The 1115271-nt window shown below is 44.9% G+C and overlaps 21 protein-coding genes, 3 long non-coding RNA genes and 4 pseudogenes across 74 annotated transcripts; 15 read left to right on the top strand and 13 right to left on the bottom strand.

Moving 5' to 3' along the window:
- The first annotated feature begins 464 nt into the window (after nucleotides 1–464).
- Nucleotides 465–2844, top strand: ARL6IP4 (ADP ribosylation factor like GTPase 6 interacting protein 4). Of its 2 annotated transcripts, XM_037816984.1 has the most exons (6): nucleotides 465–564; nucleotides 920–1090; nucleotides 1518–1826; nucleotides 1911–2028; nucleotides 2460–2529; nucleotides 2612–2844. In XM_037816984.1, the coding sequence occupies exons 2-6, from the start codon at nucleotides 931–933 to the stop codon at nucleotides 2666–2668; spliced, it is 714 nt and encodes a 237-aa protein (XP_037672912.1). In that variant the 5' UTR covers nucleotides 465–564; nucleotides 920–930; the 3' UTR covers nucleotides 2669–2844. The 2 variants fall into 2 exon arrangements, with proteins under 2 accessions (XP_037672912.1, XP_037672913.1); XM_037816985.1 differs by having other exon boundaries at nucleotides 491–1090; nucleotides 1542–1826.
- Nucleotides 2845–3354: 510 nt separating this feature from the next.
- Nucleotides 3355–138858, bottom strand: PITPNM2 (phosphatidylinositol transfer protein membrane associated 2). Its single transcript, XM_037816803.1, is given in 29 exon segments — nucleotides 3355–6037; nucleotides 6039–6078; nucleotides 6080–6312; nucleotides 6401–6529; nucleotides 7153–7336; nucleotides 7759–7908; nucleotides 8002–8150; nucleotides 8231–8347; nucleotides 8617–8733; nucleotides 8888–9036; nucleotides 9770–9931; nucleotides 10553–10717; nucleotides 11813–11962; nucleotides 12605–12775; nucleotides 14814–14992; nucleotides 15451–15692; nucleotides 16624–16743; nucleotides 16837–17026; nucleotides 17474–17721; nucleotides 20428–20498; nucleotides 20586–20690; nucleotides 21766–21861; nucleotides 22879–23184; nucleotides 26534–26761; nucleotides 29427–29548; nucleotides 30304–30518; nucleotides 46063–46235; nucleotides 109961–110048; nucleotides 138599–138858. Coding segments are annotated over 27 exon segments (4167 nt in total). The 5' UTR covers nucleotides 46141–46235; nucleotides 109961–110048; nucleotides 138599–138858; the 3' UTR covers nucleotides 3355–5986.
- Nucleotides 124608–146629, top strand: LOC119519271 (annotated as a pseudogene).
- Nucleotides 142954–203801, bottom strand: MPHOSPH9 (M-phase phosphoprotein 9). Of its 9 annotated transcripts, XM_037816830.1 has the most exons (24): nucleotides 203705–203795; nucleotides 201202–201465; nucleotides 199093–199246; nucleotides 194322–194411; nucleotides 193549–194072; nucleotides 189847–189970; nucleotides 186497–186587; nucleotides 184681–184787; nucleotides 181511–181636; nucleotides 180893–181347; nucleotides 180383–180538; nucleotides 177866–177953; nucleotides 176206–176421; nucleotides 165124–165171; nucleotides 164145–164209; nucleotides 162648–162749; nucleotides 157021–157155; nucleotides 156390–156568; nucleotides 154768–154914; nucleotides 153827–153947; nucleotides 152874–152977; nucleotides 151925–152163; nucleotides 151528–151596; nucleotides 142954–149128 (listed from the first exon to the last, which is right to left on the bottom strand). In XM_037816830.1, exons 2-24 carry the CDS (start codon nucleotides 201306–201308, stop codon nucleotides 149027–149029), a joined length of 3549 nt encoding a protein of 1182 aa, XP_037672758.1. In that variant the 5' UTR covers nucleotides 201309–201465; nucleotides 203705–203795; the 3' UTR covers nucleotides 142954–149026. The 9 variants fall into 9 exon arrangements, with proteins under 9 accessions (XP_037672758.1, XP_037672760.1, XP_037672759.1 ...); XM_037816832.1 differs by lacking the exon at nucleotides 201202–201465 and having other exon boundaries at nucleotides 203705–203801; XM_037816831.1 differs by lacking the exon at nucleotides 181511–181636 and having other exon boundaries at nucleotides 203705–203794.
- An 88-nt stretch (nucleotides 203802–203889) lies between these two features.
- Nucleotides 203890–214503, top strand: C23H12orf65 (chromosome 23 C12orf65 homolog). Its single transcript, XM_037816839.1, has 3 exons — nucleotides 203890–204160; nucleotides 212345–212653; nucleotides 214078–214503. The coding sequence occupies exons 2-3, from the start codon at nucleotides 212360–212362 to the stop codon at nucleotides 214294–214296; spliced, it is 513 nt and encodes a 170-aa protein (XP_037672767.1). The 5' UTR covers nucleotides 203890–204160; nucleotides 212345–212359; the 3' UTR covers nucleotides 214297–214503.
- A 1659-nt stretch (nucleotides 214504–216162) lies between these two features.
- CDK2AP1 (cyclin dependent kinase 2 associated protein 1) lies at nucleotides 216163–226621 on the bottom strand. Of its 3 annotated transcripts, none has more exons than XM_037817337.1 (4): nucleotides 226317–226621; nucleotides 221243–221340; nucleotides 219376–219502; nucleotides 216163–216974 (listed from the first exon to the last, which is right to left on the bottom strand). In XM_037817337.1, the coding sequence occupies exons 2-4, from the start codon at nucleotides 221309–221311 to the stop codon at nucleotides 216907–216909; spliced, it is 264 nt and encodes an 87-aa protein (XP_037673265.1). In that variant the 5' UTR covers nucleotides 221312–221340; nucleotides 226317–226621; the 3' UTR covers nucleotides 216163–216906. The 3 variants fall into 3 exon arrangements, with proteins under 3 accessions (XP_037673265.1, XP_037673264.1, XP_037673266.1); XM_037817336.1 differs by lacking the exon at nucleotides 226317–226621 and adding an exon at nucleotides 225677–226017; XM_037817338.1 differs by lacking the exon at nucleotides 226317–226621 and adding an exon at nucleotides 225109–225159.
- Nucleotides 226622–230808: 4187 nt separating this feature from the next.
- On the bottom strand, nucleotides 230809–232277 carry LOC119519390 (annotated as a pseudogene).
- Nucleotides 232278–239246: 6969 nt separating this feature from the next.
- Nucleotides 239247–292039, bottom strand: SBNO1 (strawberry notch homolog 1). 4 transcript variants are annotated; one of them, XM_037816759.1, is made up of 32 exons: nucleotides 291801–292039; nucleotides 286021–286152; nucleotides 285366–285470; nucleotides 283759–284071; nucleotides 279141–279241; nucleotides 275896–275992; nucleotides 274309–274469; nucleotides 273364–273497; nucleotides 273077–273167; nucleotides 270259–270420; nucleotides 269276–269411; nucleotides 269090–269195; nucleotides 268800–268953; nucleotides 268141–268323; nucleotides 267464–267561; nucleotides 265330–265481; nucleotides 263796–263993; nucleotides 263246–263413; nucleotides 262971–263146; nucleotides 262419–262550; nucleotides 260680–260815; nucleotides 259812–259924; nucleotides 259636–259707; nucleotides 259029–259128; nucleotides 254637–254711; nucleotides 253827–253973; nucleotides 253563–253657; nucleotides 253383–253475; nucleotides 249434–249571; nucleotides 248679–248755; nucleotides 247097–247290; nucleotides 239247–245881 (listed from the first exon to the last, which is right to left on the bottom strand). In XM_037816759.1, the coding sequence occupies exons 2-32, from the start codon at nucleotides 286150–286152 to the stop codon at nucleotides 245739–245741; spliced, it is 4182 nt and encodes a 1393-aa protein (XP_037672687.1). In that variant the 5' UTR covers nucleotides 291801–292039; the 3' UTR covers nucleotides 239247–245738. The 4 variants fall into 4 exon arrangements, with proteins under 4 accessions (XP_037672687.1, XP_037672690.1, XP_037672691.1 ...); XM_037816762.1 differs by having other exon boundaries at nucleotides 283759–284068; XM_037816763.1 differs by having other exon boundaries at nucleotides 275896–275989; nucleotides 291801–292038.
- An 11146-nt stretch (nucleotides 292040–303185) lies between these two features.
- On the top strand, nucleotides 303186–321304 carry KMT5A (lysine methyltransferase 5A). 4 transcript variants are annotated; one of them, XM_037817139.1, is made up of 8 exons: nucleotides 303232–303259; nucleotides 308196–308313; nucleotides 309466–309622; nucleotides 312290–312509; nucleotides 312907–312994; nucleotides 317406–317465; nucleotides 318695–318885; nucleotides 319537–321304. In XM_037817139.1, exons 2-8 carry the CDS (start codon nucleotides 308200–308202, stop codon nucleotides 319745–319747), a joined length of 1041 nt encoding a protein of 346 aa, XP_037673067.1. In that variant the 5' UTR covers nucleotides 303232–303259; nucleotides 308196–308199; the 3' UTR covers nucleotides 319748–321304. The 4 variants fall into 4 exon arrangements, with proteins under 4 accessions (XP_037673068.1, XP_037673067.1, XP_037673066.1 ...); XM_037817138.1 differs by having other exon boundaries at nucleotides 303235–303259; nucleotides 308192–308313; XM_037817137.1 differs by lacking the exon at nucleotides 303232–303259 and adding an exon at nucleotides 307875–307914 and having other exon boundaries at nucleotides 308192–308313.
- A 2779-nt stretch (nucleotides 321305–324083) lies between these two features.
- On the bottom strand, nucleotides 324084–339461 carry RILPL2 (Rab interacting lysosomal protein like 2). Its single transcript, XM_037817179.1, has 4 exons — nucleotides 338997–339461; nucleotides 334392–334543; nucleotides 328641–328754; nucleotides 324084–324601 (listed from the first exon to the last, which is right to left on the bottom strand). The coding sequence occupies exons 1-4, from the start codon at nucleotides 339321–339323 to the stop codon at nucleotides 324571–324573; spliced, it is 624 nt and encodes a 207-aa protein (XP_037673107.1). The 5' UTR covers nucleotides 339324–339461; the 3' UTR covers nucleotides 324084–324570.
- A 10541-nt stretch (nucleotides 339462–350002) lies between these two features.
- SNRNP35 (small nuclear ribonucleoprotein U11/U12 subunit 35) lies at nucleotides 350003–360060 on the top strand. Of its 3 annotated transcripts, none has more exons than XM_037816780.1 (3): nucleotides 350003–350021; nucleotides 350400–350486; nucleotides 353888–360060. In XM_037816780.1, the coding sequence occupies exon 3, from the start codon at nucleotides 353891–353893 to the stop codon at nucleotides 354629–354631; it is 741 nt and encodes a 246-aa protein (XP_037672708.1). In that variant the 5' UTR covers nucleotides 350003–350021; nucleotides 350400–350486; nucleotides 353888–353890; the 3' UTR covers nucleotides 354632–360060. The 3 variants fall into 3 exon arrangements, with proteins under 3 accessions (XP_037672708.1, XP_037672707.1, XP_037672709.1); XM_037816781.1 differs by lacking the exon at nucleotides 350003–350021 and adding an exon at nucleotides 351458–351584 and having other exon boundaries at nucleotides 350417–350486; XM_037816779.1 differs by lacking the exon at nucleotides 350003–350021 and having other exon boundaries at nucleotides 350381–350486.
- LOC119519216 lies at nucleotides 351226–358667 on the bottom strand (annotated as a pseudogene).
- Nucleotides 358790–403695, bottom strand: RILPL1 (Rab interacting lysosomal protein like 1). Of its 5 annotated transcripts, XM_037816775.1 has the most exons (8): nucleotides 402787–403692; nucleotides 397046–397196; nucleotides 383090–383208; nucleotides 382400–382621; nucleotides 369220–369392; nucleotides 367119–367211; nucleotides 361396–361419; nucleotides 358790–359660 (listed from the first exon to the last, which is right to left on the bottom strand). In XM_037816775.1, exons 1-8 carry the CDS (start codon nucleotides 403093–403095, stop codon nucleotides 359516–359518), a joined length of 1236 nt encoding a protein of 411 aa, XP_037672703.1. In that variant the 5' UTR covers nucleotides 403096–403692; the 3' UTR covers nucleotides 358790–359515. The 5 variants fall into 5 exon arrangements, with proteins under 5 accessions (XP_037672703.1, XP_037672704.1, XP_037672702.1 ...); XM_037816776.1 differs by lacking the exon at nucleotides 361396–361419 and having other exon boundaries at nucleotides 402787–403689; XM_037816774.1 differs by lacking the exons at nucleotides 358790–359660; nucleotides 361396–361419 and adding an exon at nucleotides 361429–361781 and having other exon boundaries at nucleotides 402787–403695.
- LOC119519219 lies at nucleotides 403176–416269 on the top strand. Its single transcript, XR_005213981.1, has 3 exons — nucleotides 403176–403371; nucleotides 414664–414950; nucleotides 415960–416269. It is a non-coding gene; the product is annotated as an uncharacterized LOC119519219 (long non-coding RNA).
- Nucleotides 412737–421885, bottom strand: LOC119519218. 2 transcript variants are annotated; one of them, XR_005213979.1, is made up of 3 exons: nucleotides 421827–421885; nucleotides 418220–418564; nucleotides 412737–413430 (listed from the first exon to the last, which is right to left on the bottom strand). It is a non-coding gene; the product is annotated as an uncharacterized LOC119519218 (long non-coding RNA). The 2 variants fall into 2 exon arrangements; XR_005213980.1 differs by lacking the exon at nucleotides 421827–421885 and adding an exon at nucleotides 421706–421798.
- A 123-nt stretch (nucleotides 421886–422008) lies between these two features.
- TMED2 (transmembrane p24 trafficking protein 2) lies at nucleotides 422009–432249 on the top strand. Its single transcript, XM_037817315.1, has 4 exons — nucleotides 422009–422287; nucleotides 423727–423919; nucleotides 426953–427060; nucleotides 430726–432249. The coding sequence occupies exons 1-4, from the start codon at nucleotides 422108–422110 to the stop codon at nucleotides 430848–430850; spliced, it is 606 nt and encodes a 201-aa protein (XP_037673243.1). The 5' UTR covers nucleotides 422009–422107; the 3' UTR covers nucleotides 430851–432249.
- Nucleotides 432250–433698: 1449 nt separating this feature from the next.
- Nucleotides 433699–457204, top strand: DDX55 (DEAD-box helicase 55). 2 transcript variants are annotated; one of them, XM_037817097.1, is made up of 14 exons: nucleotides 433732–434030; nucleotides 436531–436581; nucleotides 436676–436762; nucleotides 437012–437103; nucleotides 437188–437250; nucleotides 442299–442448; nucleotides 446942–447131; nucleotides 448325–448407; nucleotides 449522–449653; nucleotides 454222–454314; nucleotides 455007–455121; nucleotides 455623–455791; nucleotides 456158–456450; nucleotides 456691–457204. In XM_037817097.1, exons 1-14 carry the CDS (start codon nucleotides 433923–433925, stop codon nucleotides 456862–456864), a joined length of 1800 nt encoding a protein of 599 aa, XP_037673025.1. In that variant the 5' UTR covers nucleotides 433732–433922; the 3' UTR covers nucleotides 456865–457204. The 2 variants fall into 2 exon arrangements, with proteins under 2 accessions (XP_037673026.1, XP_037673025.1); XM_037817098.1 differs by lacking the exon at nucleotides 456691–457204 and having other exon boundaries at nucleotides 433699–434030; nucleotides 456174–456371.
- Nucleotides 457205–457487: 283 nt separating this feature from the next.
- EIF2B1 (eukaryotic translation initiation factor 2B subunit alpha) lies at nucleotides 457488–465878 on the bottom strand. Of its 2 annotated transcripts, XM_037817099.1 has the most exons (10): nucleotides 465772–465878; nucleotides 464795–464896; nucleotides 463585–463721; nucleotides 463357–463473; nucleotides 462346–462399; nucleotides 461466–461578; nucleotides 460821–460889; nucleotides 459797–459872; nucleotides 459182–459307; nucleotides 457488–458433 (listed from the first exon to the last, which is right to left on the bottom strand). In XM_037817099.1, the coding sequence occupies exons 1-10, from the start codon at nucleotides 465782–465784 to the stop codon at nucleotides 458269–458271; spliced, it is 972 nt and encodes a 323-aa protein (XP_037673027.1). In that variant the 5' UTR covers nucleotides 465785–465878; the 3' UTR covers nucleotides 457488–458268. The 2 variants fall into 2 exon arrangements, with proteins under 2 accessions (XP_037673027.1, XP_037673029.1); XM_037817101.1 differs by lacking the exon at nucleotides 462346–462399.
- A 60-nt stretch (nucleotides 465879–465938) lies between these two features.
- Nucleotides 465939–490377, top strand: GTF2H3 (general transcription factor IIH subunit 3). Of its 2 annotated transcripts, none has more exons than XM_037817283.1 (13): nucleotides 465939–466034; nucleotides 470613–470692; nucleotides 476979–477085; nucleotides 478295–478461; nucleotides 480671–480733; nucleotides 481578–481607; nucleotides 481893–481921; nucleotides 483686–483760; nucleotides 484752–484805; nucleotides 488538–488606; nucleotides 488994–489129; nucleotides 489244–489280; nucleotides 489364–490377. In XM_037817283.1, exons 1-13 carry the CDS (start codon nucleotides 466022–466024, stop codon nucleotides 489431–489433), a joined length of 930 nt encoding a protein of 309 aa, XP_037673211.1. In that variant the 5' UTR covers nucleotides 465939–466021; the 3' UTR covers nucleotides 489434–490377. The 2 variants fall into 2 exon arrangements, with proteins under 2 accessions (XP_037673211.1, XP_037673212.1); XM_037817284.1 differs by lacking the exon at nucleotides 465939–466034 and adding an exon at nucleotides 466144–466290.
- Nucleotides 490378–494446: 4069 nt separating this feature from the next.
- TCTN2 (tectonic family member 2) lies at nucleotides 494447–516434 on the top strand. Of its 2 annotated transcripts, XM_037817289.1 has the most exons (19): nucleotides 494447–494634; nucleotides 494777–494884; nucleotides 495293–495369; nucleotides 496555–496750; nucleotides 498405–498473; nucleotides 501531–501631; nucleotides 502800–502996; nucleotides 503383–503509; nucleotides 504322–504463; nucleotides 504878–504943; nucleotides 505877–506011; nucleotides 506262–506339; nucleotides 508912–508992; nucleotides 509601–509712; nucleotides 510772–510878; nucleotides 514132–514288; nucleotides 515622–515747; nucleotides 515896–515984; nucleotides 516243–516434. In XM_037817289.1, exons 1-19 carry the CDS (start codon nucleotides 494553–494555, stop codon nucleotides 516362–516364), a joined length of 2172 nt encoding a protein of 723 aa, XP_037673217.1. In that variant the 5' UTR covers nucleotides 494447–494552; the 3' UTR covers nucleotides 516365–516434. The 2 variants fall into 2 exon arrangements, with proteins under 2 accessions (XP_037673217.1, XP_037673219.1); XM_037817291.1 differs by lacking the exon at nucleotides 498405–498473.
- A 3691-nt stretch (nucleotides 516435–520125) lies between these two features.
- ATP6V0A2 (ATPase H+ transporting V0 subunit a2) lies at nucleotides 520126–556271 on the top strand. Its single transcript, XM_037816533.1, has 20 exons — nucleotides 520126–520418; nucleotides 524865–524943; nucleotides 526795–526892; nucleotides 528319–528456; nucleotides 529157–529245; nucleotides 530438–530564; nucleotides 536934–537016; nucleotides 539057–539150; nucleotides 539988–540200; nucleotides 542714–542864; nucleotides 543130–543266; nucleotides 543561–543748; nucleotides 543830–543920; nucleotides 545064–545182; nucleotides 545820–546030; nucleotides 548424–548543; nucleotides 549143–549262; nucleotides 550665–550782; nucleotides 552379–552550; nucleotides 553126–556271. Exons 1-20 carry the CDS (start codon nucleotides 520302–520304, stop codon nucleotides 553226–553228), a joined length of 2568 nt encoding a protein of 855 aa, XP_037672461.1. The 5' UTR covers nucleotides 520126–520301; the 3' UTR covers nucleotides 553229–556271.
- Nucleotides 556272–556356: 85 nt separating this feature from the next.
- DNAH10 (dynein axonemal heavy chain 10) lies at nucleotides 556357–740216 on the top strand. 8 transcript variants are annotated; one of them, XM_037816527.1, is made up of 79 exons: nucleotides 556366–557150; nucleotides 560149–560235; nucleotides 562477–562577; nucleotides 563594–563702; nucleotides 564289–564404; nucleotides 577172–577391; nucleotides 582179–582336; nucleotides 582997–583227; nucleotides 586865–587055; nucleotides 587945–588143; nucleotides 591102–591296; nucleotides 598655–598825; nucleotides 600154–600330; nucleotides 601166–601291; nucleotides 602948–603120; nucleotides 603545–603696; nucleotides 609886–610050; nucleotides 610688–610895; nucleotides 615350–615506; nucleotides 631354–631719; nucleotides 631827–631985; nucleotides 635569–635685; nucleotides 635766–635868; nucleotides 638228–638406; nucleotides 640230–640441; nucleotides 642857–643010; nucleotides 647544–647777; nucleotides 649646–649768; nucleotides 651437–651670; nucleotides 653606–653829; nucleotides 659570–659839; nucleotides 659992–660175; nucleotides 661229–661363; nucleotides 661926–662078; nucleotides 663028–663216; nucleotides 664987–665133; nucleotides 665649–665840; nucleotides 666949–667067; nucleotides 669045–669203; nucleotides 671911–672046; nucleotides 673242–673364; nucleotides 674549–674683; nucleotides 674984–675200; nucleotides 678942–679061; nucleotides 680350–680495; nucleotides 683016–683168; nucleotides 684216–684476; nucleotides 688347–688519; nucleotides 689515–689608; nucleotides 690140–690307; nucleotides 690835–691023; nucleotides 694481–694652; nucleotides 700442–700642; nucleotides 701296–701376; nucleotides 704859–705056; nucleotides 705574–705735; nucleotides 709338–709512; nucleotides 713559–713740; nucleotides 714828–714964; nucleotides 715871–716088; nucleotides 717086–717307; nucleotides 717615–717762; nucleotides 719342–719621; nucleotides 720323–720552; nucleotides 723342–723615; nucleotides 728601–728705; nucleotides 729124–729278; nucleotides 729805–729959; nucleotides 731007–731190; nucleotides 732265–732465; nucleotides 733583–733792; nucleotides 733974–734069; nucleotides 734805–734976; nucleotides 735403–735534; nucleotides 735718–735929; nucleotides 736024–736191; nucleotides 737797–737977; nucleotides 739091–739236; nucleotides 739801–739947. In XM_037816527.1, exons 1-79 carry the CDS (start codon nucleotides 556943–556945, stop codon nucleotides 739945–739947), a joined length of 13656 nt encoding a protein of 4551 aa, XP_037672455.1. In that variant the 5' UTR covers nucleotides 556366–556942. The 8 variants fall into 8 exon arrangements, 7 of the variants coding, with proteins under 7 accessions (XP_037672459.1, XP_037672458.1, XP_037672455.1 ...); XM_037816526.1 differs by having other exon boundaries at nucleotides 556943–557150; nucleotides 631243–631719; nucleotides 739801–740216; XM_037816528.1 differs by lacking the exon at nucleotides 649646–649768 and having other exon boundaries at nucleotides 631243–631719; nucleotides 739801–740216.
- LOC119519098 lies at nucleotides 716878–727560 on the bottom strand. Its single transcript, XR_005213946.1, has 3 exons — nucleotides 727535–727560; nucleotides 721274–721372; nucleotides 716878–717725 (listed from the first exon to the last, which is right to left on the bottom strand). It is a non-coding gene; the product is annotated as an uncharacterized LOC119519098 (long non-coding RNA).
- Nucleotides 740217–741001: 785 nt separating the features above from the next.
- Nucleotides 741002–780589, bottom strand: CCDC92 (coiled-coil domain containing 92). 3 transcript variants are annotated; one of them, XM_037816586.1, is made up of 4 exons: nucleotides 780129–780589; nucleotides 747898–748044; nucleotides 747157–747198; nucleotides 741002–742354 (listed from the first exon to the last, which is right to left on the bottom strand). In XM_037816586.1, the coding sequence occupies exons 2-4, from the start codon at nucleotides 748025–748027 to the stop codon at nucleotides 741579–741581; spliced, it is 948 nt and encodes a 315-aa protein (XP_037672514.1). In that variant the 5' UTR covers nucleotides 748028–748044; nucleotides 780129–780589; the 3' UTR covers nucleotides 741002–741578. The 3 variants fall into 3 exon arrangements, with proteins under 3 accessions (XP_037672514.1, XP_037672516.1, XP_037672515.1); XM_037816588.1 differs by having other exon boundaries at nucleotides 780457–780561; XM_037816587.1 differs by lacking the exon at nucleotides 780129–780589 and adding an exon at nucleotides 779523–779602.
- Nucleotides 748080–750013, top strand: LOC119519270 (annotated as a pseudogene).
- On the top strand, nucleotides 780394–1031565 carry ZNF664 (zinc finger protein 664). Of its 13 annotated transcripts, none has more exons than XM_037816591.1 (5): nucleotides 780394–780551; nucleotides 781534–781668; nucleotides 795064–795157; nucleotides 838519–838582; nucleotides 838681–841355. In XM_037816591.1, exon 5 carries the CDS (start codon nucleotides 839271–839273, stop codon nucleotides 840054–840056), a length of 786 nt encoding a protein of 261 aa, XP_037672519.1. In that variant the 5' UTR covers nucleotides 780394–780551; nucleotides 781534–781668; nucleotides 795064–795157; nucleotides 838519–838582; nucleotides 838681–839270; the 3' UTR covers nucleotides 840057–841355. The 13 variants fall into 13 exon arrangements, with proteins under 13 accessions (XP_037672519.1, XP_037672524.1, XP_037672522.1 ...); XM_037816596.1 differs by lacking the exon at nucleotides 780394–780551 and adding an exon at nucleotides 780559–780577; XM_037816594.1 differs by lacking the exon at nucleotides 780394–780551 and adding an exon at nucleotides 780760–780874.
- On the bottom strand, nucleotides 861741–862654 carry LOC119519139 (6-pyruvoyl tetrahydrobiopterin synthase). The gene is made up of 2 exons (XM_037816605.1): nucleotides 862292–862654; nucleotides 861741–862098 (listed from the first exon to the last, which is right to left on the bottom strand). The coding sequence occupies exons 1-2, from the start codon at nucleotides 862603–862605 to the stop codon at nucleotides 861975–861977; spliced, it is 438 nt and encodes a 145-aa protein (XP_037672533.1). The 5' UTR covers nucleotides 862606–862654; the 3' UTR covers nucleotides 861741–861974.
- Nucleotides 1031566–1052904: 21339 nt separating the features above from the next.
- Nucleotides 1052905–1114923, top strand: RFLNA (refilin A). 2 transcript variants are annotated; one of them, XM_037816604.1, is made up of 3 exons: nucleotides 1052905–1053055; nucleotides 1100183–1100289; nucleotides 1113296–1114918. In XM_037816604.1, exons 1-3 carry the CDS (start codon nucleotides 1053029–1053031, stop codon nucleotides 1113627–1113629), a joined length of 468 nt encoding a protein of 155 aa, XP_037672532.1. In that variant the 5' UTR covers nucleotides 1052905–1053028; the 3' UTR covers nucleotides 1113630–1114918. The 2 variants fall into 2 exon arrangements, with proteins under 2 accessions (XP_037672532.1, XP_037672531.1); XM_037816603.1 differs by lacking the exon at nucleotides 1052905–1053055 and adding an exon at nucleotides 1087310–1087600 and having other exon boundaries at nucleotides 1113296–1114923.
- The last annotated feature ends 348 nt before the right edge of the window (nucleotides 1114924–1115271 follow it).

Raw genomic sequence — 1115271 nt, 5'->3', positions numbered from 1 at the left:
CATGCTCGCTCTGGCCCTTTGTGGGCATCTTACTTTGTGACACTCCCTCCACCCCCCACCCCGTGTTACTGGTGGACTGGGGAGAGCATCCCATCAGCACTGGAGCGCACAGCGTGACGGGGCGGCCAGGTCTGCAGACAACCCAGGGAGAAAGCAGGGCGCCAGGGCCATCGGCAGGGCTGGCAGTGCTGGCAGTGCTGGGAGAGGGCAGCCTGGGAGGAGAGCACAGTCGGGGGAAGACAACCTGACCTGCGCTAAAGGCCTGAGAGCTCCGGGACCCCGCCAGGCTGGAGAGCGCGGCCTTCTCTTCGCGGGGAGCTGCGCGAGCGGGCGCGGGAGCCTGGGTCCCCAGCGACCGATCCTACGCGGGAGGTGGGCGGCCGGACTCCGTTTCTTGGGCTGCCCGAGAGGCGGAACGGGGGGCCTCAGAACCAAAGGCGACGGCGCCTCGCTTCCCAGCCGGACAGCCTGCCGGCGCACCGCCCGGGCCGGAAGCCGCCCCGCCGCCGTTCCTCACGCTGAGGCGAGCCGTGGGCTGGCGGTCCGGCCCGCTGGGCGGTTGAGGTGGGAGTGAAGCAGTCCCGGGCACCCTCCTCCACGCCGCGAGGCCGCCTAAGGCGCGGGGTGGAGGGCAGGAGGGCGCGGGACTGGACTCACATCGCCCTTCGCGGGTGAAGGTCGCCGTCGGTTCCCGAGCGCCGGGCGGCTGCGCAGGCGTGGAGCGTCCGGGCGGGGGGCGGGCTCTTAAAGGGGCCGCAGCGGCGGGTCGCGGCGTCGAGCGGAGAACCGGGGAGAGGGAGAGGATCGCGCGCTTTCCGGGCGCCCCGACAACCAGGCCCCGAGGACAGCCGCCCGTGGAGCCCGCTCTGCAGGCAGGTCTTGTGGGCCTCCGATTTAGCGCGTTTCTCCTTATTTCCAGCCCCGGGCGCTATGGCGCACGTCGGGTCTCGGAAGCGCTCGAGGAGTCGCAGCCGGTCCCGGGGGCGAGAGTCGGAAAAGAAAAGGAAGAAAATCAGTAAAGACGCCCCGACAAGCTGCTCGGCTTCTAGATCCCAAGGCCGGAAGGCCAGCACCACCTCCGCGAAGGAGGGTGAGGAGCAAAGGGGCTGGAAGGGGGGTGCGGTAACTTCATGGAGGAAGCTGCAGGCGGCGGGGCCACCTCCTGAGACTGGCCCTGGGAAAGTGGGACTCAGCAGTGGGCAGGAGGGCGGAGAATGCAGAATTTGCATTGGAAGGTCCTCAGAATGGAGGGGCTGGGCCGGGACCCTTGAGTGTGGGTTGGAGACAGCCCTTAACCAGGCCTTTTGAGCAGCTGGGCCAGAGTGTGGGTGCTGCCTGCCTTGCTCCTGGGCAGACCGTGATCACGAGAGCCCAGAAGGTGTCTCTCCAGAGAGAGTGCCGATCCCTGCTCTGGCAAGCCCTGCGGGGAGGGTCTCACGCCCCTGTGGTCTGCCCCAGCCTGCCCTGGCCAGAGCCAGGGGGCCAGAGGTTTACTTCTTCCCTTCCTGGCCTTCCAGCCTCACCTTCTCCCTGCATCCCAGAGAGAAGCAAGCACAAGGCTCAGAGGAGACCACGATCCAGCTCCTCCTCCTCTTCTTCCAGTTCTTCTAGCTCTTCTTCCTCGTCCTCCTCATCCTCCAGCGATGGCCGGAAGAAGCATGGGAAGCACAAGGACAAGAAGAGGAAGAAGAAGAAGAAGAAAAGGAAGAAGAAGAAGCTGAAGAAGAAAGGCAAGGAGAAGGCGCCAATGCGGCAGGCTGAGGCTCTGCCTGGACCCTCACTGGACCAGTGGCACAGGGCAGCCGAGGTGGAAGAGGATGGCCCAGGTACCCAGCTGCCCTGGTATGCTGGACGGGGTGGGGGGGCCTGCCCACTCCCTGACGGCGGCCTCCCTGCCCTCTGCCCTGCAGTCCTGACGGATGAGCAGAAGTCCCGCATCCGGGCCATGAAGCCTATGACCAAGGAGGAGTGGGACGCGCGGCAGAGTGTCATCCGCAAGGTGGTGGACCCCGAGACGGGTCGCACCAGGTGGGCAGCGCTCGGCCTTGGCTGGCCCCGCACCGCTGCATTGGGAACACTGGTCCAAGAAGTGCACTTGTAGCACTGGGGGCCATGGCTGCTGCTGCTCGGAAAAGCCAAGGACGGAGAAAAGACGGTCATTTGTTATGTGACACCTTGGGCTGCTCTCCTCCTCCCCCCATGGTCCAGAATAAGTAGTTGCAGGGGTGGAAGGGCCTTGGGGCTCTTAAAAGAGCCACTGTTGGCCAGACCGATGGCAGAGGCTGGCAAGACAGAACTGCTCCCAACTGCCTTTATCCCTGTCCCCAGGGTGGGAAGCAGAGGCAGCTGCCCAGGCTTCGCAGGCTCCAGGCAGCCAGAGCCCTGCCCCGGTGCCCTCGGGGTGGTCCTGCTCCAGGCTCGGCCTCTTCCTTGCTGAGTGACCCTCTCACTCTGCCCAGGCTCATTAAGGGCGATGGTGAGGTCTTAGAGGAAATCGTGACCAAAGAACGGCACCGAGAGATCAACAAGGTGTGTATCACCCCTTTGCCCGGGGCTCCCCCCAGCTGTGTTTCTGACATCTCCCCTCCTGTCTGTGCGCTTTCTTCCCCAGCAAGCCACCCGAGGGGACAGCCTGGGCTTCCAGATGCGAGTTGGGCTGCTGCCCTGAGGGCCCGACCACGTGGGAAGACATGGCCTGGAAGCAGGCCTCGGGGTGGGTAGCAGGGAACCCAAGGGGCGCCATCTGCCTTTCCGCTGTGGGGTGCCGCTGGTCTCATCCTTCCCCCGTCCCCCGCCACAGAGCATTATTTCCAGGATATTAAACTTGCCCTGATGGTAGACCTATTCTGTGGTGTTGCTTTTTGGGCTGGAGGGGAGAGGAGGGGTTCCCAGAGCTTTTGTGGACAGCTGGAGTGCCCCCAGGTGGTGTGAGCACCGGCCCCAGATGCCACCTTTGTCCTGCTCATCCTTACTGCCTGCCAGGACCAGGTCTAGAGCCCCAACTAAATCCCAAACCTAGGGGCTTGGCTCTTAGATTCAGTTCGCTTGGGCTTGGATGGGAATCATGGCTCCACACTTAGTAGCTGCGTCCTCTGCAGTACGGAGAGGGTACTGGGCTGCTGTGAGGAGGAACTGAGTCAATGCAGGGAAAGGGGTCAGAACAGGGCCTGGCCCAAAGGAAGCCCCCCTGGGAGGGGACTGGATTTACTGTGAGTAGGACTGTCATCCGCCTGGGAGGGTCAGCCTCTCCCCACCGCAGCTTTAGCTCCGGGACAGAACACGCCCCCATCCCGTGCTCCCACCCTCCCGCCCTCCATGCTTGGTGGTTGCTGATTGAGTAAAGAGACTCAGAAGGAAGCCTTCCTGCTTCTTTAATTGGTGTAACAGACAATGACACTGTATACAGAGCACACTCAGGCCCGATGGTACGAGGACAGCAAGGGTGGGTGGGTGAGTTAGGACACTGCGCACACACTGGCCCAGAGACAGACGGCACAGGGACAGACAGGAGGGGGCCGAGACATAAAGACTGCGACGTGGCGGCGGGCGGGCAGACTGAGCCGGGGGGGTGAGGGGTGTCTCCGCTAAATTCCTCTTTAGGCATCAGAGAAGGTGGTGGGATTCAGGGGCAGCGGGCTGGGGCTCAGTCCTGGGGGGTGGGGGGCATAAGGCTTCTACTCTAACAGGCCTGGGGGGGGCTGGCAGTCAGCAGAGGCCTGCCTCACCCTTTGGTTACGATGGGTCAGGCTTGAGCTCTGCAGCTCAGCACCCGACGCTGTAAACATTTTTGGTATTTTTAAAGGACTTTGCCCTCCCTCTCTTAGTTTCTGAAAAACTGGTGCTTCCTCAAAAAAGAGAATGTGCCAAAAGGAATTTTAAGGGAGCAGAAACAGACCTAGATACAGAAAAGAAACAGGAGGGGGCTGCCCGTCTCGCCGTCTATGGCTAAGGGCCGGTGGGAGAGGCCCGGGCACTATTGCTGTTGTCCTTGGCATGGCTGGCAGACGGGCAAGGGGCGTGGAGCCGTGGGGAGGCAGCACCCACTGGAGGGGCTGAGCAGTTGCCCACACGGGCTCCGGGCAGGAGGCCTCTGGCCATTATTTGCAGGCGGGCCCAAGACTCTTCTGAGTGCTTCTGCAGATGGCTGGCCACTGAAGCGGGAGGCAAGACAGGGTGAGAGGGGACCCCGGAGGGGAGGAGGCACTGGCAACAGGGGCCCCTGGTCGGGGCTGTGATTGTCAGCCGAGCTGTTTCCCATTGGGGAGCAGAGGGGAGTCAGATATTGCACTTTTGCTGCAACAGCTATGTTAAAACTTGGTCCATAAAATAATTGTGGCTTTATACATGACACCGGAAACAACAAAAAGCTACATCTTAAATATGAATAAACCCTGAAGGTTCCATCTCTCCACACATTTTTCTCTGCACAAAATAAATAGCTTTTACCTTGTATAGAACCACTTTGCAGAGCATTTACATGACCCTTTGGCTGTACATATCTACACACAGGAAAATGTTAACATCGATCTGTGCACCTCCCTGTCCCAGCCCACGTGGCCCTGAGGCCATATCCCGATGGGCGGCAGCTGCCCAGGGATGGGGCTTGGTCGCTGGGCCCCTAGCTTAGGCCTGCCAGGCTCCCCCAGCCCACAGAAGGTGGAGGCCACGCCGAACTCCTGAGCTGGGCTGTCAGTTCTGGGGATGGTGTGAGTGGGGTGATGCTGTCCCGGCGTGCAGGACAGCGAGGTTCTTTCCAGGTGGGAATGCAGTCTTGGCTGCCCGCCCTTAAGCTAATGAAGCAAGTTGTGGCTTCTTAGATTCGGCATTAAAACGGAATTGGCGTTTAAAAAACTTAAGTGTGTGCCCCACCCACCCCAGAGTAGAAATTCAGAGGGATTAATGAGGGGTAAGTTGAGGCAGGGAGCCCGTGTCCCCCTGCACATGCAGGGGCAGGGCCCTCTGGGCTAGGGATCCAGAGCCAGGCTGGACTCCGTCACAGTGCTGGGTGTTTTCGATGTGGAGGGGCTGCGCTTCGTACTGAAAGAGTTAAGAAAAGGAAGCAGCCAAGGTTTGCTTGTTTAAAAAAACCTCATAGAAATCAGATCTGAGAAGTAGAAAGGCGTAGAAACGCAGGGGATGGCCGCAGATGGGGCCGACTGGAGGCAGGCAAGGAGCCGAAGAGAAGGCCCAAGGCTGTCCGGGCTCCGCAGCCCACATGGGGCTGCTCGGGACAGGCTCTGGGCTCCACCGGCCTTGCCCAGGGCAGGAGATGAGGGCCTTGCCCGGGGGGTGGGTGGGCAGAGGGCCGGGGCTGCTGAGGCGCTGCTGGCCAGGCCGGGCTGCAGAAATTAAGATACGGCTTTTCTCTTCTGCTTGCACAAGCATCTGCTGCCCTGGAGCCTTCTGCATGGTAACCGAGCCTGGATCAGCAGTGAATTTTCATGCACACTGAGTCTGTAGCCACAGGAGATGGAAAATGGTCTCCGCTCTCCACATCAGTGCAAAACCAGTGAGGTTGAACAGTTGAGGAACTCGAGAGTTAGCAAGAAGCAGGCTGGACCCCCAGTGGAGCTGCTACCCAAAGGGAGAGGACCTGGGCTGAGGACAAGCCAGGTGGACAGGGAGGTGGCCAGCTGGGCCTGGCCCTGCCTGGTGTCCAGATGCTGGGAGATAAATGCAGGGCAAGACATCCAGGAGTGCCTTCTGGACCAACAGGGTGGGGGAAATCCTGGTCCCTTCATCTGCCCCAGCCGGTGGTGCTTCCAGCTTCCCAGACCCAGTGGAACCGTTCCCAGCCTCTGACAAGAAGCAGGGTGGGGAGGTCTGGGTGGGCACGACCCTGGGACGAGTTCCGGGCTGCCATCCTCAGGCCCGAGTCTGTGCTTGTCCCCAGCCAAAGGCCGCGTGCCGGGCCAGGCCTCCCGCGGGGCTGGCCGCCCGGCCCTAGCAACCATGGAGACCCCGCGGCGCCTCGCGGCCGCTGGCCCTACTTGGGGCCCGCGGCGGCCCCCGGCTCCAGCCGGCCGGCCATGGCGCGGGCCCCAGCAGCCGGCGGCCACGCTCATGCTGCGCTGCCCAGCGCTCGCCCTCCGCCTGGCTCTGCGTCCGCTCGTGCCGGTGGCCGAGCCCGACCGGCTGGGCCGAGATGGTGCGCAGCAGGTGGTTCCTGGAGCGCAGGAAGTCGCCCTGGCCCGGCAGGCCGAAGCTGCCCTTGCGCAGCCGCCAGTGCGGGTGGCGGCGTTGCGGGCCGGCCGCGGCCCGGTGGTTGTACTTGAGCTGGGCCAGGTGAGCCGCGTAGCCGTCGGTGATGAACTGGGGGGGGCGACAAGGACAGGCAGTCACGGGCCCGGGCCCGCAGCAGCCGGCTCCCCCCGCCGCTCCCGCCCGCCCGCTCGCTCACCTGGCACTGGTGCTGCAGCTTCTTGGTGGGGCGCCCCACGATGTAGATCTGCATGGGGGACAGGCTGAGGGAGCTGTAGACCGCCACGTCTTTGCTGGAGCCGTAGGCCGCGTGCACGCGCAGGTGCAGCTGCGGGAGGCCAGGCGCGGGCGCGTGGGTCTCCCCGCCCCGCCCCTACCTGCCCCCGCGGCGCCCCGCCCTCGCGGATCCTCTCGCCCCGCCCTCCCCCGCCCCGCCCTCGCAACTCCTCTCGCCCCGCCCTCGCAACTCCTCTCGCCCCGCCCTCCCCCCGCCCCGCCCTCGCGGATCCCCTCGCCCCGCCCCGCGACTCCTCTCGCTCCGCCCTCCCCTCGCCCCGCCCCGCGGATCCTCGCTCCCCGCCCCTCCCCCACCCCGCCCCGCGGCTCCTCTCGCCCCGCCCTCCCCTCGCCCTGCCCCGCCCTCCCCTCGCCCCGCCCCGCGGCTCCTCTCCTCCGCCCTCCCCTCGCCCCTCCCCGCGGCTCCTCGCTCCCCGCCCCTCCCCCACCCCGCCCCGCGGCTCCTCTCGCCCCGCCCTCCCCTCGCCCCGCCCCGCGGCTCCTCTCGCCCCGCCCTCCCCTCGCCTGCCCCGCGGCTCCTCTCGCCCCGCCCCGCGGCTCCTCTCGCTCCGCCCTCCCCTCGCCCCGCCCCGCGGCTCCTCTCGCCCCGCCCTCCCCTCGCCCCGCCCCGCGGCTCCTCTCGCCCCGCCCCGCCCCCACCCCGCGCGCGCCCACCTCCGAGACGAGCAGCTTGAGGAAGTTGGCCTTGTGCCGCAGCGGGTCGTGCACCAGCCCGTCGCAGAAGGACACCACGCCGTGGGGGAAGTTGTGCTGGGCCAGCCAGGCCACCACCCGCTGCTTCTGCATGTCGGGCCGGCCCGTCACATAGATGATGAGGTAGCCCAGGTCCTGCCAGTGCCTGTGGGCAAGGAGAGCCCTGGTGTCCCCCCAACGTCACCAGCCCTCCCCACCCCCTCGCACACCCAGTCCCCACTAGGGCCAGGGAAAGGGCCTCTCGACGAGGCTCAAACAACAGGGACAATGCAGACCACGACGATGGCCCCTGCTTTCTGCTTGCACCAGACAGGCAGTGTTCTAGAAGCTCTGGACATCTTGAGCCCCCTGCGAGGTGGGTGGGCCTGGCCCCCTCAGCCCTGCTTTACAGAGGAGGGAGTCGGAGCTCCCAGCCCAAGGCCACACAGCTAGCAAGTGACGTGGGTCCTCCAGCCCGGGGCTGCATGCTAGACGTCCCTCTGCAGCTTCTCGGGATGGCCCCAAAGACTCAGCGGGACCCCCAGGGTCCTCCCAGCGGCTTCAGGAGCTGCCCGCCTGGCCACTCACCGCACCACGTCCACGGCCCCGGCCCGCACCTTGGGGTCGCTGCCCATGATGGACACGCTGGCGGCAAAGGAGCCGTCGATGCTGAAGACCACAAACTCTGTGCCCTTGGGCAGCACGGTGATGTAGCTGTCGGCAAACGTGTGGTCGCCCCTGCGGGGATCGGAGCCGTCAGAACCAACCGGAGCCCTGCCTCCTGCCCGCAGCAGGTCGGGGTCCCCAGGCAGCCACCCACCCCCCACGCACCTGACCACCATCTTGATGGGGTAGACGCCCACCCCCAGGCGCTGCGACTCGGGGATGGTATAGGAGACGCGCCCGCTGCCGTTGGTCACCAGCGTATCCAGGTACAGCCACTCGCCCGAGGGCGGCTGCGTCATGATGTGCACGTCCACCTGGAGGCCGGCAGGTGGTCAGGAGCCCGCTGCACCCCAGCCGAGAGGCAGGGGCTCCCCATGTCTCCCAGCAGCCTCACCTTCTCCCCAGTTAGGGTGACCATGTCCAGGGGCCCATACATGAACCGGCCGGTCAGCACCTGGGGGCCGTCCTCATTGGCCAGTGCGTCACTGATCCGGTGATTGGCTGCCACGTTCTGGGGGTGGGGGGGGTATGGGGGGTTGAGGCGGGCCCAGCTGAGCCACAGACGGGGTTGGGGTTGGTGCCCCCTTCTGCCCCTGGAGCTGCCCAGCTGTGAAATGGGGCCTCAGCTCCCACTGTGAGGATTAAATAAGACAGCATGCTTCCCCGAGACTCAGTTTCCTCATCTGTAAAACGGGGGTGCTAACAGTGGGGCTTTCACAGCCTCTTGGGACAGTTAAATAAGACAGCAGCCAAGGGGCCTGGCGCCCGGGGGACCCTCACCCGCAGCTTCACGTGGGTCCTCTTGCGCTGCCATTTCTCCCGGGGCTTTGACGGCGTGAACACTGACACTTCCTTGCCATCCAGCTCCAAGATACTGGAATTGTCGTGCCTCATGACCTGGGTGGGGACGGGCGGGCAGAGACCCGCCACGGGCAGATGACCTGGGGCCTCCTGCTTGGGAGGGGTCCCGTGGCCCTGGGAGCCAGCGGTCAGAGGGAGGGGCCGCCACGGCCACCCATCCAAGACTCCATCAGCGGGGCCCCAGGGGTACCTGTCTCAGCAGGAAGGAGACCGCGTCGGTGGATTCCCAGTAGCTGGCGTGGAAGAGGTGGGGCAGGGCCACGGTGGGGAAGGCCGTCAGGGCGTCCGGGCAGTACAGGGCGCAGTCGATCCGCTTCTGACCCCACCACTTTGCAGCAACTGCCGGGAGGAGGGGCCGCGATGGTCACCTGGCCCCTCAGGCCACGGATCCGCCCCTCCCTCCAGCCAGGGGACCAGGGCTGCAGCCAAAGCATGTGCTCCCCTCCCAGGCTGGCGACAGGAGGAGGCAGGGGAGACGAGGGACACCAGAACAGCCCCCAAGCAGCCCAAGGGCCTAGAGGGCAGGTCCCGGAGGTGGGCTTGGAAACTGGGGACAGTCTGGGTCTGGAAGCAGGAGGACTGGCCGTCCCTGGGCCTGTCATGCTGATGACCCCCCGGCCTGGGCCCCGTCACTACTGTTTTGGACCCCTCTTCCCCACCCATCAGACACGGGCGCCCCGTCCTCCCCAGCCTTGGGGCTTTCCTAAGGACACAGCAGGTTAAGCCTGTGGGTGGCTCTGGGTCTGCCCAACCACGAGGCCGGTGCTTGGGGTGAGACAAGGCTTGTCAGGTGCCTCCCAAAGTGGCCGGCGCCCGGGATCTGTTCTCCTGAACTCTTCCTGTCCCGAGTGATGGCAGGAGCCCACTGGAACTTTCCCTGGGCCTGGCCTGGCCTGGTTCCAGCTCCACAGGGATCCCCGTGCCCCCGGCCCACTCCGACGGCCTCCTGACCCGCCCTGGGTGAGAGTGCCCGGGCCCAGCTTCCAGTGCGTGGCAGTGAGACGTGCTTGGAGACGGTGAGTGGCCTGAGTGAGAGCACAGTGTGAGTGGGTGAGGCAGGTGTCACTGGTACCTTCTCCGATGTCCAGGCCGGGGAGGCAGGGGGCCCTCTCCAGGCTGGGGCTGGGCTGCCCAGCCTGCAAGTGGGGGCCCGGGGTGGTGTGGGGCGGGGGGGGCAGGGCGAGCTGGGACAGGCGCCTGACGCTGGGGGTGTGGCTGAGCAGCACTGGGGCCTCTGAGAAGCAAAACAGCAGGGTCAGCTCAGCCACAACGTGGCTACCACAGGGCCACGTCCACCATGGGCTGGGAAGGGCAGGCTCGCTCGCCCTCCTCTCAGGACATGCTGTCAGAGGCACCTGAGCCAGGGCTTGGCCTGAGAACCCTGACCCCAGGGGAGTGGCGGCCAGACGCATCTCAGGTGACCCCGGGCTCTGTGTCCGAGCAGTGGGGGAGGCCAGTGGGGTCTGCCCGCGGTGAGGAGACCCTCGCTGCCCTGGCTTCCCTCAGGCATGTCCTCCAGTCCTTTCGACCTTGGAGAGGGGCCTGGGCTCTGAGCTCAGCCTCCTTGTCCAGGAACAGCCTTCCAGCACCTCATGTCCAAGGCTTCTGGGGTCCCGGCCCCCTCCTCACCAGCCCACGGCTTCTCAGCAGTCTGGGATGGGGCTGCCCTTTAAAGGTCCTTCACCCCAGTGTCCTCACAATAAGGCCTCACTGACAGTTTGGACCAGAGAACTCTGTTGGGGGGGCTGTGCCATGCATGGCATTCTGGTCTCCAGCCTCTCAATGACAGCATCTCCTCCCCTGCCCCAGGAGCGGGGACGGAGCAGGAGGGCAGCCCTGGGCCTGCCACACTCACTCTGGGCAGTGCTGGACACCGTGTAGCTCTCGGCCAGGCCCGACACCTGGCTGGCGATGCTGATCTCACTGGCTCGGCGGAAGCCGCGGCCGCTGGGGGCTGTGCCAGGCGATGAGGGGGTGGCGTTCTCCTGGAAGACCGTGCCATGGGACTGGAGCACGTCGGCTGCAGGTGGGCAGGAGCAGAGACCCCTGGTCAGTGAGCCCCTGCCTGGCCTGGCCATCCCCCGGCCCCCAGAGCAGTGGGGGGTGGGTGGGGGTGGCGCGTGCCCTGCTGGTGTGGCCGAGGCCTCCTCCAGCCGCAGATGAGCGCTTGGAGGCATCAGGGCACAGCAGACCGTGAGGCTGGAGCCCAAGCGTGTCGGGCGGCCTGCTCAGGGCTGGCAGAGGGCAGAGTGCAGAGCTGAAGTGATGGAGAAGGAAGGGTGGGTGGGGGGTGGGCAGGATAGAACAGATGGACCGACAGACACAGCGGGCAGGGAGGCAAGGCAGCTGGGCCCGCACCCACCCTGGCCACACTTCTTACCCCAGACACAGCTCTTGATCTAGTCTTGGTAGGCCCAGAGGCTGCAGTGACCCTGGTCAGCCTGGGTCTGGCCCCGCCCCTGGGACACGAACCACAGGGCTGTGCGTCTTTGTGGGGATCCCTACCCTAAGGACGAGAGGCCCCCTCATTGGCGGGCCCTATGGAGCCATCCCCACTTGGTGACTGGGGACTAGGCAGGTGTGCGGGTGCCACCCAGTGCACCTGGGCTGGGGACTGAGCTCGGGGAGAATGGGCTGGGCTGGAGGACCCCCGTCTGGGCGGGGTGCAGGAGGTACATGGAGAGGGAAGGAGTGGGGCCCAGAAACTCCAATCCAATCACTGGGACCGAAGGCTTCTCCTGGGTAATGGGGTGACAGCTAGTTGGCTCAAGACCTTCCCGACTCTTATGTCTGCCCCTGCCGACCTCATGAGGACGGACAGAGCCCTCGGACTGTCACTGACCTGCCTCCTGGCCCTGGGACAGTCTCTTCCCCTCTCTGGGCCCCTGGCTCCCCTTTGGCCTTTGGGTCCCTCCCAGCTCTGATCCAAAAGTGCAGAGGGAGGAGGCCGCCAAGGCTACCCTCCCAGGACCTGTCCTCTGGGGCCCGCAGTCCTCGCCACCCCAAGGTCCCAGGAGCCCAGGTGGCCAGGGAGGGCGTGCAGGGGTGGGGGGTGTTTCCTGAGGACCAGCGTCAGCCAGCGAAGCGGACACCACAGCGAGCAGGGGTTACACACACTCAGCACAGCCCGGGCTCTGGCGGGGCCCGTCCTGCCCGCTGGGCGTGGGCACAGGGATGCTGGTTTCCAGGAAGCCGTCCCCGTGTGGGAGGGGGGCCAGGGGCCCGCCCTCCAGGAGCAGCTCGGGGTTTCTCTGCACGGTCTCGACTGGAAGCAGACGGGGAGAGAACAGAGAGGACAACAACAGGCACTTGTGTGGGCACCATCCCACATGCCCCGACAGGACACACGTGACTTCTGACGACCAGGACACGGCAGGAGGCCTGGACACACGCCGGAACCGGGGTGGGAGTGGTGGGCTGACGGGGTGCTCACACACTCAGGCCCCCCACCCGGATGTCTCCCTCCACCCGCCTGCACCCACCACTCCCCACTGCTCACACTGGCTTCCCGGAGGGAGGCTTGGGGTGGCTGCCTTCCTCAAGCAGCCCAGTTCAGGGTGAAACCTGCTCGCCTGCCCCTCCTGGGCCCTTAGCTCCGCTTACCCAGCGTGGGAGGCTCGGGGGGCAAGGAGGGACGATCCTGGCCCCATTCTGGCCACTGGCATTTGTGCAACCCCAAGCAAGCCTGGTGACTCACATCCTCCTCCGAAAGGCAGGACCAGTATCCTACCTTGCCGGGCCCCGCAAGGACTAAATGCATCGGGCACCTCTGCAGGGTGTCCAGCTTCTCAGGGGCAGCAGTACATGGCTGTTTCCTGCCCCCGTTGCAGTGAACGGCGGGGAGCACCCTGGCCTGCAGAGCTGAGGAGCAGTGCCAGCTCCCCCCGTCCCTGTGCAGGCCCCTTACCCAGCAGCGTGGAGCAGCCGTCCCCCAGCGGGTAGCGCTGGTAGCGAGGGATGCTGAAGGGCGGCAGGGCACGGAAGCGCCGCTCCAGCAGAGGCTCCAGGCGTGAGGCGGAGGGGTCCGCGGGGTGGAACAGGTTGTAAACTTGCTGGCAGGCGGGCCGCAGCTGGAAGACTGAGAGCAGAGTCAGAGGAGTAAGTCCAGAGGCTGGAGCTGAAGCCACCCTAAGGAGGCACAACTAGCAGGTAGGGGTGGGGCTCCAGGGACTGGGTCCAAGTCATCTTGGACACAAAATGTGGAGAAAACTGAAACTGTTTTAATCAACTTCGGATTGATTTGGTTGATTGTTCTTCTATTAACCAAATATTTCATTAATTGAAAAAGCTGTATGCTTCAAAGAAGATATACAAATTGCCAATAAGCACTTGGGAAGATGCTCAACATCATTAGCCATTAGGGAAATGCTAATCAAAACTGCAACGTGATACCACTTCATACCCACTAGGATGGCTATTAAAAATTCGGATAATTTATTGGCCTTTTGTCTAAGACCAAGTGTAAACAAAGAAAGTGTTGGAGAAGATGCGGAGATACAGGAGTCCTCACACATTCTTGGTGGGAATGTAAAATGGTGCAGCCAGTGGGGAAACAGTTTGGTGGTTCCTCCAAAAGTTAAACAGAATTATCATATGACCCAGCAATTTTGCTTCTAGGCATTTGCCCCAAAAAACTGATGGCAGGGACCTGGATATTTTTCATGCAGCAATATTCACAACTGCCAAAAGGAGGAAGCAGCCCAAGTGGACATCAGTGGGTCAAAGGGCCAACAAAATGTGGGGTATCCACAAAACAGAATATTACTCAGTCGTAAAAAAAGAATGAAGCTCTGATATATGCTACTACATGGATGACCCCTGAAGACATCTTGTTGAGTGAAATAAGCCAGATACAAAAGGACAAATTCTGTATGATTTCACTAACATGAAATAATAAGAATACGCAAATTCATAGTGTTAAAAAGTAAGATACAGGTTACCAGGGGCTGGGTGAGGGTAGGGGATGGGGAGTTAATGCTTAACTGGTACAGAGTTTCCAGTGTGGGTTCGGAGTTTGGGGTGATGGAAAGGTTTGGAAATGGATGCTGGTGATGGGAGCGTGACACTATGAATATAATCAACGCCACTGAATTGTAGCCTTGGAATGGTTAAAACAGGAAATACTATGTTGTACATGTTACCACAACTAAATATTTAAGAAAAATCCATAGAACTGCACAAACCAAAGAGTGACCCCTAATGTAAACTACTGACTTTAGTTAATAATACACTATAATAATATTGGTTCATCAATTGCAACATATGTATGTAACACAAATGCAAAGTGTTAATAACAGGGAAACCTGTGTTTTTGTGTGTGGAAGGGTATACGGGAACACTGTACTTTCTCCATGATATTTCTGTAAACCTCTGACTGCTCTAAAAAGTAAAACACACACACAAATAGGAATATACGCCCTACTTTCTGTACTTTGCCTTTTCCCCATATAACACAAAAAATGTTGGGAGTTTTCAGCGTCAGCACATGCAGCCCTGCCTCCCTCTCATTAGCTGTGGCAGGACGCCCCCCACCGTGTGCCTGGGCCGTAATCGACTCAACCAGCCCCTCTGCCCACGCCCAGGGCGGGAGGCTCTCGCCGTTACAGACGCCGTTGCCCCAGTATCAGAGCCCTAAGCCTCTGTGTGCACACGCGAGCGTCTCTAGGATAAATTCCCGCAGCGGCTGCGCAGGTCAGGCTGGCACAGCCACGTGTGAGCTTGGGACCCGCCGGGCGCCCACGGCTCTCAGACAGGCATTTGGACCTCTCGGACCCTCGGTCTCCTCCTCTGTAATAGGGGGTGTATGTCCCGCGGGCCCTGCCCGGCTCCTGGGGGGGTCACGGGAGCTCCCTGGCGCCGACGGGGTGGCCCTGAAGGGGCAGGGAGGGGCAGTGCTCGCAGGGGGCGCCCCCGGCGTGCGCGGCTGTGAGAAGACTCCCGCATTGCTCCCTGAAGGAACGTGGCTGGGGCAGGAGGGTCTCCCCGCCAGGAGACCCCTGGGCCCCATCTGAGCCTGGGGGTGGGGGGTGGTGCCTCCCTCCCTGGACCTGAGCCCCCCCATCTGTGAGTGCAGTGGCCTCTGCTCCTCCGGGCGCCCTGCCCCGCGGAGCCCTCACCGTCCAGCGTGGGGATGACGGTCTTCCTCAGGGCCAGGACCAGCCCCAGCGGGCAGCCGAAGAGGAAGAGGTCGGCAATCTCGAAGTCCAGCCTGCCCAGGGCGCCGGCGCTGTCCAGCGCGGTGGGGCTGCTTGAGCGGCGGGAGCCGGGCTCGGCCCGCAGCACGCTGGCGTGGAGGCTGGGGGGACGCGGCCGGGTCACCCTGCGCCCTTCCCGGGGCGGAATTCCCCGCACCGGGTCCCCGCCAAGGAGCGGCGGGGGTTCTCCCGGCCCTGACCTGCGGGGACGGCTGCCTGGGGCCTGCTGGGACACCCGGTGACAGAGGCCCCGTCCCCTCAGTGACCGTCCTGGGGCTGCCTCGGGTCACTTCTGCAGTTCTGACTCTGCCGTCCCCACCCCCACCCTACCCCTGGCTCCAAAGGGCCCTCGGCATATAAAAATAGCAACTGCCTCCTCCCAGCCTCCTCCCCTGGAAAGCCCTGGACCATTCTGGACTCCCAGGACGGCTCAGAGAGCACCTCAGGACCCCCAGCGCCATCGGCACATGGGGCAGCACACAGGGCCTGCCGGGGGAAGCTGGGCCAGTGCCCGCCCTGGACTCAGGGCTGTTCCTCCCTCCCGGAGCCCCCTCCTCACCTGGACAGGAAGGCCTGGTGCTGCTGGATGGTGTCCAGCTCGTAGGTGGATGAGTCGCTCCTCTTGCGGGGCAGCTGCCTCTTGGGGTCATCGGTGCCGTTGCTGCGCGGGATGTCCACGTTGCTGCGGCTCAGGTGCCGGCTGCCCTCCAGGCCGGAGCCGCTCGCCCCGCTGCCCCCACCGCCGCTGCCGGGGCCATGCGCCGAGTCCACCAGGATGTCCGGGGACAGCAGGTCAGTGTCCTGGAACAGTCCCCCCCAGGCTCACTGCAGGTGGGCACTGGCCGGGCCCTTCCTCCGGGTCTGGGGGCCGGCCAGCCTCTGCGCCCAGGCCCAGAGGGGACAGCACCTCCCCCACGCCCCCACTCCCCCCACTCCCAAGTCCTGACACCTTCCTCTGGCCGCCTCGCCACCTGCACCAGCGAGTGCTCTCTCGGAGCTGCCTGTCACATCCACTGTGTGCCGGGCCACTGCCACCCCGCAGCAGGGTGACCTCGGCCGTCTCTCCCCAAGCCAGAGACTCTGCCTGTCACACCTCCCAAGACAGAGCCACACCCACATGCACTTACACACATATGCACGTTCACATGCACACACCCACCTATCCCAATCATACACACACACACACACACACACACACACACGGTCCAGGTCCTCCTCTGTCTCCGGGTGAAGCCGCTTGTGCTCCCAGGCTCCCACCTGCCCCCTCTACCTGTTTCTGCCACCTCTGGACACCTGTGCTCAGCCCCTCTGCCCTTTTTGTTCAGAGGGGGAAGGAGGGAGACGAGCCTCCAGCTTCATCCCGTGCGTGTGCCTGACACTTTCCTGCCCCTCACATGGAGCAAGCATGCATGCCCCTCAGCCATGGGCAGCGGCACCTCCTGTAGCCTCGGCACCTCTTGGGACGGGCTCTATCCTTTTCTCCTCCCCTGGGCAGCAGGAGCTGGGCCTCGGCTGTGGCTAGTGCAGGACAGGTGCCCAGTGTTTGTCCAGTGAACAAATGGAGCTCAGCAACTGCAGGTACTTCCTGCAGCAGGGAATGGAGCGGGGCTGGGGCGGGCTTGGGAACTGCTCTCTGAGATTCTCGGCTGCTCTGAGCTAAAGGGAGATGCACCGCATCCTGGGGGGACGCAGAGGCAGGGGCAGGCGGGGGCGAGGCTGCGGGGACGGCTACCTGCACGCTGACCACGCTGCCCCGGCGGCTGCTGCTCTGGCTTTCGGACACCGTCTGGCCGCTGTAGCATAAGGCATCGAATGCCAGGATTCCCCCGACGCAGTCCCCGATCAGGCAGACCTGGGGGCAGGGGGGCCAGAGACTGAGTGCCTGCCCCGCCTCAGGCCAGCCACCCCGCCAGGCCACCCCAACCCCTCACCCCCCAGGACCCACCTGCCCGTTGAAGGTCACACCCTCCTGGGACTTGATGAAGTCCCCGTAGGCGAGGTTGGCCCGCTGAATCACCGTGGCAACCGCCTCCTGGTACTGGGGCGAGGAGGTGGCCAGCAGGGGCAGGGCGGCCAGGGGGATGTGGTCCTGACTGCTGGACAGACAGCCCTCATCGTGGCTGTAGGGGCTGAGGCTGGGGGAGGGAGGGCCGGTCAGGGCGAGCAGGCGGCCTCGGCTCAGCCAACCCTGGTCCCCTGGGCCAAGCAGCAGGGCAGACGGAGGCCGCCTGCCACCCACCCTCTCCTCCCCCGCACCCCCTGGGCATCTCAGCCACTGATGCAGCTCATGGGGACACTTCTGGACCAGAGTCTGGGCAGGCACGGGGCCACAGGGCGGGCGAGCAGGTGCCTGCCCTTGGGGATCACCCTCTTGCTACCAGGACCCTGCGGCTCACAGAGCACTTCACGTTTTCCATGTTTTATCTTGGAAGTGAGCCTTGACTGGGTCATCACCCCACATTGCAGATGGGGAAGTGGAGGCCGAGCATTCCCGTGAGCCTCTCCTGACTCAGCTCAGCCCCCTGCACCTGGCTGTCCTTGCTGCTTCAGGGCAGAGGGGGCTGGACAGGGGTGGCACTCACTCGGAGACAAGGGCAAAGGCGTCGGAACAGATGGGCGGGCAGGGCACCAGGCGGATGGCGAGGCGGCCCAGGGCGCTGGGGTAGTGCACGCGCATGACGGTGTCGAACACGCTGGCGATGGTGTTGGCGTCGCCCTGCTTGGCGCTGGGCTCCCCGGCGCCCGTGTCCAGGATGGTGCCCCCGTGCAGCACCAGCAGCAGCACGTGTGTCTTGGAGGGCGGCACCGCCAGCGGCTGGCTGGCCTCGTCCTGCACGGGAGGGAGGGCGGGCGTGCGTGAACTCGCTGTGGGGATCCTGTGTCCCCCCACGGAGAGGCCCCGAGGGGGAAGGGGCTTGCCTGGGCCATGCGGCTGGGCAGCAGCAAGTCTTAACTGCCCCTCGAGGACCCTGATTTCTGCTACGTGGAAACGGGGCCTGCTGTCCAGCTGCCTCCAGCCCATCTCTGTAGAATCGTGAGGCTGGGACTGTCCCTTGCCTCCTCGCCGCAGCCCTACTTCCGCCTGTCGGCCGCGCTGGGGGCACAGAGAGGAAGTCCATTCCTCCAAGCTCACAAGCCCCACTTCCCATCGGGGAACATGGGCAGCGGCTTCCTGTGCCCACCCTCTGCTTTCCTGTGTGGTTTGCCTTGCTGTAGGCAGACGGGGCCACTGCTGGCTCAGAGGTCACTTGGATCACAGGAAGGATGGGGGGGGGTGGCCCTGGCTTCTCTGCAGGTCCCAGCTCTTTCTCCTCTATGTACACACAGGGCACCTCCCCCAGCCCCCAGATCACAGGGCCCCACATTCCTGGACTCTAAGGCCAATGTCCCAGGAGCAGTGGTGTCTGGTGGAGTGGGGAGGGCAGACAGGCCCGTCGTCTGAACTGCCTTTTATAAGAGGCAGCAGCACTGGGGGAGGGGAGGGCCTGGCCAGGCCTGTTGGTGAGATCAGAGTGAGACCCTACACATGGACGTATCTGCATGGAGCAGGGAACCATTCCTTTAAAGGGAAGGAGGTGGTGGCCCAGAGAGGCCAAGGACCTGGCTAATGTCAATGTCACACAGCGCGCAGTGACGAGACAGATGGGAACCCAGAGCTCCTGCCACCGCTCTGGGCTTTTCCTGCCACACCAGGCTGAGGCCCATCCCCAGGGCCTTCCCACTGAGCTTCCCCAGGGGCCTCCAATGAGTACTTGCTGTGTGCCCGTACTATGTCAGGGGGCATGGGGTAGGCAGGGAGGTTAAAGTGGGGGTCCTGCCCCCAGGAACTGGGGAGACAGACTGGGGGTTAAGTGAAACGGAGGGCACGTGGGGGTGGATGGTAGGCAGCCCTGAACTGGACACCAGTGGGTGGAGGCTGGGAGAGCAGTGGGCAGTGAGGGTGCAGGATCCAGGAGACTGGCCGGGCAGCCAGGGGAAGGTGGGGGACAGGCTGGGATCAGGGGCCACAGAACAGCAGAGGGGCCGAGGGAAGGCAGGGCTGTGGGTGGGAGAGGTGGGGGAAGGCTGGTGGGCCATGTTCGGGCCTGGGGGGAACGTGTGCCCAGTACAACTTGGGATGGACATCTGCCCCTATGAGGTCTGCTGCACCCCTGGGCAGCCTGGGCAGGAGAACTCAGAGCCCAGAGCCCCAGGCCTGGCCGGGACTGCCAAGGCCTGCATGGCTGGTAGACAAGGCAGGGTGGAAGGGCTTGAGAACAAAACATCCCTGGTCAGGGGAGTCAGAGTCCCCCTTCTCCACCCCTGGGGCCTGCCTGGGGCACGCCTTCCCCACACTCAGCCTGCTTCCACAGCGACACAGCCTGGCTCAGCTTGAGACGCCAATTTCCCCAGCCCCTGTGGGAGCAGGGCCTGGGGAGCAGGGGTTAGGGGTGAGGCGGCAGCCAGCTGGAACCCATGGGTGCCGGCTCTGGAGAGCTCGGGCTTCCTGGGGCCCCGGTCAGTGTCTCTATCAAGCCGCCCCTGCCCACAAGGCTGGAGACAGGCTGTGTCTCGGGACGCCAGCCCATCGTGGGGGTTCTTGAGAGCAAAGGAATCTGGCTTTGGGTGGCGCCCCAGCATCAGGCTGGGCCTAAATCCAGAGGCAGATCTCGAGCCTGTGCCCCTGTGCCCCCCGGGGGGCCGTCAGAGCTGTGTGCACTCTGGGGGCATGGGGAGCTCCGTGCCTTTCCTTGGCCATTAAGCAGCAATTAGATTCAGACTCCCCTCACCCCACTTACCCCCTCTAGAAAAGCCCACTTCGTCCTCAGCACAGAAGGCCCAGGGGGTGGGAGGGTGCTGCAGGTGCTTCTCCCCCCACCGAGGCCCAGCCCCTGGAGGTCCCGAGCCCCCAGGGCATGCCGTCTCCACCAGCGTGGTCTGTGGGAGTGGGTGGGCGACAGTGGGCCCACCCGGCACCTGCCCAGTGCAAACAGCTCTGACCGCCTGGTGGGGTGGGGGAGGCAGACGCTGCCTGCAAAGAGTCCCTGAGACGGACACACGGCAAATCGTCCAGCAAGCTTTATTGGACACACTGAGCGAGGCGGGGTCTCGCTGGCCGGCCCACTCTGCCACCTGCTGTCACTTCTGGCTAGGTGGCTCGCGTTGCCTCCCCTTCCATCTTTTTCTCCTCAGGCACAGCAAGCAGTGTGGGCAGAGGATGGAGAGCTTATTTTTGATCTGGAATTTACAAGTTTCTCCTTTTACTTTCCCTTGGGTGGGGCCTGTCTGGGGCCTTCCAGTGAGGATGGCCTCAGTCCCTGGCTCTTGGGGAATATCAGGGGGGCCTACGGGGTCAGCGAGCCTCCTAGCAAGGTGGCGAGAAGGGCCCACCGAGGCCAGGCCAAAGAAAGCATCCGCCATTGGGAGCATGTGCAGTGCCAGGTTCTGCCTCGGTGGGCCCCTTGGTGGGCACCTCTGCAGCCTTCCCCTCCCTGGCAGCCCTGGGAGCTGCGGGCAGCACAGCCTGAGGCTCCCGCCCCCCATGCCAGGTACCCACCTCGATGATGTTCAGCTGCTCCACACTGGAGGCCACACTGAACTTGGGGGCATTCTGCCTGTACAGACCATCTGCAACCAGAGTTGGGGCTGTGAGGCTGCCATGGGCCTCCCCCCTCCCTGGTGCCCCCCAGGCCCCCAAACCCCAGGCCTGGTTACCCTGAGTGTCCTCCAGCTCGGGGCTCTCAATCTTGTCCATGAGGTCATTGGAGTTCCACTTGGTGATGTCCTTGGGGAACATTTCCTCCGTGTCAGACAAGTCCTCTGGAGAAGAAGGGTGGGGGGTGGGTTTCAGCAGCCTCCTCGAGGGGAGCCGGCAGTCCAGGCGGCCGGAGACCAGGAGGGGCCTGGGGTGGCCAGAGCACCCATGCTGACTCTCATTTCTCCTTTGGCTGGAGTTCGGAGACCCCTGGTCCTGAGTGCTGGCCGGGGGGCGGCCGTCTGAGCTCAGGCCATGCGTGGCTCCCTCCGCCTCCAGCCGTGGGGTGGGCAGCATGCCCAGGCCCCAGACCCTGTGGCTTTGCTGCTGTGGCCTGGCCAGGAGGGGCAGGTGCCACAGAAGCCCTTTCTGGCGTTTGGGGAAGGGCCCAGGTGCAGGGCTGGTCCAGGTCCCCTGGACCCAGGACAGAATCAGGCGCATCGTCTGGCCCGGACACGCATGCCTCAAGTTGTCTCCCCTTGGGGCCAGCTGGCCAGGTAGCTATGATGTCGTAATCCTGCAGCCCCTCTGTCCATGCAGGGCCACCATGATGGGCCCTGTCCCTTCTGAGCCTGTTTCCTATCATGTTAACCGAGGGCTGCTTGGGTACCAGCCCTGCTGGGGACCCCGTTGCCCCCAAATCTACTGGCCCCTCTTACTTCCTCGGGTGGGACGGCCAAGGGACAGCGCCAAGGAGTTTGTATTTGAATCTTTCTGGTGTAGGCGACCCGACGTGATAGACGTTCACTCTGCTTATTTTGGCAAAGTGGGAAGGGGGGCTTTCCTACTTCTTTGGGTTTTATTAAGTTTCTACATTAGACATGTATTAATTTAATAAATACAAAATAAGGCAAAGATGAAAAGTTATAAAGTTATAACAAGTTGTGCTTTTATAACGCAGTTTCTGGAAGAAAGTTCACCTGTGGGCAAAGGCCCTGGTCTAATCATGGTTTGGAGGGAGCTGGCCCCCTGCCAGCCCCACTGCACGTCCTGATGTCCCTCAGGGGGAGCCTGAGAACCCAGACTCAAGGAGCGGGCCTCCTGTGGCTTCAGCTCATCTTCTCTGCCCCCACACCCGTGCCAGGGTGCCCACCCAGGACCTCTCCCAGGAAGGCCCCGGGACCGCAGGGAGCCGCCTACCGTGGGCGTCGAAGAACTCGTCATCGGAGCTCTCATCCGAGTCCCTGGCGATGCTCTGCATCCGCCACTCCGAGATGCTGTGGCGGGAAGGACTGGCTGGAAAGCAAAACCCCGGATGGGCCCTCAGCCGGGAGCTGGCCGAGGGGGCAGCTGTGGCCCCCCAAGGGGAAGGAGGGAGAAGAGGCTCTGCAGTGGGCAGCACGTGGGGAGGTGTGGGGGACCGTGCAGGCCGCAGCGGGGGCCTCCTGCAAGGACCAGGGGGGAATGAGGGCAGGGCGGCCGTGGCTCACCCCGGCGGGAGCAGCTGGACCCGCCAGCCCGCCCGCTGCAGCTGCCCATACCCCCGGGGGGACACGCGGGCAGGAGCTGCGGGGTGGGAGCAGCCCCTTAGGCCCTCCCAGGAGAGCCTAGTGCGCAGAGGAGTGGGGGGTGCCGGCGAGGGGAGAGGAACAGACACCTGCACCTTTGAGGGTATCTTCTCACAGTCTCAGAAAGCAAAGCAGCCAGCTCCCGAGTGCAGCCGGACACGGGAGGGCTGGACTTAGAGACCCAGCAGCCCCCCTCCACAGCACTTTCTCAGAAACGCCTGAGAAAGGCCTTTCTTGGGGTGGGGGGAGCCCGGCAGGCCTGTTTGGACTGGGTCCCTTGGGAGCAGAGGCCCCTCTGCAGCAGGGGTGGGGAGCCCACCCAGAGCCCCTCACTTCACCCACCGCCTACCCCCGGCTCCTGAGCGGCGGCTGCCTGGGCCCTGGGAGGGCCTGGGCACGGGGGTCCAGCCTGGGCTGTGCCGCTGAGTCCAGGGAGCCTGCTCTGGGCGGCTCCTGCGCTTTACTCCACCCGTGGAGGGTGGGCCCCGCACCAAATGAGAAAGAGGACAGGAGTCTGACCCCCTGCCGCTTAGCCACAGGCTTAGCCCCACATGTCCTCAAGCAAGAGTACGTTTGCCGTGCTGGAATCCTCTAGTCCGGTGTGGGTAGCCTTGGACAGGGGAAGGCCCTGTCTGTGTCCGAGCTGTACCAGTAGAGGGCAGGGATGGCAGCCCAGGGAGAGGTGGGCTGGGTACCCCACAGGGCCCCCGCAAACCCCGACCTCCACCCCATGGTGCAAACTCACCTCCTCGCCTGGATGACCGCGAGGACTTGGAGGACGTGGACCACTGCTTCCTCAGGCCCCGCCCCACCAGGGGCTCCCCGTTGCTGCTGCTGGGCTCCGGGGGCTCCCTGGAGGCCTGGTCCTGGGCAGCGTCCTCCGGGGTGCACTCCACGGCCTCGCCGTCCTCAGTGAACTGGGCCATCTTGCGGGAGAGCATGAGCTGCGCCTCCTTCTCCAGCTCCCGGATGTTCTCCATGCTCAGGCCGTACCACTCGTCCTGCCAGCACCAGGCCTGCCGGTGGGCCCGCACCATCACCCTCCGCAGGCCTGTGGGCCCGCCGGGCACAGGGCAGGAGAGACAGCGTGGGAGTCAGGGCCGGGGACATCACTGTCCACCCGTGCCTCAGCTTCCCCACCTGCAAGAGGAGGGGATTGGGGCCGATGGTCCCTAAGGGTCTCCGGCTGGACTGAAGGGGTCCCCCAGGTCACATGTCTGATCAGAGGAGGCCGCTGGGAGATGGGGGCTGAGACTGGGGCACCCCAGAAGCCCCAGAGGCTAGGAGAGGCCTCAGAGGAAGCAGCCCGGGGGTCACCTTCACTTTGGACTCGTGGCTCCAGAACCGTGAGAGAATAGAGTCCTGTTGTGTAAGCCACCCGTTCGGGGTGCTTTACGATGGCGGCTGTGGGAAAGCAGGACAGTTTTTAAGCCACACTTAATTTGGGGGGGGATTCCTGCCTTGGGGCAGCTGGAATATGGTTTCCCAAGGGTCTCCTGTCCTGTCTCTGCATCCGGGACACTTTTCCTGGCTACTTTCCCATGGAAAATCAAGTCCCGACCAGGTTAGTGGTTCTTCTTTTCTTTACTACTTTCAATAGAATACATTATTCCTACAAAACAAGCCACTTAAGAGACACAGAATTATAGAACTGGAGGGAGAGAAAGCCAGGCAGGGGACGCCCAGGGCTGGGGACGCCCAGGGCTGGGGGTGGGAGGGGACTGGGGGAACTTTCTGGGGTGGTGAAAGCTGGCTGTGATGGCCGCATAGCGCTGTGAATGCACCAAAATCCATGCAACTGTTCTACAGTGGCGAATTGACTGGCATGTTACATTATGCCCCAGTAGAGCTGTTTAAAATTTTTTTTTTTAATTAAAAGCGTCCACATACACACTGCCCAGCTAAGGCAGACAACACCACTGGTCACCGGGAGCCCTCTGTACAGTCCCTGATCCCACTTTCCTCCCACCCCAGGAAGCGGGTCCACTCTGAATCTGTGTGTGTCGCTTGCTTTTCTTTATGATTTTATCACACACACACTATTTTCTCAACAGCGTCTTGGGTTGCTCTGTACCCTGCTGACATGCTGTGTGTATTTTTCTGCCACGTGCTTTTGGAGTGAGCTTCACCCACGTCCACGTGTGTGGGTCCAAGCCTGTCAGGCTCACCGCGGGATGGTGTCTACTTGTTTGAAATGCCACGTCTTATTTATTGCTTCTCCTGCTGATGAGCTTTTGACTCTGTTTGTTTGTTCATTTTGCTGTCACCAACCTGCAGCTCTGAGGGTTCTGGAAGGCGTGAGCTCCCCTGGGACAGCCCCGCTGGGCCTCAGGGCTGGCCCCTTCGCTTCCCTGGGCAGTGCCAGATGACCTTCTAGGCTGGTCTCTAGTGACCCCTGCCCCCGTGCCCCTCCTTACTTCCAACTCGAGGTTTGCTCAGGCCACTCTACAGTGCAATGCCCTCCTTGCTCCGTCCCGCTCATTCCCGAAGGCCCACTATGGATGCCTTCCTCCCAGCCCTGCCGCTGGGACGGAGCCCTCCTAGGGCTGGGACCATGTGCGTCCCCCACCCAAGCCCAGGGGAGTGGCCTCAGGCAAACCACAGGCCCTCGCACAGCCTCAACGTCCCCTGAGGGCTTGACCCCATGACCTCACGGCTCCCCCACCATAACCCCACTCGGGGACAGGGCCTCCTCAGCTCTACATCCAGGGCTGGGCTGTGGGGGGACAACTGACGCGTGAGCCAACCTCCGGGTGTGAGCCTCCGAGGCCACCTGGGAAAGGCAGGCCCGGCCCAGCTCACCTGGGCTCACTGCCCATCCCTGTGCAAATATCGAAAGTCTCAGCCGTCGTCCCGCATCGGCAAGGTGCCCTGTGCCATCCTTGCTCTGTGCCCACAACCATGTGCTGAATGGGTGTTGCTGCACCCACTGTACAGATGAGGAAAGTGAGGCCCGGAGGGTAAGGTTTGCCCAAGACCATAGAGTTAGAGTTGGACTTCAAAGCTGTGTCTCTCCGCAAGCCCTAGGCATCTTTCTGGGGGGAAAACTGATTTTTGCAGGGGTGGCGTGTGCAGCCAGGGTCTCTGTTGCTGTGTGGGGCCTGGGGGTGGGGTAGGGTGGGGCTGGCGAGAGAAGGCGGGAGAGCCCCAGCCTCAGGGCGTCTGCTGGGGGCTCCGGGCTGGGACAGGTCACGACCACCGACATGCTCAGCTTCTTGGGGACAGAGAAGGGCAGTGGGGCAGGCCGGGGCCCGGGTCTGGGGAGCCCTCACCCCTACTCCCGCCCACTCTGCTCATCCAAGCCCCCCAGTCACCCCAGAGGTTGGTGTTTTAGACATGGGGGATCCGGCGACTGCAGGGCAAATCCCTTCCCTGAACCCACAACCAGGAGGGGCCCCCCGGGCTGTCTCCAGGACATGGCGCCCCTCCGCCTGCGGCCTCAGGGCTGGGGTGAGGGCGATGCACGCGGCCGGACCGAGCATGCCAGGCCATGTGGGGGCTGGGGCGGGTACCCCCCCCACGGCACAGGACCTTCCTTGCCCACCCCACCATCTCCTGCGCCTGCTGGCTGATGCCACGGGGCCCTGGAGAGTCCCACCCTCAGCACAGAGCTGATGATGCCACCATGTGCTCCCCACATGCTGCCCCGTCCAACCCCAGGTCCCCACCCCTCGATGTGGAAGCCAGGCCTTTCCCAGCCCCCCGAGCCCCACTGTCCACATCGACCCTCCGGGGCCAGCCGTCGCAGACCCCGAACTCAGCTGCTGAGTGACACACCAGGGGCGCCCCCCACCCCCGCCCACTGAGGCCTACATCCTCCGCCTGGACGCGGCGGCAGGAGAGCTGGGTGCAGGCCCAGCCGTGCTGACCTGTGGCCTCTGTGAACAGGGGTGACGGTGCCCGCCCTCGTGGGTCACCATGAGCTGAGGTGAAAGCGTGAAGGCCACCACGAGTGGAGTGATTCTGTATGTGTCTAAATTAAGCGGCCCTTGCTCTTGGAGTCTAAAAGGGTCTGCCTGGGTCAAGAGCCTCAGGGCTGGGGACAGGTCCCCTGGCACTAATGTCACCCCAGTGCCCCGGGGATGGGGTAAGGAGGGGAGGACTCTTGGTGAGGGGAGGGACCAGGTCAGCCCGCACTGGGCCAGAACCCTGCAGGCACCCATCCTGGGTCAGATGCAGTGATGTCTGAGCCTGGGCAGGGGTCTGGGCCCCCCTGCGGCAGAGGGAACAAAGCCCCAGAGCCGGGAAGGCTGGCCTGGGCTCCCGCCCTGGGCCGCAATGGGGCTTGGTAAATGCTCCTGGGCGACCAGGACAGACTGCGGGGGGCAGCCGGGCACGCACGCTGGGTGCTCCCAGGAGTCAAATGGAAACAGCCCTGCAGCCGCCGGCCGCCCGCTCACCAGTATCATGGATGAACCTCTCGATCTTGGACTGCATGCCCCAGTAGCGGAACTCCACCTTGCACAGCTTGTAGGCGCACATGACAGGGAAGACGTCCTTCTTGTACTCCTCGATCCAGTTGTCAGACAGGGGTCCCCGCTTGGTCTTGGTTGAATGGAACAGCCTGGGGTCCTCTTCTGTCTTGTACTCGTTGGGGGGGACGGAGTCCTTGACGATGTCGATGAAGTCTGTGGGAGAGGCTGCGAGTGGCCACTTCCGCCCAGACCTCACCCCAGCCCCCCGTCCAGGCTGCCCCCTCCCCTCCAGCCCCGGCCAGGCTCCGGGCCTCGATGTGCCACGGGATAGAGGAGGGGGTGCTCTGGGCAACTCTGACCTCGAGCCCCCGATGGTGGGGCCTGGTCTCATCCTGGCCTTTTCAAATCCTTTGCCCACAACCCATGTTTAACGTGCATTCTAGCACTTGCCAAAGCAGACGAATACAGCGACAAGCTAAGGAAACTGGATTTCCATGGAGGATATGGGATGGGGGAATGGAAGAGAGGGCTGGAAAAGCTTCTAGGAAAAAGGGCCGTTTCAGCTAGAGGAGCAGGACCTAGCCTAGCAGGGGCAGCCGCACTGCGGGCAGCACTGGGCCTTGATGGAGGGCTGGGGGAGTCGGGGAACCACCGAATGTGCGTTGGGGGAGGCGGTGGGGCTGTGGGTGCACAGGCTGGCTGCATCACGCTGGCTAAGTGCCGGAATGACACCCCAAGGGAGAAGGGGGACCAGATCAGGCCCGGGTCCAAGCAGGAGGGACGCAGGCAGCCTGGCCCGTGAGGAGAGCCCCTCTTAGGTCAGAAGGGAGTGGGCAGGGGGTGGCGTCTGAAGGGGCTGGGAGGCAGGCCCGGGGAGGGAACTGGGGTGCAGCGCGCAGGCCTGGGGGCTGGTGGGACCTGCAGGGGGGTGACTCTGGGCAAGGCGAGGACCAGGGCACCTTTTGTCACATGCCTCCTCCACAGGGGTATCTTAGGGGCCGCTTGTCACCTCCCCCAAAGGCAAAACCACGGCATTTGCTTCCCAGACCAGGTCTAGGGCACGGACTCGGTGAGAAAGGATCCAGGGAAGGGCTTTTGGCTGACGCCCATCCTGCTGAGCAAGTGGGGAGATGGGCCTGGGGTGGCCCTGCTGGCTGGCACCCTGTGGCTGGGGCTGCAGATTTCAGACGCCCACAGCTCCACTGGGAGGGGCAGGAAGCGAAGGATCCCTCCGCCCGGCCCACTCATCCTCTGGAATGTGTCACCCAGGGCAGGGCTGGGTGGGGACTCGGGGAGCAGCGCCCTGGCCTCCGGGCTGAGGGGACCAGGCTGCATCTCAGGCACGACGGGTCCTGGTCATGCCGGGTCCCCCCCACAACCCCCACCACCAAGCCCACCCAGGCGGCCTCCCATTAGCTGCGGGGCTGGGATCCGCCCCTCGGTGCCACCTGGGCCCTGCCCGCTGTGCTCCAGGATCACTTCCTTCCTGTGACCTTCAACCTGAGGTTGCAAACTGGTGGCTGCTGCACTGGATTTGGCCCAAGGTGTGTCTTGTTTGAGTAGCGTGTGTTTATCTACAAACGTCTTTAAGTAGTTGCCAACAGATTTCACTTGAAAGCCCGTATTTCTGGTTTCTTTTGAAAATGAAGATTTAACAAATGGGGCCTGTATTCCTGCGTGGCATAAATCAGCTGCAGGGGAGTAGGGGTAGGGGCAGCCTCCCTGCAAGGGGCCCAGGCCCTATCATGTTCTGCAAGCCCCATGGGTGCCCTCATTGATGGCTGTCAGCCTGAGAGGGGCCCCTGGGCCTCATATCCTTGAGCACCCACTCTTTGAGTACCTACCCCTGAGCACCCAGCCCCCTGAGCACCCAGCACCCCAAGGACCCAACCACCTGAGCACCCATCCCCCTGAGCACCCAGCACCCCAAGGACCCAACCACCTGAGCACCCATACCCCTGAGCACCCAACCCCAAGCACCCATCCCCCTGAGCACCCAGCCCCCCGAGCACGCAGCACCCTGAGCACCCAACCCCCTGAGCACCCACCCCAAGCACCCAGCACCCTGAACACCCAGCACCCCAAGCACCCAGCCCCCTGAGCACCCACCCCCGAGCACCCATCCCCCAAGCACCCATCCCCCCAAGCACCCATCCCTGAGCACCCAACCCCAAGCACCCAGCACCCCAAGCACCCATCCTCCTGAGCACCCATACCCGAGCACCCAACCCCAAGCACCCACCCCCCCTGAGCATCCAGCACCCTGAGCATCCAGCCCCCCGAGCACCCAGCCCCCCAAGCACCCAGCCCCCTGAGCACCCAGCACCCCAAGCACCCAATCCCTTGAGCACCCACCCCCGAGCACCCAGCACCCTGAACACCCAGCACCCCGAGCACCCACCCCCGAGCACCCATCTCCCCGAGAACCCATCCCTGAGCAACCATCCCCCTGAGCACCAGCCCCTGAGCACCTATCCCCCGAGCACCCAACCCCCTGAGCACCAGCCCCCGAGCACCTATCCCCCGAGCACCCAACCCCCTGAGCACCCAGCACCCTGAGCACCCAACCCTGAGAGCTCACCCCTGTGGAGGGTGGGGACACCCTGTAAGCCATAAGGAGACCCCCACACGGAAGGGGTGGAGGGAAGGGCCTCGGCAGGCACTCAGCCCCGGGTCGACATCAGGAAGACGCAGAGGCTGCCGCCTGTCCTGCCTCCCCCCGAGGCGGCACCTGCTCGGACGAGTCCCCCACCCCCTCCCCGGGACAGGGCCCCGTGTGGAGCTGCCCGGCCGGCACTGGGGCAGAACTGAGAGGAGCCTGAGGTGGGGAGCCCGGGTCACGGTCCTACGGGGTGGGGGACATCGGGACGGGCGGTACCTATTGTCAGCTGGTTCTTTTCCACGGGGGTCAGGCTGAACACGTCGGGGTCTTCACCAGCATCCGTTTTATAGAAGGTTTCAATGTCGATGGAGAATTTCTCCACGAAAGGGCAAGTGAACCTGTAAGGAAAGGAAGGCACCTCAAGGACCCTCTGGGTGCTGTGCTTGAGGAGGGGAAGCTGCCTGGACCTGCTGGGGGTGGAGACAGGCCCACATTTGGGGGCTCTGATCCAGAACCTCAGGGGACAGCCAGGCCAGGTCAGGGAGGGGAGGGTTTGCTGCAGGCAGCGCCCAGTCCCTTGGCGTCTTCCGGAAGCCGGGCGTCCACACCCCATGCGTAAGCACTGGGGCCGGTGTGGGCAGGCGTGGACTCGGGCTGACCGGGCTAGATCTGAACCCGGCACTGGAAGTGAGGTCCAGGGACAGGGGTGTCACCCCCCTCTCTTGAAGGGGGGTGGGCTCAGAGGGGGACAGTGTCGCTGGAAGAGGATTAACCCCCCCTGGACCCTCCAGCCTGCTCTGGGCCTCTCTAGACCAGGGGAACGGCCACCCCCCAGGGACTTGCTCCCCACCCTGCACCTGCTCAGCACCTGGGCCAGGTGGAGCCCACCTGTGCCAGCCCCTGGGCATTTGGTGATGCCCTGAGGATGGGGGTGGGGTGCAGAATGGGCTGTCACAAAACCTTTCAGAGGCGGGAGGTCCGAGTTGGAGGGGCCTCTGGCTGTGCGGAGCCCCCATGGGCCCTCAGTTCCCGTTTCTCCCCAGTAGGCCGCTGGGCCGAGCTCTCCATGAACATGAAATGACCCTGCACCCCGGAGCCCTCCCCGGTGGCTGAGCCCTGGCCTCCCGCCCTCCCTGGGGTGCAGGACACCCACCTGGTGCGGGTGTAGGGGTAGGCGTTCCAGGACTCCTCCACCACGCGCAGCGCCGCTTTGGGCAGGATGGAGCGGAACCAGCCCGGGATGTGCATGCCCACATGGTACACCTTGTGCGTGTACTGCCCGGAGCCGCCCGGGCCGTCCGTGTAGGGCCGGTTCTCCAGGATCTCCACACCACTGCCCTCGCCGTGCGTCTCGTTGCGGCTCTTCTTCTGCGGGGATAAAGTGTGCGGCTGTGGGGGGAGCAGCACCCTCGGCAGAGGAGTGGGCTCCACAGGGGCTCTGGCTGGCGTGCCTGGTGTCCCCTGTCTCCCTCTCGGGACCCCCCCCCCCATGTCCCGGACCCAGGCCCAGAAGCTCCGGGCCTCACGCGGGGAGCTGAAGGGGCCGCAGGCCCAGCACAGCATCGCCAACTCCTGTGCTCCAATCCCTTCTGTCCCAGGGCACAGGAGGAGGGTCGACCATCGTTTAACCATCACTTTCCCCCTGGCACCAAGGACTCAGGTCCCGGTTCTGCTGTGCAAACCTGCGGTGGGACCCTGGAGAAGCCACTCGCGTCTCTGGGCCTCAGTGGGAGGGAGTGGGTCGAGATGGTTTCTGAGTTCCTGCTAATTCTGCTCTCCACTAGAGAGCACCCCCACTGCCCTCAGAGCTGGGCCGGGAGGGCTCAGGCGAGGGCTTTGAGAGGTTGGCAGGGGTAGTAGGAAGGCAGCAAAAGGAAGGAGCAGCGAAACGGCCACAGGGTCCCCCAGGAGGGCACAGAGGCCCTGAAGGAAGGAGAAAGGGGTGGCAGGGGAGGACTCACAGACGACGGCAGGAGACGGGCCGCCCCGTCCCAGGCAGAAAGCCCCGCAGGAGGCAGGCCCTGGGGAGGCCTGGGCTCCTGCTCCTCAACACGCTTAGACGTCCAAGAGCCCCGACTGGACCCCCAGATTCAACAACCAAAACCCCAGCTGGCTTTTTTTTTTTTTTTTTTTGCAGAAATTAACACGCTGATCCTAAAATCCATATGGAAGTGTCAGGTACCCCAAATAACCAAAACAATCTTGAAAAAGAACAAAGTTGGAGGACTCATATTTCCCAATTTCAGAATTTACTACGAAGCTTCAGTAATCAAGATAGCCTGGTTCAGGCATAACGACAGACATAAACACCAATGGAATAGAATTGAGAGTCCAGAAATAAACCCACATATCCATGGCAAAGTGATTTTCTACAAGGGTGCCAAGCACATTCAGTGGGGGAAAGGATGAGCTCTTCAACAAACGGTGCTGGACAGCCATATGCAAAGAAAAAAAAAAAAAAAGATGGATTCTCACACCGTAGACAAAAATCATCTCAAAATGGGCCAACAACCTAAATATGAGTTAAAACCACTGAACTCATAGAAGAAAGCAAAGGGAAAAATCTTTATGACCTTGGATTTGGCAGTGGATTCTTAGATATGACACCAAAAGCACGAGCAACAAAATAAAAAATAAATTTGACTTCATCAAAATAAAAACTTTTGGGCAGCAAAGGACATTATACAGAAAGGGAAAAAAACTACAGAATGGGAGAAAATATTTGAAATCCATGTATCTGATAAGGATTTAATATCCAGAATATGTAAAAAATTCTTAAAACAAAAAGACAAAAGACCCAATTAAAAAAAAAGGGCAAGGAATGTGCACAGACATTTCTCCAAAGAAGATATGATCAGTCAATAAGCACATGAAAAGATGCTCAACATGATTAGCCATTAGGGAAAGACAAATCAAAACCACAATGAGACACCACTTCACACCCAGTTGGATGGCATTTAAAAAATGGAAAATAACAAGTGCTGGTGGGGATGTGGAGAAATAGGAACCTTAATGCACTGTTGGGAATGTAAAATGGTGCAGCTGATGTGGAAACAGTGTGCAATTCCTCAAGAAGTTTAACACAGAACTACCATAACCCGGCAATCCCACTTCCAGGTTTATACCCCAAATCAGGCATCTGTACACCAATGTTCATTGCAGTATTATTCACAATAGACAAAAGGTAGAAGCAAACAAAAATGTCTATCAGGAGATGAACGGGTAAATAAAAGGTGATACAGCCATACAAGGGAATATTAGCCATAAAAAGGAAGTTCTGATACATGATACTACACGGATGAACCTTGAAAACATCATATTGAGTGAAAGAAGCCAGACACAAAGGGACAGATATTGTATGATTCCAGTTATATGAAACAACTAGAATATACAAATGTATAGAGACAGAATGTGGGATACAGATTGCAAGGGGCAGAGGGGGGTGGGTGAGGAATGGGGAGTGTGATGTTAGCCTCATGTGTCAACTTGGCCAGGTGGTGGTGCCCAGGTGTCTGGTTAAGCAAGCACTGGCCTAACCGTTACTGCAAGGACATTTGTGGCTGCTTAATAAACCAGGAGGCTGGGTTATTAAATCATCAGTCAATCGACGGCAGCCGTGATTGATTACATCAATAAAGGGCATGTCTTCCACAATGAGAGAATCCAGTCTGCTGGATATAATCCAATCAGTTGAAGATTTTCAAGGGAGAAAGAGTGAGAAACTTCTTTGGCTGGCCAGCGTCTCCCGAGGAGTTCACCAAACACCTTCATTGGAGTTGCCAGTTTGCTGTGGGCCCTACGGAATTTGAACTCATGCATCCCCACAGTTGTGAGAGACACTTTTATAAAATCTTATATTTACAGGTATCTCTTTTCTGGTTCTGTTTCCCTAGAGACCCCTAAGTAATACAGGGAGTTAATGCATAATGGGTGTAGGGTTTCTTTTTGGGGTGATGGGAACATTCTGGCAGTGGGTGATGGGTGAGGGTGGCCCGACACTGTGACTGTGATTAATGCTACTGGATTGTATGCTTGGGAATAGTTGAGATAGTAAAGGTTAGTTGTATATACGTTTCCACAATTTCAAAGAAATAAAAGAGTGACTAAAATAAGTGACGATGACAAGTGAATGCAATACATGATCTGGAACTGGATCTAATAATGGAAGAGAAAAGGCCCAAAAGGAAATTATTTCATATAAGAAAATATTGGAATACAGACTAGAGGCTTTGTATCAACATTAAATTTCTTGAACTGGATAACTGTACTTAATGTGGGTAATAAGTAAATATCCTGGTTCTTAGGAAATGTACATGGAAGTATTAAGTGTTCAAGGAATATGATGTTTACAAACTACTTTCAAATGTTTAGAAATAGATAACTGACAGATCGATGGATAGATGGATAAATAGATGGATGGATAGACTGATAACAGCAAATGTGGCAAAGTGTTAAAAGCTGGTGGATCTGGGTATCTTGGTGGTGGTGAGTTATGCTGGCATTCCTGTAATGGTTTTTGCAAATCTGAAATTATTTCAAAATAAAAAGTTTTCAAAAAATTCCAGATGCAAAAGGACAAATACTGTATGATTCTACTTATATGAAATATCTAGAATAAGCAAATTCATACAGATAGTAAGTAGATTAGAGGTTACTAGCAGCCATGGGAATGGGGAAGGGGAGTCACTGCACAGTGGGCTCAGGTTTTTGTTTGGGGTGATGAAAAAGTTTTGGTAATGGGTGGTGGTGACAGCAGTACAATATTGTAAATGTACTTAATGACACTGAACTGTAGGCTTAAAAATGGGATACTTTGTGTTATATATAGATTACCGCAATAAATAAATGAGAGAGAGAGAGAGAGAGAGGAATGACAACTCAATAGGATGGAAGAAAATATTTGCAAATCTGACAAAGGTCTCATATCCAGAATATATAAAGAACTCATAGAATTCAATAATAAAAAGACAACTCAATTTTTAAAAAAAGGCAAAAGACTCAAATAGACATTTCCCCAAAGAAGATATACAAGTGGCTGATAAGCACATGAAGAGATGCTCAGCATCATTAGCTCTTAGGGAAATGCAGTGACATGCCACCTCGCACACCCTCGGAGGGCGATAATCAAGAAATTAGATGATGACAAGTGCTGGCGAGGACGTGGAGAAACCGGAACGCTCAGACACTGCCAGGAGGAGTGTAAAATGGTGCAGCAGCTGTGGAAAACAGTTTGGTAGTTCCTCAAAGGCTTAAAAAATGGAATTGCCACATAACCCAGGAATTCCAGTCCCAGGTTAATACCCCAAAGCCTTGAAAACACACATCTATAGAAAAACGCATACAAAGCTGCTCATAGCAGCATTATTCATAATGGCCCCAAAGTGAAACGACCCAAATGCCATTAACTGATGGATGGACAAATAACATATGGCCTATCCACACACTGGAGTATTGTTCAGTAATAAAAAGGAAGGAGGCGCTGAAACATGTTACCAACATGGACGAAACCTGAAAATATGACACTACGTGAAAGGAGCCAGACTCAAAGGCCTCATAGTACATGATTCCACTGATGTGAGTTATCCAGAAGAGGCCAATCTAGAAATAGATAGTAGAAGAGTAGCTGTCAGGGGTGGGGGGTGAGGGACTGAGGGTGATGGCCAAAGGGCATGGGGTTCATTGGGAGGTGATGAAAATGTTCCAAAATTGATTGTGGCGATGGTTGCACAACTACGTGAATACACTGAAAACCACTGAATTGTTCACTTTAAATGGGTGAACTGTGTGGTATGTGGATTATATCTCAATAAAGTTGTTAAAACACAAGTCCACAGTGTGACTGTGAAAGCCTTGTGGATCACACTCCCTTTATCTAGTATATGATGGATGAGTAGAAAAATGGGGACAAAAACTAAATGAAAAATAGGGTGAGATGGGGGGTTGATTTGGGTGTTCTTTTTTACTTTTATTTTTTATTCTTATTTTCATTATTTCTGCTACAAGGAAAATGTTTAAAAAATAGATTGGGGTGATGAATGCACAACTATATGATGGTGTTGTGAACAACTGTACACTTTGGATAACTGTATGGTATGTGACTATATCTCAATAAAATCAAATTAAAAAAAAACAAAAACAAGTCCACAGGTCAAGGTAGCCCAAGGGGAGTTTTTGGGGGTGCTGAGAATATTACCTGTTGATCTGGTGCTAGCTACCCAGGTATGTTCCCTTTATGCAAGTACATCCAGCAGGAACTTACGAATCGTATACTTTTCTGTATATATACCAAACTTGAATAAAAAGTAAAAAAAATCAGGAATGAAGCTGGGGGGAAATGTCAGTGGCTGCTGCTCTGAGCACCCGCTGATGAGGCCGCTGCCCAGCGCCGTATTTGAAACAAGTCCCAGCCTGCCTCGGTGAGGCGATTCTCGCCAGCTGGCCCGGCCTCCAGGAGTGAGTGGTGGCCCCCTGGGCCTCCAAGAGAGCAAGTCCCGGCAGGCAGAAGAGCTGAAGTTGGAGCAGCTCCAGAGAGATGGCTTCCCGCAGATTTCCCCACCCGGTGGCTGCACTGTGCAGGCCTGGCCCAGGGGGTCCGAGGGAGCAGCTGGCCGGGCCAGAAGGGGGGTCCGCTGTCCACAGAACCGCTCCTCAGGTCTACCCTGGGGGCAGTGGACACACTCCCCAGAGACCATCACACACCAGGGTGCGACTGGGGTGTCTGGGAAGGTGCCCTCCAGGGGAGCTACCTGAGGAGGAGGAGAAGGAGGAGGAGGAGGAGGAGGAGAGGTCCCCAGGCCGAGCAGGCAGGGGTTGGCGAGATGCTCGGGGGGTGTCGGGAGCGTGGCGGGGCGTGACAAGCCATGTGGAGTTGCTGGGTGAGGAGTGTGAGGTGGGGTGCAGAAAGCGGCCTGAGGTCCCCTCTGGGTTCCAGGAAGGCATCTGGAAGTGGTGAGGTGCACAGGTGCCCGTTGGTGGCAGGAGACTGCGGGGGCCTCCTCAGGAGGGTGGGCGCCGAGGGGCAGCCTCGGGCCAGGAGGCCAGCCCGACCACGGGGGCTCAGGGGAGTGTCCGGCCGTCCACAGCCCACACCCTGCTGCGTGAGGCCAGGTGTGTCCCTCTGCCGTGGGCCTCAGTTTCCCTTTATGTGAAATAAAAGGCTCAAATGAAATCAGTGGTGTCCAAACTGGTTCTGTGAGGAACCCCAGGGTTTTGCAGAAATCTCTCAGGGTTGGGTGCCTTGGCCCTGGGCTCTCAAGTCTCACTGCAGCTGGAGGTTTTACTTTTGGTGATTTCATCTGAAAAAGGGGTTCTGCTGTTTACATTAAAAAAAAAGAAAAAGACTTTTTTAGAAGTTTGACAACTGTGTCCTCTAGGGTTTGCTTTCACTTGGTTGCCTGTGATGGTGTGAGGTGCAGGTCAGTGAAATGGGGTTAAGGGCTGCTGAGTGATCAGAGATGCCCCCGGGAGGCCCCCCAGGAGGAAGTGACTCGGTGGTGGAGGGCTAAGGAACCCAGCCCCCCCAGGCTGCCATCCCTAAAGGACCTGCACTGCACAAGACACGGCGCTCGGCCCATCGACAGATGAGGACACAGAGGGTCAGAGAAGCCAGTGACGGCCAAGTCTCCAAGGGCAGAGCTGGTGAGCCTCCGGGCCTCCAGACCCCTCATCCGGTACCTTGAGTTGTTGTTTGGTTTGGTTTTGTTTAAAGCTTTTTCACTGAGGAGTTATATCCGAAGTTGGCACAAGCCAACTTATTCAGCTCGAAGAATTACCCACATATATTCACTCCTCTCCAAATCAAGACAGAAAATTCCCTGCACCCGAAGTCTCTCACGGGCTCCAGCCAGCACCCCACAAGAGACAACCCCCGTTCCAACTGCCAGCTCCGTGGGCTGACTTTGGCTGTTTCTGAGCTTCACGCGAATGGCGTCGTAGGGAACGTATTCCTCGTATCGGTTTGTTTTGCCCGTGTAGGTCACCTTGTTGGGGTGGTGGCACCAGCAGCTTGTTTTTCGTCACCGAATGCTGTCCCGCTGGCGGCCCCTTGCCACCTGGGTCTGCCGGCAGCTGGTGCCCAGAGCACGGTTCTCAGGAAGAGCTGCCGGTTGCTCCTGTCTGTGCCCCCTTCTGCGGGGTGTATTCGAGAAAGGCCTCCACCTGGGCTAGTGGATGTTGGTTCCTTTGGTTCTGGGGCTCCCTGGCCTTCTGTGGTGGGTGCTCGCCCACAGGAGTGGGGTTTCTCAGGCTGAGGCAGGAGGAGGCCCCAGCACTGGGAGCAGCAGTGCACACCTCCTGGGGGAAGCAGGCAGGAGAGGGACACAGGGGCTGCCACTGGGGGCAGCTGGAGGGAGCTGGTGGGGCCCAGGGATGGCAGCCAGCACTGTCCTTCCCTCCATGTCCCTGGGCAGCTGGGCACCTGGGCACCCCTCCCATGGGCTGGGACATGGCTAGGGCAGGGCTGGGGGACAGCAGGGGCGGCCTGCCCTCCCTGGGCCCAGACGTGCTCTGTGCTGATTGAACCGTGTAGACGCCCAAGGGTCCAAGCCAGAGGGATCCGAGTCTTGGCCAGGTGCGTCTGGGCAGCGAGCAGGCTGCCATCTGCCTCCTGGACCCCGAACACCTGGAGCAGGGCCTCCCTGAGGTGGGGGGGGGCATGGACTTTCCCTTCAGCTCTTGGGCTCCTGGGGAGATCGCAGAACACTGGCTCAGGGCACAGGCTCTGGAGCCCAAACAGCTGGCCTTAAAGCCCACTGTGGCCTCGTTCTCACCGTGTTTGCTTGGATACGTTACTCAACCCCTCTATCCCGTTTCCCCTCTGTGATCCCAGCATCAGCGTGAGCCAGGCAGTGTACGGGTGTGCGTGGCCGCAGGCCTTCCCTGGAGACTGGGGTGAGGACCGAGGCCTGGCAGCTCCTGGCCCCTGATGATCAGAGACCCGGGCATTGGGGCGGACGGGACACGGAGGCAGAGGGGGCCGGGCGGCACATTTCCCTGCCTGTCTTGTTTTCTAGTCCTGGATCAGTCACTGATGCTGGGGGTGGGAGGTCACTTCCACTCCCATCTCCGTGTCTCCAGCAGCCCCTAAGGTGAGGCCCCAAGTTCCCAGGGCAGAGGGGAGCCGCTTCACCTGGAGAGGAAAGTACCTCTCACTTCTACAAGGCCTGGCACCCTCAGAGACCCCAGGGCCTAAAACCCTGGCATGCAGAGCACTGGTGGGGCTGAGACTCAGAGAAGCCATGACAAGTCAAGCCACCATTACTGGATGTGGGTGCAGTCAGGAAGGAAGGCTTCCTGGAAGAGGAGGCCCCCAGCATGAGCAGGAGGCCCAGGGCAGGAGTGTACTGGCCCTGCTTCAGTCACAACATGCTCTTACACCTGCCTGTTCTCCCCTGCACCTCATGACAGTCCTGTGACTAGGCAGGAGTATGCTCCCATGTCACAGGTGGGGAAACTGAGGAAACTTGCTCACGGTGAAACCCCAGTCTCCCAGGCCAGAATGGATGTGGTACTGCTAAGAGGCAGACAGGAGCCGGCACTCTGCCCTGACTCACCCTAGAAACCTGTGCATGTCTCACACCTGCCTGCCCTACAGACAGGGAGCCAGGAGGGCAGGGCTCTGCAAGGAGTGATACCGAGGTGGCTCATCCAGCAGGAGTGAGGGGGTGGCTGTGCAGAAGGAAGGGGCGCTGGCCTGGGTTCTGCACCCAGACCCAGGGATGGGATGCATCCTGCCACCCAAGGCCAGACACACCCAGGCCTCTCCACCCAGGGCCCAGCCTGAACCAAGCCAGTCTCGCTCTGGTCTGCTCGCCTGGCTCCCCTGGCAGGGGAATGACTCAGCCTCCTGGCAGAACTAGCAGTTTCTCCATGACTGAGAGCCCCGATATCTCATTAAATCCTTAGCTAAGGTGGGCAGCCGAGGGAAGGGGAAACTCGGAGCAGCCCATCCTGCCACAGGTCCTGACCCCAGGATGGGAAACATGGAGAACATGGGTCTCGGGTCCTGGGCTTGATGTTGCACTCATGAGGCTGAGGGCTATGTCCCCATGCTGGTGCCAGGGGTATGTACACATTTTTGCAAATGAGTGTGCATGAATGTACATGTGTGCATGTGCATGCCAGAGTGTGAAGGTGCATGAAAGTGCACACATGTGAATTGCATGTGCATACATGTGCAATAGTGTATCCGTGTGTACATGCATGTGCGGGAGTCAAGGGTCTGCTGATCTAGGGCTCTTCTGGGTGCAGGAGGAGAGAGCAAGTGCAGAGCTGTTTCCAGAGAGAGTGTCTCCAGAAGAAAGAAACTTAGAACTGAAAATACCCTGACAAATACACCCTCGGGACACCTATTCATGGTTGGATGGGGAAACCAAGTCAGGAACGGGCAGCGACGTGTGCGAGGCCACACCACTGGGCAGAGGCAGCTGGGGAAGCAGTGGGGTTTTGGGCAGGACCCAAAGGCCACATGGTACACAAGCCCCTAGATGACACGGCTTTCTCACTGCTGGGTAAAAACAAGGCCTTCTAAATGTCACAGCTAAAACCGTAAGACTCTTAGAAGAAACTAAGTTGTAAATTTCTGTGGCTCAGGATTAGATAATGGTTTTTTGTATATGACACGAAGCACAAGCAACCACAACAAAAATAGATAACTTGCACTTCATCAAAATTAAAAATCTTTGTCCATCAAAGTACTCCATTAAGAATGGGAAAAGACAATCCACAGAATGGGAGAAAGTTCTTCTGGAAATCATATGTCTGATAAGGGACGTGTACCTAGAATATACAAAGAATAAAGAACGTGGCCCAACATTAAAAGGCAATTTAAAAATGGGTAAAGGATCTGAATAGATATTTCTCCAAAGATATACAAATGGCCAATAAGCACATGAAAAAATGCTCTACATCATTAGTCACTAGAAAAAGCAAATTTATCCACAATTAGATACCACTTCATACCAACTAGGATAGCCACTGTTTTAAAAATATGGAAAATAACAAGCACTGGCAAGGATGTGGAGAAAAAGGAACCCTCATACAGCTTGCTGAGAATGTAAAAAAAAACTTTTAACATATTCAAAGGGTTTTAGTTAAAGCAGTAGAAAGCAGTAGAAAGTGGACTTTGGAACACCAGTTTGGCGGTTTCTCAAAAGGTTAAACATAGAGTTGCCCTGTGGCCCAGCAATTCTACCCCCAGGCACGTGCCTGAGAACTGAAAATGTGTCCAGGAAAATGTGGTCAGGAATGTTTATGGAGCCATTCCCAACAGCCAACGAGAGGAGACGACCCCGACGGCCATCGGAGGGTGAATGGATAAACAGTGCAGCGCAACCACACAGCGGAATACCATTTGTCAGTAAAAAGAATGAAGTTTTGATACCTGCTCCAGTCTGGAAGACTCTCAAAATCTTGATGCTTCGTGAAAACAGCCAGACATAAAATGTCACATGATCCCATTTTTATGAAATGTCCTAAATAGGTGAGTCTATAGCGTCAGAAGGTGCATTCATGGCAGCCAGGGTCTGGGGTGTGCGTGTGTGTGAGACGGGCGGGACTGACAACTGAGGGGTGTAGGGCTTCTTTTGCAGATGCTGAAAATGTTCTAAAATTGACCTGTGGTGATAGTTGTACAACTCTGTATAAATAGACTGAAAACCACTGAACTGTACAATTTAAGGGTGAGTGGTACGGTATGTAACTTGCATCTCGAGAAAGCTGTTAGAAAACGAAATGAACCCCTCGTGTTCAATCAGAGGATGGAGAGGTCAAGCGTGGGACGTGGGCAGGGCCGGGTCCTCTTTGAGCCTCTCGCTGCCGTCACCGCCCTTCCTAGTCTCCCAAAGCTCAGGTTTCTGCCTCTGCACAAAACCTTATCTTCGAGGCTGGTGCTGGGACCTGAAGCTCAGTATCTGTTTCCATGGTGACGTGACGGCACCACCAAGGCCAGCTCGGTCAGCTCCCCGAGCAGCAGGTGCACGCACACACACACTGCCCCTACTTGCACACTCACCGGCACACAGACGCGCACGCAGGCAGAGCTGCTCTCAGTGCACAATCCCGCTGCCAACCCCTGCCTCACCACCAGGCACTGCCCTCCTGGGTACAAAGATGTGCTGTGCTTCCAAGGCCTGGAGCTGCTGTGCCCCCTTCAGAGAAAAGAAAGAGACCCTGGTTGAGGCTGCAAGTGGGGTCTGAGCAGGGAAGCACCATCCCTCTTGAAAAGGGCTGCAGAGAGCCTGGAATGCAGTCCGGACTCCAGGTGAAGGAGCTACCGTGGTAGCTCTCCTCAGGGCCCCTGTGAGCAACCTCTCCTCAAGCCACCGCGGCCTTCTGTGCCCACAGATACAGGATGCTGCCTCATGTGCCCGCGTCAGTGCTATGGGGCTCGCACGGGGGCAGCTGTCGGGGCAGGGCAGCCTCCCGGGGGCACACACACCCAGGGCGAGGCGCGGCCCGGGGCCCTGCCCACTTGCGAACCCCATCCCTGGGGCCTGGGGGCTGCATGGGAAGGGCAGAGCAAGCACAGAGCTACGGGGACGGGACCCTCTGAAAACAGGGGGCTCAGGGCGGGTGGGTGGAGCAGCAGTTCTGCGCCCCACTACAGCTGACCAAGAGGGGGCCACGCCACAGGAGGCCCGCGGGAGCCAGGATCAGTGTGGTCAGGGTCCTGGCCCAGCCGCCTCCCAACCGTGCACTCAGGGGACATCTGCTGAGCACGGCCAAGAGTGGGTGGCTCCCTTCAGCCACCACCACCTTCTTGCTTCGTGAGCTCCTTCCATCTTCCCAACAGCCTGGTGGAGTTGGGGCTATTGCAGGGGCCACTTCGGAAAGGACGGGGGCCGGCTCCTGGCTGTGCGGTCCAGCGGTGAAGCACGAGGAGTGGGAAATGGACCAAGCTCTCCTTAGTATTCTTCCCACAGAACCGCAGCTGCCTTCCTGGGAGGCCCGTCCACCCTGTAAGGCCCACTCGGAGTGCCTGTGCTCCCGGAGCACCTGCCCGCAGCCCGCAGCCGCGTGAGGTCACCTCGGCCGCCTCCCAGGCCCCCGTGCTCCCGCCTGCATCAGCTCCATTAGCATTGGCTGTAGATGCATTTATCTCCCCGCAGGAGCTCCCAGAGGGCAGGAAGTGTTTTTTCCTCCTGTCATTTCCCAGCCCTTAGGACAAGGGAGGGCAGAAACATTTGGTGAATTTAGCTTTTTTTTTTTTTTAAAGCAGCTTTATTGGGGTATGATCAACATAGAGTAAACTGCACATATGTAAAATGTATGATCTGATGAGTTTTGACATATATGTACAGCCACGATCGGGATAACGCTCATACCCCTGCCCCCGTGGCGAGTGGAGCCCCCGGGACACCCCTAGTCTGGAGGGAGCAGAGGAAGCGGGGCCTGGTGGGGGGGTGGGGCACAAAGAAAGCATGGACAGGTGAGGTGGGGGGGGGGGCAAAGGCAGGGGCGTTTGCACTGGGTCCCAAGGGTGGGTAGGAGTTCTGCAAATGGCAGGCAGGCTGAGGGGGGGTATCTCGGGGACAGACAAGCACCTGGGGGTCCAGCCCCCAAATCCTGTGGCCTGGGCCTCGCTGCTCCCTGCCCGTCTCCCTGCGGCTCTGCCTTGGTCCTGGGGAGCCCCCTTCTCAAGGACTTCCCTCCGGAGGAGCGAGGCCTCTGGGAGAGGCTCAGGGCTCGGGGTGGGGGGTTCCCTGTGCCTCTGGCCACCATGGAGGGGGCTGGCTCCTGGAGACACGACCTTCCTCCCCAGTCTGGCCTCCCCTCCTCCGGGCTCCCAGACAGGGGTGCTGTCCCTCCCTCCAGTCCTCACCTCCACTTACCTGCCGTGACCCTGCTCACCCCGCAAGGAGCCCCAGCTCTCCACGGCCAGAGGCTGCGCGGGAGCTGGGAGGTGCCCGGGCTGGGAGCCGGGGGATCCTGGTTCAAACCCTGGCTCCGTGGGCCTCCACTTCCCAGGTGTGAAAGCCTTTCTGGGCCGAAGCACCAAGAAATGCTGGTTTACGTTACAGATGAAGAAACTGAGGCTCAGAGAGGCTCAGTCATTTTTTTACCATCTCTCAGCTCTCAAGAGGCAGAGCTAGAACCAAACCAGGGTCAGGCTGACCCCAGAGGCCACTCCCTCTGCCACCTGCGGTCACGAGGAACAGAGCAGCCTTCGACCCCGGGCAGGGCCCCCACATGCATGACTCATGGAGGGGGCTCTGGGCTCAGACCCCGTCCCACCCCCCAACCAGGCTGCAGATGCTTCACCCCTCAGAGCCTCTGCTCCCCTTCCTGCCTTCCCACAGTGGGAAGGGGCACGGGGCTCTGGGGAAGGCAGGCTGGAGGCAGAGCCTGGGGTTCCCCGAGGGGCTGACCCCAGAGGGAGTGTCCCCTGATAGCCAAAGCAGCGAAAGGCATAAACTGAAGGCCACTGAGTTGTTCATTTTTAAATGGTTAATTGTATGCTATGTGAACTTCACCTCAATTGCAAAAAGAAATTTTTTTTAAGGTAAAGGGAGAGGCACTGCATGCCCCCTGGGGCTCAGGGCTGTGGGGCTCAGGGCTCAGTAACTGGAGTGTGGGGGTGTGAGCTGGAGCTGCCAGGTGGGGTGGGGAGGAGGGGCGGTCCCCACCCCTGCCAGGGAAGCCAGGCAGACCAGGGGCTGGGAGCACACAAACAGGGGTGTCTGTGCCCCAGGAGCTCGCTGTCTGGCAGGAAGAGAGACTGGCAGACACCAGGAGGAGGTGGAAAGTGCGAGAAGCCCAGGCGTGGGGCAGACAAGGTTCAGAAGGAGCATAACTTTGCGCTGTAGGTGGGGGAGGGAGGTTAGAAAAGCTAGAGGAGAAAGGAGCTTTTGCAAAAGGTCTGTGGATGCAAAGAAGGAGCCTCCGTGATTCACCGGATTTTCTTCTATTTCATCAAACGATCTGACACCCAATCAAAGGAGCCCAAAGCCCCCCATCCAACAGAGCCTCCTCCCAGTTGGGTGGGGGGCCAACAGCCCGAGCCCACCCGTGTCCAGACGCTGGGTGAGCCCAGCCTTGGCCCTCGGTGCGGATGTGGCCAACGGAGCAGCAAAGTGTCTGGCTCGTTCTGTGGGAGCTGGGATGGGTACTGTGGCCAGCAAGAACCCAGCCATTCACCCCCCAGGTTGGTAGGGATCCTGAGGACACAGAGAAACTCCCCAGCAGGAAGCTACCTGCTCCCTGGGAAGGGGCTGTGGCCATGACCCCGAGGGCGGCGGCAATCGAGTCCTCAGACCAGACATAGCACATGCCACGGGCACATGGGCAGGTGTGACGAGGCTGGGGCTCCTGTCCCAGGGACAAGGAGCAGCCCTCCCTGCCATGGGACTGAGCCACCCATCTCTGGGTGCAGACAGAGCTGCTGCCAGGCCAGCGGGCTGCCCCTGAGAGCTGCCTCCTCTAGGGTGTCTAGGGACACCGCACTCCAGCCCCTACCTGAGCAGCAGCTGCCAACAACCCCACTCCCAATGAGGCTAGTAGCCGAAATCCCTTTACTGGCTCCCTGTGGCTATTTCCCTTTGTTATCTGGGAAGGAGCCCAGGAGCTTCGTGGCAGCAGAAATGCTTGCACCAGCTCCGAGAGGCCGGAGCCTACTTCCGCCTCGCCGGGGCCTGGCTACCAGCTCCGCAAGAGTCCGGAGACCCTGCATGTCCCCGCATGACCGGCAGGGGCCCTGGGGCTGCCCGGCAGTGGAGGGAGATCTGGGATTGCACAGTAGACTGTGCCATGCTTAAAAATGACGTTCATTTAACAGATGGATTTTTTTTTAATCCCCCAAAAAGTGGTAAAAACGGCGGGTGGTTCTGAGGAACTCAGAATCAGAGGTGATGAAATGTTCCAGAAAAGCTTTGAGATGTCGCTGAAAGCTAGTCCTGGGGGAGCCCGAAAGCCCTCACCCCAGGATGCCGTGTGGAGCTGAGGGGCTGCCCTGTCATGGTTGGGACCCCCGCCCCTGCCCCGGCAGAACAGCCTGGCCTGGAACTGGCCGTGCCGCGGCCCGGGTGCTCAGGGCTGTGGACTGATGGCGTCTCTTCCTCTCTCCCTGCTCTCTAGGGATAATTAAGGGCTAAGTGACTCAAGAGGGAATTGAGTGGTCTTCCGGAGCAGCTTGGAGAGAACAGCCCCCAGAGAGGGCTCCCCTTCAAGCCTTCCATTCTGGGGCCCAACCCTGATAGCTTCTTCTAGCTCCTCCTTGGATGGGGCTGGGGCACCAGGGACCCCCAAGCCAGGCTCAGGGGTGGGAGCCCACCAGGCAAACCTGGGGGTGGGGTGGGGTGTGCCACCCTGAGGTTTCCCTGCTGCTCTGATGGCTTGAGAAGGAACAGGGTGTAGAGGCAGCCACATGCCCCAGGTGAGCACTCCGGAGAGACGAGGGTCCCTGAGCCCCTCAACCCCTGGGCAGAGGGCTGGGGATCTAGGCAGAGCGGGAGGCTGGTGTGGGAGCTGGGTGGGGCCTCCAGGGAGCAAGGACCCAGGCAAAGCCCGGCAAGTGGGAGCTGTGGTCACATGCGGGCCATGGGCAACCAGACCCCGGGGCCCTCGATCCGGATGCTAGGCTAGTCAGGCACCCGAGTCTGCGGGGAGCTCGTCACAGCCACCGTCATCTGCATGCCCCCTCGTGACTCTAAGCCAGCCACGCTGCTGGTACTGCTGTTTGCTAGCAGTGGGGCCTGGGAGCCGGGAGCCAGCCGTGTCCTCTTCTTCACCAGCAAACGGGGACCACGTCTGGGTCAGTGAGTCGATGCGTGCTAAACCTAAGGGGGTGCTGGCACACTCAGTGCTGAGAGCGGGCACGGTGCTCGGAAGCCGGGTGCTGTGAGGGCTGTCCCAGCCTGGTCCACGTGCCGTCCTGAGGGACACCGGCACGCCCGGCCCGGCCCTCCCCGTGACCCACCTGGATCATGTAGAGCTGGGCGATGCGGTACTCCTCCACGGTCATTGGCAGGGGGATCCGGTATTCCTTTATGATCATCTTGGAGTCCAGGCCTTCCCGTTGATGGGAACTGCAAGCTGGCGACTTCTAGGCAAGGTTCCTTAAATGACCATGACAGAATTCACCGAGGACCCCTGGGAGAGAGGACAAGACGGTCACTTTCTGACAAGGCTGGCGGACGTGGCTGCAAAGGCCATGGTCCAGCCCCGAGGCCGGATTCTGCTCTCGGCTCCACCCTGAGCAGCGGCGAGACCTGGAGCAGGTGCCTCTCCCTCCCTGGCCTCTTTCTCCTGGTTTGCCGTATAATCATGGAACCCTGCCGGAAGGGTCGGGTGAGATGCTGTGTGCAGAGCGTCGGATCAACAGCCACGGAAGGACTGTGTACTTGGCAGAGGAGCGGGAGGGTGGTGCATCTCCCAAGGCTGAAAAGTGCCCTGCTCCAGCTTTACTCCCAATCCTAACGAGCGGCAGCTTTGGCTTTCCCAGCCCCCAGCACGCTCGACAAGAGTGGCTGCGAGGAGGTGCCCCACGGCAGCGAGTGATGAGGCTGGCTGCTCATGGGAAAGAACACGGGACAAATAAAACGATGAGAAATAGACCAAGAAGTTTAAAAATCAGCAGCCTGGGGCCCTGCACATGTCACCAGGCACTGACAGCATCACTGCTTGATGGCAGAAACTCCGAATTATCCCAAAGAGGCGACCTTGAGTTTGACCTCAGTCCAGCAGGAAATATTTATTGACATCTACTCTTTTGCTGACATTGGGTTAGGTCTTGGGAAGAGAAGAGATTAATGAGATGAACAAACAATGCACTCACAGCATCTTCTATTGAAGATGACAAGGAAATACAGAAAACTTTTGAGGAAGATTTGCATGGAAAGCAATCAAATTTAAACACACACACACACACACACACACACACACACACAACTTGAAGCTCAACTGGGTGCTCAGCTATCTGGAAGATGAAAGTAATTTGTGCCCTGGATAGCTGAGGCTTTGCTGTCAATGTCATCTAGTTACCTGCAGAGGGATTACGTGCTATTAACTGGAAGTTGAGTGAAGCTTTCCAAAACAGATAGTGGCAGAATTAGGAGAGTATTTTAGGATGATCACTCTGAGGGCTGCAGGAGGAGTTGGCGAGGAGGTGGGGGTGAGGAGGAGGGGCCCCAGCTGCACCAGGCCGGCAGCTTCCCGCTGCCACCGATCTATCGGGCATTTAAGCATCGCCCATGCAGCAAACATTACCGGACATCTAACAAGATTGAGGAAATCGTGTTTACCAGAACTCTCAGGAAGATCGGGGTTTATGGATGGAGGAAATTCTTTAATAAACCACTTAGAGAGGGAGGGAGAGGCAGAGGGGAGGGAGGGAGGGGGGTTGATCTTGCCGAGAGACATACACCGGTGAAAATCCATCACCGCCTGCCGTCCTCCCAAGGTCGCGCCCAGTTAGTGGCAGGGTTCCCGGGTGCTGGGAGCCTGCAAGCTCGGGGCCAGGGCTGAGGTTGTCCAGGAGGGCAGGAAAGCTGGGACCCGGAGCTGCCTGAGTGCTCCTTCTCCAGTCTCCTTCTACGCAGCTCCAGAACCTGCCTGGGGGGAACCACACGTCTCTGCTCAGGTCTGGGTGGAAGCTGTGGCCACAGGACAGAGTGATGATGGCTCTTCCGCCCCCGAGCTCCGCCTCACTGCAAGGAAAGGTCTGCAGTGCAAGGCGGGGCCGTTCCAGAGCACAGAGCGTCTCAGCTCCACACCTGGACGGACTTCCAGCCGGCTAAGTGACAGCACAGACAGGCGATTTGGGAAGCCACCCCTTCCCAAGTGAACAGAGAGAACCGCAGGCTTGGGAGAAGTGGGATGAAGTTGCAATTGGAGACGGGGAAGGAAAAGCAACATGCAATGAGGGCGGTGTTTCCGATTCTTTCCCCCGAGGGCTTCTCACTTAAACCTCGGGCTCCCCCAGCCCCGCCCCGAAGGCACAGTGGGCACGTTTTCCAGAAGAGGAAGCCAGGACTCGGGCGCAGCTGCGTGCCCGTGCCCAGGTGACGTGCGGCACTCACACCTGCCTCAGGTGCGCGCCCCTACTACACGGGGTCAGTGCGATGAACCGAGTGGCCCTGGCAAGCCCCGCCTCCTCCTCTAACAGAGGTCAGACACACTCTAAACACTCTTTCGAAACTCCAGGTGTCAAGGTCACCTGCCCTCTGGGTGCCTTCACTGCTCCATCGTCAATGACCTGCTGGAGCTCACCACACTCAAGCCACACTCAAACCGCTGACCAATTCTCCCTTCACCTGGTTCCCGCAGCTCCCCAGGGGCTGCTTCCAGGCACAGAATTGGGGCCAGGCCAGGACCCACAGGCTCAAAAGCCTCTATCTCCCCAAGTGACAACCTCCAGTTTTCTCTGTTTTTAGCCAGGGATGAAACCTCAGAGCCTGAGCCAGCACCCCGATATCTGGATGGGTTCTCAGATTTCCAAGGCCCCGTGAGCACGTGTCTGCACAAGGAAGTGATGGCGTCTGCCTTCCTGGGTCTCAGCTACCTTCTCCCCGAGACAAGCTGCCAGGTGAGAGTCATCACACAGGCTGTACCCACCGGCCTGTGCAGGCAGAGGGCACAGACGCAGACCCCGAGGGCCAACGCCCCGCGGCGCCCCAACACCACCACCCGGGGGGCTGGCTGGGCTGGCAGCAAAGCCGAGGCCGGCCAGGGGTGACAGCCACACCGACCGCTCTGGGGACCGCCAGACAAGGCCTATGATTGTAGACAACATCATGGTAAAAGGCGACGGCACTTCTGCCCACGGAAACCAAAGATCTACAGGGATAGGTAGGTAGGGAGGTAGGGAAATAGAAGGAAAGAACCAAATGAACAATTCTGCAGAGTTCTAGTGAAGTGCACGAGTGGCTGCCCCAGACGAGAGGAGCCGGAACTCTAAGAGAGACCGCCATCCGGGGCGACGTGGGGAAGGCTCCGTGGAGCTTCGAAGCAGGTGAGCTGGGCTCCCAGGGATGAGTGGGGTTTTGATGGGCAGAATTGAGGGGGCAGGAACATGAGCGCCCCAGGGGGGCCATGCTCCGGGGAGATGGGGCCACAGGGCAGCCACCCACCATGGGAGGGTGCGCTCCGCCGAGACGAGGCCACTCCTGCAACCCGGTGGCACTGCCTGTCCACGAGCCCATGACGCTTAGGCCAGGGGCTGGGCGCGGGTGGACAGGAGGCTGCCCCGTTTCCGGCATGCTCTCTCTCGGCGGGAAGGAAAGCCACTCCAGGTAGGCCTCGGGCACGCTTGTCTCAGGGGGGGGCCTCGAGCTCTGCACCCTCTGAGGACCGTCCCCTCGGGAGACAGACCCGAGGGATTCTGCAGCACTGCAGCTGAGGGGGTCCTCTTTCAAGGTTCGAGGAGATGACTCTGGTCTGGTGAAGAACTAACATTTTGTTTAGCTTAGAAACCAAGTCGGGCCTGTTTCTTTCTCACGGCACCTACACTAGTTGGTTAAGAAACCTGCCTTGACTTCCTGTGAAGGACGGCAGAGTAGGAACATTCTTGTTCCACTGTCTTCTCTCAAAAACAGTGAAAAGCTCCCGAATACAGAGAAAAGTCAGTCGCTGAGGACACGGGCACTCACTACACCCTACACCCGGACAAGCAGGCACGTCGGCTGAACGCCACAAAGCCGTGAGAGGAAGGAAACCCCTGAGCACAGCCTGAACCAACCACCCTGGACCCCCAAATATACCGCATCAGCGTCACCCAGAAGCCCCCCTTGTGGACCCTCCTGGGAACATCCCTCCAACCACGGACAGCTGCTACCCCGACTTCGGCCTGTTTTTGAGCTTTATTTTAGCTTGGACCCAATATCTCATGGTCTACCTACAGAAATAGCGATTTCAACTGGAATCCCACTGCATGTTCTCTGGTGAACGGCTTTTTTGGCTCAAAGCTACATTCACAGGATTCATTTGAGTTGCTGCAAGAGGCTACAGATCATTCATTGTCATTGTGGCGCGGTATTCCATGGGGTGAATATACCGTAATTTACTTGGCCTTTCTAAAGTCTGCAGGCATTTGGGTAATTTCTAGTTTGGGGCTGGTACGGATAGCAGAGCTGTGAACAAATTGGTACATGAGGAGACCTGGTTGGACATTTCCAAATGGTGAGGAGCAGAAGTGGACAGAGTAATCATGCAACAAGCCACGTCCATGCCAGAACCCAGTTTTCCAGCGAGGGGACAACACCAGGAGTGAAGTGGGGCTGGGAGAGAGAAGCGGTGGTGAGGGGCAGGCCATAACGGGGGGAGTCAACATCCTAAAGAGCTTTGCTGTGAGCTACACTGACCTCAGGGACACTGAAACCCGAGAGAGCTGGAATCCCGGGCAAAGGTTATGTAACAGCTCTAGGAAGGGAGTCTCCTGGATAATAAGCCCAAGATGCAGTGCAGGTGGCCCCAGACCAGGCCCCGTGTTCCCCAAATACTGCTGGAGAAGAGAGCTGGGAAGCAATAATCAGAAAGGACCAACACGGTTTCTAAGCCCTACAGGGGCAGAGCAGACAAGGAACATACTTCACAAGAGGGATACCCAGAGAAACCCAGAAAGACTTTAGACAAACAGTTCTCCATAGACTCCAAGAAATGACAGATACCATCTTCTGAAAACTGGCGAGGGCAGGGGGTGAAAGAGGAGACATAGAAAGTTTAGAAAGAAATCATTTGACAATAGAAGTAGATGAAACATGAAAAGTGAGTTAGCAGGGCTTGGGGAAAATGGGAAAGAAAAATAAAAACATTCCAGATATTTTTCAAAAGCCATCCTATATAAGCAATAAATGAAAAGACAAAGCATAGCACAAACAATTAGAGATGTGGTGGACAGACTTCAGGAAATCCCAACCAAATTAAATAGAGAATAATAATAAGACAAAATGATAAGACATGGGAGGCAAAAGGAGATCCAACATATCCTTCTGGGAGAAAACAGAACAAATGGATCAGGAAAAAAATTATCCAAATATATCATGGAAAACTTCCCTGAAATAGATATGATTTTACAGATTGGACCAGCATACTTTGTCCTAGGAAAAATTCACAGAGTAATTTACATGAAGACACATTCTGAAAAAGTTACTGACTCTTAAGAACAAAGGAAAAAAACAACAACACATAACTAGAAGGCACAGAGAGATGGGTTGAGGGAGAATTAGATTTCTTCACAGTAACACAATTCTAGAAAACAGTAAAGTACAACTACAAAGTTTTGAGATAAAGTAATTATGACCTGAAAATATCATACCCGGCTAAACTGTCCTTTAAGTGTACTACTTACATGTACACATTCTCGAACATAAACTTAGGGGCTTCAATATCCATAAAGTCATCTTAAAAAAATTATCTGATGTTGAAATCCAATGAACCAAAACATAAATCAAAATAAGTTCAACAATGGAGAAATCCTGAATTAATACTTCTGAATTGTGGCAATTATAGTTACTGAACAGATTATAATAACTTTTGTAATGTAAAAACAATAATATAACTAAGAAACCCTGGGAGAGGACGAAGCGGGATGGAAAATATGAAACTTTTCCTGAACTCCAATAGCAAAGAAGTTGGTTCATTAGTTAGGTAAATATTATTAATGACTTCAAACTTTTAAATGTTTTTCTTCAACATTTTAGGAACTAGTATCATTTCTGTTGAAGAAAGGTTTTCCTGAACTTTGGCAATTCCCTTCTGTTTCATTTTAGATACCTGCAAATAGGTGTTCTGCCTTTAGTTAAATTCCAGTAAAATTGACTTTGATTTCATTTAAAAAATGCTTGTAGCATGTGATCTGTTTCCTTATAACGTTCTACTCCACTGTCTGTACGTATGTGGAGTCCGGAATGATGTTCACCGAATGCTGGTGCTGGTTCTCTCTGACTGATGAAACGCGGGGCAGAGTTGGTTTTCACTTTTCTGTGTTCTACATTTCTGTGGGCAGCAGCAGCAGAAGTGTCCGAGCAGCATGTGTGCAAACGGCTGAAGAAAGACAGCACACTGCTTAATCTCTGTGATCTTTAATTTTCTCTTCTGTAAAAGGTGATCGTGATCACCCCTATCCTGCTGGGTTGGCTTGTGGATTAAGCCAGACGAGGCATGTGGAGTGCTCGGCCCAGCTCCAACGAGCACTTGGCCAGCGGGGGTTGCAAGGCAGTTCCTGGGGGGTGGCACTGCACCTATGGACGCCAGGGAAGGGCAGCCCTGCCCCTCGGGTGCAGAGGTTGGAGGTCGGAGGTCAGACCGGCCTGCGGTGGACTCTGCTGGCTTTGCAGCCAGAATGTGGCCTGTTGGGGCAGGACGGGGTCACTCTTGCTTTCTTCCTGGTTGAGCCTGAAGCCAGTGAGCCGGGCAGACCCCCCGCCCCACTCCGCCGCACCTCCCCCCCCATTAGAGAAGGCAGTGATTGGTGTGTCTGTCTGCCTCCCGGGCCCCTCTTGCCCAGCAGCTGAACCCTCAGACAGTCTCATTACACCCCCTCTCCTGCTTGGTCATGCGACAGACACACATTTCATCTCCGTCGCTGCTGGAGTCGTGACAGGTTAGACAGAATTATATTTTACTGCTTTCCACAGGGCAGTTTTCAGCGCCTGGCACAGTGAGGGGGAAGAAAGAAAAATACAGCTCTCCAGCAGCCTTCCTGTGAGGGAAGCCAGACGAGGGTCTGGGTAGCCTCACAGCACCCCCACCCCAACAAACAGCCCCTCCCAGGGGTCAATGTCAGACCCTCTAAGGGCCTCCAATAGGGCACGAGGCTTTGGAAAAGCTGTGGGGTCCCAGCACCCCTGTATCTACCACCCCATATTCATCTGTGTCTCAGGGGAACCACAGGCTGGACCCTGGCTGAGGGCAGCCTGCCTCAGGGGGCAGCCCGGGAGGCTGCGGGGGGCAAGGTCAGCAGAGCCTGGGACGAGGCGCGAGTCCAGGCTGCTGTGAGGGCCGGGGTGGGAGGAGGCCCGGGGGGGGGGGTGTGTGTGTGTCAGGGCATCAGTCCAAGACTTCGCCCCCACCCCTCTCAATACCTTCCACCTGTCCAGCCAGACCCCAGGTGGGGAAGATGGAGAAAAGGGCTCTGCAGCACAGGGAGAGCCCCGGGCATGGCCTCCCACGCCTGGGGCCCCCAGACCTTCGTGACCCCTTGGGGAATGAAACTCCAACAGCCTCGAGGTCAAACTGGGGTGGGGGTTGCGGTGGGGTGAGCGTGTGGCTTAAGTGGGACCATCTCTCGCCGGGGTGGACAGGTAGGTGGGGCAGCTGCTCGGAGGGAGCTGGAGTGAGACAGCCAGGCTGGGAGGGAGAGCCAGAGAATTGAGTTTACAGAACTTAATCTGTTTTTCCATGATTCGATGGGGCTTGACGTCACAGATGGAATTTAGGAGTGAAGCTGTGCAGACACAACTGAGGATGGAATCCATCCAAGTTGCAGTTCGGCTATGTCCTGGCCATGAAGTCTGGGAGCCGCTCTGATCTGTCCACAGCCAGCTCCCGCAACTGGGGGGCTGGAGGACACGCCTGGGGCTGGAGCACCCTCCCAGCCCCTGGTCTCTCCTCCTCCTGCCCTAGGAAAGTGCTCCCACCCCCCACTTCCCAAACCCATTGCTTCCCAATCCGGGACTGAAGTGGGCAATGTTAGAAAACTTTATCCCCAGATGCTGCTCCCGCCACCCTCCCCGAGCACCCACATCTGAGGACAGGAGGCTGCATGTGGATGGGGGGTGCAGAAGAGCTCCATGAGTGGGGCTGTGGGGTGTGGAGGGGAGCGGGGCAGTGCCTCGAGCCCCTGGAACCAGCCGCGAGGCCTGGGCAGGGCGTGCAGGTGGCAGTGGGTAAGGGAGGCCCAGGTTTCGCAGCTGCCCCTCTGTCGGTTGGGAGAGACCCCCTGCCCTGGGCGGTCCGAGCAGGAAGGAGCTCAGTGCTGGGTCAGGAGGGGGTGTCCAATCCCCACCTCCACGCAGCTTCAGCTTTGTCCCCTGGACACTGGGCTTCCACTGGAGACTTCTTGAAGAAAGGGTTTGTGGGTTGAAAGGCAGGGCGAGGACCCTGCTCCAGTGTGACCCTAGTTTTATAGACAAGGGGACCGAGGCCTGGGGAGGAGGGGGCTTTCTCCCCTGGGATACAGCCCCCGGTGCCCTCTGCTCTGCCCTGGCACCGCTGCTGTCACCCCAAAGTCCACGGGAACCCACAGACCTCATCCTGCATGCCAGGGGTGCCAGGCTGGGGCGACTGCCAGGGCACCAGAGAGTCGGTCATCGGGCCCACGGGAAGCATGGGAGGAGGTGATCCTGGGGTGCAGAAGGCACCTGCCGGCCCCAGAACGTCGGGAGGCAGGGCGAGGGGATTATAACACTCTGTTTTAATGACTCGTATTCCCTCGCAGTGGCTGCCCACTCTGGGACCTCACGGCTCTGGGAAAGGGGTGAGGCGATAGGCGTGGAAGGAAATTCCAACCAAACCCCAGACCCTCCAGGAGGAGGAGAACTCACTGGAACTTACCAGCCCCACTGGGGCCAGTCACTGCCGCCAGCACCCAATGGTGCAGCTGAATCAAAGTGGGGCCATGCCACAAAATGCCACTGAAGGTGACAGCAGGAAAACACGCCCCAAAGGCACTGCACCCCCAGCCTCCTTCCAGGAGTGAGAGCCTCCTCCAGGCAGACCGCCTCTCTTTCATCTCTGCTGCTGACCCCGGGCTCAGGAGCTCACCCCAGCCACACTCACCTCAGCCCCTTCAACCCTCCCCTTCCTAGCGGGAAAAATCAAGTGGCAGGAAGCGGCTTAAGACACAGGACTAAGTAGGAGACCAGCTCTGCAACTGGTGATAACCCCTTGTTATAATGATGATGATGCAATAACGACGAATAACAACATCCCCAGGAGCAGCAGTGCTGAGTGCTCTGACTGCTTCCGTCTCTGGGCAGGGGCTGCTGCAGGAGTGACCATAAACCTGGGGTACACCCCCCCCCGCCCCCAATCAGTCCTACCCCTTCATCTGGTCCCTGCTCTTCGCACTCGTTCCTTCAACCTGGTCTTCGATCTTTCCTATTTGCTCAAACTCCCACTGTCAAATCTCCCAGCCACCTGCACTGTCCTCTCCTCTTACTGCTCTTGTGTTCTGGACCCCATCCCCTTGTCCGTCAAGAGCCTTCTCCCATGTTTCTCTCCTCTCTGGCAAGTCAGTTCTTGTCTCTCTACTGGAGCCTCCCCACCAGCAGGCAAGCATGCAAATAACAGCTCCCAGGTTTACAAAAACAAACGGAAATCCAGGGCCCTCCTGTAACCCCGAGTCCTTCTCCTGGGGCCGTCCCCCTTCATAGCAAAAACCATCACGGGAATTAGTGACGCTTGCCGTCCCACTGCCGCAGCCTTCCATTGCCTCTCCCCCTATTTCATCCCTTCACTCCACTGAACTTGCAATGATCACGGTCACTGAAGACCCCCTGACAAAGCAGCGGCCGGTTCTCAGTCGTCACCACCCTCAGCCTTTCATGTCTGTGCGTTTAACGAACATGTACGGGGTGTCTACTGCGGCTGCCTTCTGTGGCTTGCAGGTGGGGACGCCGCCGGGAGGTACGGCCCCTGAGGAGGATGGGTTCTACCTGGACAGGTGTCCTCCCTCCTCGGCTTACACCCCCCCCCACACACACACCTGCACCCACAGCCGACTGGGGGGCTCAGAGCCAGTGTACTTGGAGACCTGTCAGCCGCAAATTATGACTTTTTTTTGGTTCCTAAAAACACTAGCTGCTATTGTCCAGACTGCGAGTGGCCCTGTGGTGCTGACTTCAAGTCCAGAGGGATACACATCCCGTGTCGGATTTCTAGGAGCCTGGTTCCAACTCTGTGACGTTTGGAAATGGTAAAACCAGAGTAACAGGAAAACAATCAGTGGTTGCCAGTGTTCAGCGGGAGGGAGGGAGGGTTGAAAAAGTGAAGCGCAGGGGATTTTTAGGGCAGTGAAACTATGACACTGAGATGGTGGATACGTGATATTACATGCTTGTCAAAACCCACAGAGCTGTAAACACAAAGAGGGAACTGTGATGTAAACTAGGGACTTGAGCTACTAATAACGCATCAATACTGGTTCATCAGTTGTAACAAATGCACCCCACTCATGTTACTAATAGGGGAAATGAGGTGTGTGGGTGGCGGGGGAGGTTGGGGATGGGGTGGGTGTATACGCTGCACTAACTGCTAGATTATTTTGTAAATCCAAAAATAAAGTCTACTAGTTATTAAAAAGATGCAAAACCCAGCTGGCTCTTGTGCAGCCTGTAAGCAGCCCTGCCAGACTTACTTACAGCCCATGCTGGAGGTTTAGGAGCCAGTGTCCCCAGCCCTGCGCCCTGAAGCCCACCTGCTCATTGCAGCAGGAAGACGCACCGGCCCCATTGCTCAGAGCCGGAAGGCCGAATGGAGTGCAGGCACAGCTGCTTCCAGGGGCGGCCGTGGAGCATCCAGCCCTCAGGCTCTGAGAAACTCCCCGCAGCTCCCCATAATGCCTGAAAGTGCTCCCCAAACTCGCCAGATCATAATAATCGACTGGAGCACTCCTGAAAGATACAGAAGCATCAGGCATGCAGGACACCCCCAGCCCCAGTTCTTCATGGATGCCACGAGGAAAGAGAGGACGGACGGTCAGAGCCAAGATAGACATTCTGCAGGAAGAAGGTGTGGCCTCTGCATCAAGCCGCTCCCTGAGCTGACACTCACCGGAACGAGGCCTTCCCACTTCCACCCATGGTTAATGATTTCCTCTATCACTTCACACACTCCGGCCATATAAAGAAACCCTGCGTTACTTAATCCTCTCAAGTACCTTATAGATTAGATATATTACCCATTTATTTATTTACTTATGTACTATTGAGATACAATTCATACACCACACAATTCACCCTTTCAAAGTATACAATTCCATGTGTATATTCACAGAATTGTGCAACTGTCACCACTAATTCTACAGCGTTTTCATCACTCCAGGAAGAAACCTCTTACCCATTAGCGGTCACTCTCGTCCCTTTAGAAACCTCTTACCCATTAGCGGTCACTCTTGTCCCTTTTCCCAAGTCCCTGGCAACCACTAGTATACTGTCTGTCTTTAAGGATTTACGATTTCTGGACATTTCATATAAATGGAATTGTATGATGTGCGTCCTTCTGTGTCTGGCTTTTCACTTAGCATCATGCTTCCGAGGCTCACCCATGGTGTAACACGGACCAAAAAGTCATTCCTATTTATGGCCGTATAATATTCCACTGTCTGGATATCACCCCATTGTTACAGGCATTGTCATGCTGCTAACTCTCCCCGGGCCGCAGTGGTGGAATCCGGGTTCTCTTATTGCAGAGCCAAGATAGAAATAGCTTCAAAGCTGAACAATCGCCTTCTAACTTAATACCCACATACAGCTCTAGCCTCGATAATAGCACTTTATGACTTACAAATGCTCTCAGCTTCCAGACTTTTTCAGAACCATCCAGAAAGGTGGAAAAGGCCTGTAAGCTCCCATTTAAGGGAAGGAATTCAGGCTCCTAATTTTAAGTGGGGATTTCAAGGCTAGAGATGCTCATGGATGGACCGAGTCTCCTACGTTCAAATACAGAACCCAATGTGAGCAAACAGAGTGGCTTTCTTTTTTACAAAGATGCATGATTTGGAGAAATAATTTTTGTTTTTTTCTCTCAGATTATTCTGTAGCAAGTGTAAACCTTAGGGTTGAGGGACTCACTCACTAAAAGCACATCAAAGAGTGATTACTTGGTTTTATTTAATGTTCCAGCTGATCTTAGAAATATATGTTGATATTTCTTTGAAAATATGGATTCCTAGGTTTCAGCCCAGCCAAGGGAAGGGCCTAGACATATGTATTTTTAACACGTTCCCTAGGTGGCTTTTATGAATGGGAACATCTCCTAGAGGCTAAAGCCTAAACTCCATAACCCGGCAAATAAGTTGTCTCAACTTGGCCTTCCAAAACTCCTCCTATCAAGAAATACTGAACTCAGACCCCTCCGAACATTCAATAAATGTTTACTAAGCGTCTCCTGAGTTCCCAGTTCTGGGCTAAGTGCTGGGGGCACAGGAGAACAGGACAGAGCCTGGGGGAAAGAGAGACACACATGAGAACAAACAGCTGTCAGGGATCTAGCATATAAGCCAGGTGCTTCCAGAAGGTTCCATACCAGAGGGACCCAACAGTTGGCTCCCAACAAGCTAGGACTGCCCCTCCGTCAGCCCTGCCTTCCCCCCATCCTCCAGCCTCCGTGGGCACCCCCTTCCCCAGGCTGCTCCCTCAGTTACTGTCGGTTCCCATGGCGCTTTGAACACCCCTCATCCCTGTGCACCACGGACCTACGTGTCCAGCCTCCCCCACACCCTCTGCCACGGCCTGGAAGGTGCCTGACCTGGGCCCTGCCCACTTCGCCCCTCTTGGTTCCTTGCTCACTGCACTCTGGCCGCCGGGGCCTCCTTGTCTTTGGAAATGCCACCAGGCTGGTTGCCTGTTTCCGGGCCTCTGCCCTTCCAGTCAGCTGCCCGTCCTCCAGGCCCTGGCGGAACTGGCTCCTTGGCATCATTCAGGTCTCAGTTCAAATATCACATCCTCATTCAGCTGCAAGAAGGCCTGAGATGCAGACACCTGCCAAAAGGGGGACGAGCCTCGAGAATGTGACACTGAGCAAAGGAAGCCACACGCAAAGAGGCAAATACTGCATGATTCCACTTGCATGAAATGTCCAGAAAATGCAGATCCACAGAGACACAGATAGACTACAGGCTCCCAGGGGCTGGGGGCACCCGGAGGGGGGTGACAAGCTAAAGGGTGCAGAGCTTCTGTCTCGGGTAACGGGTCGGTGGTGATGGCAGCGCAATGTTGGGAATGCAATCAATGCCACTGAATTGTACATGGTTAAAATGGAAAATCTTACGTATTTTGTATCTAAACTACAATAAAGTTAGGGAAAAAAAAGAAGAAACAGAGGAGATGAAAACAACGCCATGTCCTCCCGGCCCCTCCCGTTCCATCCCATCACCCGGGTTCTTTCCTCCTGGGCACTCACCAGCTCTGAAACAGCTTATTTCCTTGCAGGCAGCCTCCCTGCACCCAGCGTAAGCCACCCGACGGCAGGGAGCGGGTCTGACTTGCTCCCAGCTCCAATCCCAGTGGGTCTGACTTGCTCCCAGCTCCAATCCCAGCAGCTAGAAGGGTGCTTGGCTGCGTGAGAACGACGGCGGGTTAGACTGCCCGCAGCAGGCGCTGGGCGGCACGCACCTGGCACTTAGTAGGTCCCCGAGGAGGTCTGCTTGGCCCTTGTTCACAAAATCCCCCCGCAGGCAGCCCGTGCTGCCAAGCAGCCAAAGAGCCCACTGCAAACTGCTCCGTTCGCTGTTCCTCGGCAACTACAGGCTTCTCCGAGAATAGCGCAGCTCCCCGCCATGCCCCTGGAATAACAAACCGGGTCTCTTGACGGTGTCGTGACTCACTTTGCACGGAGCCAGACTCTCCTTCCCCGAGCGTGTGTGCTGGGTGGCACCCAGGGCGCGGGGCTCGGGGGGCCACCTGGGGCCGTCCCAGGCCCCTTCCTATGGGGTGCATTCGGGGGAGGCGAGCTTGGCCCTGGGTGGGATACGGCAATGCCAGGCAGCCCAGAGGCTCTCAGAATAAACTGCCACCCCCTCTGAGACGTGTGCAGCGCATTACAGTTTACAAAACACTCCGCCGCTACAGTCTCATTTGAAACTGGATGCTCGGAGGCTGCCGGAGCCAGATGAGGGGAGGGAGGACCAGAGGGGCTGAGTCACCGCACAAGGCCACCCAGTGCCGAGGGCAGGACGGAACCAGAGTCTATGTTTTCTGGATGGCCCCGCCGGGTTAGCAAGGCTCTGGGGGATTTCAGGACACCCACACTCATGCCCCAATACTCAACTTGGGGGGGAGAGCAGCCAGGCAGACCCCTGTCCCAGAGGACACAGCGAGGGCCCCAGCCAGCGTCTCCAGGGGGAGGTGGGCACAGATGAGGGTTGTGCACATGTGAACATGCAAGTTCTCGCACCTGTGCAATTGTGGCCCAGGCCTTCCTCCGTCCCACTGCGTGAAGCGAGTGGCAGAGCCTTTAGGGCAGGCCTCCCGGGGCTGCTGGAGAAAACACAATGTGCCTGGAAATGTTGCCCAGGTAACTGGTCCTCTTCTTTATAGAGTTATTAGCTTTCTTTCATAGCCCCATAAAATCCTCCTAGTTGGTGACAGATGCCGTTCCTCTCCAGGGAGGGACGGAGAAGGGAGGTTACACAAAGGAAAAAGCTATCAGTCAACCTTTGAAAGCCCCAATGGATGTACAACTTGGGGAAGGAGAAGGCATCAGGAGGTAGCGTTCTTTGCTGGCTGCCCAGTTCAGCTGCCCAGGCTGTACACTGCCCAACTCCAAGGGATGCCATTCTCGTGGTCTACAATATTAATTTCACAGCATGCCCTTGAGTTGGGCAGTATGGGGAAAGAATGCTGCCTGATTGAGGGTCGTGCCCTCTGTATTCTCAAGGACCACCCCCACCCCACCCCCGACACCTTGTCCCAGCTTGGGGACCTTTGGTAACTCTTGGACAGGAAGAACTGATCAAAGCTGGGACAGGTTGGTGAAAGACATCGATATCCTGAGTCACCCTGGGGACTGGTCTAGAGTCTCACTCTAAGCCCAGGAGCCAAGGGAAGCATTAGTGTCTTTTAGAAGATGAATCCCACTTCTGTCTCCAACATTCTTTCCAGACTACTCTCCCGTTCTGCCCCTGTCTTTCATCAGTTCTGAGAAATTCTCAGCGATGATCTCCTCAAATGCGGCCTCTGGCTCATTTCGCTCTTGTCTTTCTGGAACTCTAATTAGATGAATGCTAGACTTTCACCTGCCCTGTGTCTCGCATCCTCTCGACAGCTTCCCTTTCTTTCCAGTGCTGTATTCTGGAATTCTTCACGACTACTTTACAGTTACTAATTCTTTCTTCAGATATGTGTACCTCTCCTATCAAAGTTCTGCTTGGTTCTCTTTCAAATCGGCCTGGGTCTTTCTTTTCAACTTTTTATTCCCTGACCATACTTTTCAGCTTTCCCTTTTTTTCATTTAATAAATGCTTCAAGCATAGTTATTTTATTGTCTAACTATTGCAGTATCTGAAGTCCTTGAGGGATCTGCTTCTGCTGCTATGCTGATTACGGCTCGTGCAACCTTAGCTCCTTTTGCGCTCGGTTTTGACTGTGAACTGCTCATTTTCTGTGGAACTTTGCAGAAATCCTTTGAGACTCGCAACAAAGAGTTAGTTTACATTTGCTTCGCCAAATGCCTGGGTTACTCCCCATCTGACATCACTCTAAATCCTCAGCTCCAGATTGTTTTGAGCCACCCAGGGAGGATCAACTCGCCCTCTGGCTCTACCTCCTTCTTCCTCTGAGATGATGGGGTGCACTCTCTCAGCCACAGTGCACCCCCTCTGAGCCTCAGGGTCTCCATCTGAGCAGTTTGGCCCTTACGGTCTCAAGGTTTCCTCTCAGCCTGGCCCAACTCTGAAATTTGTGCTCTATCCACTACACCACACTGCCTTCTTTCAATCACCCCAATCATAGTGAACTGTCAGTGAGGGGACCTGCCCGCTGCAGCCTCACCTGAGAAATATACTCAGGGGCGTGCAGGAAAGGAATTGTGACAGAGTTCTCCAGAGCCCCATCAGCAGCCAGATGTCACCTTTGCTATTCTAGGGCAAGAGCAATCTTGATTTTGAACAGCCTAACTACTGAACTAAAAAAAAAAAAAAGCCAATATACTAAATTACATTAATAGTTTTTCTATTCCTTCCATTCTTGGGATAAATTCTAAGATTTGGTAATGCCGTATTATTCTTTCAATATTGAGCTGAATTTAATTTGCTGATATTTTATTTGGGATTTTTGCATCTTCGAACGTGAGCCCTGATCTAATGTTTTGTTAACCCTTTCTTCTCTGATGCTGGGACCAGGGCTCTGTTAGCCCTGTGAGATGAGCCGTTAACATGTTTTTGTATGCTTTGAAATAGTTCATGCCAACATGAGAATTATCTAATCCTTAAAGGTTTGGGGGCACTTACCCTTCTGTTAGGGGCAGATATTTCTTCTTCCTGATGAGCCAATATTGGTTGTTTTTATTTACTTAGACAAATCATACATTTCACCTGAGTTTCCTAATTTGTTGGCAAAAAGCTGCATATAATATCTTCTTTTTCTATCATTTTAAATATCTGCCTTTTAAAAAAAAATAAGACTTGCCAACATTTTATGTCTTTTACTGTTCTTTTCAAAGAACAAGTTTTTGGAATTACTGATGAATTCTGTTTGCTGACTTAATTTTTAATTATTTTTACTTCTTTGAATTTGTTTAGTTATTTTTCTAGCTTTTTGAATTGAAAGCTAAGTTCACTGATGTTTTGTTTTGTTTCTTAACAAGTGAATTTAGGGCTACGTTCATTATTAATAAATGAACTCTGTCTTCCCTTCCCCAACAACACAGAACCTTGGCTGGCTTAGGTTCCATTCCAGTCCACTTCTTCCCCTCAATGGGGCGGGCACCCAGAACCCCTTCCTGCCTCGCGGCCCTCATGCCTGGGCTGGGGACATGCCTAGGGCCCTCCCCACCTCCAGGCTACAGTTTGGGCTCGTTTCCTTTCTCAGTCCCATCCCCTTTCACTCCGTCCTTCAGTAATTCCCAGGGTCTCTGGCCCACAGGAGTGTCACTACTCAGTTCTGTTAGTTTTGGGGAGTTGGAGCAGGAAGATAGGACCAGAGGCCGCCTCCTTCTGCAGCCTGGATCTGATCCTCGCGTGAACGTCCCCAGGGTTTTGTATTTTGTTTGTTGCAGCTGGGGCCGGCTGCACCCCTGCCCTTCCACCTCTGGTGACAGGTCCCCTTCACCTGAGCTAGCACAAATCAGATTTCTGTTCCTGACAACCAGAAGAGCACTGACTAATAGTAGGATGACACATCTTCGTTTGACTTTCTGCCTGTTATTTACTTGCTGAACAAAACCCTTTCTCACAAAAGACACAGAGATAAATTTCACTATACCCCAAGGTCAAAAAATGCTTAAAAATTCCAAATCAGGTAAGGTGTTTTTTTTTTCTTTTATCATCTTTCCGACCTTCCTCAGTGTTATCCTCTGACTCCACGTAAGGCAAAGGGGAGCTAGAGCCTGCTGGCCGGACTGTGTGAGGGTGACGGGGCGTCCAGGGCCCTGGGCTCCCGCCCCCACTGCACACTGTCATCAGCCCAGCATCTTTCTGCAAAACAATTGCACCCTGTGGGTACTTTCAGCGAATCTGCAGAGTTGCTCTGGGCTGTTAGTAAATTGGGGTGCGCCTGCTTTGGGGCTGAAACGACATGGGAGGCTCCTCCTCCAGGAGGCGGTGAGCAGCACCCAGCTCCGCCCCGCGTGCACTACACAGGGCACCTGCTGAGCACCCAGCGGCTCGGGCTGCACAGATACAGCGCCTGGGCTGAAACAAAACCCAGCTCAGCAGCATCTTGACACAGCTTTGCAAGAACAGCAGGCTCCTGTGTACACACCATCCTGCTCTGCACGCCTGTTTGTAAATTAATCACACATCAGTAGACTTTGCTCAGATTCACAAGCCTCTGGAGCACTTGGAAGGTGGCGGGTCACAGACCAGACCCGTGTTTTCCACGGATCCCGGCGGCTCTCCCGCTGGGCTGGGCCACTCGCCTGCTGGCCAACTCTGTTAAGAGGCCCTCATCTTGCTCCCTCCCCAGGAGAAGCAGACAGGGCAGGGGGAATGGGTGCTGTTGTCTACAAGTGTCACCAATACAACAATGTGATGGTTTTAGGACACACACACACAAACACACATGCATTTTTAAGAAGTCAAAGGAAGCTGTGTGAAAGCAAGATGAGAGGAAGTGGAGAGGAGGTAGAGTGGCACCTTTTCATTCGGCGATTACGCCCCCCAGCCATCGCTGCAGGATCCTGCCTGCAGCTCCACCAGGGCTCCACCTGTGATGCTGACCCACCACACCTGTCCACAGAACACCTGGCTCCTGGCTGGAGCCCTGGGCAGTCCCGAGCTCAGCCAGGCTTCCCTGAGTCCCCTGCAGACTGAATCCCAGACCCTGGCCCCGAGGTCAGGGGAGATGGTGGGGGGCAGGGTCCATGGGTCAGTGGACAGAGCACCAACCCAAGCTTGGCAACTGAAATGCATCCTGTGACGCTGGCCTCAGTTTGCCTGTCTGTGAAAGAGCCAGCACCTGAACTCAGCCAGAGCTCTCAGGCAGAGCTGTGTACACAAGTGTAGGCTGATACTGCACGTCCATGTTGCCTGGGAGACAGACTCCTTTTCTATTTGGAGGTGCCCCAAAGTGTCATGTGCTGGCATCTCCCTGCAAAGGCTTTACCTGAGCAAACAGGCATGGGGTTGGGGCCACCAAGGCAGCTTGCCCTGGAGGATGCCTTCTTTCTGTCACCAGCTCCTGCCAATGCCAGGGTGCCAGGGACCAGTGGCTGCCTCCTTGCACCAGACCTGAGGCTTGAAAGAACTGCAATGCCCTGCCCTCCTCTCCCAGCAAGTCCTTCTGGGTTTCCACCCTCTCCCAGCCCTGGCGCTGGACATTGTCCCTGACCTGTCCTAGGTTCACAGGCAAATGCTACTATGCACTAGGCCTTGGGAGCACTGGGGAACCCCCACAAGTGGGGGGTCACATGCACTTGGCTGCTTTATTAAGAATGATGCCAACGATCACCGAGAACAGAAGAGACTTTGATGCAACTTCCCTTTAAGACTTTGTAAAGCCAGTGGCTCACGGCTCACTGAGCGCCAGCCCCTGGCCCTGAAAGGAGAATGGGCAGGCAAGGACTGGGAGTCAGACCCCCGCTGACCTGCCGCTCCACCCTGGGTGCTTGGAAGCCTCAGAGCCTGGCTTGTAAGGCATGTGTGAGTGTGTGTCCCTTCCTAACAGTAGTGCTGGAAAGAGCAAAGGAAGGAATGGCCTCAGAGTACAAACGGTGACATCTGCAGCTTCATCCTATAAGTATTTATGAACCTGAAAACCAGGCTGGGTGGAGGGCAGCCCAGGGGCTTCTAGAGGCTCTCCCAGCTTCCACAGGCACGGGGCCTGCAGACCCTTGGTGTAAGGTCAGCTCCAAAGCCAGACCGTGGGAGGTCAGGCCGCTGGGAGCCGGGGCCCATCAGGGCTGCGGGCGCCGTGGTGAGCAGCTGGCTAGAAGTGCCCGGGCCTCCCACCCCCACCCCAGCTGAGGAGCAACCCCCAAGGCTGTGGATGAGCGGGAGGGAGAGAAACCAAAGCCATCTGGCTTGTCCTGAATTATTAACCGTGGAGGAGGAGCAGGCAAGGCTGGGAGCCGGCGTGGGGAGAGGGAAATGGGACCCTTTGGCTGCAGAGACCCAGGGAAAGGATCCAGGGCATAGATGGGACCCCCCAGAAGGGCCAGGGACCCCAGGCTCCCCTCACTTCTCACGGGGTTGGCAATACAAAACCAACCACGCTGTCACTCACGAGCTTTTACTCTCCAAAGTACTTATGAACCAGCTGCCCACCGTCTCCACCCTCATCCTGCCTGCCTTATCCCCCTCTGGTCGTATCACGTCTCCTGAGTCCTCTTAGGAGCGGTCAGGGCACAGGGCGCCTTCCCAGAGCAGATGAATGTCTTGGAAGGTTCCCTTCAGTTCCCACGGCCTCCCCGGCCCTCCCTCGCGCCACCCCGACTCTCCTTTCCCAGCCATTCGCGTGGCCCCCTGAACCCACGCTGAGGGGGATCACTCCCGTCTGGTGCCCCAGGCCCCGGCATCTGGTGCGCCCCGGGAGCTCCGTAACTGTCGCTGCAGCGTTTGCAAAATTCACACTTGCTGTTCCTTCTGTGGAAAAAGCTCTTCCCCACCTGCTCTACCTGGCAAACTCCCAAATTGCCTTTAAGATTCTGCTCACACAGCCCGGGACTCAGAGCCCTCCAAGAGCACCCCAGGCAGCCTGGAGACTGGGAAAACCTCCCCTCAATTCTCCATCCCCAGAGACGCCCAGGGCCAGGGCCTGTGTGATGCCAGGAAAACACCCACAAACAGGGCCGGGGTCAGCAGTTCCGGGCAACGGGAGAACTCAGGAGGGAGAAGAACAACCGAGAGACGTCGCAGGGCAGAAAGCACCAGCTGTTTCACACGGGGGAGAGAAAGGGCACTGGCTTTGGGTCATTTCTGGGCTATTCCAGGGGCAGCAGGAACCTGCCTGCGGGCGCAGACTCGACGTGGCGCTGTGTTTGCTGGAGCTGGTGTCCGGCCTCCACCATGGGGTCCTTCAGCACCCGGCTTCCCTGCACTGGAACGTCCCTCTTGGACCAGTGGGAGGCTGGGAACTAGAACCAGGCTGGACGAAGGACTGGCCCGAGGGCTACAGAGCTGGAAGTTCAGGGCCATCTTCGGGCACAGCTGGGGCCAGTGGAAACAAGTTGGGCAGAACTCTAGGTATCCAAAAAATTCTGCCAGCCGTTCCTTTTTAAGGGGCTACCATCCCTGTTCGTTGTATCAATCCTAGGCCCCAAGAACTTAGAGCACAAATTTCAGGTGCATTTTCTACATCAACTTTTGTTTTTCCACTGAAGATTTTCCCAGCCTTCTGTAGGAAAGGGGAATGGACTGGGTCACCCTCCACATAAGCACCTTCAAGAATTCACCATTAGTCACCAAAGAACACCTCAACTCCTACCCCGGCATTCAAGGCCTTGCACACCTTGCTGACTTGATGACCACAAGCTTGGTGTCTCCAGCCGATCTGGAGGCCTGCACTCGTGCCATCACCTTGCCCCCCCCCCCCCCCCCGCAGGAAGCTCAAGGCCCTCAGCCTCTCAGCCACGTGCCACCTCCCTGGGCCGATATTCTCAGCAGCACTGAGTCTGTGCACCACTAATGGGTGATGCACCTATGCCGTGTCTACGTCTCGTGTTCCCCACAAAATTGTGAGTTCTCTGAGGACACGGGTCACGCCTCAGTCCCCCACATGTCCTCCCAGGGCCCGAGGATGTCCCGGGGTTGTGTAACTCCAGGTGGCACCATTCCCTTCTAGATGACACTATCCACGGGGTGGTTCATCCTGAATGAACGGCGGAGTTGGCTGGAAAGAAGTGAGCACACATAAGAACACACAACACCCACCATCACGAATAAACACAAAACACAAGGTTCTGTCCCAAAAAAATCAGGCAGAAAATCCAACTGAGTCTTCAATTAGAAGAGGATGAGCAAATACAGAGTCCAGACACTACAAAGCCAAAGGGTAAAAACTGGGGCCATCCACCCAGCCACCCAATCATCTGTCTATCCATCTAACCAACCATCCAATTGTCTATTTATCCATCTAACCATTCATCCATCCAAACATCCATCCCGTCATCTATCTATCCATCTAACCATCCATCATCCATCCACCTATCATCCATCCATCCATCCACCCATCATCCATCATCCATCCATCCATCCAACTATTTAACCCCTCCCTCCTAGTAGGCCACCATTGCCCTCTTTAACCCCAGGCAGCTCTGAGAAACTCTCTGACCCCATAAGGATAGGTGAGAATGACAGTCCCTGCTGACAGACTGGGAACAGGGAAGCAGGGCCCATTACGGGGCCTGCACTATGCCCAGCACCTGTCCTAAGGCTGGCAGTCACCACCAGCTCTGTGAGGAGCTAACCCTGGGCCCACTTTGCAGATGAAGGAACTGAAGCTCCAGAGAGATCTGCTGACTTGTTCACGATCACAGGCCAAGAGCAGCCAGAGTTCAAACCCACTTGCTGGATTGCCAAGAACCTGCTCTTTCAGTGCCTGACAGCACCAAAGGTCGGGATGATCCGGGGGGCGGGCAGGAGGCTGAGTCAGGCTCTGAGGCAGGACCAAGCATGGCAGGGGTGGGGAGGGGTCCAGGGGTCCAAGGGGTTGTCATGGGATGATGGGGGTTTGTGGGCAGGAGTTTGTACACGGAGGAATACGGAGGCTAAGTGCACGGATCCTGACAGAGGACGCTTCAGAGCCAGCAAAGCTCCTGGATCCGGGGGGCCCCGAGGGTCCAGCAGGGTCCCCAAGAATAGATGCCAGATGGGGTCTGGACAGTTACGTCCTCTCCCCATGTGCCTGTGGCTTCGAAGAGCACTGGAGGGAAGGCCCAGGGGCAGGTGCAGCTCCGAGAGCCCTGGGCCGCCAGCTGCTGGGGAGCACACGGGGGTGGGTGGGTGCTGGAAGGGATGGCCCAGGGGATCTCACTGTAGGGACCATCTGAGAAGCAAGGGCCCGGGAGGTGGCTCCCAGGGGAGGACCTGCAGCAGCAGAGGGGCCCCGTTTCTCCCCGCTCCTCCTGGGGGACCCAGGGCAGGCAGCCTGGCTGACATCTGCCTGCTCCCCACCTGCGGCTGGGCCCCCCCACCTGCTTCTCGCTCTCATTTCAGCTGTGGCTGCAGAGCCAGGGAGACAAGTGGCAGCGGGAAAGTTCCAGCCCCAGCACTTGCGCTTCTCACCTTCCGTCCTCAGACATGATGCTGACTGGAGCCTCAGTTTACTGTCTGTGAAGGGGGTGGTAACACATCCAGGGAGGGGTCTGGCGGAAGTGTGGCCAGCACCCCACAGTGTGCCTGAAATAAAAATGTGTTCCACCCCGAGTAACAGTGAAGACATCTGCCCTCTGGATGCTGAGCAGCCACGGTGGACGCGGGCTGGAGGGCTGGCTGGGGTCCTGGGCCTTTTGAGCTCTGGGAATCCCTCCGCACAGGGGGTCCTGGGGGCAGAGGCTAGTTACAACTTGCACAAAAGTACAGAGCTGCTAGTGCCTCTTAGCACAACTCCTGGGGCCTGATGCGTTTACGGATTCAGGGAGGAAATTCACTTTAGAGAGGAAATATGGCATTTTTCAGTAGCAACTCATAATCAAGTACGTAGAAATCTCTGCAGTGAAATATGTGAATATACAAAACATAAAGGCTATAAATAGCCTCACCTGGACTATAAATAGCATCACCTCAGTTCAGGCAGGGTTTTGCTGCCAAATGAGTTATGAGAAAAAAAAGCTGGGTTTTTAGGGCGTGTTGGATTTGGGAATTGAGGGGAGGAGTTAGGGGTCTGTGTACCTGTTTTAACCACAGAGTGTGAGCCCAGTGCCTATTGCCCCTGGCCCCGTCCCCAAACCAACAGGGCTCACTGGGGGTGCCTGAGGCCCAGCCCCTAAAACACACCAGATCCTTTGGGTCCAAGGAGATTAGTCACAAAGCAAAACACACACACACCCCAACAGCTCCATGCACAGAGGCAAATGCCGGCCCGGGGCCAGCTCTCGGAAGGGGGTGGGCGACCCTCCGGGATGGGGTGCGTCCCTGTGCACCTCAGGTGTCTCCGAGCCTGTGCGGATGAGGGGAGAGAGGGGCTGGGGGAGGGGGGAGGGCCGGGCCGGGCAGGGTCTCTGCCTGCGGAGGAGCCGAGCGGGCTGCAGGGGGGCAGGCAGTGGCCTGGGTTCTATCCTGGCACTGCCACTTAGGAGCCGGCGGCCTTGGGTGGGACACGACCCGGCCACCTCCCTGAGCTGTGTTTCTTCATCTGCAAAGTGTGAACGACTCGGGCCCCCGGCAGGTGCTTGGGAAGCGTTTACAGATCGCTCTAAGAAGGTGCATAAACGGACGTGTGCACAGGGGGGTGAGGGGGTGGGCCCTTTGGTCCCAGCAACCCCAGGGCTCTGCTTTGAGGAAGGGCCTTTTGGGGGGTCTCTGTCCTAAACCAGGGTCCCCCGTCTGAAAGGAGATGGAACCTTCCTGCTGCCCCGGCTGCTGAGGGCAGGCTCACCCCGGAGGAGCGGGTCGGACTGGCTCCCTAAGTTCACGTCCACGCAGAACCTGGGAATGTGACCCCATCTGAGCCGAGGGTCTTTGCAGAGGTGCTGGAGTAGGGTGGGTCCTGCAGTCGAGGGCGGGCGTCCCTATCAGGAGAGACACACAGTGGGGAGGAAGAGGCGGGGTCTGCAGTGGTGCTGCCACCGGCAAGGGGCGCCAGGGGACCCCGGGGCTGGGAGAGGCCAGGAAGGAGCCGTGGCTGTGTCCCTGTGGGGAGCGTGGCCTGATGACCCCTTGATTTCAAGCTTCTGGCCAGCTTCTAGGACGTGTGAGAATGAATTCCTGTTGCGCTAAGCTGCTGGAGTGTGGTCCTTCATTCTGGTGGCCCTGGGAAGCTGAGACACTGGGCTTTGGAGTCAGAACAGGGGTTCCGAGCCAGTTCCGGCGCCTACCTGGTCTTGAGTGAGACGCTTACACTCTGCACCTCGGTTCTTAACGTTTATAAAACTACACCCAAGGACCTGCGACCCTCATGGGGAGGGCAGGAGGACAGATTAGGGACAATGCATGTAAAGCAACAAAACCCAAGGAATGGCGGCTGCTGCCCCCGCGGCAGGAGGTGGGCTCTGCTGGGGGCGGCCCCACCGCGGGAGGCCCCTCACTCCCAGCAGGCAGGACCCTCGTTGTTTTGTGGTTCTGCAACATCACACACCTTCCCAACACCACAGACCACCGCTGGGGACTGCTGCCCCCCTAGCAGCTCCGAGGCGGGTAGACAGGCGCGCGCTCCCCGTTTCGACCGGAAAACTGAAGCCGAGCGAGAGGAAACGGGACCTGACCAAGGTCACTGGGCGACTGAGTCCACGGCCACCCCAAACCCATCCCTGCCGGCATCCTGAAGCCAGCCAACCCAGCAGCCTCTCGGCCACTTCTCGGGGCGCAGGAAGTGGAGAAGCGTCCAGTGGCCTGGACTGGGGGTGGCAGGGGTGCAGTTGCCAGGGAAGCCAGGGAGGGGGCTGTGGGGGGCGAGGGGGCTGAGTCATCTCCTGCAGCCCCCCAGTGTGAGCAGTCTGGCCCCTCGCCTTGGTGGGGAGCCTGGCACTATTTTGGGAAGCTCTGCATACAGCCTGCCACTTCCCTGCCAGGCTGACTCGGTCAGAAACAAAACCAGCCCAGCAACAGCCCAGTGTCGGCAGGGTGGGGGAGAGGGGGTGCTGACGCCCTGGAACTGAACAGAACAGCAGGACTGGGGGAGTCAGGCAGGAGGAATCACCCCCACCCTGCAAAAAAAAAAAAAAAAAAAAAAAAGGCATTTGGAAACAAACAAACAAAACTAGTTGGAGGCGGCGTCAAGAAACACTGGGAAAAACTAGCTCTGGAATCAGACAGACCTAGGTTCACATCCCAGTTTTGCCACTTACTGTGCCTTCACGCAAGTCATTTAACCTTTCTGGACTTCAGTTTAACCATCTGTGTGGCAGGGTTGGGTGGGACTCAATGAGGTAAAAGAGAGACGCACACAGCACATAGACACATCTAGTCTGCCCGCCCTCCTGGAGCAGACTTCCTAACCTGGTTGTCCTTCAGGGCCCAGCTCAAAAGCCACCTCTGCCAGGCAGCCCTCCCACAGCACTCGTCCCTCCAGGCGCTGACCAACCCTGGCAGCTGGAAATCCCTGGAAGGCAGAACGAGGCACTGCATGCTGATACTCTGCCCAGAGCAGCTGCCCAATGCATCTGCTAAATAAAGCCCAAGAGGCCACCCAGGAAGCTGTGTGGGGAGTAGCCAAGAAGCCAGAGGAGGAGAAGGAGGGAGAAGACGCACCCAGGGCTCCCCACAGCCATCCGGTGTTGTCCCTGGGAAAGCAGAACTCTGTTTGTCTCTAGCTGCTGGTCTTTCAGGGATAGGGAGAGAACCATCCGGGTCGCAGGGACTGCTCACGGTGCCGGCCCAGAACAGGAGCTCAGGCTGTTGACTGAAAAAATGAGGTAAAGGGGCTGGAGGTGGGAGAGATCCCAGGGCAGGGGTAGCTGTATACTGGATGTTTCCCATGAGCCAGGCACCACATGAGCAGCTTCACATATCTCACATACATAGCGCCAGATTAGAATCTTTTTGACACGGGAGGAAAGGGCTTGGAGAAGGGAAGCGACACATCCAAGATCACTCTGTGAGTTGGTGTCAGGCCTAGCTGGGGGCCACAGGGCTCCCAAGGGGCTGAAGTTCTCAGCACGCTGGGTCCTGGGCTTCCTGGATGAGAAAACGCAGGCCCAGTGGGCAGCATGGCTTGGAAAGGAAGGTGAGGCGGGACAGGGCACTCCTGGGAACTGTCCTCTTTGCCCTGGGGCCTGGCGCTAGTTCCAGGTGAAGGGGGCTCAGAGCTTGTACTGGGGAAGCTGACAGGGCCAGGAGCTTGGTCCGACCCCTCGCCTGGGACGTTTCTCAGCAGGCTCTCGAAGAGCCGGGGGAGTGAGGCAGGCAGCTTGGGCGGAACTGGGGAGCCAGGCGGGACTTCATCCCTGAGCTGGGGGGAGGCTATTAGGCCTCTCGGGTCAGGACTCTGGGTGACAGTGTGGGGAGCTGTGGGGATGGATGGGCCGGGGTGCTGTCAGGTGTCAACCAGGCACTGGGGATGGGGGGAGCTCTGGACTCAGGCACTTTCTGTGCTCAGGGTGACCCCTCTGTCACTCCTAGATATGACACAGGATCTATGTTTTCATTCTATGGGGACACAGGAGCAGGGACAGAGGAACTGGGCTGCGTTCCCTTGGAACATCTGGCTGGGTGTATACCCAGTAATTAGGTGCACAGCAGTCGGGGTTTATCAAACGACAGGCCTGGACACACAGAGACGGCATGCATGCAGCGCAGCCTCAGGACAAAATTCTACAAGGCATCGGGCCATGTGTCCCAAGAGGAGCACTGGCCTGAGGGCCAGGAGCTCAGAGAGGCAGAGCTCAGCACAGGCTGCAAGGCTCGGCCAGCTTCCTGGAAGAGGTGGCTCCCAAGCAAGGTCACGAAGGATGCAGAGGTTGAAGACAGACAGGAGGGGTGGGCAGCCCAGGGCAGAGCATACCCAGGTGCTGAAGCAGAAGGTGCCAGAAGAAGGCAGAAGGGAAGCGGTGAGACCTTGCAGGGCAGCTGATGGCCCAGCAACTGCCGACTGATTAGAAATTGGGCACTACAGGCACTTTCCCAGCCCTGCAAACCCACGAGCCAGCTGGGGTGAGCGTGCTGGCTGGGCTGGCAGGAGGTGCCTGGGGAGAGAGGCTGACTCATGTCAACTTCTGTTGGGCCTCGGGGAAGGCTCTGACTTTGTCTCCCCAGGGCTGTCAAATGGGGGCCTCTCTCCTAGAGACAAGCACAGGCTCAGGGACAGAGGCTCCTTGGGGATGGGGATCCTCCCTGCAACACCCACTCTGCAACAGAGTAGATTACCTCCTGGGATGGGAGGCTCACCACCTGTGAGGTACTCCATTCCACTGCTAGAAAGTTCTTGCACTGAGCAGAACTTGCCTCCCAGGGTCTCAACCTGGGGTCTTGGCCGGCTCTTTGGAGCCATGCTCAGCTTTTCTTGCTCCTGCTGAAGCCTCAGGGCTCTTGGGTGACGTGGCCGCAAGGCCTCCTGCCGTCCTGGCCCATTGCCTTTGAAATGGGTGCCTAGAACGGCATTCCCTCCCTGGGGTGGCTGCCTGGGCCACCCCCGCCCTGGGCTGGTCTTTCTGGGTCTGCTAATGGAGGCTGCTCAAAGCCCCAGGTGTGTTCCCGGGGTCAGCTGCCAGGCCACACAGCCACGGCTGACAGCAGACCTGGCATTTGTCTGGCAGCACCCTGCCTTGCCTGGTGGAGTGAACTGAATAGTGCCCCCCAAATTATGTCCACCCAGAACCTCAGGATGTGACCTCATGTAGAAGAAGGGTCTTTGCAGATGGAATTAGTTAAGGATCTTGCGATGGGATCAGAGTGGGTTAAGGTGGGCACTAAATCCCATGTCTAGTGTCCTGATCAGAAGAGGACGCAGAGACACACAGAGGCAGACGGCCACGGGCAGCTGGAGGCAGTCCGCAGGGAGCAGCCAGAGGCCAAGGGACGCCCGGGGCCACCGGGGGCTGCAAGAGGCCAGGAGGACCCTCCCCTGGACCTTCAGAGGGCACGTGGCCTCCCACCCCTTGATTTAGGACGTCTGGGCTCCGGAACTGTGAGCAAATACGTGTCTGTACTTTAAGCCCCCCGGTTTGTGGTCCTCTGTCACGGCAGCCCTGGGACGGTCCCTGCTACCTGGCAATTAGCTCCGGGTGCCCGAGGTGGCCGGGAGAAGGCCTCCCGCTCTCCCACTTCCTCATTCCAGCCTCTCCGAGGCCCCCACGCCCTGCCCAGCCCCTGGGCGCCCGCCCTGAAGGTGTCTCTAGTGAGAGTCGCTGACGTGCCGCCCCACCCTCCGGCTCGGCACCCGGCCTGTGTCCGGTGTTTGCTCACAGAAAGCAGCTTCCCGTAGGGGTGGGGGTTGGGCGAGGTGTTGGGAAGCTTCAGCATGGAGGCCGAGGGGTCCCCGGTTCCTGCAGGGTGTGGGATCCCAGAGAGCCTCAGTGTCCGGCTCTGCAATAGGCCCCACTCTGGGGGCTTGGCCCCAGGACCAGCCAAGGACGGCGGCAGGATCGACAGTCGGAGCTGAAAGGGCTCACGCTGGAGGGTCCAGCATCTCTCAAACCGAACGCAGGCATGAGCTGCCCTGGAAACGCTGGGAAGCTGCTCAAAACACAGGTTCCCGCCCCTCCCCAGACCTCCTGGGTCAAGACCTCTGCTTGGGGCCCGGGAACCTGTTCTGAACACGTTCCCCAAGGTGACTGGGCAGCCCACTGGAGTGTGAGACAAACTGGCCTGGTTCCAACTCCCCTTGCACAGATGGAGAGACCGAGGCCCAGAGATGGGCTGGGTCTGTTGAAGGTCACACAGCAGAGCAGACTAGAACCCAGTCTCTCAGGGCCTGGGTGGGGTGGGGAGCAGAGGAGGGGAGAGGGTTTGGCTGTGCCCTGGTGTCCTCTGGCCCAGGAATCAGAAGACGGATATCCTGCACTCAAAGAGGCCGCCCCCCGCTGAGTCCCCCAGCCCCTCGGCCGGCCAGCAGCCCCAGCACCCTGCGCTGACTCTTCTTTCGGCATTTGTCAGATTACACCCTAACTGCATGTTTGCCTTTGAGTTCAGGACCTGTTCCTTGTTCAAAGCCATTTCCCCAGGGCAGAGCCAGTACAGTTGCTCAGAAAAGGTAGGTGCAGGGCAAATATTTGTCAGGTAAATGATTTTAATCTCAAACGCTGCCTCAAAGTAGTTGCCTGATCTTGGGCAGGTCACTCGGCTTCCCTGCCCCGCCCTAGAGAAAGGACTGGTCATCTGCGCTGACCATTTCCTAAGGCCACCATGAGGTCCGCCTGAGAAGGCCGATGCAATGTTCTTTGGAAGCCGAGGGGCGGCCGGTGGCAGGGGGTGCACTGAGCCTGTGCCCCAGGAGGCGAGTCCTGCCAGGAGGCTGCTGTGCCTGGGGCAGCAGGGGGTCTCCGCGGGTGGGCGAGGCCCCGTTGGGAGCAGGCTGGTGCCTCCAGAGGCTGCGCTCCCCTCGCCCCAGCACGCACGCACCTGGTAAGGCTGGGTTACGTCTCCTGGCACTGGCCTGGCACGTGGGGCTCTGCTCTCAGGCGTGGGAACCCCACCCTGGTCCTGCACCTGCGGCTGGGAGCTGGGCCCAGGCCCTGAAAGCCACGAGGCTGCGGGAGTGGTCACCAGGCCCCCGGAAGCCGGAGAGGGTCCTTGGAAGTCCTCTGTGGGCCTGTTTCCCAGCCACAGCTGAGGGCTTGAGCAGGACCGTTTCCGGGGACTGGGGCTGTGTGGGGGTGGCAGGTGCCCTCAGGCCCCGGCCAGCACTAGCCCAGTGTGGGCAGGAAGGGAGGTCCAGGCCCTTCCAGGCTGGGAGGCCCAGGGGAAAGCACCTGAGGTCACGGCAGAAGCCACTCCCTGGGGAGCAGACGGTGTCCCTACTGCTGCCACTACTGGCCAACCTGCAAGAGTCATTACCACAAACGGCAGGGGGCAGTTTCCAGCAGGTGTGGGAGAGGCACGGAGCAGCCCTGTGACAGATGCCCTTCTGCTGGTGGTGCCGGGAGAGCATGCCCCTGCCTCGGGCTGGGCAGACACCCCTCACACACAGGCAGGCCCTCTGCAAGGAGCTTGAGGGGCTTAGGCCTGCACCCTAAATTACCCCCATGGGGACCACCAGCCTCCTTGGGGGGGGGGTCCCTAAGGGACAAGCATCAGCCCCACCCCATCAACTAGGGCAAAGGCAAGCCAGGCCCGAGGAAGCTGTGACTCACCCCCAAGCTACACGGGACACGAGCACGGGGACAGGGAGGTGGCGGACACCAGTGGCGAGAGGAGGGTGGGCTTCATCCTGCCCCCAGAGACCCCTGACTGGCCCAGCTCAGCTTGCTTCTGGGCAGATTCACAGGTGCCTCTGGGCCTCCCTGTTCCACCTGACCTGGAATCCCAGGGCTGTCAACAGCTGCCCAGCAGGGAGCGGCAGATTTGAGCAAGTCGGACCCTTCCCACAGGGACAGCAGCTGCCCACAGGGGAAGGGCAAAAGGCTATGGGGCTGCAGAGAGGGGACGTTTGTTCTGGCTCCTCTCCTGCAAGCTGAAACTGCTGGGCAGTGTGGATCCCAGCACAAAACTATCCCAAGAGGCCCCTGCCTGCCCTCTAGGTCCAGGGGCGACCCAACCCAGGGCTGCAGCCACCCCAGACCCAGCTCTGCCAGCAGGGCAGGGAAGGTGCTTTCCTTCCATGTGCCTGGGTTTCCCCATCAGGAAAGGAATGCTCTGACCCAGTGCCCTGGGCCGGAGCGGGGTCAGCCAGAGGAGAGCAGCTCTGGAGAACAGGGGGGCAGTCCAGGGCAGCGGCTCTTGACAGGGAGGCTGGCAGACCACAAGCCTTCACTTCTGGACCCCAGCAGCTTGGTGGCCAGCACCCCCTGCCCCCCAACACAAGAGAGTCCTGCTGGCTGAGACGCGCACCATCTCTCCCAACATTTGGGAGCATGAAAAGCAGCAGCTGGGCTGGCCCGGAACCAGCATGACCTGTGCTACAAAGTAACCATGTGAAAACGATACTTTTATTTTTTTAATCCTACATTGCAGGAGGACCCTATAAAAACCATCACCCCATTGACTCTGTGCCAGGCAAGAAGGGTCTCTCATCCTCATACAAGAGCCTGCAAGGTGGGTCGTGACACCCTTTTTTGCACAGTAGGAAACTGAGTCTCAGTGGGATGAAGGGGCCTCTAGAGGCAGGTCTCCCAGCCAGGAGTCGAACCCAGGTCTGCACAGCCACCGAGTCACACTCTTCCTGCCACCCAAGTGAGGCCCCAGAGCACCTCACTCCCAGCCCTCTATACCTCAGGAACCCAAAGCCATGCAATCAGCCAGGGCCCAGGAGACAAATGAAAACAGGTGGCAAGAAGCATTTGTAAGTGACCCATTCTTCTGTTCCCTGTCTGCACAGCCTGCAGCAGCCTCAGGCCATGATCATGGTGTGCCTGTGCCTGGAGGCTGTGGCGTGCTCTGCCAGGGCACGGGGCACCGGGCACAGCGAGGGGGCCAGCCTGGAACCACGCTTGGCATCCACAGTCTCTCTGTCCTTCCCTGTCCACCATCAACTCTGTGTACAAACAAGGAAACTGAGGCTCGGGGATGTCTCCAAGTCTCACACCCAGCCTGATGGTGGAGCAGGGGCTAGAACAGGGCCTCCGACTTGCTCCCCCCCCCCCAGACCCCCACCCCAGTGACGGGTACTAAGGAGCGGGAAACGGGCCACAGATGCTCAGGTGCTGCAGACTCTCCCCCTGCGGCACACCCTCTGCCCTCCCCCCACCCTCCGTGCGTGGCCCTGCTCTGGGAGAGGTGATGGGGCCCCTTAAGGGAAGTTCCTCTCGCCATGGCAGCAAGGCAGGGAAACTGCCTCTGCTGAAGGTCAGACAATGAGGCAAGGCTGGCGCTCCCCCAAGACACAACTGCCCTTTGCAGGGTCCCGGAGCACACTCAGTGCCCGGGTCCATTTGTATCTGCCAAGCTTCGCTCTGTGGGGAGCGGATGGAGGCCCGGGAAGGCAGTGTGGATCAGAGCTGCTGCACAGACCTCAGGTTCTCGGACTCCAAATCCGGGGCTCCTGCTTAACAAACGCTCAAGGTTTGAGGTTGTAAACTTCAGAGGGTCTCCCAAGAACCAGGGCGGTGGCAGAGGGCCCAGGGGCTCACCTGAGGGGTCAGCATGCCACTGTGTGTTGGGCCAGGTAAAGATGCTGCTGGAAGATGCAAGCAGCTTCCCCCAGGCCCAGAGCAGGTGTGGACTCTGTGCTCCTGGGGAAGAGAACGGGGCCAACCATCAGGACCCTGGGGAAGGCGTCCAGGCCTGAGCCTGCGCCCAGGGGGGGACTAGAAGGAGTGAGGCCTCGAGGCCTGTGCATTTGGGGAGAGCCCTGCTCAGGGGGCTCAGGCAGGGGTGGGGGTGGGGTTCCAGCAATGACCCACAAGATCCCACTCCCTCAGCTCCCCCCGCTCCGGCCCCACGGCTTCCGCTCCCGCTCTGCAAAGCATCCTCTCTGCAAGGACATGGTTTTGGTGTTGATTCATCTGGCTTCTGAAGGGTCCTTAAGGGAGAGCCCCTCTGTTACATCAGCATTCTGGCTGCCTTTGGGGAAAAGCCCTTACGTGCACGAGTCGTCATCTTTTTTCTTTACGTTTCGTTTTCACATAATCGCAAACTTACAGAAAAGTGGAAAAATAACATAAGAACTCCCATATGTGCTCTACCCAACAACTGACTGTTTACAGTTTGCCCCATTTGGTTCACAATTTGCTTGCTTCCTCTATAAACATATATACATGCATATAATTTTTTTTGAACCATTAAAGAGTAAGTTACCGAAATGTCTAAGACTGATAACAACCGCCCCCCACCTCCGCTGCTGTCAGTGTACCCGCCTCATGTCTGAGCACTTCCACGGCTTCAGACACTGCCTGGACTCTGGTGAGGGGAGAGGGCAGGAGCAAGGGCTGGGGTGGCAGGGCAGGGAGGCACCATTGGTGACTCACAGGGGTGAAGGGACGGGGAGAACAAGAGGACCGGACCCGGGGCGCAGGTGGGCTCCCCACCTCCCTGCCGCTCTTCTGGCCTCAGCCCCGAGGCTCCCGCCCTGAAGGGCAAGGAAGGATTGCAGGGCCACACGGGAGCCAGCAGCAAGGGCTGCAGATGGCGAGAGAATGCAGGAGGCAGAGGCCGAGGAAGACCTGCCTGCCGATGCAGGCCTGCCCCCCCCACCCCCACAGGGCTCGGTTGGTCAAATGTAAAATGGGGACAAGACCGGGCACGTGGAGGGCTGCTGCAGATGCCGAACGGATAACGTTTGTGACGGTCTCTGTGAAGTGAGCATTTAAGTCCCAGTTTTTCATTCTGCTGAGCAAAAGAAGCCATGCAAGAGGAAAATACCTTCTGACTCCACTTAAGGGAATATCTAAAAAAAGCAAGTTTATAGAGACAGAAGTCGAGTCGAGTTTCCCAGGGACTGGAGGAAGGGGGAATGGGGAGTTAGTGCTTAAAAGGGACAGTTTCCATTCAGGGTGATGAAAGTTTTTGGTAATAGATGGTGGCGACAATTGGACTATTGCCAGTATAATTAACATCTCTAAACTGTACAATTAAAAATGGTTAAAATGGCAAACTTTATGTTTTATATATATATATATATATATATATATATATATATATAAAACCATAATTAAAAAAAAAAATTCAAGTTTTTCAGATGGGGGATAAAGAGTTTGCTGAGCCCTGCTCTGGGAACCGACAAGAAAACAGGGAGAAACACCTAAACACTGAACTTAAGATCCTGAACATGAACCAGTATGGAGACAGTACATGTACACACCTGCACACATGCACACACGCACGTGCACACACATGGCCTTGCAGCCCGGCACAGCTTATGCTCAGCAGTCTCTCTCCCACAGCTCCTTTCTCTCAGCCTGAGAACCTCAGAAGGCCAGGACAGACAGCCGGTGTCTGCCTCCACGCAGACCCAGTCGTGCAGATCTATACAATACACACGACAGCGTAGCACTGCAGGGGGGCAGGAGAAAAGCTTCCTCCCAGAGGTGGACAGGAGTGTTGTGTCTGGCTCGGCTGTGACAGCAGGCGGGAAAGCAAGGCATAAAGAGGACAGCCACACGACTGTAGCGATACACGAGAACACGTTATCACAAGTGGAATGCCAGCTGGCACACGCACCCCGATGGTGGCAGGAAAAACAGCATCTGCACGTGCTGTGCGTGAGTATGCACGTGCGTGCACGACTGTGTACATGCATTTGCATGTGCGTGTGTGCACGTGTGTGTGTGTGCAGGGAAATCACAAGGGAGACCGGGGAGACGCTATCGCTCACAGGCTTCTTTCGGCTGCCCCGTTTCTTAAGCCCTTAACGTAGTGCCAGGATCGGCCGCCACCCGCGGCTCGCCTTCCCACGCAGATGTGGGCTGAGTCACGGGCTCCCTGACCCCGCAGGCCGGGCCAGGGGAGAATAAATCAGCCTTCGCCTTCAGAGCCTCCCCCAGGAGGCCCGTCCCAGCCACCACGCTCCCCACCACGTCCTTGCCTGGCTGTCAGCGCAACTGTCAAATTAAAGCAGAAAGAACCACTCACCGCCTGAAGACCAGCCACTGTGACGATTACCCAACTTTTCCTGGAATGAGCCTTCCACACGTTCGCCGGCTGGAGTGCGGAAGGGGGCTCCCACCTCTCTAACCTGCTCTCACACCCCCTGAGGCGCCCTAAGACGCTTTCAAGTAAGTCGCAGCTCCGTGAAATTACACTTCGGGGCATCTGCTAGAGAAGCGGCTGGCTCCACGGGGGCCTGAGGACCTGGGGGGCAGTGGGGGAGGCTGGGACAAAGCACCCAAGGTTCACTTGGAAGAACAGGTTTGGAGCTGGAGGGGCCCCCTCCCTCCTCCTCCTCCACTGCCAGCTCTTTGCCGGCTGTGCTTTCCACCGCAGGCTTTCGGGCTGGCGGGCTGAACACGTGCCTGTACGGCCACAGCCGTCCCCAGCCTGGGTGGACACGAAAGCCCACGGGGCACAAGAGCCCCAGCTTCAACGGTGGGTACAGGGGCAAGGAGAAGGGCGCAGGGCCGCCACGCTTCGGCCTGACCTTTCACAGGGCACATCAGATTGTCCGTCTGCCAGCAAAACAAAACCAGAACGCGGCCCCACTGCCCATCGCACCACTCAGAACCCCGTCAGAATGTACAGCAAACCAACCAGAAGCCAGACGTGTTTAATGTCATTAAGAAGCCTGCACATCCCCCAGATGCCAGGAGCTTTGGGTGACAGTCTCCAGCCTCCAAGCAGAGGAAAAACAACTCACAGCCCAGAGATATGCAGATGTGAAAGAATTCTCATCCTGACCAGCAGGCACCGACCCGACTGCTCGATGAGAAGCACCGAGAAGGCCTGGTCTCGGGGGGCTCACGGGTGGCTCTGGGGGTGAGGAACAAATCTAGCTCGGGGAGGCCTGAACTCAGAACGGGCTGGGGCATCGGTTAGAACCCTAAGATGGAATGCTGGACTCCGATGCTGAATCCGAAAGTCTGGTCCAGCCAGACACCCCGAGCTGACTTTCTCTGCCCCAGCTCTATGGGCTCAGCGTGACTGAGAGCCAGTTCTCTCTCCCCCTTCCCCATAACTCCACCCCATCTGCCCGCAGCAAGCCCCTGCAGCGGGTTCCACCTTCAAAGTCAAGTATCGTTTCCCTGACACCTGCACCGAAGTTGGAAGACGCCCCCACCCACCCCCACCCCTGTGAGTCCAACGGGTCTCCTTGGTTTCTGCCCCCCATTTCAAGGCCTGAGGATCAGACACCATTCCAGCCCATAGCTTTAAGAACTGGCCGCTCGATCTGTTCTCTTCCGGCCTCATTCCCCACCAGCCTGGGAGATGCTGTAGCTGACAACGAGCCGTTCTTTTTTTCCCACTGCCTGCTGCAGAAGCAGTAAGACGGAGGGCCCCCAGGCCCATGCACAGCCAGGGACAGCTCCCTCCGGGGAGGAAAGCCTCCGGGCAGCCATTCCCAAGGCGCTGTGGGGGGTGGGGGGCGCGGGAGAAGCGTGTGCAGTGCTGCTCCCTGGGTGGGGGTATGGAAGCCCCAAACAGATGGAGCCGGGCGCAGTGGGGGGCCGGCAGGACCCCTCCTCTCTCAACCAACCAGCGGGCGATTCTCAATGTGAAATTCTCTGACATTCTTGGACACGGAACAACAACAACAAAATTCCCCACTGAACGCCACTTCCAGGAAAGAAAGGGTTAATGAGAGGCGAGCCAAACCAGAGTGCACAGGGTTGTCTCCACATCCCCGGCCCCTCCTCGGGACAACTGCCGGCCGGGAAAGCAGGGCCCCGGGGAGCTCCGCGGCGAGGACCCCGGCACCCGGGGACCAGAGCTGGGCCCACAGGAGAAACCCACCCCGCCAAAGCCCCACGGCGCCACCCGGGCTCGGGAGGGCCTCCTCCATTCCCGCTGCCCCGGGAGCAGAGGGCGCCACGTGAGCCGGCCGAGGAGCCCTGCTCGCCGTGCCCCCTGCAGAAGCAGCAGAGAATTACCTTTCGGGAAGAAAGCGGGAGGGCCGGGGAGAGGGGCCCGAGCAGGGCCGTGCGCCGCGGGCGCCGGTCCGGGCTCAGCCGGCGGGGCCCCCCATGCCGCCAGCTCCGGGGCCGCCCCCGGCCCGCGCCCCTCCCGGGGATCCGAGGCCGGGGCCGCCGCCGCCGAGCGCGAGGTCCGGGCGGAAGGGCCGGGAGCCCGGCGGGGACGGAGGCGGGAGGCCGGGAGGAGGGGCGGGAGGGAGGGAGGGCGGCGGATTGATTCTCTCCTCCGCCGGGACCACTGCGCTAAGTTGCCATGGAGAGAGGGGAGCGCTCGCGGCGCCCGAGGAGGAGCCATATGCCGGAGGGAAAGATTAGTGAGAGCCAATCCCCACTCCCCCCAGGCGCAGCCTCCCCCAAACCAGGCCTCCTGGGCCCGGGCGGCAAGGCTGGGGGGCGCTGGCAGAGGGGAGAGGGGCCGGGGGCTCAGCCTGTTCCCTGCCCGCTTCCTGAGGCCCAGCATCCCTCTGCGTGGCCTGGGTCACTGCCGGGCCAGATCCTCCAGTGGGAAGTGGCAGGTCACAAAGAGCCTCAAAGCCCCTCTCCATCGGCCTCAAGCTTCTAAGAAAGGGAGCCCCCAAATCCAGAGGCACAGGTCCCCAGGAGCTGCTGCCACACTTCCCACCTGCAGGATCGAGGGGAGCCCACCCAGGAACGGAGACCTCACTCCCCGACCCCCAGCTGGCCCTCGTGCCCGGCGATCCCCCTGCCACTGGGCTGGATCCCCCTCCCTGCCTGTGCCAGCCTTGCTCTTCCGTCTGCCCACGGCCCCAGCCTCGGACTGGCCGTGTTGTGCCCAGGCTCTGAGCAGCAGGGGTGGGGGAGAAGCAGGGTGCCGGTCAGAAGCTGCTTTTCTCTCTGCAGCTCACAAGGCTGGGGGCAAGTCCCCTTCGCTTCCTTGGGTCTCCACCTCCTGATCACAAACAGGGATAGTGCTGCCCGTTCTGCCAACCTGCACCCCAGGCCACGGTCATGGGTTGGACTGTGTCCCCCCTCCAAGAAGACGCGTCCAAGTGCTAACCCCCAGGACCTGTGAATGGGACCTGATTTGGAAATAGGGTTTCTGGAGATGTGATTAGTCAAGAGGAAGCCAGACTGGACTAGCGTGGGGGCTCGTGCAACCTGACTGCTGTCCTTTTTCAGACAGGCCGTGTGACAACAGGGGCTGGAGGGAGACTGCCACAAGCCAAGGAGCACCAGGGATGGCTGGCAGCCCCCGAAGCCAGAGGGACCCTCCCCTGCAGGTTCTGGTAGGACTGTGGTCTGTGGACCCCTGGATCTCGGACGTCCGGCCTCTAGAAACAAGGGAATACATCCTGCTGTTTTAAACCACCCTGTGTGCGGTGCGTCGTTTCGACAGCCCTGGAAAACTGAGCCGGGCGCCTGCTTGGAGCACAGGCTGGCTGCACCACCCGACACCCCACTGTCCTTGCTCGGACTGATGAGGACAAAAACTTGAGAGTTCCTGGAAGTCCAATGCTGATGCCCGTGTGGCTGAAAGGCCTTTGCTGCTTCGACAGAAAACTCTAGGGGTGGGCCCTGCTGGAATCCTATCTCCAAAGGTCACGGCCTGGGAAACACATTCTCCCCACAGTCCCCTTCCCACTACCCATCCCCACCCATGCTAGTATGTAAAACGTTCAAACATACGGTGAGGCTGAACAAATGTTATTACGGACACCCATGGGTCCACCACCCAGAGGCTACCATTTCCTGTCCCTTTTAAAACCTGTTTTTTAAAGCCAGGTGAAGCTTCCCAAAGGGCTTGGCCCAGAGGCCCCCTGCCTGACTCTGGAGCCCTCCGCTGCCTTTTCGTGGCGAGCCGTGCTGGCCCTGGGCACTGAGCAGAGGAGGCCCCTCCAGCCCGGGGCCTTGGCGGAGATTGCAGAAGTGAGCGTGAGGGAGACCAGAGTGTCCGGCTCCGAGCTGTACCCCCCAGGCCACCGGCCATGGACCCGGCCACACACCCGAGCCTAGAGAGCAAACAAACCCAGGCTCAAGGCACCTGACCCTCCCCTGGCAGCACCAAGGGCCGGCCACTCCCCCGCCGAGCATTACTGTCTTCATCTGTAAAGGGGACCACACTCTTGCCCTCAGGGGCTTGCTTGAGAGACAACACCAGGCTGCCCAGCAGAACTTTCTGCGAGGATGGACATGCTCTATATCTGCCTCCCGGTGTGGGCACCGACAGCCCCCGTGGCTACTGAGCACTTGAAATGTAACTCATGGGACCGGGAATCTGAATTCTAAATTTTATTTAACTTGAACTGATTTAAAATTAAATCTAAGCAGTTGCATGTATCTAGTGGTGACGGTCCTGACAGTGCAGCTCTAAGGCTTACAGGGGGTGGCGGATGTGGAAGGAAGAGCCCAGGCCCCAGCACCCGGCTCCCCAGTCGTGTCCTTCCTTTACTCGTTCCTCTCCCGACTTACCCTGCACTGTCTGGGTGGTGGAGCGGGCCTCTGCCCACAGCCTGGCCCCGGAGACCCTCCTCTAAAAGGACCGAGGGCAGGTGGTCGGGCTCTTGGGGAACGAAACGGGCGCCATCTGGGGAGTGGGCTCGGCAGGCTCCATTCTGACTTGGGTCCCCGATCTGCTGAGCCTCTCCTTCCACCCTTGTTGCCCCAGCCCTCTGTTCTAGAACCCCGTCCCCAGCAACTCCTGAGATCATCCCCGGAATGTCTGGCCAGGAGCTCCTAGGATTGGAACAGGATGACCCCTGCCCCCCGCCGCTTCCAGCGTGGCAGCAGAGACCCCTGTGGAGCTGTGCTGAGGGTCCCTGGCTCCAGGCTGGGCAGGGGGAGCTTCCTGACCACGGGGCTGCCCCGACAGGCCGGCTCCTCCGATGGACCCAGCCCCTGGCCCAGAGCCTGGACTGGGATCCAGACTCCATTCGAGTCTGTCCTTCTCACTTCGCTGACATGTGATCTAAGACCACACAGCAAGGCATAACAGGTCGGGTGTGGGGCCCAGACAGGAGGGAGGGCTAGAGCACCAACGTGCCCCTCCTGGGGCCCCCAGCCCCCGACCCCCAGCCCCTGACCCCAGGCCAGGGCAGGTGAGGGCCCAGGAGGCTGCTGTGTGCTTCTCGGGAGCTCAGCAGCTTCCAGGCCCAGACAGCAGGAACTGAGAATTGACCAGACTGAGCCCTCCTACTCCTGTCCCCATCCACCCAAACCCACCTGAGGGGGTGGTGGTGATATTGGTGGTGGTGGTGGGGGGGTTGTGGGAAAGTCCAGGAGAACAGGAAACAGATTGCAAACAACCACACAGTAAAGAACCCAAACTCCCACTGGGCTCTGCACCCACGTCTGGGCATGGGGCACCCTGGCTGGGACCTGATGCAGAGGACAGCCTGCCCCCAAAGCCTTCCCACAGTCCTCTTGGCTCCCTGCCTCCCTCCCGTCTCTCTCAACCCAGCAGCAGGCAGGAGCCTCTTGAAACTCAAGGGTGTGACCTGCCTCAACACAGAGCCCTGAGCTGACCAGGGGCCTGAAGGATATGCCACTGCGTCGGCTCTGCCCAGCTCCACTGCCGCCCCAGACCCCGTGCACGGACCCTCCCCTCCTGAGGCCTCTGCTCCCAGGCCATCGTCTCCCGGGACCCTCCTCGACCACCCTATTTAAAACTGAACAGCTCCTGGTCCCAGCCCTGGCACCCCTGACCCTTTCTAGTTTTCTTCGCAGCATATTAAGATTGTTACCTAATACACTGTAAGCCCTTTTTCCTTCCTCTTCTTTTTAACTGTCTCTTCCACAGGAATGGAGGCTCCAGGAAGGCAGGGTTTGGGGTTGGTTTTGTTCACGGCTACACTCCAGGGCCCTGAATACAGCGCCCAGCTTACAGCAGCCAGAGGGAGGGACAGAAGGAGGAGACCCTCAGTACTCAGGGCTCCAGGCCCCCCACCTGTGGACTAGCTCCCCTGGCCTGTGGCCACCTTGGGCCTGGCGTGTGCAGCCCCCAGCCTCTGAGTGTGACCTCACTGGCTCTGCAGGGCCACGCTGGGCTGGGCGGTGGACATCGGGGCTGCTGTGGGGCTTTCCCACAGACAAGGCAGGTCCATGGGAACCACGGCTCCCAACCACAGATGGGACCAGGAGCCACGGGGCCTCAGAGGCAGCGAAGAGAGGAGGGGAGAGGGGGGTCTGAAACCCAGCTCCTGCCACCAGAGCCCGGAGGACGGCATCAGGAAGGGAAGCAGCTGTGGGCAGGGAGCCAGGAGAACGGGTCCTGGACCAGTCGCAGCTGCTGCTCAGAGACAGGGCTGACCCGTGGTGGCCACAAGCCTTTCCCCCTTCCCCACATTCTGCTGCCCACTTACAGCTGCCCCCTTTGGACAACTCATTTCCCTGTTTTTCTGAGCTTCGTAAAATGAAGCAACACAGACCGGAGCACAGTCCAAAGGGGCAAGAGAACTGCAGGGATGGCCAGACTCGGGGTGTCTCAGGGAAGGAGGTGGCTGCAGGGAGGGCAGCAGCCCAGAACCCGGGATGATGCCTCGGTCCCCACCAGACCCCACCCAGGGCTGGTGCTGGAAGACGATGACCCCAGAGGAGCCTGGGTCACCCGGAGCCCCTCCCTGGTCCAGGAAAAACAAACAGGCCGGGACAGTGGAAAAACAGCTGTACCTTTAAATTATTTGGCCCATGGATATGAAAAAAACATTTGTGTGTTGAAGCTGTTTGCATGTTTGGTTATTTTTAGGGTGAACCCAGTTGCCTCTCCTTGGAACAAGATGAAGCCCCAGCGGCACGTAGCCCTTTTTCCCAGATGGGGGTCCTGGTTCCATTTCTCTGGGAATAGGACAGAAGCAGCACGGGATCCCAGGGACACGGGGCAGTGGGGGGACACGCCACGGCCCCCACCCCTCGCCCCAGCGTGGCATCGGGGAACCAACGTGGGTTCCCCTTTATTTTCCAGATCCGCTCTGCGGACACCACTGCCACCCACCTGGGTCCACCGAGAGCCCCTCCGAGCCCGGCTGGAAGGAGGAAACCCTGAGCGCAAGCTGCCTCTGTCCACGCCAAGCCCTGCCGACGGGAGGATTTTGCTGACATCTTTCTAGAATCAGCAGCAATTAGGGACAGATTTTCTCTTCCATTCCCCCTTCCCGAAACAGGAATAAATCAGTGCTACCAATTTCCCAGCTAATGATTTCCTCCATTAAATTAAAAAGAATAAGAAGAAAATGTTTTTTTAAATGGATTACCAGCCTTGTGCTTTCAGAGGCCACATGACCTGCCAACTCCTCTTAAGTCCTGATACATCAAACTCTCTTAATTAATTTTTAATAGATGAAAAACCATAGTCTAAGGCGCTCCTTCATCCTCCCTCCCACAATCAAGCTTTGGGGAGCTTAATCAGGCTGAAGACCATTCTCCACAGAGCATAAGCTCCACTTTGCCGATGAGAAGAGCGAGGTTTGGCGATGGGAAGGGCCCAGCAGGTGCGTATGGGAGGGGCGCCGAGGTCTCGCCTGCCTGGGGAAGCACTGACCGGCGAGGCTGGGAGGGCCCCAGCTGAGGGACCACAAGCGGCTCTGTCTCCCTGGCACCGGCGGGAGCTGCTCCTCTGTCCCCTTGCAGCACCTGGTACCAACAGCCCCGCAGTGCCTCCGGCAGGGCCCCTGTGTTCTGCCCTGGGCTGGACCCCGATTCCGCAGGTAGAGCTCAGGGGCTCACAGGTCCTCCTGACACTCGGAAAGGCTCCCCGGCTTAGCCGGTGTCACCGGGGTCAGGAAGAGGCCAAGAGGGTGCACAGGACACCCTCTCCAGAGGGGAACGACGCAGGGCAGGTGGCTGAGGCCAGGCAGGGTGGTCGCTGCAAGGAGAGGACGGCAGCATCCACAGGCCCACAGGAGACTGCGCCTTCGGACCGTCCGGCTGCGGAGAAGCAGCCCTGGGGAAGCCGGTCAGAGCCGGCTCTGTCCCTCCCCAGCCAGAGGACTATGGCAAGGTTCTTAATTACTCTAAGCCTCAGTTTCCCCTTCTACAAAGTGCAAAACAGTCCTTGTCTCCCAGGCTTTTTTGAGAATGAAGTGAGGGGAAGTCTGCAAAGAGCTTCCCTGTGGCCAGAGCACAGCTGGAGGTCGGTGAACGGTAACTATCATGATTATAGTCTCCCCAAACCCCAGGCAGGTGCCTTTGAAGGGGGCCCAGCAGTTGCTCTCAAGGCTTGCCACAGGAGTGGGCTCAGTGACCCTGAACACAGGACAAAGGCCACAACTGGTGCCACTACTGACCGGCTGCCCAAGGGCTGGGCACAAGTGAACATCTTATCCCCTTTGCCCCCATTTCACAGATGAAGAAATGGAAGCACAGGGAGGTTAGGGACTTGCCCCAGGTCACACAGCCGGAGGAGACCGAGCTGGGATTCAACCGGGTCATCTGCTCCAGGGCCAGAGCTGGGAACCACTGTTCCGAGGGGTGAGTTGAGATTCGGAAGAAAGGTGGAGGAAGGAGGGCGGCTCGGCCAGGAGCAGCTAGTGAGCAGAGATGACGTATCTGCTCAGGAAGTGCGGGCATCAGGACTCTGTGAGCCTCTGGGAGGAGGGAAGGTCCGAGAGCAGGTCCCTCAGGGAAGTTTGCAGAATGGCCGCACGGTCCCGGTTCTTCCTAAGGGTTTCCTGGGTCGGGCCCAAGGTCTCTGTTCTAGTTTGCTAATGCTGCTGGAATGCAAAATACCAGATATGGATGGGCTTTTATAAAAGGGGGGTTATTTGGTTACACAGTTACAATCTTAAGGTCATAAAGTGTCCAAGGTAATGCATCAGCAATCGGGTACCTTCACTGGAGGGTGGCCAATGGAGTCCAGAAAACCTCTGTTAGCTGGGAAGGCACGTGGCTGGCATCTGCTCCGGAGTCCTGGTTTCAAAATGGCTTTCTCCCAGGACGTTCCTCTCTAGGCTTCAGCTTCTCTCCAAAATGTCACTCTCATTTGCTCTTGGGGCGTTTGTCCTCTCTTAGCTTCTCCAGAGAAAAACTCTTCTTTCAAAGGCTGTCTCCAAAATGTCTCTGTAAACTGCAGTTCCTCTCTCTTCAAAGTGCATTTTTCAAAGTGTCCCTCTTGGCTGTAGCAAGCTCGCTCCTTCTGTCTGAGCTTATATAGTGCTCTAGTAAACCAACCAAGGTCCATGCTGAATGGGCGGGGCCACATCTCCATGGAAACCATCCAGAGTTATCACCCACAGTTGGGTGCGGGGCATTTCCATAGAAACAACCTAATCCAAACGTTCCAACTTAATCCCCACTAATATGTCTGCCCCCATAAGGTTGCATCAAAGAATATGGCTTTTTCTGGGGGACATAATATATATAAACCGGTCCAGTCTCCATCCTCAGTTCCACTCAACCAGCTGCGTGGTCAGCACCCAAGGGTGCAACTAACTCCCGCAGAGCCAGGACTGGGGCGCCAGAAGGAAGAAACAACTCTGCATCCAGGCTCAGCCTTACAAGGCCTTCCCTCCCAGGGGCTGCCTGGAGGGGGACGGTGCTCTGCTGGGGTTTCTGTGTGCACTGCCGCAGGGTAAGCTGCTTCCGGCTCCTTCTCAACGGTGATTCACTTCCCTCTCTGCAACTTTCAGGCAAACATCTATAAACCTCTTAATGACTCTCTCTCAGGCTACTACAATACAGAATTTCTAACTGGCCTCCCTCCTTCCACTCCAGCCTCCACACACTGACCAAGGTACGCTTTTAAAATGTGAATGCAAATGAGATGATGTCTCTCCTAGACCTCAAATCCCTCCAAGGACAAGAATCAAGTCCAAAGTCTTTACCATGACCTACAAATCTCTGTCATTTTCTACCATCTTTGGTCTCCCACTCTGTGCCAGCCGCAGTGGCCTCCCTGTTCTTCCTAAAGCTTGCCAAGCAAACTTCCAGCTCAGGGCCTTTGCATGTGCTTTCCCTCTGCCGAAATGCATTTCCTAGATAGTACATGGTTCGCTTCCTAAGTTTACGTAAGTCTCTACAGTGAGGTCTCCTGTGTCCATCCTACTAAAATCTCCCACTCCCCTACTCTCTCCTCCCTTCCCTTACTTATTTTCCTCCCTGGCATTTAGCAAACCAAACAGTATGTTTTTGGACGGATTTTGCTTGGTTCAGTGTTTACGAGAAAGCTGGGCAAACAAGGGTGCTCAAGAGCTCTTTATTGAATGAATGAATGGCCAGACATTGAAAGAGGCACAACAAAGCTTTTTAAAGTCTGTACAAATTTGCCAAGGCCCTCTACAATTGAGCAGATCAAACTACGATGAGTACGGTGCTTTCTCTCCACACACCACACACGACCCGTTTGTTGTCTTGCTTTGCATCAAGGAAGGGGACGGTGAGGAGCATGGCTCTTTGGGACGTGGTGGTCACGAGGACTTCCGTGAGGCTTCTTACTGGAGAACATGTAGGGTCTCTTTGTAAACTGGAAGAAGGAACTTCAGGCAATAAAATGTTCCCCCGGTGGGCCTCGGAGATGCAGCTGTTGGTGTAAAATGCACTTTCTTGATCCTGGTCAGCAAGGCTGGGCGCCGCTGCCAGGGCTGCCCACGCGCACGGCCACTGGGCAGGACACGCTACAGCCCTTGGGCAGGCCAGTGTGGCTCCTGCAAAGGAGGCTTGCTGCACCCTGGCCTGGCGGCCGGGCCTGCACCTTTCCTCCCTCCTTCCACCACCTGCCCCCACCATTCACCAGCTCGCCTCCATCCAAAGGTCCCGCTCCCCTGAAGAGCTGCTGGCCGGCCCAGGTACTCTCAGGAGTCACAGACATGCTCTCTGCACTGACCCAGGAAGCAGGGTTGGTCTCATGCTCTCCTTGTGGCGAACAGCCTGAGGCCGGAGTAAGCCTGAATTCATGAACGCCAAGGGTCCTCAACGGGGAAGGGGTGCCTGTGGTGCCCTCGTTCCCGGGGAGTTCCACTTACTCGCAGAGGGAAAGCTCAGCACCCCGTTAAAGAATGAGGAGCTAAAGAACAAACAGAGAAAGAAGAGGGCAGGAAAATGAAAGGTGAGGACAGAACTCAATGAAAAAGACACCAAAAGAACAGAAAGTGAAAAAATCAAAACAGCCAGTTCATTGACAAGAATAATAAGCCAGATCACTGGGAAGATGGACTGAGGCAAAAAAATCAAAAAAAAAAACAACAACAATGTAAATAGGAAAGACAAACACAGGGGCAGACATAAAAATCACAAAAAGACTATTTCAAACAACCGTAAGCTTATAAATGAGCAAACCTAGATGGAATGGCTACAGGCTTAGAAAAACAAAAAGTGCCAAAATTGGCAAAAGAAGAAATAGCTTGAATAGATAAATAAGCATTAAATAAGTTAAAATCGTAATCAAAGCTTTCCCTTGCCAAACAAACAAAAACCAACAAACGAGACACAGGCCCTGATCGGTTTACAGGTGATTCTAGCAAATCTCAAGGAGTTCAGGGGGAAAGGTCACTTTTGGTTGGAAGGGTAGGGAGAGAAAACCGAGGCACGTCTCCAGGAGCAAAGTGCCACTTGCGTGGGGAAGGTCTGTAAACACAGTCTGCGGAAGCAGGAGCTTGAGATCCCTGGGGGCACATCACGCTGAGCCTCCTTGTGCCAGCGCCACCTCCTCCGGAAATGGCCTCTGTGGTGTGGCCCCCTGCCCTGCGGCCCCCTCCAACGCCCAGGCCATCGCTGCTCACACACAGAGCCTCGAGATCGCGAGCTGCCATCGAACTTGGTTCCGTGTTTAATCAGCGCCCCAGGGTAGGAACTTGCTCTAATTCATCCTTGTTTCCTCAGTGCTTAGAACCATAGCAGGGATCCAAAAAACAATGACTGAGGAAAAGAAGGCACGAAATGCCCGGCGATAATGACACATTTACTTAAAAGCAGTTTTCAGGAGCAGCTTTTCTGGCCACGGCAGCCACGCTGCCCAGGCTGCTCAGTCCAGAGCCCGTTCCCAAATGCGCGTTCCCCGTGAGATCAGGCTTCGAGGGGCCAGGCTTGTTTTAGGAAGCTAAAGGGTGAAGTTCCCGTGGGGCCCACCCTAACCTGGGCCCCACATTCCAGCGTCCTGGGGGCACAGAACAAACAGGCGGAGCTGGGGGTGGGTGGACAGCTCTGGGTGAGGCCATGGCTGCTGGGGTTGGCCAGTTGCAGCCTCCACTTGCCCCAGGGGCCGGCCAGGCTGGGATCGGGCTGCAGAGTGTGCACGAGCCACGCCCGGCCTCTGACACGGGCAGGCCACCAGCTCAGGTGACCCTGCAGAAGCAGCAAGGTGCCCAGGTGCATCTCCTCTCCTGGTTTCCGCCCGTTTCTGCTCATACGAGGTGCCCGACTTTGCAGCAGGTTCCCCGCCTGCGCCAGTCCACGGAGACACAGACTGTTAAGAGGCACCCAAGAGATTTGCACTGCGGAGCTGCCCTGGGGGACCCAAAATTTACAACCGTTCTGAGGTGGGATATGATGGGCAGGGGGGCAGGTGGAAATGCAGCGGCCGCACCAGCTGGGATGGCCTTCTTCTACTTTGCAATAATACACGGCTGATGCTTATCAGTTTTCCCCACTCTCTCGCCAGCATTAACAGGGAAAGGTTATTAAGTCCATGAATCTAAGTGCCCCATCTCGGGCTGGCTGGCTCTGAACAGGCACGGGCTGGGGTGGGGTCAGGGATGGAAAGGGAAGTCTCTGTCACCGTCTGGACCAAGTCTGTCTACCCAAGGCTTGCATGGAAGAGACGTGCCTGTGCTAGGCAAGCACCCGGGTCAGGCTTTGCTCTTTGAAAAGCTGGGGACACTGGAATCCTCAAGTGGGCTGGGTTGGTTCACATGGAGAAGACACCTCCGCCTCCCCCTGCCATCGCCCAGAGACCCTCAGATCTGCACAAAGAAGATAAGCCTTTCTCTCCAGGATGCCCCATGGTGTGGAGAAGGCCAGGGGCTTTGGACACTTACGTGAGGGCAACCCACTTACTCGCCAGGAAGCCTCTCTGCACCCCCGTTTCCCCATCTATCGCCCCTGCCTTGCAGGGCTGATGCAAGGATGACAATTAGTAATGTGCATGAAGCCTCTGGCACCATCTGCCACAAGGGAGCTACCGCTAAGATGACTCTCCATGCTTCCCTGGCCCCTGTCTTCGTTTTGGGACCTGTGGAATCTCCCAGTAAAGTGGGCAGCAATGGCCCAGCAGAAAAACCCCCAAACAGTAATCTGCACTTAGGCTTTGGGGTGGGTGATGCCGACACCCGCCTGGACATTGCAAAACCCTTCCTGCAGCTCCTGGAGCTGACGGGCTGTCCCTGCACAGTGGCGTCTTCAGAGAGGGGCAGCTCTTTTGAATCAAGGGCTCTGTTCCCCAGAAAGCATCACCAGCCCAGAACCTGAAACAGGATTATAGTCAGTCTTATAATCAGTCGCTCTGTTTGAAAAGACGAGACAATTAGGGGAAGATTAAACAAATACTCAGCTCCCTTCCCCCAATCCTGCCACTGTTATCAGTGAGGGTTTGATCTAATCTTGGGTCTGTTTCCGTTTCCGGGTCTGCCCCAAAGGCTCCTTTGTGGCTTTGGCCCTTGGCCCCGGGACATGCACAGCACGTGTTTCCCCAGCCGGACCTCCATCCTGCCGGGCCCCGTATCTCCTTGTCCACCTGCTTCGCATCCACTGGTCTTCACGACAGAGGCAAGAGAAGCTGCTGGGGAGCCTGAGAGCGGCCGTCTCCTTTGTGGTTGCCCCAACTCCTTTTTTCTCCCTCTCAGGTGGCTGCTGAAAGGAAGGGCCTTGCTTCTCCCTCAACTTCTCAACCTCTCGCTCCGGCCCCCGGGAGCCCTCTGGAAACTGCTTCTGGAAACAGCTTCCACAGTCCGCTGACCTGTCCCCGAATCCCCTCACCCACACTTAGCCGTGCTGGAGACACAGTCACTCTTTAAACACACGTCTGTGGTCAACCAGGGGGCTCCCAAGGAGGCCGTGAACTGGCGTCACCCGCTGCACCCGGCTGCCCTCCCCACGGGCCCCCTCCCCGCCCTCCGTCAGGCTCACGCTCTCATCCGCTCGGACCCAGTGGAACCAGAGAGCCCAGGAGGCAGGCTCCGACCCAGGCCACATACTCAAACCCTCCTGACCCTGGAGAGCCGGCACCAAAACGCCAAGAGCAAGGCCATTGGGTTTGCAAATGAATAGGGCTCAAAATGCAGAAGATGGCGGCCTACCTGATTTCTGCTAAAACAATCACCACAACAAAACTTGGGCAGAGTCAAGCCAAAAGCATTTATGCATTATCAGACAAGCCCACCTTGCTCCCCACGCGGCGTCTCATGAGAAGTCTCATGAATTGGGATCGCGGTTGTCAGACAGGGCTGAGCTGGGCAGGGAGGAGTCTGGGGTTTGCGGGATGACGGAGCTCTGAGGCTGGCCCAGCCGGACAGCCACCCAGATCACCCAGGCAGAGTGCGGTTGGGGCAGGCCCCTCACCTCAGGAACGAGGCCCAGGATTGAGCAGAGACCCCCATGGGCTGGACTCTGAGGCCATGGCTGGCCCAGGGGACAGCAAACCATCGCAGACGCCAGATTTCATGGCTGCTGGACAGCTGCTTCTGTCCACATGGTGGGAACACAAGCTTTCCACGCAGGAGAGTGACTTATCTCAGAAGTGCTTGGCTGGTTTGGGCCTCCCTGACACGGTGCTGACAGTGACCCTTAAGGGGAACCACGGATTTAAAGGGGGCAGACTTGGCTCAGGGGACGGGTCAGCTCAGCCAGGGGGATGGAGCCAACCAGGCCCAGGGCAAAGAGAAGCCAGCCTGGCCGCCCAGGGTGCTCGAGCAGGCGTCCCTGGGTAGGAGGCGCTGACTGTCGGCAAAAAGGCCCCCGTCCCTTAGCTGCCCGGCCGAGGCGCCTGGAGCCCATCTGCCCCCACCCAGCGTGTCCCCGGGGCTCTCTGCTCACAGATGGGGCACTGAAGTCTCCATCATCTGCTGGGTCCCCGGAAAACAGATCTCTGGGGACAGTTTCCTAACAGCTGCCTCCAACTCCAGCCATAAAGCAAGGAATTTAGGAAGCTGGAGATTGAAGGAACTCTCCTTCCTCCCTGCAGGGCCATAAATCCCCCCACCCCAGACACATCAAAGACCCAGACTGCCCCCACCCCCAGCTCAGCTTCCGCCTTCCCAGGGAGGGGCAGGGCAGTGTGACAGGAGGGAGGCCAGAGCGGGGAGGTGACTGCACGGTCACCCACACCCTCACTGAGCACCCCGAGGCCCAGGCTTCTCCTCCCTAGATCCCAAAGAGGGGGAAGGGACCTTTCCTAAAGCCTTGGGGGGGGGGGGTCTTTAGACCAAAGGAAAGAAGTGAGGAAGAAAGGGAGGGTTCCTAAAGGACCCCCAGAACTTCCAGGGCCAGGGCAACCCCAGACGTGAGGTCCAGCAAACACCTTCTGGCTGGAGACTTCTGTGAAGCCGGGGTCTGTGAACACCCACCCTTAGGGCACCCAGGGTCACCCAGCTGGAACCTGACCTCCGGCCAGAGGGCCTTCTCCGTGGCCCCTGAGTGCCCCCCAACGCTCACCAGGAAAGGGAGGCTGGGGCCGCTGCTCCCAGGGAAAAAACAGGCCCAGGCAGGAGCCACCTCTGGGACCTTCCCAAGTCACAGCCTTCCTGAGCCTCGCTTTCCCCATCTGTGCAGAGGGGTCACCACCATCCACTGGCTCCGTCTCGTTTTATTTCGTCCTCACAACCACCCCGAGAGGCCACTGTTTCACGAGTCCCACTCTGCAGAGTTGATGGAGGCTCGTCACAGGCCTCAGAGCCAGGAACCAGCGGGAGGAACCCAAGCCTGTCTGCGGCCAACATGCAGGATCCGCCGTGGCACCGACCTGCTTGGCCATCGCCATCCTGCCCGGTCACGAGGTCCGCGAGGAGGTGGCGGGATGAGGAACCGAGGCTGGGAGGGGGCGGGTTGCCCAGAGAGGCCGGGCAGGGTCTGTGTGTTTCCTCAACTGGGAGGGGCAGGGCAGGTGGCAGGGGTATAGGGGAGCCTCCGGGGCTCCCGGGGCCACCCCGGCACCCTCAGCTGTCCGTCCACCTTGGTGGGCACCCCCGAGCCTCAGAGGCCGTGGAGGAACCCTGGCTTCCCACCAGCCCTGCCCCCGAGTCCCTCATGTGACTCTGGACATGCTCCCCTCCCCCACCCCATCCACCTTGGGGATCAGTTTCCCCATCTGAGAAGTGAAGAACAGGACTGTGTGCCCTTTAGCAGCCTCCTGGCTCTGACCTTAGCAGCCCAGGAAGGCACTGGCGTGGAAGGCATTTGTCATGGTTCCCCCAAGGCAAGACAGCCACACAATCGCCTCTTTCTTCTCTCTATTTATCGACATACACCCGCAGAGCCATAAATACACGACCATGTTTACATTCTGTGGTTCGCTTAAATAAAATGTTTATCTTTCCCTCAAACAACACTTCTTCTTAAGTGGCTTCTTTTCTCGGGGCACTGGAGCTCCGGCACAGCCAAGCATCAGCACCCACAGGCACCCTGACCGAGGACAGAGAGCAGGCGACGGAGCCCCAGGTCGCGGCTCAGCCCCTTGGGGGTCAGTTTTCTTTGCTCGGGACCAGGCTGCGGACAGAGGCCAGGCAGGTCGGACACAGCCGTCCCTGTGGGGACAGGGCAGGGCTGTGCACGTCGGTGCTGACGGCTCCATGACCGGCCAGGCCCCTGCGGCGGCAGCTCAGCGCGGCCACTTTAGAGATCAAAGAGACACCCATTTGTGGGGCATGCACCCACACGCGAGCCTCCCGATTCCACAGCTCGTTAAAAAAAACTTCCAGGTGTTCAACGAAGCAAGACATAAATCGTGATGCTGCCCCCAGCTTGCCCTCCTCCCCCTGCCTCCGACCCACCACATGCACCAAGCCAGAGAAGTTCTTTCTTCTGCAGCATCAGAGCATGTCGAGCTCTGGAGAAGGCCCCTCCACGGCCCCCCTTGGCCCGCACCGGCTCCTTCCTCCTCGCAGCCTCTGCCCGACCCCAGAACCATGGTGCTTCCTCCCGCTACTGTCCCCCTAGCCGGAAGGGCTCCCCTCCCACCCCCACCTCTCCTGTCCAGTGGGCTCGACTCGCACTCCATGAAGGGGCGGCCCCCTCTGCTCCCACGGGGCCCGACACAGATCACCCCTGCCTGGTGACGCCCCGTCCCCTCCGGTGGCCTGGGGGCTCCTTGAGCGGGGCCCTACCCGACTGGGTGGGTGGAACTACGTCCCCAACACACGTCCAAGTCTTCACCTCCAGAACCTAATTTGGAAATAGGGTCCTTGAGGATGTCATCCAGTTGAGACGAGCTCACGCTGGAGCAGGGTAGGTCCTGATCCAATGACGGTGCCCTCTAAGGAGAGGAGACACAGACCCCCCTGGGGGAAAGGAGGCAGAGACAGAGGGAGGTGGCTACAAGCCAGGGACGCCAGGGATGGCCGGCACCTCCAGGAGCTGGCAGGGGCCAGGGAGGGGCTGCCCCGGGGCCTTCAGAGGGAGCACAGCCCAGCAGACACCTTGATCTTGGACGCTGACCTGTCAGAGTACATGTTCCCATTGTCTTTCAGCCCCAAGGAAACAGACCCTGACTCGTCTCTGCGCCCCTTGTGCTCAGGGCCTGGTACCTGGGGCTGAGTGAGGGAACCTGTGCATGGGCAGCCGGCGCCTGAAATCAAGCCGCCCACAGCTCCCCAGGACCCCGCAGCCTACAGCGCCGGAGAAGCCGGGGCTGGGGGGTGACAGAGGGTTTGCTCTCAGAATGTCCTCCGCAGCCTGCAGGGCCCCCACCCCAGCCCGCTCCTCCCCACCCGCACACAGCAGGCACACCCAGACAGCATTTATTTACAAAATATTAATACATGTCATCTCTCCCTGCACGGGGCCCTGCCCACACGCTCCAGCTCGAAGCCTTTGTTCCGTGAGGCCACAGGAGGGGATGGGCGCACGGGAAGCCACTTCCCCTGATTGGTGACGGCACAGCAACGATATTTTATTCATGGTGTGTTCACAGGCTTCCTGCCAGCTTACCGACTTCTATCCTTTCCCACTCCAAGTGTCTCTCAGGAACACGTCTGCTCCTCGCTCAACACCAGCCCCAGTTACCTGCCTTAAACTAGGAGGTGGCAGCTGGGGCGACGGGGAGGGGGTGAGGAAGGCAGAGAGGAAGATGAGGAAGGTGTGAGGAAGGGGCAGAGGTGGGGAAGAGCCAGCCCGCCCCAGGACAGTCTGCAGCCGGTCCCCCAGCTACCCTGGCCTCAGCAGGTGCCCCTGGGTGAGGGGGAGCATGGAGGGGCCAGGAGATAAACAGAGCTGTGGGGAGCTCGGCCTGAGGCTGGTGGAGGCCCCGGGAGCCAGTGCCCAGCCCAGCCTTGTCTGCTTGGAGGCCCAAGCGTGCTAGATCGGACAGACGAGGACAGGACGGGCGGACGCTGGCCTTTCCCTCCACTTGGCTGCCCGGGGACTCCTGCGGGGACCACCCTGCCACTCCCCTCTCATAAGCTGCCCTGCTGTTCAGGGTCTGCAATGGCCCAGCACATCTGCCCCCTGCCTCCCTCCCTGTCTCTCGCAGGACCCCAGGGCACAGTGTGGCTCTGGAAGGGAGTCAGTGAGGAAATCTGTCCTTCTGCACGCCACTCAGCAGCGGCGGCTCGGCTGGGAGGTGTTCTGGCAGGCTTATTTATAGCCAAGCACCCCGGCCGCACGCACCCCTGCCTGCCTGCTGCCTGCCCGCCACTGGGGCTTTTCAGTCATTTCTATATTTATCCCCCCCAAGCCGCTGGGATAAAGGCAAGGCCAGAAATAGTCTTGAAGACGTTCACAGGAAGATGACGGGCAGGTCCCCAGCCCTCAGGCAGTGGGTAACGGGCAGCGCAGGGCCTCTTCCCCACTGGCCTGGGCCCTCTTTAGTGATGTAAGGGGACAAGTCAAAAACCACAGGGTGCAGCTGCCAGGCCATGGGGGTGACACGATTCCTGACGTCAGTGTGCCAAGGGGAGCAGACCGGCCAGCCCGGGGAGACAGGAAGCAAGGCAGGCCTGGAGCTCTACCCGCTCCTCCGGCACACGCTCACAAAAAGCAGGTCGCCTGGCGGCACCAAGGGTGGAGGAAGACGCCGCCGCCTCGCAGCCTCGGCCCTGGACTGGCAGTGGAGGAGTAGGGCACGGCTTCCTGTTTACCCAGCAACTTCCTACCTCCTGCCAGCCAGGAAGAAGCCCGGTCGCGGAAGCAAAGGGAGGCAGACGGGAGTCAGAGGCCCTGCTCCTGCCAGGGCTGGCCAGGGCCGCCCCTTGTCCTCCCCTTCAGCAATCACCTGCAAACGCTGAGCCAGCTCATACGCCGACGGCCTCCCAGAAGGAAATGAAGTGGCTGCAAAAACCCTGCCTTCCGAGTTGACACAGGACTTGTTTCCGATCCACCGTCTCCCATTGAACTGGTGGTGGGATCTTGAGCAACGGGCTTGACTTTCCAGAGGCTTATGTCTTCACCTGCCAGCTGGAGCTGGGAAAAATGGGATTCTGGGCACAGAGCCCGAGGGGCCTGTCTGGATCTGCTGCACCCACAGATGGGGGTCCCGTGGGCTCCAAGAAGCTCTTTGAGAAAGGGGCCTGGGTCCTGGGAAGGTCCAAAATGGGCTGGGGCTCATAGGAAGGAGGAAATGAGGACGGGGCGGGGGGGGGGCCTGAGCCCAGAGAGGGCAGAGGGTGTCAGGGACCAGCCCAGAGGCCCCCTACAGGGAGCAGTAACAGGTCCAAGATCACCCAGGGATGCCACAGCCAGAGACCCAAGGATAGGGAGTGAGTCTCTCCGCTTCTCAGGCGTGGAGCCAAGTTCTGTGACAAGGGTCAGCTCCCTTTCCAGCCCAGTCTCCATCTCACCTTCCTTTGCCTCTGCACTTCAGCAGCCCAGGGCCCCTTGCCATCTCCCAGACATACCATGTACTTGAAGTACTAAAGGCTCATGCTGCTCCCTCCGCCCTCCCCCCTTCTCCTGGTAAACTCCTCTGCATCCTTCAAAGCCCCACTGCAATGCCCCTCTTCTGTGAAATCTTCTCCATCAGGCAGTCAGCTGCCACCTTCCCTCTGCTCCCACTGCACCCACACCCCCTCTGTTAGAGCACCGTGGGCTCTAAGGTGTGTCAGTCCTTCCATCCCAGAGGGCAAGGGGCTTCTCCTTACTACATCCCACTCTCTGGCATAGTAAACATTTGCCAGATGAAAGAATGAACTGATTGCCTCCTTCATGCTCGTCCAGAGCTGTTATTTCAGAAAAAGAGTTGTTGTTTTTTTTTTTAAGAATGGAACCCCACATCATGACTCCCTCGAGGTGCTTAGGACAAATGACAAATCTGGGTGCTGTCTGCACTGGTCTCCCTGTTTGGGGAAATCTGTGGGCTATCACACTTTCCTTGCTTGTCAAAGAACGTCCTTCACCACCAGGCTGCTGCTGTGCCGGGGCTCTGGGCGGGAAGGCTCACCACTGCACGGGGGACCGGCAGGTGTCCACGGGCCCCTCTCAGCCCATGGGCTGACCGGCTGCAGAGCTCCTGATGGGGATGCCGGCCCCTTCCAAGGCGCTGACCACAGAGGGGAAGCCAGAGGGCAGATGAGCGCAGTGGACACACATTTGGGTGGCTGAGTTTTGCCCCCTGCCCCCAAGACCCCTGCTCTTTAATTACCTAAGCCACTCAGGATTCACAGCTGGCTGGCTAGAGGGCTCCTGTGCCCCCAGTTGTGCACATCTCCCTGAGCCGGAGCTGTTCCCAGGCTACCCCTCGCCTCTCAGGAACCCACAGCTGCGCGGCCCTCAGGCAGAGCTTCCAGGTGAGGCAAGAAAATTACAGTGTGAAAGACACCGACTGCCAGGAGACTTTTTCCCAGAGGGCATCAGAAGAACTGAATGCACTGAAACAGGGAAATCAGGCAGTTATCTGCCCCCAAAGCAAATCTGCATCCCTTTAAAACATCACTGACAGCACCGAAGGGGAGCTGGGGAGCCTCTCCTGCCTGCTCCTGGGAGGGAGGCCGAGTGTGCATGGTTACTGCACTGGGTGCTTGTGTGCTCTGCTCTGAGTTGGTCTCGTCCTTGCCTCTGTGGCACACACAGGACACCTGGGGCCAGGACAGACCACCTGGGACAGGTACACCCTCAAGCATCCTTCTTTGTGCTGTGCTTCCAGAGCTGCACAGCCTCTGGTTCCAGAAGTCTCTCCTGACTTCAAAGACAGGAGGCACTCACTGCCGGGTGCCCTAGACCCCACCTTGACATCCATCTGAGAGCTCTGCCGGCAGGTGCACAGCTGCCTTCCCAGCAGGGCCCGAGAGCCTCGCCGACTGTCTGCTTCTTTTAGGAAACGGAGAGACGGGACATGCATTACCGAGTACCTACTACGTGCCAGGCGCAGTGCCAGGGGCTCTAATTGGCTGCTCACTGGCTCACTTTCCTTCCATCACAGTCTTTTCAAATCTAGGCCATCTTTGGCAGATGCTTGAATAGCTCAAGAAAACACGACTGTGACCTCAGACTTTGCCCTGCGGTGGAGTGAAGAGCACACTGCAGGGAACACACGCTGCAGGGAACACACACCACACACTGCAGGGAACACACACCACAGGGAACACACACTGCAGGGAGTGCACACCTCAAGGAGTGCAAACTGCAGGGAATGCACACCACAGGGAATGCACGCCGCAGGGAATGCACACCACATGGAACGCACACCGCAGGGAACACACGCCGCAGGGAGTGCACGCCGCAGGGAATGCACGCTGCACGGAATGCACACCGCAGGGAACGCACGCTGCAGGGAATGCATGCTGCAGGGAATGCACACCGCATGGAACGCACACCGCAGGGAACACACGCCGCAGGGAGTGCACACTGCACGGAATGCACACTGCAGGGAATGCATGCTGCAGGGAACGCACACCGCAGGGAATGCACACCTCAGGGAATGCATGCCGCAGGGAATGCACACTGCATGGAATGCACACCGCAGGGAACACACGCTGCAGGGAGTGCACACCACACAGAATGCACACCGTAGGGAATGCACACTGCAGGGAATGCACACTGCAGGGAATGCACACCGCAGGGAGTGCACACTGCACAGAATGCACACCGCAGGGAACGCACACTGCACGGAATGCACACTGCAGGGAATGCACACCGCACGGAATGCACACTGCAGGGAAGGGGCCAGCTGGAGACCAAGGCCAGGGGCAGGGCAAGGTCTCCCCTGGAGGTGCCACCTCCCCACCCCCAGCTCATCTCCACCTCACGGGTCCTCCTGCTTCTTGTACCATTTTGTCTTCGTAGTAAAGAACCAGGGAGTGAATGTGACATATGTCCAAGAGTCTTTACAATTTGGATGAAAACTAGAGAGAGGGTGATGCTTGACTCAAGGGAGCAAGTGACCGAGGTGACGTTTCAGGCCCCAGTGGGGAAGACTGCTCTCTAGGGAGAACAGGGCAATGGTTTTCCTTCCCAAGCTCCCAAAGCACAACTCCTACGTTCACCTCCAGCATGGAGGATAGCTTGGGCACACAGAAGGTGCTTAATACATGCTAGTTGAGTGAGTCACTCCTCCCTTCTGGGAACCTGCCCCCTGGCCAAGCCCCACCAGAGCGTGCTCCAGTGAGGGTGGGGACAAGCCAACAAACTCCTTTTAACCAGAGAAACCATGAAGCCAAGAGGGGAGAGATGAATCCTGCCACACACCACCCATCTGCGGGGCCCCCGGGCATGGCGCCCAGCCCCGGTTGTCCTGGAGAATGGGTGAAAGCCTGAGAGTGCCGCAGGGATGCCAAGAAGTCCCTGGCTCTGGGCACAGCCGCAGCCCCTCCAGCCCCAAGGACCACGGGCTCACTGACCCCCAAGGCTGGCCACCTCCTCCCTCCCTTCCTCGGCCCAGCCCTGACCTCTCCCCCTTGGAGCACCACATTCCCAGTGTCCCGGACGCATCTCCAGTGTCATCTCTGGCGACAACCGGGGCAGAGGGCATCGGGATGCTGTCTGGAGAGGGCCATGAATCAGCCATCGGGAGTCATTTCCAAGCTATCATTCCCCAATTGCTCACTTACTGTGATGGGAAAGACCAAGTGAAAAGGCTGAAAGAAAAATCAAACTGGATTTTTTTTTTTGTTTTGGCCTATGGAATTAACTGCTCTGAAGAGAGCAAAAGTAAAATCTTTTTTTACCTCTTCCAGGTAACTCTCACCATGAGGAGTCTAAAGACGGACACGAGTTCTTTCCACAATGCACTGGGGACGTCCCAGCTCTCACTCTGTATTCCATTGGCCATGAGTGACCTTAAAGCAGCCTTATAAGCTAAGAACAAAGTACCAGCCCACATCTTCCCACATAGGGAGTCACAGCCATGAAATGAAAGGATGCCCCTGGCAGGCGCCAACTATCATCAAGCCAAACCCAGTTAAGTTCAGATCCTCAGTTTAACTGAAACCCGTTCTCGGTGATACAACTGTAGAGCACCAAGGGCCCTATCCCCCACCAGAATTCATTGCCCCTCGGTTGCACGAGACTAAATCATGGATTTAAAAGGACCCCGTTGATATCCACAAGGTCTCTTGCTTGTGTCCGTTGGGGCATCCGGTGGCTGCAGAAGCTGCTGTGAGCAGCCCTGGTGCCGGCCCCTTAGAGCAACGATCTCTTGAACTCGGCCGTTCCTTGTGTGTGCCCCAAACGTGGGCCTTGTTACTCACTGTCAAGGACCTCGTTATCCCTGGCTTCCTTGCCTGACTTCCCTGAACTGTTAGGTCATCAAGCGCAAGATACCTTATTTATCTCTGGCCTGGCACTTAGCAGAAGCTGAATAAAAGTTGGTTAAATAATGTATGGCGGGGCATCAACTTTGATCTTCCAAAGACCTCAGATGAGGCCGTCACGGGTCCAAGCCAGCTGAGGTCAAAGCACCAGCCCAGAGGGAGCAGCTAGAGGCCCAGAGCACAGAAGTCCTCAGCTTACCAAGCCCCTGGTTCCCACCGTCAGAGAAGGCCTCGGCCAGGACCCCCTGTTCACCCGCAGGAGCCTATGGCCAGCCCTTCTTCCCTTGGGCCCCCAAAGCCTCTGCAGGTCTCCTCCCTGGAACCCCATTGGCTCAGCTGCAAAAACACTGGGCTTGAGTCCAAAAGCACAAATCTTGGCTCTGCCTCTAATCACCTCACTGGTGACTTACACAAGTAACTTCCTTTCCGCTTTCCCGTAGGTTAAATGAAGAGGTTGGATGAGACGATTTCTTGCATTCCCCCAAGCCCATTGGTGCCTTCCTTTAAAGTCCACACAGCAGGGACCACCCAATCCCTCTGCGATTCCTACAGGCCTGTGCTGGTTTGGATGTATTATGTTCCCCACAACACCATTATCTTTGATGCAGTCTTGTGTGGGCAGGAAATGTATTGGTGTTGATTGGGTTGGAGACTTTTGACTGGATGTTTCCTCCATGGAGGCGTGGACCCGCCCATTCAGCATGGGCCTTGATTAGTTCACTGGAGCCCTATATAAGCTCAGACAGAAGGAGTGAGCTTGCTACAGCCAAGAGGGACACTTCAAAGAATGCACAGGAGCTGAGAGAGGAGCTTCAGCTTACAGAGACATTTTGGAGACGGCCTTTGAAAGCAGACTTTTGCTCCAGAGAAACTAAGAGAGGACAAATGCCCCAAGAGCAACTAAGAGTGACATTTTTGAGGAGCTGAAGCCTAGGGAGGAACGTCCTGGGAGAAAGCCATTTTGAAACCAGAACTCTGGAGCAGACGCCAGCCACGTGCCTTCCCAGCTAACAGGGGTTTTCCAGACGCCACTGGCCATCCTCCAGTGAAGGTATCCGATTGTTGATGCATTACTCTGGATACTTTATGGGCCTTAAGACTATAACTGTGTAACCAAATAAACCCCCTTTATAAAAGCCAGTCCATTTCTGGTGTTTTGCATTCAGCAGCATTAGCAAACTAGAACAAAGCTCTACCCTTAAGGCACGTCTTGAGCCCAGCACCCAGCACCTCCCTTTCCACCACCCTGACCCAAGCACCCTGCGCCTCTCGCCTCTGTGACTGTGTCCCCTGCTCTCCCTGCTTCCTCCCCGGACCCCTGTGGTCTGTGCCCAACACCCAGCTGGAAACCATCCTTTAGAGACCTAAGTTGATCCCGACTCTTCTCCGCTCAAAACACTCCAGCGACTTCACGTCCCACTCAGAGTCAAGGTCTTCGTCCGACACGACTCGGCCCAGACCCTCGTCATTTCTCTGACCTCGTCCCTCCCTCATGCCAGGTTCTGAACACCACACAGGCCCCTGCCCCTGCCCCTGCACAGGCTGCTCTCTCTGCCTGCAATGCTCGTGGCCTGCCCTACTGCCTCCTCAGGTCTTTGCTCAAGTGTCCCCTTCCTGGGGAGGCCTCCCCTCCCCTGCTTTACTTGCCTGACACGCTTACACTTGCTTGCCTGCTTATTGTGTACCGACCCCCACCAGAATGTAAGGCCCAAGAGGGTCTGAATTTTTTAATATTTTACCACTCCTTTATACCCAGCTCCTAAAATAGTTAGTATTCAATAAGTATTTGCTCAGTGAATACCTTTTGCTCCTCCGTGGGGCAGACCGTGCTGCTAAAATGAACAGCCTCAAGCTGCACAGCCCCCAGCTTGAATGGAGTTATATCGGGAACACCTCTGAGAATTCAAGCCCTGGACGCTGTCCCCAGGAATAAGAGTGACTGTCATAGGCAGGTTCGCTTCTCCAGAAGCGTGTGAAGGAACAAAGCAAGGGAATGACACAGAGGATGTGGACTCCGAGAACTGCGGACTGCGCCTGGGGACAGGGCAGCCGGAGGGTCAGCTCCTGAGCAGATGGGACAGGTGCCTCCTCGCCAGGCACGGGGAGGCCCACGCTGCAGGCCCCTCCAGGTGCCGGGAGCTGCGCCCTGGGAAAGCACAGCAAATAAACAGGGGCAGGAACTCCTGGTTAGAACCAAGGAGGGCTTGGATGGGAGGAAGCAGAAGCAGGAGGCAGTGAGAAGGGGGCTGCCGGTGGGAACCAGCAGGCAAGGCCCCGGCGGAGCCCCAGCCCTGGAACCTGGCATGGCCTCGGGGAGGTCAGGGCTTGTACCCCCTGGCCCTGCCAATGCTGCAGGGAGCACCCGCCTTTGCTAAAAGCCAGGCCCTGCCCATGTGAACCTCCACAGTGGCCCAGGGCGGTGACAGGCTCACAACCAGAGAGGCCTGACTCCTCCAACTCCTCCCAGCCCCCACTTCTCAGGAAGACAGGCTCCAGCTAAGCAAGCAGGGAAGCAGGGGCAGTGGAGAACAGGGAGACGGGGGCTGCAAGGGGCATTTGCACAGGGGAGAGGGGCACCCGGGAGTGTGTAAAGAAGGGAGAGGCCTTTCCACCTTCCACCCCGAGTCCTGCGGAGCAGTGGTGTGAGCATCCATGTGCGTGTGTGTGTGTCAAAGTGTCACCTAAAGAACACAATGGAGATGGGAGAAGTTGGAGGGGGCAAGGACAGATGTCAGCTGGGCCAGAGCTGGCGGTCGGGGGCCTAATGCTGGAGGCAGACCCTGCACAACGGGGAGAGGAGCCCTTGGGGGCCCACGGACGACGGAGGTGGCTGGAAAGTGTCCTCTGCGGCCTGCCCTGCCAGCAGCTGTCTTCCTTCCTTCCTCCTCATCCTCCTTGGGAGGCAGCGGCCTGACGCCATCACGGGACAATGGCAGGAAGCTACCCTCCCCGGTGCAGCTGCAGCCCCAGGAAGGAAGCGACCGCGCCCCCCACCAAGGACCCCAGGTTGACAGGAACACTGAATATAAACCTGCTCACACTGCAGGCAGCCGGGGGCACACGCTCTCCCCTCCTGGCTGCAGCCTTCTTGGAGACAGACAGGCTCCGTGTGCCCCTTGCTTCCGGGGCAAGTAGACGCAGAAACCAGCCGGGGAGCGGAGCAGAGGGGCCCCTGCCTCCGCCCAGCCCACCCCCGCCTTCTGGAAGGAGCTTCTCTAAAAATAACCCTCGCCCCCAGGCCCTTTCTTGCTGCCCTTGGGAAGGGCTGGCCCCTCTTCCCTCCCCAGGGCTCGGTGGTCCCCATCCCAGCCGGAAACTCCAGCAGGAGCTCAGAGGCTTGTCGGGGGCAGCCCGTCGGGGCCTCCCTGTTGCAGGTCCCGTGGAAACCTCCGGCAGGTGATGCCATCTCTCTATTCCTGGGTGTGAGGAAAAAGGCGGAACAAAGACAAATCTCTCCCGTCAACGGGTTCAGGCTGATGGTGGACAGCGACACACAGACATTCCAGGGCAGATCCTGTCAGAGGTGCAACAGCGTGCTGAGGCCGCACGAAGGAAGGAGAGGAAATGTTGGTGGGGGCTATGAGGACAAAAGGAAAAGGAAAACAGGAAAAAGGAGACTTTGAGGGGGAAACAGGAGTCTGACAGTGGAGGGGAGCAGGGGGATGCAGGGCGCTGGAACCAGATAAGCCAAGCACAAGGGACCGGCGGGGCTATGGGGGAACATGAACCCCGCAGGCAGCGCTTCTGGCTGCACAGCGCCTGGTCCGCACGGAGCACTCAGCACAAGCTGGCTGAGTACACGCATGAAACGCAGGAGTCCCTGAGAGCACGCTGGGTCCAAGCAAGGAGCTTCAGGTAAGGTGGGCTCCTGAAAACCACTGAGATCTGGAATGCAGGGGTTCAGCAGGAAAAGAACTCCCTTCCTGTAAGAGCCAAGTGTCTCCGAGGACAGAGTCCTTGGAGCAGAGACGACCTCAGAGCTGGGCCCAGTCTCCCGACTAGGGTTTGCTCCCTGTCTCCTCCCCATCCCGATTCCGATCCCGGAGATCCTGGGGATCGGCTGGAGGCGCTGAGAGTCAGGGCTGCGTGTCCTAGGCCGACCCCCTCACCCATGCAGCCGAGACACCTTGGAAAGCGAGCTTAAAAAAAAAAACGGAAACACAAAGCAAACAACATAGCACTCTAGCTTCTTAGCACACAGAGGCCTTTTCACTGCGAAGGGAAAGAACGCGCAATAGGGAAGACGACCCACAGCAGGGGCTGTTCATGGCTGAGCTGGGGACAACCCCACAGGCCTTGCTGCCCCAGTGCCGGTTTGCCCAGGAGCACAGGGGCCTCGAGAAGGGCGCGGCCCCTGGGGAGCCAGGCAGTGAGTGAGTGTTGAGCCTGGAGTAGAATCAGATATCCACCTCGGGAGGGAGTCGGGGCCATGGGGCTGGAGTTAGAGAAGCAGCCACAGGCTCCTCAGCCCCAGTTCCCCACTGCGGAGCTGTGTGGCCTTGGGCAAGCGGTTTGCCGTCTCTGAGCCTCGGCTGCGTCCCTCACGTAAAACAGGAATCACAGTACCTACCACGCAGGGTCATCGCGTTACCCCGATGCAGGGGAGGCCAGGAGGGTCGCGCCCCCTTCCTCTCCCACCCCAAACCCCCCACCCCCTCCACTCCTGGGCCTGCCAGCCCCTCCAAATGGAGTAGCCATCCTCCTTCCCCGCCCAAGCTTCCAGGAGCAGATTAGCATGTAGGGAGAGGGGCTCCTGGAGTTTAGGTAAGGAAAAGAAAAAAGCATTTCACCTCCTACTTTCCCTGCCAAAGGCCTCAGATGAACGGGAGGATGAGGGTAAGGGGGGGAAGATGCCTGGTGGCCACAGCCTCTGCCGAGACTGTCGTTGAAGGAGAGGAAAGAGCTAAGTTCCTGGACCTGATGCCAGCCTCAGTTTCTCCTCTCCGGAAGGGTACTCGGGTCACCAAAAAGTGATAGGGAGCCGGTGCCCACAAAAGCCCACGTGTGGCGGTTTTGTGCCCCTAACCTCGCCTGTGGGCAGCTGCCGGGGACAGGGTGGAGGGGCCTAGCTCCCCAGGGGTCATGGACAGAGTTGCCATCTTCACATTCAAAACTCCTGCCCTGTCTGCTTTGCTGGGGTGGGGAGGGCTAGGCTGAGCCACAGAAGAGAACCCCCCCCCCCCCAGGGCGCCCTACAAATAGGAGAGGGACAGCCTCAGGGCCTCGGGGAATTTGGAGGAATTCGTGTCTGTTTATCGCCTCTGGCTTCGGAAGCTGCCAGGGCCAGAACATCAGTCCGTCCTATTTAGTGAAGAGGAGGCAGTATTTGCAACATTTCCAAGAGTCATAATCAATAAATACGACCTCTACCGTATTAATCACATAAATCAGATTTTTAAGGCAAGAAGGAAATGGCAGCAAAGCCCCTGCACCCCCTAAAGTCCAAAGGCCAGGGGTGGCCTCGATCCTTACCTTGAGGGAGTGTCTGAGCAGGCTCAGTGGCAGCCCCTGGCGGGAGGAGGCCCCAGGAGGTGTCGGGAGGGCTGCACGAGCTCGCATCCTGCAGGGAGAAGCAGCGGGAGCAGGGTTAGGAGGAGGGCTCTGATGGGGAACTGGACAGGGCCCAGCCCTAAGCAGCACCAGAGACCAAAAACCCAGAGGCACCGAAACGATTGGACCTGGGTGGGGGGGCAGCGCCTGAACAAAGGGGTCTCCAGTTTACAAGGGGACCCATCTCAGGGTGCGTTTATGCAGCAAACTTCCTGACTCAGAAACGGTGATTTAGGAAAAATGCTCAGGAAACCAGGACCCCCCCCTCCCCACTCCAACCCCCCTAATATGTATGCAAACTGGCTTGGAGTGCTCTGCCCCAAACCTGAGGCTCTGTACCCACAAACCCCTCTGGTGATGAGTGGACTTCAGACACTAGAGAAAGCAGAAAGAAAAGCGGGGAGAAGCAGCCCCAGAGGCCAGTCAAAGCCAAGAGGCTCCCAGTGCCCCTGGGCGGGGTCACGGCCAAGGGCGTGGGGAGTTGAAGGTGACTGCAGCCCATCCATAAGGAAACTCACAGGCACCCCTAAAGCCACCAGCTGGCCCAGGGCTCCCAGGGGACAGGAGATATCCCCTCGGGCTGCAGCTGCTGGGTCACCCTTCCTGTTTGCTGACACATTCACAAGCGACCTGAACCTGGGCCCAGAGGCAGGCAGCGGGTCAGAGGGCGGCTCCCCTGCAGGCTGGGCACCCTGTGATTGTGCCGGGAACTGACACCCTGTGACGGAGCAGCCACACCCCACGGGCTCCTCAGACCCCAGCCCAGGCCAGTGGGGGGCGAGCAGCCTTGACAGACCCACAGGTAAAGCAAGAGGAGATTTGAATGGCGGCTCAGGGCGACAGCCAAGACCCGCCAGCAGGCAGAGCGGGCTAAAATGCCAAGTGAGCTGCACACCCGGCAGCTCCCAGAGTCCTGAGACGGAGTGAGCCCAACTGGGCAGGTGAAGAGAAGCTGTGGCCGTGGGAGCGACAGCTGCAAGCAACAGAACTGGCTTTTCCCACCCCCGTGCCCCGCTGCCAACCTTCCACACCGGGCCCCGGGTCCCCCAGCATGGTCAGGCCTGCCCTTCCAGCAGGGTGGGCCAGCTCCCCTCCCCCGTGCTCCCCAACCCCACTGCGCCCACACCTCGCGCTCAGCCTTGGTGCCTGGCACAGCCCTCAAGGGCTTTCACCGCATCTTCCCAGCAACCCTAGGAGGTCAGCACTGCTCCCTAGTTTGGAGACAAGGAAACCCGTTTGGAGGGTGAAGATCTGTCGAGGTCACCTGCAGGCAAGCCTGACCCCACTCCACCATGGTGCCTCTCCGTGGGTGACGGCATCAGCTGTGACTCATGCCTGGCAGAATTAGATCAATAATCAATAGCACCTATGGGGGAAAACATGCTCTCACGGCTAAAAGAGATGCACGGCACAGGAATTATGTTTCTGACAAAAAAGCACTTGAAGTCCAAGAAAGTGACTGCAGGCCCAGGCGTATGAGCATTATACAGTGCTTTATGCAGTGGAACACGATTCGGCAGTGGAAGGCACGGACAATGAACGGATGCAGGTGGCGTGTGGGGGAATCTCGACCCCGCTGTGCTGGGGGGGGACCTGGACTCGCACACAGCGAATGAGTTCTTGAGTGTGGCCCCAAACGGCGGGTCTGTGGGGACCAGCACTGCTCGGCCGGGCAGGAGTGGGGGCGGCTGGGGCACCGTGGAGATCCTGGGGCGGCGGAACTGGACTGCGGTGATGGCTGCACAGCTCTATAAACTTACCAAAAGTCAATTTCATGGTATGCAAAGTTATACCTCAAATACGGATGGTAAAAATAAAAACAAGTGGAGGTTTAAAAAAAAGGGGGGACTGCAGGGGCAGTTTAGGGTGCGGTCGCAGTTGATTCGTCTGGGGGAGGGTGGCGGCCGGTTGCTAAATCCTAGGCTCCCAGGATTGCTCCGAGGGTACCGGCGGCGGGGGCTCTTTCCCGGAGGCGAGGGTGAGGCGGGGGACTTGGCCAGGTCCCCGGCGGGAGGCGTGCAAAGTATGGAGGGCGGCGAGAAAGGAACAGGCGGGACACGGTTCTTTTAGGGTGAAGAAGCCAAGAGAGAGAGAGTTTATTAGGGGAGAGTACAAGCTTATATTGGGCGTTTAGAGGGCGGGGTAGCTGTAGGGGTTAAAGGCTTGGATTGGTTCTGAGAGGGCGCGGAGGTTGATTGAAAAGGGGCGAGAGTTGCTCCCGTAACGGTGTCTGGCAACAATGTATGCGCACTGGTGGTGATGGGAGTTGCACTGGCAACGGGGAGTGTCCGGGCAAGATAAGGGGGTGGGGAAAAGGCGGTTCCCTCCGGCAAGCCTCCCCTAACAGTGGTGTATTTTGGGTGAGGAAATGGGGCCTGCCTCCGGCCTCACTTTCCCAGGCCCGGGGGGCTGTAGAGGGCGCTGTCGCCCGTGCCCACTACCCTCCCCAGGGGTGGATCCGGTCCCCCAGCCCAGGCCCGCCAAGTTGAAGCACGTAATCAGTGTCCCGCATTAGGGCACAGGCCTGACAGGCATCTGCTTGGGGAACAGATCTTTAGGATGGAGCATCGCTGGGATGAAACAGAAATATTCAGCATATTAGGATATTTGGTATATTCACAAAGCTGTGCAGCCACCACCTTTACCTAATGCCAGTTAACTCAGGAATCCTCCCATAACTTCACCCTTACAGAAATGGTAAAATGTAAAGCAGCCCGCTCCCTCCAACACAGACAGTGTGCCGAGGAGAAATTACAAGTCAAAGCAAAACATAACTCCTCGCTGGGATTTGTTTCCTATTTTTCTCAATGCATGCTGTAGTCATGGTTTCAGGGATTCTGAAACCCAGTGATACTTTGTTATTTATCAGGAAGAAAGAGGAAATATTGTATCCCTCAATGTGGAATCTAAGTCGTAATATACTTCTTGAGTGATGTGGAAAATTGCAAGGAAAAAAAAAAATAAGAAAACAAAACAAAATGGAAACAAAAACTTGGGAGACCTGAACAACAGACAGGTCAGAACTGCTTTCCTGGACATTTTTTAGACTCCCTGACTCTGTTTCAGTCACTGGAAGTGAATTACTGAGTGAATCTGTTTCCCTATATGATTTCTATTAATAGAGTATCTGTCTCTCCTCCTCCCCACTAAATAAATGTCAAACAAACACTTAAAGAATACCAGTTTGATGGAGTGCCAAATTACTGGCTGGCCCAGACATCCACAGTCTCAAGCTGGCCCTGATTGAAAGTCTCAGCTCCAAATGAGTGGGTCGTGCTACTGAAGTTGCAGCTCTGCTGTCTCCAGCCCCCGCTGACAGGGAGACCAAGAGGCAGGTGGCCTGGGGGTTCGGGGGCGGCGAGAGGGGCTGGGAGGGGCAAACGGGGGGTAGCCCCGAAGCCCAGGTCCTCAACAACAGGCACGAGCAGCAGAGCCTTGATTCTATCTGAAGGTTTGGTTTCTAATTTTTTTAGGTTGAGATATAGTTCATATACCATAAAATCTGCTGTATTAAAGTGTACAAGTCAGTGGTTTTTAGTATATTCACAAAGTTGTACAGCCATCACCTCTCTCTTATTCCAGAACACTTTCATCACCCCACAGTGAAACCCCATCCCCATCCACAGTCCCCCTAAATTCCCAGTCCATGCCCTGCACCCACTAGTCTACTTTCTGTCTCTATGGGTTTGCCTATTCTGGATATTTCATATAAATGGAATCATACAGTATTTGTCCTTTTGTTTCTGGCTCATTTCACTTAACATGTTTTCAAGGTTTATCCACATTGTAGCATGCATCGGAATTTCATTCCTTTTTATGGCCAAATAATATTCCATTGAATGGACAGACCACATTTTGTTTACCCATTCATCTGCTGACGGACACTTGGGTAGTTTCCACTTTTTGGCAATGGTGAATAATGTTGCTATGACTATTTATATAAAGGTTTCGATTCTCTTGGGTCCATACCTAGTAATCGCTAACATTAACGATAATTTTACTTTAAGTTAGAACAGATAATACGTATACATTCTTCAAAACACTCAAAGATCAAAAGATAAAAATGGTGCAGAGTGATGGTCAGTTCGTCATCCCTGGTCCCCAGCATGCCTTTCTCTCCCCAGAGGCAGCACCAGATTCTGGTGAGTCCCTCCAGGGCTGCCCGGTGCCTGTACATCCAGCTTTCCTTTACAGACCCGCTTGCATGGAAGGAAATTTGGCAGCCAAATCAGGCCAGAACCGGACCAGCAGTGAGTGGGGACGGCCTGGGTGCTGGGGCTGGGCCTTGAAGCAGGCAGGCATGCCAGTGCCCTCTCTGAGACTCGGTCTCCTCATCTGTCAGAGACAGATGAGCCCAGGACCTACTGCAGAGAATCGCCGTGAAGACTCGACGAGCTAATGAAGTCAAGTGCTTGGCAGCGTGCTTGGCATACAGTAAGTGCTCAATGTTTGCTGCTGCTGTAAGTTCTACTGCAACTTCACCCGATCCTCAGTTTCCACGTCTGTAAAATGGAAGTGGGCACCTCCACCACATTGTCACGAGCACGTGGGACCCCCTGAGCAGGAAGTCAGATGTGGAACTCCATCCTCACCTGCCTTGGGCAGCTCCAGGCCCTTCTGAGAAGAGCCCGACTCACCTTCCAACTGCCCTGGGCCCTGCCCTCTGACAGGCAGAGGGAAAGCCTGCACCTTGGCTGCACCAGGAGGGTCGGCTGGATTTCTTCTTTTTTGAACCTTCTCCCTCTCCCTTTCCCATGTCTCTGCTTCTCTCAACTCTGAGGCTAAGCGTCTCCTCCAGGAGCCCAGCATGGGGTGCAGCAGGGAAACCCTCAGAGCCCTTGGAAGTGGAGACCTCGGTGAGGAAGAAAGCATTAGCAGGGCCATTAGAGAGCTGTTAGCAGCTATTTTTCTCCCAGCTGGTAAATGGCAAAAGCAAAGTCAGAAGGATTGTGTGTGTACCGACATGCAGGGACAAAACCCCAGACCTGGGATCGCAAAGAGCGGAGGAGAAACCCAGCATTGCTTCCTGGAGCGTGCAAAAGTTCATGAGGGAGAAAAAGCCACATGCATGCACGCACACACACACACACACACACACACACACACGCATAACAAAAAGGAGAAATTCTTAGCCTGCAGCAGTTGGTAGCATTATATAAAATCCCAGGCCCACAAAAATATCATTTGGATGGTAAGAAGTTAAATTTAGCTCAGTACAGAGTGACTAATACTAGGGGGAGAGGCAGCACCCCCAGTTGCCTGGAGCGGATACAGCTGGCTTTCAGAAACTTTTGACAAGTAACCAGGGCCTGGTGCAGCACAGAATAACAAATTATGTAATAAGAGGCACCGCCATTAGCTGTACAAAACCACGGAGTGAGGGCTGCCTCCTCCGAGGTGGGGGGAGCAGCCGGGGCCCGGCCTGAGCTCCCCCAACCCCCGCAGGATCTTGCCCCAGGAAGCAGGGCACTCGCGGAAACGCCGGCATGCCAAGAGGGCCCAGGTCGGAGCTGCGTTCCCAGGTCCACTGGCCTCTCCTGCAAGGATCTTTCCCCAGAGTGGTTGTGCTGGACTCGGGTGGCCCCCAGGAGCCAAGCCCCCCAGCAGTCACACCCTGGTGTGGTCCCCTCCTTTGGAATGCAGCCAGGCCCTGGGACCTGTTTTCACCAATAAAGCGAGAAGGCGGTCACAACGTGCTGGGTCCACACATAAGGCCCGGCTGCTGCAGCCACCAGGTAAGAAGTCCAGCTACCCGGAGACCACCACTCTGTGAGAAGCCCAAGCTGGCTGTCGGTAGAGGTCACGTGGAGGTGATCCAATGGCCCCGCCAAAGCCCCAGCCCGTATGGCTAAGAGCCAGTGCCAACCTGCCGGCCATGGGGCCATCTTGGAAACAGATCCTTCACCAATAGCTGTCCCAGCTGACATGGTGGAGCGGAGATGAGCTGTCTCCTCCAAGCCCTGCCCAAACCACCACACTGGCAGCCAGTAAATAACATGGTGGTAGCTTTCAGCCTCTAGTTTGGAGGTACCTTGTAGGAAGCAAGGGGTAACTAAACAATGATCCAGGTCGTTTAACAGGTATGGAGAAATGTCTACTTCTAATGTGAGTCTCATGAAGACATTTCATAGTCTTAAGTACAAATTACTAGGAGAAGTTAGTGCTTAAACTAGTTTTAGGAAGAGACTGATTTTCCACTCCCAATATCCATGGAATAAATGCTGAAATCGAGCAAGTCCTCACGTCCTGTGCTGGCTGAAGGTTCTGGAGTAACCAGGTCTCGGCAGACGATGGACTCTCAGTCGCCCTGTCCACAGCAGCGGTTTGCACCTGGTGGATGGAGGTGTCGACAGAATTCACTGTGTGCGATGAAATGGTCACTGCTGGGGGGCTGAGACGGGGTCCTAGCTGCCGTCTCTGCCTAAGTCAGCTCCCCTCTCTGGGCCTCTTATTTCCCCATCTTCCCAGAGAGAAGGCTGGACTAGATGATCTCTAAAAGACCTCTATTTTCACCTTCAGCATTCTGCCTTCCTATCGCTTAGACGGAAGGGAACTGTGAAATATAACCCAAAACACTGATCGAAGTTCAAGTGGCTTGCGTCTAGGTATACAAGGCAAACACAGACATTGAGTCCCCTTGGAACCCTGCTCTTGTCTCTGTGCCCTTCATTAACTTATTGATTCATTCCACAAAATTTCACTGTGGCAAAACCTGGCTTGGTCCAATTTCCTCTTCCTAAATTATATTTTTAGCCCCCTTGACTTTGGGTGGGGCTATGTGGCTAGTTCTGTGAGTAGAAGGATATACCTTACTTCCAGGCTTGGCCGCTAAAGCGCCCCATGGACTCCTGTATGCCCTCCTCTCTCTTTGCTCATCAGCCAGTCAAACACACAGATCCAGGGGAGGATTCCAAGGGATCCTTGGGGGATGGCAGAGCCCCAAAATGAAAGACTCCTGAAACCCTAGGAGAAACAAACCTTCATGGTAAGCTGCTGAGATTAAGTGGTTGTGTGTTGTAGCAGCTGACATTACTTATCCTAACTAATACATTCACCAAAGTGTTACTATGTGTCAGATATGTAAGGGATACATGGATGAATTACATTTAGGCCTAATCTTGGCTCTCTTGGAGTGATCAGTCTAGTTGATGATTCAGGAGGGAATACAGACCAGTTCTGCACCCTGGGATCATATACTAAACACATGAAAGAAAGCTTCTTCATGCTTGTCAAGCTCTACCCACACTACCTACTTGCAAAAATCTTACAACATGGGTTCACTACGCACCCCACCCCCGCAAAAAAAAACAAAAACAAACAAACAAACAAACCTAGATGGGTAAAGAAAGTAACTAACTAAAAAGGAAGGAGAAAACTTACACAAGGTTCCTAATTGAGGACAACCTAAAAGCTAATGAGTAAAAATCTTAGCTGTGTGCTTCCTGGTAGGCAAAGCAAAGAGGGAAATATGCTGAGTCACAGAGCTCTCACCAATGGGGGAAAGCATATTGGTTCATGATAAGAAACAAACTTTTTCCTGGCTGAGAACTCTTAGGGGGATTCTCCATGAGGTCTTTTTGTGAGGGAAGCAACCTCTGGACAAAGAGACCAAGCCAGCGTGGAGAACTGTCTGCCAGCTTTGTATCCCTGCGTGCAGCCCGAATGGCTCTTGAAGGAGATCCTCAGAGTAATTCTTCGTCCTCATTAATGTCAACATGGCAGTACCATGATAATAATGGAAAATATTTACACGCCGTACCACTGATGGGTTGTTTGGACCATCTGGCTACTGGGTGTGGTAAGTACTGTGAAACACGTGTCCTTTCCACAGATGTGGAGACTTAGCACTGGTGGAGTCCGTGGAACAGGGACTTTTGAAAGCATCGCGCGGCCCCATCCCCATCACGCTCTCCACCATGCCAATCTGGAACCAGAGAAGCCACCTCCTGACCCGGCTTCTGCCCGTCTGTGCCTACCGACCTACCTCGGCTGTCTGCAGGTGGGAAGCACAGACCACAACTCCCCCCGCCCTGATCTCTCTGGGCCCAGAATCAATAATAATGGATAACTTCCCTTTGCCAAGGACCTCTTCAGAAGTCAAGTGTTCCCAACAAGACTTAACTCGGCAAGAGAGCTCTGATTTTGCAGCCACCCAGGGGATTTCTCCAATGATCTCATAGGTCTGCTGGGGATTCTCAGAGGCAGTTCTGCACAGTTAGTTTTCATTTGAAACAGCTTCTCCACGAGCTCTGCCACACTTGGGAGGTATCACAACTCCAGAAAGGAGTTTCTTTATCATTCTGTCCACGTGACTCCACCAAGTCCTAATACCAGGCTGTTTTTTTCTGGGTCAATGTTATAGGTCTTTTTCTCTTTTCTTTTAGTTTGGGTCGTTGGGTGGGTTGTTTTATTATTTTCTTAATTTTAGCAAAACAAAAAAAAAGTTCCATTCAGAGTCTGTTCAAAAGTACCAATTTTCTTAATGGGAAACATACGTTGCCACCCACGTGAGGAGGCTGTGTCGGCTCAGCAATCTCATCGCCCGCTGATACGGTAAGTCGTGTCATCTTTTTGACAACCGGTGAGTCAAATGGAAACTCATTGTAGGCCCAGCGCAGCCCACTGGGGTTTGTGTCATGACTCTGGTGCAGGGCTCTCCGAGGGCACACCTTGAGGAAAGGCCTGTGCCTGGCTTCATCACATTTTAACCCATAGCCTTCAGGTCTTTTCAGAAAAATTACCTTCCAAGATTGAAAATGCTCCAACTAGTGTGGAGGGTGGCAAGCAGACTGGGTTCAAGCCCCGGCTCTGAACCCGCCTGGCTGAGTGATCTTGGGCGGGTCACCTCTCCTCTCAGAATCTGGAGTGTTTTTTCTTTTTACTGTGAAATGAGGGGTCAGACTACGTGGCTCAGTGCCACTTCCTGCTCTCACGGTCCTGAGCTCTTTCTCTGGTCACAGGGTGGCCTGGGCAGAGGCTCTCTCTATGGTCATGGAACCAACTGAAGGTCACTGGCCTCCCCAGGACCAGCACTTCCCTCTCTGCAAGGAAGACAAGGACCACGGATCTTACAAATGGAGAGAGAAGGGTGGGAAAAAGTCAGAGCCTGTGGAGGTTAACTCTATGTGTCAATTCAGCCAGGCTATGTTGCCCAGTGTTGGGTCAAACACTACCTGGGTGTGGCTGTGCAGGTTGCTCTAAGTAAAGGAGATCACCTTCAATAAGGGGTGGGCCTCATCCTATCCGATGAAGGATTTAGCAAAAATCAGAGGTGTCCCAGAGAAGAAAGAACATCTATGACTATGCGAGTTTCCAGCTGGCTGGCCAGTCCCCACTTGCCAACTCCTTAAAATAAATCTGTAATACATATATATATACACATAGAAATTTTGTTCATTCTGTTTCTCCTGAAAACCCTGATGGAGACCCAGCCCTTGGGCAGACCCTGGCATGGGCATCCTTCACTGCCAGAGGCACACCCACACCCTCTAACAGAACTGAGACTCAGCGAGATGTGTTTCCTGAGAACTGCACTTGAGGATGACGATTTTCACTGGTGACACACCCAGCGCCTCAGTGAGGCAGGATGGCGTGCAGAGGCCCAGGAAGAGTCTCTGCCAAGCTCCTGCTTGTTGGGCAGCTCCCAGGGCTGCGGTGGGGAGAGAGGTCTGCTCCCAGTGGCTGCGGAGCTGCCAAGGGGCTTCAGCGCACAGCTGCTCTGCTCACCTGCTTCTAGATCGGGCTGGTCGAATGCTCTTTTTATAAAAGTTATCTGAGCCCCTGGGAACAGGAAAATCGTAACTCAGATCATACCCGGGTTTCCGAGTGCTTCCCTTGTACCAGGTTCTAAACCCCAGCGGCAGCCTCTGCAGTGATAGGGGAATGAATGGCCGAGAGCTGACACAGAGCCCCGGGACGGGCAGTGGAGGCCAAGCTCGGGCCTCCTGGGTGTCAGGATGGGCTCGTTCCCTTGGGCACGACCGTGGAGCCGTGGCAGGCCCAGCGCCAGCTCCGAGTGCGGGAAGCCCCCGCTGCACCCTCAACTGCCCACCACCCCGGCTCCCACTCTGCAGTGAGCTGGCCGGCGCCAGCTGTGGCAAAGCCCTCACCAGGTCAAGGTGAAATGAGGAAAACAGAGTTAATGGGAAAAGTGGATCAAGGAGTTCAGTTATTCTCTTTTTGTTCTTGGGTTGAATCTTCTCTAATTCTTGGTGCCCTTTCTTTCATGAGATGATGGTTATAGTTAATGGTAACTGCTAAAAAAAAAACAAAAGTCCTAAGGTGGAATATCCCAAATGTCCATTGACAGAGGGACGGGAAAACAAAACGTGGTCTATCCCTACCATGGACGGATACTCGGCCGTAAAGAGGAATAAGTGCTGATAGGTGTGACGCTGTGGATGAACCTTGAAAACAAGATGCTATTGAAACGGCCCGACACATACACATTGTGTGATCCCATTTGTATGAAATATCTAGAACAGGCAAATCCATGGAGACGTGAAGCAGATTAGCAGTTACCAGAGGCCAGGGGGAGTTGGTGGGGTGACGGAACATTGGGGGCCTGGATAGTGGTGATTTTTGTACAACCCTGTGAATGTAAATAATGCCACTGAACTGTACATAAAAAGATGGTTAAAATGGCCAATTTCATGTTACGTGTATATTACCACAATTTTTTTTAAAAAAAAAAGACTAGAAAAGAATGTCCTTACTGGGCAAAATAATTTTTAAAATTTTACACGTCCGTGAAACCCGAGTCACAGGCCTATTGAGGTTTCCCCTGGGACATCAGCTCCCCAGAAGCAAGACCACTGCCCCTGCCAGGGTCCAGGAAGCACCTGGAGCATCTGAAGTACTTGGAGACAGAGCGGACAGGGGAGGGGAAGGTGGCCCCCTGCCCACGGGACTCTGCCAGCCGAGGGCCCTCCTCCACCAGGCTGAGTAGGAACCCACCTTCCCCGCTGCCCGCGGCAGGGGCTCTGCTTCAGCTTGCCCTCTGCAGTGGAAAAGACTCACACACAAGGAGTATCCTCCAGGTTTTCACTTCACTAACTAGCTCTTCCTTGCCCAGGGTTTTGAGGTTAAAAACTGCTGCTTCACACTCATACGTTATAAGTGCAAGTGTAAGTCGTACAAGCCTTATGGAGAGCAATTTAGCAATATTTACTGGAAAGAAAAGAAAAACACCCTTTGACCCAGCAATTGTACTTCTGGAAATTTACTCCACAGATACGAGAGTGCATGGGAATGAAAACCCATGCGCCGGGATCTCGCCGCAGCACTGTTTGCCTCCAATCTTCTGCTATTATAATCTAAACCACCATTGACAGGGAACCATTTAAACAAATGATGGTTCATTCATGCAGCAGAACACCAAGTCTACATTAAAAGAACAACAGCTCCAAATGGACCGACAGAGAACCATCTTCAGGATTCATGTAATGTCAATTTCACAAGGCAGGTGCAGAACAGCATGCAGCCATTTGTGGTGGTTCTTAAAAATGTGCGTGTGTGTGTGTATCATACATATGTAGCGATCCTCCCTGAAAAGTGTGCACAAAAAATCTAGCAACAGTGATTGTCTTTGAGGAGGAAAACTAGGAAACTGAAGACAAGGATGTAAGTCTCACTTTTGCCTATATCCCCTTTTGAATTTAATACCAAGTCTAATGCATTACTTATCCAAAGCATTTAAAAATACATTTTTTTTCAACACCACACTACCGTCTACCTTTTAATTCCGTGAACCTTTTATTCCTAAAGAATCAGAAAGCAGACCTAAAACAATCAGAATCTCCAGGCATCTATTAGAAATGCTCAGGTCTCTCCAGGGCCTTGGCACATGCCCGGCTTGGGAACTCGGGCGTGTGGACTCGTTACCCTGCCTCCCAGGCCGACAACAATGCCGACCATCCCTGGGAGGGCACAGGTTTCATGGGAAAAGCCATCACAAAACCCAAGGCCCTCGCATACAAGAAAGGTAGAAAACTGAAAGCAGCAAATCCACACAGGATAGAAAAGAAAAGAACATAGGGAGGTAATGGCATTCCTTAAAAAGGAAGTAGGGAGACTGTGAGCTCAGTCAGATGAAAGTCCCCCCTGCCATGCCCCAGCACACCCACACAGGGCCATGGCACACCCAGACCACGCCCCCCACACCCAGGCCACGCCCCCACACCCAGGCCACACCCCACCACACCCAGGCCATGCCCCCTGCCACGCCTACCACACCCAGGCCACACCCCCACCATGCCTCCAAACAAGCCCAGCTCATGACCTGCAACCTCAGGGCCCATTGTCTTCATCTTGGAAGCCCCAGTCTGCTGGATGACTCCCCAACCCCTCAGCTAGCATTCTCTGTGCATAGACAGAGAAGCAAGACATGCCTTTCAGGAAGAGAAGGATAACGATTGGGAAAACGTGAAGGGAGCCTCACTCCTCCGACAAAGCTGGAGAAGTGAGGACAAGGATGTGGAGGTGTCTAGCGGTGGCTGAAGATTTACTTCCATCAACCAGCCCCTTTTCCCCCAGGTTGCATGGAAACATTGCCCTCATTCCCAGTCCACAGGGCAGCCAGGGCAGGGACCATGACTCAAGAGAAATTCTGAGAATCCCGCTGGGAGAAGGCGCTAAGGCCGATCTTTCCTAAAGTTGTCTTCTCCCGAGGAGACTATCCCTGTTTGGTGCTGAGCTTAAAACAGTGGACGTCCAGCCCTCGAAACAACAGCTGACGGTGTGCAGACAGTGGTCAAGCCATCATCAGACTAACCCGGATATCCCCTCCCGCAGATGAGAGAATTCTGGTTTGGGGAGCTTAAGGAACTTATCCCGAAGCCCACAGCCAGTAAGCAGTACAAGCAGACTCGGGACCCAAGTCTCCTGCCTCCAAATCACACTTGTGTGGGAGGCTCGGCCCAGGGGCTGGCTCCTCCCTGGGTCTGGGAGAGACGGGGTGCTTGCTGTTTCCGGCCCCATCCTGCGTTTCCATGAACTCTGGGTGCAGACATGAGGGGGCTCTGGTGGCTGCCCGAGAGCTGCTGGGTGCCACCCTAATTTCTAACCAGAAAAGAAGGCCTCTGGTTCTCTGAGAGCTAAGCAAACAGGTGCCCTCCCCTCACTCCACTTCCTCCCGTGTTAACTAACTGCTTGCTTCTGCATATTTATTTTGCAACTGGATGCTACACTCTTATGACTTCTAATTATTTTTCAGTTTTTCTACTTTGAAAATCTAAGAGATCATTATACCCATTGAAAAACACTAACTTTACAACCTCCTTTCCTTCTTATAAGTTGAGTCCCAGGTCTCCTGACGATGGTGCTGGCTGGAGTTCCAGAATGAGGAACGGAGACAGAGCTTCTCGCCGGGCAGCAGACTCCAACAGAAACGCCTCTGGGAGCAGGGCTATTGACCCCCAAATTCTTCTTCAACACAACACCTGTTCTGTTATGCGCTGACCTGGGTCCCCCAGAAAGATGTGCTAAGTCCTAACCCTTGGATCTCATGAACAGAACCTTATTTGGATGTTGGGCCTTTGCAGATAAAATAAGGTGCAGTCACGCTGGAGTACAGCGGCCCTTACGCCCATACAACTTCTTATAAGAAGGGGAGAATCAGACACAGACAGACAGCGGAGAAGGCCATGCGGCGGCGAGCCGAGGCGGCCGAGGAGGTTTCAGAGGGTTCGCGACCTGCGGACACCCTGATCTCAGACTTCTGGCCTCCGAAATGTGGAAGAATGAATTTCCGTTGCTTTAAGCCACTGTGATTGTGGTTCTTTGCTACGGCAGCCCCAGGAAACTAGAGCAATACTAATAGCATCCATATTCCTCAAAACATACGTTGGGAAATGCTGCCAGGGTGTTTACTACTAAGAATGAAGTTGCTACGGACAAGACATTCTTTATGCTGCTGAAATCTGCACTGTCCTTCAAAGAGGAACAGAGGTTAAATGTCAAATGCTTCTCAAGCATCTATAGAAAGCATCTATGTGGCTTTTTTTTTTCTTTCCACTTTTTCTCTTTTAATAGATCTCCTAGGATGCAATCATCTGCCTTCGTTTTTGAGACTGACCTACAACCAGTGTGCTAGGCTCCCTGCTATGTGCCTGCTACGTGCCCATACAGGGGCACAGAGAGGCACCAGAAGAGGGTTCCTTCTCCCAGGAGCAGGCCCTGCACACTGCCACGGGGCAGTCTGCACACCGCCACGGAGCAGGCCCTGCACACCGCCACGGAGCAGTCTGCACACCGCCACGGAGCAGTCTGCACACCGCCACGGGGCAGTCCCTGCACACCGCCACGGGGCAGTCCCTGCACGCCGCCAAGGGGCAGTCTGCACACCGCCATGGAGCAGTCCCTGCACACAGCCATAGAACAGTCTGCACACCGCCACGGGGCAGTCCCTGCACGCCGCCATGGGGCAGTCTGCATGCCGCCACGGGGCAGTCCCTGCACGCTGCCATGGGGCAGTCTGCACACTGCCACACAGTAGCGCAGACTATGAATCGATGTGCCACATATGGGACACACTGGGGACCCACAGAACCAAACATGAATTGGGCCCATCATGGAGGGCTTCCTGCAGGGACGTAGGTGGGTGCCCCAGGCCTGCAAAGTCTCTGTGTGGCCATCGTTAGATGGAGAACTGCTGGCTCAGAGGACTTAGGAGCAGGCTGGCAATAAGTCCCTGTCCCTTGTGTGGGGCCCAAGGACATGCTTTCCTAGCCCCCAGGATTCTCAGCTGTAAAACAGTGGGAATAATCACAGGCTCACAGGGAGCTTGGAGGCCCCCAGTTCAGCCTGGTTGCCCCAGAGAGGCAGGGTTCAAAGAGGGGAGCTGATCTGGCCCCGGTCACACAGACTGAGAGTTGAGGTCCTGGGCAGGAAGGAAAAAGAGAACGGCAGTGGGCCCTGCCTCTCCGGGTGCCGCATGCTATCGTGTCTGCCCTGAAATCGGGCTGGTCAGGAGGCGGTATGAGCTCTCCTTGCAGGCAGGGAGGGGAGAGGCAGGACCCAGCTGGCCGGTAAAGGGGGGTGAGGCTGGAGCGCCCCGCAGCACCCCCAGCACCAGAGCTGTCCCTGACTTCCATGTCAACACCCCGGAGCAGATACAGACGTGCTCGCTCGCTCAGCCATTCAACAAGGAGAGCACTGGAGAGTGAGCCCCAACATGCAGCCTGTAGGGCAGATGGCACCAGGAGGCCGTGGGAGCATCTAGTGTGGTCTGAAGCCCCTCAGCCCATCATCCACTGTGGCCTGCTGACAGCCCCCAGCCCCTGCCCTTCCAGGGCTTCCTAAGCCTGAGGCCCTGAAGGAAGCAGCCCCAGGGGACTGTGACAGTGGCCTCTCGCCCAGGAGCCCGGCACAAGGATGCATCCCGGCATTTACAAGCTCTGAGTACCGGGCAACGTGCAAGGCACTTGCACATCCATTCTCCTGTAAGCCTCATGGCCGGCCAGAGGCAGGTGAGGAAACAGAAGTTTCAAGTGAGGACGCGACCTGTGCGAGGTGCCTCATAGTGGGCGGTGGAGCCGTGCTCCACATCCAGGCGGCCTGCACGCTGCCGCCCCCACCCCTGCCCGCTGCCCTCCGGGGCAGGAGCACCTGCCCCTCCACAGCCGCCGCCACAGGCTTTTCAGCTGTGCACGCGAGGAACACAGGCAGTTGGCGTCTGCTCTTTGAAAAGGTATTTATCTTTCCACTCGCTGACAGCAAGCAAGAGCCATGAAAGGACAGCCCAACGTCAGGTGCAGGAGCGCTCCAGACAGACAGATGTCATGCACACACACCCCGGGCACAGCCGTCAACTGCCAGAACACCCTCCCCAAGGAAGACGAGTGGGCCAGAGCGCACGGTCCACGGCGGGGCGGGGGCCTTGGCCCGGCCTCAGGTGCACGGGCCGCCTCGCCAACACCTGGGAAAGGCTGGGTGCTGCAAAAAGGCAAAACCAAGGTGTGATCCGGCCCCAAGACCACTTGAAGGTCTGAGGCATAGCCTAAAGTTTTAAGGGGAGGGGAGAGGCAAGTTCAGGAGTCCGGGAGAGCGTTCCAGGGCAAGTCCATGCCCTTCTGCACAGGGCAGCGGGAGGAACACGGGTGTAGAGCCAAGAGAACTGGATTCTAGCTCCAGCTCTGGTGCCTCCTGGCTGTGTGATTCTGGACAAACACTCTAACCCCTCTGAGCCTCAGTTTGTCCTCTTTATGAATGGAGTTAGCACCCCAAGTTTCATTTCCCACTGGGGGCTGGTCTGGGCATCTAGGACACGAACGGGAAGAGAGTATTTTCATAAACTGTATGGGGAAACATACAGGTAGTGGGGAGTGTTTCAACCTTCCTTACTATGTCTTTGATTACAATTCATAGAAAGGACTAGAATACTTCATGCTTCAACTTCCTCTTTCCTCTGCCTTTGAATGGAGAAGACAACATACAGGTGAAAGTTGAGAGACAAAGGAATGGAAAAAAAAGTCTACATAATCTACTGAGTGGAACCTAGTGTCAGAATAATTATATAACTTATATACACAGATATGCATGTACATACAGTGCTTGTCCCTCGCTGTATACTTTCAGTGTTTGTCCAAGGCTGCTATTAAAGTCACCAGACCCAGAGAAGCAGGTAGGGCAGGAATTAACACCCCAGCCCAGCAGGTGAGGAGGTGAAGGCCCAGGGGGGTGAAGAAACCCACCTGAGGTCACACAGCAAGGCTGGACGTGGCCTCCAGGTGCCCGGTCCCCTCAGGGAGGGCTGAGTCCCACACAGGATGGCGGCCGTGGGCCTGGGTCTCCATCAGCGCCACGTCCCAGGCATGGCTCGCTATCATCAGTGGCAGCGTCTTTCTCTCTCGGTCTCTCTCGCACACACACACCCACGTATGCCCACCCATGGGGACTAAGGGCTTGCAGAGAAGCCCAGGAGGCCTGGAGAGCCTCGTTCCAGGAGGACTCGGGACCCTCTTCTTCTCGCTGGCAGGAAACACATGAAGCCTCTTGGGCCACCAGCCCAGTATCTCCATAGTGACAGAATCAGAGGAGCTGTGGGGCTAAAAATAAAATTCTACCTCCTGGAAACCCTGCTCCTCTGCAGGGCTGACGGGTGGGATCGTCTCTTCGGCTCCAGCTGCGTGGGGGCCGGCGAAGTGCCGTGGCCAACACCAAAAATCAAAGGAGGGAACGTTTGAGAACCACACCCCGAGCTGACCTGAAGAGTCTGTGGGTGCTGTCACCTGCAGGGTCCTGGACAAATGAAAGGGCACTCTGACACCCCCTGGGCACAAACGTTCCTGTAGACACCAACGCCCACGGCAGGCCTCAGGGAGGCACCGCCAAGCCTTGAACGTAAGCAGTGGTCCCTTCTCCATGTGTACCGTGGGACAGGTTTCCTCACTTAAAAAGTTTTACGTGATGCTTAGATGCCAAGGTGGGCTCTCAAAAGCCTATTAAACTCCAAAGTGGGTCCAGTGTACTATAAACCACCTGAAGTAGCAACTTAGAGTTGAGATTCGGAGTCAGACTGCCTGGATGTGAATCTATTGGCCAAGGAACCTTGAGGAAGTTTACCTCTCTGGGCCCTGGTTTTCTCATCTGTACAATGGGGTTAACGTCAGGGGGCTGCTCTGGGATGGAATGAGGACCTGGCTTAGGGTGAGCTCCCAAAAAGCATGAGCTGCTTTGACTGGTGGTGACGGTACAGCGACTGAGTAATTCAGCTGCGTGGTGGGTCGTGCGTGGGTTCGTGGGCTAGCCTCGGAACCGAACTGTGAGAACGAACTTTTGAAAACAGTCTTTGGCAACGCCAGCTATGTGTAAGCTGGGAACTCCCCACACCAGCCAGCACTTTACGCACAGTTGCATTAAACTTGACTGTGGCCAAGTAGGAGAGCCCGGGGGCAGAAGTCAGGAGGAAATATTCGAGATGAACAGAGGCGGGAACAAACCCACACACCTATCAGTTCAAGTTCATTAAAAAACAAAGGGAGGGGAATAAAAAGCAGTGTCTACAAATGGGGAAAACCGTATTTTCCACATTACATACTTCAACACTGTCTGATTTTTAAGTTTACTGTGAACATAACATTACTGTAAAATTTTAAAAACTCATTTAGACATGGGATATGACTCCCAGGGATGAACCCGGACCCAGCATCATGGGATTGAGAACATCTTCTTGACCAAAAGGGTGATGCAAAATGAAAAGAAATAAAGCTTCAGTGGCTGAGAGATTCCAAATGGAGTCGAGAGGTCACTCTGGTGGACATTCTTATGCACTATATAGATAACACCTCTTAGGTTTTAATGTATTGGGATAGCTAGAAGTAAATACCTGAAACTACCGAACTCCAACCCAGTAGCCTGGACTCTTGAAGACGATTGTATAATAATGTAGCTTACAAGGGGTGACACCTTGTGGATCGCACTCCCTTTATCCAGTGTATGGATGGATGAATAGAAAAATGGGGACAAAAACTAAATTAAAAATAGGGTGGGAGGGGGGTGTGCCTGTTTGAATGTATTATGTCCCCCAAAACGCCATTATCTTTGATGTAATCGTTTGTGGGTAATCAGGGTGGGTCTAAATTAAATCACTGGAGCCATATAAATGAGCTGACAAACAGAATGAACTCAGTGCAGCTGAGAGTGACATTTTGAAGACGAGCTACAGCCAAGAGGGACACTCTGAAGAATGCCCAGAAGCTGAGAGAGGAGCTGCAGATGAGAGCAGTTTGAAGACGGCCGTTGAAAGCAGACTTTTGCTCTGGAGAAACTAAGAGTGGAAAAATGCCCCAAGAACAACTAAGAGTGACATTTTTGAGGAACTGCAGCCTAGAGAGGAATGTCCTGGGAGAAAGCCATTTTGAAACCAGAACTCTGGAGCAGATGCCAGCCACATGCCTTCCCAGCTAACAGAGGTTTTCTGGACACCACTGGCCATCCTCCAGTGAAGGTACCCGATTATTGATGCGTTACCTTGGACACTTTATGGCCTTAAGACTATAACTTTGTAACCAAATAAACCCCCTTTATAAAAGCCAGTCCATTTCTGGTGTTTTGCATTCCAGCAGCATTAGCAAACTGGAATAGGGGGTGTTTTGGGTGTTCTTTTTTACTTTTATTTTTTATTCTTATTTTCACTTTTTCTGGTACAAGGAAAATGTTCAAAAAACAGACTGGGGTGATAAATGCACAACTATATGATGGTACTGTGAACAGCTAATTGTAAACTTTGGATGATTGTATGAAATGTGAATGTATCTCAATAAAATTGAATTAAAAAAACTCATTTAGAAAAACAGGAATAAACAAAATAGAAATGTAACTTAGTGCTAAAGAAAGAGGGTCCCTGCTCAACCCCCCTGACTCCTCCCTCAATCTCAAATTCTGGGACTTGGGACAGGGCAACCCTTCAGCCTCGGCTCATCTCCACTTGGCCTGTAACATGGAGCACAGCTTCAGACTCCGAGTGCCATCACCAGCTGTGTTAAGGCTAATTTATAAACGGCATCAAAATTCTCAAAGCAGGATGACTGCAACGCCTCATTAGTCACCCAGCCCTCAATGAATGATTAAACACCCGTAAGTGGTGAACATCCAAGTGCCCGGCCCAGCCAGGCATTTCCTAGCTCCACTGCACCCGAATCTGGCCACGGCTGGTAATGGATTTACTAAGTCAGCTCAGGGAGTAATTCACGTCGAGAGTTAATCAGTCTAACGAAGGCCAGTGCGACTTGGTGAACCGCAGACTGACTTTCCACTCCGACTCGGCCACCCCAGGGGACACCAGTGTCATCCTCCTGGCTTCGATTTCCTGGAGTGCCAAGAGGGGGGCCCCAGGGGACAAAGCTTGGGGAGACAGTGTCTCTGGGCCATCTCTGGGGCTCTCTGCCTGGAGCCAGTGAGTGCTCCCGGGGCTAGCACAGGAACCTCTGCAAGGGAAGTGGCAGGTGAGTCCCTGGGATGCCAGACACCACCAACCTGCAAACCCATGAGATAAATACCTCATCCACACCTGCCCAGGAAACAACAGCTCAGGTGTGCAGGGTGGTTCACAGCTCACAAAACCACACACCTGTGCGTCCTCTCCTTGGGCCACAGTGCATCCCTGGGGGGCAGGATGGCCCCCGCATTGGGTGGACACGGAAACCCAGGCACAGAAAGGAGCAGTGAATCGTCACAGGCTGCTCACTGGGAGATGGGACAATGCACCCCTCCTGACTCCTGAGCCCACTTAGTCTAAGCCTCCGTCATTGCTCCTGACCCAGAGGCAGGCCGAGTCGAGAGCCACCCCTCTCCTCGGTGCTGTTTTGGCCCCTGGGCTTTGACGGGCCTCCCTGCTCCTCCCACCTTCCCGAGTTCCACGTGCCTGGGAAGAGAAAGAGGCAGCCCGCCTGCCGAGCCTGCCCCCAGCGTGTCCTCTGCTTCCACGGCCTGAACGTGCCCGGAGGCCTGGGGTTACTTCAGGGTTATTCCAAGCACCAGTTAAGATTCTGGAGAAAAGAGGGGAAGGAACTGGTGAGCAGCACCTGGGAGGGCAGGTACACCGTGTCTCGAGGTCCCACTGCTCGTTTTGGGGGACCCTGGGCTCTGCCATCCTAGGGGCCATGTCGGCCTCTGCTTCTAGGGGCATGGAATATTAACCCCCACTTCCCCAAAGACCTCCTCCTCCAAGTTTTCTTTCAATCAGAGACTTAATTAAAGGCTGCTTCCAGGATCCGAACCAGCTAGGCGTTCTGAGGAAGCCAAAGAAGGGCAATTCAGCCCCTGTCCTCGCTGGCCCCACTGTCTGGCCAGGTTATCCAAGCCCCGCGAACCCCAATAAAGAGTCTGACTTCAGAGAGTCTGAGAAACTCCCATCCAGCTGCTCTGCACACACCCCCGGAGGCCTCCTGGGAAAGCAGAGCTACAGCTCCAGCCGGAGGGACCCTGGCCTGAGTGAGAGGCCCAGCCACGTCACCAGGCACTGCAGCCCCTCAGCTCAGGAAAGGCCACAGACCAACAGAGGCAGGCGCTGCGGGGAGGAGACAGGCCCCGACGAAGAAGGGACAAGAGCGAGTCAGCGGGCCAGGCCTCTGCGTGCGGCCGCCTCCCCCACCCCAGCCGGCTTCCTGCCCGGCTCTCTGCGGGTGCAGCTCTGTGCTCCCCCTGCTCCTCCTCCAACGAGCCCCAGAGCAAGGAAAAGGCCAAGAGAGAGGCCGGGGCAGGACAGATGGAGCCTGAGCTGACCTGGTGCCGAGTGGGGAGCCCTCCCCAGACAGGCCGCGGCCTGCTCCAAACACCACCCCCCACCCCCACAGGAAGGAGGCCGCTACCCAGGGTCCCCTCGCCCGGCGGCAACACGGCAGCCTGGAAGGTTTCCTCGCCTCTGGGGAGAGAGCACCGGCTCCCCAGCAGCTCACCTCCTGAGACCTCAAGGGCACATCCTGCGGCCAAGGCTGGCGACTGGAGGACCAGGCCACAGGTCAGAATTTGGCTTCAAGATCATGCAAATAAAAGTGTGCTAAGTCCTTGGAGCCCTTTAGTCTCTCTGAAAAGCAAAGGCTACAGGACAAGCAGAAGAGACATCCCCCCCCCCCACCTGGAAAAAGAAAAAAGGAAAAAAGATCTGCACACACAAACCCAAACTGGAAAATACTTTGTACCGTGTTCAGAATGAACTGGATCAGGAAATACTAATGGGATTTAAAAACAAAATAGGGCCGCTGTGGAGAACAGCTTGGTGGTTCCTCAGTTAAAAGAACGACCATGTGGCCCTGTAATTCCACTCCTGGGTACCGACCCAGAAGAACCGAAAACAGGGAGTCGGACTGACCCTGTACGCCAGTGTCCGGAAAGACATTACTCACAGCAGCCAAAAGTGGAAGCAGCGCAAGTGTCCATCGACAGGTGAGGGGACAAACGGCGGTCTGTACATACGATGGAATATTAGGCAGCCTTTAAAAAGGGGTGACGCTCTGACCCAAGCCACCACATGGACAAGCCCCGAGAGCATGGTGCTAAGGGAAATAAGCCAGACAAAAAAGAGCAAACACTGCATGATCCCACTTACATAAAATACCTGGAAATAGCGAATTAAGAGACAGAGAGCAGATTAGAAGTTCCCAGAGCTGGGGAGCGGGGGGAATGGAGAGTGACTGCTTAACGGGGACAGAGTTTCTGTTTGGGGTAATGGAAAAGTCTTGGTGATGGATGGTGGTGACAGCAGCACAACACTGGGAATGTAATTAATACCCCTGGATTGCATATTTGAAAGTGGTTGGAGTGACAAATTTTAGGTGCATAAATGATACCACAATAACAATTAAAAGACAAAAAAAAATTAGTATGACCACCCGGTATGGACCGTGTGATGGAACGTGAGTGAACGAGGAGGGAGGGGAGCCAGTGAACATGAGTCCTGGCCAGTGTGAACTTCCCGTGTGGTTGGGTCCAAACCCTGACCTCTCTGAGCCTGTGAAGCACGACAGAGGAAAGCACTGGGGGCCAAAATGTGACCTCACCAAGCCACAGCTTCCTCATCTGTAAAGTGGGGCAATGGCGTTTGTGTGAGCCAAATGAGCACAGCGGGCGTTCGGGGCCCTTTGGCAGTTACTCCAAAGCAGGGCAGAGAAAGGCCTCGTTGGCTCCAGACCTCTGTCCACTGCAACAGCCACCTGCTGGGCACTGGGGGCCCAAAGACAAACAAGCCAAGGTCCCCCAGAGCTCGGCGGGGAGCCCAGGGATCGGGAGGCTTCCGAGAGAAGATGGAGCAGTTTTCTCCTGGCAGGAAACTCGGCGGCAGGTAAAGTCCACGATACAGGGCCAGCCTGGGTGGGTGCCTTTCACCTGTCCCCAGACACACCCGCCTTGCAGCCACGAGGCCAACAAGGCAGGATGGGTGACCAGTGCGCCCCAGAATTTGAGACTGCCCCAGCGCTCAAGTCTCGCTCTGCACCAGGTAAATTAGCAACTTCAAAACTTTGCTCCACTATATTGGAAAATGTCACACACAGGGAAAAAGGAAGTCTTGGGTTATGCACATCCAACTGACAGCTAAGCAAGTGAAAGTGCTTTCGGAACTCTTGAGGCTTTTGTTATTAATGGTGCTTTTGTGTTGGGTTCTCAACACATCAAACAAATTTCCTTTAAATTGGTGGCTCCTGACTGAGCTGGGGAAGGCTGCAGGCCTCCCACCCACCAGCTGGTCCAACCACAATAAACGTTTGGCCTGTGAGATGCACAACACTGATGAGCTAATTGAAATATGCTGGAACCAGCAAACCCAAAATAAATGTGGGATAACTGTTTCCTGACATGGTAACCCACTGAATCGCCTCATGTCTGGCCATCCCGGCTATGATTTAATGGTCCCCACTCAGCAAGCCTCACTTACATGTGGTTTTTCAAGTGACTTAAAATGTTTTTTTTTCCAATGCGATTACCCAAGAGGGGAAAATTCTAATTGCAAAAAATGTTTGGATTTTCTCAAAAGTCAGCTCTTGCAAAGTGCCAAGGAAAGCAATTAACAGGCCCTCATGCAGGAGAGGGGAGGAGAATGGAAACATTCTCCAGAGAACACCATTAAGCCAGCATTAGCCGCGTTTCCAAACCTGCAGGAAGCCGGGCCTCTTGGCCAACCTCAGGCCGATGGAAGCTGTTCCTGCTGAAACATGGGAAGGGCCACAGACTTCCTCTCCGACACACCCCCACGCCTATCCCTGACCTCCAGAAAAAACTGCTTTTCAACAGGCTGTAAGGAGAGAGGGCAGAAAGGCCACTCCGCAGGGCTGGCAGGCTCCTGGGTGGCCAAATTCCTGCCTGGGCCGGGCCGGGTGAGGCCAGGAGGCTGCAGGGCCGATTTGGGTTCCAGGAGGGTGGCCCAGGTGGAGAGCACACACCTTGTTCCGGCTAGAGCTACAAGTCAGCCCGACTCCAGGGAGACATGGGGGGAAAACCCGCAGCCGCAGAAAGAAGAGAAAGTTCAGCCTTTGGGGCTCCCCTCTGCAGACCACAGACCTGTCCTTGGAGATTTCACCCTCTGCGGGCATCTAAGACGGAACCTCGATGTGTGGCCCCAGCCTTCATCAATATACCAACTGAGTGTGGGGGGACACGGTGACAGAGAGAGCAGACAAGCGCCCTGTACTGGGGGGCTCTAAGGAAGCCTCTCGCGGTGAGCATGGAGTGGGGAGGGCTATGCCTGGGTCAGCCGGGGCTGGATGCTGGCCTGGGCGCTGTCTAAAGTCGCCTTACCTCTGAGTCTGTCTCCTCGTCTGCAAAATGCTGGTGACAGGCCATCCCCCACTCTCAGGAAGGCTGTGGAGCTCCAGTGAAGCTCAGGAGTGCAAAAAGTACTGTGTGTGTGTGTGTGTGTGTGTGTGTTATCACATCCAGAGGTGTCCCCACACTGGCTGCCAGGCTGAGCCCGTCAGCATCTGCTCGGAGACTGGGCTCAGGTCTCCCAGGTCCTGCTGCAGCTCCAGGTAACTCTCTGCCTCTGCCCTGGACCCCTGACTGTGACTGATGTCCCTGAGCTTGACCTCTGACCTCCCTGCACAGTGTCTGCATCAGACCCCTTTCTACAAAAGAAAGAGGGAAAAGGGACTGCAGCAACAAGAGCACTCGAGGAAAATCTTTGCAAAGGAAGTGAGACCTGAGCAATGTTTTCTTGATGCTCTTTCCCCAGTTCCGTTGCTTGGTTTTTTGATTCTTCTGTAAATTGACCTTCCCTGTGGATTAATTTTCTTTTAGCCCTCTGGCAAGGGCAGCTGTTACTATGGGTAATGCAAGTGAAAGCCAGCCCCACCCCCTGACAGTGCCCCTTCTGTCTGTGCCCATAAAGGTGCAGCTCAGGCTGGTCATGGTGTTTGCCAGGCTGGGTGTGAGGAAGTCAGTACCCCCTCCCTCACTTTACAGAAGCAAGGACCAATGTACAGGACTGCCAACAGTCTCCCCAGGGATAAAGAGCACGGAAGTGGTAATTAGAGGACTCGCCGAGAGGTCTTGGGCAAGTCATTCTTATCTTCAGCCATCCCCACCTCTCATCCTTAGCAGGGAAGGGGCTCTCCCAGCTCTAATTTCTTAGACATTCCAGAAAGGCTATTGAGGATGTGAAAAGGCATTGCCAGGCTCCCCACTTTTTCTCCTTCCACACCAGAAGACTTGTTCTGATGCGGCCTCTGTTATCGCTACAGTCTTTAGATTATAAATCCTACACATCTTGATCCAAATTCTATGCATTCTTCAAGGCTTCGTTCAAATGTCACCTCTTCCAGGGAGTGAACCCTGACTGCCTTACCCAGAAAGGGTGTCTCCCCCTCTGAACGCCTACTGCCATTTGAGCAGGACTTAACACACACACCTGTGTTACCTGCGGGCTGAATCTCCCTAATCACCCTGGAAGCTCTTGGTGAGGAGGTGCAAGGTCACTTAAATCGCATTCAATTCTGTTACCTGTCCACTATTTTACAGAAACCTTTTGTGATGACTTGTAAAGAATATAGATTTCCTCTGAAACACACACACACACACACACACACACACACACACATAAACAGAGAATAAAGGGAAGCAGAAATTAAAATGCTGACAGTGAAAGTAAGTGGATACAGTTGCTAGATGGAATATCACATTTTGCTCTGAGCATCCTGGACACTGGGGAGAAGAGGGAATCATAATCACCTGGAAAGCCAGTTTAGTATAGGAGGAATCAGGCAGAACTGGGCACAAATCCAGAGAGACTTTGGGCAAATCACAGACCTTGCCTGTGTCTCAACTTCTTTCTCTGGAAAAATTGGGGAAGATACCACCTAACCTGCAGGGTTGCATGGGAAAGCCTCATGCATGCTGTGTGGTACATACAAGCAAACAGTACATGTTGTTCTTCTTTGCTGTTCTTTTTGCTATCAGAGGAGAGAACAACCTGGTTTCTCAGAGAGGCAAAGCTGCCTTGCCTCTAAATTCTAAAAGAGAAATTTTCATATGAGATGCTATAAGAGGCCTGAAGCAGAAGGGCAAGCCCAAACTCCAGATTATGGTTTCAGAGCAAGCTAGATGAGGATTTGCCCTGGCTCTATTTTATAACATCCAGGGGTAGGTACCCAGTCCAAGCTTAATAAACATCGACCAAATGTCCTATGGAGAAGAGGAGCTATGCAAAGAGCCCTTCCGTGCATCCTTGTTTGGTGGCACGAGTCCTGTGAGCAGGCTCCACAACGGCTGGCTGCAAAGGGACTGACTGAATCCAAGCAGGGCTGAGAAGCGGCGAGCAAGCACCTGATGGCTCACTTTTGGTTGACCGCCCTGTAACCAACAGCAGCCTCTTCACCCTGTGGCCACAGACGAATGGGTAATACCACTGTCCTGCCATTCAAGATCACACGGCCCCTGACGTCTTTTCCAAAAATAGCAAGGCGGTGATCTCGGAACGCCAGAAGTTTCCTGTGCTAATCTCTACAAACAATTGCACATCCTCCATGACTGGCTCTTCTTGGAATACCAAGCTGGAAAGACTTCACCGGATGGGATGGTTGGAGAACATCTGCCTGGTTTTAAAATAGCCTCTGGACAGGGAGGGAGGGAAAACCGGGTCCCCCTGAGAAAGTGTATATACAAACAGCCGACCTTGAAACGGAAGGGTTCCTAGCAGTCACCTAGCCTGACTTGGGGTGGGGGTGGGGGTGGCAGGCAACCCTAGCACTGTGCCCCTGAACAACTCTAAGCAGCTTGGGATGGCTGGAGTTTAGAGTGTGTGAGAAATGAAATGGAGGGAGAAGAGGCAGGGCTCAGAAGAGTTTTCTCTCAGATTCCACGAGGAGCAAACAAGGCCAAGAGAAACCAAGTGACTGACTTAAGCTTGCACAGCAAGTGATGGGGAAAGCCAGCCTTGGAACCCAGGCCTCTGGACACCCAGCATCCAAACCTCCATCCTCCTGCCTCCTAAGCCGGAAGAGAACAGCTCATTCAACACTCACTGCCCAGAGAACCTGGTTTCTGTGCCCAGCCACCCTCAGCAGAGCCTGTACTGTCCTGTTCATCTGGCAAGTCACTCCCCAGTCAAAAAATAATAATAATTAATAAATAAAATAAATCAGCCCCTCCTAATTCCTCATGTTTCTCTCTGTGATGGAGAGGGCTGGGAGTCTCTTCCAATCACAGAATACAGTCCTTTCATGGAAAAAAAACAGTCCTGGAGCCGGATAAGCTAGGGTCCTGTCTGGGAGGGGCTTCTGCTCCATCCCGGGCTGACCGTGCACAGGGTGCTGACTCAGGGCCTGGACCAGAAATGAATCAGACTGCAGCCCTGTCCTCCAGGAGCTCACTACCCAGCAGGAGAGATAAGCCAGACACAACACTAACCATAAATTAAGGCAGACGTGATAAGAGCCTCAGACACAGATAAGAGGCAGTGGGAGTTCAGAGCAGAGAAATGACTTGGGAGCAAGAGGGGAGATGCAAATGCAGGGGAGCATTTGCTGCCTTCTGCTCAGAAAGGGGCGGCTATTCTGTCAGCTGGTGATTCCCAGATGGGGGTTGGGGAAAGAGCTGATAGTGGCAAAGAAAGATGTCCAAACAAGGTCTCCAAAGAATCCAGATCCCAGAGGGGAGAAGGCAGGTAGGCCCAGGCTTTGGAATCTGCCCCAGCCCATCTTCCAGAGGGAGGGAGAGGCGCAGAAGATGAGGGCACTAGAAGTTCTACGTAGGGGCAGCAAGCCGGGGGAAAGGGGACACAGAGATTTGCCTTGAAGTGACATTTGCAGGGGCAGCACCCTGTTTATTTAGAATGTCCATTTGGGATTTCTTGGGGGAGAATCAACACACATGGGGGGGTGGACAGGACTGAAGTTTCCCTCTCCCCAAGCCACCCATCAGCCCTGCCTCTGATGGGAGAGGATGAGGGCTGGGTGGAAGGGGAGGCTGCCTGGCTCTAAAGCAGAGCGGGTACCTCCACTTAACAGGAGGTGAAGATGGGCAAGATTGTGCAGCCTCACGCCAAAGGGGGGCTCCCGCAGACCTTTTCCTAAGTTCTCGCCTCCCTCGCGGGGCCACACCCCGTGCTCAGGCCCCGGACACCCACGGGGCCACCGCCAGGGCTGAAGGATGTCCAGCTGGAGGCTGAGAGGAGAGGCTGGAACAGCGGCTGCGCCCACCGCCTCTTCCCGGCCCTTTCCTTGCCCTTTCACGGCGAGGGCGTCGGACCTGGGCAGGCCCAGCCTTGCAGGCACAATGCCCCCTGGCCGCGGTGACACTAGGCACTCCTGGAGGGGAGCCCCACCTCCCACCCCGGGCCGCGAACGACAGCAATTCGGAAATTAGCATTTTGGGCACGAGTCCGCAGGGCCAGTGACTCACGCAGGGCCGGCTCCGGGTGATTTCCTGAGCCTGGGGTCACCGCGCGCCCAGCTGGGGGGTCCCCGGGCACGCCACACCCTCTCCCCGCCCCGGGACGGCCGGGCCCGGGGTCTCCCACTTTTCCCTCCAACGGAGCCGGCGCGCTGCGGCCGGGGCAGGCGGGCCGGGGGCTGGGCGCGGGCCTGGGGGGGGAGCCGGCCCGCCTTCCGGGCCCCGGGCCGCCGAGACACTCACCCCGCTCGGCGCGGCCGCGGGCTCCGTCCTCCGCCGCGCTGGGCCGCCGCCGCGAGCTGGCCTCGGACGAGCCGCCGGGCGCCCCCGGGCATGCTCCGCGGCCGTCGGCGGGGCTCGGGCCGGCGCACGTGCTGGCGCGCGCGGGGCTGCTGGCGGCCGCTGGGGCGAGGGGAAGCGCGGCCGGGGCCGGGCTGACAGCTCTACGCCGCCGCGCCGCCGCGCCCGGCTCGCATTCCCCCAGTCGGCGGCGGGCGGGCTGCGCCTCCGTCAGGCCACGCGAGAGGGCGGCGGCGCGGCGGCGAGTCCCCGGCCCCAGCCCGGCCCCGGCCCCGCCGCCCCCGCCCGCCCGCCCGCAGCGCCGGCCTCGGCCGGAAGAAACCTTTCCAACTTCGGGCTACCCGCTCGGGCAGCCGGACTGGCTCCTCGCCCGGAGACCCTGGCTTTGCGGCGCGGTCTGCTCGGGCTGTTCGCCACCCACCCCAAGCCTGAGTGCAAGGCCGCCTTCAGGAGCCCTGCGCCCGCTCCCACACCCGCAGCTTGGTCTGCCGCCAGACGGGCTACCCGCGCGGGAGGGGCTGGGCGCGCCCGGGGAGGGAGCGCGGAGACGCCAGTAACTGAGACTCTAAAACTGCTTTTTTTAAAAAAAAATTAAAATGAAGTTCACTAGCACTAAAATGACAAATCAAGGGGAACCGACTGCAAGACTTCACAAGGTATTTGGTACTGTGGGCAAGCCAAAGGTGACTGAGGCCCGAACCTAGGTGCTTCTAATCAGAGACTTAAAAACAGGCATCGAGTTCTTGCCTCAAAACCCCAACCAAATTATGCTATGGACAAAAAATACAATAAAATAATATAAAATACTTGTTGGTCATCAGAAGTACTAGAAGCAATAATACCAAGAGGATATGCATGAAGCTCCAGACTCAGACCTGGGTGGGGTGGGGTGAGGGGTCTGGAAGAGGTCAGCAATAGCTTCCCTCATCTTCACTTCCCATCATAACTCTTGGTGGAATTCAAAATCATGAACCACTGAACACGGATGGACTTACTTGCCAAAACCTGAAGTAACAGAGCAAAACAGGGCACACCTAAAACCTAGTGATAGTTTACCTGTCACTAAGTATAATCTTATATGGCTGACAGAAGACATGGAGTGCTTTACCCCGGAAAAGCAAGTGTAAGTTAAAAGCAAAGCAGTCCAAGACAAGTTCAGGTAAAGTTACAGATGGCAAAACTACAAAAAGATTGTTCATCTCCTTGAGTTACTGTCAGAACTGCAGAAAATGGGCCGGGAAAGCCAGCATTATGAGATTCGTCTCAAAAATACCTGTCACCTATGTATGTAAGTTATACTTTAAGATTTACTTAAAACACACACACACACACACACACAAACACAAAGTGTGATGATCACACTGATCATTAAATGAAGGTGTACCATCAACTATGAAACCCTCAACTTCTTCCCTACACCAAAAGGTGCCCTAAGACCCACTAATAAAGGTTTCTGGAGAATACACAGTTCACCTGAAGGAGGGTCTTTGCCAGTGGGAACCTAGCACCTGGGGGCACCAGTGCAACCCTGAACTCAGAACTCAAACAGTGAGCCATGATGAATACACTAATATCACAGACAGGTCATGTCCACAGATATTTATTGATTGCCCATGTGCAAGAAGAAAAAAGACATGGTCCCTGCTCTCACAGAGCTTACAACTTCATTATGCCAGTATTTGACTAGATTAAAAAACAACTGCAACAAGCACTTGTCTCTGTCTAACCATCAACAGCACTATAGGAAGCAAATTTTTCACATTATTGGTACTGTTACAGTGAAATTGTTAAATGTGAACAAAACATAATTATCTTCAAAGATCTGTAGTAATAGTGATGACACAGTATATAATGTCCAGCAAATGCAAATTTATGGCTTGGATCCTCCTATTTGAGAGGCGTCTATTGAAACAGAACACACCCTGGAAGGAAAAAGCTTAGTAATACAAGTCCTAAGAATACTGCTGTACTTGGCTATATTATCAAACTGCCACAGAACTCTCAGCTGGGCAGGGGACTGTTTCCAGCAAAATTTGTCCAATATAATCAGTTTAATCAGACTTGCAAATCTCCTAATCATACACAATCACTCATGACTTAGATAAATATGAGTTAACCTCTATGATTACTAAAGGGCACCAGGTATGTATTTTTTAAAGCTTCTTAAAAATTTGCAACATAAGCGGCACATTAAAATTTATTGAAAACTGCTTTTCAGGCATCTAAAAATTAAAATTACAAAAATGTCAAACTTACTACATACAAAGGTGCAGGGTTCAGAATTTAAATAGCATTCAGCAAAGCACTTGGCTTTCTTAACCTAAAAAGGGGAACAGTTTCGGCTGGTTATCAGACTCTAAAAACAAAAAAACCCATTAGTCTATTTGTCTAACTTCTAATGCCCAGCAGCAGGCACTGCCTTCCTGTGGGCCATCACCTTTAGATGTCTAATTGTGGAACATTTGATGAGCAATTATTTTTACTACTTTGACAATAATCTTTAGAAATAGCCTATATTTACACCAAATAATTCCAAACTCACCAATTTTATTTAAGATCACAGTGTTTTCTGATCGTACACTAACAAGTTATCCAACTTTTTAGTCACCAAAACAAACAAACAAAACAAACTCACACTAGGATGAAGCTCATTTAAACTCCCAGAAAGCTTGTGTTTTTTGCAGACAGGTGGATCAATTAAGTGAGAACATCAACCCATATTAGATTTTAAGTCAATTGCTTGGGACACAAATCTAGTTTTCTTTTTAAAAAAAGGAGTAATTGTTACCTCAAAAACCTATCGAACTGTGGGATCAGACACCCAGGGGAGTGAATCTCCCTGGCAACGTGGAATATGACTCCCGGGGAGGAATGTAGACCCGGCATCGTGGGACGGAGAACATCTTCCTGACCAAAAGGGGGATGTGAAAGGAAATGAAATAAGCTTCAGTGGCAGAGAGAATCCAAAAGGAGCCGAGAGGTCACTCTGGTGGGCACTCTTACGCACACTTTAGACAACCCTTTTTAGGTTGTAAAGAATTGGGGTAGCTGGTGGTGGATACCTGAAACTATCAAACTACAACCCAGAACCCATGAATCTCGAAGACAGTTGTATAAAAATGTAGCTTATGAGGGGTGACAAGGGGATTGGGAAAGCCATAAGGACCACACTCCACTTTGTCTAGTTTATGGATGGATGAGTAGAAAAATAGGGGAAGGAAACAAACAGACAAAGGTACCCAGTGTTCTTTTTTACTTCAATTGCTCTTTTTCACTCTAATTATTATTCTTGTTATTCTTGTGTGTGTGCTAATGAAGGTGTCAGGGATTGATTTGGGTGATGAATGTACAACTATGTAATGGTACTGTGAACAATCGAAAGTACGATTTGTTTTGTATGACTGCGTGGTATACGAATATATCTCAATAAAATGAAGATTAAAAAAAAAAAAAAAAAGACATAATGCTGAGCAAAATAAGCCAGGCACAAAAAGAGAGATATTGTATGTTACCACTAATGTGAATTCTGTGAAAAATGTACAATGTTTTATACTGTAGAATGTAGGGGACCTAGAGATACCAATTAGTGGAGGGGGAATGATAATCTAATAAGAACAGATAAACTATGGAGGATAATCTCAATGTTATGGGAATGCTCAGGAATGATTATGGTTTGTAAACTTTCTTGGATATAGTAAGATCAAGTTGGAAGCAATAGAGTTATTTTAGGTTTTTTTTTTCTCTTATTCCTTTGTTTTCTTAGGGGTTGTTAATTTTCTTGGGGTATGGAAGGAACATGTTGGAAGCAATGTAGTTATTTTAGATTATTTGTTTTTCTTACTCCTCTGTTTGGACATGGTTTATTAATTTTCTTGGGGTATGGTAGGAACATATTGGAAGCAAAGTAGTTATTTTAGGTTATTTGTTTTCCTTAATCCATTGCTTTGTTTGAAATATTGTGGGGTTTTTTTGGTTGTTGTTTGCCTGTTTGTTTTTAATTTTTTGATAAACAAAGTTAAAAAATTGAAAAAAAATCAGTAGAAAAATGGGAGTAAAAACTAAATGACAAATAGGGTGGGATGGGGGGATGGTTTGGGTATTCTGTTTTCACTTTTATTTTTTATTCTTATTCTGATTCTTTCTGATGTAAGGAAAATGTTCAGAAATAGATTGTGGTGATGAACGCATAACTATATGATCATACTGTGAACAGTTGATTGTATACCATGGATGACTGTATGGTTTGTGAATATATTTCAATAAAACTGAATTAAAAAAAAAAAAAAAAAAAACACCTATCGAACTCAGAAAGAATCTGAGAAGTCCCCTTTATTGAACATTGCACTTCAACGTAATCTCCCTTAATGTTGAGCTCATAAGGCTCCCCACTCAGCTGGTCTCCACCTGAGCCGGGGAGTGACCCACTCTGCCAGGCCCCGAGTGTCTGCTCTTGCCACTGTGGGCTGTGCCCAGCTGCTGCCCATTCCTGGTGGTGCCACTCTAGCAACATCTACTCCGGCTTCAATTGGAAAATTTCCTGCATATTCTAATTTGGGACTCCTGAAGTTCCCACAGAGGGTTTGAGGGAAAGAAAGGAGATCCAGGGAAACTCAGAGTCTGCGGGAGCTGGAGAAGGGAGAGGACATTATCCCGTGATGCAGAAGCTAAGCCACCCAGGGAGAAAGTCAGCCTTCCAGCCCTGAAACCCAGTCCTGCCTTGCATATGAAGGAAGTCAAGAAAAATGAAAATGAAAAATGGACCTCAAAGGAACTGGTGATTACACCAAGGTTTGAGAAGACAGATTCACTGACTGGCATTCTACTGCAAGTGAATAATGACAGCAGTTTAAGTGAAATAGATCAGGAGGAAGAAAGGACTGCAAAGAAAACATCTGATGAAAAGAACAAGGTCAAAAAGCAAATTAATTCTGTGGATGATCTTGATGACTTAACTCAGTCATCTGAAACAGCTTCTGAGGATTGTGAATTGCCTAGCCCTAATTATAAGAATTCTATGTTGCTAATTGAACAACTTGGAATGGTTTGTAAAGATTCTGTTAGCCTACTGAAAATCCAGGATGCAATTCTTTCATATGAAAGATTAACAGAACTTAAAAAAATCACTGTGAACTACTTACAGGAAAAAATTAAAAAAACAGAAAACAAAGTTAGTGGACTACAAAAGGAGCTATCAGAAACCGAAGAAATGAAATCACAGTTAGAACATCAAAAAGTGGAATGGGAACTAGAACTTTGCAGTTTGAGATTTACCTTAAAACAAGAACAAGAGAAAAGAAGAAATGCTGATATGTTGTATGACAAAATTAGAGAACAATTAAGAAGAAAAGAAGAGCAGTATAATAAAGAAGTTGAAATGAAAGAACAACTTGAACTCACTCTTCAAACACTAGATATAGAATTGAGGACTGTAAGAAATAATCTGAATCAGGTTGTAGAAGAGCAAGATGACACCCAGAGGCAACTTTCGCTAGAACAGAATGCCAGACTATTACAAGATGGAATTTTGACCAGTTACCTATGTAAACAAAAGGACATAGAAACGGCTCAAAAGAAAGATGAAATTGCCATGCTACGATTGGAAATACACACAATGAAAATTCATAACCAGGAAAAAGAAAAGAAATATTCTAAGGACATGGAAATTGTAAAAGAAAAAATGGATGACCTTCAAAAGACATTAAAACTGAATGAGGAAACATTAACAAAAACAATATTTCAGTATAATGGACAGATTAATGTTCTGACATCAGAAAATGCAATGCTGAACTCTAAATTAGAGAGTGAAAAACAAAGCAAGGAAAGACTGGAAACAGAAGTTGAATCATACCATTCTAGACTGGCTGCTGCAATAAACAACCAGGATCAAAGTCATATATCAAAAAGAGACCTGCAACTCACTTTCCAGAGAGCAAAAGATGAGTGGTTTCGTTTACAAGACAAAACGAATTTTTATGTGTCTAACCTAAAAGACAACAATGAGATTCTTTCTCAACAACTTTCTAAAGCTGAAAGTAAATTCAGTAGCTTAGAAATTGAGTTCCATCACACAAGAGATGCTTTGAGAGAAAAGATTTTGATTTTAGAACATGTACAAAGAGACCTAAGCCAAACGCAGTGCCAGATGAAGGAAGATGAACATGGGTATCAAAGTGAACAAGGTAAAGTGAGTAAATACATTGGAAAACAGGAATCCTTAGAGGAAAGGTTATCCCAACTGCAAAGTGAAAATATGTTACTTCAACAACAACTGGATGATGCTCACAACAAAGCTGACATTAAAGAAAAGACAGTAATTAAAATCCAAGACCAATTTCAGGATATTATGAAAAAACTTAAAGCTGAAAGTGAAAAACAAAGCCTTCTAGAAGAGAGAAATAAGGAATTAATCAGTGAATGCAATCATTTAAAAGAACGAATATATCAGTATGAAAATGAGAAAGTAGAAAGAGAAGTAGTTGTGAGACAACTTCAACAAGAACTGGCTGATACCCTAAAAAAACAATCTATGTCAGAAGCTTCACTGGAGGTTACATCACGTTATCACATTAATTTAGAAGATGAGACACAGGATTTAAAGAAGAAATTAAGTCAAATCAGATGTCAGTTGCAAGAAGCACGGGCTCAACATACAGAGGCAGTACAATGTGCTGAGAGGACACAAGATCTCATGCAAAAGCTTGAAATTGAAAACACCAAGTTAAAAGTTACAATCAAAAAGCAAACAGGCAAAATTGAACAGCTTCAGAAAAACCTGTTCGGTACAAATTCGTCTGACGAAGAAAAGGAACAATTAAAGAAACTTACTGAGTTTAAACAATCTCTGGAATATCGTTTGGATCAACAAATGAAGAAAAATGGTGAATTAGAAAAAGAGATTATTGGATTTAAGAAACTCTTACAGATGACAAGAAAGGAGTTAAATGAATATGCAAATGGAGAACTTAGTTTCCGTGGAGATTTAAAACCCAAGCAAATTGAAATGGATAGTCAGATTATTATGCTAAAACATCAGACTGATGATCTTACAGCAAAACTTGAAACTTCATCTTCAAAATGCCTACATCTGGATGCAAAAAATCAAGATCTTCAACAGGAGTTATTGTCTATGAGAGCAATACAAAAGAAATGTAAAGAACTGGAGAAGAATAAAAAGAAGTTGGAACAAGTAGTAGTAAACCTCAAAAGTCATGTAGAAATGAATATGCTAGAACATGGTTGAGTAGAACAATATAAACGGGAGATTGAAGAAAGAGCCAGACGGGAAATGGTAGAAAAATTAAAAGAAGTCAATCTATTTTCAGAGATACAAGCAGCATCTCAAGAAAACTTAGAGCAGTTAAGAGAGAATAATAACACTTCAGTAAGACAGCAGATGGAACTCAGAATAAAAGATTTAGAATCCGAACTTTCCAAAATGAAAATTTCCCAAGAAGATTCTAATAAATCAGAGCTGGAAAGATACAAGCACCTGTATCTAGAAGACCTAAAAGTTACAACATTATTGTCAAAGGAACTAAACAAGACTAAGGAGCAGCTAGCAGAGAACAACACCAAATTACTCATGGAGAAATCACAGGACAGATACTTAGCCCTCTTATTGTGACGCCGGTCCTGGAGCCATCATGTGCTGGAAATCTTAATAATCATTCAGTGCTCAATAGAAATCTTATTCCAAGAGAAAGCGTAGTAATTCCTTCCTCAATCCCACGGCCTTCCAGTAACAGCATGGAGACCTTCTTCACCAAGATGCAGCAGGAGTTGGAAAGAAATATAACTAGAGAAATACAGGAAGCTGCTGCTGAATTTGAATCTGGATCCTATAGTGTTTCTCTAGGATCTACTGATGAGTCAAATCGAAATCAAGATCTAGTTTTAAAAACAACACAAGAATATGAAGAGATTTTAAAGAAAAAGTATATGATCTGAAAGATACATAATAAGAATTTATTTACTAGGCTGTTTACATAATATTCTAATGGTTTCCTGTTGTACTATATGTGAAAATATTAAAGGAAAATATTTTAAGAAAAATTAAAAAAAAAAAAGAAAGGAGCTCCAAGTGTAAGGAGAGAGCTCACTTTCTGTTTGCATTTTAAAAGGCACTACCCAGAGGCGGAAGAGTCACTAGGTTTTTCACTAACTGCAGTAACAAAAACAGTTTACCTCCCTGGGGTAGCAGAGGCTATTTAAGGTAGAAAGCTCTCCTACTTTTAAGTTGAGTGTTCACAGGTTAAGTATTACCAAAGAAAAAGACACCTGAAACAATTTTCCTTGGTTTACCTCTTCACAGCTATGAAGGAAAAATAAAATCTTTTTTTGGTAAGTGACTGATGATACTTCCAATCTACTACATGCTTCAAATATCAAAGCATATGCTTTCCAAGTGAGAGGCACAGAGGATATTTTGATGGGCTTAATACTTTTCTTGGAGTAAGCCAATATAAGGTATTAAAAAGATATACTAGACAAGATAAAACTATAATCTCTTCTGAAATGGCAATTTCCTTATTCTTAAAAATGCAGATTTTATAATAAAAGCAGGGAACAATGAAATATCCTAAGAATTTTCAAGACCATTTTTAATGCCATACATAGGAACACATTAAAGGAGGGAATATATCATCAGTGAAGTCTTCACTATCGCTGACACAAGCCGTACTGGAACTTGATTAAAACAGACATTTTCTTTTCTCCAACAGATTTTTTTTTTTAAAGTTAGGAAAAAATATCAAGAATAAAGGCACTTGATTCTGTTGATGAGTAATTACTTTTGACCAGCCCAAAGTCTTTAACTGGTTGAAGGGGTTAGGAGAAAGGTTCAATTCACAGATATGAGCCCGAGGCAGGGGTCAGATGGGGCCCCTTTCTTGCTGAGACTCCCCAGGAGCTGAGAGAAGGGAACATGGCTACAGGCACCTGGCCTGACGTCAGCCAGGTGAAGCTTTGGCGAAGGGCACTGGAGCAACGTGAGATCTCTGCTCACAGGCATTCATATGCCCTAATGGAATAACTGGATTTGGCTTGGTTAGTCGTAACTACACGTTATTGAGAGCCACATAAAGACAAAAGCTAAAAGCAAACTAAATTTAAAACCTGAGCATTTTCAGTGGGAATCAATTTTTAAAGTTTGGAATGAGTCTGTTACCAAAATGTGCGGAGCTCAAATACCTGGGCATTGGGTTCTGACTGGTTACTGGGAAGTGGGCTGTCAGGCAGCCTGAACTTGACCAGCAGTCAGCTCGCACCTGCCAGTGTTCCCCAGAACAGCCTCCTCACCACGAGCCACTTCCAAGAGCCAGCGGGAGCTGCCAGAGCAGTGGGTGTGAGCCCTCCAGCAAGGCCAAGAGAAAGGCACCAAGCGCTGATCCAAAAGTATTCTTACAGCATCTGCTATAAGTGGTTTTTATTTCGTTTTTTTCCATTTTGGCAGGGGTGGAGCCCTGGAGGATTGAGGGTAGAGAGAGGTTAAAAATGTCTGGATGATGACTTGGACTGACAATTGAAGGTGCATTTAGGAAACCAGGGCTACTCCTAAAAACCTCTCTGGGCAGGAGGCCTGTATTTCACAAAGCTTTATGTCCCAACTTATTGTCAAGAGTGGGACAGCATTTACATTCAGAATGATGGGCAGAGGGCTATAGCTCTCCCATTGTTTCACTTTTCTTAAAAGTTCTACATATATGACAAAATTAAAGAATTACATACTTCTCATTTTTCTTTCCTTACAAATAATAAAAGTTTAGGGAAACCAAATGAGTTATCTTCATGTAGTTAGTTTGCAAAGCTTTCCAATATTCCATTATTAGTATTCAAATATTGACTCTAAGACGTAAGTTTCAAACAAGATTTGAATCATCTTTTAAAAAACCTCAACACAACTGAAATCCATTATATACTATAATTGTTTTTGTATTTAGCATGTATTAGTTTATTATGGAAGCTCGTTGTTAAGCACATATTTAAAAAAAAAAACACCTGAATCATATTTACAATGTAGAATAAGTTGATAAAATTAGTGTACAAAGTTAATTGTAAAAGGATAACACTATTTGTTTAGAAATAAGCCGCCTTCCTGTTTCCATTTCTATATTCTTGATATAAATTGGAGATGTACTATTTAAAAATAACACTTTTTAAATAGTAAAATATACAAGAGATTCCTGAGCATAACAAAAATACCTTGAAAATATGTGGCCATTTGAAGTATAAAATAGCAAGTGTAAAGAATAGCATGATTGTAAAACTATTTGAAGGCTTATAAACAGTACAAAATAGTTTGCCTTTTCTGAGTGCATAATTATACATTAGTGCAAACCAAAAAAAAGTCTCAAAATTTAATGGCTACAAATCTCAAAGATTTGCAGAGGTGCGCAAAACATGGAACTTCTTTAGTGTCATGCGAACTGAACCCAGTTCTCGGTTAATCCTTTCCAAACGATCTTCCAAGGCTTCCTAGGTGAAAATAGTGGGAAAAAGTTGAATTAGAATTCTATATCAAGTTCACTGGTTTTACAATTAACATCAAACTGACTTCTTTTTCAGCAAAAGAACAATTATAAACATTAAAATTACAGACAGTTGTTTTCTACACTTCTCATCTTTATCATTTATATTATTCCTTTTAATCTGAACAATGTGAATCAATGTTTCAACCGTTCAAAATAAGTGCTGCACTTTAAACTATTCTCAATAAATCTGGCACATTAAGTATATGGAAATTGTTAATAGTGACACAACCAACTGGAAAGAGATAATTCTCTGAATTCACTGAACTGAGCACAGTACAAGAACTTAATAGGTGCTCTGTGCATCCCTCAGAAGAGATGGACATATCGGATCAGTGCTATATTCCACTTACACATATCCTGAAAACCAAATAACTTTCTTCTGACAAAATTTGCCAAATTAAAAAGGAGGAAAACCAGTGGAGGAGACTTCCCCAAAGATTAATAGATTTCACAATGATTCCACGATACAACTTCTATTTTTCAAAATAGTATGCGTAATATTATTTTTATTGTTTTATTGACTATTAACTCCAATATTGTCCTGAAATAAAACTTCAAAACTGTATCTTCAACAACTTTAATTGTAAAAGCAGTACACATTCATTAAAGAAAAGTTAGAAGACAAACAAAAGTAAAAGTAAAAAACATAATCGCACCATGAAGAAATAACCACTCTTTTCTATTTTCTGCATTTATACACATTAAAAAAAGAAAACTAAAAACTAAAACCAGAATCAAATTCTCTATTTCAAAATGTTCAACTGAACTTTGAACTTTCATGTTACGAAGAATCCTTACACAACCATCATTTTAAATTAATGTGCAATATTCCATTGGATGTATCATATTTAACCAAGAATCTTTTCATAGAAATTTGGGTTGCCTCTAATTCTGAGTATCATAAATAATCTTGCAATTAATATTCTTAAACACATCTCTTTGCTCATATCTACAGGTATTGCCTTAGGAATCATTCCCAGAAGTAAAACTGCTAGGTCCAAAGAAATGCAAAATGCAAAATGCAAAATGCAAAATGCAAAATGCAAAAGCTTTGGATATACGTAAAGCGGCACTGCAGAAAGTTCGATACAATTTCTATGCCTACCTGTGTAGAATAATTTTTTCCCCATCTTGGTATTGTTTTTTAAAAATACTTGTTAATGTGATCATTTTCAAAAGAGGTTAATATCTTTGTTTAAATGTGTATTTTAAAATTCATTATGAGGCTGAAATTTTTTTTCTTTTTTCTTTTTTGTCCAGTTCCTGTTTTTTATATATATCGTATGTGAGCATCCTCAGCCCCTTTTTGCTGCCATTTGTCTTCTTAATGGATTGAAACAACTTGGACTTATATGAACAGAAGCAAGGGCCCTGTAAGTCTTATTTTAAGAGACTGAAAGAACTTATAATATTCATATATAAAAATATACTAGACTAAATGTTTCAGATAGATTTAGAAGAGTATCAGCAAATTTCCCTTCTACCTTCTCACTAAACCACTTTAAGAGTTTCAAGTTTTAATTGAATTTTAAAAATTACTGAGTATAAAATTCCAGAACAAAAAGAATAAAAAGACTTCAAGTCAGAGAAAAAGAGAAGTCCAGGATACAGGCCCTAGCAAAAGAACTCTGCTATTTTCTTTTGTCTCTTCCTTTCCTTCTGGTATCACAGATCAATCTGAAAATGAGCTTTTCCTGAAATCAAGACACTGTAAAGCCAAAACATGCAATTATATAAGAGACACTGTCTTGATGTTATGTTTAAAATATTACAAAAAGAACGCATTTAAAATGTCCCATGATTTCATACATTTTCATTCCTTTGAAAAGCAAATAAAAGAAATGTTCATGGATCACATCACCTGCACCACCGCCTGCTCAACAATGGAATCACATCTTTTATTTTTTACCTCTACAGCGATTCCAATTACAAAGTTCAACAATTTTACATGTTTACTAAATGGAAAGGAGTTCAGAAATAAATAACAGATTTGGGGCAGGAAAAAACAAAAACAAAAAAAGATGATTTAATATGAGAGCATTAACTTAATGTAAAACCCATGAAGAGGCATATCTTCATTTGCTCCCAAGTTAATGTCTTGAAACATACTAGCCTGATGACACTCTTCTTGAATCATAAATGTAAAATCAGTTTTTATTCCTGAAAGCTTACAAGCAATTATAAAATATGCTATAATCATCACATACTGTCTGTAAAGGCTAAAAGTTTTGACCAATTGCTTCAATATGCCTAAAAACTATGATTTTGAAAAATCATCTTGGATAAATGGAGACAAAGACTAGAACCAAGCTTCTAAAGCAGATGCAAGCTAAGGCATTTTACCTGATTTAATCTTGTCTGCAAAGTCATTCGTCCTCCAGTAGAAGGCATTCGACTAAGTGCTGCCTCAATCTGTTAACAAAAAAAAAAGTCTAAATAAAAATGGAAGAATTTCTCATTACTGGCAGAGAGGTTTATAAAATAGAATGGAAAGAAAAGAGTTCAGCCTAGTATTTCCTTGTCCATTCTGTCTTAACATAAGTCCCTCTGTCATCAATTAACAACGACAGCAAGCTCAAATATATTTTCTAGCCAAACTACAGGTGCACTTTTGCTGTAGTACTCCACAGTAAGTTCCTGAGATAGATGTGACTCAACAATTCCCTTCTGATTACTCCTTAGACATAAGCATAAAGTTTAGAAAAAGATTTTTTAATATTCTGTTGTGCTTTTTTTTTACCTGGTCTTTTTCTTTGGTAAGTTCATCAAAAAATCGTTCCGTTTCAGCTAGGGTCCGAATTTTTGCTGTATATTCAAAATCGTCACCATGTGGTTTTACTGAAATAGGCTTACACTGCTCATAGCTAACCGATTTATTCCTTTCCCAGGCAGATTTTATAGATACATTCTTCACTCCATTTGGCAATGGTTCAAGGCAAGAGCTATTATTTTCAGTATTTTTTTCTGAATATTTGCGTTCTGTTAGAGAGGAAAGAAATTTCTGTTCTTATCAATTTTTCCAATAGATCACACACATATGAAATATATTACCCAATTTCACTTTCTGGAAATGGCTGCTATATAACCAAAAACAACAACAATTACAACAAAAAAAGTCATGAAAAGAAAGACAATATAATCATTTTTACTCAGTGCTTTTTCTCTAAAGAATTCTAAAAGCTTTGCCTTGAAGTTTGACAGTCTTCACAATGTCCCTAAATGATAGGTAAACTTTAAGCAAAACACAGTTTAAAAATGAAAACAGCACATTTAGTGGACATGAACCAACACTAAAGAGTTAACATTTTGAGGGCCTCCCAAAGTGACTTCACATGCATAATCTTACAACCTTTATTCCAAACTTAAAATATAAAAAAGAAAAAAAAATATCCAAAGCCTAAGTTGCATACACATTATAGAGCATAAAAGTAAATAAGAGAATAACCAAACAGTATGGCCCTGGTAATTTAACATTTAACATTCCCGTACCTCAGTTTCCCAACTTTTCAATGAGGATAACAACAGTGGCACAATAATACGAAGCATCCTGAATGCTTATTGTTAGAGGCCCTTGGATAGAAAAATATTTAAGTGCAGGATATTATAAGATAATATTTAGAACCTTGAAAACATACCAGAATCTCACAAAATGACTAAAACCATACTAATAACTTTTGAGGAAAAGATACCTTCCGAGTCATCTAGAGGAAGAAACTGGAGTTGTTTTCTTGGATTGGTACGTTGTAACGTAGACACAGGAACAGTATCTAAATCATCCAAAAGTATATCAAATCTATTGAATGAAGCAAGTTACTTGTGAGAAAAATATGTTAATTGACTTTTCCTATCTCCACTAAAAAGATGAGCCGGTATCCAGTTAACTCACATATTTACTTACTCTCTTAAAAGAAAGCTGGTCATGTATTTTTCTAAAAACTGAAATATAATTTATATTTATAATATATGTTTATATTTATATAATTTATTTAATTATATAAAATAATTTATATTTTAAATTATATTTATATAATTTATGATACTTTATAGACATTTAAAGCATATACCCATACATTATCTCATGTGATCTTTATAACAGCCTTATAAAATAAGCACGGCAGGTATTATTATCCCCGTTTTATAGAAGAGGAAACTGAGGTTCAGTGTGTTTAAGTAATCTCTCCAACATACTAATGGTCTTATGTCTTACGTGTCCCTGTTCTTTTAACAACAGCATTCACTGGTGACCACACTCGAGAGAAAGCACACCTTTCTCAGGAGCACAGATTAACTCAAGGTTGGTGCCATGACCATACCAGTACAGCCCACTTTCTCGACAAACCCCTCAGAAGTTTCCTTTACCATAGACCTTTTCAGGGAAACAAAGAACTAGCATTCTACATCCAAAGTCTGGAAGGGGTTCTGAGGTGGCATTTAAAATTCAGTAGCAGCAAGTTTACATAAACTATTTTCAGGTATTGTAATGCTTTTTATTTTGGTATGATACTCATTTAATACACTCTAAATCCATAGGGTTCCATTGATAATTCAAAAACTGGTGATAGCTAAAAGTATGAATTGACATCTAAAAAAAAAAAAAAATCAATAGAATATATATTTTATTCTACAATTTTAGAGAACTTACCGAAATGGACTGCTTTCATTTTTGCTAAGTAGATGACTAAATCCTGGGGACAAATTTTCTTTAGGGGATCGCTTTGGACTATAAGCCACAGTCACTGGCGTTAACATAATCTCTCTTTTTGCTAAAGAAGAAGACAAAGGAAATACTCTTTTCCTTCTGTATAATATATATATTATACTAGCAGAACATAGTTTCTTTTTCCATAGAATATTTTTTCTAATTTTAAAAGGAACATAAAATTTCATTTTACAACTTTTTGAAAAATAAATAAGAGTATAAACAATAAAATTAAAAGAATTCATAATCCTAACATCTAGAAGTAACCACCGTTAACACTTTAGTATATAAGACTGTAGTTTCAGCATTCTGACTCAAAACTGGTTTTTCAGGATTTTAGAAGTCGACTGGAAATAAGATGAAAACACCAGTACAAATGTGAACATTCCTATAATGCAGTAAAATAAGACTCTCCTCAGCTGCAATGAAAAACGGAAATTGAGGATAAATAAATTCAATGCTTAAACTTTAAAACCCTACCTGTAACTGGCCAAAGAAAAAAAGTAACTAATACTGGGTGATGTCAAATATATGAAAAGAAGCTTTTTCTCTTTTTGGATTAGCTTAAATTAATTTGTTTGAATGAACGTTTAATTAGATAGCTGTCTACTGTTTCAAAAATTCTGAAGCGTATCAAGTTGCAAAAAAAAATTTACAGAACACAAAAAATTGCACTTCAATAAACTGAGAATTTCTTCAGTTGTACTCATTGTATCTGTGCAATCAATTTTATTTTTGAACAAGCTCATATTTCAGGATCCTGTGCTCAGAGCACCCTACTGGGTGCTAAGAGGAGAACCAGAGAAGCAGAAAACAGTCATTCAGCGTGTGCGGGTCAGATGTCACTCCTGTGAGCCCCAGAGACGTGTACATTTAACTCTTACTTGGAGTATTTGATTTACGATTTGAAGGTGGTAAAGATGATGATCTCTGTGAGGCAGAATTAAATCTCTTTTGCCTCTGTTGGGCACATTTCTCCGGGGACCGACCTGCATTGACTGAAGTTTCAGTTTGCCGGGGAGTCACTGTTTCTAAAACAGACAAATTAAAAAAATAAAAAAATAAAAAAAAAACAAAAGCAAACCTAGTTTTAGTCATCTGCCTTTATTAACAGATGGTTATACCAAGCAAGGTCTTTCACTGAGCTTATAATCTACTCAAAGCACTTCTTGCTATCCAGGTTATAACAATTATTTGCAAATGCACCACATTATAATGATAAAAAATGTTTGATGACTCTGGTGATGAATACACAATTACGGGAGCCACTGATTGTATACTTCGGATGGACTGTATGGTGTATGAATTTATCTCAACAAAACTGCATTAACAAAAATGCCTGATGGAGAAAAGTGTGGGAGTTTATTCCAAATGTATTCTGGTCCTCTGTTTACAACTGGCATTCAAGGTGATTTTTCAAGAGAGCTTCTTTTAAGAAAGCAGGTTACTAAATTTATTCACTAGGAGATACTGATTTGAAGAGGAAACACCAAAGATGCTAGTGACAGGATGAGCAGGCTCAAGTGCAGGCAAGCACAGAAGGAAAGGAAAAGGGATAGAAGCACTGCTGCCCTGGACCCATGAGAAACATTGGATCAAAGAGACTTTTGATACCATCTAAACATGGCCCAAAAGCCAAGAAAGGGAAGAAAGAGCAGGAAATGTTAAATCTCACTTTATGAATATCAAATGTCTTTTATAAATTTAAGATTTTTTATAATTGAGATAAAATATAAAACACAAAATTTCACATTTTTATCATTTTAAGGGTACAGTTCAATGGCACTAATTACATTCACAATGTTATGCCGCTATCCCCATTATCTATTTCCAAAATTTTTCATCATTTTACTAACTTTATGATGTATGCAAATAAGACAAGCTGATGTAGAAAAATTTCAAATATCCCTAAGAATACAATACGTCTTTTTAATAATCAGAAGGTAATCTGTAATTTGTTTTTGTATAAAAAGTACATGTTATGCCATGACTGGGATAGATTATTATATACATGTATATATTTTATAAACGTTTTATTTTAAAACACAAACTTAAAGGACAGTTGCATAAACAATACAAAACCCATATACAGAACTTCAACAGATCCCACATCCAGATCCCCCAACAGATCCACCCACTTTTACATTTTGCCACATAACTCTCTCTATGTACCCATCCGTCCATCCATCCATCCATCCATCCATCCACCCATTTTCTAAACAATTGAGAACAGGTTGAATACAACATGCTCCTGGAACACTTAATACTTCCATATAAATTTCCCAAGAACAAGGATGTTCATTTATGTAACCACCTTAAGTACAGTTATGGGATAGTTTATTAACTAGAGGATTCAACTATTCATGAAATGGGGTTGAAGCAGCAGCATAATAAATAACAACTTTTTATTTCATCGCCTGAGGAATTTAATTTTAAAGACGTTAGTATGATGGGGGAAGGAGATCATATCCCTATCTATCTATCTATCAAGGAATAAAATACTTACTACTAGTTGAGGAGTCTACTTTTTCTGTCTGGGTGCCCCAACTTTTAAATACTTTTTCTTCATCAAGTTCTTTTAAAGCTTCCATGATTGGTGTGCCTGAAGTCTCTCTTTGTTTTTTTATCAGTAAACTTGTTGGCAAATCTCCAGGTGAAGAATCCTTTTCCGGAGGAGAATGGTACCTTAAATAATAATTGTAATTTAACTTTACTGGGATTGATATAGAAATAACATGAAAGAAATCGGACAACTTTCCTCCACCATGAATACATGTGCTCTGCAATGCAAACAAACTTCAGCTGAGCTGGGATACACTAGACCAGTGCTTCCCAATCCTTTTCATACCCTAACACATACGGGAATATTACATGTGCATGGCACCCCAGAGTAAATGGATGAGGCCACTCAAGGTGGCACACGCTCACCTGAGGTTTAGGGGCTCAATCTATTCCCCACCGTGCTACAAACATGGGGAGGGAAGCTCTGAGTAGCCTATGAAAGTAAACTACCCAAAATTAAGACTAAAGAAACAAAAAGACGGCTTTTCATACCTTCCTATACATGTAAAGACAACTGAAATTTCTAAGAAAAACACAGCAGTTCGTAAATATGATCTTTGATGAGGTTCTCTTACCTAGGAACACAGGTTTCTTCCAGATGGTTGTTCACTTCACTACCCTGGACATCCAAAGGCTGGCCAGTGAAGATAGAATACTCTGCTCCTGGGATCAACCACTTTCGCCTGCTGACATCTGAGGTTGCTAGTGTGCTAACAGAGTGAGAAATGTTTTGAGGTATTATAAGGTTTTGGCTTCATTTTAAACTGAACACATATAAAAAACAATATGCTTTAAAGTATTATTTATACATTTATGCAGTAACTTAAATTAAACCACACTGGACGATCTATATTTTAGATATATGAATTCTACCTATGGTTTTAAGATTCGACTGAACTGTTATTTTAGGTTTCTGTTACTTCTGAATACTTCCTACTCAGTCCAGATTAAAGTACTCTTTCACACAGCTCTGAACATCCCCCCAGTGGCTTAATATCACATTTCATATCCTTTATACCCGTGTTGGAGCTCAGGCTAAGGAGGGGAACAAAGCAAGGTACTCTTCTTGTTCCTGTCCAACAGATCTTTCCAGCGCTGTCCAACAGAATTTTCTGCAAATCAGGAATGTCCTATATCTGCACTGTCCGTTACAGTAGCCATTAGTCATGTATTGCCACTGAGCATTTAAAATGTGGCTATTAAGACTGAAGAGCCCGTTTTTAAATTTTATTGGCTCTACTGTATTGAATAATGCAGTTCTAGACCATCACTTCCCCATGGATTCTTATTAAAACCCTGCTTGTCTGAAGTTCAAACAATCATCTGTTAACCTCCTGGTCACACATGTTAATTTGCTAGACATCAGAACATGTCTCATTTGCTCCACACCTACTCCTGCCGTCATTCTAAGCAACTTACTCGCTATCCACACGTATGAGTCACCCTTGACCTCTTCTTGCTTCTCCTCAGCTGTCCACCTCAGGGATGTTCACTGGACTCGCTCATCACCAGAGAATATGCCCCTTCAGAAACCAACACTCGAAAGACTCTTTCCCTATTCTTCAGGCTCCCGTGCTCAAACATCACCCCAGCAAGTTGAACACAAACCTAGGATCCTTGGTGTCCTAGTTTGCTAATGCTGCAGAATGCAAAACACCACAGAGACGGATAGGCTTTTATAAAACGGGGGTTTATTTCACTACACAATTACAGTCTTAAGGCCACAAAGCATCCAAGGTAACACATCAGCAATCGGGTACCGTCACCGGAGGATGGCCAATGGCCTCCGAAAAACCTCTGTTAGCTAGGAAAGCAGCTGGCATCTGCTCTAAAGCTCCGGCCTCAAAATGGCTTTCTCCCAGGACGTTCCTCTCTAGCAAGCTTGCTCCTCTTCAAAACATCACTCCCAGCTGCACTCTCTTTTTCTCTCTTTGAGTCAGCTCATTTATATCGCTCCACCGATCAGGGCCCACCCTGAATGGGCAGGGCCACACCTCCATGGGAACATCTCATCAGAATCATCTCCCACAGCTGGATGGGGCACATTCCAAGCAAATCCAACCAGCACCAAAAACGTTTGCCCCACACAAGACCACAAAGATAATGGCATTTGGGGGACACAATACACTCAAACCTAGGATCCTTGGCCACACCATTCTCTATTACCATCCCCTCCTAGCTTTACTTCCCTCCTGATTTACTCTGGAGTCATGAGAATAATTATCCATTTGCAAATAGTTTTGACTCTCATTCCCTCTCACCTTCCATCACTCCTGAGAGCAGCAAAAGCCCAGGCCTGAATACAATGATCTTCCCTCTTAAAAACTATACCCCACAGCTGAGCTTTGCTGGGAAAAGTCACCCAACGTCCAGAATCATCATCACCATCTTGAGTAGACACCCATTGCTGGCTGGCAACATTCCCTTTTTCAAGTCAACTAGCTCCCATTTTCCAAAACCTCTTACACCAGGCTCTAATCTCTTCAAACCTCTCACCCTCTTTCTGCACTGTCAGGTGAGAAGCATCCTTCCCACTTCAAAGAGAAATCAGAAACCCTGAGAGGAGAACCCTATTTCTCTACTCCCTTTTACCACCAAACTTCTTATGAGTTATCTCTTGTCTATTTTCACTTCAATTCCCAGTCACTCTTTCCTATTTCAAACATTCTTAGAAGATTACAAAGAATATACAAGCATCCACTTACCTATACTCAGTTTTAACAAAAGCTAACATTTTGCTATATTCATTTTAAATTCTAAGATAGAAAATTATATACAGCGCTGCTTGTATTTTTAAAATAACATAAAGGGCAATGTGTACAAATCCTTTCAATGTTGCTTTTCCTACTCATCTCATGCCTGGGATTTATGCATGCTGACACACAGAGTTCTGTCATTCTATTCATTCATCTGGAGTACGAATGTGTCACAAGTCATCTTTTCTCCTGTAGGTGGATATTTAGTTCCTTATATATCACCTTTAAGCAATGCCACAAGGAATGTGTAGAAGAATTCTTGAAGGTAAAAATCTAAAAATAAAACTGAGGAACTGACTGAGTGTGCATATGTTCAACCTCACTAGATATTGCCGAATCACTCTCCCAACTAGCTATACCAATTTTAAGCCCAACTAATAGTTCCGAGAGTTCCTATTTCTTCATACCTTTGCCAAACTTTAGAATTAGCAGACTAAGTTTGGCCTGTCTGATTGGAGTCACTAGTAACTCACTATCATTTTCATTTTCTGATTACAAGTGACAATGAGTATCTTTGCATTTTTATCAGCCATGTGGGTTTCTTTTACTGTGAACTGCTTGTTCACATTCTTTTACCACTATTCTATTGAGGAGGTTGTTGTCTTTTTCCTCATTGAATGGTAGCAGTTCTTTTACATTCTGGATACTAAACCTTTATTAGTTGTGTTCTAATTTTTTTTATGGACACCGAAATTTAAATTTCATATGATTTTTCATGTGTTATGAAATACTCTTCTTTTGATTTTGTTTCAAACATTTGAAATTGTAGAAACCATTCTTAGCTCACAGACCCTACAAATGCAGATGCTAAGCTGGATTTGGCCTGTGGGGCAGTAGTGTACCAACCCCTATCTAGTTGATGCACTGTCACACTGTATGGTATTGTGTATAAATACATTACAGTATATGACTTTCCTTGCTGGAAAACATTTAGGTTGTTTTCATTTACTCTTCAATATACTCCATACTGGAATCCATTTCGATCATTCTATCCAAACTGTTCTCAAAGTCATCAATAACCTCCACCTTGCAATTTTAATATACTCTTTTCAGCTTTCATCTTACTTGATTTCTCATCAGCATTCAACACTGGTAATCGCTTCAATTTTCCTCTTAGTTTTCTAACGGCTCTCTCTCAGGTTCTTTTGTCAACTCCTCTATCCAACATCAAAATGTTGGGGTTCCTACATAGCTTTGTCCTGGGCCCACTTCTCAGTAAACATACTCTATTTCCATCCTATAGCTTTAAATACTATCTAGAAATAAATGACTCCAAAACTTATTATGTTCATTAACTCCAGCCTGGGATCCTATCTCTGAGCTCCAAACTCAAATCACATGCTACTTGGAATCCACATGAATCTCAAACTAAAATGATCAAAATGGAATTTCTGATCTTTATTCCATGGTCTCTTCTTCCTATTTCTTCCCTAGTTCAATATATGACATCTCTAGTTGTTCCAACCCCAGAATCTAAGGAGTTATTCAGGACACCTCCTTTCTTAGCTTGCCATCCAATTCATAACCACATTCCACCAGGTTCTACCTACACAATCTCTTGTAAATTCTCTTTTGTGCATCCCCATGGCCACCAACAAGTGACCACATTTCTCTCCAACCACTGCAGTAGCCTAACTGGTATCTCCCCATTTCTACTCTTTTTCCTCTCCAATCTTCTCCTTGTTGGCAGGACCAAAAAAAAAAAAAAAAAAAAAAAAAAAAAAAAAAAAAAAAAATCAGATCACATCATTTCACTATTTAAAACTCTTCAAAGACTTCCCAATGGACTAAGAATAAAATCCAAACTCATGACCATGCCTTGTAAGGTTATTCGTGATCTGTCCACCTCTGATTTTATCTTGGGCTACTTTACCCCTTCCTAGAAATATCCAGGCCACACTAACCTCCTTTAGGCTCTTAAAACTTGCTAAATTCTTTCCTGTCTCAGGCTTTAGCAATGTTAATCTCTCTGTCTGGAACTTCCCTGACCCTCCACATCTCCCCTCTCCACTACATGCTGATATCTGTGCCTACCTGTCAGCACCAAAAAAGGCCTTCCCCATCCCCCAAACTCAGGATCCCCTTTTGTTCCCTTATCTCAAATGCATTAATTTCAATTCAGTTATTTATATATTTTTTCTTTAAATAAACGAAGTCACTGCATTCCACTAAAACCTAAGATTAATTAACAAAGATCTAGAAAAAGTCATTTAACAATGACAACTGAGAAATGTTAAAAATTACAATTTAACATAATCTCTTTCAGATAAACATCAGTGTTAAGTTATGATCTACTCATTGATACTCTTTTTTTTCAGGTCAAAACTATAATGAAACCAGTTTAATATGAAAAAACTATTATTCTGTAAATATATTATCAAGATGTTGCTCTCAGATTATAGCAAAGTTAATTTTGAAAAAACTAAAGGAAAAACCACAGAACCTACTGAATATCCAACATCATAAATCTTTACATTCATGTAGGGATACAATTTCCAGAATTTTAGGGCTAAAAGGCCTTTGGAGATGTTCTACTCCAATGTCCTTGTTTTTACAGTGACTTTAACTGGCAGCTGCTGTCGTCATCAATTACCCCCATTTCCCTGTACAAGATTTTAATTGTAAATGTAATTTTAGTTTACTTCCACCCCTTACTTGTTATCTTATGTTTTACAATAGCCTATAACAGGTAACAATCTATTTGTTCCAACCAGTTTTTTTCTGTTTGTTTATTTAGCTTAGTTATCTTATGCTAATTAAATTATGTACAATACTTCTGTAAACTGTAATCTATTGCAAAGAACTTCTTAGACTTATGTTAATTCTGCAAACTGTTAACAAAGGCTTACCCAGACTTTTCAAAGAACCTCCTAGACTTATGTTAATTCTGTAAATGGCAACCTAATGCTTACCCCAGCTCTTGCAGTCTTCAGGACTCTTACACACTTTCAATTAACCATAACCAATCAATCATTAACTTTCAATATCACTATCCCCACCTCCCTTTGTCTAATCCCATAAAAATCCCAAACCTGTGACTCAAGGAGACAGAGAGAGGTCTTTTTGCCTCCTGTTTTCCTACACTGTGGCATACTCTGTAATAAAACTTTTTTTCTCTCTGAAACCCCGGTGTCATCGTTTGACTTACATGAGCATCGGGCAGAGAATCTGGTTTGCCAAAAATAAGAAAACTGAGTTCCAAACTGGGCAGAGTAAAAAACAAAATATAATCCAAGTCTCCTCACTCCTAACCTGGTTCTACTAATTCCTCAAGTTGCAAATGTCTTTGTATAAGACCTTTCCAATTTTCAATAATTATTTTACATATCTAAGTTCTGTAGTGACATTTAGCCCTCACTTTCTTACAGTTTAGACAGATGAGCTTCTCAGTTCAATGAAAAGTTGCACCAATTTTTAGCTTAAAGACATTACATGAAATAACTTACTTGGCATGTGAGGGTCTCATGGGAGTTTTAGAATTATGACGAAGACTTAACATATTTTCATGCTCTACTTGCTTGATCTGAGCTTCAAGTTTTGAAATCGTTCTATTTCAAAAGCAACAAGATAAATTAAATATATTTCAACAAGTTTAAAACAGAGCTCAATTACAAATTATTTAACAGACCCTCCTAGAAAATGGGTAACAAAAGGTCCATAAACCTTTTTCACAGTAAACAGCAACAGTAAACTTTTAAAATCTGAACAAAATCGGGGAAAATAAGTAGAAGAGGAGTAATAGTCATTAAACTCTATGAAGAGCATTTCATATACTACAAAGGAAAAGTGAATAACAAATAGACAATGGAGCAAATAAAAAATATATAAATTTGATTATTGATCAAAATATATATAGGGTAAAAATTAAATAAAAATAAAATAGTCAAATATATTGCGATTCTAACATGTTTAATTCTAACATGTTTTCATACATATCAAGTATATGGGCAACACTTGCACAAAAGAAAAGAGGAAGCAGGCTTAATTTCTAAAACAGAGCTATTAGAAAGAAATTCCTTAATTTTAAAAGATGCAAACAACTCTCAATTGATAGGCTACTCATCTAATTCATGGTATATTCAGGAAAAAAGCCTATTTTCAAATTTACCAACAGAAATAATACTCTGGACAATTAATTGTTTTGAGGATGCACTGGCATTCTTTCTGTTGTTTTAAATTTTGCACATTTCCTCTTCCTATCTTTTATGCTCAAATTCTTCCTGCCCTGCAAGGAAGATTTGAGAAAGAAAACTCTACAAGGCTGATGTTTTATATCAGTCTGATAAGAGAGCTACTATCACTACAATTAAATATATCCCGAAACAGCGCTCAGCAGATGGGAAAGCTGGATGACTCTCCTGTACTCCCCTGTGGGAAGTCCTTTGGAGTACAGTGAGCTCCCTAAGTTCGGGACTTGACTAATATCCACATCCAAAAATATGCTTTAAAGCCAATTAGAAATAGCTAATCATGTGTTACAGGAACTATTTATGAATCTGTTCCTATTTAATAAAGCAAATCAAATCATTAATATTGTCTCCAAATCAGGTCTTTAAAAAGCGAACAACCACAAAGATGGTCTGAATGATGTTTTCTTTTTGAAGCACAAAAATAACTCAGTGAACCAGACTGCTACTTAAAGGTTCTTTCTAAACCAATGGTTTAGTGTCATTTAGATTCTACCCATGCTAGAAAAACACATAATATTTGAGGAAATGCACACCTCTGAGGCACAACCACCAAAACATTTTAATAATTTATAAGATGTCTTTATTCTAAATCCAAATGTATTTCCATGTCCTGGGGAGACTAGGATAAAAGTTCTCAAATTGCTTAAAAATCCTAAAGAAAAACTTCCTTTTCATCATTTACAATATAGACACATATTGAAGTGCTTTAAGGACAGAGAGGTATTTGCTTATGAGTAAAACAATACACTTTACCTTTTCAAATCGGAAATCTGAGTTTGTGCATCAAGCAATTTGTTCTCAGTTGTATTTAATGTTTCCTAGACGAAAATAAAGGAAAAATTTAGGTAATTGATGATAAATATTCAGATGTATTCCTTTTGTTTTAAAATGCATAATACAAAACTAAGCTAAGGCCACTTGAGATGGCTACAAAGAAAATTATGCAGATGACCAGTAACTATGGCTTCAAACACAGAGCCAATGCAAGGCAAACACGGAGGCGGCAAAACCCTGGCCTACACAAACAGCTGTATGGAAGTTCCCTGCCGAGCAGCTATACCCCATTATACATTGCTTGACTAGGAAAATCCAGTGACAAGATGGACATATTTTAACCCCAAACTTGACTAAAACCTCAGAACAGTAAAACAAATACCTGTGATAATGAGATTTCAGATGTAATACTATTGGCTCCTGGATCCCCAGAACTCTTGGCTGACTAGCTATGTAGGTCTTTTCACTAACTTTGAATAATACAACCCTGCATTTTATGCAATAGAATTATCTGGCCCCACTTAGAGCATTACAATAGGTTTTCACTGAATTCAAATACGTGGTTTCCAAACAGAACTTTAGTTAAGAATTCAAACATTCAGAAAACTCAAACAACCCCACAAAAAGGTAATGCTCTGAAACTCAAAACTTTGTATTTAAATAGTATTGAATAATTATTTTCATCTATAAGATACCTATACTCTTCTAGAAATTTTCATCTCAATTAACTCATCTTAAATGCAGCAGCCATTCAATATATGTTGTTAAATAAAATAACAAATCCAACAAACTTGCAAAGTAGGACAGATCTTTTGAAATAAAGACAGATGTTCACAGAGAGGTAAAGAGAATGGTCTAGTTCAGCTAGATGGGGCTGAAGGAAGGGGAGTAGAGGAACAGAAACGGTCAGATTTCTTCATTTCCAATTTAATTCAGAACATGAACAAGCTACCATTACCTTTACTCTTTCGTGTTCTTTTCCAAGGGACTCATACTCTCCTAAAAGCTACAAGGAAAAAACAAAGAATTGTACCACAAAATTAAACATAATCTTAATTGACAGATATTCTACAAAATAACTGCCCATACTCTTCAAAAAATGCCAATGTCACAAAAGACAAAGAAAGGCTAACAAACTGTTCCAGACTACAGGTGACTAAGAAGCACAACCACTGAATGTAAGGCATGATCCCCGGATGGACCCTGGACTGGAAAAAAAGGACCATAAAGGATATCATTGAAACACTCAGAATCATTTGAATATGGAATGTTACTAGATAACGGTATTATGTCACTGCCCAATTTATTTTGATAAGTGTACTGTGGTTAAGTAAGAGAAGGCCTGTGTTCTTAGGAAATACACACTGAAAGTTTTGGTATAAGGGAGTATGATGTCTACAACTTACTCTCAAATGGTTCAAGAAAAAAATGTGTATGTGTATATACCTATGTGTGTATTATATAAATATGCAATAAACAAAATGTTTATATAAAGAGAGACAATATACATAGAAAGATAGTGCTAAAGCAAAATAAAGGAAAACATCAATTGATGAGTCTGAGTAATGGGAATGTGAGAGCTCCTTATACTATTCTTGTAAATGTTGTGTAAGTTTGCATTTATTCAAACTAAAAAGCAAAAAAAAAAACCAATCATCTTGATATAAGAGGTATTTTAAGAAATTAAAATTTATTCATTGTTCTTATTTTAAAAATTTTAAACTTTACTTACCAAAAAAAAAAAAAAAAAAAATTCAAACAAAACAAAACAAAGGAATAAGAAAAACAAATATCTCTAAAATAACTACATGGCTTCTCATATGCTTGTTGCTCTCTGTTTAAATTGTTGCATACTCCTTTTTGTTTGTTTTAAAATCACCTTTATTGAGATATAATTTACATAGCATACAATTCACACATTTAAAGCATATTACTTTTTGCAAAATTAATTATTCAGCGTAAAGGTACAATGCCAAAGGTGTCATATAATTACACAATTTATTTAAAAACACTTAAGAGAGGCTTCTCGTTAAAGACGGATTCATCATAGATTTTCTCTTCTTCCTGAGATCCCATTAAATTAACAGTGAAGGAACTAGAGAACAAAAGATGTAACAGCAGCAGGTGGGAGATTTCGATCAAGTTTTATAAGACAGAAAACAGACAAGCGGTAGCGTGACGGGGTGGAGGAGGCTACAAGCTCAGATGCCTGCATGAGGAATACGGGGAGGAGGCTGGCACTGTCACAGGACCCTGAGAGACTCAGGACTTGCGGAAAGCCAGGTGCAGAGGCGGACAGGCCTGGCGCACAGGGCAGACCAGAGGGAAGGGGCTGAAATTCCTCAGTGGGAGAGCCCAGGGCCCTTCCCTAATCCCATCCAGCAGTGGGCTGTCCCAGCCAGGCAGAGCAGAGAAGGTGAATGGGAGGAAAATGGAGCTTGGGAAACCTAAGCATAACGGGGGAGGTGGAGGCAAAAAGAACAAAGGAAGAATGGTTAAGTAAGTCTGCAAAACCACTGCTCGACTCCCCGTTCCCTCACAACCCCAGAGCTGGCCGATACGTTCCAGGCAAGAGATTGAAAGACTCTTCCTTGGGAACACTGAATAACCCCAGAAAAAAACATTTATACGTTATTCACATCTGGGGGCCCCTAGGAAAATGTCTAGTGCATCACTCTACAATCACCCTCAGGTGAAAGCTACCGGAAAAGAGACTGCTTCCATGCACATCATCTTCAAATAGCCTTTCACTGCCTCACTCTTAAATGTATAAAGTATCCATAATTGGTGACTTTAGGTCAAGAATATACTGGGGTGTTAACTGTATCATTCTCTCAACTTTTCTGTAGGTTTGAAGCTTTTAAAATTAAAAAAAAGATGATGAAAAAGGGGAAGAAACAAAAGTCATGAGACTGAGAGGGGGAAAGGTTTGAGAATCAATCATCAGTTATTTCATAGGCAACATAAAATAATGGGAGAAAGTCTTTAATAGTCTGATGGAAAAAAATGTGCACTCAGAGTCCTATACATAGTTAAATGACATGTGAAGGACCTAAATCCTCATCTACTACAAACATAATATAAAGTATTTTTGAAACAACAATAGAAGCACATTATGTAGAAATATGTTGGCAAATACTAGAATATAGTACCCAAGAAAAAAAATTCTAACAAAAGATGCAAAAGGCCTTAATGAAAAAAAAGTCTAACACTTTTTGAAAAACTTTTCTAAAAAAGATTTAAATAAGTGGAGATATAAAGCATGTTCATGTTCATGAATGAGACGAGGTAATACTGCAAGCCTCAGTTGTCTCCAAATTCATCTACAAATCCAGTGAAATCCCAATCAAAACAGAGGTTTCTCATTAAATCTGACAAGCTGAGAAATAGGGGCCAAAAATAGGGAAGACGATTTTTGAAAAAACAAGAACAAAGTAAGGTAAAACTAAACCAAAAATCAAAGCTCATTCTAAAATGCCAGTTAATTAATATGGGGTGGTTTTGATTCAAGGATGATAAAGACACCAATGTCATTAGAGAGCCCCAAAACAGACACACACAGGAAGGAAACATAACATACAATAGAGATAACATTAAAAGTCAGTAGATATAATGGATGGTGGTGACGGCAGCACAACATTGTGAATGTAAGTAACATCACTGAATTGTATGCCTGGAAATGGTTAGCACTGGAGATAGTCTAGAAAAATAAGAATTCTCATACAGTACTGGCGGGAAAATAAACTGGTACAACCATTTCAGAGAGCAATTTAGCAATAACTAATAGAGATGACAGTGCTTATCTTCTATGTCCTAGCCTTTCAACTCCTGAGTATATTCTTACGAGAGACTGTGTTTCCCAAAAATGGCCACAGTAGTATTTCCGGTCCCACATGCTCTGCCAGAACCTTGCCACTCCACATCAAGAGGTGGAGACTATTTGGGACAGCCTTGAAAAATAGGATGTGGCAGAGGTGACACCATATGACTTCCAAGGCTAGGTCATAAAAGGCAAGGTGGCTGTCAGGATGTTCTTTTGGGACACTGGTCCTTGACACCCAACCATCATGATGTAAAGGAAGAAGGACCCCCAGTCAATAGCCACCATCAACTGTCAGTCAAGCTTGAACATGCCTTCTGAAGACTCTAGCCCCCAGCCTTTGAGTTTCCAGCTGAGGTCCCAGATATTGTGGAACAGAGACAAAGCTATCCCCGCTGGACCCAGTCCAAGCTCCTGGTCCACAGGATCCATGATCAGAACATGTCAAATTGTGGCGTGATTTGTTCTGCAGCTGTGGCCACTGGAACAATATCCTAGAGCACTTGTACACATCTGCAGAAGGAGCCCTGTGTAGGAACGTACATGGTAGCACTGCTCATAACAGCAGTAACAAAAACTGGCAACAAGAAATGGATTAATAAATTATGGCAGTGTCATACAATGGAATATTACAGAGGAATGAAAACAAATGAACTAGTGCTACACGTATACATCCACTTGGATAAACCTTACAAATGAAAAATGTTGCAGAATAGTAAATACAGCATTAAGCCATTTATTTAAAAAGGTTTAAAAGAAACGAAACAAATAACAATGATTAAGGATACATATACATGTGATGATATAAAGAAATATATGGAAACAAAATCACAAAATTCAGATGAGTTACTTGTGGGAAGGAGAGAGGCAAACATGATCAGAAAAGGGTGCAGAGGGGACTTCAACTGTATCTGTAGTATTTTGTTTCTTAAGATGGGTGGTAGGATAGAACATGTTTGTTAATAGTATTCTTTATACCTTTTTTTCTATCTGAAACATTTCAAGACATAAACTTTTAAATAAAAATGAATAAATATGGAAAACAGTTTGGTAACTCCTCAAAAAGTTAAACATAGAATCATATGACCCAGGAATTCCTTTCCTAGGTATATATCCAAAAGAACTGAAAGATACTTGAAAAAGAATGTTCCCAAAAGCATTATTCACAATAGCCAAAAGATGGAAAGAACCCAAATCTCCATCAACAGATGAAAGGAGAAACAAAATGGGTTGTATATTCAGCTGTAAGAAGGAATGGCATTCTGATACATGCTACAATGTGGATGAATCCTGAAATCATTCCGTTGAATCAAATAAGCCAGACATAAAAGGACAAATATTGTATGATTCAACATATATAAAATATCTAGAATAAACAAATTTATAAGGACCGAAAGCAGAATAGCAGATACCATGGGTTGGGGAGGGCAAGTGGGGATTATTGCTTAATAGGTCAGAGTCTCTGTTTGGGTGGTGAAAAAGTTCTGATAATGGATAACTGATAACGGTAGCACAACACTGTGAATGTAATTAATACCACTGAATTGTATGCTCAAAAATGGTTAAAATGAGAAATTTTATTATGGTAAATCTCATGATAATGTTGAGAGAAAAAACATGTAGGAATATATAGGCAGTGCAACATTATTTGTACATAGTTTAAGAACACACATAACATTACCATATATTGTGTCATATGACACATACATATGAAATAAAACCTTAAAATGCAAAAACGCATGGGGTTAAGAAAGAGCACATTTAGCATAGCGGTTACCTCCTAAGGTGGGAGAGAAAGGAACAGAAGAGAATGTTTCAACTGTATCTGGCTTTTCGTTATATTATTCTCTATACTTTTCTGTATGTTTGAAATTGTTATATTGCAAAGTCAGTGTTATCACTGGTTACGTTAATATAATCAGCTAAAAAGAAACAAACAACATTCTAGCAATCCTCTGCTGCCTCACTGCTACTCAATCATAATTTTGGTAATTTTTTAAATAATTAGAAACAGCGACATCCTAGTAGCAATAAATACATTTGGTGCCAAATCTTAGTTTCTAAATACCGTTTTCCATTAAAAGAAACCAGGGTTCCTTGGAAAAATGACTGATTCCAAGGTTGGGGATGGAAAATACAAGATGAGTCTGGAGCACCTTGCTGTATCAGAAAGTATGGACATCTTCAAAGAATGATAGAAACAGGTCAAAAAGATACAGGGTCCAGACTGAAATGTTTGCAATGCGAGCATCAAAGGAAGAATTATAGCCAAAAAATTATAACCCATTGAATAAAATAAGAATCCATGAATCCAAACTGATAAAAAGCAGAAAGGAAATCTTCTTTCATTAAAATACTAATAAATGTAGGAGGAATAGTGGAATTAGAAAAATCACCACCTGGCAACCACCATTTCAGGTTAAGACTTCTCAAGGGATGCTTACACCAGCAAGAAAAAAGTTGATTTAAAAAAAAAAAAAAAGGATATTTACATAGTCTTAAATTATCTCCTCATAAGATACTTATTAATTTCAAAAGGAAAAATACAATTTCATAGTTGAGAAACCTGGCAGCCACATTAACCAAGTGACTGCAGTTAATACCACCAAGTTAACAAGTGCCTCCTAACATGATGCACTAAGAAGGGCCCAGCTTCACTTCTGGGAGAGTGCTATGGGTTTTGGCAGCCTGAATCTAATTGTGAAGAAACAGACTAACCCCAACTGAGGAACATTCTACAACAGTGAGTGCTGTCTAGCAGAACTTTCTGCCATGATGGAAATGTTCTATATCAACACTGATTAGAATGGTAGCATCCAGCCACAGGCTGCTACTGAGCACCTGAAATGTGCCTAGTGAAACAGAGGAACTGAATTTAAAACTTTATTTAACTTAATCGGTTTAAATTTAAATAGCCACATGAAGCTAATGGCTATCATACCGGAAAGCATAGTTCTATAAAATAATTAGCCTATGATCCACAAAAATGTCAAGGTTATAAAAGACAAAAGAAAACAAAGAGGAGGAACTGTTTCAGATTAAAGGAGATCAAAGAGAAGTGATGACCCAATGTAACATGTAATCCTGGACTGAATCCTGGACAAAGGAAAAAAAAAAGGTTTTCTTTTGCTATAAAGAAATAGTAGGATAACTGGCAAATTTCAATAAAGTTAATAGATTATATCAGACTATACTATTAATGTTAATTTCCTAACTTTACTGTGGCTATGTAAGTTTTTAGGAAACACACTCTGAAGTACTTAGTGATATAGGGACATTATATTTGCAACTTATTTTCAAATAGCTCAGAAAAAAACCTTAAACTAAATGAAGAGAAAATCATAAAGCAAGCTCGGTAAAATGCTACATTTGGGGACTATAAGTGAAGGGTAAGTGGGAGTTCTTTATACAATTTTTGCAACTTCCCATAAGTCTGAAATTTCGCCAAAATAAAAAGTACAAAACATTTTAAAAGCCAAAATATTTTAAAAACATTTAAAAGCAGCTCATGAACTCATATAAACTAAAACTATACTATTATAAGAAGAATAATCAAAGCCACATTAAGTTCTAATCAAATACAGCACACTGAATAGAATGTATCCATTCCCTCCTGAAGCTTTTCTAGACAGTAAAGAAAGAAAAAACATATAAGGTTCCTTAATATAACATGAGAAGAGCATTATCACCTCTGTGATCTTCCTCCTCCAAACCCATAACCTCAGTCTAACCATGAGGAAAATATCAGCAAATCCCAACTGAGGGACTTTCCACAAAATACATGACCAGTCGTCCTCAAAAGTGTCAAGGTCATCGAAAACAAGGAAAGTCTGAGAAACAGTCAAAGCCACGAGCCTAAGGAAACATGATGATTAAACGGGATGCTGGAACAGAAAAAGAACACTGGGCAAAAACTAAGGAAATCTGAATAAACTATGGATTTTAGTTAATGACAATGTGTTAACATTGGTTCATTAATTGCAACAAACATACCACACCAGTGTAAGATGTTCATAATGAGGGAAACTGAGTGTGTGGTATATGGGCATTTCTGTACCATCTCAATTTTTCTGGAAATAAAACTGTCCTAAAAAATAAAGTATATTAAAAAAAAAGCATAGGGCCAGAAGGACACAGAGAATGGAAAGGAAAATAAGAGATGTTAAATTTGGGGGGAAAAGGAGCAGGGAAAGTGTCTGGAAATGAGGATGCTAAAAAGAAGCAAATCAATTCAGGCCAAAGAACTCTGGAAAGCCTCAGGGTTCATCCCAAAGCATTCTGGGATGCTGAGTGAGGGAGTCTGGGGGACTGGCTGCACATCTGTACAGAGGGCACAGTGGATTCCGGATCCTTCCATATTCTGTGCAGCCAGGTAAGTAATCCTCTCCTATCCCAACACAGCTCCAGAGTTAGGGACACCACTCCAGCAAGGAGCAGGGATAAGGTACACCAGGCAGAAAACAGAGGGCTTATGTTAAAATTCCTGTCCTGAATGCTGAAAGCCTGCCTAGCCTCCCACATGGTTCCTGGACACTGGTGGCCAGCTTTAGATGCTCCCAGGCAGATGACTGCAGATAATTCTATAAACAGACTGACTTGCCCAAGGGAACAGATCAACGAGAACCTAGAAACATTCTCCAGCCCTCTTCCCCCACAACAAAACGTCTGCTTCCCTGCTCCATCACCCTAGAATGACACTCAACAGCCCTACATAGAAATACAAAGCTTCCTTCTAATAGCGTTCTGTGCCTCAATCTTAACAGCTAATGGTCACTGGCAAATTTTTAAAGTTCCAACATTTTAAAAAATTAAAAAAGAAAAAAGGAAGCAGAAGGAAACAAGACAGTGAAAGAAACAGAAGTAATCTTAAAAAAAACAAAAAACAAAAAACTATGATATCCTTGGTGGGATAAAAGATGGTGCATCCTTGAAGCAATAACAGTACACTATTTTTAAAGAAAAAGAAAACAAATAAGAAATTACAGCAAAAATAAAAATTTAAACAGAAGGGCTAGAAGATAAAGTTGAAGAAGGTTCTTTAAAAAGTAGAACAGGGTAGGGGGGTTGGGGTATGCTGGAGTTCTATGTATGGGGTTTGTACTGTTTTTGCAACTGTTCCTGTAAGTTTGAATTTATTTCAAAATAAAATTTCTTAAAAAAAAAAAAAGCACACAAGGGGAAAGTGAAATCATCATCCATTACTGCTCTTTTTTGAAAAAGTAATGTCTTCACTTGTTAAAAATTTGCCTAATTTGTTTGCAAATGTTTTAAAATATTATGATGCTAATATTTTCTTAAGTATGTTCTTGTTCTTTTTATTTTTGTCAATTTTCACCATCGTCTCTATACCAGAATATTTTTTTCTCCTTATTAAAACTATAAAGTTTTTTAAAGAGGGGGAGGGGAATTGTATAAATTAAGAGATGCTTGACTGGCACATCAACCAAATGCAACGTGGGGGCTTGGCTTCAATTCTCCTGTCAGGGTTTCCTGTCCCAGGCACCCGACTTTTGGGGCCAGGTGAGTCGCTGAGGTGGGGGCACCCAGTGCACGTAGGAAGTTTAGCAGCATCCTCACTGTCCACCCACCAGAGGCCAGCAGCACACCCCAAGCTGTGGCCATAAAAATGTCTCAGACTTTGCCAAATGTTTCATGGGGGTCAAAATCACCCCAGCTGCTCTCTCTCTAGCTAAGCCCACTCAGCAAGGGAACTCACTGCCCTCCCCGCTACATGGGACCGGACTCCCAGGGGTGTAAATCTCCCTGGCAACACAGGATATGACTCTTGGGGATGAATCTGGACCTAGCATCGTGGGATGGAGAATATCTTCTTGACCAAAAGGGGGATGCAAAATGAAAAGAAATAAAGTTTCAGTGGCTGAGAGATTCCAAATGGAGCCGAGAGGTCACTCTGATGGACATTCTTACGCACAATATAGATAACCCTTTTTAGGTTTTAATGAATTGGAATAGCTAGAAGTAAATACCTGAAACTATCAAACTACAACCCAGAACTCTTGAATCTTAAAAGACGATTGTATAAATATGTAGCTTATGAGGAGCGACAATGTGATTGGGAAAGTCCAGTGTATGGATGGATGAGTAGAAAAACGGGGTGGAGGGGAGAACTAAAGGAAGAATGGCGGGGGGACAACTTGTGTGTTCTGTTTTTACGCTTGTTTTTTTTATCCTTGCTTTCACTTTTTCTGGTACAAGGAAAATGTTATAAAAAACAGATTGGGGTGATGAATGAATAACTATATGATGGTAATGTGATCAATGGATTATATACTTTGGATGATTGTATTGTATGTGAATAAATCTTAATAAAAAAAAAAAGTAGAACAAAAAGCAAAGAGGTGTAAATAAAAGGAAAAAGATTTTTAAAATTTTAGAATCACTCTAAGAGCCCCAACACCTATCTGACAGGAGTTCCAAAAAGAGAGAATAGAAGGTGAAAAAAAAAAAAGAAAAGAAAACAAGAAAATTTGTCTGTCCTGAAGAACATGAATATGTAGAAGGAAGGGTGCCCGGCAAAATAAAGAAATAAACACCAAGGCACATCAGTTGGAATTTCATAACACAGAGATAGAAAGGCAAAGTCCTAACAGTTTCCAGAGGAAGGGGAAAAAACAGGTCACAGGGAACTGGTAATCACAAAGGTGCCATCCGTCCTTCACAGCAACACTGGAAGTTGGAAAACATAAGGCGATGCTTGAAACTGATTATAGCACCAAATTAAAATGAAGCTGGACTTAGAACTTCCTACTTAGCTAAATTATCATTCAAATTTGAGTGCAAACTATAAACGTTTTCAGATATGGAAGGCCTCAAAATTTGTGTCCCATGCATCATTTTTTCAGAGGATGTACTCTTACAAAACAAAGAGGTAGACCTAGGATCCACAAAACAAGAGATCCGAACACAAGAGAGAAGCAAGGTAATTTAATTCCCAGGATGATGGGAATATCTGTGTATCAGACCTAGAGAACACCTAAATCAGACTGAAGCAAGGCTAAGGACTTGCTTTCACCATCATCCTGAAGTTGGGAGAGTAAGTGGTAGGCACACAGAAACCTAAGCAGATTAAAAACAAGGAAATTATCAATTCTAAGAAAAAGTTGTACAAAAAAATGAAATGTAATTACTGTACATAGCAGCTTACCTTTGAGCAAAACGTAGTCATAATAAATACCAAATACTGAATTAACTGTAAATGGTGGTGTACTGTATTTCAAATCTCAGAAATCACTGACTATAAATCTACCATTATTTTATGTACTACTAAAAGAGAAAAAAAGTGTTGCCCATTAAACTATGATACAATGATGTTAAGATGCATCCCAATCTCAGAGATGGCAGAAAATATGATAATGTGCATCTTAGAATCGATTTAATATAATAACTACATTGGAAGGAGAAGGAGGAGAGAGTGTATTAGGTCCAAATGGAGTAAGAAAACAAAACTGTGACCTTGCACAGAAGGAAGTCAATATATAATGTCTAATACTGAAAACGAAGAGTGAGCAAGCAATCAATAGGACTATGTTATTTAGAAACATGGAGAAAAATGCTGGAAGAAATAGATAAAAGAACTGAAAGTGATGACCTCTAGGAAAGGGGAAATCAAGGTAGGAATACATGGTAAAGGAGACTGCTCTTCATCTGAGATCTGAGTATTTAAACCAGCTACATGCATTACGTTCATGGAAATAATTTTTAGAGAAAACAACAAAAAAAGAATCAAATCTATTAGAAGAAAATTTCAACAGCCTAAATACTTTTTCAGATTATGTACCATGACAAAGGATATTAAGATAAACTAAGAAAAAAATAAACAATTTGAAACCTAATTCAGTTTCAATGTCATACAAATCCAAATTTTAAGGAAAACTAAATTAAAGTGAAAAAGCTCCATGAAACCTGCTCTAAATCTGGTTCATAGCATTTTACCCTACCAGACACACAGACGGTAACTTAAGACAGCTCAAAAGTTGACCTACTAGAGAGAAAGGTACGTGTGAGTAACACCACAGCCCTGACTTCCTATTTCAAGATCAGACCCAACTGACTCCTAGATCAAGAGTGTACCTATTTGCAGCTATAGCAAAGTCACGTAAAACTGAAGGTTTAAAAAAAGCCATAATTGCTTTTAAGAGTGCAATGAACAAATCACTTTTAGGGAACCATGTCATTATGGTACCATTATTTGTCACTTACATCTTGAAACATTCTGTTTTCTTGTTTTAGTCTAGCTTCTTTATCATCTGAGAGTGTGTAAGCATTCTCAAATGCTTCTTCTAAATCCTGCAGTCTAGATTTTAGTCGAATGATGGTATTGTCTTTTTCTTTATTATTTGTTCTCATTTCCTCAATTCGTTCCTGCAGAATTTTGGAGGCACTGCTGGCTGCACTAAAGCGTTCTTTCAAATCATTCTACAAAATAAAAACAAGAATAAATTATTTTTAATGAAAAAAATAGATGCCTCAATAATAGCTAATAAATTGTGGGCATTAAAATATTAAAGAAAATTAATAAAGGGAAATAAACAAATGGAAATCAACAAATTTAATATTTTATTATATCCTGAGATAAAGAATCTAGAAAGGATTTTTCTGCAAGAATAATAGCTCCTTGAAACTATCATAAGTACAGACAGAAAACTAATGCCTGAGGTGCTATGATTCTAGGAATCACATATGACAATAGCTCCTGTGGATGACTTTAATGAAGAAAAAATAACCATGGCTTTCAGGAAAATGATTTTGAAAATACAGCTAGACTTCGTTGCTTAACATTAATATTTAGTGGGAAAAAAATTTCTTATTCTATTCTTTCACTTACTATGAAACTAAAAGAGAAACTCAAAATGCATCTGAAATGTTGGTATTCACTCAACAGTTATTTCTTGAATACCTTCCAGGTGCCAGGCATTGGGGTGCCAGAATTATAAGATTAACAAGAAAGACAAAAGCCTCTGACCTCACAAGTTAGGAGAGGGCAAGGATAACTTAAAAAGCAGCAAAGACAGGGAAACAATGTATAGAAAGAAAGGCATTTTACTCCAAACCTAGTTTATAAGGTTTGGGTAGAAGAATAAAACTTGGTAATGCCTGAAAGAAAGTTAGTTTATTTAAAAGTTTATCTACTTCTAGGTATATATACCCAAGAACAATGAAAACGTATGTCCACACAAAATCTTGTACACAAATGTTTATGGCAGCATTATTCATAATAGCCAAAAAGGTTGAAACAACCCAAATGTCCATCAGCTGATGAATAGATAAACAAACTTAAGTATATCCACACAATGGAATATTTGGCCATAAAAAGGAACAAAGTACTGATAATGCCACAAGGCAGAACCTTGAAAACAAAATGCTGAGTGAAAGAAGCCAGACACAAAAGCCACATATCATATGATCCCATTTATATGAAAAGTCCAGAATAGGGAAATCCATAAAGAAGTAGATTAGTGGTTGCCAGGGGTGGGGAGAGGGGGGTAATGAGAAATGGCCGCTCAGTAAGGGGTTTCATTTTGGGGTGATAAAAATGTTCAGGAATTAGGTTGTGGTGATGGTTGCACAACTGTTAATATACTAAAAACCACTAAAATTGTACACTTTAAAATGGTGAATTTTATGATATTCAAATAGTATCTCAATAAAAAAATAATTTTTTTTAAAAGAGCAAAAGTTTAGACTATCCCAGAAAGCCAACAGTACTCAAAATATAAACGTACTAAGCAACAAGAAAACCTGGAGAAGATGAAAAACACATAGCCAATGTTATCACAGAACTATTCATTTGTCTCTGGCATTGTTAATAAAAAGGGTTTTTAACATGAAGCCACTAGAACAACAAAAAAAGAGTACTTACCACTTCAATTTCCAGTAAGTTATTCTTATTTTCAAGTGTTCTCAAGCAACTGTTAGCTTCATTTAGAGCACCATCTAATTGGCCACATCTAAAAACCATAAATCAAAACTAAACAATTAGAAGGTAAAATCCTTTCCCTTAAAAGATTGCATAAACCTAACAGATTCTCCAATATATAGCATAAAACTCCAATGTTAGCTAAGACCCAGGATGCCATTTAGTAAAATATATCCCAATGACTCTAATGACAATATAGTATCTAGAGAAAATAACAGACTTTACAATAATCAAGATATGCAAAGATCCCCAAGACATATTAAGTGAAAAAAGCAAAATATAGAAGACTATACATAAAATAGCTTGATCATTATAAAAAAAACTCTATATATGCTTATATATATATGTACAACAATTTCTGCAAAGAAGCAAAAAATTAACTCTGTGACATGAGACTGGAGGTTGGGGTAGGGAGACTTCCTTTTCATACCATATCCTCCTATACTATTTTTAGCTTACAATGAAATATTATAATGAAATACTTTATAAAGTTAATTACCATAGAACCTCAAACCAACAAAATACATAGGAGAACTGACTCAACGTGTAATGATGTATTCTGAATAATAAAAGCCAGACTCTATGTTAAGCCCTTCACATCGATCCTCACAGTCCTCTGAGTGAGGACTGTGGCTATTCCCATTTCACAGAAGACAAACCAGAGACAGAGCAGTTTAAGTTACTGGCTGCAGGTCACAGATTGCAAGCAGTCACACTGGGATTCTGAACCAGGCCATCCGGAGCCAGAGTTCATGCTCCTAAGCACTATGCACTAAAGCCTCTCAGAGATTAAATACTGATAAAAAAATGTTCTCCAAAGAAAGATCACTTGAATAGTCAAGTGTGTGTTAACTGTGTTTTGCTGTTTTGGGGACCATGCTGATTCTGATACGCCAGAGACCAGGTCCCCGGAGTGGCAACTGTGTGACACACCAATCTGATATCACAGCATAAGCATTAATGGCCCCACTGTGGTACTGGTCCGATCCCCAATTTGCAATTTTAAGTTTGCAAAAAAAAAGCTGGTGTGTATGCTCATAGCATAAGATCGGTTTTTGTCTTAGGTCAATCACATCTCCAGTTCTAAATACTGCAATTTTCTGTTCTGTTTCTACTTTCATCTACAACGCATAATTTTATACTGTAAGCCAGATCAAATCCTTTTTTGGGAAACAGGAGAAAACAAATAATGGAATGCTAGTGTTACATTTACTCTAGTACCCTATGTTGCCACTGTTATTAACTGTGACAACACAGCCACTTTTAAAATCCTGACTTCCAATTTGCACCCCCTACATTTGGTCATGGCTCTATCTGCTCTAGAGACTTTTAGATATAAAAATGTTTTAATTAGCTATCATTTACTGGTTGCCTTCTTTGGGCCAGTCCTTCAATACATACTGTACACATCCTGTCTTTAACTTGACAACAGCAAACCTGCTGGTGGGCTTCTCTCATACTTCTGGTTTTCCAACAGGAAGTACTTCTGGTCATTTTTGCTTTCTTAAACTAAGAACGGACTTCCTCTAGCCTAGCTACCTATTTCTTTTTTGTCCTTAAAAACAAAACAAAACAAAACCTAAACTAAACCTGGGGTTTCTTCCTGGCTCTTTGCAAATTACTTCTTCCTATCATCACACCACCAAAAGCAAAATGAAATGTTAGAAACACTCTAGTAATAAGGCAGGCCTGTTAACTACCTCAGCAACCAATATCTTTTTAGCATAAAACTAGTGTTTCCATAAACCTGAAAATTAAATTGTTAATTAGACCAAATTTCTGTTCCTTCCTAACTTCTTTTAAAGGGGCTTGTATTTTTTTGCTTAGAGAAGAAATGTTCGCTATCATTTGGACATGCAGCAGTTTCAGTCAGGTAAATCCCACTTAACTGCAAAGCATGATGTAGGTATTTTGTTATTAACACTAGGTAAGGCATCAAATTTCATAAACAATTCTCTCTTGTTAAAATAGGTTTAAAGCTATCTCACAGCCCCAGTGTTTCCATGGGGTGTTGCATGGGCTCACTGACTCCACAGGTTCATGAGGCCTGGCTCAAGAGAACATGCAGCTTTTTGTTGTTGTTTTTTAAGTTATTTATGTCTGGGTATAACAAAAAGGTTGAAAATTGCTGCAGGACATTAGTCATGAAATTTGTTATGGGATCCCCAGGACTAATCCTCACATAAGTGACATTACCCTACTTATACAAAATCTGCTCCACTGTTTCAGTACTTTTCCCATAAGAAATAAACGGCCACAAGTCAGTTGTTAAAATATTATAAGGGTTGGTTCAAGTCTCTAAAAATAATTCCTTAGGAAAATATGTGTCTGGGTTAAAATTTTCAAATCCAAAGTACATGTCTTTCAAGTGTTCTATCATCACAATATTTTGCTCTTCTGGGAAAACAATATGTTCAAGTTGGAGAACCGCTACCTTTACAGTGAAATTGTAAGTTATACCTGTCTACAAGAATTTGATTGGTTCTTTTCCAATCTTCCACAGCAGAAATTTCTTTTGCTTCCAGCTTCTGTTTCAAGCTGTTTATTTCTGATTCATAATAAGCTCGAAGATCTGCTACATGTCGAGCATGCTTTTCCTTCAGGTTCTGCCTAATCCTGTTGGTGAGAGGAATAAAAACTTTGAGGTGGGGAGGATACTGAAGAAAGCATGCCCTACCCTCTCGATTCCAAAGAAAAACCAAGAACACTTCTCAAAAAGCAAAAATACAGCCATTTTTCCTTTGCATATCCATAGAGAACATAATAGATCAATATGCAGAAAGTTAACTGATCAAAATTTTTTAAAACCAGATAATTATTTATCTTTTAGATTTCTACCTTAAAAACGCTTTTTGTCTTTTAACTTAAGATTTTATAAATTACTAAAGTTCAGTAAAAATCATTTTGATAATTCAAGCAGATATAATAGAAAATCTATTAACATTACAAGCTATCCAGTAAAATACATACTTAGACAATATCACAGGATCTTCCAAGGAAGTCAATGAAATGCATTCTGGGACACTGTTGGCTGTACCTGGAAGCTGAGATTGACTGACTGAGGCTGGAGTTACCATGACAGTGTTTTCTTCATCTATAGAGTTGACTGAGATATCATTACTAGTAATAGTATATACTGAAGGGAATGTAGAACTGGTCCTACTTTCACTTTGGAATCCATGATTTTTCCAAGAGTCCACTGCTTTTGGGTTTGAAGGATATTTGGGGAATCCAGATAACTGAGAAGTGATATTGCTTGCTTGTGAAAATGAGTCTATGTCAGAGTGACTAGACACACTAGGTTCTACAACAGAGTCTGCTGAAAAGGAAATTCTGTCATCAAGCGTATTCAAAATGCCATGTGGTTGAATCCCTGAAATCTGCTGATTTGGCTTCAAATGTAATGTTGGATCTAGAGTCAGTACCTAGAAATAAGACATACAACAGTAAGGTTTCACTCTTAGTACTCAGTTTTTGTTTTATTTGTTTTTTCAGTAGACTTTAGATCTCCTAGGGAAAATAAAGATCAAGGTAAAAGAAACATGAAGCAGCTTTCATTATCACTCAGCAGAATGTTGACAACTTTACCTCTGGTGGATGATTTGGGTTGGAAGCATAAATGAGATTCCTCTCAGGTAACTGCTTGTTTTCCCTTTGTTTTTTATGATAAATATCCTTCAGTGACGGTAGCTTCATTTGATTACTAGTATTAGACTTAAAGATATGAAACAAAATTATTATTTAAATGGCATTATCCACTATGAAAAAAAATACTTTACTGATACCAAGATCAGCATCATCAAAAGATTTTGAAAGATTTTAAATAAATTTTGGAATCTAGACTGACAGATCATAACACAAGTCTGGAAGTCATAATAAGTTTACATCAGAATGAAGAAATTTTCATATCCCCTTAATCATGACTATTTAGGGGATAATCTGAACCTAAATTACTTAGCAGTCTATGAGTACTTCCAAAGAATAAAATCCTGAGTAGTCCCCCACTCAAAACAAGGACCAAATTTTGAGGGAAGACAAGATTTCACAATGAATGATTGAAGCAAGATGAAGAAAACTTCTGGCCCAATTAATTTCACGTAACTTCAAAGGTATAAGTACCAAGAAGTGGACTTCCGGATCTATGCAGTTACAATCATGATTTTTTTAAGAGTTAGCAGACCAAAAAAAACGTGTTAAGAAGTTATCAATGAAAATAAGTCCCTTTAATTATTAATAAAATGAGAAGATATGACCCTACCTAATTTCCAAAGCTTGAAATCAGAGCTTTCCTACACTAGAAAAAGAGTAAAGAGATATTAAATACGAATGTCTAAACTCCAAACATTAATAGCTCAGGCTTAAATTACTTTAAGGTGGGATCTATTATAGTGGAGAGCAGGAGGTACCATTTAACCTCAGGTCTCAAATTTAAACAACGGACATTCTCTTAATGAGATTATACATTCAACAAGAGATACACTTAAGGCACTGAAAGAAGACATTCATCATACAGCTTTAAATTTGTGTTCCATTTTTAGACCTTAGACAGGCTGCAGAGCAACATGAATTAATATTTTTAAACAAACCATATAATTGTGATTTTATGGACAGGGCAACTATATTTTTGTAATTATGTATTAAAAGCATTAATTTGTTAAATGTAAACTCTTAAAATTTACCACAATTTCCATAATCCTGTTTTGGAATTTTACTTTTTACGCATCAAGAATCTGAAGACCGTTTGTACACCTTTAAGGGCAGGACAGGCAGCAGCCTTCTGGCCATGGCCTACCTGCAGCCTGGGGAACGCGTGCACACTGGCCTTAGTGAACCGTCAAAGTCACTCTCGTCAGAGCTCATGGCAATACGAGGTGCTGTTTTCCACCAACTTTATGCTGTGCTTTTCTTTCCATATTCCAACATCTCTAAAGTGAAGATGCATTTTGTAATCAAAAGCATCTTACAACTGCTTTGCCCAAGTAGTGGCTGGGACATAAATGCCCTTGTCTGCTCATAAACAAATATCAAAGCCATCAAAATTGGCCAAATGGTTGTCTGTAGCTTAGAAGAAAATCCTACAGACTACAGTGGAAACCCTGAGAACCACATATTTAGCGGAAGGGTGAAGCAATATTCCCCCACCTAGGACTCAAAAGTAGGCTAATTACAAAGCCAGTCAAAAGTTTAGCACTAAGGCCTTTCGTTCTTTTCCAGATTTTTCACAGAAATGCAAATCTAGGTGGCACGGGGGAAGATAATAGGTAGAACAACATGGAAACCAACACTGAGTTGAAAAAGAGATCAAAAGTGAAAGTCTCTGTATATATGTTATATTTCACAACTTAAAAAAAAAGTGACAAACCAGAACCCATGAATCTTGAAGACGACTGTATAAAAACGTAGCTTTTGAGGGGTGACAATGTGATTGGGAAAGCCATATGGACCACACTCCCCTTTCCCCAGGGTATGGATGAATAAGTAGAAAAATGGGGGCAAAAAAAAGAAAAAGGCACCCCATGTTCTTTTGTACTTTAATTGTTCTTTTTCACTTTAATTTTTATTCTTATTATTTTTTTGTGTGTGGTAATGAAAATGTTCAAAAATTAATTTTGGTGATGAATGCACAACTATATAAAGGTACTGTGAACAACTGAATGTACGCTTTGTACGACTGCATGGTATGTGAATATATCTCAATAAAAATGAATTAAAAAACTGAAAGTCTCTGTATCTACTTAATTTGTTTTCCTTTTGAAATATATATAAAAGTAATATGATAAAAATCTTTATTTGCATCTAAAAGCGCTTTCCATAAAAATAAAATAAAAATTCTAATGATAAAGCACAGAGTCAATCTAACAGACAAGATTTTTCTTTCTTGGTAGAATATGAAAAGGGAAATCTTAAAATTGGTGACATCTTTAGATTCAACAAAATATAGTATTAACTTCCTGATGCTGAAAACTAAGGAAGAAATACAGTGAGCCCTATAACTGCAAAGCCTACTAAACCTTTTCTTCCCCTACCTGATAATCTCCCTTCCCCCATATTTCATTTCTCTTTGCCTATATTTATCTCTTTTTTATCTTTCCTGAATGTTGATTTCAGTCACTCTCTAGGACTCTGATATTTACAGGTACATTGGTCGCTACATTGCCCAATCTGTCTATTCAGGTCTTTTTACATCTCTCATGATTATTTTAATTGTATCTTTCCTTCTCCCCAATCTTCTGCGCTCTCATTATCTGATCATAATACAGAAGTAAAATATATTTATACCAAGGTACACATATTGGTTTTATTTCTTTACTCTAAAATAAACAAAATATTTTACATTTCTTGCTTAAAAAAAAAAAAATTAACACAGTAAATTAAATTGCCCATAGTTATGCTACAAATGCACCAGAGGGAGATGTAATGGAAAATCAACTCCAGGTCTGGAAACAGGAAAAGAAGTCAATAGCTGAGGACCTACTATATATAAAATAAAAGGTTAAAAAACAAACAAACAAACTCATTTAATCTCACAAAACACTCAACGGGCATTTTTTATTGCCTTTTTAAGTAACTTTCTTAAGATCACACAGCTAACAAATGAAAGCTAACATTTTGACAGGTGAATATGATTCTAAAGTCCCTGCTTTTTCCAGCACATCAGAAGCTGACAAACACAAAATTTATAATGAAAAGGATTATCAATTAACTACAACTGCAAAATGCAAATACACACTTGCACAGATCATGTATTTTTAAATTACCTGGCTCGGTGACACAGTCACAGAGGAGGATGGTACAATTGTCTTCTCTAAAGTCTCAGGCAAAGAGTGATACATGTCCTTCTCCTCTAGCTTCCAGTAAGTCAGTCCTAAGGTACACAAATACATAGAGTACAAAAGAGTGAGCAAAGAGGAAAGAGAACACATATTTTCTAGATTAAGTTATTTTTACCTAAGGAAAATTAGGGTATGGGAAATGAATACTTTTTGGCTATCTAGTTACAGCAAGTTAAATTTTGATGGGAAGATTCACATAAATGCCTTACCATTTTAAGAGCTCTGACTTAATGACCCAAATATTTAAAATTGAAATATTATTGAAAGTCAAGATAAATTAGTACAATTTCAAATACATTTTAAAATGGATGACAACTTCTTTATGAACAGGACAGACTTATACAGAATCAACTTACGGAATTCAATACCTCAAATATTTACTGAGCATCTACTGTGCCAGGATTAAGGGAGGGGAGGTTATAAACAATAAATCATGCAGTATATAGGCATACCTCGTTTAATTGCTCTTTGCACATATTGCCTTTTTTTTTTTTTTTTAAAACAAATTGAAGGTTTTGGCAGCCCGGAGTCAAGCAAGTTTATTAGTGCCAATTTTCCAACAGCATGTGCTCACTTCATGTCTCTGTGTCAGATTTTATCTAAGGTATGTACATTTTTTTAAACCTAATGCTACTGCACACTTAACAGACTACAGTAGTATAAACGTAACTTTTATATGCACTGGGAAGGCAAAAAATTTGTGGACTTGACAGCAACATTCACTTTATTGTGGTGGTCTGCAACTGAACCTGCAATATCTGAGGTACGCATGTCTACAGTAATACTTGTTAGAATGCTGTAGGCATTCTGACAGTAAAAGAAAAAAAATAGGGAATAGAGGATCTACAGTGGGGGGGGGCACTATTTTTGAAAAGGATGATCAGGGTTGGCTCACTGACAGGGTAGCAAATTAAGAGGCAGTTCCCCACAAAGGGAGGAGGGCACATTTCAGGCACAGGGAACAGCCAATGTGAAAGCCCTAATGTGAGAACATATCTGGCATATTTGCTGAAAGCACAGTGGGAGAGAGAGGTAAACAGTAAAGTCCAAGAGGCAGTAGAGCTTGATCCTGCTGGGCCTATGGGACTCTGTTAGGGCTCTGGCTATTACTCTGAGGGAATCAGGGACCCCAACCCCATCCCCTGGCCATGGTTTTGAGGAGAGGAATTATGTAATCTGACTTAAGGACCACTTTGGCTACTGTGGTGAGAACAGACTGGAAGGTCCACGGTGGGAGCAGGGAGGCCAGTTAGGAAGCTGCAGGCACCCAGGTGAGAGATGGTGAGCTCTATTTAGGGTGGCAGCAGGGGAAGTGGTGAGATGTGATTGGATTCTGGAAATAGGCAGAAGGCAAAGCCAATTCATCCTGGTGAACTGGATGCAGGGTGTGGAAGAAAAGGGAAAAGTCAGGAAATAAGCCATGAAGACTAAGATGCAGTCACCAAAGGAGTGCCGACAGAGTAGCCTCACAGGGGTCTGGCTTTATTCATTCCTTTTGGAGCACCTAAAAAGCATCAGCATGATTTGAGCAGCTGTTTGAAATAATTTCAAAAGCACTTCTTCCTTCCATCTTAATAGTACTTGTAACACAAATTAAAGCAAGTAAGGAAACTAACTCCACCAAAAGAACAGTACACGATGCATTTAGACACTGCTTATAATACTGTGTGATTATCATCCTATAATGAGAAATGCAGACAAGTTGTTAAAATAAAAACAAACTTTTAAAAAATATAAGTACCTGTTGCTGAATCAGATATCCAAGAATTTGGACTTTCATTTGGTTTACTGAGGTAAAAAGCAGGAGGATGAGTAGCTGCAGTGAAATCAGACTGCAATTCAAGAAAGAAAAAATCAGTTAACAGCTAAAAATCATTAGGTACAAATTGCTGATCCAAAGAATGAAAGCCAGGTGCCAAATCAGACTTGGGGAAACCTTCAGAGGGTTCAAGAAGATTGCCTGGCTTTCCCCATGGTTACAAGAATGCAAAATGATAGGCATTAAGAGTGAAGGATTTGTTTTTCTTGTGTAATTTACAAAAGTTTACTTTGGTTGCCCGTAGAGCTGGAAGAAGAAAACTGGGGGCAGTATTTTTTAATGAGTTCAAAAATAAAGTATATTTATAATTTATCATGTATTTCTAAAAGATATTTGAGATGCCTAGAAACTAAGTATTTTAGGAAAAAAGTAAAAACCATCACAATTCATTTTTATCATTAATATCTAACTATAACAAATCAAACTAACTCTGAAAACCATGTATCAATAATTACCATGAAGTTTCAGTACTACTCCTTATATACAAATAATTAATTATTAGTCCCAGAAGAGGTTCAAAATGCTAACATGAGCAATTCTAATAAAATTCTGGAATCTCTCCTCACAATATCTCTGGCATCTCCACAAGAGATCTTTGTCTCCAAAAGTGGATATTTGAAAAGACTATTGCTATTGGAAATTTTCTCATCCGTTCCATCACACTTTCCCTTCCTGTTAAAAGTATTTTGGTTGTATTTATTCAAAACCATCCATGAACCAATTGCAAAAGTAAAAGTACACTGAAATAATGAAGAAGGGAGATTATTACTACCTCAGCCTTATAAGGCACCACTTAGCCTCTTTTTCATCACGTAAGAAATTCCTAAGTCATTTTTTTGTCTCTTCTAAAACTGCTCAAATTTCTGTCAAGTCTCAGTACTTAAAAGACCAGGAAAAGGTGACTGGACAAGAATCAATCAAATAATCCCCAAAAAATATCTTGTCCTTGTCCCAGTTATGAGGTAAAAAATGCAAAGCACTTGCCTGACACACACAGCAGTGAACTAGGAGGGGGCTTACCTTACACAGCTGCCTGCTGCACTCTTCTGAGCAAACAAGGCATCCACTGAAGAAACAGGCCCAGCTTTTCATGAAAAATAAAAGTTGGGTGCAATGAAAAGCCCTTCTGAAACGTAAACCCTCTTACTTAGCTCTAGAAGCTGGCCTCAGCCTGGCACAAGGAACTTAATTAGTTTCAGTAACAGTCTATTAGCCTATCTGAAAAACGACCACCAGGTCATTCAGCTTGTGAAGTGGTAAATTCAAGTCTGTCCAACACAAAGGATCAAGAAAACAAAGAAAGACTTGAACTTTGGGAAATCCTTATGCTAATAGTATACAATTTCAAGATGTACTTCAAATAGCTATTACCTAAAATAAACTCAACTGTACAAAAAGAATATTGGATCAGAAGAGAATTCTGATAACAAGTATTGTCCGATTTAGATTGAAACTGAAAACAACGGGAGAAGAGAAAAGATTAAACAAAGAGGTGAGTTCCACCTTTTATGAATCCACAGGATTTGATTCAGATTTATGCAGGTGAGAAATGCATTTTCTGTGCAGTATCTTTGATTCACCAGCCATCATTACTTAAAAAACATTTAAAGCTAAGAAATGTCAAAGAAACTTGATTTGTCCAAATGATTTAACACCAAATAAATCATTCACCTTAAAAAACAGAAGAAATAAAAGGAAAAATAAATTCCATCCAGGAGGTGGTCAAAGAAAAGGATCAACTGCAAGGGAACCACTCCTTAGCAGGGCTTCCGAGCTCAGCGAACCGATACCACCAGAGGCGACGGACTCCTCCAGGCAGACCCACTCGCGAGGGCACTGCTCAGGGGATGCACCACATCTTGCTGCAGCTGGGCCCCTTCTCCACTGAAATAAGGAGCACAATTAGGCTATCCCAGAGGTTCCCAAACTCTGCTGCACATTATGATCACCTGAAGCACTTTCAAAACTTCTGATACACAGGTCACACCCCCTACCTAGTAAGTCAGAACATATGGGACTGGCAGCCAGGCATCAGTAGTTTTGTAAAAGACCCTCAGGTAATTATAATGTGCATTGAAGTTTGGGAACCACTGGGCTGTATCAAACGTATGTTGAGCTACATTCACAAAAGGCAACAAGAAACCAGTACACCCACTGAGTTACACAGTCACAAACCCAAAGTTTATTAGATGTGGAAAAATCTCCACAAGACTGAGTTTCTAATTACAGTAAAAATAGAAGAAAAGCAACTGCTATATATGAAAGCATTCTCGCTTTGTGACAATCTACTCCAATGAAAAAAGCAAACTTGACTCCAAATACCTTTAAACTATCAAACCAATGACAGACCTATCCTTGATGGCAGATAGGTTCAAAAGAATAAAACTACCAGTGTAGCACTAAATGGCTTTTTAGGCTCCAGATGCTTTGTGGTTCATGGAGCTTCCCTATTCCTTAATACAAAGACTTTTGGAAAAGTTCAAAGAAAGGTAATATGAGGAAGCTTAAACATCCACAGGTTGAAGAAAGAAAAATTACTGGAAGAAAAGAGAAATAAATAGTGCCTTATAAAAGCTGAGTGACTATCATCCTATGAGCTCTATTCTTTAACAGACCTTTCTCATAGGATGATGAAAGACTATGTTTAAGATGATCAAGACATAGCCAATTTCTATAGGTATCAAGTTTGTAGAGACCCGATTATGCAATTTCAATGTATTACGACAATTTATGCCAACAAGGGCTTTAAGATGTAATAAATTTATTCATTTATCTATATGACCCTTTAATGAGAGCAGTCGCTAAGTTAGCAACAGGGCCACATAGAATTTAACCATTTAATCTCTTACATTTTAGATTATAAATAATGAATTGTCCAAATTTCACCACATTTTATAAAGACATCTTCAAGTATTCAACCTATATAGTATTACTTCTTACAACTTAATAGTAATAGAAATCATTAGAAGTTTCTTAAATTTATTTTTGAAACAATTAAATGGATTACTCTCTGGCTAAATGCAGGCATTTGCAGTATAAAAAGAAACAAAACCTTTACAAAATAGTTCATTTTTTATGGTGTTTTTATCCCTTGATAGTTTTGATTGCCAACCAATACTTAAGAGCAAATTGTTATCTACAATCCTTTCAGAAGCCCAAAGATTTAACAATACCAAAAAAAGGGGCAAAACCGTTTACGTTGATGAGCATGTTGTAAACTCAACATGTCCATCAGGAGCATGCAAGCCAGGATGAAGTGATTGTTCACCCACTTTCTCAGTCGGTGATTTCTTCGGTTGTTCCCTTCCTTGCAGAGATTGTGAACGTCCCTCTTCAACGTGTGCTCTCTTTGGCTGGTTCTGTTTCAGCTTTTGTGCCCATGATGTTATAGATTTACTATGAAAAGAGGAAAACAAAATTACTTTCTTAGATGCTGTCCTTCACACATAAAGCTAAACATCAGTGGAAAAAATTTTTAGATGTTTTTCTAATAGTGGAGAAATGATGGATTTTTATGGATTCATCTAATTTCTTTTTTCAACTTATTACCAAGGGCAAAGTAAACAAAAAAGACTAAAGGTGACTAGCAATATATATACTCTGTTGCCAGGCCAATAACCGCCTCCTGTATTGGCCCTTTCGAAGACTAAACAGATCTCTACAGCAAAAACCTATTGATTGGCATGTACTAATAATTATTCTTGTGGGAAGACAATGTGTTTGTTGCTATAGAGAAATACCTTACTTTAGATGGCACATTTCAGAGATGTAAAACTGAAAAATTGGGGTAAACTACATAACGTTAAAAGATAATTTGATTTATAAACATTCAGCCACGATTTCCTTTATTAAAAAGTACCCTGGGCAAAGGGTAATGGATGATTCTGACTGGGTTTTAAAGCTACAACTTATGTGTGAGACCAAGGGAGGAGATGTTTTTCTGGTGCAGGAACTGTATTTTCTGTAGCACACCAGATAATTTAATTTGTACAATCAGTTTGTTTGAACACTGTAGGTGCAGGGAGCGGTGAATGGAAAGTGGGATTTGGTGAGTTTGTACACACTGGGGTGAAATCCCGATACATCCCAGAGTGATATGGGCAGACAGTTTATTTGCAGGGCCCCCAGAGGAGCTGGGGAGAAATGCAGAAGTGCTGGACTTCCCCATCTGGGCTACTGCCGATTTTCCCACAAACATTGAGGACTGCCAATTTCGTGGGCCAAGCCCTCAATCTGGGGGCTTTCCCCTGTGAGGCTTGTTACTGTAAGGGAGAGGCCAAGCCCACTTATAATTGAGCCTAGGAGTCCCTCCCAGAGAGCCTCTTTGTTGCTCAGATGTGGCCCCCTCTCTAAGCCCACTCGGCAGGTAAACTCACTACCCTTCCCCCTACGTGGGGCATGACTCCCAGGGGTGTAACTTCCCCTGGCAATGCAGGAAGTCACTCCTGGGTATGAGCCTGGACCGAGCACTGTGGGACTGAGAGGATCATCTTGACCAAAAGGGGGAAGAGAGATGAAGCAAAGTAGGGTTCCAGTAGCTGAGAGATTTCAAACGGAGTGGAGAGGTCACTCTGGAGGGTATTCCTGTGTGCTATACAGGTATCACTTTTTAGTTTTTAGTGTGTTGGAATGGCTAGAGGGAAATACCTGGGGCTGTCAAACTGCAACCCAGTATCCTTGATTCTTGAAGATGATCATATAACATATAGCTTATATAGGGTAACCATGTGATTGGGAAAACCCTGTGGCTCACACTCCCTTTATCCAGTGTATGGATAGATGAGTGGAAAAATGGGGACAAAAATTAGATGAAGAATAGGGTGGGATGGAGGGGATTGTGCCGGTTTGAATGTATTGTGTCCCCCAAATGCCATTATCTTTGTAGTTTTGTGGGGCAGAAGTTTTGTGCTGGTTGGATTTGCTTGGAATGTGCCCCACCCAGCCGTGGGTGATAATTCTGATGAGATGTTCCCATGGAGGCGTGGCCCCGCCCATTCAGGGTGGGCCTGGATCAGTGGGGCTATATAAATGAGCTGACTCAAAGAGAGGGAACTGCGTGCAGCTGTAAGTGATGTTTTGAAGAGCGGCAAGCTTGCTGGAAAGGAACGTCCTGGGAGAAAGCCGTTTTGAGGCCAGAGCTTTGGAGCGGACGCCGGCTGCCTTCCTAGCTAGCAGTGGTTTCGGCTGCCTTCCTAGCTAGCAGAGGTTTTCCAGAGGCCATTGGCCATCCTCCAGTGAAGGTACCCGATTGCTGGTGTGTTACCTTGGACGTTTTGTGGCCTTAAGACTGTAACTGTGTAGCGAAATAAACCGCCGTTTTATAAAAGCCTATCCATCTCTGGTGTTTTGCATTCTGCAGCATTAGCAAACTAGAACAGGGATGGAAAGTTTTTTGTTCTTTTTTGCTTTTATTTTTAATTTGGGGTAAGGAAAAGGTTCAAAAATTGATTCTGGTGATGAATGCACAACTGTATAATGGTGCTGTGAATAACTGTACACTGTGGATGACTGTAGGGTGTGTGAATATATCTCAATAAAACTGTATTTAAAAAAGTAAATGAACAATGGGGGAAGAAGGGGAATGGGATGTTTTGGATGTTCTTTTCTACTTTAATTTTCATTTTATTTTTTTGGAGTAATGAAAATGTTCAAAGTTTGATTGAGGTGATGAAAGCACAACTATATGATGATACTGTGAACAACTGTCCACTTTGAAGACTGTATGTTATGTGATTATATTTCAATAAAATTGCATTAAAAAAAGTATCCTGGGCCAATCAAAATGTCATTAAACTTACAAAAACTCCCCTTATAGCAATACTTTCATATGAAAAACATAAAATTAAGTATGTTGTATATAATTTTTGGTTTCAAATTATATGAACATGTGTGACAACATTCCACTATGAATGCAGCCCTCAAATCTAATTTTTGGCAAGTTTATAGTGACTAGAAAATATAAAAGGTTTTTACTGGCAAGGTCTCCTACCTTAAGAGTTTAGTCATCTTACAGTAACATTACAAAAAGGAAGGAAGTAGCAAGACATATGCCGTTAGTATATAGTGTGCTTTGTATGTTTCAATTTTCCTCAGGCAGTAAATAAATAAAAGGCTTCAATTTTAATGGTAAAACCGATACAGAGAGAACCTCTTTGTTGCTCAGATGTGGCCTGTCTCACTCTAACTAAGCCACCTTGGCAGGTGATCTCACTGCCCTCCCCCCTACATGGGACCTGACTCCCAGGGGTGTAAATCTCCCTGGCAATGCAGGATATGACTCCCAGGGATGAGCCTGGACCCACCAAAGTGGGATTGAGAAAATCTTCTTGACCGAAAAGGGGAAGAGAAATGGAACAAAATAAAGTTTCAGTGGCTGAGAATTTTCAAATGCAGTCAAGAGGTCACTCTGGAGGGCATTCTTATGCACCATATAGATATCCCTTTTTAGGTTTTAGTGTATTGGAATAGCTAGAAGGGAATACCTGAAACTATCAAACTGCAACTCTGTAGCCTTGATCCTTGAAGATGACTGCATAACTATGTAGTTTACACGGTGTGACTGCGTGACTGTGAAAACCTTGTGGCTCACACTCCCTTTATCCAGTGTATGGATGGATGAGCAGAAAAATGGGGACAAAAATCAAATGAAAACAGGGTAGGATGGGGGGAATGGAATGCTTTGGGTATTCTTTTTTTACTTTTATTTTTATTCTTTATTTTTTTGGAATAAGGAAAAGGTTCAAAAATCGATTGTGGTGATGAGTGCACAACTATATGATGGACCTATGAACAACTGATTGTACACTGTGGATGACTGTATGGTATGTGAATATATCTCAAGAAAACTGAATTACGATATAGGTTCAAATACCTCTCATTCTATTATGGTCCAATTAAAAGGCAGTCTATTTATTAGATTCTAAATGTAACAAATAAGTAAAACCCCCTTCAAATGATGGAGAAATTTCACTTACCTATTTGTTTTTCCACTGTATACTTCAGAAATCTTATTTTCACCAAGAAAATGATGTTCAGATTCACCAGGAAAAACAGAAATATCTTCTTTTAAAGATGCATTAAAATCTTCAGTAGTCTTTATATAAAAGCTCTTATTTTTTACACCGTCTATAAGTGAATCCATCTGCACCATAGGGACTACGTACTGTTCTTTAGAAACCTCTTTATGCTCCATGAACTCTTTAGAGTCTTTAGGTTTGTAGGTATTTAATTCTGAGATGCAAAGGGTACCATACCCACTGCTCACTGAACTACTATCCATGTTGCAGTCTGCTTGTGATGGTGATGTGTCTTGCTGCATTTCAGGTTCTTTAGACTTAAGATAATTGACAACAGATTCATTTCTGTCACTGTTTTCAGAAAAAAAACCCATTTGACATTCTGAAAATATTTGTTGGCTTGAAGAGCTTCTATCATAGGGAGCCCAAGAAGCAGTATTGGTTTGTAACTTTACTAAATTTTTTATCTCCTCCTGTATACGCTGAAAATAAGAAGTTGTAGATTTAGGTAAGAAAGCATATTAAAACATCATATTTTTATAAATGTTATGAAAATACTATGTTTAAAAATATGCTCACCTGTTACTCTAAAGATAATATACATGGCTTTTATCCTCAGTTTATAAACAAAATTCATTTAAAGTGTTAATTGCTTTTTCCGCAAAGCTTACAAATACAAAATAATAATAGGAAATAAAGCTTAATGAAAATCAATATAAGTAACAACTTACTTGAATTTGGTTGTGGAACTGTTCCTGCTGGGCAGCTATTTGTTCTTGGCATTGTTTTTCCACCAAATTGAATAGTTGTAACCACCTGGTCTAGTAAATCATAAAATATTTTAATTAAAAATTAATTTTTAAGATAACATTACCTAGAAAAATTCCTTCAATGGAAAAAGGCCTTTTTTTAAAAAATTTTAAATGCAAAGCTGAATTAAACAGTTAAAAAAGATTTCAATGCAGAAATACTAGAACATAGACTTAGACTCCTCTTTCTTATGTTCCCTATGACCCTGAAGGTCTTGGGTAAATCTTATTTTTTAATGGCATCTTAATTTGATGTCATCTGCTAGCATTTCTGATTAATCAAGAACTGATAGTTGTTTTTAATATTTGTCTTAAGTTCCTCTTCCTTTCCTCATAAAAGCTAATGATTTCTTGAATATTGGCATGTATCCAGAAAAGAACCCCACATCCTAAAAAAGAAATAGTTTCATACCATGAGAATTAACTCCTGATTGATTTGTACTATAAGTAAAAGACTTCTTTTAAAAGACATCAAACAGTTAAATGTTAAACCAGTTTTAACGGTATAACATTAAACAGATAAAACGCTGTAGAGCTGAAAAAGGAACAAAACAATGCCTATGAAAACATGTGGAACTGGCCTAGAAGTTGTGTCACGTGCTCCATCCTGACTCCCAAGAGCAGTCAGCACCCCGGGGGGCTCTCAGCCACACCAAAACATGGCAGAGGAGGGGACACGGAGTTCTCCAGATGGCTAAATGCAATCTCAAGGCTGGGATACTTTCAGCAACAGACGAGAACATACAAGATAGTATGCTGGTATCATGAAAACTAGCTTCCCAGTTTAAAACCTTTCGCTGTCTTTCACTTGTAAGCATTACTTACAGGCCCTGCCTGACCTCATATACTCCTTCCAACCCCATCTCCTCCCACTGGCCCCTTTCTGGTCCTTGAATATGCCCAAACTACCTTCCACCTATAAAACTTTGTATGTGTTGTACCCTCTACCTAGAAAACTCCCTTCCCAGCGCTGAACATGGCTGGCTTTTTCCCATCCTGCAATATCAGCTTAATTATCTCCTCTAAGAGGACTTCCAAAACCATCCTGTCAGTTATTCATTCTCATCATCCTTTTTATTTCCTTCATAGCACTTGCCACAATCAGAAACTAGCTCGTCTGTTCACTTTTTTAACTTGTCTGTCTCCCAGCCCTGCCCCTACATTACCTCCAGCACGCAGCACACCACCAAGGGAAGAGGCACTCAAGCAGTCTAAAGGAGTGCATAAAAATGTGTTATTTCTAGCCATACTTTTCTCGGTGTTATAGACCACAACAAACCGCACTCCCTCCAGTTAAGGCTGAAAGCCAGTTACCAGTTTTTAATCTGTAAATCTGAACTCTGGTAGAACTAAGTTGAAACCTGTACAGTAGAATTAAGGAGAAGGCAGGGGAGGAGGGATGCTCGGGATTAGAAAAAGCCTTCCAAGTGAAATACAACACTGCTGACAGAAGTGGTTGAAATCAACTACCTTCGGGCCAAGCAGGCTACATCAAATTAAGTTCCTTGTCTTCTCAACCTACCTATGGATATACACTGTCTGATATCAATCAATACAAAAAAGAAATGATCAGGCAATACAGTTTGATTAAGCCCAACTTTCCTTATTAAGTAAACTACGAAAGTTTACTTTTTACCTGATGAAGTCACTATTCACATAAAACCAAAATATAATAAAGACGGAATAGCAAATTACATAAGAAAAACCAGTTTTTTGTTAATGTGAAACATTTGATAACAGTCACATCTTTACTATCATTTTCTTCTTTAGGATACAAATTAATAGAACATACTTAGGATATAAATTAGTGGAGAAGATTTTTTTCTTCCTAGTCAGACTTTATAGTTAACATTTCAATTTTAAATAAACTTATTTAAGAATATCATAATGTAGTGAAGAGCACTATTCACTTAATTATTAAGAAGGGCTATTATTTATTTCACACTGAAGTGATTTATACTAGTCACATATTACATATGGCTAGACGATACGGGCATCTAACTAAAAGTTTTTCCTTCCACAGTGTTTTGGTATTAGCCTGAATGGGACTTTTCATCTGGCCTGGTAAAAATCCCACGGACTTGACTGTAAGCTCTCTGGCAGTTCACTGGCTTGGACTCCCAGGTCTCCACTAACAGCCAGTGTGGTCCTGGACAAGTACATTTAATTTCTTTGTGCCTCAGTTTCCTAACTTACAAAATGCGCTAACACCTCATAGTTGGCTGGGAGGATTAAATTTTAAATTTAACTATGATACACAGGGATGGAGATGGAAGTGCACGTGGAAATCCGTCAGGTCGTGGATGTCACAGAGACAGGGGACCCCATTGGCATTTAGTGGGTAGGGTCCAGGGATGCTAATCACAGGACAGCCCCCCACAACGAAGAAGTGTTGTGTGTCCGTTTTACATTATAAAAACAATACATATTTTCCACAGCTTTCATATTATCAAACTGTCCAGAAATGCAAGTAACATCTTAGTTTGTTTCAGACCTTTATCAAAAATGCAGAAAATCCTGTCACGGACGACAGTGCTGCTCACAGAACCTGGACACAACACACTGGTGACACTGTGTGTGTAGTGGCCACATTCACAGTGAGTGCACAGACAGGTAAACCCCAGACTACCTCACCATGTAGCTGTGCCTCAGCTTTACACAGTGAAATACACATGGTTTTGTTATAAACTCTGTTCCTCCTTTATATCACACTCAGGGCATTACGCTTATTTTTTTAAGTGGGTACAGATAGGTTATATCATCTCAGTCTTCTGTTTCAGGGTAACAAAGGGTGGTGTTATAGTTAAAATTGTTACTTAAAAAGGGGGTCTGGGACTGCTAAGGTTGCGTGCCACCTGACAGACCTGTCTAAAATCCTACCCAGCAAGTAGATACTAACAGTAGAGAGTATAATTACCATTATTATCATGTAACCATTACTTTTAACCACTGCTAAATAGTTCAATTAATGATGCACTTTAAAAATTTCTTATAATCACAGAAATATGAGCAATAGTAAGTATTTAAGTATGGATTAAAGTATTTCTATGTTAAAGTGTTAAAAGGCAGATTCTCACCCAATTGAATCAAAATACATAACCTTCCCAAATTTTAAGCAATGACAATCTTAAGAATTCCAAGGGAAAGGTCTTATAAAGGAAACCCAAAGAAATCAGATCATCTCCAGAACTCTAGCTGCTCAAATTATGGAAGGTTTTGTGTTTGGTTTTAATAACGTAAACTCATCTTTTGCAGGTGGCAGAAACCAGAAGGAATGTTACTGTTCCAAAAGGGAAGTGAAAACATGAAATTCAAGGGGAAAACTCAGGGACAAGATTTGCCTGATTCTTACTCCTCCTATTCTTTTCCACACTAAAATTCAAGAAGTTTTAGTGAAATGGCCAGAAGTACATTTCTTATTCTGCCAAAGAAAGAAGTATCTTAAGCAACTCTTCACTGAATAATCAACTACGTGTCTACATTAACAAAAATTAAGTAGTCAGTTATTAGCAAACATAATAAAAATAATGATCTGATATAGGTAAAGAAGGGCAGGAAAAAAAACAGGTTCAAATATTAAAAGGTGTAAGAAGCTGGATAGAATTTTGGCTTATAAAAATCTGTATCTTAAATTCACAAATACATTCTGATTCTGATTTTAAATGTTGCCTTCAAAGTACTCATAGTAACAATTGCAGTTAAACATGAATTTGTCAGAAACTAAACTACATTGTGGCAATGCCTCATTTTGTTAAAGCATGTTAATTCATGTATCATATAAATATACTGTGGGAAATTTAATAAAATATTCCATTTTTAACTGCATCATTTCAAAGCAGCATTTTATATGTCTTTCACATTAGCACATACTGATTGTTATGTGGAAAAAACATAAAAAGTATAAAAATTCAAAACTAACTTTAAGTTTGCAATGACATACAATAATTTCTGTAACTTCAATAATTATAGATAATAAGTGTAAATGATTACACTTAGGGGTAGCTGCTACTAAATTCTTAAAGCAGGTGATCTTTCATTCCATTTATTCTAAATTCTGAACAATAGCAAATATTATGGTTTTAAAAATATGATTAACATTTAAAATAAAATCTGCTCTCTAAATAAAGAGTTTAATAATAATAATGTTTCTGCACTTCTATAGAGCATTACCAAATCTAGCCTTGGGAAGGTCTACCCTGGGCATTCTTCTATGAAATAAATTTATATACAAAAATTCTCTTTTAATTGTTAAATTTTCATATCACAATTCAACCTACGTATGAAGAAAGAATTATTGACATGAAAAATCAAGAAAACGCAATGTATCAGAGCTAAATGTGATAAAGTACTAAAAAGAAGCCTTAATTTATAGAGTATGCAAAATATTTCAAAGTTGATTTAAGTTTTTCAAAATGATGACAATTTCACGAGTTACTTAAAACATAAGGATTAGTAACAATTTTTAATAATTGAGGATTCTCTGAACAAAGTCAACATCTCATTTCACATTTAATATACAAATAAGTATGGCTAATCACTAATATTATTAAAACATATTTTTGATCATCTTTTTACATTTAGTATAGTTCCCCAATGAATATATTTGACCACTTTAGCAGTAAAGTAATTTAGATTTTAGTAGAGGCACTTTTAAATACAATTTTAAAACTCCAAAGAAAACAAAACTAGATACCTCACAGTTTTTCCAACGTTCCGAATCACTCTTTCCACTGTTTTGTAGATCTTGCATTAAAGAGGTTAGAACTTCAACTGTACCTTGAATTACAGATGATCTGGTCTTCCCTGAGAAAGAGGATACCCCATTTGTACTAAGGTGATGACTACTTCTGTTGAAACATAAATAATTCAAATGGTTTTCTTCATTCTACCAAAGTGTTGAATAATTCAACAGTTCAAGATTTAGCACAGCAGTACAAAACCACTGATATTTAATCCTACTTAATGGCACCTCATTTGTTGAAAATCTGATCACAAGTTTGTCCACAAAAGGAAAATAGCAGTAAAAAGACAGACAGCACTTAATTATTTTTTAAAGAACACAACAGAAAGAACTTCTCCAGAAGTAAGAGAACATGCCAAAGTACCAACAGAAAATGAGAAGTTTTTGCTAAACAACCTGAGAAAAATTTCCATCTTCTGGGACCTAAATTATTCCAGAGGAGTCTTTCACCTCCACTTTAAGAACAGCCCTTTATTATGCTAGGGATTCTTTCTCCACTGCCCATAATTACAGAAAAGCTTGTTAACTGGATCCCCCTAATTTGATGTGATAAGTTAATGCTTATCTCCGCACTATCTTTGCATAAAAATCACTCCAAGCAAATTAGCAGCAAATACTCAGGACTTGTGTAGTCTATTCAGTGTGTAAATTAGCACTGACTCCTTCCACAAGGATGGCTTTTCCAAACTTGATTTCCTTTCAGATCATTTTATAAAAACACAAACCATAATTAAGGGCTTTAAGATTTGTTTAAATCCCAACCATTGAAGGGTTTTTTTCATTTACTGAATGATTGATACCTGGCTTTGTTTCACAAAAATAAAAACTTGTTAAAAAGAGAAGACTAACAACAATAATAAAATAATAAAATAATAAAGAGTAAGGACCAAAGACCAGATTAATAAAACTTCAAGGGAAAGAAGAACCCGATATGTAGACTATAAGGTTTACATAGTAGCAATAATTGAGTTTAAATTTGGTCCGTTTAACTGCAAATCACAATGAAAAGGGAGATATAAATTCAATCTCATAATTTTCATTAGAAAGGTTAGACATTTAGGTTCCTGTAGACAAATCAAATGCTATGTTTTAGAAGGGATTTCTTTTAGAAATGGGCTTCCAAGGGGCCACAGAGTGACACAGGAGACAAAATGAGCACGGCCAACTTTCAGACATAGTTTTTACATCATTTCCCACACTTTTTTTCCTCCCACCCTACTTTAATCTAGGCTTTCTCGTTTATCTTATATATTCTTGTAAGATGCCTTAAATTCCTCCTGAGGAAGGCAGAGAATGAACAAGTTTTTGAAGTAATTTACTTATTTATTTATAATACACAATTTCTTCAAGGTCCCTTGCAAGCTATTTGCCTTTTACCAGTAGGCCCCAAATTGCGGAGTTTTTGCTTTCTTGAGCTCTTCTTTTGTTTTTTATAGTTAAGTTCTTTTCTAATAGTCCCTTCCTCTTTGCCGTTTCTAAGCTACTATAAATTTAGAAACTAAATAATCAACCTTGTCAGACTATGTATAAAATGAGAATAAACAGGCTCTGATTAAAAACAAACCAACTATCGGGTAGCTTAAAAATAAAATGCTTTGTTTGATAACATCTATTTTGTCAACTAAGATTTGTTTTTTGCTTATTTCCTAGTATTCAACTTTAATTGCTACTTTCCAGATTAGTGAGGTATTTCTGCAATATAAAACATTATTTGAATTGTTAATTTAAAAATGTGGAAATAACATTTAGACAAATAAATGTTAAAGATATAGTTGTAATTTTGCCCCAAAGAAGGATCTATGAAGAAAACTACAACTAGCAATAGTTATTTTTCACAATGTTCCCTGTGTACATATCTGGGAGAAATGAAAAACTTGGAACGACTAAAACTATTAAATTAAATCACTGTCCCTGAACAGTTCCTGGTTATAGTTTTTTTAAAAAGTGCAAATCAGTAATGATGACACTATTTGGATGACTTGGCAAATATGTAAAAATAAAGTTATTTTGATTTGTTGTTATATTAAAAAAAATGTATAAAAAAATCCATCCCATTCTTACCTATTAGTACTTAAGTTCAGTTCAAGAGAATGGGGGAAATTTTTGACATCAGATTCTATAGAAGATGAAGTTTTCTGTAAGGTTTTCACCAAGTCAAAATCTTCCATAGTGTACAGAAATTCTTAAGACTGTCTTATTTGAAAATACAGGTTCTTTCACTGTTTGATGAAATTGAATCTGAGTCATCTTCAGATGCTTCATCGTCTACAGGCATTTTCAGTTGCTAACATTCAGAACTGTAAAATATCCTAGGCTTCCAAGACTCTGAAAAATGAATGGGGAAATAAAGACTATAAAAAGCCACTAAATCTAGCTACTGTATTTTCATGACTTTGGACATCTTGACTACTTTCATACAAATCTACATTTAGGATAGTAACATTACACATAACAGCCAAAATGTAGAAACAACTGAAATGTCCATCAGCTAATGAATGGATGAATGTGGTAGTCATTCAATGGAATATTATTCAGCCATACAAAGGAATGAGGGTGCTAATACACGCCTTAAAACACTGATGAACCTGGAAAACATTATGCTAAGTCAAAGTCAGTCACAAAGGAGCATATATTATGTGGTTTCATTTATATGAAATATGTAAAATAGGCCAATCTACAAAGACAAAGGTGTTGGTTGTGCAATCTAGTGAATATACTAAAAACCAATGAAATATATACTTTAAAAGGGTGAATGTTATAGTAAGTGAATTATATGTCAATTTTTTTAAGAATTTAAGGGTGGTTGGCAGAAGTTAGCCCTCATCCTATTCAGATACTTCAGAATTTTAAGTGTTTATTAATCAAGGTTCTAGACATAATTCTACATGCTTTGTCCATTCGTTTAATAAATTCTACCAAGTATACATGCTTGTTTGATTTAGAAAATGAATAGATTAACTGGAACTAGCTGGTATTTAATTTGCTATTAAAAACAGCCAATTTAGGGTGGGATTTTCCCCCTTTTTTTATGTGGGAGAGTAATTATCTGTGACCTAAGAATAATTTTAGAATAATTTCTATTAACATCAACTCTGAAGCTAATCGTACTGAAGTTGTGTTTGTTCATAAAAGTGAAGCACATCTGGGGGAAAAAAAAACAAAAAACCTAGCCAATTTAACTTTAACAATGTCTGGTTCCCAGTTGGCTGGAAGGCAAGAATAGAAGAAACAAATTTTGCACCATACAATCTTTGGTACTTTATGAAAGTATTATTTCTTAAAAATAAACTATTTGCCAGGAAAACTAAAAATTTTATTGAAGCTGGGTAGACAGAGGCAAACTGGTTGTATTAATTCAAACAATCGGCCTTCTTAGGGATGTCATGTATCCAAAAAAGAGCATGGCAGCAAGAGAAAAAGAAAAGAAAACCTTGCAAAATGAAAGCGTTAGCGAGTGTAGCAGAGGAAACTTATCTAGTATTCTGGATCCTCTAGGTTTCCCCTTGCTAGGGCCTAGTTTCATGAAATACTAAGCGTCAGGTCAGAAAGGAGCCGTCGCCTTCAGGGGCAGGTGTGAAGGTGAAGGGTAGGTAACCAGACCGAACTAAACGGATTTCTCCCCAATGGCTCAGCCCATCACCAGCCTCGAATCGGGTATCGAAAAAGTCAGGGGCTGCGCCTTCCCAGCGCCTTTTGTTCGGCAACAAAAATATCAGGATTCAAATCACGGTGCTCTTACACCAGGTAAACGCAAGCTCCCCGGGGAGGTGCACCTGCAACCCCGACTATTCTCTCCCTGCTGAGGTAATCCGGATGCAGTGGATCCAGATAGAAAGCTACCTGAAATTCAGTGATGCTTCTCCAGCCGGCGGGGGGAAAATCCTATCGTGCAATGCAACGACAACCCCCCCCCCCAAAAAAAAACACCCGAGGGAAAATGCATACAAGAACAGAGATATTTTTGTACTTCCCAGCAACTAAGTATGAAAGGGAGTTATGAAAAAGGAACGAACAATCGGGTCTGCCAATATAAATGTTCACCAGGGGCTGTGCTTCGCTGGGAGCGTCAGGGGAGAAAGAAAGGGACGATTTTCAGAGCTTCTGAGGGCAGAGAGTGGGATTCCGGCGCTCACAGCCAGACCTGTTGCTGGAGGCTGTCGGGTCAAAGCGGGAACCCGCACAGTCATCCAAGCTAAAGACAACGGGGGGGGTGGCGGAAAAACTACCTTTCCAACAACTTAAGATCGCCAGTCCAAAAGTAAGCCAAGGCACCCCATCCAAAAAACAAAAAAAAAATCCCACAAGCCCCCCGCCCCGCGGGAAGAGGCGCTCTGCAACTGGACGGCGCGGGTGTCACTCAAGGGCACCGGGTCTAGAAAAGGCGCGCCACAGCCCGGCACAGCCTCCACACGCCGCAGGGCTTCGGTGGGGTTGGTGTTTGACGCCGCGGTCTTCCCCCGCTCTATGCCGTCAGCACACTCACGGGTCCAACAAGACAGTGTCTTCTAAGTTCGTCCCCTTTCCCTTGTAACCGGCAGTTCCCAGTAGACCGTCCACCGCTTACCTGGCAGCCGCTCCCGCTGCGGATGTCAGGCTCGGGCGAGCGGCTTCTCGCGACCGTTAAACTCCAGGGAACGTGCGCGCGCCCGGCGTCTTGCTTGTGATTGGCTGCCGGAAAGGGGCGGTGACGGCCGAACCGCGAAGCGCGCTCCGACCTACCCTTTCCCTTCCAGCATCTAGAGCGAAAGAGGGCCGTGCGACGCCTGGGAATGAGAAGGGGAGGGGCTTTTGTCAATTCCTTTCCTCTGATTGGCTCTCTGGGAACCTTCTGGAGTAAAGCGGAAAAAGAGGCCTCAGCTTCTCGCATGCGCAGTTAGAAAGAATGAGTCTGCCGGGAGAGGGAAGCCGCATCAGGAGCACGGCGCGTGCGCAGAGCAGGGGCTGGCGATTGCGATGCTGCTTCTGCAGTGATTCCGGTTCCCCTAGGACACTGGGGTTAGGATCCCGGTCCTGAAACCAGGTAAGCATCAGCGGAGAAGCCCAGGGAGCCATACGGTTGCCCACCACTGTAAAAGCTATGGAGAGAGCACGGGAGGGCCGGGACGCCTGAGTTTCCGGGATTGCGACCCAGAATCGCGCAACCAGTTTACCTGAGGCCGGGCTGGCGGTGAAGGGAAGCGGCCTGAACACCTGAGCTCTGTTATATCTGGACCTGGTTCACCTAGGCTGCTGGGGGTCGGCCCTGGCCTTAAAGGACTGGGAGCCTTCCCCGCCGCCCTGGGGTGACCAGGTGAGGCCTGAGTTGACTGGAACAAGCCTTGTTTACTTATTCTGCAGAGTTTTCCCGCGCTCAGGTCAGCCCTTTTGAAAGGCCATAGTGAACTTGCTTTCCTCCTCCCTGTGGGCCCGCAGCCCCCATCTCATATGCCTTGGGGATCGCACATTCTTAAGACTCATTAACCTTTGAGGTGCTTCCAGGTCTTAGATTTCCCTCCACCTGCGCTTGTCACTTCCCGAGCCCACGGGACAGGGTCTTCGCAGGCACCGTCTCCTGGGGTGTGCCTGGGGCGTGCCTGGGGCAGGCGCACTGAACAGCCAGGACAAGATGTATCTGCCCTTCGAATGACACATCAGCTGGGAGACATCCCATCCCCTCTTGAGCCTCCGAAGTATGCCTAACAATTATTTTTCAACAGTAAAAATTCTGTCTTTACCCAAAACCCCGTCAGTGGGTGTCAGATCTCCAAGCTTAAATAGACTCTTTCCCCCCAAAATGTGTTGATCCGCCAGTCAGTATTACGCTCATGTAGTACCTAACCAAAATCAGATTTTTAAGCAGCCTTTTATTTTTTTAAGCAACCATGTTTCGAGGCACCAAAAAAAAACAAACAAAAAAAAAAAACAAAAGGCAGTTTTATCATTATTTTCAGTTGATCACAATATATATTATTTGAGACACTGTAGAATCTTGTATTCATAGAAGAATTGAGAAGTCTGAACTGGGATGGTTCTAAACAAAGAGAGGGACTATTTCTCCAATTATGTGTGGCCTTACAAGAAAAATTATTAACCCCAGAAGTGTGTAGCTTTGACCAGTTATTAACCATACAACAGGATTGTTTTTAGCTACAAAATTAGATGGGCTTTGTTCAGTTTGGGCATGTATTTCTGTTTTTGGCAGTGTGGTTTTAGGTAATTTTTTAATGCATTAACATCTTAATAAACCAACATGTTTTGGGACTCATATTCTGATTAACTGTTATCTTGTTAACCCACTAATGCAATGAAAGACTTTGGTCAGATTGCTTGTACCATATTTCTTATCTTTGGATAAGCTCTTTGATCCAGCCTAATTTTAAAGATTCAAAGTGGATGTTGCCTTTGACTAACTGTTCTAAACAGAAGAAATGTCTTTTTCAAAGCTTTGTAAGCAACTAAAAAGGTAGTTTTTTTAAAGTCTATAGAAAATTATTTCTGTATATAAAAAACAAGAGGGCTTCTGAAATTCAAAAATGTATTAATGTACTCACTTCTTAATCAAATCTACATACACATACACACCATACTGGGGATTTTGCACTACTTCTAAGCAAATTTACATTACTGTTTTACGGTCTTTATGATAGTAATGAACATAGTAGCATGGAATTTCATTTTCCATCACAGGCTTCAAATTGACAACTTTCCAGTGAAGATCTTTCCCATCAGCTGGGATCAAGATGATCAGCCTATTTAGTAATAGTGGCCATGAATGCTTGAGGCATTCACTATCTGCTAACCAGGGTGTTACTTTGTATCATTGATTTTTATATCCAAACAGTATGTCATCTGGGGGAGCAGTTTCCCACAACAAAAAAAGGAGGAACTCTTAAGACTTTAGATCTATAGTTTAATCATTAAACATGAAAAGAAGTGATCAAGTTTTCATTTAAATTTGAATTGAATTTTTTTCATCTTTCCTCTTTTTCATGATTTTTCTTACTATCTTATATAATTCCTAAAGATATTTGTGTTTAAACCAGGACGTGCTTCAATGAAGGTGGTTTTATCTTTCAATTTGTGCCTGCTGAGAAGTCATGCTGTATCTGTAGCATCATAATTACCTCCTTGGCACCTGACTTCATAGACCAGAATTATGACCTCACCAAACAGTGTGTCTTTGGTAATTTCATGGTTTCCAAGTACCTTTTCAAATCCAGCCGTACCATGTAAAATAACTTACAGGTCACTGTTCTAGATGCCTTTTCACACTGGCTCTAACACAAAAACCTGTGAAATAACTCGTTCACCGATTGGATTTATGCCATAAAAACCACAGTTTCCATGATGTGTTAGTCAGAGGTCTTCAACTGTGGTTTAGGGATCAGAAATGTTACCACTTAATGAACTACGAGGTGCTTTACATTTGTGGCAACATGTATGATTTCAGTCTCACGCCAGGTGATATCTCCATTCTACAGATGAGAATACATGACCAAAGCTTGCACAATAAGTAAATTGTGGAGCTAGGAGATTGAATCCTACTTGTCTTTACTACAAAAACTCCACACTCCTCTGCAGTATTGCCTTGCAGGGACAAAAAATGACAGAAGAATCAAGAGACAGTTGAGGAAAACGAGTTAATAATTTTTAAGGAAATGGGGAAAGAACCAATCTGGAAATATTTTGAAAGGTAAAGAAATGAGCTGTAGGAAGGATAAATTTAGTTTCAAAAATTGAATACCTAATTGTCTTCCAAGATAAGCCTTCCCTTGATTATCCACATAGTATGCAACCCTTATTTTCTTTAATTGCATCAAATATCATAATATATTTGAAAGCGCTTTGAAAACTTTTAAGTTCTAAACCAGTAAAGCATCAAGAATGAAATATAGGCTTAGAGAGTTTTAGAAGAAAATGTAGTGTTATTACTGCTTCTTTTTTATGTGTTTGTTTTAATAGTGCAGTTGATAAATTATGAAGTTCCTGTTAGATGCCATAAATAGAAGAACATCACAATGATGCACACAAATAGGACAGGCGTTATTCTCTGTGGATTCAGAATTTTCTGTATTAAAAAAAAAAAAAGAACAGGATGTGGGAATCATATCTTGAATTCTGCAGTAGTAAGCCTATAAAATTTAGATCAGACCAAAGAGTGGTCTTTTCCTCATGTCCCCCAAATCAAAGATAACAGCTTTACATTTGCTGTTCAATCCATTAAGCTTTTCTTGTTTGAAAAATAGTCTCTGTAAATGCTTACCACGAGTGAAGGGTGCTTTATCTTCAGTGTACAAGCCCAAGCCTAGGAAATGACATGGTATGTTTCAAGCCTGAACTCCAGCACCCAGTGGTTGCATTTTGGGAGGCATCTGGGACAGGAGGATGAGCTGGATGTGAAAGAGAAAGCCTCTTTATTTATTTTATCTCCCATTTTGAAAGAAGCACCAAAACAGACTTTGAAAATATGAATAATTATTAAGCATTTCTCAGAAAACCATTGTCTCAGCCTCTGGTGCATTAGCTGGCCATTTTGTCTTTTTAAATCTGCAGCATGACATATTAGTCTGTTTAAGCTCACTGTGTTTGGATCTTAACCATTTTGTAGGCCATTGCTGTTAGACCTATAATTTCATCTCCTTATTGAGGAGAGGGAAAAAAGACTGAACACAGGCAGGTAATCAGTACTCCTGGATTCTGGTCTCAACTTCTTCAATATTATTAACATAAGAAATAACAGCTTTTGAAAGTGTCTGTCTTAGCAGCCAGGAGAACTTGCCAATTCCTGAGTCACTAGTACAACGCCTCGCAGGCTTCCGTGTGCCTGTAAATCACCTGAGGATGTTGCTAAAATCTTCCGATTCGGTAGGTCTGGCCTGGGACTGGGACCTGAGAGTCTTGGTTCCTCACAGACTCTCAGGTGATGCCATTGCCGCGGATCTGTGGACACACTTTGACCAGCATGATCACAGAGCTGCACTGCCAGCACAGCAGCCACCAACCAGCACGTGTGCTACTGAGCACTCAAATTACTGTATGTACGAATTCAGACCAGCTTTTTTAACACTTCATATACAAAAAGAATAAAATACCTCAATTTTTATATTGATTATATATCGAAATGATAATATTTTGGATATATTGGTTAAATAAAATATATTACAATTCATTTCATCAGCTTCTTTTTTAATGTGACTACTAGAAAATCTAGAATTTCACTAGAAAATCTAGAATTTCACATGTGGCTTGTATACTTTCTCTGTTGGACAACACTGTTTTAGAATATTCACACAACCGAAGCCACATTCTCGGTGTTTTTTTTTTTTTTTTAAGATGACCCAGTTTCTGAATCCCTTTGTCATCATTTACCTTCTCTTTTGGCTCAAATCAATATTCACTTAATTTTTTTTCTCTAGATGATTTCCTCTCCCTCCCATTTCACTCCTTTAAACCTTTGCCATCTCCTGGCATTCCCATCATGATCTCCTAGGGCTCTCGTGAAGAAAACACCTTGACTCAAAGCTCTTAGCCTGTCACTCAGTGTGGGCCATGAGCCAGCAGCCGCAGCCTCGCCTGGGAGCTGGTTAGAAATGCAGAATCTCAGGCGCCACCCCAGACCTGCTGAGTCAGAGTATAGTTGGACAAAATCCCCCAGGTGGTGTGTAGGCATGTTGAAGTTTGAGTGGTGAGACCAGCTAGCGAGGCTTAGCAGTCATCTTTCCTGAAGCACCCCATTTCAGTTAGTCTTCACACTTGTTCCTCCATTTAGTATTGATGAAGTTCTGCAACATAGATACCCCTTTAAGGTTGTGCATCAGGGAGACTACTACTTCACCTTTCTAAAGAAGCAATACTCAGTGAATTTTAGCCAGATGGCATCTAGAAGGTAGATCCAAAGACTGAAATCTTACCTGAAGATAGATTCAGGTATCCTTTATCCCTTTCAGAGACGCCAAAGAAAAGGCATTAATATCTTCTTCAGCACTCTCCAGAGTGTTAGTGCTGTTGGTAAAACAGGCCTCACCACATCTGGTTTAAATCTGTGATTCAGTTTGTCCCTGACAGGACCATGATCCTGAGTTGAACACACCATCCCTGCACCTGGATGTCCTTGTTTCTGGTTGTGGAGCTAGAGAAGGGACTGTGCTGGCTGGATCCAGGTGATAGAGAGGGACACTTAATAGAATGCACATTCCAAGTCCTGAAAATAGTACTCCAGGTGATTTGGGGGCACAGGAAAGCTGGAGAACATTGCTGTCTAGCTTGTTATCCATTCCAGGCTTCTAGCACGTATCATGTTGATTTATGCTCATCTTTATTTCTTCTTGCATGCTGTAGGCTCTTTGGGCTCCTTGAGACACATAGTAGATGTTTAAAGTATCTGTTGAACAAGTTAACATTCCCTTTTGCCAAAGTCTCAGACCTATTATCTCTAACCCGACCAACTTAGAAGGGACTCAGTAAGGAGGGGCTTTAACCTAAGCCGCAATCAGCAATTTAATGTAGAAGCCATCATCAAAGGACAAGCAGAGTTAGGGGAAATCAGGGTAGAGAGCTTGCCCTAAATTAAAGCTTATACTCACAGAAAGGAATTAAGGCAAAGCTGCTGTGACTGCTGGTTCCCCCATACCAGCACCACTTCTTAGTAGTTTTCTCTTTTTTTAATGTCATGATGAGCTATAATTTGAGCTGCTTTTATTGTTCTCCAAAGACTGGGCTGCTCTATGGGTATCACAAAAACTGAAATCCAATCGGTATTCTTCTTTGGGCTTTGAGGAAGTGGACCCATGGGTGTGTTTGTCATTTTTAGCAGTCATTGGAACAAAGCCAAAGCTCCAGGAGATAGTCAAAGTGTCTAGAATGGTCGGATTGGCTGTTGGAATTAGCTGTGAGACAAAGCAGCCAGTAACCAAACCCTGGGAACTTCTCGAACTCCTATTAGGTGGGAGATCTTCCAGTGTGTCTGTTGGCTCTGAATTAGGACAGAAAGGTAGAGATTTGAAACACAATGGGCTGAGGAGAAAGCAGCTGATAAAAGCACTCTCCTCGTCCTTTGTCTGGAAGTTTCGCCTCATCCCAGACTTGTTGCCTTTCTCTGTCACTATATACCAAGGCTGTCCTGCCTGCTCAGATTGACTGGCCAGCGGAAGAGAAACCCCAAGAGAGGCACTGGGCTTGTGTTCCGTAATGAATCTAACCCAGGGACTAGAAGCCATCTGACACACAAAGGAATTTTGTTCTGTGGGTTGAAACCAGAAATAGAAATGAGGAAATGGAAATTTTGGACATTGACTTAGTCTCATTCACTTAATCATCTATAGGGAAGTGGATTGTTGTAGAGATTTCAGAGAAAGTGCCTGGGTTTATCCTTCCTTGAGGACACATCTAAAATTTTTCACACAGGTGAAACAAAACCAATTTTTAAAGCATCAGACATTTTCGCTGGCACACTGTTTCAAAATACATCCCTTCACAGTCCTGGGGCTCGCACCACCACCTTGACTGTCACCTGCTGGGACTGAAAGAACATACTGAATTCTGTACTTTTCAAAATGAAGATGGGGTTTAGACCATAAAGTCGGTCATGGATTTGAAAACTAGCACTAACATGAGGCATGAAAAGTGTTATATTTCATTATGTTTATTTCCCATAGAAGTAGTTGAGGTGGAAATCAAAAATACTGTATTGTCATACTAAAGATGACACTTCTGATTACTAAGATAGAAGCTTACATTTAAAATAACAGAAAATCCACATTTTGGTGTGAAAGCAATGCCTAAGGTCGTGTGTCTTCCTGAAGCTTCCTGCCCAATGCTCACCTAGAGATCAGTATGGTGAGGTCAAAATTGATAGAAGAAAGGTAAAGGAGCTGAGGGCAAACCTGATGAAGTACTTAATGGATTTCTTCTTAGAAGTTGGTTCAGGTGTGACAAAGACCAATTGCTATGAGCTAGAATTTACAAGGTTGCAAATGGTCAAAGAAGGCATTTGGAGCCTCATAGGAAGCAGTTGTTTAAAAAAAGAAAGAAAGGGCAGTGCATCTATTGTCAGTGCCTCAGGGTCCTCGAGGAACGTGAGGCAGGTAACATCACATAACATAGGCCACCTGGCTAACAGGGATTTTGCTAAAACTTTCTCATGCCCTGAAAGGTATCAAAGCCCTTTCCTGAAATTTTTTTTTCCCTATCTTTACAGTAGGCCAATGTGAGATTGGTGGAAAAAGGCTTATTCACCCATTTTACAGATGAGAGAACACCCAGTTGTGATTGGCCCCTGGTCACGTGGGGAGGAAGTAGATCTTTTAAACGAATGAACTCCTTCAGATCCTGTCTGCTCCCCCATAAAAAGCAAAAGCCAGTGGAGTTTGCCATATTCTTACAGCTGTGCTCTGTACAGTTTTTGTCAACTAAGACATTCCAGCCTTAAAATGTTTGTTTCAAGGAGTTACTTACATCTTTTATTATTAAATAGCAATGCTTTCTCTTTGTATATTCTCTCTCCACTTCAACCAGAAGCTCCATGAAGACACAGTCTAGCTCTTTTTCATCTCATATCCCTCACTGTACCTTGCATGGTATTTTGAACCTAATAGCTATGTAATAAAAATCATTGATTTGATTTCTAAGAGATGGTTCTTAGGAGGAGGATCCAATAAGTAGGTCAAAGGGAACAGATGTTCCTATTCAAATCCATGCAACTGGAAACATTAAAAAACAACAACAAAGATTTGTTGATAGTAATACTTACTCTAACAAATTTTCTAAGCTCAGCTATAAAACATACTCTCATAGTGTTGTCTTTACATTTCAATTTCAAAGATTCTCAAACACTGAAATTGTCACTTGACTCAGATCCTAATTCTTTAATGTAGTGTTTAATATTTCTTTATCAAATTACAGCTCTGTTCATTTGAATTTCACACTCAAAATTCTCTGCTTCCTGAGAAAACAGCCCTTCTGAGTACTTTGAAGATAATTTTGGTCTTTTAGAAGAAAATATTTACTAGCTGACAGGGTATGCTCTGCCAAGAACACAATAGCAAGGCTGGAGAGAGCATGTCTTGCTGAAAACTCCGTCTTCACTAATTTTCTAAATCCTCTAGATTCCACATGGGTCATCATTTGAATTGTTTTACAAAAGGCTGTTTCAGAGCCTGAAGTATTTATTATCTTGCAAGCAAAGGCATCTTACTAAAATACTGTCTGTTTCATTTATCTCATTAAGGTCCTGAACAAGCAGATGCATTTCTTTATGAGCACCTGGGGTTTACTTCGTTTTCCTACATCCCTGACCAGAATATACACAGTGCCATGGGGACGCCAGCCGTGGGGGAAGCTGATGTGGTCATCCCGAGGAATAGCTGTCACTGCAGTCCAGGCGGCAGGCAGGAGGGACTGTCCTACTCTGCTTTCCCTGGACGAGAGTGAACTTGAAGAGCAGTTTGTAAAGGGACACGGTCCAGGGGGCCAAGCAACCAACAAAACGAGCAACTGCGTGGTGCTCAAGCACATCCCCTCGGGCATCATTGTAAAGGTAGGGGAAGAAAATGGCTGCGGGCAGTGCCCTGCTCCAGGTAGCTCCCCGGCTGGTGTTCACTGTGTATTCCTGTCTGGCTGGGCCCCCTCCGCCAGGCTGGCATGGACAGTGGAGGGCACTGCAGAGCCTCGCGGCATGCCCTCAGCCAGAGGCAGAACCTCCCGACACAGCCAGGATCCTTTGGAGCCATGGTGTTGCTGCAGACAGCTCAGTGTGTGGCTGCGGCCCGGGAAGCTAAGCAGTGGGGGATGAAGGCAGGCCCCAGGCAGCACCGTCCTTACGGTCGCAGCCCTGCTGTGGGCCCACTTGCCCGCTGGCAGCCTCAGCCTTAGCCAGCCCAGCTGCTCACCAAAGGAGGCTCACATCCTTCTCATCCCTCGTGCTTTCTCTGAGGACTGACTGAGATAATGGAGGCAAACTGTTTTTGGCCTTCAGAAGAAAAAAGCTCTATCTTCCTTCTTTATATTAAAAACAAATCTCTGATATAGTATCACGAGCTTTCAACCCATTCTAAACTTCTAGGAAAAGGCGAGGTGCTTTCTGCCTATTTCCTGGTTTTGGCAGGAGTCACTCCACTACCTCTGAGAGAAAAGCCCAGTCGGTGGAACTGCCAATCCATTCTGTTACGCATGCATGCTGGAGAGCCTTAAAAATCTGGGCCTCAGAAGGAGGGACGGTAAGGAAGAGAGAGCAAAGGCAGGTTTTATACGAAGGATACTAATTGCAAATACTTGTACATCATGTGACGATGATGGGTAGCATCCTGTGACTCTCAGCCCTCAGCCCTCACTGCACCTGTAGTGCAGGTGAGGAACATAAGGCACAGAAAGGTTAAGAAAAATTGCATTCGTGGGCAAGAAAATAAAGTGTAAATTGCGATGTAGTTGTTTAACCCACTCATTTTATGTAACTTACTCCAGATTTGCTTTTACTACTATTCTTTCACCCTTATTTCACAGAATTTCCCTTTTATCAAACAGCGTTGGAAGGCACTCACCTATAATAATGAAGGTATTTTGTAATGAATGTTATGTTGAGTCATAATAAAGATGCTATTTTCCTGTTTCAGACAGAAGTTTATGTTTTTGAATGGTGCACACAAAGTGGTTAGTTCCCTGCCCACAAACCAGATAAATCAATTGATACTTTCAAAATTATCTGGGAATTTTATTTAAATTATTTGAAGGCTGTTGCTTCTAAACAGAAATAACCTAATGTAATCATTAAACAGTCACAGTGAAAGCCACACAATCAAGGCAAAGGCAGTGGGGCGGAGGCAGGAAAAGGGCCCATCTGGATTCTGTCCCTGCTTCTGCCTGCCAGGCCTCCAGCCCCCGCGCCACGCATTCAGTGCTAAGGTAGGGCCTTCCTGTCTCATCACATCTTGCGATTCTCACCTCCTGAAACGTCATCTCTTACAGTGTCATCAGACAAGATCAGTTGACCAAAACAGAAAGCTAGCTCGGAAAATCCTACAAGAAAAAGTGGATGTTTTCTACAACGGTGAAAACAGTCCTGTTTACAAAGAAAAACGAGAGGCAGAGAAGAAAAAGCAAGCAAGGAAAAAAAGAGCAAAGGAAACCTTAGAGAAAAAGAAACTGCTGAAAGAACTGTGGGAATCAAGCAAAAGCATCCACTGAGAAAGAACTGCAGGCTCAGATGCAAAGACTCTGCCTGGAGGCCTCCAGGGAGTCTGGGGCGGGGGGTCCCCTCACCAGCACTGTAGAGCTTTTAAAGAGATGTTCTGACATTTACAAAACATAGTCCAACATAAAAATGGTGGACCAGACTAAACTATAGTGAATGAGGATGGTACGCTTCAGGAATAAACCTGTGAGAAAACACAAGTGATGGCTCTAAAGGATCGTGGCTACTTTGGGGGGAGAGGGAGGGCAGAGTGTTCGTTGGGACATGGCACATAGAACGGCTTCTTGGAGGGCTGGCAAAGTTGTGTCTCCACTTGAGTGGTTATAACATTTCTTTAAACTACACATTTATTTGTGTGATTGTATCTTTTTTGTTATAAAAGGTTATAATTAAAAAAACCTGATTTAACAGGTGCATTTTTGGGGAGAACTGTAACATTGAATCAAGCATTAATAACATTTGGGGGTACCCTGTCATCTGCTGGGAGGCCAGTGCTCAGTGATCCTCAGATGTCAATTATCTTAATGTCAAGTTAAGAGAACAAAAGAGAAGAGATGGTAAAAGATTTAAAAGTTAGTAAGTTCCTTGCTTATTGGCTTCATTAGCTAATATACTGTAACCTCTCCAATTTAGAAATACATAGCATTTCCTGCATGTTGGTTTGCAAGGAGATTTATAAGAGATGAGGTTCCAGAAATCTGATTTGTGTGTGAATTTGCTTCATAGCATCACTCAAGCTGGATTTGGCCAATCCATAACAGTAAAAATACCTTTACAACTGTTTTTTTCCCAGGCATAGTTAATGGTTTGGCTTGTTAGACCACATCTGCAGTTCATGTGTAAAACAACTAAGGAACAATTCCATGAGGCGAGGAGGCCACTGTCAGGCCGCCAGAGGCATGGGCCGGCCCCATTTCCCTTGGCAGGCCTGGTGGGGCCCCAGGCATTCAGCCAGGTACATTCATCACGGCAGCTCTTCTCACCTTGGAGGGGCCCGGTTTAGCAGCCTATACTTCCCATACAGGGTCCCCTATTCCTCCTGTCAGTATTCAAGACCCTTCCCACTCCAGTTTCCATTTAGAAGGAAGCTAAGAAAAGTATCTCCGGACTGGTACACAAGAAACTGGTAGTAGTGGGAAGGGAAATTTGGGGGTTATAGACAGGAGGGACAGTGGCTTCTATTTCACTCTCCTCTCTTGCACCTTTTGAGTTTTATGCCATTTGCATGAAGAGGTAGGGAAGCCCAATTCCTCCCCAGAACCTATTCCAACAGCCTCTAAATTTGCATGGCCGGGACCTTATTTCATGCTGCAGAACAAGGACTACCTCTCCCCAGTGCAAATCCTCATTACGGCAGGGTTAGAGCCTAAGGTATACAGCAAAAATTACCTCCAAATCCCTTTACCACGTGGATTCTCAACACATCTAACACAGCCCATTGTTTCCCCAGCATTAGAGCAAATTCTTCATCTGCGCACCAGATGAAGTAGCTACAGATTCCTGTAGCACCCAGGAAATCTCAAGGATAAGATGCACCTAAGATGGAGAATGGCCTCATTGTGTGGTGCAATGAGCAGAGTCAATAATGCTGTTTCTATTATTTCTCTTACTGCCTTTCCTAGCACACACCTAAGTTTGCTGAAGTCAGAATTAACACCCATAATGCAACATCACCTGATCCCTACCTTAGGACTTGGACAAACACATCCTTTCCCTAAGCCAGTTGTGCTGACCACATCATCACACCAGACACCTCTCGGCCGGGTGGCAAAACACCCTGTGATACACATCTCCCACGCTTGATGGAGGAATGATTTAAAAATAGCTCTTAAGAATTTAAGGAATCCACATATTACAAATTGTTAATGAAAATAAGCTTTATTACATCAAGTAATAAATACATACAAAGATGCAAACAGTTTTAGTCATTTTTTTCCCAGACATTTTGATCAACTTACAGTAAACACAGAACTGAAATCTACATACAGTCTCAGTATGAAAATTTTCGGGGGTCCTTGTTAAGCATGATAGGTTGCTCTTTCTTCTGTATTTATAACTTGTGCACTTTTCAATTGACTTCGAAACACTAATTAGTCATGCAGATGCTTAAGCAACAAGGGAATTATATTAAGCAGAATCTACACTGTATTGCCAAACTGGGACCGGCTACTAAGTAAAGCGTGCTGTCAGTATTTACTAAAAACAGAATCCTTAGAGTTTATTAGCTTATGAAAAGGAACAAAGAACAACTTAGGTAACAATTGTGTTCAAAAGAGAAGATGAAAGTGAAATACTGGTATCTTAGAGTCACACTACAGATTGATGACAAGTAACTTTTCCATGTATTTTTTTTAAATCAATGCTTAAGGGAAAAAAACCCAGGTACTTCCTAACTATTTAAAACACAAATCCTAATCAACTGCAAAATCTCTTCTCAGGCTTAAAGTCTAGGTTCAGAGCCTAGTGAACCATAGGAGGGAAACGGGGAGAAATAAAAACAAACTGTTAACATTTTGAAAACAAGAGTTCATCTGAACAGGGGAGATGAACTATAGCTTCTCATCTTATAAAAAGATGGAAAGCCTTCCAAGCGAATGAGGCAGCTAGGATCTGGCATTCCGTTCTGTTTCAGCCAAGCACTCCCGAACCAGTCCTCTAGCATGAATGATGCCTGAAAGAGAAGCAGAGGCTGGAATCACCTGCAGAACACAGTGGCAGGACCCAGGCAAGATCAGGAAGAGGCTCCTTTCACAACCCAGCCAGAAAAGTGTCGGGCTGGAGGGGAACTCAGGGTCCCCACATCCAAAAGATCCAAATGTGCAAGCAAGTTTAAAGGGCTCTAACAAGCCCCATTCCCACCTTTCAAAGCCCTCCCCTCCAAGCCAAATATCATGTCTCCCTAAAAATTCCCTCCTGCACTCAAAGTAACAGCCAGCAAGCTGTCCTTTCATGACATTTGTTGGGTGATGGGAATAAACATGTGTCCAACCAAGTTCTCTAAAAGTTTGACCCACTTTGGAGATTCCATTCCTTCAAATCATTGTTACTTTTCTCTGGCTTCTAGAAAGGCCTTGGTCAATGTCTAGTATGGCAAGAGAACACTTTTCACTTCCACGTGATAGGGTGCCAGCCCAGGACTGCTGCTGCTGCTGCTGCTGCTTTAACTTCTGTTTTCCTATTCGTGTCGCCAGTAGCAAGCCTTTATTTTAAAAGCATAATCACAATACCATCGTCATAACTAACACAATTAACAATAATCCAGGACTGCTGCTTTATGTTCAGTTTGTTGCCCACCACAACGTCCTCCCCCAGAATCCCACAGCCATCTTCTGCCCCATCAATCTCCCAACCCTTTAGCTCTATGGTTAGGTAGCTACCTTTCTTTCCCCCTTGTTTCCTTCTTTTTTTTCATTTCTACTGAACTTCATGAAATACTGACCTCATTTTAATAGACACCAAGAATTGTATTATGACTCCCCAGAAGACATCATCAATGACATCCCCAAGTCACTGACAGCTAAGATTTAGGACCCACAGCTCACAAATCTTATCCGTCTCAGGGGTTGGCAGATCTTCTGCTATAAAGGGCCTGGCAGCAAATATCTTAGGCTTTGTGAGCCCAGGAGTCTCTCACTACTCTACCCTGCCCTTGTGCTGCAAAAGCAACCACAGACAACATGCAAACCGTGGGCGTGGCCCTGTTCCAGAAATCTCTATTCCAAGTTTGAATTTCACATAATTTTCACATCACAAAATATTATTCTCATTTTGATTTTCTTTATCCCATAAACACTGTAAAACCCATCCTTGGCTCCTGACACCCCACTCTCTCCCCGCTTTTCACTGCCCCGGGACATGAAGTCTTAGTCTGGGCTCCACTATGGTACCAGGTCTCGCTCATCACTGTGGGACCGGCAGCTGGCCCAGGCCCAGGACTCATCCACGAGTGGTCACTAAGTATGGCCATGTACTGACAAACCACTGGCTTTGCGGGGGGACTACAGATTGCCTGTGAGATTTGGGGGTCTAGCATCTTCCCAGGAATTTCCATGCAGGTAGCCAGGGGGATTACCTCAGATCTTTTCCCCAAGTCCTCTTCAGTTACAGCCTGATGCAGCCACTTTCCTCTTTACCCCAAGCCTCTCCCTATTCTTACCCTTACTAGCACTGCAATCAGCTCATCTCATCACAAAAACTTCAAACCACCAGCAAGTATGCTCTGGGTGGGAGCCTGTCCTCAGGAGACCATGCCCATGGGGCAGGGGTTGTGAGCTCAACTGCAGCCCCACCTTTTTGCCATAAATTTATAGCCAAAGAATGTTCTCCTATTTTTCTCCCAAGTTGCTTCTTGAACCTTTTTAAGAAACCCCCAAATCCCTCCCAAAATTAAATTAGCTCATAGGCTACTTCCCAACTGCCACCTTCCAAAACAGAAACCCTTTCCTCTCCACTCCCCTTGACTTTAATGAGGTAGCAACCTACTTAACTTCCTTCTGAAATCAGCGGGCCAGCCACATCTTCACCGGAGTCACTCTTTGCTTTGATCTCATCCTCCCTCCCTCCCTCATTGTGAAAGATCCTAGGACAGACACACACAGCTTCTGGGGCGCCACACCAAGGAGCTGACAGCAGAGGGGAATTTCAGGAACCGAGCAGCCCCAGGACCCTGCACTTTCTGTGGCCCCCCGGCCTTGTCCAGAGGAGGGAGTCCCTAGGAGCGATGCCTGCCAATGGGAGCGGACGGGACGCACCAAGACAAAGCTGCAAAGGAGGCTGGTCCTCCCTGTGGCATCAGAAACGCCCCTGGCCTCCAAGGCACAGAGTCCTTCTCCTACAGACCCCAAGAAGCAACCCACACCCCAACGCCCCTCGCCCCTGCCTGATGCCTCCACTCAGGCAATAACTCTGTATGAAACAGGGATAGCAATGGATGAGGAGATTCTCCCTACCTCCCCCCCTGCCCCGCAATGTTTCCTTCAGAAAAGCTTTCAAAGTAGTGAATGGGCCACTGCTTTGGGGTCACCCTAAATAGCAAGGCTGCACCCCTCAGGGGAGCCAGGCCCAAGGCGCACCTCGTTTTAGTCTCTCCATGGCACTCTTGCTTCCCGCGTAGGTGGGCCTGATCTCTTTTCCCAACTCTTCGATGATGGCCAGCAGCTCAGCATATTTGCTTTGGGGTACCTGGCTGTTCCCAGTTCCCTAGAAACAGAAATAAATGGTTTCAGATGGATGTGAACTCTAAGCTGACCCCAAGGCCATGGTCAGGACCCCAACTTCACACAGGCAGCGGCAGGGACAGAGCAGACGGGAAGGGCCTGGGAGGGAGGTCGGGGGAGGGAAAGCTGCCCGACCTGGGAGGCTGGGGCGGCTGCACCTGATGAGTAAGCTCCTCTGTCTCCCCCAGGGCTTCCCCCTCCTGCCCCACCCACAAGTCAGAGGTGGGTCCTCCCACTACCCTCCTCCTGCACCCAGGAAATCACCCAGCAGTCTCCAGAAGGCCCTTTTGTCAGCTCAAACGACAAAAAGAGGAGGTCTGGCTTGTCTCGACAAAAAAAAAAAGGGCAAAGAGATTCCAGGGACCGTGGGTTGGGACCGTATGTCCCAGGAGCTGAATATCCACAGCAAGTATGGTCAGCGGGGCTAAAAAAATCACTGGAGACCACCATGGCAGACCCAGAACATGCTAAAAGTCACCCCATCCTCCCCCGCTGGCAGAGCCCACCCCATAAAACTTTCTCTCCAGACCACACCAAGGGCCCCTAGGGAAGCACCCAGGTTGGCATGGTGGGGCTCGCCATGGGCCTGGGGGCTGGGGCCTCGCACTTGGACCGCTCCTCCTCGTCCTCCTCCTCCTCCTCCTCCTCGTCCTTCTCCTCCCACAGCTGCATCAGGGCCTCCACTTCCTGCTGCAAAGGCCTGGCCTGCTCCTCCCTCTTTTCCTGCTGCCTCTTCTTGGCCTTGTGCTCCTTCTCCTGCTCCTCCGTGCTCTCCCGGAGCCGTCTCCTGGCCTCTCGCTCCTTCCTCCTCTCCTTCTGCTCCTGCCCGTCCTCCCACCACCACTGCATGGCCGGAGCCCTGTGCTGCCCCTCCAGGCTGCACTCCAGGCCGTCCTCCCACCGCTTCTTCAGCCCCGACCACCTCGCTCCAAGAAACCATCTCCTTGGCAGCCTCGGAACACTCAGGTCTGGCCGAGGGGGAGAACATTCTGACTGGTGCCACAGGCACAGAGGCCCGGGCCTCCCCCAGGGCCACGTTTCCACTGGAGATTCAGAACCTAATGCTTGCACTCACCCCTGATGTCCGTACCAGTAACCCCCACCTGACCGATGAGGAAACCGAGTTGCAGAGCGGTCACTAAAGCGGTTAGTCACCCAGTCTGGAAAGAGCCGGAGCCAGCGTTGGAGGCCAAGCAACTTCACTCAGGGTTAAGGTCGTAACCCGCCAACCCTCGATGAAATGCATCTCAATCCCAGTAAGTGTGGGAAACGGAGATTTGGGGCCTGTCCTCTTAACTGGAGAGAAAGAATGGGCTCCCCCTTCTCTGTCCAAGCTCAGGCATTCAGACTCAAGGTCTCAACGGCCCTTACTTCTCTGGGAAACAGGAACGAGGACCCCACTAGGGGAACACACAGCATGGGGCCCTCACGGGAATCGAGGTCCTCAGGACTTCCGGCCTCTTGCGCTCCCCTTCCCCTCCCACCACTGTGTGTCCCCAGTACACAGTCTCTGTCGCCCCTCCATGCTTCTTGACCAAGAACCAAGTCAGGGACTTGGGTTGAGGAAGCTCCATTCCATCATTTCTAGTCCTTTCTCCCCTGCACCAACTTCGCTCCCCGAGAGTAGGGAACATATCTCCAAGCTTTCGTATACCCCCTCTTAGTGCCCAGGACCACCCCCGCCCCCATGGCCCTCCCACTGTGCCATCGCCCCAATGCATACCTGGGTGTAGCCAAGGGATGGGGGTCCATAGTCACTCAGCAGCTGGCGGTACTGTGAGGATGCTGCCATGCTCGTAGAAGGAGAGTGGACGCTTCCAGCTACGGGGGAGGACAAAGAAAGCGTCAGGAATCTCGGAGCCTTGGCTAGAGGAGGAGTCTGTCCTGCAACAGGCCCCTGCCCAGAACCCACTCCACCAGCAGTGCTCCTTTGTCTTTGCAGTATAAAGACCTCCACCCTTAGCTTCTAGAGTTTGGGCACAGCCCTAACACTCGGCCTCATGACTGATGGTAAACATGTAGCCAAAAGGCCACGACTCTCCAGTCCCACCAGCACAGAAGACATTGCTAATAAATGGCAGAACGCCTCCTTCCTGTCCATGCAGCCTCTTCCAACTGCTTGAGTACCAAGGAGGAAAGTGACAGCTAGTCGAGGCCTAATTCTTGCCAGTCCCCTTTCCCTGGGTCCTGGTCCCACTTAGAGCTACATCACTGCCACAGGGGACTACCTGCTATGGGGACAGGTCCACACCCAGGCTAGGATTCCTAACACACATTGAGTCTTTTCCCTCTTGTGTGCTCAGTTCTTTGCTGGATTATATGGTGGGGAAGATGGGAGGCAGTCTTGGCAAATTTGAGACCCAACCCAGGCTGGAAACTCTGGGAGTACTGGACCCAAATCAAGAATATGGAGTATGCCATGGACTCACTGTGTGAGCTCAGACAAGCCCCTCAACCTCTCTGAGCCTCTGACCCTCCACTTCCCCAAAGATGGGACAGGACTCCTGATGGTCTGATTCTATGCCCCTGGTGGCTGCACTTTTAGAACGTGACATTCTGGGTCACCATCCCGGGCCAGCAGTCTGGGTCCAAGGAGGGCCCTGGGCCCTGCTGAGAAGGCACCCCTGGACAAGGGAGGGGGAAGTCCCCAGCCGGGGCATCTTCCGGCTCCGACTCTGTGCCTGGAAGCACTCAAACCCATAATGGCGTCCGACTGGCCATTAGTGGGTAAAAGATGTCCTGCAGAATTACAAACAGCGGTAACCATGGAGAATTTACCTAGTCCTCCTCAGCAGCTCCCCCCTGCCTGCCGCCCCCAGAGCCAAACGGTCGCACAGGCACACAGCACACTCTGCAGACTTGGCCCCGGGATGGACAGCTGGTGCCAAGGCGACCAGCTGCTCGTCTGGTGTGGGCACGGGGAGGGGCGGGGAGGAAGGAAGTTCAGGAGCTCAGGCTGAGGGAGCTGGAAGGGGCCCTGAGAACCCAGAATCCAAACCCCTCGCTGCAGAGAGAGGTACCGCCCCAGTGTGGTGGCATCACCCCAGGCCACACAGTACAGAGGAAGCTGACACAGAAGCTTGCCCCACAAGCTCCCGGCTCTGGAGCAGCTCTGTCCCCAAGATGCCTTCCCAGTCTCAGGCCTGTCCTGGATTTCCATGCTGGGCCCAGATTTATGCTCAAGCTTGGGATGCCAGGTCAGGAAACAGGGATTTGAATCCCAGCTCTGCCATCTCTAAGCTGGTGACTGGCCAGTTTCCTTGTCTGTGAAGTGGGGAGGATGCCCCAGCTGAACTACAGTAACATGCTGATCAGGAGGACAGTTACAGCCACGACCTTCGTCCAAGGCAACCGCAGACATGCAGCAACCGGAGCACAGCACCCCTACCCCCAGGTCCCCCGATAACATCAGTCAAATAAATACCCATTTCCCAAACCTGATGTGGGCAGTGAGCCTGGCTGGGTAGCACCGACCTCGCAGTCCCAGCCCTGGGTTTCATCCTGACCTACCCAAGTCTCTGGGCTGGGGAAAGATGGGGTGCTAAATGCACGAGAGGGTGGGGCTCACCCCGCACACCACCGTGGGGCCTTGGAAGGGTTCTAACTCCCGGGCAGGTGAGCTGGGAACTCTCCCTGCACCCTCCTACCACCTCCTCCCCCTTCTCCTCCTGTTGCCCAGTGTTTCTTCCCTTCCCCTTTCCCGTCCTCTCCCCTATTGGCAAGGCCCTGGACTAGGAGCTGGTCCGAGCCGTGCCACTCCTGGCCGTGTGACCTCAGCCAAGGCCATGCCCTCTCTGGGCCTCGGTTGCCCCATCTGTTTGGGGCAATGGTTCCCAACGGCATCTCTGCGGGCTCTAGATTCTACTCTTTGACGATGCAGGGGTTAGGTCTTTGGGGCTAACGGAGAGGGAGGAGGGAGAAATCACCCCAGTTTGGTTGTGGGGGGAGTCGGGCAACAGCTCAGGGCTTGGCTTTCCCCTTACCCCATGAGTGTGGCAGAGAACCCCAATCGTATGCCAGCGCCAGCTCCTTAAGAGGTGCTGGGGGTTATCTCGAGCCCTAGAGAGAGGTGGCAGAAGGCTCTGCGTTCCACCCATGGCCACCCCTTCCTGCAGACACAGGGACAGCCAGCGGGTCAGCGAGGCAGGCCACGGGGAGAGCCAGACTCCACGTCAGCACCGGCGTCTCGGGAGCATCTCAGACAATGGGCGCAGTGTGCGGGGAGCAGGGAGGGCCGGGCCGGGTGGGGTTGGCAGAGGCCAGGAAGCTCCGGGGGGCCGGCGCCCGGCTCCCCGCCCCCACCGCCCAGACAAAGAGCCGGCCGGGCCCGGGGAGCTGGCGGCCTTCCCGCCACTCTCCGCTGGGGAGGCGGGGGCTTTGTCTGACTCCGCCACCGCCCCCGCAGGCCAGGCCGCGGCTTGGCAACCCACGAGCAGGGGGCAGGGCCGGAGGGCGTGAGGGATGATGACAGGGAAGCCGGGAGGGGCGGCGGAGAGTCCATCTTGGATGCAAATGGCTAGGGGAGATCAGGGCTCTGGGCGAAGGGGTCCACGGGCGAGGCCCCCCCACCACACCTGGGGACCTCAGCGTTCCTCCTGGAATTCACCACGGGAGAAAGAAGAAAACCTGCACCTCAGTGCCAGCAAGTCCAAACCAGGGCTGCGGGGGTGCTGAGTGGGAACCAGTCACACTCTATGACCCCAACCCCCCAAGGCCCCTCCTCAGCTACTCCTGGGCCTGAGACTATGACCCCCCTTGCCCCCCACCCTCCCCAACCCAGAGAAGACGAAGGAGCAGCGAGAAACAAAGCTGTCTCTGGAAGGCTTCAGACGCCAGGGGAGGAGAAAATAGTGCCCAGAGCCCACCTCTGAGCAATTCAACTAGGCCCCCCATCCACACCCTTAATCTTAACCTGTTCTAGAGTCCAAATCTCGATGTCCAAAAAGATATAAAACAAAACATGAAAATATTCTTTTTCTGGGTCCCTCTTAGGATTTTCACAGTTATGGGGTCAGCCTTTGGAAGCAAGACCCAAAACTTGAAGCCAACTGCCAGCGTGGCCTTTTGGGGGAGCAGAGCCAACACCCCCTCCACCCAGGGCGACGCATTTGCTCTCCCTGCCCCGAAACCGACTCTTCCCGACTAAGCGCCCATAGGAGAGGGTGGCTGGTGAGCAAAGCCGGTCACCTCTGAACCCCAATAATTTCTTCCGATGGCGCCCACAGGCCGGGGTAAGCCCCTGGGTACAGCCTGAAGCTGCCTAACAACTTCGAGAGGAGTTTCCAGGAGCGCCCAGCTCCAGCCCGGAGAAGGGAGATGAATCTCCAACCCCCGACTTCTGCAGGAGCGCCTTCCATGCCCAGACTCAGGGGCTCCGAGATCCGGAACCCCGAGCTGAGATGCTGCCCCCACCCACGGCCCGCAGGCACCCAGCAGCCAGGGTCTTCAACTTCCTTCACTGGGCGCACGCCCGAGGGGATCTCCCGCGTGCCCCGTTTTGGGCAGCCCCAGCTCTCTCCCGCGCGCCAACCCGAGGCCCCCCTCTCCCGTCGAGTCCCCTGCCCGGCCCGCGCCCCCACCCCAACCCACCTGCCCCGCGCCCCTAAAGGCGGACGCAGCCCAGCACGCTCGTCGCTCCCCCTCCCTGTCCGCTTTTGGGGGCGCGGGGTACACGTGCACCCCCTGCAGCCTGGCGCTCCCACGACGGGCCTGCTCCCCCTCTGCCCGGGCCCCGCGGCCCCGCGCCCGGTGCGGCCCGGGCAGCTCCCGACTCCGGCCGGCAGGGGCCCTCGCCGAGCCGCCCAAAAGCCGGAGGAAAAAGGAGCCGAGAAGAGCCCTCCCCCTCCCTCGCTCGCTCCGCTCCCCGGGATCCCCCGGCTGGCGGCGTGGGGGTCGCCCCGCGGGGCCCGCGCCCCGGCCGCAGCCTCCGACCCGGGCTGCCCGCACCCCAGCGAGGCGCGGGGCGCACCGGCGAAGTTTGGTGGCCGGAATCATGGCGGCGGCGGCCGCGCTGCCCCGGGCCGGGACCGGTGCCCGCCGCCCCCCGGCCGCCGCGGGGCCCCCGAGGCCCCCAGGGCCGAGGCCGGGCGCGCGGGGCCCCCAACTTGGCGGCACTTGGGGCGCGGCGCGCCGGGGCCCGCGGGGCGCACTCACTCACCCGCGTTGAGGGAGGCGGCGGGCACGTGCGCGTTCAAGTTCGGTTTGTAAGACATCCCCGCGGGCGGCGGGGCGCGGGGGCGCGGGGGCGCGGGGCCGGGCCGGCGGGGCGCGCGGCGGCGGCGAGGCGGCGAGGAGGCGCGGCGCCCGCGTCCCTGCGCCCGTCCGTGCGCCCGCCGGGCTCCCGCGCACTTTTTGTTGCTGACGGCTCGGGCCGCACCGGCAAATATGGCCGTCCCTCACCCCGCCGCCCGCCGCAGTACATCACCCATGCATCGGGCGCGCGGGCGCAGGGGCGGCCGCAAACTTTGTGCGGAGCCAGCGGGGCCGGCCGGGCCGGGAGGGGGCGGCCCCGGCGCGCCCGCGCCCCCCGCGTCAGCCTCGGCCCCGCCCGCCGGCCGCGCCCCGCGCCTCCCCGCGGCGCCGCAACTTGGCAAAGTTTTGGGGGGCGGGGGTCCGGGGGGCCCGGGCGCGGGGGGCCAGCCCCGCCGGGGCCCCTCGCTGCTCCCGGGGCTCCGAGCGGCTGCCGGGTTTTCCTTGGACCGCTTCATTTTTTTTGTAAGAGCGAGGTCGAATTTAGGAATTACTTTATTTGGGGGGGTGGGGGGGCGGGCACTGTGGGGACAGGGATGGAAAATTACCTGGAGAAAATGGTGGCGAGTGGCGCTCTTAAGCACGCGGATCATTCCAGATGCCCAGGACTGGCTCTTCCCCATCATTAGCAGAAGCCGTCCTTGACATGATTTTAAATGGATTTCATGTCTGTCTGTATTCGGTGTTTTTAGCCTTTTCTTTTTTTTTTCTTTTTTTTTTTTTTTGAGCCTAAGGCTCCTTTGAGACTCTGACGAAAGCGAGAGAGGCCTTGTCCCCGGGCAAATTCACGCTGGCATCCACCTAATTTTGCAAATTAACTCGCCCGAATATTTAAGGGGCTCCAAATGTGTGCCAGGCTCTGTGCTAGGCGCCGGACTCAAGGAGGAACTGGGCCAAGTTTCTCCTGGCCTCGGGTTTCCATTTTCGGTTTGTGACCCTCTTCCGACCCCACCCCCAGCCCACCCTCGGATCTGACTGAAACGTCATCAAATGTATTTCGGGTTAGATGAATACCATTTTGGAGGAGCTATTTCCGGGAGCTCTACCTAAATAGTAATAGAGCTATTCAAAATATGCAGGATGCGCACCCTTTTTTGGTCGTTTTTAATCGCCATGGCTTGCTGAGTTCTTTAATCAGTCACAGACATTCAGACATCACCTCCCAATCTTAGTGACAAAGGCGCCAACCTCCCCCGGCACCCCCCAGGAAGACCCTACCTACCCTCCTTCCCCAGCAGCCCTCGTGATCAGTTTTAGGCTAGCCCCAGCAAAAGGAGCTCAGTGAGATTTTGTTTCATGAATTAATTAATGTCACCCCCTTCTGCACTATCCCCAGGAGCTCAGTACTGTAGAGTAGCATTGTCCAATAGAAATCTAATGCAAGCCTCAGATGTAATTTTAAGTTTTTTAGTAGATACATTTTAGAAAGTAAAAAGAAACAGTGAAATTTTCAGTGTTGTATTTAACCCAATATATTCTAAGTAGTGTGATTCCAATATGTAATCAATAAAAGGAAATTCTTAATATTACTGTACTAAGTCTTCAAAACCCAGTGTGGATTTTACACATAAGGTACATTTTAATGCCTCCATTATCACAGCATTATTTAATACCTCCTGGTTATCACTGAACAAATATTTTGTTTCCTTTTTTAATTCAGATATAATTCACCTACCATAAAAGTTACCATTTTAAAGTGTTCAATCTGGTGGGTTTTAGAATACTTAGAGTTGGGCAACCCTCATCAACTAATTCCAGAACATTTTCATCATCCACAAGAGAAATCTGTAATCAGCAGTCAATCCCCATTTCCCCCTTCTCCCAGCCCCTTCCAACCACCAACCTACCTTCTGCCTCTATGGATTTGCCAGTTCTGGACATCTCATATAAATGGAGTCCTACAATACGTGGCCATTTTGTCGGGCTTTTTTTCACCCAGCATCATGTTTTCAAGGCTTTATCCATGTTGTAGAAAGCACCACTAGTTTATTCTCTTTTATAGCTGAATAATCTTCCATTGTATGGATATACATTTTTTTTTTTAATCCACTCAACAGTTGATGAACAAGTGGGCTGCTTCCACTTTTGGGCTATGAATAGTGCTGCTATGTACAAGTTTTTGTGTAAACAGGTTTTCAACTCTTTTGGGTATATACCTAGGAATGGAATGCTGAGCCATATGATAACTATGTTTAACTTTTTTTGAGGAACTCCAAGCTGTTTTCCACAGCGGCTGAACCATATTACCTTCCCACCTTCAATATATGAGGGTTCCAATTTCTCCTTATACTCACCAACACTAGTTTTTTTTGTTTTTTTGTTTTTTTTTTTAATTATAGCCATCTTGGTGGGTGTGAAATGGAATCTCATTGTGGTTTTGACTTGTGTTTCCCTAATGACTAATGATATTGAGCATCTTTTGTTTTGTTTTTAAAAATGTGTATCTTCTTTAGAGAAATGTCTATTCAAATTCTTTGCCCATTTTTTAATGGGGTTATTTGCCTTTTTATTGTGTTCTAAGAGTTCTTTATACATTCTGGATACTAGATCCTTATAAGACATATGATTTGCAAATATCTTCTCCCATTCTGTGAATTTTCTTTTCATTTTCTTTATAGTGTCCTTTGATGCACAAAAGATTGTAACATTGATGAAGCCCAGTTTATCAATTTATTTCCTTTGGTTGCTTGTGCTTTTGGTGTCATATCCAGTCCAAGATTCTGAAGATTTTCCTCTATGTTTTTTCCTAATAGCTTTATAGTTTTAGTTCTTACATGTAGTTCTTTGATTCATTCTGGGTTAATTTTTCTGTATGATGTAAGGCAAAGGTCTAATTTCATGCTTTTGCATGTGGATATCCAGTTTTCCCAGCACCATTTGGTCTTAGCACTTTTGTGAAGAATCAGTTGGCTTCTATTTAGGTTTATTGTAAAGGTTTGGAAATAGATGGTGATGGTAACAATTGTGAGTGTAATCAACAGCACTGAATTATATCAGTGAATGTGGTTAAAAGGGGAAACTTTAGATCGCTTATGTTACTAGGGTAAAGATTAAAAGATAAAACATAGCACTGTATAACACAATGAACTCTATTGTAGATGATGGACTATAGTTAATAGTACAAGAATGTTCTGTCATGAATTATAACAAATGTATAACACTAATACAAGGTGTAAACAATAGGGTGTAATACAGGGAAAAATACACCTGTTATAAATTATGGATAGTTACTAGTACTATTTTAATAATCTTTCATCAATTATAACAAAGGTAACTACCATTAAAAAAAGAATTATGAAAAAGTGCTATTATCAATTGTAATAAATGTTCCACATCAATGCACAGTGTTGGTGTATGGGAATCCTGTAATTTATGCATGATTGTTATGTAAACCCACAACTTCTTGAATAAAAAATTTTTTTTAAAAAAATCAACTAGCTGTAATGTGAGGGTTTATTTCTGGACTCTCAATTCAATTTCATAGATCTTTATATTTATATTTATCCTTATGTCAGTACCACACTATTTTTTTTCAATTTTTATACATTTTTATTGTGAAATTTAACATATATACATAACAGTGATAACTTTCACAATTTATACACTATTTTGATTACTGTAGCTTTGTAGTATGTTTTGAAATTGGGAAATGTGAGCCCTCCAATCTTGTTCTTTTTCAAGATTGTTTTGGCTAGTCTGGATCCCTTGCTTTTCTGTGTGTATTTTAGGATCAGCTTCTCTGGGGTATCAAAACATAAAAGGCAACTGGAGTTTTTTTGTTTTGTTTTTTGTTTTGTTTTTAAAAATGAGACATATACAGCTTTATTTAATTATTTGTAAAAAGTCATACTCTGGCAGAGTGACATACGCCTACCTCAGCAGAAAGCAGACCATCGGAAAAGCCCCTTTCCCAAATTCAGAACTGTGAGACCTGAGCTGGGCCCTTGCAGGGTGTCAGCTGGTCTTCACGGCTCCTTCACCCTCCTCCCACTGATAACCTCTGGCTGGCTGTGACCCCCTCACACAATCCAGAGGAAGCTGAAAACAGTTTTATATGGATAGGGCTGCCCTTTCAGAGTGGTTCCTTCCCTCTCACAAAAAGGAGGTCACAAGATTAAGAATTTTTCTGAAATGGGTTCAATATCAACTTAATTTAGCTTCCATTGAGTCTGCTGAAATCAAGGCTACATTTATTAAATACGATATACGTTAATGCTTGTTCTCTTCTTCCACCCATTTTCTCACCAACTATGTACTTGTTAGGTCATTACCTCTCTCCTTTTTTGGGACTGAGGAATGGAATAGCTCTCCATCAAGACCTGGAGGCATTTCTTACAGATGTTTGTTTGTTAAGTGGCACCAGACATTGCAGTGACAGCAATTTTACCCCTGCAAAGCAGAGGCCTGGCATTTTGTTTTCTACCTTTCTGTTTTAAGAGTCTAGCAATTAGGCCACACACACTCTCTGGGGAAAATTCCATATTGCATTAGAGCCTCATTATTCATGAGCCTCTAGCAGAATGTATCTATCCTTCCTTTTTATTTACAGAATAGTATATAAGTTTATTAAGGAGGAGGTGCTTGCCACCCTGCTTGCCTTTCTATGTAACAGGCACCCTTCTATTTGTCACAATCAACCAGAGGTCCAAACAGCAATTATGACTTTCCACATTCTCCAGTGTTGCTCTCTCCTGAAGTCACTTGCAAATCTTGTTGACCAATTTGGAAACAAAAGAGAAGGCAGAGCCTACCCAACCTAGAAATCGGTTCTGTACATTTCCCCTGAAAACACTATTGAAAATGCAAAAAAAAAAAAAAAAGTCCCCCACCCCTTTTTTTGCAGAAGCTCAACAAGAAAGCATGTCTAAAATCACAGAACAATGCACACACAAAATGGACACGCATGCTTGCACACACGGAGTTGGGAATCAAAGATCTCATCAGATACACAGCGGGGAAAGCACAGGAAAAAGTTGACAGAAGATATGGAGATTTGATCAGCTAAATGTTAGAATGTTATAGTAATAGCAAGGAGGTGGTTCTTGGTACATACAAAAAAGTGGGCAGGTGCCAGAGAGAGATTCAGTGGCCACGCACGAGTTAAAGATAGTAGATGCCAGTTTGCTGGATGAAATGTTGTATTACGTAGTGGTGGGTTCAAGAAGGTTGGACCTGCATGATCCAGGGGAGGGACATCTGCTTAGCAGGACACTTCCATGGTCTGGGGTCTGTCCATGGCATCAGGGGTCTCAGGGGCTTCTTGAGTTCCATCTGACTGACTGCTGGTGACAGACCGACTGAAGGGACTTTCTGCAGAGCTCATGCTACCTGAGGTTGAGTGGGTTTGTGATGGATGAGCCGGGTCATGCTGGCAGCTGGTATGTAGCCCATTCCCTGCAAAAAGTACTTGAAGGCCTCGGTGAGCTTCCCAGGCTGCACCACTTGGGGCAGTCCCCCACAGTCTGCCATCTTTAGCAAAGTTGTGTTTACAGGGTCCAGGCGAGAGTTGCATTCAACCATAGCCTCAACTGCAGGTGAACTGCCCAGCTACCAATAACGTGGTACATTTTAAAGTTTTCCCTCTGTTATTATTTTGGCTCAGCATGCGTCTTTCAAGCTCCAGTTCTCTCCATCCATTATAAGAATTCAAGAAGAGTTGTAGGTTTTCTTGATTGGTATCTTGGGCAATATGCAGTCTGTAGGTTTGTATCAGGTCCAGGTTGGCTTGCGATTCTTCCTGCCCAAAATGATGAGCCAAAATAATGTCCAGGACATTGGTTGTCAGGCCCGAGAGTTTGTAAGCTGCCCAGTCAATCCACCCCTTGGTACAAGGGTCAATGTTAATGAGCACAAGGCCTTCCACAAACTCTGGACGATTGAGGGCAAATCTGGTGAGGACATAAGCCCCAGCTCCAACTCCAATCCCAATGACGCCTTTCACATTTAAGTGGGTAAGAACAGCAGGCAGCATTTCGGACAGCTCATCCATTGTGGGGTACTGGTACTCTGTCGGGAAAGGGGTGCACCTTCCTGCTGGCCAGGGGCATCTACATGACAGACAGGAAAGTGCTGGGTGATCTCTTGCATATCCTCAAAGTTAAAGAATGCATTGAAACAGGATTTATGGTTGAGGCCAATGTCGTGATATGTCAGAATAACGGGTCTATTTCCTTTCAGTATGCTTCTTATAGTAACACGGACCATAACATGAGTTGTTTCTATGTCATGTTCCTGACAGTCAAAGTCCTGGAAGTTTCGTGTACCATTCTTATCATTTAGAAGTGGTTTGATCTCTGTGAGTTGAACATCATGAAGTTCATCCATGAGGACAGATGAGAGTAGGGGAATCTCAAAAATGAATTGATGCCACTGAGGCGCGGATACTGGAGTTTTGATAGGGAGTTCATTAAATCTATTTAACAGAGTATTGCCATCTTAGCAACATTACATCTTCCAATCCATGAACACAGGATGTTTTTCCATTTATTTCGATCTTTTTTACTTTCAAAAATGTTTGCATTTTTCAGTGTTAAGGTTTCCACTCCTTCAGTTAAGTTTATTCCTAAGTATTTTATTCTTTATTCTTTTGTAAATGGAATTGTTTTTTTAATTTCATTTTCATTGCTAGTGCATAGAAAACAAATGATTTTTGTATATTGACCTTGCATCCTGCAACTTTGCTGAACTCATTTACTGGCTCTGTTTCTTGGGTGTGTGGATTCTTTAAGCCACTCTCTATATAAGACCATGTCATCTGCAAAATAGAGATAATTTTACTTCTTCCTTTCCAATCTGGATGACTTTTATTTCCTTTTCTTGCCCAATTTCTCTAGCTAGCACCTTCAGTACAACGTTGAATAGCAATGGTGAAAGTCGGCATCCTTGTCCTGTTTCTGATTGTGGGGAAAAGTTTTTACTCTTTCACCACTGAGTATGATGTTAGCTGTGGGTTTTTCACAGATGCCTTTTATCGAGTTGAGGAAGTTTCCCTCTATTCCTAGTTTGTTGAGTGTTTTTATCATGAAAAGTTTATGGATTTTGACAAAAGCTTTTTCTGATCTATTGAGATGATTGTGTGTGTGGCTTTTTCTCCCTTATTCAGCAAATATTTATTGAGCATCTGCTAAGTGTCAGGCCCTTTGTAGGGACAGTAAGGGAATACAATCCCCTGCTGTCCTGATGCTTACAGTCTAGTCATGGCAGCCACATTTAGCTATCCTTTCTTATCCCACCAAACTTGAACCATTGCCTTTTCCTCCATCTCCTACAATTTATTATTCTCCAGGCCAGACTTTAGTGTATGGCCCTTGTTCCAGTTTGCTAGAGCTGCCATTATGCAAAATAGCAGAAATGGACTGGATTTTATAAAGGGGATTTTTTAGGTTACAAATTTACAGTCCCAAGGCCATAAAAGCGTTCAAACTAAGGCATAATAAGAGGATACCTTCAATGAAGAAAGGCTGATGGCATCCGAGACACCTCTGTTAGCTGGGAAGGCACATGGCTAGCATCTGCAGGTCCTTTGCTCCTGGGTTCTGGTTTCAAAATGGCTTTCTCCAAAATGTCTCTGGACTTCTGTCTCACCAAGCTTCTCTCTCTCAGCTCCTGTGCATCCTTGCTTGGGCTTCTGTCTCTCTTGCTTCTCCCTCTCAACTCCTGTGCATCTTTGCTTGTTCTCCCAGGGCGTTTCTCTCTAAACATCTGGGCATCCTCTCTTAGCTTCTCTGGGGCAGGGGCAAACTCTGGGCTTCACCTCTTAGCTTCTCTCTAAATGTCCTTCTGTCTGCATCTTCCAGCATCTCCAAACATCTGGGTCTGTGTCAGCTCTTAGCCTCTCTCCAAAATGTCTCTCTCAATTTCTTTAAGCTCCTCTCCATGAGCTCTCTTAAAGGACTCCAGTAATCTAATTAGGACCCACCTTGAATGAGCAGGGTCACATCTCCACAGAAATATTCAATCAGAAATTCCCACCCCACAAGATTGGATTAAAAGATCATGGCTCCTCTGGGGCCCATAACAGCTTCAAACTGGCACAGTCCTGGTACTTCTTTTATTCCCAGATCTGACTCTCCATCACACCAATTTCCTCCTTGTGTTCCACTTGGCAAACTCCTGGTCATCCATCAAAGCCCAGCTCAAATATCCCCACCTCTGAATAGGCTTCCCTAGCAGGCTGACCATAACTAAAGCCTACTATTGCACTTAATTGAGCCTGTTTCTTCCGTAAGCCTGAGCTCCTTGAAGGAAAGAACTCCATCCTTGAATGCTCTTCATCAGGCACACAAAGCTTCCCATAAACGGCCACAATCCATCCCTAAAACTGAGGCAGAGTGAGATCAGTTCTCTTCCACAGGAAGGACTCACTCTCACCCTTCTTCCTGGTCACAGCTCAGGTTCCATAACAGGCTTCAGAAAGGATCTGGATTTTTTTTTTCCCTTCCTCTTCCATCTGTGTCTGAAAGTTAACCACCCCCTCCTACCAAAATGGGAAGAAACATTTCCATTGGTTCCAGCTAGAGGCTTTTGCATAACATTTGCTCAAACAGGCTCCTACAACTTTTAATGCATGCTTTTAGAATGATCTAGAATGGTTTCCTGTTAGTTTAATGGGCATTTCACAGAGTGGCCTACCAGGGAGAGAGCAGTGGATGAAGGAGAGAGGAGGAGGAGCCCGGTGAAAGAGCGTGGCCATGAGGACCATCAGGAGATGTGAGTTCTCCCTCAGAATCCACCATAACCTCTTTAAGCTTCAAAAAACTCGGTTAGCCTCTCCAAGTGTTTAGTAAGTATATGCCTGTAAAGTAGTTGGCAAATGGTGAATATTCAATAAGTGCTCATTGTTTCATTATTGTTATTTCTCTTCTTTTTCATATTGTGTAGTCATTGTTACCCCATTTCCCTAGATGATGGAATCTAAACTGAATAATAATAAATAATTAATGAGGGGGGTAGGCTCAGAATTGAACCCAAATCATCAGCATACCACGGCGAGTGCCTTGCAGAGAGGAAACCCTTGGTTAACCTCTCCAGGCCTTAGTTTTATCTGCAAGATCCTGAAGGATTCTCTCAACTCTAACATCCTAAGAAGGCAAACAGACAACACATACTATTTTTCCTAATGAAAAATTTCAACCTAGAAAGGCTTTTAAATTCTTTTGGGAATGTTTCCATTGCTGGACAACATTCTGGGACAATGGGCTCCAAAGTGGGGTGCACCTACCCGAGGTGGTAAGAAAGATAACTCATAGCAGAGAGGGAAGAAAATATTAGAACTTCTATTTATGTGGGATCTACAGTGTACATACACCTATATGTACACTATGTATACATATAAACATGTATACATATACTGTACATATATGGCTATATGTACACTACATATACATATACTATAGCACACATAATCTAAGGATAAATTGATAAACATATAGTGGAGGTATGCTTAAAAAGGTTTTTTACTGACTGCAGTGTATGATTTTAAAAATTCGGGGACCACTAATCTAAGAAACTACTGAAGTAGTTGAGCATAACTATCAATTTGACAGCCAGAGAAGGGGTGCATGAAGTGGCATGATTGGCCTTGTCACAGTGACTCCTCAGGACAGTGCAACCATACCTCCCATCCAGTTGGACTTTGATCAGGAGCCTACTCCCAAATGTATTACTTTTCGGTTATGTTTCTGCCATTACTCATTTTTAGAACAGGACAGAGACCAGCAAACTTTTTCTGTAAAAGGTCAGATAGTAAATATTTCAGACTTTACATGTGTGATGGATAATTTTTGTGTGTCTGCCTGGCATCCAGTTGTTGTCAAACACTGACCTGGTTGTCCTGTGGAGGTATTTTGTAGATGAGATGAGCATCTACAATTGGTTGACTTTATATAAAAACCACCACCTTCCATTGGGTGAGCCTCATCCAATGAGTTGAAAACCTTAAGCAGCAAAGAACTGAAAGTACAAAGAAGAAATGCCGCAAATCTATACCCTCTACTTCTGTTTCCAACCTGCTGGCCTCCCCTGTGGATTTTGGACTCAAGACTTGAACTCTTACAGAAATTTCCAGCCTGTCGGCTTCCCCTAAGAAATTTAGACTCCAGACTTGCACCATCACTCTTGCTGTAATTTCTTTGCCCTGTGAAATTCAGCCTGCCCTACAGAATTTGGACTTGTCAGCCCCCATAAGAGTGTGAGCCAATTCCTTAAATAAATCTCTTAATATAAATCTTACATATGGTTCTTTTTCTCTAGAGTACCCTAACTAATACAGCTAGGCCATATTCTCTGTCTTAACTAATTAGTCCTGTCACTGTGGCATGAAAGCAGCCACAGACAATATGGGCATGGCAGTGTATCAATGAAAATTTATTACTGAAATTTGGACTTCATATAATTGTTCCATTCACAAAATAGCCGTCTTCTTTTGATACCCCACCCCCCCAACTATCTGAAAATGTAAAAACCACTCTCGGCTTGCAGGGTATTTAAAAAACAGGTGGCAAGCCAGGTAAGTCTGTTTTAGATCAGGCAGGCAAGTGTTTCTTAACCCGAGTTCCTACGGGCAGACACCAAGAATGGGCCATGCAGACACTTATTTTCCTATCAGTATTTCCAAACAAGACATGTACACACCAATACTTAAATGGTGGGAACCGAAAGCTAAACAGAAATCCAGTATCAGCACGGGAATTGAAAGATTTTATAATTTGCCTTAATAGATGATGGAGATGAAAGGGGAGATTTTAGGGGCCTCTAGTTGCTCTAAACAGTGGGAATCTTTACAAAACACTGAAGTTTTATTGAAGGTTGACGTTGTTCAATTTTCTAAAATTCATAAATTATTCGAGTTTGCATTTCTCCAAAAATTAAGATCTCACACATCAATCTGTGTGAAAACTAATCTTGCCTGGAACCAAAGGTAAACCACAGAGGTTGGAACATCTTGTGTGACAACTTAGACTTACTCTCTAAAGCTCCCCAAAAAGGACACCATGGGAAAGGGAACCAAGAGCTCGGAGGCGGCAGGGGGCGGGGGAGTGACTTTGTCTATTCTCAACTGCCTGTTGATTTCTGCATTGCCCAAGAATTACTTACCCAAGCAATCAAAAGTAAAATTAAAGCATTCCAGACCAAGTTAGCATTCAAGTAGTCATTCTTAATAATGACCTTGAACTGACAGAGTGGCACATACCTCCCGTAACCCACAAATACATCGACACACAAAGTGGACAGCATTCAGGGGATGGAGCCAACTTGCTGTGAATTGGAGTCTAAAAATAAGCTTTTGCACATTTCTTTTAGCCTCCTCTTTCTCTCCATAAAGGCCTCCACAGATGGCTTCTTTACATCATGCACTCAAATGACTAGCTGATAAATATTCATACTTATGGAAATTGTACATACTTCAATCCCCAGCCAGCTAACAGGTGTATTTTCTGTATTTCAGGGCAGGTGTCCTCTTGGTCATGGGACTTGTCCTCTGTAAAACACACACATACACACATACCACAGACAACAGCAGCCTTTGCTCTTTAGGACTGATTGGTCCAGGGTAGTAGTTCCCCACCAGGGGAGAGTCTCCCTCACACACACCCAGGGGGACATCTGGCAATATGTGGAGGTATTTTGGGCTGTTACAACTGGGGTGGTGGGGAAAGATGTGCTATTGGCATCTTGTGGGTAAAAGGCAGGGATGTTGCTAAACATCCTATGGTGCACAGGGCAACCCCCCACAAAGAATGATCCAGCCCGAAATAGAGAGCTGAAACCAGACTTAGGCACACATAAAACACCAACTGGGAACAAGGTCAAAGTAAACCTGAACTGTAGTAGAAAAATGGAATGGGGACGTGGAGGCTGTATTTGAAGCCTGGTCTACTCAATTTATTAAAGTATACATTTAAAAACCTGGTTTCTTTTCAGTCTTCAGGCTCAACTTACCAATCATATTTTAGTAAAACTTTCCTTAAAACACTCCCTTTCACTTGTTCTTCAAGTAATGCTCAATTATCTCACATATTTGACAGATTAAATTCCCTTAAGCATTTCAAGCCACAAATTGATTCTCTCAAGCATTTCAAGCACGTCATAGAGAAGACGCAAAAACAACGTTCCAAACATTTCTAGAAATCCAGCCACAGTTTTCAATCCTGCCTTCCTCCCACTGGTTTTCCACAGAGGCCTGGTGGGCAGCAGCCCTGCCTACCTGTGTGGGAGCCCGGACTCCACCACTTGTGAGCTCCCTGGCCTGCCCCCATGTCGTCTGCAAAAGGTGACAGTACTTAAACCTCAGAAGGACGTTATGAGGAATTAAGTGAGTAACGTAAAGGACCCGCCTTCACCCGTCTTCACAGCAAAGTGAAGTGTTTGCTGTTTGGTGTAAGAAATCCTTCTCATTCCCTGGGGTTTTCTCTCACCTTCTTTCCCAATTCCAGTGGCAGGAGCAGAGTGGACTTCTCGCCAGTCACTGCTTCTCTCGACGTGCGCCAGAGCACACGGAATCCTGGCGGTGGGCAGGGAGCCACACTCCCAGGGCGCAGCCCCTGGCCCAGGTGGGCACACCTTCTCCAGATCTCCCGAGGCTCCAGGCCTTCTGGTTTCCGTGCACTGTCAGTCACCTCCCTAAAGGGCCTGGCCCACCCCCAGGCCTTCATGAATTCCTGATGCTTTCTCCCTCTCAAGACCACTAGAAATCTCCCTTGTTCACTGTCCCCCACCACTGGAATAGTCACACCTAGGAGTAATCACAACGCGTGGCCCACCGCCAGGCACCCAGCAGCAGCTTATTAAACAATTAATTAATAGATGAATAATAAATCAGGACACCAAATCTACAAAAATTAGAAAATAAAAGGTCCATTCATGGTTTATGAGCGAAGTAACTTGTCCCTCTGCAAAGGAGGGGGAAGGATTGAGGACTAAGTAAATGAATTCAGCAGCGACTCAACAGCAACTGGCATATAGTAAGTCCTCAGTATTAACTACGGCAACTGTTTACTTTTGTTTCTTTGTTTGCGCTCTTCAATTGTGGAGCTCAAATCCTCAAGTAGCCAACTGGATGGTTACTATGAGAGAGGCACGGCACCAGGAATGAATTTTAAATAGGGGGAGCCCTGGACTCCCTAGTCCTCTGACATTGGTGGATAAGGAGGCCACAGACTACCTGTTCCCTGAGGCCCCATAGCTGCTCCATGGCGTCTTTCAGGAAAGAAACTCATGGCCCAAGCCTCAAGGACCAGCGCAAAGTTCCAGGAGCAAAGTCTTGGGCTCCCAGCAGCAAGGGTTCTTGCAGTGCTGAGCACAGCCAGTGCAGGCTCTCAGGAGGGCTGGGTTCCCTTTATCCACATGGTGGGAGGTATTCTAGGATGTCTTCTAAATACAATCCAAGGGAGAGGAGACCTACAGGGGAGGGTGGTGGTACCAACGCAGCTCAAACAGGAGCTCTGAACCCAGACAAAGGAAACACAGGAAGATAAGCATATTAGCCAGTTTAATTTATTTAAGAATCTTACAAAAAAGAAAAACAAAACACAATTAACAAACAAAAACAAAAACAAAACAAAAACAAAAAACAAAAAACCAACTAAATACAGAATTTGTTACGCTTTATGGGTGATCATTTTTCCTTGCCGGGATAAACCTTGCTAAATGCAGCCAATACATTTTTATTGCATGAAACCCAATTTTCTAAGTTACATATCAAAATGGCTGGAACACTCATTTCTGGACACCTGGTACTGAGTTACCATGAAAGGCTGGAGGAAGCAATGCAGTATCACTAGAACAGTACGTACCTTTCATACACAAACAGAGACACCAAAACAGAGCAGCAATATAAAAAGGGAGATTTAAAAAAAGAGAAGGAAATAAAAACAAACCAAGAGTTTACATCTACCTTTGTTTCAAATTGTCTTTGGATTCCATCATATGTGTTATTGTCTCAAGATGCACCATGTCAGATTAGTAAAGGAGGAAGATCTAAGCCTACGTATAAAAGTATCCTTTGCTCAGTAGAGGTAGAACCTGGCAAAAGTTTTATTGCAGAGATACAGTGTACCTCTTCCCACCTCTCTTGGTTGATGGTAGATACAAGTGGTTATTGAAAAATAATATCAGTAGTTTGCAAATTCAGTATAAACCATGAACAGGATGATGATGATTTTTTTCTGATAGTGGTGAGACTGCAATGTGCTACGTAGAAAAAAAGCTCTCTCTGCCCCGTAAAATGGAAAACAGAAAGAAGGCTCAAGCTTCTTTATCCTCTTCAGTGCCACAAATACTGTCATAGCATGTAAGCCCCAAGGGATATCTTGGCCACAAATGTTTGCTCAAGGCATGACAGGCCTCAGTGCCAACAAGGGAAGTCAGGCAAGTTCTCATCGGGGTGCCTCTGCCTCAGAGGCCTGCATTCACGGCTGACCCTCTGCTCACCCCTGCACTAAAGGGGTGGGCTCAGCCAGCCGCGACTTGCACCTGCTGCAGCCCATGCGCCGTTGCTGCGAACCACATGGCTCTACGACTCCACGGATGTCAAAGGAAGAGAGACATGTTCAGACAGGGTTTCATACTGGAGGCAATCTGTGACAGGCCCTAATTCAGGACAAATTAAGTTCCCAAGACCTAATGAACACAGATAACTTAAATTTTCAACCAACACATCTACCAAGTTGAATAGTAATGAATGAAACTTGTACATGAACGAAAGACCCAAAAAACGCTCACAGCAATCTTTCCTGACAGTTACGGAGGTTTGATTTCTTAAAGATGCAAGATCTATTAAAAAAATAAATTAACTGAAGTTTGCCACCCGGTGATTATTCCCACCATTTTCATGTGCCACACCCCTGGGTTTTCCCACTGCCAAGGCTAATCGTTAAAAATGAAAGAGGCCAGGGAAAGAGAGGCAGAATGCCTTAATCCAGCTCAGCTCTGCTGCTGTTCAGCCAGTCGGCCAAGATCAAGTCACCAGTACAGCAGGAGAGAGAACCAGCTGAGGGGGTCCTCCTGGCCAGTCGTTAGGCAGGTAACGGCCCATTCTACCTTCCAGCAAGAATCAACCTGTGAGCGGAAGGCCTGTGGAAGCCTCCTCAGGAGCTGGCCTGTTCCCTTTTGGAGGATGAGAGTTCCTTACCGTGCATCCTCTAACGTCAGCTGCCAATATGGACACTGGCAGGTACTCTGGGGCCTGTCTTCCTGCCCTGCTATAACTATCTATTGAACAGGTTAAAGGAAAAGCAGATTACCTGTGCTTACTGCAAAGTAAATTTCTGATTATTATTTGTAGGTTAAAAGTATAGGGCCAACTTCTTAAAGAAACACAGGAAATTTGAGGCAGAGGAAATGCCACAAATCACTGTTTCAAATCCCCAAGATTTTCCTATTAGGTGGAGAGCCACACAGATGAAGGATTTGATTCCAGCCTTAAATATTGCAAGGGTGGGAGCAAAATAGGTTTATTGAGGGGCTAAAGTTTGATCCCAAATGCACTGAAGAAGTTAGAGGAGCTTAAAGGAAGTCTTGGGAAGAATTTGTTTTTTGTCTTTTTTTTTTTTTTAAATGTGAAAACATCAGGCTCACTATAGCTTCCAAAAAACAAAATAAATGAGCATAACTAGTCATACAATGACAGTATCAGAATTGCACTCAAGTACATTTCCCCCAATACAATGCATTGCACACAGTAAAAATTTGTAATAAAAATGCAAAACAATCAGGCATGTTGAAACATATTAACACAAAACAGACACAGAAATTCTAGAGCAAAGATGCAAAACCAAACTCTAAAATATAGGAACAAATTCAACTGAGAATTTCTCATACTTTTTCTACATTAAAAAAAGAAAAATAGAAAGAAAAAGAAAAAAGATGCCCCACATGGGAAGTCAAGAAAAGAATAAATAGGATTGAGGGGAGAAGGGAAAAGGGGAAAACAAGCAGGTGGAGTCTCAATTTACAAGAAATATTTACATTGAGAATTCAAAAGAACTCAACATTTCTATATATACACATCTATGTACATATATATAAGTACAGCATGAAATTGGAGGATGCGTTTTGGATTTCACCTCAAGTACTCAGAAAAAACTACTTAGCTAGCTTGAGTTGCAGGTATTTAGATGTGTTTCCTTAACTTATAGCCCGTAAAAGATACTACATTTGTATTAGACAACTGGCATCAATGAGGAAGTTTTTCTAACATGGGTTTGGCTCTCGGCTGTAGCCACAATATGGAATGCTTGCTACATTCAGCAGCCAAGTGTGCAGTAGCACATGCACAAGTATGGTGTCAGCTGGGGAGACCACGGACAAAAGGAAGTACCAGTAGCCAAATAAAGACCATCATCATCATCACAGTGGTTGCTTATGCCACTGGAGATGCCTGAACTAACTAAATATCCATTAAGTGGATCCCAGCTTAAAAGCAACACTGATGTAGCACCATTCTTAGGAACTACCAAATATCACTCCAGTAAATTTTTAAAATGAGAGGACTTGGATAAGAGCATTCTCCTCATCTCCCATCAAGAATAGGACCCAAGGGGAAAAAACTTTTCCTCTGCCCCTACCTTCATAAATTGAGATGCATCAATCAGTTCTACTCTATTGCTTTTTCCCTAGTGTTAAACTGCAGAGTGGCAGGTGGGGGTGTGGGGAGGCTGAAGGAAGTGCCTTTCTACTACGCAACTGTTAATGCTGCCCCGCACCCTTTCTGCTCTTGCCTGGCGGTAGAAGTTGTCCCAACAGCATTCACATACAGGGACTGGGAAATGAACACCCTAGGGAAAAGTTAGCTATGGCTGGAAAACTGTGCCTCTAAAACATTATATACCTCTGGTGCTAGGTAACCTAAACTTTTACCTCCACAGATAAAGCAAACTAAAACTAAAAGGTTTATTATTGCAACTCAAAGAGGTTTCTGAAGTGCTAATTAAATTGGGTTGGAATAAATATATATATATATATATACATACACTACCTCACTGCTTTGGATGCAGGTCTTGCTAATTTATATACACATGTAAAGAAAGATACTGAAGAACATATCTGCAGTTCAGCAGCAAAAAGGGAAAACTGTTGAGTTTACATACCTACTTTTCTGACCAGGTTTATGTTTAAAGAATTTCTCTGTTAATACTTTTATGAATATGCATCACTGATAGTGTATCTGGATAACTCTACTAAACTGCAGATACAAAGACCTTGTGTTATGAAGGTTGCTAAATTAGGGGAAAACTAACTCCCCAAGAGATAACATCTGAGCAGCTCTGGACTCTGGAAGTGGTTTTCAGTACAATCAACACTGTAAACTCTGAAAACATTAGCATGATTTATAATCGAATCTTTGTGCTCAGAGCCATATTGCTAAAAAAGGAAACAAGGCATTACCAAGGCCAAGTGGACACCCATCAGGTTAAACAAGGCCTCTAGGTTCAGATGAGGCATTTAGATCCTGAAATAACTGGACCCATTTCACACAAGTTAGCTGTTGTTAAGACTTGACTATTTGACAAAGGAGGATCTTAAATGCTGGGGTTTTCTCCCATGTTGGCTGACCTGAACTTGCTGACTTTTACAAAGGGCACAGTGTAAAGGTCATGTGCTCACCTCCAGAAAGGAGGATGGCACTAGAATCCGGGTGCTCACACGCAGACCACCCCCTGATGGGCGTGGACATGCAGCCCCTCAGTGACCCATCATTTACACCGACTGCCTTTTTGAGGTCTACTTTGAGGGAGTTTTCACGGGCCATTCTGGACCTTATTAACAAAAGAAAAAGAAAGAAGACCATTCTAGAAAGAACAGAACACACATATGCCTCTTTGAATCAGACAGCTATTCCAAGAGCAAACTTTAAATCATCAACTGTGGGGATCAATTAATTGCATGCTAAAGAACCCTCATACTGATGCCACTTTGAAAGAAACAAACAAAAAAACCCCATAAGCTACTGAAAAGATACAAACACACACACACCCCTCTCCGTCTCATCCCCCAGGAGGGAGCAGGTTTGCTTCCCTTTGCAGTTCCATTTCACTTCATATGCCGATGGAAAATAATTGGGGTATTGGTTTAAACATAGAAGCCCTGGGAAGTTTTGCTGAATTAAAGGGAAGATTCTGCTCTTGGCTGCTGTCTGGGTCTAGTGGCCTATAAGGGACACTGATATTCAAATGGATCACTGCCTGAGATACATGGACTGGACTGAGGAATAAAAGTTGCATCCACTGGGCAAAATGTGCCAAAGAACAGAAGTTATGCTCGATTTGCTCTTTTAGACACCAAGAATAAATAAATACAAACAGAAATTTATGGGAAACTTGACTAGCCAAATACATGGTTAAGAAGAACAAAAGCTCTAGCTTTCCATCCCTTAACATACATCTCTGATTTGATTTTGTGAGAATTTAGAAATGAGAACAATGCAACTTGAAAAACATTAAAAAATACTATCATTTTACCCCTTCCTCAACACCATCTCAATTTTTAGGGGTAGGTTTTTAGCCAAAATATAAGGCTACCTGGAATGCTGAGGCAACACACGAGTTCTGCAGAATGCCCATCACAGACTACTCTGAGGTGGTGAGGACCTAAACAAGAGTCCACTTCTTGTTAGTATAACAACTTTTTATTTGACATCTACAAGATTTTGGTATCTTGCAGCTTTTGATCAGGTTTATACAATCTCAATTTTTCAATAGTGCAACCTGTGCAAGCAAAAAAAAAGGGGGAGTGGGGGCGAGTAAACAAAAAGACCAATTGTCCCCTCACTTGTTTATAAACATCTATTATAGGTGAAACAAAACTTACCCATATTATAGATAAGTGTCTATTCACATTTGTACATTACCATTTTTAACAGCTTGAGATAAACTCTACAATGTCTTACAACACATGAAACAATATTCAAGTTACTGGGTAACAAAATAACAATAACAAAAAAACATACAGCAGAAGCCTCAAGTGTCTCCTCATTGTCTAGTTTATAACTCAAGTAAGGTTTCCTTTTCATGAGTGACAAAGCAAATCAGGACAATGAAGTAAAAAAAGGACTGCAAGATGGAAGTCAATTTGCACTTTTTAGAACTATCTTTAAGTTAAAGAAAACGTAATTTAAGAAAAACAGGCTTGTAGCCATTTTTGCAGCACATGTGAGGAATACTATCAGTACATTAAAAGTAACTTTTAAAGAGTTTTATCACCAAAAAATGTATGTACTCATTACTCTGACAAGAAAACTAGGGCAGGAAGGAGAAGGGGGGAGGGACTCACAGGGTCAGAAGCAATACCCGGGTATAAACACCATAAAAATGCAATAACCAAGGCTGTACATCTACAAATGTGTTTCTCTCTGTCACTTGACTTCTGTGTTAATCTTGTTTACACATGCTTTCAAAGACATGCACTGTCAGAAAAAAAATTAGAAAAGAACCTGAATGCATGATATGCAACCTTTCATCTCATGCTTTAATAAACCTAGTGTTTAGTAAGTTGGAAAAAGAAACCAATGTATATTTTCTATATTTATAGACTCAAAATACATGCATCTGGGGATAACTCCCCCAGCAACGTCATGGATGGACTGCGTTAACCCTGAGCACTGTATAACAGAAAAGTAAAGCCAGTGTGGGAAGTTCCAAGCCTTTCAAACCAACTGTGGTTTGCAGCCTTTAAGAAACTCACCAACAAACAGACTAACATACACACACGCACACACACCCCTCTGCTCACCCAAAGTAAAAACAAATGGGAAGTACCGTGGGAAAAGCAAAAGGAAAGACCGATGTACCACCATCGGCGCTGCTGATTTTCAGACTTGCTATCGATTCCAGGTCTGTCTTTATTCCCCAAAATATTAACTAGAGAGAGCACAACTGAGAAAAACTTACAATTCTTTGGAAACTGTCCCTGATATTTATGCAAATGATATGCCTCAACAGCATTTCAGATACATCCATGTTGAAACCTGTTCTTTATGCATTGCTCGAGTTGGTGATGCTTTGCGGGTGGTGCTGCTGCCAAAGCTGTTTCTGCTGGACCGCAAGCTGTTGAGACTGGTCTGAAGTTGACAGGAGATTTACAAGAGGAGACACACAATTTGCTGGAATGATCAGACCTGTAATTAGCAAGAAGAATTCATCAAGTTGCATCCAGAGAGACCACACTATATTTTACAACTTCATAGCAAATTTCAAATGAGGCAAAATACTAAGCACAATGAACAAGAATGCCACAAAGAATTAAATGAATACCTAATACCTAAATTAAATAAACATCTAATCTAAGATGCCCATTCAGAAGTAATCTGATTCTTTAGCAGTCTACCCCCAAACAACCAAGCAAACATACGGATGAATCTAGTACAACACTGTCTTTATACTGGAAGATCAAACAGATGACAGAGAGTACTGTTCTATCTACCTACTTTCTATCTTTTGCAGCTCCACAAACATGTGCAACCCACCACCTTCTTCTCGTTGTCCTCCAAAAAGATACAGAGACAGCAATTCAAATGTTTACTGGGGCAGACAATTTCTAAGTGGGCACAGGGAAAATATATCTGCAAACAGGTGAGAATATGGCCTAGGTAAGGGAACTAACACCTGCCACAAGAGACTATGGATAGGCCCAATGTTTCAGTTAAGCGGGTTTTTTAAAAAGAAGTTGGAAATCAATTTCATGTGAAATGTCTTGATTTTTAAACTTTGACCATTAATTCAAATGAAGACCTGCAACAACCAAAAATGCTTGCGGATCAAACAAAATGTCCATGGACTGACTTTGTCCCTCAGGTTGCCAATCTGCTACAGAGGAAGGTTGCCATAAATGAAACAAAGACAAATAAGCAAAGCACAGCCATCGCACTGGTTCCTGTGAAACCTATAGTTGAGCAAATGGTGGGAACAGCTATCCTGGTTTGCCTTTGCTCCCTGCATAACTCCAATCATCCTCTGTGCACAGTGGTTTCGAGTTCCCCAGTCTTAATCTGGCTCAATGAATGTAAACTGGTAGACTTTGGAGAATCCTGGGCAAGAGGCTGAGCTCAGTCTTCGCACCAGGGCCCCTGCACAGGCAGCAACAGTGAGGAAGGAGAACAGGAAGAGCTGAGAGCAGCATAAAATACATCACCCCATGATAACCTGACCCAGAATCAATGAAGTCCATTCAAAAGCTTAACCTCTGCTCAACTTTTTAAGAACATACAAATCAAGCTCAACACCCACTACTGGACTTGATGCTAAGGTTCTAAGATGTTAGAAGCAATATGAGTAAAAAAGCAGGATCTGATTTTTTTCCCCACAACTCAAACCAAAATAAAAATTACACTCACCTACAATCCGCTGTCCATCCTCTGTTCTCAACCGAACTATCTGCATTTTCACATTTGTGCCACTGACAGATGCTAGAACACCCTCAACTTTTGTCCAGACGCTCAGCACTGAACCACATAATACATAATATGTGCGGCAACGAAGGCCTATTTCACAAACTAGTCCCAAGCTTGCTTTTTTGCAATTGCCACGCCTAGGATGAACATGGAGAAAAAGAATATATACACACAAACTCATAAAAGGCTCATAAGGCCATCCAAATTTCAAATGGAAAATGTTCTAGCATCATTTGCCTTTACTAAGTGAATGATTCTTAGATTACAAAACTTTTGGCATGTTGCAGGATCCTTTCCAATTTAAGGTTTGGCTACTGATTTTTTAAAAAGACAGCTATTTCTGGGGCCCAACTCCCTGTGAAATGGCTGATTCACTGGTTTTGGTAGTCATTTAAGCATTTTAGCCATTTTAATATCCATTATCTTAATATAATAATGGTAATTGAAAAAATAATCCTACCAATTATTTCTGTATTATTAAACTAGCAATATGTTGTTCTAAATCAATTAGTGGGAAAGTCTCCAAGCAAACAAAACATTATATCATACATAAATTTTTTTAAACAGAAAAAAGCAACATATCAATATTTTATAGTTAAAATTATTTTTACAATTCATGGATAAAAACAGCTATCCAGTATTAATTCAAGATGAATTTAACACATACAGTGTTACATTTACATGTATAAGACCTTTTTCTTGCTAAAATTCAAAGCAAATATTTCTATAGAGGACTTCTGTAGGTTCATTTTAAAAATATTTAACCTTAAAGGCTTTTCCTAAGTTAATTTTCAACAGAACCAATTAGTTCTCAAAATGAAAACAAACAAAATACAATGCTTAGATCAAAGCAAACTTATCTACCTGCAAGAGTCTTAAAAAAAATCTGACTAAAATTCATTTATATATCCCCTTTTACAAAGTGGACCCAATACTCTAAGACCATTAACTATTTAATGGATGAGAAAACAGTCAAGGAAGAATTAAGACCTGCAGACCATTAAAGTACTCTCCACAAGCTCCTGAAGGTGAATACTACAGTGTATAATGACTTGAAAGAACAGTCTCTGGTACCGTAGCAGCAGTACACAGCTCCAGGACATAACAACATTGTCTTCTGGTGCTGCATAGCTACTTAAGGCATCTCCTTGATTTCTTAGAAGATCTTTAGCCTTAAAAATAAAAGCTGATCTGATAAGAGCACTTTAAAAAAAAAAAAAAAAAAAAAAGGAAGGAAGAAAGGGAAGGAGACAGGGAGGGGAGGAAGAAAAGAAAGTTCTAACACTACAGATGACAGTTAAGTCTCCACTGCCAGTTAACAGCTGACCACAAATAACAAAAGATCAATGAAGAGCAGAAGGGAAACTGAGACAGTGCCTGGTCCTTAGGTGTGTAATAAATATTTCTGATTGAATGAACCATGCCTAACAATAGTTAAACCTGTTCATTTACTTGTAAGAACATATTTGTATGTTTAAATCTTGATGAAACCTGAGAATATGATGAGAAATATGAAAATACTAACCAGTAAGCATGAGTACAAGTATCTGCAGATGAATTATACTGATCTAACCAATGGATCACAGCATCATCAGAAACTACCTGTAAAAAAAGAAGACAAAAATGCCACTGAAACAGTAATGCTTTAAATAAATGGGGTGCCTAATCTGGTCTCTAAAACTTTCCCACAGACAACCAACTTAAAATCATCTCTGTACAGAAAAATTGGCTCACACTACTGGTTCAATTTGAGTACCATTTGTAAAGTCTGCCTTAGCCAAATACTTAAAAATAAAAATCACCATGACGGTTCTTCTTATGCAATAATTTTTTCAAATAGTTAGCGTCACTGTAATTATTTTCAAATGAGAATGGTTAGGAGTCATAGATAACATAACACTACCAAAATAGTAACTAATAGTAATGCTAGGAAAAGCACAGTCATGTGCCATTTTCTAGAAAACATAGCAAAATATAAAATAGCAGCATGTTCACAATAAAACAAAGAGCCATGGGAAGGAATTTCAGTTTGCAACATCTTCTTCCCTTTATTAAAATTCTAAATTTTGTAGTTAACAGTGGAAGTTTCCTTTCTGACAACATAAGCTGTTCCAATCATCTTACAACTTTCCTTAAGGATTAATAACACTAAGACTGGGGCATTAGTATAAGAAAACCTGATGAAGTTTTTTCTGAAAACAATTTTTCCTAAACACAGTTTTGACATTTTATTACAAAATAAGTATTCATAGACAGCATAATGTACAGATAAGAAAATACCTTCTTATATTTCTTTTTCAGATCTGCATAAATTTCTAATTTGAGCTGTTTCCCAGTATTTGGTCTATAAACCAAGAAAAGCTTCTTTTTAGGGTTCACTTCTTTAACTAAGATGGCAGTTTTCTTATTGTTCCTTATCTATTAAAAAAGGTGGAAAAATACAAAGATTAAATGTACACTTTAAGATATGTTCATTTTTGTCTCATCACATCATTTGCATATATAATCACTTGAAGAACTGTAATATCTAATAAATACATGAATAGTAACCATGACAAAAGGATGACAACCAGCTGTGTAACAGACTTGAACAATCTGACCATAATTCTGAGGTAGGTGAAAGACATACAAAGTTGAGGGTGAGAATATTCTTTAGAAAACTGTTTTGAATAAGCTCAACGGCACAAATGGCCAGCATAGGCAATTCTGCCCGGGCTGTTCCTGGAATCACAACCCAAGCAGTCACATGGCTCACAATAAAGTGAGTATAATAAAATATTAATGGTAGACTCTAAGTAGTGGGTGCAATAGCATTCACAGTAAAATCCTTTCACCCTGCTATATATTTTAAAAATTTTATAATCAAATGTTGGGGAAAAATGATGCTGTCCTTCAAGTTGCAATGCCATTCACCTTCCTCCAAGATAAAGACTTGGGTGACACGGTCCTCTGAATGCCCCTAACCCAGCAGTGCTACCTTCCTTACTTCCCGGGACTGTGGTTAAGGGGGAGGCAAGAGAACAACAGACATGGGGCTTGGTAAACAGTGAGTCTATGACAGTAGAAAGCCAAAGTGTTGAACAAATAATAAGTATGTACGTAGAAATGGAAGAAAAGGATGCATGAGAGAAACAACGGAAGTTAGCTATATAATTTTAATTATTTTAAGTTGGACCTATAAGAGAATTCTTAAGGAGTTAAAAAAGCCCTATTTAACACAAGGAAAAACAAGGTTAGAAAATTGGTTTCTTCTTTAAGGATGATGAACCCCTTCTAAGCAATAATCTGTGGAGCTAAATTGAAGGAAAGAGAAAAGTTTAAAGCAAAGCTATTTTCCCAGCTCCTCCACATAATAAGCCACTGTTCACCAAGTTGCTAATTTTTTGTATTAATTTTACAATGATAAAAGAGAATGACTTAATTTTTACTTTTCTCTTCATGGAAATTAAAGATCCTTTGTCTTTTACTTGTTAAAATGATGTGAAACATTGTTTATACAATTACTACAAAAGTCATAAAACAATGGTTAAGGTAAAAATTACATTTTAAATTTTCTGTCAACTGATGTGATACATATTTTAAGGTGCACAATTTTTAAAGCATTTAGCAATATGACATGTCTTAAGAGTATCATGTTAATTGTAACTATACAATCACACTACTGTGAAAATAAAATAATTCTAACATGGATTTCCGAATGTTAACACAGGTTCATGAGTTGCAAAAGCCACGTGTGCTTCAACCACGGCTGCCCGAAGGCTTGCCGTAAGGGACGATGACTCTTCGGAGAGGCCGCTGCTCACTTCCAGCAGACTGCAGCCACCAGTGCGCCCTCGGGCAGCACATGCACGACAAGTGCTTCCACCAAGGAACAAAGGACCAGTGTTACCACATCCTTTCACTCAAGGGAAGCTGGGATTCAGGACTCTCCTCAAAATTTAATAGGGTTTAAATACTGGCAATAATTTCAACTTAAAAACAATAACCAAAACTCTCTGTGAAGCAAATGAAATCTCATCTGGGGGAAATCTGAGTAAGATCCATGACTTAGATCAATGTCAATAGCCTGGTTATGACATTATATTTCAGTTTTGCAAAATGCTTCCTCCAGGGAAACTGGGCAAAGTGAACAAGGAATATCTCAGTATTATTTCTTTAACTGCATGTGAATCTATAATTACCTCAAATTAAAAAGCTTCATTAAAAAAAAGCTCATTATCCAAAATGGGATGTTAATAGATAATATCTAAGAGTGGAAAAATATCTAGAAATAGTAGGATATAGCATATGTTACTCGACAAACAGCAGTAAACAAGAAAAAGCTGCAATAATTGAGACTGGGGATTGGGATGTGGTATGGGAAGGCGTGAGGCAGGGGCTGATTTATTCATTGTAGCTCTTACATTAATTATTTTTGATTGTATGCATACATATTAGCTTGATTTTTAAAAATAAAGACAACAAACAAAAAAAAACAGAGTAGTATATTAGGACAACTATGTAAAAACTACATATGTATGTAGACAGGGACTGGAAAGAAAGTGACATCATTTGACCTTGGAGTATGGGTGACATTTCTCTCTTTAAAAAACTGTCCATTATTGTTATTAAAAACACACACTGGTTCTGCAAATGTCTGAAACCTATAAAAAGGGGGGGGGGGGGGGAACAACCAGAGTTAAATATTTCAAAATGGGAAAGAATGTTTAAAAGCACCAATATTCTAAAAATAGCAGAAAACAATAACTCTTAGGATACTGGCAATGTTGACCCGATTCCTCCTGATTTAATCAAAAAACCATGCAATTTTTACCACTGCAGACTAACAGTCCTCTTTACAGGTGTATTTCCTGGCAGTGAAATAAAAGCATAATGAATCTGACAAAGAATACCATTTTCCACATTATTTATTTACAAGACAAAACAACAAGTTCTTGGTGGGGAGGGTGGTGATGCTCCCCATAACACTTTTACTTCCATTTGCCTTTGGGATCCAACAAATAATGAATTCTTAGTATGAACACATGAGGAACCAGGGAGTCAGCTATTTCCAAAGCCAGAGAGAACAAGTTTTACCCCAAACACATCCATGACTTAATCGGTCCAAGGCCTTTGCAAAAGTTACTTAACTTCTCTAAGCTCATTTCCCCATCTGCAAATTGAAATAATAATGGAGGTCAATCTTGACCTTATAGGACAGCCAAACAGAGAACCTAATATTCAGGAGGATACAAACAATGTTAACAGGAGGAGGAGGAGAAGCGCCGAAAACTAACAAAAATTACATCTTACTCTTCTCCAAGCACTGTTGTAAGCATAGTGGGAGGCAGTAGACGCTGTAACTATTCCCACCTTAAAGATTAGGAAAGAGACTTAAGGAGGTTAAATAATTTTTTCAAAGTTAAACTGCTAGTAAGGAACAAGACTTTGAACTGGAATTTAACCAAGTCAAATTTCAGGAAGTAAGCAGCCAATTTTTAAGCACTACACAAAAATAAATAAAAAGCAAACTCTGTAAAGTTAGAAAAACTACGAACTATGCATTCTCCTGGAAGTTCATGAGATTGAGGCCAAATCTGATATAATGTTATAATTAGGGAAAAAAAGAATAAGCAGAGAAACAGCCCTTTAGATAAAAACAAACCCACATTAGAGTGATAGTATGGATGGCATTTTATGATTCTGTGTGTCCTTGAGAACAAAGATTTTTGGTATGGACGAATGTAAATACAGATAACACATAGAAGAAATTAAATAAAAACTCTAAATAGTCTTGAATTTGAATAGCACAAATCAATACAAACTCAAGATATTGTGCCATACAGCATGTATGTACATGTGTGTATATGCACACACGCACGCGCGCGCACACACACACACACACACACCCACCCCGTTAGCTCTGTCCACAGGAAAATACTCACCAAAAGGATGTAACACTAAGCAACTGACAAATGAAGTCTTCAAGAAATAAAGGATTTTTAGGACTAAGGAAGGTCAATATTGTAGAGGGAAAAAGGTTCAATTACCTAAGAATATATAAATTCTAAAATTGCATGCATCTCATTACATCCCTCAAAATATAGTAAGTAAAAATGTATGTAAACAGACAAACCCACAATTACAGATTACCAAAGAAAAATAAACATGTCAACAAATAATTATAATGTGAGTAATGAAAAAGCATCATATATCTGAATCGTTAACATTTAAAATAAACACATCATACTTGCAATGACAAGTAAAAGCCATCATCTGGTCCTGTTAGCTCAGCCCAAATCCTGGTAGCTTCCTCCCAGGACATTCCCCTTTCTACACTAATCTGCAAAAGAAATAATAAAATTTAAATTAAGAGAGTGCCTATCACAGATGGACATTATACTTGAGCTTGAACACTTTTCAAACTTACTGTGTACAATTCTACATGGCCAGAAGTTGAATATCCTGGAGTCAAAAACTTCTTAACATCACTTTTCCTCACCTTTTCATCTCCAGAACCAAGATCTTGAACAAGGAAAGTAACATGTACAAGTAAGAGAGGATAGTTTTTTAGGAACTCACACAACATTTAAAAAATTGGCCCACTGCAGTTGATTTTGTACCATGGATGATTGTGTGGTATGTGAATATATCTCAATAAAACTGAGTTAAAAAAAAAAATTGACCCACTTACCTAAGATGCCCATATCATATCTTCCATTCTTTTTAGCATTCTGAACAACTGCAGTAAGTGTGTCGGCAAAATACTGAAACAATGCATTCTGCTGATGCACCTCCATGCCCAAAATTCTATTTAAGAATTTTCCTATGTTGTTATAATCTACAATGACAAGATTACATGAAAGATTTAACACATCCAATGGTAACTAAAACCTTTTGTTCATCTAGGCCCGATTTCTCCTCTAAAATCTTCCCTGACAGCTTTAGCATCGCCCCAGAGCAGAGCAGTAATGTGCCCATTTCTACCTCTAGCAATTAGCATGGCTGTACTACAAGCTCAACAGATGCTTGCTGAATTGAATGTCTGCATATCCAACTTCACTTACTTGAAGTATAAACAGAATTAGGCACATGAGAATATTTGTTCTCCAATATTAATCCTCGACTCATAAAAAAAGTTTTAAGTTAGGGAATCTCAAACTTGGGTGCATAATTAGAATCACCTTGGAGCTTGTGAAAACTACCAATCTGTAAGCTCCACACCTGGTTTCAGTATTTTTTAAAAGCTTGACTGCTGATCACATATGCAGCCACGGTTGAGAACCACTGCTATAGACAGAAGAGGGGTTTTATCTCTTTTGAATATCCACAGTAGTATAAATTTCCCAGAGTACTCTGTAGGCATTCAGTAAGTAGGGATCAAAAAGTAGACTTAATTGAAGCTTCCCCTTCAGGTTGCCACAAGGAGAAAAAATAAAGCAGGCTTCAATAATACAGTAAGTTACAGTTACATGTATATGCAAAAATTAGTATTATTTATTACCTTTATCAAGAGTAAGAATTCCTGAGCGATCTTCTACATTTATCAGGCCAACTCCTATCAGTCCTTGTCGAACATCTAGAAGAACATAAACTCATAAATCACCTTATAACTCAAATAACTCAATGAACTTTACCTGACTAATCAAATTAGACCATGTTCTAGTACAGGACACAGCCTATGTATCTTCCACAGTTGCTTTAAGTGAATTAAATGGAACCCACAGTCCCCAAAGATCTTTAGACACTCCAAATTCTACAGTACTAAAAACTCACACTACACACTATTATTTCATTAAAAATACCTTATCAACAACAATCCTTAGCAGAGGAAATCTTTGGCTAATCATCTGTCACTCAGACTCTTAAAACAATTCTGAGCACAGAACAGGATAGTAGTTGATTAAATAATTGCATTAATAAGAATATAATCATGCTTCCTGGCTAAATGTTACCTATTATTATTGGCAAAGTGGTCGGAATGATAAGCAATAAGTACGATAGTCAACATGTTCTGAATTATGTTACTAAGAGGGGAGCTTAGAGATCTTCAAAAAATTGTTGGTGTCCAGGCTCCAACTAAGACTTATAGAATACGTGTATAAGAGAATAGAGCCAAGGTTTGGTTTTTGTTTGTTTTCTTTTTTTTTTTTTTTTTAAATGCTAACAGTGATCCTGAACACCGGTAATGATATGTATAGATAAACTGTTACCAACACCAAACCCTGCTTCAGGTGGAAAGGAATCTCTGGTGAAAAATGGTAACTCCACAATGAAAATGTTTCTCTTACTTATTTCACAAAATATTTTCATAGTTTCCTCAACTACTAAAATCATCTACGATTCCTTACACATATGGGGTACAATCTACTTTACAGAACTGCAATATGGATTTAAGAATTTCTGTAGTGCTACCCAGGAATTTTTTTTTTTTTAATTATGGAAACTTTCAAACATAAAGGTAAAGAAAATATTCTAATGAGCTACAAGTACCCATCACCCACTTTTTTTTTAAACTGGGATAACATATACAGGCATACCTCATTTTATTACTACACAGATATTGTGTAAGTTATAAATCAAAGGAGGGCAGAAACCTGTGTTGAGCAAGTTTATCAATGCCAGTTTTCCAACAGCATGTGTTTACTTTATGTCTCTGTATCACGTTTTGGTAATTCTTGTATATTTCAAACTTTTTCATTATTTTATCTGTTACGGTGATCTGTGATCAGTGATCCTTGATGTTATTATTGTAATTATTTTGGGGCACCACAAACTATGCCCATAAATAGATGAACTTGATAAATGTTGTGTGTGGTCTAACTGCTCCACCAATTGGCTGCTCCCCATCTCTCTCCCTCTCCTTGGGGTTCCCTATTCTATGAGACACAGCAATATTGAAATTAGGCCTATTAATAATGCTATAAAAGCCTCTAAATGCTCAAGTGAAAGAAGAGTTTCATGTCTCTCACTTTAAAAAGCTAGAAATGATTAAACTTTGTAAGCAAGGCATGTCAAAAGCTGAGGAAGGCCAAAAGCTAAGCCTCTTGGGCCACTTATCCAAGTTGTGAAAGGAAAAGGAAAGTTCTTGAAGGAAAACTACTCTGGTGAACACATGAATGATAAGAAAGCACAACAGTCCTTATTGCTGATATGGAGAAAAAGTTTTAGTGATGGAGATAGCAGATCAACCCAACTACAACATTCCCTTAAGCCAAAACCTAATCCAAAGCAAGTCCCAACCCTCTTCGATTCTACGAAGGTTGAGAGGTGAGGAAGCTGCAGAAGAAAAGTCTGAGGCTAGCAAAGGTTAGTTCATGAGGTTTAAGGATAGAAGTCACCCATAATATAAGAAGCCATCCATAATACAGAAATGCAACGTGAAGCAACCAAGTGCCAATGTAGAAGCAGCAGTAAGTTATACTGAAGATCGAGTTAAGATCATTGATGAAGGTGGCTACACTAAACAATAGATTTTCAATGTAAACGAAACAGACTTCTATTGGAAGAGGACGCCATCTAGGACTTTCATAGCTAGAGAGACGTCAATGCCTAGCTTCAAAGCCTCAAAAGACAACCAGACTCTCTTGTTAGGTGCCAATACAGCTGATGACTTGAAGTTGAAGCTAATGCTCACTTACCATTCTGAAAATCCTATGACCCTTAAGAATTATGCGAAATCTACTCTGCCTGTGCTCTATAAATGGAACAACAAAGGCTGGATGACAGCACATCTCTTTACAACATGGATAAGTGAATATTTTAAGCCCACCGTTGAGACCTACTGCTCAAAAAAAGACAATTCCTTTCCAAGTATTACTGCTCACTGACAATGCATCTCGTCACCCAAGAGCTCTGGAGATGTACAAGGAGATGAATGTTGTTTTCATGCCTGCTAACACAATATCCATTCTGCAGCCCATGGATCAAGGAGTATTTCAACTTTCAAGTCTTAAATAAAGAAATACATTTTGTCAGGCTATAGTTGCCAAATTGATTCCTCTGATGAATCTGGGCAAAGTAAATTCAAAACCTTCTGGAAAAGATTCACCATTCTAGATATCATTAAGAGCATCTGTGATTCTTGGGAGGAGGTCAAAATATCAACATTCACAGGAGTTTAAAAAATTTGATTCCAATGCTCATGGATAACTTTGAGGGGTTCAAGACTTCAGTGAAGGATGTAACTGCAGATGTGGTAGAAAAAGCAAGAGAATCAGAATCAGAGGTGGAGGATGAAGACGATTGAATCGCTGCAATCTCATGATAAAACTTTAATGGATGAAGAGTTGCTTCTTATGGGTGAGCAAAGAAAGTGGTAATTTGAGAGGGAATTTACTCCTGGTGAAGATGCTGTGAACACTGTTGACATGAAAACAAAGGATATAAAATATTATACAAATTTAGTTGATAAAGCAGCAGCAGGGTATGAGAGGACTGACTCCAAGTTTGAAAGAAGTTCTACTGTGGGTAACAGGATATCAAACAGTATCACATGCTACAGAGAAACCATTTGTGAAAGGAAGAGACAATTGATGCGGCAAACTTCACCATTGTCTTATTTTAGGAAATTGCCACAGCCACACCCTCTGCAACCACCACGCTGTTCAGTCAGCAACCATCAACACTGAGGCAAGACTCTCACAGCAAAAAGGTTATGGCTCACTGTAGGCTCAGAGGATGGTTGGCATTTTTTAGCAATAAAGTGATTTTAAATTAAGGCATGCACATTGTTTTTACAGGGCATAATACTATTGCACACTTATTAGACTAGAATACAGTATGTAAAAATAGCTTTTATATACACTGGGAAACCAAAAAATTCACGTGACTTGCTTTATTGTGATATTCATTTTATTGCAGCAGCCTGGAATTGAACCCCCAGTATCTCTGAGATATGCTTATATATAACACAATTTCCCATTTTAACCATTTTGAAATGTAAAATTCAGTGGTATTAATTACATTCACAATGTTGTGCTACCATCATCACCATCCATTACCAAAACATTTTCATCACTCTAAACAGAAACTCTGTATCCATTATGCAATAACTTCCCATTCCCCCACTCCCCCAGGCCCCTGGTAACTCTAATCTACTTACTGTCTGGATGAATTTGCTTATTCTAGATATTTCATTTAAGCAGAGTCATACAATATTTGTCCTTCTGTGTCTGGCTTACTTCACTCAACATAATGTTCTCAAAGTTTATCCATGTCATAACATGTCTCACAATTTCATTCCTTTTCATAACTGAATAACATTCCATTATGTGGATATACCACATTTTGTTTTCCCATCCACTGTTGGTGGACACTTAGGTTGATTCCATCTTTTAGCTATTGTGAATAATGCTGCTGTGAACACAGGTGTACAAGTATCTGTGTGAGTCCCTGTTTTCAATTCTTTGGGGTATATACCCAGATGCAGAATTGCCAGCTCATGTAGTAATTCCATGTTTAACTTCTGAGAAAACATCACCCAATTTTAACACCTGTTCAGACATGGCCAATCCTGTTTCATCTCCACCCCCTACAAACCTTCACAGATTATTTACCTAGGTACTTTCAAACTTTAGAATTAATTTTTAAAAACTATCTGGCAAAGTGATTCTAATTAATGTAACAAAAGACACTTTCCTCTATTAAGTCTAGTATTAGATAACATATTATAAACTATATCAAGAGTAGAAGCACAACACTTGAAAGAAATCTGTTTTAATGTCTACTGCTTCATATAAGAAGTAAACAAGTGTTCCAGCAACCTTTAATTTTTAAATTTTACACAACTTATGTCCAAAGAAAAATAAAAACTAAAAGCAACAGCACATTAGAACAGGTTGTAATGCATACTTGTCAGTAACCATTTTCCTTTATGACTATTTGTAAAAGTCACCTTTAAAGAATTCACCAGGATAGTCTGGAGGTGGTGATACCATAGGGGAATCCAGGTTTACAATGGACTTCATGACAATCTCTAAAGCATTTCTTCCATACTGCAATAAAAATGAAAAGTTTTTAACCACTCTCAGCATTTGGAAGCTCTTCAATCACATGACCAAACTCTTATAAAAACTATTACCACACAGAAGACTCAAAAACAGCAGGTCTCAATTATCTTTACGTAGATTTTAAACTGTCTAAACTCAAGTCCTTGCATTCAATAAAGAAATGACTTCTTTTGCTTCTGAGAACACACAGTTGACTCATTCTTAAGTATTTATTATATTCCTACTTTCCAACAGGAATAAAGAGCTGACTACCTTGTAGAGCCAACTTACCCAAGGCTTCATATGTGAAATTCCACCTCATATGGGAAGCCTAAGATTTTAAAGCAAAACTATAAGGGGAGGGGCAGTGTTAAGTTTTCAAGTCAGTTAACTGCTTTACCTTTTTGTCCTTTATATTAAGATCAAAGCATTACCCCAAATTAAACATCTATCACACTACAAATACCATACACTACTACAAGTTTTCAGAGGTAATAAAGCCAATATGTGTACCTTATTGTCAAAGTTGAACCTGCTCAAATCTCTAGATTCTGTTGCTCTTCTGTCACCATGCGTAAGTGCTCCCTATCAAAACATAAAATTTCCCATCAAGGCAGTTAGTTGACCCCTTTAACAGAAGACAGGTTAAAACAGATCATCTTTTAACTTTCACACCCCCCAAAACTTACCAAACTCTCAAGTCTTTTAGCAACAATAGAGGCAAATCTTTGTTCTCCCGCCAATTCAGAAATCAGAAAGACATATTCAGGAGCAGTAACTTGGTTTGATCTATGAGTTCTTCCTGTAACAACATATTTCTAAAAATCACTGACTGTGTTCAATAGATAAAGACAGGGTATTTTCTGCATTTAGCACTAAGGTGGCATTTAGAAAACCTTAAACAAAAGGAAAAACTCAGGAATATAACATTTACTCCAACCCCCAAAAACTACGCGGTCAAAAAAAACTAATTACAACACCCATATTCAGAACAATACTCCCCCTACCCATAAACCAAGAGGGAACAGAACCTGCCATAAAACTGTTAACAATCAAAGTATTGTTATGCCACCCCACTTTTGGTTAAACAATGTTCCTGATGCACAGCTGCCCTGTATTTTCCCAAAATTATTGTTGTTTTTTTATATTCACTTTGGGTCACAGGGACATGAAGATGGAAGGGAAGAGAGAGGTGCTCTCAGTGAAGCCACTGAGGGGAGAAATGGACATGGAAATGGCAGCTGCTCTGATGTGGACTCCATACATCCTAAACGTCTACAATAAAGACCCTCCCAAGGAGCCCTGTTCTTGGATATAATGTCTGGAACCCCATGCAACTCCATAGCAGATCTCTTACATCTTTTAAGATAGGGAAGAAATGAATTTGTGACACATCATACATTATAAGGTATACATAATATACCTTAAGAATTTCCAAAAGCTATAAATTATGTCAAGTTATAAGACACCTTACATTAAATCCTGGTTTTGACATGCACAAATTTGCCCAGTGATTCCCAGCTATGCATTTAAGTGACATCCAGTGCAGGAACTTACCAAATTGCTGAATTGCTCTATCAGCACTCCAAGGTAATTCCAAAGTCATGTGAACTCTTCGCCTTTGATTTTTAGCTCTCCGATCCGCTTGTAAGGAAATACCCGAGCTGGCAGCTTCTGAGATGATAGCAATATTCTATAGCAAATAGAAGAAGAAGAAAAAATCACCTCTGCACAAGGACAAGCAAGACAGTGCCTTAGGTAAAGCATTTCAGTAGGCTGCTGGTGGTCCACTGTTAAGTGCTATCCCTTCCTCCCAAACAAAACAACCCCTAATTTTAGCTGTATATGGCTAGTACACGGCTGTGCAGAATCGAGGTTGTATATCTCAGGCTCTCCTTGCAGCTAAGTGATGATATGTGCAATGTCCAGGAAATGTCCTTAAGGGCAGGGAACATGCCTTCTCTTCCCCTTTTCTCCTACTTGCTGGATGAAATGTAGAGGTAATCACTGGATCTGGAAGAGCTATCTTGGAACCTGGAGGCCAACATATTACAGGAATAAGACTGAAGATGAGACCTGGGTGTCCAAGGAGCCATACCAGCCTTGGACTACCTAACCAAATGTACACATGAAAGAAAGAAACCTTGACCTTATTTAATGTAATTTTAGATTTTCTATCACTTGGTCAAAATGAATTCTAATACAATTCATATTGCATACAGACCTAGATTCATTAAATAAATGCATAAAGTAGCTGATTATATCCTCTACCTATAATCTTTAAAATATGCAACATTTTTAAAGATAGATAGACGGAGAAACAGAATGATATAGTACATACGACAAAAAGTTAAAATTGGCAGTTCTAGGTATTTAGAGGAGGTAGGGATATTTAGAGGTAGGGATATTTAGAGGAGGAAGTTCTCTATATGGGTTTTGCATCGTTACTGTAACTGTCCTATAAGTTTGAATGTATTTTAAAATGAAAAGCTAAAAGAAGTAAGTTAATACTATCTTTTTAATACATTTTTAAAAGACAACTTTGATATTGCTAACTATCATCTAATTCTCCAATTTCAGCAGCAGAAAAATTTCTGAACTTTATATAAACCAAAACGTGGGTAGAGAAGTAAGATTTCATCCTTCCTCTTTTAGATTAAGGAAGGAGGCTGAAGGGATACTGCTGTCTGTTTTTTAGCAATACCCTGAGCAAATGTGTACAGCAATTCCAGCTAGATGAAGGAAGAACTGGATCTGAGAACCTTTAAGTCTGACAAGGTTTACTTAACAATAAAAGTCTACAGGAAAAGCCTCCGGAGGCAACCAAAATTCAACAGTGGTCAGATATGAAAGCTCCATCTACAAGAGATTTATAGTAAAAAAAACTGAATAAAAACTGGCATGGCAATAAAATAAAGAAACTGCAAAACCAAAGGATATTACTAATCTGAGCACTCTTAAATATCATTCAAGACTTAAAACTAGACTGGATGGTGTAATGTTAGATGTCATGTCACCAGGATGAACTAAGAGAACATAGGATGTTATATTCTGGTTAAAGATTTTAGAAGCCTCTAAGTAAGTAAAAGTCACTATCTACTTCTGTGCGCAATACGGAACATTTACTATATTCAATTTGAGATAAAATAATAGAAACGTAAAATGATCAGTGATTAGATACAATTACTAAAAAATGTAGAAAACAAGATTCATATTAAAAGCAAAGAAACCTCTAAAGTTTAATCTACATACAGGCATTGTTTTTTTTTCATTGAAAACCACCCCAAAAAGCATACCTTATCTCCGTCCATAAATCTTTGTTTTTCCGTGATATTTAGTATTTCTACAGGCACATCAAGTTCCGATCTTGACTCGTATGATATGCTTCCATCATCATTGCTCACAACCCTCCCCTTGCGACCAGTCATCTGGAAAGCCAAATAACATCACTTACAATTTAGGTATCTGACTATGGTGCATGAAGCTCAATTACTACTTCCTTAAAGAAACTTGGTGGGCGGCAGAAGGGGATAGTAAAGCTCTAATCTGTTGAGCGGCCTGCACTGCAGTTTCAATTCCAGTGGAGAAAGGACACGAGCAGACCAATGAACACAAAGACGGCAGGACAGGTAAGTGACAGAGATCAGAGGCTCACGGGAGACGCTCAGCCCTGTGAGCAAGAATTCACTGGCTCGAGGATAACAACAACGTAGAACAAGGGTCTAGAGCTAAAAGAGAAAACTGGAATAGATATGAGGATACCTAAATACCACTCATTCCACAGGGTTCAGAGATGATAAAAAAAAATGTTACCAAGGAGAGACAGCCCCGACTCAAGCCATATTTACCTCAGCAACATTCTCAGGGCCACCAAGTTCATCAATAAGTTCATCAAGGGTATTAGGAGGGAGGTCTTCAGCTAATTTTTCTAGTTTCTCAAGTAGGTCTTTCTTCATCTGTTGGGCCCTTTCCACGGCATCCTGACTTGTTATAAGGCTACTGTTACTGTTCGTGTTATTGTGAGCTAGATAAAGTACATATATTAAAAGTCAGCAAAAGTTTATGGTTTTTTATTTTGTTTAAAAGTATGTATCACAGACAAAGCAAGCTTCCACACTGATACCTGGTGCACTATTAGAAGCCGGCGAAATAACTGGCGTAGATGAAAAACTAGGTCGTTTTGATCCAAGACCTGATGCTAATAAGGCACTTTGAATAGAATCTGGATCTATACTTTTCCTCTTTTTTTTATCTTTGCTTTTCTTGTGGTCTTTTCTGATTAACCAGGGATCTGAAAGTTAAGGTAAATGCAGGTCAAATCATTTGGTAAGTATAGAATCTTCTAAGGAAACAAATAACCCTTGAATTATTTTTGTATTGTTACTCATAACCTGCAGGTCATCAACAACCATAGTGGCTCAGTACCTCCATACATCACAGGATACAATGTCCAAGTTTGAGGTTAAAAATAACCTCACAAAAATCATCTCACATGCATGAGCTCAAGGCTCCAGAGGACAACAAGCTTGGAGTTCTCTCCACCAAGCAAAGACTAGAATTTCTGTGACATATGTACTGCACAGAAAAAAAAAGGTTTTAATACAATATTCCATTTTCAAATACACTGACATTAACTACCCATTTACTTATATTTAACTCATGGATGAACTTACCATCTTCATCATCCTCACTAGACTCATCTCTAAATGGGTTGAAATCATCATCATCTCCAGAACTCATGTTCTTAGAGCTCTCATAGTCACTTTCTTCATTATCAGAGGCATCAGATTCACTGCCACTATCATCAGAACTGCTACCAGTAAGGCCACCAACTTTTCGTGCTTTTTTGGCTTCTCGCGTTATCTCTTCACCTATCCCCCAAGCCCAAAACAAGAGAGTCAGTCCCAATACACTGTTTCCAAAAACCTAGGACATCACATTTACTTTATAAATTAATTCAAAAAGGAAGTGCAAAAGAAAGCATTTACGTAAGTAGACAAGAAAAAATAAAATTCAAGTACTCTTAGGAAGAAATTATATACATGTACAAACTCAAGACTGCCTTCAAAGCACGCAAGTTTCAAAATAAAACCAGGACAACAGAGTTAAAACAATCTCTGGCATATTCACAACTGACTGTGCATCAGGCTGTGAGAAGAGGCCTATTAAGAAAATGTTTACAGACATGGAATACTTAGAAAAATCAATCACAGACATGGAATACTTAGAAAAATCAATCTATAAAACCTCATTTTTGCAAGTCATATAAGGAGTTGATTTAAATTATCTTTTTTAATATTTGGAAAATATATCTGGAACGAATCAGTCAAAACTAAGAGCATAAAAAAAGTTCATGTTTTAATGCAATAAGAAGGTAATTCAAGAAAGGGAAATATGACCATTCAACCATTTAAAAATACCACTTTTTACACCACTGAAATAAAAAAATATTTCCACTTAAGCTATGGCAGCCAATCCATTGTCAGGCCTATTAAAATTATAAAAAACAAATATCTTAGAATGGATGAAATAAAGTTAACATGTCAGGCACTGTGTTTAGAACTCCATACACAGTATCACATTTAATCTTCACAATATAATAAATTATCGCTATTTTAAAGAAAGAGAGCCTGAGAAAAGTTTAACTCCTTAAAGCCAAACATTTTAACAAGCATCTAAATACAAACCCAAGTTTGTATTATTATAAATTTTCTAACAAAATTATAAATTATATTCCTAATAATTTATTTAAATAATTTACTAACAGAAATCTCCTTAAAGACTATAAAAATATCCAGTTCTCTATATACTTAAAGGCAGCTTTGACAACAGAAAGATCTGGATTTCAGTTCCTGTGTACCCTTCACCATGAGAACCTGGGCAAATTCCTTAATCTCTTAACATTTCTTTGCCTTGGTTTCCTCTGTCTATAAAACGTAAAAATAATACCTAATTTAATCTCTAGCAAGTTAAATGACGTAACATATGGCAGGTGCTTAACACAATGCCTAGCACCAATCAATTGTTCAAACTCTAATTCAAAACAAGAGTTTACTTGTGCATTCATCAAAACTACACAACTGATAAAGAAAACAATGATCTACTTGCCAATTCAAGGAAGACGGTCCACTCCGAAAATACAGCTGTTTCAAAAATGGTCATATTTACAACAGTTTTAATACCAAAATTTTAAAACGAACTACCTACCTTTCCGCTTCTTTATTTTATTTTCTTTACAAGGACTATCTCTTGGTGAACTGTTGTTACTCGGAGCTGTCAAATCTATTCCTAGCAAACTATAAAGTTTTTTCCTGTCTGGAGCAGGGAAGTGCTTTTCAATGAGTGATTGCAACACTCCTCTGTTGGTAGGAAACAACAATGGCAATTAGTGGTTCTATTTGCAAAATAGTTCATAATACATAAAGTTTTAAGAAATATACTTATTAAAAACAAACTAGGGATGTGCTATATTACCTTTTCAATTCTAAAAAATACTGATAACCCAGCTCAAATGAATTTTAATTTTCTAGGTCAAGGCTATCCAACAGAAATATAAGCCATATACACAACTTTCACATTTTGTAATAGCTATACCAAAAACTAAAACGAAACAGATCAAACTAATTTTAATAAAATATTTTATTTAACCCAATGTCATTTCAACATATAATCAATAATGAAAAAATTACTAATAAGATAATTTCCTTTTTTTTCCCCATATGAAGTCTTTGGTACCGGTTGTGTTTTTTGCCCTTGCAGCACATCTTGATTTAGACTAGCCATTTCAACTGCTCAATAGTCACATGTGATTAATGGCTACCAAACTGAAAAGCACCATTCTAGGCACTTAAGCATAGAGAAATAAGACATTTGTGGGTACATATTTTGCCTTTAAAAGCAGTTTTCAACTATATCCATCTTAAAGGGAGCCAGTTGAATTTATGCCCTAAGGGCAAGATGGACACAGGTTATTAGTTTTTTTAAATTCATTTTAATTGAGATATATTCACATACCACGCATTCATACAAAGCGTACCTTCAATTGTTCACAGTACCATTATATACTTGTGCATTCATCACTAAAATTAATTTTTGAACATTTTCATTACCACACACACAAAAATATTAAGAATAAAAATTAAAGTGAAAAAGAACAATTAATGTAAAAAAGAACACTGGGTGCCTTTTTTGTTGTTGTTTTTTGCCCCCATTTTTCTACTTATTCATCCATACACTGGACAAAGGGGAGTGTGGTCCATATGACTTTCCCAATCACAGTGTCACCCCTCTTAAGTTACATTTTTATACAATCGTCTTCAAGATTCATGGGTTCTGGGTTGTAGTTTGATAGTTTCAGGTGTTTACTACTAGCTATTCCAATTCATTAGAACCTAAAAAGGGTTGTCTACGTTATGTGTAAGAGTGCCCACCAGAGTGACCTCTCGGCTCCTTCTGGAATCTCTCAGCCACTGAAACTTATTTCATTTCCTTTCACACCCCTCTTTTGGTCAAGTAAATGTTCTCCATCCCACAATACCAGGTCTAGATTCTTCCCCAGAAGTCATATTCCACATTGTCAGGGAGATTCACTCCCCTGGGTGTCAGATCCCACGTAGGGGGGAGAGCAGTGATTCCACCTGCCAAGTTGGCTTAGCTAGAGAGAGAGGGCCACATCTGAGCAACAAACAGGCATTTGGGAGGAGGCTCTTAGGCACAATTATAGGCAGGCCTAGCCTCTCCTTTGCAGCAACAGTCTTGCCAAGGGCAAGTCCCGTTGACAGAGGGCTCAGCCTATCAAACCACCAGTCCCCTATGGGAGACAGGTTATTTTGTTAATTTTACTACCAGAGTTAGAACTGGCAGGTCAGATCAATGAAAAACAATGCTGAAATCATTCTCTAAAAATTCTTTTTTACTATCTCATGACTATTTCCATTTTTCTATACTAGACTTTATTATACTGGGACAACCTACAGCTATTACTCCCCTGGATAAATGTTATTTCAAAAGTAGCATTAGATCACAAGTTGTGTAATCCACTGAAACTAAACCAATTTGTCATGCAGCAAGGCGTACAAGAGAAAATCAAGCCCTTCAATTAGTCCAAATACTCTGAGTAATATTATAAAAAAAGAAAAAACTATCAAAATTTCAGGATTATGAGAATTCTATGAAACTGTTTTCCAACAGATGTACTGTATCGGAACAGCACAGAATTGCAAAAACTAAGATCAAGAAAACTTTAAAGGTCGTCAAGACCAATCAAAAATTCTGCCTCTAGGAAATGCCAACTTCTAAATTAATCTTAATAAAAACTCAAAAAGAAAACCAAAAACATTACTTGGCAGTTGAAACAAAATCATTCAATTCTCCCCCGCCTTCTTCCAAGGCTTCTAAAGTTCTAGCTTCTCCTGTAGATTGTAGACCAATTACAACACACTGGAGAAAAAAGAAAACATGAATTACAAACAAAAATATGCTTATCCTTTCTTACTAAAACTATGTATTTACTTCTTTTAAAAGAGAAGATTTTGAACAAGAATGACTCCATTATAGTAAAGCATGTGTATGCTCATTAATTTATGCTACAAATACTTAAGAGACCTGTGTGTCAAGAACTTAGCCAGGAAATAGAATTATAAAAGTGAATAAGATGGAATCCTCTGCTCTTATGGAACTTACAGTCCTGCGGGTTTTAAGTAGATATATACTCACCAAAAAGAAACAAACCAAGCTTACTGCCCTATATAACCACATATTTTCAGTGGTTATATTTATGGATGGTCAAACTGAAATGACAAGTATTTCTTTATACTTTTTCAAGTTACCTAAATTCTGTATGAACAACAGGGACTGCTTTTACAATTACAAAAATCATTATCTTTAAAAGTCTTATTAAATCAAAACTTTTAAAACTATCTTTTAGAAAGAGCAGACTTTACAAGATAAAAACCTCAACACCCACAAAGATTAACAACATAACCAAAAAATGAATCTGAACACATTTCTCCAACTTACTTTTCCATTCTTGATTTCTTCTCGAGCTAGTTGCACAACCCTTTTAACTTTGGATGCTATACATAAGTATTTGAAAAATCTCTGGTGAGCAGACCAGAATTGACCCCACATGGATTTCTTCATTCGTTGCTCAGCATCAATCAGATCGGCGGCTTGCTGAAATCGCTCTCTGGCAATTACCCACTGAAGATGCAAAATCAACATTTTACATATTTCACTGTTGAGTGAGAGTTTCAAAAAAACGACCAATTCAACCAAAATAATATTAATTGCAAGACCATTTAACATGGATTTAGTGACGCACCTTCAATAACTTTGGAACTGCTAAAGATTGGTTTTCAGGATGCTCAGAGTTTTGTCTCAAAACTCGTATTAAACAATTTAGTCTTTATAGGAAATATAGTTTCACTCTCTGAGTTTAAGTATTATACGACTGAAACATGTGGCTGTTTTCTATTAATTACTTCAACAAAGTGAACACTGGGAACACTGCATTCAAAACAAGGCTATTGGTTCAACAGCCTACCATTTAATAATTTAATCTGTTGTTTCATGGGCAGAAGTAAACTCCTGGGGGCTGACAGACATTACACTGGACAAAACTAACAGAAACATCCGGTATACTAAAATATACTAGGAATTAAGGAAAAAATTCTCACCAGCTTGACTGCTTTATTATACATTTTAACATAGCTCTGTGAAAGAAGAACTTCCTCGATTTTGAAGGTCACTCCAGTAAAGCTCAGCTGTCGAGCAATGTACATTCCTCTAAGCTTCATATCCATAGCAACTATTTCCATGGCACCAACACCTCTGAATAAAATTAAAACACACAGTAACTATCAACAAATATAGTAGGACTTTAACACACAGCGAAAAGGGTTTTAGCAAAAACATATCTTTTAGATCGCTACTGAGAACAAATAGTATCTACTGTAAACTCCATTACCTCCGTTCTACTGCTTGAATAAAATCACTGAACTCTCTAAACGGCGTTCCCTCACCCCATATTCCAAGGCGGTTCATATAGGCCATGTTGCGTGGTTCAGAAGCACCTGAAAAAAACCCCAAAGAAAACATATTATAACTGAGAATGTAACCTACAAACATCTCTATTAAATAAATAACTACTCACCAGTGGCACTAGCATAAACAACTCTGGCTTTTGGCAATTTGTTCTGAAGCTCTAAAACTGCTAAGCCTGTCTTGGTTGGCTTTGAAGAACCAACAGGACATAAGTTTTTTGCTTTGTGACATTCATCAAACACTATCTGTAAGGAATGAATTAAGGAACAAACCACATTTATAGTCATTGTTTCCAACCTTTCAGTAAGAGTTAACTTTTATTACCCCAAGGCCTTGGGAAACATCCAAGGTTTGTGAGGTGGCCCTGGGGAAACATCCAAGGTTATTTGTAGGGGGAGGGGAGGGGAGAGCTGATAATAAACCCCTGAGCATCAACTTTTAAAATAATACCCACATAGCAATCATCTAGCCTGTGAAATCTTAACCTTTTACTATGTCTGCCTTGGATCATTTTCTTTCCTTCCATATTACAGATACACATGAAGCCCTCTTTGGGATTTCATCCCCCTCGCTTTCTCACTTTATAGATATTCACTGAATTTGGTATTTATCTTACCCAGATACATTTATTCTTAATTAGAATGAAGGAAAAAAATTTCAGCAAATCATGAAACCACAAACTATTGGTAACCAACTTAATTAAAAAAAAATGGTGTTACTTATGCAGGACAGTAAAAGCTATGCTGTGGTCAAATAAGTTGGAGAATTGCTAAATTAACATTTTTCTTTCCGTTAATCTTCTTAGATACTTTACTATGTAAATATGCAGTGTGAATCCCCAAGAAGAAAAGATAGCATTTGGCATTTCCCGTCCCTATTAAACATTTTCATAAACCAGGAACTTAAACATTCCTCCTATACAATAGGTATATACTAGAATCAACTTTCTACCGACTTGGAATCTCAGTAATCATGAAAACTCTCATCCTATAAATTCATTTATTTAATTTCGGGATTCCTGTTTTCCAAAGGTTTATCCTTACGTAACTTTTGAGTCATTAAAAAAATAAAAATATCTGTCGCAAAGGATACTACTCCATCGAAATCATCACCGCACCAATGTAAGAGCTGTTTTAATCTAGTTTTGTATTTACCGCCAGACTGACTTTCACCGATAAGGGAAGAGTAGGTAGCAAAAATAACACCCTTTTTCACACTTCCATTGTGCTTGGAAGAAATTTTTCCATATTTAAACTAAAAAAGAAAAGAGACGAATTTAGTAGGTATCCTATCCAAACCTCTACAGCAGGAATTCTGAACATAAGTGGCCCATACTGAGCTTCAAGGAAGTCAAAGGCCCTCTTAAAATCACCCATAAAATGTCTCATATATACGTGCACATGCAACTTTACAGTACAAAGACCCAATTTTTATCAGTCTCAAAAGTCTATAACCAAAGATTAAAACCAGCAGAAACTCAACTGTAAGAAAAGCCACAATATTCACTGCATAAATATTTATTGTACACCTACTATATGCAAAGCACTGTAATTAAATTCTTCAATTACCATGGCTCAGAAGTCAGATGCCAGTTACATACTTTTAGTTTTGAACTAAAAGACATACTACTTTGACTACCAATCCACTCTGGTACTGATAAGGATGAGCATGGCAATACTGAATCAACTTCAGACTCTTCAGACTCCATGGAAAACAGATCTACACTTGCTTATCCTGCAGGGGCAAGGAGGGAGGCACTCTGAGGGACTATGTCTGCTTATTCTACCTTTATACTCCGAGAAATAAGTGTAGAATAGGTGGTCAATAAAGATTTGCCAAATTACCATTTAAAGATTCTGATCACAGTATGAATGTCAGTATTAGTGTATACAGCAACTGTTAAAAAAGCTGAAAAAGAATCCAGACTTCAATTAGATATATGAATGAAGCAGATCTGGTTAGAATTGAGGCTTATCAGGCCAAAGGGTAAAGGACGATACTAACTGTGTTTTAAAACTTCAACTTCCTTATGAGACGAAGGGAAGAGATATTTATTTAGTGCAGGATGCTAAAGAATTTAAATTGCACAGTCAGTTTGTTCCAACACCATAATTACATAGAACTTTGAATAGGAAGTGCAATCTGGTAGGTTTGTATAGGTTACTGTGAAATAGCAACACAATTCAAAGTAATTTGGGCAGAGAATAAAAATAAATGTACAGGGCAGCCCTGAGGAGCTGGGGGGGGCGGAATGAAGAAGTGTTGGACTTCCTCACCTGGATTGTTGCTGATGTTCTCACAAACATTGAGGACTGACCGTTTGGTATGTCAACCTTGAGGCTTAGGCTTTATGAAGCTCACTACTGCAAAGGAGAGGCTAAACCTGCTTATAATTGTCTCTAAGAGTCTCCCCATGAGTACCTCTTTGTTGCTCAGATGTGGCCTCTCTCTCTTTAGCTAAGCGAACTCAGCAGGTGAACTCACTGCCCTCCCTGCTACGTGGGACCTGACTCCCAGGGTGTCAATCTCCCTGGCAACACAGGAAATGACTCCCAGGAATGAATCTGGACCAGACATCATGGGATTGAGAACATCTTCTTGACCAAAGGAGGGAAGCAAAATGAAACAAAATAAAGTTTCAGTGGCTGAGATTTCAAATGAAGTTGAGGGGTTACTCTGGTGGACATTCTTATGTACTACATAGATATCCCTGTCTAGGTTTTAATGTACTGGAATAGCTAGAAGTAAATACCTGAAACTACCAAACTCCAACCCAGTAGCCTTGACTCTTGAAGATGACTGTATAACTATGTAGCTTACAAGGGGTGCAGTGTGTGGTTGTGAAAGCCCTGTGAATTGCACTCCTTTTATCCAGTGTATGGATGGATGAGTAGAAAAGTGTGGACAAAAACTAAATGAAAAATAGGATAGGAGGGGGGGGTGATTTGGGTGTTCTTTTTTACTTTTATTTCTCAGTCTTTCTGGTGTAAGGAAAATGTTCAAAAATAGATTGGGGTGATGAATGCACAACTATACAATGGTACTGTGAACAGCTGACTGCGATAACTGTATGGTATGTGAATATATCTCAATAAAACTGAATTAAAAAAAAAAAGATTCTAATCACGGGAAACTGCTTAGTTGCTGAGGCACTTTCTTCCACTTTACAAAATCATTTTCCCATGAACAAAGGTATAGACACAAGTCCACTATGTCTACCAACACTAATAGTAATCCGCCTCCAAATCACAATAAAATTCTCCATGTGATGCAGCAGATTCCAGGTAACCCAAATGACAGGCATATCATTTATTAAACACCTTATTAAACTGCATCCTTTTCACCCACGGAGCTGAACTTAATGAGTTATACCCACATAAAATGGCTTCAGAAGCAAAAACAAAAATAGCACTGAAGATCAAAAGAATAAACTCGGAACAACAGGAATCATGTCTATTGTATTTGCCAGTATTTAACTTAACCACTGCCTGGCCCAGTACTTGGCATATGGAAATCCAACAACTAACAATAACGGCTAGTACTTATTACGCTTTCTCTTTCTTTTTGCCTTTTTTTTTTTTTAATTAGAAGAGTTCTAAGTTTACAGAAAAATCATGCAGAAAATACAGAGTTCCCACGTACTCTGCCCCCTCCCCTATTATTAACACCTTGCATTTTCACAGTTGATGCAAGAACAGTTAATATTGTCCATGGTTTACATTATTGCTCCCTTTTTGTGTTACACAGTCCTATGTTTGTTTGTTTTTATTCTAGCTACATATGCATATATGTTACTATGCTTTCTGGGGAATAACTTGTTCCTTATGAACAACGCTACAAGATAGAAACTATTATTATTCCCATGAGGCAATATTTACTGAAAGACCGACTGAATAGAAACTTTCCATACCTTATTTAATGAATGGACCAAAATGTTTTTTGCACCGATATCCCTCAAATCTCTTTCAGCATCATACTTTAAATCATTTGAAACACTGAACCTGCAACCCAAAAAAAGAAAAGGGGAACAAAAAACACATATTAAATGCAAATACCATCTTTCTAGCAGAATTTAGGAATTAATAAAGCTAGGTCTTGACACTTCACAAAAATACACCTTTTCATTAAAACCCATCCCCACATACTGAAGTAATTATTCACAAAGGAAAGCTTCCACAGCCAGTCTTTAACACTTACCACAATGCTCTTTTTCTACTCAACAAATAATTCTCATAGATAATTCCTGCTATTGTTCTCCCTTTTCCTACACCAGCACCATCACCTATTAAGAAGCCAGCACGATCTCCATTAGGTAGGAATGTTTCATGTTGCTGAAAAAGAAAAGGCTGGCAATTAATCCTACCCTTCAGGTATTACGGTCATTAGCCTTTCATACACTGTATTGGGAATATATTAACATTTATCTGTTTTATATAAATGGGCATACAGTTTGACATTAAGCATAGATACTTTCTATACATTTTCTTCTGTATATTCTGCCCTACTCACCTCTCATGCCCCAGGTACCTGAAGCTAACAAACTGGTGAGCACTGATTGCATAAGCAAATATAAATTTTATATCACATATTAACAAAGAGAATAGTCGGCAATTTGGTCCTTCTTTGTTACAAAAAAATGGGAGTATGATAGAAATTAGAACTCCTTTCAAGACAGAGGTAGCAACCCTAACTCATATTGTTTTAAAAGCCCACACAACACTGGAGAAGGTATGGTAACATTGCAATTTAAGCAATCATCCCCAAATGATGTAGGCATTAAAATCTTTTCCAGCTTTCAGGAACTACAAAAAAAGATTGCAACAAATTATCTTTTTATCTATGTTCTTATATATTAATTCTATGAACAGACTCCCAGGAATGGAATTGGTGGTCAAAGAACATGTATTTTTAATTTTAATAAGTATTCCCCCCCAACGACTTCCACAAAGATTATGACATTTGTCATTTCCACGAGAAATGCACTCTCCATAACCAAGCTACCCCTTTTTATTGTCTAGCCCATAAAGCTAACATTTACGTTTTTCATGCAAGGAAAAACTACCCTTGAATTAAAACAACTATACTGTACGGATGGATAAAAAATTAAAATTTTCCATGTAGTTAAGAAATATTATTGCTCACCTGGGCTGCATATGTAATTGCTTCAAGTTGTAAAGCTGATAACCAGCCATTATCAATGGTTTCTTCAGAAATTGATGTTTTGTACCAAACATCAGGAGGAGTAACACTGGATAAAGAACTAGTTTCCACTACAGCATCTGGGTGGCGTAGGCCGATTTTTACTAAATGAAAGCAAACAAATGAAAACATTCAATTACTGTAAATAATAGCATTTCCAGTTTTAGTTTTATTATAAGATATTGCAATATTTTTCCTATAGGAGAAAATATATTAGGAAAATAAATAACTATACAGTCTGGGTTTCTACAAAATGTCACTGATGGTAAAGAAAGTCATTTAAATTTAATTGAAATGATGTATTTTTCAACTACTTAAGCTTTAAAAAGAGAAATCTGCTGATTAAAAAGATCTAGAAAAACACTGACTTAGTCCATATTACAAAGTTTTCCAGTAGTAATGGAATGTAATCCTAGACAAAGAGTTTAGTTAATTGAATTAATCATTCACTTCAATCAGTGAAACAGGTTGGCAAAAGAAATAATTTACCTTTGAAAAGACATCTTGCCTATAAAATTAAACAGCAACTAACTTCCTAAAATTTATACCATGAATAGTTTAAAGTATGTGTCAGCAACTTTTTCTATAAAGTGCCATATAGTAAATACTGTCAGCTCTGCAGACTATTCAGTCTTTTCCATACTACTCGAAATTGATGTTATAGTGTAAATGCTACCACAGACAATAAATGAACAGGTATGGCTAAGTTTCAAGAAAACTTTTTGACAAAAAAAAAGACAGTTGTCCAGAATTTAGCTTGCTGGACTCTGGTTTAAAGGACCATAAGTAAACTCATTCAACCTTTTTGTGAAAACTTAATTGGGAGGAAAAAAAATGTATAAAATTTCAGATACCACAATGTACATTTTAAATGACCAGAACGTATGGGATCTTGAGGTCTGTGTATAGCTCGTAAAAAAAAGATTTTTTAATTTAAGTGGTACTTACCATTAGTGGCTTTTTATAGGAACCCAGAGTATATAAAGACAAATTCTAAGCATCTTAAGGTTATAAACTAGTAATTTTCACCATCATATAGTGGCCACTACAGAAAACTGAATCATGGTAGTTATGCAAAAGGCAGAAATACTGCTAACAAAAAACAACGAATTCAAATAGCAAAAGTTACATGTTTTTAAGATTCCAATATTTTTAATAAAGTACATAAAGCTAATATACATATTTACATTTCTACAATTTGCTATGATTTTATAATCACTACTCATACGTGTAAAATTAACTCAGAACAAAATCCAAGCTTTTTTGGTCTCAGTTTTAAGACATTAACCTAGAACAAAGTTCTGTATTTGCATAGTAAAAAAGAAATCACAGTAAAACATTCATGTAGCTACTTAAAACTATATTACTGTTAAACACACACAAACACACTACAAATCTCATACTTCGCAAACCCAAGGTACCCAACATTGGTAGGTCCTAATAGATAATGGGGGTGGGGTGGGGAGTGTTATTTAAGTTCAAGAGGAACCTGGAAGCCTTTCATCATTTTGACAAATCCCAGAGACATACATTTTATTGGCATATACTCTGCATAGGTTTCTGCATGACCCATTTCTTCTTCATCTTCTTCCTCTGGTTCATCTTCCTCTTTCACAACAGGGACCTTCTGTAACAAAAAGACCACAATCAGTCCAAAGTCCAGAAACTAGAGGCCCAACTGACACACAGGTATACTCCTAAGTGGGATACCCCACAATTGTGAATCTTCAACATTCCTTGAAGATCGGATCATACTCTGTGGCTTTTGTGCCTCTCAGATGCTAAGCAAAGGCAATCCTTGACCTACTCACATCCTTAAAAACAAATAGGTCACCACATGGCTCTGCCTTCCTTCGGACCAACCGCTACTTTCCCCGTCAACACTGCCAACCACTCTCCCCAATGCCCCCAACCCTCTCCAACCTCAGTCCCCACACTTTACTGTAATTTCAGGGCTAGAAGAACAAGAGGGTGGGGAGAAAAGGTAGATTAGCCCCAGCAGCACACTCAATAGAGGTTCACAAGCAGAACATCCGCTTAAGTCTCACGTCTCCTCTCTGCTCTCAGTTCACCTCCCATCTGTCTTCTTTCCCTCAGATCCTAAAACCAAAATCCCAGAAGACACCAAGTTCAAGGGTTCTTCTGAAGGACAGAGAAATTATGTCAGAGTTCTGTGTATCCACACCAATAACAACAATAATAATGTATAGGATAACTATATAATTTACTCTTCAAACTCAGCGTATTTGAGAGTAAAATGGACAGCTCTTAATAATTACACCAGAAAACAGGAGCAAACCCAGACTGTCCCAGAGAAACCAGGGGAACGGTCACTAAATGGTTACCTTAAATTCCTCTATGGAATCTTAAAAGAGGTGGAGGCAGAGCAGAACAGCATTTTAAAAATAAATAAATAAATAAGACCTTAAATGAGCCTTTTTACACTATCAGAAAAGCTCTCTATTAGAATGTGTTTGTTCAAGAAAGTGTCCAGAGAAGAAGCTGTGAAACTCAGCATACCATGAAGGAAGGAAAAGGAGAAAACCTTATAGAACCCACAGGTAATGGCAAGGAAAAGACAGTACCGAAAGGTAAGGGCACCTCATCTTTCCTTTTATTTACCTCGGTCTAGAGCAGAATATGATGGCACATAGATCTCAAAAAAATGAGACCCCAATTTAAGACAAAAGTGGGACTGGCCAAACAAATAGATCTAAATCCCAATTCTGCTGTTTGTTAATCGCGTAGTCTTGGGCAAATTACTCAAATTCTGAGTCCCCCTCCCTCCGCCAGACCCACACCCTCCTCGTCTTTTCCTCACCTAAAAAACAGGAATGCATGCTATGTAACAACACCCAACCTCTTTTTTCCCTCCACACTTTCTTCCCCTTCCTAGACTAGAAAAAAATCACCAGGGATATTACTGGAGGATAAGCTGGAATACTGAAGAGTCACAAAATCTAGGGACCAGACAGGTAATATTTCCAAATGAGTGTAAAATGCTGACACCAAACCTTAGGTCAAAGAGAGACTGGGGTGAGGAGGACTGTAGTGACTAAGGATGCACGCAGTCACTAGGCAACTTTAGGCAAGTGTTACTAGGTGTGGAATGTGGGTCCAGGGTCCTAGTTTTCAAGAAAACCTGGAAACCAAGGACTTATGCGTTAGCGATTTATTCAAAATTTTTCAAAATATTGTGTAGGCTGAACAAGATGCATCTGTTGACTGATCTGGGCCCAGAGGCTGCCAGTTTTGCTATCTCTGGGAGATGTTTCTTAACTGCTAGGACAATACAGAACTTCTGGTACATTATGAGTAAGATATTTTTTTATGGGCTAGGCTGGACCAGGGAAGTGAACGCTATATAACGTTTCCTGAAGAAAGATGCATTTTTAGTTTCCAAAAACAAACTTTCAAATAAACTGTTGGTACACAACTGCTAAGTAAACTGGGCACTGCCAGCACTAGTTCCCCTGGTCCCCTGTTCAAAACTGCAGATAGTAATTGTTCTTACTGTCTCACCAATTCCATACTCCACCACCAAGTCCTGTCCTTGGCTATTGTTTTGTGTAATCTTCTCTTCTTTTATTTCTCCTCATCCTTCTCCAAGCCCTTTGCAAACACCCCACCCCACTTCACCCTGGGTTTAGCTACTTACCACTTCCTTTCTGGATTACCTAATCCAACCTCCTAACCTGTGTCTCTCCCTGCCACCCTACTCAAACACTAACAGACTACTCAACTTCCGCTGGCTCCTCATGACACTGGACCCAGTCCAAAGGCCTTTAAACTCAACTAGAACCCCTCCACAGAGCCCAAATCCACCACTCCAACTTCTTTCAGCAAGACAAATAACCAGGCTCACTGTCACCTTCGCACAGTCACTCCGTACCCTGTGCTTACTAATGCTCCAGCTCCCTTCCTAAAATGCCCTCTCGAAGTCTTTCTATATTCAAAACCCAGGTTCCATTACACCTCCTCTAGAAAATCACCTTCCCAGGCCATTTAAGTCCATGGAGGTCTCACCTTCCTCCAAACTCAAAGCCCTTGTGGGATCATCCTTTTCACATACTTTATATTACTACTTAACCCACATGATTGTCAAAATTTATGTTCAATGAAAGGAAAACTGTGCACTACACTTCCTGTAAAAATCCACTACAGAGAGACAATTTTATACACAGAAAAGTTATTAAATAAATACATAAAATCAACTGACCCAACAAAGGTACGACACTAATGCAAAGTGCTAATAATGGGGGAAACTCATGTGTGGGGGAGGTATAAGGGAACTCTGTGTTTTCTGAATGATTTTTCCCAAAACCTACAACTTCTCTAATAAAAAAAAAAAAAATCAATTTAAAAAAGTCAATTGACCCAATGCCTACATTTCTAAAATGTAAGAAAAAAGACTGTCATGTAAGTACTCATAACTAGACCATGATACAATCTCACAGCTCATAACTAGCTATACATTCAAGTTCAACCCTAAGATGAACTTCGTTGTTATCAAATATTTTTGGTTACACATTATCTTCTCTTTCTGATGAGGGGAGTGTTCCAAAAAAAAGATGTTACTACTATGTTTAATAGCACTCTATCAGGAATGCTAGTTCTACCTCAAGATTTAATGCTTACCCATTTGTTTATGGAGCTGAGGAGTCCCCCTCCTCCATCCCCACCCAAAAAGTTTCCTGAGGGCTGTTTTAGAGCATGTTTAGTCAAGTGCATGTTCATACCATACAAAAATATAGATACAGCTATTTGAAACTTACCATGGTTGGGGAAAAACTTCTCATTTTCATGTCATTTATCCATATTCTTGCTACTTCTTTATTAGAAGAATCTTTCTTTACTGTACCATTGCTTACGTCAGCTGGGGGAGAAATTTACATTTTAGAAGAAAATCTTAAGTTCTTTTCCCCCAGCTTAAAAAATAAAAATTCAATAAAGTTTACCACTTCACAAACCAAAGAATATCAATCTGCCTATCACTCTCTTAAATCAAATTTAAGGATTAAAACATTCAAAGCTATGTGCCTTTACAGAGGTAAGAATTAACTTTAAAAGGAAATGGATGCATAAGAAATTCTAAAACTATTTACTGAAAGACACACTAAAAAGAACTACTTTATTTTTATACAAATACCAACAGCCAGCATTACTTTGAGATACTTCACTTGTTTCCCTAAAAAAAAAAAATCTATAGTGTTATCAATAAGAGAAACTCAATCCAACCTGATCTGTGGTAATGGATAAACTTTTTTTTTTTAAATCATCATTTTATTGAGATATATTCACATACCACGCAGTCATACAAAACAAATCGTACTTTCGATTGTTTACAGTACCATTACATAGTTGTACATTCATCACCCAAATCAATCCCTGACACCTTCATTAGCACACACACAAAAATAACAAGAATAATAATTAGAGTGAAAAAGAGCAATTGAAGTAAAAAAGAACACTGGGTACCTTTGTCTGTTTGTTTCCTTCCCCTATTTTTCTACTCAATGGATAAACTTTTAAGGCAAAATAATTATTACCAGAAGAAAAGAAAAATCAGTACTTATTTTTCTCCTTTCCTTAGAATAAAGATCCAAACAATGAACCCTGCCCTTCTACACCAGTGCTTTTCAAACTTTTTTATAATATAGCAATGGACCCCTAGAATCTAAATATCAAAATCAAAGCAGATAAACCCATTCAGCAGGCAAACTCACTGCCCTCCCCCCTATGTGGGACCTGACTCCCAGGGGTGTAAATCTCACTGGCAACGTGGGACATGACTCCCGGGGATGAGCCTGGACCCGGCATCATGGGATGTGAAAAAGTCTTCTTGACCAAAAGGGGGAAGAGAAATGAAACAAAGTTTCAGTGGCTGAGAGATGTCAAATGGAGTCCAGAGGTCATTCTGGAGTGTATTCTTATGTGTTATAAAGATTTACCTTTTCAGTTATTAGCATATTAGAACAGCTAGAGGGAAATACCTGAAACCAACTACAACTCAGTAGCCTTGATTCTTGAAGACGATTATATAACTACGTATATTACATAGTATGACTGTGTGATTGCAAAAACCTCCTGGCTCACGCTCCATTTATCCAGTGTATGGACAGATGAGTAGAAAAATGGGAAGAAAAATTAAATGAATAACAGGGGGATGGCATGTTTGGGGTATTCTTCTTTACTTGTATTTTTATTCTTATTTGTATTTATTTATTTATTTTTGGAGTAATGAATGTGCTCAAGGGCTGACTGTGGTCATCAATGCACAACTATATGATGGTACTGTGAACAATTGACTGTACACTGTGGCTGACTGTATGCTTTGTGAATATATCTCAATAAAACTGAATTGGAAGAAAAAAAATCAAAGCAGAATGCTTGACTAAAACAGAGCAGGGAAGTCCAGAAGCCCTGTAGATGAGTGCCTACATCCTTCAAGAATCCCTGAAGCACCCAAGATTGCTGAGGTTACAGTAAGTGTGAAAATCACTGCCCTTACAGAAGAGAGTTAATACCAAGATGTCTGATTAGCATGTTATCTATTCTACCAGAAGATGGGGAATAATTGGGAGGCCTGTTATTTAGGGCTTTAAATAACTAGGAGAAAGGTATTAAACAATATAAGGAAACTGATACAGAGATGATCAAATTATTTGGGAGCATGATTTGTTTAATATAACTGTAGGAGAGCCAAGTGAATAGCTCACAGATAGAGTTAAAAGATTAGAACTCAGGTGAGAGACAAGAACCAAAAGAGAAACCCAAAAGAGGAAATAACCACACAGGATTAAAGCTGTGAAACCTTGCTCTTCACTATTTCATAGTTTTAATTTAATGTCCTTTCCTTTTGGTAAAGGTGACCCTCTCCTAAAATGCAAATTTCACTTATATTCAGCATTCACTTGCCATGTTTCTTTTTCAGCCCTGGTCTAGCTTCACAGAGTTCCCCAGGCTTGCATACGAGGATGGCTCTGATTTGCAGCCTCTCTGCTTTTAACAATTACAACACTGGACTGGGAAATACTACCAGACTGGACTTATCACTCTATTAGCTCCTGTTTGCTGTTTTGCTCCCTAAACTCTATCCTCACCAAGGGCATGCATTCTGTCCTTTGAATTATGGTAAGTTCACACTGATTTGAGGAGTGGGACGCTCAGCAAGTTACTCATATAAAAGCGGCACATTTTCTCCTCATTAAATCCAAAGAGCCTCATGAAAAGCAGCTTCCCAAACTGCTGATCACCCACAAGTCCCCTGGGAGTCAGCCCAGATGCTTTCCTGAATGTCAGCTAGGTCAGGCCCACAGCTCTGCTCTCCATGGCAGAAAATGTTAGCATTAAAAAACAGAAATCAGTCCTAAGACAGCTAAAATGATTTACCAACTGGCAATTGATTGCCAGGTTGTAGTTAATTCAGGAAAATGACCTTGAGAGTAAAACTACAGCCAAAAAGGGTACAACAGTTATGGAGCCAAACACAAAGATTAGATTATGTGAAAATTTTAATTGCTTCTGTCACAGGAGACATTTAGTGCTACTTCATACTACAAACACTTCTTGCCCATTCCTTTCAAATGCTCTTAGCCCTCAAAACTCAACTTCATAAACAAGTACACTACAACTTCAAGGCAGCCAGTTCTGCCACAAAATTACATACTATTCTATATGAAGTATTAAAACTTACTCCCCATAATGCGATAAAAAAAGAAGCTTTTTGGAAAGTAGAAATTGTCTATTCAACATCAATCACCTCATCCCAAGAATGTGGTAGGATGCTATATATGAACTAGTATAAACCATCAGAAATATGCCTTACAGCTCATTCCCATTACCTTCATTTTATCCCAAAACACAACCAATCCCAAAGAAAACTACTCCCCTTCCAACTCCTAAAGGGAAAAACAAAAACAAAACAAAACAAAAAACCCCAAAACACTCATTTCTAGAAATAGAAAAATAAAACAGCGGTCAAGTCAGGATACAACTGAAGATGGAGTTGGTATCTCCAACAGTGCCCACCATGGTCTTGTTACATATAACAAGGATTTAAATACTCTTCAATTCAGTAGAGGAGGGAGGCAAAGAACATCCCACTTAAGAGTGCACAGTTTTCATTTTCTGAAGCTAAAACTATAATGTGAAACAGCAAAGTTAAAAGAAAAAAAAAATCGAATAATTCTATTTTATCCCTTAGAACTACCTTAGTACATGTGAATACTGAAGCATCCTGTGACCACTCCATTTAAAATTGTAACCTCTTCCTGCCCCATATACCATTTCTCATTTCTCTCCATAGCACTTATCCCTACCTGTCATGCCATAAAATTCACGTATTTATTTTATTTACTATGTCTCTCCACTAGAATACAAGCTCCATGAGATCAGAGATTTCAACAGGTTTCTTCCCAGTCACGGCCCTCAGGACCTACAACAGTGCTTGGCACGTAGCAGGCATTCAGTAAATATTTGTTGAATGAGCAACAACAAAAAAAAGCAACTCTAGTGAAGAAAAACTAACTAAAAACTCAACATTCTTTAAGCATAAATGAATTCCTAAAAAGATGTGGTCAAATCACTGTTGAGACTTTTTTCCATTAAATCTATATTTAAAATATTATGGATTAGATAGTAGTGACTGTACAACACTGAATATGCTAAATTAAAAATCCCCTGAATTCCTCTTATGGTAGGGGGAATTCTATGGTATGTAAACTACATTTCAATAAAGCTATTACAAAAAAAGTATTATGGGTACTCACTCCTCAAAGAAAATATAGTGTATATTTTTTATAAAGTCTATATACTTGAAAAGAGAATTTACTAAAATGACAACCATCCACAAGCAATTATGTTAACAACAGGTAAAATCATAAAACTATCAAAATCATAGTTAAAATAGCAACATCTCAATTTAAAGCCTGCTATCCAATGTGTGGTCCAAGGACCACCAGAATCAGCATCTGCTGAGACCTTGTGAGAAATGCAGAATCTTGGGTCTCACTCTAGGCCTACTGAATCAGACTCTACTTTTGAACAAAATCCCCCAGGTGATTCATAGGCACATTAAGTTTGAGGCACAATGATTTAAAGCATTAAGAAAAATGTTAACTGGCTATTCATATTATATAAAACCGAAAGATCACAGTTGCTACTGCAGCCACTTGATAATACTACGCTTCACTTCAAAGCTAAATGCTCTAGACCCGAAACCTCTAAATTTTTGTTCCCTTGAATTGTGTTAATATTATAAGTATACAGAATAATGCAGATAATATTTTTATTACCCGGTTCTTATTTTAAGATCCAGGCAAAGCCTTAAAAATATACTTTAACATATCTTACTCAAGGGCAGACAGCTGATACTATTGAAAACTGACTTACTAGCTGCTGTTGCAACTGGCTGAACAATATTAGCAGGTGGCTTCAGTTTCATGAGTTCATTAAGACTATTATTTTTGAGCAGATCTTTCAGCTGAACCTGGTCTTTTGCAGGTGCAGAGGTCATGGCATTTCTTACTGCCGGTGCCGAGACTGAAGGGCGTGTGTTTGCAGTAGTCTGAATAAACTTTGTTAAAGTGATGGTTTGCCTATTAGTTGTGACAGGTGGTGTTTTAGTCATTACAATTGTAGATCCCAAGGTTGGAAGCTGATTTATTTGATTCAACACAAAAGTTGTAGTAGATGGAGGTTGCTGCTGGAAAAGAAAACACATTATGTCAGTGAGAAATGCTTCATTCTCTAATGCGCAGAATGTATCTATAAATATGGTAGGCCATTTCAAAATCTAAAATTGACTTTTATTCTTGGTTAACTATTGGTACTTCATTTTTAATCAAATATGATTAGATACAAACTACCAAGTAAAAACACCACTTTAAGGAAAAGAAGTATAGTAGTAGTGTGACATTTTAAATAACTGCCAGAGACAGCAAGCATAAATGGACTGTCTCGAGCAAACTGTGATGTGTGGTGACCCTCTATAATAGAAGGACAAGGAACAGAAAGCTCCCAATCCCAGCACTGCCCAAACTAGATAGACAACCCGTGGCAAATCACCCAACCACTGCAGGCTTGGGCTTTCTGAGGACCATTTTCCATTTCTAACATTCTATGATTCCTGTTACAATGCTTTATTTGCTATCATACAAGACTATGCTGATGTACAGAACTTAAAAAGGAAAAAAAAAACAACCATCAAGCAGAGTTTTAAATTCCTCATGCTGTGTGAATGATCCAGCCAGGTAAACTACAAATGTTAGTACTAAGGTGCGTGCTACATCTGAACCCAAGACAGTTACAGAGAATTTTGTTTTTTATTTGGGAGGGGGAAGAAGCTGACAAAAATGCAAAGGAAAGGATACCAAGACTTGAGAATCACAAAATCTTTGTGAGTACAGGTACAACTGAGATACTTTCATAAACTTAGGTCTCCTTCTACTTCCTTTCCTCCTCAAATTTTTTATTTCTCAATGACTCAACAACAATCTTTATTAGTAATCACGTTAAAATGAAACTCTCAATAATTTAATACATATTATCAAATTTTAGCTAGTTTGCCCAATAATTTTATAGCACTAGGTAAAGCTAATAATTGCTATATTTAAGGTAAGGCCAGAGAAACTATATTTAAAGCATGATTATGATCATATACAAATTATTTACATCAACAGAGAAAAGTTGAAAGGAACAAGTAAAAATGAAAACTGTAATGCGATAATATGTATTTCATCTTTAATTCATGAATTTTCTATCCGTTGCCACAAATAAACTAAAACATGTTCTGTTTTTGTTCGAATTATCTTTTGATCAATATAACTACCATAAGAGTGAAAGAAACATTTCACAAAGTTGGAGATGAAGGTAGGAAATTGAGAAAGAAGGAGCAAAAAGCAGAACCAGTGAGATAAAACTTTTCACATTAAAAGGTTACTTTCTTAGTACAGTGCTAAACAATTTTAGGAGTAATACCTAATCCTAATAATTCTTACCCTAACATTTAATAATGCTGGAGTAGGTACCGTCTCTGGTTCTGGTTTAACTGGAACTGCTGCGTCAGACTCCAAACCTAGTTCTAATGCACTAAGAGGCATTGACTGGAGAGAAAGAAATAAGGAACAACAGTGAATTCTGTTTTAAGAATGAGAGTTGCATTTCATTTTGTTAAAACAAAAAAAGCCAATCTTTACATTCAAACTGAATATAAAGTCATTGATGCCAGGTATAAAATAATGATCATTAACAAGCACAAAAAGCTACACTAACATCAGAATTTTGTTTTTGCTTTCAGACAATACAAACAGTGAAACTACAGGAGAATGTTCCTATCATGTAAAGACAACTATTAAGATTAACTATCATCCCAGAAGAACTTGAAACAGTATGTACCTTACTTTTACATACACAGTAATATTAAAATCGAAAATATCTCAATTTTCATCACAAATATTTTTATACCTTATGAATGAAGACTAATACACAACATAAAATGCATATGTAAATTAAGGCTTAACAAATACATATCTCTAAATGAATTTTATTTTTTATTTGGGAGGGGGAAGAAGCTGAAAATTCATTGTGAATGTGGAAATTACAAATTAAGGGAAAAAACTACTATTTTATACAGAGGCTTTGGAAAACTCTTACCTGTTGAACTGGAGGGGTAGGTGTTGGAGTTGCAAGCCCTGCATCTCCACCGTCAATATCAAAGAGGTCATTTGGACTAATTCCACTTTCACTCAAAGCAGCAAGCAGTAAATCTTGCCCTGGCTCCACCATCTTTAAAATAAAATATTTAAAAACCAAATATTAACATGTAAAACTTAAAGTGACACAATTAGCTGTTAAATACAAACTTTCTTTTTAAATAAACTATAAAATACAAATTTTCTACCAGACCCATTTATTCAATATTTATGAAGTTGCTTTGTGCCAGGCAAAGATAAAAGAGAAATACCTTCTAATCCCAAGAAACTCACAAGATGGAAAGGAGAAACAATTAAGTAATGCACAGTGAGACAGAATGATAGAAGACTGGAATCTAGATAATTCAAACTCCCAAAGCCCATGCATCATTCTCTCTTCCCAACAAGTTGATCAAGAAGTTGATGTTGGTAATTTATGAGGGTTCAGGACTTCAATTTAGAATAAAAGCTAGATTGAGTTTTGCTTTGTGGGTATAGAGTATTTGTAAATTTTTTTTAAAAAGGTCAGACCAAGACTACAATGGGAGGAGAAGGGATAAAATATTAGACAACACAATGGAAATTATATGAAGGAATTAGATAACAGAGGAGAGAAAGAGGAAAAATGTACCTAACCTAAAATGGATTTAAAGTTAAGTTGATCAATTTTTCCAATAAAGACATAAACTAATGCTTTCAAAAACACTTTCATTCCCCCCAAAACTTCATTAAAACCAATGACTTGTGGTAACAGGGAATCTTGGCCCACTTATTCCTACAAAAATATGGATCCAGATTCAAGAACACCAGAGACTACAAACTCATCTTTCTAAAGTAAATACTGGAAGCTTATTTACACGTGACATAAAAGTACACTGTCTTAAACCAGTGACTCACAAAGACCCCAAAGCACCTGGAGGCCAAGTGCTATTAATCCAAATGGACACCAACCCCTTTCTGCTGTATGCAAAAGTACAAAACACTATTAATGAGGGAAATGCAAATTCACTGAAAAGTATTCTTGAATTCACAAGAGCTTTCTAAGACATATCTTCTTAACAATGAGCATTAAAGAACAAAAACCATCATCATCAAAGGATGTTCTTACATCTGTGATGTTCATACAAGATGGGCAGTTATAAGTAACATTATTGTTGACCCATAGAAAATTCATAGGATCTTTGAGACCTAAAAATACTAGAAAACACTGTCCTGTAAAAAAAACAAAAAGATATTGTCTTTTATAAGGTATTAAAGAAAGAGGTTTTAATCTTACATCTCCCTTAACCAACTGGACCCAAATTCTCTACTTGTCCTTTTTGGGAGAGAGAAGGGGAAAAGTATAATAGAGACGGAACACCTATTCCATTCTCCAGCTCCTTTAGGCAAACCCTTAATATTTAATCATATTCCTATTCTAAAACTATTACAGACTTACAGAATTTCAGTGTTCAGGCTAAGAGAGGCCTTAAAAATTATATTAGCCAATCTCCCTCTCCTCACTTTACAAATAAGCAAGATTTATTCCTGGGGACACCACACACACACACATTTTTACTTTGAACCCACAAAGTAAAATAAAAATGCTAAACACTGTTAGGTGAAAGAGAACTGTGTTACAGTATGTCTACAAAGGAGCTCCTAAACCTCAGGTGACATTTAACAAATAACAATCTAAGAAACACAAAAGTTACTAGCCAAAGAGTGACTCTATCTCAAACAATGGACAAAAAGGGTCAACATTTTATCATAAATACATTTGAAAATAGCACGTATTTCCAGATAGTACACACCTATGAAGGCTTCTAGGATAAATAAGAAACAAGGACACTAGTAGAGAGAAACTAATAGATATCTTCAGCAGGGAGAGAATATGAGAAACAACAGCCAACCAGAAGTATGAAAGGTTACAGTTCCCACTGAGAATACCAACACTGAAACACATCAACAGAGACAAGGTTCCCCTTGTTGAGACCTAAAGCAGATCTTTATAGCTCTAAGCAGATACAAGTGGTAGCTCTGCATGGGGTAGCACTCCACTAGGAAGTCAGGCAGAATACTTGGATTCAAATATTGGCTACATCACCCACCAATAGTGCAATATGGTCAAGTAATAACCTCTATGATTCAGTTTCCTTAAAATGGGAATAAAAGTAAAACCTACCTTATAGGATTGTGGTGTTGATTAAATGTGATACTACCCGAAGTAAATGTTACCTACTAGCTATTACTAACGTATTGATAAACATTAGTATTATATACAAAAAGATGTTTTCTTCTGTATCACTGATGTAACACTATTTCTCAGATGAGAGACTTTATTTGCTGGCAATCCATTCAATAATTAACTTCCAAATTAGTTCCAAAAATACTAGTTTCCTTTTTACCTAAAAATTTTACACATTCAGTTTGTCCAATTAATCAGTTTAGCTTGTCTAGAGGAAACTGGTAGACATCTTTAGATGTGTAAATATTATCATTTAGAAAGCATCTTGGCTTGAATAAAAAGGATTTTTTCTCATTAATAGTGTTAAGCAAGTCTGACTCAAGACCCAGCTTCAACTTTGCTATTATGTAGCACAGATGTGATGAATGAAGGTTTAAAAATTTGAAGGAAGATAATGATGCCAGGATCCACTCAGAATTTAGCTGATATAATCCATCAATAAAGATGTATTAAGTGTCTACTGTGTGAAGGTTCTTTGAGAACATCAGGAGAGCAAGTAGTTATAAGGAAGAAAAATAAAAGAATTTCCTTAACCAAAAGGATATAATCTGTATTTTTCAACACCTACCACTAAAGGGAGCAATTGCTGAGTGAAGTATGCCCCCCCCAAACCACACAGACACACAAACACAAACACACACTGTGCACTTTCACTGCAAAACCCATAGGAAGAATGGATTCACAAAAGGATGTTTAGATTATATACTTGTTTCCAATATCCTTTAGAAAAGAAGCTCAAGAAAAAAATGGGTATATGGGTGGGGGGGTATGAGAAACTTTCTTGATCATCAAACCAAATTCAGGTGGTAAAAATTCTTAAAGTCTTCTTACTTAAAAATTCTTATTACTTAAAGTTGGTTTTATCTCTTTTAACCCAAGAGTAAATGCTACCCATTGTCCCCATGTCACAGATGAGAAACTGAGGTTTAGCATGAAGCATAACAAGGTAAACAAGTAAGTCATGAAGAATTTCAAACCCAGGTCTGACACCAACCTTCTCCAACATCCTGTACCCTTAAAACTGTACAGTGTTTTTCAAATTGCTGCCCATAACACAGTGGGTTGTCAAGTCAATTCAGTGTATCATGACTAGCATTTTTAAATATTACAGTACAGAACAGAAAATCAATGCAGAGCATGTAGAAATTAAACAATTCTCCATGAAATTTTTCAGTTTAATGTGTGTGCGTATACTAGAGGTCACAATGTAAGACACATTACTTCCTGTGGGACTCAGTAAAAACATTTGAAAAGTACTGTTCTATTTTATATACTGCTTCCCAAGAAATAAGGAAGTAATTTGCTGAGTTCTGTATTACATCTTATTAATAAAATAAAGACAGCCCCTGACCTTTAAGAGCCTATCCTTTCCATCTACAGAAAATTTCCATGGTATCCCAAGGTTGTCCTTAATACTTGAGAAGTTCAATCCACATCAAAGTGGCTTTATCAATCGGGATAAGAAACAAAGACAATAGTAAAAACTCCAGGGTTGCATAGGCTTGACTATTTAATGTGAAAGCTACTCCTCTCAGAAAGTGTCTTTACACCAGCTCTAGTCAGGGAAAGCCAGGGAACCCACAGAGACTCATGGAAAGTCAAGTTACTGGGACAGACCAGACCTGAATGCTCTCATGGTTCACAGACAGCAAGTCTCAAATCAAAGCTCAATTTAGAGACTATGAAACACCAAAACATCTGTAAAGTCTTTGAGATGAATCATTTTAAGAAGCATGAAACGAATCTCCATACTACAAATTTTTAAATGCTAATTTCAGAAAACTCCCAAAACATGTAAAATTGCCTGAAACACAACAGCATTCAATGAAAGAATGAATCATTAGCCACTAGGTTAGTCTCTTTTAACACTTATCCAGCAACTACCGCAAAAATTTTATCTGAAATTTTGGGGGAAACTGCATGGAATAAAGTTAGACTGGGAGATAAAAAGCAGAAAAGTAAAAAGTAAAGACGTCTTCTCCGGTAAAGGAAATTGTGGAACTTCTTTAAAGATGAAAACAAAATGTTTTTGCTTGTAAAAGTAATGTCTCACTCAAGGCCGCAGTAGCAAATCCAGCATTTCATCCCAGAAATTCTGTACAAACTACCTTTTGTGCAATTACGATGGGTTTCCCCACTGATTATGAAAACCAATTCTGACTGCTGTAAATAACGTGGAAAACAGAATCCCTCTGCACGATTAGCTAGTTAGAAGGTCTGCAAGCGTTAAGTTTATTCACTCTAGAGCACTTCGGTTTTGACAGCTTTCTGGCCTCTCCGGACCGACTCTTCAGAAGCCCTACTCCATCTCTAATTCTGCTTGTCTAAAGAACACGGAACATTTAACTCAACATAAACTGCTAATAATCAACTTTCGAAGGTCAAAGGCGACCAGGGTTTAACGTCCCTCATCAACACGTGTTCAGTACAAACTTCCGGGTGCGGTTACCATTGGCTGCGCAATTCAATGGATAAAAACGTTGCTTTATTTAACTCTCATTTTCTCGCGCGTTCTTTTCCCATGTTTCTCAACCAGCGACTCCCCAAAACAAAAGCCTCCCACAGTAAACGGAGCACACACATAAAAAGAGCTTCTCTGTGCGAGGATCAAGTTAGCGGTCCGCAAACATTAACCAAACAGAAGCACAAAGCCAGGGTGGAAAGGGGAGGAGCTGGATGCCAGGGTCAGGAAAGAAACAATCACCAGGGTTCAGGAACATCCAAATCTCCTCAGCGGTTAAACCGACCCCAAACCACTTTCTAGAAAACCACCGGGATACACTGCTTTGGGGAACTTAACATGCTCGTTAAGCCAAACGCTGTCAAACTAAGCAATTCTTTCAATATCTTCCCCTCCGTATATATCCTTAGGGTCTGGGAGGAAAGCTCGCATGCTCTGGGCAAAATTAACCTAATCACCGACTGGGTGAGGCGTGAAGGTAGCCCCCACGTGTCCCACGCACCTTCCCCACCGTCTCAAGAACGGGGTAATCAGAAACCCGCAGATGTGGGGTACAAATTAAGGAGGACCCTGTCGCCTCCCTCATTCCCCCTAAAGCGGGAGCAATGCTCGAAAGAGAGGACTTATGAAGGATCCCGAACCTCAGTTCCGCTGCGAGTCCGGGACCTCGCAGCCCCAGGGTCGTGCGGGAGCAGCACAGGACCACGACCCACATGGAGCTGGATCCTGCGTCCGCAGACCCTGCCTCCCCGGTCCGTAGGGGTGCACCTGGCCCGAGACAGCGGGGTTCCCGAGGCCGAGAGCCTCACGCCGGGCGACCGCAGGGCCCGGCGCTGACGGGCGGAGGGAGAGCAGGGAGCCGCCGCCGGGACCAAGCCCCCGAGGGCCCCGGAGCGCGCAGCCGACGGGCGCGATGAGGGGTGAAAAAGGTCCCAAGCCGGGGTGAGGTGGCTGCCCTCCCCCCAGCCCGGCCCCTCACGGCCCCCCGAGGAGGGTGGGAGTGGGAGGCTGTCCGGGAGGGAGAGTGGGAAAGGAGAAAAACCCAAGGACTTACTTTCCCCCCGAGATCCGAGGCCAGGACAGCTTCTCCCGGGTGGTGAGAGCTTGAAGAATCAGTGGCGACTAGAGCGGAGGCGGCGGTGGCGGCAGCAGCAGCGGCGTCCGGCTCTGCCTACCTCCCCGCCGCCATCTTGACGCCCCTCCCCCCAACCCCCCGCCCAACCGGGAGGGGAGGGGGCGGAGCGACGGATGAGGCGCCGCGAGCACGCAGCGCAGGCCGCGCGCCCCCACGTGACTTCCTCCCTCCCCCACCCCGCTCCCCTCGCGCCCCTCTCCGCCCCGCCTCCCTCCTAGGTGAAGGAAGAGGATTCCACCCCCCCACCTTCACCGCCCCCTGCCTTCGCCGCCAAGCACCGACTTCTCTGGCTCTCGCCCGCCGGGTACCAGCGGTTGGATCCAAGGAAATTCCGGAACCCAAACGGTCCATTCTCGTGGCTCTGGGGTGGGCGAAGGGTGAGGGGGCCGGGTTTTGGAAAAGGGGGAGGGGGAAGGCGAAGGCCGCCTAGGAGAGTCACGTGCCTACTGCTTCCGCTGTCGAAGATCTCGCGACAACTCTGTCCCTTCCTTCTCAACCCTGAGGGCTATCGGGAAGAAGGTCGATGCTGTGGTGGCCACGAGGAGGTCAGCCGGTGTGCCAGGCGCATGCGTCCCACACCTGCTCTCCGAGTCGGGCTGGGGGCGGGGGCCGAAGCTGTTTTCAAACACTTTTGGGGATTGGTTTCGGCTCCGGAAGTTATCGAGTGGCGTTTCTGTCACATTAAAAGCTCTAAGTTTTCTCATGTCGCCTAGAATAAATATTCATTGCTTGCTAGGCTCACTCAAAGCACTTTATTCAGTTTGAAACCTCAGGTAACTCAGAGCCCCACGGCTTGTCCACTGACATTATCATATGCTAAGGATTGTTAGTACAATCCCCACTTCTTTCTCCTCCTCACACACTCGGTATTCTGAACCAACTATTGCTGTCAGTTAGCATTTGCTGCAGAAAAAGTTCTGTCTCTACCACTTCTCTCTTCATTTCCATTATTTTATTGTTATTATTATTTAAATGGTCTCCTAGCATAGAATAAACAAATCTACTTCTCAGCAACCCTTTTGTAAAGTCATTCTGAGAATGCTGTTTGCCTCCGTTGCTTAGGTAATAGGTACGCTTGGGTGATTTTTGCCCCCTACTGGCAGAGCATCCCAGTCTCCTTTTGCCAAAAGCAAACCAAGTAGTTGGAATAGTTGAAGCTTCAAGTGTAGGCTCTTTAAGAAAAAGTGAAGAGGGGAAAAGGAGAGAGAAAAAAATAGATGCATAGCAAGAATAATTGTGAATCTCCCAACTTAGAGTTTTTGTACATAATATATACACATATATAAACATTTGTTCAGTGCCCACTAATCACTTTGCTGATCATTTGCATTATTTCATTTAATTCTCAACCGCCCCCCAAAAAAACTATTAAAGTAAAAATAATAAAAATAACTCCATAAGAACAAGGACCTTATCTGTCTCCTTCACAGCGATTCACTAGAATAGCTTATGATCTAGTGCAGATAACAGCAAACAAGAAATTACAAATTTATCACTTTATGAAAAGAGAACTATGGAAAGATGTAGCAAAGAGACCAAAGGCATTCTAATACATCCAGCAATGTCTTCAGAGTTCAGTTAGCACAATTCAGTTTCCAAGTGGCCCTCATCTCTAGGTGCACACTTGGACTAGATGAGGACTAGATTCTAGAAGTGGAAAACTGACCTAGATACTCCCACCCTTTGAGGAACTTTCTGAATATCCAAGTCAGATCTTTGATGCCATCTCTGCATAGTCTGTTTACCCTGAACCAAAATGAATAATGGTGTTTCAAGGTATTTATAACTATAACTGCCCATTTGCACACAAATGTTCTATACAAGATTATTCGTTGCAGCATTATTGGTAGAAGCAGAAGATTGGCGCCAACCATGATATCTTTGAGGACAGGACTGGTCAACTGAGCTATGGTGCTTCCCCACAGTGAAACAGTTATTCAGAAGAATGAGGTACCTCTAGATCTGTAATTACTGATATGGTATATATATGTGTGTGTACGTGCATGCTTTTCAGAGCATCTCTGAAAGAGACAACATGAGTAACAGCAGGTGCATCTGGGAGTGGGAACTGAGATGCTGAGTGTCAAGGGTAGGAGGAAGACTGATCAGGGACACCAAGGACACAGGTGCTATTGGAAGGAGATAAGTCAGAAAAATCCCTCTTCGGAGATGGTATTGACTTTCCCAGGGCTATTTACATAGCACTTCTCCATACAACAAATACTTACTGAGCCCTTACTATGTGCCAGGCACTATGTCAGGGGCTAGGGATACAAGTTTAAGAAAAACAAAAGGGTGAAGGGTGGGGTACATGGGCGCTGCCCTTGTGGATCTTACTGTTTTAGGGGCATTAATCCAAAAATCATGCGAAACTTAAAAAATTGTAACTATGGCAGTGCTACAAAGTAGCTAAGAGAACCCATTACAGAGAAATCTGACCTTATTGAAGAAGTCAGAGAAGGCTCACATGAGGTGAAGACAGACCTGATGTTTGAAAAGCACATGTTAACTAGATAAAGGGAAGCAGGAGCAGTACATGCAAGTGTCCTGAGACAGGTAGGAGGAGCAGGACAAGTAGAAGGGACAATAAGAAGGCAAGCACATCAGCTATATGATATTGTCACTCAGCTCCGTATCCAAGCTTCTATACTCTGCTTTCTGACTCTGTGCCTGGGACACTGCAAACTACATTTCTGTCTCGTCAGCTCTTTTTGCCTTAGGCTCTGCATTAAGTGGTGCTCCAGGGAGACTGCAAGGCTGGAGGAGGAAAAAAATTCCTGTGCATGTCATCCCAGCAACGCTTCCTCACCCCAGCAGTGGCGATTTCTTCTGTAGCAGCAGCTAAATCCAGTTGGCAGTTTTCTCCACCCTTGCAGAACTAGCTTCATCATCCCAAACTCTTCCCCCCAGACACCAGGACCAGCCAGATCCCCCACAGGGTTTGCCCTCTAAGTTCAGAGACACTGGCGCTAGCTGAGCAGAGCCCTCTCTTTGCAAGTTTGGGTTTCAACAAAGTGGGGCCACTTTTCCACATTTCTAAGTTTTAACTGCACCAAAGTCTTTCCTTTGTTCTCTCAGCCTTAGTGGTGATGGCTGCTTCCTGCAGTTGCTTCCTCTGTGGTGCTTTAAACTTCTTTTTACCCTTTCAGTTACCTAGTTAGCCAATTTATACCTACCTAGTTAAGAATTCTTCTTATTAAATTATCTCTGTTAAATAGTCAGTGTGCACTCTGTCTCCTGCCTGCACCTTGATTAATGCAATATGTAAAAAGGAGTGCTAAGAGATAAGTTGCAGAAGTAGATGAAAGCCATTCTCAAAGGGTCCTTTCTAGCTGATTCTGAACTTTATTCTCTGGTTACAGGGAACTCAGAAGCCTGTTATGCAGAGCACTGCTTGTGATTGATGTGCTTTTTTTTTTGGTGGTGGGAAACAGATGAAATTTGCCATTTTAAGCATTTTTAAGTGTACCATTCAGTGACATTAATCGCAATATTGTGCCACCATCACCACCTTCCATTGCTAATAGTTTTTCATCATCCAAAACAGAAACTCTACCCATTAAGCAGTACCTACCCATTCTCCTGGTATATTTTCTGTCTTTATGAATTTGCTTATTCTCGATATTTCAGATAAGGGAAATCATACCATATTTGCTCTTTTGTGTTTGGCTTATTTAATTTAGCATAATGCTTCCAAGGTTCATTCATGTTGTAGCATGTATCAGTACTTCATTCCTTTTTTATGGAAGGATACCATCCCATTGTATAAACATACCACAATTTGTTTATCCGTTCATCCATGAATGGACACTTGGGTGGTTTCCACTCAGTTCTGCATTCGGGAAGCAGTGTGAAGGATGGATCTAAGAGCTGCTCTGCACATAGGAAGACCAGGCCAGTCCAGAGAAGAAAAGAGAAGAACCTGAACTGTAGCAAAATTAGTTGAGCAATAAAAGAGGACCGGATTCAAGAAATATTTAGGAGGTAAAGCCAGCAAGACATGGTGACAGGTTGGATGGCTGTGGAGGGGGAGGAGTTTCGGCTGATGACTGTGTTTCTGGCCTGAGCACCTGGGTGGGTGATGGGTTTCAGATGGCTGAAACTGGCCTGTCTCGGGAAGAGGAAGAGAAACAGGGCTGGTGATGAATTTGGTTTTACACATGGAGAGTATTTTGCTTGTATATTTCGACGTAACAAACTACCCAAAGTGTAATGACTTAAGACATGACAACCATGTTATTATTTCTCGTGATTGTGCAAGCAGGACTGGGCTCAGCTGGGATCCTGGGACCCCAGGCTTTGCTCCCTCCTCATGCTCTCCCTCCAAATGGCCTCTCTCTGTGGTCTCTCGAGCAGCCTCTGCCTGGTTCCTACTTGGTGGCTCAGGGCTCCCAAGGGCATGAAAGCAGAAGCTCTCAGGCTTTCTTAAATCTTAAGTTTGCAACTGGCACAGTGACATTTTCGCTGCATTCTGTTGGTTAACAAGGCCAGCTCAGAATCCAGAAAAGTTACACAAGGGTATGAGAAGTGGGAGACATTGTTCATTGGGGCCACCAAAGTAACAGTCTATCACAGGGATTTTGAGGGGTCCATGGGACAGCCAAGTAGAGATGTTTACAAAGCAGTTAGCTTATGCAGAACAGGGATCCTGATGAGGTTTAAGACATGAGAGAGGATAAAACTACACTAGGAAAGGATGCAGAGAGAATAGAGGTGCCCACAGGACTAGGGAGAGATTATATCGTGGAGGCCAAGGCAGTAGAGTGACAAAGAATAAGTGATCAGCAGCATGTAATTCAGGAAAGATCTCCAGAATGTAGCTAAAGTGTCTATTGGATTTTTCAAGATAATGTGCATTGCAATGGGCAGCAGTTGATCTTTACCTGCTCAGCATCTCTCTCTCTCTCTCCCAATATCAGCACCTTAATTTTCTCTCCCCCTCTCAAAGTTCATGTGGTTTTGAGAGCACTAACCACCTCCCATACACATCACTCCACAGTTGAGTTTATAAACCAGGTCTGTCTGGAGTTCTACCTCTGCTGCCAGGCCAATGAAACGCAAGTCCAGGACTTTGCATTGACACTTTTAGGGAAACAGACACTCCCTTTTCACAGATGTTGCTAAGGTATTTTCTGGAAGGGGAAGGGGACACAGGTCATGTGGAGCAAGAAGCCAGTCTGAGAGTGAAGCTGACCTAAAGAAAGTGGGACAAAGAGGTGGACGGGGAGTGAGAGAGAGAGATCAAGAGTGAATCCTGATGACGTCGTTTGAGTCCCAGGATCCTGGAGCGCCTGAAGCTCCGCTCACCACTGTACTTTTCTATTATGAGTCAATAAATTTCCTTATTTCCTTGAAGCTGTGGAGCTGGGTTTCCCTCATTTACAACCCCAAACTGTCCTGACCAATACAGATACTAGCTAAAAGCAATGTTGAAAGGTTCAAATATGTTTTCTAAGGTTTAATTTTTTAAAGGCTTAAAAATAATATAATGATAATTATCTGGCATAATTATTTAACTTCTTTTTGAGTATGGACTGATATGGAGTCAAATTGTCCCAAGAAAATAGGGAAATGTTTAATGCTTATAGAGCATTTCTTTATGAAATGGAAAAAGGAGGAGGAGAATAAAAAGAAAGACAAAGGCTAAGTCTTAGGACACAGCTTTCAGGACCACAAATAACTGAGGTTGAGTATCTTGCCTCTAAACATGTCAGGTGTCTAAGAATCATCTGTTTCTTAATGTGGGTTTCCAGAATGTTCTGATAACTCATCACACACAATCATTATGTCATTTGGTCATCACTGTAACCCTGTAGAACAGGTATAATGCAAGCATATGCATGGAATAGTTCTATAGTTTGGATGTTGGGGTTAAGGATGGGAGGAGAGTTGCTGCTTGAAGTTTTTGCCATAGGTGTGTATTAACTTAAAAAAAAAAAACACTTTTAACGCTCTTTTTTTTTTTTTTTAATTCAGTTTTATTGAAATATATTCACAAACCATACAGTCATCCATGGTATACAATCAACTGTTCACAGTATGATCATATAGTTATGCGTTCATCACCACAATCTATTTCTGAACATTTTCCTTACATCAGAAAGAATCAGAATAAGAATAAAAAATAAAAGTGAAAAGAGAATACCCAAACCATCCCCCCATCCCACCCTATTTGTCATTTAGTTTTTACTCCCATTTTTCTACTGATTTTTTTTCAATTTTTTAACTTTGTTTATCAAAAAATTAAAAACAAACAGGCAAACAACAACCAAAAAAACCCCACAACATTTCAAACAAAGCAATGGATTAAGGAAAACAAATAACCTAAAATAACTACTTTGCTTCCAATATGTTCCTACCATACCCCAAGAAAATTAATAAACCATGTCCAAACAGAGGAGTAAGAAAAACAAATAATCTAAAATAACTACATTGCTTCCAACATGTTCCTACCATACCCCAAGAAAATTAACAACCCCTAAGAAAACAAAGGAATAAGAGAAAAAAAAAACCTAAAATAACTCTATTGCTTCCAACATGATCTTACTATATCCAAGAAAGTTTACAAACCATAATCATTCCTGAGCATTCCCATAACATTGAGATTACCCTCCATAGTTTATCTGTTCTTATTAGATTATCATTCCCCCTCCACTAATTGGTATCTCTAGGTCCCCTACATTCTACAGTATAAAACATTGTACATTTTTCACAGAATTCACATTAGTGGTAACATACAATCTCTCTCTTTTTGTGCCTGGCTTATTTTGCTCAGCATTATGTCTTTTTTTTTTTTTTTTTTTTAATCTTCATTTTATTGAGATATATTCATATACCACGCAGTCATACAAAACAAATCGTACTTTCGATTGTTCACAGTACCATTACATAGTTGTACATTCATCACCCAAATCAATCCCTGACACCTTCATTAGCACACACACAAGAATAACAAGAATAATAATTAGAGTGAAAAAGAGCAATTGAAGTAAAAAAGAACACTGGGTACCTTTGTCTGTTTGTTTCCTTCCCCTATTTTTCTACTCATCCATCCATAAACTAGACAAAGTGGAGTGTGGTCCTTATGGCTTTCCCAATCCCCTTGTCACCCCTCATAAGCTACATTTTTATACAACTGTCTTCGAGATTCATGGGTTCTGGGTTGTAGTTTGATAGTTTCAGGTATCCACCACCAGCTACCCCAATTCTTTAGAACCTAAAAAGGGTTGTCTAAAGTGTGCGTAAGAGTGCCCACCAGAGTGACCTCTCGGCTCCTTTTGGATTCTCTCTGCCACTGAAGCTTATTTCATTTCCTTTCACATCCCCCTTTTGGTCAAGAAGATGTTCTCCGTCCCACGATGCCAGGTCTACATTCCTCCCTGGGAGTCATATTCCACGTTGCCAGGGAGATTCACTCCCCTGGGTGTCTGATCCCACGTAGGGGGGAGGGCAGTGATTTCACCTTTCAAGTTGGCTTAGCCAGAGAGAGAGGGCCACATCTGAGCAACAAAGAGGCATTCGGGAGGAGGCTCTTAGGCACAACCATAGGGAGGCCTAGCCTCTCCTTTGCAGCAACCGTCTTCCCAAGGGTAAAACCTGTGGTAGAGGGCTCAACCCATCAAACCACCAGTCCCCTATGTCTGTGGTCATTTAACGCTCTTTTTAGAATGGAAGTTCTCATTCATTTTTATAACTCTCCATTAAAAGCACTGCATTTAACTATCTAAATCAGTTTTTTTTTTTTGTTTTTTTTTTAAAGAACTACTGAGAACATCTCTCAGGAACAAAAATGTGGATATAAAACCGCACAAAAAAAAGTAAGAAAAATCACATTCTAAATTGAGCTGCTTGAGCTGTGCTGCCAAACCATCGTTAAGCTGACTTTCAAAACAAAGAAAAAAAAACACCCTCACTCACCAATATATACATTTTCTATTTTCTTTTACAAATAAAATGATAATTTTTTAAACTTTAAGGAATTCCCAATCAGTTGCATATGTCACTTGAATATAACTTTTTTTAAAGAGAGAATGTGGGGAGAAAAGAAGCTACACTCATTTGACAAATGAGAAAAAAGTCTCATAGACTATAAAAACCATTTGGATCGGTATCACCTGATGACAAATTTTATGCTCTTGAGACCATATTTTGTGTTCATTCTTTCCACATTTAACGACAAGGATCCTGGCCATGGAAACCTCTCTTGAAACACCATTTAATAGACAATTCGTGGTCTCCCTCTGAAGACACCAAAGAAAAGACTGGGAAAAGAAGTGTTAATCACTCCAGTTGATAGCAATTAACCAAGATGTAATTTTATAACTTTATTTTATTCACTGCTAAATAGCTACCACTTCACACCAAGACCTCTCCAGCATAAAGTTAGCAAATGTATAAATTATAATATGCCAACAGGTGTATTAATGTTGCTAAAATTATAGAGCCTTCCATTGTATTAATAGGAAACACTAATAATTAGAACACCAATAGCTACTGTGTGTTGTGCAGCTACTGTGTGCAGGGTCAGAGAAACCCCACAGGGGAGTTATAATGAAAATATCTAATATCTATGGAGGGTTTCTGGGTGCCAGTCATTATGCCATATGGTTTATAGTCATTCTTACATTCCATCCTCACAAGTCTTTGAAGTAGAGAGCACTGATTTCCTCTAGCTTGCTGAAGTTCCACTTATATTGTGCATGTGTGTCCATCTATCATCGATCCACCTACACGTACATACATAGAATAGAAAAAACAAACATATTCCTTCTCAGTAAGAGAATGGGATGGGGATAGTAGGCCACAGTGGCCACTTGCTAAATCTTACAAGAATTTGTACTCACTCAAAGTATTTACAAATAGCAAGAGCCTGGAGCAAATGTGAATGCAAAGATAACACTAGAGTAAGAAAAGTCATCTTAGCACTGGTGGGGTGAAACCACACCTGATGTGGCCATCTTAGGAAAGTGGGGATCAGTAAGCAGACATTCCAGAAATATAGTACATTATTCCAAGATTCCAGGTCTCAAAACAGATGTTGTAATTCATGTGGCTATTTGCAATGTGTTACTGTTCAGATTTACCAATTTGCCCACATATCCTTTGCTTCTCATTAGCCAATTCAAAATAGGAAATTAGTTAAACAGGTAGTAGAGGATTGAAAAAGCAAAAAGGGAACATTAGCTAACACAGATAACAACTGAAGGAAACAGCTGTCACCTTTCAGGCTGGAGAACAAAGAGATTGAGGTTATTGGGTGTAGAAAGATCAGAAAAGGGACCCTGGAGAATTGGTTTTCATACCTCAAAGGAGGGGGACCATCAGACTCGTGCTAGTCACCCAAGAATTCAGGAAAGGGGCCCTGCAAACCTGGACTCAACCTCTGAAGAGGGGCTGCTTTGGAAGAAGCACACTAAGGCTGACAGGCACACTAAGGACCTCGAGACTGAACCAAATGCTGCTGGGGGACCACGATAGGAACACAAGCCACCAACAATGAGCAAGTCCCTTCTTTTCCTGACTTCCAGTCTCCCTGTATCTCCCATTGTCAGAACTTAACAGGAAGCAGCTAACAAAGGATCAATGTGGTCTGCAGCCCCAATATTACAGAGCAGGCTAGAGAAAAGTGGATTTGGAGCAGAAAAACCAGCACAGCCTTCCAGGTCCTGTGTGATCTCACCTCTGTCTACGTTTCCAGCTTGATCCTCTATGTTCTCCCTGTCAGGTAGTCAATTCCAATCACACTGGGCTTCTTTTTGTTTCCAGAGAAACCAAGCTCTTTCCCACCTGCAGGCATTTGCACTTGCTGTTTGCTCTGCCTAAAGTATCTTTTCCCTCGGACCTCCCATTATTTAGGCCATAGCTTAAAGCTACCACCTCAGAGAGGATTTCTCTGCATTTCTCTGTCTGCCAAACTGAAGACGCACTCCTCTCCCCACTCATGCTCTATAAAATGCCTCATTTTCAGTTCCTTCATAACATTAATCACTATTTAAAATTACCTTTTTACAAGATGGTTTCTTGCTTGTTTCTTGTTTCTTCCCTAAAGAATACGGGGAAGGATCAGTGTGTCTTACTTGCTGCTCTATCCCTGGGGTAACAAAACAGTGCCAGGAATATAGGCTCAATAAATGTGATGAATTAATGAATTTTAGAAAAAGCAAAAACTTCCATATATTTATTAGACTGTGGGAGCTGGAAAGAATCTGGGAGAGCACCGCCCAATTCTGTCATTTGACAGCAGGGCAAATTGAAGGTAAGAGTGGAAACAATATGCCAAAGGGCATGCCGTGAGTTCGAGACGATTATATCACCTACTTTTGCAAATACTTTCACAGACATCACCTTATCTTACTTTCTATGGTTCCGGGTACAACAGTAGGGTCTCCAAAACCTCCTAGGGGACCAAAGAGAGAGAATGGGTGAGTGACCTCTTTCCAAAACCCCAGGAGGTTTCCCCAGGCAAGAGCTGTAACTGGACACCTTCCTTCTGTCCAAAGCAAACAAGATACAAGACACCCCTGCTTCTCTGGGAACATGATGACAGGGGCTCCTCTGGGCGGGAACAGTGCAGGTTGTCCCCATGGGGTTAAGGCTGGTGCAGTAACAGCCAAGAGACCGACTGAGGCCCTGCTAGTAAATTGCTGGGTGACCTTGGACAGCAAGTAGGATACCTCTTTCCATTGGTTCTCTATTGGCCCAACTGTAAAATGGGTGAGTGCGCTGGGCTAAGATCTTTGAGATTGGTTGGTGGCAGGGCTGTGCGAGTTTTGCATACTGGCAGATGAGATTCTTTCAATAAGCCTTTTAAACCCCAGAGGGATCAAGGTGCTGAAGATGCCAAACTGTTGGAAGAGCCAAGCTTCCCAGGTCACAGGGGAGGTCGACGAGTCACAAGTCGTATTCCGGCCATGCTGGAACGAAACCGGAAGTCCCAAATCCGGTCCACTTCGAGCGCGGACCTACAGCCGCGCGACTAAATACCCCGAAGCCGAGCTTCAGCCCCGGGATAGGGAGGAGTTTGGGACCTGCCAATGGCAGCTCGGGCGTCCTTCCACCGCAGCCAATAAGAGCACGGAGACGGTAAAATTTAAACCCCCCTCACAACCCCGCCGCGCTCCGCTGGGACATGGCCCCAAAGCAGTGTAAAAAGTGCGGCCGCTCGCCCCGCCCCCGCCGGGGAGGCGGGGATAAGGGCGGGCTTTTCCTGCCAGTCCGCCTATCACCACGGGCATCTTGCGGAGAGGCGGGCAGCGGCGCCAATCACGGCAAGCAGCCGTATCTCCGCGGAGCAGTTGGCTACAGTTGTTGCAACTTTTTTCGAAAGCTCCGTTTCCCGGGAGATCCCAGGCGGTGACAGAGCCGGGCTATGGCTAGAGGTATTTCCCAGTGGCCAGCGCCTGGGCGACTGGGTGGGGGTGGGGGGGCCACCCTGGAAGGGGGTCGTGGGGGGGTGGACGACGGCGGGGAGGCGCCTTCCTGCGGGCGCCTCGGGCCGAGCGCCGGGAACAGGGGGAGTGGAGGGGGGAGGGGCTGCTGCGGAAACCTTCCCTGCCCGGGACCCCCGCCCCGCACCCGACTCCCCTAGAAGCCGTGCTCCGCCCCAGCCCCCGCAGAGTGTGAGGCAACCGAGCCATATGTCAAAGCTCTTTGGAAACTAAAGCGCAGCGCACCTCCGGGGAGTGTGTGTTATTGACACAAAACGTGGTATCGCCCACTTTTAGGCTCTCTCTTGTTGGGGAAGGAGGTGATCCCGAAACGAGAGCGCTTTTTGAGCGGCAAGGAGGGGGGCTGCAGGGTATCCAGACAGGGATCTTGCATCTTGGGGAGCGCGCTGGAGTGGACACCGCGCCAGGCGCCCTTCCTCTCCATGCCCTGAGTCAGCTCTGCGCCGCCGGGGCGGGGGCCGAGCTCTGCCGGCCGACTTAGGGGTGACACGGGTCCCCTGGCAACTCCCGGGGCGACCCAGCGCCCTGCAGTTGGTCAGGACTCCCCCCCACTGCAGATGCTTTGGGTGGGCTTGTGCAGCCGCGGGAGGCAGCGACCCTGCACACAGCCCTCTGCATACTTAGTTTGCTGTCAGGACAGTAAAACCCACGTTATGCGGCAAAGCGATCTCCCATCACAGACGGTTTCCAGCCGCTGTATCTCCTTCATGCTAAAGGGCCCAAAACTTAAGCTTGAGGGTTGAGGGGAATTTTTTTTTTTTCTAAATAAGTTGCGGTTTTACGTTTTTCTCAAATTTCGAAATCATCACATGTTAGTAGGAAGTTGCCTTAATGCAGTTTGCTCTCTATAGCAATAATAATGAATAAAATAATCATTCATTCTGCAAATCTTTATTGGGCCCCCCTTTTTTTTTCAGGTGCCCAATTGCATCATTTATTCTCCCAGCATCCCTTTAGGGGCTTTTGGGACAAGGCTTGCCCAGATTACTAATGAAGAAATGAGGCATAGAGAAACGTAGGTTAAAGAGCTTCATAACCCAATACCCACAGAGAAAATTAACACTATTTTTTTTTCCCCAGGAAGGTGGTAAGCACTTTTCTAAAAGTATATTTTTAAATTATCTAACAAATATTAATAAAATTATGCTTCTCTGGTTCATTTTTTCCCATTACAGCAAAATCACTTAAAACTACCTGTTTTGTAAGTGGTGTGCTTTTTAAAAAAACAAAGATGGCTTGCTTTAGTTAATCTATGAGGGAGAAAAATGGACTACATTTATTCAGGAAATATTTAAGATACAGGCAAATAACAGTTACCGTTGAGTGCCAGACCCTGTATTGTTTCAGTTACTCTTTACAAATTGTTATTCCCATGTTATTCCCATTTCTCAGAAGTGGCCATGCTGTGTCTTTGCTTGTTTGGCTCCACCTCCCTCACTTAGCCAAAGTGAAGATGAGTATTTCCCCAGCTCCTACCAGGACAATCTTATAAATTGCCTTTGTCATTACTGTTTAGTGATTCTCACTGTCTCACTTGATACCAGAATTACTAGTTACCTGTTTTTTAGGCTTTGGTACTCTTGCAGGCTATTACATTGAGCATTTAGAATGGTAAATATGAAATCAGAGTAGCTCGGATAAATGAAGGGTCAATCTTTTTCTTCCAGAAAAGTGGTCTTTGTTCCTAATGTGCAGATCATTTTGAGAGTGCTTCTGGCCACACCAACAAATGTTCAGATACCTGGCAATTCCTCCCTGGGTTTGAAGTTTTTATAATCATAGCAATAGACTCAATCCAAGTATATTAGTTTGAGCAGGATCAGTCCATTTGTTTTTTTTCCATCTCTACTTCCACTGTCAAATGGCCTCCGTCAGTTTTCCCAGGCTTTGTTTCATTATCCCTCAGCAGCAAGAGAGGTCCCCAAGAACACAGACTTTCATCATGTGACCCTCCCTATTCCCTTCTGCCCCTCCCAAACCTCCCCAATGCTCTTAGGATCAACTCCGCAATCCTCACATGGCCTCCATGGCCCTACCCACCCCTCACTGTTATGTTCATTGCCATCTGCCCCTGTTATGTTCATTGCCGTGTCCTTAGCGCAGGGCTTGGAACACAGAAGGTATTCAATACATGTTTGTTGAATGAATGAATGAATGATGAATGAATGAATCAGTATTTTGTGTCTGGATTTGAGGGAAGCAATATAAATTCTTCATGGTCAAGTACCCTCAGAGAGCAGAACTGGGTCCAGATCCCAGCTCTATTACTTGCTAGTCATGTAACTCATAGGTAAGTGATTTATCTGCCTTGAGCCTCAATTTACATATCTGTGAAATAGGAATAATAGTATCTTCTCATAAGCTGTTGGGAGGATTAAATTAAATAATGCATTAGTAAAGGGCCTAACATGTTATAGACATTCAATAAGTGTAGCTAGTAGTGTTAGCTGTTAGTATTTTAACACAGAGTAAACATTCAGTAACTGTTAGCTATTGGTTGTTGTTGACTATTTCTGTGAGATCTGGGTGACTATAAGGTTTTATTTCTGTTGATAGGTTGGTTACGTACATATAAACAAACATCTCATGGGTGGAGAAAGGAATGAATGTTTTGAAACTTCTATCAAATGATTTATATTTACATCTTCTAGGTACTAGAACTGCAGAGAAGAGAGGAATGGTGTTAGACTTGTATTTTAATGTATCCCCTGCATTTGGGGGCTAAAATGCAGAGAAAGCTATGGCGATGAGGGGAGGGCCTTAAAATAGTATTTGAAGTGGAAAAGATGATCTGTGCTGCTGCTTCCTGCCCCAAAACCACGATTCCCATGGTAATTTGGCAATAAAACACACACTTCTATGCCCTGCAGTAGCACATTTCAGATGGCTTAGCCCGGGTGTCAGTGTACTTTAGAATCTTCTTTTGTCCTGTGGGTAGTCTCTTGGGTATTCAAGTGTGGTAGGCTCTGCGGAGGGCATGGGCCATTTCCCCTACCCAAGTAGAGTCAATGGTGGGGGTGGGGGTGAAGGCTAAAGGCTTGGGGGGGAAGGGGTCCCCAGCCCCACCTTGGAGGATGCTAAAGCATGAGCTGATTTGGGAGGCACTGTCTTGAGCAGCATCCTGTCATTTAATCCTACTTGGTATTATCCCTTCTAAGGAGAGGTGAGGTAGGGAGCCAATTTTTATCTGTGAGTACTGGAAGATATCCGGGTGGGTTGTGGAATTCAAGATTCTTAGTTTTTATCCAGTAGGTCACTGAGGCCCGGACTGGGGAAGTGACTTGGCCCGGGTCACAAAGCACCTCTGGGGCAATGCAGGGAGAGAAACCCAGGCTCTGCCTCCCAAGCCAGGACTCAGGCTGCAGGAGCCAGAGTCCCAGGTGTCTTATTTGCATCCATGACTTTGCACAAACACAGGGAATCTCTGGCCGTGGGCCCTGAAAACCCTAATGCTAGAGCATAGAGGCACAGGGCAGTGAGCTGGGCTGAGCCGGCCACCAGAGTGCTTGAACACCTGCTTCCCCAGGCCCTTTACTTGCTAAACCCTTGGGCAACGCTTTTTGCTCCTTCCCACCTCAGTTTCCTCACCCCTAATGGGGAGGGGTAGTGGGTAGGAGCGCTGGCTCTGGGGTGAGATGGTCTGGGCTAGCAATCATTTCTGGTTCTGAGAAACTGGCCAAGCTCCACACTTCTCTGAGTTTCAGTTTCCCCATGTGTGGAAAAGAGGTGATAATGGCATCTAAGTTCCTAGGCTGTCAGGAGGTTTGAGTGAGATAATGTAGGCAAGAGAAGCACCCAGCAGACTCCTCATTATAACCCTGGCTCTGTCTCGGTAGGGCCTTGTAGGGATAGGGCTGTGGCGCCAGGACGCCTGGCTTTGACACCTGGTCCCTGGCTTCCTGGTTTCAAGCCCCTGCACCCCCTTGAGCCTCCGTATCCCCGTCTTAAGCGGGATGACGACTCGACCTGAGTCCCATGAGGTGGCGGGGAGGAGCCAATGCTTAAGGGGACGCCCCGGGCACCAGGAGGCCCTCGGCCGCCGAGTTCCCCGCTGCTGACTGCGCCTGGCACCAACCGGGCTCCCAAAATACGCGCTGAGCCCGCGAGAGAAGGAGCCCGGCGGGCGGGCGGGCGAGCCCGGGCTGTCATTATCATGTTTCCCACCCCTTCCTCCCCGAGTGGCTGAGGCGGCGGCGAGAGGGGGCGCGCCCGAGCCGGGATTCGCCGCGGCGCACGGTCCTGCCTCCCTCGCGCCCTCCCTCCGGAGCGGCCTCGCAGCGCCGCCCCTGCCAACCCCCTCCCCGGGCCGGGAGCCGGACGGTGGGCGCCTCCGTGCCTGCGTCCCTCGCTCCTGGCCGGCCCGGGCTGCCGCGGGCGGCGTGGGTGTCGTGGGCCCTGCCTCGTCAGCGCATGGGGGAAGGGGGCGGGCGTGGGGCGGCCGCCGGCCCTTCCCGGGGCGGCCGCGGCGGGCGCTGGTGGCGGCCGGCCAGAAGCAGCAGCAGCGGCAGCGGCGGCGCTGGTGGCCGGGCCGAGGCGAGGGCGAGGTGCGCGGGGCGCGCCAGCCATGGGGCCTGGCCGGGCTGCAGGTGGGTGTGGTCGGGCCCGGCCGCGGCGGTGTTGGGCGGTGCGCGGGCCCGGCCGGGCCGGGCGGCGGGAGGGCGAACGCCGGGCCACGGGCCCGCCCGGCCCGGCCGGCTGCTGCCTCCGGCGGCACGGGGCGGCCACCACCGCCCGGGCCCTCGGAACATGGCTGCGGCGGGAGGCGCCGCCTCGGCGCCCGGCGGCCCGGGCGGCGCCCGCTCCCCGCGCCGCCGCGCCTGAGCGCCCCCTCCCCCGCTTCCCCCCCCGGGTCCCCCTCTCCAGGCAGGAAGATGTCCAAGCCCCGCGCGGTGGAGGCGGCGGCGGCGGCGGCGGCGGTGGCAGCGACGGCCCCGGGCCCGGAGATGGTGGAGCGCAGGGGCCCGGGGAGGCCCCGCACCGACGGGGTAAGCAGGCACCCTCCCGCTCTCCCTCAGCGCGCCCCGAGGGGCCGTGCGGCCGCGCGCCCCGCCTGGGCCTGCCCGCCAGGGACCGGGCAGCAAGCACGTGGGCGCACCCCGGGAACCGCGCCCGCGCGGGGCGCCGGGCCGGGGAAGCGTCCCTTTCCGAGCCGCCTGTCGGGGAGTGGCCTCCGCGCTCTGTTCCGCCATGACCCGACCCTGGCCACTGGGCCGCGGCAGTAGCTGACCTCGGAAAAGTCTGTGTCTTTGTGGCGTTTCCACGCCCCTCAACCCAGCTTCCCCGGAGGTGGCTTTCCTCCCAGGGTGTGCGGGGCCTGCCCGGGTTCCTCAGAGAGGCCCCGGGTCACGCTGACTTGGTGTCATTTGTTTGACCTGGCGTGGTTTCTGGGTGCGCCCTCCTGTCTGCGCTTACTCAGAGGAGAGGCCCACACCCCAGACTCCAGTGGTGACCCCGCCGCCTCACCAGCCTGCCCGCCCTTACCCAGGCGGGGTGCGGTTTGCAGGACCGTGGCCGCCCTGAATACGCTGGCTGTGGGCACTTCTTTCCTTAGCTTTCCCCGCCCCTGTCATGGAGCAAGAATTCCCCCAACCGCAGTCCTGGGAGGCTGTCCGCCAGCCGCAGTGGTTTGAGGGGGCCTGGGCTTGGGCACATGGAAGGCCCAGGCCTTCCCGGCAAGCCTTCCGAAGCTGGCCTCGGGACCAAGAAGTGGTTCATCAGGTTCCGTGGACTTTTTCCATGCTGGAGCTCCAGCTCCATCCAGGAGGAAGAGCCCAGCCCTCCAGGCTCCCAGTCTGGTCTCCCTGGGTCCTTCTGGCCAGCCTGTTGCTTGTAGGTTGTTCCCTTCCCATATAGACTCCTGTGATGCAGCTGGTTCTCCTGCTGGCCAGATGAACTCTTAGCAACCAGGGTTAGAGACTGCCTGTGTTCAAGCAATGTTTGACTTGGACCTGGGGGGTTCTGAACTGTCCAGTGCTCTCCTGAGTCAACTGGGGGTGCCATCCCCTGGTGGTCAGGCTTTTGAGAGATGATGTTGATGTTGTCTGTTATTGTGTTTTGTATCCTGGTTTCCCCTCTCCTTAAATGCTGTGAGATTACTTCTTCAAGCCTTTTTTCAGAATATGCATTTGTCTTTTTAGGAGAATGTATTTACCGGGCAATCAAAGATCTATTCCTACATGAGCCCGAACAAATGCTCTGGAATGCGTTCCCCCCTTCAGGAAGAGAACTCAGTTGCACATCACGAAGTCAAATGCCAGGGGAAACCCATAGCCGGGATCTGCAGGAAGCGGGAAGGTAAGCCTCTGAAACGGCCCCTGTTCTGACCACAGCTGGGCTTGTCGCAGAAACCATGTTATGTATTTACCCAGCCTTTTCAATCCCACATTCTTGCTGTTCAAACCACGTTCGACCCTGCTGCTGGGGGTGGGGGGTGCTGCCCCAGAGTTCGTGTCCTGTCTGACAGGTTTTCCCTGCTCTCACAAGCGTTAGGCACGGCCTTCAAGCTCCATGATCTTGCCAAGTTGCACAACTAATGCGCCTGACCTGCAATTTAAAAGCCTTACAAGTGTTAAAAGTGCAGAAATAATGAGTTTAGTCGTACAAAGCCAGGCAATTTGAGCCCTAACTGCTGTGTTGTGTGAACTTGGGGAAGTTACTTCCTTCCCTTTTATGAGCTTCCCTTGACCTCATTTCTAAAGTTTCTTTCCACTCAAGTGTTCTGTTCTACTCTCTGAAACAGCCCACTCTACGATGAAATTTGGAGTTAAAATTTTTAATGAGAAAAATACACGGTTATTGAAAATCCTATCTGCAAAACAGGCAGAAACCTCTTAGAAATTGTATATCTAATCCAAATATTGCCTTTTAAAGTTGCTGGGGAAGCATGAGCTTTCCCCAATTCACCGGGCTCCTTTCTTAATTACAAGTAGCCTTCAAGAAGTAGAACCTCTGCTACCAGCAGCTCCATACAAGGCAGCTTGAGTTCATTAACAGAAAACATCATAAGTGATGATTTAACCCAACCTCCCAGCCTAGATCTGAGAACAAGGGGTGGGGATGTCCTAAACCAGGGGCAGGAGCCAGCTCTGGTTCGATTTCCCCTAGTGCACAGGGTGGTATTATTTTAGTTGTTCTTCTAAAGACTTGGGCTTCAATCCTAGCTCTGCCACTTAAAAGGAAACAGTTTGGGGTAGGTTGCTGCCCTTTTTTGAGCCTCAATTCTCTCATCCATAATTTGGGAGAGAGTGTGTTCTACATTGGAGCTGTTCCAAGCATTAGTTAAAGCATGAATGCCAAAAGGCTCTTCAAAGTGCTCGGTAACTCTTGGTTCTTCCTCCTGGACTGCGAGCTCCATGCCCTGTTCATCTGTGTATCTGAGCACACGGGAATCCGGGGAGGGTCTGTCTAGAACTAATGGTCAGCCAGACTCACATTCCTTTTGGAAGGGGGCAGAAGGTAAACTGATTCACATGCTCACATGGTGCATAAGCTAGCGCACAAAACCACTTGCCTCATGGTGATACTAAATGGCAACCATTAGAATTTTGGGTCAGAGGTTCAACCCCAAGGACCAGGCCCTTGTCAATTCTTAGCCTTTTTTCCTGCGGTGACGCAGACTGCTGTGATGAGTGACGCCCACACACACCACACATTGCTATGGTGATGTATGACGTCCTGGCCTTAGTTCCCGCTGGGTCCACTCAAGGAAGCCTGCGAGGAAGTGAGAACAGCTCAATGGGTTCTGATTCTCTCTTTTTAAAACTGAGATATAATTCACATGCCATAATATTCATCATTTTAAAGTATATAATTCAGAACAGTATTGTATTCAGAAAGTTGTATAACTGTCACCACTATCTGAATTTCAGAACATTTTCATCATCCCCCAAAGAAAGCCCAAACCCTTAGTATTACACACAGCCCCCCAACTCCTCTACCCTTGGCAACCACTAATCTACTTTCTTTGCCTATTCTGGGCATCGTGTATTAAGGGAATCATACAATATGTAACCTTTTGTGTCTGGCTTGTTTCACATAGCATAACATTTTCAGGGTTTCTCCATGCTGTAGCATGTATCAGTACTCCGTTCCTTTTTACAGCTGAATAATATTCCATAGTTCCACTTTTTTGGCTCTTATGAATAAAGCTGCTCTGGAGTCTTGATGTGGACACGTTTTTAATTCTCCTGGGTGGATGCCTAGGAATGGAATTGCTGGGTCATTTGGTAATTCAGTGTTTAACTTTTTGAGAAACTGCAAGACATGTTTCCAAAGTGACTGCACCAGTTTACAGCCCCATAGCAACATATTATTTATTTGTTTTTAAAAAGTAAAAGACAAAAAATGGATAGTTCACCAACACTGGTGCTTTGCAACTGTTTTTAGTTCTAAATCGTTCATGATGGACCTCATGGCCCCCTGACCTGTCTGCCCGAACTCCTTGCTAAGTAGCGTGGTGGGGGCTGAACCTCAGGCCTGTTACAAGAGGGAAGCTTTTCTTGCAAGTCTGAAACGTGAAGCGTGCCAGGCAGCTCTTAGGGAGAGTTCTTTATTGGGCAGGAGGTTCTGCTCTGTCCCCTCACTCCTGTTCCTCAACCCCAGCCCCCTCTTTAAGAGTTTAGCTTCCTTCTTGGTTCTGCAGCCCAGCTCTTGAAAGCTTTTCACTGCACTCACCAGCTTTGATCTCTGTGGTGCTTGAGACTCGAGGCCTCTCTCCCATCTTGAGATGCCGAAGCTCAAAAACTGCCCAGTGTCTTGGTTAAAAACTAGATCTAGAAAGAAAAAAAGTTACAGCTCAGTGCTTCTCCCAAGCCAACCATTGGTGGGCCCCAGGCTTTATAGGCTGATAGAAGCACCCTGACTCTCTCTTCTTAAAGCCTGCCTTAGAGTGCAGCTGAGAGTGTAGAAATCAGCAGACGGAATATAGGACAGACGTGTGGCTTTCTCACCCTCTGCCTGCAGAGAAAAGAAACCCTGGGAACGCAGCACGGAGCACCGCGAAGGCCGAGGAACAGAAGATCAAAGACGCCAGGAGGGGCCCCCTGGCACCTTTTCCAAACCAAAAATCCCAAGCAGCAGAGCCTCCCAAAACTCCCACCTCGTCTTGTGATTCTACCAGTGCAGCTGTCACCAAGCAAACTCTGAAAAAGCCCGTCAAGGGCAAGCAGGCCCCGAGGAAAAAGTAAGTGCCTCCTCGAGGCCTCCTTCTGAGGCAGAGCAGTTCGGTTCTCCTTCCAAGTGGGGCCTCCGGGTGCCAGCTAGGGCTGAGCACTTCCCCGTCTCAACCTCTCTCACGCTGAAAACTCAGATTCCCTGGGTCCCAACCAGCGATGCCATTATTTGTCAGAATTGCATTCTGGCTGCCGGAATAGAGAGCCTCCCCTCCCTGCCAAGTTGGAGGCAGCCTGTCTTTGAAAGGCTCTCTGAGGCCCTCGGGGCAGGTGACCTACTGGCCATTAGGCCCCAGTGGACAAAGGTGTCAAGTAACACAACATGGTCTCCAAGGAGTTGGGTGTTTTGTAGGTGTGACTGGTTTTCAGTACCAACGCTCATTTTCTCCTCTCCCCTTCTCACCCCAGAGCTCAAGGAAAAACCCAACAGAACCGCAAACTCACAGATTTCTACCCTGTCCGAAGGAGCTCCAGGAAGAGCAAAGCTGAGCTGCAGGTAGAGTCACGTCTTTTAGTACCAGCTCTCGTGGAGCAGAGTGGCCTGGTGGGTGGTACATGACACGTGGGACTGAGCTTCGTTTGTGTCATTCTGGGGCGAGTCTCTTTGCCTGCCTGGCCTCGGTTTTCTGCTCGGATGGGGTCTCGGGCGGCTTGGCATCACTGTGAAGGCAGCTTGTCCAGGACTGGTTGGCAGGTTCACTTGGAGTCTGGGACAGTGGGGAAGGCAGCTTGCCCTTTCCGAGGCTCGTCTTGTCTGCTCTTTGGAAGTTTCCAAGTCACAGCTCATGGTAGTAACACACACTGGCTTGGGAGCCAGCCCGGCCTGGGTTCATATCTCAGTTCTGCCACTTCCTGGGTGTGCGACCTCGGCAAGTGGACCTCTCCGTGCCTCAGTGTCCCTGTCTGTAACATGGGGATAAAAAAGTACTTTCTTGTGAGGGTCATTGTGAGAATTAGGTGCCCTAGTGCCTATAAAACACTTGGAACCCTGCCTCGCACACCATAAATGCCAAGTCCCTCTCCTTAGCATTGCTGTTGCTTCCCCGGGGCTGTCATTACCCAGGCAGAGCTCTGTCCTTTCCTCCTCTAGCCTCTGTCCCTGGGAACAACCATATCTGATGCAAGTGAGGGGCGGTTGTGGCCTTTCTGTGCGGGAAGTCGGGGTGTGGCCTGGCCCTGTCCCCGAGGCCCTCCAACTCAGGGACTGCTGGGTCAGCATGCCCCTCTCCCACACCCCCAAAGCAATCTCAAGTCTAGGGAGCCATGCTGATGATTGCCTCCCCCACAGAAAGGTGGGGAGCCCTGCTTTGTTAGTTTTAGTGTTTCATTGCTTACATGGACTATTTCATTGCTTTTTATTTTAAATTTGCAAATGTAGACCCAGTGGTCTAATATTTTCTCTTTTGCTTTCAATTGATGAGGTTTTGTTTTGGAAAAAAAAAAAAACAAAAATAGGAGGCCTTTTACTTATTTCTTCCTCCAGAGTGAAGCTTTGGCTTCATTTCCATAGAAAGGCCATGTCTTAAGGCCAAGAATAAGCTGTTATAAAACGTTGGCCTGCGGCGGGAGGCTGTGCCAGGTCACTCAGAGGCAGCACTGCAGAGGCCGAGGCAGGCGCCAGGCCACAGAGCCCAGGAAACCTCTGCTAATGGCCCGGCTGCGGCGTGCCCACGCCGGGAGCGCCGTGGGGTGCAGGGATGGGGGGTGGGCCAGCTGGGGTTGCTTTTTTGATTAAAGGAACAAGGGCTTTTCTGTCTGGAGCAACGCAGGCTGCATGGGACACAGCATAGGTTTTCTAAAGCTTGCAGCTGCGAGGAGAGCTGAAGGAGCACACTCTTGCCTCCCGAAGGCTTGGCCTGTGGGCGCCATGCGCAGGCCCTGCCACAGGGATGACAGCCATTTGCAAGACAGAGCCACGCAGAGTCCCTCGCTGTTTGTGGTGACTCAGCCAAGTACCGTGGCAAAACGGCTGTTGCTTAGGGTGTTGCCTTTTTGTGGCTGCAAAGGTGAAGCCCGAGGTTGAGTAGCTGGGCCTTGTCTAAGGGGTTGCTGAGTCCTGGCCTGACCGCCCTGGGCCAGCAGGACCTGGGCGTGGGCTGGGCGCCAAAGTGGGACCGGCCTCGGAGAGGGGTGGGTAGCCAGCGGTGAAACTGAAATGAAAAGCTGCAAAGACACCTCAGTGGGTGTGAAGACATGGCAGGCAGGGCAGGATCCAGGTACAGGGCAAGAGGGTGGAAACGGGCCACGGGGTTTGAACACAGGGAGGGCCTGGCAGAGGTGCCCTGAATCCCTTGGAGCTCTGCTGCAGAGCCCCTCGGTGGGATGGGAGCTGGCTCCTGGGCAATGTCCTGGCTTCTTCATCCCCAGCCCAGCCCCAGGGCCCCAACATGTAGCACTGTCAGCTGATTCACGAGTGCCTTGGGCCTGTCCTGCCCTTCCTGTTTGCAGGCTCTGCTCACTTCCCACTCAGTGCCTCCAGGCCACCCTGCGGGCTGCTGCTGGGATTTTAAGCCCAGAGCTGGTTGCTTGCACGCTCAGACCCCAGAGCCTCCAGGCTGAAACCCAGAGCCTTGGCTCTGCAGTTGAGCCTCCCAGCCTGGACCCAGCCCTCATAGGCTCACCTCCCCATCACCCTCTCCAGTCCCCACCCATCAGCCCCTCACACTTCTGTACTCTCCTGGGCCCCTGTGCTTTCCTCACTACTCTTTGCACACTTATGAGTGCAAAGCGATTCATCAAGGTGGTAGTGGTGTTTTGAGGGCTTGCTCTGCACCAGACACTGTTCTAGGCCAGGAGATTCTGCAGTAAATAAGATCAGGCCCCTGTATTCATGTAGCTTATATTTAAGTGGGGAGCTTTTAGCAATAAAAAAGATAACTGAAAAGCATGATAATTTCAGACATGATGCTACATGGATGTAATGAAACAGGGCAGTTAGAGTGGCTCGTTTAGGGGACGTCTCTCAGCAGAGACTGAAGGGGGTAAGAAGCAAGCCGTGCAGGTGGAGTGGGGAAGGGCGTTTTAGGCAGGGGGATCAGCCAGTGCAAAGGCCCTGAGGCCAGGACAAGTTGACCTTTTGAAAGAGTCTGCCAGTGTGTCTGGAGTGTGGCAGTAAGGGGCCTGGGCCCTGCAGAGCCTCACAGGCCACCAGCAGGAGTTTGGATTTTAATTCCAGTAGCACTGGGAAGATATTGAAAGGTTTTTCATAACCTTTTTTCTTTGGAATAATTTTAGATTTACAGAAAAGTTCCAAAGATGATACAGTTCTCATAGACCCTTCCCCAGCATTTCCCACGGTACATTTGCCACAGTGAAAGAACCGTGTTGGTACATGACTACAAGTAAACTTTCTGGAAGGTTGTAAGCAGGGAGATGGCATGATCGCATTTTTGTTTTTACAAGTCCCCTCTGGCTGCTGTGTGGACAGCAGACTGGGGGCGGGAGGCCAGCACGCCACTGTCACAGGTGACCAGGCAAGAGCAGGTGTGGCCCGGCTGGAGGTAGCCGTAGCAGCGGGAAGACTGCACAGAGTACTTGTGAGGTGGCCATCCTCCTAGACCTGTCAGCCCCCTCGCGGTTGCAGAGACCTGCTCTTACGCGCTGTGTCCCCAGCACCTATCACAGTGTCTGGCCCATCGCAGCTGTCCAGGCACACGGGTGGCCTGAGTGAGTGGAGAAGTCACCTGTGGGCTGCAGGCTGGTTCTGTTGCTGGTGGTGGTAGCAGTGGGGGGCGGGGGGTTCTGCCATTTGCAGCCCCCACATGTGCTGTCTGGTGTGGTAGAGGGCCACGCTGGTGGGCACTGCTGTTTGGGGGCTTCTGGTCTGTCTTCGGCATTTCCTTTTGCTCCCTGGTGTCCTGTGCTCCCTCAGAGCCGTGGGGGTGAGGTCAGGTGTGCAGGCGACCCTGGACGAGAGTTGGGACTGGGAGTGTCCACCTCTCCAGCTTCTCCTCGCAAGCCTGCGGTGACCCTCCAGGTGGGAGCCTCTCTCACCCGTGGCTGCCACTCCTGCAGAGATGTAGCTTGGGTATCCTAAACATAGGCATCTGCATCAGCCAGCAGGTGGGAGGGAGATGGGGGGCTCATGCCCCATCTAAATGGTGCAAACTCTAGTCAGCCCCAGCCAGCTGGATATGAAGTCGGATCCCTGATATTTAGATGTTGGCAACTTAAATATTTTAAAAGCACCCTGTGCTGGCTTCTTAGGGCTGCCATAACAAAGCATCGCAAACTGGGTGGCTTAAAACTAAGAACTGTGCTCTCCCGCAGTCTGGGGGCTGGGAGGCCACCGTCAAGGTGGCAGCAGGGTCACGCTCCCTCGAAGGCTCCGGGGCAAGTCCTTCCTGGGCTCTCCCAGCTCCTGGTGGCCCCGGGCGTTTCCTGGGCTTGTGGCAGTGTCACCAGTCCCTGCCGTGTCTTCACATGACGACCTGCTCATGTGTGTGTCCTCTCCTCTTCTTAGGAGGGCACCTTGGGTTTAGGGTCTCTGCTAAATCCAGGACGATTTCATCTCGAGATCCTTAACTAACTACATCTGTTTCCAAATCAGATTCCATTCTGTGGTTCCAGGTGGACATGAATTTGGGGGGACACTCTGACCCACCGCATACTCTGTAGGCCATGCAGAGCACACCCACAATCAGAGTCTGCCATTGGGCCACCACCCTGGCCCTCCTGGTCCAGTTGAACCCCAGGTAGCAGGTGGGAGACGAGGAAAAGGAGGGGTACCTGGGGGCCTTGGCATCCTTTCAGGATTGGTGTCGGGGGCCAGCTGGGACCCAGCCCACCCCTTCCCGGTCCCCTCAATGGGGCTGTGGGCCTGGCCTGGGCGGCAGCACCCAGGGCTGCCACCTCACCCAGAAGGGCCAGGAGAGAATGCTGATTCTGCCTTTTATTTCTTTTTCCAGTCTGAAGAAAGGAAAAGAATAGACGAGTTGATTGAAAGTGGGAAGGAGGAAGGAATGAAGGTAAGGTTTCGGGCTGAGGCCACAGGATCACACTTGCCCCAGCGGGGAGCCCTGGTCTTGGCCCAGAGCAGCCACCATCTGCTTTAACCCTTTAGTGGTCATGTGACTCCTCAGATTCTGTGAGGCTTTCAAGGGGTCAAATGCTAAAACTTGTTAAGGAAACCTCCTAAAAAGGAGACATAAATGGGCTTTGTATGTGAAATGTTATTCTGGGGAAACTTTTTGTGATTAAAATATACATAACAGAGTTTACCATGTTAACTATTTAAAAATGTACAATTGACTGGCATTAAGTACATGTGCAGTGTTGTGCAGCTTTCACCCCTGTCTGGCTCCAGAACTTTTCACCTCCCCAAATGGAAACTTTCCCCTCCCCCAGCCCCTGGCTTCACCAATCCACCTTCTGACTCTATGAATTAGCCTTTTCCCGCTATGACATATAAATGGAATCATAGAGTATGTGGCCCTTTGTGTCTGGCTCTTTAATTTAACATTATGCAGGGAAACTTTTAAAAGGAGAGATTTATAAGTTTTTCCTAAATTCCGTTTTCCTGGGAAATTGCAATGCCCAAGAAATTTGCTTTTTTCTGAGAATATTTGAAACATGTTTGGGTGGGGTGAGGGAGGGGAGCAGCTCTCTGCAGTGGTGGCCAGACGGGTCTGGATCAGGACCCAAGGGTCTGAAAGCTTCGGTTTCCACCAACTATCCCAGGGGGTCAAACATAAGGAGAAACACAGGAGGGTAAATTATGGAATAAAGGAGAGATTCGGAACACTGGGGCTACTATCCCCCAGAGGCCTCTAGCATGGTGCCCAAACAGGTCAAGTACCTGAGGTTGAGTCCCAGCTATACCACCTCCTAGCTGTGCGACCTTGGATGCACGGCTCTGCTGCCCAGAGCCTCAGTTTCCTCATCTGCACAATGGGGCAGTGCCTAGTTCGCAGACCTCATGAGGATGTGATGTAAAAATGCTCTGCCAAGTGGCACGAGGGGACCCTTAGGGGCGATGATAGGGCCTTAAAGCAGGATTCTTGTGGCAGTTGCACAGCTCTCTCCACTTCATAAAACCCATCAGACTGTACATTTAAAAGGAGTGAATCTTACAGCATCCCTCAGTGAAGCTGTTGAAAGGACGGGTTGCAAGGCCTTGGGCATCTGGGACACACATCACACACGGCATTATCTGTTGCTGTCAGGACCAACCTTCTCTCTTGTCACCTCCCCAAAGATTGACCTCATCGATGGCAAAGGCAGGGGCGTGATTGCCACCAAGCAGTTCTCCCGGGGCGAGTTCGTGGTGGAGTACCACGGGGACCTCATCGAGATCACCGATGCCAAGAAGCGGGAGGCCCTGTATGCACAGGACCCCTCCACGGGCTGCTACATGTACTATTTTCAGTATCTGAGCAAAACCTACTGGTAAGTCTGCTCCTGCTTGGAGGGGCTCCTCACCCCCACCCCCACCCCCCAGGCAGAAGGAGAGGACAGGCTGACGGGCCCAGGAGCCCCCAAGAACGTCCTGATTCCAAAGGAAAGGGCCGTGCTTTTTGTGGGTTGGTCTTCTTGTTTAGTTCTTGTTACCTTTTTTCAAAGCTGTGATGTAGCTTTCCCCCTTTTCCCATTTTTAATATTTGTAATTGGAGCTGTCTTGGACACATCTCACCAGATGAGAAGCAAAAGTCAACTAATCCCATGGAAACCTGCAGAGCAGCTACCTGGCCTCTCGGCTCTTTGAGGCATTTGCCCAGAGCAGCCCTGGAAATCGCTAATCGCTTCTTTCTGGACATGGCCAGAGTAGCTAATTTTTATTCATTTTGCAAAACTCAGCAGTTGCCTCGTGTGCCTCCCTAAAGAGCTTTATGCCTTCCCTCCCCCACCTCCTGCCCCAAACCTGCCACCCAGTGCCTCTCCAGGCTCTTAAAAAAAGACTTTTTTGAATGGAACTGTTTTCCCCCAAAACATGGTTATAAATCGACGGTCCACCATAAGGGAGAACAAGCGGGACCCCCCCGGGGTTCAAAGACCCCTTTATCATTTGCATCCTCTGTTACCTCCCCGCCCCTCCTCCAGCGTGGATGCAACTAGAGAGACGAATCGCCTGGGAAGACTGATCAACCACAGCAAATGCGGGAACTGCCAGACCAAACTGCACGACATCGACGGCGTGCCGCACCTCATCCTCATCGCGTCCCGCGACATCGAGGCCGGGGAGGAGCTCCTCTACGACTATGGGGACCGTAGCAAGGCTTCCCTCGAGGCCTACCCGTGGCTGAGGCATTAACCGGCCCCCTGCAGCACCCCCCCTTCACTGGACAAAGTGCCCTCAAAGGGAATGGAATTTTTTTTTTTTACACACTTAATCTTAGTGGATTACTTCAGATGTTTTTAAAAAGTATATTAAGATGCCTTTTCACTGTAGTATTTAAATATCTGTTACAGGTTTCCAAGGTGGGCTTGAACAGATGGCCTTATATTACCAAAACTTTTATATTCTAGTTGTTTTTGTACCTTTTTTGCATACAAGTCACAAGTTTGTGCTTCCGTGCATGCAGTCAAAGACTCGGCACAGGTTTTAGAGGAAAGAGTCGGACGCGGACTGGGAGGCTGGGCGATTCTCCTGCCTGGAGCTGAAGAGCCAGGGTGTCCCCCCCACATCCCCCCCCCAGTGGCCGAGGACACGGGGTGTGAGGAGGACGCTGCCCCCTCGGCCTGGTCGGGACCCTCCAAGCTCTTGTTCCCCTCACGTCTCGACAGGCACACATTTAAGCGTATGGATATTTTTTAATAAGGTTTCACGGTAAGCTAGTCTTCCCCTCTGCTTTTTCGAAAGCTTACTGGCCCCGTGGCCCGTGACCGCGGGTCAGGCCTTTATTTACTCTTCCACAGGGCTGCCACTTTTCTCGGCACCACAGAGCATCAGGGCGGGAATCAAACCAGAGGCAGGCAGGGGAAAGCATGGCTTACCCACCCCCGCCAGGGCAGGGTTTCCTGAAACTGGGTTAATTCTTTATAGAAATGTGAACACTGAATTTATTTAAAAAAAAATAATAAAAATCAAAAAACAAAAAATCAAATAAGAAAAAAAAAAACCACAGAAAACAACTTAAATGTACATAGGTCTTGATGCGAGTGAAGTTGCTGTGCTTTTTTTTTTTCCTTCTTTTTTTCCCATTTTCTTTTGTAGAAGATATTTGAGATGGTACTCTATTCTAATAATCAAAAATAAAGTTTTGTAGCGGGACCAGAAATTGCTTACCTGATACCTCCCTCCTGATTCTGCTGGGTTGAAGGTTGGAGACCTGCTGTCAAGGCCTTCTGTTTGTCAGACCCCCTGGTGTCCTTCCCGCCAACTGAAGCGTGAGCTTCCAGGCACTGAAGTGCGGGACCCTTTCCCCAGCCGCCACCAGAGCCAGCCTCAGGAAGGCACCCAAGTGCGCAGGGCAGTGGGCAGGGCCCGGTGTTCAGGAATCAAGTATAAGGCTAGAAAATTTTCACCCTGACTGTGCTGTCCCTTCCCAAGGGGAGCTGGTCCTTACTCCCTGCTCACCCTCAGTCCGGGGGGCTGGGCTCTGGAACAGTCGCCTGGGATCAGCCACCCCCTGGTCCCAGGTATACGTGGAGACAGGTGCGAGAGCCTGTCCTCGTCCTTGGTCCCCCACCCCAGGCCTCACGACGGTGCTACCTAAGAAAGTCTTCCCCCAGCCCGTCCCCACACTTGCCTGGTCAGCGGTCAGCAAATCAGAGGAGGAGCCAGCAGGAGTGTGTAAATGTGAGATGAAATGTCTTGGATGTACCTGCTTGTGGTTTAGCTTTGTATTTAAAACAAAAGCAAAGGAAATACACTTGAAAATTATTTGTCATCATAAAACAAGACAAAAAATTAAAATATTTATTGCCAGGCGAGGCCACTTGTGCGTCTTTCTGTTTTCGCAAGGCAGAGGTAGAATAAGGCCGTATTTGATTGTCTCTTCACGCGCCAGAGTCCAAGTTCTGGTTGGTTTCTGTGTCTTCTGCGTAAGGGGCCGTGGGATGGTTGTGAGCTGTGACTGTTGCACGCCAGCTTAGCGCTGGGCACACGGCAAGCAGCTGTGCAGTTGAGCTGCTGTCGTTGTTACTGTCGCTTTCGGTTTACCGGCCTTGGTTCTGAGGCGGCTGGCTCAGAATCATCGAGCACACCTGCCTCACCCCAACCTGCTGGGCGTCCATCCTGCCCACCCAGACCTCTGTCTGGCTGCCCAGCTCCCTGCTTGCCCCGTGACAGGCTGCCTTTCCCCACGGCCTCGGTGCCTGGGCAGTCGAGGCACAACAGGACCCTGGGGAGAGCCTTTGGTCGAGAGGTGTAAGGCCCAGTTCCGGCCTCAGCTTGATGTGCCCGTTTGCTGTGTGCCCTTGGGCAAGTGACTCACCCTTCCTGTGCCTCAGTTTCTTCTTCTGTAATATGGAAACAAGAACTAGTTATGGCGGGATTGTGAGGTTTATGAGAATACCTAAAAAGCACTTGAGGAGTGACTTGCATGTAGAGGACCTTCAGGAAAGTATTAGTTAATTAGGATTAAAGATTTGGGTGGTTTCTACCACTTCACTGTTAAGTGCTCAGGGCTGCCTCCAAGTTCTGATATTTAGTTGTGTTTCATTTTATTAATTGATTTATTTTTTGGGAGACTTGTGCCTCCTGAGGGCTTGGTTGAATGCCCGCTTCTAAGCCTGTTCCTTCCATGCTGAGTGTACCGGTTTGTATATATTATGTTGCTCAGAAAAAGCCATGTTCTTTGATGCAATCTTGTGGGGGCAGGCATACTAGTGTTGATTAAGTTGGAACGTTTGGATTGAGTTGTTTCCGTGGAGATGCACCCCACCCAACTGTGGGTGATGACTCTGATTGGATAGTTTCCATGGAGGTGTGGCCCTGCCCATTCAGCATGGGCCTTGATTAGTTTACTGGAGCACTGTATAAGCTCAGACAGAAGGAGCGAGCTTGCTACAGCTAAGAGGGACACTTTGAAGAATGCACAGGAGCTGAGAGGGTAGCTGACAGACATTTTGAAGATGACTGCTAGAAGCTGATGCAGACATTTTGGAGAAAGCCATTTTGAAACGCCACCTGGGAGCAAGGAGACGCCAGCCACGTGCCTTCCCAGCTAACAGAGGTTTTCCGGATGCCATTGGCCATCCTCCAGTGAAGGTACCCGATTGTTGGTGCCTTACCTTGGACACTTTATGGCCTTAACACTGTAACTGTGTAACCATATAAACCCCCTTTATAAAAGCCAATCCATTTCTGGTATTTTGCATCCTGGCAGCACTAGCGAACAGGAACACTGGTTTGGTAGACGCCTGCTTTGTGGGATGCAGTCTGCAGTGTGGGAGCAACCAGAGCCCAGCTGGCACCTGGCTGTTCCCTGGTGTCACGCCAGGCCCTGCCTCGAGGAAGAACGCTCCGACCCACACCCCAGCATCTAACGTGACCACGAGTCGCTCTCTGGTCATTTTTTGCTGTAACCTTCCTGAGTCTTTCAGAGAGTAGCAGAGCCAGAGCTCTCTTAACTTAGTGTTTTTTAATTGGGTGCTCTCGCCCTGTCCTTCCCCACGAGGGGATAAATATACAGGGTGGCCCCCAAGTCTGGAAACACAGACGAGACTTCTAAATGGCCCATTGATATTATTAAAACACAATACATTTATGTTCTAGACTCGATGGCCACCCTATTGGGGAAACCAAGGCCACATGGCTCAGGCTCTAGCCCTAGGACAGAACGGGGGCCTGGTGCCCTGGTAACTTGAGACCCCTTCGAGGGTCTGCTCCAGGAGCGACCCTGCGTGCAACCTGCCACAGCTCTCCCCTCTTCCCCTCACAGTCATCTTACCGCCCCCTGGTACAGTTGCCATGTGTGGTTCCGCGTTCACGTCCAAGGTGCAAAAACTTTCCCCTTTTTAGACGGGAGCAGCCAGGCAGGGTGGCTGCACTGTACGGGGTTACAGGAATCAGGATGCCCTGTGTAATGACCCCATTGGGATGGCAGTCTGCACCAGACTTTCCAGCAGGGCAGCGGGGTTAAAGCCCGGGTCATGGAGTTGGGACCTGGGTTCAAGTCTGACTTCTCCCACTTCCCATGGGGGAGCTTGAGCAAGGCCCTTAACCCCACTATGCTTTAGTTTCCTTGTGTGTGTGATGGTAATGATACCCGCCTCGTACAGTTGTAGTCCAACAACTCGCATATGGTGTTTAAACCGGTGCCTGGCAAAGTTGTGCCAAGAATTGTATCAATACTATTGTAACCTCCCTGGGAATCTGGGTACGTATGGTGTCAAGGGTAAGAACCCTGGCCTTAGGTGGCCAGTCCCTGCTTAGCATGTGACCTTGTGGAAGATACTTTAACCTTCCTGAGTCTTGTTTCTGAATCTATAAACAGAGGGCATTAGTATGGGTCCTTATCTCACTGAGTTATGAGGAATACATGAGATAATCCATGAAGCAGGTGTAGAACATTCTTGCATTGTGGCACGCAAAATAATGGTGCATCACTTAGATTCAGTGAAATATGGTACATAGTATATACTGCTGTGTATGTATATATATAGGTGTATACTCACTGTAAGAAACCTCTCTAATAAAACGGTTACAGAAAGTACAAAAATCGTTTTACTTTGATACAAAATCACAAAGCAAGTTATGTTAGCAAAATCAAATATTCACTGTCAGTGCGATCACCAGTGGAATGCCAGAACCCTCTTTTCCTGCATTACTTCCTCCCTCTCCGTCCTGGCAGGTGGACTTTGTCTCCAGCATTAGAGGCAGGGTCCATGCACAGAAGAGCACACTGGAGGCCCCTGCGCTGTTCGGGGGGTGGGAGGGATAGGAGGCCGGCCCCGTTGCCTTTTCCTTCTGCTTTCTTGACTTCTCTGTGCCTCTCCCCACTGCCTGGCCAGACTTCAGAGGGTATCCCAGTTCTGTAGCCAGGGGCGGGGGGTGGAGGGGGGACCCTCGTCTCCTTCCTCCCCCGGCGGTGGGGGGAAATGAGGAGCAAGCACAGGGTGTGCATGGCACAGAGAGGACGTTCGAAGTCATCTTGCTGGGTGGTCTCAAGTCAGGACCACCGCCTTCGTCTATGTCTGCTTCCCTGATCGGAAAAAGAACCTGGGTGGAGAGAGAGGGCGGTTAGAATGAACGATGGGAACAAAGCAAGGAGTATGGAAACCTCCAGAAAAGCTGCTCTTGCAGGCCAACTGACTCAAAAAAGTCTTGAATGTTGGGTGGTGATGTTAGTGTGACACTGTAAAAGCAATTCATGCCACTGAAACGTACACTTAAAAATGGTTCGAACAGCAAATTTTATGTGTGTTACCATAAAAAAGGTAAGTTGAAGTCCTATTCCCCAGTTTAAAATAAGCATTACTGAGTGCTTATTGTGGGCAAGGCATTGTTCGAGAAGCTTTCCATCTATTAACTCATTTCATGCTTGTAATAACCCTGGTAAGTAAGTACTATTAATTTCCTATTTTGCAGATGAGCAAACTGAGGCTCTGTGAGGTTACGTAACAGGCACAGGGTCACACAGTAAGTTGTGAAATTTGGTTTCACACCCTTAACCACTGTGTCTGTTATATGGACAGATGGCACAAATCACGTAAGCGTCCCCAGGAGCTCTGTGCTGCCTTTGTGCCTCCCTCTGGCCCATGTTCAGTGTTTGGATGTGGGTGCCAGGCTGTGCTCAGCCCTCTTGCCCACAGACCTGCCCACCCCCCAGGCCACCACCATCCCTGTCTCAGGAATGGATCCGGGGAGTCATCCCTGCCTGATGTTTGTCATTGTGTCCCAAATATTTTCTTAATCTCACCACTTCTCACCTCCACTGCCACCCCCCAGGCCCAGCCACCGTGATGAGCTCTCCATCCGACAGGGCTCACCTGGCCCTTACAATCCCTTCCAATGTAACCAGAATGGCCTTGGCAAGATGCAAATGTCACTGTCAAAGTGCAAATGTCACCGAGTCATTCCTCAGCTTACACCCTTCCAGGGCTCCCCCTGTTCTCAGGATGAAGACACAAATCTTACTCAGGATGAAGACAAAAATCCTTCTTAGCATGGCCTACTTTTTCATAGTCATTCATTCATTCATTCATTCATGCCAACAGTTCAATAAGGTTGTCTGGCTGTCAAATTGTGGCCTCACATGCTCAGGCTGGCTCGTGCACATATTTTATTCTTGCCCTATCAGCCTCAAATTCCAATTAAGTGACCCAAAGAACTCTGCTGGAAGGAGGCAGAACAAAACCAATCATTTATGCCTTCTGGAAGCCTTATTTACAATGAGATACTAAGCCAACAAAGTCCTAAGTAAACACCTTCAGGTGCCACACCTAGAGTAAGGTGGAGGTACGTGATAATTACCTTACCTGGAAGACTCTTCCTGGGCCCTGGCTTGACTCTGCCCCTCCCTAACCCTTCTCCACACAGCATCGGAGTGAGCTTTCCATATGTGGGTCTGATCATGTCCCACCCCTGCTTGGAGCCCCTTAGTGTCTTCCCAAGGGCACCCAGAATGACACCCAAATCCTCCCGCATCCGCCTCTCCAGCCTCAGCTCCATCCCCTGCTGCTAGAGGCCAAGACCTCTGCCTGCAAGCTCGCTCCAGCCTCCAGCCCCTCTGCCAGGGCACTGTCCCGTGACTCTCCACTGTCCTTCAGGCCACAGCACAGATGTCACCTCCGAGAAGCTCCAGGGGAAGAGGCTGCTGTTGAGCACATCGCTGTTTTGTAATTTTTGGTTATGTATGTAGTATTTAATATTGAAAAACAAAATCTCAAAAGCGAAAATCTTACACTAGAAAAAAAGACAAAGAAAGGCAAAGGATGATGCCTCTCGTTAGCCCAAGGCTGGCTCCACACCTGGGCTGTGTGCCCCTTGCCCGGCTGCTGGCAGCCCTGGGAGGAACGTGCGGCGGGCCGGGCACGGGGCCCTGGAGCCCAGAGCAGGAGCTTGGCTGAGAAACACCCCAAGTGAGCGGCAGGCTGGCATGCAGATAGAGATGTGAACAGCTACTGCTTACAAAAGCTGTGGAAAGTGCTGTGTGATTAAACTTTTTCTTAACTTGAATTTTTTGAGCGACTCATTACAATGTACAAAAAAGACATTAAACCTGCCTCTATCATCCAGGACTCCCCAGATCTAAAGTAGCCCCCCCATCACTCTCTCTCTCTTAGATCCCTATTTAACGGTCTCTACAGCTCTTAGGGCTACCTGAAATAGTCCTGTTAATTTCTTTCCTTACGTGTTTACTATCTGACAGTCCCCATCCAAAGGTCAGCTCCATGAGGCCAGGGGCTTTGCCCCTGCTGGAGACTCCGTGTAGTACAAGATCGAGGACATACACACTCAGGAGCAAGAGATGTGCCCTAATGTCCAACCTCTGTCCCTGCTTACCAGTTCTGTGACCTTTGCAAGTTAATGATCCTCTCTGACCCCAGTTTACCCATCTATAAAATGGAGCTCCTATGATATGATAAGCCCAAGTCAACAGTAGTCCCAAAAACCTTAAAGATACCCGGATGCCTATCTGGGACTCTATAAAAGTTGCAGTCACTGAGTTTATTCTTCAGAAACTTAAATCCTTCAGAGTGCTCCTATGGCAGCTAAGTCCCGAAACCCAGAGACAATAGCTTCTTCAAGAACATCAACCAGATATGTCCCCTTTGCTCATAAAGTTGCCACCCCTTTTCAACATGAACAGGTTAGGGTGGTCACTGCCTAGGCATCCCTGAAGATCGGGAAAGTGATTAAATGAGAGGAACGGGTAGCAACAGACAAGATGGAATTTAACAAACCATTATGAATACTGAATATTAATATAATTCTCTTTTCCTTAGTTGCTAGGGTATTAGAATAGCTAGAAGGAAAGAAATGAAATGGTAGAACTGTAACCCACAGCATCCTTTGAAAGTTGTTCTATAGCTACTTGTTAAATTGTAATTTGAAGGCTATACCTTTTTGTATGTATGTTAGATTTCACAATCAGCAAATAACTGAAACTACAGTACTAATAAAAACACTGGAAATTTCCTATGTATCTACTTGTTAAATCATACTTTGAGAGCTATTACCTTTGTGTATCTGTTATATTTCATAATAAGCAAGTAACTGAAACTGTGGAATTGTAACCTATAATATTTTTTGAAATTTGCTATTTGTTAAATTGCACTTGGAAAGTTATCACTTCTATGTATATATGTTACATTCAACAACAACAAAAAAATGGGGCTCCTGAGTGGAGACCTCACTCAGCTCAGCGTCTGGCATGAAGTAAACACACATCAGGCGGGAACTACCATTATTCTTAAGGAAAGGGGAGTTATCGTTTCCTCCCCATGGAAATGAAGACCCCCCGCCACCAGGAAGCAGTGGGAGGAAACCTGCCGTTTGGCTGCCTGCCTTTGGGCCTCCACGCTGACCCCACGACTCAGCTTCGCTCTCTGGTGCAGCAGGAAAAGGATTCCCACACGCATGGCCTCCCCTCCCCGTGGCCCGCTCTTCCTGAACTGCCCTGACCAAGGCCACTGGCATCCTCCCCTCTGCTCCTGCCTGTCCGCGTCCCCCCGCAGACCCTGCCTCTGAGAGCAAAGGCTTGGCGCTGTCCCTTTGGAGGAGGGGGGAAGCTCGGGTGAGCCCCACGCCCAGCCCTTGCTACCAACCCTGCCTGGGCAGTAACAGAGCTGGTTCTTGGGTACGCTGGCTCTCCAAAGTTGGCGGTCAAAGGGCATCCAAGCCATCAGCCCCTTAAACCCCAACAATTATTATTATTTTGTTATTCCTGTTATTCTTATTACCGTTATAATATTAAAGGGAGGCAGGAGAGTGTGGAATCCAGAGCCCCATGGCCTTGGGATAAGATCCCAACTTCACTTTTTACTCTCCGAGGGACCTTGGGCTGGTTACTTCTCGGCCTCTGTTTCCCCATCCATAAAATGGGGATAATAATAGTTCCCACCTCACAGGATTGCTGTGATGATTCAATGAGTTAATCTACGTGGAGTGCTTACACTTCTGCCTGGCAGATACTATTATGACAACACCAGCTCTGAGTTTTCACATCAGCTGCAGCAACTGGCCAGCCTCTTCTCACCACCCCTCCGCCCCTTAGCAGTTTTTTAGTGGCAACAGGGGCAACAAGGTGACTCACAGCTTCTTTATGATTGTCTTCTCCTCCTTGTTACCTCCGATGTGGCTGGCCCTGGCAACCAGGACATCTTTTTCTCTTCTTCCTCCTGGGCCTTCTCTTGGTGGAATCACGCCACTGCGGAAGAGGGGGCAAGTAAACGGGCTGTTTTATCGCAGACCTCTCATCTGTGCAGCTCTGGAAATGAAAGGTCTTAATTATTATTATATTAATATTAAGAGCTCTAGAGCTAGAGACACCAGCAAATAATGAGAATGTTTCCTCCACCTTTCCAGTATTGATAGCTCTTATTTTTTCCTCTGGTCTATTTTCATTAGACTAGTACTTTGAGCTCTCTGTAGGTCTAGGGATATGACTGGATAAATTCTTTAACTTTAGCCTTGGTTTCTTCCCCTGTAAAATGAGGACAAAAATAGTACCTAAGTCCTAAGATTGGGGGATTAAATGAGATAATACAAGGTGCCTGGCATTCATTCATGTCTCCAACAAATATTTATTAAGCCACCCACTGTGCTGGAGAACTAAAGATACAGCAAGGAACAAAACAGACAAAATGTCTTCTCTTACGGAATTCATATTCCAGTGGGGAGGGAAACAGGCAATACGCAAATAAGTAACATAAATAAAACAGGAATTAAGTCAGATGGCGATGAGAGATACAGAGAGAAATAAAGCAGAGAAAAGGAGTAGAGAGTGTGGGGCCAGGGTGGTGGGCACTGAGAGGGTTGCAATTTTAAGTCAGGGAGGGCTGCATAGAGAGGGTGACTTTTTTAGCAAAGACTTGAAGGACGTGAGTGAGCCACACAGATGCCTGAGGAGTGTCCCGGGCAGAGGGGATGGGCAGTGGAGAGGCCCTAAGTTAGGGAGGGTTCAGGATCAGCAAGGAGCCAGCGTGGCTGGAGCAGTGAGCAGGGTGGGGGTAGGTGGGTGGGGTGTTGGAAATGAGATCAGAAGTGACAGAGAGACTGAGTGCTGCTCCTTACAGGCCACTGTATGAACTTTGGCGTAGGCAGGGGACAAAAGGGAGCCTCCCAACCCCCATTAGCCTCAATTCTTCAACCCTCTCCAATCCAGTACCTTCCCACCATCAGTTCAGCCACCAGCAGAACCACCCACCCCTTGAACCTGGTCATTTGGGCCCAAATTGCAAACTCCATACAGGGGAAATGTATTGATTTTTATATGTTACTATGGTCACCAGCCACTTTACTTATTTGCTTATTGTCATATTTCAGTTGGTTCTCTTGGGTTTTCCAAACACACAATCATATCTTCAAAGGATGAGACCCTTCCTTCCACTTTTCCAAGCGTTATATATCTTTTTTTTTCTTTTTCCTGTCTAATTGCATTGGTTAATGCTCCCAAGAAAGCCAAAGGGCTCTGCCTCCCAGCTCCCCACAGTCCCTGAAGTAGACTGGAATAATTATAGTTTTTGTCAGCCTACTGATCGATCGTCCCCATCCTCTTCTAGTCATAAACTTTTATTACCTAGTCCAAGGGGTGGGAGGGCACATAGTGGGCTTAGCTAAGCAAGGAACCCATCTTTCTAGTAACAGATATTGGGCTCAGGTGGCCCAAAGAGGGTCAGAGTATTTCCCTGGAATCGATATACTGAAGTTTGGAGAAAGCTGTTCTTGCTTACTTGCTCAGCTGGAATGGCCAGCAGCCATTTTTCCTGTGAATTGAAGTCCCGTCCACAACATATGCTGCTGAGGCCAACAAACAAAGAGGAGACAGAGTCTCTGAGTCCCTGCTTCCAACCTTGAGGCCTTGGTTCCTGCAGCTTTTTCTTTATTCCTGAGAACTGTTCCAGGATCTTTCTCTGTTATGTGAGCCAATAAATTCCCTTTGGTGCTTTAGCTAGTTTGAATTGGATTTCTGTCACTTGCAGCCAAAGACAGCCTGACCACAAGGAAACATTTCCATGTATGACCTGGTTCAGCTTGTCATGTTCACTTATGTGTTTTGTAATGGTGCCTCCTGGTATATTTATGCTGTGGCTATCTCCCCTTTTAGGTATGAGCACCAGAGAGCAGGATCCATCCTTCTCCCTCCCTCCTTGCAAAAGGGCTCTGCATAAACTAGGCTCTTATTAAATCAGAAGCATCATCTAAAAAGAAATTCTCTATTTCAGCTATCTGTTGTTACATAACACCCCCAAACTCCGTGACTTAACATACGACTTCTGGTGGCTCTATTTTGACGGCTGGCTTTGTGGTTCCTCTGCTGGTGTAAACTGGGCTTCTCGTGGGGCTGCATTCAGATAGTGGCTTGAAGGGGGGCTGGCACAGCTGGTGCATGTCGGGTCTCCTCCACATCACCTCTCCTCAGGGCCTGGTGGTCTCAAGGCAGCATGCAGGAGCACAAAGACAGAAGCTGCAAGGCCTTTTAAAGCCCTGGCCTAGGAAGCCAAGTGGCGTCACGTCTGCCTTATTCCATTGGCCAAAGCAAGTGGCAATGAAAACAGAGGAGAGGCAAAGTGGCAATGCAAAAGGCGGGCAGGACGGGAGATGTGGTTCTCTTTGGAAACAATCTACCATCTCTCTCTTCAGTGATAAACTGTCATTAGTATGAGCTTGGGCCTCCAAATTGATGCACCAGAGAGCAGAATCCATCCTTCTCAGGTAACATGCTGGTTTCTCCATAATATATAACACTATCTAGATATGAAACAGAATCCTGCAGTTTGTTGGCCTGTACCGGATGGAGAGTGCATGTTGGTGGTTCTCTGAGAATTCAAAACTGGAAGTAAAGCGTTGTGTTTTATTCACTCACAAGCTGCTCACAGCATCAGCACTTTAACGGTTCCTCTTTTTAACCACCTCTGTCTGACCTACTTACTCAGTGAGAGGAAGACAGGTCTTTCCATTAATGTGGCTCCAACCCGGGCAGAAGGGAGACAGTCATTAAATTCCTGTTGGCAGAACTCAGCCCTTTTGGATTTGGCCTCTTCGAGCAGTTTTACTTTACTGCCACATTTAAAGAATTCAAATAATAATGTCACCTGGGCTTTTTTGGGGGAGGGGTCAGGGTGTGTCCCTATTTCTAAACTTTCAGGGTTCAAGCGTGACACATTCAGGAAAAGCACAGGCTCTGACGTCAGACTGTCTGAGGTCACATCCCACTGACGACAGCACCAGCCACGGACTTCAAGCAGGTCCTTAACCTCTCTGAACCTCAGCCCACCAAGGGCAAACAGCACCTTAACCCCCAGGCTTGCTGTGAGCACTAATTGAAACGATGGTTGGGATACACTTAACAGAGTGCCGCAGCGTGTGGTAGGCATGAATAGAATAGATATTAGCTGGCACTGTGTTTGCATTGTCTTGCTATCCCCTTCCTCTGCCTATTAGGAAAGCTGCTCTGTTTAAGTCAGTGTTTCCCAGAATCATTTGACCGAGGAGCATCCTTTTCAAGAAAAACTTGTGTAAAGGAAAACATTTTGGGAAATGGTGATGCAATAGCTTCCTCTCTTGCTTGCCCTACAGTCCATGCTCTCCACAGCAGCCACTGTGATATATTTACATCTATCTATATATATTTTTTTGCAGTTCAACATTTTATTTTAATAAAATCAGAATATGCATAGCACATGCCATGCTGGTATCTAAACTAACACAATAAGCAATTACTAATGCTACAGTGACATGAGGTTCAATCTTTACATTCAGTTAAGTTTAAATCCACTTATTAAATGAAAACATTGTTCATAAAACTTGCCCAAATGCTATCACTGAATGTACAAGTATCACTGATTGTGCCAGTACAACGAAGATAACCACGTTTGAGGATTGCCACATGCCAGATATTCACGAAAGGAAAAAAAAGACACAACTGCACGAAATTCACGCAACAAACATCTGAGAATCTGGACGTTTTATATCAGTGTTTTGAAGTGTTTCATTAACATCTTAAGACAAGTGTATCAACACTTCGGCATGTTTTAATTTGAAGTCGTCAATTTTGTTTTTACTAATATCAGAAAGTTATGGCTACACCGTTATGTACAAAGTTATGTGCTGGTTTGGATGTATTATGTCCCCAAAAATGTCATTATCTTTGATGCAGTCTTGGGTGGGCAAGAAATGTATTGGTGTTGATTGGGTTGGAGACTTCTGACTGGATGTTTCCGTGGAGATGTGATCACTCAATTGTGAGCGACATCTTTCACTGGATAACTTCCATGGAGGTGTGGCCCCGCCCATTCAACTGGGCCTTGATTAGTTTACTAGAGTACTACATAAGCTCAGACAGAAGGAGTGAGCTTGCTACAGCCAAGAGGGACACTTTGAAGAATGCACAGAAGCTGAGAGAGGAGCTGCAGCTTACAGAGACATTTTGGAGATGGCCTTTGAAAGCAGACTCTTGCTCTAGAGAAGGTAAGAGAGGACAAATGCCCCAAGAGCAACTAAGAGTGACATTTTTGAGGAGCTGCAGCCTAGAGAGGAACGTCCTGGGAGAAAGCCATTTTGAAACCAGAACTTGGAGTAGATGCCGGCCACGTGCCTTCCCAGCTAACAGAGGTTTTCCGGACGCCATTGGCCATCCTCCAGTGAAGGTACCCCCTTACCTTGGACACTTTATGGCCTTAAGACTGTAACTTTGTAACCAAATAAACTCCCCTTATAAAAGCCAGTACATTTCTCGTGTTTTGCAATTCCAGCAGCATTAGCAAATTAGAACAACAGGTCTGCTTGACTTAAGAATTTAATATGACAATATTAAAAGCTCATATTATCGGAAAATACATAATTTCACACACATGGTGACATTGGACATTCAAGTGCCAGTGTTTCTGTACTGTCTTAGGGTCAAGTTTTTTTAAACTTTCAAAGAATTGTGCTCTTTTTTAACTTTTAATTTCTATATAATTTCAAACTTACAGAATAATTGCAAGATTAGTACAAAGACTTCCCATATAGCATTAACCCAGATTCTCTAATTGTTTGCCTGCCCATTCCATCCATCCAACCATCTATCCATCCATCCATCCATCCATCTTCTTTCTGAAACATTTGATAGTAAGTTGGAGACGACTTACCCCCATAATCCTAAGTACTTCAGTGTGTTTTTCCCAAGAACAAAGGCATTTTCTTACATAACGACAGTAATTATCAAAATTACCACATTGATCTTTTAAATAAGTAAATCAGATCTTGTCGCTCTCTTGACTAAAACTTTCCAATTATTTCTCATTACATTTAAAATAAAATTAAAGCTCCTTCCCATGGCCACCGAGGCATACTTCCCCAGTCTCTTCCCAAACACACTCTACCTTGCATTCCTGGGTCCTACCCATGTGGGGTCCCTTGAACTGGCCAAGCCGGTTCCCACCGCTGGGTCTTTGCACTTCCTGCCTCATCTCTGCCCCCGTATCTTCACACGGCTAGCTCCTTCTCGTCTCGCACCTCAGATGGACCTTCTCCGACCTGTGCACAATCTACTAGAGGCTCCCACCCACCTCCAACTACACCTCACTCTCTGTCTCATCACCTTGTTTTATACACTTACCACCATTATCCTGCGCCTTTATTTCGGGCTTTCCTTTTGCTTGCCTGAGCCCCCCACTAGACTGCAGGGATTTTCTCTGTCTGGTTCACTGCTGGACCCCCAGTGCCTGGAAGAGTGTCTGGCACTCAGTAGGTGTTCCATACACTGGGTGAATGAACGTAAGAAAGACCATGTGCTTCATCAAGAATGCCAGGCAGGGTCTGGCCCTGCAGTGCAGGGGCCCCCGAGGCAGCAGAGCCCCACCTCTTGTAGCACTGCAGCTCCTCCTGGGCCACCAGCAACTGGGCCTTGAGTATGTTGCGTTCCTGCAGCACGTCCCTCAGCTCCTGTAGAGTGAAGCGGGGTCGGTTGGGATCTGTCAGGTCAACCACCATTTTGTCTGGCCCCAGGTTCACCTGTAGGAAAAGACATCCCTTATGAGGGTGATGGTGAGGGTAGGGCAAGATTGTGAATGTGACGATTCCCACTGGATGGTGTGCTTGGGAGGGGTTGAGACCGGAATGTTTGTGTTGTACAAAAAGAATGACTAAAGACACAATGACAATTAAATGCAATCCATGATCCTGGACTGGATCTAATAATAGAGAAAAGATCCAAAAGGACATTATTGGGACCTATGAAAAAAATCGGAATATAGACTGTAAGCTTTATGTCAATGTTAAATTTCTTGAATTGGATAACTGTACTTAAGGTGGTTACATAAGTAAGTATCTTTGTTCTCAGGAAATATATGTGGATGTATTAAATGTTCAAGGAGGACAGCCCAATTATAAAATGCGCAAAAGATATGAAAAGACATTTCTCCGAAGAGGAAATACAAATGGCTAAAAAACACATGAAAAAATGTTCATCTTCGCTAGCTTTTAGGGAGATGCAAATTAAGACCACAATGAAATATCATCTCACACCATTTAGAATGGCTGCCATTAAACAAACAGGAAACTACAAATGCTGGAGAGGATGTGGAGAAATTGGAACTCTTATTCATTGCTGGTGGGACTGTATAATGGTACAGCCACTCTGGAAGACAGTCTGGCGGTTCCTTAGAAAACAAGATAATGAGTTATTCTTTGATCCAGCAATTTCACTTCTCGGTGTATACCCAGAAGATCTACAAGCAGTGACAGATATTTGCACATTGATGTTCACAGCAGCATTATTCACAATGGCCAAGAAATGGAAACAATCCAAATGCCCTTCAACAGATGATAGATAAATAAAATGTGGTATATACACATGACAGAATACTATGCAGCAGTAAGAAGGAATGAGGTCATGAAATAAATGACAGCATGGATGAACCTTGAAGACATAATGCTGAGTGAAATAAGCCAGACACAAAAGGAGAGATATTGTATGCTACACCAATGTGAACTCTGTGAAAAATGTAAAATGTTTTATATTGTAGAATGTAGGGGACGTAGAGATAGACAGCTACTAGTGAAGGGGGAGTAATAATCTAATAAGAACAGATAAGCTATTGAGGGTAATCTCAATATTATGGGAATACTCAGGAATGATTATGGTTTGCAGACTTTCTTGGCTATGGTAGGATCATGTTGGAAGCAATGTGATTATTTAAGGTTGCTTTTCTTATTCCTTTGTTTTGTTATGGTTTGTTAATTTTCTTGGGGTATGGTAGGAACACGTTGGAAGCAATACAGTTATTTTAGGTTTTTCTTATTCCTTTGTTTTGTTTTGTTTGAATTGTTTTCTTTTTTTTGATAAAGTAAAAAAAAGCTATCACATTAAAAAATTTAGCTTCATCAAGTTCTCAGTATTTCTTTTTAAAGTTTGAATTTACATGAATTAGGATGAAAGAGAAAATGTCCTGCATTTTGAAGGTACAAAGTAATAAATCATTATTTTTCCACCAAAAAAAAAAAAAAATTTAGCTTCAATGTAGTTATTTTAGGTTATTTGCTTTTTCTTATGCCTTTGTTTGATTACGGTTTGTAATTTTCTTGGGGTGTGGTAGGAACATGTTGGAAGCAATGTAGTTATTTTAGATTATTTGTTTTTGTTTTTCTTAGTCCTTTGTTTGGATATGGTTTATTAATTTTCTTGGGATATGGTAAGAACATGTTGGAAGCAAAGTAGTTATTCTAGGTATTTGTTTTTCTTAATCCTTTGCTTTGTTTTGTTTGAAATATTGTGTTTTTTGCTGTTTATTATTTTTAATTTTTTGATAGAGTTAAAAAAATTTTTTTAAATATAAATGTTGGAGGAGCATGATGTGATGTATACAACCTATGTTCAAATGTTTAGAAAACAGAGAAAGAGAGAAGGAAGGAAGGGAGGGAGGGAAAGAAAGAAATGGCAAATGTGGCAAAATGTTAACAGTTGATGGATCTGGGAATCTGGGTGGAGAGTATGTTGGAGTTCTCCATATGGGTTTTGTATTATTTTTGCAACTGTTCTGTAAATTCAAAATTATTTCAAAATAAAAAAGTTTAAAAAAACAAGGAACTCTTTATATTGATTTAGTACAATTTCCAAGCTATGTTAAGTGCAAATAAGCAAGAGGCAAAATGGTGTATATATCATACTACTATTTGTGTAAAATAAATGGAAAAATATATTCATATTTGCTTATGTTTCCATACAGTTTCTCTAGAAGAACACAAAAGAAATGGATCGTTTTTATTTTCTTCAGGGACTGGGGATGGAAGGAGATGGGAAGGGAGATTTTTCACAGCATACCCTTTTGTACCTTTTGAATTTTGAATCTGAAATTTAAATAAAAGCCCCCCATATTTCTATGAACTGTCTAGGGGCAGTAAACATTCATTGTCTGTGTCCTTAAGACTGGTTTGGGAGGAAAATGTGCTATCTCATCCACTGCCTGCTAAAGCTTGTCCACTTTGCCCCATACAGGAAACTGCCCAGCCCCTCTGCAGACCACACTGTTTGTAGGTCCAGAGTGGGATTTCCTGTTGGAGGCCACATGCATATGGTAGAGAATGTGGGCAAAGTGATCTTGGGCAAGTCATTTAAGTTCTCTTGCATCTTAATGGCAAGGCTATTAATGATAACCATCTCACAGATGGACACTAAAGCAGAACCTTATCTACAAACAATTATCACTGTGACTGGTGAGTGACCCTGCTCCGGTTGTCTTTTCATGGCACACTTCGGTTTGTAGTCTTGTATTCTAGTTCTGGAAGTGTGTGCCTTCCCTCTCACATTAGATGTGAGCTCGTGGAGGGCAGGACCTTGACTGATTTACCTCCACAGCCCAGGGTCCAGCATAGAGCAGGCACTCAGCAAATGTTCATAAAACAAAGTCAAAGGTCTGTATTTTGATATGGAGTGGTTAAAACCAGCATCTCAGAGCTCAATTCCTGATCCACCTCCTCCTAGCTGAAATCCTTGGGCAAGACTTTTCACTGTTTTATGCCTCAGTTTTTGTAAAATGGGTGTGATAATAGTGTGGAGATTAAATGAGACAGTCCAGTTAGAGCAGAACAACCACTAGAGGATCATGAAACTAACTTAGCGAGTTGCAATGAGAATTTTTAAAATCATGAAATTGAATACGAAAGAAAATATAACTATGCATCAAGAATATAAGGGTAAAAGTTGCTTTCTTGAAACCTCCATTTTATCCATCCTGAATAACAATGTAAAATATAACTTTGTAAAACTGAGATATAACACATTGTGGGTAAAATGCACTAATCTTTAGTTTATAGCATGATTTTTAACATATGTATACTATGTAACTGGGCCCAGATTAAAACATGAAACATTTCTAGCTGTCCAGAAGTGTCCCTACTGCCCCTCCCAAGTGATAACCACCATTCTGCCATCTATAACTAAAAATTGTTTTGCTTCTTCTTGAATTTCATATAAATATACAGTAGGTTTTCTTTTGCACCTGGCTTCTTTCTTTGGATGTAATATCTGAGATTCATCCATACTGGTGTGTGTATCAGTAGTCCAACCTTCTCCCTTGTTGTGTACTATTCTGTGTGAATATACTATATTGCGTGAATATACCACTTATTTTTTTTTTTTTTTTTTTTTTTTTTTTAAATCAATCCCACTCTTGATGGGCATTTGGATTTTTTCCAGTTTGGGACAATTATGAAAAAAGCTGCTCCCACATTCTTGTACATTTTTTGTGTGTGTGTGGTCATATACACTACTTTTTCTTTAGTTAAAATGTATTTCTTACTCGAGGTCAAATGTTTTCACAGTGTGGGGCCTCGCCTGGGAACCTGTTAGAAATGCAAATTCTGTTTCCCCTCCAGAGCTACCAAATAAGAACCTCGGGCTGGGGCCCAGCAGTGCCTGTTTGAAATCAACACTCCAGGGGATTCTGAGACAAGCTAAAGCTTGGGAACCACTGTTGTAGGTCACCATCAAAAGTGTTGGAAGCCTCCCTAATGTAAAGTCTGGACTATAGTCAAAAGCGTAATTATAGTACTACTGTTTCATCAATTGTAACAAAAGCACCTCATTAACGCAAGTGTTAATAACAGGGGAGATCATGTGTGTGTGGGGGGTGGGGTGTATGAGAACTCTATACTTTCTGCATGATTTTTCGGTAAACCTGCAACGTCTCTGACAAAAAAAAAGAGGAAAAAGATGTTGGAAGCCACTGATTTAGAACAAACATCGCACGCTGTCCAGCACCTAGTAGGTGCTCAGTAAACGTTAACCATATAACCATACGGTCCAACACAGTATGTGCTCAGTAAACGTTAACCTTATAATGCTTCTAACCCGTGGATCGGATACTTGCAGGGAACTGTTTAGAGGGGCTTGGCTGGTCAAGAAAGGAGAGGGCTGCCCACGGAGCCCGGGGCCGCTGCGGCCGAGCCCCCCGCCCGGCCCACTCACCTGCCCGCTGGCCGGCGGGCCCTGGCTGCGCAGCCCCTCCACCTCCTTGCGCAGGCTGTCCCTCTCCATCCTCAGCTCCTCCACCGTCAGGTTGCCCTCGCTCACCAGCGCCTCCAGCATCTCCAGGACGCGGACGATCTTGAACTGCACCTGGGTCACGCGGGGGTCGCTGCCCAGGGCCATCAGCTCGCGGCCCACCACGTAGGAGATGTCGTAGACGTCCTCGGCGGTCAGCTCCGAGGGGCTCTTGCCCAGGGCCCCCTCGGGCCCAGCCTCGTCCCCCTCGCCCTCCTCTTCCTCCTCCTCTCGGAAAGGGGGCTCCTCCATGGCCGTCCGGACCCCGCGGCCTCGCCGAGCTGCTTTCTCAGAGTCTCCAGAGGCTGCACTTCCTCCAGCTCAGAAAACTTTCCGCTGGGCCGGGACCCTGCGGGCCTGGGGCTGGGGGCGGGCCCGGGGGCGGCCAATCGGCGGCGCCGGGGGCGGGCCCAGGGTGCAGGGGGCGCGCGCGCGTGCGCTCGGGCGGGACCCCCGCGGAGGCTGGCGCGGGCGCGGGCGCGCACCCCGGGATGTGGTGGGGGGCGCACAGGAATCTGAAAGGGAGGGCAGCGGAGGAGAGCGCCGAGAGGCTGAGTGAGGGGAGACCGCGAACGCTCCCCGCCCGCGAGGAGCAGGCGACGGCGGCTCGCGAGGCCGGGTTTCCATGGAGACAGGGGGCGGGGCTCCCACGGGGCGCTAAAGGGCGGCTCGCGAGGCCGGGTTTCCATGGAGACAGGGGGCGGGGCTCCCACGGGGCGCTAAAGGGAAGCGCGCAGAAGGCACCCAACTTTTTCCTCTCTACACTCAAGCTTTCCAGCCATAGAATTTGCATGGTAGGAAGAGGAAGCGCTGGGTCTCTGAGGGTATTTTCCCAAGCCCGGGGCCAAACGGCAAACAGAAAACAGCTGCTGGGCCCCTCGGTCCTTGTCGCCAGGGCCTGGGGCATCCGGCTTCGCTGGGACCCTGGATAAAATGGAGAATCCCTGCCCCGCGCGTTTACTGATTCCTGGACTGCTCCACTTAGCCAGCGTTGTAAAGTCACTTAACCCCTCAGAGCCTCGGTTTCCTGCTCTGTAAAATGGAGCTGAAGGTGGCGTTGCTGCGAGAAATACATGATACATGAGATAAGGTCTGGGACACATCAGGCGCTTAGGAGGCCCTCAAGTACAAGTTGACTTCCGCGCCGGCATTCTTTCCTGCCCTGTGCCACCCACTTTGCTACCTGGGAGGGGGTGGGGACAGCAATAAGGCAAGAACCTGCTGCTTTGAAAATTATAAAGCGTTCTCCAAACGCACAGGATCAGTATTTTGAGAACATTAGGAGTGTGGGTTACAAAACGTGAGTTATTTCAGTTTGATTAGAGGTTTGTGATAGAGGCAAAAAACGCAGCCCGAGTTTAGCAATAGATGGGCAGCTTTCATGATGGCAGAGGTACCTAATTTCCTCCACGCTGAGGTTCTAGACCACCCTGGCCAGTGTACAAGGGTAAAACAAACAACAACAACACCCCCCCCCCCAAAAAAAAAAAATAGGACAGATCTGATGTTCTAACCATCAAAGATGGGCTCCTGGGCAAACGGCTTAGTAGTCCATAAATCACAGATGTGACTAACACCCAATGCTTAAAAACGGAGATAAAATATTAGACTTACCATAAATAAAATGTGGTATGTCCATAGAATGGAATACTATTTAGCCATGAAAAGGAACGAAGTGCTGATGAACTTTGAAAACATGATGCTGAGTGAAAGGAGCCAGTCACAAAAAGTCACTTATTGTATGACTCCATTTATATGAAATCTCTAGAATGGGCAAATCTGTAGACAGCAAGTAGATTAGTGGTTGCCAGGGGGTGGGGGTGGGGCAGGACTGCTGATGAACATGGGGTTTCCTTTTAGAGTGAAGAAAATATTCTAAAATTAGATTGTGCCGACAGTTGCGCAATTCTGTGAATCTACTAAAAACCACTAAATTGTACCCTTTAATTTCATAATATGTCAATTATGTCTCAATAAAGCTGTTAAATTTTTTCAACAAAAATAAAAATACATAGTAGGCTTACCTAAATAGTTAAGTAATAAAATTATTATCCATTCATTGAGCATATATGTGCAGTAAAACACCATTGATTCCATAAGCAGCCCCACTGTCCCAGGAAGTGTAAAACATAAGAGTCCACTGTGATTCAAAATGAATAAGTTGAATACCATGAACATGAAATAAACACTTCACAGACAACAATTTTGGTCACCTTCTTGGAATTAGGGAGGGCTTCCAGGAAAGTGCTGAAGTGGTCAGTTTCATATAAAAGCAATCCAAGGAAGTCTCACCTGATGTCTGACCACAGTCTTTATTGCAGAGAGGCATTCTCTCCATTAGGTATTGGGTCTTGGTACAAAGTAGCAGAGACATAACAAATGTATGTGATCCAGTAATAGTGACGGTGCCTTCAGGGCACTATGTAGCATGGATAAGAGCACAAGCCCTTGTGTAACAAAGCTGGATTCTGGTCCTGGCTCTGCCACTTTTAAGCTACGTGACCTTGAGCAAGTGACTTAACATTTCTGACCCTCTGTTTTCCCCTCTGTAAAATGGGTACAACAACAGTACTTACCCCATGGGTTTGTGGTGAATCATAATTAAGACAATGTATTTAAAATACTTAGCACATCTCTGGCACATACTAAATGCTCTATAAATGTTTGGTACTGTTATTTTCCCTATTGAAAACCATGTTCAAAAATAAAGGCTATATGACTACAAATATCGACAATTTTTTTAGTGTAGCTACACATCTCTGTGAATTTTAAAAATATGGAGTAATTAAATCAAATAAATATTGACCCTTTGAAAAGTCTTCCTTTAAGGATTATTTTGTGATTTTTGAAATCTCTGATACTAATATATGTCTTGGCATTTGCCACTTTCTACTAAAAGGTAAAGGGATAAGGTAGTAGTAAATTCCAGTTAGTTGAGGGATTAAGTAAAGTGGTTCCGGCTCATTAAAATTGTACTATGCTTTTAATCATGTATTTCTAAATTAGGAAGGGAAATATACAATTCTGTTGATACTTATAAATAAATATGGAGTAAAATTCTTAGCCATCATTACTCCTTCAGTAGCTCCATTTTCCACTAATATCACTTAAATTGGTTGTTCCAAAATTTCACAATAAAAATTTTAAACATTTTTTCTTCTATTGTGGTAAAGTATATATAACATAAAATTCACTATTTAAATCATTTTTAATGGAATTTTACTGAAATATATTCACATGCCATACAGTCATCCAAAGTATACAACAATTGTTCAGTTGTTCACAGTTTCATCATATAGTTGTGGGATGCTATGCGTGTTCTCTTTTACTTTTATATTTATTCTTATTTTCATTTTTATTTTTTGGAGTAAGAAAATGTTCAAAAATTGATTGTGGTGTTGAATGCACAATAAACCATTTTTAAAGTGTACAATTCAGTGGCATCAATCACATTCTCAATGTTGTGCAACCATCACCATTACTTATTTCCAAAACTTTTCATCATCCCAAACAAAAATTCTATACCCATTAAGCAATAACTCCCCATCTCCCCCTTTCCCCAGCTCCTAGTAACCTCTAATCTGCTTTCTTTCTATGAATTTGCCTATTCTAGATATTTCATCTAAGTGTGAGGTGGTTAGAAGCTGTATGTACACCCTAAAAACATGTTCTTTAATCCATTCCCGTGAGCATGAACCCATCCTAAGAAGGGCCTTTTGACGAGGTTACTTCAGTTAAGGTGTGGCCCAGTCCAATCAGGATGGGTCTTAATCCTATTACTGGAGTCCTTTATAAGACAGAGAAAACCACAGGAATTAAGATGCTGAGATTATCGAAACCTGCAAGAGAATGGAGAGGCCAGGAGAGGCTGTCATGTGCCAAGTATCACCAGCAGCCCGCCGGCATGCCACAGTCTTAGGGGAGAAGGCATTGCCTTGAAGATGATCTGATTTGGACTTTGTTTTATCTCAAAACTGTAAGCAAATGGATTCCCATTGTTTAGCCCAACCCATTTCATGGTATTAGCTTGAGCAGCCTAGGACAAGAAAACAAAGCAAAATCATAGAATATTTGCCCTTTTGTGTCCAGCTTATTTTACTTAGATATACTGTTATACTTTATGCTTTAAGCTATGTTCTCTTTTCAAAGTTCATGTTGTAACATGTATCAGAACTTCATTCCTTTTTATGGCTGAATAATATTCCACCGCATGTATATGTACCACATTTTGTTTATCCATTCAGCCTTTTGATGAACATTTGGGTTGTTTCCACCTTTTGTCTGTTGTGAATCATGCTGCTACAAACACTGGTGTACAACCCTCTGTCTGAGTCCTTGTTTTCATTACCATTTTTTTAAAAAGTAAAGATTGACATAACATTTCAAAACCAGAAATAATGTTGCTTGTTGCTAAACTAGAACTGGGGGATGAGCCAATCTTGTTTCATTTATAACCGCCCCCCGCCAAACACACTCCCGTCACTGGGATTATTTTGTAATGACATCACATCATTACATTTGTAAGCATTTCAGAAGATAAGCCTCCCTTTTAAACATAACAATGATATCACTATAACAACTTAAAAAAATAAGGAATTTTTAATATAGTGTTTAAAATCCCAATTGTTCATATATATAAATATTATGTATGTGAATAAAACATATATTCCTATATAAAATTTTTTGAATAGTTGGTTTGTTCATATCAGAATCCAAGGCCCACACTTTAGTTTTCGATTGATGATGACTCTCGGTTCCCTCTCTCTTTTTTCCCCTTGCAATTTATTTAAGAAATGAGTCATTTGTCCAGTAGAGTTTCCCACATCTGGATTTTGCTGATTGCATCTCCATGGGGTCTTTAACATGTTCCTCTGTCCACTGAAAGTTAGGTCTAGAAATTTGATCAGATTCATGTTTGATTTTTTCAGCAGGAATATTTCCCTGGTGCTGGTGTCTACTTCCACCCAGTGGTAAATAACATCTGATATCCCACTTTTAGTGATAAGATTTTTCATTAGCTTCTGAGGTGGTCAGTCTAATCCATTCATTATCATGTTCAAGTTTCTCCTAGTGGCGTTAGCAGCTGTGGATCATTATTGCCTACATCTTTAGGCATTGATCATTATTGCCTCATTTCTGAGGGCTTCAAAGTTTGCATTTTTGCATTATTTCCAAATGAGGTTATGCATATAGTCAAAGGAGCTCACTGAGGCAGTAGCGCACACTAGGGATTTCTATTTTTATAATAAATTCTTTCATTTTCTTGTGAATACAATTATACTGTATTGTGACTTTTTGGGTGTTAAAAGCAATAATTTAAATGTTTTGATTTTTCTTCATTTTTTACTTTTTCTGGAGCCCTGAGAAATGAAAGTATCCCTCCCAGAGCAACACTATCAGAAAGAATTAAATGTAGCTGAGTTTATTTTCTTCATCATCCCCGCCACTACTCCTGGCTTGAGTTTCTTCTGCACCATTGTCTTCAGCAGAATTTCCTTCTGCCTTGCAAATTCCCCAGAAATTCACTGTCTAAGGTGCCTTATCTTCCTTCCACATGCTTTCTTGCCCTTTGCAACATAGAAAAATCTACTAAGTCATGTCTTTAAAATATCAAAATACCTTCCATTGAGTAACTATGTTTTTTTTTTATTTTTTTATTTTTTTTTTAATTTTTTTTATTAAATTCAGTTTTATTGAAATACATTCACACACCATACAATCATCCATGATATACAATCCACTGTCCACAGTATGATAACATAGTTATGCGTTCGTCACCACAATCTATCTCTGAACATTTTCCTTACTTCAGAAAGAACCAGAACAAGAATAAAAAATAAAAGTGAAAAAAAACACCCAAATCATCCCCCCATCCCACCCCATTTGTCCTGTAGTTTTTTATCCCCATTTCCTCCACTCATCCATACACTAGATAAAGGGGGTGTGATCCACAAGGTCTTCACAATCACACTGTCACCCCTTGTAATCTACATTATTGTATAATTGTCTTCAGGAGTCCAGACTGCTAGGTTGGAGTTTGGTAGTTTCAGCTATTTACTTAAAGCTATTCCAATACATTAAAGCCTAAGAGATGTTATCTATATAGTGCATAAGAATGTCCACCAGAGTGACCTCTCGACTCCATTTGGAATCTCTCAGCCACTGAAACCATTTTGTCTCATTTTGCATCCCCCTTTTGGTCAAGAAGATACTCTCAGTCCCACGATGCCGGGTCCACATTCATTCCTGGAAGTCATACTCTGCGTTGCCAGGGAGATTTACACGCCTGGGAGTTGGGTCCCACGTAGGGGGGGAGGGCAGCGAGTTCACCTGTCGAGATGGCTCAGTTAGAGAGAGAGAGGGCCACATCTGAGCAACAAAGAGGTACTCAGGGGGAGACTCTTAGGCACCATTACATACAACTTTAGATTCTCCTTTGTGGTAATGAGCTTCATAAGGGCAAGTCCCTTGCTCGAGGGCTCAGCACATCAAACCGCCAGTCCCAATGTTTGTGACAACATATGGTAGGGGATCAGCATCTCAAAGTTTAGAGACAGGCCTTACAATTCAGGGATAGAGTTAACTGCTGTAAGAGCTTACAATCTAGGGACTATTACAATTATTGTGTCCACGTGAGTAACTATGTTTTTGATGTAAGACTAAAAGATTCTTTTTCATTCATTGAATTATTTATTTATCAAGCATCTACTATGTGCAAAGGCTGTACTGTAATAGTCAAAAGGGCTCTGGAATTCAGCAGTCCTTGACTTGAACCCCACGACTGCTGCTTGCTGGTTCATGAGCTTGATTACATTCCCTAATCTCTCCAAAGCCCCTCACTATAAACTGGGAAGAATAAAAGTAACTATTCTCCAAGATTGATGAGAGGATTAAATGAGATCATGCATGAAAAGTACTTAGCACACAGTCCAGCTCATCATAAACATCAATGAATCTTGTCTATTATCATCATGTGTTAACATATTTAACTCTTAGACCCCTCATAGAATTTGACCATCTGTTGGTATGTAATCTCTGCCCTTCCGTCTCCAATGGGAAATTATGAAAACAATTTATGAGTTATAGCAAAGGCTCTTAAAGTGTGGTCTGGGAACGAGCAGCAGCAGCATCACGTGGAAACTTGTTAGAAATGCAAATTTCCAGGTTCCACCTCAGACCTATTGAACCAGAATCTCTAGGGTAGGACCCAGTAAATCATGCTCAAGACTGAGAACCCATGAGTGACAGCATGGTGTTCAAGGGGAAGGGTTCTAAAGCCAGATCACAAGTGTCCAAATCCCAGCTCTGCCTTTTGCAAGCTGTGCGACCTTGGGCAAGTAAATTACCACCAGGGGCTCAGTTTTCCCAACTGTAAAATGGGGATCATGACAGAATCCACTACATAGGATCGTTGTGAAGTGCTTAGCATGTAGGTGCTCAATATTTAGAATACTAAGTGCTCAACTGTTGTTATAAACTATTTTATCATCAAAGTATGAGGTATAAGAAATCTCTCAGGTTTGTATGTGTAATTATTTGGGAATAAGATATATAAAGACGGGTCAATAACACACATAGAATACAACCTCAGTAAAGCTTTTTGTTGTTGTTTGTTTTAATTTTTTGATAAAGTTACCATAAAGCTTTAAAAAACATGTCTCAATGAAACATCATTATACAAAGTATTAAAAATAATTTCAAAAACACTCTTTCCTTGAGATTTAAGGCAGGCATGCAACAGTGTGCAGCTGCACTTATCTGTTTCCTTTGGGTACCAACCAAGGAATGACTGAAAAATGGGGCAGGAAGTAAGATCCTGCCTTATTCATGGTTAAGCAAAGAAAAAAGTGATATGAAAAGCAAAAGTAAGTGGGTGGTTCACACTTAATAAAAATGGAGCTCTAAATGTCTTGAGGCCAATGTCCACAAATAGCAAAGTTACATTAGCAAACCTCTCATAGTCCCTTTTGGTACATCTAAGTATAGGAGGTCTTATGCCTTTCTGAATATCCGTGGCACCATTTATATCCTGAGTGGCACATTCAGTATGGGCTTCTTCCTGTTGTCTGTATCATTTTCTGGTCTTACTAACCTTAAATCATGCATGGAAACAGCCAGGATTTTGGAGATTCTCAGGTCTGGTTTGAATCCCTGCAATCCTGGGCCTAGGACTTCACTTCTAGGAGTTTAAGGTCTTAAAGAAAATAATCTGGTTGCAGGCAGGGTGGTGCCCAGGGCACTTGTTTTGAGTCTGTTTGCATAAAAGCATACTTCTTTTTAACTTTGGTGATGTTTGCTCAGGGTAAGATTATGAGGAAGGGATAAAGTCCTCTGTCCTACCTTCCAAGCTAGCTTGCTCCAACACTGCATTGTAACAACGCTCAATTTACAGAATTGGTGAGAGAATTAAATGAGCTTAGCCCAGTGCATGGTAGATAATGCTGTTTGCTGTTATGTCTTATTAGCGTGAAATTTCCATAGAAATACCTAGTAGGATGGTCCATGCTGCCCACCAGATATTCTGATGGTTTGTGAAAGGGTTCTGTAATATATTTTATTGATACAGATGTGACGTCATGGAGGTACACCTTGGCTATCACCGTTCAACTTGGCCTTCAATGGGAGGACGGCAGTTCGTTTATAGCCTCCAGCTGCTGCAGCTGAGGATTCTGCTGCGGTGCTCACGCTGCGAGGCCACACTTTTCCCAGACAGTCCTCAGTCAATGACCGAGCACAGCAGAGATACCAGGACTCAGCCATTTCTGTCCAACATGGGGCTGTCTTTGCTCTGGAACCACCCCTTGCATTGATCAAATCTACATTGCTTTCCGAGACTCTCCCATCCCAATTCTTTCTTCCTTCTTTCCTCTCATTGGTTCAGACCTACAACATAGGCTAAAGGCACCCTTGCCCAGCCCTGCCTCCTCCTTCCTTAATGACCTCCTGCTCTCCTAATTCAGACAGACCCTCTGCTTACAAGAGAACCCAGCTCACAGAAGAAATACAATAAGTGCTCATTGTAAAAAAAAAATTCAAATGTTACTTGAGTAGATATAATTAAAAGTGAGAGTTCCTCCTGCCAATCCCACCATTATCCCCAGGGCAACTGCAGTTAACAATGTGGTATAACCACCTAGACCAGCACTGTTTAATGCAGGAGGCCTCTAGTATGTGTCTATCAAGCACTTGAAACGTGGCTAGTCCCAAATGAGACGTGCTGTAACATATCCACCGGATCTTTAAGACTTAGTACCAAAAGAGGAATATAAACTATCTCACTAATGATTTTTTTCCATGGATGACACATTGAAATGATATTTTGGATATACTGGGTTATATAAAATATATGACTGAAATTAGTTTCACCTGTTTTTGTTTCCTTTTTAAATGTAGCTAATATAAAATTCAAAATGACTTTTGTGGCGCACACTCTATTTCTATGGGACAGCACTGTTCACAACCAGCTTTTGGCAAGGATGGAAATGTCTATCTCTGCACTCTCCAATACTGTAAGCACTAGTCATATGTGGCTTTTGAGCACTTGAAATGTGACAGGTGCAACTTTAACTTTATTTCATTTTTATTAAGTTGAAATTTAGTCAAATGAGGTGCAGCTTTTAATTTTGTTTCATTTTTATTAAGTTGAAATTTAGTCAAATGGCTAGAGTCTACCATATTGGATAGTGCTTTCATATCTGCATTCATGTATACACATACTCACATGTACATATATTTAATTTTTATTCTTGTAGTAAAGTGCACAAATCTTAAGTAGAGTCCTTAAGTAAGGATCTTGATCACTTGCCTGAGGTAGTGTTTGTCAGTTTTCTCCACTGTAAAGTTTCTCTCCCTTTTTTTTTCCTCTCTTTGAAAGGAAGTCACTGTGAGCAGCCCACACTGCATGGGAAATTTGAATCTTCTCATCATTCACATAAGTATGGACTCATGCATATTTATTTTTTACTTTGGGATATAATCTGTTTGATGAATTGTTCCTATTTGTTCCAACTTTGGCCATTGGGAGCACTTTCAGTTGGCTCCTGTGTCCCTTTGACATATCCCCATCACTGTGTGTGTGTTTGTTTTTAGCACTTCCTTACTTCCTGGCCCCACAAGTTGCTCTAGGCAATCAGACGTTTCTCCAAGGAGCCTTGTTTCTTTTACTGGAGAACGGTACTAGAAACCAAGATCTGGGTAATAGGTGAGCTGTTCCAACTGGGTTACACACAAATATTTTTAAACACAGATTTTAAAAATATAGATACTGTTCATTTTTTCTTCAATAATATATTTTATTACTAAAATTTAAGAAAATGTACTATAAAGAAAGCTATAAATGTTTAGAACCTACGTTTGATTTATGTAATAAAATCAAATAAAGAGTAGAGGTAACAGTAATACAGCCTTAATAATTAGAGATAAGATTATCTTCCCAGAGTAAGATTAGAATCGAAATCAGTCATCTGCAGAAACTACCCACTTGTAAGGATTAATCAGAAAATGGGTGGCTGAAGAATTTCCCAAGGCCCCCACCATCAAATTTGGCAAAGGATTGTATCAACATATTTCAAATTGTAACATAATCAAGTCCTAATATAACCGAATGTACAGACCTATTCAAAATAAAGCATAACTGGAACGCATTCACCCATTTATTACGTAAATATACTGCCCACACGTCTCCCTTTTTCCGCCCCACCCCCCACCCCCAAGGTTTTAAATATGGGTTTCAACCGTGACTCTAATGTCGGGGATCTTTCAGTATGCCTAAAGAACTAGCTGGGGACCTGCAAAAAATGCAAATTTCCAGCGAGTCCTAGGGCATAGATTTGCGGCGGGGCTCAGGAAAGAGCATTTTAACAAGCTACCAACAGATCCTAATGTCAAGGACTCCACGCCACTTTGAGAAACGGTTTTTGCGTGCGTGAGATGCCAATTTATAAAATCTAGGTTAGTGAAACTCAACAAAAAAATAGTACAAAATTTCAGGTGAACCAACGTATGCGTTCCTCGCGGAATAAACCAGAATGTAATCAGATTCTCAAAATCAGTCTCTGAACTAAACCCTCCGCTGCTCCCAAAAATCCCCTCGCAACGGGAGAGAAATTCAGCAGTTTCCCCCTCACCGCACCACCAACTGCATATTCGATAGTCTTTCATCTCAAGAGCTCAGTATAGCAGTTTTTCTTTTCGTACAAAAATTGGAAATAGTAAAAGCTCATTCTCTAAACAACCGTTACACTCTTGATCCTTAATGCATCTGATTAACTTACTTAAAATAAAAATTAAGACAGTGCCTGTGGCGAATCTGCTTCTTCCAATGTAAAGGTCTGCTTAAGGAAGACACAAGGACTCTTCTGTCGCCTCGAGCCGGTCGCCAGTCTCCGAGGAGAAGGAAGCCTGATACTTGCTGAGGTGAGTGAAAGCAGCTTGGAGGGAGCAGGGCCCGCACCGGCGAGAAGGAGAGATTTCGGCTTGGGTGGAGTGCCCGCTTTAATACAGGCCGCCATGTTGGGACCTGGCAAAGGATGGGAGAACTTTGGGGATTATATTGCAGGGAGCGGGAACGAGAGCTGGGTGGGAAGGGTGTCCCCTTTCACTTGCGGTCACCCAGGGGGCGAGGGGTAGGGGCAGCCAGCCTTGAAGCCGGCAGCCAAGGCGGAGGCCTGTGTGTGTGGGGTGGTTGATAGTATAGACTTTTTCACCAAGACTTCCGCCTTTGCTTCCACGGCGCCACTGCGCATGCCCTGTGGTGCTCTGCGGGTCCCTCTTTAGTTTTGTCTCCTGCTTGGATGGAAGACGCGGGAGAAGTGTTTTTCCGAAGAAGCGAAAAGGCGAGGTTTTTTTTTTTTTTTTTTTTTTTTTTTAATAATAATAATTTTAATTTATATCATAATAAAGCACTTCTGTGGACATTTTCTTATATAATCTCCACAAAAACCCCATGAAGTATCATTTACCAACATTTTATAGTTAAGACTTCCTAAGCTCAAAATTTAAAAGATTTAAATTTTGCCCAAGATAGGAGGACTGGGTCTTCAACTTAGTACATCTGACTCCCAGTCCAGGGCTCTGTTCTATTTTCCCCACATTTTTGTTTTTAATGGTTAATTACGCCACCCACCTCTCAAATCTCACCCCCCCCCCCCTTTAGGAAATAAATTTGAGAATCTAAAAATCCAAAGCGATTGTTGTAGAAAATCTAAGAAAAAAAAATGCAATGGAGGAAATACACCTAGAAAGATGAATGAGAAGCAGTGAAGCATGCCGTTTTCTTGGCAGTGAGTATCGATAGAAGCATGCAGATGAGGGAGACAACAAAATCTGTGTTTATCTCTTTATTCTCTTCAGATTTTAATTTGAATAACTCTTAATGCTTTGAACAGGAGCCCTGTGTACTGTGATATCACTTTCATTTGGTAGATCTTTGTGACTTTTCCTGATGAATGGGGAAGGGATTCTTTCCTACCTGGGGGAAGGAGGGGATCTCAGCCCCCAACAGTGAGAATCCTGGTGAGTCTTTTACATCCCATCTCCAAAGCTTTATATTTTATGAAACCCATTTAAAGAAATGGTTAAGAGCTTGAGCTCTGGAGTTGAAACAGCCCCTGGATTCTTACTCACCTGCTGGGCTACTTCTGAGCTTTGCAATTTGGGGCAAAAGACAACCTTTTTGTGTCTCATTTTTCTCAAATGAAATGGCAATATTAGTAGTAGCTCCATCCCGGTATTGAGAGAGTGAGATGAGTTAAGCACTTAGGATAGTGCCTGGCATGCCGGAAGTGTTCAATACAAATTAACTATGATTATTATGACGCTTATTTTTTCTCTGCAACCCTTTGATGGAGGTGGTAAGTAAAATTAGAATCCAGGAATTTCAGGGTTAGTAGAATGGAGTCGTTATAGAGAATACCAGAGCAAGGGAGGACTGAACTGACATAGTGCAATCTCTTCTTTTTTCACGTGGAGAAATTTCAGCCACAAGAGAGAAAGGACACAAAATGAGTTAGGCACTGAGCTGGGACCGGACTGAGATAAGTTGTCTCATTCTCCTCCCGTTTTCCTTCTATTGCTCCAGCTGTCTGTTGTCCAGAGGGGCATCTTCTCCAAAGCTGTTCATGATGACAGACATATATTACCTCTCGTTTACAGCTTGGCAGCCTACATTGTAATGCAGTCCTGCCTCTCGGTTCTCAATAATGAGATCCTTTTTGTCTGACTTGGACAAAGACGTCGCGTGAATTTGGATTGGAGTTGCTTCAGTTCCCCGCATTTATCAGGAAGTTACCTAGGATCTGGAGACTAGGGAAGGCAGACAGGAGACTGAAGAATGTTTACTGTGGATCAGACAAAACGTGACCAGTATTACAGAAAAAGTACAGTGAGTTGCGGGAGAGATGACCGTGCTTCATAGGGAAGGAGTTTTCAACTTGGAAGGACTGCTAGAGCTTCCAATAGCAGAGATTTGGGTGGTAGAAAGGAGACTTCCCAGCTGAGGAAATTGCACAGGGAAAGACATGGAGCTGGGGGAGTGGGGCAGTGAGGCAGGTCCAGGAATGCGAAGCAATCTTGGTTTGTGATGGGTGTGGTGAGGAGCTAAGGGAGGGTCAAGTGCCTTGAGTGCAGTGATGTTGACTTTGGATTCTATTCTGTAGATACCTGGCTTTTTTCCTGGGCTGTTGGTTATACTTTTTTCCACAGTATAACCCCATAAACAATCAGTCCCCCTATAAAACCCATAAACCAAGAAAGAACAAAGACAAAAAGATCTTGAGAAGAATTTGAGTAAGAGAGGGAGCATTACAGATATCATTTTAATACATGATAGGAAGATACTTTTAAAAATGAGGATTACCAGATATATTTCACAGAGCTCTGGTTTTAAATAAAATATTCCAGCAGTGGCTCCAGAGTTTTACAGAGCTGGTCATATAAGCTCTGTAACATTTCAGTGTCTGAAATGTTGGCAAGCACCTAATTATTTCCAGCAAGATTCATATAAATTAATTATCATGCATCAGAATGAATGACAGCTGAAGTATGCTTGCTGGGTGACAATTACCATTGCAACCAATTCTCATGCTCCAAGGCATTAACTGTTTATCAGTGAGTGATTTGGGAAGAGAACCCATATTCCTTTTGAACCAAAGAGTCTGCTGATGAGTCACTGTTGTCTCAGTTTTGCTGTCTGTTCACTGCCACATGCAAATTACTGCATTCAAATGGCCATTTTCTCTTGTGGTTTTGCTTAAAAAAAAAGTCCTTATCTTTTAATGATGCATCCTGAAATATTTATAGATGAACAATATAATATCTAGAATTTGCTTCAAAATGATCCAGGAGTGGGTATGGGGGTGTGGCTGTAGATGAAAGAAGACTGGCCACGTGTTGGCCATAGTTGGGGTCAGGTAAGGAGTACATGGTGAGTTATCATCCCGTTATCTGCATAGGTATATGTTAAAAAAATTGGGGTAGCAAAGAGTTTCTACATGCCATTTTTCAGAGCAGTTCCTAGACTGCTTGTCCTAGGACCATTTTAGAATCTCTGAGAGATGAGTCTGGATTTTGATCCACGTTGCCAGACGGTACACATGTGGATCAGACTCATGGGCATTGTCCTCTGCTTTTTCCTGGGAGGGGTGGTTAAGAGCCAACTGCAGCTGACTGCCTGGCTTTGATACTGTCTCCCCCACTTCCTAGGTGGGAGGCCTTAACTTCGGGCACCCTGCAGGAAGGGCATGGGGTAGTCATGAGGACTGAATGAACGCCAGGCTTAGAGTCGATGCCACGTAAACGCTCGTTATTCTCACTCCTAGACCATGAATGACTGGATGCCCATCGCCAAGGAGTATGACCCGCTCAAGGCCGGCAGCATCGATGGCACCGATGAAGACCCGCACGACCGCGCCATCTGGAGGGCAATGTTGGCACGATACGTCCCCAACAAAGGTGTCACGGGAGATCCCCTCCTCACCCTGTTTGTGGCAAGGCTAAACCTGCAGACCAAAGAGGAGAAGCTCAAGGAAGTATTTTCCCGATATGGTGACATCCGGCGGCTTCGGCTGGTGAGGGACTTGGTCACTGGCTTCTCAAAGGGCTATGCCTTCATAGAATACAAGGAGGAACGTTCTCTTTTAAAAGCCTACAGAGATGCCGATGGCCTAGTGATTGATCAGCACGAGATATTTGTGGACTATGAGTTGGAAAGGACCCTCAAAGGGTGGATTCCCCGGAGACTTGGAGGAGGTCTCGGGGGGAAAAAGGAATCTGGGCAATTGAGATTCGGGGGCCGGGATCGGCCTTTTCGGAAACCTATCAATTTGCCAGCTGTTAAAAACGACCTTTACAGGGAGGGGAAAAGGGAAAGGAAGGAGCGATCGCGGTCCCGAGAAAGACACTGGGACTCGAGGGCCAGGGACCGAGACCATGACAGGGGCCGGGAAAAGAGATGGCAGGAAAGACAGCCAGCCAGGGTCTGGCCTGAGAATGACTGGGAAAGAGAGAGGGACTTCAGAGAGGACAGGATCAAGGGGCGGGAGAAGAGGGACAGAAGTAAATAGAGGCCCAACAACAAAACCAGAGACGAAGGTCGGGCACAAGCAGAAGAGTGAGGGTGTCTGCATGGCCTTTATACAGGGCGTGGTTTAATGGTTGAGTAAAACCCACTGATGATAACGGGGCTTGGAGTATGTTTTCTTTCCCATCTGGAACCCTGGTTTAATCTGAACACGCTGATATTATGAATTTACCTTCCTTTTCTCATGGTTCTGAGGACCTTTTATTTAATAGGATTGAGAAACAATTTTCAGTTCCTGGCATCTGTATGGAAGCAAATGTGTAAAGAGGCACCATTCTCATTTAATTTGGCAGCAGAGACTTTGTTTTGATTTTCTCCTGTTGGAAATGATCATTTTGAGTGCTTGGCAACAAGAGGTGATGACTTAAAATCATTTGCATTCATCTGACTCCTGGGATCCCTAATCTGGCTAGGATTAGGAATCACGCTGTATATCTTTTCCATCTTTTATATCCTTAATATAAGGGTTTGCTGAATTGAAATAAACATGGGATGGAAAAGTGGATCCAAGGAGAATGTCCAGGGAGTTCACGCCAGAAGCCAGTCTGCGCAGTGCTCTGGTCAGCAGCCAGCCATTCTTGAACAAATGTGACTTCACTCTCAGAGCCAAATGCTGACTGCCTGTTTTTTGGTCAGCATTTAAAATTAAAAACCAAAGTTGCAGGGCTGTGGTCTATGGCTGTCTTCCAGCCCTTTGAAAAGATAAAGCGCAACAGAAGTGGGAGTGATATGAAAATGATGACCAAGGAGTGGTGGATTCAATGAAAGTAAAGGTAGTTTTGATGGATTCACTTTTCTTTTCCCTCTTGATCCCCTGGCCTCTGTTTCACTTGAGAGCTGGATCTATTGGCCTTAATTTCTGAAGGCTTTTTTTTTTTTTTTAATATAAGCTTTATTACTAATGAAGGTATACAGCCACAAGTTTTGCCTTGGGTCATTATGATTAGATTCAGTGTGAGTGCTAGAAAACTCAAAATAACAGTGGTATAAACAAGGGAGAGATTATTTCAGACCTCAAAGCCCAGAGGTGACAGTGCATGACTGGTAAGAGTATTCCACAGTACTGGGCACCTTTCTATTGTGACTTGCTATGCATGGCTTCTTTTCCCAGGATCTTCGTGGGGTCTAGGATGGCTGCTCCAGCTCCAGCCATCTTGTATACATTCCATTTGAAAGAAAGAGGGGGACAAGGGCAGAATGTCTCCATTAAAAGACACACCGGTTTTGCTTGATCCCATTAGCAAGAACGTAGTCAGCCACATGTAAGTAGGAAAGTGAGTATTCTGGGAGTTATTTAAGAATTTAAGAATTCTGTTATAAAAGGAAAGAAAGGATACTGACAGACAACTTGTAGCATCTGCCATATTCGTGAGTTAAGCTTATGCTGCAGTTGGCAGAGGCAGAGCTAGACAACCACCGGCCTCCCCTATATGGAGGGGCAAGCTGTTCACACAGAGAAGAGACTTACCTACAGATAGGTTACTTGCAAAAAGGGGAACCCAGAAGGGGCTGAGCCACACACACTTGGTTCTTTCTCATTCTTACCTACTGAGAGGGGCCAGACATGTTTCTCCTAACTGATGTTTGGCTTTTCTAAGGGACAGTACAGTGAACTGTCATAAGGTAGAAAAGCAGTACCTGATTACGGCAATGCGTTAATAAGGTTTTCTTAGTCTCTCTTTATCTAGTCTTTCTCAGTCTTCACTGTCCATTAGATTAAGAAATCTTTCTGAATAGTCGTAAGAGAGTTCTTCTCCTAGAAAAATGTCTCTGGCTGCAAAAAGTGCTAACCTAAGTGCCATGGAGTCAATTTGGACAGGAATCATCAGGTTTAGTTCACAAGAATGTTATGGAATCTTCCAGTTTTTCCTCTATAAGCAGGAACAAGAAATGTTTCCATTATCTGTCCATTATACATGTACCCTTATGGCTATAATTTAAATCATGAATTGTTTGTAATTGAATTGTTCTCTGCACTTCAGAGAATCCTAAAACCTCACCGCCATATTCACAGACAAACCGTCCTCTTCATATAAATTCCAAGGTACAAAGTGCCCAGCCTTTTTCATCCATTTTGAACATCTGGAGGTAGAACTGCAGACCTCTCTCAACCACTCTCTTTTTGCACTGGTCACTGCACTGGCACATGATGTTACTTTCAAAAACTGGCTGGGTATATTTGACTTTCAATCCTGTATCTCCAAGACATGAATTATCATGATAGTTCTCTTCATGACAGAGACAGGTGCAAAGACCAGGCATGCAGGGAGTTTTGAGACAAATGCATCCGTGAAAGGTTATTTGAGTGGATCCATGTCTGCTCCAGGTCCTATGACATGATCAAGCTTACATTGAAAAAGCACCGGCCCCTGTTTTGGGGGCCACATGCTCACAGCAAGTTTTCCAGGCTGCATGCGACAGCTGTGGTCTCAGTCGGCTCCTCAGCCTTCTCAGTCATTTCCATTCTCAAAAGCTGGTTCTACTCCACAGCTTCTTCTAACATTTAGCCTTCCTCTGGCTGTGCCTACCCTGCCCACAATCTCGGGCTTTCCAGAAGGTGCTGAGAGATGGTGGTCCTGCATGTGTCCCCATAGCCTCATGGGAGCTGTAGTTTTTTTCCTCCTGCACACAAGTGGCTGGTGAGTTTTTGATCTGGCTTCCCAGTTTGTTTGGGACCAGGTCTTCTAAAGGCTTTGAACAACTACCACACTGTTCACATGTTTTTCAAAAGCATTTTTGTTTTATCAATAGCCGTATCTTTGAAAGTTCAGGTTTTTAAAATTCAAGACGTTTCATGCGAAATAAACATCTGATTCAGTACCAAGACTCACCATGACTAGGTTTTCGCACAGAAGTATGAATGGCACATTGTTTTGAAAGGAGCGGCACCAGCCTGCTATATCTTAAAATTGCTGTCAGCTGTTAGAACAGTTTTAGAAAATGAATATGTGCTTTCCTTTGTAAATTTCCAGTGCAGAATTTTACTATTTCCCAAGCCTCAGAAAACAGTCTTGTGGGACCATCTCTCTGATTCCACCCACATTTCATTTATAAAGTGTATTTTGTTTTTGTTTGTTTGTTTTTTCAATATTGGGCTGGGGGCCCAAATGTAGGGGCTGTCCTGTAGGATGTAGAGCAGCATCCCTGGCCTCTGCTCACTGGATGCCACAACACTGCTCCAATGTGACATCCAAAAATGTCTCCAGACATTGCCAGATGTACCCTGGGGCACCAGATAACCACTGGCTGAGAACCACGGTCTATGTATTGATGTAAAGTGATCTCTAGGATTTTTTTTTTTTCATTGTTTCTTTTCTAGGATATTTTAAGTGAAAAAAAGGAGAAGTACAGAACAGCATGTATAGTATGCCACCATTTATGTAAAAAACAAAGGGGATGTTTAAAAAAAGTATATATTTACATAATTGCATGTGTACTTGCAAGCTATTTCAGGAAAGATACCCAAGAAACTGATAACACTGGTTTCCTGTGGGAAGGGCAACCAAGCATGGCCAGGGGCAGCAGGGGGCTTCCTCAGTCTACATGGCTTTTATATGCTCTGAGAATAAATTCCAATAATTCTAATGGGCAGCCAGATTGGAGAACCAGTGCCCTAAAGCAGCACCATTGTCCCATCTGATCATTGTTTCAGTACCATGGGAATGGAGTTGGTTGTAGATTCTGCATATTGACCTGAGGTTTCTTAGATAAAATGTGTACAAGCTGCCCCTGTCAGATGCCCTTGAGTGCTTTGTGTTAGGACATGCTGCCTCAATCTGTGAGCACCTGGCTCTGTGCCCTGGAAGATCTGTGGGTGGAGAGAAAGACAGTGTTATTTGGGCAGCACCCCAAATCACCAGTTGCAGACAGGGCATCTGGCTCTCCATCTGCCACAGCAGCGCCGAGGCAGCCAGCCCCATGGCCCTCAAGCCATCTTTTCATCCACCACCTCGGCTCTGTCAAGTCTCCCCCTGCCCCACCAGCCCGCATCTCCTAGGCTCTCCCCACTCTCCCCACCCCCGTCCCCAATCTGCTTGGGACATTTGTCTTCTTAGCAGGGGACTAAGTATTTGACATAGTGAATACTAAAAGGAAAAAAAAGATGCCAAGAACAAAAACCCACACAAAAATTGTTGCAATGTTTCATCCTTAGCAACTTTGTTTGGTTAGTACTGCATAACTCACAGCAGATTCCAAGGCACAGTCCCTTGAATATAGCTACATGCTCTAGGCATTATCAGTAACAAGGTACAGTAGAGAACCACCGGCTCTTGCAAAGTTGTCTCACAGTTTCCGGGTGGGGTGACTGTTGTCCATACGCTTTTGTTATTTTGTGTCTGAGCTGGGCCAGCTTGTCCTGTGATTTCAGAGGCCCTGTCTGTCCAACAGATACATCCTATAGAAGCTGCTGTCACCATGGGAACATCATGAACCTAATGAGTGAAAAGCTACTGCCTCCCTGTCTCCACACGTAAGGATGACAAACATCATAATAAAATCTCTAGACGTAGAATTTTCTACAAAGCACATCAAACTGCAAATTATAGTGGCAAGTGAAGTATTTGGTTCAGAGAAGCTCGTGTTACTGAAGTTACTGCAAAAGTCTGGTCTCCGCTCCTGGCATTATTAAATATATAACCTAAGGGGTCATAGTCCTCTCATAGAAATGGTGATAGCCCTGGGTATAAATAGACATTTACTTTAGAGTTTGGCATCAGTTTTTCAGTGTCCTTCCCCAAAGCAGTCTGTCTGGGGGATCAGTTTTGAAACCACTGGGAGAGGTGCGAGGCAGCGGCCCCTGGGTTGGCAGGTGCGGCCGCAGGCGCTGGTGGGGGTGGGCTCGGGTCCGGGGGCGGAGGGGCCCGGGTCACAGGTGCTGCAGGGCTTCCTGTCCTTGCTCCGTGTACCCATCGTCCCGGTGCGAGACTGCCCACTGGCCGAAGGACTCCTGGATGTGCACGTTCCTCTGCGTGCCGCCCAGGCGCCTTTTGTCTCGGGAGAAGAAGCTAAACCTTTCCGGGAAGGAAAGGAAAGAGAGAAATGAGAGCCAGCCCTCTGCCATGCACATCACAGCTGAAACTGCCAGGGACACGGAGCAGCACACACGGAAGGGAGCAAATCAATGCAGGTTGTGAAAGAAAAAAAAGTTGGAGGTGCGGATCAGGGTTATTCTAAGAAAGCAGCGGGGGAGTCTTGGTGTCATTTAGTCCCCTGCACCTTGCAGGTGCCACACTGTGAATGGGGCGTGCGTGTGGGTGGTGCATGACGTCCCTCTCACCTCAGCCACTACCCAGGAGTTCTGCCCATTACTAGTGGGATAAAAAGGTATTGGGGGAGAAAAATACATAAAAAAAAAAAGTGTCAGAAACATAAATCATGGATTCCTTTAATTAGCCTAATCGTGCAGAAAAAGTAATCTGTGAAAGCCAGGTGGAACATCTGATGATATTGGTGTAGACAGATGAATATTATAAATTTAAGTAGTTATATATTCAATATGAATCAGGAAAATGTATAAGTAGCACATCAAAGCCCAGAGTTCATGGATATTATTGCTTTACGATGAGGTCAAGGTAGATGTTTAAATTATGAAACATAAAGCAATTAAAAACCATTACGTAAATATAGTGCATGTGGTTCTTTGATTAGATAAAAGATGTGAATGTAGTATGTGAATGACATTTGGGAAACATTAATTTGGAGTGTCAAAACTTGATTTAATGGTGAAAGCCTTTAGACTTTATCCCTGTAACTAGCTGCATAGCAACAGCGAATGCAGACCAAGAAATATTTTTAAAATTGCTGTGACTACTGAATGTTGATCAGGGTGGGCTGGCTGCCTGGAGATGTAGGCAGAGGCCATGAGTCAAAAGCTTAAAGAGCGGCCCATTTACATCAAGGGCAGCTTCAAGGCCATGCGGACAGCTCGTAGGCCCTCGGTCAGGAAACTGGAGGTGGCCCACCCTGAGGATTTTCCAAAAGCTCCTTCTAAGCTGCCTGCTGTCCTTCAACACTGCCAGGCTCAAAGATTCTTTTTATTGTCACCAAGTTCCCCCACCCTTGAATTTCAGTTTCTGAACTTGATAAGAGACACAACAGCCAAACTACCTTTCCTGAGGCGGGAATGGGAATGAATGAAGCTTCTTGGGAAATCAAAGCTTCATATGAATCATTTTTTGGTTCCTTCTGTCTGTTTATCCGTTAGCTTCTTTTAGTGCCCATGGAGTTGAGGTTTAATCACATCTGGGTGAAAATGATTTTACTATCCTGTGGTCACTGGATTCTAAAATGACTTTCCATAAGGAATAAAGGCTTCTTTCATCTTAAAACCAGGGGCATCCCCGGTTTATCTGGAGAAGTTCTCCATAGCAACTAAGGTCTATTTTCTCTACGGCAGCCGGGGTGCCTGCAGTGAAGGCCTGAACTGCACCTGGAAACTGCTGGTGAACTCTTTCCCTAGGGCAGGTCAGTGAGGGGAGTTAGCTGCCCCAAAATGCACAGCAACACAGCCCTCTGAAGGACCCAAGTAAGCAGGAAAGCCATTTAGCACTTCCCATCCAAGGGGACACAAAAAGAATCAAAACATTGGTGCCCTCTCTGCTTTCCTTTTCTTAACAAGATCAAATGGCTTACTGGGCATGGCTAGGGCAAAACAAAGCAGTTTAGAAAGCCACGGCGTGAACACTGAGAACGCAGTGTTAGTGTCACTCGGGGACTCGGGAATTGCAGTGGGCATTGATTACTGACCCGTCATTTAAAGGACCTTCTTTACTGGATCATGGACAAGGTGGGTTTAGAACAGAAACAGAAGAGACAAAAAGAATTATCGGTGACAGAGCCGAGAACTCCGAGGCATCAACTGGGCGGATGGAGCAGAGGGACATTTGAAATCACATTCGAAACCCGGTTCTGATGGGAACAGGCAGATGACAGCCATGCAGGTTGCGAAGGCAGAGACCACAGGCCAGCCCCAGCAGCAGCTGCGAGCACTCCAAAGGCTCAGCTCACAACGAAACCCCCCAAACCCCACAAGACCAGTGCCTACAAGGGAAACAAGTCGTCTGACAGGCTGCAGGGTGGGGTCATCTATTATCAGTCCAGCTGCTACCATGGGCATTATGGCGGTAAAGATCCTGGTTGGAAAAGTACAGGTAGACACAGAGAAGATAAAAATGGGGGAGGCACGGAAAAGAAACCCACTCCGCAGGCAGAGCAGCTGAAGGGTTTGCCTATGACATGGGATGTCCGGAAGGAAGGAGACACAGACCTGGGCAAGGGGAAGGGAGTCAGAACCTGCTGTGGAAGTTAGTGACGACACCTGGCTAGGTGACATCTCCACCAACTGCCACGAACTGCAGGCTCTGTGCCCCTAAAGCAGCCAGGTGAGAAGCAGGAGAGAAAATGAGGTGGACAGAGCGGGCTGGGCAGGACAGGCCACCAGAACAGAGAGCCTGCAACATCTTAAGAGATGTTTCCTCACCCTGCTGGATAAGTCAGGGTTTACAGTAAATGCTCAGCAGCCCCTCACTGGGCAGGGCAAAAGCAGCAGAAACTCACACCAAACCACCATAGCTTATTTAGAACAATTATGATTTTTTTTAATGGTTGCCTGAGAAAAGATATAAAAGAATCCTCTCAAGTGAGGTCTGGGGATTCTTGGTGTGTGTCTGGGTCACTTTCGCTGCACTTAGCAGAGTAGCTGGGAGTTGCATCTTTGCAGAACCATCCAGGTAGGCTGCTCTAGATGACAATGAGAAGGGATGCCCTTTGCCACATGAACTGGCCAATCCTCAGACGTCAGGCTACTGGACATTTGGCTTTCCAGGGGCTCCAAACCACTGCCACCAGGACCCCTCTTTTTGCATAACAGGGGGGTCCCCAAAGACATAATCATTGTCAGGAACATAGCCCCAGACACAGCGTGGATGTCTTACCCGGAGACATATTTGCCCACCTGAAACTGTCAGCCTTCATTCAGGGCCTGGTCAGGCGCAGGGCTGGAGGGAGGGGGCCCTGGCACCCAGGAGGGTTCCAGCCAAGTGACTCTGTGTCACAGCTGGGCTCACTGAGTGGATGGACCCCCTTTCCTTTACTATTCGACGTACTTTCCTGCAGAAAGGTTCAGGTCTTCTCCATTTAAAGACTGGATTGTTTTAGCCAAAAGCCTATGTCTTGGCTGTGATGTGGCTGGTTTTAACTCCCTCCCCCTGTTCTCTCTGGAAGACTCTATGAAGTACTAACAGTGGCATTTTGGGCAGCATAATGGGCAGCGATAAAGAAGCTATTTCTGGGCTGAGGCAAGGAGGGGTTGGGTAGGAGGACAGAGCACACTGTCACTGCTCCAGTTGGAGACTTGGGTGGCCGCCCACTTGATGGCCAGCCCTTCCTGCCTGTGAGGGCTGTGCTGCTCGGCAGCTTCTCCAGCTCCCTCTCCCCACGCCTGCCTTCCTGTCCTCTGGCTCGCCCCCACCGCCCCTGCCTGGCAGAGACCAGCTGTGTGCACGCAGCATGTGCGCCTGCGACAGAGAGAGAGAGACACAGTGGGGGCGCTGGTGCCCCGTGTTCCCTGGGGATGAGGCTGAAGTCACTCAGGCACTCCCTCGTGACCTCTCCGGGCAGTGCCAGCCACACTCTCAGCCACCAGCTGCTCAGTCACAAGCTATTCTTGGAATGGCTTCTGGACATGCTGTTGTTGACTGGCGGCCCGAGTTTCTGGTCCCGGCTCCCTTGACCAGTTCAGACCAGAAATCGAGAGTCTGGTGTTCCTGACTCGTGATGCACTTGAGAGATAAGGGAACCAGGCAGTCGGGCCTCAGCCGGTGCCTCAGAGCAGTGAGGGAAGGAGGCGAGGAAGCCACGCAGAAGGAGCGCTGGGGACACGCCTGGGGCTGGGCAGTGGACAGAAGGCTCAGACTCAGATCCCAACCAGATCCTTCCCAGGTGTACAATTGAACATGAGGTCCCAGGGCTTCGCCGGGCCTCGGCTTCCTCACCTGAGAAATGGGCACAATTTTCTAAGCTCTGAATCTCTGGGTGAGAGGGAGGCTCCACCAGTTCAAGGGCTCTAGGCTACTGAAGCCCCTTTCAAACCTCTGTGGTGGGGATCACTTACTTGCTGGGGGTGGGGAAAACTGGTCAGGGTCATGGAGCTGAGCTGGAAAGCAGTCATGAGCTGCACCAAAGAGACTGCGTGACTAGTACTCCCCAAAAGCAAGGACAGAGGACACCAGATACAACGAGATGGGAGCAAGAGGGGGGAAGGATAAGGGAGACAGATGTCGAACCATCTCAAGAACTGCTACATCCCACCCTCGTGATGACCCATCCCTGACCCAGGTTCACAGGGACACTGAGGCAGCTCAGGGTGGGCAGCAGAGGTGGACAAAGGTGACCGGTGTCCTGCCTGTGCTGGCTCAAAAGCCTTTTTTAGCCAGTCTGCCTTCCCAGCTGTCCCCTAGAAGGCCAGTGCTGCCACAGGATTGGCCACACACACCCACGGTCAGGAGAGACCGGCTCCTCTCTCTGTCCCTGTCCTTCTGTCTTTCTCTCACTTTGTCTGTCTCTGTTTCTGTCTGTCTCTCTGTCTGTTTCTTTCTCCCCTTCTGTGTTGCCCCAATTCTAGCTGATTTCCTGGCTAGGTTCGGAGCCCCCGATTCTGCCGAGCTTGCAGATGTCAAGCTAAGGGGGAGAACAGCTCCAAAAACAGGGCCTCTGGATCCTTTCTGGAACAATCTGGAAAAAAGGGCAGACACCATGGGCCACGCAGATATGGGTAGAAGAACTAGTTCCGGTGGAAGACTGTTGGCTAATTCTGACAACTTTCCTCTGGATTTTACCCAATTTGAGATGTGTAAAAGTCAACTCTCAATTACCTATTTTAGAGAAAGAGGACCAGAGTAGACAACTAAAAAATCAGAAAAACCCAGCTTTGGGAGGAATTCTTAAGATGACAAATGACTGTAGAAGCTGCAGACCATGCAGACGTACCACACTTGCAGTGACAATGCCTGAAAGGTCCGATTCTTGGAGACTTGGGGATGAACTGCTGAAGATCCCTCAGCCCGGGGAGGTGAATGGGCTCAGGAAGCTTTCTCTCAACTCCCCCCAGGCTAAATCAAAAGCTGCAGCTGTCTAAGCATGCAAGGTGGATGATGTGGGTCATCCTTTCATACAAGGAGTGGGCTGGTGGATTAGGATTGAAGCAAAGCCAATCTCTATTCCTACCAGGCTCCGGATGAGAAACCCTCACCAAAGACAAGAGTTTTCCTGGGGATTAAGAACATACAGAATAAAAAAAAAAAGAACATATGGAATCGAGACCAAAGGGCTCTGTGCCCTGAAGATGGGGATACAGTAGACACCCTGTTATTTCTGTCGGTCTAGTTTCCATTCACTCTGCTTCTGGTAATAGAACCCTGATCTTGCTGGGAAACCACCCGTCCCCTCACTTCAGTCGGTGTAGTCTGCACGGGGTTAATTGCTACTCTTAGCCTTAGGGGAGAAGGAGACACAGAGCTGGCAGGCAGCATGCTGCCCTGCGATTGGCTTAGTGGTGGTCATGTGACCCAACCAGAGCCAATGAGACTGGACTCTGTGACTTTTGTGCATCTGCTGGGAAGAGAGACTGTGTCTTTCCCACTGGCATTCCAGACAGAAGAAAACAACAGGTCTTGAGCTGAGGGCTCCTTATGGCCACCCTGAGGGGAGAGTGTGCCCAAGAGTGTGCCACAGAAAGGAAAACCAAGTCAGAGGCGGAGCGAACGAGACAGAAACCTGATGACAAAGCCTGGATCCAGCTGAGCCTGAAGCCAGAGCAACCTCTGCATATTTTGGTTACTGAGCCAAAATATTTTCTTTTCTTTTCCTAAGTCACTTTGAGTTGTGTGTCAGTCACAACTGGAAGATTTCTAACACATGATCAAAATGGTGCTGGGGTCCAGAGGAAGCTTTTCTCGTTCCAAACTTCATTCCTAGGAAATGTTTATCCTTAACTGAGATAAATAACCACACTCCCCCCTAAATCTGGCAGGGATGGAGAGCCACGCTGACATGCAACAGTAAGTTGGCAAGACGGGGTAGGAAAAGAGCCACACAGGCTAAACCATACACCCCAGAGAGCACCAGCCTTTCATGGCACCAGGGTCCAGAATTTGAAGTCAGTCACCATTTTCTCCAAGAGGACAGTTGCGAGGCTGAAAGCATTTTGCATCTCTTCTCCCATCCACCAAAGCTGAGTGTTTAATCAACTCATGAGATTAGAATTAGCCAAGAATTTCCAAACACTACTGGATTTTAAAGTTGAGGCATTGAGGTAACACTCCATTTTCAGCTGGTTTTCCAACTCCTGCCATTTGCTTTCATAAGCTTCTGCTGGGGTTTGGGGGAAAGACTGGGCCTTTGCTATAATAAGCCCTAGTATAACCGGGAGGGAGTATAACAGGCACCGAGACTATGGTGTGAGCATGAAGCCATGCAGCAAAAAGTTAAAAAGGCGAACTCTGAAATGAAATCGATAGCCCGGAAACAGGCTATGGTATATGGATAATAACAATATGTAATAAGGGAAACTTGAAATACTAAAAACAAAAACAAAAAAGTGGGCTCTGGGGCTGGGCTGCCTGGGTTCAGACCCCAGCTCTGCCTCTTACTAGCTGTGTGACCCTGGGCAGGGGACTGACCTCAGTGCCTCAGTTCCTTAGCTGAGCTGGTGAAGATTCAGCAAGATCGTCTGGAGAGAGCCCTGAACAGTACCTGGCACACAGCAGGGTCTCAGTAAATATTACTTACCTAACTACACCAGAGGTCTGAGAACCTCCTGAAATTGCAGGCAAAGTTTTAGGTATTTTTTGCCCCTGTGGAAAGGGTTTATACACTTTTCAACAGAAAGGAGTACTTTGATGCAAAGAGCCACTGAAGTAGCTTAAAGTCTACTGAAGACAGGGAGTGGGTGGCTCCATTTTTGAGTGTCCCCCAAACAACCAAAGCCTGACTCTGTGTGCATCAAAGGCTTAATGGATAGATGGGGTACAGCTGGATGAAACACACAGAGGTGCCTAGATCGGGTGGCATTCCAGACATCACGGGGCTGGGGTTTCAAGCCCTTAAGATGAATGAACTACCCCTTCTCACCAGCTTTATTCCTCTAAAACCCAGAGATGGCCCCCAACCTGACACACACTCAAGCAAGCTTCTTGGCATCAGCCGACAGGCCCAACCTTCTCCCTTCCCAAACCCCTATGCCCAGGGGGCAAAGGGCCCCCAGGAGGAACCCAGCATTCAGGTAGGGAGATGAAAAAGTTGGGGGTCAGGCCAAACATGCTCCTGGGTTAGGCCTGTCTCAGCAGGAGGGGTTAGTGACGAGGCCAACCCCAGGAGCAGGTGCCCGGCGTGGGGTGGGGGTGTCAGGTGACGTGAGAACCGCCAGCTCAGCCGCGCGCGCACAGCCCCCTCCCCGCAAATGCGTCACTCACAGTCGCTTGATCCCAGACTCCGGCTGGGGGGACGTTTTCTGGTGTGCAACGGGTGGAGGTTGGGGTATTTGGTTTTCCTCTTCCATTTCTTCACTGGAAAGAGTCGAGAGGCACGAGATAAGAGAATCAAACATTCCATGAGAGCTAGAACATTCCAGAAGGCTGCTGTCTGATGGTATGAGGTACTTTGTGGGGGAAGTGGGAATAAAATAAGGGTACCCAGGAGGTTGGCACCAGTAGCCTCTGTCCCATAGCCTGTGCCTGGGGACTGTCCTCTTAGTGAGAGATGTGGCCAGTTTAGAGGTGGGGTCCAGTGGCAGTAGACACAGGGACCTGCAGCCCTTTGGCCTACAGTTAGTCAATGTGAGGAATTCAGGAGAGGAACCCACAGCTCTATTTTCAGTTTAGTCTGAGGATTTCAGACAAATAGAATTACTCCATCTTCTGTCCTTGCCACGTTTTCTGGTCTCAACACCTTTGTGGTTTCCTTCACTGTAATATACCTCCCTCCTCCCAGCATCAGCCAAGGCTGAACACTACCCTACCCTTTAAGGGAGGCCTAGTTCAACTGCCACCTCCTCCAGGAAGCCTTCCTGATTTCCACCCCATCCCCAAGCTGGAAGCATCTCTCCTTTCTTCGAATATCCAGTGCACACTGTCTGTAACTTCCCATATGTCAGTGGGTTTTCTGTAAAAGCACATGATATTGTATTTTCTGTACATCTCTTATGTTCTCCACTAGAGCAGGGACCACATTTGGTGCATCTCCCCTTCCTTCCAGCTTTCCCTTCAACACATATTTATTGTGCACCTGCTAATGTTTGAGTTCCATTCTAAGTGCTGAGAACTTAGCCACGGACAAGACAAATAATGTTTCTGGTTTTTGTTGCTTCTGGTCACTAAAACAGACACTAAAACAAACCCATTAACGAACAAGATAATGTGTGATGGTGAAAAGGGCTATGGAGAAAGTAAAACTGGGTAAAGTGATGGCGACTGGGACAAGGTGCTCCTTCTAAGTGGTGACAGGCAGAGCCTCTCTGAAGAGGTGTCATCAGCAGGAAGAGCCAAAAAAACGTTTCCCAGTAGCAGGGAGAGCACGTGCAAAGGTCCTAAGGTGGAAACAAGCTTGGTGGGTTTTGTGGAAGCTGAGGAAGGGGAGTGTGTATGGAGCGGAATGCACGTGAGGGAGCGTGGTAGGAGATGGTGGTCGAGTGTAGTCGGGGAGTGGGGCTCTCCAGCAGAGCATTCCATGATCAGGGCCAAGTTCCTCGTCTGCACTGTCTAATACTGCAGCCTCCAGCCACAAGCGGAGATGGGCACTTGAAATGTGGCCACTATGACTGAGGCACTGGATTTTAAATTTGATTTCCTTTGAGTTAATTGAAAATTAAGTAGCCAGGTTTTCGTAACGGATGGCGGGTATGGTAGCATGACACTGTGAAATTAAGAATGCTGGGATGTATACTTGAAAGTGGTTAAAACGGGAAAAAATCTTGTATATATGTTACCATAATAAAATTAAAGAGCCACACGTGGCTAGTGGCTACCATACTGGGCAGTGCAGGCCCAGTGTGTGCAAGAACCTCATCAACCAGGGGTTTAGTGACAAATACTTAGGCTGTACAGATCCACCATCTCTGATTTGCTATTGCAAAATCCAAAAGCCAACACTGAGTTTTTGGTAATTCATTTGGTGGCAAAACCTGAAATGTAATGTTGTGAGGCTGTTTATAATGTTTATTTATCCCATTTAGTATGAATGACCACATCTTTTGCTACAAAAATTATTAATGTGTTTGATTACAGGGTGCGGCCCCAGATCTTACTGGCAGCGTAATGTCACATACAGTATATGCAATATTCCTTTCTAAAAGCTGAAAAGTTTTGAATTCCAAAACGCACCCAGGCCCAAGGGGTCCAGAAAGGGATTGTGGGCTTGTCTGTAAGTGCTTCAGGCCAGAGAGCATCCCCAGAAAGGGTACAGATGCAATCCCTGCCTTACAGGAGCTAATTGTCCAAGATCTGTGCAACCTCAGAAGGAAGCCAGCTCAGGCCTCCAGTCCCTGGGGGTGAACTGGGTGCCCCTAGGGACACTCACCTCTTATAGTAGGCGAGCTCCTCCTGCAACAAAAACACCTTGGACTTGAGCTCGTTCCTCTCATGTAGCACGTCCCGCAGCTCCTGCAGCGTGAACCGGGGGCGGTTCGGGTCCTTGAGATCCATGGCCATCTTCTCTGCCTCTGAGGCACACTCCTCCCCACTCGGCTCCGTCTGGAGGTGGGAGAGAGGCTGCTAATGAATTCCTGGCTGCCACCGCCGGCGCCCACTTTGCATCCTGCCAGAGCCCAAGTTTTCCACGTTCCCGGGGTGTTAGCAGCTTTCCGAGAGCACTATTTTAGGAACCTGCGGGCAGCCTCTGCTCACGTTCTGTACTGTTAGTGTCCCTGTGGACACAAACACCAGCGGCCACCTGTTCTTTGACTTCTCAATAGCCACACATACATCCTGGTGCCTTCCCACCTGACTCGGTTTTATTACAGAGAGGAGAAAAAGGTACCCAGAGAGGAGGAAAAGCTCACCTCCAGTGCCACCGCTCTCATAAATTGGCCTGCTTTCCCCTTGCCACGTTACGGATTTTTACCAGATTGGTACCAAAGCCTAAATCCAATTCTCTCATTATTTTTCATTTACCATTAAGTCATATACATTTTCCCACTTGTTACCAGCCTTCAAGATTAGAATTTTTCAATGCCCCAAGTTCTTCCAGAGTGGCTAAAGCATGAGTTGATTCACCATTCACTGCGGGTTATTTGTGCTTCAGATTTCTTCCCCCTCGATGAACACTTCTCAAGCAGACTGCATGTTCCTTCTTTTTATTTCCTGGGGAACAATTCTGAGCTGTGGGGCCACTACAATCAAGGCAGATGAGCGTTCTTAGGGCTCTGGTTACCCATGCCAAATTAGTGCTCCAGGTAGATGCGCCTAAGGTGCAGACATGCTGATGCAGGAGGAGGACACCCCACAGGCCACTGGCCTGGTCGCGTCCATGTTTCAGTGTCATGAAAACAGAGATGCAGGGTAGAGAGAGATGCAGGATGTCACACCCAGACCCCTGTGGTCTTGGGTGGGGCATTTGGGGGACAGTTGGGAAACTGAACCAGGGACTGGGCACCAGGTGACATGAAAATTCAGTGATTTGGGAAGATGAAAATCATTAACTGAAAAAAGAAAAGCAGGTTAAGAAATAACAAGTATAACATGTATGAACCTAGAAAAAACTGAGTGAAACAAGCCACAAAAGGACAACCCCACTTATATGCAATATCTAGAATAAGCAGACCCCTAGAGAAGTAAAGTAGATTAGAAGTCACCAGGGGCTGGGGAGGGTGGGAGGGAGAGCGGTTGTTTAATGGGTGCAGAGTTTCTGTTTGGGGTGATGAAAAAGTCTTGGTAATGGACAGTGGTGGTGGCAGTGCAACATTCTGAATGTGATTAATGCCACTGAACTGTTCACTTAAAAAGGATTAAAAATGGCATTTTATGGCCTATGTTACCACAATAAAATTTTAAAACTAAACATTATGCTTCTATTTTGGTAAAAGATGCGTGTGAGTATGCAGATATGTAGGAAGAACAGAGAATATATACCAGGATGCTCACGTGGCCATCTCTAGTTGGTGGAAATGTTTTTCTTATTTCTGCTTATTTGTATTTTCTAGCTTCTGCAATGCATTTGACTGCTTTTCTAACAATGAAAGTTGAAAATAAAATCAATTTATAGCCCTGTATTTTTCACGTACCATACATGTGGAAATGTACAATTCAGTGGCTTTTAGTATATTCAGACTTGTGCACCCATCACCATCAATTTTACAACTTTGTCATCACCCCAAATAGAAACCCTACACCCACTATGCAGTTACTCCCCATTTCCTCTCCCCCTGGCTGTTGGTAACCTCTCGTCTACTTTCTGTCTCCACGAATTTGCAAATTCTAGATATTTCGTATAAGTAGAATCATACACTATGTGGGCTTTTGTGGTCTGGCTCCTTTCACTCAGCATTATGTTTTTGTGCTTGGCCATGTTGTAGCACGTCTGCACTTCGTTCCTTGTTACAGCTGACTCGTACTCGGTTCTGTGGCTCTACTGCATTTTGTCTATCCATCCACCTATCAATAGACACTTGAACGTGTTTCCACTTTGGGGTATTATGAATAATGCTGCTGTGAACACTGGTGTGTGGGTATTCTGTGTGGCGCCATGTTTTCATTGCTCTTGTGTATGTTTTTCTTAAATGCAATTTTATTGAGATATATTCATACACCATACAATCCATGCAAAGTATATAATCAACGGTTCCCAGTATCATTACATTATATGTTGTTTTTAATGTAGAAAACAAACCGCTTTCCAGATGCCCCTATAGACACTTCCACCTTCTAGAATTTGCTCTTAATACAAAAGGGGACTCAGAAACCACAGTGCAATTTCTAGGCTCCGGGCATCTTTCCACTAGGTTCAGTAGAAGCCCCTGGCAGGGGTAATATGGTAGCAGATGTTCTTACTTGGGGTGTTTCTCCTCAACCTTTGGGAGGGCTGGAACACGGGCCTGCCCTGTACCATGGCTGAAAACAGGCACAATTCTTTAGGCGAGCTGCTCAAAGGATGGAGCATGGCCACATCACGCCCAAACTCGGGTATTCACGGGCGCTCCTCGCCAGCTCTGGGCCAGAAGCCACCCCTGGCTTTCAAGGTCTGCCCTGGTCAGGTCCTGTCTTAGTTTCCTGGGGGTAGCAAAGGACCACAAACGGGGCAGCCTGAAACCAGAGATTTATTCTCTCTCTACTCTGGAGACCAGGAACTTGAAATCGAGGTGCCAGGAGGACCCCTCTCCCTCCAGGGGACTGGGGGGAGGCTCCTTCCCAGCTGGAGAGGTAACTGGTCTCGTCCCTTTCCGCCATGGGACTGGGGCATCCCAGGAGGGATTTAAATAGGGGAGTGACGGCTTCGTGCTCACAAGGGCTGCAGTGCGGGAATGAAACACGAAGGGGGCGATCCCAGCCAGACAAGCCCGTGGCCTGAATTGGGCGAAGGAGAATAGTGAGTGGGTGTGCGAGGGCATGGGAGCAGGGGGAAGGGTCCAGAGTGGTGCCAGGCTTCTGGCTTGGACAGGGTGGGTGGCGGTGCTTTGGGGGAGCAGTCACGTGTTGGCTAGGGATGCGCTGAGTTTGTGTGGTTCTGCGAAGAGATCCTGAGCAGAGGCCCTGAATCTGGGGGAGAGCTCACCAGAGGGCATGGGACAAAAACCAAGGACAGCGCTGGGAACCCCGACTTCCATCCCCAGCCTGCAGCCAGCTCCCCCAGGAAGCCCCCCCTCCACCTCCTCTTCTTTCTCCACCTGCCCACAGCCCCAACCTCTCTCTAGGGAAGGACCAGTTGTATTTCCAACCTCTCAGGGATTGACACAATAAAAATGAATTAGTAAAATAAGAATTAAAAAAAAAAAAAAAAACCAGATATACAAAATATAAGCCCAAGTTTTTGCATCATTAGATTTAAGTCGTAAGGTTACTGGGTCACGCTGCCATAAAAGTTTCTAAACACGTCTTCTTAGTTTCTGTACTTGCCACCTCGAGCCTGCTAAGTGGCGTGGCCCAGGTCCACGGAAGTTGTTTTCTGTACCTACCATTTGCGACAGGCCCGTAGTGACTGATGCTGCTGGCTGCCTTCCCATGTTTTTGTTTTCTCCCTGTGCTGTCTGTTAACAACAGCAAGGCAAGGAAGGACGTGTATGCCCTCCTGTCGGCCCACCAGCCTCATGGATAAAGAGCACCACGGTTAATCTCTACTGAGCGCGCACAGTGTGCTAAGTCACGCAAACCTCTCAACCTGACGACGCAGCTGCTGTTTTTATCCTCATTTTACTGACAGGCAAAGAGACCCTCAGCGGCACTCAGTAAAGATCTGGGGACTGATGGATGGATGCAGGTGCTCCTGGCTCCCAGAATCATCTGAGTGTGCATCATGCTGTACGCTTTCCAAAGAGCTTCACGGACGGTGTCTCACTGGAACGTCACCTCAACTTCAGCAGGTAGGGAAGGGGTGCAGCGCCGTCATTCTGATGGATGAGTGGCAGAGGACTTCCCCGCTTCAAGAAACAGCCGGCTCGTCCTTCTGATGCTCGAGGAAGAAACCTCAGCATCAGCCTTGACTCCTTTTTTTTTTTCTCTTATGCTCCATATGCTGGTGATAAATCCTACTGGCTCCACCTCAAAGCACATCCAGAATCCAACTCTTCCTTCCTGCACCCCCTCGGCTATTGCCAGGTCTGAGCCCCCGTCCTCCCCACCCTGCTCTGCTGCCTCGGCCTCCACCCCACTCTCCCTCACCCACCCCCATCCCACCCTTGCAGCAGCCAGATCCCCTAATCACTGAGTCACCCCACTGTTAAAGAGCCTCCAGAGGGAACCCCTTCCACTCAGAGTAAAAGCAAAAGTCTTGATAAAGAGGGTGAAAAGAAAACCACAGAATGGAAAAAAAATTTGAAAATCATATATTTGATAAGATTCTAATACCACTATATATAAAGAAGTCTTACAACCCAACAACAAAAAGACAAATAACCCAATTTTAAATATGGGCAAAGGATTTAAATAGACATTTCTCCAAAGAAGAGAAACAAATGGCCAACAAGCACATGAAAAGATGCTCAACATTGTTAGTCATTAGGGAAATGCAAATCAAAACCCCAATGAGATACTACTGCACACCTAACAGAGAGGCTATTATTAAAAAACAAACACACAATAATGAAAATAACAAGTATTGGCAAGGATGTGGAGAAGTTGGAACCCTCATCCATTGCTGATGGGAATGTAAAATGGTGCAGCTGCTTCGGAAAACTGACAGTTCCTCAAACCGTTAAACCCAGAGTTACCATATGACCCAGCAATTCTACTTCAAGATCTGCATCCAAAAGAACTGAAAACATATGTCCACACAAAAACTCATACAAGGATGTTCATACAGAATTATTCACGATAGCCAAAATGGGAATCAACACAAATGTCCACCAACAGATGAATGGATAAATAAAATGTGGCAGAGCCTACAATGGAACATCACTCAGCCATAAAAAATGACATTGAGACATGCTACGACGTGGATGAATCTTGAAAACATGGTTCCATTCATGTGAAATGTCCAGAATAGGCAAATCCATAGAGACAGAAAGTAGATTAGTGGTTACCAGGGGGTGGGGGGTGGAGGAAGGAATGGGGAGTGGCTGCTAATGGGTATGGGGTGAAGAGAATGTACTGGAAATAGACTGTGATGATGGCTGCACAAGACTGTAAATATACTGAAAATGACTCAATTATATACTTTGAAAGGGGGGATTTTATGATATGGGAATTATGTCTCAATAAAAACAGAATCAGGAAAATAGTAAAAAAAAAAACAACCCAGTCCTTTCAACAGCCTACACACCCTCACATGATCAGGCTCGCCGTGACCTCCTTGTCCCCAGCTCCAGCTGCTCCGGCTCTCTCTCTCCACTCCCACTGCTCTTACCTCTTTGCTATTCTTTTTTGAACATGTCAGCCTTGCTCCCACCTCAGGGCCTTTGCACTGGCTCATTCCCAAACCTGGAACAATCCTCCTTAAAGTTCACACAGCGCAATCCCCCAAGGTCTTTGTTCAAATGCCACTTTCTCAGTGAGGCCCACCCTATTCAAAACTGCAAGTTCAAGCACATCCCAGCATTCCTTATGCCCTGCCTTATTTTTGATCCCAGCATTTATCACCATCTGACATTCTGGATAATTCATTTGTTTTTTATGTGTCTTCCCCATTAGAACATAAGCCACAGGCAAGCTGGAGTTCTGTCTCTTTATTTTACCACTGTGTTCCTGGCACATACAGGTGCTCAGTATTGGTGAATGAGTGGATGATGCTGAGAGAGGGAGGGTGACCTGCCCAAAGCCACACAGCTGGTAGGTTACGAGCCCATACTGGGACCTTGGATTTTAGGGCCCCTGCACCATGTCTAAGCTGGTGGGAGACGGTGGGTCATCTCCAGCACAGTGACTGGCTTAGAGCAGGGGCTTCCACACCTAAGTGTGCATAAGAATCACCTGGGAAGGACTTGGATAGACATTTCTCCCAAGAAGATACACAAATGGCCAAACAAGTGCACGAAGAGATGCACATCATTTGTTATTAGGGAAATGCAAATTAAAACCACAACGAGGTACCACTTCACATCCACTAAGATGGCTATAATAAAAAAACAGAAAGTAAGTGTTGGCAAGGCTGCGGAGAAACTGCAACCCTCACACACTGCTGGTGGGAATGTAACACGGTGCAGCCACCGTGGAGAACATCATGGCAGTTTCTCAGAAAGTTAAACAGTTACCATGTGACCCAGCAATCCTCCTTCACAGTATGTACCCAAAAGGTACGACGAAGTCAGGTACTCAAATTACGACATGTATGGCCATGTTCACAGCAGCAGCATCCACAATAGCCCAAAGCTGGAAACAGGCCAAATGTCCACCAGCGGAGGAATGAATAAACAGACTGTGCTCTATCCAGTCAATGGAATATTTTGCAGCTACTAAAAGGCATGAAGAACTGATACGTGTACAACATGGATGAACCTCAAAAACACGCCAAGGGAAGGAAGCTAGATATGAAAGCACAAAAGACCAGATACTCTACAATTCCATTTATATGAAATCCCAGAATAGGTAGGTCCACAGCGACAGAAGGCAGACTGGAGGTTGCCAGGGGCTGGTGGAGGCTGTAAACAGGGAGTGATTGCTAATGGGAAAGCGGTAGTTGCACAACATTGCCAATGTACTAAATGCCGCTGTATCGTTCACTTTTAAACAGTTACTTTTATTTTATGTGAATTTTACCTCAAAAAAAAATATTTTAAAACACCACCAAGAAAAGAACCACTTGGGATGATCGGTAAGTGAGTGGATGCCTGGATTCCAGCAGGAACCTGCTGATAATCAGGAGGGTGTCTGTCTGGTTCCCTGGGGGTGACCCGCCGACCCGACTGGAAAAATGCAGGTCACACAGAGGGATCCCGGCCTGCCAGGACCCCTGCCTGGACTGGACCCAAGTCCCGTCCTCCCAGCCTCTGCCAGACAGCCAGCCTTCCACAGATGAACCACACCGAAGGCGGCGGCCCCGACGCCTGGAGCCACCAATGCCCCATGACCGACTGGAAGGAGTGGACAAGAGCTCAGGACAGCAGGGACTCCGGAATATGGAAAAGGGGGACTGAAATAGAGACTACCCCCTCCCAAAAAGGTGGCACAGGGAGAAAGGGACTCCAGCCTAAGAGTGACCTAGGGCCAGGATGTCAGACTCCAGGAGGCAGAACCGAAATGCTGCCTTTCCTGGGAGAGTCTGGGACAGGATGTTCTGGGAAAGGACACTTGAAAGGAGACAGCAGCGCCAGGGGAGATTAGGTGACCTGCAGCTGCAAGGCTGGAGTCAGCATGCAGCAGGGCCCCTTGCCGCAGCCAGAACCGCAGCCAGAGCTGGAGCCCGACCCATGCACCTCTGAGTCTTCTCAGCAGCTCTGAGTGCGGGAAAGGAAACATATGAGGATTTAACTTCCCAAGAAGGTATTCTAGGTGTGATGGTTAGGTTCATGTGTCAATGTGGCCAGGTGATGGTGCCCAGGTGTCTGGTCAAGCAAGCACTGGCCTATCAGATACTGCAAGGACATTTGTCGCTGGTTAATAAACCAGAAGGCTGGTTTATACATCATCAGTCAATTGACTGCAGCTGTGACTGACTGCATCAATGAAGGGTGTGTCTTCCACAGTGAGATAATTTAATCAGCTGGATTTAATCCAATCAGTCGAAGACTTTTAAGGAAGAGAGAGAGAGAGGATCTTCCCTTCTTCTTTGGCTAGCCAGCATCGCCTGAGGAGTTCATCGAATACCTTCATTGGAGTTGCCAGTTTGCTGCTTGCCTTATGGAATTTGGACTTGTGCATCCTGCCCCTCGGAATGTGGACTCGTGCATCCCCACAATTGCATGAGACACTTTTATAAAATCTTATATTACAGATATCTCTTGTTGGTTCTGTTTCCCTAGAGGACCCTAACTAATGCACTAGGCATCTGCTGATCGTGGGCTGTGTCCTGGGGGTCCACTTCCAGTGTCCGATTCTCCTCTGCTGAGCACCAGGATCTGCCCACCCTGACACCCCTACACCGGATCAGTGTCCTCTGCCGGAGGCCACATACAACAAGGGCCTGGTATACAGCAGGCGCTAGATAATGCAGCGCCCTTCTCTTCCCCTGCCCATGTGAACCACAGAGCATCCTAGGGCATTTAATAGTTATCCAACATTTATTGGGCACCAACTTTGTGCCCGACACTGAGCTCAGTACTGGCAAGAGAAGAGGTGAATCAGACAAGCAGGGCTGGAGGGAAGGTGAACACAAACGGAGACTTCCAATGAACTATAACAAGAGATGCAGGGACATCCGACTCTAACAGGGGGAGAGGAGGGAACAGGTGGTTCCCCCAAATTAAACACAACTACCATATGACTTGGCAATTCCACTCCTAGGTGTAATACTCAAAAGAACTGAAAACAGGGGCTCGAAGAGATACTTGTACACCAATGTTCATAGCAGCATTATTCACACTAGCCAAAAGGTGGAAGCTACCCAGGTGTCCAGAACAGATGAATGGATAGACAGAATGTGGTCTACACAGACAAGGAATATTATACAGCTCTAAAAAGGAATGGTGTTCTGATACATGCTACAACATGGATGAGCCTTGAAAGCATTATCCTGAGTGAAATAAGCCAGACACAAAAGTACAAATATTGTATGCTCTCACTTATATGAAATATCCAGAATGAGCAAATTCATCGAGGCAGAGGGTAGATTAGAGGTTACGAGGGCCTGGGGGGGAGGGGCATGCCTAACTGGGGAGTTAATGCTTAACGGGACAGAGTTTCTGTTCTGGCTGATAAAAAAGTTTTGAGAATAGATAATGGTGATAGCACAATATTATAAATGTACTTAATGTTGCTGAATTGTACACTTAAAAATGATTAAAGTGGCAATTTTATGTTATGTATTTAACTACGATAAAATTTTAAAAACAAATAAACAAAAACCTCTACCTGGGGAGGATCAGTGACGACAGTGCAGTGGACAGCCCAGGACTGGCCTGTGCAGACAGAGACAGACAGCAAAGGCTCTTTCCAGTGTGGCAGCTGGGCCCGACCAACAGCGGGCCTTCTAGGGTTCCTCCATGAGGGAATAGAGGTGGCTCAGGTTATCTTGGCTATGCCGGGGCCTTCCCCGGTGCTCCCTGGTCCCTGGAGGCACTTCGGGCCCAGCTTGGAAAGATGCCGTGAGGCCCCGGCTGCTCTCCAGGGAGACCTGGGAGGCCAGCTGACAAGCCACAGGGACTGTCCAGAGGGAGGCAGAGCCTTCTCGCAGGGCCCTCCACCTGCAGCCTGGCCTCCTGGAATGTTCCGTGCTGCCTTGGGGCATCAAGGCTGCTTCCTGGGCCCCTCAGCCTTTGAACATACTTCTGAGAAGCCCCTGGCCCAGCAAAGGGGAATGACCTTTGTGTTTTGGTCACCCGTGGCATCTCCAGGCGTGGCCTGCCTGCATGCAGCCTGCAAAACCTGCTTTACACGCCAGCCTCCGCATGTCTGTTTGCTTTCCCTGTGCAGAGTCCTTAGTTTTACAAAAGCCTACCTAGACATCCCAACGCACGAGGCAGAGAAGTCAAGGCGCTGACTGTTAAATTTACAGTTTTCTTACTGATTGTATCTAGAGTTCTTTAGACATGGAACTGAGCTCATTTTCTTAAGGATTTATATATTTAATTATTAAAGGCAGGAAAATCTTCAGTTAAAATATAAGGAAATGGATGAACCTTGAAAATCTTATGCTAAATGAAAGAAGCCAGTCACGAAGGACCACACATTGTATGATTCCATTTATACGAAATGTCCACAAAAGGCAAATCTGTAGAGACAAAAAGTAGATTAGCAGTTGCCTAAGGCTTGGGGGCAGGGTGGGGGAGATATGGGGGGGTGACTGCTAATGGATGGGGGGGTTTGGGTGTGTGTGTGACTGCCAATGGCTGGGGGTTTTTTTATGGGGTGACAGAAATGTTCTGGTGATGGTTGCTCAACATAGTGAATATCCTAAAAACCACTGAACTGAATTGGGTGCTACAGGGATTAGATGTAAAACTGTTATAAAAACACATAAGGAGCAAGGAGCCCTGTCTCCTGAGATAACAATGATGCAGCTCAAAAAGCACCACGTGATGAGGGGAAGGTCAGATTTGCAGAGGCACCTGTGAGAACAGCTTCCCTCCCCAGCCCTGGTTCCTTCCATAGCTCCCATGTCCCCCAACCAATCCTGCCCCAGGACCAGCCCCCTGCCCCAGATATACTCCACACAGTCTCCAGTCTCGCTCCGCTGCTCCCCTTGCCTGGGACGGCCTGCCCCACATTCTACCCAGGGAAATCCTACCCATCCCACAAGATCTGTCTCAGTGTCCTGAAGGCCCCCCACCCTTCCCAGATCCCAAGTCCCTCATCCTAGACGCTAAATACTGAATCCACCGAATCGTGTCACGTTCCTTCCCCTACTCCAACAGATGGGAGATGGACCAGCCCAAAGTCAGGCAGCAGCTGGAAGAGACGGCTCTGCAGTCTGCAGCCTGCCCTGCTTGAGCTAAGGGCAGCCCGGGCTCTGCACAGCACTGGGGGACAGAGTTAAACCCAACAAGGAGGTCCCGATTTAGGGAACAGATGCTGCAAAGCAGCTCAGCAGGTTTGCCATCATTGCACTGGTTCCCCTCCCCCATTTCTTCCCCGCCTCCTTGGCTGCGAGAGAGGGAAGCTGAAACCCACAGGCAGTCCTGCCAAGGAGCTGTGAAATGTCCCTGTCTTCGTTGCTAAAGCGACCTGGAGCCGGGCTGGGAGTCTCGTGGCTGGGTCATGTCCTCGGGACCCAGGTTTGCACCGGCCCCTCCAGGCCAGGAGGAGACAGGCCTGAGCTCTCCTGGGGTCCGGGGGGCCAGGAGGGCTCTGGGGTGGGGGTAGGGATCGTACTGCCCCGCAGCTTGGCCTAGTGACTGCCTTTGGCATCTGCCCCTCCCTCCACCCCACTGCCATGGATTCAGCCCAGCCCTCAGCGTTTCTTGCCTGGTTCACTCCTGTCCTGTTCCAACTGTGCTCCATGATGACTGAACACAAAATCAGCGCTGTCTGGCTCCCCCACACTGTAACCGTGTTACGGATCCACATCACCCACTGCTTAGGGTTTCATGTGTGGTGTTCTCGGCCCTGACTCTCTAGCCCTGTAGGGGCAGCTGCTGTTTCTACCTGCCCCACATCCCTTCCAGCATGTCTTCTGGCTAACTCACTGCAATTTTCCTTTGGAGAAGCACCCCTTTCCCGCTCTCAGCCCATGCAGCTGGTGCGGCTGGCGTGAGCACCACAGGTGAGCATGTGACTTAGGAATGGGCAATATGCACATTCTATACCTCTGGGCACAATGACTGATTCCATGATGGGCCAATGAGAATTCCCTGAGACTTCTGCTGGGACTCTTGAGAAAGAGGCAGTCTCTTTCTGCTGGAGCTGCCAAACTGAACAAGTATCAAGGTCTCCACTATGGTGACAGCCTACTTGAGAAAGACACCCAAACAGAGGAAACACAGCTGAGGGAAGGTCAGAAACACATTCCTCAGAGCATCAGCTGGGCACCTGGAACCAGCAATACCTGAAGCCACCCTAACCTGAGGCTTTTAGTTACACAAGCCAATAAATTCTTTTTCCCCTCTTATGTCACTTTAACTTAGGTTTCTGTCATTTTTAACCAAAAGCAGAGCCTGAACTCTCCCTTTCAAATTTTTTCTTCCTTACCTCTCTCCCAGAAAGGATCCTGTCCTTCAGGGAAACTAGAAGTGGCAGGTCCAAATTCCCAGGTCGCCTTCCCTAGGTGACTAGCCAACCTTATTTACAGTCAATAAATGTTTGTTGAATGAAAGAACAAGCCCTGGGCTTTTCTCTGGCACCTCATTATACTTTTCTGACACTGACAGTGTCAAAACTAACTCATTTAATTCCCATAATAACTCTTTGGGGCTAGGTTCAGTTTTTATTCCCCTTTAAGAGACAAGAAACCTGAGGCACAGAAAGGTGAAACAGCATATCCGAGATTGCAGAGTAAGTAGCAGAGCCTGGATTTGAACCCAGGCAATCTGGCTCCAGACGCCATGCAGATAACTGCACACCACAGCTCCTCTCTTGTCGTGGGGTCCCACAGCCCCTCCTTTACACAAATCACCCTTTTTCAAAATCGAGAGAATTCACAAGCCGTAAATCCACCCTTTTAAATAAAACTTACATTCACAGAGATGTGCGGCCATCACCACCATCTACCTGCAGAACATTTTCATCACCCCAAAACCAACCCCCACAGCCACTAGTCACTCCCCATTCCCCCACCCCCCAGTCCTTGGCAACCACTGGTTTCCTTTCTGACTCTAGATTTGCCTGTTCTGGGCATTTCATGTCAATGGAATCCTACAACATGTGGCCTTTTCTGTCTGGCTTCTTTCACTTAGGATAATGTTTTCAAGGTTCATCCATGTCGTACCTGAATCATACTCCACTGTACAGAGAGACCACATTTTGTTTATATGTTCATCAGTTGATGGACATTTCAGTTGCTTCCACTTTTTTGGCAATTGTGAATAATGCTCTGTTCATTTGTGAACAGATTTTTGCATGGACATGTGTTTTCATTTGTCTTGGGGATAGACCTAGGAGTGCAATTGCCGAGCATACAGTATTGTGTGATTACTGGACTACTATCTGTCTCCCATACTAAACTGTGACTTCCACGTGGATAGGGACCGGATCTATACCACATAGATGTTCACCATTTTATCCACAGTGCCTGCCACCTGGTCAGCAATTATTTGAGTGAATGAATGAATGAATGAATGAGCAGCGGATGTACAGTGACCACCACTGTGCTATTTGAACTCCCTGGGCTAGGATGATGGGGGTCCTGGAGTCCAGGCCCAGCTCTGCCTCTGCCCAGATGTGTGCCCTCAGACCAGTCACTCATTTTCCCTGAGCCTCTCATTTCCTCGTGTCTAACGGGGAAAACAAGACGACCCTGGCTGCTTTGAGCCAGCTCACAGACGACCCTCCCGGGTCACCCCAGCAATCAGCTTCCCACTCACCTCGGGCTCCTCCTCCCCGTTCTGGCTGAGCCCTCCCTGCAGCCTCTCTCGCAGCTTCCCAAGCTCTGCCCGCAGGCTGCCCATCTCCTGCTCCTTGGTCTGCAGGTCTGCCTCCAGCTCCACCTTCTGTTCGATCAGGGCCTTCCCCTGGGCCTCCACCACCGTGACTCGATGCCGAAGGTCATGATTGATCTTCATCAGCCGGGTCTGCTGCTGCTGCAACTGCAGAAAGAGGGGATGTCTCTGAGAGGGGCTGACACATACAGTAGCTCAGGTTGTGCGCTGCACAAAGACAAACCATCTATGGGGGTGTCATTCATACTCTAGACATCTTTATCTGTTTGTAATCTGTTCATGTTCTTATAACTATGTTGTTGCCAAAGATGGGCAATTTGTATATTTCTTATGATAATTTTATGACAGATGGAAGAAAAATGTCTTATCAGAATTAGTATACTATGGAAGTAAGATGAGAATGCACATGCCTTTTTCTAATTTAATTCCATGGGTTCCTGGAGCAGTGTGCACCCTGCTGGCCTATTCGGGAGTGGCTTGAGGCGGGGGGCTGGAGGCAGCCTTAGGGGTCAGAGGAGAGACTAACAGGGTCCCGGGACCTCCCAAGGGCAGGATCCAGTCCTGCTGGCACCCACTGGCCGGGAGGGCACACACGGCCGGGGGCTTGTCACTCACAGCCTCAACGTCCTCGTTTTTCAGGCCGAGCTCCCTGTCCTTGGCGCGGATCTCATCCCGCTGCTTGTCCACCACCTCCTTCAGCTTCTTCATCACCTGCCGCTCCCGTTCGGACATGCCTGGTGTGGGGCAGGTGAGACCAGCAGGTGAGTGCAACGTCTGCTGCTCATCTCAGCAGTCAGCGGCTTCCCCCTGGGAATGGAGCCTCCGGACTCGCACACTCGCCACTCACTCCTCGTCGCCCCTGCAGCAGCCTGCTCTCCGGCCCACGATCCCCCAAACTCATCCCCACTTCTAGGCATTTTACCTTGCCGTCCCCTCTGCCTGGAATTCCTTCCGATCTTCCTTTGGGGGCTCCCCTCCTTCATCAAGCCTCAGCTCAAATGTCCCCTCCTCACAGAGGGGGGCCTTCCCTCCCTCCACCACCGAGGGTAATGTCCCTGCTCTCTGTTCCTCCCTGTGCAGCGCCTCCACGGCACTTTCCACAACCAGAAGGTGTCTTGTACGTTTGTTTATCTGGTGAAAGACGACGGTGCAGAGTGACTGAGAGGGTGGCTCGGGGGCTCAGTCCTGGATCCCTTGTTTAATAGCCATGGACTCTGGGCTGTCTGCTTCATGCGTCAATTTCCACATCTATAAAATGGGGGTGATAATAGTACCTCCCCCTTAGCCTACCTCCCACAGACTGTCAGTGCCCGGAGGGCAAGGCTTTGTCTGACCCACTCACGTTACCTTCACTGGGCCTGGAACACAGTAGGTGCTCAGTAAGTGATTTTGTGACGGATTTTGGTGATGGAGCACCGACCAGGGATGCCTTCCGGGCGTCCACAGGGGGTCATTTGCTGAGATGGGGGAGGACGCTGCAGGCTGAGAAACGACCCCCCCAAAAGATACCCGTGTCCTAAATCCCGGAACCCAAAAATGTTAACTTATGTGGCAAAAAAACTGGGGGTCTTAGCAGGTGTAATTAGGGGAAAGATCCTGAGATGGCAGGCTGGGACACACAGAGAAGGCGATGTGCAGACGGAGCCGAGGGATTTGAAGGTGCTGGCCTTCAAGACGGGAGTGATACGGCCACAAGCTGAGGAACACCACAGCCCCCCAAAGCAGTGGGAGCAAGACGGGGTCCTTCCCTCAAGCCCCTGGAAGAGAGTGGCTCTGCCAACACCCTTGATTTTGACCGAGTGAAGGTGATTTTGGACTGGCTTCCAGAACGGTGGGGGAATTACTTCCAGTTGTTTCAAGCCACCAAGTTGTTTCGACCTGTTGCAGCAGCCTCAGGAAATGGCTACAGGGACGATGGAGGAGGGGCAGGCCTGTGGCTGGGAGGAAAGGGTCAGTCTGGGGCTGCCGGGCTTGACGCTGCCCTGGAGCCATCGAGTAGGCAATAGGATGCGTGAGCCCGGAGAAGATTCTGGGCTGGAGGGAGACTGATGGACTTGGAAGGCTGGAGTGGATGAGCCAACCTGGAAGAGTGAAACAGGGGAGGGGAGAGGCCGGGGCTGGATCCCAACTCATCGACGCTGCACAGAGCAGAAGGGTCTGGCTAAGATGACCAGGAAGGACCAGTCAGGGAGGAAAGACTTCCAGGAGGGGCGAATATGCCTGTGTAAACAAGGAAGCCAAGTGCAGGGGAAGAATCTGAGTGCCTACGGAAGGGTGAGAAAGGCTGGCAGGGGCCCTGAGTGACTGGGAGGCCCCAGAGAATAATGGAGAAAGTGGAGCTTGAACACCAGTTTCCACGGTGGCTCACGGCTTGTGATGTTTGCAACAACGCTATCCTCTCTGGACCTCTGCAAAGGGGGTATGCTAATGCCGTCCCCATATTCCCCCTTTCTGACAACGGTGTACATGTAAAGTAAGTACAGGAGGAAATTACACAGGGCCATGAAAACAGATCTTTTCCTAGCAGTGGGTGTACAGGACATCAAGTCAGTCCCTGAGACCACTCAGCCTCCTGCTTGCACTTGCTGTGGCTCCCTATTTAAGCTGTGAGGCTGCGAACTGCACACAAGCCCTAAGGTCCTTCAGAGATGCCAGCCCAGGGAGAAAGTATTGGAGAGAAGGGGTGAGAAGCCCCACCAGAATGACTAAATAAAAAGTACAGACAAGGCCAAGAGCTGACGAGAAGCAGAGCAACTGGAATGCTTGTACATTGCACGTGGGAATGCTAACTTTGGAAAATTGTTTGGCATTACCTACCAAAGCCAATCTGCATGCTGTGGTGCTTAAGTTCATGTGTCAGCTTGGCCAGGTTATGATGTCCAGTTGTTTGGCCAAGCAAGCCCTGGCCTGATTGTTACTGTGAGGGAATTTTGTGGATTTACATCCTTAGTCAGGTGATTGCATCTATGGATGTTGACATGTACAGTCAACAAAGGAGATGGCCTTCAGCAATGAGAGATTTCTTACCCAATCAGCTGAAGGCCTTAAACAGAGAACTTATGATTTGGGCAATCAGAATTGCTATCTCTACTTCCATCTGCCAGCTTTTCCTGGGGAATTCATCGAAACCTTTATCGGAGCTCCCAACTTGCAGCCTGCCCTATGGAATTTGAACTTGCTCAGCCTCCCAGCTGGGCGACCCAACTCCTACATAAATCTCATATTCACATGTATGTGCATTATATCCTGTTGGTTCTTTTTCTCTGGAGATCCCTGATTAGTGCACATACACCACGATCAGCAATTGCATCCTGGGCATATCCCCAACAGGTATGAGTGCAAACGCCCACCAGCAGGAGGATGCTTAAAAAAACCACAACACAATCGAATACTATGTGGCTGGGACATACTGGAAAGTGAAAAGGGTGAAAGGCAATCTGCATAGTACAAAACATGCACAAAAATGTTCATAGCAGCTTTTTTCAAAATAGCCCCAAGTCAGAAACAACCAAAATGCCCAGCAATGGTAGAGTAGATAAATGAACTGTGGTGTTAACAACGGAATGAAAAATAACAAACTGCTCTTTTAAATGATCACAAGGAGAATTCTCTCAGATGCTATGCAGAGTGAAAAAGCCAGACTCAAAAAGTACATCCTAGACAACCCAGAGATTGGGAGAAAGTATTTGCAAATCAAGTATTTGATAAGGGGTGAGAATTCAGAATTATAAAGAACTTTTACAACTCAACAATAAAAAGACAACCCAATTAAAATATGGACAAATTATTTGAATAGACATTTCTCCAAAGAAGATATATAAATGGCCAATAAGTACATGAAAAGATGCTCAACATCATTAGTCATCAGGGAAACGCAAATCGAAACCACAATGAGATACCACTTTACATCCACTAGTACAGCTGTAATCAAGACAGAAAATAGCAAGTGTTGGTGAGGATGTGGAGAAGTTAGAGCCCTCATACATGCCTGGTGGGAATGCAAAATGGCAATGCCACTGTGAAAAACAATTTGGTAGATCCTCAAAAAGTTAAATAGCGGTACCATACAATCTACACTTCTACTCCTCCGTGTAAACCCAAGGGAAATGAAAACATATGTTCATATAAAAACATGTACACAAATGTTCCATAGCAGCAGTATTCATAGTGCCCAAAAAAGCAGAAACAACCCAAATGCCCACAGAGGCATGAATGGATCAGCAAAATGAGGTATATACATTCAATGGAATATTTTTTGTTAATAAAAAGTAATGAATTTCTGATATCTGCTCTAACATACATGAACCGTGAAAACGTGATGCTAAGTGAAAGAAGCCAGCCACAGAAGGCCACATATTGTATAACCCCATTTATATGAAATTTCTAGAACAGGCAAATCTGCAGAGACAGTAAGTAGATTAGTGGTTGCTGAGGGCTGGGGGAGGGGGTTTCTTTTTGGGGTGATGAAAACTTTCTGAAATTAATGGTGATGGTTGTAAACTCTGTGAATACATTAAAACCCACCACACTGCACATTTTAAAAGGATGAATTTTATGACATATAAATTATATCTCAATTTTTCAAAGCACATACTGTGTGATTCTATTTATATGAAGTTCAAACCCAGGCAGAACTGCGCTGTGGGGCCTGGAGCCAGCACAGGGGGTCCCTTTGGGGCAGGGGGCCAGGATGAGCCTTGGGGAGTACTGAAAATATTCTATATCCTGATCTGAACACAGATGCAAACATTCATAGAGCTGTACACCTACAATTTGTTCAATTTAAGTATGTTATACCTCAATAAAAAATTTAAAAAAAAAAAAAGAAGAAAACAAGAACAACGAGATGGGCTGGGGGAGGCAGTTTCCTCAGTGTTCCCGGGGACCCCTAGGCTCCCCAGAGAGGAAGGCAGGCCTTGGGCGGGAGCAGCTCCAGAGCTGCCTCCCAAGTGCAGGAGAGGAATCACCTTTGTTTTCTACCAGCTGATGATCTGAGGGCCCCGCAGGGAGCTTCCAAGAGTTATTTCCCTGGAGCCTCCAGCTCTCCCCTCCCTCCGGTCCTCCTCCCACCTCCTCCTCCGAGGCTCTCAATTCCAGTCTGCACCTGCCTGCCGCCAAGTGCCAGGCCCCAAAGCCTCCCATGGGGAACCACAGGATCATCTGGGGCCCTGACATGGGGCCCCCTCCCTTTCCCCGACACCCCCAGGCCACAGCTGGGGGGAGAGGGGAGGAGAGGAGACCAAGTATGTGGGAGGGGCTGCCTCAGGGACCTCCAAACCCAAGCTCTCCCTGGGCTCTGAACACCCTCCCGTGCGGGGCTGCGTGCTGGGGGCAGCAGGGGTCCGTTTCACCCTCAGTGTGGGACAGGATCTGCTCCTGCAGCAGCCAGTGGGAAGGACAGCCAAGTGGGAGGAAAGGCGGGGAATCTGGAGAAAGGACATCACATCACTCCTTCTCTGTTCCAGGTTGAACTGATCTCCCTCAAAGAAGCCCTAAACCCTGGTTCTGGGAATGTGACCTTGTTGGAAATAGGGTCCTTGAAGCTGAGATTAGTTGAGGCTAAACCGGATGGGGGTGGCCCAACGCAGTAGGGCTGGTGTCCTTAGTAAGGAGAAGAGGCCGGGGAAACCTGTGCAGATGGAGGAGGCAGGGAGGCTCTGCAAGCTCAGGGACGCCGAGGCTGGCCAGCAAACACCAGAGGCCAGGGGATGGGGCAGGGAACCAGTGTCCCCTGCGCTCCTGTGCGGCCCTGCTGACACTTTGATCTTGGACCTCCAGCCTCCAGAGCAGTGAGACAACAGCGGCCTGTTGTTTTCAACCATCCGGCTGTGGCCCTTTGTTAAGGCAGCCCAGGGAAACTGAGGCACTCACCTTCATGGGCATCGGCCCAGGATGCTCAAGAGCCTGGAGTGTGAGCCAGATTCCCCGGACTCCAGTCCTGGCTTTGCCACTCACCTGCTGCGGCTTTGGGGCCTCAGTTTACTCTCTTGCTCTTGGGAATAACTTGGGAGGAGCCACCTCCTGGACTCTCAGGAGGATTACAAGAGTTAATCTAGGAAAGTGCTCAGAGCAGGCCTGGCGGCACGAGTCTCTGAGTGTTAGCTGTTAGGCAATCCAGAAAATGGAGAGAACAGTCATCCCTGCTCTGGAGGCCGCTGCTAAGGTAGAGCAAGCGAGTCGTCATAAACGGGCTTTGAAAAATTAGAAGGTTCAGTGTGTTTAACAGACTCACAGACGCCTCTAAAAGCCGTAAGAGTTCCAAGCCACTGTTTAGTTATCCAGCAGGTCAGCATCCTGCGATTACACCTGAGAAGCCCTGTGGTCAGGTGCCCAGAAAAGCCCATCCAAACACCGTTGCGCTGGCAGTAGCCAGAACTTGGTAATGACCTAAATGTTCACCAGCAAGGGAAGAGTTAAATCGATGAGGGGGGGGGGGCTCCCCACAATGGAACAGCATGTGGCCCTTACACACCATTAGGTGAAAAAGGGCAAGTGATAATCCCTAGGTCATAATCCCTTTTATTTTAAAAACAAAACACAGGAATGCCTGTGTAAATATACAGAAGGGAATAGTTTTAACTCCTGAGAGAGCAGTGGGAGCGGGCAAAGGGGACACTCTTGTTTTGCTCTGAGTTTTGTTTCAATCTTTTATGATGAGTATCATAAACCTACGAGGATGTGGAGAAACCCCCGCGCCGTGCTGAGGATGTGGAGAAACCCCCCCGCCGTGCTGGTGCAAATGTGGAATGACGCAGCTGTTTAGTGTTAACTCAAGAAGCTAAACACAGAATGCTCACACGGCCCAGCAATTCCACTCTTAGGTATACACCCCCAAAGAATTGAAAACAGACTCAACATACAACAGATACTTGTATGCAAATGTCCATAGCAGCGTTCTTCACAAGTGTCTATCAACAGATGAATAGATAAGCCAAATGCAGTCTCTATACACTGGAATATTACTCAGTCATAAAAAGAATGAAGTTCTGATACATACGAAAACCTGGATGAGTCTTGAAAACATATGCTAAGTGAAAGAAGCCAGACACAAAAAGATAACCATTGCCTGATTCCATATGTATGAAATATCAAGAAAGGGAAATTCATGGAGACAGAAAGGAGTTTAGAGGATAGCAGGGATTGGGAAAGGGGGGTAGAGAATGGGGAGTTTTGGGTATAGAGTTTCTGCTTGGGCTGATGAAAAATGATGGAAATAGATAGTGATGATGGTTGCATAACCCTGTGGATACAATTTTCAAAAAAAGAATGCATACATATATTAGTTGTTATTTTTTTAAAGACAACAAGAAAAAAGAAAGCGAAAAAGAACACACATCCATCTTATCTGTCCCCCTCAACCTCCACTTGAGAAGACTGAGCAATGTGCCCACATCTCACAGTTTGGAGGAGCCACTGTGGGGTGCAGATCTGGGCTCTTCCTCCTGGACCAACGTGTTGTCCAACCATCAGAGCCAGAAAGGGTCCTTCAGTAGCAGGAAGGGTGACCACAAGAGCTGACACCTGGCCAGCACCTCCATGTGCCCCTGCCAGTGTCGGGGCTCAGCTGCCGTCAGGTCTCTTTTTACACCCCTACTCTCTTCTGTGTGCCTTTGCCACTCGCTGGGCCACTTCGCTGGCAGGCTCACGGTGAGAAAGCCCAGCCGTCTCGCCGAGGCCACCCTATTTGTCACCCCTGTGCCAGTCTCCCTCCCTTTTCCTCCCTCTTCCCCTGTCCTGCTTCCCCGATTCCCTCCCCTTCTCCCCCTCCTGTCCTGCAGTCTCCTCCAGGAATGCCTCCTTACTAAGTCACCTGCACAGGAACCCTGGCCTCAGGGTCTCCTTCTGACAGAATCTGGCCGAAACAGTGCTTAAATCATTTTATCCCCAGAACACCCCCAGGGAGCTCTCCCCATTTCACAGCTGAAGGAACTGAGGTACGCAATGGTGAGTGACCTTACACAGGATTTGGCATGGCCAGGAATCACACTCAGGCCTCGGCTCCAGAGCCTGTGCTCTCACTACTGCCCTCTCGAGGCGTCTAGGCCAGGTCCCCATAGTGTTACAAGTCGGAGAAAGGCCCAGAGAGGGGCAGTGGCGCCCTAGGGCACACAGCTGACTTCTGTTGAGCCCAGATTCCTACCAAAAAGGGCCATGTGGTGGGACAAAACCACTCGCGTGCCCTTGGGGCTGTCCTTTATTCAGCAGCTGCCTCTGGGCCAGGTCCGTGTTTGACGCTATGTGTATATTTCCCTCAACAACCCCTGGAGTTAGCAGCCGCCATTCCCATTTCATGAGGAGAAACCTGAGGATGGGAAAGGTTCATTTTCCCCAGGTCACCCCAGGCAGGGGTGGGATTTGAACTCAGGACCCTTCATTCCAAAGCCTCTCCCCTTTCCAAAGTGCTGCTCTGCCCGCAGATCCAAGAACAGCCTCCAGCCATGTGCTGTCCAGTACAGCGGCCACTAGTGCTACCGGACGTTGACAGGGACTCATCCAAATGGAGAGGTGTTCCAAGGATCCAAACACACCGGATTTCAAAGACTTACGAAAAAGAAGTGCAAAATTCCCCACTGGTAATTTTTACATCGATTACATAGTGAAAGGGGAATATTTTGGACCTACTGAAAATTGGCTTCACCCATGTCTGTTTACTTTTTAAAATGTCTATCAGAAAATTTAAAATTATGTGTGAGGCTTTCATTTTGGTTCTGTTTGGCAGCGCTGTCCTAAGCTTCCCTTCGCTAAATGTCTATGTGATCAGTTTCCCCCCTCCCGGGGCCTGAGTTGAGCCCCAGAATTCTTTCAACAGATTCCCGCACATCTTTGTAGGGCACGGACCTTCATCTCCCAGTCTGGTGGCCCTGTTGCCTGAGATCCTTTTCTACGTATTGCTAACTAGTGGCTTCTAGTTGATGCTCTCCAGCTGACAAGATGGATTTCTGAAAACAAGGGGCAGGGAAATGCTTCTTAATCCAGAAACTTCTAAGAGTAGGGACTATTGAGGTCTCTGAGCACAAGGCCAAGTGCTAACTGCACAGAAAGCAACATGCCCTAGGCAGGGCCTGCCCCTCTGAGCAGGCAATCCCACCCCACACCACTACACCCCCACACTGGAAGCAGACGGCTGCACCGTGTACCCCCAAATCACCAGAATACCCCTAGCCCACTGCCCAGCACCTACCCAAAGTGGCACTTAGAACCCAGTCCTAGCTTGGCGGGCTCCACCTTCACCCAGGGACTCCTTCTGCTCAATCACTGCTCCAGTAACAGGTGGAAGAAATGTTTTTGTTCTTGTGTTCCCACAGTTTCCCATGCAAAATAAAAATAATTGTGACAGGCATGCCTGGCATCTGCCTGGCATCAGCCTATCTCCACGGGGGCAGGGGCTGCGGCCAAGTGGAGAACCCGGAGCTGCCTGCCCGAGCCAGACTGACGCAAGATGCCAATTAAGTTCGTTCCAGATCGCGCACCGTGGGCTGTTTCATGATGAGCCCAGCAGGGATCTGGAAACTGTGGGGGCAACGCCAAGCTCTCCCACACGAAGGGTGCTGTGTCACACGAAGCAATGAAAAGGTGCCCAAGAAGAGGCTCAGAGCTGGAGGGGCTGGGCGGTGGAGTGGGGGTGGGAGGCTGGGGGCATCTGGGGCTTCTTCCGGGCAGGAAGGACAGTTCCCGGCTCAGCCCCAGAGACCTCTGGGGGCACTGCAGACATGTCACGGATAAAAAAATCCTTCAATAAGCTTAATGCATTCAACGTACAATTACCAAATGACCTAGCAATTCCACTCGTGGTATACATCCAAAAGAACTGAAAACAAAGCCTTGTACGTCAATATTCATAGCAGCATTATTCATGACACATGAAAGGTGGAAACAACTCAAATGTCCATCAACGGGTGAATGGATAAACAAAGTGTGGTCTATCCACGCAATGGAACATAATACCAAAAGGAAGGAAGTGCTGATACACTCTACCATGTGGATGGTCCTTGAAAACATGATGGTAAGCAAGAGAAGCCAGACACAAAAGGACAAACATCCTATGATTCTGCTTGGATGAAATATCTAGAGAAGGCAAATTCATGGAGCCAGAAAGTAGATTAGAGGTTACCAGGGGCCAGGGGTGGGGTGGGTTGCGGATGGGGAGTTAGTGCTTAATGGGTACAGAGTTTCTGTTTGGGCTGTGGGAAAGCTTTGGTAATGGATGGCGGCAATGACAGCAAAATATTGTGAATATAATTAATATCATTGAACTGTACATGTGGAAGTGGATAAAAGGGGGGAAATTTGGTGTTTGTAAATGTTACCACACACAAAAAAAGTTATACCATGTTTTGGGTGTTCATTTCACTTTAATTTTTATCATTTTTTGTGTGTATGGTAATGAAAATGTTCAAAAATTGATTGTGGTGATGAATGCACAATGATATAATGGTACTGTGAGCAACTGATTGTACACCGTGGATGACTGTATGGTTTGTGAATGTATCTCAATTAAATTGTATTAAAAAAAGAGTTATCCCAGCAATTCCATTCCCAGGCATATACTCAAGAGAGTGAAAAACACATGTCCAAATAAAAGCTTGTGTGCAAATGTTCATAATAGCCCAACAATGGAAAGAACCCAAATGTCCATCAACTGATGAATGGATAACCAAAATGTAGTATAGTCATACAATTATTTGGCTGTAAAAAGGAATGAAGTACTGATCCATGCTACAACATGGATGAACCTTGAAAACAATCTGTTAAGTGAAAGAAGTAGTCATAAAGGACCACATATTACATCATTTCATTTATGTGAAATGCCCAGTAGAGTGTATGTCCAAGTAAAGTCTGAAGGTTAGTTAATAGTAATATACCAATGTTGGTTTCTTAATTTTGAAATATGCCCTTGGTTATATAAGATATTAAATATTAGGGGACGTTGACTGGGGGGATATATGGGAACCCCCTGTATTATCTTTGCAACTTTTCTGTCAATGTAAAATTATTCCAAAATAAAAATTTATTTTTAAAAAGTAAAAACAAAAAACCATAAAACCACAGTGTAGAACAGCAGGTAAAATATATTACCATTCGTGGGGGTGGGGTGGGGTGGGAATCCATGTGTAAATATGTTCATTTGAACATTCACAGAATATCTGCAGAAAGACACAAAATAAGTAGCCTCCAAGGCTGCTCTGGGGCAGGGAGTGGGGGAAATGGACGTCGGCAGTGGAGGGTGGACTGAGTTTTCACGATAAACCCTTTCACAGTGTTTGATTTTTTTAAAAAATCACCTGCATGTCTTATTTTTTTCAAAAAAGTAAAACATTAAAACAAACAAGCAAACAAAAAAACAAACCAATATCGTCAAATCTGGAGGCCAAAGGAATTGGGGATCTAGAACTCCCCAAGCTCAGACTTACTTTGATGACAGATCATTTTAACCAAAATGCCTAGTTAATTTTCTGTTGTTAGGTGGCTCTGAACTCCTGGTGAGATGCAACTGGCTGCCTTCTTAAACATTTGAGAGGGACAAAATTCAAAATTTGCCCCTACCCGAGTTTAGCTCTGAGTGGGTCTCTGGGTAGGTGTGTTTTATGTGTGTGTTTGTGTGTATGTGTACATACCACACTCACCCTCAGTAGCTCATATCCGCCTGCAGGGGCAGGGCCATCTTTCCGGCTACCACACCTGCCCCCTCTCTTCTGAGAATCACTGTCCAGAAGCCCATGGGGGTTGGCACTGGACCCTCCAACCCACAGGTGAGGGTGTAGGGGGCAGGCAGAGGTGAAAACAGAGCATCCTGGCTTTACTAATTTGTTGATCATATTCTAGAGCTTTGTTATTTTTCTGTTAATTCTCTCAATTACTAAGAGAAGCGTGTTAAAATCCCCCTCTATGATTGTGGATGTATTTGTGTCTTTTTGTCCACTTTTTAAAAAAAAGCATTTATTATTATTATTAAATTTTACAGTTGAGTGGTTTCAGTGTATTTACAAATTTGTGCAACTATCACCTCTATCTAATTCTAAAACATTTTCTTTACCCCAAAAAGAAACCCCATACTCTTTAAGTAGTGACTACCACTCCCTTCTCCCCTCAACTCCTGACAGCCACGAATCTACTTTCTGCCTCTATAAATTTCTGTCCACTTTTGCTTCATGTGTATTTTGACGCTAAATGATTAGGTGTGTACAAATTGAAAATCATTATATCTTCCTTGGGAACTGAACTTGTTATCATGACAAGGTAAAACCAAGTCTCTTTAACACTAATGCTTTTTCTTTTCAAGCCTATTTTGTCTTACTTTCATACAGGTACACTAGGGTTCTTTTGGTCAGTTCTTGTATGGCATATCTTTTCCCAGCCTTTTACTACCTTTATAAGATAGGTCTCTTATAAATAACATATGCTCAATTTTTTAAATCTTTGTATGACAGTATGACAATCTTTGTCTTTTAACTAGAAAATTTCATCTATTTAAGTTTAATATAACCTCTGGTATTGTCGGGTTGAATCTCCCCCTATAATCCACCCCCTTTCTGTCCTTTCCATATGTCACCCCTGCTCCATGTTAGTTTTCCTCTTTTTCTTTGCCTTCATTTGAGGGACTGTGTGTACCGCGATGCCATGCTTTTCCACCCCTGCCCCGTATGGCATTGCAGAGAGGAGACCCAGGCCATATCCGCTGGCTCTCTGCTCGGACCCGGCACAGTCCACAGTACCAGGCACACAGCAGGCATTCCATCCATGATGACTGGGACAACGGGTGAGGGCGGGAACACAGCAGTGGGCCCCTGTCTGGGACAGTAAATTCTTGGCCACTGGAATACCAAAATGGCCCAATCCATGGGCTGGACATGATTCTGGTCTCCTCCCCAGGAGCCCAGATCCCTGAGTGCCAGAGTGACAGAGGCCTTCTGTCATGTGGCTGATTTCAGCACACCTGAGTTCTGGTTCTGACTCTGCCATGAACTTGCTGTGTGACCTTGGGCAAATCACTGTCCCTCTCTCATCTGTTCAGTAAGGAGCTTGGAATTAGATAATAGCTCAGAATAATAACAGCTAGCCCTTGCAGGATGTTTTCAATGTCTCAGGCACTATTCTAGGCAATCTACATATATACACTCCTTTAATCCTCATGACAACTTTATGAGGGAGGTACAATTACTTATCCCATTTTTACAGAGGGAGCAATGGAGGCATATAGAGGTCAAGTGTCTTGATCAAGGTCACACAGCAAGTAAGTTATAGAGTCTAAATTCACACCTGGGCAGTTTGGCTCTGGAACTAGTGCTTATAACTGTTAAAATGTTTCCTTTTTTTTTTTTTTCTTCATTGCACTAATCACATCTCAACAAAGAAAACTCATGAAAAAGTGAATTCCAGGACCCAAATCAAATTTTACCTTTTCGTGTGTGCCTATAGTTCTTATCAGCGCACATACTTGATTTTCACAGTGTTATAGCCAAAGGACTGAACTTCAGACCCTCCTCACAAAACCACCCTCCACCCCATCAAATATGACAAGTTGGCTTTTGGGGAGAGCCAAGGACTTTTCCTCACGCTAAAGAGATGGGTCTGAAATTCTTTGGGAGAAAGCAGTAAGAGGCAGCCTCTGATGAATGGGGAAGGCTACTGCAGAGAACAAATCTGATGCAGCCCCACAAGGAGCCCAGACAAAAACCTCACTGTCTGTCCTCGCTCCCCGGCCCCAGCAGAGGGCCTGGTGCATAGAAGGCTCCAGAAAACTGTTTGTAGGATGGTTGACAATTGAGGGCTCCAGTGCCATCCAGATCTGGGTTGCCATCGCCGGCACTTTTACACTTTTAAATATCTTCCAGTCACACTTAGAATAAGATCCAAGGCTTGGCCTCTAAGGGGCTACCTAATCTGAGCCTTGCTGACCCTTCTGACCTCATGTCCAAACGCCCTGTGCCTTGATCACCTTCTTCTGTCACACCAGCCTTCTTGAACTTTCTCAAACACACCCGGCTCATTCATGCCCCAGGGCTTTCACACTTGTGTCCTCCCAAGATGTTTTTGCCTTCGCACAGCTCACTCCCTTCACTTTACTAGGGCTGAAACATGACTGCCTCAGAGTCCTCCCCTGATCACTGCACGTAAAGAAGCACCCCTCCAAGTCACTCTGTTGTAACTGCCCTATTATGTCTTCCACGGCACTGATCACCATCTGGAACAATCTTGTCTATTTATTCGCTCACGTCTTCATCATCTCCCTCCTCTACACTAGAACATAGGCTTCCTGAGGGCAGAGCCCTTGTCTTGTCCAGGTGTATTCTGTATTCCTGGTGCTCAAACAAGAGCCTGACAAATAGTGGGGATCTATAAGGATTTGTCCAGTGACCCTCTCAGCTTCCTCATTTGTAAACTGAGGCTAAGAAATTTCTCTGTGGCTGAAGTTACAGTGCGAATCCACATGACAACCTGGGATCAAAGGCCCTGGAAATCAGAAGGCACCACACCACACGAAGGTGGAGATGGTTATGGTTATGTACTGATGCGAGTGACGACAAAAGTAACAGCCTTCCCCGCACACCCCACGCTGCTGCCTCCCCTTACCTTCATGCTTCTGGAACTCCTCCTCGGAGAAGCTGACATCCTTGTGGGAGAGGTTGGTCATGAGCTGTTTGTTCTCCTCCTGCAGCTGGGCTATCTGAGAGAGGAGATCCTGAGCCTCCCCTCGCCACACGTCCTCCACGAGCTCCAGCTCCTGCGAAGGCCAAGGGGTGTCGTGGGGTTATGGCCTGGCTGGGGGAGCAGCCTCGTCTGCCCTGTCCCTCGGGGGCAGCTCGGGGTTGCTGGGACATTGGGCCTCCCCCTTCCCTGTGAGAACTGGGCACCGGGCAGGTGCGTGGGCAAGGCCAACCATATGGCCCCTTTGCAAAAACAGAAGGTGCCCTTCCTCTGGGCAGATGCCTGCGTTTATGCAGTTAGGACCTGGCCAGGCTAGGGCTGCCCCGGGGAAGCCACCAAGCCAGCACTGCAGCCTTGAACCAAAGAGAAGAGTGTGGATGAGCACCCCTGGGCTATGGGATCCAGCATTCCCAGCCACATCCCCTGATCTTTGCAGAAATACAGTCTGGGCAAACCTCCCTCCAGGCTGCAAAGACCCTGGGAGTGTCCGAGGTGACAGGGCCACCCTGCCCCAGAGGTCCTTTCACCTTGGACACAGGAATCTCTCCAAGGGGTCTTGAGCAACTCAACCGCTCAGTTTCTCCTCTGTTAGGAAACGTACAGGCTCGGAGAGTTGATATGAGATAAATAAAGTCAGCCCATTAGAGGCATTTTGTGGATGGCTGTAATTAAAAAGACAGATAATACAAGTATTGGTGAGGATATGGAGAAATTGGAACCCTCATACACTGTTGGAGGAATTGTAAAATGGTACAACTACTCTGGAAAACAGTCTGGCAGTTCCTCAAAAAGTTACCATTTGACCAGAAATTCCACCTCAAGGTATATACCAAAAAGGAATGAAAACATGTCTGCCCAAAAACGTGTACACACATGTTCATAGCAGCGTTATTCATAACAGCCAAAAAGTAGAAACAACCCCAAACGTCTACTGACTGACGAACTGATAAACAAAACGTGGTATATCCATGTAATGGAATATTATTAGGCCATAAATAGGAATGTCGTTCTGAAACATGCCACAACATTATGAACCTTGCAAACACTGTGCTATGTGAAAGAAGCCACACATTGTGTGATTCCATTTATGTTATGTCCAGAATCGGCAGAAAGGTGGCTAGTGTTCGCCGAGGGCTGGGGACTGAGGAAGAGGTGAGAAGGGAGTAGTTATAGGCCTGGAGCTCCTTTTGGGGGTGATGGAAATGCTCTAAAACTGAGAGTAGTGATGGCTGGACAACTCTGAATATACTAAAAACCACTGAACTGTACACTTTAAGTAGATGAACCATGTGGTATGTGAACTACTGTCCATAAAGCTGTTAGCTCACAGGGGCTACAGTGATGTAAAGCAGGGATGCTGGAGCCTGTCGACCCCCATCTAAATCCTGTTTGGGCAACTTCCTAGCTGATCTCAGGCAAGTCATTCATCCCTCAGGTGCCTGGGAAATGAGGAAAACAGTGAAGTACGTACGTCGAGGATGAACTGGTTAATGTAAGGAAAGAGCTCGGACCCGTGGCACCCAGAAAATCCCAACCATGTGCTTGCTGATCTTGCTTCCTCCCACACCCAAGTGGGCCACCTGTGCCGGACGTGTAGCATCGCGGCCCGTCATCTTCTAAGTAAGTTCCTAAACCCCCTCCTTTGTCCGGAAGCCTGCCGTGCTGGGGAAATGAGAGGGAACAGCTAAGTATTTGCCCAGCTGGTCCAGAGGTGAAGGGCCGGGGCTGAGGGTGGACGTGACGGAGAACGAGGGAGTGGGCAGGCCACCTTCCCACGCACAGGTGGGGGCTGGAGCAAAGCAAGGTTCCCCTCTGCGCCCACCTGCCCAGGCTGAGCTCACCGGGAGGCTCAGTGGGTATCAGTCAAGTGTAACTGACTGCGGGAGGCAGAGTAATGGCCCCCGAAGATGTCCCTGTCCTAATTCCTGGACCCTGCGGATATGTTAGCTGATGTGGCAAAGGTGCTTTGCAGATGTGATTAGGTTAAGGATCTTCAGATGGGGACATGCCCCTGGGTTAGCCAGGATAAACACAAGGGCCCCTCTAAGAGGGAGGCAGGAGAGTCAGAGAGGGAGATGTGAAGGAGAGGACAGAAGATGGAAAAGGGGGCCCTGAGCCAAGGAAAGCAGGCAGTCTCCAGAAGCTGAAATAGCAAAGGAACTAATTGTCTCCTAGAGCCTCCAGATGGGACGCAGCTCTGCTGGCACCTTGGTTTTAGCCCAATGACTCCGGTGTCAGTCTCCTAAATTACAGAACCGTCAGATAATAAATCTGTGTTGTTTTAGGCCACCAGGTTTGTGGGTGACTCGTTACAGCAGCCACAGGAAACTAATACACTTCTACCCTCAGTAAACTGTGGTCAATGCTGGGGGAGCTGGTCCTTGCCTCTGAGCTGACCATGATGACTTTAATCCTGCTATCGTTCCTGCTAACAAGATATTCCAGGAAGCTGGCCTGATTGATCACCCCCTTAGCCTATTCTCAGCCCCAATAGTTCTCACACTGCCTACTCTGGCCAATCGGACCCCGACATCTCCTGGATCTCATCCCTCCCCTTCCTCCCTCTCTCCTCCAGCCACAGAGGCCTCCTTTGTGCTCCTATCTCAGGACCTTTGCACTTGCTGGGCCTTCCGCCTGGAATGCCCCAGCCCCACAGTGCTCCATGGCTGGCTCCTATGCTTCATGCAGAGCTCAGCTCAGACATCACCTCCTCTGGGAAGCCCTCCAGACTATTCCTCCTAAGACCCCAGCTTGGGTCAATCTCTTTCTCATCTTCCTGTTTTATTTTCTTTGTAGTACTTATCATAAGCAGACATTTAAAAATCTTTAAAAACATTCTCTCTATGCTACAATTGTACTGTCTGATATGGTAGCTACCAGCCACATGTAGCTGTTGGGCAGTTTAATGTGACTGATCTGCAACAAGGCATACGGTAAGGGTTATATAGGCATCGGATTTTGAAGACTTGGTGCGATAAAATAGAATGTAAAATATCTTGTTAGTAGCTTCTTACATTGACTACATGTTGAAATGATATTTTGGATCTACTGGGTTTGATAAGATATCAAAATCAATCTCACCTCTCCTTTGTTTCCTTTTTTTTTTTTTTAAGGTGGCAAGCCACATTATGTTTCTATTGGACAGCACTGCGCTAGACGGTCAGGCCCATGAGAGCTTGGTCACACTGTCTCCCCGGCCCCACAACAGGGCCTGGCACGTAATAGGTGCTCCATAAAAATATTTGGATGCTTACATGAATGGACAACATAGGCTATTTACATCATATGCCACTGTAGCTGCACAGCCACTGCTTTCTAGCATCACTATTTGCCCGCTTTCCCTGTCTTCTCCAATACCCACCTTCCCACTACCTGAGACAAGGACCCAGCTTTCCTTTTCTTTTCTCCAATCACATACATCTCCTGGGAGGGCACCCTGCTGGCTGTGGCCCACCAATGGTGCTGCAGACTGGGGAACAGGTAGGAAATGGTAAAACTGGTGTCCTGGTCTGAGTGATGAGCAGAACAGATTCAGCTCAGGGTTTTCTCGGGAGGGGAAGGTGGTGGGAGAGAGGGGTCTGCTTTGCTAAAGCTACATTTGTTTAAAAAAAAAAACAAGATAACCAAAAACATGGTGACATGTTTGGAAATGTCAGGTTGAAGAGCTTTTGAGGCTGCATGAAGAAAAAATCTGATGAGTTTCTGATTCTCCCTTCCCTTGACCCCAAGAGTATGAAATCGGAGAACTAGTGTGGGAAAAGAAGCATATGTTCTCCAATTAATGAGAGACTGTCCTCAGTATTTACAAACAAGGCCTAGTGCAGAACATATCAGTGTTGACATCCTGGCTGATAGTGTCCCAGGAGTGACAAGTGCAGCCAGCTGGGAATTCCATCTGACTGTGGGTGTCGTGCCCTCTGACAGCTCCCAGGGAGAACTCAGCAAAGCCAGGGGTAGGGACAGATGTGTCAGGACTTGCTGTGTGGCTTGGGCTAAGCTACTTAGACCTTGTCTCCCTGGCTGTCATGAGAGGATTTCAAAGGTCCCTTTGCTCACCGACTCTCTAGAAGAGATGTCAAGATGATCTGGGGACAAGATGATAGGTGCCTGGGATGGAAGGTGGGGGCATCCTCAACATCAGGCTCTGGGCACCTCAGGGAAAGCCCTGCAGGCCTGAAAGTAATAGTGAGCACTTACAAATCCCTTGCTGTGGACCAGGCATGTTGCATATCACCTCATTTAAACCTCACCACAACCCGACAAGATGGGTATATTCACATCCCCATTTTACAGCTGAGGAAACTGAGGCACACACAGGCGAGAAGACTTGCTCAAGTCACACAGCCTGAGAGTGGTGGGTCTGGGTTTAAAACCAGGCTGTCTATTCCAGAGTCTTGACATTAATTACCAAGCTCCCAGTGTGACCTTGAAAATATAGCCTGACTTTGGGAGCTTTGGGTTCCTTCCTGACCACAGGGCACAGGGGCCTATGAGGACAAACGCTCTGAATCAGCCGCAGCTCTGTCCTCAGGCTAATGCTGCAGACACAGTGTCGGTGATTTTTCTTGAAAACACACCCACCCATCAACGTACACAATAGGTCACGACCTGCCAGGGAGGTTCAGAGAGGCCAGTTGGATTTTCCGAAGCCACACAGCAAGCCAGAGCCGGCTCCAGCACCCTGGTCCCCCAAGAAAAGGCATTTCCTTCCATTATCAGTCTGAAGGTCTCCTAGGAGCTTCCCTGGGCTGAGGTTAGGGCAGGAAACCACATGTCCACCACTTCCTCTTCCCCAGGCACCTCGTCTGGGCTCCTGGCTTGGGGGGAGGAGGCCCAGATTCCTGGTGCCACAGGGCCTGGGACTCCTAGGGCAGAGGCTTAGTCGTAAGGCTGCTCCAAAGCACCCCCTTGCCAAATTCAAACAAGGGGAGGAAACTCATCCTGGGAGCTGGGCCTAGGCTTCCCCCCGGGGCTGGAACTCCCTTGCCACCAACTTGGGATGAATCCCTCCCTCCTCCTACTCTGACCTTCGGTTTCCTCTTCTGTAAAATGAAGATAACTTCTACCTCACAGAGTTCTATGGGGATTAAAGATAAAATGAAGGAAGGGAAATCACCTCAGGGCATCAATTAATAATAGAATGAATCCGGGGAAGAAAGTTGCAAAACTGAACCCAGAGATGAGGGGTCAGTAAACTCAGTGGCTGGCTGTTACACCCCCTTATCTCTGGGGGTGAATCTGGGGTGGCATAAGGAAAGGGACATGCTGTCAGGTCTTCTCTATCAATACTGGGGGATGGAGCTTATTTCATTTCTGGAAAAGAATTATAAAACCTAAAAACTTTACACATTATAGCACCCATTTGACGGGTAAGGAAATAAAGCACAGAGAGGTTAAGTAACTTGCTCAAGGTCACACAGATAGTAAAAGGTAAAGGTGGGACTGGAACTCAAGTCCGACTACACGGAACTAGTCTTAATCTTTAGGATGTCATATGCCAGGTAGGTGTCTGGACTGGTTAAAAGAGGGTCAGGGGTCTCCCTCCCTCTCTGCCTCTTTCACCCAGTCCGGTCTCATCTCATCTTGTCCCCTATACACACACGTGTGCACCCACACAGCTGGCCGAACCTGGAGGGCCCCTGAGTCCCAGCGGTCTCACTGCCCACCTTCTGGTGCTTGCGCTCCTTCTCGATGCGGTCCATCCTCTCCACGCGCAGACGGTCCAGCTCGAGCCGCAGCTCGTCCAGCTCGGGTGCAACGTGGTGGCGGCTGACTAGCACCTCCAGGATCTCCAGGACGCGCACGACCTTGGGCATGAGGCGCGCGATGGCCTCGCAGCCGTGCTGGTCGATGACCCGCTCGAACTCATGGCCCACGAGCGACGCGATGTCGTACACGTCCATGACGGTCAGCTCGGCCACGTTCTTCTCCAGCGCCGACTCGGCCGCCAGCGACGACCCCTGCCCTTCCTCCATGGCTCCCCTCCCGGCCTCTTCCCAACCCTGCAAACTAGTGCAACTCCCAAACTTGCCGCTGTCGAGGGCAGTGCCGGGCCGGGCCCACCCTCGCGCCGCCCGCCCGCGCTCAGCCGGTCCTCGGGCGAGGGCGCACCGGGCAGGCGGCGGGCGAGGGCATGGGCGGCGGCGGCGGCTCCGGAGCCGGAGGTGGGCGCGCGCGGATGCGGGTCTCGGCGCGGCTCGGCCCGGAGCCTGGCTCTCAAGTGGGAGGACGACAGGGAGGAGGAGAAGGAGGTGAGGAAGGCGCGCGTGCGCAGGCCCGCGGCGCCTCCCAAGTTGGGAATCCGAGTTGGGCGCAATGGAGGCGCGGGGTCTAGCTGGGGAGGGGGCCCCGCTGCCCTCGGAAACAGTTCTCGCCCGAGGGTCGCCCCGCACCCGGGGCCTGGGAGGAAGGGCGACCGCGGCGCCTCCGGGAAACTTTGGCGATGGCAGTGGCGCCGGCGGCGGCGAGGCCGGGGGTGGCCGGCTCCCCCCGCAGGGATGCCGCGCGCCCCGCCCCGGATCCCGGCCTGGAGAGGGGCGCGCCCGCCTTCCGCCGCCCGGGGGCGCCCTGGAGCGCGGCTGCTGCCCCCACAGGCCCGCACCCCCACCTGGCGCCTCGGCCACCTCCCCCCTCCGGACCTTCCTGCCACCGGCCCCCGCCCCCGGCGCGTCCGGACCCTTCGCCCCCTCCTCCTGCCCGGCCCTGGCTCCTCCTCCCTCCGCCCGGGGACCCCGGACCCGCCAGACCCTCCCCGCCAACCCGGTCACCAGGCGGATTCGCCGGCCCCGAGCCCTGAGCTCCAGCTGCGGCGCCCGGGAGAAGGGTAGAGGGTCTGCCCCCGAAGCCGCCGGGCCACCCCGCCCGCCGAGCCACGTCCTTGTAACATAAACACCCTTCACAGCGCTGGCGACAGCGGGGTTTGGATCTCACTGGCACTCGAGTTTTCTCGTCCCACGCCCTCTGTCCTTTGGATCTAGCTAAATCCTCTTGTTCATCAGACCACTCCTCAGCTTCCCCCCACCAGGAGAACCTTTCCGGAACCCAATTCCCCCCTCCCGGCCCCCGCCCCCGCCTGGGTTGGGGACGCTCCCCGGCATTCCCATAGCCTGCGGCTTTGTCCTATCAGAACTGTCCTTAGCATCCTGAGGTTTAATGATCTTCCCCAACAGACTGTGAGCTCCCTGAAGGCCACAATCTTGAGGTCGTTTTAGCCACAAAGCCCTCCCCAACCTGCACATATCGATTACATGAAAAAAGTTTAAAGTATATTACACGTTTGCTCTTTAGTCAAAAAATACGCAGTGCTTACCACTACTAGATACTATTCTAAGTGCATACCGCCCTATCTTAGATCCTCACCATGACAGTGAGGCAGGGGGAGGCTGCCTAAGAATCGCGCCAAGTCCCACAGCTGGAAGGGGTGGGGCCGGGAGTGGAACCCGGGCAGTGGTAGAAGAAGGAATAAATAGTGCCCAACTGGGGCAGAATTGTCCTCAAGGCAGAAAGGTTTATGGAGCATCTGCTGGCAGTAGGGACAAGGATCTAAGAGTCTCTTTCCAGCCTGTGACTCAGGGCAGGGGATGAAAGGGATGGGAGGGGGTGTGTGTGGAAATGACTTTAGGGAGGGAAAGGGGGTCCCCCTCAAATGGTGAGCCCGAGTGCTTAGGAGAATGGTCACAATCGGACGATATGTAGAGAGAGGCAGGAGAGACTGCGGCTAAGCTTCCTGTGCCAGTCTCCCTGGATTGGAATCTTGGTACAATCACTGACCAGGTATGTGACCTTGGTCAAATCATGTGAACTCCCTGAGCATCAGCTTGCCCCTCTGTAAACTGGGATGATGGAAGTACCCACCTCAGAGGGTAATTATTAAATGAATCAACAATTGTGCCAGACACACTAAGTACTATAGAAGTGATAGCTATGATTATGATTATTGGAGCCTGGAGGAGACATCCTTTGTGGGTGTAGAAGTCCGATTGACAGTCGGAAATGTGGACCTGGATGGAGACAAGGACTAGAAAGGTAGATGTGATAATACCCACACTGACATTCATTCAATAAATAAAGACTTAGCTCTTCATATATGCTAGGTGCTATGCCAAACCTGTGGGGGTATGGAGGTATACAGGACAGACAGGATTGCTCTCAAGGAAACACACACTAAACCATAAAACCTAAAATAAACTAATTCCAGAGCAAAAATGGCTTGAGAGAGGAGAGGAGAATCGAGAAATTAGCCTGTGACAGAACCCAGGTGTATTGGCCAGCACTGTTCCCCTGCAGGAAGAGTCACGGATACCACATCTGCCAGGCAGGGGCACGAGCTCCAAGGTTAGGATGGTGCCTTTTGTCTGTAAGTCAGGAGGGGGAGAGAGCACTGGATGGGGGATGAAGTTGAAGAGAGGGCCAGGGAATTACTGGGGGGCCAAGTTCAGATTTGATGAGCTGGGAACATTTTGTGACCTTGGGCAAGTAGTTTAATCTTTCTGTCTCCTTTTTTTAAATCTATAAAATAGGGATAATGATGATAGCACCTCCCTCTGGGAGTTTTGTGGGGATAAAGTGAGTTAAAATATATGAAGTGCAAGTGCTTAGTGTGGGCCTGGGACCTAGTAAGAGCTATGTGAATGTTAACTACTATTATCACTGTAACATTTGCTGCTTTTGTCGCCAGTGAAGCATTTCATTCAGAACAATAACGTCATGGAATCAATGCTGACATCTGACGTGGTGTGAGGGGCTATTTGAGGAACTTGAAATTAGGGAAAGCAACTCTCATCAATTCTACTTCCAAAGTATCTCTCAGAGTTACCCACTTTTCTCCACCCTCCGTGCCACCACCCTAGCTCAGTTTACTATTATTTCCCTTCCTGGAAGGCTACAGTAGACTTCTACCTGATTTATTGGCTTCGTGTCTTCCCCCTTCTAATCTGTTTTCTACACAGTAGCCAGTCATCTTGTTAAAAAACATAAACTTTATCATGCAGGTGTCAATGCCATTTTACAACAAAACCCAAATTCCTGGCTGACAAGGATTTCCATAGTCTTGGCTGCATCTACTTCCCCATCTTCATCTCACGCCTCTCTACTCTCTTTCTAAGCGCCAACTGCTCTGCAATTCTTTTAGGTCCTTCTCTGAACCAGGTTTTACCTGTTTCAAAACCAGATTCCTGGTAGAGCATCCAAATGGCTGAGCTTGGGTGACGAGCCTATGCTCTAGGCATGAGGGCTCAGGGAAAGCAAAGATTTGACCTTTTCAGTCTCCGCGGCAGGAACAGAACCCTGCCTTCACCAATACCCACACGGTGATGGACTCCCCGAACTTAGGAGGGGAATTCAGAAGCTAAGCAGGCAACAACACATGTCTTGCTGGGGAGGTATGCAAGTTTGGAGCCAGAGCTGAATTGCTAGAGATGATAGAAAGGGGATTAAAGGCTGCTCCACCAGAGGACAACTTTCTCCATCCATTCCACACATGGCACTCAATTGCCCTCTAAATGAACACAGGACAAACATTTAAAGACTATGGTCTTGTTGAAGTATTTATGAGTAAAATGATATAATGTCTGTGAATTGCTTTAAAACAATCCACTGGGAGGGTGGGATGGCTGGGAGTATAAATGAAACAAAGACTGGCTGTTTTGTTGATAATTGTTGAAGCTGGTTGATATGTCTATGGAGGTTCATTATAATGTTCTCCCTCCTTTTGTAATATGTGAAAACTCTCATAATAAAAAGTTGTTGTTGTTAATGAAGACCATGGGCTTGAAGGAGTGGCAAAGTCTTAGCTTGCCTGGGATGACCACAAGTCTCAGTTCAGCCATGGGGAAAAGACGAGAGACTGGGCTGTCACCAACAGAAATGCAACTTTGAAGGGGGGTAATGGATGAGCTCTCAGGGAGAGGGTTTGGAGAGGGAAGGTGGGCTCTCAGGAATGGGATCACCCAGAGTTAGGGGTAGGAGAGAGAGCTGCCAGCGGACAGCAGACACCACCCCCCCCACCCCCCCCACCCCCCCCACCCCCGTCCCGGGAAGCCACTTGAGCTGGGCATGTGGCAGAGGGAAGCCGTGATTGAGTAGAAGGGGAAGTCACAACTTCCTGGAAAATCAGGCCCCACTAGGGATTGAGTGGCTCTTTGAAAGGCTCACTGTCTCATGAGCACCAACATTTTCCAGGAGGCTGAGCGGCCTCCAGCTCAACTCTCCTTGACCTGCCCTGTCCCTTGGGCTCGATCCTGAGTGCTGACAAAGTGAAATGGCCTCACCCCAAACACCCTCCTACCCATGCAACTCTCCTGACTTCCTGTGGTTGGTGTTCTGGTTTTGCATTTCGGTTTTCTTCTCCTTCTTCTCTAATTTGACAGACTTGAAGTGGTGGCCGTAGATAATTTTGATCCCACAAGACTCATGGGCTGTTATGCACTGAATTTTGCTAGATGCTCAACCCCGGCCCCCAAAGGCACTAAGAGATATTCAGACTCCTCGAATCCATACTGGAAACAGAAAGAGCAAACTTTAGCCAACAAGATTCTTTAACCTGTGTTGGGCACACTCTCGGAAGTTCAGTGTCTGTTTCTACCTGAAGAGAGGCTCTCTGTAAGTGCCAGGTCTGTGTGGATTTTCCATTGCAGATGCGTTAACCAGGAATTATTGCCTGTCTGCTTCCAGTTTCTCATCCAATTAATCGATTGGGCTTTTAATTGAAGAAAATGTTTAAAGGAAAATATTTTAAAAATAAAAATTACCCATTGTCTTAGTATGGGTTCCCTGGAAAACAGGCCCGAGGCAAAGCTGACAAGCTGATGTTTGATGGAACCTACAATACCAGGCAAGCCAGGTGGGGGGAGAAGGGAAGGGAGGCAGTAAAGGAGGTGGTGCAAATTCAAGGCGGTATATTACCAAAGCAACCCCAGCTTCCCGGAAGCACTCGGCTGGCTGCCTGGCCTTGTGGGATGTCTTGGGGAGCAATTTATCTGATGGTTCCTTCATGTTTTTTAGGTTGTATTACCTGGCCCTGCTCTAGCTGGGTTGGCCCTGGGTGCTGAGCTGCAGCCCTCACCCCTGGGGTCCTCTGAGACCATCAGAAATGTTAGGAGCTGAGTTGACTGTGGAACTGAGCAGGACTGTACAATGGGGGAGACACGTGACACAACAGGGGAGACAGCGTGAGCTGCTGCTGAGGCTATTCCTGTCTGGAAGCAAAGCAAGAACTCAAGGTCAGGGGGTGGTGGTGCAGGTGGGATGGAGGGCTCTGGGGCTGCTAGAGTTATAATCCCACCATTTAAAAAAGTTATGAAATTTAAAAGAAACTCCTCCCATCTCATTTCCACTCCCAGATAACTACTGTGAACAGTTTGTTTCATGCTCTTCCTGAGTTTTTTCCTGAGAATATTCATATTTATCTTTATGTACATATAGCTAAACATACATAAATTTTTTAAGTAGAAGCATGATATACTTATTAATATGTGATTTGCCTTTTTTTTCCCTCACTAATACCTTGTAATCACTTTTCCAGCTCAGCATATATAGACCCAGCTCATTCTTTTTCATTTAACAGGTCATCCCTGCCTCATTCTTTTTAATGACTCTACAGTTTTCTGTTTTAAGGACGTGCTGTAATTTACCCAGTCATTGCTCCCTTGTTGGACATTCCAGGCTGTTTCCAGATTTGGGCCATTATAAACAACACTGCTGTGCACATCAACACAGGTTTTGGTTCTTTCAGCCCTTTTGGAAAGTGGCCAAACGTCACATCCTCATCTGCCAAGTGCCTCTGCCCCTGGCTGTAAATTAGGCAATAAGGAGGAAGGCTAAAGGACAGGTGACAGGTCATCCCTGCAGAGAGCAGAGCCCACAAGGTGCTGGCAGGCCCTCCCCACTGCTCTCCTGCGCCCTGTCCTCCTCCCTGCAACCACACATCCTCTGAGAGGCAATCTTTACCACGTCATTCTGCTGACTTAAAGCCCTTCAATGATTTCCACTGCTCTTCCCTCCTTGAGCCTTATCATCTAGCTCTTCACGTGGCATGCTGCAATTACAAAACTGGCAATGTCAGAACCCTCCTACAACGCTGGTGGGACTGTAACTGGTAAAGCCACTTTGGAAACATATAACACACTGTAAACACACACTGACCTTACAACCCAGGCATCTACTCTTAGGTTTAAACCCAGGAGAAATGAGAAAAGAATGTCCACTGTCATGGGCTGTTGTGAAGTTTAAGTGAGTGAGCAAGTGCAGGTAGAAAAGCACTTAGCACATATTGAATTCTATAGGAGTGTTAGTAAACATCAGTTAACATTTATTAAATGGTACTATGTGGTAGGCATTGTGCTGGATGCTTTGCATGAATGATCTCACCCATTCTCACAACAATCATATCAGGCAGTACTAGTTATTAATTAAACAATTATTTTTTGAGGACCAACTGTGTGCTAGGCACTAGAATAAAGCCTCTGTCTTTGAAGGATATTTATTCTAGAGGTTGAAATCTGACTTGCTCACTTGTATGTATGCATATATGTATGAGTGTGTGTGTGTAGGTATCTATGTATATGATGTTGGTAAGTGTTATGAAGAAATATAAAGGGTAAAGGACTGGATCAGTGATTTCGAAACTTGGCTTCACATTGGAACCATCAGTGGTGCCACAATCAATTAGATCAGAATTTGTGGAGCTGGGGCCTGGATCAATTTCTGTTGTTCTTTTTCAGAATAACATCCTCTAGGAAGCTCCAATTCCCCCACTTCTCCCCTTTTTGCCCTCCCCCCCATTTTATTATATCAATTTTCAAATATGCAGAAAAATTGGAAGAGTTTTATAGTAAATACCCATATACCACCACCTAGTTTCTATTATAACATTTTACAATACTTGTTTTATCACTCATCTGTCCACCTATACATCCCTCCATCTATCCATTGATCCATCTTTTTTTTGATGTAGTTCAAAGAAAGGCATAAAAAAAAATCCATCAATATTTTTTAAAGTTTCCCAAGTGAATCTAATGTACAGCTAAATTTGAGAACCCAGTGGTTCTCAGACTAGGGTGCACATCAGAATTTCCACAACCCCTAATAAAGAACACTGAGGCCCAGGTTCAGTAACATAGGATAGGATTTCTTGGGCCTTTTTTTTTTTTTTTTTACAATTTTATTGAGTGATCTTTGATATATGATACACTACATATATTTAAAGTGTACAGTTTGATGAGCTTTGACACAAACACACTTGTGAAGCCAACTTGCAGTCTTATAGTGAACCTCTCCATCACCCCCCAAATTTTCCTCATGTCCCTTTGTGGCTCTCCACCCTCCTGCCCCAATACCCCAAGCAATTACTGATCTGCTTTCTGTCCCATAGATTAGTGTGCATGTTCTACAATTCTTTATAAATGGAATCATTCAATAAGTACTTTTTTTTCTCCTTTGGCTTCTTTCATGCAGCACAGTAACTCTAAGATTCAATCATATTACTGCATGTATCGATTGCTCGTGCCTCAGCAATGTATTGACTGCTTGTGCTGAGTAGTATCTTTTGTATGGGTAAACCATAATTAGTTTACCTGTTCACCTGTTGTTAGACATTTGGGTCATTTCCAGTTTTTTCCTCTTTCAAATACTGTGCAACTTCACGTACAAGTCTGCGTATGGTCATGTGCTCTCAGGCATGCAATATCCAGGCTGCTTGGTGAGTGTATGTTTAACTTTTTAAAAAACTGCCACACCTTTCTCTAAGCCCAATTCGGCAAATAAATTCATTAACCTCCTCCCCACGAGGGACATGACTCCTAGGAATGAGACTGAAAATGCCTACTTGACCAAAAGGGGAAAAAAGAAAGGTAACAAGCCAAGGTCACAGTGGCTGAGCGATCCCAAATAGAGTCGAGAGGCTATCCTGGAGGTTTCTCTTATGTAAGCTCCAGCTACAATCCCAAATGGCCACAGCATGCCATGCCCTTACCAACAGTAGTCCCCAAATATCTAGGTCCCTACCTGAGATTCTATAAAAGATTCACTCACTAAGTTTTATCTCTCAGAAACTTAACTCCACCAGAGTGTTCCTATGCCAGACAAGTCCTAAAACCCAGAGGCAACAGCCTCTTTAAGAACAATCAGATGCAGCCCCCTCCCCATGGTGTCAAAACCCCCTTCAATATGAACAAGTTAGGGTGCTTACTGCCTAGACACCCCTGCAGATGGAGAAAGAGATTAAATGAGAGGAAGGGGTAGTGACAAACAAGATAACATTTAACAAAGGTCTACGAATACTGAAACGTTATGTAAATATATATATATTTTTAGATGCTGGGGTGTTGGAATAGCAGGAAGGAGGTAAATAACACTGTGGAGCTGTAACCTTTAACCTTCTTTGAAATTTGCTCTATGGCTACTCGTTGAGCTGTGCCTTGAAAGTCTTCACCTTTCTGTATATACCCTATATTGCATAATAAGGAAAGAACTGAAACTGTGGAACTATATATAACCCATAACAATTTTTGAAATTACCTATATAACTCCTTGTTGAGCTGTCCATTGAAAGTTAACACCTTTCTGTATGTATGTTGTATTTTATAATGGAAATAACTGAAGTTGTGGAACTGTGACCACGTCATTCTTTGAAATTTGCTACTTGTAAAATCGTACTTTGAAAGTTATCACTGTTGTATGTATGTTAAAATTCACAATTAAAAAATGCATTAAAAAAAAAAAGAAAAAAAAGAAACTGCCACCCTGTTTTCCAAAGTGGAGGTGACATTTTACAAATCCCCATCAGCAGTGTGTGAAGTAGCACAGGCCTGGGCCTTTGAATTTTTGCCAAGGTCCCCAGGTGGTTCTGTTACCCACCAAAGTTTGAGAACCACGGGGTTGGAGGGTGATGGAACTGGGGGGGTACTTCACGCAGCAGGTAACATTTAAGGTGACACGGAGACTGGGCCACGTGAGGGAGAGGGCCACGAGGAAACACGGGGGTGGGGTGGGGAATGTTCTGGGCCGAGGGGACAGCAAGCACAGAGTTCCTGAATCAGAAGTGGATCTGGAGTGCTGGGGGCTCAGCAGGGGCATCCGAGGGGCTTGAGTTGGAGTGGCCAAGAGAAAGGCAGTGAGAGAGTTGAGAGAAAGGCAGGCAGCAGATCACATGTGCCTGGAGGCCAGGGACAGCTGCATGGATTTCACTCTGCGTGAGGTCGGGAGCTACTGTAGAGTTTCGTGTTTTGTTTTGTTTTTTTTCTAAACACTTTTATTCACACACCATACAGTCCATCCAAAGTGTACTATCAGTGGTTCTTGGTATAATCACAGACTTATGCATTCACCACCACAATCAATTTGAGAACAATCTCATTACTCTGGAAAAAAAAATCCCATACCCCTTATACCCCCTATTATTGACACTTAGCTTTAGTATAGTACCTTTGTTACAAATGATGAAAGAATATTAGAATATTGTTAACTATAGTCCTTAGTTTGCATTAATTCTATTTTTTCCATATCCCACTGAATTATTAACACCTTATAATAGTGAGTATTTTTGTTCTAGTTCATGTTAGAATGTTCTTATATTTGTACAATTAACTACAGTCATTGTCTGCAACAGGTTTTACTGCTTTATACAGTCCCATGTTTTAGCCTCTAGCTGTCCTTCAAGTGACAACCCTAGACTTCCCCTTTCAGCCATATTCACACTCAGTGCTGTTAATTATACTTCGAAGGATTTTTGAGCAGAGGTGGGACATGATTTTTTTTCTCTTCTTTTTTTATTGTGGTAAAATATACATTTCTTGAAATTTAGTGTTTTAACCGTTTTAAATTTGGTGGCATTAAGTACATTCATAATGTTCTGTAACCATCACCACTATTTCCCAGACTTTTTCTTCATCCCAAACAGAAACCCCGTACTCATTAAGCAATAATTCCCCATTCCTCCACCCCGACCCTAAGGGGCGACTTGACATCTTGATTTGGTAGCGATCATCTGGTTTCTTAATAATCTTGAGGCAGGCAAGGCTAGAGCTGTCTTCGGTTCAGAAGCAGCAGGCATTCATACCGGCCAGCAGACAGAGATATTTGGTATTTTCTGGCGTGAAGAATGTTCATGTTTTGTCATGGGTCTGATTATGGAGCAGACTCACTTCTGTCTTGATCCACTGTGGTCACAGAGTGACCTGGTCTGACATGGGTGTTCCATGAGACGGTTTATTTCAGTAGGAGATCACCAAGGCCCAGATGGGAGCGCCAGGTCAGCTCCTGGATGTCAACGGTCAATCTTCCCTTTCTCAAAGCCATGACATTTGTTCAGTGGTCTAGGGAAAAAGAAAACCCAACCCCAACCAGCTTCGGAACGTGATCAAATCAAAGACAACCTCTCCTGGCTACCCTTTCTGTCATCTTCCTCCAAAGATGCTGACCTGGCTGTTTCCTGGCTACAGCCAGTTTCAAACCTCAGATGGTTGAAAACTCTTCCCTGTTTTTAATTTTTCCCCCCTTTTCTTATTCTTTTTTTAAAAAACAACTTTATTGAATTATAGTTCATATACCATATAATTCACCCATTTAAAGTGTACAATTCAATGGTTTTTAGTATATTCACAGATATGTACAATCATCAAAACAATTTCAGAACATTTTCATCACTCCAAAAAGAAAGCCTGTACACTTTTGTCTTTATCCTTTACCCTCTCCCCTGTGCCCCCCTACACCCCAAGCCCCTGGCAACTACTAATCTATTTTCTGTCTCTATAGAGTTCCTGATCTGGACATTTTGTTTGAATGCAATCATAGAATATGTGATCCTTTTTGTCTGGCTTCCTTCCCTGAGCATGTTTTCAAGGTTTATCCATGTTGTGGCATGTATCAGTACTTCATTCCTTTTTATCACCAAATAATATTCTACTGTATGGGTATACCACGCTGTGTTTATCCATTCATCTGTGGATGGACATTTGGGTTGTTTCCACCTTTTAACAATTTTGGATAATGCTGCACTGAACATTCATGTAAAAGTTTGTGTGTGGACACATCTTTTGATTTCTATTAAGATTTCATTTCATGTTTTCTTCCATGTTGTTTTGCCTGTAAAGACAGTATTTTTCTTTTGGAAGCTTGGATCATTTCATAGGAATATTTATCTCTTTGAGGAACTCCTTGGTTCTGGAAGATAAAACCAGGTTCCATATTAGGGTATGAAGGAAAAGGGCTTTATCCAGTCAGGAAATTCTCATTCACTGATTGTCTTCCATGTGCCATGTGGAAATGCAAAGACACATGAGGACAGAAATCCCTGCCCTCATGGAGCTCACAGTCCAGGGGGGTAAAGAGGGTACATCTGTTGTTCTGCCTGCTAATCCATGCCTCCCTTCCCTAATTTTGAGGAGCAGGAGTAACCCAGGCCTGGAAATCAGCATCACCCATCCAGAGGCCACAAGGATTAGTTCAGGGACGTACACGGGGACAGTCCAGTGAGATTCAATGAGACGCTTCCTGGAGCTCCCGAAAAGTATGCATTTTGGTTTGTTTTTCTTTTTTGGATTGCTTAGAAAATAGGACGGAAGCCTGGGGCTGCTGGTGGCCATCTCTTGGGAAGAGCCGACCTGAGTATGAAGCCAACAGGGAAGAAAGCAGAGGGATGGGACAGCAAAATGCTTCTGGCGACAACATTTGAGCATCTAGATCAAGCCGTGCCTGACTTTTTGCTACTTCTCAGTTTTTCGTTTGCATGAGCTGATAATTTTTAAGAATTAAAGAAAATTGATTATGGTAATGGTTGCACAACTATGCACACTAAAACCACTGAATTGAACATCTTAAATGGGCAAATCATATGGTATGTGAATTATATCTCAATAAAAATAATATGAGACAAGTACTATGACAGAGCCACATGCAGAATTTTACTGAAATCTTGAATAAGAGCAGCTCAGCCTGGCTGCAGGGCAGGGAAGGCAGGAAGTCTTTCTGAGGAGACATTACTCTGTTTTGCAGATGAGGAGCTAAAGCCCCTTCTAGAAAGGAACTGAGTATGATCCTCTCAATGAGTGAGAGGGCTAAGAATTAAAGCAATCACTGCTTCCCAGTCCATGACGTAGTCTTTGAAAACACAATCTCTCCTTATGCACCGTCAAGATGTCTAAACCGTGCTGCCAATTAATTGACCTAAATCATTTTAATGCATAAATGGCATGGAGCCTGCTTATCTGTGAAGCCTGGCATTCCTTCTACAGTCATGAGTATCTCCAAAATAGACATGGGGGACCTCTCCGCAGTTGCAATGCCTCTTATTTTGGATTTCTATAATTTAAGAGACCTCTTCCACAACTGAAGCTGGCTTAAGCAAAAAAGGGGATTATATTGAGCTACATAAGAAAGGTAGAGTGTGGGCTGCAGGTGCATCTGGACCCAGGGGCTCAGTAATGTCATTTGGCTTCTTTTGTTCTCCAGCCCTCAGCAACCCATTTGCAGAATATCAGCATTCCTTTCAAGTAGCATCTCCTCACTTGGTGGCAAAGATAGCCTCCAAGAGTTTTGGGGCTACTGGATGCATCAATCCAATGGAGGACTCTGAAATCCTAGGGGATGGTGGAGCCTCTAAATGGGAGAATCCCATGTTCCTGAATCATTGTGAGGAAGGCTTGTATTGGATTGTGAAATGAGCAGGAAATAAACATTCACTATGCTGAGCAATTCTGAGGTTGTGGTTATAGCAGTTAGCCTACTGAATTAGTCAGGCTAGGCTAGAATATGTTGTAGTAACAACCTACCCCTGAAATCTCAGCATCTTGAAACGATACCAATTTGCTCCTCTATCATGTCTGTGTTTATCGTTTGTCATCCAGAGACCCAGGCTGAGCAAGGCTCTATTTTGGCACATGCTTCAAAATCACCAAGGCAAGGAATAAAGAACGGCTAGAGCGAGACACTAGAAATTAAATGATTTGGCCTGCAAGTGACAAACCTGGAAGATCAGACTTCCCTGTGCTGGGAAGGACAGGAGAACATGATGGCAGTAAGAAGCTCTAATGACTGTCTTGACAAATGGTTCCTACAGAATGGCACTAGCTCTGTGTATTACAGCCTCTCTCCTCCTCTCTGTTACAGATATTGATTGTTTTGGCCAGCCATGCATCCATTCCCCTTCTGGGAACAGCACTGCTACTTACCTTGGGAGAACTTCCCCTCCCCAGTTGCTAATGCTCAGTGGGCTGTCAGTCAAGGGGCTCTGCCCTGGTAGCCACATGACCTATGCTTGACCAATCAGATGCTCTCCTGAGATTTTGATTCTTGAGCAGGATAACCAGGGATGGGAACCATTTGGAGCTGATTTAGCTAATCGCTGGCACTCCAGAGAGATGGAGCATTACCTCATGTCCCAGACCTTCCAGAACTTCTCTCAATACCTCATCACTCTCCTTCCGCAAGTTGGGTTGTTTAACTTTTCCTTTAAGTCTGTGAGCAGAATTACCTTCTAGAATAGTCTTTCCCTGTTTATTTAGTCAGAGTTGGTTTCTGTTGCTTGCAATCAGAGAAATCTATCAATACATCATAAGCACTGTTGCCAGAAAAAATGTTCTTCCAAATCACAGCTTTGATTGTGTCACTCCCTTGCTTGAAAAGCTTTTGATGGCTTCCCATTGGCAAACTTTTTCTATAAAGGGCGGGAGAGTAAATATTTTAGGCTTTGTGGGCCAGACAGTCTGTTTCACAACTACTCAATTCTGCTGTCATAGCTAGACAGCAGCCATAGAAAGTATGTAAACAAGTGGGCGTGGCTATGTCCCAATAAAAGGTTATTTACAAAAATAGGCACTAGGCCAGGTTTGCCCCATAGGCTGTAGTTCGTCTACCCCTGGTCTATTGAATAAAATGAAAACTTAACCACTGTACATAAGATCCTTGCACATTTCCCCCATTGTTCTCTCACTACACTTCCTTCCCTTCCACTGACCCTGTGCTCCCATCCCTGGGGCTGGCCTGTTTTCCCCTAATACTCTGAAGCTTTCCTGCCCCTGTGCTTTTGGTTGCACTGAGCCTCCTGCCTGCAATTCTCTTTCCATCTGTCACCGTTCACTGAAATCCAATTATCTTTCAATTCAGCTCTAATGCTACCTGTAGTGCACATTGCAGTGTTGGGCTTTCTGGCTGTTATCTGCATCCTGATTTTGCTTTAGGGAAATCATTCCTCCCCTACTCAGACTATTTGGCTTGGATGGCCTTGACATTTACAAGCCGTCTCTGTCATTATAGGAGTTGGCATGCTATCCTCTGGCCTCAGCGATCAGGGGTGGCATAACTCAAATTGGCCCAAGGCAACCCATCCAAGGACTTTTATCAGAAATATTAGGACAGAGGTGCTGTCCTTCAACTAGGGTTACTAGACTGCTGGGACATAAGTCTGGAGCTGTTGGCAGTCATCCTGCCCGTCTTGGAAACTCTGCCTGAGAATGAGAGAGAGACACCCGATGACATCATTTGAGTGCCTGGATTCAGCCATACCTGAAAACCTTCCCCTTTTTGGCTTAAGCCAGGCTGTGTTCTTCTACTATAACTCTCATGGTTGCTTTCTATGCCCTCACTTTCTACTCTCCTGGGAGCAGGATTAGGTTAATCTGAGAGCTCAGTTTGGAAAGACAAACCAGACATGCGTGCCCCAGCAGCTTCCCCTCCCTTTTCTCTTGGGAGGCAGCTCATCTGCTCCCTTCTACCATATGCTTTATATGATCAGGTTCTGCTCACACAGAGAGGCCGGTCTGGTCCTGAAGTGCCTGTGACTGGGAGGCTAAGCTTGTGCTTCATTCAGTATTAGGAACTACATTTGGCCGCATTTATAAGCCACGGTCTCCAACATTAACTTGTAAATAATAATAATAATATTTGATGCAAAATCTTTATTTTTTTTCTCTTATTTGCACTTGGTTCAGAATTTAGAACACCCTTCAGGATCCAGTCAGAAAACAGAACCCACTTAAGCTCTTTCCAAAAGAAAGTTTTTAATATAGGGAATTGGTTAAATGGGTGTATCAGCTATCTATTGCTGTATCACAAACTACCCCTAAACTTAGTGGCTTAACACAACAATAGCTATTTATGATCACTCACTGTGAATGAGGGATTCGGAGCCGCCTGGGCTGGGCAGTTCTGGTTCAGGTCCTCTCAGGATGCTGCGGTCAAGATGTTGAATGAGGCTGCAGTCATTGGAAGCTTCCCAAACGGCTCTCTCCCAGGACTGCTGGAGGGAGGCCTCAGTGCCCCTCCACCCGGGCTCCTCCCTGGGCGGCTCATGTGTCCTCCTGACATGACAGCTCCTCCCTCAGAGGAAGTGATTCAAGAGAGCAAGGTGGAATCAACAGTACCTTCCACGATATGGCATCTGTCATGTTCTCCTCTGGAGATGTGAGTCCCTAAATCTGGTTCCCATTAGAAGGGACAGGAATTAGGCTCCACCTGTCACAAGGAGGAGGGCCAGAGAATTTGTGTAAATATTTTAAAGCCACCACAACAGGTAACGATGGAGCAGAGGGGCAGAGGGGCAGATGGGCGGATGGGGAGGCAACTCAATTGTAGAAAGATGCCAGCCCACCTAGGACTGGAGGAACAGAGGGAGGAAGTGGGGTTACCAGAGCCCAGGAGCCAGGACCACCCAGAGGACACTGGAACCTCAGAGCGGCTGCCTGGTGGGAGCTGGGAGTCTGGAGGAAGGGGCTGCCTCCTAGGAACTGGAGCTGTGAAGAAGCAATCACTAGCGGAGCTGCTTTCCAAAGCACAGAGAGGGAGACAAATGCCCTGGCTTCTCCCTTTCTCCTTCTAAGCCCAAGGATAAGGAAGGTTGGGAAATGTAGTTCCCTGGGAAGCAGAGGTGAGCTGACAGTTCTGGGAAGAGTTCTGAAGGTAAAAGGGCAGATGACCAACATGGGGTTCCTCAAAGCCCACCAAAATGACTGATTTGATTAGGTGATAAAGTGAAAGAAAATCCCCCAATCTCCTTTAATCTTCCCCAGTTTTCATAAAGACATGTGGGACTAGAAGAAAGCTGACCTAGTCTTTGTGTGGCAACGGCCCTTTGTTTTTCTCTTTAAAACTTACCAGCATTTGAGAACTGACACAGTTGAGACAACCCTCCTCAACAATTTCTGACCTGGTTTCCTGGTCCCTGCCACAATAAGCTTTTGATTCCAAGCAGAAATAACTTATTTTGTCCACTCTAGGCATATTTCCAAGATAACTGAATACATGCCCACACAAAAACTTGCGCACAAATATTGAAAGCTGCATTATTCGTATTGGCCAAAAAGTGGAAAAACCCAAAATTCCAGCAACTGATGAATGGAGAAACAAAATGTGAAATATATATATATATATATATATATATATATCCATACAATGCAGTATTATACAGCCTGAAAAATTAAGGATTGACAGGTGACAACATGGATGAACCTTGAAAACATGCTAAGTGAAACAAGACAGTGACACAAAAACCACATATTGTATGATTTCATTTACATGAACTGTCCAGGATAGGCAAATCCACAGAGAAAGAGAGCAGATCAGTGTTGCCAGGGGCTGGGCACAATCAGGAGTGACTGCTAATAGGTAACGGGGTTTATTTTTGTAGTGATAAAAATCCTTTCGAATCTGATAGTGATGATGGTTGTACAACTCTGTGAATATACTAAAAGACACCAACTTGTATACTTTAAAAGGGTGAATTGTATGGCATATGAATTATATCTCAATAAAGCTGTCTTTAAAAAAGAAAGAACTCATTTTGTGTTGTACCTGCCTGCCTTCTGATTACTACAACAATACCAAAACAAAGTCAAAACCTGTACAAAGAAGGAACTACACCAAGTAATTGATATTCCAAATGTATCAACTTGGAAATATACCAGGTAGTTGAAAGTAATTACTTTATAGTATTGTATTTACTATGACACTTTTTCTCTTTTTCCAATTTTTAGATAACAGTTAATTATTTTTATAATACAAAAAATAAACTTACAGACACCTGCATGCTGCATCTTTGGTTTGGCCACCTCTGTATTTTCAGAAGTTGGAAGTGAATGTATTTAGGTGTGGCTTCTATGCTCCAATTTGCCACAGTCCTCCCTCCTCCCTATTGCCTGAAGTTGGTGCCATCCCTCATTTGTTTAACTTGCTTTACCCCTGAATGCATTTGAGTGAGCCCCCTGATTTATATAATAAAACCTCCATGATATACAATTCACTGGGTTCACCTGAGATGCTAAATGTACACATTTTAAATTCTTGGTAGGTGGAGCTAGAATATTGTGTTATTCACTCAAAAATTAATATTAACACAATTTCTAAATAAAAATAAAATATTTCTTTGGCATTTTTTACAGAGTTGTGTTGCTCAGGAAATGTATAAGGTGTGTATTCATCAAAGTTCAGTAATAGGAAACTACTGTATGTATTGTAAGCAGAGATAGATTTAATACCAGGAATGGAGGCTTATAAATTTGTTGGTAAGGCTGGGGAAGCAGGCTCTAGGTTGAGCCTCCCTCTATGGCTCCCGGAATAACACTACACAACTGACCTGCCAGGGAAAGCACGACCTGTGCCATAGTCTGTCAGGCTGAGATCCAACAGACCACAGCTGGAGTTCCTGAGTTCAATAACACATTGTCATAGTCAGGAAGCTTCCATCACTGCAGCTGCACCTGTTTCTTGACACCTGAAGCTGGAAACTGGCTATTGGACCATCACTGCCCCCTACTGCCTGTTGGTATTTGAAAAAATAATCCCCTAAACTTTCACATGTATGGTGTCATTTGATCCTCATAACTTTATCAGCTAAGCAAGGCAAGTGCGGTCTTACTCTTCACAGATAAGGAAACTGAAGTATAATTAAGGTGACACAACTATGTGTAAAAGTGAAGTAGCGACTCAGGTCATTCCCAGGCCAGTTCAATTTAACTCAACTAACATGCAATAAGTGAGGCCTTTTGTGGACCTGAGCTAGGGCCACTACTAGCACCTCATGAGTGACCCAGAGTTATAAACAAGTAACTATAATCCATCATGATTCATGCTATAGGTGAAGTCGGAACAAATCTGTCTTTCATGTACCAAGGAAGGTGTTAGCATTTGGCAGAAGGTTGTCTAGGAATATTTCAGAGAAGAGGTGACATTTGCGTTGAGTTTTGAGGGATGAGTAGGAGTTCACTAGAAGGCAAAGTGAGGAAAAAGTCCCAGCAGCTGGCAAGAGCCAAGGAGCTATGGTGTGGCAGCAAGACTCTGGAGAACTAGGAGAATTCCAATTTTGGAGGCTCTGGGCAGAGTAAAAAAATTTTTTTGTAGTTGAGGTATTACATACATACAGCAAAATAAGTAGAGTCTTGATTTTTTAAAAAACATATGTAAACTCTCATGTACTCACCACCCACGTGAAGATAGAGAACATTTCCCGCATCCCAGGAAGGTCCCTTGGGGTCCTTGGGGATTTAAATCTGCTTCCACTTCCACCCCTCCCCCGCCCCAGTTAAACAGGGTGTGTAGGGGAGCGGGGAGAAGTCATTATAAAACCTCAAAGCCCTCAGCTTCAGCTGCCACCTCTCATACCCTCCATTCATATCGCTGTCTCCAAATCTTTCGCCATCTTTCTGGACAACTCCAAGGGGCACTGCCCGAGCAGGGGAAGTTTCTTAATACTACCATTTCCTGGGTTCTACGTGAAATTTACTTTGCGCGAGAGTCGGAGAGAGACGATATCATTCCGTCCTTCGGTGCCGCCGCCTAGGTTCGCATAGTGCAGAACAACTGTGTCCTTGGGCGGCCACCGTGCATCCGTTACGTGGCAGCTGCCGGCGCCCGCCAATCTGCGGCGCCCGCATCAGCCCCTTTGGTTGGCTCAGCCGGAAGGGGCGGAGCTGAGGCGGTGGCGGCTGAGGAGGCAGCGGTGGCGGCGGCGACGGCGGCTCTGGAGGCCGCGTTCCCGGTCCTGGCCTCGGCCCCAGCCCCACCATGGTGACATTCGCCGAGCTGCTGGTGCTCCTGGCTGCGCTCCTGGCCACGGCCTCGGGCTACTTCGTTAGCATCGACGCACATGCCGAGGAGTGCTTCTTCGAGCGGGTCACCTCGGGCACCAAGATGGGCCTCATCTTCGAGGTGGCCGAGGGCGGCTTCTTGGACATCGACGTGGAGGTGCGGGCGCGTTGCCCCCGGCCGCGGCGGGTCGTGCGACTGCTCGGGGGTTGGCAAGGTCCGGGGCCCGCGCGTGGCCTGAAGAAGGGTGGGGCCAGGAGGCCGCTCCCCGAGCCCTGGGTGGGGGCCCGAGCTGGCGCCCCCTTAACGGCCCTCTTCCCCGCGGGCTCCCCGGATTCCGGGATTCCCTCCGGATGCGAAGCCGTTGCTTTGTTGTTTTGGGTTCTCCGCTCGAACGGCGGGTTCCGGTAGGATTCTTTGGTCGAGCTTTGTCCCCCAGGCGCCGCGTGTCAGCTCCGGGCCCAGAAGGCGCTTACCAGTCGCTGTTAGATAGTGCCAAGACTGAATCCTGCCAGCTACTGCTTTCTTTCGTGTTGCGGATTAATGTTGGAACGTGGCATGGAAACTTTTGAAAAAGTAAATTGAACCTTTTGTGGAATGCTAGGCAGATATTCGCGTTGTGTTTTTCTTTATTTCTTGTAGAAACGACCTGAATGTTTTACTCGTTTATACACAAGCCTGTTGTCTCTAGATATCTCGTTGAAACGTCTCTGACTAGAAAGAGGTGGAATTGGCTCGTGCATTTTAGGTGCGATGATTGAGGTGAAGTATCCGAAGAAAGGGAATTATTTTAAGAAACGAGCAGTCGCTAAATCTCGGCCCATATGTTTTTGTAAACCAGAAGGATGGTTTACCTCTAATTTTCTTGTAGGAAACTAGATGTGTTAACATTTAAGTTCACCTGTAGCATGACTAACTTGATTTAAGTATTTTCTGTTTGACAGTGAATGTGAGTAGAGCATGTCACGAAATACAAGTGAAGTCCAAAATTATAATGGGATAATGGGAGGAGAGACTGAGTTAGCTAGGTCCTTAGAGATCACAGTTTACAGGTTTTACAGGATAGGGACTTCATAAGTGGAAATGACTTGGCCAAGCCTAACAGGTTATTTGAGCAGAAGTGGGATGAAAACTTGGGTGTTGGAAGTTCCAGGCTAGTTTTTTCTCTTAAATCTTCAAGCATCTCAGAAAAAGTAGATTCTTTCACTGCTTGGCAGTACTCACTCAGAAAAACCTTGAAATATTACTTGATAAAAATTTCTGGGTTGTTAAGGAGATTTCTTTTTCTTTGAGTTTTGGTATCAGCCACATGTTTGCATGTTTGTTGGTGGTATTAGACTATTTGGAGACAGTACATAAGGTGTTGCTTGTTTCTCAGGGGTTTATGTGTAAGGTTGTAAAGAGAGCTATTTAATCCACCCTTGTTTCCCAAGTGGGAGAACTACAGCCCAAGGAGATTACTGTCACTTATTGGAGTGGAGCTAAGTGAAAATGACATTTCTCAGTGAATTTCCCACTGTCAAAGCAGATTGCATATGAAGCTTATACTTTAAAACTTTTCATGACATACCATGTATTTCTTTCTCTTCTACCTCCAGATTACAGGGCCTGACAATAAAGGAATCTATAAAGGAGACCGAGAGTCCAGTGGGAAATACACATTTGCTGCTCACATGGATGGAACATACAAGTTTTGTTTTAGCAATAGGATGTCCACCATGACTCCAAAGATAGTGATGTTCACCATTGATATTGGGGAGGCCCCAAAAGGACAGGACATGGAAACAGAAGGTGAGGTGAACATTCAGAAGATTTCTATCATGTTCTATATGCCTCTTTATCCATCTGAATGAAAGTACATGTTTTGATTTCTTATGTCAGTTTCATTCATTGCACTTAAAACCAAAAAACTTTTTGTGAAATATACTTTTTATTTATCCATATCTCATAATTAACAAGAAATTGTTTCTGGAAGCTAATAATTCTTTCTTAGTTTTTTGTGGTTGCCCTTTCTAGCACCTTTTCTTAGTCATTTCTTGTCAACATCTAGGTTACATTGTTCTTAGGTTGTTCTGTTAATTGGCTTTTACTGGCATATGCATCTTTTATTTGCTTGTTTATATACATGACTGGTTTAGCTAAACTTTTTGTTGTTGGATTTTTGTGTTTAAATTTTACACTTTTCTTTAGGTGGTGGAGATACCTGGGATGGTATGTGGACTACTGTTTGATAGCATCCTGTCTTTTTGCATATATTTGTTTGCATATGTCTAATTTTGCTTTTTTTTTCTTTCCTAACCTCAGTTTGTTGGCATGAGAATGCTTTTCTTCTTTTTAAAAAAAACAAGCCCTACAATTAATTAGATAGACTGTTTTTTGGTAGTTTTTTTTTATTTGGTTGACAGGTTATATGGATTAGGTAATTTTAAATTAATAGCACTGGGAATACAGTGATTGACATTTAATAGTAACATCTTTGTTTCTTTAAAATGAATGTTGAGGGGTGGAAAGGTTCAACTATAACTGGACAACGGAAAGTCTTAATTAAACAATAGCAACAGTACTGGTGACTTTGTAGGAAGTATTTGGTAGGATTGTTTTTACCATTATTAAATTTTTCTAACTTGAAACTTGGTTGAATATGAAATGAAGTTCTAGGAGGTATGTCTAGATCTGGTGACAGAAACTCTTTCAGCCTTGTCACAATGAATAATTTGTATTGCTTAACTGCTCAGCAGTGAACCCTGAATTAGTTCTTCTGGGTAGATTGCTTACCAAGACCAGTACATTTGGGTTTTTTTTTGGTCATAATGCATGCCAGGAGTTTTGGAAGCTTAGCATTGGGCATATTTCACAGTACTAGCATAATAACAACTGTCCTAGATGTTGAGTAGTTAGAATACTAATATAAAGAAGGTGAAGTGTTCCATAGGTTTTGAAATCTATAGATTTTAGAAGAATAATAGTAGTAAGTAGTTCCTGTGCTCACTTTTCAGGACCATTTACAGGGTAGGATTTACCAATTTTCAAGGGGACTTTGGAGTTTTGAAGGGCTTTATGTTTTTCATTTTCTGGAATCTGGTCCTTCGTAAACAGAAAATATTGGCTGATGAATGTGAATACCAAACTATTTAACACAATGTCTAAAATTTCTGTGTTTCCTTGTTAGTGTCAGTGAATGGCAGCTGTCAAAATAAGCCTTCCTCTAAAGCAGTGGTTCTCAACTGCGGCAGTTTTGCCCCACTAAGGACATTTGGCAATATCTATTTGATTCTCATGTCTGGGTTGGGCGGTGCTACTGACACTAGTGGGGAGAGGCAAGGGATGCTGCTAAACATCCTACAATGCATTGGACAGCTTCCCACAACAAAAAATTAATGGGTCCAAAATGTCAACAGTGCCACTTCTCAGAAACCCTGCTCCTGGGGTTCACTGAGATGCCTGGGCTTCTAAAGTGAAGCTGTGTGAGGGATGATTTGAAATTCCAATCTAATTATCTTTAAAATGGTAGCGGTCCTTTGCTTTTCTTAAGAAATTGAGGATTATCTGTGGCAATTTGGAATCCCAGATGTGGCCCAATCTTGGGCATTGATGAAGCGGGCTCCCTCTTCTCCAAAACTGGAATATACCCTTCTGCTAAATTTCTTTCCTACTTGTTTGTTTATTATCATAACATAGCATTACCTAGAAGCATACACTATTCTTCAGAAATGTTAGTATACCTTTTATTTATTTCTGGCTAAAGAGGATACCTGGTTGAAAACCTTGATTGCTGAGAGCTTACCTCTTTACCTACAATGCTTGCTATTACCTACTGTAGTGAAATATTGCTTTGATTGTCATAAAAGAATATTAGAGATGGTGTGGATTTTCCTTAGAGTGTCTTCATGTTTTTCTCTGCTCAGCTTCATAGAGATTAAAAGTCTATTTGGAGCCTGCTCCTAAATTAACCTTCAAGTTTTGTGATTGTAAAGAGTAGACTTTTTTCAGTTTAAATACCGATACTGAACAGGATTTTTTTAAAATTCAGTTTTATTGAGATATATTCACATACCATATAATCATCCATGGTGTACCGCCAGCTGTTCACAGTACCATCATATAGTTGTGCATTCATCACCCCAATCAATTTTTGAACATTTTCCTTACACCAGAAAGAATAAAAATAAGAATGAACAATGAAACTAATAAGAACATCCAAATCATCCCTCCGTCCCACCTTATTTTTCATTTAGTTTTTGTCCCTATTTTTTTACTCATCCATCATACATTGGATAAAGGGAGTGTGAGCCACAAGGTTTTCACATTCACACCATCACCCCATGTAAGCTACATAGTAATACAGTCGTCTTCAAGAATCAAGGCTACTGGGTTGCAGTTTGATAGTTTCAAGTATTTCCTTCTAGCTATTCCAATACACTAAAACCTAAAAAGGCATATGTATGTAGTACATAAGAAAGCCCTCCAGAGACTGATAGATTTTTAAATATATATATTTGTTTTGCATTTCTTTTCCTTTTAGGATTTTACTTCTCTTATCTGGTTAGCATTTAGTGTAGTGAATTTCACTTAGCAGCAAGTCATTAGAAGAAATTTCTTAGGGTTATTTTCCTTTAGTTAGTGAGCATTGTGCTAGTATGTTTCCTACTCTGAAACTAGGTTTCTCCAGTGGGAATGGACTTAAAACTTTGAGAATTAAATTGCCATCAGTAGTCCAAAATAATGTCTGAGTCATTTGTAAAAATAGCTTCTTTTGTATGCTTTTATAAGTATTTTTCAAAGAGACTACCAAGTATATGCTAATTTCTTTTCAAATTCCTATAGCTCACCAGAACAAGCTAGAAGAAATGATTAATGAGCTGGCAGTGGCAATGACAGCTGTAAAGCATGAACAGGAGTACATGGAAGTTCGGGAGAGAATACACAGAGCAAGTGAGTTACTGCTTTAACTTTGCAGCAATGTCTGATGGCCACAAGATGGTGAGGGATCGTGTTGCCCAAGAGCTTGCTTGTATTTTCCTCATTTGGAAGTTTTGCAAACATTTAAAACATTGATTTAGTAAAGCAACTAGTCAAAGATGCTCTTTGAGTATATACATTTATAGAACTTTGTATAGACCAGTTTATTATTGATATATTAATTTGAAACCAAAAAGTGTTATTAAGATTCAGAAGAAGCTTTTAAGAGCTTTAAAATGTATGGTCAGCCAAGGAATATGCTAATAGTTACCTTAAAGCAGAAGGGAAAAACATATCATATGATACTGCATTGGTTTTTTTTTTATTTTTATTTTTTTATTTTTTTTTTTATTTTTTTATTTTTTTTTTAATCATCATTTTATTGAGATATATTCACATACCACGCAGTCATACAAAACAAATTGTACTTTCGATTGTTTACAGTACCGTTACATAGTTGTACATTCATCACCTAAATCAATCCCTGACACCTTCATTAGCACACACACAAAAATAACAAGAATAATAATTAGAGTGAAAAAGAGCAATTGAAGTAAAAAAGAACACTAGGTACCTTTGTCTGTTTGTTTGCTTCCCCTACTTTTCTACACATCCATCCATAAACTAGACAAAGTGGAGTTTGGTCCTTATGGCATTCCCAATCCCACTGTCACCCCTCATAAGCTACATTTTTATACAACTGTCTTCGAGATTCATGGGTTCTGGGTTGTAGTTTAATAGTTTCAGGTATCCACCACCAGCTACCCCAATTCTTTATGCATTGGTTTTTAATCACGTACCTGAAACTTTTGTGCCAGTGTGATTAACATTATATGCTGAGATTTAACTTTTTTTCTAAAATGGAAGTATTAGTCTTGTTAGAATAGAAAACACCAAAGCATTAATATAAGCAGTCAATGGGTGAAGATCGGTTTGAGTTCCCAAGTTTGTAAGTTGGGATTTTAGAATGTATTTTTCTACAACAGTGATAACTGAAATCCCGTATTAGGTTACAAAAGCCTGTTTAGCATTAAATATTATAATATAGTATTAAATATTATGCTTTTGCTTTTAAAGTTAAGAAATACAGTTTTGACACAGGTTAAATACCATATTTCAGGTCCAGGTCCACACCCATTGTTCAGTGTTTTTCATCCTTCAAGTAGTTCTTGAGGATAGATCTCACTAGGAGCAAGCCTTGTCTCCAAGTGCAAAGTGATTTATATCAGGAATCTTTGTTCTGAGAATGGGGTAGGGACTGGAGAGAAGAGTGACTCAGAGATAAGCACAGCTTGAATTTCTTTAAGGTATGGTTTCTATTCTTCCTACCCTCTTACATCTATTCTTGCCACTTATGGAAAACCTAGGGAATCTTCCTCTGGCAGAATAATGTGTAAATATAACAAACTGAAGAAGAGGACCACCCATCCCCCCCCCCTTGCCTTTTTAGGGATGGAGTGAGGCATGGGATGGGCCAAGACTGGTATATAAAACCTGTCTCTTCTACCATGATTCCTTCTCATCCCTTCCTCCACTCTTAACCTCCTCACCCTTTGTGATTTCTGTTTTCTCTCCCTTACCTGGCAGGGACCCTTTTGTTGGTTACCTTTCTCCCAGCCCATTCTGGGGTAAGGAGGATACTGAAAAAGTCTGAGGGCTAAGGGCTTTAACTTCTTTGTGGTTTTATCTAGTTCGGACCAAATGACATTAAAGGTACAGGAGGGAAATGGGCCAGGGAAAGCACTTTTCTTTCAGTCTGTGGGGGGCATCTAACCTTATTCTCTCACCCTGAATTGGAGCTGAGATACTCCTGTATTTGTTTATTTCACAGATAGTGGACTTAATAAGTACTTTTGTTAGAAGTATTTGCGATTTATTGAATAGAATTTTCAGATACTTAGTTTAATTTTGCAAATCCTGTGGTTCCCACAATGCTGTTTTTTATACCTCTTCTTCATATGATATTCCTCAGAGATGAATGTAATGAGATTTTTTGTTTTTTACTATAGTGTTATAATAATACTGTGTTGCTTTTATATCAGCTAGTATGCACATGGCTTGGGGGCAATATTTTAAGTGTATTTTCCTATATGATTACTTTCCTATGTTATGCTGCAGTATGTTCCATAAGTGAGATATAAATATTTCTTTTTTATACTCAAAAATAAGAGACCGTATGGCATGTAATGTTTCTCAGATTATAATCTTTTATCATTAAGAGAAAAAAGCTAATGCATATTCAGTTAAGAAATTTGGAAAACATAAAAAAGTATAAAGAAGTAATTAAAAATCATTCATAGCCTGCCATCGAAGATAATCAGTTAAGAGTTTAGTCTTTTTACTTTAAACCTGTTTTTTTTTTTTTTGCTAGAAATAGGAAATTTTATATAAACAATTTTATATACTGTTTCTCTCTTAGACACTGTAAGAAAAGCAATTTTAAAGGTTGCTTAGTATTTTGAAGTGTTTACTTAACCATTCCTCTTTCAGATGCAATCTTAAAATGATAAGAGTTACGCTAGGAATTAGTTACCAACTTTTCGGCAGAAGCAGACTTCATAGAATTAATAATGAAATTTCAATAATTTTGGTTATTTTTAGAGTTCTGGTTAATGTTCTTGGGTCTATGTCTGTTGTTACTCTGGAAAAAAATCACACGCTTTCGAGTAGCTGTAAGTTACCTTTTGAAAACATGTTAGCCTGGTAGCTATTAAAATTCTGGCAAATCTTTGTAAAAATGGTACACATGCATCCAAGAATATGGCAGGCACTTATTCAGCTGATTAATATTGTTATTATATATATTGCTAATTGTAATTGTTTTTAACATTGAGCATTTGTAGAAAAAACAAACTACCTAGTAGGTTAAAAAAGTAAAGGTCATAGAATTCGAACAGAGACTTGAAAGAATGTGACATGATTTGAGCAGAGTAAATTAATGTAGAGTAGTCATGACCATTACTTTAAGGATCAAATCCTTAATTTGAGAATAGGATAAATAATGAAAATAGTCAGGATTTGTCTTGCATTTGATAATCTGGTAGTAACTGCCAGTATTGGTCCATGAAATGAGAAACCTCTCCCATCTAGAACAAATCCCAAGTACACAGTAGCATAATAGGTGTTCAATAAATATTTGTTGAAAGTGTTTAGAGAAAAAAGACAGACTGACACTTTTGACTTTGTCCGTAGTGCCTTTTGGGTAGCTCTGTGATCTTGTAGCTCTGTGATCTTGAAATAATCTTTTTTTTTTTTTTGTTTTGTTTTTGTAAGTTTTCTGATACAGCCTAAGGGATTATAATGAAAGACATTTCAGTAGTGAGGGAAGAAGAAGGATGGATTGGGTTTTAACACTGAAAGTGTGACTTTGGGCAAGTCACTTTTCTTCTCTGTTCCTCCTTCCTACGAAGAGTGGGCTTGACTATACTCAGTGAATCCTTGAAGGTCCCTTTTAGATCTATAATTCTTTGCTTCTAAGAATGTTGAATTATTTGGGGACAAAAGACGAACTAAGTATTTAGAGTACTAGGAATGGTGTATAAAATAATACTTTCACACAGGGTAGTAACTAGGGGATAGTTTATGATGTCAAGGTTTTTGTTGTTGTTTGTTAAATTTTGTTTGTTTGTCCTCAACAGTCAATGACAACACAAACAGCAGAGTGGTCCTTTGGTCCTTCTTTGAAGCTCTTGTTCTAGTTGCCATGACATTGGGACAGATCTACTACCTGAAGAGATTTTTTGAAGTCCGGAGGGTTGTTTAAAAGCCTTTTTCTCTTATCTCACTGTTTACCAAACACGTTGGTCTCATAATATCATTAGTTTCTCTATTTTTATTTTCTGAACTGTATATTCACTGCTTATGTTTCTTTGTTACTAATAGCTATAAGGGGGGAAATATTTTTAGGAAAGTTATAATGAAAATTTGATGTTTGATTGGCATTATTTCTTAGTTGAATTCTGCTTCCATTATACAGTCCTTCGAGAACTCAAACACCGTAAATGAGATATAGGAGTATAGTCCTTTCTATGTCTTCTTTTTCTTTTGTATTCATAATAAAATACAGTTTGTTCAAGAAATCAGCCCAAGGGCAAATAGTACTCCACTAAAATGACTGCATTCTTGGAATCCTTCTCCTGCAGTTCAAGTTGTTAAAGATTCGTTTTGTTGAGTTCTTATGAGAAACAACTAGTCTGCATCTGGACGTTCTGCCCAGCTTAATGGCACAGCTCTCTGACTTTGGAGTAGGCTGCCATGGCTGGCTACTTTTATACTTTCTTTTTTGTTTTTGCTTTAAAGATAAGACTTGCCCCAACATATATTTTCCCCCCTAAATTTTTACATTGAACCTTAAGACTCAATCACCTCCACTTAAATTGATGACACAAGCAGCTAGTAACCATTTTTTTTTGGTTTCTGCCTAATCTTGTAAAAAGTCTCTATTAAAGCCAATTCTCTGGGTGTTTCAGCAAGTGGTAGCTCTTTTTCTTTCTGTGCTGGCATGTCCACTTTCTCCGCTCTTGGTACGTAGGAAGTGTGTATTCACGCAATTGGAAAAATCTGGATTTCTGATGCCAAAGGGTTAAAGCCTCTTGGATTTCATTGCAATGATATACAGCCACTATTTTATTTTTGATCAGTGGCATTTTGGGCCACTATTTAATTAGTGTACTGAACATCATTGTCAGTACTAGGGTTTTGTTTTTGTTTCTCTTGGGTCTTTCATTTTTGGCACATGTGAATTTTGTATAAAAGGAAATGACTCTCTTGGTCTCTGATGATGGGTTTAAAATTAAAGGAGCATCTGGTTTGGTGTGGGGATGATCCAGGATTATGTTGTGACTGATGTATATTAGTTACTTGTACATTTTTTTTTGGATCTTTGCAAGGCAAAAACTACAAGTAACGGGTTTTATATAATTAATTTAAATTTGTTACAGGTTTTCATGTTCAGGATAAACAATTTTTTTTTAACTTGGGTGAAAATACTTGCGACAGTTTTTTGATAAGGTGAGTGTTTCACCTTAGGATAACTGTTGCATGCCAATTATTTTTGTGTGTGTGAAAACACTTCAAAATTGAATTAAAAGATGTAAATTTAAAATTGGTTGTGTATCTAATATGCCCCAGGTTCAGTAAATAAACAATTCTTTTTAAAAACAGTCATAGTATTTTGTGTTTTATGTTAATGATGGTTAATTCACATTTGTTAAATACCAATTTTCTATTCATATTTGAAATGAAACATGCCCATTTTTTTGAGTACGCCTGTTGTAAATGTCTATTATTATATAAATTTGAGTGTAGTGAACAGGAATCCAATATTCGATTTCCCTATGTAGTTTCTTTGCTGATCAGTATTAACATCTTAAGTATTTTTTTCATCCAGACAAAGAAAGGTTTGAATATTTTCAAAGCTCAACCACACCTGGTTTATGGATGTGAAATGGGTTTAGAGAATTTAAATGATTTGTCCAAGGCTCCCAGATAAGAGTGAAAGGTAGATCTCAGCCTTTAAAAAAAACTGTTCTTCTTTCTATTATACTAAGGGCTGTTCTAGTATTGAAGAAACCACTGTTTATTGAGCACTGTGTAATGTCTTCGCAGAATGCTAAGTGCTTTTACATGGTCAGTCTCATACCTCAAAACAGCCCTTACCCCTGGTGCCATTGTCATCCACAGTTTTGGAAAGGGTACCATGATCACAAACCTAGCATATAGAGCCCCAAATTTAAACTCAGCTATGCTTTTCTTCGTCTTTGCTTTCAGAGCTATGGGGGCTGTCTTCAGAAGCCCCATTTTATAAAATAGTTGTCAAAGTTGTTTTGATGATGAGATGATCATATTTCAGTGAAAATCTTGCTTCAGGCTTTTATGTTTCACTTTATTTAATTTTAGATGGCTGGAATGTCTACATAAGTATCGGTCAGCATTCATTTATCTCACAAATTTTAAAGTGACTGCTGTGCTGCAGTTCTATTTGCTGGGATAAAGAAAATAGAAAAATCCCCACTGTCATTGAGTTTGCCTTTTAGTAGGGGAACCTAATACACACACACACACACACACACACACACACACACACACACACAATGGAGGAAAACTAAAGCAGGGTAAGCTGTTTCAGTTGTTAGGGCAGGAAGGCATCACTGAGAAGATGACATTTGAAAAGGCTTGATGGATGTGAAGGAGCAAGCCATGAACGTAACTAGGAATATACATCCTCACAGAACCCAGCACATAATTCATAATTCCTGGGCAGTAAAATCTTGTTGAATGAGTTCGTGCGTGAATAAATGAATGGGCAAGCCAGTGGTGAACACGAGGATGGAAAGATAGATCTGTAACTTCCTCGGAATTAAACCAACATTTTTTATGTTCCAAACATTGGCGCCCCACCATCAGCAGTATTTTGCCTATCTGTTAAACAGGATCCAGGAATGGGATAGGAGTGGTGCCCACGCTTCTGTCCACTCTAGGCAGCCTGTGTCCTCTGGCCAGGATGCTGTGTGGTGCTGCCACCTGCCTCCAGTTGGCGGAGAAAGTGGGAGAGCCGGGGTAGAATCCCTCCCGCCGAAATTCCCGTTCGGTGTGGAAAGGCTCCCGGAGCCCAAGTAGCTGCGCAGGGGTGGCGGTGCAGCTTTAGCCGAGCCCCACGGCCCACTTGCCATCCTCCCGCGATCGGCTCTCCCACCTCCTGCCGAACCGGTGTCTCTCCGCCCTCCGGAACTTGGTGGCTGCAGCACAGTTCCCAACCGGCTTCCTCGACGGCCGGAAGCGGAAGTGCTCGGAAGCGGCTGACCGAAGGCATCCAGATGACGAAGGCAGGCGCGCCATGGAGCAGGTGACGGAGGGTACCTGGGCGTCGTTGCCGGTTCCCCTGCACCCGCGGGTGCTGGCGGCTCTGCGGGAGCTGGGTTTCCCGTACATGACGCCGGTGCAGGTACCTCTCGCAGGCCCGGTGGGAGGAGGGTCCTCCGTCCCCATTGGGCACATGGGGAAAGTGAGGCTCGGAGCAAGGCAGGCGCTCGATTAATCCGGCGACAGGGCTAGGACTCGAACCCTGCGGTTCTCGGCTCCCCGACCGGGCCCGGTTCTCGGTTTGCCCAGACTTGGGCAGTGCAAAGCTGGTTAATGATTCAGGCAGGCAGAGGCGGGAGGTGGCAACGCACCTGAACCAGGGTGGTTTTTTCCCACCCCTCTACTCTCTCTTGGCTCTGGGGTCCAAATTCCTCATTCATATTCTTACCCTGTCCTTTGTAGTTATAAAACCTCGGAAAAATATGCTTCGTTTTCCTTCTCTGTGAAATGACGGAAATAACATTACCTGCCTCATAGGGTTGTTGTGGGGATTAAATGAGACAGTGTGGAGCACATACTAGGAGCTCAAGAAATGTTACTGCTATCATTATTACTATTATTATTATTAGGGCTAATTAAGTGTTCTAGCCCAGTTTATTTATTCAATTAATATTTATTGAGGACCTACAGTTTATCAGGCACCCTTCTAGACTGAGGATTTTGCAGTAAACTTGTTATCTTGGTCTCCACTCATGGATCTTATGTGCTAGTATAGGAGAAAACAGAGTAAAGGACTAAGATCATTTCAACTGGTGATAAGTGTTATAAAAGAACTAAAAACAGACTGATGTGATAGATAGTGAAGATGTGGTCCAGGATAGGAGGTAAAATAGGGCATTAGGAAAAGTCTCTCTGAGGAGGTGTCATTGAGCTGAGAACTGAATGATTGAGGAGCTGGCTGTGGTATATTTGGAGCACATTATTCCAGGATAGAGAAAAGCCAGTGTAAATATCCTGGTGCTGCAAATGAGCTTTGAGGAACAGAAAGAAGACCTTTGTGGCTGGTGCATCATAAGTAGTGTAAGATGTGAGGAAAGAAGGAGCTGGATTGTGCAGAGTCTTATAAGAGCTTGGATTTTATTCTGAATGTGGTGGGAAGCAATTGTAAGAAGGAAAGGGATGTGAATGCAGTATAGAGAATGAACTTTAGGAGGGGTAAGAGAAGAAGCAGGGACATCAGTTCAGAGGCCATTGGCGGGGGGGGGGTGAGATGATGGTGACTTGGACTAATGGGCAGGCAGGAGATAATTGAGAAATCAAGTTCAGGATAGTTTTATGTTATTGAGGGACCAAGAACCCCTGTTGAAGGTTATGAGAGAGGAATCTGGAGGGACCCTGAAGTTTTTGTCCTAAACAGCTGGGTAGGATGAGAGAGATTGGAAGGATTAAGAAGTTTCAGAGGGAAAATCAAGAGTTCTGTTCTGAAATGTTGAGTTTGAGATGTCCATAAGATCTCTAGGAAGGATGTGGAGGAAGCAGGCAGAGTTGGAGATAAAAATTGGGAGCGCTGTGGACCTGGCCTTGGGAATACAGTGCAAAGAAGGCTCCGTCTCTTTGATCACAGTTCTTTGTCTAGAACTGCCCTGTCCACTATGACAGCCACTGGATACTTGAAGCTATCTCATTTTCTCATTGATTACATTTTGAAATAAAATTTTTGGATATATTGGGTTATATAAAATATATTATTAAAATTAATTTTACTTTTTTATTCTTTTAAATGTGACTACTAGAAATTTTAAAGTTGCGTACATGGCTCACATAATATTTCTATTGGACAGCAGTCACCTAGGACAGGGTTTCTCAGCGTCAGCACTATTGACATTTTAGGCTGGATGATTCTTTATTTGGGGGGGCTGTCCTATGCATTGTAGGCCTCTACCCACCAACTGAGGTTTTGACGACCAAAAATGGCTCTGGACATTGCGAAGTGCTCCCTGGGAGGGCAGAAACCACCCCAGGCTGAGATCCACTGGTCTGGAGGCAAAGAGAATAGTCTGATGTATGCTGTTACACAAGAGTAAGCTCAGACTCTGGGGATGAGGAAGGGAGTCCTAGAGGGATTGACCTCTTAAGCTAAAACTTGAATTTGCTTCAGGTTTAGCTGCTTTGGTTGCTGAACCAAAGGGCCAAGTTTCCCTGTAAAAACTGGAAATATTCTGGCTCTGTGCTGGGACCTCAGCAGTATTTAAAATGAGAGGGTTTATTTGAATCATTGTTCTGTAATACTAGAGCTGGAAGAGACCTTAAAACTCCTTGTCTTCAACCCCCTTCATGGTCCAGAGAGGAAAAGTAGCAGAGCCAGGACTGGAATCGCAGCCTCCCAACTTCCCACTCAGCTCAATTTCCCTCCTACCACACTGTGTAGGCGCCCTTGCCATATTTCCTTTGATCTAACTTATCTATGGCACCTTAGATATCCAGAGTCCCCTTTGCAGTAGAATCCACCATGACTGACGCTACACGGTATTCCTAGAGCCTTTAGCCTGTGACTGATGCTACAGTGTATTCCTAGAGCCTTTAGCCTCACTTGTGGATTTGCAGCAGTCTCTAACCAGCTGAATTGCATTCTTTCTCTTTAGTCTGCAACCATCCCTCTGTTCATGAAAAACAAAGATGTGGCCGCAGAAGCGGTGAGTACCTTGCATTAATGCAGCCTGGTGGCGTGTCCTTCCTCTGAAATCACCTTCCAGGAGAAGCAAACCCAAACTTTCTCCCCCTTTGTAGGTCACAGGGAGTGGCAAAACCCTTGCTTTTGTCATCCCCATCCTGGAGATCCTCCTGAGAAGGGAAGAGAAGTTAAGAAAAAGTCAGGTGAGTGCTTTATTGACACCTCATCATTGAAGAGTTCAGAGTAAGTTCGAAGCTGGTCAGACACTTGGAAAAAAAAATCAGTCTTTGATATGTACAGACAGGATGCTGCTGAGCTGGTCTCAGGAGGGCAGTCTCTGGGAACTCTCCTCATGTGCAGCCTCTGTGCGGTGGAGGGGGAGAGTGTGTTCAGCCCTGCGAGTCCTTGCGTCTTTGGCCATGCTCATCTTGTCCCTTCCCTCCACTGTGTAGGTTGGTGCTATAATCATCACACCCACCCGGGAACTGGCTCTTCAGATTGACGAGGTCCTGTCACACTTCACGAAGCACTTCCCGCAGTTTAGGTAAATTGAGTGCAGTGTTCCTGTTAATCATGCACCACACGCTCTTGTTTTGCCTGATTTGCTCAAAGACCTGTTTTGTTTTAGCCAGATTCTTTGGATTGGAGGCAGGAATCCTGGAGAAGATGTTGAGAGGTTTAAGGAACAAGGGTAAGTTTGATTGCTTCTGCTCATTTCTTTGCATGCTCTTGGCACGGAAACTCAAGAGGTGCTGATTATGATCTTGGCGTGACTATAAGCTCCCCGATCAGCAACCCTCCCTCCCCTCCCAAAAGGCTTTGACATCAGGCCAGCTTCCCATGTTGCTTTGTTCCCAAGGCCCTCACAAATTCATCGCCTTCAGCTGAGTCTTATCCCCAGCAGGGGAGAAGGGAGGTTGAGGTGTGCTCCCTGCTCTTCCCAGACCACCTGTGTAGGGCTAAAGTTCTCATTCTTCTCACTCTGGGCTTTCTCTAGGGTGTTTCATCCCCTCCTGTGGCTCAGAATACCGTCTCCACATGCATGCTCTCTGACCTTTCCCGAGCTCCAGACCCACAGATATTCTTTATCTGCCTGGCATCTCCCGTGACCATCTCAAAGCCATTGCAGACATGTCCGGAATGGGAGATTGGGGTTTTCATTCCCAAACTTGTACCTTTTCTGGAGTTTCCCATTCATTTGTCTACCCATTTGCTTAATCCTGCAATCTGGAATTCAGCCTTGATGCCCCACTGTCTTTCCCTGCCACACATGCATTTAACCATCATCAAATCCTCTGCATTTTCTCTCTAAAACATAGCTCTCACCCATCTACTTTTCTCCTTCCCCACCTCACCATTATCTCTTTCCTGCAATCATTTTCTCACTGTTTCTACATGTTTCTACTCTCCACATAGCAACCAAAATGTCCTTTTCAAAATGCCAATCTAATTAATCACGTCACTCTTTTATGACTCTTCAGCACCTTCCCCTGGCCTTAGGAAAGATCCTAATGTTGGTATAGAGACTGCAAGGCCACCGCTCTCCACTGCTGCCCACTCCTGTGCTGCGCTGCAGTGACCCTGGCTACTTCCAGGACACATAGTATGCTGAGCTCTTGCATGTCTCCAAGCAGGCTCCGTGAGGGTTGGGGTACTGGCTGTCTTGTAGCATTCACTCTCCAGAGCCCAGCATGGTGCTGAGCAATAGCAGGTGCTTAATAACTTCTTGGGATGAATGTTTGAATAAATGGTGGCATGAGCCCTTGGAATTTTTTTGTTTATAATTTTTGAAAATTTTATCGTGGTAATGTAGACACAACACAGAATTTCCCATTTTAACCACTTGCATATGTACAATTTGGTGATGTTAAATATATTCACGATATTGTGTTACTCTTAGCACCATCCATTACCAAAATTTTGTTATCACCCGAAACAGAAACTGCACCCATCAAGCAGAAACTCCCCATCCCTCTTGGTCTTCCAGGCCCTAGCAGCTTGTGATCACTCTTTGTCTCTATAAATTAGCTTGTTTTGGGTATTTCATGTAAGTGAGAGTGTACTGTATTTGTTCTTTTGTGTCTGGCTTATTTCACTCCACATGATGTCTTCAGCTTTCATTCATGTTGTAGCATGTACCAGAACTCTGTTCCTTCTCTTGACTAAATAGTATTCTGCTGTATGTATATATCACATTTTGTTTATCCGTTCATATATTAATGACACTTGGGTTTTTACTTTTTGGCTCGTTTGAGTAATTCTCCTATGAACCATTGTCATAAAAACACCTGAGTCCTTGTTTTCAATTATTTTGGGTATATACCTGGAAGTGGGATCAACGAGTTCCTCTTGGAGGAACCGCCAAATTGTTTTTCACAGCTCCACAGTATTTATGTTTTCCACCAGCAGTATACAGGTGTTCCTATTTCTCTCCATCCCCTCCAACACTTATTTTCCATATATATATATTTTTTTTTAATAATTCAATTTTATTGAGATATATTCACATACCATGTAGTCATACAAAGCGTACAGTTGTTCACAGTACTATTATATAGTTGTGCGTTTATCACCAAAATGAATTTTTGAATATTTTGATTACCACCCACACAAAAGTAATAAGAATAAAAATTAAAGTGAAAAACAACAATTAAAGTAAAAAAGAACACTGGGTGCTTTTTTTTTTTTTTTTTTTGCCCGTTTGTCTACTTATCCATCCATACACTGGACAAAGGGGAGTGTGATCACATCGCTTTCCCAGTCACATTGACACCCCTCATAAGCTGCATTGTTATACAGTCGTCTTCAAGATTCAGGGGTTCTGGGTTGTAATTTGATAGTTTCAGGTATTTACTGCTAGCTATTCCAAGTCATTAGAACCTATAAAGGGTTATCTATATTGTGTGTAAGAGTGCCCACCAGAGTGACCTCTCGGCTCCTTTTGGAATCTCTTAGCCACTGAAGCTTTATTTCATTTCATTTTGCATCCCCCTTTCGGTCAACAAGATGCTCTCCATCCCACGATGCCAGATTATATGTTTTTTTAATAGCCATTCTAGTGGGTAAGTGGTATCACATTGTGGTTTTGATTTGCATTTCCCTGATGGCTAATGATGCGCATCTTTTCATACACTTATTGACCATTTGTATATCTTTGAAGAAATGCCTATTCAAGTCCTTTGCCCATTTTTTAAGTTCGATTTTATTGAGATGTATTCACAAACCATACAGTCATCCACGGTGTATAATCAGTTGTTCACAGTACCCTTATATAGTTGTGCATTCATCACCACAGTCATTTTTGAACATTTTCACTACCACACACACACAAAGAATAACAATAAAAATTAAAGTTAAAGAGAACACCCAAAACATTTCATACCCCTATCCATCCCTATTATTCGTTTACTTTTGTCCATATTTTTCTACTCATCTGTCCATATACTGGAGAAAGTAGCCACAAGGTTTTCACAAACACATGGTCACACAATGTAAGCTATATAGCTGTACAATTGTCTTCAAGAATAAAGACAGTTTCAGGTATTTCCTTCTAGCTATACCAATACACTAAAAACTAAAATGGGATATCTATATAGCACGTAAGAACAACCTCTAGAATGACCTCTCGACTCCATTTGAAATCTCTTAACCCCTGAAACTTTATTTCATTTCTCTTCCCCCTTTTGGTCCAAGAAGGCTTTCTCAGTCCCACATTGCCAGGGCGAAGCTCATCTTTGGGAGTCATGTCCCACGTTGCCAGGGAGATCCATACCCCTGCGTGTCATGTCCCACATAGGGTGGAGGGCAGTGAATTTACCTGCAGAGCTGGCTTAGAGAGAGAGGCTATATCTGAGCAGTAAAAGAGGTTCTCTGGGGGTGACTCTTAGGCACAGTTATAAGTAGGCTTAGCCTCTTCTTTACAGTAACAAAACTTCATAATGCTTTGTCCATTTTTAAATTTGTTTTTTTATCTTTATAAATTCTGAATATTAAACCTTTTTCAGATATATAGTTTCCAAATGTCTTCTCCCATTCTATAGACTGTCTTTTCACTTTCTTGATAATGTCTTGATGCATAAATGTATTTAATTTTGATTAAGTCTAACTTTTTTTTTCTTGTGTTGTTTGTGGTTTTGGTGTCCCCTTTGGGCTTTTTTCAATCAAGTCCCACCAAATAAGGCTTTGGATGAGCCATTGTAAGTGTTGTGTCCAATTTGTTAATGAATGGTAATAAAGAGATTGATATTTGTGCCAACTATAACATGAGATACTTTCCAGCAAGGGTCACAAACTTATGATCCTCCAGGGGTCAGGAGGATAATATAAGTGAGTAAAGGGGCTACGTGGGGATCGTGAGGAACTGGCCAGCATGTGCCTCGAATGCTCGTGTCCTGCTGATAGCTGCCTTGCAGGACTCAGGTCTCAGTATTTCCAGATTTTGGGTTGTTTTTAAGAAACACAGGAATTCCAGATTTCTGTGTATCTCCTGATTTTTATCTGTTGACCTGAAATCATACTTTTTAAGAACTACCTTGCAGGCCAGCCAGTCAGTAGGGGCCATATATGGCCCTCAGCCTGCCAGTATGTGATCTTTACATAAAATTATTTCCAGTTCTGTCAACATTATCATTTTACAGGCCAGGTACCTGGAGTCTAAAGTGGTCAAGTAACTTGTTCTAGGTCTAGGTCAGGAAGCTTCTTCTGTAAAGGATCAGATGATAAATATTTTAGGCTTTGGTCTCTGTTCCAGTTTGCTAATGCTACCGTTATGCAAAAATACCAGAAATGGATTGGCTTTTATAAAGGGCGTTTATGTGGTTGCAAAGCTGCAGTCTTGCAGGCTATGAAAATGTCCACATTAAGGCTTCAACACAAGTGTACTTCACCTAAGGAAGGCCAGTGGTGTTCAGAAAACCTGTTAGCCAGGAAGGCACGTGGCTGGCATCTGCTGATCCCAGGTTGTGTTCCAGCTTCTTTCTCAGTTCCTGTGTATTCTTCAAGATACTGCTCTTGGTGTGTTTTGTCCTCCCTTAGCTTCTCCAGAGCAAACCCTGGGCTAGCATAAGTCTGCTTTCAATGGCCGTCTCTAAAATGTCTCTCTCAGTTGCTCTCCAAAATGTCACTCACAGCTGCTCTGAGTTCCCTGTGTTTGTCAGCTCATTTATTTGGCTCCAGTGATTTAATTCAGACCCGCCCTGAATGGGTGGGGTAACGCCTCCATGGAAATTACCTAATCAAAGTTCTTGCCCACATTTGATTGAGTCACATCTCCATGGAAACAATCAAAGGATTCCAACCTAATCAATACTAATACAGCTGCTCCCATAAGATTGCATCAAAGATAATGGCGTTTTGGGGACCATAATATATCCAAACTGGCACAGTCTCTGTTGCAACTTCCAAGCTCTGCTGTTGAACATGAAAGTAGCCATAGATAATACATAAATGAATGTGTTGTCTGTGTGACAATAAAACTTTATTTACAGAAACAGATGTCCTGTGGATCCCGTGGGCTGTAGCTTGCAGACTCCTGCTCCAGGGCATACAGGCTAGAAGCCAGATCTGTCTTCCTTGGAGTCCATGCTCTTTCTATCCTTCAACACTCCTTTCTCACTCTTGTGGTTTTCCCTTTCTCACTCTTGTGACTTAGATGACTTTTGTGGGATAAAACTTGGTGTTTTAGTAATCATGAATAGTTGGAAAATCCATACAGCATTAATGTTACCTCTTTTTCCAAAGTGGAAACATCATTGTGGCGACTCCAGGCCGCTTGGAGGACATGTTCCGAAGGAAGGCTGAGGGGCTGGACTTGGCTAGTTGTGTGAAATCCCTTGATGTCCTCGTGTTGGATGAAGCAGACAGACTTTTGGACATGGGATTTGAAGCAAGGTACTTGGTTTTGGGCTTCATTGGCTTTGGGTGCGCAGGTGATACTGGTAGAAGAGTAGAGCAAAACTGAAATCCTTTGTCACTTCATGACCTAAGTATTTTTTTTTTTTTAAGAAAAATTTTTTTCCAAAAATGTAAAAACGTGCATAGTGTAAAAAAAGGATAACAGTATCCATGACTCCCAGTTCATTTCTGCAGAAGGAACTTCTTTTAACAATTTCTTGAGTATACTTCTAGAGATACTTGTTGCTGTGCAAAAATCTGTATCAATTACACTAATATGTAATTGTATAATGTATAATTTGAAAAAATTGACAGTAGTATATTCTTCACACTGTTTTGTGCCTTGCTTTTTTCACTTAGTATTTCTTAGAGGTGATTCCATGTAAGGACACACACAACTACATAATTGTTTTAAGAACTGTACAGTATACCATTGTATGAATGTACCATCATTTATTTAACCACTTCCCTGTTGGTGGATATTTAGATTGTTTCCAGTCTTTTCCTTCCATAAACCATGCTACAGTGACCATTCTTTTCTATATATCTTTGTGCACATGTTTGAGAATATCCATAGAATAAATTTCTGGAAATCGAATTGGTTGAGGGTTAAAGGGCATGTGTTTTGTAATCTTAATATTTTTTAATTATCTTCCAAAGATGTACCAGTTTTCTCTCCTACCAACAGTGTACCTGGTTACTCACATCTTGGCTTATGGTGTATTATATTTTTTATAATTTCTTAAGTATACTTGATAAATGTATCAGTCTTTTTCTTTATGGTTAGTGCTTTTTGTATCCTGCTAAAGAAATCTTTCTCTATTCCAATGTTGTATTGATAGTCTCCTGTCTTACCTTCTAGAATCCTTTTTTATTTTACCTTTCACATTTAGATCTATAAGCCACCTGGAGCTGGTTTTTGCATATTGGGCAAGACTGGGGTCAAGGTTCATTTCCATTCCTATGGATATCCAGACTGTCCTCTCCGCACTGCTCTTCAGTCACCCCTTTGTCATAAATCAAGTGTTCATATATGTGGGGGTCTGTTTCTGCACTTCATCCTGTCCCTTTGGTCTGTTTGTCTCTCCCTACAGCCACACTGTTATGGTCCAACTACTCAAGCTTTGTAAGTTCTCCACTTTTGTTGTTCTTCAAGATTGTCTTGGCTATTCTTGTTTTTTTTTTTTAATGATCACGAAAAAGCCATATTGTTTTTATTAACAATTCAATCTCTACACACATATGGTATTGCACAAATCATAAGTGGATCAACAATTATATTAACCATATAAACTCATGACCATTTACAGAAAACTGCTGTATTAGGTTTGTTGCATTTCGTGCTAGGTAATTTAGTGAATGTTTTAAACAAAGGAACTTGGGCACTACTTCAATTCATGAGAATTAGCTTTCAAAAAAGCATATTTGCCACCTCACAGAATATGTCAAACCCAGGAAAATCAATATCTAAATGTCAAAATGAATACTGTTAAAGAAAATTTGGTGATAAAAACTTTAGGTTAAAATGTTAGGTTTAAAATTTTAGCAGTTGGATTTAAGATCCAGAAAGTATAAGCACACTGGGTATTTTAAGAAAAGACTCCCAAGTTCTGCTTCGCAATTACTACTACTTTCTAAAAGGATAATTCTGGGCTGCTATAATGTCTTCCCTACTACTGTAAACCATTGTTTCATGGTTTTATGGAAGAAACAAGATGATAATTAACATAAATGGGTTTTAAAATAAGACTCTTACCATTCAAAATAAAGTAAAAACTTACACTATCTCCATCAAATTACTACAAATTTTATCAAAAGGTAGACCAGACAGAGAAGCCAGATCACCATTTAACTTTCCTGATTGTCTGAGAGCACAGGTGTATTAGTTTAGGGTTCTCTAGGGAAACAGAATCATCAAGAGATATCTATAAATATAAGATTTATAAAAGTGTCTCATGCAACTGTGGGTATGCACGAGTCCAAGTTCCATAGGGCATGCCGCAAACTGGCAACTCCGATGAACGTGTTCGATGAACTCCTCAGGAAACACTTCGCTGGTCAGCCGAAGAAGTGAAGGTACTCTGTCTTGCTTAAAGTCTTCAACTGATTGGATTAATCGAGCTGATCGCATTCTCTCATTGTGGAAGACATGCCCTTTCTGGTTGTACTCAGTCACAGCTGCAGCCAATTGACTGTCCTTGCGGTAACGGTTAGGCCAGTGCTTGCTTGACCAGACACCTGGATACCATCACCTGGCCAAGTTGACACATGAACCTAACCATCACACTAGGGAATGTGTCATCCACAATGGAGGGAGACCTGAGGTTGAGTCCTAGAGCTGCCCTGACTTGCAGTGAGAGGTTGAACCAGCCCTTAGCTTCCCTGGGGTTCTGCTTACTCAGCTTTAGAATTAAGCTGGGCGTGGGCTAGATGGTTGTTAAGAGACCTTCCAACTAGAAGAATCTGAGTCAGCTTCAGACCCCATTTTGAGCAGACATTTAGGGTGGTAAAAGAAATGGATTAAGAAACAGGTTGTAGAGTATTTTCTACATTTTGTACCATCATTCAATTCTAGGAAATCTTTGCCTGAAACTTTCATCTAATGGCTGGTACTTTTAAAGGGCAGGCAAAAGAGGCATTTGGCAATGATGTTTTAAATTAAAATGTGGAAAGGCCATGCTAAATTAGGTGGAAAAACAATGCACTACCACATTATAGAAGCAGTCAGATTTCTTGCCTCTGAATTTTAAGAGCCACCAATCTTGTTGGGAAAATCCCAAGGGACTTGTACAGTTCAAGCCATTTGATAGGGATGTACCTGAAATCCTACCACTAAGGCAACTTCAGTGAAATTGGTTCTAACAGAAAGGATGCAAGAGAATAGGGTAAGAGTTTTCTTTTTCTCTACAGAACAGAAAAATGATCCAAAGAGAGTAATGGCTTCTCATTTTTCATCCTCTAAAAGGAATACAAATATCACTTCTTGAATTCAACACACTGGTCTCATTTTTAAAATGCATTACTGTATTTTCTTCCAAGACAGCCATACGTTAGAACCCTTTAGAATGTGACAGTCACATTATTTCTTTAGTAAGCCCCAAGTCTTCCAGGAATTTCCCTGGAGCCTACAGCTGGAGGAAGTGTCTTGGGGTGTCAAATATTAAAGCTTTCTCCATAGCCACACATTCCTTTGATGTTTGGGTCATTGAACAAAAACTCACTGGATTATTTGTCTTCTATGTAGTCCATTTGTGTTCCTGAAGGTGCTTTATGAACACTATGTTCCTAAAAAAAAGCTGTGTTTTCTTTTCAATGAACACTCTGATTCCATCTTGAACAACTTCATCAGAATCTACTTTTGTCTTCGTATACACTAGAACATAGGAAGGGCCATTAAGCCCCTGGTTTGAACACCGACTTTCACATCCATGTGTTCAGGCTTATCTTTAAGAAACTGTTTTGTCTGTTTACTGCTGAAGGAGTCAGGGTGAGGGCAGTCCAGGTGGGCTGCGGCTTTCTCTTGCTCACAGCCCAGACAGTGGCCTGGACAAATGAAGCGGACATTTTGGCCATCCCAGCGCATCCAGCTGGAGCTCAGTCACCTCACCGTCTCGCCATGGGCACCGTGGGTGCACTCGTCTTGGCTATTCTTGATCCTTTTCATTTCCTCATAATGCTACCATGTGCTTGTTACTTTTCATTAAAACACTGATAGGATTTTGATTGGGATCACGTAAAACCTATAGATTAATTTGGGGGGAATTGACATGTTATAATATTTAGTCTTTTAATCCATGAACATAGCATAACCTTCCATTTTGATTTTCTTTAATTTCTTTTAATTTTTTTATAGTTCTGGGTGAAAGACGTTGCTCTTTTGAAAGCTTTATTCCTAGGTATTTTATTTTTTATATTATTGTAAATAGAATTCTAAAAAGTTGTTTTTCTAATCGTTGCTGCTATGTAGAAATATTTTTATATGTATTTTCTTTTTTGTAATGTCTTTCTCAAGCTTTTCTTAACCACAGTTGAATTTCAAATCATTTAGGTAGTTTGGTCCTTCACGTTCTACCATGTAGTTATAATTCCAGTTATTTTTGTCTTTGATTTCTTTAAAATTCATTTTCCTTCCTGGTTTCTTAAAATGTTTTTTAGTTTATTTTTTTTAAATAATGAAACAGCTTTATTGAGAAATAATACACATAACATTACAATTTAGCAACTTAAATTCAGTGGTTTTTAATGTAAAAAAGTTTTATGTCTTCATTTCATAATGATCCCCCTCATTATAAAAGGGTATTTATATGCTCATATTGTAGAAATTTTGGAAAATGAAGGTATAAAGAAGAAAACAAAAATTGCCCACAATTTCTCCTCATAGTAGTCTCTACTGTAAATATTTTGATGGTTTCCCATCCAGTCTTCGTTAATACCTATCTGTTGGTGATGCTTTCAGGCGAAGGGTTAATTTTGAGCCCTCTTCTTTTCAGTATAAACACCATTCTGGAGCTTTTGCCAAAGCAGAGGAGAACAGGCCTTTTCTCTGCCACTCAGACGCAGGAAGTGGAGAACTTGGTGAGAGCAGGCCTCCGGAACCCTGTCCGGATCTCAGTGAAGGAGAAGGGCGTGGCAGCCAGCAGCACCCAGAAAACCCCATCCCGCCTGGAGAACTACTACATGGTAGCCCTGAATTTTCTTCTTAATAATCCCTGTGATTCACTAATAATGATGAGTGCTTTAGAGATTAGCTTGCTGTTTCTAGGAAAGCAAATCTATAAAATGATGCCCTGTGGCATGTTTAAAAATACATCTGGGGACACAGCCAGGGCAGATGGTATAGGTGATCAACCATGTTGAATGAGTGAATAGATAAATTAAAATAGACACAAATATGTGTTAAATATAGTCTCCAAGGACAACTGCTCTGGACTTCCAACCCCCAAGTTTTGAAATATTTTTATCACAACTGCATGGGGTGTGCTCGGTTCCAGACATGGTTAAACACTGTGACCCTTGGGCCCATCAGAATGAGTTCCATCCTGAATTAGACAGCCATAGCTAGACATGCAGGTAAAACACATAAAGTCAAGTGATAGAGTTGCTCTAAAGGAAACTTGGTGTTAGTTTAAAATAATATTCTGCTCTGTAACCTTAATGTTCTGTATTTTTTATCTGCATCCGGGAATTGCTGAATTTGGACCAGTAAATTCTAGCTGCCATTTTATGTCATTCCCTCATAAGGGAGTGGAAGGGCTTTTGGAAATTTGATGTTTTAGTTGCATAGTCACTGCTATTCCGTTCTCTCTCATCACTGGATTGGGCCAAGAGGCATCAGCGAGAATGGCCAGCTGGGGAGGATTGCACACTGGAAGGGGTGGGGTCATTTGGGAGCTGGGATAACCCATAGGTGGGTGTCACTGCTTGACAAAACACATCAAAATCACTCGCCAGGAGATACAGCTTTCCTTCCAGTGATTTTTAGACTTTGTTGTCTTCCCTAGTAGGGATTTTTGAGTCCAATCCTAGACCTACTGAATGAGAATTCGTACCCTGTGCCCAAGAATCTGCAACGAAGACACCTACCCTGAGAGCATGTTGTAGTCAGCATGGTTCTTGTCTGTGTATTGGGATTTGGGAACTACTGACTGTGTTTCTTGGTCCTGTGATTTTGTAAATTAAAATTTAACAGACAGTGGAACATGTTGCCGTTTATTCTGAGCTAGGTAGATTAAAATTCTGGCAAAAGTCTGACCTATTTACGGAAGAATTAAATTCCTTAAAATTTCAGGCTAAAACTGAAAATAGCTGTGGGGATTATTATTTGTATCAATAAATATGTTTTTATTTTATTAGTTTTCCTCTTTATTTTGTAGGTATGTAAGGCAGATGAGAAATTCAATCAACTGGTACATTTTCTTCGAAATCATAAGCAGGAAAAGCATCTGGTATTCTTCAGGTACTTTTTTCTGGCCTGTGTGTGGTAGGAACATCGGGGATTCAGCCACACCTAGAATGTGCAGGTTTATGTGGTCCTCAGGTTTGAAATTCTGTCAGTTAGGAATGCTTTGGGCTGCAAAGAATAGAAAATTCTATTTCTGTGCCTTAAACGGGAAGGTTTATTTTTGTCCTCTTTAAAGAAGTCCAAGAAGACAGTTCCTCATGTTGGTTTAGTGGCATCACAATGTCACAGTCTGTGTGTCTGTGATTGTCTTGGCCTTCCCTCCTACTTGTCACTTCACGCTTGCAGACCGATCACCGTAATGGCTGCTGTCATGTTTGCATTGATGGCAGAGAGGGCGAAGAGCAACGCTAGCTCCATTTGTCTCATTTGATCAGGAAAGCAAAAAGCTTTCTCAGAAACTCTACTTTGGCATCCCTCCATTTCAGCAAAAGGAGGTTTGGGGAGAACTTATTTAGAAGAGGGCTGGGTAAGCTCACAGACTCAAGGAGAAAGTTGACTGCCCGGCCTTGAGGGAAGACAGGATGTGGGGAGCCCCAGAGAGCCCATGGCTGAAGTTCATGGACCATCTCTTTAGGACACGTCCTCATTGGGATGACCGTGTTCCTGCCCCGATATTTCTTAGGTGACTCAACTCCAAGTTCTAATATTCAGGAGAGAGAATCTGGTCAGTCTAGCTTGAGTTATTTGCTGACCCCTTGGGAGTCACACTAATTGGGGAAGGAATAGTTCCCCAAAGGAAAAGCAGGAGCATCTTGAAATCTCTTTAAGACTGTTTCTATCTAAGTTTCATTAATTTTGTTATGAATAAATATTTCAATTTAATTTCTCAGGGGGCACGGAGATTCCCTTGCCAGAACAACATTAGGTAGTGGGAATAGATCCTTGGGGTTTTAACTCATGGTTAAGTGATTTTTGTCCAAAGATTGGCTTTCATCGGCTGAGAGGGTTTAGTTGTGGATGATATTCATGGGCATTCCCCCAAAAGGGACTCATGACTGGGTCATCTCTATTGCATTTGTTACTTGCTGCACCCTCCCTGCACTGTGGAAGGCCCAAGATGCTCAAGGACTCTAAGCCCTCTGCTCTTCCCCCCACCATCCCCCCGCAGCACCTGTGCCTGTGTGGAATACTACAGCAAGGCTCTGGAGGCCCTGGTGAGGAATGTGAAGATAATGTGCATCCATGGAAAGATGAAATATAAGCGCAATAAGATCTTCATGGAGTTCCGCCAGTTGCAAAGGTGGGTCAGCTTAGTTGGAGATTGCAGATTGACACTCTTTCAGTTCTTGGAACTTAGCTGTGTTCACCCTCTGTGAGTTTGCTCTGCCAGGAACCCACTTCCTTCTCTAACCCAGTTATGTTCTCTAAATGTCCAGACGTCCCATTCTACTGACCTAACTGCCATTACACTTTGCTATAGTTACTTCCTTGGTTACCCTGCTAGTTTGAAAGCTCCAGGAGGATAGGAACCTCATATATTGTGTTCACTCTGGATCCCCCAGTATCCAGCCTAGTGCCTGGTCCAGTGGAAGGTTTCAGCGCTGTTGATGGAAGGAATCGAGCAGAAAGGAAGTAATCTATTAAAGTCTTGTTGGGATGGAAACTTCCTTTAGATTGTCAGGTTGATGGGTACACATTAGCCATTTTAATTAGTATACCTTGTCTCTGTGCATATAAATAAATAAAATAATTTTTTGTTTTTCTTAATTATTGAGCATCCTGGTTACATTAACATAAAATGATAGAACTGCCTATCACTCGGAGGGAAACTTTTTTTTTTTTTTTTAATGCACTAGAACTTTAATATATTTGCTCAAGAGTAAGATGAAGACTCTCATGATAGGGAAGTCGGCAGAAAGCCAAATCCCACCTTCTTAACTTGCTTTTTTTTTTTTTTTTTTTTTTTAATTTTATTTTGAAATAAATTCAAACTTACAGAAATAGTTGCAAAAACAATACAAACCCCATACACAGAACTCCAGCATACCCCAATCCCCCTCCCCCGATATCCCGATCCACCAACTTTAACATCCTGTCACACCACCAGTTCTTTCTTTCCTTCCTTTCCTACCTATCATCCATCATCTGTTGCTCTGTCTTCTGAACATATGAGAACAAGCTGCACACATCCTTAAACAAACAATATAATTCACATATACATTTCCCATGAACACGAACATTCTTTTACGCATTCCCATTAAGCGCAGCTAAGAAGTTCAAGAAATTCAACACTGATACAAAGCTTACATTCTATGTTTCCTTTTTTTTTCTTATGTCCCAGCTGTGTCCCTTTGAGCTTCCTTTCCTCCATCCTTGGATCCCATCCAGGATCATCCTTGGCATTTAATTGTCATTATCTATTTAGACTGTCTTTTTTTTTTTTTTTTTTCACTTGTGGAAACATATATACAGCCTAAATCTTCCCATTCCAACCCCTCCCTAGCATTCTATTAGTGGGATTAATCACATTTAGAATGTTGCTTTCACCTTCCCACCATCCATTACTAGAAATTTCCCTTCACCCCAAACAGAAACCCTGCACTGATTTCTTAACTCCCCATTGCCCCTTCCCCCCCTTCTCATAACCCATACTCCACTTTTCATCTTTATGGTCATATTCTCTGATACTTTTCTTTGTGTTTACCATGGGGCTTAAATTTAACCTCTTAAGTCTGTAATAATCTTGTTTTTCTTTGATACCAACTTAACTTCAATAGGACACAAAAACTATGTTCCTTTACTCCTCCATTCCCCCATCTTTATGTAGTTCTTGTCAAAAATGACATATTTTACATTGAGTCCAAAACCACTGATTTATCATTACAGTTTATGTATTTTAGATCCTGTAGGAAGTAATTAGTGGAGTTACAAATCAAAAATATAGTAGTATTGGTATTTATATTTACCATGTGATCTTTACTGGAAATCTTTATTTCTTCATGTGGTTTCAGTCAGTTGTTTAGTGGCTCTTCCTTTCAGCCTGGTCAGTTCCCTTTAGCATTTCTTATAGGACTGATCTACTGGTGATGAACTCCCTCAGCTTTTGATTATCCGGAAATGTTTTCATCTCCCCCTCATTTTTACCCTCTAGGTGTTTGTGAATTTTCTAAGTCTCTGATAGTTATTGACTTCTGTTTGTATTCCATTGTGGTCAGAGAATGTGCTTTGAATAAATTCAGTTTTGTTTTGTTTTTTTAATTTATTGAAGCTTGTTTTATGTCCCAGCCTATGGTTTATTCTGGAGAAAGATATGTGATCACTAGAGAAGAATGTGTATCCTGGTGATTTGGGATGTAATGTTCTATATACGTCTGTTAAATTTCTCTTTCTCTCTCTCTCTCATTTCTTTGTTTCTCTGTTGGTAGGGCTCCCTGTAGTATCTGAAGTAGGGCAGGTCTTTTATTGGCAAAATCTCTTAGCATTTGTCTGTGAAAAATTTAAGCTCTCCCTCAAATTTGAAGGAGAGTTTTGCTGGATAAAGTATTCTTCGTTGGAAATTTTTCTCTCGCAGAATTTTGAATATGTCATACCATTGCCTTCTCGCCTCCATCGTGGCCGCTGAGTAGTCACTATTTAGTCTTAAGCTGTTTCCATTGTATGTGGTGAATTGCTTTTCTTTTGCTGCTTTCAAAACTTGCTCCTTCTCTTCAGTATTTGAGAGTCTGATCAGAATATGTCTCGGAGTGGGTTTATTTGGATTTATTCTATTTGGAGTTCGCTGGGCATTTATGTTTTGTGTATTTATATTGTGTAGAAGGTTTGGGAAGTTTTCCCCAACAATTTCTTTGGATATTCTTCCTAGACCTTTACCCTTCTCTTCCCCTTCTGGGACACCAATGAGTCTTAAATTTGGACGTTTTATTTTATCTATCATATCCCTGAGATCCATTTCAATTTTTTTGATTTTTTCCTCCATTCTTTCGTTTTTTCATTTTCTGTTCTGTGGTCCTCAAGGATACTAAGTCGTTGTTCAACTTCCTCTAATCTTACATTACGAGTATCCAGAGTCTTTTTAATTTGGCCAACAGTTTCTTTTATTTCCGTAAGATCGTCTATTTTTTTATTTACTCTTACAATTTCTTCTTTATGCTCTTCTAGAGTCTTCTTTATGTCCTTTATATCCTGTGCCATGCTCTCATTGTTTGTCTTTAGTTCTTTAATTGTGCCAAGTACTGTGTATCTTCTGATCTTTTGATTTGGGTGTTTAGGTTCGGGTTCTCCATATCGTCTGGTTTTATCATATGCTTTAAGATTTTCTGTTGTTTTTGGCCTCTTGGCATTTGCTTTACTTGATAGGGTTCTTTCAGGGTCTAAAAAATACCAGTCTCTTGATTTGTCAGATCTACAGTTTGGTGGCATACACTTTCTCTAACTAACCAGCAGATGGCATCCATGAGTCATCTATTCCCCTCAAGTCAGTTCTCCCCAACTTTGTCTTTGTGGTGTGTGGGGATCTGATTCTTGTGGAGTTCAACTGGTGCACTAAGTTTGGGTGTGTTGTTGGTGCTGTCCACCCTGAACTTGGGGCTTGTGTCTGTGCGGTTAGGGTGGCAGGGCAGCTTTAATAATCAAAACTCCTAGGTGTTCCCGGAGATTTAAGGCTGTTGTAAGAGTCCAAGTCTTCACATCAGTCCTGCCACAGATGTCTCTGCTGCTGACCCACAAAGTCCCTGGTGCTAGAGTAGGGTCCCTGGGATTTCTGAGTGGTTCCCCCTTCTCAGCCGTGCTCTTCCAGGACCCCTGCCGTGGGAAGGCTGCAACATGTCACAAGTGCGCACCGGCCCCCCAGGGAAGCCCTGGGCCACCGGGCTGTGCAGGGGTGTTCCATCCTGCTGTAAAGATGGTTGAATGGGGCATGTTAATTTCCCCCTGTTCGCACAGCTCCGCCTTCCTAGCTCCAGGACAATTAGCTGTTGGTGCACTAAAGGCCACTGTCCACGATATTGTGGCGTGTGTACAGTGCTGCGGGAAACACTCCCCATCACACTGGGACCCTTGGCGCGGCTCTGGGCTATGGGTCCGGCCCCGGGCAGGAGCATTCCCAGCCTGCTGAGGAGATGGTTGCAAGGAGTGTGGTTTCTTTCTCCTTTTGGCTCCCCTCTGCCCCCCGGCCGCAAGACAATCAGCAGTGGGTGTGGGAAGGGCTACCCTCCATGCCAGACACCGAGGCCTTGGGACAGCCACTTCTGCCGTGCTTCACTGCGCGGTTCTCACCGTTGTATCTGCAGTCGGTCCCGGGTTTTTTTTGTTGTTTTTTCTTTTAAAAAGAACTAGTCCATCCCCAAACACCAACCTGCGGTTTCCCTGCACTGCAGCATGGCCGCCGGACTTTCAGCTGGCTCACTCACCCGTTTCAGAATGTAGACTCCCGGTTTCACCAAATGCACGGCCCGTGTGGATTTAGCAGAACTTGTCCAGCTGGTGCATCGCTGGAACTGGTGTTCTGGGTCACTTTCTGGCTTTTATCTAGTATTTTTCACGGAGGTGTTTTTTTGCCCTGTCTTACCTAGTTGCCATCTTGGGTTCTCTCCTCATTTGTTTTTTTAAATGGCTGCAAAGGATTATATCCCACTACAAACGTTTCAGAAAACCCATTCACTGTCTTACCACCCCTCCCCACAATACACACACACCTTCACTGGGAATGTATGAAGGAAAAAAATTAAAATGTTACTGTCAATAAACATTTGGTTATGAGATGCCAGAATTGGTGTATTACCGTTGTCATAATGGAAATGAGTAAAGACCATTTGATGATGATGAAGCTGGTGACCTCCTTACTCAGAAGGGTGTTTTCTCATTTTCTAGTGGAATTCTGGTGTGCACCGATGTGATGGCCCGGGGAGTAGATATTCCTGAAGTTAACTGGGTTTTGCAATATGACCCTCCCAGCAATGCAAGGTATGGCATGATAAATTGTTACTTTCTCTCCATTGAGGATCTAGCCTAAGGAAATATGAATCCTGAGGAAGGTAAACATAAAGTGATATTTATCAAAACACTTACTTCAAGTAGCAAAAATAGGCAAATGGGTGAATAATATTTGGTGTATCTACAGTGATATGTTATGCAGCAAAGATATTTTCAAATATTTTTTTAAGTTCTTGCAGAAATGCATGATAGAAAGTTTTACATAATACCATATATGAAAATTTCTGTTCTCAAAGTAAACATGTATCCTAAAATATGCTTCCAAACACAGGAAAATGTCTGTAAATATAAATCCCCAGGTGATAATTACAGTTACTTATGGTTTAAAGAATTACATATTAGTTTTATTTTCTTTTTTATACTCTTCATTGTTTCACAGATTTTCTACTAGGAACATGTCCTACCTGAATGATCTGGTGTACATTTAGAAGTTTCACTTAATAGTTCACATTAAATGTTTCATGGAGAATCATTTTTAGTTACAATACATATTTAGTTGCCAACTTCTCAGTTTTTTAAACTGGAAAGAGCTGAGTTGGGCTTGAGCTGTGGAGTCTGGTGGCTTCTTGTGCCACCTTAGATGCCTGTGCTCTGCTTGGCCATCACCCAGAACAGGTCTGGTTTTGGCCTGTGATTACATTCCTGTCCTCTGCTGTTCACAGTGCCTTTGTACATCGCTGTGGCCGCACAGCCCGCATCGGCCACGGCGGCAGTGCCCTTGTGTTCCTCCTTCCCATGGAAGAGTCATACATCAATTTCCTCGCAATTAACCAGAAAGTAAGCTGTCTTCTCTTTTAATATATATGACAGCATAGCTGGAAAAATTCTTTGTGGCAAGTGGTGAGAAACTTAGATTGGGGGTTGCCAACTCAGAGGGGCCAGGCTGCTGTAAGTGTGTGAGCCTGGCTCGGTTTCAGGCTGTGGATAGTGCCAGCCTTAGGTAGGGGTGGCAGTCACTGCTCAGCGCCAGCAGTGGAAACGTGGACCCATGTTGCCATACTTTCCACCAGAAGTCAGGTTGTTTATGTGATATCTGACTTTAAATTGAAAAAAAAAAAAGGGGGGTTTTTAGACCAAGTAAAATATTTGGGTTGTATTAGGCTTCTGGCCTCTGACTTAAGATAAAAATTGTTTTGCCTTAGGCTTTTTCTGTTTTTAAACTTTAATTTGAAATAATTTCAGACAATTCTGTGATTTTATTGGTGCTTGCTCTGATGGAGAAACATTGGGTGGGAGGTGACTACAACCAGAGAAAGTGAGAATGTGGTCTCTGGGTAGTGCCCCCTGCAGGAAATGAAACCACAGAGAAACACAGTTGACCTACTTCCAAAGCTGAAGTCTTTAGCCCTGGCAGACAGAGCCATGTTTGAAAAGGGAATGAAAGCTTTTGTGTCGTATGTCCAGGCTTATGCAAAGCATGAATGCAACCTCATCTTCAGATTAAAGGGTGAGTTGGACTTTCTTCACATAATGTGTCTCCATCTTCAATATCTGATAGTCTTACATGTATTAGGTTGAATCATATGAAATTGCTTTGTCCTATAAACATATTAGGCATGTGTTAGGGTTAAACATTTAAAGTGTTCCTAGGTATTATGTAGATAAACTTAACATTCTAAACATTTAAAGTGTCCCTCAGTATTAAGTAGATAATAAATAGGCCAGTGGCTGCTCAGTATTCCTGTCTACTTTGCAAACATGTAATAATTTTATTAATTCAAACTAAAATAAATCCATTAAATTATTTGGTTAGAAAAAATTACTCTCCTTATAATTATATTTTGTACTAACTGTGATATTTTGATTTAATTAGATCTTGATTTTGCTAGTCTTGCTCAAGGTTTTGCCCTGCTCAGGATGCCCAAGATGCCAGAACTGAGAGGAAAGCAGTTTCCAGATTTTGTGCCTGTGGATGTTAATACGGACACTATTCCATTTAAAGATAAAATTAGAGAAAAGCAGAGGCAGAAACGACTGGAGCAACAAAGAAAAGAGAAAACAGAAAACAAAGGGACAAGAAAATTCATCAAAAACAAAGCTTGGTCAAAGCAGAAGGCCAAAAAGGAAAAGAAGAAAAAAATGAATGAAAAAAGGAAAAGGGAAGAGGTAAAGTATGTAGTTTTATCACTTAATTATTCAACTTAGAATTTTGAACATATTTTTGGTTTATGAATTATTGTCATAGAAACTTGAATAAGAATTTTGTGGGATGCACACATTTCTCTACTTGCTGGATTTGGGGCAAGCTGATCTGAGAGGGTGTAGTTCCTGATAAAAATTTCCCAGTTTCACCAATAACACTGTTCCTGGGAAATTCAGGAGTTTACTGGTTTCTTCTGCATTTAGGGTTCTGATATTGAAGATGAGGACATGGAGGAACTTCTTAGTGATACAAGACTCTTGAAAAAGTTTAAAAAAGGCAAAATTACTGAAGAAGAATTTGAGAAGGGATTGTTGACAAGTGGCAAAAAAAAAATCAACACAGAGTTAGAGATCTCAGATTTGGAAGATGACTGCTGATTCTAGCGCCTCAGACGTACCACAGAAGAGAACAGAGCAAGGGAATAGGATGCACAAATCCCAAACTCACGGACAGCTCACATTTGTTTTCACTGCAAATCAGACCTTCAGTAGAAGTCTATGAAGAATCATGTTTCCGAAAGCTACCCTTTCAGACCTGGGAGGATAATTGGTCTTGAAGAAGTATAACAAAAAATATATAAAATTATTTGGATGTAAATAATAGATGCCAATATTTATTTTGATGGGTCATCTATATATAATTAAAAAACTCATTTTTCTATGAATATTTTATACTTATTTTAAAATATAAAGACATTAAAATATATTTGATTGTGAACTTCCCTTTAATCCTTCATCTTTTCCGGCACTTGCCCTCCCTTGGTGTTCTTACCTGCCTGAATGTAGCTTGCCTGCAGAGGGTGGCTAATGTTGCTGGTGAACTTGAGAAACAGAAGATGGTAAGTCAAAGTCTGGGAAATAAAATTATCCAGTTATACCTTCTGTTGGATAAACTGTATATCCCTCTAATTGTGTGTGAATATGGCTGCACGGTGTTTTCACTAAGATGGCCAAGACCTACTAGGCCTGGGGACTTGGAATATTGATTGAACAGCTTACCATAATTTTTCATATAATTTATTCAAAAGATGATGAATGTTCCCAAGCACAATTTTCAAAAGCTGTTCAAGATCAAAACATGTTTAAAGGAAATCCACATCTTTCATAGATACAGAATTTAAGCTTACAGATATTCCAGAAGGCATCTTCGCATGGAGAATCACACAGTATTACTAACTGCTAAATGCTCTTTCTGGTTTCCTTGTGTTTTCTTGGTACCGTTTCCACTCCATTTATCTTGATCCCGATGAGGTGATGGCAGCCCCTGGCTTGTGCTCACCACCATAAGCCTGATGTAAAGTCAGCAAGCGTTTCCTGCCTTTCTCATAAGGCACCATATGTATCGTGTGTTCCTGCGGCTGTTAGTCATTTAATGAAGAGGCGCCCAGCTGTAGTTAGGAGCACGTGTGATTGGGCCTGCATCTCATTAGTTGATGTCTTTGGCCAGTCAGTCTGGAGTGCAGGGGAAGATGAAGAAGGGTGGGCCTGGGCACATCTTTCACCCATCTGTTAAGCAACCAATAGTCTAACTTCTATTTCTGGAAACTGAAAATGAAGTCTGTAGAAACCTTAAGTATAATTTAGGTTGGGTTTCAGGAGAACCACAAATATTTTAGATGGGACTGAAATGAGTAAAAAAGATTCAAGATAAATGATTTTGAATTCTTAGTCCATAAGTCTTCATTAAAAAATTCAGTTTTGGCCTGGCTCAATGAGGGATCAAGAGGCTAGTTGCCGTGTCCCAACTACAAAAGCTGCCGGTTGGCAGCAAAGGATCAGAGGTTATAGATATAGCTTGATCAGTTCATCGCTGACTGCTGAAGGTGTTAACACGCCCAGGTCTGTAAACAGCAGTGTTATTAAGGAAGGGGCGGTGTAGTCAACCCATGGATGTTCCTCTTTGAGATCCTGTCCAGTCTGTGCAGATTTTAGAGTATCTGCTTTATACTGAGGGAGAAAAAAAAGCACACGTTAGTCTGTTCCAAATATTCACAGCCCTGAACTGGTGGCTTGAGCAGTTAGCATGCCACTTCCTGAAATGCGCTCTGGAAGTGGGGAGATGCCAACTAGCTATACACCACCCTGGCGAGGGCAGAGTGTCGGGTGGGGAAGGCAGGTCGTGGCGGCATATGGGCTAATGGCCTTAGTGTCATGGACAACTTAAACCATGGCTCTCCCCACAGTGTGCTAGATTTACTCCTTCAAACCTTGCAAGATAACAATTTGAAGTAGTGATGGAGTGCTTACTATGTGCCAGGCACTGTGCTAAGCCTTTCCCATGCATTGTCTCATAGAACCCTCAACTCTGTCAGATACAACTGTCCCGTTTTATAGATCATAAAACAAGTTCAGGGATGTTAAAAAGTTGCCCAAGGTCATATGCTAGTAAGTGGTGGAGGTGGGTGCTAAACCCAGAGTTTGATTCAAAACCTTGATCTCTTCAACTTGAGTTAGCTCACTTTAACCCTTTGCAGCACATACACAGTGCTGCTTAAATGAAAGAAAAGCAATGAACTGAAACTTGTGGGACATGTATGAGTCTAAGTTTGCGAACCACAAGGTTGCTAACTAAGGAAGGATTAGCGAAAATAGCTATGAGAACTGAATAACCTAATTGTACCATTCTTAGCACTGCCTTTTCTCAAAAATTTCAGTTTCAACTCAAATACCCCTTCAAAGAAAATAAAATTCTTGCCTTAAACTTATCTGGGACATCTTGCTGGTTTAGTGGGAAGAGCCTTACAAACTTGAAACTTTCTGCAACCACATAAAAAGGCTTGTTCTGGGCTTTGGCACACACAGCCATCTGGTTGGTTCCAATCTGGAAAATCAGAGAAAACAGAGAAGGATGAGATTCTGTAAGGTAAGTGGAAGTAAGAAAATGTATGAATGAACATATATATAATTCTGGCTTTGGAATTAAAGACAACCTTTAGAAAATATGATAAACATTCATAAAACCTTTCCAAACCAAGCAATGGATAGAGAAATTGTAATAAAATACATTCAGGTCAAATATGCTCAAGGTGGAAAAAAACCCAACTCCATTGGAAGCTCATTTTGAATAAATGTAAATTACATTCTCTTAATTTATACAGATCAGGCTCCAAAGCAGAAATAAATTTGACCAAAATGAAGTTTCTTGATTGACCACTGCAATGGCTTAGGGACACTGGGAAGTAATTCAATATCATGATGACGTCCTAAAGCCAAGCAGGATTAGGAGACTGAATGTGCCATCAATACACGATTCCGTTCTGGCATCCTGGGTCAGCCCTGAGCGAGGAACTGTGGACACTGATGCGCCTACCTTGTTAATAATTCCTCCATTTTCAACAACTCCTTCGGCACCAACTATCACAAGGTCTGCTCTCTCCATGATATAGCTAAGGAAATTAAAAAAAAAAAAAAGTTTTTATGGTTTTTTCTTGGCTTCTGTTAGCATCATCATGATCTACAAAGATCATTTTCACCATGGTAAGTTCCTCCCATAACTACCTTTCTTCAAAAGAGCACCTAACACAAGACAATCGCCCCTGGGCATTGAGTCATGTTGCCAGAGGCAACACAATCCCACCGTCAGATAGACATTTGAGCCTGCCGCTCAGTACACGCACACATGCATACATGTGTAACCGAAACAAGAATTTCATGACAAATTTGTCCTTATTACATATGGTGCACCCTATTTCCTATTCTACTTCAATACCTACAAAACAAATTTAAAAACCCAGTGTGATCTGAAGTTGGAAAAAAAGTGTTATACAATTTTAGAACTGTAGTAAGGTGAGGGCAAATATGTATTTTATAACAAGCAGTTAGCAGAATCCCTCAAAAAGTTTACTCAAACATACTCCTAATTTCCTTAATCATCTCTTATATGTTTTCTTTCTATGAGATCATCACTCCAGTTTTCTCTTGAAAAATATGCAGACAATCCAAGTAACATCTTACTGTGGTTTAGGAGGGAAGTGGCACAGGTGAGACGAGAGTCCCAGCACACCACTGAGGACATTTGTATTTCAGGATGAAGGGAGAGCCCTGATTACATGTTCTGACCTTTATGCCTTGTTCTTAAAATGTACTTTTTAAAATAATACTATGGAAACAGCTCCTATTTTCCCTAACACCCTATAGTTGTTTTCTGTGTACACTATCAAGACCTAAATTATAATGAGTTTGCTGGTTTAATGGAGCTGTTAATTAAGAGGTGGGATGCTACCCAGTGCATTTTATGGATGGCCTTCAAGCCTTCCATCTGAAAACCCTGCTCCAAGCTGACCCTGGGAGTGTCTGAGGAAAGGTGATTATGGCTGGCAAAGATGGACACTTACCCAACAGCAGCATCCAGGACCACGGTGACGGGGACATTGAGGTGGCAGAGCGCTTTGGCCATTTTCTTACTGAAGATGACATTTTGAGAGTATTAGAGAAAGACACAGAAAGTCTTGTATGTATGATGAGTGAGGAGTCACTTAATTTGGACAGTGATAAGTTATATCAGGTGGAAACACAACATTAATGGATTAAGGAGCAAATCCCAAGACTTTGGACTAAGGCAACAAGAATTTGGGTTCTTGAGAAATACATATTTCAGGGAAACTATGTTCTTTGGGACTCTGGGTTATAGATGCAAATTTGGAATAAAGAAGAAAGTCTTGATTTTGTTATTTTGTGGATAGATGGAGATGTGAATGATCTATTCCTTGATAAAAACAATCTTTCAGTCAACACAATCTCTTGTTCCTCTGATTTAACTATATAAATAAAAACCCTAGCTCCTGTACTGCAATCTATGACAGATTTATGCTGATTTTTAGCTTGACAGTGGTTTTCTTTCTGGGGTGGGAAAGGGCACACTCAGACAATGCTGATGGATAAACAGGGGTACTTTCTTGTTCCTTTTGTGATGGAGTCTAATCCTCAGCTTGTGCATTAAAATGACTGCTGGGCACTTAACCAAATGGAAAGATACTTGCCCTGATAAATCAGGCTGAGATTCTGTAATGTACACACTGAAACGCTTCTTGGCTGCCACGGCTGCTTCCAGGACTCTCAGGACCACTCTTGAGTAGGCATGAGTTAATATTCTCTGTGGACCGAGAAAGCTTGGTCAAATGGGTAGGCTTTCCTGTGATCACCATATTGTCTGCTGCTGTAATGCCTGTTTCTGGGGCCCTAAGTCTTCTCCATATTCTTCCTGCATAAATCAACTATAATCAAAAAGGAGAGCCTTACTAGTATACTATACTTTCAAGCCTACATACAGGGCCAGAGAAATATATTATGGATTTACCCTCCATAGCAGGTGCAGAAGAGGAATCCCCACACAGTGTTACTCATAAGCCACAAAGGCCTTTGTATTTGAAGGCTCTAGATGAGTTCCTTTGGGTTAGTTTTTCCTATTTCTAAGACAAGAGTTCCACAATTGAGCCTACAGACACCAGACATGTAATGTAAATAATTGAAGTGGGCTGGGTGGGGCCAGCAGCAAAGTGGAAAAGCTAAGGGAGGTCAGGGGCTCATGAATTCCAGACATTTGTTGTCATGTGGTCTTACTGTTGCCAGATCATCTGATTTTTCTAGAGAAGCTGAAAATCTGATATTTAGATATTGGTAATTAAAAAAAAATTATAAATACTGTTTGAGATAAATACAAAATATTTGTGGGCTGGACATAATTTGCAAACACTTAGTATCTTCTAAGGAAAGAGCACAGAGAACTGAAAAATGCAAGATGGAAGGAGATCGTTCTCTAGCTCCTTTTTTGGTCTCACCTGAGAGTTTGTTAGAAATGTAGGTTCTCAGACCCTACTCCAGTCTGACTGAATCAGAATCTGCATTTAATAAGATCCTTACATGATTCATCTGCATGTTCAAGTTGATCAGCTCTGCTCTGAATTTAGTCCAAATCTGCCAAAGTAGGAAGTTATGCACATATTGAAGTACACTAAAGCAAATGAAACCTGCGATACTGACAGCACAGCAAGCCTGCCAGAGGGGATGGCCTCAGCAAGAGGCAGTTATACCCGTGCCTCCACTTGGCAAAAAAAGGCTTGTTTGCAGCTGGCTTCTGTACAAGTTCCACTCAAATTATGTCATTTAATTAATAATGAACTTCAAAGTTTGGGAAGGGGGGGCAATAAAACTAAAGACAAGATTTAAGAGTCAAACGCAAGTAAATTTATGGTCAGTGGAGGCTTAGGCAGCAAAAAGGATGTATATGCTGGTGAGATAGATGTTATAAAAATTTTATTACTCCTTTGCTGGGAGACTGGCTTAACTTGAAGCTCCTGCCTTTCCTCACGCAACATAAACACTTAACAGCTTTGCATCTCTGAAACAGCATTTGAAATGAAGTTACAAAGGAAATCTCAATCCAGTGCTACTCTTCACTGAGAGGATGTTCAGCTTTAGTGACAAGAGCTGTTTTGTGCTGATTTAATTCAGATTCATTTAGTATAGATCCACTAATAAACATACCTCTTTAGTAAAACATCTTATTAAATCAAGAACCACCTATGCTGTCCCAGAGTTTTTCTAGAGTTTGTTAAAATGATAACCATCTATAATAATATCATCTACATTCATATAGTATATAATAGCTACATTCATATAATGCTTATATATGTGCCAGGCATAGTCCCGAGCCCTTTACACCAAATGTCTCATTCAATCCTCACAACAACCCTATGAGGTAGATACTATTAGTACCCTTATTTAACATTTGAGAAAACTGCAGCCCAGAAAGGGTAAGCAACTTGCCCAAGGTCACATAGCAAGTAAGTGGCAGAGCCAGGATTTCACCTCAGGCAGTCTGACTCCAAGGACCTTACACCTAGTTATCACACGTGATGGATAACTACTCACCGCCCCATCTTTGATGAAAGTATGGCACAGATCTGCAATTTTATTTCTCGACAATGATATTCTCCTGAGAAAAAGCTCTCCCCTCTCAATCATGATCTTTTTACATTTGGAGTAATCCTAGGACAAAACAGGCGAAATGAGGGGAGGGGGAAAATCCAGGTAAAGGGAAGAATAATTAGAGCTAAATAGAGAAATGGAAAGGTAACCTGAGGAAAGGCAGGCGCTTACAGAGTATTCCAGGGAGGTAAGGCTGATAAAGCGAAGGAAGAGCTCCCCACCAGAGGATACCGCCACAGAGGAGTCCACGCCACACAGGGTTTCTATGGCACTGGTGAGATTTGCTCTCAGTCCCTGGAGTGTCTCCCCTGGAATGATCAAATGAGGAATGTGATGTTCATTTTAGCATCTCAACTGCTTGTTGGGTCTGAGATTCATTCAGTGAATCAACAAATATTTACTAGGTGCATACTCCAGGCCAAGCACTATTCTAGATGCTAGGGATACATCAATGAATAAAACACACAGATTCCTGCTCTGATGGAATTCCCTTTCTAGTGGAGGAAGCAAGTAATAAACAAGCATGCAAATATAAGCAAGTTAATTACAGATTGTAATGAACAGTAAAGGCAGAATGATGAGTGAGGGGCCACCTGAACTGAACCATAAATAAGAAAGGATCTAGCCACAAAAAGATCTAATGGGAAATGTTCCAAGTATAGACTACAATGCAAAGTCCCTGAGATGGGAATAAACTTGGTATGAAAAACAAAGAGAACTTAGCATGGCTGAAGCACACTTCAGTGAGGGATAGCAAGGAAGGGAATCAAATAGGCGAGGCAGATGAGGTATGCAAGGCAGTATAGGTGAGGCTAAGGTGTTTGGATGTTATTGTAAGTAAAATGGGAAGACACTGGAGATGGTCTCAGAGACACATGTCTGAGGGACAGCCCATCAGAGTGAAGAAACCTTTCTTATTAGGCTTTATTGTTTTTATTGTTGCTGTTGTTGTAATTTTGCTTCTACAGAATGTCAAGCTATACCCAGATGCTTGTCTTTAGGATGCCTAAATTATTAAGAGATCACAATGAATAACATTAATACAGGAATTTATTTTGGGACATTCTCTATAGCACCTGCACAGAATCCTGGACAGACAGATTCTCAATAAACACTTATAAAGCTGAACTATTGCAACAATTTAAACTTCATGGTTAACAAAATAAAATAGTGACTGATTCAAAGCATACTTCATTTATGAAAGGAGATCCTTTTGATGATAACTTGACTCTCTGAATTAAAAGGAGGGCTTGAAGGAAGAAGCTGAGCTTGCAGCTGCATTTACCTTATGTAGGTACACCTACATCTCCCTCTCAACACTTCTAACAGTTACTTGAAGACTTTCCTAAGGCCTGGAGTGTTCAAAGATGACCCCCTTTACCTTTATCTCTCTTCAAGAACTCCAGCAAAGTCTGGATGGCAGCCACTGCTGAGGCCATATCAGGATCTTCTTTCATCTGAGACTTAAAGTATTCAATTAATTCTGGCAGGGAGAAAAAAATGATTAATTAAATTCATTTAGCAGGATGGAAGGCCATAGAGAATGTTAATGATTATAACCTTAAGAAGCAAAACAATTTTTTATATACTTTCTTTTCAGTGTTTGGCTGAGGGCATGATAAATGTTGATGGGAACAGAGATGATGCCATTTATTGTTTACAAGCTTTCTTTCTGATTTTGCAATGGTTATCCGTGTACAATGGTATAAAATTCAAGCTCTGCTAAATGATAGAGAAAAGTAATGTTCTCTCCTATTCCTGACTCCCAGTCCTGAGAGGATCCCAGAGTCAACCACGGGTACCAATTTCTCCTGCACCCTTCCAGCGACAGTCAAGAATATTTACATATACTCGTATGTACCTATATCTAGAGTTCTATCCACTCCCCTTTATTTTATTCTACTTTTTGTACATTTAAGGGACTATTTACATTAGTTTGCAGTTGTTTTTCATAATAAAGCACCTTGGAAGTCATACTAGACGAATACACCAGATATGTCTTAGTCTTCTGATTCAAGGAACAAGTCTAACAGGGCATGGGATCTTATTCCTACTTCACAAAGAGGAAATACAGACTCCGAAGGCCTGCACGCTTCGTCTGAAGTCTCACTTTTTTGGAGGAGGGAATTGGGAAGAAACGCGGGAGCGAGGCGGGGGCCTGTCTGAGGATACTGAGGGCCTATCCCCTAAACACAGGGGCAGCGACAAGGATTTAGTTTGATTGGAGGAAGCATATCCGACTCAGGAGCCTGGACTTGGACAGCCATCTCTCCCGGGGCCCAGCCTCGGCATACGAGGTGGGGGACCCCTGCGCGGCTCGGTTTGGGGCCCAGTAAACCCTTGCCCACCCCGCTTTACCCTTCTTGTCCATGGTGCCCTCCGAACCGCAAAGCCCGAGGAAGCCGGAGGTCCCGCGCCACAGAGACTGACAGCGCACGGCGCTGCTCCACACTCCACTTCCGGCGCTCCGGGGGCGGGGTCGCAGGTACGGCGCGTGGCCCTGGTCAAACCACTCCTCGCGTCACGCGGCGGCGCCGGAAGTCGGACCCCGCGAATTGGCGCGCTCCCCTGGCGGCCGCCGCTCCTGTGCTGAGGTGCTCGGACCGCCATGGTCTCTGACGGTGAGCGCCGGTCCGGGCGGGACCGGGACAGTGGGGCTGGGTGGACTCTGTCTAGGACCGGCCACGCGAAGTGTGTCTTTTGGGCTGGGTGGAACCTGTTTGATCTTTATAGGCGTTGCTAATGTGTGCATTCATTTACTCATCCATTCATTAAATATTTATGGAGCGCCTACTGTGTGTCAGGCGTTATTTAATGTGCTGAAGACACCGGAGAGAACATGACAGACAAGATCTTCTACCCTCGTGGAGTTTACTGGTAGGCGAGACCGTCACTAGCCAAGGAAATAAAAATAATTTCAAAGGGTCACAAGAGCTGTGAAAACCGTTGAATAGGATGATGTGGTAGTTTGTGAATAGGGAAGTGAGCGAAAGGAGCTACTTCAGTTTGGAGTCCAGAGGAGACCGTGATGTTTAAACTAAAACTTGAATGATTGTGCGAACTTCTGGGGAAACTGCAATTTATTTTCAAAAGCCCTGTGGCAGCTCGAGTCACCACGTTACACCGCGCAGACAGAAGCGGGAACCTGGGGGTATAGGAAAGCGGGGAGGCCTTCGTTCTTACATTAAAGTATCAGTTACGTGTCTTAGAGGAAGAAAAAGGAAGCCAGGGTAGCTGGAGCAAAGTGAGTTAGAGGGAGAGCGAGAGGGGACGAGGCCAGAGAAGCGAGCCAGGCGCCAGATCACATAGGGTCTTGGAGGCTGTAACAAAAAGCTTGACCTTTATTTATTTATTCATTTATTTATTTATTTAATGGTCAAAAAACTTATATTTAGAATTTGCCAGCTAGACTCAGTTTAGATGATCCCAGTTTTGCTGGCAACATCCAAAGCATCATAGTCAGGAGCCAGTAGAACACATGCCGTCTTCTCGCCATCAGGCCTGATCAGGTGTTGACCTTTACCACGTCAATGTCATAAAGCTTCTTCACAGCCTGTTTGATCTGGTGCTTGTTGGCCTTGACATCCACAATGAACACAAGTGTGTTGTCTTCAGTGTTCTTCATGGCTGACTCAGTGGTCAGGGGGAACTTGATGATGGCACAGTGGTCAAGCTTGTTTCTCCTGCGGGTGCTCTTCCGAGGATATTTGGGCTGTCTTCTGAGACGCAGCGCACGTAGGTGAAGTGCGGATCTTTTTGTTGTGGCTGTGGACGCCTTTCAGTACTGCCTCCTTGGCTTTCAAAGCCTTTGCTTTGGCTTCGGTTTTGGGAGGGGCAGGGGCTTCCTTCTTTGCTTTCGGCGCCATCTTCGGGAAAAGGACCTTTATTTTTAAGTGTAATACAAAGCTGTTGTAGGGTTTTGAGCAGGGAATGATTTATATTTTTAAAAGATCACTTTGGCTGCTGGTGGAAAATGGCTTGTGAGGCACAAGTGTAGAAATAGGGAGGTCCATTTGGAGGCTGTAACAATCGTCTGTGCTTCCTTTATCTGTTTTAATCCACACCGCAACTTTGTGAGGTGGGCAGACCTGGCACTGCTACCCTGTTTAAGATGAGGAGGTAGAGACCCAAAGAAGGAAACTCAGGAACATTGCATGTGTGTTGAAACTCAGTTCTCCTGACAGGCAGTACTTTGTCTTTTCTCAGCCTTCTTGGTACTAGCAAGGGACAGATGGCCTTGAGAATTGTGAAGTGGTACTTGAAGGGAGATAAGGTGAAAGGCTTGAGGGCTTATGAATAGGGAGTGAGGCCTGTGGGAGAAACAGTTATTAAATATTTCTTCTGTGCTAGGCACTTTGGTGTGTGTTTTACATGTATTATTTTATTTATCCCAGGATTCACAAAAATCACCCTTCTTTAAGGAGTCTACAGTTGAGTGGACAGGGTTGGGAAAAGAGATCAGATACCCTCAATTAACTGTAAAATGAGATATTAAATGCTAAGGGTCATGAGAAGAGTTAGTGCTATAGATGGTTAAAAGTAGGCAGTGAGTGCCCTCCCTGCTATGTGGGGAACGATTCCCAGGGGTATAAATCTCCCTGGCAACGCGGGACATGACTTCTGGGGATGAGTTTGGCCCTGGCATCCTGGGATTGAGAAAGCCTTTTTGGACCAAAAAGGGGAAGAGAAGTGAAACAACGTTTCAGTGGCTGAGAGATCTCAAATAGAGTAGAGAGGTCATTCTTGAGGTTATTCTTATGTACTATATAGATATCCCTTTTTAGTTTTTAGTGTATTGGAATAGCTAGAAGGAAATACCTGAAACTGTTGAATTGCAACCCAGTAGCCTTTATTCTTGAAGACGATTGTATAATTATATAGCTTACACTGTGTGACTGTGTGATTGTGAAAACCTTGTGGCTCCCACTCCCTTTATCCAGTGTATGGACAGATAAATAGAAAAATGAGGACAAGAAGTAAATGAATAATAGGTAGGGGTGGGGAGTATGGGATGTTTTGGGTGTTCTTTTTTATGTTAACTTTTATTCTTATTCTTTTTTGTGTGTGGTAATGGAAATGTTCAAAAATTGATCATGGTGATGAATGCACAAGTATATAATGGTACTGTGATCAATCGACTGTACACTGTGGATAATTGTACGGTATGTGAATATATCTCAATAAAATTGAGAAGGAAAAGGTGCTAAACTTAGTGGATGTTATAAACGTTAAAGCTAGCCTGAGTTCCCTTCTTAGTTAAAAATTTAACTTCCATAGCTTCGTTTGATGTAATTTATAGATTATTAGAATGGAAGGGGTGGAATATATAATATTTAATAACTTGCATTCCAGTTTAGGTAGTATTTTAAAAATAACTAATATTTAAACTTTTTTTCCTCCTGATATAAAAACTTTACTGTTAAATCATGTCACCTGAAACCTAACTGTTACATACTTATCAACATAAATGCCACCAATTTCTCTTCTCATCACACATAAATGCCACCAATAAAATTGTTTTGTAAAGCCCTGAAGTAATATTTAAATGACATACATAATCTACCAGCTCTACACAGTTTCAAATAAGTGATTTTTCATTGTGAAAGATTAGTTTTAAAACAAATAAATATGTTGGAAGATGACATGTTTAATTTTATGTTTATTCATTTCTTTTGTGTAATAGCTAGCTTTGTTCTATTTATTGTCTTTTGTTCTGGAGAGTAGGACTTTTATTCCTTTTTAACTGTATACCTAATATGCATCCAATAAATTAAAATTCCAGTATAAAAATATTGAATTAAAAAAAAAAAAAGTAGGCAATGAGGCAATTAAAATCATTAACAGTCAAGCAGATCTGGCTTCAAAGCTTTGGCTTTGCCACTTGCTAACAGATTTTGTGACTTTGGGAAAATTTCTTTCATTTGCAAAATGAGAGTACCATATTTCATCTAATCTAAAACATGGATTATAAAATATACCTTTATTTTATGTACCAGTAAAGAGAAAAAATGCTGCCAATTTTAATTGTAAGATACCATCCTGATTTCAGCACCTGTTGAAAGTTTAAAAAAAAAGGGTGCATCTTAATGTTGATGAAGGATGATAGTATGTTCCTATTTGGGTCGTCAGGATGGATGGGATTATGGGATTATATTCCCTCTCCCCTGAAAGGAGGAAACCATAACCTTCTGCCAGAAAACCTGGGGCAGGCTTTTGGAAGGAAGAGGTAGCGTTGATTTTGGGTCTTGAAGAGTAAGTAGGATTTGGCCATGCAGAAATCAGAGATGGGGTGAGGGTTGTCCTGGTGTGGGAGATGGGCAACTGCACGAGGAAATGTATGGAGACTGCAAAGGCATGACTTTTGTTCTTGAGTGAGTACCCTGGGTTTTTCATAACAGCATTCACTTGTGGGTTCCTATGTGTCTTGTCTCTTATAGAATGTAAGCTCCTTGAGGCCTTGCACCAATAACCACAACATCTAACGCTGGTACCTAGTAAGCATTTGCTGAATGGATGGATGTGTTAAGGGAGCCTGTTTAGTTGTGCCTGTCTCTTTTCATAGCAAAATCTTTACATAGGATTGTTCCTTACCTTTGGTTTCCACCTTTTAAAAATTGGTTCCTAACCACAGTTGGACTTGCTAATAAGTGATTTGATGGGCTATAGGGTGACTTGGCTCTCATGTCTCCCTTGAACCTCCTGTGCCTGAAATTCTACTACTGGTGATTCTCACTACTGATTAATTAATGCCTTTTGTCCTTAATAGGTACTTAAAAAGCAAATATCTTTGGATTCATTGACTAGATATTTATTGAGCATCTGCTATATGCTAGTCAGTGAGCTAAGAGCTGAGGGTAAGAAGTGAACAAAATAGACAAACATCCCCACCCTCAAAGAATTTATATGTTGTAGTAAGTGCTCAATATCTAGGTAGGAATGACCACAGCGACTTGGTAGACGAAGAGGGAGAAGAGGCAGTGGTACAGGAAGCAGGCAAGAGCTTGGTGAGGGCCCACTGAGTTTTACATCTTTAAAAGAACTTGACTTTCTGTTACTCTCACAGTCGTAGGATGGTAAACATTTAAAGGCTTGTAGTGGTGCTTGCTCTGGATTTAATTTACTGATTGGGAAAAGTTAGCTTTGATTCACTTTCATGAAGTTAATGTTTTTAATTTTATTTTTTTATTAATATTTTTCAGAGGATGAATTGAATCTTCTAGTTATCATAGTTGATACCAACCCAATTTGGTGGGGAAAACAAGCATTGAAGGAATCTCAGGTAAGACTAGTTAAGGAGGTCTCTGGGTAATTCTGGTGTGAGTTTTTGTTCATGCTGCTTTGTATTAAAAAAAAAACAAACAGCTTTATTAAGGTGTAATTTATATATACCATAAAATTTGCCCATTGTATTGAACAATTCAGTGATTTTTAAGTAAATATATAAAGTTGTATAACTATCACCACAATCTTGTTTTAGAGCATTGTTAGCTGCCTCTTTGAAGTTAACTGCTGCTTCTACCCCCAAGTTGCAAGTAACCACTGATCTCCTTCTATCTCTATATTGCCTTTTCTGGACATTTCATATATTGATTCCATATAATATGTAGTCTCTATTTTTTAACTTATTGTTTTGAAATAACTATAGACTTTCGGGAGATTATAAAAATTAGTACAGAGAAGCTCCCATGTACCCTTTCCCCAGCTTACCCCAGTGGTGACATCTTTCATAGCTATGTATAATATCGAAACCATAAAATTAACATTGGTACAATTTGCCGACCTTAATCAGGTTTCACCAGTTTCTGTGCACTCATTTATGTGCATGTGTGCATAGTTCTGTGCAGTTTTCTCACATGTATAGATTTGTGTAATTACTGCCACAATGAAGAGACAGATCCGTTCCATCACCACAGAAGAGTTTCCTTTATAGTTGCTACACCTTTATAACCCACCTCTCATCCTGTCCCTAACACATGGCAAACACTAATCTACAAATCCGTTCTCCGTGTCTATAATTTTGTTATCTAAATAGACCGTAAATAGTATAACTTTTTGAGATTGGCTTTTTTCACTCAACATAATTCAACATAAGTTGTAGCTCCTGTCAACAATTCGTTCCTCTTCATGGCTGGGTAGTATTCCATGGTATGATATACTATAGTTTGTTTAACCATTCCCCTGTTGAAGGATATGTGATTCAATATGATTGAGTATGATGCTAATTGTAGGATTTTTTGGTGGATGCTCTTTATCAAGTTGAGGAAGTTCCCTTTCATTCCAAGTTTGCATAGACATTTTTAACATGAATGGATGTTGAATTTGTCAAATGCTCTTTCTGTATCAGTAGATGATTTTCTTTTATCTGTTGATATGGTGGATTACATTGATTTTCCAATACTGAACCAGCCCTGCATCCCTGGAATAAACCCTACTTGATCATGGTATATAATTCTTTGTGTATATTGCTGAATTTGATTGCCTAATATTTTGTTATGGACTTTTGGCTCTATGTTCATGAAGTATATTGATCTGTAGTTTTCTTTTTTTTATACTGTCTTTTGTCTGTTATTGGTATCAGGATAATACTAACCTCATAAAATGAATTAGAAGGTATTGGCTCCTTTAGTGTTATATGGAAGAGACTGTGTAGAACTGGTGTTAATTCTTCTTTAAATGTTTGCTAGCATTCTCCAGTGAAACCATCTGGGCCTGGAGATTTCTTTTTGGGGGAATTTTTTAACTATGAATTAAATTTCTTTAATAACTATATATCTGCTCAAATAATCTATTTGATTATTTGGTTAGTTTTGGTTATATGTAGTCTTGTGAGTTTGGCTTTTTTCCACTTACCCTAATGTTTTTGAGGTTCATCCATGTTGTACCTTGTATCAACAGTTATTTTTTATTGCTGAATGGTATTCCATTGTATGGATGTACTTCATTTTGTTTATCTGTTCACCTGTTGACGGACATCTGGATTTTTTCCAGTTGGGGGCTATTATGAATAATGCTGATAATTCACAAACTAGTCTTTGTGTGGAGATCTGTTTTCATTTCTCTTGAGTAGATAGATACCTAGGAGTTGAATTGCTGAGTAAGTTTAGGTTTAACTTTTTAAGATGCTATTGAACTTTTCAAAATGGCAGCACCATTTTACATTCCCATGAGCAATATATGAGGGTTCCAGTTTCTTCACATACTTGCCAACACTTGTCTGCCTTTATGATGATAGCTATTCTAGTGGGTAGAGTATCTCACTGTGGTTTTAATTTGCATTTCCCTGTTGACTAATGATGATGAATATTTTTTCATGTGCATTTTAACCATCGGTATATCTTCTTCGGTGAAGTGTCTGTTCAAATCTTATTCCTATTTTTTAATTGGGTTGTTTTCTTATTATTGAGTTATGAGAGTTCTTTATGTGTTTCTGGATACAAGTCCTTTATTACCACATGATTTGCAAATATTTTCTCCCAGTCTAAGGCTTTGTGGCTTGTCTTTTCATTTTCTTAATGATGTCCCTTTTTTTTTTTTTTTTTTTGACATTGTCATGGTAGAAGCTTTCTCAATCAGATGCTAAATCTTGGTTCTCTGTTCATATTCTTAAAATTTATTTTAAATAGTTTTATTGAAATATAATTGATGTACATTTATATTTAAAGTATTCATGTTTTCATATGTGTATACATTCATGAAACCATCACCACAATGAAAATTATGACCATCACCCCCAAAAGTTTCTTCATGTCCCTTCATAATCTATCCCTCCCATCTCCTCTGCCTTCATACCTGAGCAACTACTGATCTGCTTTTCCAGAGTTTTATATAAATGAATCAAATAGTATGTACTATGTTTTTTTGGTCTGATTTCTTTTATGCAGCGTAATTAGAGATTCATTCACGTTGTGTGTGTCAATTGTGTGAATCAATTCCTTTCTATTGCTGAATAGTATTCTGTTGTACAGATACCCACAGTGTGTTTGTTCATTATCTATTGATGGACATTTGGCTCGTTTCTAGTTTTTGGCTCTTTCAGATAAGATGCTATAAACATTCATGTACAAGTCTTTGTATGGACATATGCTTGCATTTCTCCTGGAAACATACCTAAGAGTGGAATGGCTGGGTTATATGAGTTTATGTTTAGAAACTGCTGTTTTCCAACATGGTGGCACCATTTTACGTTTCCACCAGCAATGTATGAGAGCTCCAGTTCCCTCACATCCTTTCTAACACTTGATATGGTCAGTCTTTTAAATTTTAGCCATTCTTGTGTTAGAAACTTAGATGATTGATTTGAGACCTTTCTTCCTTTCTAATATGGGTATTTAAAGTTATAAATTTCCTTCTAAGCATATCTTTACCTGCATCCCATATATATATATATATATATATATATATAAATGTTTTTTATTGTGAAATATATAGACAGAAAAGTGATAAATTTGAAAATACAGTTTAACAGGTAGTTATAGAGCAAATTTCAAAGTGTAGTATGGGTTACTATTCTACAATTTCAGCTATTTCTTTCTGGCTGTTCTATTGCATTAGAAACTAAAAAGACATATCTATATAATGATTTACTATTCATAATCCTTTGTTAAATACTAACTTCTCTGTTACAACTCCTCCCTCTCATTTGATCATTTTCTCAGTCTTCAGGGATATTTGGGCAATGACCATCCTAATTTCATGTTGAAAAGGGTGTCGACATTATGGGGTAGGGAAATGCAACTGGTTGATGTTCTTAGACTGGTACCTGTAAGTTTCAGGGCTTATCTGACATAGGAACAATCTGGAGGTTTAAGTTTCTGGAAAATAAACTTAATAAATAAAACCTTTATAGGGTCTTAGATAGAGCCCTGGGTATTCTTTACAGTGTTCAGGAATACTGTTGGCTGGGGCTTGATATACCATGGCAATTTGTAATATCTGGCTGAAGCTTGCATAAGACCAGTGGAGAGTCCAGAATGACCTCTCGACTCTTTTGAAATCTCTTAGCCACTGAAGCGTTATTTTGTCACGTTTCTTTTCCCCTTTTTGGTCAAGAAGGCATTGTCAATCCCATAGTGCCAGGGCTAGGCTCATCCCTGCATCCCATATATTTTATTTGTTGTTTTCATTTTTATTCAGTTCAAAATATTTTCTATATCTTTGTGATTTATTTTTTGACTTGTGGTTTATTTCAAAGTATGTGGTTTAATTTTTAGATATTGTAGATTTCCTAGATTTCTTTCTGGTGTTGATTTCTAATTTAATTTTAATATGGTAAGAGAATATACTTTGAATGATTCCAATCCTTTTTAATTTTTTATTCTATTTTTTATTGTAGCATATCCCATATATTTGTAAAAGTGATAGCTTTCCAAGTGCAATTTAACAAATAGAGAGCAAGTTGCAAAGAATACTATAGGTTACAATTCTGTAGTTTCAGTTATTTCCTTATTATGAAATCTGACATATATACAAAAAGGTAATATCTTTCAAAATATGATTTAACAAGTAGATATATAGGAAATTTCCAAAGTTATTGTGAGTAAAATTATGCAAAATACCAGAAATGGATTGGCTTCTATAAAGGGTGTTTATTTGGTCACAAAGTTATAGTCTTAAGGCCATAAAATGTCCAAGGTAAGGCAACAACAATAGGGTACCTTCATTGAAGGATGGCCGATGGCATCCAGAAAACCTCTGTTAGCTGGGAAGGCATGTGGCTGTTATCTGCTTGCTCCCAGGTTGCGTTTCAAAATGGTGTTCTCCAAAATGTCAGCTTCAGCTTTCAACAGCCATCTTCAAAATGTCTCTCTAAGCTGCAGCAGCAAGCTCCTGTCTGAGCTCTTATATAGGACTCCAGTGATTAAATCAAAGACCCACGCTGAATGGGCAGGGCCACATTTCCATGGAAACATTCAATTAAGAGGTCACACTAATCAAAGGTGTCACTCACAGTTGGATGGGTCACTTCTCCATGGAAACACTCAATCAAAAGTTTCCAACCTAATCAACACTAATATGTCTGCCCCCACAAGATTGCATGAAAGAACATGGAGTTTTGGGGGACAAAATACATCCAGACTGGCATACCAACTAATGAGCTTTTGCCTTTCAGTTATTGTACTTTACAGCTCCAAAATTTGTTTGGTTCCTTTTCATAATTTCCTTTTGGAAATCTATTTTGGTCAGACAACATTATCTTAATATCCTTTAGTTCTTGGTGTATTAATTCCTTTAGCTCATTGAACATATTTTAGATGGTCTTTGACTAATAGTTCCAATGTATGAGCTTCCTTGAGGATGGTTTCTGGCAAATTCTTTTTTTCCCTGTGAATGGGCCATAGTCTCCTATTTCTTTGTATGTTTTGTAAGTTTTTGTTGAGAACTGGACATTCTGAGTATTATGTTGTTGTAACTCTGGAAACCTAGTTCTCCCACTCCTCTGAGATTGCTAGGGTTTTGTTTAAGATTCCTCTGTCTCTTTTGCTTGAGGGGGTTGGTACAGTTGGAAAAACTGCTGCTCTGAGAGCCGGGGTGGTGGGGCGGGGTGGTCCCCACAGTGATCTAAGTAGCTGATTAAAAGCACTGAACAGCGATCAACTACACACCTCTAGGTTTTGGGGGACTAGATCCTTGTAGCCCACCCTGGCCATAGCAAGCTGCACCAGGAGCCCAGGCTACAGTCCTACTGCTGTCTGCCATTCACCAATAGTTATACCGTTTTACCAGCCTCTTCCTCCACCTCTTCCCTGTATGCTGCATAGTGTTCCACTGGAGTCTAGAGGTCCAGAACGTTGAGTCAGACATTTCCTATGAATTTAATGGTTGTTTTGGTGGAAGGAGTGATTCCTAGAGCTTCCTACTCCACCATCTTCCCACAATTCTCTCATGTTTTTTTAAACACTCTTTGTTAAAATATTAACCCATTGCCTGTCATGTATTTTTTCCGAGCTTAAGTTTATAATTTGTCTTTCAGCATTGTTTTGTGTATTTTTTTTTTGCCATATAGAAATTTTAATAGATTTATAGTTGAGTGAAATTTTTCAGTGTTTTGTTTTCTACCTTAAGTATTTCTTCCTTTAAGAAAAACCAGCCTTAATCCAGGATTATCGCTTATGTTTCTTAGTAGTAGCAGCAAGTATACGAACATCAGCTCCTGAAAGAAGGTTCTCTGCCTGGTCCCTAGTAGGTGCTCTGCACAGTTAGTGTATAAATGAATGAACATTTTAACAAATCACCTGTGTAATTAGTATGCATTAAGTATCTCCTCCACGTGTAGTTTGCTAGTAATTTCAACACAGACAGTGTTACATATTTGTTGTTCCCTAAATGTTATGCAGAAAATATTTTTGGAATGTTGTGCTGATACAGAAATGATGTCATATAAGTAAAAATAGAACACAATAGTTTTCAAGTGTTTTTGCTTATGGCTTTGGAGGAGGGGAACTCCTGAGCAAATTTTTACCAGTGAATAATTGACTCTAATTAAAATGAACCCTTTATCATGGAAGGCCTGACATGGTTATTTGGATAGCTAATTTATCTTTCTTATGTTTTCTGTTTTTCAACAGTTTACTCTGTCAAAATGCATAGATGCTGTTATGGTGCTGGGGAATTCCCATTTATTCATGAATCGTTCCAACAAACTCGCTGTGATAGCAAGTCACATTCAAGAAAGGTATGACTGTTATCATTACTCTATTTAACACTTACAATATGTGAGATTTTGGTGCCATTTGGTATGTACTGTTCATATTTGGTGTTGCAAAGAAAAAAAAGTTTCTGCACCAGTGGATAAATAGCCATAGCTGTCAGAGTCAGTACATGTCCATTTCTGGTAGATATGAATAATGAAAGTCTCATTAGTTGATGTTAGTGGAGTAACATGCTAGGCACTTTCCACTTTCACGGGTTCCACTATATTCAGTAGGCAGAAAAGGAGAGTGCTGCTCAGGCAGGCAGGCAGCTCCCGGTCCCCTCACCACTCATAGGTATCTGCCTGGAAAAGGAGGGGTGATTCTGTGTTCTCTTCAGCTAATCTCGACTCCTGCTTAACTCGTGTGGGAAAATATCACCAATTTTGTTAATTTCTAAATGCAAGCCATTTATTTCATCTGGTTTTCTGCTGAAGAAACAGTGATCTTTTCTAACATTGGTGTAAAAACTGGCTGTTAGACTTACTGCAAGATGGTGTATAGATCTGCAGCAGATATGTAAATGTGGCCATGTTTATGATAAAGGTTTTCATGAATAATTTTGAACATGTTTGCTTGTTATAACATGCACTGACTGTAGAACTACCCTCATGTAAGATACAGCTCTTCTGTGTCTTATTTAAATGTCACATCACAAGGCAAGTAACCTGTTGACCATCGTATTTCCTGTGCGGCTGGTGGGTAGGTCTCCATTTGCTTGGTTCTTAGTGACTGCTTCCTTTGGAGGTCACTAGTGAAAGAGCTGGTGGACCACTAAGTAAGTGTTCCCACGCCCATCATCACCATGCATTTTTACCACAATGGAATGAGAAAGATGACCCTGTTTTGGTTAAGTATCAGCAAAAAATTTAGCAGGCAAAGTTTTCATTTTGTATAAAAATCAGAAGTGTCCCCAACGTGATTACTCTCAGAGACAAGAAGCACTAGGAGAATATTTATTTTCTCTCATTTCTTCATAAAACACTAGAACCATTAAAACGTTCTGTGGTAGTTAACTCATGGTTGCCAATTTGCCTATTTTGTACATTTTTTAAAAATGGAATTTATTATTGAATCTTGTGAGTTCAGAATTGGTGTGATTTTTGTTTGTTTTCTCTGTTGAATTTCAGTTTGATGTTGAGTGAGGGCAGTGAGTCCCTATGTAACCAGGTTCTTTCTCCCCCTTGTTTTAGTCGATTCTTGTATCCTGGAAAGAATGGCCGACTGGGAGACTTCTTTGGAGACCCTTGCAACCCTTCTTCTGAGTTTAATCCCTCAGGGAGTAAAGACGGAAAATACGAGCTGTTAACAGCAGCAAATGAAATTATTGCTGAAGAGATTAAAGATCTAATGACCAATAGTAACAGCTTTCTTCTCCCTTCATTATTGTTATTTTGCAAATTGAGTTAAATTTGAAAGCCCTTGGGAGTTTAAATCTAAAGATTTGAGGTTCTTGATACTAGCACTAGGGTATTTTCTTTGACTTTTTTTTCATAAAAAACTTTATTTTTAGAGCAGTTTTAGGTTTATGGAAAAATTGCACAAAGTAAGAATTCCCACATACCCCTCTCACTCACATGATTTCCCCTATTAATAACATCTTGCATTAGTGTGGTAACTTTGTTATAGGTGATAATCCCATATCGACACATTATTAGTAACTAAAGTTTATAGTTTCTATGAGGCTTCACTTTGTGTTGTACGGTTCTATGGGTTTGACAATGCCTGATGTCCTATATCCACCATACGGTATTGTACAGAATAGTTTCACTGCCCTAAAAAAAATGCCTGTGCTCTATCAATTCAGCCCTCCATCCCTCACTCCTGTGAACCAGTGGTAACCCCTGATCTTTTTACTGTCTCTACAGTTTTGCCTATTTTAAAAAAATCATTTTCATCAAAGTCTGTACATGATTTGCCTTACCGCTACAGCCTTTGACGCTGTTAACAGCCTCTGCTTCCTGAAACAGACTCTTTGGCTGCAGAGGAAACTTACTGACCTGTTTTTCCTTTTTTGTTTTTTTTTTTTTTTTTTTTTGGACCATTCCTTCTTAGTCTCCATTTCTGGCTTTTCCTTTATCTTGTCACTTATATAATATTTTTTATTTGGTACGTTTTCTTATTTTCTTCCTTTGTATATCCTTGTTGACTCTCATCTTTATCATTTGTGTATAATAAACCCTTGCTTTTAAACTGCAATGTCTTCACTTAGGTGTTCCACAGGCAGTTTAAAGTTAGCATGCTGCAAACTAGTTTCATTATCTTTTCCCCTCTTTATGCCACCATTTCTTTTCCCAATTTCTATCATATCCATCCACCTAGTTTTCTATATTCAAAGCTTTCATCTTTTTTGACTCCTTTCTTCTCACATCCAGCATCTAATCAGCAATGGAATCCTATCAGTTTAGCCTTCAAAGTATTTCAAAATACTTATTTGCCTTGTAGGTCAGCGTTTCTCAGCCTCTGTGCTGTTGATATATAGAGCCGGACAGTCTCTTGTCATTGGAGCTGGCAAATAACTGTAGGGTACTTGGCAGCATCCCTGGCCGCTACACTAAATGCTAGTAACCAGACCCACCCCACCCTCCACAGTCATGACAACCCAATGTGTCTTCAGACATTGTGAGATGTCCCCTGGGAGGCACAATCACCCCAGGTTGCGAACCCCTGCTCTGGATTATTCTAACAGTTTCTTATAGCAGTTTTCTGACTCCTGTCTCTACCCATATTGTCTTTTGAGTTATCCTGAAAATCAAAGCTACCATTTCCCTGCTTAATGACCTTTACTGGTTGCCTGCAGGGGCAACTGATAAAAATCACCTGGAGGGCTTGCTGAACTGCAGACTGCTTCCATTTCAGTGGGTCTAGGGAGGTCCTGAGAATTTGCTATTCTATTAAGTTCCCAGGTTATGCTTCTGTGGCTGGTTCCAGAATCTTAATCTGAAAACCACGGGCCTCTGGGTTTAAGCCAATTTTAGTGTGGTGTTCGAGACCCTTCATGATCTGATTAAAATCATGGGGTATCAATTCTTGTGGACCAGCTGCAAGCCCCATTAGCACAGATGGGATAAACCCACCTTTTTACGCTGCAGGTTTAGGGTTTGATTTCTTAAGAGTGACTGTCCCCCCACCCCCCCACTGTCCCCACTGCCTCAAACAAATGGCAGCCTTCCTCCTCGCTTCCCATAACCAGATGAAAGAATTTTTTCTGGCCCTCTTTTTATTGTCAGGACAGATTTTGAAGAGAGATGAGGAGGGGTGGTGGGACAAAGGAGGCCAGGGAAGCTGTCCAGACTGCTTAGAGTTATACATGCCATTTTTGTACTATCTACATTATTAATCCAAATAGCACCAGGATATTTTAAATTAAGGAAAAGCTTTTTAAAATTGCTTTAAGCATAATTTAAGCATTACCAAGAACAAATTGCTATATTTTTAAACACCAACTTGAAAATGTCATTGTTTGATTTCATTCATGAAGAATGCTTTCGTTTGGAAATTATTTTAGATCAAGAAATACTTAAAAACTTACTTAAACTTTTCTTTTCTTTTCTTTTCTTTTTTTGTAGGTGACATAAAAGGTCAAAATACAGAGACTCTGCTGGCAGGGTCCCTTGCCAAAGCCCTTTGCTGTATCCTTTATGTTATAATTATTCAGAGAGTATATTCTGAAATAAATGTATCTTGTGTTATTTCTTAGAACCTTGGATGTTGATATTAATGGGAGACAAAAAAATAACTTACCTTGGCTTTGAAATGTTTTTAAGACATGCTGTAAGAACTTAAAACGGGAAGAATTTAGAAAACTCTCATTTCTCCCATATGTCTTTTTGCCCATAAAGCTTCTTCAGAATGTTTCCTTGTTTCTTTCTTTGATAAATTATTTTTAAATTTTATTTTGTCTTCCTTGAGTTAGGGGCAGTGTTTGATTTTAAAAGCCATTACTGACCCTGAGGCTGAATAAATGAGCTACTTCTCCAAAAACAGTTGGGCTTTTTGCACTTAGAATAGGGTGAAGAACACCTTTCTTAGCATTTCAATTTTATCTGTTTGGATGATATTCTCCCAGTCTTTGTCTTAGACTTTAATTCATTGTGCTCAAATCATCTTTGTATAGTTTTCAAATTTGTCTCATTTGATTGGCTCGTTGATTTACTTGTGGATCCAGTATTAAAACCAAGGACATGGTGGATGATTATAGGACAATCAGATGTTGACAGTTTTAATTTTCTGGGACAAAGATCATATTTTGATCAAATTACAAACCCCAGTTGATTGCACATAGTAAGTATTTGGAAACCCCCAATCACTCTTATTTTGTTTGTTTATCACAGTAAATGGAATATTTCTTTTTTTCATCTAGGTAGATGGTAGGTTTACTTAACTAAAATTTGAGTTTGTTTTTCTGTTTAAAGTGAATATTTATGAAATAAAATAATATATTTTCACTCCTTAATACAAAAAAAAAAAAAAAAGACATTCATAGAATGAACAAGGAAGTAAAAGGTAGGAGCCTATGTTTTCCTATGAGAACTATAATTCTAATTATTTTACTACCATAGAGATGGTAGACTATTTAGACATTGTTTATAAAACCGTATATATATACATATATATATAAAATAAGATTCAGTTAAATTATAATCTTTTTAAAAATTTTATTTTGGTAGCATATATAACATAAAATGTGTCATTTTAATCATTTTTAAACATAGAATTCAGTGACATTAATTACGTTCACAATGTTGTGCCACCATCACTACCATGTAATCTCTTTTTATCTCTTTATAGATAATCAGGAAATGAAGTCAAGGATATTGGTAAGATAAAAAAAATCATTATTATTTTTATAAATCAACTGTAGCCAATTAGAAAACATAAAGGGAAATAAGAACTCCATTTACAATAGAGACAATAAATATTAAGTATGCAGAAAAACCAGCAATGTGTAAAACTGATATGAATGAAAACTTTCAAATTTTGAGAGAAAAGAATTGAATAAATGGAGGACATATTTTCTTTTGAGACGTGAGTTTTTCCAAAATTAAACTGTAAATTAATGCAATCTGAGTTAGAATATCAGTGAGATTTTTTTTCTGGCAGGGTGGGAGGATTTAAAAAATAAATTGAAAGTTGATCTGGAAGAATAAATCAATGAGAATAACCAGAAATTTTCTGAAAGAGAGTAATAACTTTCTCTGTTAGGCTTTATAGCACATTATAAACCTATAGTAGTTGTGGTACTGGTATAGTAACAGGCAAACAGAAAGCCAGGAAGACTAGTGTCTAGAAATAAAGCCAAGTACATATGGGAGTTTGCCTTGTGCTAAAGGAGAACTTCAAATTAGTGGAAAGAAAATGAATTATTCAATAAAAAGGGCTGGGCCCAATTGATTGGCTATTTGGGGAAAAAATAAAGCTGGATCTCTGTCTCCCTGCTTATATCTGAGTACATTCTAGTAAAGTTCAAACATTTAAATGTAAAACCTTGAGTCATAAAAGTGCTAAAAAATATATATATGTTTATAATCTTGGGATGATGAGTGCCATGCTAAGCAGGACATGAAACCGGAAAGAAAAGATTACTATTCCAGAAAAATAAAAACCCCAAAACAAGAATGAAAGAAAAATTATTAGGAAAAATAATTGCAGCATACCTACCAAACAGACAGAGGATTCATGTAATATCTCTAAAACAACAAAAAAAGAGCTCTTAGAAATTAATTTTTAAAAGACAAGCTTTACTCTAGAAAAACAGGTAGAAAACATGAGCAGTCTACAAAAGAAGAAATGCAAATGGCCACTTAGTATTTGAAAATATGTTCAGCCTTACTACTAAACAAAGAAATGTAAATGTAAAATAATGACATTTTTATTGTTTGCTTATAGCTAAGCAAAAATGAAAAAAAAAAAAAAACCTGACAATTTCCGGGTTGAAGGCAGTGTTGGGGATTGGTTATTGGAATGCATGGGACGGAGGATAAACTGGTGCAACTTTTCTGCAGAGCAATTTGGTTATCTGTATCAAAATTAAATGTGCATACACTTTAGCCATCTCACTGATTATCTTCAGGATATAATCAGAGAAGCCTGCAAAGGGTATGTGAGAGTGTTCATTTGAATACTGTTTAAAACTGAGAATTGGAAATTGCTTAAATGCGCTCTATGGATAATTGGTTAAATAGTGGAAATCTGTGAAGTGGAATCTCAGAAGGATGCTATACATCCAGATTCATTGACATGAGATTCTTTTTCTCTAACTACAAAAGCAGACTGTGGAACAGTAGCTGGAGTGTCATCCCATTGTGCATGTGTGTGTCGAGGTGTGAATGAACGCACTGCCTGCTTAGATGCTCTCTAGAAGGACGTTCATCAGGCATTATACCAGGAATTACCTCGGGGTGGTGGGATTTGGGGGAAGTTTTTGTTGTCGTCTTTACACTTTCAGTATTATTTAACAATGATAAATAGGAAAACAAATTAGAATAATAATGTTGGTGGTTGTTCACCATATATTGTGATGACATTTGAGTGAGATATTCAGACGTGCCTGAAGGGTATTTACAGGAATGTGATTTTTTTAGGTCATTAAGGCTGCAGAAGACAGTGCATTGCAGTATATGAACTTCATGAATGTAATTTTTGCAGCACAGAAACAGGTGAATTGGGAGTCTTCCTTTTAAAGAATATTTTGAATAATTAATTCGTTTTTGGAATGACCTACTTGGAGAAGTATTTTGACAAAATAGCCTTATTAATGAATTAGAAATCAGGAATCTATATCTTGCATTAGTGATTTCTCTTTTGGGTCCTGCACCCCTTGAGAATGTGATGCGTCCTTTGATGGGTCACCTTCTCAGAAAAATGTACCTTAAAAGACAATTTTGCATACATTTTCAATAACTCCCTTTAGTCTATCCTTAGACCCTAGGCTAAGAACCCCTGGTTTTACAGCCGGCTGCATAAACCTTGCCTCAATTTCTCTGTTTTTTTAGTGAGGTTTGTAAAGATTTGATATTTTTACTTTGCAAATAACTGAAACTTTCAGACAAATTATCACTCATACACTTTTTTCTTTGTTTAAAAATAAAACACAGAAAACTTCCTTATTACTTTGGTTTTTAATGTAAAATGCTTTTCTAGCTCTGCTTAATGTTCTCCATCTTGGAGTGGCAGCATAATAGAGTGAAAAGAGTATGGGCTTTTGAATCCTAAAGGAAACTATAGACTATAGTTAATAATATAATTATAATAATATTGTTTCATCAGTTGTAACAAAGGTATCACAATGCAAAATGTTAATAATAGGGAAAACTATATGTGAGGGTGGGGTATATGGGAACTTTGTATATTCGGAATGATTTTTCTGTAAACCTACAACTGCTCTAATTAAAAAATAAATTTTTAAAAAAATCTGGGCTTTGGAGACAGGCAGACTGGGAGTCACAGCTCTGCCACCCACTAGCTCTGTCACCATAACTTGGCTAAATCCTGGGTTCTTCAGCTGCAAAATGCAAATAATACATCTACTTTTATTATGCATATTAAATGAGCTATTTTTAAGAATACATCTGTCACATGGTAGGGTCTCAGCATAAGTAAGCCATTGTTGTTATTATTCCTTTAATAATTTCAAAATGTTCATTTCAGAATATTTTGATTGATGCCTGTGTTTTAGACTCTGATTCAGGACTCCTCCAACAGGTATGTTTTAAAAGAATACTTGGTTTTGGTGGGTGTGAAAGCATAGCATGTTCCATTACCTACATTAAATGCTTTTCACCGCATTTCACACATTTTTAATGTGATGCTATATCACATATAACATCTCTCTGGTCCCTTTAAAAGTCATATTTATATTTTACATTAATGACTTGATTGACTTTGTGAAAGTGATTCATGCACTAAAAAGAATTCATGCGACAATCTCCAAATCTCTTTGCCTCCAAATCACCATTGTCACTGTTAGGTGAACACATTTCAGCTCTCCCTCTGTATACACGAGATGGTGGAATAGATAACTTGGCAGGGAGTTTTATAAAAACAGGAGCCTTCTCTGCTTCTGTGCTGTCCACCGTGTAGCCACACACCACAGGGGGCTACTGAGCACTTCAAATGGGCAGATGGGCATGGTCTGGTTCGAGATGTGCTCTAAGTGTAAAACACACACAGATCTTTCAAAGACCTGGTCTGGAAAAAAGAATGTAAAATATTTCATAAAATAACATCTATTAAAATTAATTTTACCTGCTTATTTTCCTTTTTTTTTATATGGCTACTAGAAAACTTAAAACCGTATGTAGCTCACATTCTTGTATATTTCTGTTGGGCAGTTCTGCTAGTTGTTGCTTTTTAATCAAAGGTATGAAACCGAATTTTAATTTAACTGAGAGGAAAAAAACCCTGAAGTAAGGCTGAAGAAATTACTGAATTTTTGATAAATGTTTTTGGACCAAAAGAAATGTTATTTCCTAAATGATAGTTAAAAGGACAAACCAGTAAAACGCAGTGAGTTTATGTTACTTCTGGGGAAGAGGGTGAGGAGGGGAGATACAGTTGGTGAGTACATGGGCTTCAAAAGTCTGGGACTGTCCTGTTGCTTAAACTGGATGGTAGGTAGGGACTAGGGACATGGTGTTCATTTTATTATTTTTTAAAGCATACTTACACATTATATATTGTGTAAACTTGCACATGGGCTGTTTCTGTATTTAAATTCCAAAGGTTGAATACATTTCTAACTGCAGATTTCAGTTTACACCATGTGTTAACTCCTAGCTGATCTTGGCCGTGCCATGCTGTTAAACAGCACCTCTGCGGGCCTGACACTCATCTTTACTTTTCTGGTCTGGGCCCGGTCTCTCCTTTGAGTTCCATTCTTGTGTATACAGCTGCTTATGCAGCATCTCCATTTGGACATCTAGCAGGCATCTCAAACCCTGGATTTTCCCACACAGCCTCTCCCTCCCCCAGCATTACCCATGGCAGTGAATGGCAGTGTGGCGCGCATCAGGTCAAGCCAAAAACCTGAGTTTCCCTTTTCATACTTCCATTCAACCCATTAGCAGATCCTGCCAAGTCTATCTTTAAAATATATCCTAAATCCCACCACGTACCTTCTCCTCTGTTGCTTCCACTGAAATAGATGATTGCAATAGCCTGTTAATTGGTCTCTCTATTTCTGCTCTTACCCCTGCCCACCAAAGTTGGGTCAGAGTGAAGCTTTCAAAATAGAAAGTAGATCACGTCACTCACCTGCTGAACCCTCCCCTGGCATCCCACCACACTTAGACTGAACCCCAGTGTTCTTGCCACAGCCTTTGAGACTCTCTGGAGGGCTGCTGGGTGCCTCTGTGCCCTCACTGTCTTCCAGCACACTGGTCTCCCTGCTACTGCTTTCAAACACCAGGCCTGCTGCCACCCGAGGGTCCCAGCACTTGCCACTCGCTCTGCTTCTCAGGTCCCTGCAGGGCCCACTCGCAGCCTTCATTCAGGTCTCTGCTTCTGGGCATCTCCTCAGAAAAGCCTTCCCTGACAACCCACTGTAAAGTGGCCCACCCGCCACTCTCCATCCCCAACCCAGCTTCAGTTTTCTTCAGAGATATTGTCACAACCTGTAATATTATTTCTGTGTTTCATTATCTGATTTTGTTCTCTGTCTTCCCGCTAGAATATCGTTTTCATAGGCCAGGGACCTTGGTTGTCTTAATTTGCTGCTGTAACCCCAGAGCCTAGGACAATGGCAAAGAGCAGTTCTTTAAAAATATTTGTTAAATGAATAAATGAATCTAATGAACCAAGTGAACCAAAATTATACTATCAGAGGACCATCCAGATTCTGAGATCAGAACTTGCTCTTTCAGCATAAATTGAAGCATCAACACACCATAAAGGGAAAATGATGTTTATAAAATAGACGAATGATTATTGGCAAAACCCATTAAGGTAGACAGGAAACCTGACTTAATATAGACCATTGGGAGAGCATGATTGTTTTTCATCTTTGAAAAAAACACTCCAACAACGGCAAAAAGTTTAAAAAAGGAACAGATTCAAAAGAGCGTATTTTCCTAAAGAAGACATAGTAAAGCCACCTCACAATTTCTTTTTATATAGTAAAATTAACAAAATGTAATAAAAATGAACATCAAAATTAAAAACTTTGGTGCCTCAAAAAACACCCAACAGAATGGGAGAAAATATTTTGCAAATCATATATCTGATAAAGCAGTTGAATCCAGACTAAATTTAAAAATCTTAGAACTCAACACTAAAAAGACAAACAACCCAATTTAAAAATGGGCAAAGGATTTGAATATATTTCTCCAAAGAAGATATACAAATGGCTAAGTGCATGAGAGATATTCAGCATCATTAATCATCAGAGAAATGCAAATCAAAACCACAATGAGATACTACTTCACACTCAGTAGGATGGCTAAAATAAAAAAGATGGACAATAGCAAGTTTTGTTAGGAAGTAGAGAAATTAGAACCCTTATATATTGCTGATGGAGTGTAAAATGGAGCAGCTAATTTGGAAAACATTTTGGCAGTTTCTTGAAAGGTTATTCCTACAGTTGCCATATGACTCAGCAGTTCCACTCCACTAGATATATTCCCAAAAGAAGTGGAAACGTTCACACAAAGGCTTGTACACGAATATTCATAGCAGCATTATTCATAGTAGCCCAAAAGTGGAAACAACACAAATGTCCACTGAAAACCAGATAAACAAAATTGGGTATAGCCATACAGTGGAATATTATTAGCCATATAAATGAAATACTGATACATGCTACAACATGGATGAACCTTAAAAAAAGTGAAAAGGCCAGAAATGAAAAGCTCCATCTTCTGTGATTTTCATGTACGTGAAATGTCTAGAATCGGCAAATCCACAGACAGAAAGCAGAGCAGTGTTTGCCTGGTCCTGGGCTGAGCAGGAATGGGGCATAACTGCTTGTAGGTACGGTATTTCTTTCTGGGATGGTAAAAATAGTCTGAAATTAGGTAGTAATAATGGCTGCGCAACTCCAAATATACTAAAAACTCCTGAATTCTGTACTTTAAAAGGGTAAATTTTGTAGCACTGTTCATTATATCTCAAAGCTAATATTAAAAAAGATACAATGAAAATTAGAAAACAAGACCACAAAATTGTTTCAGTAGCAAACAAACAAGAGAAAGATCATATACAGTCCCACGCTACAATCTTAAAAGGGTGGAAAGGTGTTGGCCAAAGAGGAAAAAATAAAATAATTGAATATCTTGTTTCTGATCCTCATTCATAGTGGGAAAACAATTCCCTTTTAATACGCTGCATCATAGCCTCCTCTCCTTTTGTAGACCTGAAGAATTACTGGTAAGCACTGCATCCACCAGGAAAAGCTAAGTAAGTGCTAGTTTGGCAGGGAGCTCTTTGTATGTCTTACAGGCTTGTGACATCACAGGGGGGCTGTACTTGAAGGTGCCTCAGATGCCATCCCTCCTGCAATATTTACTGGTAAGGAAACGTTAACTGTGAACCCTAATGCTTCGAGTAGAGCAAAACCCTTGAATCCTGGGGAATGGATGGGAGCAAGATGGCCAATGCTATTCGTCTACAGGAAGGGGTAATTAGGTGGCCGAGGAGTTTTAAAGCTGATGTGGATGGACAGCAGGTGGACTTTGAACCTTGTAAACTGGACGCAGAACGCTGTGTGACTGCTTCCAGAACAGTGCCTGTGTGTTAGATGGTCGGTAATTACTGAACAACTGAAGATGCTTGTCTCAATAGATTATAAGGAAAGTTCTAATTTAGCATTTTCCTAGTGTTAACTAATATCTGTGTCCCGACTTCTGGTTATTTTCCCCTGTGTTTTGAATAAAAGTTGCTTGCCTTTTTTTACAGTGGGTTTTCCTTCCTGATCATGATCAGAGATCTCAGCTAATCCTGCCGCCCCCAATTCATGTAGACTACAGGGCCGCGTGCTTCTGTCATCGCAGTCTCATTGAAATCGGCTATGTCTGTTCTGTGTGTTTGTCAAGTAAGTTCGTGCACCTATTATTGTTTGTTTTTTCCCTAGGTTGAGGGGGAGGATATTAAATATCTCAACTATTTGGTTTTTAAATCATCCTTTTTTTTTTTTTTTAATTTACAGTATTCTGCAATTTCAGCCCTATCTGCACTACCTGCGAGTAAGTTTCTTTGAGTTTGTGTGTGGGGCTCCCACCTGAGAGATTTAGCACATTAAAAAATGTTTCCCTCTGTGTCATTTCAGGACAGCCTTTAAGATTTCTCTGCCTCCTGTACTGAAGGCCAAGAAAAAGAAACTGAAAGTGTCTGCATGATAGTAAAATGTTGCCATCTTTTAGAGCTATTAATAGAAATTATATGGAGAAAACTTTGTTGGAGAGGCCCTGGAAAAACTACAGATATATAGAACATTATTTTTCATGTAGTTATTTTCTTACAGGAAATATTTCCAAAACAGCTCTCATCTTGCACTTTTAGGGGACTGATTTATTTGAGGGAGTCAGTCATGCTATGCAATATATTTTTAAATCTTTTCCGATTGGCTTTTGACCAGAAAGGGGGAAGAAAGCACAAATTTGTGATTTTTTTTTTTTAATGGAATGATCATCTGTCAAAGTCAGACTGTTATAACTGATCATAGGCTTTACAGTGTATTGGCTAAATCTGGGTCCTTACTGTGAAGTGTATGATAGGTGAAATCTGAGCACAGTTTTGGAAGAAATGTAGACATGGTTATTTATGGATTAATGGCATCAGTCCAGCTAGAATATCTTATCTGAACCAACAGTTGATGTCAACAATAGTTATGTAAATAAAACACTTACTGTCTAAAATTGTTTTAATCAACTTTAGATATTAGCAAATATTTATTTTTTTGCCTACCAATACATTTTTGGACAAAGTTATCCAAATAATAATAGTTTGTCACTGAATAACTACAAAATCTGATTTTCAAAGTACAAGAAGAGTGAGTACAGTATCCTAGTAGAAAAATTTTCTTCAGAAACAGTTGTTAAGAGCTTATTTCTGAAAGCTGATGTCTTAGTTCTTAGGGAAAAGGTTTTGGGGAAAACAGGCTCTCTTTTAAAGAGATTGTGTAGTATCTCCAGATAGAATTTTTTCTTTTTTAATGAAAAAAAAAATAGCATTAATGGAGAACTGTTCTCTAGAAGCTTTGGACTGAATACAGAAAACTTCTATAAGGTCAAAAGAAAAATGATTTGTAATTTTCAACAATAAAAATTATTTTCCTATGTAACTGAAGTTGTTAAAAGTCCTTAAAATTCAAGTATAACTTAGGACAAATTTAAGGAATGGTGCTGGTTTGGTTTGTTTTTAAAAGTAAATTGACAAAAATCCATTTGTGTACAAAACCTTGCATGTAAATAAGATTTTAATTTTCTCTTTTTAGGTGTTTGGTTAGATGATTTCAGATGGATTTTATATTCTGGATTTGTGATTTTTGTTAACAAATATGCAAAGGTTTTAGAGATTGCTTTGCAACTATTTACTAATGCTTGATTTTAGAATCTGTTTGTATATGTTGACTTTTAAAATTAATATCTAATATTTCATAGACTAATTAAGTGTAATGGAAATCACTATTTTAACTCTAGGAAATAAAGCATCACATATCTAAAAGATGAATAATTTCAAACAAGTTGATAGATAAGGTTTTCTTTATTAAATAATTTTTCTTTGGAATGTTCTCTCTACTTGTTTAGTTCTGCTTTATTTTTATGGTTATGTTTTTATGGTATCTGGTTTATTTTGTATAAATTTTTATAACAAAATAATTTGAATTTTTATATTTGATTAAATTATTTCTTCTAAGTCATTGTTTATTTCATTCTCATTCAACTCCTCTTAGAGTCCTTAAGGTGTTACTTTTTAATGTGATTTGGTCAAATGCCAATTTTTTACTCAACTTTGGAGAACTTTCATTTTAAATCTTATTTCAAGTGTACATGAAAATATTTTTACAAATACATTACAGTGGGTTGGTATGTAGTATTTAAGATTTCTAAATATGCAAGTATTAGATCAGAGACTTTATGTTTCCTTGTAATTTATGTTGAGAGCAAACATCTAGTAGCAAAATTTCAATTTTTTGATAATTTCATTGGGTAAAGCAGGCTAGTTTTAAAATATAATGTATGTTTTGATGCCAGAGAAGTAGGATACTTCATCATCCCCTAATAGTTCATTTCAAATCCATGAAATTATTCTCTTACAGAGTAAACAGTTAAATATTTATAAGTATTAGACCTGCAATTCTAAATCTACAAAAGGAATCCTGCTATGTTGCTTGTGTTTAAAAATAGTTATTTTGTTTATTTCAGATAATACAAGCATGATTTGTAAGAGTGTTTGTAATTCATGAAAGATTGTGTGGAAAGACTGTATGGGATATAAAAAATGAAAATGGAATTGGTTAGAGTAACCTTTCAAATGCTGCATTTAAAAATATTCTACAAGGATCACTGGCAGCCAGCCCCAGAATGCTGCAGTCTTTGCTCGCTAAACAATAATCAAAGAAGAATCAGAGGCCTGCAGTGTTATGGAAGCCCGGGGAAGAAAGTTGGAAGGGGTCGGTGTATTTTGCATGTGGAGTGGACATATACTTTAGGGCCCAGAGGATAGACTGTGGTAGGCAAAATAATGGCCACTCCCAAAGATGTCCGTATCCCACTCTCTGGAACCTGTGACTCGTACATTACATGGCAAAGGGGAATGAAGGTTGCTAATCAGCTGAACTTAATCCAAAAATTTTTTTTGGATTATCTGGATGGTTCTAATATAATCACAAGAGTCCTTTATACGTGGAGAAAGGAGACAGAAGTGAGTGTCAGAAAGTGATGTGAGAAAGATATACCCAGCCATTGCTGGCTCTGAAGGTGGAAGGAGGCCATGAGCCAAGGAACTTGGGTGACCTCTAAAAGCTGGAAAAGGCCAGGAAATGGATTCTCCCTTACAAACCCTGAAAGGAACACAGCTCTGCTGAGAGTTCTGATTTTCAGAGCTGTAAGATGATAAATGTGTGTGGTTTTAACCCACTAAATTGGTGGAAATTTGTTACAGCAGCAACAGGAAAACATATGCATGGCTTCTGGCCTGGCTGCATTAGTGGGAAGACTATTTAAGGGAAGGACTGAGTTGGGGTTGTGGAAGTCTGGGGAATGACTAGAAACGACAAACCCCGCTTGCTTTATACCTGATGAGCACAAAGACTTTAGCAAGTATTAAACTTCTGCCTCCCTACCCTATCCCAACACACATACAAACAAGAGCTGTAAACAGCTGTAAGTCAGAGGTGTCGGTGTGACACAAGGAACCTGGAAAAGATCAAAGCTGTCTTGGGCCAGGAATATTTTCAGTGTCTCCATTCCTGACTTGTTTGCTCTGGAAGCCATCCAGCCTTGGGGAAAGGTAGTGGCCTCTTTCACTTCCGGAGGGTCAGACAGGACTTTCCTCTTAAATGTTACACTGTTTTCTGTGTAACAACATGATTTCAGTTCAACACCATCCTAATTTTAGACTTTTCTCAATTCCTTTTACAATCAGCATTTCTCTTTTTCAAACCAATCCCTGGCAGCAGTGAATGTGCCTTGATTTGGAAATAGGGTCTTTGCAGATGTCATCAAGTTAAGATGAGGGCCTACTAATTGGAGTAGGGTGAGCCCCAATCCGATGACTGGTGTCCTTATAAGGGAAATTTGGACACAGAGACACAGAAATCTACATGCAGATGGAGGCAAGCCTGGGGTCACACAGCCACAACCCAAAGAACGTTCAGGATGGCCGGCGACCACCGGAAGCCGCGAGAGGCAAGGAAAGTTCTCCCCCATAGGTTTCAGAGGGAACTGCTGACACCCTGATTTCAGACTTCTAGCCCCCCAACTGAGGGTGAATTTTCTGTTGTTTTCAGTCACCCAGTTTGTGGTAATTTGTCTCTATGGCACTAGGAAATGACAATGGCAAACATTTATTTGGCACGTACTGTTTTCCAGACACACGGCTACATGGATTATCCCAGGTAATCCACGCATTCCCTTCTGTAGCCAGCATAATAAATGAACATTTCTTGCATGCTTACTGTGTGTGGACATTGATCTGAACTCCCTGTTACCTCAGTCAATCTTTATACCATACTATATATCATCTCCTTGTTTAGATGCCCAAGGTCACTTAACAGCTAGTGAATATACTGGGCATAGGGGGCAGGCAAAATCCTAAACCAGGCAGTCTGACCTCAGAACCAACACACTTAGTCACTGAGCTGTAATAACTCTGGAGACCCTGAGGTGCTTTGGGGCTACTGTCATAAGAAAAGCAAAAAAAAAATTTTTTTCCAGGCACAATCCTGATACTTTTGCATTCTGTCCTATACTGGGCAGCACTTTTTTCATGTCCTTTGATTAGATTTGCCTCTGGATTGCTGAGAACTCTGTTTAGTAGAAACCCTTCAAGAAACTGGGATAATGGTGATAAAAAATTCAGCAGTGGTGTATAAATATAGCATTGCAGCCTCAAGCCCAGTTCCCTCATCTCCTCCCAAATATCCCTGTAAAAATCGAGTTTATTAAGGAGCAAATCCTACTCCTTTCGTTTAGAAGCTGCTATCTATAGGCTCGTTCTTGCAGTGTGGTTGAATTAACTCTAAGGACAGGGAAATTCCGTTATTAAACTGGAGAAGCTCTCTTTTTAAAAAAGAGTTCCCATGTATCCTCCTCTTCCCCCACAGTTTTCCCTATTATGGACATCCTGCATTAGTGTGGTACATTTGCTACAACTGATGAACCAATATGGATCTCATTATTAAAGCCCATAGTTTCCCTTCTGATTCACTCTTCCTTTTGTACAGTTCTGTGGGTTTTGACAAAAGTATGGTCATGAAGCCACCATTACAGTATCACCCACAGAATAGTTTTACTTCCCTAAAAATGCCCTGTGCTCCACCCATTCATCCCTCCCCCCAAACCCCCAGCCCCTGAACCCCTGGCAACACCAACCTTTTGAATATCTCGTTAGTTTTGCTTTTTTCAGAATGTCATAGTTGGAATTACACCCTATACAGCCTTTGAAACTGGCTTCTCCAATTTAGCAATATGCATGTAAAGTTCTTTCATGAGCTTAACGGCTCATTTCTTTTTATCTCTGAGGACTCCTTTTTTAAGATCCTCTCTCAGCAGCCGAAACTGCGTGGATGCCTTGTGGGCTCGGCGAGATGCCCTGGGCGGGCTCTCCTGGCGCTGGGCCAATCGTGGCGCGCCGCTCCTCCTGGTCGGCTGTTGATTGGTGGTTGCCATAGCTCCGGGTATTCGCTTGACAAGATGGCGGCGGCCGGGCCTCTGAGGGTGGGATTTCGGGTCCGGGTCCTTTACGGATTCTAAGGCAGGAGCTTCTGGCTAGCGGGTCCGCGAGGTCCAAGGCATGGGCTTTCCGTCGCCCTCCCCTCTCCTGTTGGGGCTCCTTCTTCTGCAGGGCGTCCTAAGACCGCTGTGGGGGGACCTCGGTGCGTACGACGGGCAGGGACGTGCAGGGCCCGGGCTGAGGGGACTCCTGGACGAATCGCCACCAAAGAAAGCCGCCAAACACAGCTTAGGCAGTGGGTAACCAACTATAAACTCCTCCCTGTCTCCTTCCTTCCCGTCTAGTTTTCATCCCATCTTTCATCCGCATGTCCGGCCCTGAAGTCAGAGCATACCTGGTTGGAGGCACCGAGGACATGAGGGTGTCTCTGGCCCTGCTGCAGGACGAGGCGGGTAAAGAGGCCAGCCCTTCTCGTGGTGAGGGTGGGGGGTGGGCCAGCTCCGGTCCTAGGAGCCTGGCGAGGTGGCATCCTCTGGCTCCCTGCAAAGCCGAGATGGGGAAGGAGGACTACGGAGGTCCAGAGGGGACCTATGAACAGGCTTGGTAAGAGAAAGCTGGAAGTCATCGTGGCTGGCATCACCGGACTCTCCCTATGGGTGCTTTATATGCATCACCTCATTTTCTTCATAAGAACAATAATCTTTATTTTAAACCCATTTGACAAAGGAAGAAACTGAGTTTCAGAGAGGTTGTCACACTTGCCCAAGGCCACACAGCTTGTAAAGCATCCAACTAGGATTCAGTCTTAGGTGGCCTGACTAAAGAGTGCACACCCTTAACTGTTTTAATCTCCTCTGTAGAAATATTGCCAGTTCCAGCGTGTAGAGTGCTGAGCAATGAGACAGAAGACTGGAGTTTGACTGTGACCCCAGTGATGGTAAGGCCAGAAGCAAAACTTTCTCTGCAGTTTCTTTTTTTTTTCTTTTTTTTTTTTTAAATCACTGGCATGGTTTATTGTCATCACATAACAATGATTCAACACCTAATTTATAAATATAAGATATTATGTACCACCTAACCTTAGATATAATTATCTGATGGTATATTTTTATGTAAAGTTGTGGCTTCTTATTAAATATTGAAATTCAGGTCAACATGGCATGAAGTCACAATTTTTCTTAAAATTTTGTTTCTTAATGATCACAGATTAGTTGTGGGGTGAAGGAATATCAAATATAGGATATTTGGCAAAATAAGGCTTCTAAGATTATTTGTTATCTTTGAGTTATCTGCAGTTTCTGTAGGAGGCCCACATTTAGTGTTTCTGTTGTAGTTCTCTTGATTTACTTCGAACTGTTACGAAATTGTGGATTGTCAGATGTGGTACGCACCCCCTTATGGCCCAGAGGTTCTTATCCTAGGGTTAGGAGTCCTTGGACTAGTTTCAAGGGATCTGTGCACTCTGAAATTGTGTGTAAAATGATGTGTGTAAGTGCCTGTTTGTGATGAGGGAGTCTCCAGTTTCAACCAAATTATCAGAAGGGTCTGTGATTCAAAGCTTCATAACCACTGTTCTCATTGAACTCTGCCCTTATGTATAAGACCACTCAAGCCTGGTGAGATGACATGTCTTCCATTCAGTATGTGCTTATCAAGTGCCTACTATGTGCAAACTATTAATTCTGGAGATTAAAGGATGAGAAAGACTGAATCTGCCTGCACCCCAGGAATGAATGTTTTAGTAGACTTGTCCAAAGTCATTCCGATGCCATGAACTGGGGACAGCATTCTTTAACTTTTTGTGAATGTAATAGCCAGCTGATAGGATGATGAAGACCCTGAAACGGTTTTAGTTGAACTGAGTTATCAGACCTGTGTCTAGCTTTCTGTAAGTATTCCATAGTTACTTGCTTTTATGTTAGTTTGAGGATTAGAAATTGGGACTTCTGTATTATCAGAAGTTTACAGGGTGGAATTGAACAGAAGTATTTCGTCTTTGTATATAATTCTCCTTTTGTAAAATGATCTGATATATGCTTTTATTGTATTTCCAATTATGTTTAGCTATAATTATGGATGCTGTTTTGAGTCCCTATAAAAGTAACAATGTTTCCTTTTTTAGAATGTGTTGGAAGTGACAGTGAGGTTGAAAAGGGATCTTCAACAGTGTTCCTCTAATGAGACAGATTCCTTCTCAGAGTTACCATGTATTGTCCAAACTCTTCTGGTTTCGGCATCTCACAATGCATCCTGTTTAGCACATTTACTCATTCAAGTGGAAATTTATGCCAACTCTTCTCTGACCCATAATGCATCAGGCAAGTAAAGTATTTGACTATTAAAAAAATTCAACTAAAAGATTATCTATTGAACTGTGTGTGTGAAGGTGGGTCTAGGAGAATTCTATACTTTCTGCATGATTTTTATGTAAACCTACAACTTCTGTAATTTAAAAAAATGAGATAAAAATTATCCGTTTGCTTATAAGCATGAGGGCATGTAGTATGTATACTTGACTTTATTTTTGAGTCCATCTTACCTTTCTACATTTGTTTTCCTTTTGTCTGGTTTTCTTATTTTAAAAGATTTTACTTTGTGATTATTTTACCTAAGATTTATTTTATCTTGTCCATTGGCTGCATCTTTGTAATCTTTTGGGGATTATGAAAATAAGCAAATTTATTTTTGCATATTGATTCCTATGACTTTATCTTAAAAAAAAAAAAAGGTATGGAAAGACTCATGAATGAGTTTCTAACAAAACAGTAGATTTTCTGTGAAAGTTTTTGACCTCCAGCTCCTCTTCCCAGAGGCAGCTGGTAGGGGTATTCCTTCTTTAAAAACACATACACACACAATAAGAATGCATGATTCACACTATTCTATCCCTTTAAAAAAAAGAAAGAAAGAAAGAAAGAAAGAAAGAAAAAGGATAATATAACGTAAGAAATTGTTCCATATGAATACATGTGGGTTCACCCCATTCTTTTTAGCAGTGGCATAGTATTCCATTGGGTGGATATAGCATTGTTTAATTAACCAGTCCCCTTACTGATGGACTTTAAGTCATTTCCAACCTTTTGCATTTGTAACTAGTGCTATAGCAAAAATTACTATGCACATGTATATGAATCTTTGGATATGGGAAAACGGTTTTGCATGATTCTTCCCTTCACATATTGGCAGTGTTCTGAAAACAAAAGAACATCCAGGTAGGTATGCCAGTGTTGAGGTGTCCGCTCTGACAGGTGCTAGTACCTGGCATGTACCTTGTCCCCTGCAGCAAGCTCTAGCATCTCTTGCCTTTATGATCACCTGGAAGCTTTTGTCTTTAGTAGCCAAGGTCTTTCACTTTAAGACTCTGGCAGTGTCACTTTCCTTACTTATCACATCCCCCCAACTGTGTCCTCCTTGTGGGTTTGAAAGTTGAGGTGGATTTTGCTACTGCCATTCAATGGAACACTGGGCCCTCTGTGTGCTTATATGGAAAAATCTCCAGGATACACTGTTAAGTGAAAAAAGCAAGTGCAGTGGGTCTCAAAGGGGGCAGAAATAAGAGCATATATTTATATTTGCCTAAAGAAATTCTAGGGTATCTGAGAAGCTAATAATGCATTATCTAATTGGGGGAGGGGGTTATATAGGAACAGGGAAAGGCTGAGAGGGATGACTTTCACTGTGTACCTTTTTAATATCCTTTTTGATCTATGTAAGCCATGTGAACGTATTATCTATTTAAAGGTTAAATTTTTTTTTCTCAGAAAAAAATATTCAATGGGATGTTTTTAAAATCCACAGGTAGGCTTAGTGGTAGATATACCATTCAAAGCAATGATTTTCTTTTCTTTTAAAAATATGCTTGAATAAGTTTAGGTGCCATTTCAGAATGCTTTTGTACAACTATCCAAACTTAGGAAAATTAGAGTCTTTGTATATTAGTAATTATGAGTTGTCCATTCTGACCCCATGAAGGTATGAAAAGTTTTGCAGCCAGTCAGTCTGAGATCAGAACAAGAAAAAGAATGGAAAAACAGACAGGAGGTATGTGGCATGCCTGGTAGCAATAGAGTGCCTTAGGATGTGTAGTCTGAAATGGTTAGCAAATGAGATAGGAGACATATAGATAGATATACAAACATCTATCTATATTTCACATAGTAAAACCCTATTCTAAAATGCCTTGCCAATGTCACATAGGGTTGATTATACTGAGGGTCAAACCTTTACCCTTGTAACATGGTCTGTTGTGTAGGCCTTTCCTTGTTCCCTGATAACTATTGACATACTAGGGTTCTACTATATTATACCATAGCATATATAATTAGTTGCTCTTTAGATGTTTTAACTATTTTGTCATTAAAGTTAACTTACATGGAGTTTAATCAATTGCTATTTAGTTTTCCAGCATGTTCCAAATCCTAGGACAAAAGTAAAATTCAGCAGATTGAAGCTTTTATCTGAGAAATTTTTGCAGGGAAGCTAGAAGCATTGCCGTCTCTAGATCCTGAGATAGGAAGCTGAAATGTGTGCAACATATTCCTTTTTCAATGGAAAGAAGTCCAGAAAACTTTAATATTCTCAAGTATTTAAGCAACAATCCCTGCAGATTAGTCATCTTTAAGTATTTCTTATTTGCATCTGTAATATCTCCAACTGCATCATGTCTCTGGAATATTTGCATCATTTCATGAACTGGTTTCTCTGCCTCTGTTCTTGCCCCACTTAAATTTGCTCCCTACCCCACTGTCTACACACCAGAGTACTTGTTCTGTTCACCTGTCTCCTATAGCCTCTACTTACAACTCTTCAGTAGCCTCTCTTATCTATTGCAGTTCCCGAATCCGGCTGGGCATTGGAGGACCATGGTTGGGAGCTCTTTAAAATACAGAGTCCCTGCCCCAGCCTAGTTTGTGTTGTTTTCCCTGCCTGGAGTGCATCTCTCGCTCTCCTTGCTCCTCCCAGTTCTTACCTGGACAAACTCCTCAGTATGTTTCAGACTCAGCTCAGACGTTCTCTCTGCCAGGCTGTCTTCACAGACCCCCAGTGCCCCCCTTGGGTTCCCTTAATAGCTCTATTGTGATATGTTCACGTGGCCTTGGTGACCTCTCCTTCCCGTTAGAGTGAAGGTCCCCCTAGGGAAGCTGCCGTGTCTCATCGGATCATCAGTACATAGTGCAGCTCCTGACATCTCATAGTGTCACAGGTGGCCATTGAGCACTTGAAATGGGTGAGTCTGAATTGAGATGTGCCCTAAGCGTAAATGCTATTTTTTGAGGACATAGTTTAAAACAAATAATGCAAACTACTCATTAATAACTGTTACATTAACAGCTTACAAAATAAGTAAGCAAACAAATGCAAGGAGGCTGGGAAAAGGAAACAGTGCCGATAAAGGAGATAATGGGAGTGGAAGGGAGTGTAGGGAGAAACTTCTCTAGACAGGAGGTTGGGTAAGGCCTTTCCAGGGAGGTGAGCTTTCAGCAGAGGGGAGAGTGGGGCTGGGGGAGCGGTTTCCAGGGGGAGTGTTCTGGTTTGCTAATGCTGCTATTATGCAAAATACCAGAAACGGATTGGCTTTTATAAAGGGGGTTTAGTATGTTAAAAACTTACAGTTCTATGGCCATAAAAGTGTCCAGATTAAGGCATCAGCAAGAGATTCCTTCACTGAAGAAAGGCCAGTGGTGTTCGTAACACCTCTGTCAGCTTAGAAGGCACATGGCTGATGTCTGCTGGTCCTGGATTGTGTTTCTGCTCCTCTCTCAGCTCCTGTGCGTCCTTAGCTTAGCATCTTCAAATGTCCTTCTGTTGGCAACTCCAAGCATCTCTGAGCATCTCTGCCAGCTTCCAAGCACCTGTCCAAAAGCGTCTCTCAGCTGCTCTTGGGGCGTTTTGTCCTCCCTTAGCTTCTCCGGAGCATTCTTTGGGCTAGCATCTCAAAGCATCAACATCAATGTCAGCTCTTAACTTCTCTCCAAAATGTCCTGCTCAGCTGCTCTGGGCTCCTTGTTTGTCAACTCTTTTATAGGACTCCAGTAAACTAATCAAGACCTAATCTGAATGGGTGGGGTCAAATCTCCATGGAAACATTCAATCAAGAGGTCACACCCTAATAAAAATGATTAATAAATCTGCCCCCACAAAATTGCATTAAAGAATATGGCTTTTGGGGGGACATAATATACCCAAACTGGCACAGAGAGGGAATGGCATATGTAGGGTCGTGAGGCGAGGCATTTGCTTCGCTGAGGATGTGACAGGGCTGGTGGTGCCAGAGTGAAATGAGTGAGACAGGGTGTGCACAGGACTGAGAGACTGGGGCCATTTCCCACAGGGCCCTGGGGCCGTGGAGAGGAATGGGGGAAACCAGTGGAGGGGTCTTAGCAAGGCATGATGGGGTTTAAATTGTGCTTTTTAGAAAGTTCTCTGAGACTGAATGTGGAGAATGGATTGGCAGAGTCTAGATTTGAAAAGGGACTGCTCTAATTTTGCAGTTGAAAGGTACTTATAATTGGCTGTGGAGTTGATTTATTGCAAGCTAAAATTTGCTCAGCATTCTGCCTTAGACTTAGTTAATTTCTCCTACATTTGAAACAATCACCATGTGAAGATTTGGATTTACAATGCATTAGGCATTGAGAGTGAGCACACAGCATAATTAAATATGACTTTATGTTTGTACAAATTCCAAATAAGTTGTCTGAAATGTACCATGGCTTCAGTTTTATCAGCAGAAGAGGTAATTAATTTGAATGAGTAAATGCTTAATATCGGACTATGTTGTGAAAAGGATTTTTTCACTGTATTGAAAAATAAAATCAGTGCATTAAATTTATCCTAACTTGTAACTTTTAGTCAGTTGATTCTCTTCAAGATGAACTGTGGCTTCTTTGGCTTCTTGTATTTGGGTTTTTGTTGGTGTCGTAGACACAGGCCTCCAGTGTATTTTATGCCCAGCTCATTTTAAGGATTCCTTTATGTGGAACATTTTAGTGGTGATTACAAAACGAACAATTCAGCTTTCATTCGAATGTCAAAAATGTGTCCGTGCTTTGTCAGAGTTTTCTGAGGCTGAACTTTGCTGCTGTTTGTGCGTTTCAGAGAACGTGACTGCTATCCCTAACCAGGTGTATCAGCCCCTTGGTCGCTGTCCCTGTAATTTAACAGCTGGGGCCTGTGATGTCCGCTGCTGCTGTGACCAGGTACGGGCCTGCTGATTATTGGGCACAGAAGTTATGCTGATGAGCTGATGGCATGTGAAGAAAACCATTTCCCCATTGCCAGCTTTCTAATGGTTGGACTTTCAAAACTGAGATTATCTATTGTGTTGCAAATTGTTTTCAAATTGAGTTTTCCTTATCTAGCATCATCACTTGAAAAGTGTATCTCTTTTGATAAATTCATGATTGCATTGAGGATCATTTCATGTGCTTATTGGCCATTTATATATCTTCTTTGGAGAAATGTCTATTCAGATTCTTTGCTCATTTTTAAATTGGGTTGTCTGTTATTGAGTTGTAGAAGTTCTTTATATATTCTGGATGCAAGTCCCTTATCAGATTTATGATTTGCAAAAAAATCTCTCCCATTCTGTAGGTAGTCTTCACACCTTCTTGACGGTACCCTTTAACATACGGAAGTTTTAACATCTGATGTCCAATTTATCTATTTTTTTCTTTTGCTGCTGTACTTTTGGTGTCAATATTTAATAATCCATTGCCTAATCCAATGTCTAATGCATATTTTTCATCCTCATTTACATTTAAGAGGAATGAGAGATGCAAAGAGGCACATTAACTGGTATCTAAGTTACCTTTTGGATGAGTGCATTCATGGTTTCACAAAACAGAAAAAACTTCGAGGCCACATTTATTAGTAATATGTAAGCAATTATATTTGATTAGTAAAATAAAACATTTTCAGAACTCTGGTTCAGGTAATAATAGGAAAGTCAAAATGGATTTGAATGGTGATGACAGTTCAAGGGGGAGATTTACTGTTTTACTTTTTATTCCCCGTTTGGGGTCCATTCTCTGCGCTCTTTTCTTCTCCTCCATTGTTTTGTGTGGGCACTGACTGCCGTCCCCTGGAAAGCTGCCATCCTCTGGAAAGCAGAGATCTGGCTTGGAGGCTTGTTAGGGAATTGACAAAGAAATTCCAGAACTGTTTGATTTTTTTATGGCACAAAGCACTTTTAGACTAGACTTTCCTGCTCGCTTACTCGTTAGCGTCCTGCTGGCCTCGAAGGGTTAGTGTTCTTTCGCTTCTGTTACCTGTGGTTAAAAACCCGTCACACTTGCCTGGGGGGCCTGACGGGTGGTCGCCGTGGGGGCGTTTGTCCCCTTACTGCTCTTCTACGTCTTCTTTAAGGAATGTTCGCCGGATTTGACGGAGCTCTTCCGTCAGTCCTGTTTCACCGGCGTTTTCGGGGGCGACGTGGAACCCGCCTCTGACCAGCTGTGCTCGGTGCCGGCGCCGCGCGGCGCCCCGGACTGGTTCCCGCTCCTGTGCGTGCAGTCCCCGCGCGCCACCGCGCCCTTCCTCGGCCTCTTCCACCGCGGCGCCGTGTGAGTGCCCGAGCGCGGGGGAGGGCGCGCTGCTCCCCGGGCCCTGCAGTCTGCCTGGCGTGTTTCTTGGGGCCCTGCCAAAGCCTCCGTGCTTAAATTATTCTAGTGTGTGAGTTTATTTTGCATTATTTGGAAGAATTGGGTGTTGTTGAAAATAAAGCGATTGATTCTGCAGATGGGTAATGGTGATTCTCTGGGATGAGGGCAGGAGTAACGGGCGCAAGGGGAACTTTTGTTTTCCTTATTGTATAGTTCCCTATTGTTGAAATTTCACAGCTATGAATTATCTTTATAACTTAAGAAGTAAAGAAAATATGAAAAGATGATTGTGCTTTAGCAGATGATGGTTGAAAGTATTAGTGGTAGTCTTTCTTATTGCTTTCCAGGTCCCCTAAACAAGACTCTTCCTTTGAATTATATTTGCAAACTGATGTAAAAGACTTTTCAGATTTTGGTTACAAACAAGGAGACCCAGTTATGACTGTGGAGAAAGCATATTTTACTGTTCCACAGGTAACAACTTCAATTTTAATATACTATTGGCTTTTTCTCTTACTTTTCCTATCCTATTGTTAATTTAGCTCATAACTATTTTAAAATCTCTCCTAAGTTACTTATTTTTTCTGCTATGGTCTTTCCATGAACTCAACTGTTTATGGTCCCTGGATTAAAAAAAAAAATAGCCACCCTGAAATTATTCACTATCATTGCTAAATCCTGAGAGTGAATTTACAAAATAATACCAAAAGGTTTTCTATAAATTTCCATTTAAGTAACTATCATTCTTTGTTTGTTTGTTTAATAATAGCCCATTTCTGGTAAGCTATAAATGGATCATTTTGTATAATGTTCTGGAATTTTGAAAAATATTTAAGACTACAGAGTTATATATGAAATCTTAATTTTTTAAATTCAGAATTATGAGGAAAAATATTTGTGGGACGAAAACATGGAAAGCTAAACCATTTCTCTTTACTATTCCTATGAGTCTTTTTTTTTATGGTATTAAAAAACCTGGTTGTGATGAGGGAGAGAAAATGAAGGTGAATATAATCGTGTCTCTGTGGAGTGAATGGAGCCGGGCAAGGAACTTTCTTTCTGTTTTCATTAAATGATATTTATTTTCTCTCCTTGACCAGTGGCTTCCAGACCTCAATTAGCAAATTAACTAGGTATTTCACCAAAGCTGGTCGACCGGCCAATGAACTAGCCGTTGTTGAAATTAAACCAGCAATAGGAGCTGGCTGCAGCTTCTTTAGGAGACCCTGATCTGTTTCATGATTAGAGGAGGGGTCCTCAATCTGTTGGGTTTTCCTTACACTCAGGTGTCCCTGACTGGGCAGTGCGTGCAGAATGCCCCAGTGGCGTTCCTTCGGAATTTTGATGTCACATGCATTACCAGTTTGGAAGTGTACAAAGAACAAGTTGATGTTGCCTCTGTGAAGATAAAAAATGGTGCTATAGGAGGTATGTTACATTTGTTTGAAAAAAGAACACAGGTACAGACCCGAGCATTAAGATATACTGTGATCTCATGAGAATACAAATCACTTCTCCTGGATCAATTTAAAATAATAGTTCAGGAAGGTTTTTTCTCTGGAAAAGTTCAACTCCATCAGCAGAAGATTGCACATTAGTTCTTATGTGCAAGTAGCTCTCCAGATTATTATCATTGTCTTTTGGATTCTCCTCCTGAGTTACACTTAGATGTAAAGCATGGCGGGATTCCCATCTGATGGTGTTTGGAGAGTGGGGTAGAGTTTTGTATTTGCACGTAGGTAGGTGTATTTACTGAATTTGTTTGATTAGCTTTTCACTTTGAGTAAGTACTTGTGATCATGCCATGTAGTTCCATGGAAGTTAATTTCTGTATCTTTTTAGGCATCGTTATACCGAAAGTAACCTATGAGGAAGCAACTGATTTAGACAAATTCCTCACCAATGCAGGTATTTCAATGTTATACTTCTATGTCATTTTTAAAAAATAATATATAGGCCTAGAATAAAATACATTTTTATTAAGAATTTCAGGAGGCTCACAACAGTTATAAAGTTATTCTACTAACTATTTATTGCTCGGATATGACCCTTCTTTCCATCTTGCCTTGCTTTAGAATAAGTTCTGTGTCCTTGAGCCAGTTCCTTCATGGCCCTGGGCACAGACTCTTTACTCATAAACAGGGAGGGGTGGACTTTGTGAGATCCCAGTTCCCTTTTAATTCTCAACTTCTATGAACCTTCTCTTAAATGTTTTCCAGGTAGGTTAAAGAATTCTTCAGGACACAGCATTTTCACTTCTTGCTTTCTTTTCTTTTTTTGATGATTAAAGTTTGCAATTGTGATGTGGCCTAGCAAGTTAGGTAGAGTTTGACTGGTATCACTGGAATTTTTGTTTTAATGTTGTAATTTTGTTTAATAGGATACTATTTGTGTGTTTGTGTGTGTGTGTGTTTACAATATGTTGTCATTCTTGAATTTATTCAATAATTCATCAAATATTAGTAGAGTATCTAAAGCAATAGCGAACTCTGCAGCGGGTCCCTCCTCTTATGGAGCTGGCATTTTGGAATCTTTCATTTAGCAAACCTTTTACCACGCATGTGCTCTGTGAGCCAGGTGCTGGGGATACAGACATAAAAGGAAAGGGAGCAGTTTTTTTCTGGTCCTGTGATGGTGTAGAGGGAGTGGCTAAGCCTGCCCCGGTGGGAGCAGGGAAGGATTCCCCAGGGTTAAGGAACTAAGCCTGGATTAACTCCCAGGGTTAGAGCATGGGAGACAGGCTGGCCGGAGGGTGTAGGGGAGGCACCAGCAGAGAACCACGCGGAACAAACTTCCACTCCAAAGAGTCTTTAATTTACGAAAGTGTTCTTTTATTTGCAGAAACACTTCTAAATAATGAGTCAGCCCTCAGAACCGTGAATGTGGAAGAACATTATATTTTCAGATGGAATAATAATACAATCAGTGAAATCAGTGTCAAAATTATTAGGGCAAAATTGAAGGCCCACCAGAAAGGTAACTTTGTTGAAGGCAGAGTGAGTTTTCATTTTTAAGTATTTTTTTCTTTCTTCAAGATTCTTCTAATCATAACACATAAAACTAAACCAGACTTGTTTCTTATGTGTACTCATGAGTTGATCAAAGAAACAGTACTTTTTTGCAAGTCAAAATGCAGTTTTGAGGTGAACAAAACAAAACCATGAGAGAGAATTTCTTTTTCTATTGAAATAGTACACATTATATTTTTATTTTGTTTTATTTCTAGGAATATTGACACAGAGATTCACAGTTGAATTTTTAAGCTACAACAGTGGCAATGAAAAGGAATTATCTGGAAATCCAGGTAAAATGAATATATGCCAGTCTTTGATCTTACAAACATGTTTTAGTTCAACATTCCTGCACCATAAAGAGAATTAAGGAGTAACTCTCTCCAGTCTTAGAATGTGACTGATCTTTTTCTTTATGTCTCTTTTGTGACACTGTATTTTCCTGATACCAACTTAGTTTTTTTTTGTTTTTTTGTTTTTTGTTTTTTTTACCTCAAGTGCCCTATTTAGTAGCAAGTTGCTACAAATGAAAGCATTCTTTCTCTGTAGCAACCCGTCTTTTGAAAGAGAGAGAATGCATTTTAAAGGGTTGGTAAAATTGTTTTTTTAAGAAAGAATAAGCTGCAGATGATGGGATTTTAATCTGGATATCCATGGAGAGACTTCACAGGGATTGTGAACTCCCTGTCACTCTGTACATTTTATGTTTATGTGTAAATACATCACCACCTGGTTTATTGTGTATTCATTTGTTTTGTTCACTGCTGCCACCCCAGGGCCTAAAACATGCTTAGGACTACACTGACCAAGTTACTAGCCAATAATTACATGTGGCTGCTGAACAGTTGAAATGTGACCAGTATTTCCTGTGGAAATGATAATATTTTGGATATACTGGGTTATATAAAATAAATTATTAAAATTAATTTCACTTATTTCTTTTTCCTTTTTTAAAGAAGGTTATTAGGAAAAAATTTAAAAGTCTAAAAATGTGTAATATTTTTAAACTACTTATGTGGCTCAGATTTTATTTCTGTTAGTCACCACTGGCTTAGAACATATGTAGGTGTTCAGGGAATATTTGCTGGATGAACCAGCCGGGTAGATGAACACTTTCTTTAAAAAAGTATTCCCTTCCTTTTTAAGTAACTTTTTATTTTGCATGACCTTCAATATTTATATACACTGATTTAATAATACATGATCCATTTTACATATATATATATATATATTTTAATCTGATTTTACTGTACTTCTTAATATGGATTTTGGGAGTTTATTGTTGTCTTTAAAAGCAATCCCCTGGAATTTAAGGTGTTCCGTTTTACTGACTTAATTTTGCAGGATTTCTGAGAGGCACTGTCAGAGTATGTAACAAATGTTGGAGACCTTTTTAAAAAAGTGTAAACTGGTTAAGAGCCAGAACTGTTCAGTCAAACAGTTGGATTATATGTGTGGCTACTGTCTGTCTAGCACATTGCCAGGAATGATGGGACTTTAGGACTTAAAGACATGGGCCCCATCCTCAAGGAAATAGCCATCTTCTTTGGACAGACAGCACCAAGTCAGAGGAAACAATAGTGAAAAATCTAAGATAACTGGTAAATTAGTGCTGGACTTACAGAGAAGAAGTCTAGAACTCCAGAGGAGTAGATAGTTGATCAATCAGTCAACTTTCAATCATTAAATAACTGTTAAATGTCTAGTCCTCTTGGTGCTGGAGATGAAGCAATGAGCAAGTCAGAGTGCCCACCCTTGGGAGATTCCATTCTGGGGTTGGGTGGAGGAGATTGTGCCTTGAAAAGCAGATAGTGCCTGATTGGAACAGGGATCAACCTAGTGGAGCCAAGGAGGCAGAAATGAGCATGGAGCGTGTGCCTGGGCAGGGGAGGGATTGGAGGCCAGTGTGGAGCCTGGGTGTTCAATAGTGGAGGGATTTGTAGTTGGAAACTCAGAAGCGAGGCAAGATCTGTGAGTGGATCCTGGTTTGTAAAGACAGTTCTGAAACCCATTTTGGGGGGACATTTGAGAAAATATAAACATGGACTGGATATGAAATGATTATAAGGGATTACCGAGACTTTTCCTAGGAGAAGTACTGGTATCATGATTATATAGGAGAATATCCTTAACTTCAGGAGATGCGTGTTGAAGCTTTTCGAGGTGAAGTGTCATGTCTGCAGCTTATTTTCAAATGGTCCTGCAATGTATGTCTGTATTGACACACACACACACACACACACATACACACACACCTTATAGCCAAGACAACTATGGCTAAATGTTAACAGTTGTTGAATTTAGAAAGTGGCTGTATTCATACAATATATTCATTGTATTACTTTCAAGTTTTCTGTATGTTTGAACATTTTTGTAATAAAAAGTTAAAAATAGGTTGGATTTGTAGGAGACAGATGTAAATAGGATTAAAAAACCCGACCTTGGGGATGAATTGATTTACTAGAAAATGACCCCAGCGAAAGGTTGTTTTGGTTGAAGTTTCCTTTACAAAGTGGTAAGTAGTGTCAGCCATTCAGCAAGTATTCATTAACTGGCCTGTCCAGTGGCTTAGTGCTCTCTTGTGTGAGAACCCAACCTGTCTCTTGTCTGCTTTTTATTTTTCAGATTTTATTTAAAAAAATCACATGAATTTCCTGGTCTGTTAAACACACACACACACACACACACACACACACACACACGAATGAAGGTGATAGCCTTCTCTCAAGGGTATTTTTAAAAAGCTTTGGCTAGGTAATGTTTTTCATCATGTATTCCTCTTTATATTATTTGAGGGATAGTGCGTGCTATGTTAGAATTTCTTAGGAGGAGAGATGCTGATTCTCACTTGTTGTGGTCATCCAGGTTACCAGCTTGGCAAACCTGTCCGAGCTCTGAGTGCCAGCGGGACAAAAGATGCTCCGACTTTGAACCTTTGGCAGTCGGGTAATCTTGTTTGGTCATTATCATTAGCCCTTTGGTAAATTATAATTAGAAGTATTGCCATATTTTGAATCTAATCAGCTAATCAATTACTGTGCAGCCCAATTGGTTTATTTAGGGGGAGGGTAGGGAGAGGTAGTTGTTTTTCATGATTCCACAGCTTTTTTTTTTTTAATAAGGAATGTTAACACTGTTTGCACTTGTAGTGCTGATTCTTAGTTAGAGAGATTTAAATGTGGGATTGGTTGGAGCATGAGTGTTTACTCTCTTGTCATTTTTGCATATTAACCCAATAGGTTGCTAACTGGAGACATGAGAATAGCTTCACTCCAAACTATGGAAAATCTATGGGTCTGTACTAATTAGCTGCATCTGCTAGAAGGCATTGCATTTCGTGTTCCGGACAGACTGTTGGTTGGGGCCAGGAACTCTGATACAGGAAGGTGCCTCTGTTTAGTTTGAAAGGATTAGAGTAACAATAATCTCAGTTGGCAAAAACTGGAAACTTTATTTCTAGTTATTGTTTTCTCTCTGTTTTTGAAGACAAAGGGGTATGAACCATTGCTTTTATTTAGCCAAAATGGTAAGGGAATAATGTTTTTGTTTTATAGCTGGAAGGGGTTTGTGTACATCGGCAACTTTCAAACCCATTGTATTTGGAGAAAATGCCTTCTCCGGGTGCCTTTTAGAAACTGGGATTGATGAAAACTGTACGCAGCTCAGGTGAGCGTTTCAACGATTAATTTATCTAGATTTTGAGTGGTGTGCTTAAAATTAATTCACTACACTAATACTGAAGGCCCCATCGCAGTTAATGTGGAAAACTAGAACCTGAATTAAAACTTGTGTGAAGGTGAGAGTGAATAAAGAAAAAATATAAACTTGTGAAACAACTTAGTCAATTCAAATGTCAAAATAAGGGAAAGTAGAGCTATTTATTGGGACTAAAGCCATTTCATCCATAGTTAAGCAAATTTCTCTGCTGAGGTTGGTTCTGATTATTGGAACCTAATTCTCCCATAACTGTAGAAAGGGCCAGAACCAGATATAATTGGTGTGATTAACATTTAAAAGCCCCGTTACATGGTGTATAAAGAACTTTCCACTTAAGCATTTGGAAAGTGTATCCGTGGATTTGCATATGCCAGCACATGCATTCTTATACGTCTTCAATCTGTGACGCATCCCAACAGTGCAGTTCTTTGGGGAGCAGGGAAAAGATGGGGGAGGCATTGAGCAGGAAAGTTACTCCCAGCCCCTGATCTCAGGGGGCTAGGCCAGGGTCCAGAGTCCCTTCCAATGCAATTCATAAGATTTCTTCCCTCCAATGGCATTTCGAGAAAGGAGGGATGCTAAGTTCTAATTCTTGATCTTCACTTAATTTTTTGGCTCAAAATTCTAGCTAGATATTTAGGTTCTTTTTACTGTTGGATCATTCTGGCCTATTTTATTTATCTTGGGACCTGGATATGTGATCCATGCACCTCCCAAGTTTTGTGACACCCAGTGGAGTCTGTAAACCAGAAGATATAAGTGTAAGTATAAGCTGTTAGCATCTTAGTCCAAAGTAAAAGGTTGCCTCTGCACATCCTCCTCTAGCAGCTCAGATCTGTCCTGGGAGGGCCATCAAAGTCAAATGTGACTCCCAGCCAGTTCTTAATGCCTGCTCCTCCAGCAGTTTTTTTATTTAGGTACTGAGCAAGTTCATCCTAGACCCTCACTAAAAAGGACTGCAGGACAAGGCCTGCTGGCTATGCTGAGAAATATCTTACTCTTTTGCAGGGAGAATGCTGTTGGAAGACTAAATTCATTAATACAAGCAACACATGTTGCAATGAGAGGCAACTCCGATTCTAATAATCTGAGCGACGGCTGGCTCGAAATAATACGTAAGTCGAAGATGCATAGGTGTCACGTTTGGTTGTCCTGACTACTCAGTGCTGGTTGTAGGGTTGAAGTCCCGCCCAGTAGTTGTCTTCCTTTGCTGTGGCCTAACTGGACATTTTGTTAGGGGTTAATTCTCCAGGAAGATGGCTCCGCACACCTCTACTTCTCCTTGATGCCTTTTTTGGTTTTTAAGAGGAACTTGACGTGAAGTTCAAATTGCCTGATTGTTTTATGAGCTAACAATCTTTGTAAATAGAAGTCCATATCAGATTTGGGAATTTTCAGTGTACTTTAGTTTGCTTTGCTATTTTTTTCACCAGGAATATGGGCAATTAAGAATTTACTTTAGAATTTATAAAAGCGATTTCGTTAACTTAAAGGAGGGTAATGTAAGGTGATTGAAAACATCATGAAAGATCACATATAGTCTTATTCCATTTATATGAAATGTCTAGAGTAGACAAACCTATATATAGAGAAAGTAGGTTAGTGGGTGCCTAGGGCTAGGGGTGGGGCTGGGAATTGAGGAGTGATAGCTAAAGGGTATGGGGTTTCTTTTTGGGGGTGGTGAAAATATTCTAAAATTGATTGCATTGATGGTTGCAAACCTTTGTGTATATACTAAAAACTGTTGAATTGTACACTTTAAATATATGAATTGCATGGTATCTGAATTATGTCTCAATAAGGTTATTACAAAAAGAAAGAAAGAAAAGAGAAAGAACAAAGGGCAACAGATTTAATAACAGCAGGAATCACAGAAGATAAAAAGACTTGATAGTCAGGCAAGAGAATCATGTGGTAGGAGATGGAGCTACATTACTTGCCCATGGAGTCAAAGTGAGTCAGCTTTAGTTTGCCATAAGAGACCAGACTTGCATGTTCCAATCCAAAATATTTGTCTTGTCCCTGAGAGCCGTGTTCCTCGGGTGATTGATGGAAAAGCTGAGGCCCAGGAAGGGGAGGCAGCTGGCCCCCTGTGCCAGTGAGTTAGGGCAGCACTTCTGAGTTTCCAGCCTCTACTCTTCCCAGCTGGAAAGTCAGCTGATGTTTTTCCGGTTTCTTGGGAAGTCTCTAGTGTGTGAAGGCATTGAATAGTGAGGTTCCTCTACTGCTATAATTAATGCAGTTGATTTGGGGGGAGCCCACTTGTTCTAGTTTGCTAATGCTGCCACAGTGCAAAACACCAGAAATGGATTGGCTTTTATAAAAGGGGGTTTATTTCGTTACACAGATACAGTCTTAAGGCCATAAAATGTCCAAGGTAACGCATCAACATTCGGGTACCTTCACTGGAGGATGGCCAATGGTGTCTGGAAAACCGCTGTTAGCTGGGAAGGCACATGGCTGGTGTCTGCTCCAAGTTCTGGTTTCAAAATGGCTTTCTCCCAGGACGTTCCTCTCTAGGCCACAGCTCCTCTTCAGAATGTCACTCTCAGTTGCTCTTGGGGCATTTGTCCTCTCTTAGCTTCTCTGAAACAAGAGTCTGCTTTCAATGGCCATCTTCAAACTATCTCTTGTCTGCAGCTCCTCTGTCAGCTTCTGGGCATTCTTCAGTGTTCCTCTTGGCTGTAGCAAGCTTGCTCCTTCTATCTGAGCTTATATAGTGCTCCAGTGAACTAATGAAGGCCCATGCTGAATGTGCGGGGCCACGCCTCCATGGAAACCATCCAATCAGAGTCATCACCCACAGTTGGGTGGGGTGTATCTCCATGGAAACACTCAAACAATTACAGTCTAATCAACACTGATATATCTGCCCACACAAGATTACATCAAAGATAATGGCATTTGGGGGGAGATAATATTTTCGAACTGGCACACCACTCTCCCACATCCCCTGTGGTCACTGCAGATGCTGCCGTCCCCTACCCTCCCGCTGGCTGGTGGGAGCAGGTCTCTGGATCCTGCACTCTCCCTGTCCCCAGCCCCTCTGAGGTCACTTTACTTCAGTGGGCTGGAATTCCCTCTGCAGACTACCCGGACTCCCTTCCAGCCTGCATCATCCTGTACGCCCTGTGCTTGGGGTCAGGGTGACCACCACCTCTCCCACCCCCTTGGGTGGCCAGGAGTCAGGTGTGATGTCTATGGGTGTGACGCAGCCCACAGCACGCTCTGTGTTTCAGGGAGGGGTCCAGTGGGCCCCAGGGCACTTCAGGCTGTGATTTACCTCAGGTCCCAAGGCCCAAAGTTAGAGCCTGATTTGGAGATGATCCTGAAGGTCATTACCTATTGGCCCTCGGGCTCTGCCATCGAGGCAAGGGATGGAACAAAGAGGACAGTCAGAGCACCTGAGAAGTAAAAAGTATGGGATGGTTCAAGAGAGAGAAGCCAACAGAGGTAAGGCATCAGAGAGGTGATGGCATTTTGTGGCTTTCAGGGTGGAAGCAGGCAGTCTCTACTTCATGTGAAAGTCAAAAAACAACCCCGAGCCTGCTTGATAAACAGAAGTGATATTGACACGTGTCCTTGATAGGAGGAGCACACGAGACATTGTGAAGACACTGTGCCATGCCACTGACCTTGAGAATCCCTGAGGGGTCACACATAGCCCTGCCAGAGTCACCACAGCACTGCCCTACACCTCCTAGTATTGACCTTGTTTTTTTTACCCCTATGTACCACTTTTCAAGATAAATGAAAATTAATTTCTCAATTTTATTCTCTTCCAGTTGTATTATTGCTATGACAACAAATTAGGAAATTACTTTTTTTCCTTATTTTTTTTTATTACAGCAGTTGTAAGTTTACAGAAAAATCATGCAGAAAGTATAGAGTTCTCAGATTCTACCTCCAAGAAATTACTTTTTAGTGTATTGAATAAGTTGTTAATAATGGATTTTAAATGTCTTATACAGTGTTTACTAAAATAGTGACTCTATGGAATACTTTTCTTTGCAATTATATGGTATTTGTTTTAAAAGGCCAACTGGTTTTTCCTGGCGAATTTGGAAACTGAATCATGATTTACAGTTTTATTATGTGGGCCAGGTCATTTAAAGTTTCAACAACAGAGAATACATAAGGAAACATTGTAAACACAGCTTCTTGGTTAATTAGTGGCAGACTGTACTTTGTGGACTTCAGGGGTGACTTGGTGATTGGAATGACAAGTAACTGGAGCCTGTTGGAGATTGAAGCCTCATTAATGTGATTCTTAGCTAGCATTTATTTAGCATGTTTTGGTATCACTACCTTGTAGGGAGAATGTTTTAAAATGATTCTTTCAAAATGTGTAACTTAACATTTCCACAGGTGTAGATGCACCTGATCCTGGTGCAGACGCATCTGTTGGCCGTGCGAATGGCGGCTGTGTGGATATTCCTGCTCAGCTGAGCGTCCGCATCCTCATCTCGGATGCTGGCGCCATGGAAGGGATTACTCAGCAGGAGATAGTTGGTGTAGAGACAAGGTATGATCACATCTTGGGTAAGTGTTATTTAGAGAGAATCATTAAAGTCAAGAGACACTCTCATTTAAAATCTGATCGTTTATTTACAGGGTGCAATTATTAGCAATTTGATTTAATGAATAAATGGAATATGTGTAAATTATATGCATAACAGAGACTTGTTTTCACTTCCAAGTATTTATAAAGCTATGTATAAGGGTTTCTGGAAGATATTTTAGGAAATACAAAGATGAATAAGAGGGACGTAGTGCTAAGAATATTTTGAAGCCTAAGAGTGTAATTGGTATTCTAATCAGGGAATATAGCCCCGTGGGGAGAGACTTTGGCAGCAGGTAGACTTGGCTCATGAGCTGTGACCCAGGCATTCCGTAACCTCTTCTGGGCTGCAGTTTCCTCCTTTGTGAAATGGCGCTAGTACCTTTAGCTGTCAGGCCTCTTTCGGTTTCAACGACAGGATCCCAATTCATTCTTACTTAAGCAAAAAGGGAACTTTATTGCTTCAAGTTCTAAAAAAAAATCTACAGAGATAGTTCATGATTCTCATGCTGGAGCCAGGAATCTTTTTCTCTTCCTCTCTGGTCTCCTCATTCCTTCAGGTTGGCTTCGTTCTCAGGGAGTCTTCCCAAGGGATTGTAAGGGCTAGGAGCAGCAATTGCAGGCTTAAATCCCTTTAGCAACTCCAGTGGAGAGAGAATGGGGCAGGCTCTTATTGGTTCAGTTTGAGTCATCTGCTCATTTTTTAACCAATCACTGTGGTCGGGGTAATAGATAACTCTGATTGGCCAGGCTCAGGCAATGGGCCCACCCCTAGATTCTGAGAGACCAGCCGATCCCTTCTAATCCACCGGAATGGAGAGTGGGAAAGGGGTACAGAAAGGAGAGAGATGCTGGGTAGGCAGAAACAACAGAGGGTAGGCTGTGTTGAGGGGTACGTGAGGTGGTGCATATAAAGCATTTTTGCACTGTTCCTGGCACACAGAAAGCCCTCAATGAAGGGTTAGGTGGTGGTGGTGGTTGTTATTTTATTATTTGAGACAAAGCAAATTGGCTTCAGACGCACGGGCATGAAATGAGATAACAGGGAGGAGAGAGCTGAAAGAAGATTGGCAAAATGCTGGTGATTGCTGATTGTAGTTGGGTGATGAGTACGCGGAGGTTCATTATACGTGGAGTCTCTCTCCTTTTGTGTCAGTTTGCAGATTTACCTACTGCAAAGGGGAAAGCACTGGTGGAATTTGAAACTTCTTTATGAGAATTTCAATTTGTGTCCTCCTTGTCCATTACCTGATGTTCTCAACAGAATAGAAACAAGTTGTGAATCTTTTTCTCCCAGATTTTCATCTGTGAACTGGCAGTACCAGTGCGGGCTGACTTGTGAAGATCAGGCTGGCCTTTTCCCTATCAGTGCTGAGGTCCAGTTTATCCAAATACCTGCGCAGTTACCCCGCCCACTCACTAGGTAATGCTGGTGCTGATCTAGCTGGTGTTATTAGAAAGCTGGAAAATATGTATTTGAAAATAGGAAATGTATTTCTTTCATCAAGTTTTGATGCGTTCACTTGTGGCTGGGTGTTGTAGTTACCTTTATCTTCTAAAATGTTTTCTAGATTCCAGGTCAATTTTACGGAGTATGACTGTAACAGAAATGAGGTGTGCTGGCCGCAACTTCTGTATCCCTTGACCTGGTATTATCAAGGTAGGGTAAAACAGATTTCTGGAATGGTTATTGCTAAATTTTTGTTGTTGTTGTTGATGTTGTTTTAATTTAAAAAGTAATGCATAAACATCACAAAAAACTTAAAACCTTTAGAAAAGTTGTAAAAAGAAAAAAAATACTGATAATGTTACCATTTAGAAATGATCACTCTTATGGTTTTGGGTTATTTCTACCTAAATAATTACCAAAAAAGAGTTGATATAAGAATGTTGCTTAATTTTACTTGTTGTCCTGCAGGGGAACCATATTCTCAGTGTGTTGCCAAGGGCTTGCTGTTGGTATCGTTCCTCGTATTAGCTCTGTTCCTCAGTGACCCCTGGACTAGAATGTGCAAAGCATGGAACTCGACTACCATGTGACATCTTAAAGACCATCGGCATTTCCTTCCGTGAAGTGCTGCACTCCTGTGTGCCGCTGTGCAAAATTTTAATAAACAAAATGTTTATTTTTGTAGAAAAATTTTAAGTGCTCTGTGAATTTTATTGTTTGTATGTAGCTAACCGAATGTTCAGAGCAGTGCTGAATGAATGTTCTCATGGCTGGGCCAGACCTAGTGAAATGTGTGCAAGGGTCGACTATGTAAACAAATATGTCACAGTCCAAGGGGGCTTTTGCAGCCAAAGGACTAAAGAAGGCACCGGGCATGGTCTGAGGCATGAACTTTTATTCAGGGCTTACTTACAGGAATAGAACGGGAAGACAGTCAAGCTGCTCTGAATGGCGGCCAATGCAAAGCTCAGTGTGAAGGTACTCCGCACTTTGGGGGGAACTGGTCAAGCCAATTATAGGGGCTTGAGACAAAGGGATGGGGGGATGTCTTGTGGCAGGGAAGGATCAATTGGATGCAACAGGAAAGAGGGGAGGATTATAGGTTACCTTGTAGATAGCAAGTGTGATAACATCTCGGGGAGTTTGGGAAGGAAGTAAGCTATAGATTACGTTTAGCACAGGAGGCCTGGTTTTACAAGGAGGGTAGGTTAAACCTTAACTGACCCAGGTCATGCAAGCTGCTGCGTGCACAGTCTTCAAGGCCCTTAGGGAAGGCCCTGGACCCGGGGCTCCCACAAAGTTTTAGTTGAAATTTTAGTTTATCACAAATTATTAAAATCTTAAGCATTTTAATCCATATATGTTATTTATACCAGAAAGAATCAGTCTTTAAAAAATTTTTTTTCATATATTTGTGCTGAATCGGTTATTTTCCCATATTCCAAAGAAAAGATTACAAGATGCATATAATATAAAAGGACAAAATTAATCCATAAAGAAAGGCGTGGGGCAGTAAGGAAAGGTGTGGGGTGGGTGGGGACTGGGGAAGGAAATTACTATAGGGAGGAAAGAGAAACAAAACCAGGGTAAATGTTGTTAGGTCCAGAGCCGTTCAAGAATCCACACAACGCAGCGAGTCAAAGTTTAAGTATAAAGTTTAGAGGAAGAAAGCAGAAGAAAGCAGGTGGGAGCCATCAGAAAAGAAAGAAAGGAAAAATGGCTCCGGCCCTCTATCTGAGAGCAGCATTTTTAAAAGGAAAAACCCACGTGGGGAGGGAAGGGTGTTGGGGGAGAAGGGTGCCTGCTGAGTGCGTCCTATGCCTCAATTGGGTGGGTGTCTGCCAATTTCTAAGCTGATAGGTTGTTAGGATTCTAGTCCATTATTCTTCTCAGAAAAGCAGCTGCGTTATCTATCTAGGGAGAGCAGGCCTTTTTGGTTGTTTGCCTTTTAGACATATTTGACCTTGCTTTTACCCACCTTTTGTGGTTGGGGCGCCACTGTGACTGGAATAGCCTTGAACAGCCTTCATTCTTCAGTTTATGGGGCACCTATTTTCTGTGAGATAAGCAACAGGGCCCCTGGATCAGACATTCCTTCTATATGTTAGAATCTTTTTTCTGGGGTCTGACAAATGTAAGCCCACAAAAATATGTGCTGAAGACAGTTGCATTTAGCAAAGGTGTCCCCCCTAATTTAGTCCTCAGTTTGCAAAAAGTTAAATATGATTAGCTACAAGAATCAAAGGGCCCATAAATTAAAATTAAACTTCTGATGAAGGACAGTTTTTCCTAGCTGAGTCTTGAGGACGTGGTGGGGGAAGGGGTGTCCTTAGCCACAGCCCCACAGTGGCAACACCACTAAGCTCCTCTGCATTTTTCATTGTGTGTCAGATAATTTATCTAGTTGCTGTTTTATATGGATTTTGCAGACCATCAATAAGCCTAAATTGAAAAGCAATTCTTTTCCCCTTTACAATTCTCCATTGAATCCCTAGTGTCTCCTTATGTCCCAGCACTCCCTAAGGTGTGTTGCATCTTCCCTGCAGAGTTCCTGCTCAGAGGGAGTTTCAAATCTTCCTTCCAATCTCAATCTCATTTTTTAATAGGGGAATGAACCATTGATTTCACACTTCACAATTTGTGACAAAGTGGAAACACTATCGGTTTCAGCCCCCTGACCTCAAGGTAGGACTGTCTTAGGAGTCTGGGTCAGTACTGGATATAGTGGGGCTGGGGTATGGGATATGAGTAGATTATTTCCCGAACTTCAGCTGTTTGAATTCACCTTCACAATTCTTACCATATAATGAGAATCACCCATACTGTTATGTAAATAGAAGAAATTATGGATTTGGTGTTTTTGTTATATTTTTCCTGATTTATATAGAATATGTAACTAATACCATAAACATTTCCCCCCTCAAGTACTACTATTTGTATTAATTAGGGAAACACTGGATTCCTTCCCCTTCTAGTTGTCTTTTATTTGGATCTCTGTGGATTGAACTGATCACAGCACATAGAGTAACAAGTTGTCTTTTATCAAGGAAAAGGTAATAGTTACTGTTTAATTAATTAAAGTGATTCAGGAAGTCTTTTAATGGCAGTTTATGTAACTGGAAAAATAATTTTAAATTCCCAAACGATAGGTAATTTAGACTGATTTTGTGGACTTTGTTAGGATGCCTTTTGTAGTGTAAAAGGAAAAATTCACTTTGGCAGTAGAATTCAACCTGGAAGGGGGGAGCATAGGGTTTTAATTTTCTAAGTTTATACATCGATGCATGGGTTCAAGAAACATTTACTGAGTGGCTGTTACGTGTCACGCCCTGGAGAGTCTACTTGCAAGTGACCAAGTCAATGTCCATCTCTGGTGAGCTTACACTCTAATGGGGGAAGACTGGCAATAAACAAGTGGAAGAGGTGATTTCAGACAATGGCACGTGCCATAGAGGAAACAGAACAGGGCCGTGATGGGGTGGAATGAGGGGACTGCTTTAAAGAGGAGATCTGAGAAATCCTCTCGCAGGAGGAGACAATTGGGGTGAGAAAGTCTGGAGGATCTGCAAGTTCAAATGCACCGACCTAGGTGGGTTTGAGAGAAAGAAAGGAGGCCAGCAGCCGCAGCAAACGGAGCTCCTGGGCAGGCGATAGATAAGCTGAGGAGGGCAGAGTCCAGATTCCGTGGGGTCTTGCTGGTTACGGTAAATTTGGATTTTATTCGCAATGCAGTGGGAGAAGCCAGAGGATTTCAAGTAGGTTCACATCAGATTTTCTTCTTGTTTCAAAGCGATCACTGGAGCTGCGGTGTGGGGGACTGTAGAAGGCAAGCGTGGCGAGCGGCGCTGCAATTGTTCCGGCCTTGGACCCTGCTTTTCGGTCTGCAGAAGGAACACGGGACCCGAGGGAAAAGCAAGTGGCAGAAGCCAGAGGCGAGAACCGCGTTTTGTAGAATTTCATTTTTATGAAATGCCCAGAATAGGCTAATCTATAGAGACAAAGTAGTTTAGTGATTGTCCGGAGCTGGGGATGGGAAGCGGGCTTGCAAGCGAACAGGAAGGATCTTTTGGAGTCGAATTTACTAAAAAATCCCTGCGTTGTATATTCAAATCGGGGAGATTTTATGGTACGTAAACCCAAACTCAATAAAACATTAAAAATCTCTAAAACCTAAGCGACCGCCTGTTCGAGGTCCGCCCCGAGCGCGGGAAGCTTCGGCAGCCCCCACCCGGGGTTTGCGCCGGTTGGCCGCGCCGCGGCGGCTTTCGACCGGAACTCCGGGCGGCCATTGGTCGGCCGGCTGGGGGCGGGCACGCGCGGGGGGCGGAACCGGAACCGGCCGTGGCTCGGGGGCGGGGCCTCGCTGTTGGCGGTGGCGGCGGCTGGAGCGGTGGCCGCAGTGGCAGGAGCTGGGCGGCCGGACCGGAGGCGGCCGCTGCAGCCCGGAGCCCCATGGTGCGGGGCCGCGGCGAGGCCGCAGGAAGAGCCCGAGGCCCGGGCCGCCCCGGCTGACCGTGCGGGCCCGCCATGGGGTCCCTGTTCCGCAGCGAGACCATGTGCCTGGCGCAGCTCTTCCTCCAGTCCGGCACGGCCTACGAGTGCCTCAGCGCGCTGGGCGAGAAGGGCCTGGTCCAGTTCCGAGACGTGAGTGTCGCCCCGCGAGACCCCGGCCCGCCCCCGCCCGCGGGCCGCGCCTGACGGCGAAGCGCTTTCAGATCCCGCTTTTCGCTTCGGCCTCCGTGTCGCGAGCGCTTGGGGAGGGGCGCGCCTCGGTCTCCACTTCCCCTACGGGTCGCGCGGAGCCGGGACCCGAACCCAGGTCTCCGGACCTCCGGTCGGAGGCGGCTCTGCCCGGGGTTATTAGGGACGCCTCTGTGTCGTCTCCATCACCTCCGGGTAGCCCTCATCGAATGCTTCGGAGCGCAGACTCGGCCGGACACCGTGCCAAGCAGGCGAGCAAGTGTGATAAGGCCTCTTGGAGTCCCTTTGGAACTTACGGGGGTGGCGGGAGACATATACTAAGCAAGCGAATAGGTAAACAAGAAAATGTTTGCTATAAAGAAGAGAAACCAGGTGGTGCGATGGCCACTCGGTGGGAGGTACATTTGAAGGGATGGTCGAGGAAGGTTTCATTGAGGACGTGGCGTGACAGCTGCGACCTCAGTAGGAAGGAGCCGGCCCTGGGTGGTCTGGAGAAGAGGGTCCCGGGTGGAGGGAATTGGAAGTGTACAAAAACCTGCATTGGGAATGAGCTTGGTGTGAGCTCCTGGCTGGAAGGGGGCTTTGTTTTTGTTCAGTGGTGTGTGACTGTGTACATCCCAATGTCCAGATGGAATTGAACCATGGTCAGTGTTTGTTGAATGGAAGCTGTCTCCACAACAAGTAATAATAAACATTTGTTCATGCAGTTATTTACTTGTTTATTGTTTGTCTCCACCATGGATTGTAAACTCCCAGGGGTAAGTACCCTGCCTGTCCGTTCACTCCTCATTCCTCGAGGTTAGCAAAGAGTAAGCCCTTAATAGGCATTTGTTGAGTGAAGGAACAAGCTTCCCATTGAATGCCTAAGGTGTTCCAGGCACTATTTTTGGTGCTGGGGACTCAGCAGTGAACAAGGCAAGTCTCTGTGTTCATGGAGCTCACAGTCTGGAAGGAGACAGATAAGCACACTCTGGTTATAATAATAAGTGCTATGAAGGAAAAGCAGAGGGTGTGGAAGGAAGACTATTTGGCAAGACCTAATACTTACCTATTGAATTGAAAGTCACTTCAGGTGACCATTTATTTTATTTCCTGGGCCACAACTTTCACCTCTTGGCTGTTTCTCTTTATCTTCCCAAATAATCCTTAATTTCAAAAGGATGATCTGATGTCAGTGGTCCTTCGGTTGGCCTCAGAAGGTGATTGCAAGGTGAGGGAGAAACTCCTGAGTGACAGGCGAAGCTAGAGATAAGGCCCACCAGCCTTCCTGGTCCCTGGAGCCATTTGGGTACCTGGTACTGATTGCCTGGCAGGTACAGTTACTGAGCTGTGAGTAGCACAAGAGATTCAGGAAACAGTCGCAAGGGAAGCGGGCTCCCTTCTTTGTAACAGTACACTTGTTCCCTGCTGTTAGTACTCAAGCCAAGAGAGCAGGCATTGAACACTCTTATCACCACAAAGATGTGGTTTCATTACATAGGTAATAGAATATAGCAGGGTTTCTTTTTGACTGACAATTAGTGAAAGAGAAAGAACTGTTCTTGTTCTTCCGAAAGGAAAACAAAATTAAAAGCTAAGATGAACTCTTCTTTGTATGGTCCTGGAGTTTCAGAGTTCAGATAAGTGTGTGTGTGTGTGTGTGTGTGTGTGTGTATGTGTGTGTCTTCCTTCAGGTTGACTGTCAAGCAGCGTGGATGCTGATGCAGAAAGCTCCATCACAACCCTGACACTTTCTCTGCTCTTTCCCGGGGTTTCTCGCTGACCTTGCATTTGCAGTGTGATCACTGACCGTTTTTCTGGCATGCATAGGCTGGATGTATTTCCCTTTCCTTTTAGTAACCCTTCTAAGGGGAAGGAAGCAGGGCAAGGATTTCTGTATGACAGCCCGTGAGAAGACCTGGAAAAGAAACCAGTAGGACTCAAGGAAGGGAGTGTTTATCTCACTTTAGTAACAGGCTGCAATCTAAAACAGTTTTCACCTTCAGTCCCGCTGGAGTGGGAAGACCTGTGGTAGGAGTATCAGTAAACACAACATCAGGCATCCTCTGCTGGTTTTTCTGGGTTAAATGCCAGTCTTAAAATGAATCTATGTTAAAATGTACTTTATATCATTAGCCTTGAATTGGGATGACTTTGCCTCCCTAAAAAGAAAATGAAAACAAAACCTTGTAAAAGAAATCATGCAACAGAAAAACCCAGTTGAAATATGTGATGGTGGTGTCATGGGTCAAATTCAACCATGTTCGTATCATTGCCACACAAATTTACCCCTATAAGGCTTAACCATAATGTCCAATTAGACTTGACTATTGTTTGTCATCGAAGAAAAAAATTCAAACTGAGAAGTGTCATGTGTAGATAGCTTCTGATACACAGCTTCCTTTTTGCAGCCTCAGTTCTGTAGCAGTAGATTGTATCTGAGTCATTAGGAGCTTAGAAGTGATTATTTCAGGTTAAAATGATTTCCAGAAATGAATGAGAAGGTGACAAGTGAAATGACACTTGATTCTTTATCTTTCTTCTGGTTAATTATTAAAACCAAACAAGAACAGAGCCTTTGGGGTAGAAACTTCTCAGGTGGTTTGAGCAGTTTCATGCCTAGTTTTCGTGTAATTACATTTTTTGAGAGTGTGCAGTATAAACTCTGAAGTTCATAAAGATAAAATTCTTGTCCTAAATGTCTTTTAATGTGAATGAATACTGCAGTGAAAAAAAATTACAGAAGTAATATAAGCTTATTGTGGGAAATTGGGGAAACATTCTTATGAGGTAACAGCTTCCCTGATCCCAATACCTAGAAATAAACACTTTAAACTTTTTGGTGATGTTGGTCAATCAAACAGTATTTTTCTAATAGTATTTAAAAACTACCTGTATATGTATTTTTACATAATTGTAATTGTATTGAAAATATTATCTTTAGTCTGCTTTTTTCCACACAAAGCATGACTAACTTCCTCATTTTATTAAATACTCTTTTACAATATTTTTCATTTTTTTAAGCTTTGTGTTATGAGTAGAGCACATAGTACAGTGAACCCTGTGCCCTCGTCACTCAGCTGCAGCATAAACTCCTGGCCACATGTCTCCCGTTTTCCTACCCTTCCTTCCCCTTCTGCTCTAGATTATTTTGAAGCAAATCCCAGAAGTGTAATTTCATTTGCAAGTATCTTAATAACGATCTTTAAGAGATAAGGACTTCTTAAAAAAAATCATAACCATAATACCATTATCACACCTAAAAAGTTTAAGAGTGAATTTCTTAATGTAATCAAATTACCTGGTCATTTAAAACATAATTTTTAATAACTGCACAGTATTCAGTTATGTGACCAAATCATTTTTTTATATAACTCTTGAGGTTTAATTTATGTATAAAATTCACTCGTTTTAAGTGTACAATCAATGATTTTTAGAAAATTTGCTGAGTTGTACAAGTATCACCACAATCCAGTTTTACAACAGGCCATCGCTGCCAAAAGACCCCTGCTGCCCATTTACTGTTAATCTCCATCGCGTCCCTTGTGCCCCAGGACACCATGAAGTTACTTTTTGTCTATAGATTTGCCTTTTCTGGAAGTTTCATGTGGAGGGGGCTTTCACTTAGCCTCATGTTGTCAGGGTTCATCCGTGTGGTAGCATGTGCCAGTACTTCCTTCCTTTTGTGGCTGAACAGTATTCCATTGTATGCATATAGACCATACTTTCTTTAGCCAATTTGCTATCGTTTGATTTTTGGAATATCATTTTTTCTGTATTAGAGGGGATAATCCATGGGGTTGATGTTCTTCTAGATAAATTCTTGTGTGTGTCCATAATTTTTTCCTTACGGTAGATTTCTTTCTTTCTTTTTTTTCTTAATCAAATTTTTTTGAGATATATTCACATACCATGCAGTTATACAAAGCGTACAATCAGTTGTTCACAGTACCATTATACAGTTGTGTGTTCATCACCAAAATTAATTTTTGAACACTTTCATTAACACACACACACAAAAAAAACAAGAATAAAAATTAAAGTGAAAAAGAACAATTAAAAAAGTACACTGGGTGCCTTGTTTTTTTTTTTTTTTCCCCTCATTTTTCTACTCATCCGTCTATATACTGGACAAAGGAGAGTGTGGTCCATATGGCTTTCCGAGTCACATTATGTAGGATATTGCTGAGCTAAAAGTTATTTTTCAGGATTTTTTTGATGATAGTTGCCAAATACTCTCCAGAAAAGTTGCATCAGTTTATACTTCCAGTCAGCAGTATACAAGGGTATACTTTCTGTCAAAACTTTACTGGTAACATTTTAATTTTATTTAAAAAATCAATTTTATTTTTAAAATCATGGCCAAAACACTAGAAATTTTAAAGCATCTTTTTTTCATTCTTTTCTCAGCTCAACCAGAATGTAAGTTCTTTCCAAAGAAAATTTGTTGGTGAGGTGAAGAGGTGTGAAGAACTAGAACGGATATTGGGTAAGTTTATTTTCCGCTTTAATCAGTTAAATAATTATTTTTTGTGGAGGCAAACCTTATTCACTTTAGAACAGTTAGAAAAGGTAAACAAGCAGAAAGAAAGAAAGAAATGGCCTACATTCTCACCCTACAGAGGTCATCACTGTCACCTAAGTGCCCGTTCTCTTTCCATACTTTTTTACTCTTCATCCATGAAAGTGAGACTTTACATACATATGGTTCCATTATTTTGTTGACAGTTTTGTTTCTCACTTAACAGTAGTTATTGTGAATATCTTTCCATGTCAATAAACAGATTGATGTGTCATTGTTTTTAATGGCTGCATACTATTTCGTTGTTTTGATGTACTATGATTTATTTAACCAATCCCTGGTAGTTTATTATCACTTAAAAAATAACACCAAATACATGTTAATATACTGCTTAACTTAAAATTCTGTTAAGGAACAGGAGAGGCAGAAATGGCATATAGACTGGTTGATAAAAATTGCCTTTTTTCTCAGGGCTTCATTTGCGAATGTGTTCCATCCCTGCTCTCTGACTGGAGCCACTACAGCTCAGTTCCAAGGTTGCTCCCTTAATCTCTAAGGTCTTTAATATCTGAGCTGGAAATAGCCCTAAAGTCCTGGCTGAAACAGAGGGTAAAAATGATTTCAGACAGTTGAGTGAAGTACAAAATTTGTTTTTAGATGGATGACCAGAGAAGTAATTGGTATGAAGGACTGGGGTTGGGGAAGAATATGACTTTTTGGAACAATTTATAATATGAGTAATGCTAATAATTATTGGGGATTTTATATTTTTTAATTGGGCATTTTTAAGATTAAAAAAAATGTAGTCATCTTTGAAATCTATTCCTTTACATGTCTTTGCAACAGGCATGAGTCATTGGACTGGTGATATATTTGGAATGAGGTTTTTAAAGGCAGGGCAAAAAGGATAACCCAGTAGACATGTGCAGGACTTCTTGTAGCTTCAACTGTCTCAGAATATAGACTTAAAAGGAAGCTTTCAAATAAATTTAGGTATGTTAAAAATAGGTTAAAACAATTTGTATCCTTTTCCAGAAACTTTTTACTCTCAATGCTTCATTTGCTGCCTTGTTGGTAAGACATTGTTGCTTTTTCATTTTTAAAAAATAAAATAACTAGTATCACTTCTCAGAAATACTGTCTGATAATGGCTTTCCCAGGCATTGTGACCTTTATCCTACAGAAAAGGATACTTTACCTAATTGAAAATATAAACTAAAAAAATTAAGTTAATTTTGCATGGTTTACTTTTGGTTTTGTGAATCATGTTTTTAATATATGTAGCAAGGCAGAACAGGGTGTTCTGAGTCAAAGCATCACAGCTGCCTGGGGACTCTCAGGTGAGCCCGGGGTTCCAGGGTCTCTGGAGAGCTTTTGCTTCTCAAGGTTGTGATTCTCTTGATGGATGCCTGTTTCCTCCTAAGGACAGTCTGCAGGGGGGCCACGGTGCTGTCACTGTTGGTGGCTTTTATAGGTCTATCATCTGGGTTGTTTCTGTACTCCCAAGTGTGTTCCTAACCTTCTGCTTTATTTTATAGGAACAGAGACAGCCATGACTCAGAAGTTCTATAGGGTTTTAGAAAGGAAGAAAATTTGGGAATTTCAGAAAATAGTTATCCAGATTATTATTTATTTTGTTGTTGCATGCTGATCTCTCTGGGTAGTAGTAGTTTTCAGATCTTTGGAATGCTCAAGAATTTTGTGCATTTACACATTAATTTTTAGGTGGCCTAGGAAAGGTTGGGATTTAAAATGGTCAGGTTGAAGTTTATTATATTAGGTTTCTATGCCTAATTTGATTAACTTTTATTTCCACAGCATTTTTAGTACAAGAAATCAATAAAGCTGATATCCCCCTTCCTGAGGGAGAGACCAGTCCTCCAGCTCCACCTCTTAAACAAATTTTAGAAATGCAGGTAACTTGTTTCTGAAGAAGCTGCTTGAGGCCACTGTCTAATGCTTTTCTGCCTTTCTTCTCAAAACCATGGAATGAAAATTAACGAACAATATTATGATATATTACGATAAATTTTTACCGTCATTTAGTTTTCTTTACAATGTAAGACGTGTTTTCCCTTTCCAGATGGTGTTTTACAGAGGCTAAAGAAAATTAGGTCATTAAATCTGGCTCTTAGTCATGGAGCATGTCAGAAAGTTCATTCTGGGTTTCTCCATGCCCGAGCCTGCCTCTCCTAGTGCAGATAATCAAGGGTTCAGCCATACGCCCCTCACGTGCTTTCCAGGTTCACTCTGACCCTTTCCCCCTCTGATTCTCAGAAGTTGGTGTGAAGGTGAGTGACCTTATAGGATGGGAGCAAATGGAATTCCTTCACCCTAACTTCAGTGTCTGGCAGCTGTCCTCTTGTGAGACACTTGCTTATCTTTTTTTTTTTAGCATCTACCCATGAATTAACCATTGAGATTTCAGTCTGATCATTGTATAGTTCATCACACTGGGAAATAGACTTGAGTTGTTTGTCTCTTTTAAAGAGATTATTAATGTGTAACTAAGACTATTCCATTTCTGGCTGCTCTGTTTGCTGAGCTGGTAGGAAAAACATTTGGTATGTGGGTGGACCCTGGAGAGAATTATACAACCACATGAGTAGATAGTAGTCAAGTGGTTTGGGAAGTTTGATGGGTTGGTTATGATATAATTAGACATGCAGTAATTAATGTCTATAGTTTTGATGAGGCAGAGCACAAGATGAATGTAGTATGTTAAGTGATTTGTTTGAATATAAGTTTTCATTGACTCGATTTGTTTTACAAATTCTATTTCTAGTGTTTTAATACTTAAAAATTGTTAAGGATGCTTACTATGTAACTAATTATTAGAGAAGCATTGTTCTCCTGAATTTTTATGCCCAATTAATTGTGTAAGTGTAAATGCATAGAAACTCTTTTAAGCTAGAGACTAGGAAAAGATGTTTTTAAAAAAAGATTATCTAAAAATTTTCCTGTTTGGAAATAAAAGAAAATATAGACTTGAAGGAAGAAGACTTCTTGAAGTATTATAATGGATAAGCAGACAAAAGAAAAGCAAAGGAAATTATATGACCTGAAATTAGAGAAGAGGCCAGTCTTAAGGGTATCATAGCATCCAGAATGTTTTATAATATCATATGTGACATGAACTTCATAGGAGTACTCAAATTAATATGAACGAATAAGTGATGAGCCCTTAAAATCTTTATGTTTTCATATCTTTATCAAGCTAACATAAATTCTGGCTTTTTAAAACCTCCACTGATTTTAGTATATTGGAAAAAGCATTAGAACTACACTTGGAACTAAACCACACTGTTTAGTAATCAGAATTTTGTCACTATTTTGTTTTAGGAACAGTTGCAGAAACTCGAGGTTGAACTGAGAGAAGTCACTAAGAACAAGGAGAAACTGAGGAAAAACTTGCTGGAACTGATTGAGTACACGCATATGCTGAGAGTGACAAAAACCTTCGTTAAACGCAATGTCGAGGTACTAAACAACACAGAGGAGGAAGGATATTTATTTTAGAAAGATCTCATTCCTGTAAGGCTGCAGGGTCTTGTTAGATCTTAGCTTCATTTTTCAGTTGGAATATATAACATTATATATTCGTATATATATTTATATTTAGTGTTTTTAATGTGTTGGTTACTTTTAGCAGTAGCAATGCTTTATGTCTGTAAAATGCTTTTGTTTGTAGTTGAAAAAGATGTTTTTCTGATCACGAGAAAAAATTGAACAGTGGAAGTCAAACTGTAAAATTTAGTTTTTCCAAATTGCTAAGAGTTAAGGAATAAAAGAAATCTGTAATTTATAAGAATAATGAATAGTCTATGTGGTAGAACTGTACTGAGCTGAGTATAGCTTGGAAAAGTGCCTCCCTTCTAAACTCAACTTCAGGTGATACAGTGCTAACCTCTAACAAAATGTATTCTATCTTAGATTTAGGCAATGACTTAAATTACAACTATTCTTTTGTATAAATGTCTTCAAGTGGCTTACAAATAAGGGATGAGGAAATTATTTTCTTATTTAGCAGAGCTGAGTTACATGTCTAAGTTACCTTGGGACCTTGGCACCCAAAGTTAAGTAGCTGGTTACGATGCCCTGTGAACTTGTTTGGAAGCATGACTGGGGAATGAAGTGTCACCTTTAACGAGACACACTTGGTTTATATGTCTCTTTGCAGTTTGAACCCACTTATGAAGAATTCCCTCCCTTAGAGAATGAAACGTTGTTGGACTACAGCTGTATGCAGAGGCTGGGAGCGAAACTGGGGTAGGTGTCAGCAGCTGGGGCGTCAGGCTTCACTGCTTTTCTCGTGGAAGGAAGATGAGCGCTGCACAGTGGATGAATGGGGACCATTTTAAAGCCTACGATGGAACGAAAGAAGGCGAACATTTATTTAAAACACTGCACTCCTGTATTTGTTGAGCTGAATTACTCAGTGTATTGATTTTTTAACTAAAAATGACGGAAATTTCTTCTTTTGGTATAATGAGCTGGAAAGAAGGAACTTTTATGCCCTCCAGTGTTACTCCTATAAGCCTTAAACAATTGGTCATTGACGCATCAGGTTCTCTTTTGTTTGGTGGAAACTGGAGCTAAACTGAGTTGGGTAACTTTTTTTATTAATTTACTGTTTAGTGTCTCTGCTCACGTGAACTCATGGTAACTTGTTTCCTGTTTATTTATTTATTTATTTATTTTATTAGGAACTTATATTCCTCTGATATTTATTTATAGGAATTCAACGACTTGTAATTTGAGGAGGATATATTCCTCCAGAGGCAATTTGTCTTTACATTTGTCAGGTATCTGGGAGCACTGAATGAACCTTGAATCACTTTACCTTAATTTTTCAGCTTGGGTTTTTTGGTTTGTTTGTTTGTTTGTTTGTTTTTTGCCTATGCAAGTAGTGTGATTTTAAGCCACAAACTTAAGTGACTGTAAGCCTGTGGTTATAAATTCTTAGGGAAGACCTTTCCCCCTCCAACCAGAAGCCAAAGTAAAATAAACAGGTTTATTTGTAGGCTCTTTACAAGGTGGAATTTTTTCTAGTCCAGTCATTCACCACAGGTATAGTTTTATGGGAAGGGGTTTTAACTGTGCGGAGTTCAGTTCTGTCTTCTCACCTTGTAGGACCCAGTGCCTTGGCTCCTGTCTCCCATGCTGCCGTTCAAATGCAAGGCCCACGGGTAAAGGGCAGTAAAATACATCAGGATGGCACTAGGTCCTGTTTTATTTGGGGGTTCCAATAATTTCTGTTTACTGTAGGTTCAGCTTGAGATGTAAAAGGATGCTTCAAAAATATTTATGCAGGATTTTTAGGTATTTAGTAGTTGGAGGGCTTTCAGGATATCTTCTCCACGAAACTGCCAGAAATGGAATTCTTCATCATTCTTTCAATGACAAGTTGATAAAAGTAGTTGTTTTCAGTTGACTACAGGTTATCTCTGTTGTCTCATAGATTTGTGTCTGGCCTAATTAACCAAGGAAAAGTTGAAGCATTTGAAAAAATGTTGTGGAGGGTCTGCAAAGGGTACACTATTGTGACCTACGCAGAACTGGACGAATCCCTTGAAGATCCTGAAACAGTGAGTAAATGTCATGCTCGCTTTTTAAACAATGACAGACTTACAGAAAAGTGGGAGGGACAGTACGGAGGACTGATGCCCTACCATCCTTGAATACTCGTGTGTGTAATTCCTAAAAGCAAGGACATTCTCCTACATTATCACAATACAACCATCACAATCAGGACATTACCATAGGTGTATTACAACCACCTGATTCCAACTCCCATTCAGGATTCGTCAGTGGTCCCAATGATGTTTTTAGCAGAAGGATCTGGTTTAGATTCACACATTGGATTTTGTTGTCATGTTTCTTTTGGTTTCCTTTAATCTGGAACAGTTTCTCAATCTTTCCTTGGCTTTCATGACCTAGACAGGTTTGAATATTACAGACCAGTTTTTTTTGTTAGCATGTCCCTCAATTTCGGATGTCTCTGCTGCTTCTGTTGGGTTCAGGTTATGGTCTGAATCTCCGTGAGGCTGTGCTCTTCTCCCTGCATCCCTGTAGGAGGTGCGTGATGCCAGTTGGTCTCTTTCCTGGCCTGGTTCACTTTGATCACTTGATTCAAGCTGTTAGGCTTCCCCACTGTGACGCTACACCTTTTTCTTCATAATTAACAAGTATTTTGGGGGAAGTGCTTTCTATGTAACTATCCTGTTCCTTGCCAGATTTTCAACTCATTCATTTATTTTCTATGAAAATTCAAGGGGTTACATTCTGTTACTCTCATTATGTATTTTTGATACTAATATTCTAGATTTGGCCAGTTGGACCTTATTCAGGCTGGCTTTTGTAACATTTTTTTTTACATGTTCGCTTCATCTTTTGAGCACTTCCTTGCTTTCTTGCATGAGATGGTCCAGATTCATTTCATCATGTTCCTCACCCAGCTGTGGAATCAGCCATTTTTCTAGGCAGCCTGTTTCTTTTTTGTGGGGAATGTAAGTTAGAAGCCAAGATGTGGTTGCTGGGCTTGTGTGGTTATTGAGATGTTGCTGTTTCCGGGTCTGCGTGGACAGCTCTAGGACACACACACACACACACACACACACACACCTTAATTTTTTTCTGTATCTATCTGTATATGTAATGAAACTGAGTTCACATCCAATTCCAGTCCAGCACCACGGATTCATGCTAAGTCTCTCCATTTCTGTGTTTTTAACTCCTTTTTTTGACAGTGAAAAACTTGGCTCCCATTATTCTTAATATGTTTCCTTACTTGATCAGTGCTCCCTGTATGTAATCAATCTCCCATCAGTCTGTCATCTCTGCTGTCACCCCCTTCTCTCTGCATCCGCATTCTGCCCTCCTCACCCCTCGCTGGCCACCCTCTGCCTGGATGCCCTCCGCACCCTGCTTTACTCTGACCCTCCCCCATGCTGGGACCCCTTTGTGTGGACGGCCCCCCTCATGCCACTCCACGCCGGGCTGCTCCCCATGCTTGGCCCTGATACTCTGTTCTGGGCCACTGTTGCTCTAACCCCTCTCCCTCCATCCAGCGCCGTGTTCACACCTGACAGCCTTAGGAATACCCTGTTCAGGAAGAGAAGCCGAGGAGTGGGGGCAGGAGAGAGTCAGATTCACCTCCTCACATATCTGAGGTTTCTAGACTTCACAGCACAAAGAACTGTATTCTTCTAAGTGAGGATGAACTGGTCTACCAAAGGAAGAAGAAGACTTACATTTCTTGATTTTGAGAAAAGCGTTTGCATTTTGTTTTTCTAGATTTGCCTTGGGAATTTTGGCCTGTAATGGTTTTGACATGTAAAGAGGGGTTTGGCTGTGAAATGGTTTTCATAAGGTTCAGCCTCAGTAAACCACACATGTTGGGAAATCTGATCAGTTAAGTTTTTCATTAACCAGACACCTGTGCTATTTTCTGTTTTCCTGTGACTCTTGTAACTGCCAGCAATCTTGTCCCTCAGTCAAGAATGGCGTGACATCTCTATATGAAGCTGAAGTTTAAGACTATTCTGAAGTAGCATTTTGAGTTTTTTCCTTCTTAAGAGAAAATAGTCATTCTTATGCAGTGCTTTTATTTACATTTAATCCAATTTTTTTTCTGTAGAATTTCTAAGCTCTATTGTGCTGAATTTTTACAATATATGTGAAAGGGTATTAAACGTCATAAAGAAATACAGAAATGAATAGAGATTTTTTAATCTTGAAAATGCAAAGTTTTTCCTTATGATTACAAAGGAAATAGATGCTCATTCTAGAAAATTGGGGAAAATATAGAAAACATGAAGACCAAAATAAGTCACCTGTAATCCTTCCACGCAGAGAGGGCCACTGTTTACATTTCAGTCTATATTCTTTTAGTCCTTGTTATGGAGATAATAAGGATATTTTATTTGATAACTTTTAATCAAATTCCAGGATTTGTTCATAGTGTTCATAGTGCCAGGTTTAGTGCCTTTTGGGTTCAACGTCTGACCTCTTAAAGTCCTTGCAGCCTTAGAGCACTTGCTCGCCATATTCTGTTTGTCAGTGTCGTTTCTAGATGCCAACAGCTGTCTCTTTGCTAGACTCATAAGCTAAAAGGCAATTTCATCTGGTTCTGTGATTTGTGTTTTTTGTGTTGTATGTGGTCCTTCTTCCATCTTATGCCTTAGGTGGTTGTATTCCTTGACAAAGAACTATTTTTTAAATTGTTAAGGAGTCTTCAAGGTCAAGTTCATTATAAATGACATTTCTTTTTTCCCTTAATGTGGTTTTTCAAATAATTTATTTTGAAAAATAATTTCAACTTGTAGAAAAGTTGCCGGGAGAGAACAAAGAACTTCCATATCCTCTTCGTCTTGATTTTCCAATTGTTAATATTTTTATACATTCATCCCATGTCCACTCTCTTTCTTTACACATAGATATACCCGTTTTCATTAGGCTTTTTCAAAACCTTTTGAGAGCAAGCCACAGACATGGTCCCATTAACCATAAGTTATTCCAATATGTCTTATTTCCCCAAAACAAGGATACGTTTTTACATAATTACCATATAACCCCTCCAGATCAGAAAATCAACAAGGAGGCAACACTGTCATCCGCTCCAAACTTACCATTCAAATTTCCCAACAGTTTCTCTTTTTTCCTTTCTTGTTCAGGGTCCTGTCTGGGAATGCGAGTTGCATTTAGAACAGGCATTACATTCTAGGATGCCCCTCACCCGGCTCTGAGTGCTGTTCCTTCACGACCAGCCTCGGAGCATGCGTTCTTTTAGGAACATCACCAGAACGACACTCCGCCCTGCCAACACCTCACGCCAGGAGGCACTGATGGCACCTGAGGGCGGCCTGTCTGCCAGGTTTCTCCACCTTCATCTCACCATTTCACCCTTTTTAACTGATTAGGATTTTGTGAGGCGGTATCTCAAGATTATACCTGTGTCCCTTTTCTCATCAAACTACTCAACAGCCTCAGCGTCTGTTGATGACTTACTCAAATCATTCACCTCTCTCATGGTTGCCAAATGGTGATTCTTTATGCTGGTTTGAATGTATTGTGTCCCCCAAATGCCATTATCTTTGTGGTCTTGTGTGGGGCAGAGGTTTTGGTGCTGGTTAGATTTGCTTGGAATGTGCCCCACCCAGCTGTGGGAGATTTTGATGAGATGTTCCCATGGAGGCGTGGCCCCGCCCATTCAGGGTGGGCCTTGATCAGTGGGGCTATATAAATGGGCTGACTCAAGGAGAGGGAACTGACGGAGTGCAGCTGGGAGTGATGTTTTGAAGAGGAGCAAGCTTGCTAGAGAGGAGCATCCTGGGAGAAAGCCGTTTTGAGGCCGGAGCTTTGGAGCAGACGCCAGCTGCCTTCCCAGCTAACAGAGGTTTTCTGGATACCATTGGCCATCCTCTGGTGAAGGTACCCGATTGCTGAGGTGTTACCTTGGACGCTTTGTGGCCTTAAGACTGTAACTGTGTAGTGAAATAAACCCCCGTTTTATAAAGGCCTGTCCATCTCTGGTGTTTTGCATTCTGCAGCATTAGCAAACTAGGACATTCTTGTTCCATCATTTCTTCTATATTTATTACTTTATTACTGTATCATTCGATTTAGGTAGAGCTTTCCCTTCTGCCTCATTCGTTCATTCATTCATTCATTCATATCAGCACAGACTATGGATTCCTGTTTGATTTAATGGCTTGTACTCTAACTATCGTTTATTTTGACGCCAAAATTGTCTGTAGTTTGGCTAGTAGGAGTCTCTTTCATGTTTTGACATATGTTCATCATTCACTGAACATTCCCTTACTTTCTGGCACCACAGGATGTTCTAGCTTCATCTTGTACTTTGCTTGCCTTACCTCTAGAATGGGCCATTCCTACAAAGGATCCTGGTTCTTTTTAGTTGGGGATTGTTTTAGTTTTCTAGGCTGCTCAAGCAAATACCATGAAATGGGTTGGCTTAAACAACAGGAATTTAGAAGCTTATGGTTCTGAGGCCGGGAAAATATCCAAATTAAGGCATCATCAGCGCCATGCTTTCTTTCCAACACTATGTGTCCTGGGACTGGCTGCTGGCGACTTTTGGTCCTTAGCTTGTCACATGGCAAGGTACATGGTGGCGTCTCCTGGTCTCTTCCTTCTCTTCCGAGTTTCGTTGATTTCAGCTTTTTGCTTCTTGTGGCTTTCTTTATCTGTTGAATTTCATTCTTTTATAAAGGACTCCAGTAATAGGGTTAAGACCCATGCTGATTGAGGTGGGCCACACCTTAACTGAGGTAATCTCATCAGTAGGTCCTACTTGCGAAGGGTTCACACCCACAGGAATGGATTAGGTTTCAGAAAGTGTTTTCCTAGGGTACATGCAGCTTCAAACCACCACAAGGATGGTATTTAGAAACCAAAATCTGGATGCTGAAGTGCTCATTGCATCCTCCAGTGTTGTGGCAGCTAGGATCCCAGCAGTCAGAACTGTGGGATAAATATATTTAATAATATGATATAATCACACATCTCTGCACATAGATGTGTGTGCATGTACACACACACACACACACACTCCTGTAACTACCTATCTGTACATATACAGTATAAAACTATGCATTCAAACTATAACCTTCAATTCTAATCATTCTTTCCAGACTTTCCTTTTACTATGTTTTTATCTCCGTTTTCTGACAATGAGAAATCTGGTCCCATTATCCTCAATATGCTTAGTTAATTGCTTAGTTAATTTACTTATTTATTCGGTATAACCAGTCTCCCAACCACATCAACCATTTCCTCCATCTGCTATCTCCATGATTGCCCCCTCCTCCTGCTGCCCCGTGTCCTCTTCTGCCGGGCCCCCCTGCCTGAACTTCTCTGTCCCAATATGTCTCCATGTCCCCAGTGTGTAGTACTCCCAGATGTGTACCTCTAGCTTGGACCTCTCCCCCAAACACCAGATTTTTGCATCTAACCATCTTCTTTTGAATATCTGAGAGACATTTCCAACTAATGCCTGAATTGAACTCGTGATCTTTCCCCCAAGTCTGCCCTTCCAGACTTCCCCGTCTCAGTAACTGGCACATCCATCTTTCTAATTGCCCAGGCCAATACCTTGGAGTCACCCTTGACTCACTCTCACATCTTCTATGTAATCCATCAGCAGATCTGGTGGTGCCTTCTTTTCGGTACAAAGAGAACCTGGCTCTTCTCTTTGCTGCCACCACCATCCTGTCCCGATCATCTGTGCACTCCTGAATTACTGAGCTCCTGCTTCTGCCCTGGCCACTCTCCATTCTGTTCTCCTCACAGCAGCCCGAGTGATTCCTTTAAAACTTAAGCCAGCTTGTCTCACTCCTCTACTTAAAACCCTCCCATGGCTTCCTGACCCACTCAGGAAAAAGCCCAGATCCTTACAGGGGGCTGGCCGCTGTCCCCTCTCTGACTTGTCTGTTACTGCTCTCACCTTTGTCCATCCCTCTTCAGCCTTGCTGACCTTCTTGCTTTTCTTGAACATGTATCTGCATGAGTGAAGGCTCTTCCCCAGTCTGCTCATGCGTGCTCCCTCCCCTTCATTTCTTTAGGCTCAAATGTCGCTTACTTACTGAGCCCATTCGTGATCTCCCCGTCCCATCACGGTCTTCCCTTCTAGCTTTGTCTTTGTTGCCTTTCTCTTCACCTGGCATTATTCGTTTGTCTCTCTTGCTGCCAATTGACTATAATCCTCTCCCTGTCCTCCCACGTCAACAATTTTTGTCTAATTTGTTCACCTAGAACAAAATAGCACCTAGAACGGTGCCTGGCACACAGGCCAAAACCCTATTCAGGTTTATTTGTTGGATATTTGTAAATATTTGTTGAATGAGTGAGTGAACTAACTCTTTGACAGTGTTTGAGCCTCCAGAGTTTTGGAAGTTGTACATACTGAAGTAACAGTTGCCTTATTTGTTCTTTAGGGTGAAGTCATAAAATGGTATGTGTTTTTAATATCCTTTTGGGGAGAACAGATTGGCCACAAGGTGAAGAAGATATGTGATTGGTAAGCAAAGGAAACATTTCATATCCTTTATTTCTTTATCTTCAGTAACCTCATAATTCTCCTTAAATATTTCTCTGTATTTGAAGAGAAACAGAGCAGACTGCTAGTTTTTGTTATATGATTTCTTTGCTATAATAGTCAGAGTTCTCCAGGGAAATAGAACCGACAGGAGATATCTGTAAAATGTTAGGAGATTTTTATAAGAATTGTGTCACACAAGTGTGGGGATGGGCAAGTCCAAATTCCATAGGCAGATCGCAAGCTGGGAACTCCGATGAAGGTTTTTGATGAATTCCCCAGAAGAAGCTGGCTGGCTGAAGTAGAGATGGAAATTGTCTCTCTGGTGCTGAAATCATCACTTCCCCTTTTAAAGCCTTCATCTGATTGGATGAAACTTCTCCGATTTTTGTGGGCAGACTCCTCAGTTGATTGTAGATATGATCAGCTATAGATGCAGTCAACTTACTGATAATTTAAGCCCATGAAATATCCTCACAGTAATAATCAGGCCAGGGCTTGCTTGACCAAACAACTGGATATCCTAGCCTGGCCAAGTTGACACATGAACTTAACCATCACACCAAATTTTTAAAAATCTTATTTTCAATCTCTTGCCAGCGTATCATTTAAAGTTACTTCAAAGTAGGGACCATGTTAATTATGTTCTCAGATTTAATTTTTTTTCTTGGAAATCAGTGTTTTTAGATTAATTGAAGACAGAATCACATTTTGTTATTTGTGTCTTCCTGTTGCTGTTAGTTAGGTGGGGCTTATCTGTTGTCAGTGGGCATATATTCCATCTTTTGACAAATACGGAGATTTCTTGTTTGTGCCGTCTAGAAGGGGGTGTGCCATATGGCGAAGAGTGTGGCCTCTGGAGCGAGATGGCCGGATTCAGAGCCTGGTTTTGGCTACTCACTGGGCATACTTGGACAAGTGACTCAGCCTAGGTTTCCTCATTATAATGAGAAAATAATAATAATATTCCTTATTAGAATAATTGGGATAATAATTCCTTTCTCACAGGGGTATTAAGATAAAATGAGACAATGTAGGTAGAGGGCCTGGGCATAGAGGAGACCTTCAGTAAATGCTGAGTAGTGCTGCCCAAAGAGTCTGTCTGGGACAGAATCAAAAGAACCCCCCTGGGTTTTCTTACACTCATGAAAATTAAAGATTGCCTTGTTTCTTGTGGTGTGGGGTGAGGCTCAGGTATTTTTGGATCAGTGATTACCAAAGCTTGGTACCCAATCACTGGTGGTATGGAAAGTAATTTTAGGGGTTACATGGATGAACCTCTTGTGATTTTAATATATAAATTTATTTCAGTATAGACAAGAAAAAACCATAACTGGCACAGCAAACCCATGATTCCATAGATATTGTTTAGGATAAGCCTTGGGTAGGCGATTAACATTCAAAAGTTAGAACTTACGGAAAAATGTTAAGTATGGAATTAAAATATTAAGGTGGTATGGGAATCACTGCAGTTTGGGAGACACAGCTCTACATTCCCCAGCATATTCTGGGTGTCGTGCTGCCCCTTGAGAAGGTGTTGGCCCTGTGAAGTTAGAGAAGGTCAGAAGGGAGAGGCTTATAGAAAAGGATCTAAGCAATTGCTGGGAAACCAGAGTTTTTTTCTCCCTTTATTCTCTTTTTAAATTTACAGGTAATTATGCTTGTGACTTTTGGATTTGGCTTTGTGTTCTAAACCTGTTAAATGACTCTCAATCCATGGATGTTGGTGAATTTTATGAAGTTGGAACTGGCAGTGAGCTTCTAGGAGTCATTGAGTGGAATTTGGAGTGAAATTTGGATCCAAGAGAGAGTTTGCTAAATTCGTTTAATTCCATCGATAGATGTTGAGTATGCAAGGCCTGACCAAGGGTAGGGGCCGGTATCCACTCCCCTCTCCCAAATGGCAGCTTTTATTCCATTTTGCAGGAGATATGCCTAGGTGATGAACTGAATATGACTCTGGTTTAGATAAAGCTTTTTCTAGTCATGACTGCTGTGAGGCTGTTTAATTCTGTCTTGCAGTTACCACTGCCACGTTTACCCCTATCCAAACAGTGCTGAGGAGCGAAGAGAGATTCAGGAGGGGCTCAATACCCGCATCCAAGATCTTTATACTGTGAGTCAATGGGGAAAAACCTCCTCACCTGAGGGCTGAAAACACTGAAGAATTATTTTAATTCTTTTTTAACGTGAAGATGGTAGACAAAGGAATATGTTTTAGTGAGATTGAGTGTCACTTACCTCCCTCCTCTTCATGATAGTTTTATTTTAGCAGTCCATCAGAAACCCAGGTAGTAATGAGGGAACTTTGAAAAATGATTCTCTGTGGGATTGCTACGTGGGATTGCTATTCCTAATCACAAAAGATAAGCAAGCCCCATTTAAAATGATGGGTGTTGTTTTACACACACTATTTTAATTTATGTTTCCACTTATAGTAGTTAGGATTCTTGGTGGTAAGTGACAGAAACAGGCTCTGACTCATTGAAGCAAAAAGGAATTTACTGGAAGAATGTGATGGGATGGGAGCTGGTGGCTCACAGGGCTGCCTGGGGCTGGGGCCAAGCCTGGAGTGGGAACCAGGGAGCTCTCTGGAGCCAGGAAGCACAGCCACCATCCCCTGACTGAGGCAGCCAGGCCATCACGTTGCCACCATGATGACGACCGACCGTTTCCTGTGCCCTTGCGGTCTGGCTCCTGAGTCAGCCTCCCAAGAGGGAGCATCTGATTGGCTGAGCTGAGCTTCTCTGGCTTCCTTCTGTTAGTTAGCCCTGGGGGCAGGGAGGGAAAGGATTGGCTCCCTGGACTGCTGCCCTGGGAGGCAGGTGCCTGGATGACCCTACCATCAATGGATGGGGGGGACGGGGATTCCCCTATGGGAAGTCAGGGTGTGGGATGGGCAAAAAAAGAAAAATGCCCACTGCTCTGAAGGCCACTGTTTGTTCTTACCAAGGTGCTTCACAAAACCGAGGATTATTTAAGGCAAGTTCTGTGTAAAGCGGCAGAGTCTGTCTACAGCCGTGTTATCCAGGTGAAGAAGATGAAAGCCATTTACCACATGCTGAACATGTGCAGCTTTGACGTGACTAACAAGTGCCTCATCGCCGAGGTCTGGTGTCCTGAGGCAGAACTGCACCAGCTGCGCCTGGCGCTCGAGGACGGCTCGGTGAGTGGGCTGGCGCTCCACCGCCAGTGTGGAAACAGAGGCTGCGTGACTTCCCTCGGGAAGTGAGAAAGCGATAAGCTCAGAGAAATAAAGAAAATGAGAATTTCATAGCAAATACTGTGTTGACTCTTCTTTTGAACTGAAATTTCAGGGAGCCAGTCATTCGATGAGGTATATGCAAATGTGCATTTTTAATTTACTTTTTTGAGTAAGTAATATATTCACATGTTTCAAAAAATACAAAACATGTGAAAAGAGTCGGTGAAGTGACTTCCTCCTATTCTTGTACGTCATTTGTCCAGCCCCCCACTGAAGGTAGCCACTGTTGTGAGTTATCTTAGATCTTTGAGTTTCTTAAGCACAACAGTTATATATTCTTCTTTTTCTTCTCTTTTCTTAATGAAAGGTTGCATGCTGGTCATAAAATTCTGCCCCTTCTTCTTTTCACTTAATACAATTTCCCTATTCTTTTTAAAAGCAGTTTAATATTCCACTGTAAGGATGTACCATTGTTTATTTAACTAGTTTCCTAGTCATTTAGGTGGTTTCCAGTTTTTTATATACCATAAAATGACTGACACTAAATTTGGGACATTTTGTACTTGTGCAAATATATCTGTGTGATTATTTCCCAGAAATGGAATTGCTGCATCAATTTTGATACATATTGCCAGCCATTGTGTTTCTTTTATTATAGTGCAGTTGAGTGCCTCTTTGCAGGTTTAATTGCCTTTTGTTTGTATCATTTGACCATTTTCTATGGGTGGTTTGTCTTTTTCTTATTAATTTCTGTCAACTCTGTGATATGAGTAAAAATATTTTTCCCAGTTTGTCATTTGTCTTTTGACTTTACTTAACGCGTCTCTGTTTGTTTACTTTGGGGTCATACAGAAGTTTTTTGTTAAGTGTAGTTGAATGTAGCAATCTTTATGGCTTCTGGGTTTTGAATCATAGGCTTTTCACACTCGAAAGCTATGAAGTAATTCTCCCATGTTCCTGTGAGTTTCTTTCCTACATTGAAACTCAATTCTTGACCATAGAAATAATGGGTATAGGTATTTCAAATCACAATTAAGGAAACAAATTTTCATGTGATGTTTTTTTATTAAAAACTTTGTTGTATTACATAATTCTGTGATGACACAAACAAAATACTCAGTACTGAGAAAAAAAGAAATACATAAATAAAGGCTATTTTGGAGAAACATTTATTTTAAACATTCTTCCGTATCAAGATGCCATCAGTTTTGAGGGGCATGGCTGATACTCCTGTTCTGTCTGTGTGTGTGTGCGTTTCACTTTTGTAAACTTTAAGCTCCCTGTGTTCAGTTCAGATGTGGTCCAGCTGCTGCGTCTGCCATCCCCTGCAGGCACGTGCCCTCGGGGTCGTCTTGTTCGGGCCTCGGTGACCACTCCTGCTGCGTGGCTCTTTTTTGTTGCAGCCTTAATTTCTGGCTGTATTGATTTCCATCATTAAAGATACTGCCCTCTCTGCTGCTCATTTCACTGTGTCCCCTTGCCGTACACTCCCCTCGTCCCTTTCCTACTCTTGCATCGGGCAACACCCTTCTGGTTTCAGTGCTTTTCTTGGGTTGTCTGCCATTCTTTCCAGGGATCGCTTTTTGGCTTTTTTGGAGTGTTTTTTCCTCAGCTTTGTCAGCTGCCCCACTGCTTCCTTCGCGTCCTCTGCTTCCTGGTCCTGATGCTGATCCCACGCAGTCCTTGTACCTCTCAGTGGTTTGTCCCCAGTGGGCTTGGGGATTTATGGGGACATAGTTTTGTTTTAAATGTTGTCCATGCATTTTTGGTTTCGCTGTCTAGTTGCTCTGCTTTTTGAGAGGACTCAGTTTCAAAATTCTGCCACTGCTGGGATTTTCCCAGGATCCCCTTTCATGTGCATGTTTTAGGAAATGTATGATTGGACTGGAAAACCTACTTTTCTGGTTTTGCTTTATTTATTTAAGGACTTTTTTTTTCGCATTATAAATTGATAGATGCTTATTACAAGTTTTAGAAATGCTGAAGGAAAAACTATAATTTTGCCATACTGGTAAAATTAATGTTGGCTTCTGATTTATTCTTACCTTTTTTTGTTTGTCTTTTTTATTAGGCAGTTTTGTAGTTCTCTGAATTTCTCTTTCATGAACGTTTTTAACAAATAAAGTACTAAATTTCATTTCATGTTAGTGATTCTGGGTATATCTCCAGAATGTAAACACAAGTATATAAACATACACAGAACTATATATCATAAAATAAAAATGTGTCCTTCTTCAGCTTCTCCATTCCCTTTCCCAGCCATTCAGCTTTGTCTACAGTCCCCAGTTCCTTGACCCTTGCAGAGGAGCTTTTCCTCCCGCACTCCTGTGGTGCTCGAACCTCCCCACTGGTGATTAAAACTTCACTAGGCAGCCACATACACAGCCTTGCTCACAGCAGGTGGCCCAATATCTGTTGCAAGAATCCTTGGGTAGGAAGTAACTTCTTTTCTTTTCTTTTCTTTTTATGTAAAGAGAGAAAGTGGTGCTACAATCCCCTCATTTATGAACACAATCCCAACGAAAGAGATACCCCCAACCCTAATCCGCACCAACAAGTTCACCGAGGGGTTCCAGAACATTGTGGATGCCTACGGAGTGGGGAGCTACAGAGAAGTGAATCCAGGTTTATAGGCCGAATTTTTTAATCTTTATGTTTTATATTTCTTTGCTGCTTTTTCTCCACATGATAATATAATAGATGTTTGAAAAAATACTGTCATTATTACTGTTTAGTCATCTTAGTTTAAACTTCTAAATGTAACCTTCTAATTCTAGCTAGAGAATTCTGAAGACAGTTAAGATCACTATATACTATTGGGTTGTAATTAACTAAAATTTTCTGCATTTGCTGTAAAACAGAAATCTCTTACCCCTTGTTTTTCCTGTAGCTCTCTTCACGATCATCACCTTCCCCTTTTTATTTGCTGTGATGTTTGGAGACTTTGGACATGGCTTTGTGATGTTCTTATTTGCCCTCTTGTTGGTGTTAAATGAAAATCATCCCAGACTAAATCAGTCTCAAGAGGTAAAAACATAAATACTCCTTATATCTGGTTGGGGAGCATTGGTTGTGATTATCTTCTGTTTGACCAGAAAAGAGATATTTCTTACATGATGTTTTTGGTGATAACCAGAATTGGCCTGGTGGGGATGTTGAGCTGTGTGGGGTGTCATCTCTGGGTGGCAGACTTCTGTCTTGGTGGCTTGTTTTGTGGGAAGCTCCGAGAGAAGCGACTTAGAAGGTGCCAAAATGAATTTTTATCCATTAGTACATTTGTCCAGTCATCACATTTTGATTATCACACTCTGTTTTTCACAGATTATGAGAATGTTTTTTAACGGTCGCTACATCCTCTTGCTGATGGGCTTGTTCTCAGTGTACACCGGCCTCATCTACAACGACTGTTTCTCGAAGTCAGTCAACCTGTTTGGCTCTGGGTGGAATGTGTCCGCCATGTACAGCTTGAGTCACGCTCCGGAGAAGTCTAAGAAACTGTTTCTTTGGAAGTAAGTGTTTGTTCTTGAAGCCTTCGGGATAGCTGCTTTCCTCCTCTGTGCAGCGAGCTCTCACTCTGCTTCTCATCACAGTGACAGCGTGGTGAGGCACAGCAAGGCTCTGCAGCTGGACCCGGGCGTTCCTGGTGTGTTCCAAGGCCCTTACCCCTTTGGCATCGATCCCGTGAGTGCTCCTTTTCCCACAGTTACTGCCACTGTTTCCTGCGGCACTGCCGAGTTGCTGCCTGTGCACAGTTTCTCGGACGATGAGCTCTGTTCCCGTGGTCATCCTGGGGGAAGGAATGCGGGTGGCCACTCCCGGATGTGGGTTTCTAGATGATGATGGGCGAAAGGGAGGTTGGTGCCCACGAGGCCCCAGTATCCAGCCACAGCCATGTGGGGCTGCGTCCTGCCTTGTCTTCTGACCTGCTTTACTCTAGTGAAGATGACGCTTCAGGAGCCTTTAAATGTATGCTGTCTTTAAAATGTTTTATTTGTAAAGAACATGTGAATTATTTTCTCCCTTTGATCTAGAAAGACATAGGACAGAAGTTTAGAGCTAAGAGGGAGCTTCATGCTATCATGCTTGCTGAGGCAGTGGTTTGAAATGGGGAGAGTGTTTGGAGAAGGGGAATGAAGAAGCAGCTCCAGGATGCCTGGACTCCTGCCCTCTCCCTGGCACACATTGGGAAGCCTTGCAGACTGGGTCCTGTTAGGTGGACATCTGACCCCAGGACTCATAGCCCAGCGTTCCGCAGCTGGTCAGGAACCTTCTGAGGGATTCTCATTCTTCAAAGATGAGTTTAGAAGCCATCTAAAAATTGGTTAGGAAGGATGTGGAAGTAATTGTGTAGTGATCATGAAAAGACAAAGCACTGAACGAGAAAACCCCTAGCATTCGTTTATCTGAGCTCTCCAAGTACATAGTTGCTCTTAGTTGTTCTGTTTGTTGTCACCTATAAACGTAATCTGTGTAATTTATTGTTGTAGCTTTAAGTCCCCTCCTTCTCTCCCCAGAGAGAAAGCCAGGCTTCCAAACTCCCCGTTACTCTTTGCCTTGCTTCTGTTTGTGCATCCCTATGTTGTTTCATTTCACCAAGTTCTGGACTTTATATGGATAGAATTGTTTTTTTAACAGTCTGTGGCCTTGGTTTGAGAACATAAATGTTTCCTAGACTGACGGCATCAAGAAAACAGTCTGAATATTGTTTTCATTTTAAATCTAGAACGCCTTTTGATTTAAGACAGATACTTTATTGAGTGTTTACCTGTTTATCCTAAGGCAGTTTAAGAAAGGTAAAGGTTTCATTTTCTGTTTTGTTTTTAGATTTGGAACTTGGCCACAAATCGCCTCACTTTTCTAAACTCTTTCAAAATGAAAATGTCTGTGATTTTAGGAATTATTCACATGACTTTTGGAGTCATTCTGGGAATATTTAACCATATGTAAGTACAGATTTTTTTAAGCAATATTCATAAACCAAAGGTTTGGTATTTCTTAAATTTTGCTTCTTGATAGTAGACTGTGTGGATACAAGGCAGCTAATATGATGGTACCTTGTATTTTGTGATCTGTTTGCATTATGTAGTTTTTTGGTCATTTCAGTGATTCATTCATTCAGCAAATATTTATTGAACATATAGTATGTGCCAGGCACTGTTCTGGGCACTAGGGATTCAGTAGTGAGGAAGACAGAAAAAATCTTATGCCTTCATGTAACTTAACATTCATATAGGGGAGACATGTAACTTGTAACTTCATGTTTACTTCCAGAAGTGACTTTTGTCATAGTTCTTTTTTTTTTAGAAATTGGAAAATCTTTTGTTTGCCTGTCTGTTAGAACTTACCTTAAGAGTAAGAGAGTTTATCATTTTTCTCTAACCTGAGACAGTAAATCATTTTTGCTGTCCTGCATCTGCTCTTTTCATGGGTATATCTGAAAACTAGTGTGAGTCATCACGGGACCAATGATATGCTGAAATAGAGTCTTTTTTTCAGTCACAAGGAATTTAAGATTAGTCCTTATTTTTTGTCTTAGTCCAATCTTATTTGTGGGTTGATTGGTCCCTTTTTTTCTTCTAGGCATTTCAGGAAGAAGTTCAATATTTATTTGGTTTCTATCCCAGAACTTCTCTTCATGCTCTGCATCTTTGGATACCTTATATTTATGATTGTCTATAAGTGGCTGGTGTATTCAGCAGAAACCTCCAGAGTTGCTCCTAGCATTCTGATTGAATTTATTAACATGTTTTTATTCCCAGCTAGTGAAACAAGTGGTCTTTATCCAGGGCAGGTGAGTACTCCTCTTTTCTATGTTTGTGAACGTAAAAGAAGTCCTTTTTGTTTTGGTCAGTGGACGAGGAGAGGAGCTTTCCCAGACCTCCTGGAGTGTGGGAGGCTCTTTCTCTGTGTGTGTTACAGAAGGGGTGGCCGGTCCTGCTCTGAGCTCAGTGCTCATGGAGGCTCACTGCCACTCTGCAGCTGTCAAACCTGGTGGGAAGTAAAGGAGAACCACGGGGGCTCCCAAAGGCTGCCCAGCCCCCTGGTTTTCCATTTACTTCACAGTTGATCTCTGACTCAGCTATGTCATCAGAACTGGCATGTGGACCCCAATATGCTGGCCTCTCAAGAACGGCTTTCCTATGATTGTCTGTTTATGGGGTGCCACCTGCATCCGCAGTGCAGCACGGTGGCTGAGAGGGTGGGCCCTGAGGGCTGCCTGCCCTGCTCGGAATCCCACCACTGCCACTGCCTCTAGATGGAACTTTGAACAAATTACTTAACTGTGCCTCAGTTTCTTCCTCTGTAAAACAGGATTAAAAGTAGGACCTATTTCACAGTGTTCAGTTAATATGTCCACCGTGGTTGGAAGAGTGCCTGGCACATACCAAATACTCAGTAAACGTTATCTTCTGTTGTAATTATGGTAGAGGTCATGCGCTGTGTAAGTGCCCGGCAGGTGTGTCCTGGCTGGAGGACAATGGTGGTGACATTGCGCATTGCTTTGTGCAGTGTCTGCAAGGACATAAGGAGAAACCCTCTCCTCAGCTGGTATCAGAAGCTGTGTTTCTCCTGAACCATGTTTTCTTCCTATTTTTTTTAAAATCTTGATCCTGAGAATGGACCATTTGGTTTTGTTTCTCATATTCCACTGACTGCTAGAAAATTTTAAGTCAGATTTGAAGCTCTACTTACATAAACTAGACTTCATTTATGTGCTGCATATTTGTGTTCTTCTTTTTGAACTTTTTTGAGTTTCTACTTTTATTTATGTTTCTCCTGTTCATGATTTTAAAATATTGTTTTCTTCTCATTTTATTTGAATGTAGGATATAGATAAGCAGGTAGGGTAGTTCAACGGGACGTAGGTACTATGGCCTGAAGAATGCAGGGAGGGGAACTATCTTAGGAAAGCACCTGCTTCAAAACCTGGAAGTGTGCTTTCATGAATTATTCTTTAAATTCTCAACAATGGCCCCATGGGGGAGGGGCTTCTTCCCTGCTTTATGGTGGTGACCCGTGGCCAGGGCAGGCCTGGTCGCTGTGCAGCCAGTGGGGCTGGATTCTGGCCCCGCTCTCCCTGACCCCACAGCCAGGATCTCTGATCCAGCTCTGCCTGCGGCCCACCCTCTTCTCAGGATTTCAAGGGGCGAATCGTGGTGATGTGCATGATGAGATGTATGTGGACAGTACTCCCTGTTCCGGGTACCCAAGTGGCACACGTTTCTCTGGGAACGTGTTTTTAACATAGGGACAGCGACAGGCAATTTTTAAAATGAGGACGGCATGGAGAGTGCAAGACTGGGCCCCTGTTTCCACATCCAACTTCCAGGTCCTTTAAAACCATACATTGCAGTGGCTGTTTCAGCATGGATGTGTTCAGCTCTTGAATTTGTTTTTAAGTAACTACAAGTCTCCCTTCTTAAAAAAAAGAAGGCTTTTGGCTCTGCTGTGTGGTATTTCAGTATTTTTCAGGTGTAGAAGTAAAATCTGCTTACTTCCTGCTCACCTTCCTCAAGTAGTCTTCACTGTAAAAAATAAAATTAAAACCAAGAATAGAAACAAGTTTCTGTTTAATTTAAAGTTTGTATTTTCCCATTTACAATATTTTCAGAAAATTATTAGTTGAAGATTTGATTCTATTTAAATTTTCCTAAAAATTTCTTACTGGTCTAAACAAAATGTAATTTCACCACCGTATCATTAATATTATTCATTAATTCTAGAACTCAGCTATTAGTTTAGAAAAATAAAGAAAAAGACCAGTTGAAAAATACAATTAAGAAATTTTATTTGGGTAGTTGTCATTTTAACCATTTTTAAGTGTATACTTCAGTGGCATTAACTACATTTACGACGTTGTGCTATCATTGCCACCAACCAGTACCAGAACTTTTCCACCACCCCAAACAGAAACTGTCCCCATTAAGCAGTAACTCCCCATTTTCCCTTCCTAGTCCCTGGTAACCTCTTATCCATCCTCTTTATGAATTTGCCTATTCCAGATACCTCATATAAGTGGAACCATGCAATACTGACAAATATAATTTGGTTTGCATTTATTTCTCTTCCTTGTTAATAAGGAACGTCTTATTTTTATTTTTAGTGATTTACTCAACTGCACTAATGACAGCGTGTTAGCATTCCTTTGAATTATTAACTGATTCTCCCCTTCTGCACTAACAGGAGCATGTCCAGAGGCTGTTGTTAGTTGTCACAGCATTGTCTGTTCCAGTTCTCTTCCTGGGAAAACCACTCTTTTTGTTATGGCTGCACAATGGGCGGAGCTGCTTTGGAGTGAGCAGAGTAAGTGTTAGTTTGGATGCATTTGTGTAAATTGTGAGCCAATTCTCTGTTTAGTTATGAAAGTATTGGTACAGAAAACACCTTTCAGCGGGTCCTAGTCTCTTGATTTAAAAGCCAGAACTTCCTTTATGTAGCCCTTTGATGTTGCCTGTTGTTCAGAAGCTAAATGCGAAGGGCCTGCCGTATTCTGAGCCTGTAGAAACAGGTCCCGCTGTAGTGCACAGCAACCCTGCTGGGAGTTTTAACTAAACCCTTCAGTACAGCTTGTCATAACTAAAAGGTTTTTTTTCCTTATTCTTGCCTCTTGATTTTTTTCTTTAAAGTGTTTTTTTATTTAAATAATGTAACTCAATTATAGAAAATGTGGAGACTATAGAAAAAAGTATCCTTAAGTCCCACTACCCAGGAACATTTACAGATACCATTTTGTTGAATTTCTTCTAGACTATTCCCTCTTGTGTCTAGTTCTTATTTTCTTTTAAAGAACTTTTTTATTCCCAAAGAGCTGAATCGTTATGAGAAAGGGGCTGTGCCTTTGGTTTTGCTACAGCTGTGTAATTTTAAAGGCATTGACTCTGTCCTCTTTTGGTTGTTGGCAGAGTGGTTATACACTTGTAAGGAAAGATAGCGAGGAAGAAGTTTCTTTGCTGGGAAGCCAAGATATAGAAGGGGGACATAACCAAATGGAAGACGGATGTAGAGAAGTGACAAGTGAGGAGGTAACCTTTTCAATTACTACTGATAAAATTAGATTCACCAACTGAGCTTTCATAGTGATAATCATCATGATAAAAATGATAACAATTTGCAATCTAAGATATGAAAACTGTTACTCAAAGCTTTCCAAATGCTGTTTTGGTAATAAAATTGGCATCATAATATGAGTTTTGGGTCAGCATTTCATTGTTTCACTTTTACAATGGTATTTATATGATATTATGTGATTTAAGGTGCTATGAGCGTTGCTTTCAAAAGATTCCTCTGTCAGTCAGTACTTTTTCATAGTTGCAAGGAATAGAAACTCACTTCACATGGCTTCAAAGGGAAATCTACTAGCTCATGTTAGGACAAAAGTTGGTCTTAGGATGACTGGCTCCTGCATCTCCACCTCCACACGGCCTTGCTTGGTCTTCTCTTTAGAAGTTTGCTTTATATTCTTAAACCAGTTGGCCCCATGATGTTGAAACCTTGGCCACAGCCAGTCCTGGGCTTATTTTCTTCAATCAGAGAGGAAAGCATTGTCACCCGCTAATTGCCAGTAGGAAAAATCCCAACAAACTTCCATGATTGGCCTGGTTAGGGTCACTTGCCATCCCTGGGCCAGCAACTGTGGCTCGGGGTACAGGGTTAGAGTGGGGAGGAAAGAGTTCCCCCCGAAGCAGGGAGGTGCTGTACTGGGCAGACAAATCAGAATATGCTACCAGTGGTGTGTTTTATTTTCTTAGAAACTGCATTTGGCTATTTAACGAGGACTATACAAACTTCTTTTAACTTACATTTTAAAATTTTTATGTAATTTGGTGTTTTTATTTGGAAGAATTAATTATTTCATAGGATAATAGAAAAACAAAATAAAAGCAGAGCTGAAAAGAATGTTGGAGTCATCTTGTCCAGTGTTTGCAGCTTTTTTCCTATCGGGGACCCCTTTTATAATTGTCCCTTATAGACCTCATGTTTCAAATGCTCTTGTCTACTAAACACACATTTATCAATAGTTTTCTAATCTTATGGTTAATAAGTGTCTATTTTATTAGACTTTTCATGATTACTGATACTAGGTCAGGACCCTCATTGGCATGTCTAAGGCTTATGGCAGTTTGGGCATTATACTTCACTTCTTCTAGTCCAGCCCCTCAGTTTACACATAAGAAACTGAGGCTCACAGTAAAAGGTGGGTGATGGGAGTGGGGATGGGGCCCTCTGTAGGTCATTGGTTAGGGGCAGAACCATTTGAGGAACTGAAATCTTGTGATTCACTGTTCCTTACACTCTAGAGTGTTCTCACCAATAATCCAGAAGCCATTTCTTTCATTTTAATCCCGAAAGTGGAATAAACCTTTAACTTGTAGAAGTATGTGTGTAATATAATGAACCTAATACGTGTTATATAATCTCTCTCAGTTTAATTTTGGAGAAATATTAATGACCCAAGTAATACATTCCATCGAATATTGTCTTGGATGCATCTCCAACACTGCTTCATACCTGAGGCTCTGGGCGCTCAGTTTGGCTCATGCACGTAAGTTTTTTGCTTATACTCAGAGTTTCCAAACTGTGTGCTCCAGCACCCCGCACCACTACTGTGAACTCACGGGGGACACTGCAGGATATTTAAAAATTTCAAGGAAAACATAGCACCATTTTTCTAGGACCGTGGGAACTAGTACTTTTAACTCCTTAATAAGCATAATTCTTGGGTATTTCTTTTGGCTTAAGGGTGCTGTGAAAAAATTACTGAGACACTAAGCACTTCGAGAACTGAGAAGGCTTTGGAGCCTTTGCGTAGACACTTTAAAATTCTCTGCTCTTACTAATATTATTTTTGTTTTTACTACTATTTATTCAGTCATGTGCCTTACCGAGTATGAATATTCACTTATGTCAAGCAAGTTTGGAAACAATGCTGATGGAACAGTGTTGATTAGGGGCAGCCTTCCCTTTGCCTGGCCCCAAATGTGCACGTTCAATTACTGTGATTTAGTTTTACAAACACCAGTCCCCCAACAACATGGTTCCGTTTCAGCTGCCATGGTGTATTAACTTTGAGTGGGTACCTCGGGTACCAGCTGTGCTGCCAGGCCTCCAGCACACAGATCACCACCCGAGCAACATGTGCGTGTCGTGGCAGTGGCCAGTGGCACTTCTTTCAGTGTCGTGGTGATTGATCATGCGCTGACAGCAAAGTGTGCTGTTGTGTTGCCTCCTTGTCTCCTGTGATGAACCCATGGGACGTTTTTTGAAAAATGGATTATCGGAAGAGGGAATTGGCCAACAAAGATGAAAGTGTAGCTGTGACCCCGCGAAGCTGATCTAGTCTTAGGAGACAGTATGATAGTTTGCCAAGGCAGAGCTAGGATGCCTGCTCTGTATCCTTAGTTACACAACGAGAAGAAGGAAAGCCTGTTCAAACTACCCTTGATAAGTTTTCTGACAAAGGAATAAAACACTTCAATGCTCAGTGTTTTTTAAGTTTTAAAAGTAGATTTACTGTTTTTTCATTTTCCTATGTGAGCAAGAGAGATTTTAATGTTTTGACAAAAATTTTTAAAGGTCATGGAACAATGATGAATTTTCCCATCCATTAAGGATGCTTTGCATGATTTTGACTTGCACAGTCACTTTTACGATCTTGCGCTACTGTGCAAAGCAAGGACTGCTTGTATTTATGAACAATCAGAAGATGACAGATAGAGATGTTCGTTTTTTTAAATAATATTTTTATAAGCATAGGCGGAGGTCTGGAGTTTTATGGCTGGAAGGGATCACGTGGTCTGTCATCGTCCTTTTACATATGAGGAAACCAAAGCCCATTGAGGGTCAGTTCTTGGTAGTAGGGCCAGGCCTCAAAGCTGGGCCCCCCACCGCCTAATCCAGGACTGCTTTGGGAGTGGACTTCTGGCTTTTCAGTAGTGCTAAGTCTTCCTTAATGTTTCAGAGACGATCACTGACCTGGTTAACTTGTACATGAGAAGCAGATTATGTATAATATATGTGTGTGTTATTTGATGGGACAAGAATTCAGACTGCTTAGAGGGAAACCACATCCCACCAGCTCAGTGAAGTGACTCACTGGATGCAAATAAAAGTTAACTTTGCAAAATGAATTCCTTTTCAGAGTTATCGGACGTCCTCTGGGCCATGCTGATGCGTGTGGGCCTTCGCGTCGACACCACGTTCGGCGTCCTGCTGCTGCTCCCTGTCATTGCTCTTTTTGTTGTTTTAACAATTTTCATCCTTTTGATCATGGAAGGACTTTCTGCATTTCTTCACGCCATTCGCCTCCATTGGTGAGTTCGAAATTTAGCTTTGGAACTGATATTTTAAAAAATAATAATCCCCACCAAACTAATGCCAAATTTAGGCTAGTTCTTCTCTTCCTAACTTTGGGATTATCACTGAAAATAAAAGCAAGTTTATTCTTGCAGAATAATTACATATGTTTCATATTTTTTGTTAGTTTGGGTAATAAATAAAAATAAGATAAAGAGATTTCTTTATCTTATTATAAAGTATTTCTTATGCTTCTGTTATGTTTTATAGTATGTATCAAGTTACATGTTTGTATATCCAGTTACTAAGTGGAGAGAGAGGTTCTTATTACTTGTGTATATTCCTCCGAGATATGTGGTAGCATGTGAGGTGGCCTGATGTGTTCCCAACGTGTTTCTCTTACACACTGGGAAAGCCAAAATGGGTAGGATTTCATCTAAGTAAAATTATTTATGTCAGGAGTACATGTGGAATGAAGCAGCTTCAGTGTAAGTATTTTTTTTTTTTTTTAAATAACTGTTTTAAGAACTGTAGGAAAATGTTTCCACAATCTTCCAACTTTCCATTAACACATGGACTTTTTCTTTTTTAGGGTAGAATTTCAGAACAAATTCTACATTGGTGCAGGCACCAAATTTGTTCCTTTCTCATTTCATCTGCTTTCATCGAAGTTTCATAACAATGACATGGCATGATTGTCTTGCTGAAACCAACAAGCTTTCAGATTTATGGAGAATTATCATGTTACAGAATTTCACTTATATCAAACTTATGATAGGAAAATTTCCCTCTTCATTGATTGCCTTATAATATAGCCAAATAATTCTGTAATATATACCTCTTCCTCATATGTTAAATATTTTGTAAAGTCTACCAAGTTCAGAAATATAAATTTATTTTGGTTGTTTTTTGATGAGCAAATATCAGTTAATGCCAAATGTTACGTTAAAGTTATTTTTAAAAATTTAGAATTGGGGGAGAGGAGCCAATTTTGAATGGCTAATTGAAATTGGTCTTAAAATACTTGAATTCCTTTTCACCTTATTAAAAAAAAAAGTTATTCTGTCACTAAAGTTGTCAGATAATATTTTCCAACAGCAGAAGTTTTTTTTTTTAAATTTTTTTAAAATTTTTTTTTAAAATTTAATGATGGAAAATCAAAAGATTCACATTTATTCTGCTTGATTAAAAATATGCAAACATTTTTTATCATATGCTATCTAGAATTACAAATAGACGATTGTTTCTACAATTTTGTCTGTTTTAATAATTGGGAAAATGGGATAAAATAACATGTAAGAAATGGTTATGCCACTTGTATATATATATTTTAAAGACTCTTACCTTTACTTAAACCAATTCTGATAATTATCTGTTTTGAAAGATAAACTGTAAGACCAAGCCTTAAAACCCAGTGTGACTGTAGAAGATACATTATGGATATGAATTGAACTTAATGACTGGTTTGGCTGATGTTACTGAACCAAAAGGGTTTATATTGAGTGAGGAAAGGTAAAAAGTAGTAATTTTGTGTATTCTTATAACAAAATATAAATTAAGATATTTTACCATGAAGAGATTGTTTCTTTCCCTGAGAACAGTATAATGATCGTTTTTACTTTCTAATGCTAAATAAAGGTCTGATTATTGTATTTAGAGTTAACCTTTCAAACACGATTTAGACCAATTGAAAATTCTTATTGTCACTAATCTACAATCATCAGCTTATATTAATCTATTTATTTGACAGTTGGTTTTGAATGCATTTGAGTCCTATTGATCTACTCTGTATACTTGGAAATTATGTTCCTTTTTCATATTCTATTTTGTAGATAATTATTTTCATAACAAAATCTAAAGTATGTTCACTTTTTAAAAATTTTGAGAAGCACCCATACAGTTCTTAACTTTAAAAGGCCCATTGTCACCACACTCCTTCACCCTGTTTGTTGTTAGAGTTCAAGGCTTTCATTACAAGTCCAAATAATGGTAGCATTGAATGAATGTCTTTGCAGGTAATTCCAAAGCTTGTTTGCTGAGAGGCATGAACTGAACATCACATGTCATAGCTGTGACTCTGAAATTAAACTTTTTGTTACAGGAAAGATTCTTTTTTGCTGCTTAATGGTATGTTCCATAAAGCCACTTTAGAGTTACTGCTTTTTGTCCCTCATATTTAAATATCAAACAAAATGATGCTGCTGAAACTCTTGAAAATGATTCTACCATCAAAGTTAAGTTTCCCCAGAAAGGTATATAATGTTGAACACTCTGTTGGGTGAATACCAAATCCAAATAATGCTGTCCAGCCTTCAAACTCGCATTTCAAGCTGTAACCGATATCCCCTAAAAGTTGTCATTTTCATTGCTTTACTCCAAAGATCTATTGTAATAACGATGGTCACGAATTCATCCTTTGGAAACCCAAGACTACAGGGCATATTAACTGATTAGGAAACAAAGGGCACACAGTATTGGGTGGAATTCTTTATTGCCTTCCCTACTAGTAATTGTCACCAGGGCCATCTTTTAATTCTAATTAACATCTCGGTGGGGTATAGAACAGAGAATGACAAGTCACTTTTCAAGCAAAACCACCATGTAATAGTTATATAGAATGTAATTATATAAACTGAATTAATAATCCTAACTTCTATGAGAGAACTCTCTGGAAATATAGTTTGATAGTGTCTTTTAGGCATCAGGGGTAATTTTTATTTCTTTATAAAGTGTTGGTTTCAGTGTCATATTACTCATGGAGGGGTTGCTCTGTTTTGTTTTTGTTTTTAAGCTATTTGGTAGAACTATTATGTATACAATTCTAAGACATGCTTTGTTTCCTTGATAGCAAATATCCCGGGGGAAAATGGTCAGTTATCTGGATGATGCTAAATATCTGTTTATTTTCCTAAAGATAAATGTCATGATGGCCACATTTTTCATTTTCATTCAGATGTTTACTGCCATGTGTTAATGGAGATCTAAAATAAAAACCCAAAGGATTTCTTCCATAAAATAAAATTTGATTTTCATCTGCAAGGATGGAGAATTAAAAAGTGGCCCCATGACCAAGGGTGTTCTGATAGGAATCACGGTAAACTTTGTGGACTCTCCATTGTTGACAGGACTTTGAGAAGATACAGCTTTCACTGAATGCTGCTCTGTCCTCATTTCTGGTATGGATATTATATGACAATACTTTGGTCTCATTTTCAATTTGTAGAAGTTGAAGGCACAGAGTACCTATAGCATAGGTAAATACGATATTTACATTTTAAATATTCAGGCATTTTAAGGCCTGATTCATTTTGGAAAACCAAACGGTAATTTCTACAACTGTTCTGCAGTCTGTTGTTAAAAACAATAAATTTCTCTATTAAAAAATGTTTAAAGGCACGTTTGTTTGCATGCCATATGGTATCTTTCCCCCAAGGCTATTAAGATATAAGGCAGTTGGGAATAATAGAGTTTTCCTACAGTCATTCCATTGATGCTGAACTTTGGTTTAGAATTTTAAGAAGTAGAACATTCCACTTGATCCTTGATGGGAAAATCCAGCATGAAAACAGTTGTCCAAAGGCCCAGTTTAGTAATCCTTGGGCTCCAGTAGCAGGGAGGGGATGAGAGTGGACAAGTTAATCTTTGGCTTTACGAGTGCATGAAAGGACAAATTTGTGTCTTCCTCTCAGTATGGAACTTTCTTTTACTAAAGAGAAATAAATCTATATATTTTTAAAACGTGTTTTGCTTTCTTACGACCCGGCTTGGTTAGAAAGCCCCTGAGATTGGGCTTCTCCTTCCCTGATCCCACAGGAACTTGGCCCGACCTGCGACTCTATTCGCAGTGTATTTGCCCTTCAGACGGACGCCGCTTCATTCCTAGCGGCCGAGGGCGGAGACCCCGGTGCTGCCGCCGCCTCGTCCGCTACCGTGTGACCCTGCTCAGCCTTGGCTCCGCCGCCTCGTGGGCCTGATGCTCGCTGACGGGGTCGTCACAGATGGGGCTGGGAGAACCAAGCCGCGCGGCGCCCGCGAAGCGCTGACGGAAGGTCGTGGCGCTCGGTAACCCAGGCGCCCGGTCGGCCCCCGGCCGCACTCGACTTTGTCCCCAGATGACGGGAGCGCGCGGCCGCCCAGCTCTGGTGGCTTCTCGGAGCAGGGAGGCTGGGCCCGCTTCGCGGGAGGAAGCCCTGCTCACCCTCCCCAGGGCCGCGGCGCATCCGGCGGGAGTCCTGGTTCGTGCTCCTGCGAACGCGGGCGCCGGGTGCGGGCCGCGCGCGGGACTCTGCGGCCCACGCGCGGGAGGCGGCTGTTGCCGGGACGCCCGTTGCTAGGGGCGCCGTTGTCGGGGACGCCGGCCCTGCGCTCGGCTGCTTCCGCCCAGCCCCGGCCGGCCCCTGCGCGGCGCCATGGACGACCTGCGGGTGCTGTGGATGCGCGACCGCGTGTACACGGCCTTCGGCATCACCGACCCCCACCTCTTCGAGGATCTGCTGAACCGCGACGACGGCGAGGCCGAGGACGTCATCCTCCACTTCCTCAACCAGACGAGCGACGAGGAGGGCGCCCTGACGCTCTTCTTCTACCGCACGGTGGTGCCGGAGGAGGTGGAGCTAGGTGAGCGGCCCCGGGCGGCTGGCGCCCCTGGAAACCCCCCGAAGGAAAGCGCCCACCCGTTGGCCCCTCCGCCGCGCGCCTTCGACTCCCGCCCTGCGGCTGCCTCCTGCCTGTCCCCCCCGGATGTGAGGGGCCGCAGAGCCCGCCCACCCCCGGGTCTCGGCCTCAGGTACAGCCCACAAACATTTATTGTCGACCACCCCATGCAGACGCTGTCCTAGGCTCTGGGTGAACTGGGCCGTCCGCTGCCCTCCTGGTCCATTTGACACGTCGAACCTTGAATCAATAATCGCAGCAAACCCTTACTTAGCACTAACTCTGTACCAGGTGCTGTTCCAAGTGCTTATTTCAACTCATGAATCCTGTGAGGGAGGTGTATTGTTATCCGCATTTTACAGATGAGCAAACTGTGGCTCAGAGAGGTTAACACAGGCAGTAGGGATTCAAGAGAACAGGGGTCCTTACCCAATGACAACATGCAGTAGACGTGTGAACCCGGAGGTGCAGGGTCTCACAGAGGTGGAGCAAAGCAGTCTTTCCTATTTTGCTAAAAAATAAAGATATACCCAAACAAGGTTTATAAAAAAGTGACAGTAGATTTTAAATGTTTGCATTGAACATGTTAGCACTTTAAACACCAAAAAATGACAGTGGCTGGCTCCCCAGAACCCCCTGTGGAGGTGGAGCCCCAGTCAAATGGCGCGTCCAGCCCAGCCCTGGGTAGGCCCAGGCCACAGAGATGGGCTAGATGAGGAGGGCAGCATGGAGTAGTCCAGGGGACCCCGGGGCAGGTGCATGGCTGTGGAGGAGCAGAGAACACACAGGAGCTGTCTCCTAGTGCCATGAACTGGGCAGCGGATGGCCCAGTCCACCCAGATCAGTGTCAGGCTCCTGTGCTAGACAGTAGTCCTGGGAGGGCTTCCGTGTCCCCTACAGAGAGGGCCTCTTGTGGGCCGTGGCTGTGCCAGGCAGACTTATTTTTTTCTTTTTTTAAAGGTATTAGACACATTTATTTATTTTTAATATATATTATTTGTTTGCACAAAAATAATCCATGTATTCAACATAGGAAAATGTGAAACCACAAAAACAACAATAACCCAGAGAGATGACCACAATAACATCTTAGATCTAAACTTTCAGCCTTTATTTTTTTCTCCAGACTGGAGCTTTACATTGTAACAGGACCTCAAATTTAGACTCTTTCATTATCACCAAGAGAAATTATGGATACAAATATACCAACAGGCTTGAATATTTAACATCTATCACAATTTCAGTAACCCTGCTTTTGCACACTTAAACGTCTATCTCTGTCTCTTTCTCTGTATCTTTATCATCTAGGGAAGTGACGCAGCCTTCTGGGTAGCTGGGTGGCTGATCTCTGCTCTGTGTGTGCTAACACGTGTTTAACCCCAGAGTCTCCTGGCTGGGATCCCCTGACCTATGTGGAAGTAGATTTCTGTCTCAGATCACAGGGTCCTCCTGATTCATCCTTAGTCCCTCCAGAGGATGCTCATAAACCCCCTGGCAGCTGCGACCTGCCTGTCCCTCCCGTTCTCCTCCCCACCTCTGTGACTCTGTCACCCGCCCTCCGCTGATGAGGCTGTGGGCCCACGAAGATGCTCTTGGACAGACCAATCGGACCCATTCTGGAGGACTGGGGCAAGCCCAAGGCCCTTCAGCTCTCTTTTCTCTCTACCTTTCCTCCTCCTCTGGTCCAGACTTCTCTCTGATCCTAGCAAAACAATCTTGAGTATGAAGACAAATAGATTCCGGTGAGAGTGGTGGTGAGGAACGAGTAGCGTCTACACCAGCAGCGGCAGCCCAAGATGCTCTATTCTAATAGGTACACGTATTGTTTCTAGAAATAACAAAATGTATCAATACTGTACATATCACTTAAAAACTTGCCTAAATTTTTTGGATTGCACATTACTGGAATACATATCCTTTTACAAATTCATATAACATAGTATTATATAAAGTAAAAGCAAAAAAGCAACCCTTCATCATTCCTAAACCCTAGTCCTACTCTCCCATTACTATATGTAACCATTATTGTTATTTTGGTGTGTATCCTGCCAGATCTTTTCCCATATATCTATGTATGCATCATCTATCTATGTATCTTTCTCTCTAGCCACCTGTCATCCGTCTATCTATCCATCCATCCATTCATATATGCCTTTCTCTGTATAATGATATTTATATAGATAATGATAACATATATGCACACAGAGAATTCCTAAATCATAAATAAGATCATTCTAAAAATATTATTTTGTGACTTGTCTCTTCTGCTCCCCCCCACCCCCAACATAGGTCAGAGATTTTTTCATGTCTGTATCTATAAATTCACATACATTTTTGGATTTTAACTGTCATATGTATACTGTATTTTATTTACCCTTTCCCTAATTAATGGACATTTAGCTTTTCACAGTATTTCATTCTACAAACACAGTGACAGTGTACATTGATCTTTGCACACTTTTTGTTTTTCTGTAGGGTAGTTTTATAAAAGTGGCATTGCTGGGGGGTGGGTGTGTGCATTTAAGATGTGGCTCTGCGTAGCTGCTCTGCAGAAAGCCTGTGTCAGCAGACACCCAGCCACGGCGGAGGAGGCCTGTTTCCCCACATCCTTGCCAATGCTGACTCTCATCAATCTTTGTAGTTTTTGCCAATCCAGTAGATGAAACATGAATGCATTTTGTTATTTTGATTTCCATCTGGATAATTAATGGGGAAGTCGAGCATCTTTGTGCTTGTGGATCATTTGTATTTCCTCTGGGCTGGTCTTAACGAAGTGACCTTTCTGGTGCCTGTCTTCTCTGGGCGGAATTTGCATAAGCCTCCCTTGCTTTCACCCAAAACTATCTCCAGTACCTATAATATTCCAAAGTCCAAACCCTCCTGTGGGGAAACTAAGAGCAGACATCTCATGCAATGAAGCAAGTGCAGTTTCTATTTTCTTTCCTTTTCTGTGACTATAAAGATGACGAGTTACCTGCCCCATCTGAAGAGGAAGAGGAGGAAGAAGAGGCTGAATCTCCAAAGAGAGAGTCGGTGGATAAAGCCCCAGGTGTGGCACTGGGAGGGGCGCCTGGGAGCCTGGGCTGAACAGAATGGAGGGAGCCTTCCCCAGAAGCAGGTGCCCACCTGCCTAGACTAGAATCATTTTCTACTTTTACCTTCAGAAGGCTAAGACTTGGTTTCAAGTAGAGAGGGGGACATGCTGGGTTGTTAAAAGGTACATAAGGTAAAAACACCCATTCTCGTATAGACAGTATCTCAGCTGAATGAAGAACAACTGATATATACTGTATTTTGTAGACAAGGCTTTCCATTCCACCCACAGGTGCCATTTCTTTTAGAGAATATCGGAGGCACAATAATGAAAGATACACTTTATTGAGGTGGAATTCACGTAACCCAAAATTAACCATTTAAAAATGAACCAAAATAAAACAACAACAAAAACGAACCACATTCAGTGGCATTTAGTACAGCCACGATGTTGTGCGAGTACCACCTCTACCTAGTTCCAAAACATTCCCATACTTCCTAGTGAAACCCCATACTTATTAAGCAGTTTCTCCCCAATGCCCCTTCCCCCAGCCCCTGGCAGCTGCCACTCTGCGTCCTAAGTACTTCTCTATTCTGGACATTTCGTATAAATGGAATCATACAGTAGGTGGCCTTTTGTGTCTGGCTTCTTTGATTTAGCATCATGCTTTGGAGATTCATCTGCATTGTAGCATTGGATCAGTACTTCATTTCCTTTGGCATAATACTTTTTAAGTCTCAGACTTTACTGATATTTAGCTGAAATGCTGTAAATACTTAAGGATGCACCGGGACAGTGGAGGTCCTTTGCAGGCCTTGAGTGATCTCTCTTCCAGTGGTCACGTGGCTTTAGCTAAATGCTCTGACCCTGTTCTCCAGAGCAGTGGTCCTCAGTGCCCTCCCCGCAAAAAGGGGACATTTGGCAATGTCTGGAGACATTTTTGTTTGTTACAGTTGAGGGGAGTGGGCAGTGCTGGAGGCCACGGATGCTGATAAATGTTCCTACAAGGTATAGGAAAGACATCTCCCATCCCCACCCCCCCAGCTCAATAAAGAATGATCCAACCCTAAATATCGCTAGTGCCGAGTCTGAGAAACCCAGCTCTCGATCCTCCACCTCACCGGCAGAGCCCAAAACCCCATTCATCCTGTAATGATCAGGAGAAACAGGATTTTGGTGATGTATGGCATCTCTTAGTCATCTTTATTTTTTGTCAGAAGAATTTATTTTTAAACCAAATATAATCCCCTTAGTAGTAAAGCTGGGGGAGGAGCTTGGGGAATTTAGAAATAAAGGACATCCATTTGTAATACGGCCTAAGTTGGTTTAGCTGAGGCAGACAGGGGTTATTGAGACTGTTTTAGGGGCAGAGACACACTCTACTGCACATGGCTTTAGTCACCAGTAAATCCGTGAATAAGAAGGACTTGGGTGGGGGGAGGCTGCTTAGATTGGAAGGACAAGGAGGGCCAGTCTGATGAAGGAAATTATCTTAAACTCCAAGTCAATATTTCAGTGTATTTTAGACTGTAAGATATTACTGGTGCTGTGCTAGTGTTGGTATTACTGTTTATAGATTTTTTCCTTGTGCCAGCCAATAAGCCAGGTGTTTAACTTACCCCACATCTAATCCTCACCAAAACTCGACCGGTATGTTATCGCCCCCCACTTTATAGAGAGTGGAGAGGATTCAGATCCTAAGTTGATTTGATTCCAAAGCCACACTGCCTTTCCACACTGCCTTTCTAAGAAAAAGCTGAACTGCCCAGGGAAAGCTTTTCCTTCTTTGTAATCACTAGACTTGTCAGAAATTCCACATGCTGTGACTGGGTGTCCAGGGGTTTCCGAGTCTTCATTGCTAATAGAGGACTCAAGAGACATTTTATTTAGACTACATTTCTCTTACTTCCCTGCGAGTTTCAAGTTTCCTGGTGGAAAAAGAGTAAATGCTAACATGTTAGCTGCAATTCTCGTCATAATGAAAACACCCTTTTAAGTAAAAATCTCAGGGGAGTCACACATTGGTCACACATGTTAAATTTCTGATTGTGGACCTGTCAAAAATGCAATACAGTTATCCTCAATTACTATTTAAGTCAAGGCTACATAGGATCTCTTTGTAAAAAGTGTCAGTCCAGTTTTTTGATCATGTGCCTATCACATGAAATATAGTGTTGTACAGAATACAGATCTGGTCTTGATGGTAGGAAGTCGAATTTTCCGATTATTTCATTTAAACTGTGGAATGATTTGCAGCTAAGAATGTGTGGCCAAGAAGTGATTCCATGGGTAAACCTTCAGTCAGCATGGACGGGGAAGACATGACCCAGGAGATTTCAGACACGCTGTCTGCTAAGGTACGCCTGACTCCTTCTCCTCTTTGGGGGCGTCATGGGAATTCAGAGCTCTTGGAGGCGTCAGGGGAGCCAGCATGGTTCATTCAAAGAGCATTTTTTATTGGAATGGTGAGCATGGGGTCCCATGTTGGGGGTCCCTAAGACCATCCTCAGGCTGATGAATTGCTAGAAGGACACACAGGACCCAGAACAGCTGCTGTGCTCACGGTCATGGTTTATGACAGTGAAAGGATACAAATTAGAATCCGCAAAGGAAAAAGGTGCATGGGGTGAAGTCCAGGAGAGACCACTGGGGTCACAGGGACAGCACTCAGTTCTCCAGGCAATGTGTGACCGTACACACGAGGTGTTGCCAACTGGGGGTGCTCACCTGAGCTTGGGGTCCAGGGATTTTACTGGGGAGCAATCTTGCAGGCCTGGAATGCCTGCAGGACTCAGAGCCCCCCCCCCCCCACCTTCCCGGAGATCAGACTGATAAGAGCAAGGCTCAGGGCCCCTGCCATAAACCACACTGGGAGTATAGACTACCTGGCGTGGCCCAGGGCCCCAGGTGTACAAAGACACCTTTATCAGGATAAGAGGTTACCTCCCAGGAGCTGGTCAAGGGCCCTTCCTGAGGAACTTGGAAATGTCCCAGGTTTCAACAGCCCAGGCCTGCTGAGTTAAACCTTCACTGCACACATCCAAGGATGTAGCTTAAAGCTCTGATGTAAGTGTTCAGCCTGTGCTTAATGAAATTACACTTAATTGCTCCAGTTACCTAATTGGTTTGCTGCAATTAATAGCCTAGCAAAGCTCTAGCTGGGCTTTTCCCCGGGTCAGATTATTCAAGAGTGCCAGTTAGTAGAAGAGTCAGGTTTTGTGTCCAGAGTCTGCGTGCGGTTCCCTCCTTTGTGTCATCTGGTTGTGCTCAATGAGGATTGCATTGAAGGGGAAGCTCAGGTGTACTTGAATATTGGGTTCTCTGGGTGAATGGATGTGTCTCGGTGTGATGTTTTTTGCTCCCTGTGTTTCAGAAAATTGTTAAACACATCATAGAAAACGTTTATCTCCATGTGACATGTACTCCTGTTCCAGAGGAGTTTCTGGGCCAGAATGTGGTGTTTTTTCTCAGAAACACAAAAGGTAGATTTCTGTTGTGCCTGTGTGTGTGTGTGTGTGTGTGTGTGTGTGTATGATTCTTTTCTCTCTCTTTATATTTTCTTGAAAATGTCACTTAATATTAAAATAAATATATTCTTAATTCTATATATAACCATTAGAGGAAGATTCAAAATGACGGGACCCTGATTAAGGTGAGCTTTGGTGAGCTTTCTGTGTGTGGCTGTGCTCTTTAAAATGCAGGTGCCACTCAGAGGAAGTCGAGTTCATTCTCTAGGGTGACTCTGGGAATGCTGTTCCCACTGTGCATTCACACGGCACTGGTCCGAGGGGTCTCCAGCTCTAGGTACCACAACCAGATTACCTGCTATGTGCAGCGCTCGTGGGCTGCTCGTGCTAACTCATGAACCAAGCAGGTTGGCAGTTATTTCAGTTTCTCAAAGGCCAAGGGATCCATTGGAATAGAAAGTAGCAAGTATTCCAAGCCCGTGACTTGCACATCCCTTTGTGGCCACTTAGGAAGAAAGGAAAGACTCCTGTCTGCTTGCAAATGTTGACCGTTTGCCATTCCTCCCCTGTGATCTTATCCTCTGAATTTGTTTCTGTTTAGAGGCTGTCACTGAAGCTACTGACATGAAGGAAGCTATGGAAATAATGCCGGAAACCATGGAGTATGGGATTATAAATGCAAATGTGCTTAGCTTGCTGAAGAACATTATCTGTCAGGTGAATATGAGGACAGAAGAAATCTCAGCTTTTTAAAGGTTAAGGCTACTTGATTCATTTACCTCAGGCATACATAGTTGGCAGTTCATCTGTGCCAGGCACTGCCTGGGTGCTTATACTCACGGGAAAGACATGAAAAAACAAATACATAATCAAGGAAATGCCAGGTAAAGGCAAGTGTAAGGAGGAAACAAGCCCAGGTAATGTGATAGAAATTGACTGAGTGTGGAGGGCGGTAAGAGGAGGCCTCGGCATCGCTGAGCAGGCCACGTCTGAGCTTTCTTTACAAAAAGATCAAAAAGGTCATCAGCAGGCTAACTTCACTAAGGATGTTGGAAAATGTAACAGGGAGGGACACGTGGTAGGAAAGGCCCCTCTGAGATGACGTCAAGCGAGACCCGAGTGAGGAGGCGGCGTCGGACACGTGCGCATTTGGGGACGGGCATCGCGAATGCGCAGGCGCAGAATGGCGCTGGCGACCACGTCAAGGGTGGCGCCGTCGCTTCAGTAGAAAAATGAGGGATCCCGCAGAAGAGGTCGGAATTACCTGGGTGGTAACCCTGGCATCAGAACGGACATGTAGAACAGCTGCAGGAGTGCCAGAAGCTGCGAGAGGCAGCTCAGCTTCTGTATGTGAAAGCGGCAGCCGGTGAGCAGCCCCCTTCCTCGGGCGCGCGGCCCTGGCTGTGGAGACGTGGCGGCTGCAGAAATGCGGCCCGGATTCCGGGCCAGGGCGGGGATGGGAGACCTCGCCTTCCAGAAGCTGGGGTTGAGGGTCGAGGCTGGTCCGGGGGAATCCCTGAAGGACCAGCGCAGACACCGGCCTCGGCCCAGCCCTCGTGGCAGCGACTTCCGGCCTCCTACCAGCAGCCACTGGGAAGTGAAGAGCCCGGGCACCTTTTTCTCCGTTGGATTTTGTTCTTTTGTGCATGGCTCTTCGTTGTCTGGCGGATACCTGAGGGCCCAGTGGAGGCACTAGCCTAGGCTTTGGTGGGCAGCAGCTTCTGGCCTCATGTTAGCACCTGTCAGGACTTACAGAGCCAAGGCCCCTTTTTGTTTGTTTGGTTGTTTTTGTTCTTTCCCCTTTTTTGTGGTTTTATTGGTCTGGTGGATCCTTGAGGGACTAGCACCAACGCTGGCCTAGGTTTCCACCTGGAAATCCACACTTTCTAGCTTCCTATAAGGAGAGACTTCTAGAGGCCATGCACCTTTTTTTTTCTTCCTGTTCCCCTCATCCCCATCCCTTGGGTGTTTTATCTATTAGTTTGATTTCATTTCATTTCTTTTCTTTTTTCTTTTCTTTTCTTGTCTTTGTTATCTCTTGCTTTTTTTCCTTTTCCTTTTTTCTTTTCTTGTTCATGGTCTGTTGAACTGAAGAGTGGGAGAACTAGATTTCTGGTGACCCCAACATAATACTCAGAATGTTCAATTCTCAACTAAAATGGAGACAGGAAAGCATGGCCCAATCACAAAAATAAAAGATAATTTGATGGAAACCTGCATCACTCTGATATCAACGCCTGGTAAAGACATTACAAGAAAAGAAAATTATAGACCACTTTATGAATATAGATACAAAAATCCTTAATGAAATACCAGCAAACCAAATCCAACAGCGTATTAAAAAGATTATACACCATAACCAAGTGGGATTTATCCCAGGAATGCAAGAGTTGTTCAACATACGAAAATCGTTTAGTGTAATAGACTATATAAATAGAGTGAAGGAAAAAAAATTGATATAGTAATCTCAACAGTTGCAGAGAAGAATTTTGACAAAACCCAGCACTGTTTCTTAATAAAAACACTCAGAAAGCCAGGAATAGAAAGGAACTTTCTCAGCATGATTAAGGCCATTTATGAAAAACCCACAGCTACCATCATACTTTCACCATCATGGTGAAAGACTGAAAGCTTTCCCTCTAAGATCAGGAACAAGAAAAGGATGCTCACTTTCACCACTGCTATTTAATCTTGTACTAGAAGTTCTGGTCAGAGCAATTAGCCAAGAAAGAGACATGAAACATACAAATTGGAAAGAAAGAAGTAAAACTACGTCTATTTGCAGACTTTCTCTATTTGTATATAGGGAAAACAAAAAGGAGTCCATAAGAAAAGAAAAATACTAGCACTAACAAACATTTTTAGCAAAGTGGCAGGGTACGACACATAAATAAAGTTGTTTTCCTGTAGACTATATTTGAACAATCTAAAGAGGAAATTAAGAAAACAATTCCACTTATAGCATCTAAAGGAATAAAATATCTAGGAGTAAATTTAACCAAGAATATCAAAAGACTTGTACACTGAAGACTACAAAACACTGCTGAAAGAAATTAAAGAAGACCTAAATAAATGGCAAGATATTCTGTGTTCATAGATTGGAAGAGTTAATATTGATAAGATCTCAGTGTTACTCAAAGCAATCTACAAATTCAGTGCAATCCCTATCAAAATTGCAATAATCTCTTTTGCAGACATGGAAAAACCAATCCTCAAATTCAAGGGGATTGAATTTGCAAGGGGCCTCAAATAGCCAAACAATGTTGTAAAAGAAGAACAAAGTTGGAGGACTTACCCTTTCCAACATCATTTTGTACTTCAGGGCTACAGTAATGAAAACAGTGTGGTACTGGGGTAAAGATAGACAAATAGACTGGTAGAACAGAATTGAAAGTCCAGAATTAGACCCACACATCTATGCCCAATTGATTTTTGACAAGAGTCCTAAGTACAATGGGAAATTAATATTGTCCTCAACAGTGGTGCTGGGAAAACTGGATATCCACATGCAAATGAATGAAATTAGACTCCTAACTCACACCGTGTACAAATATCAACTCAAAATGGATCAAGGACCTAAATATAGGAGCTAAAACCATGAATCTCTTACAAGATAACTTAAGGGCAAATCTTTATGATCTGGGGTTGGCAACAGATTCTTAAATATAACACCAAAAGTATGACCAACAAAAGAAATAGATAAATTTAACTTCATCAAAATTAAAAACTTTTGTGAATTAAAGGAAATTATCAAGAAAGTGAAAGAATAGTCTACAGAATGAGGAAATACAGTTGCAAACCATAGATCAGATAAGGGCCTAATATCCAGAATATATAAAGAACTTTTACAATGTACAAGGTTGAACTAGAGCTCAGGTCATTCATCCAGCAAATATTTATTGAGTATTGACTGTATTCTGTGGCAGTGAACGACTTAAACAAGGTCCCTAACTCATGGAGCTTACATTCTAGCCAGGAAGAGTGACATTAAACAAGAGAAATGAGAAAATAATGGTATGTTGGATAGCGGTGATGGTTGAGGAAAATAAAGCCTGGAAGGAGCATAGCCAATGTTGGCAGGTGTAGGTAGGGCTTCTGCAATTTTGGACGGGGTGGCCAAGAAGACCTCACGGAGAAGGTCTTCTGCGACATCCACAATATCCTCTCTTGCTAGGACTATTGCAATTGCCTTTTAATAGGTCTCCCCAATTCTACTCTTGCTCTCTGTACTACATTCTGCACATGCCAGTCAGTGATCCCTTAAAACACAGGAGTCATGGGCATGGAAATAGTGAAAGCCAAGGGTCTGAATGAAAATATAGATGGAGGAGCTGGATGTAGGAGGAAAACTAGGGGATGAGAGGTGCAGAAACCAAGAGAAGAAGGCACTTCATGAAAGAAGAGGATGAACAGTTGTGCTGCAGGCTGTTGGAGGCTGAGAAGTCAGGGGCAGAGAAAGACTATTGGGCTTGGCCATTTGTGACTTCCTGAGAGCAGTCGATCTGGATCCAGTGGATGTTGGTAGGAGTGAGTTGAAGAGTGAGAGGGAAGGTATTCTAGTTTGTTAATGCTGCCAGAATGCAAAACACCAGAAATGGATTGGCTTTTATAAAAGGGGGTTTATTTGGTTATACGGTTACAGTCTTAAGACCATAAAGTGTTCAAGGTAAGGCATCGACAGTTGGGTACCTTCACTGGAGGATGGCCGATGGCATCTGGAAAACCTCTGTTAGCTGGGAAGGCATGTGGTTGGCGTCTGCTTCAAATTCTGGTTTCAAAATGGCTTTCTCTAAGGATGTTCCTCTCTAGGCTTCAGCTTCTCTCCAAAATGTCAGTCTTAGTTGCTCTTGGGGCATTTGTCCTCTCTTATCTTCTCCGGAGCAAGAGTCTACTTTCAACCGCCATCTTCAATCTGTCTCTCATCTGCAGCTATTCTCTCAGCTTCTGTGCTTTCTTCCAAGTGTCCCTCTTGGATGTAGCAAGCTCGTTCCTTCTGTCTGAGCTTATATAGTGCTCCAGTAAACTAATCAAGGCTCATGCTGAATGGGCGGGGCCACACCTCCAGGGAAATCATCCAATCAGAGTCATTACCCACAGTTGGATGGGTCACATTTCCATGGAAACACTTGAAGAATTACAATCTAATCAACACTAATACATCTGCCCACACAAGATTATATCAAGGATAATGGTGTTCTGTGGGACATAATAACATTCAAACTGGCACAGAAGGGTTTTATTGAATACATTACACTTTGAGTTTGGCCAGCTGGGCATTCCCTTTTGAACAGCCTGCACATGTTTTTCCACCCAAGAGTGCTCTTGTTTATCTGGATAACATCTTTTCCTGGTGTGGCTTCCAAGGACTCAAGAACATTGTCAACCTTAAGCAAACTAAACTTTTCATTATAAAATATCAAAATGTAACATAATTAGTTCTTAAAGGGTTGCATGCATTGGGAAACTCACAGATTATAGGATTTTTCTCCTTGCTGTTACTTTCTCTTGGTAAGATGTGTTGTAAAAAAAATCATTTTTCCCCTGATTACAAAAGGAATAAATGCTTGTTATAAAAACTCAAACATTACAGAAATATATAAGCTAAAAAGTGGAAGGTCCCTATAATGCCCCTAGCCCACCAGAGGTAGCCACTGTAAAATCCTACAGATGTCCAGTCATATCATATGGATGAATATTCCATAATTTTTTTATCTGATGCTCTGTCATTATATTTTATCCACCATTTCTAGCCATTTACAGAGGTTGCATAACTGGTCTGCCATTTTGCTTGAACCAGAAGACATAGGGAAGCAAACCAATTTTGCCATTCATTCGTCTCTACATTGTAGTCTTGACTCCACCCTCACTCCTCAAATGAAAGTATTTTCCGGGCTGGGTCTTTGGTGGCCTCCTTGATTATCACATCCAGTGGTGTTTTGTCAGCCTTATCCCTCACAAACTCTCTTTGGCTGTCACATTCTCCTTGTCATATCATCTACATTGGCTGTTGCTGGGTTGGATCCAGCTGAGTTATGACCAGGAGTAGCAAAAAAGCTGTCATCTGAAGGGTGAATGTGCATCTTGGCCAAAGAGGAGAGCCAGAATTAGCTTTAAAGAGTGGCATTAGGAATCAAGTCCAAGGGATGAGGATGAGATCTTGAACGGGAAGCAATCAGGAGCCAAAGAGATGAGAAAGAAGAAGTGTCCTGGGTTGAAGGATGAGGCAGAGGTTCAGGGGATTCTTCCGGTTCTTCACATTTAGGGATTTTCAAGTTCTATCTTTAACCTTCTTTTATATACACCTCCTGCTGGCTGATCGACTTCATGTCCATGATTTTGAAATATCTAGCATTCAACGATAGGCACACATCTAGATCTTGTATTGCTAAATGCATCCTGACCTGACAGAGTCAGACTCAGTATGTTTGTTCTCCAAGCATGCTCCTCCTCTGTTCTTTTCTCCTAGCCAGGTTAATGGCATGGTCATACAGTTAAGTCTTGGAGCTGTGAGGTTACCCGTTTGACTTTCAAGTGCCCTTAGGTTTGCTTCCCAAGAGTCTTCTGATTTTGTGCCTTCCTTCCCTCTTCTGCTGCTACTGCTTCAGGTCAGGCCCTTGTCATTTCCTGCTTTGACTATCCTATCAGCCTTCCACCTGGACTTCTCCAACCTTTCCCCCCACTCAATATATTCTTCATGTTGTCACCAGTTATCATTTGCAAGCAGAAAGAGGATCATGCTTGCCTTTACCTGACAACATCTGAGGGCTCCTGTTCACTGTGGAACAAAGCCCCATTCCCTTAGCTTGACGTTCATTCTGGCCTCACCTTGTACATCTAGCCTCACCTCTCATTCCTTCCTCATTCTGCACCCCAAACACACACTTCATATTTCATCTAACTGACAGGAATTACCACTTCCCAGGCATTCTGTGGTAGTGCTTATGTAGTTTCTCCCATCTCAAATACCTTTTCCTCCTGTTTCTGACTTTATAATCACACATGCCTTTGAAGCCTAATTCAGAGATCTGCTTCTCTCTCTATCATTAGAAAGACTCATTTCCTTCTGTGTATTCCTAGAGTGGTGTGTATCCTTGTTATGGTGCTTTAGATGAGACCTCTAGGCTTTAAGCAAAAATTTGGGACAAGAGCCATTTATTCCAATGGTTTTCAGCTGGGGGCAATTTTACCCCAGAGCACATTTGCCAATGACTAGAGACATTTTTGGTTGCCACAGTTAGGAAGGGGATGCTACTGGCATGTTGTGGGTAGAGGCCATGGATGCTGTTAAACATCCTGCATCACACAGAATAGCAACACCCCCCCATCCCATAACAAAGTATCATCCAGCCTAAGTGTCACTAGTGCCAAGGTTGAGAAACCTGATTATTTCAAAACACATTATTTAAGTGCCTTTTATATGCCAACTACTATTCTTGTGCTGGGGATCTACAGATGAACAGGATATAAAAGGTCCCATCTCTTGAGAAATGTATGTCCTAGGGGGAGAGTTAGGCAATAAAGGTATCAGTGATAAATGCCATGATGAAGATAAAACAAGGGGGGCCTGGTTGAAGGGGATGGCAGAAGGTTGTGGTGTTTACTTAGGAAATAGTGATCAGGAAAGGTCCTCTTTGGGGAGGTGGCTCATGCTGAGATCTGGATGACAAGGGGAGAAAAGCTGTGGGGGTGTTGTAGGTAGGAAAAAGCTAGTACGAGGACTCTGTGGGGAAATAAATGGGAACAGTGGTGTTAGTGTGGCAGGAGAGAGGTAGGAAATAAGGTTGGGCTGGAAGGCGGGGGCCAGATCAAATGGGACCCTCCAGACCATGAGTAGGTGTTTGGATTTTTTAGTCTAGGAGTCCTAGGAAACTATTATAAGGGTTTTAAAGATAGAAGTTATGTGATGTGATTGCCTTTTTTTTTTTTTTTTTTTGGAGTGTTAGTAGTACCTTTATTCATAATAGCCAAAAGCTAGAAAAAATAAATGCCCATAAACAGTGGAATGGGTAAATAAACTGTGGAATATTGATACACTAGAATACTAAAATAGCAATAAGAAAGATCAAATTACTGAGCATGCAAACACAGCTTCTTGGACACAATGCTGAATGATAGATAGACTGAAAAAACACAAATACAATAAATCCATTTATATAAATTTCAAAAACAGACAAAAACTAATTTTGGCAGTAACAGTCATAAAAATTGGTACTCCTAGGAAAGAGACAGAATGGAAAGAGCAGAGGGAGCTTTCCTGGGGTGCTAAAATGGTCTATTCGGCAAATATTTATTTGAGGAAGTACAGAGAACTGGTTAGAAGCGTGGTTTGAATGTGGCTCAGCAACTTGCTAGGGAGGTTAAGGAAGTTCCTTAATCCCTCTGTGCTTTGGTTTCCTCCTCTGATATGCAGGAATAATAGTCTATATCTCCTCATAGTATTATTGTAAAGATTATATAAGTGGTGCTTGACTCAAAATGCATGCTCAGTCCATGTTGGTTATTAGGTATTTTTGCAGTACAGTGCCACTGGGGGCAGAGACTTCAGATAGGTTGAGGCTTCAGTTTTCACATAAAATGAAACATCTGGTGCCTAGAATAGTTCATCTTAAAACTTTCAAATGTGTCGCATATTCAATTGTTGCTCTCAGAACACAAAGCAATGCATTCTAGAGACTATTCACAATTAATTCTACAATCATGTTTTTAACTTTCCATTTTGAAATATATTCAAACTCATGTAAAAGCTGTAAGAATACTCTGCGACCCCCTATACATGCTTCACTGAGATCCCCCAGTTTTTAACCTTTTCTACATTTGTGTATTTTCTCTATACAAGTTTGTATCTGTATATCTATATAAATTTATGTATCTATACATACATACATACATAAATACACACTTTTTTTTCTGAGCCATTTGAGAATAAGATGCAAATACGATGCACCGAAATGCACTCTCCCACATAACTATGTACAACCATTAAAATCAGGAAGTTAACATCAGTGCATTCCTGCCATCTAATTGACAAACCCCAAGAAAATGCCAATTGTTAAAATATCTTTTATAGCAAAATGAACCATTTTAGGATCCCACATTGTATTTAGCTGTCATGTCTCTTTACTCTCCTTCAATCTGGAATAATACCTCGTCTTTCATTGTTTTTCATGATCTTGATATTTTTGAGGAGAATAGCCAAGTTGTTGTTTTGTGGAATGTTCCTCACTTTGGTTTTGTCTGATGTTTTCCCATGGTTAGATTTTGGTCATGTATTTTCAGCAGGAACACCAGAGAAGTGATGGTCTGTTTTCAGTGCATCTGAGGCCGCCCAGGACGGCCCCCTTTTCTTTTCCCTTTAACCTCTGTTTCTTCGAGTTCGCTGCCAGCATCTGAATGGGCAGTGGTTTCATTAGTTGACTCCTGTAACACTGGTAACTGAGGTAATCATTGCCAGAGAGGTCATTCGACAGTGAAGGAAAAGAATGAAGTGTTGTACAACTCAAACCTTAAAATAACCTCAAAGGCAGTCTCAGCTGCCCATACTAGCGCCACAGGTGTTGACCCAGTTACTCCCAAAACTCTCTGTTATTCCCGGTGTGGGGGGTTCTTACGGGGTTGTCGCCAGGGGTTCGGGAGCGGGGCTGCGCCTTCAACGGAGCTGCAATCCTAACCCTCCATCTGGTGGCATTTTCACACACCATGTGATTGCGTTTTGAAACCCTTAGCAGTGCTTTTAAAAATTTATTGTGGTAACAGAAAATTTGCCATTTTAACCATTTTCAAGTGTAAAATTCAATGGCATTAATTATACTCACAGTGTTGTGTTACTGTCACCACCATCCATTTTTCCATCACCCCAAACAGAAACTCTTTACCCTCTAAGTATTAACTCCCCAGCCCTTGGTAAACTTGAATCTACTTTCCCTTAACAGTGCTTAGATAGATAGATAGATAGATAAAAACAAATGCTTTGCTTTCTAAGCCAACTCTGCAAATAAACTCACTACCCTCCCCCCAGGAGGCACATGACTCCCAGGGGTGTAAGTTGCCCTGGTAACGTGGGATATGACTCCCAGGGATGAGCCTGGCCCTGGCATTGTTGGATTGACCATGCCTTTTTTGACCAAAAGGGGAAAAGCAAATGAAACAAAGTTTCAGTGGCTAAGAGATTTCAAATATAGTCAAGAGGTCATTCTGGAGGTTACTCTGATGCAGGCTTCAGTCAGATATTACAAATTGCCATGCTATGCCAAGCCCCAACCAACAGTATTTGTGAAAACCGTGAGGAATACCCTGGACTCTATCTAAGACTCTATAAAAGTTTTACTTATTAAGTTTATTTTTTCAGAAATTTAAAGCCTCCAGATTGTTCCTATGCCAGATAAGCCATGAAACCCAGAGGTACCAGTCTCTCCAAGAACATCAACCAGTTTCATTTCTCTACCCCATAATGCTGACACCCTTTTTCAGCATTAAGATATTAGATTGGTCATTGCTCAGATATCCCTGAAGATTGAGAGAATGATCAAATGAGAAGGAGTTGTTGTAATGGAGAAGTTAGGATTTAACAAATGATTATGACTACTGAATCATGATAAAGCTGTTTCTGTTTAGATTCTAGCATATTAGAATAGCCAGAAGGAAATACCTGAAATTGTTGAACCGTAACCCAGTAGCATCAATTTTTGATAATGATGGTATAACTATATATAGTTATATAGCTTTTATCTTATGACCATGTGATTCTGAAATCCTTGTGACTGACACCCCCTTTATCCAGTGTATGGTTAGATGAGTAATAAAATAAACACATGCTGGGAGAAAAAAAAGAATAGGGGAGAAATACAGTTCTGGGATTTTCCAGCTTCCCCAGTTATCAGTACTTAAGTAGAATGATTCAGATATTAAGCATTGTTCTGTACTGTTGGTGTTTACACAGTATTTTTTTTAAAATGTGTTTCCTTTAATAATGGGCTTTACAAAGTGGACTCCTTTTGACAAATTGTCAAAAATTGTACATTTCTGTAATTGCAGAGGGCAACAATTGTGTAAATCTGTCTACTTATAATCTGCGAGAGGATAAATATGCAGTAAAGAAAGTATACCTAGTAAAGGAAGTTGAGCTTCTGTCCAAAAGATAGTTTTTCTAGATATTCTTTTTCCACCCGATGTATGCTACAGTCTGGGACCAGCTTTATGTGAAATAAACAAGTGGAAGAAAAAAAAATAGAAGGTGATAAGGATGAACTGAGAGTTACTTATGGTTAGATTTCTCTCTAGACCCCAAAAGTATAGTTCTATACCAACCCCATTTGAGTATTTAGGAGTATGGATAAATGGGAAGTGAATATGTTCAGTCATCCAAGCCTAGAGAGTATTACTCTTCAGTATTGGCATAAATGAATGTATAGGTTTATATTTATGTGTAGATAGAAGTAACTATCTTTTGTTACCTCTCTCCCTCTGTACCTCAAATACCGAGAGTTTAATACTCCTCAGTACAGAGATACTGGTTTGTTCAAGGTTTCTCTTGGTTATTATTTTTCCCTTTATCCTCAGTCTCATTCATTTGTATCCATGCTGTTGTGTTTAATGTAGGTCCTCAAATATTAATGTATCCTTTAATTATATGTTGTTTTATGTATGTATGTACTTTTAATTTCAAAAATGCCATGTTTCTGTTAAAAAAATGCTTTGGAGGAATTTGGGAAAGATGGCACTGAGGGCAGCAGTGGCAGTGTAGTATTTGAATTGCCCTGAGTTTCCATGTAAAAATAGAGGAAATAGGTAGCAAAATCAAAAGCTCATGGACAATATTTACACAAAACTAGATGGTGAGTATTTTATGAATCCCCAAATACAAATGGGTAGGGAGAAACTAACAACTATTACCAGATCCACATAGGACCCGCGTGTTTGTAGAAAGAAGTGGGAGAAAGCTAAGGTAGCAGTGTGGCATCAAACAGATACAAGGATAGGAGAACCCCAAATGGTCACAGATACTCACTGGAAAAGCGTGGCAGGCCTGAGAACATCTGCTGAAACTCGGAGAGGTTTCTCTCTAGTGCAGGAATGGGTGTGAAAGAGAACCACAGCAAGGGGCAGTCGAGTACCTAGGGACTCTTGCAATTGACCAGCCAGGGCTGGTTTTTAAGACAAGCCCCCACACTGAGGAGCTGGGGGTCGAATAAAGATTGAATTGAATGTGGACAATAGAGATACAGGAAATAGAAGGTCCAGATAGAAGTGAGGGAGAGAAATAGAGCCAGAAAATCTCAGAAAGCAAGCTGCCATAGTTTTGAACGCTCCATAATACAAGATGGAGCGCTTCAAAATTAGAAGAAGATACATTGAAGTACGTCTCCTTCTAAAAATCCAGGAAAACTAATTCACTTAAAAATATTTGAGGTCAAATCCTATAAAAAGTTATTATAACATAAAAGAGAGGAAAGTGTAGAATAATGTCTTTACAGACAACAAAAGCATGCCAGAAAGATATGCCAACAAGACGAATAAAGATTGTAATATATTCCTCCTAAACAAGATAAAAAGACATTAAGAAAATTATGCAAGACATGAAAGAACAAAATAAATCCGAATTAGCAATATTCAGAAAAGAGGGGTTAGAACTCAGGAAAGAATTAGAAATAAAAGAAAAATCATTTCTGAAATGATGGCTAGGCCAAAAGACACTCAAAGATGAATAAACAAAACATATAATGCCTTAAATAAAAGACTGAAACTTTATAAAAAATCTGAAAGAAATGAATGAGATATAAAGAATTCATGAGAAAGTGAATATTGAATGAAGATCAAGAAGATCCAACATAAGGATAAAAGAGACACTGAATATGAAAACTAAAGCAAAGGAACAGAAAAAAATACTTAATACTATAAGACAACTTTCCTGAAATAAAAAGAAGATTTGAGAAGTTTCAAATTAAAAGAATGTCCTGTGTATGACCAGCATGACCAACACGAAGACATATTCTAGTAAAATTACTGGACTTTAGTGAAAATAAAATCCTTTGGGCATTTAGACAAAAGGAGGATGTAATTTACAAGGGAAAGAAAATTAGATCACCAATGGACTTCTCAACAGCAACACATTACACCCAAAGAAAATAGAATAACCTATTGAATAAGACACTCAAGGAAAGAAAATATAAGCCAAGATGTTTTATTTAACAAAACTGATTTGCTAGCGTAAACAGTGTAGCAAACTGTTATTAATATTTGAGAACTAAGAGAATGTTGTTTCCATGAGCTCGTCTGGAGACAGCTACTAGAGAACAAGCTTCAGACATCCAAAGTGACTAGAGAGAGACTGATGTATAAGAGTTGGTGGTAAGCATTAAATATGTAGTTTGTGATAGAAATAGGTAGTTATATTTGTGGCTCATATTATAGAAAATTTAAAATTGAGGCAGTTTAAGAACATGAATTATTTAAAATGTGTGATTTGTTAAATAAACTTGGTGTTTCAGGTTTTTTTGCCAGGTTTAGCTTTCAATCAACACAAGACAGAAGGAGGTGTGGGATTTGTACCTGGAGAAGTCCCTGATTCTTCTGAGATTGATTTAGAACTACCTGCTATTCCTGGGGAAGCAGTAGAATTTCACAGTGTTCAATTAATACGGGATGAATTTTTAATGAACACTCAGAAATTTGCAAGTAATATTCAAAGAACAATGCAGCAACTTGAAGGTGAGGCTTTATTTTCTCCTCTTTAAGAATGATTTATTTACTTCAGAAGGTAATTTAAAAGTTCAGCAGCATTTTGTTTTGCTTCATGATAATTCTGGTCTACATGCTCATTGTATGAAAGGCACTGAGCCAATCATTGTAAGTGGCACAAAGAGGAATGATGAAATACCTGCTCTCAAGGATCCTGAAGGATCTTGTAATCCAGCACACAAAGAACTATGGCAGAATAAGGAACTGAAGAAGGGTACTAGGGTCTTGAGGATCTGGAAGAAGGAGACCATGCTGGGGGAGTGAGGGAGAACCAAAGGGGTCTTCATGAGGGAGATGGTGTTTGACCTCACCTGAAAAAGTAAGCAGGGTTTTAGCAGGTGGAGCTGGGGAGCAAGGTTATTTTAGGTAAATGAAGAGGGTTGGAAAGGGTGGCGTTTCCACTAGCAGGAAGGGGTCAGTGGCTGAGTCCTGTTTCAGTTACTTTGTGTCCCCAGTACGGGGGCTGACACACGGTGGGCACCAAGCAGCCTCTGGTGACTTGTGCTGCTCTGCACGTCACTGGATGCGGTGGGTGGGGTGGGCAGAGCCATGGATCCTGGGAAGTGAGAGAATTGTGTGGTGAGTGGACAGGAAGGATGGGAGGCTGGCTTAGCTAGGAACAGGTGTCCCTTTGGTGGCTCAGCTTTTTAGGATCCTGGGTTGTGGAAACATAGCATAGCATTTATCAGCAGGGCTCTTAAGGTCCATGAGATGGGGTTGTTATTCTAGGAAAACAGACTTTTTTCCTCCTTTACTTGCTAGGAATTTTCTCTTTTGGAAATGAAAAGACTTTAGAAACACATGTAAAATCCAGAGTTTTTATAACGTGTGAAATGTTTCCCTCAGGCTTTTATTTTATTATTTTTCAGAAGTGCAGTTTTTCCCTTGGTATTTCTGTCTTTCTTTCATTTTCTTTTGTATTATTCTCTTTGTTTCTGCCTAACCTATTTTCTCTTTCACTTCTTTCATTCTGCTTGAGTTGGTATTCTACAGCAGAGATGTTCAGAATTTCTTCTTATAGTCTTAAATAGGATCTGTGTGTCTTAAAAAAAATAAACAGTTTCATTCACAGACCATACAATCCATCCAAAGTATACAATCAAAGGCTCTGGTATAATCACAGAGTTGGGCATTCATCAACACAATCAATTTGAGAACATTCTCATTGCTCAAAAAAAAAATCCCATATTTCTTATACTACCCTATTATTGAGACTTAGCATTAGTATAGTATTTCTGTTACAAATGATGGAAGAATATTACAAAGTTACTATTAACTATACCCATAGTTTGCATTGGTTGTATTTTTCTCCATATACCACCTATTATTAACACCTTATAATGGTGACATACGTTTGTTCCAGTTCCTGTAAGAACATTCTTATATTTCTACAATTAACCACAGTCATCATTCAAAACAGGGTTCACTGTGTTATACAGTTCCATGTTTTATCCTCTAGCTTTCCTTCTAACAACCTACATAACCCTAAATTTCCCCTTCCAACCATAATCACACCATAATTTAGTACCACCATAATGTACTACCACCACCTCTATCCATTTCCAAACATTTACAATCATCTTTATTAAACATTCTGTTCAAATTAAGCATCGGTTCCCCATTCTCTACCCTCTTTTTTAAAAATTCATTTTATTGAGATATATTCACATACCATGCAGTCATACAAAACAAAGTGTACATTCGATTGTTCACAGTACCATTACATAGTTGTGCATTCATCTCCAAAATCAATCCCTGACACCTTCATTACCACACACACAAAAATAACAAGAATAATAATTAAAGTGAAAAAGAGCAATTGAAGTAAAAAAGAACACTGGGTACCTTTGTCTGTTTGTTTCCTTCTCCTATTTTTCTACTCATCCATCCATAAACTAGACAAAGTGGAGTGTGGTCCTTATGGCTTTCCCAATCCCATTGTCACCCCTCATAAGCTACATTTTTATACAATTGTCTTCAAGATTCATGGGTTTTGGGTTGTAGTTTGATAGTTTCAGGTATCCACCACCAGCTACCCCAATTCTTTAGAACCTAAAAAGGGTTGTCTAAAGTGTGCATAAGAGTGCCCACCAGAGTGACCTCTCGGCTCCTTTTGGAATCTCTCTGCCACTGTAGCTTATTTCATTGCCTTTCACATCTACCGTCTTTTTATCTCCTGGTAGCCTATACTCTAGATTTTAGCTTCAAGAGTTTGCTCATTATACTTAGTTCATATTGGTGAGACCATGGATATTTTCCTTTTGTGTCTGGCTTATGTCCCTCAACATAACGTCCTCATGTTTCATCCATGTTTTCACATGCATCAGGACTTCATTTCTTCCTATCCCTGAATATTATTCCATTGGATGTATGTACCACATTGTGTTTATCCATTCATCAGTTATGGACACTTGTGTTGTTTCCATCTTTTAGCAATTGTGTGTCTTGTTTTTGATATCAAAAGTAGATGAGTGAAAAATATATTTATGTTTTAGATAAATTACTGGAAGAAAATACACTAAAATGTTGTCAGTGATTATCACTGACTAGACTATGGGTTTAAGATGATTTTTCTTTTCCTTTTCATATTTTTCTACAATGTGCTTGCACTATTTGTAAAATCAGAAAAACAGATTCTATAATGGGTATCAGCCTATGGGCCAAATCCAGCTCATTGCCTGTTTTTTGCATGACTGATGGGCTAAGAATAACATTTTTAAATGGTTACATTTTAAATGGTTATATAATGACTTACATTATATTTTCCATTTTGCCTCTTGGCCTGAAAAGCCTAAAATACTTGCTGTCTGACTCTTTCAGAACAAGGTTGTCTACCCTCGTTCTATACTATCATCTCACAGAATAAATTTATTTTTATTTATGGGACTTTTTCTAATAGCTTTTTGTAGATTTTTGCCTGTCAATTAAAAAAATCTCTTCTACCATCTATATTAATATGTATATTTGTATAAATATGCTCATATATTAAATTTATTGTATTTTCAAGATTTATTACATACACAAGGTTAAAAAAAAATCAGATGGTACCAACAGATAGTAATGAGTGGGAAAAACTGACCCTGCCTCACTTTCACTATCTCTCAGTTCTGCTTTGTCTTGGCAACTTCTTTTAATTCTATAGCAGTATCTATTCATAGTTACTGCCGCATGTCTAAATTGTATGCTCACACTGGTATTTCTTCTTAATTTTAGACCTGATCTATTACTTCCTGCCATAATGATGAGGATTTTGCATCAGCCTCCCCACTGCTCACTTACCTCTTTCTTTCCATTATATGTATGTTCCTTCTTTTCACTGCTTGCTGCAGAGCAAGGTAGTGTACTATGATAATCCTTCTTGTACAGCTTTACCCTCTCTCCCTTGGCATTTCCAGCCTTCCTTTTCTTAAAATGTCTTATTAAGTTTTGTTTGTTTGTATGTTTCTTTTGCAAGAGAACCCCTTATTTTCTTAATGTCCTCCTTCAAGAGCACTGTGTCTCCCTGCTGCACTGTGGACTGGTGCTTTCTCACATGTCTGCATAGCTGTCATCCCAGATGCAGTGTTGCCTAGATTCTAGATTTTTTTTATTTTGCTCCTTTATTGTCCTGGGGTATATCCTTTACTAACTTCCTAAGAAAGGGGGTTATGTACGAAAGAATTTTATTAAAACTGGCATGTCTGAAAATGACTTAACTTTTACCTCCACAGTTGGTTAATAAATTTTCTGGGTATAGAAGCCTGAGTAGAAAATAATTTTAGCACAGAATTTTGAATACATTTCTCTTTGTTTTCTAGCATCCTGTGTTCTTGATGAGAATGTTCTCATTAGAGAACATGAATGAATGTCCTTTTGCTTTTCTTTCTTTTTTTGTTAGTTATCTATCTTTTTCTTCCCTCCCTTGTATGGAAACTCTTAGGAATATTTCTTTATCCCTAGTATTTTGAAATGCCATGATGATGGGCCTTTGTGTGATTCTTTATCCATCCATTTTGTGGGTATTTTCAGACCCAGGACCCGAAAAATTCTTGTGTATCTGTTTGATAATTTCCTATGCTATTTGTCTCTGTTTTCTCCTGCTGGAATTCTTGTTAGATGGATGTTTTACCTAGTGGGTTGATTTTCTATGTTTCTTGTCTTTTCTGTTATATTTCCCATCTCTTTCTTTGTTTCTACGTTCCTGGAGAATTCCTCAATTTTCATCCTCCCAACCTTTGACTGGGTTTTTCAAATCAGCTATCATATTTTTAACTTTTAAGACCTTTTTCTCTTTCTCTGGTTCTTCCTTTTTCATAGCATCTTGTTCTTTTTTGATGGATACCATATTTTTTAAAGTCTCTGAGAATAATAACAGGGATTTTTTTTTTTTGAAGTTGTCTTCTTTTCTTTACATTATCTCAGTTTCTTCTGAGGGCATTGTTTATTATTGTGTATATTGGGCTCCCTGGTTTCTGCTGGAGTGTTTTCTCATGTATCTGTTGAACTCTGGATGTTTGTTCAATTTTTAAATAAAGTCACAAATTTGGGAATGTAATAACTAAAACATTTTGATGGAACTTAACATTGGAACAGTGGTCTAAAATGTCTTATTACATGCTAATCAAAGAGGCTGATGTAGAGACAGATCACGACTTGACATGTGTCAGACCTGTTATACTGACGTATAGAAGGAGGAGCCCGCTGGTTACCTTGGGCATTGTTGTTTGTAGTACTTTTTCCTAAATGAGTAGCCAGTTGACAATTTTTTTTCCTACTAGGTGAGATCAAGTTAGAAATGCCAAACATCAGTGTGGAGGGAGAGGTGTCTGATCTGGCAGCTGACCAGGAAACTGTTGATATCTTGGAGCAATGTGTGATAAACTGGTTGACTCAGATATCTGCAGCTGTCGAAGGCCAGCTAAGGAAGATGCCTCAGGTAACTTGTATAGTGCCTTCAAAGATCCTGGAAACATTTCATGCTTGGCACCCCAAGAAAGAGCTAGGAGTCTAGGGATCTGCATGATCTAGTCTCTTTTCTTAATGTTTTGTGCCCTCAGAAAGATCAAAATAAATAAACCCAAGATATTCTTGAACTTTCTGGTGTTAGTGTACTACCAGATTACTGCCTGGATTGAAAAAGTTGTGTTATCAGTCAGCATACTTGGGCTGCAATGCAAGGGAAACCCACCGAATGGGCTTAAGTAAGAAAGGGACTTCATTGGCTCTTATAACGGAAAATTCAAGAGGCAGGGGTGGCTTCAGGTACAGTTTGATCAGGACTCTGGCTGTGTGTCTATGTGGATCTCTCCTACCTCCTCTCAGTAAGGATTTCCTTCTCAGGCTGGCTTTCTTCATGGTAGCAACTTGCAGCATTTTCTGGTTCCACATTTGCACAACCCATTGTCCTGAGGCAGAGGGTGCCTTTATCTGGCATTCCCAGCCAGAGTCCTGAGATTCATTCTGACTGGGCCATTGTAGGTCACCAGTGGAACCCTTTTGGAGCTATGGGAGGAATGGAAGCTGGGCAGACAGCCACAAGTGTCCCCTCCATGCTGATGATGCGATGGATTATATGTTCATTCATGTCACCTCTCAGGGTAACGGTCCTCTAGCTGAAATTGATTTCTGGCGGGAAAGAAACACAACCCTAAGTGCGCTCCATGAACAAACAAAGCTTCCAATAGTTAGAAAAGTCTTGGAAATAATCAGGGAATCGGACTCTATGCTTATGGCTAACCTGCAGCCAGTCTTAACAGAATTATTCAAGTTACATATGGAGGCCTCAGACAACGTGCGGTTTCTCTCCACCGTGGAGCGCCATTTCAAGGTATGCTGGATGTACTGCCCTTTGGAAAGTTGGTTCTGCAGATTAGATCTCACACGGTTTGAATTTCCTTTTTGGGAGGATTCCTTCCCTGCTGAATTTATCGTGCTCAGGTGCAACATTACGAGGCCAGGAATTGTTAATTTTGTCCCAACAGTGGGGGCAGTGAAAGTCTTTGTGAGGCCAAGGAGCTGATTTGGGTGGATGAAGCATTATCAAGGTGTAGATCCAGGACCTGGAGTCCTCCACACATGCGTTTGCAAACCCTCTGAGGTTGTTTCCTTCCCTGGATTTGCAGATAATAAGAGAACCTACCTAACATGGTTGCTGGAAGGTTCTGATGGGCTGATGCATGCACATCCAGGAAAGCATCCGGGCAGTGACGGGAGTGCAGCAAGGCCAGGTCCAAGGGCTTGGGGTCCTGTTGGAATCTGCTGCTGAGTTGACATTCGTGACAGCATAGTTTCCTGTCTCTGGGGTTCACTTCTCTTCTCTGTGCAATGAGCTTTTTAAAGATTAGTGAGAGATAAGAAATGTCCATGATTCATGTACTAACCACCTTTGTGTTTTTTGCTATCCTGGTGTCCACCTGAACCTTACTTTACTTTAAATTGTCTTTGAATTGATTCACATATATTTATGTGGTGTGTGTGTGTGTGTGTGTGAGAGAGAGAGAGAGAGAGAAAGAGAGAGAGAGAGAGAGAGAGAGAAACAGCCTCATCTGAAACAATACTGCCTGTGCAATCATGGTTTGGTAAGCCAGTGATGTATGTTTTTCTAGTGCACATTAAAATAAAATTTTTTTTTGCTTTGATTTTTTATTTATTTTATTTTTTTAAAATTCAGTTTTATTGAGATATATTCACATATCATACAGTCATCCTTGGTGTACAGTCATCTATTCACAGTATCATCATATAGTTGTTCATTCGTCACCCCAATCTTTTTTTTGAACATTTTCCTTATACCAGAAAAAGTAAAAATAAGAATAAAAAATTGAAGTAAAAAAGAACACCCAAATCACCCCCCATCCTATTTTTCATTTAATTTTTGTCCCCATTTTTCTACTCATCCATCCATACACTGGATAAAGGGAGTGCGATCCACAAGGCTTTCACAATCACATTGTCACCCCTTGTAATCTACATTGCTATACAATCGTCTTCAAGAGTCCAGGCTACTGGATTGCAGTTTGTTAGTTTTAGGTATTTACTTCTAGCTATTCCAATGCATTAAAACCTAAAATGGGTTATCTATATAGTGTGTAAGAATGCCCGGCAGAGTGACCTCTCGACTCCATTAAAATAATTTTTAAAAGTTCTGAGTGCCGTTGAAATCATCTCACTTCCTGCCAGGGGGACATACCTGGAGAGTGGCTGTTTCTATTCATTTAGGGTGCTCTTTTGTTTTCCCTCCTGTTAGATCTCTTGAGGAGAAGATATGAACAACTATGGGGAACCATGGGGTCTTGTCCAACTCAGTTTTTGAGCGAAGTTCATTGACATAAGGAATGTTGGGGAGCAAAACAAAACAGTATTTTTTTAATCTTCAGGATTTTAGGGATATAGTGACACCAAACGCAATGTCTTCTGGTCTCTTGCAAACAAACCCTGTTGGTCCCACTCTCAGAGCTGATTATGGTTCTCAATTTTTCATTGTCTTTCCAAAGATTTTCTATGAATAATCTGGTATAGATGATGCTTTGGTTGTCTATTGCTGCATAATAAATTCTCCAGAACTTAGTGGCTTAAAACAACCATTGTATTTTCAAAATTTAAAATCAGCTTTATTGAGGTATAATTTACATGTCATAAAATTCACTCATTTAAAGTGTATGAGTCAGTGATTTTTAGTAAATTTACAATCATGCAACCAACATCAGAATCTAATTTTAGAGCATTATCATCACTCTAAAAAACCCCAGGTCCGTTTGCAATCACTCCCTGATCCCACTGCCAGGTAATACTAGTTTACTTTTTGTCTGTATAGATTTGCCATTTCTGGACGTTGGACATTGTATATACATGGAATTATGCAACATGTGATGTTGATATCTGTTTTTTTTTCACTTAGCATCATGTCTTTAAGTTTCATCCTTGTTGTAGAATGTATCATTACTTCATTCCTTTCTATTGCTGAATAATATTCCCTTGCATGTGTATTCCACATTTTTTTTAATCCATTCATAGGTTGATGGGCATTTCGGTTGTTTCTACTTTTTGGCACAGCTTTTGTATGGATGGATGCTTTAATTTCTCTTGGGCATACACTTAGGAGTGGAATTGCTGGGTCATATGGTAAATTATGCTTAACATTTTAAGAGCCTGCCAAGTTGTTTTCCAAAGAGATTGCACCATTTTACATCCCCACCAGCCATTTAGGAGGGTTCCAGTTTCTTCACATCCTTGTCAACACTTCTTATTCTCCGTCTGAAATTTTTATTTTTTACTAGAGCAGCTGTAGGTTACAGAAAAATCTGCAGAAAATTGAGTTCCTATATCCTCACCCCATCATTTCCCTTTTATTAACATTTTGTTTGTGTTTTTGTTGATAGACATTCTTGTGGACGTGAAGTGGTATATCTCATATATGTAATTTCTCATTGTAGTTTTAATTTGCATTTGACTAATTTGCATGTTAAGCACTTTTTCATGTGCTTATTGGCAATTTGTGTTTCTTCTTTGGTGAAATGTCTTTTTAAATCTTTTGTCATTTTTTATTTATCCTCAAATTTTTGATTTATTAGAGTTTAAAATATATATATATATTCTGGATACAAGTTCCTTATCAGATATATGATTTGCAGTATCCCAGTCTGTGGGTTGTCTTTTCACTTTCTTAACGACATCCATTTAATTTTTCTCCCTGTTTAGTGGGTCAGAAATTTGGGAAGATTTTAGCCGGGTGATTCATCTTGGCCCATGTGACAAGAGCTGGGGCCGTGGGGCTGGAGGAGCCCCTTCCAGGATGGCTTCTTCACCTGCATGTCTGACACCTCCATGGTCCTTGGCCTCTCTCTCCACATGGCATCTCCTCCCCCAGGCCCTCTCCATGTGGTTTGGGTGTCCCACAGCCTGTGGTTTCAGGGGATTAGGGTGGTCACACTTCTTACGCGATGGCCTGCTTCCAAGGTCCAGGCATTAGGGACTGTGACTGGCACTGGCACAGCATCAATTTAGCCATATTCTATTGGCCAAAGCAGTAGTTGAGCCTGTGAAGATTCCAGGGGATGGAGAACACGGCTCCAGCTCTCCGTGGAGAGTGGTGAGTTTGCAATACAGAAGAGCATGCAGGACAGGAGGGAGATGATATTGTGGCCATCTTTGGAAAGTGCAGTCTGCCTTATACGATATATATACTTTATATATACTCAATATTTATCTTTCTACCTACTCTTCATTTATTCTGGTACAAATTGCTCTATTTGCTTTAATTGTAAATCTTGTCTGTATCTTTCCGCGTCAGCATGTTCAAACATCTTCTGTTTGTTCAGCACTTTCCCCTATAATAAGCAAACGTTTTTTGGAATCAAGAAGCATGAAACTCCTTGCACATTTATTGTTTTATTAAGACATTTGAACCCCAAGGCCATGGTTGCTTTCATTGCTCTCTCCTCTCTTGGACGTGTCCCTCGGGCCAGAACATCACCCATGGCTCTGGATTCCACGTGGTCCTGGAAACCATCCCCTGCATGATGAGTGCTCTGAGGATGGTGTGGATCATCTCCAGGCACTACAACAAGGACGAGAGGATGATCCCGCTCATGGAGCGCATTGCCTGGGAAATTGCCGAGAGGGTCTGCAAAGTTGTCAATCTGCGGACTTTGTTCAAGTAAGAAGTAACTGTTTGCTTTATAAATCTTAAAAGCTTTATTGAAACACAAGTCACATACTATACAATGCACCCATTTAAAGTGTATAATTCAAAGGCTTTTAGTATGTTCACAGAGTTGTGCACTCATCACTCCTAAAATAAGCCTCATATCCTTTAGCCATCACTCCTAACACCTTGTTCCCAATCTCCCACAGCCCCTGGCACCACCAATCTACTTTCTCTTTCTATGGTTCTGCCTTCTCTGGACATTCCATATAAATGGAACCACCCCGTATGTGATTTTTGTGTCTGGTTTCCTTCATTTAGCTTCATGTTTTCCATGTTGGTCCGTATTGTGGCTTGTACCAGTGCTTCATTCCTTTTTATGGCTGAGTAATAGTCTGTCCTGTGGATATATGGTCGTTTTGTTTTAACCAGGGCCTTCTTCTGTTGTTCCCCTCTGGCCCCCTCAGCTGGAACAGCCTCTGAGGAGCAAATGTCACAGAAGACAGAGACCTTTTTTTCACTTTATTAGAAAAAAATTTATAAAAGTGAAATAAATACCCAAATCTTGGCATTCATTTTGCTCTGGTGTTACAGTCACTGCTATTGATCCCATGCCTGGGACTCAGGGCCACCAGAGCTGCCCCCTTTGGCTCAGATAGAAAAACCCACTGGCACGTCCATGCTTTGCACCTGGGGTGAGGGGTGGGGATAGGGGACAGATCGGGGTAGCTGGGCTGTGGCTCCCCCAACCTTTGCAGCCGCAGAGCAGCTGCCCTTCCAGGGAAGTGCCAGGCTGCACCATCAGGGGGCCTCAACTGGGGGCTTGGTACTTTCCTGGGAGAAAATCGTGGCCCTAGGTGGCAGCGCTGGGAACCACCATCACAGCTTCTCTGCTCCACAGAGAAAATCGCACGAGTGCACAGCACAAGACCTTGGAGGCCAAGAACACCCTTTTGATGTGGAAAAAGTCCTATTTCGATGTCCGGGCCAAGATCGAGGCTTCGGGGAGAGAAGCTCGGTGGGAGTTTGATCGAAAGCGGCTGTTTGAAAGGACGGACTACATGGCGGCCATCTGCCAGGATCTCTATGACATTCTGCAGGTAGGACATTCTGCAGGTTGGCTCTGCTGCAGGGCTCAGTGAGCTGAGGAGAGCGGAGTCATATCTGCCTTGTGCAGAGCTGCTGGGCTTTTTGATACTGGACCTCTCCTTTTCATGCAGATGCTGGGGTCACAGAAATAAGAGCCCAAGAGCTAAGCTCAGTTCAGCTGGCCACCTGCCCTACATTGCCAAAAAAATAAAACAGCAGATTTGCATGACTTTCATCTTACTCGAATAACACAACAGGGAAGAGTATTTAAAAGATGAATTTACAGAATATACTAGAATATGCCAGAATATACCAGAGCACACCTTTTGTAACTTTTCCTTGTCTTCCATGGCATCCTCCTCTCCCCTCCATTCCAGCTTTTTGATTTTCCTTTTACCTCTGCAGCTACTGCTCTTCTGTCTCTTTTGCAAAATCCTCAACTTCTGTGTTTCCATGAAAGGACTGGCCTTTTGTGTCTGGCTTCATGCACTTAGCATATGTTTTCAGGGTTCATCCAAGTTGTAGCAGGTATCAGAACTTCATTCCATTTTATGGCTGACTAATATTCCCCCGTATGGCTATATAGGTAGTTTAACTTTAACCAGGACCTCTTTCCATAGTTATCCCCGGAGAGACTGAGGGCAGAGGATCCTCAGTCCTGGACTCTGCGGAGACCTTCTTGTCTCTTCACCCTCTTTAGGCCGTGTGGTCCTTGCCCGTTGCTTCAGCTGCTACCATCTGCCAGCGCCTCCCAGGCTTCTGTCTAATCCTTAAACGCTTGGGGCTTAGTGACTGATTGATGAATTAGCCACAGTCCTTGTCTCATGAAGGTCCATACATCCATTGTTTCTGCAACTCATAAAGTACCAGGCCCTGTGCTTGCCATTAGGGAAACAATGGTTAGCAAAAACTGGGGCCGACAACATTATTTTGGTGTCCTGTGCAAGATGAAAATGCCAGGCCCCAGGATCAAGAAGCAGGGAAAAAACCCCACTAAAGTACTAAAAGATAAAGCTTTTTCCTTTCTTCTGTGGTCTCCTGCCTTTCATGGTGTTTGTTGTTTGCCACACTGTAGCAAAGTAAAGAAAAGAAAGTAAAGGTAAGTTGAACTTTTAAATTATTAGCATGTATTTTACTGTTCATCTTTGTATTATGCAATGCCAGTTTAAAATGTAAATATAAGAGCATTTAACTTATGTGTGGAATCATTGTAATTACACAGTTCATTTTTCCTAACTTGTATGTGCATAGGTATTTTGCTCTTGCCATAACTGTGGTAACACAACACAAAACTAACTCAGCTGTTTTTATTTCACTTCTTGCTATGTGCATATTCTTCCATCATTCTCTACCTTTGATTTACTGTTAAGGAAAGACTGAAAGTAAAGGAACTCCAGGTTGTCCTATCTTTCCCTTTCCTTCTATGTCACCATTTTCAGCATCAGTGTTTGTTTAATATAGGGTAGTGACATGAATAAGGAAGGACGTGATGGGGTTCCTTGGTCGTTTGTGTTTCTTGGAACACCATTGCCTTCTTCCTGCGTTAGAAGCAAGTTCTGGTTCAAACGCGAGTGTGGCCTCTCCAGGCTGTCATGTCCCTGCTTACTCAGTTGTAGGTGCAACATGCTTACCTGCATTTGCTTTGAGTTTTGCTGAACTCTTCTGCATTGTGGTTCAGTTGGAATGCTGTGCTCATGCAAATGGGGTGGCAGGGAATGACGGACGCTCATAGTGCACGTATCTTCTCTGCTCACATGCATGTTCCATTTGCTTATGAGATGTCATTTACAAATCACAAGTCTAAAGACACAACTATTAAGAAGTTCAAGATGGTGCTAGCAGAGCATTATACCAAGCTTGAGTTCCCTCTGAGCATGGGGCCCTCTGTGTCCATACAGGTCACATGCCTATGAAGCTGGCCCTGGCAAAAACACATGTAGCCCTTGACTGAATGGGGCTAACAGTCAAGGGGAGGAAAAGATGGTAGACAAATAATCACAGAAATGCAGAACTGTGGTTGGGCTAGATTCCATGGAAAGAACAGTTGAGGGTGCTCTGGAAAGTTGAATCAGGGGGGTTGACCTGTCTAGAGGGGTTGGACATGAAAAAGTGATGTTTAATGATGTCAGGAGTTAACCAGGCATTTCAAACTGGAAGTACAAAGGTCCCGAGACAGAGAGGAGCATGGAACTGAATGAGGGCTGGGATTTTTATAATTGTAAGATAGTAGGTACAGTGATAGGTTCTTTGGATGGTGGGACAAAACACAAAGACCCTTGGATTGATGAAAGGCAGAAGCCTTTGTTACTTAGAGCACCAAACAAGAGAAGGGTGCCCACTGGGCTGCAAAGGGATTGCCCCTGGGGAAAGGGTTACAGCAAGCTGGAGCTGGAGGAGGCGGCTTAGGTCTGGCAGACGAGGTGGACTTAGCTAGGTTTTTTTGGGGGATGGGGTGCTCCTGGTGGATTGGCTAATTTGAATAATTTTATGAGCTCTGGGGCATAGAGGCTGTCCCTAATTGTTCAGTACCTGGCCCAGGGATGATTAGGATGGGAAGCTAGTGATCCTGGAATGTGAGAGCTGGATTGTGGGGAGTTGTTGGGATATGGATATAATCAGCTGTTCAAGAAGGGGCTCTGGCACGTCCAGGGCCTCAAAAGTGTGTTGTGACAGAATTTCAAAGGAAACGATCTTCCATTGAGGGTGGCTGTGAAAAGGCGGGGGAAAGTGGATGGGAAGAGGTGAGAAACAGGCAGGCGCTCAAATGTGCAGACCTCGTAGGCTGCATTAGGGCATCTGGGATGTATCCACCCTGTACTGGCCACACTACGAAAAGGCTAGGGGTTAGAAGGAGGGAGTCTATGGGACGTGTTCTCGCCATCGTCGGTCTAGACATGAGACCCATCAGTAGTTACAATGCGTGTGAGAAAACTGAAAGGCAACCCTCTGTGTTTGGTTTGATTGGACAGGTCATGGAGGAATTTTACAGCATATTTGGTCCAGAGCTAAAGGCAGTTACTGGGGATCCCAAGCGTATTGACGATGTCCTGTGCAGGGTGGACAGCCTGGTCAACCCCATGGAAAACTTGACCTTTGACCCCTTCAACATCAAGTCCTCCCAGGACTGGAAGTATGTGATGGACGACTTCAAGATTGAAGTTCTGGCAAGTAGCACATTCATTGGTTTGATTTTGGAAGCTGACACCATGTGTTTCCCCATGTTAAAGTTGTTGGGTTATTTAGTTATGCTTAGATTTTTTTAAAAATCACAAAAGTTATTCCTGCCTATTTGTAAAAAACTGAAACAGAACAGAAGCATGTAAGGTGAAAGTGAATGTTCTTTACTTATCTCCTCCATCCTTTCTCACACTCCCTGAGTGTGAGAAGATTAAATTGAACTAGACTCAGTAGCATTTATACAGTTTGTTTCATTTAATATAAATTCACCCACCTATGAATGAAGGTAAAATAAACTAAATGTGGTAAGAGAACCACAAAGTGCCATATGGGTTTTTGAGAAGAAAGATGTGTTTTGTCAGGGGTTGGGTTCATGGAAAGCAGTGAACTGGAAGCAACCTTTGGGATTGGGGAGGCTTTGGACAAGTGGGAGTGGGGGTAAGCGTGGGGGCTGAGACGGTGAAGGGTATTTCAGACGGTAGGAACAGCACAGACGGAGGCAAAAAAGGAAGGTGTGTCTGAGGAGGGGCAAGTGGAAGGGCTTGGTGTAAGTAGAGAACAGAGTAGCGGGACGTACAGCTAGAAGGGTGGGTGGGGTGTACACTGGAGAGGACCTGGAGTGCCAGGGTGAGTAGTGGGTCTTAACTTAGTGGCAGGAGGGAGCCATGAAGGTTGTTGACCAATGGGCTGATATAATCAGAACGATAGTTTAGAAAGACTTTTCTGGCCCCAGCATAGACTGGCTTGTTCTGGGGAGCAGCATGGTACGGGGAGGTGAGATAGGGATCCATGGCCTGAGGTGTCAAAGAGAACCTGTAGCTGAGAATCAGGTTACATCTGCAGAGCACGGATGGGGCAGCCCATCACACTCCCTTTTCAGTCACCATGGGAAGCACTGTCACTAGTATTCTCATTTTGTGTCTTAAATAATTACTTCTATAACCCCAAAGCATCTTTTTATGTGGCGACTGAGAGTTCTACTTGCTTATATAAACATCTCCTGAATTGTATTTAACTCATTCTCAGCTTCTATTTTAAGTGTCGTTTAATTTTAAATTTAATGTTCATCCAAGTCATTTAGTCAGATAATTCTTTTTTTTTAATTTAATAAATTTTATTTTGAAATAAATTCAATCTTATAGGAACAGTTGCAAAAACAGTACAAACCCCATACATAGAACTCCATCATACCCTGACCCCCCGCCCCTGATACCCCGATCCACCACCGTTAACATCCTGTCACACCACCATTTCTTTCTTTCCCTCCCTCTCCCCCTCCCTCCCTCCCTCCCTGTCTATCATCCATCATCTATTGCTCTGTCCTCTGAACATATGAGAGCAAGCTGCACGTATATTTGAACAAACAATATAATTCACATGTACCTTTCCCATGGACAAGTACATTCTTTTATGCAATCTCATTAAGTGCAGCTAAGCACTTAGTTCAAGAAATTCAACACTGATATGAAGCTTACATTCTGTATTTCCTTTTTTTTTTTTTTCCTTGTGTCCCATCTGTGTCCCTTTGAGCTTCCTCTCTTCCATCCTCAGATCCCATCCAGGATCATCCTTGGCATTTAATTGTCATCTATTTAGACTGTCTTTTTCTTTTTTTTTTTTTCAATTGTGGAAACATATATATAGCCTAAATCTTCCCATTCCACCCCCTCCCTAGCATTCCATTAGTGGGATTACTCACATTTAGAATGTTGCAATGCTATCACCTTCCCATCATCCATTTCTAGAAGTTTCCCTTCACCCCAAACAGAAACCCTACTCTCATTTCTTAACTCCGTATTGCCCCTTCCCCCGCTTCTCAGAACCCCTACTCTACTTTTCATCTTTATGGTCGTATTCTCTGATACTTTCTTTGTGTTTACCATGGGGCTTAAATTTAACATCTTAAATCTATAACAGTCTTGTTTTTCTTTGATACCAACTTAACTTCAATATGACACATAAACAATGTTCCTATACTCCATCATTCCCCCACCTTTATGTAGTTCTTGCCTAAAATTACCTATTTTACATTGAGTCCAAAACCACTGATTTATCATTACAGTTTAAGTATTTTAGATCCTGTAGGAAGTAAATAGTGGAGTTATAAATCAAAAATATGGTAGTATTGGTATTTATATTTACCATATGATCTTTACTGGAAATCTATTTCTTCATGTTGTTTCAGTCAATTGTTTAGTGTCCCTTCCTTTCAGCCTGCTCAACTCCCTTTAGCACTTCTTATAGGACTGATTACTGGTGATGAAGTCCCTCAGCTTTTGATTATCTGGGAATATTTTCATCTCTGCTTCATTTTTATCCTCCAGGTGTTTGTGAATTCTCCACGTCTCTGATGGTTATTGACTTCTATTTGTATTCCATTGTGGTCAGAGAATGTACTTTGAACAAATTCATTTTTTTTTAATTGAGGCTTGTTTTTATGTCCCAGCATACGGTCCATTCTGGAGAAAGATCCGTGATACTGAAGAAGAATGTGTGTCCCAGTGACCTGGGATGTAATATTCTATATATGTCTGTTAAAATTCTCTATCTCTCTCTCTCCTTTCTTTGTTTCTCTGTCGGTAGGGCTCCCTTTAGTATCTGAAGTAGGGCAGGTCTTTTACTAGCAAAATCTCTCAGCATTTGTTTGTCTGTGAAAAATTTAAGCTCTACCTCAAATTTGAAGGAGAGCTTTGCTGGATAAAGAATTATTGGTTGGCAGTTTTTCTCTCTCAGAGTTTTAAATATGTCATGCCACTGCCTTCTCGCCTCCATGGTGGCCGCTGAGTAGTCACTACTTAGTCTTACACTGTTTCCTTTGTATGTGGTGAATTGCTTTTCTCTTGCTGCTTTCAGAACTTGCTCCTTCTCTTCAGTATTTGACAGTCTGATCAGAGTATGTCTTAGGGTGGGTTTATTTGGATTTATTCTATTTGGAGTTCGCTGGGCATTTATGCTTTGTGTATTTATATTGTGTAGAAGGTTGGGGAAGTTTTCCCCAACAATTTCTTTGAATACTCTTTCTAGACCTTTACCCTTCTCTTCCCCTTCTGGGATACCAATGAGTCTTATATTTGGACATTTTATTTTATCTGTCATATCCCTGAGGTCCATTTCGATTTTTTCAATTTTTTTCCCCATTCTTTCTTTTGTTCTTTCATTTTCTGTTCCGTGGTCCTTGAGGTTGCTGATTCATTGTTCATTTTCCTCTAGTCTTGTACTGTGAGTATCCAGAATCTTTTTAATGTGGTCAACAGTTTCTTTCATTTCCATAAGATCATCTACTTTTTTATTTATTCTTGCAATTTCTTCTTTATGCTCTTCTGGGGTCTTCTTCATGTCCTTTATATCCTGTGCCATGCTCTTGTTGCTTGTCTTTAGTTCTTTGATTAATTGCTCCAAGTACTGCGTCTCCTCTGATCTTTTGATTTGGGTGTTTGGGTTTGGGTTATCCATACCATCTGTTTTTTTCATATGCTTTAAAAGTTTCTGTTGTTTTTGGCCTCTTGGCATTTGCTTAACTTGATAGGGTTCTTTTAGGATATGTAGGCTAATTCAAAGTCTCATCTCTAAATTGTCACATCTACAGCTTGGTGGCATACACTTTCTCTAACTAACTAGCAGGTGGTGCCTGCTCAAGCCAGTTCTCCCCAACTTTGTCTTTTTAGAGTGTAGGGGTCTGATTCTTGTGGGGTCCAATTGGTGCACCAAGTTTGGTTATGTTGTTGGTGTTGTCTGCCCTGAATGTGGGTGTGTGTCTGAGCGGTTAGGGAGGGAGGACAGCTTTAATAATCGAACCTCCCAGGTGTTCCTGAAGATTTAAGGTTGTTGCAAGAGTCTAAACCTTCAGTTCAGTCTCACCACAGATTGTCTCTGCCACTGACCCACAAATCCTTGGTATTGGCGTATGGTCCCTGGGATTTCCAAGTGGGTCCCTCTTCCAAGCCGTGCCCTCCCAGGGCCTGTGCTGAGGGAAGGCTGTGTTATGTCACAAGTGCGCACCATCCCTCAAGGGAAGTTCTGGGCCTCCAGGCAGTGTAGGGGTGTTCCCAGCCTGCTGAAAGGATGGCTGTATGGTACATGTCAGTTTCCCCCTTTACGCACAGCTCCGCCTTCCTAGCTCTGGAACAGTTAGCTGTGGGTGCGTGAAAGGCTATTTGTCCACACCTGATATTGTGTGTGCACATGATGCTGGAGACACTTCCTGTCACACTGGGTTTTTTTTGGCGTGGCTCTGGGCTGTGGCACCGGTGCTGGGAAGGAGCGTTCCCAGCCTGCCAGGAGGATGGTTGTAAGGGGTGTGGTTTTTTTCCCGTTTTGGCTCACCTCTGCCTGCCTCTCTCCGAGACAGCAGCAGGTGTGCAAAGGGCTGTCATCCACACCAGATATTGAGGCATTCGCATAGCCTGTTCCTGCCACGCTTCACTGTGCGGTTCTCGCTGCCATTATCTGCAGCTGCTTTTGGGTTTTTTCAAAAAGAACTAGTCCGACTCCAAATGCCAAGCCACGGTTTCCCCATACTGCAGCATGGCTGTCAGATACTCAGCAGGCTTACTCATTAATTTCAGAACACAGACTCTCGGTTTCACCAAGTGAAATCACCTCACTGGGGATTTAGCAGACCTTGTCCAGCTGGTGCATTGCTGGAACTGGTGTTCTGGGTCACTTTCTGGCTTTTATCTAGTATTTTTTATGAAGGTGTTTTTTTGCCATCTCTCCTAACCACCATCTTCCGGAAGTGGATGGTTTGTTCTTTAGGCCGTTGTGTAATCAGTTGCCCTAGGACTTCCTGTTGTCTCTCATCTGTGATGAATCCTCTGCTTTCTAGATCACATTTTCCTCTTTCCTTGTTTACTCCTTTGTTGTGTGGGAACACATTTTCTAATAGCTTCCTTAGAAAGGTTTCATGGGATGTCTGTCTTATTTGAGTCCTTGTATGCAGAAATTCTGGCCTAATACTTAATAGAATTCAAGTTCTAAAAAAACCATTTTCTTCAGAAATTTGAAGGCATTCTTCATTGATTTCTAACTTCCAGTGTTATTAGTGGTCTGATGCCATTCTGATTTCATTTTCTAGAACCAGCTCACCAGACTTTTACAGAAGAGGGTGGGAAGGGGGATAGAGGATGCATAGTGTCCTGGCTAGACAGGGTGGAGAAGCTGTGAGCTGTTTGCAGATTTTCAACAAACCTTTCTGCTGTTTAGCCCCTTGCCTCCCTCCCACCTCCTAGGTACTGGGTGCCTTCAAATGTGCCACCTCTCAGAGATTTCTGGGAGGAGCAGGCCGGTACCTCCCTCCCCCTCACTGAAAACATTAGGTTGTAACTCTCTGCCTTCCCTAAAGTTATTCTCCTTCTTCCAAAAATTCATGAGCTATCTCTTCTTCCATTTTGTTTATATCAGTTAATACTTTTTAAAAAGCATTATTGTGGTAAAATATATATACCATAAAATTTGTCATTTCAACCCCTTTTTTTTAAAGTAGAGAAGTTGTAGATTTACAGAAAAATCATGTAGAAAGTACAGTATTCTCATATACCCCCCCATACACAATTTTCCATATTTTTAACACTTTGCATTAGGGCCATACTTTTGTTACAGTTGATGAAACAATATTATTACAGTTATACCATTAATTATAGTCCATAGTTTGCATTAAGGTTTGTTGTTTGTGTTGTCCAGTTCCATGGTTTTAAAAAATTTTTATTCTGGTGACATATATACAAATTTCCCATTTTAACCACTTTCAAATATACGATTAAGGGGTATTAATTACATTCACAATGTTGTGCTACCTCCATCACCATTACCAAAACTTTTCTATCATCCCAAACATAATCTCTGTGCCAATTAAACATTAACTCCCCTTTCCTACCCCCACCCAGCCTTTAGTAACCAGTATTCTAGTTTCTGACTCTATGAATTTGTATATTCTAATTATTTCATATTAGTTAGACCATGCAATATTTTTCCTTTTTTGTCTGGCTTATTTTACTCAACATGATGCCTTCAGGGTTCATCCATGTTGTCACATATATCAGAACTTCATTCCTTTTTCGGGCTGAATAATATTCCATCATATGTGTTTAGTACATTTTGTTTATCCTTTCATCTGCTGATGGATACTTGAGTTGCTTCCATCTTTTGGCAATTGTGAATAATGCCACTGTGAATATTGATGTGCAAATGTCTGTTTGAGTCCCTGCGTTCCATCTTTTGGTTATATATCTAGAATTGGGATTGCTGGATTATATGACAATTCTATACTTAATTTTCTTAGGAACTTCCAAACTGTTTTGCACAGAGGCTGCACCATTTTACATTCCCACCAACAGTGAACGAGTGTTCCTGTTTCTCCACATCCTCTCCACATGTTATTTTCCATTTTTAAAATATTAGCCATTCTAGTGGGCATGAAATGGTATCTCATTATGGTTTTGATTTGCATTTTCCTAATGGTTAATTATGTTGAACATTTTTTCATGTGCTTATTGACCATTTGTATATTTTCTTTGGAAAAATGTTTATTCAAGTCTTTTGCCATTTTTAAATTGGGTTGTTTTATCTTTTTATTGTTAAACCATTTTTAAGTGTGCAATTCAGTAACAATAATTACATTTACAATGTTCTGCAACCATCATCACTGTTTATTTCCAAAACTTTTCCGTCACCCCAAACAGAAACTCTGTGCCCATTAAGCACATCTCACTATTCACCCCTCCTCTATCCCCTGGTTACCTCTAATCTACTTTTTATCTCAATACATTTACCTATTAGAGCTGTTTCATGTAAGTGGAATCATAATATTTGTTCTTTTGTGTCTTCTCTTACTTAGCATGTTTTCAAGGTTCATTCATGTTATAACATATATCAGAACTTCATTCCTTCTGATGGTTGAATAGTAATTTTACATTGTGTGGACATAACCATATTTTTTTTTAATCCGTTCATCTGTCAATGGACACTTGGCCTGTTTCCATCTTTTGGCTATTGTGAATAATGCTGCTGTGAATATTGATGTGCAAGCATCTATTTGAGTCCCTGAGTTCAATTCTCTTGGGCTATCGACCTAAGAATGGGATAGTTGGATCATATGGTAATTCTATGTTTAACTTTTTGAGGAAAGTGAATACCTAAAAAAAATTCTTTTCTGTCATTTTATTCTGGTTGGAGAGAGAAAGAAGAAAACAAATGGAATCAACTTGCCCCCTCGTAACGGGACACCAGCTTCTATTAGTGAGCAATCTGCAAGACACTGATTTGGTTTTTGCTCATTTCTTTTTTTTTTTTCAGGATAATTGCATGGGCATAAAGGATGATTTCTTGACCTTTTTCTTTTTTTTGGCAGGTCATTGAGAGAGAAGCAAAAAATTTTATTGATGAATCATTTAAGACACTTCGATCAGCTGAAGCAGCATTTGACATGCTTTTGAAATTTAAGCATATTCGTTCACGGGAGGCTATTAATCGACAAATGATGATGAAATTTAATGATATTCTTGCACAGTATTGTAAAGAGGTAATTGAAAAATCGATAGCTACCTATATAGTAAAAATATACTTGGCAAAATGTGAACACTTGAGTCATTTATCATCTCTTTCTTATCTAAACCCAGGGAAACTATGGAATTTTCCCAAATTATGTAATATAGGCTATCAAAACGAAGTGGGCTTGTTTACTTGGTGGAGAAATTCAGTAATAATTTATCAAGTACAATATTAATTTTCTCACATTATGAAGGACCCTGCTCACAGTAATAACATTAGTAGCTGAAGTTAATTGTATGCGAAGGTCAATGTGTATTTATTTATTAACTGAGAAACATTTGTCCAGAGCCTGTATATTCTAGACACTGTGTTAGGCACAGAGGTAGAAATGAATACAACACAGATTTTACTTTGAAAGAAATCAGTATCTAGTGGGAGAGACAGAAAAATGCTTATTATTTATTCAGAAGATAAAACATGAGCATAAAAAACTAGATCAATTATAAAATAAATTGCTAGAGTGATCTCCTAATGAATCATTTTTCTGTGGCTGCTGTGACAAATAAGCACGAACTCTGTGGCTTAAAGCAGCACAAATGTTATCTTACAGTTCTGGAGGTCAGACGTCTGACATAGGTCTCACTGGGCTTAGATCAGTGTGTCAGCAGGACTGCATTCCTTTCTGCAGGCTCTGGGGTGGGTGGGGAAATCCATTTCCTGGCCTTTTCCAGCTTCTGCAGGCTGCCTGCCTTCCTTGGTCCATAGCTGCTTCCTCCATCTTCAAATCCAGAAATGGCTGGTGGAGTCTTTCTCACATTACATCATCTGATCTTCTCTTCTGCCTCCTACTTTTTAAGAATCCATGTGATTTTCACCAACTCTATTTTAAGGTCTCCTGATTATCAACCTTATGTCCATCTGCAGCCTTCACTCCCCTTTGTCAGGTAACATAAAGTATTCACAGGTTCTGGGGATTGGTATGTGACCATCTCTGGGGGCTGTTATTCTGCCTCCTACACCTTGTTATCAAGATGAGGGTGCAGAAATGTAGGCCTGACCACTGATCATATCTAGGGCAGATTGCAGGATTTCTAATAATTCAGCAAAACACATATACACTATGCATGGCCTGAAATTATAAGGCAATTTGGAGCATCACATATGTTAAATGAAAGACAAAATTACTGGAGAGTACAATAAAAAGGGGTAAATGGTAAGTAGGAAAAACACTATTTTATATCAGAATATTTCCTAACATTCCAATTTTCATTTCTTCAAAGATGCACATCGCAAATTACATCTTTCTTGGATAACACAGTGATGTTTATCACTTACAGAATATGTTTGGTTGCTTTTCAGGTTGACATAGTCAATAAAATCTTTGTTCAGAACCTTGACAGCCCACCCCTGTATAAGAATCACCCTCCGGTTGCAGGTGCAATATACTGGGAACGTTCTCTGTTCTACCGGATTAAGCAAACCATCCTCAGATTTCAAGAAGTGGAGGGGATACTGGACAGTGAGCGAGGAAGGGAAGTATGTCACTTTTGTTGAAACTGTTCCCTAATTTATCTCATGTTTTAATTCTGGACAGGGTAGGCCTCCCTGTTACTGCCCAGGAAAAGCTTTAAATCTGAGAGGCTGCTTATTCTGGAGTAGACTATGTTGAGTTGGCTGTGTGAGTGGCAGCTCGATTTTAGATCCATGTCTGTGATTTAGAGGGCCTGTCCTGTGATCCTTGGGTTAGGGCTTATATTTAAAAGCACCTTTTATGTTCTTTGTCTTTAGCATCTTAATATGTATGACATCTTCCACCTGGCAGTCATGTGGGCTTCTCCCTATACTTCATCTTCTTGGGAGGATGACTACTACCTTTTTGATGATAAATACATCCTCCTTCCCCAACCCATGGATTTTTGTGTGCTGTATAGCAGGGGTCAACAAAGTTTTTTCTTTAAAAACTTTATTATTTTAGGCTTTCTGGGTCATACAGTCTCTTGCAACTACTCAACTCTGCCATTGTAGCAAGAAGGCAGCTACAGATAATATGTCAATGAACGGACATGGCTGTGTGGTAATAAAACTTTATTTCTGGATGCTAACATTTGCATTTCATGTAATTTTCATGTGTCACAAAGCATTACTGCTCTTCTGATGTTTTAAAATAATTAAAAAAAAAAAGCCATTCTCAGTTCATGGGCCACACCAAATCCAAATCTGGACCGCCCTTTGCTGATACCTGCTATACAGTCTAGATTTCAAGTCCTACCATCTCAAACGGGTCCTACAAAATGTGTTAACAGATTATTTTAAGAGAATGGGAAAATGTTATTTCCAAGGACGAAATGGCATTTGCTTGAATTTTTGGTAGGTAAAACAAAAGTACTTGGAAGTGGGTAGGAGAATGAAGGATTATGAAGATACAAAGTATGAGCACTGGAAAGAGACAACAGAACAAATCCTCCCAACCCTGATGAAGAAGAGTCTGCTTACCAAGGTACGTACTTCTGGACCCTCTTCCCTGGTGATGGCATCTGTCTTTTTCTGGAGGTTTGATTTCGTTGACCCTCATTCAAGATGTTGATTGATATTTCCCAAATCAAACACATGAAAGGGTAGGGGTTGACTAAGGAGAAGAGGAGAGCCAGAAAGGAAAGAGTATAGAGTCAGCACAACGGTTAGGAACACAGGCTGGAACCCAGCACAGCTGCTTACTTCTTTGGCCCCTGGCTTAACCCTGAGCCTGTTTCCCCGTTTATTAACATGGGTTGGATCAGATGACACAAACACATGAAGGATCAGTAGAACCAGATCAGTTAGCTGACAGTTGACCACTTTTGACTTTTTCAAAAATGTGCCATTTTGATGATTCATCCTTCTACTTAGCACTGAGCCTGGCACATAATAAATGCTCAGTAATATTAGCTGTTAGGGAGGAAAGAGTTGGGCCTGGCAGTTTTAGGTCTTTGGTGTCTGAAATTCTGAAGCAGGTATCAACATGATTAGAGAAGGCCAGATGGCATTTATGGGGAACTGGGCTGCTCATAGCCCATCAGAAGAGACAGCTGTTTCTCACCTCCAGCCTATTCCTGCCACATTCTGTAAGATTTTCCATTTTTTTCAAGGGAAGAATTTGCCCACTTTTTTTGTTTTTTAATTCTGGAATTTTTTATTTGCATGTGTTGTTCCTTCTGCTGAGATTTGCCTTCTACCATCTCTCTTCTGAGATACTCTGTCATTTAAGCCTTCCTTCCTCTGTGCTCTCTTAGCATCTTTTTTTTTTAAATTCAGTTTTATTGAGAAATATTCACATACCATACAATCATCCATAGTGTACAATCAACTGTTCATAGTACCATCTTATAGTTGTACATTCATCACCCCAATCTATTTTTGAACATTTTTCTTACACCAGATAGAATCAGAATCAGAATAAAAATAAAAAAAAAAAAAAATAAAACACACAGATCACCCCCCTGTTCCCACCCTATTTTTCATTTAGGTTTTGTCCCCATTTTTCTACTCATCCATCCATACACTGGATAAAGGGAGTGCAATCCATAGGGTTTTCACAGTCACACTGTCACCCATTGTAAGCTACACTGTTATACAATTGTCTTTAAGAGTCAAGGCTACTGGGTTGGAGTTTGGTAGTTTCAGGTATTTACTTCTAGCTATTCCAGTATATTAAAACCTAAAAAGTGCTATCTGAATAGTGTGTAAGAATGCCCACCAGAGTGACCACTCGACTCCATTTGAAATCTCTCAGCCAGTGAATCTCCATTTTGTTTCATTTCGCATCCCCCTTTTGGTCAAGAAGATGTTCTCAATCCCACAATGCCAGGTCCAGATTCATCCCCGGGAGTCATATCCTGTGTTGCCAGGGAGATTTACACCCCTGGGAGTCAGGTCCCACGTAGGGGGGAGTTGCCCACTTTTTAAATATTGGCAACTAATTTAGATTCTTTATAAATTCTATTTGCCTAACAAAGCATGTATTTTAGCTGGCCCCAGTGCAGGTTGCCAGTTCCCCAGTATGTTAAGGCATTAAGGGCCCTGCCTTTATCTTTTCAAATTCACTTTAGCTTGGTTCGTATGGATCCGATAGCTTCTTGCACTGATTTCCCGTACTTATGAAATGTTTCTTCTACAGACATCGGCCATTACTGATGAGACCGCCAGCTCTGACAAGGGGACTATTTTTGCAATCAATTTTTCCCCTGCTCTCAGAGAGATTATTAATGAGGCAAAGTACTTGGAACAGCTGGGATTCACCGTCCCTGAATTAGCAAGAAATGTTGCATTACAGGAGGACAAATTTCTTAGGTAAAAATATTCTCCTGTTAAATCAGCAGTAAATGTTTTGGTCTTGGGACACCTTACACTCCTAAAAGTCATTGAGGATTCCCCACACCAAAGCTTTTGTTCTAGTTTTATAACTATTGATATTTACCATACCAGAAATAAAAACCTAGAAATGTTTAAAATATGTGTTTATTAATTCATTTAAAATGACCACAGTAAAACCATCATGTTAACATCAGTAACATTTTAAAATGAAAAGGACCATATTTTCCAAAAAAAAGAAAGTTAATGAGAAGAGTGGCATTGTTTAAAACAGAAATTTATCTGCGAATCTCTTGATTTGCAGAGTTGTAGTTGGCTAGTGGTCTTTTGTAACCCGTCCATAAGGCTTTTAAGCTTTTTGTGAACTTACTTGTATGCCCCTTGTGCCATTGACTTTGTGCAGGTACACAGAAGGCATACAGCACATGTTGGATCATTATCACATGCTTGTGGGGACATTAAATGAGGCGGAATCTGTTCTTCTTAAGGATCATTCCCAGGAGTTAGTGAGAGTGTTCGGGTCTGGATATAAGAGATTAAACTGGAACTCACTAGGTAACGTAATTCATCTCTATTTATTGCCTTTTAGATGCTGGGATGCAAAAATAATTCTGTTAGATTATTTTAGTTAAATTATAATATTTGTGTATATGTAGATAAAATTAACAGGTAATTTTTGAGAGTTCATAAAGTACACTTTACAGAACTTAGAATTAATCTCAAAGTTTCATTGGGGTTGAGGATGTAATGCCATTTCAATAGTCTGCTGACCCAAAGCTTTCTGCTTTGAAAGTAAAGCGTCCTTGACTTTTTATATTAAAAATGTAATTTCGAGATAATTAAGATTAACATGCGGTTGTAGGAATGAATTCAGAGAGATCCTTTGGTTGGTTACCCCAGGGGTGACTTCTTGCAAAACTCTGATACAGTATCACAACCAGTACGACATTTACCCAATCAAGATCCAGAACATTCCATCACCACAAGAATTCCTCATGTAGCCCGTTTATAGCTACACCCTCTTCCATCCTGTTCCCACCCTTTCCTTAATTTCTGGCAGTGACTAATCTGTTTTCCATTTCTATAATTAAGTCATTTCAAGAGTGTTGCATAAATGGAATAATGCAGCATATAATGTTCTTGGATTGGCTTTTTTCATTCAGCATAATTCTCCAGAGATTCTTGCAGGTTGTTGTATGTATTAATATTTCATTCCGTTTGTATTGCTGAGTTGTACTCCTAGTGTAGATGTACCACAGTTTGTTTAACAATTCACACATTAAAAGACATCAGGATTATTTCGTTTGGCTATTATAAATAAAGCTGCTATGAGCATTTGTATATAGGCTTTATAGTGAACATATGGGTCATATGGTAGTTTTATGTTTAGTTCACTTTCAAAGAAATGACAAACTGTTTTCCAGAGTGGCTTACCATTTTTCATTTCTGCTAGCAATGTATGAATGATATTCATCCTCAATAGCATTTGGTATTGTCACTGTTTTTTTATTTTAGCCATTGTGATTAATATGTTGTAGTATCTTGTTGTGATTTTAATTTGCATTTCCCTAATGGCTAATGACATTGAACATCTTTTCATGCTTATTTGCCATCTGTATATCTGCTTCAGTGAAATGTCTTTTGTCTATTTTCTGATTAGATCATTTAGTTTTTTCCCCACTGTTTAGTTTCGTGAGTTCTTTTTATGTTCTAGATAGCTGTCCTTTGTTGGATGTGTGGTTTGCAAATATTTTCTCCCACTCTGTAGACTGCATTTTCATTCTGTTAACAAGACCTTTTGCAGAGCAAAATATTTCCATTTTGATGAAGTCCAATTTATCACAGTTTTCCTTTTATGGGTCATACTTTTGGTGTTAAGGATAAGAACTCTGCCTAGCCCAGGATTCTGAAAATTCTCTCCAGTGTTTTTTTCTAAAAAATGTTGCAGTTTTATTGTTTCTATTTAAGTCTGTGATCATTTTGTGATATCTTTGTGAGGTGTGAGACTTAAGTTGAGGTTTATTTTTTCTTGCCTATGGATGTCCAGTTGCTCCAGCACCATTTATTGAAAAGGCTATTTTTCTTCAATTGAATTGCTTTTGCACCTTTGTCAAAAATCAGTTGGACTTTATTTGTGTGGGTCTATTTCTGGGTTCTCTATTCTGTTCCATTGTTCAATGTGTCTGTCCGTTTGTCAGTACCACACAGTTGTTATTACTATAGCTATATAGTAATTTTAAAATTGGGTAAACTTATCCCTACCAATTTATTCCTTTTAAAAAATTGTTTTGTTCTTTTGCCTTTCCATGTAAATTTCAGAAAAATCTTGTCTAGATTTACAAAAAAAACTCTTGCTGGGGAATTTGATGGGAATTGTGTTAAATCTGTATATCAGTTTAGGGAGAATTTACATCTGTATTCTGTTGAATCTTCCAATTTGTGAATATGGTTTGTCTTTCTATTTATTTTGCTCTTCTTTGATTTCTTTCATTGGCATTGTGTAGTTTTAAGCGTACAAGTCCTGTACATGTTTTGTTAGAGTTACACCTAAATATCTAAATTTTAAAAAGTGATTGTAAATGGCATTGTGTTTTTAATATCCGTGTCCGTGTCTTCATTGCTAGTGAGTATGTAGAAATATAGCCGAATTCTGTAAGTTTGTCTTTTATTCTGTGGCCTTGCTGAACTCATTTATCAGTACTAGGGTTTTTTTTCTTTTTTCTTTTTTTGTATATTCCTTGGGATTTTCTACTTAGACAATCATGCCATTTGCAAAAAGGGATAATTTTCCTTCTTCCTTTTTGATCTTTATGCCTTTTATTTCCTTTTTTTGCCTTTCTGCACTCGCTAGAACTTCCACTGGTAAGAATAGCAAAAGCACTCAGTATTTCACCAGTAAATGAGGTGTTTTTGTATATGCTCTTTATCATGTTGAGGAACTTCCCCTTTATTTCTATTTTTCTGAGAGTTTTTTTTTTTAATCATGAATGGGCATTGCATTTTTGTAAATGGTTTTTCTGCATTGATTGATATGATCACCTATTTTTTCTTCTTTGGCCTGTTAGTATGGTGAATTACATTGATAGAATCTTGAATGGTGAATAAACTTTGTATCCCTGGAATAAACTTCACTTGGTCATGGTGTGTAATTCTTTTTGTATATTGCCGAATTCAATTTGGTAGTATTATGTTAAGGGGTTTTGTAGGGGGATATTGGTTTGTAGTTTTCTTCTTTTGTACTGTCTTTGGCTGGTGTTGGTGTTAGGGTAATACTAATTGGAAAGGGTTCTCTCCTCTTCTCTTTTCTGGAAGAGATTGTGTAGAGTTGTTTTTCTTTAAATGTTTCATAGAATTCTCCACTGAAACCATTTGGGCTTGGAAATTTTGGGGGTGGTTTAAAAGTGTGGATTTAATTTACTCAATAATTATAGGGGTGTCACACATTATCTATTTAATATTGGGTGAGTTATGAAAGTTGGTGGTTTTTGAGGAAGGTCCATTTTGTTTAGGTTGTCAAATGTATGTCTGTAGAATTGTTTGTAATATTCCTTATTATCCCTTTGATGTCTCTGGGATCTGTAGTGATATTTTATGTTTCATACCTGATGTTGGTAATTTGTGTCTTCTCTTTTTATGCCTCTTCAGTCTTGCTAGAAGCTTGTGAGTTTTGTTGGTTTTGTTAAAGAACCAGCTCTTTGTTTCATTGATTTTTTTCTGTTGTTTTCTATTATCAATTTCGTTGATTTCTGTTCTTATCTTTATTATTTCCTTTATTCTGCTTGCTTTGGGTTTATTTTGCTCTTCTTTCTAGGTTCTTGAGGTGGGAGCTTAGATTACTGAATTGTGATTTTTCCTATTTTTCTACTATACATATTTAGTGCTGTGAATTTCACTCTAAGCACAGCTTTAGCTATGTCTCACAAGTTTGGATGTGCTATATTTTCATTTTATTCAGTTAAATGTATCTTTAAAAATTCCCATTTATATTTCCTCTTTTACTCATAGGTTATTTATTTTTATTATTTAGAAGTGTTTTATTTCATTTCCAAGTGTTTGAAGATTTCCCTGTTATCTTTTCTGTTGTTGATATACAGTTTGATTCCATTGTGCACACTTGGTTTGCTTTCAATTTATGACCCAGGATATGGTCTATCTTGGTATAGTTTTTATGGGCCCTTGAAAAGAATGTGTAGTCTCCTGTTGTTGAGTGTAATGTCCTATAAATGCTGATTATACCCTTTTGGTTGATAGTGTTGAATTTTTCTGTATCCTTGCTAATTTTCTGTCTAGTTGTTCTGTCAGTTGCTGAGAAAGGGGTGTTGAAGTCTCCAACTATAATTGTAGATTTGCCTATTTCTCCTTTCAGGTCTATCAGTTTTTGCTTCACACATTTTGCAGCTCTTGTAAACACATTTAGTATTGCTGTTTTCTTGACAAATTGAACCCTTTCATCATCATATGATGTGCAGCTCTCTCTCTGCTAGCTTTTTAGAAGTTCTGAAGCCTACTTTATCTGATAGTAATATTGTCACTCCTGCTTTCTTTTGATCAATGCTTGTATGTTGCATCTTTTTCCATCCTTTACCTTCAACCTATGTAAACTATTATATTTGTAGTTAGTTTTTGGTGGACAGCATATAGGTGGGTCATATTTTTAAATCTCCTCTGCCAATCTCTGCATTTAGACTATTTACATTTAATGTAATTATTGACCTGTTATCGACTTGTTAGGGCTTATCTGCCTTTTGTTTTTCTTTTTGTTCTCTCTGTTTTGTGTTTATGTTTTCTTTTATTATGGGCTGCTTGAACGCTTTTAAGAACTTTTGATTTATCTACCATGTTTTTTAGTGCATCTCTTTGTATACCTTCTTTAGTGATTGTTCTAGGTATTTTATATACATCTAACTGAATATATTTGGTTTGACTAAGTGTAGGAATCTATGGAATTTTACCAGTTGAGTAAAATATAGAAACCTTAACTCCTTTTATGTCCTTTTACTCCCCCCAATAATGTAATTGTCTTAAATGTCTTCTACGTACATTTAGAACCACAACAGATAGTGTTATAACTTTTGCTACAACCATCAAACCTAATTTAGAAAGACCTAGAGAAGAAGAAAAGCCAATTGTATTTACCCATATTTTGCTTACTGTGTTCTTTCTTCTTTCCTGATATTCCAAGATTCCTTCTTGGATCATTTCCTCTCTATTTAGAGAACTTCCTTTAGCCATTCTTTTAGGGTAGGTCTGTGGTGATATATGCTGTTAGTTTTTCTTTGTCAGAATGTCTTCGCTTCCCCTTTGTTACTGTCAGTGGAGGTAGAAGTCCATTTTCCCCGCTTGGCCCCATTCACAGCTAAGGGGGCATATCTTCATTACTGCTGGGTGAGGGTGGGAGGTACGGCTCCCCATGTGTTCTCCACTAACCCTTAGGGTTTGCTTGTTCCTGGCATGGGCGCTTGAGAGTCCTGACTCTCTACTTGTCCTTGTCTGACACCACCCAGCAGGAAATGTTGGGTCACTTAGTTGCAGCCTCATGAGGGCAGAAGTCTAGACTCTCCACTTGACCTTTGCTGGCACAGCTTTTTCTGTGGTGTTTGGCTGGGGTAAAGTTGTGATTGTCTATAATTTTATGCCTAGCTAGGATATCCCCTCCCTGGTCCTTGGGCTAGAGAGAGCAGGCTTTTGTTAGAACTTTTAAAAATGTTCTGTCTATGCCCATTGACATTTCTGGTCACTGGCTTCTTCGTTGCCAACTCTGGGCCACAAGAGAGAAAAGAACACAGGGAGCTCACCACCATGTCATTTCTACCCTCTTGCTGCCTTCTTCCCCTTTCAGAGTCTTCTTAAATTTGTTTTATACATAATGTCCAGGGTTTGAGTTGTACTTAGCAGGAGGAATAGATAAAAGCACATCTACCGCATCTTCTAGGAAGCAGAAGTCCCCTTTATTTTTTTAAACACATGAGCTCCTTTTGCTCTTGTTTTTCCTTCCTTCATTCCCTTGCCTCAAGTCTTTCCCTTCTTTTTCATTTCCTTTTCTTCTCTTCTTTCCTTTGCCCTTCATTCCCTTGCCTCAAGTCTTTCCCTTCTTTTTCATTTCCTTTTCTTCTCTTCTTTCCTTCTCTTTCTTGTGGTGTAGTGTGTAGACTGTGAACTCCAGAGCGAGGTTCTGGGCTGAAAGTCCAGCTCTGCTCATGTGGTCCAACATCTTGAGGCTCAATTTCCTCATCTGCAAAATGGGAGTAATCATAGTACCTGATTCATGGGATTGTTGTGAGAATCCGACGACATGTTAAATGTAACCTGCTTAGGCCCGCACCTGACCGATCCTAAGTACTTCACATGTGTTTCTATTCACATTCTTGCTGTTTGCCTTCCTAAGTGCCACATCAAAGGACATCGAGGCAGGGTAGTGTAGAGGGCAGTCTCAGGCTTGGTGGTGACGGGACAACAGGGTTTGGCCACTTCTTTCCCCATGGTGCTTCAGATATGCTATGCTGAAATGGTAATGGATGCATTGTGTTGTGTGGTTGATTCTGGGCACAGGTCTTCTTATTCCCAGTCTCCAGGGGTGCTAAGTGCATCTTTGCCACCTCAAAGACTCCCAGAGTTGGAATGCACAGGATCTTTCCTGTGAAGGAGCACCAGTGTGAACACTACAGAGGAGGGGGAGGGATATGAAAGGAAATAGTTGAAAACTGAGTATCTTCTGTTCTTTTTTTTTTTTTTTCCCCTTCAAAGGTATTGCTGACTACATAACTCGGTGCAAGCAGGCCATTGGGAAATTTGAGTCCCTTGTCCACCAGATTCATAAGAATGCAGATGACATTGCTTCCAGGCTTACATTAATAGAGAACATAAATCTCTTTAAATATCCAGCACCCAGAAGTGAGGAGGAACTGCCAGGTAGAGCTGACTTCTTGTTTCTCTGATGATGCAGTGAATGAAAGTCTCTTGGCCATGATTTTCTTATTTTTGACTCATAAAACCAATCCTTATGATTTCAGTTATTTGCTTGAAAAGATCTTGAGTAATTTTTAGTTTGGGTCATGTTTTATATGTTGCTTAGACAGTTTTACGAATTCTAGAGTCTGTGAAAATCAGTATTTTTGTCAATAATTTTGTAATAGCAATGTGAATTTTATTCTTATGGGCTCACATTTATTTGCTCAAAGGAGATATTTTAAGTGGTCTTAGACTCATCAACAAGAAATTCAGGACAGTGAGAAGAAAAGCAAGATTGTCCAAGATTAAAAAGCCCAAAGATTTTAAAAGCATGAAAAGTGGATGGTAGATGCATAAAGCATGATTATAATAATGCATAATGCATAATGATGCATGCATCATGGGCATTTCTGTGTTGCCATTTCTCTTTTGATTAGGGTGTGTCTTGACTTACTGATGTTGACTGGTTTTCTTCTTTGGGTCAAGGTTAAAGTCTGTTTTTGTATTTCAAAGTTAGACAGCTAATTTTTGGATTGTTTTTTGAGTATTGCCCTTTCCTGTGTTCATAAACTGTTGTCACTGGTGTCTTCCTCTTCAGGTGTGAAGGAGTTCTTTGAGCACATTGACCATGAACGGGCCAAAGATGTGGACCACATGGTCAGGTGGTACCTGGCAATAGGGCCTCTGCTGACCAAGGTTGAAGGTCTTGTTGTACAGACCAACACAGGCAAGGCCCCTAAGCTGGCCTCCTACTACGAATACTGGGAAAATAAAATTTATGAAGTCCTGACAAAGCTCATCCTAAAGTAAGTTCATCTTCTTGTTGTATGTTTTAAAAATGGTGTGATGGATTAGATATTACCTATATGAATAATTAGGGGGTGGAGAAAAAGGTACAGAATAAAAATGAATTGCACAAAGACTGCTTTCTGGCCAAAGAGCACTCATAGAACGAAGGGATGCTTTCCATTTTGACCCACGTTGTGTTAGGCCCCTCTGCACTGTCTGAAAGACGTGTGTGTCTGGTTCAACTGGCAATTGAGAATTGCTATCACTCGTTGTTTACCAAAATCCTGGATAACTTACCCGTATTAAGGGAGGATAATTCAAAGGACATGTGACTCATCCATTCTTCCAGATGGTCTAGAGCATCACGTATTTTTTGAATGCCTATTGTGTGCGCCAGGCACTGTGCTCTGCTCCAGCCTCACACCCAGCAGTCTTGTCCCTTCCCTCCTAGAGCTCATACAGTCCAGCAGTTCATCCAGACGAGGTGAAAGCTGAGTGCTTGCACTTCATTGAGTTGGAAGTCCACGTACTGCTCTGGGATGTGCAGCAAACAGCCTGTATTTCATTCTATGTCATCTATTCATTATCTATCTATCTATCTATCTGTCTATCTATCTATCTATCTATCCATCTATCCATCTATCTCCCTTCTCCCATCCTACTCTATCATCTATCCAGCTGTCATTTATCTATCAATCATCTATCTAATCACTCTAAGAAACCAGCCTATGAAATTCATCCCCATTACTATTTATATCCATACTTTCAAGAATGGCATTCATTTCATCCTGCAATGTCTTCTTTATAAAGAACCCCAGAAGAAATTTCTATAATTTTTTTGACTTTAGCTCCCTGATAAAGTATTTTTCTTTTTCTTTTCTTTCATTTATTTACTGTTTGGTTTTTAAATGGTGTGGACTATAGGAATTGTTAACTTCATAGCTTTCCCTTTACTCCTTTGCTGTTAGGAACTCAGAACCAAATTTATAGTGTGAATACAGCAAGCGTATAGGTATTTATGATTTGCATTTTTAGTGTCGTTCTTGACTCTACATATATATGTATTTTGAATGCAATTTTATTGAACTGTAGTCACATACCATACAGTCATCCAAAGTGTACAGTTGTTCACAGTACCACATAGTTGTACATTTGTCACCACAATCAATTTTTGAACATTTTCATTACTCCAAAAAATAAAAATAAAAATAAACATAAAAATAAAAATAAAAGTAAAAAAGAACACCCAAAACATCCCATACCCCTCCTTCTCCCCTATTACTCATTTACTTTTTGTCCTCATTTTTCTACTCACTTATCCATACACTGGGTAAAGGGAGTGTGAGCCACAAAGTTTTCACAATCAGACAGTCACACCATATAAGCTATATAGTTATATAGTTGTCTTCAAGAATCAAGGATACTGGATTGCAGTTCAGCAGTTTCAGATATTTCCTTCTAGCTATTCCAATACACTAAAAACTAAAAAGGAATATCTGTATAATGCATGAGAGTTACCTCCAGAATGACCTCTCAACTCCATTTGAAATCTCTCAGCCACTGAAACTTTATTTATTTGTTTATTTTTCATTTATCTTCTCCCTTTTGGTCAAGAAGGCTTTTTCAGTCCTACCTTGCTGGGTCCAGGCTCATCCCCAGAAGTCACATCCAGTGTTGCCAGGGAGATTTATACTCCTGAGAGTTATGTCCCATGTAGCAGGGAGGGCAGTGGCTTAGAGAGAGAGGCCACATCTGAGCAACAAAATTGGTTCTCTGGGAGTGACTCTTAGGCATAATTTTAAGTAGGCTTAGCCTCTCCTTTGCAGTAACAAGCTTCATAAGGGCAAGCCCCAAGATCGAGGGCTCGGCCTACTAAACTGGTAGTCCCCAGTGCTTGTGAGAATATCAGGAATTCCCAAGGTGGGGAAGTTTAATATTTCCACATTTTTTCCCAGTCCCTCAAGGGGCTTTGCAAATACTTTTTATTCTCTGCCCAAATCACTCCGGAATGTATTGGGGCTTCACAGTAACCTGTACAAACCAACCAGATCTTACCCCCTATTCAAGGTTCCATGTAATTATGGTATTTGAGTAAACTGACCATACAAGTTAAGTTATATAGTGTACTACAGAAAATACAGCTTTTGCACCAAATAAACATGTCTTCCTTTGGTCCCACACAAAAGTCGAAGTTTTAAAACACAGTTAATATCCTCTACCCTTTAGTCTGATCTACCCCACGAAGTTTTAAAACACAGTTAATACCATCTTCTACCCTTTAGTCTGATCTATCCCAGTCTCAACCAAGTCCATATCGTTCATATCTCCAATCGAAGTCTGATCTTTTCAGCTTCTTTAACAGTTGCTGCATTGGGCAATGCTGACACAGCTGCCGAACTCTGGCTCCGAGACCTAGACTATACAGACAACTGAAGCACCAGGGACCAACCAAGTCATACACAAACAGCTCAGCTTCTCAGAATTTAGAAATAACTGTTACAACTTATGAATAGATATGACTGCTGTAAGAGCTTAAATCTAGGAACCTTTACATAAGCCTTCCCCTTATAACCTGTGCTCCCAGATTCAATTCTCAGAGTTTGCACATTATTGTTACTCCATATTAGTGAGACTTATAATGTTTGTCTTTTCATTTCTGGCTTATTTCACTCAACCTATTGTCCTCAAGGTCCATTCACCTAGTAATCACCTTACAACTTCATTCCTTCTTGCTGCAGCTCAGTATTCCATTGTTTGTATACATGTTCTAGTTTACTAGTGCTGCTGGAATGCAAAACACCAGAGATGGATTGGCTTTTATAAAAGGGGGTTTATTTGGTTACACAGTTACAGTCTTAAGGCCATAAAGTGTCCAAGGTAACACATCAGCAATTTGGTACCTTCACTGGAGGATGGCCAGTGGTGTCCAGAAAACCTCTGATAGCTGGGAAGGCACGTGGCTGGCGTCTGCTCCAAAGTTCTTGTTTAATGCATTTTTTATTGTGAACTTTAACGTATATATACATAACAGTGATAACTGTAAAAATATGATTTAATAAGTAGTTAGAGAACAAATTTCAAAGAATGTCATGGGTCACAGTTCCACAACTTCAGCTATTTCCATTATTGTAAAATATAACATACATACAGAAAGGTGTAAAGTTTCAATGTACAGCTCAACAAGCAGTTATATAGGTAATTAAAAAAATTGTTATGGCTTACAGTTCCACAATTTCAGTTCTTCCCTTGTTATGCAATAGGGTTATATAGAAATGTAAAGACTTCCAAGGCACAATTCAAGAAGTAGCTAGAGAACAAATTTGAAAGGATATTATAGGGTACGGTTCCGCTGTGTCATTTACTTCCTTGCAGCCATTCCAACTCCCCAGCATCCAAATATATATAAGTATATATATATATATATATATATGTATTTATATATTTATATAAAGTTTCAGTATTCATAGACCTTTGTTAAATTTTATCTTGTTTGTTACTACTACTACTTCTCATGTAATTTCTTTCTCCATCTTCAGGGGTGTCTAGGCAGTGAACACCCTAACGTGTTCATATTGAAAGGGGGTGTCGACGTCATGCAGAAGGCGGCTGCATCTGATTGTTGTTCTTTAAGAGGCTGTTACTTCCAGGTTTTAGGACTTGTCTGGCATAGGAACACTGTGGTATATTTAAGTTTCTGAGAGATAAAACTTAGTGAGTGAATCTTTTATAGAAACTCAGGTATTTGGGGGTATTTGGTGGCTACTTTGGTAAGGGCATGGTGTACTGTGGCCATTTGGGATATCTAGCTGGAGCTTGCATAAGAGATACCTCCAGGATAGCCTGTTGACACTATTTGGGATCTCTCAGCCTCTGGACCTCAGCTTTTTGCCTCTCTTTTTTCCCCTTTTTGGTCAAGTAGGCATTTTCAGTCCCTTGCTGCCAGGTCCAGGCTCATTCCTGTGAGTCTTTTCTCACGTCGCCAGGGAGAGTCGTTCCCCTGGAAGTCATATCCCTTGTAGGGGGGAGGTTAATGAATTTATTTGCTGAGTTGGGCTGAGAGAGAGAAAGACCGCATCTGAGCAACAGAAGAGGCTCTCTGGAGGTGCCTCTTAGGCATAATTATAGGAGGCCTCAGCCTCCCTTTTACAACCCTAACTTTCACAGGAGCAAGCCTCAAGTCAGGGGCTTGATTTACTAAGTAGTGGGTTACTAATTTCACTTAATATATAGTCTATCCCAAGATAAATGGTCAGTTTCTTTCATTATCTTCACTTAGTTGTACAATTATCATCACTGTCAAAAAATAATATATAATAAAATCACTGAAAACTGTTCATTATATCTCTAAAATGTGTTATTCCTTGTAATAGGCTTTTTTACATGTGGTTTCCATGATTCTGGTTAATTCCATCAATTGTTTGATACATTTCACATGAAGGAGTACTGAGTCTTTATTTCTAACCCCTCCTAGGAATTTGCAGTCTTTTAATTGTCTAATGCTTGGAGACGTCCCTTTGTTCCAAACGGAAACCATTTTGACTGCTCCCGAGATTATCCTTCATCCCAATGCAAATGAGATTGACAAAATGTGTGTCCACTGTGTCCGAGGTTGCGTGGAGATCACCAAGGTAAGGGCAGAAGCGTCTGTACTGTTTCACAGGTGGCTTCTTATGACTGGGCCTGCTCAGTTGTTGGAAGCAACTTACCTAGGAGACCAAGCACACAGGTTCCAGTTCTACTCCTCATCACAGAACTGTCTTTTCCTGGTTCTTCTCCTTCGAGATCTCTAAATTTGGAGCACCCCAAGGCTTGATCCTGGCTCCTCTTTCTTCTCTCCTTACCCTGTCTCTACATAACAAAAACCACATGGCTTATATATATATATATGTATAAACTTCTATTTATTTATCTTTTTTTCTTGCAATTTTATTGAGATATAATCACATACAATAACAGTCACCCAAAATGTACAATCAGTTGTTCACAGTATCATCATATAGTTGTGTATTCATCACCACAGTCAATTTTTGAATGTTTTCATTTCTTCAAAAAAAAAGAAGAAAAGTAAAAGTAAAAAAAACACCCCAAACAGTTCACCCCCCATCCCCCCATTGGCTTTTCTTTTTTAAACTTTTTATTTTGAAATAATTTTAAACTTACAGGACAGTTGCAAAAGTAATACAGACCCCATATAGAGAACTCCAACATACCTCTATCCCCCAGATACACCATACCCCATTTACCAATTTTAATATTTTGCCACCTTTGTTGTATCATTCTATCCACCTATCATTCATCTATCTTCTTTCTTTCTTCCTTCCTTCCTTCATCCCTCCCTTCCACCCCCCCCCCCGTCTCTCTCTGATGTACTAAAGTGTTTAGTTTTGAGGAGATCCCATTTATCTGTTTCTTTGTTGATTGCTCACACTTTGGCTGTAAGGTCTAGGAAACCACCTCCTATCTCAAGATCTTCAAGATATTTCCCTACATTTTCTTCTAAAAGTCTTATGGTCTTAGCGCTAATGTTTAGGTTTTTGATCCATTTTGAGTTAATTTTCATATAAGGTGTGAGCTAGGAGTCCTCTTTCATTCTTTTGGATATGGATATCCAGTTATCCAAACACCATTTATTGAAGAGCCTGCTCTGTCCCAGTTGCTTTGGCTTGACTGCCTTATCAAAGATCAATTATCCGTAGATGAGAGAGTCTATCTCTGGACACAATTCAATTCCATTGATCGGTATATCTATCTTTATGCCAGTACCATGCTGTTTTGACCGCTGTAGCTTTGTAGTATGCTTTAAAGTCAGGTAGTGTGAGACTTCCCTCTTCATTCCTCTTAAGATATTTTTGACTATTCGGGGCACCCTGCACTTCCAAATAAATTTGGTTATTGGTTTTTCTATTTCTGTAAAGTAAGTTTTTGGGATTTTAATTGGTATTGCATTGAATATAAATCTGTATAGGTAGAATTGACATCTTAACTATATTTAGTCTTCCAATCTATGAATACAGTATGTTCTTCCATTTTTTTAAGGTCCTGTTTGATTCTTTTAGCAGTTTCTTATAGTTTTCTCTGTATATGTCTTTTGTGGCCTTGGTTAAGTTTATTCCTAAATACTTGATTCTTTTGGTTGCTATTGTAAATGGAATTTTTTTCTTGATTTCCTCCTCCTGTTCCTCATTACTTGTGTATAGGAACATTACAGATTTTTGCATGTTGATATTGTGGCCTGTCACTTTGCAGTATCATTGATTAGCTCTAGCAGCGTTGCTGTAGATTTTTCTGGATCTTCGACATATAGGTTCATGTCATCTGCAAACAGTGAAAGTTTTATTTCTTCCTCTCCAGTTTGGATGTCTTTTTTTTTTTTTTTTTAGGGTTTTTTTTTTTTTTTTTTTTTTTTTAATCATCATTTTATTGAGATATATTCACATACCACGCAGTCATACAAAACAAATTGTACTTTCGATTGTTTACAGTACCATTACATAGTTGTACATTCATCACCTAAATCAATCCCTGACACCTTCATTAGCACACACACAAAAATAACAAGAATAATAATTAGAGTGAAAAAGAGCAATTGAAGTAAAAAAGAACACTAGGTACCTTTGTCTGTTTGTTTGCTTCCCCTACTTTTCTACACATCGATCCATAAACTAGACAAAGTGGAGTTTGGTCCTTATGGCATTCCCAATCCCACTGTCACCCCTCATAAGCTACATTTTTATACAACTGTCTTCGAGATTCATGGGTTCTGGGTTGTAGTTTAATAGTTTCAGGTATCCACCACCAGCTACCCCAATTCTTTAGAACCTAAAAAAGGTTGTCTAAAGTGTGCGTAAGAGTGCCCACCAGAGTGATCTCTCGGCTCGTTTTGGAATCTCTCTGCCACTGAAGCTTATTTCATTTCCTTTCACATCCCCCTTTTGGTCAAGAAGATGTTCTCCATCCCACGATGCCGGGTCTACATTCCTCCCCGGGAGTCATATTCCACGTTGCCAGGGAGATTCACTTCCCTGGGTGTCTGATCCCACGTAGGGGGGAGGGCAGTGATTTCACCTTTCAAGTTGGCTTAGCCAGAGAGAGAGGGCCACATCTGAGCAACAAAGAGGCATTCAGGAGGAGACTCTTAGGCACAAATACAGGGAGGCCTAGCCTCTCCTTTGCAGCAACCGTCTTCCCAAGGGTGAAACTTATGGTAGAGGGCTCAACCCATCAAACCACCAGTCCCCTATGTCTGTGGTCATGTTAGCAACCATGGAGGTGGGGTAGGCGAATACCCCTGCATTCTCCACAGGCTCCTCAAGGGGGCACTACATCGTTTTTTTTGTTTTTTTTTTTTTTCCTTGTTTGTCTTTTTTCTTTTTTTTTTTTTTTTTTAACTTTCCCTTCTTTTTTCAAATCAACTGTATGAAAAAAAAAGTTAAAAAGAAAACAAACATACAATAAAAGAACATTTCAAAGAGACCATAGCAAGGGAGTAAGAAAAAGACAACTAACCTAAGATAACTGCTTAACTTCCAACATGTTCCTACTTTACCCCAAGAAAGTTACATACTATAGCAACATTTCAGTGAACTTGTTCCTACTACATCCATCAGAAATTAACAGACCATAGTCATTTCTGGGCATCCCCAGAACGTTAAATAGCTTATCTGTTCTTCTTGGATTATTGTTCCCCCTTCCTTAATTGCTCTCTACTGCTAGTTCCCCTACATTCTACATTATAAACCATTTGTTTTACATTTTTCAAAGTTCACATTAGTGGTAGCATATAATATTTCTCTTTTTGTGCCTGGCTTATTTCGCTCAGCATTATGTCTTCAAGGTTCATCCATGTTGTCATATGTTTCACCAGATCGTTCCTTCTTACTGCCGCGTAGTATTCCATCGTGTGTATATACCACATTTTATTTATCCACTCATCTGTTGATGGACATTTGGGTTGTTTCCATCTCTTGGCAATTGTGAATAATGCTGCTATGAACATTGGCGTGCAGATATCTGTTCGTGTCACTGCTTTCCGATCTTCCGGGTATATCCCGAGAAGTGCAATCGCTGGATCGAATGGTAGCTCTATCTCTAGTTTTCTAAGGAACTGCCAGACTGACTTCCAGAGTGGCTGAACCATTATACAGTCCCACCAACAATGAATAAGAGTTCCAATTTCTCCACATCCCCTCCAGCATTTGTAGTTTCCTGTTTGTTTAATGGCAGCCATTCTAACCGGTGTTAGATGGTATCTCATTGTGGTCTTAATTTGCATCTCTCTAATAGCTAGTGAAGCTGAACATTTTTTCATGTGTTTCTTGGCCATTTGTATTTCCTCTTCAGAGAACTGTCTTTTCATATCTTTTGCCCATTTTATAATTGGGCTGTCTGTACTATTGTCATTGAGTTGTAGGATTTCTTTGTATATGCAAGATATCAGTCTTTTGTCAGATACATGGTTTCCAAAAATTTTTTCCCATTGAGTTGGCTGCCTCTTTACCTTTTTGAGAAATTCCTTTGAGGTGCAGAAACTTCTAAGCTTGAGGAGTTCCCATTTATCTATTTTCTCTTTTGTTGCTTGTGCTTTGGGTGTAAAGTCTAGGAAGTGGCCTCCTAATACAAGGTCTTGAAGATGTTTTCCTACATTATCTTCTAGGAGTTTAATGGTACTTTCTTTTATATTGAGATCTTTGGTCCATTTTGAGTTAATTTTTGTGTAGGGGGTGAGGTAGGGGTCCTCTTTCATTCTTTTGGATATGGATATCCAACTCTCCCAGCCCCATTTGTTGAAAAGACCATTATGGCTCAGTTCGGTGACTTTGGGGGCCTTATCAAAGATCAGTCGGCCATAGATCTGAGGGTCTATCTCTGAATTCTCAATTCGATTCCATTGATCTATATGTCTATCTTTGTGCCAGTACCATGCTGTTTTGGCAACTGTGGCTTTATAATAAGCTTCAAAGTCAGGGAGTGTAAGTCCTCCCACTTCGTTTTTCTTTTTTAAAGTGTCTTTAGCAATTCGAGGCATCTTCCCTTTCCAAATAAATTTGATAACTAGCTTTTCCAAGTCTGCAAAGTAGGTTGTTGGAATTTTGATTGGGATTGCATTGAATCTGTAGATGAGTTTGGGTAGAATTGACATCTTAATGACATTTAGCCTTCCTATCCATGAACATGGAATATTTTTCCATCTTTTAAGGTCCCCTTCTATTTCTTTTAGTAGAGTTATGTAGTTTTCTTTGTATAGGTCTTTTACATCTTTGGTTAAGTTTATTCCTAGGTACTTGATTTTTTTAGTTGCTATTGAAAATGGTATCTTTTTCTTGAGTGTCTCTTCAGTTTGTTCATTTCTAGCATATAGAAACATTACTGACTTATGTGCATTAATCTTGTATCCCGCTACTTTGCTAAATTTGTTTATTAGCTCTAGTAGGTGTATCGTTGATTTCTCAGGGTTTTCTAGATATAAGATCATATCATCTGCAAACAGTGACAGTTTTACTTCTTCTTTTCCAATTTGGATGCCTTTTATTTCTTTGTCTTGCCGGATTGCCCTGGCTAGCACTTCCAGCACAATGTTGAATAACAGTGGTGACAGCGGGCATCCTTGTCTTGTTCCTGATCTTAGAGGGAAGGCTTTCAGTCTCTCACCATTGAGTACTATGCTGGCTGTGGGTTTTTCATATATGCTCTTTATCATGTTGAGGAAGTTTCCTTCAATTCCTACCTTTTGAAGTGTTTTTATCAAAAAGGGATGTTGGATTTTGTCAAATGCTTTTTCAGCATCTATTGAGATGATCAATTGATTTTTCCCTTTCGAGTTTTTAATGTGTTGTAATACATTGATTGTTTTTCTTATGTTGAACCATCCTTGCATGCCTGGAATGAACCCCACTTGGTCATGGTGTATGATTTTTTTAATGTGTCTTTGGATTCGATTTGCAAGTATTTTGTTGAGGATTTTTGCATCTATATTCATTAGGGAGATTGGCCGGTAGTTTTCCTTTTTTGTAGCATCTTTGCCTGGTTTTGGTATTAGATTGATGTTAGCTTCATAAAATGAGTTAGGTAGTGTTCCATTTTTTTCAATGTTTTGAAAGAGTTTGAGTAAGATTGGTGTCAGTTCTTTCTGGAAAGTTTGGTAGAATTCCCCTGTGAAGCCATCTGGCCCTGGGCATTTATTTGTGGGAAGATTTTTGATGACTGATTGGATCTCTTTGCTTGTGATGGGTTGGTTGAGGTCTTCTATTTCTTCTCTGGTCAGTCTAGGTTGTTCATATGTTTCCAGGAAATTGTCCATTTCTTCTACATTATCCAGTTTGTTGCCATACAGTTGTTCATAATATCCTCTTATAATTTTTTTAATTTCTTCAGGATCTGCAGTTATGTCACCTTTTTCATTCATTATTTTGTTTATATGGGTCTTCTCTCTTTTTGATTTTGTCAGTCTAGCTAGGGGCTTGTCAATCTTGTTGATCTTCTCAAAGAACCAACTTTTGGTGATATTTATCCTTTCTATTGTTTTTTTGTTCTCTATGTCATTTATTTCTGCTTTAATCCTTGTTATTTCTTTTCTTGTACTTGGTTTAGGATTGGTTTGCTGTTCATTTTCTAGCTTCTTCAGTTGATCCATTAGTTCTTTGATTTTGGCTCTTTCTTCCTTTTTAATATATGCGTTTAGTGCTATAAATTTCCCCCTTAGCACTGCTTTTGCTGCATCCCATAGGTTTTGGTATGTTGTGTTCTCATTTTCATTCGTCTCTATATATTTAGCAATTTCTCTTGCTATTTCTTCTTTAACCCACTGATTGTTTAGGAGTGTGTTGTTTAACCTCCAGGTATTTGTGAATTTTCTAAGTCTCTGATGGTTATTGACTTCTAATTGTATTCCATTGTGGTCAGAGAATGTGCTTTGAATAATTTCAATCTTTTTAAATTTATTGAGGCTTGTTTTATGTCCCAGCATATGATCTATTCTGGAGAAAGTTCCGTGAGCACTAGAAAAGTATGTGTATCCTGGTGATTTGGGATGTAATGTCCTGTAGATGTCTGTTAAATCTAATTCATTTATCAGATTGTTTAGGTTTTCAATTTCCTTATTGGTCTTCTGTCTGGTTGATCTATCTATAGGAGAGAGTGATGTGTTGAAGTCTCCCACAATTATTGTGGAAACATCAATTGCTTCCTTTAGTTTTGCCAATGTTTCTCTCATGTATTTTGTGGCACCTTGATTGGGTGCATAGACATTTACGATTGTTATTTCTTCTTGCTGAATTGCCCCTTTTATTAGTATGTAGTGGCCTTCTTTGTCTCTCAAACATCCCTGCATTTGAAGTCTATTTTATCTGAGATTAATATTGCTACACCTGCTTTCTTTTGGCTGTAGCTTGCATGAAATATTTTTTTCCATCCTTTCACTTTCAATTTCTTTGTGTCCCTGTGTCTAAGATGAGTCTCTTGTATGCAACATATTGATGGTTCATTTTTTTTGATCCATTCTGCGAATCTATATCTTTTAATTGGGGAGTTTAATCCATTTACATTCAACGTTAAAACCGTGAAGGCATTTCTTGAATCGGCCATCTTATCCTTTGGATTATGTTTGCCATATTTTTCCCTCTCTCTATTAATATCCTTTATTGTACCCATACCGAATCTCTTTAGTACTGAACCTTTCTCCAAGTCTCTCTGTCCTGTCTTTGTTTCTCTGTCTGTAGGGCTCCCTTTAGTATCTCCAGTAGGGCAGGTCTCTTGTTAGCAAATTCTCTCAGCATTTCTTTGTCTGTGAAAAATTTAAGCTCTCCCTCAAATTTGAAGGAGAGCTTTGCTGGATAAAGTATTCTTGGCTGGAAATTCCTCTCACTCAGAATTTTAAATATATCGTGCCACTGCCTTTTCGCCTCCATGGTGGCTGCTGAGTAGTCACTACTTAGTCTTATGCTGTTTCCTTTGTATGTGGTGAATTGCTTTTCTCTTGCTGCTTTCAGAACTTGCTCCTTCTCTTCTATGTTTGACAGTGTGATCAGTATATGTCTCGGAGTGGGTTTTTTTGGATTTATTCTATTTGGAGTTCGCTGAGCATTTATGATTTGTGTATTTATGTTGTTTAGAAGATTTGGGAAGTTTTCCCCAACAATTTCTTTGAATACTCTTCCTAGACCTTTACCCTTTTCTTCCCCTTCTGGGACACCAATGAGTCTTATATTCGGACGTTTCATATTATCTATCATATCCCTGAGGTCCATTTCGAGTTTTTCAATTTTTTCCCCATTCTTTCTTTTATGTTTTCATTTTCCATTCTGTCATCTTCCAGGTCACTGATTCGTTGTTCAACTTCCTCTAGTCTTGTACTATGAGTGTCCAGAATCTTTTTAATTTGGTCAACAGTTTCTTTAATTTCCATAAGATCATCCATTTTTTTATTTAGTCTTGCAATGTCTTCTTTATGCTCTTCTAGGGTCTTCTTGATTTCCTTCATATCCCGTACTAGGGTCTCATTGTTCATCTTTAGTTCTTTGAGTAGCTGCTCTAGGTGTGTCTCTTCTGGTCTTTTGATTTGGGTGCTTGGGCTTGGGTTATCCATATCGTCTGGTTTTTTCATATGCTTTATAATTTTCTGTTGTTTTTGGCCTCGTGGCATTTGCTGACCTTGATAGGGTTCTTTTAGGGTTTGTAGACCAGTTGAAGTCCTTATCTCTAATTTATCAGATCTACAGCTTCGTGGAGTACACTTTCTCTAACTAACCAGCAGGTGGCGTCCACGAGCCACCTGTTCTCCACAAGCCAGATCTCCCCTGCTTAGCCTTTTTGGTGAGTGGGGGAGTGAGTCTTGTGGGGCCCAATTGGTGTCCCAAGCTTGCGTGTGTAGTTGGTGTTGCCTGCCCTGTATGTGGGGCGTGTTTCTGGGCAGTCGGGGAGGGGGGGTGGCCCTAACAATCAAATCTCCCTGATGATCCTAGAGTTTTAAAGCTACTGCAATAGTCTAATCCTTCAGTTCAGTCCTGCCACAGTTTGTCTCTGCCACTGACCCACAAGTCTTTGGTATTGGCGTATGGCTCCTGAGACTTGCAAGTGGGCCCCTCTTCCAGGCTGTGCACCCCGGGTCCTCTGTTGAGGGATGACTGTGCTATGTCGCAGGTGAGTGCCGTCCCCCCAGGGCAGTTCTGGGCTGCTGGGCTGTGTTGGGAGGCTCCCAGTCTGCTCAAATGATGGCTGAATGGGGCTCTGTTAATTCACACTGCTCCCCCTTCCCAGCTCTGGGACATTCAGCTGAGGTTGCAGGGAAGGCTAATGTCCACGCCCAGTTTTGTGGTGTGTGCCTGTTATTTGAAGCACTTCCGTCACACTGGGTTGTCTGGGGCAGCTCTGGGCTATGGGGCTGGCGATGGGCAGGAGTGTTTCCTGTCCACCAGGATGGTGGCTGTGAGCGGACACCCCCCTTTTCTTGGGAAGTTGTGTTGTTTAGTGAATTTTGTCAGCCACTGGATTATTGCCTTTTGTCTCAGAGCTCTCTTAGTTCTGCTCTTGACTTGACATGCCCAAATTTCAATTCTTTGAAGCTTTCTGTATTGAGCTTCTTAGAGTAATTGTTTTAGAAAAAGCAAAAAGGATTTAAAAAAAAAAAAAAAAAAAAAAAAAAGGCCCTCCTCAGAGATCTAATGGGTTATTGAAATGCTAATAGACAAAGCAACCAGGGCCATTAAGGAAAGGTGCCCAGGGCAGAGAGATCAGCCTTGCTTCGGGATTTGCATATGCGCCTCAAGGCCTGATGTCCGCCCTTCCCCTTTCTGTGTTCACCAGAACTCCAAAAATCCTCTGCTTTTATTTTGGAGTTTTTCGTGTTGTTTTTTTTCTATGCCTGTCTCCTCTCTGCTGGGCTGGCTGCTCTCAGAGTCTCTGGTGTCTGGCCTCAGTCTATCTATGGTTGGAGTTTGAATCAGTAGAATGAGTTTCCGGTAAGAGCAGCCACTGCAATTCTCCCTTCTCCTTCCTGGAGCTGACAGCCCCTCCTCCCCCGGGACTGAGCCTGGCAGGGAGGGGCGCGGGTCCCCTGGCCGCAAAAACTTACAGATTTCGCTGATCTCAGCAGTTCCACGTTTTCATGAGTGTTGTATGAAGTATGCCCAAAGACAGATTGCTCTGTGGTGTCCAGTCCACGCAGTTCCTGGCTTTTTACCTACTTTCCTGGAGGAGTAACTAAAACATACAGCTCACCAGTCTGCCATCTTGCCCCGCCTCCTGGATGTCTTTTGTTTCTTTTCCTTGCCTAATTGCTCTAGCTAGAACTTCCAGCACAGTGATGAATAACAGTGGTGACAGTGGGCATATCTCTGTCTTGTTCCTGATCTCATAGGGAAAGCTTTCAGTCTTTCCCCATTGAGTATGATGTTAGCTGTGGGTTTTTCATATACTGCCTCTTCTATTCCTCAACTTTGAAGTGTTTTCATCAACAAAGGATGTTGAATTTTCTCAAATGCTTTTTTCTGCATTGATCAAGATGATCTTGTGGTTCTTCCGCTTTGACTGATAGATGTGGTGTATTACATTAATTGATTTTGTGTTGAGCCAGCCTTGCATACCTGGAATAAACCCCACTTGGTCATGATGTGTAATTCTTTTAATGTGCTGCTGGATTCGATTTGTGAGTATTTTGTTGAGGATTTTTGCATCTGTATTCATTAAAGAGATTGATCTACAGTTTTCTTTTTTTTTATAGTATCTTTGTCTGACTTTGGTATTAGGGTGATGCTGGCTTCATAGAATGAGTTGGGTAGCTTTCCTTCCTCTTCAGTTTTTTTGAAGAGTTTGAGCAGTATTGGTATTAATTCTTTCTTGAATGCTTGGTAGAATTCACATGTGAAGCCATCTGGTCCTGGACTTTTCTTTTTTGGGAGCTTTTTGATGAGTGACTCAATCTCTTTACTTGTGATTGGTTTGTTGAGGTCATCTATTTATTCTCAAGTCAGTGTTGGTTGTTCATGCTCTACGAGGAAGTTGTCCATTTGTTTAAGTTGTCTAGTTTATTAGCATATAGTTGCTCATAGTATCCTGTCATTATCTCCTTTATTTCTGCAGGGTCAGTAGTTATGTTCCCTTTCCCATTTCTTACTGTTTATTTGTATCCCTCCTCCCTGCCTCCCCCCTCTTTGGTAGCCTACCTAAAGGGCCATCAATTTTATTTATTTTCTCAAAGAACCAACTTCTGGTTTTATTGACTCTATTGTTTTCCTACTCTCTATTTCATTTATTTCTGCTCTAATCTTTGTTATTTCTTTCCTTCTGTTTGCTTTGGGGTTAGTTTGCTGTCCTTTCTCTAGTTCCTCCAGGTGAACAGTTAATTCCTCAATTTTTTATCTTTCTTCTCTTTTAATATAGGCATTTAGGGCAATAAATTTCCTTCTCAGCACCACCTTTGCTGCATCCCGTAAGTTTTGATTTGTGTTTCCATTTTCATTTGCCTCGAGGTATTTACTAATTTCTCTTGTAATTTTTTCCTTTATCCACTGGTTGTCTAAGAGTGTGTTATTTAGCCTCCATATGTTTGTGAATTTTCTGACCTTCTGCCTTTTATTGATTTCCAACTTCATTCCGTTATGATCCGAGAAGGTATTTTGTATAATATCAGTTTTATAAAATTTGTTGAGACTTGCTTTGTGACCCAACATGTAGTCTGACCTAGAGGATGATCCATGAGCTCTTAAGAAGAATGTGTATCCTGCTGTTGTGGGGTGTAGTGTTCTATAAATGTCTGCCAAGTCTAGTGCATTTGTTGTACAATTCAACATCTCTGTTTCCTTATTGATCCTCTGTCTAGATGTTCTATCCTTTGAGGAGAGCAGTGTATCGAAGTTCCAACTATTATTGTAAAGGTATCTACTTCTCCCTTCAGTGTTGTCAGTGTTTGCCCATGTATTTTGGGTCACTCTGGCTCAGTGCATAAAGGTTTATGGATGTTATATTTTCTCAAATCGTCTGTTTCATTAATATATAGTGTCCTTCTTTGTCTCTGTTGTTTTACATTTGCAGTCTACTTTGTCTGATATTAATACAGCTACCCTTGTTTTTTTCTGGTTATTGTTTGGGTGAAGTATCTTTTTCCAGCCTTTCACTTTTGGCCTATTTTTGTCCTTTGTCTAGAGTGAGTTTCTTGTAGACAGCATATACATGGGTCTTGTTTTTTAATCCATTCTGCCAGTCTGTGTCTTTTTATTGAGGAGTTTAATCGATTAACATATAGTGTTATTACTGTAAGGCAGTACTTTCTTCTACCATTTTGTCTTTTGGTTTTTATATGTCATATCTTATTTTTTTTCTCTCTCTCCTTTTACCCTTCCTGATAGTCTTCTTTTCTACAGTCTTCTCCAAACCTCTTTCTCCTGTCTTTTCCTATCAGCCTTCATCACTCCCTTTAGTGTTTCTTGAAGTGCAGGTCTTTTATTCACAAACTCTCAGTGTCTGTTTGTCTGAAAATATTTTAATCTCTCCCTCAGTTTTGAAAGACCATTTTGCCTGATACTGAATTCTTTGTTGGCAGATTTTTGCTTTAAGCATTTTAAATATGTTTTCCCACTGCCTTCTTGCCTCCATCGTTTCTGATTAGAATCAGCGCTTGATTTTTTTGAGGCTCCCGTGTGTGTGTGTGTGTGTGTGTGTGTGTGTGTGTGTGTGTGTCTGTGTCTGTGTGTCTGTGTACTTATAGCTTCTTTCTGTGGCTTTCAGAATTCTCTTTTTATGTTTGGCATTTGACAGTTTGATTATTACGTGATGTGGGTGGGTCCATTTGAGTTTATCCTGTTTGGAGTTCACTGAGCATTTTGGATGTGTATATTCATGTCTTTTGTTAAATTTTGGAAGTTTTCATCCACTATTTCTTTGAATATTCTCTGCCCCTTTCTTCCTATTTTCTCCTTTTGGGGCTCCCACAATGCATATATTGGTACACTTGATGGGGTCCCACAGGTTCCTCATGCTCTGCTCACTTTTCTCCATTCTTTCTTTTTTCTGCTCCTCAGACTGGATGATTTCAGTTGTTTTATCTTCAAGTTTCCTGATTTTTTTCTGCCAGGTCCAATCTGCTGTTGAGCATATCCAGGGAATTTTAAGTTTAATTTATTGAGGTCTTCAGCTCTGTTTGGTTTCTTTTCAGAACTTCCATCTTGTTATTGATATTCTCTTTGCATTCATCTCTTGTTTTCCTATTGTCCTTTAGTTCTTTGTGCATATTTTCCTTTAAGTCTTTGGGCATATTTAAGACCCATTTTTTAAAAGTCTTTGTCTGGAATGTCCCAGGTCTCTGGCCACCTCCAGACAGATTGGGCGAGACATACATGCTCCTAGCATGTGCACAAATGTTATTCTACTCCCTCCAGTACTGGGAACAGGGATCCACACTGGGGGTACAGGCTGGCAACCTTGGATCTTCAGGGCTCCAGGAGATCCTACCACCTTTTTTTTTTTTGTCTTTACAGTTTATGTATTTTAGATCCTGTAGGAAGTAAATAGTGGAGTTACAAATCAAAAATACAGTAATATTGGTATTTATATTTACCATGTGATCTTTACCAGAAATCTTTATTTCTTCATGTGGTTTCAGTCAGTTGTTTAATGTCCCTTCCTTTCAGCCTGCTCAGTTCCCTTTAGCATTTCTCATAGGACTGATCTACTGGTGATGAAGTCCCTCAGCTTTTGATTATCTGGGAGTGTTTTAATCTCCCCCTCATTTTTACCCTCCAGTTTGTGAATTTTCTAAGTCTCTGATGGTTATTGACTTCTATTTGTATTCCATTGTGGTCAGAGAATGAGCTTTGAATAAATTCAATTTTTTTTTTTAATTTACTGAGTCTTGTTTTATGTCCCAGCCTATGGTCCATTCTGGAGAAAGATCTGTGATCACTAGAGAAGAATGTGTGTCCTGGTGATTTGGAATGTAATGTTCTATATACATCTGTTAAATTTCTCTTTCTCTCTCTCTCATTTCTTTGTTTCTCTGTTGGTAGGGCTCCCTATAGTATCTGAAGTAGGGCAGGTCTTTTACTAGCAAAATCTCTCAGCATTTGTTTGTCTGTGAAAAATTTAAGCTCTCCCTCAAATTTGAAGGAGAGTTTTGCTGGGTAAAGTATTCTTCGTTGGAAATTTTTCTCTCTCAGGATTTTAAATATGTCATGCCACTGCCTTCTCGCCTCCATGGTGGCCGCTGAGTAGTCACTACTTAGTCTTACACTCATTCATCATCCCAGTCTATTTTTTGAACATTTTCCTTATACGAGAAAAAGTAAAAATAAGAATAAAAAATAAAAGTAAAAAAAGGAACACCCAAATCACCCCCCCACCCTAATTTTCATTTAGTTTTTGTCCCTGTTTTTCTACTCATCCATCTATATACTGGATAAAGGGAGTGTGATCTACAAGGCTTTCACAATCACACTGTCATCCCTTGTAAGCTACATTGTTATACAATTGTCTTCAAGAGTCATGGCTACTGGGTTGCAGTTTCATAGTTTCAGGTATTTACTTCTAGCTATTTCAATAGACTAAAATCTAAAAAGGGTTATCTATATAGTGTGTAAGAATGCCTACCAGAGTGACCTTTTGACTCCATTTGAAATCTCTCAGCCTCTGAAACTTTATTTTGTTTCATTTTGCATCCCCCTTTTGGTCAGGAAGATGTTCTCAGTCCCATGATGTCAGGTCCAGGTTCATCCTCAGGAGTCATACCTGGCGTTGCCAGGGAGATTACACCCCGGGGTGTCAGATCCCATGGCAGGGGGAGGGCAGTGAGTTCACCTGCAACGTGGGCTTAGAGAGAGAGAGAGGGCCACATCTGAGCAACAGAGGCACTCAGGGGGAGACTCTTAGGCACAGTTATTAGGAGGTTTAGCCTCACCTTTGCAGTAACCAACTTCATAAGGGCAAGCCCCAAGATAGAGGGCCCAGCATAACAAACCGCCAGTCCTCAATGTTTGTGAGAACATCAGCAACAATCCAGGTGAGAAGTCCAGCATTTCCGCATTTTCCCCCAGCTCCTCAGGGGGGCTCTGCATATATATTTTTATTCTTTGCCCAAATTATTTTGGGATGTTTCGTTATTTCACACTAGCCTATACAAACCTACCAGGTCTCACTTCCTATTCAAAGTTCCATGTAATTATGGTTCAAATGAAAACAATTTTTAGCTACCCTCTTGGAAAATCTTAGAAATGTATTTCATTTTAAAAAATCTCTGCAAATGAACATTTAATATTTAAATTTAATATGTGATTTAATTGACTTAACTGGTTTTTCAGGATTCATCTTTATGACTAAGAAAAAAAATGAGGACATTTTTTAACTAGTAGCTCAATTATCTAATCTATAAAGTAAAAATGATAATACTATCCATCTTCTAGAGTTGTTGTGAGGATTAAATGATACAGCACATGTACAGAGCTTAGCACAGTGCCTGGGAACTAGTAGCTCTAAATAGTCACTATTATTATTAGTAATACTGTTAGTAATAAAAGTAATAGTTGCTATACCCATTCTATAGATGGTGAAACTATGGTTCAGAGAAGTTACATGAACCCACTCCACGGTTTGCTGTTATGAACCAAACTTGATTAAAAGAAGAAGGAATTTTGACTCTGCAACAGGGAGAGGTCAAATTAGTAGATTTGTTCTGGGATACTGGACATTCAGCTTTCCTGTCCCTTTGTGTTTCTTCTTCTGTAAATATGGAAGCTAATTTTGTTTTATCCAGCCATATTATTGAATAGATGGCCATCATTAGTATATCAGTTCACTTCTGTTGCACAACAAACCACTTCAAATCTTAGTGGCTCGAAACAATGGCTGTTTATTTAGTCCATGGCTTTGTAACCCTGTGAGCTAAAATGTGCCCTGTGAATGGTTCTTCTTGTCTTGGTTGGGCTGTCCCACGTGCCTGTGGCCAGGTAGCAGCTGATGCCTCGGTCATGTGTCTGGTGGTTGGAAGGCTGTCACCTGGGCCACCTTGATTTTCCTCTGGCTGGCTCATCATCCATTAGGCTAGTTTCAGGCTCATTCATGTGGTGGTTGCAGGGTTCCAAAAGCATGAGAGGAGAAGCTACAGGGCCTCTTGAGCCCCAGGTTCAAAACTTGTGCAATGCCAGTTCTGCCACTTTCTGTCCATCAAGTTAAGCCACAAAGCTAGCCCAGGGATTGAGAAATAGACTCCACCTCTTGACGGGAGGAACTGAAAAGTACTGTGCTAATTTTTGCAATCCTACACAATTGTAAATAATAAAGCAGTTTTCTGTTACTAGCAAGACTAATTACTAAACACTAATATTGACATAGAAAGCAAAATAGATACTAAAGTATTGTCTTTTTCCCTCGTTCTTGTTTTGCCAGTATTTTGTTCGATGGATGAATGGCAGCTGCATAGAATGCCCCCCTCAGAAGGGGGAGGAAGAAGAAGTTGTTGTAATAAGTTTTTTCAATGACATTTCTCTGAATCCTCAGATAATTGAACAAGCTGTTATGATCCCCCAAAATATCCACAGAATTCTGATCAGTCTTACGAAGTTCCTGCAAAAATGGAAGCGGTATCGACCCCTCTGGAAATTGGACAAAACCATTGTGATGGAGAAATTTGCTGCCAAGAGACCTCCTTGTGTATCATATGATGAAAAGTTGCAGTTCTATTCCAAGATAGCCTATGATGTTATGCGTCACCCTTTAATTAAGGATGAACACTGCATCCGGCTTCGGCTAGGGCCTCTGGCACACACAGTGCAGGAAAACGCCAAGTCCTGGGTGGTTTCTCTTGGAAAACTTCTCAATGAATCAGCGAAGGAGGAACTCCATAATCTTCATGATGAGTTTGAGGTACTTGATCACTGCGTTTAATTAAAATGACTTTTCATGAAGGTCTGGTCTTCATTTGGTAGTGTTTCTTCTGTGCTTATTTTGTATCTTTGAACTTTCTTTAATAGCTCCTGGCTAAAAACCTTAAGAAGAGCCCAAATACCCTTGAAGATCTCAAGTTTGTCCTTGCAACGATTGCAGAAATTAAAAGTAAATCCTTAGTCATGGAACTGAGGTACAGGGATGTTCAGGAGAGATATCGTACCATGGCAATGTATAACGTCTTTGTAAGTGAATTTCTGTTTTCTTGAGCATTCCACAGTTGGGTCGAATACTAAGACCATTTTCAGAAATGCTGTTTCAAGTATTACTATCATAGATTTCTTTCAAAATAGGTGATTTTAGATAGTAAATTTTAAATGCAAAGCAAACCCCACAGGTTTTTAGAATAATGAAAACTTAGAGATTATTGATATTGTGTGGCTCAAATAGTATTTTTTTTTTGTAGATTAGACTGTAACAGCATGCCAGTTCTCCCTCTTCCTTCTGTTTCTCTTTTTGCATTAATTTCCTTTAATAAATAAAGAGCCTTTGCAAAAATGAAGAGAGGTGTAAGAACTTAAATGTAACTGGTAGATAATAAATCAGTTATTTTTTCTTTGTTTGAGGGTTTTAGACATGAGTTCAAAGGATTTCTAGACGTTCATGGATGAGTTTGAGAGGGTCTGGTCTGGGACCTCCCTGAAATTTTGTGCAAAATTTTGTGTACTGTGCATTTTTCTGATGAGAGGATCTCTAGCTTTCAACCCAGGTTGACTGCTCAGCAAAATGATTTGAAGCAGTCAAGCACTGTAAATGCTGAAGTACAATTTTATGCAAATCCAGGCTGATAACAGCTATTTATTTCTCCTCTCTTGATTTGGTTTCCCAGTTGATTCTTTTTCCTGATGCTTGGCATACTTAGTGTAAAATTCTTGGCTACAGTGATTCTCTTATTTTTCCTGTGATACACATCAGAGGAAGCAAAGTCTGACAAAATCTACTTGGCTGAGAAAGATATCCTAAGTGTCCTGTGCTTTAGAATATAAATGCCACCTACTCAGCCAGTCATTCCACAACACAGAAATACTATACCGTAACAAGGGCCACACCCAAGAGTGCCCGTGAGTCCATGGGAAAGCACTGTGTGGGGTCAGTGCAGAGTAACCGTCAGTGGCAAGAAGCAGGATGTTGAGGAGGAAAGGGCTGGACAGTAGGTTGTTTTTCTTTTTTCTTTTTAAATTATAAGACAAAACACCCATAAAAGAAAAGGGCATGGAACATCAGTGTAGAATGTGAATAGTTGTCAAGCAAGCCCCCGTGTCATCACCCCCCCAGGACTGGGAATAGAATGTCTCCATCACCCAGAAACTCCCCCATGTCCCTTCCCAATCACACCCCCTCCCTCCACCTAGCCAGTGTCCCTTGCTTTTTAAGATTTTATAATGCTACCCCCGAGTATGCATCCTTAAACACTAAAGCTCAATTTTGCCCATTTTAAACTTCGTATAACTGGGATCATACTGCACTTATTCCTTTTTGTATCCCTCTTGCTTCTTTTCCTTGATACCATGTTGGTCAGCTACGTCCACATGGCTCTGGCTTATGCTCTCTAGTCCCTTCTTGGACATTTGCTGATGAATTTGAATGAATGACTTTGCACCCATTTATGAATTCTATTGTTAATGGACATTTTGTTTGTTCCCAGATTGACTTTTACAAATTTTCCTGCTATGGATGTTCTTGTTCATGTATCTTGGTGTGTGTAAGCACTAGGATGGCTTCAGTGGTATTGGATGATGTACGAGATTGTCCTTCCACTAGAAAAGTGTGAAGATTCCGATTACTCCATAGCCTTGCCAGGGCTGAGTAGGTCACACTTTTTCTTTTGGCCAGCTGGTGGGTGTGATTGGCACCACACTGTCATTTTGTTTGTTTTCTTTTAACTTTTCTTTTTAATTAGGGAAGTTGTAGGTTTACAGGGAAGTCATGCATAAAATACCGAGTTCCCATTTACCACCTTGTATTACTGTGGTCTACTTATTACAATTCATGAAAGAACATTTTAATAATTGTATTATTAACTATAGTCTGTCATTTAATGTAGGGTTCACAGTGTTGTACAGTCCTATGTTGTTTTTTAAAATTTTTATTCTAGTAACATACCTACAACCTAAAATTTCTCCTTATAACCACATTCAGATATTTAATTCAGTGCTGTTAATTACATTCACAATGTTGTGCTACTATCACCACCATCCATTACCAAAATTTTTCCATTTTTTAAAGGGATTACGTTTTGCTTTTAACATTTAGAATTAAAAGTTAATTTCTTTTACTTGGTGTGAAGTAAGGGTTAATTTTCTTTTTCTCTGATCAACGCCAAGTTGTCTAGCACCATTAATTGAAAAGACTGTCCTTTCCCCAAAGCTCTGTAGTGTCCCCTCTCTCATAAATCAAGGGTCCATTTCTGGGCTTTCTGTCTATTCTATTGATCTTGGCTATTTTCATCCTTTTCAGCTTCATATAAATTTTAGAATCAGGATGTCCACTTCTATCAACAGTAACAATTGACCTTTTGATTGGGATTGCATTCTTTAGGTATAATTTGGAGCAAATAGATGTCTTTGTAATATTCAGTTTGCCTAACCATGAAAATGTTCTGTTTCTCTTTACTGTTAATTGTTTTGTTCTTCTTTAATGTCTCTCAATGAAATTTTATAATTATTCCCATAGATATCTTACACATATTTTGTCTTATTTATTGTCAGACCCTTGATACTTTTAGCTGCTTTGTAATTGGTATCTTTAATTTCCCTTTTTTTTTGCTATTATTATATAGAAATGCAATAGGTATTTGCATAGTAATTTTTTGTAATCCAGAAATTATTAATTTTAATCATTTATCTAAAGATTCTTTTGGATTTTTTATGCATACAGTCATAAAATCTGAGAATATCATGAGTTTTCTTTCCCTTTTGCATTCTTATATCTTTTATTGCTTATTCTTGTCTTATAACTTGAGAGCTAGGACTCCTGTACAGGGTTGAATAGCAGTGATGGTAGAGGGAGTCCTCATTTTGTTCTTGATCTCAGAGGAAAGGCTTTCAGCCTTTTTAATTAAATAAGATGATTATTTTGTAAACACCTTTTCTTTTTATTAGATAAATGAAATCTGTAGATTAGTGTTTGATTAAATAACTGGGTACTATAATGTAGCCAAGTTGGCATAGAAGACTAACCACCACATTTACTGTCTTAAGTAAAATTATTTTAAAGTCAGACTTTAAATAGGAAGTCTCATAACTCCATTATGGTCTGTTTATATTGTCTGTGTATCTTTTGGTTTCATTCAAGTCATTTTGTTTCCGTATTTACTTGGTATTTCTGATTGAGTGCTGGACATTGTATATGATAAATTTGAGAGAGATAATTTGAGGCTCTGCATGATGTTATCCTTCATCAGAGGAGAGTTAATCTTTGCTTCTTACAGACAGCTCAGCAGGGGACATTAGGAAACCAAGATTACCTCATTCTAATCACAGTTCAAATTGATTAGAAGCTGGGGTTTAGTTTATGAAGGGTTTATCTATGAGTTCTCTCTGTCTCTGTCTCTCTCCCTTTTAATGATTTTACCCTGCATTTCTCACTCTCTTGTTAGATCTTCACTGCTCTTAAGAAGTAATTTTTAAATTGCAAGCCACTTTTCTTGTTGGTTCAGATTACCTAGTCTGCTGTTACCAGAAACGTAAGTCTTTTGGCAGTAGCTTTTGATCAGAAATCTCAATTCTAAATTGCTGGTCAATTATTCTTTATGGTGTTTTTTATTAGCCTTCTGAGGCAGAGAAAGAACTGGTTGAGAAGATTGAGAGCATGTGGTCAAATCTGTTTAAAGATTCGATGAACGTGGAGCATGCTCTTGGGGGCATAAAGAGAACTTTCACAGAGGTACCTTTTAGATTTTACTTTTTGAGTAAAGATATCATAAAATGTATTGGGCCAAATTAATGTACCACTTCTTTTTTCAGATTACTCGAGGTGAAATTTCTAACTACAGACAGCAGGTACTGGATTTTGCGAAATGCTTTTATAGTGAAGGTCCTGGTGCTGTTGGCGACGATCTTGATAAAGGTAAGAATATTGATATGTTTGTCTTCTTGAGATATTTGTTTGTTTTGCTTAAGAATTTCATGGGACATAATTGTGCTATGATTTAAATATCTATTTTTTCTTAAATACTTTTTTTTTTTGATTAGTTTTAGTGGTCCCATTTATGAAAAGCTAGGCTAATTCCCTTCTCTGAATTCTGAGTACCTACTATGTGAAGACCTTGAGAAAAGTACTGGAGAACAGAGTTCACTGTTGTAGGAGACACAGAAATTTCTGCTGCAGCTCAGAAATGTTAAATACCAATACTCCCCTTTCTAAGTGAAATCTCTTTTCATTCCAACTCCCTCACTGCTTTAGATTTACTCTTTGAACTTAGATCCTTGACCACTGACCCTGCACATTGGCTGGGAGCTCCTCAGGCCTCTGTTTCATTTGGCATGTCTGTTTCATAGGGCCCCAGTCTGCCTGCACAGTCATATCTCAGACAGCGTCTGGGATACCTGCACCCCTTCATAAATTCATGTCAGCTGGCCTGTGCCTTTTGGAACCTCGAGACTGGCAGATCCCACCAGGACTCACAGCCCTACCATCCTGGTCACGCGTTCCGTTGCACACAGAGGAGAGGCTTGTGTGGGAGGGGAGCACGGTGGGAAGGTGGGCAAAGGAAGGGAAGCACAGATCAGTGTGGACAGTAATGGACAGGAGGGGAATCAACTCCTTTAGCCTCTAGGACACCCCTTGTCGTGGTTCCCCCCCTCCTCCCGGCTGGCTCCTCCTCCTTTCTCTCCTTCATTTCACCTTCTTCCTCTTTCCATCCTCTGTGTTGGAGATCTCTCCTCTAGATTGTTAGTTTTTGTGACGATGTTCTGTGCACAGCTGTATCCCCATTGCCTAGTATACGGTAGGCACCCAGTAAATATTTATTTAATATGATGGGTGACCAGGTGGGTTCTATTTTTGACTCTCTTCTCTTTTCTCAAAATATTCACTCCACCTAGGAAGTCTCATTTACACCCATGACAGCAATTACCACTAGAGCACTGATGATAAAGGTTGTTTCTGGCCCTTAGTCTCTTCATTTGTGAAACAGGGATAACAGTTCCAACAGTTCCATTTTAAAAAGTATGGATTAAATGAGATAGCCTGTGAATCAGTACTTAGTGTATTCCTCAATACGGCATAGGTAAGTGTTAGCTTCCTCTTTCATTTCCCCTCTCTGGTGGTAACTACTCATCTCTGCATACTCTACCCCTTACACTGAGACTGGCACGTAGTACGCACTCTTGAAATGATAATACTTGATGGGCAGTGTCTTAAAAATGGTAAATAGCGAATATTTGGAGGATTCTGATGACTTTTGATATAAACTAGCTGTCTGCTAATGAGAGGGAAAAATAGTATGGGCTATTTGTACACAATAAAACGGTTCCAGGATATTCAGTACAAGGACTGAACAAATTCTGGGCAGGATTAAGTGGGTCTGGGCAAATTTGTTTGGGCTGTGTGGAGATGGGCATGCGGCAGGAGGCAGTGACGGCCACTCTGGATATCAGCATCTTGCTTGCCATTATTGGAAAGCAGAGAAGAAGGGGTTGGAGGGTAGGATGGTGCAGTGGTTCTTAATTTACCTGCACATTGGATTCACCTCAGGATCTTTAAAAAACCACAGTGGGTCTCAAACAGATACTTGTACACCAATGTTCACAGCAGCATTATTCACAATAGCCAAAAGGTAGAAACAACCCAAGTGTCCATCAACAGATAAATGGATAAACAAAATATGGTCTTACTCACAGTGGACTATTATGCATCCCTAAAAAGGAACGAAGTACTAATATATGCTACTACATACATGGACCTCAAAAACATGATGCTAAGTGAAAGAAGCCAGACACAAAAGGACAAATACTGTGTCTTTCCACATATGTGAAATATTTAGAAGAGACAAATTCATAGAGAAAGAAAGCTGATTAGGGGCAGGGGGAAGGGTAATGGGGAGTTATTGCTTAATGGATGCAGAGACTCTGTTTCTGGTGATGATAGCACAACCTTGTGAATATAATTAACACTGGATTGCACACATTAAAATGGGAAATTTTGTTATATATGTATTTTATGATGTATATATATTACCACAATAAAGAAAACCCACAACAATTGATACCTGTAGTCCACACCCAAATAGTCTGATTCCATTGGTCTGGGGGTTATCCGGGCATCAGGACATTTAAAAACTCCCGTGGTAATTCTAATGTGCAGCTAAGTTTGAGAACCATTTGGAGAGAGATCACAAAGTAGACAGAATTTTCTCACTGGAGGAGCCTGCAGATGTATTAAATAATATGCACATGTAACCAATATTTATTTATTTATTTCCTAGGAGCAGAACTTTTGGGCACTTTTGAAAAAGAGCTAGCAAAACATGAAAGGAACCGCCAGGAGCTGGCTAATGCTGAGAAACTTTTTGATCTCCCAATTACAATGTACCCAGAGCTGCTCCAAGTACAGAAGGAAATGACTGGGCTGAAGATGATTTACGAGCTCTATGAAGGACTAAAGGTAAATATCTCATTGAAGGACTCAGGCTCATATTCGGGGGAATGTGAGAACTGGTTTGGCCCAGCAGGCTCTGATGCTACCACAATAAAGAGCTTGGGTCAGGTTTCAGCGAAACTCTCACTTAGGAGGTCAAAGACTTGGTTAGGACGTGGGGTGAGTTGCTTACTTGGAAGTGGAAATTAAAAATAACAAGTATCGTGTCGCTTATGTGCCTCTCTTTAATATGTGCTCCATGTGCAAGTTCATTCATTTGTTGGATCATTCCTTCATTTCTTCATCTTTCATGTAGTTCTTTATAGCCTTGTGCTGGTTGTGCTGGTAGGAGTGGAGGGTCTCTAAAGGAGTCACACCTGCACATTCCTGCCCAATTTGAGCTCCCAAGAGAGACTTACACACGAACAGATGACCCCACTATGTCGTGTGATAGAAATGAGGCTTACAAAGCACCGTGGAGCGGAAGGAGGAAGGCCAGCCTGGGGAGCAACTCGAACGAGGTGGCATTTCAGTGCAGAGGGAGGGCGGGGACCAAGATTTGAAAATGTGCAGTGGCTAGACATGGGAGCGCCAGTGGTCAGGGAGATAAGGCGGAATGTGGATGAGGAGTCTGGAGGCAGCAGGCCGGTTTTAGGCAGGAAGGCATGTAGGAGCTCCCTGCCACAGGCCTGGCAGAAGGGATGGCAGCCTGGGATTGAGGACAGTTATAGAGGGAATCGAGTGGGAGAGAAAATTCCAGAGACATTGTTAGAGAAAGAAGTGATGAGACTTGGTGACTGATTGGAACATGTGCAATTAAAAAAAAAAATCAAAGAGTGAAAAAGATGATCAATTTTTAAAAAGAAAAAGCATCATGTGAACTAAACAATCATGTATACATCAAAATAATTTTTTTAGGAAGTTAATTCAATATAGCAACATGGGTTTATCACCAGCCATTGTTTGGATCAATATATATATATAATATATATATGAAGAATATATATTGTAAAGTCACGTACACCCTAAGTAAAAAAACCAAACAAACAAAAAAAACAACATATTTAATCAATTAACATGATTTCCTGTTAAAGTATGTTTCCTGACTTCATATAATTCTGACAAGCCTAGATGTTATAGATTGTAAATGCAAAATATCTAAACTGGTAAATTTTATTATAAGAAAGTATTTATCTTTTTACATTAAATCCCAGGAAAATACAACAAAGCAGGTCTTTTTTTATGATACTCAAGCAGGATCATGTTTTATTCTTATTTCTTAGTGTCAGCCTGATAGTTAGAATGCAGATTCTTTGATTAGCAATCTAAGTTGTAAATATTTTGTAACCTTAGCTGCTTTTTATCAGGAAAGGGAAGCACATTATGACAATTGGATTGAAATACTCTAAGATCCAAGTGATTCCCTGATTAAAAATACCTATTTCTGATTTCATATTTTTTACTTTTCTCTTAAGAAAAGTAAGGAATATTTTTGGATTACACACATGCTCAGAATATGTTATTATTTTTGGTATCATTTCCTAAAAAAGTTAGAATTCTTTTGTTGTTATTTTAGATCCCTTATAGTCCTTCAGTTGTGAATTTGAAGTTGTGGATATATGGGTAATAATATTTTGAGCATTTAAGTGTTTAAATAAAAGTGTTTTAAACTTTTCATTGTAGCCATGTATATAGAAGTCAAATTTTCCAATTTTAACTGCTTTCAAGTGTAAAATTCAGTGGTAAAGAGCTGAGCAGGAGCACGAGTTAAGAATTTGCTCTCCCCCTTGAGTTATCTTCTCATTTCCTAAGAGAGCTTATTAATGGAACTATTTCTTGTAAATTTCCAGCTTGCGAAAGAAGAATGGTCTCAGACGCTGTGGATCAACCTCAACATTCAGTTCCTCCAGGAAGGAATTGAAGGTTTCCTCAAGGCTCTCAGAAGGCTACCTCGGCAGGTCCGCGGCTTGTCAGTGGCCTACTATCTGGAGGCAAAAATGAAGGCATTTAAAGACTCAATTCCTTTACTTCTTGACTTGAAACATGAAGCACTAAGAGACAGGTTTGTTTTGTCCTCTGTAAACTGACGTGAAAACATAGGAGCAGCTTTTAGTTTCAAATATGCCTGTCGGTTCACTCTCTTGGCTTACATCTGATGACGAACAAGGTTTCACACCAATTTTGGGCTAGAAATATGTAAGAAATATCTCTACAGTATTATTTCTATGTGAAAGTTTCTATAAAATTATTAACCACAGAGATTCTCTGGGAAAAAAAAAACCTCTCAGGTTTAAATTGGTGTTTTCAATTGCTTCATTTGAAGGTTTAAAAGAAAAAAAAAAAAGAGTCTAGAGCAACACCATCCAGTAGAAATACAATGTGACCCACACATATAATTTCATATTTTCTAGTAACTGCATTAAAAAAGTAGAAAGAAACAGGTAAAATTAATTTTAATGGTGTCTTTTAGTTAATCAGATGTATCCAAAGCATTATCATTTCAACATGCAATTAGTATAAAACATTACTAGTGAGCTATTTTACATTCTTTGTAAAAGATACTTCAAAATAGGTATGTATTTTATACTTACAGCACATCTCGATTTGGACTTGCTCCATTTCAAATGCTCAGTAGCCACATGTGGCTTGTGGCTGCCGTATTGGACAGCACAGGTCTCGCTAGTGATCTAACGGAAGAGCCAGTCCCAGGCTGTGGGGTCTGTGAGTCTTTGGAGATGGTTCCACACAGAAAGGGGTGGGAGGGAGCTTTGTGAGTTACATTCTCCCTCATTGTTCCTCTCTTCCTCTGAAATATTTCCTAAAGCATGGATGCATTGTCACGCAACGACATCCATAACCCTTCCAATCCTGATTATATTGAGAAGACAGTTTTCCCTAAACACTAACAGTCTTTAACACCTCTCCTATGCTTGTGAATAGCCCTTTCAACAGAGAGCAGGCAGGCCGCAGGCCCAGGTGACTCAGGTACTAAGCCCATTTGTTCCTAGTCTGCTGGGCACACCGGGCACTCATTTTTACCTTTGCATTCTTCAGTTTCCTTATCTGTAAAACTAGGTAGAAGTCAACGTTTTCTAGCTGAACTTCCCTGTTGTATGATTCCTAACCCAGTGTTTCCTAAACTTCAATCATTCTGCACCATTTTTGTCGTATTTGAGTATCTCCTGTGCTATCATTACTTAGTATTTTTCTTCCTATTGGCTCATTTCTTTTTTTTACTTCAATGAATATATTTTAAAAAGTAGTTTACCCCACCAATGTAAATGGAAAACCAAAAGCACTTGGTATAAAAAGAAAGCAATTATATAAAATATTAAATTCTAGCTCAAAACTGTTGTCTGTCTCTCACGTGGAGGTCTACCCTCTAAAAAAGGTGAGTAATAAGTGAGGAGATATTAATGACCCAGCAGCACCAAGCTGAAACTTTCTGTTTGATGTAATCAAAAGGCTTGGAAAGGAATGGAAGAGGGAATTACTTTCTCCCTGGGTGACTGCTATGTGACTGCTATTTAACATGAATCTGTGAACCCTCTAACCCACTAGCAGGGGTATGATAACCCTTTTTATCAGGTCCTGTGCTAGGTAGGCCTGGGAATATAAAAACAGACTAACTAGCAGATGCCATTTTCCAACCATTTCTATTTATTTGTGTGTTGTTACAACAGAAATCGGGGACTCACCACTTGCTCCTTCCTTGGTGGGTACCTAGAATTCCGCTGGTCCCCAGTGCCATATGTAGCTGCCTTACATTCATTCATTCCATAAAAATGGGCAAACCAGCAAGCCAAATGCGAATCTTAAAAGAAGGCCAAATTGGGTCAAGAGCAAGCAGAGCTTCTTAATGTATCTGTGTGTCCGGATAATCTTGTCTAAAGTAGACCGTTTTTCCTCTCTCTGTCACTCTGGTTTTTTTCATAGTACTCAAAATGACTTGTAATTGTTTAACCTATAGTTTGGTTTATTGTTTATTGGCTGTCTTCTCCAAAGGGCCTAAGTTCTTTGAGGGCAGGGGCCTTGCTTTCTTAGTCTCTGTTGCACCCCAGCTTCTGGCATACTGCCTGGCCCAGAGTCAGCTCTCAGTAAATATTTATTGAATATATGTGAGTTTGTAATTTACACCAGGTTATCAAAAAGGATGAATGACCCTATAAAGGTTAAGATTGCTGGTCCAGGGAAATAGGAGCAGTTTCCAAAAATTACAAGTGTGTATGTTTTCTTGGACAGCTGTGATGACTAGTCTGTATAACATCATGCTAGATGTTGTTTCCTGAGTTTAGGTCTGGTGGCCAATGGGATTTTGGGAAACTCTGAAAATACAGTTCCAATTATACCCTTATATTTCATAATTCCATTGCAGGAAGTTATTACAACAGGGTTTGTTCTGTGATTTAAAGGGGGGTAATGAACTTCATCACTAAATTCAGTTGTCATAGTTTTTTAAATGTTGATGCCCTTCCAGGCATTGGAAAGAGCTTATGGAAAAAACTGGCGTATTTTTTGAAATGAGTGAAACATTCACTTTGGAAAATATGTTCGCTATGGAACTTGACAAACATACGGATGTTCTCAATGAGATTGTCACAGCAGCTATCAAGGAGATCGCAATTGAGAAGGTAAGGCTATTTTTAGCTATTATAAAAGAGTCTAGAGAAATGTATTTTTATTCAAAGAGAAACATGTTTGCTCTAGTACCTCTTACATTTGAGTAATAATGAATTGTGTAGACATGATTAAGGGTATATATGAAAAGTCCACAGCTCACATCTTACTCAGTGATGAAAGACTGAAAGCTTTCCCTCTGAGATCAGGAATAAGACAAGGATGCCCAATGTCACCACTGTTATTCAGCATTGTACTGGAAGCTCTTGCCAGAGCAGTTAGGTAAGAAAAAGAAATAAAAGTCATGCAAACTGGAAGGGAAGAAGTAAAACTTTCCTATTTGCAGATGATATCCTATATGTAGAAAATTCTGAAAAATCTACAGCAAAACTCCTAGAGCTAATAAATGAATTCAGATTCAGCCAAGTGGCAAGGTGCAATATCAACACCAAAAAATCAGTAGTGCGTCTATACACAGCAATGAACAATCAGAAGAAGAAATCAAGAAAAAAATTCCATTCACAATAGCAACTAGAAGACTCAAATATCTAGGAATAGGTCTAATCAAGGATGTAAGGAACTTAAACACAGAAAACTACAAAACATTGCTAAAAGAGATTAGACCTAAATAAATGGAAGCATATTCTTAGTTCATGGATTGGAAGACTAAATATCATTACATTGTCAATCCTACCCAAAGAAATGGATAGATTGATTGCAATCCAAATTCCAACAACCTTCTTTGCAGAAATGGAGAAGCCAAGCATCAAATTTATATGGAATGGTAAAGGGCCCCAAATAGGTAAAGCCATCTTGAAGGAGAAGAATGAAGTTGAAGGACTCACACTTCTTGATCTTAAAACTTATTACAAAGCTACAGTAATCCAAACGGTATGGTACTGGCACAAGGACAGGAATATAGACCAGTGGACTATAATGGAGAGCTCAGAAATCAACCCTCACATTTATGGTCATCTGATTTTTGACAAGATGGGAAAGGCCATTTAATTGGAAAGAATAGTCTCTTCAGCTAATGGTGCTGGGAAAACTGGATCTCCATTTGCAAAAAGAAAAAAAAAGGACGCTTACCTCTCACCATATACAGAAATCAACTCAAAATGAATCAAAGACCTTAGAGCTAGAGCTATTAAACTCCTATAAGAAAATGTAGGGAAAATATGTTAGGCAATGGTTCTTAGACTTTACACCCACAGCACAAACAACAAGAGAAAAAATAGATAAATGGGAGTTCATCAAAATTAAAAACTTTTGTGCCTCACAGGTCTTTATCTTGGAAGTAAAACGACAGCCTACACAATGAGAGAAAATATTTGGAAACCACATATCCGATAAAGGATTAATATCCAGAATATATGAGGAAATCCTTCGACTTAACAACAAGGGGACAGACAACACACTTAAAAAATGGGCAAAGGACTTTAACGGGTCTTTCTCCAAAGAAGATATACAAATGGCCAAAAAGTACATGAAAGGATGCCCAACATCATTAGCCATTAGGGAAAATGCAAATCAAAACCACAATGAGATTCCATCTTACACCAATTAGACTGGCTACTATTAAAAAACAGAGAATAACAAGTGTTGGAGAGGATGCAGAGAAATAGGAACACTCATTTATTGCTGGTAGTTTTGTAAAGTGGTGCAGCTGCTGTGGAGGGTGGTTTGGCAGTTCCTCAGAAAGCAAAGTATAGAATTACCATATGACCTGGCAATCCCACTGTTAGGTATGTACCCAAAAGAACTGAAGCAGGGGCTTGAACAGATATTTGTACACCAGTGTTCATAGCAGCATTATTCACAATTGCATAAGGATGGAAGCAACCCAATTGTCCATCCACTGATGAATGGATAAACAATATGTGGTAAACACACATGATGGGAATATTGTTCAGCTGTAGAAAGGAATGAAGTCCTGATGCATGTGACAGCATGGATGAGCCTTGAAGACATCATGTTGTGTGAAATAGGTCAGATACAGAAGGACAGTTGTTGTGTTATCTCACTCTGTTGAGGCAATTAGAATGGGCAAACTCTAGGGTCAGAATCTAGGATATAGGTTGCTGGGGGCAGGGTGGGGATAGAGAATGGGAAGTTGGGGTTTAAAATGTACAGCATCCTATTTGGAATGAGGGAAATGTTTTGGTGATGGATGGTAGCACAGCACTGTGGATGCAACTGGCATTACTGAAATACATGTCTGAATATGATTAGGAGGGGAGGTGTTGGAGCATGTATGTGGTAACAGAACAAAAAAATTAAAAAAAATCCATGGAACTACACTACAAAGACAGTGAACCCTGGGTTAAACCATGGATTTTGATTAATAGTGCAGTTGTAAAAATGTGCTGTCATGAATCGTGGCAGGTGTTCACAGCAAAGCAGGGTGTTAGTGGTGGGGTCTTGTATTTTATTCATGATTGTTCTATAAACCTACAACTTCTCTAATAAACAAAAACAGAAAAAAAAATTTAAAACTGAATTGTTGAAGAAATAGAATTTTTGTCTGTTAGATTTTTTTAATATATGTATTTTTATTGAGATTGTTCACATACCATACAGCTCTCCAAAGATCCAAAGCATACAATCAGTTGCCCATGGTACCATCATACAGCAGTGCATCCATAACAATTAATTTTTTTTTGAATTTTTAGAACATTTTCATTACTCCAGAAAAGAAATAAAGACAAAAAAAGGAAACTCAAATCCTCCCATATCCCTAACCACTCCCCCTCCATTATTAATTCATAGTTTTGGTATAGTACATTTGTTACTGTTGATGAAAGAATGTTAAAATACTACCAACTGTAGTATTTGTTCGCAATAGGTATATATATTTTTTCCTATATGCTTCTCTATTATTAACTTCTAGTTATAGTGTCATACATTTGTTGTAGGTTGTGAGAGAGATTTGTGATATTTGTATAGTTAATCACAAATGTTGCCTACCACAAGATTCACTGTTTTATACATTCCCATCTTTTAAACTCCAATTTTCCTTCTGGTAGCATACGTGACTCTGAGCTTACCCTTTCCACCACCTTCACACTCCTTTCAGCACCGTTAGTTATTCTCACAGTAATGTGCTACCATCACTCGCCTCTATCCATTTCCAAACATTTAAGTTCACCCTAGTTGAACATTCTGTTCATAATAAGCAACCGCTCCCCATTCTTTAGCCTCATTCTATATCCTGGTAACTTATATTTCATGTCTGTGAGTTTACATATTATAATTGGTTCATATCAGTGAGACCCTGCAATATTTGCCTTTATGTGTCTGTCTTATTTCACTCAATATAGTGCCCTCAGGTTTTCTTTGTCAACCCATTTCTTTTAAGACAGTTTTGTTCACACACCATATATTCTGTCCTAAGTAAACAATCATTGGTTCCCTGTATAGTCACATATTTATGTATTCAGCACCATTGCCACTATCTATATAAGGAATCTCCATTTCTTCTACAAAGAAGGAGGAAGAGTCAAAGAAGGCAGAGAGACAAAAGAAAAAGAAAAGAGAAAAAAAAAACAAACACGACAGCTAGAAAGCAACAAAAGGAAAGATAGCATTAACCTAAAGTAGAATAGAGAGTCGGACATTACCAATGTCAGGAGTCCCATACCCTTCCCCTATTCAGTTAGATTTTTTATTGTTTCTAATAATAGTTTCATTTTTTATTTTTTATAAAGTAATGGATGTTCATGGTGGAAAGTTGAGAAAATAGACAAATCACTCATAAGTCCACCTGAAGATACTTATTGTCAATATTTTGTTATATATCCTTCCATACTTAAATATGCACACATGTATACATGCATATACACACATATATAACACACATACCTATGTGCATACACACAAACACACATCCATACACAATCCATATATACATCTATATACACATAAATAACATACATGAACATGGATGAATATCCATCACAAACATAAATATATACACAAATTTACATATATGTGTACAGGCATATACAAAATGCATGCATATAAGCACATGCATATACACACAGATGTGCACACATGTGCATACATCTACCCACATATTGTACTTATGGATCTGATGTGATTCGAAAATGGAATCATAATAGGCATTTTATTTCATAATTTGATTTTCTTGATTAACAGAAGATTAAACCCAGGGGCAAGTGTACCAAAGTCTACAGACCCTGGAAGCTGTCTACCAAGTTGAGACCCTGGTTCTGGGACTTGGTAGCTGAGTGGACTTGGCAAACTTCACATCTGAGTCCTTGTTTCCTTCTCTGTAAAATGGAGACAATAATAATACCTAACTCATTCAGGTTGTTTTGAAGACTAAATGAGACCATGTGTGTAACATGCTCCCCTGGCTCATGGTATAACTATCGTTACTATGACAGAATCTCTGCCTTTTCAGAAAACTGAACCAGGACACCAGGTTGAAGAATTGGTCAAAGGCAGGCCAAGGAAGTTGTTGGATTGGGGTTCTGTTTCCTTAAATTATGTGCCCAAATCATTCTTTTTATATTCCTGACCAGGCTGTGAAGGAAATTCTGGACACATGGGAAAATATGAAATTCACTGTGGTCAAGTACTACAAAGGCACTCAGGAGCGAGGCTACATCTTGGGGTCTGTTGACGACATTATTCAGTGCCTCGATGACAACACTGTCAACCTGCAAAGCATCTCAGGAAGCAGATTTGTAGGGCCTTTTCTGCAAACTGTTCACAAATGGGAAAAAACACTTTCTCTAATTGGGGAAGTTATCGAGGTGAGAGAAGAGACAAAAAGGTTGTTAAGAGCTAATTAGTTTCATAACAGAACCTTTGTATGAGATTGTTTGTATTTAGAAACTAGTGATCTTATTTCATACGTTTTATGTATGTGTGTGTGTATGTATGTATTTTTGGTTGGTTAAAAAGGCTTGGGAGTTTTTTGTTGACTTTTTATTTAGTGATTAATTATAGGAAAAGAATTTTTAGTTTTCAGATTATTAAGGAGTTATAAATTATCAAGGAAGGTAATGACAGGATTCTAGATTTGCATTAAAAAGCCCAATTTTGCACTCCTCTTGACCCCTAGGAGGAGTTTGGAATGGATAATACATGCCTTGATTTATTTGGGGGTGAGGGGCAGAAGTTTAGGGAAATTGATCTGCGTTTTTATTTCAGTGAATGTATTTTTATAGTTTCCAAGTTTCATAGTTTGTTCTTCTTCATATATCCCTATTCTTGTTTAAAACTGTCCTGTTCTTGTTGCAAGGATTATCTTACCTCTTTTATCACGTTGAAAATTTTAAACATATTTATTTTAAAGTCCTTTTCAGATTTCTCTATAATTTTTATTTTCTTAGACAATTTTTATTTCCTTTTTATTGTGCCTTGTGATCATTTCTCATGGTGGTGGGTTTTCTCTGTGCACTGTGATTTTTTTTTTTAGTGCATATTTTGTTTTCTTGTGCTTGCTTCACTTTGTCATGTGTGTGTTTTAAAAAAGTATTTTATTGTGTTTATATATATGTATGTATATCATAGAATTTGCTATTTTAATCATTTTAAGTGTACAATTCAGTAGCATTAATTACACTTACACTGTTGTACAACCTTTACCACTGTCTATTACCAAAACTTTTTCATTACCCCAAACATAAACTCTGTTCCCTTTAAACAATAATTCACCATTTAACCTCCTCCCTTCCCTTGGTAACCTCTCATTACTTCCTGTCTCTATGAATTTGTTTACTCTAGGTACTTCATATAAGTGGTATTATGCAATATTTGCCCATTTGTGTCTGGCTTCTTTCACTTCGAATATTTGCGAGGTTCATGTATGTAGGAGCATATATCAGAACTTCATTCCTTTTTACGGCTGAATAATATTCCACTGTATGGGTAGACTGCATTTTGTTTATCCAATCATCCATTGATGGTCACTTGGGTTTCCCTCTTTTTGGCTATTGTGAATAGTGCTGCTGTGAGCACTGATGTACTGTCATGTGTCTTTGAAGTTCCCCCAACTTGGTCTGTAGCACTGGGCAGCTCCAGACAAGGTCTTATATTAGGTACTCTGGGGCTCTCCTCCTTTGTGGGAAATTCTGCTCCAGACCCCCGAGAGCAACCCAGGCTTGACTCATTCGTTATTTTTTGCGTGACTTCCTTTCTTTCCTCCCCTGGCCACAGGTAAGGGGCTCGTTCCTGGCCACAGCCCGAGCTTTGAGTGGTTGATTACAAACCTGGTTCCCTGGCTTGAGTGCACTCAGGCCCTGGCCTCCCGTCACGCGCGATCTTGCCTCGTTTTCGTGTGGGCTTCTGTGCGGTTCTGTCTTTGATTCCTATGGATCGGGGGTTCCAACCTCTGCTTACATCTAGAAGCTTCCTCCCCATCCCAGGCTGGTGTGGAGGGTTTCCTTTTGCTTTCAAGTGTGGCTTTGTATTTTTACATACTTAATCATGCTTTATCCAGCATTCCTGTATGTTTGGGTTGGAGGGGAGTGGTTATGTATGTGCTCTCTCTGCCGTCTTTCCTGGGAAGTCCTTTGACCTGAGATGGTGTGAATTTGTCCTGGGTTGGGGGGAGCTTTGGTCTGCACACCTGAGGCATTCGCTAACCTGTGCCGATACTAACACTGTGTGTTTACAGGTATGGATGTTGGATCAGAGAAAATGGATGTATCTCGAAAGCATTTTTATTGGTGGAGATATTCGATCACAACTTCCAGATGAGGCGAAAAAGTTTGACAACATTGATAGAATATTTAAAAGGGCAAGTGACTGGCTTCTAGTTTAGTCATGAAAGAAAGAGGGTTATTTGAAATTCTTTTACTTTTGCATGCAGTATTTTCTCTATTAGGGTCTTCTGAATTTTTTTCTATCATACTATATGACTTTAATATGTTCAGTAAAAATTTGATCTCTAGCTGCTGGCTCATGACTGAAACTTTTTTAATGTTTATTTTTTATTATAAAATTGTACTTTTATAATTTTGTGTTATAATTTTTATAAGTTAAAAAAATGTATCTTGCATGGTCCTGTCAACTTTTTATGACCACTTTGATATGTCATATATTTTTTATCTTATATGTATGTAGATTTAAAAACAATTATAATCATTCTGTGTACAATTTTATATCTTATAATTTCCTCTTAATATTGTGAGAAACATTATTTCATATTATGAATCCATCTGAGAAAATATTTTCATGGTCTCATATTATATTCCAGTGAGTTCTTGACCTTAAGTCGAATTGATTTTTCTTTAGCAGTTGGACGTTTTGTTGAACCAAATTCTTTGTTTTCATCAATAATGTGTAAGTTGGTGCCTAAGGCTTTTCCCATGTTTGGGATGAATATCTTAAAATAGGGTTGTTAGAAGGTAAATTGCCAACAAAAAGGTTTGCTCCTTTTAAAACCTTTCCAGAAAGGGCTGCACATGTTCTCATGGCTGGTGATGGGACCAGGATTTTATCCCAGGTCTCCTGACCCCAGAGCCCGGGCACTTTGCCACTTGGCTCTGCTATTGTGTTCATCAGTTATGAGTGGCCAGTTCATGTTTTGTCTCCTTTATCCACCAGAGTTTATTTTTTTCTTATCCATTTGCTCCATTTGGATTAACTCCTTTTTTTAAACTTAAAGAAAATTACACAACAAATATCTAGTTGTTATACAAGGACTTAGACATTATGAATAAGCTGAATGAATGAATGAATGAATGAAGTACCTGCAGTTCCTTTACTTTAGATGACCACTTTTAATAGTTTGTCATATATCGTTCCAGAATTTGTTCTATTCCTATGTAAACATATACAGAACTAGAGAAGTAAATACATACATATTCTGTAAAAGTAGAGTCATTCTTACTAATATAATTGGCTTTTTTCATGGAACATCTTTGACATGCATTTCAATAAACAACATCAAAATTATCACTTACCGCAGCTGCTTGGTGTTCCATTGTATGAATTACTTACCTAACTCCGTCTTGTTAGAGATTTTGGTTATTTCATTTTTCCTTCTTTTTTGCTAGTATAAATATATGCTGTAGCGAGCATTTTGGTATCTGTAGATTGCTCAAAGTGGAATTGCCGGGTTCATTCATTCAACAGTCTTGATTGAGAGTCTCCTGGGTGCAAGCATGTTGTGGGTACCTGGGGCACATCAGTGAACAAAACAGATAAAAGGTTGACCTTCGAGCAGAGAGAGAATTTGCTTATCAGAAATAAGCAAATTATACATTGTACTTTAGAAGGTGCTACGGATATACTTACTTAAAAATGTGACAGATGTTGCTGAACTGCCCTTGCTCGAGGCTGTGGTTGTGGGTGGTCTGCTAGTTTTGTTCTGCCTGTGCCATGGCGCTGGCAGATGCCTGCTCTGGGCACAAGAACACTCGTGCCTGCTTTGCTTACCCCTTCTCCTCTGGTCCTTGTCCAGATAATGGGCGAGACTCTGAAAGACCCGGTGATCAAGAGATGCTGCGAAGCCCCAAACCGCCTCGGTGAGTTACAGAACATCAGCGAGGGCCTCGAGAAATGCCAGAAGAGTTTAAATGACTACTTAGACTCCAAGAGAAATGCTTTCCCGCGGTTTTTCTTCATTTCTGATGACGAGCTGCTCAGCATCCTGGGCAACAGCGACCCGCTCTGTGTCCAGGAGCACATGATCAAGGTCAGCCACCCTGGTCTTCACCTAGGGACCCCAGCGTCGTCCCTGCAATCTGCTTTACCCTGTGTCTCTTTGCAGTGATGCTCACCCCAGAGGTTTACGACTGTGGTGCTGTTGATTTTATGTGAAGCATAAAGCTGGTGAAATTCACTTAGTTTGAATTTACACCAGAACTCAGCTGTTATTTGTTGCTATTTTTACACAGCCCCCAAAATAGCATTTTTTTGAAGACATAGGAACACACAAAAGACTAACATAATAAACAGAGAGACAATAAAGGATAATGGTTTAGCACACAGATTCTGGAGCTAGATTGCCTGGGTTCGAATCTTGGCTCTGTGCTGATTTGCTGTGTGACCTTCAGCAAGTTCCTTAACCTTTGTGGGCATCTAGTTCCTCATGTGTAAATGAGGGAACCCAACAGCTACCTGTGTCAGTGGGCTTGTTATAAAGGGAAAATGAATTAATTTTATTTGTAAAGTACATAGGACAGTACCTGTCTTCCGCTGTGGGTGAAATAACCTCATCCACCAGACAAAATGGATCCTTGTTAACATTTAAGTCAATTTGTTTTGTCTCCTGTTCTTTATTTTGGAAAATAAAATCTTACAGATGAAAGTGACATACCCTTTGTGCCCCACCCTCATCCATAGTTCCTCTTTTGCTTTCTAGGGGCAGCCACTGCCATGAGCCTGCTATGACTTTCCACTCCATGTTTTCATGCTTTTGGATAAACGTGTGTATCCATGAACAATACAGAATGGCAGGGAAGATAGCAGAGACATCTGTCCCCTGTGATAGAGAACAGAGCATGGCCAGATGCCATGCTTGGCCAGCTACGTTTAGTATTGGCAAGAGCAGAGTTTCTTACCATGTCAAGCAGCATCCCTGGCCTCTCCCCCAAATGCCACTTGCACCTTTTTTCCCAGCTGTGACAACCAGAATTGTTTCCTGACATTGCCCAGTGGCCCCTGAGGGCAAAATCATTCCCAGTCGGGAACTGCTCTTCTAGAGTAAGTCCTTTATTCCAAATAAATGAAACACTTCAGATCAACTGCTTTACTTCATTGTTTCCCTTTAATTAGTGTTGGCTTCCTTCTTCAAGTAAGAGTCATATTTTTTATTTCATGCTTTCCTTCTTCACAGAGGAGGCTTACGTTCTGTTTCCACTTTTATAAACAAATATTTTACTGTTAAAAAAAATGTGTAGTTAGAAGTTCTTCATTTACTGCCAGCACCTTTTGCAGAACTCTGATTTTTCCAGTAAAGCCTGTTGCCCTTCTCTGCTGCTCCCTTTCTGATCTGCAGTGCCCTCTCTTTCATATGGCATGACTTATGGGACTCATTCTCCTGAATGTTATTCTGATTAATAACAATGACAATAGCCAACAAATGCCAAGTGTTGCCCTTGTGTGCCAGCACTTCACACACAGTCTCATTTGATCCTCCCATCAATCCCATCTTGTAGGTGCCATAATTGCATTCATTCTATGCTGAGGATACTTGCTGAGAGAAGACAAACAGATTGTCCAGCTACCCAATTGGACAGTGGAGAAGCTGGGATTCAATCATAAATTGCTAATTCCCAGCTCTAGGGTGTTTATTTGCTGGGCTATTCCTCCTTTTCCGTGTTACACTGGTACCTATGTGTAGACACTGCCCCACACCAGCAGATGCACTAGCATCTTAAGTGGAGGGAGCATGTTTTCTTTTTCTTTTTCACCAGAGATCTGGCACAGCACAGGGTAAATTAAAATACCCAATTAAAGTCAGTCAGATGAACAAACAACTGCGTGCATGAACATCCCTTTGGTGTGTGATCTCAGCTGGCCTGTTGCTGGTGCTTGCATCCTGCCAGTTCTGATGGGGCACATGGGCTGTCCTTTGCCTCCAGAACTCTGAGAGTATTTCAGGCTGGCTTCTCCCACTGTGTTGCAGATGTATGACAACATAGCAGCCCTGAGGTTTAATGATGGGGAGAGTGGAGAAAAACTAGTGTCAGCCATGATTTCAGCAGAAGGAGAAGTCATGGAATTTCGGAAGATAATCCGGGCCGAAGGGCATGTGGAGGACTGGATGACGGCAGTTTTGAATGAAATGAGAAGAACCAACAGACTAATTACCAAAGAGGCTATTTTTAGATACTGCGAAGACAGAAGCAGGTAAGGTGAACATGTGATACTTTATCATATTAATAGTCAAAGTAGATTTTGACTATTAATTTTTAAAAATATATATAGCAGTTTTATTTATAGTTATAGAAATTTGGAAGCAACCAAGATGCCCTTCCATGGGTGAATGGGTAAACAAACTCTGGCACATCCCTACAATGGAATTTTTTTAAGCAGTTTTTTTAGATATATTGACATACCATACTATCCATCCAAAGTGTACAATCCATGGCTCCTAGTATAATCACAGAGTTGTTTACTCATCACTATAATCAATTGTAGAACATTTTCGTTTCTCCAAAAAAGAAAAACCCCATATCCCTTATCCCCCCTTTATTATTGATACTTAGCATTGGTGTGGTACTTTTTTGACAACCGATGAAAGAATATTAAAATATTACTGTTAACTATAGTCCATAGTTTGCATTAGGTGTATTTTTCCCATATACCTCCCTATTGTTAACGCCTAGTAATAGTGATGTACTTTTGTTCTAGTTCATGAGAGAACTTTCTTATATTTGTACTATTAACCACAGTCATCATCCACAACATTGACTTAATTTTGAGGGTTTTGAGTGGATTGACCAATATTTCAAATGAGGTTTTCCTTTCTATCAATAGCTACATTAGCTGACAAATATCTGTATATTTATCACCTGGTATAGTGCTTCTCTGAGTTGGGGTCCCCAGCCCTGCACCTTCAGCATACCCTGGAAACTTGTTAGAAATGCAGATTCTTGGGCCCCACTTCAGACCTGCTGCATCAGAAGCTCTGGGATCTGTGTTTTAACAAGCCCTTCCAGGTGATTCTGAGCATGCTCAGTGTGAGGACCAGTGACCTAGGGAATCAACAGAAAACAGGTGTTTAGTATAGGACTGATTATGAACATAGGTTAATCAGTAAAGTTGTTGTTATAAAGAAGACTTTGTTAACCAAAAATACCTTTATTTTAGTCTGAAAATAGCAAATCTGTTTTCTTCTTTTTCCAAGATAATCATGATTCACTTACAAAAGCCTTTGAAGTATTTCCCTTTAATGAGAAACTTAGCTTTATGGAATCTAAACACTGAAAGGTTAAAAAAAAAAAATCCCATTTTGCTGCCAGTAGGCAACAAAACAGACTCAAGCAAGTCAAGGAAATCCAGTGATACCTCAGGTTCTTCTCCAGGAACCAGCATTATTGTATTCTACCCATTTGGCAAAATCTGATCCAGTTTAGTAATTGCATTAACTTCTGACACCAACTGCAGTGCAGTTCTGGTTCTAAATACCTGGAATTCAGTCATGTTCACAGGTTCAGGGATCAGTCCCCACCACACTGCTGTGGCTTCAGACACCAGGTTCAAGTTCAAGAGTTCCCAGGCCACCCACACTTCCGGCCAACTGGCTTACAAATTCATGGGTTCCCACCATCCTCCACATTCAGTAATTCACTAGAACGACTCAGAACTCTGGAAAGCCCTATACTTAGGATTACAGTTTTATTATAGCAAAAAGGGTACAAATAAGAGACACGTAGAGTGAGATCCGGGAGGGTCCCTAAGTGCGAAGTTCTATCAGGATGTGTCACCCTCCCGGCACATTGATGTATTTTATCAACCAGGGAAGCTTGCCTGAGCTTCAGTGTCCAGAGCTTTTATTGGGGTTTCATTATGGAGGCAAAATGGATTGAATCAAGGCCTTTGTGGTTGAACTCTATATCCAGTCCCCTTCCCTTCCTGGAGATCAGGCTGAGATCATGTGGCCCAGCACCTTAATCCCGTGGTTGGTCTTTCTATCTGGCCAGCTCCACCCTTAGACTACAGGAGGTTGACTCTGCCCTGGTCTTTTCATTAGCATAAACTATCTGGTGTGGTCTGGAGCCCCACCTGTGAATAACAAAGATGTAGAGGGTATTCCCAGGAACAGGGACAAAGGCCATCCCAAAGTTCCTTATTATACAACAGCAATCCTCTTCTTTTCTGGTGTGATTCCCCTGGCTGCAGCAGCTGGATGGGTTAATGGTAGCATTGACTGCCATGGCTGTACCAGAAGTGTACTGCCTAAACAAATGTTTTAAAGTTATATGCCAGAGGGGATCCAAGATGGCGGCATAGAGAGGAGTGGAAGCTAAGTAGTCCCCCTGGAAAAACTAAAAGAAAAAAAACCAGAAACAACTAGTAAATAATCCAGAATAACTGCAGGGGGACAAACGTGACCATCCACTCATCATACACTAAACTGAATTGAGAGGAATGCCCGAGATCACAGCATAAAATCTGTAAGTAAGAACTGCAGATCCAAATTGGGAGACCCCTCCCCCACAGCCCAAGCTACAAAGCCTCGTGGTGCCAGAGAGAAGCTTTCTTCCAGCAAAGGAATATAGCTCCGCTGAGCTTCAACTGAGGTTTTAATTAGCGAGTGTGAACTGCTCACTACGAGGTACGAATCCCCAACAAGTAGACAGAGGCTTTGGGTGACGACTGACCTTGGAGAGCTAGAGGGTCACCACGGACTAGCTCTGTTCCTTTTTCGACTCAGTGGAGAAAGCCTCAGCCATTTTCAGTTCCCAGTTCTGTGTCTCAAACAGGGGTGTGGCACAGGCAGAGAGACCATTGAAATGCTAATGACCTCCCCCTAGGGCGTCTATCTTCTCTAAGAGGAAAGAGGTGGGGCCCAGCTCTACTAGCTGCCTTTCATTCAGAACTTACATTAGTCAAGAATTAATAGGCTAATCTTTGCATCAGGCAGAGAGCATCCCTGCATGGCCTGGTGGCCCAGGGCTTCCCTTGAGGGATGACGTGCACTAGTGATGTAGCACAGCCTTCCCTCAGCAGACGTCCTGAAAGATCACAGCTGAGAAGGGGGGCCCGCTCGGAAAACCCAGGGACGCTACATCAATGCCGGTGGTTTGTGGGTCGGCGACAGAGAAAATCTGGGGCAAAACTGAAATGAATGCTTAGACTCTTGCAACAGCCTTGAATCTCCGGGAACACCTGGGAGGTTTGAATATTAAAGCTGCCCTGCCTGCCTAACCACCCAGACACACGCCCCGCATTCAGGGCGGACAGCTCCAACAACAAACCCAAACTGAGTTCCCCAACTGAACCCCACAAAAATCATTTCCCCACACAACACAGAGACAGAGTTGGGGAGAACTGACTTGAGGGGTATAGGTGACTCGCAGACGCCTTCTGCTGGTTAGTTGGAGAAAGTGTACGCCACCAACTTGTATTTCTGAAAAATTAGATGGGTATTTTTTTTTACAACTTGAAAGAACCCTATCAAGCAAAGCCAATGCCAAGAGACCAAAAACAACAGAAAATCTTAATGCATATGATAAAACCAGATGATATGGAGAACCCGATCCAAAACACCCAAATCAAAATATCAGAAGAGACACAGTACTTGGCACAATTAATCAAACAATTACAATCGAGGAACGAAAGCATGGCACAGGATATAAAAAACATGAAGAAGACCATGGAGCAGGATGAAAGGGACGTAAAGAAGACCTTAGAAGAGCATAAAGAAGAAATTGCAAGATTAAATAAAAGGAAGATCTTATGGAAATAAAAGAAATTGTTGGCCAAATTAAAAAGACTCTGGATACTCATAATACAAGATTAGAGGAAGTTGAACAACGACTCAGTGTCCTAGAGGTCCACAGAACAGAAAATGAAAGAACAAAAGAAAGAATGGAGAAAAAAATCGAAAAAATTGAAAAGGATCTCAGGGATATGATAGATAAAATAAAATGTCCAGATTTAAGAATCATTGGTGTCCCAGAAGGGGAAGAGAAGGGTAAAGGTCTAGAAAGAGTATTCAAAGAAATTGTTGGGGAAAATTTCCCAAGCCTTCTACACAATATAAATACACAAAGCATAAATGCCCAGCGAACTCCAAATAGAATAAATCCAAATAAACCCACTCCGAGACATATTCTGATCAGACTCTCAAATACTGAAGAGAAGGAGCAAGTTCTGAAAGCAGCAAGAGAAAAGCAATTCACCACATACAAAGGAAACAGCTTAAGACTAAGTAGTGACTACTCAGCGGCCACCATGGAGGCAAGAAGGCAGTGGCATGACATATTTAAAATTCTGAGAGAGAAAAATTTCCAACCAAGAATACTTTATCCAGCAAAACTCTCCTTCAAATTTGAGGGAGACCTTAAATTTTTCACGGACAACAAATGCTGAGAGAGTTTGCCAATAAAAGACCTTCCCTACTTCAGATACTAAAGGAGCCCTATTGACAGAGAAACAAAGAAAGGAGAAAGAGATAAAGAGAATTTTAACATATATGTATAGAACCTTACATCCCAAATCACCAGGATACTCATTTTTCTCTAGTGATCACAGATCTTTCTCCAGAATGGACCATATGCTGGGACATAAAACAAGCCTCAATAAATTAAAAACAAACAAACAAAAAAAAACAAAAAAAAATTGAACAGATTCAAAGCACAATCTCTGACCACAATGGAATGCAAATAGAAGTCAATAATTTTTGAATTGTAACTCCACTCTTTACTTCCTGCATGATATAAAATACAGAAACTCTAATGACAAATCAGTAGTTTTGAACTCAATGTAAAATATGTAATTTTTGACAAGAACTATATAAAGGTGGGGGAATGGAGGAGTATAGGTACATAGTTTATGTGTCCTATTGAAATTAAGTTGCTATCAAAGAAAAACAAGAATGTTATGGATTTAAGAGTTTAATTTTAAGCCCCACAGTAAACACAAAGAAATTATCAGAGAATATGACCATAGAGATGAAAAGTAGAGTATGGATTAAGAGAAATGGGGGAAGGGGCAATGGGGAGTTAAGAAATGAGTGTAGGGTTGCTGTTTGAGGTGAAGGGAAATTTCTAGTAATGGATGGTGGGAAGCTGATAGCATTACAACATTCTAAATGTGATTAATCCCACTAATGGAATGCTAGGGAGAGGGTGGAATGGGAAGATTTAGGCTGTCTATATGTTTCCACAATTGAGAAAAAAAAAAAAAGACAGTCTAAATAGATGACAATTAAATGCCAAGGATGACCCTGGATGGGATCTGAGGATGGAGGACAGGAGGCTCAAAGGGACATGGTTGAGACATAAGGAAAAGGAAATATGGAATGTAAGCTTTGTATCATTGTTGAATCTCTTGTACTTCTTAGCTGCGCTTAATGGGATTGCATAAAAGAATGTACTTGTTCATGGGAGTTGTGTATGTGAATTATGGTGTTTGTTCAAGGATGTGTGCAGCTTGCTCTCATATATTCAGAAGACAGAGCAATAGATGATGGGTGATAGATAGGAAGAGAGGGAGGGAGGGAGAGAGGGAAAGAAATAGCAGTGTGACAACATGTTAAAGTTAGTGGATCGGGGTATCGGTGGGGGAGGTCAGGGAATGCTGGAGTTCTGTGTATGGGGTTTGTATTGTTTTTGCAACTGTTCCTATAACTTTGAATTTATTTCAAAATAAAAGGTAGAAAAAAAAGTTATATGCCATTTTTCTACTCGGGCAAGTATCTACAACAGTGTGTGTGTGTGTGTGTGTGTGTGTGTGTGTGTGTGTCCATAGGCCTGATATTTCATTATTTAGCCAGAAGAGTCTTACTGCCATTTGCCTGCTTGGAATTTTTACTTTGCCATTTCTATTCCAGTATAAAGAAGTAAAATTCTTTACACTGGGGGAAAACATCCCCACTCCCTAGGAGAAAACATATCTTAAAGGTGTGTTTCTTATGTAGAGTCGACTGGATGCTCCTGTACCAAGGCATGGTGGTGCTGGCCGCGAGCCAGGTGTGGTGGACCTGGGAGGTTGAAGATGTCTTCCACAAAGTAAAACAAGGGGAGAAGCAGGCCATGAAGCACTACGGCAGGAAAATGCACCAGCAAATTGATGAATTGGTGACTCGGATCACTATGCCCTTGAGCAAAAATGACAGGAAGAAATACAACACGGTTCTCATCATTGACGTGCACGCCAGAGACATAGTTGATTCTTTCATAAGAGGCAGGTGAGGACCCTCCAAGGGGACTGGAGTGTCAGGATTCATTCTTTATCCATCTCTGGTCTCCCTCAACCACCTCGCCTTCGTCCTTCATGCCTGCCTTCTCTTTCATCACATCTTCCTCCTTTTTAATTCATCTCCCATTTCTCATCTTCCAGCATTCTTGAGGCCCGGGAGTTTGAATGGGAAAGTCAGCTGCGGTTTTATTGGGACCGAGAACCAGATGAACTCAACATCCGCCAGTGTACGGGAACCTTCGGCTACGGTTACGAGTACATGGGATTGAACGGGAGATTGGTCATCACTCCCCTTACGGACCGAATTTACCTGACCCTCACTCAGGTGATTACTGACTTGCCCTTTGGTTCTGACCTGCCTGTAGGTTATACATTTTTCTCTAAGCATGACGACGGGAATTGTGATAGTCAGTGACATCATCGCTTTAAACCCATAAAAGGATCTTCAGTGTGAAATGTGACCCAATTGCTGCCATTTGGGATTGGGATGTTGCAAGTTTAGGAGGTCCCCAAGACAACCACCTTCATATACAGTAATTTGCTGAAAGGACTCAGAGAACTCAGCAAAGCTGTTATACTCACAGTTATGGTTTATTACAGCGAAAGGATGCAGGTCAAAATCAGCAGAGGACAGAGGTGCACAGGGCATTTTCCAGGAGAGCTCAGGCATAGAACTTCCATTTGGCCTCTCAGTGGAGTAGTGAGCACAGCTCTTATTTCTCTCAGCAGCAGTGTGTGGCAGCACGCACAGAGTATTGCCAACCAGAGAAGCTCACCTCTCACCTGAGCCTTGGTGTCCAGCGTTTCTATTAGGGGCTGGTCATGCGGACATGGCTGGCCGTCCACGGTCTGACCATAGCCTCCAGTCCCTCTGGAGGCTGAGCTGATACATGTGGCCCAAAGCCTCCACCATAAATCATTTTGTTAGGCTATGTGTTGTAGCCCAAAGCCCCCCAGCTACACAAAGACACACTTTAAAGGCGGGGCTATCCAAGGGCTTTAAGGTTAGCTCCCAGGAGCTGAGGGCAAAAGGCCAAAGCTTTCTTTGGGCAGTTAATCTTTTACTGCACAGATACTCATGTGCCCATGAATGTCTTCTCCGAGATCCACTGGGGCGTCACCCTCACAGCCCAAGGCCAGTTTCTAGCACATTGCTTAGTCCCTGGTACACTGGTCCCTATATAATGGGTAGAGATCAATGGGAAAATGCAGAAAGAAATGTTAAAAATGGTGACTGTCAAAAAGGTGAGTGTGAACTTATCCATTGCCATGTATGTTTATATTCCACATATATTGATTGCCATAGTGCTAAACTTGGAAATGACACCTGTTTCCTTATGTGAATCAGAAAACATGTTTTACATTTGGCTTGTAACAGGCACTTTCCATGTATCTGGGTGGAGCTCCTGCTGGCCCAGCAGGTACCGGCAAAACAGAGACCACCAAAGACCTTGCCAAAGCCTTGGGCTTGCTGTGTGTTGTAACCAACTGCGGAGAAGGCATGGACTACAAAGTAAGGAGTGGGTGTCACTTTTGGTACTAGCTTATTAGAAAGAGAGCTCAAAGTGGTGCATGGCAGGAAGGCATTCTGCCTCACACTCTCAGTGAAATGACGTGGCAGTGGTTGGGAGAATGTAGTAGATGACAACAGTCGCAGAACTTGAATGTGTTTTGTTAGAAGCAATGTAGAGCACAAGTCCCAGATGTAAATGTTTATCAGAGTCAACAGCCAACAGATGGGATAGAGAGCAGTGGGGACTGTGGTCAACTGGAAAGCATTGCCCCATGGGAAGGGGGCACCACCGCTCAGTTTTAGTCAGTTGTTGCTGTTTGGGAAAGTGGACAGAGTATTGTTAGATTTTCCAGTCTGTCAACAGAAGCCAGAAATCTGGAGTTTTACATGAAAATCCTTGGTTTGTTAGTGGGAGATAGCCTATGAGAGGCCTTGCAGGTTTTGCCAGAAAGATCCATCGGGGGGTGGCTGGATGATTTTCTGCCAATCTGAACATGTCATTGTTTGCTTTAATTTAGAAAATGTATCCATAGATATGTCACTTACAATTTCTTCATTCCAGGCCATTGGGAAGATTTTCTCTGGCCTTGCCCAGTGTGGGGCTTGGGGCTGCTTTGATGAGTTTAATCGGATTGATGCCTCTGTGCTCTCAGTTATCTCATCTCAGATTCAGACAATTCGAAACGCTCTGATCCATCAGTTAACCACGTTCCAGGTGAGGATATGATGTTCACGTGGATCATGTCTGTAGGATGCAAACTGCCACGTTACCTTTGAAACATCAGATGGCGGGGGCTTGCCTTCCAGACAGCTTTTCTGTGGATGAAGATGGGCCAGAGTTTTGTTTTTAAACTGAGGCGGTCAGGATTCCCTAAGTTATCATTATCTTTGGTAATTAAGGACTGTAATGGACTATTACAGGACCTCAAACTAGTTCCAGACATATGTCTGTTAGTTACAGACAGGCAAGGCAGTGTTTTCAAGTTCCACGGAGAGACAATGGAGGCTCAACCTTAGGCTAACGAGACTAAAAAATGTAGATTCCTGCAGTTCATTGGTACTTGGGGCAAGTGGAGGTTTCTTAAAGGATTCCGAGGTGGAATTCTTTAGGAAGCATTAATAACATTAATTCCAGGCTCCCAGATCAGTGTGGAGGTGGGAACAGGAAGGGGACAGCAACTGGCATTGATGAAAATCTGCTTTGTGTGAAGTATCGGGCATATCTTAGGTAGATTGTCTCATTTAGTCACCACCACCATGTTAAGAGGTAGTTTGTATCCCTGTTGTATCTCTGTTTGGCAGAAAAGGAAACTGAGACTCAGAGAGGTTAAGTAACCTGCTGAGAGTCATACAGCTAACATGTGAGAGATTCTTGAGTCAGCCCCAGGCTACACTCTTTCCCGTGCATCAGCTACTTCCCAAGTGCAGAGCCCCTTGGTTCAGATCAGAGTGGGGGTGTCAGCTGAGACTTGCCCTGCCCAGAAGACGTGGGCCTCGAGCAAGAGGACTCTTCATTTAACACCTGGCGAGAGAAAAGGCACAAATGGTGTTGTCTGCCTCCTACCTGTAGAAAATCAACAGCTGTGAGGCTCACCCTGACCTTCTTTCCCCTGAGCTGGGCCGGGCTGGCATATTACTCTCCTTTCTTTCCTGTCATCCCCCAGTTTGAAGGGCAGGAGATCTCCCTGGACCCACGCATGGGTATCTTCATCACCATGAATCCAGGCTATGCTGGCCGCACAGAGCTGCCCGAGTCAGTGAAGGCCCTCTTCAGGCCCGTGGTGGTGATCGTGCCCGACCTGCAGCAGATCTGCGAGATCATGCTTTTCTCCGAGGGTTTCCTGTGGGCCAAGGTGGGTCTTGGCATGCACGGGATGCTTGGGACCCTACCCGGCCTGCCTTCTGGCCGGGTTTTCCCAAAACTGTCATTCTATGAGGCATTCATTTTCCTTCGCTTTATTATGAACCCCCCTCCCACTATTTTTATTTTAACTTTTCCTTTTGCAAGAATTTAAGATGCACAAGAAGTTGCAAAAATAGTACAGAGAGTTCCCATGTCCCCTTCCCCCAGCTTCCCCAGTGATAACATCTTGCATAACCACAGCACATTGTGGAAACCAGGAACTTGAGGTTGGTAAGACACTATTCACTCAGGCACAGGCAGTATTCGATTTCATCAGTTTTCATAGTACCCCCCTTCTTTTGGTGTGTGGGTGTGTGAATTTTTCTTGTGTGGACTAGAATACCCACTTCTACAGTCGGGGTCCAGAACTGTTCACCCCCTACAGAATCCCTCCATCCCCACAAAGCAGCTCCCTTGTGTTACCTTTAATGGACACACTCTCCCCCCAACCTGACCCCTCGTGAGCCGCTGACCTGTTCCCCATCACTCTATGTCACTCTGAGAATGTCATATAAATGGAATCGCACAGCATGCAACCCCTTGAGGTGGGCTTCTTTCACCCAGCATAATGTCCTTTAGAGGATGTAGCCAAAAAAATTTACAGATAACTCCTTTATCCTCTCTTTAGGTGTCTATAAAGGTATGCATATACATTTTCCCTGGAAAAGGTACAAACTAGCTAACACTGTCAGCATAAAGGATTGTTAGGTTGCTCTTCTGCAAATTTTTTTTTAAAGGCTCTTGTCACCTATTATTTTACAACATTTGGAGTTTGGGTGGTAAGAGCTCTTGTTCTTAGTTTTCATTTCCAAAATGCCCTGCCACTGTCAAGGACAAGAAGCAGGTTTTCAGTCCTTGACATGGAGGAAGTGACGGACTCATCCTCAAAGTGCTTATGGGAGAAGCCTCAATAACATGTTTGGGTCACAATAAACAAGAAGCATATTTTTGAAGTGTGACCACTAGGATTTAAAAAGTTGGCTGGGTTCTGATTTTGTTTCCTAGCTGATAAATACCATACAGTGTGTTGGCTTAAACAGTGGGAATTTATTGGCTTATGATTTTGAGACTGAGAAGTCCAAAATCGAGGCATCAGCAACGTGATGCTTTCTCTCCAAAAACTGTGGTGTTTTGGGGCTGGCTGCCAGCTGTCCTTGGTCCTTGGCTTTTCTGTCCCATGGTAATGCACATGGCAATGTCTTCTTTTTTCGGGGGGTTCTGCTGACTTTTGGTTTCTGCTGACTTACAGCTTCTGGCCACTCCCCATGGCTTCTCCTTCTGTGATAAATTTCCTTTGGGTGTAAGGACTTCAGCCATATTGGATTAAGGCCCACCCTCGTTGAGTTTGGGCGCAGCTTCATGAATAATCTTCAAAGGTCACACCATAGAACCAGGGGTAGGGATCTGAACATGCCTTTTGTGGGGTCGTGATTCAATCCTCAATAGGTTCCGTTCTTTACGTTCAAGGGATTAAGATCATCTCCAGTTTTTTAGGCTTGTCATCAAATTTTGGTAAGGTAAGGTCTTCTTTTAGATTAGTTCCCAGTTTGTAATAGTTAAAAACCAAGGATCCTCCCTGGTATTTCTGTAAGTTAGAGACAAGATTTGCTTATTTGTAGAGCAGCTTCATTTGAGCCCCTTTTTGTCCATTTTCTTTATATAATGATATGCTTTGCTTTCACATTATTTTATTTATGTTTTATTATCTTTTATCAAAAAGTCTCTAGCCAAAAAGATGACTGTTCTGTATAAGCTGGCCCGGGAGCAGCTCTCCAAGCAGCATCACTATGACTTTGGACTCAGGGCCCTTAAATCGGTGCTGGTGATGGCTGGTGAGCTGAAGAGGGGCTCTGCTGACCTCAAGGAGGTAGGTGCATGTGCTGGGAATTCCCAGGTTGCTCTCTTGGCTCATGTGTATAGAATAAATTCTGGAATGGAAACAGGGCACAAAATGGTACTCATTGAAAGTTTCAGGTCCTACCTGTCACTTCATTTAGTTGTCTGGCCTTAATTTGGTCTCTTACTCATTATATTGTTTTCTTCTAACTGAACTTAGCACCTCAAGGTGAAGTTCATTGCCATCACTCCAGTGCCAATGTTTATGATAATCAGCCAATCTCACAATCGTGAGATAGGGTGGAGAGGTGGGGATAAACAGAATTCTTGTGAAAGCATGGCACGAGTTTTTTTCCTCTTTGCAATAAAAGCATGTTTCCTTCACATGAGACTTACTCCAAAGCACAGCTCAGTGAATGCTGTCCTGAGCAAGAGGCTCGAGTGTTCGTGATGTTTGCCCTATTTTATATTTTCTAAGAGGATTTCCAGACTAGCATAGTGCCTTGGGAAATACCTTTGAAAACATCTGTGTTTCAATTCATCTAGGATGTGGTACTGATGCGGGCACTACGGGACATGAATCTGCCCAAGTTCGTGTTCGAAGATGTCCCTCTTTTCCTCGGTCTGATTTCCGATTTGTTTCCTGGACTAGACTGCCCCCGTGTCCGCTACCCTGATTTCAATGATGCAGTAGAACAAGTGCTGGAAGAGAATGGCTATGTCATCTTACCCATTCAGGTAGAACAGAGCTGGAAATAAGAGCTCACTTTAACTTCCTTCAACTCCCTTCAGTCATGAGATAACTTAAGTACTTTGTTTTGGGGCCCAAGCATCTAATGTTCTCCGCCCACCACACCCCTCATTTTTTTTTTTCTCTGTCAGAGTCACACTTACTAAAAAAATTAAACCAGATACTGCTGGGGTAGGATTTTGATCTTCAGAAGCCTGTAGGTTGTCTGGGTTGTTGTTAAGCCAGCATTATTCTGGAAGTATTCTGCTGAGATCAGAGTGTCCAGAGCTGCAGGGCCGGGGTGGCTCCCTCTGGACAGGCCTCCCAGGGCCTCAGGCCTGGGCAGTGGGCCATGGGTGGAAGCCATGGAGGAGAGCTCATTGTACCTCTCATGGCCCTTTTTCTCTGGAGTTAGTTGCTTAGAAAGATGTATTTTCTGTTGAGAATATAAAATGGTGCTGCCACTTTGGAAAACAGTCTGGCAGTTCCTCTAAAAGTTAAACACAGTCAGTCCATGACCCAGCAATTCCACCCTAGATACTTACCCAAGGTAAATGACAACGTCCACAAAAAACATATCCATGAACATACGTAACAGCATTATTCATAATAAGCCAACAGTAGAAACACCCCACATTTCCATCAGCTGATGAATGGATAAATAAAATATGGATGCCCATATTCAATAATGGAACATCATTCAGCCATAAAAAAGGAATGAAGTTCTGGCACATGCTACAAGACAGATGAACCTTGAAAATTTCTTTTGTTAAAGATGGCAGTCACAAAAGCCCATATAGTGTATGATTCTGTTGATATGAAATGTCTGGAATAAGCAAATCTATGGAGACAATGTAGATTAGTGTGCCAGAGGCTGGGAGATTTGGGGGATTTGGGGACTGATGGCTGAAGAGTACAGGGTTTCTTTTTGGGGTGATGAAAATGTTCTAAAATTGATTGAGGTAATGGGTGCACGACTCTGTGAACGTACTGAAAACCACTGACTTGCACGTTTTAAATGGGTGAATTATATGGAGTGTGAATTATATCTCAATAAAGCTGTTAAAAAGAAAAAACAGATGTGTTTCAACCCAGCTGCCAATGTTTGTCCGGCAGGTGGATAAAGTGGTGCAAATGTTCGAGACCATGCTTACCCGCCACACGACGATGGTGGTGGGGCCCACCGGAGGTGGCAAGTCCGTGGTCATTAACGCTCTGTGTCAGGCCCAGACCAAGTGAGTATGGCTGCCAAGGGCCCATTGCCAGGCTGTTTCACCGTGAATGGTTGGTGGCAGCATTTTCTAGTCCTGCTTTACTTTCTGGCTTCCTGGAAGGGTAAATTTGTCCTAAACGCGCTTTTAAACTCAGAGGGCCTTTACTTGCTTCATTGTTGATTTAGTTAACATATTTTAGAATGTAAAACAGTAACCTCCCTTTTGCATATCAGACTGTGGATAGGTTTATGAAATGAGAATTGCACAAAATAGCCTGTGAAGATATTTTGAAACTTGTTAGGTCATTGTTCCAGTTTGCTAATGCTGCCATTATGCAAAATACCAGAAATGGATTGGCTTTTATAAAGGGGATTTATTTGGTTACAAATTTATAGTCCTAAGTCCATAAAAGTGTCCAAATTAAGGCATCAACAAGAGGATACCTTCACTAAAGAATGGCCAATGGTGGCGAGAACATCTCTGTTAGCTGGGAAGGCACATGGCTGGCGTCTGCTGGTCCTTTGCTCCTGGGTTGCATTGCTTTCAGATTCTGATTCCAGTGGCTTTTCCCTCTAAGCATCTGGCAGTCGTCTCTCAGCTTCTCCAGGGCAAACTCTGGTCCTCATCTCTTAGCATAGCATCTCCAAGATTCCTTCTGTCTGCATCTCCAAGCATCTCTCCAAGCGTCAGCAAGCATCTGAGTCTGTGTCAGCTCTTAGTGTCTCTTAAATTCTCCAGTGACCTAATCAAGACCCACCCTGAATGGGCGGGGCTACACTTCCATGGAAATAATTTAATCAAAAGTTTCACCCACAGTTGGGTGAGTCACATCTTCACGGAAACACTCAATCAAAAGTTTCCACCCTAATCAAAAGACTAATAAATCTGCCCCCACGATACTGCATTAAAGAACATAGCTGTTCTGGGGGACATAATATATCCAAACTGGCACAGTCATAATCATTCGTTGGGTGGATTACTCCTGTAAAGTTGGCCAGGACCCATCATTGTATGGTATCGCAGTGGCCGGAAGAGAGTGTCTGCTCCCTAGATGCGTCCCAATTCTGCCGTAAGGAAAAAAGGGATCTCATGCTCATATTTAGAATAGCAAAAAGGCTGTAGTGTATTGATATGCTTATGCTGAAAATGGATTTTCTGGCTTCTCACTTCACTCCTAAGCAATAACTGTATTCCAGAATGACCTCAGTGGATGCTAATATTCCAGCACAAAAACCAAATCAAGCATTGTAATCTTTGTGACTCTGTTATTTCTAGGTAGTCTGGAAAATCCCACAATTAAGTGACTATCATTTCTTATCATTATTTCTTCACGTATTTTGTATGGCTAACAAAGAAAACCAATAGACAGTGGCTTGCTAACTGTGGGTCCAGTAGTTGTTCTGTATTTCGTTCTTTATTCTGATTAATTCATCATTAGTAATGAATCTTTTCATTATTATTACTATTATTTTTGCTAACTTTGGACTCTGACTTGTGAAATTTTTCTTTAGATCAATTACTCACATAGCATTGTGGGAATTTACAGGCATTGCAGTGGGAAATGGCCCGTCCACATGGTTTATAAAGTTGCAGCTCACAGCACAGGTTGTCCTGTAAATGCCAGGGATTGAACATTAGTTGTCCAAAGTCTTGTTACATTATCCTGGATGACGGAGTATTGTTTTCTCTGTACCAATACTGATAGTATCACAAAAGTTAGCATCTTGTTACCTTCAGAAGGCAAAGCTGTGCTTTAACTGAGGCCTCGTTTGTGTTGTGGCTGCATTTCCCGTGAATCGTGGTTTGCTTTACGTTTTCGTGTAAACATTAACGGTGAGTGGAAAGCCCAGGAGTGGGTGGGAATGGATTGCATTTTAATTGCTGGATTGACTTGGAAATATTTAGCCAGGTGCAACTCCAAATCTTCTGTAGCCCAGCTTGTTTTCCCAATGCATTTAGCCTGCCTGAACCACAGCTGAAGCCCTTCTTTTGATTTAGGCTCGGGCTGCTGACAAAGCTGTACATCCTGAACCCCAAAGCTGTTAGTGTCATAGAACTCTACGGCATTCTGGATCCCACCACCCGGGACTGGACAGATGGAGTTTTGTCAAACATCTTCAGGGAGATCAACAAGCCCACGGATAAGAAGGAGCGCAAGTGAGTAGGAAAGAACATGGTTTAATTGTTACTTAGCTAACTTTACAAATAGTGGCAAAATTAAGCATAGTACTGTAGTGTCATGCCTGGACTCAAGCAGGCTTGGATTCAAACCCTGGAGGCTCTGCTTTCGATGGGCCAGGTACCCTTCTCAATGCTTTTGTATGTATTTCTGTGTCGGCCTCCTCAGCAGCCCTGCGTGGCAGATACTGTGATCATCCCCATCTTGCCACCGAGGAAACCAAGTCCTAGAGAAGTTAAGAAACTTGCCCCAGGGCCAGTGATTTGAACTTGGGCTTCCCGACTCTGAGCCCTCAATCGCAGCTGCCAGGCCAGGCTGCCTGTGGCCATGCTGCCCTACAAGGGAAGTCAAGGACAGGAAGCCAAGTGTCGTGGACAGTGCCGGAAGGCCTTCCTGAGCTGCAGCGTTCCAGTAAATGTGGCTGACGATGCTTGCTCCTCCCCACTGGTGAGGGGCAAGTGATGCCTAGTGTGGCGATGCTCCGTAGGGTGCTCTATCTGTCATGGTTCTTCAGAGAACCAGCACCTGTTGCTTGTAAGGAATTGGATCACGAGGTGGTGGGACAGGCAAGTCTGAAGCCCACAGGGGAGGCTGGCAGGTTAGAAGCTCAGGTAGGAGATGATGCTGCAGTGTTGAGGCAGAATTGCTTCTTCTCCAGGAAACCTGAGTTTTTTTCTCTGTAGGCCATTCAAGTGATTGGAAGGGGTCCACCCACATTATTTAGGGAATCCCATTTATTTTAAGTCAACTGGTTGTAAATGTTAACCTCATCTGTGAAATACACAATGTCCCCTGGAGTAGTGTCTGAACACTTAATGGAGTGCTGTAGCCGAGCCAAGTTGAAACATAAAATTAATCATCACAGATTCTGTTAGGAAAAAGCCTTTTTCCCAATGTTAGTGTTTTCTATAATGCCTCATATAAATGCAGTAGGAATCTTGATTTTACTTTCTAGTCAAATCCTATTAAGAAGTCAGGATTGGAATAAAAAAACCTCTTAAATAACAAGAGTCTCAAGTCCCAACTGATGGCTTTTAAAGCAGCCTCCCTTTAGCAGTCCTCACCTGGTTCTGGATTCATTGTGTTCAGTTGTCCCATCCTATTGGCCTCCTTGAACCTGGAGCAGTTCCTTAGACTTTCCTAACCTTCCTTGGTGTTGATGTTTTGGAAGCATCTAGGCCAGATGTGTTACATAATGGCCTCAGGTGGGACTTGTCTGATTCTTCCCCAGGATTAGATTTTGGATATGCATCTTTGTCAGGAATCTCACAGAAGTGTTCTGGTGGCCTCGCTGCAGCTTATCAGAGGCTCATGACATGATATTGGTTTGCCCTGCTATTAATGAGGTTGACTTTGCTCATCTACTTCAAGTGTCTTCTATTTTTCCCTCTGCAGTTAACATGCAGTCTGGGGGGAGAGACCCTAAGACGATGTAAATATCCTGTCTCTCATCAAAGTGGTTATGGCATCTGTTGATGATAGCCTGAGTCTCCTGTTCCTGGGATAGTTATGAAATGGAGATTTTCTGTTGGGACAATTGGTGACCTTTGAGTATGTCTGTGTTTTAGTTAACAGTGTGCTGATGTTAAATTTCTTGAATGTGATCATTGTACTCCAGTTATGTAGGAGAAGGTGCTTGTTCTTAGGAAATACATGCTGAAGTATTTAGGAATAAGGGTGTATTATGTCTGAAACTTAATGTCAAACGATTCAGAGATAGAAAGTGAGCATGTACAAATGTGGCCAAAAAAAGGTAACAATTAGAGAATCTCAGTGAGGAATATACAGAGTTTTTTTTTTGTTCTGTTCCTGTTACTCTGTAAGTTTTAAGTTATCTAAAACTAAAAAGTTAAAAAGAAAAACATATTGAAAGAAAACAAACCAAAATGTTAACACTAAAAAAACCCACCTACTTATATCAGTGAATTAAACGGAAGGAATGTCAGACCACCGTTCCAACACAATCAAAGAATATCATCGGTCCTTTGCATGTGATCTTTGCTGTGGTGGGAACCATCATAGCATCATAATTGAAGTGTCACAGTAGCTTGAACATCTGAGGCTGTGGAGCCAACGTAGAACTGCAGCCAGGACAGATGGTGTGTAAACCAGGGCTTGTATACTCAGATGCTTCCAGGGCCCAGCAGGGAACTGAAATAAGTGAAGTGGTCCAGGTTATTTGGACATATGAAATGCTTCTCTTTCCTCTTAACTATACTATAAGAAAAACCGGAGAGATCCAGAGTGATCACCAGAGTAACCAAAACCCATGATAAATAGCAATTGATGCACAGCCTCAGATTCAAGAAAAGGACGGAAGGTTTGGGGTGGACTGTGACTCTCTGGAGAGTGCACCCTGTCACCCTTGGGCAGCTACTACTCAACTTCAGCAGATAGTTCTCATGCCAGAAATGCAGGTCTGTGTTGTCAGACCTTCCAGTTTGCCAGAGAAACAGGAAATCCAGATTTTTGTGTGTGATGTTTCTTGATTCTTAAATGTAGGTGACTAATTCAAACTGTTATCATGCACCCTGTGGTCCTGGCTGGGGACCAGGTAGGGTGCTCTGTCTCAGGTCCCGGCTAGAGAGCCCTGAGAACATATGTTGAGCGCTCATGGGCAGGCCACCGCGAGTCCCATCCTTGGCAGCTCTCAGGGTCCATGGCGCCTTTCTTTGGTTAACACAGGTACATCTTATTTGATGGTGATGTGGATGCCCTGTGGGTGGAGAACATGAATTCTGTGATGGACGACAACAAGCTGTTGACATTGGCCAATGGGGAGCGCATTCGGCTTCAAGCACACTGTGCTCTGCTCTTTGAGGCAAGTAGCGATGAGAAATAATTTTGAGCACAGATCTTTCTTTTAATTTAAATTTTAAATGTTTATTAAAGTAGTAATAAATACAGACGATTAAAAAAAAACCATCAGAAGAGTTTATGATGTATATCCCTTTGCTCTCCACGTGCTTGCCCAACCCCTCTCTCCCATACCACAGAGGCAACTACTTTTCACTCGAGTTTTTTTCTTCTGTATCTGCAAGTAAATGCTCAGCGTGTTCTTTCTTCCTTTATCAAGTTTACACATTGTCCATTATCTGACTGCTGTGAGAGGTGGATTCATCTACACCACCAGCCCACCCCCCTTCCTCCTGATAGTCTATAGCTCAGTCAGTAAACACTAGCTATGTTATTATGAATATGGAAATATTATTTCCTGCAGAGCCATCAAGTGCACTATGATTATGTTTACTGCCTTCTAGAGTCATTTGCTTTTCCTGGAGTTTCTAATTACCTTCTTTTTTCTCTTGCACTATTTGCCTTTATCTTATTCTCATTTCTCTTTTCAAACTTTCTATCATATCAGGTGTTCTGTTGATCCCCATTCTCCAGGGCCCTCTATCCCCTGCTTAATACAGACTGCTTGTCCTCTGGGCACGTCTCACTCCTGTGACCCTGGGAGTTTCTTTTCAGACTAGCTTAAGATTTTAATGCATTTCTGGGCCTGAAAAGTTTGTCTCTGAAGCCACAGTGCATGAGGATTTATGCATACCATTACCTGATTGGCTAACTGAAATGTATCTCTTTTTTTCCACACACACAGAGATAGGTGAGTTAACATTTCTGGCTTAGATGCTTACTTACTAAGTTTTATATTATCTGATCTCAACTATGTTAAAAAATATAGAGGAAAAAACTCCCAAACAGTGTTTGTGTCTGTGTGGCAGAATTTTTGATACTTTATTTTCTTCTTTATGCTTTTCCAGCTATTCTACAAAGTACTAACTTTTCATTAATTATATTAAGAGAAAAATTTAAAAGGTTTTTTGTCATAAGTGCATAATCTCCCCATCACAGATTTAAGTCCTCAATTTGAAGCCCTTTCATGAAAGCGGTGTTAATATGGGTATGACCTGGGTTTTACCTGGTTGTGAAAACTTTACACATGAAATGGCCCTTATACATGGAGTCCAGTTGTTTATAGTTGTAAACATGACTAATTTTCTTTATTTCCCCAGGTTGGAGATTTACAGTATGCCTCCCCTGCAACTGTATCTCGATGTGGAATGGTTTATGTGGATCCTAAAAATTTGAAATATGAACCATACTGGAAAAAATGGGTTAACCAAATACCAAACAAGGTGAAAATTATTTCTAAAATGAGCCTAAAGCTATTGTGACTAGTTGGATAAACATAATTCAGAGGGATATCTGTAGTTGAAAGCCATGACCTTGATCTTGACCTGCTGAGGACCCTGAACATATCAACACTATTAACAAATTGAATGAAAACATGGAAGTTTTATATGTTTATTAGATATCCAGATAAATCACAGCTTGTGGGATAGGTAATAATTTTGATGGTCTAGCAAACTTAGTAAAGGAGAAGATAGTAAGTACTTTACGCTTTGTGGGGCATGCAGTTTCTTTTGCAATTAATCAATTAGGCCATTGTAGCACCAAAGCAGCCATAGACCATATGTAAATGAGTGGGCATGGATGTGTGCCAATAAAGCTTTATTTACAAAACAAGTGGTGGGCCAGATTTGGCTCACGGCTTGTAGTTTGCCAACCCCTGGTCCAGACAAGCCCAGCTATTGAGAGACATGTCTCTAGAAGGTACCTACCGTATGCACTTCACTTAACTGGATGGGTGCAGTGTGTAAAGGACCTAGCCTGTTGGATAACTGAGGTCTGATAGTTTCAGTTGACCTGAAACCATGTGACACATCACATGGTTGCTCAGAAGTGTGTATTTTCTCAAGGAGAGGCTTGATTGATAGTCCCCTGTGCAGGATGGTGACCTGATCACATCCAGGGCACTCTGCCTGTGTTTGTGGGGAATTGGAAGCCAGAACCCAATTACCCCAGAGAAGAGGAGACCCAGGGAAACATGATGGGACTATTTGAGGCACTGTCCTATGCGAGAGGGATTGTTAATCCCTGCTGGTCCTGAGTGCCTTGATAGGGAGAGGGGCCTTCCACTAGTTCATACTCTGCTCAATGACTTGGCAATGTCACTTGAATGCAAAAATAATTAGCCCCTTTTCTGTCAAGTTGGATCCGTTATCTACCTCTCTCCCTTTCAGGGTTGTGGGGTAGGCTCTGTGACAATGAAATGGAATGTTTCATAATGAAATTAAAGTATACTATATAAGACAAATCTCCCTATAGAGATAAGGCATTGTTACCAGGGCTTACTCACCTGCCAAATTTATCATTCATTAGAAGGTTCTCACCTCTCTTTTGACAAGCAAGACTTCCCACTAGCTTCCATTTAGTAAAAGAGCCCTTGCAATTGCTTTGGAATTTTGATTTTTTATAGATGGAGCAAGGCGATTTACAGCGTCTCTTTGGGAAATATGTGCCCTATCTCATTGATGTGATAGTGGAAGGGATAGTGGATGGAAGACAAGGAGAGAAATTGAAGACTATTGTTCCACAGACTGAGCTAAATATGGTATGAAACAATCACTATTGTTAGCAAAAAGAAAAAATTTCCCCAAAGATAGACCCACTGTGGGCTTCTACGGGAAGCAAAGATGCCATATGGGTAGACTGAAACCTTGCTGGTTACTGTCAAGAAGATGCAGTGTTTCCCTTCATGACAGTGGGCAAGACAAGATGCAGGGCTCCATCTGTCAGGACCAATACAATGTGTCACACGACCCTGTCCCTCTGCAATCCCAGGGTTTATTACTGGAACTGACCCCGTGAGGGTGGAAAATACGGGCTGAACAGGTATTTTCCTGTGAACCAGGTAACCCAGCTGACCAAGATGTTGGATGCATTGCTAGAAGGAGAAATAGAGGATCCCGATCTCCTGGAGTGCTTCTTCCTAGAGGCTCTTTACTGCTCTCTGGGGGCCTCCCTGCTCGAGGACGGAAGGATTAAATTTGATGAATGTATTAAACGTCTTGCTTCACTGCCTACTACTGATACGGAAGGGGTTTGGGCCAGTCCTGGGAAGTTACCAGGTAGGACCTGAGTGTACCCTGTTTTCTTGCTCAGACTTTTTTTGGTTAGGCTTTTGATGGAAGTGCCCCTGCTTTCCCATATTTATGACTTGATGGGTTTTCCAGATTTGTGCTTTGTGCGGTAGAGAAACATATCTAAAGGTCAGAGCTGCTGGTGGCCCCATCAGGAGAAGTTTAAATGTGTGAACTGCTGCAGAAGCCCAAGCCCTGGGCAGGGCCTTTCTTGAAGTGTCTAAACTTTTTTTCACCTGACATAAGCAGTTGCTTCCTTTTCTCTGCTTGAGCTCTTTAAACCTTTTACATTCTGTAGACTTTTGGAGTTTCTTCTCCTTTGGGCTTCTCTGTTTGTTAGTTTTTTAAATCACTGCTCTGAAGTCTCGTAATTTAATTTGTCAGCTATAGTTCTGAGTAGACTATTTGCACAGTAGACTATCAAGTCTGGATTTGTAGATCATTCATAGGAAACCATCGTATTAAGGTTTTAAGTTTTTCCACACAGAAAAGGTACATTCTCAAGTGACTATACACAATGAAAAATATATATTCTTAAAGGAATATAGATAATCTTAGGATCCCTTTTTCATCTCTTACTGATAATTGGCAGGTAGACAAGTTTGTAAGCTGTAGTCGACATTCATTACCTGGGGTGTTCTTTTGAAAGACCAAAATAGAAGGATCTCTGATCTTTCTAATGGAGACTCACTGAGCAAAGAAAACATATTTGTAAAGGCTCTGCTGTTTTTGGTGGCAGTCTGACTGTTCTCTTCCAGCATCTGAAACCTCCTTTGAGGGTGTGCTTCCCAGATGGGTACTCCACCCTGACTACATGTCATCTGTAAACCGCTCACTTGGAGACAGTGTTGGCTCCATTGCCTGTCTTGTCGTTAACTCTCATTTTCTCACTCTCGAATCTTGGGGACCTGAATGGCCCTGTAGACAGCCCGTTCCCAGACACCTTCTCCTGCACGTTACTTCAGCAACCCAGTCCCTTACCACACCCTGAACCCTAACATCCCCTGACACTGTTCTGTCTCTGTAGTCATAAGTTCTGCCTCCACACTGCCTCCAATCTGCCTCTCCTCTCACCACCTTTGTTCTACTGTGACCTCATGGGGACTGCCTTCTCAGTCCCTTAACTTTCTTCCTATCAGCTTCTGAACTCCCAACCACCATGGCTCCTTCCTTTCGTCTTTGCTTCCTTTGCAGGTGGCCCATCACTTCAACCACTTTGTCCAAACTCCCCAACACCCTTGCCTAATTGTCTTTCTGTTGAATCCTTCCAAGAAAATCCCAAATCAGCTTCTCTGCCTCTCCAGGGATTGATGGCTATTGAGAAACCTATACAACCATGAAGACTGGTACCTCCACAAATTCAGTCTCTAACTTGAACCGGACCCTTCCTCCCTGCCACCTCACAGTGTGTATGTGCTCCTAAGTGGCTCTCTCCTGTCTCAACAGGGCATTTACTTTCTTTCTCCCCTAAATTTCACCCCACCACCTCTCTTCTTATTTCGACAGGGAAATCAGAACCATCAGATAGAAATAGCTCCCTTTCTCAGCTGTCAAACCTGCAGAGTCAGTTGCCCCAGCTCCCATCTTCTTTCTCCTTTGCCGTTGGAAGAGGAGGAAGCCCCCTCCTGGCCAAGGCAAATCTGCCCCTGTGCTTTGAAGTCTATCCCTTCATGCCTTCTCAGCCTCCGGGCGCCACTGGTTTTCTCCTCTCATATCTTCATTCTCTCCGTCTCTACCATTTCTACCCTTCTACCTTGAGACATGCTCAAGTAAATCTTCCCTAATTCTACCCTCTCTAGACCTCCTCTCTGCCTCTTCTTTTTTAAAGCCAAGCTTCTTAGGTTGTTGTCTGCCAGCCATTTCTTCTCTCTCCTATCCCATCCACTTCTTAGTGAGTTACCATCCTTCTCCTTTCCCCACAGCTCCACCACAGCTGCTCCACCTGGCATACCCACTGCCTCCTTGTTGTCACATCAGATGGTCCTGCTCAGTCCTTTTCTCATCCTGGCCCCGACATTGGATATGGTTAGCCTCTTCCTACCTTCTTGAAACATTCTTCCTCCACCCTTCTAGCCACTCCGCTGAAGTCTCCTTTGTCAATTCCTCTTCTTTTGTCTGTCCAAATCAGGACTGGGCCCTAGATCCTGTTTCCACTCTTCATGCCTGTTCTGCGCTTCTCCATCATGCCCACAGCATCTGGTTTCCAGGCTCCCTCTTATCTGAGCCTTCTCTTGGGTTCCCTAGCTCAGTTTCTCTTTACATATATATATATGTAGGTATGTATTTTTAACAGAGGTGACCTTGACACTTGGTTCATACCCCAACCCATCCTTTCAATCTCCTCAACTCTACCCCCTAAGTATCTCTTGAGTTCTTCATTTCTCCTCATCTCTACTGTTCATATCTTCTCTACCCTTCTCTACAAGGCAGGATCCTCACTAGTGGGCCTTTCTATCTCTAACCTTCTTCAAATCCATTTCCTATTATGGCTATCTCTGTCAGTGCAAATCTGATCATATTTCCTCTGCTTTAACCCCTCAGTGTCTCCCCAGCATCTTTAGGGTGGAGAACAAACACCTGAAGTGGCTTACAGGCTCTCATGACATAGTCCTCACACTTTTCTAGCTTCCTTCCCCCACTTAACTCATCTCAGTGCCTTCAATCCTCCCTGCACCCAGTTGCGTCCAAGTCTTCCCTCATGCTCGATTCTTCTCTCGTGTCTCTTTGCTGCCCTCGCTTCTCTTGGATCAGGATTATCCATCCTTCAGGTATCAGTTTGGATGGTATTTCCTTTGGGAAACCTTCTGTGTTAGTTTCCTGTGGCTTCCCTATCAAAGTACCACAAATGGGGTTACTTAAACAACAGAAATTTATTCTCTTACTGTTCTGGGGGTTAAAAGTTCGAAATCAAGCTGTTAGCAGGGTCAGCCTCCTCCAAAAGCTCCAGGGCAGGATCCTTCTTTGTCCTTTCTGGTCTCTGGTGGCTCCTGGTACTCTGTGGCATTCCTTGGCTTGTGGCTACATCTTCACATGACCTTTCTCTCTGTATGTGTGTCTCTGTGTGTCTCTCCTCTTCTTATAAGGACACTAGTCATATTGAATTTAGGGCCTGCCCCACTCCAGTGTGACCTCATCTGAACCTAATTGATTCCATCTGCAAAGACCCTATTTCCAAATAAGGTCACATTCTGAGGTTCTGAATGGATGTGAGATTTTGGGAAATGCTATTCAACCCACTACATCTTTCTTGCAGTGGTGGCTCCAAAATGTTTGTATTGGTGGGGTGTAAGGCTGGTAGTCTGGACTTGTCATAAAGGTGGGTTTGCATAGCACCCCTATGTTGGAGAAAATGTCTCATGTTCATGGTAAGGAAGAGTGTGGGTAGAAGGTGGTGATGGAGATTATGGGAAGGGCTCATCAGATCCTTTTCCCTGCTCCATCTGTGTTCGATGCCTAAGTTGGCCACCCTTTGTTCTTGGGCTTAGCCTGTCACAAAACTTAGCACTCTGCATTAAAATCACCAGTTTACTTGCCTCTACCCACCCCCACTCAACCCACCAACGACTGTAGGGTCAGGGCACTTACTGTTGTGTTCCCAACCCAGGGAAGGCGCTCAGTAAGGATCTGTCCAGTGAACGAGTAGCATTAGTTCATTTCAGACAGGTGCCAGCACTGCTTCTGTACTTCTGCATCCATGACCAAAATGAAACAGACCATTATTTACTACAGGTCACCTTCCAACATTGTATGACTTTCATTTTGATCCCAAGCTGAGGCAGTGGGTCCCATGGAATATATTAGTTCCAGAGTATATCCATGCTTTTGAGAGGAAATTCATTGACATCCTGGGTAAGTGAGAACCAACGCCCTGTTCCTTGATTTAAGGGTTTTCTATTCTTGTTCAGTGAGAAAGCGGGAACCATCACATGGCCTCTCCCATATGCTGAGTTGCACCCACAGTGCCAGTTGAGTGAAATTGAGGAGCATGAGCTGTAGGCCTTGCCAGAGGGGAGGCACTTGGTCCCTTTTCTGTGATACTGACTCTGTGCATCTTCAGATGTCTACGATGCTCAGCTCTCTCCCCAGGCAGGCTGAGACTGGCTGCTGGGCTGAGGGGTGCCACTTTGCTTTCCCACATTTCTACGGGCTCTCTTTGGGCCACAGCTGGCTGGGCATGGGAAGGAACAAAGAGGAACAAGGCAGCGTTTTGTAAAAGGCACTGCCTTAGAAGTCATGTTCTGTGGATGATTGGATATTGAGCCATATTTTAAATGTACCCCTTTGGCCATTTGGATGAATTGTAGACTGGGTAATTTCACACAGGTGTCTTAAAGAGTGAGCCAGCTGGCTCATAGGAACCAATCAGGATGAAAAACTTTGTGGTTATACACACTCATTAGAGGAAGTTGTGGTCAGGAAGCCACATCCTGCAGGTATGCGAGCGATGTAATCAAGGGAGAAGTTGAACTTTTAATGTCCTGAATATCGGGATAGAAATTAAAAACAGGTTGGATGTGCTAAACTGGTTGGATGATGGTGATGATAAATGTATCAAACTCCTCAAATTATAACTTAAAATAGCTGAATTTTGTGGTATGTAAGTTATACCTCATGAAGCTATTAAAAATGATCAGTTTTTGTGTGATTGTGAAAATTTTGTGGCTCCCACTCCCTTTATACAGTGAATGGACAGTTGAATAGAAAAATGAGGATAAAAAGTAAATGAATAATAGAGAGAGATGGGGGGTATGGGATGTTTTGGGTGTTCTTTTTCACTTTTAACTTTTATTCTTACTCTTTTGTGTGTGTGGTAATGAAAATGTTCAAAACGTGATTGTGGTGATGGATGCACAACTATGTAATGGTACTGTGAACAATTGCTTGAACATTGTGGATGATTGTATAGTGTGTGACTATATCTCAAAAAAATTGAATTAAAAAATAAATTATATATTTTTCTAAAAAAAAAAAATGATTGGTTTGGGTAAGGAAGTTCTCCTAAGAAGATTTTACCCATAGATACATGTTCAGGGTCACTTCTTGGCTTTTTATGGATTGTGTGAAACTCCAGGTTGTGGAATGCTTTCCCTCCTTGGAGCTGCTGTGATGCTCCCACTCTTAATATATTTTTTATTAGTTCATACAGTGGATACAACCCGCACAACCTGGATGTTGGAACACATGGTTAAAATTAAGCACCCTGTTATTTTGGTTGGTGAATCCGGCACCTCTAAGACAGCCACTACCCAGAAGTTCCTCAAAAGCTTGAATAAAGAGACTAATGTAAGTCATTATTTGTATTAGTTATTGACTGCTGCATAACAGATCTCCCCCAAACTTAGTGGCTTAACACAACCAACACCTACTATCCCACCATTTCTGTGGGTCAAGAATCCAGGAGTGTTGTAGCAAGTGGACCTGGCTTGGGTCTCTCATGAGGTTGCAGCCAAGCTACTGCCAGGGCTGTCGTCATGTGAAGCGTTGTCTGGGGCTGGAGGGTTGGCGTTCAAGATGGCTGTTGGCTGGCGGCCTCGGCCCCTCACCCTGTGGACTTCTCTAAGGGCTGCTGGAGTATCCTCAGGACACGGCAGCTGATTCCCTCAGGGAGAACGTCCAAGGTAGAAAGCAAAGCAGAGCCACAGTGTCTTTTTGACCTAGCTGGAGTAGTCGCATAGCAGCCCTTCTGCAATATTCCATTGGTGTCTGGTGATCCTCGTGGAGACTCTCAAATTATTAACCAGCATTTCATGGTTTCTAAAACCTTTTTACATTCAGGTACTGTTCTTGAGGGTTGAGCAGTCAGTGGGGGTAACAAATGTGAAGTGAATATATGAACTATGATGGTGCAGGTGTGCTTGGGATGCCCCAAGGACTTAGGAAGGAGGGGGTCTGTTCTGGCTCAGAGTTCTCCTGCTCAACACTTTACCTCTTCTGGCTTGGAGAATTTTTTTATTTATCATTTATAACTGAGTGAAGACTATGTCCTCCACGTAGGTTCCTGTGACTTTTAGGAGGTCCAGCTGTTATATACTTGACCTAAATCTACTCACTGACTCAGTTTTCTGACTTCATTAGCGCCTCCTCATTATTTAAGTTTCTGAATCCTCTTTTGGCCTTCTGGAACCTCAGAGGGGAGAAATTTTTCCCTCCTCTTTCCCCCTGATTCTTTTACTTAGACTTGTGCTTCTTCCATTCCCAGTAGCTCAGGCAGCAAAGAGGCTCCAGGAACCCATGTGCCTCACTGGGGCAGGGGTGGTCAGCCGGGCTCTTATTTGGGCATCATAAGAGATGTGGGCTGGACCAGGCCAGGCTGCATGTGATGATCCAGCTCACTCACACACTGGCACATGCAAACATGGTTTACTTAGTGCTTTTGTTTCCTAGCTGCTAAAACAGATACCATACAGTGAGTTAGTTAAACAACAGGAATTTATTGGCTCACAGTTTCAGAGGCTAGAAGTCTTGCCTCCTCCTGGGATGGGTGTCTTCTTTGGGGTTCCTTGGCTTTCCTGTCACATGGCAGTGTGCATGGCGGCATATTCTTCTTTCTGCTCTGGGTTCCATTAACTTCTTGTTCCTGGCTGCTCCCCATGGCTTCTCTCCATCTGACTTTCATTCTGCTTACAAAGAACTCCGGTAATCCAGATTAAAGCCCAGCTTGGCTCAGGTGGGACACAATTTATCTGAAGTATCATCTTAAAGAGATCTTATTTACAGTGGGTCCACACCCACCAAGATGTGGACCAAGACCGAGAACATGTCCAACCCAAGGTTCGTGATTCAATCCCCCACCTTAGCTTTAAGGATGTCAGTGTAGCAGGCACAGAAGGGATGTTTATAGCCAGAGGAACCTGCAAGTTTGCAGAGTCGGGCAAAAGGAAGCCACGTTCAGAAGCACCCTCCACGGGGACCCTGAGGTGGGTGCCCCACTGGGACACGTGCGCTGTAATGAGATGCACAGTCAGCTTTAACACACCTGCACCTTCTTTGTACCTGCACACATGGGCACCATAGTTGGAGGGGGTTTTTTGAGGAAGTGATTCTCAAGGTATGGTCCCCAGACCAGCAGCATTAGAATCACCTGAGAACTTGTTAAAAATACCTCCAAGCTGCTGAATCAGAAATTCTGGGAATGAGTCCATCCCCAGCTCTCCAGGTGGTTTGAGCATGCTCAGGTGGGAGAACCCTTGATCAAGGAACTCTCATCACTCCCTCTAAGAAGCACAGTAGAGGCCCTGAGGACTCTCCACATAGGGATCCAGAGGGGGGTTCCTGCACCTTTCTCTCCAGCAGTTAGTCCCAGAGACTGAATCGTACTCTTTCACCTGTTTATTAAGAAGCAGCAGGCATGATGGTAACTTATGTTTGAATATTGTTCTCTTGTGTTGAAAACAACTTTGTGCGTTTCATCTCATCTGATACCCAGGGAAGGCTCTATGAAGTAGGTGGGCAGATGTTATTAAAATCATTTCACAGATGAGGAAAATGAGGCTCTGAAAGGTTCAGTGACTTTCTGGAGGTCTGCTAGCCAGAACTGTACAGAGCCAAGACTCCCCAGTCCACTTTGTGCTATGCCACGTGGCTTCCAAGGCCCATATGTGACAATTTGGTATTGGTTCAAACAGTCTGCCAAAAGGAAAGAGAAAGTCTTGCTTTAGCATGTAAAAATTAAATACAGATCACATTGGGGTATAAAAATGTTAGTTCAAATGCCAGTGAATCAGTAAAATGGCTTATGTTCAAACATTTACTGCTGATGCCATGAAGAAAAGACCCATTTTTCAAATTCTCTCTCCATTTCAGATTGTGTTAATGGTCAATTTTTCCTCCCGCACTACATCTTTGGATATCCAAAGGAATTTAGAAGCAAATGTGGAAAAACGAACCAAAGACACCTATGGTCCGCCGATGGGAAAACGCCTCTTGGTGTTCATGGATGACATGAATTTGCCAAAGGTAGTGTAAGGAGTGGGGCAGGATGGGCAAGGCAGCGCTTGTGCTTGTGTTGGTGTGTGCGAGTGAGCGAGCGTAGAAATGCCTGTCTGTTCTGCAGGATGTCTGCAAGGCGTATCGTGTGGGGAGCCAGTATAGGAGAGAATGTTCCTGGGATGCTCTTCTTGGACAGAAGGACTTTTTCCTTATAGATTGTGAGCCTTAGTTTCTTAGCTTCTTAAAGACAGGCAGCCGGCAGCCTCTGAATTATATTTAGCTCATGTTTCAGCAAGTGATTTCCAAATGATCTATACTTTGGATAACTATACTGTTCTCTATCCTGTATACATGGAAAGCATAAGGTCAGATACTTGGTAAGAATTCCCCTGAATTCACCAAAGAAGGGAGAAATTTGGTGTTCACAATGAGGGTGTTTCTGGGGCTAGACCCTGAGAGGTGCAAAGTTTTCTTAGTATACTGGAATTTAAATTTATGTAATTTCTGCATTTTTTTCTGGAAGTCTGTCTTCTAGGTGGACTGCGTACAAATCCAGAACCTACCTATCCATTTATCCATCGTCTATCCATCCACTCATCCATCCATCCATCCATCCATATGTTTATTAATCTGTACATCTGTTTATCTATTTATCCATCATCCACTCATCTATCCATCTGTATGTTTACCAATCTATATGTCTGTTTATCTATTTATCCCATCTATCCATCTATCCATCCATGCACCCATCTATCCATTTGTCTGTTCAACCATCCACTCAGTCAACACATTTATTGAATGCCCCTTATGGGACTGCTGTTGTACAGTGATCGGCAAAATATAGGTAGTCCCTGCCCTCATGGAGTTTACAGTCTAGTGAGGGAGACACTAGAAATTAAAATTAAGTACAAATGAATATATAACTACCAACTTGGACAAGCCCTTTGAAACTAAAAACAGAATTCTCTGAGGGGATAGCAGGAGAGATGGCCTTTAGTTGAGATGGTCAGGAAAGGCCTCTCCGACTTCTGCTCTATGGCACTACTCTTTTCTCCTTTCCTTAAACATATCAAGGTGGATGAATACGGCACACAGCAGCCAATCGCCTTGCTAAAATTGCTGTTGGAGAAAGGATACTTATATGACCGTGGGAAGGAGCTGAACTGTAAAAGCATTCGAGACCTTGGCTTTGTCGCTGCTATGGGAAAAGCTGGAGGAGGCCGCAATGAAGTGGACCCGAGATTTATTTCACTCTTCAATGTCTTCAATGTACCATTTCCTTCAGAGGAATCTTTGCATTTAATCTATTCCTCCATCTTGAAAGGCCATACCTTGGTAACTTGATTTTTTTTTAATTAAATTCAGTTTTATTGCGATATATTCACATGTACATTCATCCATGGTGTACAGTCAGCTGTTCACAGTACCATCATATAGTTACGCATTCATCACCCCAATCTAGTTTTGAATATTTTCCTTACATCAGAAGGAATCAGAATAAGAATAAAAAATAAAAGTAAAAAAGAACATCCAAATCATCCCCCCATCCCACCCTATTTTTCATTTAGTTTTTGTCCCTATTCTTCTGCTGATCCATCCATACACTAGATAAAGGGAGTGTGATCCACAAGGTTTTCACAAGCACACCGTCACCCCTTGTAAGCTACATTGTTATACAATCGTCTTCAGGAGTCCAGACTACTGGATTGGAGTTTGATAGTTTCAGGTATTTACTTCTAGCTATTCCGGTACATTAAAACCTAAGAGGTGTTACCTATATAGTGCATAAGAATGTCCACCAGAGTGACCTCTCGACTCCATTTGAAATCTCTCAGCCACTGAAATTTTATTTCGTTTCATTTTGCATCTCCCGTTTGGTCAAGAGATATTCTCAACCCCACGATGCTGGGTCCAGATTCATCCCCAGGAGTCATATCCTGCACTGCCAGGGAGATTTACATCCCTGGGAGTCGGTCCCATGTGTGTGGGGGGGCAGTCAGTTCACCTGCCAAGGTGGCTCAGTTACAGAGAGGGCCACATCTGAGCAACAAAGAGGTACTCAGGGGGAGACCCTTAGGCACAATAATATGCAGGTTTAGTCTCTCCTTTGAAGTAAGGAGCCCCACAAGGGCAAGTCCCATGATAGAGGGCTCAGCACATTAAACCACCAATCCTAATGTTTGTGACAACATCAGCATCAGTCCAGGTGAGGAAGTCCAATACTTCTGCATTTTCCCCCAGCTCCTCAGAGGGGCCCTGCAAATATATTTTTATTCTCTGCCCAAATTACTTTGCGATGTGTCACTATTTCACTCTAACCTATACTAACCTACCATATCTCACTTCCTATTCAAAGTTCCATGTAATTGTGGTGTTTGAACAAACTTACTGTAGAGTTATACTGTTCAGAAAATATAGATCCTGCACCAAATAGACAAATAGACATCTTTTCCCTTGGTATCATGTGGAAGTTGATGTTTTAAAACACAGTCAGTTTCAACCTTTACTCTTTGGCCCAGTTTACCCTAGTCTTAACCAGATCTGCTTCATTCATATCACTAATTGAAGTCTGGGTTCTTTTTCAGCCTTTTTTTTTTTTTTTATTTAACAGTTACTGTATGTGGTAATACTGACATTCATATCTACCGAGCTCTAGCTCTGAGTTTCAGGTGTCACAGAGATACCCACTGTTGCAGAGACCAATCAGGTTATACACTAAGGGATCAGCGTCTCAGAGTTTGGAGAGAGCTATTACAATTCAGGAATAGATGTGACTGCTGTAAGAGCATACAATCTAGGGACCATTACAATAATTGTTTCCCTCTTAGACTGTGTTCTAAGATTCAATTCTGAGTTTACACATTGTAGTTAGTCCAAACATTATAGTGTTTGCCTTTATTTCTGGTGTACTTCACTCAAGATGCTGTGTACAGGATCCCTTCACCTTGTTGCATGTCTCAGCTTCACTCCTTCTCCTAGTTGCTCAGTATTCCATTGTGTGCACTCACCACAGTTCACCATTCTGTTCCTCAGTCTGTGTACCCTTAGACCTCTTCCACCCATTAAAAATCATGAATACTGTCTCTGTGAACACCAGTGTGCAAGTGTCCATTCATGTCTCTGCTCTCAGATCTTCCAGTGACATACCCCATAATGACATTGCAGGACCTTATGACCCCACATACTTAGCTTTTTGTGGAGCCACCACACTGACCTCCAGAAAGGCTACACCATTCTGCCTGCTCATCAACAGTAGATAGGTACATCCCTCTCTCCATGTTTTCTCCAAAGCTTTTACTCCTATATATATATATATATTTCCTACAATTTTATAGAGTTATATTCACATACCATACATTTATCCAGTGTACAGTCATTCATACATTGTATCATTGTAAAGTTGTACATTTATCACCACAATCAGCACTTGAACATATTGATTACTACCAAAAAAAAGTTTTTTTTTTTTTTTTAGTGAATAATAAAAAAGATGACAAAAAGAAAAATAACATGTCATACAATACAATATAATAGTAAGGACAGAAAATAACACCACTGCCAAGAATCCCATATCCCTCCCCTATATCCCCTTCTCATACACACATAGCATTGGTATATTGCCTTTGTTACATTTAATGGAAGCATATTACAATATTACTATTGACCATAGACTCCAGTTTGCTTTGATTATGTTTTTTCCCAAATACCATCCCTTTTTCAATACTGTGCTTGATTGACATTCATTTGCTCTCTCACATGCAAAAACATTTTTATATTTGTACATTTAATAACAGTCATTGGCCGCTCCAGTGTTTGCCAAGTTACACAGTCCCAGTCTTTATCATCTATCTTTACCTCTGGTGTCGTACATTCTCCTAGCTCACCTCTTTCAGCTTTACTCACAGACATCTTTGTTTGGTGTACTTACAATATTGTGCCTCGGTAACTTGATTTTGGGTAGATGTGTATGCAGGGCTGACTCACCATACAGTGCCTAGGACCCATGAAAATGTTTTAATTGCTTTTGAAATCATAAGGAAAAAATTATAATCCATCTTGGATTGTATTCATCTCTATACCAACACAGCCATTAAATATAATTTTTAATCGGGTCCATGGATATCACAATGTGGCCCCACATTATGTTTGCCTCATTGCATTACAGCAGTGAATCCACTAGAGGACTTGGGTGCTGGAGTCAGTTCCCATTCTGCTCCTTGGACAAGTCCCTTGAGCTGTTCTAGCCCCCATTCTGTCACCTAGAACAGGGAGATAATGATGGGACCCACCTCATTGGGTTTTTGGAGAATGAAAGGAGAAAATACATGTAAGGTGTATATGTAACACAGTGCCAAGCACATAGCAGGAACTCACTAGATATTGGCTATTACTAGTTATTACTTGTTATTATGATTTGCTTGGCTCCCATTCATTGAAATAATTACTGTTTATTTCTGGCATTTCCTCAGTAAGTGGGGTCACAAACTCAGGCTTCAGGGCCAGGGCAGGTAAGGTAGAGGTGTAGCATGGCCATGTGTGATCAGTAGTGGCTGTGGTGCCTGAGGCCTTCAAGCCCGGCCTCAAGACACTGGCCCTCAAAGCTGTAGTTCTACACTAGTCAAGTGAAACACAAATTCAGACTGGTTTGGGGTTTTGGGTTCACACAATTTAGACTTGACAGTTAACGTGGAAATCCAGGTAAGTTAAAAAGATCAACTGACAAGTTTCTCTAGTTTATTTATTTATTTATTTATTATCTTGTGTTTTTTCTTTCTTTCTTTCTTTTTTTCACTGTGGTAAAATACACATAGCATGAATTTTACCACTTTTAACCGTTTGCAAGTGTGCATTTTGGTGGCATTAAATACATTGACAGTGTTGTGCAACCATTACCACTATCTAGTTCTAGAACATTTTCATCCCCTGAAACCCATTAATTAGTCACTCCCTGATCCCCCATCCCTCCAACATTAATCTGTGTTCTGCCTCTGTGGGTTTACTTGTTCTGGATGTTTCATATAAATGGAATCATACAGTATTTGTCCTTTTGTGTCTGGCTTCTTTCACTTAACATGGTGTCCATGCTGTAGCACATACCAGAACTTCCTTCCTTTTTGTGGCTGAATGATATCTAATTGTATGGATAGAACACATTTTGTTTATCCATCTGTGATGGATATTTAGGGGGCTCTTTTCCATTTCCAGGTATTTCATGAGAGCATCATGGCTGTGAGTGACAAGTTGACAGAGTGCACATTAGCACTTTACAAAACTGTTGTCCAGGATCTGCCTCCCACCCCTTCAAAGTTCCATTACATCTTTAACCTCCGAGATCTGTCACGGGTTTTTAATGGTCTTGTCCTCACTAACCCAGAGCGGTGAGTTTGCTTTGTCTGGCTAGAATATGCCTCCTAAGTATTATGGTTTCCCTAATTCTTTTCAAATGGGTGAGTTTTGTCTTTTTGTTTATGTGAAATGGAAAAAAAAAGTTTAAGTGCATTGCTTAAGGCCTGATGCTCTGTAAGCCCTCAAGTTGAAGAAGGGTGGACTTAGGAGAAGCAGATGTGTAGAAATTGGAGCAGGAATATCAAACCTTTCCAGTGGCACTGCCTTGCTGACCTCTCTTCCTTAGTTCCAAGGTGGGAATTCGCTTGGGTGGAGCCTTTCATTCATGCAACTGAATTTGCCAGTTGCTTATATTGTTTGTCTTTAGAAGTAGTAAGCATGGAGAACAAAAGGAATCAAGTCTGGATATAGAATTTTCTTATTAAACTAGACTCATTTATACATATAGTTTAAGATGTAGATTTACAAGTATAGTGCAATTATGTGTCTTCACAATATGAATCAACATAATATTGACAAAAATGAATTAAGGACTTTACATGTATCCAGACTTACTCTCAAGAGCCCTGGGAGGGTTTGGAGTGACAGTTAAGGAGAGGGCCGTGGCAGGTGTTTGGGTAGAGTGAGGACTCTGTCTGAAACCAGGGGAAGTTCCCGAATAAGAGGAAGCAGGGGCCTGAAGGGACTGCTTCTTAGGAGAAGGAGCTGCCAGTAGCCTGATGCTGATTTTAAATTTATATATTCCAGCATGCAAGGGTAGTGTCAGATATTTGTTTTATGTTGTTTATAGATAATGCTCTTTTTCTTCCCTAAAATAGAATTTTATAGCTGATGATTTTGTAATCCTTACTTTAAATTGTTAACTTCTGTTGAACTCTTTTGTTATATTTCATTAATGTGAGACTAGGGGAATAAAAGGGCTATAGAAATGTTAGTCCCCTTCTGCACCCTGTGTACCCATCTGAAAATAGTGGCCTTGCATTTCTCTATGTGACCTGGCAGCTGCTTCTGCCCTTCAATCCTATAGGTTCCAGACGGTGACCCAGATGGTGAGAGTCTGGAGGAACGAGTGTCTGAGAGTCTTCCATGACCGGCTGATCAACGAAGCCGACAAGAAGCTGGTCAGTGCATCCAAGTGGGGCAGCAGATGCAGAACTCTAACCAAGAATTCCTCTCTAAGTGGAAGAAGCAGTGTAAAACATAACCTCAATGTGTTTTTATAGGAAACTAATTGCAGAAAAATAGACACTAACTGTAAAAGTAAACAGGTAAAGGAGGATGGATTATTGTGTATTTCGCACTTAATTGTATTAAGTACATGGATTTGCCTGCTCTGGATATTTCATATAAATGAAATCCTAACAATATGTGGCCTTTTGAGCCTGGCTTCTTTCACTTAGCATACTGTTTGCAAGGTTCATCCAGATAGTAGCACGTATCAGTACTTCATTCCTTTTTATGGCCAAATAATATTTCATCGTATGGATAGAGACCACATTTTGTTTATCTGTTCATCCATTGACAGACAATTGTAAAAAAAAATTAGATGTAAATTACTTCAAATAATAATAGTGTATGTTCTTTTCCTGACAAGTTTGTGCACATACACTGTTGTTAGAGTTTAGACTTTTTAAGTGACCTTGTCTTTTAAGGTACAAGACCATATAGGAAGTTTGGTGGAGGAACATTTTAACGATGACTTGGAGGTAGTGATGAGGGACCCTATACTGTTTGGAGATTTCCGGATGGCTCTGCAGGAAGAGGAAGCGCGCATCTATGAAGACATCCAAGACTACGAGGCGGCCAAGGCTCTGTTTCAGGTTAGGGCGGGGCTCACCTTCCTGAGGGGTGCCTTCCTGCCGGGAGTGGGGGCCAAGCCGGGTTGCTGAGCACTGAGTGGGTGCCCAAGTGATGGAAATGGGTAGAGCATCCATGCTTCTGTCTCAGTTTGAAATGTGGGCTGTGCCCGATCCAGGGATCCCCACATCCAGCAGCGCATCAGAATGATCCAAAGAGCCTGTGAAACACACCGAGCCCTGGGGCACTTCATCCAGTATATGGAGGGTCTCAGGATTCTGATGCACTGGTCTGATCTCCCTAATGCTCATTTTAAATTTTATTAATGAGTTGAGCTTTGTAGTATGTTTTGGCTTGCTGCCAACCAATCAAAGGATAGCAGATCAGCATCTTGATTGTCAAAGCTAGAATAGTCCCATGGATCCAAATGATTTAATTATTTCAGTCATTATATACTTTCAAAACATGTCTTCTCCATCCTTAATCTCTCCTGGACAACAGGAGGGAGTATGCCTCTTAAAGTGATCCTTTTTTTTTTTTTTAAATTCAGGAAATTCTTGAGGAATATAATGAAAGTAACACCAAAATGAACTTGGTTCTGTTTGATGATGCTCTGGAGCACCTAACCCGCGTGCACCGCATTATTCGAATGGACCACGGCCACACTCTGCTGGTGGGGCTTGGGGGCTCGGGGAAGCAGTCTCTTGCAAGGCTGGCAGCTTTCACAGCCGGCTACGAGGTGAGTCTGTCTCCCTTCCCAGAAATACGCTTATTAGGCCAGTTTCTGCAGTTGGTGAGTCATGGAAGTGTTGGAACAATCTATAGCATATCATAACGTGATGTTTACATAGAATAAAGAATTGAGTTTTTTCTTTTTTCCTTTTTGGCTTGACATTAGCACTTTAACTGAATACCTAAAGCATTGAACTGTCTCATATTGTTTTTGGAATGAAGAATATGTCAAATCAAGTTCAAAAGTTAAAAGCAAGCAAATCTTGTAAGCTGTAACATGCACTCGTATGGAGGAAGGCTTGGCTCAAAATTCAGTAGACCCGGTGTGCTGTCTCGGCAGTCTGCTGGCTGCTTTATCCGTATGTCCACCACACACACAGCTCTGGGCCATTCTCAGGCTCTTACAGATAGCTCCCCAGTTCCACAGGTGACTCTCTTGCAGGGCCCTCTTGAAGGAGAGGCATACTCCAGGCATCCAGACTTCGTTTCGAAGAGGAGTCATCTTTGTAACTCACCACCCTTTCCCCAGAGCCCCCTTTAATTCTGCCTTCAGGCAGTGTTAGGTTTTCCCTTTATGCTGGCTCGATGCCTCCAACTCTGTGGAAAACTGGACCCAGCACCTGTTTTATGGAGACTCTGGAGGCATCTTATGTGTGATCCTGCAGTGCAGACCAAGGTCTTTATTCAACCCCAGTTATTCTCAGACACTCGCCCTCATGCCTACCTCGAACTCCTTGGAGAAGTCGGCCTTTGGAGGAGAATCTTCTTGTTGGGTTTTGGCATTCTTTACTCAGCAGAAGGCATTCTTTTCAACAAACTTTGTTGTCTTCTACATGTTTTCTGGAATCTGATTTAACTCACCATCATTATCATCATCATAGTCACTGTTGTCATGGATTCACAGGTTTCTCTGTCTACGTGTAATACATGCCCACTGCAACAATTCAGAAAATGAAGAAATATCTAAAGAAAATAAAGATCACCTCCTAAAGTTTGCCACTGCTAATTACGAGTAACATTTTGGTGCACATCCGTCCAGAATTAGATTTTCTATGACTATACAAACATATTTATGTTTTGCTAACAATTGGTTAGTGTTATATATAACTGTTTTGTAATTTTTTCCACTTAACACTATGTCACTGACATCTTTTCAAGTCAGTAATTATACATTTAGAGCATCGTCTGAAAGATTGCACAGTATTCCATTGTATGGATAGAACCCCTCTCTCTTAGTGGGCAGTCAGCTTTTTCTTTGTTTAATTATAAACAATATAGTGATGAACATCTTCATTCATTTTTCTTTGTACATTGTTCCTTTTTTTTCTCATAGAATCATTTTGTTTGTAAATCAGGAAATTGGTGGGTCAAGGGTATGTGCTTTTCTTTTCTTTCTTTCTTCCTTTTTTTTTTTTTTTTTTAAGAGTTTTGATATATGGCACTAAAGTTTGCATTAGAAAAGTTGTACCTAAACTCACAGTGGTGCTTGCCTCCTTGAAAGTGGAGGAGAAAGGACCTGGAGATGGGGGACAAGGGGGAAAGACAAAGGACTTGAACTTTACCTACAATTTGGTTAAAAATAGTTTGGAGCAAATATGACAGCTTTTTTAAATCAGTTGTTAATATGGGTGGTGCATACATGAGTATTATGTTATTCATCATACTTTTTATTAAGTGCCTCAATTAACAACCAGCCACCCCCAACACTAATTTCCACCACTGTCAGTGCCTGTTTTCCCCAAACTTGTTGACACTAGGCATTGTCGTTCTGACGTCGTCAATATGGCATGTGAAAAATACTGTAGTTTAAATGAGCATCTCTTCAGTCAGTAGTGAAGCTTGAACATCTTTTTTATACATTGTAGGCCATTTGTCTTTCCTTTTTGTGAGTTGCCTCTTTAAATGCTTATTGATGTGTGAGGACTCTTTATATAGTAAAAGTAGTCACAGTTAATTCAATGACTAACTCACAGTGCTTTAAAAATATTGACCTTTTGTTTCATGTATTTCTTAAAAAATGAAAAATGCATATGTTAATATACCTTTCAATCTGATAAAATATGTACTTGAAATCATTATTAAATGTAATGGTTTTATAATTGTTTTCTACATTTTTCTGTGGGGTAAGATGTTACCCTCTGGGCAAGTTGATTTCTGTTGATCAGCCCTGGTAAATCTGACATGTTTTCCTTTGTGGTGACTGTTGTGCATCCTGGGTGTGAGACCCAGCAGAGAGGTCAGGAGGAGGATGAGGACGTGTTGGTTGTAACTGTGGCCTGGAAGTGGAGATGTGGTTGGGTAGTGGAGTCAGGGTGAGTTTTTCACCCAGGGTGGTGCTAATTGCTCCTCTAGGGAAAGTGAGATAGCTGCTCCTCAGGGAGGTGGCAGCGGGCTCTGCAGGCATCAGGCAGAACTGGAGGCCCAATTATATTTTGCTGAAGGTCGTCCTCATGACTTTGAGTTCATGTGCATACGTGAGTATGAAAGTGACGTGAGTGTATGTGAATGTGAAAATGCATGTGAAAGTAAGTATGTGAGAGTGACTGGGTGTGTAAGTGCATGTGAGTGAGAGTGCATGGAATGACTGGGTTTGAGAGATTGAGTGTGAAGTACAGGTCAGTGTGTGCATGTGTGTGTATGAATATGGGTAGAGGGAAGGTAGGGGATGAGAGATTTATGTTTCTGTAGGTCTTCTGACGTACTTCAAAAATCACTATTAGCTCATTGCAGTTAAACTATTAACTCGTAACTCTGAGCCAAAAGAAATGCCTGAACAGAAGTGTGATTTAAATTTGTCTTTATTTACATTTATATCTATTTTGGGTATAATAAGGATTTTTTACTTAAAAATTTAAAATTGCTTTTTATTTAATTTCTTTATACATTCCACCACAATTTATCTGGTTTTACATAAACTCACAGATGTGATTAGATAGCCTTTGAAGGAGGATGCCTTCTTTTTCTCCTTTTCCTTTGTTGCTTGGCCCATCCCCTGCTTCCTTTCCCACCTCCCCATTTCTTGCCTCCCTTCCTCTGTGTAACTCAAATAACTCATTTTAACAACTTCGGTGTCCCTTCCAGAACTTTTGCCATATTCACATAATCCTATATAGACAGACCTATATACCCTGCATACTCCCTCACCTGCCTGCACGTATTTCAGAGAAAATAGATATTATAGTTTTTCTGATCCTGTGTTCCTCACGCAAGAGGCTTTTGTGAAAATGGCCCTGAGTTATCAAATATTGTTATCATTTGTCCCTTTTAAGTGGCTGCACAATATGTGACTACTTGTGCAAATGTGTGAGCCCTGCTCCACGGAGCTGTTCTCTCCGCCTGCAGTTCCCTTGCTGTTGCTTTCCGCCTAGACAGTGCTGCCGCAGGCAGGTGCAAGGAGGCCCAGTGCCTTGGAATTTCTGCTCAGCGCCGTCCTCTCATGGCACTGCTGTGCTCTGTGTTGTCAGGTGTTCGAGATCCTTCTGAGCCGGGGTTACTCTGAGAACAACTTTCGGGATGATCTGAAGAATCTTTATCTGAAACTTGGAATTGAAAACAAAATGATGATCTTCCTGTTCACCGATGCCCATGTGGCTGAGGAAGGTTTCCTGGAGCTCATCAACAATATGTTAACCTCAGGTACTGGCAGGGCTGGAAGTGCACTGCTATTTGTTGGCTCTCAACTGCTCAGCTTTAAGGGAGGCCCTCTCATAAGGGCTAATTTTTTGAAGCATTTACTACCTACAGACACTACATGTAGTGCTTTGAAAATGTTTTCTTATGCCTCCTTCACACACCTGTCGATAGGTCTGATTTCCTTCATTTTGCAGATGATAGCTAATAGTTACTGAGCATCTGTCCTGTTCCAAGACTCTTTTAAGAACATTTTGTGTATTACTTAGTCTCCACAAAAACCTGATGAGGAAGACGTGAGGGCATACTAGACATTATATTTGGTGCTTCTTCATCCTGCCTGGCTTAGCTGTAAGTTTCCCTTTAAGCAACCACCACAGCTAGTCCTGCCCTGGGTGTAAGTGCATTTAGTAAGGATGATAAGAGCCGCTCCTAGCTTCTCCAAACTGCCCCTGCCGTTTCTTCTCCTTACAGCCCTTCACCCTTTTGTGCCACCTAATTTACCAGCAAGGCCTGTATCTTCATATGGTTGGCATGATAGGAAGCTGCCCTGAGCTTCTCCAAAGGGCCCTTGCTACTTCTACTTTTTACCCCATATAGTTTGAAATGTCCAATCCCCAGTATCTGGGAAAGTCCTCCCCGCCCTCTGGGTCACAGTAAGGGCAAAAGCCCAGGACCTACCTGTGCCGCTTCTCAACCCCCTCCTCCACAAACCCTCGCAGGAGCCCAGGTTAGGTAAACCCAGCAGGCCCCTCTGCCATCCTCGTTCTCCCCTCTCCCCGTCTTGGGCCTTTGATCTAACAGAGCTGTCCTTTCATGCATTCTTCTGTGTGTGTGCCTCATCACCCAAAGCACTGTCACATAACATCCAAAACAGAAGGTGCTGAACATCCTCATGGTAATCCTCAGAGAGAGGATGTTACTTGTCCAAGAGCACATAGGTGGGAAAGATCAAGGTGAGACTAGCATCCAGGAACTTTTGGGTCATCGTCATGCTCACAACCACTTTGATATATTGTAATCCTGTCCATCTTTGGGGCTCTGCTGAAATTCTTGCAGACTTGGCTTGATCAAATGACTTACGGGGATTTATTTCCTTTTCCATGGACCCATTGTATTTATTACTTATTTATTTTAGCACTTGATTATATTTGTTACTGTATTGCTCTGTTATTCATTTTTTTTGCCCCAATATTTTATTATGAAAACTTTCAAATATAACAGTTAGATTGAATGAATTTTACAGTGAACACTTGCATTCTGTCACCTAGATGCTGCCATTAATATTTTGCTGCACTTGCTTTATCACATATCTAAAGATCTCTCAGTCCCTCCCTCCTTCCCTTCTACTCTCTCATTTTTTATGCATTTCAAAGTAAATTGCAACATAGGTGCAGTACCCCCTAAATGCTTCAGGATGCATATCATTAGCTAGATTCCAGTATTTGTTTACAGTTCTTTTCTTTTTTATATACAATTAAATGCACAAAATTTAAGTGTCTGTTTTTTGAGTTTCAGTCATTGAATTTATTATTATTTTGTTGTTGTTGTTGCTTCCAGCATGTTCCTACCATACCCCAAGAAATTAACAAACCATAAGGTCATTGAGTTTTAAGATCCTCTACCTAATCACACCTCCAAAGTCCCCTTTACCATGTAAAGCACGTATTCACAGGTTCTGGGGATTTAGATATTGACATCTTTGGGGGCCACTGGTCAGCCTGTCACAGATGGATGGGTCCAGTCAGCTGAACTGCACTGGCAGGAGTGTTCCAGGCAGAGGGGCAGGGTGTGCCCCAGAACTGAGATGGGTGCGGTGGGGTAGAGGGGGTGTGGTGAGCTGGTGGAAGGGGTGCAGAACGAGGCCACTTTAAGTGGGTTAGATTTTTTTTTTTATTATATTCAGTTTTATTGAAATACATTCACACACCATACAATCATCCATGGTATACAATCCACTGTCCACAGTATGATAACATAGTTATGCGTTCATCACCACGATCTATCTCTGAACATTTTCCTTACATCAGAAAGAACCAGAACAAGAATGAAAAATAAAAGTGAAAAAAGAACACCCAAATCATCCCCTCCATCTCACCCCATTTGTCCTTTAGTTTTTATCCCCATTTTTCTACTCATCCATACACTAGATAAAGGGGGTGTGATCCACAAGGTCTTCACAATCACACTGTCACCCCTTGTAATCTACATTATTATCTAATTGTCTTCAGGAGTCCAGACTGCTGGGTTGGAGTTTGGTAGTTTCAGGTATTTACTTCTAGCTATTCAAATACATTAAAGCCTAAGACGTTTTATCTGTATAGTGCATAAGAATGTCCACCAGAGTGACCTCTCGACTCCATTTGAAATCTCTCAGCCACTGAAAGTATTTCGTCTCATTTTGCATCCCCCTTTTGGTCAAAAAGATACTCTCAGTCTCAGTGGGCTAGATTTTATTCTTGGTCTGCATTTGTGTTTGTAAAGGATCCTTCTGGCTTCCCTCTGGAGACCAGATAAGAGAGAGATACGAGCAGGAGAAGGGGCAGGCAGGTTGGAGTGATCCAGATTATCCAGGTAAGAAACCAGGGTGGGGTGGTGGAAATGGAGAGAGGTGGTAGTTGGATTCAAGAGATATTTTGGGGGTAGAACCAACAGGACTTGGATGAATTGAATGAGGATGGGTGAGAGAGAGGGATTGTCACAGACAGCTCCTCAGTTTCTGGCTTGAGTGAATGGTTAGTGGTTCTGTTCACTAAGATGAGGAAACCAGATGTGGATTGGCGCCATTTTGAACATGTTGAATTTGATACACTTATGAGAAATCCAGATGAGATGTCAGCTGGGCTCTGGAAATGTGAGTCTGGTTCTAAAAATAGGAGCCCAAGGGGGACAGATGGACTCAGCTAGGCTAAGAGTGTGAGAAGGGGAGACAGTCCAGGACTGAATGCAGGTCGAAAAGGAGGAACGAGCAAGACACCAAGAGGGGAGGAAGGGAATGAGTGAGTTCTTCTTTATCTGCTGCAGTCTTGGGAACTGTGTTGAAGGTCTCCAAGACCACCCCCAGATTCAGTGATTCCCTAGGAGGACTCACAGCACTCAGCATCTAGTCATACTCACAGCTATGGTTTATTTCAGTGAAAGGTGACCACACACAACCAGTGAAGGAAAAAGATGCATGAAGTGAAGTCTGGGGGAAACCAGAAAACTTCTAAGAGTTTTCTCCCAGTGGAGTTCCGCCGGATGGGCTTAATTTCCCCAGCAGTTTGTTGTGACAACACATGTGAAATGTGGTTTACTGGGAGGCTTATTAGAGACTCGGTGCCCACGGTTTTCACAGGGGGCTGGTGATGTAGGCACCTTCTGCCTCACACATACCAAGATTCCCCACTCCTAGAAGGAAAGGAGGTGTTCAGTATAAGCTGTATTGTTTGTACAAACAGTCTAGGCCCAAGGAACCATCCTTATCAGTCAGGGTATGGGGGTAATTCTCCCTAAATCCACATTCCCAGGTGACAGCCAAGGTCCCCTGCTGTAAGCAGGCCTTTCCGAGGAGAGCAGTCAGGCCTGCCGTGTTAACTCTTTTCTGCCCAGAAACACATCAGGTATTTAATAAAATGCATGATAGCTAATTTGAAATGGTATTAGATATAGTTAAAAAAAAGTCCTCCTAGCCAACATCTGGTGGCTTGCTTGTCCTGGTGGGGCTCTGCCCTGCACTTCTCAATTTATTTAATTGTTCCACAATTCTCATAGTTAGGCATAAACCTAGGAGTTATGGTGACTACTAACCTCTCCCACACTTACTAGTTCTTTCCTCTTTGTCTTGGGAGCTTGTCCCTTCTTTACCACCTTTCTAGGCCAGACCCTTATCATGTCTGATCCTGACCTTTCACAGTTATCTTCTTCTTTTGCATCCTAAAATATCACTCTGTGCATCTCATTTATTCCCTTGCTCTCTGTAGACTGCTCCTATTTCTCAGCCTGAGCTCCCTTCCCTTCTCCTTGTCTTCCAGGCACACCCTTTGCATCCTGCCTCTGCACTTTTCCAGGCCCTTCTTTCTGCCTGGCATGTTCTCCTCCTCCCTCTATCAGCCTCCATGGCTGCAAGTGACAGAAACTCAAACTGGCTTAAGTGAAGAAGAGAAATTATTGATTCACAAAACTGAAAAGTCTAGGGGCATGGTTGGATCCAGGTGCTCAAATGATATTATTAATTGGTCTCTTTCTAATTCTTGGCTTTACTTTTTTTTCCTCTTTTATTTGCAGTTTTATTTTTTCAATTTTTTTATTTGAGAAGTTTTAGGTTTACAGAATAACCATGCAGAAAATACAGAGTTCCCATATACCCCTCCCCCATTATTAACACTTTGTATTAGTGTCGTGCCTTTGAATATATTATGATTGAACTATTAACTGTAGTCCATAGTTTCCATCAGGGTTCTTTGTGTTGTATGGTTCTGTGGGTTTTTTTTAAATTTTTTATTCTAGTAACATATATATAACGTAAAATTTCCCCCTTTAAGCACATTCAAATATAAAATTCTATGGTGTTAATTACATTCACAATGTTATGCTATCAATTATTTGCATTCTTGGGCTTCTCCCAAAATAATGAGCAAATGGCTACCAGAGGCTCCAGACTTGCCTCCTCCCTGCTTAGCAGCCTGGCTGAATGAGGAGTTGTAGCCAAAGTCCCAGGCAAGGCTCTCATTGGCTGGCTCAGATCACTTGCCCATCCCTGAACCAATCACTGTGATCAGGGTGGTATACTTCTGATTGGACAGACCAGTGTTGTGTCATCCCCACCCAAACCATAAGGACTTAGAATGAATGAGAAGTGAATCTCCAAAGAAGAAGACGAATCTCTGACAAGAAAAGGAGGAATGGATGAACGATGGGGAGCACGAACAACAGAACTCCACTCACCTTTCCAGTCCAGTGCCCTGTTCCACCCTTCCTGCAAAGTTTAGCTCCAGTGCCTCCAGGTCCTCCCTCCTCCAAGAAGCCTCCCCAACCCTCAGCAGTCACCTGTCTCCTAAATTCCTCTTTCCTAAATTCCTGAGGCACCTATGACCCAGGCTACTTACATGGCATTTAGCACATGCTTCCTTGGATTGCCATTAGACTTTTCATACACGTGCCAGAAGTCCCGTTCTTCTCTGTTTCTGTAAACACCATCGCAGGGCTTGGGGTATATGGGCTGTGCAGACTGAGCAGGTTCAAGCAGGCCACATTGAATAGTACCCCAAATGATCAAGGAGACTTATTCTCCAAACCCCTCACACTTTGCAGCAGTTTTCTCAACCTTGGCTCTATTGACATTTGGGGCTGGATAATTCTTTGCTGTGGGGGGCTGTCCTGTGCACTGTAGGATACTGAGAAGAATCCCTGGCCTCTACCCACTAGTTGCTGGTAGCAACTCCCCCCATGAAGTTCTGACAACCAAAATGTCTCCGACATTGCCAAGTGTCTCCTGGGGGACAAAATTTTACCTACTTGCGAACCCCTGCTTTGGAGTATAGGTAAGGCAGACTTTTACATATACAAATAGATGCTCACACTAATCCTTTAAGTTAGCAGGAGGCCTTTATTATTCCCCTTTCACAGATGAGGAGATTGAGGCACATTTTCATGCAGCAAGTAAGCCTTAGGTCTGAATAGGACCCAAGCCCTGCTCTTTGGACTCAGCGTCAAGTGCTCTTTCCATGACACTGTGCTTCGGTCATTTAAGCCAGGTCCTAGAGAGATGATAACCTGAAGACTTTTTAAAAAAGTCGTATATCTTCATTTTCTAGGAATTGTACCAGCACTTTTCCAAGAAGAGGAAAAGGAGTCTATCCTAAGTCAGATTGGATCAGAAGCTGTGACGCAAGGGATCGGACTGGCCAAGGAGTCAGTGTGGCAGTACTTTGTGAACAAAAGTGCAAGTAACCTGCACATTGTCCTTGGCATGTCACCAGGGGACACCCTGAGGACTCGGTGCAGAAATTTTCCAGGTACCCAAATCCATTTTCTCCTCTAGTAGAGCATATGCAATAGGGAGTGAGGTTCCCCAGCAATTAAAGCACAACCTGGTAATTAGGTTGAAATTTGGGCCCCAAACCTGCTTCCCCCTGTGGTGCAGGATGAGCTTCACTCTGTCCCTCATGAGGCTGATGGACTTTTGTGTTCCTATATGGAGTGATATCCTTTTGACAAAAGGCCAATGGTGGGTTCAGTCAGGGAAGCTCTCTGGCCTCTTCCATGTGGGTAAGTTCTGTTAACCTTGTGGAAATTGCAGTATCTGTCTTTAGAACAGGGGTTCTCAACCAGGGGCACTTTTGCCTCCAAGTGGATATTTGTCAATGCCTAGAGCCATTTTAAGTTGTCACAACTGGAATGGGGGTTTGCTAGTGGCATCTAACAGGTAGAGGGCCAGGGATGCTGTGAAACATCCTCCAATACCCAGGACAGCCCCCCCGCAAGAGAGAGTTATCCGATCTCCAAATGTCAGTAGTGCTGAGGTTGAGAAACCTTAGACTTGATGAGTTAGACTCTGACCTGTCCCGCTCATTCACCAATTTGTTGGGTACTGAAGACAGTGTCAGTGTTCTTGAGTGGCCAGGGTTGCAGAGTGATCATCTTTTTAACTTCTCTGTTTCTTTTCAAGGTCTGGTAAATAACACTGGTATTGACTGGTTCATGCCCTGGCCTCCCCAAGCCCTGCACGCAGTAGCAAAATCATTTTTAGGTAAGTCACCGCTGTTCCTGGGACTACATTGTTTGTATACCAAAGCAGTTTGTTATCACTTTTCTGACATCGAATTTTGGTCCAGTGGATTCTTTTGGAGCTGCCATGTTAGTGAATGCTTTTTTATTTTGTCAGTTTATTTCTGGTTGATACTGTGTTTTAGTCCAAAGGGACCTGAGGGGACTTCCAAGGACAATTTAGGATAAAAATTGATCAAATATCATCTACAGCAGGGATTGGCTTGCCTGTGGGTCAATCTGACCTGCTGCCTGCTTTGGTAAATAAGATTGGAACGCAGCCTCACTCGTTCATTGGTTTCCATATTGTCTGTGGTTGCCTTTGTGCTGCAGCAGCAGAGTTGAGTAAATGGATGGAGACTGTATGAACCATAAGGCCTCAGTGTTTATGTCTGGCTCTTTAGAGAGAAAATTTGCCAACCCCTTGTTCTAGTTTGCTAATGCTGCCAGAATGCAAAACACCAGAAATGGATTGGCTTTTATAAAAGGGATTTATTTGGTTACACAGTTACAGTCTTAAGGCCATAAAGTGTCCAAGGTAACACATCAACAATCAGGTACCTTCACTGGAGGATGGCCAATGGTGTCTGGAAAATCTCTGTTAGCTGGAAAGGCATCTGCTCCGTAGTTCTGGTTTCAAAATGGCTTTCTCCCAGGATGTTCCTCCCTAGGCTTCAGCTCCTCAAAAATGTCACTCTTAGTTGCCCTTGGGGTGTTTGTCCTCTCTTAGCTTCTCCGGAGCAAAAGTCTGCTTTCAAAGGCTGTCTGCAAAATGTCTCTGTAAGCTGAAGCTCCTCTCTCAGCTCCTGTGCTTTCTTCAAAGTGTCCCTCTTGGCTATAGCAAGCTCACTCCTGTCTGAGCTTATATAGTGCTCCAGTGAACTAATCAAGGTTCATGCTGATTGGGCGGGGCCACACCTCTGTGGAAATTATCCAGTGAAAGACCTTGCCCACAGTTGGGTGATCACATCTCCATGGAAACATCCAATCACAAGTCTCCAACCCAGTCAACACCAATACATTTCCTGCCCACATAAGACTGCATCAAAGATAATGGTGTTTTGGGGGACATAATACATTCAAACCAGCACACCCCTGATACAAAGGATGCCCCAAGAACCTTCAGGTAGACTGATTATCAGCCAATTCTGAATTTCTCTCTGAAGTTTCAAATACCTAAGGCCTTGGTTATAACTTTAATCTCTGTTTTAAGAAAGCAAAGTATTTTATCTTCAGGGAAAAAATTTTTCTCTGGTTCTTAACTTGAGCAGATTTGTGACAAATGACCCTGGGTGACCTCATAAATAGTTTCAACCTCACAAATATTTATTCAATAAATAAACAATTAGCCCCTGTTGAGGACTGAATCGTGTCACCCACAAAAACATGTTCACGTCCCAACCCCTGGTCCTATGGGTGTGAACTCATTTGTAAATGGGACCTTTGAAGATGTTATTAGTTAAGGTGCCTGTGCCAGTTTGAAGGTATTATGTCCCCCAAAATGCCACTATCTTTGATGGGATCTTGTGTGGGCAGATGTATTAGTGTTGATTAGATTGTAATTCTTTGAGTGTTTCCATGGAGATGTGACCCACCCAACTGTAGGTGATAACTCTGATTAGATAATTTCCATGGAGGTATGGCCCCACCCATTCAGCATGGGCCTTGATTAGTTCACTGGAGCCCTACAAAAGCTCAGACAGAAGGAGTGAGCTTGCTACAGCCAAGAGGGACACTTTGAAGAATGTACAGGAGCTGAGAGAGGAGCTGCAGCTTATAGAGCAACATTTTAGAGACGGCCTCTGAAAGCAGACTTTTGCTCCGGAGAAGCTAAGAGAGGACAAACACCCCAAGAGCAACTAAGAGTGACATTTTTGAGGAGCCTAGAGAGGAATGTCCTGGGAGAAAGCCATTTTGAAACAAGAATCCTGGAGCAGTCGCCAGCCATATGCCTTCCCAGCTAACAGGTTTTCTGGATGCCATTGGCCACCCTCCAGTGAAAGTACGCAAGTGTTGATGACTTACTTTGGACACTTTATGGCCTTCAGACTGTAACTTTGTAACCAAATAAACCTCCTTTATAAGAGCCGATCCATTTCTGGTGTTTCGCGGAAAGGCAGCATTAGAAACCGGAACAGTGTCCAAATTGAATGAGTGGTGGGCATTAATCCAATATGGCTGAAGTCCTTATAAGCAAAGGAAATTGGATATGAAAAGAGAAGCCACAGGGAACAGTCAGAAGCTGGAAGTCAACCAAACCTGGAAGAGAAAGAAGAAGGCACCATTCTGTGCATTGCCAAGAAACCCCAAAGATTTCAGCCAATGAGAAGATACCCTTCCTGGGAGGGAGTAAGCCTTCTAGCCTCTGAAATCGTGAGCCAATCCACACCTGTTGTTAAGCAAACACATTGTATGGTATTAGTTTTAGCAGCTGGGAAACTGTAATAGTCCCTCTGTGCAGGCAGAGGTCCTAACTTTCTTCATAATGCAGCTTTGGGAGGAGGAGATTTGAGAGAATGACTGTTCTCTGATGATATAACTCAGGGGTTGGCAAACTTTCTATAAAGGACCAGGTGGTAAATATTTTCAGCTTTGTGGGCTGTTGCAACTACTCAACTCTGCCATTGTACCATGAAAGCAGTCATGATAATAATGAATGGGTGTGGCTGTGTGCCAATAAAACTTTATTTATAAAAGCAGGTGGTGGGCCAGATTTAGCCTGTGGGCTGTAGTTTGCCACCTGATGTAGATGTATCCTAGTTTTCCTAGTTAACTAGCCATTTCTATGTGGTAGCACTTGGATTTGCCTTCAGTATTCAATGCTTTTATTATAAATAACACTGCATAGAATTTGCTTAGACTTTTTTCCTTAGAATATATTGCTTGGGATTGGGATGGCTATGCCCCAAAGTATGGATTTTAGCAAGGCATAGTTTTTGATGCATGCTGTAAAACTGGCCCGTGTACTGTGGTTTGCCACTCCCTGATATAACCCAATAAAGAATAGAATCTGCAGTCTTTCCTTCCTTCATTTTCATATAAAAGCAGATTCTTCTTTGAGGTGGACACAGTTCACAAGCTGTCAGATAATCGGAACAATGTGATTTTAGCATTGGCAGCGATCATTAGTCCTTTCAGCAGATTCTGTGAAGGCCCCCGTGTGGCCGATACTGTGCTGTGTGCTGGGAAGACAGCAGTCAATGGTTAGATAAACTCACCCAGCCCCCAGGTGGGAAGCTGCTCAGCGGGCGAGTAAGAATGCCTGAATAGATGTAGCCATCTCTCCTGAAATCCCAAGTTCCTCTCAGCACTGTAAGGGAAGAGAATTGGTTTTCTGTGTTATCAGAGAAATTGCCAGAATATCTAACAGTCTGGGGCAGTGCCAAGGTCCAGAAAAGCCAGGGACAAGTGACAACTGCTCTTTTCCTTTCTTTGAGTAGCTACTTTTCCATTCCTTCTCTTCAGGGAATAATCTGGTGATCCCAATGGAAAATATAGAAGATCTGGTAGAACATGTTGTTATGGTCCACGAATCTGTGGGTGAATACAGCAAACAATTTCTACAGAAATTGAGGCGCAGCAACTACGTCACTCCCAAGAATTACCTGGATTTTATTAACACATATTCAAAATTACTGGATGAGAAAACTCAGTATAATATAGGTAAGGTTTGGGGATAGAATGGTTAACAGAAATCTCTGTTACTTACAAGTAAGGATTCAAGCACTGATCTTTTTTTTTTTTTAAGCAGATGTACCTTAGCAAGATCAGGCATTGTCAGGATTCAGGCAAAGCAAAATACATTTTGGATTTTGCACGTGCAGTGATTCTTCTGTGTGGGTAGAACCCTGGCATGCTGTTATTCTTATTTTCAGTGTTGAACCGTGCACTCTCATTGCATTAGAGCTATTGTTTGGTGGCAGCAATATGCTATGTTGGCAGATGCTTTTAAAAAAGTGATGTGGCAGTGGCTGTTGGCTAAGTAAAATACTGTTTTCAGAAAAAATACTCATTTGGGTTGATATTGTTCCAGTCTTGGAGGCACTGAAATATACATGACATCTCTTAAAAATGATTTTCTTTTTCTTGTCGAGCCCAAATTGGACAAATCCCAGTGAAGCGCCTGGGCTGCTTGCCCCTGTGTTTTCAGGACAGTGATTGGTGGGTGCTGTTTCCACAGCTCAGTGCAAGCGCTTAGAAGGAGGGCTGGACAAGCTAAAGGAGGCCACCATTCAGCTGGACGAGTTGAACCAGAAGCTGGCTGAGCAGAAGATCGTGCTGGCGGAGAAGTCGGCCGCCTGCGAGGCCTTGTTAGAGGAGATCGCCACCAATACGGCCATAGGTGAGCATGGGACCAGCTCCTGGGGACTGTCCCTCTGAACAGGATAGAGCTCCACCAGGGGAATCCCTGAGAAACCCTGTAGGCACTGGGTGTAGCATCTTTTTGACCCTTCAGTTGCTATTTTTCTGTGTTAGTGTCAAGCCAGTCTTATCTCCTCTGATAAGTATTGGGATCCTGCCAGTGCAGGATACTGAGTTGGTTGCTTGAGGATTTGGTGAGGTGTGGAAAAGCCAGTCTTCGTACCCTCAGTGAGTTACCGAGCTAAGTCATCAGGGTGGAAATTACCTCAGCCTTGGCATCATTTATTTGGGGATTTCTTGGTTCTTCTTGAAGCTCTCTGGAAGTTCTCTCTCAGGAAGCTCTCTGGGCCCCTGCATTTGATCTTCTTGGCTTATCAGCTGCGCTTCTCTTAACTGTCTTGTGCCCTTGAGGAATTTATCTTCTCATAGGATACCTCACACAGGACACCTCTTCAAACTCCAGCTTTGTCCATGACCTCTAATAGCCCTCCTCTCTAGGTCTTCAGGTTCTTGCTTTCCATCATCTCTCAAAGTCATGCCCCCTCGCCAGCTCATTCTTGGGTGGTTGCAACAGCTACGCAGTCTCTGTCTCTGCTTCTTCTTGTTCAGTACCATGCTTGTTTTGCTTCTAAGCATGATCTTCACTCACTTCTCTTTTCATTGTGTCAGTTCCCATGCAAAGGATCCATTTTGCATTGCTATGGTGACAGCACCCCAACTTGGCTTTGAAAATCTGCCCCCACCCCACCACCAGTCCAAGCTCTTGGGACAGGCTTATTTCAACTCTGGCTGGACTAATTATACGTTTTCTTGTACTTCACATTTTGAATCAGTCAACATAAAGATTGAAGACAATCAGAGATCATTTATCTCATGCTAGTGCTGTGAAGAGACTGTGCAGTAGGTTCCTAAGTTCAGATCCCTGGAGTTGCCCTGATTTCTGTCCTTTGATGTCTTTAGTTTCTATGAACTACCTTATCTCCTTGCAATAAATTCATTTTATGCTTAGCTTGACCATTGTTGGTTTCTGTTGCTTGCAACCAAAGAAACTTAACTGATAGAGATCCCAACCCAGTAATCTGTTGCAATTCCTTTCTGCCTGTTTTAAGGCTGAATACTCACCCTGGCCTTGGAAGGTCCCTGTCACTCCTTCTGTGTCATCTCACCCCCCTCACTTTTCATGACGCTTCCCCCCGACATCATTTCTTCATGCCCACACGACTCTTGCACTAATTTATCTTTTTGTCCCTTTTGCTTTGCTCAAAGAATATCCTCTCCTCTTCTCTCTGTCTCTCCATGTTTCTTCTTCCAAAACTCTGAATGCCTCTTACCTGCATAGCTCTACTTTGATCCTTCTTATAAAATCTCTGTTTTCTCAGAGTTCTCACTTCATACACAGATTTGTATGAATGTTCAGATCCTTGCTGATTTTGCATGTCCTAGGTGTAAAACTAGACTGAGAGTGTCTGGAAGGAAGCTGTTTCGTGTATTCATCTGTCCGGTCAATAGATACTTCCTGCATACCAGCTTCGTGCCAGGTACTACGAGGGGCAATGGGGGCCAGAAATGAATGAGACTCAGCCCCTGCCCTAAAGAAACTCCCCACCAAGAGGACCCCCGATGCCCATGCTAGTGGTTTATACTGAGGGTGAACTGCTTGCACCCCCATGTTTCACGCCTTTTCTACCTGTTTCTGTTTTTGCCTCCCACTACCATCACCCTTGTTCCAAGTCATTTTGCTCTCCACTTAGAACTTTGCAGGTAGCTTCATCTGGTGACTTTGCCTCCAGGCTGCCCATCCTGATCAGGATTATTTTGGTTACAAATATCAGAAACTGAGCTCAAGCTGGCTGAAGCCAAAAAGGGAATGCACTGATTCCAGAGGTGTGCTGGCTGTAGGCACAGCTGGATCCAGGGCTCTAGTGTGTTATAGGGAATCTGTTTTTTCCCATTTCTTGGCTCTGCTTTCTTCTGTTTGGGTTTCCATCTCAGGCAGCAGGCTCTGCCATGTTGAGAGTGTGGCACCCACCAGCACTATATTTGCATCCTGCAAGTTCAGCACTCCTAGGGGAGAAAGGGATCTCCTTCCCAGTCATTCCCATAAGCTCTCAGAGTTGGCTAGGATTGGATAGATTTGGGTCACTTGTCCATCCTTGAACCAATCCCAGTGACCCTAGGATTGGAATACATTGACAAGCCAGACAGAGGTTGGGGCAGGGCCGAGCCAGACCTCTCTGCCAAGAGGAATACAGGAGAGTTCTCCAGGGAAAATCAGGAGGCTGCAGAGATGAAGGATGCTGAGCAGGCCTAGTCCCTAGCTGTGCACTGTTCCGTCTGCCCCCCGTCTGTCCTGCACATTGCTGTCTGCCCAACTTATTAAGTCTCCACGTGGTATCTGCAGGGAGTGCCCTTGGCAAGTTAAACGAAGGTGACTCCTCAGCAATCCTCCCTCCCTGCCTCTGGCCTTCTCTCCCGTGGAGCTGAAAGAAGCCACCATTTTGCTCCTCAAAGCTATGTGAGGGCTTTGCTGGCCCCCTCCCTGCAGGTTGCACCCCATTCTGTACTTACATAGATTAATTCCAACCTTCCTTCCTTTATATCCCTGCTGCGAGTCTGCCTTCTCAGGGTTCTGTCCTCTCCAGCCCCAGCCCCTCTCTGCTCTCTGACAGCACTGCTTTTCCATTCCAATGGCATCACACTTGTGATTTTGCTGCCCTCCTCTGATGCATTTGTCCTCTCTCTGCTCTACCACTTCATGGTGCCCCAGGACCCACACACAGCTCTGACCAGGTAGGCACTCAATAAACATTTGCTTGTTGACCTTGAAATGAATGCTGAGAGAACGCATCACCCAGCATGGGGAAACACTAGTGCACACAGCCATGTTAATCGAACACCTACTAGACGCCGAGCGCTGTTTCAGGCATTGGAGACATAGCCCCACCGGAGATGCTTACACCTGAGTGAGGGGAAACAGACAATCAGCAAGTTGATAGTTAAATGAAATTTCAGATTGTGATTAGTGTCACAGAGGAAATAAATGGAGCAATGAGATCAAGAGTGATGGTGGGGGCAGGCCACTGGGGAGGGGTTTGGCTCTTGAGGAGCCAGAAAATGGTGGGGTGGAGGCAGAGGGAGAGAAATTCATCCTCTCCTGGTTCTGGAGGCCAGAAGTCTAGAGTCGAGGTGTGGGCAGGGCCCTGCTCCCTCTGAAACCTGCAGGGGAGGGTCCTGGCTCCTGCAGGCTGCCAGCCATCCTTGGCGGTCCTCAGAGGCTCACTCCAGTGTCTGCATCCATCTTCATGTGGCCTTTTCCCGAGTGTCTGTCTGTCTCCCCTTCTAAGGATGTGAGTCATATTTAGTTTGGGCCCATCCTCATCCATGTTGGCCTCATCTTAACTAATCATATCATCAGAGATCCTGTTTCCACACGTTTATGCACTTAGGATTTGAACACATGGTTTTGGAGACACAGTTCAACCTAAACCAGCCTTTGAGGACCATGTGCGCCTCCGGCCCGATACCGGTAAGTGGGTCTTCCTCATTCCAAGCAGCTTTACTAACCTTCCCCTCCACTGGCAGCGGAGGAGAAGAAGAAGCTCGCTGAGGAAAAAGCCATGGAGATCGAAGAGCAAAACAAGATCATTGCAGTGGAGAAGGCGGAGGCGGAGACTGCACTTGCCGAGGTCATGCCCATCCTGGAGGCTGCCAAGCTCGAGCTGCAGAAACTGGACAAGTCTGACGTGACGGAGATTAGGTAACCGATGGTAATCTCCAGCGATGGCTTGGCCACCCACTCTAGTGCTGGAGATAATTACTGTAATCACTGCGATTAGGTATTTGTGGTGCTCGTACCTTGGGCCAGGCCCTGCGCCTACCAGTTTCCACACTCCTGCCCTCCTTCCCCCAAGCCCTTGTGTGTGGGGTGTGGGGTGCGGGGCTGTTATTCTCATTTACAGATGAGGAAAGCGAGGCTCAGGGAGGGGAGGGGGCTTGCCCCCGGCTGATCTTGAACTCTGGTTGACTCACATAAGAATACCCGGCTCCAGAAAGGGCCTTTGTGAGAGAAATGGAGTTTCGTAAATTAATCTGCTTTATGGAAAACATGAGGCAGTGTCTGCCCTGAATTCGGGCAGAGCTCTTGACACAGAGGAGAACTTCCTTCTGCAAGTGGCTGGGCAGTGATGCGTGACCAGCGAGGTTGATCGGTGATGCCATAACCCATTCCTTGCCAAGCAGGTTCATAGAGAAGGGGAGAGTGGTTCCTTCTTGTGGCTCCAGACATTCTGCAAATAAATCTGTCAAGTGACTCCCTCTCCTGCAAACCACAGGGCTCATCTACTGTCTTTGTGAGGATTAAAAGAGCCGACTTGTGAAGGGCTGTTGGAGCTGGCTGGGCACACAGTCAGGGCCATGTAGGTGTCAGCTTATTATCATGGTTCCAACACCTCAAAGCCATGCCAGGAAGAACCCCTTCCTCCCTGTCTCCCCGCTGATCAGTGCCCATCGCCCCAGTGCAGCAGGAAACCATTGCCATTCAATTCTCAGAGACTTTTTTCTGCACATTCAAGGCAACTCAGACATACCACATCTCTTCAGAACCTGAGTTTGGATTCTGAGGGTTTGCAGAGTAAGGGACACCTGCAAATTCTTTTTTCTCCTTGCTCTGGTGTATAAATGGCAACACACAAAACATATTTTTCTGCTCCCAGTTTTTTCACTTAATATGTTTTTGAGATATTTTGCAAATCAATGTATGAAAAGCTTCCCCAATATTTTTAAGCAGCCACATCATATTTCATTGTATGGCGGGGCCACCATTTATTTAATCAGCCCCCTATTGATGAACCCTTAGCTGGTCTCCAGTCTCTCGCCATTACAAACAGCATGGAAGGAGAAAGGCTGACTGTACTTCTCTGTGCCCCTGTGGAAGGAAGAGGAACTGCCGGGTCTGAGGGTGTGTGTTGATACTGTTCCTAACTGTCGTCCAATCTCCTCCATGGAGATTCTTCAGGAACTTTTTATGTAATAGGGAGATTAGCTTTTTTTGTTCAGGATGTGAGTTGCAAATATTTTCCCCAACTTTAGTCATTTGCCATTTGACTTCATGGGCTTTCTATGTGTGTGTTTGCTTTTGCCATAAGTTTTTTTTGTGTGTGTGTGGCAGAATTTATCAAATATTTTGTTTTGTGCTTCTGGATATGGTGTCGTAGTTAAAAGGCTTTACCATTGCAAGGTATTAAAATAATTTTCTCCCCATGCTTTCTACTATTACTTTCATGGTTTAATTTTTTACACTAAAATCTTTGATCTATTTGTGATTTTCCCTGGAGTTCAGTGTGAGTTTGGACCCAATTTTAGTTTTCCCAAATGACTGTGATCATGCTTTCTTTATGTCATTTGGATGTTAAGTGTATTAAGCCAGCATTTACATAACATCTTGACATTTTCATAATCCTTTAATTCTTTAAAGTGCACTTCCCTTCTATACTGCTCAGTTCCCTTTGTAAATCATAAACTGGTTACAGCAGGACAGCAGGTGGGTGAGGAGTATTTGAAGATTAGTGGTGGATGTTTCCCCTTAGTCTGAAAGGCTCCTTTTTTGTTATTGGCTTGCCTGAGCCAAAGCCAAAAGGTTTTACCTTTTTCCCTTCCATTCACTGGGCAGTCACTAAGTGTCGACCACATGCCCGCTCTGTGCTGGCCTGGGCTGAGCCGCAGTGAGCCAGGTGGGTGGGGTCTTGACCGCATGGAGCCGGCAGGAATCTCACGTGCCTGTCACCATCCTTATAGCAAGGGTTATGAAAATGTCACCCGTAGGAGAGGGTTAGGAATGAAAGGTCCTGGCTGCTGTGACTGTGGCTAGTGGGGGCCCTGACCAAGTCTGGGAGGGGTGATCGGGGAAGGTGACCCCCCAAGAAGCGATGTTTAAGGTGAGGCATGACTGGAGAGTCGGAAGTTGCCAGTGGTAGGATGGAGGAGGCTGGAGGGGGCGCCCTCCCCAAGGCTGGAGGGAGGAGTGGAGAAGGTCAGCGTGGCTGGCATGTCATGGGGGTTGGTGGTGGGGGCTGTAGTGATTACTTTCCTCCAGAGATGGCAGTGGGCCATCTTTTCTCGCACTCTCGTTTAATCTCGGAGTTGGTTTTGTCATAGAAGAAAGGAATCAAATGAAACAGAGATGCCCCCATCTCTCAAACCTGCAGTCGCAGTGTTTTGAACACCTTTGTCATCCGCCACCGCTGGAAGGGCATGCCTTCTGGGTGGATGAGGTTCCAGAGCCTGGTCTGCAAGCCATCAGCAGAGAACTTCACTCTCATGGGGTCACAGGATTTGATAGATGGGGAAACAGAGAACCCTGGAGAGCAGTGAACCTGTCCAAGGACTCCAGACCCTGTACCTGGGTCCTTTCTGTCTTGTATCTGCAAGCATCTCACTGATTCTGTCCCCCAATTGTCTAGCAAGTGGTGGTCTGGGCCTGGACTTGATGGCCCTAGCTGAAACCATTTAAAACCATTTGACCGCGTTTCTGGCTTGCTTTCCTTTGCAGGGAGCTTTCCCTGATGACTCAGAGTCATTACTTTAGTCATCAGGGTTTGGCCTGTTGCCCTGCCTTGTTCTTACCCTGGGTCACTCCCTTCCTTCTACCTGCAGGGAGGTTGGGGGGTGGAGTCCCTGGTGCCAGGGAGTTTGCCCAGTTCAGAAGCCCTCCGGACCGCTGCGCTAGTGACTTGGTCGCTCCCTGCCTGCCTCTCATCTGTCTCTGTCTCCCCCTCTTTCCACCTGCTCTGGGTCATCCTGGTTTTCTAAGGGATTGCTCAGAACTCCAGGCTCCTGCCTCATGCCCTCCAAGGCCTCTGTGTCTCCTGTTTTTCTCTCTTCCTTTTCCTTCATTCCTTTCTGCTTTATCTTTTCTGTTGGTTTCCTTCCACTTCTCTCTCTCTCCGTGGCTTTGGTGTCTGCATGGCTTGCGTGACTGTTATACACTTTGCCAAGGAGTGGGAAGCCTGCGTGGTCCCATGGGGTACGATTTATGGAAGGCCTGCTCTTTGCAGGTCTCTGCATCGGTGCTGCTCTGCCTCTCCTTTCCTTTTGGGTTTCTGGCCTCTTTGGTGGGTGGAGGGGACTGGGGGCCAAACAAGTGCTGGAGAAGCAGAGTGTGGGTCTGGTGGCCTCAGAGACAAGGACAACAGTTAAGTGGCAGTGTGACCTGGAAAGAGCCCAGGGCATGGGGACCTGAGACCCCCCCACACTGTGAGAACACAGGCAGATCATCCACGCACTCTGAGTCCTGTTTCTTCATCTGATAAATGGGGGGAAATAGGATGATGATGATGATGATGATGATGATGATGATGATGATGATGATGATGATGATGATGATGATGATGATAGTGATAATGGTAATAATGACTACCATTTAAAGTCTGAAGAATGTCCCCAGGGTATAATTAAAAATGCATGTACTCAAGCTCCACTCTGATGTACTGCTTCAGACACTCTGGGGGCGGCCTGGGTTTGCATTTTAATGACACCCTCCCTGAATCCCATCCCCATAATTCTGAAGCCCAGTCATGTTCCAGGACCCTGGTATAGAACCTGATGGATGAGACTCAAGTCCTGCCCTCAGAGAAACCCAAATACCTATTAGGATTCGTCTCTCTTTGTTTTCAGGCATTATTACCTCCAAGAAATGACTTTTGGCTGAATGATCCTTTTCAGAGCTCTCATTGAGGCCAGATCCTGTTCATACCCCATGTCTGATCCACCCTCTCCCCCCACTCCTGTGTTTTCATTTCTCATCAGGTCCTTTGCTAAGCCTCCTAAACAGGTGCAAACAGTCTGTGAATGCATCCTAATCATGAAAGGTTACAAAGAACTCAACTGGAAAACTGCCAAAGGCATGATGTCTGACCCCAATTTCCTGAGGTCTTTGATGGAGATGGATTTTGATTCAATTTCCCAGAGTCAAGTTAAAAATATAAGAGGTGAGTGTAAATGAATGTATGAATAGCCAAGGTTGATTCCAATTTGGCAGCTCAGTCTTTGGGACAGGGATGGAGAGAAGGAGAGGGCTTTTTGCCTGCAGGTCCCCTTATTTGGGCAAATGGTATTTCTGTGGCCACTGAGGCCCTTGAACTGCGATGGGGAGGGGTGCAACCCCGAAGAAAAATGGTGGTACTGTTACCAGAATTAGGAAGGATGGAAGTGGGTGGGCAGTAGCAGTAGATGGCCATTGAAGGTTTGATTCAGCAGTAGCTTTAGTTCTTACTGTCAGGAAACAGGACCTTCTTATTGGAACCCAACCCTGCCTTGTCTTCTCCAATGGGCATGGTGGTGCCAAGGATTGGTCTAGCCTGGACTTCTCCCCTTGTGCCTCTTGCCAGTATAAAGCCTCCTGTAGGTCCCTGGGAAAGGTCAAGTGGAGGGGACGGCATCCCCCGTGGGCAGCCGCTCCATCTTTCGTTACAGAATGCCTGCATTTCCTCTGAGCCTGAATCCTCACCAGTAGGAATGTTGTTGGTCTTTGTAAAAGGCTATAAAAGACTACAGATTCACCATTTATCTTGATGGTTTGCTCAGAATTTTATTATCAAATGCTCATTTTTCAGCCCCTTAAAAACAAAACTAAGTTTAATACGAATCCAGACTGCAAAATTCCAAGAAGTTCCTCTCTCTGAATATCGATTGAGTGGATTTCTGTTTAGGTTCTATTACTCCTGTGGTGAGCATATGGATTGAGGTGACAGACGACCTGGACGGACCCACTCACCCCAGTTAGCTGCCTGCTCTGAGCCACATTGGTGCCAAATTGGGGGCCCCCATTAACACCTTGGGTCCCCGGGGCTCCTGGATGTCCCACAGAGGTGGCTGGTCGTGGATGTCCTGGGCAGCAGTAACCTGTGCCCTCACTTACATCTTCACATATTCAAAACTGGTTCAGGCCCAAGCTGATGTCCGTGGGAGAGGTGTCTGGATTCTGCTCTCAGGGAATCCACAGGCAATTTCTTTTTTGTTTATTTTCTCAAGATGAAGTTCGCTACTCATTGAAATCATTGCATCTTTGACCTTTAGGCCTCTTAAAGACTCTCAATACCAAAGTTGAAGAAATGGAAGCTGTCAGCAAAGCAGGGTTGGGAATGCTGAAATTTGTTGAAGCTGTAATGGGCTACTGTGATGTTTTTAGAGAAATCAAGCCCAAAAGAGAGAAGGTATTGCTCATCTATAGATCCAGAAACCACTGCCAAGAGATTTGGAGTCACAAGTAATGCATCCATAGCTTTGCTGGAAAAATCCTGGCAATGTTCTGATTTTAAATCTCATCAACATTTTTCATCGAAGAAATGATAACCCTCAAATGCAGCTCCCATTTAGACCTAATGTGAACCGACAGAACTGAGGTCTGAAAGATTGTCAAATTTTATGTGGCAAGAAAAGAGTAGGATAAAAGATGTTCAAAATTGTTCTCTAGGGTTAAAGCTGAGTTTCTCAACCTCAATACTGTGGATATTCTGAGCCGGATAATTCTTCCCTGGGGGGTGGGGGGGTGGGGGACTGTCCTGGGCATTGTAGGGTGTTTAGCAGCATCCCTGGCCTCCCCCACTAGATGCTGGAAACCCCACCCCCTCCCCTCCCTAAACAAGCTGTGATAACCTGAAATGTCTCCAGACATTGCCAGATATCCCCCAAGGGACAAAATCAGCCCCAGTTAAGAAACAAGACACAAAGAGAATTATAGTGTTCATTCAGGTATTTTCAAGTATATTTGACATTGTTCTATAACCCAGAAAAGCTAGAACCAATAGTAAGAACTGTATTGTGTTCAATGTATTCTGAGTTTTTTACTTTGAACCACAGTGTCCTCTTATGGTGGCTTTAATACCCATAAACATTAAACCATCTGCCAATTTTGGTGCAGGACACCTTTTTCTAATGGGATGTAGAACTTTTGCAGCAAATGGTTGAAGAGGTAACTAAGAGAAGAAGCCATGTGGCTCGAGAGTGGCTACGGTGGCTCCAGAGAGCTTAAACATCACTAGAAAACACAGGGCTGAGACTACTCGATCCCTGCTCCACCTTGGCTTTGCCCCACTCTGCCATGACTTGTCTTTACTTAGGTGGCCAGGCTGGAGAGGAATTTTTACCTCACTAAACGGGAACTAGAAAGGATCCAGAATGAGTTAGCAGCAATCCAGAAAGAACTGGAAGCTTTGGGCGCCAAATATGAGGCAGCCATATTGGAAAAGCAGAAGCTGCAGGAAGAAGCGGAAATCATGGAGAGACGACTGATTGCTGCCGACAAGCTCATCTCAGGTCTAGGGTCTGAAAACGTCAGGTTGGTTTGGTTAACGAACCCAACGATAAGCAGTTCTGAGTGAAACTTTGGTCTTTGTAAGTGAACATCATAAGTGGAATTTCTTGCCATGTAGATCCTTTATTCCATGTTGCATTCTTATCTGAAAACCAAGTGAAAAGTTCTTCTTTTACTGTTATCATTTTCAGTGTGGCTAATTGCCATGTTATAAATTCTGTCTTTATTAGGCATTATTACTTATTAAGTATTTATTAAGGAGGCAGTGCAGTTGTGGATAAAGATGAACCATTGGCTCTGGCAGGCACCTTGGTGCTGGGACTGTAACCCCTGAGTCTTTTCTGGATTAGTCTGGAGGAGGAGCCCCTCTCTGTAGCTGGGCAGATGCCTTTGCAGGGACCCGAGCTAGTTCAGTCCTGGGGTGTGTCCTTATGTGGATGAGCCGTTTGAGGCTTACGGGCAAGACCATAAGAAAGAACAGTAATTTCTAATCTGGCATCTGAAAAAGTGGTATGGAGTTACACAAATGATTTTCCGTATTTCTAATACCTAGTAGACTTTGGGAATTTGCTGGAAAGGACCAGTGAAACCTTCATTTTCTTTTATCTTTGGTAGAATTCTGTCACCAAGCCAGGCAGAGCTTATTAGCTCATGCTGCTGAGCAGTTCTAATCAACATATTTAGAGGTGCTTTGATTAAGTGTTCAGAATCAGTGTCGTTACTACTTAATAACATGCATTTAACAGACAACATCATTTCACAAACATTTATTGAGTCACCTTCTAGACAGATGCTCAATGCTGAGCCCTGGAATGGGACAAAATCCTTCAAAACCCTGGGTTCGCTAGGGTGGGAGACAGCAAAGTGAAATGGCGAGCTCCATCCTGGCAATGAAATACTATCTCAGGAAAGGTTTCCTCTGGCTAGAGTTGGGGCAGAGATCCAACTGGATCTTCTAGAAGGCTCCTTTTGCTTGTGGCCAGGAGATGATCACTACCGCAGCCCCTCTCTCCTCCGCCAGGTGGCTGAATGACTTGGATGAACTGATGCACCGTCGAGTGAAGTTACTAGGAGACTGCCTGCTTTGTGCGGCCTTCCTGAGCTACGAAGGGGCCTTTACATGGGAGTTCCGAGACGAGATGGTTAATCAAGTCTGGCAGAACGATCTCCTGGAGAGGGAGATTCCCCTGAGCCAGCCTTTTAGATTAGAAAACCTGCTCACGGATGATGTTGAGATTAGCAGGTGTGGAAAGCCTGAGCCTGGAGGACGTGGGGGACCATAGGCTGGGGTCTCTGCAGATTCACCCTGGTGGGAGGGTGATGGCCTGGGGCCTAACAAGGGAATGAGCCGCCAGGACGCATCTGATCTGAGTGCACAGAAATGGCAGATGCAGCTGCACATCCAGTCCCAAGCTCTTTTGCTCAGAGTTTGAGGAGGGTTGAGCAGCCTGGGGATAGGTAGATTGTTCTGGAAGGTACCACTTCCACTCTTAGCCTTTGCTTCACTACTTGGCAAGGAAAAGCAATGCTCCTGTCACGGTGCCTTCCAGGTGGGGCTCCCAGGGACTGCCTCCTGATGAGCTCTCCATCCAGAACGGCATCCTTACCACCAGGGCCAGCCGCTCCCCGCTCTGCATTGACCCCCAGCAGCAGGCTCTGAACTGGATAAAGAGAAAAGAGGAGAAGAACAACCTGCGGGTACGGCCTGCTTCTCCCTTGGCCTCGCTGCCCTTGCTCCCCCTACGCAGAGCACAATCCTGCCCCCCGGGAGGGCCCCCTCCCGCCCCCTCTCCCTGGCACCCTACATCTCCAGCGAGACCAAGTTGCACATCGCTGCCCTCACCCCCAGTGGAGCCTCCCACCCTTGCCGAGCCTCCGTGAACCACCTTGTGTCTGGCTCTCCCTTTTGTGTCTCCCCCAAGCTGTCAGCAGCTTGAAGGCAAAGACCATGGTTTCCTCATCTTCGTGTTCCCTGTACCCAAGACGGCACAGTGGCCTTAAATGCTCAAATACTGTTATTTTGGTGATAGCTTGGTTGAGATATAATTCACATACCATGCTATGTACCCATTTAAAGTGTACAATCACTGGTTTTTAGTATATTCAAAGTCGTGCACGCAGCATCACAATCGATCTTTTTCACCCCAAAAGGAAACCTGTACCCTTTAGCCCTCACCCCACCCCACCCAGCCCCTGGCAACCACTCTTCTGTTTTCTGTCTCTATAGATCTGGCCTATTCTGACGTTTCATATGAACGGAATCACACAATATGTGCTCTTCCATGACTGGCTTCTTCATTTAGTGTGATGTTTTCAAGGTTCTTCCATGTGATAGCCTGAATCAGAACTCTGTTTTTTTTTATGACTGAATAATATCCTACTGTACAGATACAGCACATGTTACTTATTCATTCATTAGTTGGTGGACATTCAGTTGTTTCTACTTTTTGGCTATTATGAAAAATGCTGCTATAAACATTTGTGTACAGGTTTTTGCACAGACATGTGTTTTCATATCTCTCGGATATATACCTAGGAGTGGAATTACAATCATTTTTTGCTCAATTAATAAACAAATTAGTGGTTTTCAGTTTTAACTTTCCCATGTTGTTTCTAGTCCTTGCTTCCTGGTATCGATGTGTCTGCTGGGGGAAGCCCCTCCAAGTCCCAAGGCCAAGGCCAGGGAACTTCTGAAACCCACATGCAGCTGGAATGGGACAAACATGAACGCAGGAGTGTCCATAGACCTCCCCTTCCCTCAACCTGCCAGAGAGTTCCAAAACTGCCAGCCCAATTCCTAGTCCCCCAGTCCCACTCTGACTCCCACCTATCTAATAAAAAAGGAAGGCTTCTAGCTGAAGGGGAGAGAGGCTAAGCAAATCAACACAGTGAAGTGCTCAGAGGAGGGGTTGGAGAGGAAGGGGAAGGAAAGCTGCAGGGGCTGGGGTAGAGGAAGTGGTTTCTTGGAGGTTTTGAGTAAAGAGCGAGTACAGCAGTCATGACGTCTGAGGGGAAAGCAAGTGTTTCTGTGGGCTGTGCCTGGACCCCTTGGAGGTCTTCTGAGAGATGTCGTGGACTCTCTTGTTACTCTTCTAGCTGCTGAGCCCTGCCTTTTGAATGAGATGCTGCTTGAGCCTGAACCCATGCCCTGCTTTCCCTCTTCTCTCCCCTCTTCTGGCTCCCTTTGCTCCCCAATTCCAAGGCACTCTTCCCTTGCATCTGGTGAGGACACACTCAAGGGTGCTGACTTCCACCATCTGCTTTCCCTCTCTCCCAGGTCGCCTCCTTTAACGACCCTGATTTCCTCAAGCAGTTGGAAATGTCCATAAAGTATGGCACTCCATTCCTGTTCCATGATGTTGATGAATATATTGATCCTGTGATTGATAATGTCTTAGAAAAGAATATAAAAGTCTCCCAAGGACGGCAGTTCATCATTCTGGGAGACAAAGAAGTTGACTACGATACAAATTTCAGACTGTATCTAAATACCAAGCTGGCCAATCCAAGATATTCCCCGTCTGTGTTTGGGAAGGCAATGGTGATCAATTATACTGGTAAGAGCATACAGAGTATCAGTGGTAAATTAAGGTGGTTACCATGGAGACCACAGTCTGAGATCCAGGTGTCCATGGGACATCATTTCATGCAGGGACCCAGGTCATTCTCTCTGAGTCACTTCTTAATGGGTCGGTTCTTAATGTCTGACCAAAACCTAGAAAGGTTGGGGGCCCTGTGGTTTGCAGCAAGTTATGTGTATCAAGGCTGAGATGGACCTCGTGGCTCAGGTGCACACGCTCAGAGCGGGCTGACCTCTGTCTGCTGGGGCAGGTAGTTATTCTCTTTGATTCCTGACATATATGCCATGATTTCGTGTTTTTTCCCATTCCCCTCCACTGAATTTTGATGGGAATTGAGTGCCATTTTCTCCCATCTTCTAGCATAGTCAGACAGCTGCATGAAAAGGTTATTTAAGTTTGGGTGTATGTTAAACAAGGGTCCCCCAATATAGAGGGGCTCTGAGTTTTATTTTAGTGCTTCTTCACTCTCCTTGCTCACAATTCTGCAGAGCAACACCTCCCTTTTTGTTCTGTTGAACACTTTCCACTATTTTGGTAGGAGAATGGGTCCTAGTACTCCTGAAATGCGGGTTGAGACACAGCCAAGCTGGCCCTGGGCCTGGCTGTGCAGCTGCTGAGACACAGTGCCCAGCACACTGGAGGTGCACAGGGGTGAGGGCCTCTCCTTCCTCCCACAGTCACTCTGAAGGGTCTCGAAGACCAGCTGCTCAGTGTTCTGGTGGCCTTTGAGAGGCGAGAGCTGGAGGAGCAGAGAGAGCATCTCATCCAGGAGACCAGCGAGAACAAGAACCTGCTGAAGGATTTGGAAGACTCCCTCCTTCGGGAACTGGCAACCTCCACGGGGAATATGCTGGACAATGTGGAGCTGGTGCAGACGCTAGAGGAGACCAAATCCAAAGCAACAGAGGTATAAGGGGAGGCGGGCTGGTGGGTGAGGCGGAGGTGGGCTGGCAGGTAGGACGGAGGTGGCTGGGCCCAGCTGGGGCTGGGATGGTTCATCTCTCACCCTCTGCTCTTGCTGGAGGCATGGCTTTGATGGGAATGTGGTGCTGGGTTCAATGGGGACGCCTCTTGGCTTCCAGAGGCTGGCCAGGATTTGGAGCTCTTTGGATTCTGATATGTTCTATAACTTAACTATGGTTGTGTTCAGAGATAATCTGAAACTTCATAAAACTTTGGCCATTCCTCTGACATCCCTAGAAAGGTCAGTGCAGAAGAGTAAATGGTGCCTGGTCTTGAGAAACCCAGTGACCATTCACTGATCAAGTCTTGGTCATCTGCCTTAATGGGGGCTGGTGAGGCTGGTTCATGAGGAAGAGTAATATGCAATGAGGCATGCTCATGGATTTTCCATCTGCCCCCTAAGTTGGGTCTCAGCAACATGGGGCACCCATCATGAAAGGGAAGGGACAGGAGAGTGGCCGGGTAGAACATTGCATCCTGGGGCCCTGCAACACAAGCTTTGCAAGTGACTCCCTTTCAGTAAGTAATCATTTATCAAAAACAAGAAATATGCAGTTCTTCTTATGGAGAGAATCCTTCTGACCTGGAAGAATCTGACCTCGTTGACTTTGAGCCATTTATAGGGCCCCACCCCACCCCCAAGAGAATGGATGAGGAGCACTTACCTGCCCCCAGCACGCTCTCTCTATCTTCCCTATGTCCGGAAGGAGGTGAGGCAGATACCAGGCAGGGAGGAGAGACCCAGGCAGGCAGGGCTCTTCAGCCTGGGGAGAGAGCGGCCAGAGGGCTACAGGGTCAGCAGGACTCTGTGTGTGAGCGCAGACCCTGCCCCACAGGCCCTGAGGGGTCGGAGACAGCTGCCTCTGTGGCCAAAGCTGAGTCCCCAAATCAGGAATCCTGGACTTTCACTTTTCAGTTCTTAAAAATGTGGTCTTACCTAGAAAATGCCCAATCTTTTGATGGCATTTCTTTCTCTTTCCTCATCATGCTCACTTCCTCTCCTGGCCTGCATCTGGCCCAGTGGTTCTCAACTGGGAGCAACTTTGCCCACGCCCCCTCCCACTCCCCGAGGACACTTGGCAATATCTAGAGACATTTTTGGTTGTCCCAGCTTGGAGTGTATGTGCATGTGTCTTAGTTTCCTAGGGCTGCTGTAGCAAATTACTACAAAGTTGATGGCTTAAAACAACATTTTCTCACAGTTCTGGAGGCCAGAAGTCCTAAACCACAGTGTCAGTAGGGCATGCCCCTCCGAAGACTCTAGGGGAGAATCTTCTCTTGTGTCCTCCAGCTTTTGGTGGCCCCGGGCATTCTCGGCTCCTGTGGCACCACTTCCTATTTCCAGATAAGGTCACATTCTGAGATTCTGGTGGACATGAATTTTGGGGGGACATTATTCACTCCACTACAGGGGGCTACTGGCATCAGGTGGTTAGATGCTGGGGTGCTGCTTAACACCCTACAATGTAGGGCAGGTGCACAGTGCACCCTTCCCACCCCACCCCCACCAGGCAGCAGGTACTCTGCCTCCCGTGGAAGGGGCTGCCTTTCCCCTCCAGCATTGACGGTCGCTCCAGAAGTGTCCTAGGAGGATGCTCTGCCCCACCCCTCCTGTCTCCTCCTTGGCTTGATCACCTCTCTCCAGCTGTGCACGAGGGAGGGGCTTCTTTCTGTGGCTGTCTGTGGGCTCTTCAACAGTTGCCCTTCTTTGTCCAGGCTGGGGGACTTTGTCCTGACAGCCATGCAGGAGAGGGGGTGGCCAGGGAGGGTCCAGCTGCAGTGGAGTGCAGGCACACCCTCGGAGCTAGTGAGAAAACTGGAGTCGGTGACCTCAGAGGCTCATCCACGGTCACAGATCTGAGAAGCTAAGGGTGGAATGGAGGGCAGCAACCTGTACTCTCATTAGACTCAAGTTTAATTCACCTGAAAAGGCCACCTCCCTGGGGTGTGCTCTGGGGAGGGGAGTCCTAAATGTGCACTCAGGGGCCCTTGTACATCAGGTAAGCCTCTTCCACTTGAGAATGACAGAAAACCAAACCCTACCTGGCGTAAGTCAAAAGGGAATTTATCAGCTTAGAAAACAGGAAAGTCCAGGGATGGCTTCAGGTAGGACTGGATTCCAAGACTCCAAAAATATCATCTGATTCCATATCTTTCCATTTCTGGGCTGGGCCTTTGGCTGGGTTGGCTTCATTCTCCCTTGCCCTGGAGCCAAACTCCTCCTGATGGCTCTGGCCTCATGCCCCTCAGCTTCAGGTCCAGGGAGAAGAGTGAGAATCTTTTCCTGTCACAATCATGAAGGTCCTGGCTTCTCTCTTAAGTCACTTGTCCACCCCAGACCATCCCTGTGGCCCGGGAATGCTGTGCTTGGGTGGGTCAGGCCTGGGTCACGTTCCTCTCCTGGGATTGGAGTGGAGCCCCACGTATGCAATGCAAGGGGGAAGGGTGTGTGTTCAAGTAAAAATCAGGGACTGTCCCTAGAAGGGAGTGTGGTTGCTGGAGAGTCAAGCCACGTATCTCCACTACTTCTTGTAAGAGGGTGACTGCGCCTGGTCCCCCCACTTGAAGGTTGCTTTCAACCCCCTGGAGCACTGCATTGATTTCTTTGCTGCCCCTACCCACCCCATGCTCTGCCTTCTTACTTTCTTGCCCATTTCACAGTCTTCCTGGTTGTTTCCATTTGGCAGTACCTTGTAGGTGGGACAGATTCTTTGTCCAGGCCTTTTTCTTTAGGTGTCAGAGAAGCTCAAGCTGGCGGAGAAGACAGCCCTGGACATCGACAGGCTGCGGGACGGCTACCGGCCAGCCGCCCGGCGCGGGGCCATCCTGTTCTTTGTTCTGTCTGAGATGGCCCTCGTGAACTCCATGTACCAGTACTCCCTGATCGCCTTCCTAGACGTCTTTGGGTTGTCACTTAAGAAATCGCTGCCTGATTCCATTCTTATTAAGCGACTAAGGAACATTATGGACACGCTGACCTTCAACATCTATAACTACGGTTGCACAGGTAAGTACCTTTTCACACTGATCAGGACAGCCCGAGGGGTGTCACATGGCATGGGGGAGACATGATCTGTGAAAATGGAAACTTACTAAGCAGCATTCTCAAGTGTGACAGTTCATGTTACAGGAGGAATTTTTAAAGCACTGATTACATTGTTTAAAAATAGCTTTATTGAGGTATAATCCACATACCATACAATTCACCCTTTCAAAATATGCCATTCACAGAATTGTGCAGCCATCACCACTATCCAATTATGAAACATTTTCATCAGTCCAGAAATAAACCCCATAGCATTGACAATCCTTCCCCATTCCCCGCTCCCCCAGCCCCTGGCAACCCCTAATCTGCTTTCTGTCTCTGTGGATTTGCCTCTTCTGGACATGTTGTTTATGTATCCTATTTCATAATACTTAATAATGTTTTCAGGGTTTGTCCATGTAGTGGCTGAATCATAACTTGTTATTTTTATGGCCAAATAATATCCCACTGTATGGGCTTTTGGGCTTTAATGAGTAATGCTGCTATAAACATTTGTGTACAGGTTTTTGTATGGGCCCATGTTTTCATTTCTCGAGGAGTGAAACTGCTGAGACATATAATATATCTATGTTTAACTTTTTGAAGAATTGCCAAACTATTTTCCAAAGGGGCTGCACCATTTCACAGTCCCTAAAGAACTGATGCTTAAAAACTTTGTATTATGGAAAATTTCAAGCAAAAGAGCATAGTAGGACCCTCCACGTACCCATCACCCAGCATTTATCACCTCTGGACTCACTTTTGTTACAAGACAGCCCAGGTTATTTTGAAAATTTGCTTCGAATTTATATCACTTCATCTGTAAAGATTTTAGTTTGGCGCTCTAAAACAGAGGCAGGCAAACTTTTTCTGTAAAGGCCCAGATGGTGACATTCTAGGCTGGGAAGGCTATCTGATGCTTGCTGCTGTAGTGCAAAAGCAGCCACGGGCAATATGCAAATGATGGCGTGGCTGCATGCTGGCAAAATTATAGGAACAGGCAGCAGGCTGGATTTGGCCCCTAGGTTGTGGTTTGTCTCTCCTGCTCTAAAAGATAAGGCCTCTTTTTCCAAAACATATTCATAATGCCATTACCATGCTTAAAAAGCAGTAGTTCCTTAGTATCATCAAATAGCCAGTATTCAGGTGTTTTCAATTGTCTTATAAATTATTTTTTCCATTTGTTTAAATCAAGGAACGTAAAAGTTCCTCCATACACACATTTATTTGCAACTGAAAATTGAAATAACACATCAAAATAGCACAAGGTCCATATATTTCAATTGGTTAATATGGCTCTTAAATTTCTCTTAATCTCTAGGTGCACCTCCCTCAATCTCTCGTTTTTTCCTTATATTTATTTGCCTTGTAGAAGAAACCTGATTGTTTGTCTTGTCTTATTTTCCATAGTCCAAATTTTACTGATTGTGGTATATTTAAAGTGTTCCTCTTCCCCTGTATTTCTTGTAAATTTGTAACAGATTTAGAACTTGAGCAGCTTCAGGCTCTGCACAACATATGTGGTGTTGTGTATTTCATAATTTCTGGTTGTCTGTCTTTTTGTGATGTTAGTGGCCAAGGAAAACAATTTATGAAAGGTTAAAAAATGTTGATATTCTAATTCTTATTATTCTGTATTTATTAGTTGGAATGCTTTTATAAAGATATCTTGAAATATAGTTCATATGAGAAAGGCAGGTCAGATGCTTGCTTCTTTCCTCTTTTATTTCTAATTGTTTGGAGTTCTTATGGACCCAGAATTTTGAACATTTGATGTGTTTCTACACCTCAGTATTGTCCTTACAGATGTTCAAAACATGCTATCTTCGGCCAGCTGGAAGCTTTTCAAGTTGGCTTAGAGTCCTTTTGACCTAATTCCTGTAGTCTTTGACACCTTCCTTGCTTTCTGGTATGACAGGATATTCCTAGCATATTGTATACACGACTTTTCCCCAGACCTGGAATCAGCCACTTATCCAAGAGCCCTGGTTCATTTTAGTGGAAAATGGCATTTAGAGACCAAAATCTCAGTGCTAAAGGTGTTCACTGCCTTGTCAGTTAACTGAGTTAAGATATTCAAACAATGTATCATGAGTTCACTGCAACAAGAAAGTGATTGGGTTTCTGAAAGAAGTTCAAGAGGTCTTTTTGTCCCTTGAAGTACATATGCCTAGTAGCATGCACAGTCAAGCTACTGTGTTTTAAAGTCACTCAGAATAATTTTTCTCTGAGTGCCAGCAACTTGATAGACAGGTTAATTTATTTCATTTTGACCTTGAGTTTTAGGAATTTTTTTAAATTTAATTTTAAAAAATTTACCTGGTTCCAGAGTTAAGGTATATTTAGGAAATTTTAGAGTAGAATGACCTGCTTCAAGGTGGACCAGTGGCCCTTTACCCTGGTATCCCTCTTCACCATCATCCTGGGGATTCACTTTCTCTTGTGGTGAACCTGTCCTCTAATTCCCATGTCTTCCTCTTTGGTGGTTTACTCCCTTTTTTGGTGGAGTACCTCCTCTAATAGTTTCCTGAGAAAGGTGCAGTCTTGGAAAGTTTTTTGAGACAATGCATATCTGAAATTATCTTTATTCTGCTCTAAACTTTGCATTAATAGGTTGGTTGGGTATAGAATTCTAATTTTGAAATTTTTCATTAAAACTTTTCTTTCAGCTGCCATTATTGCTGTTGAGAAGTCTGATGACATTCTGATACTTGATCCCTCTTTTTTGGTAAACTTTTAATATCTTCTCTTTATCTTAGATATCCTGAAATTTCATGATGACTTGGGTTGGTTTAGACCTATTTTTATCCATTGTGTTGGGCACTCAGTGGGTCATTTCTGTCTGTAAATGCATGTCCTTCAATACTGGAAAATTTTCTTGAGTTATTTGATAGTTTCCTCCTTTCCATTTTCCCCATTTTCTCTCTCTGAAACTCCTGTTGGACATTGGACCTGTTGAGACAATTCTTTTCTATTTTCCATTTCTGCTTTTGTGCTCTGTTTTCTGGGAAATTTTCACAAGTTTGCCTTTAATTCTTCTACTGAGTCATTTATTTCTACTGCTATATTTTTAATTTCTAGGAAATATTTTTGTTCTGTTAGCATTCTTTTTTTCTTTAAATTATTCTGTCCTTGTACCATAGATAGAATATCTTCTCTTAGCTCTCAGAAGATTTTTATGATAGTTTTATTTTCTAAATTTTTCCTGCTATTCTACATTGTTTTTATCCCATTTATTTGTTTTGATTTGTGTATTTCAGTTAGAGGTTCTCCTCCAATGTCTGGTGAGCCTTTCATATTTAAGAGTGGAACTAAAAGCTCATTGGGAAGTTCTGTGCTTGAATGGATGTGGTCAAGCTGAGTTTCACTGGGTGATCTGGTTGAGCTGTTTCATTCGGGAACTCCCTGTGCCAATATATGTAGTTCTTTCCTCATGGGAATGTAAGATTCCCTAGAGAAGGGTCTTCCATCTTCTTCCTGGAGGATGTAATCCTGGCTGCTAGCATTCTGGGAACCGAGTGAGAAGAGGCTGGTGACTTCAGCATTCACTATGAAAATTATTCCTTTGTGCCATATCTTTAGTGTGGTTCTCCATCAGCTATACCTGGTTTTCCCTGTTCAGGGATCCTCTATTTATCATCTCCAAAGTTCATTTGGGTCGAGGAAAGCAGTTACTTAGAAGCATGGAGTGTTGAGGTGATCAGGGATTTGGCTATTTCTTAAACAAATTGTCCACCCGTCTTCCTGGTTTTTAGCCCATATTCACTCCTGCTCCAGAGGTACCTGGTATCTCTCAGGTACCAGTTCCTGAGCTCCTTACAAGTTCTATGGTTTGCTTGTCAGCTTTGTCTCCTGTCGATCTAAGATTCAACTTTCTCAGCCCTGCTCAATCAATTCTTACTTGTCTATCTCTTTAGTTTCCAGAATATTGTCTCCTCTTCAATTTTCTTGGAGTTTGCACTGTAAAAAAAAAAAAAAAAAAAAAAAAAATTCTCTGTCATTCCAGTGGGTTTTTTGAAAGGAGATGAGATAAGCTCCCAATGACCTTTTTTAACCAGAAGCCTGGATCAGTGACTCTTGGAAAGTAGAGCATACAGCACCTTTCCCCACCCAGACCTTTTTTATAAGACTCTGCACCAATGACAGAGTTGCATATGCCACGGGTAGGTTGGGGCAGGAGAAGGTTGAGGACTATTGTGCCTATTGAGCTCACTTACCTAGTCAACCCTCCTGACATATATAAAATCCAAATTCATAAAATTTTGACTTACACTTTTTTTTTCCAGGAACATATTTCTAATGTAAAATCAGGAACTCTAGTATTTTGCATCTTCCTATCAATAAAGAGTCAGATGGAGTGTGCTTCCTCTACAGTAGGGTTGGCACACAGCAGCTGGCAGGGCAAAATCAGGTCCACTGCCTGCTTTTGTAAATAACAGTTTAGGGACATGGCCATACCCATTTGGAGACATTTTGTCTGTAGCTGCTTTTGTGCTACAGTAGCAGAACTGAAGAGTTATAACTGAGACCACCTAGCCTGCAAAAGCCACAAATATTGGCTGTCTGGCCTTTACGAAAATTTGCCGAGATCTGCTCTAGACTAAACCACCAGACGAGAACACGCACTTAGAGGCAGCCAAGCGACCAGCTCTTCGTTGAGAAGGTGGGGCCCTATTCCTCTATTGTACTGTCCTTCCCAGGAGAGTGTGGTAAGTACCACACGTAGAAATGACCATTTGAGATGCAAACAAGTGCTTTCACTGTAGACTGTGCTATTGGGCATGGCCGATCAGTTGAGCCCATGTTTTTTATACTCAGTGATTCATGGACATCAAATTCCAGGAGGCCTAAATACAACCCTGCAATATGTGTGTTTTATATCATTTCTCTAAAATTTAAGCATTTTGAGCTTAGGTTGCTTTTAAATGAATTTATTTTATCAGCATGCATCTGGTGTTTCCCTGCAGGGCTGTTTGAGAGGCACAAGTTACTCTTTTCATTTAATATGACTATCAAGATAGAGCAAGCAGAAGGGAGAGTCCCCCAAGAAGAATTAGATTTCTTTTTAAAAGGTAATGAATTTGTTTAGTTTCATTCTTCCCAGCTTCCTTGGCCCACATTGTAGATGTGTATAAGTCTGTTCATTAAAACAAACACCACCATCAAAATTCTCCTTAAAACCTGACTTTCAACAGCACTGTTTTGTTACATATTTCAGTTGACAAATTCTAGCCTCAGAATGGTTCCAGTTTGACCTAGACCAAGCAGCCTTTGCCCAAGCCCTGAGGCTGGAAGCCACACACTGCCCAGATGGGGTCGCTGGCAGTGACAAGGGCAAGCCCATGACTCCTTCTCTTTCCACACTCCTTCTTAGGAAAAGGACTTTCCCCATAAGTGAGAGGAGTCAAATCACTGAGCTTCGTAATCCTCCCAGGATCTCGGGGTTAGCAGCCAGATGGCTGGTCACTTCTCTTCTTCTGTTTTCATTAGGAAACATTTCCCTGGAGAAAAGCAAGCGAAAAAAACCCTGTGCTTGGCTGTCTGACCAGGGCTGGGAAGATATCATTCTTTTATCAGAAATGTTTCCAGACAACTTTGAACATCTTCCTGATGATGTGGAGAATCATCAGACTGTCTGGCAGGATGTGAGCTCATGTCCCTTCTCTTTCTCCTCCTCTCCAAACTTACACTTTGGTCTACAGCTTTGTGAGTGAGAACATACTTCCATGAGTAACCTGTTCACAGTGTAAGCATTGCCCTCTAACTCCCTGGGTGGAACTTTCCTTTATTCAATTCAGCTAGCAGTGTGGGGGAACCATCCGTCCGTCTGCCCATCTCTCCCTCTGTCTTTCTGGCCATCTGTCTATCCATCTATCCATTGAACCAATCACTCATCCATCCAAGAAATATTTATTGAGCATTTTCTCACGCTGAACCAGGTCCCTTGATGGGCTCTGGAGATGCAACAGTGAATAAGATTCAGCCCTCCCTTCCTGAACTTCATAGTTTTGGGGACATAGAGAACAACAGGGCCAACCAGAAGTAGCCCTAAGGTTTCTACATCTACAGATTCTTATCCCTTTACAGTGGCGTTTTGGCACTTTCACATCAAAATGGGGTCTCTGTCATTTCTGAGTTGATGCCACAATGAATGTTCTTTGCTCTTCCTAGTGGTATGACCTGGATTCGCTTGAGCAATTTCCATTCCCCTTGGATTATGATAAAAACATCACCCATTTCCAGAAGTTGCTTATTTTGCGCTGCTTCCGTGTGGATCGGGTATATCGGGCAGTGACTGATTATGTGACTGTAACGATGGGAGAGAAGTGAGTGAGCTGTTTGGGTTTGCCTGAACCTCTTTGCGGGGTAGAACATGGGCTGTCGTGCCCCCCAGATGCACAGACAGCAGTGGCTGCCAGCTCCCAAAAGCATTGCCATGGCCCTTCAGTGGGCGTTGTGTGCTGGCCACCCTAGGGCAGCACCAGCCAAGAGAAGTGCAATGTGAGCCATGTTAAAGTAAAAAGAAATGGTAAAATTAGTTTAATAACATATTATTGAACTCAAGATATTAAAAATAGTATCATTTCAGCATATAGTCAATATATTTAATATTCTTCTTTTTGTGTATTAAGTCTTCAAAACCCTGTGTAAGTCACACTCACAGCACTTCTCAATTTGGACTAGCCACATGTCAAGGGCTCAACAGCCAGTGGCTAGTGGCTACCATATTGGACAAAGTAGCTCTAGAATCACACATGAAGGTAAACAGATGATTGGGGTTGCAAACTTAAGTATGCCTTCATGGTGGGCAGGTGCTGGAAATGAGTGAATCGGGCTGGGCGGGGATTGTGGCAAACTGGAGCAGCCAAATCCAGATCCCCACCGGGGCACCACCCCTCAGCTGCTCTCATTGACGCCACAGTGGCCACGTCCTCCCATTCTTAGGAAGAAGCTAGCAATTTTGATTTTTTTTATGTGAAATTTCCCTATTTTATGTGTTGGCAACTATTTTTTAACGTGGGCCATTCAGGACTGGTCTATGAAGCTGTCAGTGTGAAACTTCTGGGTTTTGAGCCCAAGGCTAGTGTCAGGAGCCAAGCCAAGGCATCCAGCTCAGGGCAAATCCACTGAACCCAACACACAAGTACCGAGCTGCTCTGGAAGGAGGCAGAAAGGTCTCTCCTGTTCAGAAGTTTAGGGTTCAGTGTGGGAGACGCGTGTGTCGGTGGATTCTAAAACCAGGAAAGCCGGGCAAAGGGCTTTTAAAGCCAGAGGGTTCTGGAGGCCTGGAGGAGAGAGAGCTGATTAGAATGGCCCGCTGGCCCTGAGGCCACCCTTGGGGGAGGGGAATTCTGATTTTTTTCTGTCACCAGGTACGTGCAGCCCCCAATGATCAGCTTCGAAGCCATTTTTGAGCAGAGCACTCCAGCTTCACCCATTGTTTTCATCCTGAGTCCGGGCTCCGACCCTGCCAGTGATCTTATGAAGTTAGCTGAGCGAAGTGGCTTTGGAGGAAACCGCCTCAAATTCCTTGCCATGGGCCAAGGTCAAGAAAAGGTAATTTATCTTTGGAAGGAACGGGCTCTAAAGGGGAACTCCGTGGCCTCTGATGGGATTAGTTCACCTTCGGTTCTAAGCTCAGAGTGTTGCCCCACACAGAAGCCAGATGCATTTCTGATCTACAGAGCAGTAATCGAAGGCTAGAACACAAAAGTATTAATCATAACAGCAGTTCTAGATGTGAGATTCTATGATTTCACAGCCTTGCACCCTCACTGCTGTTTCCAAAGCTCTTCCGTGTACCGTCATCATCACCCTCGGTCCTTGCAGTGGCCGCACTGCAGATCAGGGTTATCGGGACCCCAGTCGCCTGGTCAAGGAGGCAGTGGAGAGGCTGAGAGCAGGATCATGTGGGACAGGCCTGCAGGCTTTCTTGTCCACAGCCTGGCCTCTCTGAACCATGTGTCACTCCCTGTTAGAACTTGCTGCGCAAGGAAGAGCCTGTGCTGGTCAGTGCAGTGCTCACACACGGGCTGTGGGGTCGGGGGCGCCGAGCCCGGCCGGGCTGTGCTGTGAACCCCAGGAGGCCCTGGGCAAATCCTCGGCTGCTGGAAGCCACATGCTTGTGCTGGATCACCCGTAGGCACACCACGGGCACCGGCGAGGGAGGGCCATCTCCCCCAGATCTCAAAACCTGAGAGAGGCTGTTGTAATTTCAGCACTCACGTAAGTGTTAAATCATTTCAAAAGCCAAGATTTTATTTGAGGGTTTCATTTGCTTTCACTTCATGGTCATCCTCCACACACAGGGCCCTTGAAGATCTTAAGATGGCCAGGACAGCATCCGCCGCCTGCTGCTTCACGGGGCGGTCAGGGTGCAGGGAGGAGAGCAGTCGGAGCGCTCAGGCCGAAGGTGACCGGGAGAGCACAGTGTGGTCGCCACAGCCCCGCAGACGTGGGCGGCCCCGGTGGAACGCGAACCGGTTGTTCCCTGCAGGCTCCCTTCAGGCTCCTGATCACCCGCTGGAGTGGGCACTGCTGTTCTTTGGGCTTGGAGTGCGGCCCCCGGAGAGCACAGGGCTGGGGGGCTTGGAGACACCAGCTCTTCTCCTTTCCCTCCTCTCGGTGCAGGTGGCCCTGCAGCTGCTGGAGACAGCAGTGGCTCGTGGGCAGTGGCTGATGCTGCAGAACTGCCACCTCCTGGTCAAGTGGCTGAAAGATCTGGAGAAGTCCCTGGAGAGGATCAACAAGCCTCACCCAGACTTTCGCCTGTGGCTCACCACGGACCCCACCAAGGGCTTTCCCATTGGGATTCTGCAGAAGTCCTTAAAGGTCTGGCTCCAGGCAGACACCACATACCGAAACTTGGTTACGTTTCCAGGATCATTGCTGTTCTGTGTGTGCCTGAGTGTGCATTTAGAAATAAACTTCAGGATACAGTTGAAACTTCCTGGGCACCTGCATGAGTTTCCTAGGGCTGCTATAGCAAATTACCACATACTGGGTAACTTGAAACAATAGAAATTCATTCTCTCACAGTTCTGGAGGCCAGGAGCCTGAAATCGGGGTATCAGGAAGGTTGGTTCCTTGTGGAAGCTCTAAGGGAGAATCTGTCCCATGTCTCTCTCCCAGCTTCCGGTGGTTGCCAGCGATCCTTGGTGCTCCGTGGCTTGTAGATGCATCCCTCTAGGCTCTGCCTCTGTCTTCACGTGGCCTTCTTCTCTGCGGTTATAATGGGTTTAGGACCCACCCTAATTCAGGATGACCTCATCTTAACTTGATGACATCTGCAAACGCCCTATTTCCAAATAAGGTCACAGTCACTGGTTCTGGGTGGACATGGATTTGGGGGGGGGTGGTAAGCCATTCAATCTAGTACAGACCCCCTTCCCCATCCCATGTCTCTCCTGCTCTGTAAAGATAACCGCTCTCCTGTATAGCTACTTCATTATTCCAGCCATGTCTTCACCGTTTTTGTGTGTAACCATAACAACATCTAGATTAGCATCCACATATTTCACATTACTAACCCGTCTCTCTGATGATAGGCCCACCCATAGCCTGCCAGACTTTAGTGGTTATGTGCAGAAATTTCAAGTGATTTACATGCCTCATTTAATTTGTTCTTCAGAGAATTCTTCTGGAAAGAGTTTTCCTTCTCTTTCTCTCTCTCATTTTTACATTCGAGGCTCCCGAGGTTCAGCGAGAGGTTATAAGAACCTTCTCAGGTTCAGCTGACAAGCAATTGGCAGAGCTAGGATTAAATCTAGTTCTTTAACTTCCTCATCTGTGCCCCAAACAAGAGACTTTTGCTATTAGGGGAACAAGAAATGTTGCTACATAAAGATGAAGGACAAGCCAAGACGTCTGCACTCTTTTTTACACTCTCCAAAGCTGTCCTTAAGGGTCTGCAATTTCCAATGTGATTTGTTTTCCTTTCTTCCGGCAGGTTGTCACAGAGCCACCCAACGGACTGAAACTCAACATGAGAGCAACTTACTTCAAGATCTCCAGTGAAGCCCTAGAGCAGTGTCCGCACCCTGCCTTTAAGTCCCTGGTCTACGTGCTGGCCTTCTTCCACGCTGTGGTGCAGGAAAGAAGAAAGTTCGGGAAGATCGGATGGAATGTGTATTACGACTTCAACGAGTCTGACTTCCAGGTTAAAACACACTGCTACCACCTTGCTCTCTCGGAAAACCTCTTCCTTAGCAGTCCTGTTTCATCCCTGACTTTTCTCCCAAGATTCAGTGATACAGAGTTCTTGCTGTCTGTATTTTTAGAAAAGAGAATGCGAATAACTGTAGGTTTGAGTATAACCACGCTGTTCCTCCTCCTTTAAGGTCTGCATGGAAATTCTGAATACGTACTTAACAAAAGCCTTCCAGCAAAATGACCCGAGGATCCCGTGGGGCAGCCTCAAGTACCTGATCGGAGAGGTACCGGTGTCTTGGGGCCCTTCTGCAGCTGCCTCCTGGGGCTGGAGTTGGGCTGTGGCTGGTGCCCTTTCCCATGTTCTCGAGGGCCCTCAGGCGAACTCCCTCCGGCTCCTGCTCCCTTCCACAGGCTCTGTGAACTCCTCCCGCTCATCACCCCGTTGTTCCTTGTCCTAAGTGAGCTCTGTTCACATGGAGGTCCCCTGAAGCTGGACCCATCAACCCGGGGGCTCCTGCTGGGTGTCCTCGGGGACACACCAGCAGAGCCTCCCTCCCGCTGCCAGCCCGGGGGTCCACACAGAGCTCACAGGCAGACTTTCCCCAGTGGCCTGTACATTGTTCAGACAGTTAACATCACCAATTCCATAGACAAATGTGGCTGCTGGCTTCTTCAGTTGTTCTGTTTGGCTGTTTGTTTGTTACTTGGTGGAGGTGAGGGGGCAGATTTTGCAAATTGCAAACTGGTTCCCAACACTTCAGGAGAGTGCTCATCAGGCCGGGCACTATCCCTTCACTATCAGCTACAGTCTGATTTTGTGAACAGGCCCTCTTGTACACATTGGGCCAGAGGGTTATGTGAGTCGACATGGTTTGAGCTGCCCAGTGGCCGGGCCAGCAGGACTCTTCCCAGGCTTCACTTGGTCTTAACCCTGGGCGATTCCTCTGGGCCCCTGGGGCATCCGGGTGGACATAGTAGGTCTCAAGTTCCTGGCCAGCTCTCACCAAGCATAATTTCAGGTCATGTATGGAGGACGGGCCATTGACAGCTTCGACCGGCGCATCCTGACCATCTACATGGATGAGTACCTGGGAGATTTCATTTTCGATACTTTCCAACCATTCCACTTCTTCCAGAACAAAGAAGTGGACTATAAAATCCCCCTGGGTGATGTCAAGGAAAACTTTGTTGGTGAGGTTTCTCAGACATCAAAACCTGATTTTAAAGATTCTCTAAGTGAGACCATACATTTCAACTGTCTTGTTTTCTGCAGTTGGCATGATAGCTCTTCTGACCGACCCTCTCCTGGTGGGACTCCTTGGCTGGTTAAGCCTTTTAGGTGGCCCAGCAGGCTATTCTTAGTCTTAGTGCTGATAGAGATAGCTCAGATTTCTTGTCCTGGAATGATGGAAAATACACTAGATTCCACTGTGGAAGGGCACGATGGTCCTGGGGAACTCACTGAGCCACATCCATAAAAGACAAACATGCAGCTAGATTGGGGGAGGTGGAGAATTTTTATTTACCAACATGCTACCCACGAGGCAATGGAACTTAGCTTTGCATGTCTGGGGATTTTGAGGCTGTGAGCTCTCTTTTTGTTCTCTGTGATTGTAGAAGCCATTGAAGCCCTTCCACTTGCCAACACCCCTGAAGTGTTTGGTCTTCATTCCAATGCTGAGATTGGATATTACACTCAGGCAGCTCGAGCCATGTGGGGTCACCTTCTAGAACTGCAGCCTCAGACAGGTAAAGCCTATTCCCACGCATTTTGTTAACTTGTTGAGGGCCTAATGTTGGCCCAGTGTGCTACTGTCTTGTTCTTATCATTTCCCACATTGCTCTGATGCTTTTCTGAGAACCAGAAGGCTTGGAATGTTCTGGTCCTCTGCTCAGATACTTTGCTTTCTCTAAAATGTGTCCCATTTTTAGGGGAATCCAGCACTGGCATCAGCCGTGATGATTACCTCGGCCACGTGGCCAAGGACATAGAAAACAAGATGCCCAAAGTCTTTGACTTGGACCAGGTCAGGAAGAACCTTGGCATGGGAATCTCCCCCACCTCGGTGGTCCTCTTACAGGAGCTAGAACGCTTCAACAAGCTTGTGATACGCATGTCCAGGTCTCTGGTTGAACTTCAAAGGGTGAGGCAGTTTTTAACATGCAGATTACTGCTTAGCTGTAATAATTAGTTTTTTTGACATAGTCTTGATTGATTTCTTTTGATTCTGTAAATAGGCCTTGGCTGGAGAAGTTGGCATGAGCAGTGAGTTAGATGACATAGCCAGATCTCTTTTTGTGGGACACATCCCTAACATCTGGAGAAAGCTTGCCCCTGACACCTTAAAGACTCTTGGAAATTGGATGGTCTACTTCCTGCGGCGGTTCAGTCAGTACACGTCATGGGTCAGTAAAAGGCAGCGGCCTCTGTGGGTTCACGGGTCAATCTGTACTCCCTCGGACCACCTCCCGACCCCGTCTCTGTTCCTCAGTAGTAACCTCTGTAACAGTTCATTGGATATTCTAGAAATAGTGTCTGATTCTACTAGCATATCTGTATCTTTTTTTTCTTTTCTTTTTAAGATTTAGAAGCCTACTCTTCACATCTTGATTTATTCATCAAAGAGTATATTTTGGCAATTGTTCAATCTTAGTACATAGAAGTCTACTTACTTCTTTTTAGGGTCTTCCATTTTACAGATACTCCATATCCTTCCCCTATTATGGACATTTAGGTGATTACTGATGGTTTTTGTTGTTGTTGTTTTGCTAGTATAAACAACCTTCTTGAGCACATTTTCCCCCCTCTTTTTATAAATTAGAGAAGTTCTGGATGTATAGAACAATCATGCATAAAATACAAGATTCCCTTACCACCCCACTACCAACACCCTGCATTGGTTGGATCATTTGTTACAATTGATGATGGCACATTTTTATAATTGTTCTATTAATTAAAGTCCATGATTTAACTTCGGGCTCACTGTTTGGGAAGTGTAGTTCCATGAATTTTTTTTTAAAATTTTATTCTGTTACCATATATACAATCTAACATTTCTCCTTTTAACCATACTCAGATATGTATTTTGGTGCTGTTAATCGCATTCACGTTGCTGTGCTACCATCACCACCATCCATTACCAAAACATTTCCATCATTCCAAATAGGAACTCTGTGCATTTTAACCTTAACTTCCCATTCCCTACCCCCAACCCAGCGCCTGGTAACCTGTATTCTAGTTTTTCACTCTGTTAATTTGCTTATTCTAATTATTTCATATCAGTGAGATGAGACAAACTTTGTTCTTCTCTGTCAGACTTATTTCACTCAACATCTTCAAGATTCATCCATGTTGTTGCAGGCATCAGAACTCCACTCCTTTTCAGGGCTGAATAGCATTCCCTTGTATACATCCATCACATTTTGTTATCCTCTCATCAGTTGATAGGCACTTGGATTGTTTCCATCTTTTGGCAATTGTGAATAATGCTGCTATGAACTTCGGTGTGCAAGTATCTGTTTGAGTCTCTGCTTTCAATTCTTTTGGATGTATACCTAGTAGTGGAATTGCTGGGTTATGTGGTAGTTCTGTACTTAATCTGTGTTTGCCTATGTTGTATATATTTTTCCTAGCTTGTTATAAGTCTTTTCACTTTGTTGATGGTATTTTTTCCATAGAAAAGTTTTAAGTTTTTACATAACCAAATTTATCAATCTTTTCTTTTATGGCTTCTAGGTTTTGTATTCCCCACTCTAAGATATGAAAAAATTCATTTCAGATTTGATCTGGTACTTTCATGGTTTTATTTTTTTATATCTTAATCTTTGATCCATTTGGAATTTGGTGATCTAGCTTGTTTTTGTCAAATGGGCTGCTGGTTGTTTCAGCACCGTCTTTTCTCTGTTATGGCAAAACATGTCTTTTATCATAAACTGAATTTCTATCGTCAGCTTTGTCCCTGGAATCTGATGATGTCTCAGACTTCCATCAGTTGCCCTCCCTCTCTCCAGGTCACTGAGGGTGAGCCCAGTGTGATGTGGCTCTCAGGGCTGCACATCCCAGAATCCTACCTCACAGCCCTGGTGCAGGCAACCTGTCGGAGGAATGGCTGGCCGCTGGACCGCTCCACCTTGTTCACGCAGGTGACCAAGTTCCAGGATGCAGATGAAGTGAATGAGCGAGCAGGACAAGGTAAGGTCTGCTCACTGTGGATTCACGGCCTGTCCTCTAGGGTTTCCCTCTCTGAGACATCCCAATTCAGAGGGGCTGGACATGCATGGACCAAAATGGGCCAGGCCATGCTCTGGTCAGACTGATGCAAACACCTGATGTGGTTGTGACTTGACAGCTCTGAGAGGGAATAAATAAGTTTCTCTTTCAGTTTCTCCATTGAGACCTGGGATTGATGCCAGGGGAGGCCTGAATCACGTTCATTCCACTAGTTGGTGGGAAATGAGGTCCTAGATCAGAATGAGCTCTTTCAAAGAAATAGATCACCAGGTGCCATGGGAGCCAGAGAAGAGTATGAACTAACTTGGATGGAACCATTAAATTATTCTTCATCTCCAAGTCCCTGAGATGTTGGTTATTGACTATACAAATTATAGCTGGAAACCACTGACCCCTCAGGGCCTTGTCATCTTAGAGGCCATTTATCTGCAAGGGACAAAAACCCTATTGAGCTTAAGAAGAGGGTTTTTATGGTGAGGATTCAGGCAACCTCTTGGTCCCAGCTGTGTAGGTCCAGCTGGATGGCAGAGTAACTGGCAAGTGGCCAGACTGCCTTTCTTTCTGTGGCCAAATGGTTTCCCTCTTCTCTGCATGTCTGCTATGCTTGCCTCCCCACACACCACTTTCTCTGTACGACTTCTGCTCTCTGCTCCCCAATCATTTTGGTTTATAGGGGATTTGAAGTTGCCATGGTGCCAACTCTAACCCTGAGTGCCCAAGGTGGTCTGATGGTCTGTGTGCCCTTGATGCCACATTCTTTGGGGAGAGGATCAGACGGGCCCAGCTGGGGAGATGGTGCCCCTCGTCCACTTAGCTGTGGCTGTGAGGGAGAGACATGCGGTCTGTGGAGTGTCCCGTGTTGGCTATGGGTGGGTCATGTCCTCTGGAAGGGAATGTGGGCAGGGCAAAAATGACGGCCACCTCTTATGGAAAAAGGCCCGGACTGTCCTTGGTTCCTCTGGGGAAGGAGAGTCAGTTCCTTTGATTGTTGGATACGTAGGTCTGACAGAGCTTTTTCACAAGCACAGTTACAGATGCCTGTTTGAATCCCAGTTTTCTTTCTGGTATCTCTAGGGTGCTTTGTCTCAGGACTGTACCTTGAAGGTGCTGACTGGGACATAGAAAGAGGATGTCTTATCAAGAGCAAACCCAAGGTGCTTGTTGTCGACCTGCCAGTTCTGAAGATTATTCCCATCGAAGCGCATCGCCTCAAGTTGCAGGTTAAAGGCAAACCCCTGTGCTCATCCCCCCACCTCTCTTACACCTGTGTCTTCTGACCCTGGTTCTAGATGAGGTGGTTTCAGATAGTCCTGCCTTTGAAGAGGGGCTCCTTACCTTTATGGATCGGGGTAGCCTTTGAGACTGATGAACACACTCCCTGGGAAAATGCATATGTGCACCTGCATGAACACTGTTCTTCCAAAGGAAGCACAGCTTCAAGTTTAGAACCTGTGGACTAGACTAACGTTAGGAGAGACTCCCTCCTTTCTTGTGAAATTCCGTGGGAACTGCTTGCATCATGAGGTAGTTACACTTGGTGTGGTCAGCAGGTGCCTCCTGTGTGGCTTGGCCAGGACGCACTTCTAATGAGCGTCAGAGTGAAGCCCTGTGCAGGTTAAGTTAGCTCAGGATTGCCCCAGGAGGCCTTGGCCGCACGTATGGTCTCAGATGCAGCCTTGCACGAGGGCCCGCTGCAGGCTGAGCACTAGATGCAGCCTTCGCCCCGCTGCAGTGCTGCGCTTTCTCCTCTCTCCCCGGAGGTCTCACTCACCTATCCTTTGCAGAATACCTTCCGGACTCCTGTCTACACCACCTCCATGAGAAGGAACGCCATGGGTGTTGGCTTGGTGTTTGAAGCTGATCTCTTTACCACGAGGCACATTTCTCACTGGGTGTTGCAAGGAGTCTGCCTCACCTTGAATTCTGATTAGCAATTTGGGCAAAAAATACTGGATTTGGAATTCTAGGTCTGTGGCTGGTGCTGGGAATTCATGAAGAAGATCAAGTCTGCTGTCATTTCCTGGGTGGCTCAAAGCCCACATGCATAAATGTGTGCAGACAGGAGGGGCACTGACGCTGACTTGCCTCTAATGTGCAATCAGCAGCTTTCCATATAAACTAACTAGAATGGTGTTTTTTTTAACTATTTTTTTCTTTTAGGATTCTGTGTATTCATAAAGATAATACTAGAGCATTTTAAGATGTGTTGAGTTTTCTTTTCCTTCTCAGAGGAAGTACTTGATTAAGCAAAGTGCCTGGTATGTCATTGGCGAAACTGAGAATCCTAATGTAAATTTCCAAGGGCACGATCTGACGGTGTGTTTCGACAGATGCCTCCTTTTTGGAAGCACTATCTGCTCAGGTGTGGGGCAGCGGGCTGGGCCGGGGACGCTGGGCACAGAGCAGAGGTGGTCAGACTCGGCAGCAGCCACTTTCCCTTCCTGGGGTCTCTGGTCTCTTGGCCTTGGGCTGCCAGGGCAGGGCACTGGGGAGGCTGTTGAGCTTTGTGTTTCATTCCCTGCTTGAGCTCCCTACCCCCGCCTTCCTGGGTCTGTGTGGGGTAGGGCAGCAGAGTTAGAATCAGCAGGACCAGTGGCTTCCGGGCATCGTTCCTTCCGTGCACCATGAGGGCAGCCTGGGTCCAGGCCCAGCTGCCGGCAGAGTTGATGGCTTTACTCGTAAGGGAGGGGCAGGGCTGAGCACCAGCAGGGCAAAAAGGCAGACACCAGCCACAGGCAAAAGTAGCTTTTACGAGAACCTCTGAAGGGTAGAACATTCTAAGGAGAAGCTCTGGGCCATGAGATATGGCTGGGACCCCCATCCAGGAAGGGAAACCACTGCTCCCAGGGGGCGGCCGAGCTCCAGGGAGGTGCTCTGGGCAGGAACGCACCGCGGCACTGCTCAGAACCGACTTCCCTTCCTCCCACAGTCTCCTCCCAGGCCCTCCCTCGGAGGGTTTAATAAAAGACACAAAACAGAAAGAAGGCAGGTTTAGAAAATAAATTTTGTTGGGATCTTGAACATTTTGGAGAAAACTAACAAAAAAAAAAATATGAACACACACATTCAGGTCATGTTGATGTGAAGAGTAACGTCATTTAGTTCCTGTGACGTACACAGACGGCACTCGGGTACCAGGGCGCCCTGGGAGGGGCTGCTCCCTATGGGCCGCCCCGGGGACCAGAGGAGAAAAGGTATTGGGGTTGATATGAGTTGCTCCGACTGTCTAATTAGGCGTGTTGCTATCTGATTTTGTTAATATTAAGTAGTGATGCAGCCTGCAGCCTGTGCATTTGGATTACACAGAGTAGGATCAGAAGCAAGCATTTCAGTACACAGGTATTTGGCCACAGCAATTAGTAAATACATGTTCTGCACTGGGGACAGGATCATATTTTGGTGTCAGTGAAAGGGCAAGAGGAGCAGGAGGAGAATAATCTGTTGACAGGTCTGAAAAAACTTGGCCTGCATGGGAACCGAAACGAAAGGTGTGGGTGAGTCTGTCCTGGCCGTGGTCGCAGTGCACTGCCAGCGGGAGGTTCAGGGGCGCCTGGGCCAGGCCTCACACAGCTCTGTCCGCCCCTGGGTGCTTCCTCACGACCTTCCCTCCATTCACCTGGTCGACCGCCAGCGTCTCCACCTCGGGCTGCGCCTGCGGCGGGGTGACGTGGTGGATGCGGTGGGCCACCCCGACGTGGGCCTTGTGCTGCTTCTCGTGTGCTGGGCTGTGCTGCTCGCTGGTGCCGCGGTCGGAAGCGATGGGGGGAATGACCAGAGGCCTCTCCTTGATGAGGTGGACCTCGGCTGAATCCCTGGCCAGCAAGAACGGGGTGGGGTCAGGCATAGCATCCACTGGTTCACGCAAAAGTAGTTTCCGGCTCTCAGCCCCAAATCTGTAGACCTCTTCAAATTCTGGGTGCAGAGGAGCCGAGAGGCTCTTTTTCATCCGGCGGCGAGGCGTCTCGGGCAGCTTGTCTTTGGGGGGCGCTGGCTTGTAGCTGGCCAGCACGGGACTCCCGGACGGGCTGGCGTCCGAGGTCCCGCTGGAGCTCAGGAGCTTCTTCCTGGCGGCGTGCAGCTGGGCGGTCAGGTAGGCAATGGTGCCCGCGCGCTGCTCCAGCTCGCTGGACAGCATGTTCAGCTTATGGCTTTTCACCTTCAGCTCCTCCAAGTACTTCTTCTCCCTCTCTTTGATGGTGTTCTCCAGCACCGTGATCATTGCATTTTTCTGCTCCAGTTCTTTTAACAATTCATTATTTTCATTTTCCTTGAATTTCAGCTGGGCTTCCAGTTCTTCGCATCTTTTCTTTAGTTCACTGCTTCTAGAATTTCCATCTCCTAGAAGAATAAGGAACTGGATTAAGAAGCCACCAAGATTGAGCCATCAGCACTTGGAGGCAGAAAGACCTGGCCAGGGGGGCGGGGGCCCTGCCTCTCTGCAGAGGAGGGGAAGGGTGGTCCCATGCGGGGCGTGAGTGTGAGGAAGAGGGTGCTCAAAGGCCACAGGGGAGGCAGGGTTGAGGGTGGCTAAGCTCTAACCCCCATGCAATGGCAGGGAAACACGGCCCTTCACCTCACCACCCCCATTTCCTCTCTCGTCCCTGAAGGGTGGGAGATCAAATGGTCTCAGAAGCCTCTTCCAGCTCTCAGTTTTCTGGCCTGTTGCATAAAAGAATATCTCAAAGTTTTTCAAATGCTGAAGTTAAAACAGGAAATTTCAGACTATTAGACCTCACCAAATACTTAGGATTAAACTGTTAGCAAATCTACTTGTCTGCTCAGAAAATGCTTATCAAATGCCCACTACGTTCCGGCTCTTTTCTGAAAAGCAAGTGTAAAAGACGTGTCTGTCTAAAGTACAACCCTGGCAGTGCAGAGGAGATGAGGGCTGGGCTCCCGCTTGCCTCTGAGGCAGTCTCTTCTCCCATTCTCCTGTCTGCTGCTCCGACAGGCTCCCGGGGGCTGTGCTCCCCACTTTCCGGGCGTCTCCTTGCCCGTAAGAGCAGATGGGGCAGTCCTAGCCTCTGTGTACCGCCACCCGTGCTTGCCCAACTCCTTCAGCAAATGTCAGCACTGCCTTAGCTTCCCTGCACTACTTGTGGCCTCAGGACCATGTCTCGGACCACTTCTCAGCCTCCCCCTTGCTGGTGGCACCTAGCGTCACGTGCAGGCCACCACCCTGCCTGTCCTTGCCTTGCCTCCCAGAAAGTGGAATGGGCTGTTCTCCCCACACCCTTCCCTGCTGATCTGGTACCCTCGCCTAGAATGTCAGTTCCTGAATCTGCCTCTTGGGTACCAATTCTACAATCAGAGTGTGAGTATCTGCTCTTCTCCCACGTCTTTAATGTCCCAACTGGATTGAACCTAGAGATACCACTTGCATCCCTGGCCATCCTCCTCCCTTATGGTGCACGCCTCACTGCGTTCCCGTGGCCTTCCCTGTCAGCCAGGCTGTCTACGCAGCTCCTCTCTGGTCTTCGTGTCTCCAAAGTTGCCCCTTTCAATCCATCCTGTATTTTGGAAGATTGGGTACCACTCTAAATATTTTATTCCCATGTTCAAAAATGGCTCCTCATTGCCTAATAAAATCCAAACTGCCAGACTCTTCTTCCATTGCCCTTCTTGATCTGTCCCTAGTATTATGGTTCTTCTGCTCCCACATAAACCCTAAGCTTCCACCACTCTCTGCCAGGCCGCCTGCTTTTGGCCTTTCCTTACTGAAACCTCCACCTTAACCTCACTTTCAGGCCTATGTGTCCAATATCCTTGAATTACACTCCATGCCCCAGGGCCCGGCCACAGGGCCACAGTCTGCTGGATGTCTCGCCTGACCTTCTGCTGCCTTCCTAGGGCTTTTGTCTGTTCTCACTCCTGGTATTTGCCCCACCCGCCTGAGGCAGCAGCTTCAACGACGCATACTGTCTGCCAGACTGAGCTTTTCAAGGCCCTGCAGACGAGTTGACTTGTTTTGTACACGGTGCCTTGCACATACAAACTCATGGCAGGTGAAATTATTGTTTTTAAAATGTGTACACATGTGTGTAATGTCAGTAAACGATTTCCCTAGACAGGATGCAGGAAAGGCTATTTACAAGGAGGGCTTCTGGTGGTCTTTTTTTGTTTTTGTTTTTGTTTTTTGCCAAAAAGAAAAACAATGGCTTCTGAAATGCAGCTTCAGAGACAGTGACAGATACAAAGAAGCACATGGCTCTAACACCAACTCTGAGACCCAGGAGCCTGGCCACTGGGCTAAGCCCTGCTGCTTGGAAGGCTGACTTTCCACACCTCCTTTTCGTCCCATAGAGACTGCAGGACAGCGAGACGTCTCTGCAGGTCCGCAGCAGGCCTTTGCCTCCTTCACGGGAGGTCTGTGACTGTTCCAGTTTGCTAATGCTGCCATTATGCAAAATACCAGAAATGGATTGACTTTTATAAAGGGGGTCTATCTGGCTACAAATTTACAGTCTGAAGGCCATGAAAATGTCCAAATTAAGGCATCAACATGAGTTGGCCTTAAGAAAGGCCATTGGCATCCAGAAAACCTCTTGTCAGCTGGGAAGGCACATGGCTGACATCTGCTGATCCCGGGTTGTGTTCCAGCTCCCCTCTCAGCTCCTGTGCGTTCTTCAAAATGTTGCTCTTGGGATGTTTTGTCCTCTCTTAGCTTCTCTGGAGTAAACTCTGGGCTAGCAACAGCAAAAGTCTGCTTTCAACAGCTGTTTTCAAAATGTCTCTCTCAGCTGCTCTCCAAAATGTCACTGTCAGCTGCTCCGAGGTCCTTCTGTTTATGAGCTCTTTTATAGGAGTCCAGTGATTAAATCAAGACCCACCCTGAATGGGCAGGATCCATATGTCCATGGAAATAATCCAATCAGATGTTTCACCCACAGCTGGGTGGGTCGCATCTCCATGGAAACAATCCAAGGATTCCAACCTAATCAGCACTAATACATCTGCCCCCACAAGACTGCATTAAAGAATATGGCATTGGGGGGACATAATACATCCAAACTGGCACAGTGACCAAAGACTTTCATCCACCCCCCAGCCAGACATGGACATCTTTCCCCAGGCAGTGCTGCAAAGGGCTGACGTCTGGAAGATTGGAGAACAAGAGTCCCTGAGCTGTAAGCCCTGTGAAGGGCAGCTGAATGGGGCTGTCCATGAAGGCAGGAAGGCCCTGGTGGTTGGGATGGGAGCTAGCCTTTGTGGGCACCTTTCAGATGAGGACGCAGGCTCAGGGAAGTTAAACAATTTGCCAAAGACCACAGGGCTTCTCAGAGGTGGTGGAGATCTGAATCCAGGACTCCCTAATGCTCAAGCCAGAGCTCTTTTTGGTTGTACAGTCCTAGGAGAGGCCATACTTTGGCAGCCATCATCATTTCTTGAAAATAATTTTAGCTGTGCTGCTTTCTCCTCTCAGAATACAGCCCAGGCCACGGACTAATGTTTACTGGCCTCTGATTTAGTTGGTGCTATGACTGACGCCTCCTTCCGTTGACTCTAGAAAGCTGCTTTTTGGAGATTATCATTCTCATGAATTGGCACTTCCTATCTGCCAATTTCTCAGCCTCCTATAGGAAGCTCCACTCCATCTCCTCCTCCACAAACTCCCCCTCCTCCTAGGATTTTCAGTCTTTCACCAGATACAATCCCGGTGAAAGATGGGTGTGAGTCGAGCTGGCCAGCACAAGTGCTCCTCCTCGCCTGCAGCAGCATTTCCCAAGCTTGCCTGAGCATCAGATCACTGCAGCACATTCTACACATACAGAGTCCCAGGCCCCATCCCAGACACTGGTGGTCAGAACCTCCAGGGGAGGGAATCTGGGAGTCTGTATCTTTAACCAGTGTCCCTAGAGAGTCTTAGGACTGGGCGAGTTGTGGGTGCCCTAATGCATAGATGGTTGCCAATGTGAGGGCTGTCAGGGGTGGGACATTGGAAATCAGAGTGAGAACCCTGGGCGGAGAGGTCCCAGGTCAAGAATCATGTTTCTTCAGATTAGCATGTGCTGAGAGGGGAGAAGGAGTCAGGGCACTCCATTTCCCATGATACAGATAACTTTTCCAAAGGCTTAGGTTACGGCAGGGGTGAGGGGTGGGGAGTCGGGTGTCCCTGTGTTCAGGTTGAAATCCTGTTTTCCTGAATTCCCAGAGCCCAGCTCCTGGCCCCGGGGGCTGCTGAGGAGGCTCCTGGCATCCTCTGCAGAGAGACTCTTGAAATTAGGGTCCTCTGCTGCAGCCTGGCAATGCTTGATGGTGCCTCCTCGACCACCCACAGTCAAAAAGATGCCTTGGCTCCTGAAAGGAGCACTTAGGAGACTGTAATATGAGTAACACAAAAGGTAAAGTCTGTACTTGGTAATATACTAAAACTTGATGGAAATGGTCCATGTCTTTTATAAGGAATCAGATACTCTCGTGAATAATAACTGCCATTGTGAAACCTACTTAGAAACAGGCATCTTGACTCTAACACCTACTCTGCGTTTCCTAAGTGCCCCGTGCTCTGGGGAGCAGGTGGTTTCAGAGGCCTCAGAGCTCCCGAGAAGGCCCGTTTCTCTCTCTTGTGCATGGCCTGCGCCAGGCTGACATCCTTTGGGGACCCCGAGTCTCGGGATTCTGGTCAGGGGGAGTGTTTCTGGGGCTGCAGGCCTCCGGGGGGTGGTCTGGTGGTCGGTCACTCACTCGGCTGGTCTTCAGAGAGCACCTGTCCTGGGTCAGGCCCTGCACTAAGCACTGGGACATAGAGGCAGCAGGGCCACTCTGCCAAGACCTGCTCCTTCTCCTCTTTCTTTTTTGGTTTTAAATCACATCTGTTTTTATTTCCTGATTACAGAAGGAGCACAGTCATTGTAGAAAAATCAGGCAATCCAGAAGAGCATATAGAAGACATTACAAATACATGTTATCAGTCAAGACAAAATAATATCATTCACCACTCCCCTGCCCCCCATGCCCCACTGAGAACCACTTGTAACACCTAAGGCTACACACTTCCTTCCCGTCTGTTTTTGGTGAGATCTGGCCATATTCATTGCAAAGGTATTTTCTTCTACGTGTGTAACTTGAAAACAAATGGCACCAGCATACACCACAGAAGGAACAAGACCATCATTAACTTTTGGGGAGAGAGTTCTTACCTGTCTGTTCTGAACTTTTGAGGGTCAGCTCATATGTTAAATCTAAAAAGCAGATAATATACATTAATTTTGTATGATTATAGTGCATTTCAAAATCTTCATCAGCTCTGAAAATGCAGACAGTATTCTAATTAGCCAGCTAGTCCTGCCCAGAAAGGTCAGGCTTTGGGCACTATTCGAGGCAAGTGTGAGGACAGCAGAAGGTATCAGTGGCTAGTATACTTCCTAGAGTTAAGAAGGGACCTGCCTTTCCCCCCAGATCCCCTTGCCCATCCTCCCAGAACACATTCCAACAATCCAAAGTCACTGAGCAGCTTGCTCTGTATATTACACACGCTGCATGTTGGTCACCCAAATGCTTACAAGTTCCAAAATGCATTGTAAATTGTAACCATTTATTTTGATCTTTTAATCCCCAGCATGCCCAAGAAAATGCTTCAGAGCTTTATGCTCAGTGTATTTCAACTATGCAGTGAGTTTGAGATAAGGTATTCGAATGGACTGCCAGCCACAATAGGGGTTTAAACACGTCATATTGGGAGCAGAGAAGAATTAGAAAACAATAAAATCCCACTTCTCACTCTTCACCTGGAAAAACTGGCACAGCTTCTGATCCAGCCACAGTCTGAAACTGTCCTTATAACAGATTCTGCTTTGCTCTACCAGCTGTTAGCAGGCCCCAGGACCCTGGTAAGTCCTGTCCAGGTGGGGCCCCCATGGGCTATCGGGGCCCCACGGTACCTGTGCAGTGTTGCTGCAGTCGCCTGATCTCCGCATGCAGCCCCTTGAGTGTGCTGGCATGTTCCCGCTGAAGGAACAACAGGTTCTTCTGTGCACTGTGCAACTGGTTCTCCAGATTTGTGGCTGCCATGCTGACTTCCAGATGACCTGTGGGAAACAGACCCCGGTCACTGTCCCTGACGATGAGAGTCACAGGTCAGTAGGCTGAGCAAGGAAGATGCCCACCTCTTGCCCTACTTGGCTCTGTGGGCTTCAGCTCTGGGTGTGGAGATGAACATCTTCCACGCTAAAGCTGGAAGGAAATGGATGGGGCTGGGGGCTGGAGGCCTGCCAGCACGAGGGCTGCATTCACAGCTGCTACAGTGAGACCCAGCCTCCCTTTACTGAGCACTCACCGTGAGCCAGGTGTACAGGGTGGCTGCCTTCACCCTCTCAGGGCTGGACTCTGATTCTCCAGCACCTAGTACCATGCCTGGCACACTAGTGAGTTATGAACAGTACAAGTTCACTTCACCTTACCGATGAGGAAACAGGCTCAGAGAGGTTAATTAATGAACCTGGGGGCCACACAGTAAGTATAGAGCGTGGAATCAAATCCAGCACTCCCTGATTCCAATCCTAGTCTCGTCCTACGCCACCAAACTTCAGCATACTGTGACCAAAATAGCTCTTGAAAGAACACCCTGACAAGGTGAGCACTGGATGCTTCCTCACTGGAAAGCCTGGTGTCTGGGCAAGGGGATGAACGTGCCCTCTGAATGGCAACTAGAGCCGGCCAGAGCAAGGAGAAGAGAGAGATGTGCAGAATTCCAGAGGGAAGCCCCATGACTTTCATGGAGCTGAGAGGGGCCTCAAATCCTTCTTGTGAACCTTCCAAGAACATACTGTGCAGGGCCATGTAGTGGTTGCAGAGGTCTGGAGCTGGTGTCCCCCAGATCCCCATACCCACCCCTGCAGCTATGGCCATCAGGTGCTCACTCAGGGCCTCAGATTCCCTGCCTTTACTGGAACTCAGAAAATGTGGTAAAATCAACCTGACTTTCTGGAAAAGCTACCAGAGAAATTCAAGATGCCTTGCACAGCACTGAAAAATGCAAAAGACAAAACAGGGATTATTTGCTTATAAATACAGAGCTTCAGGGTATATTTATCCTAATTTTCTGTGCCAAAGAACCTTCCCTAAAGGAAACACCACCTCTCAAAAAGTTTCCAGTATGCAGTACACTGCTAGGAAGGCACAAGGAGAAGATTCTGGAGATCACAACACAGCCATGCTGTCTCCACTTAAGACAGCACCAATCGTTTGTTATTTCTAAGACCAGCGACACACGTGCACACTAGCTCTGGAGCTAAGAATAGTTAATGATTGGAACTTGACATTTTCATTATACAGAAAAAGCTTTGTGTGACCTCCTCAGGTGAAGAGGCCACAGGCCTCACTCCCAAAGAAAGTTAAAAAATGCATAGAGGACTCGTAGGCACATGTTTGAACAACCAGGAATCTCTTTCAACATGGTTCAGAACAACTCCGCAAATAAGATGACTGCACCAAATTCACAGTGGATCAATTGAAAATCCTCATTGACACTTTCAACCAAAAACCTTATGTGGGTTATACTACCAAACAAAAACTTGCTTTAGAAATTGACTCTGAAGAGTCTAGAATCCAGATTTGGTTTCAGAATCAAAGAGCTCAAAACTCATTCCAGAGAAGAACAGAAACTGAGCAGGCTTCAGAATCAAGTCACAGGTAAGACCCCCTACAGAGATTCAAGATGGAGAAGCCAGGTGGTGCCATCCCTCTGATACCTCTTCCCGATTATGCATTCTCATCAAGGTGTTCCATAACAACCCCTACCCTGGGATTGATTCCGGAGAACAACTTGCCAAAGAAATTGGGGTTCCAGAGTCAAGAGTCCAAATTTGGTTTCAAAACCAAAGATCTAGAATCCTTGTCCAGAGAAAAACAGAACCTGATGAGATCTTAGAACAAATACAAGACAAGGGACGAAGTCTCTGAGATGAGAGAGTTCAAGGCAAGGAAGTGACACAAAATATCACCAACCTTACTAGCAATTGTTTTATTTCTCTAGAACAAGACACAGAAACTAGTTGAGTGTATCTGATATCATCCTGAGCCCCAAACCTTTCTCACTCTTCGTGGGAATGCACCCTTCCTCTGAGACTGCAGGTTGAGCACTCTGGAAATGGTAAGCAAGACCTGAGGAGGCAGAGATGGGTCCAGGAGGCACTTCAGAGCGCTCCTGACTCAGCCTGGATCTAGAGTTCAGCAGAGCTGAGGACAGTTAAAACAAAATGAATAACTATCATTACATAATCATCGTAGTAATAACTGATTCAGGCAAAAATCATCAGTATATGTAAAAATCTCAAAGTGAATGTTTTATGAAGAACAAGCTATATATTGTCTCAAAGAATCTACCCACGGATTACATATTAATTACAAATGAAAACTAGTAAGTTTGCAGTGGAGAAACCTAACGGACTCCACCTTAACCAAGTGCTAGAAATTGACTTTACCAATGATAATACAGACTGACATGAGGTGCCTCCTGAAATGAAGCATCTAGAGAAGACACAATATCCCTTTTGTGTTATTACTGCCCAAGTTGCTCATGCTTAATTTGATCATAAGGTAACACCAGACAAGCAAAACTGAGTGACATTCTACGAAGTCACAGACCTGTACTCTTCAACAACGGAATGAATAATTGCAACAAGGATGGAGAGAAAGTATGCTAACTCAGGAAGTCTCCCGAAGAGTTACTTCTCTATGTGGCATGTGCTACCATTTATATGGGGAAAGGACACAAATTCAGCGACCTGTTTATGTCTAAAATTTCTCTCCAAAGTTGCTCAAGAGTCTGGTAAGTTTAGTTATCTCTTGGGAAGGGAGGTGGAAAATAGAGGCGGAAAACAGAACTGTTTTTTCACTTTAATATATATATATTTACTTGTACCAAATGGTCAACTCAAAATTTCTCATTTTAACCATTTTCAAGTATACAATTCTTTAGCATTAATTCTATTCACAATAATGTGCTACCATCACTAATATCCATTACCTCAACTTTTTCATCACCTCAAACAGAAACTGTGCACCCATAAAGAAATAACTTCCCGTTCCCCTCACTCTCCAGCTCTCCCTTCCTGCTGCCATGGCCTCTGGTAACCTGTAATCTACTATCTGTCTCTATGAAGTTTGCTTATTATAGGTATTTCATATAAACGAGATCACACAATTATAAAAAAATGCGGAGAGGGAAATAAAGTGTGCCAGAAGAAGCCTGAGAATGGGAGTGGACAAGGACAATGACACTCCTGACAAAAGCACAGGATAGAGAAGACAAAAAGGACATTTCATGAGGGAAAAATGGCAAGTGGAAGGAGGGACTAATAGGAAACAGAGAAAGTGCAGCTCTTGGTGGGAGCTGGTATACCTCATTATAGGAAGGAGTTCGGCAAAGGGAATCAGAAGCCTTAGAATTTAGCATCCTTCTGACTTAGCAATTTCATTTCTAGGAATCTACCAAAGGGAAATAATTACCTTTGTGTGAAAGATGTAGCTATAAGAATGGTCATTACAGTGCAAGTTACAGTGGAAAAGAAAACAAACTAAAAATCCAGTAACAGGGAACTGTTTAAATAAATTACAGTTATTATTTCTATGAAACAACAGATTCCTCTCCACTGCTGCACCCCAATAGTGAGGTCTGAGGCTTTATGATGACAGGCTGCTGATTCCCACGGAAACAGCAACATAGAGAATTGTAAGAAGATGCGGATTAGGTTGAATCATCACTTTTTCATTCCCAAGCCAGAAAATCAATGTTTGTGCCTCTAAAATTAACACGTCACTAATGAGTTAATGACACTGCTTGGGGTGGCAGCAGCAGCGGGGCGCCCTGGCAATCAGAGTCCAGGAGTTTTAGCCCAGGCCTTCCGCTCCACGTAAAATCCGGGTGGCAGATCATGCCAGTGTTGACTTCCCGTCAAACTGGGCTCTACTCAGCAGAGCTGTGAGTAGCCTTCTGGCAGGAGTAATAAAAGATGTTTTTGTCCCTGAAATCATCTTTATGCTATAACCACAAACCTTCCTTGTACAGGGCCCCCGGGCCAGATACTAATTTCTAAATGGATGGCTCAGGAGCAGCAGCCCAAGGCTCATGATTCGGTCGCAGCCGGGACCTCTGCAGAAATGAGGCGCTTTGCCAGGAACTTGGGCTTGAGACAGTCAAGAGCACACCACTGAGTGCCTGGTCCCTGCTTGCCAAAGGGGCCCCCAGAGGCCATCACGGAGACACTTACCCCAGGACTGAGGCCCTTTGGGACAGTGCTGCTACTGCTCAGGGGCCCAGCTGGACACAAGCAACGAGATCGCCAACAGGGTCAGGGGACTGGCAGGCCGGTTCAAGTTCATGACTCAGAAAGGATTAGAAGGAAAAAAGCCAAGTCTTTTCTTGCTGGTCCTGCCTCCTGTACCAACTGATAACACACGCTGGATTTGTGGTCCTATGAAAAATGGCTTGACTTCAGCCCATTTTCTAAGGTCAGATTTCAGAAACTCAATAAACGTTTGCAGAGGTCTCTTGTCAAACAGAGGCAGCATACACATATGACTACATTAATTTTTTTTGTTAGGCTAAAAAGAGCACAATTACAGGATTTCTGAAGAGTAATTTAGCTTAAAAGTCAGGTCCTTTCAATGTTGGTGCTTTGTAACCCCTCACCCAGCAGTGTGGTGGTATTCATTCCCCATCGCAGGCATCCCGCCTCCCTCGGGATTTCATCTGCAAGTCCCACAGTTCCCAAGATCCAAATACAGTTCGGTTGGCTTGTGGCCTGGGGAGGCTGCTGGTGACCTCAACGAAGGCAGCTTCAGCAAGGGCAAGGGCAGGTGGGGAAAGGTGAAGAGCCCATGCGAGCTGTGGGCAGGCACTGCCTTCTCACCTGGCTCCTCACAAAGCAGAACACTTGAAAGCTGAACAGCCACAACAACTGAAGGAAAAACCCAGGTTTGCGTCTTGATCTTTTACAGAGATGCCAGCATTGTATTTTTCCTTAGCAACTCTGAAGAGTTCACTCCAGTTCAATTTCATCATCTCACCTGAAACGTTAATTTCCAGGCTGTAAAATGAGTTCTGGAAGTGTGGACCGGCGATGAGATGCCTTGCTGTTACATTACAAGGACAGACAAGTCTGAGCTTCTGCCATTAATGGAAAAAGCAGAGCCCATATTTTAGGTCCTCGACACTGCAGAGAACAATTTTAACTTGACCCAGAACTTTGCAGGTCTAGAATGATGAACAAACGGCTCTGGGAATCCAGTGGGATCCCTCTCAGTAACAGCTGTCCCCATCTGCCCAGGTGCACACCCTGGGAGTCGTTCTTGACCAGCATCTCGCCCACTCACATTTTCAACCCATCACCAGGTGCTGCTGATCCTACTTCAAAAATATTTCTCAAACCCATTCACTTTTCTCCATCTCCAATGCATAAGCTACCATCAGCCCTTGTCCAGGTCATTGCCAATACACCTCACTCTGTTCACTCTTACCTCCTCCATTCCATTCTCCACATAGTAGCCAGAGTGATTTTTTTGTTTCAAAAACACGAGACTGCTTAAAAACCTTCAGTGTGCTCCCCTGCCCTGTGACTGTCTGGCCCTGCCCACTCCCCCGTACCCGTTTTCTCCAGGGCTCCTCCTCTGTCCAGCGCACTCGGGCCTCTCTCCTCCTGCCTTTCCTGTGTGCTGACATTCGCTGATCCTTAGGCCTCAGCTTCAGTTCCCTTCCTCCCGGGAGCCCTCCACACCACCAAGCCAGGCAAGGTCAAGCACTGCCACAGGCCAGCACTTCGCAGCTCCATCCACAATTTGAATTAACTGTCTCTGTGACTGTATGTAGGTGTGAGCACGCCCCACCCCCATTTCTGTCTCACCCACACACAACCACAGGCTTGTCCCTGCTCCATCCTAAGCCCTCCACACAGTGCCTGGCACACGGGAAGCCTCAGGTGCTTGTCTGTAGATGCAGGTGTAGCACCAGAGGGGCCTGAGGCCTTCAAGTGAAAGATGCTGTTTCTGGGCACTTCCCACTAGATGCTTAATTTACATGCATGCCTTGCTCAAAGAAAATGTGACATACTAAAATATACTAAAATTTCCAGACAATTCCATACAATGCCGATAGTGCAAAATGAGGTGTGCCTATTTGTGAAAAGAAATATTTGCTTCTACAATTTACTATAGGTGACAGGGAGGAGAGGTTAGAGACCCTGGGGAAAAAGATGTAACTTCATTTCCCACCCCACCCCAATCATAATGTGATAATAAGTTTTATTTGTAACAAATTTCGATGTGATTTAAGTAAGTATTTACATTCCAACTGCCTCAGTGAATCTGCTACTTTGAATTGTTATACATCTGTAGGAAAATTAATCTATTGTGGTAACTGCAGAAATCAAATGTATCCTTGAAACTGCCCACTGTCACGGGCGCCTGTCTGGAGGAGGGGCAACCCTGGGAGAGCAGGAGGGTGTGATCACATATTGTACAGAGTTGGCAGGTGAGCTACCGTGGCACAGGTTTGAAGCTCTGATAGTAGGGAGATGAGGCTTTTTCAACCCTGTAATTTTTCACTTGACTGGTAGCTTCCCCATCTTCATTCTCTTTCTTGACATAAAAGGCTCTAAAGAGTAGAAGCCACTGGTGCAGGGGCATTTTTTAGCCGTTAGGATATACATGAACAACGTATGTCTCTTAGGTCCTAGCAAACAAATCACATTTCCAATGACAACAAAATCACTAAATTATTTTCTCATCAACACAAAAAGATAACATTATTGCTGACTTCCTGAGGACCCAAAAGAGTTGCTGCACTTTAAAGGAAGGTGATGTTTTCCTTTCTCATCCTTAGCTATTGATGACATGTAATTGCTGAAATGATTTATCCCTTCCACTAAGTTGACATGAGTCAGAGCTCACAAAGCATACCATTTAGGCCAAGGAGACACAAGTGACGGAGGCAGATAATCTGGAGAAACAGAATTGTTCCAAAGAGGCTTACTTCAGTATCTCTAAGATGCTTTTGGAGTCATAGACATGAAACAGCATTTCTGACCCATCCCTAAAAGGGTCAGAGTGATGGATGAAGATAAAAGTGCATGGCATCCACCACGATGAATAATTCATCCCAACTGAGTAAAGTCGTTCACCCCATCTCACTTGTGTGTCAGGCAGGAATGGAGGGCAACATTCACAGCACACGGCTTGCAAAATATTGCACGTTCCATGTCAAAAGGGCATACGCTGCAAACTGTGGGCTCTTTATATTACAGCTTTTCTGTCTTGAGGTAATCCAATTTTGTTTCTAAGCGTTGCTGGGAGCCATCAGCAATTTTACAGTTATTTGCTGAACCAAAGGCAGCACTGCCTGGACAATGGTCCTTTTCTCCCCTCTGAGATGCTGGCCTGTAGCTGGAGATAACGGGGTTCCCAGTGATTGTCATTCCCAGGGCCCAGCCAGCAGCCAGGGCAGGCCCCACACTGGGGAATGCACACAGCTTTGCTAGTTTTCTCCTTGGAGAACTAAGCAGAAGTGATGGCAACATGTGCCACAAAGGTAGAAGACCCGGGAAGAAGGCCTGGAGGAAATGTTACCTTGATTATGAGTTGGAGGTAAAGCCACATCTACATTTTTCTGAGGTAAATTTAGTAAGTATTAAATTTCTGTTAATTTTCCGTTCACCCTACATGTTTAGAAAATCAACACTTGAAAAAGGCTTGCATTCCAAATTCTGTAGAAATAGGCCAATTCCAAGACAGTTTCCCCACCCCACCCCACCCCCAGAGCCGGAAGGAATACTAACAACATTTCCTGGTGAAGACCAGCTTTTCACAAAGGTTCTGGGAGCTTTCAAGTCCACTGAGACTGCTCTGTGAGAGCACAAGGACAAATGGCCTGTCAACAAGCTTCAGCATAACTCTCATCCCAATACAAAAGTAATGTCCTTTCCTCTCTTTAAGCACATTAATGTATAAATGATGACATAGTAATTTTATTTACGGACCATCTTTATTTGTAGGAGCACAAAGTGCTTTCCAATCACTTAGGTCATTTGTTCCCCCAATGCCCCACTATGGTGGACTGAATCATGTACTCCAGTTTTGACATGTTTTTGGTCTTAGTCCGCATTCTGGTGGTATGAACCCATTGTAAATAAAATCTCTTCAAAACGTTACTTCACTTAAGGTTGGCCCCACTGAATCAGGTTGGGCTTGAATCTGGATTACTGGAGTCCTTAATAAGCAGAATGAAAGTCAGACGGAGAAAGAAGCCATGGGTGCAGCCAGAAGCTGGAAGTCAACAGAATCCAGAAGAGAAAGGGGGAGATGCTGCCATGTTGCCATGTGAAGGAAAAGCCAGAGACCCCAAAGATTGCCAACCAGCTAAAACATACCAACCCAAAGAGGAAGCAAGCTTTCTAGCCTCTGAAATCCTGAGCCAAACAATTCCTGTTGTTAAACCAACCTATTGTAGGGCATTTGTTTTAGCAGCCTGAAAACTAACCCCCTGAGGAAAAACAGGAAAATATCCTAGCACACAGAGAAAATATAAATCATAAGTCAAGAAATGCTGCATCTGAGCCTTGCATCTTCTCTCAGCTCTGAAGCTCAGTGGGTGACAATCTCAAGGGCTGGGGTAGACTTAATTTTATGCAGAAATCCAGATGTTTTCCAAAATGTATATGTCAAATCTCTAATACTCTAAAAGTCAACAGGAAAAATAAAGATACTACAAACCACTGAACTCTTATCCAGAAAGGCCCTGAGGCTAGCAATGTGACAGGCTTTGGGGCAGTGCTGGTCAGACAGGCAAGGTCCATCACACCTCTACGGCTGACATCAGGAAGTCATACAATCCCAAAGGCACTCCTGTCAGACACTGCAAAAAAAGGCTCACAGACAAGTCTTCCTTTTAACACCAGCAAAATTTTCCAGGAAGTTAAAAAAAGTGGGGTGAGGGTCGGGAGTTCTGGTCGGCCTAGGCCAAGCTCTTCTTCTCTAAGCCCAGAGCTGGTGGGAGCACTCTGGGGCCCGAGTCAGGGTGAAGGCCTGTCCTAGGCAGAAGGTAGCAGCTCAGTTCAGCACCAGCTGCTAGAATCAGCTTTGATGTTAAAGCAAGGAGGAACCAAAGCCGGACTCACTTCTCCCTTTAGAAAAATATAACCTCCCTTTAGCTTCTCTCCTATGTTCACACATCTGTCTTACATAGATTTTTATCTTCAAGCACAACTCTATCAGAATCCCTGCCTTGTCTTCCTGCCCCTCCCCAGCCTCACTCCACATGGGGTCCCCTCTGGTCTCTGTGCTCCACCAGCATTGGCATCTTCTTGCCCTTTACACTCGCCACGTCCCTCCCAACACAGGTCATTGCACATCTTATTGCCTCTGGAATGCTCTTGGCAAATCACCTCTTATCCCTTGCCCAATTACTTTCTATTCTCCCTTCACAATCTGAACTCACGCATTACGTAGGTGCTTCAGATAATTCTCTACAGCTTCATAATGATACCTAGAATTGCACTGCATTAATGAAGAAACACTGCAGCAGCACGGACTTGAACATGACCTCATCCCATGATTTCCTGACATGCCAGAAGCAATATTTTCATGTATTCCTGTACCACATTTCTTAGACTAAAAGAAATGGAATATCTTTGTTAGGAAAAGAGTTTCAGCATTTAAAAATGGAAATTTCTTTGTTTCCAGGCAATCAAAAGCAGACCTATCTTTCAGCTCAACACAAAGCCTATGGAAATGGGGCTGTGAATTAGTTATAACAAAGCTATTTTAGATTCTAGTCATGAATAAGTTATAACCCATTCACATTTGGTTTTTTCATACCATGAACTCTCCAACAACCGTAGTCCTGCTGCCCTTGCTGTATACCTTCTGAAAGGCCTAGGACCCTACTGCGGCTGCCCAGTCCTCAGACCTCAGCATCTGAGCGTTTTGTGCACAAGGACCTCTGTGGGCTTTCCACGGGAACCTTCTGTACTGCTCCGGTGTTCTTCCTATAGCTTAAGCACTGCCATCAAGAAAATGAATGCTGGCCAGCGAACAAAGGCAGCAATTCAGCAATTGTAGTGATTAAATGTAAGAGGAGCTTGAAATGATTCCTAGCAGGGGGGTGGTTTTCTAAATAGATTTGTGGACTCAGAAAATGTTTAAGGTATAAAAAAAGCCTCCCAAATCAGTTATTTCAGCAATCCCTTTGTTTCAAGATTAAGAAACTGAGGCCCAAAGAAGATTTGCTTAAAATCACACAATTAATGGGCTAAGAGAGGGAAGACCATAAGGTGTCAAACTGTGTTTGGGGTTAAAGTCAAACCCCAAATCATAATGATATCAAACTCAGGTTTGTTGTAAGTATTAAATGCAATTACTTATGGTGTCTGGTATCTAGTAGGTGCTCAATAAATGTTAGCTATATTAACTTTCATATAAATATTGGTCAATAGTTATATAAATATACCTCCAAGTTGTTTACTTAGGCCTACTAGGGGGTTTCCTGAACAGCATCTAAGTATGGAAATAAGTTAGCAAAGAAATTCCAGTTGCTTCTAGAGAAGAAAACATAAATGCAAAGAGAAGCATCTGCTGGCCGTTCTCCATTTTCACCGGAAAGGAGCCATTCAGGGAAGCAAATAAAGTCAGGCAGAGCAAAGAAGGCACCCCAAGGGACATAAAACCTACTTCTACTTTGAAACAATCTCTATATTACTATACAAGAAGCTAAAAAAAAAAAAAGTTCAAGGCCAATTATAATTAGGCCAACAACTCTCAATCCAAAATACCTGCTTTCAGGAAAGGACCTTTACCATCTCTGAAAATGAATATTGACATTATTCTGAGTTCAAAGTAATCTTGGATAAATACACTTTTAAGTTGTAGGACCCTATTAGTTCTAATAGTAAATGTATTTTTAAGATACTCAACTAGTAAGATATTTGAAAATCCTGAAGAGTTAGGGGGCCAAGAAAAAGGAAATCATTTCAAGGAAAGGTAAGCATTCAACAATTACTCCAGAAATATTCTAGTAAAAATAATATTCACCATTACAAAGCAGAAGCAAATAAATGTTGAAAACAAAAGGTGCAATTAATTTGTAAAGTGACATAAATCTTGGTTATTAACAACATTCATTTGAAAGTAAAAACAGGTGTGGCTAAGAGGACTCAGAATTATGGGCTCCCGCTTGCAATCTCTCTGGACCCTCCCCTTTCCCTTCCAGAGCCTGAGGGTTATAATAGCACCTGCCTTATAGAGTGATGGAGAAGATAAAATGAGACAGGACCTAAAACACTTAGCACAGACCTGCCTTATTGTGATAAAGTGGTAACTGAACTAAATTTGGACCCATTCAAAAGTGAAAACTGGCTGGAGATGTTGTGTGGGGTCCTTTTCTCTGGTGAGGCAGCCGATATCTTTTTATTAGGTACATCTCTAAAAGCTAAAAGAGGAAAACTCGAGTAGAAACCAGAAAAAGAAAAGCATCTTATTTTTTGCAAGATCACCACCACACAAAGTAATCTGAATGTATGTCAATAATGAGTTAGCATGTTAAAATGGTACATCTAAACTATGCAATAACTAAAAATAACAAAGACTTCTATTTATTGACATGGAAATATGTCTATAATATGTTAAGTAAAGTACATTAAAAGCTATTTGTATCCATTTTTGTATATAGTAGTAGAGAAATCTAGAAGGATAGACACCAAAATGTGAAAAGAGTTTATCTCTAGATGGTGGATTGGAGGTGGTTTTAACTTTTAAAAAATTATTTTTAAAATATTTCAGTACCACTTAAAACTTTTAAGCATCTATTACTTTATAGTCAGAAAAAATTATAAAGTTATTTCCCTTAAAAAAAGATATTTGCTAAATATCCACTAGTCCTCTAGGTTATCATATAATTTTAATATTGTTCCAGAATAGTCTTGGATTGATAGAATTGTGATTAGTTTACCAGCACCAAAAACAAAACAAAACAAAACAAAACAAAACAGAATGGTAAGGCAATTTTTACAAAAGTAACAATTCATTGTCCCCAAGAAATGCAGAAAATGATCATGGAGAGCAATGGAGTACTACACCCCCCCATGCATTATTGTATTCCTGTAACTCTCTGACATCATCTATCATAAAATACAAGGCCCATCAACAATTCTTTAGACACTGACAACCATTTCCTTCTGAAAGAATGTGCAGCTTAACATTAAAGTTGTAATAGATGTGATTGAAGAGATTAGCAATTAGGTATGGAAATATGATCTGTGGCCTGCTGGGGAAGTGTGGAGTCACTGGAGGGATTGATTAGCCGGATTTCTTTGCAGTCTGATTATCTCATACTTCAAGAGCTTCTCCTTGGCTTCTATTTATATCAAGTAACTGAGGGCTTGGCCCCTCAGTGTGGAACTGTCTCATGAAGAAAGCAGGTCTGCAATCCCAATAGCCAAAGGCGCAAGCTCCCATGGTCTGTAACCATAGGGGCGAGTGCCCTCAACCTCACGGAAACTGGGGTTACCAACAGCCAACATGCCAGCCCCCTGTGGCAGGTGCCACCCAGGAGGTGGGGACACCCGCAGCTGCTTCACCCTCAGAACTAGGAGGGCTTGCTGTGCAGGCACGGGCAGAATGCCTTTCGGAGTCAACTCAACCTTTTCTATTTCAAAGAGCAAGTCTTGCAGAGAAACTGCTTCTAGGGGAGGATGTGGCCAGTGGCACGCGGCGCTGTGGAGGCCCGGCTCAGGCCCCCCTGCCCTCTCTGCATCCTTCTCCGGGCCTCTCTGGGGCAGCCTTCAGGATGACCACCCTCTGGGGAGGTCAGAAGCTCATTCCACAAGTGACAGCTGAAAACATTTAGAACTAAATATAGGTGTCATTTGTGAACTAACAAGCTTGTCATTTAGCTAGATGATCCTAAGCCAACAATTTAAGGACACGTAAGTCTCACAACTTACCATAGAAATAATTGTACCTGGTTATTTTCCTTTAACAGAAGAGAAAATCAACAGGTCATATCTAATTAGTGTTTCCATTTCTATATTTGATGGGATTACTGCAGATCTTAATTGTCTCACAGTTGATAACTAAAAGGTATCACAAACACCAAACTGTCTCCTTTCACACAAACACAATAGGAAATATTTTTAAAATTTTTGTGCTTGATAGTCACAATCTAAATTGTATTTGTTAGACTAAGATGACTTGTTCACTTGCTTTTAAAATCTCTCTATATATGATATGCCAAACAAATGAATCATTTCAACTAATTTAACTGAAGGGGCTCCTTTTATCTATTTTGTGGGCCTGCCTCATATACTATTGGTTTTAAGGAAACCAATTATTATTAATTATTAATGAATAACTGAAGCTCTATACACTTTATTTAGCCATACTTTTTCTTCATTACTTACAATAAGTAATGACAATTGTTTCATTAGTGCTAATAAAATATATTTAGCTAAGCCCTTCCTGGGCATCTGAGAGAAGATTATCCCTGGTAGGTAGAGGCAAGAGACTTTATCCTTGTGATCTAGGGGTAAGAGCTCTGCCTGGTCACATCCACGTCATCTTGGATGCATTACAATGTGGCTACGCAATCAAGCAAAACACATCAGCTCCTCTGCCTTGCCCTTCTACAAAATGGGCTCACACTAACACCTTCAGAAGGATCTGAACGGGGGGACATGAATGATCTTTGAAATTATTAAAATTGTCCAACTGTAGTCAATCCAGTGACTAAATTCACAATGGCCAGGCATTTAATTTTAGCAATTCCATATCATCTGGCAATCACTAATATAATGTTTTTATTGGATATTTATTACTTTGAAGTAGCATTCCTTGAGTACCAATATTTTTAAAAGATGATAAACTTATTTTGTCATTTACCATTTCCCTAGATCTTCATTTCCTATAACTTTTTTTGATGACTTCAGCATATCCACTTAATGAGGCTTGATTCTTTGACTTTCCATGTAAAGATTTGACAGTCCCAATGTGGATTATTCAATTCTTTAAAAGTTTCCTTTCCGTGAACTTCCTGGGCTGTGTAGAATAAATGAGTCACATTTACTGATGATATCTCAGACTGTTTGACTTCCATAAAGTTCTTTCTACTCACAATGATTCCTTATTATGTCAAGGAACAAGAGAACTCCCAAGTCATACATTCTTGTTCTTTAGTAAATTGCACACTGAATTCCAGGGAAGAAGAAAAACTCTCCACAAAACATCTATTCATTAAGAGACTCTGTCATTTAAAATGAAGAAGCAAAGCTAAGATCCAGATGAAGGTGATAAGTGGGAGAATAACAAGGTAAGTAGCTACTGTGCATCTGTCATTTCAGGGCTTGCCTTGGCAACCAAATTTGGATCACAACAGATGAATGAGTCACTGGGACATCAACCCAATAAATACAAATGAAGTAAAGTAAAATAAGAGGCAGGGCAACTGTACTGCATGAATTATTGTGAGAAAAGAGTGGAAGAAATTAGGGTAAGTAAACAATCACTACAATCTTGTATGCATCTGGGTTTTTCAAAGAATGGGAAGCAATAGAGACTTCTTATTCCTACTTTCCTTAACCTTATTAAAAGTCACTAATTTTCATTTGCACTGTCACTTTTTCCATTTGTACAGCTGCTTTTTTTTCTCTCTTATATTTGAACTCATGCTCCTGTATGGGATTAATTATAACCTTGCTTCACAACATGTTTTTTTAGGGCCCACTTTTTTTTTTTTTTTAATCTTCATTTTATTGAGATATATTCACATACCATGCAGTCATACAAAACAAATCGTACTTTCGATTGTTTACAGTACCATTACATAGTGGTACCTTCATCACCCAAATCAATCCCTGACACCTTCATTAGCACACACACAAAAATAACAAGAATAATAATTAGAGTGAAAAAGAGCAATTGAAGTAAAAAAGAACACTGGGTACCTTTGTCTGTTTGTTTCCTTCCCCTATTTTTCTACTCATCCATCCATAAACTAGACAAAGTGGAGTGTGGTCCTTATGGCTTTCCCAATCCCCTTGTCACCCCTCATAAGCTACATTTTTTTTTTTTTTTTTTTTTTTTTTTTTAATCATCATTTTATTGAGATATATTCACATACCACGCAGTCATACAAAACAAATTGTACTTTCGATTGTTTACAGTACCATTACATAGTTGTACATTCATCACCTAAATCAATCCCTGACACCTTCATTAGCACACACACAAAAATAACAAGAATAATAATTAGAGTGAAAAAGAGCAATTGAAGTAAAAAAGAACACTGGGTACCTTTGTCTGTTTGTTTCCTTCCCCTACTTTTCTACACATCCATCCATAAACTAGACAAAGTGGTGTTTGGTCCTTATGGCTTTCCCAATCCCATTGTCACCCCTCATAAGCTACATTTTTATACAACTGTCTTCGAGATTCATGGGTTCTGGGTTGTAGTTTGATAGTTTCAGGTATCCACCACCAGCTACCCCAATTCTTTAGAACCTAAAAAGGGTTGTCTAAAGTGTGCATAAGAGTGCCCACCAGAGTGACCTCTCGGCTCCTTTTGGAATCTCTCTGCCACTGAGGCTTATTTCATTTCCTTTCACATCCCCCTTTTGGTCAAGAAGATGTTCTCTGTCCCACGATGCCAGGTCTACATTCCTCCCCGGGAGTCATATTCCACGTTGTTTAGGGCCCACTTTTGTTAAGGTTATTTAATAATAAGCACCTAATATAGTCACATCTTTGGAACTTAGCAATTTTGGTTTGGAGTTTCCAGATTTTCCATCTGAAGTTCATTAAGTCTTAGGTGTTCAGAATTATTGCGTGTTTCAGCTTCTTCTAGTTGATCCAAGTCTAGTAAACCTACAGGTCAGAAGCTTGGGGCACTTGTCTTTCCTCCCAATTTTCTGAAGGGGCAGGATGGTTATCTACATATAAGATAGACACTTTTCTTTCTGGTTGTAGGTGAGTGTGGATCAGCTTCGACTTCAGTAAAGCATCTGCTGTGTGCACACCACATGCTTTCAGTTGCCCTTACTATGCTTTCCCAAGGTGAGATCATCACACTTCAAAGTGTGCTGCCAGTGACTGCATTTGAGAACCATCTATTCCATCCTCTCCTGGCTCTGCCCTAGAATACCCTTTGGGTCTAAGGCATCTGGGCAAGAAACTCAAGGACATGTTTTATTTGTGAAAAGCTGAAAATCATTAATATATAAGTAATTATGGCTATTATTTACCAAATGTTGGGTGAGGTTCATAAAGAATTCTTGAAATAGTCATGCAAGATAGGTATGACTACACCCATTTTATTTTTAAAGAACTGAGGCTCACCAGAACAAAGATACTTGCCTAAATTTACAAACATTATGTGCATGAGCTAAATGCAAAGCTGGCTCCAAAAAGCTGGCACGTTCTCTGCCTGGAGCCTTCCTAAAGTGTTACTCATCAATTCCAAATTCGTATTTGGAACTGGAAGTTCTCATGGCAGCTCTGGATAAAGAAGGGTTACCCACCCCTTCCCACCACATATGGAGAAACTGCCAGTTCTGGTGTTTCCTGTGACTTCTAGAACATTCCCTCCAAGTGTGGCCATTACACAGCAGTGTAATGATGATCCCAACAATGACAGCAGCTGCTGCTAACCTACCATGTGTTGTGTGCTAGGTGCTGTGCCAAGTGCTTTCCATGCCTTACCCATGAAATCCTGACGACAACTCCATGAGATAAGTACCTATTAGTGTCCCAAGTTTATATATGGGAAACTGAAGTGTAGGGAGCTTAAATAATTTGACTTATGAGTTCACACACACGTGATATTTTCCTGGTGCTTTGCATCTCCCTCTTCCCCTTACTTTTTAAGGAAGGAGGAGAAATTAGGCTAACATAGGCCTATGCTTTTAGTCAGAAAGGATCAACCCTCAGATGAGAATTTCTTTTAACTGAAACTTAAAGCATCCAACGACAAGATCTTACCAAGAGGTAGACTTCTCCAACAGATGCAGTCAGTTGAAAGTGGATCCTATAGATGGCTGTACTGACGCATCCATGAGCCACAGCGACATAACTGGTAGGGATTAAAGGCCCAGGCTCTGGCTCCAAACCATCACAGTTTGAATTCTAGCCTTGCCACTTATTAACCAGAGGCTTTGGGCAAGTTACATAAAACTCCCTGCACCTCACTCTTCTTATCTGCAAAACGGGGAAAACTGGGAAACATATCTACCCCATTAGGGTTGTTGTGAAGAGTGAGTTTATCTAAAGCTGGGCTATCCAATAGAGTTTTCTGCAGTGATGGATATGTTCTATTCTGCGCTGTTCAATGAAGTAGTCGTGAGCCATGTGTAGCTCTTGATCACTTGAAATGTGACTGGAGAGTCTGACAAACTGAATTTTTCATTTTATTTATTTTAATTTGATATGAATTAATTAAATGGTAAGTGGCTAGTGGCTACCACAATAGACAGGACAGATCTAAGGCATCTGGAACTATGCTTAGGCCTATGTGTTGGCTACTATTAGTACTTCAAAGAGGACAGTCCCTCAAATGGGCTTCATTTGCCCCAGATATCCCAATGCAGAGTCTGCTGTGGCCTGCTCTCACTTTGCACTGGAAGAATAATTAAAAATTTCATTCTGCCACAATCATCACACTAACCCATATTATGTCTTCATGGCGTTTATTGCTGTCCAAAATTATATCCTTTAATATCACTCCCCCACCAACACACTAGAAGGTAAACTTTAGGGGAACTTTTCTGCCTTGTCCTTGCTTTACCTCCAACACCTAGAAGAATGAATGCCAGCAGTAACCCGAGTGACTTCTTTAAGGGAGGGGTTTCGATGATTGAAAATTAGTTATCCCACTTAATATCTAGTCTGACACATAAGCTCCCCTGATCCCCACATTAAGTACATATTTTGTTTTGGTGAGTGTGAGAGGACTTGGAAATACTTCTCTGATGGGATGAGGATAAGACAGAGGAAAGGAGAGCAGGGTCATGAATGCCTTTGGGGAATTATGGTTAGTGGAAAGGCTCTCTCAAATAAAAAGGGTAAATTATCAAGCCATCTAAAAATTAAATAAAGCTTAATTTCTATGAGAAAGAAAACAGTGGAATTGTTCAGAACCTTCTGTAGAGTTTATGACACACAGTATCTCAGCAATTAGTCAGCAAATTGTTTGATGACATTGAGTGCAGCTTTCTTATACCTGGAAAATGTATTTTTGAAAAAGCCAATCAAGTAAATTCTTAGTGCTGACCTTACGGCAAAGCATCAAACTCTAGAGATGGTTGTGTCATATGTAAACTAAGGACCCACTTCATACTTTAGTGGAGATTAGAAATTCAGGATATGCTGCGGCACCAAGCTTCTGATGGTGTCCATGGTGACATGAGAAACACAAGGACAGTGCAGTGAGTTTTCCATAAAGCTATCTTTATTCAATTCCAAGGACAATTCTTCATTTCATTTTAGAACCACTCCCCAATTTAAAAATGTATTATTCCATGAATTCCATTAGCTTAGGACCACTGGAGTCACCAAGAGCTTACCATCAGAACTGATTTTGTCTTTTAATCTGTCTTTTGATGTTTACAATGCATACTATAGTAAGTTGGCCGGTCAATTCTCCTTTTAAATATGAAGCTAAAGGCTAAAGATCAAGCCAGCATATATTTCTAAAGTGCCCACTGTGTTACTCAGTTCTGTGCTTACTTTATTTGGGTATATGAGACAGCCACTAATGTACAAAGAAACAACCCATAATCAAATCCTTATGAGACAGGTACCAAGTACAGGAGTCCATGGGAAATCCGTTATTCCACAGTGGCACACCCATCACAGCACCCGGGCTCCTCTGTTGACCCCTGGCCCCCGTAAGAGGCTGCGTAAATCCCTGGAAGGCAGGGACCAGGACTCGATTCATCTAGCACTCCTAGTCCCTGATACGTTGCCAGACACACGGAGGTGCACAGTCAGTGCTGAACGCATAAGGACTGGAGTGACCAGTAAAGTTTTATTTTGAGAGGCTGGGACTAGATCTGAGCCTTAAAGGAGGGGTAGAGTTTGGATAGGAGGAAGCATTTCTGGTGAGGTAAAAATGAATAATGTTTTTACAAGAACAGTGAGACCATCAAGCTGTCTGATGTGACAATGTTCTGGGGAGTGGTGGAAAATAAGGTTAGAGAGAAAAGCTACTGTTGGATTTAAGTTTCATCTTGAAAGCCACTCAGAAAAGTTGACATGGAAAATATAGGAAATAAGGAAATGCTGAGTTTTTATGCAAGAGAGAGTCAAAATTCGTACTTAAGGAAATTCAGCCTGGCAGTGATGATGCATGATGAAGGGGAAGGGAAGTGCAGTAGTAATATGCCCTTTAGCTCTAAGGCAATAGCCTAAATAGAGAACTACCTTTTATTGAGCATTTACATGCCAGGTGCCAAGCCATACACTTTACATAAAGAGTAGAGATCCTTAATTTACACATTAGCAAATAAGCCTAGAGAAGTTAAATGACCTGCTTAAAGTTACAGCTAGTAAGTGGTAGGGCTGGGATACATCCCAAATCAGTATGTTGCCAAAGCCCATACTCCTCTTTTTTTTAGTATAAAATAATTGATATTTTTATTAATGATGGGGAAATATTCATTTCTTAGCTTACATTTTGAGGGTGATTCAAATTAACTGTTCATCAACTTTTTCAGTTCATATATTCTTATTTTTTAATAGAGTTTTATTGAGGTATATGCACATACACTACAATCATCTACACTGTACAATCATTTATTGACAGTATCACCACATAGTTGTACATTCATTGCCAGAATCAATTTTTGAACATTTTCCTTATTCCAAAATAAATAAAAAGTAAAAAAGTACACCTAAAACATTCCATCCCCCCCACATCCCACCCTATTTTTCATTTAGTTTTTGTCCCCATTTTTCTACTCATCTGTCCATACACTGGACAAAGGGAGTGTGAGCCACAAGGTTTTCACAATCACACAGTCACACCATGTAATGCAATCACGTTCGAGAATCAAGGCTACTGTGCTGCAGTTCAGCAGTTTCCAGTTTCAGGCATTTCCTTCTAGCTATTCCAGTACACTAAAAACTAAAGACAGACACCTATATAGCATATAAGAATGCCCTTCAGATAACCTCTCAACTCCATTTGAGATCTCTCAGCCACTGAAACTTTATTTTGTTTCATTTTGCTTCCCCCTTTTGGTCAAGATGTTCTCAATCCCACGATGCTGGGTCCAGGCTCCCACATTGCAGGGAGCAAAGCCCACACTTAACTACACACTGTCTGTTCTTAAATGAAGCTGAGATGTTACAACGCACTAAAATTTAAAAGTACATAACCCTGCAGAGACAGAACATTATCTTTTCCATCTTTTCTCCCTTTTTCTTTTTCCATATTTTGAAGTTTTAGTTTGTCAGATCTATTCTTTGTTGCTTGGTGTTAACAGAATTCCAGTGCTTATTCTTAAGAATGTGGCTTGTTAAAAAAAATCTCAAAATAAGAGAAAATATTTCTTCTCTCCCACAGCTGCAGAAAAGCAGACATTTTTGGTTTAAAAAGCTAGTTCTGTTGAAGTGAGCAATTGGGGGCAATCACAACCATCAAGCTTACTCTGCAGTGCTGGGAAAAATGTGTAAAAATGTAAAATTCTGTTGTTTTACTAACAAAGAAGCATTTTAAGACACCTGGACTTTAAAGATTGTTGCTAAATTCTGTAAAATGTAACCTTTAGCTTCAAAAAGTTTCTCATTGGTTGCCTTACTTCATAATCTATTGTCCTAATACTACAATTTAAATTGACATGTCCTTTTGAAGATACAGAAACGTTTTTAAGGTTTTCTGGTTAGCCAGAGGAGGGGTTTTAGAATTTCCCTCTTTTCCCTTCATAAAGAAGATGAAAAATAAATGTAGACTCTGCCAAATTCCTTATTTAAGTGAAGATTTTTGAAAGTCTTTGCCTATTTAAACAATCGGTGCTGTGACTCAGATGGCTTAAGGTGAATGGGGAGTAGAGAGTAAGATGGCGACTCCTTGCTGAGACAAATATAACCTGGCAAAGAACAGTAAGGGAAATCTCCACTTGGAGATTTCTTGGTGAGGAGCTGGCCTGCTTCTGCCATCTGACTCTCACCTGCTTAGAATACCATCTACATGTGCTTTTTTTGGTTTCTTTTTTTCCTGAGAGAATCCACAGTCATTGTTTTGTGGCTGATACAAAATGGAGTTGTTGCTGTGACTGTCGTCGTTTTGTCCAATGACGAGGTGGAATGAGTGTGTCAACTCTATGATTTAGAACTGTCAGCAGTTAGAATTAAAGGAGGAACACAGGCTCTTCTGTGTTCAGGGGACACCTGGGCAAGTGTGGAGACATTTTGGGTTCTCACAACTGGGGGATGGAGTGGGGTGCTACCAGCATCTAGAGAGTGGTAGAGGCCAGGGATGCTGAAAAACAACTCATAATGCACAGAACAGCCCTCCACAACAAAGAATTATCTGCCTCCAAAGGCCAATACTGCTGTGGTTGAGAAACCCTGGGTTTTTGTCAAGCTAATCTGAGGCAGGATTTTCTCCTTTTGACTTGAGGTTAATCTGCTCTTCTGGGGTTTCTCAGAGGGTTAGTGAACCATGGGTGATGGAGCTCTCCAAGGGGAACAGCCCAGCCTCCGTGTAACAGAGAGCGGCTGACCCTGGAGGAAAAGGCAACAAGCAGGGGACCGACTCCTAGGTGTCTTTCTGAGTTTCCTCTCCTCATCTTAAATGCCTGGTGAGGCAGGTGTGCCAAAAGGCACCACTTGCCCTGCCTCACAGGCTAGATCAGAATATACACTTCCTTTCTTTATTTTGCTTGGAAGAAAAGGGTCAAAGAATGCCAATTTGCCAAGAATGCAGTAATTTTTTTCCATTATTTGACAGTGTGAGATTTTGTTTTTCCCATATTAAGTGATGTGAAATGGAAAGGGGGGGGGGATTCCAAAAGAATTCTGGAACCCCCAGTATGGACTCTAGCAGTATGGTTATAAAAGCTACATATTTCTAGAGAATGGACAAACTGAAGTTGACCCAGATTTATGGTTTCCATGGAGTAACCTTTGATCTAGAACAGTTAGTGAATCTCTACAATATGTTGAGGACTTAATATTTCTTGACTGCAAAGAAATTCCTGTTTTGCAGGAGATCACTAAATACTATGATGTTAAAGACTACCAAGAAATTTATGAAATCATGCTAAAACTTAATATTTTAAATGTACTAACACTTTAAGAAAATCTTTCCAGTCTGGGAGAAATGAAAGTACAGGCTTCACAGTCACCAGGAAACCCTGTTTACAAAAAGAGCCATAATTTTAACTTTGTAATTTGCACAAATATATTGAAGGAGTTAAAGAAAATAGAGTTGAACTGGTAAACCTTGAAACGTTCTATTTGGAAAAAAATCTGATCTCTTCCAAAGTAAAAACAATTAGGTTATAAAACCCCAGTTGAAAAAAAAATAAAAAGTAAAGACACAGGTACAAATTGCAGAAATATCTATCTTTAAAAAACGTTCTGTACTAAGAACAGAAATGAAGGTGCTCTAACATAACCTGAAAGATGACATAAAGTAATTAAGCTATTCAAATTCTGTTAATACTCTTAATGCAAATTCTTTGGCACATCGTTTTATGAATTTGGGTGTTTAAAAGAAGATTGTCTTCCATCTATGGTGGCACTATAAAGTATTACAGTTCATTCTGGAACAAAGCTTCTTTCTTTGAGCACCTCTGACCCAGACACTGCTGAGGACATTTGGAACACACTAATGAATAAAATAGATAAAAACCCTGCCCTCATGAGCTTACATTCTTGTGGGGGGTGGGAACAGATAATCCTATACATCTTAATTCATACAACAGAGTAGGATTTTCATAAAAAGGCTAAATTAAATTGAAGTTCCCAAACTCCTTACACTTGCCTTACCAATCAGATAACTGATTACTTACACTATTATTAAGAGTAGATAAATCTAAATGTGAGTATACAACTAAAGTGAGTTATAACTTAATAAACATTATCTTTATACACTGCTTTTTAAAAATCTCAGATAATATCACATCATGTCAACCTATAAAGTAGTCCACTTCCATTAACTGAGTCATGTTTTAAGATGCAATATTTCTCTGATAAATTCTTAATACCAACAATTGCACTATCCTTTAAAGTTACTTTTATATTTTTTCTAAAATTCCTAATTCCCTTTGGATGAGTACAGTACTGAGGAAATTAGTTAATAATCTATAATTTTCTAAAGGAATTAAAACTCAAATAGAAAATTTTACCTTGTCATCACACAATTCCCATGCTTGGTCTGGTAGGTATTTTTGAACATTTTTTCTTAATAAGGCTTAAATGAAGATAACTAAGTATTATGGACATCCAGATTGCTTGATAAAATTTAAAAATAAGAATTTTCGATCTCTAAATAGTATCTTATTTAAATATATTGTTTGGAATGACTATGCGTGTATTTAATTATGTACATCAAGGTAAAGTAAATCAATAAAAGCTTTTATCTAATTGAGGAGAAACTACCAAGAGCTCACAGAAAAGAAAATAGGTCTCTGATATGCTATCTTTTCTTAACAGTAAGTGACAAAGGTTCTTCTTTGCCTCTGTATATTCTGATCAGATGACAAAAATTTTTGCCCTCACTCAAACGTGATATCTTAGTTTTCTTTCTTATCCTTTCTTCTGACTCTCACTCCGATTATGGACAATTGTGGAAATAATGAGGGCTCCTCGCTCTGGGAAGAGCTCACGTTTCTGAGGGTCCTCAAGTTACTTTATGTTGGGGCTGTTTTAAAACCTACTCTTACTTTGGTAGATAACATGATCGAGCCTATCTATGGCCATTTGTCCTGCCCAGACTGCCAGGTCCCTTCTGGCAGCTCTTTGCCATGCTATCCTTCTCCCAGATTAGGCCTTGCATGGGAAACAGGGCTGTGGAGGTGGGCAGGGAGTCCTTGTAAACAGAGCGATCTCCTGTCAGCCCTTGGGAGCGCCAAAGGATTTAATTCCGTCTTCGTGTTCATGCGTTTCATGGCCTGGTGCACACAAACGGAAAGGGATGTTGGGATAATTAGACTTGAGTGGTATGCTCCAAATCTTCCAGTGTGGCTCATCAGTACTGCAAGAGTTGCCCTATTTCTTAGGCTCATGTTGTGGGAAAAAAACATTAAGACTAAGAGAGCAGCTTATCTCTCCCCTTGTGGGAGCATTTGTAAACATGTTCAGATTAATTTTATTCAAATGAGGAAATGGTTTTCTTGCATATGTTTTAGTTAATTTTGCTGGGTATAGAAGATATCCATGTGTAAAGGCTGGCACAATTACTATCACAAAGACTTCTGAAATATTTTATTTCCAGATTTGGCACATTAATTGCATTTATTCATAGTAGGAGTCCAAACTTTATAGGTAAACCTATAAATAAAGCTGTGAAGACTTACACATTCAGCACTGCCTTCACTGTCTCATCCAGAATCAGAAGAAGGTGGTAAAATGTTGTGATGGTTAAGTTCACGTGTCAACTTGGCTAAGTTACGGTGTTCAGTTGTTTGGTGAAGCAAGCACTGTCCTGATTGTTACTAGGTCGATATTTTGGGGATTTAAATCATTGGTCAGTTGATTGCATCTATGACTGATTACACCTACAATCAATAATGGAGATGGCCTTCAGCAATGAGAGAAGTATTACCCAATCAGTTGAAGGCCTTAAAGGGAGAACTGATGATTTCTGCACTCAGAAACAAAAATTTGTCTCTATTTCAGCCAGCTTCTCCTAGGGAATTCACTGAAACTGTCACCAGAGCTCCCAACTTGTGGCCTTCCCTATGGAATTTGGACTTGGCAATCCCCACGGTCATGTGAGCCAAGTCCTATAATAAATCTCACTACATACACATGTAACACATATATCCTATTGGTTGTGTTTCCCTGGAGAACCTAATACAAATGCCAAAATGGAGTTACGAAAAATAACCTGGCCAGTATTTTGAAGAAACTGTACCAAAGTGGCCAGATGCCCTACCTATAGATTATCAACATGAGAGGATTAACAAACAAAAATCTGGAACTTCCTTCCCCTAAAAAAATGAATGCATAGGCTTATAAGACTTCTGGTTACTCCCCCAAAAGCAGAACATTAACGTGCGAGATGAAGGTGTTTTCTGTCACCGGGGAGCACCGATAAGGACAAAAGCACAATGCATTCATTCACAGGGGCAAGAAACCTGGGTGACTAGTTGCACTCTGAGTCTCAGCATCCAAAATAACATTTCAACCCCACAAGTGGTTACATAGTTCTGCTAGGTACGAATACTGATGTAAAGTGCCAAGGACTCACAGCCCCTCCTGCAGGAAGACACTGGCCTCAACTGCTTGATGGCTTCTAATTAAACTTGGATTTTTTCCTAAGGCACAGAGTTAAAATCTACCTCCCACATGAGTTTCAGACTCAACCTATTCAGGAAGGTCCTGGAGTATCCTGAGACTACTCTACTCTGACCACAGCCTGCTAAACTCAAAGCAACCTTCTAGAATTAGTACATGACCATCCCAAAGTGCTCTGAGTTCCACACTGCAAGAGACACAAGAAGACCTCCAAAGCAACAGCACTCAACCTATCACTAAAGAGGTCTGTCTCACTTCTGACTTATTTGTTCCTACTTAGATTTTTATTTTCTCTCCACTAAATAAGCCTGCCTTTGCCTCAGATGTTAAGGTTTGAATTGGTCCTCTCAACTGGGTCCTAGGATTTCCATCTTAGTGTACTGATAAACCTTTTTTCTGTAAAGAACTGACTTGACCACAGTCTTTTGTTGTTGTTGTTCTGGTTCCTGGAAAAACATTTTTATATTTATACTATTAACCACAGTCATCATCCACAACAGGGTTCACTGTATTATACAGTCCCATGTTTTATCCTCTACCTTTCCATCTAGTGTCATACGCAACCATAAACTTCCCCTTTCAACCACAATCACATACATAATTCATTAGTTAATTACACTCACCATAATGTGCTATTACATCTATCCATTTCCAAATAGTTACAATCAACCTTATTAAAAATTCTGCACAAATTAAGCATCAGCTTCCCATTCTCTACCTTCATTCTATCATCTGGTAACCTATACTATAGATTTTAACTCCATGAGTTTGCTTATTATAATTAGTTCATATTAGTGAGGCCACATAATATTCGTCCTTTTGTGTCTGGCTTATTTCATTCAACATAATGTCCTCAAGGTTCATCCATGTTGTTGCATGCTTCTTACAGTTGAATAATATTCCATCATATGTATAGACCAAATTTTGTTTATTCATTCATCAGCTAATGGACACTTGGGTGCTTCCATCTTTTGGCAACTGTAAATACTGCTGCTCTGAACATCAGTGTACAAATGTCTGTTTGTCTCCCTGCTTTCAGTTTTTCTGGGTTTATACATAGTAGAGGGATTGCTGGATCACATGGCAATTCTATACTTGGCTTCCTGAGGAACCACCAAACTGTCTTCCACAGAGGCTGCACCAATTTACATTCTCACCAGCAGTGAATAAGTGTTTCTATTTCTCCAACACTTGCAGTTTGCTGGGTTGTTTGTTTTTTTTTTTAAATAGTGGCCATTCTAGTAGGTGTGAAATGATTTCTCATTGTGGTTTTGATTTGCATCTCCCTAACAGCTAGTGATGTTTAGCATCTTTTCATGTGCTTCTTAGCCATTTGTATTTCCTCTTTGGAAAAGTGTCAGTTTAAATCTTTTGCCCATTTTTAAATTGGGCTGCTTGTTTTTTTGTTTTTTTGTTTTTTTTTAATTGTTGAATTGTAGGATTTCTTTAGATATTCTGGATATTAAACCCTTATTGGATATGTGGTTTTCAAACATTTTCTCCCATTGAGTAGGTTGCCTTTTCACCTTCTTGACAAAAGGTTTTAATTTTGAGGAGGTCCCATTGATCTACTTTTCTTTCTTTGCTTGTCCTTTGGGTGTCAAGTCTAAAAAACCTTTGCTTACCACAAGATTCTGAAGATGCTTCCCTAAATTTTTTTCTGGGAATTTTATGGTCCTGGCTCTTATATTTAGGTCTTTGATGCATTTTGAGTTAATTTTTGTATGTGGCATGAGATAGGGTTGACCACATTTTTGATGGAAAATAATTCCTCACTTGAGAACCATCATACAATGCAGAGGTTGAACAGGATTACACATCCTTTCTCCCCTTCAGAGATGACCTCCCCCACCTCCCTAACGCAGAGCAACACAGCATGTCAGTGAGCAAGGACCCTAATGACTGAAAGGTGCCACCCTGTTCTACCAGAACTTTCTGGTCTGCTCATGAAAGATAAAGATGATTGCCTATCAAAGACAAAGTCTGACCCTTCTTGAAAAGGACAGGCCATACCTGATAATCCCTCCTTTATTCTTCCCTATGGGAGCACAAAAATAAAAAAAAAAAAATTCATCTTTCTTTCCAAGGTATAAGACAAATAATTCTAAAAACTGGATTTGCTCTTACTTGCCACAAGCCACTGAGGGGAAATAATACAAGTGCCGTTCACCTTGGTTTATATGTGTGAGTAAACTAGGAGTTAAATAGACTCCTTCAGTGTTCAAGGTATGGCATGAGCCTAACCTACATTTGTTCATCACCCTATTAGAAAAACATGGGGATACCTGGATTATTATGCTATGACAATGATGGAAGTGTCTTGGGGAACTAGTGTTTTTACACATACTCTACACTAAAAATGGCCCTTTCAGAGTATAATGACACCATTTCTAGGTGAAACTTGCAACTTTAAGAAAGACTGTATTGTAACAATACTGGAAATTATAATACTATGTAGCAGTAATGTTTAAGCAATGTTACATAAGAAAATAAGTGTAAAAGGATGCTTCACAAACTTTCTTCTCTAGATATTAAACAAGAAGGACACAGGATGTATTTAGAAATAGATTTGGAAGGAAATCTAAGGAATACAAGAGAATAGATCTTATATAGGTCTAAATTTAGTATGTTATGTGTTGCCAGAGCAGCAACAAAGAGAAAAATTGTTGAAGCAGAGTATAATGTGCCTCATATTCCATTTAAGTTTTCTCTGTCCTTCTCTTTTTCTTATTGTAAGCTTTAAGCTTCTCAGTGTTGCTTACTGTTTGGTGCTAACCAATGGAATTTCACTGCTCAGTCTTGAGAATTCTGCCAGCATAAAGAATCTCAAAAATAAGGAGAAAACTTATTCCCTCTTCCCCTACAACTGAAGAAGAGTAAACATTCTGGCTTCACAAAGTTCTTTCTTATAATGTGATGGATTGGGAACAGCCACAAAAGTATTCACTATATCTTAGTCTGCTGTCCACTGTGGCGACTTGCATAAACATGCATACTCTTAGTCTGTTTTCTGATAATCAAAGGAGTTTCTTAAGACACTTGGACTTCAGATGTGGCTAGGAGCTGTAAAATGTAACCTTTCCCCTCTAAAAAGTCTGCTTTTCTAATTGGTTGTCTTCCTTGATAATTTGTTGCCCTGGTAAAAACATTTAGAGTAGCATATGTGCTATTTTTTTTCTGAAGGAATAAACACTCATAAGGTTTTCTTATTTTTTGTTTCACCAGAAGAACTTGATATTTCTCTCTTTTCTCTTCATGCATAGCATATAAATAAATGTGTTTATTTATTTACTAAATGTATTGCTTGTTCAAAATTTGAGAATCTTTGTCTTACTTGAATTATCATGACCAAGTCTAGCTAAGGGGTTATAGGCATAAAAGCACAAGACAAATTCATCTGCTAAAGAAAAAAGAGAGGAACTACTTTTAAAGAGTTTTTTTAAAAAATTAAATACACATAGACATTGATTCAGAATTGTTTTCTTTAACTTCTTTTGACACTGGTTTACTTGGGTGGCCTCATTACCCTCGTGCTCCACTTACGTCCTTGTGGAGAGAGCCCTGCCTGGGCACCCGTGTTCACAGGAGCCTTTGCTCTGCTCTTTGGCCACCGACTAGACACCCAACCCCAGCGGCCCACTTCATAAACGTATCACAACTGACAGTCGGTAGCCTAACCTTTGTTATACAGGATAGATCATTATCTCTATTCTATTGTAACACAAATAGGGTACATCTTTTTCCTCTTGAAATACAAAGCTCCAATTCACTTAATCTTTTCAGTACACTGTAATTCTGCTTCTCTTCAGCTATGTTTTACCTTCAACTGCCAGCAAATATTCAAAAACAATGAGATGTGCTGAAAATAAATTCAATGCAATTTACTGTGGGTGGATATGACTGAACTTTTTTCTGCCAAATTTGAGTCATGTTTGAGTAATAAAATGAACAAACTAAAATGTAGAGCACTGACAAGCAGCAGCCCTTAACCATCTTTTAATAAATATTTTCAGCTAAGGAAAAAAAATCTATTCACCTTCACAATTTGCTGACTCTCAAAACAACTGATGTCATTCCACTTTTAAAAAGAGCTGTGAGAGAGAGAGAGAGAGAGAGAGAGAGAGAGACAGAGAGAGAGAGAGAGAGACTCCTCTGCTTGCTTTCACAGAAAAGGGTAGTTTTCCCTTTGATTAAATATTTATTGTAGAAAATAAAGTTGAAGGAAAAAATTAAAATCACTTACAATTAAAGAATCTTTATTGAAGGTAAGAGTGCTTTATTACCTGTATGGGCCCATACAAATGCAAAGCAGGATTACAAACATTTTTGATACCAGGCTGGCCTCTACTCAAGTAAAAATCTTCTAAGGGTTCAGGTAGGTGTCTGAAGATGTTTTTATGCCCACAATCATGGAAGCCAGCATAAGAAATAAGAGAGCCACAGAGCTAGAAGGGAAATACAGGAATCTTCTAACCCAGTTGCAATGGGAACCCCAAGGTGCCCCCCTGGGGACCTCCCTCCCACCCTCCAGGTGATGCCTCCTAGTAGCCATTCCAGCCAAGTGGCGAACCCACTTATCCGGGAGCCTCCAGTGGAGGGGTGGTCCTTCGTTCCATTGCTAGAGGTTTTAATCCTAAGCAACTTCTCCTTTTATGTCAAGGTGAAATCCATCTTCCTGTAACTACTACTCGTCCTCTTCTGTACTCAGGAATTTACTACAAATAAAATCCCTTTGTTGCAGGATGGAATGTAAAAATATTTGAAGGCAGTTAGGATGTATTTACTTCCCCGCCCAAACCTTTCTGCAGGTTGAAACATCAAAGCCGGAGATGTGAACACTGGTGTCATTAAGCTAGCACCTACCTAACTAGTCTGAACTTCAATCTGACTCAACATTTATTATGCTCTTAATGTGTGAAGCATACAAAGGCACATAGTCCCTGCCCTTGAAGGATATGCAGTTCAGTAGATATAATTAGTTTTAGTTAACAATCATGTGTCTACTATGTTTTAGGAACTATTTATGGCTGACCTTGTTCCAGATAGAAGAAAAAAAGTCCATGTTTTATCTTGCCAGAAACATGAGAAAATGCTTTATAATATAAAATAAGTATTTCTTTAAAAAGCATCAATACTGTTATTAATAACAGTATCAATACAAAGGCATCACATCAATTAGGTAAAAAATGTTAAAATGAATTTATTTAACAAATGAGAGGGGAACAAGTTAAGAACTCAAAATGAATAATCTATTTTAAATAAATGGATTCAGTTATTTTAAAAGTCAATGATAAAAATATCTAATTTCCAAAGAACCCTGTTTGTTAGATTGATATATTTACATATGTTACAGTAAAGATCTTTCCTGTTCTTTAGATTTTAAATATATCTAAACTAAATATACTGAGGAGTTACAATATGAAATACAGGAATACTTAAAAACTATTTTAAGCATTCTTCCAAAAATAGGTCTCATAAGATGAAAGTTCAGCCAAAAGAAATAAATTTCAAAATACCTTTGGAGGTAAAAGTCACTTTAAATGTTAGCATCTTTTTCCTTACAATTCAATGGCAAGGAAATGCAGGGAAATTCTTGACGGTGCAAAAAAAAAAATCATTTAATAAAATAACAGTGCTCTTTAAATGAAGTTCAAGCCTAAAAGTCTTAAAACGGCAATTTTTAGTGTTAACACTCTTTCAGGTTTCTGGAAATGCGTAATATAGTACATCTTGGTAGCTTGTATTTTTTTTTATAGCACCGATTACTGCAACCTAAATCACAGAGCATATTTTTTTTTTCTCTTAGGCCACCTCATTTTCATTATTGGAATAGATCGCACTGCTAAATATCGAGATTTGAAAAAAAAATGCACGTTCAGCATGATAAGTTTAGATAAACCAGTATAACTCAACACAGTAGCAGACGCAGCTCATTAGCCAAACCTGGGGCTGTACGGCATTTTTGCGTTATCTCAGTTTCAAGAATCACAAGCAAATCGTTATTTAGGGTCAATTAAATCCCACATCAAAGCCTCAGAAAAGGGCTGTAAGGTAGAGTACTTACTTAAAGGGTTACCGGGACAGGAAACAACTCAAGTCATCAGGGAGGGTCTCTAACGTCCACCGGGTGGGAAAACGCACTTAAAAAAGCGATGTGGATTCAGACGGCCTCCTCCCCGCAGCATCCCAGACAAAGCCCGGCCAGGCCCTGGGGCGCTCCCGATGCACCTGCAATGCGGATCCCTCACCCAACAATCCCACCCCAGGGCTGGCAGGAGCAGCCCCGGGGCCGGCCTCTCCTCCCGGATCCGACTGGTTTGGGTGCGCGGTGCATACGGTCCGCACCCTGGACGCGAGCCCTGGCAAGGACACCCCCTTCCCTGTAAGCGGCTGGAAGACCCCGTGGGCGCGGGCATCGCTGCTTCTCCCCTTTGCCCTTATTCCCACCATCATTTCCCCCCGACTTGTCTCCTCCCGGGGGACACCCCTCCCAAGAGCTACCGCTTCTCCCAAGCTCTGGGGGAGTGGGGCAGTGAGGGCTTTTTCAAAAACCTAAATGAAGTCCTCTCTCCGATCGGTGCCTCAGCCCCCGCCACTGCCCGGGAGCCTCCCCGCAGGCACCGCCAGGTGAGCGGGGCTGGACTCGGTCACACCTCGGGCCCCGCCTCACCTGCGGGCGCGGACGTCGCGGTCCTTCAGGCGGCTGCCCCCCTTCGGCTCGGTCGTCGTCCCGGCGGGCGGCAGCGGGAGCCGGCGGCCCATGGGCGGGGCTGCTCTGGGTCCCGGCCCTGCCCCGGCCGGCCCGCCGAGGGAGGTCAGTCAGCGCCGCCCGCCGAGCGCCTCTCCCGGCTCCCACCCGAGCGCCCGCCGCGGTGCACCCTGGGAGCGGGGGCCGAGCGGCGAGGCCGGGCCGCGCTGACCCGCGGGTTGCTGAGGCGCCGGCGCGTCGGCGGGTCTGCGTCTGCGGGGAGGGGCGGGTGGAGCAGATCGATACTCACTTTGCGGGGAGGGGGCGACAGCCTCCCCCTCCCCTGGCTCTGGCGGGGCTAGGGAAGAGAGGGTCTGGCCGGTGGGACGCAGGCGCACAGCTCAGGTGCGGCCGCAGTGCGGTTGCCCAGGGTAACGCGGGCCTGGGATGGGGGGGTAGGGAGGAGCGATGGAGGCGAGCGGGAGCGCGCGCGCGGGGCGGTGGGGGCAGGGGGAATAGTTGGGATCATCCCGGGATTGGGCGAGGGCGCGCGCGGGCAGCAGACGGGGGCGGGGGCCCAGGCGGGGGAGCGGGCGCGGGCCGGGCGGCGCGCATGCGTGCGACCCCCGCTCCCCCGGGGCTGGCTTGCCTCGTGCGTGCGCACGCGCGCTGTCCCCCGGAGGCGTCTGGGTGTGCGGAGCGCGCGCGCGCGGCTCGGAGGCGCACCTGTGAGGTGTCCCTTGAGGAGAGGGAGGGTGGGTGCGCGGAGCCTGTGGCCCGGGGCGCTTAAACCCCTCACTTGGAGTGAGTTTTCGGGCGCCCGAGATGTAGTCTCTTTATATATTTTCTGGATGAAGCCGGGGGTGGGTGGAGGAAGAGAAGCGGGCTCGGGGTGGGGAGGAGAATGAGTGGATTAAAGAAAAGAAAAACAGCCCATCACCTGGGATGGGCCTCGAGCCGGAGCCGGCCCTTGGGGATCGGGAGGAAAGGTCAGAGCGGCTCCCCGCAGCCGGGCGGCCCCGCGGCAGGCCCCGGGGACAGGAGCCTCTTCTCGGGCCTGCGAAAACCCCGGGCCCGCAGTGCCGGGGAGCAGGGATTTGGGGGTCACAGATGGCGGCCAGGCACGAGGCGAAGGATGGGCAGCGGGCAGGGACGAGGCCAGGCGGAGGCCCCGCGGGAGCCGGGCTCTCCCGAGCCGGGCTCCATTGTTGTTGGAGCCGAGGGAAGGGGGAGCAAAACAGCTTTAGCAGCCCGTGAAGCCGCGCCTTGGAGCCTTTCCAGGCGGGTCCCCGGAGAGGCGGTAATGGCCGCGCGGTGGGATCAGGGAGCCGGGCTCTGCTGCGGAGAAGCCTCGCTGCATGGTGCAATGTTGTTGTTTTTTTTCTAGCGCCTTCCGTCCCAGCAGAGCCAGGCGAGCATCGTACTCAGGTGATGAGGGACCCTTCGCGCACCCGGCGCAGAATGCCGCTGCCGCTGGACGCCTCCATTGTTTGACCACAACAAGGGCCGGCCTCTCACCCAGGTAAACTGCACGGAAAAGCAGTTCCCTCTCAGCTCCCACATCCAAAGGAATCCTCTCCTCTTTCAGGACTTCACTTCAGTTTTCTTACTGTCCCCCTGCTTCCGATTAACTCAGTATATACACCTCCCAGACATTTCCCCAGCTGGATTAACCTTCCCATACCTCGCTGCCAGATCCTCTCTCGTTTCTCTCAAAACTCAGCTCCTTTGTGAAAGCTTTCTTGCCGAACTCGTTAACAACTAAACCTCTTCAGGAGGTTGCTCTGCACTCTTCTGGCTGATGGTTTGTTTATTGGTTGTCTTATTGCAACAAAGGAGACCAGAGATTTAAAAAAACATTACCGAGGTATTGCCTTTGTAAGGGAACGTTTGTGATATATAGCCAGCTTATAGTTTTAACAGAATTGAACCGTTTTTGTTTATATATTTTGTCTTTTAGAGGGGGCCCCTACTTCATTTATAAATGCATAAGGTTTTTAGAGCACAAAAATGACCTTCTTGTTAAACCCATGGGTTAATTTCAGTTTTAAAAATAACTTTATAGTAGTAAAGCGATGCATTTGTTTGTAAAAATATCACAGAGATGACTGAAGTCTTTGACTACCAACTCCTCTCTCCAGAGTTAGCCACTATTATGTGCTCCGTGTATATCCTTCCAGATCTTTAAAATACTTTTACATACGTGTGTATATTTACGTTATTTTTTGCTTTTTAAATAAGTGGTGTACTCTTCCAATTTTGGCACATATTGCTTTAATTCATTTTTAAGAACTGCTGCATCATGTTCCATAATTTGGATGTACCAGAGTTTGTTTAGCCATTTCCTGAGTGATGACAATTTAAGTTTTAACTTTATATTTAAAACAGCTTTGTTGTTGTTGTTGTTGTTTGGGGAAATTAAATTTTAGTGAAATCTGCACTAATTCCAGAGACCGGGGTTCGTGAAGGAAGCTCTCTTTGGTTGAGAAATATACCTGCGGTATTCCCCCCTACAACCACTGTAGTTATGAGTCTACTACTTACAAGTCCTGTGACCTTGGGGAGGTCACTTAGTCATTCTGAGCCTCAGTTTTGTCTTCTGTAGAGGCTGATAATAACCTTTTCTACTTCCCAGAGTTCAGTGATACCATGCATGTGATAGTGCTTTGTATAATGTAAAGAGGTGTGTAAACATGAGTATTCATACCCTTTGTGATCCAAAAAATGTTTATTTGCAATATAATATATATTTTCTTCTTTTTTGACCAGATGTGTGTATTTCGGAATGCTAGAGAGAATCAACTTTGAGTGCTTTCAATTCATGATTTTGTAACAATTAGTTTTTTAAGTACCGACAACACATTAGACTTCTTAAAGAATGTTTTACAAAGCGCTTTTTTTCTAGTGCTTTATGTGCCTTAAAAACTAAGGCATATAAATTAGTTGACTTTGAATAAACGTATCAGCAAATTGAACACTAGATAAAACTCTCATTGTAATATTTAAAACTTATTTCCTAGTGTTGTAAATTTGTATGTGTATTTTCCTTGTGGCAGTAGCAGAATCAGTTTAGCTTTTATGTTCTTCAGGTAAAGCGGATTTTTATTCATAAGCAGTATCAGAAAGAGTTTTAGCAATTTAAATATTAATTAAATGATGTAATAAGTAACGTTTTAAGATATAAAAGATTCAATTAAGGGCTTTTTAGGTATTTTTCTTTCATTCAAAAATATTTGAATGCCTATTGGGTGGCCAACAAAATCAACATTATCTCTTTTCTTTTAGAGTGTACTATCTGTGGGGGGAATCAGAAATTATACACAGTCACCTGGCTACAAGTATAATCATCAACTGTGATGTCTACTATGAAAGCTAAATAGTACCTGCTATGAGAGAGTATAAAAAGGGGACCAAATTTTAGACTGCAGAGGAGCGTGCAAAAGATTTTTGTGTGTGTGAAAATAAGATTTAAACAGATCTGAAGGTTGAGGAGGCGTTAGAGTAGAGTGAAGGGAGTGATAATTTTCCAGGTAGAGGGATAATATGTGGGAAGGCTCTGAAGAGGGAAAAAGCTTCCCCCATTCCAGGGACTGAAAGCATCATTTGTGGCTGGATTATAGTGAGTGACGGGGAAGTGTGGCTAGGCAGGGGGGCCAGATCATGTAGGGTCTTGTAGGGCATGTGGAGGAGGATGTATTTATCCTGAGTGAAATGGGAAACCATTACAAGGGTTGGATTTTAAGCAGTGAGGGGACATAATCAGATTTGTACTTTTCAGCAGTTACTCCAGCTGCTACATGCATGGTGTGGGGAGTAGGCTGGGGATGGAGAGTGGAAGTGGGGGAGACTAGTTAGCAGGCCAATTCAGAGGGCAATCTAGAAGAGACACGTTCTTTCCCTTGGAGTTCATACTGAAATCACGCTACCAACTTAACTAAGGTCAAAATAGATATTTTATTACAAATTAAATGCTCATTTCTTATTTATAAAAAGTAGGAATAAATTAAAGAAAGAATATAAAGTAATTTTTTATGCAGTAAGTACCCACATTTGTTAAATTGGTTGTCCATACTATACTTAACAGAGAACTATCAGAGCCAAGTTAAAATTGGGACGTTATTTAACAAGGTTTCTGCAAGTTTTGTCAAAGCAGTAATACATGAAATAAGAGTGAGGTGACAATCTAAAATGAAAAAAAGGGAAATATTTGTAGATGCTGTTGGCAAGAAAAACACTAACAGGAAAAGGATTAGACAAAAAAATGACAAAGTGACTGGATACACAATGCATATACAAAATCAGTAGGTCTCCGAATACCAAAAAAACATAATCTGGCAGACAGTATAATTTATAAAAAGGGCTGTGATCACAATGAAAAACTTTCCTGACAGATTAGAAAGAGTATCCTACACTGAAAGACAGGCCATATTCCTGGATGCATTGGTTAAATATTATAGAGATGTCTATTTTTGACAGAATCATTATGAGTAATAAGGTATGACAAGCCCTACCTGATAGTTAACGTATTATAGAGCCACATTTATTAAAACAATTTCACACTGGCTTAATATCTGTACAGGTTGCTGGAATCTATTCAGCAACTATTGTATTTGAATGTAATAAATGATAAAATCACTATGAATACACCCAAAATTTTAAAGAAAATGGAAGTAAATTTTTATTAAATATCTGGAAAGAGGAGTTCTACTTGCTGAGGTGAACAGAGCCAGGCTTTGCAATCAGATATACCTGAACTGGAATCTTTTCTTTTTTATTGTATTTGCAGTGTGCCATAGGGCAGATTTCTAAACCCTTCAAAGACTCAGATGGGTTTTGGAGTGAGGAAAATAACACCTAATGTGCAGGTGTTGTAACTAAGGGAAAAAGATTCTGGTGCATAAGAGAGTACTCAAATATGTTATTAGTTGCTATTATTAGAAAAAATGGAGAAAAGTGTATTATATTGCATAAAAGTTTGAAACTTCTTGAAGAAGAAAAGGAAAAAATAATCCTAGAATTAAAAGCCAAACCAAAAAATAAGAAAATCTATGTGGCAAATAATAAGCAAAGAGTTAATATCTTCAATATCTAAAGAACTCATACAAATCAGTGGTGAAAATCTACATGCAAATGGTTACAGGATGTGAATAGATAGTTCACTGGATAGAAATAAAATTGGTTAAATAAAAATTGCTTAATCTCACTAATCAAATAATTACTAGTCCTACAGAAAAGTAAGATTCTATTCTCAATAGCAACAAACCTAGAAAACATTTAGGAGTAAAGTATAAGAAATGTACAACAGCTTTATGAAGAAATACAAAAATGTTTACTTAAAGGATTTGAAAGCTAATCTAAATAGTGGGCATATGTAACATTCTTGGATAGGAAGGTACAATTTAAAAAGAACAATACTCTCCAAAGTAAACATAATTTTAGTGTAATTCCCATTGCAATCCCATTGGGAATTTCTGGACACTTGATAAATTGCTTCTAAAATTCATCTGGAAGAGTAAGTGTGCTAGAATGGGCAAGAAATTTTTCAAATGGAAAAATAGTGATTGGGAGATTTGCTATATCAGACATCAAAATATACTGTAAAGCTATAGTAATATAAATGGTGAGCACAAGAATAGAGAAATTGATAAATTGAACAAAATAGAATTCAATAGAAGACCCATATATGTATAAGCATTTAGTAAATGATAAAGCTGGTATTTCAAAACAGTTGGGAAATGATTGTTCAATATATTGTAGAGGGATAAATGTTTCTTCATTAGGAATCACATATTCACAAATGACTTTCATCGATGGATTAAAAAGCTAACAAACCTCACCTAGAAAGTATTTAGAAGAAAATATAAGAGAATATTTACATAGATAATATATTGGGAAATAAGGTTTTCAGCTAGACCATTTAGATAAGACCAAGACCCAAAAGTTGTTAAAGACGAGACTGATAAATTTGACCATTATTATAATTGATATTTCTTTATGACAGAAGACATTAGAAAGTGACAGAATGGAAAGATGTTTTTGCAGCATGCATAAATAGATAAAAGATAAATAGGACTGACATAATTTTAAAAAGAATCAATATGAATACTTCTCATAAAAAAATTTAAACTGTCTAAAAAAGCAATGAAGAGGTATTTAACCTCACTTGAACTAAAACAGCTAGATTTTTTTGGAGGGACTATCAGTCACGACAAATCTACAAAAGATACAATACAAAGATATCCAAGGATGTAGAAAAAAAGGCACTTTACATTGTTGGGACCATAAAATTGGTTGAACATTTTTAGTTGGCAATTTGGCAGAACCTATGAAAAATTTAAAGAAAAAAAATGCACATGTTTTGATTTAGTAGGTACACTTTGCGGAATTTATCACAGTATCATAGGAACACGGTATGAACAAGTCTATTGCAGTATCATTTACAGTGAGGAAAAATTGAAGATAACCATAAATTTTGCTACCTCTGTATGGTAAGATATTATGTGGCTTTTAAAAAGAGAGGTAGATTTGTATGTATTGATATAGACTGGATGGATGTCTGGAATATATTATTGAGCCAGAAAAGCAAGGTTAATCCCATTTTTTATAAGATACAAGAGAAAATAATGGTGCACATATGTGTGCATTGTACTGAATAAAAATAGGAGTAGGTCTGGAAGGACACATGGCAGGCATATTTCATGTACTTAGCTCCAGGAAGATGGCGTAGGGGTAACTATGATTTTGTATTTCATATGCTTTTGCATTATCTCAGATTTTCTTTTTACAGAGCCTTTACTTTTGTAATTAATTAAGATGCTAAAATTTCTCACCAATTTAATAAAGGTCTAAATTTAGAATTCTTTAGAGTTACAGTACCTGGTACTTCTGAGGATGTAAAAATGGCACACTCTTAGACTACATTGGCCAATATATATCAAGAGCCTTAAAAGTCCTCATGTTTCTCGATGTAGTAACCACCTAGGAACCAGCTTTAAAGAAATATTGGTACAAACAGAAAAAAGCTTTATGCACACAAGATGTATGTTATAGTATTGTTCTTAAAGGTGCAGAGTGATTAAGTAAGTAAGTAAGTTAGCTATATCCAGTAGATGGGATATTATATGACCAGTAAAATGATGTTTCTGAAGCAAATGTATTAAAATGCTTATGACATTGTTAAGTGGGAGAAAATCAGGATATAAAATTGCTTGTATGATATGATTAAAACTGCTAGTTAAACAAAAATCTCACCCACCTCCTAGTAGAACCTATGATTGGGAAAATAATTAGAAGAAATTAAATGAAAATCTTAAGTGTGGACTTTGTGTGGTAGGATGTTGGACGATTTAAAAAATTTGCTTTTTTTATATTTTCCAAGATTATATGTATAACGTTTATAATGGGGCATTTAATTTTACCAAGTACAATATATCTAAGACATAGGTTACCTGCATGGCTAATACATGTGCACTTTGTAAAGAACACATTTGCCTTATCAGATATTAAAACATACTTTAAAATGTACTCTGTATCTAAACATTTTTGGAAGTAAGTTTGAATGAATTTTATAGCTTCTAATACCTGTAGAAAAATTGCTTCCTAGCAATATGCAGAATAAAATTGTTGTACTCATTTCCAGTTTTATTATCTGTAGAATAAATGCAGAAACTTAAACATGGATAATGGGATTTCTTAGGTTTGATGCTTTTGTTTTGTTATCATCCTGTGTTTCTGACACAGAGATGAGTTGAATTTGAATAGAGCAAGTTGAATTTAATCAAGTCTTTCAGGACAAATAGGAGTTAACCAGTTAGACAAAAGGTAGAAACATGGGAGAATATTGTTGTTGCATGGGGCCTGAGTGTGGTTCTGCAGCATTGGAGCTGAGGGTACTGCTGGACATGCAGCTGTTGGTGAGACTGAAGAGGTTTTCATAAAGGGTTCATTCCCTTACCAGGTTTTATTGTGTTACTGTGGTAGGCCCTGTGGATCTGGACTTGCAGTTCAGTGGAGGACAAAGCCAAGTAAGAAGGTTCTTACTGTGCGATAGAGGGGTTATGATAGAGGACGTACAAGGGCTCTGGAAGTACATAAAAAGACACCGTTCATAATCCTGATTGGAGGGTAGGGGTGAGAGTCAGGGAAGGCTAGGGTGAGACCTGAAGGGTAAACAGAAGGAACAGCAAGTGTGAAGACCTGGAGGTAAAAGGAGCATGACCGGGATGGGGGTGGAGGTGGGGAGTTGTGGCCTAGGAACAAACAAAACCTGGGACTGTGAAGAAGTTTGGTGTGGCTAGAACTAGAATTGGAAGTGGGAAATGGGGAAAGATGAACCAGGAGAGGCAAGTAGGGGCTAAAATTATTCAGAGGTTAAAAGCTGTTTGAATAAAATTGGAAATTATACTGCAAATAAATGGAATCCATCAAAAAATGTTAAACAGGGTAATAACAATCCATTTTGCATTTTAGAAAGATTACATTGGAGTGGATAATGGATTAGAAGGAGACAAGACCGGAGGCTTTAGTATTCTAGTGGTAAAATGACAGTGGCCTGAATTAAAGTTCAGAGAGCCAGCATAGGCTGAATGGGTGGATAGATTCAAGAGGTATTTAAGAGATCAAATGGAAAGGACTTGGTGATGGGAAAGAAGGTGGATGATATCCAAGTTTCTGACTTGGGCAATTCATGGGATAGTGGCCCTATTTGCCATAGTTGGGAATACAGTAGGAGGAGCTGGCTTTGGTGAGAAGATGTCAAATTCCATTTTAGAGATGCTTGAGTTTGAAGGGCTCATCAGACATGTAGATTCTTCCTGAAGAGAATTTATAAAGAATGATTTTATAATGCACATATATGCTTTGCTATGTGAATAATGCATCCATTATTAAAATCAGTGTTTCTATGTGATGATTTTTTCCTGAAATATAATTGTACATTTTTAAATTGTTTAGAATCGGGGTGTATTTGCCCGGCTTAGACTGGATTGTACATGTCTTTCATATGGAGTTATTTAAGAGTGAATGACTCTGATTTTGGGTAATATTTTGATTGTCTTTATGGTCCGTTGGGCTATGAGCAGGTGATAGAGGTTTCTCCGAAGGGAATTACTGGTCTTGTGGTTCAGTCTATTGTCAAAAGTATTGCTGCCTAATTGGAGCGATTTCTATTGATGTTGATGAGCTGGTCCATTCCACATAGAGGCAGGACAGGAAATAGAGTGGTGTCCTGGGCCTACATCCAGGTGGAACCGTCCACCCAGCCATTACCATCCAATGTAGAGATTTCAGAATCATTTGCATAGTCTTTGCCATGTAGGTGGTAATAGAAGCCATGGGAGTGGGTGACAGCACATAGAGCAAAATGGGAAGAGGCTCAGAGCAAGAACTTGGGGCATAGTACATTGGAGGAAAAGGTAGTGGGGAAAATGCATCTTGCAGAGGAGACAAAATAATTTAAGAGGAAGGAGGATGTCATAATCAGAGAGAGCATTTTCTAGAAAGAAATAAACCCATGTGAAATGGCTTGAGTGAAGGGGAACTTCTGAGGAGTTTCCCTGGGAATTCAAGCTTATTTCTTTGCCTAGAGCTCACAGGTCTGTGGAAAGTTGACAGGAGTCGGTGCAGTTGCTCTCTGTACCTTTGTCTCTCTTGTGTCTCTCCTTCAGTGTGTGTTTCCTCTGTGCTGCTGCTCCTCTCTGTAGACACTTGCTCTCTGGTACATGTAACGTATATGACCCCAAATGGCCACTCCCAAAGGGTGCCCTGATCTGCACCTTCTGACAGCTCCCTTTGTAGACCTCAATCTTTCCACTTTCCATTTCTGAATTCCTAGGAAAGAATCTGATTGGCTTAGACCCCTGTTCACAGGATGTGGCTCCCTGCTCCAGGGCCTAAGGGAGCAGATTCACTTAGCAGTGTGCTTGAGCCTGCCCTGTTGGCCAAGAGGCATGCAGATGAAGCTAAGCATGAGAGGAGTGGTATTCTGGAAGCCAAAAAGAATTTCAAGAATGGGCAGGTACATAGTTTTAAATGTTTCAGAGAAGTGACAAAGGGATAAGGAATGAAACTGGATTTGGCAAATTAAAGTCATTTAGTCTAGGTTTAAAGTATTGCCACAACTTATTCAAGTGGAAGATTCACAAGATGGATACTTGATGGCTATAGTAGATACTAATTTGTACAGAAATAGGAGGAAAAAAGATTTTTTAAAAAATGCAATGTAACTCTGGAGATGTATCAGAGACATACAAAGTTTAATTTTAAAAAGCAGTAATTCATATTGCTTTCTAACTTTAAAGCATTTCTATCTATACCTTTATTCTTACTCTCTGGAATATGCAGCAATCCTTATGTCACCTGATATAAGAAATTCAGTAAAGCTATTCTAGAGCTCATTTATTTTTCATGCCTCTGTAAGTTCATAAAATAATTATAGCTTATTTCTGCATCTTATTTTGCAGTGTGTCCTGTGGTATTATGACACATCTTACAAGGAATGCCTTGTAGTCAGCGCAAACCTAAATCCCAAAATTCTGCCTCTTAGGTAAATGATATAACAACTCATAAAAATAATCTGAACCCCTTTTCTTCTGTAGTGTAAACCCCACTATGTCAATCTGGCTTGCAAAATCATTCTTGGATGTTTAATTCAAATATATATAGGATTGAGGTTGTTAGGATTTAAGAATATTTCACTGATTTAAAATACTCAACATTGGCTGGAAGACATAAGTCACTTTTTTTAGTTAACCAATATGTAGTAAATTATTACTGCATTTCTATATTATCATAGGATATGGCCTTGTGATAGGTTTCTAGGCTCAAAGTGAGAATTGGGGAACCTGCACAAAGCAAGTTCATATTTTCATGATGTTTGACAATTAGTTAGAGGTGGTAATCCATTGCAAAATTCAAGTTTGAATACTTTCTGAGCAAATGTTTGCGTGCCCTCTGGGGACATTGTGAGCAGCTAAAACACAGTCCTAGGAAAATATTTCTTTCATAGTCTGAGTTGAGAACTGGTAGACTAGATGGTCGAAATTGGTATGGGTATAAGTCAGGAATAGAGGAGAGCCAAGATGAACCCACATACAGGTGTCTTTGGAGGAGCAGGAACTCTTAAGACAAACTGGGAATAAGGGGTTTATGTAATGGGAGTGGAACATGGAGGATGCAGAATCACAGAGGGAGCCAAAGGAGTATGGTCGGCACCGTCAAGTAAGCTTGAGAATGAAAGTACCTTTGGATTGGTTAGGAGGAAGCATTTACTAAGAGGAACTTCAGAGGTGTGGTGGTGGGTTGAGGAATGGATAGGAGGTGAAATGCTTTAGAAATAGTGAAAACCTGGATGAGGGAAAGGGGGAAGAAAAAAAGTATATGGCAGCTAGAGAAGGCATTAGATTAAATATTTTATTCACTTAAGATAGGAGAGACTTTTGCATGTGTTTAAATGCTGAAAGGAGAAAACAAGTTCAGAGGAAACAAAGTTGAAAGATGGGGGGTGAGGGGTGTGGAGATGGAGATAAGGAAGGAGGGAGTTGGCTTTGAAGTTTCTAGCTTGGAGATTTGTTGAGGGATGTTGCCTTTTATAGGGACCTTGAATAATGGAGCTGTAGTGATTTTCAATTTAATGTGAGGTGATAGGGAGATATTCCTTCAGGCAGTTGGAAATACAGTTAAGAAGACAAGACAGGTTATAACACAATGTGGCATTGTCATCAAGGAAATGATCATTCATCCTGTGGAGGTGTTGAGCTAAAAGATGGAGTCAAGATATACCTTTAGAAGATACTTGTATTTAGGATTAGGAATTTTTTAAAAAGTATACTCAGAGAGGCCAGAGGAGACCTGAGCAAGTACTGTGAATTGGGGGCCAAGGAGCTGGGGATAAATTAGAAGTGAAAGAATGCAACCCAAGGAAAGGCCTTGGGAGTTGACAAGGAGGAGATAACAACTTGGAAAGCAGTTTTGTAGAAGTGGTGTAGGGGGGGGGGCGGGGAAGAAAGAGGTGTAGAAAAGGGAGTTGGGTGTATGGGAGGGATAAACAGAAGGTGGAGATGCTTGTGGAAAAGTTTGCGGGTGATAGTGAGAAGAGTGAATTGATCATAGCTAGTGAGGTCAGAGATGGCTCCATAGAACAGATGGAGAGCTTGTCTGTGCCTATAAAATTAGAACCATGATCAACAACGACTGTAGAAAGAGAATATATTTGTTTTATTGTTTTTAACCCTATTATTTCAGGATATAAGATTTAGGTTTTGTCTCACAGATTGAGAATCTCACCAAATGGAAGGGAAGGTTTAGGTCTATATATGACGTCTGAGGGGGGGACTTGTGCAAGGAAAAGAGATAGTAAATTTGACTAGCTTTTGATTCAGGCAGATGTCAAAAATTAAACCCTTTAAATGTATTGGACAATTTGCTATCATGAATAATATTTTTTCTTTTTGGTAAAACCAGTAGGATAGTTAATAGAAGTTAATTGGCATCACTTATTTAAAGTATTTACGAGACTCTCAAGTGCTAAAATTAACAATATGCTCAGCTTTGAGTGCTAAGGTCTAATATTTAAAATGTCAACTTACACAAGGGGTTGGGTGGGCAGGCTCCAGCTTAAGCCCAAACATGTCCACTGCTGCAGGACTGGTTTTAAGACCTTTGAAAGTCATAAGCACTTTTACCTTTGGAGGACTTGGCCATGACATATCAAACTTTAAAAATTACACTCATATCCCACATGAAATTAGGGAATACAGAACTGTATATGTTAAGCTTCGTTTGACTAGTTGTAGGCATTAAACATTTATTAACTTTGATTTTGCATTTTTCTTTTCATATTTTGCAGCCAATAAATTTTTTTTTCAGGTCTCACACATTTTCATAGGCCCTTGAGATGCTCATAAGCCCCAGGACTGTGCCCAGTGTGCCTAATGATAAAACATTCCTGCTCTCTTGGGAATCGGAAGTTGGCTATGCCTAGGCATGTCTGGCAGGGGTAGGCTTGCCAGGAATCTGTTTGTGTGAGGTACTGAGGAGCCTCCTGGGAAAAACTCCATCCTAAGAGATGCTGAAATAACTGTTTTAGTTAGGGCTTATTTTTGTTGTTGTGTGGAACAGAGGTTGATTCAGAGCATTTTATGAAAGGGGGGATATGTTATAAGGATGCACATGGACCGGGAAGCCATCGGCAACTAAGGCAGCTCAGAGACAAGCCCCCCAGTCTTTCTCGTGGACATGGCATCTCTCTTTTCTTTTGAGTCTCTCCTCTTCCTGCCATCTGGCCTGTTTTTCTTTTCTCCATACTCTGAATATCTTTTCCCTACCTTGTAGCTTTGCCTTACTTAGAGATTCTACTTCCTCGTGACTTTGGCTTGCTCTGGCCCCTCCTGACCTCTCCAGTCTCTTTGTACATAATAACCTTTGAGCTTCACCTCTGTCATCTGATCCCCTCACTCTTTCAGTATTGTTTAGATTCCTGAGAGAGAGAGGGAATCTGGTTTTGTTGTTGCTTTTATTATTGTTCCGAGCCTCATCATAGCTCACTGTTAAGCCCTTGGGTTACATGTCTGCACTTGGTCTAATAAGCTGTGTGTGTGGGGGGGGGGGGGGCTGGAGGGGTCACGTGGTCTAGAGACAGCTCACATTAGTAGGATTTGCGGGCTAGCAAGCATCATGATTAGCATGTATAGTTCAGTAAGGAAGAAAAACCTGCTCCCATATCAAAACCATTTGAAATTCCTCCAAATGTATCCTATGTATTGCCCTCTAAAATGTATTCTTTTAACAGACATCATTCTGAATCAGCCCTTTGTTCCCACAGAAAAGCTAAGATCCCTAAGTATGTTGAAAATTTTTTCACTTTTCCATTTTCTTACTATTTTATTTAGACCCTGACAGTGCAGTCACTCAGGGTAACCTGTAGGATTCCATTTCTCCTGTTAGTGATTGCTGCTGAAGGTGATGGAGCTACTTCATATAGCTGCTTTTGAGGTTGGATAGTTCTAATTTCATGTCTTTCACGTGTTCCTTTTCTCCAAAGTTCCAGGGAGCTGTATAAACATACAGTAATTCGGCACCATCCCCAGATTCACAAAATTTAGAAAAATAACTACATGTCCCATCCAAGTGTAAACACGGCAGCAGTCTGATATCTCAGTCCCTTAACACAGCATCACACTTCCCAATGAAAAGTGATGTTCCCCAAGTCTAAACTAGATCATGAAATCTATACCTAAACCAATTTTAGCAATTATAGAATATAGCAAAGGGGGGGAGTGGTAGATGGAATAAATTGGATAATGAAAATAATAGCTAATCTTTGTTGAGCATTTAAAATTTGCCAAGTACCGTTTTAAGTACTTCTTTGCATTAGCTTATTTAATCCTTTTAAGGTTGCCTTATAAGGTAAGGTGCCTTTATTATCCCCATTATCTCTGTTTTTAAACTCTTAGGTAAAAGTTGCATGGCTAGTATGTGTCAAAGTCAGGGTATGAATCCATTCAGTCTGACACCAGTCCATGCTTCTTCATCACTCCTCCATACCGAAAAGTAAAGAAAAAACACTACTGATTTTAGACTCTCTAGGGTTCTAACCAAGCCAAGTCAGTCATCCAATATAAAATACCTTAGAACCTAAAACTCAGTTGGGGTAAAGTTCCTATCCAGAGGCCAGTTATGATAATAGGATTTTTAGGGAAATCATGCAGGCTGCCTCTATTTTCCTTTCCAGGGTTTCTCAGATTCTCTCTTTGGCCCCATATGCCTTGAATCCCAAGAAGGAAATATAAATACATCTACCTACCCTCTGAGCTGGGACCCTACCTTTTTAATTGCCAGTTCTTCAAAATAGGTTTGTAATGCCAAATTCTCCATAATACAAATCTTCTACTTTTCTCTCTGCCTTTCTCCAACCCAGCAGGATCCTAAGGCTTTTGTAGCCCTTCAGCCACTGTGGGCCCTGCCTCTGCCTATTCTTCTGGAATGTCTTGGGGGCTTTGACTCCTGTTACTGTGGTAAGTTTTCCCCATGTTTCACCATTTGTGCTAGATGGAGAATCCCCCTCAAATATTTCTAAACTGAAATTGTCTCTGGGGTTTTTTTCTAAGCATGTGCCCTTTGGAGTCCATTGAGGAAGAAAATCTCTATTACTACATGTCCTTCCTTAAAAATCTTGCCTCTATCTGGCTTTTGAATTCCTTAGATCTTGGACACCCTCCTTACTCTGAAGAAAATGGAAGCATCTTTATTCCATCTTTCTTTATTCCTCTTGAGTTTCATTTACTTTTCATGTAAGCCATTGGTTATTAAAACTTCACTCTGCTTGTCCCGTTGTTTCTGGATCTTATGTCATCTTCTGTTTTTCTTTCCTATTGTCCTTTTGTCACTAAATATCAAACCTTTTTTTTTTTTTAATAAAAACTGATTTTGTTCCTCCATAAGTTTCTGGTGCTTTTCCAAAGCCTGAACAAGAGCCTTCTCTTTAAATATGAGTTCCTGATAGTTTTCTGACCTGCTGGTTAAGGTTTTTCATCAGTCTCTGCAAACTCGATTCTGAGAGCCTAGGTATTGGCACAAGCGTTTTTTTTTTCCCTTCATTTTCTTCTGAGCCTTTGAATTTGTGATTATTTTTAATGACTTTAAAGACAACATATACTTTATGTCAGACAGGTATTTATTTGTCTTTATTTGGTCATTGCTGAAATCCAAAACATTCTAGTTGAACATGCAGTCTGGGTCTATGTGATTCATACACATGATAAAATTTTATATTATTTCTCTGTGCATAGCTGGGAAGCAGGAGGAAAAGAGGCAAATCTTGTCTGAATAACTATTGGCCTCCAGGGGGAGCATGCAGCTTTTCATCATTTCCCCCACTGCTAAAGACTGAGTTCTCAGGCTCCGGGCTTCTCCTTTCCCTGACTTTACTTCCCCACAGAATGGGAGTTGACTTGGTAAGGTAAAGGACATTGCAGTGATCTCTGTCCTAGGGTGTCTAGTTGCTGTGCCCAGGTAAAAGGTTAAGGCCACATGGGTGTGTGGCATCTTTTCTCTTTCCTGGCTTTAAATAAGCAGAGTAGTTAAGGCTAGGCTGTTCCCTGAATGGAAAGGGCCTGACCAGCTCTCCCTTTTCTTGCTTTCTCCCATGTGCCAGATTGGTTCTGGGTGACTGCCCTAATTGGGAGTCTGGGACAAGAGTACTTTGGCATAGTGACAAAAGTTCTTTCTTCTCTGATTCTTTCTGGCGCTTTTCTCTCTTGTGCTGACTTGGGTACCCTCGGCCATCCTTCTTTGTTATAGTAGGTAAGACCTAAGATTCAGGTCTGGTATTTTATGAATTCCTGTTCATGCAAATACATACTTTGGTCTCAAGCTCTAGTAGTTGCCTCTGCTCTAGGGAAAAGGGATTCACCATGTGATTCATCCTCACTTATGGAGTGCTACATTGGGAATTGGATTCACAGCCCCAGCTAATAATAAAATGTTCATGTGTTTTTGCATTTCTAGTTCAGTCCTGTGTGTGTTTCCTCCTGGGGTACCTCGAAGTGAGGGGTGTATGCTGAGATCACTGGTCAAATTTGATATTTGCCCTTAATAGCATATATTTCCAAAAACAACATTGAGTCACCCACCAGTGCCAGTACTCCCAAGTCAAAAGCCTGGACACTGAGGATCTGCATAGATGGCTGTAACCATTTCTTGGCCCTTTTTGAGGATGGGGTGGGGACAGATTTCTATTCATGCCAATACTGAATTCTAATGATCGGATCCTATCCAATTTTAGGATTCTCTTCATCATCTCTGTATGGTTCTTTGGCTATAAAAAGTCAGCAGCTCTTGTAGTTTGAGCTTACTCCACAAATCTGGCTCGCCTATACATGCTTACTTTAGATGGCGAAACAGTACAAGTTATGAGTTGTGACCCAGGTATAAAATAGCCAAAATCCCAAAAGCTTAACTTTCTGACCTGCCACTACAGGAACTACCCTGACTCCCAGAATCACTGCAGGCAGTCCTTCTGTCTCGGTCTCAGGGCCCAGGCTCTTGTCTTTTTTCTTCCTTTAATTAGCTATACTGGGCCATGGGTATCCCTTAGACATTTCTTTGCCTGTACCTGAGGCTGACTCGAGCTTTCTAGTCCTTATTCCTTTTTTTGCCTAGACCCAAATATGGATTCTGTCCCTTTGGCTCCTTCTTCTACAGCAGTGAAAGGAGGAAGGAAGGCTAGTGAGAGTCCTTTTCGCTGAGCAGTGGCGCTCTCCTGACCTAAGCCATCTGTCCTTCCTTTCACATCCCCTGTCCCACCCAGTTCCTGCTTGACCACAGAGCAAGAGGGATCCCCTGGCCCATTTTTGAAATCCTGATCACACGAGGAAGACCAAACTTATAGAATCAGCCAAAGGGAAGAAACAGAAAAAGGCAGATTGTTTAGGAAAGAGTGCATATTTTTATGTTCTCTTGTATTTATAGTACATTTACTCGCTCTTTAGGTTTTCTAATCGTGCCCTGAAAAGATTCAATTCTTTTTCCTGTCACCCATATCATTGCTCCTTCTTCCTGAGGATAGACTGAGTACTGAAGCATTGAACTCCCCCTGGTTTGAGGGTGAGAGAACATCTGCATGACTAACAGTAGGTACTATTATCTCCATTTTACAGATGAGTAAATTGAGACTGATAAGAATAAATTACCTGTGGTCACACAGCTAGGGTCAGATCAAGAATTTGAACTTAGGTCTTTTTACTGCAAGTCCAGTGTTCTACCCACAAATTATTAAGATTCCTAATGTGGTTATGCACATATATGTTTACACATTTACTAGCTAGATAAGATAAATTTATGCCTTGTATGTAGTATTCACTTAGGTCTCTGTCACTGAAGTAAGGGGTTTCTGTGCGCGGTGTCCAAAAGCAAGAAAAAAAGTAGAGGATTCCAAACTATGAGGAAATCCCACTGAAGTCAGGTTTATTTAAAAACAATCCTATGAATAAAGGATCAAGAGGAGAGAACTGATGGAATAGATCAGGGAGGAGCAGGAGACAGATGCGTAACTATAAAAGTAGTGCTGGACTTTGCACAGATGAGGAGTGCTGATAATAGGAGGAATTAGGTCCTCAGGTCTTTGGAAGCATCTGCCTGGGAATGCCATTCATGGCCCATGAATTAATGTGTCATAGTCTCTTTGAAGGAAATAAAGCCAATATTTGTTTAGCCTCAGTTATGTTGTGGACACTCTCAATAGGTACGTTTATTATCTTCTTTAATTATCACAGCAAAGTGTTGTACACATGATTGTCCATGTTTTCACAGATCAGCCTGAGATTGGCCACTATCAAATAGCAAGTGGCAGAGCTGAGATCCACACCCAGCTGTGTCAGATTCCGTAGGCCATTGTTGTGAGAAGACTGTAAGGAAAAGCAAAGGAATGTATACCTGCATCATCCTTTATTTCTTTAACTATGTGCAGTTATCCTTCTCAGACTTGGAAGAAAACTGACATCATTCCCTTGACAAATTTTCTTGCCCTTTTCTGGACATAATTTTCCTCCTCTTTTTGGTAATTTCTATTTAAAGAAAAATCAGACTCAGCTTCTTTTATCTTTTCTCCATTAGGAGTCATTAGGCCAAGTCACATGAAGAGCAGTTCTCCCCAGGATGCATTGAAAGCATCTCTCTTCTTTGTAGCTTATTAAAACCCAGAGCCCAAATCATTAACCATTAAATTTTTTGTTGTGAGTGAAATCAGGAAACCTAGGGCCTTTAGTGTGGGAGTCATAAGGAAGTAAGGGCAGGAAAGAGGGGAGGGGGGAAGGAGGGAGGAGCCCAAACCCCTGGGGTGGGGGATGGACACCAAGTAGGGAAAGTGGTCTGAGAGTAGGGATGAGGTTGCCTCCCCAGGAGGTACTGGGTGAGCAGCAGAGAAGTCGGGGATCAGAGGTTCTTTTCTAATGGTCTGGAGTCATGCTGGACCAGAGTCTTTTTCTAGCCAACTGGTGGCAGGGATGTGGAGAAGGTATCACAAGTGATATAAAACCCACTGCAGTCAATAAAGCTTTCTTTCAAAAAGTATGGCCTCATTGCAGAAAGGAGAAGGGTAGATCATGACTGGTGTCATGTATTTGGTTGGAGAATCCTACTCAGAGTCAGATCTTCCTTTGACCATCCTAAAAAGTGGACCCCAGTACCAGGGAAATCATTCCTGTTACTGAGGCAAATGATTATCAGTAGTTTGTTTAGGAAATGCTACTTATTACTTGAGCACCAAGTAAAGGAGTGTTTGAACCCTGGTTAGGACGTGTTGCTAAGATGCTGTGAGGATGGCAGCCACTGATACAAGACTGCTGGACTGTTTTAAGACCCTGCTTTGAGGTCATCCCAGTTCTCAGAAGTGCTTGGTACTCCACTGGACTGGGCATATGTAGCTTGAGTAGATGTGTCTTCCTATACTTGTTACATGTGTTTCAGGCTGGAATTTTCTGAAGATGCAGTGGAGATTAGTGAAGAGGTAGATACTGCCTTTGTTGTATGCCTGGATCCCCCAGGCATGCAGGGAATGGTGGCCTTGAACAGAACAAATAACCTCTTAACTGTTCTTTGGTAGCATGTTGAAACCAGGTACCTAATTGTCCTTCAGTTTACTTTTTGTGTGCCAAGACCTGTAGAAAAAGTCTAAACAAAGGTTTTACTTCCTTTGGAGTTGTGTCGCTACCAAGACCTGCCAAATTACAATCTGATGGCTTTGATTTCTGGGACTTCTTGATAATTTATGAGGAAAGGGGGTTTATCTTACAGTTTAAGTGTTTATCTTACAGTTTGTCCACATGCTTTTTTTTTTTAGACAGCGGTTTCACTGACATTTACAGCAAAAATTAGTTTATTTCCTTCCACCCACTCCTGCAAGTAATTGTTTATGTTCCTTATCTGTAGAAGGGCCTCTGTTCTCCACCAACTCCCTACCTCCATTTCTTTTTTTTTCCCCATATACCATTCTATTATTAACTCTTTGTACAAGTGTCATTTGAAGTAGTTCATGTAAGAACTTATTTATATTTGTAGTATTAATCAGTGAGATACATGACTTTCAATCATATTCACCTTCAGTAGGCACTCTTACGTAATCCCAATAACAAACTACCATCACCTCTATCCACTCCCAAACATTTAAGGTTAATCTCGTTAACTGCTCCCCATCTCTAGCTTCTGTCTGTCTCTAGATCCCCTATATTCTACATTTTGAGACTATATATATTTTACATTTTCTAGGTAGTTCATATTAGTGAAATATCTATCCTTTTGTGTCTGGCTCATTTCACTCAGCACTATGTCTTCAAGGTTCATCCATGTTGTCGCATACTTCAGGACCTCATTCCTTCTTACTGCTGCATAATATTTCATCGTATGTTTATACCACATTTTGCTTATCCACTTTTCTGTTGGTTGTTCACATAGGTTTTTTTTTTTTTAATTTTTTAAATTGAAATATATTCACATACCATACAGTCATCCAAAGTGTAAAACAATTGTTCACAGTATCATCATATAGTTGTACATTCATCACCATAATCAATTTTTGAGCATTTTCATTACTGCAAAAAATAAAAATGAGAATAAAAGTAAAAAGAACACCCAAAACATCCCATACCCCCTTCCATATTCATTTACTTTTTTTTATTTTCTTATTTTTTTTAGTTGAGATTGTTCACATACCATACAAATATCCAAAGATCCAAAGTGTACAGTCAGTTGCCCACAGTACCATCATACAGCTGTGCATCCATCACCACAATTTTTTTTTTCAATTTTAGAACATTTTCATTACTCCATAAAAGAAATAAAGACAAAAAAAGGAAACTTAAATCCTAACTACCCCCTCTGTATTATTGATTCATAGTATTGGTATAGTACATTTGTTACTGTTGATGAAAGAATGTTAAAAATACTACTAACTGTAGTATATAGTTTGCAATAGGTATATTTTTCCTATATGCTCCTCTGTTATTAACTTCTAGTTACAGTGTCATACATTTCTTCTAGTTCATGAGAGAGATTTCTGATATTTGTACAGTTATTCACAGACATTGTCCACCACAAGATTCACTGTTTTATACATTTCCATCTTTTAACCTCCAGCTTTCCTTCTGGTGACATATGTGACTCTGAGCTTACCCTTTCCACCACCTTCACACACCATTCAGCACTGTTATTCTCACAACCTGCTGCCATCACCTCTGTCCATTTCCAAACATTTAAGTTCACCCTAGTTGAACATTCTGCTCATAATAAGCAACTACTCCCCATTCTTTAGCCTCATTCTATATTCTGGTAACTTATATTTCATGTCTATGAGTTTACATATTATAATTAGTTCATATCATTGAGTTCATGCAATATTTGTCCTTATGTGTCTATCTTATTTCCCTCAATATAGTGCCCTCAAGTTTCTTCATCAACCCATTTTTTTTAAGATGGTTTTGTTCACACACCATACATTCCATCCTAAGTAAACAATTGATGGTTCCCTTTATAGTCACATATTTATGTATTCATCACCATCATCACTCTATATAAGGACATCTCTGTTTCTTCCACAAAGAAGGAGGAAGAGTCAAAGAAGGTAGAGAGACAAAAGAAAGAGAAAAAAAAATGATAGCTAGGAAGCAACAAAAGGAGAGAGAGCATTAAACTAAAGTAGAATAAAGAGTCAGACAACATCACCAATGCCAGGAGTCCCATAGCCTTCCCCTATGTCCACCCCCCTCCGTATGCATTTAGCTTTGGTATATTGTCTTTGTTACATTGAAGGAAGGATAATACAATGTTTCTGTTAATTACAGTCTCTATTTGCATTGATGGTATTCCCCCCCCAACCCACCCTATTTTTAACACCTTGCAATGTTGACATTCATTTCTTCTCCCTCATTTAAAACCATTCTTGTACCTTTTATCACAATTGTAGAACACCCTAGGTTTCACTGAGTATACAGCCCCAGTCTTTATCTTTCCTCTTTCTTTCTGGTGTCCTACATGCTCCTAACCTTCCTCTTTGAATCATACTCACAGTCATCTTTGTTCAGTGTACTTACATTGTTGTGCTACTGTGTCCCAAAATTGTGTTCGAAACCTCTCATTCCTGTCTTTTCCTATCTGTCTGTAGTGCTCCCTTTAGTATTTCCTGTAGTGCAGGTATCTTGTTCACAAACTCTGTCATTGTCTGTTTGTCAGAGATTTTAAACTCTCCCTCATATTTGAAGAACAGTTTTGCCAGATATAGGATTCTTGGTTGGTGGTTTTCCTCTTTCAGTGTCTTAAATATATCTCCCCACTTCTTGCTTCCATGGTTTCTATGAGAAATCCACACATAGTCTTATCAAGCTTCCTTTGTATGTGATGGATCGCTTTTTTCTTGCTGCTTTCAGGATTCTCTCTTTATCTTTGACATTTGATAATCTGATTATTAAGCATCTAGGCATAGGCCTGTTCAGATCTATTCTGTTTGGGTTACCTGTGCCTCTTGGATCTGTAATTTTATGTCTTTCATAAGAGATGGGAAATTTTCATTGTTTATTTCCTCTGTTATTGCTTCTGCCCCTTTTCCCTTCTCTTCTCCTTCTGGGACACCCATGACACGTACATTTATGCGTTTCATGTTGTCATTCAGTTCCTGGAGATATTGCTCATATTTTTCCATTCTTTTCTCTATCTGTTCTTTTGTGTGTAGGCTCTCAGGTATCTTGTTCTCCAGTTCCTGAGTGTTTTCTTCTGCCTCTTGAGATCTGCTGTTGTATGTCTCCATTGTGTCTTTCATCTCTTGTGTTGTACCTTTCATTTCCATGGATTCTGCCAGTTGTTTTTACGAACTTTTGATTTCTACCTTATGTACGCACAGTGTTTTCATTATACACTTCATCTCTTTTGCTGTATCTTCCCTAAACTTTTTGAATTGATTTAGCATTAGTTGTTTCAATTCATGTATCTCAGTTGAAGTGTAAGTTTGTTCCTTTGACTGGGCCATAACTTCATTTTTCTTAGTATAGATTGCGGTTTCCTGTTGTCTAGGCATCTGGTTTCCTTAGTTACCCTAATCAGGATTTCCCAGACCAGAACGAACTCAGATCTCAGACGGAGGCAGTAGTATCAGGTTTCCCTGTGGGTGTGTCTTAGAAGATTGACACACCCTGTGAGGCCTCAAGCCGCTGTGCTTTTCTGCCCAGCAGGTGGCATCTGTCAGCCTGTCACTCCCAACTGGTGTAAGGAGATGTGGCCCGTGGCTGTTTTCCCCCAGGTTCTAGGGTCTGGGTTTGAATGGAAGGTGGATAGTAGAGCTTGGCACTATCTCTTTCCTCTTAGGAAGATACCCCCTAGGAAGATATCGTTTGCATTTGAATAGTCTTTCTGACTATATCTCCACTCTTTGTCTGGGTCAGAGCACTCAGAACTGAAAATGGCAGAGGCTTTCTCCACTGAGCTGCAAAGGGGCAGAAAGCTCCTCTTCGGGGCCAGTCTGTGGCCACCCTCTGTTTCACCTGTCGGCCAGAGATAACACCTGGTCCTCTGGGCTCCCCCTTCCTCCCAGAAAGGTCCTCCAGCTCTCCTAGGTCAGTCATCACCAAAAGCATCTGTCTGCTTGTTGGGATTCGTAGCTTGTATTGAGCAGCCAACATTTGTTAATCAGAACCTCAGTTGGAGCTGGGCTGAGGTATATTCGCTTGTTCAGAGTGTGCTGCTCTCTAGCACAGCGAGGCTTTGCAGTTTGGGCTACCTTGGGGGGAAGGGGTTCTTGGCTTAGGTCTGCAGTTTTTACTTACAGATTTTATGCTGTGATCTTGGGCTTTCCTCCCAATCCAGGTTGGTGTATGATGTGGGCAGTCACGGTTGTCCCCCAGCAGCTATTCCAGATTATTTAGCAGTTGTTCCTGGTTGTTTATTAGTTGTTCCAGGAGTGCTAATTAACTTCCACTCCTCCCTATGCTGCCGTCTTCCTCCTGACCTCCTTTACTTTTTGTCCCCATTTTTCTACTCATTTGTCCATACACTGGATAAAGGGAGTGTGAGCCATAAGGTTTTCACATTCACAGGGTCACACCATATAAACTGTTTAGTTATACAATCTCTTTCAAGAATCAAGGATACTGGATTGTAGTTCAACAGTTTCAGGTATTTCCTTCTAACCATTCTAAAAAACTAAAAACTAAGGAGGAATATCTATATAATGCATAAGAGTTATCTCTAGAATGACCTCTTGACTCCATTTAAAATCTCTCGGCCACTGAAACTTTATTTTGTTTTAATTCTCTTCCTCATTTTCGTCCAGAAGGCTTTCTTAATCACACAATGCAGGGTCCAGGCTCATCCCCAAGAGTCACATTCCACATTGCGAGGGAGATTTATACCCCTGGGAGTCATGTCCCACATTGGGGGAGAGCGGTGAGTTTACTTAGGCCACAACTGAGCAACAAAAGAGGCCCTCTGAGGGTGACTCTTAGGCACAATTATGAGGTCCACATACTTTTAAGCCTCAAATAACAAGAGGTTTAAGATGGGTTTTCAACATTTTTTGGTCTCTGGACACCTTTATACTTTAAAAAAAAAAGTTATCGAAAACCCCAAAGAGCTTTAGGTGGGTTACAAATATCATGTACCATAATAGAAATGAAAACTAAAATTTTGGAAAATATTTAACTATTTAAAAATAATAATAAAGCCATTACATGTTAACATGAATAACATTTATTTTAAGAATAGCTGTTTTTCACAACGAAAGCATTTAGTAGAAAGATGTGTTATATTTACATTTTGGCAAATCTCTTTAAATATGTGGGGCTTAATGAAAGACGTCTGCTTCTGTTCTCTTGCAATATGTTGTTTTGGTTGAAGTAGGTGAAGAAATCTGGCCTCATACAGGTATGCAATTGGAAAATGCTTCTTAATTTAAGCCTTTTGAGATAGTTGTGGATTCCTCTTTGGTATGATACCAAAACTTGACAAGTGATAGTTTCTGTCTTAGTTTCCTGTCTGCTATGACAAATACCACACAATGGGTTGACTTACACAACTGGAATTTATTGTCTTTGGAGACTGGAAGGCTTATTTCCTCCCGGGGACAATAGTGTTCTGTCAGGCCATCAACCCTTAGGGTACCTTGGTTTTCCTGCCACATGGTGGTGTCCTCTTCTTCCTCTTCTGGGTTTTGTTGACGTACAGCTTGTGCTGTCGCTTTCTCTTCATAAAGTCTCTAGTAATAAGATTAAGGCCCAACCTTGTTCCCGTTGGGCCACACCTTAACTGAATATAGCATCTTCAAAAGGTCATGTTTACCATGGGTTCACACCTATGGGAATGGTTGAATACTGATAACTTGTTTTCTCCAGCCCCCCTGGAATATATAATTCAATCTACTACAGCTTCTTAAAGGTTAGGTGCTGTATGAAATTTGACACCATATCATTGAACTTTTGCACTTTGGTGAGTCTTTTATCCTTTCCCGATTTTATAACCTTACACATTGATCATTTGGAAAAGACTGGTTCACTGGATTATGCAGAGATTACAGATGTTCATGTTTCATTATGTACAATATGTAATGTATATAATAACATTTTAGGTATACAATATTATATAATATTTTTTAAAAATCACATTCATTACTCTTACCACTGATCTCATCAGAAAAGTCTTCAAGTATTGGGAAGTTGTTGAGCTCAGGATGGTGGACACAAGTTTTCCAAAATCCTAATTCTTGTGTGAAAGGTCAGATTTCATCATTGGCAACCAATACCATTGGTTATTTTCCTTGACATGACTTGCTCACTTCATTCATTTTTGAGAAAATGTCTGCCCAGTATCAACATGTGCATAACCAGTCTGTCAATCATTCTTTCAAGTAAAAATGTTATTCTGTGAAAAAAAGAGGCTGGTTGAGCTTACAAGTGAAACAGTTGCACAAGTGCTTTTTCCTAGAGGCAATTCCATTTCAACACACAGAAGTTTTAAAAGATATGTAATTAAAGGGCCTAGATTTAATGAAATTAATTTTTGTTGCTTCTTAAGTGAAACACTTTTTTTTTTTTTAACCGTGAGTCCGTGGAGGTGAAGAATACAGTTGACCACTAGTACAGTTTGGTGCCATTGCCTTAAGGTATTGTGTGAGGAGCTTAAAGAGTCAGCAGTATTACCAACCATTGCTTTTACATCATTAGTGCAAATGTCAACAGATGAAAAAGGCAAATAACATCTTAGCATTATTTGAAAATTGTTTTTTTTTAGTATATTTGTTTTTTTTTTTCCAATTAAATTTCCATGGTGTACAATCATCTGTTCATAGTACCATCATACAGTTATGTATTCATCACCCCAATCTATTTTTGAACATTTTCCTTACACCAGAAAGAATCAGAATAAGAATTAAAAATAAAAGTAAAAAAGAACACCCGAATCATTCCCCCCACCCCACCCTATTTTTCATTTAGTTTTTTGTCCCCGTTTTTCTACTCATCCATCCATATACTGGATAAAGGGAGTGTGATCCACAAGGTTTTCACAATCACAGTCTCCCCTTGTAAGCTACATTGTTATACAGTTGTCTTGAAGAGTCCACGCTACTGGGTTAGGGTTTGATAGTTTCAGGTATTTACTTCTAGCTATTCTAATACAATAAAACCTAAAAAGTGTTATGTATATAGTGCATAAGTATGTCCACCAGAGTGAACTCTCAACTCCATTTGAAATCTCTCAGCCACGGAAACTTTATTTTGTTTGATTTCGCTTCCCCCTTTTAGTCAAGAAGATGTTCTCAATCCCACGATGCCGGGTCCAGATTCATGCCTGGGAGTCATATCCTGCATTGCCAGGGAGATTTACACCCCTGGGAGTCAGATCCCATGTAGGGGGGAGGGCAGTGAGTTCACCTGCCAAGGTGGCTTAGCTAGAGAGACAGGTCCACATCTGAGCAACAAAGAGGCACCCAGGGGGAGACTCTTAGACACAATTATAAGCAGGTTTAGCCTCTCCTTTTCAGTAACAAGCTTCATAAGGGCGAATCCCATGATAGAGGGCTCAGTACATCAAACCGCCAGTCCTCAATGTTTGTGAGAACATCAGCAACAATCCAGGTGAGGAAGTCCATCACTTCCGCATTCTCCCCCAGCTTCTCGGGGGAGCCCTGCATATGTGTTTTTATCCCCTGCCCAAATTACTTTGGGATGTGTTGCTGTTTCACTCTAACCTGTACAAACCTACCATATCTCACTTCCTGTTCAAAGTTCCATGTAATTGTGGTGTTTGAACAAACTGACTGTAGAAGTTATACTGTTTAGAAAATATAGATGCTGCACCAAATGAACTTCTCTTCCCTTGGGTCTCACAAAGAAGTTGAAGTTTCAATACACAATCAGTTTCAACCTTTATCCTTTGGCCCAGTTTGCCCTAGTCTTAACCAGATCTGCTTCATTCATATCTCTAATTGAAGTCTTGGCTCTTTTTCAGCTTTTTTTTTATTTAGCAGTTGCTATGTGCGCTAATAGTGACATTCATATCTATGGAGCTCTAGCTCTGAGTTTCAGGTATCACACAGATGCCCAATGTTCCAGAGACCAATCAAGTTATACACAAAGGGATCAGCATCTTAGAGTTTGGAGAGAGCCATTACAATTCAGGAATAGATTTGACTGCTGTAAGAACTCACAATCTAGGGACCATTACAATTATTGTCCCCCTGTTAGGCTGTGCTCTAAGATTCATTTCTGAGTTTACACATTGTAGTTAGTACATATTGGTGAGGCATTATAGTGTTTGCCTTTGTTTCTGGCATACTTCACTCAAAATGCTGTCTACAGGATCTATTCACCCTGTCGCATGTCTCACAGCTTCACTCCTTCTTGTAGTTGCTCAATATTCCATTGCATGCATACACCACAGTTCACTGTTCTGTTACTCAGTCAATGTACCCTTAGGCCACCTGCACCCATGGCAAATCATGAATCCTGCCTCCATAAACACCAGTGTGCAAATGTCCATTTGTGTCTCTGCTCTCAAATCTTCCAAGTACATACCCCATGTTCTAGTTTGCTAATGTTGTCCATTATGCAAAACACCAGAAATGGATCGGCTTTCATAAAGGGGGTTTATTAGGTTACAAAGTTTAAGTCTTAAGGCCATGAAGTGTCCAAGGTAAGTCATCAACAATCGGGTACCTTCACTGGAGGATGGCCAGTGGTGTCCGGAAAACCTCTGTTAGCTGGGAAGGCACATGGCCGGCGTCTGCTCCAAGTTCTGGTTTCAAAATGGCTTTCTCCCAGAACATTCCTCTCTAGGCTGCAGCTTCTCTCCAAAACGTCACTCTCCGTTGCTCTTGGGGCGTTTGTCCTCTCTTAGCTTCTCCAAAGCAAAAGTGCTTTCACAGGCCGTCTCCAGAATTTCTCTGTAAACTGCAGTCCCTCTCTCAGCTCCTGTGCATTCTTCAAATTATCCCTCTTGGCTGTAGTAAGTTCGCTCCTTCTCTCTGAGCTTATGTAGTGCTCCAGTAAACTAATCAAGGTCCATACTAAATGGGTGGGGCCACACCTCCATGGAAATTATCCAATGAAAAATCTCGCCCACAATTGGATGGAGCACATCTTCATGGAAACACTCAAAGAATTACAATCTAATCAGCACTGATGTCTGCCCACACGAGATTACATCAAAGATAATGGCGTTTGGGGGGACATAATATATTCAAACTGGCACACCCCATAATGAGGTTGCAGAACCTTATGGCCCCCACATACTTAGCTTCTTGTAGAACCACCACGCTGACCTCTAGAAAGGCTACACCATTCTGCCTCCTCATGAACAGTAGATAAGTACATCCCTCTCTCCATGTTTTCTTCAGCATTTTTGCCCCATTTATATTTTTTCCTACAATTATATAGAAATATGTTCACATACCATACATTTATCCACAGTGTACAGTCATTGTTCATGGCATCATCATAAAGTTGTACATTTATCACCACAATCAGCACTTGAACATATTGATTACAATGAAAAAAAGTGTTTTTTTTAGTGAATAATAAAAAAGATAATAGAAAGAAAAGTAAAATGTCTTAAATACAGTATAATAGTAAGGACAGAAAACACGACGTCCAAGAATCCCATATCCCTCCCTTATATCCCCCTTTCCTACACATTTAGCTTTGGTATATTACCTTTGTTACTTTTAATGGAAGCATATTACAATGTTACTGTTGACCATAGACTCCAGTTTGCTTTGATTATGTTTTTTCCCAAATACCATCCCTTTCTCAACACTCTGCATGGTTGACATTCATTTGCTCTCCCACATGTAAAAACATTTTTATATTTGTACATTTAGTAACAGTCATTGGCCACTCCAGTTTTTACCAAGTTATGCAGTCCCAGTCTTTATCATCTATCTTTACCTCTGGTGTCATACATTCCCCTATCCCACCTCTTTCAGCTTTACTCACAGACATCTTTGTTCGGTGTACTTACAATATTGTGCTACCATCACACCGTGTTATGCTATCTATTTCTGGATCTATGCAATCAATCCTGCTGAACATTCTGTAGTCCTTCAGCATCAAATGCCCTATCTCCACCCTCTTTCTATCTCATGGTAGCCTGTGTTATCAGCTTTTAACTCTCAAAGTTTGCTTATTAATATTAGTTCATATTAGTGAGACCACACAGTATTTGTCCTTTTGTTTCTGGCTAGATTCACTCAACATAATGTCCTCAAGGTTCATCCACATTATTATATGCTCCATGTCTTTGTTCTGTCTTAACAGCTGCATAATATTCCATCATGTATATATGTCACAGATTGTGTATCCACTCGTCCGTTGATGGACATTTGGGCTGTGTCCATCTCTTAGCAATTGTGAATAATGCCACAATAAACGCTAGTTTACAAATGTCCATTTGTGTCTTAACTTTCAGTTCCTCTGAATATATACCTAGTAATGGAATAGCTGGGTCATATGGCAAATCTATACTTAGCTTCCTGAGGAACCTCAACACTGTCTTCCAGAGTGGTTGTACCATTCTGCATTCCCACCAAAAATGAATAAGTGTGCCTCTTTCTCCACATCCCCTCCAGCAATTTTCTGTTTTTTTTTGGATAATGGCCATTCTGGTAGATGTGAGATGATATCTCATTGTGGTTTTGATTTGCATTTCCCTAATAGCCAGTGAAGTTGAGCATTTTTTCATGTTTTTGAGCCATTTGTATTTCCTCTTCAGAAAAGTGTCTGTCCATGTCTTTTGCCCATTTTTTAATTGGATTGTTGTAGGATCCTTTTATATATTCGGGATATTAAACCCTTATCTGATATATGGTTTCCAAATACCATCTCCCATTGCATAGGCTGCCTTTTTACTTTTGTGACGAAGTCCTTTGATGTACAAAAGTGTTTAGTTTTTGAGGAGATCCCATTTTTCTATTTGTTCTTTGGTTGCTCAGGCCTTGGATGTGAGGTCTAGGAAACCACCTTCTATCACAAGATCTTTAAGATATTGCCCTACATTTTCTTCTAAGAGTCTTATGGTCTTAGCGCTAATATTTAGGTCTTTGATCCATGTCGAGTTAATTTTTATATAATGTGTAAGATAGGGGTCCTTTTTCATTCTTTGAAAATTGTTTTGACCCTATTTTTTAAGAATTTTCAGCACCCAAGAATTCCACAAACCACATTTTGAGAACTCTTAGTCGAGGACAATAATTTAAAACAACTAAGAGTACTTATTCTAAGAAGTTGGACAAGTTGCTTAGTATCCCCTGCTCACAAGTTAGGTTTTTGCTTTTTGTTTTTGCAAAGGACTCAAACTTGTGGCTATTGGGCCAATTTCACCCGCTGATGTTTTACTTATAGGAATTTGAATGCCTTTAAGGGGGGAAGGGTGCAGAGACAGCACTCTCTGCTTTTCCTGAGCTTAGGAAATTGGGTGAAAGAATAGTCTACAGGAAAAGGAATTTCTCTGTCGTTATAGAGCCAATATTTACACTTACCTTTTTTCCCAACTCAAGAAATTGTCTAAATAAAACCTGAAACCATTTAGTAGGTCCTGCACTGGAACATTTATCCTTCAACAAATATTTGAGGGCCTCTTATGTGACAGGCATAATGTGTGTGCTAGGGACCAATGGTTAGCAAAATGACCCAGTTCCTGCCCTTAATGAAGCTCATATCTACACAGGCATTAATCAACAAAGATTATTAAAAATTGTGAGAAGCATATTGAGAGCAAGGATATAGATCATTTATTCAGGAACTGTTTCATTTGGGCATAGCTGGAGAGAGAAGGAACAGCTGTTATGGCGAAGGACCAATGAAAATGCACTATTTGCATTCACAGTGTTCCAAGGAGGTAGACATTATAGGCTTGTGTTACAGATGAGGAAGCAGGTGTTCAGTTCAAGAAATTATCTGAGGACACAGTGTTAGTGATAGAAACAGTCTTTGATTGTAGCACTGTCCAAAGTGTGTTTAAACACTGTTAAATTGTCAAGTTCTGTCCTCTATTTGAGAGAATTATAAATCAAGGTTTTATTTTTCAGAAAAGTTTGCTAGTTTACAAACAAAGAACATCCCCACATTGAGTAGGAGAGGTTGATCAGGCAGTTTCCAGGAACCACATTTAACCTCCAGATCAGTACTTTGTAAACTTTTATGCATGTTAGATTATAACTCTTAGAATCATCTGGGAATCTTGTTAAAATATAGTTTCAGATTCAGTAGTTCTGGGGCCTGAGATTTATCATTTTTAACAAACTCCCAGTTGAGGCTGATAATGCTGGTCTGTGGACTGCTTTTTGAGATGAAGTTTCCAGAGCCAATATTCCTTTCCATGTACTTTTATTTGTTTATTTATTTTCACGTGCTTTTAATAGATGATGTGAATGGTAATCTTGATCACTTTAATCTTTGGAGAGAGAAAACCACGGAGTGTGGAGATTAGTGGTAGCTATTTATAATCACTTTTCAGTTAGGGTTGCAGGTGAAAGAACCTGGTAGCTCTAGAACGTCAGGTAGTAGGAACTACGAGTTGATAGTTTGCCCTGGGTGCCATTACTGGAGTAAGTAGACTCTAATTTTTTATGACATCTTTGGATCTCTCTCTTTAAGATTCAGAGCACTAAGAGAGAAAGTCGGATTGACTGAGCTTAGGTTTGTTTCTCCTTTATGCAGTTTTATTGAGATATAGTCACACACCATACAAACCGTCTGAAGTATACAGTCATTGACTCACAGTATCATCACACAGTTGCCCATGATCAGTTTCAGAACATTTTCATTACCCCAGAAAAGAAATAAAAGAGAAAATCTAAATCCTCCCATACCCCTTAACCCCCCATTATTGACCCATGGTATTGGTGTAGTACATTAATTACTGTTGATGAATGAGTATTAAAATGTTAGTTAACTATAGTCCATAGTTTGTAATAGGTACATTTTTCCTCCATATACCCCTCTATTATTACCTCCTTGTAATAGTGCCATGTGTTTGTTCTAGTTCATGAAAGAACTTTTTTGTATTTGCATAGCTAATCAGGGACATTGTCTACCACAATTATACATTCCCATGTTTTAACCTCCAACTTTCCTTCTGGTGACATACATGACTCTAAACTTCCCCCTTCCACCACGTTTTCACATCATTCAGCACTATTCATTATTCTACCAATAGTGTGCTACTCTCACCTCTGTCCAATTCCAATTTGGTTTGTTTCTTATCCTTAATTGTAACAGGTAGTGAGCGGGAAGATCTGGGGATGTTGGCTTTCACAGTGGGAGGATAGAACATGTTGATTTATTGGCCCATCATTGCTGCATAGAGAAGGAGAGGTAATCCCTTAATAGGAAATGAGAATGCAGGTAGGAGAGGGAATGGAATAATGGAGGTTAAACAAATGACTGCTTTTCACTGCAAGCTCTTAAAGCTGTCCTCCACTTAATAGTGTGTGTTCCCTGTGTTTAGCAGGCAGGCAAACTGAGGAAAGGGAAAAGAAAGGTTTAGTGAGCCTAGGCACTATAATAAATGCTTGTATATTATCTTATTTCATAACAACCCTAAGAAATATAGGTATTATTTCTCTCTTACACCTGAAGAAATTGAGTCTCAATATTGAATAACTTGTTTAAAGTCACACTATTAGTATGTGGTAGAGCTAGAACTTGAATTGCACGGTATTTGTGCTGCAGTATAATGCATTGGCAGAAACAGCTGAAGCATTGTTTATATCGGAGAGTTGTCCCTAAATAAGGCCTTATATTCTCACTTAAATTAACAGCAGAATGCTGGGAGAAAATATAAGCAATCAAGAATTAAGAAAAGAAAATAGTGATAGCAAGAAAAGAAGTCATTCATTTCTTAGACCGTTCAAGAGAAATTTTACAAAACAAAATGAATCTCTCTGGTAGGTTATCAACTAACAATTTCAGAGAATTAAATTAATTTTGGGTGCAAAACTGGGCTAGTGGAGATGATTGATTTGGCATCTTGAAGCAGAATCAACAAGGAAGAATTCAAATTTTTAATTGAGGTGAAACCAAGCTTTTTGCATAGGTGTCACCATCAAGTGCCATAACTAAGTGACCTGAAACTGTAAAAGGGAAAATGACTTGAGTTGTTGTGGCTGATGAGGGTTGAGATGATAATGATAAGCAACGTGTAGGTTTGGTTTAAGACTTGGGGCCTGGTGGTTGGTGGAACCCTTCTATGTATATGGCATCTGTGATGTTTCTGTGAATTTAAAAGGGTAAGTTTGGGTCTTCACTAAGTTTAAATTCATTCGCTCTTTCCTTTGAGGCTTCTGCTTAGAAAGCTGTACAAGGCTTTCCAAGATTTTCTCAGTAAAGAGTCATGTTCTCAAGAGTGTATTTTGATGCTAGAAATTATTTCCATGGAACATTTTCTGGCCTATGCCTGTAAAGGCCAAATACATATTAGACTTGGTTTCAGAAGTGTGGAGGACCCAGAGTGAGCTCCACTCTAAATTTTTAATCACGAGATTGAGATGTGGCTTCTTCTGGGTAAAAGGCAGGCTTTATGTGGGCTGAACATTTAATGGAGTGGTGGAAGTTGGGAATAATATGAGGGACACAGAGTGCTAGAGGTGCCTAGAGATTCAAGATATTTGAGATAGAATGTCTCAAAAACAAGTTGCTGAATTGATACTAGGATTTCGTGGTCTTGATGTGTAGAAGAAGGGTGGAATCTGGTCTCTTATTTAAATATTTTCTGGTGGTCAGAACTTATGGATTAGACTAGAGCTTTGTCAGTCTTGGCCCACTAGATGGTATGTAATCTAGTGGGTGACCCTTTGCCAGGGCTTATGATGATTTGGGGTGATGCTGAAATCACAGTTGCTATGGAAAGGGATATTGCACGGATGAATGAATGGGGTTTTTGTATGCATTTATTGTGGGGCACCCCAGCCTATTTCAAGCCATCACATATAAGCAGTCTTTGGTTTAGTATTGCCCAAAGGTACGTTCCCTCACTGGCTAGGCCCTTGCAACCTGATTGGCAACAGCAGAAGCAGCCCATCAATTATAAATCTTCCCCTTACTAGAGTTTGTCTCATTTCCAGGTGGAACTCTTCTCCATTCCTGCCCACTCTCGTGTGATTTCAAACCATAGATTTCATTCTATAAACATGTCCTTCCCCATAATAGGCAAAATCATAATTTGATAGAGCCAGTAAAAGTTTATAGCCCTTATCAAGGCCAAAAAGGTATTAATAAATAGAGGTTCAATTCAAATTGTAGGTGATTTAATTGTGAGCCTATGCTCCCCTCCTTCAGCATGCTGCCTGTCACAGAGGTGTATATGTGCATGTGACTTCCGGTGGGAAGTGAAGACTTCATCATTTATGAATTTTTGTTTCCTTTGGGAATAGAAGAAAAGGATGAAACTATTGTTTCAAGGAAGGAAAGATCTTCTATAAAATATAGTCTTTCTAGTAAAAATTTATAAATGAAATATGTAGCTTCTAACTTTTTCTTCTAAAGTGAGTAAAAGTGAAATGATTCCAGGTTTTTTCATAGTGAAAAGGGCTTGGCTGAGATGTGAAATAAGCACTATCCATTCAGTATCCCCAAAGAAAAATCAGATATCCATTGGGTGCACAGGGACCTGAAGGAGGTAAGTAGAGGGAGAAAATGTTGCTGACAGCATCTCATAATCTTCTTTCCTGAGAGCAATGGATGACCAAAACCCAACATCGATAAGTTAGTGTTGGAAGGAGTATCAGCACTTCCGACGCTGCAGTTAGAAAATGGGGGTTTCACTGTTGATTTATTGATTGAATGGCCACTGAAGGGATGCTCAGAGACAGTATGGGTTTCTAAGGAAAAAACCCATGTACTGAGTGCAGTGAGGATTTCAAATTAAAACTTCACACAATTTTTAGAAACTTTGCATTGGGTAGGGAGCACTGGAGCTGAAGAGTGTTCCCAGTTCCAGAACGTGAAATAACATTTCCAAGAGGAGTACTGAGGGCAGCTGCATCTTCTACTAGAAATGTGGCTGAAGCTAATTTCCTTGTGGAATTTGGTTTTCTAATCTCTACCAGGGCCTTTATCATACTTTACCCTCTTGTACATTTACATATCCCATCCTTCCCTCACTCTTGGAACTTGATAGCAGTCTCATACTTACAGCCCTTTAGTGTCTTCCTGTTTTTCTTAGGATAGAGCCCTAGCTTTATAGCACTTCATAGGAAGACCTTTACATCTTTATTGGTCTTTCTAGGAAAACCACTACCTCACAGGTGTCTTGCATATGTAAAGATACGGTTTTTCAAAAATAAAGTCCTAAAAACAAAAAGTTCCTAGCACTTAAGATATTCCTCAGATGTTCCTATTGCTTACAAGATCTGTATGATGCAAGACCCCTGCTTTTTTTGCCTCATCTTCTGCCCTCTATGTGTTTAGGCTGGGGCCTTCTTTCTTCCTGCTGTTTGTGTGGCCAACTTCAATTCATCCTTTGGGTTTCATCTTAAAAGTTGAGTTAACTGGAAGTCATCTTTGCCATGTCCAGGATGATTACGATGCTTGCATTTGTGAAGCTCTATCTCTAGGTGCCTGCCTCCGTCGCAGCACCAGTCTCACTGGACTGGAATGGTTGGCTTCCCCTCCTAGTCTATAAAGCACATGAGTGTAGAGACGGCATCTGTTTTGTTCTTTTCTGTATCCTTCAGAACCCAGTATGCTGCCTGGCAGATGCTGGTGCCAGATCAGTGTTTGTGGGATGTATCCCTGTACACATGCAAGGGTTCAGCTTCCAAGACTGCATTAGTAACATCTCTCTTTTATGCTTGCTTCTGTGGATTAGTTTCTCTGATTATCATTTATATATCCAACATGAAATTAACATGTACTAGGAGAAACTGGAAAATAAGGATCTTCCTATAAAACTCTTCACAGTAGTTAAGGGACCTAGAGGTTGATTTGGATTCTTTATACTCCAAGCTTATTAGCATAATGCATCGTTATTCGAGTGAAGGCACTTGGATCATCTCTGAGAATCTTATCTAGCCCCATGAGACAATTGACTGTTGTGCACGTGTACATGAAGAATGTCATAGCCTTCAGTCCATTGCAGTTGGTGGTGGTTATTTTTGGTAGGGGGTGGGGGCCGAGGCATATCATCTTCCCTATTCTTTTTTTCATTTTATCTTTCTAGGAGAGTGTGCCCTTATCCCTTTGAGTGACAGAATTATATGCTGCATGTTCTGACAGATCTGTTTCTGGATAGGAAGTTAGTTTTGATCGCTGTTGAAATAGATTTAACTAACATATTAAACAGTTTGCTACTATAGGGTGGGGTTATTTACATTTAATACTTTATAAGAAGACTTATAAGCATAAACTACAGAAAGATCTGCAGTACTTTGTAGGTTTCTTACAGTCAGAACAGTTGTATTTTCTCAAAAATAATAATTGACGTAATTTTCACTGTACTTTATCACAAAGTAATTGTGTAGTTATTTCCCAATGACTTTAGATTTTCTGAGCCAGTAGTCTGAATTTTAGATAATTTAGTCAATGAAGAGAGAAAAACTCCACGGAGACATACAGAACCGGTGTGTATCTTAGGCAGGATCCTGGACGCTTCTTCCACTGTAAGAGGAGGGAAGCACCGGAAGTGTGCACGGATGTGTGCATTTGTAGTTTGGTGACAAGAAGTTGGGGGTGTTCTCTGATGAGTTCTCTTTCCTCTGTAAAGCATTAGGTCTGGCATCTATTGGGAGAGGAGAGCTGGCAGTCAGAGGTAGACTTAAAGTGGGAAAGGTGTGCAGTAGCCGTGGCACGTGGGAGAGGTCACACATGTATTTCTGGCTTGTAAGGCCAGGTGAGGTCAATAACCGAAACCTTTATGTGGTTTTTTATTTTCTCTGGCAGCATGTGGATGCAGAAATTTGGATTGAATATGTAGCGATTTCTGTTAGATGGAAGGCCCCTTTTCCCTTTGATTATTCCCATTTGGCAAAAACTCAGTCCTGTAGAAACTCAGCTGTTTGCCTTCCTCATGCCAGCAGATAGCAACTGAGCCTGTGGGACAGATCCAGGACCACCCTGGATGCTGCTGGCAGGCCACCGCATTTCACTCACGCACTGTCCACGCAGCCATTTCGCACCTCTCCAGGCCCTCAGGCCTCCACACCCCCAAGCTCACCCTCTCATTCTCAGCAGATGACCTTGCTGCTTACTTCACAGAGAAAAAAGAAGACAGCAGCCTGGAACTCTGGCTGCTTTCCACTGACAAACACACATAATCGCCACTCCCTCCCTCCATCTTGGTTACACTGGAGGAGCTCTCCTTCCTCCTCTGTTTGGGCTTTGGATCCTGTCCCTGTACACCTTTTTTAACATTTCTCTCCTGCAGTTCCAGTTTCTCCTTTTCAGTGGGATCCTTCACAGTTTTGTTTTGTTTTGTTTTGTTTTTTTCTTTTCTGAATTTTTCCTGGAAGTTTAACATACAGACAAATTCACAAATCATGGGGCCTGGCTTTTGAGTTTCACAAACTGATCACACCTTGGGTATCAATACCCAAATTAAGAAGCAGCATGACCAGTACCCCTAGAAACCTCCCTCATACTCCTATCCAGACATTAACCCTTCTGCCCCTCTGGTTTCTAACAATTCTAGATTAATTGGGCCTGTTTTAAAATTTTATAGAAATGGAATCATACAATATTTGTTCTTGTGTTGGGTTTTTGCAAATGCAGTCAGTAGACATTGGACTTCTATAAGGCTTAGTCCCAGAGCCTCTACTTCTCACCCAGCACTTTCTCCCCAGGCCGTCTTCTTCCTACCCCAGGCTTCATTACCATCTAAATGGTAATGGTTCCCAAATTTATATCTTAATTCCTGACATCTTATCTGAGTAGCAGTTCCTTTTATCCAGCTACCATCCTTGACCTCTGCTTTTCGATATCACAACATACTTAAACTTGAAATCATAATCATAACCCCCAAGTCATGTTCTTTTCTGGAGTTCAGTTTTTTAATGCATTGGCCCCATACAATTTGTTCATTCAAACAAAAAACATAGGTGTCATCCTTGGCAGTTCTTTTTCCCTTACCTATTGTATTCAATCCAGCACTCTCTTCAACTGATTGGATTAAATCCAGCTGATTGGATTCTTTCATTGAGGAAGACATGCTCTTCATTGATGTAATCAGTCACAGCTGCAGTCAGTTGACTGATGATTTAATAAACCAGCTTTCTGGGCTGTTAACCAGCCACAGATGTCCTTGAAGTAATGATGAAGCTGGTGCTTGTTTGACCAGACACCTGGACACCATCACCTGGCCCAAGTTGACACATGACCATAACCATCACACTACTTTACAACAATCAAACAGAAACTAACCACTTCCCGTTGCTTCCCAGTGGCTTCCCTTGATATTAGGATAAAGATCAAGATCCTTAACTTCTGACCCATCTTTTCCATGCTTCTGCTTGTTCCTATCTTCCAGCCACAGTGGCCTTTTTCTGTTTCCCTTCACACCTTATTCTCTTAACCTTTGTATTTGTTGTCCCTCCAACTCGAGTGTCTTCTTTTCACCTTGCAAATTCCCCCTTCTTCAGTTCTGAGCTCAAGTATCACTTCTTCAAGGCATTCTTTCTTTACTTTCTCACCAGGCCAACCATCATTTCCCTCCCCAAATGTAAAAGGGGCAATATATAAATGGAATGTACAAAAAGATATTTAAATAATCCATAACATAACAGGTGGTTCCCAGTCCACATTTGACCGTCCCTTCCCCAGCACGCCATCATGAGCTTCTTTCTAGGGCAGAGGGACTGTTATCTTCAAGTATGCAGCAGACATAGGCTGAAGTTTTGGAGAAAACCTGTGTCTTTACTCTGTACTTTCCTCTTGACCTTCCCTCATGGAGAGAGTGGCCATAGTGGGCTCCCCCGACCCCACAGGCGTATCTCCCCAACAGGAGTGTGCTGCAACACACTCAGTGCCTCGTGCATCTACTACAGCCTCAGGGACCATAGTTCATTTATAGTATCACCTGCCAATTATGGAAGTGTTGAGTCTTTGTCTAGATTAGGACATTTGATCTGTGCAGCCCTCAGAGGGAAGTGGCTCTGTTCTCCCAAACCGTTTGTCCTACTCCCCCCTCTCCAGATTACTCTCTCCAGTGCCATGGCCCTAGAGCTTCTGTTCTCTTGGGATATCATTTTCTTGTATTTAAGACTCATTTTTTTTTTTTTTTTTACTTCCTCTCATTTCAGCACCAGTTATTTATTAGCCAATCCCCACATTTTAATTAGACTAAGAGGGCAGTACTTACTCAGATATTCTTTTGTATCACAAAGTTTAAATGAGGGAAACATTCCAATTGATAAACTGCAAGGAAAGAGAAAAGTCTCTTTTTCATGGAATGTGAGCATTTGAGCTAAATATTAAGCTTTTGTTCTCCCAATTCTAAGCCAAACTCTAACTTTCCTGTTTGAGAAGTTCTCCGGCTGTTTCATCCTCAAGTGTAGGTGGAGAGTATAGACTGTTGGGGGTGGTCCTGAGGTCTCTGGTGGAGACCTTGGTGCTCACTCTCTGTGTGAGATTCCTTTCTCCTCAGGTCGGAAAGGCAGCCTCGCCATGGTACGAGATGCCTCCTGGAAAGCCCCCTAGGACAGCTTCAGGAGGAGCAAGAGACAATCTTGTGAACATTTTGCTTTTGGAATCTGTGGGAGTTTGTAGCTTGTGTGTTCTCCCTTGGAAGCAGTTGGATAGGTGTTGTTTTAGAGTATGGTGTTCCTCTTTTAGTAATGCTGAGATTGATTCAGGGGCTCAGGTGAAGGTGTCAACTTGATTCCTGCAGTGTGAAGTTCCTGATCAACCTTTCACCAGTCACTTTTACCCATTTTTTATTGTCTTATTTGGTGGTTTCATGAGGGCTAAACACTTATGAGCAAGTTATTTGGTTGTCTTGGAAGAGAGAAAGGAAAAATAGGACAACTGCGTTCTTTCCTTTTAATTGCCAGTTTTAGTACCCTTATTACTTCCAATTTTGTCCATTGAGTTGGATGGCTGTATCTGTCTGCTCTGTCTGTGACTCTGTCTCTCTCTCCCTGGCCCCCGCCTCTATTCCCCATCCCTTGTAGTCATTAAGAACTCATGGATTTTTGTGTTTAATGGGTTTCAATTGATTATATCCATTATTCCTATTGATGCTGATTTGTCCCATTTTTGGCCAATGGCAGTCCTTTCACCAATTTGTTTTTTTGGTAGACCCTTGTTATGCTTTCTGGCATAACAAGATGTCCTAGGCTAATTTTGTAAATTGCTGCTCTGGACTTGAAATTAGCTATTCATCCAAAGACCCTCTTGTGCTTTTTGGTGGGGAAGCTTATTTAGGGAATAGCCTCTAGTTCTGCTCAGTGCTGTTAGTTGTCATTGATTCTAGGCCTTTTAGGTGACAGAGCTAAAAAAAAAAATGAAGCAACATGAATTCAAACTGATATTTCTAAATCAAATTTTACGTTACGAGGTTTGATTTTATACCTTTATCTCATTTCTCTTACACTGAATCTTGGTTTCTAATAAAATTACCATTGTTATTTGCACTTTATAACAACACCAATATCACAACTAACAAAACTATTGAAAGAAGTTTGATTTCTTTGTAGCACTGTTTGCCAATGGAATATATTTCTCTGAGTATGTCCAATCAATTTACTATGCTCAAAAGTCATTTGTGGATATGTCACTATCATGATGGTTAAGGTTCTTTCTCTTCATTTTGTTTTAAAATTTTAGGGATTGCTTTTTTTAACTTTTTATTTAGTTTTGTATTTTGGGTATAAACATTTATGTGTTTCCCAAACATATAAATATATACTGAGTATATATCCAGAGAAGTCATGCTTTGTCCTTATCTACTTCCTCTCTCATAGGTAATCATTTAAATTAAGTTTTGGATTATCCATAATCCATATCCATGTATATTTTTATACTTTTATATAAACAAGTATGTACATATATTCTTTTTTTTTTTTTTTTTTTCTGGAAATGGTAGCGTGTTATATATACTGTTCTGTATCTTGTTGTTGTTTTTTTTAACTCAACTGTATTACCTGGGTTCACTTCATATCAGTGCTGGGTACTTTTCCTCATTCCTGTTTTTAATGGCCGAACAGTACTTCATTGTGAAGAGGTACCAAGTTTGTTCAACCACTTCCTTAGGGGTGGGCATTTGGGATACACACAGTTTCGCTATGACAGATATTGCTTCAGTGAATAAATAATAGATAATTTCATATTTTTGTCAGTGTATCTTTGGGGTAGATTTTTAGAAGTGTGATTGAAAGGACAAAGGATAGATACGTGCATAATTTTTGTAGACATTTGTATTTTTGCTGAAATTTTAGGTCTCTAGTCAAATGTCATAATATGAGCACTTCCACTTAGAAGCAGTTTTATTTACTTCGCTGTTATTTTAAACAGTATTATTGAGATATATTCACATAGCATACAATCCATCCAAAGTGTATAATTGGAGGCTTTTGGTATAATCACACAGTTATGCATTCATCCGCACAGTTTTAGAACACTTTCTAAAAAGAAAAACCCCATACCTCTTAGCAGTCACCTCTCAATTCCTCTATCCCTCTACAGCCCTACACAACCAGTAATCTAATTGTGTCTATAGATTTATTTATATTTACATTTTATATAAATGGAATCATGCAACATGTAGTGCTTCGTATCTGGTTTCTTTCACTTAGCATAACGTTTTTTTAAAAAATTGTTATTTTTAATTAGAGAAGTAGTTGTAGGTTTACAGAAGAATCATGTAAAAAATACAACATTCTCGCATACCCCCCCATTGCTGACACTTTGCATTAGTGTGGTACCTTTGTTACAACTGATGAAAGAATATTAAGATATTACTGTTAACTATATTCCATAGTTTACATTAGGTGTATTTTTTCCCATATACCACCCTATTATTGACCACTTGTAATAGTGTCATACATTTGATAAAACTCATGGAAGGACATTCTTATACTTGTACTATTAACTACAGTCTGTCATCCACATAGGGGTCACTGTGTTACAAAGTCTCATGTTTTATCTTCTAACTTTCCTTCTAGTAACATACACAGCCCAGAAGGTCCCCTTTCAACGACATTCACAAACTTAATTCAGTGTTGTTATTTACACTCACGGTAATGTACTACCATCACCTCTATCCATTTCCAAACATTTACAATTGAGCTTATTAAAAATTCTGCACAGATTAAGCATCAGCTCCCCATTCTCTACCCCTGTTTTAGCCCTTGAGTAACCTATATTTTAGATTCTAACTCTGTGAGTTTGCTTATTTGTTTTTTTCATTTATGACACCAATAAGTTTAATAAGATGCTGCAGTCTTACTTGTCCTGTAAGTGCTGCTATATGAACAAATGATTTTGCGTGATTTTTCATGAATAACATGTCCAGCTTGAATTATCTGCACCCCCTCAAGGGGCATCATCCTCTAGTAAAGGCTTGTCTATCAGTGGAAACAGTGGATGAAGACTCTTCCACTTTCACTACAAGTATATCATGAGTTCTCCCACATTGTATGTCATCAGACCATTTTACTAAACACTTTGCTACATAAATGACATTGATACTGATTCTCTCCAGTATGAACTGGCTTAGATTCAGGAAGTAATCAAGAGGAGTAAAGGTTCTACCGGATTGATTACACTGTTTCTTTAATGTGAGAGTTCTCTACTATGTTGAAACATTAACTCGAGGGCTGAAATTTCTTCCACATTCAAAATATTTATAGTATGAGTTCTCTTATGTAATCTAATCCCTGAACCTTGAACCCTTTCACATATGGTTCGCCAGTTTGAGTTCTCTCATGTTCTCTAAGTTTAGAAAAATCAACTAAGGTCTCCACATAGATGATAACATGAAACATAATGATATCATGTTTTTAAAAAACATGTACTCTCATGTTTTTTAAGGCTAGAATAATGGGTAAAGGTTTTCCCACATAGATGACATCCATAAGGTTTCTCTCCAGAGTGAGTCTTCTCATGTTCTCTCAGGTTAGAAGAGTAAGTGAAGGCTTTCCACATAGATGGCATTAGTAGGGTTTCTCTCCAGTGTGAGTTCTCTCATGTTTTCTAATGCTAGAACAATAGGAGAAAACTTTCCCACACAGATCACATTGATAAGGTTTCTCTCCAGTGTGAGTCCTTTCATGGTTTCTCAAGTTAGAAGAGCGAGAGAAGGCTTTCCCACATACATGGCATTCAAAAGGTTTCTCTCCAGTTTCAGTCCTCTGATGTTCTTTTACGTGAGAAGAGTGAGTGAAGGCTTTCCCGCATAGATGACATTCATACGGTTTCTCTCCAGTGTGTGTTCTCTCATGTTGTCTAAGGTTTGAAAAGTTGCTGAATGCTTTCCCACATAAATGACATTCATAGGGTTTCTCTCCTGCGTGGGTTCTCTCATGTAGACTAAGCCTAGAAAATTTTTTGAAGCCTTTCCCACATAGATGGCATTTATATAGTTTCACTATAGTGTGGCTTCTCTCATGTTTTCTAAAGCTAGGATAATGGGTGAAAACTTTCCCACATAGATGACAATGATAAGCTTTCTCTCTAGTGTGAGTTATTTCATGATTTCTCAGGTTAGAACAGAAAGTGAAGGCTTTCCCATATAGATGGCACTGATAAGGTTTCTCTCCAGTGTGAGTCCTCGCATGATCTCTTAGGGAAGAGTAACTGAAGGCTTTCCCACATAGATGACATTCATAAGGTTTCTCTCCCGTGTGAGTTTTCTCATGTCATCTAAGGTTAGAAAAACTGGTGAATGCTTTCCCACATAAATGGCATTCATAAGGTTTCTCTCCAGTGTGAACTGTCTCATGTTGTCTAAGGCTAGAATAATGGATGAAGACACGTTGCGACACTCTGGAACTGTGAGTAAAGTCTTCTGGAAATTCACTACATGTAATGCCATTCTTTTGAGTAGGAGATTTCTGCAATGACATGATGATAGATGGGTATATCCTGCAGATATCTTGCATGGATAGCATTTCTTCTTTTTCAAGACCACTCCCCCTGCTGTTCATCACGAAGCACAGGTTCCTACAGATCACCTGAATTCTGGGATTGGAAAAAATCTAATTCCTTCTCTCCACAATTCCTCTCCTTCCTCCAACTGGGAACCTACATCTGATTTGCAGACCCACTGAAACCAGATGGCTGATACTCTCCAGCATCACATCTCTAAACAGCTTTCTCTGGGATATGTCCAGCAGGGCCCACTCTTCCTGGGTGAAGTCTATAACTACATCTCTCAAGCTCACTAACTCCAGTGGTTGCATTGTCAGTAACTCAGCTGACAACTGTCTTCCTCTAGATTTTCACTCAGAACAAGATAAGCACTAAGTGAACACAGCTGCGTGACTAGGCTGCATGCCGCCCCCGCCGCCGACCCCACTTTGGACCGCCAGCACCGGCTGAGGTTGCCTCTCCGTCCCGCTCACAGGCTGGTCTTCACCGCGGGGACCGCCCGCAGCCGCTTCAATTCCTTGGCTCGAGTTTGCTTATTATAATTAGTTTGTATCTGTGAGATCAAACAATATCTGTCCATTTGTGTCTAGCTTATTTCACTCAGTGTAATTTCCTCAGGGTTCTTCCATGTTGCCACATGCATCAAGACTTCATTCCTTCTTATAACTGAATAATATTCTTTCTTTCTTACAACTCAATAATATTCCATCATATGCATCATAAGTACATACCAAATTTTGTTTATTCATCAGTTGATGGACACTTGGGTTGTTTCCATCTTTTAGTAGTTGTGCTTAATGCCATTATGAACATTGGTATGCAAATGCCTGTTTGTGACATGCTTTCTGTTCTTCTGGGTATGTAGTTTTTCGGGTTTATACATAGTAGAGGGATTGCTGGATCATTTGAAAATTCTATACTTGGCTTCCTGAGGAACCACCAAACTATCTTCCAGAGCAGCTGCACCAATTTACATTGCCACCAGTACTCAATGAGTGTTCCTATTTCTCCACAACCTTTCCAACACTTGTAGTTTTCTGTTTTGTTTTGTTTTTTTTAAGTGGCCATTCTAGTGGGTGTGAAATGATATCTCATTGTGGTTTTGATTTGTATTTCCCTAATAACTGGTGATGTTGAGTACCTTTTCATGTGCTGTTTATCCATTCGTATTTCCTCTTTGGAAAAATGTCTGTTGAAATCTTTTGCTCATTTTTAAATTGGGCTCTTTGTTTTTTATTGTTGAATTGTAGGATTTCTTTATATATTCTGGATATTAAACCCTTATTGGATATGTGGTTTCCACATATTTTCTCCCATTGAGTAGGTTGCCTTTTCGTTTTCTTGACAAAGTCCTTAGAAGCACAAAAGGTTTTAATTTTGAGGTGTTTCTACTGATCTGTTTTTTCTTTTGTCACTTGTGCTTTGGGTATAAAGTCAAGAAACCATCGCCTACCTCAAGATCTTGAAGATGCGTCCATACATTTTCTTTTAGGAGTTTTATGGTCCTGGTTCTTGTGTATAGGTCTTTGATCCATTTTGAGTTAATTTTTGTATAAGGTGTGAGATATAGGGGTCCTCATTCATTCTTTTGCATATGGATATCCAATTCTCCCTGCATCATTTGTTGAAGAGATTGTTCTTTCCCAGTACAGTGGACTTGGCAGCCATGGCCATGGATCCTGAGGGTCTATTTCTGAACTCTCAATTTGACTCCATTGGTCAATAAATATATCTATTTTTATGGTAGTACATTGCTGTTTTGACCACTGTAACTTTGTAATATGCTTTGAAATCAGGAAGTATGAGTCCTCCAACTTTGTTCTTTTTAAAAATGTTTTTGGTTATTTAGGGTCTCTTACCCTTTCAAATAAACTTGGTAATTGGCTTTTCCAGTTCTGCAGAGTAAGCTGTTGAAATTTTGATTGGGATTATGTTGAATCTGTAAATCAATTTAGGTAGAATTGACATCTTAACAATATGTAATCTTCCAGTCCATGAACATAGAATGTCCTTCCACTTATTTAAGTCTCCTTTGATTTCTTTTAGCGATGTTTTGTAGTTTTCTGTGTATAGAAACTTATTAAACTGGATTAAATTTATTTCTAGTTATTTGATTCTTTTAGTTGCTCTTGTAAATGGAGTTTTTTTTCTTGATTTCCTCCTGAAATTTCTCATTACTAGTGTATAGAAACACTACTGACTTTTGCATGTTAATCTTGTATCATGACACTTTGCTGAACTTGTTTATTAGGTCTTAGTAGCTTTGTTGTAGATTTTTGGATCATGTCATCTGCAAATAGTGAAAGTTTTGCTTCTTCCTGTCCAAGTTAGATGCCTTTTATTTCTTTTTCTTGCCTAATTGCTCTAGCTAGCACTTCCAGTACAGTGTTGAATAAGAGTCATGACAGTGAGCCTCCTTGTCTTGTTCCTGATCTTAGAGGGAAAGTGTTCAGTCTTTCACCATTGAGTAGGATGTTAGCTGTAGGTTTTTCACATATGCTCTTTATCATGTTGAGGAACTTTCTTTCTATTCCTGTCTTTCAAGGTGCTTTTATGAAGAAAGGATGCTGGATTTTGTCATGTGCCTTTTCTGCATCAATTGAGATGATCATATGTTTTTTTCCCCTTTGTTTTGTTAAGGTGGTGTATTACATTAATTGATTTTCTTGTGTTGAACTGTCCTTGCATACCTGGGATAAAACCCTCTCAATCATGGTGTATAATTCTTTTAATGTGCTGTTGAATTCTTTTTACAGGCATTTAGTTGAGGATTTTTGCATCTGTATTCATTAGAGAGATTTTTTTTTTCTTGTAGTATCTTTATCAAGCTTTGGTATTAGGGTGATGTTGGCTTCTTAGAATGAGTTAGTGTTCCCTCCTATTCAATTTTTTGGAGGGGTTTGAGCAGGATTAATATTAATTATTCCTAGAATGATTGGTAGACTTCACCCGTGACACCATTTGGTCTTTTCTTTGTTAGGAAGTTTTTGATGACTGATTCAGTCTCTTTGCTTGTAACTGGTCTGTTGGTATCTTCTATTTCTACTAGAGTTGGTGTGTTTCTAGGAATTTGCCCATTTTGTCTAAGCCTCATTTGTTGCAATATAGTTGTTCATAGTATCCTCTTATGATCCTTTTTATTTCTCTGGGGCCACTAGTAATGTCCACCTTCTCATTTCTAATTTTATTTATTTGCATCTTTTTATTTTCTTTATCATTAGTCTAGATAAGGGTTTGTCGGTTTTATTGATCTTCTCAAAGAACCGAGTTTTGGTTTTGTTAATTCTCTCTATTGTTTTTTATTTTCAATTTCATTTATTTCTCCTTTAGTCTGTGTTACAGCTTTCCTTCTGGTTGCTTTGGGATTAGTTTGCTGTTCGTTTTCTATTTCCTTGAGGTGTGCAGTTATGTCTTTCATTTTAGCTCTTCTTTTTTAATGTAGGTGTTTAGGGCTATAAATTTCCCTCTTAGCACCGCATCACATAAGTTTTGTTAGGTTGTGTTCTCATTTTCACTCATCTCAAGATATTTACTGATTTTTCTTCCAATTTCTTCTTTAACCCACTGATTGAGAGTGTGTTGTTTAGCTTCCTTATATTTGTGAATTTTCCAGTTTTCTGCCTGTTATTGATTTCCAGCTTCATTCCATTATAATGAGAGAAAGTGCTTTGTATAATTTCACTCTTTTTAAATTTATTGAGACTCCATGGTTTCTGATGAGAAATCAGAAGTTAGTCTTAACTTCCCTTTGTTTCTCTTGTGCAGCTACCTTGTATGTAACAAATCACTCTTCTCTTGCTGCTTTCAGGATTTTCTTTATCTTTGGCATTTGACATTCTGATTAGTATGTGTCTTCCGAGTAAGTCTAGTAGGATTTATTCTGTTTGGAGTAGGTTGTGCATCTTGGACCTGTATATTTTTGTCTTTCATAAGAGTTGGGAAATTTTCACCGTTATTTCCTCAACTATTCTTTCTGCCCCTTTTCCCTTCTTTTTTCCCCTAGGGACACCCATGGCATGTATGTATGTGCGCTTTTTGCTGTCATTGCCAATCCCTGAGACCCTGCTCAATTTTTTCCATTCTTTATCTGTTCTTCTCTGTAAGATTTCAGTTGTGCTTTTAGTTTGCTGATTCTTTCTTCTGCCTGTTCAAATCTGCTGTTGTATGCATCTGGAATATTTTTAATCTCTTGTACTGTGCCTTTCATTCCCATAATTTATGTTTCTTTTTATACTTCCAAATTCTACTTTATGCTCACTCAATGTCTTAATATCCTTTATCTCTTCAGCCATATTTTCCTTCATCTCCTTGAATTGATTTAGGAGATTTGTTTGGATGTCTTTGATTCATTGTTGTAAATTCTGTGTTTCCGCTGAAGTTGTAATTTATTCCTTTGGGCCATATCTTCCTGTTTCTTAGTATGGCTTGTAATTTTTTAATACAGTTTTAATGAGATATATTCACATATCCCATAATCATCCACAGTGTACAGTTATTCACAGTAGCATCATATAATTATGCATTGATCACCAGAATTGATTTTTGAACATTTTCCTTACTCCAAAATAAATAAATAAATAAATAAATAAGAATACCTAAAACATTCCATCCCACCCTATTTTTCATTTAATTTTTGTCCCCATTTTTCTATTCATCTGTCCATACACTGGATAAAGGGAGTGTGAGCCACAAGGTTTACACAATCACACAGGCACACCTTTTAAGCAGTCATCTTCAAGAATCAAGGCCAGTGGGTTGCAGTTCAACAGCTTCCAGGTTTTTCCCTTTAGCCATTCCAATACAAAAAAATTAAAAAGGGATATCTATATAGCACATAAGAATACCCTCCAGAGTGATCTCTCGACTCCATTTGAAATCTCTCAGCTACTGAAACCTTATTTTGTTTCATCTCTCTTCCCCCTTTTGATCAAGAAGATTTTCGCAGTCCCATAATGCTGGGTCCAGGCTCATCCTCGGGAGTCATGTCCCACATTGCCAGGGAGATTTACATTCCTGGGGGTTATGTCCCACATAGGAGGGAGGACAGTGAGTGTAACTGCCAAGTGGGCTTAGAGAGAGAGGGGCCACATCTGAGCAACAAAGAGGTTCTCTGGGGGAGACTTTTAGGAGCAATTATAAGTAGGCTTAGCTCTCCCTTGCAGTAACAGGGTATGGCTTGTAATTTTTTGCTGATGTATAGACATTTGATTATCATGGTGAGTTTACTCTGAAGGTCAGTTTCTCTCTCTTGTCTAGGGTTTTATAGTTGATTGACTTTGTGTTAAGGCTCTTCATTGACACTTCGTTCAGCTTACTCTAGACCTTTAGAATTGCCAGTGTTTTACCAATCAGATTTTTTTGGTACAGTTTTTAAGATAGCACTTTTTGTGCAATTGTTTCACCCCCAGGAGAAAGCTTCTTTTCCTCTGTTCCTTCTCCGGGAATCTTAGTCTATTTTGTTTGTTTTTGTTTTGCCTCTATAGTTTTTCTTATACTCCTTTCGTTGCCTCTAGCTGTATTTGCCTGGAGGGCAAATTCTGGGAGGAGGATTACCCCAGAGAGAACTTTCCCAAGTCAGTATTTCCTAGCCAAAACAGGGGCAGGGGCCCATGAAGGGAGTGCAGACCAGCTCCACAGAGGTCTGGGGAGAGGGTCAGGAAAGACACCAAAAGCCTTTCTGACAGGTCCCTGAAGCTGTGCGTTCCTGGCCTGCCCAGAAGATGGCACCCTTCAGCAAACTGTTTCCCTCAGCCCTAGGGAGACACTGTGTCTTTAAACCTCCACCACGTGTGCCCCTTGTTGTGGGGTAGGGTTAAAACAGTGACCGTGGCCATGTCTGTCTGGGGTGGGCTGGAACAGCAGCTCAGAGCCAGGATCCAGAGATCCAAATTCTCTGATCAGAGGCCATGATCAGTGCTCGGCACTGCCCTGTCCTGTCCTCGAGGAAGAGGATTTGCACATCCCTCTCCATCCACAGTAGCTGCCAAGGAACAGACACCGAGGCAGCCCTTCTCAAGAGTGGGGATGGGCACCGGCAGCCATCGCGTAGTGAGCTACTCACAGTTCTTTGCTGTGGTTTCTCAGCCCTTTCCCCCTGCTCTTCCCTGGATGCTGTGCAGTGCTCCCCTGGCCTCCAGAGCCGCGGCACAGTTGTTGCAGACAGTTCCTGCCTGTCCACTCCTTACTCCTTACTCTGCTATCTTCCCCAGAAGTTCCCCTACTTTGCTATTTTAATGTAAAAGAAATATCCTTCTCAGTCATCCATGTACCCTGTCTTTGTATGGAACATGTTTTTGAAAGTTTTAATTTTAAGATCTGTCAATTTCATTTAATTAATTCAGGTATCACTTACTGACCATAGAATACAAGAAATGAAAGGATTGCTAAGACATGGTCTTAAACCTCAAGAAGATTTCAGAACTACTATTTTGGATTTATTTTCTTCTTTTATTCCCTTATCATTCTATTTGTTGTATATTTTGTCCCATATATGTTATTCAAAAGATTGGTAATAAGGCATTAGGAAATGTTCCTTATCTGCTAAACCAGGATGAAGCAGGATATGTCTGTGGGAGGAGAAAGAGGTGTCTATAGATTCAACAGATGTTAAATGAACACATATTCTTTGCCATTTCCCTTTTGCCAGAATATAAAAGTGATAAGCAACATGCAAAGGGAAGAATCCCTTGTGGCTTGTACATTCTAGTACATGAGACAGATCAAAAACCGAAGAAAAAATGGAATAATTGCAACTGCTAGGTATTTTGAAGCAATCAAATGACATCAAAATAGAGAGTAGCTAGGGGCCTTCTTTAGGTAGGAGAGGAGCAGCTAACACGTAAAGCCAAGCACTACATGGAGGTGAGCATTTCAAGCACAAGGAACAAAGGCCCTGAGGCAGGAAGCAGCTTAGAATATTTGAGAACTAACAAAGCAAACTGGCAGGGGCACAGTGGGCAATGTAGTGAGAGAGTGAGGGGCACGATCATTCAGGGCCTTGTTTTTCAGGTTTAGGATTTTGGATTGTATTTTACGTATATATGGAAACCATCCAGATATAGATATATCATATCTTTTCTGTAGGTTAGAAGGACACTCAAATACGATCTTTTTTATCCAAAGCAGCCACATTGTACCTTATGAAGTTCAAAAGGGAGACAGTTTTCCTTGTTCCTTTATTTAGCACAGCTGATTTTCATGCCTACTTATAGGCCTTTTTTTTTTTTTGCCCAGCCACCCACCCCCTTTATTGATTAGAGAAGTTATAGGTTTATAGAAAAATCATGCACCACCACCCCCCCCATTAACACCCTTATTAACACTTTGCATTGGTGTGGTACCTTTGTTACAATTGATGATAGAATGTTGTTATAATTGTACCTTTAACTATAGTCATTGTTTATTTGAGGGTTCGCTGTGTTGTACAGTCCTATGAATTTTTTAAAAAAATTTTATTCCGGTAATATATACAACCTAAAATTTCCCCCTTTAACCACATTCAGAGTTATAATTGTGGTGTTAATTACATTCACAGTGTTGTACTACCATCATGACCATCCATTACTAAAATGTTTTCTTTGCCCCAGACATTATGTACCTGTTGGGCATAATTCCCCATTCCCAGTTCCACTCACTCCCCCCACCCTCCTGGCCCCTGGTAACATGTATTCTAGTTTCTGACTCTATGAACTGGCTTATTCTAATGATTTCATATCAGTGAAATAATTCAATATTTGTCCTTATGTGTCTGGCTTATTTCACTCAATGTGATGTTTTCAGGGTTCATCCATGTTGTCGCATGTATGAGGACTTTGTTCCTTTTTTGTGGTTGAATAATATTCCATTGTATGTATGTAGCACATTTTGTTTATCCATTCATCAGTTTGCAAAACATCAGTCTTAGCAATTGTGAATAATGCCACTGTGAACATTGGCATCTTTTGGCAATTGTGAATAATGCCACTGTGAACTTTGGTGTGCAAATATCTGTTCAAGTTCCTGCATTCAGTTCTTTTTGGTATATGCATAGAAGTTTGCTGGGTCATATGGTAATTATAAACTTAAGTTTCTGAGAAACTGCCAGTTTTCCACAGTGGCTGCATCATTTACATTCCCAGTAACAGTGAAAGAATCCTCTCCAACACTTGTTTTCCTTTTTTTAAAACTGTAGCCATTCTAGTGGATGTGAAATGATATCTCATGGTTTTCATTTGCATTTTCCTAAAGTCTAAATGATGTTGAGCATCTTTTCATGTGCTCTTTGGCCATTTATATGTCTTCTTTGGAGAAATGCCTGTGCAAGATTTTGGCCCAGTTTTTAATTGGATTGTTTGTCTTTTTGTTGTTGGGTGGTAGGATTTCTTGATATAGTCTGGATAGGAAACCCTTATTGGATATATGGTTTCCAAAATTTTCTGCCATTCTGTAGGTTGTCTTTTTACTTTAGCGATGAAATCCTTTGATGAAGTCCTTTTGATGAAGACCCATTTATTGATTTTTTCTTTTTTGCATGGTCTGAGAAACCATCACCTAATACTAGGTCCTGAAGATACTTCTCTATGTTTTCTTCTAGAAGTTTTATAGTTGTGGATCTTATAATTGGGCCTTTGATCCATTTCAAGTTAATCCTTGTATATAGTATGAGGTAGGGATTCGTAGTCATTCTTTTATGGATATCCAGCTTTCCCAACACCGTCTGTTGGAGAAACTGTTCTTTCCCCATTGAGTGGACTTGGCACCATTGTCAAAAATCAGTTTGCCATAGAAGTGAGGGTTTATTTCTGAACTCTCAATTCAATTCCATTGGTCTATATGTCTGTTCTTGTGCAAATATCATGCTATTTTGATTACTGTGGCTTTGTAATAAATTTTAAGATCAAGAGGTGTGAGTCCTCCAACTTTATTCTTTTTCCAGATGGCTTTGGCTATTCAGGGCCCCTTACCCTTCCATATAGATTTGATTATTGGGTTTTCCATTTCAACAAAGAAGGTTGTTGGGATTTTGATTGGGATTTCATGTTGATTATATAAATTGTATTGGATAGAATTGACTTCTTAACAAAGTTAGTCTTCCAGTCCATGAACTAGGAATGTCCTTCCATTTAGTTAGGTCTTCTTTGATTTCTGTTAGCAATGTTTTGTATAAGTCCTTTACATCTTTGTTTAAATTTATTTCTAGATATTTAATTCTTTTAGTTGCTATTGAAAAGAGAATTTTTTTCTTAATTACCTCTTCAGTTTGTTCATTACAAACATATAGAAACATTGCTGATTTTTGCATGTTAATCTTGTACTCCACCACTTTGCTGCACTCATTTATCAGCTCTGGTGGCTTTGTTGTGGATTTTTTTAGGATTTTCTATATATGGGATCATGTCATCCGCAAATTGTGAAAGTTTTACTTCTTCATTTACAATTTAGATTCCTTTTATTTCTTTTTCTTGCCTAATTGCTCTAGCTAGAATATCCAGTACTATGTTGAATAAGAGTGGTGATAGTGGGCTTCCTTGTCTTGTTTCTGATCTTAGAGGGAAAGCTTTCAGTCTTTCACCATTGAGTAGGATGTTAGCTATGGGTTTTTTATATATGCCCTTTATCATGTTGAGGAAGTTTCCTTCTGTTCCTATCTTTCAAAGTATTTTTTTTTTTTTTTTTGAAGAAAGGATACTGGATTTTGTCAAATTCCTTTTCTGCATCAATCAGGATGATCATGTGGTTTCCCTCCTTCATTTTATTAATTGATTTTCTTGTGTTGAAACGTCCTTGCATACCTGGGATAAAACCCAATTGATCATGGTGTGTAATTCTTCTAATATGCTGTTGGATTGTATTTGCACATATTTTGTTGAGGATTTTTGCATCTATATTCATAAAGGTATTTGCAATTTACTTTTCTTATAATATCTTTAACAGGCTTTGGTATCAGAGGGGTGTTGGCTTCAGAGAATGAGTCAGGGAGTGTCCCCCTCTTCATTTTTTGGAAGAACTTGAGCAGTATTGGTGTTAATTCTTCTTGGAATGTTTGGTAAAATTCCCTGGTGGGCTACCTTGTCCTGGGGTTTCTTCATTGTGAGGTTTTCCATTACTGATTCAGTCTCTTAACTTGTTATTGGTCTGTTGAGATCTGCTGTGTCTACTTGAGTCAGTGTAGGTAGTTTGTGTTTATAGGAATTTGTCCATTTCATATAGGTTATCTGATTTGTTGGCAAACAGTTGTTCATAGTATCTTATTTTTAAAAATCCTTTTTATTTCATGAGGTTGGTAGTAATGTCCTGCCTTTCATTTTTTTCTCTATTTTTTTCTTTGTCAGTCTGTCTAATGGTTTGTGAATTTAATTGATCTTTTTAAAAAACCAACTCGTCATGTCTGTTGATTCTTTTGTTTTGTTAGTCTCTATTTAGTTTTATCTCTGGTATTATCTTTGTTATTTACTTCCTTCTGCTCACTTAGGGTTTAGTTTGCTTTTCTTTAGATCCTCCAATTGCAAGATTAGGTCTCTTATTTGAGATCTTTTTTAATGTAAGCATTTAGAGGTATAAATTTTCCTCTTAGTACTGCTTTTGCTGCATCCCATAAGTTTTGATGTGTTTTCATTTTCATCTGCATCAAGATATTTCCTAATTTTCCTTGTGATTTCTTCTTAGACCCATTGGTTGTTTAAGAGTACATAGTTTAATTTTCACGTATTTGTGAATTTTCCATTTCTCTCTCTGTTACTGATTTCTAGCTTCATTCCATTGTGATCAGAGAAGATACAGTGTGTAATTTCAATATTTTTGGAATTATTGAAGCTTTTTTTCTGACCTAACATATGGTATCTCCTAAAGAATGATCCATTTGCATTAGAGAGGAATGTGTATTCTGCTGCTGTTAGATGAAGTATCCTATATATGTCTGTTAGGTCAAATTGGTTCAGAGTATTGTTCAGGTCTTCTACTTCCTTTTTGATCTTCAGTCTATATGTTTTATCGATTATTAAAAGTGGTCTAGAAGAGTCTCCTACTAGTAATGTAGAACCATCAGTTTCTCCGTTCTTAATCTGTCAGTGTATGAGTCATATATTGAGGCTATGTCTTTTGGTACATACATATTTATTGTTATGTCTTCTTTTTGAATTGACACCTTTATCAATATCTAGTGGCCTTTTGTGTCCCTTGTAACACTTTTGAGTTAAGTCTATCTAAAATTAGTATAGCTACCCTCTGTTTCAGTTACTATTTGCATGGTTTATTCCCATCCTTTCACTTTCAACCTAATTGTGTCTTTGAATTAAAGGTGAGTCTCTTGTAAACAGCATATTGTTGAAGCATGCCTTTTATCCATTCTGCCAATTTCTGCCTTTCGATTGGAGTGTTTAATCCATATACATCTAATAACTATGGATAATGCAGGGCTTTCTTCTGCCATTTGGGCTTTGTCAATCTTATGCTTTTCCTCTCAATTCTTCCATTAATGTCTCTGTTCATATTTATTTGATTTTTTTTTTTTGTAGTGTACCATTTTGAGTCCCTTCCCATTTTGTTCTGCATATATTTTTCACACATTTTCTTTGCGGTTACCATGGTGCTTAGATTTAACATCCTAAATCTGTAACAATCACATTTGATTTGATAACAAGTTAACTTCAGTAGTATACACATATACTGTTCCTATACCGGTGCATCCCCCCAACTTTTTATTGATACAAATTAGGTCTTTATGTGTTGTATGTCTCAAACCGTAGATCTATCATTTTTTTTTTTTGTATCATTTCTTTTTATACATTTGCATTTTAGAGCCTGGAAGAAGTAAAAAGTGGAGTTACATACCAAAAAATTCAGTATATTATTATTGGTATTTATAATTATCCCTGTGTTTGCCTTGCTGGAGGTGTTTATGTGGGTTTGATCTATTGTCTTTTCCTTTCAGTCAGAATTCTCTCTAGCATTGCTTGTAGGGCAGGTCTACTGGTGATGAACTCCCTCAGCTTTTTAAAATCTAGTAATGACTTAATCTTTCCCTTATGTTTGGAAGACAGTTTTGCCAAATATAAAATTCGAAGCTAGCAATTGTTTCTTTCAGGATTTTAAATATTTCGTTCCACTGCCTTCTTGCCTCCATGGTTTCTGATGAGAAATCAGCACTTAATCCCTTTGGGACTCCCTTGAACATTACACATTGATTTTCTCTTGTAGCTTTCAGGATCCTCTCCTTGTCCATTGCTTTTGACGGTTTGACTACTATGTGTCTGGGTCCAGTTCTCTTCAAGTTTATTCTGTTTGGGGTTCATTGAGATTCTTGAGTGCACATATTCATGTCTTTCATTAAATTTGGGATGTTTCTTTGCCGTTATTTCCTTGAATATTCCTTCTTCCCTTCCTCTCTTCTCATTCTGGGACTCCCATATTGTACACTTTGATATGCTTGCAGGTGTCCCACCAGTCTCTTAGACTGTGTTTGCTTTTTTCTTTCTGCTCGTCATTTGGAGTCATTTCTTTTAAAGTGAAAGAGTTCACTGATTCTTTCTTCTGTCAACTCCAATCTGCTGTTGAAACCCTCTATGGAATTTTTCATCTCCATTATTACGGTCCTCAATTTTAATACTTCTGTTTGGTTCCTTTTAAAAACCTCTGTCTCTTTATTGATATTCTCATATTGTTCCTTAATTGTTTTCCTGGTATCCTTTATTTCTGTCTCTGTATTTTCCTTTGTCTCCTTGAGCATATTGTGGTTCATTTTTTAAATGTCTTTGTCCAGTATGTCCAAAGTCTGGTCTTCTTTGTTGATGGTCTCTAGATTTTTATTTTGTTCCTTTGGATGGGACGTCATTTCTTATTTCTTTGTTTGTCTTGTAATCTTTTGTTGCACACTCTACCTGTTGATATTTTCATGTGTTAACTCTGGGATTTAGTCCCTGAGCTGTCTGTTCCTTAAGTTTATATTCAGCTAATGACATGACAGAGACTTCCTTCAGTGCCAGGAGCTAACAAAAACAAGCAAATCAATGCAGAAAACACCTTCACAGTCTGAAAATTGTCTATACATTGACTGGTACTCTTCTTGAGAGTTCAGCCCTCCTATTAGGATCAGCCAGAGGAGAATGTGACATGCAGGTCCTCTCTGTATTTTCTGAGCATGCATCTTGTCCCAGGTTTGTGCTTGCTTAGTAATTCCCCTTTTTACAGGAATTCAAATGTCTTTTATCTATGAAATAGGCTTTCTCCACCTTTCTGGTGCTTTATTGTATAACTTAAAGCAAGTAATCCTTCTTTCCAGTCTGCTTTGACTTAATTGTTTTTACACTGCTTCAGTGTAAAAGCTACATCTGCCTGCACGGGGCAAGTTCCTGGAGACATTTTTCCTAGTTCAGTCTTTCAGGCTGCCACCTGATAGATCAGCACTAACATGCAGGATCCCCAGTATGTGAACGGGGTTACTGTGCTCCCTGTAGAACAGAGCCAGGGACCCACAGTGGGAGCGCAGGGTGGCTTTTCACCACAACTGGGAGGGAACAGCAAGGGTGCCACAAGCTTCTTCTACCGTTTTTAAAGCTGTTTTTTCTTGATTCAGCACTCACCCAATTACTGCAGCCCATTACTGGTTTTCTGAAGTTTTGAGGAAGAAGGCTCTGCCAGTTTTTGCTAATTGTTCAAAGTTTCTGTGGGGAATGGCACCCTGAAGCATTGTACACCACCATCCTAGTTGACTGGAACCCATAAAAGTCTTACAAGAATTTCCTTTTCTTTTCCTTTTGATTCTGTTCTGATAATTACAGTAAGGGATTGTGAATGGATTACATACTTGAGTTATAAACAGGAGCGTGATATCTGCAAATTCTTTTCTTCAGATCTGCAAATCCAAGTGACACATCTCCCTGGAAGATAAGAGAGCTTCATTCTCAAGATAAAAAGGTTTGTGTTACTGTTATCACATTGATAGAGAATTAATTATGAAATCAATAGCAATTTCTGGACAAAGAAGCATTTTAATTTTATTTATTCTCTTATAGGAGACTGGAGTGATTCCTATGTAGGGAATCCTCACCAAGAAGGACTGATGTACCTGGAATCCAAGGAGCTTGCTTTCTGGAAATACTGCTTGTCTGATGTGTAGGAGGCAGAACGTCACACTGACTCTTCTCACGGAGGCCATAGGGCATCAGGACCAACAAGCAGTACCTCACCCTCAACTACGGGGGCACTGGGCAGTACTTTCTCTAGACGCGAGAAGTGCAGGATTATTCAACAAGAGGAAGAGTCCAAGGGCTTAAGGAATCAAATCACTTGGGGAGCCCCTTGGAATGTTGACCACTCAGGAGCTAAAAGAAAGTTCGGTGTTAATGAGTTGCAGAATTCGTGGGAAGTTAATGTCACTTTATAGTCAGTAATAATACTGAGTGAGGAACACTATGCAGGAAGAAGCCTTCCATAGAAAGACAGACAGGGAAAAGCTTAGGCCAACCTTAAAATTACCGAATACAGCAAGCCTGAGATAAACTGCCAAAATGGCCAAATAAGAGCCTTTATGAAATAGCAATCCTGTAACTATAGTAGTTGTAAGGAAAATTTCTCCTCTAAATCACGATACCAAATAGGAAAAATGATCTACAAGTGCCCCATGTGTAGGGAATTCTTCTCTGAGAGAGCAGATCTTTTTATGCATCAGAAAATTCACACAGCTGAGAAGCCCCATAAATGTGACAAGTGTGATAAGGGTTTCTTCCATATATCAGAACTTCATATTCACTGGAGAGACCACACAGGAGAGAAGGTCTATAAATGTGATGATTGCGGTAAGGATTTTAGTACTACAACAAAACTGAATAGACATAAGAAAATCCACACGGTGGAGAAACCCTATAAATGTTATGAGTGTGGAAAAGCCTTCAATTGGAGCTCACATCTTCAGATTCATATGAGAGTTCATACAGGTGAGAAACCCTATGTCTGTAGTGAGTGTGGAAGGGGCTTTAGTAATAGTTCAAACCTCTGCATGCATCAGAGAGTCCACACAGGAGAGAAACCCTTCAAATGTGAAGAGTGTGGTAAGGCCTTCAGGCACACTTCAAGCCTTTGCATGCATCAGAGAGTCCACACGGGAGAGAAGCCCTATAAATGTTATGAGTGTGGTAAGGCCTTCAGTCAGAGTTCGAGCCTTTGCATCCATCAGAGAGTCCACACCGGAGAGAAACCCTATAGATGTTGTGGATGTGGTAAGGCCTTCAGTCAGAGTTCAAGCCTTTGCATCCACCAGAGAGTCCACACTGGAGAGAAGCCTTTTAAATGTGACGAGTGTGGAAAGGCCTTCAGTCAGAGTACAAGCCTTTGCATCCATCAGAGAGTCCACACAAAGGAGCGAAACCATCTCAAAATTTCAGTTATATAAAAAGTTTAGCTAAGAGTTAAAAAAATCTTAAAACCCCTAAGTGCCACTAGGAAGGAAACCCTGTAAATACCCACATTGACTCAAAAAAATGCTTACAGCAACCTCTAGCAGAACGTTCTTTTTGAAGAGGCATATAAAACATTGATTTTTTGTTCATGCCAAGTATGTTCCACAACTTGACTTTGAATACAAGATCCCTCTTGAGTATCAGCCCAAGATAGGGCCATCGGGTTCTAGTCACGAATTTGCTTTTCCTGGAATTCCGGCACTATCCCTCAATAGGTGAAATATTACATAAAATATGATTATTGCCCAACCTCCTGAGTCACCTTCAATATACTCTTTATTTAAAAATTACCTCAGGCACCTCCCCCTTTAGGAGCTCTTACCCTTCGTTCCTTTTAATTCAAGCATACTAGTTAATGCAATTGAAATGGACAACTCCCACTAAGATAGTGTTCTGGTATTTCTAAAGTTACCACTTAATTCAGCTCCTGTGTATCTTCCATATATTCCATTATTTCTGAACCCACTCTAACTATATGTCCTCAAAGCACCCATAAATATTCACCCCTTCCTAGATGGCATTGAATTTCATTTTAGGTTTTAGGTGACTTATAATATCCATTCACTTGGCCTATCAGAGAAGTCTTTGGACGGCATAATGCCCTTGTACTTTTCTTGAACTTTTTTTTCTAATTTTGTGATTCTGCTAATCACTATCTCTCTGTATTAGACTTATTTTCTAGTGGCTACATCACATTTTTAACTTGAATTTTTTTGGAAATAGCTGAATGTAAATAGCAGGGAGGAAGAAGCAAGCAAAGTTATAACTTTTCTCCACCCAGAATTGCCCTCTTCAGCTCCTTTTATACCAAATGGGGGCCCCTCATGCAGCTCGGGGGGACTGTATGAGAAGTGGATGATAGGAAGGGCCACAAATAATATGTTGTCTCTGGTTCTGTAATTTGGGCAATAATGTGTAGAAGTCCTCTGTGCTGCTTCATTGAGGATTATGTATCAGTTCCTTTTTGAGCATGATTGTCTTGTTAATCCATCATTCTTTTCTTTCTTCATTCATCCAACAAATATTTATTGAATGCCTCCACTGTGCCAGGCACTGTGCTAGGTGCTGGGAACACCACTGAATAAGACAGACAAGGTCCCTGCTCTCATGGAGTTTACTTCTGGTGGAGACAGATGATAAGCAAGTAAACAAATAAATAATGTAGTTTGCGATAGTGATTAAAGTGCTATGAAGAAAATAAAATAGGGTGGTGATTTAGAGTGGTGGGGTGGGGTGGGGGTGGGCAACATTAGGTAGCAGTCAGGGAAGGCCTCTGTGAGGGTGGCACCGGAGCCAAGACAGAAGGATGAGAAGCACCAGCTGGCAGAACGCCAAGGCCTGGGCCAGGCAGGACTTGCTGGTGCAGTGATGGGGCAGAGGGCCAGGGGCTGGGCTGCAGTGAGCGATGGGGAGGGGGATGGTACTGAGTTCTCAGTACCTTTTTATAGGCCTTTTTTATTTTATTTTATTTTTTGCTAGATTGTTATTAAAAACTCATGTGGAGGAACTCAAGGAATGTTTAGAAGACCAAAAGTCCCCAATGACAAGAACAAAAAGCAACCAATTTTTAACTTAGTTTCTCTTCTCATTCCTGTTTTCGTTGATTTCCCACATGTAGTCCTTTTGCTCAGGAAGTCTATGGGGAAATTAAGGATCTCTGAAGCTCTGAAATGGGTGATCAGGTTAGCAATGTCTGTCAGCCATCTAAGAGGTTGGAAAATGAACTACTCAAAATATTCATTGAAATACTGAAACAGAGTTTGGTTTTCTCTATATATTTGAATTATTTCTTCTGTTAGACTGGAAGGGGTTTTTGTATAACTAAAACCTTAACACATAAAGGAGATTTAAAAGGAGCACACGATTCAGTGGTGGGCCATGAAACTAGAGATGGGATTTGAGGGGTGAATTTGTCAATATCTGGATTTTAATCCAGACATCTCTCCTAACAAGCCTTGGGCAAGTCACTTCACATACATTTCCCCTTGAAAAAGAGAGGGCTGGCTTAGTTATTTAATAAAGCCCCTTCCAGGCCTGCATTCTGAGACTATGATTTACTGTAGTGTCTTATCACTCTTTCATGTCACAGTAGTGTGGAGCATTAGAGAAAAGCCTAGACTTTTAGTTGATAGAGAGCCTGTTGAAATATCATTGATAGAATTTTAGTTTTAGGAAAAATTGGTTTGATTTATAGCTTTATTACTAGTAGGTATGTGAGCTTGGGCAAATTATTTAATCTTTGAGTCTAGTTTTCTCACTTACAAAATGAGGATATTAGGCTAAACGATTACAAAGTTTCCAGCTAGTCCTAGAGTTCTATATTTCTACATAGTTGAATTATTTTATCATGCTGTTGCTGGGGAATATGACTAACATTTTTGAAGCTACTAATTTTATGTCGAGCTTTAAAGTCCATAATTGTTATCTTCGGGAAATATTATTTGACCTACAGTATGTCCAAATCAATTTAATAAAATCACTTTATAACAGGGTCTGTGTTTGACATGTAGTTGTGTGAATTCAGTGGTCATTGTGTGTGTGTGTGCAAGGTGAAAGTGTGGGAAGGTGTCGAGGGGGTTACTTGCGCATCATGCCTAGGGTAACCATACAATTTATTGTCCAAACTGGGACCCTCGAGAGTAGAGGGGGGTGCCATTAATCCCTATATTAGGACAGCAGGCCCAAACTGGGGCAGTCCGAGGCAGAGCACAGTGCGAGGGATCCTGGCAGGGATGCCAAACTAGTCTGGCAACAAATGACCAGATTGGATCAGGAATAATTCAAATAGGAGTAGCAAGGTTTGTGGTAAACTGGAGGAAGCATGTCGTACTGGAAGAGGGCAGCTTCTGCTCAGCTGTAGGCCAGTGGAGCACAGGCCTAAGGTTCCCTTACGATTTGCTCTTTCAGAGAAAACAATCTAGATTTTTACATAAAATTTATTTTAAAATATTGGCAACTAACTCATGTTCCCTGTCTGACCCCTCAGGCATCTGTATTACCTGCCTGGTGCCCATAGGAATTTGACTGTGCAGACCCTGCCCTAGTCTAATGACTGTGGCCCATGCCTGTTGGATGGAGAATGCTCTTGGCTGAAGTCGTGATCAGTGTTCCATGCACGAGTCTCTGACAGTGCTCCTGGCATCTCACCAACTTTCCTAAGGACAAATATGCATTACAGTTCTGGCGCCAAGGTTGGGTGTGCCCCAAACTCACCCTTCTGATGTAAGCAGGGTGGGATTGGGTAGCTGGTAAAGAAAAGTCATGAGTGGGCTTAAATGCCACTCACTCCTGGTATCTGCTAGGGTTTAGGGTAAGAGTGAAGTCAAGGATGACTAGTGAGTTTCTAACTTGTGCCCAAGTAAATGGCACATTTCACCTTTAAGACAGGAAGAACTCAATCAGACCAGAGAGTCCAGCGTGCAGGCAGTCTGCTGGATGAGAGTGCAAGTGCCCAGACCCATGGCTGTTCACTGGTCATCTCGAGGAAGTTGTAGAGGGAGGGACTCCTTTGTGTTCAGTGAGTTTGGACACAGTGCCTTCCATAGAACCTTCCAGCTATTGGTGCTATTTTTCTAAAAAGCTTAAAATTATTTATCATGCAATTTATTCTGTACAATTTGCTGCTCTTCTCAGAAACTTAACGAAATAGGTGGATGGAAAGTAAGCAGATGGAAAAAGTACTCAGTGGTAAAATCAGATGCCTGGAGAAGAAGTGAGAAAGAGTTTGATACCACTAGATGGCAAGAGCCCCATGCTGAGTTAAGATATATGATCAGAGGAGGGAAAAGGGATTAGGAAACGTGAATGCAATATTACCCTTCTCCAAACCTCAGGTTTCTCATTTTTAAAGTGGTTTTGAAAATACTTAGACAGTTGGGAGAGCTAAGTATATATGAAGTGCCTATCGTTTAACAGAAAAAGGTGGTGGTGTTAATCCCAGTTGCCTATTGAGGAAGGTGTTATTTGGAGTTCTTTTTGTTCTGCTGAGCACTGTGTGGATTTGGGTGTCCAAATTTGAGGGTAGGACCTGGAGAAAGCTGATTTGCTCCATGTAATAAGACGGTGAAGAAGTTGAATCTCCTGGGGTAAGTTTGGGACAAAGAAGTAAAGAATTGGAAAGGGAGTTGAAGAGAGCAAACCCAACAGAGTAGGGTGATAGAAAGTTGCACACTTTTATATATGAACCCTCATGACTATAAAATCTTTCCCTAGAGTCATGAGATGCTTGATATGAATGGATTGTTTATAAAAACAAGTGAAAGGACTCAGTACTGTGTACAAGCTGAAATGGGGCCAGAAGAGGGTGGCCACAAGAGTATATGCTCCAAGGAATTTGCAGAACTCTTTCAGAGAGCCCATGCTGTTACAGGCCGTGGAATTAGATTTGCACCAAGCTTACCCAGATCCCTAAAGGGCAGAGAGGCCTCTAGATCTCTGTTACCACTCTAAGGTGTATAAGGTAAGATAATTTTTATGATCATAAGTAAATTAAAACTTAGAAATTATTGTTTTTTTTTTATCATCCCCATATTATATTTTAAAGTATTAACAGGTACATGAACAAATCCAAAGATCCCAGGACCTTGTGCTATATATGTCAGCAAGAACTTGGCATAAATTTCAAAGGAAGATGGCATTTATACCAAAGCTATTTTATTTTTCAGATCTTATGCATATGCAAATAAAATACATTTTTAGAGTAAACTAACAGCGTATATTTTTTCTTAATTTTATTTGTAGATGAAATTATACACACTATATATTATGTGTCTTGTGTGTGCCCTGCCAGGTACACTTCCTAAATGCTGCTTCTGGAAATGGTTTCACTCAAGAGACTTCCTTTTCCTCCTCCTTTCAGTTTTTTCCTGGCTCTTGTCCTCATCTTCTCTGTATCATGAATTATGGTGGAAGCACTGTATTTACAGAGTTATTAAACCTGGGCTTTGTTAGTGCACTTCAGGAAGGTCTAGAACCTTCTTAAAATTGTATGGAAACTTGTATGTCTGTGGGTTTATGCATTTTTGTAGGAAGGAGAATTTCATTAATAAGTTCATGACTCTGATAGATAAAGACCACAGATGGAGGAAAGCCATCTGATCCAGCCTCACAGTTACTCACTGTGCAGTACCTTGGGCCGAGGGGGTGATGTCTGAGTTCAGAACAGTGGTGGGTCATGAGAATGAGTGGAAATTGATGGGCATGACAACTGAAAAGAAAAATAATGGTATGCTGTGGTGTGTAAAAAGAGCAGAAAGGACATTGGCATAAAATAAAAAGACACATGTGCATGTGTTTTTACACTGGGTTCACCGTATAAGCTGTGCTGTGGGATAATGTGATGTGCTTAAGAGAGAAGTTCTGTGAACCAATTATTAAAGTTTGTAGGTGGTGACAGGAAAGCGTATCAAAGGGGACTGGCTGGAAGTTGAAAGAATTGACTATATAAATGAATAGAAAACTCTGGACCTAAAACTGATGTCTGTCTCCTGGCTGCAGAGGAGTCATTTCTCACCATAAAATGACGATGCCGTCCCCAGTGCTGGGGTGGGTTGTTTTAAGGTTCTCAAATCTATTCCTATCACTTGGTATTTTGTTCTTCCACGTATAATTTCTATGTCCCACCTCACGTGCCTGGAGTACAAAGTTAGGGTAACATCTCTTATTAAATGTTTAAGCCAGTCATCTTGAAGCTTCCTCCTGACTGTCCTCAAAATGTCTTTTTAACCCCTGGTACTCATCCATCCCTATGGGCCCTCCCTCCTCCTTTTCTGAGGTAAGAACAAGATCCACAGGGACTTAGTCCAAAGGATAAATCCTCTTTCTAAGGTCCTGTGGAGAAAGCTGGAGATTTTGCTTGGTATGCCAGCAGGCCATACTTCCTGTAGCTATTGTTGCCTGCCAGTATTACTGTTAAAAACAGGTAGAGTTTGGAAAGGGCTGTGGATTCTCTATACATTGCTTATCAAGAGAGCTTATTTGATCCAGTAAATGGCAGGAAAAGAAACAACAAGAAAGTATAAAATAAGATGGCAAAAGTAAATTCAAATATACAATAAATGTGAGTAGCTTAAATTCTGCTATTGACAGACATTTTCAAGTTGAATTAAAATGTGTATGTGCTGATTACAAGAGACTACAAATTGAAGAGACACAAAAGGTTGAAAATAAAAAAGGGTGGAAAACACTTTAAGAAAATGTTGACAAAAAGAAAACAAGCAGTAGTATTATTGATAAAAATAGAACTCAAGGTTAAAAGCTCAGATGGATAAAAGTATTTTTATACTTATGAAAGGAATAATTCATCAAGAAGATAAAGTAGTCACTCAAGTAGTACCTCTTTGTGGCTAACAACATAGCCTTGAAAGATAGATTATGGTTTTAGGAGTACAGTGAGTAATCACGTAACTCCCAGTCACAGCAGGATATGTTAATCCTCATCTCTCAGAAATCTGCACATCAACCAGACAAAGAAAGAAGGATCTAGCTATTTGAAAAGCATCATTAACAAACTTACTGGTCTACTAGCTGCAAATGAACTTTGTGCCAACAAACCCTCTTGGAACACTCGCAAAAATCCATGTTTTATGCCAGAATATCTCACCAAATTCCAAAATGCAGAAATCCCAGAGGCAGCATTCTCTGACTAGAATGTAATAAAAATTGGAGTTACTGAGAAATGTAAGACAAAAAAAATCCCATCCACTTAGAAATTTAAAAAACAAAAACTAAGTTACAGCTCAAGAGGAAATGACAAATTCATGCTTCTTAGAGATGGGTGGCATTGAGAGCATCACAGAGCACATCCTGCTGGACAGGATCAAGGGGACACATGTTTTACAGTCTTAAATGTGTTCATTAGATAAGAAATACTAAAAATAAACCAAGCTGTCAAGTTAAGCTGGAAAAAAATAAAGAATGCAAAATTTTTTTATTTTATTGAATGGCTTTGGGGCCTTTATTGAGAAAATATACTCCTGTGTCTTTACCTGTTAATGTACGGAGTGGTTTTGAAAATTAAGGATAAAATCATTTTGGGTCATAGATCATGTCCCTCTTCTTTTGGCAAGTTTTTGAAGTTATGCATGTATAATCTTAAAGAGATTGTTCTGTTATGCTTGCTTATTTAAAAACAGATTTAAAAGCTTTCTATCATCTTTGTTCTGGAAGACATTAAAAAGCACATAAATGTTCTCTTGAAAGTATAATGGAACTTCCCCACACAGTGTGAATCTTTGGGGATGGCACTTTGAAAACATTTAAAAATTTTCCAAGACTAAAAAGTCTATCAGTTTTTTCCTTGTGTTTGATAATTTATGCCTTCCTATAAAAATCCTTTTCCAATGATCTTCAAATATATTTTAGATATCTACGTAAGTCTCTAAATTCTCAAGTCCCATTGGTATTTTGATTAATAACCCTTTCTCTTGCTTCACATCGTCCATTTATATTTTCCTCTTTTTTTCCTAATAAAAGACTTTGGCATGGTTATGTCTGTTTCCCACCTTTCCCAACTCTGTTTCTCCAAGGAACCAGACATTGAATTTGATTATCAATTCTGCTTCGTATTTTCCTGTTTTCTAGTTCATTTTTTCTTTTATCATTAATCACATCATCTTCTTTCCCTTAGTTTCCTTAGTTTTATCTTGTTATTCTTTTTCTAGTTTTTTTTTTGGGGGGGGGCAGTGGGGGAGAGTTGAAGGCTTGATTTTCTTTCTTATTTAATAATAAATACATTTAAGGGTATAACCTTCCTCAGAAAAAATATTTCATTATCGCCATGATAATAGAAACAAGCTAGGCTGCTGCATGAAAGCTTCAGCTCTTAACCAATAGTCTGGCTACATCACACGCAGGCTTTGAAATGATGCACTCTGATTGTCCCTGTTTTCTAAACAGCATTTATTTGTAGTTGCTTTCACCTCTTAGACACAAGATCTATTTAGGACAGTTAAAAAAAAAAAATTACCCTTTTCATTACTCACTGTTAGATAAATCTGACCAAAACAATTTCTATTTTTTAAGAAGTGACACAGCAAAAAGAAACAAAGAGTCTCTTCCTGGGGAAAGTTGGGGAAGGGATCCCAAAATGGCCAAATTACATTTCTGTGGGACCACATTGTATAAATTATTTGGAATTCTAAATTAAAATGGAAAACGTTATCTTCCTTGCACAACTGAATTTGTGACTGAAATTCGTATCTGCTATACAAGCTTATGTAACTGAATTAAGAAATTGTTTGATGTCTCTCTTGCCACTATAGACATATCAATTAACAAAATGGCAATTCTAGAAGCACAGCCTCCCCTCTTGACAAAGAAAGATCTACTGAGCCTTATTTATTTGCACTCTGGGATGTTCTGCCTTTAAAGGAGGCAGCTGTTTTTGTTCTAGGTCATAAAAGTGAAAATTTGCCAGAATTCTCAGAGGCGATCACAAATTTGCTTTTATTTTCAATGGTCTAGTTCAGGAGTCAGCAAACTACAGCCCATGGGTTAAATCCAGTCTACTCCCCATTTTCATATAGCGCACAAAATATTTTTTTATGTTTTTAAATGGTTAAAAAATGCAAAAGAATATTTTGTGAATGTGAAAATTTTAAAATTCAATTGTCAGTGTCCATAAATAAACTTTTATTGGGACACAGTCGTGCTCCTTCCTTCATTATTGTCTCTGGCTGCTCCCGCTCTCCTGGCGGCAGAGCTGAGTGTGGCCACAGGCGAGAGACAGGCCCACACAGCCCAAATAGTCCCTGTCGGGCATTTTACTGAGAAAGTTTTCCAACCCCTGGTCTAAGTCGATTGCAGCAATAGGGCTGGTATGTCCCAGAGAAGGATGTGTGCTGTAGTTTAATCTTCAGTTAGGAACGCATCTAAGTGCTGTTAGACACCAGCTCATTCAAGTCTGCATCTTTCCTTTAATGACTGGCGGTTCCATCTCCCACCATGTGGAATACCATAATATGTGTCACCACTTGGAAATTTCCCACGTTTTCTTATGCTTTTATGCTTCCATTTTAAAAGTTTAAATCTTGGGTCCAGCAGAAGTTGTTTTGTAACAAATGTGGCAAAGACTCAATTAAAATTTTTTTTCCAGATGGCTAGCAAGTTATCCTATTACTACTTATTGAATTTTTCTTCACTGGTTTGAAATGCCACCTTTATTATAAACCAAATTCCCATATGTGTTTGGATCTATTTCTATTTGTCCAAACACCAACTTTTAATTATTGTCTCTAGTATACGCTTTAATATTTGCAAGGCCAGTCCCCCTTTCTTACTCTTCCAGATTTTTCCCATCTATTCTGGTACATTAGACCCTTTACCTTTGAACGTTAATGTCCTTTTGTCTTAGCTGTGTGTCTTATAAACAACACAGGATAAATAGTTTTGGACTGGATGTTCATGTTGCCTTTAAAAGGACACTCAATACATTTTCATTTTTTGATAAAACATATTGAACACGTGATGCAATAGGCAATTGAAAAGAGAATACACAAAACTGGGTGTATTATTATTATTTGGTAGGGTCGTCCCCCTTTCCTTTACAATTTAAGTAAGCTTGGACCCCAGTTCCTCATGCGATGGGAGATCCCATTGTTTTAGAGGATGGGCTAGAGCATTTGCATTTCTTACATTCTCTGCTGGCTCCCCACTTTCCCACCTTTTTTTTCTCACTCTCCAGACTCAGCATTGTGACTGTTCCAGACTTTGCTGTCCTGCTTACCATTTTCCTAAAAACTCAGACTCAGGCTGTGTTTGTGCAATACCTTTTACTGAAGGTTTGTAGCAACAAAGGAGATTACATCTCAGGGAAGCACTTTCGCCTTGACTCATAGAGTTTTTGTCTCACCTCCCTTTGCCTGTCTCTGGGGAATTATCCCTGGGCACTCTCCCACCCAGATTCAAACCTCCCATCACCTTACTTGTTCTCCTTCTCCCCCCTTTGACCCCCTCTTTCCTCCGTTACCCATTTGCAGACCCCCAAATCCCACAGTTTCTACTTAAACCTGACTGAGAGCCATTTAGCTGTGCCTCTCCTCTCTCACCCCACCCAGGCCATGGCCAGAGTGGCCACATTCATAGCCATCTGCTTCGAGACATGGTTCTCAACAAACAGAACCTGAGAAGACTTCTGTGGCTTGCTATTAGAGCTTAATTATTTTGTCTCTTGACCGTATACACATAACTAATGCACTGCAGAAGATTTAACTTGTGATTTTTTTTTCTTCCTATTCAAGCAAGTGAGATGCCAGGTTACAGTCTTCCTTGGCCAGGAGAAGCATCTTCAGGCCCTGCAGGCAGCTGGGGGGGAGAAGGGGAGGGTGGAGGGGAGCCCTGGGTCCCCGGGAGTAATCCTTAGGTAGGGTCATCAGATAGATGCAGGATGCCTGGTTAAATTTGAATTTCGGATACTTGACATACTTACACTAAACAATTATTTGTTGTTTATTTGAAATTAAAAATGAACAGTGTATCTTGTATTTTTGTTCTCCAAATCTGGCAGCCCCACCTTTGGGAAGGTCGTTTAGAGGCTTTACTGTTCAAGAAAGGGGGTGGAGGCCCCTGGGGGCCCCAAGGGTAGTGTCCTTAGCAGGGCTGCCCAAGAGCCCACAGGCCTGGAAAGGGGGCCTTTCTTGTTTCAAGGGTAAAGAGGAAAGCTGTGTGCCCCTAGGGATCTGCTCCATGGGGAGGAGAGAGGGAGAGAAGGTTCTAGGTTCACAGGAATGAATCCACTCCAGGGCTCCTGGGACCAGGGAACTGAAGCCAAGGCCACCCTGGGCCAAGCGGCTCACCTCCCTCGGAAGGTGGGACAAATTCCAGAACAGGGAACCCTCTCGGCTTGGAGCCAGGGCACCCAGGATGTGGACTCTGTTGCAACAGCGCCACCCTGGGTCAGTGGGTGAGATTCCAGGGGACCCCTCTGAGATTTCCTAAGACTTAGCGTTTTAGAATAATTCAGAGGGGGAAGAGGAGGAAATTCTAAGAGGGAGATACTAGACTTTATCTGTCCTGGAAATGCTCGGGTTCAAGAATGAGAAGAGCCTGTACACAACCTTTCATGGTTCATCCTGAATGGATTTATTTATCCCACAAAGTTTTGACCACCCAGGACATACCAAGTATTGTGCCAGGAGACACAGTAGTGAGAAAAACAAACTTGCCTTTCCTTCATGGAATTCACAGTTTTGCAATGTAGAGACAGTAATGAAACATGGCTGGGAAATTCCAACAGGGACATGTGCCGTGTGTGCAAGATTTGACCCTTACACAGAGCTGAGAAGGCTTCTTTGTGAAGGAGGTGAATCTGCAGGGCAAGGAGGCGTTCACTAGGTGGAGAGGGAGTGGACAGGAATTTTTGGCCAAGGGGGCAGCAGTCCGGTGCAGGGTGGGCTTGTTTGACAGACTGAAGTCACCTGTGACAGAGAAGCGAAAATGGGGGGCCATGGTGGGAGGTGGGTGTGGGGTGGGAAGTGGGGACTGGTCTTCAGGGCTCTGTTAAAGACTGTGGTCTTTATCCCCTGAAGGGTTTTCATCGAGGGGAGGCTGTGGTGTGACGTGACCACCCTGTCTGGGGAGGTGGGAGGGAAGGCCCAGAGGCGGGAGTCGACCAATTCAAGGATTATTGTAGTAGACAAGTGAGAAGGTGGTATTTCGGAGCAGGTGGTATCCAAGATGGGTGGAAGCAGATCCACTGGAGAGATATTTGGGAGGAAAAACTCAACAGAACTTGATGAACTGGATTTGGAGATTGTATTATTTCCCTACTGCTGCTGTAACAATTTACCACAAATTTGGTTGCTTAAAGCCACCCAGATTTATTCTCTTACAATTCTGGACAGCAGAAGTCCAAAGTGGGTCTCGCTGCCTTAAAACCAAGATGTCAGCAGGCTGCATTTCTTTGGATGCTCCAGAGGATGATCCTTTCCAGCTTCTAGAAGCTACCTGCATTCCTTGGCTGGTGGTTTCCATCGTCATCTTTCCTTCTCTGACTCTGAACCTCCTACTTCCCTCTTATAAGAACCTTGTGATTACACTGGGTTCACGCAGATAATCGAAGATAATCTCCCATCTCAAAATCCTTAACTTCATCTCACCTGCAAAGTCCTTTTTGCCGTGTGAGATCACATCATCACAGGCTCCTGGGATCCAGCCGTGGACATCTTTGGGGTCATTGTTCTGCCTGCCACAGGAATGGGGAAGAGGGACGTGTCCAGGACAGCTCCCAGATATCTGGTTTGTGCCACCGGAGGGCGAATGGAGCCAGTTGATAAGGGAGGAGGCCCTGGAAGAGGACCAGGTTTGGGATGAGTTTGAGTTGAGTTTTGCATGTGAAATATCCAAGTGGGCAGAGTCTACAGCTCTGGGGCTGAAGGGAGAGGCCTTTCCTGGCATCGCTGAAGTCTCCTCTGCTACCACCCTCTCCTACAAAGAGTGCGAGTGTATTTTCTTCATTGGATTTACCACAGTCTACAATCATCCTGCTTGTTTACTTGTTTATGTCTCTCTCACTGAAATATTCCATGAGACCTCGTCACTCCTGTCAATTGTTGAATCCCCAGAGGCTGGAGGAATGCTTGGCACACGTGAATGCATGAAGGTGCTTGGGGGCGTGGCTTCTTTTGCATATCCAGAAGTGGACTGTGACCCAGATGTGGCCAGAGCAGTGCGTCCCCTCGGCCACAGTGATTGGTTCAGATACCCAAGATGAGCCAATGAGAGTCTTACCCAGGACCTTTTCTGGAATTTCGGGAAAGAACTGCTGGTGGTCATCTTGCTAACATGTGGAGAACTTTGCCTGAGATCAAAGGCGCTGCTCAGGACCACAGCTCCAGGGGCTTAAGTGAGACCTGATGACATCACCTGAGCTCCTGGATCCACCCATACCTGAAAATAACTCTGCCCTTGAACTGTTCCATTTCATTCATCGATACATTTCATTTTTTGCTTAATCCAGTTTGCATCTGTCCGTTGAAGCTGAAGGAGTCCAGAAGGATACAGCCTAGTCCTGAGCCTTGAGGAATTCCTGATTTTGCGGCCTGGTTCCAGGGATCCTGTGGTGGTTAAGTTCATGTGTCAACTTGGCCAGGTTATGGTTCCCAGCTGTCTGGTCCAGCATGCACTGGCCCATCTGTCGCTGGAGGATATTTTGTGGACTTAAATCATCAGTGCATTGATTGCATCTGTGGCTAATTACATCTACATTCAGCCAAGGGGAGTGTCTTCCACAGTGAGAGACATTTGGTCTAATCAGTTCAAGGCTTTTAAGGGGAGGGTGATAGTTTCAGCAGACAAGAGAGAACTTTCATCTCTCCTTCGGCCAGCCAGCCAGCCTCTCCTGGGGAATTCATTGAAGACCTGCACTGAAGTGCCGGCTCGCAGCCTGCCCTTCAGAATTTGGACTTGTGCATCTCCACAGTTGCGTGAGACACCTTTATAAAATCTCGTATTATTTTCAGATATCTCCTGTTGGTTCTGTTTCTCTAGAGAACCCTGACTAATACAAACTCCCAAGCCTGGGATCTGGGAAGAGGGCCACAGGTATAAATAGAGAGCACTATTTTCATGGAAAACTGTGAGATATTGGCGTCTAAGGCAGGGAACTGGAATAGCAGCAGCTGGGCTCAGGAGATTCTGCAGGTATGGCATAAAGAAGCTGCTGCGGAGGTAAAATCGGAGCTCAGCAGGACAGGCTGGATCTAGTGGAAGCTGGGATATCCACTAACAATGATCCTTTAGTTTGTCTTTATTATTTTTAGCATTACTCCTGCTCCCTCCATCCCCTCGGTGATAATAGCTAATGGAGAGAGAGAATTTATTGTCGCGGAAACAATGCTAAGCCCTTTTCATGTTTGACTCAAATAAACCTCAGGGGCCGTGCGGCTCAGCCATCGCATGCTGTGGCATTTAAGGAAGCCGAGTCCTGCAGCCCAAAGCAATTAAAAAGGAAGTCGAGTCTCAGCCTGTATCCCCAAAGAACATTAGAAGAGATTTGGTTCACCAATCCACGGTCTCTTTCTAAAGCCTCTGCTCTCTTGGTCTCGGTTCCAGCACCCCACCCCGCAGCCACCCCACATTCTACCCCCATCCTTTTTTTAACTCTCTCTTTCCCCTTCTCTCCCAGACTCCATTATGGAGATTGCTGTAGCCTTTCTGGCTCAGTGCTTTGCAGGTTTTCTCGCCAGTCGGGTTGGTCCTCTCTCTGGGCGCAAGGCCTGGGGCTGTGTCTTAGTGTTCTGGGGCTTCCCCAACAAAGTGCCACAAAGTGGGCAAATCGGAACAGTGGGAGTTTATTGTCTCCCAGCCCTGGGGGCTGGACGTCCAAAATCCAGGCATACACGGGGCCACCTCCCTCTGAAACCTGGAGGGGAGGAGCCTCCTTGGCCTCCTGTAGCTTCGGGTGGTCGCAGCAATTCTTGGCATTCCTTGGCTTGTGGCGGCAAAATTCCAGTCTCTGCTCCCTCTCCACATGGTCTGCCCCCCCCCCCCCACTTTCTTGTAAGGACGTCAGTCATATTGGATCACGGCCCACTCTAAGGCAGTTCGGCCCCATCCTATTCACATCTTCAAACAGCCTGTTTCCAAATAGGGTCACACTGACAGAACTGGGGTCAGGACTTGAACATGTATGTCTTCTGGGGAGATACAGTCCATCCCATAATAGGATCAATGGCAGTGTCAGAACACTTCTTGGAAGGAGTGGTGGCCAGGTTCCAAGGGAAGAGAAGATGGGACTACTTGCACAGCCATAAATTTTTCCCGTCACGGATGCATTAGAGACACTTGTGCCAAGGAGAGGCAGAGTCCTGGGGAAGCCACAGCTGATGCAGGCAGGATGAGGACTCCTCGGTTCAGAGGCAGAGCCTAGCAGAGGAGCAGAGGCTCCAGGTTGGGGGAAAGGGGCAGGGGGCAGGGGAAGTAGAAGCCGACCCTGGACTTGGTGGCTGTGCCTGATGGGCATGGCAGGACCCAGGACCTTGTGACGATGGGTCCAAGTCCAGCTCTGCCATGTCTAGCTGTGTGACCTTAAGCAAGTGTCTTTACCTCTCTGAGCCCTGTTTTCCTCCTCTGTCAAAGAGGACTGTGCTGGTTTGGATGTATTATGTCCCCCCAAACGCCGTTATCTTTGATGCAGTCTTGTGTGGGCAGGAAACATATTGTTGATTGGGTTGGAGACTTTTGATTGGATGTTTCCTTGGAGATGTGATCACTCAACTGTGGGTGAGATCTTTCATTAGATAATTTCCATGGAGGTGTGGCCCCGCCCATTCAGCATGGCCCTTGGTTAGTTCACTGGAGCACTGTATAAGCTCAGAAGGAGGAAGCTTGCTACGGCCAAGAGGGACACTTTGAAGAATGCACAGAAGCTGAGAGAGGAGCTACAGCTTACAGAGACATTTTGGAGACAGTGATTGAAAGCAGACTTTTGCTCTGGAGAAGCTAAGAGAGGACAAATGCCCCAAGAGCAACTAAGAGTGACATTTTGGAGAGAAGCTGAAGCCTAGAGAGGAATGTTCTGGGAGAAAGCCATTTTGAAACCAGAACTTTGGAGCAGACGCCAGCCACGTGCCTTCCCAGCTAACAGAGGTTTTCTGGACGCCATTGGCCATCCTCCAGTGAAGGTACCCGATTGCTGATGTGTTACCTTGGACAGTTTGTGGCCTTAAGACTGTAACTTTGTAACCAAATAAACCCCCTTTATGAAAGCCAATCCATCTCTGGTGTTTTGCATTCTGGCAGCATTAGCAAACTAGAACAAGGACAAATGATAGCACTTACCTCAGGATGGTTGTGAGGCTGAAATGAGCTCAAGCATGTAAAACCCTCAGTTTAGTGCCTGGTCCACACCAAGAGCTCAATATTGTACCAGGCGCTCTGACCACTACCCCCAACGAAGCCCCAGTGGGCCTGTGTTGTTTTCTCACCTTGCAGAAAGGATGGCAGCACCCAACAGAGCTGGCTGTGCCCACCAGTGAAAGCCCTGACAGCTGTGCCTGGCAGAGACGGGCAGGGTCTGGCAGGTGTGGTTGGAGCTGGGAGTGACGGTGGCAGTGGTGGGGTTTGGCAGAAGCACAGAAATTCCCAGCTGTACTGACTTCATGCACAAGGACAACACGATCCCCACCCTACCTGGAGTCAGGCCAGACCCCACAGGTTCAGGGTGGTCGTCTATGAGACCGCCTTTCAGGCACCGGGCCACCCACACTTCTGGCCAAGTGACTACAAATTCAGGGGTTCCCACCTCCCCCTCCACGCCCCCTAATTTGCTAGAATGACTCACAGAACTGAGGAAAGCACTATACTTGCAAATACAGTTTTATTATAGCAAATACAACACGAACAAGAAGAGACACATAGGATAAGCTTTGGGAGGGTCTCGCATGCAAGCTTCCCTGTGTTCTCCACGTGGAATCAGGATGTGTCACCCTCCTAACACATCGGTGTATGTTACCAATCACGGATGCTCCTGGGGCTTTGGTGGCCCGAGTTGTCATGGGTTCCATTATGAAGGCATGCTTGGTGGAATCAAGGCCCACGTGGTCAAACCCGATCTGTGGGCCCCTCCCCTCCCAGGGGGTCCGGCTGATATCACACGACTCCTAGTCCCACCTTGAGCCATCTCCTCGCCATAGACTGTCAGGTGTGCTCTGGGGCCCCCTACTCACTCCTCTAACATGGGGATATCTCCCAGGAACCCCCAGCCAAGTTCTTATTATGCACCCACAAGTAAAGCTCCCAGGATGGCAGAATGCAGCCCCTTGTTTGAACACACATGGGAGATTTTGCAGGGGAGCAGCATCCTGCAAAAGCAGGGAAAGGGAGAAAGAATCCTTGAGCTCCCTTTTTCTGAAAGCAAGTATTGAAAGGTGCAGCTGGGGGGCTGGGGCTCCCAAGGCCCACTGAGTCCTTTGCACCCCAGTGCATTCTTGACAGATGAAGGAAGGGGTGTCATTTGCCCCAAGGCTCACCCCCCATGTCGGCATCCTGGAGGACTCCCAACTGGCATCGTGGGGCTTGCACACGCTCGGGAGAGTGAGCATTTCTCAGCATTTCCTTACAAATGCCTCCTGCCAGCTGCATTCCTTTTGCTTTGCTTTGAGTTTGCCTTGGGCTCTGGTATCACTTATTTAAACAGGAGCTCCCAGAATGCCCCATTTCCATCTATCCTTCAGTCTTTTTGTGGCAATCTCTTTGGAGTTTCATCTTCAGGAGAAATATTTTTTAAGTATTTATTTATTGTTTTTATTTAAAATATATTTTATTATTTATTTATTTATTTGGTGCATTCACCTGAAAACACATCCATAGAAGCTTCCCTTGAAGGTGTTGATCTTTGTGGGTCCGTGCAGGAGCACAGAGACCCTCATCCCATAAGACTACACCCCTGGAAATTATCAATCAAGTTGACAAGCCACTAAATAAAATGGGCTCTATTCTCCCACTGTGATGATACCTTCAGAACGACCTGGAAGGCCAGCCCAAGTTGAGAATGCCAGGATCCCTTCAACTTCCTCTCTGGGCTGGAAGAGCCACAGTGGCTGCCCCCTTGCCACCCGTTGGTGGTGGGTGTGTACCCGGGGCCTGCTCTGAGGAGGATGGGCCTGACGTGGGGACCCGGGGCCCTAGACCCCTTGGCCCTGAGAGGTCCCAGAGGGTCCCCGGCTGGACAATGGGGCTGACCATGTGCCTCTAATTATCTAGTTTAGCGAAGTTATTATCAAGCAAGATGAGCCCCATGGAAATTTCCACCCTGTGCCCCTAAACAAAAATATTTATTAAATAGCAATTTTGAGGAAATACAGAAACTTACTCAAAACCTATGAAATCCATAGCTAGTCTGATCGTCGCAGGTAGAGAACTCTGTATTTTTGGATATTTTTCCAAATTCCCCAACGTCCTGGCTCGACATTGGCCAGGTTGCTGACTGTCCTCAATTTGAGCGGTAGGGAGATGAGGGAATAACTTACTTTTCAATGTGTTTCTATCTGCACAAATCAAGATCCCCAAGAAATCCTTGGACTGCAAGATGACTTGGAAATACAGAGCTTCTCATCTTCACATGCCCAGTGTGGGAAAGTCCTGGAAGGCTCCGGAGACCTCTGTCCCAGGAAGGCCTGGTCTCCTTAGCAGCAACTTAGCCTCAACAAGGGTCTCTTCTATTCCTTCATGGACACTTTCAGAGAAAATGCCCAGAAGAGTTTCCAAGACCCCAGAGACCCCCGATAATTGCCTCTGCATACTGACACAATTTTAATGTACAGTTCTAATGTGCAGGCTTTTCGAGGGAAGTGGTGACTTAAAAGATCCCCACAAGCCTGGGATAATAAAGTAGATATGTTGCTTTGGAATTAATTATATTTTATTTGCCATCATGATTTAGTTTTGCATAATATAATTAAATTAGCTTATTCCTTGAGCAAATGCAAGTTGTGTAGGTGGTGGTTGGGAAGAGTTAATTTGAAGGAAGAAAAAAGCCAACTTGTGTTTCTCTTTTTTTCTCCTTTGTGAAGTTGCTGATTCACCCATGGATAATTGAGTATTCATCATATTACAAAATGCATTTCAATCTCTATATATTTTGTTTGGGGTATTTTTTAAGATCATAAAATAGTGAAGGGTGTTTGTTTTTCTTTTACAAAAGCAAAAACCCTGTAAGAGGGAACAAAGATTTGCTCTGTTATTCACTTTTTCCCAGAACTAGGGTAGTGATTGCCTTTTTTTTTTTTTTTTTTTTTTTTTGCTTTTATAAAGTGAATTTATTAGGTTACAAATTTAAAGTTCCAAGGCCATAGAAGTGTCCAAACTAAGGCATCAACAATACCGATATTGCAAACTAAGGCATTTCTTCACTAAAGAAAGGCTGATGGCATCTGGAACACCTCTGTCAGCTGGGAAGGCACATGGCTGGCATCTGCTGGTCCTTTGCTCCCAGGTTCTGGTTTCAAAATTGCTTTCTCTACAATGTCTCTGGGCTTCTGACTCTCTTAGCTTCTCTCAGCTCTCTGCTTGGTTCCCCTGGGGTGTTTCTCTCTAAGCATCTGGGAATCCTCTCTTAGTTTCTCTGGGGCAAACTCTGGGCTTCATGTCTTCGCTTAGCATCTCCAAATGTCCTTCTGTCTACATCTCCAAGCATCTCCAAGCATCTGGGTCTGTGTGAGCTCTTAGCTTCTTCCAGGGCAAACTCTGGATCTTAGCTTCTCTCCAAATTCTCTCTCAGCTTCTCTCGGGGTGTTTTGTCTTCTCTGCTCTGTGTAAGCTCTCTTTAAAGGACTCCAGTGATCTAATTAAGATCCACCCAGAATGGGTGGGATCACACCTCCATGAAAATGATCTAATCAAATGGTCTCACTTACAGTTGGGTGGGTCACATCTCCATGGAAACAACCTAAACAAATGTTCCAACCTAATTAAAAGACTAATGTCTGCCCCCACAAGACTGCATTAAAGAGCATGGCTTTTGTGGGGGACATAACAGATTCAAACCAGCACACCACCCTAATAAACTCAGTAATAAAATTTTACCTTTTCAATATTCATTCCCTCTTTTCTCCTGAATTCTAAACCACCCTTTCCCTTCTCCATCACTTTAAGTGACCTGACCTCTACCACTAAGCCTTTCCAAATCTAACCAACTCACAATAATCTTTTATATTCTCTAAATTAATATTTACTCATCTGGTATTGAAAGTCATCACGATGAAAAATCTAAGAACAGGCAGCAGCAACTTCAGAAAGTATCTAGTCCAAACATTCATTTTACAGGTAAAGAAACTGAGGCCCAGAGATGAAAGTGACACGACTAAAAGTAACAGCACTAGGGCCAGAATTCAATCCTCAAAATTTTCAGGTTATATTAACTCTAAAAGTATTTGCCAAGTACCCATTATGTATAAGGCACTGTAAAATTCCAATAGTGCTACCAATATGCAATTCATTTATTAAATCAATAAAAACTAACCGAGTACTGTTTACCAGATACTCTACTTAGAATAAAGACCTTGCCCAAAAGGAATTCAGGGTAGTAAGAAGGGGGGAAAAAACAGGTAAAGCAATAATTACAGTATAACTTGATATGGTCTCTGATACCAGGTTCTAGATACACTTAGAAGAACACCAACATAGTATCTTTGGTCTTTCCAACTATTCACCAAATAAAAACACTTCTCCCTTTACTAAGGAGAATAAGTAGGAAAAATATGTTCCTCAAAGCAACTTATGAACAACCAACACATAGCGTCAACGTTATTACAAGAAGTATTAGTTTTTCTTTGTGATATCAGATCTGTAAAACTTGGCATTTTAAAAAAATCTAAAAATATGCACACATCTTCTTTCTTATAGAGTCTGTGTTTTGGAGTCAGGCGGACCTTGAGCTTCAAATGTCCAGTTTGCAATTTATTTGCTGGGTGATCCTAAGCAAGGAACTTAAACTCTCTCAAGCATTCTTTTCTCCTCTGTTGATGGGCATAAAACCCACCCTTGCATGGCATTTGTGAGAATTAAAACTTAAATTGCCTTAGTAAATTATATGATTCTGCTTTTCACTGTCACATAATGGATACAAAACATTTTACATGAAAAGTAACAAAAATTGTATTTGATACATAAAACACATCCAAATTTAATTAACTGGTCAGTACAATTACTGCCAAAATTTATAATAAAATTCCTGTGACTACTGACTCTCCAAACTAAAAATCTACTTCTTTGAAAAGTATTCTAGCATAGCAATCACTGCACAAGTCTTTTTACTATTTTCAAATGGCAACATTCTGAGAATCTATTGTGTATCAGTTGTTATGTGGAGAGAAAAATAAAACAATTTATTGAAGATGTTTGGAATACTAATAAGAATGGGAGAACAGTTCTTTGAGTGAGGCACGCAAAGACATTCTTGATAATTCAGTCATGAGGAAAACATACCAGAAACGAATGCCAAATACATACTTCAATTCATGCAGGTAAGTTTAATGATTGGAACAAAATGGGATCAATTAGGAAAAAGTGTATGTAGGAGATGCCTTACACAGAATAATACATCCTTTTCATGATGACTATTTTACCTGGATTTAAAACAAGTGTTTATTATTCTTGTCTTTTGAATTAAAATTGTCCAGATGGTCATAAAGTCTGCAAACACACACCAAATACATAATAGTTTACTGATAATGTATGCTATGTTCAACTGTTGTTCCTCACTAACAATTCAAATTTCAGTAAGCTGTGCAAAACTGCAATGAACAATGTGCATTAAAGCAGCATTTCCATCAATCCTTGTATACACATCTGCTATGCATTGTCTTAGATGATCTGTGTCTCTAATTTTCACTGAGTAAATTTGCACCTTCAGCATATCTTAGAAGCAGTAATTGAGAGAGTTCAATCTATTAAAAATATATATACTGTGTAAGTTTCCAGACTTTGTGACCACCTGTATTTTATTTTTTGTAAGATTCATCTATTGTAAATCTTATAAACATTTTTACTATTTGTATAATCCAAGAAAATTTGGGTACCAAATATGAGATAATGGAGGAAACAGTACAAAAATTTATCTTTATCTTCTTGGTTTTCAAATAATTCTATAACAAAACATTTTGATAAAAATATAAGTGATTTTTAATCTGTAAATAAAAGATTCCCAGAATGACATTGAGGATATAGTACAAATTTGGTTTTAAAACAGATTTAATTTTAAAACAGGTCTTACAATAATTTAAATAAATCTGCATTCCAGAACACAATGTGCAGGTACAACAATTATGTGATGACTCCTTAATGCTCTAAGGAGATAAAGATCTTTTTCAAATACAGAAAAAAATCAGGTCTTTCTACAATGCTAACCCAAAGATCTATTGTCCTTTATAGACTACAATATTATTGTCAGTTTCATACACTTTTACTTTATAAAGAACTCCCACAGGAAGAAATTTCTGAAGGTTTTCCCAGATATAAACAGCCACATTTTCTGTCGTGCTATAGGAAAAAAAAAGAAGTTCAAAAAGCAAATGATAAACAAATGTTCATGTGTTAATATTTACCAAGAACAGAAATTCTAGCTTTAAAAGATATCAAACTAAAACTTAAGAAATCACCCAGCAATCAGAGAAAATGTTAAAATCAATACTTCCTTTTAACTATCTGTGTAAGGCAAGACAGTGATGCCCACCTCACCACATCAGTGAAGTATGGCACATCCAGATCCAGATTCTTGTGATCAAGGGGCTTCATAATTGCCTCCTCCATACACTCTTTGAGGTCAGTCAAGTTCATAACCATTCCTGTAACAGGATCAATCTCTCCATGTACTGTCACCACAACTCTGTAATTGTGTCCATGGCCATTTGGATTGTTGCATTTCCCAAACAGTTTCAAGTTTTCTTCATTACTCAAAGATTTGCTGTGGAGCCGGTGGGTCGCGCTGAAAGAGACGAGGCGGGAAAGCTGGGCACGGCGACAACGACCCAAGCCCAGAGCGCTCATGGTCTTCCAGGCCCGCGCGCCTCGGCACCGTGATTGCCTTTTAAAAACAAAATAAAAGCAGACCACCAAGATACATTTTATTAGTAGAGCAGAGTTAAACCTGAAAGTTCTTTTAAAAAGGGAAAGAAGAGACTTTGAGCATGAAAAAACCTGACAGGTCTATGTTGTATGACCAAAGAGATCAAAACTTAAGTCCTTGGTTATTTCAGATCTTTACAGATCCTTCAGAATTGAGTCACTTGGGAAAATGATGCAGGGATGTGGTTTGAAAAGAAAGGACACGCCCCCTCTAGTGGCCGAATGAGGTCAAGGACCACAATATGTCGGTTCTTTTCTTTGTAATTACTACCTCTCTCACACCCTTCAATCTCCAAACTCCACACATCTTTCTAAATATTTTTGTTTTTTGAGGGGTGGGGGACAAAAACTGCCACACTCTACTTCTTCTCTGAAGTACTCTTAAAGGATATTTTTTCCCCATAAAACATTTTTCTGGCACACCACAGGTCCTGCGAAAGCAACCACTCATAACACTCCGTGGTCTGTTGTCCCTGCCTTCCCAAGGTTTAACCTGTTTTCTCTCCAGTTTATGCCTCTCCTATTTAATTTAAACACTGAGCCTGGTGGCCCAAATTCATTTGCTTCGTTTCAGTTATTTTGTGCCTTTGGAAATACTTCCTGAGTTCTATTATCTACATTTCTACTTCTTTGCCACTCCTATAAAAGGTAAAAACAAAATAATGCTAATAAAACCTTTCTTTTGCAAGAGGCAGTATAATATAAAAAATGCAATCATGATGTGATTTCATCGGGCAATTTCTCTGGGATAATATAAAATGAAAATAGATGGTCTGGTGTATACATCATTAAGTTACAAATCAGTAGTCTCATTTGTGTTGTGGATTGAAAAAACAGGTTCCCTTCCAAGGGCTCCGGCAACTGCACATAAATCATACTGTGACAATATTTGTTAAAAAAAAGAAAACAACAAAAAAAAACTCTAAACAGCTGCCTGGTGAAGCACACCAAGAATCATCTCTAATAAAACAATCCATGATAAAGAGGCTCTTTGGGTTCTAAAATTCCCAAATACGTGTGTCGGCACACTAACATTATCTCGGCTCTCTTTCCTATAGGACTCCTAAGTGACCATTATCTGACCAAGGAAAGTTCTGCTAAGAATGTAAGATTAAAAAAAGACCCATGACACAGCTGCACGGGAGAGCAGATTTAGCCTAGGGACTGGAAAAGCGCGTGAGCATTCGGTGGTTTAAAAACCCTTCTCCTCTGCCCATTCCCCTTCTCCTCGAGGCAGCAATAGGTAGAACTTATCAACCTCCTTCATGTTTCAGAAGTTGACCTGTCTCAACATACTTATTGTAATGGCCACAGCACTTCAAAGCGAAAAAGATATTCCGGCCCATTTTACCCTGGGAAACCGGAAAAACAGTGTTCAGTGCCGGAGGGAGAGGTTGAAGCTAACTAAAACCTCAGGCACGCCGAGTCCTGAACCGGAGCTCTAGCAGTTAGAGAGTTACGTCCTTCACCTTGACGGCCAGCCCAGGCCAAGTCAGCCGAAGCAGGTGAGCTGCTGATGAGCGTTTTCCTAAGTGGAAGCCCCTTGTTGGGGGCTGAGTCCTGCGGAGGAAGCCACAGGCAGACTCCCTGCTACCTACGGTTAGCCCAGCAGCAGAGAGAGACTTCCCGGCAGTCACAGCACAGTGTGAGCCAGGTTCAGTGTCAGTGCGGGCGAGTGTGAGGAACTCTCCCCAGGATCAGGAGAAGCCGGTAAGGGATGCAGAGGAGTTTGCTTGACCGGTACAGTGAGAAAGCCCACTGCTCACGGAGGAGGTGGTGTGCAGCAGAGGGTCTTACACCTGAACGTGCCTCAGGTTCACCTGGAGGGCTTGTGGAAACACGGACTGCCGGGCGCAGGCCTGGAAGTTTCTCATTCCGTGGGTCTGGAGCGGGGCCCAAGAACTTGCATTTTTCTATCAGGTTTCAGGAGGATTCTGAGGCGGTTGCCGTGGGGCCCAAACTTCGCGACGTGCTGCTTTGCACAGAGACCCGAAGCGTGAAGTCGCAGCCTGAGCATGGGAGCCGTAAGTAAGTCAGTTTTGTTGCAATTTCACACGTCTGAGCAATACGATTAGAGAGTTAGCAAGCAGCCTTACCTGCAAGGAAACAAAGAAACTCATATTTGCATCCTGCAGGCGCTCTGTTGCTATAACAGTCCATTCTAACAGTAAACTTAGGAAGTAGGTATTGCCACCCCCGTTTTACAGGGGAGGAAGTTGGGGAACAGAAGGTTAACTGGTTTGTCTCAAGTTCCCTGATCTAGTTAACACTGGATCCAGGTTCCAAGCCAGGCCTGAGTGCCCCTGAAGCCCATGTTCTACCCCATGCCAGGGGCTCCTGGTTATAGAACTCGAAAACAAACAATCAGGACGAGATCTTGGGCAGGAGGGAAAGAATGGGTTGGAAGGGGCTTGGCACTGGACCCTTTAAGAGGTTATTGTGAAAGTTAAATTGAAGGATGATGAGTGCCTGAGCCAAAGTGGCTGTGGAGCTATCCGGAAGGCACAGGACAGGGGCCTGGTGACTGGCTGGCTATGGGAAAGCAACCATCTCCCCGGTTCTGACTTTGGAGACATATCTGAGGATGCCGGGAAACAAAGCTTCAGTATTTCTCAAGGCTGTTTTCTTTTGAGGTAGATTTTGCATACAATGACACACACAGATCTTAAGAGTAACTGATAAGTTAAGACAAACGCATACACCTGCGTATGAGTTAAGACAAACGCGTACACCTGAGTATAAGTTAAGACAAATGCATACACCTGAGTATAAATTAAGACAAACAGATACACCTGCGTAACCCGAACCCCCGTGGCGCTACAGAACCTCGCCACACACCTGAAAGTTCCCTCGAGCCAAAGCCCCCACGCTGGTGTTTTCTATCCTTCGCCTCTTCTAGAACTTCACATGAATGGATCCATACAGTGTGTACTCTCTTGTGGAAGGTGTTTTTCACATACCATCATGTTTTTTTGGTATTCATCCAGGTTGTGCATCAATCGTTCCTTCCTTTCTGTTGCTGAGCACTGTCCCTTATCTGGATGTGCTGCACTTATGAGCTGTCCACCTGGGGGTGGCACTTGGGCTGTTTTCCTGCCTCTGCAATTGTGAAGCAGGCTGTTAGGGTGTGTGCCCGCCCCCAGATGCCTTTCACGGCTGGTTCCTTCTAACGCTGATCCGGATCCGGATCCGATGAAGCTCCCCCCCTTCCCCCGCACCTCCTCCTCGCATTGGCTGCTGTGCTTTTAAGTGTCTCTTAATTTAAAATGGAAGCGGCCTGGTCCAATTCCCTATTGTATCCTCCGCCCCCGTCAGCTGGCCGGCAGGAAGCGGAGCTAAGTTCTCAGAGTGGCTTCCGAGCCACTTATGGAGACCTTAGTGTCGTGACTGTGGTCACGGGATTCCAAGTTCAGCCCATTTCGTCTCCGGCCGGCGCGTTGGCGGTGATGCACTGCCAGCCTGCGGCCACAAGGGGACACTTGCTCGCCTTGGATGACAACTTTTTCAGGCCAAGCAAGAAATAATAAAATATTCTCCGAGAAGAAACATCTTTTACGATTTTCTCCTCTGTTTTCAGTTCTCCTGAACTCAATGATGACGTTCGTTCCATTGTTCAGTCTTATTTACCGACTGCACGGTGTGTCTAATGTGTTGTGCCAGGCTCCGTGGGTGGTGAAGGAACAAAACATCCCCTGCCCTCGTGGCCCTTACGGCTTGGGAGGGAAGATGACAAAACACGAAGCAGCGTGCGCGGAAGGCAGGGCTGGAAGACAGGCGAGTGCTGCTAGAATCCAGGAGGCTGTGGGCAGCCTGTGAAGGCGAGCCTGCCAGGGAGCGCTGACGTCAGGGGCGAAGGCAGAAGGGCCAGAGGGTTCTGGAACACAGGGTATGTCCAGGTGGTCCTGGGCTCGGGAATTTGGAACCTACTCATTCCTCTGCCTGTCGTGGGGGAAGTGTCTGGTGATGAGTTAGGGAGAAGAGAGAGAAGCGGTAGGAAAGTTTGTTGGGACGATAGAATTTGTCCAACGGGGAGATGGTGCTGGGTTCTGTCTTGTGGGTGACACCAGGGATGCTAAACGTCATTTCCGAATATTGTAGGAATAGTTGAGACCACTTGGGGAGAGGAGAGAAAGCAGGCATGTTCTGGAATGCTCTCGGAGCACTGTTTCGGATTTTGGTCAAATACCTGCGTATTATCTTAACACTCTTTCACTCAGATGCTTTTAAGTAGGGTCAGTGGTGAATAGTTTTGCCTCAGGGATTAAATAGCTCTTTTTTTCTAAGTGCAGATTTCTATAGGTAAAGTAGGAAATACTTTTTTTTTTTTTTTTTTTTTACCATTTTTACAACAAATGCTTATGTGATTTTTTTTAATCTTCATTTTATTGAGATATATTCACATACCACGCAGTCATACAAAACGAATCGTACTTTCGATTGTTTACAGTACCATTACATAGTTGTACATTCATCACCTAAATCAATCCCTGACACCTTCATTAGCACACACACAAAAATAACAAGAATAATAATTAGAGTGAAAAAGAGCAATTGAAGTAAAAAAGAACACTGGGTACCTTTGTCTGTTTGTTTCCTTCCCCTATTTTTCTACTCATCCATCCATAAGCTAGACAAACTGGAGTGTGGTCCTTATGGCTTTCCCAATCCCATTGTCACCCCTCATAAGCTACATTTTTATACAATTGTCTTCGAGATTCATGGGTTCTGGGTTGTAGTTGGATAGTTTCAGGTATCCACCACCAGCTACCCCAATTCTTTAGAACCTAAAAAGGGTTGTCTAAAGTGTGCATAAGAGTGCCCACCAGAGTGACCTCTCGGCTCCTTTTGGAATCTCTCTGCCACTGAAGCTTATTTCATTTCCTTTCACATCCCCCTTTTGGTCAAGAAGATGTTCTCCATCCCACGATGCCAGGTCTACATTCCTCCCCGGGAGTCATATTCCACGTTGCCAGGGAGATTCACTCCCCTGGGTGTCTGATCCCACGTAGGGGGGAGGGCAGTGATTTCACCTTTCAAGTTGGCTTAGCTAGAGAGAGAGGGCCACATCTGAGCAACAAAGAGGCATTCGGGAGGAGGCTCTTAGGCACAACCATAGGGAGGCCTAGCCTCTCCTTTGCAGCAACCGTCTTCCCAAGGGTAAAACCTGTGGTAGAGGGCTCAACCCATCAAACCACCAGTCCCCTATGTCTGTGGTCATGTTAGCAACCATGGAGGTGGGGTAGGCCAATACCCCTGCATTCTCCACAGGCTCCTCAAGGGGGCACTACATCTTTTTTTTTCCTTGTTTTTCTTTTTTTTTTAACTTTCCCTTCTTTTTTAAATCAACTGTATGAAAAAAAAGTTAAAAAGAAAACAAACATACAATAAAAGAACATTTCAAAGAGACCATAACAAGGGAGTAAGAAAAAGACAACTAACCTAAGATAACTGCTTAACTTCCAACATGTTCCTACTTTACCCCAAGAAAGTTACCTAATATAGCAACATTTCTGTGAACTTGCTCCTACTATATCCATCAGAAATTAACAGACCATAGTCGTTCCTGGGCATCCCCAGAACGTTAAATAGCTTATCTGTTCTTCTTGGATTATTGTTCCCCCTTCCTTAATTGCTCTCTACTGCTAGTTCCCCTACATTCTACATTATAAACCATTTGTTTTACATTTTTCAAAGTTCACATTAGTGGTAGCATATAATATTTCTCTTTTTGTGCCTGGCTTATTTCGCTCAGCATTATGTCTTCAAGGTTCATCCATGTTGTCATATGTTTCACCAGATCGTTCCTTCTTACTGCCGCGTAGTATTCCATCGTGTGTATATACCACATTTTATTTATCCACTCATCTGTTGAAGGACATTTGGGTTGTTTCCATCTCTTGGCAATTGTGAATAATGCTGCTATGAACATTGGCGTGCAGATATCTGTTTGTGTCACTGCTTTCCGATCTTCCGGGTATATACCGAGAAGTGCAATCGCTGGATCGAATGGTAACTCTGTATCTAGTTTTCTAAGGAACTGCCAGACTGACTTCCAGAGTGGCTGAACCATTATACAGTCCCACCAACAATGAATAAGAGTTCCAATTTCTCCACATCCCCTCCAGCATTTGTAGTTTCCTGTTTGTTTAATGGCAGCCATTCTAACCGGTGTTAGATGGTATCTCATTGTGGTCTTAATTTGCATCTCTCTAATAGCTAGTGAAGCTGAACATTTTTTCATGTGTTTCTTGGCCAATTGTATTTCCTCTTCAGAGAACTGTCTTTTCATATCTTTTGCCCATTTTATAATTGGGCCGTCTGTACTATTGTCATTGAGTTGTAGGATTTCTTTATATATGCAAGATATCAGTCTTTTGTCAGATACATGGTTTCCAAAAATTTTTTCCCATTGAGTTGGCTGCCTCTTTACCTTTTTTGAGAAATTCCTTTGAGGTGCAGAAACTTCTAAGCTTGAGGAGTTCCCATTTATCTATTTTTTCTTTCATTGCTTGTGCTTTGGGTGTCAAGTCTAGGAAGTAGCCGCCTAATACAAGGTCTTGAAGATGTTTTCCTACATTATCTTCTAGGAGTTTTATGGTACTTTCTTTTATATTGAGATCTTTGGTCCATTTTGAGTTAATTTTTGTGTAGGGGGTGAGGTAGGGGTCCTCTTTCATTCTTTTGGATATGGATATCCAACTCTCCCAGCCCCATTTGTTGAAAAGACCATTATGACTCAGTTCAGTGACTTTGGGGGCCTTATCAAAGATCAGTCGGCCATAGATCTGAGGGTCTATCTCTGAATTCTCAGTTCGATTCCATTGGTCTATATGCCTATCTTTGTGCCAGTACCATGCCGTTTTGGCAACTGTGGCTTTATAATAAGCTTCAAAGTCAGGGAGTGTAAGTCCTCCCACTTCGTTTTTCTTTTTTAGAGTGTCTTTAGCAATTCGAGGCATCTTCCCTTTCCAAATAAATTTGATAACTAGCTTTTCCAAGTCTGCAAAGTAGGTTGTTGGAATTTTGATTGGGATTGCATTGAATCTGTAGATGAGTTTGGGTAGAATTGACATCTTAATGACATTTAGTCTTCCTATCCATGAACATGGAATATTTTTCCATCTTTTAAGGTCCCCTTCTATTTCTTTTAGTAGAGTTATGTAGTTTTCTTTGTATAGGTCTTTTACATCTTTGGTTAAGTTTATTCCTAGGTACTTGATTTTTTTAGTTGCTATTGAAAATGGTATCTTTTTCTTGAGTGTCTCTTCAGTTTGTTCATTTCTAGCATATAGAAACATTACTGATTTATGTGCATTAATCTTGTATCCCGCTACTTTGCTAAATTTGTTTATTAGCTCTAGTAGGTGTATCGTTGATTTCTCAGGGTTTTCTAGATATAAGATCATATCATCTGCAAACAATGAGAGTTTTACTTCTTCTTTTCCAATTTGGATGCCTTTTATTTCTTTGTCTTGCCAGATTGCCCTGGCTAGCACTTCCAGCACAATGTTGAATAACAGTGGTGACAGTGGGCATCCTTGTCTTGTTCCTGATCTTAGAGGGAAGGCTTTCAGTCTCTCACCATTGAGTACTATGCTGGCTGTGGGTTTTTCATATATGCTCTTTATCATGTTGAGGAAGTTTCCTTCAATTCCTACCTTTTGAAGTGTTTTTATCAAAAAGGGATGTTGGATTTTGTCAAATGCTTTTTCAGCATCTATTGAGATGATCAATTGATTTTTCCCTTTTGACTTGTTAATGTGTTGTAATACATTGATTGATTTTCTTATGTTGAACCATCCTTGCATGCCTGGAATGAACCCCACTTGGTCATGGTGTATGATTTTTTTAATGTGTCTTTGGATTCGATTTGCAAGTATTTTGTTGAGGATTTTTGCATTTATATTCATTAGGGAGATTGGCCGGTAGTTTTCCTTTTTTGTAGCATCTTTGCCTGGTTTTGGTATTAGATTGATGTTAGCGTCATAAAATGAGTTAGGTAGTGTTCCATTTTCTTCGATGTTTTGAAAGAGTTTGAGTAAGATTGGTGTCAGTTCTTTCTGGAAATTTGGTTAGAATTCCCCTGTGAAACCATCTGGCCCTGGGCATTTATTTGTGGGAAGATTTTTGATGACTGATTGGATCTCTTTGCTTGTGATGGGTTGGTTGAGGTCTTCTATTTCTTCTCTGGTCAGTCTAGGTTGTTCATATGTTTCTAGGAAATTGTCCATTTCTTCTACATTATCCAGTTTGTTGCCATACAGTTGTTCATAATATCCTCTTATAATTTTTTTAATTTCTTCAGGATCCACAGTTATGTCACCTTTTTCATTCATTATTTTGTTTATATGGGTCTTCTCTCTTTTTGATTTTGTCAGTGTAGCTAGGGGCTTGTCAATCTTGTTGATCTTCTCAAAGAACCAACTTTTGGTGATATTTATCCTCTCTATTGTTTTTTTGTTCTCTATGTCATTTATTTCTGCTTTAATCCTTGTTATTTCTTTCCTTCTACTTGGTTTAGGATTGGTTTGCTGTTCATTTTCTAGCTTCTTCAGTTGATCCATTAGTTCTTTGATTTTGGCTCTTTCTTCCTTTTTAATATATGCGTTTAGTGCTATAAATTTCCCCCTTAGCACTGCTTTTGCTGCATCCCATAGGTTTTGGTATGTTGTGTTCTCATTTTCATTCGTCTCTATATATTTAGCAATTTCTCTTGCTATTTCTTCTTTAACCCACTGATTGTTTAGGAGTGTGTTGTTTAACCTCCAGGTATTTGTGAATTTTCTAAGTCTCTGATGGTTATTGACTTCTAATTGTATTCCATTGTGGTCAGAGAATGTGCTTTGAATAATTTCAATCTTTTTAAATTTATTGAGGCTTGTTTTATGTCCCAACATATGATCTATTCTGGAGAAAGTTCCATGAGCACTAGAAAAGTATGTGTATCCTGGTGATTTGGGATGTAATGTCCTGTATATGTCTGTTAAATCTAATTCAATTATCAGATTGTTTAGGTTTTCAATTTCCTTATTGGTCTTCTGTCTGGTTGATCTATCTATAGGAGAGAGTGATGTGTTGAAGTCTCCCACAATGATTGTGGAAACATCAATTGCTTCCTTTAGTTTGCCAGTGTTTCTCTCATGTATTTTGTGGCACCTTGATTGGGTGCATAGACATTTACGATTGTTATTTCTTCTTGTTGAATTGCCCCTTTTATTAGTATGTAGTGGCCTTCTTTGTCTCTCAAAACATCCCTGCATTTAAAGTCTATTTTATCTGAGATTAATATTGCTACACCTGCTTTCTTTTGGCTGTAGCTTGCATGAAATATTTTTTTCCATCCTTTCACTTTCAGTTTCTTTGTGTCCCTGTGTCTAAGATGAGTCTCTTGTATGCAACATATTGATGGTTCATTTTTTTTGATCCATTCTGCGAATCTATATCTTTTAATTGGGGAGTTTAATCCATTTACATTCAACGTTATAACCGTGAAGGCATTTCTTGAATCAGCCATCTTATCCTTTGGTTTATGTTTGTCATATTTTTCCCCTCTGTCTATTAATATCCTTTATTGTACCCATACCGAATCTCTTTAGTACTGAACCTTTCTCCAAGTCTCTCTGTCCTTTCTTTGTGTCTCTGTCTGTAGGGCTCCCTTTAGTATCTCCAGTAGGGCAGGTCTCTTGTTAGCAAATTCTCTCAGCATTTGTTTGTCTGTGAAAAATTTAAGCTCTCCCTCAAATTTGAAGGAGAGCTTTGCTGGATAAAGTATTCTTGGCTGGAAATTTTTCTCAGAATTTTAAATATATCGTGCCACTGCCTTCTTGCCTCCATGGTGGCTGCTGAGTAGTCACTACTTAGTCTTATGCTGTTTCCTTTGTATGTGGTGAATTGCTTTTCTCTTGCTGCTTTCAGAACTTGCTCCTTCTCTTCTGTGTTTGACAGTGTGATCAGTATATGTCTCCGAGTGGGTTTATTTGGATTTATTCTATTTGGAGTTCGCTGAGCATTTATGATTTGTGTATTTATGTTGTTTAGAAGATTTGGGAAGTTTTCCCCAACAATTTCTTTGAATACTCTTCCTAGACCTTTACCCTTTTCTTCCCCTTCTGGGACACCAATGAGTCTTATATTTGGACGTTTCATATTATCTATCATATCCCTGTGGTCCATTTCGATTTTTTCAATTTTTTCCCCATTCTTTCTTTTATGCTTTCATTTTCCATTCTGTCATCTTCCAGGTCACTGATTCGTTGTTCAACTTCCTCTAGTCTTGTACTATGAGTGTCCAGAATCTTTTTAATTTGGTCAACAGTTTCTTTAATTTCCATAAGATCATCCATTTTTTTATTTAGTCTTGCAATGTCTTCTTTATGCTCTTCTAGGGTCTTCTTGATTTCCTTCATATCCCGTACTATGGTCTCATTGTTCATCTTTAGTTCTTTGAGTAGCTGCTCTAGGTGCTGTGTCTCTTCTGATCTTTTGATTTGGGTGCTTGGGCTTGGGTTATCCATATCATCTGGTTTTTTCATATGCTTTATAATTTTCTGTTGTTTTTGGCCTCGTGGCATTTGCTGAACTTGATAGGGTTCTTTTAGGATTTGTAGACCAATTGAAGTCCTTATCTCTAATTTATCAGATCTACAGCTTCGTGGAGTACACTTTCTCTAACTAACCAGCAGGTGGCGTCCACGAGCCACCTGTTCTCCACAAACCAGTTCTCCCCTGCTTAGCCTTTTTGGTGAGTGGGGGAGTGAGTCTTGTGGGGTCCAATTGGTGTACCAAGCTTGCGTGTGTAGTTGGTGTTGCCTGCCCTGTATATGGGGCGTGTTTCTGGGCAGTTGGGGAGGGGGGGTGGCCCTAACAATCAAATCTCCCTGGTGATCCTAGAGTTTTAAAGCTGCTGCAATAGTCTAATCCTTCAGTTCAGTCCTGCCACAGTTTGTCTCTGCCACTGACCCACAAGTCCTTGGTATTGGCGTATGGCTCCTGAGACTTGCAAGTGGGCCCCTCTTCCAGGCTGTGCACCCCGGGTCCTCTGTTGAGGGATGACTGTGCTATGTCACAGGTGAGTGCCGTCCCCCCAGGGCAGTTCTGGGCTGCTGGGCTGTGTAGGGAGGCTCCCAGTCTGCTCAAATTATGGCTGAATGGGGCTTTGTTAATTCACACTGCTCTACCTTCCCAACTCTGGGACAATCAGCTGAGGTTGCAGGGAAGGCTAATGTCCACGCCCAGTTTTGTGGTGTGTGCCTGTTATTTGAAGCACTTCCGTCACACTGGGTTGTCTGGGGCAGCTCTGGGCTATGGGGCTGGCGATGGGCAGGAGTGTTTCCTGTCCACCAGGATGATGGCTGTGAGCGGACACCCCCATTTTCTTGGGAAGTTGTGGTGTTTAGTGAATTTTCTCAGCCACTGGATTATTGCATTTTGTCTCAGAGCTCTCTTAGTTCTGCTCTTGACTTGACCTGCCCAAATTGCAAGTCTTTGAAGCTTTCTGTATTGGGCTTCTTAGAGTAATTGTTTTAGAAAAAGAAAAAAGGATTAAAAAAAAAAAGGGCCCTCCTCAGAGATCTAATGGGTTATTGAAATGCTAAGAGACAAAGCAACCAGGGCCATTAAGGAAAGGTCCACAGGGCAGAGAGATCAGCTTTTCTTCGGGATTTGCATATGCGCCTCAGGGCCTGAGCTCTGCCCTTCCCCTTTCTATGTTCACCAGAACTCCAAAAATCCTCCACTTTTATTTTGGAGTTTTTCGTGTTGTTTTTTTCTATGCCTGTCTCCTCTCTGCTGGGCTGGCTGCTCTCAGATTCTCTGGTGTCTGGTCTCAGTCTATCTATGGTTGGAGTTTGGATCAGTAGAATGAGTTTCCGATAAGAGCTGCCACTGCAGTTCTCCCTTCTCCTTCCCGGAGCTGACGGCCCCTCCTCCCACGGGACTGAGCCTGGCAGGGAGGGGTGCGGGTCCCCTGGCCACAAAAACTTACAGATTTCGCTGATCTCAGCAGTTCCACGTTTTCATGAGTGTTGTATGAAGTATGCCCAAAGTCAGATTGCTCTGTGGTGTCCAGTCCACGCAGTTCCTGGCTTTCTACCTACTTTCCTGGAGGAGTAACTAAAACATACAGCTCACCAGTCCACCATCTTGCCCCGCCTCTCCGGAAATACTTTTAAAGTGGGAGGTATTCTGACTTTTTAAATGCGAACATGATAGAGGTAATGGATAAGTGAATAAATTTATTTTCAGCAAGATGAAACCATGAATAAAATTTTTATGCATATATAAAGCATTCTTGAAATTATAAATGATTGGGAAACTTTTGCTTCATTTACAAAAACAAATGCAGTGATAGAGTTGATTTAAGTGATCCCTTTGTTTTTACCTTTGCTGAAAGAAATGGATCAATAAGTTTAAATACATTTATAGACTAACATGAAAATAGAAAGTGCTTTTTCGTCCACTGAAATTAGGTGATATCACTGGTCACTATTAGGTCTCCAGTCAATAGGCTGATTTTCACCAGCACCCACTGATTCACATTAACATCCATCCCCGCCACTTTATTAAATTTAAGGTACATATGTTTCCCTGAAAATTTACACTTCCCTTTTTTCCCCTTCCTCTTTAAACTCCTCTTTTCATTGTTGAGGGGTGGTTAACACACAGGCTCTGGAGGCCCACGGAGTTTTACCCAGCGCCACCGCGGGCTAGCTGTGGTGTCAGCCTCCCTCCCTGCGACCTGACGAGATCTGCTGAGTGACGCTGGGCACAGCCCCGGCCCACACCCAGAGGGGAGAGGGGGTCCTGGCTGACACTGGCTTTGGCCGAAGTTGGCTTGGGTGAGATGAGCAGCCAGCCCCTTTACTCTGCTTCGTGCATTAACAGGGACATCTCCCTTTCCCCAAGTTGCCCATGAAGCGTTGATGTCCCCTAACCGTTCTCCTGTACACATGGTTAAGTCGCACTTGCTGGATTGAAGAGTTCAAAAGACCCTTCTTGTTATGGGATTGTCCAGCTTTGGAAATCCATTGCTGCATTTGATATGGATTGAGTTGCATCCCCCCCCACCCCCGCTAAAGGATATGTTGAGTCCTACCTACCAGCACCTCGGAATGTGACCGTAGTTGGAAATAGAATCATTGAAGGTGGAATTAGTTATGTTGCAGGGAGGCCGCGCTGCAGCGGGGTGGGCCCTGGATCCAAGGTGACTGGTGGCCTTAGAAGAGGAGGAGAGCCGCAGCCAGACGGAGGGGCGAGGCCGTTCAAGGTGACCCCGACTTCAGGGATCGAAGCGAGGTACACACGCCAAGGGTGCCAAGGATGGCTGGTAACCGCCGGCCACTCGGAAGAGGGGGCACGGCCCTGCCCACAACTTGATCTCAAACTTCTGGCCTCCAGAGCGGGAGGCGATAAAGGTCTGTGTTTTAAGTGGCACTTTTTGCGGCAGCCCCAGGGAACGAAGACATCATCAATAAATAAACCCACGGATGTAGAAAGCAGAATGAGCAAGTGTAAATCTAAGAACCAAATTCCATCTTTGATGCAACCCTTAAGAGAGGAAATCAACCAGGAAAAAGGATGGATGCCCAGCCCCAGGCCCTGGTCAGAAGCAAGCAGCTGGGCCCAATCCTCGGAATGCCAAGCCAGCAGCTCTGTGCTTTGGTTCTGGACGAACTTCCACCACGAGAGAAAGCCATTTGCACCCACAGGACGGTTTATCACGAAGACCAGACCCTGAGAGAATGAAAAAGGAAAACCAGTGAAACCAGTGAGATTTTGTTTGCTCCAGGTAGGGCAGGAAAAGGAAACAAGAACCAAAAGTCTTGCAACCTTTTACCCGAGAGGGCTCTTTTCTCAGCTGGCAAGAGAATAGGATTTGACAGTTTTCATTCACAGGCACCGGAGTTTTCCTTCCCAAAGCATTAGATGCTCATTTTTATGGGTGATTTTCCCCTATTAGCCACATCCAATGCAATACACACCGTTATACAAGGCACTTAAAATAAAGTATTAACACTTTTTATTCATATGCTTCTTCATAAGCACATTCAGCCTTACCAAGTTCAAATACAAGAGTTTGCTGATTGAATTTTTGAGGGACACGACCAACTGCAGGTTTGGGGAGGTGGAAGCAGATTCAGCAGAGATCCCTGCCTCTGACTCTCTGGTGATCACTGAGAAGGTGACATGCTCAGCATATGGCTTCAGCTGACTGCATGGGACATGCTAATATTGGATGGTCTGGGGTGATGCGCGGTGCGAAAATGAAATCCACACACCTTGCAGTGCTCACGGCCATAACAGCGATTTCCTGTGCTGGGATCCTCCTTGGTGGGCACTCTTGCAACTGTCCCTTACTCCACCAATAGGTCCTGGGATGCCCCACTCCGTTCCAGTCATCAGTCTCCATTTTTAACATTGTCGAGTTTCATTTCAGTTTACATAGTCAAGCTCTCGTTGCTTCCTTTGCATTTGTTAATTTTCTTAAAAACAAAATTTACACATTCACTTATTTTTCTTAGAACATTCAATCTCTTAAGTATATCAGTCTTTTAAGTAAATCTTAAAAACTTCCATCTTTTAAGTAAATAAAGATATCTACAATTCTTAAAGGCCCTTTAACATATAGCTTTAAAGTCAAGTTAGATGACAGATTGTAAATTGCATGTTGTAGATACTTTAAGTTTCATTTTGAGAATACCAGGTAAACCCTCAGAAACGCATACTGTTTTTACAGTTGTTGTCAGTTGCCCATCATCTGTCGTGTCGACACTGGTGAAGGAACCCTCACGGCTTTCATGAGATCACTGGATGCTCGAGTGGTCATGGGCAGGTGAAAATCTGGTCCTGCAGAAAGTTGTAGAAACTACACCCAAGCCTTTTATCATCATAGGCAATACACTGTGGGATTATTTAGATGGGGCCTTGGTCCACTTAGGGATTCTGGTTGTAAGAAACAGGAAGTAAATGGATAAACATGAGCAGAACAGAACTTTTTGGAAGGATATTGGGCAGCTCATAGAATTGACAGGAAGGCTAAAGAATCAGGTTTATAAAATGGGAAAGACCAAGTGCAGCAAGAGGGTCAGAGGGCCTCAAGGTCAGCCCGCCATGGACGCTCCCACAGGGGCGGCCACCACTGGCCACTGGCCACCTTTGATGGACACTGACCACAGCCTCTGCAGGCACCTTGTCCGCTGGCACCGCTGTCCCTGTGGACCCCCAGCTTGGTTCCGCTGTTGTCAGTACCCTCCTCTGCTGGGTCTCTGTGCCACACTCTGAGCGTTCAGCGTCCTGGCAGGGGTGTCCAGTCAGCCAGCCCAAGCCACGTGCTGTACTCCAGCTACTGGGGAGGGGCAGTGGGGACATCGGCTCCCCCACCATTATTTTCCATAAAGGGCAGCTGGTCCCCGCCTTACAGCAAGACTCACGAAATGGGGGGTCCCCCAAAAAGGGAAGCCTGGAGCTTGGCAGTCGAAAAACTACGCTTTTCCCAACACAAGCCCTTTTGCAATAAAGAGATGACATCCACGCCGTCAGCTGTAAAAGTACAATTTGACAATAATTATGGACTATCTTTAATTCTTCTGTTTCTAGTGCATTTTCTTCTATTGTCCTGTTATACTCATTGGTGAACATGGACTTAATGTATTAATGGAACCAACTTGAATCGAGTCTTACTCCCAGACTCTCAAGTCAACCCAAACAAATCTCCCTTCTATGGCAGTGTTCTGGCATAATCTTATTGATGGAATCATCTTATCCCTGTTCTGAACTCTCCTTGTAGAAACATTTACGTTTGTGATGATGGACATCGAGATGACCCTAAGTGACAGCAGAAGACTTAGTGTTTGCTCTCTCTCATGCATTTCCTCCCAGGTCTGTGGATTTGCAGGGATTTTGCCACCAACCCTAACTACTGGCTGTTGTACCTGTAGAAAGACACATTTCCCTCCCAGCACAGTGGACGAATCAGGAGCCCTCCTCTACTCCTCTCTTTAGCCGGGGTACTCTATGGCCATCCAGCAGAGTAATACGTGTGACCCACTGTGGACAGCAGTGTGTCTCCTAACGGGGAAGGGGCCGCCTGAGAGCACGTGCTTATGCACCTTCAGAAGCCACCGTGTATGATACCCAAGACCCTTCCACGACTAGGTGACAACGTGGCTGATAAATCAGCACTCAGCGGTCTCTGTGCTCCCAGCCTCCCAGGGATCCAGCAGGTGGCCAACATGCAGTATTCAAAGGGGAAGCTTGACTTCCTCTATGCCTGTCACTGACCACACACTGTCGTCTTGAAACGCCACAGGCCTGAAGGTCAACCAAAAGGTTTTATTTCCTAGGTGCTTTTTGCATAGTGAAACAGAAAACCACAATGAGGCGCAAAGGCGAGGGCTTCCCCCGCTGGGCCCTGCCGACGCTTGGGGCTGGTACGTCTTTGCTGGGGGGCCTCTTCTGCGTTGCAGGATGTTTAGCAGCACCCCTGGCCTCTAGGCACTGGAAGCCAGTAGCTTCCTCCCAGAGCTTGCCAAGTGTCCCGGGGAGCAAAATTGCCCCTGCTTGAGAACCACTGCTCCTGGCCATTATTTTGGATTGTGTCCTGAAAACAGGAGAGACACAAGGGGTGTGTGTGTGTGTGTGTGTGTGTGAATTACATGGTTGGATGGGCTTCTGTTGGCCAGTTTGGGCAACTCCTGATTCTTTTCCATCCTCTGCTGCCAGCTCTTGATCCTGGGACAAGAGGGGCGTCCTAAGTTCTCAGTGTGCAGGGAGAAGATAAACCCCTTAACTGCTGGACCTCTCTCCTGACTGTGCAGTTCACAGGCCTAAGGGACACCAGATGCCATGGACAGAGGCAAGAGGAGGGGGCACAGCACAGAGGGGCTGGTGCAGAGGGGCTCGCTGCTTCTCGGAGCCGCAGTGGTTGGGGTGGGGTGCAAGTGATTGGATGGGTGGAAGGGGAGCAGAGAGGAAACACAAAAAAATCCCCGTGATATTTTTTGCATCACATTCTTGTGAAATTTTACTTTTTATATATTTGTTGGGCACATAACACATCGTGCACAGCCTGTGTACACACACACGTACACACACACACTCGTGGCAGCCAGGGAGGTGTGCAGCCAGATCTCCCTTCAATAAAGAACTTATTCAGCTGCAAGAAATGCAGATATTTGGCAGCTTTCAACTGCTACTGCCCTCAGGCTGCACTCAGCTTTCGAGCCCAGGGGGCCCCCGCGGATAAGCAGGGCAGAGGCATCAGGGCTGGCCATTTCGCTCCGGAGCTCCGGCTGGGTTGACTGATGGGTCAGATCAGAACGTGACCTGAGCCTCTCCCTGCCCAGGCCTGCTTCCCCTCCCTTTTACCTTTCGCAGGCGTCACCCCCAATGAACCTCTCACACCCCTGACTCCATCTCAGCATCTGCTTCCCCGCAGTTCCCAACTCCCTCAGTGCCTTTTTTTCCCCAATAGGGGTGCATGATTAAAAGTATTTGGAGGCCGTGTTGCAGAGGGCACAGAGGAAGCCTTTGGGAGGAAAGGGAGGATGGCGAGAATAATTCCCGGTTCGGATGTGGCCTCACTAAGTAACCCTCTGCCATGCACCCACGTGGTGGTGGTGGTGGGGGGGCACCTACTCCCACTTTCTAGGTGGAAAACCTGGGAACCCAGAGGTTTAGCTGACAGGACATATTATAGGCTGGGAGGTGGTGTACTTGCTCTGAGATTCGGGTTTGGGGGGAACTTAGTGAACACCACAAGATTAGGCTAGATTGTTATGGGAATGGAATTCTTTTTTTTATTTTTTGTGGCCCAGGGCCCCAAAGGATGTCAGTAGGCAGAGTAAAAGGCCTCTTTTTGTCTTTCCATGTCCCTCTGGCAACAACTTGCTCCCTCTTTGCTTGAGCGATCGTGGGAGTGTAAAACGCTACTGCACAGACCCAACCTGTTCCATGTGCAAAACACGTGCTGGGTGCCAAGTGCCCCAGAGCAAAGCTTTTTGAAATAAGTGTCCTCCCCAACCTAGCCCCTGAATTTATTTTCCTTTAAAGAAACCTCTGCTTTTCAGTCTTCTTGTTTAAGGAGTTGACATGAGGTCAGTTAAAGGGTCAATAGGGCCAGTTCTCCATGTTCTTTTTTCTAGCATTTTTCCAGTCCCAGTAATACAGGCTCTTTATGTGGATCTTTGTCCTTCTGTGCTTTCTGACCTCCTCCCTTTCACCCGTGCCAGCCACCAGCCTCCTCCGCACAGCCCAAAGGCCAGCTGGGTGTCAGCCACGACCCCGGCACGCTGGCCTGTCCAGGGCCCCCCAAAATCCACGGAGACCTAATCCCTGACTCCCGTCGTCCTGCTGACAAAAACCCTGACTTTGTTTCAGAGGCCAGGTGCCCAGCCCCAGGTGAACTGTGATCGAGTTCAGCCACGTCCCCTTTCTAAAGAACAGTTAATTCACTTGGTTTTAATTGTGGTAAAGTAGACATACCATGAAAACATTTTAACCGTTTTAATTGGACAGTTCTTTGACATGACGTACATCGACAAGACTGTGTAACTTCCACTGCCATCTACTTCCAGGCTATTTTCGTCATCCCAAACTAGAACCCCTACTCATTTAGCAGCAGCTCCCCATTCCCTTCTCCTCCCGCCCCCGGAAAGAACTGTGCTGCCTTCAGTCTCTGTGAATTTGCTTATTCTAAGTATTTCATATAAGAGAAATTATACAATATTTGTCCTTTTTTTGTCTGGCTTATTTCCTCAATGTCTTCGCGGTTCAGCCATGTTGTAGCATGTATCAGAGCTTCATTTCTTTTTACAGCTGAATAATAATCCATGGTATGCCTAGACCACATTTTGTTTATCCTTTCATCTGTTGACGGACACTTGGGTTGTTTCCGCCTTTTGGTGATTGTGAATAATGCTGCGATTAAACTTCCTATTTCTCCATATCCTCGCCAACACTTGTTATTTTCTTTTTTTAAAAATAACAGCCATCCTAGGGGGTGTGCAGTGGTATCTCATTGTGGTTTTAATTTGCATTTCTTTATTGGTTAATAATGTTGAGCATCTTTTCATATACTTATTGGCCATTCGAGTATCTTCTTTGGAGAAATCTTTATTGAAATCCTTGGCCCATTTCTGAATTGGGTTGTCTATTTATTGTGGAGTTGTAAGAGTTTTTTATATATTCTGGATATTATCATATCAGATATATGGTTTCTAAATATTTTCTCCCATTCTGTATGTTGTCTTTTCACTTTTTTGATAATGTTCTTTGATGCACAAGTTTCTAGTTTTGATGAAGTCCATTTTATTTCTTTGTTGTCTGTGCTTGTGGTGTAAGTAAAATCTAAAAATCCATTGCCAACTACAAGGTCCTAAATATATTGCCCTTTGTTTTCTTGTAGGAGTTTTATAGCATTAGCTCTTATATTTAGGTGGTTTATCCATTTTGCATTAATTTTTGTATATGGTGGGAGGGAGAAGGCCACATATTCTTTTGCATATGGACTTCTAGTTGTTCCAGCACCGTTTGTTGAAGAAACTGTACTTTGTCCATTGATTTTGTCATTGTTGAAAATCAACTGGCCATATGTGTGGATTTTGTCAAATGCCTTTTCTGCATCGAGATGATCTTATTTTTTTCCTTCTTTCCATTAATGTGCTGCATTACATTGATTTTCTTATGTTCAATCATCCTTGCATTCCAGGAATAAATCCCACTTGGTCATGGTATATAATCCTTTTAATATATTGTTGGGTTCAATTTGCCAGTATTTTGTTGCAGATTTTTGTATCTATATTAATAAGGGATATTGGTTTGCAAATTTCCTTTCTTGCGCTGTCTGTATCTTTGTGCTTTGGTAGCAGGTAATGCTGGCGTCATAGCCTGAGCTAGGAAGTAGTGCCTCCTCTTTTATTTTTTGGAAGAGTTTGAGAGGGATTGGTGTTAAGGCTTCTTGAAGTGTTTGGCAGAATTCAGCTGCGAAACTAGCCAGTCCTGGACTTTTCTTTGTTAGGAGGTTTTTTGTTTTTTGTTTTTTTAAATGCAAGTTTATTGAGATATTCTCACACACCATACAATCCATCCAAAGTATACAGTCACTGGCTCACAGTGTCATTGCAAGTTGTGCACTCATCACCACAATTTTAAAACATTTTCGTTACTCCAAAAATAAATAAATTAATGAATTAAATAAAAACTAAACATCCCAAACCCCATATTCCTCCCTATTATTGACCCTAGTATTGGTGTGGTACATTGGTTACTGTTGGTAAAAGAATATTAATATATTACTGTTTAGTCCATAGTTTGCAAGAAGTACATTTTTTTCTATATACTATATACCACTCTATTTGTTAGAAAGTTTTTAGTTATTGATCCAGTCTCTTTACTTGTTATAGATCTGTTGAGATTTTCTGTATCTTCTTGTTCTGATTAGCTAATCTGTTTATTTCTAAGAATTTGTCCATTTCATCTAGGTTTTCTAATTTGTTGGCATATAATTGTTCATAGTACCCTCTTATAATCCTTTATATTTCTGTAAGGTTGGTAGTAATGTCCCCACTTTCTTTCCTGATTTTAGTCACCTATGACCTCGCTCACTTTTTCTTTGTCCATATCATCTGGCTAGAAATTTGTCGATTTTATTGATCTTCTTAAGAAACAACTTTTGATTTCATTGGTTTTCTCAATTGTGTTCCCACGTTCTATTTCATTTATCTCTGCTTAAATCTTTACTATTTCCTTCCTTCTACTAACTTGGGGTTTAGTTTGCTCTTCTTGTTCTAGTTTCTTTAAGTGTGAAGTTAAGTGATCCTTCTTTTTTAATGTAGGCATTTAGAGCTATAATTTTTCCTCTGAGCACTGCCGTTACTGCATCCCATACATTTTTGTATGTTGTGTTTTTGTTTTTGTTCGTCTCGAGACATTTCCTAATCTCCCTTGTGATTTCTTCTTTGACCCATTGGTTGTTTAATAGTGTGTGGCTATTAAAATTGTCACATATTTGTAAATTTTCCAGTGTTCTTCTGTTATTGATTTCTAGCTTTTTTCCATTGTGGTCTGAGAAATTATGTTGTGTGCTTTCAATATTTTCAATTTATGAAGATTTGATCTGTGTCCTAACATATGGTCTATCCTGGAAATTGTTCCATGTGCACTTGAGAAGAATGTGTATTCTGATGTTTATGGGTAGAGTGCTCTATATAAGTCCGTTAGGTCTAACTGGGTAATAGTGTTGTTCAAGTTCTCTATTTCCTTATTGATCTTCCACTTAGATGTTCTATCAATTATTGAAAGTGGTGTATTGAAGTTTCCCACTCTTATTATAGAACTATCTATTTCTCCCCTCTATCAATTTTGCTTCTTACATTTTGGGACTCTGTTGTGAGGTGCATATATTTTATAATCATTACATCTTCTTTCTGGATTGAACCTTTTGTCCATATATAATATCCTCCTTTGTCTCTTGTGATGTTTTTTGATTTATATTCTATTTTATCTGACAATAATACCACCACTCAAACTCTTTAGATAACTGTTTGCAAGGAATATTTTTTTTCACCCTTTAACTTTCAACCTCTTTGTGTCTTTGTACCTAAAGTGAGTGTCTTGTAGATAGCATATAGATGGATTGTGCATTTTCATCCAATCTACCAATTGGATGTGTCTACCGTTGACACTTAAGGTAATACCTGAGAGAGAAAGGTTTACTTCTACTATTTAGCTCATTGTTTTCTATATGCCTTGTATGTTTTTTGTCCCTCAATTACTCCATCACTGCCTCTTTTTCTTTATTTTGTTGCTTTTTTTATAGTGTGCTATTTTGATAACCTTCTTTTTTACTTACTCTCCATCCTATCTAAACTAGCATTCTCCTGCTCCTAGCCTACTTTATTTTCCATAGGGCTTATAACCGTCTAAAATATTTTGTATATCTGGTGATTTGTACTGTTTACTGATTTCTTCCTGCATTTTAATGTCGAGTCAAAGGCTATCTTTTCCAAGCATTGTTTTGTTCACTAATATGCATACATTATTTCAAACATATCAATGTTTATGGGGTTTTGTTTTTTTTTTTTTGAAAAAATTGTTTGAAGATACTAACCAAGCCAATCAAAAGATAAGTGGAAAAGCTGTAGGAAAAGGGTTAATATAGTATCAGTGCAGGAAAGCAGTGGAGAACTGTGATCCAAGAATTTTATACCCAGACATGTTGTCTTTTAAGTATTAAGACAACAGAAAGACATTTTTAAGCAGAGAATATTCTTCTTGAAATCAAGCCAACCAAGAAATGAATGCAAATAAAGAACTCAGGAATGGACAAAATATAGTATAAGGAATGATGGTGAACTTAAATAGGAGATTTTTTGAAATTATGGTTATTATGAAAATGTTTATAAATCTTGACAAAGCAAAAAAATGTGTAACCAACAACAATTAGGAAGCTGGGGGTGGGGAAATGGGAGGAATTGTAAGAGTGTTAATTTTCTAATTGTTCAGAGAAGAGAAATGATACTGCCTAAACTAAAAATGGAGTTAGAAATAGTGACACTCCCAAGCTCGACAGTTTTTTATAATCCATTTTGCATAATTTCAGAGAAAATTTTAAAGAACTGTATTTCTTTTGGTGAAAAACTATCTTAAATATAGTAGTTCTTTAAGTTTTACTTAACTTTCTTATTCTTTGTTTAAATTCAAGTAAAATTAAGTGCAATACTTTTTATTTTAAAATAGCATGTTTAATAAAGTATCATTTTTATACAACTTGGTCTATCTATCTACCTGCACATCTGCTCCCCTATCCACACACCCACCACCCATCCTTCCATTTCTCTGTTATGTAATTATTCCAGATACCTGGAATAATTCACCAAATGTTAATGAATGTTATTTTGGGATAGCAGGATTTGTGACTTTCTTCTTTTTTGCACTGTTCTGTATTTCTTGAGTATTAATAATTGACAGTGTATCATTTTTATAAGAATAAAATCATTATCCTGACTCCTCCACCTCCTTATATGATTGTTTCCCTCTCTTTGACCTCTTTTCTTGAGGAAAAATCTAAACCCTTGAGCATGATGTCTTACTTCCTTATTCCTTGGCACTGCCTGGCTCTCTGGCCTTGTCCCATGCCCCAGTCCCCAACTCCACCTCCCAAGTGCCAGTCTCTTCCGGTATACCATAATACCACCACCCTACATACACCACTCTCTCTCTCTCCTACCTCCAGGCGTTGTACACCTGCTGCTCCTTCTGCTTGGAGAGCCCTTCCCCCAGCAACCCCTTTCCCACCAGCCGACCTCAACTCATCCCTCAGCCTCCACCCCAGCCTCAGTGAAGACCTGGATCCTTACTCCTCACCCCCACCCCACACGGCTGGAATGTCAGCCAGCTGACAATTCACGGCTGTGTCCCCAGCACCTACAGCACTGCCTGGTACAGGGTAAATATTTAAAGAGTTGAACACAAGAAGAGGTGAAGAAGGTGGGATAAAAGAACTGACAAATTATATCCAATGAACACTGACCAGTGCTCAACCAATTTCCAACCCAAATCCCCTCCCTTGTTGTTCTTCATCTGTTCGTCCCTAGCAGGAAGGCAGGGTGACCTGGGAGTCCTGCCCAGAGACAGGTGTGACCCCAGAGCTGGGGCTCGCCGCTGAGGCAGGACAGCGGTGTGATGACGACACTGGTGGCAGCAGCTACCTTTTGTTGAGCCCCTACCATAGACCAGCTGTGGAACTGAGCATTTTGTGGGAATTATTTATGAAGGTCCATGGGTCCATGGAGTCCTATACTTCCAGGGTGTATGAGGCAACTGGAGATCCAGAAGTGCTAGCGGTTTATGTACACAATGCAAAATCTAGGCACCATGGTTTCCGGACTGAGGTAGCAGGGTGGCTCCTACGGGCCTGTGAGTTGTGTTGCCTTCTGTGGGTGGCCATTTCTGCTCCCTGTTCCCTGGAATCCATGCAAGCTCAGATGGGGGTTTACTTCTCCATGGGGGACTCTTTAATTAACCCCAGCTCACGTCCAGAATGGCTCTACTTTTTATTCCCAAAGAGCTACAATATTAAGTTTGATAATATCATTTTTCATTCATGGATATAGTGAATCTTAATATTCTCAAGTCATCAAGACTATGTTTGTTTTGCCTCTCAAAGCATATTAAGTTTCTCAAAGACAGAGAAATTTCATTTTCTTTAGTCTCTTCTCACAAAATAAAACTCTGCCCTTTAGAGTCACTGTTTGCTCACTGACTGAGTAGGTAAAAACAATTACAAGTCTTACTTCGGTAGTTGGGAAAGTTATCTGGTCTTAACTTGACTTGGAATCTAGAAGATTCCTGGACAAAATGGCTTTTCCTAGTGTTACCATAAAACTGAGCACATGTGTATAAAATGTGGGTGATCCACAAACATTAAAAATATTTCTCTTTTTTTTCTATGGCTAGGAAGTGAATTTAAAGAGCCAGCGCCAAGGGAAATACTTGTTTGTGTCTCTGTGGTTATTCTTGGATCTGAGCTACCACTTTGTACTTCAGTTTCTACCGTACAACATTCTGTTTTGTTCCTCACGTTATTTGGAGAAATTCATATTCATAAACTTGGACTTCAAACTTATCTAAAGGATTTAGTCCATTTCAACTAAAGTTGGGGTCTGTTTTTATCTTGTTATTTGGCTTCTTCGCTTTAGGAGTCAGGCTAATGCAAGAAAAATCCAATAATTAGACCTTGAATTTCAAACAATGGAGGAAGATGTGATATCCATCTATTCTTTTAGGCACAATCCTACTTTTTTCCATAAGCAATTTTATGTGTGTGTGTGTGCTTATTATTAACTTAAAAATAAACACTTGTTTTCCCTGTTAAATCTTTCCTCTTGGGAATTTATAGCCACAGTGGAGATATAACCCTGCCAGGTTGAGATTTGCATCTACTTCTACGTACTTGGTAGAGGGTGGAAGGCTGTCTCACGTCTCCTGTGAAATGACTTCACCCAGTTCAGCTTTGACCCAGATGTTGGGTTAAAGTAAGACATTGGTGCTTGACTCCTAGGAAAGTTATTTTAAGAAATGTCTGGTGAAGATAGAGAAACTCTCGGCTAAGGCCATGTACTTCCAAGGTATGGCAGCCGTGGGAAAGACGTAAAAGTGGCTCCAGCTGGGTCTGTGGACAGAGATGCAGAATAAAGATCTTCAGCACTTTTAGACCAGGTAATCAAGGAATTTTCTGTTGATGAAGAAATCAAATGAATCTCTGGTTTTTATTTTTTTTCCCCGAGAGGCATTACTTTCTCTTCTTGGTTCATGTTTTCAGGGAAAGTTGAGATTTTCATAATAGAGAGAAGCTGGTCTATTTCTTGAATTCCCAGTACTGAGAATAAGCACGTTGAGTGGATGGATCCCAATTCTCCCCTTCACATGGTGGACATCATTTGGCACCTCTAATGGATTCCGTTTTCTTTTAAGAAAAAATACTTGTCCTGCTTTGTTGTTAGAGTGGGTGGCGATGAGAAAACACTCTGCAAAGTGAACAGCATTATGGAGATGCATGCGAGGGCCACCAAGCCCCCCCCACACACACAGTTCCAGGGCCCACAGGCACCTCCCTGCAAGCTGTGGGTAAGTCCCTTCCCAGCTCCGACATTCAATGTCTCCAGGACTCCAGGGGGTGAGTTGAACCAAGTCTTTGGCTTAAAAGAGAGAGTGGGGGAAGAACTTACTGGAAAGAGAGTAGATGTGAACAAAAAATGCCTCATCTCAGAAAAAAAAAAAATAGGTATGTTACAGAGAATATATACAAAAAAATACTATCTCTAATGCTGAACAAGAAAACATGGTAGAAAACATTCCACATATGTCAATGGAGAACATTGTGGGAGATCTGTCCCACATTTTCTTTCTTCTCCTTCTCCCTCTGTACACATTTCCTGTGCAGAGAGCATCATCTCCTGTGAAAGTTATTTCTTCAAGGCCTCTCTGTCTGTCTGTCTGTCTGTCTCTCTCTCTCTCTCTCTCTCAGCTAGAATAGGATGAGACTGGTGACAATATTGCTATGAGGAAAGTCAGCAAAGAGCCAACCAAGTACAACGCGTTTGAAGCGAAGGCCCTGCAGTCTTCCAGCACGCGGGGAACTAATGCCAGCTGCCTCCTTTGAAGGATCCCTCTGTGTTTCTTCTAGGACCAGGGAGCTTCCTGTAATACATTAGCCTATTGAAAAAAAATCCTTTTTCCATTAGCTGGGAGTAAAAAGTGGAAACAAATGTAATGAATTGTGGAAAGAAGTGGAACATAGGCATATATGTCAACAATGAGGTTTTACAGGCACATGGAAATCTCCCTTTCATAAGCCACTGTGATTATTTTCCGAATCGGAATTCGTCTCAGTGTGGCCTGAAAGAAGGAATGGGAAAAGAACACCTCAACTTCTACTCGACAGTTCAAACCAGTGGTACAAGTTTTCCTTCCTCGATTAAATAAATCAATGTGTCGAACACTGTTATAGATTGAATCATGTCCCCCCAAAAGACACGTTCAGGTCTAATCCCCAATCCTGTGGGTGTGAACCCATTTGTAAATAGGACCTTTGCACATGGTATTAGTTAAGGTGCCCAAACTGGGTGAGGGGTGGGCCCTCACCCAATGCGACTGGAGTCCTTATGGGCAGAGGAAATTTGGTACAGAATTCGGAAACAGATGGAGAGAGATGCCAAATGATGGAGGTGGACGGCTGGCAGCCACCACCAGAATGTTACAGGCTTCAGAGAAAGCACGGCCCTGCCAATGCTTTGATTTTGGACTTCTAGACTCCAAACTGTGAGACAATAAACTCTAGTCCGTGGTACTTTGTTACAGCAGCCCTGGCAGACTGAGACAAATCCCTACCACGTGTGAGCACGGCAGATGCCACGGAGGGTGCAGAGGGTCTTAGGCACAGTGTCTGCCCTCAGGAGGCTGACATTTGGTTGGGTGAGAGTAGACAGGTTCACAAATGACTGTAACAGGAAGTTCGTCCTTGCAGTTACAAGGAAAGCCCACACAAAGGTTAAGAGGCAGAGAAAACATTCTGTAGAAGGGATGGGGAAATGCTTCACGGTGATTGAACTCACTGACTTTGAAGGACAGTTCTGCAGAGATCTTCTAGATGCCTACCAGTCCCATTTGATCTTCCTGGGCACAGAGTTAGGTTCTGGTTAAGTAACTGGGCCTGGCCAGTGAGATGAGGGTGGAAGTGAAATATGCCACTTCCAGATCTGGCAATAACACCCCCTGCATGATCACCCAAGCTTTCTCTTCCTCTTTCACATGGAGACCACATGTTTAAGATAATGGCACCACAAGTAGTGGAAGCCTGGATCCTTGAGTCATTGTTTAAAAGAGAGCTGCTTGAGAGAGCCCCCCAGCCCACATTAGACTGTGATGTAAGAGAAAGACTGGATTAAACCATTGAGATGTTGGCGTTGTTTGTTATAGCAGGTAGTTTGTCTTATCCTGACTAACAGAGATGAATAGGTTTTGGCCAGTGGAAGTGTGTGAACTCCTTCCCTACTCCTTAGCGTGGCCCTCATCAAATTGTTATTGCTTGTCTGGTGCCTGTCACTCAAGCCACCCTACCTATATGCTCCATGAGAGGGACCCCATCTTTCTTGCTCTCCTCCTCTCCCCAGGACCTATCATGTAGCAGGTATTTAATCAATGTTTGTTCAATGAAATGGACAAGAGTGGGCTTCTGAGGGGAGCACATTAAATAGCCTAATTTGATGATTGTGTAGAGTATATATAGAAAGGAGCTGGACATTTAGGTGGGGCCATCTTGGGGGCCCTTAAACCTGAGATGAGGAGTTGGTGCTTATTTTGGTGAGCTGTATCCTGAAGCACCCTCCCCACCGAGTACCTGTCTCTTTCTTTTTGTAACCCCCAGAAACTTATTAAATGTTGCCTATATCTCCAGCCTAACTCTGCTCAAATCCCAAAGAAATCTGTGTTTCCTATAATATGGGCCCCGTTGTTTGAAGATGGCAGAAAACTCAATTCAGCTGGCTTAAGGATAAATGCCATTGGCTCATATTACTTAGAAGACTTGGGCTAGATATCGCTGTCTTCAGGCATGAGTGAATCAGGTTTTTAAACAATGTTGTCAGAGATTTCTGTCTCTCTCTGCTTGTTGGAATTGACAGTGGGACAGTTCAGAGACTAGGCTTTAACGGGCATCACAGGCATCTACTTGCCCTCCTGCTTCTTGGCTATCACCATGAGAAGAGCTTGCCTTGAGTGGATATTACCCATTCAGCCTGAATCCCAGAATGAACAGTGGGTAGCGAACCAGAGCCCAATCCTCAGCAAAAAGCCAAACTCAGCTGGAACCACAGCTTGAAGTAGAGCTAGAATGACCAGGTGTCTGGGTTTGCCCAGGATCCTCCTGGTTTTACAACTGAAGTCTCAACTCCCTCAGTCCCTGTCAAACCAGAGTGGTTGGTTGTCCTAAGTAGAGCATCTCAGTTGAGTCCTGCAAGATCAGCCAACACTTAACCAACCCAAAATGGTGAGAAATAAATGCTTACTGCTGAATGCCACTGAGAATTTTATGGTTGGTTGTTTTATAGCAATTGCTGACCGATGCAGTGAATTTGGTAGAAAATTGTCAAACCTATACATGTCACAGAAGAGCAACTGTAATAGTAAAGTTCAGTGGTATTTGCCATAAAAATAATGATCTGAAAGTTTACAGGTACATGATGGAATCATAGAATCTTAGAACCGAAGTCATTATAGAGAAATTACTGGGTCCAAGCTACTGTCTTTAGGCAGGTGATTTTTGTACGCTATTTATATTAATTATTCTTTATATATCTTGCCACCCAAATGAAATAATAAGCAACTTGAACTCAAGTGCCATAGGTTATAACTAATTTTATTTGTGGAATCTAACATATGTTTTTTCCATGATAGATACTAAGTAAGTGACCTAGATGATGAATATAATATATATGGGAAAGATAGATTGATTTAGATGGCATCCCTTTTCCCTTGTTCAAGCTTAGGTGCTCCTGCTTTATGCTTGCTTGGTATCTGCCCCATCCGAATACTTGTCACGGTATATTTTATTGATGTTTATCTCTCTATGACAACTACTAATCTGTAAATTCTTAGAGGCTAGGGTGTGTTTCCCTCTAGCAGTGTCGGACTAAATGAATAAACGAGTGAGTGAGTAAATAGATATGCTTGGCACAGAGCTTTTACCAGGGACATTTTGAGTTTTTTACATGTTCCTCCTCCTTTATCTTTATCACAAGTATTGTTGAAATGAAAAACTCACACATGCAGCTTATTGGAAGAGATGGAGTGAACTGCCACCTGCGGGCATTTCTTTGGTGACAGTTGGTTTCATTTTACTCTCATTGACAGAGGAGGAAGCAAAGAGAAACAGACAAAGAGACTAAAGTACAGGGTGGGGAGATAAAAAGGATCATCTTGGCCTGGTTTGAATCATCTGACATATTTTCAAGATGTTTACGGTTGCCTGACTTATCCTTGGGCGGGGGTGAAGAGTTGAACAGTGGCTGCTGCTGTGCACGATTTTCACTGTTTCTCATATTCAGGTGGCTATAATGAAAGCCGCCTCTGGAGAACAGCTGTCAGTTTGCATGAATATGTGCTTATGAAGCTTTTGTCTTGCACACGGACACTTCTTTGGGTGTCTTAATCTCGGGCATCAAAAAATATATAGACCCAGAAGTTGGACTTTGAGTTGTCAGGCCACATGGGCTAAATAGCTGGTCTCTTTGTAACTCAGTTTCTTCATGCATGACACAGGAAGGATAAACAAGCAAACAAGAGGACAATTGGTTGTAGAATACTCCACCAGTGGAGTGTAATTGATATTTCCCTTTAACACAGCTCCTCCATACATCATCCACCTTCTTTATTCCTCTTCGTGTATCAGTCAGGATGGGCCAGGCTATGCTGTAGTAACAAACATCTCCAGTGTTTTAGTGACACATAATGACAAAGGTTTACTTCTTGCTGATGTTCCATGTCTATTTTGGGTCAGCTGTGACTGCTCCACATCTTCACTCTGGAACCCAGGCTGATGGAGCAGCCCGTATCTGGGAAATTATCAGTCATAATGACAAAAGGAAAAAAAAAAATGCACCGACTCTTAAGGCTTCTGTTCAGAAATGACATGTTAACATTTTCACATGCATTTCATTGACCAAAGCAAGGCATGTGGCCAAGCCTGTCATCAGTGGGGCAAGAAAGCACAGTCCTCTCCCAAAGAGGGACAGCAGACAGTTTTGAACAATAATACAGTTTGCCAGAGTTGGCACGAATAGAGCCCGATTATGTAGTTTAAGGTCAACCTGCTGCTGTAAGTCCTGCCTAATATCCTTAATTGGGCCTCAGATGCCCTGAGTGAACCAGGTCAGAAGCTCACTAGGAGAAAAATAAATTATTTAACAGAAAAGCAATGGACAGGCCTAGAGGAATAACAGTGGGAAGGAAAAGAAATGAAAGTATAGAATAGTGATTGTGGAGATAGAATCAATTGAACTAATGAAGCTATTTTAGGAACTGAACAAAAGGGCTCTGAAGTTTATTAGGAAGAATAGCCAGACAAAGATAGCTGTGAATTTTTTTTTATCAGAAAACTAACGGAGGGAGCACTTACCCCCTCCCCAGCTGTAAACATATTATAAAGCTATAATAATGAAAGAGAATGCCTTCAATCAAGAATAAACAAGCAGATCAAGGGGCAAATTAGAGAATTCAAAAACAGATCTCTCGATATTGCAATAAAAGAGGCACCCGAAACAATGGAAGGGATGGCTTGGATAATAAAGAGTTTGGGGGAAAATTGACTCTTTGGGAAAAATATCAGTTAAGAGTCTCACCTCATCCCATACCCCAAATAAATTTTAGTTGATCAAGGAAATAAGCATAAAATAAAATCATGGATAAATTAGAAGAAAATATGAGTAACAATGTTTATGTGCTCTCTAAGTGAGAAAGTTCTTTCTTTCCAAGTGTAAAAGTGATAAAGCAAATCCCTAAGTAAAGAAATTAATAGATTTTATATATAAAAATATACAGTCCTACAGAAAATGGAAAGCCAAACATGAATGTGGAAAAATATTGCCCAAATATATTAAAGAATCACATTATTAGATATATAAAGTACTTACACTAACTAATAAGAATAAGACCAGGATCCTAAAAGAAAAATAAGCAAAGACTATGGACAGATAATTCATGGAGGAGAATACATTATTGGACAGTCAGTACTTAAAAATGAAAAAATAAATTTTAACTTCAGTAACATAAAGTAAATGCAAAGTAATCCCTGAAACAAGATGTTTTGATGTATTAAATTAGCAAAGATTAAAAGGAACATTCAAAGCTGGGGAGGCTCATGGAGAAGGCACTCCTAGACACTGCTGGGGAAGCTGGTTCTAAGAACCTTCTAGAAGGACAGGTTAGCCCCTCCATGATAAAGCCCTCTTGGATCCAGTAATTCGGTTTTGGGAATGCATCTGGTGGATGACTTTCAGCTCTTTATTGTAAGGAAATCGTCACAGATATGATCAAAGATTTGGGTATAAATCATAGTGTCAGGAATTTGGGAACAGACAAAACATCTAACCCCTAGGGTTGGATTAAATAAATGTGGCACATGAAAAATGATATTTTTGAGGAAAATATCTCCCGAGGGGCTGCTCAGCTGCTTTGGGGCAGAGCACAGCGGCCCACGCTTCGAACGGGCCCACGTTCCAGAAGGTCCAACAGCACGTGCAGGCAAAGCCTGCCCCTCCCTGTCCTACCCCCACCCTCAGCCCCCCATCTGGAGGTGACCAGTGTCCCCAGTTTCTAATTATCCTCCCGGGGATCTTCTCAGCTGGACTATCAGAGGAGGGCGGAGGATGCTCTTAGGCTGAGAAAACACCCAGCTCGGGGGAGAGGTTGAAAAGAAAAGAGAGAAGGGTGGACTGGTGGGAACCCAGGAGGAAACGGGGGCCCCGGCAAGGAAGGGGGAGCAGGTAGGAGAGGATGCAGGGAAGGTTGGAGGGGAGCGGGCCCTTCGCAGGCTGGCCCGCATCCGACAGGTGAGAGGCGAGATGACTGCTCGGTGGGCGCGAGGCCTGAGGGGTAAGAGGAGGTGAGGGGGCAGCAGCTCTGGGAAAGGGTCGGGCCCCCGGCCGGCAGCCTGGCATCGCTGAGCTTCCGGCCAGGATCCCAGCTCGGCTGGGCCGTGGAGTCTTCCCCTCAGTTCTGTGGACTCAGAAGCCAGAGGGGCTGGGGGCAGAGGAGGGGGCTCACTGACTCAGGGCGGGGACATTCCAGGGAGGGGTCCTGGGCCCCGGGCGGCTGGGAAGGGGCCAGCAGGCTGAGTGGCCAAGAAAGATCAGTGTCGAGGACGGAGCGCACCTGCCAGGCTGGGGCAGGGGCCTGGGGTCAGCAGGAGTGAGGAAGCGAGAGGACCAGCAACACGGGAACTGGACACTGAGATGCAAAGGAACAAGCTTTTCAGCAAAGAAATGAAAGGCGTAAAGCTAGTCGGGGGGCTGTGGTGTGACATTCCTGGGCCCAAGTCACCTTCATCCTTGTGGACCCCTTCCTCCATAAAAAAATAAAGGAGAATTTTATATATATATATATTTATTTATTTTTATATATATATATTTATATATTATATATATTTATTATATATATTTATATATAAATATTTATATTTATATATGTATTTATATATATATATAAATTCCATGTTATTGAGATTGTTCACATACCATACAATCATCCAGAGTGTACAATGAATTGTTCATGGTACCATTATATAGTTGTGCATTCATCACCACAATTAATTTTTTTTCAATTTTTAGAACATTTTCATTACTCCAGAAAAGAAATAAAAGTAAAAAAAAACCCTCAAATCCTCCCATACCTCTATCCACCCCCTCCATTATTGACCCATAGTGTTGGTTTAGAGAATTATATTTGACAACTCTGTTGGTATAAAGGCAGATATATTAATATTTGATGTAAACGTTCAGTTTGTATCTTCTGGTTTTAGAGGATATCAGAACATTTCTTGAGCCCCTAAAGTCCTGTGCTCCCCAGGCCCTGGGCTACTGGACAGGTAGATACGTCACCTCTGGCGGGTGGGGGGGGGGGGTCCCTGCAGGCCGCAGGTTTAGACCACGGACCCGGGAAGTCCTGGGTCAAAGAAACCAAAGTGTGCATCCAGGCTTGCCTCTTCCCAGCCTGTGCCCCGTCCCAAAGCGCAGCCTTCACTCCTGCCCCTGCCCCGTCTTAACCCTTCCCCCTGCCCTGGGTCCCCAGCAGGTCTCGTCCTGCCTTTCCGGCCTCCCCATGCCTGGCTGGTCTGGAGGGCACTCCGGGCACGTGGGCACATACGGGTGGACACGAGCAGGGTGTCTGTAGCAGTCTGGCCTGCAGCACCCAGAGACAGCGGCCTGGTTCCAAAGGAGGGCCTGCGCCCACACGCTGAGTGTCCAAGGTGCCTGTAAACTGGGAGCTCGACTCCTAAGCCCTCCCCACAGTGGGGGTGAGAAAGGGTCCAGAATGGGAAGGAAGGAGAGGCCTTCCTTGGGCAGACTTGTTCTGAGTCTCTTGGGTCTCCTCCTCAGGAAGAGGGGCTTCAATAGGACCCCTTGGAGAGCCTCATACGCGCCTCCTTGAGTTTGGGGGACCTGGTGGCCTGGTCTCTGGACCCCTAATATCCGAGAGAGGGGCTGGCCTGCTGCGTTGAGGGCAGGGGGAGGGAGTGGTGGCTGCATCCATGTTCCGTCCACCGAGGGTTCGCTAGGGAAAGGATGCGTGACTGCTTCTCCTGGGCCAGCGTGAGCTCATCTTGGGTCCCAGCTAAGAGCCCAGCTAGAGGGGAGAAGCCGCTTCAGGAGAGGGAAGTGGGACTTGCTGCATGATTCCAGGGCTGAGAAGAGCCCAGCCAGCCAGAATGGACATGCATGGTCGCCCTGGTGAAAGCACGACTGGCTGAGACAACTTCGGCCACACAAGGGTCTTCAAAGAACCCACGAAGGCACCCAGGACAGAGGGACTCAGCTTCAAACACATCCCGTCCAGAGAGCCCGTGCCAGATGCCCGCCAAGTCCCACCCTTGGGTTCTGTCTTCTCTCCCTCCCTGTGCTCAGACATCAGGACGGGGCAGGAAGAGACAAGGCAAAGAAGCAGCGGGGCCGGAGCTGGGGGGTGAAGGGAGAGCCATCAACTCTAAACCATGTTCAAGAGTTTTGATTATTATATCAACTGGATGTTTTAACAACTGCCTTGAAATTGGGTTTTAGGATATAAAGTGCCTGAAGAACTGTTTTACCTCAAAGCGACAAGGAAAGGTGCAGGACCTGCCCCAGATTCACCCAGGCGAAGAGGAGTTGTACCTGCTAAGGGGACTTAGAAGGACAGCGGGCGACAAAAACAAGGTGTGATTTGATGACTCGTGGCGGGTTGTGCTTGCTCAGCGTAGTGGTGGCTCTGGGGGTGTCTTCACTGAACTCTGCTCTCTCTCAGCTCCGGGTCTTTGTGTGAGTTCTTCTCTCAGCTGGAAGGAACGGCCTCCTGTCTTCTTGTTGAAAGTCTACCCCTCCTTCAAGGCCAAGTTCAAATGCCACGTCTCTGTGACCTTTTACCCGATCCCCAGTCCCCACCCTGTTCATGAACTCGCACAAGATCAAAATGCCAGATTCTTTATTTAAATGGCATAAGTGAAACACAAAGCAATCCCAGTACCCAGAGGTAAGCACTAAGGTCGGGGGTTACTTACGAGCAGGTACGACTTTAAGTGCTTTATAAATAGCAATTCCTTCAACCCCCATGGGGTCCCTATGGGGCGGGTGCTATTACCACCCCCGTTTTATGGGAACCTGATGTGAAGCAAGATTAGGCGACTTGACCAGAGTCTCAGAGCTGATGAACGGTGGGTCCGAGATTTGAACCCAGGCAGCCCAGCCTCCAGAGTCTAAGCTCTAACCCCCTTGCCAGGTTACCTCCCTTGCTACACACTTTTCTAGATCTTTCTCCACACAAATACATGCATATAAATATATTCTTTAGAGAAAACATAATAAGACTTCATAATATTTTGCAACCTATTTTTCAATTTAAAAATAAATCATAAATGCCCCATGTCAATAACTATAATCTACTTGGTCATTTTAATGGCTACATAATATTTTATTGAAATGAGACACCGTAATTTATTTAATACATCTCTGTTTTTGGAAATTTTGATGCTTCCCACTTCTTTGCCTTTGTAAATACTGATTTATTGAACTTTTTATTATAAAGCTTTCTCTACTTGTCCATTATTTCCTTAAGATAGTGTCAACTTTTTTATGGCTGTGTAACACATTGCCACAAACTTAGGGACTTGAAATGTTCATTCGCTCACAGTTTCTATGGGTCAGGAGTTCAGGCACAGATTAGCTGATCAATAAGACTGCATCAAAAGACCTCAGCGAGGCCACATTCTCAGCTGGAGGCTTGACTGGGGAAGGGTCTGCTTCTGAGCCCACCCAGTTGTTGGCACTCACTTCCTTGTGGCTCTAAGATTGAGATCTTCAAGTGTTTTTGTTGTCGTTGTTTTCTGGCTGTCACCCACTCACAGCATAGCGGCTTGGTTCTCCAAGGCCAGCAGGAGGGCAAGAGCGGGTCCACCAAGGAGGCTGCTGTGGTAGTGCCATTGCACCATCCTTCCCATATCCTGCTGATTAGGAGCAGGTCACAGGTTCATCTACTCGCAAGTGGCGGGAATCACGCAAAGGCGTGGACACCAGGAGGCAGGGATCACGGGGATCACCTTCGATCTGCTCACCCCAGATAGATTCCTAGGGGTGGAAGGATGGGTCAAAGGACGTGGAAGCTTTAGGATTTATGCTCGTTGTCAAATCTCCCTGAAGAATAATCTCGCCAATTTATACTTCCACCTAACGGTACAAGAGTGCTGGTTTCCCCATGCCCATGCCAACATTGGGTGTTGTCATTATTTTTAACTTTTGTTCACTTAATATTGAAAAACTTGTATCTCCTTGCTTTACCCTTAGTTTTGTTTTTATTTCTTTGAGACCGCCAGTGGACTCATTTATTCTGGCTGGATCACGTGTCTTGGAGTAAGTCGTGCTCTATCTCCCCGCCGGCCGGCATTAGTGGCAAGGTTTCTTAGTGAGCAGGAAAGAGAATGGGGCAAGTGAGTTCGGCGATCTGAATGCTACTGACCTCCTAGATTCTATTGGAAGGCAACTGGGGTGACTAATTGTTCTCCTACTAAAATATGACCGTGCAGTAATGAGGTTTTATCGCCCGGAAGCAGATGGTTGGAAAGCCTGCACCGTTCCGCCACCTCCTGCCCACTCTAGCTGTGCTTTTACTGTTGCCGGGTTCTTTTCTTTGCTCCTCCCCACCAGAATTTCACCTTCAAGGCTTCCCTTCTCGTCGTTTAGTAGGGGTTCCAGCCCCAGCTCAACCACTGCCCCTCTGTGAAGTGCCCTGAGCCACTTTCCTGCATGTTCGTCTCTCTTTATGCCCCTGTCGTGTTGCACAGGCCCCTGACGCATCCTCCTACCATCTCTGGTTGTCCAAGCCTTGCCCTAAGCATCTCCGTTTCGTATGTGTAGGAGAGGCACCCCATAAATGCCGTAGCAGACATGAATAAAGAGAGGAAACTGCTTATCAAAGGGGAGGAGCCTCTGGCGGGCAGCAGGTTGACATCACCTTCTTCTGATGGCTCAGAGGCTCCAGAATTGGGTTGCTTTCCGATACTGAGAAATCTACCGAAGAGCTGCATCTCTGGAGGTTTAGCTTTCTGTTTGTCATGGGCCACCGTCTGCGGCAGTGAATGAGTGCCAAACCACAGTGCTGTGTCTAAGCCTGGCTTTCAGATAAGTCAGTGATTCATGGCCACAGGACTTTTGTGACCCACAGACCCCCCAGTGGCCTAAAGCGGTAAGCATTTGCTTAGCTCATGGGGCTGCAGGTCAGCGGGGTGTTTCTGCTGGCCTTGGCTGGGCGTGCGCCCACGGCTGAGGGTAAGACGCTGTGCATTCGGTGTCTTTCATCCTCCTGCAGCCTGGCCCAGGCGTGTTCTCATGGCGGGGAGTAGGTGCAAGAGGCCAGCAGAAAGGCCAAACCCTTTTTCCAGTTTCTCCTTGCGTCGTGTCTGCTATCACTGGCCAGAGTAAGTCACGGGGCTGAGCTCAGAGGCAGAGCGCGAGGGTCCCAGAAGTTTCTGCGACTCCTGGTGAAGGATGGGGGCTGTTAAGGCATCACTCTACCAGAGAAGAGAAGGCACGTGTGAGGGCTGACCTTGAGCTCCAGCCTCACCAGCATCGGCCACTCTGACGGGGTTCCCAGAGCAGTCTCAGCCTGATGTCCTGGATTGATTTATGGAGTAATTCCCTCCCCGCCCTGGACAGGCCTAAAGAAGCAAACAGGCCATTTCAGAGGCTGACATTTTTGAAACCCATTAAGCCTGTAAAATAGGGAGGTTTCCTGGGTCCCTTCATAAACCATTTAACAGGGGAATCAGATGCATAATCAGGAAATTATCAGACAATATGGGAAGAGCCATATTAAACGTGTACGGAGAAGGTTTTGTTTTTTTTTTTAAATTCACATGACATGATGTTATCATTACAGCCTTTTAATGGCCTTAAGAGATAGTTGGCCCAGCTCTGAAACTACTTCCAGGATAAACTAGGGTGGCAATTCAACTTCTCTTTTTTAAACCAATGTTATTAATTTTGGTGGATGTTTTCCAACGTTTATCAGGCTGATGAATGTCATCAGATGGGTGAATTGATTCATTGTGTAATGTGTAAATCCTGAGTCCTGTAGGGCACCTGTCCAGTCTGGGTGCCCTGAAATGAAGACGCTGACTCCAGGACTTGGAGGCAGGTAGGTTATTTGCAGGTGATTCAGGGAGGCAGGTGAGGGCACACAGAGTGTGAGCTGGGAAAGGGAGAGAAGCCAAAAGAGCGTGTCTGCTAAGGAGCTGGTGACCCCGTGAGCAACCGGGGGTCAGTCCCTGAGGACCTGTGCAGAACGTGCCTCAGAACTGGCCAGTGAGGGCTGGGCAGGCCGGGCTGCTTCTCCACTGACCCTCATTCCTTCTTGGCCAGTGGTTTGCCTTGGAGACGGTGACCCCCCAGCCCTGCCAGGCTGCCCTGGAGACCGGCTGAGCCAGCTCCAGAGGAAGTCGTCGTGCGCCAAGAAGCAGACAGGCAGGCCTCTGAGGAGAGAAGCTGTCAGCAAGCTCAGGAACTGTTCTCCACAGCTGCAAGTAAACTCAGAGGTGGGCCAAAGAACCCGGTCGAGGCCTCCCCGGCACCGAGACCTTCTGCAGGAAGCACCGCCCTCCTGGGGTAGGTGAGCAGGCCAGGGTGGCTTTGCCGAGGCTTTACAAAGGCTGGAAAAGAAACGTGGGTGCGTGAGCCTTAAGAAGTCTCCAGGCTCACATTAGTGTGGCCATACTCCTTGAAACAGAAATTTGAGGTTGCGAGTGCTCTTTTCACATGTGCATAAGGGTAGATTCAAAGTTATTTTTTAAGCATAAATTTGGCTCCAGTGGCAGATGCTGTCATCTGTCACTGCTGAGCAGCCGAGCAGAGGTTTCGTCGGCAGGCACCTGTCGTTGTCAGAACTGTCAGGGTGAACCCCCGACTGTTGGCTGCACCATGTGGTTCCATTTATGACTGTCAGCGCCAGGAAGTGTGATCTTAGCTTCACTGCTGCCCCACAGCTATCTGGGACTTGGCTGAGGGAGCAGTTCCTGTGGAGGCTGACCTGGAGGACACATGGGCCGTTCATTCGTCTAGCCAGGGGTCAGCAAGTTTTTTTCTGTAAAGGCCAGATGGAAAATATCTCCAGCTTTGTGGGGCATATGGTCTCGTTGCAACTACTCAGCTTTGCCATTGTAGCAAAAAGGGAGCCACAGAAAATATGGAGACGAATGAATGTGGCCGTGTGCCACTAAAACTTTATTTACAAAGACAGGCTGTGGGCCGGATTTGGCTGCAGGTCCTGGTTTGCCGAATGTCTGCTCTGGACAGTCCAAAACCCAATGCTGGATGGAGTAAGGCAAGCAGCAGAGGGTGCTGTCCCAGGACTGCGGTGGTTCAGCTCCTGGAGAATTAATTAGCTCCCACGACCTACCCTAGGAGACGACTATTCATTAATATGTAATTAGTTGCCTTTACAGAATCGTGATGAGTGAGGTACATTGGAATATGATGTGGTTGATGGAGAAACTGCACTGTGTGTCCGTCACCCTTGTGTCACCTTTAGGAGGCTTTTGGGGATGTCAGCTCTGACATTTCACCTTGTTTTCTTTTGCGAATGCCTGAGAGCGCAGTGCAGTGGGCTCATCTGGATGTTAGGGACACTCTGGGTTGAACACGTATAACCAGTTAGATTTTCAAATCCGTGTATCCGCTCGCCCAAGCGCAAGGACTTGACAGCTGGCGGTTTTGTGGGAGCTTTCTTCTCAAACTGGGGCCCTGCTGTTGTTTTTCTTTTCTTCTTTTTCACCTTCTTATAATACATCAGGATGAGTTGTATGTTTTTCCTTTTAAATGCCTTAAATCCCTTTTGGAGCAAGCAGGAGAGAAAATGAGTTGGGAAGGGAAGTAGGAAGGGTGTCCCTGATGTTTCCAGGTGTTGGAGACGGCGTTTCTCGTCAGTGCTCAAAGAGCCACAGCTCAAGTTCCATTTAGCTGGACCCAGGACATCTAGCCCTTTTCTGAGTTCCTCATTCTAATGATTTCTGGGAATTCCCAAGGAATGCGAACCAGTGCCACGCCCCCGTCCCCGCAGCTCCCAGCAAGGTCCCCTTTCTCGGCTCACTTCTGGCCATCTGGAGCCTGATCCATGCAGTGTCTCGAAGTGGATGCCTGGGCCCAGCTCCTGATTCCCCAGGAGGCAGTGAGGACAGGTGGGAATGGGTAACAAAACTGACCCAAAGGCTTGGAGATGGCAGAAGGGAACTGCAATGCAGAAAAAACCCAACTAGCTGGGGACTACTTTCATGAGCTCCAGATCAAGGTCAGCAAACTAAGGTCCCCCAGCCAAATCCAGCGGCTGCTTATCTTTGTGCAGCCCGCAAGCTAATGAGGACTTTTCAATTTTTACATGGTGGGGAAAAATCAAGAGAAGAATAATATTTCATGGCATGTGAAAAGGATATGAAATTCAAATTGCAGTTTCCATAAATAAAGTTGTGTGGGCCCACAGCCACGCTCACTGGCTTATGCATTGTCCAAGGCTGCTTTCCCGCTCCGACGACGTTAGAGCAGGGTGGTTGCGGCAGAGAACCCCTGGCCTGCAAAGCTGAAAATCTTTGCTCTCCGGCCCTTTACAGAGAAAGTGTGCCGAGCCCAGCCCCGCACCAGGTCCTCAGTGTCTTTCTCACTAGCCAGGTTGCCTTTATCCTCGCGGCAGGAGCAGCGTGAGGTCCCCGCAGGCTCTCTTTGCTCGGGGTGCCCCTCTCCCTCCTGCCCCCCGTCTGTGCCCCTCAGATGTAGGAGTCACTTACACTGGGAGGTGTGCAAGCACCTCCTCTTGGCATACGGCCCTCCCTCCCCTGCACCTGCCGCCTTCTCAGGTTCACATTGGCCTGTATGTGGAGGTGGACAGCATCCCCCTCTCCAGCCTGCAAGCTTCATCCCCCAAAACTATCTCAGGCCGTTTAGAGATATCATGGGTTGAAGTGTGTCTCCCCAAAAGATATTGCAGTTCTAACTGGCATCCTTGTGGATGTGACCCTGTTTGGAAACAGGGTGCTGCAAATGGAATTCAGTAAGTTAAAATGAGGTCACCCCGGAGTAGGGTGAGCCCTGAGTCCATCAGGGAAGAGGCACACGGGACAGCGGAGGCTGAGTGACAGCACAAGCCAAGGAATGACAAGGATGGCCGGCGACCACCAGGAGCCGGGGGGAGCAGGGAAGGCTCGTCTCCCACAGGTCTCGGAGGGAGCGCGGCGCTGCCCACACCTCGATTTGGGACCTCCAGGCTCCATCCTGCAAGAGAACCTGTTGTTTGAAGGCACCCGGCTGGTGGGACTTCGTTAAGGCAGCCGCAGGGACTTCAGCCAAGGGAGGAATGGAAAATGCAGCCAGATAAGAGCGCAGGAGCTCACCTGGGTCCCCAGCCCCTCGCCCGGGACGTGGTACACAGAAGGCTCTCAACAAGTGTGTGTAGACTGACTGAATGGAAAGTTTGGAGGGGAAGGGTAAGAAAGAGGAAACTGTGCTGAGGGAAGGGGTTGATGAAGAGGCAGGGTGGACATTGGAGGTTTGGAGCTTGGCTCTGCTGCTGACTCGCTGTGTGATCTTGGGCAAATGGTTTAGCCTCTCTGGGCTTCTGTTGTTACATAGGGATAATAATAGCACCTACACCAGAAGTGTCATGGTAGAGCTAAACAAGTTAATAGATGTAAGTGCCCAATAGCCTGGCAGATAGTAGGTGCTCAGTAAGTAGCAGCTGCCTTCATTGTTTGAGAAGAGAGTTGAGGGGAAGGGAGTGGGTACCAGATATTGTAGGTTGCTTTCCTGTATTCCCTTGGGCACCCCAAATACTGGAGGTGGTTTACCACAGTCACCTGCAGCACTCTGCCCAAGGAATGTCCTTTTCCGACTGTGGGAGCAGGTTCTGCCGTGGTTCACAGCCAGAGACCTGATGCCCCGATGCGGCCTCGACCAATAATAGATGTGGCTTTGGTGGGTGAAGACGCCAGCTTCCTTGCCCCTTGACTGGGATGACTCTAGGGTGTGCTCCTGGTGTCCTCTTATGGTTCCCCAGAGGACTGAGTGCCGGGCGCTCACAGCAGCAACTTGCTTGAAACCAGCCCTGGCCGGGTGGTTGTGCAACCACCTCCTGCGGGAAATACTCCTCTGTCTTGGCAGGTCTGCAGTAACTGATCTCTTCCCTCCAGGGCAGCCTGTCCATCTGTCCCTTGCTTCCAGCTGTAACCTCACCCCTTTCCCACTGAGCTGAGTGCCTGGCCCTTATTCTCTGGTCACGTCCACCCCTTCCTGATAGATGGGGGTTTTCAGAACTCCTTCAAGGTGTCCCAGGACTGTCCCCAAGGGGACTGGTGACCCAACTCAGGGTGTGTCAAGCACGTCTAGGCCCACTTCCATCATCCCACCCCTCGGCTTGGTGCCCCTAACATCCCCTCTCCTGGGACTCATGTGCCCCAAATGCTCCAGGTGGCATAACAAAAGACATGCAAGCTGGATAAAAAGGACCGTCAAAAAATCAACCCACTCCATGCTTTCCGTTCATCCTGCGCATGGCGCCAAAATTCTGAGGAGCAAGTTGCTATTCGGCACGTCGTGGGAACGCAGGCTCAGGCTCAACATTCAGCAAGTCACTGATTTATTATTTACGCAGCACAAAGGGACTGGAAGAGCAGGGGAGGAGAGCCCGCCGTGGCTGGTCCCTCGGAGGGGACAGGTGCTCCGGTCAGGGCACTGGACGGCAGCTCCGCTCGCCCCACTTGACGTCGGGGCTGAGGGACTGGTTGTGGCTGGTCCCTCGGGAAGGCCACCTGCTCGGTTCCAATGGGGGCTTCCTGGGATCTGCTCCCACATAAAGCAGCTGCACTCACCCGCTTCTCTTAGGGTCTGCTTCTGGGGCAACCCAAACTGAGGCAGAGAGTTCGTAAATAGTGGAGGTACCAGCTCAGCTGATGGACGAGGGTCCTAGGAGAGCCCAGAGGGGGACCTGGCATCCAGGGCACAGGTGAGCGAGTTGACCCAGAGGGGCAGAAGGGACACCTGGGCTTGGAGAAAACAGCATAAAGGTGGTTGCAGATGGAGGTGGGTTTAACAAATGAGGAAACTGAGATATGAACCTCCAGGGAAGAAAATCCAGCAGGATTCTTTTCTTTACCCTCTTTTACAAACTGCCATGCAGATAATTGAAGTAATCACGCCATCTGGAATACTGTTTTGGTGGCAGGCAAAGGCTCCTTGCCCCATCACTCACTGCCCCTTCCCTGGGCTCGCTACCTGGGGGCAGCTTCTCTTTTACAGTTTGGTGGTGACCTCCACATCTCTCAATGGCACGCTAAGGTGGCTATTTTGGGGTGTTTTACCAACTTCTGGCCTTGTCTCTTGACTTCCTGCTATACTGGATGGTGGGAAGAGATGTGGTGGTGGGGAATTATGAGCCAGTCCCCAAATTCCCAGCTGCTGCTGGAGACATGCCTTATTGCAGTTATTCAATAAAATGCTATTCTAAGTAGAGGGGATGTCAATAAGGTCCCAAACCACTTGACCTTGAGATAGGGAGATTACCAGGGTGGGCCTGACCTAATCATACGGGCCTGTTAACTTGGGGTCTAGGGGTCACAGACAAGAGTCAGAGACTTCAAGCCTGAGGGGGCTTTGCCACATGAGAAGTCCTCTGTCTCTCCCTGGAAGATGGGGAGGGCCATGTGGCAAGGAACCACTGGTGGCTTCTGGGAGCTGCAAGAGTCTCCCAGCTGACAGCCAGCAAGGAGACGGGAACCCCAAGCTCTGGATGGCAATGCAGCCTGGCCGACACCTCAACTTTAGCTCGCAAATCCCTGAGCACAGAGCCCAGTCACGCTGCACCTGAACTCCTGACTTCTAGAACTGGGAGCTTCTCAATGTTGTTTACTAAGTTGGTGGTAGTTTATTATGCGGCATAGCTAACTAACACAGCTGGTGCAAGATGGGGTAAAATCGAGGGCTGCCACACCCCTTCTCACCACCGCGCTGTGCTCTGCCAGCCTGGTTCCATGGCTATCTTAGTCTCCTCAGTGAACTTAATCAATCATCCTTTCCATTCTGGCTCTGTCTTGTAAGCTGAGGACATCATTACTCTCCTTCCGTCCCCTTCCCAGACCCCTGCTCTGCTCCTGTCTTCAGGGTGATGAGCCTTTACTCTTACCCTGGCATTCTGTTGGCTGGATCCTTAGGACTCTATTTTCTATTAATAAAAAGCAGATTGCTGATTGATGCATAGTCATGGGAAGCCCTGGGAACAGCCAGGTTTACCTCTCCTGATCGGTGACTTTGAGAACTCTGCTCAGGAGAGAGGAGGGGCCCCTGGGAGGACTCGGGGAGACACAGCCCCTGCCAGCTCCTGCTGGAGATCCCCGGCCACAGGTCTGCGGGGGCTCGAAACGTCCTTCATAAACAAACTCAGCCCTCGCGCAGCCCGTGCATCGCAAGCCAGGGGTCACAGCTGGAAGCATTTTCATTGGAAATTCAGAGTTGTCAAAGGCATTTATCCAGTGCGTCATTGTAATTGGTTAATTTATGCTTTATTTACCTTGTGGATATGAGCTGTAAGTTACGACTGGGAAATGGCTACTTCTTTCTGCTCTGCATTGTCAGGAAAATGCATGTCTCCTTAGGCTTAAAAAAATTTTTGTAATGACAATTGGATTTTGGAATACATTTTCCACTGCTCGCGTGGCGCTCCCAGTCACCATAGCCTGTGTTCTTTTAAGTCAAATAAAACTAGTATCTGCTGAGAACATTCGAATGTTTCACCTTATGCCGCAGAACTTAGAACTCGTCTTCCACGATGAGCGTGGCTGGGTGTTGGTCCAGGGGCTGCTTGAGTGAACCATCTCGTGATTGGAAAACCCTGATTCCTCGGAGCAAAACAACGGACTACCCTGGGAGCGCCCAGCGTTGGTTCTCACCACACGTGGACACACGTATAGAGCTTCACATCCTGTCTTGCCTCAGAGTCAAAAAGTTGTCAAGTGAAAAAAACAAAAAAAGAAACAAAAAGAAGTTGTCAAGTAGAATTTACATGTAATGCTACTCAACATTTTCAATTGTTCTCCAAATAAAACAGGCCCTGGAGCCAAGGCAATTGCCTCAGAAGGCGTTTTTCCACTGGATCTGGGTCCAGAATAAATAACACAAAGAGATCTGCCCTTCCAAGTGCTTCTTGGAGACCGCTTTTCATATAGAGCGGTCGGAAATCCTTGGTAGGCATGGCCTAGGCATGGAGGATGAAAATCACGGTCAGCGTGCGGCCCCAGGCTTCAGGAGCTCATGCCACCCCGGATCTGTCATCTGTGACCCAGTGAGAGCATGGGGAGGCACCCCCCAACCCCCCCACACCCTTCCCTTTCATCCTCTCCCCTCTTTCCCGTCTCTCCTCCTTTCCTTTGGCTCTCTCTCCTCTCCAGTTCCCTGCCTCCCTCCCTTTCTCTCTCAATTACAACCCTTCACTTTTTAAAAAAACTTTTTATTTCGAGATAATTATAGACTCTACAGGAAGTTGCAGAAAATAGTACAGACACCCTGCTGTGCCTTTGCACAGCCTGCCCCGATGGTTCACTCTCGTAACGCTGGTACGGCTTCAGAAGCAGGAGGGTGACATGGGTGCCATGCGTGGGTCTAATTCTACACCGTTAGGCCTGTCAACCTATTAACGCTCTGTGGTAGACTGAATTGCATCCCCTAAAAGATGTGCGGAAGATCTCACCCCCGATTCCTGCGCACGGGACTGTATTTGAAAATAGGGCTGTCGAAAATGGAATTTAGTGAAGTTAAGATGAGGCCACCCTGGAGGAGGGCGGACCCTGAATCCAATACCACCGTGTCCTTATCAGAAGAGGAGATTTGGGCCCAGAGCCAGAGGGGCAGGGGAGGGGGGCCTGTGACAACAAGGCAGAGGCTGAGGCCCAAGGGCCCCCAGCCAGCCACGCCAAGGAGAGGCAACGCCGAGTTTCCCCTATGGAGTCCGAACGTCAGACCTCCGGAACTAGGAGATGATTGTTTCTGTCATTTTAAGTGGTCCCGTTCATGGAACTTTTGTCAATGCAACCATCAGAAACTAAGCCATGACCACCTCTTTTGATGTTCATTTATTCCAGTTTTAGGTTTCGTAATTCACCCAAAGAACACATATTTAATATTTATATTGTTCAGGACAAGAGTACTCTTCTTTCTCCCTCTGCTTATTTTTGGGTCATTCAACTGGGCCTGGACCCTCCTGCGAGCTCCACTTAAGGGAAAAAGGGAATTTGAAAAACTAGCCCCCTATTGTGCTGGGCACCTTTTGAAGCCTCCCATATCCTTCATCTGATTCAGTCTTCATTTCTTTTCATCTACTAAGTTATAAGAGATGAAACATGAATGAGCTTGCCTCGCTTTTGGTGAAAGGCTCTGATTACGGATTTGATGAGAAAGCTGTGCAAACCGTGGACTGAAATGAATTTTGTAGGCAGTCTGCAAGCACCTGTCAGCCGGGCAGCCTCCGTGACGCGGGTAATTGCAGGCAAGCAGAACTGCAGACGGCCCTGGCGTCTTGCGGGAAGGAGAGAAGCAGGTCTCCAAGTGACTCAGGCCTGGTCCGTTCCCAGAACTGAATTTCCTGCTGAGCTGGGAAGTAGATGGATTGACTTTTGTATGTTCCGGGGAGTTGAAGTTGGGTCTGTGAGTTCCAGGAGGCACCCCCCGAATGGATATGCAGCATTTGTTGTTTCCCACCTTCAACTGTCGGCCTTTAGCTCTTAGTGAAGGACGGGGCAGCTGCAGGAGACCCAGGACTCAGGGTCCCGTGCGGACCAGCCAGGGGGTCTAAGAAAGAGCTCAGGCTCCTCTTGGCTCTCTTTCCAGTCCTTCTACCTCCTTCCCCAGGAATTAATTATCTGGAGCCTCAGGGGAGAGAGAATTCTGCATCGTCCACCCACCACAGGGGTGTAGAGAACAAAAGGCAAGAAGCTGGAAAAGACTGTTGACCCCAGTGTCCCAAACTGACCTTTCTGGAACATTCAGCTGCAGTGGGTGGATGGGCTTGAGCTTTTCTGTCTCCTTCTGGACAGGCTGTCTGTAGAAATGAAGGAAACTGGAGCTGCAGGGGAGATGATGCTTAATGACCTGAAAACAAGCCTCCGTGTTTTGCTTGGCCTGGTGACAGCATGCTTGCCTTGATCGAAACTGGTCTTTCTGAGGAGCTCATTTCAAGCAAGGCTGACCTTGTCAGGGTGGGGTAAAGGTGAGGAAGAAAATCCTTCCACGGATGCCCAAGACATGTGCGTGGATAGCTCATGGGAGAGCAGAACGTCTCTACTGAACTGTGTGCCAAGGACTTTGATTTCAGCTGGATGATACTTCAGGGAATCTATCTTTCTTCACACTTCTGAGTTAATCCATTGGTCCCGAGAAACACAGAGTAAGACATCTAGGAAATCACAGCTGCAAAAACGCAGCTGGGAAGAAAGCCTTTAGCAATGGTGTGCCAGGTGGACAGGTGTAGAGGGAGCTGAGATCAGTGAGAAATCACTTGAAATCTAAGGTCACAGAGCCCGCATCAAGCTGTTAGCAGTGGGAGAAACAGGGAGGAGTTAGGTCTAAGAGACATCAAAGAATTAAAACCAGTGGGGTTTCCAGCTCTGTGACCTTGTACGAGGTCACTTAACCTCTCTGTTTTCTCATTTGTAGAATGGGGTGTGGCAGGCAAAAAAGTGACACCTCCCCAAAGATGTCCACGTCTTGATCCCTGGAATCTATGACTATGTTAGGTCACACAGGAAAGGGAAATTAAGTTGCAGATAGAATTAAGTTTGCTAATCAGTGAGCTTTAAAACAGAGAGCTTGTCCTGTGTTATCCGAGTAGGTCCAATGTAATTACAAGGATCCTTAAAAGTAGAAGGAGCAGAGGGAAGAGTCAGAGGAGATGTGACCACAGAAGGCGTCAGAGTGGAGCAGGGTAAGGATTCAACGGACCGTGGCTGGCTTTGAAGGTGGAGGGTTAGGCCACAAGCCAAACAAGGTGGGCGGCTTCTAGAAGCTGGAAAAGGCAGGGATGGAGCCTCTCCTAAATTCTCCAAAGGGCATGTAATCCTGGTGACACCCTGATTGTAGCCTAGTGAGACCTGTAACCTACAGCAAGACCTCTAACCCCCAGAACTAAGAGACAGTACATTTGTGTCACGTTAAGCCACTGTCCCAGCGGTGGGAAACCAAGAATGGGGACAATAGCAGTGCCTGCCCCTTGGGGTAGCTGTGGTTGTGACGTGAATGAGTACAGGGAACACACTGAGAACAGCACCTGGTCCAAGATAGCAGTCGTGCTGCTGTGGATGGTGAGGCTGGTGAAGAATTTCATCCTCATGATCACAGACATAAATATGCAGTTGACCCTCACTATTCATCGATTCCATACTCGCGAATTTGCCTACTTGCTAAAGCTTCTTTGTAACCCCAAGTCCATACTTTGGGTCTTTAACGGACACGTGCAGAGCAGTAAAACACTGGAGTGACCCGACGCGTGCATTCCCAGCTGGTCACACAAGGCCTTCTCGTTTCTGCTCTCACACTGTAAACCAGTGTCCTTTCCATGGAATATTTAGTGCTGTGTTTTTTGCAATTTTTTGTTGGTTTTTTGGTTGGTGATTTTGCTGTTTAAAATGGCCCCCCAGTGCAGTGCCGAAGCACTGTCTACTGTTCCCAAGCACAAGGAGGCCACGGCTTGCCTTACGGAGAAAATACGTGCATTAGATCAGCTTTGCGTGGGCCTGAGTTACGGAGCGGTTGGCCACGAGTTCAATGTTAATGCACCAACATTATATATTGAATAAGGCGTCTTTAAACAAAAACCCATATAAAACAAGATGATCTATTGATTGATGGAAATATGATCAGCGGCTCATAGGATCCTACCTGTGTATTTCCCCTAAGAGCAATGAATGATTCAGCATCCACTAACTTGGTGTTCGTGTGACTCTGTACAAGATAACTACCCCAAATAATGAGAATCGACTGTACTTCTCTTGAGCAATGCCCACATTTAAAGAGCGTCACGAGGAAAGGAGAGCCAGAGAAGGCAGCAGGAAGGGGGGTGAAAATTAAAACCCAAAGAATGCAATTCACAGGCTCAAAAGAGGTGAGAGTGGCCTGGAGATGGTGACAGTCCAAGAGTCAGATGTCACGGAGACGCTGGGGTGGGGGCTGCGTGGCCAGCAGAGACCAGTGGGGCCTCACCTGGCACCGTATGGTGGAGAGAGCACCGGCCTGGGAGTCTGGAAACTTGAGTCTAACACAGCAACCGTGGAGCGCCTGGAGGGGGGCTAGTCCAAATCTAGATGTGCTCCGAGGGTAAAGCATGCACCAGATTCGGACACTTGAGTACAAAGATAGAATGTAAACAACCTCATGAGTACTTTTTTATATGGGTTACATGTTGAAAGGGTAAGTTTTGGATATATTGGGTTAAATGATATGTATTTATTAAAACTAATTTCACGTGTTTCTTTTTCCTCTTTTTAAAGTGGCTACGAGAACATTCGTGATTGCATGGTCTGCAGTGTATTTCCGTTAGACAGAAACGGGGGTGATGTTGGGCTCTGGGTTTCTGCCTCTTCCCTTGTAAAGCCGGGTGATCCCTGGCGAGTGTGGATTAGGGGGGTCCCTGGGGAGCATGGCCAGAGCCATCGCAGGAGACGGGCATATCGTAGGGGTCGACTTGCAAGAAGAGACGAGGAAGCAGGGGCCACGACAACGTGTTGGGGAAGGTTGAGTATGCGGGCGGAGGAAGGCAGGGGGTGAAGAATCAGTGCTCCTGGCCTTGCTGAGGGCTGGACGATTTACAGTCCAAGGAGCAGGATCTAACATAGAGGGAGAGATTACACCAGCAAGGGAGAGGGTGAATTGGTGGAGGAAAGCTCGGCGAGGAAGGCAAGAAGATTTAAGATCTGGGCAGGAGTTGACCTTGGAGGGAGCTAGGGAAGAAGGAACACGGGAGAAATAAAGTAAGCAATTAGCACTGTCGCCAGCACTGTGATTCAAAGTGCCAGAGAAAGAGACTCGGGGGACAGGAAGGATAATACAGCCAAGAGGGGCTGTAGGAGGTCAGGGAAGGGAGGAAGTGTTGGCTGCAGGACGATGGAGCTGGTGGAGGATGCCACCTCCAGTGCAACGTGATCCTGACTCTCCTGGATCCCACGGGTTCAGGGCACCGTCCTCACCAACCTGCTTTCACTCCGGACACTGGCCGCAAGTTTGGGGGTCCCCCCAACCCCCTCGGGTTGGATAATTCACGAGAACCACTCACAGAACTCTGGAACGCCCTATCCTTGTGATTCATTTTATTATAGCAAATAGGATACAAATAAGAAGAGACACACACAGCCCGGTCTGGGAGGGTCCCCAAATGCGAAGCTCTGGGGTCCTGTCTCTGTAGAGTCAGGACACATCACCTCTCCGGCACATGGATATCATCAACCAGGGAAGCTTGCCCGAGCTTGGGTGTCCAGGGATTTTATTGGGGTTTCATTATGGAGGCAAGGTTGATTGAATGAAGGCCCATGTGGTTGTCCTCACCTTCCAGCCGTCGCCCTCCTTGGCGGGCCCCAAAGCCCCAACCCCCTAATCCCACGGTTGGTCTTTCGGCCTGGCCGGCCCCACCCTTAGAGGCAATGTGGGGGCCCCAGCCTGGTCATCTCGTGTGTGGACCCCGACTGTGTGCTCTCCGTTCCCCAGGGCTGTCGACGCTTAGAGAGAAGATACTGCCAAGACCGGGGGTCCCCGTTGGTTCCTTGCTGGGGGTGCAGGAGGGAAATTCATTAGCCTGAAGTGTTTATTGTGGTGGTTTGTTTGTGTTTAAATGTTTGGTCCACTCTTATTGAGAATGTAGGAAATATAAACCAGGGCTGAATCCATTTGCTATGGAAAAATCCCGTGGTTAGCTCGCTCCCTTTCCCCGCTCGGTGCTCATCGTGATTACTCGGCGCTCGGGTGCTCTACTCATTTCAGCTTCAGGAGATCTTCCTGCCCCGGAGCTGGGGATGGGAAGTCAGGCCAAAGAGCTTCTCTGGTATTTCATTTGAGAGCTCAGTGTTTCATTTAGAGCTCTAGCTTACTGTGTGGCCTTGGTAAATAACCTGACCTCTCTGAGCCTCAGTTTCCTTTGGGGAATAGCAGAGCCCTCTTCAGAGAGCAGTCATGAGGAATAAATAATCCCATATAAATCTCTTTGCACATGACAGAGTCGAGGAGAATTCGTTCCATTTACATTAGCTTGAAGGTGCTTGGAGGTGAGCAAGAGAAGGGACATCAAGGCCTTGTGGGGTCTCCCCTCTGAAGATAGCATCTGTTTGTCTGCAGTCACGTGATGGGCTCACTGATGTGACCAGCACCACATCCGGAAGGTGGGTGGCACAACTTCCTGGGCGCCCAATGCCCTAGAAGCACGCACAGCTTTGCACGAGTGTTCAGCAGACTGCTCATAAGTGCTTCCAGGCTTCGGGAAGGACACTGTTACTAGTGATGGTTGTGCTCTTCGCACATTTACCGAAGTCGGTGTGCATGTTAAATCCCGCCGAGAACCTCCCACGGCGTCAGAAGAATTCAATGAGACGAGGCACGTCACAGCGCTCGACGCCTGCCAGGGACCGAGATACACATGCCTTGTTATCCTGGTCCCTTTGCTTCAGCTTCCAGCTGAACAGCCGTCCCCCAGAGGAGGACGAGAACTTCAGGCCAGTTGCAAATTCACAGCTTCCTTTTACTCTCAGATACAGCACCTCCAGCCCGAGAGCAGTCAGCGGGCTCAGGTTTTGAGGGCCTGATTCCAGAGACTGGCTCACGCTGGATTGACACTGTCCCTGTGACATCGACACCCTTGGACAGAGACCATCCTCTGAGAAGGTGTCAGTCCCATGTCCGATTCCAACAGTCCAGAAAGGACTAACGTGTTCTCAGTCCCCCCCAAGTCGTTTGGGGTTGGAGCATCCTTTGTACAATCAGAGACACCTCTCCCCTTCTCCTGCTTTAAAACCTTCCTCCTGCCTCATCTCCTAGGGGCAATGGCAGAAATCACTTTTTCTTATATCATCCCAGCTTTTGAGAGAGGCTTATAAAAGCACCACCACGGCTTTCTTGTTTTTAACTTCGTTATCTGTTCCTGTTTGCCCATCTGTGAAAGCATTTGACTCTGTCTCAACTGAGACAAAGAGGGGCCACGGTTGGGTCACAGCACTCCTAGACTCATCTGGTGGGGTAGATCACAGACATCCACGATCTCGAGGGACCACCTCCTCCATTCTCCGACCTCCACGTGGGATCTCCTTACTCTTTCTTCATTCTTCTCAGCTCAAGAGCCTTTTGTTCCTTCTTCCCTCATGAAAGGAGACAGGGAAATGAGAAACCTCAGCCCTATTTCTTTCTGCTCCTCAAAATGTAAACCCTATCTTTCCCCTTTTGCTGCCAAATAGAGGACAGTCTGTGTCTCTCTGGCTTCTGGCCCATAACTCAGACAAATAAGATCTTGACTTTTTGTGGGCCAAGCATGGGAGTTTCCTTTTCTTTCTTTTGTCGTTTGTTGCTTTTTCTTTCTTTCTTTCTTTTTAAAAAGTCAGCCTCCAAGGTGTTGATTTTCCTGCTATTTTTATGTTCAATCAGAGTGGATTTCATGACAGGAAATACCGCGCCCCTTTCTCTCCCTTTCTGTCCCCCACTGTCCTCCCGGGCCCGAGAGGGCTGGCGGTCAGGCTGAAACAATATATTACTTGGAGCTGGGTGTGAAAAACAGGGATGCTGGAAGCCAAGCCCGGCATCTTTTCTTTCCAAGTAAACCTTGGTGCCCCCAAATGGAAAAACCCAGGTCTCAAAATATGAGCCTGCGGGTTGCTCTCTGGCTGGAAGGTGCTGGGTTTGAGTTATTAAAAGGACACTTGTTATTTTGCAAGCGCCCCTAGGTCTTCTGGGAGGCTCATCTGTCCTCCCACTTGGGACTGTTTTTCTAGCTGGATCTGAAACAGAGGAGCCCTAATAACAGCAGATGTGCAGGTGGGGTCCCCGGCACTGAGGAAGTGCTGGGTCATGCGTCGTCTCGTTGAATTCCTCTAATGCTGTGAGGAAACAGGGGGCACAGGGAGCTTAAACGCTGTTGTCTGCAGCCATGGCAGCACTGGAACTCGGGGCCTCCGCGTCCCGAGCGCACACTTTGTCCTCTGCTGGCCGCGGCGGCCTCGCCTCTTCCATTGGAGAGGAAGAAGGAAGAGTGTCTCAAAGGCCCGGCTTGTGGAATCGGGCCGACAGGTCTTGACCTTGGCTCCCCTGGGGTGCTCCACTGATCATATTCAGTGCCACCATCCTCTCGCTTAGCCCAGGGGCATCAACAACCAGGAATTTCCCAGCGGCCTCCTGAGTGTTTGCTTTCCCCTCACCAGCGGCTGCTCCTGTGTCTGTGCAGGGGCTGGACATCCACTCTCTACTTGGCTCCGGCTCTCGGGGTGAGGATACATCTAGGGTTGTTTGATCTTTAAAGGCAGGAGAAGGCTGCTTTCTTCTTGCCAACCTGCCAGGGCTTTACTTAGGAAGAAAGCGCTTTGAGTGTCCGATCAGCCACCCATGCTTCCCTGTAAGGGATGGGAGTGGTTCTAGGCCAGCCATTCTGACCCCACTGTCGCTCGATCCCGATGCTCTGCCAGACAGAGGCCGCTCACCTCCTGTAATCCATTTGATTCGTGTTTCATTCCCACTGATGGGGCCAAGAGAAACTGTCTCATGTTCTGCATCTATCTCTTGTTTGCTTTCATCTTGTCTCTTCTCACCTCTAGATCTTAAATATGTGCTTGTTGCTGAACTGCTGGCTCTTAAAGGATCTGAAACGCAGGCCGTGCCCCTGGCCCCGTTCCGGCTCACCTCTCCCTGCACCTGCTCTCAGGTTGGATACGTTTGCCCACGGTTCCCCGGCTCTTTGCCACAAGACTTTGTCCTTGGGATAAACCTCTCTGGGCCATGCAAGATTGATGCTCCAGAGAGACTTCCCGTGGCTCACACAATGCTGCTTTTGTGGGAATCCACCTTCACCACCAGGCAGAGCTTGCTGAAACTGAGCTGTGGAGAGCATACCTGCCCCTTGTGATCCCTAGAGCTGTCCAGAGCCTGGAGTATGGAGCTTTGGTAGTGCCTGCTTCCCTGCTGGCTTTCTGCTCAGGGCTGATCTCCGCTGAAGGCTCCTAAGAACCAGTCCAGATCCCTCAGCTGGGGAACTCTGACCCCACACCAGAGGCTCTGCCCTGGAACGTGTCCCAGGCACCGTCCTGATCTCCTGATTTGGAGCTGTGAGCCCCTTAGCCGTGCAGAGTGTTTGCCAGCTGGGTGCCATTTTGCTGAAACATTGAGCTGCCTCGGCCGCCCACCCCTACCCCCACCATAGCTCTACTCTGCTTAAACCTCCTTCCACACAGACAGGGCTGGAGAACATCCATCAGGCAGGCTGGCCAGGCAACCTCCAGGCAAGGAGCTCGGCTGTCGCTTCTCCAATGTCACCTTACACGCTACCCGACAAATGCCTAGTGGCCTTTATGAGACACTGCTCTTATGGGGAGGGGGATGTGCTTCTTGCTAGTGTTGGGACAGGGGCAGGGGATGAGCCGTATGATGCCAGAGAGGAGAAAATACAAAATTCCATCTCCTCGTGCCCAGAGCCTCCCTCGGGAAGTGGGCCAGGGAGAAAAGCTGACTGACTCAACCCCTGAAATGCCTACAAGGCTGGTTGTCCAAGGCCCAAGAGTTTAACAACTATATGGGTCATGTGTTCTCATGGCAGAAAAGTCAAAGGAGATAATGGAAGACGGGGCGATTAAAAACGGGACCAGAAATCCCCCATAACCCAACCCTTAGGGATGACCACCCTCGGGTTCAATTTCTTCTACGTCTATTTTAGTATAGTTAATACTGTAGTTCCGATATTGCACTCTGATTTGGTCACTTTAAGTGCTTTTTAAATGTTATGTCAACATTATCAAGATACAGTTTACATAGAATAAAGATGCCTCCATTTTAAATGTACAGGGTGATGAGTTTTGACAGAGGTATGCACCTGTGTAATCTGCACCCCAGGAAAGACGTAGAATATCTGGCACCTCAGAAAGTTTCCTTGGGCCCTTTTACCATCAGTACCCCCCTCTCCTGATTTCTGTTGCCACAGATTAGTGTTATAGTTTTAGAACTTCAAATAAACAAAATCAGCCTTTGGGTCCTCCTTCCCTGGCTCAGCATTGCCTTTTTAGATTCATCTTTGCTGCTGCATCAGTCGGCAGTTTGCTCTTTATTCTTCCCAAGTACAAATAAACGGTATGAATATAAAATTATAAGAAAAACAAATCAGCAAGTAAACAGTTTATTCATCTGTTCTCCTATTGACGGATGTTTCACTTAGTTTTACCGCAAATCTTTTCCAGGTGTTGTTGTTTTCTTCTTGTTGTTGTTCTTGAGCTCTTTATGTTACTTTTATATTTCTTAAAACATCCAGGTAGAGAAGTGCATTATTATATTTTTTGTAGACAGACAATGAAGGCTGCCTCCGAATACTTTGAATAATAATAGATATTGAAGGAACTTCAAAGCGATCCAATAATATCACATGAGTCAATGACCAAAAAAGTACGAGATGCTAAGGGGGAAACGTTTGGAGGTCCCGTTTCGTACACAGGCGGGTGGTGTTTTTACACAGAATCCAGCTACTGAATAACCCACGCTCTTCAACCTCAGACAACTGGCACTTGATAGGCTCTCAAAACATATTTGTTGAATTCCATGTTTTTAATAACTCCTCCCAAACTCGGTTTTTAAAGTCTGCTGCATGCCCATTGATTCCAATAACTAACGGAACAACTCTCATTCACGGGCATTCGGGCTCATCTGCTGTGATGAACATCTTTATACATAAAGGTTTTCCAGGATAGAAGCTTTAAAGACAATAGCCAAATCAAAGCTAGCAACAGTTTAAAGGCTCTTGAGCCACGTGGCCACATTTCTTCCTCCGCACCCCATTATCTGTATATAAAAGAGCCTATTTCAGGGCATCTCACCAGCATTGAATAGCTTGGGTTTTTTCATCTTTGCAAAATGGGTGGATGAAAAATGGCATCTCATTATTCTAATCTGCTTTCTTACCAGTGAGAATGAATATTTTTTCCCATATGTTTATTTGACTCTTGTACTCTTGTATTTCTTTCTTTTTGTGTGTGTGTGAATTAACTTTAATTTCCATTGCCCATTTACTTACTGGAGACAGTGTTTATCTTATGAATTTGTATGAGGTCTTCTTGTATCAAGGCTATCAACTCCTTGTTGCGTTGTTTCAAGTATTTCGCCTAATTTGTTATAATGGCTTTTAATTTTGTGGATAATGTTTCTTGATACAAGGTCAATGAAAAAAAAATTAGTCATATCTCTTTGTTTCTTTGTGAATTTATTCCAATGTGTTCCGTAGTAAAAAGCTCTCCTCTATTCCAAGATTTAAGAAACATTGTTTCTTTTTTATTATTTTAATTTGTGCATTTAATTATTTAATTTGTCCATAATTTATTTTGGTATATGGTTTGAGGTGAAACTCTAAATCAGCTTCTTTTCCCAAATTGCTATGTAATTGCCCCAGTGCTATTCACTTGATAATTTGTACTTCCCCCAGTTGATGCCTCCTTTGTCGGGCATAAATTCTTGAATTTCAGGCAATTCTGTCAATTGTTGCATTTTATTAATGTAGTTTTATTAATGAGGTTTATTAATGTAGTTTCATAAATGGAAAGCCAAGACCCCCATCTCTCTCGCCCCTTAAGTTGGCTTATTTTTGCCAGTTGAAGCTTTCTGATGAATTTTAGAATCTTCTGCAAGAGTCCAAAACATTCCATACGAGTTCTTGATTTGATTCACACTAAACCAATACATTGATTTGGAAATAATTGACATCTTTAACATGAGAGGAAAGGACAGGAGAGAGAGGGGGATCCACTTTATTTTTAAGCCCTTTATCCAGGAAACTGGCCAAGGCTTTGGCAACAGAATTTTAAAATTTTGTGATACCCATAGATATCACATAGTCTGGGGCTGTGCTTGGATCATGCTGGAAAGTGTTTGATGTTCATGCATGAAACAAGTAGAGCTCTCAGTCCTTGGTACCCAGCACAGTCCCAGGCAAAGCCACGACGAGCCAGAGCCTCCCCTCTTGGCTTCCTAACCCTGCCAAGATTGGGCTCTAATTTCTCTCCATGGAGCTCTGCAATGGGGACTCTTGGGTTTCAAGTGCAACAGAGGCCTCCCATCTGGGGCTTTTCACAGAGGGAGAATCAGCTGGGCTGTCTACCTTGAGATCATTTGGGGATAGCATCTGGGAAGGGGATGTTGTTAGGAGTGGGGACGGACTGAGCCAATCAGATGACTTAAAATGAACTCACGTTGAGAAGTTGTGGATCCGAGCAGGCACATGAGAATACAGTTAGGAAATGAAGTTGTCACCACAGCCATCCTTGTATTTTGCATTAATTATTTTGCATTTCACAAGCAAGGCCTACTGACATTTCTTGCCCCCCTCTCCTTTGTTTCAGCCAGACTCATTTCAATTGTCTTGTCTTCGAGTTTACTGATTCTTCTGCCAGCTCCAATCTGCTGTTGAAACCCTCCTGGGAACTTTCATTTCAGTTATGTGGTCTTCAACTCCAGTAGTTCTGTTTGGTTCCTTTTTAAAAATTTCTCTCTCTTTGTTGAGATCCTCATATTGTTCATTCATTGTTTTCCTGATATCCTTTAGCTCTTTCTCTGTATTTTCCTTCCTCTCCTTGAGCATATTGAGGGTCTCTCTCTTTTTTTTTTTTTTTTTTTAATTTTTGTCTGGTATGTCCATAGTCTGGCCTTTTTCACTGATGTTTTCTGGATTTTTATCCCTTTCCTTTGGACAGACCATAATTTCCTGTGTCTGTGTATTATAATCTTTTGTTGTACACTGTTCATTTTAATATTAAAAAATTTAAACTCTGGGATTTAGTCCCTGCACTGTTTCTTGAGTATGTATGCAGTTAGTGATATGACAGAGATTTGCTTGAGGGCCAGGAGCTAACTAAACCAAACAAACCAATGCAAACACCTTTCGCTGTCTTTGCAAATCGCCTTTGCATTGGCCGGAGCTCTCCTGTTGAGTTCAGCTCTCCTTTCCAGAAGGGCAGCCCAAGGCGAATGCAAAGTGCAGGGGCTTCCCTGTCTTTTCTGAGCCTGTGTCTTGTCCTCTGCTCCTGCTCGCTGGTAGCCTTAGGAGTTCCCCTGTTTGCAGGAGTTTGAATGCCCCCTCTGCTACTCCCTGGGAAACAGACCTTCTCCCTCTCCTTGGTGCCACTCTGCAGACCTAAAACCGGTGTGCCTTTGCCCCAGGCTGCCCGACTCAATTGTTTCTCCACTAGGTTTCACTGTCCTAAGCTGCTTTTGCCTGGAGGACAAATTCCGGGGAGTGAGGGGTGGGGCGCCTAGCTGGGGAGCAGTTTCAGGTCAGTCTTTCCCAGCTGGAAGGAGGCCAGGGACCCACAAAGGGAGCCCTGGCTGGCTCCACACTTCCCTGGGTGGGGGGGAGGGGCCGGAACGGTGCCAGGGGCCTCTCATATGGCTCTTTGAAGCTGTGTTTTCTTGACTTGGCTCTTGCACAGTAAATGCAGCCCTCTAACAATTTTCCTTAGTTTAAAGGAAAGGAACTGTCATAAGACTCCTCTGCCGCCTCTGCCCAGAGTGGGGTGGAACAGTGACCGCCCTCAGAGCTGGGCCCCAGTGATCTGGTCAAGTGCAGTGATCAGTGATCGGACCGCACACCCCAGATCAAGGTCTTGCCACCCCACCCTGGCACTGGCAAGCTGCAGCAGGAGCTGGGCAGGGCTCTCCACTGCTGCCGGCTGCCAGGCTGGCGATGGGCATGGTGGCTGCTGCGTGCAGGAGTTCACAGGACTCACTGCCACCTCCCAGCCTCTTCCTCCCTGCATGTGGCAGTGTTCTCCTGGTCTCCGGAGTTTCAAAATAGGTGGTTCCTGCCTGCTGAATAGTTGTTCTGGTGGAGGGACCGATTCCTGGAGCTTCTTACTCCGCCATCTTCCTGCAGTCCCCATAGTTCACAGTAACATTTTCTCCATCTCTTTCTTAAGTCTCAACAATAAATTAAACAATAAAGAAACCCTGATTTATAGCGTTTGCCCGTTTCCGTGGTCCACCATGGCCAGCTTCAAGCTACCAGTGTGAGGAACCCGAGCTCAGAGCTGGGAAAAGGGCACAGGGGCCACCCCATGGCGGGGTGACTCCACCATCCACGTTCCCCAGACACAACCCCAACATTGTAGACAGGAGAGGGCAGCCAAATAATTACGAAGAGGTGAGTCTTGAGTATTTATTACCTTTGTTTTGAACATCACTTATTTCATTGTAAGTTTATAGAATTAAATTTTGAATAATGGCTGTGCTTAGTAACTGGCTTGCCAAATTCCAGAACGTTTAACACTCATGCCCATGAGCTAGTACAGCAGAGCTATGGGTGGGAGAGTGATGATGAGGGAGCAAAAGGGGAGTGCCAAAATAGGGGAAAGGATACTGAGAAGGGAAGGAAATGGACATTTACTGAGCACTTGCCATGTGCCATTCATTGATCATAAATGACCTCACTTTAATTTCCATGATGCCCTTGCAAAGTATTCTTCTTCTTCTCACTTTGTAAATGGAAAAAGCTATTTTAAAAGGAGAGGTAAGTTGACCAAGGTCACACAGCTAGTAAATATTAGAGCTGGGATTCAAACCCAAGCCCATGTAAGTTAAAGCCAACCCAGAGATAGAAGCCATTTCATTTTTATATTCTGATTGTGTAGACCATGTCTGGAGCATCTTGGCCAATTCTGAGCTGCTGACTTCAAGGGGAGCATAATCAGAAGAGGTTTGGGCACGTTTTGGCCAGTTATATGCCCAATGTCCATTCTCCCCTTCTTCCTTACTAAAAGAATCCTGATTTTGGGGTGGCAACATGCCCAGACACAAACTACATTTCCCAGCCTCCCTTTTACTGAGGAGTGATCATATGACACAGTTCTGACCAATCATCTGTGAGTAGAAACCTAATAGAGAGTTCTGGGATTGTTTTGCTTTCCTGACACGAGTATCACTCGTTGCTCTTCACCACTTTCCGTTCTTCTTTCTACAACGGGGGCATGATGCTGGAGGTGGAGCAGCCATCTTGTGTCCTATTAGGGACAAATTTGAAGATGAAAGACATTCATTAAAGATAGGGAAGCAGAATGATAAAAAGAGCTTGTGACATTGATGGTATCATGAAGCTACTGTGTGGACTTCATATTTTATGAAAATATCACCCCCTATTGGTGAAGCCACTGGAATCAACTTTCGGTCCATGCAGCCAAATGCCACCTCAACTGAGAGAGCTCCTCTTGATGAGAGGACCATGTCTTAGGGTGAATGGTTAAAGGAACTAGGAATGTTTTGCCTATTCCAGAATGTACCACAGTAGAACAATCAATCCGAAGAGCTGGGCATTTGTGCTTGACCTCCGAGGTCAGATCTGGGGCCAATGAATAGGTTCTTCAAGGAAGACTTTAGTGACTCCATAGAAGGAAGAAGTTATTCCAGTCAGGAAGTCACTGAATTCCTGTCAGCAAAGATATTTAACCGGGAGTGGAACGCCCAATTTGAGGGGATGGAGAAGGGAGGACAAGCATGAGATAGAATATCCTTGATGTTCTTCCTACTCTACATTTGTTTGATGACCCAACTCTAATGGGCACCTCTTTCTGTCTTTTGACTCCGTCAAACTTGAAAGGTAGCTGTGTGACTCTTGGTGTCCCTTTTCATCTCAACAAGAACTTTAGAATTCATCTCATTCCTGATAATACTCCAGAAGGTTGGTTGATGTATCCTTTAAAATTGTGCTCAGACCCCACCCCCACCCCCACCCCCAGCCACACACTCTCCAATTTCTTTTTTCTGTGGTTTTATTAAAATGTCTTTTGTGTGTATTAGAAGTGCAAAATTTCTATCCAATGCCAAATTCCAGAAATGTGCCAAAATGAAAAGGTTTTGTTTTTAAAGGTTTTCTTATGACAGCTGCCTCAGTGGTCATTAATATGTAGATTCCATTGGCTGAGAAGGTTGACTTCTTGTCATAAACCAGTTCTTTCCTCCTGATAATCCTGTCTGACTGTACAGCTGTCTAGACAATGGAGAAATTAACACCATGAAACAGAATAATTTAAAAACCTTTGGAGTCAAATACCCTTTTTTTTTAAGTTAAAAATTTGTGGTGAGAAATGTGAGACCAATTAGTTAATTATACACAGAATTCCTTTGGAGCTCCAACCTGGAATAATAATAAGACCTTATGTTTCAATAGCATTTTAATACTTTGAAAAAGTACTTTTCCATAATTATCCTCTTTGATCCCTTGGAATGTGGGACTTTATATCTGAGACCTTGTTCCAAGGCTATAAAGACAACCAAAATGGGGCACCTCAGCTCTCTCATTACCATCACATTCTCTCCTTTAATAAATTAATTCCATGTCAGAAAATGCAACCCCAGCTTATTCAGATAGACCAACATGTGGTTTAGTTAAGAGAAAAGAAAATTACACAGAATTCCTTTTTTTCTTTTTTTTTTTTAACTCAAGATCCTCCATTGGCTTTCCATTGCTTTGGGGATCAAAACCCCCCAAATTTAACATGTTACCAAGATCCTGCATGATTTGACCACATCTCATTTCTTGCCCCTTTCCCTTGACCCTTCTCCTTCCTGTCCAAACTGATCTTTTCCAAGTTCTTTCAAGGCACTGGGCATGCCAGTGAAGCCATCTTGACTCTCTAGCCCAGCTTATCAGGTAGCCGAGCCCACCAAATTGCTACATGTAGAACAGAAGAATCGCCCAGCCAAGCCCTGCCTGAATTCCTGACCCACAGAATTATGAGATATAATAAAATGGTTCTCATTTTAAGCTACTAAGATTTGGTCTCATTTGTTCTACAGCAGTAGCTAACAGGAGCACACTGTGACTGAGCTAGTGACAAAAGCAGGTAGTGTATGGGAAGTCACTGAAATTGCCTCCTTGGCTCCCCCATGCGGTTCTGGATTGATAGGGCATATATTTTTATGCCCACTTTTACAGATGAGGAAATTAACATAGGGTAAGTCACTTTAGCAGATGTGCCAAAGACCTGCAATGTGCATTGTTCCATCACCATAGGGACTCGGAAGGGACTTTTCCTCATAGCTAGTGGGAGACATTGAAGGTTTGGAGGAGGAGGTGAGATGAATCTTCTTAAATAGCTCTTTCTCTTTCCAGCCGGAAAACGTGGCCTTCCAACATTCAAGCAGAACACTGAGAGTGTTTTAAAAGAATTGGTCAAACAATGGACCAGGCCTGTATACCCGGTGGGCAGCTGCCAGGGAATTCTTGGAGTGGGGAAGGATGAGTTCTGACAAATACACAGAATGATATTAAGGGTCTGAGTTTCTGTGCCAGGAAAAGGCAAATGTCAGCACCACAGGTCCCAGGTTCTCCCCTTCGTTCCCCGTCTCTTCTCCTTCCTCTGCTTCAAAGAAGACTCTTTTCCTATCTTACGTTTTTAACAAGGAAATGTTTGGCACAAAAAGTAGTATGTCTTTCCCACCGTGCACTTGTCGTCTGATGGGCAGGAACTGGAATGCATTGTGGGAATGTTGCCTTGTTGAGACGCTCTGTGTGTGTGTGAGTCTGGGGGCCATGGGGGCCAGCGCTTTGGTGGGTCTGTGGGGCCAGTACTGGGGGTTCCACTGTGGTATGCATTTGGAGGTTTCTGTAAGGTGTTCTATGGTCTCAGCGTTTGTAGTTTGTGTGAAGCAAACATAAACTACTGCAGTCACATTTCCTGTTTCTCCTCTAAAGCACTGCACCCTTAACTTAAGGGACTTAAGAACCTGGCACCCTGGGTGTCTCAATAAGAAGCGATACCTGCAAATTAATAAATCGTGACAAAGGAACTTTAAGCGTAGCTCTAGGAACAATGATCTATTTTTCACAGCTGAAGTTTGTGACGGAAGGTTATTGAAAGGTGGAGACATAGTAAATTCCAAACAGAAGGGTAATTTTGCAACAACAGTTTAGAGCCTGAAGAGAAAAAGAAAAGAAAAGAAAGAGCTGGCGCTAAATGCATGGGGAGTCGGAAGGAATGAAGGCTTTAAAAACTCAACCAGAATGGGCCATTGGAGTTTTCCAACCAGACGGTGATTCTGATTTTAAATGAATGAACCAGAACTGAAAGTCTCAATTTCCTTCTTATGTTGCAGGAAAATTGAAAATCTCAGTCCTCTCTGGGTTCCAGTGGAAATAATTGTCTGTTTCCTAAGAAATGGTGAAACAAGGATCTGGGCTGTTTCCTGCCCAGATATTTTCCTCCTGCCTCCTCCTGTCCACTCATCAGGGCCCTTTCAAGCCCAAGCTTCACTCCCGGCTGCTGTCACAGGGCTAATATTTTTTAAATCCTGTGAAAGTGACTTTGGTATTCGGTTTGGGAAAAATGCATCTTTAACTCAGTGTGTGCCTTCCCCAGGACAGCCCATTAAAAAGTGCCGCAGGCAGTGTGAGCCTTTGCCCCGGGAAGCAGATTTTAGTTGTTGCCAGGAGCTGGGGGAAGGGGATGGGGGGGAGGTTCTGCCTAGTGGATACAGGGTTTCCTTTTGGGGCAATGGAAATGTTCTGGAACTAGATCCTAGTGATAGTTGCACAACATCGTGAATGTTCTAAATGCCACCGAATTGTACCCTTCAACATGGTTAAAATGGTAAATTTTATGTTAGTGTATTTAGCCACACACACACACACACACACAAAATTCCCCCCCCCCCAAAAAAAAAGCCTCCTCCAAAACCTCATGTGACTGCAGTGCGGATAAAGGGGGTTAGACCCAGGCGCGGGTGCTGAGCAGCTGGGAAGGACAGACTTTTACAAACCCGAGGGCTGCTGGCCGGTGGCGTTAGGCTGGGAGCACTCCCCGCGGCGCACCTTCCTCCTGAGGACCCCCGGGCGGCTCAGCCTCCCCTCCTGCCCTCCCAGCCCTCGGAAATGTCTTTGGGGTGCGTGGTCAGGGGCGCCTGGAGAAACAGATCCCTGAACACAGAACAGGACAGAATAGATGAAAGGGCTTCTCTGGGACTGTTAATGACACACTGGCAAAATCAGTTCGTCCCCATGCCTTTGATGCCGACTACGACAGAAGGAGCAGGAAAGCACCGGGCCCCGAGTTCCCGGAGAGCACAGGGAAGGGATGACTGCTTCCACTGGGGGATCAAAAATAGGTCCCCCACCCAGGGCATTTGGGGGATGCGGAGGTGGGGCTTGACGTGTACTTTAGGGCTGTGGCTTCCAAACTCCGTTCCTTGAAGGCCCTCGGGGGCCAGCACCCCCCTTAAACTTGGGTCACCCTCTTTCTCCCATACCCTTCCCACAGGGAGAGGCATCCTCAGGGTGAGGGGTGTGTCCACCCAGAGCCCACAGGGGTCCCCAGCAGAGCAGTGGCTCCCATGAGGCAAGAGAGGTGCCCGGAGCATCTCACTGCCAGGGTGGTGCAGGTGCAGGGGCGGCACCAAGGGGTGGGTGCCTCTTAAATTTTGTGTCCTGGGCACCTCTTTTGCCTCATTCCTGTCCCACCTCTGGCCCCCCGTAACTCCTGTAGCTACAACCCAGAATTCCCTGTCCCAAGGGCCCATGAGTCTGTCCTCCTGGGGAAGACCCCCCAACCTGAAGTGTGGCCAAGAGGGGGGCTTGTGGGGGAGGTGAGTGGAGCTTGGATGTGCAGGCTGGGGTGTCACCTGAGTGTGCAGAAAGCTCCCTGCTGGTGAAGATACCTGGCACGTTTATGTGACATGCTATAAGGTGCTTGCTGTACAAATACTATGTTGAAGAAGGAACTTTCTGTTCTCATTCTTCTCATGTTTTAAAAAATTTACATCAGAAACAGGATTGGGGTTTTCAGATGCTCTTATTTACATCTTTTGAGCTCATGTGTATGCTTAAACTGAGCAGTTACTTAGTATCAGGATTATGGGCTCTCCAAAGGGGACCAGAGCTGTGAAAGCCTGAGTACTCTGAAAGCTACTGAGTATCACCCAGATATAAAGCACTCCTCTTGCTACGATGATTTTCTTGCTCTAAGACAACTTTTATTCTGAAAGTGCAGCAGTTTCTTTAACTTTCCATGGTGGTGTCCCAGTAGATCCAGGCATGGCACACTGTGGGCAGGGATGCTCTCTGCTCTTCCCATTGGACAGCCTAAAACTGTGGTGGTGGGTTTTATGTGGAATAAATAAGTAAGCAGGGCTTTGGGTTTTGTGCCACACTTTCCCTATTAGATCTCAGACTCCGGGTGGAGTACCTAGTTGTTCAGTCCCGGGGAGAAATGACAGAGGGATTCCTGCAAGGGCAGCTTGGATGGTCTGTGGGGTGAAGACTTCTACCCAGGAAGAGCCATCGTGGCCGGGTGGGAGGCATCACGAGGTTTGGGGCATCCTAAGGGTCACTAAGAAGTACCGATGAGACCATTCTGGAGGTGGGATTTTAAAGGCCATCTCATCCTCTTCCTTCATTTAGGAACTGAGTTCCAGAATTCACTCTTGTGTCAGATCCCAGGGCTCTTGACCTCCAGCCTGGAGCTGGTCTTCCCCTTCCTACTGCATCTGTGGTTGCGGGGAGAAGAGGGGAAGTTGACATAACAGCATCTAAGGAGTAACTTTTACACTTAGGATGATACAACAATTAGTAGGAAATTAGTGGTGTGCTTTGTTAACTTCCCAGGCAAATTGGCTGATGTCTCTGTCGGTTGCAAGTGACAGAAAAGGCAACTGGGTTAAGCACCAAAAAAGGATTTATGTTTACCTGAAATTGCAGGCTTCAGGCGCAGCTGGATATAGGTGCCCAAGCACTACCATCGGGATGTGTTTTCTAGCTCTCTCTCCATCTCTGCCCCACTGACTCCATGCGGAGTTTGGCACTGGGCTCTTCCAAGTGGCCACTGGCAGCTCCACTCTCACTCTTGGCGGCCCCAAGATGGCGGCTCCAAGATGGCGGCTCCAAGATGGCAGCACCAGCTCCAGGGCTTAAAGAAAAGGGCGAGAGTGCCTTGGTCTCAGCATGCCCTTCGGCATCTCATTGCTTCTCATTGGCTCCGGTTGAGTCACGTACATAGCTCTGAACCAATCACTGTGGCTGTGGGTAGTGAACTGTTGGTGACTGTATCCGATCTACCTGGGGGAGCCCCCACCTGAACCTGTTGTCTGAGAGTTTTGGTGGGAATGGATTCCCGGAGGAAAGTTGGGATCCTTTTAACAGAAGAAAATGAGTGGAGGCTGGGGGTCAAAAACAACAGTGTCACCTGAACCAGGGACCCCTATGATGATAAAATAGGAATATTAAGGACTCTCAAATTTGCCTACAGCAGTGGGCAGCTCTGGTCCGTTCACTGTGTGAAGGTGGAACTTGATTTTCCAGCTCCGTAGGGTCTTTCCCCTGTCTCCACATTCTTTAAAATTTTAAAGAAACGTTTTTACATCCAGGGTGGGGCCGAGAGCTAAAATGCTGTTTGTTTAATTACATCAATTACTTAATACCCTAAAGCTTTGTGATGATATGAAGCACAAGTTTATATACAGGACACAGGAGGTTTCAATAGACTTGACTTGTGTTGCAAATTAAAACAATGTTAAATTCCTTAGTAATCCTAGAAGAAGAAAAAAAAAAAAGGAAAAGAAAAGGAAAGAAAACCTCTCTTATTTCCAAATCACTACCAGTGGAATTTTAAAAATTATTTACACACTTAGCCATGAGTGTCTTTATATATGACAGGTTTGGCAGTGAGATCTGGGGCAATAATTTAAAACAGAAGTTGGGAGTGTGTATAAGGAACTGCCCCTGTTTTCCAAAATAAATGTACCATCAGATCCGTGAAAGAGGTGACTTTTCCAAAGAAAAGATGAACTCTGGGTGCCGGGGCCTAGAGATGGTGTATGAAGTCAGCCGCCAGTACAGTGGGGCTGCTGTCGGTGGGTGATAGGATGACGTGCCGTGGTCTTTGATTTACGGTGGAGGGAAAGACTGGCGACTCCTCATCACAGATCATTACACATGAATGTGGGGCGGCCTTATATGCTTAGATGAAATTACTAATACATAGAGGGATTTTTTTTTTTTTTTTAACTCACCGGTCATTAGCTTCTGAACGTTATGTTGAGTTGTTCTAAGATGCCAGGAAGACTCCATTCTCTCCTGTTGGAAGTGGACATTCCAAAGGTGACAGAGAACTTGTCTTTGGGGCGGAGGTTCAATGGCCATGTCCCCCAGCAAGGGAAGGGGTCAGTGTTGGGTGGTTGAGGAGTATATTTGGAAAAGTATTTGGAAAGGCTATGCCTGCAGAGAAGGAAGAGGGGAGATACAATCATGGGGACCCTAGAAGGTTGCTAGCTGCCTGGTACAGTGGGCATGTGGCGTGGGTGCTGTCAGATCCCACCCATATCCCTCAGACCCATCGCTGTGCTCTACCCAGCATCCAACTCTCGGGTCCGATGGCCTCTTCCCTGGACCGTCGAAGGCCTCTTTGCCCACCCGGCAGCCAGAAACCCTCAATAACTGCTGTTTATAAGGTATAAATACCCCAGCCCCCTCACTTCTCAGATGGCATAATTTTAAAACTTTTAAAAAACGTTTTATTTTCAAATAGCCTTACAGCAAAGTTACAAAATTAGCACAGAGAGTTCCCGTATACCCTTCACCCAGCTTCCCCTAATGATCTTATATAATCATAAAAACAATGATCAAAACCAGGAAATCAACACTGAGACAGCACTGTTAAGGAAACTGCAGAACTTATTCGAATTTCACCAGTTTTCCCACTAACGTCATCTCATGTCTCCGAATCCAATCCGGGGTCCCACGTTGTGTGCACTTGTGTCTTCTCCGTCTCCTCCAAGCCAGGACGGTTTCTTGTCCTTCCTGACCCTGACGCTTTTGAAAAGCACCTGTCCGTTCTCTTGAGAATGTCCCTCTGTTGGGTTTTCTGATGTTTACAATGAGGCTCTGTGTTTTTGGCCAGAATGCTGCCCTTTCAGGACATCATAACGGGGACGTGATAGGCCATATTAACCTGCCTGCAGGATCCTTCTGCTGGGAATTGACTATTTTCCCTTTGGTGGTTGATAACTCTCTAGGGGGAGAGACTGAGATCTCGCACATGCCCTGCTGCTCCTTAAACCTTTGCCCACTGATTTTAGCATCCGCTGGCGGATCCGCAGGCAGCCATTAGTGTGGTATTTGCCTCGTGGTGATTTTGTATTTCCTTCATTCCTCTTTGATTCATTAATTGGAATCGTACTATAAGGAGGGGCTGCTCCTCCGGGGTGGGGTAATTTTGAGGCGTGTGTTTTGCACCATTACTCAGAGTTTCCTCGCGGGGCTGAGCTCCGTTGCCCGTGGTGGTGGTGAGCAGGGTGACTTCCTGCCTCTCCCCTTCTCACGTCCCCACCTTGGACTGGTGCTTCTTGTACCTCCCACACAACACTCCTGTGTTCGAATCCTCACAGCTTCTGGAAGAGTCCACGTAAGAGAGGTTCTCTCACGGGGCACCCATTGCCTCCCCATTTGGGAGACGGGACAGGTAGGAAGACCAGGTTGCCTCAAGGTGAAGCAACAGTGCAGCATCAGAACATCCGAATTAAACCCCGCGCCCCACTTCCTCTCCACAGGCTCACTATTTTCTCTGAATAATCTAGTGCATTAACTCAGCTTTCCCCCCACATCTTGCCTACACGAATGAAACCTAACAGGCTGTGTTTTAGAGTCTTTGGAAGACACCCAAACAGTGTTCTGAAGAGATGGGAGTATTTTTGCACAGGCGAATTGTAGCATGAATTCAACTTCCTGTGGCACCAGCCTTGGACTCCCGTACAAAGGGATGCTTCCGCTGTTTTCTAGAACAACCAAGCGTGCAGTGGAGACGGATGGGGTTGTACATAATCAGAGGCGTGGTCTTTTGTTACCTTTTAGGCAGTCAAGTGGTTGACAAAACAAAGCCTTTGGAGATAAATGTGGCAAGGAGACCTTGGCCACAGTCTAGAGGGTTGATGGATTTAACAGATTTTGGAAGCAGGCCCAGTTCCTGATGCTCAGAGACATGTGGTATCTGCACTTTTGATTTCTCAGGAACTTGGGGGCAGTGGGAGTAAATGTGCAAAGTGGTATTTGATTTGATGCGTTGGTGCAGATGAAGCTGATGAGGTCACTGGGCACTGGAGAAGGGCAGGATTCATATTAGGAAGGGATCAGGGATGGGGCTAATACAGCGCTTGGCCCAGAATTGCCTTTGTGCCTTTTACCGATTTTGAAATTTGAACAAAAATATTATTAAAATGTTAAATTTTAATATTAAAAATATCATCAGGTTAAAAAGATTTGTTCAATATCTTCCTATGAGGGCCAAGAGAAGAAAAATAAAGATGCTGTGAGAAATGCATATCTAGTACAAATTCATAATCTGTTATCCAAAACATCTGTGTTGTCCAAAAGCAGGTGATTCTGATTTACTGATTTATTTTTGAATTCTGCTAAGCAATATGCTGTATCTACTGCATATTACAGACTCTCCCCACCTCCAGCAATGTTTGGGGAAGAACTCTGCAATAAAACATTATTTTCTGCAGTCAATTGTTTACGCCAGATTGTTCACACTAAGCTGGATATATATAAAGACTGTAAGTTGCCTCATGTCATTCAGGACTTACGAAAAAATTCTTGGTTTTCAGAGCTTTCTGGATTAAGGGATTGTGGCCCTGTACCTTCCTTCCAACCTGGCGTCAGAAGTTAGCCTCGCCCAGAGAACCCTACAGCGTTAGTCTTCTTTTGCCGGACGAGTTTGCACCAGCATCTTTGAAGTGACCAAGCAGGGAGTGGAATGAACATGGACGCCCATGTGAGGCCTTTGTGGTAGGAGATGTTGGTGAGCTGGGAGGTGCACATAACCGAACATCAGCACAGGTTTGCCTTCCGTCTTCCTTGGTGGTCACCAGGACCCCTGGGGCTGGCTACGCTTCCCTCCCCTCTTTGTCATCCCTGAGGGTCTGGGGCAGCCAGGATACCTGAACATGGCCCTGTTTACATGGCATGGTGGCCCAGAGAAGAAGCACAGTTTTGGCAATAAAAGAGATAGTCTCACCATAAGGAAAAACATACATGTGCTGTCAGTTTATTTTCCTTGTAACCTCAGGGTCCTCCAAGGGGCACATACTGAGGACTGTAATTTGCTCTGCATCATTTAAAGAGAACTGAGTTGAAACACATAAATAGGACTTTGAAAATATGCTGGAGCACAGATCCTTTTCTTGCAGGAAAGACTTTTAAATGACAGGTGTCTTAGGTTTTCCCTCCCCTCCATTTGATTTGTACGTTTGTTATAAACCATCACATTGATGAGTTACATACAAAACGTCAATTCTGGGAGTTCATCAAGGCCAGCTGTGCAGCCTTCCCACAGAATCAGCAAGTTGGTGCTTGCATTAATTTCCCGTTGTTGCCATAACAAACACAGGGGCCTAAAACAATGCTAATGTATTCTCTGACAGTTTTGGAGGTCAGAAGTCTGAAATGGGTCTCCTTGGGCTAAAATCAAGATTGAGTGCCTTCCAGAAGTTCTAGGGGAGACTTTTTCCTTGCCTTCTTCCAGCATCTGGAGGCTGCCTTCATTCCTTGGCTTTATGGCCCTCTTCCATCTTCAAAGCCAGCAGGGCTACTCGAGTCTTTCTCATCTGCAGCACTCAGACCCTCCCTTCTGCCGTCTAAAGACTCTTGTGATCACATCGGGCCTGAGCAGAAAATCCGAAGTACTCTGGTTATTTTAAACTTAGCTGATTAGCAACCTTAATTCTATCTGTGACCCTCATACCTTAATCCTCTCATGCCATGTAGTGTAAAATAGCCACAGGGTCCAAGAATTAGGACAGATCTCTTAGGGGGCTATTATTCTGCCTACCATGGTGCTAATCCCCAAGATGGAGAGGGCTAGATACCTGAAAAGAAGTGGAAGGTGTGGAGAGGGAGGAGAGCGACTACAGGTGAATGAAATTAATCATAATAATGACTAATATGTATTAAATGCTTACCATAAACTTGGCACATTTATCTCATTTAATTATAACGAGGTAGGAACTATTTATTGTCTCAATTTTATAGGCGAGGGAAGTCAGAGGCTTATAGGGTTGCACTGTCCAATATGGTAGTCACTGGCCACATGTGGCTATTAAAGTTAAAGTTAATTAATTAATGTGGGGTTCAAGCTGTGCATCTCAAGTGCTCAAAAGCCACAGGTGGCTATAGGCCACCATATCAGACAGCACAGAGATAGGGCATCTCCATTGTTGCAGAAAGTTCTGTGGGGCAGTGCTATTGTAGAGGATAAATAGCTCCCCAATGGCGCACAGTTGGAGAGTGAGAGGGCCAGAATTCAAACCCAGCTCCTTTGGCCCATGAGCCTAAGCTTGGAGCCGCCTTCTTGCCCAGAGCCCAATATCCAATTCTCTAACTACGTCTGGGAGCTTTGTAATCTGCCACATGATGGATAAAACTATCCTATACCTTGATCGCATTACCCTCATTGAAACCTTTCTTAAGAACACTAGCCTCTTGTTTGAATGTTTTTCCTCTGTGTTCATTTATGCTTGAGTACTTGTACCTGAATTAAGTCCTAAGAGGAAACCCAGTGGTGGCCAGCTTTAACCTTCTGCTTCTCCCTTAGCTGCCTGGCACAACGGTGTCTGATTTTCCTTTTCCTGTCCTTTCATTTGCCTCTGAAGGGTGGGTGGGAGCCCCCTGATTACCCAAATGAGTGAGAAGGGATGGAGGTAGAGGAATATTTATTTATCAAATAATATTTATTTATCAAATAACTACCTTGAGTTGTGGTGATGGTTACATTGGAAGTTGGAACAGTCTGCTGAGCCTGAAGTAGAAAATAATCCAATGTTCCTCTGACATTTTTTCTGTCTAGGTTTTCCAAAGAAGATGGGCTGTTCAACTTGAGTCATAATAAGAACAGCTAACACTTATCCAGCATCCAGCGTGTGGCAGACACTAAGTGCTCCCCGTATATTCTGTCCCCTGCTAGGTAGGGACTAGTCACTTCATCTCCAGTTCACAGGTGGGGAGACGGAGGCCTACACAGAGCACCTCAGCACCTCCCCCAAGGTCACACAACCGGTGTTGGTGGGACCAAAATTTGAACCAAGGCAACCAGCTTCAGGTGCAATACTTTCCCTCTGCACCGGGTACATCAACCCAGAGGTCATTTATTTCCTATTTGAAAGCCTGTTGCTTGCCAATGGAGCCTGGGGACTCCTCCTTCCGGTGTTGGAAAGGGTCTTGTCTCTTGAGGCTAACTGGACCACAGATGTGTGGCAGGGTGGGCCCAGGCTTGTCCGTTGTTCAAAGAACGTTCGCCAACCCCTCACTGCTGGGCCTCAGCTCTGGCCCCTAGGCGGTCTCCGGGCAACAGTAACCCACCCTGCGCCAAGCCCTCCGTTCTGAGGAATGGAGTAGAAGTGTTTGCTGAGCTGACTTGGGAGGAATGCAAGAAAAGCACATTTTGTCCCAGTTCGCTCCTTGTGTCGAGCTGCGGATGACCAGGCCCAGACACACACCTTGCCAAGGAGTGCCCCTAGCTGGGGCCCAGCCAACTCCGGAGCTCCCAGCAATATTTCTGTGCCCCTTTTCATTACACAAATGACGTGTGTGTTTCAGGCACGCTCTAAGCTCTACAGCACCTAATGCTGCTTTCTCCACTGGACTTTGTTACAGGTCACCCTTGTCCAGAATCTTCTGGATATTTCTCTTCACCCCAAGAAAACTTCTTTTCTTTGGCTGTGAATTCCCAAATGCGAGGGCCAGTGTACAGAGCAAACAAACCTGCCAGGGGTAGACAGAACTTTCCAGAATTCCTGACGAGACCAACCTCTTGAGCCACGTGAGGTGTGTTGCATTTCACACCTTACAAAATGATTTTTGTTTTGTTTTGTTTTCACAAGGAAATGTTTCCAAGGAAGCTGTGAGGAAGAAAATGTAAGAGAAAACGTTACTCTGACCTTCCCGATCGCCTTTGGGGTGAAAATATGGGCAGTGTCCCTGAGGGCAGGAAGACAGCTCTACCCCCTGCAGGGGAAATTTTCTGGTTGCCCGGCAGGGGCCGAAATGCTGTCAGGAACAACAGAGAAAATGTTTGTTTTCAGCATAGGACAAAAATTTTAAATTCATAAGTACATGAATTCAGAGTCACGAAAGCAAAGCGTTAATTTTTCACTATTGTCTGCATTTGACAGATTGATTTGTGCAGTGAGCATTAAAAGCAGAATGAGAGGAATGAGAGATCACATCTTACAATTTCTATTGAAAAAGGGAGGGATGTAGTTTATTGTACAAGAGTTATGTTTAAAAAAAAAAAAGTGCCTGGGAACATTCCGGGCTAGTTAAAATAAAATGCCGAGTTCCACCTGACATTTACTGCCCCTTCTGTTTCCATTTCTCCTTCTCTCCATGTGTTGGCTCGGTTTCCATTCCTGGTGTTTTCTTTCAACTCATTTACTGTTCAAAGAAACCTCAATTTTCAGGTCATTTTCCATATTTGACTTTAACCCTTTCTTCTCCCCCCCATCAAGCTGAAAAGTGCTTCTTTTTGTCCTTTTTTCTACTTACATTTAGCTGAATTTTTACATCTTTACATCTTTCTGTGTAACATTTAATAGATTTTTTTAATTACAGAGAAGTAAGAGGAAAAAAATAACAAAAATGATCCATATCTCAGATAATCCCTGTTTCCATTCTTTAAAAAAAAAAAAACTCTAAAATTTATAAGGCTTGAAAATTCAAACAGCACGGAAAAGGACAACATTGAAAATGAACTCCTCTCCCCTACAGAGCCCCCTTCTTAGGGCTACCGGATTAGCAAATAAAAATACACGATGCCTAGTTAAATGTAGATTTCAGAAAAAACAACATACAGTTTTGCTATGTAAGTATGTCCTATTTTGAATTTCAGATAAGCAACAAATGATTTTTTAATATAAGTATGTCCCATGCTATATGTAGGGTATGCTTATACTAAAAAAGTTATTCATTATTTATCTGAAATTCAAATTTAACCAGGTGTCTTGTATTTTGCCAGACAATGTACCCTTCTCTGACTCAAACCCTCTGCTCACAGTTTATCCCTTTAGGTACACCTGTGGGGTAAATTCCTAGTGGTGGGATTATGGGCCAAAGAATGTCCCTGGATTTAGACTGGATTGGAGGGATTTACTAGAGTAAATCAAGCACCTCAGTCAGTTTCATTCTGCCTGTCTTTTTGGGCAGCATTTATTTTAAAAAGTGCTGGCAAGAGGTAGATCTTGATCTCTTGCCTGTTTGGCTGTGGGGAGTTGAGCATGAGCAGGGGATAGCAGGAAGACAGAGAGACCCAAAGTTGACAGCATTTCAGGAAATGGATGATATTTGGGGTCTGCGGCTTTGGGTGATGTTGGCCACCTTGAATCCGTGAAGTGACCGGCTATTGTCGAATCATAACACACTCACATACCCCCGAACAATAGGGTCTGCTTGTTGTTTAGCACTTGAAGGACCAACATATTTAAATTTTCATCTTTACTGGATTTTGATCACGCTGATACAGTGGAACAGGGTAGTGGCTTTTCTTTTTCTTCTTTCCAGTTTCCTCCCAGCCCAGACCTCTCTGGCTAATAGCTGGACGTGAGCCAGAGGCTGGCCCTGGGCTGTGACAGCATTGTCACCCCAAAACCTTTCTCAGTCCCATTTAGTGCCCTGGCGCTTCACCAGCATCTCCTGCAGTGAGGAGCTGGGTGTGTGTCTTTACACACCAACCACTGTTTGTTTTCAGACCAAATACTGAGAAGGAACCCAGGCTGCTCTTTGTTTGCCTAGCCCTGTGGAACCAGCCCAGGTGAGCTGCCTTCCCCCCAGGACACCCACCCCTCCGCTCCCTTCACCGCTGCCCGGGGAGGACGGCCGCTCCTTAACAGCGCCTTTCAAACTTTATAAATAATCTCCACCCATTCTAACATTCCAGCCCTGTACACACAGACACACATGCACAGGGGTGAGAATCAAAATATTTAACATCTGGTGAGGCCAGGCCTGCCGGGCAGAAATTAACCCTTTAGTGGCTGGATCGAAGTGAGTGTTCGAGGAGGGGTGTTCCAATGGCTTTGCACACAGGTTTATGTATACGTGTACACATAGATGCACATACATATATAAGCATATACATGCACACACACACACATGCAAACATATATAATCTGAAACACTTTACTGCTGTGATGCACTCTGATGTGTTGTGTTTTATTCTATTTTGTTCCATTCCAGCCCATCCCAACCCAGCCTTTCACTTAACAGAATGCTTCTGAATTCATTTCATAATCCAGTTGGTGCAACCACAGTCTTAGAAATTCTTCTCTAATCCGGTGGTTCTCGAACTTTCCTCTGCGGAGGAACTGCCTGGGGAGCTTGTTAAGAATGTGGATTTCCCATTCTTACAGATTTTCATTCTGCTGGCCTGGAGCCAGGCCCAGGAATCTGCTTTTCCAAAGTCCCCAGTGCGATTCTGAGGCAGAAGAACTTCTCAGCCATACACAGATGTGAAGTTTGTCCCCCATTGACTCAGATGCTCTGATTTAGTTCCTAAAAGTAGGATCACAGTCTCAGGCTCTACACCGTGCCTAGAATTAAATTTGCTTAGTGTGAGGTGAGTGGTTCCTAGTGATAAAATTGATGGTTTTTGTCATAAAAATTGCCCTGGATGTCACTGGTCACGAGGGGCGATAGCAAATGTCCCCTTCCTTCTCAGGTTGCAGGAGGTGAAGAGGCGTTTTCAACCACAGGGCACGATTCACTTGCCCGGTCACGATTTACCGCCTCAGCGGGGTAGGCCGAGTGAATTAGGAAAATTGTCTTACATCTACCCCCTCCCAACCCGTACACACCCTCTTTCTATTCATTCATTGGTTGATTCATTTATTCATTAATTCAGCCAGGTTTTAAAACATTTTATTTTGCTACCATATATGTAACATAAAATTTACCATTTTAGCCATTTTTAAGTGTTCAATTCAGTGGCATTAAGTACATTTACAATGTTGTGCTGCCATCTCCACCATCCGTTACCTAGAATTTTCATTACCCAAATGGAAATTCTGTACCCACCGTGCAGTGATTCTCCAATCCCCCGTCCCCCCAGCCCCTGGCAACCTCGGATCTACTTTATGCCTCTAGGAATTTGCTTAGTCTAGTTATTTCATATTCGTGAAATCACACAATATTTGTGTCTGGCTTCTTTCACTCAGCATCATGTTTCCGAGGCTCGTCCAAGGAGAAGCATGTATCAGAACTTCATTCCCTTTTACGGCTGAACGATATTCCGGTGAGTGGCTGGATCACATCTTGTTGATCCATTTGTCTGTCGGTGGACACCTGAGTTGTTTCTACTTTTGGTTATTGTGAATAAAGCGGCTTTACACATTGGTGTACAAGTCTCTCTGTTCAAGACGCTGTTCTCAGATTTTGGGGTCTAGACCCAGGAGTGGAATTGCCAGGTCATATAGTAATTCTGTTTTATATTTTGAGGAACCGCCAAACTGCTTTCTGCAGTATTGGCCGGTTTTTACTGAGCACAGGGTGTGGGCCAGGTCTGTACCCAGCATCTGGGACCCAGCGCTGGTGAAGACATGAATCTCCCCTCCACACACCGCAGAGGAGAGAGCCTTTGCTGGGGGCTGAGGCGTGTTCCAGCTCCGTCTTCCCTTCGTCTAGAGACTTTGCCCAAGGCAGTCATCTACTTTCTCTGTCAGCTGTCATTAAAATTAAGAGTAGGCTTAAAATTTTCCCCAAGTAAAAGATGCACAATATTCTTGTGAAAACCCAAAAGAGTACCTAAGCATAGAGACTACAAAGTAAACGTTTCTTACCTCCCTCCCGCTGCATCTTTCAATCTCTCTTCTTTCCCCAGAGGTAATTGTCTTTACCAATTTGACATGTGACTTCTAGTCTTTTCCTCCACATTTATATACCTGTATAAAGACTCACTGAAGTATATAGTATTGTTTCTAAACATGAATGAGAACAATTAGCCAATTTTCTTTCATTTAATGATATGTCCTGGGTAGCTTTTCAATTTGTATAGTAGTTATAAATTAGTCCTTCATGACTGCTTCAGGGATATTATATCATGTGGCTGAACCATCGTTTATTTAAACAATCCCCCAATTGATGGCAGATATTTTGTTTTCAATATTTTGCTCTTATCTTAAATCCTAGAAGAAGCCTCTTTGTGCACATGCTTTTTTTTTTTGAGATGGAGCCTTAGGAGTGGAATTTCTGGGTCTAAAGCCGTGGGTTTTGACCCTGACTGCACATTTGAAACACTTGGGACTTTTTTTGAAATACCTCCACCTGGGCCACACCCACATCAATTAAACCATAACCTCTGGGGTGTGCAGTCCCATCCTTGGTATTTTAAAAAGCAGCCCAGAACTACTGGTCTTCAATGTGTGTGCATTTAAAATTTAATGCATACTCCAGCCAAGAAGGTACCAGAATGCCTGTCTCCCAACACCTCACTACTACAGGATGTTATCAACTTTTAGTTTTGCCAGTCTGAGGGAAAAATATCCCATTGCTGCTTTGCATTTCCTTAATAACGAGGTCAAGCCTCTCTTCGTTTGTGTGGCAGCCACTTTCATTTCTTCCTTTGGGGGAGTCATATTCTGCACTCATTTTCTATTGTAAGCCACTCGAATCCCACCCTAGAGTTGGGGACGGTGTCAATCCCACACAAACCCGTTGTCTGGGATATTCAGGGTTCTGTTTGGGAGTGTCTCATTGCTTGTCTTTTACAGAATTTCATGGCTTTTCATTTTGGATGAATTTTAGGATTGGATTTTCAGGTTATGCTTAAAACTTTATATGGGGTTTGCTTGAAATTGCATTAAGTTCTGGATTAAAGTGGGAGCAAAATCAACATTTTTGCAAAATTGGGCCTTCTCAAGCTCTTTCCATTTACCAGGTCTACTTATGTCCTCCTATAAGGTTTTATAATTTTCATCATATGTCATGTCTTGGTGACTTTATACCTCAGTAATTTTTTATTTTTTTATTTTTTTGGCACTTAAGGTGGATGGATCTTTTTGCCCCTGATGTTATATAGTTGGTGTGGCTGCCATAAAAGAAAGCACCTGGGGTTTGCATGTTGAATCTGACAACCCTGCAAACCCTTCTTATTTGTTAGAAGGGATTTGCAGTCGTTCTCCTCCAGCAGGTCTCCACTACCCCTCCCTCCCTGAGGCTCTGCAGTTTGGCTCTTTCCCTCCTCTCCCAGCTCACCAGCAGTTTCCTTTTTGTCACATCCCTTGACTTCCTCTTAGATCTTGTTCCTCTTTGACTTTCCTAATCTATTCTACACCGTCCACCCCCTCTGAGCCCCTCCATTCCAAGAGAAAAGACATATTCAAAACTTTCAGGTCTGGAGTGTGCTCTAGAGAGTTCTCTCCACACTGCTGTTTATATATAAAATTTTAGGGGGGATAAAGCTAAGAACTGTTGTTTACAGGCTGCCAGGCCGTGGAGGTAGTCACTGGCCTTTTACTTGTAACCCAGTTTACAACAGGGGCAGCCTTGTGGCAGAGGAAAGATCACCACGGTTCTGGAGACATAAACTCTTCTGGAGGTGGGATAAAGGGTGTAATTTGGCTCTCTTTGTTCAAAATCCAATAAATGTTTTCCTGCCACTGCTTTTGGAGATGGGAAAGCAAGTATATTTCCCCAAATGTTATTAGATTTTTAAAAACTTGCAAAAGTAGTATCTTACTCTTTGCAACCGATCAGATAACACACACCTATAAAGAAAATCCTAACAATCCCCTTAAGTCTCACCTCCAAGCCCACTCCCCTTCTAAATGAACAAATATTAACAGCTTAGCGTGTGCCCTTTCACAGCTTACTCTATCAATTTGAACATATTTATAGGTATTGATTTCTAATAACAAATGAGAGCACAATATTCACATGACAACTTACTGAGATTTTACAAATAAACTTTTAATTTTAGAATAGTGTTAGATTTACAGAAAAGTTGTGAAGATTGTACAATGAGTTCTTGTATCCCCATACCCAGCTTCCCCTTGTGTTAACATCTTAAATAACCAAGTTCATCTATCAAAGCCAAGAAACTAACATTGGTACTTGACTGCTAACTGAACCCCACATTCATGCATCATTCACCAGTTTCTCCCCCAGGACCCCATCCAGGAGCCCACTTTGCACTTAGTTGTTATATCTCCATAGGCTGGGACAGCTTCTCAAACTGTCCTTGTTTTTGTGACCTTGAGTGTTTTGAGCAGGTCTGCGCAAGTAATTTGTAGAACGTTCCTCGATTTGGGATGGTCTGATGATTTTTTCATGTTTGGACTGGGGTTATGGGTTTGGGGGAGGAAGGCCTCAGAGGTAAAGTTCCCTTCTCCTCACATGATATCGAAGGCACAGGCTGTCCATCGTAGCACTGATGGTGATTCTCTTTAACAATTGCCCACTGCTCTGCAGTGTCCACGAAACCTGGTTTACTCAGGTCTTCTAAGGTTCTTGCGTACAGGTGAAAATTAGATGCAGCCTCTCAGCTCAGTGCCTGGAGAAGAGAGATTCGTGATTTGTTTGCTGAAATAGCAACTCCTGATGTGTTCATGGTGGGTGAGAGCTGAAGTTGAGGGGTCCCAGTGGTGGTGGTGGTGGGTACAGGACAGTAGGATTTAAAAACCCAACTTGATCCAGGCACTTTTGAGGTAATTCAGCAATGCCTCCTTGGCTAAAAGGGGGAATGGAAGAAGGGATCTCTTATGGGCTGAATTCCCTGAAGACATCCTGAAGTCCTAAGCCCAGTTCCTGAGAATATGACCTTATCTGGAAATAGGGTCTTTGGTGATGTCGTCAGGTTAAGATGAGGTCGTCCCGGAGCAGGTGGGCCCTGAGCCAGTCTGCCTGGTGTCCTTAAAAGAAGAGGAAAAGAGAAACAGAGAAGGATCAACAGGGGAAAGACGGCCTTGGGGGGCCAGGCAGAGACGGAAGTGGTGTGGCTACAAGCCACGGAGACCAGGGACTGCGGGAACCACCAGAGTCTCTGGAGGGGGCACGGCCCCACGGACACCTTGATGGGAAAGTCTGGCCTCCAGAGCGGTGAGAGGGTGAACTTCTGTTGTGCTAAGCCAGCCAGTCTGTGGCCCTTGGTTATGGCGCCCAGGAGACACAGATGCATCTTCCGCCAGAAGTCACCAGCCTGGCACTCTCCGTGTCTTGTGTGTCTCGTCCATACCATTTCCGAGGGAAGATGTCAACCTGGTGCCTTCCTGGGCGTTCACCCGAGCTGCTCAAGTGCCTGGAGGCGGATCCCCCAAGAAGTGAAGAGTCCAGATGTTTCCAGAAGCTCTTGTTTTGCAGGGTGAGTGGGGTCCCTTTCCCTTTCTGCTAGATGGAAGGTGTCTAAACAGCCCCCGCCCCTGAGGAAACCTGGGGCCTGCGTCACCGGCTGGCTTGTCGCTGAGATGTTCGTGTCTCCACACTGCGAGGGGTCACCAAGCTTTGAAAATGGAAAGTTCGGGGTCATGGGAATTTTCTTTTTCTTTCCAAAGAACAGAGGTGCTTTGGATGTTTGCAGCATGTCGGAACTCCCCATGCCACCCTCGTTCGGCAGCGTGCCCGATTTCTTTTATTCTGGGCCCCAAGCAGACAGAAACCAGATCCTGCCCCTCAGACCACCAAATTTCTAATCACAAACACGTGCGGCTTTGCCTAAACGATAGCCAGCGTCAGGGAGCACACGCTGCCTTCCAGTGATCCCACTTCCTCCTGGAGAACGCATCTGATTGCAAACCTAATTACTGCGCTTTGCTCCAACGTTGCTGATTTCATAAATATTTCCTGGAGAGGAGTCGGAGTCTAGTTGGTTTCTCACATATGGTTATTATCTCCAAGTGGCATTGCTTTCCTGCTTCCCTGCTCTGCTTCTACCCACCTTTGGATCTCAAAAATACATCCCAGTTCCTTAAAGTGAAGTTATATGATTCAACTGGCCTACTCTGCACATAAAAATATTACTCTTACCTGTTTGAAGGAAAGGGGCCGACCGCCTTCTGGCTGTGTTTTGATCAGAGATGGTGATTCCTAAGGCGCGAGGGAGACAGAGGGTGAACAAGGCCGTTGTCTCTCCAAGGACCTGTTCTCACACTCGTTTCCTCCCCTGGCATCTTCACACACCAGCCTCCCGCATTCCTCCCAGGCACAGCCATTTTCCAGATTATTGTGGACGTCTAAATTACGGTAATGATAACACTGGTAACTGGCCGCTTGCATGGTCTTCACTCCCCACCACCACCTTCCGTGCTAATAGCACACACCAGTGCTGTGAGGATGCTTGGAATGATTATGGGGGTGGGGGGCGTACATAGCTTAAAGACAAGCAAGGAATCATCACACTGACCGAGGTTGAATGCAGAGCTCCTCCACTTCCGAAGTGATGGCCGTGGCATCCTCAGCACTGTGCCTGGCATGGCTGGAAGCTCGTCATGGGTTCTTTTTCTTATTCTTCTATTTTACTGGTCCAAGGTTTAGTGGTGGGACGTGAGCATGCTGAGGTCTATTCCGAGGTAGCTGTGAGACTGTGAGAAAGTGGTTCAGGGATCTAGGATTTAGGGCTGATTCCAGGGTCATACTGTAAAATATCGGGGATTCTGTGAGGTGCTCTGTGTCTTGAGAGCCCCAGTGTTCCTTTCTTCGGAGAATCATTCCCATTGTTTTGCACGGGGAAGGAAACAAAAGAAAAGTATGAGCTCTTCCACATCGCTCTGCATCTTTGTCCTTCTGTCTCTGTCTCCCTTTCTAGATCTTTCTTACCCTCTCTCTCTTTGAAACCCACTGCTGAATCAGGTTCAACTTTGTCTGACCCCATATTGCTTATCTGTGACACCAATCTTTCCTAAACAAAGACTGAGCTCAAAATCTTACAGAAACACCCAGAATGTCTGTATGTGGTTATCGCCAAGTTGAATCTAGCCAGGAATTTGGACCCGTTTTTGTTTTAACCTTATCGTTATTGGCATTGGATCAGATACAGGCTGGCGAGGCAAAACTAGCCAAGGGGAAAGCCCAAAGGAATGGGAAAAAGATGAATTTCACATGTTTTGCCTTTAGAACAGGTAGTTTCTGTCAGGCCGCAAAGAAGCTGAGCACTGACCTCATTGGGACAACTCTTTGTACGGGAAGGGTGGGTGGGAATGTGTCATTATGAAAGATGCTTGTGGCAGGAAGTGTTGGTTTTCAACCTACCAGCCAAGTCCCTTTCTTCCATATGTCAATCCTCCTCCAAGCAGACTCAGGTAAATCCCAATTGGTTGAAGCAAACATGGCGGCTCCATCCCCTTTTACCCGTTTTCTGGCTTAGGCAGGGGCATGTGACCCGGTTCTGGCCAATGAGATGTGAGGAGAAGTCCGCTGGGGGATTCTAGGAAAGGATTCTTGGTTCCTGTAAAGAAACACAAGGAAGAAATGGCCCCTCTCCACCTTTAGATGCTGTGTGTATATGTCTGCCTGGAGCTGCGTCTACCATCTTGAAACCATGAAGGTTGGCGCCAAGGATAGCAATATGTTAAGATGGAAAGAGCCCGAGTCCTTGATGTCATCAACGAGCTGCTGAACTGACCAACCCTGGAACTGCTCTGCCTCTGGATCCCTAGTTCCGGGAGATGCGACGCGTCTTCATCATTGAAGCCAGTTTTGGTCAAGTTTTCTGTTACCTGCAACCAAGAGCATTCCAGCTGATACAATGCCTGATGAGGCCATATCATGCCAGGTAGAGATAACAAGGTCAAGGTCAGACAGATGGTTGGCCAGTTGCGTCTGGGTGGAATCCCATGCTCTTTAGCCCATCTGTTGCCTGCCTCACCAGCCTGTGACTGCACCAGAAGAGATTCTGCTTGCTTGTTACATCCAAATCTTCACAAGGAGCACCCCGGGATGAATCAGGAGGAGACTTCTCATTGTAATGCTGTCCTCTATCTTCTCACTCCTTTATCCCATTAGACGGGATAAAGTTAGTACCTATCGCATGAAGCCATGTTGGAGAACCAACGAGCTAGTGCCTGTAAAGTGCTTAGAACAGTGCCTGGCACAAAATAAGGAATCAATAAATGCTGCCGTGGTTGTTGCAATTATTTCTTCTTCTCTTTGACAGACAGTCCTAAGCAGGGATCCGTTTAAGCTTAAATGCCACACAATGGACCTGCAATGCTTGATGGCTGTCCCCCAGCAGACCTAAAGAACTGACAACAGAGGAGAAAGAAACATTGGGACAGGGAGAAGGAAGAGTGGGAAGAGGAGAAGGACAGAGAGGGAGGAAAGGAAGGGAGGAAGAAAAATGAGGTCAAATGTTGGAGAGGGGAGGCCGGTCCACTTGGTGCCAGCCAAGCCCCCAGTTTGCAGAGATCATCCCAGGGTGTGTTCAGATGGGCAGCCTCTCGCCCGTTATGTCCTGGGTCAGCAATCCCTTCTTGGGCTCCTGCCCTACGTAGGGTCAATTGAGTGTCCCCTCACTGGGAGCAGCTTAAACGCAGAGGCTTTTCTGCCATATATTGTTTCCAGAAACAACTTCTCCGTGTGGCTTCTGGTTTTCTTATTAAACAACTGCTTCTAAATGTGTAGCTAAAGGAAAGACAGCAGGGCTGGTGAAGAAAGCACACAACTTTCCCGCTCTGCCCTTGTACCCATAAAGTGTGAGTAGATCAGGACTCCACGTCCCTGGATGCTTTCTGGCCATATAGTTTACGAATTAATGGTGAGAGAAGCTGCGCCTTTCATCCAAGTGACAAGATTGATGTTGCCTCTGAGTGTTTGGAGGAGCCACAAGGTCTGACTTACGCACGTTATTTGGTCCCTGGCTGAACCCCACAGGTCTGTTTCTGCTATTTGTGGGGAGCTTCTCACCAGGAAGGGAGAAGCCAGTTGTGAAAAGATCTGTGAACTGGGGTCACATCATCAGCTGTGAGGAATCTCGGGCTACTCAAGGGACATTCTGGGACCCAACCCATCTTTCCACCATGTCCTGAGCCAGAAAGTGTAGAGGAACCAGAGAGAATTCACGCTACTCTGAGAGGCCGCAGTGGGGGTAAAAGGCAACAACCGGGATAGGGGCGTTGGCTATAGGCTTAGATTTTCCTGTTTGTGTCCTGGCAGCAGATTCCCTGAAAAGCCACGATTTTGTGGGCCTCCCAAAGTTAATGCTACGTGTCTTAGGTCCAATATTTGGATGTGGGATTGCCTTAGGGTAGCCGCAGATCGTCTGGGAAGGTTATCTCCACCCCATTCCCTTGCATGTGTGCCTGGCATACAGTAACCTTGGCTCTTGCACATTCAGTGGTCAATGATGGGACCTCCTTTGAGTGACTCTAAGAAACCCACCTGAGGCAGACACTCCTAGTTGCCTCCCCAAATATCCATTCTCCCCTTCTTCCTAAGGAGCAGAACCCTGAGTAATGCTGCTAACTAAAAACTGCATTTCCCAGCTTCCCCTGCTGCTAGGTGTGCCCATGGGACTGAGTTCTGAGCAATGAGATGGAAGTGGGAGAGTTGAGTGTTGAGGAGCACTTCCAAGTAGTCCTTTTAAAGTGAGCTGACTCAGCTGGGAGGTAAGCCCCTTTGTCCTTTCTTTCTTCTTCCTTCCTATTGCCTGGAAAGTAGGATTGATGGCTGGAGCTCCAGCAGCCATCCTAGACCATGAGATCTCCTTGAGGATGGAAATCACATGCTAGGAGAATGAAGTAGAAACAGAAGGAGTCAGAGTGGTATGGAGCCATCCTACCAGCCCTGGGCTGCCTGTTTATTGACTTCTTTTATGTAAGGAAGAAAAGAACTTTTATCTTGTTTAGGGCACTGTTATTTTGGATTTTCTGTTATTTGCAACCAAAAATATTCCTAATCAATATACCTGTTCAAACATTCTGCCACCCAGGCCCTAGTGTGGAATTCACCTATTGGAGACTCATTCTTTTGGGTTAAGCATTACTCTTTCTGAGCAAGCCAACCCATATTAAAATAGGGGATGGGGTATAGGTGACAGTCATCTTTGACATCTTCCCAGTTTGGGTGTCTCCTTCCAGGCTTTGGCCCTGTCCCTTTCTCACTGTTTTGCTTTTAGATTGCTTCCAAGTAATTTTCCCCAGCTTATAATTTATTACATCTCATGGCATATTTGGTTTTTAATAACTTTGTCATTCTCTGCTAACTCATTTCTATTAGTGATAAATTTGTCATAATAGCTCCTATCAAAAAATATTCTGCTATGACTGGACATCCTTCTACAGCTATTGCCCCATTTCTCTGCCCAGAAATTTTAAGCAAAAACTTGGGAAATATTCTTCTATGGCAGTGATGCCTAGTGCACAGCTCCAGCTGATATTTGATTTTCTCCTTTGCCCGTGTCTGTTGTGCTGGTCTGAGTAAGGGCCCCTCCCGCCAAAAGATATGCCCACTTCCTAATCCCAGGTGCCCACGTCCTAATCCCAGGATCCTGTGGCTGTGCCTGATGAGGAAACAAAGGCTCTTGAGATGGGGAGATTATCTTCGATGAGCTGGTGGCCCCAAAGGCAAACCCCAGTTTCCTTATCAGAGGGAGGGCATGGGGGGTGTGACACGGATGGAGGAGGAGGAGGCCATGTGGCCGCAGAGGCAGAAATTGGGTGACACGGCCATAGGCCAAGGAGAGCCCTGGGCCTTGGGAGGGAGCGTGGCCCTGCCCGCACCTCGATTTCAGGTTTCGTCCTCCAGAGCTGAGAGGGCACACATTTCTGTGGTTTGATGCACTTGTTACAGCAGCCCCAGGAAACCAACACATCTATATCTTTAATTTTCTACCATATGTACCTCTTTTGTAATCAGAAAACAATGTTCTAAGTAAAACAAAACAAAACCAAACCCCAAAAAAGTATTCCTCCTCTCTGGGGAAAGAAGAAGGGATGGGACCCAGAAGCAGGTTTTACTGGAGTTGCTAAGGAAACGTCTTTCTCCCCTAAATTGTAAACCTCCCGGAGTCCCTCACTCCACAGCTGAGGTGTTGGCACAGCGAGGCAGGCAGTTCCGGTGGCCCATGATTTCATCCCAGCCTCAGAACCAGGTTGGAAGCTGGCAAAGCTTTTCCCCTGTGCCCCTGTGGCAGTGGCATCGTTCATTCATTCAACAGATATGTGTCAAGCTCATACTCTGGGCCAGACCCTGTGCGAGCTCGGGGGCTTGAGCAGTGAACAAGGGGAGGTCCCTGCTCTCTTGGAAGTGACACTGTACTGACATCCTCAACGTGGTGCTGGGCAGTGTAAGCGTGGAAAGGAACGCACCCCCATGGGGAACACTCCACTCCACTCCACTCACCGACGTTTCTAATGAGACCAGCCGTGGCCTCCCATTTTTCCCGGAGCATTGGCCAGGGCCCTTTCCATGGCCCCCAAGGCCCACTCTTTGTCCTCACCCCTCCTCCGTCCCCCCTCACCTCCTTTCTCCATCTCTCCCCCTGGCCCGTGCCTGCTGCCGCCCCCCTGCCCCCCTGCTGGGCCTTGAGCGTCCACTGTGCCCCCTTCCCCAGGGCTTTAACACCTGCTGTTCGCTCGGTGTCTGCAGGGCTGAATTAGTTTCCTGTTGATGCTGTAACAAATTATCACAAACTGAGCGACTTAAAACAACACAGATTTATGGTCTCACAGCTCTAGAGGGGCAAGGTCCAAGATGGGTCTCACCAGGCTAAAACTGCAGTGTTGATGAGGCGGCTTCTTCCAGAGGCTCCAGGGGAGACCCCCGCCTTGCCTTCTCCGGCTCTGGGGGTGGCCTGCATTCCATGGCTCATGGCCTCTTCCTCCATCTTCAGAGCATCACCGTGAACCCTTCCTCCGACCCCAACCCTGAGCCAGCCTCCCTCCTAGAAGGACCTCGGGATGACACTGGGCCACAGGGGTACCCTGGACACTCTCCCATCTCAAGGTCCTTGACTTCCTTGGATGTAAAGTCCCTTTGCCTGCAGGGTCCCACGTTCCCAGGTTCTGAGGGGGGGGGGGACTGGACGTCTTTGGGCAGCACTATTCCGTCCACTGCATAGTCTTTTTTTTTTTTTTTTGCATTTTTTTTATTAAATTCAGTTTTATTGAAATACATTCACACACCATACAATCATCCATGATATACAATCCACTGTCCACAGTATGATAACATAGTTATGCGTTCATCACCACAATCTATCTCTGAACATTTTCCTTACATCAGAAAGAACCAGAACAAGAATAAAAAATAAAAGTGAAAAAAAACACCCAAATCATCCCCCCATCCCACCCCATTTGTCCCTTAGTTTTTATCCCCATTCCTCCACTCATCCATGTACTAGATAAAGGGGGTATGATCCACAAGGTCTTCACAATCACACTGTCACCCCTTGTAATCTACATTATTATATAATTGTCTTCAGGAGTCCAGACTGCTGGGTTGGAGTTCGGTAGTTTCAGGTATTTACTTCTAGCTGTTCCAATACATTAAAGCCTAAGAGGTGTTATCTATATAGTGCATAAGAATGTCCATCAGAGTGACCTCTCGACTCCATTTGCAATCTCTCAGCCACTGAAGCTTTATTTCTTTTCATTTTGCATCACCCTTTTGGTCAAGAAGATGTTCTCAGTCCCATGATGCCGGGTCCACATTCATCCCCGGGAGTCATACTCTGCGTTGCCAGGGAGATTTACACCCCTGGGAGTCGGGTCCCACATAGCGGGGAGGGCAGCGAGTTCACCTGTCGAGATGGCTCAGTTAGAGAGAGAGACGGCCACATCTGAGCAATAAAGAGGTGCTCAAGGGGAGACTCTTAGGCACCGTTACATCACTGCATAGTCTTTTAAGTCCTTCTCCGCTAGGCCGTTTTAATGCTGCACTTTGCCTGACTGCCCTGCTCTCCTGGCCCACTTGCTCTGCTTTGCTTTTTCTTCAAGCAAAGTATAGAATTTACTAATGTGCTAATAAATAGGTTTATTATTTTTGACCTATTACCCCCAATAGAATGAAAGATCCAGGGAGGGCAAGGATTTCTGTCATTTTCTTCACTGCTGTCTTCCCAGTGTGTAGAACAGTGCCCGGCACACTTATTTGTTAAATAAGTGATAACAAAAAAAAAAACAAAAAACAAAACAAACCAAAAACCTACCACAAACAAAACCAAAGCCACCCCTATCAGCCAAGCCTTTTTAGCCTCAAAATGAGCCCACTATCAGAACTCAGCTGGGAGCTGGATGCATTTTGGGGCTGGACGCATTTGGCTCATCCCTCGAGCCCCTCTGGAATGAGAGGAGAGCGGGAACGTCACCTGACAGGGTCCGGGGCGTCCCCCAAGGCACAGAGGGACATGATGGCGTGGCTGATGGGGCTCAGAGGAACCGAATGAGAATGTCGTGGGTTGGAAGAGAATATGAGAGCAATCAGCCAGTGTCACCCTCAAGCATGCACAGCTCAGCTCCCAGGTGGATGATTCCAGAACCAGACCCGCTCCAGGCAGTTCTTATGTGCATGGTGGCCCTGGGAGGGTCTCGGTTTCCTGGGGCACCTGTAACAAATTCCCACAAACTGGGCGACTCCAACAACAGAAATTTTTGTCTCATGGTTCTGGAGGCTGAAAGTCCGAGAACGGCGGGGCCGTGTTCCGTGCCGGGGGTTGGCCAGGATGACTCGATTTCCACCGCCATCCCTGGGCCGTCCCTCTCCGTGTCTCCCCTACTGACTGCGTACACATTTCCTCTGCTTAGGAGGACACCAGTCACATTGGACTAAGGGCTCTCCTAACTAATAACATCTTCAATGATCCCATTTCCAAATGGGGTCACATCCATGGACTGGGGGCTAAGACCTCAGCACGTCTTTTATTTGGGGGGTGGGTGGCCCCATCCAACCCATCTCGGGAGCAGCAGGCCGTGGGGCCCCCAGCAGCTGGCCCAGGGTTCTGAGCTGGGCTTTGTCTTTCTAATCTCAATCTTGTAGCTTGTGTCCTGCTTTCAAAATTATAGTACAGTACCCAGAAATTCATTGCAATCCAGCCACGACGCAGCAGCATCTTTCAAGATGCAACTGTCTTGGGTGCTCCCAATTTCTGCCCCCCGCCCCCCGGGAGCATTTCACCCTCTTTTCAAAATGAAAACAGTTTTATTGGTCTTAATAGCGTTCAGTTGTTTCTTCATGTCCCACGCCAGATCATCGAGGCAGCTCAGAGAAGCTTGGCAGGACTTCTAGGGAAAGTGCCTGCCGATGATGGAGTAATATGGTGCTTTGGGCCAGCTGGATTGCCAAAAACGTGCCCACTGACAGCTTCCCGGCCGCTGGCGAGCAGGCGCCGAGGGCACAGGCTGCAGCTGCAGCTGGAGACAGGGAAGAGAGGGAAAAAGGAAAGAGGAGGAGGGTATTTAGGGAAAATTTCTCTGCAGAGTTCCAAGAAGCTAGATTGAGTGTGTCTAAATGAGGCGGCTCATGGTAAAATCAGAAAAAAAACAATGGAAAGAAAGAGCAAACACTTCAAATAGAAACCCACAGACACGTGTATCCATTCCTCCCTATACTTTTTTTCTGCCTTGAAAATTTGGGGGGAGGGAAACTATCATAGTAGAACTGGGAGTTAGAAAACCTAGGTTCTAATTCAGCTCTGCCTCTGGGACTAGCTGTGTGACCTTGGGCAAATCCCTCACCCTTTCTGGAGTCTCCTTTCCCTCAGCGGTAAAATGAAGGGGAAATAATTATCTCTGCTGGCTCCTGGGATTGTAGTGAAACACAAATGAGATAGTATATGCTATTATCATTGCTATTATTATATTATCACTATTAGCATCATAATCATCATAACTGTTATGATTCCAATTTTGCTGATGGGGAAGTAGGGCTGACTGGTGATGGGGCCGCCAAATCTGGAACCCCGGGTCCTTATTCTAACCTCCAGATCCTTGCTGGGTTCCTCTTTTAAGGTGACTTATCCAAGTTAAATTTGGTTTAATACATTTAGGCAATGATTATTTCACATTTTGAAAAGATTTACCTAAATAGCAGGATTCATACCTAAATCAAATGATACCTAATTTTTAAAACGTCAGTTCTAAGGATCAGAAGACCTCTAGCTTTGGGAGGTTCATGTCTTCATAAAGATGTGGTTTCTACTATCTGGATATCAAAAACGTTCTTAACTAGGGTGATGTTTAATGATGTCAGGTTGTTCTAAGGCATGGCTGGTGCTTTTATTTGGGGGGGGGAGTTTGCCTTGGGGAGGGTAATGTTTCACCACTGAGTAGTTCAGCTGGAATCTGAACCCGTTTCCACATCTTTGGCATGTGCCTCTGGAGAACCTCCCATAAAGGGGGAATCTGTCTCCCCACCTCATGTTGACTTGTGCTGGGGAGCAGAAACAGGCAGAAGTGGTAGCGTGCTAGACCCAAGGCGAGGCCTCACGATGCTTTGCTTCTTTCCACCTGCTCTCTTGTGCGTCTGCCGTCACCGTGCAAACAGCCTCAATCATCCGCTCACCCCAGCCGAGACCAGCCTGCCTTAGCCTCCCCTGGCAAGGTCAGCAGAGCCTCCTACCAACCACCCCAGGTGTTCGCATACTGATCGCTCACTGCTGTGTGCCCCTGAGCTTGGGTCATTTGTTCTGCAGCAGTAGCTAGCTGATGCAAGTTCCAAGGCCAAAAGGGATCCATCCTCCTTTACCAAAGCCACTCCTGGAGAAATGCTCCATTCTCCGTTTCTGTTCGATGCTTCGTGTTTAATTTGACATTGAGGCTGCAGAGACTATCTGTGGTCTCTTCCCTTAGGATGTTCTTAGATTAGCAAGGGAGGCCTTGAAGGGTTATGGTGTGGCCACAGGGGTGGTACCGTCACTCACCCACTGGAAACATTGTCAAAGCAAATCCCTAATCATAGGGTCTGTTATACCTGTATTCATTTCATGTCTTTATGCTGTGGCCAGTGCCCACCATTTCCAAATTCTTGCAGAAGAAAATTAAGAACAAGGTTTCCTTTTACAAAGCAAATGCTGAGACCCCACAATCCAGCCAGCACCACACCCGCCCATGGTAGGCGTTCTTTAATGCATGCTGGATTTAAAGGGCGTCTGAGCTTGAATGGGCAGTGCGTTTGGGAATGTGCTTGGTCCACCCTCTGTCACCACCGGGAGGTGCCCTGGAGGGCTTAGCCTCCTGGCGTCAGGACCCAAGGCCATTGCTCAATGGAGGTTTCTGGGTGTGGGTTGGGTTGAGTTCGCCTTGGGGAGCAGAGTCACCTCACCCAGTTCTCCAGGCTTGACCTGGCTGGCTTCTGGAGGCCCTACCCCCAGAGCTGACCCCAATAATAAAAACAGTGGTAAGAAAGATGATGAAAATCCCCCTCCCTCTAGGCCGGGCACTGAACTGGACCCTTTATTTGTACTGTTTCATTTCTTGGTCACGGCGATCCTCTGGGGAGGGTTGTTACCCCCATTTTACAGATGAGGAAACTGAGGCTCAGAGAGGTAACTTCAGTTAATTGCCCCAAGTCACCCTGCTGGAAAATACCATCGTCAGCATTTGCTCTCAGGCCGTCTGCTTGGGCTTGAATCGTGACTCCACCCCTTACTGCTGGTGTGACCTTGGGCAAGTCACTTCACACCTCCAGACTTTGTCACCTCAACTGTGAAATGGGGCATGTGCCTCTGGAGTAATAGCACCTACCTCATCGCGCTGGGAATTACTACCCAGTTAATCCTTGGGTAGCACTCAGCACCGTTTGCATCAGCTACTCCTGCCGCTCCTGCTACTGTTATCACTGCTCATTTTTATTACTCAGGGTCATGCCCTTTCTCCTCTCCTCCAGGGTCAAGGGTAACCTCACCTTGTGTTTTCCTTTATTTCGGGAAGTGAGGGGGTCTCTGACTTTGGCCTAGGGTATGAACAATTTCAGGAGTAGATTACAGTGACCAACCACCTGGGTTTATCCAGGATGGAGAGGTTTCCTGGGACACGGGACTTCCAATATGAAAACCAGGAAACTTCCCAAATCCCCAGAAGTCATCCATTCCCAACCTGGGAGGGCCAGACCCAGGAGCTCCCCACCTCCCAAGGTCCCCTGAAGGTTGGGTCTAAGCCTGGAGACCTTCTCGCTGGGCCAACACATCCTCATCCCCCAGGGCCAGGTGGGCAGGTGGGCCCAGCTGACCACCCCTCCCTTCTCGGCTGCTTGCTCTCTCCCGCTCACCACCACCTCCCAGCAGGGTCACCGGTCAGGAGAAGCAGGAGGAGGGGACGAGGCTGGGAGGGTCTTTCAGATGAAGAACCTACTCTCTAGAATTCCCAATTTTTATTGAGGACCCACCTTTCCCCCCAACTCTCAGACCATGTGTTTGCAGTGGGGCTGCAGGGTACAGCATATGAGCCAGGCTGGGGCCAGTTGATGCTCCAGATTCCTTCTCATAGGATTGGTCAGGGCAGGCATGCTAAACCTGGAGCTGCTGCAGTTTCCTGGGACCCTTGAAGGAGAGTCTTAATGAGTCTTGAGGCCACACAAAGGAAACAGATCCAAGAGACACAGAGAGAAATTGCACACGGGTGGCCTTCAGTCTTGGGGCAATCCATTTCTTGAACTTATCTGTTTTTGACCCATTAAGGTTCCTTTTAAACTACCCAGTTGTTCTCAAGGCCTGTCCCCCTTTCTTTAAGATCAGCCTATAATAGTCTTTAAATCTGTAAAAGTCATAAATTGCCTAAATTCAATGGGATGAGGGGTGAATAAATATACAATTGGAACATAGTTTATTATACTTGAGGAAGAAATGAAACAGAATGTGGAAGAAAAATTTTCATATTTACACTGTCCCAGAAAATTGGGACTATATGGTCATTGTATATACTCCTTCCTCTGAAAAGGCTTCTGCTTTTCTTGTCATATAGCTCTTTCCAGCATCACTACAAACACGGAGGCACAAGATCATTAGCTTCCTTTTCATTTGGAGCCTGGAGAATGTAAACCATTTGTTTATCATTAAATTTTACCAGGAATTTGTGGTACAAATTCCAATTCCAGAATTGGAATTCCAAATTCCAGTTTTTGTTGTCTGCACCATAGATTCATGCTGCCTATTGCAGGTTAGAATCTTCCTCCTTGAACTCCTACCCCAGGGTATCTGCCTGGCCTCTAAGTGGCTCTTGAAGTGTGGTCCCAGGACCAGCAGGAGCACCCCCCTGGGAACTTGGTAGAAATGCAGATTCTTGGGCCCCACCCCAGACCAACTAAACCAGCTGCTAAGGGGCCTTAGACATCTGTGTTTTATCAAGTCCTGCAGGTGATTCTGATGTGTGCTAGCGATTGAGACCCTCAGACTCAGCCCTTGTGGTCCATGGTTGAAAGAAGAGAGGGGAGAAAAGGACCTGATATTTCAGGAAAAAAAGGGGAAAAGTAGTTGGATGCTGAATAACTGGCTTACCTTAATCCAGTGAGGCTGGCAGACTGGAAACAGTGCTCTGGGCCTCTGCACATCTCGTCCTTGTTGGGGCTCAACTTTCCATCCCTTCCAGGGCCTGCTCTGGGCTCCAGGGGTCTCTTCTGGGCAGGCAGCCAGACCCCCTCACTCTTGAGTGTTCTCTGCTTCTCTAGTCCTGAAAAGGAAGTTGGGGTTCTTGGGAGCCTGCTGACTGCACGTCTGCCTTTGGGGTTGCGTACACTGGCAGAGGGAACCCGAGTTATCCTCCACCGCCCACGCCAGAGCTCACCTGTCCATCTTGAAGGTGCACAGAGCCCTACTGTTTAGAAGTGTCAGGGTGCTCGCACCCACCCCAGGTTCCTGTCACTGTGATCACTCAGCGCATGGACTGCCGCCTCCCCGCTCAGAGCTGCTTCTCGGCTGTCATGCTGCTATGAGTCTTTGCTTTGATTCCCCCAAGAAGCTATTCTGCCTCTGTTCCCTGATTTACCCCCATCTCCTGCTCACCTTGGGATTTCCCTGCACTCTGGTAGCCCTCATGCCAGCACAGCATGTGCCCACTCCCCCTCATCACCCAAGCTTTTGCATCCTGAGGACCATCCCTTCCAGCCTGGGACAGAGGCTGTGTGGTCAAATGGTTAGGAGCCCGGCTCGGGAATCCAGGTCCTGCCACTTAGCAGCTGGGTAACCTCGGCAAGTTTCCCACCCCTGAGATCCCGGTTTCCCCAATTGAAAAATGAGAGGAAAAAAAAAAGTTTTGGTTATTGTCTTCGTTTTCCAGGGCTGCTGTACCACAGACTTTGGCTTAAACAACAGAAATTTATCATCCCACAGTTCTGGAGGCAAGAAGTCCCGAAAATCAAGGTTTTGGCAGGGTCCCACTCCCTCTGAAAGGGGAGAACCCATTCCGTGCCTTGCTCCTGGTTTTTGGCCAGAAATCCACAAGATTCCTTGGTTTGTGGCAGAATAAATCAATCTCTGTCCCCATCACATGGCCATGTCTCCCCCCCCCCCCCCGCCGTGTTCAAATTTCCTCTCCTTATAAGGACACCAGCCATATTGGATTAGGACCTACCCTAATTCAGTTTGGCCTCATCTTAACAACAGCTTCAAAGATCCTATTTATAAATAAGTTCACATTCATAGGACGGGGGATTCAAACTTGAATCTATCTTTGTGGGAACACAATCCAATCCGTAACAGTTAACTATTGCTACATTAAAAAATTACCCCCCAAACTTAGGGGTTAAAATGATAATTTATTATTTCTCATGGTTCTCTGGCATAGATCATCTGGGCTTACTGGGATGGTTTTCACAGCTAGGGTCATTTGCATATCCTTGCATGTCTTTAATAATATAGATGAGCCTTGTTCATGCATTTATTGTACAGGTGCGTCCCTTCTTATATGAATGACTTGTGTCCCTTTCTGTATTAGAGTGATTGCCTTTTTCTTGTTTATTTTTAAGAACTTTTTACATATGAAGGATATTTCTCATCTATAAAAAGATAGTGATGACAGTCACTACTCTGTGGGGTTGTTGTGAGGATTAAATGACTTAAAACCTGTACAGGGCTTAGAACACTGTCTGGGATTACCAAGCACCATGTAAGGGTTGGGGATTATTACCTTTACTTATTTTTTTTTTATCTTTCCTGAATCTCCAGGGTTCGGCACAGAGGTGGCAAATAAATATTTATGGAAAGGAAAGAGCTGAAGAAGGACAAGGAGGCCAGGAGGGAGGTGGGTGGGCAAGCTTTGTCTTCCCAGACTGCCCCCTCCCCAGGCTGCCCCTGCCCCAGCTCACTGCTGACCACCTTGGCCACACCGCACAATCAACTCTTGACTCCTTATTTCCCTGTGGGAGGCGACTTTCCCCAGTATCCTCAGGCTGGTGTGCAATGGGCACCCAATAACGTTTGTTGAATTGAACTGAAGCCAAGAATGAAGGAGCCACATGCATGGCTCTGTTTACTGGGAGAAGTCCACTGCTGCGGATTCATAATTTCAGTTCCCTCTCTTAAAGGAGGGATCTGACAGCAAATGACACTAGTAGCTAACGTGTTTGAGGGTCCACTGTGTGCCATGCCCTGTGTTAAGTCTTCCGTCTGCTCTGTCTCATCTTATCCTCACGCTGACTCCAGGGGGTAGCTGCTATTATAATTCCCATTATACAGATGAGGAAACTGAAGCACAGAGAGGCTGAGTAACTTGTCCAAGACACACAGCAAGTAGCTGCAGAGCTGGCATTTTCATCTCCTAGACCTACAGAGGCAGAAAGAGAGAGAGCCCATTGGGGGCATCAGGATTTGCTCCCGAGGTGGGCTTTGGAGCCGGTGCAGCCCGACACTTTGAGGGTGGTACCTCCAATGCCTTGTGGTGTGTGGGGAGCACCCTTCCCCCACTATGGAGTTAAACACACTGGGCAAAACATGGCTGCCCCAGGATTCAGGAACTCACCTGCAGCCCTCCATCTCCTTTCTAGGTAAAGGAGCTTCACCTATGTGTAGTTTTCATCCCAGGTTTGTCAAGGACTTGTTGTAAGACCCTGAGGAAATTAGAATTCAGAATTCAGAGATGTCAAGGTAGCTCAGCATGGACATCATCCAAATATATGTAGGAAAGTAAATTTGCCAGGGAAATCTTTTTTAGTTATTAATAATTTAAATTTCACATGCATCAAGGGCAATCACTGCAACAGCCTAAAGTTATACTATTGCAACATAAGCCCAGCTCCGCCCATCGCCCAGCTTTATTTTTCTCCAGTAGTTACCTTATTTATCGGATTCCTTGTTAATTGTCTGTCTTCCCCTCAGCAGAGGGCAAACTCCTTGAGAGAAGGTGCCTTTGTCTGTCTCTTCACTAGCACAGGGCCTGGCGCCCAGCAGGCCGTCAGCCAACATGAGCTGAATGAAAGAATGAAAAAAGATGCAGAAAAGAAAAAATTTCAGGTCATCACCCCTGACTCCCACTTGGGGTAACCAGTGTCACCAGTCTGCTGTGAATTATGGGGGAAATTTTTAAGTGCATTCTACAAGCACTTAGAATTTTTAGTAATGGAGCCTCTCTCAGGGGTTATTTATGCCTCTTTCCTTCCTCCAGCCTCGTGGATAAATGAACAAATGTGTTTTCTACATGGGAGGGTTGAAATGAAGTCTGGGGTTGGGGATTCCCTCCTCATCTGTAAAACGGAGACACAAAGCCCATTCCTAATAGAGACGGGGTATAGTAGATGCTTAATAAATGCCGCTTAGTGTTGGCTACTATTGCCATTATTTTTTCGAGGTTGGGTGTTCTCTGGATAGGCCTTCCAAGCTTCCTTTCATGGGTAAAAGGAAATTTTGGTGATATCCTTTCCAGAAAGACATCCCTGTCTACCCCTCCAGCTCCAGCCCTCAAATGCCTCCTCTCCACCAGCTCCTCGCCTGAAACCTTCTGTTTTCTTCACTTTGCGCTTTGCAAATGAGCAGCACACCTTCACTCGCTGGTTAATCCATGCCCTGTTTCAAATTGCTTTGGCCCCACATTCCCTGGCAGTATTTCCTAATTCTCATTTTGCCCAGCGGTGTCTGTCTAGCCCCAGGATTATGAGAATCAAAATCAGGTTTTTGTTTCCCTTCACTCAAAAACCCCAGACTTTTCCCCCATGTGCCTTCACTGACCATTCAAATCCAGCTCCTTTCAGAATATTTGGGGAGAACCTTCTAAAGAAAAGTCGTTGGGTTTTTTTTTCTTGGTTCTCTTCTCAGAAGGTGTTTTGAAATCCAATGTGAACCTCAAGTATATTTTGAGTTGTGTTCAACTTTTAACATACTGCAAAAATTTGGATTTAATTAATTTCTCTTATGTTCTGAAATAGTGTGATACTTTTCTCTTTTCTGTTTCCTGGAGCGATGCCTCGCCACATTCGTGGAGAAACGGAGGTGGTGGCGGAGCTGTTTTCCCGTAAGAATTCATGTAAAGTGGGTTGAAATTGTTGCTTGAGGGAGAAGGACTGATTTCCGGGCCCACTCCTGAGTCTGCAAAGGCAGGGCCCGTTGTGTCAGCTGGTGACCCACTGGTAAACCTGGGGAAACATCGACCCCAAAGCGGGGCTCGTCACGTCGCTTCTCATGTACAACCGGCACAGGTGGGGCCCTTCACCGGCCAGGTGTCCGCTGTCCTTGCCGTGGAGACGAGGCTGGGGACTCAGCAGAGCGAGGCTGGGTTCCATCCGTGATGCCACAAGTCCAAGTTTCCTATTTCTGCTGTAACAAATGACCACACATCGCGCAGCTTAAAACAACACGTATTTGTTATCTTACCGTTCGGGGGGCAGAAGTTCAAAATGGATGGCATGGGGTTAAAATCGGGGTGAGGGCAGGGCTGGTTCCTTCCGGAGGCCCCAGGGGAAAATCGGTTTCCTTGGCCCTTCCAGCGTCTAGAGGCTGCCCGTGTGCCGCGGCTCGAGTTGGCATCACTCCAACCTCTGCTTCCACCATTACCCCTCCTTCTCTAATCTGCCTCTCCTTCCTCCCTCTGACGAGGACCCCATGGTGACACCGGGGCCACCCAGACAGCCCAGGACAAACTCCCCACCTCAGGAGGCTTTGTGCCGTCTCAGCTGCAAAGCAATGTGCTCTCGGCTCCCTGGCACTGGGGACCGTTCTTTAGCCGCCCACCCTGGGCTTGGCAGAAACGTCACACCTCACACCTCGCGTGGCAGGAACATCTGGTAACTGCCTGTGAGCGTCACAGGTGCGGCCTTCCCAGTCGTCCACAAATTCCCATCCACAGCCTCACTTCTTTTTTTTTTTTTTTATCTTCATTTTATTGAGATATATTCACATACCACGCAGTCATACAAAACAAATCGTACATTCGATTGTTCACAGTACCATTACATAGTTGTACATTCATCACCCAAATCAATCCCTGACACCTTCATTAGCACACACACAAGAATAACAAGAATAATAATTAGAGTGAAAAAGAGCAATTGAAGTAAAAAAGAACACTGGGTACCTTTGTCTGTTTGTTTCCTTCCCCTATTTTTCTACTCATCCACCCATAAACTAGACAAAGTGGAGTGTGGTCCTTATGGCTTTCCCAATCCCACTGTCACCCCTCATAAGCTACATTTTTATACAACTGTCTTCGAGATTCATGGGTTCTGGGTTGTAGTTTGATAGTTTCAGGTATCCACCACCAGTTACCCCAATTCTTTAGAACCTAAAAAGGGTTGTCTAAAGTGTGCGTTAAGAGTGCCCACCAGAGTGACCTCTCGGCGACTTTTGGAATCTCTCTGCCACTGAAGCTTATTTCATTCCTTTCACATCCCCCTTTTGGTCAAGAAGATGTTCTCCGTCTCACGATGCCGGGTCTACATTCCTCCCCGGGAGTCATATTCCACGTTGCCAGGGAGATTCACTTCAGGGAGGGCAGTGATTTCACCTTTCAAGTTGCACAGCCTCACTTCTGGGGTGAGTGTGGGAGCCATCTGTGGGGGCAGAAACCACACCCCAAGACATTCCCAAAGCACCCGCGGGGCGAGGAGAGGATGTGAGCTCTTCCCACGTCCCTGGAGGCCGCCGCTGGGGGAGTGGGAGGCTGAGACCAAGGTGAGGCCCAGCTTCGTAGAATAACTGGGGTGTCTTTGAGCTGCTGGTTCTCCATCTGTAAAAGGTGGGCGATAACCTCTGTCTCTCAGGGCTCTGGTGCAAATTAGCAGAGATGAACGTGAATTCAATAAAGCACCTCATGTAGGGAACATAATACTCCTATCGAGAATGATTATTATCAGGATCTGATAATATTCCGATAATCATATCCCAGTAACAAACTGCTCAGTATCGCATACTTTACAGAGAAAAGCTGAAATAATCACCCTTTTAGATTCTAGTTTAAAAGAAAAACAGACAAGGCAAACAAAATCCCTTAAGAATCAGTTAGCCAGGAAGGAAAGCCGAAGAACTCTCTACCTTCCTTAGCACACTTGGCTTCTGCAGGACTGTGCCAATGTAGGCTGGGCTTTCAGGGGTCATCTTTGAAACTGGCGTGAGGTTGCTTAGCAGTAGGCAGGGCATTCTGACTCCGAGTGACGCTCTGAATTGCGGCAACTGGCTAATTTAATCTGTCTCCTCTTCTGCTCACCTCTGTCTTGCCTTTCTCCAAAATGTGTCTACCTCAGTGAGCAGTGAGTGCAGGCTGGTCATGGGAGAAAGTTCTGGATTCAGCATTAGATGCCCTATTGCTTACTAGCTGTGTGACTCTGAACCAGGTACTGAGCCTCTCTGGTCTTCTGAGTCGTTATTTCCAGAAAATGAAAACAGGGGGAAAGTGCCTATCAGAGTTCCTGGGGCATGGAGTGCGGCCAGTGCGTGCTAGCTGCCTCCCTCCTGCTGGGGACGGATTTCCTTTACTCGGTGGAATCCCGTGGAGAGTTGAGCCATACTGTCCAGGGAACAAAAGTCCTGCTAGAAATATAGAAATAGGTGCTCCTGCCCTGGCTCTAATGCTGAACAGTTACATATCCTCGGATGAGCCATTAGCCGCTCTGTGCCTCAGTTTCCCCACCTGCAAAACAAGAACAAAAGGTATCAATCTGACCTCATAAGGATGTAAAAATAAGGCAGTGAACTGCGGAAAATAAAGTAAAACAGAAAACCCTCTATTGAGGAAAAAGAAAAATAATGGTTTCCAAAGCATTCTGGATACCAATATGCTATAAAATTCTCTTTAAAGGCATTTGTTTTTCCCGGAATGAAAATGAAATGTGTTGTTTTTAATTATCAATTGCAATGGCTGTCATCTGTTCATTGATAATAAGCACTGAGCTAGTGCCAGGGAGTTGAACTAGCAACATGGAGCCCTAAAGATCAGGGGCTTCACCCCCACCACGTGTGGGTCCCACCCTTATCTGCAAGGCCACGCTCTCTTTCTGCAGAGAAACGGGTGTGCTGTGGGATCCGGGGCCGGGAGCCCAGCGAGGAGGAGGAGGGTGCCAGCTGGCTTCAGCCGGTTCCGGAGGAAGACCTGCAGGAGTGGTCACCTCCAACGGGAAGAGCTGCCCTTCAGGGTCAGCAGAAACGGCTCCCCGACCAGGTGGACCTGCCGGGCACACGGCCCTGAAACCTTTCTTCAACGGGGAACGGCAGGGGGAAGAGGACAAACCCAACCGAGGCAGAGGCCGGGCTGAGCCACGATGACTGCCTGGGAACGCGCTTCCGAGAGGTTTTAATCCAGAAGCTTCCAGCTCCTTCCAGGCCGTTTGGGCACGGGCATGCCGTCCTCCTGGTGACCGTGAGGCGTCCATGGGGCGTCCTGGATCCCAGATGGACTGTGGGCGCCCTGGGGCTGGAGGGCAGCTACCGGGCTTCTGGGTGAGGTTTGGTTGTGTTTTGTTTTCTACGGAAAAAATAGTATCGCCAGCTTTTCCTGCGGAACCATCGGAAGTTGGTTACGTTGACAGGAGCGAGATCCCAGAATAGGAACCAGCTGGAGATTCATATGGAGAAAAACAAAGGTCCTGCTGATGTATTTTCTCTCGTCTTAGCATGTTAGCAAAAACAAACAAACAATAGAAAGAAACAAAAGCTTCTCTGAACTGTTGGAAAACTAAAACTGAAGAGAGTGGGCTTTGCCTTCCTCCTGGAGAACGGGGAAGAACTGTAAGAGCCGTGGAGCCTGCGGGGACCTGGCTCCTGGTTCTCAGGCCTCACGAGGAAGAGCGGAAATGGCGCCATGAGGCAAAATGGCGGCCGGCGGAGCAGCCAGCAAGTGGCTCCCCTCACCGTGGGCTTACTCCCCAGCCACGCAGGGCTGTTTCTGACAGTGGAGAGAGCAGCCACCCCATCTATGCAGAGACTGTGATGGTTCCCATCTCTTTGTTAACCCCCCCCTTCCTGTACCTGCCCTGCATGCTGAGCCCCAGCATGGAGTGGCTCGGTGGCGGCCCACTGCTTCCTGGGACGTCAGGTGGGAAGAAAGGCAGGTGAAGACAGGAATTGCCGCAGGAGCGCTGCTCTCGGGGGCCTGTAGATTTTTATGCTCTCTGTCTGGCATCGGAAGAACTTCAGACTGTTTCAAATTATCTATGAATAAATTTCCCTTTGGATCATCTTGCGGTAGAACAAGGTGTCTCCTCAGCCAGCAGATCCCCTCCAAGAAAATGCCTGCCAGACGCTGGGGATTTGGCTCAAGGTTGTGTCTTAACAGCCAAGGCTTCCACTTAAAGATCTCACATGAGGATTCTAATAGCAGCCAGGTGGATGGGGAGGGGGATCGAAAAGACGCAGCCACCAAACTCCAGGCCAGAGCAGATATCTCCTACTCCGTGGAGGGACATCAGAAAATCAAACCCTAATAGTTAATAAAAATATCCTGTAATAGGAAAGAAGGGGAACTTGGCCCTCAAGACAAAAACTGCATTGAAAAAAGGAAGATTTATTACAGGAAACAGAAGTCAATTTTAGAAAGCATCTATCTTGTTTTACAATAAAATTCAAGGGAATGTGGTCCTCAAATGAGACAAAAATTCTATAAGACAATGGATTACAAGGAAGGGGACTGGCAGAGGTGGGAACAGAAACAGCAAGGGAGCTGGGAGCATCTAGAAAGGTCAGAAGGAAACTAAAAATATACCTGAAGAATGGAAATTTGCATTGGAAGCAGCACAAAGCAGAGCTGAGACGGGAGAAAAATGGAATCAGGGATGTTGAGGACTATGGTGGAATCTGGTGGTTGCCAGCCAAGAGCCACGTCTCCCACCTCTTCCATGATAGCAGAATCTTTATTAGTTTATCTTCCTTGGAGTCCTTGGAGTGTCCTCCTGGGAAGCAGATGCTGGATTTTCCCTTAGTCCAAGGAGGTGAATCTTGGTTGACCTCAGCCAGCCCCACTGGTCTTGTTTCCTTTCGTCCATCATTCTCTTAGACTGAACCATGGGAGGCCCAACGGTGATCAGAAGGTGGCCCCTGCTGGGAACCTTGTGGGGAGGGATGATGCCTGGAATTGCATCATCCATGTATCCCCCAAAGATGGCAGAGAAAGAAGAAGGAAAGAACCTGGGCCCAAGCTGTTGTGTCACTAAATTAGCCAATCCTTGAATTATCTACCTTTGATCTTCTTGTTGTAAGAAACAATAAATATCCTTGTTTAATTCACTTGTAGGAGGACTTTCTATTACATGTAGCTAAAAGCAGGCTATCTAGAATAAGTTCAAGGAGCTCCCTCAGAATGCAGAAGGAAGGAATACAAAAAAGTTTATGTAGTAAGATAGAAAAATCTGAGTCAAGCAATGGATGATAGATGTTCCTGAAGAAGAAAGCAGAGCAAAGCTCACAAAGACATAGTAGCTGCTGAGAAGAAACCCAGATCTGCAAACAAAATAGCATCCCACTTCAGGTTAAAAAAAAAGCAATCAAATCCATAAGAACAAGGTAATAACATGCTGGGAAAAGGATATGGAGAGAGTTCACAGAAAATGAAATACTGTTCAAATATTCCGTCTATGAAAAGATTCCCAGCTTCATTCATAGTAAGAGAAATGCAAATTAAAACTAGACTGTGATACTATTTTCTCATCATCAGGTTTGTAAAGATCCAAACTTCTAGAGCCTGTGATGCTAAGGAGGTGGAGATTAGAGACTCTTGTGCATTGCTGGTGGGAGATTCAGGGGCTTCAACCACATCTGGGGGGCATTTTGTTAATATTTGTCCACGTTACAAATGCACACACCCCATCTAAGAATTCATGCTATGAAATAATCACAGGTATGAAATTACATTTATATCAGGTTCCTCAATGCAGCCTTGTTCCTAATAGCAGAATATTGGAAACAACCTAAAGACCATTCATAAAGGATGAATTACATAAATTATGATCCATTAAAAACTAGAAAGTTTTCATGTACTGGAATGGAAAGAGCTCCCAGACAGAATGTTAAATACAAAAAGCAAGATGTGAATTGTATCCTGCCATTTGTGAAAAAAGTAGAAAAATGGGATATATATTCATATTTGCTTGTATAAGCATAAAACTTCTCTAGAGAGATACAAAAGAAACAAATAACAGAGGTTACTTGTGAGGCAGTGGAATTGGGTGTCTAGGGATTATGGGAAGAGGAATAATTTTTTACTGTACATCCTTGTATGTGCAGTTTTATATTGAAAATAATTTTAAAAGTAAAAACTTGAAACAGAAGGATTTTTTAAAATCATGATAAAGATGATTTCTCTTAAGCTTAATGGCCAGCATCATATTACATGATGAAAGCGTGGAGGCATTCCCATTAAAAATCAGGAACAAAATAAGGATGCCTGCTACTGCTGCATATTTAATGTTGTTCTGGGAGTTCCAGCCTATGCAATAAGGCATGAATACTAAAAGGGGGGAGGGGGTTATAAAGATATTGAACAGGAGAAGGCAAGTTTATCATTATTTGTGGATGCCGGTGTTTATTACTAATATCACTTTGCTATTGATGATTGCAGTAATGAAGTACTGTTCAAATGGTTCATCCATTTTATGTGATTTTTGTGGTTTAGGTTAGTTTTCTAAGGGGATCTCTAGTTACCTTCTTTCATTTCACAAGCACTGAGATGGGGAGGTGAATATCAGCAATGTTTAAACCTAAGCAGCTATGAAATTTATTTTTGTGCCTTTTTTGTGATCATCTTTACTTGGGGGAATTTTTAGACAGTGAGTCTAGGACACCATATTTATTTAAAGAGGAATGTTGGGGGTTACAGGGCCAACTCATTGGAGGCTGAGTGGGAAGTTGGGGGGAGGAGGCCTTTTCTTGGCTGCTTGTCTGTGAATTTGTCCCAAAATTACATGCAAGGTAATTGGTTGTAACTAATTCCACAACCTTGGTCCCCTTGCAGTGCCGTCCTGACAAATGCAAGTGAAAACACATTGCAGCAAATAAACTCGGTTACGTGAGACTGGAGTCCCTTTGACAGTCGCCTGCCCATTGCCAAGAACCCACGGGCAGACTGTGTAATCAAGGGCCCTGCCAGCGAAGCCCCTGCCCTTTGCCAGCTCTTCGCAGTTGCTGTTTCACTTCCCACAGGCCCAGCTGTGTAGGTCCCACTGGGTCCCTGTTGGCCAAGTAGTTTTTCACTCTTTCTTGATCTTGCTCCCAGTAGAGCAAAGCAGTAACCCTAGGGCTTCGTTCCAGCTGCTGACTCTCACGAGCAGACCACATGCGGCTGGGAGAATGTCTCTTCATATCACTCAGTTCCTGCATCCCAGTCCTGCCTGATCCCAAGCTGCCAACCCCACAAGATGGTAGTCAAGGACACCCTTGCTGCTTTTCCTGCTTCCACCCCTCAACAATCCATTCTACACCCGCTAGCCAGCATGGTCGTCCAGAAACATAAATCATACCAACCCCCTTTTTTGAATTTCCTAATGGCTTCCCCTTGATTATAGATCTAACCCAAACTCCTTTCTAGGGCCTCTCTGACATGACCCTGCTACCTCTTCACGTTTATCTTGCATCACTCACTCTAGGCCCACTGGTCTGGTTGTTCCTTGAATGCACCATGCTTGTCCCTGCATTTCCTGTTGAAGTTTTTATTCTGGAGCTCTACTGGGCTGGCTCTATGTCTTCACTCAGGTCTCAGCTCTGAACCATTCTCACCCATGGAAGGCCCCTCCCCTCCCTAACCAATTCTCATTTCTCTGCATAGCACTTATTGCTTTCTGAAAGTTATTTATTTGTTGGCATAATTATCTTCTGTGCCCTTCTCCCATGAAAGCAAAGACTTCTCTATCTTGATTGCTGCTGTGCCTGGTACAGAGTAGGGAAAAAGAGCACATTTACTTATTTTAATTGATTAATTAGGAATTAGTTTACATATCAGTATAACAGCCAAACAGAGGTGGATTTACTTTGAAGCTAATGAAATTTAAGCTCCAAGTCTCTCCAAGGGCCTAAATTTAATTTTGTATTCATCCTTTTTAAAATAAGAACTCCTCTGGAGTTATATAAGCCTCAGACTCCCTAAAACCTGGATCTGCTCCTGCCATCAAAGATTCAGTGGCTCAGAGGACAGCCACCTGCATGGGTAGTCAATAAAGATGGTGATGATGATGATGGTGGTGGTAGTGGTGATGGTGGTGATGATGATGGTGATGATGATGATGGTGATGGTGGTGGTGGTGGTAATGATGATGATGGTGGTGGTGATGATGATGGTGTTGGTGATGATGATGATGGTGATGGTGGTAGTGATGATGATGGTGGTGATGATGGTGGTGGTGGTGATGGTGGTGACGGTGGTGGTGGTGGTGATGGTGGTGACGGTGATGGTGGTGGTGGTGGTAATGATGGTGGTGGTGATGATGGTGATGGTGATGGTGGTGGTGATGATGGTGATGGTGACGGTGGTGGTGATGATGATGGTGACGGTGGTGGTGATGATGGTGATGGTGGTGACGGTGATGGCGGTGGTGATGATGATGGTGATGATAATGGTAATGGTGGTGTTGATGATGATGATGATGAGAGTGTAATAATCCAAGTGCTGTGCTAACTCTGACAACCACCTTAATGCAATATTATTTATCCTCATTCTCAAGATGAGGAACTAGAGGCTACATGGGCCAACAATCTTGCAAAGCAAGCAAGGGGCAGAGATGCAATGGAAACTTGAGTCTGTGTGATTCTAAAGCCCAGGCTCATAGTCACGACCCAGGTGTCATCAAGGTGGCAAAGAAAGTGGCCCAAATTAACTTAACTTAGGAAAAGATTTCTTTCCAGGCCCCAAATCGTATGGGCCAAGCTGAATTTTGCAAAAGGGCCTGTCCCTGTCCCTTCAGAGTCCCTCCGACCCTCTCTTTTCTGCTGTTATTAGCCCCACGAAGCCAGGTACAGGGTAGGGACGGAGTTCCAGACATGTTTGGGAGCTTATGCCTGTCTTTGGACAGCTGTTTTAAGTATCCTCTGTCTCTAACAAGACTGTAGATGCTACGAGAGCAGGAACCACGGCTTCTCTTTTGTTTCGTGATCCCCGGCACAGTGTCCAGTTCGAGGCTTCAACACATTAGTTGCTTAGTAAGCGCCATGTGCTGACTGTGCCCCCACGGATGACCGTTTCTTCTGGGCAAACCTGTCAGAGTTGAGATTTGAAGGCCACGTGTGGTTTGGCTTCTGGAACCGACTGGAATATTCCGGGGCTGCGCTCTGCACTTCTTTCTGTGCGGCTGCCGCGTGTTACCCACTCCGTGAAAGGGAAATGATTAACCAGCCCAGCCATGGCTGATACTGGACCACGCAGGGCCCCTGCTGAGCCACTCACCCAAAAGATTCAAATTATGAGAAGATCTGGGCTCAAAAAGGAGCATTAGCTGTTTAGAATCAAATTCCCTTTAAAGGCTTAGATCCAGTTTCTTTCCTTCTGCTCCTCCATTCCCCCGGCCCGGGCCTCTCTTAAACCCTCCTCCCCCAGGTGGAAACGCAGCCCCCACCACCGCAGCCTGCTGCGTTCCACATCCCGACTGGCCATTAGGATTTTCCTTTTACAGGCCTTGTGGTGCACCTAAGGGCTTAACATTCTCTCTCTTGTTTTTGGTGGGTCCCGGGTGCAGGGGGCTCATGGAGGGAGTGTAAGGCCGAGTGGAACTTGCTCAGGCAACGAAAGCTAAAGCCCTCCTTGGCTTGGCTTTCTCCTCTGTGGGGCTGGGAGTGCCAGTTCGCCTGTCCACAAGCTGAAGTTGGCTGCCCGCAACCTGCCCTGGGGGGACGGAGCCGTGGGGACACCAGAAGCTGCGAGAATCATGGGAGGAGGAGAAGGGAGGGGGGTGAAGGTGGGAGGATCCAAGCCCAGCAGCCTGGTTCCCACTTGTCCTTGCACAGGAGGACAGAAGCACGCATGCCTTTGGCGTGTGTGTGTGTGTGCGTGTGTGCGTGTGTGTGGCAGAGTGTGTTAGCCGAGCAGAGCTGGGGTCAGGAGGCAGCAGGGGTGGGATGGAATTGGCGAGTTCAGCCACGGAAAAGAAAGCTGATAAGCAAAGAATTTTGTTTGGATTCTTATGGGGCAAAGAAAGAAAAGTACCATTTCGTGTGGGCTCTACCTTCCTAATATAAAACAGAAACTGAGGGGTCTGGTGTCGCAGCCAGTGGGTTGGGCCAAAGCAAGATATGGGTTTCCCAGAAACTGAAGTTATAACGGAAAACTGAGTTGTCTCCCCTTTCCCTCTCCCACAACTCTGAGCTCTGTGGTCTCCTGTGTCCCATGATTATGTTGAGCTGCCGATCTCTGTGGACAGTTCTTTGCTACCCAGACTGGAATCAGATCCAGAATCACCTTCGGTGACCCATGGGCCTTTTTATTTGCCAGGTCTGCTAAGTAGACACTTAAAAAACCTTTTGGAAGATAATTTTGGGGAAATTTAAATACGGACTGGGCATTAGATGACATTAGGGAATTATTATTAACTTATTAGACATGGTAATGGAACTGTCATTCTATAGGACAGTGTCCTTATTTCTTCTTGGAGATATATGCCAAAGTATTAAGAGTTGAGGAGCTGTGATGTGTGTGATTTACACTGAAATTCTTCAGCCAGATTGAGAGAGAGGGTGGGGGAAGACAGATGGCAAATGTTTAAAATGTTAACAGTGGTTGACTCTGGGTAGTGGGTAAATCTCTCCTTTGCTACACATTTGAAAATTTTCAAAAATCCTTTGGGGGTTTTCTTAAAGGAGAGCCTCAAGAGCAGACAACTTCCAGTTCCCACCAGCACCAGCCTGGGGTTGGGGCTGGGGAAGAGCTAGCATTGAGAACCCGATTTGAAATGTGGGCCATGTCCAAATTTCCCTCTTAGAATATACCAGTCACTGGATTTAGTGCCCCCCCCATTCCAGTGTGGCCCCATCTTAACTTGATTACGTCTCCAAAGATCCTCTCTCCAAATCAGGTCACATCCACAGGTAGAGGCTTATGACTTTTGGGGGACACAGTTTAACCCACAACAACCTGTCTCCCTTTGTCCAAGTGTAACACTGGCAGGGAAGAGCCAACACGTGAGTGCCTGCTGTGTGCCTGGGACATACTCAGCATGACTGAGCGCCTGCTGTGTGCTGGGGACATGTGCACTATCCCACTCAACATGGCTGAGCGCCTGCTGTGTGCCAAACTGGGCACTTGCTATGTGCCAGGGATACGTGCGCTGTCTCACTCAGCATGGCTGAGCACTTGCTGTGTGCCGGGGACACGTGTGCCATCCCATTCAACATTCAACCCGGTGCAGTCAGTGCCATTATTATCCCCATTTTACAGATGGAGGAACTGAGGCCCGGGGAGAGCATTTACTTGTGTGAAGCCACATGGACAGTAAGGGGAAGAGCCGGGGTTTGCACCCAGGTCTGTGATTCTGACTGCCATCCATGTGTTGCTGCTCTAATAATGATAAACACAATGCAAATGGCTTGTGGCCTCCATGGCAGAATCTGTGCAGGACTTATTCTTTATTTGCCATCAGATATCATTTGGTCATTTTTCTTTGGATTTCGGGGGCTCCTTGGTTAGAATAGTTTCCTTGAAAGCAGAAACCTCATATACACAGAGCGGTGTCTGCCTTCAGGCTAGTGCCTGCTCTCCTTGGTTCTCCCTCCCTCTTGCCTCCAAGGAAGGGAGAAGGTGAGTTCCCAGCAGGTTGGGGAGAGGCCTGTGGTTCTCCATGAAGCACATGCCCATCTCTTCTAAAGGCAGATGGTTTCCTCCTTGTTCTCTTCTGACTTTTTCTCCATCTCAAGACTGCCGTTGTAATTTCTTCTAATCGGATCTTGCTTGTATAAAAGCACCCCCAAGTAGCTGTGTATGTTACAAACAACTGGAACGGCTTGCAATCTCGCCGCCACCTGTCTGCCCTAATCCAGGGTACAGGCTCAATAAATATATTTTGATTCGTCTCTCAGCATCTACCAAAGTACTTTGCATACTGCAAGCTTTGATATTTGTTGAATGAACAAGTTTGATCGAAATGCCTGACACAGAAGAAAGTGTCGTCAGGGTGCCATCCTGGAAACACAGCGCACAAATCTGGGACCATCTGTGGGATTTCTGCAAGGCCTAGAAAAAAGAAAAGCCATCAATTTTCCCGAAATAGCACAAACAGGATTTCCTGGATGGAGACAAGCCGGGGAGCAGCCTGTGTTTTGGAAATGGAAAATGAGGCCTTGCTTAGAATTTGGCTCTGGCTGGGCTGGTTTCTGCTGGGTGCCAAGGCCCGTCCTCCTGTCCCAGGGTGCATCTCGTCACGCGGTGAGGACTCCTGTGTGGGTGGACACGGGACGGTGGCCGTGGGGTTCATCCACATGCAAGGATTTAGCGTGGACATTGGCCCACAGGAGGTCCCGCATCCGTGTGCCCCTGGCTCAGACCCCCTCTCCCCCGCTCTGCAGGCAGCTCCTGGCCTTGACACTGCTTGTCACTACCTGAGATTGCCCCACGCACCTGGAGCTCCACATGTTCGGGAGAAGTAGCACAGGCTTAGGCGGCCTGGGTTCCCATCCGGGCTCTTCCGTTTGCCAGAGAGGTAACCTGAGCAAGGTACCCACTCTGTGCCTCGGTTTCCTCATCCACTTGAAGGGGAGAAGGGTAGCATCCACCTCATAGGTTGTGGAGAATTTTACAAAAGTAAAATGTTAACAATCGGGCCTCTTCATCCTGCCACAGGGCGACTTCCTCCCCCGCCCCAGTTCCTATTTCAGCTCGGGATGTGGCCATCCATCCACCTGGGGGGTCTGCTGACCCCCCAGTATCAGGTTCCATCTCAGAACTGTCTCCCCAGGAGAGCCCCCGTGCAGGCTGTCATCTCCCGTCTGAGCCCGTCGGAGAAGTCCCCACCTTGTCACTCTGCCTCTCGTCTCTTTCCTGCCAGCTCATCTTCCAGGTGCTTCAATCTAGAGCTGCGTTTCCAACATGGCGGCCACCCACCACGCGGGGCACACGGAGCCCTCGAGATGCGGCGAGTGTAAACCACACACTGGACGTCACAGACTTTGCCGAAAAAAAAAACCAGAAGGTCAAGTGTCCCGTTGACATTTTTCATATTGATCATTTATTGAATTGAGGATATTTCAGATACACTGGTTAAATAAAAATACATTATTAAAATGAATTTGACCTGATTCTTTATCCCCTTGTTAATGTGGCTACTTGAAAATGTAGAGTTGCATTTACGACTTGTGCACCGACAGTGCTGGTCTGAAGTGTGGCTCGCTGGTTACAAACCCCTGTACGAGTTAACTGTACGTACGTGACAAATCATCCCCAAAACTTGGTGCCTTCACATGACAGTTTACTATTTCTTGTGCTTCCTTGGGTTGGTTTAGAGGGTGCTTGGCTGGTTTCACCTGGGCTCACGCAGGCGTCTGCATTCGGCTGGCTGATCGGCTGGGTGGAAGGTGAAGTGGGCCTGTCATGGGCCTTGGCTCTCCTCCCTGAGGCTGGGCAGGGCTCCTTGCAGGGTGATCTGAGGGCAGCTGCCAAGAGGGCACGGGGCTGCAGGGGCTCGAGGCCTGGGCGCCAGGACCATGTCACTTCTGCCACATCCTCTTGGTCACAGCAAGTCTTTCACCCAGCCCAGATTCAGTGGGGTGGAGAAATTGACCCTGGCTCTGGGAGCCTGCAGTGGTCAAGTCACGTTGCAAAGGGGTGTGCATACCTGGATGGGAGGAATCTGTATCCATCAAACAATTTAGCACCTGGTCCCTGACTCCTCTCTGCCATAGTAGCAGACCACGTTCCTTCCATGACTTTCCGTTGCAGTCTAGCCTGTCAACCAGGCTGGCCTCATCTTCAGCCGAGTCAGTGGCTCAGCCGCTCCCCATGTGAACCCTAAAGGGCCAGCCGGTCCAGCTCCTCTCTTAGACACTTATGATGTGCAAACCATGGCCTAACTCCGTCACTGGGAGATGCATTCGAGATCGAGAGCAGAATGTCCCTCTCCTTCCCCTCCAAACCTCCCCTTACAACCACACATACACACACACCCACAAACACAGGTTCCAAAGAGCCAATGTTTTGTCTTCATCAGTCAAACATATTCGTGGATTTTCCTGTTTGAATCGCTCGATCCACACGAATGCACAGCATCACCCGGTCTTATTCCGAGGGACTGCGGAGATGTTTGATAAGTACCCACATTCCCCGATTTTCAGACAACAGTCCCTTCAGTGTTTGCTCCAGGATAAACACAGTGGTTGGCTCGCTCTGCTCAGGCTGAGCAAAGGTGGAGAGAGGTTTCTGCTTGTTGCCTTTCAGTTGGCTGCTGGGCTGTAAAGACACACAAAGGGGCCAATGTTCTGTCCCCATAATTCAAGCACATTCATGGCTTTTTTCCCTTCGGATTGCTTTATCAACACGCCACAGGCACAGTTCCTGCTTTATTTTCTCAGGTGTCATGTAAACCCATCAAGCTTCTAATAAGAAGGAAGCTGGCAGCCTTGGAAAAGCATCCCCCACCCCACGTGCTCATACAGGGCTTTTCATAGGGGCCTGGGGGTTACTGATGTACCATTCAGGCAGGCCAGCCTTCGAAGACTTTCAGGCGCAAACATTCAAAAAGCCACTTCTTTTTCTTGGATCAAGGGGTCTGGGCAAAGGAGGGGCCGGGTCGAGCTCTCAAGGAGGTTTTAAGAGCGAGCTGGCAGGATGCAGTGGTTTAGTCTGCCAAGCCGGAGAAGTGGTAGGTGATGTGAAAGGGCTGGGGTGGGGGGTTGCTGCGTCTGGGACGAGGCTTCAGAAGCAGGGAGGATGTGGGGTCTGGAGGTTGGGGGTGGGGGAGATGGTGCTCCCCCAAACAAACAAGTTTTGGAATCAGGCAGTTTCATTCATTCATTCATTCATACCAGGGGTCAGCAAACTTTTTCTATAAAGGGACGAATAATAAATATTATCATTTGCGAACCATGGGGATATCATGTAAGTTCTTATATATTGATATAAAACAAAATTTCACAATATTTTATTGATGAAATTCAGTATATAATAAAGATTTAGGGAGGGGCATAACACTTTGCTTAATTGGAGTTCAAAGTTAGTGTTTTCTATTATCACGTCGATTGCAAATGGTCATGTGTAAAAACCATTCTTAGCTCCCAGGCTGTACAAAAACAGGCAGTGGGGAGGACCATAGTTGACCATGGTTTGTAGTTTGCTGATTCCTCGTTTAGCCTCAACTTACCCTCCACTGGATGCTGCACCAGGCTACGATTGATGAGACATGAGCTTTGTCTTCAGGATGCTCACAAGTAAAGAGCAGGGACAAATCAATATGATCAAGACTGCAGAGAACACTGTTTGGTGATATCAGTGAAGGCTTCCCAGAAGAGGCAGTGTTTGAGGAGGACAAACAGAATTCAGGTGCCCAGATTGTACAAATGAGGAGCAGTGGGAAAGTGTGACCTGCCTGGGGACCAGCAGTCTTCAGAGTAAGTGCAGCAGAATGGGGGAGGGGCACGGGTGAGGTGGGAGCAGTGGGAAGGGCCCCGCCTTAGCGACACTCTAGGTGTTTGTACTTCTTCAGCGAGATGTGACCAATCCCCATTTCTATTCCGAGAAGATCACGCTCACAGCTCTGAGAACATCAGACTGCAAGGGAGCCAGAGTGAGATGGGGGTGATTGAAGTAACCCAGGGTAAAAATGGGGAAAGCCGATCCTGAGCAAGGGATGGTGGGAATGGGGAGAGGGGTGCAACGGAGAAGGGTTTAGAAAGTGCATCCAGCAGTGGAGGAGTTGCCAAGGTTGGCAGGACTTTAGAAAGGACAGATCAAGTTCAGAGAGGGAAGGAACTGAAACAATGAAGGGAAAAGGGAGCAGGACAGTTGGAACCATCGGGGGACACTGGAGTCTAAGACTTCAGAGGTGGGGAGGATGGTTCTGAGTACTGGCAGGTTCTGGAATGTGGCCTGAAGAAAGGATTATTGCCATGCATCAGAAGGGAAGGCCCCCAGAGTAAAAAGAAGTCGAGGAAATTTGAGCCAAGAACATTAGTTGGGCTGCCCCGTGGACCTCACCACACTGATGTGGTCCAGGATGCTGGGAGGATTTGGGGGTGGTGGAGGCTCCGGGTCAGGTACCGAGCTTCTTTGGCTTCCTGTTACGGACTGCTGTGTAACAACCATCCCCCAGCTTAGTAGCCAAAGCAACAATTTATTGTCATCTCTCACAGTTCTGTGGGTTGCTTGGGCTCACCTGGGACCCTCTTCCCCCACATTTCCACTTGGCTCTCTCCTTCTTGTCTTTGTTGCCCCACGGGGCTCACTCTGAGCAGCCCCCTGCCCTGCCCTCCTCTGCACCCTAAGCCCTCAGCCCCTGCTCTCCAATCCCCTTCTCCCTGCTCCACTTTTTACTCCGGCCATTGCATCTGTCACTTCTCAGGTGTAATGTAACAGCTATTAGGCCATTGTTTTCTGCTTCGCTCCCTTCATCCTGTCATCGTATGATGTCAGCTTTGTGAGGTCAGGGGTCTTCGTCTCTTTCATCCACTGCTATATTCCAGGCACTGAGCACAGAGCCCGGGCACCTGGTTGGGGCGTGGTGACATGATGGGCTGAATGAGTGAGTGCACGAGGTCTAGCTGATCCGAGAGGCTGACTGTCGCCATCCCGTCTGGAGTCACGCCCGCGCTCAAATCCCTTCCATCTCCTTATCCGATTTTGGTGCCTCCCAAGGAGCCCTTCCCTTTGCCTAATAATGATCTTGCTCACTGATTCCCTCACTTACTCTCTGTCCCCCTTGCTGAGAGGTTAGCACTGTGACACCAGGGCACTTCTCTGTCTTGTTCCTTATCGGTGCCTGGCACACAGTAGATGCACGATAAATATTTTCTGGCAGTTTCTGTGGAAGGCTCTGCACTCTCAGCCTGCTTCCCAATGAACGTGGAGACTGTGTTCTGAGCCACACCTAATGCAGGACCTTGCGTTCACAAGCCCTTGGTCAATATTTGCTGAATGAAAGGCATTTCCGTGTACCTGGCTCAGGTTAGAGGGCTGGGTAGAAGGGCCTCAAATCCTCTCTTCCAGCACGTCGGTCCTTTGGGATCAAGGGGTCCTGTAGGCAGGGTGGGGGATTCAGAGGCACCCCACGCGGCCTCCTGCCCAGCTCGGGCACAGTGTAGCTTTTCACGCCTTCTCGGTGCACTCATGGTCCAGCCCCTCAGGGTGGCTGCGCTGGGCTTTCCCACAGCTGGGCCCACAGTGCAGCCTTGTTTCCCCAGTCCCCTGCGTGAACCTTGCTGGCCGGGCAAAGCCCTCCCCCAGGCCTGGCCCCAGCTTTATTGTAGAGACTTAGGGTCCCCGCACCCCCAGCTGTTTTGCAGGGAAGGCTGTCTCATGGCAGATTCACAGGAGATGATGTTTTCCCTGAAGATGCTGGTTCCACTCTGCACCCCTCACCCCCCACGCCAGTTAGACAGAACGACTTGTAGAACCTGTTACATGTTCTGCCTTCCCATATGCCTGAAACCCTCCCCTTACATCCAGGAGAATTCCAACTCCACTTTTAAAGTTCCGCAGAGACAGTCACCTCCTCCAGGAAGTTGCCCCTGACGCACCTGCTGATATGCATTAATTGCCGCTTGTCTACCTTCCCGGGGCCTGCACTTGCCTCTGTGTCTGTGTCCAGTAGACTACGAGTTCCTGGGGCCAGGGCTAGAATCACCAGCACCTAGTACAGCGACCGTCTCGTGGTTGGAAAGCGGTGACTGCTTGTTGAATGCAAGAATAGATTAATGAATGATGCTTCTCTTGCACAGCCATTTTGGCATGTTCTCCTGGGACCTCCTTTTGCTGGTTTACCTCTCTGAGGGCTGGCCTTGTGGTGTTTCTGGAATCCTTTAACCCAGTAGTTCTCAACTGGGGGTGGTTTTGCTCTCCAGGGGACATTTGGCAATGTCTGGAGATAGTTTTGGTTATCACAGATGGAGCAGTGCCACCCCCATCTCCTGGGTAGAGGCCAGGATGCCGCCACCAAGCATCCTCCAGTGCACAAACCCCCCACCCCCACCCCACACACATGAAAAAGAATCATCTGGACCAAAATATCAGGAGTGCTGAACTTCAAAAACCCTGCTGGTTATTGCTGTCAAGTTGTCCTTCCAAGTTTGGAGCCAGATTGTCCAAAGAAATAGATGACCTTACCAAGTTCCGGGAGTGTGCAAGAGGGAAGAGGGCAGGATGATTACTTCTTTTGTGCATATCTGGTTTATTGTTTCTGTGTCCATGTGGTACAGGCCCCTTCTTGTTTCCCAGGATCAGTGTATCAGTTCTCTATTGCCACAATGATGCTGTGTAACAAACCGTCCCGAACTTAATTGCTTTGAACAACAGCCATTTACTCTTTCTCACGAGTCTGTGGGTTGGTTGGGAGGCTCTGTGGATTGGGGTCTGTGCCTCTGTGGTCAGCTGGTAAGTCATGGTGGCAGGGGTGGCCTAGGTGGCCTCGACCAGGGTGGTCGTCTCAGTTCCACGTGGGCTCTCCTCCTCCAGCACACAGGCTTGAACTTGTTCTCCTGGCAGACACAGGCTCCGCGGCTCAGAACTGGCACTGCATCCATGAGACTGCCTCATGCCGGTGGCCCAAACATGTCATGTGGCTGAGCCCAGACTAAAGGGGAGAGGAATCCACACCACCGTTCGATGGGAGAAGAAGCAGAGTCACTTTGCAAAGGAGTGGGATACAGGGAGGAATGGAGAATTGGGGGCCATTTTTGCCATTGGTCTATCACAATCGGTCAGTTCAGCTGGTTTTGTCTGTTCTCATCCCAACTCCTGAATTTCCTAACTCTACTCTCAGCCTTCTGGATGGGCTGAGCCACCTAGAGGGGGTCACTTACATGCCTTCGCGCCTTAGATGATGGCCACTGTGCTTCTGGCAACCAAACCGATGTCTTACCCCATCCCCCTCCCCAGATCAAGACTCCTGCCACCACTGCCCCCAAACCCACACCCTCACACCCTCTGACCATAAGCACCTCAAGCCTTAACATCTCCCAAGCAAATCCAGCAGCGTCCTTAAACAGCCCTCTCAGTCCACGGCATCCACCAACAAGTTCCCCAAACCACAAATGTCAGAATTTCCCCAAACTCCTTGCTTCCCACATGCACATCCAATTGGTATCCAAGTCCTGATAATTTTATCTCCTAAATAGTTTTCAAATCTCCTTTCTGCCGAAGTTTGGAACTTCTTGATCTCTCAGTTAGATACTGCAGTAGCCCCTTAAATTGCGTCCCCACACCCAGTCTTGTCCCATTTCCCCTGCGTAACTCAGCAAATCCGTCCTTTACGGCTGAGAAAGCCAACTGAACACACCGGGGCAGCATCACTTGACAAGGGTGAAGTCTTCTGTACTGATAAATGGATCACAGCCAAGAATGTCCGGACCATGCCCTGCCAGCCACTCTTCTGTCCCTGGTGTCCCAGGGTTGCCGTCCACGCTGGCTTCGCCGCAGAGGAAGAACGAACACGGGACCTTCTTGGTTGCTGGGTCGGTGCTTGTAAGATCCATTTGGGGCCAGTTGCTTAGACAGGTGTTTCTTCCTGGGGCTCTGTCATGCTCTGGATGGTCACACGGAGGGAGGATGTTGAAGAAGGGGGCAGAGGGGGTGACTGGGTCTGCAAAGCTGACCCTACCTCCACTTACCCCTGAGCTCTGTGCAAGGTGGAGGTGGAGAGGAGAGAAGATGGGGGTTGAAAGCCGGCATGTCCTGAGCCACCACAGTGTAGCAGGGAGGAAAGCATGGGCTTGTGTCTTTTAAAGTACAGCGAGTAACTGTGCCCACTGATAAGCAATCCCATCAGCAGCTCCTCCTGCCTTGGGGGAGGAGCGGGCGGCGGGCCTGGAGCCTCCAGAAGCGCCACAGGGACCTCCCTCTGTTTTTCACTCCCCTGCTGGGACCCGTTCAGTGGCTTGCCCTGCCACTTGCAGAGGAATGAGTGTGCCGGTTACTTTAGCCACATAAGGAACCACCCCAAGCTTAGCAGTTGAAGGGATGAAAGGGCACAGTGGACAGAGCTTGTGTCTGCTCTGGGGTGTCTGGGGATGGATGATTCTGGGCTGAAATAACCTGGAGGCTGCTCCCTCACATGTCCAGCGGTTGGCCCTGCTCATCAGCTGGACCCTCGGCAGGGACAACGCCTGGAGCGTCTAGACATGGCCGCTCCACTGGGGCTTCCTTGCAGCATGGGGGCTGCTTTCCAAGAGCAAGCGTCCAAAGAGAACCAAGTGGAGGCTGAGCCACCTTTCATGACCCGGCCTCAGGGGTCACATACCCTCACCTCCATCACAGTCACAACCCCACCAGGCTCAAGGGGAGGACACAGAGGCCCCGGCTCCTGACAAGGAGGAGTGTTAAAATCACGTCGTAAGAGAATGTGGGAAGGAAGATATGGTTGAGGCCGTGATGGAAAATTCCATCTGCTATTTCCCTTCAGAGCGCACATTCCTGGGCTTTCCACAACCCGGTTCTTGTTTTCCTTTTCCGGCATCGTCTCCCCATTCCCCAGCTTTTTCCGGTAATCCTTAGTCAAGGGCATGCATCCAAATCACCTGGGGAATTTTTCCAAAACACTCGTACCTGAATCCATCCCTAGACCTACAGAATCAAAACCCTGAGGACGGAGGCCTGACCTGTGGGTGACTCTTGGCCCATGGGTAGGACCACGTCTTAAGACTCCAATATGTTGTTAGCAAGTCTCAAGTGCACGCCGTGCTGATCCTGCTTGCCCGGCTTTGCTTGCACACTCCGTCTGCCTAGAATGCCCTTCCCACTTTCTGTGCGTGGCCGCTAGCAGTAGATGGTATGGTTTGTTCACAATTCTTCATTTCCTCCTCACTTGCCATGACCTCTCTATGGGTAGAGCGTGCATCACCACTCCCTGATTTAGACTTCGCCAAATGACTTGCTTTAGCCAATGGATTATGAGTGGACATAGGGCGGAGGCTTTAAACGTCCTTCTGTGACTTGGTTTGGCCTCTTGTGCTCCTGCGTGTGCCATGTAGCCTGGGTACTGGGTACTGAGTAGAAGACACATGGTAAAGACCTGAGCCCAACCTGTGGCTCAAACTGGGGTTGAGAAATCAGCCTGCAGACCCATGAGCGAGAAATAAATGATTGCTGTAAGCCCCAGAGGTTTGGGGGGTTATTTGTTATGCAGCATTGCTATAGTAAAAACCTGACTGATACACTACCTCTTACTCATCCTTCAAGACTCGTCTCAGGTACCTTCCTCCAGGAAGCTTTCTCCAAATCCTCAGGTTACTCCAAGTGCTCCTCACCTGGATTCACATGTCACCTCCCAGATTATACTGAATGACTGTGTGTCTATCATGCCAGTCATACCAAGAACTTCTTGAGGTTGGAAATCCTATTTTCTTCATCTTTGAATCCATGATGCCAGCACAGGGCCTCATACAATGCTCAGGTGCTGCATGCTGACCAGCACTGACTGAGAGCTTCTCTCCCATAGTTGTTCAATTACACTAGCCAGTTTGGGCATGAGAAGATGGAGACTGAATTCTTCCTACCATCCCTGGTGTGTGTACATATAATTTCCTTCACTTTGAAGGATTTAGTGAACGGCAAGATTGGCAAAAAGGCTGTCCTTTTACCTTGCCTCAGTATTAGAACTCCCAATTTTTCACTGGGCATGTGGCTATAGAAATAAAGACCACATTTCCCAGCCTCTCTTGCAGCTAGGGCAGCCCAATGACTAAGTTCTAGCCAATGAGATTCAAGCAGAAGAAACGTGTAATTTTCTGGATGTAGCCTTAAAGGAACACTTCCTTCTTGCCGGCTGGAATGAGGATTTGATGGCTGGAGCTTAAGCAGCTGTTTTGGATATTGAGGAAAAAGCCAGTGCTGAAAATGGAAGAACAGTGAAATAGAAGGAACCTGGGTTCTTCACCTCATGGGGGCACCACGGCAACCTTGGATTGACCAAGTGCAGATTTGTGTTATGTGGGAGAGAAATGGTTGTGTTAACAATCTGGGGTTTCTTGCAATACCAGTGCTATAAACCCGATGTAGAGCTCAACACACAGCACATGCCTTAGCGTTTGCACAAGGTGATGCTGCTGCTGTAAAAACAAAATCTTCCATTTCTGGGTCTCTTCACTGAGCACCCAAGGGAGCCTCCCACCCCCCAGAAGGGGGCAGGGCGAGTGCATGGGACCCTGAAGAAGTAGTGTCCTGCTTGGCTCTCTTCCTGGGCTGGGGGCAGGACCGTCTGCCCTGGAGAGGCTGCCTCCACCCTGCCAAGGCACGAAATGCCACTCTGGTTGTGAAATGGTCCAATGCAGAACACACCAAGAGCCCAGGGGGCTGGGGCCAGGAACCTGCTGTCTTCAGTGACATCCGATGTCAGGCCAGCACAGTGTCCAAGCCAGGGCGATCTCGCTGTCATACCCTCCACCAGCCACACCTCCTGCTGAGCTCCTGTCCCGCTGTGACCGTGCACAGAGTCAGATCTCAGGCCCAGGAAGGACACACAGAAGGCAGAAAGTCATCTCTCTTAGATTCAACTTCCACTGGGGTTTAGAATCTAGCAACTGTCTTGTGTCCTTTTCTGCCCTTCTTATTCTTTTTGTTCTCAGATGACAGTGAGGCCATCGAGACCGACCACTGATAATTCAATCAGGGAATTCTTAAAGAGCTCTAAGAACAGCAGGAACTGCCCTGAAACTCAGCACCCGCTTTCTGTCGAACCATGTGCCTTTTCAGAAGCATGTATCTTCTTGCTGAAGAACCACAGACTGGGTTTTCTGAGGGTTATTTCTGGTGGATTTGGTCTGCCTGGGAAAGGTTCTAGAAAAGTGGCGGAGGGCAGGAGAAAAGGCAAGCTGGGGAGGCAGCTCCTGCGACAGCACTGCTTTCTGTCTTCACGAGAAAGAGTCCCCCAAATAAACGCTCCATTTTTAGAAGGATGGACGTCTGTTTGTTCTGTGGTTAACAAATAAGAATTTGAGAGGGGGGGAAGTTGGTTGTGGGCTACTTAAATGCTATGCATTAATGGTTTTGTCTTTAATTTAAATAATCTTTATTGAGGTCTAATGCACATACAATAAAATGCACCCGTTTGAGGTGTTTGGTTGAACGAGTGTTGACAAATGTGTGGATGCTGTATAACCCTCACCACAATACAGAATATGACAACGTCCCCAACAACCTCCCCTGTACCCCTTCCCATCCATCCCCACCCCAGCCTCGGCCAACCACCCCTCTGCTTCCTGTGCCTCTGAATTAGACTTGTCTTTTGTGAGTTTCACATGAACCACATAGCATGTATTCTTTCTTGTTTGGCTCCTTTCACTCAGCACAATTATTTTGAGATTCAGCCATGTCGCACGGATCAACAGTTGGCCCTGTTTCATGCCTGCATAGAATTCCACTACAGGGAGTTACTCTGATGGGCATTGATTGTTTCACATTTGGGGTGATCATGAATTAAATTGTTATGAACGTTTATGTACAGATCTTGGTGTGGACATTTTGCCAGGGAAATGCCTGGAAGTGGAATTACTGGATTGTGTGGCGGAGGTATGTTTAAGTCCATCAGGGAGCGCTGAACTGTTTTCCCACGTGACTGGATGATTTTCTGGTGTATGAGAATTCCAATTGTTCACCTCCCTACTCAATCTTGGTATCGTCAGTCTTTTTAGTTTTAGCCATTTTTGTGGTATCTTCATGGTTTTGCCTTGTATTTTCCTCTTGACTAACTTTATTCTGTAAGAGGATTTGATTCCTCCCCCTGCTCTAGTAACCGGGCAATAATCCACTTCCTGATTTTCAATTGTGTCATTGCTTCATTTTATAAAACTCCACCTGGCTTCCTGTTTCCCTTTTCATCTCTCTCAGCAGCTACGTTCTGCCCCCTTTTTGTGGGAGTCCTTCCTTCCCTGCCAGTGCTTTCTACCTTTAGGTTAGTTTCTGCTGAGCCCTAACTGGATGCTTTATAAAGGAGAATGGCCAAATGCAGACGATTTGAAACTGGGCTATGGAACTTTTAAGCAACTGCTGAGAACTTGATTGCCATTAAGTTAAAAAGAGAGGGAAAATTATGTCCTGTTATTGGTGCCCAGAAGACAGTTAATACAGAGGAAATGGGCCACATTATCCCTCTCTGCGGAAGGCAGAGGAGAATGGGGTGAAGATAGGAAAACCGAGGGCGAGCTTGCCAGTCCAGGACACGTGCTGTAACAGGAAGGTGCAGCACCTCGTCTCAGCCCTGGCCTCCCAGCCAGGTCTCTGGAATCATTTCGGCTGGGTCCTGTCCAGCCCTATGCTCTCAGTTGTAGATCTGTTTATCCAGCTCCTTACTTGGCACTCCTCTAGGAGAGTCTAACTCCTCACACGCACCATCAAAGTCATGATCTAACTGCCTCTCCCCCACATCTGCCCATCCAGTTGCTTCTAGCCAGCATCCAGGCAGCTTTCCCAACTGCCATCCTGAAGCCCGTCCCATGCTCTGCCAAATCAACCCAGCTTCTCCATCTCTAGGGCTACCTTCCCAGTCCAGGCCACTGTCATCTCTTGCCCAGTGGGCTTCTAACAGGTCCACCCACAGGCCCCTTTCCCACGTCATGCTTCATTCTCCACACAGCACTCAGAGTGATCCTCTTAAGATGCAAACCCAATCCAGTTACATGACTGACTTCTAACCATTGGATGATACCCCGTTGCTCTAAGAATGAAGGCAACTCTTTACAGTAGCCTGGAGCTCAGCCTCAGCCCCTCTCCCACATGCCCTTGACTCCTCTGCTCCAGCCACACGGACCTTCGGCTGATCTCTTGGGCTCACCATCTTCTTCCTGCACAGAGTCTTTGCACATGCTGTTCTCTCTGCCTGGAATGCTGTTCCCTTACCTCTCTGCCAAGTCACCCCACACCTATCCTTTATATCTCAGCCAAAAGGCAACGTCCTCAGAGAAGTCTCTCTGATTTCCTACGTGGGTCAAAGCCCCCTATAACAGGCCCTCATAGCACCATGCACCTTTCCTTTGTCATACTCACTGTATAGCAATTTTGTATTTATGCATGGGATTATGTGACTAATTTCATCTCCTCTCCTAAACTTACATTCCGTGAAGACAGGAACACATCTGTTCTTGCTCACGACATATTTTCAAAACCTGACACAATGCCTGCTACAGGGTGGAGTCTCAAAAATTGAGGAAATGAACAATTGAATGAATGAATATATAGATCATTTTTGAAGGTCATGGCTTCTCTCCATACTCCTCTATGCTGTCTGGACAGATTTTGTATTTTTAAAGAGGGTACATTTATAAGTGAGTGCAGACCGGTTTTCACAAGCACACACAGAAAATTGCCTCTGCCCAGAAAAGTTTAAAATCTGAGGGCAACGTTTGCCCGAAACCTCAGCATCTGGCCAAACCACCAAAGCCGTGGAGCTGTCTAGCTGACCCAGCCTGGCTCTGCCGGTGGGACGTGCGGACGCTCCCTCGGTCGTCAGCCGGAGACAGGAACCATCTGTCCCGAATCTGTTTAGAGTCGTGTATTCTCCACTTTCATCCCCAGAGCTGTAGGCTTTCTTTTAGAAAGAGACCCTGGAAGATAATGTATATAGTTCTTTTTGTTTTTATTTTCCTTTTTAACGAGCTTTATTGAGGTATAATTTACCAACAATAGAATTTGCCTTTTTTTAAATGGAGGTTAAAATCCCCAAAAGACAAAATTAGCCATTTTGAAATGCACAATTCAGTGGCATTTAGTACACTCACATGCTGTGCAACCCTCACCTCTCTGTAGCTCCAAGACATTGTCATCACCCCCAAAGGGAAAACCTGTACCTGTTAAGCGAGCATGACTGATAGATGCTACAAAGTGGATGAACCTTGAAAGTGTGATCTGAGGGAAAGAAAGGAGACACAAAAGACCATGTATTGTACCATTCCGTTGATGTGATATGTCCAGAAAAGGCAAATCTGTACAGACAGAAAGCAGACTAGTGAACAAACTCACTTGAAGTGTACAGTTCCATGAGATTTAGAAAATTTATTCAATTACGCAGTCATCACTGCAATCTGGTTTTAGAACACTTTCATCTCCCCAGAAAGTTCCCTCATGACTTTGCAGTCAGTCCCCACTCCCACCTCACCCCTACCCCTGGCCACCACTGATGCGCTTTCTGTCTCGATAGTTTTCTTTTCTGGAAATCTCATGTACATGAAATCATACAATATGTTGTCTGATTTATTTTCACTTAGAGTATTTCTGAGGTTCACCCATGTTGTTATGTGGGTGCATCAATAGTTCATTCCTTTTCATTGCTGAGTAGTATTCCATTTGTAGTAAACCACATTTTGTTTATTCTCCAGTTGGTTGGTGGGTATTTGGACTGTATTCCCAGCACAAAGCTTTTTGAAACAACTACCAGAACCAGCACAGAGAAATTAACATATTGGAACTAGAAATTAATGTACCGGGGCAAGAAAAGCAAATGCAGAACATTTTAAAAACTAAATGCTCCAGTAAGAGTACATTTATGACATTGACAGAAAAATGACGGAGGGAGATCAGCTCATTCAAGTTCCTTATTTCATGGGCAAAGAAGCTGAGGTCTGACAAGATTAAGCACTGTGGACAAGTTCATGGTGATGGCTTTGGGAATAGAGTCTCGTTCAAACATGAAATGCCACCCAGTGTGAAATACGATCCTCTTTCATCCTCTGAAACTCTGGACCCGGCTCTTGGCCATTCATGTCACCAGTGGTTATCGAGCACCTCTGTGTGCTGGTTGTTCTAGCACAGGGTTCTCACACGTGGTCCAGGGACAGCAGCACCAGCGACCTCTGGGAACTTGTTAGAAACGCAGATTCCCAGGCTCCATCCCAGTCCTCATGAATCTGCGCCCTGGGGGTGGAGCCCTGTGATCTGGGTTTCAACGAGCCCTCCAGGTAACTGACGCTCACGACCGTGTGAGACCCACAGGGCTGGGTGCTGGGTGAACCAGAACTTCTGTTCTAGACCAGGGGGAGGACAAGCTCTAAAAAAGACACTAGTAAAGAAGCGTTCAATCGTGATGTGTTAACTACAAAATAGAACTGGCTGATGGGCTAGTGGGACAAGAGTCTTGTTGGGGGAGGACAGTCAGTCCATGTGGAATGAGGCGGATCTGCCGGGTGCCCGGGGGTCTGGAGGGGGCGTGACCCGGGCAGCGGGACCAGAGGGTGCAAGGCCTCAGCGGCAGGGATGAGTGATCCTACTGGTGGCAGAGGGTGCGGGAAGCCCGGCGGGGAGGACGGGTGCCGGGAGCGGCCGGATCATGGAAGGCCTCCCGGACCTGCAAAGGAGGGGAGGTCCTTTTCAATGCGGTCGCCACCGTTGGGCAGCTGTGCCGTCAGTTCAGTGGGCCGTGATCAGAACCAAAACCCCATGCAACAGAGAGCAGAACAGACAACAGAAAAGCTGAGCGTGCATTGCATGCGGTCAGGAGAGGAACCGCAGCAGCGAGGCACGTGTAGATGCGTGTGCCAGGAGATGGCCTGAAACGGTTTAGGGGGGTCGGAGCCACACAGTGGGAAAGACTCACTTCCAGGGTGTTATGGGCTGAACTGTGTTCCCCAAAGACGTGTTCAAGTCCTAATCCTGGACCTGAGCCTGTGACTTTATTTGGAAATAGAGGCTTTGCAAGGATGGGTGCTAATCCAATCCAGGACTGACCTGCTTGTAAGAAGAGGAAATTTGGACACAGAGACAGACTTTGTCACAGAAGCACAGGAGACTGAGACGTGGGATATTCGGAGGCGGTCGGTGCAGGGCAATGGTGGAATCTCACTGACGTTCTTACAGAGATGCCCCTGGCAGTCGTTCGGGAAATGGACCGTAGGAGAGTGGCAGTGGCAGGGGAACCCCCAGGAGGCTGCTGTAGTCGTCCGGGTGAGAAGGCGCGGGGGCTTGGACTGGGGGTGGCGGTGGGCATGCTGAAACTGGCTGAGCGGGGGGCAGATTTCAGAGACCTCAGGCAGAGATGTGGGAGAAGGGAAGACGGATGAGAGAGAAGAAAGGAGGCCAGGGGTCAAGTGAAAGAGGTGAGGGGTCGGCTGGGGAGGAAAGAAGCCACGTGCACCTGGAGGGTATCCAAAGGGCTGCTTGGGGTGACTAATGGGGCGTGGGTCCCCGGCGCCGAGGCCCCTTGTTTTAGTGAGCAGCCGAGGGGCCTCCAGCTGGTTTAGCCATTCATTTGGGTTAAAGCAAATGACAGACAGAGCCATGGAAGAAATGATGTGTTATTGGCCAACAATTGTACGAAAAGCACCTGCCAAGCATAAAGCCCAGAGATAGCAAGAAAGGAAAGCTCCAGAGCAAGGGAATCTGCTTTGGGGGCATGGGAGACCCCTCCACTTGGGGGCCCAGAAGTAGCGGGGACTGCTGGAGAGGAAAGTAAAGCAGTTCAGTGGGAAGAAAACACCATTAAATTTGCCTAGTACTGACCACCCTTGGCCCACAGGTCGTGCACCCTTTGGAGCAAAATGTGACGTTGTTTATTCAACTTTCCCTCTGACCATCACTTTCTCCTTTCCTCCATACCACTCCCCACCCACGCCATCACCCTCCCCCATCCCACAAGGAAACATTTTAAACTGACATAGTTCCAGGCTGAAAGTTGGGCTCTGTCCCTCCTCCGTTTGGGTTTCAAATTTCTTATTAACTCGTCCACACAAATCCAGAATCACAGGCCCGGTTAAAGAAAAATGCGGCTTTTGTTCTTTCTCTGAAGCATTGTGCTTACTCAAAGAAAACGAAAAGCAACCTCCATAATGAAAATCAGAAAGATTCATGCAAAACAAGAATTTAACACCATAAATATCCGGCTTTGGATGTCATCCATGTCACTCGGATATTTCAATCATCTGTTTTGAGCTGAAGCTGGCGTGCATTTTTAGAAGCCTTTAAACAGTTTTTTCCCCCCTCTCTCTGTCTCAATGGGTTTGAACTTCTTAAGCAATAATGAGTCCAACTTGGGAAACCAGTGTTGATGAAGTTCAAATAAATGCTCCCCGTAACAGTAGCTATAAATAAAATCCTTTTGGTCTTTCAAAGATGTTGGAAGGGAGCTTAAAAGGACATTTTCATAGTAAAGTTATTTGAAAGAGGAAGCATTTATATCAGGAAAGCAAATTCTCCAGTTTGTTATTTTCTGACAATCCTATTTGTTATCTCGGGCATGGATGTCTGTACAGAGCTGTGCTGTCTGTACAGCACTGGCTACCTGTGGTTATGAAAGTTAAATTTAAATTACATTAAAAATTTTTGAGTCCTCAGTTGCACTTGCCGCATTTCAAGAAGTCGGTAACCACAGATGGCTAGCAGCCACCGTTTGGACAGTGCAGTACCCACCGCTGCAGACAGTTCTACGGGACAGTGCAAGTATAGAGACAATCCTTCCATAACCTATGTTTTTCCTATTTGGTGCTATTTGCATTTTTCCAGAACCTTCCATTCAGGATGGATTACCGTGCTTCCCAGGCAGGCTCTGGTGCTTCACACAACTTGTGGCTTCTTGGGCGGCCGTGGGAGAGTATCTTGGCTTGTCGCCGATAGACTGAGAGAAAGCCTGTTCGGTGACCCAGGGCAGGACGGCTCAAACTTCGCTCCATCTGGTTAGCAACAAGGGTGTCCAACACACGAAGGAATCGAGAGTTTCCCCCAGTGCTAGAAACTGTCTCCAGGGCAAACCAAGCAATTCAAAAATACTCAATAAATCTTATTAGGTTGTGCCAGTTTGAATGTATTGTGTCCCCCAAACGCCGTTATCTTTGATGTAGTCTTGTGGGGCAGAAGTTTTGGTGCTGATTAGATTTGCTTGGAATGTGCCCCACCCAGCTGTGGGTGATGACTCTGATGAGATGTTCCCATGGAGGCATGGCCCCACCCATTCAGGGTGGGCCTGGATCAGTGGAGCCATATAAATGAGCTGACTCAAAGAGAAGGAACTCAGTGCAGCTGTGAGTGACGTTTTGAAGAGGAGCAAGCTTGCTAGAGAGGAATGTCCTAGGAGAAAGCCATTTTGAGGTCAGAACTTTGGAGAGGATGCCAGCTGCCTTCTTAGCTAGCAGAGGTTTTCCGGACGCCATTGGCCATCCTCCAGTGAAGGTACCTGATTACTGATGTATTGCTTTGGACACTTCATGGCCTTAAGACTGTAACTGTGTAGCCAAATAAACCCCCTTTTTAGAAAAGCCAATCCATCTCTGGTGTTTTGCATTCCGCAGCATTAGCAAACTAGAACATAAGTAAAAAGTCCATTGTTAGGAAATGTGCCAATTTTGCTGAATATCAAACTCGATCCTGCCCCTTTTCCTTGGATAACTCATGATCTCCTTGTTCACACTCTTATTTCCTATTTGCATGGATTTGTAGCTGAGGAAGGGTGAGGAGGTCACGCTTAACCCAGGAGCTGGGGGTGTGTGAAAATAAGTCCTGTCTGTTGACCGATATGAAAGGGGAATTGAATCACTTGCCCCAAGAGTGGGGGAAAATTTGGGCTGCCTGGTGAGCACAGAGGCACTGCAGAGAGAAAATGGAGAGAGGTTTTCTCCGTGAACAAGCTGGGAAGCCAGGCCTTGTTTCCAATTGGCCTCAAAACAGAGAAACGTGTGAGAATGTGGGCCAGTCAGCGCCACCAGAATTCACTGGTCAGAATATGGTAACTGGGAAAACCATCAGCTACATCAGGAGCAGCAGATCTTATCGACAAAGAGGACATCCCTTGATCTTGAAATGGAGAAGGTAAAAGAGTCTAGTAACTCCCTGAACCAGTTCCTTAAAATAAGCAAGTAAATTTGCTTCAGTAATTCTGTATCAAAATCCTCGGGGTCTTTCCGGTGAGCCCCTACCTGGTCCAAGGCCCCCAGCTGGCTTCTGCAGGGGCTTCTCCCCTGGTGCCCCCAAAAGCTGCAGAAGTAAGTGTGGGCAGCAGAGGAGATCCATAACAAACCACATCCTCCAGCAAGGGAGAAGCCTTCTTTTGGCTGCCACCAAGTCGACTTGTGGCTGCTGTGGTTCCGTCCAACTCAAATCACTCCCCAGGACGTGTTTGGGTGGAAATCACAGAACAAACGGGCGATATCGCAGTTGGTCTCTTGGAAAAGTCAAGGATGGGTTGGCGTCCAGCCTGAATTCATTACAGCCTTGCCAAATGACCTTGGATGAGTCATTTAGGAACTTTTGGCCTCCATTTCCCATTGGGTGGCAAAATTAAAACAGTGCTTGCTCCCTCACTGATGCATGGGACTGTGATAAGGGGAAAAAGTGAAATCCTATAGGGGCTCCGTTCTCTACTGCTACATAACAAACTACCCCAATACTTCGGTGGCTGGAATCACCAGCAGTTCGTTATTTCTCATGATTCTGTGGGTAGACTTGGGCCCACGGGGAGGTTCTGCTCCACTCGGCGTGTGCTGGGGTTCTTCATGTTCTTCATGTGTGACTGGAGCTGGGAGTGGGCTGCCTGGTTTCTGTGGACTCTTGCTCTCTCTCCACACGCCAGGAAGTATTTCAGGCTGGGGGGTTAGTTAGTAAAGATCCCTGCTCTCATGGAGCTTGACTTCTAGGGGGAACAGGAGGCAGAGCATGAACAATTTAAATTGGTAAACTAGGTAGCGTGTTAGATAGCAGTAAGTGATCGGGAGAAAAATTAAGCAGGAGAGAGGGAAATAAAACGGTGCATGTATGTGAATGTGCGTGCATGCATGTGTGCATGCATGTGCATGTTGGATGTGTGTGCATGTGCATGTTGAGTGTGTGCATGTGTTCCTTTGTGTGAGTGTGTGTGCATGTGTTCCTTTGTGTGTTTGTGCATGTGTGTACGTGTGTGCATGTGTATGCATGTGAATTTGTGTGCATGCATGTGTGCCTTCACATGCATGTTGAGCGCACCTTTGTATGAGTGTGTGTGCATCTGTGTGCCTTCATGTGTGTGTGCATGTGCATGTTCAGTGTGTGTGCATGTGTGTATGTTGAGTGTGTGTGTATGTGTGTGCATGCATGTGTGTGAATTTGTGTGCGTGCATGTGTGCCTTCACATGCATGTTGAGCACGCCTTCATGTGAGTATGTGTGCATGTGTGTGAATTTGTGTGCGTGCATGTGTGCCTTCACATGCATGTTGAGTGTGCCTTCGTGTGAGTGTGTGCACATGTGTGTGCATGCATGCGTGTGATTTGTGTGCGTGCATGTGTTCCTTTGTGTGAGTGTGTGTGCCTTCATGTGTGTGTATTGGGCCTCACTGAGAATGTGACGTTTATCCAAGACCTGCATTAAGTGAAGCACTGGTGCAGATGGCTCTCTGTGGGAACAGCAGTCCAGGGAGGGGCTCAGCGAGTGCAAGGGCCCTGAGGTCAGCACATGCCTGGCTTCAGGAAAGGCGCGAACCTGGCTCTGGCTCCCGGAAGATCTTGTGGGTTGCTGATGGGCTATGGGAAGGCATTCCAGAGGAGGGAAGTCAGAAGCAGCAAGGCACAAGGCCTATCTATGGCTAACGTATTAGCTGGTCTGGTCCTGGGTTGTGTCTGTTGTTGGGAAGTGGGAGTTGGTACTGGAAAGTGGGGTTGGAATGAGATTTTAAGGAGCCTGGAATTAAAAAGCAGTCACACTGTGTTCCATAGGGGATGGGAGGAGAGCACAAGATGAGGGTTTAGGAAGGCGAATCTCGCAGCATTTGGGGGCCTATGTAGGGTCTGGCCCCACGTCTCACTGGTCGTACCACCCTGAGCAAGCCACTGAGCCTCAGTTTCCTATCTGCAAAATGAGAAAATACTATCATCCAATTCATCAAGTGGTTTTGAGGGTAAAATGAGAAACTGTAGAGAAAGTAGTAGCGTGATGCCCAGCACATCCCAGCATCCTGCATGTACAAGTTCTCATGATTACATTACAGGCAGATAATGTTTGCCCAGGGTGTTCTATCTCTTATGTGGCCGTAGGGAGTGGGGCAATTAACTATTTCTATAGGAGCAGCACTCTGCAAGACAAAGAAGGTTATGGAAGAAGAGATTTGTTTACGTATTTTTTTTCCAGAAATCAAAATACAAATCGCCTATAAATGTATGGAAAAAAAAAAAAACCCATTTGAACCCAGTAGTAGTAAAATACTAGTTAAAACAGTAAGATGCCATGTTGATGATGGTTTGGCAGAATCAGTTTTAACTTGGAATACCCAATTTCGGTAGAGGCGCAGAACAGGCCTTCACATATATGAGAATAAAACAAGTAGGCATTTCAAGAAGGTCATTTGATAAAACAACAAAATTTAAAAACGTTTATATTCCTTTACTACCTGATACCACTTCTACAAGTGTTTCCTAAGGAATGATCATGGACGGGCACAAAGATTTATCTCTAAGAATGCCCGTTCTCATTTTGTTTCTAAAAATGTTCCCCAAAGAGGAAACTATTTAAAATGTCCAACATGAGGTGATTGATTGTGAAAACTACACCTTTATGATGGGCTATTATGCAATTATATTAATTAATTAATTATGTTAATTGCATATAATATTACTATAATATATTAATTAATGCATAACATTAAAAGTTATGTTGTATAATAGTCCCAGTACTGTAAGCAAGATGCAATATAATGTATAACTTGAGTCTATCAAAAATGTATATCAGAAATTGTTATAAAAGTACTTCCATCTTAATTAATAATGATTTCATATTAATAAATGTCAAAGAATCTCCTAATATGTGGTCTAATTGTGAATAAATGAAGATAAGGCAATTCTTTTTGTACACTGAGGTGTAAAGACATTTGCTTAAAGGAGACCTAAAAATCGTTTGTGAAAATTTGTTTTTACTGACAAGAAAAATCTTTCTTCTTTCATTCACTACATGTAATGTTAAAGGGGCAGGGAAATACGTGAAAATAAAGTCCCTTCTAGGATCCACCCCCAATAAAATTATGTAAATAGGAAAAAAAAAGGACAGATATACAGCAATATTTTAACTATGAATATCTCTGGAAAATAATTATAGGTAACTTTTATTTTCTTCTCTGTGTCCTTCTGTATTTTCTGATATGTTATTTCCATGTATTACTTTTATCAACAGAGAAGAAAAAATAGCAGGGTTTTTCTATATTTAAATTGGCGAAATATACTATATAATAATAAAACTAAACTTTTTGAACAAATATATGAAATCTTTTAACTCAAATGTGTTTTCCTTCAAAGTAATGACCTTGGAGTGTTTTACACTTATTCTACAATGATGCTGCTATTAATATAATCTTTATAAATTCCTTTTCAAGGCAGCCTGTAAATTACCCATGAAAATCAATCTTATTGAGCTCTACCTGCTTTAATAATGACATCACCAACAAGATAAATTACCATTCTTATTTGCCATATGGAGCTCTGAATGACTCTTGCCTGGTTACAAAAATTAAATCCACCTTCAAAAAGGTTGAAGACTTGTCAGAATTGCCAGACTTTTCACAAGAATGTAGAATGGCTCTTGAATCCTGTTCCAAAGATCAGTGGGAGCCAGACATTTCTTTCTTCTCTTTCTCTTACCCCTTAACCTCTTCACTGTCTGTGGAGAACATAACCTTGTAAGAAAATGTCAAAATATCCGCAGCCCACCCTTTTTCAGAAGTAACGTGTTGTTTCATTGGGTCTTAGCTGCAAAGTTGGAATCTCTTCCCACAGGTCACAAGTTTCAAAGAACCTTCTCCCTCTCCATCAGCTTCTTCAGGGTCTGCTAAATGAAATCCAAAATGAGCCACGTTGATGTGGTGTGAACACGGGGCCTCGACCAGACCCTATGGATGCTGGAAAAACCCAGACCCTTCCCCTCTGCCCGTTTCTCTCTGTGTGTGGACTGCCGAGGGCAGGCTGAGAATATTAGCTCTAAGGGGTCCCCAAGCTCCGTGGGCCCCTGGGTTGGAGGAGATGGATGTTCTGCCCCTGGATCACGTGATTTACAATCTAGTAAATCACTTTCCCGTTTCTGTCCCAAAGGAATATATATTGGGAAGCTTTGACCTTCCCAAATGGTAAAACAAATTTGGATTGTTCCTTACCCATCCCAGGGTTTATAAAGTATTCAAAAACCTACTGAGAGAAGATAAGGTATCAATCAGGCAAAGGAGTCCTATTTCCCTTTTTCTGGATTATTGTCTTATTTTGACATTTAATTATATGCATTTTTTTATTGAAAAGACTTTATGAAGCAGTAAAGCCGCAACAATCTGATCATCCCATATGCAACTAATTTTTCTTGACATTTTCTTCCATGCATTATACAATGTCAGTGTACATAATATTTTGTATTCAGATATTTTAACTTGGCATATCTAGCATTTTCCCATGCTTCCACCTGGTCTTAGTAATCACTTTACCTGGTTCCATAATATTCTGTCAACTGATGTACCATGAATTATGAAACCATTCTCCTAATGTCAGGATTGTTTCCAAGTTTTGACTTTTACAGATAATACAGATAATGCTGCAGTTAGAATATATTTTGCTTCTGTTGAATATATTGAGTTTTTGTGCTAGTTTTTGTTTAAGAACTATGGACATTTGAAAGGAAGATCTAATTCCTGTTTGTAGGTTATAGGGTTTGGCAAATCTGTAAGTTCTACATATTCTATTTGTTATTTATTTCCTTTCTTTAATCATGCACTTGCAAGGATCTGTAATACAATCTGCCTTTATTAATTTGCCCCTATAGTGCTATGAGTTTTTATTCTGCTGTTATTTAGTTTATAGGTTAGGAATGCCTTATCTTTATTTCATTACTACCCATAATTTTCATAACCATTTTTTATCTTGATGAATATTTTGCTTTGCACACTGTATTAAATATTAATCCTTTTCCTTTTATATTAATTTGATAATTCTTTGCCATTTTTTTTTTTAAGCCTTTCTATACCTGTTTGCTTTTTGTATCTCTGATAAAAATCCATTTGTGACCCTATGGGTTTTGTTTTTCTGTTTATATATTTTGTTTATTTACTATCATGAACAAACATTATTGCATCAATTAAATGTCAATTAGGGGTTCATGATTTGAATTAGATTATGTACATAGTGTCAAATCAATTTTTTAATTAAATTCTGTTTTATTGAGATATATTCACATACCATCCAGTCATCTATGGTGTACAATCATCTGTTCACAGTACAGTCATATGTTGAGCATTTATCACCCCAATCTATTTTTGAATATTTCCCTTATACCAGAAAGAATCAGAATAAAAATAAAAAAGAAAAGAACACACAAATCATCCCCCCCATCCCACCCTATTTTTCATTTAGTTTTTGTCCTCCTTTTTATACTCATCCATCTATACACTGGATAAAGGGGGTGAGATCACAAGGTTTTCACAATCACACTGTCACCCCTTGTAAGCTACACTGTTATACAATCATCTTCAAGAGTCAAGGCTACTGGGTTGGAGTTTGGTAGTCTCAGGTATTTACTTCTAGCTATTTCAATACATTAAAACCTAAGCAGTGTTATCTATATAGTGCGTAAGAATGTCCACCAGAGTGACCTCTCGACTCCATTTGGAATCTCTCAGCCACTGAAGCTTTATTTCACTTCATTCTGCATCCCCCTTTTGGTCAAGAAGATGTTCTCAATCCCACGATGCCCGGTCCAGATTCATCCCTGGGAGTCATATCCTTTATTGCCAGGGAGATTCACACCCCTGGGAATCAGCAATCTTATGGCTTTTAATATGTGGATCTGGACTATTTACATTTACTGTTATAATGATTTTGCTGTTCTTGTTGGCTGTTCCGTTTTGTTTTCTCTTAGCTAGGCTTCCTCACTGACTTTTCAAGGATGATGTTAATGCATGAATCATGTTATATTTTCAATTATATAACAGTGTGTTTTAAATGGCAAATATCTCTTTTTAGTTTGAAGTTTTCCCCACTGCTAGTTTAGGATTTGTTTTTTTCAGGTCTGCTAAGTCAGTTCCTTCTCATTTACCTGCCTCTCAGCTTCCAAAATTTTCTCATTATACTCCCCTTCCCACTTCTTGTCCTTGAAGATTCAAGCCTTAGGAAACCAAATCAAACCAAAACAAAACAAAAACAAAAAACTACCTTTCTTGTGGTTTTTGTGAGGTTTGGGAGGGAGAAAAGTTAGATGCTTATGTTCAATCAACCATTTTAACCCAAAAGTGCCCCACCTCGATTTACGTTACTAACCATTGTCTAAAATATTCTGGTCTTCGTAAACACTTTTCCAATGTATTTGGAGCCTTTTAAAAGCTACTTTTTTTCTTTTTTCAGTGCTTGGAGTTCTTGACAATGCTTTCTCCACTGATGACTGAGGACATGACGGTAAGTTCTGTGAAAGTCCACCAGTATAATAACGTCCTTTGGATGCAGAAGCATTTGAGTAGCACCATCAACATGGACAGCTTTCTTAGCTATCACCACTTTCTTTAACCTTTTTGAAAATTAACTTCTGACTTCGGTCATTGCAGTAGATGAGTCCCCAGAGGTATCCTGCTTTAGGCATCATTGAAAGAAATCTGTCTTTCCTACTTGCAAGTTGGAGAACATTCACCTTCTCTTCCATTCTCATCTCTGTTAATTTCCTTCTCAGCCTTCGTCCTTTCCATACCTTCTGTTTCATTGATTCTCTGCATCTTTGGCCCCATGTGTTTACTGTATTCAGCAGCGATTTGAATTGCTCTGTTTTGGGTTTCTGCCCTGTTCTTTGTCCCACAGTGGCCACATCCCCATCAACTGCAGTGGCGATGAGTGGGTGCTCTGGGGCTAAATTAGGTAAGACACGTAAGGCATTTAGAACAGTGCCCGGCACATCGTTAAAGCTCCAGAAAGGATAATAGTTCTTTCCTAAAACTGTTGGGCCTTTCATTTGGAGGCATTCTAATCAATGGGTGGGGCTGACCCCTGAAAATCTTCTTGGTCCTTTTCTTTCTGTCTTTTCTTTATTTTTGTCTTTGTTTATAGAACTTTTTCAATAGGGTCAGCTATTGTGTTCCCCTTGAGAACAGGTTTCCTTGCAATTATTTTACTAATCCCACAAGACCATTTCTACTGGGGCCTGTGCTGAGTTCTTCTGGTCATTTGATGGGAAAGTCATGGGTAGGTTTGGGGTGGGGGTAGGGTCTGCTGGGGGCCTGAATAGCCTATTCTGTTGACAGACCCGCTGGGAAATCTGCAGCTCCTGTCTCTTCTAAGCTGTTGAAGGTTTGGAGCCTGGTAGACAGGGGTTATAGACAGGATAATACAGGATGGAGGATGGAGAAGCAAGCCAGCTTGGAGCACTGCCCCTGCTTCCCTCTTCCATAGCCCCCTTGCCTCAATTTTTGTTGGAGAGATCACTGCCCTGGAACCAAGGCTGAGCATTGGGACATTTAGACCCTTTTCATCCGGACAATGTGATAGTTTGGGTGGCCTCCGGGATAAGTAGGATTGTTCTGGAAAAGCCCAGCCATGTGATACTGCTGCATATTTGGCTCAGACAGTTGGGGGAAAGCTGGGAGTTCCGGAATTCCAGTTGGCCAGGGTAGAAGAACCGGGATTATGAGAGATGTCTATTTGCCTGTCTTCCGCTTAATCTCCACACATGAGGGCAGGGCCAACAGTGTGTCTCGTGTTTCTGAAAAGAAGGAAGGCAGAGAGCAGCTGTCCATTCCTCTGTTGTCTCAACCTTCTCACAACACTTCAACACATTTTATCTCATTTGACTCTTACAACAAGAGGGAGAGGCGATAGTTTGTCATCATCCTTATTTTATGGGTAAGGAAGCCAAGATAGAATGGCTCTAGATTTAACCAGAGAAGTCAAATGACTAATTCCAAAACCAACAGTGAAACTCAGCTCACTACTCCCTGAAAGTCAAAATGGGAATTTCATCTACTCACGGAAACTTTCATGTTTTCCAGTGCACTTTTGCCCATGTAATCCCCACCGGCCTTTATGCTGACTCTGAGAGGGAGGGGGAGAACGGGCAGGTGTCAGCACCCCGTTTTGCCTTGGAGGACACTTGGGCTTCCATAGTGACCAGTTCCTGGGGATCAGTGTCTCAGGCGGGCCCAGAACTCTCAGCCACCCTGCAACGGTGAGCAGAAGGTTCATGCCAAAGCAAGAATTGAGAGCTTTTTCCTCCAGGCAGATGCCCAGAAGGTCTAGCTCACCCTGGGCATCCTGTAAGAAGTCATTTCTCTGCGGGTGGTTGGGGCCCCGCGATTGCAGGGAAGGAGGGAAAGGGAAAGGAATTGTTTGTGGGAGCACTTTTAGAAATCCGGCAGCTGGAGTCAGTGCTGGGCATGTGGGACCACAGGGTGGGGGTGGGGGTGGGGGTATGAGCAGCCAACCATCCTGCCACCCTTGTCTTCCTCCTCCTGGGGTGGTCTCTGGGGAGTGGGTGATGCCCCCAGGCTCCGTGGAAGCCGGAGTTGTCATTTCTCGCCGGGCAATGGATCTGATGACATGAAGCTGTGGGCTTGGAGGCTGGGTCTGTGCTCCTGACAGATAACTCAGGCCTTGCAGGCTGGGCTGTATGGGGAGGACGAGGGGCAGTGGGCAGCAGCAGGGATTGACCTCTCCATGGGGAGGTGGGTTCCTGGGCGGGACTGTCAGGAACCTGCCATCACGAGGCGTGTGTGGCCACGTGCCAGCCTCCATTGAGGGTCTCTGTCTTTAAAGGAGGGGAATGAGGCTGCAGAGTCGTAAGGGGCCTCCACGGGGCGAATTCATGTCATCGGGCTGCTGGGAGCCAGCCGGGGACCCTTGTGCCAGACGAATAAGGCACCCACCATCCGCCGGCACCATCCAGTGGCAGCTGGCAAGGGGGGCTTCCCCCGGCCCACCTGGCTGACCCACAGTCCATGTCCCCTCTTTCCTTTGCCTTCCTGCCTCTGTGGCAGCCATTTTCAAAGTATGGTCCAGGGAACCCACTTGAGGAGCCCCAAGACACTTTCGGGGGCCCATGAGATCAGTACCATTATTATAACACTACTAAGAGCATTGCCACTTTCACTCTCATCCTCACACACATGTAAATGGAGTTTTCCAGAGGCCACATATCATTTTCACAGATCTGAGAAGGTTATTACAAGTGTGAAAGTTAATGTAAATAACGGAGAACCCCGTTATTTACTCAAATGCTAATCTAGACATTGCCATGAAGGTATTTTGTAGATGGGATTACCATCTACGTCAGCTGATTTTAACTAAAGGAGGTGGCCCTCGATGTCTTGGGTGGGCCTTGCCCCACCAGTTGGAGACCTGAAGAGAAAAAAAAAAACAAGATTTCCCAGAGAAGAAGAAATTCTACCCCAAGATGGCAGCGGCAGCTCCTGCCTGAGTGCCCGGCCGGGGCCTGCCCCACGGATTGCAGAGCTGCCAGCCCCACCGTGGTGAGCCAAGTCCTTCAAATAGAGCTCTAGTATATACAGCCTGCCGCTGTGTTTCTCTGGAAACACTGATGCTACAGTAACCCTGCTTCCTCTTCCAACTGCACTATCCGCACGAGGATGGATTTTCTCCATATCCTTCAACCAAAACAAATTATTGCAAAAGACCAAATGCAGAAGCTGAGGTGGCAATACAGCCACCTTCGGTTAAGCCAGACATGAAAGAAATTGGGAAAAATGCAAAGCAGTGCCACTCTTCTCACTGATGTGTTTGTTTGGAAAAAAATACGTCATTTCTGTCAACATGTAATAAATTTACTGTTGTTATTTTTAAATGAATGAATACAAAGACATTTTTAAATTTCTAAGTTTTTATTTCTAATATGGCAAATATCAATAGATAAAGTGCACTTAAAGAAAAGCTCTTTGGAAATCCTCTACAGGGTTTAAGAATGTTAAGAGGCTGTGGGTATTTGTTTCCTGTGGCTCCTGGCAACAGCTGACTTTCCTTATTGAAGAAAATAGAAATTATGACCCAGAAGTTTCCATGGATATCAAAAAACTCTGTCCAAAGGCAGTGAGGATGGCTGAAATGAAAGAGGGCTGGAAACATATGGAATAAATTCCTTTAAAACCAAACATGGGCGTAGTGTATTGGAAAGAGACTCAGAGCAGTGATTTGGGGGTTTCGCTGGGACCCAAATGCAGATCAGGATTAGAACTAAATATCGGCCGACTCCTTCCCCAGTGCTCTGTGGGGTGGTGGTTTAATAGTTTCAGTTGTGGCATCAACCTCGGGTTCACGTTCCAGTTCTCTCCTTTGCTAGCTGTGTGAGCTTGGGAAAAATCACTGAACCGCTCTGTGTGCCAGTTTCCTCATTTGTCTTGTGGGAAAATGAATATTATCTACTTTGTATCAGTTAGGATACGACAGGTAACAAATGACCCTAAAAGAATCTCAGTCGCCTGTGACAAAGCATTGTTTTCATTGTCACTCCATGTTGTCAGGAGCCTGGGGATCAGGCTGGAGCAGCCGTTTCACTCTGGAAAGGGTCGTGAAGCCAAGCACCAAGCCATCTCTCAACACTTTCACCAGGAAGTGAAACACATCCCTGATGACCCCATTTCATGGGCCAAAATGTCACCCAGCTGCGCCAGTGTTCAATGAGGCAGGTCCGTATCCTTGTCCCACAGGAGGGGTAGCCCACGGTGGCGGGCAGGGATGCACAGTTCCACTCCCCTTATAGGCTGTCCTGGGTCACACAAGCTGAAAATGCATGGGAGCACTCAGCCCAGCACCCGGCACACACTGAGCGCTCATTAAATATTGTTGCATCAGATCATAACTCCACACATGCCCTCCCTCCCCCCACCCAGTCGGCTGCCCTCGCTCGCCATGGGTCCCTTCCCAAGGGCGCTGCGAGAGAAGAGCAGGGATAAAAATGGTCCATCTGGTGAACAGGGAGATTTCCTCCGGCTGTGGCAGTAAAGAGGGTCTCGTCCGGTTCTGCTTGTCCTACTGTTTTTTAGTAATTGAGGGGCCTCCTGAAAGGACGTGGGGCCCAGGGGGGTGTTTGGCCCTGTCTTAGTCTCCTGGGGCTACCATAACAAAGCACACAAACCAGGTAGCTTGAAACAACACACTGTTTTCTCTAGCTTTCCAGAGGCTCGGACTTCTGAAATCGGTAGGGGAGAAGGCCCCCCTGCCCCCGCGAGCTTCTGGAGGTTGACCAGCCATCCTCGGGCTTTGGGCCTCAAGGGACTTTCCCCCCTTCTGTCTGTCTGTCTGTCCAATCTCCCCTTCATAGAAGGACAGTCAGATTGGCCTCATCTTAACCAATCACATCTCCAAAGACTCTATTTCCAAATAAGTCACGTTCACAGGGCCAGGGGTTAGGATGGAACATGTCTTTTGGGGGAGACAATTCAACCCATCGCACCCCCCATTCTACATCATACTTTTCTTTAAAAAGCAGAGCCTCCTTAATCCTTTGCTTCTCAACGCAGTATCAGGCATACAGTAGGTGCTTGTTCAGGATTTGCGGGGTGAATAAATGAATGAATGAATGAATGAATCATTGTGAGGAGTGTGCTGATAAATGCCAAACAATGGGATTTCCTGGAAAAAAAAAAACAAAAAACCTAAAGAGCCTCAGTTTGTAGCATTTGTCGTTTTCTGTGTGTAAATCACTCAGCCTGGCCGAGCTGAGTGGATCTGGATTTGGATTTTGAATTTGGATTTTGAATTTGGATTTGGAATTTGAATTTGGATTTGGATTTGGATTTTGAATTTGGATGCTTGTGGCCACCCCACAAGCATCCAAATTCTCCATCAAGGAAGAACCCACTTAATCAAAAGGCAAGGCTTCACGTTTCTGAACTGTTCTCGTTATAAAATTCTTTTAAAAATGTAATCAGTTGTATCCAAAGCCATAACTGGGAAGTCTTCCTTTGGAAGGAGGAGGCCTCCCTCCCTGATACAGATCTGCTAAGTGCTGGGGAAACCCAGACGATCCTTTAACCTCTCCGGGTCCCAAGGCAGGAGGGTGATGAGAAGGTGAAGGTTGCACAGATTCAAAGTGGCGATAACAGCAGCCTGCTCGCTGCTCTGCAGGAGATGCTTTGCTGTCTGATTCCTGCACCGCAGGACCCCAGAATCATGGACGTAGGCCGAGCCGGGGCTAAGGGGACCACCTAAGCACATCATTATCGCAAACCAGAAATCCCCGTACAAAAATTCCAAAAGAGCCCAGTGCAGTGACCGACCAGCAGGTAACCAAGAGAAACAAAAAAGGAAAATAATCGTCTCCTTATTCTGGAAAGTTCAAACATTTGGCCAGAGCCCGTTTGTGAGATTTTAGGGCAGTGAAAAGGATGGAAAATTTTCACTTGCTTCATGTCTTCTGGTGAAAGCCCGCCCAGAAGCCTCGTTGGCTCCAGGGGGACCGTGTTGTGTTGCAGAATGAATGTGAAAACCACATGTAGCCCTCATCGGCCTCCTAATCTGCAGATATCACAGATGACAGATGATGGTAGGCGAGTGGACTTCATCCATGGCCTCTGCCTCTCCAATCGGTGTTGGCTGCTAGGGAAACCAAGGTGTCAGTTGCTCTTATTTTCCTCCCTGGCTCCTTTGGGCCTCTGTCCACAGCCTTTGGAATGGTTGCCAGGCTCCGCTGGGGATGCCTGGGTCTCAGCCCCCAGTGGGTCCACTGTTAGGGACCCCACACCTGTGCCTCTCATCTGTCCCTGATGTGTGCCCCCCCACCCCCAGTATCTAGTGCATCAGCAAATCTTGGCGTTTCTATCCCATCTGCTCACCTTTCATTTTCCATTGCTCAGAAAGCCGAGCAAGGAAGTCAGGCTTCTTGCCCACCTACTTTGCACACAGGCAAAGCTACGATTTTTCACCCAAAGCAGCTTTGGATGAACTGACAGGTGCTAGCATTAGACCCTCAGCATCAAGCTTATGGGACATTGTTTACAGGTTTTTTCAGAAAGACATTTCGGAAGGAACTTGCTGATTCTTCTCTGCCTAGGGGACCCCAACAAATAGAAGTGTCCATTTCTAGTTGTCCCCTGCAAGGCACCACCGTGGCTCACCTGGGAGATGGCCACAGGTCTCCCCACTTCCTCTCATGCTTCCTATGACCGTTCATTCTCCCCCGTCAGCTAAAGCAGCCATTAGAAGACAAATTGGGATATTTCCTCCCAGCCTGATGACCCACAGGCATTCCCACCTCTCAGAATAAAAGCCACACACTGACCCATGGCCAGGAGGCCTGGCAAGGCCTGCTTTTGTCTCAACGCAGAGCTCGCCTCCTCTGTGCCCTTCTCCACGCACCCTGAGCCTGCTGGCTCCTTTCTGTCCTTCCCCCACACCACACCTTTGGCTCTAGGCTTTTCCCTTGCTGTCCCCCTGCCCAGAATGCTCTTCCTGCTTCATTGTGCAGGTGGCTCTACCTGTCCCTCAGGGCTCAGCTCAAACGTCACCTCCTCCGAGAAGCCTTCAGATGACTCAACCTCTAATCACCCAGAGCATTTTGGGCTGGATGAGTCTTGGCTGGGAGAACGGAGCTATCCTGTGCCTTGTAGGGTGTTCAGCAGCCTCCCTGGCTCCACCCACCAGAGGACAGTGGCAAGCCTGGACCTCCAGCTGTGACACCCACAAGTGCCTCCGGACACTGCCCAGTGTCTGCTGGGGGACAAGCCGGCTCCCGTCTGGGAATCCCTGCTCCAGGAGACCTGGTCTTCCTCAGGTACTATCTCACCACCTCTCTTTTCCTTCTCAGTAGCATTCACTCCAATCAGGAATTATTTTGCTCAATGATTTGCCTTGTTTTAATCCCCTGTGGAGGCTTTAAATCATGACCCTCTTTCCCTCTTCCCACCTCCCTTCTGATCTTCCCTGCTGTGAAGTGATGGGCAGAAGCAGGCTGAAGACTGAAATTTAGGCTCAATCCTTTCTTTACCTACTCTACCCCCATCTTATGCTCTGGCAAGGTTAAAAGGTCTCAAGGTTTTCAAAATTAACAAACCAATGTGGCTTTGCTCTATTTCAGTGGTTCTCAAACTTGAGCGAGCATTGGGCTGGAGGGCTGAGATAACATGGATGGCAAGACCCGCTCCAGAGATTCTGAGTCAGCAGATGGAGGGGAGAGGGGCGAGAATCTGCCTTTCTAACCAGTACCCAGGTGGCGCTGGGGCTGCTGGCCCAGGACCCCACTTTGAGACTCACTGGTCTGTTTCAACCCATAAGCACCAAAGGTTTGCATTCTGGACTATTCCTCAGCCTTGCCTGTTTCCATCTGGGAGGGGAGAGACATTTTTAAGATAAAAGAACATAAACAGTGCCACGTCCTTCCCCAGGGGTGAGAATCGAGACCCACATTGCAGGGGCAGCCCGGTGGGGCCTGTGAATCTGGTCCCCAGGAGAAAAGGCCCCCCGCAGCCTCCTTCCCTCACGAGCCTCTTCTTGCAGAAGCTCATTAGAGAGCACAGTGATGGGGCTGGCCCGAGTCTCAGCCCCGGGAAGTCTCCCAGCAAAGCTGCACAGACATGGGAGGCAGTACTAAGCCCAGTTAATTACGCTGCCATTAGAAGGAACCTAATAGTTCTTGCAAAGTGGAAAAATTGTCAGCGATAGCTCAGGCACGTTGTCAGCCCTTGCCCAAGTGACTCTTTCATTGAAAATGGTTTGTGTTCTGCTTTGCTGTGTCCGTGTTCTCTTCTAGAACCATCCTGTCACTCTGCGTGGACCCAGACTGCCACCCATGGAGGCAGGGTCAGGAATAAAGTGGGCTTGTCTCAGCCAACAAGGAGCAGCGAGTGTCAGGGCATGGGTGAATAATTAGCTATTCCAGGAGAGATATTTGTTTTCATTTCTAGCCCCAAAACTAATTGTGAGAAATGAAATTTGAGTTTGTTTTTCTGTAGGTATGTTTGAATTTACAAGTCTTAAATCTTAGGGAACTAGGTCAACCAGACTTTACATATCCTGATGCCACTGATGAATAAAGCCTTTGTTTACATCCCCACTTCTTTACAGAAAAGAATTTTAGATAACCTACAACAAAGTGTCTTTAAGTAATAAAATGGAAAAAGGTTAGTATAACAGAAACGACAAATCAGGCCCAGTGGAAGAGGGAGTAACTATGCCAGCCCTAAGGATTAGTAGTTTCTATGTGAAACATCTCATTCAGCTCTGAGCTTCCTGACAGCCAGGGCAAAAAGGGCAACACGGGGAGTCTCATCTCTCTCATTATGGAAAGAAGGAAATAGCAATTCCTTCATTTATTTCTGAAACCAAATTCTTATGCTGGGCTTTATATGAGGGATACTGAGTGATAGTATCGCGCCCTTACTTTAGTCTTCTGCTCAGACATCATCTTAAAGTCTTTCCTCAACCTCCCCATTTTAAGTGCCACCCATTGCGCCCTTGTTCCTTACCATGTTTTGCCTTTGCCCGTCGGCAGATGCCACCGATCCATTATATCCTAGGTTTATATACCTGCTTGGTCTGTTGGAATGTCTGCTCCAGGAGGAGAGTGGGGACACTGTTCTATCCCCTCCTGTGTTCCCGGCTCCTAGGACAGTGTTTGGCACAGAGTAGAAGGTGATAAATATTTATCGGATGAGTGAATGCCTAATCAATATTTATTTCCTTGTTTGGGCTTTTTGTTGGAGTGGGAGAAAAAGGCCTCCTGGTTCATCTGAAGGTCAGGGATATGCACGGTGACCAACTCATCCCAGTTTGCTGGGGACCTTCTGGTTTCAGCACTGAATGTCTGATGTGTTGGGGACCCCTTAGTCCCCATCGTCCACATTGTTAGTCATAGCAGCTAACCCTACAGAGTGCCAGACATTGCTCTAAGCACTTTATATAAATCACTTTGTTTCATCCTCGCAGTAGCCCCATTGGACAGTTGTGGAAACCGAGGCACAGAGAGTCAGGTAGTGAGTAAAGCCAGGTTACAGTTCATCTCCCAATCCAGGCCAGTAGCCACACTGCCAGGGGTGGGAAAGTCCTCCCAGCCCCCCAGGGCTCAGATCTGTCCCTCCACCCCCCTGCCCAGACGAGGACCCCAGACGAGTCAGCCGAGAAAGGGCCTCCCTCTCGGCTCAGCGTCTCCGTGTCCACCACAGCCCCCAAGGCTCTCGCCACCCGTGAGGTCATTCATATTTTGTTTTCATCACCCCGGCTCCAAATGGAGTTGGTAAAAAAAAATATGTACATATAAATAAGAAACCAAATAGAGTGGGTGGGGCAATCGTAAGTCATAAATGAACTATTAAGCAGGGAATTTGTAAGCAGCAGAGATGACTCCTTGGGAAGATCAAATGTTGGCTGGAAATGCCAGAGGAGCATTCATGAGCTGAGAGTGAGCCTTTCCTTCCCCAGCACCCCCTCCTCCTGGGATGGCTCCATTCTCCCATCAGGCGGGAAGGTATCGGGGTGCCCCGCAGGAGCCAGACGTGTGGGCTCCCGGGGAGAGAGCATCTGCCCGGCGGGGAGTGGGGGGCGCGGGGAGCCAGTCCTGTTTTCATCCTGCTCCTTTTCACCCTTATTGAGGTTCAAACTACGTGACTATAACTGCTAGAAATAATAATAGGAATTACAAACAAGAAAAACTTGCACAGCATCTTCTTTACCCCCCACCAACAGAGAGGTACTCTCACCCTCCTCCAAAATTTGCGAGTGCTTGCAGTTTTTTATTATGGATATTTATTGCTCATATCCACCAGTGCTCACCCACTGGAAAGGCTGAAATGAAAAAGACCAGCTGTTGGCAAGGACGCGGAGCAACTGGAGCTCCCTGACATTGCAGGAGGGAATGCGCAAGGATGCTGTCACCTTGGAAAACAGCTTGGCGGTGTTGTGGGTTGACCTGTGTCCCTCCCAAAGATACGCTGAAGTTCTAAACCCCGAACCTGTGACTGTCACCTTAGTTGGAAATAAGGTCTTTGCAGATGTGATCAGGTAAAGATGAGGTCATCCTGGATTAGGGAGCCACTGAGTCAGCCACTGGGGTCCTTAAAAGCAGAGGAAGATTTGGGGCCTCACAGACACCCAGAGGAGACAGCTGTGTGAGGATGGAGGCCAGATTTGGAACCATGCAGCCCCAAGCCAAGGGACGTCAGGACTGCTCAGAGCCACCAGAATCTAAGAAATGGCAAGAGGATTCTCCCCCGGGAGCCTTCAGCTGACACCTTGATTTTAAACTTCTGATCTCCAGAACCGTGAGAGAATTTATGTCTCTTTTAAGCCACCCTGTCTATGGTAACTTGTCCTGGCAGCCCTAGGGAACTAACATAGGTAATTCCTTGAAAAGTTAAACATACACCTCCTGCATAACCTGGCACCCCCTCCTGGTATCCCCCCAATAGAAGTGTGCACAGATGTTCACAGAAGTCACACAGGAGAACATGCATAGCAGGACCCAGTGTAACAGCCGAAAACTGGGGAATTACCTTAAGATCCATCAACAGGTGAGGGGACAGATGTTTATTCACACAATGGAACAAACCAGAGCAATGAGAACCAACAAACATCTGTTACACGCAACCACGAGAATGAATCTCCGGAACCTGACATTGAGCCAGACACGAAAATCACACGAACCCGCGTGATTCCATTTTCATGGAATCTAGAAACTGGCAATCGTCGCCGTGGAACTAGAAGTCAGGATGGTGGTTACACCGGGGGTGGATGGGAACCGGGAGGGGCCTGGGGAGGGCGCCTGGGGAGCTGGGAAGGTGCCTTTTGCTCTGGGCGCAGGTTGCACAGGTGTGCGTGCAGACACTTTTCTGAAGACAGTCACCCTCGTTATTCATGGATTCCCTGATTGCAAATTCACCTCCTTGCAGAAATTTATTTGTAACCTACAGAATCAATATTCACTGTGGTTTTCATGACATTCAAGGCCTGCACAGAGCAGCCAAATATCCGAGTCTCCCAGCAGGCACGTTCCCAGCTGGGACTGAACAAGGAAGTCTCAGCTTTCTTGTCTCACTGTCATGCCCGAAGCGAGTGTATTTCTGTGATGTATTTGTGTGTTTTCTGCTGGTGATTTTGTCTAAAACGGCCCCCTAGCGTGGTGCTGGAGTGCTGTCCAGTGTTCCTAAGCACACAAAGGCTGGACGTGCCTGCCGGAGAAACTTGGTGTGTTAGAGGAGCTTTGTGCTGTGGCCGTGAGTTCGACTCTCCAGTCGACAACTCTGCTTCATGAGTCCCAATTACCTGCACCTACCATGACGTGATGAAACTTGCTTAAATTTACATTCAGAGGCTTTGTTTAACTATCATTCTACAACATTCTGAAGGCAACGATACCGTTTCTAGATGGGGTTAAATGGGGGCGCTCCCTCAAAGACTGGTGAGACAATAAACTTCCTGGGGAATCATTGCATGCAAATTAAACGAGGAAGCAAAAGATATAAGATGTTTCTGCACAGAAACAGGCATGAAACAAGGTTGGGTGTTGACTGATTGCTGGCATGCTGTGACCAGGACCCCCAGGAACCTAACCCTGTATTTCCCCGGGGGCAATGGCTCAGTATTTGCTAATTCAGTGTTTGCAGCCACTTTATCGAGCATAACTACAGCACATACCGAGCACCAACTGCATGTGGTGCCCCAATGTGCTGGTGACTTGGTTTCCTGGTGGCCTGTTGGACCCACTATCAGTTATGATATGACTGCAGCTCATTCTTTTATTCCTTGGGCATCAGGGGAGGAGTTTTATTTATCTCCATGAGAAATTGGCGTCAATTCTACAAAAGCTGGCAAGTGTGGTCAGCCTGAAAGAAGCTACTGTCCCTACTGTGGCTCTGATGTCCCAACCTTGGGACTGACCGGACGGAACGAGCTTGCTTGTTCTGCCCAGTTGACCCTAGCCCCAGTACGGGAAGCCAAAGGCCACTTCTCCAGCCCCTGGCGGTAGCCAAACACAGTCAAGGACAAAGACATTTTTAGAAGGGCAACTAAGAACCATTTTGGCAGTTTCTTCAGGTCTGCTCGGACCTGTAACTTACCTCTGGTCTAACTGGAAGGTATTCACAGCCCATAAAATTGACATGAGGCCTCAGATCACCATGTTATTCTTGGTCTGGAATTCTATCTCGGAGACACTTGAAACCCAGGTATAGGATCCTCTGGTTCACCTGCCTGCCTCCAGCTAGTGCGGGGAGCATGTTGCAGGGCCTTTACCTGGAGAAAGGACGGGGCCATGGATTCCTCGGAGGTGCAAGTGGAAAGAGCTTAAGCAGGTGCCTTGCAGGGTTTGTGTTCCAGTTTGCCAGTGCTGCCGGAATGCAAAAACCGGTAATGGATTGGCTTTTATAAAAGGGGGTTTATTTGGTTACACAGTTACAGTCTTAAGGCCATGAAGTGTCCAAGGTAAGGCACCAACAATTGGGTACCTTCACTGGAGGATGGCCAATGGCGTCCGGAAAACCTCTGTTAGCTGGGAAGGCACGCAGCTGGTATCTGCTCCAAGTTCTGTTTTCAGAATGGCTTTCTCCCAGGACGTTCCTCTCTAGGCTTCAGCTCCTCTTCAAAATGTCACTCTCAGTTGCTCTTGGGGCATTTGTCCTCTCTTGGCTTCTCCAGAGCAAGAGTCTGCTTTAAAGGCCATCTTCAAACTGTCTCTCATCTGCAGCTACTCTCTCAGCTTCTGTGCATTCTTCAAAGTGTCCCTCTTGGCTGTAGCAAGCTCACTCCTTCTGTCTGAGCTTTAATAGGGCTCCAGTGAACTAATCAAGGCCCACGCTGAACGGGCAGGGCCGCACCTCCATGGAAACCATCCAATCAGAGTTATCACCCACATTTGGGTGGGTCACCTCTCCATGGAAACGCTCAAAGAATTACCATCTAATCAACACTGATACATCTGCCCACACAAGGTTATGTCAAAGATAATGGCATTTTGGGGGACATAATACATTCAAACTGGCACAGTAAGGCATTTTTTAAGTGCGGTGAGAGCTGGACCGGTGGTCCTGACCCTTGATGAGAGGCAGCCCAGGCTGTTAGAGCTGAGAGCTGAAGGATGAATAGAGGTCACCAGGTGAGGGAGGAAAGAAAGGGCATCCCCCGCAGAGAGAGTGGACTATGCAAAGGCCCTGTGGTGGGAGCAGGCCAGAAAGGAGACTAGGGCAGCCGGGCACGAGGTTGATGGGCAAGATAGGCTGGGACCTGGGCAGAGGCCAGAGCCCACAGGGCTGCGCAGCCACATTAAGGGGTTTTGTCTTATCCTAAAATGAATGGGAGGAGGCGGGGCAAAATGGCAGACTGGTGAGCTGTATGTTTTAGTTACTCCTCCAGGAAAGTAGGTAAAAAGCCAGGAACTGCGTGGACTGGACACCACAGAGCAATCTGTCTTTGGGCATACTTCATACAACACTCATGAAAACGTGGAACTGCTGAGATCAGCGAAATCTGTAAGTTTTTGCGGCCAGGGGACCCGCGCCCCTCCCTGCCAGGCTCAGTCCCGGGGGAGGAGGGGCTGTCAGCTCCAGGAAGGAGAAGGGAGAATTGCAGTGGCTGCTCTTATCGGAAACTCATTCTACTGATTCAAACTCCAACCATAGATAGACTGAGACCAGACACCAGAGACTCTGAGAGCAGCCAGCCCAGCAGAGAGGAGACAGGCATAGAAAAAAAACAACACGAAAAACTCCAAAATAAAAGCAGAGGATTTTTGGAGTTCTGGTGAACACAGAAAGGGGAAGGGTGGAGATCAGGCCTTGAGGCGCATATGCAAATCCCGAAGCAAGGCTGATCTCTCTGCCCTGTGCACCTTTCCTTAATGGCCCTGGTTGCTTTGTCTATTAGCATTTCAATAACCCATTAGATCTCTGAGGAGGGCCGTTTTTTTTTTTTTTTTCCTTTTTGCTTTTTCTAAAACAATTACTCTAAGAAGCTCAATACAGAAAGCTTCAAAGAATTGAAATTTGGGCACGTCAAGTCAAGAGCAGAACTAAGAGAGCTCTGAGACAAAAGGCAATAATCCAGTGGCTGAGAAAATTCACTAAACAACACAACTTCCCAAGAAAAGGGGGGGGTCCGCTCACAGCCACCATCCTGGTGGACAGGAAACACTCCTGCCCATCTCCAGCCCCATAGCCCAGAGCTGCCCCAGACAACCCAGTGTGACGGAAGTGCTTCAAATAACAGGCACACACCACAAAACTGAGCGTGGACATTAGCCTTCCCTGCAACCTCAGCTGAATGTCCCAGAGCTGGGAAGGGGGAGCAGTGTGAATTAACAGAGCCCCATTCAGCCATCATTTGAGCAGACTGGGAGCCTCCCAACACAGCCCAGCAGCCCAGAACTGCCCTGGGGGGACGGCACTCACCTGTGACATAGCACAGTCATCCCTCAACAGAGGACCCGGGGTGCACAGCCTGGAAGAGGGGCCCACTTGCAAGTCTCAGGAGCCATACGCCAATACCAAAGACTTGTGGGTCAGTGGCAGAGACAAACTGTGGCAGGACTGAACTGAAGGATTAGACTATTGCAGTAGCTTTAAAACTCTAGGATCATCAGGGAGATTTGATTGTTAGGGCCACCCCCCCTCCCCAACTGCCCAGAAACACGCCCCACATACAGGGCAGGCAACACCAACTACACACGCAAGCTTGGTACACCAATTGGGCCCCACAAGACTCACTCCCCCACTCACCAAAAAGGCTAAGCAGGGGAGATCTGGCTTGTGGAGAACAGGTGGCTCGTGGACGCCACCTGCTGGTTAGTTAGAGAAAGTGTACTCCACGAAGCTGTAGATCTGATAAATTAGAGATAAGGACTTCAACTGGTCTACAAACCCTAAAAGAACCCTATCAAGTTCAGCAAATGCCACGAGGCCAAAAACAACAGAAAATTATAAAGCATATGAAAAAACCAGACGATATGGATAACCCAAGCCCAAGCACCCAAATCAAAAGACCAGAAGAGACACACCTAGAGCAGCTACTCAAAGAACTAAAGATGAACAATGAGACCATAGTACGGGATATGAAGGAAATCAAGAAGACCCTAGAAGAGCATAAAGAAGACATTGCAAGACTAAATAAAAAAATGGATGATCTTATGGAAATTAAAGAAACTGTTGACCAAATTAAAAAGATTCTGGACACTCATAGTACAAGACTAGAGGAAGTTGAACAACGAATCAGTGACCTGGAAGATGACAGAATGGAAAATGAAAGCATAAAAGAAAGAATGGGGAAAAAAATTGAAAAACTCGAAATGGACCTCAGGGATATGATAGATAATATGAAACGTCCGAATATAAGACTCATTGGTGTTCCAGAAGGGGAAGAAAAGGGTAAAGGTCTAGGAAGAGTATTCAAAGAAATTGTTGGGGAAAACTTCCCAAATCTGCTAAACAACATAAATACACAAATCATAAATGCTCAGCGAACTCCAAATAGAATAAATCCAAAAAAACCCACTCCGAGACATATACTGATCACACTGTCAAACATAGAAGAGAAGGAGCAAGTTCTGAAAGCAGCAAGAGAAAAGCAATTCACCACATACAAAGGAAACAGCATAAGACTAAGTAGTGACTACTCAGCAGCCACCATGGAGGCGAGAAGGCAGTGGCACGATATATTTAAAATTCTGAGTGAGAGGAATTTCCAGCCAAGAATACTTTATCCAGCAAAGCTCTCCTTCAAATTTGAGGGAGAGCTTAAATTTTTCACAGACAAAGAAATGCTGAGAGAATTTGCTAACAAGAGACCTGCCCTACTGGAGATACTAAAGGGAGCCCTACAGACAGAGAAACAAAGACAGGACAGAGAGACTTGGAGAAAGGTTCAGTACTAAAGAGATTCGGTATGGGTACAATAAAGGATATTAATAGAGAGAGGGAAAAATATGGCAAACATAATCCAAAGGATAAGATGGCCGATTCAAGAAATGCCTTCACGGTTTTAACGTTGAATGTAAATGGATTAAACTCCCCAATTAAAAGATATAGATTCGCAGAATGGATCAAAAAAAATGAACCATCAATATGTTGCATACAAGAGACTCATCTTAGACACAGGGACACAAAGAAACTGAAAGTGAAAGGATGGAAAAAATTATTTCATGCAAGCTACAGCCAAAAGAAAGCAGGTGTAGCAATATTAATCTCAGATAAAATAGACTTCAAATGCAGGGATGTTTTGAGAGACAAAGAAGGCCACTACATACTAATAAAAGGGGCAATTCAGCAAGAAGAAATAACAATCGTAAATGTCTATGCACCCAATCAAGGTGCCACAAAATACATGAGAGAAACATTGGCAAAACTAAAGGAAGCAATTGATGTTTCCACAATAATTGTGGGAGACTTCAACACATCACTCTCTCCTATAGATAGATCAACCAGACAGAAGACCAATAAGGAAATTGAAAACCTAAACAATCTGATAAATGAATTAGATTTAACAGACATCTACAGGACATTACATCCCAAATCACCAGGATACACATACTTTTCTAGTGCTCACGGATCTTTCTCCAGAATAGATCATATGCTGGGACATAAAACAAGCCTCAATAAATTTAAAAAGATTGAAATTATTCAAAGCACATTCTCTGACCACAATGGAATACAATTAGAAGTCAATAACCATCAGAGACTTAGAAAATTCACAAATACCTGGAGGTTAAACAACACACTCCTAAACAATCAGTGGGTTAAAGAAGAAATAGCAAGAGAAATTGCTAAATATATAGAGACGAATGAAAATGAGAACACAACATACCAAAACCTATGGGATGCAGCAAAAGCAGTGCTAAGGGGGAAATTTATAGCACTAAACGCATATATTAAAAAGGAAGAAAGAGCCAAAATCAAAGAACTAATGGATCAACTGAAGAAGCTAGAAAATGAACAGCAAACCAATCCTAAACCAAGTACAAGAAAAGAAATAACAAGGATTAAAGCAGAAATAAATGACATAGAGAACAAAAAAACAATAGAGAGGATAAATATCACCAAAAGTTGGTTCTTTGAGAAGATCAACAAGATTGACAAGCCCCTAGCTAGACTGACAAAATCAAAAAGAGAGAAGACCCATATAAACAAAATAATGAATGAAAAAGGTGACATAACTGCAGATCCTGAAGAAATTAAAAAAATTATAAGAGGTTATTATGAACAACTGTATGGCAACAAACTGGATAATGTAGAAGAAATGGACAATTTCCTGGAAACATATGAACAACCTAGACTGACCAGAGAAGAAATAGAAGACCTCAACCAACCCATCACAAGCAAAGAGATCCAATCAGTCATCAAAAATCTTCCCACAAATAAATGCCCAGGGCCAGATGGCTTCACAGGGGAATTCTACCAAACTTTCCAGAAAGAACTGACACCAATCTTACTCAAACTCTTTCAAAACATTGAAAAAAATGGAACACTACCTAACTCATTTTATGAAGCTAACATCAATCTAATACCAAAACCAGGCAAAGATGCTACAAAAAAGGAAAACTACCGGCCAATCTCCCTAATGAATATAGATGCAAAAATCCTCAACAAAATACTTGCAAATCGAATCCAAAGACACATTAAAAAAATCATACACCATGACCAAGTGGGGTTCATTCCAGGCATGCAAGGATGGTTCAACATAAGAAAAACAATCAATGTATTACAACACATTAAAAACTCGAAAGGGAAAAATCAATTGATCATCTCAATAGATGCTGAAAAAGCATTTGACAAAATCCAACATCCCTTTTTGATAAAAACACTTCAAAAGGTAGGAATTGAAGGAAACTTCCTCAACATGATAAAGAGCATATATGAAAAACCCACAGCCAGCATAGTACTCAATGGTGAGAGACTGAAAGCCTTCCCTCTAAGATCAGGAACAAGACAAGGATGCCCGCTGTCACCACTGTTATTCAACATTGTGCTGGAAGTGCTAGCCAGGGCAATCCGGCAAGACAAAGAAATAAAAGGCATCCAAATTGGAAAAGAAGAAGTAAAACTGTCATTGTTTGCAGATGATATGATCTTATATCTAGAAAACCCTGAGAAATCAACGATACACCTACTAGAGCTAATAAACAAATTTAGCAAAGTAGCGGGATACAAGATTAATGCACATAAGTCAGTAATGTTTCTATATGCTAGAAATGAACAAACTGAAGAGACACTCAAGAAAAAGATACCATTTTCAATAGCAACTAAAAAAATCAAGTACCTAGGAATCAACTTAACCAAAGATGTAAAAGACCTATACAAAGAAAACTACATAACTCTACTAAAAGAAATAGAAGGGGACCTTAAAAGATGGAAAAATATTCCATGTTCATGGATAGGAAGGCTAAATGTCATTAAGATGTCAATTCTACCCAAACTCATCTACAGATTCAATGCAATCCCAATCAAAATTCCAACAACCTACTTTGCAGACTTGGAAAAGCTAGTTATCAAATTTATTTGGAAAGGGAAGATGCCTCGAATTGCTAAAGACACTCTAAAAAAGAAAAACGAAGTGGGAGGACTTACACTCCCTGACTTTGAAGCTTATTATAAAGCCACAGTTGCCAAAACAGCATGGTACTGGCACAAAGATAGACATATAGATCAATGGAATCGAATTGAGAATTCAGAGATAGACCCTCAGATCTATGGCCGACTGATCTTTGATAAGGCCCCCAAAGTCACCGAACTGAGCCATAATGGTCTTTTCAACAAATGGGGCTGGGAGAGTTGGATATCCATATCCAAAAGAATGAAAGAGGACCCCTACCTCACCCCCTACACAAAAATTAACTCAAAATGGACCAAAGATCTCAATATAAAAGAAAGTACCATAAAACTCCTAGAAGATAATGTAGGAAAACATCTTCAAGACCTTGTATTAGGAGGCCACTTCCTAGACTTTACACCCAAAGCACAAGCAACAAAAGAGAAAATAGATAAATGGGAACTCCTCAAGCTTAGAAGTTTCTGCACCTCAAAGGAATTTCTCAAAAAGGTAAAGAGGCAGCCAACTCAATGGGAAAAAATTTTTGGAAACCATGTATCTGACAAAAGACTGATATCTTGCATATACAAAGAAATCCTACAACTCAATGACAATAGTACAGACAGCCCAATTATAAAATGGGCAAAAGATATGAAAAGACAGTTCTCTGAAGAGGAAATACAAATGGCCAAGAAACACATGAAAAAATGTTCAGCTTCACTAGCTATTAGAGAGATGCAAATTAAGACCACAATGAGATACCATCTAACACCGGTTAGAATGGCTGCCATTAAACAAACAGGAAACTACAAATGCTGGAGGGGATGTGGAGAAATTGGAACTCTTATTCATTGTTGGTGGGACTGTATAATGGTTCAGCCACTCTGGAAGTCAGTCTGGCAGTTCCTTAGAAAACTAGATATAGAGCTACCATTCGATCCAGCGATAGCACTTCTCGGTATATACCCGGAAGATCGGAAAGCAGTGACTCGAACAGATATCTGCACGCCAATGTTCACAGCAGCATTATTCACAATTGCCAAGAGATGGAAACAACCCAAATGTCCTTCAACAGATGAGTGGATAAATAAAATGTGGTATATACACACGATGGAATACTACGCGGCAGTAAGAAGGAACGATCTGGTGAAACATATGACAACATGGATGAACCTTGAAGACATAATGCTGAGCGAAATAAGCCAGGCACAAAAAGAGAAATATTATATGCTACCACTAATGTGAACTTTGAAAAATGTAAAACAAATGGTTTATAATGTAGAATGTAGGGGAACTAGCAGTAGAGAGCAATTAAGGAAGGGGGAACAATAATCCAAGAAGAACAGATAAGCTATTTAACGTTCTGGGGATGCCCAGAAATGACTATGGTCTGTTAATTTCTGATGGATGTAGTAGGAACAAGTTCACTGAAATGTTGCTATATTATGTAACTTTCTTGGGGTAAAGTAGGAACATGTTGGAAGTTAAGCAGTTATCTTAGGTTAGTTGTCTTTTTCTTACTCCCTTGCTATGGTCTCTTTGAAATGTTCTTTTATTGTATGTTTGTTTTCTTTTTAACTTTTTTTTTTCATACAGTTGATTTGAAAAAAGAAGGGAAAGTTAAAAAAAAAAAAAAAAAAGAAAAAAGACAAACAAGGGAAAAAAAAAAAAAAAGATGTAGTGCCCCCTTGAGGAGCCTGTGGAGAATGCAGGGGTATTCGCCTACCCCACCTCCATGGTTGCTAACATGACCACAGACATAGGGGACTGGTGGTTTGATGGGCTGAGCCCTCTACCATAAGTTTTACCCTTGGGAAGACGGTTGCTGCAAAGGAGAGGCTAGGCCTCCCTGTATTTGTGCCTAAGAGTCTCCTCCTGAATGCCTCTTTGTTGCTCAGATGTGGCCCTCTCTCTCTGGCTAAGCCAACTTGAAAGGTGAAATCACTGCCCTCCCCCCTACGTGGGATCAGACACCCAGGGAAGTGAATCTCCCTGGCAACGTGGAATATGACTCCCGGGGAGGAATGTAGACCCGGCATCGTGGGATGGAGAACATCTTCTTGACCAAAAGGGGGATGTGAAAGGAAATGAAATAAGCTTCAGTGGCAGAGAGATTCCAAAACGAGCCGAGAGATCACTCTGGTGGGCACTCTTACGCACACTTTAGACAACCTTTTTTAGGTTCTAAAGAATTGGGGTAGCTGGTGGTGGATACCTGAAACTATTAAACTACAACCCAGAACCCATGAATCTCGAAGACAGTTGTATAAAAATGTAGCTTATCAGGGGTGACAGTGGGATTGGGAATGCCATAAGGACCAAACTCCACTTTGTCTAGTTTATGGATGGATGTGTAGAAAAGTAGGGGAAGCAAACAAACAGACAAAGGTACCTAGTGTTCTTTTTTACTTCAATTGCTCTTTTTCACTCTAATTATTATTCTTGTTATTTTTGTGTGTGTGCTAATGAAGGTGTCAGGGATTGATTTAGGTGATGAATGTACAACTATGTAATGGTACTGTAAACAAGCGAAAGTACAATTTGTTTTGTATGACTGCGTGGTATGTGAATATATCTCAATAAAATGATGATTAAAAAAAAAATAAAAAAAATAAAATAAAATGAATGGGAGACCATTGAAAGATGTTAAGGGATGATAGAGCTGGGAGTGAGAGATGTGGACACCATTAGACCGACTATTTGAAAGATTGCACTGCCTTTGTCCCTGCTCTCTGCAAACTGAGCTGGAGGAAAGAGGGGAGTATGAGGTACAACCTGCCTCTTGAGAAGTTTGCATTCCAGGTAAATGAACAGAAATTAGCCATGGGAGGGAACACAGAGCAACATCCAATGAATGAGCTAGAGAGCAGACCCATCCAGTAGAAATATAAGGCAAGCCACAAGAGTGAGCCTCAAATTCCACACAGATGATTTAAAGTTTTCTGATAGCCACATTTTTTTATGAAGTAAAAAGGAACAGGTGAAATTAATTTTAATAAATATTTTATTTAACCCAATATATCAAAAGCATTGCTCTTTCAACATATAATCAACATAAAGCATTATTAATGAGATATTTCAGTTTTTTCATATTACGTCTTTGAAAGATGCTTCCAAATGAGAGTGGTGTGGAAGCAAAATCCAAAAGTCAAGAAACACAAGGCCAGGCATTCGTGCACAAGAGTGTTCTTAGCTCCCTGGTTTGCAACAACTCAGATTAGAAACAGCCCAAATGTCCATCCGCAGGAGAGTGGAACAGTAAGTGTGGCAGTAAAAGCAAAGGAGCCATAGGCTTCACACCCACTGGGATGGCTGTGGTCACAGAAGCCGGAGATGCCAAGTGCTGGCGAGCATGTGCAGAAGCCGGAGCGCGCGGATGTTGCTGGTGGGAATGGAGAGGGGCGCAGTGGCTGGGGAGGACAGTCCACGGGAGGCAGTTCCTCAGTACGTTAAACAGTTACCCTTCGCCCCTAGCATAGGGCATCCCAGCTCCTGGGTGTCCACCCCACAGAAGTGAGAACAGGTGAAAGTCGTGAAAGCGTCCATCTACAGCAGCCCTGCTCACGCAGCCAAACGGTGGGGATTGCCCCCGTGTCCAGCAGCGGCTGAATGGGTGAGCAAAATGTGCTCTATCCGTACAGTGGAATGTTATTATTCAACCCCAAAAAGGAATGAAGTTCTGATGCAGGCTACAACCTGGATGAACCTTGAAGACGTGATGCAACACACAGGCCACGTATTATATGAACCCGTTTATATGAAACGTCCAGAACAGGCAAATCCACAGAGACAGAAAGTGGATCCGTGGGTGCCGGGCGTTGAGGGAGGGGAGAATGGGCAGTGACTGCTAATGGTTTTGGGGTTTCCTTTTAGGGTGATGAAAATGTTCTGGAATTAGATGAAGGTGATGGTGGTACAACATCATGGATGCACTAAATGTCACTAATGGTAAATTGTATGTTGTGTGTATTTTACCATGATAAAAATATAAATTTAAAAAAAGATTAAAACACAAAAAGAAACAGTAGAGCTTAGGTCTCACTCAACACGAATATATTTCAAAATCAACATTGAAAGGAACAAACTGCAGAAGGGCTCTGTAGCAGGGGCTGCTGCTGCCCCACCCCCAGCCCCCCAACCCACCTGAGCACGTACCTGCCAGCTCTGGCACTTCCCGTGAGCCTCCGTTGCATCCTACCTCGGACACCTGCGTCCCCCTGCCCCAGACCAACATGGCAGCTGGAGCCAGCAGGAGCCACCTCCACCCGGTGAGGTGTGGGGGCAGAGGCACACACGCAGCTTCCCCGCCTTGAGGCAGGCTCTGCAGGGGGACGGAGCCCAGCTGCCCACAGCAGCAGCCCACGCACTAACTTCCAGAACCTTTACTGGCTCTCCTTCCCTGCCTCAGTTTCCCATCCTCACTGGGCTTCCCAGGCTCACCTCCACGTGAACTCTTTGTACCAAATCTTCTCAGAATCTGCTTCTCGGGGAACCCAAATGACACAGATACACATGACACCAGACCACTTACATACGATTCTAAGTGAGTTAAAGCAGTAGTGCTTGGAGAATAGCTCTACAAGTAGCCGATGGATGAGGCCGTGCGTGGGACGGTAAACACCCCTCTGAGCAGCAGTTGCCGGCTGCAGAAGTGGGCCGTTGTGGGGTTGCCATCTGAGAAGGGTACCCGGGGGGGTCTCAAGTGATTTGCAATTATTTATCCCTTAAACCTGAGTGGTAAGTGCCGTGGTGTTTGTTATGTATTTCTTGAATGTGTGAAATATCTCATCACATCATCATGAAAGAAAGCATGGGGGTATTTTTATGTGAATTAATAATGGAAAATAAAGTCGAGTCTGCACTCTTGTACAGGTGGCGGTGGGTGACATTCAGCGTCCAGGCGCAGCCAGGGGACATTGCTGTTTTATCACAAGTCTGCCTATGCTCCATGGTTGCAAAAGCAGAGTCAGAGCTTCCTGGGGCTGCTGTAAGAAAGTACCAAAACCTGGGTGGCTTAAAGCAACAGAATTGTATTATCTCACAGTTCTGGAGGCCGAAAGCCCGAAACCAAGCTGTCAGCAGGACAACCCTTCCCTTGACACCCTTAGGGAGAATCTTTCCTGTGCCTTCTCCCCACTGTCCGTCTGTGTCCATTCTCTCCTTGTAAGGACACCAACCATGCGGATTAGGGCCCACGCTAATCCAGTGTGGCCTCATCCTAGCCAATAACATCTTAAAAGACCCCATTTTCTAATAGGGCCCCCTTACCAGCACCAGGGTTAGGGCCTGAGCCTGTCATTTGGGGGACAATTCAAACAGGCAGGAGGAGGACTGCCGTCGTGTCGCCGTAGTGGCTGGAGTGGGAGGGGATCCGTGGCAGTGGGGTTGAGAACAAGAAAAAGGAACGTGAAGGCATTTCAAAGGCAGAGCCAATCAGGCCTCTGAGCTCATTGGAAGTTGGAGCCAGAGCAAGAGAGGAGACGGCGGGCTTGGGTCTGGGTGGCCCTGAGAGTGAGCCGGCCTTTGGCAGATCCTGGACGCCCAGAGGGTTTTGTTTATTTGACTCTGTCACAGAAGAGGGCTTGGAATCGGCTTTTACAGGCTGACACCTCATTTGGACTTATTTGGGAGACAGGCTGGGACAGGGAGCTTCTGACCTAAGCATGTTGGATTTCCAGGTAATAATATGGCCTCAGTCAAGTCTCCCAGCTCTGCCTGCAACGTCCCGTGACTGCTGTCCCCTGGAACCACGGCGTGTGTCTGTGAGAGGCAAAGGAGGGGCCTTCGGCACGGCTCTTCGCTGGGGCCAACCTAACCTTCCTCAAACCCGCTCTGCCCTGGGCGCACATGTTAGGGTGTTCTGTGTCCCCCTCCTCACCATGTGGCTTGCGTGAATGACCCCAATTCTTTGGCTAGGTAGCTTATTTTTCCAGCTTTATGGGCTTTATTGATGGCTTTATTTAAGAATATAGTCTGATGAATTTTGACCATTGTATACAGTTGTATATAAGATCTAGAACATTTTGCTCACCCTAAAATGTTCCCTCCTGCCCCTTGCAGTCAAATCTACCTCCCAACTCCCAGCCCCAGGCAAACACTGATCTCTTTCTGTCATAACAGTTTTGCCTTTTCTAGAATTACATATGAATGGATTTATACAGCATATAACCTTTTGTGTTCTACTCCTTTCACTTGGCGTACTGTATCTAGATGCATTTCTGTGCTTGTGTGCATTAGTACTCCATTCCTTTTCATTGCTGCGTAGTATTCCATGGTGTGATATACCACCGTGTGCTTACCTGTTCAGCAGATAATGGACATTTGGTCCATTTCCAGTTTGGGATTATCTATCATGTAAAGATAGCCCAATGCTATGTATACTCACATATAGAGCTGTAATTTTTCATTTCTCTTGGGTAAATATGTAGGAGAGGGATTGTTGGATCACATGGCAAGTTTACATTCAATTATAAGATACTTCTACTGTTGTCCAAAACTACACCATTTTGCATTCCCACCATCAGTGTATGAGAATTCCAGTTGCTCCACTCCTTGCCAACACTTGGTGTTGGCAGTCTTTTTAGTGTTAGCCATTGTAGTGGGTGTGTTGTGGTATCTCGTTGTGGTTTTAACGTACTTTTGCCTTTCTAGTATAACTTTGTAGTGCCCTCCCCCTCTGACTCTGGGCTTAGACATGTGGCTTCTTTGGCCAACAAAATGGGGCAAAAGTGACTGTGTGACAGCTCCAAGTATCAGCCCCCAAAAGCCTTGCATGTTTCTGCTGGCTCACTTGCACCTCTGCCATTCCCTTGTGATCATGCCCATGCTGGCCTGTTAGAGGACGAGAGATACATGGAGCAATGCTGAGATGCCCCGTCATCTCATCAAAATCACCTATATTAGCCAATAATCAGTTGACCAAATACTTACTGTTGTATACACTGAGATTGTGTGATGATTTGTTACTCAGCAATATTGAGGCAATCGACAACTGATAAACTCCTAATCAACAGTCAAAAGAACGGAAGCCAAGATAAGGGCTTCACTTATTGGGTAACTTGTTATCTGCCAAGCCCTGTTCTGAGCATTTCCATTAACTCATTTAACATTCAGAACAACCCCATGAAGGAGGTGTTATTGTCATCCCCATTTGACAGATGAGCAACCCAAGGTCAGAGAAGTGAAGTGACTTAGTCCAGGTTACCGTAATCCAAATGCTGGTGTGTAACTCTGGACCCTGAGCACTCAGACAGCAGGAATGGAAATCTGGAGTTTCATTCATTCATTCATTGTACAGATATTAATTTGGCACTTCCCATGTGCCAGGCTGAACTAGGTTCATGGGATACAGTGGTGAACCAAAGCCACACGTGGCCTGATCTCGTGGCGCTTGGGGGCTGGGAGGGAACAGCCATTTTTTCAGAGGCCCTCTCAACTGTGATCATTGCTACACTGCCAAGGTTTCCTGTGCTGTGAGAGAACGTGGTGGGACCCGGCCTAGAGGGTGAGGGAGTAGGTTTGGCCGCCTCTGGCCATTCATGCATCATTATCCTCAGCACTGTTTCCCATTCCCACCTGACCCCTCACTGCTGACCTTCACGCCATCCAGCTGTGTTCCTAGGGGGCAGGTAATGAGGTTCCTTTCCAGCCCTCAACCTGCCTGTTCCACCTGCTGTGGCTCAGTTCACATCTTGATCACACGGACAAGTCACCTTTGGGAAAGCTGGGAAGACATTTTGGAAAGATGGCTTTCAGGCAAAAAGCCTAAAGGAGAGAAGTGTATATATAACAGCAGGACTCTACAGAAAGCACAGCGTCTGGGTGTAATTAGCAGTAGCGACACTAGGATCTAATATGCCATTTCACTACGCATTACGGGGATAGAATAACGTAGGAAAATATCACCATGGTCCTCGAAAATCTTGCACGACAACTGGTCTAATTCTGGTACATACATCCAAATACCCATGTGCAAATTACTGTTAGATCTTCATTCATTCATGCATGCATTCATTCATAGACATTTCCAGAAACCCTTGCAGGCACAGACCTTCAAATAGTAATAAGCATCCATTTTTGCTGGCCCATTTTCCTGATTCCAAACCATGGGCATCCCTTGACTTTCCACCCCCTACCTTCTCTTATTTTTTGTCTTTTCTAGCACTTGCTACAGTGCTTCATAACATGTTGATCTCATATCACAGTATGTCCTTAACAGATGGGCTGATACTTAAAGGAGAAGGCCCCAAATGGGGAGACAGTGAGAACAGAAACACAACATGAATTCCCAATGACAGGATAGGGGGTTGGATCCATGGGTTGGCTTTCTGTGATCAATTTTTTCTTTTTAACTTTTTATTTTGAAATAATTTCAGACTTACAAAAAAGTTGCAAATGTAAGTGTTTAAAATTCCCCAATACTCTTCACCCAGCTTCCTTTAATGTTAACATCTTACATAACCATAGTACTATGATCAAAACCAGGAAATTAACATTGAGACAATATTACTAACTAATCTACAGCTCTTATTCACTTCTCACCTATTGTCCCACTAATGTCCTTTTTCTGTTCTAAGATCCAGTCCAGGAGACCACATTGCATTTATTTGTCCTGTCTCCTCCTTCTCCAATGGGAGACAGTTCCTTAGTCTTTATCTTTCATGACCTTGACACGTTTTAAAGAACTCTGGCCAGGTATTTTGTAGAATGTCCTTCAGTTTGGGTATGTCTGATGTTTTCTCATGATTAGATTGAGATTATGCTTTATTTGGGTGGGAGGCAAGAATGCCATGAAAGTGACATTATGTCCTTCTTGGTACATCTTACTGGGTGTGATGTTGACCCTATTACCTCATTGTTGATGATGTAAACCTTGACCACATGGCTGCAGCAGTGACTGCCAGATTACTCCACTGTGAAGTTACTATTTCCCGTTTGTAATGAATAATTATGTCATAGGAGGTACGTTGAGACCGTCCCAATATCCTGTTTCTCTTCATACTTTTGCTCACTCATTTTAGCACCCATCAGTGATTCTTGCTTGCTGCAATTAGTACTGTTGAATTTGCCTAATGGAGATTTATCTATCCCATTGCTTCTTCTACATTAATTAATTGCAATACAACTGTAAGGAAGAGTCATCCCCTTTCCATTTGTTTGTTTATTTATTTCGATCAGTCATTTATCTATAGCAGTACGGACTCACGGATATTTATTTTATTGTGTGGGTTATATCGTTACTCTCATCATTTATCTTCTTGCTCAAATTTTCCCAGATTTGGGCTGTAGGAGCCTCCTCAAATTGCTTCCTATGTCCTTTCGACATGACCTATCTTCTTTTATTATTATTATTACTTCCTTACTTTCTGGCACCAAAGGCTCATCCTGATTTCCCCTGCCCAAGTTCTGGAATCAGCCATTTTTCCAAGGATTAGACAATGGTGTTTAGAAACCAAGGTCTGGGTGCAAGTGTGCTCTTTGCTAATGGGGTGTTATTGCTTTTGACCTGTTAGTGGACAGAGCTAGGAAATGCGTGTACGTCTACTGATCTATGAACCACACATTTATATTTATTTTTATATCTAGCTCTGTGTATATGTGCATGGCCATGAGTTTATGAGGATACTCTGCTTTCAATGCCACTCTAATAATTTCTAATTTCTTTCAAAATCATTTTTTATGATACTTCCAGAAGATGGACTCTTCTTGCTCTAATTTAAGAGTGTGGAGCTGTGTGTGGTCGGGCAGGCTCTACCTGCCCAGGGGTGTCCAGCCAAGGATATCGTGGGAGCTGATGTCTGGCCCACGCTGTGCTCACTAAGCTGTTTGCTCTGGCTGGGTGCTCCAGGCCAATGGAGGAAGGAATTCTTTTTATTTGTACAGAAGAACCATGTGACCTACCAGCAGCCCTGTGTGAATTCTGTCCTGGGATTTTTTGTGTGTCCATCTGCTTCTGGATCCCCCAGAAGCAGAGCCTGAGACAAGGATTTGAGAGCAAGTCAAATTTGGGGAGGTGATCCTTCCCACCCATAGGGAAGTGGGGGGCATGAGGCAAGGTGGAGAGGCAGCCAGGGGGTTTGCATTTTCGAGGAGGTGGCTCCTGCCCTATGGAAGCTCAATGCCATGGGGGGAACCCTGGTGGTGTCTTAGTTTCCTAGGGATGCCATAACAAAGTAACACAAAGCATGTAGCTAAAAACAACAGAAACGTGTGGTCACACAGCTCTGGAGGCTAGACTCTGAAATCAAGTTGTCGGGAGGCCATGCTTCCTTGGAAGTTTCTGGAGGAGAACCCTTCCTTGCCTCCTCCTAGCTTCTGGCAGTGGCCAGCAGTCCTTGGTGGTCCTTGGCTGGTGGACACATCACTCCCTTCTCTTTCTCCTCCATCTTCTTTCCCCAGGTCTGTCTCTAGCAGTGTCCCACTCTCCCTCTTCTTGTAGGGACACCAGTCATGTTGGATTAGGGCCCACCTGACTCCAACATGACCTCACTGTAGCTTAACTAATTCCCTTCGCAAGGACATTCATGGGTACCAGGGGTTAGGTTCCAACATATATTTTGAGGGGACACAATTCAACCCATAATACCTAGGTATAGGGTAGAACACACCTGCCTGGCAGAATAGGGTAGATGCCCCCACCTGGCTGAGCAAGGTAGAGAAGCCCACCTGGCAGAACAGGGTGGAGCCCTCCCCCTAAGGAGCCACATCCACCAGTCATCATCGAGGGCTGCTGCCAGGGGCCTGAACTCCCCTGCACTCCCAGCCCATGAGTGCCGAGGGGGTGTAGACGGAGCACCATTAGCTAGCGCCCTTTCATTCCCATTAGGATGATGACGGGGAAGCAAGGATTCCTGAGAAGGTGGAATTACCCTTCTTGGGCCTCAGCCTTCCCGAGGCCCCGCCCTCCCTTGGAGCCCTCCAGCTATCTTCAGTACCGGGGTTTTATGAGTCCAGCCCTCCAGGGGCCTCCCAGGTCCCGGCTTGGTGGGTTCCGGGCCCGTGCCCAAGTGTCGCCCAGACCTCCCACCTGTGCCCCACTTGTTTGTGTAGCGTGTGTGTGTGAGCTCAGCATCTGAGTGTGTTCTTTGCGTCCAGGGTCACTCCCTCACGGTAATTGCAGCTGATAAGTCCTGAGCTAACATGCATTGTGGGCCCTTGTTTGGTTTGCTGCCCTGGTTAATCATCTCTGATGGGATGGAGCTTAGGTCTACCAGGGCTTCCCTCGGATCAGCTGGGTCCCCCACTCATACTTTATGATCTCTGCTGCTTGGCTACCCACTGCCCACATGGAGCCCCGGGCGGATTTGGGGACAAGCTGACTGCCATGTGAGGAAGCTCAAGTTTTTACTCCTGATTGCTTGCCAGGCATGATCCGGACGGCACGGTGGCGCCTGGTGGGGCAGGCTGGGTGAGTCAGTCTTGACATTTCATGGTGACCTGGCCATGTTCTGGGTACACTTTCCCCAGCAGGGCCTGACTGTGGGAACTGCCTGGCAGGAGCTTTTATTTGCCTGCTCTCCATGGGATCGAGGGAGGACAAAGGCCCCAGCCCCAGCCCACTGCCCGGTGGTCTGTCCTCCTGGGGGGCCCCTGGCTCTTAGAGGACAATCACTCTGGATGGCCTCCTATGGTTTGGGGTGCTGCCTTCCAAAAAGGCCCAGCCCTCATTAAAAGAATTTAACCTTCAAAATAAACTAAACCAGGCTTTCTCAGACATGGACAGTGCTGGGATCAGCAAGATGATTTCAGGTGGAAAATTGAATGGAATTAAATGAGAGTAAGTCATGCAGTGAAAAAGTTATTCCCCTTTCAATTCTCTTTAATCCTACTGATTATTATGAGGAGAAAGACTCAGTCTGATGCTAATGAGTCTCTAATGCCTCTCTAGGACTTCCCAGTTTCCTTTTTAATAAAGAAAGGTTAGGCCTCAGGCTGAGGAACCCTGCACAGTCTACTGTCCTAGTAGAGTTTAATAACCTTGTTTTGTTTTCATTGAAATGACTTTTACCTGCCATGTTTATTCATGAGCCAGCGTTCTGGTTTTGCATTTAGGGGAGTGATATGAAGTTTTCTTTTTAATTAATTGAATTGAAATTTTTTTAGGGTGAGTCCTTAATACATTAAGTAACAGTATGGGTCTAGGGTGGGCAGAGTGATCTACATTTTTCTAGTTAATTACTTAATTACAGTTCCCACCTCTGTTTTGTCAAGTATTTCTTGAGATGAACTATGAGTTGGAGACACAAAAATGAACTCCACCACCACCTTCTTCACCATCATCCCCACCCTCACCACCATCACCAAGAAATGGCAGCTAAAGTCCAGTCTTCTTATCTAAAGCACTCCTAGGCACTTAACCAAAGCCCTAGTTCTGCCTACCCAGAGTGGCCCACAAGATAAGAGAGATGGGAAACCAGGCGTCCTTGAGGTTCCTCCACCAGGACAATGTGTCCACAGGACCTTTGGCACCAACTATTGCCTACGTCAGGAACGCTCTGTCCTGCTGTTTGCGAGGCTGACTGCTTCTCAGCATTCAGTTTTCAACCTAAACATCCGAAAGGCCTTTCCTGACCACTTAATCTAGCAAGGGGCCTCAGTAACTTTTATGTACTTGATCCTCATTAAACTCTCTTGCAACTATTCTCACGATCTGCAATGATATGATTTATTTATTGATCAGCTTCTTTTTGTCTGTCTTCCCTGATGAGCACATGAACTTCCCATCTGTCTGCTCCTTGGGGCTCGGACAGTACCTGTCACAGTCAATATTCACCAAATGTGGGTTGAACGAATGAATGAATACCATTGCTTCTGGCCCTTCACAATTCAAGAAGAAAGAGTAGCTTCATCTATGAGTTTTCCTATAAGGGGAAAACATGTATAGGCTTGGTCAAGGAGTCAAAACTTAAATCATAAAGTGAAAAAATTAAAACCCTTCAGAGATTTTTTTTTGGCCAGTTACCATACCTGATGATCTTTCCGCACTACTTTAATTCTTATCATCATCATCGTCGTCATCATCACCACTGTTATCACCATCGTTATCATCACCATCACCATCACCATGACACAGAATTGCAGTGTTTGGATCATAAAATGATTTTATGGTTTTTGTTAAAGACTGTATGCTTTTAAGGCTAAAAGCCTTAGAGAATATCTGGTCTTAATCCTTGTTATACTCATGAGGAAATCTGAGACACAGAATGGGGAAGTGAATTGCAAAAGGTTGTCATTGTCACATCATCTTCACCACCATCACCACCACCACCATCACTGCCGCCTCCACCACCACCACCACCACCCCACCACCACCACCACCATCATCACCATCACCACCAGCACCACCATCACCATCACCAGCACCAGCACCACCACCACCAGCACCACCACCATCACCGCCAGCACCAGCACCACCACCACCAGCACCACCAGCACCATCACCACCACCAGCACCATCACCACCACCACCACCACCACCATCACCACCACCAGCACCATCACCACCATTGCTACTCACGAAACAACCACCATCACTACCACCCTCACCACCACCATCACCACCATCACCACCACCTTCACAGTCAGTACTATCACTACCACCACTATATAAATGAGCCTATTTTAAAGTGCCTAAGTGCTTGAAGACTCCACACGTGCTCCATATTCCAGAGGTAGTCTTAGGAAGTCCTACAGTTCTCGGCTAAAAGCTTCTTGGGAACATTAGGGGAAATCCATCTTGCCATGGCACCTTGTGAAGTGTCTGCAAGAGTGGAAATGGGTCATGGTTGTCCCCTGCCAGGAAGAGAAATCTTCTTATGACTTTGCTCAACTTCCTGGGAAAGCATTTGTGGCTGGGGAAGTTGTATATTAAGTTTTAGTGGTTCATAAGTATGTTTCCTAAAACTCCTTCCCCCTTTTTGTTTATTTGCTTTCTCTAATTTAATCACTTAGAAAAGACCCAAAATTCAGTGGTAAGTCCCCATCAGCCACCAGGCAAGCCTTACTCAGAGGAGCACCACCAGGGTGAGACGACATCCATCGTGGGGACGCCAAGACAAACACACCGTAGCCCTCACCATGGACGCAGCAGCTTGTGGTTCAAATGCCAAAGAGGGGAATTGGAAAAAAAAACTCAACATAGCAATACAGAAAACAATTTCTCTCATCAACTTCTGTGCAGAAAGTTTCCTTGGCTTTGCCAGCTATATCTCCTGAGGACAGAGGACCTGCTGATTTCATCATACGTAGCCCTTTGAGTAGTTCTCACAAGAACTGCTGATGGTGAGATCTAGAAAAACAACAGCAAAGCCTGGCACAAGACAAATCTCCATCTCATAAGTGGAATCCTTGGCTTAGGTCAAGCATCTTGGCAAAGCCACATCTGGGTGAAAGGTGCAAAGGAAGGAGAAAAAGGTGATGAGAAAGCCAGGTCTGAAGGCTTGGTTAGGGAAGAGGTGGAGGACGGGAGACAGAAGCTGGGGCAAAATAAAGAAATTAGAGATGCCGCAGTTCTGCACCGTTCAACTTGGGAACCACTAGCCAGCCATGTGTGGCTATGAGAACTTAAAATGTGGCCAGTATGACTGAGGTGGTGAAGTTTTAGTTTACCTGAATTTTAATCAATTTAAATTTTTAAAATGATTTGTGATTCAGTTATTAGAAAACTTTTACGTAGGTTTGGAACAACTCCTGTAGGCTAATCTGCTTTTTCAGGCTTACATGTTATGCGATCTAAATATAGGTCAAGTGTTTTCAATAAGAATGTAATGTCCAAATTGAGACGCATGTGGGTGTAAAATGCACTCTGGGTTTTGAAGATTCAGAACAAAAAAAGGAATGTAAACCGTCTCATCAATATTTTTTATATTGATTGCATGTTGAAATGATCAATATTTTGGATATATTGTATTAGGTAGCATATTATTAAAATTAATCTCACCTGCTTTTTATTTTTTTAATGTGGCTACTAGAAAATTTTTAATTCATTGTACGGTTTGAATTCTGTTTCTACAGGACAGCACTGCCGTAATCAGCTGAAGCCAGCAGGACTAGTGACACCGGGCAGTGGTTTTGGTGACCTCTGTCCCCTGCCCACTCCCAGCCACACCTAGGGAGAAAATGTTTGCCAACCGGCTGCTGATTGCCCAGAGAGGAAGTAAGGTATGATTAGAAAAATGAATCACGAGTGAGAAATTTTACAACTCCTCTCATTTCTGCTGCCTTTGGAATGCCCCAGTGGCTTGATTATCTGAGAAAGTTGCGGGGAATTTTGACTTCAGTTACCCAGGCCATTGGACCCACTTAGGTCTGGCTTCTCGAGATGCCAAAAGTCCCGTGCCCTGAATGTGCTGGACTCTGTCAACCAACTGCTCTCCCCTGAGCCCCTGCAGGGAGATTGTGGGGCTCAGAATACAACGCAGCAAAGCAACATTTCTGTAAATCTAAAATTAGCCCAAAATAATAAGTTTATTTACAAAAAATATCTATAACGAGCCTTGGACCTGAAGCCAGTAGTGGTCAGAGATAAAAGCCCTCATATTAGGTCCCCAAACCATGACTTGGAAATTTGGGGTGTCATTCTCTGGAATGGGATCATTCCCAATGGAAAAGTGCTGTAAATGGAAAATGGAAACTATCCCACTAACAGTGGTTGTCCATTGATTATACATTGAAATAATGATAGTGTGGGTATATTCGGTTAAATATAATTTATAGTTAATATATAGTTAAAATTAATCTCACCTCTTTCTTACCATTTCAAAATGTGGCTACCAGATGATTTTGTTTGGTGCCCCGGCTCACATTGTATTTCTCCCTATTTCCCCTCTGACAGACACAACCTAATGTCCAATAAGAATCTGCCCCCCATGACCACCAGGTTCCTAAAGCTCTCTGAACTTCCTTTCTCCCATCAGGAGGCTGCTATGTGGACTAAATGAGGCAATCCGTGCAAAACTCTCAGTGCCTTGCCTACCACACCATAAGCATTTGATCGATAAATAATTGATAATAAATAATAATCACTCCTTAACCCCACCTTTTCACCTACTCTTATATCCTCCTCCTTTCCCTTCCCTTTGGGATTTTGCTTTCCCCCTCAACCCCTCCTCTATAGCATTTTCCCTCTTTTCCCCTAAAATCCTTCTATTTTCGAAGATGCTTGGTTCACCCCAATTTTTGAAAGAAAAGGCTCTTTACTTGTGTTTGCTCTACTACTTCCGGTCCCATTTCTCTCCCTTCTTTTGCAACTCGTGCACGTGACCCCACTTAGTTCCTCTACTTTAGCCATCCATTCCTTTCAGGGGCCCTGGCAGACCCAGCTCTGCCCACACCCCTGGAGCAAAGCCGCCCTTAGCAGTGGGCCCAAGCTCGGGATCTTTTACCGGGTCCTCATCCTCCTAAACACTTTAGAATAATAACAAAAATAAAGCTAAGGAATACATTTTTCTTTTTAAATTACTTTTACTACAGGAATCAGGTTCTTTCCCAATTAGCCTCTGTCTAAAACTGTGTCTTCTGGGAGTGGGGAAAGGGAGCTCACCTCCATTTTTTATCTCTAGCCTCCAGGGCATTTGGGGGGATGAGGACATTCCTGTTTGGAAATGGCTGTTCTCATCTGGATGAGTCCCTACCCGTTTGCCCAGAGGCGAGAGGTGCCCCAGGTGGGAGGGGCCCAGGGCTGGCACCCCCCACAAGCCCCCCAAGTCCCCCAAAACCTCTCCAAGCTATGGTCGACTGGATAGTGAAGTTCAAATCTCTAACTCCTCAAATCATTTTTTTTTTTGTTCTGCCACATGTGCTAAGCAGTAAACAGCTCCCCAGGACCCAAATAAAAAGGTCTTTATGGAGAGAACAAACACAAGTAAACGCCAGAATCCAATTTAAATGGATAAATAAACCCAATTCCAAAGGCTGGAGGCGACAAAGATTTCAGGGAGAGTCTCCAAGCAAGTTGGTTTCTTGCGAGTTGGTTTCTTACTGTGAGGGAGGAAAAGAGATCCCAGACCCCCTCGGCAAACCCCAGCATTTCCAAGTCTGAGGGTCCGGGCCCCCCGGACACCACCATATTTCTCAACCAACAACTTGCCTTTCCAATTTTGCATTTAAAAACAAGGCAAGTCCATGGTGCTCCTAGGTATTTACCCAAAAGAGTTGAAAACTTATACCTATGCAAAATTCTGCACATGAATACTTACAGCAGCTTTATTCATAGTTGTCAAAAATTGACGCAACCAAGATGTCCTTCAATAGGTGAGCTGGTAAACAAACTGGTGCAATCAAACAGTAAGAAGCCGTGAGTTCTCAAGCCACGAGAAGACGTGGAGGAGGCTTAATTGCATGTTGCAAAGTGAAGGCCAACCAGGATATTCTGGAAAAGTCAAAATTATAGGGACAGTAAAAAGACCAGTGGTGGCCAGGGGTTTGGGGGTAGGAGGGAGTGACGAATGGGTGGAGCGCAGGGGATTTGGAGGGGGACGGTGAAACCGTCCTGTGTGATCCTGTGGCGTTGCACTTCCAGGGGCTTTGCAACCCAAGGCGTGAACCCAAATGTAAATGACGGACTTGAGTTACTAACTAATAATGCCTCAGTATTGGCCCAGCACTGTAACAAATGTACCACACTTGCTAAATATTAATAATAGGGGACATCGTGTGTGGTGGAGGCCGAGGAGGATTTATGGGACCTCTTTGTGCTTGCTGTTCAATTTTTCTGTAAACCTAAACTGATCAAAAAAAAATAGTCTATTCATTTTAAAAAAATAAAAGTAAAAAAGAAAGGCAAGTTGTATCTCACCGAGACATGGGAAAAGGGGACCAGGGGTGTCCTGGAGCCTGGGAAGGAGCCAGGGTGGGGGCGAAGGGGGGGCTGGACCTGTCGTCTCAGCAGCGCGGGGTCCTTGGTCCCTGCCGGCATGGGGAGGTGGCAGCTCTCTGTCACTACCCGCTCCCACCACCTCCCCTCCCCTGATTATCTCCTCTGTACCCCACTGTTTTCCTCATGATGCTCACCCCGAGGCTGTGCCCCTTCTCCTCCCTCCGCCGTCCCCCGCTGCTCTCTCAAAGCTGCTCCCTGCCCACGGCTGCCACGGCGCACGGCCCCAGCTCCCGCCTGCTCTCTGCGGGTCTTTTGGCTTCAGCTCCAGATCGACAAACTCTCCCTTTCTATTGCTGGTCTGAAATCCTGAGAAGCAGATCGCAGGGCAGAATTTCACACAGCCCCTTCCACCTGCTGCCCATGCCATCTCCCGGGGGGCCCCTCGGGCTGCGCCCCCCGCAGGAGCCCAGATCCCTGTGCTCCTGGTGAGCAGGCATTGATGTGGGGGGGCCCTCGATTGGACAAGCCCGAACAATTTTCTTCTACAAGAGAGAAGCCAATTCATTCACCCATTTAATCGCTGATGTTTAGAAAGCAACTTCTTTCAGTACCAGGCCCTGGGCCAGGTACCAGGAGGCAAAAGAGAGTATCTGTGGTGCTTCCCCCGGAGCATCAGGCTGGAAAGGGAAACAGAGGCACCATTGGCTTCCAGGAGACGCTGTCAGTTCAGGGTGGAGATGGGGAGCCCGCGGCACCAGGGTGAGCAGGGCAGGGCTGAGGACCCAGGGACAGCTCAGTGGGCGGCTGACTAATGGGGGAGGAGGGGGAGAGAGACACGCAGGGCAGGGGTGTGGTGTGTACTGCAGTCGCATCACCTGAGAGGCAGGAAGTGGCAGCACGTGAGTTAGGAGGATCTCTGGGTGCCATTTTGAGTCAGACCCCAGCAAGTGGCAAGAGACGCTTCAAAGGGTCACGTCCACCCCAGCGTCCCACACAAGTCACTCTGTGCAGGCAGCAAGCCTGGCTGGGCTCAGTGAGATGGTGCCGGCAGGGGCCCCACGACCCCTGGGTTCCTTTCCTACCTGGGCCCCCAGCCAGGCAACATTTCCCAGCGCCCCTTCCTGCTGAGTAGAGCCAGGTGACTAGTTTTGACCACTGGCCCATGGGTGGGAATGGCGTGGCCATGTCCACATCTGGCCCCAGAACCTCCTGCGAGAGGCTCCAAGCTCTTCCCCATCTGCAGCTGCACATGGACAAGCCACCAGAAAGGCTGAGTGGAGCCACAGTACAGAAGGAGCCCGGGTCCCCACATCACCTGCCAACATGAACGGGAAATAGATTTCACTGTGTTCAGCCACTTAGGTTTTGAGATTGCGATGACAGCTGCAAGCGATGAGTGGTGGGCCCCAACCCAGTGGGTGGGGACAGAGGCAAGAGTGGGGAGCAGATTCAAGCAGTATCAGGGCCGTGAAATAGTCAGTCGAATGCAGGACAGGAGGGAGAGGCTGCAAGGGGGGCAGGGGGACTGACGGACGACAGAGGGTTGAGAGGGAAATGATGAGTCGAAGCTGAGAGTTAGTGAACCCAAGGGGCTGGTAGGAACCCAAGTGGAGACATCCAGGAGACGGAAGCTCGGATGAGAAGTTTATGCCAAAGAAATAAATCGATGGTAACTTGAGGCATGTGGGTAGAGGAACTTACAAAGAGAGGCAGGTGGAGTAGAAAGAGAAGTGTGTTCTACCTGCGACCACCCGTCCTCAAGGGGCTGGAGGATCCCATGAAAGAGATAAAGGAGAACCCATCAGAGATGGAAGAGGACAACCAGGAGCAGCTAGTGCCCAGGGAGAAGAGAGACTGTGACCATCAGTGTGGCTGCGTAACAAATAACCCCTCAACTGAACAGTAGCAATACTGATTTTGCTCACAAATTGGCGATTTCAATAGGGCTTTGTGGGGACGACTCGTTTCCACTACCACTTGGCATCAGCTGGTGTGGCCCAACAGCTGAAGGCTGGACTCATCTGGACTCCTCCAGAGCGACTCCTGTCTCAGAGCCCAGGCCAAATGGGCAGCAGCCACCCTGCAAATGAGAGGACGCGGGGCCTCTTAAGGAGGGAGGGAGGGAACTGGCTGTCACGTGGCCCCTGCTCCATCAGCCAAAGCAAGTACATGGCTGAGTCCCTGGATCAGGAAGGGAAATAAAACCCACGCATCCTCACAAGAGGCACTGCAAAGCCACAGCAGGGGGAAGGCATGGGCACTGGCGAATGATAATTCAATCCATCACACGGGGGACTGGAGTAAGTTACCTTCCTTCTCATGGTCAAAACACAAAATTACAAGGACTGCCGCAGACAAAGTAACAAAAACAAAGCAAACCTTGGCATACAGTCCCTAATCTCCAGAAGTATATCCCCTTCAGGTCTGGAGTTCATCTATGGCAAATATATATATATATATTTCACCAACTATAAAAATGAGTCAAAAATTAATGTTCTCAGTTGAAGCAAAATTCCGAAGCGTGCCTGGGGTCACCTTTCTTAGCAGAATCGCCTACCACAGTTCCTCGTGCGGCCTAGCTCTGGAAAGTTGCCGTCAGCCTCTGGGCAGCCTGGCAGTGGGGCGGAAACAAGCTGGCATTTTCTGAGGGAAATGGGGCATCTTTGCCACGCCAGCCCATCGGTGATCCATCACCTTCCCCTTCACCTACAGTCTGGCTTCTGGAGCTGTGGCTGCCAGGACAAGGAGGGGCTCGAAATAGTGCCATGTCTGTGCTGCAGACATCCCACCCCCCATCCCCCCCCACTGGGGCCTGGTGCAAACAACTTGGAGCACAGCTGGAAGGCAGGGTCCTGAGCCCCCGGGGCTGCCAGGAGGGCTGGGGAGCCGGCTCTGGGCTCCCTGAAACCCTCAGACTCTTTTCCAAACATTGGGGGTTTGGTTAATATCCAAAGTCAGTTTTTCCAAGCTATGCTTTTTTTTCCCCTTCAGTTTAACCCCTACTTGCAGCTCGGTGGAAATCCAACCTTTGTGTGAGCATGCACGTGCAAGTGTGTGTGTGTGCACATGTGTGCTTGTGCATAGGTGCACAGATTGTGGGCGAATAGGATGGAGAACTTGGGAGCAGAACCGAGCACTGATTGTAGAAGAATTATGAACAATGAAATCATCTCAATTTTCATCACCCACTTGCACTCAAAGGATAAAATGGGAAAGTAATTTTCAGAGAAGTTGCCACTATACATTTCTATAATGAAGCAGAGTCTTGGTGTTTAAAAAAGTCATTCCTTTTTGGCTCCTTGGGGTGCCTTTTATGTTTTCTTCCAAACAGGTTTGCTTTCCTTTTTTTTTTTTTTTTAATTGATTTGTGTGTTTTTTGAGTACTTGTGTACTAGTAAACAAATGAATCTGCACTTCCTCACCACACACTGGGTTGTACTGCTCCTTCATACTTCTTTCCAGAGAATACCTTTCTTTAACCCTGTATGAACTGTGCACCTAACCCACGTCTGCCTTGTTGTTTCTTTTACCACACTTTTTAAAAAATGACACCACCATCCTGTCCTCAACCCCTTCACATAGGTGAGAGACAGGATGTCTCGATGGTGGTTCTGAGGGTGAGCTCCTGGGCTGCACGGTCTCTGCTCCATGATTTATTAGCTTCAAGACATGAGGTGGGTTACTTAACTTCCAGGAGCCTCAGTGTCACCAGCTGTAAAATGGGGACAATAATAAAACGTCAGGGAGGCCTGAATAAGGTGATGTGCAGAACACATAATCCAGGCAATAGTATTGCAAGGCGTTAAGTTTACTAAGGCACATTAAATTTGCTCGTTCATTTGGTAAACACAATCAAGAAACCGTCTACGTGTCATGCAATGTCCTTGGCATTGGAATTCAAAGGTCAATAAGAAGAGTCTCTGACCCTTAGAACTCCACAGTCTTGCTGATATGTCAGCCCTTTAACAAGTAGAAAGGGGTTTGGGCTATGGGAATCGTGTAAACGTGGGCTTTTCAGTTATTAGCAATGGAAAGCCAACTCAAATCAACAGCAGAAAGGTAAGTGTATTCACTCACCTAAAACCTCCAAGGGCAGGAGCCTTCAGGCACGGATGGATACGGGCGCTCACACTCTGCTATTGGGAATTGACCCCTCTCATATCTTGGTTCTGCTTGTCCCTGTGCTGGCGTCCTTCTCAGGCAGGAGACAAGATTGCCGCCAGCCACTCCCAGCTTGCATCATGCCAGTTTAGTAACTCAGCAGTAAAATCCTTTGCCCCCAGATGCCAACCAATGAACATTAGCTTGGCCTTGGACATAATCAATAATCAATATAGCCATGGATTGGAAATATACTGACAGGCCGGGCACAACCATGGGCTCCCTCCAGATGGGTTGAGCATGGAAGAGAAGTGACTCCCCACAAGGCAAATCAGGAGCAGGAAGTGGATGTTGAGCAGACCAGAAACAATAGATGTCTGCAAGAGAAACCTAGAGGAAGGAGCAAGGGCTCTGCTCAGGATAGAGCAGGAGGCCAGAGTTCCCTAAGGAGAAAATGGAATATAAGAGGAGAGATTATAGAAGAGGAACTGGCTTGTGCAAAATACTTAAGCATGTTTCCTAGACAAGTCATTCTGTAAGGTTGGGGTGAAATTAACCTAACAGGGAACTTGATTTACTTTCTTTCAGGTGAGAGAACAGACTGACCTCCGTGGTTTTATTCTCTAGATTGTATTGTTCAGGTCTAAAACTTCCGTTTGTTTCTTTGTTTTTATATGGTGTCTATTTCTCTGCTGAGATTTCTCATCTTTTTATTCATTGTGAGAATATTTTCCTTTACATTGCTGATTATAATGATAGCTGCTTTGAAATCCTTATCAGATAAAGCCAAAATCTGGGTCATCTCAAGGTTAATCTCCATTGATTATCCTTCCTCTTGAGGAGGGACCACATTTTTCTGGTTCTTTGTGTGTCAGGTAATTTTGGCTTGCTTCTTGGGCATTGTGAAAGTTGTGTTTTAGTGAGCTTGGATTCTGTTATATTTCTCCAAAGAGTGTTGAGTTTGTTTATTTTTAAACAGGAAGTTAACTCAGATGGGCTGAATAATCTCTCAGCTGCTTCAGGTTGGTGGGGATAACCAGGGCTGGTGGCAGGAGGGTCATCCTCTCCCTGCCCAGCAGAGGAACTTTCTCTTGAGGTACAGACCTACTTATCCTGGGGTGCTCAGATGCCAAGGAAACTTGGTCAGCTAGTGGCTACAAAGATTGATCACTGTGAACTCCAAAACAGTCTAGGTTGCAGTGCTTTTAATTTCTAACCTCCCGTGGAATAACAAGATTGGTCTTAGCTCTCATTTCAAGCTCCCCTGATGTGCTTTCGAGCCATGGGGAGAGATTGTGAAAGCACAATGAAGAGGGGTGTAAACTAGCATAACCGTGTGAAGACAAGTTTGGCAGCACCTAGCAACGTTTAAACTGCACACACCCTAAACTGTCCAGTTCCAATCCCAAATACGTTCCCTGGAGCAGTGTTTCTCAAACTTTTTAGGCAAGGACTCACAGGAAGAAATCATTTCTAGCTCATCCCAGTCAGCACTCACTCACACACACACACACATACACACACACACACACACACACACACACACACACACAAGTTTCATGAACTAGTACTTACTATGTACAATGCACTGTAATGCTTTCTGTTCTATTCTACTTCTTAAAATGCTGGTCATGGCTCCCTAAATTGGTTTTGATACTCATTAATTGTTGTAAACCTCAGTTTGAAAAATACCACCGTAGAGAAACCAGGAGACAAGAGTATTCATAGCAACAATTATTCGTGGCAGAAAAGCAAACGAAACATTTCAGGATACAGGCTACGTACTATGGACAGGGATTATGGATAAATATATTGCAGTTTATTCATACAAGGGAATTTTACACAGCAGTGAAAATGAATGAACCAGCACAACATTATCAACATGGAGAAACTTACAAAAACAACACTGAGTGAAAGAAGCAAGTTGTAGAAAAATTGATAAAGATACCATTTAAATACAGCTTAGAAGCATAATACATAGTGTTTAGGGAGATTTTCATACACAGGTAAAAGATTAAAGAAATACAGAGGAACAATTAATACCAAATGCAGGAGAGCTGCCACTTTGGCGGATACAAGGGCTTCCACTGTATTCTTGGGTGATATTTTGTTTGTGTGTGGTCTTTTGTTACATTACTCTCTATATCTTTTTGTTCATCTCAAGTTTTGACTGAAAAAAAATTTAATACAAAATAACCGGGTTGAGAGCCTGGCGTCCACTTTCTTTTCAAATGTTGCAGCTGCCAGGTTGCCGTTTTGCCTGTGGTTTGACTAGTTCCTGCTTCATTCCAGCCCTTGTTAACAAAGAATTTGCTCAAACCCTTTATAAAATTTTAAATGATAAATGCTATACAGAGGGGCCAGAGAGCCCAGCCGCTGCCCCCTGCCCATTTCATGTTGCACATTATAATGCATTAATTTATGAGGAAAATCTGTGGCAAGCTCCTTGGCTCTGTTCCCACACCTAAGACAGATCACTCAGAAATATGCACTCTTTAGTGCTTTTATATATTTAATGGCCCAAGGAGTGAAGGGGTGGCAGAGTACAACTATTTACTATGACCCTGCCCTCAGCCTTTTTCCTTCCAACAAATTCTTTCCAGTTCTCTCTTAAAGGGTTTCATGGTGAACCAATGAATAAAGACCCCATAGCAAGGCTGGACTTTAAAAACAAGAGTAGGCTACTGGGGGATAAATTATTGACTTAGCAGCTCAGGCACCTGAGGGAGGGGAAAAAAGGAATGTGTGTATAAAATTGGGTCTCACTGGAGAGCAAATTAAGGTAGTACATGTCTTATTACTTAATGACCCAGCTTAGAATGTTCTGGAACATTTCCAAGAACAGAAAATAAGACCTGACTAATGTGCACAGGAAAACTAGAGGGTCAGGAGAGGAGGTCCAGAGCCTCCTCAGCCAAGAGTGGGTTTAGGTAGGAATTACCTGGCTTTTAGCTGGCCCCTACCTCAGCTACTGCCTTTGAACTCACCGTGAGCTTGTTTTCTTGGGACCGATGAGAATATGGGGCAGGAATGCCACAATTTTCCTATGAAGTTGGTTGGTCTTGCCAGGTCACCTCTCTGAGTGCTAGTCTTTGAGCCTGTCTTTCTTCCCAAATTTGGGATGAGGCTAGCAAGGCCCACATCCTACAGGAAATCCGAACTTGTGAGCTTGTCTTCTGGTAGTGAGATCTGGGACATTGTATCCGACTTCCCCAAGCCTCCATTTGCTGCAGTGGTGCAGAGGGGAAAACACAGCACCCTCCTCACAGGGCTGCAAGAGGAGTAAGTGAAATGGCCCATAAAGCCCTTAGCAGGGCACCTGGCTCTAGTCAGTGCCCAATACACTGGCTTTATTATTGTTGGAGGAGAACTGAGTGGGGACCGTGGCTGGGGAGGGGAGATGGGCACCAGGATGAGCAGATACTGCACAACCCACAAGGGCCCCTGAGCCCATGACCCGCTCAAAGGCAGGGAGGGCCATTTTTCTCTGGACCCTCCTCCTCCCAGAATTTACCTCCCAGTAGAATTCAGCTCCCTGAAAAACAACATAAACCCAAGTTCTAGATCTTTCTTTCTGCAGTGGACTTATTGATGCAGCATATTTTACTTGTCCTCTACTTAGCAGCCCGTTTTTGCCCTCCAACTCTTTCTCCATATTCCTTCTTGTGGACTACATTTGTGTAGAAGCAGGATTCAGAGACTACAGCTATCAAATTATGGATGCATTGAGCTGGGAGGTGGGGATCAGGTGAAGCAGTGGGGTGGGGACACTAATTCTCACCCACTAGAATGACTAAAATTTAAAAGACTGATAACACTATTTATTGGCAAGGATGTGAGCAACCAAAACTCTCATACATTGTGGTTGGGATGCAAAGTGGTATATCCCGGAAATTCCACTCCTAGATATTAATCCAAGAGAAATGACTCAGCAATAAAAAGGACCTAAAAACATATATGCAACAATGTTGATGGTTCTCCCAGACAGAAGGTTGAGGGAAGGAAGTCAGACACAAAATAATTCATCCTTGATATCATACACAGTAGGCAAATTCCCTTCCAGATCTTAGCAAATAAAATTACAGGATACCGAGTTAGATTTGAATTTTAGACAAACAATGAATTGTTTTAGTATAAGTATATCCCACATATCCCATGCAATATTTGGGACCTACTTACACTAAAACACTATTTGTTGTTTATCTGAAATTCAAATTTAACTGGGTATCCTGTATTTTATCTGACAATCCTACCTCTAAGTAGCCCACAAAACAGCTGCCAGGAAGTAGTGGCAGGGGGAGGGAGGGACCCACAGCTGCTACTAAACATAAACGTCACAAAATAGTTATTAATAAAAGCACAGTGATTATGTGCAGTTTTGGGCAGTTACAAACAGGGGGTGCTTAGGTTGGAATCCCAGATCTTCCACTCCCAAAGTTGTGACCTCTTTGTAAAATGGGTGAAATAACATAGACTTCATAGGATTGTTATGAGGATTAAAAATGAGTTGATACATGTAAAGTAAAACCCTTGAAATAGTGTCTGATATGAAAACAGATCATTACTGTTATACATTAATTGTATTATATGTTAATTATATCATAGTTACATTATTATTTCATGTGGAACCATATTAGCTAAAGAAAACTCGCATAAGTAAAAGGTCAATTAAAGTGAATCCACTTAAAACAGGGATCGAATTTAAGAGAGACTAGTTGGGGAGGAGGATTTTCCCTGGGATTTTGTGTCAAAAAAATGAAACAAGATTATAAAAGCTTATCAGATAATAATTGGAATAATGCATTAATCTTAAAATTAACAGCAGGTTCTTTGGGGGTGCAATTTCCAGGCAAACTTGTGTAGTAGCCTAATAGATTATCCTTTCCTTGCATCACGTTCTCAGCAACACCAGAATGCAGATGCTCTCATGGAAGGACCCCAGGGTGCCATCAGGGTTCCTGGGGGCCCCTCCCAAGCCAAAGGCTTCCCCCTCCTGCCGAAGTCACCATACCATCACCATCCTCAGCAATTTTTTCTCTTCTTCAATTATTAACTGACAGTAGCCGTGACTGGGAATTGGGCTGTTCACCAACATCACTCTCCCCAACTTTATAAAATCCTACATTTTTGCCAAGACATGCAATTTCATTTTGTAGCCTTTTTTGCAAGTTTGTTTGTTTGTTTGTTTGTTTGTTTCATTGCTTGGTTGACTGTTGGAAAATATCAGCAAGGAAAAGGCTGCAAGATACATTGACAAAGAATAACAGAATGGTTGAGTGGGGACGAATTTGACAAGGGGTCAGTACGTTAGTGAACATTTTCTTGTGACAGTAACTTTTGCTTCCTACCCGGAATGTGGAGGGCAAGGCACTGGAAGCCCAGAGAACCAGGACCCCTGTCCTCCATGGTAGCTCCTGCCATCGTGTCTTCCAGGTTTGGCCAGCTTCTGATGGACCCAAAAATGGAATCCAGAGTCTGGGGAGGACAGGGCCCCAAAAGGGCCAAGCTCTAGCTAGATTTCACGTAGCCTGGGCTCAGACTGTGGTCACTGGATGGGACCTGGCAGCCATGTTGCTTCAAGGACTCGGTGCCACCATTAGTTCAGAAGGGCTTGGAGGGGCCTGTTTGTTCATCCCTGTGAGCTGACACTGCCCAGTCTGGGTGGGCTTGGTGGCCTGGCCTCGGGGATCCCCTGACCATGTGACTCAGTCAAGGATCTCCAGAGAAACAGGACCGAGATACGACTGCGTATATAGTAAGAGACTTATTTTAAGGAATTGGCTCATGCGACTGTGGGGGCTGGCAATTTGTAGGGCAAATTCCAGCAGGCCGGAAACGCAGGCAGAATTGATATGCAGTCTTGAGGCAGAAGTTCTTCTCTCTGGAAACCTCGGTTTTGCTCTTAAGACCTCCATCTGATTGGATGAGGCCCCCTCCCTTATCGAGAGTCATCTCCTTAACTTACAGTCAACTGAGTATAGATGTTAACCTCGTCTACAAAATGCCTTCACAGCCACACCTATGTTAGTGTTTGATTAACTAACTGGGTGCCATAGCCTGGCCAAGTTGACACACAAAATTTACCATCACAGTAGTTTTCAAGGAAGCAAAAACAGAGTGGACAATATGAAAAAGCTGCAGAGAGTAGGAATAAAGGGCATGAAACTTGGCATCTGACAAACCTGTGTTGATACAGGCTCCACTACTCAGTGGTGTGACCTGGGGCGTGATCTCTAACCTCCCTGCCCTTCAGGTACTGCATCTGTGAAATGGGCATAATAAAAAATTCAGTGGGGTAAAGTGTGTATTCAGCCACTATTATTATTGTATAGTGGCATCTTTTGGGGCTCCAGGAGTCCTAAACAAAGGAATGAGGGCCTTTTGGAGCTGTTTTCAATTGAGAAGGACACAGAACTGACATCTGAACCTCCTTTGGGCAACTGCGATTTCAAGTTTTGGAACCAGGGAAAGGAACAGAGCTCACGGAGTCACTGGCCTGCTCGTGTTTCTATCCCAGGCTGGAAAGACCCGAGAAATGTGCTAGCAATTACAGCAAGAGGGAAAAGGCCGCCCAGTCCCCCAGACCAAGAAGGAAGCAATTGGGGAGGCGGCTGCAGAAGGCACCGGCAGGGAGAGCCCAGGAGGAGGGAGGCAGTTGCTGAATTCGAGAGCTGAGGATGCTAAGGGCTGGGGTTGCCTTGGAAGCTGTCATTACGGGGCCTGGCCTGCAGGGGGCCTCCTTCTCTCCGGAGTGATAAGCCAGGGCCCTGGGACAGGTCAGAGGGTGGGGAGGAGCCCCCTGCTACATCAGCCCGGAGGCCCCAGGGAAGGAGTCAGGCTGGGTCTCTATGCACAGGGTTTCCTAACCTGGGATCTGAGAACTTGGATGAGAGAAAAAACACAGTGCCTTCATTTCCATCATCCTCTGACGCATTTCCTTCAATTATGAGCGTTGGCTGCAAACCACAATAATTGGCAGTACCTGTGATTTTATTCCTGATAAAAACCAGAGCTATTTGCATGCCATGCCACAGCCATTGCAGATATCTCAGAATGGCATTTACACTTACGGCTGCTTCAAAATTACAACAGACCCAGCCCTGCCCCTAGATGATGTTATCTGAAGCTCCGGTAAGAAAGTATACATAATGATAATATTTTGTATGTTTAATATTGTGATAACCATTTTAGTATGACTGGCTAGCTCAGCAAGCCTATGTATTTTATTTTGTGTATTTAAAACGTTATTCTCAGAAGGGGTCTCCTAGCTTCATCAAAGCATCAGAGGGCTGATTGCATAAAAGGGACAACGCACCCCTACAATGGTTTTAAGGTGTAGGGGAGGGTTTACTTAGTTACATGTTGGCTTTTCCCCAAATGGGTTTGGGTAGCTTGGAGTGAATGAGGTATTTGGAGGACAGACAGGAGGTGGCAGAGAAGACACCCTTTAAAACAGGGTTCTCACCCCTGGCTGCACAGGGACACCGAGACTGCCTCCCAGAGCAGATGAACCACACTCCGGGTGTGCCCGCTAACTGGTCCCCTGCTCCCCCTCTTCTTAAAGTGAGCCTTCCACCACCCTGGGTGCTCTGCAAAATACAGATCAGTAGTGTCCCTGTCGTCTTCAAAACCCCTCCATTGCCTTCTTGAAAAGCTCACAACAAAATCCAGACTCCTCACCTGCCCCACAAAGCAGTCCGCAATCTGGACACTGTCCTCGGCCTGACCCCGTTCCCCTCACTGTCCTCCTAGCTCCCCCTGACTCCTGATTCCCTCCAGCCCCTTCCTACCCCAGGACTTTTGCCCTCATCTTCTCCAGATAGCTGCAAGCCTTGCATCCTCGCTGTAACCAAGTCTCTGCTCAAATGTCACCTCATGGGACAAGCCTTCTCGGGCCACCCTACCCCAAACGTGCCCCAGGCTCATCCTTCAGGACCCCCAAAACCTTCCCACCCCAGTCAAGTTCTGCTCATGGCATCACAGCCACCTTGGGGTCCAGGCTGGAAAGCTGGTGGCTGTCCTGTCTTCTCTCCTTCCTCTCCTCCGAGGTCCTTGTTGAGTTGTCACTGGGTCTTGTCTTTCATCCGTTGTTTCTCTCTATTCCCTCTGGCCCTGTTAATGTCCAGCTCTTTGTTATTTCTTGCCCGGGCTACTTTTGTCATGGCCCAACTCCTTCTACCACCTCCTGTCTTGAACTCTAATCTGTTCTTTCTACTGCAAATTTAATAGCCCCAGACTTGGACATTTCATGGAGCAATTGCCTTTTTTTTTTCCTGTCAACATAGGGACAGAAAAAGTTTAGAGTTTCGATTTTAACATTTTAAATTAGACTACTAATGTTGTATTTTGCAAAATGAGAATGTAACAAGAGCAGCTTGCCAATATCTTCAATGACTTCCCCTTTGTGATAAAAAGAAATTGTAGTACAAAATGAATTATAACCCTCCCTCCCCCAAAATGGGTAAAATTAGAGGTAAACCTCACAGATTCCTTCTTTGTCTCATTTCACCTGAGACTGAAAAACTTTTGTCAGGGACTGGCACTGGAGAATACACAGGCATTTAGAGTCACTGACCCACGGAATAAAGCCCAGATTCTAGCAAAACCCACAAGACCACAGTTTTTGCAAGAAGAGCTGAAAAATAGACACTAAGACAACAAACCAAGGTGCCAAAAAAAAAAAAAAAAGGAGTTTGGAGAGGGGAAGAGGAAGTGGTAAAGAAACCTGAAACAACACTGGCTATTTAAAAATGTGTTTTGGAAATATTGAAGGAGAGACAGCCTAGAAGAAAATCAAGTTCAGGAGGTAGAAGACAAACTTTAAAGTATGCCATATTAGAGGAGGAAAAGATGAAAATCAGTAGGACAGATGTAAAATGGATGACAGGGTTTTGGTATCTGGCAAAGGTATGGCTGCCAACAAAAAATGATATGTCAAAAACTATTATTAAAAGAAAAGCACATAATGTTTAAAAATAGAAACTAGGTTCTAAAATCCCAGTTTACACTAAGGATAACTGGGAAGGGGCAGCAGAGGGGTGGAAGAGAGTGAGGTGTTATTTGTCTCATTTTACAAAGATACTGTTTCATTCCTGACCTTGAAAATTATAGGGAGACTTGAGAATGTTTTCATTTAAAGGTTAACATTAGTATAATTAAAACCATTTTGTATCTTTCACATCACTAGAGGAGGGGAAAAGAAAAAAAATAGTATTCATATTTCAAGAGTGGTAAATGATGGAAATTGCAAAGAAGGAGAAAGCCCAAAATGACAATGGAAGCAATTTTCACAGTTGTGAAAATAAATATAAATTGATTAAATTGCACAGATTCTCACATTGATCCAAGATCAAATTCCAATGATGTGCTGTAATAAGGGATGTATCTATATACCCAAAGTGACACAGTGAGGTTAGAAATAAAAAGAGAGGCAAAAATCTGTCCGACAAGTGCAGAAGAGAAAACAAGATCAAGAGAAACGAAGAGAAGAAAAAACTAGTAAAGCAAACGAGGCACTGAGTTCTGCAGAGGATGGAGACTTTAATGGTGGGGGGTGGGAGCCTTAAGTGGGTCATTCTATATTTGATAAAGCCACTTAGCACCAAATAACCCAGCACTGGGTTACACTCCAGATCAGGAAAAGACAAAGCCGAACCAGCCTGAAACGCAATCTCCCCACTCCCTCTCCCAGCCCCAGATCCTGAAAGAGAGCTCTGTAGTTCTGGAGAGTCTTTAACTCAAAGACCTCCTTTTCTCTCTCTCCAAGGAACTTCTATTCAAAAATCATTCTGGGCACTTGAAATTCAGGATAGAAAAGTCTCTGGGGCAGCTCCAGGCCCCACGCTCCCCAACACGTCTCTTGTGGTTTCCTTGACCCCATCTCCCTTCTCAGCCCGGCTTTCTTCCTCTTCCTAACCAGGCGTGGGGATCTGTGAAGGGGCAGCTTTCCTTGGTGTGCGAAAGCCACCTCGTGTGCTCTGCGCAGAACCCCCGCACCCCTGGCCATCCCTGGAGATGGGGAGTGTCGGGTGTCGGCAGCACCGTCAGGGAGGGTGGAACGGCCTCGGGAATGATGGTGCAGGAGCCTAGTGGGCGCTGGGCCTCTTCAGGGGCATGTGGTGACGCGGGTCCTCCTCCATGGCCTCTTCGTGTGGTGACGCGGGTCCTCTGTGGCCTCTTTGTGTGGTGACGCTGGTCCTCCCCCGTGGCCTCTCCATGTGGTGACGTGGGTCCTCCCCCGTGGCCTCTCCATGTGGTGACGTGGGTCCTCCTCCATGGCCTCTCCGTGTGGTGATGCGGGTCCTCTGTGGCCTCTTCGTGTGGTGATGCGGGTCCTCCCCCGTGGCCTCTCCGTGTGGTGACGCCGGTCCTCCTCCATGGCCTCTCCGTGTGGTGACACGGGTCCTCCCCCGTGGCCTCTCCATGTGGTGACGCGGGTCCTCCTCCATGGCCTCTTCGTGTGGTGACGCGGGTCCTCTGTGGCCTCTTTGTGTGGTGACGCTGGTCCTCCCCCGTGGCCTCTCCATGTGGTGACGCCAGTCCTCCTCCGTGGCCTCTCCATGTGGTGACGCGGGTCCTCTGTGGCCTCTTTGTGTGGTGACACGGGTCCTCCCCCGTGGCCTCTCCATGTGGTGACGCGGGTCCTCCTCCATGGCCTCTTCGTGTGGTGACGCGGGTCCTCTGTGGCCTCTTTGTGTGGTGACGCGGGTCCTCCCCCGTGGCCTCTCCATGTGGTGACGCGGGTCCTCCTCCATGGACTCTTCGTGTGGTGACGCGGGTCCTCTGTGGCCTCTTTGTGTGGTGACGCTGGTCCTCCCCCGTGGCCTCTCCATGTGGTGATGCGGGTCCTCTGTGGCCTCTTCGTGTGGTGACAGCAGTCCTCCCCTGTGGCCTCTTCGTGTGGTGACGCCGGTCCTCCTCCGTGGCCTCTTCGTGTGGTGACGCCAGTCCTCCCCTGTGGCCTCTTCGGGTGGTGACGCGGGTCCTCCCCCATGGCCTCTTTGTGTGGTGATGCGGGTCCTCCTCCGTGGCCTCTTGGGTGGTGTATGGTGACACAGGTCCTCCTCCATGGCTTCTTCATGTGGTGACGTGGGTCCCCCGTGGCCTCTTCGTGTGATGATGTGGGTCCTCCGTGGTCTCTTGGGTGGTGTGTGCTGATGTGGCTCCTCCTCTGTGGCCTCTTCGTGTGGTGACGCGGGTCCTCCCCCGTGGCCTCTTAGATGGTGTGTGGTGACGCGGGTCCTCTTCCGTGGCCCCACCTCGGGTCACTGGTATTTCTCCACCAGAGTGACTGAGTTTCCACGCGGACAGCAGTTTACTGTGAAATGTTTCAGATGCTTTCTGGGGGAAATGAGTTTGGTCACGTTCCCCCGTGGCTCATAAAAGGGTGCGCGGTTCCATATCTGGTTTCATAACAGCCTTTGCTCTCCTCCTGGGCGCAGGCGTGAATTCCCTGTGTGTGGTGGCTTTTTCCTGGTGGCATTTGGTCAGGAATTGAGCAGATAGGGGGAACGGGCTCCGGGATGAGGTCTCTGAGCCTGGGGATTGCAGGGGTCTATGGGGGACCTCGTTCCTCACGTGCTCCTAACAGTGGCACCGGGGGCTGGTGCCAGCCCAGGCCGAGGAGGATCCAGGTCACAACGAGGGGCCCAGATCGGGGTCCCATCCCACCCCGACAGCGGCTGGGCCTGGTTTGCATGAAATTTGGTTGGTGTCCACCGTGCCTGTGAGGACATCCTGGGGGCCCTGCCTCCTCCCTACCTGGCTTAGGACTGAGAAAAACCCTGGAAGCAGTCAGGCACCCTCACTACGTGGCCGTGACCCTCTCCTGGTCACCTCAGCCACCTGCACCTGGGCCTTGTTCCTCCTGGGGCCTGTGCTGAGGCCTCCAAGCCCAGCTCCCCTCACTTTTCCTGCAGAAGTCACCGCTTCCTGCTTGTCCAGCAAGACAGCTGCAGCCAACCTGCCTCTTCCACCTCAGAATTCCTCTCTGGCTTCCAAATATCCACCCACTCCCCCATTCAGACAGTACTGCCCTCATGACTAGGGATGCAGACGCTGAGATCCAGTTCCTGGCGTGACCTCTGACTCACTGTGTGACCCTGGGCCACACGCTTGGCCTCTCTGAGCCTTGGTTTCACCATCTGTACAGCTGGGACAGTAGCATCATCGCCAAGGCGAGTTGGGAGGACCGAACGAGGTGGCAGGTGCCGGACACAGGTCAGAGCTCTGGAAGTGTTCGCGCTCATGTTTGCACTTGCACCCAGGACCTCGTCTCCTCCCCCTGTTCCCTCAGACATCATTTCTTCAACTCTTCATTTGTTCATGTGTCCATTCATTCACTCTGCAAAGTCTGTTGACATTTGACCTGTGTGGGGTGATAAACACTGGGTAAAAGCCACAGAGAAGAACTCAGCTGCCTGGGCCCTGCCTCATGGAACTCGTGTGTGGGTGGAGAAAAGACCCTCCTGGTTTCAGACTCCCCCATGCACCATCACTCTCTCTCCTCACCTGACAGCTTCTCCCAGCCCCTCCCCAGTCTATGGTCATTTATTTCAGCAGCCACGGGAAATTCATACAGTCATCCTCCCAGAAAAAAATAAAACCGAGGCCCGGAGACAGGACACGCCTGCTGCAGTGGACAAATCCATGTTTTGGCCCTTCTGGAAGACTGAGAATGCAGAGACCTGCCCCTGGGCCCTGCCCGTGCGGCCAGCGGCTTTTCCTTCCTCCATCACGTGAACCCCGCACTCGGCCTGAGGAAGCCCCGACCATGGCCCAGTCCTCAGGAGAAGGAGAGGGATTTTGGAACATTTTTTCAGGCATTCAACACACTTTTCTGAGCAGCTCCCCAGAGGTTCCAGAGATGCAGAAATGGATAAGCCATTGTCTTGCCCCATAGAACCCGTAGCTGAATCGGTGAAATGGAATCACAGAGAGACAATGTACAATGCCAAGTTCTAAGGGTGACAAGCAAGGAGTGGCTGGGCTGGGGGTAGGAGGGGTCTTAAAGGACCAGTGCCAATTAGCTAGGGGGGCGTTCCAGTTTGCTGAAGCTGCCGTTATGCAAAATACCAGAAATGGATTGGCTTTTATAAAGGGGGTTTATTCAGTTACAAATTTACAGTTCCAAGGCCATAAGAGTGTCCAAACTAAGACATCAACAAAAGGATACCTTCACTGAAGAAAGGCCGATGGAGTCCGGAATACCTCTGTCAGCTGGGAAGGTGCATGGCTGGCATCTGCTGGTCCTTTGCTCCTGGGTTGCATTTCAAAATGGCTTTCTCCAAGATGTCTCTGGGTCTCTGTTTAGCTTCTTCAGCTCCTGTGCATCTAAGCATCAGGGTCTTCTCTTAGCTTCTCTGGAGCAAACTCTGGGCTATTATGTCCAAACGTCTCCAAGCATCTCTGAGCATCTCTGTCAGCTCCCAAGCATATCTCCAAAAGTCTCTCTCAGCTGCTCTGAGCTCCTTCTGTTCTTGAGCTCTCTTATAGGACTCCAGTGATGTAATTAAGACCTGCCCTGAATGGGTGGGGCCACAGCTCCATGGATATATCCAATCAAAATGTTTCACCTACAGTTGGGTGAGCCACATCTCCATGGAAACAAGCTAATCCAAATAGCCCATAAGATTGGATTAAAACATGACTTTTGGAGGGACACAATATATGCAAACCAGGACAGGGTATGTTGGGGGAAGGGACTGCCAGGATGAGGGACCAGCATGTGCAAAGGACCAGAGGTCTGCCCAAGGGACAAGCAAGGGCAAACAAGAGCTGGGTCAGAAAGGCTAGATCTTGAAGGGCCTTGACTTCCATGCCTGAAAGCCGTGGGGCACCACTGAAAGAATTTAAGTAGGGAATTGATATGAACAGATTTTCTGTCTTAAAAAAAAAAAAAGGCTATGATGGTGGACTAAGAAGTGGGTACTATAGGCTAGTGATTAGGGCCTGGGTCTTGGAAACAGCTCAGGTTCGAATCCTGGCTCTGTCCCTTTCCTGTGTGGGATCTTGGGTCAGCCCTCACACACTCTCTGTGCCTCAGTTTGCTTGTCTATAAAATGGGGATAATATCACTATCTACATGATAGGATTGTTTTGAGGATTAACAGTTAATACCTGTTAGGTTTGGCAGATGCCTGGCACATGGTAGAGGAGAGGAATTGGGGGCAGGGGGAAGAGCTGGGGCTCCCGCAATCTCCAGGTGAGAGGTATGAGCGACAGTGGAGGTCCAGGGAGTGGAGTGGGGGCAGGTTCAAGCTGCAGGTAGGAGGGAGAGTGGACAGGGCCTGCTGACCCCTGGGCCGCGGAGGCCAAGGGAAGAAAGAGGTGGAGCAGAGACGTTCAGCGTGAGTCACGGGTTTCTCCGTGCTCAGCTCGCTGCCTCCCCTTACAAGTTTGTAAGTCTGCATACAAACTTGTGCACCCATGTGTGCCTATTTCTATGAACCTCTGGGCAGCAATTAATTTGAAAACCGGGGGTGGGGTGGGGGTGGGGGTGGCAAATCAGACACACCCCTTCCCTTTTCAGAGGCGAGAGCAGGCCCAGCAGCTGGTCAGCAGGAGCCGCTCTGGGTGGTGCCGGCCCCACAAGCCTCCAGCCCCACCGTTCAGCAGAATCCTGATGAACACACCAGAACCTGAAGCTCGCTGCCTCAGCATGGGCCTCCCATGTGCAAATGGCTGCACTCGAAACAGGTGGGTTTAAAAGAACAGGTGGGCCCGTTCTTTCTTGAAGAGGAGATGGGGCAGGAAATGGTGGGGATGGGAGTTGAGCAGAGGAACGAAGAAAGAGATCACCGTGGTCACCCCCTTCCCAGGTCTCCAGGAGCTCCTGGGTGGACAGGGGGATCAGCCTGTGGGAGCCACAGAGTCCTGGGAACAAAACAGGTTAAGCCGGGCCTGCACAGTGCACCTCGCAGATATAGAAATAATTCATTCTTTGTCAATGAAAGCTCAGCTTTCTTTAAATCATTAACTAGGGTATTTGTCTCTCAGACACAGGATGGCATTTCCAGGCCCGTGTGCCCTGGGTCCTGGCAGGGGTGGGGCGAGAGCCTCCTGGGACCCTCTGGGCCGGAGGACGGCTGGGACTCTGCATATTTCTGATCCTCTGGGCAGGGCCAACCTTCGCCGTACACACTTCAGCACAGCCCTGATGAAAATGTCCCCAAGATCATCCTGAGCCCACAGCTTGGCTCAACGTCCGTCTTTCCACCTCCTGTGCTTGTTGTTTTCCCTGTGGATGGATCACTAATGGGCCAGCCCTGGCAAAGCATCTTCAGAGGCCTTCCTGGTTTTTTTGCAGTGTGCTGGTGCGTGTCTCTCCATCTCCATCTGTAGGTCTGTCCCTCGGTAGAGGGTTAGCTCAGTGCTCCCTGCGTCACTCAATAAGAACATCAGTAACAATGACAGCAAACGTTTAATGAGAACTTACTTGGTGATGGCTACAAGGAGAACCTTCCCTTCACTTGCACCTCCCAAGCCACCCACATAAACCCAAGTATCAACCCTGGGCTTGCTATGTGTGGGGTCTAAGTAGTGACCCCCCCAAAAGACGGCCACCTCTAATTCCTGGACCCCGTGGATACGGGAGCTCCACAGCGGAGGGGCTTTGGAGATGCAACTGTTACACGTTTTGCAATGGGGGGATGGTCCTGGATTATGGGGACGGGGGTCTAGTGCAATCACAGGGGTCCTTATAAGTGAGAGGGGGAAGCAGAAGGGTCCGAGTCAGAGAGAGGGTGAAGACGCTGCGCTGCCAGCCTGGAAGACACAGGAAGGGGCCACGGGCTGGAGAGGCTGCACAGGTCTCCCCTGGAGCCTCCAGAAGGGAGGCAGCTCTGCCGACACCTTCGTTTTAGCCCCATTAGGCCCACTTCAGACTTCTTCCAGAACCTCAGGAGAGTAAATGAGTGTTGCTTTAAGCCTCTAAATTTGTGGGAATTTGTTACAGCAGCCACAGGAGGCTAACACAGTGCATAAACTTGATTTCCTGTCCCTTTTCCTAATCAGTTTGCAGCCTCTACACCTCCCTCACATAGATTCTAGAACCACATTGCTCCCCGTGCACCAGGAACAGGGTAGAGCTTTAGCCGCACTCTCTTGTTTAATCCTCCTGCCTTAGCCATCATGCCCATCTTACAGATGAGGAAAACTCTTGCATTGGAGTCTTCACTTTCTCCATACACTAGCAAGACTCCCCGAGTCACTAGCTCTGGGAAAACTTTGGTCTGGGCCCCTGGGATCTGAAATCAGGGTGCGACCGCCACACCTTGGGAAGCATTTTTCTCCTAGCCTTATAGGCAGTTGACATTGAATTTCATTTTCCAAAGGCAGCGTGGCCAGGGCCAGGGGGTGCCCTCCTGTGCATTCCCACCCCGTTTTGATGTATCTGTATTATAACACCGCACCGGGCTGGGCGTGTTTCTTCCTATTATCAGTCTTTCCCGCCAGACCTGGAACTTTTGGAGGCTGGGGAGCCTGTGTGGGTCATTCATTCCACAGTCAACACGTATTAATGGAGCACTAATAAGTCCAGTGCTGTGAGTAAGGCAGATAAAAATTCCTGGCCTTGTGGGGTTTATGTGCTAAGAGGAACAGATAAACAGGAAGCACTAAACACAGCAAATAAGTAAAGTAAATAATATGTATGTTAGAAACTGATAAGTTACATAGGAAAAAAGTAGAACAAGGTAACTGGGATGGGAGGCTGGGTGGGGTGGGAATGTGAGTTGAAATTCCAACAGGGTGGGGCGAAGGCCTCACGGGGAAGGTGACGTTGGAGCAAAGACTGGAAGGAGGTGAGGGAACAAGTCACCAGAGGCCTGGGGAGGGAATGTTCCAGCCCGCGGGACAGTGTGTGCAAAGGCCCCGAGGCAGGGATGTGCATGGCGTGTTCAAGCGCCAGCAGCAGGGCCAGCGTGGCAGAACCAGAGAGCGGGCCTGGGTGGGAAAGGGTGGCGCCAAACCTTGTCGGGCCTTGGAGGGCGTTGTGAGGGCTCTGACATCTACTCCGAGTGCACCATTGCACCCAGCCCCTACCAGAAGTCCTGGCCTCTGACCACATGGTCAGCGTTTAAATGGATAAAGGAACACAGGAGCAAACAGTAATTCACAAAATGAGAAATGCTCCATGGCCAGCGTGAGGGGCAGGGATAGGAAAGGCTTCTCTCTTTCCTTTCCTGTCCTTTGTTTGCCAATTGCTTGTCCCTATCATTGGGTAGAGGAGAGAAGAAAATAACAAAAGGGAAGCAGATTTGAGCCGTGTGTGAAAAGCAGGGAGCAGATGCCACGTATTCCAAAGCAGTGGAGCCAATGGGAGGGTCCCGAAGAGCAAGGGCTTTGTCTTCTCAGGGCTCTGAGCCCCAGCTCCTTGCATTTGTCATTGTCCTGTAAGAACTCGCCTGATTCTCCCAGGAGGGGAGCGCTGCGTGTGCCTTGGTGGGGGGCTGACCCCTCCATCCTAGGCTCCCCCTCTCCCCGGCTTGAATGCCCAGCCCTGTGCCCTGGAATCACCTGGGCCCCAAGGCTGGGAACCCAACAGAGGAGCCCAGACCCAGGGGAGACCCAGCTGCCAACAGCACGTGGGTCAGCGAGGAGGGGAGACCCCACTTAGGGGGATGGCGGGAGCCGGGGGCAGGAGACCCCTGGGGGTGAGATGAGGCTCCACCCCCAAGGGCCTGCCTGGGGGGAGGCCATGGCAGCTACTCCTCTGCCTCTGCCCTCGCCCGTCCTGGAGGCCCAGCTGCTCCTCTCCGCCTGCCTGACTTGCACGGACTGGCAGGAGCTGGGGGAGCAGAGCCACAGTCTTCCACCCCGTTGCCTCCCCCAAAAGTGCCTTCAGAGTAATATCAGGGTGGTTCGGAGCACTGTCTTTGGCCCTGTGTGAACTTCTGTAACCGAATCTCCCTGTTCCTCAGTTTCCCCATCTGTAACCTGGGGGCAGTAACGGCCCTTCCTGGGGCTGTTGTGAGGATTAAATAGGTGCGGCCAATGTGAAGTGCTCAGAAGGGCTCCTGGCAGCCAGAGGCCTGTGTGCAGGTAAGTATCAGGTACTTTTATTACTGTCAAAGAAATTATTTTTAGAAAGTCAGCAAGCAGTAAGTGCCTGGCAAATAGATGTTGGGGTTACATGGGTGATGGCAATCTTCTGCTGGGCCACCGTTTTTCCAAAGTCTCAGTGGTTTATCTCACTCTTGAAACACCTTGGTTTTGAAACGGAAATATCATTTGTGGCGTGTCAGTGTGTAAATTGCCTGCGTATGCGTGAACATGCACGTGTGGGTGCGTGTGTGTGAACATGAGCATGTGTGTGCACGTGTGTGCAAGCACATCCTTGTGCACATGGATTGACTTGTTGGAGGTCGTCTCCACAGCTGTCATTTCAAAGCACCTCAGAGTTTAATTGGGCTGCATCTGTCAAACACCCTGACCACAGAGTCTCACCCTCACTTTTAAAGTCCAGGCTGTCAGCGACATCACAACCGGTCACTGGAGTGCTCGTCCGTGGTGACTGAGGCAGGGACAGCAGCCCAGTCTCTTGGCACCGGGATGGACTGTGTTGGGCCGTGCTGTCCTGAGGGGTCGCCTGCTGACAGTTTATTAGGTCTGGTGAGTTTCTGGCTCCTCCAGCCTCACCCTATTTTCACAAAGATGCTGGCTCCGTGGTGGTGTAAGATCAGCAAGAAGTTTAGCTCTGAATTACAGCAAGACTAGCAACCAGCAGCTTCCCTCAGGCTGCTCTCTGCCAGGATGAAATGGCGGTCCTCTGTTTCCTTTTGTAGTCAGGATGCATAATTTACTAAAGATATTTGAATCCAAATAGGCAGTTTTGAATAAGGTGAAGACAAAGGACTACACTGGGGCAAATCAGTTTAATGTTCAGAAGTTTTGATTATTTCTTGAGCAAAGTCTTGACCCAGACATAATTCAGGGAAGTCCCATCTGTCTGTGGGAGCTTTCCCTAATACCGCTGTATCAGTTATCTGTTGCCACAATGATGCCATGTGACAAACAGCCACAAATAACCTCAGTTTGCTGCTCACACATACGAAGCAAGGAGTCACTGATTGAGTGTCTGGGCAGATCTCAGCTCTGCTGATCTTGGGTGAGCTGATCTCAGCTCAGTGGCTCTTGACTGGGCTGATCTCAGCTCAGCTGTTCTCTGCTGATCTCGGCTGGGCGGATCTTGGCTCAGCAGATCTTGGCTTGGCAGATCTTGACTGGACAGATCTTGGTTCAGTGGGTCTTGACTGAGCTGATCCCAGCTCAGCTGATCTCAGCTCGGCTGATCTCATCTTCGCTGACCTCAGTTCGGCTGATCTTGGCTGTGCAGATCTTGGCTCAGTGGATCTTGGCTCTGTGGATCTCGCCTCCGTGAATCTTGACTGGACTCACTCACATGCCTGGGGGTTGGCTGGCTGTTGGCTGATCCATGCTGACCTTAGTTGGGTTGTCAAGGTTTGCCCTGAGCATCCTCTCATGGTGATAGCAGAAGTGCAAGAGAGCAAGTAGAAGCCTGCAAGGCCCCTTGAGGCCTTGACTCAGAACTGCCACACCATTGCATCTGCCTCATTTCCAATGCCCAAAGCAAGACACGCAGGAAAGTCCAGAGCTGCAGGGGGGAAACAGTACCAAGTTGTAAAGTGAAGGGTATGGCTCTGCAGCGGGGATGAAGAATTGGGGCAACTTTTGCAATCCAGCACAACCACCTTCTCTCCTTTACCCCTGAAGTCCAAATCTGCTCAGCACTTACATATACAATTAGTTCGATATTATCTTAAGCAGGTAAGAACTTCTGGCTCACAAACTCATGCATTCCACCACTCCTACACCCCCTCCCCAAAATACTTTTATTTTTCTGTAGCTCAATTTCTATATTAAGCCCATAATCTGGCCAGAGGCAAAACATAATCTTGTTCGATTTAGGGTAAATTTGTTAAAATCAGAGTGTTCTGGGCCAATTCAAGGTTTCCCCTTGCCATTCCTTAATGGGTTGGATCTTAAGCATAGGAGGCTTATAGTGCCCCTAGGTTTTGGGCAGGGAGCCCCTGACATTTGCCACGATGCCTGAACCCCCCCCTGTGGACTCTGGCTGCTGGTCCCCACAGTCTTGGGGTCCCCTCTTGATTCTCCATCTTGCCTGTAAGGCCTCCTGCTCTGCCAGCCCTAACTCAGCACTTCCAGGACCCATGCGGAGGGGAGGGGGGAGAGTTGCACTGGGGCTCTCAGATGTGCTCTTGCCAAACTCGGGCCATGGGAACTCGGTGGGAAAGAATCTGGACCTGCACCCGCACTCCTCACAGTATTGCGTTTCTGACACTGTACAGGCTGGCATTGGAAAATTCTAGAAAGCTGGGCTCAGGTCTCCCAGCATTTTGACTCTGGGATGAGTAGACGAGGTCAGCAGTAGGCCATTCTCTGATACCCTCACTAGTTTGTCTCTATTTCCCCTTTCTCTGTCTTGCTCTCTTGCCTGGGGAATTTTTATCCCCTCTTGCGCAAGGTACAGAGGGGATTGGACTAAAACATCCAGTCTCCGGTTTAAGCCCAAACCGCAGTTTTTGAGGCTCAAAAGTAAAAAATTAACTTCTTTTGTTCCTCTCTGCTTTTTCTGCTAGAACAACCCTTCCCTGAAGCTGTACTAGGAGAAAACCAGGTAAAGAAGTTAATATGTCAAACTTTGATTGCATCACATTTCTGTGACTGATAGTGCTAGATTGGGAGGCATCATGAGTGGCAGGAAAGCACTAAACCTGGATCCAGAGGACATGAATTCAAGTCCTGGCCCAAGAGAGTTTGTTTCTACTTAACCAGAGTGGTGGTATCTCTAAATAATGGTTGTGGTAGGCAGACTAATGGAAGATGTGACCACAGAAGAGAGAGCCAGAGAGAGGCAAATGAGAAAGATGCAACCCATGGCTACTGGCTCTGAAGGTGGAGGAAGGGGCCAGAGCCAAGGAATGTAGGTGTCTTCTAGAAGCTGGAAAAGGCAAGAAAACACCCTCCCCCAGAGCTTCCAAAAGGAACCCAGTCCTGCCAACTCCTTGGTCTTAGCCCAAAGAAACCTGTCAAACTTCTGACCTCCTGAATCACAAGATAACAGATTTGTAGGTTTTATTTTTTTTTAAGCCACTGAGATTGTGGTGATTTGTTGAAGCAACAATAGGAAACTGATACAATGGATTTGAAAATACTTTGTAACTGTGAAGTAGCAGAGGGAGATATTGCCATCAGCCCAGCCATCTCATTCTCTACCTGTTGTCACAGCTGAGAGCCCGAGCCTTGCCTTGAAGGAGATCTGGGTTCAAATCTTGCCTCCACTGCTGAGCCGTGGGATCTTGGGCCTGTTGCTTAACCTCTCTGAGCTGCTTTCATCTCTAGAAGAAAAAGCCCTACCTCATGTGCGTATCGTGAGGGTTCAAGGAGATAATGCTGGTGGAATGTTTAGCACAGAACCTCGCACAGGGTGAGCCCCAAAACATTTAGTGCTGAGGATAAGGAAGAAAGAGCCAAAGAGGAGTGGCCTTGCTCATTTATAAGTGACCTCAGGATATAAAGGGATTGACTGATAGATCAAGACAGATATACAGATAGACATGTCAGGCACTGAGTGTCCTAAGATACAGTAAAAGTAAGGTAGATATAGGTAGATATCAGTCCTGTTCTCATAGGACTTAAATTCTGGGTCAATGGTAGGAAAGTAGATTGGTAAAGCCATTCTAGAAAGCCTTCTGACACTGTCTACTCAAATTGAGACTTCTTATAGCCTATTGCCAATCCCACTTCTGAGTGTACCGTGTATCCCAAAGAAATGTTCACATAGGTTTGTGAGGTGACATGGACAAGGATGTTTACTGCAACTTCTTTTGGGTTGTCATGATTAAGAGTTAGAGGACACCTGGCTGTCCATCTCTGGCAGGTACATATGTAAATCATTGGTGGATATATACCATAGAAGATTCTCCACACTTAGAAGCAACAAATTAGATGTTGACCAAGCACACTGATGTACGTTAAAATATAGTATCAAATGGAAAATGTAAGAAATATAATGACATAAGGTATATGTAACACAATAACACCTTTTGCATACCTTAAAAATAATATGCACACAATACAGCAGTACATATTTTGCAAAAACACATACAAATAAAAAGATACTAAATAGGCACATTAGAATGTTTTCCTGAGGGGGAGAAGAGAAACGGGAGTGGACGATCTGAATAAAGGGAAAAATAGTAAGAGGGTAAAGAGGAAAAATTCTGGTGGAGGAGAAAGAGAAAATAAGTAAATAAGAGACATTTTCCAACATTGGCAAGAGTTATATAGACTATAAAGCTACTTCTTAGAGGTGGTCAGAGGAGACCTCTGTGAAGAGGGACATTTGAGTGAAGCCTGAGTGACAAATTGAAATCCACCATAGGGTGACCTAGAGGAGGAACAAACCCTGGCAGAAGGAAAAAAAAAAAAAGATAGATAGATATAGACAAGTGATAACTGGATAGATGATAGATATATAGATAGGTAATAGCTGGATAGTTGATAGAGAATAGATGGATAGATGACAGATAGATACATATACGATAGATACTGCAAAGTAAGAGACTAGATTAGAAAAAATCTCTTAGACATGTATAAGAAGGCCGTTGCAGCTTTATTCATAATAACCCAAACCTGAGAATAACCCAAACATCCATCAGGAAAAGAATGGATAAATAAATTGTGGTACATCCCTATAAAAGAATACTATACAGCCATGAAAAAGAACAAACTATAACATCCAACAACACAAGTCAATCTCAAGAATATTCTGTTGAGCAAAAAAAGCCAGAAACAAAAGAGCACATGTGACATGATGCAAGTGTATTTTACTAAGATATTCTACATCTTCATTTTTAGGCAAAAAGAGATGAACATCTTAATGTGTCTTTAGGCAAAAGTAATCAATGAGGCTGACAGTCTGTGTAGTGGCTGCTGGGGTGTATCGACTGGGTAGAGGCACGAGGGGGCCCTCTGGGGTGAGGGGCATGTGAGGACCTGGTGTGTGCATATCTGAAACATATATAAGATGTGTGCGCTTTACTGTGTGAAGATTATACCCCAATAAAAACGAAGAAGATGATCAAAACACCATGCACATACCACCTTTTATGGGTGGGACTGTGTCCTTCCAGAAGACAGGTTGATGTTCTGAGCCCCAGTTCCATGAATGTGATCCTATTTGGAAACAGGATCTTTGAAGATATGATTGGTTAAGATGGGCCAAACTGGGTTAGTTGTAAGACAGAGGAATCTGGACACTGTGAGATGATACATTTCTGTTATTTTAAGCCCCCCAGTTTGTGGTCCTTGGTGGAAACTAAGACACCACCTCTTGAGGAAAAATAAAAAGAAATTCTGTTCTACACCCAGCACCTGTGGGACGGCGCACGTAGGGGGCTCAGTGAAGCCTTTTGAAGGGCAGGAAAGGGCAGAGGAGCTGCTCCACTGGGCCTGGGGCTGTCGTTGCCATACCCCTGAGTGGGAGAGTGTCCCCGGCGTCCTCAGCTTTGTCCCAGGAGGACACCACCCCATGAGTCAGTGTTCTCCACTCTGCAGAGGGCTTTCCCACAGTCACCTCATCTCACCCTCCCAGCAGCTCACCCGCAAGCCCAGTAAGGCCAAGGGCTTCTTTTTCATCTGAGCCTGGCGGAGAAACCCCATCCTCTTGGAGCTGGGGGCCCTGCCCGGCCTCTTCTGGCTGTTTGGATTCAGAGAAGAAGACCCCAGAGCAGGGCCAAGGCTGGGGAGGAGCCAAAGGAGCCAGCCACCTCCTGCTCTAGTTGTCCCTGCCACCCCATCCCCGTCACTCCTGGGCATGGGTCCCTGGCACATCTCCCTCTCACCCCCCAGGTAGGGCTAATGAGCAGAGCAGTTTTCAGGGCGAATGGAGCTGCGTGTGTGAGCCCCCTGCAGCAGCCCCGAGTGAGACTGAGCGAGAGGCAACCAGGTCCCTAAACCCCTCCTGAGCCTCCCCTCGGCTGGGGCTGGGGATCTCGGGGTGCACCAAGAGTTTGGGCTAAAAAGAACCTTCTGACAAGCACGGTTAGCATCCCCGTGACCCACCCACCCACCTCGCGACCTGGAGCCAGGCATGAATAATATAGGGGTCCGGAGTAAGCAGCCGTCCGGGAGTCGCCTTTGAACTTGAGCTGGTTTGAAATCCATGTAATGAATTTCCCAGCTCCGCCTGGGGAACGCACCTTGAGGTCTGGCTGTGGGGCTCGCAGGGGAGCCCCGGGGCTCTCCGCACAAAGCAGCCTTCACAGACCCGAGCTGTGAGCGGCCCGGTGAGCATGTGGGGGGACAAAATGTTTGTGGACGGTGCCAAAGGGAGGGTGCCGTACATCTGGAAAGTGTCGGGTTTACTGCTCACAGCCACAGGGCCAGGTCAGCTAAAAGTCCAGGTTTGCCTCCAGCCACAGCTGTGCAAACTCCTGCTGCTCGGCCTTTGCGGGCTCACATCGAGCTCCCTCCAGCACAGGGGCGCCTTTGTCAGACTCCATTCCAGTCCCCCCGTTTCAAAGTCACCGGCCTGCCACGGGCCCGGCCACAAACAGCTGCGGGGCAGCATCTGTCTGAGGCTGCATTCATCTCGCCACGGAGAGGGAAAATACTGTAATTTAGGGCCACACGTCTAGGGCTCAGCAGCCAGACTCCCCCCCATCCTCCTCCGCCAGGAACCTCCCTCTCCCAGCAGATTAGACGCCCACCACCTCCCAGTCCTAGGGTGTCACCGACGGCCATAGAAGATTCGACTCTTCCCTGGGGGAATGGGTTCTGCTTCATTTGGTTCATCGTGGTTATCATTTGGAAAAACCTTTCCCCGTGGATGTGGTTTGGGTTGTGTTCTGAAGCGAAAGGGAACACAACACACTGTGTGTGTGTGTGTGTGTGTGTGTGTGTGTGAAGATGGCGAAAGATGCGGGATCCGGGGAGAAAGCCTGGTGTATTGCTTTCCTGTAGCTGCCGTAACCAACAACCACAACCTTGGTGGCCTCAAGCAACAGAAATGCATCGTCCCTCACTTCCAGGGGCCCGAGGTCCAAAACGTGAGGCTCGGGCATCCGGCCTCTTCCAGCTTCTGGGGCTTTCCTTGGCTGGTGGCTGCATCTCTCCAATCTCTGTCTCCATCTGCACGTGGCCTTCTTGCCTGTGTCTGTCTGTCTGTCTGTTTCCTCCCACCTGCTCACATTGGATTATGGCCCACCCACTCCGACATGGCCTCATCCCAATTTAACTAATTCCACCTGCAACGACCCTATTTCCACACAAGGTCACCTTTACAGGTACCAGGGGTTAGGACTCCAACATATTTTTTGGGTAAACACAACTCAACCCATCACAGCTGGCTTCGCCCTAAAGCAGAGCTTGAGATGAAGGTTCTGAGCACATGGTTTGCTTGGGTCCCAGGGGAGGGGGCAAAGGCAAGGGGGTGGGGAAGGCGGGTGCGCCAATTTGAGGTTGCCTTAGCAACCAATGCTCTATCCTAGGGGCCTTTCTGAGGTGTCTCAGGACTCGGGGCCTCAGAACGGCCCCCCAGAAGGGAAGGAGAGATATCTGTCCATGGGCTGCTGTCCCCATTGGTTGGGCAGCCCGTGAAGGTCACCTCCACACCCCCAGGTTTCACATGCACAAGGGCCAAGCAGGTTCCTGCAGGAGAGCCACACTGCAGCACCTGAGAAGCCCCTGGAAGTGGGAGGTGTCAGGTGGGGACTAAGGTGACGGCCGTCCTGTCACCCATGTGGAGCTGGTGACGCCCTGTAGAACCAGGTACTGTGGCTAGAGTAAAGGGGCGTCCGAGAGGGCCCGTGGTTCCCAATGGGCAAGCTGCCTGCCCCCTTGCTCTCTCCCATGATTCCGTTCTTCCTGTGGCTGCAGCCCTTCGGAAGTGCCACTGGGCAGTGGATCAGAGCTTGCCCCTCTTGGCCCAAGGGAGGAGGGTTCTGGAGCTTTTCAATCTCAGGCCTTCTCCCCAGAGGGCCTGAAAAAGTTCTGCTCCCTCAGTGAAGCAACCTGGAGACTGCTTCCTCAGTAGTTTCTCAGTAGTCTTGGAAGGAAATTGGCACTTTTTTGCATAGTCCTTTTTCAGATGGAAGAACTTGATGGTATTGGCACTCAGATTCCAGGGGTTTTCTCTGCTTTGGGGTGGGGTTGTGGGGGTGATGGACAGCACCCTAACCAGTTCCATTCTTCCACCATTTCCCAAGCTACAATTATCACCGATTTCTCTACTGGATATTGGATCAATATGATGACGATGATGACAATGATGAAAAAGACAATGATGATAAATAATGGTGGCTAAGACTTATATATTACTTTCCATGTGCCAGACCCTCTTCTACATGCTTTTCACAAATAAACACATTTAATTCTCATAACCCTAGGAGGAAGATCCCTATTTTACCGATAAGGAAACTGAGGCACAGAGAGGCTAAGCAGCTTGTCTAATCTCACACAGCTAGAAATAGAGGAGGCAGGATGCAAAGCCTGGAAACCCAACTTCCAGAATTCATACTCTCAACCCCCACACTACACTGCCCCCAACTATATGCTCTGGCATATGAACGATGGCTCTGATTGTGCACAATGTGGTCTTACTGGTAAAAAAATATATACGGAGGTGAGAAGCTGCTTGTGGTGGGGGTAACTCCACCTGGGTGAACACAGGTGCTTATTGACTTGCTGGCAGACCATACCTCTGTGGAGATGTGTGATGAGGGGGAAGATGACGGCAAGTAGTGATGCCACAGAGCTGGAAGCTGGCTGCCTTAGGATGTTTGGCCATAGCAGGTGGAATGTATGAGTGTCAGCTGGATTCTTGGGTGATGTGATGGTTAAGTTCCAGTGTCACCTCAGCTAGATTATGCTGTTAGTTGTTCTGTTAAGGAAGCACTGTCCTGATTGTTACCATGAAGATATTTCATGGATTTAAATCACTAGTCAGTTGATTGCATCTACAGCTGATTTCATCTACAATCAGCAGAGAAGACTGCCTTCAGCAACGGGAGATGTCTCATCCAATCAGATGAAGGCCTTAAAGGGAGAACTGATGATGTCAGCAGGCAGAAAGAAGAATTTCTATCTCTGTCACCTGTTGGTTCTGTTCCTCTGGAGAACTATGACTAATACAAGTTATAGGCAACAAAAGTGGACTTGGGTTTATATTAGCAAAAAATAAATGAACTGAAATAAAATAAAACAAAAGGAAAATGAAATAAAGGAATTAATAGGAAGGATATGGAGTTGTTCTCAGAACTGAGATGGAGGGACTTGGAAAAGACCCACACTGTGTTAGTCAGGGTTCCAGCAGGAATGAGCCCTCTTAAGTGGGGAAACTAAGGCAGGTTACTTGAAGGGACTGTTTGCAGAGGTGTAGACAGGCATGTTAGTTTTCCAGGGCTGCCTAAACAAATTACCATAAACTGACAAACTGGGTGGCTTAAAGCAACAGAAATTTCTTCTTTTACAATTCGGGAGTCCTGAAGTCTGAAATCAAGGTGTTGGCAGGGCCACGCTCCCTTGAGGGCTCTAGGGAAGAACCTTCCTTATCTCTGCCCAGCTTCGGGGGCTCTGACAATCCTCAGTGTTTCTTGGCTTCTTGGACACATCACTCCAATCTCTGCCTCCGCTTCACAGGTCCTCCTCCCTGTGTCTCTGTGTGTCCCTCCTCTTCTTAGAAGGACACCACCCCAATCCAGGAGGACCTCATCTTAGCAATTACGTCTGGAAAGTCCCTATTTCCAAATAAGGCCACATGCTGAGGTTCTGGGTGGGAATGAATTTGGAGGGGACTATTTCAACCCCCTACAGCTGAGCTAAGGGATCTGAAAGGGATGTGCAGAGCCGGTGGACCAGCCACCAGGTGGAAGGGCCCAGGGAGGGTCGCTCCGGAAGAGGAGCACCCAACAGGAGCCCTGGGCTTCAGTCACAGAACTCAGCCATGATGCGACCCAGCAGGGAGGGAGCTGGGGAAATAAACCCGCAACCCCTCTCTACTCCCACCTTGAGACCTCAGGCTAATGCTGCCCACTGGCAAAACAGAGCAAGGTGGAGCAAAGTGGAAACTGGACCTGGAAGGGAAAGGGAAGAGATTCAGCACAGCCACTGCAAGGATCCAAGGAGCTAGGGCTAAAGGAATCCAATCTGCTCCAACTGACTTCAATAAGTGCTAATTTGGCTCAATAAACAAATCTATTCCCCACTCCCCCAACAGGACCTGATTGGCCAGGTAAGGTCAGATGGAGTGTCTGATTGGCTGACCGGGTCATAGGCACACTTCTGGCTAGAGGGCCTGATTGGCTGGGTTAGGTCACATGGCCTCACAGGCTGGGCATGATCTGGTTGGTCAGGACAAGGCACGTGCCCTTCCCTGGCTAGAGGGCCTGATTGGCCTGTTTAGGTCACGTGGCCTCACCTCGATGAAAGCGGGACCCCTTAATTGAGGGCCTCACCGAGACCCCGTGCAGTGCCGGGCTGGCCTCCCAAGGGAAGCTTTCCCTGTTACCAGCAAAAAGGGGGCCGAAGTACTGGGTGGGCCAAGAAGGCAAATTTACCCCAAAGGATACTGGTGACTTAAACTGGAAAATGGCAGGACGGGAAGGCGGAGACGAGGCCTAAGCTATGGGGGCGGCCCCGGAGAGCGGCGCCGGGATGCGGTGGGAGCCGGCGGCCCGGGAAACGCTGGTCAGGGCCGCCCGGCTTCCCCTCCTTCACCTGCGGGCCGCGCCCTCTAATCGCTCCATCTGGAGCCCCTCTTCGTGCGGGAGCTGCGGCCCCGCGGGCGTGAGGAGCACCCCGGGAAAATGGCGGCGAGGAGGTGAGTACGCGGCGCTGGGAGGGCAGAGGAGGGAGGGACGCCCTGAGCTCCCGGAAGCTGAAGGAGGCACATTTAAAAAGGATCTTACAGCATAATTCCTTCAGGCACGCGTTCTAACAGGACCCACTGAGGCAGGCCCTGCGCTCGGGGCAGGGGTGCAGCAGGGAAGCTGCAGAGCTGGGATTCAAACCCAGACGCCATGCGTAGAGCCGCACGCGTTTAACCCCTGGGAAGGAGAGCGTTTCCAGCACAGGACCCTGTGTGGCAGCCCCAACCCATGAAAGTGCTTGGAGCTATCAAAGCACAGGCCAGCAGCACAAAAATGCTGGAGGGACAAGACGAGGAGGGCTAGAATGGAAGCCGTTACAGTGGGGTTGTGTCACATCCAATTTTGTAATAGTAAAACTGTGAGTTTAGTGTCATTTGTCGTTTACTGAGCACTTACTGTGTGCCAGACTCTGTACTAAGTGTTTTCCACACCGTTATTTCATTTAATCCTCTCAGCAGCCTATGAGTGGGGCTAATATTATGTCCCTTTTGCCGGTGAGGAAACAAAGGCTCCAAGAGGTGGGGGTGCTAGCCAGAGGCCGCACGGACAGTGGTGGGTCCCGGCTTCCGATCCGAGAGGCTGGTGGGAAAGCCCTGGCCTTAACCACTAACTTACGTCTTCCTCTAAAGAGTTTGACTTTTAGTCTGTAGGTAAGGATATGTCATTGAACGTTTACCAAAAAAAACCAGAGAGGGCAGTGTCCATAGCAGCGTTGTTCACAATTGCCTGAAGGTAGAAACAACCCATATGCCCAGCTACTGATGAATAGATAAACAAACTGTGGTCTGTCCATACAGTGGAATATTATTCAGCCATAAAAAGGAATGAAGGTCTGATACAGGCTGCAGAATGAATGAACCTTGAAAAGATTATGCTGAGTGAAAGAAGCCAGAGAAAAAAGACCATATATTGTATCTTTCCATTTATATGAGATGTCCAGATAGGCAAGTCCATGGAGACAGAGTGTAGATTTGTGGTTGCCAGGAGGTGTGGGGGTGTGGGGCAGAGGAATGGGGAGTGACCACTTAGTGGGTATGGGGTTTCCTTTTGGGGTGATGAAAATGTTTTGGAACTTGATAGATGTGGTAGCTGCACAACACTTTAGATGTACTAAATGCCACTGAATTTGTATACTTCAAGTTTATGTTTATAAATTTCATCTCAATGGAAAAAGGGGGAGGGGGATACGGTTATCCTTGAATTTGAAAAGCTCCTTCATCCAGCTGGTGGAGGATGGACTGAAGGGGTGTGGGAAGCAGAGGCAGGAGTTCAGTTAGGAATTGATTTCATGAATCCAGGGGAGAGGTGATTTGAGCCTAAATTACAGCGTTGCCAGTAGAGGTGGACACGAGGGGCCAGGGCTCAGAGACATTTCAGAGGGAGAGGCTATTGGATCTGGTGATGAGTTGAGGGAGAGGGGCGAGGGTGAGTCTGGGGTCTCTGGTCCAGAAACTGGGTGGAGAAATGGAATGTCATTCATCTGCTGGGCCTATCTGCACCGTAACCCCTATATGTATCCATCCAGCAGGTCAGGGTCTCCCTTAGACATCCAAGTTATGCTTCAGGGTCTTGGAAATCTGATATATGAGATGACTGAACCATTATTACTGTGATAATTCCGGGAACTATAGCATAAGACTGGCATTGGGAGAGTATTCCGATTTTCTGAAGGGCTGGGAGGTGAGTTCCACCTTGACGTAGTGGTGGATGGGATTGTTCAAATAGCCTGTCTCTCCCACCAGGGCCCTACCCTACCTTCCTGTGTGCACCTGCCCCTGGATGGCAGTCTGGCCTTGTGGCTCGTTTTGACCAGTGGAGTGTGAGCAAAAGAAACACGGTTCACTTCTGGCAGAAGCTGTATGAGCCATCGCGAGGGCCTCTGTTTTTCTATTCTCTGTGCCATGAGGCTGGCATGTCACTGAGAGGGGGCTGCTGCTTCAGCCTGGTTCCTTGGTAAAGTCTGATGTAGAGAAAAAGATCAGCTGACCCTCAGTGGACATACAGTGGAAGCAATAAACCTTTGCAGTTGTCAGCCGCTGAGATCTGGGGCCTATATGTTACTGCTGCAGTTTCTAACAGGATCGTTCTTTGAGAAAATAAAAGGGTGATCTCTGGAAGCCAATATGGGTTCATTTAGAACAAATCCCACCCAACAGATGCCTTCTACTTCTTGATAGGAGTACAGGATTGATAGATTAGAGGAATTCTGTAGCTGTAGCTGTAGCTGTATCTGAATTTTAGCAAACCATTGACAAAAATTTCCGCATTGTTTCTAATAACAAGATGTGATCATTGAGAATGTGATTAAATGTTTATAACCATTCGAGTGATGAAACAAGGGAGGCTGATTTCCTGACACCACTGACAGCCAGCCTGCAGAGAGGTCTCTAGTGGGGTGCCACAGGACTCTACCCTTGTTCCGTTCTGGTTAACATTTTTATTAATGATTTTCACAAGTCCCCTCTAGGCACGCTGATCACATTCAAAAATAATACAAAGCCAGGAAGAATAGTCTGATGAATGACAAAATATTTTTTTGGCAGAACAGAACACGATGAATTGTAACAGAAACATTGTAAAAAATCAGAAACATCTTTAAAAATTAAAAACTGGAAATGGAAGACGTGGACTTATAGCGGGATGTGTGGAAAAGACAGAATTTAGTTGACCACAAGCTCAGTATGAGTTAATGTTACTAGCCGGTATCCACTGAGTACTCACAACATACCAGCCACTGTGCCAAGTATTTCACACAATTGTTTCATTGTATTCCTCACAGCGACCCTAGATCTTTCATGCTCCTTTGCACAAGAGTTGCATTCATTGGCTCACTTATAAGAAAAAAAAAAAAAGAAAACCCACCTCGTATAACTTTTTATGTAAAGAAACTCCTGGAGATAAGGTCTATCCTAGAAAGCAATAGTGTGTTTTTAACAAAACAAACATTTCTTCTCAAATGCTTTTTTTTTTTTAAATTCAGTTTTATTGAAATATATTCACATACCATACAATCATCCATGATATACAATCAGCTGTTCACAGTACGATCATATAGTTATGCATTCATCACCACAGTCTATTTCTGAACATTTTCCTTACATCAGAAAAAATCAGAATGAGAATAAAATTAAAAGTAAAAAAAAGAACACCCAAACCATCTCTCCCCCATCCCACCCTATTTGTCATTTAGTTTTTGTCCCCACTTTTCTACCCATCCATCCACACACTAGACAAAGGGAGTGTGATCCACAAGGCCTTCACAATCACACTGTCATCCCTTGTAATCTACATTATTATATAATTGTCTTCAGGAGTCTAGACTGCTGGGTTGGAGTTTGGTAGTTTCAGGTATTTACTTCTAGCTATTCCAATACATTAAAGCCTAAAAGGTGTTATCTATATAGTGCATAAGAATGTCCACCAGAGTGACCTCTCGACTCCATTTGAAATCTCTCAGCCACTGGAACTATTTCGTCTCATTTTGCATCCCCCTTTTGGTCAAGAAGATACTCTCAGTCCCACGATGCCGGGTCCACATTCATCCCCGGGAGTCATACTCTGCGTTGTCAGGGAGATTTACACCCCCCGGGAGTCGGGAGGGCAGTGAATTTACCTGCCGAGGTGGCTCAGAGAGAGAGAGGGCCACATCTGGGCAACACAAAGAGGTACTCAGGGGGAGACTCTTAGGCACAATTATATGCAAGTTTAGCCTCTCCTTTGCAGTAACGAGCCCCACAAGGGTAAGTCCCATGATAGAGGGCTTGGCACATCAAACCGCCAGTCCCAGTGTTTGTGACAACATCAACACCAGTCCAGGTGAGGAAGTCCAACACTTCTGCACCTTCCCCCAGCTCCTCGGGGGAGGTGGGGGGGGGTGGCTGTAAATATATTCTTCATTCTCTGCCCAAATTACTTTGGGATGTGTCACTATTTCACTCTAACCTATACCAACCCACTGTATCTCACTTCCTATTCAAAGCTCCATGCAACCGTGGTGTTTGAACAAACCGAGTGTAGAGTTGTACTGTTTAGAAAATATAGATCCTGCACCAAATATCTTCTCAAATGCTTTTAACTGAAGAATCCAATTTCATTCAACAAACATTTGTTGTGCATCTACAGTGTGCCCCACACTCGTCTGCGTGCTTGGGACCCATCGGTGAATGAGACAGAAAAGTCCCTTCCCCGTGGAGCTTGCCTGCTAGTGTGAACCAGCTCATTTCAGACGCTGATGCCTTCTAGGAAGGCTGCAAACTGGGGGACAGGATGCAGAGTGGCTGGGCAGGAGGGAGGGGACCAGAGAGGACAGTTAGGAAAGGCTTCTCTGAGAGGGGACGTCAGGGCTGAGTCCTGAACGGTGAGAAGAACCCACCATTGGTTCCAGGAAGAGTATTTGCTCGCCCTCCATTTCCTCTTTGATTAGAGGCACGAGGAGGGACTGCAGAAAGAGAGCCACCTCCCAAGCCCGGGCAAGGTGCAAGGATAAGAAGCTTCCAGATATCCAGCATTCTGTCCAGCCGACTTCCCGCCAGGGCCTTCGCCAGGCCCTTTGACACCTGCAGATGGCAGGAGCCTGCCCTTGCACAGAGTCCTGTGAATATAAGAAAGGAAATCTGAAGGGGGCTATTTTCTGTAGCTGGGAAAATTTTTGTAGCTGTTGGGTTTCCTTATATGTTAAGAAAACCTGGGGAACTGTTTGCTTAACCAGAGCATGCTTAACCAGAACATTCAGTATTTCTCTAAGTTTCTTTTCTTTTCCTTTCCTTTTTTTTTTTTTTTTTTTTTTTTTTTATTTAAACCTTCTTTCCTTTTGCTCTTGTTTTTCTTCTCTTTGTTTGGATTTGGAGCAAAAACTTCCAACCCACTGTGACAGTTTCACCATGAACATCACTAAACTGAGTCGGCTAGCAAAACAGTAGTGGGATATATAGTGGATGGCTGGGAATCAGAGAAAACGGCAGGCTGGGGACTCCCCAGGAGTGTGGGCTGCTCCAACCTGGCTTCATGTCAGCAAAGTGCCCTGAAGTCAAGTTGAAGCTGTAAATTCCACAGAGGGTTTGCCCCTTGGAAGAGCCCACTTCTTTAGGTCCCTGGAGGTAGGAGGTGGCAACCTGGAATCCCAGAGGTCTCATGTGGCAGGTCCTTGTGGGAACAAAGGGAAGAGACACTTGGGAATCCTTCCTTGGTGTGAAGTTGGTAATGGCCGTCTTGCATCTGGCAGTTGCTTAGGGAATACTAGCTAATCCCAAATCCACCCATCAGTGAGTAAATCTGACCTGGGTCTGAACTCATGAGAGACAATGATTTGAATTTCAGGGGATTAAGAGAAGCCCGTGGAAACGGTGATTAAACCCTTGAACTTTTTGTAAAAACTGATCGTCTCTGAACCCTAGGGCCAAAAAAGTCAAATGTGGAGAAAGGATGTCCAGTCATGCCTTTAGACTATTTTGTTGAGAAAAAAAATGTGAAAAGTAAAAGAAAACATTCTTTATCATTCTAAGAATTGGAGAAGAGTTACCAAGCCTTGTTAAATTATTTTTCAAGATGAAGTTCTAATCAAACCTCTTTCTTTTTTGCCCTTCCTCCGTTACTGTGAAATGTTTGACCCCATGCCCAGTGGCTTGACTTCAGCTGCCTTTTTTTTCTGGGGTACATTACCCTTCAGTGACGCTTTCCCCTCCTTCCAGACTGGCGTCACAAAGATAATTATTTCATGTCCCTGGCCACTGTCCTAGCAGTTGGCATCCCAGAGTCCACTTAATTGAGATCCCCTTCTTCTAGAGCTTTCTGTGTGAAGAAAGAGTCTCTACTTCTTATCTCCCATTTTTCTTCTCTATTGATCAGGATAAATAACGCCTGCTGCTGTAACAAACCACCCCCAAATCTCAGTGGCTTGTTGTTCAGCCGTCGGCCAGTCATCCAGGGACCCGGATGCCTCTGTTTTGTGGCTCTTCTCTCCTTTACCTGCTTGGTGTCCTCTCTTTTCAGCCAGTGGATGGGGAAGGATTGCAGGGAAGGTTTCCGTGGGTCAGGTCTAGGAGCGGTGCACGTCATTCCCATCCACATTCCCCTGGCCAGAGCTCACACGTGTGGCCACACCTACAAAGGCTGGGAGATGCAGGACAGCTTTGTCCCTGGAAAGAGCAGAACTTGAAGACTGGTGACCATTAGCAATCTTGCCACACTTCCCTACTCCTTTTCCTACCCCCTATTTTCTTTTGTATCATCTCCCTGTTATGGTTTATCTATGCATTGGTGTGTCAAGCTCAATCACCTGTTTTTTTTTGGCTAAGTAGCAGGTAATCCCTACCTCTTACTAAACCTCTTAGATTAGGGGTACCAACTTGTCATTCCTTGATTGAGAAAAACCTGAGTGTCCATAATGTTCTCTAAGATAAGGGAGCATGCAGGTTCAATTTTATGTACTCCGCATGGGCATGTGTCTGTGTGTGCAAATTAGTTATCAGACCTGAGTAAAATATAAACAACTAGATAATTTCAGAAAACATTCCAGTTTGAGAATCCATCCATCCACCCATCCATCCATTCACTCATCCATCCATCCATACATTATACATCCATCCATCCATCCGTCTACCCACCTGCCCAGTATATATCCATCCACCCACTCAGCCATCCTTCTGTCCACCCACCCTTTATCCATCCATCCATCCAACCATTTATTCAAAGAATAGTGAATGAGCCCATCAGGTACAAAGTATTGTGGGAAGTGCTGTGCAGAAAGAAAACAGTATAAGGTACCGAATCTATCTTTGAGAAGTTTGTAATCCCCCTGGGGAAATAAGAACTGTACACATACAAAGCTAGCAAAAACACCAGGCCCGTGCACGTGGAGACAAGTAGAACCATTCACCGGCAAAGGAAGCCTGGGCCTGTTTCCCAGGTGCCTCCATCTCCCGTCCTGCCCTGTGTACATGTGATACTTTAGTTCCTTTTTTGTAGCCAACGGCTTTCTTCCCCAGCCTCTTCCATGAATTTTCCTCCTTTTCTTCCAGTTTATAACACTTGGTTTCTTCTACCTTTTCCCTTCTATATTCTTTTGTCTTGTCTTTATTTCTCTGTCCACCCCTCTACCTCATTTCTCAATTCATTGTGCCTCTGTACATTTTTCTCTTTATAAAGAACACCTTGAGGTTAAGCTGGCCTCGGGGCCTTGTACCTTCAGTTCCCTCTGCCAGGAATGCCCTCCCTCAGGTTCTTGGCAGAGCTGGCCCCTTTTCACCGTTCGGATCTCTGTCTAATTATTTCCACCACCACCCCGCACCCCCAGACTGGAAATTCCACAAGAATGGGGACAAAGTTTGGTTTGTTCATGGCTGTGCACACTGCCTGGCATACAGTAGGTGCTCAGTTAATGATTGCTGATTGACGGAATGACCATAGCCACTCCAAGGAGCTCCTCTGCCCTTCCCTTAGCACCTCAGGCCTGCGCAGGGATTTGCTCCCAGAGTGTCACTGGCCCTTTTGCTACCCCCACCCCCCCACATGCCCTCTCTTTTCGTCTGGTACGCAGATCCTGGGTGTCGTGGCAGGAGCGCAGGAGCCTTCCGTTTGCTTCCTCCCATGCCCGTTATCGTCACTTTCAGCTAAAACCACACACCCAGGATATTTGCCTGGATTTGGGTTTTCCTTGAGGAATGAACAGAAATGGTGTGTGTTTGGCCCCGTCTCTGGTGGGTAGGTGGCTGTGTGCTCACCCAGGGTCTCTTGAGGGGGGACAGTGGGCCCCTGATAACTGTGCTCCCCCCACAGCCTCCCCCAGTGTAGGGAAATGGCTCTGTGTTGGCCTTGACTGGGGCGGGACGTGTTGTCCCTCCTGGATGCCTCTCAGCTCCTCTGGCTGCCCCTAGGCGCTTATGGGTCGGATTTTGTCTCATGTTCTGTTGAACATGCACCCCTGTTCTCCCCACCTGCTCATCCAGATGTGGCAGAGGCCACTGTTCAGTTAATGATCTTCGCCGTGGCAGCTCTTTAAAGCCTTATCACTTTTGGGAGAACTGGAATTTTTGATACAACAACTTTTTCACCCCAAAACCCTCTAAATAAGATGGATGCCATATAAGGGATATTTTGACATTATGCATTCAGGCAGACACACTCACCCATTTATGAGAAACTGCAGTTTGTAGCCAGAGAAAATAATTTGTAACTCGTTTGGATGGTGCGCCATGTTTGGAAGATTCCAAGATACTTTGCTTTGCCAACCAAGAGGCCTGAAGGGAGTCATCTCCCACAGCTTTTAGTTGGTTGTGTGTGGGCCGCATTTCCAGCTATTTCAAAGCATTATTGTGTTAGTCTTAAAGGTGTCTGTCTGTGTTTAAGTGCAGTTGGAGAGAACCACGAACCCCTAAAATGCTGGGGGAAAAAAAGGATAAAGGAAGTGGTATAGAAAGCAGACTTGATTGAAGCATGTGCTGAAGGTAGCTCACAGAACCACCAGCATCTTCTGAAGATCACCACCTCACCCTTCCTCCTCTCCCACCCACCACCCCTAGGGTAGAGGTCAGCAAAGTTTCTCTGTAATGGGACAGATAATCAATATTTTAGATTACGTGGGCCATGCGGTCTCTGTCACAAGAGGAAAACATAATAATCGCAGCGTCTGGCAGTGCCCTTTGCAGATGAATCAACCAGGGTTTGTAGAGGTTAATTAAGGCCTGTCAGGAAACGGGGTGTCCCAGTGCTCTCAGAATGTATTCATATTGCTTATGAATTCATAAGGGAATTCAGTTCTTCACAACCAAGAAATCTGGTGGCCACAACCTCCTCAAGCGATCAGGCTTTGCATGACAGTGAAGAGACCGGCTCACCTTGCACGGCCCCCTGCGTGGACAGCATAACACCGACCACGTAAAATTCTCGCAAAGACGTTTATCCCAAATCGAGTCACGAGGAAGCAGTCAGACAAATCCGCATTGTGGGGCTTTCTGCACAACAGCCGGCCTGAACTCTTGAAAACTACCAATGTCCGGAAAGGCCAAAAGGACGTGGGGACCGTTCTGGATGAAAGGAACTGAGGAGACACAAAGGGTCTGAGATTTGACCCTACTCGTAGGCTGAGAAGCTAACCTGGTGCAGTTTCCTGGATGCTGGCAGAAGACATGAGACTTTCATCATTCACAGCAGCAGCAGGAGCCCGAGTTCATCATTTTCTCATGTGGGTTCCCTGAGCTCCAGCTCCCGCCAGGGCTCTGGAAGAGGCAGCTGTGAGGCACATTACAGGAGAGGAACCCTGAGCTCTTCTAACAGCACGAGCATGCGGATGTCCTGGGAGGGACTTCACCTGTAGCGTACCAGGCAGGGAGCTCCATAGCACCAGGCCTTTTGCTGTGGAGGGAGAGGTGCTCTCTGCCTTGTAAGGCTGTTTTCTATACTGGTATCTTTGGAAGTTCACCCGGAATAGAGGGCAGCCAGTGCCCGTGCTTGCAAGATGTACGGAAAGCGGAAGACCCACAGAAAATTGTCTTCTGACAGTGACAACTAAATGCAATATGTGATTGGCCCCAGACTGGAAAAGAAAACAGCTTTAAAGGAACTTACCAGGATAACTGGGGACATTTGGATGTGCAATATCGATCATGCAATATCAATGTTAAGTTCTCTCCTTGTGCTCGTGGTGTTATGGGCATACTGGAAACCATCTTTGTTCTCAGAAGACGCTGCTGAAGTACTGGCAGTTCAGGGTCATCATGCTTGCCACTGGAAGACTTTAAAGGGGAATGAATTAAAAGGTGGAGAGAGGAGAGGCAAGAGACTGTTCAGCAAAACACAAAGACCACCAAAAAAAAAAATACATATATATATAAAACACACACACACAGGAGAGAGATCGAGCGGGGCAAACATGTCACCATGTTAACAATTGATAAATCGAGGTGAAGGGGATTTGGGTTTTCATTATATTATTTCATTATATTATTCTTTCAACTTTACAAAATAAAAACGTGGAGGGCTCAGCTTCCCCCAGGACATGGCCTGGGGTGGCCTCCTGCCGAAGCTAAGGGCGTTGGTTTCATCCCCTCCCTGGCTTAATTAAGTGCTCCGAGGATATAAATAGGCTTTTTGTTGTTGTTTACTCAAGCTTTCGAGAAGCTGGCAGAAAAGGCCTTTTCAGCTGAAAGCTCCTTAAACCCTGAGGTTTGCAGCCAGTGAGAACCTTGCAGCCATGGGCGCCTCTGCCTGGCGCTGTGAGGTGACGCCCCCAGCCCTGTTCTGGAGGGAGACGGCACAGGAGCAGCCCGGAAGTCCACCCAGCAGACCCTTATCGGGGGGGATTTTCATCATTTTGCCTAAAGCACTGGGAATCCCAAGGCTGTTCAAGACCCAGGTCAAAGTGCACTTGAGATCCACTTTGCCCCTATTCCCTTTCTTTGCAGGGTGGTGAAAGGAGAGCTGGCGTGTGCGTGGACAGCCAGCCCGGGGCCCTCTGTGGGCAGGAGTGGGGAGCCAGAGAGCAGGCCCTGACCCCCCGACAGACGGAGCCCCTCATAGTCGAGTGGAAGGCTCTAGGGGATGCTGCTAAAGACGGAGCTGCTGCCGGGCAGGGAAGGCCCTGGGGTGAGGCTGGCAGGGAAAATGCGAGTCCCTGGGGCAGGGCCGGCTGTCAGGACACACACAACTGCTTGTTATCACACGCCCTTATGAACAAACCAGGGGCAATTGCAGAGTTTTGGGTAAAAAGCCACAGTCTCGTGCCTCTCCTCTCTCCACCTCTTTTAACTCATTCTCCTTTCAAGTCTTCCAGTGGCTTCTTCCAAACTCCAAATAATGTTTGCTTACTTTTCTGTTCCCAGATTCCCTAAATATGGACAATATCCATGGACTTGTCATTTAAAGGATAACAATTTTGCTCCCGGTTCACCCTGTCTCCTGTTTGCTACCCAGCGATATACACATACTCCATCATCTTAGTGCCCACCTGGGGCAAGGAAGTGTGGTGGGGAAGAGTGGGGCCCGCAAAGCTCGGGAGGTTAATCCTGCACCATCCCTAGTACGCCCTAGCTACACTAATCTCTAATCCTTGAATCCCTTTATTAGTATCCCCACTTTGTGGGCGAGCCCACTGAGGCACAGAGAGGCTGTGCAACATGCATGCATCACACAGCTGGCAAGAGGCAGAGCTGGGATGCAAATCGGGCCAGCTGAGCGTGCCACTGTGGGGAGAGTCCTGTCCTCGACCATGAGCTCACCTGGGGATGGGGTCAAGCTTTCAGGGGTGAGGCTCACGTGCACTCTGTGGATCCCATTGCCCTACACAGGGGTGCAGCCCTCTCCTGCCTATAAAGCCCCCCCCATCTGGAATTGGTTGAAAGAGACCCACATGCAGCCTCTGCAACGAGAGCAGGCATCACTGACCTTCTGGCGGCCCAAATGTACCTGTGGGAAGCAGAGGTGCTTTTCCGTAGGTTTTTGGCTCTGGCCTGTGGGTAGCACCAGTGCCTCTTTCCAGAGATGCCGATCCATGAAAACCAAAAATAGGCCCACCTGAAGGCTTACAGTCCTGTGCTGTGTGACTTAGGCAAAACACTTACCCTCTCTGTACCTCCATGTCCTCACCACCCTCCACAGTCTGCCAATCTTTCCATATTGTTATGTCAGCCATTGAGGAGCTATGGGGAGGGATGCAAATCTAATTAAACAGACCAGGCTGCTGGTGCCTCCCAGGCCCCTCCTGGGTGTGTTAAGTACGATGAGTGAACTTCCTGAGCATGTAGGACAAGCCCCACCTCTGGGAGCTTCCAAGTCCAGTTGGAAAGAGCAGGAGTGGTCTGTGACCAGTCACCATGTCACAGGAGCAGGATGTATCTTCAGCGCAGCCTGGGCCTTTGGGGTCTTCAGCGTCCTCCCTGTTTGCTTCAGAAGGTTCTCTGCAGCCACAGAAATGCCCCTTCAGCAGGCATGGGACCTTGGTCCTTCTGCCTCAGATATTTTGTGATACAGAGGACCCATCAGGAGCCTTCCCTGCACCCATCCTAGCAACCTCCTGGCTGGCTTTCCACTTACTAGCTGTGTGACCCTGGGCAAGTCACTTAACCTCTCTGAGCCTACATGCTTGATCTGGTTTTTGAAAAATGGAAATAAGAAAAATAATACACATTAGTCTTAGGTGTCAGGATCGTGTGTGGGTTCAGGTGCCATGTGATGTGTGATGTGCGTGCAGAGGCCTTTGCACAGCTGCCCAGGAAGGCACTGTCTGCTGGCACACGTTACTTCAGGGCTGCTTGGAACAAGTGGCTAATGGCTCTCAATGAAAAAGCCTTTTTTTTTCCCCTCTATGCCCTTTCCCTGACTCCTCTGTCCTTTCTCTCTGTGTGTTGTTGAGCTTCCCCTTCCCAAAGCAGCCTGGGAAAATCCCTCTGATGCCAGGGTGCTGGACCAGCCCCCAGGGGCTCGGGGTCACTGCGGGTCATCTTGCTTTCTTCTCCACCATGTGCACTTAAAAGTGGTGACTTCCAAGCTTATGGATGACGTTGCCATCCCTGGGGTGTGGCACAGGAGCCGCCCCTCCTCCCCAGCACGGGGTGTACACTTCAGGACCCGTCAGGGCTCCCAGTGCCCCTTTCCTATGAAACATCTACTTTCTCTCCCCAATTTCTGCATGTCTTTAAATTCTCTTCTCTTTAATCCAACTTTTGGAAACGGTTTGGATCACATTGTCCCTAAAACCTGTTAAAAAACCTCCGTGGATTCCCATCACCTGGCAGAGTCTAAACCCCTTGGCACAACATAAGGCCCTCCATAAACCCAGCACCTGCGGCCCTGCCCCTTCCTCGGCCTGCAGCACCTGGCCCAGAGCAGGTGCCGAGAGGTGGGGTGCGAAAACCCTTCCCACCTCCGGCTCTTCTGGCTTCACACATCAGAGGTTCAAGCCCCCTTTGCTCCAGAGGTTGGCCAGGAGAGCCTGGGGCCCCTGGCTCAAGCTGCTTTATGGAAATTTCGGCCTTTCTTCCCCTCATTGACATTTGCAGACCATCTGGCACTGGGAAATAGAGGCGTGTACAGTACTGGCTTTCAGTGGATGGGCCTCAGGCAGTGGATCTGAACAGGCCAGAGGTTGGGGCACTGGGGTCGTCTGTGTGGGCTGCTACTGGGTGTTAGACATTTGTAGCATGGTTGCATTTTTTCTGCTGCCTGGTGTGTACACATCTCCAGTATTACACGATGTAGTCCTTTTCAGGGGAAGTTGTTTGTAGGCACCAGAAACTTCTTTGTGTCCAGAACTCAAGCAGGCATAGCCACGAAGGCGCTCCCAGCAAGCGGGCTTCGGCGGCGGGCGTGCCTGGCACCGGGGCAGCCCCTCTGGGCCAAGACTAGGGCGAGGCAGGCACGGCACTTGACTCGAGCATGATAATGGAAGGAGGCGCTCAAATTACGGAAATCACGACAAACAGTATTTCATGGCAATATTTTAAAAGTCAAAATTAGTGCAAAAAAAAAAAAGATGAACAATATCAAAATTTTTAAAAATGACGGGACTCCCCCCAACACCCCCACCCTTGCACCACCCTGTCCCATGTCTCCCCCCCCAATTCTGGCCCTGCCCTGGGTGGATGCTGCTGCCTGGGGTCCTTACTCCTTTTCGTGTGATAAGAAGTCATCCATGCTGGCCAAAGACTTTTCTCCAGGGCAGCCACGCTGTGGATTCAGTTGAAGCAGGCTCTCTCCTGTTGGCCCAGGTGGGTGGGCATTTGGGGAGAAGGTGAATCTCGGTTTATTCACGTTGTAGAAGGAGCAACTCCTACTTCTGTTGTGGGAGAGAAGTGCAGTTCCCCCACCCACACCGGGTCAGGCGGCCCCAGGGCTGAAGGAGGCCTGGCTTGCCTGAGAATGGTTCTGTTTTTCCTGCAGTGTGTTCCGGATAGTCAAACCTCTGTAATTCTGTTTGGGCAGCAGCCTGCTGTCCAGTGTTCCTTCCCGGTTGATAGGGCAGTAGGTTGTAAATTCTTCTGACAATGGGCCATTTCTTCCACCCTGTCCTCTCCCTTGGCTCTCCTGAAGCTACCCCACCCTTCTGTCAGTTTCTAGAATGTACCACACTGTCCAGCTGCTGTGCCCTTGCCCCTGCGGCGCCCTCTACCTGGGATGCCAATTCTCTGTCCCTCTGTGTTTTTCAGTTATTTTTTTTAGTATTGCTATAGGATTAACCATCTATATCATCACTTATCAGAGTCAGCTTTAGATTTATACCATCTTAATTGCAGGGATGCATGGAATCATTACTCAGAGATAGGTTCTATTCCCTTCCCCCTTCTTGTGCATTATTGTTATACATGTTGCATCTGCTACTGTACAAACCCAGCTACAAGTTGTGATTATTACTTTACTAATCTGTACTCATTTCCTTAATCCAGTACAGCTTGCTCGCCCTCCTGTGTGCTGTTATTGGCAGATACCATGTATGTATTATACATGTATTACATATCTGTCTTATAGACCATTATTATCTACAAATTTTTTCATATAATTACTTTTTTAAATTTAATTTTATTGAGATTGTTCACATACCATACAATTATCCAAAGATCTAACGTGTACAATCAGTTGCACGCGGTACCATCATACAGCTGTGCATCCATCACTACAATTAATTTTTTTTTCACTTTTTAGAACATTTTCATTACTCCAGAAAAGAGATAAAGACAAAAAAAGAAAACTCAACGCCTCCCATACCCCTAACCACCCCCTTCCATTATTGACTCCTAGTTTTGGTATAGTACATTTGTTACTGTTGATGAAAGAATGTTAAAATACTACTAACTGTAGTATGTAGTTTGCAATAGGTATTTTTTTCCCTATATGCCCCTCTATTATTAACTTCTGGTTATAGTGTCATATATTTGTTCTAGCTCATGAAAGAGATTTCTGTTATTTGTAGTTAATCAAGGACATTGTCCACCACAAGATTCACTGTTTTATACATTTCCATCTTTTAACCTCCAACTTTCCTTCTGGTGACATACGTGATTCTGAGCTTACCCTTTCCACCATCTTCACACACCATTCAGCACTTTTTTTCTCACAATGTGCTACCATTTCCTCTGTCCATTTCCAAATGTTTAAGTTCACCCTAGTTGAACATTCTGCTTATAATAAGCAACCGCTCCCCATTCTTTAGCCTCATTCTATATCCTGGTAACTTATATTTCATGTCTGTGAGTTTACCTATTAGTTCCTATCAGTGAGACCCTGCAGTATTTGTCCTTATGTGTCTGCACTTATTTCACTCAATATAGTGCCCTCAAGGTTTCTTCATCAACCCATTTTTTTTAAGACAGTTTTGTTCACCCACAATACTTTCTGTCCTAAGTAAACAATCAGTGGTTCCCTGTATAGTCACGTATTTATGAATTCACCACCATTGCTACTATCTGTATAAGGACATCTTCATTTCTTCCACAAAGAAGAAGGAAGAGTCAAAGAAGGTAGAGAGACAGATAAAAAGAAAAAGAAAGGAAAAAAATGACAGCTAAAAAGCAACAAAAGGAAAGACAGAATTAATCTAAAGTAGAATAAAAGAGTCAGACAACATCACCAATGCCAAAAGTCCCATATCCCTCCCTTATGTCCCCATCTTATAGGCATTTAGCTTTGGTATATTGCCTTTGTTACATTAAAGGAAGCGTAATACAATGTTTTTGTTAACTATAGTTTCTAGTTTGCATTGATTGTATTTTTCCCCAATACCTCCCTATTTTTAACACCTTGCAAGGTTGACATTCATTTGTTCTCCCTCATGTAAAAACATATTTGTACATTTTATCACAGTTGTTGAGCACTTTAGGTTTCAGTGAGTTATAGAGTCCCAGTCTTTATCTTTCCTCTTTTCTTCTGGTGTCCCACATGCTCCTAACCTTCCTCTTTCAACCATACTCACAGTCATCTTTGTTCAGTGTACTTACATTCCTGTGCTACCATCACCCAAAACTGTGTTCCAAACCTCTCACTCCTGTCTTTTCCTATCTGACTGTAGTGCTCCCTTTAGTATTTCCTGTAGAGCCGGGTATCTTGTTAACAAATTCTCTCATTGTCTGTTTGCCAGAGAATATTTTAAACTCTCCCTCATATTTGAAGGACAGTTTTGCCAGATATAGGATTCTTGGTTGGCGGTTTTTCTCTTTCAGTATCTTAAATATGTCACACCACTTCCTTCTGGCCTCCATGGTTTCTACTGAGAAATCTGCTCATAGTCTTATCAAGCTTCCTTTGTATGTGATGGATTGCTTTTCTCTTGCTGCTTTCAGAATTCTCTCTTTGTCTTTGACATATGATAATCTGATTATTAAGTGTCTGGTCATAGATCTATTCGGATCTCTTTTCTTTGGGGTATGCTGTGCTTCTTGGATCTGTAATTTTATGTCTTTTATAAGAGATGGGAAATTTTCATTGGTTATTTCCTCTATTGCTTCTGCCCCTTTTCTCTTCTCTTCTCCTTCTAGGACACCCATGACACACACATGTACTTCATGTTGTCATTCAATTCCCTGAGACATTGCTCATATTTTTCCATTCTTTTCTCTATCTGTTATTTTGTGTGTAGGATTTCAGGTGTCTTGTTCTCCAGTTCCTGAGTGTTTTCTTCTGCCTCTTGAGGTCTGCTGTTATATGTCTCTATTGTGTTTTTCATCTCTTGTGTTGTGCCTTTCATTTCCATAGATTCTGCCAGTTGTTTTTTCAAACTTTCAATTTCTACCTTATGCTTGCCCAGTGTTTTCTTTATAGCTTTCATTTCTTTTGCCATATCTTACCTGAACTTTTTGATTTGGTTTTTGATTTAAAATATTTATTTGAAAGTCTTTAATAGATTTTCATTAAAGTGAAACTACATCTCAGCTGTATCTTGATTGAGATGTAAGTTCCTTTGATTGGTCCGTATCTTTGTTTTTCCCAGTGTACATTGTAGTTTTCCATTGTCTGGGCATCTGGTTTCCTTGGTTACCCCAATCAGATTTTACCAGACCAGAACAGGTTCAGATCTCAGAGTGGGGTTATATTCAGTTTCAAGTCTCCCTGCGGGTGTCTCTTGGAGATTGATAGTGTTTCCTGTGAAGCCTCAAGCCACTGTGCTTTCCCTAACCTGCCCAGCAGGTGGTGTCTGTCAGCCTGTCACTCCCGACTGGTGTAAGGAGGTGTGGCCCTATTAGTTTCAGTTTTGGTTGTTTTCCCCCAGGGTCTGGGGTCTGGTTCTGAAGGGAAGGCGGGTAGTAGAGCTGGGCCCCACCTGTTCCTTTTAGGGAAGATACACCCCTAGGGAGTTATCATCTGCATTTGAATAGCTCCTTTTGTCTCTCTGACTCTACTATCACCACCCCTGTCTGGGTCAGAGTGCTGTGAACTGAAAATGGCTGAGGCTTTCTCCACTGAGCTGCCCTGGTTGAGACAAGAGAAAAAAGCACAGAAAGCCCCCTTTCAGAGCCAGTCCATGGAACCCCAGTTGCACTTGTTGGCTAGAGGTAACACTTGGTCCTCTGGGCTCCCACTCCTAGGACAGAGGAGTCCTCCTGCTCTTTAAGGTCAGTATCACCAGAAGCCTCTGTCTGCTTGCTGGGGGGAGTTGTAGCTTGTATTCAGCAGTCCACATTTGTTAATTAAAACCCCAGTTGGAGCTGGGCTGAGCTATGTTTGCTTGCTCAGAGAGTGCTGCTCTTGTTCACAGTAAGGTTTTGCAGCTCAGCCTGCTGTAGGGGGAGGGGCTCCCAGCGCCGTTCTGCAGTTTTGTTTTTTTTTATCTTCATTTTATTGAGATATGTTCACATACGACGCAGTCATACAAAACAAATCGTACATTCGATTGTTCACAGTACCATTACATAGTTGTACATTCATCACCTAAATCAATCCCTGACACCTTCATTAGCACACACACAAAAGTAACAAGAATAATAATTAAAGTGAAAAAGAGCAATTGAAGTAAAAAAGAACACTGGGTACCTTTGTCTGTTTGTTTGTTTTCTTCCCCTATTTTTCTACTCATCCATCCATAAACTAGACAAAGTGGAGTGTGGTCCTTATGGCTTTCCCAATCCCATTGTCACCCCGTCATAAGCTACATTTTTATACAATTGTCTTTGAGATTCATGGGTTCTGGGTTGTAGTTTGATAGTTTCAGGTATCCACCACCAGCTACCCCAATTCTTTAGAACTAAAAAGCGTTGTCTAAATTGTGCGTAAGAGTGCCCATCAGAGTTATGAGAAGAAAAATATGCATTTATACTTTCTGTCATAGTTATACAGTAACCTTTACTGGTGCTCTTTTTCTGTTTGTGTGGATCTAGATTTCCATCTGGGATCACTTACTTGCAGCCTGAAGAACTTCCATTAGTATTTCTTATATGGTGGCTCTGCTAGTAATAAGTGCTCTGCTTTTGTTTGGCTGGGAAAGTCTTTATTTTGCCTTCATTTTTGAGGGGTAGCTTTGGTGGATGCAGCATCCTTGAGTGGCAGTTTTGTTTCTTTGAGCGCCTTGAATATGTTTTCCCTCTGCCTTCTCGCCTCCATGGTTCCCCTGAGAAGTCAGCTTTGATCTCATTGTGTTGCCTTTGTAAGTGATGAGTTGTTTTTCTCTTGCCCTCTTCAAGACTGTCTCCTTGTCTTTGATTTTCAGTGTTTTCCTTAATGGTGTTTCTGCCTGAGGATCTCTTTACACCGGTCCTACTTGGAGTTTGTTGAGCTTCCTTGATGGATATGCAAATTCTTTTCCTGGCTCATTGCTCATCTGTTCTGTCTCATCCTTCAGGTCCTAAAAAGGCACCTCCTCTGAGAGGCCTTCCCTGAACACTCCATCATAGACTGTCCTTCTGGTCACACTTGGTTGCAGTGCACTGTTAATTTCCCTCGTTGAATTCCTAGCAGTTCTTTCCCTGTGGTGGACTGAGTGGACATGCTTCAAGGTGTGGCCCCAGTTTGGGGATGTCTGGTGAACTTGCCCCGATACTGCCTTCCCAGCCCCCCTTCTGGGGCCCTTGCCTCTGGGCAGACAGAGGGTCAACCTGAACCAGAAGTGCCTTCACCAGCCCCTTCCATGCCTGCATCTCCCCCCACTCTTGGCCCTCTTAGCTCCTCCCATATTCTGTTCTTTCCAAGCAACCTGCCAGCACCTTCCACTCCCTCTTTGAGAAAGCAAGGCTGGACCCCTGGGGTGGGGGTGGGGGGCTGTGTATGTGGGTGGGGAGACCGGAGCTGGGACTGCAGGGACTTGCTGTCAGTCATCTGATGAGAAAGTGGGAAGCAAGTGCCTTTCTCTCTGGAGGAAGGAAAGGAGGGGACAGATGGCAAGACTTTTGCTTATGGGCTCTGAGCCAGGTGCACAGAGGACCCGTCCTCACAGTCCGTCATTCTGGAGTTTCCCCCCAATGTTTTCCACCCCAAAAGCACGGTGACTGGCTTCCTGCCCAAAGGCCCATCATTTAGTTAGCCTTGGCTATGCAGCAACTGCAGGGAAGAATGTGGGGTGGACGCGGTGCTTTAGAGCATAACCAAGGGGTGGGTGGAAGGAGGGGAGAGAGGGTCGAGTCTTGAAACCTGGTTTCCCCCTCAGCTCCCCTAAAATTTAGAAACGTCTCTAAAGCTGCTTTATTCAGGCTGGAGGAAGGTTGCGGGAGCCTCCCGAATCATACCCTGCGTTACTGCCGCCGCCTCCTACCTGGGGATCCCACAAGCCCCCCTTGGTGCCGCCGCTGCGGTGTCTGTTGGGGGTGGGTGGAACCTCATAGAAAAAAAGCCTTTTTCCAACCGCCTGGGCCCTGCAGCCCCGTCGGCGCGGGCCGGGGCGGGGTGGGCCGGGAGGCGGGGGCAGGGCGGGGAGGCGGCGGCGCTAGAAAAGGCGGCGGGCCGGGGAGGTGCGGGCGGCGGCGGCGGGAGCGGGCTGGAGCGCGGCCAGCGGCGGCGAGCGGGCGGCAGGCCCGGTGTGGCGGCCCGAGCGCGCAGCCCGGCGCCCGCCTGCCGGCCCCTCCTGGGCGCGGCGCTCACCGCTGGGGCGGGCGCGGGGCGTGGGGCCTGGCGCCGCCTGTTCGCGCCGCCCGCAGGTCGCCCCGCCGCCGCCGTCCCCGGGCCGCGGAGCGCGGTGGAGGAGCCCGCGGAGCCGGGGCCCCGCGGCCCGCGCCCTCCAGACATGGTGGGCCACCTGCATCTGCAGGGCATGGAGGAGGGCCTCAAGGAGAAGAGCCAGGAGGGCTTGCTGGACAGCCCCGACTCCGGGCTGCCCCCCAGCCCCGGCCCCAGCCCGCCCTTCTATTCCCTGGCGCCCGGCAGCCTCGACGCCCGCGCTGGGGGCGCCTCTGCGGAGCAGCCCTGGCCCGGCGAGGCTAGAGCGGTAAGGATGCGCCTTCCCGCGGAGAGAGGCCCGGGGCTGGCCGGGGGGTGAGGGTCCGCGTTCCCTGCGCCCCAGAAGCCGGGGCTCGGCTCTTTTGCCGCCTCAGCAGCCGAGAAGGTGGCCCGGGGACAGTCACGTTGCCCTGGTGGGGGTGGGAGTGCCCCAGACCCCGGGACCCGCAGTCCCCTTCCTGGCGGTGGGCCGGCTGCAGGGAGATTTTACGGGAGTGTGCATGTGCGGGGGGTGAAGGCAGGGGCTGAACTTCCCAAAGAAGCTGGCTGCCCGCTCGGTGGGCTTGAACCTGGAGGCTGAAGCTTGCCAACTTCGGTCCCAGCCCCTCTGCTGGGTCGGGCTCACTCCGGGTTTACTGCCCCGGCCCTGCGCACCAACCTGAAGGCCTTTCGTTTATGTATCTTTTACTGCAAATGCAGACTGGAGTCCTCCCTCCCCTGGAGGTTGAGGGAGGTTGAGGGATGTGGACGTGGAGCTGAGGCGGTGCTGGGGAAAGCTAGAACCCCAGGTTAGGGAGTGTCGTCTCCTGCCAGAACCAGCGCAGTGGTTGGATGGGCTCCAGAGGGACCTTGCTTGGTGGCGGGACCTGGGACTGGCCGCCTTAAAGACCGCAGGAAATGACAGACTGCAAGGAGCGGAGGTGGCGACGGGCTCGGTGCCATTTACCCGTTCCTGCCGGTTCTTGGCCCTGTGCTCCTACATGCTTTCTGTCTTAGCCTCTTGTCTGTGAGGGTGTAGATGTGCTCGCACAAACTGCAGTCAGCTCCACTTCCCTGGGGCCCCTGGGAGTGCTCGCCCTGTAATCCTCTTCCCAGCAGAAAGGAATCGTGCCCCTCTTCAAATCTAGTGGCTTGAATTTCATTTGTGCCATCTTTACTTCTTAGTTCGGTGGGTCCAAAACTGGGCTGCACATTGGACTTGCCTGGGCTCTTTTAAAAACATCATTGCCTGCCCCCCACCCCCCAGACACCCTCATCTAATTAGATTAGGGTTCCATCTCGGCATTGGGATTTAAAGCTTCCTCAGGTGATTGTGATGTGCAGCCAAGTTTGGGAACCATTGTCTTAGTCCCAAATCACGTATTGAATTTACACTTTGGTCTCTTTTGGGGGCCAGGGGTGGGAGGGGTGTTGAGTTGTTGTAAGGGTTGATCTGGGTGACCCATGCTTTTGCACCGAAATTGATTTTGTTGTCCGAACATGCCGGCTTTCCTGCCAGGTTTGGGGTTATCTGCTGCACATGTAGGGAGTATATTGGGATGGCCCTGAGAGAAAATGGCCAGGGAGTCAGCCTGCCCTTTTTCCTTTGGATGACACAGGAGCTCCGTTAGAGAGGGTTTTCCGGCCGTTCTCTCTCCCATGAAGGTACACCAGTGCCAGCCCAAGAAGACTTGCCCAGCTTGCTAGTCTTCGCTGTTCTATTAGATTTGTATTTTCCTTTTCCCTGCAAGCTAGATGCCTGGCATCGAACTGTGCTGCCCTGATGTTCTAAGTTCAAAGGCAAAACCTGGGGCCATTGTCCCGCAGGTCATGATACCTGGTACTTAGCCCTTATTACATGCCCGGAACTGCTCTGAGCCCTTCACCTGCATCAACACTTATGATTTTCACAACATTCCTATGAAGAATGCACTGTCATTACCCCCATTTTGCAGAGGGGATGCTGAGGCACAGAGAAGTTGAGTAACTTTCCCAAGGTCACCCAGCCAATAAGTGAGGGAACTGGGACAGAACCCAGGCAGTCTGGTTGTAGTCCCTGCCCTTAAACCTTACATTATCTGGCTCTTCACAGTTGTGGCTTATTAACTACCTGGGAAATTTTTTTTTTTTAATTAAAAAACCTGCCTGGGGTTGAGATGCTGCTGCTTATAAAAGTAGAGGAAGTGACTGCTGAAGGCAGTCTCTTAGCCTGCAGGCTTGCCCACCTAACCGGAGACCACCCTGCAGGCATCCCCCTCCCCAACTCGATGCTGACTCACCCCGGGCGCTTTCCAGGTGCAGATGTAGGCAAAATATCAGTCTCTGACTTGGCAAGTGTCCAGGGAAAGGGGCAGAAACCTGCCCTCCATCTTGGAGTGCATGGTTTCAAATGCCCAGGGAAGAGGCTGGTGGTGAGCCAGGGACCAGGTTTCACTGGCGTCCCCCTAGCATCATATGGCAGGCAATAGCGGTCTGGGTTTCAGCCAGGGTTGTCCCTGTGGGTATCTGTTCTGACACCCAGGTGCCAGTACCTGCCTCTTGGCCAGGGGTGAGCTTAGGGGAGCGGGCTGCAGCCCTGCTGTCCCCAGGTCCAGCAATGGTCACATTCACTAGCTTGTCTGAAGGCTCAGCCCTTACAGGGCCTCCCCACACTCTGTACTGCACGCACAGGGTAAACTTGCTCAAGCCTCACTTCACTGAGGTCTCCCTCCCCACAGTTCTAATAAGCTTCACTTGCGTCTGGTCAGTGCCCTGTTGATGCAGGGTACCTGGGTGCAGACTGTCTGCAGGCTGTCCCCCCCACCCCCCCCCAGACATGAAAGGCACTGGGGAGCAGGCTGGGTGTGAACAGACCTCCTCAACCATGGGGCTTTCTTGCTTACTCCAGAGAAAGGTGGAATGTCCCTGATTCCTCCCAAACCTAATGCATGTGTGGGAAGCAGTCATGTGCAGCCTGTGTTGTGAAGTGCATGCTGGCTGCTGGGCAGTGGTTTGGACCGTTGGGGACACAGCAGTGAGCAAGACTGCCCTGGGAGGAGCTGCTTAATAGACCCCTGGAAGAATGTTGTGAACTGTGTGATTCCAGGGGTGAAGTGTGCACGGTCCCAGAGAACGGCAAGTGTGACGGCCCTGAGGTGGGAGCAAGAGGGCCTGTCTGGGGTCAGGGCAGCTGGGGCAGAGTGAGGGGGACAGGCGGAGAGGCAGGTGGAGGCTAGATTGGGACACATGAGCCCAGCTGAGGCCAGAAAGTGAAAGTTAAAAATGTGTGGTGACCATGTCGTTTTTGTCTTTTAAAAGGCCTCATGAGTTCCCACAAAGCCAACCTGCTCCCCAAATCAGAGAAGCCCTTGACAGAGAGAAGGCCTTGAGAGGGTAGTCCCCTGGGTTCCCTCTGTGCGGGTGGGGGCCGGGCTCCCCTGGGTGATCCGGGAGGCAGGAAGGGTGGCAGGGTGGCCGAGACTGCCCCCGGCGTGGAGGGCTTTGCCAACCAGCCACAGTCATCCCACAGATGTCTGAGCCGGGCCGGGCAGGGGATCCATCTGTGGCTAGGACAGACGCTGTCTCTGATGCCTTGGGGCTCCGGGGCCTGGGCTGTCCACCTGAGGCTGGGGCAGTGTCCACTGTCCTTCCTTCCACCCTGCCCTGCCGTGGGCATTTGGGGATGGCATTGTGGGCAAGTGCATGCGGGTGGCAGGCGCCTGTCTCCCGGGTTCATAGGGACAGTGGGAGGCCAAACCCAGTCCCATCCTACTGCCTCCACAGGGACCACTGTGCCATTTGGGATCTTAGGCTACAATTCTCTGAAGCATGTGTTCAAGGGAACGGATCACATGGAGGACTCCACCCACTGGGAGGGGGGTGACGGGTGACAGGTGGCATGAGGAGGCAGGTCTGGGCTGTCAGTGCCTCTCAGATGTAGAGAGGGGGGTTTTCTAGCCTGGACCCTGTCACCCCACTGCTCCTGCCACACACACACAACCCCCTTACCCCGTTGGATCTCTCCTGATTGTTCATACCTTGGGGACATTTCTGAATGGCACGCTGAGAACTTCCCCAAGGAAGAGCTGCCGTTTCCCTGGACCCTGATTCTGAGAGAAGCCCATGTGTGTTGGCTCTAGGTGGAATCAGGGCAGGTGTTTTTGGCCCATCCTTGAAAACTTCTGAGCACCTCCAGGCACAGCCCCCTCTTAGGGTCATGGCTCTCACCCCAGGACTCCTGGGTATTCTCATTTCTCTGTTTCTGATTTGTGATTGTGAAACCAAGAGTCAGGGAAGAAAGAGAAGGCAGTTAGGGGATTAGTGCATGGCGTTGGGAAGGATGGATGGATGGACAATGGATAGATGGATGGACAACATGGGTGGATGGGTGGATGGACAGACGGGTGGGTGGGTGGGTTTAGGTGGACATATGGACACATGGATGGATGGAGAGATGAATAGACAGATGGATGAGTGGATGGATGGATGGACAGATGAATAATGGAGAGGTGGAGGATGTATGGATGGATGGATGAGTGGATAAATGGACTAAGGAGACAGCTCCCCACCCCCACCCTGCCACTTTACAGGCTCACAGGAGTGTCCCTGGCCAGGGAAGGTGCCTGGGCGAGCTCAGGGGGAAGAGAGCCAGGTGTGTCAGGCCCGGGTGGGAGGAGCCCGTTTGCAGACAGGAGGGGGGAGCAGAGGGACAGCCAGAGCACTGGCACCTTCTTTCAGCCACTGTCGCCTTAATCCTGGATGAGTTTGCCTCCCGTGGGAATTCAGGAAGGTCTCTGCCAGCCGCAGGCCTCTGTGGTAGGCTCACCTGTCTGGGAGACTCAGCTCGATGCGTAGCTTTCGTGTTAAAAGAGGACAGACAGACCCACACCCTGTCCAGGTGCTCGGGAAGTGAGTGAGCAGGAACCACCTTCCCGTGCAGGAAGCCCCAGGCCGGACGGGCAGCGACTCGGGCAGTGGGGGTTGGGGGGTGCTCTGTCTCCTTTGCCTTCTGCCCCCAGACCTCATGGCTGGGGGTGGTCCATAGAACCCCGATGCTGCCTCAGGTGACATCTGATCTGGGGAGTGTTCCTCTGCCTGGTGGCAGACCCAGCCCTGCAGGAGAGGACATCTGGCCATGTTATTCTGTGTGTCCAGGAAGCAGGATCCTCTAATGGAGGCCCCTGGGCCTGTGAAGTGTCTTTTTGGGGAGCGTTCTGCAGTTCTGGTGTTGCGAGTCTGCAGAGGAAGGGTGTGGCCCTGTAGCCCCCACAAAGCTGCTGGTGCTCACGGGTGGCTCCCCCCTCCCTACCCCCATTTGTTGGCTGGTAGAACCTTCAGGCCCTGCTCACTCAGCCGTCGGGGTGGGGGGCAAGCCTGCCCCGGGGCCCTGCCCGCCACCTGTGAGGGTGCCGTGTCCATGTTCGCTTGCTGTTTGGCTGCTCTGGGCACCAGACCCGGGGCCTGTGTCAGGCCCGTGACGCTTTGTGGCCTTCCAGGGAGAGGCTTGGCCCCCGGGGGTCTCCTGGCAGCTGTGCTGTGTTGGGGCAGCGAGCCTTAGGGAGCCCCCTCCCCACCCCCCCACCCGCTCCCAGGATTTGCTGTGAGCAGCCAAGGCTTTTTGTAAAAAAGGTAAGAATCCTTGGTGCTTGAATGACCCCTCCTGGTTCATTTTCCTCATGTCGGAGATCAAGGTCACCCGTAGCCCAGCATATAAACTTGGGTCCCAGATTCCAAGTTGAATCCAAATGGCAACCAGAGCCATCACGGGCCAGCACAGCCGGGGCCTTGAGAAAGCCGTTGCTGAGGCCACGTGTGGCCCCGATGTGGATGTCGAGCGCTCAAGCCGGTGTGAGCTCTTCACAAGCAGAACTGGGTGCTCCCGGCTCTGGGCCCCTCCCCACTGCCCACTCCCCCACTGATGGGGGCTTGTTGGTCCCTTCCTGGAAGGTCACAGCTCCCCATGCCCCTGGCCCGTGGTCAGGCTGGGCCGTCGTCGCGTGGCACTGAGCGCCATGTAAACAGTGCCTTATCTTCCTTTGCCGTCCTCTGGGCCGGGTCCTGTACAGAGAGTCTCCACAGCGCCGCTGTGTATTTGTACTTCCAGCCGGCAAGTGTTTATCCTTGTATCCGCAGCAGGCTGCTCTCCGGATCCTCTGCAGCCGGCCTGGCCCCTCACGAGCTCCCCTGCCTTCCCGGAGACAGGGAGCCGGCCTGGCAGAGGAGCTGTGGAGCCGGGGTCTCTGGACCAGCTCTGGGTCCTTCCCCAGAAGAGGGGGAAGGGCAGCTTCCAGGAGAATGGGTGTCTGTCCTTCCTCGCTCAGCTCCTCCAGCCTGGAACCTGTTTGCTGTCCCACTGCATCCCAGGGGTGCAAGGGGACACTGAGCCCCCAGCCTCGGGATACGGATATGGCCTCACAAGTGGCAGCTGGCCCGTTTTACAGATGGGCAGACTGAAGTGTGGTGGGAAGCAGTTTAACGTCCCAGTGGGTTCTGGTGGAATAAGAACCTGGGCTTTGTGGGAAATGAGCTGGATGTGGCTGCTAGTGGTGTGGTGGGGGAGCTAGGCTGTCTGGGCGGCTCTCTGCTTTGGGGGCCACAGTAACAAGTCAGGTGGGTAGATGGCAGCAGATGCTGGCTCTGCGTGCCTACCCTGTGCCCCCGAGTGCCTCCCACGGCCCGCTGTGTGCCCGAGCCCCTCGAGCAGCCCTCTCCCAACACTCCTGTCAGAATGTGACCGAGTCTTGGAGACGGTTTCATTCCCATGTGCTGGAAAGTCCTCCCAGGGCCAGTGGCGTGCTTTCTTGGCTGTGAGAGGCAAGTTCCTTGCCTGCTCCCCAGGCTGGCTGGGTTCCACGGGCTGGCACTGCCGTTTCGATGGTAAAATAACCCTGCGGCCACAGAGACGCAGCCCTGAGCCTCCGGACGGCTCCATGGCCGCCACCATCTGCCCTTCATTTCTGCCCCGAGCCCCGTGGGAGTGGTCCTAGGCCTTGGCGGGGCCTCTGGAGCCACCCCCAGGCCCATCGGATGCCAGCCTGTGTCTCGGTTTTCACCAGCTTCTCGAAGCTCTCGTGCAGCATTTCCAGCTGTGTCCAAGTTTGAGAAGTTTTTCCAGTGGGGCCATTTGGAAAACAGTGCCCACAGCTCTGGCTTCCCAGCCCGGCTCATGAATTGAGCCTTGTCTCCTCGCCTGGCAGCCAGTTGGGGGCAAGATTCAGCCTGAACAGGGCTGTTTTCACATCGGGGTCTGGGTGAGGGGCTGTCAGGAGGCCCCTGGAGGGTTCAGTGGTCTCTTTATTCTGGGTGGGCTCGAGGAGCTATGTGTGCTCGGTGGTGTGATGGTACAGATGCCATCGCCTACAGAGTCCTGTGGGCGAGTCTGTTGGTGTGGTGTGGACACCAGCAGCCGCCTGGCGCTGCCTCTGCCAGCCCTTCTTGCTCCAGTGCAGGAGGAAGCATCTTGGAGAAAGCCAGCACCTGGGCACACCTTCCCGTGCCCGCCGCCACCTGTCTTTACACAGGAAGGTCCTGGGGAGGCCGGGCCTTGTCTCCCTCACACGGCCCAGCTGTCGGTGCTCTGAAGGCAGGGCTGCAGTGGGCGGATGCCAAACTTCAGGTCGCATCTTGCGGGGAGACCATTGTCCAGTCATGGAGTTTTCCAGCTGGGGTCCATGTCCACTCAGCGGTCTGCCCAGAGGAGGCCAGGCTTGTGTGGCTGCCTTTTCTCTTTTTCGTTTGGATTCCAGCCCCCGAAACAGTGCCTGCTTGCTTTTGGAGGAAGGAGCAGGGTCGGCTCACGGCTCCAGGGGGGTTGTGCCTCTCCAGGGCAGCCCCCCGGAGGGGTGAGGACTGGCCTTTCATGCGGTGCTCCCTCGGGCCTTGTGGCCGCATCGACTGGCTCCTTCTGTGCTCACCGTGGCCGGCGGAGACCAGGAGGCTGCGGCCTGGAGAGGGGATGTCCTTGGTCAGGTCCTAGGACTGCTGTAGAAGATTACCATGAATTTAGTGGCTTAAGGCAACACGAACTTATCCCTACGGCTCTGGAGCCAAGAGTCTGGAATGGAGGTGGTGGGCTGGCTGCATTCCCGTCGGAGGCTCGGGGGGAGCCCGCTCCCTGGCCCTTTCCTGCTTCCAAGGCCGCCGCGCGCAGGCCTGTGGCCCCCTCCTTCCCCAGGCAGCAGCGCAGCACCTCCCCGCTCTGCTTTCCTGCCTCCTTCCGTGCCCTGCTATCCAGGATGATGGCCTCGCCACTTCCTCGCTTTGTCCCATCCTGCAGAGCCCCTTCCACCAGGGCTGACAGTCACAGGTTCAAGGGTCAGGGCTCTGTCTGCCACACCCAGCCAGGGAGTCACACCCGGCCACTCGGTCCCTGTAACTGCCAGGGAGAGACAGGGTCACCTTGCGGAGAGCTACTGGGGTCTTTTGGGAACCTCTTCCTCTCCTTCTTCAGGCCTCTGTCCTTTCTTCCCATGGTCTTGGCCTTGTTCTGGGGACACCGGGACTGCCCAGGGAGGGGCTGCTGCTACCCCTTGTCCACACTCCAATGCCACCTTGGAATTCAGATGGTCGGGGAGGGAAGGGCTGCTTTGCACATGTAAGATCTCGTCTTGCAACAGTGCAGGGCCTGTGAGGGGACGTGGCCTCTGGCTGGGCCTTGGCCGTGTGAACACGTTTCCTGAGCATCCACTGTGGGGTGCTCAGGTCCCAAACTGTGAGGAGCTGTGGTCTGGGGTCTCAGATCGGCAGATGGGAGCTTTAGGGACCCCAAGGGGGAGGTGAGAGGATGGGGAGATGATGCCCGAGTTGAGCCTTAAGGCCACTGGGCCAAGTGGAAAGGAACTGGAAGGACATTCCAGGACAGGGAACAGAATGAGCCAAGGCACAGAGGCAGCCGAGGCACGGTCCGGAGTGGTGAGCGAGTGGTGGCTGAGGCCCGACTGGGAGGCGCCTGGAATGCTGGGAAGTGTAGCATGAGAGGGGGACCCTGGGTCTGAGTGGGGCAGCCCCAGGTGGGTCCCGGAGCACAGTGCAGTCCTGCTGGAATGGGTGCCCACAGGCTAGCATGGTGAAGGGAGCCAGACTGCCAGGGTTCAAATCCCAGCTCTGCCTCTTCCTTGCTTTGTGGGTTCAGGCAAGTCCCTTGGCCTCTCTGAGCCTCAGTTTCAGCACCTCAGAAACAGCGCTGCTGGTAGCGACTTCTTCACAGGGTGGTTGTGAGGCTTGAACGAGAGACGAGGGGCAGTGTGGAGCCATGCCTGGAGGGGCTGGAGCTCAGAAGGCACCAAGCAGCTGTGTGATGACTGTAACCCGGGTGAGAACAGCAAGGGCCTGGGGTCAGGCTGAGCTGCTCATTGGTTGTGACCTGTCCCTGCTGGGCCAGTCCCCTGCCCAGTCCTGCTACCCTCGTTCCCCTTCACTGACAAATACTCCCCCAGTAAATGACCTTCACGGGGATCCCTGAGCCCCCATCTCAGGCCCTGCTCTAAGACGGGAATGGGAGGGTTCCAGCAGTGGGACAGCGTGTGGTGTGGGGGTGGAGGGGTCAGTGTGGGGGTCTGCTGGGCAGGATGGGCATGGGGGTGGGGCAGGGGGATGGAGATGGATGCGGATGTGACCTACGACTGAGACCCAAAAACAAGCAGCTGTGGGCAGAGCCCTCCTGGGCCCAGGAGGCAGAACCCGGAGGAGAGCTGAGGCTTTAGAAAAGTCTGTCCTCAGGGAGAACAAGACCCTCTGGGCCAGAGAAGGGAAGGCGGGGACCCCCGGGATGCCTGCTTCTCTGACCTGGGTGGGCGAGGGGGCCGGCAGAGGCCCCGGCCTGGGGATGTACCTGCTTCTTTGACTTTTGGAATGGAGCCTTTTCCTCAGAGACCTGACTCTAGTTATAATTTTGTGTTTTTGCTCTGTTCCTCCTTGCCTTTCTCAAGGGCCGCTGGAGGGTGCCGTCTGCCTTGCCTGGCTGCAGTAAGGGAGCCCAGGAGAGAGGCTGTTTTCCTACCCCAGGGAGAGGACCCATGGGGTTCAGGGGACCTCAGCCTGTGTCCACACAGTCCCCCATCTCTCCCTCCACTCCCCACCCTGGTGCCCCGACCCCCGGCGCTGGTGATAATGAGCCAGGACTTGCCACCTCCCTGGCCAGAGGGCCTGAGTGGGCACAGGGGAGGCAGAGCCAGTGCTTAGGAAACAGTCTGACTCTGCGCTGCCCAGTATGGTTCCCACTGAGCACTGAAATATAGCAAGTACAAACGAGGAACTGAATTTTTCATTTTTTGCCCTTTTAATGACTGTATGTGGCTCTCATCACTTGGGGTGTGGTGTGGGCACCAGGAGGGTATACGGGGACCATCTCCAAGGGGTGTTTTATGTATAACTCACGACTTCAGGGGTAGGAGTAGACCGGTTCAGGCCAGGCTAAGGGAGGTGTCGAAATAAAAAGGAAAATGGGTCAATTTTAAAGATGAAGTACATTAGAAGTATGGGTGCAGTGTGGACACAGCAGGAGTTGTGGAGTGGGCAGGGCTGGAGTGATGTCTGGGGACTGTCCACCGTGATCCCCACGATGGGGGGCAGGGCAGTCTCAGGCAGAGCAGAGGGGGTAGCCTGGGGGCTGAGGTGGCCCTGTGCCCAGCGGGGTGGGCTTCTGGGACGCCTTCAGTGTAGGCCCTGTGACCTGGGGAGCCACGGTTCACCCCCTTCGCCCTTCAGATCACATCTCAACCGTTGCTTCCACAGGGAAGCCCCCCTGGTTTCCTGGGGAAAGCCCTGGTCAAGGCCGGCCTAGCTCCAAGGCTTGCTCCTTGTCAGCCTTCACTGCAGCTGGAAATGAGTCTATGTGGGGATAGTGTGAGCCTCGTTGGGGGTTCAGGCAGCCAGCTCCAGGGTGTGAGAAGGCCTCTCCTTACCATCATATGACAGTAAGGGCCCTGGTGCTGGTACATAGTAGGTGCCCAATGAGTGTGTCGGATGAAAGTACCGTGGCCGTGTTGGTCAAGTTGGTTTGTAGCATCAGGTGCATCTCCCCCCCAGATCACACAAGTGGCCTTGGGTCCCGAGCTCATTTGAGACTCAGTGTGGAGACGTAACTGCAGCAGAGGGGGTGGGAAGGGGGATTGTGTGGGGGACAACTGCCACACCAGTATAAGTTAGGTTACGCTGTGTAACAAACATCCCCAAATCTCGGTGGCTTACAACAGCCAAGGTCTCTTCCTGGCTCTCACTACGTGTGCATCACTACAGACCCCTTCTTGGAGGTGCTGTGTGTCCAAGGCTGACAGAAGCCACTGTCTTCAGGTGGAAATAGTTGATGATTGGGTGGTATTAATGGCTGCCACATTGGCCATCAAATAACTGGAGAGAAACAGAAATTGCCGAGGTTGGGTTTGCAGAGATGTGAGGCCCTAGCTCAAGTCCTGGCACAGAGTCGGGGTCTGGATTCTGACTTAAGAAATGGAGTGAATGATGGGGTTGCAGCAGATCCCCAGTGAGACTGCCAAGAGCTACTTTAAAAGCTTTTAGGAAAGATGTTCCTGGTTTCTGCTTCAAAACACTTGCTTTTCTAGATGTGCACTTGGGTGTGGTGCCACTGAAGGACTCAAGTGGCTGGAAGGCATTCGCGGGCAGTGGGGAAGGGGATGGAGGGCTGTGAGGATGGGGTGGGAAAAGGCGGGGAGCCAGGGGGCAGAGGTTGCCCCACATCGGCCTGGGGCCGGGCAGCAGGACTGGGAGATGTGCATTCGTGGAATCGGTTGGGGTAGACCAGGCTGGGAGGAGGCGGAGTGGGGCTGGGCGGGGTGCCTGGGGCTCTTCCCTCAGTGGAGGGGTGGGGGTCGGCCCCTCACTGTACTTGATTGCGTAGCGGGTGGGATTGGGGGCTCAGACCAGAGAGAGAACTTGGCAGCAGTTCAGCTGTGGGAGGATTAGGAAAGGGGAGCAGGAAGTACTTTCTTTGCACCTATCTGAAGGGGTTCTTCTCTGAGGGAGTGTTTTTTGTCATAGCATTCTCTTTTCCCACCTTGCAAAGACTCTTCCCCTTGCAAGTGACAGAAAGGCAGCTCAGAGTGTCTTAAGCCACAAAATGCATTTGCTGTTGCTCAGGACAGACTCCTGGGTTAGCTTCAGACTTGGCTCAATCCAAGCATCCCAGCCACACAGGCAGGACGGGCTCTTTCACCTTCTTTCTGCCCTGCTTCCATCTGTGTTGCTCACTCTCTGGACTGGCTCTCCTCGAGTGGCGGCCATCTGAAGCCCCAGCCGGTCCCCTGCAAGCACAGCCTCCTCGGGGAGGGAAACCCGGGTAGGGCTCTCAGCATCCCACTTGGGTCTCAGGCCCTTGGCTGTGACAGCCATTGTCAGCAGGGAGAGGGTAGGACCCATCAGCACCCAGAACCCCTCCTGAGGATGTTGCCCATCAGCTGGCTTCCTCTGCCCCTCTGCGGCCTGCGCAGCTCCTGTCTGTGCATCCCCTGACATGTGTCCCAGACACAGGTGTCCTGGGGTCTGTCCACCTTTTCAGGGTTGCCCCCAGCCATGGGTGCACCAAGAAGGTCTGGGAACCCTTTCTCTAGGGCTTGGGCTTAGGGGCTCCCTGAAAGGGCTCTCAATTCTTCAGGGCTCTGAGCCAGGGCCCAGGGTTCGGTGTTGTCTGGGGACTGTAATGAGAGGTCATTACCCTGTCCCCTTTGCGATCTCTGGGAACTTGGTGTGTGTGGGGCGGGGAGGGGCAGGCCGATGGGACGGAGCCCAGGTGGGTGTGCAGGACGGGGTCTCACACAGGGACAGTGGGCAGCCTTCTCAGAGGGACCCCACAGAGCTGGCCTCGAGGCCAAGCCAGGCCTGGAAGGCTATTGGTGGCTCTCTAGGACCTGCGTGACCCTGGTCTCTGCTCTCTCTGCAGCCCCCTGCCCTCCGGAACCCCCCTGTGCCCGAGATGAGGCCGCGGATGCTGCCGGTGTTCTTTGGGGAGAGCATCGAGGTGAACCCAGAACCTACCCATGAAATCCGGTGAGTGGGGCTGGGTGGGTGTGCCAGGCTGGGGACCCGCCCCTCTGGCATGGTGTCCTGACGGGGCGGCTGTGTCTCAGCCCCAGGTGAGATGGATGCTGAGACAGCCTCGTTCCAGGGCCACCCTTGACACACCCTCCCTGGCTCGCCCCCCCACTGCCCAGTCACTCTCCTCCCCTTGCAGCTCCCTCTTCTTGCTCGTCCTGCCAGGTTTTCTGTGTCTGTAACCGAACCATGCAGGCAACTTGGGCCCCTTTCCCGAGTTGTCCTGAGTGTTCTCCCTAGTGCTCTGTGCTCCTGTGCCTGTGGCCCTCGGTGCCCCTCAGGCACTGCTCGTTTCAGAGGCCCCCGAAGGAGCCTTTCGTTGGAGGGCGACCCTCCCTCAAGAGCCTGTGGTGCTCCCCACATCTCCCCGGGGCCCCTGGAGTGGCTCTGTCCGTGTCCGGCTGGGCCAGCAGGTGCGCGTCCCATGCCTGCAGCCCCCACAGCTCTGCACCTGCTCCCAGGGCGCTACTGGGCCTGCATTAAAGCTTTTTGCTTGTAAGATCTCCTGGTTACTTTTTAAAAATGCTTTTAACCAAAGTTATATTACCAGGGGCCCCTGGGGCAAGGACCCCTTGGCTCTTGGGAGCTTTTACTCCTGTCAGAAATCCGGCCTGGTCATCTGTGGCGACAGTGATGAGTTTCAGGTCAGGTTCCTGTCTCCCTGGAGCTATTTTTGATATTTAAAAAAATTTTTTGAGCAGTTGTAGGTTTACAGAAAAATCATACAGAAAGTTCCGAGTGCCCATATACCGCCCACTCATAGATTTCCCTATTATTTATGTTTTGCATTTGTGTGGTCTCCCTATTCCAATTGGTGAGCCAATGTTATTAGTACTTTTTTTAAAAAGCAGTTTTATTGCGATATACTCAACCACCATACAGTCCATCCAAAGTAACAATCAATGGCTCACAGCATCATCGCATAGTTGTACATTCATAACCACAGTCAATTTTAGAACATTTTCATTTCTCCAAAAAAATAACCCCCAAAACATCCCATTCCCCTTATCCCCCCCCCCATTACTGACCCTTCGCATTGGTGTGGTCCATTGGTTACTGTTGATGAAAGAATATTAAGATATTACTTAACTATAGTCCATAGTATGCAATAGGGGCATTTTCCTGTATATCCCTGTTATTAAGTCCTGGTGATAGTGATATACAGTTGTTCTAGTTCATGAAAGATCATTTTATTTTTGCAGTACTAATCACAGGCATCGTCCACCACAGACAGGGTTCACTGCTACAGTCCCGTTTCATCCTCTAGCTTTCCTTCTGGTGACATACATGAGTCTAAACTTTCCCTTTCGACCACAATCTCACACTTGATTCAGTGCTGTTAATTACACTCACCGTAATGTGCTCCCATCATCACTTGTATCCACTTCCAAATGTTTACAGTCAACCTAGTTGAAAATTCTGCACACATTAAGCAGTCGCTCTCCATTGCCTACCGTCACTTTGTACTGTCACTTTATCTCCTGGTAACCTATATTCTAGATTTTAACTCCATGAATTTACTTATTATAATTAGTTCATATTAGGGAGATCATACAATATGTATCCTTTTCTGTCTGACTTACATCATTCAATATAATATCCTTAAGATTTATCCATGTTGTCACGTTCCATTCAGGACTTGATTCTTTCTTACTGCTGAATAATATTTCGTTGTGTGCATATATACCACATTTTGTTTATCCATTAGTCAGTTGATTGACACTTGGGTTGTTTCCACTTTTGGCAACTGTGAATAATGTTGCTGTGAACATTGGTGTGCAAATGTTTGACCGTGTCCCTGCTTTCAGTTCCTCTGGGTGTATATCTAGTAGCAGGATTTCCAGATCCTACAGAAGTTCTATACTTCGCTTCCTGAGAAATCGCCACACTGTCTGCCGCAGCAGCTGCACTGTCTTCCATTCCCACCAGCAGTGATGAGTGTTCCTGTTTCCCTACAGCCTCTCCAACACTTGTAGTTTTCTATTTGTTAAATAGTGAGCGTTCTATTGACATGATATCTCATTGTGGTTTTGATTTGCATTTCCCCAATAGCTAGTGATACTGAACATCTTCTCATGTGCTTTTCAGCCATTTGTATTTCCTCTTTGGAAAAATGTCTATTCATGTCTTTTGCCCGTTTTTAAATTGGGTTGTTTGTCTTTTTATTGCTGAGTTGTAGGCTTTTAGAATATATTTAAAAATATATTCTGGATATTAAACCCTTATTGGCTATGTGGTTTCTAAATATGTTCCCCTGTTGAGTTGGCTGCCTTTTCACTTGTTGACAAAGTTCCTTTGCACAAAAGTATTCCGTTCTGAGGAGGTCCGATCAATCTGTTTTTCCCTTGGTTGCTTGCACTTTGGACATCAAGTCTGAGCAACCTCCGACTACCACAAGATGTTGAAGATGCTTCCCTACATTTCTTCTAGGAGTTTTATGGTCCTGTTTCTTGTAGTTAGGTCTTTGATCCACTTTGAGTTAATGTTTGTATAAGATGTGAGGTAGGAGTCCTCCTTCATTCTTTTGAATGTGGAGATCCAGTTCTCCTGGCACCATTTGTTAAGGAGACTGTACTGTCCCAGCTGAGTGAACTTGGCTGCCTTGTTGAAAATCAGTTGGCCATAAATGTGTGGGTCTGTTTCTGAACTCTGTTTCGCTCCACTGATCATATGTCTTTCTTTACACCAGTACCATGCTGGTTTGACCACTGTAGCTTTGTAGTATGCTTTAAAATCAGGTGGTGTGAGTCCTCCAACTTTATTCTTTCTCAAGATGTTTTTGGCAATTTGATGTTCCTTGCCCTTCCAAATAAATTTCATGATTGACTTTTCCATTTCTTCAGTGTAGGCCTTGGAATTTTGATTGAGACTGTGTTGAATCTATAAATCATTTTGGATAGAATTGATATCTTAACTATATTTAATCTTCCAGCCCATGAAAAATGAATGTCTTTCCATTTATTTAGGTCTTCTTTGATTTCTTGTAGCAATGTTTGGTATTTTTCTGAATACAGGCACTTTACATCCTTGGTTAAACATATTCCTAGATATTGATTCTTTTAGTTGCTAGTGTGAAGAATTTTTTTCTTGATTTTCCCCTCATATTGCTCATTACTAGTGTATAGAAACACTACTGATGTTTGCTTGTTGATCTTGTATCCCAAAACTTTGCTGAACTCACTTATTAGCTCTTAGTAGCTTTGTCTTAGATTTTTTGGGACTTTCTACATATAGAATCATGTCATCTGCAAATAATCAAAGTTTTACTTCTTCCTTTCCAATATAGATGCCTTTTTTTTCCTTCTCTAATTGCTCTAGCTAGAACTTGTAGCATAATGTTGAATAACCGTGGTGACAGTGGGTTCCTTGTCTTGTTCCCAATCTTAAAGGGAAAGCTGTGTCTCTCACCATTGAGTATGATGTTAGCTGTGGGTTTTTCATATATGCCCTTAATCATGTTGAGGAAATTTCCTTCTATTTCTATCTTTCAAAATGTTTTTATTAAGAAAGGATGCTGGATTTTGTCGAATGCTTTTTCTGTGTCAATTAATACGATCATATGTGTTTCCCCCTTGGATTTGTTAATGTGCTGTATTACATTAATTGATTTTCCTATGATGAACCCTCCTTACATAACTGAAATAAAACCCACTTGATTATGGTGTATAATTCTTTAAATGTGCTGTTAGATTCATTTTGCAAGTATTTTGTTGAGGATTTTTGCATCTATATTCATTAGAGAGATTGGTCTATAATTTCCATTTCTTATAGTATTCTTTATCTGGCTTTGGTATTAGGATGATAGCCTCTAGAATGAGTTAGGTAGTGTTCCCTACTCTTCAGTTTTTTTTTGGAAGAGTTTGAGCAGGATTGGTATTAATTCTTCCTGGAATGATTGGTAGAATTCATGTCTGAAGCCATTTGGTCTTGGGCTGTTCTTGATGACTAATTTAATTTCTTTACTTCCGATTCACTTGTTGAGGTCTTCTATTTCTTCTGTAGAAAGGGTGGGTATTTCATGTGTTTGTAAGAAGTTGCCCATTTCATCTAAGTTGTCTAATTTAATGGCATACAGATGTTCACTGTATCCTCTTATGATCTTTTTTATTTCTGTGGGATCTGTAGTAATGTCCCTGCCCCCCCCCCCATTTCTGATGTTATTTAATCTTTTTTTCTGTCAGTCTAGCTAAGGGTTTGTTGATCTTATTGATCTTCTCAAAGAATCAACTTTTGGTTTTATTATTTTTTTTTGTCCTCAGTTTCATTTATTTCTGCTCTAATTTTCATTATTTCTTTCCTTCTGTTTGCTTTGGGATTAGTTTGCTCTTCTTTTTCTAGTTCCTCCAGGTGTGTAGTTGGTCTTTGATTTTAGCTTTTTCATGTTGGTATTTAGGGCTATAAATTCTCCTCTCAGCACTGCCTTCACTGCGTCCCGTAAGTTTTGCTCTGTTGTGTTCTCACTTTCATTTGTCTCTAGAAATTTACTATTTGTCTTGCAATTTGTTCTTTGACCCACTGATTAAGAGTGTATTGTTTAACCTCCATGTATTTGTGAATTTTTCCATTCTCTGTTATTGATTTCCAACTTCTTTCCATTATGATCAGAGAAGTGCTTTATATAATTTCAATCTTTAAAAATGTATTGAGACTTGTTTTGTGCACCAGCGTGTAGCCTATCTTGGAGAATGACCCATGAGCACTTGGGAAGAATATAAATCCCGCTGTTTCAGGGTACAATGTTCCATATATGTCTCTTAGGTCTAGTTCATTTATCACATTATTTAGGTTCTCTGTTTCCTTATTGATCTTCTGTTTAGATATTCTATCTATTGAAGAGAGTGGCATTTTTAAGTCTCCCACTATTATTAAGAGATGTCTGTTACTGCCTTCAGATTTGCCAGTGTTTGCCTCATGTATTTTGGGGCACCTTGATTAGGTGCATAGATAATATATGATTGTTATTTCTTTTGGAAATATATGTCCTTCTTTATGTCTTAAAACAGTTTTGCATTTAAAGTCTATTTTGGCTGATATTAGTATAGCAATCTCAATTTATTTTTTGGTTAATGTTTGCATGGAATAACTTTTTCCATCCTTTAACTTTCAACCTTTTTGTATCTTTCTTTGGGTCTAAAACGAGTTGCTTATAAACAGCATATAGATGGATCGTATTTTTTTTTTTAATCCATTCACATTTTGTGTTATTACTGTAGGAACACTAATTATGTCAACCATGTTACTCTTACTGGTAATCTTCATTTCAGCCAGCAGAACTGCCTTTAGTATTTCTAGTAGGGCAGGTCTGTTGTTCACCAACTCCCTCAGCTTCTGTTTTATCTGTGAATATTTTAAAATTGTCCCCCATTTTTAATGCAATTTTATTGAGCTATATGCACATAACATAGAATCCACCAAAGTGTACAGTTTTTCGCGGTATCATCATATAGTCCATTCATCACTACAGTCAATCTTCGAACATTTTCATTACTCCAAAAACTAAAATAAAAATTAGAATAAAAAAGAACATCCAAAACATCCCATTCCCCTTCCCCCATTGTTCATTTCCTTTTTTTAAAATACTGTTTGAGATATATTCACACACCCTACAGTCATCCACAGTGTACAATCAGTTATTCACAGCACCACCATACAGTTGTGCATTCATCACCAGAATCAATTTTTGAACCTTTTCCTTACTCCAAAATAAAAATAAAAGCAAAAAAAGAATTCACAAAACTTTCCATCCCCTCCATCCCACTCTATTCTTCATCTAATTTTTGTCCCCATTTTTCCACTCATCTGTCCATATGCTGGATAAAGGGAGTGTGAGTCACAAGTTTTTCACACTCACATAGTCACACTGTGCAAGATGCATAGTTAAGTTATACAATCGTCTTCAAGAATCAAGGTCATTGGGTTGGAGTTCGATAGCTTCAGGTATTTCCCTCTAGCCATCCCAACACACCAAAAACTAAAAAGTGGTATCTATATAGTGTGTTAGAATAGCCTCCAGAATGACCTCTCCACTCGGTTTGAAATCTCTCAGCCACTGGAACCTTATTTTGTTTCATCTCCTTCCCCCCTTTTGGTCAAAAAGATCTTCTCAATCCCACAGTGCTGGGTCCAGGCTCATCCCCAGGAGTTCTTTCCCACTGTTGCCGGGGGCATTCACACCCCTGGGAGTCACGTCCAGCGGCGGGGATGGGGGGGTGAGGGGAGTGAGTTCACCTGCAATGTGGGCTTAGAGAGGAGGCCACATCTGAGCAACAAAGAGGCTCTCTGGCTCTCCCCCATTTTTTGAAGGACCGGTTTCCTGGAGAAAGAATCCTTGGCTGGCAATTTTTCTCTTTCAGTATTTTAAATATATCATACCACTGCCTCTCACCTTCATGGTTTCTGATGGAAATCACTTATTTTGGCTTTCCCTGTATGTGGTGAATCGCTTTTCTCTTGCTGCTTTTCAGAATTCTCTCTTTCCCTTTGGCATTTGACAGTCTGATTTGTATGTGTCTTAGAGTTGGGTCTATTTGGATTTATTCTGTTTGGATTAAGTTGGGCTTCTGGGATTTGCACATTTATGTCTTTTATGAGGTTTGGGGAATTTGAAGCCATCTTTCCTCAAATAGTCTTCCTGGTCCTTCCCCCTTCTCTCCTCCTCCCGGGACACCCATGCTGCGCACATGTTGGGCAGTTTCGGCTCAGAGTGGGGCTGTGTCCCTCACGCAAGGACAGGGAACGGGCCCCGGTGCCACGCAAGGAATCGCTCAGTCTCTGGCCTTGGGGCTCAGTGCCTGTGTCTTGCTCTTCCCTGCTTGGTGTTGTGTCCTCCCCGGTCGTCGGATCCCCAAACAGTTGCTTCAGCGGTTTCCGCCTGCCTGCTTGCTGCTTTGAGGTGAGAATTAGGTTCTGCTGCTCCCTCCCTCATCCTCCAGTGTGTTCTGCCCTTGGTCTCTGGACGTGGGTCCCTAGCTCAGCGCTGTGACAGATTTTACAGTCTGTGTCCCTGGGCAGCAGGGATCCTGGGTGCTGCATCTGGGCACTTCCTGCGCTGCGTGGGACTGAGTGCGGGGAGGGGAGAGGCCTGGCTGGTCCGGGACGGAAGCTTCCTACTGATACTTTTCTCTTTCTTCATTCAGTGTTTCTGGAATCTTTCTCCAGTATTCTTAGCAAGTGAGATTTGTTCTTTTTTTCAGAGAATGCCTTATGTTGACATGTTGATGACATCCTCTCTCTCATTTTTGAAGAATTTTTGGCTGGCAGGTTTTCTTTTTCAGTATCTTAAATACATTGCATCACTGCCTTCTCACCTCCATAGTTTCTGATGAGAAATTGGCACTTACTCGTGTTGCTGGTTCCCTTGTACGAGACGAGCCACTTTTCTCTTGCTGCTTTCTGACCTCTCTGTTTACCTTTGGCGGTTGACATTCTCATTAGTATGGGTCTTGAAGTGGTCGTTTGAAGTACGTTGCACTTCTTGGACTCATCCTCGCGTCTTTAACAGGAATTGGGAAATTTTGGGTCATTATTTCCGTGACTGTTCTTTCTGCCCCCATTTTAATTTGCTAAACCTGCTGAAATGAGATACCATAAAGCAGGCTGACTTCTAACAATGGGAATTTATTACTTTACAAGCTTACAGTTCTGAGACTGTGAAGATGTCGGTATCTAGGCATCCTCAGGACGATACCTGCTTCCTGAAGGCGCACTGTGGCGATCCTGGGTGCCTCTGTCACGCGCCAGGTCTCTCCCTGCTCTTCTGGGTTTCCTTGCTTCCAGCATCTGGCTTCAGTGGCTTCCTGTTGGTCTCTCTCTCGGAATTTCATCCTATTATAAAGGATTCCAGTGAGAGGAGGAAGACCAGCTGGGGTACACCTCAACTGAAATAACCTACTCAGAGGTCCCACCCACAGCAATGATGAGCTTGAAGAACATGATCTTCTGGGGTCCATAAGGCTTCAAGCCATCACATTTCACCCTCTGGACCCCACACAGACATGTTCTTTCCATATCCAAAATACATGCCATCACAATATCCCAAAAGCCTTACATCAGTTGAGTAACCATCAAAATTGGTTACAGGTGTGGCCTGTCCTGGGCACAATTCTCTCCAGCTGTGGACCTTTTATACAAGATGTTCTCAGCCTCTAATGCGCAAAGGAAGGACAGCCACAGAGCGACTATTCCCATTGTCATAAGGGAGAAACTGGAAGGTAGAAGGGTTGCAAACACTTCTAACACCCTGCAGGGCAAACACCATTAGATTTCGAGGTCTGAGTCAGCTGGAGAGTGATGCCTTGTCCTCCAGGCCCGATGGAGCAGCTGCCTCACCCTGTCCAAAGGCTTGCCCAGTGGCCGTGCTCTCCACCTGTCAAGCATCAGTTGCCAAACTCTGCCTCTCCGTGGCACAGGCTCATGCCCTTCAGAACAGTGGGTGGCAGCCAGGCTCTCCCCGGTCCCCAGGGAATGTGCTCCACCCTGAGGCCTGGGCAGCAGTACTCTTCCGGAACTGCGTGGCAGCCAAGCTCCCTTCCAGCCCCAAGGTGCCTAGAGCCCTGGGGTCATAACTCCTGAACAACAGTGGTGGACCTGCCCTCGGCAGGCTGGGGGGCACTCACCCTTTCCACGCACATGGGGGGATCTGCGCTCTCCTTACCCAGGGTGTCTTCACTCCAGCCCTCGGCCTCCGTGGTTCTGCCTTTGAAGTCACTTTGCTTCAGTCTTTTTTTTTTTTTTTTAATCTTCATTTTATTGAGATATATTCACATACCACGCAGTCATACAAAACAAATCGTACATTCGATTGTTCACAGTACCATTACATAGTTGTACATTCATCACCGAAATCAATGCCTGACACCTTCATTAGCACACACAAAAAAATAACAAGAATAATAATTAGAGTGAAAAAGAGCAATTGAAGTAAAAAAGAACACTGGGTACCTTTGTCTGTTTGTTTGTTTGTTTCCTTCCCCTATTTTTCTACTCATCCATCCGTAAACTAGACAAAGGGGAGTGTGGTCCCTATGGCTTTCCCAATCCCATTGTCACCCCTCATAAGCTACATTTTTATACAACTGTCTTTGAGATTCATGGGTTCTGGGTTGTAGTTTTATAGTTTCAGGTATCCACCACCAGCTACCCCAATTCTTTAGAACCTAAAAAGGGTTGTCTAAATTGTGCGTAAGAGTGCCCACCAGAGTGACCTCTAGGCTCCTTTTGGAATCTCTCTGCCACTGAAGCTTATTTCATTTCCTTTCACATCCCCCTTTTGGTCAAGAAGATGTTCTCCGTCCCACGATGTCAGGTCTACATTCCTCCCCGGGAGTCATAGTCCATGTTGCCAGGGAGATTCACTCCCCTGGGTGTCTGATCCCACGGAGAGGGGAGGGCAGTGATTTCACCTTTCAAGTTGGCTTAGCCAGAGAGAGAGGGCCACATCTGAGCAACAAAGAGGCATTCGGGAGGAGGCTCTTAGGCACAATTATAGGGAGGCCTAGCCTCTCCTTTGCAGCAACCGTCTTCCCAAGGGTAAAACCTATGGTAGAGGGCTCAACCCATCAAACCACCAGTCCCCTATGTCTGTGGTCATGTTAACTTTGCTTCAGTCTTTTACTGTCCTTTTTAGTCTGGGCTGGCAATAGTTCCATTCATACAGATCTCACAAAAAACTTGTTGCTTTCACATGCAGAACACAGAGGTCTCAACTGTTGGAAAGTACGACCTTCCACAGATCCTTTCTGGATAACTCTATTTCCAACCCTAACTTGCACTGAAATGCCTGACTGGTTCCATGTCCAGGTAAAACCCTCACATGGAGCCCTTTTTCTGGGGACTCACTTTCTGGAAGCTCAGATTTTTCCAAACCATCAATTTCTGGTTTCCCTGTGCCTGGGATTTCAGTTCTTAGTCAAATGCAAGAGGAAAGGAACAAGCTGTCAGCTGCAAGGAGAAGCTGAGGATCTCCTCAACTAAATATCACAGCGCCTCACTCTCAAATTCTGCCTTACGCCTGACATCAGGACTCAAGTTAGCAAGTTCTCTGCCACTTTAAAACAAGGGCTGCCTTTTTCCAGTTTGCAATTACACATTCATAATTTCTCTCTGAGGCCTTCTTGGAAGTAGCTTTAGTGTCCATACTTATACCAACAGTCTCTTCAAAGCAGTCTAGGTCTTGTCTATCAAGCTCCTCACAGTTCTTCCAGAATCTTCCCCTTGCCCATTGATAAACCTGTTCCAGCATCTTGGGTATTTGCAAAGCAGACCCCCTCTTCTGGTACCAAAATCTGTTGTAGTTTGCTGAAGCTGCTGAAATGCAGAGCCCATAAAGTGGGTTGGCGTTTAACAGCGGGAATTTATTAGTTTGCAAGCTTACAGTTCTGAGGCATGAAAACGTCCACATCTAGGCATCATGAGAACGATAGCTGCTTCCTGAAGGCGTGCTGCGGCGAGCCTGGGCTGCTCTGTGTGGGGCCGGGCACACGGCAGCATCTGCTGGGCTCTCCCTGCTCTGCCACTTTCCTCCTGGCTTCAGGGGCTTCTCCATTTGTGTCTGTCTTTTCTGTGACTTTTTCTGACTTCATATTCTTATATAATAAGGACTCCAGTAGGAGGAGGATGACTCACTGGGGCATTCCTCAACTGAAATAACCTACTGTGAAAGGTCTTACCCACTGTAGGTCTACACCCCCGGGAATGGATTCATTCTAAGGACAGGACCTTGTGGGGTCCATTCAGCTTCTAACAACGACCACCCCCTTTCCCTTCTCTTCTCCTCCTGGGATGTCCATGTTGCATATGTTCATGGGCTTTATGTTGTCATTCAAGTCCCTGAGACGCTGCTCAAATTTTTCCATTTTTTTCTCTATTTGTTCTCTTCTGAGTCACTGATCCTTTCTTCTGCCTGTTCAAATCTGCTGCTGTATGCTTGTAGCAGATTTTAAATCTCAGATTTTAAGAGAGTGAAAGGCATAATAGATGTTATTTTTCTTTGCATGCTTTTAAATTCTTTTTTGTGCTCACACATCTTGTTTTTTGCCTTTGTTACATTTAATGGGAGCATATTAAAATGTTAATCCCAGATTGCAGTTGCATTGATTATATTTTTCCCTGATACCATCCCTTTTTCTACACCTTGTAAGGTTAACAATCGTTTATTCCCCCACCTGTGAAAACATTTTTACGTTTGTATATTTAGTCACCATCACTGACCCACTCTAGAGTTCACTAAGTTATACAGTCCCAGTCTTTATTGTCCATCCTTTCCCCTGGTATCATAGATGCTGCCAGCGCTCCTCTTTCAACTTGACTCACAGACATCTTTGGTTACTGCACCCACAATACTGTGCTGCTATCACACAGTACTGTCCTATTTCTGGATCTACACAATCCTGTTGAACCATGTCTTCTTAATACCCTTTAGCCATAGTTTTCTTCATCTGCTTAAATTGGTTTAGGAGATTTGTTTGAACATCTTTGATTAGTTATCCCAAATTCTGTGTCTCCTCCAGCTTTTTTATTTGTTCCTTTGACTGGACTATATTTTGTTTCTTAGTATAACTTGTAATTTTTTTGCTGGTATCTGCGCATCTGATTATCTTGATGAGATTATTCCGAAGATCAGTTTCCCTCTCTTGTCTAACATTTTGTTGTTGTTTCGGTTTGTGTTAAAGCTCTTCTTCGGCACTTGTTTCGTCAGTATGTTTCAGCCAGAACAGGGTCAGGAAAGTAGCTTCCCAAGCCTGCACTTCCCCAGCCTGGCCAGCAGGTGGTGCTCACCAGCACCCCATGCCCCAGGGCCCTACAAAGGCAAGTGAGTTTTTAACCTCCCGTCCCCTTTGCTTCTGAGGCAGGTGCAAATAATGGCACTGCACGACCTAGAGGTCCCATTTTGCCAGCCAACCCTTGGGTCAGAACCAGGCTGCGTCCCCCACTGTTCCTCGGAGTGAGGGCTTCCCTGACTCTCCCGGTTCACAGCAGCCTGCTGGGAGTATACCTTTTTGAGAAATTAACTTTCATGTAATTTTAAATTTAGAGAAAAATTGCAAGAAGAGTATGAGGAGCACCTGTGTACCCATTATCCAGCTTTGCTGGTTGTTTACACTTTGCCCCTGGTAGCATTTGCATGCACTCTTTTTTTAGACAGGTAGACAAAAAGTTTCTTCTGAACCATCTGGGGGAGGTTGCTGATCTCTGGCCCCTTAACCCCTAAATAGTTCAGTGTGCATCTCCTGAGGACAGGGACACTGTCTCACACAAAACCAGGATAGCTGATGTTGAAACACCACTATCCCTGCATGATATTCACGTTCCATCTGTTGTTCCACTAACATCCTTTCCAGTTCAGGCTCCAGTCCATCTAGTTGTCTCACTTTCCTGGCTGCTGTGACAAATACCACACAGTGGGTGGGCTTGAGCAGTAGGAACTTACGGTTTCTCAGTTTTACAGGCTAAAGTCCCAAATCCGGGTCTCGCCATGTGCTCTCTCTGGTGTCTGCAGTGCTCCTGCTGCCATCCTTGGGGGTTCCGTGGCTTGTGTCTCACCTCCTGGCCATGGCTTCTCCTCCTGCTCAGTTGTCTGAATTTCTTCTGTTTATAAGGGCTCTAGTCCTGTGGGTGAAGCCTCCCTGGTTCAACGTGGCATCATCTAAAGAGGATCTTGGAAGATCCTGTCCACAGATGACCCTCGCCTTAACGAAGCATAGTCAGATGTCATAGATGGGTGCACACCCATGGGAGCAGGGATGGAGACTCAGATGTGTGTCTCCTGGGGCTGTGATTCATTCCCTGAGAGTTGCTGTTCTCTGCCAAGCTAGAACAGTCCTTCGAGCTTTCTTTGCCCGTTTTGACCTTGATGTTTCTGCAGCCCTGGGCCAGCATGTGAGAGCGTGCTAGCCGAGGGCGCGTTCCATGCTCGTGACGCTGAGCCCTCATCTACCTCCCTGCTGCCTTCCTCCCTCTCCAGCTGCAATGCCCAGGTCAAGTACGCCTCGGAGAAGCACTTCCGAGACGACGTCTTCTGCGCCCCTGTGCCCACTGTCACAGCCTACAGCGAGACCATCATGGCCGCACCCAACTGCACATGGCGGAGCTACCGCAGCCAGCTGACCCTGGAGCCGCGCCCGCGGGCCCTGCGCTTCCAGAGCACCACCATCATCTTCCCCAAGCATGCTCAGAGCTCCTTCCGGACCACCCTGCACTGCAGCCTGGGCCGGCCCCGCCGCTGGTTCGCCTCCAGCGTGCAGCTGGCGCCGTGCGAAGACCCCAGGCCCTGCCTCCTGGGCACCAAGGTGCTCTAACGGCTGGGGCTGGCCCCTGAGCCGTGGACAGGGCAGGAGCCCGAGGGAAGGGCCGCAGAGCAGCCAGGGACACGGTCACCCCTGCCGCCTGCACCAGCCCATGCCTTGGGCTGCCACCTTTCAGGGTGGGGGACTAATGCATGTATTTCATTAGCATTTTCAAGCGGCAAGGCAGTGTGGGGGCTGACTCTGTGGAGACAGGACACGGATGGGCATGGGGAGCCAGTGACTACCCCGACAGCTCTGGGCCTAGACCTGAGGATGAGGGACAGGAGGCAGGTGGCTGCTGCAGGCCTTCGAGACCCCTGCCACCCGGACCCCCAGGGCTCCTGGAGAGGATGTCTCCTGAACGGGCTCTTCCAGGGCATGCAGCATGATGTGGAGGCCCAGAGCCCTGAGGTGTGCGGCCCGACCGGGTGCTGGGCCCAAGCAGCTAACCTGATGTGGCTGCTGGAGCTGGGGCTCGAGTTGGTCCTGAGTTGTAGCTGTCCCAGTGGGCCAGGCCTCCAGTGTAGACACTTGCGGGTAGAGTCCATCACACTGAGGCCATGAGCTCAGCATCCAGGGCCTCGGCTGCACGCACCTGCAGGACCTGGGACTGATGAATGTCAAAGCCTCTGTGTCAGGCACCATGGGGAGGGCCTGGGTGCTCAGAAACATCAGCTACCCCCCCCCCCCAGGCTGAACCTGGACATGAGGGGGGCTGAGCTCTGCTGTCAGATTCAGGGGGAGGGGGTCTCCTGCCACTAGACTTGATGGATCCCACGAGGACAGGGAAGGGCCTGAATCTGTCACCTCTGCAATGCTACAGACTCCCCTGAAATATGTGGGGTAAAAGGAGGGTGGGCAAGACAGGGTCCTGGCCCTCCCAGCGCTCCTCCAGGCTGAAGGCTTACCTGGACTCCACCTCCCTCCACAGGGGCCTGGAGGGAGGGCTCGGAGCTTGCGTCCAGTAGAGGCAAAACAACTGGTATATTTTTGTATATCTGTGCAGATAGTGTATTTTGTCTCCATGGTGATGCTTTCTGATTAACAGATAACTTAAGAAATCAATCATCATAATAAAATGGACTGACCCAGCCAGGCTCCTCTCTCGTTTCCGTGGTGCTCAGACACGGCTGGGGTGGAGGGAGGGGCATGCTGGCTTTACCACATGGCTGCCAGGGAGATTCCGGTAGTGCCTCAGTCTGCTCAAATGGGGGATGCGGAGGCTTGGCGCCCAGGCCCTTCCATACCAGCCTCAGTGCACCAGCTCCACATAGAGGAAGAAGTTAACAAATGCAGAGGCCCAGGCCTCACGCAGGGGCTGGGATTTGGAGGGAAGGTCTGCAGAGGGGGAGGCACCTGTTTGCTGCATGCACACTCTGCTCTGTAGCCCAGTGCCCAGCATGGGCTGAGCCCTGCCCTTCTCTGTTTGTTCGTTAGCAGGGACCCTGGGGCCTGGATCTGCAGTGCAGGGAAGCACTGGGCAGCCACGGGAATGTGCTCTCAGTGAGTCAGAAAATCAGACTGGCATTTGCTCCGGGGCGCTGCAGTTGGCAGGGCTGGGTGTGTGGAGGGTGGGCGGTGGGGGTGCCTTTTGGTGTAGAGGCTTTCAGGGGCCAGAGCCTCCAAAGTGGGGGTTGCTGCAGTGGACTGGCAG

This window comes from Choloepus didactylus, chromosome 23 (assembly GCF_015220235.1).
Source record: "Choloepus didactylus isolate mChoDid1 chromosome 23, mChoDid1.pri, whole genome shotgun sequence".
Taxonomy (NCBI): Eukaryota; Metazoa; Chordata; class Mammalia; order Pilosa; family Megalonychidae; genus Choloepus; species Choloepus didactylus.
The sequence above is the reverse complement of the archived record's forward strand: the minus strand, read 5'-3'. Positions and strand labels throughout refer to the sequence as shown.

Bases quoted from the DNA above. Each gene is read 5' to 3' on its own strand.
- SBNO1 (XM_037816759.1), bottom strand. From the start codon at position 286,152: ATGGTGGAGCCAGGGCAAGATTTACTGCTTGCTGCTTTGAGTGAAAGT. The intron at 267,562-268,140 runs GTAAGTTGGAGA...TTTTTTCTCCAG, and splicing joins AAGAAATCAAGAATGGAAAA to TGTGTTGTAATTGGTCTACA. The intron at 253,974-254,636 runs GTAATAAATAAT...TTGTCATTGTAG, and splicing joins AATTCTTACTCTTGATAAAG to ATTATAACAACATAGGAAAA.
- CCDC92 (XM_037816586.1), bottom strand. From the start codon at position 748,027: ATGGCAGCCACAAATCTGGAGAACCAGTTGCACAGTGCACAGAAGAAC. The intron at 747,199-747,897 runs GTACCGTGGGGC...TCTGCTTTTTAG, and splicing joins ACTGCAGCAACACTGCACAG to ATTTAACATATGAGCTGACC. The intron at 742,355-747,156 runs GTAAGAACTCTC...TTATTCTTCTAG, and splicing joins CAAAAGTTCAGAACAGACAG to GAGATGGAAATTCTAGAAGC.
- RFLNA (XM_037816603.1), top strand. From the start codon at position 1,087,400: ATGGTGGGCCACCTGCATCTGCAGGGCATGGAGGAGGGCCTCAAGGAG. The intron at 1,087,601-1,100,182 runs GTAAGGATGCGC...CTCTCTCTGCAG, and splicing joins GGCCCGGCGAGGCTAGAGCG to CCCCCTGCCCTCCGGAACCC. The intron at 1,100,290-1,113,295 runs GTGAGTGGGGCT...CTCCCTCTCCAG, and splicing joins GAACCTACCCATGAAATCCG to CTGCAATGCCCAGGTCAAGT.
- TMED2 (XM_037817315.1), top strand. From the start codon at position 422,108: ATGGTGACATTCGCCGAGCTGCTGGTGCTCCTGGCTGCGCTCCTGGCC. The intron at 423,920-426,952 runs GTGAGGTGAACA...AAATTCCTATAG, and splicing joins ACAGGACATGGAAACAGAAG to CTCACCAGAACAAGCTAGAA. The intron at 427,061-430,725 runs GTGAGTTACTGC...TGTCCTCAACAG, and splicing joins GGAGAGAATACACAGAGCAA to TCAATGACAACACAAACAGC.
- RILPL1 (XM_037816774.1), bottom strand. From the start codon at position 403,095: ATGGAGGAAGGGCAGGGGTCGTCGCTGGCGGCCGAGTCGGCGCTGGAG. The intron at 383,209-397,045 runs GTAAGGGGAGGC...GCCCCACACCAG, and splicing joins GGAGTTCCAGAAGCATGAAG to GCATGTCCGAACGGGAGCGG. The intron at 367,212-369,219 runs GTGAGTGTCCCT...GACTCTTTCCAG, and splicing joins GAGCTCGCCTACTATAAGAG to TGAAGAAATGGAAGAGGAAA.
- RILPL2 (XM_037817179.1), bottom strand. From the start codon at position 339,323: ATGGAGGAGCCCCCTTTCCGAGAGGAGGAGGAAGAGGAGGGCGAGGGG. The intron at 334,544-338,996 runs GTGAGTGGGCCG...CTTTTCCTACAG, and splicing joins GCCCGCCGGCCAGCGGGCAG to GTGAACCTGGGGCCAGACAA. The intron at 324,602-328,640 runs GTGAGTCACCTT...CTCTCCACCCAG, and splicing joins AAGACAATCATAAAGAAGCT to GTTCTTTTTCCGATCAGGGA.
- SNRNP35 (XM_037816780.1), top strand. From the start codon at position 353,891: ATGAATGACTGGATGCCCATCGCCAAGGAGTATGACCCGCTCAAGGCC.
- DDX55 (XM_037817097.1), top strand. From the start codon at position 433,923: ATGGAGCAGGTGACGGAGGGTACCTGGGCGTCGTTGCCGGTTCCCCTG. The intron at 447,132-448,324 runs GTAGCCCTGAAT...TTTATTTTGTAG, and splicing joins GCCTGGAGAACTACTACATG to GTATGTAAGGCAGATGAGAA. The intron at 455,792-456,157 runs GTGAGTTGGACT...TGATTTAATTAG, and splicing joins CCTCATCTTCAGATTAAAGG to ATCTTGATTTTGCTAGTCTT.
- ARL6IP4 (XM_037816984.1), top strand. From the start codon at position 931: ATGGCGCACGTCGGGTCTCGGAAGCGCTCGAGGAGTCGCAGCCGGTCC. The intron at 2,029-2,459 runs GTGGGCAGCGCT...CACTCTGCCCAG, and splicing joins CCCGAGACGGGTCGCACCAG to GCTCATTAAGGGCGATGGTG. The intron at 2,530-2,611 runs GTGTGTATCACC...TTTCTTCCCCAG, and splicing joins GGCACCGAGAGATCAACAAG to CAAGCCACCCGAGGGGACAG.
- ZNF664 (XM_037816591.1), top strand. From the start codon at position 839,271: ATGATCTACAAGTGCCCCATGTGTAGGGAATTCTTCTCTGAGAGAGCA.
- MPHOSPH9 (XM_037816830.1), bottom strand. From the start codon at position 201,308: ATGGAAGATTTTGACTTGGTGAAAACCTTACAGAAAACTTCATCTTCT. The intron at 189,971-193,548 runs GTAAGTGAAATT...CTCTTTTCATAG, and splicing joins TACAGTGGAAAAACAAATAG to TAAATCTATAACATCATGGG. The intron at 176,422-177,865 runs GTAAGTACTCTT...TTTATTTTGTAG, and splicing joins ACTTACTGGAAATTGAAGTG to AATGATTTGAAAGAACGCTT.
- TCTN2 (XM_037817289.1), top strand. From the start codon at position 494,553: ATGGGCTTTCCGTCGCCCTCCCCTCTCCTGTTGGGGCTCCTTCTTCTG. The intron at 510,879-514,131 runs GTAAGTCGAAGA...ACATTTCCACAG, and splicing joins CGGCTGGCTCGAAATAATAC to GTGTAGATGCACCTGATCCT. The intron at 514,289-515,621 runs GTATGATCACAT...TTTTTCTCCCAG, and splicing joins ATAGTTGGTGTAGAGACAAG to ATTTTCATCTGTGAACTGGC.
- KMT5A (XM_037817137.1), top strand. From the start codon at position 307,893: ATGGGGCCTGGCCGGGCTGCAG. The intron at 307,915-308,191 runs GTGGGTGTGGTC...CCCCCTCTCCAG, and splicing joins GGGGCCTGGCCGGGCTGCAG to GCAGGAAGATGTCCAAGCCC. The intron at 317,466-318,694 runs GTAAGGTTTCGG...ACCTCCCCAAAG, and splicing joins GGAAGGAGGAAGGAATGAAG to ATTGACCTCATCGATGGCAA.
- DNAH10 (XM_037816526.1), top strand. From the start codon at position 556,943: ATGGACGACCTGCGGGTGCTGTGGATGCGCGACCGCGTGTACACGGCC. The intron at 603,121-603,544 runs GTAAAAATATTC...GACTTTGTGCAG, and splicing joins CAGGAGGACAAATTTCTTAG to GTACACAGAAGGCATACAGC. The intron at 694,653-700,441 runs GTACTGGCAGGG...TTCATTTTCTAG, and splicing joins CAACAATATGTTAACCTCAG to GAATTGTACCAGCACTTTTC.
- C23H12orf65 (XM_037816839.1), top strand. From the start codon at position 212,360: ATGCATTTCTTTATGAGCACCTGGGGTTTACTTCGTTTTCCTACATCC. The intron at 212,654-214,077 runs GTAGGGGAAGAA...CATCTCTTACAG, and splicing joins CCTCGGGCATCATTGTAAAG to TGTCATCAGACAAGATCAGT.
- LOC119519139 (XM_037816605.1), bottom strand. From the start codon at position 862,605: ATGAGCGCTCTGGGCTTGGGTCGTTGTCGCCGTGCCCAGCTTTCCCGC. The intron at 862,099-862,291 runs GTGGGCATCACT...TTTTTCCTATAG, and splicing joins TACTTCACTGATGTGGTGAG to CACGACAGAAAATGTGGCTG.
- ATP6V0A2 (XM_037816533.1), top strand. From the start codon at position 520,302: ATGGGGTCCCTGTTCCGCAGCGAGACCATGTGCCTGGCGCAGCTCTTC. The intron at 530,565-536,933 runs GTGAGTAAATGT...TTTGTTCTTTAG, and splicing joins CCCTTGAAGATCCTGAAACA to GGTGAAGTCATAAAATGGTA. The intron at 539,151-539,987 runs GTGAGTCAATGG...GTTCTTACCAAG, and splicing joins GCATCCAAGATCTTTATACT to GTGCTTCACAAAACCGAGGA.
- EIF2B1 (XM_037817099.1), bottom strand. The intron at 462,400-463,356 runs GTGAGTAGTTAT...CTACTTTGGCAG, and splicing joins CTTTCATCAAAGATGGGGCG to ATTTGGACTAAATTCAGAGC. The intron at 458,434-459,181 runs GCAAGAATTTTA...TTTCTCCCTCAG, and splicing joins ATGTCCCAGATAAGTTTAAG to TATAAAGCAGATACTCTAAA.
- GTF2H3 (XM_037817283.1), top strand. The intron at 481,922-483,685 runs GTAAGATAAAAA...TGATTTTTTTAG, and splicing joins AAATGAAGTCAAGGATATTG to GTCATTAAGGCTGCAGAAGA. The intron at 488,607-488,993 runs GTAAGGAAACGT...CTTTTTTTACAG, and splicing joins CCCTCCTGCAATATTTACTG to TGGGTTTTCCTTCCTGATCA.
- CDK2AP1 (XM_037817336.1), bottom strand. From the start codon at position 225,731: ATGTCTTACAAACCGAACTTGAACGCGCACGTGCCCGCCGCCTCCCTC. The intron at 221,341-225,676 runs GTGAGTGAGTGC...CCTCCCCCGTAG, and splicing joins CGCCGCCTCCCTCAACGCGG to CTGGAAGCGTCCACTCTCCT. The intron at 219,503-221,242 runs GTATGCATTGGG...TTCTGTTTCTAG, and splicing joins CATCCCTTGGCTACACCCAG to GGAACTGGGAACAGCCAGGT.